The 1,081,800-nt window shown below is 44.1% G+C and overlaps 8 protein-coding genes and 7 long non-coding RNA genes across 50 annotated transcripts; 5 read left to right on the forward strand and 10 right to left on the reverse strand.

Moving 5' to 3' along the window:
* Positions 1-968: 968 nt before the first annotated feature.
* AKNA (AT-hook transcription factor) lies at positions 969-52,167 on the reverse strand. Of its 7 annotated transcripts, none has more exons than XM_073806463.1 (23): positions 42,691-42,806; positions 41,739-41,866; positions 37,331-37,720; positions 34,905-35,944; positions 33,111-33,185; positions 27,689-27,845; positions 26,854-27,008; positions 23,871-23,930; positions 21,719-21,846; positions 21,038-21,245; positions 19,598-19,752; positions 19,321-19,497; positions 18,239-18,485; positions 17,263-17,369; positions 16,421-16,632; positions 14,431-14,593; positions 11,284-11,460; positions 10,508-10,623; positions 9,702-9,848; positions 8,161-8,256; positions 6,465-6,581; positions 6,004-6,196; positions 969-2,077 (listed from the first exon to the last, which is right to left on the reverse strand). In XM_073806463.1, exons 3-23 carry the CDS (start codon positions 37,605-37,607, stop codon positions 1,834-1,836), a joined length of 4,251 nt encoding a protein of 1,416 aa, XP_073662564.1. In that variant the 5' UTR covers positions 37,608-37,720; positions 41,739-41,866; positions 42,691-42,806; the 3' UTR covers positions 969-1,833. The 7 variants fall into 7 exon arrangements, with proteins under 7 accessions (XP_073662564.1, XP_033714341.1, XP_073662567.1 ...); XM_033858450.2 differs by lacking the exons at positions 41,739-41,866; positions 42,691-42,806 and adding exons at positions 38,275-38,446; positions 39,259-39,505; XM_073806466.1 differs by lacking the exons at positions 41,739-41,866; positions 42,691-42,806 and adding an exon at positions 52,145-52,167.
* Positions 52,168-57,493: 5,326 nt separating this feature from the next.
* Positions 57,494-146,070, reverse strand: WHRN (whirlin). Of its 4 annotated transcripts, none has more exons than XM_073806469.1 (13): positions 144,564-146,070; positions 121,550-121,768; positions 111,813-111,938; positions 79,839-80,041; positions 78,718-78,754; positions 77,338-77,550; positions 76,313-76,522; positions 73,480-73,512; positions 63,141-63,212; positions 61,369-61,906; positions 59,317-59,495; positions 58,677-58,799; positions 57,494-58,394 (listed from the first exon to the last, which is right to left on the reverse strand). In XM_073806469.1, the coding sequence occupies exons 1-13, from the start codon at positions 145,182-145,184 to the stop codon at positions 58,212-58,214; spliced, it is 2,757 nt and encodes a 918-aa protein (XP_073662570.1). In that variant the 5' UTR covers positions 145,185-146,070; the 3' UTR covers positions 57,494-58,211. The 4 variants fall into 4 exon arrangements, with proteins under 4 accessions (XP_073662570.1, XP_033714343.1, XP_033714345.1 ...); XM_033858452.2 differs by having other exon boundaries at positions 59,317-59,498; positions 144,564-146,069; XM_033858454.2 differs by lacking the exon at positions 73,480-73,512.
* A 24,863-nt stretch (positions 146,071-170,933) lies between these two features.
* On the reverse strand, positions 170,934-180,869 carry LOC109551944 (uncharacterized). Of its 2 annotated transcripts, none has more exons than XR_002178641.3 (3): positions 180,482-180,868; positions 179,448-179,528; positions 170,934-171,166 (listed from the first exon to the last, which is right to left on the reverse strand). It is a non-coding gene; the product is annotated as an uncharacterized lncRNA (long non-coding RNA). The 2 variants fall into 2 exon arrangements; XR_012332307.1 differs by lacking the exon at positions 170,934-171,166 and adding an exon at positions 172,694-173,246 and having other exon boundaries at positions 180,482-180,869.
* Positions 180,870-199,513: 18,644 nt separating this feature from the next.
* On the forward strand, positions 199,514-206,111 carry ATP6V1G1 (ATPase H+ transporting V1 subunit G1). Its single transcript, XM_019946499.3, has 3 exons — positions 199,514-199,679; positions 203,228-203,328; positions 205,230-206,111. The coding sequence occupies exons 1-3, from the start codon at positions 199,598-199,600 to the stop codon at positions 205,401-205,403; spliced, it is 357 nt and encodes a 118-aa protein (XP_019802058.1). The 5' UTR covers positions 199,514-199,597; the 3' UTR covers positions 205,404-206,111.
* A 256-nt stretch (positions 206,112-206,367) lies between these two features.
* TMEM268 (transmembrane protein 268) lies at positions 206,368-238,375 on the forward strand. 4 transcript variants are annotated; one of them, XM_073806471.1, is made up of 10 exons: positions 213,313-214,330; positions 216,516-216,702; positions 221,733-221,842; positions 224,275-224,382; positions 225,440-225,589; positions 226,615-226,678; positions 229,943-230,053; positions 230,860-230,940; positions 232,160-232,345; positions 235,090-235,228. In XM_073806471.1, the coding sequence occupies exons 1-9, from the start codon at positions 214,241-214,243 to the stop codon at positions 232,330-232,332; spliced, it is 1,074 nt and encodes a 357-aa protein (XP_073662572.1). In that variant the 5' UTR covers positions 213,313-214,240; the 3' UTR covers positions 232,333-232,345; positions 235,090-235,228. The 4 variants fall into 4 exon arrangements, with proteins under 4 accessions (XP_073662573.1, XP_019802057.1, XP_073662572.1 ...); XM_073806472.1 differs by lacking the exons at positions 213,313-214,330; positions 226,615-226,678 and adding an exon at positions 206,368-208,537 and having other exon boundaries at positions 235,090-238,375; XM_019946498.3 differs by lacking the exons at positions 213,313-214,330; positions 226,615-226,678 and adding an exon at positions 211,817-213,277 and having other exon boundaries at positions 235,090-238,375.
* A 6,163-nt stretch (positions 238,376-244,538) lies between these two features.
* TEX48 (testis expressed 48) lies at positions 244,539-259,926 on the reverse strand. Its single transcript, XM_033859329.2, has 4 exons — positions 259,758-259,926; positions 248,479-248,601; positions 246,043-246,171; positions 244,539-244,642 (listed from the first exon to the last, which is right to left on the reverse strand). The coding sequence occupies exons 1-4, from the start codon at positions 259,924-259,926 to the stop codon at positions 244,539-244,541; spliced, it is 525 nt and encodes a 174-aa protein (XP_033715220.2).
* A 50,262-nt stretch (positions 259,927-310,188) lies between these two features.
* Positions 310,189-328,539, reverse strand: LOC109551960 (uncharacterized). Of its 3 annotated transcripts, none has more exons than XR_002178661.3 (3): positions 328,109-328,538; positions 321,229-321,302; positions 310,189-310,330 (listed from the first exon to the last, which is right to left on the reverse strand). It is a non-coding gene; the product is annotated as an uncharacterized lncRNA (long non-coding RNA). The 3 variants fall into 3 exon arrangements; XR_002178663.3 differs by lacking the exon at positions 310,189-310,330 and adding an exon at positions 311,363-313,951 and having other exon boundaries at positions 328,109-328,539; XR_002178662.3 differs by lacking the exon at positions 310,189-310,330 and adding an exon at positions 316,687-320,316 and having other exon boundaries at positions 328,109-328,537.
* Positions 328,540-357,323: 28,784 nt separating this feature from the next.
* TNFSF15 (TNF superfamily member 15) lies at positions 357,324-382,372 on the reverse strand. 3 transcript variants are annotated; one of them, XM_019946490.2, is made up of 5 exons: positions 381,840-382,372; positions 367,359-367,401; positions 366,357-366,404; positions 362,676-362,923; positions 357,324-360,972 (listed from the first exon to the last, which is right to left on the reverse strand). In XM_019946490.2, the coding sequence occupies exons 1-5, from the start codon at positions 382,119-382,121 to the stop codon at positions 360,880-360,882; spliced, it is 714 nt and encodes a 237-aa protein (XP_019802049.1). In that variant the 5' UTR covers positions 382,122-382,372; the 3' UTR covers positions 357,324-360,879. The 3 variants fall into 3 exon arrangements, with proteins under 3 accessions (XP_019802049.1, XP_019802047.1, XP_019802048.1); XM_019946488.2 differs by having other exon boundaries at positions 357,324-362,923; positions 381,840-382,370; XM_019946489.2 differs by lacking the exon at positions 381,840-382,372 and adding an exon at positions 367,960-370,598 and having other exon boundaries at positions 357,324-362,923.
* On the forward strand, positions 377,805-566,779 carry LOC109551952 (uncharacterized). Of its 2 annotated transcripts, XR_012332648.1 has the most exons (11): positions 377,805-378,300; positions 405,191-405,285; positions 409,805-410,010; positions 497,289-498,121; positions 499,073-499,122; positions 516,279-516,356; positions 517,672-518,437; positions 520,942-521,046; positions 524,498-524,572; positions 528,646-528,736; positions 555,900-566,779. It is a non-coding gene; the product is annotated as an uncharacterized lncRNA (long non-coding RNA). The 2 variants fall into 2 exon arrangements; XR_012332647.1 differs by lacking the exons at positions 377,805-378,300; positions 497,289-498,121; positions 499,073-499,122 and adding an exon at positions 392,411-395,673.
* TNFSF8 (TNF superfamily member 8) lies at positions 457,128-484,776 on the reverse strand. Its single transcript, XM_004325708.4, has 4 exons — positions 484,324-484,776; positions 474,378-474,420; positions 462,478-462,549; positions 457,128-461,007 (listed from the first exon to the last, which is right to left on the reverse strand). The coding sequence occupies exons 1-4, from the start codon at positions 484,516-484,518 to the stop codon at positions 460,613-460,615; spliced, it is 705 nt and encodes a 234-aa protein (XP_004325756.1). The 5' UTR covers positions 484,519-484,776; the 3' UTR covers positions 457,128-460,612.
* TNC (tenascin C) lies at positions 564,331-658,084 on the reverse strand. Of its 14 annotated transcripts, XM_004323474.4 has the most exons (28): positions 657,895-658,084; positions 630,990-631,583; positions 626,560-627,969; positions 624,977-625,240; positions 623,773-623,888; positions 622,870-623,026; positions 618,530-618,799; positions 617,590-617,775; positions 617,257-617,346; positions 615,549-615,812; positions 607,554-607,826; positions 606,231-606,503; positions 605,352-605,624; positions 602,325-602,597; positions 599,749-600,021; positions 591,276-591,548; positions 589,450-589,722; positions 583,698-583,820; positions 582,402-582,545; positions 580,453-580,572; positions 578,494-578,637; positions 577,599-577,729; positions 574,215-574,347; positions 572,484-572,635; positions 571,617-571,713; positions 570,580-570,741; positions 567,616-567,779; positions 564,331-565,054 (listed from the first exon to the last, which is right to left on the reverse strand). In XM_004323474.4, the coding sequence occupies exons 2-28, from the start codon at positions 631,444-631,446 to the stop codon at positions 564,944-564,946; spliced, it is 6,606 nt and encodes a 2,201-aa protein (XP_004323522.1). In that variant the 5' UTR covers positions 631,447-631,583; positions 657,895-658,084; the 3' UTR covers positions 564,331-564,943. The 14 variants fall into 14 exon arrangements, with proteins under 14 accessions (XP_004323522.1, XP_033714351.1, XP_033714350.1 ...); XM_033858460.2 differs by lacking the exon at positions 607,554-607,826 and having other exon boundaries at positions 657,895-658,083; XM_033858459.2 differs by lacking the exon at positions 605,352-605,624 and having other exon boundaries at positions 657,895-658,083.
* A 14,839-nt stretch (positions 658,085-672,923) lies between these two features.
* On the reverse strand, positions 672,924-673,368 carry LOC141279003 (uncharacterized). The gene is made up of 2 exons (XR_012332649.1): positions 673,329-673,368; positions 672,924-672,962 (listed from the first exon to the last, which is right to left on the reverse strand). It is a non-coding gene; the product is annotated as an uncharacterized lncRNA (long non-coding RNA).
* Positions 673,369-684,479: 11,111 nt separating this feature from the next.
* LOC109551961 (uncharacterized) lies at positions 684,480-886,467 on the forward strand. Of its 3 annotated transcripts, XR_012332651.1 has the most exons (6): positions 684,480-684,627; positions 851,448-851,637; positions 854,840-855,001; positions 860,386-860,508; positions 885,002-885,232; positions 886,255-886,467. It is a non-coding gene; the product is annotated as an uncharacterized lncRNA (long non-coding RNA). The 3 variants fall into 3 exon arrangements; XR_012332650.1 differs by having other exon boundaries at positions 885,002-886,467; XR_002178665.3 differs by lacking the exon at positions 851,448-851,637 and having other exon boundaries at positions 885,002-886,467.
* On the reverse strand, positions 755,469-766,092 carry LOC141278906 (uncharacterized). Its single transcript, XR_012332308.1, has 3 exons — positions 765,943-766,092; positions 761,897-762,002; positions 755,469-756,353 (listed from the first exon to the last, which is right to left on the reverse strand). It is a non-coding gene; the product is annotated as an uncharacterized lncRNA (long non-coding RNA).
* A 24,417-nt stretch (positions 886,468-910,884) lies between the features above and the next one.
* Positions 910,885-927,899, forward strand: LOC141279004 (uncharacterized). 3 transcript variants are annotated; one of them, XR_012332653.1, is made up of 5 exons: positions 910,885-912,977; positions 913,809-914,024; positions 920,557-920,606; positions 920,983-921,270; positions 922,247-927,899. It is a non-coding gene; the product is annotated as an uncharacterized lncRNA (long non-coding RNA). The 3 variants fall into 3 exon arrangements; XR_012332652.1 differs by lacking the exons at positions 910,885-912,977; positions 913,809-914,024 and having other exon boundaries at positions 917,676-920,606; XR_012332654.1 differs by lacking the exons at positions 910,885-912,977; positions 913,809-914,024 and having other exon boundaries at positions 917,677-920,606; positions 921,083-921,270.
* The last annotated feature ends 153,901 nt before the right edge of the window (positions 927,900-1,081,800 follow it).

A 1,081,800-nucleotide genomic window follows, 5' to 3' on the forward strand; every position in this document is an offset into this window, starting at 1 on the left:
GATTGGAGTCATTCTATGTGCAAGCGTCCTAAGCCATTTGGAGTGACAGGACCATAACCCTGGCTCCTGACACCCAGTCCCGTGGCTCACGGGCCAGTGTCCTCCAAAGAGCCACAGAACCAAGACCTCAGCATCCTTTGTTCAGAGCTGCAGCCATGCTGTGCCCAGGGCACTGAGGCTGGAGACACTGCTCTGCACCCCCCCTCGGGCTCCCCCTTCCCATCCACCTTCCCATGAGGTTGTGGATCTGGAGGCTCAGAACCAACAAGAAATCTCCCATCTCGGCAAGATGCTGTTTTCAACTCTCCTGAGAAGGATCAGCTGGAAAATGAAATAGAAATGAGTCCTGGAGGGCCGGGAGAAGCAAGTGAGATGAGAGGTGGGGAAGACTGAAGAAAAGGCCAAGGGAAGGGGAAGCAGGAGCTGGGGAGGAAAAAGTCATGGAGGTTTAAGGAGGAAAAAACAGTGACAAAGTATATGGACTTTGGAGTCAGACCATCGTGAGTTCGCACATTCAGAACCTCGGTCTCCTCATCAATAAAATGGGCGCACAGTGGGTCACTTAGCTAAGGATTGGCATCTAGGAGGCGCTCAGTAAATGGCAGCTGTTGTTGCTGTTTGCTGCCAAAAGGAGCACTGGAAAGAGAGTCCAGGCTCGTGCTCTTGCAGACACCAATTTGCTGTGTGTCACATAAAAGAAGCTTGGTCTGACGGCCTCTCCTCGCAGGCCCCTCCAGTGGAAAGCTTTATGGTTCTGAGGGGGAAAGCTGGAGAGACAGAAGGCACTGAAGGGAGGTAGGCAGGCAGTCTGGAGATGTGCACCCAACCGGTCCCTCGGGGGAGGGCTCCACTTGACACCAAATCTTTCACCCCACAAACTTGACTTTAGAAACCACAAGTGGATGACACACACCACAGATGTGGGCGGCTTTGGGAATGTTTTTGGTTTTGGCTTTCATTTCTTAAGATCAATATTCACTCTTCTTTATTTGCTCTCATAACGAAAATAGATTTTTTAATGTCCCAAATATACAAATATCACTGACGCACACACATACCAGAAAAGCTGAAGTCTGAGCTGCTACAAGGTCAGGGAGCAGGAGATGGCCTGGCCTCATGGCCACAGACAAGGACCTGGCAGGAAGCTGGCCGCTGGCTCAATTCCACGGGGGTCCCAGGGTAGAGCCGGGGGTCTCGGGATGAGGTACTGAGGGGGACCATGGTGGATGGCTTTCTGGGCCCTCCGGGGGGTGTCTCCATCCCAGCAGACCCACGGGAAAGGCCTCTCAACTATGGAGAAGCTGGGTGTGTGTCATCCTGAGATATCCCAATGGCCTCAAAGTGCCCCACTGACCACCAGTCACCAGGAGAAAGGTCCCCACCACGTCCTTCCCAGAGACACCTACTCTGGAGTGGCTGGTCACAGGTGGTGGACAAGTTTTCGCCAGAGACCCTGGCCCTGTCCCTTCTTATCTGGCCTCCTAAGAAGAATCCAAGACCAGGAAAATGCTTCAGTTTGAAAAACAGGAATCTGTCCATCCATATATAAAATACATATTGTTAGCCAGAGATGGACACATGCAGGACCAGGAGCCTCCCAGAGATGGCATCTGGACAGATGGTGGCCTCAGTCCCAGCACCTCCTTCAGGGCTGGTCCCTAGGAAGTGACTTCTCTGGAGGACCAGCTGACACCCTTTCCGTTCTGGAAACACGGAGGCTGAGCAGGCAGGGCCGGTGCGGAGGGAGCCCTCCTCACGAGGGTCTGCGGGGCTTCCAGGGCGACAGGGACTGCCCAGCCCTGCCCCCCATGCGTCTCTGAGCCTTGAGCGCAGTCAGAAGAGGCAGGAGCCCCGCAGGCCGCGGGCCTGGCGCAGGTCGGCCGACAGGGAGCGACTCATGAGCTTGGTGGTGGAGCGGACGCTCTCGGCAGCCTGGACCGCTCGGCTCAGGGCCTTGTTGAGCTCCTCCAGGTCCAGCTGGATGGAGTGGCGGGGTCTCCCGGCCGGCCGAGCGGAGACTGCGGGGGGCCACTCAGCAGCTGCTCGGGCTGAGGTAGGTGCTGCAGGCGCGTAGTACCTGGGGAGAGACGCGAGTGCGTTCACTGACCGCGGAGAGGGCTGGGGGCTTCTCAGCCCCAGCTCGGCCCCTACATTCTGAGTCTCAGTTTCTTCACCTCTAAAATGGGAAAAAGGAGCCCCGCTGAGGGATGTGTTAGAGGGGTGAAGCAAGGTAAACGGGAGTGCCTGAACCAGAACAGTCCCCAAAAAATGGTCTGTTTCATCTACCCGTTCATTGAACAAATGCTAATGGAACATATATGTGCCAGCCAGTGCACTAGGGCCTGAGGTCATCACGGTGAATGAACAACACGGACCCCGTCCGCCGCCTTCTTGGAGCTTCTAGTCTGAGAGCCTGGGAGAGCAGGCTCACCCCAGGCTCTGGAGCAAAGCCCCTTCATCAGAGAGGTCATGTATGGAGCCCTATTTGTCAGGTGTGGAGCACTGGAGAAACGTGATAATAATAATTAGGATTCTGCAGGAGTGAGAGGGTCTGGCTCCACTCATCCCCCCCAGCCTGGTCCTGCAGGAATGTATGGTGTTGTTTAAAAGTTCTGGGGGGCTTCCCTGGTGGCGCAGTGGTTGAGAGTCCGCCTGCCGATGCAGGGGACGCGGGTTTGTGCCCCGGTCCGGGAAGATCCCACATGCTGCAGAGCGGCTGGGACCGTGAGCCATGGCCGCTGAGCCTGCGCGTCCGGAGCCTGTGCTCCGCAACGGGAGAGGCCACAACAGTGAGAGGCCCGCGTACAGCAAAAAAAAAAAAAAAAGTTCTGGGGAAAACCGGCTGAGGAGCCATGAGCTGAAGCACAGGTTTCTCCAAGAAATGACAACTGCATTCCTCCAAGGATGCCAAGTTTAGTGTTCAAAGAAACCGATGCTGGGCAGGAAGAGGGCGTGGCACCTGTGGAGTAAAGTGTGTAGGAGAGAGAGGGACAAAGAAGCATGTTCCCTAAATAGAGCACGAATGGGTTTAGGAGAACTTGGCCGGAGACATTCACTGGTGTTTTGCTTGGCACGCTGTAAACTCTGGTCTTATTCCTGACCCTTCACTTTCTAAATTGCATTATTGCACAGTGTGAAAAAAGGGCTTTGCTAGGATCTGAACAGATGTCTCTCCAAACAAGATGTACAAATGGCCAACAAGCACATGAAAAGATGCTCAACATCATTAGCCAGCAGGGAAGTGCAAATCAAAACCACATGAGATGCCACTTCACACACTCCCCACCCACTGGGTGTCCTCAGAGACACTCACTGCTAAAAGCAAAAAGATAGCCATGAGCGTCTGTGAGGATGTGGGGAGACAGGAACCCTCAAACACTGCTGGTGGGAGTGTAAGATGGTGCCACTACTTGGGAAAGCGGTTTGGCGGTTCCTCAGTTAAACACGGCGCCTGGCCTGGGGCTGGCAGCCTCATCCTCAGGACCCGTTTGCCAGGCTCTGAGATAAGCCCTTTACCAGCACTGTCTTGATTACTCGGTAGGTACTTTTATACTTATCTTACAGATGAGCAAAGTGAAGCTCGGAGAAGCTAAGTGATGCAGGAAGCTCCCCAAATCCTGGCCACCCGCACGACCATGAACAAGCTACATCATTCTCAAGGGGTCCGTTTCTCCATGGAAAACAGCCATATTTAGCTACCTCCCAGGGTAGATCCAATAGGAAAATTCAGGTTAAAAGCTCTGTATGCCCAGTGCTCTGTAAATGTCAGCTACTGAGGACTCCGCCAGAGTCAAAGAGCTGGAAGGAGCAGTGCTGGATTTAAACCCAGAGCTAATTAGCTCCCAGGAGATGCTGGTACGTATCATCTGAACTGAATGAATGGGCTTCTTGAATCCAGTTCCCTCCTTAAGGGCAGACTAGCTGGTGTAAGTACTGGGTTCCCACACACCCCTGCCTTCTGATAATTCTGACGACCAGCTTGGCCTGAAAGTTACCCCAAACTCCCCCTAGGGGAGAAGCTACAAAACAGAACAAACAACAACCAAGAAACCCCCCAAAACCAAAAAACTGGCTAGAAAGCCTCTGGTGCAGAGGCTATAAGGTGGCTGGCCAGCAGGCGGCAGCACAGGCCCATTCAGCTTTCTAAGGGTTCCTGGCCTCAGCCACTGAGCATGCTCGGTCCTGCTGATGGGCAGCTGGAGAAACTTCAGGGTGGCATCAGCCCCAATTCCAGTAGCATTAGAAGCACTGTGGTTACTGGCCACCTTCTATGTACTATGGGCTTGCTATGCATCATTTCATTTCATCCTCACCACAACCCATTTCACAGACGGAAAAACTGAGGCACAGGAGCAAAGTGACCTGCTGGCCTGGTCTGTTGGGCACTAAAGCTCAGGGTCTTTCCCCTTCCCCACGGCCTGTCCAGGCCTGAGGACACCAACCTGGCTAGTTCTGCCCACAGGTCTGAGCCTGGAAGGATCTGGAATGACCTCAGAAGTAGAGACCCATGGCTACCGTGGACGCTCAGAGCTTTCTCCTGGGCCACCAAATTCCAGGCAAACCCTTTCCTGTCCAACGAATCAGAGGCCTGAGCATGCAGTATGGCCTCTCTTAACTGCTGGAGCAGAGGGTTCCTTAACGACCCACCCCGTCTCAGCTGAGAGGAAAGCAAGAAACCGCGCTGTACGCAGGACTCCTCATGGAGCTGGATGGAGCCTGGGCCTCTGCTCCTGCCAAGCGCCAGCCCTGATGGAAACTCTGGCCTCTTGCTGCTCACAGACACAGGCTTCTGACAACACACCACTGAAGAGGACCCCCGGCCCAGTCATTTTACAGTGAGGGAAACTGAGGCATAGAACTAGCTGATGACAGTCAGGAGAAGGAGAAAGATCTCCTAATTCCAGGGTCCAGGCCTTTTTTTTCCTGCACAGTCCCGTCATGTGGAAGCCACCTTTCCTCATTTTTTCCTCTTACTAATGACACTATTAACAGCAGCAGCATTTGCTGTGATGACAAAAGCTGCCGTTTATTCAGCAAAGAGCATTTGCTGGTACCGCACTACGAACCCCACAAACAGCTCGTGGGGCTCTCGCCACCTGCCTCATTCAATCCTCATACAACTGTACGTGACTGAGACTCTGACCCCATTTAACAGATGGGAAAAGCGAGGCTCAGAGAGGAAGTAGCTTTACCAAGGCCACACCACTAATAAGCGGCAGACCGGATGCCAGTACCGCTCTGACTCTAAAACCTGGACCATTTCCGCCTCAACTGCTGTGCTTTTTCTGTCTTGACTGATGGTACATCCAAATCCATGTGAAAAGTGATTGCTCCTCTGGCCGTGGACCTGACCCATATGCCTATAAACTGTCAAGGCCATCGGGAACAAGGAACATCTGAGAAACTGTCTCAGCCAGGAGGAGCCTGAGAGATGTGACAACTAAATGCATGAGGTAACTTTTGGGGTGGGGGGGATCCTGGAACAGAAAAAGCACTTCGGGTAAAAACTAAGAAACCTGAACAAACTGTGGACTTTAGTTAATAACAATGTATTAATCATGGTTCACTAACTGCACTATACCATATCAAGGTGAGAAGTTTATAACAGAAGAAACTGTGTTTGGGGGGTGGTATAGGAGAACTCTCTGTGTTATCTGTCCATTTCTCTATAAATCTAAAACTGTTCTAAAAATAAAGCCTAGTTTTTGAAAAAGTATTACTTGCTCTCTGAGAAGTCCCACAAGGAGATGGAAGATGGTTAAGGTCCTAGGTCCCCCTGAGGCCCTCTGCCAGCCTCCTTCACTGCTGGGTCCCCAGGGCCAAGCACTCTCACTGGTGCCCAGGGAGCATTCAGGGTTTGTTGAGTGACTGCATGAGTGTTGGCGGGGGGAAACACAGGACTACTCAGTGCCCGAGTTCTCAGCTACCCAACTCAGGTCTGAATGCCAATTGTTAAGCGATTCAGACCGAAAGGCTAGGAGGGTGGGAACGGAAGGTTCTTACACAGTGGCTGATGGATAAGGCACGAGGGGAACCGAGGAGACGTAGGTAAAGGCAGGAGGGGCTGGCGCTGAGGGCGCGGCAGCCAGATACCACAGTGCAGGAGGCGGCGCGGGCGACGACCCTGTCCGCTTGCTCCTTTGTTTGGGGCTGGAGGTAGAAGATGCGTTTCTCCTGGTGGCGGCCATTTCCGGTGCTGTCAGGGAGGGACACCAGAGAGACACAGTCTCACCACTTGGGAAGATCCAACAGAGAACAGAGGGTCCTCCCAGCCCCACCAGCCCCATTAGAGCTGGACACGGGGCCGGCCATGCCGGGAGTGCCTCGCTTTGGGGAAGCCAACTCTCATCCAGTTTGCTCCATCCCAGACTGCACAAGCTGCCACCCCGGCTAAGTGCCCCCTCCCAGGGGCCCACGCCGGAATCCAGGGGAGCTGGGGGAAGAGACGGAGCATCTGTCCCTACCAGAGCCGGCTGAGTCTGGGCCCCCCCCCTTGGAGGAGGACCCAACTCGACCACACAGCGGACATCGCTGGGTCTCAGTGTGAGATGGTCCCAGTGGGTCCTTGGTGACAGCATCACCTGGAAGAGGAGGCAGAGACGTCAGAAGAGGCTCATGTCTAAGTCACTGGGCCCCCACAAGCCTCCCGCAGCACTGAGCTTCCCTCAGGGACCACTGCAGAGGAGACAAGCGGCCCCCACTGGGTGACAGCAATATTGATGGTAACCATGACACTGAGAGGCATCTCCTGAGCCAGGCCCTCTGCTCAGGGTCTTCATGCATTAGTTGATCAAATCCAACAAGCCACTGGTCTAGCTACCATCATCACTCCCCCATTTTACAGATGGGCAAACTGAGGCTGCAGAAGGTTGAATAATTTGCCAAGTCTCAGAGCTGGGAAGCAGTGGTCCTCTGTCTGATCTCAAGCCTGGTTCTCCCGACTGGAGCCCTTGTACCTACGGGTCATCCTCCACAGTGACACAGACCCATTCTCCAGGTGGGACCAGCCCACAACGGCCCCTGGGCACCAGGGCGAGTCAGTGGAGGCCTAGTGAGCAGAAGGAGAGTGGGCATCCTGGTTCTCTTCCTGTACAAATCCTCAGCGCCACAACTGGGAGAATTCCAGGGTCCATCTGCTTCTCCTTCAGGCCTCAGCTCAGCGTCACTCCCTCTGGGAAGTCCCACCACCCACCGGGCTGAGCTATGTGCTCCCCCACCCCAGTTCTGACCATTCAGTTTCATCTGCTTAGCTGAAGAGTTTGTTAGGGACAAGGCCCAGGGCCCAGTATGGGAAGGTGCTGAATAATGAATGAGTGGTAGGCTTGTTGGGACTCTAGCAAAGGCGCAGCCATCTAGTGGTGAAGAGCCAGGGCTTCAGAGTCACAAAGACCTGGGTTCAAATCCTGCCTCTACCACTCGTAAGTTGTGTGCCCTTGGGCAAGTTACTTAACTTCTCGGAGCCTCAGTTTCTTCACTCATATAATGGACATAGTCATAAAATGTGCAAAACCTACTTCATAGGGTTGTGAGGATTAATGTTAGTACAACCCTTAGCATGTTGCCCTGTATATAGTAACGGCTTGATAAACGACAGCTCCATCATGATCATCATTATTGCTTGAAAGGGCCTCAGAGACCATCTCCAAACCTTTCATTATGGATGTGGACCTGAGGCTCAGAGACGTTAAGGAACTTGCCTAATGTCACATAGCGTGTCGGTGGCAGAACGGGGACTAGAACCTGGTGTCCATATTCGCAGGCCACTTCTCTCCCCACTACTCTTCCCCTAAACTCTTGGGTTTGGGGGAAAGAGTGAGGAGTGGAGGGAGGACAGAGGGGAGATAAGACAATCAATGCTGCCAGCCCCCCTGCTGCTTGCACCCCTCCCCGCATCAGGACCTTCTGGAATCATGTTCATGTCTTCTCTATGTCAAGGTGAAGGAGAGTGGCTTCAGGCAAAGCACCTGGAGGAATAGATGTGAGGGCAGGACTCCCTGGGAGGGCTAAGAAGACCAGAAAAAAAATCTCTTTCCCTTGTCTGGATCTTGACCCGCGCACAGCTCAGGGTGGCCCATGTCTGGCCCAGCTGCACCCCCAAGGCCAAGGGCAAGAAGCTGCAGCCTCGTAGCCTTGGCCGCTTCTTCAGGTACCATCCCCTACCTGGATCCTCTGTCCTAGCGGGTCGGCAGTGGGGACAGGAGACTGGGCCGCTGCCTCTTGGGACAGTCTTGGGGGTCAGAACATGGTACTCCTGGCCTGGGGAAGAAACCATGACAGTCAGTGTCAGTTGGGCGTGGATGCAGCATGGGGGACGATTTAGAAGGATCTCTCTCCTCTTCCTCCAAATGGTTTAACAGTCTCCCTCTCAATCTTTTTCTCATGCACACACACACACGTGCACACACATGTGATATATGTGCATAAATATGTAGCTATGTAATGTAGGCATGTACATATACACATATACATAGAAACACTTTTATTTGTCTGTTTATTATAAGCTCTCATCTCAGATCCTATTTGGGGACCAGCTGCCTAGTTCTCGATATACAGAAGCAACCAACAAATGCAAGCTCAGTCAGGGTTGGAGAGCAGGCCAGGAAGACAGGACAAGCAATGACACAGTGTGACGTTAGTCCCGCATACCCCGGCTTGCTGGTTAGGATTAGAATGGCTTGGGCATGGAGTCAGTGGTGTTTTCTCTGTGCTCCAAGCAGCTGGAAAATAGGGATAGTCATACTGTGGGTTTCATAGCCTTGTTGGGAGGACTGAATGGGGTCATATCCGTGAGGTATCCTGCCCCGCGCCTGGCAGATGTCAAGTGCTCAAGGTTATCAGAAGGTTGGACAGGGTCTTGGGACTGCACCCAGCCCTGCCATCCCGTGCCTCGTCCATCCCTGAGTCTCAAATAGGACCTTCAGAATGTTGCCTGATTAATTACTTTTTTCTCTCCCCTCTGCCGTGCAGGGTCCCCACTTTATACTCTGTGTGTGTTGCATTGGGGCCCCTGGACGCGCTGCTGCTTTCACTTCTAACCCTCGGCTTCTATCTGCTCGGCTGGGAGACATTGTATCTCATTTCCTGCCTTCTCTGCATCGTATCTGAGGTTAACAGCCCTCCCTCCCAGTGAGGTATGGGTGAGAGCCACGTCTATAATTTACTTACTATAATTCACACATTTACTCTAATTGCTTATTTGTTACTGGTCTTCTCTGCTATGCAGTCAGATTCATGAAAGTAGGAGCCGTATCCGTATTTGTTTTAATGTTAAGCACTCTGAAATCCTACTATGTGTCACCTCAAGCCTTACTACGTGCCGGGTACCCAGTCGGTGAGACACGGGGCCCCCTGGGGAATCAGAACCTTAAGGCGGTCCAGGAGTGATTCCGTGTTCACCCTGTCACCCAGGTCCTGCAAACATCAAGCTCTCCTTAAACTGCTTCATGAATGACCAGCTGAACGGGCTTCCCCAGAACCAAGCATGGGCCCCGACAAAGGGGAGGCCTCAGAAACCGTTTGCTGAGTGAATGAATGAACAAACACACCCAGATTCAATGAGACAATACTCCCCGATGTTTCTGTATCACACAACTCATAAAAAATGATAGTATTTCAATGGCCCACTGGCTAAACGGAAGAGCCTTCTCAGGACAGAGACCAACCTGGGGACCATGCCCACCCAGCGCCCCCTCCTGGCCCACCTGTGTATTGGCCCCGGAAGGTGACCCTCTCTGGCCGACCGGTGCTACCCACTCCTCTCCTTCTATTCCGAGCTGCCTGTGGACTGTCCTCGGTGGTCTTGCCCCTCTCAGAGAACAGCCTGGGGGAGGCTGGCTCAGATTCGGAACCTGAGGTGGAAAGAGGGGCATCAGAGGGGGAGGGGGTGGGGGGGTCACATAGTTTAGGGAGTGGGTGGATCACGAGTTCAGGCTCTGGGGCAGGCTTAGATTTTAAACCCAGCTCTGCCCCTTAGTAATCACAGCTGACACATCTGGACCCCTGGCCTTCTGCTAAGTGCTTGGCATGCTTCACGTCACGCACCCTCACAGCAACCCCAGGAGCGGACACTATTATCACTGCACTGTTAGCTGTCCGTTTAACTGTGCAGGGCAGGTGAACAACCTGGCCAAGGCCACACAGCTAGAAAGGAGTGAGCTGGGGCCACTGATTCCAGAGCCATATTCCTTCAGGCAAGTCCCTTGTGCTTCCGGGCTTTGGTGTCCTGATCTGCAGAACGTGGATAATACGACCCCTCTTGCAGTGACGATTAAGCAAGATGATACACATACACAAAGCCCTTACGGAAACCGCAGCTCACAGTACGTGCATAGCATACTGCTGCTGTCATTAGAAGTACGTGGTATTTCAGAGCACTACAACTACCTAAAAAAGACACCCGAAACCTTCTGCAAGTTTCCTCTAGGGCTGTTGCTGTAGTCCCTGACCACTTAGCCAGCATGCCCAGACTGTGGCCTCCAAAAATCAGTCCAGGCGGGTGGTCACTTACTCAGGGACAATCGAGGCACCTCCCGAGGCACCAAGGAGGACCTGGCTTGCCTCCTTCCTGCGGGGACTGCTTGCTCTGCACCCCCAGGCTCACCAGACAATCTCTCTGTGGATTTACTAGCAAAAGGGAGAGAGAGAGAGATGACGTCACTGGATGAGGTCTCATGCAGCCTTTAAAGATGATCAGTGAGAAGCCCAACCCAGAGAAACGCTTATAACATAAGGAAAGAGGAGAATACGAAAGTCAAAACCGAAGACTCTGGAGTCAGACTCATAGAAAATGGCTCTGAGCCTCTCTGCCCCTCAGTTTCCTCATCTGTCAAATGGGGATAATAGGAGCAATGACTTCAGAGGGTTGTTGGAAGGACTGATGAGACAATGTCCATTAAAAATGTTAACGTAGTGCCCTCCAATAGAAATACTCAGAAGTTAGTTAGTTAAAGATGATTTTATAAGTCATCATAAGTGAATAGCTGCTGAGTGAGTGGGTGAGAGGGTGAGCGTCCTGAAAATGTTCTAGCTCTTCACTTGGGTGATGAGTTCAGGGATATTCCCTGTATCATGCTTTATTATTAACACATATGTTTAATATATTCTTCTATGTATCAAATATCACATGGTAAAAAAAAAATGTAAGAGTGAATGAATGAGTGAATAAGCGAGAGAGGGATGTGGCTGTGCCTGAGTCCACATGTCTGGGGAGAGCCAGAGGTTGGCCAGCTTGACCCTCTGCAGCTCCCACCGGGGCATAGGGGCGGGAGTTTGGGGTTCACCCACCTGCCATAATGGGACCCCCAAGTGGCTGAGGAATCAGCTGGCTGGTCCCGGACCCGGGTGGGGTGGTCAAAGTTGGACGCTGGGCGCTTCGGGCTGCCCTGGAGGTGCTGGTGCAGGCTGTCCTCCAGCCGGAGCCGGAGCCGGGAGACCTCTTCTTGCAGCTCACGGATGGCCTGGCTGGGGTGGGGGGGTGGCGACAGGAGAAAGAACAGATGCACAGTGAACATAGCTGCAGCCGCCGCCTGAGTGCTGCCCGGATGCCAGGTCTTCGTCCTTTTCCAGCAGGCACCGTCCGACTCTGCTGTCGGTGGACTCTCCAACTTCCCTGTGTGTCCGCTTTTCTTGCTACACATCGTGACACCCCTCTGAGTTCGTGTCCCTCCCTGCGCATTTGGTGAGCAAAGCAGAACCTTCTTTGAGGTTTACCCAACCTAGCACGCAGGGCCTCTGAGTAACTATTCTGAAACACCAGTGACAAATTCTCAAGATAGAGATGAGGATGCAGAGAAGAGAAGGCATTGGCTCAAGGTACACTTTAAAATTTCAATTCGGACCTGCCTCGGCCCCCGGGCTGCCCTCCCCTTCCTCAGCCTCTGTCTGTAGAAACCCTAACTATCTATGCAGGCCTGGTTCCTTCCCGCCTTTGCTCAGCCACCCCTCCTGGGTTCCCCCAAACATTTCCTACATTGTTCAAGCCCATCTCCCTGCTCCTGGCGGAAGATGCTTGTTTATCTGTCTCCTCCACCAGACACTGAGCCCCTGGCAGGCAAGGAGTGGGCCTCCCCATCTCACAACCGCTGAGACCTCATAGATGCTCAGAGAATGGCACTGAGCTGGCCTCCAGGCTCCCAGAGGGAACAGAGTAAATGTGTGTGTGTGGAGAAGGGACAAAGACACACGGTGCTTCCCATCGCCCACTGAACGTGAGCAGGCTGGAAGCTGCAGGGGTGCCAGAGGCAAGGCTGCTGTCATGCTGGGGAAGCCCCCAAACACAGCCCAACCTGGGATTGGCGTGGTATCTCACGAGCCACTAGCATCTTGGGAGTAAATCCTGTTTGCATTTCTCCCCGATCGGTCCCTGAATCTCTAGGGTCTCATTCTGAGGGTGTCGCTGGCACTGCAGCAGCCAATTCTGCCCAGACACTGCTACACACAAACCCCCCTACACACGGGGCATCAGAGCCCGGGCTGGGCACGGCCGTCCTCCAGGCTGAGGCAAGCTCTACGTCTACTGTTCGGACCAGCTTCCGGGGTGAGGGCTCCCCTCAGGTTTAGTTCTTGCCTGGTGGCCCCTGGACTCTTGGGGGAGTGTCTCCTGGTGCCGGCTTCAGCAGACATCAGCCTTCAGATGGGTGCACAGAGGAGGCAGGAGACCTCCCTCTGGCTATGGCCTGGCGCTGTGTGCGTCTAAGGGCAGTTGGTTCCCCTGGCAATTCCCAGGGCAACGCTTGTTGGGGTTTCCAAGGCAAACCATGAGGGTAGCGGCTGCAGGAGAGTGAGAACTCCGGTCACCAGTTAACCCCTGAAAGGCAGGGCTGAGGCCCCGTGATGGGTGCAGGACTGGGGCGGCTCTGGCTCCCTGTCCAGGCCAAAGGCCGCTGAACGAGAGCCTGGGATTTGGAATACCCCGTTAGGCGTCACTTGTCCTCTCTGCCTTGTTTCTACCAGGATCTCGGTCTTCCTGACCTAATCCTTTAGTGACTGAGTGCCAGCTGGCACCTATAAGTCATCTTTCCCTGCAATTTTACTCCCCCTTCCTAGGTTCCCCATCTCCGCATCAGCATCCAACTGGTTGGCCAGCCAACAATCTGAGTCATTCTAAACCTTTCTCTTTCCCTGAACACCCCAAAAGTTAACCAACTCCTAAGTCCTGTGGGCCCAATGCCTAATTATCTCTTTTCAAATGCACCTCCCTTCCCTCCCCACTGGCCCCATAACCTCTCTCCTGGGTGCGGCAGGCTTCTCAGCAATCCCCTGGCCTCTATTCTCACCCTCACAGTGGTCAGAGAATTCTTTCTAAAATGTAAACCCAACCATGCCTCTCCCTGGCTTAAAGCCTCCCTCATTGTCCTTAGGTGAGACTTTCTACATTCATGAATATTCAGTGAGCACCTTTCCTGAGCAGAGCCATCATCCAAACTTCTAACCACATGTGTCTGAGGCCCTCCAAGGTCTCCCCCAGGTCTCCCTGTCTTCCTCTCTGCTTTTGTTGTTTCACAGCCCACCTCATACTTGAGGATCCGGCTATAATAAACATTTGGTGCCTAAAAGGTGGCAGGCACTCTCTCACCTCTAGGCCTTTGCACATGCTGTTCCCTCTGCTGGGATATTCTTCCATCTCTCTTCCTTCCGGTCTCAGCTGAGATACCACTTCCCCCAGGAAGCCCTCCCTGAAGCCTCTGACTGGGCTAGATGCCCCTTCTCTGTGCTCCCACAGTCCTTCAGCCCTGTGCCATCATACTGGGGGTGCAACCACCTGTTTCTTGGTCCGTCCTACAAGATGGTGAGCCTTACGAGCTCAAGGACTGTCTTGCCCACTATTGTATTCCCAGGGGCTGGCATACTGTAAGTAAATAAGCCTCTCATTCCCCTGTAGATATCAGAGGAGACTGCAGGAGTGAACTTACTCAACTCAGGCCTGGAAGCCAACACCCCACCCCAACAAAGGCCTGTGATTGATTATTGGCCAAAAGCTACTCAGAGGAGAAGTAAGAGGACTGACTAATCTCTTTTCCCATTTCTGTTTAATGAAGCAAGGAGAAAACTTTCTCAGTAGAAAAACTGCACTTGGATTAAAAATTAAAAATTGAAAAAATTGTCCCTTCTCAGTTCATACGATGAATGCGTAAACTGCAGAAAACACACCCCTGGGAAGTGCAGACCTGTCTTGGAAGGGAAATGTTGAGGGACAGGCAGAGGGGTCTTAGCACCAGCAAGGTGAACCTCTAGGTCATTTCCCACCAGCTGGAGAAGTGTCCTCAGAATCTAGATCAATGACATCCCACAGGAGCAGCCCTGAGCTGGGAGGCAGGATGCCTGGGTCCGTCTGGCCTCAGCACAGCCACCACTGGATGGAGACCCTAGAAAGCCCGTGCTTCCCGGCTCTATGATGAGCTTGAATCCGCAGCGCCCAAGTATGCAACTTACTCTCGCCCCGTCCTGGTGAGGAGGAAGGTGGAGGTGGTCTCTGCGGGCCCATGGGGTGGAGCGGCGGCTGCAGGGGCCAGGGTCGGGGGTGGGCTGATTGTCGCGCCATGGGGGAGCTGCTCAGAAAGCTGCTTTCGGCCCTTGAACTCTGAGCCAGGGACCACTAGGGAGGCAGAAAGGGGTCAGAGTGAGTTCACACAGAGAGGACCCTTGAAGTGAGAACCTGTGCGGGTGGAAGGGTGCTGGGGGTGAAGAGATGGGGCCCGGCTGAGGTCATGAATGAGGCTCCTATCGAGGTCGATGACCCTCAAAACAGGAAGAAGATGTGGTTTTTGCTGGGAGCAAAGCGGACCTGCAGAGCTGTTTATAACTAGATTTCCCTCCACCATCCACCATTTCGGCATCAGATCCAAGTCTCCAGGGCCTTCCCCCTACAAAGAGGCCCCTGCTCCTCCACGAGGGCCCCCAGACTCTGCATCACCAGGCTGCTCTGGGACTGGCTTCGGAGCCTCACCTCCCTCTGCAATTAGTCACACCTTTGCCTGTGTGCATGTTTCCTGGGGGAGCATTCAAAACTTTAACTAGCCTCTCAAAGGGATGGGTGACCAGAGGTTACAAACCACTCATCTGGCCCATGCATTAAAACAATGAGCCCTTGGAAGACTAATCAGCAATATATAAAGGAACAAACTATCAATTCATGGAGCAATCTAGATGAGTCTCCAGGAAAGTATGCTGAGTGAAAAAGAAGCCAATCCCCAAAGGTTACATATTATACGATTCCATTTCTATAACGTTCTTGAAACGACAAAATTACAGAAATGGAGAACAGATTAGTGGTTACCAGGAGTTAAGGAGGGGGTGACTGTGTCTATAAAAGGGCAACATGAGGGACCCTGAGATGGTGGAAATGTTCTGTGTCTTGACTGAATCCATGTCAATATCTGGTTGTGACATTGCTCTATGGTTTTGCAAGATATTATTATTGGGAAAAACTGGGGGAAGGATCTCTGTGTATTATTTCCTACAACTGCATGTGACTAATTAATTAAACTTTTAACAAAAGTTACAAATTTCAAATTTTTAAATGGTGAACCTTAAGATGCAGAGCTAATCTGAGAACAGTGGTTACCTTTGGGAGGTGTGGGAGTGACTGGGAAGGGCTTGAGGGGGGTCTGGGCTTCTAATCGTGTTGAGTTTCTTGGTCTGTGGTCACTTCGAGAAAATTCTTCAATTTATATTCTTTCCTGTATGTTTTATTTCAATAAAAAGTTCACAAGCGTTTTTTAAAGGTAAAAAATGAAATCACAGATTTTATAGACACAGTGTTCATGACACGGTGTTTAGTGAAAAAAAGGAGGTTACTGGGACTTCCCTGGTGGTCCAGTGGTAAAGAATCCACCTTCCAGTGCAGGGACGTGGGTTCGATCCCTGGTCGGGGAACTAAGATCCCCACATGCCGGGGGGCAACTAAGCCTGCGCGCCACAACTACTGAGTTCGTGCGCCTCAATGAGAGAGCCCGCGTGCCGCAAACTACAGAGGTCACATGCTCTGGAACCCGCGCACCACAACTAGAGAGAGAAAACCCGCACGTCACAACTAGAGAGAAGCCCACGCCACAACGAAGACGCTGTGTGCTGCAACTAAGATCCGATGCAGCCAAAAAAAAAAAAAAAAGGAGGTTATTAAACATTCACATATAATATCCCATTTCCGTTTTAAGTATTTGTAAATAAACACACACACACTGACAAAGAAAACAGCTCACAGGTTCTACACCAAAATGTCAGCAGTGACGGTTTTTAGCTTATTATTTTTTCTTTTGTTCCCTTTTGTCCACCTTACCTGCAATTTCAAATTTTCCTACAATGAACCTGTACGATATTTTGCATCTAAAGGGTAATGCAAGTTTTCTTACGGATTTGATTTTTTTAACCCATGCAATCCAGCCACCCCCAGGTTCTGGCCAACCCAGATGCATCCACTCACCCATCTCAGCCGCCAGTGCCCGCTCCAGGCAGAAGCTGGGTGCCCTCTGCCCGAGAGGACCGTCCTGGCCAGGTGGGAGCCTCTGGGCTCGGCTCCTGGGTATGATGGGCTCAGAGGCTCTTCTGGGTACCGGAAGACCCCTGGTCTGGCGGTGGGAGGTTGCATCTCGGGGCACAGACGGAGTGAAAGACTGGGCTAATGTCCCTCGGGTGCTGGGAGACCATGGAGGGAGAGACACGCTGAGGTCACACAGAAGGAGGTCACAGCCGCTGAGACCCTCCACATGCTAAACCATGAACTCCTGACCTTTGCGACTTGGCACCCCTGGCAGTACAGTATTTCTGAGGATGCGCCCCCATTATACATGCATTTTCTTTATAAACTGCAGAAGTGTACATCTGCCTACTCACACAAAATTATAAAGCTCAACTTGGTTTTCAGATAATATACAAAGAAACAAAATTTGTAACCCTTCCTTCCCAGGCAGCCCTGGGTAGCCCGAGGGGCCTGCATCCAGCTTTGGAGACCATCACTCTACCTGGTGGCTCTGTCACGCCACCCTCCCTACAGACCTTATTCATTCACCATTTCATCATTCATTTGCCCAACAAATATTTATTTCCCAGTCTGTCGATGATTGGCGGAGTGACACTGGGCAAGTCGCTTTCCCTTTCTGAACCTTAGTTCCCCTCTATCAATAAGATAGGGGAAATGAACCATCCTTGGGGGGATGAAGTGTGGGCTCTGAGAACGCCCAGGCCATCTGTCCCTGTTCTGAGCTCACAGGCACTCTGATTCTCAGGCTATCTCAGGTGTGTACACTGATGGGGTCCCCAGGATACCTGATCTGGGAGAACCGGTGCTCTGGGGTCTGAGTGAGGGGCGACACTCTGCTGGTTTCTGAGCCCACAAAGCCACTGTCTGTCTCGGGGGATGCCATCCAGGGCTCCTGAAAGAGACAGCGTCCCTTCAAATTGGAGAAATGTGCTTGAGGCACACTGGGAAACCCTTCCCAAGTCCTGGCCTGGGCCTTACATTCCAGAGGCTCACAGACAGGGAGGCTGGCCCAGATCCCAGCAGCCGGGCCCAGGGGGTGAGGGTCCTGCAGCACGAGCACCCAGCCAACCTCAGGGACTCCACGCCCCGAGAAGACCCTGAGTAAGTCCCGCTTCCCTGAGAAGTGGGAGCCAGGGCCCTTGGGAGAGATACTGAGATATCCTGAGTTGAGAACAGAAAGAGGAGCAGAAATGTCCCGTGGCGGGAATGGGATTCTCATGTCCACACGGCTTCCGGGCTGGGCCTGGAACACCTTGGTCCTACCTGACTGCAGAAATGCCCGGGCCTGATGAATTGGGAAAATAAACTTGATCAAATACGCACACCTCCAACACACTGCATCTAATGCAAGGTGCAAAGATGGCCAACAGAGAGACACGTGCGCCTGCCCTCAATGAGTTCATGGTCGAGTACAGACTCCTTACCATGGGCTCATTAGGACTACAGGTGTGTGTGTGTGTGTGTGTGTGTGTACACATGCATACGTATATGTTTTTCTACGGGAGGATCCATCACATAAGTCACATTTCCACAGTGATTTGTGATTCCTGCAAATCGCAAGCTCTCAGAGGAGAAAGGGGAGCTCCTGGCGGAGGGACGGGGGTGTGGGGAGCTATGGCACAAGCCCTGAATGTTGGGCAGGACTGTGACTGGCAAGGGCAGGAGGAGCAGGCATTCTGAGCAAAGGCCTGGAGGCAGGAGGCTCCAGGAGATGCAGGGAATGGCCCTGAGGCTCAGCCCATGCCCCGTGCAGACGCATACCTCCAGGTGGGGCCCGCCAGCTTGACACGGAGACTTCGGGGGAAGGCGCTCAGAGATGCCACTTCCCTCTAGGCTGGTCAGACTGCTCTGGTGGGACTCCGCAGACTTGGTGCCCTGAGGTGGGGGGGGCCTGCTTGGGCCTGAAGGAGCTGCCTCAGCTTTGTCCAGGCCCTGCAGGTGCCTGTCTCTGCCCACGGATGCGTGGAAGTCTGCTGGCTTCACAGACGCCATCTGCTCCACGGTTTCCCTGGCAGGGAAGGAGAGGCACACTGGCCCTGAGCCGTGGCATGGGCTGGGCAGCCCTGTCCCGGTAGCCACACAGTCTAGGGCACAAGCTCTGGAGTCAGGAACCCCTGCGTGCCCACGCTGGTTCCGCCACCCTCTCGCTGTGTGACCTTGGGCAAGGCACCTCCCCTCTCTGAACCTCATTTTTCTCAACTGTAAAATGGGGATGCCTACAAAACCCACCCTATACAGTGCAGCAGAAACAGTGTGGAAAGAGATGCGCTAAAGCATCCTTTCCCAGGCTTCTGGAATTGTCTTCCGTCTTCGCCCTTCCAGACACTTCCATCAACTTTTTCAATCTACTCAAAAAGACTTTATGTCACTGTTATAAACAGAAGACCGGTATTTTGTGTTACAAATAGAAACTAACTTTGCAAATAAATACAAGGAACATGAAAACAATATTATCATAGTCCAGATAGATCCTGTTGCTTAGTAAAGGCTCTGGGCCTGAGGCCTGCTTGTTTTCTCTCTCTCTCTCTCTTTTTAAAGGAAGATCAAGAGAGGCACTGAAGACATAATGGCCCTAACTGAGATTCCTCCTTGATGTCCATGGAATGTCTGAGACTGACAAGGGGAGTAATGTTATTTAATGCTGCATCTGTCCTACCAGAAACCTCGTCCCACAACACCCAATCATTTCAAATGCTATCAATGGTGTGTGTTGCACGTTTTAGAGAGACACTGAGCTACAGGTCAGGAAGGCCGTTTCTGAACTGTCTAGCTCACTATGACAATTTCCACCCCTGCGGTTTCTGAGCTGGTGTGGGACAAGCGGGGAAGGCTCATTGACATACTCGACGGGGCCCCCGTGACTTCTCTCATCCTGTGCTGGGGGCTGTCTGGTGGGGAGCCTGGTGGCCGCTGCTTTTCCTGGAGCTGAAGCTGGCCCCTCAACTTCCAGGGTGTGGCCCTGCCCCTCCCCCTCCTCCTCCAGCCTCAGGGCTTCTGGGAGAGACTTCACACTGAGGTACCTGCAGAAGAACACAGAGGGGCGTGACTTCTGCCCAGCAGGGCCAGCAAGGTCCCACCACTGGACCCACCACCCTCGCCTCACTCCTGGTGGGCACTCACCGCTCTAGGAGGCCGTGGAAATCGTGCTCCACCCGCAGCTCCTTGTGCCCGAGCGGGGTCGGGAGGCCCAGCAGCCTGTCCTCTACTTCATTGCTGGTAGCGCTCAGATCCAAGTTCACGTGCAATGGGTGGAGGCCAGCGCTGATGGCGTCGAGCTGGGGCCAGAAAGGAGGAGGGGCAGAGATTCAGCAGACATCTGAGACCACCTTTTAAGGACCCACCTTATGCCAGGCTCATGCTGGGTGCCAAAGAGTAAGAAATAGGTTAGGTTCACTAACCTATCATCCTTTTACGTGTGCACAAGTAGGGACTGGGTCATGCGACCTTTGACACTGACTGCCACTGATGGAGCCCCTGCTACGTGCCAGGCGCTGTACAGACATCACTTCACAACAATCCCACCAGTACCTAGGTTATTACAACCCATTTCACAGACAGGTAACTGAGGCTCAAATGATTTGCCTAAAGTCACACAGAAGTGAGGGGCAGAGCCTAGATTTGAACCCAGATTTCCATTCCAACATGGACACCCAGCCCCTCAAAACACCTTCACCATGGGAGCAGGGGAGCCCCTCAAGATGACGCACTCGAGATGATTGTCTCTCATGGGGTTGCGACGTGGGCTAGAGAGAATTCTACAAAGCCCCTTCCATGTACAGCCCTTCTCTAGTGTCGCCACCTCTGTGAATAGTCCCCATATTCACCCAGGACTAAAAGTTAGAAGCTTGGAGGTCATCGTTTGCTCCTTTCCTCTCATCACCAATCCAAGTCCAGTCAAATGTACCTTCTAAACCTCTCTCAAGTCCATGCACGTCTCTCCATCTGCCCCACCACCTCCCCGCTTCTGACCTACCTGCAAATCCTCTGGTATCTTCTCTTGCTGAAAAACCCAGCAGAGTTTAAGACCATCCCCTTGATGTGACCCACACATGTACATCCTGAGGCCCCTGCCTGCCTCCCCAGCCTCCTCCCCTCTCTTGCCTGTCTCCCCTGCCTCTTAGACCCCTCCTCAGGGTCCATACTCTAACCACAGGGCCTTTGCACAGGCTGTTTTTCCTGCTAGATGGCTTTTCTGCACCTAGTAATTCCTACTCACCCTCAGATCTCATTTAAACATTACTTCCTCAAGGAAAGTTTCTCTGACCCCCTAAACTCAGATATGTTACCCTGTTATCTACTCTCATAGAACCTCATAATTCTCCTTCAGAGCACTGATCAAAATTATAGTTAAGTAACCGGGTAACTAGTTCAACTAGACAGAAAACTCCATGAGGGTACAGGCCACCTATTATTTCAGTTGTTTTCTACTGAATTCCCACCATGTGTCATGAGTCTTGGCACATGGTACAAACTTCTCAGATATGTCATGAAGAAGTTAATGAATGGAGAAAACAGTGAATGAATGAAGGAACAGTCCAATACGGTTGGGCAAAGGGGTACCTCAGGGCAGAGGGTCTGGATGGCGGGCGTGGGGGCTTGCTCCAAAGGAGGGGGCAGGCCCGTTGGCTGGAGGGGGGAGGGCACAGCTGGGGAGCTGTCCAGAGCCAAGTCTGACCCGGCTGGCTCAGGTTCCTGCTGGTTCTGGTCTATGTGGTCCTTCAGCTCATCCAGGCGAACTCCCAGCTGGAATATCTCTGCCTCCAGCTCCCTGGAACGAGGAAACATCAGGCAGGTCTGGGAGGCTGTGCTTCAGAGCAGAGGCCCCAGAGATGCCCGTGGAGAGTGCATCTGACATCATAATCTAGATTATGTGGAGAGCAAAATCAACAAGGTGAAAGTGGACGCCGCTGGGAATAAGGAGGCCTCAGCCTGAGTCCCCTTCTGCCACCATCTGGCTGCAGGAGCTTGAGTAAATCCCTGCCCCCTCTGGCCTCAGTTTCCCCATTGTCCAATGAGGGCCTTTATAACTCTTATCTGCAAGGTCATTTCTCATTGAAGGGAGTTCCAAAAGGACACAAATCTCAGCCTTCAAGTATCCCCCATCTGGACATGTTGTTAGTTGGGATAGGACTTCTCCCTGTTCCCCTAGTGTGTGAATTATGAGGACAAACTGTCCCCCTCCTGGTGGGAACCCAGGGCCTGACCCTTCTGTCCTTGGAGGCCTCTCTCCCCAGCATGTACCTGCCGGGATCAAATCTCCCGGGTGTCCCCGTGGAGGCGGCAAGCTGCTGGCCCAGGTGTTGCTCCCTGCAGGCCTTCAGATATTCCTCCTCCAAGGCCGCGTGGACAGCCTTTAGCTGCTGGAAGACCTGAAACCAGACAGGCCAGGAAGACTTGAGTGCCCAGCCCCCGTGGGCTCCAGCCTTGCAGACACAGTGGACGAGACAGCTCTTTGGGGGAGGGGAGGGGCGTGGGACTCCGGGACTGTGGAGGCCTCCAGGCCCCGGAATATCTGGAAGGCTGGGGTTGGTACCCTCTGGAGGCTGCTCACTCTGGTCAATCTCCCTGCCATCAGACTGGTATGGCAGAGGCATGGCTTAGAGCACTGGCACCAGCCCTGGCACCAGCCCCGGAGGGTACCAGTCCTTTCTGGGTAGACCTACAAGAACCCAATGTTCCATGATGGTCATAGTGTCAAATGTGCTGTCACTATACCCCCATAAGGACCTAGTACCTGAGACACCTTAGATCCTCATCCTCGATTCTCAGAACAGTGGATTTTGGAACATTAGTCGTTCTTTTCCCAAATCCTTATAGATTATCACAACAGATGGTATTATCATCACCATCATACTGTTGATAATGATAACTAACATTTATGAGCACTGAGCTCTGTCTAAAGCCCTTTGCATTATGCATTTAATCCTCAACATAACCCTAATGAGAGGAGTAATTTATCATCTTCATTTAAACAGGATGAAACTACAGCACAGAGAGATTAATTAAGTCAGTGAAGGTCACACAGTGGGTGAGAAAGTTGTAGAGTCGGGATATGAACCCAGGCCCTCTAGCTCCAGAGCTCATGGTCCCAACGATTATGCTAGGTCCCCACGGTAAACACGATCGTAGCTAACTCATGGGAGGTTAAAACTATGGGAGGTGGGCTCACTATCCCTGGCTTTTTATCATCCTCATCTCACTCACCCTATGCTGACAACAGACTGAGGCCAAGGACAACCTAGAGTCTAGCCCCCAGTCAAACTTTATCTTCCAACAGCTCTCAATCTCCCTGCATATGGGGGAATCAGGAGAGGGGGAAGAAAAAGAATGGTTTTGATTTTCAAGGTCCTTGATCATCCACTCAGTGAGATAATACAGTCCATATCACATTTTGTAATTGGAGAATGTGTGTAACGTCTATATAGTAACATAATGCTTAGTAACATAACATTAACAGTAAAAACTATCAAACCAACTGCATTTGCCCTACTCACCCTCCCTCAGCTCCTCTCCCCACCCGGCTCTGCGCCTGGGGCATCAGCTGGTTTCCCCTGGGGCCTGTCTAGGGAGGTATCTATTAGAGGTCACAGGGTGGGAGGAAAGGGACCTGGGAGGGAACTGCTCCGGGCAGGCGCTAGTCCCTGGGCTTCCCTGTCCCTGGTCGGGCTCCCTGAGGCTGCTGCCCGCACCCCAGCTAACAGTCCCTTCACGGATCCCTACACCCGCAGCTTTGAGAGCTCCATCTTCTTGGGACCCTGGCTGATGCATCAGAAATCTAAATTTTATATATGACCACAGTTATCTAGAAATACGAGAGCCCAGAAGGAAATAAGCCAATAATGGTTAGATTAGGGGTTTCTTTCCCTTTTCCCCCCAGTTTTCATTTTAGCAATTACTTTTATAATAAGGAAAATTATAAAAAGAAAAGGCCTTTTCCTGGTTGCCGACAGGCAATATAATCCGTGGGAAGCTGTGCAGGGCAACGATTAAGACCCTGGACTTGGGAATCAGACAGACCTGGGTCTGGGCTGTGCCGTCTACTGGCTGTGTGGCCTTCCAGCTGCCTCTCTGGGCTCCAGCTCATCCCAGTTAAATGGGGGTGAGGACTGTGACTGCCTTGCCGGGTTTTTATGGTGATAAAATGAAATAATGTACATCAAGGGCTTACCACAGTGCCTGGCACACCAGCATCTTTGCTTAATAAATGGTGACTATTGTGATATAATGATCATTATCATGGAAAGCTAATCAGGGGCTGTTTGCTCTAAAAGGAGACACGATGTCTGGGATTCTCTGGTCTGTCTTACAGCAAACGAGGCTTCAGAGCCTGTGCCATGGGAGACAGAGCAGCTGTCTTGGCAGCTCCAAGGGAATCTCTTGAAGTGGGCAGTACCTTGAGTTGGTCCTGGGGTGTCAGCTGTCCTGCTTGCAGCAGTTCTACAAAGGACTCCACCTGGGAATTGGAAAGGGAAGGAAACACGCTCCATTAATCCAGACTCAGAAGGTAAGTCCTACAGACTCCCACACTTAGCCACAGTCACGCTTTGGTGCGGAGAGCTGGGCCCTGCCTTGGGATGTGGGTTTTCTGACAAGCACGGAGAGGCGGGTGCCAGAAAATTTCCACCACTGGCCTGAGCCACGGCAGCCTTGGGAAGAATCAAAGTGGAACCTCCAGGAATTTATTGACAGCAAAGCGCACTTACTCCTGTGCATGAAACCTACGGCAGCGTGGTGGGCATGGGGCAACAGGAAACAGTCTGAATGCCTATCTGTGGAACGGTATGCAGCCATCCAGAAGATGAGGGCACGTGTGTGTATTCTCATGTGTAAATGCCTTCAAGACCTACTTTTCAGCATCAAATCAAGGTACAGGACAGTGCTTATGGTAGGCTACCATCTGTATAAGATACGGAGAGAACAAAGAAGGAAAAATACAAACACAGTTGCTTATGTATTATAAACTATCTCTAGAAGGTATATTATAAACTATCTCTAGAAGGATGCAAGAGACTAAAATATTAATTGCTTCTAGGGAGGAGAACTGGGTGGTGGGCGGGTACAAAGATGGGAGGAAGGTTTTCTACTGTATGTATCCTCTGAACTTTGAACAAAGTGAATTTACTGCCTACCCAGAAATATTCAAATTTGGGACATTAAAAAAGTCAGGCTAGGGCTTCCCTGGTGGCGCAGTGGTTGAGAGTCTGCCTGCCGATGCAGGGGACGCGGGTTCGTGCCCCGGTCCGGGAGGATCCCACATGCCACGGAGCGGCTGGGCCCGTGAGCCATGGCCGCTGAGCCTGCGCGTCCGGAGCCTGTGCTCCGCAACGGGAGAGGCCACAATAGTGAGAGGCCCGCGTACCGCAAAAAAAAAAAAAATTTGCAAGCAAAGTTATTAAGTTTATATTCAATTACTGCAAAATTTGAGTCAGGACATTCTCCCTGACACCACATTTGAAAATAAATTAAAAAAAAAAAAAAGTCAAGGTATATTATAGTGTACATACTCATGTGACCATTTCTATAAATGCATGTGTGTGCATTAAACATTTTGCATGAAGCAGAAGGGCAAGAGGGGAAGAAAAGATTTCACTGAATATATTCTTTGTCCTGTGTGAGGGTCTTTACCATGGGTATCTATTACTGTTACAAAAATTTTTTTAATTAGAAAAAAATGGCAAAGACAATTTGGAGATTTTTAGCAATTCTAGGAAAGCTCTAGATCAGTGCCAAAATATAACATAGAAATTTACCTAATATAATTACATTATATAATTTATATAACATAAAATAGAAATGTAATGCAAGCTGCATATGTAATTTAAAACTTTCCAGGAGCCATACTAAAAATGTGAAAAGACACAAGTGAATTAATTTTAATAATATATTTTATAAACCTAAAATATTATTTTGACATGTAACCAATGTAAAAAAATATATTGAAAATTTTATAATCTTTTTGTTGCACAAAGTCTTTGAAAGGCAGTATGTGTTCTACACTTACAGAACGTCTCAATTTGGAGTGGCCACATGTCCAGTACTCACTAGCCACCTGACCAGTGGCTCCTGTATGGACAGGGCAGCCTGGATCATTAGGGGTCAGCTGATGCCCCAGCTGGTGCTCAATGTGGTGACCTTGGCTTTGCTTTACTTTAGAGCACACAGGACAAGGAGGAGAAACATCTCTCCAGTTACAGGACCCAGAATGGCGGTGATTGGCGGTGATAAAAAGGAATAAAGTTCATGCTGCTACAACGTGGATGAGCCTTGAAAACATTATGCTAAGTGAAAGAAGCCAGACACAAAAGGACAAATGCTACACGAATCCATTTATAGGAAACGTCCAAAACAGGTAAACCCAAAGAGACAGAAAGTAGATGCGCAGCTGCCAGGACCTGGGGGGAAGGGGACTGGGGGGCGACTGCTCAATGCATACGCAGTTCCTTAGTGGGCGATGAAAATGTTCTAAACTTGATGGTGTTGATGGCTGCACAGCTGTGAATATACTAAAAGCCACTGAAGCATTAACTTTAAATGACTGAATTGTATGTTATGCGAATTATATCTCAATAAAGATGTTACAAACAAGAAAGAAGGAAAGGAAGGAAGGAAGGGAAGAAAGAATGGTGGTGTTTCTTTGAAAGAATTTGTTTTATGGACATGGTGATGTATGTATCGCATTTCCCTTTCTGCATTGACAACTAGGAAGCTCAAAACCAAATGTGAATCTGATAAAGCATTCAGGGTCCAGCAGAGCATTTTGTTTCTTCACTTCTCCCTAAGTTCCTTTTATTTTTTTCCTATCTTTACTTCCCCTTTGCCCCAGTTTCCTCACTTCCATTTTCAGAATGTGGTTACAATGCATGTATTTTCTAAGCTGCTTTAAAGTACTTTTGGAATAAGGCCAAGTGTATAGTTATAAACAGACCTGCAAACAATTCATAGTTATTTGGATGAAAATATAAAGGCCCCTTGAGAAGTGACTGAGGGTTGATTTCCATAACGAAAGGAACTAAGGAAGTGAGGTGATCGATCCTAAAGAGGAGAAGGTAGAGTGGAGGTTCCATAACCCTTCCAGAATCCTGAAGAAGCAGGGAGTCTCCCCCAGAAGTGAAACCGGAGGTAGTTTCAAGCACAATTGGAGAGACTTTGATGAGACACAACGCCAAAAAGGGAGTTAAACCTAGCACTGGGTGAGAAGGAGGAGGCTGGAGCTAGGAGGTCCCTAAAACCAGGGTCAGGGAGGCTCTGTTCCTAGTTAGCTCCATTAGGGGAATAACGAGTGAGCCTCGTAGACAGCCCCTCATCCAAGCAGGCAGAGGCTCCGCTTTCTCCAGGTGAGTTCCATCTCTTGTGGGCAAAGCTGGGGTTCCACTCACCTTGGCCAGGAACCGACTGGCCCGAGAAGTCAGCTCCTGGGCCTGCTCCGCTGAGGGCTGGTCCTGGGCGATGCCCGGGTCGTCCGGAAGCCACCCTAGGGCGGGTGTGCTGGGGGGCGAGGAGGGGTTCAGGTCTCCTTCAGCTGATGGCCACCCTGGAATATACAACCACTAAATGCTGGGGCCAAGAACAGTCCTTCCTGGGGCTGAGGGACAGTTGCTGAACCTCGAATCCACCACCTCCATCCTCGAATGAAAGTTCAGCCATCTCACGATCGTGCCGTCTTCACAGCGACCTGAGGGAGGGGCCTGGGCAGTGTTGTCTCCATTTATTTATATAGGAGAGAACAAGGTGTGGGTCAGCCCCGGGTGACACAGCTAGAGCCAAGCCAGGTCTCTGGGTTTCCAGTCAATAGTGTGGGCTCCAACTCAGAAAGATGTGGGTTCAAATGCCGACCCTCCCCCATAGCAGTGTGACCTTTTACATGTCCTCACCTCTCTGAGCCTCGGTCTCCTTGACTGTCAGTGGGGTAACACCAGTGGGGACCTCACCGGGTGAGGGCTCTACAGTGACGATGCTCTTTGTCATACAACTCGTCCGAGATCACACAGCTGCTAGGTGGCAGAGCTAGGGCTTCGCCCAGGCTGCTCTGGCTCAAAGCAGACACTTTCTACATCTCCATTTGACCTCTTCAAGTCACAGGGCCCAGAGAGGGGCCTCACCTCCCTCCCTCCCCTGGCCTGAAGCCAGTGCCACCCCAGGGTGAACCAAGTGTCCCTAGAGCAGGGTTACAACAGAGGAGCCCTTCAGCCACATCTCCTCTCCCAGACTCACCTGAAGCCTCAGAGGTCTGCAGGCCCTTGGCGGGGCCTGGCCACCGCTCTACAGAGTGGGGCTGTGGGATGGTGAAGGACAAGACCTTGGTCCCCTGGGGCATCGTCCCCGTGTGGATGCTGTGGCTGGGCTGGGGCGGGTCCAAGTACAGGTTCACCTTTAAGGGAGGAGAGGCACAGCAGAGCCAAGGGTTGGAGCCAACCCACCCAAAAGGCCTCACCTTCATTCATGCCATCATTCAGGCGCTCAACAAACATGCCTTTGTATAATAAATAATACCTTTTAGTGGAACCCTTGGGTGGGGGCCAAACACTGGGCCAAGGGCTTACATATCCTTTCATGCTCTCTTTATGGCAGTCCTGAGAAGGAGGGACCATAGGCCTATCTTACAGAAGAGGGAACTGAGACTCAGAGAGGTTGAGTCACTTACTCAAAATCTCCAGCTGAAAAATCCTCGGGCTGGGATTATAACTCTGCTTTGACCCCAAAGTCTATGGTTTTCCATATTAATGATTTTATTAATAATATTTGTTATAATATACCATAATAATATTGTAATCAATCTAATATTTAACACAGAACAAGTATAATTATATTACAGTAATATAATTAATATTTGTTATTAATAAAAATATTTCCAATAATTATCATTACATTGATAATAACTGCAATTAATGACTGTGTGAATGAGTCAATCAACAAGTAAAGGAATTATCTCTCGGTTGTAGCACATCTCCAACATTTGAGGATGGATTTCATATGGTAAATAGTCTAGTGTTTGGGAGAGAAGTAGAGAGTCAGGGAGATGGCCAAGGAAGACCTTCTGAAGTTAAAGACCAAGTGGTTTAAAGCAGGGGTTGGCAACTATGGTCTGTTTGAGGGAACAAGGTTTTAGTGAACACAGCCGTGCTCGCTTGCTTTTGTATCGTCTGTGGTTGCTTTCATCCTGTAACAGCCGAGATGAGTTGCTACCATGGAGAATAGATGGCCCACAAAGCTGAAAATATTCACTATCTGGCCCTCTACAGAGAAAGTTTGCTGATCTCTGGCTTAGCGCGTGAGCTCTGCAGTGCCTGGGTTCACACTGAAGCTCTACCACCACCCTCCTCTGAGTGCTAGAGCAGCTGACTGAACTCACCTGTCTGCACAAAGTGAGGGCTCATTAAATAGCAGCCACCACCCCCACATTCATCATCATCCACATTATAACTATTACCATCACCATCATCATCACGACCACCATCATCACCACCATCACCATCACCATCATCATCACCATCACCATCATCATCACCACCACCATCATCACCACCATCACCATCATCACCATCACCATCATCATCATCATCACCATCATCATCACTATTACCATCATCACCACCATCACCATCACCATCACCATCACCATCACTATCACCATCATCACCACCATCACCATCACCATCACCATCATCACCATCATCACCATCACCATCACCATCATCACCACCATCACCATCACCATCATCATCACCATCACCATCATCACCATCACCATCATCATCACCATTGTCATGTATGTGGCCATCATGCAGGCAGGTCCCTAAAAAAGCTACTCTCCTATGTTGCCTCAGTGTCCCCTGGTCCTCATGACGTCAGGCTGCTTATCTTACTGCCCTCTGCTACCCTAAGGTCAGGAGTGGGCAGCTCAGGGTGGGCCCCCAGGCCCACAGAAGGCAGCCGCTCCCTGCTTAAGCTGCTCTTCACGTCCTGGCTGTGGCAGAAAAATCTATTCCAAAGTGAGGGACAATGGCTCAGCCGTGGCTGGGCCCCTGCTGCCTCCCCGCCTCTTTCAGGCCCAGCCTCTGATGAGAACAAAGCTGGATTTTAATAATCCCCTTGGCCATCTGCTCAGGCCCGCCTGTGGGGACTTGCCCACCAGCACCCCTCTCCTCCCAAGGTGACCCAAATCTGGGGAAGGCCCGGTCCTCAGGTCCTCATGCGTTCTCCCCCTGCCCCACCCATCGGCCAGCCCCAGCCCGGGTCCACCAAAGGCCCAACCTGGGGGAGCAACAGGAACAAACTGCTCTCAGCACCTCTGTTTGCACAGAGGGACCAAAGGCCCGTGCAGAGGCCCGGGAAGCGGGGAGCTGGGGTGAGTGTGGGTTTGCCGAGCTGCTCAGACTTGTCCCTCCTGGACCCGTCTCTGGTGGGCAGGACTCACCCCCAGGGCCCCCGTTTAAACCAGGGTGTCCCACGGTGCTCGCTGAGGCTGGATTGGCTCCCTCAGGGGCGTTAAGCAGGGAAGGGTAGATGAGTGTGGGAAACACTGGGTTAAATAACTGACTAATCTCAGCACAGATGGGTTCCTCACAGCCTTTAAAATGCTAATGGGCTTTATGAATGGGGCGGGGAGTGGAGAGACTAGGAAATGCTTCCCCAACTCCTCCAAACACACAAACCTCCCTGGCGCCTCCCCTCCCTCCCCCCGCCCTCCCCCCCCGCGCCTCTCCTCCCTCCCCCACATCCTTACCCTCCCCTCCCCCTCCCTCTCCCACTCCCACCCTCACCTCCACCAGGCGGCCATCAGAACACACACTTTAGGAAAGGCAGTTTTATGTCATCCCCCCTGATTCTTTCTGGGGTAATTTCCGGTCTCAGCCCCTCCAGATCCCCCTACAGCTGAGGTGGGGGACAGCAGCTGGAGGGAGGTGGCAACACAGCTGCGAATGCAGGACACCCCCATAAACTCTGGCCCTAAGCTAGTCACCGAGCAGTGACTCCTGACCAGCCCTGGCTCCCTGCCCACACCCCAGACGGGATCCAGTAGTGCCCCCCGGCCCGGCCCTGGAACTCCCTGGTCAGCTTCCCCAGTGGCAGAGCTCACAATCGTTTAGTCTGGATCTGTTAAACCTAAAAAAATAAATAAGCTGTTAAACCTAAAAAAAAAAAAAAAAAAGGGTGGGCTGTGGGCTACTGGGCTCAAACCCCAGCTCTGGTACCTACTTGTTGAGTGATCTCTCTGTGCCTCAGTTTCCCCCATGGTAAATGACTGAGGACAGTGGTCCGTACACATCATGTTTTACTATTGATATTATCACTGTAACATCATCATTCTGCCTTGTCATGCCTCTGCCACATACCCATTGCCAGGGCCCGAGCTGGGCACACCCAGGCACGGGGAAAATAGTGCCCACTCTGGAACCAGGCAAACATAGTTTAATCCCTCACTTGTAATCCCTCACAAGCCGTGGTATGTTGAGCAAACCACTCCACCTGGCTGAGCCTCAGTTTCTCTTGTGAAGAGGGTCAAATGAGATGACTCTGGCAGTGTGCTCAGCCTGGGGCCTGGTATCTTTTCACTGCTCAGCAAATGCCAGTCTCCTTCCCCTGGTCCCCACCCACTGCTGCTGCCCTAGAGCCAGGCCTGGCCTGGGTGTTTAGGGCCACATCCCCAGCCTGGGGTCCAGCCCGCCCCCTGGGGGCTCTGAGCAGAATGCAGTGGACCCCGGGGAGGTCACATCAGCCAGCTCAGCCTGGGGGAGCAGTACCGCTTCCATCTCTGTGGACTGGGCTCCCTGGCAAGGGCTCTGAGTAGGAAGCTGCTCTGGGGTTTCCCGAACCTTCGGGGGTAGAGTCTACAGAGCTCCGGACACAGTGAGAAGCCCGGCTGGAATCTTGGCCCCCTCGGGCTCCGTGGAGCCCGGCAAGGCCCCTCCCCACTCAGGCTGCACGTCCTCCTCAGCCCCGCCTGTACTGCTTCCCAGGGCGCGGAGAGGATCGTCCTGCTTCCGGAAGAGTCCAGCTTACCTGTGCTCACCCTTCTCTTGAGGAGAACCCTCAGGCCAAGGAATCATTTTTCCAGAAAGCAAGACCAGGTGAGCTAGTGCTGAACCATTCCTGGCCTCTCCAACCTCTCCTCCTCTGCCCCCTCACACACGCAGGGGTCTGGGTCACCAGCCAGGCTGGCGTAGGTGCATGTGGTGAGTCCCCACTGGGACAGGGGAGTGTCCGGGAGACGCACACAGCTGTGCCCCCATGGTGTCCCCTGCCTGGCACACATGGGCACCCAGTGAACATCTTCATATTAATACTATTAATCATAATAATATTCCCTAACTCTTAGGAGGTACCTGCCAGATGCCAGGTACATACGTTCCATACACGAACTCATTCTTTTAAATAAGTAAAGCGGGAAGGAAGGAAAGGAGGGAGGGAGGAGATATTCCCAGCCTCTGACCCTGACCTTGACCTTTGGCAACCTATGCCCCTCCTGGGGCCCTGATTCTCCGATCTGTGAGACAGGGGAGCTGAGGCTTTGGACCCCATGACCAGTTCCTTTCTCCTCGGACCTTCTAGGAGCCTGCGGCCATGAAAATGTGGTTTCCCCAGAGAGGATGCCTCACCAAGCCCTCTACTACCCCCATCCCTTCGGCCCCTGAAACTGCCTCAGAGATGTGGAAGAAGCCTTAAGACATGGGGAGGGGGGGAGGAAGGGGAGCCCGTTGGCTCCTAGGAGGCCCGATGAACCCCCTTTTACAGTTGTGCCCAAGGAGGCCAGGATGGAAAGGAGCTGCCTGGGTCAGGAGGTGCGTATGGGGACGCGGAAGTCCTGCTCCTAGAACAGGGCCCCTTCTTTCGTTTCCTCATCGTGGCTGCCTCGGCGACACTTCACAAAAGAAGCGTCGCTAGACGGTGGAGAGCAGCGGCCTGGCAGGAGCAGGGGTCTCGGAGTGTGATGGCGACAGCCCGGGTTGGGGGGGGCGTCGTGAGAGGGAGGGTCTGCGTCTCTGCACCCCACCTCCCACCCCTCCTCCGCTGCTGCCTGATGGGGCAAGAGGTGGGGAGAGGTAAGCAGGAAACCAGGAGGGGCTGTGAGAGCCCCACTTCCTGCCTCACCTCAGAAAAGGGGAAGGGCCCAAGTGCAGAATTCACAGCTTCCCCTAGGCGGGGTGGAGCCTGGGCAGGATGGGGGTGGTGGATTTCCCCTCTCCCCCCTCCCCCGGCCCCACACTAGACATTCAGTGAGGAGAGAAGCTGTGGGTGAGAAGTTGGGGCAGGAGAAAAGGCAAAGGTGTGATCTGGCAAGTATCAGCCTCAGGGGTTGAGCAGAAATTCTGTGCTACTCCCTTGGGGCTCGAGAGCCCAAGTAACTTCCTTAAGGTCACACAGCTAGTCAGTAATGGAACCAGGAGTTGTGCCCAGGAGGTCTCACTCCAGAGCTCATCTAGAAGCAGAGAGCTTGCGGTGAAAACTCCTGGGCACCCTGGATTCCAGCATTCAAGGACTCAAAGTTCATCAACAGTAAAGGAGATTGAGCCTGGAGAGGGCAAGGTCACTGCCCCAGGTCACAGAGTGACCTTGTGGTAGAACAAGGAAGGCCCGGGTTCCTCTATCCCCAGGGTCTCCCGAGCGGCCCCCTCCACCCCACCGGGCCCAGTACCTTGGCTCCGAGGCGCAGCTGGTCGATGGTGTTCTCAGCCTCAGCGTACTTGGTGAGGAGCCTGTGGTAGTCCTCCTGCAGGAGATGGGGGTGTGCAGTGAGGTCACGCACCAGGCCCCTCACTGTGAGACCCCTCGCAGGGAACCCACTCCCCAAAGGGGGCCTCTGGGTGCCTCGGAGTGAAAGAGCTCTGTAGTGGTAGCTCAGCAGACCCCTTCAGGCTCACGTGCAATACGGACCCCCACGGCCACATTCCGGGGGGTCGGGGGTGGCAGGACAACTCCTCCACCATCCCTTCTTCTACATCCCTGACAGTGAGTCAGGGATGGGGGCCTTTGGGCTGGTCCGCCTCGATGCATAACCGTAGCTACTTGCTTATTTGTCCGAATTCCCTGCCCTCATCTGTCTTCCCCACTGCTCTGTTCCCAGGAATTAAGTAGTATGTGCTTAATAAGTATTTTTTAATGGCTGATTGAATCATCGAAGCGTCCGGAAGTAGAAAAGTAGAAGACTTGAAAATCACGGTTGCCTTTACTCAGAGTCACGATTTGCCATACACAAAACTGAAGAGCTTCTTAAAACAAGTCATTACGGGGGGAAAAGCAAGAACAAGTGTCACTGGTCGCCTTTGAAGGAGGCCAGGGAACTGATGCGTTGTTCTGAACACTGGTAATTAGAAGGGCAGAATCAAGCATTTCTCCTGTCTTTCCCATGTGAACGAGGCCTTGGTAACCAAATAGTTGATGAGGGCAAGTTTCACTTCATAGAAGATTTCCCGCAAATAAATGCAGAAGGAATGCTAGCATTAGAATACTACCACTCTGTCCCCCCCAGTGAAAGCCTGGATCAAGGCAACGACCATCAGGGGTCCTTAACACCACAAACTGAGACACCAGCAAGCAGTTTACACCCCCTGAAGGCACCACCTGTGATGGGCTCTTGCCAAAAAAATCCCTACCGGCACAGAGCTCCTGATCTGGGGAGAAATAAACAGACGACGACAACTCGAAAACGCCTCTGCCTCTAACTGGGCAAAACACAGGACACAGAGAAGACAACGCGACACGTGAAGAAACATCAGAGAGTGTATCAGCAAACCGCAAAGTGTGGGAGACTCTACAGGACAGAAACCCGTTTCCTTAACAAATAAATTACAAGGAAGAAGGAGATTTGACAAAGAATGCAAACAGAAAGGCAGGGTGGGGGGGTGGTGCGCAGAGACTTGAAAAGGCACATCGACCGCGTGCAATATCTGAGCCGTGTTTGGATCCTGATTCGAACCAACCAAAATAAACAAGCCATTTATGAGACAGAGTGGGAGACGCGAACACTGACTGGACGTTGGTTGATATTAAGGAATTGGTGTTAAGTTTCAGGTATGCTGAGAGTAGGTTATCTTTAAGAGCGATTCCTTATCTTTAGACACACACTGAAATATTTGGGGGTAAATGATTTGAAGCCTGAACATTGCTTCAGAATACTCCAGTAGGGTGAGAGGAGGAACAGGTGAGGCCATAGATGAAAAAGGTTGCCAGGCGCTGGGCGATGGGTCCATGGGGGTTCGTCATACTATTTTCTCTCTTGTATATGTCTTGAGTTTTTCATAGTACGAGTTAAAAGCAAACAAACACGGTCTACCCTCGCAGCATGAGTGCAATCACTGCTTTTTTGAGCCAAGGGCTTGGGACTGTCCTCATCGCGGGGGACCCCTGGCCGAGCCCCAAGGCCCCCCACCCCGACCAGCCTCCAACCCAGACCAACAGGTGCCTTGGTGTAGAAATGAGTCGGGCTTACCTGGAGCTGATGGACCAGCTTGGTGGCCTGTTCGGGTGTCTGAAATTCTTGGGGTAACCTGGTGGTGGGGTGAGTAGGAGGGGGGTCCTCTCCCGGGCAGACTTCTCCGCTGTTTAACAGCAACTCCCGCACAATCTCGGCAGGTGACTTGAAGATCAGTGGCCTGACAGGGCCCTCAGGCAGCCTGCTGTGGCTCCTGGCTTTGGGGGGGCGGTAAGTCTCATCTTTGGGGAACTTCACCCGGGGTCCCACCTTGGAGAAATCAGGGAGCGGGTAGTTCAGCCGCCCCCGGCCGTACTTGGGGGTGTCAGAAGATGAGTGACCAGCCAGAGCGGCTCCCGGCCTGGGCGGCGGCCTGTCCTGTCGAGCTGGCCTAGGTGGAGGCTTCAGGGCGCTGATGGAGCCCGTGAATCGGGAAGGGAGCGGCTTAGGTGATATGCGTGTCCGCTTCCAGGATTGGTCCCCGGGTTGAGGGCAGGAGAGGCTGGTGGTTTCTCTCCTCCATCTATCTGCAGGACACTGGACGCTCTGGGCTGGAGGGGCTGAGGACTCCTGGAATTCCGTGGCCGTCGCCAGAGTAACGCTTCCTCCAGTTCTATCGTTTGGGTTTAGGAGGTGGTGGCTGGAGCTCTGGGGTGACGTTTCTGCCAGGGCAGCGGGCTGGGGGACATCAGTCTCTCCTTCCCAGGTAGAATCCAGACTGCCACTGGGCTTGAGGTTCACAGTTCCACTGCTCCAGGACCTGGCAGACTCAGAATGTTCTCGAAGTTTGTCTCCACTGGCTTGTTCGTCAGAAGCCACCCAGCCTGTGGGTTGACCCCAGCCCAGAGCCATGGGGCTGGTGTTCCCATTGCCCCCCGAGCTGAGATCAGTGTCATACCCCAACCTTGGGGAGCTCTCTCCAGCTTCCTGGACCTCAGGACCACCCAGGGCCTCATCTGGCTCCTCTTCAGTCATGTCCAGTTGAGGATACTGCTGCGGGGGCCAGTTGAGTGGCAAGTTGGAACTCTCTGGGCTGTCCACATCCTCTGCTTCAAGCTCTGGAAAGAAGGTCATTGCTTCGTATACGCCAGGTCTGGACTCACTGTGTCACACTACCTAGGCCATCTCACCCCTCTGGGCTTTCATTTCCTCATCACATGGCGACGGCAAGAAGCCCAGCGATCCCCCCATAGGGCCAAATACTTTTCGAACACCTCCTCTAGTTGTCTCAAAGGTCCTCCAAACTCAATCCTCAACCTGGTTGTCCCCCTAGCGTTTCCTGTCTCAGCAAATGGAAACATCATCCACCCAACTGCACAAACCAGAAACCTGGGAGGCATCTTTGCCATCTCCCTCCCCCATCCCCCCGCCATCCAACCTGTCACCTGGTCCTGTCCTGATTACCTCCTATGGTGCTCTCGAACTCACCTGCTGCTCTAGAGTCCAGAACCACCAGGTTTGCCCAAGTCTACATCCTCTCTTGCCTGGACCACTGTAGCAGCCACCTAATCATCTCAATCCTCACTCTTATTCTCCATATGAAAACTCTTCACTGTCTTCCTGTTGTTCCCAGGAGAGAGCTGAACCTTTAATATGGTCCTAAGGTCCCTGTCTCCACCCCGCATTAGCTCCGTGGTTCCCCTCAGTCTCTCCCTGCTCTAGCCGTGCCACATCCTCTCCTACCACAGGGCCTTTGTACATGGTGATCCCTCTGCTAGGGTCCTCTCTCCCTCCCTTTGTCTAGTTAACTCCTATTTGTCCTTCATACATTAACTCAACCTTGACCGCATCAAGGAAGTCTTCTCTGATCTCTATAACTTAGGTCAAAAGCTCTCTTTTATAGGGTTTCATATGACTGAATACCTCTACTTTGAAATATTTATTACAGCTGCAGTTTTCCATTTATTTATGTGATTCTTTCATTAATATTTTCCTCCCTCACTACACCGTAGGCTTCATGAGGGCAAGGATGCTCTCTGTTTTTATTTATTATTGTATTTGCAGAGGAGGTGCTCAATATTTGTTGACTGAAAAGAAGGAAAGAAGAAAGGAGGACAGTAAGGTATGCAAAGCTCCCAGAAAACGGATAGTTGTTATAATTATTAGACAGTAAGTGCTCAAGAAATATCCATTCATCCATCCCACTCACCCATCCACCCACTCACCCATCCAACACCCACTCACCCATTGATCCAACCATCCAACCTTTCAATTGTCCATCCATCCACCCACTCACCCATCCATCACCCACTCACCTACCTATCCATCCAGCTATCACTTATCCATCCATCTATCCATCCACCTATCTTAAAAAAATTTTAAATTGTAGACTTCGTAGATTTTAACTTAAAAAATTTTTGAAACTCTCTCTATTCCTGCCTCCCGCCAGAAGGGGGGAATGTTTGGGGGACACCACTGTGGGATTGCAGGGGAGTCGGTCTCACCCTCTTCTGCAGACTCTCCTGATTCAGGATCTGGGTGCCCATCAGGCTGTGAGTCCGGGCCCCTCCACTCCAGTGGCTGCAGGCACTGCTGGGCCAGGCGGAAGTCCTCCAGGAGCTCAGGGCTGGTGGCACTGGGAAAGGGCGCCTCTTCTACCAAGCTGCACGTGCCGCTCCCATCAGCATCCTTTCCCTTTTCGGCCCAGGCCCAGCGCCTCCGCCGGGGCCCCTTTCCCAGGCCTGACTCGGCCCAGTGGACCTCCGTCCCGGAGCTGGTCATTGGGCCTGGCCTGAGTTTCACCTGGGCCCCTTCATCTTCAGGAGACGGAGCTGCCCCTATGGGCACCAGGGTTCCCGCCGGCTCCTCTCAGCACAATCCATCCTGCCTGTGGCCTGTCGGGGACACAATCAAATGGAGAGCGTTAATCCTTGAATCCCCTCCTTTCTTCAGAAGCAGAAATTACCAGCAGGAACTCTGGAGTCAGAAGCCCTGCATGGCCTTGGCCAAATCACTCCACCTTGGATTTCTTCATCAGTAAAACTGGGGTCATAATTCCTCTCTCTCTCTAGAGTTTTATAAAATTACCTGAGATATGGGATAAGGAGGCCAGCGGCCAGCACACAGCAGGTGTCCCATGTGTGCTGGTGCCTGTTACCACGTGCCAGCCTCCACACATGGGCGCCGGGGCACAGGCCCTGCTCACATGAGAACTGAGGGCCCAGGAGGAAGCAGACAAACAACCTGGCACCTAGAGATCAACGTGAGAGCGATGGGAAAGCACGGGGAGGGCCCCTGGGGGTGCAGGGCAGGCCCAGGAAGTCAGGATAGGTCCCATTTAGGGGCCACGCGCTCTGGGAACCTTCGTGAGTGGGGGACCGGTGAAAAGAGCATTCCATTATCCAAAATAATTGAAAACAGGTACTCAGACGAATACGTGTACACGCACTTTCCTAGCAGCACTATTTGCGATCGCCGAAAGGTGGCAACAGCCCAGATGTCTATCAGTGGATGGATGGACAAACAAGTTGTGGTCTATCCGCACGGTGGAATATCGTCCAGCCACTAAAAGGAGTGAAGCACTGACACGTGCTACGAGGATGAATCTCAAAACCGTGATGCTAAGTGAAAGAAGCCAGACACAAAAGGTCACGTACTGTATGATTCTAACCGTACGGAATATCCGTAACAGGTAAATCCCATTGCTGACTAGTGCTTTAGCTGGGGGAGTGGGGAGAGGGGAGTGACTGCTTGAATGGGCACAGGCGTCCTTTCGGGGTGATGAAAACGTTTTGGAACTAGATAGAGGTGGTGCTTGCACAACTCTGTAAGTATACTAAATGTCACTGAACTGTTCATTTTAAAATGGTTAAATTTTACGTTATGTGAATTTCACCTCAATGAAAAACATTTTTCAGGCAGGGGTTCCATCAAGTACCAAGGCCTGGAGGCAGGAGGGGGCGGCATGTAAGTGGTTTCCCCATGGCTGTGCTAGTGGGGGCAGGAGCTGGGGCTCTGATGGCAGAGAGTGTGGGCATGCAGACCACGAGAGAGCACGTCGAGGTGCAGTTAGAAGTTTCTCTCTGGCTGCCTGGGGAGAATGAACCAGAGGGAGAGCCTGGTTGCACAGGGACCTGTGGCACAGGAAGGATGGCTGCAGAAGGGCTCCTCCCCGCCTGTCTTCTATCCTCTCCTCCTTTCCCTCTCTCCCTTCTCTCCCTCCCATCTCCTCTCCCCTCCCGCTATGGCCAACACCCCCAAGCGCTTCCTCTGATCCCTGGAAACACAAGGCTGACAGAGCAGCGGCATGGTCCCACCCAAGGAGCTCATGCAAAGCACCCACTCTACGGGCAGGAAAACTGAGGCCCAGAGAGCAGAGGGGCCTTGGCTGAAGCCGCACATGGGTCGGGACAAGGCTGGCATGAGAGGTTACCTTGCAGCTCGCGTCCCGGCTCTTCCCTCCGTGCCGTGGAGACAATAACTCCAGGCCTCCCAGGACAGACACGCCCTGTGTTTGTCCCTACAGCCTCGTGTGCGATTGGGTCTTGGTCAGAGCCTTGGTTCATACCGTCGGGAAAAGTCAGCAGGCAACTATTTCTGGATAGAGAGTCCCCCAGGGATTGGCTGGCGCCTTTTCAAAGGCTGGGGTAGGAACGGGGACTAACATTGTCCCCACTCTGGTCTCAGGGGCCTCACCCTCTTCCCCCGACACAATCTTCCTCCCTCCTCCCTGAATTTCCCCCAGATCACCCTGTAAGCCTCCACATGACCCCCGCCACATACGCTGGGCCCTCGCTGGGCCCACCCAGGCTAGAAGCTTTACTGCCTGTTCTCGATCTGCCCTCACCCCAAACAGGTAAGTAGGTCATAGGAAAACTATTCTTCAAATGAGAAAACCAGAACTCAGCATGGAATAGTTACTTGACCAAGTTCACCCAGCTGGTTAGTGACAGCAAGATTTGGACCTGTCGATTTTGGCCCAGTGAGTGGTCTCCAGTGTTTATTTTTTTTCAATCACACAACTCATCATTAAAAATATATTTGCTCATACACCTAACATGTATTTCTTATAACATCATCTGCATGCATTCTCACACGAATATATTACGTGTTAGAAAAAATATATCTAAAATTGAATTTTTAAAAAGATCCAATAGAAAATAAATATTTTAAAAGGAAGTTCTAATCCTTGCTTTCCACACCCTCTCGGGGCGCCTGTACCCCTCTTGGAAATCCCTGCCAGCTTGAGTGCTTTTAAGAATCCTCTAAGAATGCAGATCCCTAAGGTCAACCCGAAGAGAGCGGGACTCCATGGCCCTGGGATGAGGCCCAGGAGTCCGCATTTTAAAGCAGCGCCCCGGGCAAGGCCCACCCTTTGACCTTGACTGGGCCTTTTGGACCCTGCCACAATGGCAGGTGTGCAAGGTGCTAAAAGTCTTGCTTTTCTCTTTCTGAAACCTCTGCCAAGGAAGTGGCTGGGGGAGGCGTGTGGGGGTTTTTTGACTTCTAAAGGGCTTTTTTTCTAGCCGTGCCACAGAGCAGCCCGTCCAATCACAGAGGCCTCGGGTGCACAAAGAGGAACATCCTGTCTCCTGGGATGACTCAGTCATTGCAGAAATCTCACTGTGACCAGGGAAAGCCTCTGGTTGGAGGCAGCTGCGGTCACTGGCTGGAGTTTTGCACATGTTCCCCAGGCCCCCAAACCTGTGAGCCTCTCATGAGCAAAAGCTCTGCATTTCGCGCACGCCACAGCCCTGGGTGCCATGGAGTCCAGGACAGGTCGGTCAGCCAGTCAGTCAACAAACACACACGAGTGCCAAGCACGTGCTGAGCTCACGCTGGGACAAGGACACCTGCTCACTGGGCTGCTGTGAAAGAGAAGCAGGCAGGGTGTCTGGAGACCAGCTTCTGGCCCTGGTGCTGCTCATCCACCGTGAACTGCTGGGCTTAGGTTTTCCTCACTGTAAGATGGAGAAAACGCCACCCGCTCTCGCAACCATGGGGAGTGGCGCCCTGTTAGGGTGGGCTGGGAGGTAGGGGCGGGGCTAAGTGAACTTTGAGGTTCCTGGTTGACTTGTTGGCTTCTGAGGACCATAGACTCCAAACAGTTAACCCCCTCCTCCTGCCTGAGGTCCCAATTCAGAGTAACAAAGATATATATTGAGCACCCAGTGGGTGCAAATTAAGAAAACCTATGACCTCCTACTGTGTGCCAAGCACCACAAGACACGAGGAGTACAGACCTGAGTAAAAGTGTTCCAAAATTTCAGATGGGGGGTGGGTACAGGATTACTGTCGAAGGGAGCATTAAGCCGGGCCTGAGAGACAAAGAGGATTTGGGGGAGAAGAATGAGGAAGGGCATTCCAGGCAGAGGGAACAGCACAGGCAAAGGCACAGAGGTCTGAAAGTATGAACAGAACTAGACAGAGAGCTATGGCAGGGGTCCCTGAATGGCGGCCAAAGACAGGGTGGTTCTGGACAGCCTTCTCGAGGGCACAGGGGCTGCTCCCGAGGGGCAGTGGGGTTGGGAGGCTGAGCCCAGGAGAGCCCCGTGAGCACTAAGGTCCTTCAAGGGCTGGGCTGTCCTTGTGGGACTGCTTTCTCCAGGGCTCAGGGGCCCTGCCAGCCCTGGAGAAACCAGCCCCACAAGGAGGCACCACCCATTCCCCGTCCTTTTGTACGTCTCCTCCCTCCATCACACCACCTCTGTCGCTGGCTCTCTCGAGGGTCTGCGAGACCCTTGTGGTCTCTTTGTCCCCTTCCCGAGTGGCTCAGCCACCGCCAGGGGGCTTCGCTGCCCCCAGGTCCAAAAGTGGAGACCCTTCCCTTTATGGCTCAATCCCCAGTTCTCCTCTGCCAACTTCAGCCACGCAGCCCACTTCTGCTCCCTCATGCCCTCCCCGGCCCCTTACCATCCAGCAGAGCTCTCCGAGGCACCAGCCGCCTTGCTCTCACCCAGTCCCTGACATCTCTCAGATGTGGAAACTGAGCCGCAGAGAGGTGGCCGCCTTTCACAAGACCTCGCAGTCCGGAAGCGTGGCTAGGGATTGAAATCCACGGCTTGTGACTCTGAAACCAAGTCCATCAGACTTGGTGGGGCGGCGAGAGGAAGGGGAAGGAAGACCCCCTTACCAAGTGGCTGGGCCCCTCCAGAAAAGCTGGGCCTTTGAGCTCAGAGCCCCATACTCGGCAGCCCAACCTGAGCAGCTGGTAGGGCACAGACCTACTGTTCTCAAGGGGTTCCCGCCAGCCGTGTAGAAACCAGTTCCCGCCAGCCATGCAGCACAGCCACTTCCCCCTCTGGACGTACCCTGCCCCCAGCTCTCTCCGGTGGAGGCAGCAGAGGCCGAGGAGAAAGAGGAAAGGTGCCCCTTGCTGCTGCGGACTCTTGCCCCGCCAGCCTGAAGGGCTTGGCCGGGTCTGCCGGCCCATCCCTGGCTCCTCTCCTTGTCCTTACTCGGCAGAAGGGGCCACTCTTTAGTGGGGACCCCCTGCTGCCTCCTGGCTGCCGCACACCCGTGCATCATGTCTGAAGCCCCTTAGCAGCCCCTGGGGCTAACGCGCCATGTGCAGATGAGGACACCCCGGGCACAGAGAGGGACCAGCACTTGCCCGAGTTCACAGAGATCAGAATCAGAGCTCTGGCTGGGATCCAGCATCCTGAGGCTTGAGAAAATCCCCCCAAAATCCACCCTTGCCCTGGGGGCCGGGCTCCCCTAAGCCAGAGAGAAGTAATACAGCTGCCACAGCTGCAACTTCCTGGCTGGGCTGGTCCAGCCGCCCGGACTGTCCCAGAGAGCCTGTGACTGGCCCTTCCAGGGGGAAGGCGGCTCCCCCAACCCCCGCCCTCCTCGGCTCCCTCACCTCTCTCGGGCTCCACCACCATCCTGCTGGCCCAGGCTCAGGGGACCTGCATGTGGAGTCTTTGTTCCAAACCTGGGGAGCCCCCTGCCTCCATGGCGCCCTGGCCCGCCTCCAGGCCGCTCTGCCAGCCCCAGTCGCTGCTCACAGACTAGCATCGCTCCCCACCTCTCCCCGCCCCTGCTGCGGCTGAGGCCGCCTCGCCTCGGCAGGAAGCGCCCAGCCTGATTTCCTACAAGTGTTTGTCAGAAGGAGGGGGTTCGTCTGCATGCAGAGTGAGGGGGAGCAGAAGAAGCTTAACCCCTTGCAGGCCCTCTGCAGGTCGGCACCGCTCAGGAAAGGACTCATAGAAACTTCCAGTGTCCGAACTTGGGACCATCTCAGCCAAAGTACAGAGCGGGGACAATAAAGTCCAGAGAAGGTCAGAGGCTTGGCCAAGGTCACACAGCGTGCTGAGCCTAGAAGGAGGTCTCCAGCAGCCTCAACCCTTTGAGGGTCTTCTCCGTAGCCCCTACCATCCAGGGCGTGAACTCGATCGAGGATCCCTCTCTCACTAGGGCAGTGCCCATCTGTACAATGGGAGCCCAGACTGGATGCTTGCCTGGCACCCTTCCAGCTCTGACTCTGTCCTGTCTGCCAATATGCGACTAGACACCTCAGGAAGGCTGCAATGATTCCTGCCATCCCACCCACTGTCCTCGCCCCAAACTGGGCCTGTAGTTAGAGTGGGATTTTCCAGGCGGCATGGAGGTGGGGGACTGGCTGACTGAACTGAATTTCAGTGGCAGGGCACAAGACAGGCCAAGCCCTGGCTCCACTCGAGTGGAGACACAGACAATAAACAAACAAACACGGAGAGAAACAGAGTGGGTGAGATGGGCTGCTTTCGGTAATACTGATGCCTAGGTTCACCCAGGCTCATAGACTCAGTCTTTGGGCATCAGCGATTTTTTTTTTCTTTCGGCCCCGCCATACGGCATGAGGGATCTTAGTTCCCCGACCAGGGATCAAACCCCTGCCCCCTGCATTGGGAGCACAGAGTCTTAACCACCGGACCACAAGGGAAGTCCCCATCGGCGATTTTAAAGTGTCCCAGGTGACTGGGATGTGTGGCCCTGGTAGACAATCTGTGGGTCAGAGAGTAAAATGGGTTGGGGCAAAGAGTTTGGGGATGGCCAGGAAGATCTCTGTGAGAAGGTGGCATTCAAACAAGGGACCAGACGGAAGAGATGGGCAGGAACAAGCCACAGGAAGGGCAAGTGCTAAGGGCAAGGTGGGAACCAGTGGGGCTTTCCCTGAGAACAGCAAGTGTGTGTGCCCCAAGCAGAGCGAGCAAGACGGAGAGGCAGGAGCAGGGCAGAGGGGTGGCCTGTGCCCCGTCCCTGCACACTGTGGCTCCCAACTCCGGCCCCGCCCAGGATCCAGGGATTCTGATTCAGGAAACAAAAAGAAAAAGGAGAAAATCTGGCCTCTGTATTGTCCAAAAAGCCCTCCAGGTAATTCTGGTGAGCAGCCGGGTTTGGGAACCACCCGTATAGGAGAAAAAATTGCATTTTACAGTCAATGCAGACCTGGGTTCAAATCCCAGCCCCACCTCTTGCTAACTCTGCGACGTTTGAGGCTTCACCTCTCCAAGCCTCAGTTTCTTCATTTCTATAACAGGGATAAGAAGAGTAGCCACCCACAGCACTGCTGCCAAGATCCAAAGAGGTAACACTTACAAAGTGCAGAGCCGGGGGTCTGGAATACAAACGAATGAATGAATGAATGAATGAATACTCCCAAGGTCAGTTTGTGAGTATCTGGCGAAGCTAGAACCGGCGGCCCTCATCCCAGTTATCACCCCATCCCCTTCCCTGCCTTTTACCCTCATCTGGGTGGTGGGACTCTACCCGCAGCCCAGCCAAACGTGCAACAGAGCCAGACCTTAATGAGGCCCCTCCCTGCCAGCTCTGGTGACCATGTGGGCCATTGTGTGAGGGGCGGGCTCCCCTGACACCCCGTCACTCACTCACCCTCCCTCCCTGGCCATTAACCCAGGCAGCACTGCCATCAATGTCATGTGGCTGCTGATGCCAGGCACGCCCCATGGCCCCTGGATAACCCCGAACCCAACTTAGGGGCAGCCGCCAAACCCCAAGGGAAACAGCCTTCTGTGCACTCTGTTCTACCTCCTTGACACCCACTTCTTACCAACCCTCCTCCTTGCCTTGGCTCGTGTGGTACCCCCTGACGGCACCCCATCTCCACCCATGGCCAAATTCTATCAATACTTAACCAAATTGAGCTTATTCGTTATATTGCTACCCTCAAACCCACCCTTCCCCACGAAGCTTGGCCCATCTTTCACTCAAGGGCACAGGCCAGAACCGACCGTCATCCTGGATACTCCCCTCTCCCTCACATCCCCAAACAAATCCATCATCAACTCCTATTGATTTTATTTCCGAAATCTCACCAGAATCCATCCCATCTCTGCATCCCCACGTGGCCTTCTGCAACGGCCTCTCCTGGAAAGCTCTGAGGTCCCTCCAATCTATTCCTCACACTGCACCAGGGTTCTTTCCAAAATGCAAGTGTCCAAACACGGCCCTTCTGTGCTTAAAACACTCTGCTAGTTGTCCACTGCTCTAAGAAAGAAGATGAAACTCCACACCCTGGCCGCCGCTCCGGTCTCTTGGCCCTCAGCGTGCTCGGGCAATACGGGGCTCCTTGGTGTCCCTGGGACAAACACCCCGTGCTCGCCCTCATCACCCAACCCCAATTCTTCTCCCTGCTAACTTGCAGGCAGCTTGCAGATCCCAGCCCCATGTGCCCTCTTCAGGGACTTGCCATTTGGAATTAGATATCAGGTCTGTCTGCCTGACCACTGGGAGCTCTGTGAAGTGCACCATTACATCCCCGTGCCCAGCACAGGCCCTGACACACAGGAGAAGCACAGTGAACACATGCTGGATGATCTACTGAATCTAGCCAGTCACCCCAGCCTGGGTTGTGGCCCTCACATCAATCCAGTGAGGGTGATGTGACATCCCCATTTTACAGGTAGGTAAACAGAGGCCCCGAGAGCTGCAGCAACTTGCCCCTAGTCACAAAGCTTGTGAGTGCTGCTGTACATTCAGACACAAAAAGACCCGAGTCTTTTAACGACCATGCATGGAGATTATTAATAAACTGGGCACCAGAAAATCAGGAGTGGAGTTTATTACCAACAAATTGCAATTCACTAAGCCAATGTTCTGACTTCATAAGGAGACTCTGGCTCCTCACAGAGCCTTTCAGTTTTCTAAAGTGCTTTCTCATCCTTCACAGCACTAGATGCTTGAGAATCACTTTGGGAAGCAGGCAGGACAGGGGTATGATTCCATTGTATGGGTCAGCAAACTGAGGCCCACAGATGGGGAAGAGATTAGTTCCTGGTCACCCGGGAGCAACAAAAGAGCAAACAAAACACCTTGGCCCCTACTGCCAGGGCTTGAGTACTTCCATCAGAAGCATGCCTGGAGCGCCGCGGCTGCACAAGCCAGCCAGTCCTCACCACAGGAGCCCAGTAAGCCCTCGGCCATTTGTTCCCCCAGCCCCTGGGTCATGATGCTCTAACACCGCGGTGGCCATTTCTCACCCACTTTCCCACTGCCCACCCTCCCTGCTCCCTCCCTCCACTGTCATTCTTAAGCCCCTCCTAAGTGGGGAAGGTGAATCTCTTTCTTAAAGTCTTCCCGGGCCAGGACTGGGATGGGCATTGCTTGCTGATGTGATGAGCCCTGGACAGTCACTCCTTCACATGATGTCCTGAGGTCCAGGGGGTACAGTGGAGCCACCAGGCTTCTCAGCCATCCTGGGGGAAACCAGGGGCTGGCGACTTCAGGATTCATGGGGGCTGAAGGCTGTTATTTCACCCTCTGCCCCTCCTTGAGCTCCTGATATCTCCCTTCCCTGGGGAAGAAATGAAAACCCATCCCAAGGTCACCCATTCCTTCCTGCCCAGGTTGCTGAATTTACCCCCATAGTTAAAATCCACGGGGATGTGGGGGTGAGGAAACAGGGGAGGATTTCAGGAGTGAACCCAGAAGAACCTACGGAAGCCTGGCTTGGGAAGTGGAGACCCAAGTTCCAGCCTGAGTGATGCTGGACAAAAGCTTTTCCCTCTCGTAGCTTTGGAGCCTTGAGGCTTAATGAGATTCTCTCTGAGGTTATCAGAAGTGACCTTCTAGCATAAAATCTCCTGGGATCTTGATTCCACTTGCCCACACAGGCAGAAACACTGTGCTGATGGGAGGCTGCGGGGAGCAGGTGTTCAGGGTACATGGGCTTTGTGAATAATCAGAGGCCTCCAGGTTCTCTCTTGAAAGCTGTGCGGCCTTAGGCAAGTCGCTTAACCTCTCTGTACTCCAGATTCCTCATCTGTAAAATGGGGCTTTACAGGATCCTTGGGCAATGAGGCTATGTACCTAAAGCCCTGGCCAGTGCCCAATTGGCACAGAGCTCATGAATAAATGACTTTGGCCATGTTCATGAAACGCCCATATGGTCTGCTCCCTAAAGGACTGAGTTTAATTTTCCTGGCTCTCCTAATATCAACCACAGCTCAAGCTTTGAGTCCTTTACACAAAAGGGGATGGCCAGCCCTCCCAACCAAGTGGAGAGAAATGCTGCCATATCCCAGTGATTCTCCTCCCTGCGGCCCCCAAACCAGGTCTGGGGGTCACTGACCCAGCTAGAAACTGTGTCTCCACCTTGAATCATTAAGGAGGGGAGGAAACAGGCCTTCCTCAGCCAACTGAAACATGGGTTATGAGGAGGGTGTGGTCATATTGAGGAAAATACACTCATGCTCACACACTCGCACACATACGCACCCACACTCTCAAATTTATGTTCCATGGAAAGAATCGAAAAAAACGTGCATGTGACGGGAACGCGTTGCTAACAGCGAAACTTTATTGCGCGCCTATTCTGTAAAGGCCCTTCTATAGATGAGAAACTCATTATTTAATCCTCATACCAATCCAAGGAGGCAGGAATTATTATGCCCATTTCACAGGAGAGTAAGCTGGGTTTGCATCAGGCTGTCTGAAACCAGACACTACAATCTTAATCACTTTGCGACTGAATCTTACAGTAGGTGGAAAAGTTGGAAACAACCTCAATGTCCAATAACAGAGGATCATTAAAATAAATGATGATATTTCCTCTCAAAGGAATATTAATGCAGTGATTAACAGTCATACTGTAGAAGACAACAAAGTGATATAAAAAATTGTGATATGTTAAGTGAACAAGCCAGTTATAAAATAATGTGTATCTAGTGTGAGTCCGTTAAAGAAAAACACAGTAAAATGTGGAGGAAGAGAAGGGAAAGCGGAAGGAAAAAAGAGAGAGAGTTCCTCCAAAATGTTTACAATAATTATTATGAGGTAGAAAACTAAGGCAAGTTTACTCTTTTTCCTTATGTGTGTTTTCTAAAAATAACAGTTGTTTTAAAAATAAGAGGAAAATGAACATTTACTATCTTGAAAGAACGAAGCAAGACGAACAAAAGCCACTGCTGCACGCCTGTGCAGGGCTTCGTTCTGATGAGACCTAGGGCCTGGCCCTCCTCGGTTTCCCGCCTATGAAAGCTGGGAAGAGTGGCTGGGCTCTTTGAGGGCCTTGGCAGCTCTGACATTCTGTGACATTCCGTATCCCCATCCCACAACTTCTCTCTTCCTCTTTTTAGACTCTGACACCATGTGTTTTTTCACACGGCACATATAGCCATTATACAACATGTAGGATTATGTGAAGATCACAAAAAAGGAAAGGAAGCAATCCCTGCCTTAGCCACTCTTAACATCTTGGGACACGGCATGTGTTATCTGATTGGAGCCTCATAATCGGGCATTTAACAGATGAGAAAAGGCGCAGAGACATTACACAATTTGCCCAAAGTCACACAGCACATTAGGGGCAGAGCTGGATCTGCACCCACAAGTAAAGCATTACCCTTGGAATGAATCCCTGATTGGGGGGTGGGGGGCTGAGTGCAGCCTCCTGAACCCTGAGGTCCCTCCTGGTCCTTGGTCCTTGGCTGTGGTCCCAAGACTGAGAAGACTCACAGCTGGGCATCCAACTCTGGCTTTGCTCACTGGCCCCTCCCCCACAATAGGCTCAGCTTGGAGTAGGGGGTGGGAGGAATGCTGGCAAGGATCCAGGGGGCTGGTACAAGACCACCGCTGAGAGCAGGGGGTCTCTCTCTGCAGCCGAGCTGGAGTTTGGCTGACACTTGGCAAGGAAGATCAGAGCCAATATGGGACTGTAGGCTGGAATGGAGGAGGGACTGAGGAAGCAAAAATGTGAGGGTTTGGGGGCAGAGAGGCCTGGGTCCAAATCTGGTGGTTCTGACCTTAGATATGTTTCCTAACATATGTTCTATATCCTCATCTACAGACTGAGGGTAACACTGTCCTCAGGGACACGCTTGTAAAGTAATGGGATAGTGTTTACCAGTCTTAGCACACAGGAGGTGCTCAGAAAATCAGGGGTGCTGTTAGTCTCCTCCTGGCTCCCCTGATCAACCGGGGCCTCTTCCCGGCCACCATGCCCCCAACTCATCCTCCAGTCCCTTCAGGACATGCTGCTGGATAAACCTTAGAGCATCATTCTGACCAAGCCTTTCCCTGCTTAAAGACCATCACATTGGGCTGCCGTCACTTTCACGTTAAAGGCTAGACATTTTGGCCTGGAATTCAACAACCTGTTCGCAAGTCAGAGAGCTGCTGCATTACACAACTCACACCACAGACTAGGAGCCTCATCTCATAAAATTTTCCTTCCAAAATCCCACACTTCAGGGGAGCTGTAGTGGGGTGCAGGCCTTTTGGCCTGGCTCCCTTTGGTCTTCCTGTACCACCAGGAACCCTCCAACTTCTGGCTGCCATGCAGAGCAAGGCTCGTCTTCCATCAGCCAACACCCTTCACATGCAGCTCTCTTATTAGAAAAAAGAAAGAGAGAAAGAAAGAGAGAGAGAGGGAGACAAAGAAAGGAAGGAAGGAAGGTAGGAAGGGAGAAAGGAAGAAAAAGAAAAAGCTCTGAATGTGGCATTTACTAATTTCTATAATGTAAACTACCCTTATTGGTAGTTTCAAGCTACCAATATCACTGAACACAGCCTTGGGAAGAGATGCACACAATCAGCTCTCACCAGATGACACACCCCTGCAAATCCCAAAGTAATAACCGACTAATCCCAGTGAAGAGCTGTGTGACCTCAGATGAGTGACTTAACCTCTCTGAATCTCAAGTTTCTCATTTGTAAAATGAAAACAACAATAGCACCCATCTTATGGCAATGATGTGAATACTAGGTGATCAACAACAATGTACTGACTACCTACTATGTGTAGGGCTCTGTACTAGGCACGGGGAGGGTGACTGGGGACAAGATGGACAAGAGCTCCTGCCCTCCCAGACCTCACTCGATGCAGTAAAACCCCTGGCATAGTGGCTGGAATATAGCATTCCATAACCATTAGCTATTATTATCAACGGTATTATTGTTGTTATGCCTTCCTTTCTGTGGGCCTCAGTTTCCTCATCTCCAAACTTAAAATGTAGCCTCAAAACTTTCTATGATGCCACCTCACTTGAGCCTTAAAGTGGCATTACCATTCCCATTGTACAGAGGGGAAAACTGAGGCACTCAGAACTGAAGCCAGGCTGAGGATTCAATCCAAGTTCTTCTAACTCTCAGCCTCCAGATCTGTCCCACCTCCTGGACCGAGGAAACATAAAAAGGACTCGAAATTCAGCTGGTGACTCAGCAGGATGCTTAAAAAATAGTCTTTCTTCTCCATTTCATGGGGGTAAATTGAAATGTCCTTCGTGTGCACCAGTTTCCAAAACACCCTCTCAGCATGACAGCCACAGTGCCGGGACCATTCCCAGTCTCTCTGGAAACCCTGGCACTTCTGGCGGACTCTGCAGGCTGATGAGAGCTGATGAAACCCCCTTGCAAGAAACAACCCAAATCACATGTTTCAAATGCAAACCACTGGACTTTGGGTCTTTGCCTAAAGTCCTCACATGGGCACCTTCTCCCTCTTTCTGAAGAACTGAGACCGCCCTTGGGAACAAACCCAAATAATCCTCCAAAGACCATGGGGTCCATCCCCTATTGGTAAGTAAGCCAGACTTAGGCCCCATCAAATGGATACGTAGAAATTCTGTTTCTTGACAAGACAAAACCAACAGCCAAACAATAAAACCCACCAACTCCAAAGGAGGTGCCTCGAAATTTCTCTGTGGAAGTCCCTATACGTATCTAACCTCAGTCCTTCATGCTTCAGTTTCAGTCATTTCCTCTCCTTCTGTTCTAGAGGGCAGAAACAATGTCTCTTTTCACTGCAGCCAATCTCAGCTTCTCTTCTCAGCTCCAAAACAGCCCAGGTTTGTTATCAGCAATTTTCCTTTCCAACTTTTACTGAGAAGCAGAAGCTTTCCAAACGTAGGTAATGATCCGCTCCAACCTGTCATTTCTTTCAACAAAAGCCAGGGAAAGGAACAGGGAAGAGTCTTGTCCAAAGTCACGCAGCAAGAAGGCTCTGGCTCTGCCTGTGCCAGACCCATCACACAGGGGAGAGGCCAGCTCGGCGGCCGCCCCGCTGCGCGCCCCTGGGCAAGTCTCAGACCCTCTTTGGGCCTTAGTCTCCCCATCTTCGTACCAAGAAAGGCTGGCCTTATTCCTGCAGTTCGTTCCAGTTCCTACCACTGTCGGAGCTGCCCACCCTCATGCTGGCCCTTGCTCTACCTCCGTACCCCTGCCAAAAAGATGAAAAGAAACTTGCGTTAGGCGTCCGGGGAGGGCTCACGGCTCCGAGTTGTCAGGCTACGCAGGTTGTTGCCGGGTGAGCGAATATCACACAAATCCCACGACTGAGAAGTGCCACCTCCCCTGTAACCACAGCTACCCGGGCCACACCTCCAACCCAAACACAGCCCGAGGCCCAGCCAAGGATCACCTCCGGATTCCCTCGGGACCCCTCCCCTCCCGGTGACCAGCCCCAGCTGGAGAGAGAGAGAGAGAGAGAGGGAGAGAGAGAGAGAGAGAGAAAGAGAGAGAGAGAGAGAGAGAGAGAGAGAGAGAGAGAGAGAGAGAGACAGCCAACTCCCCCATTGCGCGGAGGTGGAAACTGAGGCCAGAGAGTAGAGACTGCGCAACCCATAGGCCGGCAGCGTTTGGACTCGGACCCTGATAGCCCGTCCAGGGCTCCCTCCTATTCCCGGGGCGGCGATCCGTCTCCTTCCCGTGCTCAGGGGTTTCCACGTGGGAGAGGCCGAAAGCTGCGCAGTCCCTGTGGATCGGAGCCCACCCATGCTGTCCACTCTCCCTCCCCATTCCGCCGACAGAGAAACTGAGACCCTGCGAGGGGCCAGGACCCGCCCCTGACCCACCGCGAACCCCTCCCCGCATCTCACCTGCTGGCCGCCACGGCGCGCGGGTGGTTTCCCGGAGTTGAGCGGCAAACAAAGGCCTCCAATCCGGGCGCGGGGCGGGGCGGCGATATTTTGCATAATCCCGGAGGCCGGCCTGTGACGGCCAGGGCGAGGCCCTGGGAGGCGGGGCCTCTGGAAGCTCCACCAATCGCAGAAAGGCGACAGCCCACGTCCCGCCCCCAGGGGTTCGGACGTAGATCCAGGCTCCAGGACTGAAAATCTCAAATCTGGGAGATTGCGTGTCCTTCTGGAACGCGCCCAGTGGCAGACGGGAGGCCTGGAGTTACGACATTTGTGCAGGGTCGCACAGAGCCACAGTGAGGGAGAAACCATAAACTTTGATAGCCGAAACTACTGCTTCGTAACAGTAGTAATAAACTTTTCTGGAGCACTTACATGTCAGGCACTGTTGTAAACTCTTACTATGCTCTATCCTCTCGTAAAAGGTAAGTGGGTATTATCACTACCCGCCAAGTGTATTCTACTCAAAACCATCATTAGAAAAGTGGGCAAACGCAGGCCTGGAGAGAGATGAGAACTTGCCCTAGGTCCTGCAGTGAGAACAGCACAGAAATAAACCATTGTTCAGTGAAAGCGCACCGTGAAGGGTGGCAGTGTAAGGCGTCAGACTGGCCTAGGCTCTCAGAACTAGGGCCTAGCCCTAGTTCTGCCAGTGGCTGCCACTGAACTTCAGGTAAATGGGATTCTTAACTCTGACCTCACAGGATTGCTGAGGGGAGTAAATAAATAGCACCAGGCCTATAAGAAATAAATCAATGACACTAATTTAAAGGGCTCCTGGACCAATCCTATTTCACAGAAGGGAGGGGGTGGAATAGGCCCAAAGACAGGAAGTGACTTGCCCAAGGTCTGGCATCCAGCTGTGTTGCAGCCCAGTTCTCTTTCCTCGTGGCAGAAAGCTCTTCCCAGTTCCCCAGGTTGCCACTGGGTCCCTACACACCCACACACTCTCCAGCGTTTATTGTTTGTAGATTTTTAATAATATATTTATTTATTTATTTGTTCTTGTTTTTGGCTGCGTTGGGTCTTCGTTGCTGTGTGCAGACTTTCTCTGCTGTGCAGGCTCACTGCTGTGTGCAGTGAGCGGGGACTACTCTTCCTTGCGGTGCACAGGCTTCTCATTGTTGTGGCTTCTCTGCTTGTTGCAGAGCACGGGCTCTAGGTGCGCGGGCTTCAGTAGTTGTGGCACGTGGGCTCAGTAGCTCTGCGGCATGTGGGATCTTCCCTGGCCAGGGCTTGAACCCGTGTCCCTTGCATTGGTAGGCAGGTTCTTAACCACTGTGCCACCAGGGAAGCCCTGTCTGTAGATTTTTGATGATGGCCATTCTGACCAGTGTGAGGTGATACCTCGCTGTAGTTTTGTTTTGCATTTCTCTAATAATTAGTGATGCTGGGCATCTTTTCATGTGCCTCTTGGCCATCTGTATGTCCTCTTTGGTGAAATGTCTATTTAGGTCTTCCCCCCATTTTTTTTTTTTTTTTTTTGCAGTACGCGGGCCTCTCACTGCTGTGGCCTCTCCCGTTGCGGAGCACAGGCTCCAGACGTGCAGGCTCAGCGGCCATGGCTCACGGGCCCAGCCGCTCCGCGGCATGTGGGATCTTCCCAGACCAGGGCACGAACCTGTGTCCCCTGCATCGGCAGGCGGACTCTCAACCACTGTGCCACCAGGGAAGCCCCCCATTTTTTTTAATGGGTTTTTTTTTGATATTGAGCTCCATGAGCTGCTTGTATATGTTGGAGATTAATCCTTTGTCCGTTGCTTCATTTGCAAAAAGGAACGAAATTGGGTCATTTGTAGACATGTGGATGGACCTAGAGTCTGTCATACAGAGTGAAGTAAACCAGAAAGAGAAAAATAAATATCGTATATTAACACATATATGTGGAATCTAGAAAAATGGTACAGATGAACCTATTTGTAGGGCAGGAATAGAGACATAGACATAGAGAACGGACATGTGGACTCGTGGGGGGGAAGGGGAGGGTGGGACGAACTAGGAGATTAGGTTTGACATAAACACTACTGTGTGTAAAACAGATAGCTAGTGGGAACTTGCTGTATAGCACAGGGAGCTCAGTTTGGTGCTCTGTGATGACCTAGATTGGGGGGAAGTGGGGGAAAGAGGTCCAAGAGGGAGGGGATATATGTACACATATAGCTGATTCACTTCATTGTACAGCAGAAACTAACACAACATTGTAAAGCAATTTTACTCCAATTACAAAAAATGATACAAATGAACTTATTTACAAAACAGAAATAGACATTTCATAGACATTGAAAACAAACTTATGGTTACCAAAGAGGAAAGGGGGGGCAGGGATAAATTAGGAGTTTGGGAGTAACAGATACACACCACTATCTATAAAATAAACAACAAGGACCTACTGTATAGCACAGGGAACTATATTCAATCTTGTAATAAAAAAGAATCTGAAAAAGAGTATATATATATGTTTACATAACTGAAGCACTTTGCTGTATACCTGAAACTAAGCCAACATTGTAAATCAACTATACTTCAATTAAAAAAAAATAAAAATAGATAAATACGGTGATAAAAAAAAAAGATGAGAAATCTGAGGCTCAGAGAAGTTAAGTGACTTGCCCAAGATCACACAGCCAGGAAGTAGTGGATGTAGAATTTGAGTCCAAATGTCAGACTCTGAGGTATGGACTCTTTGAGGTGTGCCTTGTTCTCTGTCCTTACGATCCTCACAGTGGTCTACTCCATCCCTCACCCTGCTTTCTTCCAAGCAGAGAGGGTGCCAAGTGATTTGAAGGCCAACTCAGCACTTGCTTGGGCAGGCCCTATTGCAAACCAAAAACTTGCCCTCTTCCGTCTTCTCCATCTAGCCGCAGACCCTGAAACTGTCTAGTCATACCTTCTGCCTGCCCCCAGCTCAGGCATTATGAGTAAAGATGTTGTGGCCAGGTGGACCTCTGGCCCCTCCCTCTCCCAATAACCAAGCTGCCTTAGGGCATTGTTTTAGGTCCCTTCAAAGGCAACAGGACAGGACACATGCTTATCTTGGGGCTTCACGTTGTGAACCTCAGGTAGCTGTGGGTCCAAATTTGTCCACTATCACTCATAAGGTATGCAACTTGGGGCAAGTAACTTGGCCTTTCTAAGCCCACTTGCAAAGGAATTTTTTTAAGCTTAAAGTTCTACTGGGAGGGGAACCCTCATACCCAATGGCCTACAGCCCCGGAGTCAGACCCAGGAATTTCAGAACCAACAGTTCCAGAAACTCATTCTTGTCCTTTTTTCAGAGGACAAACTTGGAACGGTGGGCAGCAGCTGCCGGGAGCTCCCTGACCCCTGGGGTTGGATGGAGTGGGGAGATGGCTGGTATAAGACACCGGAAGTCACGAGTTCATAGGGCAGGCCAGTAACTGGCCTGAAATTCACACAGCAAGTCAGTAAGAGACGAAGACCTCTTGATTCAGAACAGATGCACAAGGACTTGGGCCTGGAAAAGCTGTGGTGTTTATGAGGTCAGATGGCTCCTTTGTTCACCAGCATCCCAACTGCAATCGTCTCCCTGGGGCTGACTCCAAGCCTGGAGTCTGGGCCCACACACAACATCCCAGCCTCCACCAGAAGCAAGTAGCAGTATCCCCATTGTATTTATTTCCTGTGGCTACTGTAACAGATTGCCACCAGTTCATGGTTTAAAACAACACTAATTTGTTCTTACAAAGAGAAGTCTGAAGCCCCAAATCAGTTTCACCTTGCTCAAGTCGAGGTGTTGGCAGGGCAGGTTCCATCCGCAGGCTCGGGGAGAATCCATTTCCTTGCCTTTTTCAGCTTCTTTATAAATGGCACCTGTATTCCTGGGCTCATGGTCCCTTCCTCCATCTTTGAACTGCATCCCTCCAACCTCTGCTTCCATCATCACAACACCTTTTCCTCTGCTGCGCCAAATCTCTGCCTTCCTCTGATAAGGACCCTTGTGATTACATCGGGCCCACCCAGATAATCCAGGATAACCTCCCCGTCTAAATGCCTTGATCACATCTCCCTTTGCCATCTAGGTAACACTCACACGCAACAGGAATCTGGATATCTTTGGGAGCCATTACTCAGCCAACCACACCCATTTTCTACATTGGGAACTAGGGTTTAGAAAGGTGAAATCACCTGCCCGTGACCGCACAGGAGTTGGAGTCTGATGCCAGGAGATCTGGGGCCTGACAAAGCCCTCTTGCAGCCGGATGAGGGTTATTCCCTGCAGGGGTACTAGGGCTGGAGAGGAGCATACAGAGTCCCACGGGAGGGGCTGGGGCTTTGGGGGAGACTGGCTGCTTCAGAGGTCCAGCGGAATCCAGGGCTCTGGCCTCAGGTGGTCTCCTTAAGCTGGGGAGGGGACAGGAGCAGCTAAGAGCCAGATGTGGTACAAGTCTGTGGAATCGACTGCCCCCAGCCCACTTCTGGCAGACCCCTGGACACAGGGCTGGACAAAGCCTTCTCAAAGTGTTCTTGCGCCACAGTAAGACTGGGGTGAAGGAAATGGGCACTGGGGCTGGCAGCGGGGCTGTGTAGCAGACATTTTTTGGCCCCCTCCCCTCCCCGCTCCCTCCATGGGTTTTTGCTTCTTACACCCACTGCCCTTGGCTCCTGGACCAGCGTGGTCTGCACAGATAGAGGGTGGGAAGTGATTGGGAATTCACCGCCTCCCCCCTCTCCCCCCAGACCTTGTCCAAAGACTGACAACTTGAAAGCCCTGTCCCCTTGCCCTGAGTGGGGACAACTCTAGACCAAGCTTACACTCCAGTGTCCCCCGTGGGATCAGGCTGCCACTGTCCTCCCAGGACTTTGCCTGTAATCACATCCTGCTTGGCTTCCTTTCCTTCCCTTCTGAGTCCCCCATTGCTATACTGGACTCTCCACCACACTTCCTTAATGAATCACCTGCACACACATCCTCATCTCAGAGTCAGTTTCTGGGACCCGCCCTGAGATAGGCCACCTCTCTGTGTTTTAAAACATTCATGCACATGGTGCATTCTGCCTCATAACATAAATGTGCGCTTAAGATATTACTATGGAAGTTTCAGGGGTACAGCGTTACAGTTGAACAACTACATATACCTGTGCGTTTTGAGCTAAAAATACCTGTAAATCACCTTCAAGGACGGTGTTCCAAAGCTGTGGCTGTGGCTCCAGCGCCCCTGCGTCCCCGCTGTGTGACCCAGATTGAGCCGAGGGGGGCGGGAAAAATGTGATATTCTGGGTGACTCCATCTGTCCTACCATCCCCCCTCCACGTCAAGCACTCAAAACGCCAGCCACACAGGCAGGCCACATAGCACGCTGGGTCCTAATCTTGTTCAGATCTCTTTATTGAAAAATTAAAGTCATAAGCTCTGTATATAAATACACTGACGACGCTGGTCACCTGCAAGGCCTCTGGGATAGGCTAGGGGTGTGGTGGGAAGCTGGGGTCCCGGGGTACCCAGGGGTGTGGGATGGAAATAAATAATAAATACTATGGAGAATGAGGAGCTAGGAGGAACGGGGTGTGAATGGGGGGTGCTCGATACTTATTTGTGGCACTGAAGGTCCTGCAAGATGCTGCCCTGGCTGGGGGCTGTGTCTACGAATTCTCACGTCACTTCACTCCAGACAAAAGCTCGGGCATCTGGGGATGGGCCAGGTCCTAGCTGGCCGGGGAGCAGCAGGGCCTCCACGCAACCCAGAGTTCCAGGCCCTGGGAGGCCTCAGGTGAAGACACAGGCGCTCTGCCCTTCCCCTTACTTTCTTCCCTTCCTGAGGTCTCATGCTTATACTGAGGGCTTACTGTGTACTGGGCATTGCACCAGACCCCGACCTGACCTTCTGTTTGCCTTGCCCAGCTGTTTTTTCCCGGTTCTGGTCCAGTGGGCCAGGAAGGAGTGGAGGGATGTCTTCCTGCTACCCTGGCCATGCAGCCCCGGCCCCTGAAGGAGCTCAGTAGTGCCAGGAGGGAGGAAGGACCAGGGCCAGGGGCTGGGCAGCGGTGGGAGGCCCTCGGGCCTTGGCCCCTAGAGCATCACATTGAACTCGGTGACCAGGAAGTCGATGTAGTCACGCTCCTTGCTCTTGAAGGCCTCTGCGATGATGCGCGCGGCCTCGCGGTGCTCCTTGCCCCGAAGCGTCACCCCGTTCACTTCCAGGATCACGTGGCCCACCTTGAGCTGCCCGCAGTTGTGGGCTGAGCCGCCTCGCTGCAGGAGTGAGACACAGGGCATGAGCACATGGGGTGCCTGAGGGCTAGGCCAGCCTGGCCTTGACCACCCACCAGGGTAGGCCTGCCACCGCCAACCAGGTAGCCACAATCTGGTGTCCACTGCCCTGATTAGGAAAACTGTGGCTCAGCGAGAGCCAAGGCGGTATGAGCCTGGGTCTGCCCTTGGGTACTGGGTCATCTCTGGGCAAACCCCTGGGATGCTGAGAGGGGGACCTTCAGGGGTAGGGAGACACGGTCAGGCAGGTCCGTGGGGACGTACCTGAATCGTGACGATCCTAGGCAGGGGCTGGCGGGTGTTGGCGCCGCCCTCGATGGCGATGCCCAGGGTGGCTGCACTTTTCTTCACGCGGACCAGGGTGGAGGTGGGCTCCAGGAGTCCGGGCTGAAGGTGTGAGAAAGGAAACCAGTGACAGGCCTCCTGGGTGGACAGGCCTGGCCTGGGGGCTGCACCAGCCGTGACAGGCCTCTGGGTCAGCAGGGTGCAGACTCCAGCCCCGTGTGGGCAGCCTGCGGTGTGTTAGCACTAAGCACAGCACTTGGGGTTCTCAGCTTTCTAATTCTGAGGCTCGGGAGCTTAAGGGGCGGGCCCAAGGCTGCCTGGGGGTGACACCAGGATCTGAACGCAGCCTGACTGCCTCGCCACCACATCGTGTCAGAACTGAGCTTGAAGATCCTTGAGACCCACCCTGAGCACCTGGCTTGTCTGTGTCAGTGGCCAAGGGAGGGCCTTCAGACTGAATACAGCGGTCTTTCCAGACACCCACACCCCCCCTCCAGTGACGGGGGGCTCACTACCTCCCCTGTGGTTACTAGTCAAGTTGAACCCTGCTCAGGACGTCCTGTTCTTCACCTGGGGCCGGCCTCCCCCTCCCCCTCTGCACCCCCGGCTCCTCGCTCACCGGTTTGGCGGCCCCCTCGGTGGTCCTCTCGTTCCGAGGCGTCTCCTTGCTACTCCTGCTCTTGGCGGACACCACCTGTCTGCCTCGGCCCGGGGCGCTGGCTTCTGCCTCGCCGGCGTCCACGCCACTGTCCTCGCTCAGGGTCTGCCCGCTGTCCGAGAGCTGGGAGAGTGTGGAGGCTGCTGGGAGTGGGGACAGGAGGCATGGTTTACAGCTGGGGCTGGTGAGGGCTTCCTGGAGGAGCTGAGCGGCAGGCTGGAAGGCTGGGGATTCTCTGGGCAGAGACTCCCTGCCACCCTTCCACCTACTGAGACCTGCGCTTCCAACTAGGCCTGGCCCCAAGGCCACCACTTCCAGGACGTCCGCTTTGACTGCCCCTGGCATAATGATGAAAACAGAGCTTAGGAGGCAAACCCAGCCCACAGATACGGGCTTTGTTTTGCTTTATTTTGTTTTGTTTCTTTTAACTCTCACAGTGTTGTCAATTTTTAATGAAGGGCCAACACATTCAAATTAGGAGATTTCACACAAAAATTAAATTCCAGGCTTCTCGGGAAAAAAAAAGGAAGGTCTGCCATGCTTGGTCTGTGCCCCTGCTGACCCCACCTGGCCTGAGCTGAGTGATGGGCACACGCCCTCTGGTTTAACAGTCAAACCGAAGCCGCTTCACTATGTGTGTAACGGCTTGGCCCCTGAGATTGAGACACTCTGGAGTCTGGCAGGTGGGGTTTGAATCCTCTCTGACCAGCTGTGCAATCCTGGGCGAGTTACACAGCCTCTCTGAGCCTCCATGTTCTTGTTCTAACCCAGGAGCAGCGATGCCTATCCCATGGGGTTATCATAAAGACTAACAGACACGATGTGTTGGGTGAAGCAGCTAGATTGCCTGGCTCCACAATGACATTCTGTGTCTCAGTTTCTTCGTCTGTAAAACGGGGATAATAACAGTCCAGCCTCACAGAGCTGTTGGGAGGATTAGATGAGTTACTAATATCGGCAGGGTCCCTAGAACAGTGTTTCTGGCACACAGAGAGTGCTGTACACCTGTTAGCTTTATTATCATGTGTGTCCGGCTCAGTGCCAGGTCTAGAGTGATCCATCTATGATAGCTCAGGTTTCTCTCACCGCATCCTGCCTGCTCTTCCCTTAGCTGCCTTCCGTCAGTGAGCTACTGAATGCAGGGACCCCGCATTCTGCATCCTAGTCTGCCCGCTGCTCGCATACAGCAGGTGCTCAGTAAACGTCCCCTGACCTGGCTGGCCACCTTCCCTGGCCAAGGCTGCCCCGCGCATCACCTTCGCCACAAGATGGCAGCAGAATCCAACAAAACGTACCCAACTCACTAGGAGGGAGGGGGTCCAGGGCCTGCGGAGGGCTCAGCCCTACCGAGTGGAAAGCCAGCTCTGCCATTCCTGCCACCTCCCCAGCTGGACAACCTCTGGAAGCTCAGGGCATGCGGCCTCGGGCTGGCCTCCCAGGTGTCTGGAAGGTCGAGCCCGCACTCTGACCCTGGAGCCCCAGGTCAGGAGACCTCCAGGGGTCCAGAGACTGCAATTTCAATGCCCACCTGTCCCCCAGCACCTGCTCTGTGCCTGGCACTGGGGGACAGAGATCACAGAAGCCACCCCTGCCCTGCACAGGCTCAGTCTTCTTGGGGAGACTTGTAGGTGAGTGCAGGATGACCAGGTCTGGGGCCCCTGGAGGAGGAGCCCGACCCTCACAGCCACCTGGCAGGACTGTCAGTGTTATCTCCAGTCCCCGATGGGAAAGCATGGCAGCCGGTCCACAGTCACACAGCCAGTAACGGCAGAGCGGGGACTCACATTCCCGCCTCTGCCTCCGAAGCCCCTCAGTGTGGGCTTGGGCTCGGGACCCTGTTCCCTGGCCCCCCGACCCTGAGGGGGCAGGCCTGGGCTCGAAGGCCCCTCACTGGGTGAGCATCTGGTCCCACCTTGGCTGTGTTGATGGGCAGGTCAACGTAGGGGGACAGGGAGCCCCTAAGATGACACAGCAGCACCCTGAGCCCAGCCCGCCAGGGTCTGCGGTACTCACTGCGTGTCTGGGGCAGCGCCCTCACTTCATTCACGTCGGGCTCGCTGTCTGGGCGGTGCACCTCCACCATGACAAAGTGCTGGTTCGTGCCCGTCTGGTCTGGGTGGCCGGAGGGGGAGGGTGGTGGAAGGCTGCCCCCCGCCAGCGTGGCCTCTGCAGGGGGGCTTTTCAGGTGCGGGGGTGACTGGACCCGTGGGAAGGGGCCAATGGGGTGCTGGTTGACCAGGGCCAGATGGGCGTCCAGCGGCCTCTTGGAGCCGGGGTTGGCCGGGGAGATGGAGGCGTAGATGGGGGAGGAGGGCGAGTCCTGTGTTGAGGAGGCCTCTGGGGTGGGGGAGGTGCCCGCCGGCGGGCTGCGGTTCCGCGGAGCAGAGAAGACGATGCCCGCGTGGGAAGACACGGAGGAAGGCGGCTGGAGGTCCTCTCTGCCCGGCTTCCTCGTCTGGGTGATCAGGTGGTCGTGGCCTTGGGGCAAAGGTGATGGGGGAGGCGGTGGCTTGTAGCTAGGCAGTCCCTTGGAGGTGGACTTGACATCATCCTGCCAAAAGACCCAACAGGAGTAGGAGTCAGAGCCCATCGTGCCTGTTAGCGGGGAGACCTGAGCGCCCCAGTGCACCAGGCCCTGGCTGCAATTCCGTCCCTGCTCTATCAGCTCTTGGCCACGCTGCTCTGAATAATGCAACACCCGAGTGGAAAACTTCTCCCTGCATCTCAGCAGCTGATAAGCATCGGGATCTTGGCGGGAGTCTCTGGGGATGGCATCATTACCTTTGGGAACTGAAGTTCTTGGCATTAGCCAGGGCTTGTCACAGGGCACGGGACTTAATTAGACGCAGGATGCAGAGATGGAAAACAAAAAAGGCCTTTCTTTGGCTTTTCTTTTTAAGGGATTATCATAGCTTCTGGAGACAGGAGGTGTGACAGGACTGATGGGAGAGAGTGGGTAGAAGGTGGACAGACATGGGCTGGGGTGCTGTGTGGCCCTGGGCAAGACACAGCACCTCTCTGAGTGCACCTCTGGGCAATGGGGAAAACTGCACCTACCCAGCAGAGTCGTGGCGGGGGTGAGGAGCAGAGTGTGTAATGCATTAGCAAGGGGCCTGTGACCCGGCAGGTGCTTGGTGAGTGGCAGATCCTGTCATCACTATGCCCCCCTCCCTATGCCAGCATCCAAAACTGGCACAGCTCTGATGGCCTTGTGGGCACTGTTCCAAATTCTTTACTTAGTTTAATTAATTTACTCCTTGCCACAAACTTATGGGGCAGTACACTATTATTACCCCCATTTTTACAGATGGGAAAACCGAGGCACAGAGAAGTTAAGAAACTTGCCCAAAGTCACACAGTCAGTGGCAGAGGGTGGGATTTGAGCCCAGGCAGTCTGGCTCCAAAGCCCAGGACATCCAAGAGTTATGTGGGTCAGATCACAAGGCAACGCTACCCAGACGGCTGATGCGCGCGTGTGGGCATGAGGTCACGTTGAACTCCCTTTTCCAGTGCAATCACAGGGCCTCCTTGAGGAGCTCTCGCCACACACTTCATGCTTCAGTACTTGCTATGACAACGTTCAGATAACACATCAAAAGTTAACACCAACTCGGCAAATAGTCAAACAGCCTGACAACCCTGCCTAAAACCCCCAGAACTAGCTGAGAGCTCGCAGCTGAGGGCCTCTGTCTCCTCCCTGTGGCTCTCACCAGGGAGCCAGCCCCCAGGGTCTCAGGCACACCCGGGAGGGCAAAACACAATGAAAGGGCCAGAGAGGGTCTTACCAGGGAAACGTCTGAGAGGGTGTTCATATTGCCCTGGACGGCCTCCCCAGTCTCCTCCAGGTCCAGAGTGTTCTAGAACAGAGAAGAAAGCCATGTGAGCAAATACAAACTGAGAGGGAAAAACCACTTTGCTCTCTAGGACACCAAACCTACGTGCCCTGAGACACCTTTGTGCTGTGGTTTAAGTTCCTCCTGACCTGCCCCACTCCCTGGGAATTTACTTTACACATTAAAATTAATGTCGATTTCATTTGAAAATCAATTTCAAGGATGTCTGTTTCTTGGAGGCTGTCCAGGCCTCTCCTGAACTACGTGCGGATGCTGTGGTGTGGCTCTGGCCTCGACTGGGATTTCCTGTAGCTCAGCCTGTGCTCAACACTCTCAACGCCTCCAAAACCCAAGGGTTCTCTCTCCACTGCTCCCGTCAGGATCCCAGGGAGGTGTGAAAGTGGCAAGATGCAGATGAGAGGCGGATGGGGAAAGTCTCTCTCTCTTTTAATGGTTTTGTGCTGTGGGGGAAGGGCGAGAGGGTTATGGTTTCAATGGAGCTTATTTTTGCAAAGATGCTCATTTCTTCCTTTCCTGCCTCACCGGAAGCCTAACGCTCCCTCAGGTGACACTGAGCTTCCATCTCCAGCTACCCCGGGACGCCCAGCAGTGCTCCTCTCTAAGCTGGGCTCCTGAGGCCTCAGCAGAGCCACTTCTCTCCACCTCACCGGGCCCAGGATGGCAAGGAGCCTCCACGACCATCACCCGGCTCAACTCTCAAGTTCAGCGACCGATACTGAGCAGTCTCAGTGCTCCAGACCGAGGGCCTGGGGACACAGAGGACGTGAGACACCGCCCCTGCCTTCAATAGCTTAGAGAGAGTGGAGGGGACACAAATAAGCAAGGAGGAGAATGCACAGGGTGAGGAGGGTCATCCGGGAAGGCTTCCTGAAGGAGCGAGCACGGCTTAAAGCTGGGCAAAGGAAGGAATGATGGGTGTTTCAGAGGGAGGGGTGTGCATTAAGCAGGAAGGATAGAGGATGCTCGAGAATCTTCGGGTGGTTCCACGTGAGTTAAGAGCTGCTTAGACCTAAGCCTGAGGGCAGTGGGTCACCATGGAGATGTGGTCAGGTTTGCCTCCTAAGAAGATCCCCTTTGCTCACTTCCTCTCCAGCCACGCTAGAGCCATGCAGGCATGTCAGGGCCTTTACATTTTACACTGGCTGTTCCTTCTGTCTGGAACATGCTTCCCCAGGACTACCCACAAGGCGTGATCTGTTTGCTCACCTCCTTCAAGACCTTACTCAAATATCACCTCCTCAAAAAGGTCCACGCTGACAACCCCCACTAAAATCACAACCCCCACCCCTGCCCTGCTTTATTTTCCTCCTTTGCACTGATCACTATTCTTCACCCAGCAGCCAGGATGTAATCTTGAAAGGTAAATCAGACAGTGTCTCTCCCCAGCACATAATCCCTCCAGGGTCTTTCCATTTTACGCAGAGGAAATTCCAAACTCTGCCTTCACTGTGCCCTTTCTTGCTACTCTTCCAACAGGATGGGATGGTTCCTGCCTCAGGGCCTTTGCACTCACTGCTCTGCCTGCACTACACTCCTGGCTCACCTTCTCACTTTATTTAGTTCTGACCTTAGTGAGGCCTTCCCTGGCCAGCCCTGTTTTCAAACAGCGCCCCTCTCCAACCCCCCCATACCACCTCTGTCTAACCCTTGACCCTGCTTCGTTTTTCTGTGTAAGATTTATCACCACCTGATCGGATACTATTGATTTGCTTATGTTTGTCTCCCCCCTAGGATAACTCCTCAAAGGCAGGACTTGTGACTACCTAGTCCCTACTCTATCCTCAGTGTTCAGGATAGTGGCTGCTTGGTAAATATTTACTAAGCAAATTAATTAATCCGCGAATCAATCAGTGGGTGAATGAATTAATCAGTGACCCTGGCTGTCACAGGGAGGAGGCCCGAGCAGGCAAAGAATTGAGCAAGGTGGTTACGGTAGGTCACGGAGAGCAGTAACGGTGGCTTGAATGAGGGTGAAGGCAGCAGGTGGGTGGGAGGAGCCCCCTGACCCCATACCCCTAGGGCAGAGGCTACCAAGTCACTCCACACTGACCCCCATCTCAAATGAGCCTACTGAAGCCTTGAACATTCTGGGTGGGCACAGGGCACGTGGTCAGCCATGGGAATCCACCAACCTACAAGATGCCCCGCCCACCCGGCCCTGAGCCTTTCTCACCCAGGGCTCCTCATCTGGTCCTGTGAAGCCTCTGGGGCAACGTCAGGCCAGGACAACTGCCTTGTTTTATCAACAAAGCTGAGGCTTACGTGCAAACCTCAGCTTCCTGACCTCTCCCGCTCTCTCCAGCACTGTCTCCCGCGCACCACCTCACGGGAAGACGCCCCGACAGCTTTGGTGATGCAAGGATGGGGGGATCCTTGAGGAGGGGAGGCTGCCCTTTCACACACTGATTAGTGGTTCTGGCTTTTCGGAGGTCGCACCCAGCTCTGCTACTCACAGGTGAGTGACGCTGGGCAAACCACCGAACTGCTCTGTGCCTCAGTTTCCTCATCTTTAACATGGGTAAACGGCAGTCCCTCCCTCATGGAGTTGACGCATTAACACCTGAGAGATGCTCAGAACAGAGCCTGGCGCAGTATGAGAGGGGAGCTTATCAGAAGCCTGGAATCTTGCAAATCTGCCCTGGGAACCAAATGGCTACACGACGTGCCCTGGCCCATGTCAGCACTCCGATGGAAAGAAACAGTAATCCTTTCACATACCGCCCCCCTCCTCCAAAAGCGTAATGAGTCCAGTGCTCCCAGGAAACGGTCCAGCTGGGCGACACAGACCACCTAGGATGAAGGTGAATGGCGAGGCAGGTTACGTGCAGTGACTTCCCAAGACTCGGCAGTTACTGCCTTGGCCTCAGCAGGAGGCCCCAAGGGGGTCATGGACCTGGAAGGTGCCTACACCAAAGACAAGAGGGGCTCCCATCACCTCAAATGTAGCCACTGCCACCTGCCCCCAAATTCACCTTGTAGGCTCCCTGGGGGCTTACACGGCAGCCCACGGTTGGACAGAAGCCATGGGATTCTGTCCTGTTCTGGCACATCAGGAGCTTTGAATAGTCATTTAGTTGATCAACAAGCATTGATCAGGCAGCCTTGACTTATGAGGAAAGCTCATGGGGGTAGAAGGTGAGCAGGCCACTGTGTCCCCAACACCCAGCAGAGGGCCAGGCATGAAGGAGCTGCCCACAAACTCTCGTTCGGGATCACTGATGGGGCTGGTGTTGTAATAGGGCCCATGGGAAGGGGCAAGGAAGGGTCCCGATCCTGGCAACTCAGGCATGTTTTGCCGAGCGCTACAGGGAGGGCGTGACTTTCTCTCAGAGAGAAGGACATCGGAGAACTCCAAACTGTGGAGGGCCTACTGCAGGCCAGACCCCTGCTGGATGTTTTCCTTACGTGATCTCATTGATTCTCCCAACGACCCTGCAAGGCAGGCACTCCGACTGTCCCCGCTCACGTCTTTTACACTTAAGCTCAGAGAAGGCAGTGACTTGTCCAAGGCCACAGGGCCATTCTACAGCAGATCAGTTTTCTAACCCATGTCAGGGTGACCCCAAAGCCCGTCAAAGGGCCCCAGGAGGACCCTCTCTGAAACGAGAGAAAGCAGCCATCGCTGGCCCCTGGCCTCAGTCATTCCCTGCTGTTAGCAGCATCCTGGAGCCAAGATGGAAGGAGGGATGGAGAGGTGGGAGGGTGAGGGTGGATCAGGGACAGACATCCGGCCCTGGGAGGAAGGCCTGAAGTGGAGCAAACGGCAGACGGGCTGGAGCCCAGCCCTGCCAGACTCCATCTGCTGAATCCAGACGCTCAGGAGCCCCGAGTCCCCGAGCCATGTTCCTTGTGCATCTGAAATAGCTGCAGACAGCAGGCTAAGAACCCGGGGGATGCGTCAGCAGAAACGCTTCTGGAACAGCCTTCGAGCGGAGGATCAAGGTCGGAGCTCACGAAGGAGCCCGTGCGTCCTGGCCTCCTCCCCGCTCCCCTCAGCCCCAGCTGCTTGGGCTGCCCTCCTCCCGCACCCACTGAGGCCAGAGACTAGCTAAGGGTGTAAACCTGGTGGCTCAATTAATCCTGCCGGGTGGGACCCTTCATCAATTCTACAGCTGAGGTGACTGAGGCTCAGAGAGGGGAGGCCACCTGCCCAAGGTCACACAGCAAGGACGGAGCAGGAAGCTGAACCCTATTCAAGGTCTGAGTCTGTTATCCAGACTACTTCCCATGAGAGCCAGGATGCCCTCAAGACCTGCTGCCCTTGCTCCCCCGTCTCCTTCCTCCTCAAATCTGTGGCGGTTCAGAAAATCCCCTTCCTTTCAAAGAGAACTCCTTTTCATCTGAGTTTGCCCAGTCAGGGCTCAGATACCCCAGGGTCTGGTTTGAGGGAACTGTGGGGAGAAAATGAAATGAAATCATAAGGGGCAATCACCTGTGCTTGCCTCTGCCACATGGACTCGTGATCCTGGAAAGGGAGGCCCGTGCGTGGCCCGGGTGCCACCTCAGCAAAATGAGGCCCTCCCTCCCCTCTTTCTCTCCCTTCTCTCCTCTCCCCTCTCTCCCCTCCCCTCTCTACAGCCCAGTTCCGGGGTTCCTCTGCCCCCACCCTCTCATTACAATGGGAGGGCTCTTACATAAAGGTGCTGTTTTCAGCTCTTCATTCTTCTTGCTTCTTTACTCTGATGTCTGGACTACAGGCTCCCCCCACCTCCACCCCAGAATGCACCAGTGGCCTGAGGCTGGGAGTGCCCTCCCCTTTCTGTCAATGGGCAAACTGAGGCAGAGTCATAAAGGCTTCTGGAAGGTCGGCAGTGGAGGCTGCTGAGAGGAAGAGCACAGCGGGAGAGACAGAAACTAGAGAGGGAGTGAGAATAAGAGGGAAAAAGAGAAGGGAGAAGCCTGGGGAGAAAAGACCAAGAAGAGGAGAGCAAGGGGAGAAAGAGGAAGGGAACTTGAGAGAACAGCAAGAGGCGGTACCCTCTCCAGCGCTGGGGAAGAGGAGCCTGTCGCAGCCGGTAGAGCCAGAAAGTCCTGGTGTTCCTGGGGGGCAGGGGGCTGCCCAGAGTGAAGGCGACAGGTCTGGGGGTCCAAAAGGATCAAGTGGCCAGACCCTGGGGTGATGGCCGTGCTGGTGGAGACAGATCATGCTGTCCCAGCCGCTCCGAGCCGGGGCTTGGGTGGAAGTCTGGAAGCTGGAGGGGAGGGCAAAGGATAGGACAGCGAGAGAAACAATCCTCAACACAGAGGGCTGGAACCTGCACCCGCTGGCGAGGCTGAGGCCATGGGAACTGGCACTGGGCCTTTTAGCAGCTTGTCCACTCCTGCTACGTTTGGCCACCAAACCACAGAAGCAGAAAAGCCCCCGGGAAGATGGTGCACAGAGCCCTCCCGAGAGGCAGGTGTGACTGCCTTGTCCCAGCACAGCCCGTGCTTCCTTCTGCCTCCATGCATCTCCCTCCCAATGGTCTTAGGAAGAGGACGTCATTCAGTGGACAGAGAGGGTGACCCAGAATCTCCAGGTCAGGGACAGAAGAGCCCGTAGGACAGGCACTGGAAAGCAGGGCTCCAGGAAGGAGGCAGAAGCCGGTGAACCTGGCTGGGGGAGAACCCTGCATCTTTTATTTTCATTAACCTCTAACCGAAATGTAGCATCTCCTTCCCTTATGAACGGAGGCAACACAGCCCAGCAGAATCAGCAGCGCCTGTGACACAGTCACGGATCTTTCGTAGCACGTGGCGGAGGCTGCGAAGTCCCATTTATGCTCATCACGGCCTGACAATTACAGCTGTTACCGACCTGCTGTCAGACCTTGTTACTGGGCGTGAAAGAAGCACACGTTTTACCATTTGTTTCCATATTTGAAAAAGGCATTTCATCATCTGTTTCCTTTGTAATCTGTGAGTTTTAGTTTTAAACATTTAAAACTGTTATCCTGAGAACGGGTCCCAGGGCTTTGCCAGCTTGCCAGAAGGGTCCGCGGCACAGAAAAGGTGAAGCCCCCCCACCCAACGGTCCTACGTCAGTGTTTAGTCCAGCTCTCCTAGGTTATAGCCGGGCAAACCTGGGCTCTGAGGGGAGCAGGGGCTGGTCATGTTCCAGCAGGCTCTGACCTCCATGGACTTGGTTCTATTTGGTGGAAACAGCTTCCAGCACTCGCAAGTCCCCACACAGGGAGGAGAATGCTCCTCAAAGCACTGGGAGGAATGGTCCTTATTTCAGACACCGGCTGAGGCGAAGCTGCAGCCACCCTGAGGGTCACTAATGCCTCCGGTGAAACTATGGTTCTATGCTCTCGCACCACCCTCCGACCCACTTATCAAAGTGTGAATTATGGAGATGATTTGATTCGAGGCTGCCGTCCTCACTGCCCTTGCTAAGCTTCGTGAGGGTGGGCGCTGTTGTCTCTTGTTCCCGGCTACCAGTGCCCCGCTCAGAGCCTGCATGCGGGAGGTGCTGAGCGAATGCTTGCCACATAAACAAGGAGCGGCAGAATGACTGAGTAAATAGATGGGCTCCTTCCTGCTCCCCCGCTAGGGAAGAACTTGCCCAGAAGAGGACTCCTAAACTCACCCGGGCTGGACCAGAGGCACATGCAGCAGGTGGGATGTGTACCTCTCATCATTTGCTCCCTGTTTCTGGAAAGAGCTGCCTTGACAGTCAGGGGTCTCTGCAGCTGTAGGCGTCTGACACAGGCCTGAGCGCCTCCGCCCTCCTTTGGCCCCGGATGAAGAGGGAAGGCAAGGAGGCCATGGGGAGGAGGCTGACACTGCCAAGTGCTGACAGCCACGCCCTGCACCCCCTTCTCACCTTACTGCAGGGGAGACGGCAACGGCCTTTAGAGGCAGGGGCCCCACCTCCAGCACCCTTTAGCAAGCCTGGGGAGCCCCTTTCCAGGTACATGAGAGGCCTAGAGTGCAGAACCTCTCAAATCCAGGAGGAAGAGGGCTGTGGGTAAGGCCAGGGCAAGTTCCACTGCCACCCCGACCTCAATAGCATCTGCTCCATGGGTACAAGGCTGGCTTTGGCCTTTCAGCCCCTTTTCCTCTGCAGTGCCCTTTGCCAGCCTTTAGAGTGCCAACAGAATCGGCTCCTATATAGTCCACACCTGTAAGTCCACCCCTACTCTCAATCTCCACAACAACCTGTAGACGGGCGGCCTTACCAGCCCACTGTACAGATGCAGAAACCGAGGCTCCCAAAGCTTAATCGCCTGCCCAAGGTGACACGGTTACTAGTGGGGAGAGCCAGCCCTGGTGTGTGGGATTCCAGAGCCTGTGCACTTAAGCCCCTCCCCCACAGGCCTGCTCACACCAGATGAGGAATTCAAGAAATGTCGGGCAGGCCTTTCTTCTTTCACGCAGCTCTCCTGGCCGACATCTTTATGGGAGGGGAATGATACCGTTTGGAGGCAGCCAAAAATTCCCAGGGCTGACTCTCTATTAGACAAATGGAAAATAAACACAATTTGTTGAAGGGGGAAGGCTGCATCTGATTTCCTTTGATCGATTGTGTCTGGTTTGAGGGAAAATGGCTGCAGAATGAGCCACGTTTAGCCTGGGATTGATAACCGTGCAGCGCGATCCAGGGAATTGGGGTTAAATGGGAACCGGCTCCAGGTGGGGCATCCGTCTGCGGCATGTGGGTCACGAGAGCCAGCCGCCCGCCCGCCTGCCCGTCTGAACGCCAGAGCAGAGGACATTTTCCTACGATGTGGGAGGTAACTGTTCAGGAGACTGGAACGTTAGAAGATGATCCTGGGTGGCCAGGGAATGAGGTTTCATTTCGGTTTCTGCTTCACATTTCCTTGAACTCTGCTCTGTGCCAAGCCCTGGGCTGGCAGTGGGGACACAGACAGGAGAAAAATGAGGTCCCTGTCTGACCCCACCAGCTTCCCCTGTGTCCTGGGGAAGACACTCAGGCAGAGGTTAAAGCAACATGGCGGACATTTTAATGGAGATGTGAAAAGCACGCGTGCTCCACGAGGGAAGGGATTTTGGCCATGAGCAAGAAATGTTTTTGGTTGTTGTCCATCCAGATTGTGGGGCATGTTTGTTACTCAGCATCCCTGCAGCAAAAGCTCACTAATACATGGTGGTGTTGCAGACCAGTGCCTGGCACTTAGCAGCAAATGAATTAATATTATTTTAAGCTCTCTCTCAGGAGGAATGATGCAGCCCTTGTTCAAATACACAGATAAGCGGTGGGAACACAGGGCTGCCATTCCTTGCCGTGCCTCCCCTGGAATATTTTCCAGAATCTCCTGACAAGAGGACTCTCAGAGTTGGAGGAGACTTGGGGGTCTGCCTGCATCGTACAGATGGGGAGACTGAGGCTGACGGTGAGTGAGGGGCTTTCCTGAGGGTGCACTGCGTGGTGGGCGCAGAGAGGAGGAAGGGTGTGGGCTCCTGACTCCCCGGATGGGCCTGGTGCCCTGCATTCCTGCATAGAGGGGCTTCCAGGAGGAGGTTTCTGTCCTTGGCTCCGCATGCAGGCAGCATGCGGTGTCCAGTCTGAGACCTGCTGTGGGTGTGGAGGGAGGGTGTTCCCAGGAGACACTGCGGCCAGGGCTGACCAGGCAGCAGGAAGAGCTGGCACCTGCAGAGCCCGTCATCACGTCTCTTAGCAGCTCAGGCTGCACGACCTCCCCAGGCCCTTCCTGGGAATGAACCTGTTCTTGGTTCAAACCCATCCCCGTCTGTTCTCAACAATCAGCGGCATCCTGGTGAACTAAGTCAGATCATGGCAGCCCCTGCTCTAACCTGCCAACGGCTCCCATCTCACTCAGACGCGAAGTCAAAGTCCTCAGCACATAATCCATCACTGCCCTTCCCCTTGCTGACTGCTCCAGCCTCATGGCTTCCGGACTTTGCTCAGACACTCCAGACCTGCTCCCACCTTAGGGCCTTTACATTCGCTGTTCCCTCTGCTGGAAACACTCTTCCCCAGCTGTGGGCAGGACCATCTTCCTCACCTTTTTCAGATCTTACGCAGGCGTCACTTCCTGACCATGCCGCCCCCTCCCCAAGTCCCCTTTCCTGTTTCATTTTTCTCCTTAGCACTTTTTACCACGTAACATACCGTGCATTTCAGTTATTTATGCGGTTTAGTCTGTCATTCCTGCTCTACCCTAAATTCCATAATGGAAAGAATTTCTTTGTAGTTCTTTCACCACTGTATTCCCAGCACCTAGAACTGGATATAGCACATAGCAATCACTCAATTGATATTTGGTAACAGAAGGAAGAGAAAGAGGGAGAGAGGAGATGATAGATAGATAGATAGATAGATAGATAGATAGATAGATAGATAATGCCTAGCAAGCATCTGGTGAGCTGCTTCAGGGAAGAATCACAACCAGACTGCAGTGTTAACAGCACCAGCTCAGAGGTAAGCAGGCCTGGGTTTGAATCCACATTCCACTGTTCACTAGCTGAGCAATCTTGAACAAGTCACTTCTCTCTAAGCCTCAGTTTTCTTCTCCGTAAAATGAGGATCATAGCAGTACTTGCCACACCTAGTCACGGGGCGGGTCAAGGAAGATACAGTTGGAAAGCATTATCATAGTGTCCTGGAGATGCTTGACAAATGCCAGCCAATATTATAAAGGCTCAAATTATTAATATGGACCAGGCTCTATGCTGAGCACTAGGGATTTGATGGTAACTCCAGACACAGCTGTTGCCCTCAAGCAGCCCACAGTCAAGGCGGGTAACCAGCCAGTCTTGTACAAATTATTGGAATATAATGACACAAGAGCCATAACAGCAAGAAGCCCAAGGGGCTGAAGGAGCCAGAGGCTCAAAGTCACCCTCCTTGAGAGGATCAGGGAAGTCTGCTTGGAAGAGGTGGCATGTGAGCTAAGGGCTGAAGCACACACAGGAGCTAGCCAGGCCATGTGACGTGGGAAGGAGAACACTCCAGACAGACAGATTGTGTGGCATATGTGAAGGCCGAGAGGTCTCTCAACAGCTCCATGGCACAGAAATTATCATCCTCATTTTATAAAACTGAGCTCAGAGAGGTGAAACTACTTCTTGAGGTCACACAGCAAGGAAGTGGCAGAGCTGGATTTGAACAGAGGGTATTCTCACTCCAGAGCCTGAAAAACCTGATGAACTGGCAAACAGGAGAGAGTGAGAACCCCGAAGAAGCCCAGCTCCCCACCAGGGCTGGGTGCGGGTGTAAGGACGTGGGGGGAAGGACCACAGCCCCCTGCCTCTGCCCCAGCTAAGGCACTCCCACAGCCCCACTTGGCAGGAAGGACGGTACCTCCATCAGGTCTATAAGCCACAGCAGCCGCTCCTGGGGAGGAAGGGTGGGCAAAAGGCAAAAAGAAAAATACATCAAATAAATATTAGGGATGGAGTGGGCACAGCAAACCCCCTTCCCAAACACCCCTCCCCCCCCCACAAAGGCAAAATAAACAAAGGGATTCTCCAAGTCCCTTTTTTCTTTACTTGGGATGCTGTGGGCAAGAATAAAGAAGGGGTGAGGAAACCCCACTGCTACAATCAGCATGGCCTCGTTCTAACTGCCTCCTTGAAGGAAACCAGGGGTTCCTCACTGCTCTGCAGAAATGACACGTGTCCTTAAAAAGGGCCTTCAGGAGATGGTCATGCCCCTGGAGGCAATCCTGGGGCTCTCCAGCAGTTGAGGCTAGGGTCATTATTCCCACTTGGCAGATGGGAAAACTGAGGCTAAGCAAAGGGAAGTGACTTGTCCAAGGTCACACCTGCAACTGAAAGGCAGAGCTGAAGGAGGACCCTGTTCAGAAGCCTCGATCAGAGAAGACCCAGATTTCAGGGAGGCCCAGGCCCCGTGGTGGCAGAGAAGCTCAGCGTCTGCAAACTGGAGCCCTGGGCTGTGCGTGTGGAGAGCACCCAGGGGGGATGAAGTTTGGAGGGGCAGTGGCAGGTCCTCGGCCCAGTGCTTTCCAGAAGCCACCAAGTGCCTGCAAGGCCCCGGATACAGGGTGGTTTTTCCGGCCAGGCTGGGACGGGTCAGGAAGAACAGAGGTTTCCTCTGCCCTCGGGCTGTGGGCAGCACGTCTGGGATGTTACTCATCCTTTACTCCTCCCAACCAGCTGCGGAAAGCAGCACGGCTGCCCCAACGCGAGGAGGGAGATGGAGCCACTGCGGATGGAGGCAGCCTTTCCACGTTGCCTCTCCTGCCTGTACGATGTTCTCTTAGCACCCACCTCCAAGGGCTCGCCCTGGTCTTGGTTAGCCCTGATCTGACATGCCCAAGCTATCCAGTGGGTCTCAGACTCATGGTTATTCCCACTTCAGAAGCTGGGAGACCCCTTCCGTCTGTCCCATGAACTCCCTGCTCAAAATCATCCCGTGGCCTTTCTGAAGTCTGCCTTTCCCAGGGTGCTCCAATCCACAGAGAGGGTCTCTCCGGCAGGGCAGGGTCAACTGCCACAGCTGGGGCTCAGATGGCCAGGGTCAGCGCTCCCCAGGTGCAGGAGAGACCCTCGGGCTGGGACAGGGTCATGGGAGGCCAGTGCTGAGCTGGGGCCGGGACCCCTGCCCAGAGCCCTTCCTGGGTATAATAGTTACCCTGAGGCGTCTTAGTGCTGCAGCCTGGCCTGCCATCAGGGCCTCGGGCTGCCGTGGCCAGGGCCACCCAGGGCCTCAGGTGATTTAACCTAAACCTCTTGCCTCCCAGGTTAGAACACACCCCATCCCACCCACTGGATTTCTCATCCCTGATTCTAAAGGGACCATCCCAGAATTAGAGTCGGCAATCCTCCAAGTTTTAGAGCAGTGACTGATGTGAAGCCAACACATGGACATCATCTCGCCAATCTCTGTGGAGTTGGACCCAGAGAGAAATAAACCCTCGGGCCAGGGCCCCCGCAGCCTGAAACCAGCTCATCACCTGTGTGCTACATCAGAGCCAAACATGCAGCCCCAGGCAGGAGGCAGCCTCCTCCCTGCCCCAGAAGTGATCTGCTCATCCTGAAGCATGACATCGCCTCACTGCAGCTGCGTCCAGAGCCAGGAGGAATATGTGGCAGCTTCCTGGTCGCCCCAGGAAGGACGAGGACTCTTGGGGGATGAAGGTGGCTTGGGATGGTAGGGATAGGAGGTAGAGGAGTAGAAGTTTCCCCAGAAACTCAGATCCCCAGAGCAAAAAAAAAAAAAAAAAAAGCTATATTGGGAGCTGGAGTCCCCAAGGGAAAGGCGCACATGCTCCAGGGCTGTCTCCTGGTGGCTGCAAGCTCACCTGTGCCCACTTACCACCTGTGTCAGCAGGTGGACGTCACTGCACTCTCAGACCTCCTGCTCCCCCAACAGGACAACGAACACAGTCTAACAGAGATTCCACCCGTAAGAGCTCCCAGTTCAGTGTCTGGGAGTAACGGTGTTTAAGGAACTCGACTTCCCCACTCCCTTTCCGCAGCAGAGAGGTGCTGAATGACCGACAGACGGGAAAGGAGAGGATGGGGCCAAGCCGGCTCTCCTGACCTCCAGCTCCGGCTCTCCCGAAGGCACGGACCTTAATAACTGGCTGTTCCCCACGATGGATAATAAGGCATTTCCTCTGCCCTTTCCTTACAAAGGCCTCCCGGGGTTAATCTGCCTCTGAGCATGTTGGGGGCAGAGTGACACCATGAGATGGACCAGATGCTTTTCTAGGGGCTGGCGAGTCTGGGAAAAAGTCAGGCTGGGCTTCGGGGCTCCAGAGAATCAGGAGGGTGTGTCTCAGGGAAGATCCCAGTCACGACCACGACCACGAATGCGCTGTGTGGTCTCTCGTGGCATCCTCGCATGAATTGGCATTATTTTTTCTATTTGTCTCATGACCTGTGTTTTTCACCTTTCTCCCCCAGCCTGCACCCTATCCCCCAGACTCTGGGCGCCTGAGGCAGGGCCACAGCTGCCTTGTTCACCTGCTGGCATGCAGCAGGCCCCCAACCATTAGGAGGTTTTCACAGGTGAAAAGACAGGCTCGGAAAGGCAAGAGCTGGCAAGGGCTCGAATCCCAGCACAGACGCCCAGTGCCGGGATTCGAACCTGGAGGGGTCTCACTCCAAAGCCGTTATCTTAACGCCCCTGCTGGCCAGCATCCGGGGACGGGGCAGGGGCAGCTCACCCTGGCTGAGCTGACAGTGGTGGAGGTGCCGTGGCTGCCCGTGGACGAGCCTGTGTCGCTGCAGGAGACCATGGAGTAGGTGTCCCCGGCCACAGGGCTGGGGGGCTGCCGTGCCTTCATTGACTCGATCTCCCGCCTCAGCACCAGGTGGTCGAAGCGGTCCAGGTCTTGCGGGGAGATGGTACCTCTCACCTCAGACAGGAGCAAGAACTGGAGGCAGGGACAAGGCGGGCACTCAGTGGGGAGCTCCACCAGCAGGTGGGACGGCCCCCTGCCACCCCAAATGACCCGCATGCAAACCTGGCCACTGGCCTCCCCTCCTTCACCCTCGGGGCTCCCCACTGTCCTAGGAGAAAAGTCCAAGCACCTTCGCCTGGAGGCCGGGCCCAGCATCATCTGACCCCTGCCTCCATCTCACCACTTCCTCCCCGGCATCTCAGCCTGCACATACGGCTGCAAGTCCCTGAACAGGAAGCCCCTGGCTGTCCCTTCCCCCTCCTCTCCAAACTGTATTTCCTCTGTTAAGTCTTCCCAAATGTAACCTCCCAGTGGATTTAATCACTTCTTCCTCCGTGCAGCTTTTGAACCTCAGACAGACTTCCACTAGAGCAGGGTTCTCAAAGAGGGCAGCACGGCACAGTCACTTGGGGGACTCGTAAAAATTACTGGTGGCCGGCTCCCATCCACAGAGGTGTGCGGTCAGCCGGCCTGCGGTGGGGCTCGAGCATCGCTCTTTAAGAGCAGCCCAGACGACTCTGAATGTACACTCAGCATGGAAAGCCGCTGCATTAGGGCCCCAATCACAGGGGACCTTAACTGACAGTTTCCCCAGGAGTCTGCGGGCTCCCCCGGGGCAGGGTCTGTCTCGGTCACCAGCCTCCGCCTGGGGTTCAGTCTGGGCCTGACTTTTTGTGGGCTCTCAGGAGAGGAGTGGGGGACAGAGGGCGGCAGGGAAGGATGCGGAGACCCTGAGAGCTGAAGCCAGGCGCCCCCAGCCCCGCCTTGCCCTAGGAGGTGCGGGTCACCTTGGCATGGGTGTTGAGCAGCTCAAACAGGGCCATGACGAGGGCGTCCACGGACACGCTGCCGCCGCGGTACTCCTCCAGGTAGTAGGCCATGGTGGCACGCTCCCGCGCGCTCAGCAGGTGCCGCGCCTGCGCCTCCAGCAGCACCCGCGTCTGGTTCCCCAGGCTGCTCAGGGTCACCTGGGAGCCGGCCGGCCCCTTGTAAAACCCCAGCTGAAAGACAGCAAGACAGAGGCCTGGGAATTCGGAGCTGCTCTGGAGGCAAATGGCCAGGCCCAGCCAGCGACCCCCCTGCCGAGGGATGGGGTGGGTCCCTCTGAGGTCTCGGCCTGCGTGGGAAAGCTGCAGATGTTACCGCTGTGTTCCCAGAGCACGCGGCCTCGTGCAGTTGCAAAGTGCTCTCACGGCTCGTGTAGCACGTTTACATGTTATCTCATCAGAGCCTTGTCACCATTCAGAGTCGAGCAGTATTATTTTGGTGCCCATTTTACTCTCTAGGTTGAAATATCTTTCTTGGTATGGGGATAATAGTAATTTTATTTCCAAAACATAGCTCAGATCTGCACCCACACACTCCACCCTTCCCGGCACTGCCTCTGCCACCGTCAGCTGTGTCTAAGACGCCATCCGGTCTCCCTCCTTGTCTTTTCTGCCTCTCTCTGTCACCTACACGGAGCTGCTGAGAGGACCTCGTAAAAACACAGATCTCCTCACCTTGCTCCCCTGTTTAAGCCCTTCAGAGGCAACCTATCATTTTAGGTTAGCAGGCAAATCTCTGACACGACCCACTGAGTCCTGTGTGATCTGGCTGTCCCACCAACAAGCCAAGTGTGGCACCTGCCTCAGGGCTCTGGCACATGCAGTGCCCTCTGCCTACGCCATCCCTCTCCTGCTCCTGCCCAGACTTTGATCTCACTAACCTCCACTTCTCGTTCGGTTTACGGCCCAGACACCGTGTCACTACCTCGCAGAGTCTTTGCCCTCTCCCTCTGGCCTCTCCCCCAATGTAAACTAGGTGTCTCCGTCATTCTCTCTCATCAGACGCAGCACCTTTCCTGGATGGCACTGAAAGTCTTTTGTGATTAGATACATGTGCAGTTTTGTTTTGTTTTGATGTGTGTCTCCTTCACTGGGGATAACCTCCACTGGGGTGGGGACCTGATCTGTTCCGTTCGTGCCGTTAACCCAGGTGTCCAGGGCGGTACCCAGAACCCGGTGGCACTCACAGACGTGTGTAGGATGGAGGATGGACAGTCAGCGGGCTGACCAAATGAAATGAGATCGTGTCCGTGAGTCTCTCAGCCCACCCTGCCAGGCCCAGAGCTCCCCGCATGGGGAGCTGTGAAGAAGCTGAAGATACCCAGACAGAGAGCAGCCTACCTTGCTGGTCCCCTCTGCTGTGAGATCCCCAGGAAAGCTATGAAGAAAGACAAGCATGTTCAGCCTCATGTCTGAGCAGTTCAAACAGGCACGGGGAAGGGAACGGCTGCTTTGCTGCGGGACGAGCAGAGCTTTGGGAGAACTCTGGCCTGCACTCGCCGGGGCCACTCAAGGGAGTATCAACCCCTAGACAGACGGGCAGCTTCTGTCCTCCTGACCGACCATGTGGATGGCATTTCTAAAAGCATGCAAGGTGGCATCCTGAGTTGTTTCCAACCCTGCAGGGGCCAGGGAGGTAACAAGGAGAGGAGAGACTAGACGGCAACTGCCTCGTGGCCTCAGGGTCAGGCCAACGTTAGGGAGGGTGGGGATGAGGTCAACTGGAGGTGCTGAAGTGCAACGCGCAGGTGCAGCTTGGTTCCCGTCTATTTTCACAAAAAAACGGGGCTCAAGCTGCCAGGATCCCTGATTTTCAAGAAGCAGCCAGAAATCCAGTTTTTTTCATGGGAAACCAGATGACCTTTTAAATGTTGGTAACTAATTTTTTAAAATGATAATACTGTGCAGGTGAAAGGAAGAGAGGAAGAAGGGAGAAAGAGATGCTCTGGGTGTGTTTGGCTTGGGGGCCACCAGCCAGTCTGAGACTTCTGATGGAAGTCCAAAGGTGACACTTTACATTACCAGCAGCTGCACAGCCACCTGGCAACTGTATCTCACTTTGTGACTCCCAAGGCCCTTTCACCCAAGTGACGCATGGGACCCTCATCCACACACCTGGGACGGGGGCTGGGGTTGTGATTCCCACTCCTCAGACAAAGCAACTGAGGGCCCAAAAGCAAGTTATGTGATTTGCTGGGGGGCAAATAAAGACCGGGAGAGCCGGGTCCTGTGGCTCAGCTTTCCAAGGGAAACCAAGGCCAGGACGGGAGAAGGGATGTGCCCGAGGTCCTGCCTGGCAAACGGAAGGGACCCTGGGGCTGGGACCACAGGCTCTGGGAATCAGCGCAGTCTTCACAGGTCAGGGCATGGTGCATGGCGAAGAGGTGGGAAGGGCTGTTACTGCCTTTCAGAAATGGCCCTGGGGTCCTGGGGCTCAGAGCGAGAGAGCAGGGCAGTCACACCCTGTTGAGTGCGTGGCGGTGTCCCCGATCCGGGAACTGGCAATCCACTTGGTCTTGTCCACGGTGGTTCGGGCACGGGGCAGCCTCCCGACATCCTTCACCGTCAGGATGAGGTGCTGGGATGACTTGAGCAACCTGACCGCTTCGTCGTGCAGGATGTTGAGAAAGCTCTGCCCGTTCACCTCCAGAATCTGGTCCCCAACCTGCCAAGACCACAACACAACACAGTCACCTGGGCTGTTTGCAGGACACCGAACGTCAGGGCTTCAGAGCCCCGATCCCAATCCTCCTGGGTAGCCTACCAAGGAGGTCACCGAGCCTCAGAGAGTCTATGCGGGTGCTTGAGGTCATACAGCAGGAGGCTCTATGCGGGTCATACAGCAGGAGGCTCAAAGAGGTTACGTGAATTCCTGAGGGTCACACAGCAAATCAATGGTAGAACCAACTGTCCAATCCTGATCTTCAACTCACGTTCCTGTCACTGGAAAGGGCCACCTCCCCTCAACTTAGCAATGGCTTTGAGGGATGTGTCTATGAGATTCCCAAGGGTCCCCTGATCTAGAAAACAAAAGCCATTTCAGAGGCCTGGAGGTGGGTGGAATTGGGGGTAGGATGAGGTGTGAAGGCAGAGTTCCATTATTTTCCTTTTACACTTCTACACTGTTAAAATTTTTTTTTACAAGCGTTGTAAATTTTTTTACAAGCTTGTAAAATTTTTACAAGCGTGCATTCTTATATTACCTTAAAGTGTAAACATCATTTTAAGTTACTCAAGAAAAAAGTAATAAATGAGAAAACTAGCCTTCTGTTAAAGGAATAAATATATTGCTTGGATTCTTATGACAAGAAGGCGGTTTGGGGGCTTCCCTGGTGGTGCAGTGGTTAAGAATCCGCCTGCCAATGCAGGGGACACGGGTTCAAGCCCTTGGTCTGGGAAGATCCCACGTGCCGCAAAGCAACTAAGCCCGTGCGCCACAACTACTGAGGCTGCACTCTAGAGCCTGCGAGCCACAACTACTGAGCCCATGTGCCACGACTACTGAGCCCGCGTGCCACAACTACTGAAGCCCGCGCACCTAGAGCCCGTGCTCGGCAACAAGAAAAGCCACTGCAATGAGAAGCCCACGCGCAGCAACGAAGACCCAACGCAGCCTAAAATAAATAAATTTTAAAAAAGAAGGCAGTTTTATTTTGTAATGTAAGAACATATTTTTTAATGAAAGGAGTAAAAAACAGAGAGAAAACACTAGCCTTCCAATAAACATAAGTATGTGACAAAACCAGAAGAGGTTGTCTGGGAAGCTCTTGCAGTGTGACCTGGAGCATGTCAGAAGGACGTGCAGCATGTTTAAACTCGGAGGTTCAGTGCTTTTCCTCTGTTCACCGATGGGTGACCAGAGGGGGCTGCCCAGGGTCAAAGCCCACCGTGGCCTTGAAGGGCAGCCCCATAATGCCAATTATTTTTTATTTTTTATATGTGTTTATTTATTTATTTATTTGGCTGAGCCGGGTCTTAATTGCAGCACACTGGATCTTCACTGCCGTGTGTGGGATCTTTTAGTTGTGGCAGGCAGGCTCCTTAGTTGCGGCTCACAGGCTCCTTAGTTGCGGCTCACCAGCTCCTTAGTTGCATGTGGGATCTAGTTCCCTGACCAGGGATCAAACCCGGGCCCCCTGCATTGGGAGCGTGGAGTCTTAACCGCTGGACCACCAGGGAAGTCCCCATAATGCCAATTATTCCTGGCCGCTTTTCCTTCTCGCCCCGTCCCAGCCTGCTGATGGCGCATGGTCACCCCCAGGGGCGTTTTCCAGCGTTTTTCAAAGCAGAATTTGGAAAAGGTGAGCCAATTGGGAATTTGGAAGAAAAAGAGAATAAGATGTGGTGATGAGGCTGAGAACTGAAACCCTGGTCCCCAGGTTCTCATCTTTTCTTTAACTCCTCACCTGCTGTTGGGGAGTTTCCAGAACAGAAAGTGGTTACAAATTCAGACTTTCCGACCCTCCTCTGCACCAGCGTTGATGTGCTCAGAGAAGGCCCACTGCATCTTTGCCTCCACAACCCCATTCAACATTTCCTGCACACCTACTACGTGCCAGGCTCTGAGCTGGGGCACCACGCACAGCCAGACAGATCACATCCTGCTCTCAGGGTGCTCAGCGGGCTCCGTTTTGTGCTATAATTGGGTTTTCCCACCAGCCTCTCCACGCTATGTCCCCAAGGCCCGGCACACAGTGGGAATGCAATAAAAATTCATCGAATGAATGAAGAGTCAGACACCAGTCCCTCCATTCCCAGCTCCAGGACCATCTCTGCTGCAGCTCAGTGGGGACTAACACATGACACCAGCCTGGGGCCCCAAGTTTCAAACCACTTTTAACCAGATGCTGACTGTATGTCAAGAACCTTGTCTGTCCCTTTACATAGTTTTCCTTATTTAGTAGCTTCAGTATCCTGCCGAGTAGGTGTCATTGCTCTGCATCTCACCAGAGAGAAGACAGAGGCTCAGAGAGGTTAAGTAAATAGTTTGTGGTCACAGAGCTAGTGAAGAGGACAGCTAGGGTGTAAACCCAGGTCAGGTCCCAAGGCCCTAGTGCTTTCTACTACTGGGCTGCTGTCGGGCTTCAGATCCAGCATGTCCAAAGCCTGCCATTCCTCCCTAGCCCTGCCTGCAGCATGCAACTCTGAACACCCACCCCCATCATAAACTCTGCCTTTATTCCCTGAGTAGACTCTCCAGGAAGTCTCACCTTCCTCCTCTCCCATCGGTCCCCTAAGCTGGGTCCCCACCTGCTCATACCTGAGCTCCTGAGCTGGCATCCTCCTCCGTGCATTAACTTCTAAACTGGCCTCAGACCTAGCACCCGATTCATGTTTCTTCAACTTTTTGCTTTCATGATGTCCTTCCTGGCTTAAAAACCTCAACAACCCTTACAATCCAGGAGGCAGCGTAACACTATGGTTAAGGGTTTCAAAGACCATCAGATTCAGGTCCAAATCCTGGCTCTGCTACTTTCATGCCACATGAGCTCAAGCAAATTCCCCAATGAGCTTTTGTCCCTTAGTTTCCTCTGGTGTAAAATGGGGAATCCTAGCCCAGGATTGCCCTCCAAAATCTCTACAGTCATCAGCATGTGTTTCCCAACACCACCAGCAATATCAACAAATTTTTTCTCTCTTTCTGCATCTTTGAGCTCCCTAGTTGAGAAACTGGGGTCCCTGAGAACTTAGGCAACCCCAGCTGGTTTCCTTGTAAAGAGCTAGAGGTGAAACCCAACACCTGATTCGGGGCTTGGCACACAGCAAGTGCTCAATAAGTGCTTATGCCCGGAGGTATGGATTTCGCCACTTCCCACTGTGCCTCTCTCCCAGCTGGTGTTCCCCGATGCTGAGAAGCAGAGCTGTGTCAAAGGAGAGCTTCGCAGGCAGGCATTCGGGCATTACGGAGGGCGGAGGGATGCTCTCAAGGCAAGGACGGCCCCCTCGGCCCACATCATCACAGTCTCCCTGAGTAGCGGCTCTACCTCTCCCCTCTGCCCCTGGTTGTCCCCCCACAGATCCTAGCTGGAGCTTTTCATCTGCTGAAGTGCTCTGTTTCCTTAAGTATCCCTCTCAATAGCTTTGGCTTTTGTTAAGCTAAGGAAGTCAATTTCAGTCTTTTCCACACACTTTATTTCATCCCAGCAGTTTAATTAAAGGAAGTAACATCTGAGAGACCAGATAAGTGAGGGCATCCTTTCGTGAGCAAGCCTCTCTCTCCCTACAGGTCCAGGCCTGGGGGAAGCAACTCAATTCTACAAGCACCTACCTGGCCCCTCACAGCGAGGCTGGAGAAGCAGGGAATGGCCCAAATATTGCATGGGACGTATGTACACTAAAAAAGGTATTCGCTCTTCAGCTGGAACTCAGATTTAAATGGTGGCCTGTATTTTTATTCGCTAAATCTGGCAACACTGAGGTCGGGGTGTCAGTAGCCTCTGGGGGCAATGGTTCTTGGGGGGGTGTGTACCGATTTAGTGCTATGGTTTCCAAACTTCAGTTACTCTCCCTTCCCTGAGCCAGGCACCTGTTATTCATGCAGTGCTGTGAGTCACCGGCACACGTTTACTGCAGCCTCCTCGTAAACATTAACATCCATGAAATCAAAGGTCTGCTGTGCTAATCACATTTCCCCCTAACGTCTGCTGAATGAATCCCTACCCGATCTGTGAGTCAGTGTGGGGTTCATGTGCAATCCACTTGGGGAACAGGTGTGAAGTAGGAGTCACACTCTGGAAACCCCAGCTTAATGGGGGGTTACGTGAGCCCGTCTTCCCCATCTCTTTCCATCCTCTCCTATTTTTCTTCTTCTTCAGAGCCTGTTTTAAAACCGAAGCTCTAGACGGGGCTGTCTCCACGCAGCCCTCTGCAGCATCTGAGTTGGTCTGAGTGACTCCCATTTCTGTGTCCAGCTCTCTCTCTCATTCCCTCTACTTGTTGGAAAGCTTCCCGAGGTCCGGGAGCCCTGTCAGAACAGGCGTTTGCACGTTCACTGTCATTCAGAATTCACAAGCCACGGTCAAATAAATCCAGCGTCTCACGTGCTGCTCACAGCAGCCCCAGGCCAGCAGGCTGTGGAGTCCAGTCCCTACGGTCCAACAGAAAGATGCCCGTCGTTCTGAAGCCAGGCAGCCATGACACAGGGGCTGTGCGGTCCTGCACCACTCAAGTACACTCCTCGTCTGTAAAAGGCACATGATACTGCCCGCCTTTTCCAGGTCTCTGAGAAGCAAGTGGGACCACTCAGCACAGAGCCTGACACTCGAGAGGCTTTCGAGAGATTTTCATTCACTTCCCTTCCAAATGGCGGGGACAGGTTGACATGTCAACTTGCTCAAGGTCATGGTCACACGTGGACGGTGAGCCAGCATTGGAGCCCAGCCTCTGCCCTATTATCCCCCAACCCTGTGCCACCTTTATCCCACACAGTGTCTGGCACGCAGAAGGCATTTAGTAAACGGGAAGGGATTGCAGAGACCCCTCCTCTCTACTCTCCCATGCTCACTTCCAGTTACTTCCCCTTTTCCTTTGGTTTATGCAACGTGAAGTCCAGGTGGAGTGTTTAAAGGTCTTCATCTGGCTCTTCTCCTAAAGCACTCCCCCTCCCACACACACAAAAAATACCTAAGAGCTCTCCGTGTTCATTCATTGAAATGTTACTCTCTCCTTCCCACGGTAGCCAGCTCTGAGTTAGATAACCCGGGTGGGGGAGGGGGAGGGGGAGGGCAGATTTAAGGCAAAAAGGAAAAAGGAAAGTGTGGCTACTGTCAGGCCTCCCAAGGTCCCCTACATATGGGGAGACAGGCAGCACAGGGACGTGTCAGGGACCACAGAGCAAGGCAACAGCAAAGCCCAGACCCTGAGGCTGATTAACCAAGAAAACACCCACCAGCCCAGAGCTGTCAGGACGCGACCCCCTGGAGAAGGGAGAGACAGGAGCAGAGTGTGACTGAGTGTCTAATATTTGCTCAGCTTTCCGACAGGCGCCGTGGGGAGGACGTAGAAGGATGAACAAATAAAGGAGTCTTTCTTTTATTTGTCACCACGGGCATCCTATTCATCACCAGTGATGAAGGAGCAGAGGGTGGAGAGCGGGAGTGCCCTTCATTTTAAGGCAGAGGAAAGACTCCTCCAACATCCACAGCCATCGAGTGACAGGCTCGGGTCCGGGATGCTCCGAGGAGAGAGCAAAGGGACTTCAACGAGGACAGGACACTGATTTTCCCCTGAACTTGGCCAGCCAACCACCAGGAAGCAGGAATTCACTCCCCCTGGGTCTGAGGCCCCTGGAGCAGTGGAAAGAGCTCAGCAGGCTTAGGAGTGAGCTGGCCTTGGTAATGATCCCCTCTTACTCCTTAAGAGACTTGGGGAAAATAATGTTACCGCTCTAGGCCTTGCTTCCCTCAAAACGGGACAAGACCAGCATCTGTGAAGAGTGGTACACCAACTAAATGAGAAGCCATTCGCCGTGTGGTTACTGAGCACAGACCCAGGGGTCTTGCCCTCGGGATCTAATTCCAGGCTCTGCCACTTCCCAGCTGTGTGACCTCGGGTAATTTCCCTGCCCTCTCTGTGGCTCAGTTACCTTCTCTGGAAAATGGGAAAAGCATCAGTGCCTACCTCATAGGTCTGAGGATTAAATGAGTTAATACCCTCTCCACTGGATCCTCAGCACCTAAAACAGCACCTGGCACATGGTAGGTGCTCAATGAATATTTATTGAATGAACACATACAAAGCAGATAAAACAGTATCCAGCATACAGTAAGTCCTCAATAAATGTTAGCTGCGTTTTTGAAAACCATGTTTACCCTTAAAGTGACGCTTGGTCACTCACCAACCAAATACTGCAATTCTGCCTCCTCTGAGTCTCTGAAAGCCATACCCTCCGCCTTTCCACCTTCCCTGTCAACACTCACACGTGATGGCCACACCCACGAGGCACATATTTTTATCCCCATCTTACAGATGAGGGGCTGAGGCCAGCAAGTGAAGTGACAAGAGCTGGGATTTGGCCTTCGTTCTGCCAGGCTGCCAAACCTCTGCTCGAACCAGTATTGGCTCCTCCTTGAGGAAAAACCAGCCTATCCTTCCACCTCTGACATGACCTCTCAGGCCCGGGCATTCTGCCATGCACACAGTAGGTGCTCTGTTCTTGCCTGCTGCAAGGAACAAACGAGCCCAAAGAACCCATGGAAGGATGGCAGCAGGGCTGAGCTCTCACATCAGAGGGAGGCAGGGGAGAAACCTGCCAACCACTCGACCCCTGTGCTGAGCTGGCAGGCAGGAATCCATCCTCTCTGGATGTGCACACCGGTGGGAGCCTTGCTGGGCCAGCGCCTCCTTCTTTACCACCTTCCCAAGACTTTATTGAAATGGATTTTGCGGCTTCAAATGAGGACCCCGCTGACTGTAGCATTACCACAACGAAAATTCAAATTCTACTGAAGAGTTTTATTGCAATTATGAATCTTTAATACTCTTCCATGTCAGGTTTAAAACTTTAATGGGCTTGTTTTCTTTCTTGCTTTTTTTTTTTTTTTTTTTTGGTGAGCAATGCAGTTTTAATGAGATAACATTAGTTTCTTCCAACAGTTCAGAAGTCAGTAAACCTTGTCTGTATTTTTTTTAAAAAGGTCAAGGTCAATGCTCAGAAGGTTCCTAGAACAAGCAAGCTGTGGGTGAGGGCTGGGTCTGGGTGAGCTCATCACACAATCCTCTCTGGTAAACCTTGCTCTCACAAGGCAGAACCCACTCGGACATGCCACGGATGGAACTGGCGGACCCGGTGCATTCTGACTTCCTTCTGGTTCCTTCTTCTCACACTAACACGTCCATTGTCAGTCCTTGCTTACTCTATTCGGGACATGGGCAGCCCTCAAAGAAGGCCTGCTCTAACCCCCAGGTCATCAGTGGAAAAACTGAGGCCCAGAGAGGGGAAAGGACTTGCCCAAGGTCATACTCTGAGTCAACGGTGGAACGAGGGCAGAGAAGCCACTCCTGAGCTCTTCTCACAGGACAGTTTGGCTTTCAAGCAAACACATCAGAGCACTTACAACGGTCAAACCCAGGAGGAATAACAGCTATGGAACCCCTTGAGCACCTCGCTCAGGCCAGTGGCCTCGTACAGTTTGGCTCTACACTTAATAAGCACCACCTGAGGCATGGAATGGTCTAGCCTGTTCTATAGATGAGGGCAGTGAGGTTCAGAGAGGTGAAGTCACTTTCCCAAGGACACCCAGCAGTCAAATAGCAGAGCAAGATATGAACCCAGCCCAACTGCTATTCTGAGCCTGACTTGTATCTGCCTGCTCAACATTTCAACTCAGGTGATGCAAAGGCACTCTAAACCAGCACTGTCCGAAAGAACTTTCTGCAGTACCAGCCCCAAAGCTCTCATCATAGCTCGAGACCATGCTGGGCTGTAAGCACTGCGTTCAGGGCCAGAGTCCTGCACCCCCCTTGCATGGCACATGGGAGGCACCCCACCAACGCCTGACAGAATCAGTAACTTGTGAATAAACAATTAGATGAATGGATGAACAAATATACGAACAAGCAAGCTAGTCCCCTTGCCCTTTCTGGTTTCTGTAGACAGGCAAGAGACATTTTCCATTTACGTAAAGGTCTAGTTTGACAAGGCCAGGGCACGTAGGGAGCCTGGGTACTTGCAGCCTGGCTCTGCACTGCAGCAGGGAAAAAACATCCAATTTGTCAATCACAAGTAAGGGAAAGAGGTAAAAACACAAACCACAATTTAGTTTTGGCTGGAATTTCACTCTGGGAAATGGTGCGCATGTATCCAGCCCTTCATTTTGGAAGAGAGAAAACTGGGGTGAGGGGTAGAGAAAATACGTCATGGGTCTGAGGCCTCCTGGTAAGTTGGGGTAAAGCTGGCCTGGAACTAGCCCTCTCACCTGCGTTGTGCTGTTCCACAGACCTGTAACACTCAGTGAGTTCTCAAGTTCAAGCCTTCATATACACAGAGTGACCAATCAGAAGAGGTAGAGTATATATTCTATGCTCTATACTCTACATTTATAATGGTGACAGAAGAGAGAAAACAGGAATCAACTTAACAGGAAATGTGCAACACACATGTGAAGAAAACTTATAACACTCAAAATGGACTCAACAAATAGGAAAAGAAAAAAAAGAGATGGCCTGTTGTTGGAAAGGATTCAGCATCATTAGGATGTTAATTCTCTCTCATTTGAATATTTAACATTATCCCCATAAAAACACAACCAAGCTTTTGTTAGATAAGCTGACATAAAAAGTTCATGTGAAAAAATAAAACTGCACATGGAGGAACCCAATCTGAAAAGGTTACATAGTGTATGATTCCAACCACGTGACATTCTGGAAAAGGCAAAACTATAGAGACAGTAAAAAGATCAGTGGTTTGCCAGGGGTTTGGGGAAGGAATGGGGGGATGAACAGGCAGAACACACAGGATTTTTAGGGCAGTGAAACTATTCCTATGATACTGTAATGGTGGATACATTTCAGTATACATTTGTTGAAACCCATAGAATGTACAATACCAAGAGTGAACCCTAATGTAAACTATGGATTTTAGTTAATAATAATGTATCATAATGTGGCTCATCACTGTAATAAAAGTACCACACTCATGAAAGATGTTAATAATAAGGAAAATTGTGTGTGAAAAGGGTGGATGGAGAAGGGGTATATGAAAACTCTATACTCTCTGCTTAATTTTTTTAATCAACCTAAAATTACTGTAAAAATGAATCTGTTAATTTTTAACAATAATTTTTAATTAAAAAATCAAACTACGAGAACAGCTATGAAAACCCTGATACAGAATTGCTACAGGAGGATGTACCAGATACTAAACCCTGCTCTAAAGCCTCTGCAATTAAACTGTGGGGGACTGACCCGTGAGCAGATGGACAGACAGGGAAACAGGCTAGAAATAGGCCCAAGGACACACAGGAATGTAGTACATGACAAAGGTGGCATCACAAATCATTGTGGTGAAGATGGGCTTTTAATACATAGCACTAGGATAACTATGTAGCCATTTGGAAACAGATAAAATTTGATCCATATCTTATTCTGCACACAAGAATAAATCAGCTCTGCATGGAGTTCAGGGCCAGTGTGCTAATCAGAGCTTTAAAAAGAAAAATGTATTTACAAGTGTTAAAAGAAAAAAATGGATAAAATGCTCTATATCTAAGAAAGGTTTTCTAAAGAGACCTCAAATTCAACAGAAGAAAGAACTGGTAATTAAACTAAATGATAATTTAAAAAACTTGCACATTGGGGGAAAAAAAATCTCTATAAGCAAGTTGAAAGAAAATGACAACCAAGGAGAAAACATTTGTAATACGTGTCACAGATAAAGGGCTAGTAAGCCTTAATATATAAAGAATTCTTAAATTTTAGGGGGAAAAGTCCAAAATCTTGACAACAGAAGGATAATAAAAGACACATCCAAGTTACAAGAAGACATAAAAATGGTCCATAAACATATTAAAAGATGTTCAATTTCACTCTTAAGAAAATTACAAATTAAGCTACATCAAGATACCCTTTCTCACCTATCAGATAGGAAACAATTAAAACCTTGACAGCACCTATCGGGCATGCTCAGACAAGGCTGGTGGGAATTCAGGATGGAACGACTCTTATGGAGTGGGATGTTGCAGTATTGACCAACTATATATGTATTTACCCTTTGACACAGAAATCCCAACTCCAGAAATTTACCCTGAAGATACACTTCCCAAAGTGACAAAATACATATACATGGAGTTACCCACTGCATCATTGTTTGTAACTGTAAAATACTGAAAACAATCTAAGCTCCCAGACAGAGGACAGCAGTTGAATAAAGTACAGCAAAGCCACACAGTGGAGTACTATGCAGGTGTAAAAAAGAATGACAAAGACTTCTGTGCAATGACACGCAGTGACTTCCAGGATGCTAAATTTTTAAAAATTAACTGAAAAAGAATATCTATCGCATACTACCTTTTATATAAGAAAGGCAAAAGAACATATACATGTATCTGCTTATTCTTGCACAAAGGAACAGAAATAAGCCAGAAATTAGCTTATTTAGTTGTCTTGCGAGGAGTGGTGCGGGTGGGTAGAAGGGATGTGGGGGAGAAGTAATACTCTGAGTACGTTTTTTAGGTACAGTTTTGATGTTTTTGTTATTCAAAAAGTAAAATTAAATCAATAAAGATGTGGGGCAACCCTACTGAATTCCAGCAGAAACAAATGAACCTATTTCAAATCAATAACAGAACTAAGGTGAAGCGGAAAAAAGAAATAACCCAAGTAACACAGTACTTTGACTATAAACACTCAGTTTACAGACAAAATGTACTGCAAACAAATCAGAAATGCAACTTAGTGGGTTCGTTTTCCAGTGGTATGTATGTGGCAACTGCAAAACTACTTTTGTATCTTGTGCGACTGGGCAAATGATAACTATAATGGACCATCTAGACAAGAACCAAGAACCTCCCTCAGGGCCAGCACTATGCTAGGTGTTGGGGATACAGTATGTACTGGACTGTATTAGTACCCTATAGCTGCTGTGACAAATTATCACAACCTTAGTGGCTTAAAAGGACATAAGTTTATTATCTTACAGTTCTCAAGGTCAGAAATCCAGTAGGGGCCTCACTGGACTAAGACTAAGGTGTCAGCAGGGCTGAGTTCCTTTCTGGAGGCTCTAAGACACAATCCATTGCCTTGCCTTTTCCAAGCTTCTAGAGGCCACCCACATTCCTTGGCTGTGGCCCCATTCCTCCATCCTCAAAGACAGCATCTTTGGGTTAAATCCTTCTCATACAGCCATCTTCCTTGTTCTCTCTTATTATTCTCTCCTCCACTTTTTTTTTTTTTTTTGCGGTATACGGGCCTCTCACTGTTGTGGCCTCTCGCATTGTGGAGCACAGGCTCCGGACGCGCAGGCTCAGCGGCCATGGCTCATGGGCCCAGCCGCTCCACGGCATGTGGGATCTTCCCGGACCGGGGCACGAACCCGCGTCCCCTGCGTCGGCAGGCGGACTCTCAACCACTGCGCCACCAGGGAAGCCCCTCTCTCCTCCACTTTTAAGGCCTCTTGTGATTACACTGGGCCCACCTGGATAATCCAGAATCATCTCTCTGTGTCAAAGTTAGCTGATCAGGAACCTTAATCTCATCTGTAATCTTAACTCCCCTTTGTCATATAACCTAACATATTCACAGGTTCTGGGGATTAGGATGTAGATATCTTTGGGGCTGATTATTCTGCTTACCACATGGGTGGCACTCAAAACACGGTGGCACTCATGGTTAGCCAAAAAGAACCAAACACTAAAAGGCTTTCACCACCCCATCTGGGTGAGAAAGTGTAACAGGGCATCTGGCATTTAGCCAGCTGGAGCACACTTTGGTTCAAACTTGCTAAGAAGTATTTGACAAAGTGGTACAAAACTTTTGCAACTCTACTTCTAGGAATTAACCCCAAGAAAATCATCAAGACTATGCAAAATACAAAGTTTCAAAAATAATTTGGACCCCCCCCTCTTAAATGTCTATGAATGTCTATGATTCATAGATATACCCTATGGTATATCCATACAGTGATGCTATAAAGTCATAAACAATAATGTTGCAGAATATTTAATGACATATAATTATTTTTTCCAATTAAACTTAAAATTGCATCTAATAGAAATGGGCAAACAGTAAAAAATGGGTATATACACAAATTGTAAAACTCCTGCCTCCCCAAAGCTCCCTTCCCTTAAAAACACGTCTCAGGCCCCCAGACTACTGAAGCCACAGGCCCCAGGACTGAGACTAAGAAGTAACCACCATTATACATATATAATGGAGTACTACTCAGCCATAAAAAAGAACAAAATGTTGCCATTTGTAGCAGCATGGATGGACTTGAAGGGATTTATGCTAAGTGAAATAAGTTGGACAGAGAAAGACAAATCTATGACATCACTTATATATGGAACCTAAAAGATATAACAAACTAGTAAATATAACAAAAAAGAAGCAGGCCCACAGACATAGAGAACAAACTAGTGGTTACCAGTGGGGAGAGAGGGGGAGGGGCAATATAGGAGTGGAGGAGTGGAAGGTACACTCTATTAGGTATAAGATAGGCTCAAGGATGTATTGTACAACATGGGGAACATAGCCAATATTTTGTAATAACTGTAAATGGAGTGTAACCTCTAAAAAGTGTATAACTGTAGGGCTTCCCTGGTGGCGCAGTGGTTGAGAGTCCGCCTGCCGATGCAGGGGACACGGGTTCGTGCCCCGGTCCGGGAAGATCCCACATGCCACGGAGCAGCTGGGCCCGTGAGCCATGGCCGCTGAGCCTGCGCGTCCGGAGCCTGTGCTCCACAACAGGAGAGGCCACAACAGTGAGAGGCCCGCGTACCGCAAAAAAAAAAAAAAAAAAAATTGTATAACTGTATAATTTTTTCAAAAAAAGTAACCACCATTAACAGTTTCTTGGGCATCCTCCCAGGAACTGTCTTCACATATGTAAGTATGTACAAATATACTTCTCTTCTTTAAAAAAAATGGAATCACATAACACCACTCTGTACCTTAATATTTTGCAAAGGTCTTTCTGAAATGGAAAGATGTTATGGAGGATGACGGAAAGCAAATAGTCTGACCCCAACTTTGCTGAACTATTTTTGTCCATATCCTATGCCCTGTGAGCGTAACACTCTGGAAGGACAGACACCTAGACTGTTGCATGAGGTTTTCCCTTAGTGTAGGATTTTTTACACCTTCTACAGTGGTCATGCTTTACTTGTGAATTCAGGTTTTTTAATGTTATCTTAAAATTGCCCAACGAATGTGGTCTTCAAATGTGTTAAAGAGACTGGGAAGGAATATGCCAAAATGTTCACAGGAGTTGCCTCCGAGAGGTGAATTCCAGGCAATTTTCATTTCAAGCTCTTTATTCATTTTCTCGGCTTTCCAGACTGCATATGAAGACTATATTGTTGAGGGTAAAGAAAATAAATTCAAAAAAGAAATGTGAACATTTGCCAGGGGGCCTGATATAAAGCTAACATCTCCCTTGACATTTGGGGGTCTGGGGAAGAGCGGGCCTGGGCCCTCGGCAGATCTGCTATGCCACCCTGGAGAAGAATCTTTTTTACACCATCCAGTCCAATCCTTGCCTCTTAGTAATCTGGGATAAGTCATCCTCGTCCCTCTCTGGGCTCAGCAGCTTGCTGGCACAGATAGGCTGGGAGGCGATTTAAGCTCTTCTGGAAAGATCCCCTGAGGTTTCTCTCATCTGTTGCTCCTTTTAAGATCTTACTTCAATTGGAAACAACTAAACGCCTGACTTCAAGGGAATGGTTAGGTAAATTATAATTCGGCCAGAAGATGGAGTGTTATCATGCAGCTATTACAAATTGCACTTATGAGAAGTTTTAAATCACGTGGGAAAACGCAAGTGAAAATGTGGGACGCAAAATGGTATATACTGTATAATATCATTGTGTAAAAGTGTACAGAGAAAGGAATAAGAAGCTACATCAAGGTGCTAACAGACGGAAACAACCCAAATGTCCATCAACTCACAAATGGACAAACGAAATACGTTATAGCTACACAACAGAATATTATTTCACTATAAACAGGAATTTACTGATATCTGCTACAACACTATGTTAAGTGAAAGGAGTCAGACACCAAGGCCACATATTCTATGGTTCACTGATATGAAATGCCCCAAATAGGCAAATCTTTAGAGACAGAAATGGGGAGTGACTGCTAAAAGGGTACAGGAATTTTTTGCAGGGGGTGGGGGAGATGATGAAAATGTTTTAAAATTAGATGCTGGTGATGGTTGTGCAATCTTATGAATGTACTTCACTGATTTGCATACTTTGAAAGGGTGATTTTTATGGTATGCGAATTATATGTAAAAAAATAAAAGATGTTAACAAAGGTTGTCTTTGGAAGGTAGGACATCTGTTTCCTTCTACTGTCGCATGTTTTTGTGTGTGTATTACATATTGAATCTATTCCTTTAATAGCTGGAAAAAATAAACAAAAAGGAAACGAAGTCCCCCAAAGGGTGTGAGTTAATAGTTCTAGTACACAGGCCCACCCAGGCCTCTGGACTCCCCAGCCTCTGAAAGCTTTGGCCCCCTTCTGTCTGCCTTACAGCAAACAGCTCCTTGATTCTGGAGTGAATGCAATCAGTCCAAGTGCTGTGTGTCTCTCCAGGTTTGTCCAGCCATCGGTGAGGCCTGGGAAAAGCCAGGGTCTCCTTCCGCGCCCCATGCCCCCTCGCCCTGCCTCTCCTCTCGGTCAGCCCCCAGGTTCCCCTCAGCACACCTGTGAGCCCCAGCCCATGTCTCTGTGCCTTTGCTCTTGCTAGAACCTCCCTGAAGATCCGTTCCTTCACTTCTCTACCTGGTATAACTGTCCACAGTCAACACCCCAACCAGATTACACGAGGGCAGAAAGCACGTGTCTTTTGGCTCCTGCTTTTGCGTCAGGCACACACACACGTTTAGCAAATCTCAGGTGCCTGAGTGAATACCCTGTAAGGCCCAGCTAGGCAGCTACTTCCTCTCTGCAGCCACACTGGCTCTCCTCCCCTGGGCTGATGGCTCCCTCCCGAGGTCCCAGCCCAGGCAGGGGACTGCAGTAGTAACTGCAAGGATTTTGAACCAGCTCTGCTTGGGTTCAAGTCCTGGCTCCACCACTTCCTGGCTGTGTGACCTTGGTTAAGTCATTTAACCTCTCTGAGCCTCACATCCGTGAACAGGGACAAAAACCTTTTTAAAAGGTGGCTGTGAAGGTTTAAAGGAGCTAATATATGTCAAGTGACTGTACATAGTAGATGCTGTGTGTTATTCAAATATTACGTGGCTTTAGTATTAATATGGTGCCTAGCTTGCTATTTACTCCTCCCTCCTCCTCAGTAGACTGAGATTTGAGAACAGTAGCCTGTATCTTTGTCCAGCAGTATCAACAACCTAGGAGCTTATGAGAAATGCAGAATCGCAGTCCCCATCCCAAATTTTCCAAGTCTTATACGCTCTCCTAGAACCTTGCCACTCTCCATCAGGAGCTGTAGTGGGTTGAAATGTGTCTCTCCCCCCAAAAAAGTGATGTCCAAGTCCTAACCTCCAGTACCTGTTGAATGTGACCTTATTTGGAGATAAGATCTTTGCAGATGTAATTAAGTTAAGGATCTTGAGATGGGATCATCTTGGATTTAGGGTGGGTCCTAAATCCAATGATTGGCATCCATAGAAGAGGAAGGAGAGAGAGATGTGAGACCCAGAGACATGCAGGGAAGACCAAGTGACGAAGAGGCAGACACTGCAGGGATGCTGCCACAAGCCAGGGAATGGCAGGAACACCACAAGCTGGAAAAGGCAAGGAAGGATCTTCTCCTAGAGCCTTCAGAAGGAGTATGACCCTGTCGACACCTTGATTTGTGGGAGAATAAATTTATGTTGTTTTAAGCCACTAAGGTTGTGACGATCATTTGCTACAATAGCCCTAGGAAACTGATACAGGAAGTAAGAGTTATTTCCTTCCCCTTGAACCTGCCTTCTGAGGCTGGGTCACAAAAAGAATACAGCTCTACTTGTCTCTCTCCCAGGACCCATGCCCTCAGAATCCCTTTCTAAGCCACCACGCTTAGAAGAAGCCCAAACTAGCTCTGTGAGAAGATGGCACAGGGAGGCCCGTGCAGGGAAGAGCTGGGGGCCCCCGGCCAGCAGCCAATGCCAACCTCCAGACATGAGACAAAACAAGCCTCCCAGTGGCTCCGGTGCCCAGACTGAGTCTTCCAGCTGTAACCTGAGGATCACGGAGCCGAGACAAGCTGCCCGGCTGTGGCCTGTCCACTTCCTGATCCGCAGCAAGGCTGAGCAGAATCTGTGGCTGTTGCACACCTCTTGGTTTGGGGATAGTTATGAGGCCATAATAACTGCAGCACTTGCTGAATCATAACCTGCACTTGACAAGGTCCCTGATAATTTGTATGCATGGTCAAGTGCCTGAAGCGCTGCCCAGCATGGTTACTGACCTCTCTCAAAGCCCGTCACGTGTGCCCTATCCCACAGCAGGGGCTAAGGAAATGCTCGCTGATCACCGTTTCCCTTATGAAACGGCGGAACAGGCTGACCTCAGATCCAGCGAACCATGCACATCCTCGATATACAGGCACCGAACTTGGCATGGCCACACGTGGAGCCAGAGGGCAACTGACGACCCTCCCGTGCCGGTCAGTCGCCACCCAGCTCCTCGGGCCCTTCCTTTGGCCACCTGGGACAGGGATGATAAGGAGAGCCAGCCCCTGGAAGTCCAGTCTGCCCTCCTGTGGACAGCATGCTCATGGGGGCCATGGGCACCTGAACGAACGCTCTCCCCTTTTGCTGTGGCCAGGGCGAGCCACAGCTGGGCTCCTGCTTCACAGTGGCCTCCCTGCAGAAACTGTTACTCTTTTTGGCAATAGCCTGCCTGGGAGCAATTACTACCCTAGCAGGGGCCCCTTTAAAAGTCAGGAGGTAGGACTAAGCAACTCGGAACGTTTGCAATTTACTAAACACACATTCAGAGGCTAGTTCACAAACCGGGCTAGGAGAGCATGCTATGGAAGGACTGAGAATGTGGCACAGCCGGTGGGAGTGGGGTGGGGGGGCAGAGGCTAAAACTGTCGCCCAGCACGTGCCAGGATTCTCAGGAAAGAAACCACCTTCTGGCTCTTCGGAAAGCGTTCATCATCTGGGCAGATCCATCAGCTACCTGAGAGTTTCAGATGCCATCAAGGACCAGTCTCACCCACGAGCACACACACTCATGTGGATACTGAAGACCACGCACATAACCAGAGCTACCATTTGAGGGGAGCTTATCCTGTGCAGGCACTGGGCTTTACCCGCATTCGCTCACTGAGTCTCAACAACGTGGTACTTAGGACACAGGTGGTGGTGGTGCTGGTATCATTATTTTGACTATTTTTAGAGAACCTGGAATCTATGGGAAGCACAACTCCTCCCGCACAGTCCTTGGAAGGGAAGCAAGATGCCAGCTGGAGGTTCACAGCTCATGGATTCCCACCCAGGAGAAAGAGGTGACCATCACACCCCAGCGAAAGGCAGCCCCAGGGAAAGGCCTGACAGAGAAGGCCCTGCTCCGGCAAGGGGCTTGGGAAGGGAGGCAAAGCCAGTCTTCTAAGGTGGAGCTTGGCAATGATGTGAAAGCTGTCATCCCACCTCTTGCTGAAACAGCCAGGGGACTTTCAAGGCTCCAAGCAATCAGGGGCTGCTCTGCCACAATTCCTCGCAAGCAGGCTCCGTGCAGGGCCCGGGCTGGCATGCCGGTGAGGAACTGAAGGAACAGCCTGGGTTTATTCCATCCCGGTGGGGCCACGCCAGACTGACCCTTCACCGGGGAGGCAGGACCCACAGCGGAAACCACACGGATGGGCATTAGAGCTGAGAGCCAGGCCTGTGACCTTGGCCAGCCCCTTCCTGGCATGTGACCTTGGGCAAATCACTCCCACTTTCGGAGCCTCATTTTTCTCATCCACAAACAGAACCAATTCTATTTACTTACAGGCTTATACTGAAAACCAGAAATAATTTTCTTAAAGCCAGCATATTTTTTTTCTTTTTTTTTAACATCTTTATTGGAGTATAATTGCTTTTTTGTGTGTTTTCAGCCTTTTTTTTTAAATGGGGTATAGTTGTTTTACAGTGTTGTGTCAGATTCAGTCTTAAGGTAGAGACATAACTATGCAACATGACTAATATTTTGATAATCACTTATTGTGTTGTTGGTTCTATTTACCTAGAGCATTCCTACATACATTGCAGGTTAGCAAAGCAAATGTTTCATTGGCCCCAGTCTTCTGCAAAATGTCCTATCATTAATATTGGAGTACAATTGCTTTACAATGTTGTGTTAGTTTCTGCTGTATAACAAAGTGAATCAGCTATATGCATACATATATCCCCATATCCCCTCCCTCTTGCGTCTCCCTCCCGCCCTCCCTATCCTACCCCTCTAGGTGGTCACAAAGCAGCGAGCTGATCTCCCTGTGCTATGCAAAGCCAGCATATTTTGAATACTTTTATCTGTGTTAAGTGCTTTTATAGAGATTCTCTGGCTACATCCCCACAAGTTCCTAAAGGTATTATTTTCCCAGCTTTACAGATGGGGAAACTGAGTCCAGGGAGATAAAGTGATACAGCTGGTAATTATGACTCCAAAGTGTGTGCATTTAACCACCATGTGACACTGCCTGGTAATGACTCACAGTGCCTGACACAGTGGGTATGAGAAGTGGTTGCCATTGTTATTAGTTTTCCCCAAATAATACTTTCTTGCTGAAGTACAGCTTTAATCATAAATTCTTATTTAGATAATCTTAAAAGTTGAGCTAGGCCCGTGCTCTCCCATGGAGATGGCACACATCCAGTCACCCGGGCCCCAGGTCCCCCTTCTGTCCACAGTAGACACTACTGCGAGAGCCTTAGCTTAGCAAAGTATTCTCTCTGGCGGAACCCAGTCGCAAACACACAAGTACAAACACTTCTGCAGCTACACTAATTAAATGGCCTTGGCACACAAGATAGAGATTATTTGCTGTCCCTGCGAATGGAAAGAGCACTGGGTTTGGAAGCACAGAAACACGGACAAAGCCTTTCTCAATGTAAAATTTAAAAAACCACATTACCGGTCAGAGACATTCTGACTTCTGTGTTCAGCCATCCAGCTGGCAACGGAGGTGAGCACGTGGCCTCAGAGAGCTCTGCATTTGAATTGCCAATTCTCTGCCAGCTAAGAACACGCTTTGGGGCGAGCTGCTTAATCTCACTGAGCCTCAGTCTCTTCATCCATGAAATGGGGATGACAACAATCGGTACCTCCGCGTGGGGCTGCAATGAGGACAGGCGAGATGATCCGTCCTGGGTGGCACTGGGCTGGGAGTGGGCGGTGACTATTAGTGCTTTTGTGCTGTTGTTACTCTGCAGATTTCAGGAATATCGCTGGGTGTGTGGAGGCAGGAGCACACACACCACATACACAGAGAAACAACCCGAAGTCAAGGATTATTCACTCCTCCCTCACCTCCCGGGGGCAGTAAGCGCAAGATGCCCAGTTTGCGTGAGAACCATTTTACAAAGGGACGACCCTCTAAGTCCTGTAAGAGCCACTGCAGTTGGCCAGAGGAGGGGGTATGAGGGAAGGAAGAGGTGGGAACTGGATTTCTGTGACTGAGCTCCAGACCTGCCTAAGTTTCAATCCCAGCTCCTCCACCTACCAGCTGTGTGACCTTGGGCGTATTACTTAACCTCTCTGGGCCTTGATTGCCCATCTCTAAAATGAGGATGATTCTACTGCCTCCTCACAGGGTTGCTGCGAGAATTAAATGACTCAGTGCAGGGACAGCACTCACTAAGCACCCTGGTTGGCACAGAGGGAGCACTCCCCAGATGCTGGTGATTCCTATGATTATTACTGTCAATTAGAAATACTGGAAGACTCCTCCGCCCTAACTTACTTCCTTCTATTATTATTGCTCCTTATTAATATTATTACTACCCTCACACTGCCGTACCTTCTGCCATTTCCACCATACTTTTACTTAAACATATTCTGAACGGCCAGGAGAATCCTCCAGGTTCCAAATCCAAAAGCAGAGTGTGTAGAAACACTGGGCAGGTGTCACGACTGTGCTGATGTCAGAGACCTGAGCAGAAGCAGGGAGGGCTGAGGGCCTGGCTGCCAAGGGCCGTCAGTCTGTTTTTTTCCATCACACAAGCTCAGGGATATAGGGTCTCGTGGCTAACAGGGGACGTCCTGGAGCCAATCCCTACTCCAGTTTCACCACTTCCTTGCCGTGTGATCTTGAGCAAATGACCTCTCTGAGCTTCAGTTCGATCATCTTTAATGAAGTGGATGCACAGTGTCTACGTCAAGAATTGTTTAGGGATTCATTAAGGTGGAACATAAAAGAGCACTTAGCAGGGTGCCGGGCTGGAAAAATCACTCAGTGGATGTTCACTGTCACCTCTCCTCTCACTGACGTTCAGCCAGCACATCACCTGGGGACGCCAGGAGTCTTCGCTGCCTTCTGTCTCCCACTCCCACCCTCCCCATTCAACACGATTTCCATGCAGAGCACACAGGAGACACAAATCCAGGTGCTGCGTCGCGCACGCCTCACTCTGGTCCCCAGATCACCAGCACCTGATGCCCACCTGAATGCCCACGGGCTTGGGGTGCCCGGGGAGGGACATGGCTGCTCACCCCCTCCCTGCCACCTAGCCAGCAAGACTCTCTCCAAATCCTGCTCAAGATGAGAAAATGGACACGCTTAGGAGACATTTTTTCGTTTCTCCTTCTTGCGTTTTCTCTCTAGCGGACCACAGAGAACATTACAGATACTAAATCGCAGTAGTAAGAAATGATAACAAGATGGCTAAGATACACTTGTGCTACATTTTCATGCTTCGACTTTTGAGGAGGGCCTTCTCATCGCTCTGAAGTGGCAACAACTTAGTCAAAATCTTAGAAATCAGAGATGCCAGGTTTTGAAGTGAGAAAGGAAGCACTTTTCTAAGAAGCTGATGGTTGGTTCACAAAAGGAACAGAATGAACAAGGGTCCCCAAATCACTGTGTGCACAACAGGCCAAGGAGAAAAAGGTCTGGAAGGACCCGCCAACGGCTGACAGTTGTCACGTCCCGGGCTGGACAGGGGCAGGGGAGGAGGGACTGTCACTGCAAACAGGAGTCAGTGCATGATCTGACTTTTCTACAACCAGCAAGTGTTACGTTTACAATTAGAAAAAAGTTAAGATATTTTTCTTAGTATGTATTACACTTGGCTAACTTGGTACCTGCCAGGATTCTCCACTGTAAACTTATTCTTTTCCCTGCATAATTACAAAATATATTGGTAGAGATACTTTGAAACTATGCAAAACATCCTGTTTCTGCTTAAACTTCTGCCCACAATTTAGCTTCCATTGGTGCATCTTGCCTACAGCAATGAATACTGTAACGTAATGTTCTAATGGTGATTTTCTCTTCCCTTATTCCTTCTACATTTTTTCATGGGAATTGTTCCTTAAGGAAGAGTGGTCGCTTCTCCCCCATTGATGTATTTATTCCGTTCTTTATGTAATTACATTAGTATGGATCATGGATACTGTCTTCTTTGGCCATGAGGTGCTCTTTCAGGTTGGCTCTGTACACATCTGATAGGCGGATTGGTTGGTTGATTGATTTGGTAGCACATCTTTGTTTTCTGGTCCCAAAAGATACCCCAGGCTTCTCTGCCCTAGACCTGGAATCAATGACTCCTACAAAGAGCCCTGGTTCCTTTCATTTAGAGAATAGTATTTAGAAACTAAAATCTGAGCGCTAGTTGTACCTATTTTAATTGCGTACAATCCCTCTCAATGGATAGAGTGAGGAATTATACGTGTATGTACTAACTCACGCATATATACACACGTATATTGATTTCTGTATCTATTTATCTGTGGGTAAATGTATACATTGTTTTTTTTTTTTTTTGTAAATGAGTCCATATTGATACCTCTGACAAGTCCCGCACCACAGGCTTTATTCTATTTTCCCTTTCCTTCCTTGTAACTTTCTCTGAGAGTGAGAAACCTGGCTCTCACTATCTAAAATGTACTTATTTTTTCAAATGAACCCTGTACAAATGAAGTAGTTTCAGAATTCCTAATCCATATCCCTTTGAGAAAAAGAAATCTGCCAAGTGGAGTACAGTGTCTGAGTACAGTTCGTCTTGTCTTTGCCTTAAGTATCGGTAGAAACAATGTTTTTCAAGATTGCTTAGGTCAGCTTCTTCCTTCTCCGTTCCCTTTCAGTGCGGTCACGGGAATCACCTGTAATAGTTAGATTCCTTTGTCTTTATTTGTCTCAGTCTGCTCTCCATCTATCCCCGCGACAACCGGATTGATTTTTTAAAATTTATGTATAACAAAATTACTCTGTGTACAGTTCTGTGGGTTTTGACAAGCGCACAGACTCATGTCTCTATCACTACATGCAACCAGTTTTCCATACAAAACCATTTCCCAGGCCTTTTGCCCATTTTGACAGTTCTTTATACATTTCCAGTATAAGTCCTTTGTCGGAAATGGGATTAGAAAATATTGACTTCTCCAAGTCTGTGGCGTGTCTTTTCAGTTCTCTTAAAAGTGTGTCTTTCGCAGAGGAAAGTTTTTAACTTTCATAACGTCCATGTTGTCAATTTTTTCTTTTATGGGCCATGCTTTTGGCGTCACATCTAAAAACTCTTTGCCTAATGCAAGATCACACAGATTTTTCTCCTATGTATTCCTTGAAAAAAAATTTTTTTTTTAATTTATTTATTTTGGTTGCACCGGGTTTTAGTTGTGGCACGCAGGATCTTTAGCTGCAGCGTTTGGACTTCTTAGTTGCGGCACGTGGACTCTCAGTTGTGGCATGCACGCTGGATCCAGTTTCCCGACCAGGGATCGAACCTGGGCCCCCTGCATCGGGAGTGTGGAGTCTTACCCACTGGACCACCAAGGAAGTCCCTCTCCTATGTATTCCTGTAGAAGTAGTGCAGTGTTGTATTTTACTTTTAGGTCTACGATTTATTTTGAGTTAATTTTCATGGAAGGTGTGAGGTTGAGGTTGAGGTTCGTTTGTTGGCATGCAGACGTCCAATTGTTCCAGCACCATCTGTTGAAAGGACCACCCTTTCTCCAATGAATTACCTTTGCACTTTGCCAAGTCAGTTAAGTATGCTTTTGTGGGTTTATTTCTGAACCCTCTACTCTGTTCCACTGACCTATGTGTCTATCTTTTCACTAATACCGCATCATCTTGTTTACTATAGTTTTATAGTAAGTCTTGAAATCAGGTACTAAGTCCTCTAACAGTGCTCTTTGGTTTCAGAATTGTTTTAGCTCCTCTAGTTTCTTTGCCTTTGCATCACGAAATTTACAATCAGCTTGTAAGTATCTACAAAAAATCCTGCTGGGATTGGAATTGGGATTGTGTTGAATCTAGATGGAATTAGGGAGAACTGACATATTAATAATATTCAGTCTTTTTATCCAGGAACACAGTATATATCTCCATTTATTTATGTCTTTTTTGGAGTTTTCAGTATACAAATACTGCACATATTTTGTTATTTATACTTACTCTAAACTGTATTGTTTTTATTAATATTGAATTCCAGTTGTGCATTGCTAGCATATAGAAATGCAATTGACTTTTATAACCCTCCACCTTGCTAAACTCATTTATTAGTTCTAGGAGTTTTTTTGGTAGATTCTTTGGAATTTTCTATGCAGATGATCAGTCTCTGTAAATAGAGTTTTATTTCTTCTTTTCAGATCTGTATGCCTTTTCTTTCTTTCTATGGACTTATTGCACTGACTACAACTTCTAGTATGATACTGAATAGGAGTGGTGAGGGACGACATTTTTGCCTTATTTCAATCTTAGAGGAAACCTTTTAGTTTTTCACCATTAAATATGTTATCTACAGGTTTGTGAAGATGCCCTTCATTAGGTAATGGAATTTCTCTTGGATTCCTAATTTGATTAGCGTTTTTATCATAAATGGACATAGAATATTGTTAAATGCTTTTTCTGATTACATGGTTTTCTCAGTAACATTGATTTTCAAATGTCACACCAGCCTTGCATTCCTTGGATAAAACCCACTTGGTCACGGTATATTATCCTTTTTATAGATTGCTGGATTTGTTTTTCTAAAATTTTGTTGAGGATTTTCACATCCATGCCCACGAAGAAGAGTGATGTGTAGTTTTCCTGAAATGTGTTTGTTTGTCCTTGGTATTACATAATGCTGGTTTCATAAAATGAGTTGGGAAGCATTCCCTCATCTTTTATTTTCAGGGAGAGGCTGCATAATTTTCTTCCTTAACTACTTGGAAGAGTTCATTAGTGGAAGCATCCGGCCTTGAGTTTTCTTTTTTGGATGGTTTTTAATTATAAATTCAGTTTCTTTGACACACATATAGAACTTTCAGGTTATCTATTTTTCTTTCTTGAGTATTAGTGGTTTGTGTCTTTCAAGAAATTGGTTCATTCATCTAAGAGAATTCATAGGCAGAGAGTTGCTTGTAACATGCCCTTATTATCTAAGTTGTTTTTTTTTTTTACTGTTAGGAATTATATAAATGTTAAGAGGTAATTTTTGTCATCTTCATGAGGACTGCTGTAAAATCAGCCATAATCACAGATACTAATTTTAAAGGACCCTTACTAAACAAGGTAGTAGCCACACCCTCTTCCCACCAAGAATACAGACGGCAGCCTTGGAGAGTATTCCTGGCTCATTCTCTCCCAGCAGAACTATTTCAGGGACACATAAGGACAGAGTCAGCAGGCAACGTCGAACTGCCAGATGATGGAGGGGCTCTGTCCAGAGGCGTCTGGACCCACCTCTCCATGATCCTCAGCCAGTCCTTCCCCTCCTTCTGGTCCTCAGTCTCCCCATGTGTAAAATGGGAGGGTTGGAGGCTGGGATCTACGCGTATAGATGGATTCCTGTCACTTATCCTTCATCACAGAAGAGCTGAAGGAGGCACCAAATGCCCACGGGCACCTTGGATGAGCGAACCTCGCTGCGGGCCATGGCTGCTACTCAGCTTCTTCAACATGAAGGCAGGAGTCTCTAAGGGAAAGGGTCTGACTGCTCAGGCCCATCCCAGGTAGTTGTAAAAACCACTAACACCTCTCATCAGGATTCATCCCTTAACAAAGCTGCCAGCTCTGTGCCGTGTTCAGGCCAGGATGCAAATGAAGCAGCGGTCAAGATTGGAGCTTTGGAGTCAAAAAGACTATACACTACCCAACGTAAAACAGATAGCTGGTGGGAAGCAGCCGCACAGCACAGGGAGAGCAGCTCGGTGCTCTGTGCCCACCTAGAGGGGTGGGATAGGGAGGGTGGGAGGGAGACGCAAGAGGGAGGGGATATGGGAACATATGTATATGGATAACTGATTCCCTTTGTTATAAAGCAGAAACTAACGCACCATTGTAAAGCAATTATACTCCAATAAAGATGTTAAAAAAAAAAAAAAAGACCTGGCTTGGGGCCTGCCTCAGCTGCAGCCACTGACTCCTTCATTCAGGACACCCACGGTGTCCCAGGCACTGTCTGGGCAGGGAGATAACAGTGTGTAAAGAACACCCAGTCTCTGCCCCATGCTGCTGGGATCTCAGAAAAGAGACAGTCATTAATAAATAATCCCAAATTATGACGGGATTACAAGGTCCCACCTCATGGAGCTGTGGCGAGGGTAAGAGCTGACACGTGGAGATCACCTGCTACTGGGTCAGTGTTCTGCAAAGGATGCCATCCCAGGCTTAGTCTAGAGAAGACCCTGGCAAACGCCAGTCTGCAGAGGGGTCAGCCCAGCCCAGTTGGCTTCTCCAGTTTAGCTGACACACAGCACACACGACAGATCTGCAAAGTAGCGGTTCATCCCCATAGCCACTGAGACACCGAATGTGAAGCAGATGCTCCACGGCCGGCCCCAAGACCACACATAGCACAGAGGTGACCCCAAGGGTGGGGCATTCACGAGAACAGAGATCCTGCCCCAGGGAACCCCAGCCAGGATGGAAGCATGGCTCCCACTGACAAAAACAAAATGGGCCTCCCACCCTGGAATGACCTCAAGGGTGAAGGCCGAGGAGCTGGGCAGGGTCAGGGACAACCACTCTGGGCTTCAGAAGCTTGGTGATTTCTAAGAAGACTAAGTGGCCGTTGTTTCTTTCCTCCGCACTCTTTTGATAGTTAGCCAGTTTAGGGTACCAGGGAGGTGGCAGAGCAAAGCCCATGGCTTTCAGAGGGCTTGAAGGGCTAGGGCCGGATCCCTGTGTGATCCTGAGCAAGGTACTACCCCTCTCTGAGCCTCAGCTGCTCATCTATTAAATGGCATTATTGATGCCCGCCGCAGGGTTATTGGAGGGTTAAATAAGAGTGTATCTAAAGCGTTTGGCACAGCGCCCAATTCACAATAACTGGTTAATGAACAGCAACCGCTACCATTATCGTTAGTTTTAAAGGCCTGTCAATTCGGGCTGTCCTTAAAGGAACAGAGTTTTATGGTCCATTCTCTGGTAGGGTTTGCTGGGGGCAGGTGCAAACGAGTAAGAGAGGCCTAGAGATCAATGCCGAAGGGGCAGTCAGCCCCTGCCGGGAGGGTGGGACAGCTCCAAGTTCCATGCGGCCGCCCCCCAGGGCCCCCCGCCCCGCCGACCCCCCGGGTGAATACTGGGAAGTGCCTGACCTCCTCCGAGGAGCTTCTCCTCCCAGCAGCGTTGGCTGGACTCACAGGGCCCCTCAGGAGCTAAGGGAGCGGCTGGAAGCCAGGCACAAGGGGAACTATTGCCCCAGGAAAGCTCTGCACGGTGGCGAGGAGCCCTACGTCCAAATAAAGCCTGTTCTTGGCTCTACCGCCCACACGGCCAAGCCCCTTTATTCCATTTCAATACGCCTAATTCCGTGGAAAGTGCGTTGGCGACAAAGAGAATCAATCAGCCCCTGACGCCTGAGTGAGTGCAGGCAGGTGTTAGCATATGCGAGGGACCTTGGAGCAGAAAGTAAAACAGTGGCAGGGAATATAAAATGCTTGACTGCGGTGGGGACTGAAGACGGAAGGGACTTTACTGAAGGCGGGCATTTTATGAGCAAATAAAGCCTCTGACTGCCTGCAACTGAGAAGCAAACTAACGTAACTGAGGAACTTCTATGGAATATTTTTCCTCGGCCTTGTTTCAAAATGGAAACTGCTTTATTGTTGCTGTTTCCGTGACTATAAAACTAGTATTTGCTCCATTCAGACACTGTATAAGGATGTAAAGAATAAAATGAAAATCGTCCATAATCTTCCCACCTCGGGATAACCACGTGTAGACGTTTCTCTGGGCAGATTTTTGTATATGTATACAGTATGCATGCGATCCTGACAGACACGTGGTTTGGCAGTCTGCTTCCCACCCAATAACATACCGTGGACATCCTTCCATATTAATAACTGCAGATCTCAAGCATCATCTTTTCATGGCTGCAGTCTTGGGTGCTTTATACACCCTGTGTGATCTGGCTGTTCGCCTCCTCAGCATCACCTGGCACCTTCTCCCTGCCTGGCTTTCTGCGTTTGGCCAACTCTGGTCTTCCTTTGCATCCTGGAACACTTCTTTCCACTTCAGGGACTCAGCATTTTCTGTCCTTTCTGCCTGAAATTCTCCTTTCCTCTTTCACATAATTAATTTTCTCCTTTCAAATTTCAACTGAAATGTTTCTTTCTCCAGGAAGCCTTCCTGGATATCTACCACCAGACAGAGTTCCATGTACTTTGCCATCCCGGTATTTATCACAATTGTAATTAAACAAACAGTTGTGGAACTTATTCCGCCCTTGTCTTCCCACTAGAAAGTAAGCTCCAGGAGGTCAGGGACTGTGTCTGTCTGGCTCAGCTCAGAAGCCACAGGGCAAGTACAGTGTCTGGCACTCAGGAATCCTTAGTATATATCTGCTGATTAAATGCAAGGAAGGAAAGGAGGGGCAGCCATGGAGACCCACTGCCTGCATGTAATGCCCACTTCCTTCCTTCCTTCCACACAAAAGAGGGATCTGCCAGCAGGTTACCTACTTTGGCATCTCTCAGTGGGTATGGGAACCTGCAGGTGAAGGAGAACGGATCACATTCCTGTGCCTGCGCACCCACTGGTGCTCTCAGGCTTGGAAAATGTGCAGATCTAGGAGAAAGCCTCAGAGATCCGCCTGCCCAACCGTTCAACTGCTGACTGTCTGAGCTGGGAGACTGAGGCCCAGAGAGCAGGGGACAAGTCCACCTTCACACAGCTGGTCAGGGCAGGTCCTAGGCCTCCCATTCCCCCCAAACAGGGCAACCCTAGGCTCTGTGAGGCCTGGGTTCAAATCCCAGTTCTGACATGAGAAAGAATTTGGCCTTTATCTCCATGAGGCTTGGTTTCTTCAAGAGAAAACTGGAGATGGTAACAACCACATTATCACTGGGAGGCAGTGGAACATGGTGGTTAAGAGCATGGACTTGGATTGAGCAGGTGTGAGTCCAAATCTAGCGCTTCCTAGCTGGCGACCTTGGGCAAGCTGCTTACTATTGTTCTGCCACCTGTCAAAGAGGGAGAAGGACATTCCTTTTTCATATACTGTTGCAAAAATCAGGAAGACAATGTGAAGCATTTAGCGCAGTCCTAACATAGTAACTGCTCAGTAAGTGGCTAACACGATAGCAAAGCTACCACCTGTCAGTAATCAGAGGGCGGGGGAGAGAGGAGAGAGCGAGAGAGCGAGAGAGCGAGAGAGCGAGAGCGAGAGCGAGAGCGAGATGCTCAGTGCTCTCCGGCCAGAACCTAGCATGTCATCTCTCTCGCACGCTGCCGCTCCCCGCTCCCGTTTTCTCTTAACATGGATTCAGTAAGAGTGTCTTCACCACCAACAAAGTATGGAACCTGCTCATGCGTTTGCTGTCACTGAAGACACTGCTTACATCATCACACAACATCCTCCCTAAGAAGGACCAGAGGAAAACTGCCCTCAGGCCTCAGGAAGAGGAATAACCAGGCTTCTCCAGCACAGCTGGTCTGTTTTCATCTTACAAACGTCCCTGACCTGCTTCCCTCTTTGTGTTGGCTGCCGGGAAGCTTGGAGTCAAATCTGCGCGCTGCCTGTAGCGGTTTGCAGCCCCACGCGGCGAGTGTTCTCGGAAGGACTCTCACCTCAGCTTTCTCTCTTTCTCTCTGCCTCCAGTTTTCCTCCTCCCAATTTCCTCACTTAATCGTTTAAAACAACCTTTACTGTGTGTCTAGAAACTGACTTGAATCTTTTTTGAAATTTTGGGGAAAATAAATGGAATTAAAAATGCATACAGGCTAAACACAACGTGCTATGCTGAACTGGACTGTATCCTAGAATAGAAAAGGGGCATTAGTGGGAAAACTGGTGAACTCTGAATAAAGTCTGTAGTTTGTTTAACAGTATTGTACCAATGTTAGTTTCTTAGTCTTGACAAATACATCATGGTTATATAAGATGTTAACATTAGAGGAAGCCGGATAAAGAACAAATGGGTAATTTCTTTGCAACTTTTCAGTAAATCTAAAATTAATACAAAATAACAAAGTTATTAACTACAATCTGCATATAGAATACCATGAGATTGTCTCCTTTTGGAGTCCCAACAAGGAATCATCTTTACTCGCTGAGAGCATAGCAAGCCGGAGACCCAGGGCATTTCAGAATCACCTAGAGCCTACCAACATTTGTGGGGCATCTACTCCTCTCCCCACCCCCGCCCAGGCTGGCCTGGTAACCAGCATAGCTCTAGAACCAGAATTCTGATTCCTGGATGGGAATCCCGGCTTTGCCTCTCACAGCTGTGCAGCTCTCTGAGTCCCAGATACTGCGCCTATAAAATGGGCTAACGGAAGAATTGCTTTCGCAGGAGTGTTGGGAGGTTTAGGTGATTTTATGACATAAAGTGCTTGGGAAAGAGCAGACTGTCTCAGTCAGTCTAGGCTGTATAACAAAGCACCACGGACTGGATAGCTTATAGACAATGGACATTTATTTCTTGGAGTTGTGGAGGCTGAATGTCTGAGATCAGGGAGCCAGTGCGGTCAGGTTTTGGGGAGGACCCTCTTCTGCGGTGCAGACTGCCAACTTCCTTCTCATTGTATCCTCCCAAGGCGGAAAGACAGCCAGGGATCTCATTGGGGTCCCTTTTCTAAGGGCACTAATTCCATTCATGAGGCTCTACCTTCATGACCCAATCACCTCCCAAAGGCCACACCTCCTAGGATCATCACTTTGGAGGTTAGGGTTTCAAGGTATGAATTTGGGAGGAACACAAACATTCAGTCCATAACACAGACCCTGAATAATTTTAACCTTTATTTTTAAGGTCACTGTGAGTTTGTTCCTCATTTTTTTCTGAGAAAGAGATGCTATATATTATTATTATCTGGGAGAGGGAAGGGAAACTCAGAGAGGTAGAGGGATTCTCCAAGGTCACACAGCTACTAAAGGAAAAGCAGCAAAGCTGGGATCTGGACTCCAGAGCCAGAGCTCTTCCCATTACGCCGTGTTTCCTAAGAGAACCCCCCGGGCCACGGCATGAGGATGAGGCTGCAGTCTCATTCCTGTCTCTCTGCCACTCCAGCCTCATCCTTTGTGGCTTGGTGGGGGAAGAGGTCTCCTGACCACCACTCTGATCTGCCATGACCCTTCTTCTCATCCGCATAGAGAATCCGCTTCCCTCTGTCAGTGGGGCATTCAAGGCCCTTTGTTAGGAAGGCACGACCTCATGTCGTGCTTTCGTTCCCAGCCTCACATGTGGCTAGTTGCCCACCCAGTCACACACGGTCAAACCACATGGCTCCTTCAACCGGACAGCTCCACAGCCCAGCCCATTTACCCAACAGCCTCTCTCATCCCACAAGATGTGGCTCAAACGCCACCTGTGCCCAGGGTCACTGCTGCTGTGGCATCCCTGCCACCAGGATTTAGCCCCAAAGCATGCTGCCATTTATCTAGGTGACTAGGTGCCCTGAGTCCAGTGCCCTTGTGGACAGTCTCTGCCTCACTCACTGTCACCTCCCCCCACAAAGCTCTGAGCCAGTTCCTGGCCCTCCCCAGAAGGGGATACAGTGTAGCAGTTAAGACCGTGGGCTTTGGAATTAAGACAATTGGGCTCAAACCCTGCTCTGCAACTGATCAGCTGCATGACCTTGGACAAGTCTGTTTAACCTCTACATGCCTCAGTTTCCCCAACCGGGAAATTCGGGTAATAACATACTACCCCACGGGATAAGGTTCAATGAGATGATATGTGTAATGTCAATTACAGCTGCTGGGCGCGCAGATAGCCCTCTTTAAAAGGACAGCTAATTGCTGGTTGCTCTGGATTAAATGCCAGCCCTGAGGCTGCCCGGTGCAAACCCACCCCAGCCTGCAGCTTCCTCTCCTCTTCCCTCTCCGAGTACCGCAATCAACCCTGAAGTCGGGGCCATCACAGGCCATCAGCAGTGTTTCCAAAACAGCAGCTGGGCCTGCTGCCCAGCAGCTCGTGGGGGGCTGCCCCGCTCTGCGGACGGCTAGGAGAACTCGGGGCTCGGGAGTGGTGGCGGCTCCTGCTGCCCGCTCTGAGCTCTGAACTAGAGCCGTGCAGCCAGGGGAGGGCTCTCCGCCGGGACAGGTCCTTCGCGTGGGGTGCCGACTGCTCTCCCAGACGTCCCGTTGAAATCAGCTGCACAGGGCTCCACACACAGGTCTTTCCCTCCCTCGCCCCAGCACGTTCAGCCTGGCGCCCCATCCCCTCCCTGGGAGTCAGGGGTCTCTCACCTTGAGCCCGCTGCTTTCCGCTTCAGAGCCCGCGTCCACGCCAGTGATGTAAATGCCCAGGCCGTACTCGGCTCCCCCACGGATGGTGAGGCCCAGGGACCGGCCATCCCCCAGCACCAGGTTCACCTGCAGGAGGGAGGGAAGAGAGTATTCGAGGGCCTGGAGGGCACCAGGAACCTTGGGGGGGCGGCAGGCTAAAGACACCCCCTCCCATACTCTGACGGGCACACCTATTCGGGCCTGCAAGATCTCCTGGAACATTCCGGTTTCTTCCCCAGCTCTGCCCCTGGTTTGCTGGGTGACTTGGGGAAGCCCCTCTCCCCTCCGTGGGTCACAGGTACAAGTGCGGTAAAAGGAAGGCGCTGAGGAGAAGACCTCCAGGGACCCCTCTGGTGCTAACACTCTAGACACTCCAGGTTTTCATGTGTTCCTCACAGCATGGCGGCCACAGACTCTCTAGGTCTCCACTGGCTGCCCTTGACTACACGCCCTTCAGTCAGGGAGTACCCGTCAGGCTGCGGACCCTCCACCCAGCTCCCTCACCTCCTACCCTCCCACCTTCGGATCAAGGCTAAGTCCAGGTGCAGGGCCCCACCACCTGCCACCCCAGGGGTCTCCCGCCTCCCCAGGGGTCTCCTGCTCTGCCATCCATCCTGAGAGGCCACGGCAGTGTCGCTTCAGCAGCCCTTCATTCCACAGACACAGGGAGCGCCCACTAAGGGCAGACCCAGTGCCAGGCCAGGGGATGTGGAGATGACCCAGACACAGGCCTGCTCCCAAGGGCTCAGAGTCCTGAGGGGCAGAGAGACCAGTAAACAAACCTTCATGGTACCGTGTGATCAGAGCCAGATGGGGTGACTTGTGGACTGTGTGGGTGCAGAGGAGGAAAAATGGTCCCGCCTGGAGGTGGGGGGATGGGTGGGGAGGGGCTTCCTGGAGAAAGTGACGTCTCTGATGAGATTGGAGGGTGGGCAGGAGCCAGCCAGGCAAGGGTAGGGCAAGGGCAAGACGGGCATTCAGGGTCATGGGACAGCAGGAGGGGAGCACACGTTGCACAGGACCGGAGAAGTGAGGCACTGTGGCCAGGGCAGGGAGCGCCGGGGGTGGGATGGGGGCCGGGGAGGTGGGTGACTGGGCAGCAGAGGCTGGGGCAGATTCAGGAAGCCTCAGAATCTATGCAGGAACATGCAGGTTAGGTGTGCCTTGCGTCTGAAAGGGGAACTTACAAAAAGAAGTGGCCAGAACAGCTGCAACCTACCCCAAAAGGACAGAAAACATCCCGCAACAAGTTAAGACCCAGTGACATGTGAGGGGCCTAAAGAGAGCACAGTGTGACCACCTGCAGGAGAGGAAGGGGTGGAGGTCCCGGCGGGCATCAGGGGAGGGCAAATGTCATGGTGTCAGGGAAGCCATCCAACTAGCTTTCTACTTTGAAAAGTCATTCATCTAAGAGTTATCAGGGGCTCTGCACCAGCCACCAGGAGAAGCTTTTTACATTTATTATCTTCCTTCTTCGACCCCCCCGCGGCCAGAGGTCAGCGGGGTGGTGCTGAAGAGGACTGACTCAAGTCCAAACTGACCAGTGGGGGCCCGGCTGTGTGACCTTGGGCAAGTTACTTCACTTCTCTGTGCCTCAGCCTCCTCACCTAGAAAATGAGGATGAAAATAGTGTCTGCCTTATAAGGTTACTCGGGAAAGGATCAAATTGAGAGACAAATGTAGGCTAGTCTCTGGCCCCCAGTAAACGCTCAATAGATGCTAGCCACTGTTGGTGCTACTTTGCACAGGACAAAACCAGACAAGGCCACACAGCCGCAGCTGACACCTACTGGCTGGCAGGCCACTGTCGGGAGAGAGCCCTACACACAGAACGACTCTACGTGGTTTGGTTCTAAGACTGTAGACTCCGCAGCATGTCAGGGAGGCCCATCCCTGTGGGAGAGTGCCAGGCCGTGCCGCCCAGTGGAGTGGCCCCAGCCCCTTTAGTCTAGAGCCAGCCCCCCATCTCTTCATCAGACACCATGGCCACGTTATAAGGAGAGCATCCGTGAGGCCCACAGAAGGCTCAGGGGGACTTGTGAGCAGTCACCCAGAAATGTCAGAGCTCTGGGAACAGCAGGCTCTGGGGACACTTGAAGTCGGACTTGGGAACAACTTCCTAGCCCCCTCCCTCCCCCATTGCAGCTCCAGGGCTGGGATAGGTTTGAGGTGACCTAGGTGCACCCTGGTTCAGCCTGGTCCCTCATCACATCCAGGTCTGTGTGTTTGGGAGGTGACAGTGTGGTGGCTGCCTGTGTAGACTCTGAAGCCGGACTGTGGAAGTTCAATGCCGGCAATGACACTCGCTAGGTGTGTAACACTGGGCAAGGTGCTTCACCTCTCTGTGCCTCAGTTTGCTCATCTATAAAATGGGGAAAACAATCACAGCAACTTTACTGGGTTGTTGTGAGTGATGAACGGGTGTATCTACTTGGAGCACTTAGAATCATGACTGCAGAAGCACTCACACAGCGTCAGCTATTGTTATCATCTTCAAAATGTCCCTCTTGGGCAAGCCATGGCGCTGAGCTTGGGCAGGTATGATCTGGAAAGAATGAGGAAGCCTTCTTCATGCGAGAGAATGAACATGGGCTGCTTCTTAGACCAGGGACAGGCTGTGCGCATGTGAGCCGGTGCTGGTATTCCATCCAGTGCAAACCAAACCCCAACTCCGCACTGGGCACAGATTCAGGGGAGAATCTAACTGGGTCCCTGTCCTCAGAGGAACCCCTGAGCTGGAGTATTGGCTGTTGATGGCTCACAGCTGAGTGCCTGCCAGGACCTGCCTCACCTATGGTCACTGCCTCCCTGGAGCAGCTCCCATCCAATGACTAGTTGATGCAGACGAGCGAAAGCCTGACCCCTGCCTCAATTCAGGACAACCTTGCAAGTCACCCCCAGCTCCAGAGCTCCCTTGGGACCAGCCAAGGCCTCTGCAGAGATGGTATCACAGCCTACTCCTCCCTCCGCCCGGTCCTGTATTCCTCATGCCTTTTCTGGTGGAGTTCCCAGGGCATTGCATTGCTGCCGTAATAAATGACCATGGATTTAGGGGCTTAAAACAACACAGATTTATTATCTCAAAGCTCTGGAGGTCAAAAGTCTACAGTGGGTCAACAGGACTGCATTCCTTCTAGAGGTTCTTGGGGAGAACCCATTTTCTTGCCTTTTCTAGCTTCTAGAGGCCACCTGCATTCTTGGGCTCATGGCCCCATCCTTCATCTTCAAAGCCAGCAGTGTAGCATCTTCTGAGCTCTCTCTCTCTCTGCTCCTGGCATCACACCACCTTTTTCTGACTCTGACACTCCTGCCTTCTTCTAAGGACACTTGTGATCACATTGGGTCCATCCACATAATCCAGGATAATGTCTGTATCTCAAGGTCCTCATCTTAATCACACCTGGAAAGTCCCTTTGCGTGTAAAGTGACCTGTTCACAGGCTCCAGAGATTAGGAGGTAGACGTCTTTGGGGCATCATTATTCTGTCTACCACAGGCACATTCCTCTTTCAGGGAAATCTTGGTCTCAGAGTCCATTCCTGGGAGCCCGACTACAGGCAGAGCATCCCAGAAATATGACCTCCAAGCCCTGAAGGCCGAGGGGGTCAACCAGGGCAAGGGGAGGGCAAGAACGTGTGCAAAAACTCAGGAAAATGACAGAGAAAGGCCCCCTGGGATCACTGCAGGGTTCTGTTTGGTGGGAGAGTGACAGGGAAGGCACTAGCCTGTGTGGGGCAGTGAGCGAGGTCAACAAGCCTGGGCTTCAAGCAGGAGAGAAAAGGCTCAGATTCGGATTTTAGGAGGACTACTGGGGAGGGCTAGCAGCAGAGGAGGCCAACTTCTGGAGCTCCTTTAAGACAAGGTGTGTGCCTTACAACGCTGGTGGGATGAGGGAAGGCGAGCTTCACACCTGGGGGACGTCAGTGAGGCTGGCTGAGGACAGAGTGGCAGCGCCCGCCTCAAACCCGGATGGACCCTTCCTGCAGGCTGTGCTGCTGGGGCATGGAACAAGCCAGGCCTGGCCTGGGGGCCTCACACCAAGGCTCCAGCCCAATTCATTTGGTGGCGTGGGTCAGTCCCTCCCCCATTCCCACCCCAACCTGGTCTCTCCAGCTCCGGGACATGAAGATTCTGGGGGGAAAGAGCAGACAGAAACCCAGGAGCACACAGACGGCTGTGGTCCCCGCCTTTGAATACTAAGGATGAAAACAAGCCCTACTGCCTGCCAGTCACTTCCCCATAAATCCTTCACATGGGAATAAAACAGAGTCTTCACCCCAGGACTGTAATAACAGACCTACCAACAGCAGGGTATCTGCTTCAATCACCTGCTGGAAACTCCACCAGCACTTGGCAGGAAACAAAACTCACCTATGGGAAAGGGCACTAAGCTGTGAGAGGCAGCCTGGCACAGTGAAAAGAATACCATTCCCACCAATAATAAGAATATAATGATAACTTACTAAATCAACTGGTTACTAAACGTATTGAGTCCTTCCTAGATCCCAGGCACTGTGCTCAGCACTTTACATGCCTTATTTCGTTGAGTCCTCTTTCCTCCTCTACGGTTTCTCTTATTATACCCATTTTCCAGGTGAGGAAAGTGAGGCCCGAGAGGTGAAATGACACGGCCAAGGTCAAACAGCTGGCAGAGCCCAGGCATTTAATCAGCTCACTGCACTGCCTCCCACAGGCTTGAGTTCGCATCCTGGTTCTACCCTTTACTCCTGGGCAACCCTGGGGCAGGGCCTGTTGCTTTTCTGATCTTCAGTCTCCCCATCAGTGAAATGAGAATTGCACAGCTTGCCCGGCGCAGGCACTGCCATCCCCCTTCCCACCTTTCTCTAGAACCCCAACCCTGTCCAGGAAGCAGCATGCGCAGCCTCAGGAGATGACATCAATAAACATTTGGGGACAAAAATGATATGAAAGGTACTAGCACCTAGGAAGCATTGGATAAATGATGGTTGTTACTGCAATGAATTACTATGCCCCAGGCACTATCCTCTGTGCACATGGTTTATTGATTCTTGAAACAGCCCCATATGGCTGCTATGACCATCCCCAAACCATGGCTAGGGAAGCTTAAGTGACTCACCCAAGGTTAAGTGACTCACCCAAGGTCACACAGTCAGGGAGTTCTGATACCAGGTGCGATACTGTGATTTATACTAAGAAATATATATTTTGTCTTTGTCTTCGTTCCTGGCACTGAGCTCCTGAAACCTTTGTAAATTCCTAGGTGATAAGAGCACTAAGCGCATCTGTTGTTCTAATGAGGTGACTCTGATTGGGCTCCTGGAGGGTGGCTGGTCCCCAGAAAGACCAAGCCATGATTAGAAGCTTGGGATTTTCAGCCCCACCCCAATTTCTCCAGAGAGGGAAGAGGGGCTGGAAGTGGCGTTAAATAACTGATCGTGCATGGGACTTCCCTGGTGGTCCAGTGGTAGGGAATCCACCTTGCAATGCAGGGGACGCGGGTTCGATCCCGGGTCAGGGATCCCACATGCCGCAGGTAGCAACTAAGATCCCACATGTCGTGGGTAGCAACTAAGCCTGCGTGCCACAACTACTGAGCTTGCGTGCCTCAACTAGAGAGAGAAAACCTGCACACCACAACTAGAGAGAAGTCCACGTGCCACAATGAAGAGTCCACGCACCACACTGAAGATCCCGCATGCTGCAACTAAGACCCGTCGAGGCCAAAAAAAATAAATAAAATTAAAAAAAATTGATCATGCCTACATGATGAAGGTGCCACAAAAATCCCAATAGTGTGGGGTTCAGAGAGCTTCTGGGTCAGTGAACAGGTGGAGGTACGGGGAGAGTGGTGCACCTGGAGGGGGCATGGAAGCTCTGTGCCCCTTCCCACATAACCTGCCCTACACATCCCTTCCATCTGCACGTTCATCTGTATCCTTTACCGTATCCTTTTATAATAAACTGGTGCACAGTAAGTAAACTGTTTTCCTGAGTTCTGTGAGTCACTTTAGCAAATTAATCAAAGCTGAGACGGGGTCAGGGGAACCTCTGAGTTACAGCCGACCAGTCGGAAGCACAGCTGATAACCTGGACTTGCAGCTGGTATCTGAAGTGGGGACAGGTGGGGGGTTGTTTCACGGGACTGAGTCCTTAACCTGTGGGACTGGACACTCTCCAGGTGGACAGTGTCAGAATTGAGTTAAATTGTAAGACATCCAGCTGGTGTCGCAGAGAATTGCTTGGTGGGAAGCCCCACCCCCCAACCCCACATCTGGTGTCAGAAGCGCTGTGAGTGTGACGGTAAAGGAGAAACACAGGAAACCTGTAGGTTTTTCTTCAGAGCCGGTCCCAAAGGTTCCTCGCCTTCCATTCCCAGCTGGGCCCCAGCCTGAGCTAAGGGGCAGGCCCCTCCGTATCTCTGTGGCTGCTGAAGGCATGAGCTTGGGGGAGAAGCCGCTGCTGCAGAGGGTCTGCCTGCTCAGCCTGGAGCGGGGCCTTGGGACCGATAAACCACTGAGACTTGCTCACTTGCTCATGGGCCAGTGACCCTGGCAGGGGGCAGTAGGGGACTTTGAGCCCTGCATTTTAATTCAGTCTTTCATGTAATAAATACTTACTGAGCACCTCCACTGTGCCAGGCGCTGATCCAGGCACTTTGGGCGTACCAGGGCCCAGAACCAAAAGCCTTTACACAGAGTGGGGAGAGGAGGCCCTACCACTGTCTCCATGTTACAGAAGAGGAGATTCAGGCTCAGAGAGGTTATGTAACTTATCCAAGGTCACACAGCTGGCAAGTGGTGGAGCCAGGACTTGAACCCAGGCAGCCTGGTTCCAGTGTCTTACTCTCCCTGCCACGCTGACCCCATACTATCTAACTCCCACAACAGATCTGTTCCAGTTTTTTCACACAGAGGCTGGTGGCTAGCCCAGAATGGAAAGCTGGAACACTGAACAACTCTGCACCCTATTCGCCTCTGACGATGTGATGGTGACTTGAGAGCAGACAGGCTTGATTCCCAGAGGCGCTACCTGTGTCCTTCCCTTCTGTTCCTTCCTTCAGCCTCATGGGGTGGTTCTCACACTTCAGTGTGGAGAAGGGCATTCCTAGCAAGGGCTGCAAAACCAGAACCAGCTTCAGTGGACAGCTTAGGAGGTTTTCAAGGGTAATTTTGCTACATGTGATTTTTACATCACTATTGCCCTGAGAACTCATTTCCCTAGAAGGTGTGTTCCCACTGGGGTTGAGGTTAGGATTTTTGAAGTTTGGCACGGGAAGTCTGGGAGTCTGGTCGTGGCTATCTGGAATATTAGCTGAGACCAGGCTGCCGGAGAGAAGAGAATCAGGCCAGGGGGCCAGAAGTGAGGGCTCCAGAGACATTTCCCCCATGCCCTTCCTCAACAGGAAAACGGGGGCTCCATGTTGTGTCAGCAAAAGGAGGAACGGGGTCGGGGCGTGTAGAAGCTTCAGCCTGGAACTATAAAATCTGTGGAGGCTTCTCTGGTGTGGTTCAGGGTATTTCCTGCCTCCTGAGGTATCTGGGTCCTCCCTGGAGCATGATTCCCTTAGCCTTTGCCCTCTACATTCCTATATACGTTACTCTAAGACTCCCCGAGGGCACCTTACACCCTCCCAATCCTCCCACCCACTCAATTCCAGTAGCAGGGTCCTTCTCTCTAAGACTTGAAGATGCCATGCTCATTCCCACCTCAGGGCCTTTGCACATGCTGTCCTTGCTGCCCGGCATTTTCAGTGCTCAGAACGGTACGTGACGGCTCCATCTTCCTCTCTCAGTCTCTGCTCAGAAGTCGTCTCCTCAGAGAGGTTTTCCCCGCCCACCTCATCTGAAGCAGAGCCTCCCTCCGCGTCACTCTCTAACCCACTTCCTGATTTCATTTCCTTCCATCAATCTTCACCACCTTAATTACCTTGCTTATTTATGCTCATTTCTGAATTTTTGTCTCATGCCTCCTATGACTTCCAAACTCACTGGAAGCTTCCCCAGAGCAAGGCTTCATGCCTCTTGCCCATTTCTCCATTCCCACCTCCCATAACAGCGTCGGGCATAGGTGCTCACTAAGTGTGGGCTGACTCGCTCAATGCGTCCTGGTTGCCGCAGTGCCCCCTGAATGTCGGATTTTGCATCTGTAAAATGTGCATAAGGACACCTACCCCATGGGGAAGCCACGAGGATTCAGTGAGATGCTGTAAGCACAGAGCCAGCACATGGTGAGCTCTTACTATTCTAAGTCCATGCCCTATACAGGGAAGAGCTTGAGAAAAAGATAAAGTTCACTACCCACCCTGGAAGGCTGGCCTTGAAAATGACTCAATGCCACAGGCTGTGCCGCTTTCTCAAGATGGCCAGGCGGGGAGGGGGATACGAGCCCACCTCTGCAACCCTGGCCACCTTGAAGAAGCCCAGGCAGGCTCTGACAGTGCGTACGAACTGGCTACCCCACTGCCTCTTGCCTGGCACAGAAGCCCCCGCCATCTCTGCCGCTTCCTGCATATCGACATTTGAGCAAAGAACACAAAACACATTAAATAAATGTTATGGTCTTATGGACAGGAAAAGAGAGCTGAGAAAGAGTCCCCAGAGGGAAGGCGGTTGGCTCAGAGCCCCAAGCTGTGGCAAGGTCTTAAAACACCAGAGACCAAAGTCATGGTCATGCTTTGACCATGGTCATGGTCACACCAAAGTCACGCTTACAGGAATGACTTTCTTGGTCCCAGGAGCAACCATAGGGCGCAATGCAAACAGCACCCGGAGTGAACCTTAAATATCAGGGGGCCCATCTCTCAGTCCTTTCTAAAGAAACAGTCATGGTCTCGGGGAGGAAGGCTCTGTAGGGGGCATCTATTGACGCCCCTGGCCGTCTTCTTCAGGTTACAACACCCCATGGTGCTTTGGGCTACAACCCCTCCTCCACCGGCCACAGTCTTGGTGTTTCTGTCAATCAAAGGGCACCTCCCCGCCAGCCAATCAGGTGCTCCCTCCCTGGAATATGAATCTTGAGGGGAAGGATGCAGAGAACAGAAACCATGGGGATCCCTTTCTTCCTGGAGACTGCACCCTGAGTCCCTCAGCTTCAGTTCTGGGGCTGCCCACAGCCTTCCAGTAAATTCTGACTTTGTGGAAGGTGACCAGGACCGGTTTCTGGTTTCTCTTCCTTACAACCTGAGGAGGCGCCCTGTGGAGCTTGGAGTCCTGGCAGCTGCGTGTGGCCATGGCCTGGGTCTGGACCACTGAGAAGTTTTAAATCATCTCTAGTGTAAATCATCCGAGCTTTCTCTCTTCCTCTTTCCACTCTAGGGGCTACAGGGGGACTAGGCTTCAACCAGAAGGGGGCGGTATCCCAGAGGATGGCGGACGGAGAGCAGAGCTGCCCCATCAGCCTAGATGGTCCCCTTTACTCTGCTATGTGAGGGGCAGATAATCCAGCTTCTTTAAACCACGGTGTTTGGGCTCTCGTTGCAGCAGCTGAGTGTGAATTACAATAAGTGGTGCATAGGTTAAAACGAAAAGAAGACCCTTCAGTTGGGACTTGAGGGAGAGACGAAGGCCAGAGCCCCTACAGCCCAACCCCCTTCTTCCAGCCTCTAAGAAACTTCCCTGTTCTGGGCTTGGCAAGGAGAATGTGGTCTTGATAGCCAGGACCCCATTCCCAGCCCTCCACCTCCAGGAGGCCCGGCAAGGCCAAGGCCCAGAGGCTCACCTTTTTCTCGTCCCCGCCTTGCAGGAGGTGTAGGGTGCTCCTCCGGTCACCCTCGTGCTGCCGTAGGGTGCTGCCCTGGGGTTGGGGCAGGCCCGAGGGCGGAGAGATGCTGCGGCCTTGGGGGTCTACCCAGGTGTAGATATGGTTGGTGACGTAGCCGCCAGGGATGCGCCCCGTTGAGTACACCGACAGCACCAGCTTCTTGGAGCCCTTGAGAGCCTAGAGAGAGAGAGAGAGAGAGAGAGAGAGAGACACAAGTTAGCAGGAAAGGGGACGGTGAGGGATTATCCAGAACTTGCTTCCTCTCAGGCCCCCGTACATGGAGTAGGCGACCAGCTCGTAAATGTCTTCCCTTTACTAGCCCTCAATTTTGTCCTATGGAAATGAGAACACCTGTCTCACCCCACTCCGGCCCCCATCTTGAAGTAGTCCAAACACATGGAATAGGACCTCTCAGCATACCTGTGCAGAACGGAGTTAACAGAGCAGACCTACAACTGCATCCTTACGAGGGCCTGCTGGGCGGGCCTCTGGGAACTTGCATTCTGAGCATCCCCACCATTCCCTAACTAATAAGGCAGCTTGCCGTGCCTGGATTATTTGTGCAAACCCCGTGGGGGTCTGGGATGTGGGTACAGACGGAGATGCCCACCTCTGGTGCTGAGTCTCTAGTGAGCATCCCTGGTACACAACGTTTCACACGTGTTGTTAGAACTCAGGGCTGGAGGGATCAAGCCCATCCTGTGTGACCGCACAGAGAGGACTCAGACGCTTCTGCCTGGCTTCCCGCAGACTTTGCCTCGCCTGCTGCTCCTGTGCTCACTGGGCTGTGTATCCTTTTGCTGTAACAAATCTTAGCCACAAGCTCAATCATATGCTGAACCCGTGAGCCCTTATGGGAACTGGGGGTGGCCTTGGTGACCCCGATAAATTACTAGACAAGAGAGTCAAGAGATAAAAATACTGATACTAATGGTAGCTTAACAATGATAAAGGGCCTGCATGTATGAGACCCTCGGCTCTGTACCTGCTTTATCTCCTGAAATCCTCATGGAATCCAATTTAGTGAGAGAGGGATTCCATGATTTAGTGGAAGGAAACAAGGGAAATAACCTGCCCGCACAGCCAGTAGGGGGTTCCTTTCGTACGGCAACTAATTTTGAGTGTGCATACCGCCTTGACTCAACACTTTCTAGTGTGAGCACAGGGAGAGGTGAACCCAAACTCTGAGCCCTGGGAGCGGCCATGCTGCTTTCCCATGATGCACCTGTACTGACATGAAGCCCTTTATTCAGGGAGACGGTCACTTAGCACTGGGATTAACAGCAAACAAACCCCTAAACCTGGGACTCCTGAGCCAATGACAGATAGCACCTGCACGTGGGAAAATTCACGCTGCCGTTAAAATCGCATTTTACAATCATTACAAAGTATTTGTAAGGCCACGGATGTGTGATACATTTTAATGTTAAGTGCGGTCAGAAGGATATAAATCCTGTCTTACAGTGTGGTCTCAGTTATGTTAACAGAAAAATTACACAGGAAAAAAAAATGAAACTGAGGAGTAACGTGCCAAGATGCCAGCAGTGTTTCTCTCAGGGTGGCAGAATTCTGGGTGATTATTATTTTGTCCTTCCTGTTTCTCAATATTTTCCAAATGTTCCGGAATGAAGGTATATTGCGTTCAATGCTAGGAAACAGCAACATACATAAAAGGGTGGGGAGGCACTTAGCTCTCTGAATCCGTGGAGCACTGCGTTCTACTGAACCCCCAGTTCTCTTGGCAGACAAAAGGGGTCAAGGGTGGGGCTTTCAAAGACAGTGGGGAGCCCTGGCTGGGCGGGGCTGCCAGACAAGGACACTGGGCCACAGGACTGGACACTCTGACATCTGAACCTCTTCCAGAGGAGGACAGGCAAGCTGGAGGGATAACGGGTGGAGGGATAACGAGAGGATGGCAGCTCTCCAAAATCCTGCTTGCGAAATAGATTTCTTTTTTTTTTTTTTTGCGGTACGCAGGCCTCTCACTGTTGTGGCCTCTCCCGTTGCAGAGCACAGGTTCCGGACGCGCAGGCTCAGCAGCCATGGCTCACGGGCCCAACCGCTCCGCGGCATGTGGGATCTTCCCGGACCGGGGCACGAACCCGTGTCCCCTGCATCGGCAGGCGGACTCTCAACCACTGCGCCACCAGGGAAGCCCTGTGAAATAGATTTCTGAGAAGATGAGCAGAGAAAGATTGTATTCTTTTCACATTCCTTGGGACTTCCCTGACAGAACAGTTGGGAAAATAAAGCCTCTGTGAAGTTTGAGGTGCAGGATGGAGGAAGCCGTAGACCAAGTGGGCTTCTGCCAGAACCCAGGGCATGAACACCACCCGCAGAAGCCACTGCAGCCTCTGAGCGGTCTTCCGGACCCTCTGCCCTGCCCCCTGCTCCCGCCTCCGTGAAGGCACTGCTGCAGCTCTGACACTGCTCCAACGGGCCTGCCTCTTCTTTGCTCCCTTCCCTGGACAGATGGTGAGTCTGAGCCCCATCACTCATCAACAAGGGCTGACCCATCCTACTGTGCGCTGGGCCTGGAGAGAGCAAAGTGGGCGTATCCTCACGGCACCTACAGCCTGGAGAGAGACAAGGCTCCGTCAGGCGCACAGTAGGTCCTCAGAAAAGCCTGGTTGCCCTGACTGGGTGAGGAAGCACATATATGGCCTCCAAAGGAACCATAGCACAGGCATCATCCCGCAGCCACCTTCCTCATCTGATCCAGAAGGCTGCGCTGGAATTAGGAACGGGGAAGGCAAGTGGAAAGAATGGACGTTGTGCATTTGGGCAGAACTGGATTTAAGTCGCTTCTGCCACTTGTAGGTCAGGAGCCCTGGGGCCGGCTGCTTCCTCTCTGAAAGCAGCACATGTGGGATGCAGACAATACCCACCTCTCAGGATTGCGTGGGTTAAAGGAAACAGTGTGCTTGAGGGCCGGGCCTCTGCACACAGTGGGGGACCAGCAGGCAGCAGAGCCCACTCGCCTCTCCTCCCAGGAGTGCCCGCATTGAGAAGGGAAACCAGGTGTAGATAAGCATTGTCCAAGGAGTTAAAAAAAAAAAAGAAAAGAAAGGAAGTGTCTGAGAGAATGAAAACCAACGCACAGTGCATGATTTGTATTCTGTATGGCTGGCAGGAGTGGCATTCTCTCGGTCAGTTCTATAAATAGGCAAGCAGCAACCTTGAGAACCGAGAGGATGTTAATGACATTGATGAGAACACCACGGAGAGCTGGCGCCGGAGAGGGCCTGGGAGGTCACTGAGTCTCCCAAGTGCTGCCCGTCCCCAGTGTGGTACAGAAGGGGACACTGGCAACCCGAGATGGGAAGGGACTGAGAGGGTACAGCCCAGACACAGGAGGCCAGCCCTGGACAAGCCTCTTCGCCTCTGCACCTCAGTTTCCCCATCACAAGCCTGTGGGACCAGGAAATCTGACGGCCACTCAAGCCTAGCCCATTCTGGAACCTCTGACATTGGCTCTTTGGGGGGTAAATAGAGGCTTTCCTTGGGTCTCGGAGAGCACGAGTATCATCATCCATCTTTATCTCCCTGGCAAAACTGAAGGAAAAATGAGATTCCTGAGACAGCACTTTCCACATCCAAGCAGGCTCTGGGAATATGGTCTTGGCGCCGTGGCCATTAGAACCCAGAGGGAAGGCCTCCAGCCACTGCGCTTTGACTAAACCTTGTGTGTCACACAGGGAAGGCGAGGAGGGGATGGTCTAGGAATTCAGTTTCTACTTTCTCATTGCCTTCTGGTCTCCTTTTTTTACAAACAATCGCTTGCTTATTTTAAAAGGGGTCACTGAACGGAGGGGTTAATTCCTAAGAAGAGCTGGCTGGTGCTTTCTTGCCCTGACAACCCTTCCGCCTGCCTTCCACACTTACTCACCATTGCTACCTTGATCCCCGAGGCTCAGGCCATCTGGAGGATAGCGTGGTTAGGTGCCCAGGCCATTCATTTCACAGAACTGGTGGCTTCTCTCACTGGTGAGCCTCAGGAGCAAGCAGCCCTACGCAGTAGGGCAAAGTAGAAGGAACTCTGGCTGTGAAACCGAGACCCAGGCATGTCCCTGTTGTGCCCCTGTCCTGCTGGGTGGTCGGGGGCTACGTCCTCCTCTTGCTGGGCCTCGGTTTTGCCAACTGGCAATGAACAGGCTGGAATCTCTGATTGCTAAGGTCCTGCCCCAAGTTAAACATCAATGTCCTCTGGTTCATTGCTGTATTTAGAAGAAAAGAAGTTGCTATCAGGTCCCTGAACCAGATCTTGAACCTGGAGGCTCTGAGGTTCCATATCAATTGGGAGGGACCAAAAGGGTTTAAGAAAACACCAGGAGAGCAGACGGAGCACCTCGGGTGTTGCAGGATGCACCCCCAACTCGGCACTATCATGGGCAGCAGAGGGACCTTCAAAGGGACCTGAGGACTGGGTGGGGACACACTCCAGTGGGACTACAACTGTGTTTCCCTGCTCCTTTTTTTTTTTTTTTTTTTTTGGTACACGGGCCTCTCACTGTTGTGACCTCTTCCGTTGCGGAGCAACAGGCTCCGGACGCACAGGCTCAGCGGCCATGGTTCACGGGCCCAGCCGCTCCGCGGCATGTGGGATCTTCCCGGACCGGGGCACGAGCCCGTGTCCCCTGCATCGGCAGGCGGACTCTCAACCGCTGCACAATCAGGGAAGCCTGCTCTTTGTAGGCAGCTGCTCATGTGTGGTAAATCACATCCAAAAGCTACCTTAAAGCAGCCTGCGTGCTCTGCCTGTGACTGTGGGTGACTGTCAACCACAGCCCTCTCCTGCTGCAGCAACCTGCAGAATCAGCCGGTCTCCTGAATCAACTGCTTATAAGCTGTGCCACCTCACACAAGTTACCAAACCTCTCTGTTCATCTGTTTCCCTTCTGTAAAATGAAGATCCCTTTTCTACTCTCCCTTTAGGTAGAGGAACTCTATCAGCACAGTGCCTGATACTTAAGAATCCAATGAGCTAAGGCTAAAAAAATCCCATGAGATCTAGGGAAAGTCCACGGCAAGCAAGAGCCCGTCACCAGAGTCCTCTGCTCCCCTGCGTGTTATCACACGTACTGATGAAACTTGACCGAGGGGCTTAACCAGCATTCCACCAGGTCAGATCACGGAAATCTCGATCTGACCCGGCAGATGGCATGGCTAAGATACGACCCATCACCAGATGACTACTCAGACTGCATGCTATGATTGTAGAACTGTAAACTATATGTGTATGTCTTCAAACTTAATAACTTGCTACTTGGATTAATGCTCTCAGGAGGCAAATCTGCCTCACTCAGCTCTTCAGAGCTGACTCTGACACCCCAAAATCACAGTCCAGGCGATAGAATTCTCTGCTCAGCAGAGGACTGAGAAATAGACTGGAGACAGCTACAATGTGAAGGGACTGGGGGGCAGGGTGTTAGTACGGCAGATGCACACATGCTCCTGTGTTCGAAAACATGCACCAAAGTGCAAGCACAAGGTCACAAGACCATTAGACTATTGTCTGGAGGGGCAGGTACAAAAGAAGTGTTTCAGAAAAGTCTCGAGTAAGGACATATAATGGTGAGTCATCCAGCTTATTTCAGGGCAAGGTTTTCTCTTCTGGGGAACAGATCACTCAAACTCAGGAAGGGGAGCTGGTCTAAGACCCAGGTTAGTGATGGGGAAGAGAGGGAAGGATGTGCTACCCTGCTCTTCCTGACCCCACCTTGCCTAGTTGGGCTTTGGGTTCAGACTCACTGGGCACCAATCCTGGCTCTGAGGTTGACCTGCTGTGTGGCACAGAGCAAATAACCTAACCTCTCTGTGCCTGTTTCTGCATTTAAAATGCAACTGTTGTAAGGATTATTAAGATAATGTAAACTACCTATATAGTACATAGCACAGAGTAGGCACTAAATGCACATGAATTCCCTTCCTAAGTCTGCCAGCTTCTTCTCCCAAACAAAAGCCCTAGAAATTCTCTAAACCTCCCATCTACAGGAATACAAATACATGAGCAACTCTAGCCCCTCCCTCCCAACTTTCCTCCTCTTCAGAAACGTCCTTCTTTCCTTTAATCCACACTTTCTCATATCAGCCCCGCCTTTGACACTCAGCCCCTTTCCCACCACCTCCAGGAAGCCTTCCTAGATAGTGAGTGACTCCCCTTCTCAGAGAGCACCCAGCGCACTTGTATGTTTTTGTTGCCATCTATACTATAGCCTCTGCATCACCTTCATACATTCTGTCTCTTAGACTACAAGACAAGTTCCTTAAGGCACAATGCATGTTCTGTTTTCTTTATACCCTCCCCCTGTTCCTTCTTCACTTACTTTCCCATTCATTCATTTCATTCATTTGCTCATTCATTCAAGATATTCACTGGGCTTTCGAGATGCCAGGCAGCCGCCAGGAATTTGTTCAAATGAGGCCACAGGAAGAGCAGTCCACTAGCCTGGGGCTCAGGCAGCCCTGGGTCACCATTCCATGCTTCTGCACACTCACGTGAGCATACACACCTCAGACACACGTGGAATTCGGAGACAGAAGCAGAAGAGGGAATGGTTAAGAGCCGCAGCTCTGAAGCAGGGCTGCAAGGATTCCCATCCTGGCTCTGCTACCCGCCGATGGCAACCCCAGGCAAGTTACTTAGCCAGTCTGTACCCCAGTTTCCCAGGCATAAGACAGGATAATAGTAGTATTATCTTACAGGGCAGTGGTGAGGATTAAATTAGTTAATATACATAAAGTGTTTAGTGCCTGGAAGATAGGTAAGAGGTACAGAAGGGTTAGGTGTTATTATTATAGAGAACCCAGAGTAGAAGTCTCAATTCACCATCCATGGTAATCACACACAGCTACATTCTGGTGTCTGTCCTTCCCGACTTCTTGTGTGCATTTTACAAACACGTGGATGTTCACACACAAAACTATCGTCTGAGGTTTACACAGGTTGACTCATACTTAAGATTTCATTGATATCTTTTTTTTTCAGCTAAAAAATATATTTTGAAGCTCTTTCCTCAAAAGATCACCTCTTCCAACACTACATGGCATTTCCTGGCAGAGATGCACAACCACTGAATTCCCACTCCCCTACTGCTGGACATTTATGTTGCTTCTCACTTTTGCCAGCACGAGCAATCTGCGATAACATACTTTTACGTGCATCTTGGTGCACACGTGCATCTAATTCTCTACACCAGAGAAAAGTGGAATCCCAGAGGCAGTGGGCTGTCTTTTTTCATATGCAACCCTGTCCCTCTCTGTGTAGTTCCTATAACTACCTGCAGGGGGCAGCACTGTGAAACCTGGACCTATAGGAGGCCTGAATGCCCCCCATCTATGGGCGCTGTGGACGGGACTGGGTGAGGGCTGTGCAGCGATCTTTTCCCGAAGCAGAGCTCACTGTGGTGCAGGGATCCATCCTCTTTCATGCCTTCTTCCACAGGCTGCAGAAATCTCCCCGTTTAGGCAAATCTTGGCTCTATCTTCCAATCCCTTCTGGGGACCAAAGTATTATAACGCATCAAAATAAAAAGGTGGCTGAGGGGGAGGACCCCTCGAGAATTTTTCAGTAAAAGGTATACTCACTAGAAAACCATTCCCAGACATAGTTCCACGTCTTCCTAGCAATGAGAGTTCAGGCGAGTTCCTTAAGCCCTCCAAGCCTCAGCTTTCTCACCTGTTAAATGGGGCTACTAATGCCTACCCTTATGGAGCTGTGTGGACAAAACGAGGACAGACAATAATGTACACAAAGCATCTTGCACTGGGCACGGCATATAGCAGGTGCCCAGCAAATGGTGGTTAATATTATTGACAACAGCAAAATTAGTGCAATGACCACGCGTTTTATTCTTCCCACCGCACATATGAAGAAAGAACATCTGGGTGCTGACGTGTCTTATGTAAGGTCACAGAGAGGATAAGAGGCTGGGCTTGGACTTGAATCTTGGCTTCTCCAAACTCATGCATCTCTTACCAGTAGTTCAAGAAGGTTCAAATAACACAAGGGCAATCCCACGTCTTGGCCTCCCAAGATGGACAAGGAGAGGATCTGAAAAGGGAGCGTGGACTTACAGGCTGTAAATAAATGAGAGGCCTTGTACTCTTGAACCCTGAGCTGGTCCCAGGTGCAGCCATAGGCACTGGGAAGACCCTCCCCATTAGCCCCACTTTAAGGGAGGACAGAAATTGGTGTGTGGACTCTCTGCCCCTGTGGCGTATTTGAATGTCAAGAGAAAGTAAAGCCCTAATGAACACTCTGTCTTCAGAGCTCCTTCCTCCGCACCACATTTTTGTCTGTGTTAATTATTACCTCTTACAGGGACCCCTAACTGCATCAGCTTTCCAGCCTCCTCTCTCAGCCTTCAAAATTAGTCTCTGCAGGGTGTCCAGACACCCTTTTAAAATGCGAGTGGACTATTCTCTGCCCTGCTCCAAACTCTCCCAGTGCCTCTCAGGCCTGCAGAGCTGACCCTGCTGCGCGGCCAGCCTTATCTCCTGCCCTGCCACCTAGCCTTCCTTATAGTATCAAGTGCTCCAAGATATTTGCATGTGCTGCTCCCTGTTCCTGAAAGTACATATCTCAGCATACTCACTTATATAAGTGATTATTTTATCCTCATCTTTCTCAATAGACAGAGAAGACAGGAAATTCTTCTGGTTTGGTCACAGATGTATCAATAAATATGAAAGATAGGAGATTGTGGGTGATTCCACATAAAATGAGAGACAATGAAAAATGCAATTGAAATTGCCTTCCTCCTGAAATTGACCTCCTTCCTCTTGAAATTGACTGCCAATGAGGAATTTTACCTTTCCTGAAGTACCAATGAGTTCTCTATAGAATCTAAAAAAAAGTATTAATTTCTCTTTTTACCTTGGCTGCTAGGAAGCTCAAAATTCCATTTGAATATGAAATATTCCTATAAAGGCACCACCTCACACATGCCTGTGTGTGTGAACACGTGTGAGTGCACGCGCACGCGCGCACACACACACACACACGCACACACACTACACTTTTCAACATGGTTTCTGATTCTTCTTTCACGTGCCTCTTTCACAATATGCTTTTTAGGTAAAGTCACTCAGTTATTTTTGAAGTAGGAAGTAATATTAATTACAAATATATTAACAAATAAGTACATGGGACATGTAGAGTTTAAAGAGGGTGTTAAATCACACCAGTCACATAGAAGGTGCTCAGTAAAACAACTGTCAAGTGGATGAATGAATGCTAAAGGACATCTCAAGGATTAGACATCTTCTATACGCAGTTGGAAGCAGAGGTATTTTTCACAGACGTATGAAGCAAAAATGAAAGGAGAAAGGTAATTAAACCACTAAGGAAATGTGAATACATGGAGATAAAGGCCAGGGGAGATGGCAGAGAAGTGATGACTAGTTAAGGAGGGTGCGAATATCTGCATCGTTTCTCCTTTTCAGTTTTCTTAATGATGTTTAAACTTGCCTTTAATTGGGAACTTACTAAGTAGATTTTCAAAAATCAACTGTGCATTCCCCTCATTCTCTTTTCTTTATGAGTTTGACCTTCTCCAAAGGCTCAGTGTGAAGATGCAGAAGGAAACCTTTGCTCCAGTGCTGGAAATGCCAGGATCCCAGAGGCTGGAACGGGGACCTGAAATTTCAAAACCTCTGCTCTCCAGTATCTTTGCCCCTAAATGTCTTAGTGAGCTAAGGTTGTGTGAAAAGGAAAAACATGAAGGATCAAAGAGAGGGAAAAAAATGTTGTCCTTGGTGATAATGTCATGAGAAATTTATAAGATAGTGACAGAGTGACCCTCCCTTTGCAAAACAATTCACAAGATGAGGACAGAGCGATTCCAGAAAGATATTGATTCCTTTTTAATGCAATTCTTCAATTATCCACTAAGCCTGGCTTTTAGTCTCTTATAATTTAAGTAAATTACTTTACAAATGTTCTTTTAAATTTTGTCTCTTTTTTCTTTTCTTTTTTCCTTTAAGGAGGAACTAACAAGATTCTAGGAGTCATAAATATAATCACCAGATGCGCCTCGATGGGTTTGCAATGGACTGCTTTGCTGTCTAGAATTAATGTCCATAGCGCATCCATCCATCAGGAAAATCAGTTTATATCAGTATCATTTTCTCAGTGCACGAGTGGATACATGGATGGGGAGTATTCTCCTTGCTGACTCTCCACATTGCTGTCCGTCATCACTTTCTGTGCATTTTCAGTTAACACGGGGATGGGCTTCCAATTTAATTCACCCTTAGACTGAAGAATCTGAATTCAAGGTGGAGGAATCAACCACCCCCTAACAATCTACCCAGGAGGTATGATAAAGAAAAAGGCTGATAGATCTGACGACATGGAGATGTCAAATTCTTGTGATTTAATGGGCAAAGAACATCAAAAAGCTATACACCAAATAAATGTTTTATATATGTATTATATATCTATATATGTCTATAATATATGATATATTCTATACACCATATATATGTATATACAGCTATACAAACAATAAACACGCAAAGCAGTTCAGCTTCACTATTTAAATTATGCAAATCAGAGTCGGATACATTTTGTCGATCAGATTGGCAAAAATGGAAAAGAAATACAATATCCAGTGTTGGCAAGGCTGAGGAAAAATGAGGCGTCTTATGCACTGCTAATGTTGGGCGAAGGGGCTGTAATAAAAACAAACTCTTTCCCAAGAGCACTTTGGCAACATCTACCCAAGCCTTAAAAATCTGCCTATCCCCTGAGCCAATGCCACCTCTAGAGAGACAGTCCAAAGAATTATTAGAGATGTGCTTAAAGATTAATGTGCAAGGATGTTTAAAGCAGAAATATGGATAATGTTTTTTTAAAAAAACAGTCCAACAAGAAGAAATTAGTTAAATAAACCATGAACCCCATTGCTATGTTATATTATGCAATCATTAAAAATCATTTTCGAGAAACATTTATCAAGGTGGGAAAACAGTCCTGATATACATTGTCTGGTGAAAGAGGCAGGATCCATGATTATGTTCAGAGTGGCAGTTTTATAGAGGGTTCCCAGTGCAAATTCACACACACAGGCACACAGGGAACTGAACAGACAGGAATCAAATTGTCCACAGTGACAATTTCTGGGTAGAGGAGATTATCAAGATCTGGGGTATTTTTTCCTTTGTGTTTTTCTGGGGTTTCTAAGTTTTCTAAATTGACGCCGTATCTCTTAGGTCATTAACACACACACACACACACACACACACATTTTATTTTTAAAAGCCCAAACAGACTCCTCTACTCCTGTTTCCTATGAACTGAATAAAACGGTCTTTGATTTACCCAGTCTGCAATGGCCACCAGTCTTTTACACAAGGCCGAGGAGACTGTCCTCATCCTGCCCAGACAGCAGACAGCAAGACAGATTCAAGCCTCCACCATCCAGTGAGATGATTTCGTAAGCCACAGGTTTATCCTAATGGGGGTTGAGTTGAGGTCACAGTTATCTAGTGAGGGAATTTCCACAGACTGCACAAAATAAAATCCTGACCAAGGTCAGGGCATGGTGAGAGAGATAAGAGAGGGGGAGAAGGAAAGGAGGCAAGGAGTGCCCTAAGGTTTAGTCAATGACATGCATAGAGCTTTCCCAGGAAGGGGGAGGGCGGCTGTGGCCTGGGTTGTTTGGTTCCTCATGGCTTTTCCTGCCAAATGGAAAATATTGGGGAAGAAGTATACATTTACTAAACCCCAGGTCTGGCCAGCACCGTGGCTTACACCCCGCTTCTCAGAAGCTGTCGAGAGCTGTGGCCAAGAGCAATGCTTTGGAGGCAGAAAGACCTGGGTTCAAATCAGGTCCTGCGACCTCCCATCTGCGTGCAGGTTACTTCCTCTCCCAGATGCTCAGTTTCCTCTCCCCGGGGGCTGTGTGAAGAGTCAGTGTGTGAAGCCCGAGCAGAGTTCCTGGTGGCACACAAAAGACCCTCCATGTGGCCGTATTTATGAGTGTGCGTCTGGCTCTAGAGCCCAGGTTCAAGCACAGAAGGATGTTGCCTCTTTCCGATGCTGGGGTGATGGATACATTCCCTCAAGTCAACAAAATCTGGGTTTAAATCCTGACTCTGCCACTTTCCATCGTTGTGACAACAGGCAAGTGACAAATTCTTTGTAGTTTTGCAAAATGAAGCAAATAAACACGGTACCTACCTGACAGGGCTGTTGTGATGTTTAAGTGAATTTATATATACAAAGGTTATTACTGTCCACAGAGCAACACAAGAAAACACTAGGAAGTATATACCCTGTGTCACAACAGAGTGAAGGAGGCCACTACCCAGAGGAAGGGGAGGGGAGAAGGGAAGGTTTCTCGCGGATGGGGCAGCTGCATGTGGGCGGCAGGACTGCTGGGAGGATGCCCTGGGGCCATGGATGTCAACGGGTAGAGAGAAACAAAGCCTTGTTCCAGAGGAGGGCGCATGTTGCTTGTCTGGCCAACTGTGAACTGCACTTGGGAACAGCCGGAGAAAAGGACTGTCTGTGGGTAAAAAGGGACTGGATCATGGGCAGCCCAAACATCAGGGTGAGGAGCTCGGCCTCTGCCCCATAGGCTCCCAGCTCCAGTGCGAGGCACTAGGCAGGTCATGGCTGGATCAGACCCAAGTTTAGAAAGTTAACCCTGCTTCCAGGGTGCAGAATGGACTGGGCGGCAGGTGAGCAAGACGGGAGACAGCGAGGAGGCCTCTGAGGTTCGGCAGTGGCGATGGTGCGGGAGGAGTGAGACCTCACCGAGACCCGCTGGGGAGAGGTCAGTCCCAGAGAGTCTAACCCCGCCGGCGCTGGTGCAACCCCCAACGGGGACCATGGAGAAGAGGGGCAGGTCAAGTTACTAACTTGGGAAATGTCCACGATTTGCAGGTGAGTGGAGAGGTACCATCAGAGGGTCAGAGATGAGCCAGGGCAAATAAAGTTGTTGTTAATACTAGAGAAGAGCTGAAATTATACATAAAAATAAATAAATAAACTAACGGGAGGACAGATCCTGTTCAGTGACCACACTGCTAGGAGACGGGTGAAGAGACAGACATTTGGGGGAAGAGGGGAAGGAATTTGTGGGCGCTCTGAACATCCTGACCTGCCCAGCAGACTTAAAAATCTCAGGATTTGGAAGGACTCTTGGAAGCGGGAGAGGGTTCAGGAGAGTTGGGGAAAATCTGGGAGAGGTTTGGGGAACCCAAGAAGAAAGAAGAGGGAGGCGGAAGAGAGATGAAGAAAAGCATAAAGGTCATGCTGGGCCCAGACACACCAGAGGACACCACATCCTCCATCCGGGGCCAGGAGGATGGAAATGGCAGAAGGAAAACCCCTCCCCAAGGACTTCTGGGCGGAGCTTCCCTGCCTACATGGGAGGTTAACTTCTGATAGCTGGACCACTTTTCTATTCTTTTCTTTTCTTAATCAGAAACCTCTTAATGAAGCCTAGAACACCATTGCAGAAGTGGTTCAAGTAAATTACAGGTTTTTTTTTTTAAGGTGTGGATGCCCGTGTTGTCAAATAACCACTTTCACCTGCATTAATCGCTTAAATGGGTTCTGGAAACAGCTAACTCCTCGGCCTCCTCGTCAGGACCCCTGGGGCGCCCAACAGGGAAGGATGCTGGGGAACAAGGTTGGGCATGCAGCTGATTGGGGGACAAGGCTGTCACACGCTGGCCTCTGGGCCATGCACCTATCTTGCCTCCCGACATTTTTAAGGGAGGTCGGGGCATAAAATTCCACTCAATCCCTGGGCTTGATTACTGCTGTAAAATGAAAATGCAGATGCCAACATCCAGATAGGAGCAATTACATTTTTAAAGAAACTCTGTCTATGTGGGAATATGGATTACATTTAGTAAATGACTGTGCAATTCAAACATCTACAATGGATCACGAAAGCCCCAAGTTCCAGAGTTTTCTTCCAAATGAATTTTTCTTTGTTTTTCAACAGGCACAACGGAAAACTTTCAAAGCCAAGCAAATTCAGTCGATAGCATTTTTCGTTTCAATCCTTTCAGTGGGACCTCTACATCCTTATTTCTCAAACTTTTGATGTGCAACGGCGTCAGTGACCTGTTTGTAAGGACAGGGAACCAGGCTCACCAGTGTGGGAGTCTGAGTCACAGAGAGGCAAAGGGAGTTGCTCAAGGTCCCCGCCAAGTACACTGTCACATGAACCCAGGTCCATCTCCAAAAGTTACCTCTTGGGTACAGACCTCCCTTCCCTTGATTTTCCAATATATCAGCTGACCTTGCACATCTGGAATTGTGCTCCGAAACAGCTAAGGATGGGGACAGGCTCGATCTACCTTTCTGATCAAGTCTTTATGTGGATATAAATGGGGGTGGAGGCAAGGAAAGGAGGCAAGGGGGAAGGGGTGGAATCCAAAAGAAACATGTGCTTCCCAAACCTCAGAGTGGTTAAGACTTGTCTGGGGGTGGGGGGCTTGTTAATTTGTGAATCACCACTTTTAAGGCCCCAACACCTGGGTGTCTGGAAACACACTTTTGATGTCACTTTACTATGTTCTTCCCTGTAGCCTGCAGCCTAAAAGTACTGTGAAGAGGACAGCCTGGGACTTGTTTATGGGAGGCTCTGCTCTATCTGCTTTGCACTCAAAGTTGAGAGGATGCTGATACTATGAAAACTCAGGTAGAAGGGAAAAATAACTATGAAACTGGCTGCCAGCTGAAGCAGTACCACAGCCAGTTCAGCAGAAGGAACACAAATTCTCGGAGCGGGAAGAGGCAAAGGGGCTGGGACTGGAAAGGAAGAAAAAAAAAACGTTTATGCATTCTCAGATAGAGCAGCTTTGAAACATACATGTGATTAGTAGGAACTTGCCCTTCACCTGAAACGTTGAGGTCTCTTGAAACCTGAAGTGTTTCTTCTTTTTTTTTAATAATAAAAAGCCAGAAGATACATCTCACCCGAAATTGGTTCATTGATTGCTGCAGAATGCATAAATGATTCTATTTTGGAATCTCAGACACAGGCTTCTGGGAATGTGATTTTTAAATTAAAAGCAAAGTGACAAATGAAATAACTGAAGGGGTCTCTTAGGGTCAATTTGGGCTGCAGAGTTGGAAAAAGCTATTGCCCAGGGCTTCCCTGGTGGCGCAGTGGTTAGGAATCTGCCTGCCAGTGCAGGGGACATGGGTTCAAGCCCTGGTCCGGGAAGATCCCACATGCCGCGGAGCAACTAAGCCCGTGCGCCACAAGTACTGAGCCTGTGCTCCAGAGCCCACGAGCCACAACTACTGAGCCCACGTGCCACAGCTACTGAAGCCCGTGCGCCTAGAGCCTGTGCTCCACAACAGAAGCCTGCGCACCACAACGAAGAGCAGCCCCCACTCACCACAACTAGAGAAAGCCTGTGTGCAGGAACGAAGACCCAACGCAGCCAAAAATAAAAAGTAAATAATTTTTTTTTAATTTTTAAAAAATTATTATTTTTTTTTTGCGGTACACGGGCCTCTCACGGTTGGGGCCCCTCCCGCCGCGGAGCACAGGCTCCGGACGCGCAGGCTCAGCAGCCGTGGCTCACAGGCCCAGTCGCTCCACGGCACGTGGGATTCTCCCGGACCGGGGCACGAACCCGTGTCCCCCGCATCGGCAGGCGGACTCCCAACCACTGCGCCACCAGGGAAGCCCTAAATAAATTTATTGAAAAAAGAAAAAGAAAAAAACAAAAAGCTATTGCCCACCGTCACAGACCACACTTTTGTTTAAGGTCTTTCACTTAAATGGTATTAGAGGGTTTCCTATTCAGTAGGTTTTCATACCTATTAACACATTTGATCCCTACAGCCATCCTGGGAAGGAGGCAAGTGGGAGGTAGCTCTGCCCATTTCACAGTTCTGAAGCTGAGGTTCAGAGATGTCACGTGATCTGCCTACAGCCACACAACTAGCTTCCTGGTACAGCACACAGTAGAGCCTATGGCTTTCCTTGATTTTTCTATCCAGCACCCAGTACACTGCAACCCACAGACTTTCTTAAGCAATCCCACTCAAGAACCAAGGAATCCTGAAGTCACCAGCATTGTATTGGGAGTAAGATCATTCCATTCATTCAGCAAATATTTATTTATTAAAACACCTACTGTGTGCCAGGCACTGTGGAGGTGCTGGGGGTGTGTCAGTGAGTAATGCAGGTCAAATTTCAGTTCTCATGGAGCTTACTCGAAGTGGGGAAGGCAGATGATAAACAGTAAAATGTCCTGGTAGTAACAAGTGTGCTGAAGGAAATTAAAGCAGGGTACAAGGATGGAGGAGTTGGGGGGTGGGGGCGATGCTGCTTTGGAGAGGGTGGCAGGGATGCAGATGCATGCAGATGTCACAGCACTTAAAACACTTGGTGGGACCTCTCTGGTGGCGCAGTGGTTGGGAATCCGCCTGCCAACGCAGGGGACGCGGGTTCAATCCCCGGTCCAGGAAGATCCCATATGCCGTGGAGCAACTAAGCCTGCGAGCCACAACTACTGAGCCCGTGCACCACAACTACTGAATCTTGCGCACCTAGAGCCCGTGCTACGCAACACGAGAAGCCACTGCAATGAGAAGCCCGGGCACCGCAACGAAGAGTAGCCCCCACTTGCTGCAACTAGAGAAAGCCCACGCGCAGCACCGAAGACCCAATGCAGCCATAAATAAATAAATTTAAGAAAACAAAAAACAACAACACTTGGTGACCTGTGGCCATGGATGGATCCAAGTCCCCCCTCGTGACTCCCTGAGGGCACGGGCTGTATACTGGTCATCTCTGATTTCCGAGTACAAGCCACAGGCCTGGGTGTGGTAAGTGCTGTGTAGAGCACCAGCGCACAAACGGCTCTGCCTGACGACAGGCTGGACTGAAAGATGCCACTTTCTCTCGACATGTAAGCAGCAGACTCCCCACTTGGTAAAATGAAGCCTTTGGATAGTTTTTAAAAGGCCCCCTGAATGTCAGGCACAAAATGTGCCGTCTGCCTGCCTTCCAGCAGGGGGCTGGCATTGCCGTCCAGAAGGACGGGTACATAACCCTGGGGCTGGGTTCCAGGCGGGGAGGTAAGGCAAAAGGGCTACTTAACTCCTAATCCCAAAGGTAACCCTGGGCTAGTCAATTTCACCTCCTTGGGCACAACCCTCCTGACCTCCCTGCCTTTCCTGGAGGGGAGAAAGCACCCAGCATACAGTAGACACACACGAAGTCAGCCTCCTCTCTTCCCAGTAGTGTTCCGGAAAGCAAGGTTAAGACACAAGTGCACCGACCCCATGGTGCTGCCTCCTGCAGCTGATGCCCGAGTTAATGGGAAGCAAATGGAGGGGCTGATTCTTGCTCTTTGCACCCTTTCCACCTGGCCTGCTGTAAAAGTACAATGGAAATGTCTGCAGCACAGGAATCTTGAAAAGGCGGCCCCGCCCTGGGGCGCAATCAGAAGTCTGTGTGAGCTCAACATTAACATCAGATTCTTGCTTGGGGGTTTTTAAAGAAAAAGAAAAAAGGAAGGAATAGAATCGGCTTTGAAAGATTTGTATTGCAGCCTGCAGCTACCTCTAGCCATGAAATGTCATTCCTTCTAATCAGATTCTCTGGTCCTTGCTGGGCACTAGTCCGGGGTCCCTAGGCCGTGGAGACCAAACACTGCCCTTCCAGGTCATCAAAGCACCTTGCTGGAAAGCCAGTTGGAGCCTAATCCCCAGGAACGCCTGCTTTAGTGCAAAGCCCTTTGAAGGGGGGCGGGGGGGGGCGGGATTATGACTCAGGAGGAAATGCACATGTGCGGCAAGCACGAGAGCCGACAGGCAGGCAAGGGGCTGCGTGCACTTGACAGGTGCGTACAGACTGGCTGAAGAAAGGCGGAGGTGGGAAGCAGCACCGCGCACAAAATCCAATTGGTCGGGGGTTAAAGGATCCTACTTATCTCTGTAGCTCCATCTAAATGATGAATCTATGGCAGGTAATAAACAACTGGGTTTGTCGGGAGGGGGAGGGGGAGAAACAAGAAGCTAGCGCTGGAGTGATTCTACACCTCCTTCCCGTCCAGCTTAAAGTCAGGAGGCAGGAATCTTCTACGATAAAAATATCAACCCTGAAAAAAACAAATAAAGGCATTCTCTTCCACCCTAGAAAATGCTTCTTTGATTTGAACCGTAAATAACCAGGTGAAAGGCACCATCATTTTCTAAAACCTTGAGGATCTGCTTGAGTCAGATAAACACACAAGACTAAATTAAAGAAATGCACCCTCTCAAGGTACTGCATCACGCTCTGGGCCCAGCAACCAAACATCTATTCAATAAAGGTTTTATTAATAGTGAGCTTTCAACATGTCATTGCTGGCAGGACTCAGAGGACCCAAGAATGAGTGCGGAGCCAGAGGAAAGCCTGTGTGTCCCCACGAACACATTACCCATGGTTTCCAAATTGGAAGACAGGAATGAGACAGGGGAGGAGGAGCTGTGTTTCAGACACAAAGTTGGAAGTGGTAATAATTTGTAATGGCTTCAGCCAACCATGTACAATGGGAAGATGACAAATGTGTCATTTAGAATGTGCCAGACCAAATACAATAACTTATATTAATACAGACAGATTCTTCCCGGGTTATTATGCAAAGGAAAGGAGGGTGTGATAACTCTAATTAAATGAAAGGGCCAGCCACTGTTTTAAACTTCTGGAACGTTTCAAATTCTAATATGCTCCTTGGATGTACCTGGGAGGATTCAGAGACTGTAATGAAGCCGTTTAATTTTTATCGAGATGAAACACACGCATCCATACACACACATCCCGGCGGCACGTGGATACCCCGCATTCTGCTACCGGAAGAATCAGGGACTCAGAAAGCAAATTCACTCAGAAAGTGAATTTGATTTTGAATGCTCCCAGGGTGGTGCTGGGCATGCCACAGTCCTGTTGTCGTGTTCTCATGTACTCTGGAATGGCACAAGGGTTAGTGTTCTTGGGGTGAGGGACAGCAGTCAAGTTCTTGTCAGCACAGTGTATAAGCCATCAATTTCTTGATTTGGTAGGAGGCTACCCAAGAGTGCCAAGATTCTTGTCTCCCAATCGTTAGCCAACTTTCTTTACTCTGCGATAAACGAAATCAATTCCAAAAGAACAAGAAAACACCGGATTAGACATTCTAAACGCCTCTGTGTAGTACATACTGAGCAAATCACAGACTGTCTGAACTGGAAGGGACCTTGGGCAGCCCTGGCTCATCCACCCTAGGACCCGTGGAGAGTCAGTGACTGGCCCAAGGTCACACGACAAATGTGCAGCAGAGTCCAACATCCCTGGCCTGTGGACTTCCTGGCCAATTTATCAAGCATTTTTGGCTGAAAATCTTTGAAAGATCTACTTTGTTATTATTATTAGCTTGGCTCCTGTTCGTTCAAGATAGACTTTTCAAAAATCAAACGTTTCAACATAATGCAAATAGTAAATGGCTTGCCTTATCCGCACCTGTCCCTGCTGATTTAGCAAATAGTCTTCAAGAGAGGGATGGGAGCCCCATCAGACAGAGGATAAAATCCTCACTGAACTTGCCCTAACAATGGATACTTGATTTGTCAGAAGAGAAGTGGAAGAACCCTTGTATACTCAATCTCCTCTGTTCACTGAGAGAAGGTGACCCTCTCTGATTCATCAACTCTTAAGGAATTTGATTCCTAAAATTTAATTTTCTTTATACACACACACACACACACACACACACACGCACACACAATTAATCTCTCCTTTGAGAAGCTCAGAGGATCCTTCCCCACTTTCTACCTGCAGAGGAAAAATAAAGATTTCAAGATTGAAAACATATCTCCTCAATACCCAAAACATGGGAACAACCTAAGTGTCTACTGACAGATGAAGGGAGAAAGTAAAGGTGGCGCGTATCTATATACAATGGAATATTATTCAGCCATTTAAAAAAGCAAATCTTGCCATCTGTGACAACACAGATGAACCTGGAGGACATTATACCAAGCAAAATAAGCCAGACGCAGAAGGACAAATACTGCATGATCTCACTTATAAGTGGAATCTAAAAACGTTGACCTCATGAAAGTAGAGAGTAGCATAGTGGTTGCCAGGGTTTGGGGGTGGGGGAAAAGGGAGATACTGGTAAAAATTCCAGTTATAAGATGAGTAGGTTCTAAGGATCTAATGCACAGCACGGTGACTACAGTTAATAATTCTGAACTGTATTCTTAAAATTTGCTAAGCGAGTACATGTTAAGTGTTCTTATCATGAAAATAAAGTAACTGTGAAGTGCTGGTATGTGAATTAGCTTAGTTGTGGTAATCATTTTGCGATATAAAGGTGTATCAAATATCCCATTGTATACCTTAAATACATACAATTTTTACTTGCCAGCTATACTTCAATAAAACTGTGGGAGGAAGCAAAAAATAAACAAATGAAATAAACAAATAAAATTGAAGAAGAAGAAAAAAGAAAACACGTCTCCTACTAAATGCAACGTGATATCCTGGAACAGAAGAAGGACAGAAGCAGAAACACTGGTGCCATTTGAATAAAATCTGAAGTTAAAATCCCTGCACCGTAGCTTATAAAGAGGGGCTGGAAGTGCAGAAATCCCGGTTAAGGGCAGTTTGTATCTCGTAGAGAAGCCGGGGCCTCTTTGGGCTTTCAGTTAAGGGACTTAACACCTTTAATTTTGTGGAAATGTGTCAACAGCTACAAGTGTTCTAAACTGTCCCTGAAACTCCCGCCCATCCTGCAAGCCCAGGCCCTCCTGAGGCCTCAGAGATGAGGTTCCGCCTCCTGCGTTTTAAATTCCATCCATGGAAAGTCCGTCCCCCTTTCTCCCCGGAGTTAAGGTGACACAATGCGGCACTCGTGTGCCTGTTGCTTCTGGAGGGTCCAAAGGGGTGTGTTCCAGGCTAGTTATGTGTCTGGCATTGGCCAGAAGGAAGAGGGTCACCCGAGAGGCAAGTGTTCCCTCAGCCTGCTCAGGAAAAGTGACAGGGGTAAGGAGCTGCCGGGATCGCACTGGCTCTCACCCATCCAAGGGCAGTTCTCTCCTATCAACACCACCCCACCCCCCCGCCCCCCCCTCCAAGCAAGGGCAGTTCGGCAGCTTCAAAAGCTGTTCCAAGAGAGTTCAGGTCTGACTCTGGAAGCAACAGGAGTAAACACAGGAGCGAAGGCCTGGTGCTGTTCTGAGTCACCGGGTAGCAGCACCTTGGGGTAGTCGAGGGACATTCAGGGAGAAGATGCAGAGCGCCATCAACGAGATGGGGGAGGGCCAAACAGAAATTCACAACTGAGCAGCTCCAGCCTTAGAGGTGCCGCAGAGTCTGGGGTGGGAACTGAAGGGAGACTCAGTGTTTTGAAAGTCCAGGTTACCTGAGGCCTTTCCCAAGTCTATCACCTTGTGATGATTAAGCTACCTGAGTCCTTTTAAACTGCCACGAAAATTGAATCCACGTTTATAAATGACCATTTGGATCAAGTATCTTTCAAGTATAAATGGATCATCTGGGAACTCCAGACCTTTTCGGGTCAAAGGCTAATGGACTATTTCTTTATAAATAGGTGGAATGTCAGATAACAGGAAGAGATTGGCTGGGGGGAGGAGACAGAGAGAAGGATGCCAGGAAACCCACAAGGAGCTTCGTCCGCTGCACCCCTGAACAATATAAACTCATCCGTCTTTTTTCAGAAGCAGTGAAGAAGTTTCTAAAATCCCCAGGGGCCTCCCTGAGGGGCAGACAGATCAGGAAGCAAATGAGGGAAGCCAAGGTCAGAGGATGGTCGTGCCCCAGGTGAAGAGTCAGGAAGTGGGTTCAAGATGCACCTGGCCACAGGTCATTAACAGACACAGGAAGTAGCCTGGGGACCTCTGCTGCCTACGCGCTCCCCAGCAGCCTGCAGGCCCTCCGCTGGAGTCCAAAACACCTGCATAGAGGGGATCCGAGGCAGGGGCGGGTGCTGGGGTGGTGAGAAGCTGGGTCACAGGCAGCCCCAATCCCCTGGGAAGCAATTTCCCTGCAGAAGCAGATTGTGTCACTGTTCCTTTTCCCCAGAACCCTTCACTTCTTGCACACAAAGGTGGTGGTGGTGGTGGTGGTGGTGGTGGTGGTGGTGGTGGTGGTGTGTGTGTACCCCTGCAAGGGATCCCTGAATCCACACATAAACCAAACGCTCTCCACCTCATACTCCAGTTGATCTGCAATAGCCCTGGGCACGAGACCAACAAACATGTACATTCCTTTAAACAGCATGATTAAATCCCTAAGAGCTAGTTGTCAGGAGGTTATTTTTCTCAATTAACAAGACACAAAAAGTACAACTACTCTCAAGGGGGTGGGGGATTGATTTTTGACATTCAGGCAGAGGCCTCCTTCCCAACAAGGTTAGAGACACTTACAGTCCAAGTGAGAACCAGAGGTTATGAGGGGGCAAGTGACGTGTCCCAAGATACATGGCCTGGTTCAATAAACAGCAGGGTCAGGCCAGAACTCTGTGGGTCACCAGACCAGCCTCCCTGGACCACTCTGAAGCTAACAGAACTTTCTTTCAGGGGCAAAAGCCTAGAGAATAATGAGAATAACAACAGCAGAAGGGGAGGTCACCCACTGATAACTGACTATATGCCAAGCAGAGACCTCTCTTTCAATGCTCATAAGAACCCACAGCCTCTTTCGCACTTTGTAATCACACATTTGCCTAAATGTTTGATAATGCCTGTCTCCCACGCACTAGCCTTTATGCCCCATGAAGGCAGGGTCCATGTCCGTTTTGCCCACCACTATATCCCAAGCGCCTGGCATCTATTTGCTCAAAAAACTAGATGTTCCTGTTTTAAAGAAATACTTTTAAGAAAAACGGGACCCAGAAAGGTCAAGCGATTTGCCTAAGGACACACAGCATGGACTTAATGCCAATATGAGGAGCTTCGCCACTCTGTCCCGTACTCACCCCCAAACCAGAGCCCTACCTTGACGGCCTCAGCGTGGGTCACCCGGGCCAGGGATTTGTCGTTGACACGCAGAATCTGGTCCCCGACTTGCAGCCCTTCCTTCTCGGCCAGAGAGCCTGGCTCCACCAGCGACACATAGATGCCCACGCCATGCTCCGAGCCCCCGCGGATGCTGAAGCCCAAGCCCTCGTGGGCCTTGGCGCGCCGCAGGCTCACTAGGCGCACCTCCCCGGGCCCCGCGCCGTCGGGGCCGCCCCAGGTGGGTTGCCTGTAGGAGGAGGTGGCGGGCAGGTAGAGACCCTCGGCAGTGTATTGGTCGAAGAGCAGCTGGTCAGAGCGCGGGATGACCAGCCGCAGCATGGGCAGCAGACGCCGCTTGACCGGGCTGTCCAGCAGCACGCGCAGGGTGCGCACCAGGTCGAAGACGTTGCGGCGCGCGTGGTAGGCGTTCAGACAGTGCGTGAACTGCTCCCGCTCCGCCTCGCTCAGCAGCGCCGTCAGCGCCTGGTGCAGCTGGCGCACGTTGGCAGACAGCAGTCGCAGCCCCGCGCCCCCGCCGCCGCCGCCCGCCCCGGCCGCGGAGCCCAGCGAGCCGGTGGAGGACGAGCTCACCGACAGGCCGTCCAGCTGCGCGTTCATCTCCCCGCCGAGGGCCGGGCGGACTCGGGGCGCGCGGTGGGGCAGCCGCTGCACTCGCTGGCACTGGCGCGACAGCTGGATCCCCGGGAGCGCGGAGATCGCAGCCGGAGTCTGGGTTTGGGAGCTGGGGGGACGCCGAGACAGGGGCTGGATCCTGGGAGGCGCAGAGACGGCTGCCGGAGTCTGGGCTTGGGCGGGGCGGGGGGTGGGCACGGAAACAGTGCCTGAATCCTGGGGGTATAGCGGAGACCAGTGCTAGAGTCCCGGGCGCGCGAAGACGGAGGGGGTCGTGAAACCGGAGTCCTCGGGGCGCAGAGACGGAGGCTGGAGTCCAGAGGACGCGGAGACAGCGGCTGAAGTCCGGGCAAGGCGGAGACGGCGGCGGGGTTCCAAGGGACAAGGAGTTGGCGGCTGGAGCCCTGAGGTCGCGGCTACTGCGGCTGGAGTCCGGGGGGACACGGAGAGAGCAGCTACATTCTGGAGGGCACAGAGACGACGGGTGGCTGCAGTGGGGTGGGGGGGTGCCCAGCAAAGCTGACCGCCCCGTCACACCATGCCCGGGGCTCCCCCAGCCGGGCCGCCCGTTCCTCTCGGGCTGGGGGACCCCAAAGTCATAAGTTGGGGTGGGGGGCGCTCTAGTCCCAGAGCCCCCCGAATCGCAGCTGATGGAGCCGCACGGGCGTCCGGCAGGGGGTGCGGGGCATGTCCGGGGCAGCCCTGGGAGGCAGCAGCCCGGGGACCCCCGCGCCCCCCGAACCCCCGCGCGCAGACGGAGCCGCGCGGCCGCGAGCCGGGACTTTGAGAACTGTTGAGCAGCCCCGGGGCCGATCTTCCAGCGAGTTCCGACGCCGTCGCTCTCGCCAGCCCAGTCTTGGCCCCGCCCCCTTGCCCCTCCCCCTCTCCCGCCCCCTCCCCCCCGCGGGCTCTTCAGGAAATGACGTCCGGCTTCGCGCCTGGCGGTTGCCTGGAGACGGGGTGAAACAGTCCAACCCCAGGGAAGAAAGGGGTGAAAGTGCGGGTAGGGGTGGGAGGATAATGCGAGTCCCCCCACTTCTCCAGCCGCGGGCCGGGGGGGCTGGACCTCAAAAACTGCTTTTCCGCGATCGAAGCCTGTTCGTCAGGATCGCTTTGGTGCACCTAGCAAACTAGCTAATTCACAACTGGGGGGGGCGGGGATTAACCAACTTTTTGACCCTAAAATACTAAATGCTTCAGGCTCAATTTTCACCTTGAAAGCTCGCGGTCCCTTTTTGCACACACTAACATTCAAGTTCCTGTGTTTATGCGGACGGTTGTTGGGCACCTACTGTGTGCAAGAAACCGATCTCTTCAAGCATATACTGGTGTCTGCAGGAGCCAACTCCAGTGCAGGGATAGATCAGACTGGACCCCTGCCCGATCTCCAGTAGGTGGGAAAAACGTTTTCACAAATATAAAGTGGACACAACACACACACATGCAGATAAAATAGAAAACTGGAGATATTGGAATAAGGTGGGTGGATTGTATCAATGTCAGGATCAGGGTTGTGATCTTGTCAACACTGGCGGAAACCGAGTGAAGGGTATATGGGATGTCTGTATTATTCCTTACAACTGCATGTGAATCTGCAATTATTTCAAAATAAACGTTTTTTTAAAATGTGTATGAAGTGGGTTGGGAAAAAAGTATTCTATGCCTTCCCATACCAAGACAAATGGGAAGATACTCCAAGGCTGGTTTAGAGACTCTCATCCCCGTCACCCCCCAATACAATCTAAGGGAAGCCTGTGCTTTTATTCAGAGGTGGCTTTCTAAGGAGCCCAGTAGTGACCTCCACACACACACACACACACACACACACACACACCCCTACCTCGCACACATCCCCTCCAACCTGAATTGTCTCTCCTAATCTATCTTCTATAGAAAGACATATTTTCCCTACAAATATTCTGGAATTGCCATTCTAGAACCACCTGACTTCTATCTGGGAGAGGGAGAGATGGGGTGTCACCTGAAGGAGTAGGTCTGAGCCGGACCCAGAAGGATGGAGCATTGCTTCATTCATTTACTTATTTGATCACTCTGCATTCACCATTTTCCAATCACCTATTCTGTCCTGGATCTTGTGCTGAGTGTTGGAGACCCCAATTAAAAAAACGAAATCTCTTAGCTCAAGGAAGTTAGTCTAGCAGGGAAGAAAGACCACATAAATTAAGGTAAAAACGAGTATGATAAGTGTCGTAACGGCTGAGACAGCCCAGCTTTATGGGAGGAGAAAATGGTAAGGACTTTATCAGTCAAAGAGGTGACACCTGAATGAAGGGAATGGATTTTCTTTTTTGGACAATGGGGAAACATGGAGGGATTTTGTACCCTGTTAGCTTAGTGCATTCCCAGAACTGAGGCTAGGAATTGAAGTTATATTATTCTCCCCAGATTGTCAATTCTCTTCTTCATTTCCCTAAAACAGAGCTTGATTAAATTAATGCCCAGTGAACATGTTTGAGAGGGTGTCTTAAACAGCCAGTGTCTTGGACATGCATCTGACAGCTCTGTTACAGCAGTTAATGATGTTTATCTTTCTTTCTCCCTCTTAACTGCCATTGAAGCCTTGACGTAACTAGCCAAAGGTATTTAAGAAAAAAAGCAATCTCCCTCACCCCCAAGATATATTAATGGCAAACCTCAAAATGCCATCAGGCAGGGCTTCATTGTATGCAGTTCAGGTTTTCTGCAAATGTATTTCATGCTAAGCTTTCACTTACTTTGTGTTCTAATTATAATTATTGTGATTGGCTTGATAAATGCATCCCAGGAGCTAAGATCCCCATTCCCAACGTTTTATTTCTGTGCAGAGGATATTTGCAAGAAGGTGTTTTGCTTTAGGCAGCAGAAGCTACTGCTGAACACAGGTCTTAGTTGAAAAAGAAACGTTTCCTTCTGCAAACATCAGAGACCATCTGGGATGCTGTGCTATTGTTTAATGTCATAGAGGCCAATTTGGGGGGCAGACAAGTGCAAGAACATGGAAAAAGAACTCATTGGGGTTTCTTCCAGCCATCTTGCGTGACCTCCTTCGTTATCAGTTTGCACTGGGTACCCTTGGATGCGAGGCAGTGTGTAACTGTGCTCAAACCTCAAGAATCCTATTTCATGTCTGAAGATGTGTTTGTCGTTCAGAAATAAGCTCTTGGAAACCCAAGATGCCTGCGCTTCTGAGGGCTGCACTGCCTCCAGCCTTCAAGACCTGGAAGGAAACCCTGAGTACGTGAGCAGACCTGGCTTTGGTTGCATACTGCCCTCTTCAGAAGGAAAACAGAATTCTCCTGTGTCCGCTGCAGGCTTCCCGTGGCTGTCTTCACCAAAGCCACTTTTAATATAGTCCATTATTGTTACCCAACTCTGGCAAATCAATGCCCTTCTCCTGTGGATACTCCTGGAAACTTGGACTGGAGCAGTTGAAAAGACAGAGGGAAGAAGAGTGAATTGTATTCAACTCAGAAGTGCTTTGTGTTGAACGGGATTTTTGGTGGTTTATTTCTCATGTGCTTTTGCTTTAACCAAGGGACAACATATCGAATTGCACACTGGATATTGGGCAGAAAACCATTATTCCAACCTCAGAACGTCCCTTTACTAGTTGAGAGACCCATGGCAAATGGCTTCCCTGCTCATCTGTAAAATGAAGCTTCTAAACCTTCCCTGCGTCTCCAGAGCACAGCTGTAAATACCACGTCCTGTGCAGTAAGTGAAAGCACGTCACAGCGCATAGGTTCGCCTAACGTTGTTAGTTTCTCCTCTTTTCTATGGAACTTTTTGAAATCCTTTTTCTATTTCATAGTCATTTGGAGCTTCTCCCCTTCCCTCTTATCTACTGGAATGTATCCTGAGAAGACAATAGAGGTTAATTTCATTGGAGATGCATTTCCCATGGGACATATAGAAAAATATAGCTAATGTTTATTGAGTGCCAGACCCTGTTTTAAACATTTGTAAAAATTTTAACTCACTCAGCCTCCCAATTATTCTGTAAAGAGAGATACTACCACCACCACTACCACAACCATCATCATCATTCTGGTAAAACAGACAGAAAACCGAGATGTAGGGACATGACTATCCCCAAGGTTACAGCGGTAGCTGATGAAAGAGTTGGGATTTGAACCCAGGCCATCTGGCTCCAGAGTTCTTACTCAGTCACTGTGCTGTGCAGCCTCTCAGGTGTTTGGTTTGAAGACGCTAAAAGGTACCCTATGCGAGCGGCATAAAGACCACATTTCTTGCAAGGTGGGCTGGGCATGTCAGAGTTTAAAAACAAGTCACACACTAATGGCTCCTGGTTGGTAAGCTGACATTCTATGGTGGAGAGAATGAGCAGGGGGTTAATAAAAAGATATCATTGAGAGAGATGGAGATGAAGAGGAGTGGGGGACCTCCAGGGCTCTCAGTCTGGACAAAGGAGGAGGACACTCAAAGCCATCTGGGGTAGGGTGTCCTAGGGAGCCTCTCCCAGCTCTGGGATCCCTAAAGAAAGAAGGTTAGCCACTGGAGTTATCACTTCTGCTCCAGTACCACAGCCTACCTCTTCCCTGAAATATCAGTGGGGATGGTATCAGCAGAGAAAAGGAGCGCATTCGCCTCTATGACTAGTAGATAATGCAGACAGTATTGGTGGAAGTGCAGGGAGATAAGAGAGAGGCGAGAAAAAGAGAAAGCACAAAACCCTCAGGAGAAGAAGAGAGATACAGGTATTTATCTTAGCCTGGCTATAACCTCCAAAGAGTCTGTCTCATGGTAATGGAGAATCATGGGGTGTTTGTGCTAGAAAGACGTTAGAGCACAGAGTTGATCTCCAGGTTCAGAGCCCATCTCTGAAATTTGTTGCCTGTGTGACCTTGGGCAAGTCATGGAGGGCTTTTGCACCTGAGTGCCCTTACCTGTAAAATGGGGCCAGTGGCACTGCCATTAGTGTTATAATGAATATCAATTGAACTCAGGTATGCAAAGTGCTTATCGCCCTGCCTGGCATGTACCAAGCACTTCCACAAGGCTTGGCATCTGTCTCGGTCAAAGCTCTTACTGCACGGGAGGCTCTCAAGAACGGGACCATAGCTCCTTCACCTCTGTGTCGGGTGCTCAGCTCCAGGACAAGCACATAGTAAGTGCTCAGTAATTACTGTTGAACGCATCCTTAGTTCTCTTCCTCTCCCACCCTTGGTTACGGATAGGACCGTCAAGGCTGGAGAAGGTCATTGTCTGGTCCACAGTCCCAGTGGCAGCTAGAGGTGTCTGTCCCAGGCTTTCTGATTTGTAGCTAAAAGGAAAATTTACTGAATGCTTCCAAAGAGCTAAGCCCTTTACAGGTGTTATTTCTTTTTACTTTTTTTACTTTTTTTTTTTTTTTTTTGTTATTTCTTTTTAATCCTCACAATGGATCCTGTGAAACGGATATTATTATGATCCCCACTTAACAGATGAGGAAACTGAGTGTCTAGGCTATGAAGTGGTTTCCCCAAAGTCTGTGTTGTTAACCACCCACCACGCTTGCCCACTACATGTTCTCACTGTACCTTGTCTTAAGACAGATGAGATTGCGGCTGACTTCTCTCACACAGCTTTGGGGAAACAGCAAACTCTGATGGCAATAATAAATGGCAGGGAGCTGATCTGTGGGCTGGAAAGAGGCAGAGCGGTGGAATTGACTTTATCAGGAGTGCTTGTGTAATCCGATTGCTATGAGGTCTGGAAGGGCTTCTTTAATCAGAGGATTATATATTAGTTACACAGGGACACTCACTCCACACATCAGCTTGGTTCAGATTAGAGAAGCCCCCAGCAAAAACGTCCTTACCATGCACACAGCCACGTGGTTAACTGGGGCATCAATTCATGCCTTCACTCTGTCCATTCACTCATCATTCAAATTTTCCTTAGCTCCTCCTCTGTTCTGCCAGGCAACTGTTCTGGGGATCCAGTAAGGACAAGACCACCATGGTTCCCGCCCTCCTGGAGCAGACATTCGGGAGATGTCGTGTTGTGTGCATCAAACTTACTAATGGGTGGCTGGAGGGGAGCGTGATGAGCCCTGGTGTGAGGGTCCCAGACAAGGCTCCCCAGCTGGCATCCCCTTCTCTGAGCCTTCTTTCAGCATCACAGCAAAGGATCAGTACTGCAGACAGACTTGGTTAAATAATTCCAGCTTATATAACCCTAGAGGAATCGCGTCACGTCTCCGAGCCTCAGTTTCTTCATTTATTAAAAAAAAAAAAAGAGCTATAGAAAGGGCTATAAAAAAAAGGAATAGTTGGAAGGCTAGTGAAGATAATGCTTGTAAAGCAGGTAGTGCAGTGCCTGGGACCAGGGGAGGTCCGGTCTGCTCTAAGAATTGCTTTCAGAAAATAACTCCTTAGCTTGCCTTGCCTGTATTGATCCTGTAAAACGTTTTGGTTTTTAATAGCCAGGTGCTTTAAATTTCTGGTTAATTGCCTCATTTCCTCACTGCTCCTCAAGCAGACTTTTTGTTTTTTGTGTTTTTATTTTTAACTTCAGTCTTCCGGGATTCTGAAAAAGAACGCTGTCCTTGGGATCCTCTGTATATTATTGGCCAAGTCCTTTCTCTCCGTGCCCCAGTCTTGCCATGTGTACAACGAGGGGCTTGGGAGGCAGGGATCAGCAGACTTTTCTAGCTCTAAGAATTAAGTGTTTGTTCCTAGGGCAGAAGAGGAGAAGGGGAGGGGAAGACAAGGACGGGGGGGAGGCATGAAGAGTTTTCTGGGGGTTCTGAGCAGATTTAGGTGTAGAATTCTGTCTCTGGCTCCACGGCTGAATGATGACTCTTCCTCTGACTGGTTTGAGGCTCCTAACGTCTCTTTGCCTCCGGGTTTCACATAGCAGCTAATGGTCCTAGCTGCCTTTCGGCAGGTTTTGTGATTTTTGCCTTTGACTTTGACCATCCTCAAAGACACTCGGCAGACATTGTTATTACATTTACTTGGCAAATTGTATCAAAGAATCTATAACTGTTACAGAAGAATGCCGGCTGTCTGCATTCTTCTTTATTCCTTGGAAATTTGATATGCTTATTGACCATCTATGAAGGTAACAGTACATGGAGTTCTAATATCCTAGAATTATAGATTTTTTTTAAATCAAGTGGAGCCTTAAATCATACTCATTCATTCATTCAACAAACATGTATCAGGTGCCTACTATGTGCCAGGCACCATGTGGGGCTGAAAGAGCTGAACTCTAGTCCTTGTTTTCATGGCTCCCATCTACTTGGGAATAATATATAAAGAATAATACTGGCTATGTGTTGTAATAGAATGTATTAGTTATCTATTGCTGTGTAACAAATTATAACAAATTTGGGAGCTTAAACAATGCACATTTATTATCTCATAGTTTCCATGGGTCAGGAGTCTGGGGATCGTCTATCTGGTTCCTCAGCTCAGTATCCCAAAAGACTGCAATCAAGGTGTTGGCAGGGCTGTGTTCTCATTCGAAGGCTTGATTAGGGAAGGATCCACTTTCAAACTCATTCAGTTGATGGCAGAGTTTATCTTTTATGACAGTGTCATGGAAGACCCCACCATTTTGCTGGCTGTTGGCTAGGGGCTGCTCTCTGACTCTAGCTGCCATTCACAGTTTTTCGCCATATGGCCCACACATGGCAGCTGACATCTTCCAAGCTAGCAAGGGAGTCTCTCTCTCTCCAGCCTACTAAGATGGAGTCTTCTATAATGTAAGGTAATCTTAGGAGTGCCATCCCATCATCTTTGTCATAAAAGGTAACCCAATCAAGGGAGTGACACCATATCGCTTTTCATATACTATTGGTTAGAAGCAAGTCACTGGTTCTGCCCATACTGACGGGGAGGGGATTATAAAAGGGTGTAACTCATTGTGGGGGTCACCTTAGGGTGCGGCCGTCACATAGAAAATGGACAAAGTGTAACAACTGCCCAGAGGAGGAAGCCCTGATTCTTCCAGATGAAGTCAAGAAGGCCTCCTGAAAGAGGGGACATTTGAAGGGTAACGCTGGGAGGGTGAGTAAGGGGTCACCGGGTAGACATGCTGGGAAGGACACTCTAGGAAGAAGCAACAGCATGAACAAAGACACCGAGGCAGGAAAGAGTGCAAATTGTTCAGGGAACTGCAAGGAAGTTCTGCATAGTTGGATTCAGCAAGCTTGTGGCCAGAGATTCGGCTGGAGAAGGGGGTGGGCAGAGGCAAATCATGATGGACATGGAATGGTGAGCTCGACGATTTTGACAGTATCCTCAAAGCAACAGAGAGACATCAATTTGCCAGTGTGGATTCCGATTCTTCCTAGAGGAGCATCTGGCACCTTCTCTAACATTTCTCGAAGATTTACACACTTTTTCATAAAGAATCCTCAGTGAGGGTGGCACTCTTTCAAGGGTATGATAGACACTAGAGCTTGCTAAAAATATGTCTGCACCTCCACGGCGTACCAAACCATAGACTGTTTATATCGGAAGGGACTTTCAAACTTCATGCAGGCCAGTGACTGCCCTTTCTCCTCATGTCAATCTGATGCAGAAATGTGTGGCAGGCAGCAGAGCCAGACTGAGCGAGGTTCAAATTCTGGTTCTGCCACTCACCTGCTGGTAAGACCTTGAGCAAGTGAGTCACCTCATCCATGAAATGCAGATAGTAAAGAATGCAATGAGGATCCAATGTAATTGTAGATGCCAGGCAGTCATCTAGCATACAGTGTGTGTGTTAGTTTGTTAGGGCTACCGTAACAGAGTGCCATAGACTGAGCGGCTTAAACAACAGAACTTTATTTTCTCACAGTTCTAGAGGTTGAAAGTCTGAGATCAAGGTGTCGGCAGAGTTGTTTCTTTTGTGGCCTCTCTACTTGGCTTGTAGATGGTTGTCTGCTCTGTGTGTCTTCACATGGCCTTCCCTCTGTGTGGGCACGTCTGTGTCCAAATTTCCTCTTCTTATGAGGACACAAATCGTACTGGATTAGGGCTTACCCTAAAGATCTCATTTTAAAGCATTTACTTCTTCAACAACCTTGTCTCCAAATATAGTTATGTTCTGAGGTACTGGGCTTAAGATTTCAACATATGAATTTGGGTGGGGCAACACAATTCAGTTCACGATAGTATACTCTCAACTAAGGTTAGATGCTTCTTCCTCTGCGTCTGATTGGTGAAAATCCTTACGTTCCAATTTCAGCTATGATTTCTCAGCCTCTCTTAACTATTCCATGAGAACTAGTTTGTCTCATCAATAACCTTCCAGAAGGACGTGTGTTGACACCTCGCTCTGTAAATAACAATAACAGCTAGATAGTCCGTGATGCTAACCCAACACCACTGAGATATGCCTGCCGAATCAAGTGAATAACCTTTCCTTAATTTAATCCGATGGCAGTAATTTTCGGGAACATGCCATTACGAGTGAGCAGTGTGATCTCCAGGGCTTCTTGATGCCTAATTAAAAGGCAGCGCAGCGAAAAGGAGGCTGCAGTTACATCTCAGAATCACGTTGTCCTGATTTGGGAGTTGGAGGAAAGGAGTTTTTTACTGAACTCTGAGGAGGATGGGAAACTGAAGCCCCAGAATGTGGCCCAGGGAGACTGTGGGAGCCTCTGCTGGTCACGTGGAGAAGGCTCTGTGCCTATGTTTTTGCTTGTCAGAATAAGCCAAGGTCATTGCTCTTTCCTTACAGGTGATGGGCCTGAAAGCCTGCCCACGGGCTGAGATGGTCATTGGCTGAGGAATTTCGGGGAAGCCTGATCCGTTTTTAATATTAACTCATTCAGCAGCACCTTCTTATTGAAGATTTATGAGGTGCTGCTGATGGTGGACATAATGATCAAAATAACTGATCATTTATAAATACCTCTAAATCATGGGTTCTTAACTTGGGGCTTGTGCTTCCGTGTGTCTGTGAAGTCCCTGGAATTGTGCACATATTTCTTCTGTGTGTGTGTATTGATGTTTCATTCCTCTAAATTCTCTGGTCTACGAGCCCCAAAGATTAAGACCTCCCTATTCCAAATAATATTTACTTCTATTTACTGAGCGTTGACTCCGCATCAGGTACATTTTGTTGCTTTCTTCATTTAACACTCATGTCAACTCTCCCATCTTTCTGTCTCATCCCTGTTTCATAGACAAGAAAACTGAGGCTGGGAGTCTAAGCCTTCAAGAGGCAGAGCCTGGATTTTGTCCATCCACGCAACAAACACTTATTGAATACACACTAAGCGCCATGCATTATTCTAAGAAGCAGGGATGCAGTGGAAAATAAAACAGAAAAAGTCTTTGTTCTCATGAAATTTACATGGTAGGGAGACCTGAACAATCTACTGAGATTACTGCTACTAGATTGAAACATGCTGTTATACTATCTTATTTCTATCTATACGATAGCATGGAACAGTTATCAACTGCCGCAACAATGCTGCATAACAACCAACCACCAAATTTCAGCGGCATCCGATAATAAATACTTCCTTGGGGTCAGGCGGAGGGGTTCTGCTGATCTGAGTCTGCGTGGCTGCTTTGGGCTAGGGTCACATGTGCATCTGTCAGTCAGCTGGCAGATCACCTGGAGTCTGGCTGTCTGCGCTGACCTCAGCTGGGATGCCTCTTCTCGGCTCCATGTGGTGGCTCATCCTCCAGTTGGCTGACCTGACCTGGCTGTCTCTCAGCAACGCAAGAGAGAGAGAGAGTGCAGAACCACATTGCCACCACGTTCTGTTGGCAAAGCAAGTCACAAGGCCCGTCCAGATTCAAGGTGCGGGGCGGGGCGGGGGGGGGGGCTTGGGGGGGAAGGGGTTTAGACTCTGCCTTCCAATGAGAAGAACTGCAAAGTCACATTGCAAGGGGCATGGATACAGGGAAGGGAACAACTGGGACTATTCTTGCAATTAATCTACACAAAACAGGCTGTAGTGGCGGGGATAGTGTCCCTCCCACCCCACCAAATGCATGCACATCCGGAACTTCAGAATGCGACCTTATTTGGAACAAAGGTCTTTGCAGAAGTAATTAAGTTAAAGATGCTGAGATGGGATCATCCTGAAGGTGAGCTCTAAATCCAATAACTAGTGTCCTTATAAGAGAGAAAAGAGGGAGACTTGGCACCCAGAGGCATGAAAGGAGGCCAGGAGAAGACTAAAGCAGAGGTTGGAGTTAAGCTGACAGCAGCCAAGAATACCATGGGTTGCCAGCAGCCGCCAGAATCTAGGAGAAAGGCATGGAGTGGATCCTCCTTCAGAGCATCCAGAGGGAACCCACCCAGCCAATGCCTTGATTTGGGGCTTCTGGCCTCCAAACCAGGAGAGAAGAAATTTCTGTCCTTTTAAGCCACTCACTTTGTGGTCATGTGTCACAGCAGGCATAGGAAACTAATACACATGGTTAATAACAATTATTTAAAGTTGCTGTGCCTCAAGTGTTATAGTGTTTGACTCTCCCCGTTTTAGAGATGGGAAACTGAAGTTGAAAGGGTATGACGACTTGCTCAGGGTCCTTCCCTAAGACAGGTGGCGGAGGGACTCAAATTCAAGCAGCCTGGTATGGGCAGGACTTCTCACACTTCGACACGCACAGGAATCTCCCAGGCACCTGTTACAGTGCAGATCTCAGTTGATGAGATGAGATGAGATGGGACCCGGGGTTCTGTGCTTCTCACGGGCTCCCGGGTGATTCCAGTGCCATGGTGCCTGGACCCTCACCTGAGCAGCAAAAGTGTAGTGGGGGACAGGCACTGGGCACTGAAGATCCAGATTCAGGATTCCATCCTGAGTCCTGGCTCCGCTATTGCCTCACCGTGGACCAGGAGTAAGTGGCTGAATTGCTTCACTTTTCACAGTGGGAGTAAACTGAGGATGATCATTCCCACCCACCTCAGATTAAACGAGGTGAGGGGAGGATGAGGGGTGAGCAGTGGAAGTTCATGGAAGGTTTTCAGGGACAATTTCCCTTTCTCTGGGTCTTGGTTTCAGATTCATAGATGCAGTATGGCTCCACAATTAGGAGCAAAACACAGGCCATAGAGTCAGACTGACCTTGGATTAAACCCTGACTCACCTGCTTCTGAAAGCTTCAGTTTCTGTGTCTATAAAATGGACATACACATCTTACCTGCCTTCCCTGTGTGGTCTTCTTGAGGATTCAGTCAGTCAATGCATGTAACGTGATAAGCACAGTGACTTCCACATGGTTAGTCCTCAGTAAATGCCACATAAACATAATAATAATTAATTCAATTAATATGTTATTGTTATTATTGTTAAATCAAAATGAGATGATGAACTTGGAAGCCCTCTATAAACCTTCAAGACAGCAAACAGAGGTGAAGATAAATGGTCTCAAGGCATGTGAATTCAAATTTGCCCTTTTGACCCCTCTCCTCAGAAAGCTGTTTAGGATGGAGGCCACCCAGGGCCCAGCACTGAGCTGCGAGGGCAAGTCCTAGAAAAGGAGGCTTAGCAGTGGATTCCTGTTCCCCTGACCTCTGCTCAAGAAGGGACTTAGACAATTACACTACAATGAGGTGGGTGTTCAGGGAGAAGGTGACTGTGGCACAGAACGGGCACCTAGCCCGACACGGGGGCTGCAAGTCAGGAAAGACTTGCTACAGGAGACAGTGGCTGAGCTGAATCTTTTTTTTTTCTTCTTCTTCTTTTTTTTTTTATTGAGCTGAATCTTAAAGGAGAAGTCAGGTGAAGAGAGTTGGTTGGAGAAGGTGCTGTGGAATCGAAGCCAAGCTTCTTGGCTTCTTTTTTTTTTTTTTATTGAGCTGAATCTTAAAGGAGAAGTCAGGTGAAGAGAGTTGGTTGGAGAAGGTGCTGTGGAATCGAAGCCAAGCTTCTTCATGCAGTTTAAGGAATGAGTGGGGGTCTGCCGTATTGTGAAGGTGGAGAAATGCAAACCTGACCGAGGGTGTCATTTCTTTTGCAGAAACCCCGTTCAACTAACAAAAGTCAGAAAAGAGGTTCCACCTCATTTGAGAGCAGGGAATTGCTGATTAAAACAACGAGACATCATTTCACACCATCAGATTGGCAAAAATCAAAATATCTGACATTACCAAGTATTGGCAAGAGTATGGTGCAAGAGGTACCGCCTACAGGGCTGGTGGGAGTGTAAATTGGCATGACTACTGTGGAAGACTACTTGGCAATCTCTAGTAGACTTGAAGACGTGCCCAGTCTATAACCCAGCAGCTCCACAGCTTGATACAGCATGTTCCCCAGAGGAACTCTCGAACTTTTGTACCAAAAGTGTGTCAGTTAGTTTCTGCTGCAGAACAAACCACCCTTAGACAATAATCATTTATTCAGCTCATACTTCTGTGGGTCACCTGGGCAGTTCCTCTGGTCTGGCCCACCTTGACTGATCTCTGCTGGGCTCTATCATGTAGGACTGGCAGCTCACTCACATACCTGTGGGATCACCGGCTGTTAGCTGGGGTGAAAGGTGTGGCTGGGCCACATGTCTCTTGTCCTCTGGCTCCATGCACGATTAACACCCTCGCCTGGTACAGGGGTGTCCTTAATAAATGGGAGCTGTCATCACACTTGCCTGCTGAATGAACTGATAACCTGGTTTAGGGAAAGGTAGGCTTAGAGGTTTTATTCTTTTTCTTTCTTTCTTTCTTTTTAATAACAGCTTTATTGGAATATTATTCATGTACCAAAAAATTCACCCACTTAAAGTTAACAATTCAGTCATTTTGAAATGTATTCACAGAATTGTGACAGCATCACCACAATCAATTTTAGAACATATGCAATCACCCCAAAAAGAAACTCCATACACTTTGGCCACCAGGACCCCCAATCCACTATCCCCCTGAGCCCTAGGCAACCCCCAATCTACTTTCTGTCCCTAGAGATTCGCTTATTCTAGATATTTCATATAAATAGAATCAAACAGTATGTGGCTTTTGTGACTGGCTTCCTTCACTTAGCATAATGTTTTCCAGGCTCCTCCATGTGATAGCCTATATTAGTACTGCATTCTTTTGTAGCAGAGTCATATTCCACTGTATGGACAGACTATATTTTGTTTATCCATGCATCAGTTGAGGTACATTTGGGTTATTTCTACCTTTTGGCTATTATGAATGCTGCTGCTTAGAAAATTCATGTACAGGTTTTTGTGTAAATATATATTTTCATTTCTCTTAGGAGTAGAACTTCTGGGTCATATGGAAACTCCATGTCTAACAGAACTACTAGATTATTTTCCAGAGAGGCTGCACGAAGCCTTAGAGAGTTTTATAGCTCTCCAGTCAGCCTTTTGGGTTCTTCAAGGCTAACACCTGTTCGTGTAACTTTTAGTTCCTTCTTTGCTATTCTTGTTTGTTTTGTTTCTGTGGTGGCTTTTTACAAACAAGGATTCAGGTGTGATATGGCTTCAGGTCCACTTCAGTTGACAGTGTCTGGGCAGCTCTGACTATGCCTCCTGCTGGCCTCTGAGGCCCCAACAGGATCTACAGCTAGTGGCTCCCTCCCCTACATGCTTTCCTAGGGCTCCTGGGGAATCTTTCTGTTCCCAGTTCTATTTCATTCCTGTTGCCTCTTCTGTAGAGCCTTCCACACCGCCACTCCTCTGCCAGGCCACCGGAGAAAGGCATGGAAGTCATCCAACCAACTCCCATTTCTCGTTGGGGACTGAGGCAGGATGCGGGGGGACAGGGAGGTTGTGATAAAAACATAAGTTGATAGCAGAATTGAAACAGAAACCCGAGGGTTTTTGTCTTTCTTATATTTTCTTAGTATAGACGTAATGCATGTTTATTGTATAAAAATTAGAAAATAGATATAATTCAAAAACAATAAAAAATATTTTTTAAAAAGATCACCCATAGTTTTACCACCTACAGAAAACTAATGTTAACGTTTTAGTTTATAACTTTTATTCATTTCATTATTCATTACTTTACTCAGTAAATGTTTATTGCGCATCTACTAATTGCCAAGTACTTTACTGAACCCTGAAGACATTTTTCTTTGCATAAGTATATGTGTAAATATATACATCTTTCCCTACAAAAAACAGGATCACCCTATATATGTACTTTATCATTTGAATTTCTCTATCATTCCTACAATATGTGATAAATCCTTTTCTGTGGCAATACATTATTATTCTTAATGAACGCATAGAATATGCTATGATTTATTTAAGCAATCCCCTATTTTGTACAAGTAGATTATTTTTAACTTCCCCTATTATCAATGTAGCTATAATCATCTTTTTATTTCCTTAGTTCTCCAGATAAATTTGTAGAAATATAACTACTGGGTCAAAAGGTATATTCTTTTTTTAAGGCTGCTATTGGTACACTTTGCCAATTCATTCATCAAAAAACAAAAAACAAAAAAAAACTGTAAACACAGTCTCCCATCATCAGTGTATGAGTGCCTATTACCCACCCCTCAGGAACATCCTACTAAATGCTGGGGAATTTATTCTCTTTATTCTTTTCCAGTGTGAAAAGTAAAAATGGTTTAATTAGTTTCCTAGGGCTGTTCTTACTACAAACCATGTGACTGAAAATAACAGAAACTTATTGTCTCACGGTTCTGGAAGCTAATGTCTAAAATCAAGGTGTTGGCAGGACCCTACTCTCTCTGAAAACTGTCGGGGAATGCTTCCTCCTCTTCCTAGCTTCTGGTGGTTTGCTGGCAATCTTTGGTGTTCCTTGGCTTGCACGGCCTAACTCCAGTCTCTGCCCTCATCATCGTGTGGCTTTCTCCCTGTGTCTCTGTCTTCACAAGGCCATCTTATTATAAGGACACTAGTCATATTGGATTAGGGACCCATCCTACTCCAGTGTGACTTCATCCTAACTGACTGCATCTGCAATGACCTTATTTCCAAATAAGATCGCATTCTGAAGTACGGGGGATTAGGAGTTTTGGGGTTTTCATTTGACATGATTTCTTTTTTTATTGAAGAATAGTTAATTTACAATGTTGCATTAGTTTCAAGTGTACAGCAAAGTGATTCAATTATACACCCCCCCACACACACACACATATTCTTTCAGATTCTTTTCCATTATTTGGTTATTATAAGACATTGAGTATAGTTCCCTGTGCCATACAGTAGACCCTTGTTGTTTAGCTACTTTATATATAGTTGTGTATATATGTTAATCTCAAACTCCTAATTTATCTCTCCCTCCTCACATACTTTTCTGTTGTTGTTTTTTGATTACTGGTAAAATTGAGCATTTTTTTTCATATGTACCTTAGGCCATTTTTCTACAGGGGTGTTTGTCTTTTCCTTATTTATAAAACTGTTTATAGGGCTTCCCTGGTGGCGCAGTGGTTGAGAGTCCGCCTGCCGATGCAGGGGACACGGATTCGTGCCCCAGTCCGCGAAGATCCCTCATGCCGCGGAGTGGCTGGGCCCGTAAGCCATGGCCAATGAGCCTGCGCGTCCAGAGCCTGTGCTCCGCAACGGGAGAAGCTGCAACAGTGAGAGGCCCGCATACCACAAAAACAAAACAAAACAAACAAAAAAACCTGTTTATATAATAAAAATATTCATACCTAAACCACAGGTTTTTCTTTTTTACTCAAACACAGCAAGATCTGTCCAGACTCTGGGGTATTTGTAAAGTTGCCGGAGTGTGTGTCTTGCTCTGGGTGCAGCTCCCTGCCCACCAGCATGGCAAGACAATGCTCTTGGCATAATTCCAACTGGAGGGCATTGTGACTTCAGGGCTTCTGTATTAGTCAAGATAAGTTAGATTGTGCCCCATCAAAAAAAATGACCTCAGGAATCTTGGCGGGTCACAGCACAAAGGTGTGTGTGTATTTCCTGCTCAGACCACGTGTCCACTGCAGGTTGGCTCTGCCCGCAGCACTGCTCCAAGATCCAGGCTGCTGCAGGAGCTCCCATCTGGGACATCAGGATCAGAAAACAAAAACCACTCTCATTTTAACAGAGAGAATTTAATACAGGGATTGTTTTATTGAGTACTAGTGGTATGGAAAGTCAAAGGGAACAGTGGGGTAATACAGAGAGTAACTGCAAGGGAGCAAAGGCCACCTCTGGGTCTTGGGGAGCAAAGGGGAGGGATTGGGGATGGTACAGCCTGTGGCTTGGAGGTGGGGTGGGGAGTGGGTGTTGCTGCTGGCACCTCACGGAGGGGAGGGGGGTGTTATGAGGCTGGTTCTGGGAGGACTGGAACACCTGGAAACTGGAACCAGCTCTTAGTTCAGGAACACGGGCTGTTGCTATTGCAGCACTGACAGGATCAGCAGACAAACAGGAGTGAGCAAGACCCCTCTCCCCTCCTCCAGCCTTGCATCCTCCCTTGAATGCCCACTAATAGTTTCTTAGTTTGAGCAACTATAACAGAATACCATGGACTGGGTGGCTTAACCCACGGAAACTCACTTCTCACAATGCTGGAGGCTGTGCATTCAAATCCGAAAGGCTCATCTCTACAGCACAGCGTGCCTGGTGGTCTCTTTTACCTGGACCAGAGGAGTGTAGACCTTGCATTAAGCCTGGAGAGGTTTTTTTCCCGGTCCCTCTGCATCATCAGCCTTGAATTCATGTCAGTTCCTCACAATGGCCTTAATTTGAGAGTCCACCTTAGTTTTCCACATTGCTGGGACCTTTCTCTCTCTCTTTTTTTTCTAGTCGTAAGCATTTAGTGAAAAGTTGGAGGGACCCTATTGGGGGTTGCAAGTCAGTTGCCACTTTTCAGCAATTTCTTGACTCCCAGCCCATGGCTCTAAATTGCCTGGACCCTGGTTTGTAACTTCATTAAGACGTCCTTTCTGTGACTCTCCTAAGAGGTTTGGGGTTGTATGAGTTTCCCTGGGCAGCCATCACAAACTACCACAAGCTTGTGGACGTAACACAACAGAAATGTATTCTCTTACAGTTCTGGAGGCTGGAGATCCAAAATCAAGGTGTCGGCAGGGCCATGCTCCCTTTGAAGGCTCTTGGGAAGAATCCTCCCTTGCCTCTTCCTAGCTTCTGGCGGCTACCTACAATCCTTGGCGTTCCTTGGGTGGGAACTGCAGCCTTCTGCCTCTGCCTCCATACACACATGACCCTCCTCCTCTGGTCTGAGTGTGCCCTCTCCTCTTCTCATATTAACTTTTTTTTTTGGCCACACTGCACAGCACATGGGATCTTAGTTCCCAGACCAAGGATCAAACCAGTGCCCCCTGCAGTGGACACATGGAGTCTTAACCACTGCACTGTCAGGGAAGTCCCCATATTAACCCCTCTCCTCTTCTTAAAAGGATAGTAGTGATTTGATGTAGGGCACACCCTAAATCCAGGATGATTCCTATCTAGATTTGTAACTAATTACATCTCTGCAAAGAACCTATTTCCATGTAAAGTCGCCTTCTGAGGTTCCAAGTAGACTTGGATTGGGGGGATACCATTCAACCCATGTGTGTACTGCCGGGGTGGGTCTCTGCACTTACTCCAAGTGTGAAACCCCTTTGTTGGCTCCATGGTTTCTTTTGGGGATGCTTCAGAGCACCCTGGCCTCATACCCTAACTCTACAGGGAGGCTCCGTGGTGACAAGAGACAAATGTCTCTCCTGCAGCTGGGTTGTACTAAACCTCAAATCCAAATACTGTAGGATAAGTTAATTAAGGACAAATCTCTTTGCCTTTACAGCATACAAATCCGTGGATGTCTGCAGCAGTTGACTGTACAAAGCCAATTATTTTAAAAAGTGCTCTTAGTTTTCCATATGCTGTGGATTTTCCTCAAAGCAGCAGCCTTGGGCAGCTTTGCGCAGCAAGTCAGTTGAGGCCGGTCAACTGAGCGCTCGGGTAAGTTGTCCTGTTCCCCAGGCTGCACCCAGAGGGAGCATGGTTATCTGCAGACAGAGGGCCCAGAACCACATGGTCCCACCAGACTGTGAGCTCTCTGAGGGCAGAGAACATGTCTTATTCCTTTCTATATACACAGGACAGTTTCCAGCAGACAGCACTTAGTTGACTCCAGTCAGATTTCCCATACACAGACCTTGAGATGAAGATTTGCGGGCGCGTAGGTAGTTCTGGAAGTACTCCCGGGGGAACCCCGTAAGGGAGCAGGGGAAGCAGATAGGGAAGAGGAGGAGGGCCAACAAGCAGGGTGCAGGGCTGCAGGAACCAAGTGCCCAGGGTGCAAAGTGTGTGGAGGTTTGTGCACGAACCTGAGAACAAGGGTCCCCATAAATTCTGCACCCCATTGCCTCACTTGCCTCGCCCTAGCCCCAGCCCTCTGGGCAAGGATGGAATTTCAGACAAAATCCCTCAGAGGGCAGCTCCAGCCTGATCCTCTGGGGGATGCTGAAGTGTAAACTACACCTCAGTTTTCCTGATTAGAGGCCAGGGGTCTGGGGCTTTCTGATTCCTGCACTCTGCTGTCATTGGTAAAGTCACCCTGGGGGTTTCGAGGATGTAAATTCCCCAAAAGACCTACAGATGCTGGCTGTCAGAAGAGAAGGCACACCTAAGGAGAGGGTATGGGGCACAGAAAGAGTAAGAAGGGATCTGGGCAGGCCACTAATAATGTGGCTCACCAATGTTTGTTGAGTGAATGAATGAAGGAAAGAGAATATTTATGAGTAAATTAACAGTTGAACAAATGAATGAATGCACTAAAAGTTGAGAATGCTCATAAAAATCCTGTCCTTCTACTACCTCTGAGCTCCCACCCCACTCAGCCTGTGGGCTGCGTGGAGCTAATGTTCATTTAAAGCTGGGTGGCAAGTATGGGGGTGGACGTTCTTTTTTTTTTTTTTTTTTTTTTTTTTTTGCGGTACGCGGGCCTCTCACTGTTGTGGCCTCTCCCGTTGCGGAGCACAGGCTCCGGACGCGCAGGCTCATAGGCCCAGCCGCTCCGCAGCATGTGGGATCTTCCCAGACCGGGGCACGAACCCGCGTCCCCTGCATCGGCAGGCGGACTCTCAACCACTGCGCCACCAGGGAAGCCCAGGGGTGGACGTTCTTATAGCAAAGACCAGGACATTTCCCATCATTGGTGGGTACCCAGAATACCCAGTGATGTGATCCAAAAGCTGATGGACATAACAGCCCAAAAGAGAGTAGGGCAGGGTGTCCTTCCTTTCCCTGGGAACATCCCCAAGGGAGAGGAAGGGAACGAGGAACGCAGTTGCTGGCTGATTAGTGCCCTGGACGCTGGGCTCTTGTCCTCCCAGTTTCTTGTCCTGCCCATTATTAGGCCTCCCCAAAGCAGCCCAGCATATTGTATCACCGTTTAAATCCCATCACTTCTCCCTGCTGACTCTCATTCCTAAATATTTATTCATCTGATCGCTTAGAAAAATTGCTTGAGTCCCCAGCCTCTGAGACTGGCAGTGCAGAGCGGCAGATAATTCCCATCCTTGCCTGGCTCTCCTGCTGCCAGGCGAGCAGTGGTGGCACCGACAACTCTGGGGGCAACATGAGACATGCAAGCACTGCCCAGCACAGCCCCCTTCACCCGAGAACCACTTTTCCTGTCCACACTCTCACTTTCTGTCAGAGGCATCCTCATTGTTCTGATGACCCAGGCTTAAGACTGAGGGTCATCTATTAATTCATTCAAACACTTACTGAGCACTTACTTTAGACCAAGCCCTGACCCTGCCTTTTAGCTATATGGTAGGTGATCTGTACATGAGTGCCCATATAGTGCCAGGCATAGAAAAAGCTTTAAATAAATGCTTATTAGATAGAAAAATGGATGGACAGATCCATGGATGGATGGATGGATGGAAGGGTAGAGAGACGGATGGATGCATGGATGGGTTGAATGGTAGAATCTGTTTGCTATGTCTCTTCAGTATCCTGTACACATCCCTTGCGATTAGATGGCGCTGAACTTGACCACTCACATTCTCCACCATGGCCATGTGTCCCAGGCCTAGCTAATCAGATTATTCCAAACTTCCAGCTACAGAAATTGGTTTCAGGCGAGGACATGTAACATGAGCTAGATCCGAGTTCTCCCTGGGATTTTTCCGTTGGGGCAAGCAGTAGACAATCTCCCTTCCCTGGGTTGCTAAGCTGCTAGGATACTTACTTAGGGCTGCTGGAGGCTCTTTTACTTGCCACAAGGAGAGAGCCTGACTGAAGGATGGAAGATGAGAGGTGGGAGAAGGGAAAAAGAAAAGGAGAGGAGGAGGAAGAGGAAGACAGATCCTTGGGGACATAGCTTAAGCCCCCCGTGTGGGAAGCCAGTTGAACTCTTAGACTTTCCAGGTACATGAACCAATGGATTCCCTTCCTCTGACTTAAGACAGCGTGAGTTGTGATTCTTCAACTTGTAACCAAGAGAATCTTGTCAGCGCGGAGGGAGTGAATAAGTGAGTGAATGCGTGATTGAATGAATGAATGAGCTCCATAAATATCAAATTGACAATGTTTTTTTCCTCTCTTGAGAGCTAGACCTGCTAATATAAGGATTTAATTCGGTGTTCCTGGTTTCCACGGGGGCCTGTCTGATTGCTTCTCCTGTGCCCGGTATTGACTCTAACTCCTGAAATGTAAATGAAAAGTGAAAAGGAGAAAACAGCCCACTAAAATTAATGAATTTCTGGGGCAGGCTTTCAGCTCTGGCTACAGATTCCAGACTCTAGAAATGATTATAAAAGGAGGACTGAAACGAAAACCAATAAAATTAAAAATTCCCCCAAAGTCTTCTTCTCCATCCTCCCACCTCCGTTCAGACCAAAGAAGTGGGAACAGGTGGGAAGGCAAGTCTGTCCATACATACATTTTGTCTCTCCTTCCCTCCCCCCATCTTCCAGAACTCTATCTCCATCCAGAACTTTTCAAGGGCTCCTCAACGACTGACAACAAGCACAGCCTAAGGGTGCATAGAAGGCTTCCCAGTTGAGGGGATGCTTGAGCTGCACCTTGGGGACTGCATCCAGGCCCAGAAAGGTGGGAAGGGCTTCATAGACATGGAAACAGCACAAGTCAAGTCACTGAATGGGAAGTACACGTAATGGGAGTGGCTAGAGATGACTGGAGGAGTTGCAGAGGCCAGCTCACAAAATCCCTCATCAATCCAGAATTTGTGTGTTTCCTTAATTGTCTGATTGTAACTTGCAGAATTTGGTGTTTCTCTAATTGTCCTACATGGAACATCTGTAATGGGAGCTCCCAGGGTGCTTTTAAACAATACTGGTCCCAGGGTCCCACTGCAGATCCACTTAGGAGAGAGTCCGTTGGGGTGAAGTCCTCACGCTGAATTTGCGTCAAGTGCCCCAGTGATTTGGACGCTCACTAAAGTTTACAAACTGCTCCTATAGTTGATGGGAGAGTGTATCAGTTAAGACTGAATCTGACTTCGGTAACAGAAACTGAGATGCAATTACTTAACCAAATAGAGATTTATTTTCCTTGTGTAGGAAAGGAAGTCTGGAGCTTGATGGTCCGAGGGTACTACGGCCGCTCCGTGAGGTCATCAAGAAAACAGGCTTCTTCTACCTTCCTGCTCTACCAACCTTAATGCATGACCTTCATCTCCCTGATGTCAAGATGATTCCTCCTTCTCCACTCATCAATCTGTGAGTCAGACAAAAAGAGGGCAGAGAAAAAGTGCCTTGTACCGCTTAAAGCCGTCCCTTGTTGATCAGGAAAACCATGGCTCCCCTAGAAACCTCCATCTATAGACTTCTGCATACATCTCTTGGACCAGAACCTGGTCATAAAGCTTTGAGAGAGTCTGGAAAGTAAGGGTTTTGTTTGTTTGTACTGAGCACATTGCTACCCCAAGCAAAATTGGGATCTGTTAGGAGAGAAGGCAACGATTGGGTGTTAAGTTAACAGAAAGAAGATTGTATAGGGATCCATGGAGGGCTTTTCAGCGGGGTAGACCCATGGGTGGATGTCAAACATTCTCTCTGCAGAGTAGAGAATGGGTTGACCTGGACAAGGGAGAAGCAGGAGGACTGGGGAGATGGGGGTGCTGCAGCCCATCAGGTGAGAGAGGACAATTATCTACAGGGGGTCATGGCTGTGGAGGAATTCAGGAAGTACTTAGCAGATGAAACTGACAAGACTTGATTGCATGGGAGCAGAATGGGGGAATGGGCAGGGCAGCAGATGATACAGGGGAAAGCAAAGGGGAAAGGAAACATCAAGGATGTCAGTAAGGTTTTCGGCTTCAATGCCTGGATGACGCCATTTATCAATGAGTTTGCAGCCACAGGGAGGGGAATATTTAATCTGGGACAAACTGCATTGCCCGGAAATACAAAATCTTAGCCTCTCGGGTGGGAGTTCAAACTCCCAGGGTTTGTGTGATTGTCAAGGAACATAAGGTAAGAAAAGCAGAGGACACAGAGCTTATGTACCCCATGCCGAGCCTGCTTAGGCCTCCAGACAGAAGTAGCACCATTTTGAATTTTTTTTTTTTTGAAACATTGAGACAACAGGGAGCAGAAGCAGAATGCTGTAGCTTCCACCCTCTTTGGGATCCAGGGAGCCACCAAGTGGCTGCCACTGCCTCTGAGGAACCATCTAAGATTCTGTTCTCTGGACTGAAAAAAACAATGAATAATAATAGCTAACACTGAGTGCTGACTTGGAGCAATGTGCTAGGTACGTTACGCATCTCACCTTGTTTCATTCACACAACTGCTCTCTCTCTCCATTTTACAAAAGAGGAAACCAATGAGGAATAAAATGCCTCAGGAAATCAAATGACTTGCCCAAGGACACACAGTCAAAGTCAAAACCAGTAGGTGAACCCAGGTCTGACTCCACAGTTCTAAATCTTAACCGCTATGCAATACAACTTCTTAAACGTCTTCTACAACAAGTTCCAATAATTTATGCCCTTGTCTTATATCCCTATTGAACTGCAGCCATCTGAGAATAGGAGGTTATCTTAGACCTTTCTTTCATAACTGTTGAATAAAGGAATCAATGCAGGTTCCCAGTGATGGGCTAGGTTTAATCGCAGACACGCTCCCTGAACATCATGGCTTCTTTCGTACCCCGTCAGCCCTAAAACAGCCTTCAGGACCAAACTTGGTCCTTTTTAGTGTACAGATATTTGTGAAAATTCTGTCTGTGACTGTACTGATTTCAGAGATGAAAAGGGGCAAATGAGGGGGACTTCCCTGGTGGCGCAGTGGTTGGGGGTCCGCCAGCCGATGCGGGGAACGCGGGTTCGTGCCCTGGTCCGGGAGGATCCCACATGCGGTGGAGCGGCTGGGCCCATGAGCCATGGCCGCTGGGCCTGCGCGTCTGGAGCCTGTGCTCCGCAACGGGAGAGGCCACAGCAGTGAGAGGCCCGCTTAACGCCAAAAAAAAAAAAAAAAAAAAAAAAGGGGCAAATGACTGTTTGTTAATGAACTGCAGGTACCATTATGCAAAACCAGTGTACCAGTGGTCACCGCTGATTTGAGCATGAGAATTTTAGTTCTTAATGACTATAAAACCACTTTTCTTAAAAAAGATAAAGCAGTACCAGTGGGCTCCTGCTTGTGTGGGGCATTAATAAGCCCCTGAGACATAAGTCTCTGCAACACTAGGGCAAGATGTGACAGGGGGAGCAGACCCTATTTCTGATGATTGAAGCAGGTGGGAAGGGAGCGGTCTTATAAGAACACTGAAATGTAGACCTTGTCTGAGGCATGTCCTGCTGCTTTAGGTGACACATTGTGACCTGCCTCAAACTGCTGGCTTTCCTCGGGCCTCCAGGAGGAGCCAAGAGGATGCCTGGTCCATAAAAAGTTATAAACACCACATTTGATAACACCCACGTCATCACTCAGGGAAGATGTCTGAAGACCAGGAGTTGGAAATTAAGGGGATGGAGAGGCTAGGCCACTATTTCCTTCATTTCAACTGCATGCCCCAAATAGGTTTCTCTCCTTTTTTTAAAAAAATTAATGAATTTATGTATTATTCACTTTTGGTTGCACTGGGTCTTTGTTGCTGTGCGTGGGCTTTCTCTAGTTGCGGGCGAGTGGGGGCCACTCTTCGCTGCAGTGCACGGGCTTCTCACTGCAGTGGCCTCTCCCGTTGTGGAGCATTGGTTGTAGGTGCGTGGGCCTCAGTAGCTGTGGCACGTGGGCCCAGCAGCTGTGGCTCGCAGACTGTAGAGCACAGGCTCAGCAGATGTGGTGCACAGTCCTAGTTGCTCCGCGGCACGTGGGATCTTCCCCGACCAGGGCTCGAACCCTTGTCCCCTGCACTGGCAGGCGGGTTCCCATGACTGCACCACCAGGGAAGCCCGGTGTCTTTCCTTTTTTAAAGAGCTGAGTTCTCTATCTCATTTGCCCATATGGTTAGCCTGGGAAGGATTGGAATCAGCTCTTTCTTTCTTGCCCTGAATTCCTCTTGCTAACTCAGAGACTGACCTCCAGACTCATGAATTAAACTCTGGTTTGCTCTTCCAAATACGCTTGTTACATTAATTTAGGGGACATAATAAATCCGGAGCGAAGTATGTTTGCTGCAAATGCTAATTTGCTCAATGAGAATATCCATTAGATCTTTGAGGCATAGAAATGATGGCTGTTAAAGATCTCAAAGGTCATTCTAAACCTGCTCCAAAGTACGAGGCTGAGTAGCTATCTGCTGGAGAGGTCTGGGATACAGTAGTAAAGTTACAAATATTTAATACCACTGAAGTGTCAGGTACTCTGCTTGGGACTGAAAATTCGGGAGTTTTACAGATCCCAGAAACCCATCCATACATAATAATAACAACAACAACAACTTTAAAAAGAAATCTATTTATTTATTTATTTTTGGCTGCCTTGGGTCTTCGTTGCTGCACGTGGGCTTTCTCTAGTTGTGACGAGCAGGGGCTACTTTTCATTGCGGTGCATGGGCTTTTCACTGTGGTGGCTTCTCTTGTTGCAGAGCCCGGGCTCTAGGCGTGTGGGCTTCACTAGCTGTGGCACGCAGGCTTCAGTAGCTGTGGTGCACATGTTTAGCTGCTCCGCAACACGTGGGATGTTCCCGGACCAGGGCTCGAACACGTGTCCCCTGCATTGGCAGGCGGATTCTTAACAACGGCGCCACCAGGGAAGTCCAATAACGATTATTAGTACAACAAAACTGATAGCTTCTACCTATTGAGCAATTACCATGTATTAGACTCATGTATTAAAGCATTTAATCCTTGCAACAGCTCTATGACATGGGTGCTATTTTTATTTGCATTTTATAGGTAAGGAAATTGAGTCTTAGAGAGTTTAAGTAACTTTCCTGGTTTCTACTTCTAGCCAAACTAGAGAAACAGGGATCAGACTTACTTTCCTTCTTGATTAACTGAAAAACCAAACAACAGCTCTCAGGATATTGGCTATCAGTCAACGAAGGACAGTAATCTCTGAGAGATGGGAAACAAAGGAGGTGTCTTATGCACACACCAGCTTTCTGCCTGGAGAAAGTTTCTAGTCTACAGTGCTGATGGGGATATGGGGTAGAGCCTGATATCCCCAACTCAGGCTCCTTGAGTTGAGGATACAGAGCTGGGAGTTCAAGAAAGTCAAGGTGGCTAGTGGTTGTAAGGTAAAGTACCAGAGAGAAGGGAGCTTAACAGAGAGAGAACTCTGGTGCCTGTCAGAGGGTCACTCACAAGTGTTCCATTTACTGACAAGTGCACATATGTGTGGAAATTGCCAAGATTGAGGAAAGAACCACCTGAAAGAACTAGAGGAACATGGCTGAGAGTTTCCACAAGACTGGAAACAGCCAGAGTGGAAAACTCTCAGAATACATGGGGCATTAGTGAAAGGACTGAAAAGGGTATTGCCTCATTCGCAGAGAAAATTAACACTGACTAAATATTGCTCTGGTCATGCTAAATAAAACATAAAGTAAAGCCCTGAAAGGATGAAACTGCTCTCAAGTAACTGAACCACATCCCAGAAAAACAGCTCAAAAATATATTTTAGAAATACATAACGACGACCTGGCCAGATAAAATGGTAAGTGGATGGGCTAAATGCATACAGTTTAAAAGCTATACATTTTTTCTTTTCTGGTTATAAGTGTCCTAAATTAAAATGATCTCTATTCAGATTTGTTTGTTTGTTTAATACAACAATGTTCAGTACACAACACGGTAAAATTTATAATGTCTGGCATCCAATAAAAAAGCAGTAAAGTAAGGAGAAAAATCAATTAAACCTGACCCAGAAATGACGTAGACGATAGAACTAGTAGATAAGGACTTTGAAACCGTCGTTATAACTTTATTCCATATGTTCTAGAAGCTAGAGGAAAGAATAGGCCTGTTAAGTAGATACAAGGAAGATACTTAAAAGATCAAAATACCCAAACTGACGTTCTAAGAGATGAAAACTACATCAGAGATAAAAATCCATCAGAGGAAATGCATGGCATATTATACATCAGAGAACTTTAGTGAACTTGATGACATAGTGATAGAAAGTATCCAAAACTAAACAAAGAAAATGCAAATCAATCTATTATGACAGAAAGCGGAGCAGTGGTATTCTGAAAATGAGGGTTACTGGGAGGGGTGGGAGGGGCAGGAGGAAACTTTTGGAGGGGATGGGTGTGTTCATTACCTTGGTGGTGGTGATGGTCTCACGTGTGTTGACATATGTCGAAACTTATAAAATTGTATGCTTTGAACATATGCCGTTTATTTTATGACAGTCATACCTCCATAAATCTGTGTTACAAAACAGGTTTCCAGAGGCCATACAGCTAATAAATTGCAGTCTGGCTCCAGGTGCTAAACACTTAAGCACTACTTTATACAACAAGGTAGATACTATTATTCCCATTTTATAGATGAAAGAGACTCAAAGAGATGATGTGAATTCTCCAAGGTCATGCAGCTGGTAAGTGACAGAGCTAGAAGGTAGACCCATGTCTGTTTTACTCCAAACCAAGTGCTCTTTCTGTCCCATTCTCTCCGTTTTGGGTGTTTATTTGCAGTCTGTAGACACCATGCACACAGCCTCTGCTCTCCCCCCGGGACTCTGGGTCATCGCCTTCTCACTCCACACCTCTTCCTCCAGATACAAAGCCCCCCATGGACTCCCAGTCTTCACCCATGGATCATTCCTCAGCTGTTTACCTTCTCTACCTGGAAACACGGGAACAAATCAATTTGTAAATGCCTAGAAGAGAACAGGGCCCGAGTAACTGCCAATGCATCTTTGCGAAAGCAAGAGCTTGGTGGGCGCTTGGAAGGAAGCCCCTGCCTGTTTGAAAGAAGTAAGCACTCTGAAATGAGACAAACAGACCAGCATGCATGCAGCACTTAGCATCTAGAGAATCCTTTCTCCTCTCTCGAGTCTTTACAACTCAGTAAGCTCTGTTTTCTCACTCCCCCCTCCTCCTTTTTTTTAGGTGAGGCAACTGATGGTGAAATTGGTTATGAGGCATGGAAAAACATAAGTAGCTAAGCTTGCATCGAAATTCATCCTTGTTCGGGGAGGGAATTTACTCTGAATTCTAGATCTTATTAAGGTCATGGCACAGTGAACATCTGACCACTTTTTTCAATATATGCATGAAGTTTATATAGTCAGAGCTGTTAAAAACAAAAACAAAAACACCTCCAACCACCTGGTTCCTGGAGTGGGAGGGAGGTTTCTATTCCAATTGGGGGGTTCCAACAGATGGCTGCTATCAAGAATTACACTAAGGAGACCCCTGTACAGAGCAGGGACCAGCCCTGACAACTGCTGAGGTCCCTTCCCAATCTGGTGGTCTCTGAACAACAACGGTACTACGGTCAACCTTAGAACATGAGTGCTATCTATATATGAGGATAGGGGTGAAGAGGAATGTCTGCCTATGGCCTGCTCTGTCCCCTGCTCTGACTAATTCAGCATTTCTCAACCACTGGACTGTCTTTCTGAGTGTAATGCAAAGTTTTAATCATTATGTAAAAAAATTTTTGTAATAACTAAGAAAAGATGCCATTGCATATCGCCTGCTGGATGGTATGTTGTTACAAGATGCAGGCAATAGCAGGGCATGCCTCTCCCTGAACTCCAAGGACACATTTCATGTACCTCTGAATTTTGTGAACTACAAATGTTGGATGATATAAAACATATTAATTAAGCTTTCTTTCTGTGGGCAAAATTTGAAATAAAATTCCCCTAAATTGGAAAAAGAAAAAGTGCATCATGTAAAGAATGATCTCCAAACTGGAAAGAGGCTGGGACGATTTGTATTCTGAGTTTATGCTATTGATTCATGGCTGTACCTCTTTAGCAGGGACAGATCCTGACCATTTCCCTTGGTCAGGATCTGTCTTGATTCACGTACTATCTTCAGGAACCATGTCCCTTGCATTGTCCTGTTGAAAGGTAAGAAGCAACATCAAGCCAGCTCCGATGAAGTGTTGTATATTTTCTGGAACATGAGGGAACTTGGTCTCTGGAGCAGGTTGTTTCAATGGAAATATTATGTGAACTACATACATAATTTTATTGAGAACTTTTCTAGTAGCCATATTAAAAGAAGTTAAAAGAAACAGGTGAGGACTTCCCTGGTGGCGCAGTGGTTAAGAATCTGACTGCCAATGCAGGGGACACGGGTTCGAGCCCTGATCCGGGAAGATCTCACATGCCGCGGAGCAACTAAGCCCGTGCGCCACAACTACTGAGCCTGCGCTCTAGAGCCCTCGAGCCACAACTACTGGGCCCGTGAGCCACAACTACTGAAGCCCACGTGCCTAGAGCCCGAGCTCCGCAACAAGAGAAGCCACCGCAATGAGAAGCCCATGCACCGCAACGAAGAGTAGCCCCCGCTCACCGCAACTAGAGAAAGCCCGCGCACAGCAAAGAAGACCCAACGTGGCCAAAAATCAATAAATAAAATAAATAAGTTTATTAAAAAACAAAAACAGGTGAGATAAATTTTAATAATATATTTTATTTAACCCAATACACCCAGATTACGTGTTATCTTAACATGTAGTCAATAGAAAAAATGATTTTTGAGATATTTTACATTCTCTATTTCATACTAAATTTTCAAAATCATGTGTGTATTTTAGTGATAGCACATCTCAATTCAGAATGGCCCCAAGTTCTCAGTAGCCACATGTGGCTACTGACTACTGTATTAGGCTAGAATATATAAGGGGTGGGGTCAGAGCACTAAAGAAGTTTCCTTGGTGAGGGGCATAGTTGCATGGATGGTTCCTTCCAGAAAACAGTATGTTAACTGCCTCCCTTATGCTCTAAAACTTTCTCTGACTCTGGCAACCATTGTACTGTAATTTCTGCTCCCTTCATCTTAGTAGGTCTTTTAACCTCACCAAGTGGCCTGCCCCAAACTCCAGTATTCAAAGGCATCTTCTCACACAAGAAGACTGAGAACCACTGGATATAATATTGGACAAACTACAAGTCCATTAATTACTTTTTGCGATAAACTCCCCATCTGTAGAATGGTGATAGGTAGGAACACCAAGAAGATAAAATGAGGCTGCTGATGTGATGGTATAATTTAATTTTTATTATGGGTGGTTAAAGATATATTCCTCGGCTATATTGCTGTGCGTATGTCCATGTATAATTTTATATTTCACCCTACCTTTGAAGCAGGTATTTGAACTTAAAGCAAGCAAAAACAAACCTAAACAAACAGATAAACAAACAAAACCCCACATGAACTATATGTATTTATCGAACCTCTAACAAACCAAATCCAATTTTTTAAAAAAGTTTAACTGCAAATTGAACCACTCTACCCAAAACAACAACAGCGATAAAACAAACAAGACCCAGTGAGTCACTTCTAAGTAGTCTGATACATTTTTGATCTTTCCTGATTGCTGCCCAACCTCAGTCACAGAGCCAAGTCCAGGTTTGCTACGCCTATCACAGGGCTGCTCTAAGGCATGAGACACCAATACCTGTGGCTCTGGGAGAGGTACTACGGCACCAGCCTAATAATCATTATTTTCTTATGATATGCTGCAGATGCAGTAAGGCTTGTCTGTTCACTTTATAGAATGTGCAGAAAAGGAACCATTTCAGAGGAACTTCCAAGCTGCCAGGACAGGGAAGTCTGTTCCCAAACAGTTATCACAACACATCTGGGTACTCTGATTGAGTACTTGCTTAAAGGAAATTGCACTGAGAATCCATTCAGTAGCCTGTTCCACTCTGTCTTGCTCAGAATCAGATTATTTTCCTTCCATCTGAATGATAGGTTATGATCATGTACCTGAGAAAAGACTTGAAGCTACTGCATGTGGGTGTCATACAATATTTCACTCAATACAGTTTAATGAAGAGCAATCAGAAGAGCTATGTTTAATCTTCTTTGCTTGAACAACCAATGGGCTGTCCAAGTGCTAAGCTGTAAAGAACTGGTCTACTGCCCTCCAATGGAAAATCCATGGGCTTTGAAGTGGGGCATACCTGGTACATATCCTAGTTTTCCTCCTTATATGGTATCTTAGTTTTTCCGTCAGTAAACTGGAGATAATGCTGGCTATCCAACAAGAGAGAAAATGAGGTCATAGAAGTAACTTCTTGGCACACAGAGGTGCTCAGTAAATACTTTCCCTTTCCAATTGCCAAGCCAGAATTCTCCAGCCAAACTGATCTTTCAAGTAATTGCTGGATGTCTTTCAACTAGAACAGCAGATGATGAATTTATGGATCCTATATAAATTATGACCAACTTTATTACAGCAGCCCGAGAAAGGCTTCCCACAGGCTGGTAGCCAATGATCAAACCGTTGCCAAACTAGAGGACTTTTCTGCTCTGGTTCCTGAATGAGTGGTGAGACACTATCAGCTCCTTCGACTGTAATGACAGTGTATTCTTAGCGGCAGAGTGATCCATCAGAAAATAATGAGGAATTAATGGGAGCTGTATGTGAAGATGTGTGTGTGTTACTATTTAATTCCTTGGAATAAAAATGCGAGTAGAATAGTTGGTTAGCAGAGCTTACGCATTTAAAAGACCTTTAGGACATATTGTCAAAATGAGCTCAGGAATATTCCACCAGCCGTGGAGGAAAGTCCTCCTTTCCTCACAACCTCATTAAAACCAAATCTTGCCATTTTTCACATTTACTAATATGAAACATGAAATGGTATAATGTTTCATGTGTAAGGCTTTATTGGGCTTTTTTTCCCATATGTTTATCGGCCATTTGTGTTTATTTTGTGTTCATGTTTTTAGCCTCATGTTCTTTGGAGATTAAGTGTTCCCTTATTGGTTCATAAAAGATTTTTGTAATATAGATATATTAACTCTTTATCATATATATAACAACTGTTTTTTTCCCCAGTGTGTTATTTGACTTTTAAGATTTATTATTCTGTTTTTCAAAATTGTCTACAAAGTAACGAGCAACCATTTATCCATCCAATAAACGTTTGCTCTGCCAAGGCATTGGCATTAGAAGAGGAAAAAAGCTCAAACCTCTGCCCTCTAAGAGATCATAATCTAGAGGGGAACAGATTTTTTTTTTTTTTCGGTACGTGGGCCTCTCACTGTTGTGGCCTCTCCCATTGCGGAGCACAGGCTCCAGACGGGCAGGCTCAGCGGCCATGGCTCACGGGCCCAGCCACTCCGCGGCATGTGGGATCTTCCCGGACTGGGGCACGAACCTGCGTCCTCTGCATCGGCAGGCGGACTCTCAACCACTGCGCCACCAGGGAAGCCCAGACATTTTTTTTAAAGTGCCATCAACCCAGTGTAATAGGTGCTACGGCCAAGGGAAGCACTAGGGTCCACAGGAGCAGGGTAAGGACATTCTAACCCAGTTGGAAGAGGAGGAGGAAAATGAGGGAAGGCTTCATGAAGGTGGTGACATTAGAGCCTGGTTTCTATCAGACACAGCATGGAGGCCATTCCAGGAAGAGGAAAGAGCACAGGCAAAGGTCCCAAGGCATTGAAGAGGCTTCATCTTTTCAGAGACTCCAAACAATTCAGAGGGACTAAAGCACACGATATAATGGAATGAGGGGAGACTCATTCGAGGAGAGAGATTTGACAGCAACGAAGGTGGACAAGTACGTGAGGACCAGGTCCTGAAGGCCTTCAGGATGAGGAGCTTGAATGTCATCCTGAGGAGCACGGGTTGCCAAGTGAAGGGCTCTGGGCTGGGAAGGGGCCAGGTCAGAGGTAGGCCTAGATGTTAAGGCGTAGACTAGCAGCAAAAATCCAGTTGGCTGGGGAAACAAACCAAGCCAAAAGGAAGCTTGGTTTCTAACGGGGCGGGCAACTCTTCAGTTTTCTCTGGGATAAGCTGATATTGGACCCCTTTACATGCATAAGCCTTTCCTGGAAAGATTAGCTGCTATTACTCATAACCTGGAATCAGAATAAGAGGCACAGGAGGAAGGCTCATAAGCCAGGGAAGTTGCAGCCCTGGTTCCTGGGATTGCCCACGACAAGGAGGCAGGAAGGGGGGTGACAAGAGGTTGAGATCTGTTGGCTTCCATTCACCAGGCTCTTTCCAAGCACCCTCTGTATACAAAGCCACAGAGAGGAATAAGTTATGGTCCCTGCGTATAGCACAGGGATAAGAAAAGCATGGAGGATAAGATCAAAGTTGGCCTAAGCTTCCCACCATATAATAAAGACCACACAATTAAAGTCTAAGAATTAGGAAAAGCACCAAGGGACTTTTAGAGGCTAGCCCTAAATGTCTGGGTCCCGTTTCATTGTAAGAGGGATGGAAGAGAGAATTAAACATTTCAGGCAAAGGATATGACTTTTCAGCTTGAAAGAAGTATTCAGAAGTAAGCCTGGAAAAGAAAGTGGAGCCAATCTGGCAGTGGGAAGTCACCGACGACTTTGATTAGGGAGCATTAGAGAGATGGTTTAGGGGGATGACTTTGGAAGCATACATGGATAGACTGGGAACCAAGAGACTAGTTAAGAGGCCATTGCAACCTTCAGGTGGCTCTGAGGGGTGGTGGTGGGGATGGAAAGGACGGAGAGATTGCAGGGCACTATAAATGTTGAGGGACCTGAGGGATTCAGGTACGGGTTACGGTGATGCTCTCTTACAGAGTCAGCTTAAGGAATTAGACAGTTGCTCCCGGAATCCAAGGTCAGCTCGTTGAGTCTTCATACCCTGGTGCATCTGAACTAGCAGAGCCCTTAGAGGTCATTGTGATCAATTGCATATGGCTGCAAATTCTCTGACATTCCTTTTATTGAGAGGTGGGAACTCTGTGAACTCTGTGACTGCTTGACCAGTAACAGCAGGTGGCAGAAGCTGCACTGTGCAAGTTCCCCGACTCAGACCTTGAGACACTGACAGCTTCCACTTCTCATCTGTTGGAGTACTTACTGTTAGAACACAGCTGCCATACTGTGGGGAAACGTAAGCAGCCCTATGCAAAAGCCTGCATGAAGACGTACCATCTTCTTTCTTTAAAAAAAAAAAAGTCTATATGAGATGATGGACGTTAACTAAATTTGTTGTTGCAATCATTTCACGATATCTATAAGTCAGTCATTATGCTTTACGCCTTAAACTTATACAGTGCTGTTTGTCAATTATATTTCAATAAAACTGGGGAAAAAATGTATCAAGCCTCTGGCCGGCAGCCCCAGATGAATTCCCAGCTGACAGTCAGCACCAACTTGTCCACCACGTGAGTGAACAGTCTTGAAAGCGGATCCTCCAACCTCAGCTGAATTTCCCCAGCTGAAGCTGCCTGGAGCAGAGATAAGCCATACCTGAAGAGTCTCGCAAATTGCAGATTCACGGGCAAAATAACTGATTCCCGTTCTTTTAAGTTGCTATATTTCCGAGTGGCCTGTCACATAGCAATAGTTAAAGGGAACAATCATCTACTAGAGGAGTGGTAAACTCTGGCTAGACAGCCACATTTGGGCCATTGCCTGTTTTTGTAAATAAAACGTTATTGAAACACAGCAATGCCCATGTGTTCACATATTATCTGTCTGCTTTCATGCTGCAGAGGTGGAGTTGAATGATTGTGACAGAGACCCTATGGCTCACGAAGCCTAGAATATTTACTGTCTGGCCCTCCACAGAGAAAGTTTGCCAACCCCTCATCTAGTATATTAGAAAGAGGCCCAAGGGGAAGAAGCAATATTCAAAGCTGACATACAAATTAGGGACAGAATCAAGACAAAAACTCAGGATTTTCTAATCTGACTCCTGTGCTAGTTACATCATTCCACTCAGATTTATTAAGCACCTACTATATAGTAAGCTTCGAGCTGCTAGTGTCAAGGTGATAGGGGTCACAGCTGCTCCTCCAAAGCATATAACCAGCAGGTAAAGAAATATCTCTCTAGGAAAAGCGATGGTAGAAGTGAGCACAGCACAGGCAAAGCAAACACTTTTCATACCTGCTGTGGTGATCAGAAAGAGCTCCTGAGTGCCTTCTCAGCGCCTGGCCCCCCTTCTTTCGACAGCAGCACCCTAATTTTCCCTTAAGACGCCATTGCCATCCTGTCAGTTCATGTGGTTTGAGTGGGGCTGACCTCGCCTTTTGGCTCCAGGCCTGGCCACTGTGCTTTGCTTTGCTCTGGGAATTCAGATGACACACCTGGAAATGAGATTCCACCCTCAGACTTCGGCTGGATCATCTAGACAAAGAGGAATCCTTTCTCTGGAGCGGCTAAGCTGGTGGCCTGGAGCCACTGGGGATCATCTCTGCCACCACAACGGGAGGGCCTAGCCAACACTTAAGCTCCCGCAGAGGAAAGCAGAACCAGAAGCTGGAGAAAGGTTCCTTATGACATTGAATCAGATATAGCTCAGGGCTCTTTCACGTGTGGTCATAAATTTCCTTTTTTCTGAAACCACATAGAGTCTGTCATTGTGACGAAACAATTCCAGGCCCTATCGTTTTTTTCCCTAGGCAGCCACCACCCGGCACTCATCTGAACCCCTCCCTTCCCCACCCCATCTCAGCCGCTGGCTCTCTGCATCCCCATCTTCCGTCTAGGAATGCAAATTTCAGAAACCAATGGTGCCAAGGGCACGTCTGAGAGGAGCGGGGCCACGTTTTCTCATGAATTCCTCATGAATTCCTGCACGCTGAGTCATTCCGAGGTTATTCAGAAACCCACTCAGTGTTTTTCTCCACTGGTAATAAGTACAGTGTTCTTGGTATTGTGTCTGTCACCACCTCCATGACAGTGATAGTTCCACTCAGGATCTTCGTAGACTTGTGGCTCTGGAAATGATGCTTCTCAGAGGAGACTGGCAGCACAGCGCAACAGACGTGTGTGAGCAGGATGTGCTCCAAGCGGCTGGCTGCCGGAGATTCACTGCCCGCGGAGGACCCACTGAGATGTGGACCCCATTGTTTTCAGAGATTCTTGGATTCAGAAGGCTTTTTCTTTCCCTTTGAAGTGAAGACTGACTTCTGCAATTGGCATCTCCAATGTGGGCAGCAGGGCAGCTGGGAAGGAAGTGGTTAGCGGCACTGTGGGTTGGCTCAGATCCTGGATCTCCAACACCTGCTGCTTCAGGATTTCCTGGAGAGCTTTCTGAAAGTCCCCGTTCCAGTTCCCATTCCCCGCAAGATTCTGAGTCAGTAGGTATGGGAGCAATCCTCATATATACCAAGATCTCCGATTCTAAAGGGCAGCCATGCTGGAGAATCATAGGTATGAGATGTCCAGAGGCCAGGGTCCCTCTGTTTCCTCTTTGGGGGCCTCTTCTCCCAGCCTTTAAGACCCCCCACTGGAACCCTCCTGGAGTAACCTTTGTGCAGTCAGATGATGTAGTGCAACCCTGTAACTTCTAACCGAGAACCAGAGAGGCCAAATGAGTTTCCCAAGATCACACAGCAAGTCCAGGCATTAACCAGGGTGCATACCAGGGAAGCTGAACAGAGAAAGCTCTCCTGGGCCTGGTCTCACACTGAATTATGGCTGGGGTGCTATCCTCCTATTAGCACACTCAGCCTCACAAAGCAGACTCAGCAGGCTTCTCTCCAACCTGATAAGTGAGAAGAAGCTGCTCACTGAGGCAGAGGAGAAGGACTTCTCTCAATTCCCCACTCCCAAGCGCAAGCTCTGGGCTCTGCAGAGGCTGCTTAGACTTTAACAGGTATCTCACCAGCATCTATAAGTAAACTTCCCTTCCCTCTTCCAGGCTGGGGTGACTCTGTATGGTGGATACCCCCTCTACCTCCACCCCTTCTCCGTTCCTCAGCCCCTCCCCCCAGTGTTCCCTATACCCACACAGCCACTCACGTAGAATCGGCTCTTTCCAGGGCAGTGTGTCAGCAAGAGTGAGTGATGGAGCCTGCAGACAGTTGTTTGGGGGAGGATGCTAGTGAGTCAGCGTGAGAGATGCTTTCCAGGCTGTGCTGGGAGGCAGAGTAAGGGCAGCTCTGCACTAGCTTCCTAAAAAGAGAAGGGATGGAGAAGGCTGCCGTCCAGGGATAAGTCCCAGGAACTGGGTGCCCTGGCTGCTCTGATCAGTTAGGTTATAATTCACCGTAGGATGCTGGCTCCTGGTTTGCCCTCTGGTAATTGAAGAGTGTCATTTCAGGCCATTCGAGGTGGGACTTCTAGGTCTCTTGGGGGTTGCAGAAACTTTCAGGATGCGACATAAACCAAGGACACTCCATACCCAAGATTCATATACACGTTTACGCTCTCCGTACAGTTTCAGGGGTTCATGGAACCCCCTGACACTCAGTCATGGGCTCCCGGCAACGAATTCCTAATGTATGTGTTCTATTGTTCATTAAGTCTATGAAACGCGTTTCTTCCAAATTCTCCCCCTTCCTGCTTCACTTCATAAAACCAAACCTTTTCTTCTTTTTTGTTGTCATTTATTCATAAAACATTTATTGAGTGCTCTCCAGCTCCTTGGGGGACTTTCAGCATTCCTGAGAGGGGGAAGAGAGGAGGGCTGCCTCCTGCGAGGTCTGCAAGAAGGGCCCGGGTATTGGAGGTGCAGACGCACTGAGAAACTGACTGCCAAGGGAAATGGATGGTCAACGTGGGCCGCTTCAGAGCCCAAAAGCCATTCTCCACCCTCCACCCCCTCCCCAGGATGTGGTAAGGGCAGAGATACCCTCTCCCAGCCCCAGGAAAAATTACCATTTGTCTAAGGCAGCCCTGGCAATCCCATCCCTCTTTGTGAGTGTTCCTGGCCCCAGCAAAGTGACTTAAGGGGACATCTGCTTGGTGGCCTCAATATCCACAGAAAAGACAGAGCTTCAGAAGGAGAAGATGTTATTGCTCAGGCCCTTTCTTTCTTCTTTGGGAGGTTGGTATGAGGATTTATGCCTAATGGCTATGACCATCTTGTGACCCTGAGATGACAAGAGTGAAAATGAAACAAACTAACAGCTTAGGAAGGAGGAACCAAAATGTGAGAAGAGGCTGGCTCTCATTGGACCTCTGACTGGATTTCACTGGATCCTCGGACTCCTAGTCTCCTTATGAAGTGAGATAGTAAGTGTCTGCTTTATGTAAGCCACTGCTGGATGAGCTTGTGGCTTGTAGCCCAAAACATTCGTAAGTGATGCAAGTGAGCATTCCTGGCTCTCCAGCAGGGGTATGAACCTGGTCAAACACCAGGGCTCAGAGAAGGAAGTGATCTACTCTAGTTGGAGGTGAAGGAGGGGATTAAGGAAGACTTGAAGTGGTAGCCTTGGGTTGGGTCAAAAAAGATGGCTTCTTCTTTCTGTTTTATTGGATTAGATTGAAGTGACCAGTGGCAGATGAAGAGGTGTATAAGTGAGGTCCTGAAGTGTCCAGAGTGCAGTAGCCTCTGTCCCCATGGAGATGGGATGAGCCAACCTCTCAGCACATAGATATGTTCATCAACTGGGAAGCTCCCCAAACCCCACTGTTTAGGGTTTTAACGGAAGTTTTATTATGTAGGCTTGATTGATAAATCATTTTCCATTGGTGATTGAACTCAACTGGCAGCCCCTCTCACCTCCCCAGAGATGAAGTGAGGCTGAAAATTCTGATCCTATCATCACAGGGTTGGTTCCTCTGGGGACAGGTCTCCATTCTAAGCTATCTAAGGGCTCAGCAAGGGTCACCTTATTAGCATAAACTCAGGTATGGTTGAAAGGGCTCATTACAAATAACAAAAGACACTCCTATCACTTAGAAAATTCCAAGCGTTTTAGAATCCTTTTAGAATCTAGGATCACCAGAAACCGGGGACAAAAACCAAATATGTATTTCTTATTACACCACAGGCTTTTTCACCAAATATTTATTAAGGCGTCTCAACTTTGGGAGAATAAATAGGGTGAGCAGGACCCTTCTGAGAATAAAAGGGGCACATCCACCAAGGCTGTACTGGGTACATTGGGATGTGTGGTCATCTTAATACAGAAATAGCTTTAATTTTCCAGTAGATGGTTCAACTGGCACATATCTTTTCTCCCTCCCCCCACCCCTCCCCTCTTTTCTATTGAGTAATGGTCCCATTATATCATTTTGGTGAGAACCTTTCATTTTACCTTCACTTTGGTCAAAGCTCTGCCTGGCACCCTGGAGTCTGAAGGTGTAGGGATGTTGCATCCCTTGAGCCCTCAGAGCAGCCTGGGTGGGGCCCTGGGCAGCCAGAGCTCCTGGCCAGTTGCCTCGGGCCTTGAGTGTTCAATACACAGCATCCTTTTCTAGGAGATTTGGAAGTACTTCTTTAGGTTATTAGTAGAGTCTCATTTTGGGGTTTCAGACACAATCTTGTTCATTTAATTAACTCACTCCAATTCCAAATGCAACTAAAAACTCTTTTCCTCCTCTTTCCTGTGCAAGTTAAGAACAGGAGCTTCCTCCGAACCAGCAGAGCCAAGAGCTTGGCAAGCAGAGCAAGCTGCGGATCCCAGCCCCACTCCCCACCTCCGCTGGGTACTCCTGTGCTAGACACAAACCTTCACGGCGTCACGGAGCACAACCCTGCAGAACACACACCGCAGAGACCAGCGTTCCTGCACTCGTATGGGGTCGTCGCTCCAGGTCCTTTCTCTCCAAAGAGGCTGCTCATCCTATAGCCAGTACAGTCAGCTCTGCTACCACATGACTGTATTACGTGCTGCTGAGAATGACTGTGCTGTGCCAGTCCGTGCAATTACAGACCACAGGGCTTATGGGGAAAATGGGCTAAGGACACAACCCTGGAAAATGTTTTCAGTGACGCATTTAAAAAAAAAGGTAGGAACCTAATAAAAATAGTGCCGTAGTCTTACACATATTAAACGGTTAAGAAATACATAACCACCGCGATAAATACGGCACCTTTCCTTGAGAAAGAGCTGAAGTTTGCTTGTGGAGGTTGGGGAGGGGTTACAGCTTGTGAGTTATGGTGAAATGGTGGAAGAATGTTATGTGAAATCTGAGAGCCAGCTGTGACACCAGATGGGGGTAGGTGTGCCGGTAACACAGGTGGAGAACCGAGGCAGCTGCGGGTGTTTGAAGTGCTCACGTGTGGGCGTGTTTGCATATTCCCCGGGACATGCTGAATTTAACTGGAGTCCTGTAATCCTGGGAAACAGCGATGGCTAAAGAAACCCCCTCACCTTTTTGTGTTCCAGAAACAGGCAAAAAAATACTCCCCAAAACCCAAAAAACCCACGTTTCCCATGTGACTTAGATAAGAGTCTAGATGACCCCCTTATTAACCTAAGACAAGGCCAACCACACAGCTTGCAAATACCCATTCTTCACCTTGTAAATGAGTAGCTGAATTGTTTTGTCCCACTGATCAATAGGAACAAAATTCCTGTCAGCCAAACTTTGGTTTAAGGCTCTCTCCTCCCCCCAGGCCCCTGAGCTTTGGCCCACCGTGACCCTGAGGCAACATCCAGCATGCCCTGCCCCCTCCCGGGGCCTCCTCAGAGTGGGCTGACATTCTCTGAGTTACTCTGTCCAATCCATCATACCAGGCTCTCATCCTTCTCTCCACAGCTGGTTCTTTCCAGCTTTGATTACTTCTCTCCATCAAAGAACCTCCTGGCCTAAACCTTGTGCAGGTGCAGATCTATGGCGGACGTTTCTCCCCATTGCAACTGTACCTTGTCCCCTTCCCCTCCTTGCAATAAACGCTTCAAATAAAGTCTCTCCTTGCTTCGGTCCAGATTCGTTTTTTATTTGCTGCAAAGTTGGGTCAGAAGGGTCCTGTTTTCTTCTTTCACCTAGTGTTTCTTGTGGATGAAATTAAAATTTGCATTACACCCAAGTTATTCTCTGATGTATCAATTGCATTGGGACAAATTCACATCTACAAAACAAGCATTAAAACAGAACTGACTGTAGAGGTCCGGCCCAGACATTCTGAATCTCAGAGGTGGACACAGCTTATCCATGTGACAGGGTCCCAGTTACCTGACAGTCCTTTTAGACTCAGGGAAAGAGAGATGCTGGGCTCGTATTTTGGTAACACTTTGGAGCCTCTACGACATTTCAATCATCTCCCATCCTTATCTTTATCTCCAAGCAAAGCCTTTCTTCACAGGGCTTCCTCCTAGAATTGACCTCGTGTTCTTCAAAATCATACAATTTCAACATAAGAATGGATTTAAAAATCACTTTGTCCGATGCCTTCATTTCACAAAGGAGGAAAATGATGTTGCTGACGGTGAGCTCCTCAGGGTAGGTCCTGGGCCAGATTCTTATCTGAGACCCTCAGGCTTAGCTCAGGACCTGGTGTGATCAGGTACTCGGGAGGAATCGAAATGAATTACAAACCTGAAGGGAAGGTAGGATAAAAGTCAGTGGAGCAGGGCGTCTTACTTGGTGTTCTCTCAAATTACACCAACTGGCTGAAGCCTGCTGTTCCTTCCAAAGCCAACCAACAATTGTTCTCAGTCTTACTCTCTAGATGTTCCCTAAGCCACCAAAAATATAGAGGCAACTTTGGGCTCAGGGAAGACTGAATTGAACCTTTTCGATTTTTCCTGTTTGATGATTTTTGCCCCTATCGCAGTAGATGATGTGGGTTGTAAATGGTCAGACCACATACTCCAAAATGACTCCTCTGGGAGTTTTTAATCTATGCAAGACACAGACAAGCACAGCAGGGAAAAACGAAAATATCTCAGCTTCATTAGAGGAAATTTATGAGGTTGCTTAGGCTCGCCATGGTGACCAAAAGACAGGAACTTTTTGTAGATGCTGGTACCTGTAGATGATCTCAGGTAAGGGACCGAGCTACATTTGCTGATCACACACGATGTCCCAGGTTGTCTAGCACATATTCCTTTATTTAATCCTTACAAATTCCTATGAGGTGGTTAGTCTTTTCCCGCTTAGAACTGGGGAAACTGAGGCTCAGAAGCGCTAAGCTGTATTTGCTGAAGACCACGCAGAACTGATCTGAACTCAAGTCTGATCCTGAAGCCTCCGTGAGTTGGACTTTTTAAGACTGTGCTTAGGTTGACTCAGAGGTGGAAGTTGTTATAAAACTGCACGGAAGGAGTTCCTTGGTTGCCTTGCGGTTAGGATTTTGGGTTTTCACTACCATGGTCCAGGTTCAATCCCTGGTCAGGGAACTGAGATCCTGCAAGCCATGCAGTGGGGCCAAAACAAAACAAAACTGCACAGAGACATACACATGCCCAGGGAAGCACATCAATGGGGGTGCCGGCATCCAACTCATCTGTTGCTTTTTCCTTTTTCTCACTTTAGTTTCTTTCTTCTCTGCTCCCTGAGAAAAAGAATCAGGTTGCTTTGTTTAATCATAATCACAGAGTGCAGTTCTGGCCCACCATGGGGGGCTGTCTTGGATTAAGGCTCAATCTTTGTCTAATCAGTTGAGCCTGGTGGTACGTGTGGCTTCTCTGGGAAGCAGACCCTGAATCATGGACTTGAGCACAAGTGTTTATGTGGAAGGTGCAGGAAGTGCAGAAGTGACCCAAGAAAGGGGCAGTGCGTTATTAAGCCAGTAGAGAGTAGAGTTAATTCCCTGGGGAAAACCTAGCACAAAACATATGTCTCAGAATTTTCCCACCCAAAAGTTGAGGGAACAGAGATATTTAACACCAACTCCCTAGTGTCACTGGTTGAGGACTGCTCCTTGGAGAGTGCCCCTGGTCACTTTCAGCTGGATCTGTACCTGGGAAGAACAACCTTCCTCGATTCTGGGGAGAAAAAAAAACAAAAAGAGCCTTCAGGCTGAGAGGAGCAGATACTGGCAGCTGGCAATGGGCTGGAGCCCATTAAAAGGCCACAGGGAATTGGGTGTGACAGTGACAGCTTCTGCTACACCAGGGTGGCAGGGGTCACAGGAGCAAAAGCAAGGTGACCTTTTTGCAGGGATCTGCCTCTGGCCACTTGGTTCATGAGTGACCTAAGAGAGTGGGAGACACTGAGTGTGATCTAGATTCTTTTCGTGGACAACGGCCTCTCACTGCATTGAGAAGACCAAACTGCTTTTCCAACATAGTCTGTAATAATAACAGGCTAACATTTCATGCATTAACTCACTAATTCCTCTCAAATCCCTGCAGCGTAGGCACTACTATTTTCATTTTACAGAAGAGAAAAGCGAGGCTAAGATAACAGAGACAATAATATCTACATGGGGATATCTTTTTCAAAAGGTTGTTGTACAGGCTCGATGAAAGTTGTGATGATGATAATTTACCTAGAAGGTAATAATGTTTTGCTCCTGGCAGGTTTATTCATCCCACAGTCCAGTGTCTCACAAAGTGCTTTGCACATAGAAGATGCTCAATGAACGATGTGTTCAATTGGATTGAATCCATCCTGCTACATGGCACATAAGTGCCAAGATCATAGTTTCCACACCAAGGAGTTCTGGCTTGTGAATGTATTTGTCTGAAAGAGATCGTCAAAGACAAAACGCACAGGAGAATTAAGGGGGTGATTTTATTCAGGCTGTTGCAACAGGGAGAGCCATCGAAATGTGAAGATCCAAGGGTCTTGTCAGAGTGGCTTCATCTTAGACTTTTATAGGAAGGAGTAGATAAGTTACAAGGTGGGGGGATGTAGAGTTGGAATGGTTCTGCAATCAGAAGAAGTCTCAATCAGCCGATTAGGAAGTGTTTATCTTTGTGTCTGGCTAGTTTCAGAGGGATAAACCATTCTAATCTTAATCACTCAGGAGACAAAGAAGGGTCATCTGTGTCTGGTCTTGCCACAGATAAACAAGGGAGTCATATGTGAATTTGTAAGAGTAGTGACAACTGGTGACAGGGAGTCTTTTCTAAATTATTTGGGGAAGAGTGGTTCTTTCAGGTAAGTTATTTCCAGAAACACAAAAGCGTGGGGGATTTTGGAAAACAAAGGTTAAGGGGGTTTGTTGCTGTTTTCCGGGAGCACAGGACTCAGATAAAATTGAACATTGTCAATCTCACTGATGAAATAAAATTCATATTTTATGGCAAGACAAGAAAAATTTAAGCATAAAATATTTCTTTGCCTGCTTGGCCTCCTCCCTCCCCTTTAGTGTATACTGTGCATGTGCATTAACCAGACCTTCTTCGAAGATACCTTCCTTCTTGATCTTATAAAGGGTCATAATGACCCACTACTCCATAACTTCTTAGGAGATAATCTTACTTCTTAATCTTGTAAAGGGTCACAATGACCCACTACTCGCTTTGTACATGCAGATGTGGATTGTGTAAACGTTATTTAATATATTACCCCTTTTCTCAAAAACGTATATAACTGTGGTTTTTTTAAAATTTATTATTATTTAAAAAATTTTTGGCTGCATCACTCGGCACATGGGATCTTAGTTACCCGATCAGGGATCGAACCTGTGCCCCCTGCAATGGAAGCACAGAGTCTTAACCACTGGACCACAGGGAAGTCCTATAACTGCTTTTACCTCTAACTGGTGGAACAGTCCTCAGGGCTTTCTGCAAGACTGTCTCCTAGGTTATAATTCTCAGGTTGGCTTGAATAAAATTTTCTATTGTAAGGCCAACTGGCCCGAGGCAGGGGAACACAATCAGATTCACAGGTTGCGTCAGACCGAAATTCTCCGGACCACCCAGTTCCAGAAACTGCCCTGGAGACATTCCGGACCACCCAGTTCCAGGAACTGACCTGGGGACTTTGAACCCAGCCCAGCCTTTCCACCTTTCGAGGGGCGGGACCAACGGTCCCCCAGGATACCCGAAAAGACCACCAAATAAGGAATACCCTGCGCCCTCCCAGATTCACCACACCCCTTTCCCTTCTTCCCCTATAAAATCTTGCCCAACCCTCGCCCGGGTGCGACTTCTCTGGCCCCTTTCTCTCGGACCAGTGAACCTCTCCCGGGAGCGCTCCCTAATAAAGCTCACTTGAAGCTTTCCTCTGTTTCGCGGTGCCGTTTGTTAAGATCCGACCTTACATCTATTTCTTTCCAAGATCGGCTATTGATTATTTCTTGTCAATATCATGAAAAATGGATAAAAATTAATTATATTTGATTACATATTAAGCCTCATTTAATTCAAAAACAAAAACTACTCATACACATACATACAGATGCAGCAAGAGCAATCTTTTCAGAAGACAAATGCATCCCTGTCTCTACTCTGCTGGCATCCCATTGCTTTTAAGATAAAGGTCCAAGTCCTTAGCAAGGCCTCCAGGGCCCACCTGATCTGGCCTCGTCTCAGACCCTCTACCCCTCCCTCTGTGCACTCCAGCCTCACTGCTCTTTCTGGAATATTCCATGTTCTGTCTTGCCTCAGAGCTCTTCTTGCTCAAGTTGTGTTCTCTGCCTCAGAAGCTCTCCACGCCCCCTGCCCTCAGCCCCATGCAGTATAAACGCCTGAAGCTTGGCTGGTTACCCACTCCCTGACAGTCAGATCAGGTCCTTTGTTAAAAATCCCTGAAGACCCCTCAACCAACAGAAGGTTAGCAACCATTTGAAACTACTTATCTTCATTTGAATGTCTTCTAGAATATGTAAAAAGTAAAAATTAACTCTATCTTCCATGCTTCCATGTACAATCAGAATGGATAGCTATGTTCTTATGAGTAGTGAATACATTCTAAACTAATTACATGTATTAACTAATTTAATCCTCATTATAACCCTATTATACTATTATTAACTTCATATGAAAACCTGAGGCTCACAGAGGTTTAAGAATTTTGCTGAAGGTCACCCAGCAAGTAAATGACAGGGTTGGGATTCGAACCTTGTCCAGTTTCCTTAGCCCAAGGAATGAGAGACCCCGCTTCCCTTAGTCCTTGCAGACCTGGGGCCAGGAAAGATTGTTGATGCTCCTTCACCTTGTTTCAGGCTTGTGTCTGAACAGCCCCACCTCAGAATGGGCACATTCTTTTCCTAGACTTGCTAATACATTCCCTCATCAGGGAAACAAGGCCTGGAATCAACTCTGTACCCTTCAGATGACTTTGCTAATCTTTGTTCTGACCTGTTGGCTCAAGACTTGAAGGCTTCCCTTGGAGGCATTTGCTTCACCCTCATTTCCTAGTTATTGAGGGACATCTCCCCAGGGTACCCAAGTTCTGACAACAAACACCCACTCAGATAATCAGAAAACCCAAACCAGCCTGAATATTTCAGAGGACAGATTGTCTAGAGTTTCTCTCTTTACACAATAAACTTTTGAAATGCTGCGAGGAAAAAAAATTCTGGAATTTGTAGATATTTATATGCTTCAAGGAAGCTGGCTGTTAGAGAAACCCTGATGTGAAGGCTTTTGTTAAGTGGAGAGCTGGATTTGTAAATCAAACAATTATTCCCTAGCCAGCAAAAGACAACAGCTTCCATTTCGTGGCACTTACTGTGGACTAGAAACTGTGCAAATCTTCACATCCACCATCTCTCTTTTCGCGACAGCTTTATTGCGACATAATTCACATACTGTACCATGCGCCCTTTTAAAATGCACAGTTTGGCGTTTTAAGTATATTGACAAGAGTGTGCAACCATCACCCCATCTCATTCCAGAACATTTCCATCATCCCCCAAACCCCCGTACCAGTCCGCAGTCACTCTTCATTCCCTCTTCCCCCAGCCCCATTAGCAACTGTAGGGCAGCAAAACCTGCCGCCCCAAAGTGTCTCTTTAGCATGCAGATTATTTTGAACTGAAAATAATCAAGGCCCAAAAGACTCAGGAAAAACTTTGACCTTCCGCCTAACCACCTGAAGAATTTAGATAGAGGACCTGTTACAGGAGTAGAGCTATCACCAGAGTTGTCTGCAAAGAATATGGGCTAAGTGTGTTGGGGGAAACTCTTCAGAGACCAGAGTCCACTCTGTGTCCCACTGACTCAGCGTGGCCCAGCAAACATTTATTCACCAAGCATTTGCTTTTCCATCTCCGTGTCAGTTGCCTTCCTCCCTCTCTGAAGTCCCAAACCCCTACCCCCACTATCCTCTTTTGCTTCAGCTGAAGATGGTATTTAAGGTGAAGGTTTCAGCCATTTTGGTGAGTTACTCAGTTTTCCTGGGTCTCTCCATGTACACACGTTCTTAGGTTTTGCTTGATCTTCTCCTGTTAATTTGTTTCGTGTCCAATTTAATTCTTAGACGAGCCAGAAGAACGTAGAAGGGTAGAGGAAATTTTCTTCCTCCGTAACAGCTCGCGAGGAGGATAGGACGTAGCTTTAGTGACTGTGTAACCGAGCAGGACCCTATGGGGCCTTCCTGGGACAGGCAGTCCCCCATGTCCTCTGCTTTAGCTCCTCTCTGAAGTACCTAGATAACAGTATTTGATGCACATTTCCTGAGTTGTTTTGCAGTAGTGAACCCCTCCCCACCACCACCAAATGGAAGCCCCAGGCCTCCTGGAGCCTAAGGATTGACAATATTAACCCCTGTGACACCACCCTGCTGCCTCACCATCAGCCAATCAGAGAACTGTGCACAAGCTGATCACGTACCCTGTGAATCCCCCCACCCTGCCTCCTGGCCTTTAAAAATGCTTTGCTAAAACCCTTTGGGGAGCTGGAGGCTTCTCAGGGCATGAGCCACCACGGCTCCTTTTGTGGGCTTTCAATAAACCTTTCTCTGCTCCAAACTCCAACGTTTCAGTTTGTTTGGCCTCTCTGTGCATTGGGCACATGAACTTGCGTTAACAACTGTACACAATTCACCCCAAAGCTGCTGCAGTTAAGAGACCCTGGGACAGCTGACAAAACCTGACGGAAGGTGAGAATCCTTACCGTGTCAGTCAGTCTCCTGGATCTCTGCCTGCAGGATTTGTTGGAAATGAGAATGGTAAGAGTTTTCCTCTTTTCTAAAACTGGATTAGCAGAAAGAAACATTTGTAGGGCTAGCTCCTTGGACTCAGCAACTCTTGGTTTGCAATTCTATTGAGTACTCTTGGTTTGTTGATCCTTTTCTTCCCAGAGATGATCTCTGTTTCTCTGTGTTTCTGTCTTTTGTGTCCTTTGCTATAAGGAGGAAAACCAGTGGTCTGATTAGGTTTTCCTTTTGTCTTGCTCTATGTCTTGAGAACTTGGCTTATGAACCCATTGGAATAGTCTCTCTGGTCTCTGCCATCCGGAAGGTGCACACACTGGTGTGCATTTGGCAGCCAGTCAAATAGACTAGGATTCCTAGCGGTCCTTTGTCCAGCTGTGCCACCTCTCAGGGGAGTTTGTCATAAGGGGTCCCAGTCCATAAGAGGCCTTCGTCATGTCAACCTTTGTTGCTTTATTATTGATGCAATAAAGTTCTTCACTTAAAAAAATTTATTTATTTATTTGGTTGCACCAGGTCTTAGTTGCAGCATGTGGCCTCCTCAGTTGTGGCAGGCGAACTCTTAGGTGCAGCATGCATGTGGGATCTACTTCCCTGACCAGGGATGGAACCCGGGCCCCCTGTATTGGGAGCGTGGAGTCTTATCCACTGCGCCACCAGGGAAGTCCGCAAGGTCTTCACTTTTTAAGACTGTTTTTGGACCTTTCTGGACCTTGCAAGGGCCACATCCTTTGTAGTCTCTTGTGCAGACGCCTCTTGCGTCTTATTGGTTTGAGTCACTATTAAGACCCTACTTGTCAATGGCCAGAAGATGGATCCTTTAAATTGAAAAAACTTCTAAATTGGTAAACTTTTTAGAGAGCTCTCATCATAAACAGCTGTTTTATTGGTACCTGTGAAAAGAGCAAATTAAAAGGTGGACACAATGTAACAGCTAACCTTAAGCATTCTAACAACAACAACAGTTTGGGAAGCCTTATGGAGTCTGATTGGTGTCTCAGCTTCCTCTCATGAGTCTTACAGATGCTAGTAAAAACATTCGATTTATTAGCAAGAGAATGAAAAGAAGCTGAGAGGAAAGTCAAGAGACTCTTGCCAATAAGCTATCTGGTCATATCTGAGTCTGTGCATATCTCTCTCAAATATGACATTCCAGTCAAAGCCCTGGTAATATAACCAATGTTTCCAATTGTGCCCTGTTATAAGGAGAACAGATTCTTAGGGAACTTATGCAAATAATGATATTGCCTGAAAATAAGAATATTCCCTAAGAGTTTCCAGATTCTAGAGGGATTAGGTAGGGAGAAAAAGATAAATGTTTAAATTCTGCTTACAAAGGTATAATTTACCAAATTGCTGTAAGGCATAGTTGGCATACGAGGAAAAGTTCCCTTATGTCTGGAAAAAAACCAGTAATATTTCAGACAAAAAGTCATAAAATTATATTCATATCCATCAGTTCATGTTTAGACAATCTTTGTGCCTGTTGCTCTGTGGTCCACTCAGAAAGTTTACCTGAATACCTGATGATATCATCAGAGACATTTTAAACTGCAAAAGATGCTTAGATGCTGACATTTAGAAATCTTCTTGACTGGCAGCTCTCAGGACTTAGACACTGGGTTTACAATTTGCTCCAATCGTTAACCTTTGTTTTTCTTTTGTCTCCATAGAAATGCTTATTAAATACCTGATTGCTTACACTTTACAGACCTAACTTTGAGAGCCCACTTGCATCACTGCTTCATGAAATGAATTTAACTGGACTGACCTAGTGTTAGGACTAAAGGAACTGGCTTAATGAGATGGAACAATCTACCAACTCAGCTTCTGGACCGTGAAACTTCTTAAAAGAAGGGTCAAGAATGGGAATGTAGGAGAGCAAAATTTGCCGCCCCAAAATGTCTCTTTAGCTTGCAGATTATTTTGAACTGAAAATAATCAAGGCCCAATAAAGACTCAGGAAGAAACTTTGACCTTCCCCTTAACTGCCTGAAGAATTTAGATAGAGGACCTGTTACAGGAGTAGAGCTATCACCAGAGTTGTCTGCAAAGAATGTGGGCTAAGTGTGTTGGGGGAAACTCTTAGAGACCACAGTCCACTGTGAGTCCCATTGACCCTACATGGCCCAGCAGACACTTATTCACCAAGCATTTGCTTTTCCATCTTATGTCAATTGCTTTCCTCCCCTTGGAAATCCCAAACCCCTACCCCAAATATCCTCTTTTGTCTTCAGCTGAAGGTAGTATTTAAGGTGAAGATTTCAGCCATTTTGGTGAGTTACTGTTTTCCTGGTCCCTCCATGCGTACATGTATCAAGCTTTGTTTGACTTTCTCCTGTAAATCTGTCTCATGTCAATTTCTTAGACCAGCCAGAAGAACCTAGAAGGGTCGGGGAAATTTTCTTCCTTCCCGACACCACAACCTACTTTCTGTCTCTATAGATTTGTCTATTGTGAACATTTCACATAAATGGAACTGTACAGTACGTGGTCTTTCGTGCTTGGATTCTTTCACATCGTGTAATCAAGGTCCAATCATCCTGCAGCATGTACCCGTACTTCATTCCTTTTTATGAACATCTAGTATTCATTGTAAAGATAAGACACATTCTGTTTATCCACTCATCAGATGATACACATTTGAGTTGTTACCACTTTGGGGTTACTATTATCTCTTATTTAATTTAATTTAATTTTTTTTTTGGCCCTGCTATGTGGCATGTGGGATCTTAGTTCCCCCATCAGGGATTGAACCCCTGCCCCCTGCATTGGGAGCATGGAGTCTTAACCACTAGACCACCAGGGAAGTCCCATATTTATATTTAATTTTAATTTTTTAATGGAGGTAGAGTTGATGTACAATATTATATGTTTCAGGTATACAACACAGTGAGTCACAATTTTTAAAGGTTATACTCGATTTACAGTTATTATAAAATATTAGCTATGTTCCCTATTATGTTGTACAATATATCTTTGTAACTTATTTTATACATAGTAGTTTGTGGCTCTTAATCCCCTACCCCACCTTGCCCCTCCCCCCCAATGGTAACCACTAGTTTGTTCTCTATATCTGTGAGTCTGTTTCTTTTTTGTTATATTCACTAATTCGTTCTATTTTTTAAATTCCACATACAAGTAATACCATAGAGTATTTGTCTTTTTCCGTCTGGCTTATTTCATTAAGCACAGTACTCTCCAAATCCATCCATGCTGTTGCCAGTGGCAAAATTTCATTCCTTCTTATGGTTGAGTAGTATTCCATTGTATATATATATACCACATCTTCTTTATCCATTCATCTGTTGATGGGCATTTAGGCTGCTTCCATATCTTGGCAATAGTAAATAATGTTGCTATAAACATTGGGGTGCATTTATCTTTCTGCATTAGTGTTTTTGGGTTTTTTGGATATATATCCAGCTCTTTTTTTTAAAACATCTTTATTGGAGTATAATTGCTTTACAACGGTGTGTTAGTTTCTGCTGTATAACAGTGAATCAGCTATACATATACATATATCCCCATATCTCCTCCCTCTTGCATCTGCCTCCCACCCTCCCTATCCCACCCCTCTAGGTGGACACAAAGCACCGAGCTGATCTCCCTGTGCTATGCGGCTGCTTCCCACTAGCTATCTATTTTACATTTGGTAGTGTATATATGTCCATGCCACTCTCTCACTTCGTCCCAGCTAACCCTTCCCTCTCCCCGTGTCCTCAAATCCATTCTCTACATGTGTCTTTATTCCTGTCCTGCCCCTAGGTTCTTCATAACCTTTTTTTTTTTAGATTCCACATATATGTGTTAGCATACGGTAATTGTTTTTCTTTCTGACTTACTTCACTCTATATGACAGACTCTAGGTCCATCCACCTCACTACAAATAACTCAGTTTCGTTTTCTTTTTATGGCTGAGTAATGTTCCATTGTATATATGTGCCACATCTTCTTTACCCATTGATCTGTTGATGGACACTTAGGTTGCTTCCATGTCTTGGCTATTGTAAATAGAGCTGCAATGAACATTGTGGTACATGACTCTTTTTGAATTATGGTTTTCTCAGGGTATATGCCCAGGTGTGGGATTGCTGGATCATATGGTAGTTCTATTTTTAGTTTTTTAAGGAACCTCCATACTGTTCTCCATAGTGGCTCTATCAATTTACATTCCCACCAACAGTGCAAGAGGGTTCCCTTTTCTTCACACCCTCTCTAGCATTTACTGTTTGTAGATTTTTTGATGGTGGCCATTCTGACTGGTGTGAGGTGATATCTCATTGTAGTTATGATTTGCATTTCTCTAATGATTAGTGATGTTGAGCATCTTTTCATGTGTTTGCTGGCAATCTGTGTATCTTCTTTGGAGAAATGTCTATTCAGGTCTTCTGCCCATTTTTGGATTGGGTTGTTTGTTTTTTGATATTGAGCTGCATGAGCTGCTTGTATATTTTGGAGATTAATCCTTTGTCAGTTGCTTCATTTGCAAATATTTTCTCCCATTCTGAGGGTTGTCTTTTCATCTTGTTTATGTTTTCCTTTGCTGTGCAAAAGCTTTTAAGTTTCATTAGGTCCCATTTGTTTATTCTTGTTTTTATTTCCATTTCTCTAGGAGGTGATACCCAGCTCTTTTGATCCTCATCACACCCTTAGAAGTGTGTACTGTCCTCCGTTGACTGACTGAATGAATTATGTTTTCTTGAAATGCCAAAAATGACAAATTTTCCCAGGAAATCATCGACTGGAATTAAAAGTTCCAGAGATCAGTCAAGTAATAGTTCTTGAATCGGGAAAGGAGTTTCTGATTTTAGCCTCCTTTCAACCCCACTCCTAACCTCATCAAATGAAAATGTCCTGAGGCAGGAATCCAGCTCCTTCTGAAGTACAGAGATACTTCTATCTAAAAGTGCTGGCATCATTCTATGCTCGTCGTGCTTGGTGAATTCTAGATCACCTGGTCCTTTCCACAGCCCACAAGATTCTCAGAGAAGAGCACAATGGGTCAGATATTCCACTCTGCAGCCCTGGCTAGATTCATACACCTTATCTCACAGTTAACAGGGATTTGACTTCGGGCAAGTTACTTAACCTCTGTGAGATGCAGTTTGGTCAGCTACAAAATGGGGTTAATAACACTACTTCTAAGTTACCATAAGGAGTTGTCAAGCGTTTAGGACACTGCTTGTCATATTGTAAACTCAACCACTGGCTTCCTACCTCCCTATTTGTGGTGGGAGACTTCTCTGTGCCATGTTGCTCCCCCCAAATCCACATATGCATGTCCTTTTCCCCAATCACGCTCCACCCCCACTGTCTCCCAGTATCCTTTCCTGGCTAACTTCTCATTATTCTGATATCATTTTAAATACCACTTCTTTGGGAGAGTCTTCACAGTCACCTCCACACCCCCTCTTCCTTATTCCTTCGTAGAGCAACCTGCGTTTTTCCTTCATTACTTTACCACAGTTTGTAATTTTCCCTTTAGTTTAATCTGGTTTTGCCCATAAACTGCGTGCTCCACCAGGGACCTTGTTGGTCTCGCTCTCTGCTGTATCCTCAGTACCAACAGCGGTCTAGGGTCGCAGCAGGCATTCATCAAATATTTATGGAAAACACTAATCCTTTCCTGAGCTTCGGTTAAGAAAGGGAAAACACCCTTCCTCAAATCACACAGATTAGTGGCAGACTTCACCCCAAGTCTCCCTATTCCCAATTCAGATTCCAACCCAAGAGCCTGACAAGAATTTTAGCCTGTCCCTAAATATATTCCGAGTGCCAAAGAAAACTCCAAAAAGGGGCGGGAGTACAGCAGTGGGCAAAATAGGGGAAAGTGATTTGACTTGGCCCCTTCTCTCTGGATCTCGATGTGAGCTTACTGTAAAGGGAGGGATTACCGCAGTAACGACGTCGCAGAGCGGCCACAAAGATGGAACCAGAGAAAAGACAGACCTTAAAAGGGCCTTGAGCTGCGTGTGAGCAAGGAAGACAGCCACAGCAGATCCTGCGCAGGCGCAGTCAAGGCGCTCTGGTCTCCCGCCTCCGTCCCGCCCCGCCTCGCCCCGCCTCGCCCCGCCTCGCCCCGCCTCGCCCCGCCTCGCCCCGCCTCGCCCCGCCTCGCCCCGCCTCGCCCCGCCTCGCCTTACCTCGTCCCCACCGAGTCACAAGATGCCAAGCGAAGTCAGCTGACGCGGCGTTGCGGAGGTCACGTGATGGTACGCGGGGCGGCGGGCGCAGGCGCAGATCTTGGGCAGCTGGGTCGGCTGACCCGAGGGGGCGATAGAGCCAATTTAGGCCTGTCTGTGGCGTGTCGGAAACGTCGCCGCAGCTATGGCTAGTCAGTCGCAGGGAATCCAGCAGCTGCTCCAGGCCGAGAAGCGGGCCGCCGAGAAGGTGTCCGAGGCCCGCAAGCGTGAGTTTGGGGTTGGGACGGCCAGGCGTGGCGCGAGTCCAAGAGTTGCGGGCAGGCCGCGGGAGGTGGTAGGTGGGTGAGGCCCGAAAAACTGCTGACGGGGCCGGGGGCGGGGTGGGGATTGGTTACAATCGCACTCGCAGCTCTCTGGATCCGAGGCTTTGGAAGTCTTGTAGGTCGCCTGAGAGCTGCGATGTAGGCTAGTAGATAGGGCGTGGAGACAAAGTGGACGTCCTTCTTAGGGTCTCGGGGGTGTGAAAAGTGGATTATCCCAAGGGAACGCGTTGTTCTCCCCCTTCGCACTTACTCCTTTGGGGTCCTCCATCTCACTGTAGGGAGCCACCATCTACACTTTTGCTCAGTCTGGAAACAGTCCTTTTTGCCACGTCTCAGACCCTCCCTCGTTCGCCATGTTTAGTCAGTTGCCAAGGTTTATTTGTTCACTTTTTCTCCATTCCTGCAGCCAGCATCTTAGTCCAGGGCATCAAGTTCTCTGAGGCTCCCGTAGTAGCCTAATTCGTTAATTCCTTACATTTGTTTTTCAATGCTGTTAATACGTGCCAAACACAGTACCTGGGACATCTGTGGTCTTTATTGCGGTATTCAAAGCCCCAGTGAAGGAAGCAAATTTGGGGTAGATTAATTGCAGGTGAGAGGAGGGCTAGAGTTGAGAAGTGTGAGGTTGCTCAAGAACTTAACAGGTAGATCGAATCTAGATTGGTGAGTGGAAGGCTTCCTCCTCTCTTCCGTTTGGTTCTCCTCACTGCAGTCAGTCATACCTCTCAATTGCGAATATGACTTCCCCACCGCCCCTATAGTCAACAAACGTTTAGTGCTTGCAGAATAAAGCCTAAATTCCTTAAGAGGGTGTAGGAGGTGCTTTTGCATCAGGCTGTGGCTTTCTTCTCTAAGCTCCCTTTTAGGTACTCGCTCCAGACACAGTGATTCCTCAAAAGCGCCTTGGTTGATTTCCCCTGCAAGCCTTTGCACAGCTGGTTCCTGATGGGAAGAGCCTTTTCCTAGGTTACTCTTCATCCTCTAACACTTAGGCTTCTTCCGATATCAAAATTTAGGCAGTAGTTCGTCCAGGAAGCCTTCCCTGCCTTCATCTTTTCCCCTCAGACTAGGCTAGGAGTCCTCCCCAAGTACCTATTCCCGTCATCACTGTGCAGTAAGCTGTTTCTTCATATGGCTCAGTCACTAGACTAAGCTCCTGGAGAATAGGGACTATGTCTGATTTAACTTTTGTATCTTCAGTTTCCCATCTGGTGAGATAGATGTTTCTATTCCTATTTGACAGATGGGAAAAATGAGGCTCAGAGAAAAATGGTATGACCATACCCTGGGAAACAACATAGCTGGGGTAAAATACCAAAAACTATTAATCTTAGTAATGTCTTGGTGTTCTTTCCCCCAGAATAGGATTTATACTCTTATCCCATACCCAAGTAGATTTCAAGCATGCCTCTTTTACTTTTTCAATTAGGGGTTGTGTGGTACTCTGTATTTCATTGGAAAAGCTTTCTTTGAGGGAGCTGGAGATGGGAACAAGTCTTCTATTCTTGCTCTGGTGACTGGGAAGTTCTGTGTTCCTCATGGAGTATTTCTGATCATGACCTTGACGCAGTATTTCCAGAATGACTTCTCAGAGTTTGTCCTGTGATGGCTCATCAGCAGCAGAAGTTGTATCTGTTGGGAAGCATGTGAGAATATTTGGGGGAAGTGCAAGAACAGGTATTGGGCATATGGTAAGAATGATTCTGAGTGCCTTGGAGGTAGGGGTCATATTATACATCTTCCTTTATCCCATCAGAACTGGTGCAGGGACTTGTATATCTCAGGTAGCTATTACATAGTGACTGAAAGAACTTGTTTTAAAGGAGTGAGTTTATGGCTAATATACACCTCAGAATTTGCAGTGGTTAGGAACAGAAGTATTGAGCAGACATATAATATGAAGAAGTTACGCTCTTTCTTGATCTGTAATTATGGTTGACACACCCAGTTAGGAATTGGGAAGAGGCAGCGCATGATGTGGTAAAATGGTCCAACCCCAGTTTTTCATGAAATCATTGCTTGGACCATAAACTTTTTAAAAATTTTGTATGTGGTTTGTCATTGGGAGTGAAACAGAACGCTGGCCTCCACATGTAAGGCCCACAAAAAAACAAGATTTAAAAGAAATGATTTCCTCCTCAGATATTTTTAGGTTTTCAGAGAAGCCAATGAAAATTGAACTTTGAAGGTGTTTGCTGACAGGCGGAGAATGGTTTACTAAGTAATTAATTCAGGGAGCCATAGTTGTTGGGAGTGATCAGGACAGTGGTATTGTGAAATTATGTGGAGCTACTGCATAATGTTCAGGCTGTGTTAAAATTTGTTGGTTTGGAAAAGAACCTTGACTTTGGAATATGGCTTTGAATATATAGCAGATGAGGAAGACAAGCATGTGGGGCATTGGGATAGAAGTTGGCTCCAGCAGACCTTAAATAGTAGGCACTAAATAGTACTGGAGTAAATATATACTTGGAGAAATAGTCCTTGTGGGGCTTAGACACCTATTGTTTTAGACTAGCCTCATGGAGGATTGATGTCATGGGGTCATCACCAGTTCAAAATCCTGTTGTTAATCAGGAGGTGGAAGGTTAAATTCAGTTTCATTCACCTACATGGGTTGACTGGGATTTCGGCAGTTGCTATACAATGAATTATAACAGCTTGCTTTTAGATGCAGGATGTCTTTTACTCTGAATTAAATCCTCAATCGATTGTCTAGGACCTGCCCCCCTCCCCCACCATCCCATTTGGGTGTCTTAGAAGTTTGGTGAACAGGGAAACTTGTTGGTTGATCTTGTGGTCTGTTTTCATAAAGCCTCTGATAGAACCTAGAGAATTTTTCCAGCTCTATGTTAAACTATGCTCTTCTAAAAACCAGAGCCCCTGTGTCTCCTCACTTCTTAGATGCTTGTGCAGTCTTATGTCCAGTGCTCCCCATTCAGAATTCCTTCCCAGAACCACTTTTACTTATTTCCTTGTGCACAGGCATGGGTTTTAGTTTCCAATATTACATCATCTGTTTCATTAGTTACAGTTTAGGTTGATGTCCCTTGGGAGTGTGTTAGCCTCCCTGCTAAGCTTCTAAGCCGAGCTCCAGTTGTAATCAGCAGCATACTTAGGTGTTTACTTCTCAGGAAGAGAGAGAATTCCCCAGATGGCTAATGTCGCCCGTTTTATGTTGGTTCTTAGTAGTTGAGATTGAGAGAATATTCTGACACATTCCAAATTTTTTTGCATCATTTTTACGGTCTACTGTAGGTATAGAAGGCGGTCCTTTTTATCTAGTCACTCCTTCTGAAGTACAGTCTAGTTAAGTACAGGAGGCAGGAGCTTGTACTATTAGTTAGCTCTGAATTCTCTCTCTCTCCCTCTTCCCCATGCATGTCTCTTGAGACTGTATCTTTAAACTTTTGTGCTTGTTTATTAGAATTTACCATCTCAGTCTCTGCTTCCTCTTCTGCTTGTCTCTTAACCACTTCCTTTGAAAACAGGAAAGAACCGGAGGCTGAAGCAGGCCAAAGAAGAAGCCCAGGCTGAAATTGAACAGTACCGCCTGCAGAGGGAGAAGGAATTCAAGGCCAAGGAAGCTGCGGTGGGCTCAGTTTATTTTCATTACTGCCTTAGTTTCCTGAGGCTTCCTTCTCCTCCTCTTCCCCTTAGGCTCTCAAAATATCCAGCGTAGCTCAGAGATTCTGATTCTGGTAGAAATTTGAAAATTTGGTTACTGGATGCTTAGGCTGAATCTCTTAAGGTGATTAATTTTTAACTAACATTTGAATCCTAGTCTTCATTTATTCAGTTAAATTATTAATAGGTATAATTAGATATTAAATATAGATAATTTATAGAGATAAGTTATTTAATATATATATTGAATATAGATATTATTAAATACCTTTTGAACAGTTAATGTGTGCCAGATGCTAGAGGATCAGCTGTGAACAGAAATAGACATGGCCCTCATGGAGTTTAGCGTACAGCCTGGTGGTCAGGGACACTTAGTAATAAAATGTAAGTGATGCAAACCAACAACTGAAGAGGGCTGTAATGGTCATAAACATAAACCACATGGAGCCCCACTTTAGTATAGTCACTTATCAGTAGTATAGGCTAGACCACAATGTGTAAGATGCATATAATAATAGTACAAAAACAGATACAGAAAGTACAGAGGAAGTAGGGAAAATTCTGGAAAAGGGAAAGGATGGAGGAGGTTTCGTAGAGAAAAGAACCTCTATCAGGACTCTTGGATACAGGCAGCAGAAAACAGTTCAAACTGGTTTAAGCAAAATGGAATTTATTGACCTATATGCTTGGAAGCCCAGGTAAAGGCTAAGGTTTTTTGGGGTTTTTTTGTGGTACGCAGGCCTCTCACTGTTGTGGCCTCTCCCGTTGCGGAGCACAGGCTCCGGATGCGCAGGCTCAGCGGCCATGGCTCACGGGCCCAGCCGCTCCGCGGCATGTGGGATCTTCCCGGACCGGGGCACGAACCCGTGTCCCCTGCATCGGCAGGCGGACTCTCAACCACTGCGCCACCAGGGAAGCCCCACTTGGACCTCTTTGAGCCCTGGTTTCCTCAACTGTAGAAAGGGGAGTGATAGCCTCCTCATAGGTTATGGAGGAGTAGGTAACAGGTCATAGGAGAGAATGCTGTGTAAACTGATGTGTTACACAAATGTGAAGGGATATAGTTGTAAACCTTCATAATGAGGCGACAGCAGTTTAGGTGATGAAAAGATTCAGGCACAAAAAAGTGATACCTTAAGAACCTGATAGATCACATTCTAATAAATTAGGCATAACAGTTAACAATGAGAAGACAGTAGACAGTAAAAGAAAATCTGTCCATCAGTGTGTGTGTTAAGTTGTAAATGGAAACTGAAGAGGTGAGACATCCATGCATTAAAAATTTCAAGCAATAAAACAGGGCAACAATGAAGGGATAGTTTCCCTCTCACCCAGACCCACAGTCCTCTTTAGAGATAACCACTGTTAACAGTTTCTTGTGTATTCTTGTAGAATATTTCTACTTGAAAGAACAGATGTCACGTATTCTTAATACTGGTGAAACCACTGTTGAACTTAAGGGCTAAAACATTAACCAGTAATGGTGAAACTGTATATTCTTTCTAAATTGTATTGCCCTTGTGTTTGTTATTTTTTAAGAGCTTTTTTTTTAAAAAAAAAAAAAAAAAACACCATGTATCTACCCCCTTTAAAACCACACAAGGAGACATATTACTAACCACCAGGCCTCAGTTGTTAGGTCTTTAGGTTCATTCCAGTCTCTGGTTAAGGCTGCACGTGAGGCTGTAGAGGGATGTGACTGTGGAACCCTGACTTCTCTCACGCTCTTCAGTCATGCTGCTGATTACTTACATTCATTATGAGACTGGGTTTCTTCAAAAGTCAGAACGTTGCTTATTAAATGTTGCTCCTGCCCAGCCAGAGCGTCGTCCTGACGTTCCCTCTGTCATTGCTCCCCGACTCCAGGCTCTGGGATCCCACGGCAGTTGCAGCACTGAAGTGGAGAAGGACACCCAGGAGAAGATGACCATCCTTCAGACCTACTTCCGGCAGAACAGGGATGAAGTCCTGGATAACCTCTTGGCCTTTGTCTGTGACATCCGGCCAGAAATCCATGAGAATTACCGCATAAACGGATAGGGGAAGAGCAAAAGCGCTGTGCTGTGGATAGGCATTTTAGATGCCTTCATAGAATATGAGGCTTCAACAAGGCTTGGGTTATATTCTTGTGAAAAGGCATTAAATTATTTCTGTATATTATATAATAGGTCCCTTCACTTTTTGCAGAATAGCAATCATAGCTTCTTTGTACAAACTTATGGCCTATCCAAAGATTTTATCTTTTTACCTCACATTTCTTAGAAACTTAATGGGTATATGTTGTCTGTTTTCCTGTGCCTTTTCGCTCGAGTGGCATATTATGAACACTGACTTTTTGTTTCTTAGATATAGTTTTGTTTTTTCTTTTAATTTTATGTCATAGCTTTATGTTGCAACTCTACTTGTTCAAAAGTTAGATCATGAAGGTTCCTTCCTATGACCTTAGATATAGTTTAAAAAAAAACAATTTTCTTAAGAAAGAAAGGGATTAAATTTTTTTTTTCCCCTAACTCTTTCTTGAAGGTCAGGGGCTTTATCTATGAAAAAGTAGTAAATAGTTACTTGTAACCTATGTGAACAGCCAGCCTTAAAATAGTCCTTTCTGGCTAAGAGTTAGAACAGTGGGGACTAGTATTGGGCTGCTTTTGGTTTCTCTTATTTAAAATTACTAGATGATAGAATTCAAGAACTTGTTGCATGTCACTACTTGGTGTACTGATACTGTACGAATAATCATTTAAAAGTCAAGACTCTGTCATGCATATTTTTCCCCTCTGCTTCATCCTCTTTGATAATGCAAAATGCACTTTGACCCAGATGTTCTGCAGAATTTCACTAAGGAAATTAAATTAGCACATGTATCACACACATTCACATACATACTTAGAAAATATTCATGGTGCATATCTTAGCAGGAAGGAAATCACTTCCTTGGGTGATTTCACCCAACAACTGTTTTGAAAAACAGCAAGCAGGGGACTTCCCTGGTGGTCCAGTGGTTAAGAATCCACCTTCCAGGGCTTCCCTGGTGGCGCAGTGGTTGAGAGTCCGCCTGCCAATGCAGGGGACACGGGTTCGTGCCCCGGTCCGGGAGGATCCCACATGCTGCAGATCGGCTGGGCCTGTGAGCCATGGCCTCTGGACCTGCGCGTCCGGAGCCTGTGCTCCGCAACGGGAGAGGCCACAACAGTGAGAGGCCCGCATACCGCAAAAAAAAAAAAAAGAATCCACCTTCCAATGCAAGGGACAAGGGTTCAATCCCTGGTCAGGGAACTAAGATCCCACATGCCGCGGAGCAACACAGCCATTGCTCCGCAGCTACTGAGCCTGTGTGCTCTGGAGCCTGCTCGCCCTAATGAAGACTCATCGCAGCCAAAAAATTAAAAAAAAAAAAAACCACACGCACACACAAAACAGCAAGCAACTAGTAGATCTGAAGTTTGCCTTTTCTCTAGAGCACCCTGTCCTGGGGCAGCCTTGGACAGGTTATCAAGCGTGTTTCCTTCCTGGTGGGCTAAATGCTGAGTGCAGTACCTATAGTAACTTCACTCTAGCACTTAAGAATTAAATGCCCTCTGGACTTCCCTGGTGGCACAGTGGTTAAGAATCCGCTTGCCAATGCAGGGGACAGGTTCGAGCCCTGCTCTGGGAAGATCCCACGTGCCGCGGAGCTACTGAGCCTGCGCTCTAGAGCCTGCCTGCTACAACTACTGAAGCCCACGCTCCTGGAGCCCATGCTGTGCAGCAAGCGAAGCCACCACAACGAGAAGCCCACGCACCGCAAAGTAGAGTAGCCCCCGCTCGCCACAACTAGAGAAGGCCCGTGCAGCAACGAGGACCCAACGCAGCCAAAAATAAATTTATATTAAAAAAAAATGCCCTCTGACCCACTAGAAGCTGAAAGTCTTCCGCTGCAAGATAATTTCTCGTACGTAGAAACAATTGAAAGAATGTTGTGCTGAAACTACGGGGGAATTAGAGGGCCTTTTAAAAAATTGTATCTTTTATGTGACTGAGGATGGGTGGATCTCAGGCCACTTCCGTCTCTAGTTGCTGTTCCCTCTCGCAGAATTCCTCATAAGAATTTTCTGTACGAGCTTTTCCATTTTTTACTGTTCAGGCACTCCAGTTAGGCTTGCCATGCCATTGAAACTGCTTGCTCGCCAGGGTCAGCAATGATGACCTAGGTGGGGTCCAATCCTCTGCCTGCTTGACTTTCAGTATCATTGGACAGGGTTGGCTATTCCTTTTTGAGCCACCTTCTTAGCCTCCCTTCTGCAGCCGTGTGCTGCCTTGCCTCTCCAGTCTCTTGCTGGTTCCTCCGCATCTTTTCCTGTGGTTTTGTTCTTGTGTGTCTCTACGTCCCCATTTGAGACCATCTACATTTCATGGCTTTGATACCATCTATATTGAAGACCCAAATTTGTATCTAACTGTCCTGAACTCTAGAATTCTCAGATTGTTTATTTGATATTTTCATTCAGTTATCTGGTAAGCATCTCGATCCTAATATGTCCCAAACTATACCTGGTTTTGTTAGGACTTTACTCCTGGTATTGCTAAGTGTATCCAGACCACGGTCAGCAGTGTCCTTGATGCCAGTAGTACCCTGTCAGTTGTGACAACGAAAAATGTCCCCAGACGTGGTCAAATGTCCCCTGGGGATCAAAACCACCCAGTTGACAACTACTGTTAAAGCAACAACAAAATTATTGAAAGTACCACACGATCCCTGGAACATTCTAGGTACTCAAAAATTGTGTCCTAATTTTCCAAAATTTGGTTCTCCTTTTCTCACCCTAATCATCCTTGATTATATGTCTAATAATAGCTCTTATTTGTTGGTATAGGATATACTCTGAAGTCTCAGTGGCTTAAAGCAACAAAGATTTCTTACAATGTTTGATACATGTTGGGTGACCAAGGCAGCTGTTCTCCATGTGGTGATGCAGTGATTCAGATCACCTCCACTTTGTGGTTCTACCATTTTAGCACATGGTTCCCATGATTCCAGAGGCAAGGGAAGAAAAAGTTGGCAAACGTGCACCAGCTCGTCTGTGCTTACGTCCTGAAATGAATGACATTTGTTCTCAGCTCATTGACCCTCGTGCATCACGTGAGCCAACCTAACTGCAAGGGAGGCTAAGAGATGAGGCAGATCCTGTGGTTATTTGGTGAGTAAAAAATCTCTGTTTTAATTGCAAACAGTAGCTTTCTCCATGCCAGCTAGTGACCACGTGCATTGTTCACGAGCAAGAATATTTTGAAAGGCATCTTTTTTCCCCAAGTAGTGGGTCTCAACAGTGGGTTTCAAATGTTCGGTAAACCATGTAAACAAATGTGCTGTCATCTAGGCTTTGTTCTATTTATAGAGCACAGGCAGAGTAGATGTAGCACAGTTCTTCAGGGCCCTAGGATTTTCAGAGTGGTCAGTGAACATTGGCTTCAACTTCAAGTCACCAGCTGCATTAGCCCCTAATAAAAGAGACTGTCCTTTGAAGCCAGGCACTGACTCCTCTCTAGCTATGAAAGTCCTAGATGGCATTTTCTTCCAACATAAGACTGTTCTGTCTACATTGAAAACCTGTTGTTTAGTGTAGCCACCTTCGTTCATTATCTTAGCTGGATCTTCTGAGTAACTTGCTGCAGCTTCTACATCAACAATTACTGAATCATGGAGATGGCTTCCTTCCTTAAACCTCACGAACCAATCTCCACTAGCTTCAAACTTTTCTCTGCAGCTTCCTCACCTCTCTCAGCCTTCACAATTATACAGAGTTAAGGCCTTGCCCTGGATTAGGCTTTGGTTTTAGGGAATATTGTGGCTGGTTTGATCTTCTTTTTGACTGCTAAAAACTTTCACCAGGGACTTCCCTGGCGGTCTAGTGGTTAGGACTCCGAGCTTCCACTGTAGGGGCCCCGGGATTGATCCCAGGTTGGGGAGCTAAGATTCCGCAAGCTGCACAGTACAGCCAAAAATAAATAAAAATTTTAAAAAACCAAAGTATTTCTTCTGGTTTTGACCCAGTTTCCTGACAAATAGCATGTGACTTGTCTAACTCCCTGCACATCCCTGCCAAGGACAGTGGTGTGTCTAGGCCCAAGCTCTCGCGTGCATATCTTACAGGGGAGTACTCACCGTGTGATGTGACTCCCAGGATTTCGAATCAATGTAATGGAGCCAGGAGCAATGGAACGTACTGTGGGGCGTGCTTTTGGAAATACCCTTTAAGATGGCTCTAATTAGTGGCCAAGCCTAGATTTGAACCCAGGTCTGCCTGACTTTCCAGCCTGGGTTGCTGTATGATTTAGTTCAGTGTGTTCTATGGCAGTGTTTCAAGCAGTGTGTTTCTAAAAGAGAAAGTCAATGACTCTACAACTGGCAGACAGGTTCCAAAAAACAAGATCTAATTTTTGATCTTTGCTTTTTCACTTACTCATCCCATGGTTCTGAGGCTCTCTCCTGTCCTGTCTGCTGCCACACTTGAAGATTCTTCCAGGCCAGGAAGAAGTTCTTTCCCTCTTGCTTCACCAAGGTTGCCAGCTAGTTGGCAGCTAACCCTCAGACATGGGCCTGTAACCCTTGCAAACATGACAGGACGAAGGGGCTAAATGCTGAGTAAGGGTGGCTTTGGCTGGGGTTTGTGGTTATTTGGATTTGTCTGTAGTTGAGGCCCTGATAATTTCATTCATAGCCATTCATTCACTAACTCAGATGTGTGTAACAATAGCTGGGGGCCAGCTCTGAGCATGGGCAGAAACAGCCCTGTGCCCCAAAGGTTTATTCTCCTCTTGGGAAAGGGGACACTGAACATTGACCATAGCGAGTGCTAGGTGTGGCCATAGGTTAAGGAAGAGTAACTATAAGGATGGGGGACTGGCCTGGGCTCAGGACAGGAGAGGGCTCCTAGAAGAAGGGCCCTTTCAGCTGAGACCTGAGAATGTGTCAGTTATCTGGGCAACGAGGTGAGGATGAGGTTTGAGGGTTACCTTCCAGAGGGAGAAGGATGGCAACCACTGAGAACTGGAAGTGAGAGAGAGCACAGGTGTAGGAGGAACGAGAGATGGTCTGTGCTCTTGGAGCTTAGGGTTTTCAGAGGTTGGGGGACAGCGGGTAAAGATGAGTACAGGATAGGCTGGGGGGTGGGGAGGGGCTAGGGCCTACCACAGAGAGCCTTGTGAATCCATCAAGATAGCGCCACTGAAGACTGCTTTCCAGTGGACTTTACTAGGTATTACTCACCTTTTGTCAGATTTCATTCATCTTTCTCCATTCTCCATGGAGCCCCCATTCCCTCACGCCATAGTGCTAGGCCTTGCCATTTACTGTATTTTCGGAGATGCAAAAGAATTGCCCAGAAATGCAGTTCACTTTTTTCTTTTTTTAAAATTTATATATGGCTGCATTGGGTCTTCGTTGCTGCACAAGGGCTTTCTCTAGTTGTGGCGAGCGGGGGCTACCCTTCGCTGCGGTGCGCGGGCTTCTTGCGAGCCACAACTACTGAGCCCTCGTGCCACAACTACTGAAGCCCGTGCGCCTAGAGGCCATGCTCCGCAACAAGAGAACCCACCACAACGAGAAGCCTGCAGTTCACTTTTACTCAGCACTTTCTGCGAAGCACTTCATCATCTCATTTAATTCTTAAAATCTCTCAGTTTAGCAGATATCCTTTTTTTTTTTTTTTTTTTTTTTTTTTTTTTGCAGATATCCTTTTATAAATGAGGGAATTGAAACTCAGAGAGGGGAACTGGGCTGTGCAAGTTCACATACCAGTGAGTGGTGGAGCCTGGTCAGCCAGTTCCAAAGGTCCACGTCTTTTGCCTCCTTAGCAAAGGAGGCTGATGTGTCAACATTCAAGCTAGAGAGACAGGCAGTGAGAATGCAGAGTGAAGGTAGCTCAGCTGAAAGGGCAGGAGTGTGACATCTGGCTTCATGTAGGAGGTAGGCCTTGCTGGGGAGGCAGGATTTATTTATTTATTTATTATTAAAAAAAAATTTAAACCTATTTTAATTTATTTATTTTTGCTGTGTTGGGTCTTCGTTTCTGTGCGAGGGCCCTCTCCAGGTGTGGCAAGCGGGGGCCACTCTTCATCGCGGTGCGCGGGCCTCCCACTTTCGCGGCCTCTCTCGTTGCGGAGCACAGGCTCCAGACACGCAGGCTCAGCAGCTGTGGCTCACGGGCCTAGTTGCTCCGCGGCATGTGGGATCCTCCCAGACCAGGGCTTGAACCCGTGTCCCCTGCACTAGCAGGCAGACTCTCAACCACTGCGCCACCAGGGAAGCCAGGGAGGCAGAATTTAGATGGTCACCAGTTCACACACCTGTCCCAGGATCCCTTTCAACATCCAGTCAGCAGGTAGGAGAACTCCAACAGCCCATGAATCTTGCTCCCATGCCCCCAGATTGTGTTTTGGGAAATTAGGCAAACTAAATAGAGATCTTGTGTGTCTTGGTCAGTGGTACCCAGAACAATGGCTGGCACTCGGCAGGCACTCGGTGTCGATCTTTTGATGAATAAATGAATAAACTAATTTTTAGTAGCCTGCTTCCTGGATGCTCACTTGTCTGATGAATGAGGATCCTGCCTGGGCAGCATCAGCTGCTTATTCCTCAATCACTGCTCTGCTCATGTCCCCAAGCACTCCACCTCTGCCTCTGGCAGAGCATGAAGACAGCTATATCTGCCTAAATTAAAATTGCACCCATATTCTGACTCGGCAAGTCCACTTGTAGATAGGCAGCCTGTGGCATGTACCCGGCACTGTGGCTATGACCATCCCAGCAAGGCCTGTGAGCAAGAGTGGGAATTCCCCTTACATGTCCACGAGCGGAGAGAGGCAAAGGAAAGAAAGCCTTCCTATTACAATACATGGAGGTGTGTGCGCACCCCTTAAAAAGAAACCAGACAGAGAGGAGTGTTCTGGCATGAGGTGAATGCCAAGGAACTTTGCTGAATGAAAAAGCAGGGTGTCCAACAGAATAGAACAGGTTCCCTTTTGTGGAAATGCACAGTGTACACATCTGTCTATACCTTTCTATGGAAATGTACGCAAGGTTAGTGCTTTTCTCAGGGAAGGGGTTAGTTGTCACTGTAGACACCCCTGAAGTCTCGAGTGATGGTGCTGGGGGTGGCAGCCAACGTCTAGTGAGCGGCCATCATGTGTCCTGCAGTTGTGTACACTTCACACCAATTATCTGATTAGAGCTTTACACAATCCCATGAAACAGTATCATCTGTTGTTTACAGAAAACTAAGGCACAGAGAGGTTAAACACTATAGCGAAGATGACTTAAAAAATCGGAGACACCTGGCTTAGAGCTCAGGGAGCCTGATCCCCAAACCGATGCTGTTAACACAGTGCACATATAACTTTTCATTAAAAAACAAGTCCCTAAGAAATTTCTGGTCCAAATATTTCTTCATCCACCGGGTCCCGTGACTGTCAGACATGGGCTGGACCTCAGAGGCAAGCCGCTGCTCTCACGAAGGGGAGACGGAGGCTCCGAGGGGGGTTGGAACTCTTTCCGTCCGGGGCGCGGAGACCCCCCTCGCCCCCGCGCCCCAGAAGCGACGTGCGTGGTCGGCGAGCGCCGAGGCGCTTCCCGGCGTCCCGGGAGGGAGCCCGGCTTATGAAAGGCAGCTCCAAGCTCGGTTCCGAAGCGGGTCCGGGAGCCGGCTTCCCTCTGGGCCCCGAGGCGAGCCCGGCGGGCGGCTCCTCCCGGTGGGGTGACCGCGCGGGGCCGCCCCGGCCCGGGGGCGGGACCCGGGAGGGCGGCGCGCGGCGCGGGCGGCGGGCGGAGCGCGGGCAGAGGTGCCCCGAGGCTGCGGCGTTGTGGGGCGGCGGCGCCGCCCGACCTTCGGCATCCCCGGGACCCCCGGGCGGCGGTGAGGCGGCGACGGCGGCGCGGACGGGTGAGTGTGCGCGGGCCCAGGGCGCGCCCCCTGTGTTTGCGCGCGGGCCCGGGCGCGGGCGGCCGCGAGCCCTGATTTGAGGCGCGCGGGTCCCGTGCTGCCGCTGGGCTCCCGTGTCTTGGTCTGGGGTGGGCGCCGCGGGCCGCGTCCGCGTTCTTCCTGCGCCTTTGGGCCCCATTTCCCTCTGTCGTGCGTGGGAGCTGCTCTCGGGCGGCTCCTGGGAGCCGGTGGGCTTGGGACAGTGGGAGTGATTTCAGGGTGAGGGAGGCCCAGAGGCAGCAGACCCGGGAGGAGACTTGAGGGCAGAACCTGAAGCTAGACTCAGCTGCCCAAGGCCAAGGCCAGATGCGGCGGAGCATCCCTTGCCCGAATGAGCTCGGTTCCGTTGTGGCTCCATCCCCCACCTGGCTCCTTGACCTTGGAGAGTTCACTTTCGTTTCTGGGTCTTAATTTTCTCATGTGGAAAGTGGAGAGCTTGGAGCCATTGTCTCTCAAGGCTTTTCCACCGCAAAACGACTGTGACAGACCCTCTGTGGTCCCTTGTTGGGACTTTCCAGTTTAACAAAATGAAACCTGACTTGTGAAAACTGTAGGAGTCCCCTTCTCCCCCAACACACACGAAGGCACACATGCACACCCCTCAGTGAGGCACAGGGCCTCCTGGGGAAGCTGGGCACTCAGTGTCTGCAGAAATGGAGACCTTTGCTCAGCGGGACTTTTAGGATATCTTCCTTTGCAGAGGCTTGCCACTCAGCTCAAAAAGATGGATAACTGGAAGGTCTGGTTAAGTGGAATCAGCAGTGGGAGTTAAGGAAGCTGGGGAGTGGATGACCCGTTAGTTACAGGAACCTCAGGGCTGTGCTCGCTCCCTGGCTCTGACTCCACCCCTGGTGCCTCTCCCTCCCTCCCTTGTCCCCTAGGGCTAGTGCAGGGCTGAGTGGGGTGGCAGGTCAGGACACACTGATGGGTGATGGGTCAGCACCTGCCCTTGGCCAGTCTTGCCAACAGCCCTCGTGCCCTCTGCAGCCTCCAGGTTGGATGAGGAGCTGCAGGGTGAGTGCACAGGCTGCCCTGATTGGGCCCATCCTGGCCTCTGGTTTGTACCTCTCCCTACTTGGTAGCCCCTTCTCTTGCTCTACCTTTGCCAAGCCAGGAGCCTCTTTCCCTGCTCCAAGAAGCCTCCTGAAACACTCTTCCCTCATTCCAAGGCGCTGCCGGCTCCCTCTGACTGCCTTCTTTGGTCATTGTCTGTTTGTTATTTCTCTTTCTCTGAGTTTCTCTTTCCCACCAGATGGTGGTACCCAGCAGGGAGGGCTGAACAGGGACTTAAAATTTTATTTCTGGTTTTATAGTTTAGAAAGCACAGGGCCTGGCACTAGAAGGTTCTTAGGGAGTGTCTGTGGAGTAAAAATAATGATTGCTATATTCCTTTTTGCCCCGTGCTGCTCTCAAGTGATTCAGGTATGAATTCTTTAAACCTCACAACAGCCTCGTTACATTATTCCCATTTACATGTGTAGAAACTGAGGCAGGTACAAGTCACTTGCTCCAGGTCGTACGTGTGGGAAGTGGCAGGACTGTGCAGGTTGCTTTTATCCATTATGCTAAATGCCCTTCAGGTGAATGAATTCTCCTGGTTGGGACTTTGTGGAGGCTAATTGGGCCAACTGGGGTGCTGGGATTTCTTCTTCCCAAAGACAATGTCTAGTTGTGGGATTTTGCAGCTAATGAACCTTCCATGCAGTCTGGAAGGATGTCTGTGCAGCCCCAGCTTGTGGGTGGTCCCTCCTGCCTGGAGGAGGGAGGGTGGGCTCAAGGACCTTTCTGAGATTCCAGTACAGCTTCTCCGGGCAGCAGGTTCCTAGCTATGATGTCCCTGGGTTCCTGGTCTGGAAAATGGATCCAAAGATTCTGTTTGTCTCCTGGGCCTAGGATATAATCAGGTGAGGCAGCAAAGGGCCTCAGTTATTGCCAAGTGCAGGGCAGACATCCTTGGGCTGTTGTTGCTTTCATGCCTCTTGGGGGGTACGAGATAAGAAGGAGGAAGTAAGGGGTGATATGACTGACCGGTACTCAGTGATATTTGGGAGTGCCTGCTGTGCGCCAGGCTTGGGCTAGGTAAGGGGAGGTGGTCCCTGCCATCCCACAGCTTGGCAGCTCAGATGCCAACTGGAGCTTGTTACTAGATCACACCTGGGAAATGCAGTCTCCCTCTACCCAGTCTTTTTTTTTTTGTGGTATGCGGGCCTCTCACTGTTGTGGCCTCTCCCGTTGCGGAGCACAGGCTCCGGACGCGCAGGTCCAGCAGCCAAGGCTCACGGGCCCAGTCGCTCCGCGGCATGTGGGATCTTCCCAGACTGGGGCACAAACCCGCGTCCCCTGCATCGGCAGACGGACTCTCAACCACTGCGCCACCAGGGAAGCCCGACCCAGTCTTTTTTAAGGCGGTTTAAGGAGGAGGCTCAGCGATAGCCAGACCTGGGTGCTGAGGTTCAGGGGCATGGGCATGAGGGGCTTGTATTCTGAAGCTGGATAGCCTGGTCCATCTCCTGTCTCCACAGCTCCCAGCCATCCCACCTTGGGCAGGTCATGTTACATCTTTGACCCTGTTAAATGGGAGAAACCTGTGAGGAAATGGGCCTTATGATGAGCAGGGTACTGGATGCCATACTTATGTTTTCCTTGTGTTACCCCCACAGCAGCTATGCCAGATAGGCCTCCCTGAACCCATTTTACAGATGAGGTCAGAACGGCTCAGGGAGTTAAGTACCTGACAGTGAATGTCCCAGAGCATGTGAGGGCTGAGTGAAGGTTCAAATCTAGGTCTTTTGGTGCTAAAATCCTTGCTCTTTTCTTTTCATAACATTCTGCTGCTTTGTATAAACACGGCTCCCCATGATGAATATACCTATCCTGTACTCAGTCAGGAAGCGAAATCCCAGATGCCTGGGAGTGGGGCCTGGTCAACTCGTGAGTTCTCTGTGGGTCCCTCGATGTGTCTGAGCTGGAGAAGGTCCCAGAGCAGAGGAGGTCTCAGCCAAGACCTTGAAGGGTTTCAGCCCTTGCCCCTCACTCCCTCTGAGAACGTTCCTCAGCACGATCAGCAAGTTCACAGTCCAAGGGAAGACTCTGGGTGGCTCTCACTGGTCTGGTGATGGCTTTGGCCTTGAGAGCCTGAGGAGCCTGGCCTGCCCAGGACCAGGCCTGAAGTTCTTTCTCGTGATGTTGTTTTCTGAAGGCAGGCGAAGCTGAGCTGGCCGCTCCAGGATGCACCACAGCTCTGAGAAGGGGAAGCAGAAATCCTGCTGGCTCTGCTATGGCGTGTGAACCGCAGATGGACCCCGGCGGGGCGGCTGGCCCCTTGCCCACCTCCTCCCCTGGGTGGAGCGCCCTGCCTGGCGGGAGCCCTCCTGGCTGGGGGCAAGGTAGGATCATGACCCTTAATTCCTTCCTCCCCTATCCCCCTAGGATGCTGAACTGGACTCACATAGTATGATTGAGGGGAGGGGAGCGGAGGGGCACAAAAGTGTCTTTAGATAAGAGCGGGCATTTGGGGATGTGTTTCCAGGCCACTTTCTGTCATTTCTACCTCTTCTCTCTGTCACCAACTCCTTAGATTGCCCTCTGCCAGGATCCCTGCTGTAGCTTCCTAGCACCTTTCCTCCTTGCCTCTTCTGTTCTCTGCATGGTGTCTCAGAGAGATTTTTTAAAATGCACAGCCAACCAAATCGCTTTCTGTTTCAGTGTTTCCCATTAGGCTTAGCATGAAGATCTATCATTCTCCAGCTTGCCAGCCCTGCCTAAATGGCTCTTGCTGCCCCTGTTCTCTGTTCCTGCCATGCTGCCCTGCCCCAGGACCTTTGCACCTGCTGTCCCTGCTGTGTGTTATGCCCTTTCCCTGCCTCCTTTTCCCTGCTTAATTTCCATCCATCCTTCAGAGCTAAGTTCAGATATCCCTTCCATGGGGAATCCTCTCCTGATGGCCCAGCCTAAGCCGGGACCCTCTGATATATTCCTGTTTCTCCCTATAGCAATTACCAGTCTGTAATTAAATAATTACCTGTGTAATAAAGTGTTGAATGTCCAGTTTCCTCACTAGAATGTAAGCTCCACAAGTGCAGGGTCCCTGTTTTGCTTTGTTCATCACTGTGTCTATAGTACTTAGCACATGGCTTGGCCCATAGTATTATTATTTTTAAAATTTTATTATTATTTATTTTATTTATTTATTTTTCACGGCATTGGGCCTTTGTTGCTGTGTGCAGGCTTTCTCTAGTTGCGGTGAGCAGAGGCTACTCTTTGTTGCAGTGTGCGGCCTTCTCATTGCAGTGGCTTCTCTTGTTGCAGAGCATGGGTTTTCGGCACCCGGGCTTCAGGAGTTGTGGCTTACAGGTTCTGGAGCGCTGGCTCAGTAGTTGCGGCGCATGGGCTTAGTTGCTCCGCGGCATGTGGGATCTTCCCAGACCAGGGCTCGAACCCGTGTCCCCTGCATTGGCAGGCGGATTTTTAACCACTGCACCACCAGGGAAGCCCTTTGCTCATAGTAGATGCTCAATAAGTATTTTGTTGACTGAATGAATGAGTGGCTGGGCATAGGCAAGGGGAGATGGCATTTTGCATTGTGGCTTGTTTCTTAGATGATTTAAAACTTAAAAACAAGGGTTCCTTTTATGACTACTGTTATTAGGAAAGCAGTTCACATACACACATACCAGTAGAATGAAATGGAATGGAATAATTTACCTTCAGCTCTTTGAAGATATAGCTCTACTGGTTTTTGGCAAGCCAGTTCTTGCCCCTTTATAGGAAATAGCTCCCTGTACACACACACACACACACACACACACACACACACACAGTGGAGGACTTGCAGTTCTCACGTTGAGGAGCAGATGAGAGAGATTATTACCAAGAATCCAGGAACTCATGGTTTGAAAGGGAAACAGAGACACTATGAAAAGTCCTCACATTGCTCAGGCAAACACTGTCCTCATAGTGCAAAGAGCCAGGCTAGGGGAGTGGTTCACAACCTCCATGCCTGGGATCCAGCTCAGTGTGTGTTTTCTGCTCTGTGCTGTGCAGTGGAGGGCTAGTCTGAGGCTCCGCACAGCATGACTGCCTGCATTTTGTATGCTACCCTTTCTCTTCACTTCTTCTCTTCTTACTTTCATTTCCCCTGGTACCACCAGGCAAGCTGGTTCTCCTTTCCGAGGTTCAGTTTCCTTTTCCATTGTAATGGTTTTCCACCTTCTAGGAGTCTTGGAGGATTAAATGGAATCACGACTGTGAGCCTAAGTCCGTGCCTGGTGCATAGGATGGGATCAGTCCCTGGAAGCTATTCTTATCACATTTTATTGTTCTATTTTATTTTGGTCTTGATCTTCTTTTTGTCTGTTTTCCCTCATTTGCTTATTTTTAAATCTAATTTTATCTTTTCATATTTTATTTTATGAAGCCACCTTAAATCCTTTCTGGAACAAGGTGTGGGAAGGTAAAAACCAACACAGCTCAACTGGTGTGCCTTTATGGTAACTTAGGAGCTTTGACAAGCTGGCTTTTAAATTATGACAACAGTAGCAGCCAGTCATTCAGTACCCATTTTGCACCAAGCGCTTAATTTTCATCATCTTAATTATTTGCAAAATCCTCCGCGGTGGATATAATCATCCTCTAAGGGGATGGCCAGGGATTAAATTGTTTCTTCAAGGTGCTCTGTTAGTGAGAGGCTGAGTTACCATTTGAACCCCAAAGCATCTAGCTTGTGCTTTCCCCACCTCATTTATACAGGAAGCATTTATTTAGTGCGTACTGTACACCTGGCACTGAACCCAGCTCAGGGGATTCAATGATGTGCAAAACCAATGTGGGAGTATATAGTCTGATGGAGACAGTGGACTTTAATCAAGTAATTGCATACACATGTGCTCATCTTTGATAAGCATAAAGGAGGAGAGCATGTAGTTATGGGCAGGTTTATCAGACAGATTTGATCTGCTATGAGTTTAGAATGTCAGGGAAGACTTCCTGGGCAAGGGATTAATGAGCTGGAACACAAATGATGACTTGGATATAACGGAGTGAGGCTAGGTGGATGTGTTCTAGGGAGAGAGCCGGAAGAGCATGCACAAAGGCCCTGGGGTGGGAGAGAACACTACACGTCCAAGGGGCTAAGGAGGCTGGGGTGGCAAGACACAGAGTGAGGCTGAGGCTTCAAGGTGAGCTTGGCAGGAGGCTAGTTCTTCGAAGGGCCGGGGGAGCTTGGTAAGGAGGTTGCTTTTTGCCAGAGGACTGGGAGGCTCTTGAAAGTTTTACTCAGAGAATTTGTATTAATCTGATCTGTGCTCTGGCTGCTGTGTGAATGCATCGTAAGAGGAAGAGCAGGTTGGAGAAACCAGTTAGGAGACTACGGCAGGTACAGGGAGAGGTGAAGGGAGCCTGGCCTAGGGTTGTGGTGAAGATACCAAGGGGTGCACCGAGCTGGGAGAGATTTTGTTGGCCCAGGTGGCAGGGCCCAGGGATGGACGGGGTGAGGGGTTAGAGGAGCGTTTGGGTGGGCCAGGGATTCCCAGGAAGGTAGAGCTAGTCATTTTGCTTTAAGACTCAGGGATTAACCCCGAGCTGGGCCCTGAGCCAGCAGGTAACATGTTCATGGTTTAATCCCTTCAGTCCTGCCTCCTTTTCTGAGCAACAGCTGCAGAAAACGTGCTGAAATATTCAGCTCCCAGCCCTGCGTGGCTGAACGCTGGGATCCTAGAATCTCAGGGCTGGACTACCCTGCAGCAGCTGCTCTGGCTGCTCTCTGGTGGCTCCCTGGGCCTCATACGTGATGGAAGGAGATCTCGGTCCTTCTGTTCAGAGTTTCTCTACTCAGAAGGGAAGTTGGTTTGGCTTCTTTCTGCTGCCCTTCCTCCCTGGACCCGAGGGGATTTCACTGTAGCTGGCCTCCCTCAGGTCTCCTGGTCTGGCTTCATTGCAGCCCTGCAGGGCATCCTCGAATAAATTTGATAGCCATTGTGACAAGCCTGAGATGATGTGTGTTTTTGAGGTATGACTTCACTCGATATATGCTTTTAAAATGTTGAGCGAGTGCAGAGACACTGGGGAGGGCTTGCCCGTAAGTCAGCGGATTAGTTTTCTGTGACTGTTGTAACAGGTGCCACTAACAGTGGTTTAGCAAATGCAGTTCTTCTCTTACAGTTCTGTAGGTTAGAAGTCTGACACTGGCCAGACTGTCGGCTCACAACCTGACAGCCCTGGTCAGCAAGGCTGCATTCCTTTAGGAAGCTCCAGCGGAGAATCTGTTTCCTTTTCTTTTCCAGCATCTAAAGGCCACCCACAGTCCTTGGCTGCTGAAGCCTTCCGCCATTTTTTTTTAAATTTTATATTTATTTATTTACTTGGCTGCGTCGGGTTTTAGTTGTGGCGTGCGGGCAGCACACAGGCTTCTCTCTAGTCGTGGTGCGCGGGCTCTAGAGCACTTGGGCTTAGTTGCCCCGTGGCATGTGGGATCTTAGTTCCCCGACCAGGGATCGAACCCACGTCCCCTGCATTGGAAGGCGGATTCTTAACTATTGGACCACCAGGGAAGTCCCCTTCCGCCATTTTAAAGCCAGTAATGTTCCATCTCTCTGTACCTTTCTTCCGTACCTTTCTTCCGTAGTCACATCCCTCCTGGCTCTTCTGCTGCCTCCCTCTTCCACTTCTTTTTTTTTTTTGCTGCGCTGAGTGGCATGCGGGATCTTAGTTCCCTAACCAGGGATCGAACCTGTGCCCTCAGCAGTGAAAGCGTGGAGTCCTAACCACTGGACCTCCAGGGAATCCCCTTTCTTCTACTTTTGAGGATCCTTGTGATTACAGTGGGCCCACCCAGATAATCTAGGATAATCTCCCTATTTCAGGCCAGCTGATTAATACCATTAAGTTCACCTGCAACCCCCATTCCCCTTTGCCGTGTAAGATAACGTATTCACAGGTTCTGGGGGTTAGGGTGGGGACATCCTTGGGGGTTCACTGTTGTGCCTACCACATTGTTACCTCTTACTTAGACTCCGGGCCCACCAGGGAGGTAAGTTGTTTGGTTGCACTTCCTTTGCCATCCTCGAATAAATGTCTGCTGGATCATCTCCTCAGTGTAATTAGTTGTTCAATCTCTGTTTAAATATCCCTTGTGAGGGGGAGCCCACTACCTCCCAGACTTTGTGTGGACAGAGCTCACATTCTCGAGAAGTTCTTCCTTTGATGGTCTCAAATAATGTCCTAAAAGCCTCCGGCCTCAGTTCTGTCTCCTGGGAGCTTTCCAGTCAAGTCCAGTCCTTCTCCTGTAGGAGTTGGAGGATGGCAAGTCCCTCCTCGCCATGAGAATGTTCTCAAGGCCAGAGGAGGTGATGCCGTCAAGGTCTGGGCTCACCCAAAGTCCTTATTGCTCAGCCCGATGAAGCTCCTGGTCTGCTTTCAGAGCTCCACAACGGCCAGGTCCTCACAGTTCTCCGGATTGACAATACCTGTGCACCCATCTCCTTCGATCTGGGAGCCGCCGAAGAACAACTGCAGACCTGGGGCATTCAGGTGAGCGCTGACTTTATGGAGTCCTTAGTACTTTTTCTTCCATCCATCCATCCATCCATCCACCTGTCTGTCCGTCTATCTATTCTATCATCCAATTATTCACAACATTTTTATTAAACACCTACCCTGTGCTCAACATGGTAGGGAATATAAGGAAGATGTCCTCTCCTTCCAATTAATTAACTTAACAGATGTGTGTTTTGGGGTGTCCACCCTGTGCTGGCCACTTAGGCGGTCACTGAGTACTACAGAGGTGACTAGGTCCCCGTGCCTGGTGTCACACTGCTCACAGAGCCCAGTGGGTGAGATAGACATGCGTCAGGTAAAGCAGAACAGTATGGTATAAGTGCTGCAGTAGAGGGATGCACAAGACATTGAAGACATTCACAGGAGAAAGTGATAAACTCAGCTCAGGGAGCAGTGGTTATGAAAGTGTCCGCCTTATAACTAAAGCAGCCCGTTATTATACTGGCAAAATGGGTTTATTCGGTAATAGCAGAAAGTTGCAATTCGGGACAGGCATGCTATAGTAAAAACTGGGCAAGTCTGGAGAAACGAAGGAAAGGACTGTTGTTTTATAGAGGTTAAAGAGAAGTTGGGAGGGGCTCTTGTAAACAAGGAGGCCAGTGGGGGAAACTGGGGGTTCCAAGTGTAGTGGCTTTTCATTGGCTGAGTTGTGACAGCCTCTGGTTGGCTGGGCTATTGCCAGGCGAGGAGAAAATCTTCCTCCTGCTGAGGTAGTAAAAGGCAGAAACCGACCTTCTTCCTGTTGGAGATGCAAGGTGATTCTCTTCGCGTTTGGAGTCTGCGGATGACAATGAGTGGTAGGGCATGAGAGCACCTCCTTCTGGCCTTCCCAACTCCAGTATAAATGAGCTTTCCTTTATTCATTCTAACAAAAGCTTTGCAGAGGAGCAGATACTTGACCTGGGCTCTTGAAGGAAAAAAAGGAGTTTGCTGGGTGGACAGGAGGAAGGGCATTTTAGGAGAAGGAACTGCTTCTGCAAAGGGAAGGGTGCGTGATCATTAGATGATAATGCAGTACCTTCAAGCATAGTGATTTGAGGCATAGGCTTCACGGGGGTTCATAGATCTGGATGCAGATCCAGCTCAGCTGCTTACTGCCTGGGTGACTTTAGGCAGGTGACTTAACCTCTCTGAGCCACAGTCTCATCATCTGTAAAACGAGGGCAATATTAATACCTATTACACAGGGTTTTTGTATGGATTAAGAGAAGTAGTGCTCGAGGAACACTTGCACTGGCCCTGGCACATAGTAAATGTTCAATAAATTGTGGTATTGCTATTAAGTTCCCACAGGTGTGGTTCTTGCCCTTCTCAAATCCTCCAGCATGATGAGGCCTTCATCTTCACTGCCCAGGGAGGATTATTTATGGCTGAGGAAGCTACACTGCTAATTTTACCTTGAAGACTTGAGAGTTTACTCTTTTAAAACAGAATTGCATTATGGTTTAAAACAACATTTTATCACCATTAAAGGGAACTTTCCAAGTTGACAATACTAGCCCCACATCAGCACATGAGCTGGTTTTGCTTCCCACGCTTCCTTTCAGCCTTTGTACAAAAGAACATTTTTCTTAAACAGTTGTCTTCAGATTGGGTTTTCTTAACTGATGAACGTTTACATCTTGTTCTACCATGTTCCTAAATATCTCTAATGATTAAATTCTGTGTTCTTAAGCAATCCATTCTCATAGGACCTTTGCTCTATGACATTTTCTGTTTGGGCAGGAAGATGTGAATTTTCAGTATCTTGGGCTGTATTAATAGTTATTGATGGTACAGTTTGAGAATAACACCTGTGTATCAAGTGTTCACTACGGAACCAGCACCGGGCTTGTGTACACATACACTTAGACACACATATCTATCTAAGTAAGAGAACAGAGGCCCCCAAAGATGTCCAGATAATATGTGTCTACATACTATATGTATATTTATTGTAAATATTGTATATGTATTATCTTATTTAATATGCCTGTCACTTCTACAAGTTGTACTTTGATTATCCTCATTTTATTTTATTTATTTATTTTTTAAAATTTTATTATTTTATTATTGATGGCTGGCTGACTCCATGGCCTGCACCTTAACCATTAGGCTGTCCTGGATCTGCTGTGAGGTGCTGAGCCTTGGGCTACAGGGATCCCTCTCCTGGATGTCCTCCTGGATCTCGAGCTGTCCCACCTCCCCAGTGGTGCCTGTCCTTCTCTGAGCTGGAAGCTGCACCCTGTGATTGCCACGCCGTGCTCCATGCTCCCCATTCTGCCTTTGGGGGCAGCCAGGAATGCACCTCATCCCCCTTCCACGTGATAGCCACGTGAACTGGCCACAACACCCCTGCTGGTGGGAAGGAGTGGGGTGTGGTTCTCCGTGGCTGACAGGTCTCTTTCCCTTGGGTGGCCAAGCAGGTCCCGGCTGAGCAGTACAGGAGCCTGGCTGAGAGTGCCCTCTTGGAGCCCCAAGTGAGAAGATACATCATCTACAACTCGAGGCCTATGCGGCTGGCCTTCGCTGTGGTGAGAGCGAGGGAGGCCTCTGAGGCACTGCTAAATTCGGAGCAGTGCCCTGGAGCCTGCTGGTGTGGGTCACGGGTTTGGGGGCTGGTGGCTGGGCTGCCTGGGAGAGAGCAGTACACCTGGACCTGGGTTTGGTGTAAGAGGAGATTCATGGGGGAGAGTTGTAACCAGCTCCCCATGCAGAGGATGGGAGGCAGGGTTTATTAAGGCCAGAGCTGGGGGATTGGGAATCTGTAGACCCACCCCTGGGGCTCTGGACTCAGTGTCTGGCTTTGTCAAGGCTTTCCTCCTCTCTGGCATTTGGTTTCCCCATCTGTTCAACAGATTGGTCTATTTCGGCTCTAGTCACATATGTGTGTGTGTATACATATAAACATATGTATACACCTATACATATACGTAAACACACACAGGCAGACAGAATATGGCGCAGCCGGTGTTGGAACCCGGGCACCCTGGTTTCTGCATTTGTGCTCTTAACCACTGTGACCTGCCACTCCTCTGTATGTATAAATGGTCAAAAAGCACTCTTGACTCCCATGTCCTGCTTCTGGGAGGGGAAGGGATGGCCACTGGCAGTTACTGATTTCCTAAGAAGTGCTAGGCTGTTACATAGGTTATCTTATTAACCCTTATAACAACACTGTGAAGTAGGTATTATTCTCCCCATTTTACGGATGAGGAAACTGAGGCCCAGAGAGTTGTTACAACTTGTCTAAGGCCACCTAGCTGTTGAAGGATGAACGTGGGCTTCTGATTGAAATTTATCTCACTCCCAAGCCCCCCCTCCCTTCTCTGTTTTATTTGAATTCAGAGTAAGCAAGGATTTGGAGTGGCTATTCTAACCCCTTGCCTCTCCCTTTGCTTTTGAACAAAGAACAAGGGCCCATTCTCACAGACCACCCCAATCTCCCGCCCCCATCAGTCTCTGACTGGCCTTGTGAACTCGCACATCCATGGAGGGCGTCAGAAGTGGCCAGAGGGTGTCCCTTGGAATGGAGCTGCTTCGTTTGAGGACTGGTGTTGCTGACGGTGCCCTTTCTCTGGCTTCTTGCAGGTGTTCTACGTGGTGGTATGGGCCAACATCTACTCCACCAGCCAGATGTTCGCCCTGGGGAACCACTGGGTGGGTGTGCTGCTCGTGACCCTGGCTGCCATGAGCCTGACCCTGACTCTTGTGCTCATTTTCGAGAGACACCAGAGGAAGGTAAGACATCCGGGGACTCCAGCCATGCTCCCTCCAGAAAGGCTGTGTGGACAGGATAATCCCAAGTCAGATTTTTCTTTTACCTGCTTCAAAGAATTTCCCCAACCGTGAAAATTCACCCTGGCCCGTGTGCCCAGTGACTAAAAGAAATCAAATCACACGTGTGATTAAATCCTTCCTGTTTTTCTCTCTGATGCCTGTGGGTTGTTTTTCTGGAAGCAGGCTGTGTTTTGAGAGAGTCTGGGAGCGGGAAGGATGACACTTTGAGGCGACTGAGCCCTTCCATGCACCTCCTCTGCCTGGGTGCTCGCCACGGCCCTGTGAGGGAGGGTGTTTCCTGGACCCACCTCACAGCATGGGGTACCTGGGGAGAGGTGGATGGACTCTGCCTGGTGCTTGGTTGACAGTTGTGTCTCATTTAACCCCAGTAACGACCTCTGAGGCAGAGAGTGGGTGGGTGATCAGGGAGTTTAGGTAACTTGTCCCAATCCCACTCTGAGTGGCAGAGTGGAGGTTCAAAGCCTGAACCCTGTGATTCCTGATCTCATTCACAAAGGAGATCGATACCCCCGGCTTAATGTGTGGTTTGCTAATTGTCTTCTGCTTCTTCAACATCTGTCTTTTGTTAGTGTTGAGCACTTCATATGTGGTAGGTCATCACTAAATGCTTTACGTGCATTAACTCATTAAACCCCCCAGTAAACCTCTGGGTAGAGGCTTTTACGTTCATTTTGCAGGTGAGGAACCCGAGGCTCCGAGAGGCCCAAGAAGTAGTCCAAGGTCATGCTGCTAATAAATAGCAGAGCTCGAATTCAAGGCCAGGAGGCTCAGATTCCAAGCCACATTCTCAGTCAATACCCAACTGTATTGGTGTTCTGTGGCTGTAACAGATAACCATAAATGTAGTGGCTTAAAACAACAGAAATGTGTTGTGTTACAGTTCTGTAGTTTAAAAGTTTGACGGGGCTGGGCTGCCTCCTTTCTGGAGCCTCTAGGGGGGGAATCTGTTTCCTTGTCTTTTCCAGCTCCTGGAGGCCACCTGCGTTCCTTGGCTCATGGCCCCTCCCTCCATCTTCAAAGCCAGCAGTGGTGGGTTGAGTCCTTCTCGCATTCTTGACTCTGAGTCTTCTGTCTCCCTCTTCTACTTTCAAGGCCCCCTGTGATTACATTGAGCTGTCTAGATAATCTGGGACAATCTTCCCATTTTAAGGCTAACTGATTAGCAACATTAATTCCATCTACACCCTTAATTTTTCAGTGCCAAGTAACATAAATTCACAGGTTCTGGGAAGTAGGATTTACACATCCTTGGGGGACCCTTATTCTGGCAACCACCCCTCCACTGTCTTTCCAGCTGCTTCAGAAGCTCCCCCAGCACCTGGCACAGAGCTGGACTTTGAGATCTTTAGCAAACACTCCACTCTTGCCTCACTCAGGAGGAGAGGGCGGGATGTTGGGAAATGTGGTCAGGGTTCAGGGGTATGAATTCCATTTAGTGCCTGTGCTCACAGGGACAAATAGGAACTTCATGGCTTAATCATTCTGAAAGGATCTTTGTCGGGCTTTGCGATGAGGCTGACAGAATAATGCTGCCCTTGGGCTCTGCTGAAGCTCTCATGGCCCCTGTGTTTGGCCTATAAAAAAATCAGTGGGGCTGGCTGCTTCTGCAGCAAGAACCTTCTCTTGGGGAGGGGGAAGGAGCAAAGTGCCCTGCTTTATCAGGAGCAAGCAAAATATCTGGCACCTGGCAGGTGCTGCAGGGAGGCAGTTCAGGGAATGCCTGCTGTGGCTCTCTGCCTCCTTCCTCCCTTTCTTCCTTATTCAGCTGGCATTTATGAAGCCTCCGCAAGTGCCTAGGAGATGTGCTAGGCACAGGGCACAGAGACAAACAAGACCCTGGATCTTTACGTGTAGGGGCAGCGTGGAGGCCCCAGGTACATAATAGCCCTTCTGTCATCACTGTTTGTTGATCCCCTCCAGGATCCTTACTTTCTCATAAGACCATCGTTTAATGAGCACTTACTATGTGTTCTGTGTTTGGGACCTGATATCCATGCCCAACAACAACCTCACAAGGAGGCAGGGTACCTCTGCCATTTGCTAGCCCTGCAGCCTGGGGTGATTTATTATTTAACCTCTCAGGGCCTTAGTTTTCTCATCTGTACAATGGGATAATAATTTTAGCTCCCTCATAGGATTGTTGGGAGAACTAAATGACTTAATACATGCAACGTGCTTATAATCTTACTTGGTGTTACATAAATGCTCACTATGTATCAACTGTTATGATTATTTACTCTTCACTAGTGGTGAAACCAAAGCTCAGAGAGGTTAAGTAACTAGTCTGTGGTCACACAGCCTTGCTCAGGTCTTCCTCTGAGCCTCAGCTCAAGGACTTCTTTATCCTCGGATCCCTCATCTCTCAGGACCATGCAGATCCCCCTTCCTGACCATTGTCACTCTTACTGTTTGTGTCCTACCCGCATCACATAGCATCCTTGAGAGCCTCAGCATTTGTACACACTGCCTTGTTTTCCCCTTGTTTGGGTCATTATTAGCCTTTTTCAAGATCAGAAGGCTTATGAAGGCAGGCAAGACTCTGTCTTTTATCCCCTAAAGAGTAAAACACATCACTAGGGTATGTTGAAAATTCCTAAAAATATTCGTTTGTGGCCAACATGGTACAGTGGAAAACATGGTGTTTTCAGTTGAGTATCGTCATCATAAAGATATTACTAGGTAACATATATCGAGTGTTCATTCTTCCAGGTGTCCTATGTGTATTAACTCATTTCATCCTTATTCTAACCCTTATTGTTCGGGGGTGTTATCTCCAATTTGGACGTGAGGGTGTGGAGGCAGAGATGGTGACTAATTTGCCCAGGGTTATATAGGTAGTTAAGAGATGGAGTCAGGACCTGAAATCTTGGTGATAGGGGTTTCTGAAAGGGTGAACACCCTTGCTAAAGTTCTAGGCAAAACAAAATATAATCACCCCTTGATTTTTATAATACAGGCAAACTTTGGAGATACTGTGGGTTTGGTTCCAGACCACTGCTGTAAAGCGGATATCACAGTAAAGAGAGTCACACGAATTTTTTGGCTTTCCAGTGCATATAAAAGTTATGTTTACACTAAACTGTAGTCTATTAAGTGTGTAAAAGCCCTATGTCTAAAAAAAAGCAATGCACATACCTTAGTTAAAAAATAACGCTAGTGGAAAGATGGCGTCAATAGACTTGCTCGACTCAGGATGTCACAAACATTCAGTTTGTAAAAAAAAAAAAAAAAAAAAGGCAGTATCTGTAAAGCGCAATAAAGCGAAATGCAATAAACGAGGTGTGGCATTCCTGGAAAATTCAATGTATTTTAAAACCTGTTCACAAAACACTTTAGGTTTATATGTAAAATGGAATTAGGTTGGCCAGTCAGAGAATTATGAAGAGAGTTTTTCACATGTGCTCGTGCCCAGTGGGACATTTAGGGTTCAGGTAGGCTGGGGGACAGTTCTTCCACGTGCAAAATTCTCTGTCATGGGACGTGGCCTACAGTGGAAGGCATGTGTTTAGTATCCCTGGTCCTCGTCCCTAAATGCCAGCATTGCCTGTCCTGTGCCTGTGACAACCGTAAGGGCCTTCTCACATATTCAGAAGCTCCCTACAGGGGTCCTTCCTGTTTTGGGGACCATTGTCCTCGATTGGGTTGCCTTCTAATTGCATCTGAAAGTCCTTGTAGGGTCTTATAGAGCTTTGGGTCCTGTCACCCTTCCTCTCCTCTCCTGCCCGGTCTGCTTAGCACCTACTTTGTCATCCATGGCGTCAGTTGGTTCTGGTGGGAAAAGAAGGAGATGGATTCCCAGAGCCCCCCTCCGAGGGCCAGTCACTGGGTTAGGTAGTATGGAAAATAGGTGCTTTATTTCCGCAATCGATGCTCAAAGCTCTCCAACCCCCTCCTCCCTCAGATATGTGTGGCCCCCGACTGTGTCCCAGGCACTGGGTTAAGTGCGTCACACACACAATCTCAGTTCAATCTCACCATGTTCCTAAGGGCCGGAGATGCTTTTTATCCTTCTTCAACAACTGAAGAAAGCAAGACTCAGAAGGGACACATTTGTCCAGGGCCACACCGCCGGGAAGTAGCAGAGCTGGGCTTCACCCGAAGCTCTCTGACACTGTTGAATTTATTGTCCCAACAATGCCACAGTCTGTTTTATAGGGGAGACAATGGATGTGTCTTGGAGACCAGGATTGTCCCGTGGTGTCTCGGGGAGGGACAGTGTGTGGTTATTGCTCAGGCCCAAGAGCTCCCCGGCAGCATGGAGGTTGGGCCATGGGGCTGGCGTTTGTCTTACAGGCCAACGCCAACACGGATCTGAGGCTGGCGGCTGCCAACGGAGCCCTCCTGAGACACCGGGTGCTGCTGGGGGTGACAGACACGGTGGAAGGCTGCCAGAGTGTGATTCAGGTACTGTGTCTCGGAGTGACCTCTCCAGTGGACCCACTTTGGGGCTGGGCTCTCCCAGTCTGTGCAGTGTCCCCCGGAGTCTGCTAATGGAGATGGCGTCGGCAGCCCCTCCTTCCTCTCTGCTCCAGTGTTTCTTTCTGGAGACTCCTCTCTGGGTGGTAACCAGCAGCCTAGAACCTCCACGAGGCGGGGCTGGAAGGGAAGCTCGGCGACCATCCAAGCCACATTCCTCATTGAACATTTATTCAGCAAAGAGATGGGGCCTCCTCTGTTTCGAGCCCTCAGTACCCAGACAAGGTCCCTGGGGAGGCAGGTCAGACCCTGAGGGCCTTGTCCTCCTGGCATGGTTGTTTTCTTGGCCCCAAGGCAATGGGGAGATCTGAAGTGACTAGAGAGGTCACACAGTGGGTCTGGGACACAGCTGGGCTGGTTGAGGCCCAGGGCGCCTGAGCCTGGCTGGGCTCTGCCTGGGAGGATTGATCAATCTCCTCAGCACCACGTCCGCGTTCTTAGCTGGTGAGGGGCCCAGGGTGTGGGTATGGGTGGGCCCCCAGCGGGCACAGGGTTCGACATTTTCCAAATCTGCACAGAAGCCACTTGTCTACCAGACCCCATCGTGCAGGGGGCGGGGGGGCTCTGGGAGAGAGCAGAATGGCATGCTCACGCCGGAGACCGGGATGAATCTGGTCATCCCCAGAAGGGCAAGCCTGCAGCGAGGAGGCAGGAGGTGAGGCCCGTCTCAGAGATGGAGAGTTCAAGGTCGGGTGGGCTTTGGCCTCAGCAGTCACGGCTGCTTCTCTCCCCAGCTCTGGTTTGTCTACTTCGACCTGGAGACCTGTGTGCAGTTTTTGTCCGACCATGTTCGAGAAATGAAGACGAGCCAAGAGGTGAGATACCTTAAGTGAAAAGCAGAAAAATAAACCAGGAGGCTAGGTTGTGTAGATTGCATTACCTCAGCGTTGGAACAAGTGTCTAAGGAAAAGTTACTTGGAGGGAAGAATACCTCTGTGGAGTCATGGTTGTTTTTGCCTAGGGAATTATGGCTGTTTTTCTCTTCCTTTTTAAAGAATTTCTTTTTAAATAGAATTAGTTATTTATTTATATTTAATTTTTGGCTGCGTTGGGTCTTTGTTGTGGCGAGCGGGGGCTACTCTTCGTTGCGGTGCGCGGGCTTCTCATTGCGGTGGCTTCTCTCGTTGCAGAGCATGGGCTCTAGGCGCTTGGACTTCAGTAGTTGTGGCGCGTGGGCTCAGTAGTTGTGGCTTGCGGGCTCTAGCGCGCAGGCTCAGTAGTTGTGGCACACGGGCTTAGTTGCTCCGCGGCATGTGGAATCTTCCTGGACCAGGGCTCGAACCCATGTCCCCTGCATTGGCAGGCGGATTCTTAACCACTGTGCCACCAGGGGAGTCCTCTTTTCCTTTTTAACTAGTCGCATTTTCCACATTTTCTACAGTGAATATAAATTTTATCTATAATAATAATAATAAATAACAGTGAGAATATATTTCATTTATAACAACAATAATAAAGATTCTGGCAGAGGAAAATACCGTATATTTAGATGACTTTCACTTGTTTGAAATCCTGAATGTTTTGAGAAGGAACGGGGAGAGTTTGCTCCAGTTCCACAGAGGAGGAAACTGAGGCTCTGAGAAGCCGCATAGCTGGTTGGTGATGCTAAGTTTGGAGCCCAGCTCGCCTGTCCTCGAGCCCTGTGCTTCTTCCCTGGGATCCATTTTCGGGCCCCCGCAAGTGCTGTAGTTGGCTTTGAAGTCAGGATCGTGGCTTAGCCCTGATCCGGACGCATTGGTTCCTGTGTGGCTTTGGGCAATTCCTTTGAGCTCCAGTTTGCTCATCTGCAACATATGGGTAAAGATTCCCACGTCCCAGGCTGCTTTGAGGAGCAGATGAGAGCATGGAAGGAAAAGTGCTTCTGACCATACTTCTGCAGGAATTTTCTGATCTCTCCAGAGTCTCCTGAGGTCAGCATCTGAGTCTGTAGACGGTCTATCCGTCCTGTGTGGGTCTGCGGCTCAGGGAACCACCCGGCATCCTCCATCCACCTAACTTAGGACACCACCGAGCCCCTCTGTGTTTCCTTTGCAGTCCTTGCTGAGAAGCAGATTGAGCCAGCTGTGTGTTGTCATGGAGACTGGGGTGAGCCCCACGGTGGCCGAGGGGCCGGAGAACCTGCTGGAGGAAGCTCCTCTCCTGCCCAGCAGTCCTCGTCCCACGGAGAGGCCACTCATGCAGACCGAGCTTCGCCAGCTTATTCCTGAGGCTGAGCCGGAGGTAACAGGCACCTGGGCCAGTCAGGTCCCCTCCTCCCCAACCAGGTGTTTGCATAGAGTCCGTGTGGGGCTCTCAAGTTCTAGATTCCTGGGGACATGCCTTTACTGGGTTGGTAGGGACCATACACGTCTTCTAGCCTACCAGTTTTCAATATTCTTTTCCTCACGCCAGCACTTTAAAAGATAGCTTAGAGGAATCATTTTATACTTATTGGGTGCCCCCTCACCCCATTTAAAAAATATCTTGGTATTCTTTCGTGTAGTTCTATTGGATATGTAGTTGCGTATTGATGGATCATAGCCTACCTAACCATGAACACGTTGATGAATATTTGGGTCATTTTTAAATCTATCAATCAATCTATCATCTCTCCATCCATCTCCTTACATGGCAGTTGGATATTTAAATCTTGTATGCATCTCTGTTGAATTCCATTTCCTCCTGCTCCAGAGTTCTGTTGGGTCCTGCCACCCAAGCTGTCTGTTGGGTATGATCAAGAGCTAGTAGACCAGAAGTCTGGTAATGTGGTTTGCGGCTTGTGCAACCCTCTTCTCACCATGAGGACAGACCCACTGTCTGGGAGACATGCAGTGAGGGGCGACCTGTGGCAGGGTGTGATACAGGAGAGCAGTTGCATTTTATTTTTAGCCAATAGATTTGGGGATTAAAGGTCCAAACCAGCCCAGACTTTCCCTTTTGCATGGATGGGGAGTGGGGGGACCTGCAAATAGGACCATTATGAGAGAAAATGATAAATATATTAATCTCTTCAAAGAGCTGAAAAGATTGATAAGATCACGTTCTTTCTTGTGCATGCATGTCTGGGTTTATGTGAAATAGCTCATTAACTATGATGGGTCTTTTAAATTATTTTTTCAAATTCATTCAAACAAATAGTAATACAATTTCCTGTCATGAATATCAAGTCTCAGTGTGTGTGCACGTTTTTAAAGTAGCTGCCCTTATAAAATAGCAAAGGAAAATACAAGCAATGCCCAAGTCTCAACGTGGGCCAGACTGTCATATTTCAGGAGGAACCCAGTGTGTGCAAAAGGCGGAGAAATAGTTATAATGACCTCTTTCATTTTCACAGGTTTTTATCATGCATAAAATTCTTTAGCATATCCTCTGAAGTATAGATTATTTTCCCTTCTTCCTTGATGGGTGAAGTAAGCTTCCAAGAGGTCAGCTGACTCACCCAAGGTCGCAGAACAAGGGAGAATGTGGCAAAGTCCAAGGCAGAAACCAGTCCTATGATTCTCAGGAGGCCAATTTCTTGTCACAGTTCTTTGTTTCTTATGTTATCAATTTTAGAATAAATGGGCGGGAAGACCAATCTGAGTTAGTAAGTGGTAGGCTGTTTGACGTTTTCAACATTTTTCTAGCACAAAGGATAACTCTAAGGAAACACGGATCCTACAGAGCTAGGTGGAATTTCTGCTTTTTGAATAATGATAATGGTAGTGATATTGATGCCATTTATTGCGAATTAGGTATTGGGCTTTCTATCCATCAGTGCTTTTAGTCCTCACTCCAGCTCAACCAGAAAGGTGCTGTGACTTTCTGTCTTACTGATGAGGAAGTGGGCTAAGCAAGGTGAAGTGACTTTGCTCAGGGTCCGTCCCAGGGTGGCTGAGCTGACATTCCCATTTGGCCCTTTTGATTTAAAAGCCTATTCTTGACCCCTAACTGTATTGACGTAAACAGGCTGGGTGTAACCCACACTTTACTTCATTACATTCAGACTGGACACAAGTACTGTGAAAGACTTCCATGCCACACAAAAGAAACAGGAGCGTCTTTGCTGGAATCCCAACTGCCAGACAGGTGGATGGAACTTTAGAGACCAAATGTGTTAAGAGCATGCATTAAATACAATTAAAAAAATTTTTTTTCCTCTTTTTCACTTTTTAATTTTTTTCACTGCAGTCAAATATACATAGTATAAAATTCACCGCCTTAGCTATTTTTAAGTGTACGATTCAGTAGCAGTAAGCGCATTCACATGGTTGTGCAACCATCACTACACCCTCCTCCAGAACTTCTTCATCTTCCCAAATTGAAACAACATACCCATTAAATACAAATTCTTTTACCTTTCAGCCCCTGAAAACCACCGTTCTACTTTCTGTCTCTATGAATTTATTGCTCTCGGTGCCTCTTATGAGTGGAATCATACCGTATTTGTCTTTTTGTGCTAAATCCAGTTTTGATAAGCACGTTTAATATAGGAGTACTGTCTGAAGCAATTCAGCAGGTACTGCTGTGTATGACTTGAAGAATCCTGCCGTCAGAGGGGTATTCCCCCAACCATGCCTCCATTTACTGGTCATTTTCTTCAAGTGCATTACCTTGATGTCATGTACTTTACAAAATCACAGACACTTGAAACTGGAAAAATGTGTGTGTGAGTGTGTGTGTGCACAATTGGCTGGTATAAACCAGTGGTAATTCCTCTAGTGCTTTGAGGCTCCCTAGCTTTTTGTGCACATTATTATCACCTATTAGCAGTTAGGTTACCACCTCAGAGATGTGGAAACTGACGCTGCAGGAGCTCCACAGAGCTTGAGAGCTGGAGTTCCAGACCAGATTCAGGCATCTTGCAGCTGTCCCGGGTGAGGGCCTTGACGGGTTCTTCCTAGTGAGCATTACTGCTGGTCCAGGGGTGTAAGGACCACTTGGCGTACCCCTCATGCTTTAGACACTTTTCTGTGGCCCTCACTCTTTTTCCCTACCTCTTCCAGGAAATGGCCCAGCAGCTGCTGGCAGTATTTGGTGGCTACTACATCCGGCTCCTGGTGACCTCTCAGCTCCCCCAGGCATTGGGCACACGACACACAGACTCTCCAAGGATTCCATGCCCCTGCCAGCTCATAGAAGCCCACATCCTGGGCACAGGGTGCTGCCCATTCCTGGCCAGGTGACCTAGGGACGAAGGTACTCATCTTCTTCCAAGGCTGAAGGTGAGAAGTCAGGGAGGCCTCAGGAGCCCAGGGTGGCCGATGGTGAGCCCTAGGCGAGGAGAGCAGCATCTGGGGGCACTCTGAGGCTGTCAGTCGTGTCAGCACTGCGAATATTGTGCTCACTCCAGGACCCTGCACGAGAATGGCTTGTCAACGTCCCACACTGACCCCTGGCCTTTGCAGAAGCCGAGGGTCCCACTCTGAGGTACTTTCTGTGCTGCTTAGCACTGGGCATGGATGAAAGGGCCACCCGCACATCCCTTTCATTGTCTGGAGAGCCCAGGAAATGTGAAGATGACCAGACTGGACTGAATGTGTGTCCCAAGCTTGGTCTCGGGTGATGCTTCTGTCCCCACCCCCTTCTTGTCAGATGGAGACTCAGGGAGGACACTGCTCTTTGTGGCATCGCCTTGGGCCCCTTAGATCATAAGAAGCCTCTTCCCAATCTGAAGTGAAGAAGTAAATTCTGAGAATGTTCTCCATCTTTAAGTTGTTTCTTTCCTACATTTTCTGAAAAAAGATGGCGCTTGGGCTTGTGTGCTATAGCACACAGGCCTTGAGGAGTAGGAAACAGACGGCCTGTAACTGCTAATGGGAATATTTGGAAGAGACTGATCCTGTCTGATTGGAGGACATATTTTGTTCACAGCATGCTTGCTTGTGGGATGGTTTCATACTGCAGACGGAGAATGGCCGTGTGTTCCCTGACACTAACACTGTCCTGGAGTGAAGCGTAATCTGTCACTTGTGGACTTCCATGAAGAGCTCAGAGGCTGCCGGGTGCTCTGCTTCTGAACAAGTTTGAAGACCCGTTGTTCCCTAGGCCCAAATCCAAAAGCCCTAGCCTGGCATTTAAAGGCTCCCCAGCACCTAAGACCTGGCCTTCATCTGCAATTTTGGCTTCATCGCCCATAAAAATCCTTCGTAGGTTGAAACTCTTTTCCTGGACTGACGTACCTGTTCCTTTGTATGTGCTGGACTCCTATGCATGCTTTTGTAAAAAAAAATTTTTTTTAATTGAGGTATGGTTGACGTAAGATATATACAAGGTTCAGGTGTACAACATAGTGATTCACCATTTTTAAATGTTATACTCCACTTACAGCTATTATAAAATATTGACTGTATCTCCTGTGTTGTACAATATATCTTTGTAGCTTATTTATTTTATACATGGTAATTTGTACCTCTTATCCCCTCCCCCTATCTTGCCCCTCCCCCTCCTATGCATGCTTTAATGCTCAGCTTTCCTTACCCCTCCTTCAGGAAGCCTTTCAACATAGCCAGACCTGCCACTCTCTGCCTCCTTTATTTTTTTATTTTTTAAAAATTACCTCTTAATCCATGAATCCAAATCATCTCACTTTTTTTTTTTTTTCCCACGCCACGTGGCTTGGGGGATCGTAGTTCCCCGACCTTGGATTGAACCCAGGCCACCGCAGTGAAAACACCGAGTCCTAACCACTGGACCGCCAGGGAATTCCTGACTCTGCGGCCTTTAAATTCTTGATGTAGTTGCTGCTTTTACTCATGTTTTATGTTATTGATTCTGTTTTCCTGTGCATATACCTATTCTTCTAGCTAGACTATAAGCTCCTCAAGGACAAAGACTGTACCTTGTACTTTTTGTGCATGACCTGGACTTGCTAAGGAAAAAAATCCTGTGGACTGAGTGCTTTGTCATCTCTATAGTAGCTTTTGCAAATTACTCTCTGTACTCAGTTGAATGATGAAGTTGTCACAGACTGGGGTTCTGGTCCTGAACTGCCACTTTTAGCTATGTAACTTTAGGCTGGTCCTCAGTCTACACATCTGTATAGTGGGTAGATTGGATGATTCTTAATGGCCCTTTCAAAGCTAAAGATCTGGGAATTTCCATCTTTTTCTGTTCCATTTTAACCCTTGGCCTTTCTCTCTGTTATGCCTTTATCTACATACAGAAAGGTTCTATAGACCCACACAGGTGAGGTGTCCCAGACCTGATACCCCTTTGGATGGAACACTGGCCTAGCCAGCAGGAGAGCTGTATTCTCATTTCAGATCTGCTACTTCTTAGCAGTGTGACCTTGGCTAGGTTAACCTCTCTGAATGTCAGTTCACTCTATAAATGAATCTGGTGAACATGAAATGTAATTATGTGGGTGACTTACCATGTAAGAGATGAATCTGACTGTTCACTTTCTCTGGGCCAGAGAAGAGAAATCATGTACATAGACCAGCCCTTGGAAATGGCTCTTTTAGGCGTTTCTCGTCAGCCGACAAATGCTGTGGCCCGCTTTGCTCAATGAGAATTATTCATGAAGGTGATCACTGTCTTTCTCACCTGCCACAGCGGAAGTGTGGGCTGTGAATGTGATCAATAGTAGCCCATATTTATCATCCAACCATAAAACCCTGGTAAGTATAATAACAGAGAATAAAAATGTGTGTTTTGACCAAACAGCAGTTGCTCCATTTGACAGCCTCCTTAAAGGACCCTCGATGTGTTGTTTCCTGCCTTTTCCTCTCTTTAGAGTTTCTGGTGGTGTCACCCAGTGGGTAGGGCATTCAGGTGTGCCCATGAGGTACATTTCTTCTCATTTGAGCCTCAGTTTCCTCTTTTAGAAAATTCTGTGATCTCTGTCTTGCCTGCTTCGCAGGGTTGCTGTGAAGATGAGATTCCACAAAGGAACGTGTGCGCCGTTTCAAAGCTCTGTGTTGATGGCGGGCGTGGAGCTGGTGAAGTTGGTGCCGTGTCGTGAAGTGGGAGCGGAGGGCTTGGATTCTAGAGTCACATGTGTTCAAATCCAAGGTCTGCCACCTCGGGGCCGCGTCCTTCCCATCCTCGGGTCTCAGTCCTCAAGTGTGGAATGGGGATAAGTGTGCCCACCTGGCAGGTGATTGTGACGATTAAATGGTATACAAAATGTAAAGTGCTTACACCTGTGAGTTGCAAACTTGAGTAAGCGCTCAAGAAATTGTTGCTATTATTATTATTTTTTTATCTCTCACTATGTCTTAAATGCTGTAGGTGCCCGACTTATGCTTTTGTGGATGATGTAGTTCATTAACAGTTAATGTTTATTCATTCTGCGTCAGACCTCAGTTACTCCAGCACCATGGGGTGTATTTATGTGAATAAAGATTCTAGTCCTTATTCTTTAATCTAGGGAAGATTCTGCTTCCCTAGCAGGGAAGTTAAGCACAAGCTGGTTGGTGACGTTGGGCCAGATGCTCACCCCCTCTGTTCTTCCTCGTGTTAAGGGGGCATGTGATAATAGGGAGATGAATTGAGGTGACGCATGCAAAGCACAAGGCCTGATTCATAGTGTGGTCCATAGTAAGGGCTCCATCATCTGATGATGACTTTTCTTCAGCTGCTGCATACTGTTTTCTACCTGTGTCTATTTGTGTGAGTTTTTACTTACCTTATTCAAATCTATATCCTTACTGATTTTGGTTGGTTGGTTCTATCAGCGACCAAGGGAGGAAACTCTCCAGCTAGGATTGTAGATTTTCTGTTTCTCCTTTTACTTTTGACCAAGTTTTTTTTTTTTAATTACAATTGAGATGTAATTAACATACCATAAAATCCACCATTTTAAAGGATAAAATTCAGTGGTTTTTAGTATATATATTCACAAGATTGCACAAACATCACCACTATTTAATTCTAGAACATTTTCATCACATCTTCCCCCCACAGAATCCCCCTACCCATTTGTAGTCGCCCTGTTACTCCCTGTCCCCAGCCTCTGACAGTCACTGGTCTACTTTCTCTCTCTGGATTTTCCCATTCTGGACATTTCATAAATGGAATCATGCAGTTTGTGGCCTTTTATGTCTGGCTTTTTCACATAACATAATGTTTTCCAGAATCATCCATATTGTAGCATGTATCAATACTGTATCCCTTTTTAATGGTTGGATAATATTCCATTGCACGGATAGAGCAGATTTTGTCTATCCATTCATCCAGCTGGGTTATTCACCAAATCTACTTTTTGGCTATTAGGAATAATGCTGCTATGAACAACTGTGTACAAGTTTTTGTGTGAACGTGAATTTTAATTCACTTCTGACGAGTTTTGCTCTGTTATTCCATGCATACAAATTTAGAATTATTAGAACTGCCTGATGGTTTCACCCTTTTATCTTTATGAAATATCCCCCTTTAGTAGATTTTTGCCTTAAGATCTACTTTGTCTGATACATTAGCTTTCTTTTGATTGGCGATTACATAGTATATCTGGTCATCCTTTACCTTCAACTTATCTGCATCCTTATATTTAGGGTGCCCCTCTTGTGAACGTGTGGGATTAAAAAAATGCAGTCCGTTTTTTAACTGGCGTATTTACTATGCTATGTCCAGTGTGTTTCCTGATATATTAGATAGTTTTGGGCTTAAATGTTCCATCTTACTGTTTACTTACTATTGGTCCTCCCCTTCTGTGTTCTTTTTTCTGTACTATTTTTGCCTTCTTTTGCATTAAGTTTTTGTGATTTGTATAATTTCTCTTCTAGTAGCTTGTGAGGTATGTATTCTTTTCTCTTAGTGGTTACCCTAGATTACAACATGCATCCTGCACTTATGCAATTCTGTTATAAGAGGATCCTTCTATCACTTTCTGGACAATCCAGAGACCTTAGAACCTTTCTGTCTGTGGTGGTCTTGTTCTCATGGATTTCAATTCTTGCTATATTTTAAACCACAACAGACATTATTATTATTATTATTATTTTTTTTTTTTTGTGGTCTGCGGGCCGCTCACTGTTGTGGCCCCTCCCGCTGCGGAGCACAGGCTCCGGATGCGCAGGCTCAGCGGCCATGGCTCACGGGCCCAGCCGCTCCGCGGCATGTGGGATCTTCCCGAACCGGGGCACGAACCCACGTCCCCCACATCGGCAGGTGGACTCTCAACCACTGCGCCACCAGGGAAGCCCAGACATTATTATTAATGCTTTGTATAGTCAGTGTTCATTTAGGTTTATCCACATGTTTACTTTTTATTATTCTTCATTTATTACTTTGTTATTACTCTTTATCCCTTCCTGCATTTCCACACATTTGTCTAGAATCATTCACCTACTCCCGAAACTACCTTTGGAATTTTTCTTTAGAATAGTATTTATATTTGGAAGTACCTTTAGTATCTTCCTTCCAGTACAGATCTTCTAGTGACAGATTGAGTTTTTGTTTGCTGAGAGATCTCTATTGTGTTTTTATTTTTGAAAGAAGTTTTTGGTAAGTCAAGAATTCTAGAGTACTACAGGTTTCTGGGGTTCTTTTCAACCTTTGGAAGATGTCATCGGTTTTCATTATTTGTGAAGTCAGTTATCAGTCTTGTTGCTGTTCTTAAAATTTCCTCTTTGCTTTGGGTTTCAGTAATTGTATTTTGATGTGCCTAGGTATAACTTTTTTTATATTTATCCTGTTTGGGATTTGTAGCACATCTTGAATCTGTGATACAGTATTTTTCATCATAGCTTCTCCTCTTTTTTCTCATCTCCTTCTGGGACTCTAAGGATATGTGTGTTAAGACCTTGTCACTGTATCTCTAAGACTTTCTGTGTTTTCTATTCTTTTGGTTCTTCATGATTCAGTCTGAATATGTTTTACTGACTTATCTTCCACTTCATTACTCTTACCCTCAGTTATGTTTACTCAGTTGTTAATCCTTTGAATTGAGTTCTTAATTTAAGCTATTGTAATATTCAGTCCTGTAATTTTTAACTGATTTTTTAAAAATAGTGTACAGTTCTCAGATGAAATTATCCATCTTGTCATCTGTTTTCTTCAATATTTTAAAGTCCATATCTGCTGACTCCAGTATCTGGCTCTTCTGTAAGTATGTTCCTTTTGCCTTTTTGATCAGTTGGTCCTATCTTCCGGTATTCCTGGTAATTTTTTATTGAATGCTAGACACTTTTAAAAAATGAAACATTGAAGAGATGTACAAGACTCTGGATATTCCTTCAGAAAGGATTTACTTTTGCTTCTGAGAAAAGTAGAGTTGGGTTAGTTTGACTCTGGGTTTTAGTCCTAGTAAGACTTAGTCTATTTCTGGTTAGCACTGATTTGCAGGTTCTAGCTCTTCAGAGATTTTAACTGGAAACGTACTTTTAAAAACTTTTAACAGCCAATCCTCTTCCTCCAGGGTGAGCCCTCAGCCTCTAAGCAGTGAGTCTACTGAAAGCTCTGCCCAGTTTTTCAGCCTTTTAGACTCTCTTTAGGAGTTGGCAAGTGCCTTGAGGAGGTCAGAAGACCTTGATGTCCATTTCATCTCTCTGCACTTTCTTTCTCTTGAGGATCTTGGCCCCTCCAGTCCTCACTGCATTGGTAGCTCTTTGACATATTCGGACAGATTTAAGAAAAGAAACTACAGCCTTTTAAACTGCTCTCAGTAGGAGGATTGGTCTGATACCAGCTAGTTTGCCATAGTCAGAGGTAAGGTCCAGCTGTGGCTTCCATTATTATTTTTATTGTTATTATTTGAAAATCCTCTAAAGAAAGATATCACCCTGAGGCCAAGAGCCCTTTGACAAGTTCATAGGATGTGAGCCTCCCCCCATCTTTCTGTGAAGTGGCTTCTAAATGCAGGAGGTGACATTTAAGGAGCATCTTTTATGTGCAAAGCACCTGCTGAATCTGTTGCAGGAAACAGTTCCAAGACATAAGGAACATAGGGTTTTCTGGAGGTTCCCTGGTTTCCTTTCAGCCATTGTTCTTTTAACTTTACCTGCCACATATTTCTAACCTCCTTCTGGATGTGGCCGCCTGGATGTCCCATAGACTCATTTAGCTGGACATAGCGCAAGATGAAACGATCTCTTGTGTGTGGTGAACTTGGCCTCACTACCACCCCCTTCGCAGTTCTCTGCATTGCAAAAGAAGTGAAGAACTTCATTTTGCAGAATCTTCTTCCCTGTGTGGTTGCGAGTTCGAATTGGCCAGCTTTACCTGAGATATATTTTGTAACTTGGGGCTCTCGTCTCCATCTTAGGGATGCTGACCTAGTTCATACCTGTATCACTGTCTGTCTTGATTGCCTAGGCAGCCTCATTTTGGATGTCTGTATCAGTTAGGGGCCAATCAGAAGACAGAAAGCACACAGTAATTTGAATATAAGAAGTTTAATATAAAGAATTATTAACTTTAACAGGGGGTTGAAATAATGGATTGGTGAATAAGAAGTAAGAGCCTGTAAAGGATATAGAAATAATAGGTCTAAGGCATAGCCACCACCACAGGGCTGAGATAGAGGCCTCATCTCCAGCTGAGATATGGACCTTGGGAAGGACATGGATGTGGCCCGTTGGACGCAGAGAAGTCTCTGAGATGCCATGTTGACAGAATGTTCTAGAAATCTGCCCTCTAAGGTGCTAGGGAAAGCTATCACAGAGAGATGGAGGCACTACCCCATTTGTTGGGGGTAAGTCACCGGGAGAAGCTGCTGGCTGCTAAGTGCTGTCGACCACCATATACAGCAGGATCTGGGTGCTGGAGAAGCCACGTGAACTGCCAGAGCCAGATACCCAAGGAGCTACAAGTGCTGCTCCCTGCTCAGTGAGCTCCGCGGAACAGAAGGAAGGCCCTTCCTCTTCCAGTATCTCCAGCACCGCCTACTGACGAAGCCTAACATTGCACTGGCTGCCGAGGGAAAAAGATTTAAAGGGCCCAACTCCAGTTTCGAAGAACAGGCAATGAACTGTCAATTTGGAGCCAAAAGCAATCACTGAATGTCATTCTGCCATCATTGTGAAGGGCAGCATAACTGGCTGGTTACGAGTGTCAATTCTGGAATCAGGTGTCCTGGGTTCAAGTCTCAGCTCTGCCATTTACTATTAGTGTAATCTTCAGAGACGTGTTTAAGTTCTCTGTGTCTCAGTTTCCTAATTTGTAAAACCAGAGTAGTAACAGTACTATCCTTGTTGGGTTATTATGCTAAGTGAGTTGATATTTATAAAGCATTGAGAAGAGAAATATACCAGAGTTATACACTGCTGTTATCGTTATTGCTCACACTTCTTCAAATTGCACATCCTTCAAATGGCAGCCAGGATGGGCTTTCCATTGTAGGTATGAATCTCAGTCTATAATATTGTGGTATAAGACATCATCTTCCTTTATTCTCCTCTTCAGTGCTGGGGGCAGACACAGGGAGTGCTACTGTGTTGTCTTAACAACTCACCATGTTCATATTGCAAAAACCAGAAATATGGCTATGTCATTTTGTTGCCTAAACATTACCTTCCCTGGCTCCCCATTACCTTCTGGACAGAGTCCAACTTTCTTCTTCTGGATACGAGGGTCTTAAATCTCTGTCCCCCTCACCTCTCCCAACACCCTGGCTTAGGTTTTCACTTTCGTCTTTCCAAGCGTCGAAGTTCGCTACTTTATACTCCTGCCAGCTTGTGTCTCTGTTTTCCAAATTTGCTTATTCTGTTCCCTCCTTCTGGAATACCATTCCCCTCTCCTCTTTGCTTGGCTAATTCCCTTTCAACTTTCAAAAAACTCAAGCACCATCTCTTCCAGGAAGGCTTCCCCAAATCCCCAAGTTGTCTGTAAGGTGAAGTGATATGCTTCTGTGCCTGGCTCCCTGGCTAAAGTTGAAGCCACTTGGGGTGTCTGGCATGTTACGTTTGCATGCTCTGCGTTTTAGCACAGACAGCTTTCTACAACTGCATGGGCTGTGCATTGCATCACTATAGGGCTGCTTGTTGCAGAGTTGTGCACTACCTTGCCCACTGTCCACTATGACCCTGAGCACCAAATTGAGTCCCACAGTAGGCGAGCAGTATTGTGCCCTCAAGCTCTAGACAGTTATTCCAGCATCTATTTATAGCTGCCCATTGCTGACCAGCCTCTCCTAAGTACTTCATTAGGTTGGTAAGGAGTGACTGAAAGTGTTTTAGAATCAGACCTCATTTCTTAACAAGAGATGCCTAATTCTAATTGTTCTATATTCAAGGGAATCTCAGCAGTAGGGCTGAGAGAGGGGAATAGAGGAGGGACCCAGGCCTAAGATGCAACTAAGGACTTTAATTGGAGGCAGCTCCTCTGCAGTGGCTTCTCCAGGAGCCGAAGTGACTCTTGTTGGAGGCACAGGGATGGCTCAGACGTCTTCTCCTCCTCTGGGGAGTTTCCGAATCAGTCTTCATGGCCCCTGTTCACCGCCCCCTTCCTGCCGGAGACCCTCCAGCAGCCGTGCAGCCTCGGAGACCTGCGAGGGGGCTGCCGTCTAGAATGTTCAGGGACTCCCAATGAGGCATGGCTGTAACGGCCAGCGATCCTGGGAGTAGCGGCTTAGGTTTCTCTTGTGAAATCCTCTTTTGGAAACATGTGATTTCACATCTGAAAGAAGAAAGGGAAAAATCACACTGAGTGAAGGCTTTGCTCTGGGCCTGGGGGGACTGTTCTGGTCGCCTCCATCCCTGGTCATTGTCAGTTCCTGGAATACTGTGTGAGCCACGTGGATCCTGGCCTGGGACGCATTGGTACCCCATTGGAGCATTCAATGACAGCAGGGTGTCTTGCAAAGTGCAGTGGCCTGGAAAATAGAAGAATTGGGCCCATAATGGTTCTGACGTTAACACTACTCTCTGCTGGGCCTTTGGAAAGTCCCCTCCCACTGTGGGCCAAAGCCTTCTCTACACAGTGAGAGGTGGGTTTATTTTTTTTTTTAACATCTTTATTGGAGTATAATTGCTGTACAGTGTTGTGTTAGTTTCTGCTGTATAACAAAGTGAATCAGCTATACATATATCCCCATATCTCCTCCCTCTTGCATCTCCCTCCCACCCTCCCTATCCCACCCCTCTAGGTGGTCACAAAGCACCGAGCTGATCTCCCTGTGCTATGTGGCTGCTTCCCACTAGCTATCTATTTTACGTTTGGTAGTGTATGTATGTCCATGCCACTCTCTCACTTAGTCCCAGCTTACCCTTCCCCCTCCCCGTGTCCTCAAGTCCATTGAGAGGGGGATTTTTAAACTATGCTCCATGGAGCCCTGTGGAGGGGAGGGGAGCTAGGGGGGCTCCCAGACCCTCACCCCCAATTCGAGTAGAGCAGGACCCCTTAGATTTTTTATAGAAATTGGACTTTGAAATTTTGTTTGCCAGGAGGGTTTAGCTGTTACGAGAATTCTGAGGTGACTGGGCTGGATGACGCTTACCTCTTAACAGCCAGCCTAATAGGGTGGTTGTGAGCTACGTGAGATCACCTGGGTACAGTGTGGGTGCCCATCAATGGGGCTGCATTCCTTCTTTCTGGATGTGGCTACACTCCAGGAACCAGAGGCATTTCTCCCCCCACTGGACTACGCTCAATCCACAAGCATTTTCTGGCATGTTTATTTGCCATGTACCTGGTTGAGTTTGGAGGAACAAAAGTGATGTCGGCCCTGCCCTCCTGGCACTTATCGTCTGGTGGCCGAAGCAGACGTGAAGCAAACAATCACGTGCAATACACATATGAAGACAGTGCCACAAGGGCTTAGAAGGAAAGTATGGTTATGTGTTCTTTCTTCCCAGACCTCCTGCTCCTCCTGCAATTCCCAGCTCAGAGGGTCCTGCAGCCAGGTCTTAGACCCCTGGACTCTGTCCAGTGTGTCCTAGAATGTGACTGCAGCTTCCTGAAGGGAGCAGTCCTGTCACCCCACTTAGCTCAATATCAAATTGGGGTTTGGTCATTAGGGCAAGGCCCCCTCCCCCAGAGTTTCCTGGTCAGTGTTAGGACCCCAGTTTGGAACTCACCCTCAAACTCACTGCTGCTGAAATAGGATGTTCTCTTTTCTGGATGGAGCAGGGAGTTTCCCCAAATCACGTGGGACGCTTCATTATCTTGCTTGAGATTTTGTCCGTCAAGCTCATCCTTCTGCAGACCTGGCAGTGGTAATTCCACGTGGTCATGTGGGGAGGCTCAGAGGTGAAGGCGTTTTGCCAACTGGAGCAGGGCACATGGACCAGTGGTGATTATCGTGGGGTGGGGAGTACCTGAGTCTGCGTCCTCTAGTCTTCTGAGTTCTCTGCCTCATAAGCAGGCACTGGATTCAAAATATGTATTCTTTTTAAAATATAAAGTTTACTTTTTTCCTGTTTATAAATATAATGCATACCCATTATAGAAAAGCTAGGAAATATTGAAGAATATGAAGTAGGAAAAAAAGCCCCAAACACCCCTCCCCTCAGATATGATCACAGCTCCAGTGTTTGCCTATATGCACATTTCTACATAGTCCATCACATCCTGTATATTATGCATGCATTTTACTTTTTACATATCATAAACATTTTTCTCACGTCACTAAATTTTAAGAATTTTATGGATAATTCAGGATTTATTTAACCAATGTTCTATTGTTGGGTGTTTAGACTGCTTTCAAATTTCACTACCGTAAATACCATTGTGATGACCACTGTTGTATTGAAGGCTTTGTTTTGACATACTCCTAGATTCTTAAAAGAATAACATACAATCTTGTCAACAGACTAAGCTGTATTCTGTAATAAACGACTGTCCTTTTCTAGCCGCATACCTTGAACAAATTGCTTCACCTCTCTCTGTCTGTGTTTTCAGACCTGCAAAATGATATATCCATTCTGGATAATCAGGTCCACTTCTTAGAGTTATTACAGAGATTAAATAAGATCACTTTTCTAGTGTGTAAGCTCTGAAACAGTAGGGGACTTATCTGATCACAGCTGGGTCCCTTGGGCCTCGACAGTGCCTTGCATGTAATTGGGGCTCAGTAATTATCATTATTATCATCTTGGACAAAGGGACTGACATTTTTAAGTTTCTTGGTTTTTATCGTGAAATTATTTTCAGGGGAAGTATTTTAAAGGCCCCTGCTATGGATTGCTGGCAAAATATGCCATGAGAATTTTTTTCCTGCCATTGAACTGTCCTGTCTCCTAGTAGGATTGTGCCAGCTGCCTGACCAGCCTCCCTGACCCCACCACTCACCGCCCAACTGCGTGTTTGTCAGTCCTAGCTTTACCTGATCTTGACAATAATGCTTTTTTTTTTTTTCTGTCTGAAATTGCTGATTTTGACCCCCAGTCTTCTCCACTATGACCTTTTTTCCTGGATCATCAAGAAGGATGTAATTACAAACTGAAGGTCAGGATGCCTTCTCTCTCTCTCTCTCTCTCTCTCTCTCCTCTTATACATGGTGGCCTTGGAAACTGTGTGTTCCAGATGCTCTGACTAAAGATGAAAATAGATGTGTAATAGACTTTGCATGAGCAAGAAATACACTTTCATTTCATTTAAATGATTGAGATTTAAAGGCATATTTGTTTTAGCAGCAGAGCCTATCCTATCCTGGCCAGTACCTATATACCATAGTTTCCATTTGTTGACCTTTGTTGAATGCCTACCTAGTGCAAGCCCTGTGCTTGGTGCTTCTATATATTCCCTCATTTAATCCTCCCAGTGATCCTGAAAAGTAATAATACAGTATGGATATCCCCATTTTACAAGTAGGGACACTGAAGCTCAGAGTGAAAGGGTACGTGACTTGCCCAATTCTGTGGCAGAGCTGATTGGATCTAACCCCAGCCCCAAAGGCAGAGTTTAACTGCTATCTTTATAGTCTTTAGACAAGTGATTCTCAGACTATGATGTATGTTCAGGTTTCCCTGTGGGTCATGTTAAAACGTAGGTTCTGACTTGGTAGGACTGGAGTAGGGTCTGAAAGTGCAGCTTTAACAAGCTCCCAGGTGATGCCAATGTTCCTGGTTCATGAATCACACTTTAAGTTTCAAGATTTTTAAGCTCTATTGTTTATTTGTTTATTTATTAATTTTTTTTTTTTTTTTTTTTTTTTTGTGGTACGCAGGCCTCTCACTGCTGTGGCCTCTCCCGTTGCGGAGCACAGGCTCCGGACGTGCAGGCTCAGCAGCCATGGCTCACGGGCCCAGCCGCTCCGCGGCATGTGAGATCTTCCCGGACCGGGGCACGAACCCGTGTCCCCTGCATCGGCAGGTGGACTCTCAACCACTGCGCCACCAGGGAGGCCCTATTGTTTATTGATTTGGATACTTAACCACCCAATCTTCACCTCATTTTGGGTTGGAATTATTCAATCAAAAGCTGAAAGAAATCTGAGGGTATCTCAGCAGGAAGGGGGATGAGCAAAATGAGGCCTCGAGAGGCCAGGCAGGGTGTTTTTGCCTGGTACCTACCATGCTTTGATGGCTGAAGCTCTGGGGTTTGACTGGGGATCTTGGAGTCATCTGTGGCATTGGGTTCCTCACAGCATTTGCAGCATATACAGAAGATCTTCGAGGCCAGGTTTCGGTGGGCTGCTGTATGAAAGAAAGGAATGGGGCCTTGGGTTCTGGGGCCTGAATTCCAGATGCCCCGTTGGAAATTTACTGTGATGGGGTTCCTACAGGGTCAGCCTCTCCCAAGGTATAATAACATTTCCCTCTCCCAGATCTCTTGTAGCTCCCCACGGCCAGCAGGCCCAAGCCCTTCAGCCTAGGTTGCTCTCTCTTATACAAAGAGAGATTTTATACAAATCTCTCTATTTTATACAAAATTTTATACAAAATTTTCTTACCCATGGAAAGGAGTTGAAGCCTCTGTTCTTCCAGCTTTGCTTGCAGGGGTGCCTTATTGAATCAACCGATCTTGAACTTGAGCCCAGTTCCCTGGGCAGGGCTGTTTCCTAAATAAACATACGACTGTGCATGAAAAGTGCCAGTCCTTTACCTGTGCTCACACTCCAGGTAGGATCCCACTACAGCAGAATCCCAGCCCATGCGGAAATCCACGTAAACATGCTTGGCTTTTAACCAGATCTGTATTCTACCCCGTTTCTAGGGGTAGGTTCCTTAACCTTCTCGAGCCTCACTTTTATCACGTGGAAAATGGGAAAAGCAGTGCCTACTTTGCAAAAAGTAAAGGTTTAAACATACGAAAAGTGACCCCTGTGGTGATGGGTACACAAAGTGCCCAGTCAGTGGTCATTGTATTTCCTTTCCCTTCCCTTCATGTAGCTCATTGGCTCCAAACTATTCTAGCTGGTCCAGGTCCCATGAGAACATGGTGATGAAGCACAGTCTTATAGATGTAGGTCCTGGTTCTGCCACCAACTTGCTGTATGGCTTTGAGTAAGTCCATGCTTATCTCTGTGTCTCAGGCTTCTCATCAGTAATAAGAGGAAGTTAGGTTAGATGATCTCTTCAAGGATCTTCCTAGTTTGGGTGGTCCAGAATTACAAGGCCTTGTTTTCATCCCAAACTCCTTTCACTGTGTATCAACTTTTCCAGGTCTCTGAATGCTTCCTGTTCTCCCTTCCCTTTCTGTGGCAAACCCCCTCGTAGGAAATTCTTCTCACAATACCCAGCTCACTGTGTGAGTTGTCTCACTCATGGGCATTTGCTTCTCATTTTCTCTACTCTCATACCATCCAAGCCACCATCAGCTCTTGCCTGAATTATGGCAGTAGATTTCAAACAGATCTTACTGTTTCTTTTACCCTTGACTTCTTAATAATTAATACAAAATCTCTAACTTCCTGCACATAAGCTATTCAATATAGCACAATTTATATACTGTGGCTAGACACAGCCAGCAGACTAGACACATACGATGTCCCCATTGTGTGGGATCCTTGGACCAAGAGGGGCACTTTCTGGGCCCATTTAGCTTCAATCTCCAATAGTCCTTTGGATCTGCTGTCAAGTGAGTTTTTCATCATAATTTGATCTGTGACATATTTCTCTGAGCTCTCTTTAATGGATCTATTTTCTTAGGATTTATAAGCAAATAGAAATTAATATAAGGCAATTAGATCTTTTGTTTTGGAGATGCACCATTTAGCAAATATGCTTGCCATTAATACGCTGATTCTTCTGCTGCTTGCTATAGTTTCAATCTTCATCTACTTATATAAACTCTTGCTTCATGGGCTTTTGTTTTGTTCTAGATTGCCTTATGTATGTTGAGTGTAGAAGGAAGTGCTTCATAAGGAAGAAATGAAAACATAAGTCTGACCTACCTCCACCACCAGGCAGCCCTGGGAACTAATGGTTGGAGGTCTGTTAGATTGGTGGTCAGTTTGTATAAAGGAAATTGCTAAAACTTTGCCTTGGGTCTCTCCAAACCTTCATGAGCACATGTCCGTCTTGGTAAAGCAATGAAAAGTCACTTTTCTCAGCCTATATTTTGGAGTTAGTGATTTCTAGGGCATTGATCATATGAAGCCTTTTAGGTTCTCCTTGGCCAAGGAATTCAAGATGTCATGCATAGTACAAAGTTTTGACTAACTGTAGTGTATTCTTTCCTGTTTGTCATGGTCTCAGCTGCATTAAAGTTGCTTCCTCTTCCCTGGAAAAACTCTTGCTTTGTATATATACTCTCACTGAATGTACTCTGATGTGCTTATCTTAATTAATGGCAAAATTTTGCTAGATGACTTAAAATTACAATGGCCATTATGGCAAACTTTCAGTGTCAAAAATAATAGATTTTAAAAAAAAATAATAGATTTAAGAGGGGCGGTAGAAGAGAGAGAAGACAAAAACACCAAACAGTCAGTAGAGGGCTTCTTTGACTGATATGCTCTCGCTCCAGAAAGAAGAAAAAAAAATCTTACCACTACTCAAACTTGAAACCTACTTGCCTTGCATGTCTCCCTCTCTCCACCTAGCTTTATCTCTACCACCCACTTAAACTTCTCTTGTTCCTTTCCCTAACTACCTAAATAAACTTTCTTCATGGTGCATTTCTCTAGAAAAGAGAACAAAACATTGCACAATATTCCCCTAAAACTCCTGTACCAGAAGGTGGATCCAGAGAGGTTGAATTTAAAACCTGGGTGAGAGCTGAATTGAGGAGAAATATTTTAAATCATCTCAAATTTTGGAACAACAGAAAGTTGCTGTCTAGTTCAGGATTCTGTTATTGTTACTTATTGCCCTAGACTACCACATTTGTATCAATTAGTTAACTTAATTGTTAACCTTCAACAATGGAGCAAAATGTTTAAAAGCAGCAGGATGGGAAAGGCCAGAAGATTTAAATGACCCATCTATGCATAATTCCAAAAAATTAAGGGCTTGAGAAGTTAAGAAACACAGAAAATGCACCACATAAAATTATTTCAAGAGTTATTTCAAAAGGTAAAACCTTTTTCTTAAGGGTAGATTGGGCAAAGATTCAGAATTGAAAACTAAATCAAGATGAATCAGTAGGAGACTGAATAAACTTCAGGACGTTCTGGGGTAGACGAACAGCTTAAGGGAATCTTTTCTTCTTTTCTTGCAGAGGACTCAGACCTGAAATAGTGAACTTAGATACAATAAATTGGAATGAGAAATGTCGACTTTGATCTCCTGATTATTTTCAAATAGTCCTAAAAATTAATTAGAAATCAAAATAACTTTAAGCCCTCTTGGACCAAAAGTTCCTCTGTTCTTAAAGAACACGGAGCCTGTGGATGAGGACACGTGTGTGTGTGTGTGTGTGTGTGTGTGTGTGTGTGTGTGTATGTATATATATATATATATATATATATATATATATCAGCACTCTTCTGTTCTTCCTCTAAACTCCCAAGGAAAATTGATAAATAAAGGTGGACAGTAATACTGCTTGATTGTTGACATGGTTTATTTCTTACTGGGAAATCAGACTCTTCAGTGCCAACCAGGCCTAAGACCTACTGTTCTTTGTGATGACTGTGTGCCTTTCCAAGTGTGCAACTCCCGGGCACACTCAGTGGACAATGTTTCTTACACAGTGTTGGAAGGGAAAAAAATCCTTCATGGGGTTGTCAATATCCCAGACTTCTGAGAACAGTGAGCCCTCCAAAGGCGGTGGACAACACAAGGGGCTCATTTTCCTTCACCTTGACTGACGTAGTACGCAACACAGCCCACATCCTAGGGCACAACTGACCAATTGAAAATTCTTAGCTCAGGGAATAATGGATAATAGAATACCTTTGGATTTTATTTTGGCTAATCGGGGGATTATGCACCATTGCTTTCCCTTCATGCTGTACCTTGATTAATACCACAGGTGAGGTTGATCTATATCTAAGCCCAAAGAAAAGGCAACCTGGCTATTTGAGGTAGACACAGGGTATCATTTGAAATTTATCTTCTTCCGTCATACCTGGGAAATAGTTATGATTCTAGACTGCCTTCCACACTCTCTTAAAAATTCTTTTGGGCTTCCCTGGTGGCGCAGTTGGTGAGAGTCCGCCTGCCGATGCGGGGGACACGGGTTCGTGCCCCGGTGCGGGAAGATCCCACATGCCGCGGAGCGGCTGGGCCCGTGAGCCATGGCCGCTGAGCCTGCGCGTCCGGAGCCTGTGCTCCGCAATGGGAGAGGCCACAGCAGTGAGAGGCCCACGTACCGCAAAAAAAAAAATTCTTTTAATTATTATTGTTTGTCTCACAGTCATTCATTGGCTGTTGTCCAGAGAGTGGAATACTTTTATGCGGCAACTGTTTCAACTTCTGGCTCCACAGATGATTGAAAGACAGAAGCAAGAAGACATCAGGCTGGCTGATGCTCCAACTGAACATCAGATCTCTGTAAGTGGAAAACTGTAACTGTGTCTTCAAGGAAAGTGGCCAACAGTGGTGAAGATCTGGACAGTCCCTGAGGGTCTCTCCTGAGGCTTTGGTTGAGGGAGGGCCGAAAGGGGGAGACGAAGAATAAAAAAGGAGTTCCCACACTCCTAAGCGAAGACTGATTGCTTTGTAACCATGGTAACAGATAATCACCAGAACCTGTTTAAACCCGTTTAATCTGTTAATGAACTTTTATCTTGATGACCATTCTCCTGAAAGTAACATCCACAGACAGTACTTCATGGCCTATGGCCTACCACTCCTAAGCACTCCTGCCTCTGAAATACCACCTGTCCATGAACTCAGTGCCTCCACAAACCCCTTAAATATTAGCCATTAGCTTTGTTCAGAGACTTTGTCATCAGAGCATAGTTCTCTCTTGTTTAATGAGAAATAAATTCAGTTTTTGTTCCACACGTTGAGTGGAGGTCTCTTCTGCTAAAGCAGCTTATAGGTACATAGCATCTTGGAGATCATTCTGTAGTAGCAGCTCAGCAGATATTTTCAAATATAAGTTTATCTGAATCTAGCGCTGATGCTTTTCATATCTTTACTCCCCAGCAATTTCCCGAGAAACAGAGGGGAGTAGAACCACTTTTTCCTCTAAGCGTTGGTGGCCAAGAGTTTTGAACTTTTGAGCCCCTTCAGAAACGGAAAGGATATTAACACTGTAGCAATTACAAGCACGTTCTTTGGGGTATAATTCCTAAGGATTTACAATTTGTTAGCTATGAAATTTAAAAGAATTTAACTTTCCTGAACTTCTGTTTTCTTATCTGTAAAATGGGAATGATAATAATATCTACCCTAGAATGTGATTGTGAGGATTAAATAATCCTCAGATAACTAATGATGGAAAGTGCTTAGCACAGCTGTCTGGCACGTTGTAAAGGCTCAATAAATGTAAATGCTGATGCTGATGCAAATGTGGAGTTGATTTTGGTTAGGGCAGGGTGGGTGTGGTGTTCCTTGCACTACCAGCGCCCTCCTCTAGGTGGAAGCAGGAGCCAAAGAAAAGGGCCCTTGGGTTACCCCCAGTGGGCTGTGAACTTCAGGTCTTCAGTGACCCCACAGAACTTCGACCAGAGCAGGAAAGATCAATGAGGTCAAACAGGAAGACTTCTGGAGCTGGAGGAGCCCTTAGGGGTCATTCAGCACAGGTGGGGAGACTGGGACCCAGAGAGAGAAACAGTGGGGTCATGGTAAGAGGGATGGTGTCTGCTTCCTGGAGCAACGTGAAAAGGTGCCCAGGAGTGATGGAGACATTGTCCCTTTAAGTATGAAACAATATCCCTCCTGCTCTCAGGTCTAACTTTTGAGCCTCACTCATCTGCGGCTGGCAGAGCAGAGAGGGAACTATCTGTGATGTCACAGGGCCTGGGAACCACGGAATGTTGGGGGCAGAGGGGTTTGGACTGACTGTAAATGCAGGGAGGAGGGAGGATGTCTGCTGATCCTCTCTCTAGTGGTCCTTCCCTCTGTCCACAATGCCATGCTGTCCTTTGGGGCACTGGAATGGAAGTCCTGGTGCCTCTGGTGAAAGCATCTTGAGGATGGCTGGGCCAGAAGGGGGCGGTATAGCACTGGATGCAGAAGACCTTGGTCCACATTCTGTGTCCGTAGCCAGCAGGGTGGTAACCTTAGGCAAATAGACGTCATGTCTTGGTTTCTTCCTCTTTAAAGTGGGAATAATGGGACTTGCCTGGTGGCACAGTGGTTAAGAATCCGCCTGCCAATGCAGGGGAGACGGGTTCAAGCCCTGGTCCGGGAAGATCCCACATGCTGTGGAGCAGCTAAGCAGCTAAGCAGCTATGGAGCCTGTGCTCTGCAGCCCACAAGCTCACAGCTACTGAGCCCACATGCCACAACTAAAGCCCGCGTGCGCCTAGAGCCTGTGCTCTGCAACAAGAGGAGCCCCCACTCTCTGCAACTAGAGAAAGCCTGCACGCAGCAACGAAGACCCAACGCAGCCAAAGTTAAAAATAAATAAAGTTATTTTTAAAAAGTGGGAATAATAATTATTTAATTTTAAATGATATTTTTAGGATTAAATGAGGTCAGGTAAACATTTAACACGGTGCCTAGGTATAGTAAACATTCAAGAAATGGTTGTTATTAATGATATGTGCAAATATAAAGTGGCATTCTCTTCCCAAGCTATCTTTCTGGAAAATTGAGTCCTGACAAAATCTCCCACCTTTGGGGAACTCTCAGTTCCTTTATTTAGGACAACCAATTTCTATTTGGGGAAGCCAAATTAGGTTAAAATGTTCTCAATCAGTGCTATCTATGGATGCTTCTAGAGGTCACCTGATACAAAAGGAACAGAAGCCAGCAAAACTTCAGCACAGTTTTGGATGTTCTGTTGGAGGGGTGGATTGGGGTTCAGGTGGTTACTTTCAGGAGAATGGTCATCAAGATTAAAGTTTATTAACAGATGAAATGTGTTTAAACAAGTTCTGGTGATTATCTGTTACCATAGTTACAGAGCAATTGGTCTATGTGACCTAAGCCGTACTAAGTATTCGACAGTGGTTAAAACAGTCTTTTAAACCTCAGTTGTAAAGAAGTACTCCTAAGTGGTAATATTGAAGGTTCTCAATTCTGGCTGCCAGTGAGATTCATCTGAGATGTTTTTTAAAACATAGGAATACCCTCAGGCCTCACTCCAGATAAATTAGAATCCTTGGGGATAGCAGTGGGTGAAGCCTGGGCATCAGTAGTTTTACAAAGCTTTCCAGGTGATTCTTATACGTAATCAAGACTGAGAACTACTAAGTTACATTGTGGAGATGGCTAATTACACACTTAAGCAGTGATTCTCTGCAAAGGCTGCCCTTAGGGAGGAACATTTAAAAATGCCACGCTCAGGGCTTCCCTGGTGGCGCAGTGGTTGAGAGTCCGCCTGCCGATGCAGGGGACACAGATTCGTGTCCCGGTCCGGGAAGATTCCACGTGCCGCGGAGCGGCTGGGCCCGTGAGCCATGGCCGCCGAGCCTGCGCGTCCGGAGCCTGTGCTCCGCAACGGGAGAGGCCACACTGTGTGAGGCCCGCGTACCACACAAAAAAAAGCCACGCTCAGTGCCCACTCTATAGGCCAGTAAAATCACTATTTCTGGGCATTGGTAGTTTTGGAAAGCTCCCCAGATGATTTTCCCCCATCACACTTGAAAAAAATTGAGATATAATTGGCATATAACGTTGTATAAGTTTGAGATGTACAGTGTGTTGGTATGATACATTTATATATTGCAGTATGATAACTATGCAATAGTAGTGTTAGCTAACACCTTTACTGCATCACATAATTATTTCTTTTTTGTGTTGAGAACAATTAAGATGTAGCCTCTTAGCAACTTTGAAGTTTATAATACAGTATGATTTTTAACTTGCAGCCGGCATTGAAAACTAGTGACCTACAGAACAAATTTTAAAAACCTAACTTTTCTTGATGCTGTATAAATGTATTTTTTTAGCTTTTCAGGAACAGTATTATATATGGATTCAATAGGACTATTTTTCAAATAACTTAGAAATGAAAATATACTCTGGAAACCTGTGTTTGATGAAAATTGTAAAGATACTGATGTTAGAGGTATGTGAGAAGCATTTGAATGAAATTGTTTCAGAAGATGGGAGAATGAGGATAGCGGTATTTCTAAATTAATATATTTTATAATATATAATATGCCATTGTATACGCACATCCTGTATTGAATCCTTGTAAATAGATGTTTGGTTATTTCACCTATAGCACAAAACATTTATATATTCAGGTTGGCCAAAATACTTAAAAAGAAATCTTTGCGTGGGGAAATTGGGAGATTGTCTTCTGTTTGGGGTGGTTTACCATTCAAGCTTAGATCTGGGGTAGGAGTCTAGTTAGCAGGTTCCTGCACTAATTCCTGGTCCAGGTAGAGAATAATGAACTAAGGCACTGGCCTAAGATAAGTGGGTGGATTTTGAATCTGGTGATTCCAGAGGGTATGGGCTCTGGAGTTGGGCTGCCTGCATGAGAAACCTGCTGTGGCAACTTGCTGTATGACGTTGGCCAAGGTCATTTACCCCTCTAATCCTCAGTTTCCTTACCTTTTTTTTTTTTTTTTTTTGTGGTATGCGGGCCTCTCACTGTCGTGGCCTCTCCCGTTGCAGAGCACAGGCTCCGGACGCGCAGGCTCAGCGGCCATGGCTCACGGGCCCAGCCCCTCCGCGGCATGTGGGATCCTCCCGGACCGGGGCGTGAACCCGTGCCCCTTGCATCGGCAGGTGGACTCTCAACTACTGCGCCACCAGGGAAGCCCTCCTTACCTTTAAAATGGGAATTATAATAGCGTTGATGGGAGGAATACATTAGACCAGCCATGGAATGTCATAAGTGTATAGTTGTCCCTCAGTATCTGCGGGGGGAATTGGACCCCCAAGGATACCAAATCTGAGGATGCTCAAGTCGCTTATATAAAATGGTGTAGTATTTGCATGTAACCTAAGCACATCCTCCTGTATACTTTAAATCATCTCTAGATTACTTATAATACCTAATACAATGTAAATGCCATGTAAATAGTTGCTGGAGAGGTGCAAATTCAAATTTTGCTTTTTAGAACTTTCTGGATTTTTTTTTTTTTTTCTCCGAGTATTTTCTGTTGTGGTTGGTCGAATCTGTGGATGTGAAGCCCTCGGATGTGGAGGGCTGACTGTAGTACCTGGTAGAGAAGCATTCAATAAATGTGGCCTGTTACTATTATTATTTGATACTGAGAGTGAAGGGTGAGTCTGGGCTGATGCTTTCACACCTGTGGATGTGAAATTAGAGAATTCAGGAAGAGTACATTTTGGATAAGGATAAATTTAGGTATTTTGTTTTTGTTTTTTAAAACAACTTTATTTTGAAATAATTACAAATTCACAGGAAGTTGCAAAGAAACTTGCAGTTTCTTTATTTTTTAATTTTTAAATTTTATTTTATATTTTTATACAGCAGGTTCTTATTAGTCATCAGTTTTATACACATCAGCGTATACATGTCAATCCCAATCGCCCAATTCATCACACACACACACACGCACCCGCAGCTTTCCCCCCTTGGTGTCCATATGTTTGTTCTCTACATCTGTGTCTCAACTTCAAGTGCAGAGAGTTTCTATGAATTCTTTACCCAGTCTCCCCCAATGTTAGCGTCTTGTATCACTAATGATATCACAACCGGAAAATTAACATTGGTGCGATCCACTAAGCTCATTCGACCATTCACCAGTTTCGTACGTACTCATATGTGTGTATGTGTGTAGCTGCATGCAGTTTTATCACATGTGGCTTCACGTAACTGCCACCACAACCAAGACACTTAACTACCATCCCCACAAAGTTCCTTATGTGCTACTTCTTTATAGCCACACCACCCCCTTTCCCCACCATCTCTAACTCCTGGAAACCACTAATCTGTTTCCCATTTCTACAATTATGTCATTTCATGAATGTTCACAAATGGAAACATGTATCTTTTTGTATCTTTTTGAGTTTTTTTTCAAAAAACTCAAAAAAATGTATCTTTTTGAGTTTCTTCTTCTTCTTTTTTTTTTGAGGTACGTGGGCCTCTCACTGTTGTGGCCTCTCCCGTTGCGGAGCACAGGCTCCGGACGCGCAGGCTCAGCGGCCATGGCTCATGGGCCCAGCCACTCCGAGGCATGTGGGGCCACTCCGAAGCCCCTCTTTTTGAGTTTTTTTTTTCACTCAGCATAATTTCCTTGAGAGTAATCCAAGTTCTAGCATGTATCAATAGTTTATTCCTTTTCTTTGCTGACTCATAATCCACAGTATGCATGTACCACAGTTTGTTTAACCAGTCATCCAGTGACAGATATTTGAATGGTTTCTAGTTTTTGGCCATTACAAAGAAAGCTACTCTCGGGGCTTCCCTGGTGGCACAGTAGCTAAGAATCCGCCTGCCAATGCAGGGGACACAGGTTCGAGCCCTGGTCCGGGAAGATCCCACATGCCACGGAGCAGCTAAGCCCGTGTGCCACAACTACTGAACCTGTGCTCTAGAGCCCGCGAGCCACAGCTACTGAACCCCGCGCGCCTAGAGCCCGTGCTCCACAACAAGAGAAGCCACCGCAATGAGAAGCCCGTGCACCCCAACAAAGAGTAGCCCTCGCTCGCTGCAGGTAGAGAAAAGCCAGTGCGCAGCAACAAAGACCCAACGCAGCCAAAGATAAAATAAATAAATTTATGGAAAAATACATAAAGCTACTCTGAACATTCATGTACTAGTTTCTGGGTGAAAATAAGTTTTCACTTCTGTGGGGTAAATGCCCAAGAGTACAATTTCTAGATTGTATGGTAAAGCCATTTTTAGTTCTAAAAGAAAATGCCGAATTGTTACCAGCCCTTCCAAGTTGGTCCCCAACAGGGGTCTTCCTGCCTAGTGTCGCTCGCGCCAATATAACTAGACTGACCTGGGTTCAGAAGCAAAGGAAAGTTTTATTCTTTTTTTTTTTTTTTGCGGTAGGCGGGCCTCTCACCGCTGCGGCCTCTCCCGCTGTGGAGCACAGGCTCCAGACGCGCAGGCTCAGCGGCCACGGCTCACGATCCCAGCCGCTCCGCGGCATGCGGGATCCTCCCGGACCGGGGCACTAACCCGCGTCCCCAGCATCGGCCGGCGGACTCCCAACCACTGCGCCACCAGGGAAGCCCCAGTTTTATTCTTTGATCAAAGAATGCAGAGCTGCCAGCTCCCGCTCTAAAGTCTGCGCTCCGCCCGCTCCCGCTCCCCAGGCCATCAGGGCGGGGCTGCTTTGCAGGGGGTGGGTGTGTCTCTTCAGCGGGGGGCGGGGCCGGAGTTCTCCTGAGTCTCGCGCAGTTACGCTACTCACGCTCCAGATCACAGTGCCGGGTGCAGCGTCTCTGCACGCGGCCTGCTGCAGCCATCTTGAATTGAAGTGTCGTGCCGCGCTTCTGCATGGCCCCGAGGTGCAGTGTCGGGCGAAGCCCTTTCGCACTAGGAACTCTGGTCTGAAGTGCCGGGTGGAGTTCTCTGCCCATGGTATCCTGTGAGAAAGTGAAGCTAGACGGGACACAAAGAAAAAGAAAAAAAGGTTAGACTTTATTTTATTACCCAGATTCTATTTTTATTTCTCGGGAATTGTGAATGGGCTCTGCTGTTGACCAGGTTATTTTCCAGAGGGACTGTGCCATTTTACATTTCCACCAGCAACGCTCCTCTTCTCCAGTGTTTTTTTCGCTGTTTTTTATTTTAGTCATTCTAATAGGTGTGTCTTGGTATCTTATTGTGATTTTAATGTGCATTTCCCTAATAGCTACTAGTGTTGAACATCTTTTTTTTTTTAAGAAGATGTTGGGGGTAGGAGTTTATTAATTTATTTTTGCTGTGTTGGGTCTTCGTTTCAGTGCGAGGGCTTTCTCTAGTTGCGGTGAGCGGGGGCCACTCATCATCGCGGTGCGCGGGCCTCTCACTGTCGCAGCCTCTCTTGTTGCGGAGCACAGGCTCCAGACGCGCAGGCTCAGTAGTTGTGGCTCACGGGCCTAGTTGCTCCGCGGCATGTGGGATCCTCCCAGACCAGGGCACGAACCCGCGTCCCCTGCATCGGCAGGTAGATTCTCAACCACTGCGCCACCAGGGAAGCTCTGAACATCTTTTTACATGCTTATTAGTCACTCATACATCCTCTTTGGTGAAATGTCTCTTCATGTCTTTTGCCCACTTTCTAACTGGATTGTTTTGAAAATTCAGTTTTTAAAATGATAGCTTATTGAAATATAATTCATATGCCATAAAATTTATACTTCTAAGGTGTACAAGTCAGTAGTTTTTAGTATATTCATAGAATTGTGCAACACTGTTCAATTCCTGAATATTTGCATCACCCCAAAAGGAAACTCCATGTCCATTAGCAGTCACTCTCCATTCCCCCTTCCTTCCAGCCCCTGGCAACCACTAATCTGCTTTCTGTCTCTATGGATTTGCCTCTTCTGGACGTTTCATATAAATTAGATCATACAATATGATTTACTTTCTCAAGGTACCTCCAGGTTGTACCATATATCAGTTCTTCATTCCTTTGTGTTGCCAAATAATATTCCATTGTATGGATATACCACATTTTGTTCATCTATTGATGGACATTTAGGTTCTCTTCACTTCTTGGCTCAAAAAATACTGCTATGAATATTTGTGTGCAAGTTTTCTTGTGGACATGTGTTTTCTTTTATCTTGGGTATATATACCTGGAAATGAATTTGCTGAGTCAGATAGTAACTCAATTTTAACTTTTCAGAAATTGCCAGACTGTTTCCAAGGTGGCACTACCCTCAGCAATGTATGAGGGTTTCATTTGCTTTATATCCTCAACAACACTTGTTATTGTCTGTCTTTTTTACTTTAACCATCTTAGTGAGTGCGAATAGTATCTCATTGTGGTTTAGATCTGTATTTTCCTAATGGCTAATGATATTGAGCATCTTTTCATGTATTTATTGGCCGTTTGTATACCTTGATTGGAGAAATGTCTGTTAAGCTCCTTTGCCCATTTAAAAATTGGACTGTCTTTTTATGGTTGAATTTTAAGAGTTCTTTATATATTCTGGATATTAGACCGTTATCAGATATATGGTTTGCAGATATTTCTCGCATTCTGGTTTTCTTGCATTCTCAATGTGTCTTTTCACGTTCTTGCTGGTGTCCTTTGAAGTACAAAAGTTTTTAATTTTGATGAAGTTCACTTAACCATTTTTTCTTTTGTTGCTTGTGTTTTTAATGTCATATCTAACAAATCAACCACCTAACCCAAGGTCATGAAGATTTACTACCATATTTTCTTCTAAGATTTTATAGTTTTAACTCTTACATGTAGGTCTTTGGTCCATTTTGAGTTAGTATTAAAGTAGGAGTCCCAACTTCATTGTTTTGCATGTGGATGTCTAGTGGTCCCAGCACCATTTGTTTAAAAGACTATTCTTTCCACATTGAATTGTCTTGGTCTTGGCACTGTTGTCAAGAATCAGTTGACCATAAATGTAAGAACTAAAATTTACTTCTGAGAATGTTGCATTTGATATTGTAAGAGAGAGTCAAATGACGGTTTCCAGAAAGGTCAAATGAGTGTGGTAGATGGCACTGTTGGCCCCAATTCTTTACCCCTGCCAATGGTCATACGTTCTCCATGGCATCATCATAAGCAAAGTGTATTTCCCTGTGTTTGATTTTGGATTTGACTAAGTGACTTGCTTTGGTCAATGGTTTGTGGGCAAAAGGGACAGTATTAGAGTTTTGAGATTAGAATTCCTAGCATGTTGCCACTTCGGCTCTTGCTCTTCTGCCTCTGCCCTGACAGACTATGTCCCCATTAGCCCATTAGTCCCAGAAGAAGAATGAGAGACATAGATCAGAGTCACTCCAGGCAAGCAGTCAAGCTAAGTCCAGCTTAGATCAGCCAACCCCCATTCAACTCACAGACAGTTAGAGGCCTTGGGACGTTTGCTAGGCACAGGCATTCATATTTTCCCAAAGTGTGGGACGCAGTCCCCCAGTGGGAAGTGCAATGATTTAAGGTCAAACATGGACATGACACTATATAGCATTGAATCGTATCATGAGAGAGCAACTCCCTTTTGAGTCCTCAATTACATAAGGGGAGAGAGAAGTCTCTGCTAGGTGTTACCCACTCTGTAATGCCTCCAGAAAGTTGACAATCTCCCTTTATAACAACAAAAAAAAAATAGCCTGCAGGCTCAGAGTCTTTGCAGGTGACAGCATCATACCAGGATTTCAGCACATTATTTTGTTTTCATTCTGTTTTTTTATGTTGACCTTTTCCATTTGTGGTACATTTGTTTTAGTGTAAAATAATGAGATGGTTTAAAGGAAAATATTAAGGGAATAATAGTAGAGATACTAGGCAGATCCAACAATGTTATGTGAATAAATGCAGTTTAGGAAATACTGATTTGATATACAACATCATGTCTATGACCTATATAATAAATATTAAGAGAGATTTATGTTTCTCTTCTAAGCAGCTTGTGGAAGGGCATCATTTTATTTATTTATTTATTTATTTATTTATTTATTATTGGCTGTGTTGGGTCTTCGTTGCTGCGCGCAGGCTTTCTCTAGTTGCGGCGAGTGGGGGCCACTCTTAGTTGTGGTGCGCGGGCTGCTCATTGAGGTGGCTTCTCTTGTTGCGGACCACAGGCTCTAGGCGTGCGGGATTCAGTAGTTCCGGCGCTTGGGCTCAGTAGTTGTGGCTCGCGGGCTTGAGAGCGCAGGCTCAGTAGTTGTGGCGCACGGGCTTAGTTGCTCCGTGGCATGTGGGATCTTCCTGGACCAGGGCTCGAACCTGTGTCCCCTGCATTGCCAGGCAGATTCTTAACTACTGTGCCACTAGGGAAGTCCCAGGGCATCATTTTAGTTGTAAACTCATCTCTTGCCCGTACTTTTTGAGCTGAAAATTGGGTTTATTCTTTCAAAAAATGTAGGCTTCTCAATTTCCAGGAGTCTTAACCCCTAGACTCCCTTCAAAGCCCCAGGGTGATGGTAGCAAATAAAACCCTTTTGTGGCTCTTACATAATTGATACTTAAGAACCTTTTGGAAAAATACTCCTCTGTAATCTCACATTCTAAAAATAGGCTTGACTTTTGGATTGCTTCTAAATAAAAACATATTTTTCGATTACACTGGAGACAAAGAAAAAAACTTTCCAGTATCTATTTGAGACTTGTGGGAAAACGGAGAGAATCAAAGTTTCACTGTTCTCGGTGAAGGTTTTGGTATTGAAATCTTGTCATGTTGGCTGACTTTTGAGTGTGATGGCGGTGGGGAGGAAGGAAGGGTAAACATTGTCACCAGTCATTTAATATGTCACTTATTACTCAGATCTGACACTAAATGCAAAGGCTTGCGGCAGGAAGACGAAGCTCGCATCACCGTACATGCTGTGGTCCAGGAGAACATCTCTGAAATGCTATGGCTTCTCTGAGTAATTACTGAATCATCTCTTTATTACAGTGAAACTTCACAGTGACACTATTTGCTGTGGAGCAGAACCAGAGGGCTTCATTCTGGGACTTCTTGGGCAGCAACTAAAATGGCTTGGCTTCCAAAGAGGCAAGGCATGTCCCTTTACAAGTCCCTGTCACCTGAGCACAGCCCACAGGACAATGCTACAGTGTAGGCTATTTCTCAAGAACTCCCTCTTGGTGCTGAATTTTGTTTTTTCTCCCTCCTCTTTTGAAACAGTGGAAAGAAAAGAAGGAGCCATGGGCAGTGTAGGGTAGCATGTAATCCAGAGTTAAACTGTGGTCTTTCCCTATTCATTCAAGGATGTTTTCCCCTTACACCAAGTCATCTGCTAGGTCCATGGTCTAAAAAATTACTTACCCTATGTGGATTCAGACTTCTGCCTTTCCCATTCACGGCAAATCACTTCCCTTCTTTGAGTCCCATTTGCTTATCTCTGAAATGGGACCCATAATTCCCACCTCTCCCAGGGCAAGAAGAACGGGCATCTATGAAATTGCTTGTTGAACTGCACCATGTGTGTATTTTGGAAGAACATCTGTGCCTTCCCCAGTGTCTCACCAGGCTGTCTTTATATAGCCACCCACCTCTCTGTGCTCTCTTTGTAAGCTTTTGTGCTCACAAGGCACCATCATATTACCTGACCCAGAGGGGTATAGTGTAACTTGACTGAACGATAAAGGGGGAAGCTTGATACCTCACCTTTTTTTCCTGACCTTTGAACAGCAATATTGTTTATTATGTCTCTTTATATTACAGATCCCAGCAGAGTGCCATATACATGTGGAGGAGGGTACATAAATATACTTTAATTGGATTTGAGTAAGAATCTATATTTATTGTTGCCTCGATGCTTGAAAGAAGTAAACAGAGGGGATATAGGAAAACATACTCACACAGTGTCAAGCTATAGGGGGATAGAGAAGAAGTATGTTACAAGACAAAGGACAAAGTCTTACAGAGAAAAACATTTAACAAATGAGTTGAGAAAGAGAGATTCATGGTTTACAAATCAGTGGATTTGGATTTATCTACTGGTGTATCCACATACGTTCTTCCAGTATTTTCTCTGGTCTACTCATGGGCAAAGATGCACCATTAGAATTGATAATACATCCATGTGCAACGTACAGAAAGTCTTCCATTTCTAACATCCAGCCACCTGAACTCCATCAGTCATCTCTTCAACTGGATAAATTACAGGTTGCTCTTTGTAAAGAAAGATTGGAAACTACCAGTTTGGAGTTCCACCCTTTCCATGGTGATTCTCCACTTAGCCTTATAACTGATTTCAAGACAATTTGCCAACTTCCCAGGCATACGGAAGAGATTATTTCTTAAGATTGTTTTAAAAAGCCCTAAAAAGTGAAATCCAACATTCTCAAAAACTAGTACAATAACACAAATCCTTTGACTTTGGCAGGGATGCCGGAGTTCTACAGGAGAACTTATGGGCTTCTCCCATGGAAGTCAGCTAGATGCTGTGGGTTAGAGGATCCCTGGGGCCACCTTGCCTAAATATAGGCAAGAGTCATTTTATGGGGAGTTAGCACAATAGTAACATGAGTGGAAACTCTGTGCCAGGCAGTGTACTAAGGGCTTTGTTTGGGAGAAACTACCTAGGATGAAATATGACCTTGTACATGTTATGTGGTTTCTCTGAGCTTCAGCGTTCACGCCTCTAAATGGGGTCAGAACACCTAACTCTCAGGAATTTTTAAGGATTTGTTGAGACATTGAACTCAAAGTAATAGGTACAGAGGAAACACTCAATACCTAATGTTGCTGTTTTCTTGTTATTCATACATTTCATACAAACTTCAGGCAGCCATGAATTTCATGGCAGATGGAGCATTCCGCCTGGCCCTGGGCTTTGGTGCCATTTTGAAATTTTCTCTTCCAAAGAGAGAGATATTTAAATTTTAAAGGAAGAGGATTTCTGAGTTGTAAACTAAATGAGTCTGATTTATAAAAGTAGAACAATTTTGACTGCAAATCCAATGACAATGATTTCAAAGTAGATAAAGACAAAGCCATAGACCTAGGCTTATTTTGGAAGAAGAGATTCTTATGTCTATCAGATGGAAGAGACTTTTACTCTAAGATTTGAAAACCTCGTAATATTATCCTAACCTAGAAGGGAGTAAGTAGTTTCTTTCATCACAGAATTGTAAGGCTTTATAAGACTTGTAGAAGAATTTAATTAGACTCTGAGCAAAGGTTTATTTCCTCTTTATAAAGTGCACATATGGGCTATATAATTTGATGGTGGTAAATTAAAATGTGTTTGTTCTCTATTCCCGCTCCAAACAGGGTCACATAAATGTCGCCTGGCTGGATTTTGAATATCTGACTGCTCCCTTCACAGATCTTTTTGGATCGCATAGCTTCCTTGCACTGGGTCAGGAGCGGGCGTTGAGCGGTGTAAATTGATCTTTGTTCTCTGACCACTACTAGGGTTATAGCTAAGATCAGCCTTAGGACCTCCTGGGCTCCCGAGACAGCCACTTCTATGCAACTCAAAAAGTAGCAATGAGAGAGCTCAGGTAGATCTCTCTCTTTATCCAATGCAGGTTTATATTTGGCATTTTTCCTTTTATTCACTAAATGCTTTCAGACTAAAGAGGAGATGTCACCTGGGTTCATAAATAGGTATATCTCTAATGGAAGGCTAACCCACTCAGAATCTTCATTCTATGATTCTGGAAAGGGAAGAGCCAGAAGGAGATTAAGAGGCCATGCAGACCAACTCTCTCCTTTGCCCCCATTGTATAGGTAGGAACACTGAGGCCTGAAGAAGGAAAGAATTTTCCCAAGTTTGTAAGTTGAGGTCCTGGTTGACCTATGATATGGATCTAGGTCTGTTTGATCCAAAACCTGTTTGGACTTGCAGCAGAAACTACTAGTTGTTTCCCAATTTCCATCTTCTACTTCTCCCTTATTAATAGAACCTCCAATTTGTGGCTGAGCATATAACTGTCTGGAAAACGATTTATTTTCCACTCTTCTTTGCAGTAGAGGTAGTCAAGAGACTAAGTTCTGGCCAATGACAAATAAGTGGTAGTATCCTATGCGTCTTCTGGAAATATTACTTGGTCCTTCCTCCATCTTACTGGTTGTAATATGGAAGTGAAGGCTGGAGCTTGAGCAGCTGTCTTGGATTATGAGGTGGAAGCCAGGTGTTGAGGATGGGGGAACATCCAGATAGCAGAATCCTGGGTGCCTGACTTCACAGAACGTGATAGCAGCCCTGAAATGCCCATCCCTGGCCTTTTTATGTGATTGAATTATTTTTTTAAAAATTTCATTTGCTTCTGGATCTTATCTTTACTGATACTCCACTACCTGGTTCTGCCTCCAGTTAAGTTTTCTTGTTGTTAAGAAGACAGAAATTAGGTCTTGGGAGTTCTGCAGGGGGATGGTGAGGTAAGATCCTCATAGATAAAGAAAAAGATGTTCGTGTGTCTCTTTCAGCAGATTGGGATCCCTAGGAGGTAGGACCATGACTAAATTTTCCTTGTGGCTCAGAACCCAGCATAGGATACAGAAGACGCTGGTAAATGTTGTTGGATCTTATGACAGTAATTTATTGCCAAAGTAACGCTGAGTAACAAATAACCACAAAACCTCGGTGGCTTATGACAATGCCTATTTATCGCTCATGTGTCTGGGCTGGTCAGCTAGGCAGCTCTGCTGAACTTGGCTGGACCTGACCACACGTCTGGGAGATTGGCTGGCTACTGGATGATCTAGTGTGGCCATGGCTTGGGCAACTGGGGTGACTTGACTCTGCTTCACATGCCTGTTATATCCTACCAAGCTAGCCTATGCCAATGGAAGAGGCCACAAATGATGAGTAGAAACATGCAGGTAATTTTTCTTGCCTCTGCTTGTGTCATATCTGCTAACACCCCCATTGGCCAGAGCAAGTGCCATGGCTGGACCCAGAGATAAGAGTGGGAGGCCACTTAACTGTGGCATGGCAAAGGCATTGGTACAGGGCGGGATGAGAACTGGGGCCTTAATGGAGCCAGTCTACTACAGATGGATGGAGGGATAGATGGAAAGAGAGAGAGAAAAAAGGCAGGCAAGGGTAGGAAGTTCTAGTCACTGTGTCCAATACAAGGGAAAAGAGGCACTAGAGGGTGGTTTCGTAAGCCTCTAGTGCTCTCTGGGGTGAGCAGCTTTGGGCTCGGGGGTGCCCATGGCACATGGGGTCTGCAGCTTTGGCACAGACCCAGGCTATGGGGCATTTATATTGTGACTTGCTTCTGTGCTGGGGAATCTTTTCTTCTGAGTGAGTCATTATGAAAGGCTTCGCAAGCTTTACCTAGTGGTTGGGAAGAGTCTATTTTGGAGACGAGAAGCCTTTTCAGAGAGAACTAATTCATAACATGAAGACTGTTGTGTCGTGGCCTGAGAACTGAACTGGGAAGCAAGGGGCCTAAGTTTCAGTCCTGCCTCTGTCAAGTCAGGAAGAAACACCATATATACAAGCTTCTCTTAGGCAACTTCTGAGCACTATAGTACTTGTCAGCAAGAGAAAAGGCTAAAAAGAAAAAATAAGTTTTAAAGAATACATTTTTCTCCCAGTCTTTATGGTTGTTTGAGCTCCTGGAAATAATCTTATTATTACTATTTTTTAGATGTTGGGGGTAGGAGTTTATTAATTAATTTATTTTAATTTTGGCTGTGTTGGGTCTTCGTTTCTGTGCGAGGGCTTTCTCTAGTTGCGGCAAGCGGGGGCCACTCTTCATCGCAGTGCGCGGGCCTCCCACTTTCGCAGCCTCTCTTGTTGCGGAGCACAGGCTCCAGACGCGCAGGCTCTGTAGTTGTGGCTCACGGGCCCAGTTGCTCCGCGGCATGTGGGGTCCTCCCAGACCAGGGCTCGAACCCGTGTCCCCTGCATTAGCAGGCAGATTCTCAACCACTGCACCACCAGGGAAGCCCTGGAAATAGTATTTTTTAAGAAGATGAAAATTCTCTAGTGCTAATAAATTTGGTAACTTAGTTTTCTGTTATATATATTGAAGATCCTTTTTCATTTGTTGTTTCAAATGCTTTCAAAATAATGCTTAAATGTTTATATCATAAAATGATGGCTAGTATGAAAATTAAACATTATTAATGTGAACATTAACAATGATTCTAAATTTCATAATTGTTGATGCAAGAGATTTACTGGTAAGTCTAATCAAGTTTTCCCTCAAAGATGGGAAAAAAAAAACTCAATTGGTTCTGATGGTGTTAGGATGAACAATTCTCTTCATTTTCCTTCTGTTGTAGAAATGAAAGTGATCCTGGCAATTTTCCTGAATCTTCAACACAAAGTAAATGCTTTGTTTGTTTTCTCAGCTTAAATGAAAGGAAAATTAGATCCAATTCCTTGGCAACTGAAGATCCTGCAGGCTTTTCAGAGTCAAGGTCAGGAGCACCAAAGTATGCCATCTTCCAAGGGATTGAATTCTGCAGGCCTGGGACAGGTCTTTCTGATCCTCTTTTTGATCCTTCCCCCACCTTTAAATTCCCGGGAATCCTGTGGCCTGGAAGAGGAAAGAGACTTGCCTGTGTGAGTCTCAGAGGGCCACCGGGAATACTGGATCCTCATGCTGGTTCCCTGTACGTTGCACGAGATCTTGTTCTTCCATCCTACACAGCTTGTGTCCCTTTAAATAGTGACTTGCCAGTTCCGAGATGCACTAATTCAAAACATATTTCTATATCTGCTTTCAGAAGAGAGCAAGCAATGTCATATAATGTTGCCCCCGAGGAAAGTGGAGAAATAGCTATTTCATTTCCTTATTACTCGCGCATACTCAGCTTAAACCCCAGAAGTTTGTTAACTAGAGCCAGGGCCTGTCTCATTCTGTCTCAGTCCTTTTTATCCCTCTCCTCCATGGCTTGTACTGAAATATAGAAAAGATGCCTTCTTTTTGCTGGTGCATGGTTTGTGATTTCACTTCATTATGCATTCAGGATAGGCATGAGATTGAAAGCATCAGCACGAGGCACTGACAGCTGTGGGATGGAAGGGCTCCCGGGAGTGTCTCAAATCTCCCTCTATCAGACGTCAGATAGATCTTACAAGGGCTTCTGTTCCTGCCACTTTGATTCATGTGGACAATGATGCCTGTGTGCAGAATGATGGCTTCTAATACAGGAGGTGATCTTGAGATTCATCTGCTGATTCCTTGAGTCAAAACCTTGCATCTGGAGTCTTAATTCTTTAGAGAGAAGCAACAGTCCCCATCTCCCTTGCTGACAGTGGCCAGGATTGGGTGTGCCTCTGGTATCAAGATTCATAGCTGCTTCTTTAGATTTTGTGTTGTTCCAAATAGGATGAAAAGAACCACCTCCAGACTATTGGCCTCGAAGGCATCCAGGGTTCTGGAGTTCGGAGTGAGTCTTCAGAGACCTTAAAGTCCCATGGCTTTCTCACTGGAGTCTGTAGTCATTTTCCGTTCTCTGACCTCAGTTTTCCCCCCTGCCAAAACTGATGGCCATGTAAAGACCACCCCGGGGGGTTAAGGAAAAGCTGAACAGAAAGGGCCCTGACGTCTTGCATAGGCTTTAAAAAGAGCACATCCAGTCTTAACAATTTCATAAATTGAGGATACCTGCAAGATTGTGTTCAAACAAAGGGCTCTGCTATTGAAGAAGCTTGAACTCTTCCTCACCTCTTTTATCAACGTGACCTATGCTTGATATCTGAGAACTTCTGTTCTTAAATACTCCCAGGGACGTGAGGTGGTAGTAAGGAAACAAAATTCCCCAAACTCTTCATTGTTTATGACATCTTGGCAAGGAGTGTGAAAGGCCAACTGGCCCAAGGCAGGGGAACGCAATCAGATTCACAGGTTGCATCAGACCGAAACCCTCCGGACCACCCAGTTCCAGAAACTGCCCTGGAGACATTCCGGACCACCCAGTTCCAGGAACTGACCTGGGGACTTTGAACCCAGCCCAGCCTTCCCACCTTTCGAGGGGCGGGACCAACGGTCCCCCAGGATACCCGAAAAGACCACCAAATAAGGAATACCCTGCGCCCTCCCAGATTCACCACACCCCTTTCCCTTCTTCCCCTATAAAATCTTGCCCAACCCTCGCCCGGGTGCGACTTCTCTGGCCCCTTTCTGTCGGACCAGTGAACCTCTCCCGGGACCGCTCCCTAATAAAGCTCACTTGAAGCTTTCCTCTGTTTCGCGGTGCCGTTTGTTAAGATCCGACCTTACAGAGTGGACTTCTGCAGTATATTTTTTTGTTCTCTGTATGTTAATACTTTCTTCTTATCTCTGCTTTTTGGCCCTGGATTGAACCCCTGAATCCCTGAGTAGTGATTAGCCTTGGGAGTAGACATATCTTATCCAAGTTCATAAGGGACTAATGTACAAACTGGATGCCGTGGTGTCAGTTTACAATCTATATAAATAAAAATATTTGTCCATTTGCCTGTTATTACATGATATGAAAATATTGATTGACTTTAGAGATTATGTTTTGGATGGAATAACCTAAATAATAGTCTCTGTGTCCGTATTAGTCAATGTTTTTTGCTTGGTAATACTGCATAACAATCCCACCTACCCACCCCCATATCGGTGACTTATGATAACGTGTATTTTTCTTACTCACAGATTTGCTGGTCAGTTCACGTGTCTCTGTTGGGCTTAGCTTGGATCAGCAGGGCTTGGCTCTAGGATGAAGATCAGTGCAGGTCTGCCTCACATATCTTCATTTTAGGACCTGAACTGAAGGGGCAGAAGCTGCTTGGGGGAAGCTTTTAACGTGGCAAATAGCAGGAGTACAGGAGAGGTGAGCAGAAGCGTGTGATGCCTCTTAAGGCCGTTGTTAGAACTGGCACTTTGTCACTTCCACCCACGTCCCACTGGCTAAAACAAGCCTTATGGCCGAGTCCAGTGTTAATGGGCTTGGATATATACTTTATTTCTTCTACTCAGAGGGAATGACAAGTGACAAGGCAAAAAGGATATGTAGTCCTAATAGTAATGACAGGGCAGAGAACTGGGACTAGTAATTCAGCCTACTACAGAGGCATATGTTAAATTCACTTAGTGGGAGGCACTGGGGAGCACCTCAAAGAGACAGCCATTCACCTCCCAGAGTAGTTAAAATGGAATTACAATGAGAGCCCGTGTTACACTGCCCTTCAGAGCCTATCACATAAGACAGCAAGCAGTGGTTTCAAATATGAGCTCTACATTGAAAATCACAACGATAGGCAGGTAGGTAAAGGTAGGTATTGGTTTTCAGGTGAGCTGTTTCCCACCACACGGCATCTCTATTCATTGTACTCCTGGGCTGGCCGCACCACGTCCCAGCTGAGTCCACACTTAACCTGTGAACTTTGGCTTTTCCAAAAAAGATCAGAATTCTTGTAAAGATGGCAGCTCTCATGAGCTTTTGTCCATTTGTCTTATTTTCATTCTCAGGGTTCTAGATATGACTGTTTCTGTCACCTTCATATTCTGCCTACAGTAATGCTGCTCAGCATAGGAGAAAAGGGAGTGAGAATAGAATCCAGACAAACAGGAAATGGAGAGTGACCAGTCTGCCTGTAGCACTCGTGACAGACGCTGATGAACAAGTGTACTCTCTCCTGCTGAGCTCACGCAAACCATCGTTCTTGTAACAGTGAGCTCCACGCAGCCATCGCCAATCCATCCACCTGACAAGGAAACTATTTGCCATCTTTTCCTAAAAGGAAATGTCCATGGTGCCAAAGATAGAGTGTCTGTCCCGAGAGATCTCCAAGGAGAGAGGCAAGGCAGTGGAATGAAAAGAGCTTTGACCTACGAGGGACACAGGTTCTGCCCCCAGGCCTGTGGGTGACCTCCTGTGTGACTTTAGGCAAATTGTTTTCCCTCCTCTGACCTCAGTTTCCCCAATGCTCATTGATATCTATGATGGAAGTAGTGGGTTTTAGTCCTGACTCAGCTGTGTGGCCCCAGTCATCTCATCTGGGCTTTCAGAATCCCATTTTTCTCATCTGGTAGAGTGAGGTCAAATTTTCTGCAATAACTGGGACAAGAAAGTGACCTGTAAACTCCAAAGTGTCAGAGAAATGGGAAGGGCTTTCATCCAAGGGCTTCTTGATCAGTCCTGGAAGAGCCAGGATTCTCCCTGCAGTGGCTTTTTCAGTTGATCTGGTAGAAGGCAGAGGACTGGGTCCCAGAAGCTTTGAGGGTCCCTTCCTCCCTGACTTGGATGCTTTTGCAACCTTTGCTCCCAGAGAAGGTGAAAGGCCCCGTTGCATGCTGGTGTGCATGTTGGAAAAACAAAACAAAATCCCACCACTTTCTCGCCTGGGGCCTCTTCTGAATCTCTCTGCAGAGAGAAATTAGGGATGCCCTGAAATTGAGAATGTGGCAGAGGACTGAGGCCAAATTGCTCACCACACAGTTATGTGACGGATGCTCAGTCATATCAGGACCCAGAAGACGCGCAGAGCCCTGCCCTGTGGGCCGTTTGAAGGTCACACCGACTTTGCCCTGCTGGGAAACGAACTCAGCGTGTCTGTTTGCGGGTTCCCCGTGCTGAGGGCACGGTTCCCTGGGGCTCTGGCTCCCCTATTCCCACTGCTGCTTGGCTGTGTCTCTACCATCCGCTTTCTGGGCCCTGCTCCAGAGCCCCTCCTTGTGGGGGCAACTTTTAGACTTAATTACTTTTGAATTCTCCTCTTTTTTGGTGTGTTTTCCTCAAAATTTGTTACAAAAGGGGTAACTTGGCACAGGAAGTGCAGCTGTGGCCTGAGGCCGTTCCAGTCTAATTGAGTCTGGGCCAGAAAGGAGCTCCTGACTCATCTCTGAGGGAATGAAAGCAGAATGACCCCTGGGACTGCCCTGGGGTCACGGGGTCACTCAGCACGGTGAAGGGAAATGATTTCTCTGGAGCACTTGCTGTGAGGCAGTTTTTCCTAGGTAAACCTCACAACCCACAGCACGGGGGGGAGGTGCTCCTGCTTTGCAGGTGTGACTCAGGGAGGAAAAGAGCTCCTCCGTGGGGGAATGAATAGCCCCGTGGCACCTCCTTTTTCAGCCCCTCTGCCTTAACAAGTGTGTGCTGTGGAGGATAGGGTGTCATTCCGTTCTGTTCTGTGTCTTTAGGAACGCCCTTTTCTCTCTGAGTTTCAGTCATTGGCATTAGACCTCCTTGAGCTCAAGAATCCTATATTCCATGCCCTCTTAGCACTTCCCTCAGTTCTCCTTAGCTCCAGAACAGGCTGGATAACTTCCTGGGATGTTGGCATCCATTTCAAGGAGTGACCCCACAGACAGCTGTGGATCTAGTAGTTAGGATGACAGAGGTACCTACCTAGATGTGGCAGGGAAGATGGTGAATGACTGTGAAGCGGACTGAAAAGATTCCTCGTGTCTGCAATGGAAAACTAGGTGTTTCTGTTGGGCCGCTGTGCCTCTCATTGCCTTTGAGCTATTTCAGAGCTCTGTAAGTCATAGATGACTGAGAGCAGCGCAAATGGTTTGTGTTCATGATTTTTTTTTCCAGTGCAAGTACAGCTGTTTCAGCACACCCGCTGTGGAATAAGCCACTTGTGCATCTATTTGTAGTTTCATTTCAACGTTTCTTGTTGTTTGTGTATATGTGATTCTTTGAACCAATTGTGACATCTTACTAGTTCCTTCACTGATTAGCGAGCTAAATAAAATCCTTGATACGTGTTTATTTTATATTTCTATGAGGGTCATGATTATATCCTTTCAAATAAACTCTCCTTGAACAATGTATAGTAACTGCAACATAAATCGGTTTGGCGTAGTTGGTGGGTAAAGGGTTGCAGGTGGGGATATATAACCCTTTGTCTATACTTCCAGCCTAGAGGCTGCTTTTCTGGTCCAGACTATTTCCCTCAAAACTCTGGTCCCCTGAGTTTTTCTTTTTGCATTTCCTGGAAAGGGGCCCATTCTTCCCAGCTTCCTACTTCAAAGCTACCCTTGAAGCCTTGCTAACCTACTACCTACTTCTGTGTTTAGACTTGACCCATCATGATTAGGGGGATAGAAATACCTCCCATGGGGAAGTGAGAGGATTAGATTAGGCTGTGCATGTCTGAGGGTACTTATCTGCAGTCATGTCAGGTACCAACGGAGATGGCCACTCGAGGGATCAATGCCTTGTGCCTGCCTTAAGTTTGTTTATGAGAATTGGGCTCCCTATCTCCAGTCCACTCCTCTCCCCGCATCTGGTCCTTAGCAAGGCTGGTGGAATTCTTTGCCACTTAGAGATGAAATCTGGGCCTGAATAGCCGACCAGACCAGGATGTTAGGTGCTTCTGCTTCTCAGACCAGGTGACAGGATTTTCTCAGGCCTCCAGTATTTCTAGGAATGACCTTTTCCAGGATTTCCTCACCAGCATTTTCCTATTGACAAAATGTATTTTCATCCATTCTGAGTTGAACCCTACAATAACTCCTTGAGCTAGGCTGGAAGAGTTTGACTATCCCCCCACTTCACACATGTGAGATATGAACTTCAGAGAGAGGAAGTGACTCAAGGTGAGTGTGGCAGGGAAAGAACCCAAGTCAGGACGTGGCAGTCCTCAGACCTCTATCTCTACACTTCACTTTGATCCTAGGCTGCCAGCTCCCCGCAACCTGGGCTGTCTTAGACATTTGTGTCTTCGGTCAAAGAGAGGATCTGAGTGAGGCAGGGGAGGACTCTGTTCCACCCTTTCTTTATTCTTGGGATATTCCTCTGCCCTGATGTTAGCTGACTACTGTTCTTTGAGATGCAAGTAAAATGGGGTTGATGGCTTGAATGTTATCTCCTAGGGAGTGGGGGCCCTGGGGCTCTCCTAGTCTCTCTCCCTGGGAGTATCAGTTAAAATGCAGCTGGCCGCAGGTACCAGAAAACTCAATATACAGTAACCTACAGATTAGGGATTTCTCTTGATTAACAAGGAGTTTGGAGATGGATGACTCAATGTCAGGGTCAGAGATTCTATGATTCTCTAGTCCTAGCTGTCCAATAAGTAGCTTCTGCCACATGTGGCTATTTAAATTTAGGTAAATTAAAATTAATAAAAATTAAAAAGAATTCAGTTCCTCAGTCATACTAGCAACATTTCAAGTGGCTAGTTGCTCCTGCTTTGGGCCAGTACAGGTATAGAGCACTTCCATCAGTGCAGAAGGTTCTGTTGGAGAGCAGCAAGATGTCACCTGCTGTCTAGGTGTGGAATAGATGGCAAAGAAAGAAGAAAGGTAGAACATGATGGTGCTACCATGCTTGTTCCTTTTTATTGAGAAGGAAAGGCTTTTGTAGAATTCCTACAAGACTTCTATCAGTGTCTTACTGATGATGTCGCAGGGCCCCTCCTAGCTGCCAGGGAAGTTTCTGATAGCAAGAAGAGAGAAGGATTTTGGGCAGGCAGTTCTGTGATGGGGAGAGGCTTATCTTTTCCTGGTCATGTCTGCTCTGAGATCCTCTTTCTGCCCAGTGTGTTCTAAGTCCTTGGGTTGTCTCTGTGTGTGTTGACCTGGTCTACCCCGCTTTCCCCAGCACCTCTTCTTCAATTTGCACCAAAAAACCCCAGCAATACAAATGTCCACAGAAGTCACACTCTAGTAGAGGTTCCAGGGACTTGAAGGGGCCTTAGATCTTATTAATGCAAATCACTTAACACTAACGTTGGGAGTTCCCAATCTTACCAATCTGTCTGTGTCACACTGTCATGTTGCTCTGCCATCCGGTTTCTCCCCTCTGTGTTCCCATTATTAGGAGCCCCACCTCTTAGGCCACCTGATTCCCCTCCTTTTACTAAGTAGAGCAATTTAGGCTGACACTACAGACCATGTGGCCTGGGGGGGGGGTGTCTCTTTGCACAATCAAAGATGCTGCAAAGCCATGGCAGTCTTCTTCATCCTCCCTCCCCCAGCCTCCTGCCTTTTCACTAGGGCAAGAGAAACAAGGAAAGGCCTTGGAATGTCCATCTATTCCTTTCTCTGTCCCTATCAGCTCTGTCAGACTAGAGGCCACTGTATAGATGTACCTTCACTGATGAAAATGATTTCATCTGTCTTTGGAAGGCACCAACAACCACAGCTAGTTTTGATTTTAAATAACAATTTTTGTTCTATTGCATTCATATACAGCATTTTCACTATTGAATGTTGACAATACAATTCATCAGGCATTTTGGTTAAGAACCAGATTTTGGAAGAAATAGAATAAAATAAAGTATTCTTAATTCTGGAGGCAGAGTGGCCCATGAGTCAGATCTGAGTATGAGGGACAGTCCTGATGGCTGAGTGACCTCAGACAAATGTACTTAAACTCTGTGCAATGCGAGGGTTAAATGAATTAGAGACCCATGGACCATGGTCTTCAGGCCAAATTCTGCCACAGGTCTGTTTGTGTTACAACCCCTGAGCTACAAATAGTTTTTTCATTCTTAAATGGCTTTTAGGGACTTCCCTGGCTGTCCAGTGGTTAAGACTCTGAGCTTCCAGTTCAGTGGGCGCGGGTTCAATCCCTGGTTGGGGAACTAAGATCCCACATGCTGCACGGTGTGGCCAAAAAAAAAAGGCTTTTAAAAAGTAAAGAAGGATATGCAACAGATATTGGATGTGACCCACTAAGTGTAACAAATATACAACTTGGCCCTTTACAGAAAAAGTTCACCCTACCCTGGATTAGATGGTCTCTGAGTGTTTTTCCAACTCTCAGGGTCTAGATGTCTGGGATTCTGGTAGACTAGATGATTCAGGATGTGTTAAGTCCAAGGCCTTGTGAGGCTCAACAGCGGTTTCCTTCATTTCTGGGGTCTCTCGATTCTGTATCAAAAGGAAAATGGGAGGGGGCATGACTAATCAGGGACTAAGGCTGGAAGTTACTGGAGGATGGCTTTACGGTAAACCTGCTGACGTGGTCCGTGGAGAGAGATTTCCCTCAGCAGGCGAGCAGCAGGCATGTACGTCAGATACTGGAAACTGTGGGGCAGAACGTTCTGGCCTTCTAGCCACAGCCAGGTGTGCCCATCCGGGGCAGGTGTCAGCAGCTCCGACTGCGGTCAGCTGGGCAGCTCTGGCACCAGGCTGTGTGTGTGGGGGGCAAGGTTGGAGGTGGAGGAGTTGGGGTAGGGAAACTGGGTCACATTTGCTCCCCCTGGAGGCACTGAGGTCTTGAATTCCCCCCTGGTAAGGACTTTGTATGGGGACTGCTACCCTTAGCCTCTTACTCTGAGGTCTGGGAAACCAGGCCTTTAGTGCAGGGCTTCGAAGAAGCCCAGTCTTCACTTCCATTCGTCTCCAGGGTGACCACGAGCAAGTCACTTCACTTCTCTCTGTTTTCTCAACAGTAAGATGGTGCTCATGAATCCTAATCTACAGACCTCCTTGGGTTGTTGAGAGGGCAAAAGCAGATATTTTATGGAAAATCAGTTACAAACAGGAAAGTACAATAAGGCCCCGAAGGTTCAAGGGGAGCTTTCTTTAAAAACTACCATTTGTTGAACAGTTACTGTGCCAGGCACTTGGATAAGCTCTTTACATAGTTTATCCATTTAAACCTCAAAACAACCCTCTGAGACACGTATTATTATCCCTGTTTATGGACGAGGTGACTCTGGATCACGAGCATTTTAGGCTGCAGCACTGGGATCCAGTCCCAGGTCTGGGTGATGCAGTTTTTTTGCTCCTAACCACTTTTCAAGGTCTGGAAAGACCATCAACTTCTGGAATTGACACTTAAGTGGCTCTGTGGATTCCTCATTTCATTCGTGGGAATGGCTAGTATTGCTTTAGACTGGCCTATATTTTTGTTGTCTCATAGAATTTTATTTTGGCTCCTGAAAATTCGCATGGGTGATTGTCCTTATTAAAGCTCTTAACTGGCGTATTTATACTGTTTAGTAACTTTAGAGAAAAGAAAAAAGACAATGTTCTCAGGAAACAAACACCCAAAAATCTCAACCCCAAATAAAATAATCATAGCCATGAAAAACCAGTTAAGATGAAATTTTGATGTTTGTGCCATTAGAGGTTTCAGAATCCTTTGATTTTTATCTTACCTCTCCCACTGCTAATTCTCACCTTTTCTGCTTGCGTTCGAGATAATTATGGGATGGAAACATTTTAGAATTACAGATGTCCAGTCATATCTGAATAATTATTGTCCTTTTATGGAGTCATGCTACAGAGTTTTCTAACCACTTTTATTTCCAATATGTTAGTCGAATTTTACAGACACTTTCTGAGGTCTGGAAAGCATGAAGTCTGTTGTCTTTAAGAGGAAGCAGAGGCTCAGGGAGGTTAAGTGACTTACCTAGACTCACACAACTACTACACAGCAGAGGTAGAATTTCTAGGACTCACCACATCTACCCACCTCCTCTGGGGAGGGCAGCCTACTCTGATTTCAGGGTGTATCCAACCACTGCAAATATTGGCTGATCATGGTTTAATTACTTTTCATCATTAAAGTCATCAAATTAATTTATTAAATTCATTACATTTATTTATTTATTATATTATTATACTATAATATTATATTGTAGTTTATTATACCAATATAAATTATAGTATACTATAATATACTATGTGTATTATAATATATTATACCATATAATATATCATATATTATTATATTTATAATATCATTTATTATTTATTATGAAATCCATTATATTAATTTATTAAATTCATCACATTAATCATATTATATTATAATGTATTATAATGTATTATTATACTTATATATATTATAGTATGCTATAATATACTATATATAATAGTATATTTTATACTATACATATTATATATTATATTTAAATAAATATTATTATTAAATCCATTACATTTATTAATTTCCTCATTAAATTTGTTACATTAATTAATTAATTTCCTCATTAAATTCATTACATTAATTCATGACAGCCCTGCAAAATAGGTATTTATTATCATTGGAGTTTTACAAATGAGGAAACCAAGACTTAGAGAGGTGGGTATTTGTTCGTTTACTCAGCCAAATAGAAGCAGAGGCAGGGTTTGAGCCCATCTCTGCCTGACTCCAGAACCATGCTCTTGCCAGCTGTCTTCTACGCCATCATTGGCATAGCCAGGGAAGGTTTAAAAGAGGCAGAAGGGAGGGTATAGAGTATCTTGGTTCCAAAACCCATTGGTATTTTATCTGACCCACTGGAGAGCCAGGGTGCGCATCTTGTGAGTGACCTTAACGCAGGTTTGGTGATGGAGATGGAAGGTGTGTCCTGGCCTCGATCACCAGGAGATGGGTCTGCACGAAGGCAGCTAAGAGAGTGATCTAAAAGCAGCAGCAAGTCTTGTCAGTTTGGGCAGGTGAAGTGTGTGCCTATGTGGGTGTCTCTTCCCTTTCTCTTTTCTAGCTCAGGATTCAGGGGTTAATAACACTTATTAAGCCCCTCTTAGATACCTTGAGCTCACTGCAAGCTGCATGCGTATGATGTCCGTTTCAAAAAGGAGGAAATGGAGGCTGAGAGGCGTGCCATGACTCACCCGAGATCATACAGCTGGAAGGGGCAGAGCTGGGATTTACACCTAGGTCTCTCTGGAATTAAGACGCTCCGCCTGCTGCCTTTGTCTGTCTTTTCATTCAGTCCTGGACCCCTTCTTTTTCAAGTAGCACTCCCTGCCATATTTCTAATCTCATTTTTCCCCAGGCCCAGCTGCTGGAGAAGTCCATGCTGGGCCCAGGCAGGAGAAAACGCAATGCCCAGAGACCCAGGTGCTGCTCCTGTGTACGTGCTCTGCTGGGTCAGTGAGCTCCTGACTTCTAGTCCTTGTTACCTTACTAGCAACTTGCATGACCTGGGCAGGCGGTCCCCATGAGGATTAATGGTAGTAATAGCTAACAGATGCCCAGCTCTGCACGCTCACATTCATTCTCCATCTGAACTGGGAAGGCTCAAACACTTCATGAGTGTCGCCCCCTTCCTGGGTTCCTGGGTCCTGCTCTAAGCTCGGCCAATAATATTTGTATGGCCGTGGCTCCTCGCCTTCCCTTTTTTGGACCACAGCTTTTCCATCTGCAAGTGAAAGAGATCCTTGGAAAGCTTCCAAGGGACAAATCTGAGGCCTGTGGGTTCTGTATAAAATTATCTCCTTTGTTTTTCAAATTTTGAACTATGTTAAACTACTTCATTTAATTTTATAGAAATACCCAAACAACAACAACTCTCTCAAACCTTTTTTTTTTCCCCTGTTTTTGCGGGGAGATCCTTTTTTCTTCTTGTAGTATGACCTTTGCCCATTATTCTCTAGTCCACCTCCAAGAAATGGGGAAGTGGAATTTAGCTTTGAGGCGACTACTTCTAATCCAGCACAGTCTTCACTGTCACGAGCTGAACCCCTAACAGCACATTGGGATGATGACACACGTTCCACCCAGGTGACCGTATCTGTTTCCGTCGCCAACCTCATCCCTCTCCCTCTCACTGAGGGCTCAATTCTTGGACAATTTTAAGAGCTCATTTGAGGGAAAAGCCCATTTTTTCCACCCCGACAATAGAGATTTCTTTTTGGATCAGCTTTAGAAACTGCAGCCCAGGGAAAAAGATGGCTCCCTTTTCTTTGCCAAATGCTTTTTCTTTTCCCTTTATGGTTATTTCATGAGCATCTTTTCACCCATCACTATCCCACCCTCACCTCTGTGCTAACTGGAAGTATGGGTCTAGGATGGCAAACAGGACATGAAACCTGGAACAGTGTCTTACCAGGCTGCAAGGAGAGCTGCAATGGTAGGGGTCTGGTTCCATTCCTTGCCACTCTGTCCCTTATGGCTGCACAGCATCTCCCGGCCAGGTTGGGGAGGTTTTCCTCATCACCTCTGAAGCATCATAAATCAGCTGCCCCTGCTCTATGCTTAGCTGAGCTCTGGAGGTTAGCAGAGAAGTCTGAAGGTCTATTTTTGTCCTCAGGGGGTGTTTTGTTGAGGCAAGTAGATTTGATTGGAAAAAGTTCAGAGTTGATTAAGAATGGTCTGGGGCCCTACTGAAATTACTAACATGCCGCCTGCTCCGCCCACGAATTCTGGGGCTCCAGGCTCTTCCGGGTTTGTGCTAACCACCTGGGGGTTTGCAGATCAAAAATAAATGTAGCTATTTGGTCTTTGGAGGCCACAAGGTAGCCTGGTAAAATACCACTTTCATAGTGTCCCTGCTTTGCTCAGGAATACACGGTGATTCCTCGTGGTAGTTTTCTGCTTGTGTGTAACAATTACCCACAAACCTAGTGGGTCAAAAATTTGGGAGCCGCTTAGGCATGTGGTTCTGGCTTCAAGAGGGTGTGTCCTCACATCTCAGCAGGGGAGACAGATTCATGAATGCATATGAATGTTATGGTTTATGTTACCAGCTTTGAGTGTGAACATAGTCACAAAAAATTATTAGGCAATATATTTTAAGAGCGGAAAGGCCTAAAGAATCTTGTAAGACGGGTGTACTCGATCTATCCTAAGAAACAAATACTTCCAATCGTGTAGAAACTCCTGGGTATCCCTTTCCTATTGCATGTTCCCCACCACCTCTTCACCCAAATGGTAACCAATTCCTTGAATGAAGTCTTTATCGGTCCCAATCATTTCTCTTATACTTTTATTGCACCAGCATGTATACCTAAACAATGTGTAGCATTACTTTGCAGACTTTTAAATTACACTGAATTATGTCATAGTGCACGTGCTTTTCTGCAGTGTGCTTTCTTCACCCAACATGCTACATGTGAATACCCTTGTTCATCCAGTTTTTGCTGCTGTATAGTATTACACTGTGTGGCTATACTATAATTTATTTGTTCATTCTCTTGTTGATGGATACCTGGATTGGTTATAATTTCTTTCAGATTAATCGTAGGAGCTCTCCCTGCCCCGATTAACAGAATGTTCTCTATCACCCCCTTGAGATTCTATGATACCCCCCAAAATGGATAGGAATCTTAGGGATTTTCTTAGGCATAAGGGATGAGTTCTGCTCAAGAGCTGAATCAGTCCATGGCTGCCCTTGCTTCTGTGATACTTACATGGCGTCACTGCTCAAAACTTGTTTCTCGTAGTCCTTGGCATCCTTATTCCCTGATATGGTAACATCTCCAGGAGAAGAGCTGAGCAGGTGAGTATGAACCAAAGAGCCCTGACCTGGAGTGTGAGCTTGGGCCACTGCTGGTCCCGTGCAAGGACCCAGTCATCACCAAGGCTGTCCCTGCAGCAGGGCAGTGGGGGCAAAGACTCCCACCAGCCCCGAGCGCACTGATCTAGGTAAACGATCGGTAACCATGGCTACCGCCACGCTGTGAGGTTGGAATTCTCCTGCTGAGGCCTCTAGAAGCACAGCCTTAATGTATTGGCATTAACAGGAGGCACGTCTTCATTTTTCGGCCTGGGTCTCTTAGCCTCTGTGTTTTAGTTTCCTCTTCTGTCAAGAATGCATTACCCCATGTGATGCAGACAATCATAGTCATTGATTGCTTAGCTGGAAGCAACCACTTCTAGTAGGGGCCCCTACCCCTGACATACTCTCCTCCTTCCCGAAGGCAGTCGCTCTTTCCTGGGCTTCCCTGTTAAGAGGCTACTTAACTCTGGCATGGCCAGGACACTGCTCTTGGAATGAGAGGACCCGGCCTAGGCCCCACTCCATCCACATTCTTGCTGTGTGATCTTTTTCATATTCCTTAACCTCTCTGAACCTCAGGTTCCCCATGTGTAAACACAGGGAGAATCACCTCTCTGCAGAGAATTGCTATGAGGGCAAAATGAGACCATGGACTTGAAAGGGCTTGAGAGGCTGGAATGGGTGGGGTGAGGGTGGGGGTCTTTTCAGCTTTGGAGCAGCGCATTCTTTTGTTAAACAGTTCTGACTTTGCAAACATGTGAGTCGGGTCCTGCTTCCCCACAGCAGACTTTCGACAGCTTTTTGTGAATTCAAGACTCCCAGCATGTTCAAAACATCCGTCCACACCCCAGGTCTTTTCTTCTCCAGAAAAATCTTCCCTAGTTCCTTCACAAATTATATTATGGGTCACAGTTTCCATAAAACAAAAGAAGGTTGTAGAATATAAACTGCTTGCAAAAATATAAAATGCCATATAGTTCTAAGGTGATATCATTGTTAATGAGACCATTTATTATTATCACCATGGTGAGAATGACAACCTCCTCTGTTGAGGGCAGAGGTCACTGATGACTTCCATGCCCCTAAATCCAGGGACACCTTTCAGGCCTCATCTGACTTGATTTCTCACCTGGCCACATTTCTTAACACACACTCTTTCCTTGGCTGCCAAGGGGACAACAGTGTGTATTTCACTGACAACTTCTTCTTAGCACCTTGCTGTCTCTTCTTCTTCAGACCAGACCTTAAATGTTGTAATCCTCAGGGATAGGTCCCAGGCCCTCTATTCTTCTACCTCCTCACACCATCCCTGGAAGTTCACCTATGCTCATCTACTCCAACAGCTTCAATGACCATTCATGGGCTGATGACTTCCAAGGTCATCCAGTCCATATTTCTCTCCTGACCGCCAGCTCTATAACTCCAACTGCCTGTTAAACATCTCAGTTTGGATGTCTTGTTGGCATGTCAATCTCATTGAGTCCTTCCCCCCAATCCCAAACTGTCTCGTGCTATACTGTGAAAGCTACCACCATCCACCCAGTTGCCCAAGCCAGCAGCCTAGGAATCCTTCATGACTTCTTTCTTGCTTTCTATCCAGCGTGTAAAGAATTACCAACTCCTGTCAACACCATCTGTTTCTCCTTTCCCACCACCACTACCTCTGTCTAGGAGTCAACAGCTCATTTATTGCAGTAGCCCCTTATCTAGTTTCTTGAGCTCCGATGTTGCCCACTTCTAATTCAGTTTCTACACTGAAGCCAAAGAGATCTTTCTAAAGCCCAATCAGACCATGGGGATTTCGGCTGGATGGTTCACTCCACTCCTGCTGGCCCTCCTGCCCTACCCCCTGCCACCAAAACCTGAACTCTGGGGACATTATGGAAGGAGGGTGAAGCATGGAGGCACTGAAGAACTGGCATGAAATCTGTGGGAAAACTCTGGGGAGGACATCCTGACTTGGCATGTGGAGGGAACATGAGCCAGAGGCAGACGGGGATGGGGAGCCTCACCAGGGGACAGATATGACTTCTGCTCTTTCCTCTCTCCCACTCATTGCCTCAGGGCACCAGTGCCTACCTGGCACAACTCAGCTGTGACACAGAAAACTATGGGGGCACCTTGGGTTATCCCTGCAGCCAATACCAACAATAAGAAATGAGAAGTTCAAGTCCTAACCCCCAGAACCTCAGACTGTGACTGTATTTGGAGATAGAGTCTTTAAAAATATAATGAAGTTAAAATAGGGTCATTAGGGTGGGCCCTAATCCAATAGGACTGGTGGCCTTGTAAGAAGAGGAGAATGGGACACAGACATGTACAGAGGAAAGACCATGTAAAGACAGGGAGAAGATGGCCATGTGCAAGCCAAGAAGAGAGCCTCAGAAGAAACCAATCCTCCTGACACCTGATTTTGGACTTCTAGCCTCTAGAATGGTGAGAAAATAAATTTCTGCTGCTTCAGCTATTTAGTCTATGGCACTGCGTTGTAGCTTCCCCAGCCAACTAATACAGACTGAAGGGAAAAGGGAAAGCTACCATTATTCACATGAGTTATGATCATCGACAAAGAAAGCCAACTGAATCAGCAAACCCTCTTTAAAACTAATAAGAGGATTCAGCAAGGTTGCCAAACACAAGACCAACTACTAAAAACCAATAGCATGTTTCCACACCAGCAAACACCAACCACAAAATACATAAGAGAAAATATGATGCCACTCACCATAGTTAAAAAACTATACCTAGGAGTTACTTTATCAAGGAATAAACAAGTCATCTATGGAAGAAAAATTTAAGTTCAATTAAAGGATGTAAAATGAAGTTTTAAATAAATGGAGAGATATTCTCCATTCATGATGGAATAATATAACATTGTACACATGTCCACTATCTTCAAATTAATTTGTACATCTGATACAATTGCAATCAGAATTCCAGATAGATATGTTGAGAAACTTAACAAACTTATTCTGAAATGGATAAGTATAAAGGTCTTCAAATAGCTGAGGCAACTTTTAAAAAGAGGAGGGACATATCTTCTAGATATTAAAACACATTAAAAAGTCATGGTAATAGAAGAATTTTGTGGTTCTCATGGAAGGATAGGTTAATAAACCAATGGAAGAGGACAGAGAGCTCAGAGACAGACCACACATACATGGGAAGTTGATATATGATAAGTATGGCACCATAGATCAATGGGAAAGGTCCCACTGACTTGCAGATGGCTTTGGAAAGCTGGCTGATTACATATATCAGAAGAGAACTGGATTCCTACTTTACCCAGAGCACAAAAGTGGCCTCCAGATAAATTAAAAACTCAAAGGTTAAGCAATAAAACTGATTGATTGAAGAAAATGTAGGGGAACATTTTTATAACCTAGGCATGAGGAAGTCTTCTCAAAGAAAACCCCCAAGACAAAGTATAATATCAAAAATTAATTTATTTTTAATCAAAATTATGGATTTCTAATCAATGGGATTAGATAACCATAACCCGGTGGGAGGGATAACCTGTAGACCAGTGGTTCTCAACTGGGGGTGATATGGCCTCCCATCCCAGGACATTGGCAATATCTGGAGACACTTTTGGTTGTCACAGCTGGCCTGGAGGCACTACTGGCATCTAGTGGGTAGAGGCCAGGGATGCTGTTAAACATGCTCCAGTGCGTAGGACAGCCCCTCAGGGAAGGATTATGAGGACAAAAGATCAGTAGTGCTGGGGCCGAGAAACTCTCCTGTAGGCACATATCACATGCAGATGCCACATCTAAAACCTGGAATATACAAGAAGTCCTATAAATCGTTAAGAAAAAGGAAACCCAATGGAAAATTGGACAAAGTGTACAAATAAGCAATCCACAACAATAGAAGCCAAGTTGGCTCATGAGTATATGAAGAGCTGCTCAAACTCATTAATAATGGAAGGTACGAGTTAACACAACAGTGAACATTTACACTCACTAGACTGGCAAAAATGAGAAAATTGGATAATGCCAAGCATTCACAGGGATCTGGGGAAGCAGAGACACATGCACACCACTGGTGGGGGTGTAGACTGACGTAGTGACTTCAGAGAGTTATCAGGCAGAATTCAGTCAAGATAGTGTATCCATACCGATGGACCCCCCCAGTATCTGGTGAGCATCCAAGGCTTTCTACATAGGCCCCTAAGGAAACATATTCAAACATGCTCATCACAGCATTGCTTTTGGTAGCAAGGTGATTGGGAGATCCTTAGGGTACACTGGGGAAACAGAAGAATAAAATATGGTATAGGCACATGATAAAATACGATGCATCAGTCAGAATCCGCAGACTGGATATATGTACGGCATCGTGGATAGATTTTAAACAATTGTAAGAATTAAATGAAATAAAGTAGAACCGTGTCTGGCACACAGCTTTGGATGATGTTTTTGCACGTGCCACTTAGATAAAATTAAAACAAGTGCACATACAGATTTTACCAGAAAACGCACATCTGTGTTTTAAATTTACCTAAATTCGTTCTCTGTCTAGCTTTGTTCAACTCAGTACTATGATATTGTGTGCCAGACGCTAGTCTTTTTGTTACCCTCCTCCTCAAGGCCCGGTAGGTAATTATTTTAAGGAATTTGATATATATCATTCGTGTTGGGAATAAAAAGGAATAAAACCAGGAGAGAAGTGTTGTATTAGTCTGCATAGGCTGCCATAATAAAACACCACAGACAGGGTGGATTAAACAACAGAAGTTTATTTTCCCACAGGTCTGGAGGCTGGACGTTTAAGATCAAGGTGTTGGCAGGTTTGTTTCTCCTGAGGCCTCTTTCCTTGGCTTGCACATGGCTGCCTCTGGCTGTGTCCTCACATGTCCTTTTGTCTTTCTGCATGCCTCCCTGCTGTCTCTTCCTCTTCTTACAAGGACACCGGTTCTGTGGGATTAGGGCCCCACTTTATGACCTTATTTAACATTAATTACCTTTTTCAAGGTCCCATTTCCAAATACAGTAACATTGGAGGATAAGGCTTAGACATACGAATTTGTGGTGGGGAGAGGACAGTTCAGATCATAACAGGTCTATTGGTCTTTTTTTTTTTTAAGTTATTTATTTATTTATTTGTTATTATTTTTTGGCCATGCCGAACGGCATGTGAGATCTTAGTTCCCCCACCAGGGATCGAACCCATGTACCCTGCAGTGGAAGCACAGAGTCTTAACCACTGGACTGCCAGGGAAGTCCCAGGCCTATTGGTCTTGAAGGGGACGTGAGGAGGACTCTGGGATGCTTGTTTCCTGGTCCAGTTGCTGATTACACAGGTATATTTAGTTGGTAAAAATTCATTGACTGACACTTATGATTTATATGCTTTTCTCTAGGTATGTTACCCTTCAAAAATTTTTTTAAAAAAGGGTTAATTTTAGCAACTGCTTTTATTACCTTTACTGATATGTTTATATGGATTTTCTATTTTATTCTTTTTCTGTGGTATTGTATTAGTTTGCTAGCACTGCCGTAACAAAGTACCACTGTTTGGGTGTCTTAAACAACAGGAATTTATTTTCTCGCAGCTCTGGAGGCCAGAAGTCCAAGTTCAAGGTGTCAGTAGGGTTAGTTTCTCCTGAGGGCTCTCCATTTGGCTTATAGATGGCCATCTTCTCCCTGTGTCTTCACAGCCTCTTCCCTCTGTACCTGTGTCCAAATTTCCTCTTCTTTTAAAGACACCAGTCCTGTTGGATTAAGGCCCACTCTAATGACCTCATTTTAACTGAATTATTTCTTTAAAGACCCTATCTCTAAATACAGTCACATTCTGAGATACTAGGAGTCAGGACTTGAACATATAAATTTAGGGGGACACAAGTCAGTCCATAACAAGTATAGTGCGTTAACGGATTGTCTGAAGGAATATTCTTGTAATACTTGAGTGTGATGTATTTTACACATTGCTTGCTGAATTCACATTGACAGCATTTTATATAAGATTTAAAAAATACTGTGGCCATATTTAAATTTGTCTTTTATTTTATGGCAGCATCCCTATCAGGTTTAAGCATCAGGGTTATAATAGCTTTATAAAATGAGATAGGTAATTTTTGCTCTTCATTCTGTTCTATAAAACAACTGTTGTAACCTCATTTTATGTGTGCCTTGAAGGCTTGGGGAAACTGAACTGTAAAATTCCACTGCCTCGACAAAAAGTAAACCAAAGGGAGAAAAAGAAGAAGGGCACTTGTCAAGGTGGATGGTGAACACCATGAGCATATTTTCTTTATCCAAGGTTCAATTCTGCTTCCTCAAAACAGACAAAGGGATGAACAAACCAAGTCGGATCAAGTCACTCTCCTGCTCAGATCCTTCACTGGCTTTCCATTGCCCTCAGGAAGGAGCCTACTCTTTACCACAGCCTTCTAGGATCTTCGTGTTCTGGCTCTACCAGCCTGTCCCATCTTGCTTCCTAAACCTGGTTGGAATGCATTTGATTTGATCCTCACTCCTAGGATTTTGCTTAGAATGCTGCCCTTTCCCCCATATCCTTACCTGTGGAACTCCTCCTCCAGTTCCCATCTCAGAAGTCACCTCCTTCAGGAAGCCTCCCAGACCTCTCCCTTGCCAGCCCCCAGGCTCAATTAAATAACACACTCTGTGCTCCTCCTGCCCTTCATGCTTCTCCCAACTTCAGCTCTTGCTACCCTGTCTCTCTTATTGCTGGGAGCCCTTCCATGGCCTGGACCTATAGTCATGGGCTCCAAGACAGACCCTGCTGGATGAGTGACAATCTGAGACCCCAGAGTCACATCATGAAACAGCTTTCCCCAGTTAAATAGGCAAAGAAGTGGGAGTCAGCTCTTTTAAGATAATGGCTCTCAAATTTAATCTAAAGTTAAACACTACTCAAGTTCTTGTTTTAGAGTGAGATGGAGTTGGGTGGGTGAGGGACACGCAGCTCCCTCTGTCTTTTCTTAAAACACAAAGCCTGCTGGAGGCAACTTCTAGTGCTGCTTCTGTGCCAGCTGAGTCAGGGTCCCTTGCTCTTAAGGGAAGGTCTCAATCCTCTGACTTTGTGTTACCTCCCATCTCTTCTTTTTGCCTTGAATGGACCTATTGAAAAATATCTGACTCTTCTTTGAGTCCCAGGGGCATTCACCCTCTGCATTGAGAACCTGACAGTACCCAGGGGATCTTGGAGAATAGCATCCCCTCCTGTGCTGTAGACGTAGGGAAACTGAGTCCAGACAGGGGAAGGGGCTTGTCCAATCCACCTCCAGTGGGGCAGAGGCAGGTCTGGACACAGGGTTCTTGCTACCAGATGGAGACTCTGGGCAGTGTGTTTTCTAGGCCCAGTGTGAGGCCAGGAGATCCCCCTGTCCCCCAACTGGGCTGCTGTCTTCCCTCTTTCATGTCCCCTCTGCCCTCTTACTATGGACTGAATGGTATACCAGCTCCCCTCAAATTCACATGTTGAAGCCCTAACCCCCAGTGTGACTGTATTTGGGGAAAGGACCTTTAGGGAAGTACTTAAGGTTAAATGAAGTCGTAAGGGTGGGGCCCTGATCCAATAGGCTTAGTGTCCCTATAAGAAGAAATACAGAGAACTAGCTCTCTTTCTCTACCACGTGGGGATACAGCTAGAAGGTGGCTGTGTGCAAGCCAAGGAGAGAGTCCTCAGCAGAACCCAGCCATGTTGGCATCCTGATCTCAGACTTCCAGCTTCTAGAACTGTGAGAAAAAAAATTCTGTTGTTTAAGACTCCCAGTCTATGGTCTTTTGTTCTGCGCTAGGACACCTCCCAATCCTTCATGGATCTGCCCTTTTCCTTACCTCTGATGGCTTCATTTGTCTAACCCTTTAGCTCCTTTTCTTCCTAAGATCCTAAATGTTGGCATTCTTTGAGGCTTTGCCCTTTATTCACTCTCTTTCCCCTCCTTTTCTCCTATTCCCTCTCTTTCTTCTTCTTTTCTCTCTTCTATTCTTTGGCTCTCATATCTGCAATTCTAGCCTCACCGTAGGTAACATCTCCGTTTATTATTTCTTTCCTCACTCCCACATAGCATCTCCTGCTACCTCCTGGACTTTTCTACTTGAATCTCCTGCTGTCGGGGATGGGAATCCTCTCCTCTCCTACTGACCAGAAAATTCATGCCCCCTCCTGACTTCCCTGTTTACATGTTTAGCACCTGCCCCCCAGAAAGAATCTCACAGCCTTGGAATGAATTTCCATGTCACGATGGCCTTCCACTCCCTCCCTGTGGACCAGAGAAGAGTGGGTGTGGGTTGCAGCCTTAGGGAGTGGTTAGTAAACTCAGTTGAATAGTCAAAAAGCACAGCTCCTCTAGCCACAGAATTTAAATACCCGGCAGGAGTGGCCTCTGTGAGTCATGAAGGATGAAACCACACGGTACCCACCTCTTGTGTTTTTCTTGGAATCGGGTGTGTGGGTGTGAGCATCCTCTCACGAAGACCTTTGAAGATTTGCGTCTTAAAAGGGGGCTGACAGTTCACCTGTACAGGATGCTCTGCAGGTGACAAAGCGCTTTCACATACCTTGATTCATTCCTACCTTGTGACAACCCGTGAAGTTGGGATTGTCATTTGCAGGCAAGAGCTGAAGAGTCTGAGCCCCCCGGGAGCGGCTTGCCTAAGGTCATCACGGTAGATGGCCCAACTGCCACTTGGAACCTGGTCTTCCTGCTCACAGATGGAGGAAAGAGCATGGGCACCTCTCACTGCCAAGTCCTCGACAGTTGTTACCTTGATATGTGAGGGAAGTTGAGGCTCACCGGAGTGGGTTTGCTCAGAGTCTCCAGCTGATGAGTGTTATCGTGAGGGTCTAAACCCACATGGCTCTGACTCCAAAGTCAGTGGATGTGTGAATTCATCAGGTTCATGGCCTTCTAAATCCAGGCCTTCCCACTGACCTAAAGGGACTTCCCGATGGCCACTGATGGCTTGTCATCCTGTTGCAGTAGTTCCCAATCCGGAGAGAATCATTATCTCCATCATCACCCTCACCTTTGGTACCACTTACTGAGTGCTTCCTGTCTGCTAAGCCTGCCCCAGATGCATTATATAACTGATGCTCTGGGCTGAATTGTGCCCCCCCTGAAATTCATGTGTTAAAGTCCTAACCCCTGGTACCTCAGACTATGACTATGTTTGAAAATAGGGTCTTTAAAGAGATAATTAATTTAAATGAGGTCATCAGGGTGGACTGTAATTCAGTATGACTGGTATTTTTGTAAAAAGAGGACATTATGACGTAGACATACACAGAGAGAAGACCACGTGAAGACACAGGAGAAGAACACCATCTGCAAGCCAAGGAGAGAGGCCTCAGAAGAAACCAACTTAGCAAATCTTGATCTTGGACTTGTGGCCTCCGGAACTGTAAGGAACCACATTTCTGTTGTTTAAGCCAACCAGTCTGTGGTACTTTGTTATGGCAGCCCTGGCAAACTAATACAACTGATCTTATGAAGTTCTCACAGGCATTATGGGAAATGGGGAGCCTGAAGGAGGCAGGAGTGAGAGGGGAATAGGCCTCATGTGGTTGCCTGAGAGACGGCAGACAACCCGCCTGGTGCCCACAAAGTGGCAGTTATCCTGGTATGTCTCCGTGATGGGGACTGGCGGCCCTCAGCTCTGTGCATTCAGACACCCCTGGGTCAGCCCACTGAGAGTGAAAGCCACCCAGCTGCCCGTGGCTGGGCTCCGGCTCTGTGCTGGGCACATGCCTGGTGCTGTGCGCACACCATCTTGCTTCCTTTCCACGGCAGCCCCCTGGGGTGAGCGTGGAATCTCTTCACTTTACACATGGGGACGTGGAAGCTCGTGAAGAAGGTTCCCTGACTTGCCCAGGAGAACGCAGCTCATACAGACTAGAAGTAGAATGTGAGCCTAGTTTTGCCTGGCTTCAGAACTCGGAGTGACACCAGCCAACTCAGAAAGAATGGTGCGCATATGGTGCCCCGCTGATGCCAAGGGGTCCGTTCCAATGAGAAGACGGCCCCATGTGGTCTGGACTGCTCTGGGGGCTTGGAGGGGTGTTCTGTTCCCCACGGTCATGCTTTCAGAAGTTTCCTGGTAATGCTGGCATTGGAGCAAGGAGAGGGAGAAAGCGTGCCTGTGTTTTTCTTCTCTTGAGCCAATAAGGCACAGTGGCTGCGAGAACACAGCCCCGGGCTAGCCTGCGTAGATTCACATCTCACCTCCATCACTTGTGTGCGGTGTGACCTAGGACGGGTTGTGTAACCTCCCGGTGCCTCAGTCTCCTCTTCCAGGAAGCATAGAAGGTTTTGCTCACAGAGCCCCCTCCTGGGGCTGCTGGGAGGACTGGCAGGTCTGTGTGTCTAAAGCCTCCAGTGGCCCCTGTCCCCAGTAGGACGAGGAGGGGGCACATATCCATCGAGGGTGGTCTTGGTGTCTGTGCCAACCTGTCCCCCTTGTCCTTCCCTTTTCTCGACGCCGTACACGATTGACCCTGGTAGGTGTATTATCGTCCCCCAAACAGAACCCAGTCCACTGACTGCAGATCATCCTCCCTGGGGCTTTGGAAATCAAGCTCTTCACACACAACATTCTTCTCTTCCACACAGACGGCTCATCTCTTCCTTCTTGGGTGGATTTGGTAACTTGACTATTCTATCCCTCTCTCTTGCTTCTAGACCTTTGTACATGTGTCTCCCTTTGCTTGGAAACTTCTCCTCCTGCCTCTTTGATCAACTCCTACTCATCTTTCAGGTGTCAACTTAAATACCACCTCCCCTGAGAAGCCCACCCTGATTTGATCCTGGCTTCTGGGCTCCCACAGATCCTACCATAGAAATGGCCACAACATTGCAGTCGCTCCTTCCTTGTAGTGGTCTCTACCTGCACCTTCCCCTACCCATTGTACTATGAGTTCACCAAGGGCAGGAGTGGCCTTCCTGTCCAATATTGGATCCACAGTGAGTGTCTGACACACAGTATGTGCGTCACACATTTTAATTGACTTAAAGGTGATATTGTATGTGAGGACAAAACTGATGAAAGTAACACTGCTGGCCCTGGTTATCCCTCGTTTGTTTTGCAAGGAGCACCCTTGGTTGGCATTGCTTGTTGGGGTGTGGAGAGGAGCAAGGTGGAAGCCTCCAGGGCCAGGCTTCTCTACTTGAGGGGCTGGGGAAGGGAAAAGAGTGTGACTCTCAAGTTCTAGGATTTGAGCACAGTGAGAATGAGTGGGAAAGGGCAGAGATTTGAGCAGGTTCACAAAGGAGAAAACTCGGTAGAGAGGGAGAAGTGTTGAAGGAGGAGTTTAAAGAAGTTTTGTGTGTGAGAGGAGCTGTCAGACTCCCTCCTCGACGTCCTCAAAGGGCCTTCAATAAAGTGTGGTCCCTAGAAGAGAACCAGCAACCCCATCACCCAGGAATTGTCAGAAATGCAGATTCTCTGGCTCCGCCCTGGATCTGTTGAATCAGAAAACCTGTGGGTGGACCCGGCAATCTGCGCTTTAACGAGCCCTCCAGGGGATTCTGACTCACATTAAAGTTTGGGAACCAACTGCAGTAAAACCATACACATCTTTCTGTTGCTCTGTAGAGCTGCTCTTGTGCTTCATCTGGGGAAGAGCCCCCTCCGTGTAGAGCTAGGCTTCGGGTGGAGCAGCAAAGCCAAGTGCTGGTCCCACTTACCTGCAAGCTCTTGGTGTGCATTTGCTCTCTTCTAACCTTGAGGTATTGCCAACAGCCTCTGTTTGAGACAGACTGAGGCTCAGAGAGGTAAGGAGCTTGATCTAGAGACATCACTGGACTGAACAAGTCAGGCTTTGGAGTTGAGACCTGATTTCTAGCATCACTTGTGCTTTTCTAAAGCATTTGTCACTCTGAGTCCAGGTATTTTGGTCTGTAAAATGGAAACATGGGTGCCTTGAGCCAGCAATGGGGTAACAGGTGTGGAAGGAAAGGGTAAGGAGCCTCATAGGGAAGATGCTGTGACAGTAGAAGTGCACGGTCCTGTTGCTTACTAGGGACATGGCTTCAGTAATTTGACACTTGTAATTGGAAATTGCTGACTCCAAGAGGTACTGTCTAAGGCTGGGGGAAAGAGAGAGAGAGAGAGAGAGGGAGAGGGGGAGAGAGAGGACTTGTCACAAAGCCTTTTTGCTCATGAATGCATTTGGAGGAAATCTTTGTCTGTGTCTGATTTCTGTGCATCTATTCAGGACTGGAATGAAAGTCAACAATGTGTGTCTTGGATGATATTGCTGCAGACCTGTGGTTCACAAACTTGGCTGACGGTTAGAATATCTGGGCAGTTTTATAAAATGTCAGTGTTCTGGCTGCACCCCAGACCAATGACTTTAGAGTCTCTGTGGGTGGGCCTGGGCTGCTGGTGAGGCGTCCAAGAAGTGATTTCCAGTGGAGATGACAGAGCATTAAAGATGAAGCTCAAAAGATTGTTATAAGGAAAGCGGGGAGGGGAGATTCCATTTACTGATCACCTAGTCTTCTGTGGTCACATCTCCCTCTGACTTCAGCTGGGAAATATTCTTGGCTTTCAGGAACCCATTTCATTAGACTGATAATACAGTTTAGACCCAGATAGTCCAGGATCATTTTCCCACCTCAAGGTCCTTACCTTAAACACATCTGCAAAGTCCCTTTTGCCATGTAAGATGATATAGTCACAGGTTCTAGGGATCAAGGACATCTTTGAAGGGCCATTATTCTGCATACCACAAGTGCTTAGCACAGTGAGGGCTCGGTAAGTTTAGCTATGTTAACCTCATTTAGTTCTAGCAATGACTTGGAGAAACAGACACTATTATTCTGTCTAGTTTTTATCACATCCTTGATGTGACCTTGGGCTGGTTACTTAGCATCTCTGAACCTCAGTCCCCTACTCTGTATAATGAGGGATAATAGTACCTATCGTATGGTGTTGGTTTTGATAATAAAGTGAATTATTTCTAAGCAAAGTGCTTAGAACATTGTCTGGTATACAGTAAACTTCCAATAGGCATTATCTAAAGTCATCATCATCATCATAACAACAACATCATCTTCATCTTACATGGCATGGAGAAACAGGTCATTCAAGGTTTCAAGGTCTGTCGCAGATACAAGTTTGTGATCCCAAGTTCTGTGCTTTCTTCTGGAGAAATGGAGGGTTCTCTGGAGTAGAATAAAGGCTGAGGGTAGACTCTCCAAGAAGCAGATTTCAACTCAGTGAAAGAACTTTCTATCAGGCAAGATGTCTGGCAAAATGTGCGCCTCCTTCCCTGGGAGCGGCAGGGAAGGAGGTGCACATTCCCCCGTAGTCCCCTCTTCCAATTCTGGAGTCTGTGAGTCTGGCCAAGGAGGAGGGTTGGGGGCCCAGGGAGGGACAGAGGATGCACCTTGCTGGCTTACTGACCTCCTCCAGCAGGAACGGGGCTGAGGAGGGTTGGGGAGCTCACTTCATAGTGGGTGGCGAAGGCTTCTGTTTCTCCTCTCTGCTCCCATCCTCCCTTTTTCAGGAAACCATGGCTTGTGCATAGGTTGTTGGCAGAGGCCATGTGAACGTGGAAGCAGAATCAGAGAGGTGGCAACCTCTCCTGGATCATGGGGCCCTCACCCACCATTTTACAGATGACGAAACTGAGGTCCAAAGAGGTGCAGGGATTTGCCTGAGGTCATAATGCAAGTGGGCAGAGAGCTGGGACTAGAACCCGGATCTTATGGTTCCCAGGAGCAGCTTCTCAACCCCCATCCCTCCCAGTACAAGCACACTGCCTGCTAGGCACTGTGCCAGATGCTTTGTTCCCAGCAGGGAAAAGACAGACACCCACCATGCTGATGTACTTCCTCTCCTGTGGTCCATCCTCGGTAGCCTCCTGTCCACCCTCATGTGTCAAACACTCTTCAGCCTCCAAACGTTTGTCCCTGCTGTTCTCTGTGCCTGGAGCCTCTTCTCCCTGCTCTGTGCACATCCTATTCCTTCACATCTTTGTTCCCAGGGAAGCTGATTCCAGCCCTTTGCCACATACACAATGGCTCCCTCTTCTTTCTCTCGTGGCCTCATTTTGTTTCCTTTGCTTATTCCCCATCACCATCTCTGCTTACACTGATTGACTTGCTCATCGTCCCTTCCCCTCTTGGTGCTAAGCCCCACCAAAGGCAGGGACTCTGTTGTTGTTTTCACCACGGTGTCTGCATGGCCTCTGTGCTCAAAATATACCTGGTGACTGAATGAATGGATAAGCCTGCTTTCCAGTGGGCAAAAGAGTCATTAACAAGGCCTCCATCCGATGGGTCTATCACTGTGCATTGTGGTCACTGCTGTGAGGGAGGTTCACAGCACTCACGAGGGCACGCTCTGCGGGGCCTTGACCTCTGCCGAGTCTCCACTGAGGCACTCGTGACTGTGGGGTCGTAATGGGGGTTCCTCTGAGAAGCATCCCTGATCCCCAGACTAAGGCAAGCCTCCCTGTCCTGTGGCCGGATAGCTCCCTGAACACTTCCTCTGCAGCACTTACTGCAATGATACACACTTGTACAGTTAGTTTTATTTTTATTGAGGTGGAATACACATCACATTTACCATTAGTGACATTTAGTACGTTCGCGATATTGCTCAACCATCACTGCTGTCTAGTTCCAGACATTTTCATCATCTCAAAAGGCAACTCCGCACACTTTAAGCAGTCGCTCCACATGCTCCCTACCGCCAGCCCCTGGCAACCACTGATCTGTTTTCTGTATCTATGGATTTACCTATTTTGGATATTTCATATTCACGGAATGAAATTAGTATTAAAAATTTGTTTTCCTATGTTGTCACCTCCCGCAGGGTAGGAGCTGGGGCTGTCTGCCTGGTTTATCTTCACCAAGTCCCTGGCACAAACAAACAGCTGTGGTGTGACAGGAGGCTGTTTTCTCCATCACATGTCAGTGAGCTCATGGAAGCAGGCTCTGTGTCTCAAAGGACCAGAGGAGTGAGAGTCCTTGGGTTCAGTTCCTCCAGCTGTCTCTGCTAGATCAGGTGTCACCTGAGGACAGTTACTTAACACCTTGAAGCATCCATTTCCTCATCAATTAAATGGGGATAATGGCAAGGTTTACCTTGTTTGGCTACACAAGGACAAATGATATGCTGCCTGCAAGAATGTGCCTGGCCCAGAGCAGATTCTCATGAATACTTGCTATTATTTTTTTCCTGTGTTTTTCAATCCCAGGCTCTGGGTTGGGTAATGGGCGGGGTCCAAACCTGGTAAATGCATTTTAGTTGGAATGATGCCTAAAAGGGTTTAAAAATTAGGTAGGTGGACCTTTAGGTAAAAATTGCAGAGAATTCAGTCATGATGAGAATAAAGAAGAGGCCCTTTGCATTAGCTTTTGCTGAGTTATTCTGCAGTGACGAAGAGCACCAACATCTCAGAGGTTTGCAACAATAAACGTTTGTTTTGCTCATGTTGTAGGTCCTTGTGGGCAAGTTGCTTTTTTCATTTGGGGTCCAGGCTGAGGAAGCAGCCCTCATCTGTGATGTGTCATTGCTGTGGTGGAAGGAAGAGGCGGGGAATGGTTCCCAAAGCTCCCTCTTCTATGTTGCTTACATCATTACTGCTCACATCCCGAGGCCACACCAATGACATGGCCAAGCCTCATTTCTGGGGCGGGGGCGGGGGAGTGGGGAGTGTACCACTATCCTTCAAGGATGCACTGCAGACCACAGAGCAATGAGTGGGATGGGTAATCCTCTTCCAGGGAGGGAAGCCAATAACAGGGACTGCTAATACACTGACCACCCCTGGTCTGAGAGCTTTAGCTATTTGGGGGGCATGTTCTGATGCATCCCTTCAGCTTGCTCACCTTGATTCTCCACCCACATCCCAGAAGCGTCACTCTGGGAGATTTGGGGGGCTGTCAACTAAGAATAGATACAATGAGTGGTCTGTGAGAGTCTCTTGCTCTACAGAATGGGTCTATAGACTGAAACCTTTGAAACTCCCTTCGTGGCAGTGATATTTATGGTAACCAGGAGCAGCCTAAATATCCAGCAGGAGGGTAATGGCAAAGGAACAGTGGTTTGTTCCTGCAGTGGCATCTATACCTCCATTAAAATAAATGAACCGCAGCCAAAGACTCTCCAAAACATAACGGTGAGTGAAAAAATTAGATGCAGGATGATACCAGCATACAAACATGTAGAGTTTTGGAAACAGGCAATTCCTCAAAATGTTAAACAGAGTTACCATATGCAATTTCACTCCTAGGCGTCTACCCAAGAGAACTGAAAACAATTGTTGACACAAAAACTTGCATATGAATATTCTTAGCACCATTATCCGTAATAGCCAAAAACTAGAAGCAGTCTAAGTGCCCATCGAGAGATCAGTGGAGGAACAATTATGGCATATGCACAAAATGGAATATTATTTGCCCATAAAAAGAATGAAGTACTGATACATGGAACAATAGGGATGAACCTTGAAAACATCATGCAAAGTGAGAGAAGTCAGACTCAAAGGACCATATATTGTATGATTCCATTTGTAGGGAATGTCTAGCATAGGCACATCTGTAGAGATGTAAATAAGATGAGTGTTTGTTAGGGGCTGGGGAGAAGAGGAAGTGACTGCTTAAAGGCCACAGGGTTCCTCCTGGGGTGATGAAGACATTGTGGAATTGGATGGCAGCGATGGTTGTACAACACTGAGTATGCTAAATGACATTAGATTGTACTGTTGATTAAAATGGTAAATTTTATTCTCAGTGTTTTATCATAATAAGAAAAAGCATACAGAACAACACATATGTAGTGTGTATAAAAAAATCTGCATGGAACTGTATACACCAGTATCAGGATAGTGGTTATCTTGGGGATGGAGGAAAGGGGATGGGAGGGAAGCAAGTTTCAATTTTATCTGTAACACGTTATTGCCTTAGAATGCCTGAAGTGTATACGGCAAAATGTCAAACTTTATGAAATCTGGGTTAGTATGTGAGTACTTACTGTATGGTTCTCTGAATTTTTCTGAATGTTTCAAATATATCATAATCAAAAGAGAAGAAAGCCCAGAGGCTTTGAAAACTGTTTCTGGGCAGCTGTTAAGTGTGAGTGTGTCTTCTGCCCCGTTGCACTCTGAGAGCAGGTGACTTAGGGAAAAGGGAACATTAGATTTCTCTGTATTTTTGCCTGGCTGCATCCCATTATTTTAGATTCTATTGAAATTAATGATGCAGGGACCTTATTTTTCTCCATCTAGACCTGGAACTTTGACTCTGATCAATGAATTCCATCTTTTGAAGGCACAGTGGTGGGCTGGGGGTTTTCGTCTCAGATAATTGCTTTTTTCCCCTTTGTTTGGTGGAAGACACAGTCTTCCTTTCAGGCCCAAACCATTCAAATATACAGCAGTAAACTTGTTTTCTCAGTTTGCGATTTTTAAAATGAGTTATTCCATCATCATTATAAGCAATTCTCCAATCTGTGGAACCTCTCAGAGATGAAGTGGGAGAGGGAAGAAGCTTGGGTGCTAATTTTAGATGTTACCGATTATGTCTCCAAACAAATTCAGAGAGTATCTCCGGGGATGAGGCAGGAGATGGTCAGAGGTTGTTTTTCCTCAAAGAGATTTAATACCTCTCTGGGTACTATTCTTTTTCTCTGTAAAATGAAGTGATCGTCTTTGTTGTTTCAGAAGCACCTATGCAATAAAGTTAACTATAATTTAAACAAAACTTAGCTAAACTCATATATCCAGCAACAAGCATAATGCCACTGGGGTTTCCATTATTCAAACCTTTCCTGAAGGTCCCTTTAAGGTCATGTTGTCCAACAAACCCACTTTACAGATGAGGAAACTGAGGCCCAGTTTAGCAACAGTTCTTGCCCAAGATCCCAAAATCCGTTTCTCTATTTCAAGGTCAAATTTCTATGTAGTCTACGCACAGATCCACCTCACTTGTCAATCTTGACTTCAGCTATCTATTGTGTATTTCTAAAAAACTTTCCTTCCAAGGACATAGATTCCCCACCAAAAAGATTTTTTAATGGGATAATTGTTCTATGAAAAGAACACTGTTATATGTATAGCTGATTCACTTTGTTATACAGCAGAAACTAACACACCATTGTAAAGCAATTATACTCCAATAAAGATGTTAAAAAAAAAAAAGAACACTGTTTATTGGAGTCAGAAAATCTGGTTCAAATCCTTGTCTTGCCTGAGAAACTGTGTGATTTGGGGCCAGTCACTTCCCTTGTTTGAGTGTCAGTTTCCACTCCTACAATTTGGGCCAAGGATCCCCAAATATGAGGGTTGTTGTAACATGGCAGATGTTCCTTGTGTTTGAGAAACTTGAAATCAAAGAAAAGGACCCAGCTGGGAGGAACTGGACATAAGCGTTAGTTAAGACGGCAGCACACAGTCAGTCTTCACGTACTGGCACATTGCACATAGAAAACTAGCTTCTCTCAGACCCTTACTATGTGCTAATCACTGTGCTTATCACAGTTGGTGGACTTTCTTCTTTAATCTTCATACAACTCTATAATGTAGATGCTATCATTATCCCTTCTACTTATGGGAAACTAAGGCACATATAGGCTAAGCAGCTTGCTAAAGATCACACAGCTTCTTAGGAGGAGCCAGAATTTGCATCCAGGCCTGCTGGCTCCATTGCTCCTGCATGTAACCACAGGGCTGTCATTCCTCTCTGCTTTTGTGTCCAAGTAGGCGTTTGAAGATCAGACCTCTTCAGCAGGTGAGTCCCAGCACCTTCTTGTCTCAATCTTAGGGATCTTTGGAGCATCTTCATGGATTACCAAGGAACACTGGGGGACGATGCAGCAGAAAGTAGTACCCAGATGGTGTTATTCAAGCCCCAGAGTTCCCTTCCTTGTCAGGAATAGCCTTCTTGTTCAATTCCTGGCTGTTAGCAGGATGATTTCTAACAAAAGGGCTTGTGCCAGTACCATACTGTTTTTTTTTTTTTTTTTGCGGTATGCGGGCCTCTCACTGTTGCGCCCTCTCCCGTTGCGGAGCACAGGCTCCAGACGCGCAGGCCCAGCGGCCATGGCTCACGGGCCCAGCCGCTCCTCGGCATGTGGCATCTTCCCAGACCGGGGCACGAACCCACGTCTCCTGCATCAGCAGGCGGGCTCTCAACCACTGCGCCACCAGGGAAGCCCCATACTGTTTTAATTACTGTAGCTTTGGAATATATTTTGAAATCAGGCAGTATGATGCCTCCAGCTTTGTTCTTCTTTCTCAAGATTGCTTTGGCTATTCACAGTGTTTTTTGGGTCCCATATGAATTTTAGGATTGTTTCTTCTTTTTCTGTGAAACATGCCATTGGAGTTTTGCTGGGGATAGTGTTGAATTTATATAGATTGCTTTGGATAGAATGGACAGTAACAATATTGTATTCTGATCCCTGAACACAGGATGTCATTTATTTATTTGTGTAACAAAAATCAACTCAAAATGGATTAAAGTCTTAAATGTAAAACCTGGAACTGTAAAACTTCTAAAAGGAACAAATAAGGGAAAATCTTCTTGACATTTGTCTTGGCAACGATTTCCTTAATGTGACACTAAAAGCATAGGCAACAAAAGCAAAAATAAACAGTGGGATTACATCAAACAAAAAAAGCCTCTGCACTTCAAAGGAAACACCGAACAGAGTGGAAAGGCAACCTATGTAATGGGAGAAAATATTTGCAAACCCTGTATCGGACAAGGGGTTAATATCCAGAATATGTAAGGAACTCCTGTAACTCAATAGCAAAAAGACACACAATTTAAAAATGGGCAAAGGACTAGAATAGACATTTCTTCAAAGAAGACATACAAATGATCAAAGGGTATATGAAAAGGTGCTCAACATCACTAGTTATCGGGGAAATGCAAATCAATACCACAATGGGATATCGCCTCATACCTGTTAGGATGGTGCTTGTCAAAAAAACGAAGGACAAGTGTTGGCAAGAATATGGAAAAGTTGGAATTATTGTTCACTGTTGGTGGGAATGTAAACCGGTACGACCATTATAGAAAACAGTATAGAAGTTAATTAAAAAATTAAAAATAGAGCTATCATATGATTTACCAGTTACACTTCTGGGTATATATCCAAAGGAATTGAAATCAGGATCTCAAAGAAATATCTGTACTCTCATGTTTATTGCAGCTTTATTCACAATGACCAAGATAAGGAAATGACCTCTGTGTTCATCGATGAATGAATAAAGAAAATGTGGTACATACACACAATGGAATAAAACCTTAAAAAAGAGAGAAATCCTGCCATATGTGATAACGTGGATGGAGGACTGTATGCTAAGTGAAATAAGCCAGTCATAGAAGATTACATATTGCATGATTCCACTTATATGAAGTACCTAAAATAGTCAACCGTTGAAGCAGAGAGTAGAAAGGAGGTTGCCAGGGGCTGGGGAAAGGAATAAATGAGCTGTTCATTGGGTATACGGTTCACTTACGCAAGATGAATAAATTCTAGAGATCTGCTGTACAGCATTATACCCATAGTTAAAAATACCATATTGCACACTTAAAATTTTGTTAAGAGGATAGATCTCATGCTAAGTGTTCTTATCACAACAGGAAAAATAAAAGAGCTTGTGGAATTTCACTTTCTTGAGAAAAAGAGAGGCTGAAGAGAAACAGATGGGAGACCATGCATTTTGAAACAATGTTTTGAAAAGCTGACCCAGGATGAATGCTCTTGTTTTACAAATTCCAGATCAGAGCAGTTTTCTCAGCATCGTTTGTTTCTACCCATTCTGTCTGCACCAGAAAAAATAGCAGGTGATCTGCCCAACAGGGCTTCTGACCTTGTGAATGGAGTCCCTGGGGTTTTAACTGCAGTAGGGATTGAGCCACAGACAATGAGTTTGGGCCCTGGTGAGAACATTTCTTTGGTGTTCAGCAGGGGTCCTACTAAAAATCTTTGCAGGTGATTTGTAATGCATGTCATATAGATGTGCCCTGGACCTCTTTCTCTTCTGCTGTATAGGGTCCTGTTACTTTGTTGCCACTTCTCCATGCTAGGTGAGCCCTGAGTAGGGAGAAAGGTCAGGAAGAAGGCGCAGTTTGGATGACACTGTTTTCTCTTTCCTACCCTCTCTTGCTCTCACTGCCCCTGTTCTTGCTTTTCCTTTCAATCATGTACTTATAGCTTCATGGACTGACCTTCCTGTGACCCCCATCCTCTCCCAGTCCTTGTGAGCATGTAGTTTACAGGTTGGTGGAACACATTTTATTGACTAATCTATTTTTCTTTTCCTAAATAAGTTTTTCAGTATCACCACATAACGTGGGCCTGTCTCTTGATAGTCTCAACAGACTAACCTGAAAGTCTGTTGTGTTCTTGTTAATAGAGTAGGTCCTTATCTCTTGTCTGCAGTTCTGAAATCTATGATGCTCCATAAACCAGAAGCTCTTCTGCTGGGCAAATTCTTTTTCCTAACGTCACCTGAATTGATCTGAGGCTCTTTGTATTCTTTATTTATCCCACCCAGGGTGACTATGCATCTGTTTTGCTGCAGTATTAGTGTGTTTGAGTGTGGGCTGCCCCCGACTTTGCTGGGTGTGATATACAAAAGAATAGAAGCTTGGGATTGACGTATATACACTAATGTGTATAAAATGGATAACTAATAAGAACCTGCTATATAAAAAAATAAAATAAAATTCAAAAGAATAGAAGCAATGTATAGCTTTTCTAAAATTGGAAATATTTGATTTCCAAAATATATCAAGCTGTAAGGGTTTGGAGTAAGGGATTGTTCACCTGTGTAATGGACCACATGGTCTGCTTGGCTGTTCTCTTGTTGCTGTGTGTTTGAGATGTTTTCAGCTCTACACTATCATATGTTGTGTCCCTCCTCACCAACCCCTCCTCATATTGGGAATATTTTCTTGGGAACACTCACAGTGGAATTATTTTATCAGCAGGCAGGAACAGTTTTATACTTCTTGGGCCTGGTGCCAGGTTGGGCCCCCTGCACAGGTTTGTGACTTTTACCCACTCATGGTCACCCCCTCTACACTCCAGGGAGGGGAACTTTTATGATGATGCTGTCTTGCTGGAATGAGTCCGTGAGGGTGAGCAAGCAGTAGGGCTCTATACAAGTAATCGGTTACCCTATGAATGGCTTCTTGGATTTCCTGGGTGCAGGATGGTCTCCTCAGTCCTGTTGGCTGAGGCCCAAGGCCATCCTATTGGCTGGCTTTCTAGGGGGCGGAAGGTGAGAGCATGGGTATTGGAGGTCCTTATTGCTTCATAAGACTTAAAGCATGGCAGGGGCCTTCTCCTTAGGAGGACAAACATTCATCTATCCATCCATCTTCCATCCGTCATGGGATATTTATTGAGGATCTATCCCTAGGAACTGGGGATAAAAGCAGCAAGCAAGACAGACAAGGTTCTTGCTCTTATGAAGCTCACAGTACAGTAGGGGTGGAGAGCAGGAAATGGGTAATAAACAAAAAAATCAATAAACAAGATGATATAATATAGAGTGAAGTATCATGATAGAAATAAAACTGGGCAACAGGATTGAGGGGGCTGCTAATCTGGACAGGGCAATCAAGGAAGTTGACACTTGATTTGAGGCCTGGTTGGCAAGAAGGAAGTCATTGAACAAAGATCTTGGGGGACAAGCCTCCAGCAGAAGGAGTAGGAAGTATGAAGGCCTTGAGATGAGAGGGAGATGGTGTTTTGCAGGATGACATAAGGGCTGCTAGTTATTGGTAAGGGAATATAGAACAAGTGTCTGGAACTAATTCTCTGAGGATGTCAAAGAAGAATTTGAATGAAGGAAAGAAAGAACAACAGATAAATCTGCCATGAGGATTCTCATACTTCTCTAGGACCCTGGACCAAATGTTCTTTCTCTCTGGGGTACAGATCTCTGGGCAGTGGGTGGGTTTCCTGAAGGTTCTCTAAAAAGTCCTTCTAATCTGATGTTCTGATCTTTCCCAGTCTGTCAGATGTATGCCTCCCCTGTGCTCGTGGTCTGTCTAATCCTGAAGATGTCCAAAATGGTAGCCACTAGTCACATGTGACAAGTAAAACTAAAATTAGTATTGATTAAAATTAATAGAAAATATATTTAGTTCCTCAGTTACACTAGCCACATTTCAAGTGCTCAGTAGCAAGCTACCTAGGGCTACCTTTATTGGATAGCGCAGAGAGAAAAACATTTCCATCATTATGCAAAGTTTTCTTGGATAACAGTGGGCTAATTTGAAATATAATCAAGCCCCTCATTTTCCAAAGAACCCCTGGTGACTGTTATGAGCTGAACTGTGTCCCCCCCAAATTCATGTATTGAAGTCCTAATTCTCACTACTTCAGAATGTGACTGTATTTGGAGATAGGGCATTTAAAGAGGTAATTAAGGTTAATTGAGGTCATTGAAGTGGACCCTAATCCAATAGGATTTGTTTCCTTATAAAGAGGAGATTAGGACACAAACATACAGAGGAAGACCATGTAAAGACACAGGGTGAAGAGAGCAATCTCCAAGCAGAAAGGCCTTTAGAAGAAACAACTCTGCCAACACCTTTTTCTTTTACTTTTAGGCTCCAGAATTGTAAGAAAACAAATTTATGTTGTTTAAGGCACCCAGTCTATGATGCTTTTGTAGTACTTTTTTTTTTTTAATGGCAGCCTGGGCAAACGAATTCAGTGACTTGGACCTGCTTATAGCACAGGAGAGCGCACTGAACTCTTTGGGAATGCAGTTCTGTCCAGTCGTGGCCTGTGGAAATAAACTAGTCCTGATAGCCCTGGAATAGGTGTTAACTCATATCCTCCTTCTGAGTATTGATATGTCATCCCTGATATCCAGTGCTATTCCGTTCTCCACCCTCTATCACTTGACCTTTGAGGGATGGATACAGAGTTGTCTTTGTGGATTGCTTTCTTCCTGTAATTAAGTTTACAGCCTTAGTCTCAGATCCTTAGTGGACCTCTTTTTTAATAAGTAACTGAGAAGTACAATCTACTCATAGAATAGACATAAGAAAAATTTCCTAAGACATTAACAGTACAGGATCAGGAGCAAGGGAATCAGATTTCTGGCCCAATATTGAATAGCATGGGGTTTAAAAGTGTTATTATGTAACATTGTTATATATAATAGTATACATATGCATGTGTGTATCTATAATTATAGCTCTAAATATAGTAAATCAAGAAAAATCATATTCAAATAGGTGACCCTACCACCCAGCAGGGAACTTTTCCAATACTATTGAATTGATCCATATATTGCTCCCTAATCCTATTCCTTCACATATTTCTCAGCAGTAATCACTACTATAAAATAAAAAAAAATTTTTTTTTTAAAAATATGTCTTCACTACTTCTCTATGTATCCCTAAACATTATCTAATTTAGGATTGCTTGCTTTGAATTTTATAAAAGTGGTATAACGCTTACATGCATTGTTCCATGAGTTGGTTCTTTTCATTCAGTACTATGCTTTGAGGAGTCATCCATGCTGCTTATAGCTTTAATTTCATTTTTTCTTGCTATATAGTTATTTTTATTGTATCGATGCTCTATAAATTTAATCATTCTCAGTTGGTAGACTTTTGAATTCTTTACAGTTTTCTGTTACAAACAGTCTTGTTTTGAACATTCTTGTGCACGCTTCTTTTTGTATATTGCAAGAATCGCTCTTGTGTATTTATGATGCTTTTACAATTAGAAAAGTTTATGAAGAATGTGTAGAAATGTAAGATACGCTTGAAAATAATTCTACTCGATTTGATTAAAATTAGACAAATGGATTTCTTTTGTCTGAAACAATCTAAATATCTTAACTGTAACGCCCCAGTTTTAGGACATCCAGAGGGCTGATATTTTATTGTATTATTAGTATTTCTTATAAATATTTCATTTCTTAAAATAAATAAAGGTAGTTCAGAATATTTAACTCAGTAGCTTACATCATTGAAGGACTTTTCACATTTTTTATTTGAGATGCTCTAATCTTCCTTTTATTTTTATGTCTGTACCCTGGTTTCCTGACTGGATGGTAAGTATCATGAAGATACATAAAATATAATGAGAATTTATTGCCTCTGTTTATGGGGAAGAAAACTGAGTCTCAGCAAAATTAAGCAATCTGCTTAACATCGCAGAACTGGGAATCAATCTAAAGCCAATGCACATCTCACTGCGTGATGCTGCAGGTCACAGGTGTGCATCCTCCTACCCAGATGCCCACCATCACCTCTTGCTACTGGGGTTGGCATAGGAAGAAAATAAGTCTCTGAATGCAGGCTGATTGTCTGCTAATTGCCACTATGTTTTGTATGCTTACTGTGTGCCTGCCAGACACTGCTAGGTATTCATGGATGGGTTTGAACTAATTCCCATAACAACAGTATAATGTTGATATTATTATCCACATTTTCCAAGATTCCCAGAGGGAATACAGTAATCCCCACTTTATCTGTGGTTTTGCTTTCAACGGTTCCAGTTACCCATGGTCAACCATGATCCAAAAATGTTAAATGGAAAATTCCAGAAATAAACAATTCATAAGTTTTAGACTTCAGTGTGATAAAAACTCGAGCTGTCTGCCTTGACCTGCCCAGGATGTGAATCTGCCCAGGATGTGAATCATCGCTTTGTCCAGCCATTCTCATTCCCGTCTGTTAATCAGTTAGTAGCACCTCTTGGTTATGAGATTGACTGTCATGGTATCACAGTGCTTGTGTTCAAGGAACCCTTATTTTACTTAATAATGGCTCAAAGCACAAGAGGCGTAATGCTGGCAGTTTGGATCTGCCAAAGAGAAACCATAAAGTGCTCCGATAGGTGAAAAGGAGAAAGTTCCTGACTTAACAGAGAAAAAAAAAATCAGATGCTGAAATTGCTAAGATCTACGGTAAGACAGAATCTCACCTGTGAAATTGTGAGGAAGGAAGAAGAAATTTGTGCTAGTTTTGCTGTAGCACCTCAGACCACAGAAGTTACGGCCACAGTGTGTGATAAGTACTTAGTCAAGATGGAAAAGGCATTAAATTTGTGGGTGGAAGACATGAACAGAAAAAAGGTTCAGTACTATCAGTGGTTTCAGGCATCCACTGGGGTCTTGGAACGTATCTGCCATGGATAAGGGGGGGCCGCTGTAAATCTCCAAGGACAAGCAGGTAGCAGAGATGGCAGAGTTGGGTCTGAAATCTGGGCCTGTCTGACTCCAAAGCCTTTATTCTTCTTAAAAATTTCATATTGCCTTCAGAAGGAGGAAACACCTAATGGACTCCCAACGTGGTGTCACTTCCTATCTGGCTGTTACTACAGATATATACTTATGTTGCTAGAAGGAAGCTGAGTGAGGACAAAAATGCTTAGAATAAGCATGAAAATTCAGTTTAGAGGTGCCTTTGGGAGGACACTGGGCTCAAACTGAAACAGAACCTTTTGTGATTTTGACCTTCAGTTCTGGATTGAAGTCCCACTCCCTACTAGGATTTAGCTAATGGATGGTAAAGATAATCTTCCGAGTGGGGTTGGATTTAAGAGAATGGACTACGAAGTCAGGTGGAGTTGGCTTCAAATTCTGACTCTTTCACTTATTAGCTGTTTGATCTTGGATGAGTTACTTAACCTCTGTGAGCCTCAATTTTTCTATCTCGAAAATGGGGATAATTAGTAGTGCCTTCTGTACAGAGTTTTCATGGAAGTTGGGTTAAGCCATGAGAACGTCTTAGAATAGTGTTACTGTAATCACTCAATACCAGATATTGTTATTGTTGAGTAAAAATAATAAATAGAGGATTGAATCAGGCTAAGCTTCAGGATCCTGTCTAGACATGGTACGAATACTCAGGCTCTTCCTGAGTGGGGGATTAAAATGTGTGATCTGGGATGAAGTCCACTAGATCCTCTCAGTAACCCTGCAAGGCTGGCAGGACCTACTGGATGGCCCCCTGCTACCCATGAGAGAGCTGGGGGGAGGGTAACTCACTCAAAGTCCCACCTGCTGTCTCTGGGGACAGAACTCAGGTGGCTTATTTGAGCCCTACCTTGAATGAAGTCTTCCCTGTGGCCGGTTCAGATTCCAAAGGGATTTAGAGGCTAAAAATAAGACTTCTAAGAATTGTCTTGAATGGGAAATTTTCACTCCATTGCAAAGACCCAACACGACCCACTTCTTTTAGCATTTATTATGATGACTAATTGGGCACCATTAGAATGTGGCGTCTTACATAAGTCAAACTCAGGTTGGCAGTTGCATTGATGTGAAGGTGATTTGCATTCAATTCCTCTGGACTCTTCTATCTTCATAGACAATCACCTGTGGGAGAGATTGGTGTCTGAAAAAAAGGGTTTCTCTAGTTCATGGAGAAGTCAAACATTCTGCTGTTCTTTTCTCTTAGAATTATCCAGTCATGCTTGAGAATATTTTCTAAGTTTCTAAGAAGTTGCCATAGTTAGAGCTTGGTTTGTTTGTATTGAAATCAAAACATTGACACGGTAGGTTTTAAAAAGAAGTAAAACTTTTTGACAGCATAACTGGGTGGGGAAATTACCCAATCTTGGTCAGAGTTCAGCTAAAGCACTACTTGCTGACAGCATAGCTGAGCTGTGCCGAGGGTTCAAGGTCATGTGGACACTGACCACTGAGGGTTTCTGTGTTTCATGTCAGAGAGGATGACCTCTGCTCTGGATGGTCATTAGGGTCTGGGATCTGGCCCTGGCTCTGACCTTTGTTCTTGGTATGACCTCAGGAAAGTCACTTTTCCTCTTGGCCCTTTATTAGTGTCCCATATTTAAATGAGGATGTTAGATTAAATGGTCTCCAAGAGCCCTTTCACTTCTGGAATTCTAGGATTCTGTGAGTTCTGTTTTTGTAGCTTTGTCACCCATTTGAAAGCCATACCCTTTCCCTTTAAATCCACCAGGGGGCGATGTGACTCATGTTTTGGCCCTGCCCCTGGTCTGAGAGACCTGATCACCAAGCTAAGGGTCCAGAAAGAGGAATGTCTGACCCAGTCCCTGCCTTTCATGGGAGGTAGATGGAAAAAGACACTATTTAAAGTGTCCCTTAGGTCTTCAGTTGACAAGGGGTCTTCATATCTATTTGTCCTTTTGACCTCTTATCAGTTTCCTGGGCTAGATGCTGTCTTCCCATTTCACGGACTGGGGAACCAAGGCCCACAGTATGGAAAGGATGTGCCTTGGGCTACGTGGGTTTCCAGTGCTGGACTCAGGACCTTATCTCCTCATCCCCACTCATTCCTCTGGTCATTTTCCACTGGGCTTCAACAGGCTGCCTCTGTTTCTAAGGGGCTTCTGTTGAGCTGAGAAGACAGTTTACACACAAGTTGACTAGGGCAGAATTTGAATCCATATTCGATAAAGTCAAGGATAGTTGCTGAGCTGCATGGGTAGACTAAAGCTTCTTTCCAATAAAACTCTTCTTTTGGGATTTAGACTAAATGATTTATAAAACGTGGTGGCTGACAGAAGCTACTACAGTCCTGGTTCTGCGCTGCAGACAGAAGAATCCACTCTGGCTCATTTAAGTAGCAAAGGAATTTTTGAAAGGGTTTTAGGAAACTCTCAGACTCTCCAGGAGGGCCCGAGAGCAAGAATCCAAAATGAATGTAGCCAAAACCATGACCAAGTACACCGTGAGGGCTTTTCTAGGAAAAAACCACTGCCACCACTGCTTGGCTACTTGGTACTTGGGACTGGGTACCACCACGGGAATTACCACTGATTGAGCCCCTTCTATGCACAGGGTATATACCTAATCTCAATTGATACCTGCAGTACTGATATCATTATCTCTCATTTACCCATACTTGCTCAGTCAAACCCAGGCCTCTCTGACTTCAAAGTCTGGGCTCAAACAGAATGAGAGGATATAGACATTAGACTAGAGTTAGGGTCTACTCCCAGTCCTGAGAGGATGATTTTAGGAGAAGAGAGATATTCCTGGTGTTTCCCACTCCCTTTGTAATGCTTTTGTTTTCTAGTAATGTGGAAGAAGAAGAACAAAAAAGAATGTTAAATTGTCCTTTTCTATTTATTTTATCCCCTTGTGCCTCTGGTCTTTCTGACGAATAGAAATAGCCCCAAAGGAAGGGAGTATTTCCCACTGGATACTCTATAGGCATTGCTTGGATCTGACTCTCTTCGAATAAAAAGTTGTTTGACTTGGAAAAGACCATGACAGAGACTCATTCAATCCCGTTAGTTTATTAATCAGGAAAATGAGGCCCAGAGCAGGGAATTAACTGTTGGAAGTCACATAGTAAGATTGTGGCTTTCATACATCCAGCAATTACTTAATGAGTGCCTACTATGTGCCAGACACAGAACACGGTATAAGACAGACAACTTCCTTGTTGCCATGGAGCTTTATTTCTACAGATACCCCAGAGGTAGCCTTGCCTCTAGTTCTCCAACCTTATCTTAATCTGGAGCAAAAATACTTTTAGCTCTTTTTCTTAATTTTTAAAAATAATAATAAAAAACAATGCCATTAGGAAATGTCACAGGAAAAGAGCTTAACTTTATTAGTTAACAAACAGTACAAATAAACCTTTTTCCTTTCTATCAAATTGCAGTATTTAAGAGAAAAGACTACCCAATGATGATGAAGGTATGTGGAGTTCTTGTAGTCTCATATACTATTTTTTAAAATAAATTTATGTATTTATTTTTGGCTGCACTGGGTCTTCATTGCTGTGTGTGGGCTTTCTCTAGTTGCGGCGAGCGGGGGCTCCCCTTCTTTGCGGTGCGCGGGCTTCTCATTGTGGTGGCTTCTCCTGTTGCGGAGCACGGGCTCTAGGTGCTGGGGCCTCAGTAGTTGTGTCACACAGACTCAGTAGTGGCCCACAGGCTTAGCTGCTCCGTGGCATGTGGGATCTTCCCGGACCAGGATTCGAACCCTCGTCCCTTGCATTGGCAGGCGGGTTCCTAACCACTGCGCCACTAGTGAAGTCCCTCGCATACTATTGATGTGAGTGTAAATTAACCTTTGTAAAGAAAAAAAATTGACTATGTATCAAGACATTCTTGACCCAGAATTTACTTTTTAGACTGTCTCCTAGAAAAATGACTATGCATGTATCCGAAGGTACATCTTATAAGGATCACAGTATGGTTTATAATAGCGTAATCTGAAAAAACCTGAATGTTTGATGATTGATTGATTATATGAAACATGCTATAGCCACTCTACCAGGCAGGATTATATTTGGCTTTGTATAACAGAAACCCCCAAATAATAGTGACTTAGAGATGTATGGATTTATTTTTCTCTCCTAAAAGAAACCTGGAGGTAGGGAGTTTGTGGTTGGTAGGGAGGAGTGACAAAGTCATCTAGAACCCAATTTCCTTCTGTCTTTCAGTACTGCTGTTCTTAGTGCATGGCCAAAAGTGGTTGCTGGAGCTCCTGCCATTGTATTCACACCTCATGTGGAAGGCAGAAATGGCAAAAGTGAGCATGTCATTAGCCGGCATTTAGTCACCTGTCTGTATTTATCTGCAAAGAGACTTCGATTTTTAGCTGGGCACATTGCCAGCAGTTCTGGTATAAGGAACAAAAGGAAGAAAGAATGAATGTGTATTGGGTAGGCCTAAGGTCTTCAAACATTTTTGCTCACATATCCTTTAAAAGAATTTTGAAAAATTATAGACTACCTTGTACACATTTAGATTGTCTCTGAAACTTTTTATTTTTTATCACAGGCATATATGAATATGAAGGATAAAATTTCTGGCCTATTGTAAATGTTGACATAAAAAATAAAACTCTTGTGTCACCTTTGTTTTTTAAACATCTTTATTGGAGTATAATTGCTTTACAATGTTGTGTTAGTTTCTGCTTTATAACGTGTCACCTTTTAAGATACATCCAATGGAATATAAATACCATTGCAATACAATAACCACCATCCTCCATCTAAAAAATAAATAAACATGGTTTTAAACAGCTGGAAATTTTCTATCATTCCTTTTCTCATTCTGCTTCCTCTACAGATTTTTTTCTAATATATATTTCCTGCTTGAACAGTTTTTTTTTATTGATCACTTTATCATACCTCTCAGCCACAATAATATTTATAGAAGTGGAAATTTTAATTTAAAGTGGCTACGGGACTCTAAAGTATTAAATTTTTTCTTCAGATTATCATTATAATTATTGATACTATACAATTGATTAAAATAATGTAAGCATAGCATATATTTTGGCAAATGTGAAACAAAAAGTTATCTCTTAAAGAGAGGGATGAGGCTTTAAAAAACTAATTTATGTGTCTGTGTATGGTTACTAGTGATAGGAAGTATAGGCATAACCATCAATTATATTTCTAATTTTATTTTCCTAGATTCAAGCACCGAAAAACCTTGTTCCATAAATAAATAAATGGAAATGGAAGGAATTATTTTATAGCAATGTCTCTCAATTCCTTGAACTCTTTTTGAGGGAATGTGAAAAATCACACAGTAGTCTACCATCAAATATTATTTTTAATCATCTCTCAGTTGACAACTCACTCCATCAGTTTTGTTGAAAACAAGAATTGGAAACCATCTGACTTGTGAAGGAATTTGTTATCCAGTTCTTAGCTTGCTTTTTCAAAGTTGACACCTACATTTTGAATTATCCCTTTTGACAACCTGTATCATCATCATCACCACCATCTTCATCATCATATTCAGGTTGGATGAAAATTGTGTCTTTCTATTGTATACAGAGAAAAAAGTGACTTTGAAAGGGAAAGTGGGAACCCAGAAGATAAGCCCAAAGCCTTACCTTGACCAAAGATGTATTCTCAGGCGGGTCAGTTTTAGGAAAGTATCCAAATGGACAGAGATGATCTAGTCATCAGTTTCTTTAAGACTATTCCTGCCTAAGTGCCCCTTGGAAAAATCCCTAGTGAGAGAGCTAGCAGGTTTTGCCACGTGTCTCTACAAGGTTATACAATATAATTGTGCTGTACAATGTCGTTGTATTCCAGTAGGTGCCGTGTTATTGAAGGACACATTACAAACTATATTGTTAATTTAGAAAATGACTACAAACTAATATGAGCAGTATGATCCCATTTTTGTTGTGTTTGTGTCTGGAAGGTTAAAAAGTGCTTTTCTCTAAGTGAATTAATTAAACACGATTTTAATTTTTCTTGTAATGCAAATGTCCTAGGCTTCTAAAACATCTTTTTCCTCTCTCCCTCCCTCACTTTCTTTCTTATTTCCTTTCACAACTTAATGTATATTTAAAATTGATTTTATATACTTTACATTTTAAATCATTTTTATATATTTTAGATGTATTTATAATACGTATACTTAATATGTATTTTACATTTATAATTTAATTTTATTTATATTTATTTATTTATTTAGGCTGCGTTGGGTCTTTGTTGCTTGGTGTGGGCTTTCTCTAGTTGCGGCGAGCGGGGGCTACTCTTTGTTGTGGTGCGTGGGCTTCTCATTGTGGTGGCTTCTCTTGTTGCAGAGCACGGGCTCTAGGCACACGGGCTTCAGTAATTGCAACATGCGGGCTCAGTAGTTGTGGCTCGCGGGCTCTAGAGTGCAGGCTCAGTAGTTGTGGCACACAGGCTTAGTTGCTGCGCGGCACGTGGGATCTTCCTGGACCAGGGATCAAATCCGTGTCCCCTGCATTAGGAGGCGGATTCTCAACCACTGTGCCACCAGGGAAGTCCCATATTTAATATATATTTTAAATTCAGATCTTAAGTATACCATTCAAGCAATTTTGATGAACACGCATCAAGACACCAAACATTTCCATCAACCCAGAAAATTTCCTCATGTTTCTTCCTAGTCAATTCTCGCCTTATTGGTAATCCCCAAATAACCACTGTTTTCACATCTATTGCCAAAGGTTATTTTTGCCTATACTAGAATGCCCTGTAAATGGAATCATACAGCATGTACTTTTTTTGTGTTTGGCTTCTTTTACTTAGTACAATATCCTTAAGATACAACTGTGTTATAACATCTATTACTAATCTTTTCCTTTTAATTGTTGAATAGTATTCCATTGCGTGAATATACCACAGTTTTCTTCTGTTCATAGGCATCAATTCAATAAAAAATAAAGTATTTATTTTAGAGTCATTTAAGATTTATAGAAAAGTTGCAAAGATAGTACAGTTTCCCTGGTAATGTCTTACATTAGTATGGTACATTTGTCACAACTGATGAAGCAGTATTGAAACAATATTAAGTAAAGTCTGTAATGTATTTAAATTCCTCAGTTTTCCCCCGAGGACTTTTCCTTGTTGTTCAAGGATCCCATTCAGGATACCATGTTACATTTAGTGGTTTTTGGGGGGTTTTTTTGGTTTTGTTTTTTTAAGACTCCTCAGAACTGTGACAGTTTCTGACTTTCCTTGGTTTTGATGATCTAAATAATTTTGAGGGCAGGTTTTTTTTAATAGTTTGTCCTTCAACTGGGGTTTGTCTGATGTTTTTCTATAATTAGACTGGGCTTATAGGTTTTGCGAGGAAGACCACAGAGGTGAAGTGCCCTTCTCATCATATCATGTCAAGGATACCTGCTATCGACGTGACTTATCACTGATGATGCTAAGCTTGATCTCTTGGCTGAGATAATACTTGTCAGATTTCTCTCCTATAAAGTTAACCGTTCCCCCCCACCCCCCGCTTTTCCATACTCTGCTCTCAGGAAGGAAGTCGCTTTGCTCAGCCCAAACTCAAAGAGTTATGGAGTTATGCTTCACTTCCTTGAGGGCAGAATATCTACATAAATTACTTGGAATTTCTTATCATCGGAGATTTGTCTATCCTCCTGCATTTGTTTATTTACTCATTTATTTCTATCAGTATGGACTCATAAATATGAGTTTATACTTTGGGGTGAATCCAATACTACCTTACTTATTTCATTGCTAAATTGTTCCAACTTTGGTCCTTAGGAGCTCTTTTAGTCAGCTCCTGTGTCCCTGGGGCATGCCTCCATTCTTTTGTTTCTTGAGCATTTTCTTACTTTCTGGCACTACAAGGTGCTGTAGGCTCATCCTCTCTATTTTCTGCCATTGGAAAATCAGCCATTTCTCCAAGGAGCCCTGTTTTTTGTTTTTTTATTGGAGAATAGTATTACATACCAATATCTGGGTGCTGGGTTGTGATTTCTTTTTTATACATAATTTTTTGTCATTCACAGCTCTGCTCTGCGAGGTTCTTTCTGATCACCCAATTTAAAATAGCATCCCATCCCCAACCAATCATTCTCTATGACATAATCTTTAAAATATTTTATAGGACTTACCACGACTTAATATACTTATCGTGACTTGTATATATACACACACACTTGAAACCAAGCTATGCATTGTGTTCTGCAACTTGCTTTTCCCACTTCCACAATATATTATGTATATCTTTCCAGATCAATATATATGATTCTGTCTTATTAAAAAATAACAATTTCATATTCTTTTTTCTTCTCTGTCTCTCTGCACACACGTGATAATCTTTACATTGATGGAACAAAAGAGAATTTCAAATTTTCTACTATTACAAACAGTGCTACGAAGAATGTGTATACCTTTGTGAATTCTTGAGTGTTTAGCAGTGGCTAATATTTTTTAAAAGAATTTACTAAGGGATTTTACATGTATTAAATCATATTTAATCTCAAACAAGTTTATAAGATAGCAGTTACTATCATTCTCATCTTACAGGTGAGAAAGCCTAAGATAGGCCAGGTAACTTCTTCAGTATGACCTACTTGGTAGGGGGCAGAGTCTGGATTTGTCTGAGTCCAGAACCAAAGACTTAAATATCATGCAATTCTTTTTTTATAGCTTTTTTAAAATTAATTTTTATTGGAGTATAGTTGCTTTACAATGTTGTGTTAGTTTCTGCTGTACAGCAAAGTGAATCAGCTATACATATACATATATCCCCTCTTTTTTGGATTTCCTTCCCATTTAGGTCACCACAGAGCATTGAGTAGCGTTCCCTGTGCTATACAGTGGGTTCTCATTATTTATCTATTTTATACATAGTATCAATAGTGTATATATGTCAGTCACAATCTCCCAATTCATCCCACCCACCCCCTGTTTCCCCCTTCATATCCATACATTTGTTCTCTATGGCTGTGTCTCTATTTCTACTTTGCAAATAAGATCATCTATACCATTTTTCTAGATTCCACATATATGTGTTAATATATGATATCTACTTTTCTCTTTCTGACCTACTTCACTCTGTCTCTAAGTCCATCCACATCTCTACAAATGACCCAATTTCGTTCCTTTTTATGGCTGAGTAGTGTTCCATTGTATATATGTACCACATTTTCTTTATCCATTCCTCTGTTGATGGACATTTAGGTTGCTTCCATGTCCTGGCTATTGTAAATAGTGCTGCAGTGAACATTGAGGTGCACGTGTCTTTTTGAATTATGGTTTTCTCTGGGTATATGCCCAGTAGTGGGAATGCTGGGTGATATGGTTGTTCTATTTTTAGTTTTTTAAGGAACCTCCATACTGTTCTCAATAGTGGCTATATCAGTTTTCTTTCCCACCAACAGTGCAAGAGGGTTGCCTTTGCTCCACATCCTCTCCAGCATTTGTTTGTAGATATTTTTGGTGATGGTCATTCTGACCGGTGTGAGGTGATACCTCATTGTAGTTTTGATTTGCATTTCTCTAATGATTAGTGATGTTGAGCATCTTTTCATGTGTTTGTTGGCCATCTGTATGTCTTCTTTGGAGAAATGTCTATTTAGGTCTTCTGCCCATTTTTGGATTGGGTTGTTTGTTTTTTGATATTGAGCTGCATGAGCTGCTTGTAAATTTTGGATATTAATCCTTGGCCAGTTGCTTCATTTGCAAATATTTCCTCCCATTCTGAGGGTTGTCTTTTCATCTTATTTATGGTTTCCTTTGCTGTGCAAAAGCTTTGAAGTTTCATTAGGTCCCATTTTTTTACTTTTGTTTTTATTTTCCTTTCTCTGGGAGGTGGGTCAAAGAAGATCTTGCTGCGATTTATGTCAAGAGAGTGTTCTGCCTATGTTTTCCTCTAAGAATTTTATAGTATCTGGCCTTACATTCAGGTCTTTAATCCACTTTGAGTTTATTTTTGTGTATGGTGTTAGGGAATTCTAATTTCATTCTTTTACATTGTTGCTGTCCAGTTTTCCCAGCACCACTTATTGAAGAGGCTGTCTTTTCTCCATTGTATATTCTTGCCTCCTTTGTCATAGATTAGGTGACCATAGGTGTGTGGGTTTATCTCTGGGCTTTCTATCCTGTTCCATTGGTCTATATTTCTGTTTTTGTGCCAGTACCATACTGTCTTGATTACTGTAGCTTTGTAGTATAGTCTGAAGTCAGGGAGCCTGATTCTTCCAGCTCTGCTTTTATTTTTCAAGATGGCTTTGGCTATTCGGGGTCTTTTGTGTTTCTATACAAATTGTGAAATTTTCTGTTCTAGTTCTGTGATAAATGCCATTGGTAATTTGATAGGGATTGCACTGAACCTGTAGATTGCTTTGGGTAGTATAGTCATTTTCATAATATTGATTCTTCGAATCCAAGAACGTGGTATATCTCTCCATCTGTTTGTGTCATCTTTGATTTCTTTCATCAGTGTTTTATAGTTTTCTGTGTACGGGTCTTTTGCCACCTTAGGTAGGTTTATTTCTAGGTATTTTATTCTTTTTGTTGCAATGGTAAATGTGATTGTTTCCTTAATTTCGCTTTTTGATCTTTCATTATTTGTGTATAGGAATGCAAAAGATTTCTGTGTGTTAGTTTTGTATCCTGCAACTTTACTAAATCTATTGATTAGTTCTAGTAGTTTTCTGGTGGCATCTTTAGGATTTCCTATGTATAGTATCATGTCATCTGCAAACAGTGACAGTTTTACTTCTTCTTTTCCAATGTGGATTCCTTTTATTTCTTTTTCTTCTCTGATTGCCATGGCTAGGACTTCCAAGACTATGTTGAATAATAGTGGCAAAGGTGGACACCCTTGTCTTGTTCCTGATCTTAGAGGAAATGCTTTCAGTTTTTCACCATTGAGAATGATGTTTGCTGTGGGTTTGTCATATATAGCCTTTATTTTGTTGAGGTAGGTTCCCTCTATGCCCACTTTCTGGAGAGTTTTTAATCATAAATTGGTGTTGAATTTTGTCAAAAGCCTTTTCTGCATCTATTGAGATCATCATGTGGTTTTTATTCTTCAATTTGTTAATATGGTGTATCACATTGATTGATTTGCATACATTGAAGAAACCTTGCATCCCTGGGTGCAATTCTTCTAAAACAAAGAAATTTGAAGGGAAAAAGATATATACACATTCCTAAAATTCCCAGTACATATCCATAGCCAAACTACCTTTCTATAAGCTCTATCCAGTCTTTCTGTCTATAATTCTGCTCCATATCTGGCAAAAATAAGAATTCCTGCTTCTGATAAAACTTACGTGGTTAATCCTCTAATAAAAATATTTCCCAAAGGAACATATATTTCTCTACTTTGATATCTAGGACCTTCTTATTTTTTAGCAGCCATTAGTGCTATTTATCAAATATTTCCAGATCTTTGCTTTCTGGGTGTATGGTAGAATTATATTTCCTCTAACTTTGAGTTTAAATGTGGTGATATTACTTTCTTTGACCAAAGAAATATGACCAGAAGTGATGCATGTCAGACGCCTGCAGATCCACACTGAACATGTCGTGTGAACCAGAAATAAACTCTGGTTGTGTTAAGCCATTGAGATTTTGATTCTGTTTGTTAATGCAATGTAGCCTAATTTATTCTGATGGTTACAGCTCAGTCTACATTTCCAATTTTCCCTCCTGTAATTTTCCATTGTAGAACCTTTACTCCATTCGTATTCCTTAAGAATACTTTATAGCCTCCTTTCTCTGACCCTTTGCCACCCTCCTTTCTGTCTTTTTAAATCATCCTTATTTGCTATGGCCATGATGAAGTTATACCTCTTTCAGGAAACCTCTCCAGACCTCCCAAACCGTAGGTAAAATATGTGGCTTCGGTAAACCTAAATTTAAATAAATCTGTTTTCTGCCACTAACAAGTTGGTTGACTTTGTGCAGGTAATTTGGTGTCTTTGAAATCTTTTGTGTTCATTAACAAATGTTAGCTACAGTAATGGATAAACCCCTGAACATTGGTGGCTTATGACAATAGAATTTTCTCACTAACCATGCAGAGATTCCAGGAATCAGACCCAAGGTGTCTCTGTCATCTTCAACATGTGGCTTCCAGGATTCTTCTGGCTGTGACAGAGAGATGAGGGAAAATGAAGGATCACACAGAGTTTCTGTGGACCAGAGTTCCTCTTGGTCAGGACTCATACCCATAGCCATACCTGCAAGGGATTTTGGGAAATGTAGTCTACATGTATGAACAGGTAAAAGAGAAATGAGTTTCCTCAAGGTTTGTCAGTCTTTGCTACACTGAGTGTCTTCTCCCACTGTATATAAAATATGGAAAATAATTTCTATTTCATGGCTTGTTGTGAGAATTGAATGAGATGCCACATGGAAAGCACTAATATAGTATCTGGAGTATACTGGGTGCTCAAAAATGTTTGGTTTCCCCATCTTTTGAATTTATGACTTTAACTTGGGTTCTGTAGACAAAACTGCCCTGGCCGATAGTGAGTCTTCTTTATCCTTGAGCTTTCCATTGTGCCAGGCACGATGACTGGCATATGGTAGGTGTTTGATACAGATCTGGTAGTTCATTGCATTTGCTGAGAAAGGGAGAAGGTTGAGGCCTGCAAACTCCAGAACTCCAGGAGTTACAGACATCAGAGAGCATTAGTTGATCTAAGCCCAGCACTGAGCAGAGAGAAGTGGTTTAATAATTGTGGTGGCATGTTACTTCTTTTTGGCATGCTTTCCTGAAGAAGCAAGGGGGATGAACATTGCTGTGACACCAAGACCACAGTGACCAAGGAACCATGGGTGTGCAAGGCGAGGCTAGGGAGTAGGTGGGGACAATTCCCCCATAAGAGGAAATGCTACCTTTTGCCTGATGTTTCCTCCCTATGTACAGGGACTGTTTTAACTGTGGGTGAAGGGTTGGCAAATTGTGTGGTGGAGATAAAGAAAGTCCAGGCCCCAACCCAGTCTGGTGGGGAATTTGAGCTGGACAGAAATGACTCCGGGTGATGTCTCTTAGATTTTGTTCCTTTGCTCCCCTAAAGGGGAAGTGCGAGCTTCCAGGGTGATGTTAATGACGACCAGCCCCAAGGTGATCTTGGCAGTTTGGCCTGTTGGGGATCCCTTGTTCCTGGGGGCTCCTACAGTCAAGAGGAGTTCTGTCCCAGCTCTACGTCCTCCTGACTTTATGACTTTTCGCCTCACGGACTGTTAGTGTCTCCATTTATGAGATGGGAAGAGTGTTATCTATCTTACAGGGTTGTCGTGAGTGGTATATAAATAATGTATGATATTAAGTACACCACCTTGTTATTCCCTGAGCCAAACACGTTTTACCCCTGGCACCATCTGGCTTTGAAAGTAGCACTACTATGCTTCAGTTGCTCCAGCCAGAACCTGGGCATCATACTTGCATATTCTTCTCCTCCAACCACTACATTCTATCAATTGTCAAAGGCTACTGAATGCGCCTTCTGCATGTCTCTGGTCTTCATGCTTTTCTTGGTCTCTCTGATGATACTTTAGTCCAGGCCACTAGCCTCCAAATAGATCTTCCTGACTCTACTCTTGTTCCTAACCAATTCTTTCTCCTGAGTGCAGCCAGGATAATCTTCCCAAGCTGGAAATCATATCAAGTTCTACCCCTGTTTCAAGCCCATTCATGGCTCCCTAGGACTCCTAGAGAGAGTCCACAGTCATTGACATGGCCCACAGTACTTCTCATCCGTGGTTCCATCTACCTCTTCAGCCTCATCTTTCTTTGTGCCCTCAATCTCTGCCTCTCACCCCAGTGCTCTTCTCTCAGTCAGATTGAATCCCTGTCAGTTTCCCAAACACATCAGCCTGCCTTGTACCTCTAGGCCTTTGGCTGGGCTCTCTCCTCTACTTAAAACTCTCTTTGCCAGGCTAACTCTTATTCAGGCTGGGAGGACTAGCTCATGGTCCGTTCTGCTGGGAAACTCCTGTGATGCTCTCTTCACTCTTTCCCGAATCATCTGGTTCCTTGTTATCTCCCACACTAGGGCATAAGCCCCTTGAGGTCATGGCTAGCCATGTGTCTAGGGCACATAAGGTCTTGAACTGATAATTGTTAGAGTGAACTGAAATGAATTTAACAACCTATAGTCTCTTTTCTGAAAGAGTCCCCAGTCAAGACAAGGACAATAACTGCTGGTGTTAATGATCATACGCTAACACTGCGCTCGGTACTTGTTTTCTCTTTCTGAATGAAGCAGATTGGTCTGAAACAGCATATTTTCATGTCACTGGAAGTTGCCAGGTAACATTGGGTTTGCAGTAGAGATAGCACCCTGTTGAGTTGCTAGATTCCTCCAAACCTCGTTTCAAGAAAGTTTAGCTCTTGGTGAAGGACTTCCCGTGTGCTTCCAGGTGCCAGAGTAGAGCAAGTCTGCTGGCCTTCATCAGTGAGAAGTGAAGGGATGGGGCATAGAGTCCAGAGAGGTACTGGGAGGGGAATCTTGATTCTGTGTGCTCTCAGCTCTCCTTCCTCTCCCCCTTGTCATGGAAGGCCATTTGACTTGGGAATGGGAAGATACTGGGAAAGCCCAACATCTTTTCCCTCACCCTCCTCTCAAAGTTGGGAGGACAGTTTATTTCACTTCTGAAATCTCTGTGAACATCTGGACCTGTGTAGAACCTAGAACTCTAAGGCTGATGCTGTTGGTTGTAGAGAAAGGGGTAGGTGAGAGTTGGTGGGTCGGAGAGAGGAAGTGTGGGTGAGCTGCGTTCTCACTGTAACGATAGGGGATTCTCTCTTGGGTGAAGTGAACCTCAGAAAGGTGCCTGGGGCTTAAACCTCTGCCCACAGGGGCTGTAGGATGGACTTACCCGGGGGTGGGAGGGTTGAAGGAAGAGGAAGATGTCAAGCCTCAGCTGGGCCTCCCAGCCAGGGGCCTGGGTAAAGAGCAGTCCCCAGAGAGCCCCCCTCCGCAAAGAACTGCAAACAGCCTGTACAAGAGAGCCTGCATTTGGACACTGGCCCCTAGAGAGAAACAGCCAGCACTTCCAGAATCAGACTGAGAAGCAGAGACAACCAAAAAGAAGGTCACCCACCTTCACCTCGAAAGATCCCTGTGGGTTTGCTCACAAAAGGGAACAAGAGTTATGAGCAATGTAGAAGAGAAGAGAACAGCCACTCACTCACCAATAGTTGGGTGAGAACAAACATCAACCTCTTTCTCCCTCCTTCCCACCCCAACAGAGGAAGAAAGCCAGGGAAGAAGGAAGAGCGGAGTACGTACCGCATGCAACTCCTGCCCCAGGCTACTGAAAGCACGAGCACAACCTGGGCTGGGGCCCAGGAAGAGAACTTTTAGGAGGTGGCTTCAAAACCAGGTGGACCAGGCTGTAAAAATAGAAACTAGGCCATGTTTAATATTTAAGGTGACTGAGAAGTAGTAGAACAGAAGTGAACCATATTTAAGGAAGCTTATTATCCAAAGGGAAGGGAAAGCTGGACAGAGTATAAAAGTAGCAAGAATTAGAAAAATAAAATCTTTCACTGTGTATGTACCAATAAATCGAGAGGCTCTTAATCCTTCCCAAAGCCCTGCAGCATAGGTATTATCGCCTTCATTTCCAGAGATAGAAATTGAGCGTCGTTTAAGCGACTTGCTGAAGATCACCCAGCTGAAAGGCGGATAATCATATTACAGTGTGACAGCAACACACACTGGAGAAAGGCGCAGGTGGGATTGCTCCTGTCTCGGAGCGGAGTGGAAGAATTAACTGGAAGAATTAACATCTAAGCTGGCTTTAGAGTGACGAAGAGCGTTTTCCTGCAATGAAGAGTGCTGGAGTCAGGAAACCCAGAGAGGTGGAGGGGGTCTGGCAAAGGTCGGATGATGCCGAAGAACAATGGTCTGTGTTTGTAGAGCAACAGTACATCTTACGCAGCTGGATTTTTGATACGTATGTGCTAAATTTCTCTCCATGCTTTCTCTGGCAGTGTATGGAAGTGCCTTTTCCCACGAACCTTGCCTATTTTGCTGTTCACATAAAAGACACTGCCCGTGAGATTTTCAAAACATGCCATTCTCTGATTGCCAATGAAGTTGAAATGTTTTATTCATCTGTTTATTGGCTATTTTATTTTCTTCTTTTGTATATATGTATCCTTTGCCCATTTTCCATTGGGGTGTTTGTTTTTCTTCTTGCTTTGCAAGAATTATTTAAAGAGTGATGTTCCTAATACATTTCCTAGTTTTTGGTTGACTTCTTAAATTCTAGTTTTTGATGAATAGAAATTTAAAATATTCATCTGGTCAAAATGTCTTTCCCTTTGTGGCTCCCATTGTCAGAGTTTATAGGAAGGTCGCCCGCTATATCTTCATATGACTTTATCCCTATTTTCTCCTAGTACTTTTGCTGTTTTATATTTTATCCCTACCTAATTTTATACTTCTTAGTTTTGGTAGGTTTGTAAAATGGAAAGTTAAACTTAGCAGAATTACTAGTAGGGTCATAATGAAGGCCTTGCCTTTTTTTCTTTTTTCTTTTTAAGCCAAGTTCGTGAACTTGAGTGCAGGTAATATTTGTGGTTTCTCTCTCCCCTTCCTTGCCTCAAATTCTCCTGTCACTTCCATCAGGCTGTGGTCCTGTGGAAGATTAAAGATGGCCACAGTTTCTTTGCTAACCTCCTATTGGAAGGTGAAGACTATTTTCCCTCCCCTTGATTCTGGGCTTACTTTGATTAGTAGGACATTGTAGAAGCAGTGCTTCGTGACTTCTGAAGCTAGTTCATCAGAATCCCTGCAGTTTCTGCCTGGGTGTGTCTCGTGGTCTGGTCCCTCTTGCGACACTCCTTCTCAAAAGTGAGATGCCGTGAGAAGCCTAAGCTACGTGGAGAGGCCACATGTAGTCAGTTTGGTCCATAGCCCAAGTGGAGCTCCCAGCTGACTGCCAGCATTAAATTCCATCCATGCTGGATGTTCCAGCTTGATGATTCCAGATGACTGTAATCATCCCAACTCACCACCCGATACTACGTGGAAGAGAGGAACTGCCAGTCAACGCACAGAATGATGAGAAATAATAAATTGTTCTTTTCAGGTTCTTTGTAAGTACTTGGTGATCTGTTACTTAGTGACAGACAACTGAAACAGATTCCCACCACCACACTGAGACACTGCTTTTCAAGTGTACCAACCATCTTCATGTTGTCAGATCCAGTGGTGGGCATTTCTTGGGTTTTACGTTGTGTGGTCTCCCAGAAGTATCCCTTCTTGAAACGCTCTATTCCCTTGGCTTCTGTGACCTCTCACTCTCCTGGCTTTTTCCCTACCTGACTGGGTGACACTTCTGTTTCTTTTGCCTTGTCTTTCACTCAACCTCTAAATCTTGGGATGTCTCAGAGCAGTCTTGGGCTTCTTTCTCCATCTATATCTATATGAGTCTCTCTAGGTGACCTCATTTAGCCCTGTGGCTTAATAACTATCTCTGTGCTGATGGCTCCCCGACATATAGACTGGTGTTGATTTCTCCCTGGGACTGTGGATTCATGTTGCCCATTGCTTGTCTGCCACCTCCACCTGGCTGTTCAGTAAGCGTCCCCAAACTTACACAGTGGAATATAACTCTGGGCTCTCCCCACAGCCAAGGCCATTCCTCCATCTGTTGACTCTAGGAAATGGCAGCAACAGCCACCCAGATGCTAAAGCCCAGAAAACTAGGTGTTAAGGTAACCTTGACTTCTCTCTTCCTTTCAGCACCCACATCCAACCCAGTGTTAAGTCATGTGGGATCTGTTTGAAAAACGTGATCCAAAAGAATCTCCTTCTCTTGAATCTACATCTATAGACTGTGGCCCCATTTTCTCTTGCCTTGGATCATCCAAACAATCTCCTAACTGGTGCCCTTTCTCTCCTACTCTTGCACCTCTATCATCTATTCTCTAAACTGCAGACAGATTGCTCTTTGAACATATAACTCAGATTATGTCACTACCTTGTTTACTGTTAATGGATTCCAACTGCCTATAGATTAAACCCCAACTCTTTTTCCTTATACAGAGCCCTACATGACCTGGCCCCTATCTTCCTCTTTGACCCTATCTCCCACTGCATTGCCTCCCTCCTCATTCTTCTAGGGCTACCCTGGCTTTCTCTTGGCTCCTTGAACACTTCAAGCTCATCACACTTAAAGTCTTTGCACTGGTTATTCTCTGTGCCTGGAATTGTCTCTTGTTTGATCAACTCTAATTGGTTCCTTTCTGCCCACTCAATCACTCCTGATTCCATCCATCACCATCTTTAGTTCTCCTTGTAGTGGCTGCTTTGTTACCAGTTTCCCCCACTAGAATATTATCTCCATGAGACCACAGATGTTATCTGTCCTGCCCACTATGGTGTCTCCAGTACTTCCACTAATATCTGGCATATAGTATATACTCAACAAATATTCATTAAAATAACTCTTCTTTTTCATTTTTTCATTCTTCTCTGCTCCCTTTGAGCCAGAGATAAATAAAATGCTGTTTAAAAAGGAAAACAGCAGTGAGCTGTCAGGGCAGAGAGCTCACTAGAAGAAGGGAATCTCCTGGACGCACCATCTTGCCTTGACTCTTACAACTCCTCCAAAAAAGCCCGGAATCAAGGAGGGCCACACCCAGTTCCACCTGCCACTTCGATCTTATCCACCATTGCTGCTCTGTGTCACTCTCTCTCCCCAGTAAACTCATCTTCTTCCCTAAATAGCCAATTCTTCTCCCTGTTTCTGTATCTTTCCCATTGGTCCCCAGACCGAAGTGCCTGTTCCTTTTGTCTCAGCATATCCTGCCGAATCCATCCTCAGCCCCACCTCAACAGGCTGGCGCACCTTTATTGAGCTCTCACCACAGGTCAGGCCTGTTTAGTCATTGCTGTCGGGCAGACTCAACAGTGGCAGCCACACCTTACCTGCATTCGACAGATGGCCCAGGACTTGGTCTCTAGAGAGGTGAAGAAGTCAGGGGAAGCTGCATCAGGGAGGGGGAGGCTCTTGGAGTTTCTCCCAGGTCACTTCATCAGAGCCACTCTGCTTTATCTGTTGTATAGTAGAATCCGATCCTAACCAGGGTGGGATTTTAAAGTCAGCCTGTGAAAACCCATTCAGAAGGCATGGCTCTGGAGAGAAACTCTCATTAAGCACTGAACAGCCAGTTTTATCTCCGGTAGAGCCGCTGTCCCTTTAGTTGAGCAGCACTGTCCTCCACTTACTGGGCGTGTTTTATGGACAGTGCATATCTATACCTTTAAATGACGGAGCTGCCTTCAGCTCACACTCTTAAAGGAAGCGTGGGCTGAGACCACCCCCTGCCCCACGGGTCCAGCAGCATCACACCTGCTCACCTGGTGGAATGACTGGCAGAGCCCCACACGATGAGACTTGCTGATTTTGTGTTTGTGGGCAGTAACCAAAGTAGTTTGGGATCTTGCCCAGTGACTGCCTTGCTTTCAAAGCATCTTATGTTTCACTTAAATATAGGGCTCTGCTGTTAACATGTTGCAACCACATGTTGATAGCTGTACTTCAGCAAATTGCTGAATTTGCACTATGCAATATGCATATGTAGTATGTCTTGGAGATGATCTGAGGCCCACAGTGAAATTATTGCTTTCAAGTTATGGGAGCAGGGAATTCATCACCTTGTGCTATAAATACAGCCATGAAAAATGTGGATACATAGGATTAAATCCAGCTGTTTGGGCTAAAAAGAGTGCTATCGAGGTGCTTTTTTCCTTTTTATTCTAAATTCTCAGAATGTAAGGTTATTAAATCAGCAAGGTCAAGAGAAAAAAAGGTTCTCGAATAAATTGAAAGCAGCTTCACTAAGCATTGTGTGAACTGAGTAATTAGGATTTCCAATCTCTTGTTAAAATACCTCAGTGACTTTCAGGAGGGAAATTTTCCTGAAATTTACAACATATCAACAGAAAGGACTTGATGATGGGCTTGACTATGCATTTTAGGCCAATGCATTCAGTTCTTCATTCACCCAATGTTTGTTGAGTGCTTACCTGTTCCAGGCAGTGTTCTATACGCATTAGGCTATAACCATTAACAAATAGGCAGGGTCTCAACTCTCAGGGCGCTTACATTCTAGTGGGGATGGAGAGAGGCAATAAAAACAAACATGATTTTTTTAAATTGAAGTATAGTTGACGTACAATATTATGTAAGTTACAGGTGTACAATAGAGTGATTCACAATTTTTAAAGGTTATACTCCATTTATAGTTATTAAATATTGGCTATATTCCTTGTGTTGTACAATATATCCTTGTAGCTTATTTTTTTTTAAACATCTTTATTGGAGTATAATGGCTTTACAATGGTGTGTTAGTTTCTGCTTTATAACAAAGTGAATCAGCTGTACATATACATTTATCGCCATATCTCCTCCCTCTTGCGTCTCTCTCCCATCCCTCTAGGTGGTCACAAAGCACAGAGCTGATCTCCCTGTGCTATGCGGCTGCCTCCCACTACCTATCGATTTTACATTTGTTAGTGTGTGTATGTCCATGCCACTCTCTCACTTCATCCCAGCTTACCCTTCCCCCTCCTGTGTCCTCAAGTCCATTCTCTATGTCTTTATTCCTGTGCTGCCGCTAAGTTCTTCAGACCATTTTTTTTTTCTTTTAGATTCCATATATATATGTTAGCATACAGTATTTGTTTTTCTCTTTTTGACTTACTTCACTCTGTATGATAGACTCTAGGTGCATCCACCTCACTGCAAATAACTCAGTTTTCTTTCTTTTTATGGCAGAGTAATATTCCATTGCATATATGTGCCACATCTTCTTTATCCATTCATCTGTCGGTGGACACTTAGGTTGCTTCCATGTCCTGGCTATTGTAAATAGAGCTGCAATGAACATTGTGGTACATGACTCTTTTTGAATTATGGTTTTCTCAGGGTATATGCCCAGTAGTGGGATTTCTGGGTCGTATGGTAGTTCTATATTTAGTTCTTTAAGGAAGCTCCATACTGTTCTCCATAGTGGCTGTATCAATTTACATTCCCACCAACAGTGCAAGAGGGTTCCCTTTTCTCCCCACCCTCTCCAGCATTTACTATTTGTAGATTTTTTGATGGTGGCCATTCTGACTGGTGGGAGGTGATACCTCACTGTAGATTTGATTTGCATTTCTCTAATGATTAACGATGTTGACCATCCTTTAATGTGTTTGTTGACAATCTGTATATCTTCTTTGGACAAATGTCTATTCAGGTCTTCTGCCCACTTTTGGACTGGGTTGTTTGTTTTTTTTGATATTGAGCTGCATGAGCTGTTGTCTAATTTAGAGATGAATCCTTTGTCAGTTGCTTCCTTTGCAATGATTTTCTCCCATTCTGAGGGTCGTCTTATTGTCTTGTTTATGGTTTCCTTTGCCGTGCAAAAGCTCTTAAGTTTCATTAGGTCCCATTTGTTTATTTTTATTTCTCTAGGAGGTGGGTCAAAAAGGATCTTGCTGTGATTTATGTCATACAGTGTTCTGCCTATGGTTTCCTCTAAGAGTTTTATAGTGTCTGGCCTTACATTTAGGCCTTTAATACATTTTGAGTGGATTTTTCTGTGTGGTGTTAGGGAGTGTTCTAATTTCATTCTTTTACATGTAGCTGTCCAGTTTGTGCAGCACCACTTATTGAAGAGGCTGTCTTATCTCCACTATATATTCTTGCCTCCTTTATCAAAAATAAGGTGACCATATGTGTGTGGGTTTATCTCTGGGCTTTCTGTCTTGTTCCATTGATCTATATTTCTGTTTTTGTACCACTACCATAGAGTCTTGATTACTGTAGCTTTGTAGTATAGTCTGAAGTCCACAAGCCTGATTCCTCCAGCTCCGTTTTTCGTTCTCAAGATTGCTTTGGCTATTTGGGCTCTCTTGTTTTTCCATACAAATTGTGAATTTTTTTGTTTTAGTTCTGCCAAAAATGCCATTGATAGTTTGATAAGGGTTGCATTGAATCTGTAGATTGCTTTGGGTAGTATAGTCATTTTCACAATAATGATTCTTCGAATCCACGAACGTGGTATATCTCTGCTTATGTTTGTGTCATCTTTGATTTCTTTCATCAGTGTTTTATAGTTTTCTGTGTACAGGTCTTTTGCCACCTCAGATAGGTTTATTTCTAGGTATTTTATTCTTTATGTTTAATGGTAAATGAGAGTGTTTCCTTAATTTCTCTTTCAGATTTTTCGTCATTAGTGTTTAGGAATGCAAGAAATTTCTGTGCATTAATTTTGGATCCTACTACCTTACCAGATTCATTGATTAGCTCTCATTTTCTTCTCTGATTGCTGTGGCTAAAACTTCCAGAACTATGTTGAATAACAGTGGTGAGAGTGGACATCCTTGTCTTGTTCCTGATCTTAGAGGAAATGGTTTCAGTTTTTCACCACTGAGAACGATGTTGGCTATGGGTTTGTCATATATGGCCTTTATTATGTTGAGGTAAGTTCCCTCTATGCCTACTTTCTGGACAGTTTTTATCATAAATGGGTGTTGAATTTTGTCAAAAGCTTTTTCTGCATCTATTGAGATAATCATATGGTTTTTCTCCTTCAATTTGTTAATATGGTTTATCACATTGATTGATTTGCATATATTGAAGAATTCTTGCATTGTTGGGATAAACCCCACTTGACCATGTTGTATGATCCTTTTAATGTGCTGTTGGATTCTGTTTGCTAGTATTTTGTTGAGGATTTTTGCATCTATGTTTATCAGTGATATTGGCCTTTAGTTTTCTTTCCTTGTGACATCTGTGTCTGGTTTTGGTATCAGGGTGATGGTGACCTCGTAGAATGAGTTTGGGAGTGTTCCTCCCTCTGCTATATTTTGGAAGAGTTTGAGAAGGGTAGGTGTTAGCTCTTCTCTAAATGTTTGATAGAATTCGTCTGTGAAGCCATCTGGTCTGGGGCTTTTGTTTGTTGGAAGAGTTTTAATCACAGTTTCAATTTCAGTGCTTGTGATTGGTCTGTTCATATTTTCTATTTCTTCCTGATTCAGTCTTGGCAGGTTGTGCCTTTCTAAGAATTTGTCCATTTCTTCCAGGTTGTCCATTTTATTGGCATAGAGTTGCTTGTAGTAATCTCTCATGATCCTTTGTATTTCTGCAGTGTCAGTTGTTACTTCTCCTTTTTCATTTCTAATTCTATTGATTTCAGTCTTCTCCCTTTTTTTCTTGATGAGTCTGGCTAATGGTTTATGAATTTTGTTTATCTTCTCAAAGAACCAGCTTTTAGTTGTATTGATCTTTGCTATCGTTTCTTTCATTTCTTTTTCATTTATTTCTGATCTGATTTTTATGATTTCTTTCCTTCTGCTAACTTTGGGTTTTATTTTCATTCTTTTTTCTCTAATTGCTTTAGGTGCAAGGGTTGGTTGTTTATTCAAGATGTTTCCTGTTTCTTAAGGTAGGATTGTATTGCTATAAACTTCCCTCTTAGAACTGCTTTTGCTGCATCCCATAGATTTTGAGTCGTCGTGTCTCCGTTGTCATTTGTTTCTAGGTATTTTTTGGTTTCCTCTTTGATTTCTTCAGTGATCACTTCGTTATTAAGTAGTGTATTGTTTAGCCTCCATGTGTTTGTATTTTTTACAGACCTTTTCCTGTAATTGATACCTAGTCTCATAGCGTTGTGGTCAGAAAAGATACTTGATACAATTTCAATTTTCTTAAATTTACCAAGGCTTGATTTGTGACCCAAGATATGATCTATCCTGGAGAATGTTCCATGAGCACTTGAGAAAAATGTGTATTCTGTTGTTTTTGGATGGAATGTCCTATAAATATCAATTAAGTCCATTTTGTTTAATGTATCATTTAAAGCTTGTGTTTCCTTATTTATTTTCATTTTGGATGATCTGTCCATTGGTGAAAGTGGGGTGTTAAAGTCCCCTATTATGAATGTGTTACTGTCGATTTCCCCTTTTATGGCTGTTAGTAATTGCCTTATGTATTGAGGTGCTCCTATGTTGGGTGCATAAATATTTACAATTGTTATATCTTCTTCTTGGATCGATCCCTTGATCATTATGTAGTGTCCTTCTTTGTCTCTTCTGATAGTTTTTATTTTAACGTCTATTTTATCTAATATGAGAATTGCTACTCCAGCTTTCTTTTGGTTTCCATTTGGATGAAATACCTTTTTCCATCCCCTTACTTTCAGTCTGTATGTGTCTCTAGGTCTGAAGTGGGTCTCTTGTAGACAGCAAATATATGCGTCTTGTTTTTGTATCCATTCAGCCAATCTGTGTCTTTTGGTGGGAGCATTTAGTCCATTTTCATTCAAGGTAATTATCGATATGTATGTTCCTATTCCCATTTTCTTAATTGTTTTTGGTTCGTTATTGTAGGTCTTTTCCTTCTCTTGTGTTTCTTGCCTGGAGAAGTTCCTTTAGCAGTTGTTGTAGAGCTGGTTTGGTGGTGCTGAACTCTCTCAGCTTTTTGCTTGTCTGTAAAGGTTTTAATTTCTCTATCAAATCTTAATGAGATCCTTGCTGGGTAGAGTAATCTTGGTTGCAGGTTTTTCTCCTTCATCACTTCAATATGTCCTCCCACTCCCTTCTGGCGTGCAGAGTTTCTGCTGAAAGATCAGCCGTTAACCTTATGGGGATTCCCTTGTGTGTTATTTGTTGTTTTTCCCTTGCTGCTTTTAATATGTTTTCTTTGTATTTAATTTTTGACAGTTTGATTAATATGTGTCTTGGCGTATTTCTCCTTGGATTTATCCTGTATGGGACTCTCTGTGCTTCCTGGACTTGATTAACTATTTCCTTTCCCATATTAGGGAAGTTTTCAACTATAATCTCTTCAAATATTTTCTCAGTCCCTTTCTTTTTCTCTTCTTCTTCTGGAACCCGTATAATTCGAATGTTGGTGCGTTTAGTGTTGTCCCAGAGGTCTCTGAGGCTGTCTTCAGTTCTTTTCATTCTTTTTTCTTTATTCTGCTCTGCATTAGTTATTTCCACTATTTTATCTTCCAGGTCACTTATCCGTTCTTCTGCCTCAGTTATTCTGCTATTGATCCCATCTAGAGTATTTTTCATTTAATTTTTATGGTGTTCATCATTGTTTGTTTCATCTTTAGTTCTTCTAGGTCCTTGTTAAATGTTTCTTGCATTTTCTCTATTCTATTTCCAAGATTTTGGATCATCTTTACTATCATTATTCTGAATTCTTTTTCAGGTAGACTGCCTATTTCCTTTTCATTTGTTAGGTCTGGTGGGTTTTTATCTTGCTCCTTCATCTGCTGTGTGTTTTTCTGTCTTCTCATTTTACTTATCTTACTGTGTTTGGGGTCGCCTTTTTGCAGGCTGCAGGTTCGTAGTTCCCGTTGTTTTTGGTGTCTGTCCCCAGTGGCTAAGGTTGGTTCAGTGGGTTGTGTAGGCTTCCTGGTGGAGGGGACTAGTGCCTGTGTTCTGGTGGATGAGGCTGGATCTTGTCTTTCTGGTGGGCAGGTCCACGTCTGGTGGTGTGTTTTTTGGGATGTCTGTGGACTTATTATGATTTTGGGAAGCCTTTCCTCTAATGGATGGGGTTGTGTTCCTGTCTTGCTAGTTGTTTGGCATAGGATGTCCAGCACTGTAGTTTGCTGGTCATTGAGTGAAGCTGGGTGCTGGTGTTGAGATGGAGATGTCTGGGAGATTTTCGCCGTTTGATATTATGTGCACCTGGGAGGTCTCTTGTGGACCAGTGTCCTGAAGTTGGCTCTCCCACCTCGGGCACAGCACTAACTCCTGGCTGCAGCACCAAGATCCTTTCATCCACACGGCTCAGAAGAAAAGGGAGAAAAAGTAGAAAGAAAGAATTAGAAGAAGTAGAAGGAAAGAAAGAAAGGAGGGAGGGAGGGAGGGAGGGAGCAAGGAAGGAATTTGTTGGAAGGAAGGAAAAAAAGAAAGAAGATAAAGTAAAATAAAATAAAGTAAGATAAAATGTAATAAAGTTATTAAAATAAGAAAATAATTATTAAGAGGAAAAAACCCCCAAAAAAACAGATGGATAGAACCCTGAAACAAATGGTGGAAGCAAAGCTATACAGAGAAAATCTCACACAGAAGCATACACATACACACTCCCAAAAAGAGGAAAAGGGGAAAAAAATCATAAATCTTGCTCTCAAAGTCCACCTCCTTAATTTGGGATGATTCGTTGTCTATTCATGTATTCCACAGATGCAGGGTACATCAAGTTGATTGTGGAGCTTTAATGCGCTGCTTCTGTGGCTGCTGGGAGAGATTTCCCTTTCTCTTCTTTGTTCTCACAGCTCCCAGGGGCTCAGCTTTGGAGTTCGCCTTGCCTGTGCGTGTAGGTCGCTGGAGGGCGTCTGTTTTTTGCTCAGACAGGACGGGCTTAAAGGAACCGCTGATTCGGAGGCTCTGGCTCACTCAGGCCGGGGTAGGGAGGGTCATGGAGTGCAGGGAGAGCCTGCGGCGGCAGAGGCCGGCGTGACGTTGCCCCAGCCTGAGGCGCGCCATGCGTTCTCCCGGGGTAGTTGTTCCTGGATCCCGGAACCCTGGCAGTGGCGGGCTGCACAGGCTCCCCGGAAGGGGGATGTGGATAGTGACCTCTGTTCGCACACAGGCTTCTTGGTGGCGGCCGCAGCAGCCTTAGCGTCTCATGTCTGTCTCTGGGGTCCGCGCTTTTAGCTGCGGCTCATGCCCGTCTCTGGAGCTCCTTTAAGCAGCGCTCTTAATCCCCTCTCCTCGCGCACCAGGAAACAAAGAGGGAAGAAAAAGTCTCTTGCCTCTTCGGCAGGTCCAGACTTTCCCCCGGACTCCCTCCCGGGCAGCCGTGGCGCACTAACCCCCTGCAGTCTGTGTTCACGCCACCAACCCCAGTCCTCTCCCTGCTCTCCGACGGAAGCCCTAGCCTCAGCTCCCAGCCCCGCCCGCCCCGGCGGGGGAGCAGGCAAGCCTCTCGGGCTGGTGAGTGCCGGTCGGCCCTGATCCTCTGTGCAGGAATCTCTCTGCTTTGCCCTCCGCACCCCTGTTGCTGTGCTGTGCTCCGCGGCCCCGAAGCTTCCCCGCTCCGCCACCTACAGCCTCTACCCGCGAAGAGGCCTTTCCTCCTTCACAGGTCCCTCCCACTGGTGCACGTCCCGTCCCTATTCTTTTGTCTCTGTTTTTTCTTTTTTCTTTTGCCCTACCCAGGTACGTGGGGGGTTTCTTGCCTTTTGGGAGGTCTGAGGTCTTCTGCCAGCGTTCAGTAGGTGTTCTGTAGGAGTTGTTCCACGTGTAGATGTATTTCTGGTGTATCTGTGGGGAGGAAGGTGATCTCCGAATCTTACTCTTCCGCTGTCTTCCCAGAAGTCCCTCTAATAACCTGTGATCTTAATTTCCCTACTTGTAAACACTTGAGGCAAAAGGGGATCATATGGAGAAGTTGCACAGCAGAAACACCAGGAAAGGCTCAACATTCCAATTTTCAAAAGCCTTATAAATCGGAATCTCTAAGATTGGGCCTGGATAAGTATTACTTTAAATATTTCTATGTGAGGTGATTCAGAATCTCTGTTCTAATCCTTCCTTCTGCAGGGGAATAAGCTGGCGCAGCAAGCAAATACTGAATGATCCCATTCTCTTGCTTAAAACCTTCCAATGGCTTCCCATTGCAGTTAGAATTAAATGTCCACTGTGGCGATTTGCTGACTGTGATCTACAAGGCCCTGCATAACAGGACCCCACCTGCCTTTAACCACGCCCCTCCAGGGATTCTCAGGGACTTTGCACTGGCTGTCCTTGTGCTCATAATGTTCCTCCCAGAATTTTTTTTGCCTCACTCCCTCCTATCAGTCTCAGCTCAAAAGTCACCTTCTTGGAGAGGCTTCCCCCAACCGTAGCAAGCCTGAACCCTACCCCTGCTCCCATCACTCTCTCCGTTGTTCCTGTTGTCCACTCAGAGCACGTACCACTATCCAAAATCATGTTTGTTTGTTTCAACCCAATTAAGAAATGGGCAGGAGAACTGAATAGACATTTTTCCAAAGAGGACCTCCAGATGGCCAACAGGCACATGAAAAGAAGCTCAACATCGTTAATCAGAGATGCAAGTTAAAACCACAATGAGATACCAGCTCACACCTGTCAGAATGGCTATCATCAAAAAGAACACAAATAATAAACATTGGCGAAGATGTGGAGAAAAAGGAACCGTTGTACATTGTTGCTGGGAATGTAAATTAGTGTAGCCACTGGGGAAAACAGTATGGAGGTTTCACAAAAAAACTAAAAATAGAGCTACCATATGACCCAGCAATTCCACTCCTGAGTATATATTAAAAAAAAAACCCAAAACACTAATTCAAAAAGATACATGCACCCCAGTGTTATTAGCAGCGTTATTTACAATTGCTAAGATAAGGAAGTAACCTAAATGACCATTAACAGATGAATGGATAAAGAAGATGTGGTGTGTGTGTGTGTGTGTGTGTGTGTGTGTGTGTGTGTGTATATGTATATACACGCACAGTAGAATACTATTCAGCCATAAAAGTAATAAAATTTTGCTATTTGCACCAACATGGATGGACGTGGAGGATGTTATGCTAAGTGAAATAAGTCAGACAGAGAAAGACAAACATGGTATGATACCACTTATATGTGGAATCTAAAAAATACAACAAATTAGTGAGCATAATGAAAAAGAAGCAGATTCACAGATATAGAGAACAAACTAGTGGTTACCGGTGGGGAGAAGGAAGGGGGAAGGGGCAATATAGAGGTAAGGGGTTAAGAGGAACAAACTATTAGGTATAAAATAATCTACAGGGCTTCCCTGGTGGTGCAGTGGTTGAGAGTCCGCCTGCCGATGCAGGGGAAACGGGTTCGTGCCCCAGTCCTGGAAGATCCCACATGCCGCAGAGCGGCTGGGCCCGTGAGCCATGGCTGCTGAGCCTGCGCGTCCGGAGCCTGTGCTCCACACGGGAGAGGCCACAACAGTGAGAGGCCTGCGTACCGCCAAAAAAAGAAAAAAAAAAAGCTACAAGGGAGAAAATGGCAGCCTGCAGGGGACCTCATGAGGAGGAATATTCTCTGGAGCTTCTGCCTCTAGTGTCTTTGTCCTCACAGTGAGTCACAGGCACCCCCACCTCCCCAGGAGACTCTCCAAGACCTGCAGGTCCTATGGGAACTTGTCTTCCTGGTGGAACAGTCAATAGAGCCTGCAGACACTTCATGAAATCGATTTCTTGACCAAGGGCCCTGTCTGTAGGGATCAATGAACCCCCAGAGTTTTGGAGGCTCTCATCCATGAGCCAACCACTTGGAATGGAAGCCGTGTGACTGACAGGGTCTTGGTGCTCCGTCCAGGTGTCAGCCCTGTGTCTCTGAGGTCAGAGAGCCGAGTTCAGGACATTGGTCCACCAGAGACCTCCCGGCTCCAAGTAATATTAAACGGCAGAAGATCTCCCAGAGATCTCCATCTCAGTGCTAAGACCCAGCTCCACTCAACGACCAGCAAGCTATAGTGCTGGACACCCTATGCCAAACAACTAGCAAGACAGGAACACAACCCCACCCATTATCAGAGGGGCTGCCTAAAATCATAATAAGGTCACACACCCCCCAAAACACACCATCGGACGTGGTTCTGCCCACCGGAAAGACAGGATCCATCCTCATCCACCAGAACACAGGCAGCAGACCCCTCCACCAGGAAGCCTACACAACCCACTGAACCAGCCTTAGCCACTGGGGACAGACACCAAAAACAACGGGAACTACGAACCAGCAGCCTGTGAAAAGGAGACCCCAAACACAGTGAGTTAAGCAAAATGAGAAGACAGAGAAATGCACAGCAGATGAAGGAGCAAGATCAAAACCCACCAGACCAAACAAATGAAGAGGAAATAGGCAGTCTACCTGAAAAAGAATTCAGAGTAATGAGAGTAAAGATGATCCAAAATCTTGGAAATAGAATGGGGAAAATACAAGAAACGTTCAACAAGGACCTAGAAGAACTAAAGAGCAAACAAACAATGATGAACAACACAATACATGATATTAAAAGTTCTCTAAAAGGAATCAATAGCAGAATACCTGAGGCAAAAGAATGGATAAGTGACCTGGAAGGTAAAATAGTCAAAATAACAACCGCGAGCAGAGGAAAGAAAAAAGAACGAATAGACTTGAGGAGAGTCTCAGAGACCTCTGGGAGAACATTAAACACACCAACATTCGAATTATAGGGGTTCCAGAAGAAGAAGAGAAAAAAGAAAGAGACTGAAAAAATATTTGAAGAGATTATAGTTGGAAACTTCCCTAATACGGGAAAGGAAATAGTCAATCAAGTTCAGGAAGTGCAGAGAGTCTCATACAGGAAAAATCCAAGGAGAAACACGCCAAGACACATATTAATCAAAGTATCAAAAATTAAATACAAAGAAAAAATATTAAAAACAGCAAGGGAAAAACAACAAATAACATAGAAGAGAATCCCTGTACGGCTAACAGCTGATCTTTCAGCAGAAACTGCAAGCCAGAAGGGATTGGCAGGACATATTTAAAGTGATGAAGGAGAAAAACCTGCAACCAAGATTACTCTACCCAGCAAGGATCTCATGCAGATTCAGTGGAGAAATTAAAACCTTTACAGACAAGCAAAAGCTAAGAGAATTTAGCACCAGCAAACCAGCTTTAAAACAAATGCTAAGGCAACTTTTCTAGGCAGGATACACAAGAGAAGGAAAAGACCTACAACAACAAACCCAAAACGATTAAGAAAATGGTAATAAGAACATACATATTGAAAACTACCTTAAATGTAAATGGATTAAATGCTCCAACCAAAAGACATAGACTGGCTGAATGGATACAAAAGCAGACTCATATATATGTTGTCTACAAGAGACCCACTTCAGACCTAGGGGCACATACAGACTGAAAGTGAGGGCATAGAAAAAGATATTCCATGCAAATGGAAACCAAAAGAAAGCTGGAGTAGCAATTCTCATATCAGACAAAATAGACTTTAAAATAAAGTATTACAAGAGAAAAGGATACTACATAATGATCAAGGGATCAATTCAAGAAGAAGATATAGCAATTGTAAATATTTATGCACCCAACCTAGGAGTACCTCAATACATAAGACAAAGGCTAACAGCCATAAGAGGGGAAATCGACAGTAACAAAATCATAGTAGGGGACTTTAATACCCACCTTTCACCAATGGAAAGATCATCCAAAATGAAAATAAATAAGGAAACACAAGCTTTAAATGATACATTAAACACAATGGACTTAATTGATATTTATAGGATATTCCATCCAAAAACAACAGCATACACTTTCTTCTCAAGTGCTCATGGAACATTCTCCAGGATAGATCATATCTTGGGTCACAAATCAAGCCTTGGTAAATTTAAGAAAATTGAAATTGTATCAAGTATCTTTTCTGACCACAACGCTATGAGACTAGATATTAATTACAGGAAAAAATTCTGTAAAAAATACAAACACATGGAGTCTAAACAATACACTACTAAATAACCAAGAGATCACTGAAGAAATCAAAAAATACCTAGAAACAAATGACAATGAAAACATGACGACCCAAAACCTGTGAGATGCAGCAAAAGCAGTTCTAAGAGGGAAGTTTATAGCAATACAATCCTACGTCAAGAAACAAGAAACATCTCAAATAAACAACCTAACTTTACACCTAAAGCAATTAGAGAAAGAAGAACATAAAAAAACCCAAAGTTAGCAGAAGGAAAGAAATTGTAAAAATCAGATCAGAAATAAATGAAAAGGGAATGAAGGAAACAATAGCAAGGATAAATAAAACTAAAAGCTGGTTTTTTGAGAAGATAAACAAAATTCATAAACCATTAGCCAGACTCATCAAGAAAAAAAGGGAGAAGACTGAAATCAATAGAATTAGAAATGAAAAAGGAGAAGTAACAACTGACACTACAGAAATACAAAAGATCATGAGAGATTACTACAAGCAACTCTATGCCAATAAAATGGACAACCTGGAAGAAATGGACAAATTCTTAGAAAGGCACAACCTGCCAAGACTGAATCAGGAAGAAATAGAAAATATGAACAGACCAATCACAAGCACTGAAATTGAAACTGTGATTAAAAATCTTCCAACAAGCAAAACCCCAGGACCAGATGGCTTCACAGGCGAATTCTATCAAACATTTAGAGAAGAGCTATCACCTATTCTTCTCAAACTCTTCCAAAATATAGCAGAGGGAGGAACACTGCCCAACTCATTCTACGAGGGCACCATCACCCTGATACCAAAACCAGACAAAGATGTCACAAAGAAAGAAAACTACAGGCCAATATCACTGATGAACATAGATGCAAAAATCCTCAACAAAATACTAGCAAACAGAATCCAACAGCACATTAAACGGATCATACACCATGATCAAGTGGGATTTATTCCAGGAATGCAAGGATTCTTCAATATACGCAAATCAATCAACGTGATACACCGTATTAACAAATTGAAGTAGAAAAACCATATGGTCATCTCAATAGATGCAGAGAAAGCTTTTGACAAAATCCAACACCCATTTATGATAAAAACCCTGCAGCAAGTAGGCATAGAGGGAACTTTCCTCAACATAATAAAGGCCATATATGACAAACCCACAGCCAACATCGTCCTCAATGGTGAAAAACTGAAAGCATCTCCACTGAGATCAGGAACAAGACAAGGTTGCCCACTCTCACCACTCTTATTCAACGTAGTTTTGGAAGTTTTAGCCACAGCAATTAGAGAAGAAAAGGAAATAAAAGGAATCCAAATCGGAAAAGAAGTAAAGCTGTCACTATTTGCAGATGACATGATACTCTACGTAGAGAATCCTAAAGATGCTACCAGAAAACTACTAGAGCTAATCAATGAATTTGGTAAAGTAGCAGGATACAAAATTAATGCACAGAAATCTCTTGCATTCCTATACACTAATGATGAAAAATCTGAAAGGGAAATTAAGGAAACACGCTCATTTACCATTGCAACAAAAAGAATAAAATACCTAGGAATAAACGTACCTAAGGAGACTAAAGACCTGTATGCAGAAAACTATTAGACACTGATGAAAGAAATTAAAAATGACACAGGCAGATGGAGAGATATACCTTGTTCTTGGATTGGAAGAAATCAACATTGTGAAAATGACTCTAGTACCCAAAGCAATCTACAGATTCAATGCAATCCCTATCAAACTACCACTGGCATTTTTCACAGAACTAGAACAAAAAATTTCAGAATTTGTATGGAAACACAAAAGACCCCTAATAGTCAAAGCAATCTTGAGAAAGAAAAACAGAGCTGGAGGAATCAGGCTCCCTGACTTTAGACTATACTGCAAAGCTACAGTAATCAAGACAGTATGGTACTGGTACAAAAACAGAAATATAGATCAATGGAACAGTGTAGAAAGCCCAGAGGTAAACCCACGCACATATGGTCACCTTATTTTTGATAAAGGAGGCAAGAACATACAATGGAAAAAAGACAGCCTCTTCAATAAGTGGTGCTGCACAAACGGGACAGCTATATGTAAAAGAATGAAATTAGAACACTCCCTAACACCATACACAAAAATCCACCCAAAATGGATTAAAGACCTAAATGTAATGCTAGATACTATAAATCTCTTAGAGGAAAACATAGGCTGAACACTGTGTGACACAAATCACAGCAAGATCCTATTTGACCCACCTCCTAGAGAAATGGAAATAAAAACAAGAATAAACAAATGGGACCTATTGAAACTTAGAAGATTTTGCACATTAAAGGAAACCATAAACAAGTTGAATAGACAACCCTCAGAATGGGGGAAAATATTTGCAAATGAAGCAACTGACAAAGGATTCATCTCTAAATTAGACCAGCAGCTCGTGCAGCTCAATATCAAAAAAACAAATAACCCAATCCAGAAATGGGCAGAAGACCTAAGTAGACATTTCTCCAAAGAAGATATACAGATTGCCAACAAACACATGAAAGGATGCTCAACATCACTAATCATTAGAGAAATGCAAATCAGATCTACAGTGAGGTATCACCTCACACCAGTCAGAATGGCCATCATTAGAAAATCTACAAACAATAAATGCTGGAGAGGCTGTGGAGAGAAGGGGACCCTCTTGCACTCTTGGTAGGAATGTAAATTGATACAGCCACTATGGAGAACAGTATGGAGGTTCCTTGAAAACCTAAAAATAGACCTACCATACGATCCAGCAATCCCACTACTGGGCCTATACCCTGAGAAAACCATAATTCGGAAAGAGTCATGTACCATAATGTTCATTGCAGCTCTATTTACAATAGCCAGGACATGGATGCAATCTAAGTGTCCATTGACAGATGAATGGATAAAGGAGGTTTGGTACATGTATACAATGGAATATTACTCTGCCATAAAAAGAAACGAAATTGAGTTATTTGCAGTGAGGTGGATGGACCTAGAGTCTGTCATACAGAGTGAAGTAAGTCAGAAAGAGAAAAACAAATACAGTATGCTAACACATATATATGGATTCAAAAAAAAAATAAAAGTGGTCCTGAGGAGCCTAGGGGCAGCACAGGAATGAAGACACAGACCTAGAGAATGGACTTGAGGACACAGGGAGGGGGAAGGGTAAGCTGGGATGAAGTGAGAGAGTGGCATGGACATATATACACACTACCAAATGTAAAATAGATAGGTAGTGGGAGGCAGCCGCAGAGCACAGGGAGATCAGCTGGGTGCTCTGTGACCACCTAGAGGGGTGGGATAGGGAGGGTGGGAGGGAGACGCAAGATGGAGCAGATATGGGGATATATGTATATGTATAGCTGATTCACTTTTTTATCTAGCAGAAAGTAACACACCATTGTAAAGCAATTATACTACAATAAAGATTTAAAAAAAAATAAAATTGCCTTCTACTAATAAAAATTAACTCGTCATTGGTGAGTGATTTATCGTTGCTTGGCTAACATATTAGCCAATTGGAACTTACCTTTATTGTGGCTTCATTTTCGTTTCTCATTTTTGTGAGGACATTGTGCTGTGAGGACATTTGTTATTTCTAAATTTTCTAGTTCTTCTGACCGTTGCTAGCTCACGCATGCGGAATATTGTGACAAATGCTTAGTCTCGTGATGTTGACATATATTCTATTCTTTTCATACAGTTATAGTGCCATTGTATAATAAACACACTATATTGCCATCTATTTGGCAAAACAATAGTCCACACTCCACTGTATCTTAAAGCGAGACCTCGGAAGTCCACTTGTTTTTTTTTAACATGACAGATTTGCATTGGTAATATTAAGAAAAGCTGCATTACAGGTATAAGTATGAAACTCAAAATGCTCTAAGTTATGACTGCATTACTGTGATTTACAGTTCACTACACAGCAGTTAGAGGTGATGGGAGTGGCAGATACCGGTTCTGTTGGTCTGCTGTGCCATTATTGTGCAAAAGCAGCCGTAGATGCTGCCTAAGCAAATGCGCATAGCTGTGTTCTATGCAGTGAGTGTTTTTATGGACAGTGAAATTTGAATTTCATATAACTTCCCACATGTTGTGAAATGTTATTACACTGTTGATTTATTTTCAGCTATGCAACATTAAAAAATTTTTATCTTTATCAAGCCATTTTACCTTGTGGGCTGTACAGAAGTAGACAGCAAGCCAGATATGACCTACTTGTTGTAGCTTGACGAGCTCTACTTTAAAGTCAATTGTCTTTTTTTTTTTGGCGTATAATTGCTTTACAATGTTGTGTTAGTTTCTGCATCACAGTGAAGTGAATCAGCCATATGCATACACACGTCCCCTCTCTCTTGGACCTCCCTCCCACCCATCCACCCAACTAGACTATCACAGAACACGGAACTGTCAATGGTCTTTTTTTTTTTTTTTTTTTTGCGGTACGCGGGCCTCTCACTGTTGAGACCTCTCCCGCTGCGGAGCACAGGCTCCGGACACGCAGGCTCAGCGGCCATGGCTCACCGGCCTAGCCGCTCCGCGGCATGTGGGATCCTCCTGGACCGGGGCGCAAACCCATGTCCCCTGCATCGGCAGGCCGACTCTCAACCACTGCGCCACCAGGGAAGCCCTGTCAATGGTCTTTTAAAAAATTAACAAATAAGGGAAAATTTCTTTCATATTCCCTCTTATATTTGCCATTTCTGGTGTTTTCATTTCTTTGCATAGATCTTTGTTTCCTGTGGTTTCATCTTCCACAAACCTGAAGAAATTCCTTTAATATTTCTTTCAGTGCAGATCTACTACTGATAAATTCTCAGTTTCAGTATATTTTAAATGGTTTATTTTGCCTTCATTATTCCCCCCCCCCCCCACTTTTTTTTTGATGTGGACCATTTTTACAGTCTCTACTGAATTTGTTACAGTACCGCTCCTGTTCTATGCCTTGGTTTCTTGGGTGTGAGGCACGTGGAATCCCAGCTCCCTGACCTGGGATCCACCCTCCTGCCCTGTCCCCACACTGGAAGGTGAAGTCTCAACCACTGGACTGCCAGAGAAGTCCCCATTATGCCCTTTTAAGTATTTTTATTTTCATAAAGACAAAAGAAAAAAAGCAGTACACCAAATAATGACAATATTAATAACATTTTAAGGAAATTAGAAGCAATTTGTAGTTCTAGTATGTAATCACTCATTTATATTCCATCTTGGCCGTCATAATATCCAATACTATTAATTTCCAATTAGCATTCACACTGCTTATTAGATGCATTTTTCTCCTGTCTTTAGTTCCAACATGATGCTGGTACATTTGTTTATGTGATAATGCACATCTCAAGAGGTGTGTGTAAATAGGTGTATGTGTGTGGTATGTGCATGCATGTTTTGGTCCTCTACCCACAAGTTTACGTATGTCAAGAAAATCTGGAGTTCCTCTTTTCTGGATCTTCTTTTGTGTTACACCCTCTCAGTTGTCTCCATCTTCATCAAGGCTTCGTGAAAGCTAAGGTCTGCTTTAATTCCAAAACATTATATTCCTCTGCTCTCAATTTAACTCTTTTTTTAATAACTATCAACCATTTGAAGTTATTCAGTTAGATGAAAATTCAAATTCTTAAGGTTACCAAAATAAAATTCATGTGTGCTTAAAATTCAGCATATGGAACTCTCCATTAAGGAGAAGAAAGTGCAGATATATTGTGGCTTTGAAGACTTTTTTTGGTGATCAAGTTTAAGCTGAAATATTTTTGTATGTTTCATAGTTTTCATATACCTCAGGAATAGAATTAACATTTTTTGTAGAATGTTTATACTTTTATACTTCAATTTCAACTTAAAATTTTATCTTACAGACTGGCTATAATTAAAAACTATAAAACTACTTAGTGTAAATATTTAAAGATGTATAATATATGCATTCCTGCCTTTCAGTAAGCTATTTTCCAGTTGAATATTCATTCAACACATTTTTGTTACATAGTCACTATAGTTAGGGCGCTGTGTTAACTGCTGGGATTCTTCAGTGAAACGGCAGATATTCTACCTTATAAGCACTTAAAAATGAACTATGCAAGGTGACATGAAGGAAACAAAAGAGATGCAGGGCTACATGTAGAGTTTCAGGGAACTCTTCACTAAGGTAATCAATGAATTGGACGACTTTGAATAATGACTGATAAAAACATGGGTGAGAGGGATGGTCTCTGTGGGCCATCTGAGACAACAGTAGATTCATTTCAGGTTACTTGTAGCCATATGGAATCTAGTTTCCTTTCGTTCAGTCTTAGAAGCGTTCCTATGTGTGGCTGCTGAACTGGAGCTATTGCCTATTGCTACAGCTGAGCTGTATTACCTGCTGAAATGTTAGTTCATCAGTGCCCTGAAAGAGCTGCTGCTGGGAACTGTGGTCCAAAAGACCTAGGGTAGCTTCTGAGGAGTCCACTGGTACCTGAATACCAAGACTGTCAACTATAAAAAGTCCAGATCAACTTGTTCCAGGTGTCCAGATTCTGTGTTTCAGCATTTGAAAATTCTTCAACTAGGGCTTTATTACCTATAGAATTAGGAAGAGGCCACAGTTCATCTGGGGGGTTAGTACTGGGGCCCAGATGCTCAACTACTTCAGTTGAGAGACTTGATGACTTCTAGGAGTACACTTAAATCTTTGCAATTAACCTCCATTCCATTTGATAGATTTTTAAAATTTATTTTATTTATTTTTTGTTTTAAATTTATTTTTTTACAGTAGGTCCTTGTTGGTTATCTATTCTAAATATAGCAGTGTGTACATGTCAGTCCCAAACTCCCAATCTGTCCCTCTCCCCGACCCCCAGAATCATTATCATCATCTCCTTTTTTAAGATCTCTGTCCCCAACTCCATCACTTTCTCCATGGCTCCTATTGCCCATATAGAGCATGTGTACTATCCAAATTGTGTTTTTAAAAGATTCTCCACTCCCACCCTACTAGAATGTTAGCTTCTTTTTTTTTTTTTTTTTTTTTTTTTTTGCTGTACGCGGGCCTCTCACTGTTGTGGCCTCTCCCGTTGTGGAGCACAGGCTGCGGACGTGCAGGCTCAGTGGCCATGGCTCATGGGCCTAACCGCTCCACGGCATGTGGGATCTTCCCGGACCGGGGCACGAACCCATGTCCCCTGCATCGGCAGGCGGACTCTCAACCACTGCGCCACCAGGGAAGCCCTAGAATGTTAGCTTCTTGAGAGCAGAGACCATGCCTATGTTGTTAATGGTTATAATCAGGACACATAGAACACTGGTACAAGGTAAGCACTCAACAAATACTGGGTGAATGAATGAGCTGAATGCATTGGCTTCCTAAAACGATATCAAGCCCATATGTCCTTTCTGTTGATATGTTGTCAATCACAGGAAATTCACCCTAGTGAAATTCTCTGGAGTATTTTAAAAAGGGAATCCTAGTTACTCAGTTCACACAATGCTTTCTGATCGCAGAGGCAGTATCACATTTACTGCATTGTTTCCATGAAAAAAACCCTGTCCAGATTTTCTCTGTACCATAAACTGGAACACTGAATGATGAGAAGTTTCCCATGCAGTCTCTCTTCATTTATTGTCCCCCAAGAAATGTGCCTTTTTGTTGCTTTTGTTAAGGCTCCCAAAGAATCTTTTTCCATAGAAAACGCTTTCAAAAAATTTTGGTAGTCAAAAGCTATTTCTGGGTGAACAAGTAGAAGAAACTGCCCTTCTGGTCGTGTGTCAGTAAAGTTATCATCATCTCTTTCATTCCCTGAGATTTTAACCTAAGAGCTTGAGAGTCATGGTTCATTTCATCCACAGACAAACCTAGACTACTGCAATTCTCTCAGGTCTCCCATGCTGAAATCTAATCTCTATTTTGCCTTCATTTCTGAAGGAGAGTTTCACTGAATACAGAATTGTGTGTTGATGTATTTTTTTCCTTCAGCAATTTAAAGATGTTATTCCACTGTCTTGTTTCTGTTAAGAAATCGGATGTCATTCCTATCATTGTTTCCCTGAATGTAATGTGTATTTTTCTCTGACTGCTTTAAGATTTTTCTCTTCTCCATTCATTTGAATATGATAACCTTCGTTTGGTGTTCTTTTTTTCTTTTTAAAAAACATATCCTGTTGGTGGCTTTAAGTTTCTTTGGTTCATGTGTTGCTTTTTTTCCATTAAATTTGGAAAAATTTTGTTATTCTTTCATGTATATTTTCTGCTTCAGTGAATTTTCTTTTCTCTTTTGGGGACTCTCATTAAACATATATTCGACCTGATTTTGTCCCGCAGGTCACTGGGTTTCTGTTAATATTTTCAGTATTTTTTCTTCTTCTGTCTTAATTTGGTTCATTTCTGTTAACCTGTCTTTGAATTCACCAATATTTTTTTTTCTACAATGTCCATTAAGCTGTTAAACCCATCCAGCAAATTTTGAAATTCGTGATGTGGTATTTTTCAGTGCTAGAATCTTCTTTTGATTGTTTTTGTAGTTTCCAGTTATTCCCTGAGAGTGCAGATGTTTACTTGTCATGTCCATCTTTTGATTTAAAGCAATGACCATATATATAATACCAAATAGATATTGTCCCCTATTTCCAGCAGCTCTGCCATCTCTGGGTATGTTGCAGTGATTTCTTTTTCTTTCTGGCTGCAAGGCACATTTGTCCTGACTTCTGCACATGTCTGGTAATTTTTATTGTATGCTGGATATTATGGATGCTAGGTTGCTGAGAGCCTGGATTTTTGTTGTCTTACTTTGAAAAATGTTGAGCTTTTTTGTGTTTTCTTCTGTTTGTTTGTTTTGTTTTGTTTCTGGAAGTCTTGATTCTGTCAAGCCATGTTCAAAGGGCTTGTTAGGATGAGACTCATGTCTACTAACATTTATCCTATTCCTAAATGTGGTCTTTCTAGGGTCTCAGCTGAATGCCTGGGCTTACAGTCATCTGTCTCTACTCTGGTTGGTCAGAATTCCATCCTATCACAATAGTGTGTGACTTCTGTAATCTCCATTCAGCTCTTAAGCTCCCTGTAGCTGTTTGCTGTGATGCTTCTGCATTTGCACAGTTTAATATTCAGCCAAAGGGACCTGCGTGAAGATTTCTGCAGCTTCTCTATACAACATCCTTCTTTCCTGTATCCTTCCGCACAAATTCTAGCTGTCCCCAAACCTGCTGTTTCCTCTACCTTGTCAGACTGCTGCTTTCTCTTTGGGTACCACTTCCCTGGGTCACTGTTTGGAAACTGCATAGGCAGGAAGCTGAGATGAATGTGGAGCACATCTCACATATTTCCTTTCTCTCAAGATCACAGCCCTATGTTGTCTGTTGTCCAATGCCCAAAAGCAGTTGCTTCATATACTTAGTCCAGTTTTACAGCTGTGATGACAGGAAGTCTTTTAGTCATTACTCTGCGTGGCTACAACTGGAAGTCCCAATGTCTTCTTTATCTTTGTTCTCTCAGGGTAGTGCTTAGAGCTAGGTGCTGATGTTGGTTGAATGAGTGCACAATAATTTTGTCAAGTGACCTGGATAAGGGCATGCGGTGGAGCATTACAGGGACCCCATGTCTCTAGCCTCTTGCTTTTCTATGCTGTATTGTAAGGGGCTTCATTTTCTTCTCTCTGTGGTTATGAATTGGGGCCCAGCGTTCACCTTTGCAGAAAGAAGGCTTAAGTTCCCCACGAATGACTTTTTCTTCCCCATTTTATGAAATTGACAACCACACTTGTGATGAAACCACTTTTAACCTTTCAGGATTCACTTTGGGGGACTATGGGGGAAGCACAGGCAAATGTCCAGTGTTTTTCAGTACTCTCTTCATAGCTTCCTTCTTCATTTACCAAAGCCATGGAACATTGCTTAGAGCATCTGTGTGATTCAATCAGGGGCTGCTTTTCTGTCTTCCTGAATAATCCTAATGATTAGCCTGGTCCATCTGGAGCAGCTATTGACTGGCTCACACTCTTTCGAGTTAACGCTGAGCCATCAATTTCTATTTAAGCCATTTCCTGGGAGTGACTGTGGGGGGAAGTCGGGTTAGAAGATTGCATCAGGTCAGAAATGTAAACCCTGGAAGGAAGAAGGCCTCTGAAAGCTGAGTTCTATTGCTTATGAGGTGAACAGCAGTGGTCAATTTTCTTACAGCTTTCTAAGCCTCAGTTCCTTCATGTGTAGAACGGGAATATTAATACCTATCTTCTAGGTAAGGTTAAATGAGTTAACAAGTGTAAAGCGCCTTGTGTCACGCCTGCCTCAGGGGAGGTGCTCAGTAATGGCAGATATCCCTCCCTTTCCCTCCCCTCCCCTTCCCCCTCCCCTGTCCTTCTTTCTTCTTTTGGACACTTGGTGGAGGATGGCTGTGCCTCTGAAGTGCTAGGGCTCATGAATATATGGACGGGGAGAATATCCTAGGGGGTTCTAGGTATTTTTGCTGTGAGCTTCTTTGCCATAAACATCTTTGCCATGAGCCTTTTTGCCGAAAATATTTTTGCCGCATAACAAATTGATGGTAAGGCAGTTTTGCTGTGAAAGATAAGATAACTGGCTGAGTTTGTTTTGACAGTTTGGTTTCAAACGGTTGGAATGAATAGCGTTCTTCCCAGTTAGCGACGTTATTGATGGCTTTATCAAGTTGACAGAGCGTGATGGTTTGCCCCAAGAGTTGGTTTCTTATTTTGAAACACACTACATTGGAGGTGAAATGGGCCAAGGGCTTTGAAGGCACAGAGTTGAACCCACCTTTCCCATGGGATGTCTATCAACGGACACGTGCCAGTATGTCAAGAATAAGCAACAGGCTTTCACCACGCAATGCGGAGCTCCGCCACAAATATGCGCCCTAGTGCTTGGAAATCTCTCTTAACGACAGAAGGAATTTTAGCAAAAAGGAAAATGTATGACGTGGTGAACGAGGAGACGAATCAATAAGCCAAAAAATGTATATTACTGTGAATGAAAGACTTGGAAGACAAGTCTTAGGTACAACCCACAAAATAAAGTCAGCTCTTTGTGCAGCATTGCCATGAATCTACGCACATTTTAAATATATTCAGATATTTTGTATTTTGCAATAAAGTCTTTAACTTTGTTATTCATTTTTCATGTTTCATTATGTCCTTAAGATTTGAGTTTTTTTGAAATTTTTTGAAATTTTTTTATTATTATTATTTTTTTTGCGGTACGCAGGCCTCTCACTGTTGTGGCCTCTCCCGTTGCGGAGCACAGGCTCCGGACGCACAGGCTCAGCGGCCATGGCTCACGGGCCCAGCCGCTCCGTAGCATGTGGGATCCTCCCGGACCGGGGCACAAACCCATGTCCCCTGCATCGGCAGGCGGACTCTCAACCACTGCACCACCAGGGAAGCCCTGAAATTTTTATTTTATGTTGGAGGATAGTTGATTAACAATGCTCTGTTAGTTTCAGGTGTGCATCAGAGTGATTCAGTTATACATATACATGTATCTGTTCTTTTTTAAATTCTTTACCCATTTAGGTTATTACAGAATATTGAGCAGAGTTCCATGTGCTATACAGTCGGTCCTTGTTGGTTATCCTTTTTAAATATAGCAGTGTGTACATGTCAATCCCAAACTCGCAATCTACCTCCCTGTCCCCCACCCTTCCTCCCTGGTAACCATAAGTATGTTCTCTAAGTCTGTGAGTTTGTTTCTGTTTTGTAAATAAGTCATTATGTCCTTTTTTTTTTCTTTTTAGGTTTTTTTTTTAATTTCTGAATTTTATTTTATTTATTTTTTTATACAGCAGGTTCTTATTAGTCATACATTTTATACACATCAGTGCATACATGTCATGTCCTTTTACATGTCCCTTTTTTTTTTTTTTTTTTGCATTACACAGGCCTCCCACTGTTGTGGCCTCTCCCGTTGCGGAGCACAGGCTCCGGACGCGCAGGCGCAGTGGCCATGGCTCATGGGCCCAGCCGCTCCGCGGCATGTGGGATCTTTCCGGACCGGGGCACGAACCTGTGTCCCCTGCATTGGCAGGCAGACTCTCAGCCACTGTGCCACCAGGGAAGCCCTAAATGTCCCTCTTTTTTAAATTATTTTATCTTTTATGGCAAAATTGCCTTACAACCAATTGGCTATATGGCGAAAAAGCTTGCAGCAAAGATGTCTATGGTAAAAATGCTCACAGTGAAAATACTGGACAAGGTCATGGAGACGTGAGAAGGTCCCAGTGTGTTGGTCCTTACTCCTCTGTTCCTGCCTGCATCATACCTGCAAGCACTTACAGGGATTTAATTTTGCTGTGTAGACTTCCAGAGTGGGACATGTCTGGCCCTTTTGCTCAGGGACCACACCCTCTAGGGGAGCACTGTAGGGGCTGGGAACACTGTATTGGTGTTGCTCAGACATGGCCCCCTTTATTCCTGTGAATCCTTGGGCCTGATGGTTTCCTCTCTAGGCCTCAGTTTACTTCTCTATAAAATGGTTACTGTCATCCAGACCCTATTCTCCTCTCCATGGAACTCTTGGGAGAAGGGATACATGCCACTAATTTTTTTTATTGTGTCAGATTGTGTTTCTTAGTGCCAGGGCAATAACTGGGAGAGTTCCCTAGCACAGGAAGCAAAGTCCAGTTGGGTGTCACTTCTAAAAAACCGCAGAGAGTGCCAAGAAGCGTTCTCGATCCCCACGCAGTGGTACAGGAGAAATGTTTCCCATCTGAGAGCATGGAATGGAGCTCCAGGGATTGCTGGGGTGGTTGTTACCAGCCGTGCCAGAGGAGTCCAAGGTGCAGCTCATTTGCTTTTGGCTCAGGGACAGCTGGCAGCTGGCCAGTGCTCAGTCATCTTGTTCTTTGCCCCGGAACCTAGTAATTAGCAATACCCACTGGGTGAGTCATGCTTGCTATCAGTCAGTAATTGTGTTGTGGAGCCCTCAGTCCAAATGTTACTAAATCAGACACACTGAATCACCTATGTGGGTCCCTCTTGTTCTCTATCTTTGCACCCTGTTTGTTTCCTTTAGATGATGGCTTATCAGAATGTATTATTATTTTGTAATTCCTTTATTGTACCCCCCTCACGATTTCAACTCAATAGCTTGGAAGCTTGGTGAGCTCAATAGCCATGCCGATTTCACTCACAACTCCCAGCAGGAGCCTAACACATGGAGGGTGCTTGTTAAATACCAGTTGAATGAATGAATAACCAAATCTGCAGCTCATCATCTACCCTACGCCATTTCATTATAATCTTATAACTTCCGTAATTTGCTTTTGCTTCCTTAAATGCGGAAGAAAAGAAATACAGGGAGCAGAATCTCACGTCGTTTTCTGACAGAATGTCAGCCGCCATTTATTGAGCTCTGAGCAGGGGCCATGCACCTTCATGGGCAATATCTCATTTTATCTTCACAAGGACACCTGAGGCATGCACTATCATTCTCATTTTGCAGATGAGGAAGGTCAGGCTCAGCTAGACTAACTAATCTGTCTGAGGGCTCACAGCTGGAGCAGGGTGGAGTTGAGACCATAAGGCGGATCTGTCTAGCTTCAGGGCCTTGCTTTTTGCTTCATACGCCAGTGCTTCAAAAATTCTGGTTCAACTCTGGCGGCACCTTGGAATTACCTAGGAGTTAAAAAAAATACAGTTGCTTGTCTTGCATTGTTGGAGATTCTGATTTAATCAGTCTGGGGTAGTGCCTGGACATCAGGTTTTGTTAATCTAGCCCCATCCCCCACCCCAGCTCTGGCCAAAGTGTAGTCAAAATTGAGAACTATTGCCCTGTAAAGCATGAGATAAACATACAGCCAGACAAGTCGCTTTGCTTGGGGACAGAGCCCCCTGGGAAAGGCTTTGATGACGGTTCATCATGGTCCCCTGGGATGAGCGCACAACCTGGAGAGGAGAGGGATCTGGGTAGGATGTCCCCTTAAAAAGAAAGACCTGCTCTTACTCATCTATAATATGGGAATGATGACAATTCTGGCATTGCTCAGCTGGGATTCCGAGAATCTTAGGCTGGAAGTGAACTTAGAAATTCACATTGTGGCCCAGAGACGTTAGATGGCTTGCCCAAGGCCACGCAGTGGGTAAGAGGTAGAGACGTGGGCAAAACAGAGAAGCAGAACATGACGGTGGATAAGAGGTTGGGATTAGGCTGACTGATGGATCCAAATCCAGATTTATCACTCTGGCTGTGTGCTTCCCTGAGCCTCAGATTGTCACTGTGCTTCCCTGAGCCTCAGATTCCTCATTTACAAACTAGCCATACTGGTAATAGTATCTACCCTCTAGTGTTTTGTGAAAACACTAAAAGGAAATTGTGTTTGCAACATGCTTAGCATCATGCTTGGCCCTGGGTAGGTGCTCAGATCTTTCTGGGGTTGACAAAAGCAGAATGGAGAATCAAGACAAAGGCAAAATGGGGCTCTAGTGGTAGGCGGTGATATTGCCAAGACCCTGGGGCCAGTAGAGAAGGAAATCAAGTGAGCTGGAGCTGGCGTGAGGGATGAATGTGTCCAGATTTAGGGCCTCCCGGCCGGGGTAACTTTGACCTGACAGGACAGTGGTGCTGCCAGTGTTCCTATTCCAGGTACCGGGATTAGGACATCAAGTGGGACGTGGTATTCAGGAAGGGAGGGCATCCTTGGATCCCTTCTCAGGTTAGAGTGGTTGTTCAATCAGTGGTATTACACTGAACGGAAGACCCAGTCATCTTTGGAGGTCCGTTCCTGAGAATGCCAATCTCTGTGGGAGCAGATGTGTTTTACTGATTTGAGACTAGGAAATCAGCCTCTGACTGAGGATTAAATGAGATGATGCAGTGCTTATCTAAGTGCCCACTAAATGTCAGTGATTGTTATTTACTGCTAACAATAAACCCTGAGAGTTGGGCACTTTTATCCTGCCTGGGTTCAAATGTTGACTTAGCTGAGTAATTCTGGGCAGGTAAACTTAATCTTTTAGGCTTCATTTCCCTCATATGTAAAATGGGGTAATAGTGCAATCTCATCACATTGGGAAGTAAGATGAACTGTCTGAAGAGTTGAGTTCAATGTGTTCCATAAGGTAAGAACACAAAAAATGCCTGCTCTAAGCACTAGTGTTAAAGTCCAACCTCAGCCCGTGAGGGGCCATCCCTGTTATGTGGAATGGTGAGTGGGCTGCCATGCCCGGTGGAGAATTGGGGTGGGAGGGGCAGAGGGGCATGGAGAGTGTTGTCAGCATGGAACAGCGTTCACCGACCCTGGAGTTGAGGTCTCAGTTCCAGCTACCTTTCCATTTCATGCCCCGAAGGGGTAAAAAGTCCCTGTGTGCCAAGTGTAAGGTACATGAAGTGTACAGTACATGGGGAATTTTGCTTTCCCTTGCAGAAACCCTCTCCTCTACCCCCACACACTGAAAAAGGGAAGCTCGTTTGAAAGTCAAGCATTATAAGCATAGAATATTGAGACCAGTTTCTAAACTACAAACGGAAGGGGCTTTAGCTCACTTTATCCACTGCTACTCATGATTCTCACAGGAGGACGTTGAGATTCATAGGAATGAAGTGGTTGGCCCAAGGCCTCAGAATTTGCCAGCTGGCAGACCTGGGCCTGGAACGAAGATCTGTTGACTCCAATCCACTGTGTTTTCTACAATTCCACCCTGGAGCATTGTTATTATTATTACTATTATTTTGGTGTGTACATGTGGGTGAGTGGAAGCAATGTGAACAGGGATGGTAAATAAAGATAGTCAGACTATCTAACAGTTGGTCAGTTTTGTCTCCTTGACCTAAAGTTCCTAGGGATGAAGAGTCTCTGAGAACTGAGTGCAAAAGTTGTGTTTGGTAGCTGGATTAGGAGAACAATCTTTTTCATCTGGAGAACTGGCATTATGACTTTTGTAGACATTTGGCTTTTAATAAATTCAGGGCAAATAATTCATTTCTTTACATAAGGGTAAAAAATGTTTTGTTCTCATCACTCCCAGGAGTTGGGTACAAGCTAAAAGTGAGAACTGAATTTCAGAAGGACACTACTACATGCTTAGATTTCCCACTGGGAGGGGAAATTTTGAGACTGAGTTTTTGGAGGAGAGCGTTATCCTCTTCTCCCTTAATCCATGTCTCATTTTACCTACAGCTATTAGCTGGAAACAAATGAAATTTCAATGTGACCCTTTTTGACCCACAGAAATGGCAATTTAATATGGTCCCACCCTATTATTGGCTGAGCATCAATGGTGACTAACTATTGCTCTGGGAAGTGGAAAGAGATGGATGAGTTGAACCCTTTTAATTCTTGCTGATTGCCATTTCATGAGTGGCAGCATGTATAGTGTCAGAGAGACCTGGGTCCAAATTCTGGCTCCATCAAGTACTAATATGACTCTCTCTGGCCTTTCTTTCTCTTTTTTTAGGGTTGTTTGCTGTGAGTTTAAGCCACTTAACCACAGAGTCTCCTAATTCATAAAAGGAACTAAGTATATTCCCTCCTTCTCTTCCTTTCCCTCATCTGACCAGAGTGGCGCAACCTGTGGGGTTTCATAGTCAGTTTGTCATAGGATTTATTATGACCTGTGAAAATCAGTTGCCATTTTGAATTCAAATACATGGAGAACTAGAGGCATTTTAAAACCCCAAGAGGTTGTCCTTAGACCTTAATCTAGAAAGAAAAATAAATGAACAGATGGACAAAAGAATTGATCTAATTATTAAAATTCTGCAGCTTTCAATGCCAATTTATTAAGTTACATCTATTAAATACTTTACACACGTACAACATTTCATTCACAGTGATTGGAATCCATACAGTAGTGCTGGAAGACGGGGCACTTATATCTGTTAAATACATATCCAACAACATACAATATGCAATTTACCTTGGGTTTGTGATGTTTTAACATAAAACATAAAATCAGTAGAAGCACATGGGGCTTATCATTAAAACCACATAAACACCTATACTTGTTTAATCTTTTCACCCCTGAAACAAAAGGGGGGAAGTTACATATTTTAATGACTTTACAAATAAAGTCATCTGATTAAGTTCAGCTACTTTATTTACTCAATATTGTGTGTCTCCTTCCTCCTGAACGCATATGCAACATGGTAGTGGGACTTGCCTGTCATACTCCCTCTTGCCTTGGCTCTCCAGCATCTAGGTAAGTGCTGCCATGTGACATATGCTCAAGAAAATAACTGAGTCGTGGATGACATGGAAAGATTGCTGGGCTGGGTGTCAGGAGATATGCATTCTAGCCTCACGCTGCTACTAGCTACTGTCTGGCATTGGGCCATTTACGTCACCTTTCTGAGCCTTGCTTCCTTCATCCTTAAAATGATGTAACTTGGAGCAGATAAGCTCTGCAGATCCCGTCAGCTCTAAAATTCCATGATGTGCTCTATTGGTCAACATCTCAGAGTCACTGTGTTGGACAATCTCTGAACAAGTGGGAAATGGCAACCACTTCTAAGCTAGAAGTCCAGAACTCTTGACAAGACCAGTCAGGTTCTTAATGATCAAATAGAACACACAGAAGTCAATTGAAAAATGACCATGTAATCAAAGATTTGCAAAAGACCTCAGAAATCCTTTGGCTCAATCCTTTCTCTCACCTCAATGAAGGAATGGTTTCTACAAAAGCCTTGAGATGAGCCCTTTGCTTGAATGTCTCCTGGGACTGAGCAATCACTATCTGGAGACATTCTGTTTTGGGGTGGAAAGTTCATTTGGATATCAAGCCAGAAATGGTAACCCTGTAACTTCAACTTATTAGCCCTAGCTTTTTCCTCTAGGGAGACATGGAAGAAATTTCTTCCCCCTTTCTACGTCACCCCATAGATATTTGATAATATTTCTCATGTCTTCCTCCAATTTCTCCTCCAGTTATTATTAATTACTATTTAATAAGAGCAGAGGGTAATTGGGTGAGCCTAGGATTATGATTCAGAGGAACAGTATCCTAGCTCTAGATCACCATTAACTCATTGTGTGGTCCTGAACAAGTAAGTCCTGTCTGAGCTGGTATGGTATTTTCTTCTTAAAATGGGTGATGGAATGGATGGCAGGGGGTAAATGTGTCTCAGAGCTTGGAAAGTTGTAAATATGGTTAACAGAGTGGAGCAGGGCATAGATGTGACTGCTCTGACCCTCACTCTCTCACTGCTGGAGCAAAAGCATTCAGGGGTTAACAGTCCACTGAATTCTTCCCAGGCCCAGCTGTCAGTGTGATGCAATAGCTCTTAATATCCAGGACAGGGGTACATTGTTTAAAAAATTTCTCCTAAAAATGGCAGAATACTTCCAGGACTCTGGGTCCTGGGAGAGTAAGAAGTCTTGAGGCGAGTGGCTTCTGCATGTGTTTTGCAAGGTGTAACGTGTAAAGAGTCCTGTGCTGAAGAATTAATCCCCAGTGTCACAATCATGGAAACACGACAGGGAGAGGACTTGGGAAAATACCTTGCGAGAGGAACTTGGTAACAGACCTGCCGTGTGCACAGTGAGCTAGTTGAACTTTTATAAGCCAGAGGGGTTATTGACAATCGCAGAGGTGGAATTTCCTCTGGGGTGACATAGCCTAGACTGAAATAGAGGCAAGGGCTCTGGCATGCCTAGTTATTGAACTGAACCAGACACCTTTCTGGATGTGAAAGTGTACTTTTTCACATTCTACAGTATGTTAGTCAAAAAAAGCTAGGAATTTTAGTAGCTTAAGCAATTTTGTTCCAAATAGATCTAAACCAGGGTCAAAATACTAGTGACCCCATGCATTTTGATCATGGCTTCTGTATTGGCTGAGAAACACAGGCTTTTCAAAACATCTGGGTTATCCATAAAGTTCTAATATTTTCATGGGTGTTGATGGCCAAACTCTAGTCCAGGAGATAATAAACCTTTCTCTACATGTGGCTTAAATAATGGATTTTAGCACAGAAAGTACCTTTATTTTCCCCCCTTTTATTTATGGAGAACTATCCTTGAATAGCTATTTAAAAAAGCACTTAGAGTAAACACAAGTCATTTTGTTAATGCTCATCCTTCATCAAATGTCACCCATTTTCGTAATGAGAAAATATCCATGTGTCTAAAGTTAGCTAATTAATTAGCTAATACAACCAAAATAATAAAGGATCTGCAGACAGTGGAGGTGCTAAGCAGTTAGAATGAATACGTCTGAGACTAAAATAATTTAGCTTTGTATCCCCAGGGCAAGTAGGTACTCAGTAAGTGTTTGTGGAATTGATTTGAATTCAGCCTTTTCAGAGACGTGGAATCGGTAAAACATTTTCTCCCTAAATTAACTATTTTCTAAAGCACATAAGCATGCTCCTTTTTCCCTTCCAAATCTTTGGATGCACCCCATTTACTCCTTTTAGGGGACCATCACATTCTTAAAAAGCATTCTCCCACCTCACTCTCCCAACTAGTATGCTAAGTTTTGCTATGGACATAATGCCTAGGAAACAGAAGTTCTGACTTGAGTTCCACTAGGAACGTCTGGCTGGGCCTATCTGAACAGTAAAAGAAATATCAGAGAGAATTTAACAAATTCAGCAGTGACGACTTGAGCACAATACAATCTTCAATAAACAAGCTTATGACAGGAGCAAAGCAAATGTGTGGCAGGGATTTTTCCAAGGCCTCAAGGCTTCCAGGGTAGTAGGGAGTTCCTACTGGATAAACTTCCAAATTCACCAGACTCCCTGTGGAAGAGAGGGAAGGTTTGAGGGCCCTTGGTATAGGGGTTCCTTTCAGTGGAGGGGACTCTGGACTCTTCTATGCATGCAGATCCTTTGCCATATCCCAGGTTGCTGGGTGTGCTCATGGAGGTGCAGGCAGAGCATTTTCCTTCCCTAATAGGGTGTTAGTTCTGATCTTGGGGCCAGACTGGAGTCATTGATAAAGCATTCCTGATTTAACAATAAATATTGTTCTAGGAGTCGGTTGAGGAAACATTCTCTCATCAAGCTGAGTTTGTAGTTACTGAGGAACCTTTCCTTTCTGCTTTAAGTAAAGGGTAATTAGTCTGTCTGAGATGCCCTTTCCGTGAGGCCATCCGCTGCCTGCCCACCTCCTTTCAGGAGTCACTCAGGCTTCACTCCCCTTGTGAAGTCACTTCACTCCCCTTGTGAAGTCACTTCTGAACCAGGTGGAGGTGACCGTGCCCTGCTCTGTGCTCATGCTGGGCCTGTGCTGTTTTGAGAAGCTGAGGGCTTTAGAACCTTAACCTCCCAACTCAGAAATTAGAAGTTAATTTTTATTTAATTATGACTCAACAGATATTGATCAAGTACTGCTACACCAGTCATCATGTTCAGGAACCCCATAATGCATGTCTCTGCCGCTGTAGTCTCCTGGTGAAAAGAGTAAGTAAGAGTGATGTCATTGCCAAATTTGCTTTCAGACCAACCTGTGAGGTCTCTCACAATAGGGAACATTTATTATAGAGACCAAGGTGCTGGAGATCACTCCGCATGTCACACTGACATGCTCTCAGACTTCACAGAATGCTTGAAGTTAGCATGTTTCATCCCCATGAGCTCATTTGATCCTGGGAAACAGATTGGTGGATTCCTCCTTTACAGACAAGTCAACAGAGGCTAAGAGAGCAGAAATGCCTCTCCAACCCTTGACATATGAGTGCGGAAAACTCATACAGATTAGAGGATATGAACTCATTGAGGCAATGGAAGGACCTTCTCAATGTTCAGCCTCTTCTTCAGGAAAGATGCCTTGGCTGGGCTGATTAGCCAATTCCACATTTAAATCCCTTTGAATATTTTAAGAGAAAAATACCCATATAACGCTCTGCATAGAAAGTTGTGAATCAAACCTCAGAGCAGATCTCGGTTAACATCTCCAGATGTGGTGACTGATATTTCCCCCCCAGGGAATAAATCCATTGTCTCTTGGCATCAGTCAAGTTTGTTATATAATTGGTCTGTTAGCTAGAACTCTGTCTTCAAGTTTTTTGAGTGACCTAATCAGCTGGTTATATTACATAGTCAGGAGAGCTTCAGAAATCTTCTGTAACAGTGTCTGATTTGTTAGAACTTAGAATTAGTCCTTGGAATATGTAGAGCGATATTTGACCAGAAGCCATCTAGTGTATTCATATACATTTGGGTAGAGTCTGTCTCAAGTCTTCATAGTGTCTTTTGGGTTAAGGTAGCACACACATAAAAGGCGCTCAAGAACACTGTTCTGAATAGATGCTATTGTTATATGTATTCCGACATACACATGTGGAACTCACACTTGCTTGTTTTGATGCATGTGTACATAGTAAAGAGAAAGGTAGTTTTTCTCACTTGCCATAGATGGCGTGAAAATCAGTTTCTTTTTTTGAGAACATTTATGAGAAATATCAGCTCTCTTTTCATTTTTGTAGGCAAGGCATTAAAGTATGTGTTTAGAGGAACTGACGTAGGATTTTGCCTCTCAAGGGTTTACACTGTTTTCTAGGGCATTAGGTTTTGTTTTCAAGGTTCCTGAACCGAAGCAAATGCTTCATAATAAAATTGAACAGTATCTGGGCCCTCTGGTGACAAATGTGTAGTAGGAAGGCGTGGAAATGTTCCGTTCATCTGGTGATCAGTGTTTTAATGTTTAGAAACTCACCACTCTTCCAAGAAACCATGATAATAGGTCTGTTCTCTTATGCCTTTTTCCAATAGTATTCTCATCAGTAAGGCACATAAAGTGTGAACTTTGGGCCCCTAAATTTCATGGCTTAACCACTGTCTCTGTGGATGTTCCAAAAAAACCTTCTAGTTATAATTACATATGAATGAGGAAAATTAGGAGCTAAGAGGCAGAGGACCTTCACACAACGACATCTGCCTTGCCACTATAGCAAGAAGGCTCCGAAGAAGGTTTTATCTTCTTTTGTGTAATCCACCAAAGAGATGTCACTGACGTTCACCATGAGCTTGTCCCCTTCATTCAGGAAGAACATGGCCCCTAGGTAGATGGGTTGGAACCAGTTGCTGCCTATTTCACACACTGACTTGGTCCCCATTAGGAGCTGGGTCGGCTCAGGGTAGCTGTCCGTTACCTTGGTGATGACCACGATGATGGAGTCTGGCTTGTTTAGTCGGCTCCCTTGGCTGATTTCACCACACTCGGATGTGGTCCCTCGGAATGTGACCTGGGAGTAAACAAAGTAGTCTCCTGACTCTGGGATCACCAGAAATTTGTTGGTGTAGTTCATCCGGTTCTTGGTGAAGGCCAAGCCAAGTTCATGTTCCCAATGCAGAGCTGGGAACTGATTTTTCAAGGACTGCGTGGGAGTTTGTCTCACAACTGCAAAGACAAGAGGGAGGTTTCATTTGCTTGTGTCAGAACCTGTGGAATTTGCTAAAAAGAGTCTTAAATCATTTTCAAAGAGTAAAGAGATTGGATAAAACCAACAGCTAGCAAGTTCCTTGAGGAGGAATGAGTAGAGGATGTGTGAGTGGACATACACATCTGTTCAGAGAGTAGCATCTTAGGTAGGTGACCTCAAGCAAATTGCTTTGCCTCTCTGAGCCTGAGTTTTCTTATTTGAAAATCTTGAATTTTTTCCTGAGCCCTGTGATCCTGGAAAAGAGTTAAGGTTAAAAAATCTCTTTACTCCTCTGTGTTTTGGAAAACAGCTTACAACAAAGAACTCCTCTTCCCCAGTGACCTAGATAAAACTGATGGATGACCTCCCTTGTTTAACTGTGCCAGGGCCAGACACCAGCCCCTCCCAATTCCCATTCTTTGCTTCATAAGTGATTAGCTGGACTGTTTTATCCTCACTGATTCATCGGAACAAAATGTTTTTTAACCAAACTTCAGTTAAGTTTCTCTCCTTCCTCCAGGCCCCTGAACTTTGGCCCACCCTCAACCTGACCCTCAACCTGAACCAGCCTCCTGAAAATAGGCTGGCCTCAGGGTAAAACATTCTCTGAGCCTGTCAAGCCAACCTTTCATCCCACTTCCCCACACCTGGTTCATTTCAGCTTTGTGTCCTCCTCTCTATAAAAGAAAAACGCTTTTAGCCTAACTCTTGAGACACTTGCAGACTTTATGGTCAGAGGTTCTCCTGCCTGCAGTAGTCCCTCACCTCCCCTACCTCCCCACCTTGTGATAATCCTTTTGCTTAAAGTATTTCTTTACTAAGCAAAGATTTGCTTTTTTGATGTACCTTTCCTTAAAAAACAAACAAATAAGAAAAAAAGAAGAAAGGAAAAGGAGATAATAATACCTGTGGAAAGGATTAAGAGATGGTTAATTTTTTTTTTTTAATGTGGAATTAGGAATATCCTCTAAACTACATTTACTTTTGTTAGGCTTCTGGTTTCAGAAATGCTCTGCTACAGACAGAGGGCATTGCAGAGAGAGAGAGTCATGTTCCTTGTTACTCCCTTCCAATGCATGGTCCAAAGCCACATGAAACACAGGTAGTAATTAATAAAAAATTAGCTTGCAGAACACCAGAGATCCAGAAGATTTTGTAAATGCTTCTCCCACATCAACAGGGCCAAAATGTAAGACAAAATATAATTGAGTTGTGGAGTGAAAGGGACTGGGGCTCCGGGCTTCCGACTCTGTATCATGTAGGTTCTTCTCTCTGAGTCTCACTTTCCTGTCTGTGAACTGGAGACAAAGCTCCCTTATAGTGTTGTTCTGAAGATCAAATGAGTGAAAGAGACATGGACATATTTATCATGGTGGCTGGATACAGTGTTACTCAATACATATTTATTTTCTTTCCTCAAATAAACTAACATCTTTCATTTTGACAGATTAAAAAATAAGCCTGTTTCATTTTATATATTTTTATATGTTTTTATGTTTGCATTATTTACAAGTATATGTTATATAGAACATATGAATGAATGCTTTTTGTGAGGTTATATCTATAGCAGAAAAAAAAGAATAGAATCACACCATTGATTCAAACCAAATAAGATAACCTGCAATAAAACTAATACTTTTCAGAAAAAATTAAAACACATTTTAATTTCCTACAACCTCTTTTGAAATCCATAGCAATTACCATTATGCACCGTTGGCCATAGTTTTGGGATAGGTCATATTTAAGTAAGTGTTCAGCAAACTTCTCACCTGGTAATTGACCAAAAACCTGGTTCCTGGATTTTTCTAAAGTGTTTTTCCCATTGCTGACTAGACTATGGCTTCTTTTGCAATTATGACACATGTTCAGAATGTGTGTGTCTCCCCTGGCCCCTGTACTAAGTGGCCCCTGGAGAGCTCTGTTGCTTCTTTGCAAGATCTGTAAAGGGCATTTTTATTAGTCACCTCTTATAGTCTCTACTCCTTTGTGGGTGATGCAATAGATTTAACAAATTCATCTCAGATGATTAAAAGCAAAAATCAGGTATTTTCTAGACAAAGCAAGTTCTATTAACTTGGTATGCAATTAGGCCAACACAGCAGCAAGTAGGAGATTGGGTAGGAAGTATTTGTAATGGAAACAGTTGGAGTCAGTCTCAGATCTCAACCCTCCTAGTCCTATGACTTGGGATAAGTGAATTTAGTTGTCTGAGCCTCAGTTTCCCCATCCTGTTTTGCTGATACGCAGATTAAAAGAGATCCTGGATGTAAACTGCCTACCACAGTGCTTGGTACATATTAAAAGCTCAGTAGAACCTAGATTCCTTTCCCCATTTCCACTCCCCCCATTCAATAGGAAGAGGGTTGGCATCTCCATACTCAGTTTCTAGGATTTTCCTGCCCAGCCTGTTCAATAACCCCCATTCTTAGATGCAAGTGGTAAGTGATGGTGACTGGCATCTCCCTGGTCCTAATCCTCACTCAGGACTCACCGCAGTTCCCTCTTGGTCAAACGTTAAGACAGGTGTTGTGGGCCACAAGGATATCCCCCTTCTGGGTTGCAGGTTTTCTTACAGCTCAGAAGAATATGCTTGTTTTTTAACTTTCTAGTTTTTCAATGGATTCAGCAAAGTTTATTTATTTATTTTAAAATTTGTATTGGAGTATGGTTGCTTTACAATATTGTGTTAGTTTCTACTGTACAGCAAAGTGAATCAGCTATACGTATACATATATCCTCTCTTTGTTGGATTCTTTCCCATTTAGGTCACCACAGAGCACTGAGTAGAGTTCCCTGAGCTATACAGTAGGTTCTCATTAGTTATCTATTTTATATGTAGTATCAATGGATTTTTAACACGTATTTCTGCACTGTCTTGCTCTTTTCTCTGGAGTCGTAGAAGTATATGTGACTCCAGATGTGAGGTGTCAGGAATTTCGACACTAGACTTGGGAATCTGGCCAACCGGTGATGTTAAGAGATTGCTCTTAATCTCTTTACATCAATGAAAATTCTTTAGAAATACCTACCTGAATCTAAGTGTCCAATAACTTCTTGAATGGACTCAATAAATTGGCTTAGGGGAGCTTTCATCTTTGACTAGATTCAAAATTACATGAATCTCTGAATCTGAGGAAAGCCATTTCTGAATGACTGAGTGTGAGAATGAAAGAGAGAAACAGTAGATAAGGAAGAGAGCTGATAGAATCTGGAAGAAAATGCCCAAGAAACATGGGGCTTTGGACACTTCGAGAGAGGAAGACATCTGAAGACCCTGACTGAGAGGAGGAGTCTGTTACCAAAGGGTGTGGTTTCCAGTTTAAAGCTACAAGAATGAGTTTTGGCAAACACTGAAAGAAACCTCAAGCCCAGGGCCCATAGTCTCCTGGAAAACCCACCCGGAAGAATTACCTGTTAGGTGTGCCCTTGGCTTATCCCCACCGGCTCCAGGAGGTGCGTCTGTAAGGAAAGGAGAAAAATGTTTTGTATGAGTCAGAGGGTGATTGGAGTGAAGACAGCCTTTGGTGAGCTGCGCGGTGCCTGCAGCTGGAGAGAAACATTCCTCTCCTGCAGTTTGGTCCAGGTCTTTCTTGGGGGTGGGCAGGGACAAGGCAGCCTCAGGAGAAATAATCTTGAACACAAATGAACCTTGGCCCCATGACTTTGGACAAGTTATCCATCCTGTCTGAGACTCTGTTTTCTCGTATCTAACATGGGTACATCAATTCCTTCCATGGATGATGGGTGCTCAGAACGATTCCTGGCACATGCTTGGTGTTCAGCAAAGCTCACCTCGCCTCTCCTTTGCTTCTGTTGGTTCTGTGGGAGCTGGTTGGCCTTTTGCCTTCTTCGTAGTCCCTTTAACCATATCCACTGAGCCATCTGGATGTCCTAACAGAACTAGGTGGGGACTACTCTGTAGCTATATGACCTTGGCAAATCCCTTTCCCTCTCTGGACCTCTGTTTCCCTATCAGTTCTCCAGAAGGCCTCAGCATTTCCTTTTGGTTCTCAGAGATGACTATACTGGACAAGTGTGTTCTAACTACAGTGATAAAGATGATGTTATTGATGATAAAAGGAAAAATTATTGCATACTTTTGATGTGCTAGGTATTGTTCTAATATCTTTAAAGGAATTAACTAATTTAATCCACACTAACCCTGGGAGGTAAGTACTATTATAACCACTTTTATTGGTGAGTAAACTGAGACAGAGAAAGGTGAAATTATTTGCCTAAAGGCTGTCAGCTCCACAGGCCATGCACTTGGCCAGGGCACCATTTTGCCTTCTTAGTGACTGGGGAGGAGCCTCTCTTTTCCTCTGGGTCCTGCCTCTTAACTTCCCATGTATCAGACTATGAGAAATGTGCTTGTCCCCCACAAGAAAAGGCATAAAATATGAACACACTTACAAGATCGCTGATATGAAGGTCCAAGCTCCTGTCCTTTTGGAGTCTATTGGGAAAGAAAGATATGGTTCATATTATCTTGTGGTCCTTTTGACCCCATACCCATGCAGCTGCCCATGTTATGGGCGTGTTTAAGATGCTGCTGCTACCCAGCCTCAGTACTCAGAGATAAGGGAAATGGGAATGAGAATATTGAGTTGATGGGAATCTTGCACCCAAGCTCTCTTCTTTCATCTTCCAGCACCCCAATGACCTTTCTCTCTCCTATGCTTGTCTCTGAAGCTCAACTTTAAAGTTTTGTCCTGAGAGCTTTTCCTGTTCCATTCTAGGGCACTCTGTCATCTTATCATTGCTTCTTTTATTTGAACAAATAGCCTCACTTGCTTTATTTTCTTTTCTTCACAATTTAAAAATTGGAACTGTTGCAAAAAGTGATACCAAAAAAGGAATAATGACTATGCTCTCTTTCTCATCAACCTCCAAAATCCTGCCTTGTTTCCATGCAATATATGAAGACTTTTTTATTCTTGCAACCCTAGTTTGTGAGCCATTTCAGATACCACATGGTAGTTAAAAAGAGTAACTGATTTGGGGGTAGACAGACCTGAATTTGAATCCTGGTTCCACCATTTATTAACAATATAATCTTGAGCAAGACACTTCCGCTCTGAGTTTTGGTGTCGTCATCTGAAAAATGGGAATAATAACAACCCCAGCGATAGATAACTCCCAGATTTGAGATGAAGAAAATGTATGAGTCAATGCAAAGAATGCATGGAAAATGAAGAACCACCATTCACAAGACCTGCGTATAAACTCAGGAGCAAAACCAAGCTCTTAGTTTAGAAATGACATCACTCTCTTACATTTTCCAATGTTCTCTTCTCTGATACAATTTTGACTCAATCCAGAGTCTTCTCATTTGATCCTCATAACTACACAGTCCCCAAGACCACTGATCCTCATGTCACCATGAACACTTGTCATTTTACATCTTAAAATTCGTGTGTGTTTGTGTGAGTGTGTGTGTGTGTACTTGTGAATGAGAAATTGTATGTCCATGTGAGTATGAGAGAAGACAGCTTCATCAGTGGAAGAGGGTATGAGTCAATGTGTTTTTGCATCTGTGTGTCTACGTGTGTCTATGGTCTGGTGTTGTGTGCATGGATTCTCTACACGCATGTGTGGTTGTGTGGATGCAGCTGTGTCGTTGGTGAGTCTAGGTCTGCGAGCAGTCCTGTGATAACAGTGATCTTATTAGAGCCCAGAGCACCAGGCTCTTTTTACTCCAAGACATGTTACCTAACCTCTATTGGAAGCCCTCTTGAAGGCAGAGATCTTGTCTTTGAATGCCTAACTGACTTTCTCCCCTTTCCAGTGCTCTTTTTTCCACTTCCTAGTTCTGTTGATGGCAACACTACTGCCTCTCCTCAGTTACCAAGCCTGAAATTTCTTTCTTTCTTCTTCCGCAAACCCAAGCTGTCATTTCTATTTTGGAGTTTTTCTCATTCATGCCTCTACGCCAGGCCTCAGCACGCTGCTCTCCAGGATTCTTCCCATGGGCTCCTAACAGAGCTTCCTCCACCTGGTTCCTCCTTTTCTTGAACCCGTCTCTTAGCCTGCCTCCAGAGGGCTTTTTCTAAAGCATCCCTTTGAGACACGTCTCTGTTCATAAACCTTCAATGGCTCCCCATAACCTTTAACACAGTCCCGAATACTTATGTTGGCATTCAAAGTGCCAACTGCCATCCCAGTCTTGGTACCTACTGTTTATCCTTCTCCAGGTTCTCTGTACTCCAGCCATGAGAGGCGACCACGGTGAATGATTCAAGGGACATGAAAAAGGCAGTAAGTGTAGCTACCGTTTATTCACCGAGTAGCGGCGCTGGGCCGTGCCAAGCCCTTCACGTGCCTCATCTCCTTCAGCCTGGCAGTGACCCTCCACGGTGGATGCTGTTTATATCCTCATACTGAAAATTAGGCCTAGGACATTAAGAAACTTGCCCAGTGTCTTATACCTGGAAAGCGGAGGAGCAGGATTTTAACCCAGGTCAACTGACTCCAGAATCCCAAGCCCTCAGCCATTGCTCCTTATAACTTCCAGGCAAGCCCCTCATCCGCTGAGGTGGATGGATAAGTACTAGTGGTTCCCTGCACTGTGACAGTGGGGGAAACACAGAGACCAGAAAACAGGAACCTGGCCCAGAAGTGGGAGAATCAGGGGGGATTACACCTGAACTGCATCTTATATATACTCACGGGTATATAATACTCACAGGTATTAACCAGGTAATAAAGATAATGACCATTTCAGACAAGGCTAAAAGCTTGTGCAAGAGTTAGGAGGCCCAACAGAGCACAGGAGCAGTTGGGAAACTGCAAGAATTTCTGCTGCCAAGTGAATATATTATACGCTTTTAGCATAGGGTCATGAGTACCATAGTCTTTGAAAACCTAAACCCAATCGACATGACTGCTTATCCAGCATCAGTAACTTTGATGATCTTGGGAGGTGGAGAAGCAGCCTAGAAATGGCCTTATTCTGTAGACTGTTTCCTTACTTGCTATTGACAGAGCTGACAAAGAACTCGATCCTTTGGCAAGGCAGAAAACTGAAGGTGAACTCTCAAAAAATTTGGAAGAGCCTGGTTGCATCCCCTTGTGTAGGAAATGGCTGCCTTGGTTGGCCACCTTCTACTTCATTTAGTTCTCTGCTGAGAAACCTTCTTGAACATCCTACTTATTTTTGTCTAAGCAGACCCTCAGCTAAGAGTCTGGAGCATTTCTTCTGGTTCAGAGTCCCATTGTCATTAGCAAGAATTTGAGAGTGAACACATTTCCTTATTTGCTCTGCTGGATTTCTGTAACTTAGACACATTTTATTTTCATATATGGATGGATGTGTGTGGGTTTTAAGTGGCCCACCAGGAATACTACTAAACTTCTGGAGGCTAAGATAGTGCCTGTTGGCAGGTTTGAAGAACACAACATTCCAAGAGTCTCCACGAAGAACATCAGCTGGGACCCTGTTTCCAAGAACAACATCTAAAGGCTTCCATTGCTGTTTCTCTTAATAATCACTCTGTTTGTCATGGGAGGAAGATTATTGTGATAAGAAGCAGGAATGAATGAAGAGGAGATTTGAGAGGATGAGCTAGTAGGTCTTTGAGGAAAGGTTTATGCATGTGAGCTGGCTCAATGCCTGCTCTCGAGATGGTTGCTTATAAAAAAAAGTCAATAAATGGCTTACTGTCTTCCAGCTCTGACTCATGTCCATCACTTCTGATTATCCTGGGATACCAAGGAGATGATGGCTCCCGAGAGATGCTGGTCACTGCAACATTAGCTTCCAAATCTGAATAGACATGGAGTCCAAGAACACCCCTGAAGAATGTGATTTATTTCCCCTTACATACCTTCTCAAATCACTGGCTGAGAACCAGGGTCCAATTTTATTTCCCCTTCGGAGCATTTATTACTCCCTCAAGTGATATGACTTATTTGTGTGCTATTGATTTTCTCTCTCTAGCAGAATTCCAGCTGCCTGTAGAATTCTGCCTGTCTTGCTCACCACTATATTTGTAGCACCTCAGACAGTGCCTGGCACTCCCACTGGATTAGCCAGTTGGCAAAATACACTGATGCTCGGGCACCAGTGAGACAGGCAGGAAACAGAGCAGAAGATGGAGTCAAATTCAGCTTCAGTGACTGTAGCCAGAGTTTTACAATTAAAAAAACTAGGAAAGAGACCCTGTAATTTTAGAATACATGCAAAGTTTTGAGTTTTTGTTTCAATTTAAAAACGTGATTATGTAGAGGTGGGTAGCCATAATCTTTTAGTACTGGGGCCTCCAGAGTTTTTCATCAGGCTCTGCTTGGAGCATAGCCATGGCTCTAGAAATGCTTGTTGAGAGTCGTGACAGTTGGCCAGGATCAGAGCCAGAAAAGGCAGATGTGTCTGCCGATGGGCATACATATTAGTGGGAGAGTGGGTTGCCTGCCACCCTGGTATTTATTAGCCCGAGCAAAGTAAGCTGGTGCTTTTCACCCCTTAGTTCTTACAGGTCAGGGAATTTTCAGTCTCACTTGATTTTATTTCCTTTTTTCTTCTTGCTTTTTTTTGGGGGGGGTGGCTGCATATAGATTGGTAAACCCCAACTCAAACTAACCATGACCTATTACTTTAAGCATTTTCGGAATTCTCTAATACTTCCAACAAGGAACAAAGAAGGATGGAGGGAAGGAGGAGACTACTGTCTAGCTGAGGGTTTCCCTGTGCCAGGTCCTTCTGGTGTTTGTGTGGGCTTCTCAGCTAGTAAGTACTCCAGCTGCTCTCAGAAGAGGTTATCACCTGATAATAGTCTTTGTAAGCCAATAGCAAAGAGTACATGAAAGGCCTGGGAGCTAAACCTTTAGACCAAGTACAGACTGGCACATATCAGGAGCCCCGTAAACGTTAGCTGACTACATAATGGATGAGCCTGAAGCGATGTGGTCTTTGAGATTCTCTTATTGGCATTTCCCCAGAAAAATCCCCTGAGCGTATTTTAACTAATGACCCATTTAGCCTTTCTCCCATATTCTGTACTCACTCTCTAGTATATTCATAAACAGGAAGAGAGAGCTATTTCTTGCTGTCATAAATGCCACAATTGCAAAGGCGTAAACGTTTTATGATCCATAACATCCTCCCAGCACTTCTAGGAGAAATACACAGACATTTGCCTTTTCCTCTTGCAATTTCCTGTTTATACTTGCACAAGGATACATCCAACCTGGACGTGTTTGATTCCAAGGTGGTTTCATTTCATCCTCCTCTAAGGTGCACTGGACGGTGGTGTTTTTTTCCCCCAGATCTTTATTGGAGTATAATTGCTTTACAATGTTGCGTTAGTTTCTGCTGTACGACGAAGTGAATCAGCTATATGTATACATATATCCCCATATCCCCTCCCTCTTGAGCCTCCCTCCCACCCTCCCTATCCCACCCCTCTAGGTCATCACAAAGTATCTAGTTGATCTTCCTGTGCTATGCAGCAGCTTCCACTAGCCATCCATTTTACATTTGGTAGTGTATTTATGTCAATGCTACTCTCTCACTTCATCCCAGCTTCCCTCCCCACCCCCATGTCCTCAAGTCCATTCTCTACATCTGTCTTTATTCCTACCCTGCCACTAGGTTCATCAGTACCGTTTTTTTAGATTCCATATATATGTGTTAGTATACGGTATTTGTTTTCCTTCTGACTTCACTCTGTATGACAGACTCTGGGTCCATCCACCTCACTACAAATAACCCAATTTCATTCCTTTTTATGGCTGAGTAATATTCCATTGTATATATGTGCCACATCTTCTTCATCCATTCGTCTGTCGATGGACATTTAGGTTGCTTCCATGTCCTGGCTATTGTAAATAGTGCTGCAGTGAACATTGTGGTACATGTATCTTTTTGAATTATGGTTTTCTCAGGGTATATGCCCAGTAGTGGGATTGCTGGGTCATATGGTAGTTCTATTTGTAGTTTTTTAAGGAACCTCCATACTGTTCTCCATAGTGGCTGTAACAATTTACATTCCCACCAACAGTGCAAGAGGGTTCCCTTTTCTCCCCACCCTCTCCAGCATTTATTGTTTGTAGATTTTTTGATGATGGCCATTCTGACCGGTGTGAGGTGATACCTCATTGTGGTTTTGATGTGCATTTCTCTAATGATTAGTGATGTTGAGCATCCTTTCATGTGTTTGTTGGCAATCTGTATGTCTTCTTTGGAGAAATGTCTATTTAGGTCTTCTGCCCATTTTGGATTGGGTTGTTTGTTTTTTGATATTGAGCTGCATGAGCTGCTTGTATATTTTGGGGATTAATCCTTTGTCAGTTGCTTCGTTTGCAAATATTTTCTCCCATTCTGAGGGTTGTCTTTTTGTCTTTCTTATGGTTTCCTTTGCTGAGCAAAAGCTTTTGTTTCATTAGGTCCCATTTGTTTATTTTTCTTTTTATTTCCGTTACTCTAGGAGGTGGGTCAAAAAGGAACTTGCTGTGATTTATGTCATAGAGTGTTTTGCCTGTGTTTTCATCGAAGAGTTTTATAGTGTCTGGCCTTACGTTTAGGTCTTTAACTGGACGGGTCTTTACATGCAACACTTAGAGTGGTACAGAGCAAAGAATGTGGTGTTTGCAGCCCAGCAAATGTGGAAATCCCATCTCTATTATTTCCTATTTGTCACTTAACCTCAGTAAGGCTCAAGTTTCCTCATCAATAAAAGTAAACAATGGGGCTTCCCTGGTGGCGCAGTGGTTGAGAGTCCGCCTGCCAATGCAGGGGATGTGGATTCGTGCTCCGGTCCGGGAGGATCCCACGTGCCGTGGAGCAGCTGGGCCCGTGGGCCGTGGCTGCTGGGCCTGCATGTCTGGGGCCTGTGCTCCGCGGCGGGAGAGGCCACAGCAGTGAGAGGCCCGCATACCCCCCCCCCCACACACACACAGTAAACAATGATTCTTTCCTCCCAGGACTGTTGTGATGGCTAAGAAAGACCAGACGCATAGAGTGGATAGCCAATTCATTTTCCTTCTGTGTTTGTGCTCAATCAATCCTTGTGGTATGTATTTTTGGTTCCATATACCTTCCCCTTGGTCCCACCACTGTAGTGGTAAACAGAAGCCACCTGTGTGTCTCTTTATGACCAGCGGCACAGAGATCATTTCGGAGCTCTGGATGGCTTCCCGCTTCTCCCAACAGGAGGGGCCTCCTCAGTCCACAGTTTGCTTCTGGACTCCTGCCGTTTCACAGTCTCCAGGAGTTTAGGGAATGGGATATCCCTCCACCTGTTCATACTCCATGCTTGTTGCCGCTGTCAGCTCCTGGGCCTCATTAAGGACACCAGGCTGGGAGATGACCTCTTACAGCCACGGTGCTGCGGCTGCTGGGCTGCCTGTGGTCTGTTAGATGAGGAAGCTGGGGTTGAGCGATGTGCGTGTTGATTTTAAAGGGGGAATGAATGGATCGTGGAATCACCAGCCAGGAGCTGCAGCGGCGGTGTGGGATTCACTCTCCCTGCTCGCTTGCCCTCCCTTCATTTCATTTCGACAGCGCACCCTCACCTTCTCTGGATTCTCTGCCCTTTGCCCCTGGCCTGACCTTGGGAGTGAGCTGGGCTTCTCCTCCAGCTGTGCCAGGGCTCCCTGAGGCTACAGCAGAGGCAGCCACTGAGTGCTCAGTGTTTTGCAAAGGGGCTTATCGTTACCATCCTCATCCAACAGAGGGAATAGCTTGAGTGAAATAAAAGGCTCAGATGTGGAGTCTGTAGAGAAGTAATGTCTGTGGAGCATCTACCTTATGGCAGCAGCTTTCCGGACTTGTCCTTGCAGAATTCTCAGCAAAATGCTACGAAGAAAGTGTGTTACACTCCCCATTTTGTAGACAGGTAGTATGACTTAGGGAGGTCAGGTACCTTGTGCACCTCTCCATCCTTCTCTCCAACCGGGGAATGCTTAGTGAGTGCCTTTGTATGCCAGGGATAGCTAGGTGTCCCCAGGGGAGGAAGGGAACTAGCATTTATGAGCACTTACTATGTGAAAGGTATTTTCTAGGGTATCATTTTTAAATCCCCCTGACCACCGCCAGCAAGTGAATAATTTGCTGGGTTTATACTCAGAGGCACACTAGCGTAGTGGCTAGGAGGAGCATACACGTGGGTTTGAATCCCAGTGTCACACTCTGTGTGACTTTGGACATGTGGTTTCGATTTTCTAAGCCTGAGATTCATCTTCTTTAAAGTGGAGATAACAGTAGTACTTTCTTCATTGTGCAGTTTCAAGGATTAACTGAGATGATGCATGAAGTACCAACGGTAAACATGTAGTACACGTGTTATATGCCAGACCTCACATTAAGAACTTTATATCATGATCTCATGTACTCTTCTCAAAACGCTAAATATGAAAAAACTTAGAATGGAGTCTGATATATAATAAATTATTATAAGGCCACAGTTGTGATGTGGTGGGGCCATGGCTTTCCTTCTAATCTGTGTACCTCTGAAGCCTGAGCTGGCCTCACTGTGGGGTCCTGCTGGTCTGGATGGAAACCAGGGCCTCTCAGGGGAATGTGTAGGAGAAAGGAGGTGCAGGGAACAAGGACTAGGAGCCTTGCGTGGATTTTCGGGAAGGGTCGAAAGTGAGATTGGAGGGGACCAAAGAGAGGTGAGGAGAATGTGTGCAGATGATTCTAGAAGTAGGACTTGGAGGGAAGGGCAGAGACTGACAGTGGTGCAGCCCTGGGAAGCAGTGCCTCCCTTGGCATCCCTGACTCTTCATTGCACAGTGCTGAGTCCCCGTTCTGTGCTGGGCTTGGGCTGAGCCAGTGTGGTGCATTCAGTTATGCCTGGAGCATAGAGTCCTGTGTTCTGGAGCAGTGCTCGGGGAAGACAAAGGCCTGGCCTCTGGGGACCTGTGGGCCAGAGCGGGGGCGGTGGACCTGTCCTGAAGGCAGTGGATGCCACTAAGGACCAAAAGAAGGCCCAGGCCATGGTCAAGTGCAGCCGGTAAAGGATGGATTGGAGCGTGGGTTGAGCGTACAAGACCAGGGTGGAGAAGGAGGCACGAAGATAGCTCACAAATATCAGGGGCCAAGAAAAGCCCTCCAGTGCCAGAACCTGCTCCCTGGACTGGTGATGGCAGATTCCAGGGCAGCTGCAGAATTCGTTCTCTTTGACATAATTTCCATGAGCAGGGAAGTTCCGAGGACATAACTGTTACACTTGCTAATCCTCCACCCCCTGCCAGATACTTTAAGGGTTTTATTTCTAATTATCTCTGTTTCATACATTAAAAAACGGAGGCCAGGAAGCTTAGGTAACATGGCTGAGAAGTGGCTAAGCCAGAAATCAAACTGGGTTTGAACTTTTGACCCATGGTTTTTCCACGTTGCAAATCTATCTAGCATTCTCCAGGAGTCTAAAGATCCTAAAACATTTTACTGTGTCGCTCTCTCTATATTTTATATATATATATATATATATATATATATATATATATATATATATATATGTATTTTTCTGTATAGGTAACATATACATTTTGTACAAAAGGATATAGGTTCAAAAATGTGTCCCCATTTCCCTTGTTACCCAGCCACCCAGTTTCCCCATCTGGATGCTAACAGAGTTACCAGACTCCTTGTTCATCTTCCTGAAATAGTCTATGCCTTTATAAATACATTCATATGTATTAATGTACATTATTTTTTCAGAAAATGAAGTGTTTCACATTCTATATGCTGTTAATGTACTTTGATTTTTTCACTTAATATACATCTTCAAGAAATTCCCTATCCTTACACGTAGAGATGCTTCATTTTAATTTTCCATTGCATGAAAGGACCATGATATATTTAATCGATGCTATATTTATGGTCACTTCACCTAAAGGCAGTTAACCCAACCTTCTCAAATCTAATTTTGATTTCTGCTCTGCAACTTACTGGATAATAAGTTTGTCATGTTGAATCTTTCCTTACACAACCCCTGAAGGAAGAGTTCAGTTTAAAATATTTTTTAACAGTCCTGGTGACCGTTTTTGTTGCTGCTAATAAAATCCTGGAACATTACTCACAAGTTGCTGTTGCTTTTCCACAGTCTGGTCTAGGGACCCAGCAGGAAAGGAGTTGGTCCTGTTTTCTGGTAGAACGAGGCCAGGCAACATAGAAATAGTATCTAGTTCTAGGTCTGCCCCCAACCTGCTCTGTGACCCTGAACTTTTCCTTCCCTTCTCTGATCCTTGGCTTCTTCGAGTGTAAAACGAGGAGATTAGACTAGATCAAGGGTCAGCAAACTTTTCCTGTAAAGGGTCACATAGTAAATATTAACTTTGCAGGTCATATGGCCTCTGTCACAAATACTTAACTCCTTTGTTTAGTGTGAAAACAGCCAAGGCAGTACGTAAGCAAGTGGGTGTGGCTGTGTTTCAATAAAACTTTGTTTATAAAACATGCAGTGAGTGAGATTTGGCCCATGGGTCATAGTTGCTGGCCCTGGGACTAAGGGCACTTCCATCTCTTAATTTCTATAAATCTGTGAAGAGCTTTTCCACTTAGGGGAAAGAAAGGGACAAATACCCAGCTAGTGCCCATATTGCAAGCACTTGTGAGGGGCTTTATAGAGATTCCTTAGAACCCTCACTGCACTTCAGTAGGGTGGGTATTATGGGAAGACTGAAACTCGGGGAGCTTCTGTACTTTGCTCACTCTCTTCCTTTCAAGTCCTTTTGAGCCTTCTCTTCTCAAGCCTCAACTCCCTCCTAAATTAGAGTAGAAAAGATTCTCAGGGATGCTGGCCTCCTCTGGTTGCTACAAGGATGGAATGAGGAAGTCCCTTAGGGCAGCCCTGGCAGAGGGAACGGCCCCGCTGAGGACTGGGGACAGGAGAGCACTGGAGTCCTGAGGGAACTGAGGGAAGCCGGGTGGCTGAAAGGCCAGAGGCAGGAGAGAAGGGAAAGGGGTAGAAGATGAAGCCACAGAGGTGACACAATGCAGTGAAAGCTTCCAAGGAATAATTTTGGCTCCTGTGTGGAGAATCAAGACCAGGCCCATCTTTACAGAATTTCCTGTTTCACAGAATACTCCTGTTTCCTGTCCTCCTCAACACATGAGGGTGATCCCCTCATTCATCCACAAAAAGGGCAGATGGAAAGTATTTTCGTTGATCGAGAGCTTGACTGTGGTTGGGGAGGAGGTGGAAGGGAGGCAACAGGGAAGCCGAGAGAAACCGGATTTGCCAACTGAGACTTGGCTCCGTCCCTCCCCGCTGCGACCTTGGGTGCTCACGCAGACGCTCTCTCTGCAAGTTCCTCGTCTGCCACACGCCACTGCTCACCGTCTTACTGCATCTCTGGGTTGGTGTGAATATCCCGCGGGATCATGTTTGGGAGAGCTCTCTACGAGTCTGAGGTGGGAGCTCATATCATGTCGTTATTATTGTCATTATTATCATCAGCTTATCCTCTACTGCTGCCGAGCCAGCTCTTCAGGCCTGTGAATGTATCTGAAGGTCTGTGTGGCCCTCCTCTCTCAGTTTTTCTTGTGTTAGGATTGAATTGCCTTTTGCCTGGCCACTGTGGGAATGGAAACCTCATTCCATAAACAATCTCAGATTCCATGGATCTCATGAAGGCTGTGGGCAGAAGAGGAGGACTGTGGGGCTGCGTGCGGGAGGTGAAGAGGAGGGGGGAGCAAGGCTGGGACACGGGGGAAGCGGGTGTAGGTGGCGGCGAAGGTGGCTATTGGCCCCTAGGTGAGTCTGGGGGAGTCCACGCGGGCAGATCACAGTGGGGCTTTGTATTTGCAGAGCTCGTGGAATGTTCCAGGCTTTGAGGGAGACAGATCTGAGTTTGAGTTCTGGATCTAGGTCTTACTAACTGTGGGGTCTAGATCATAAGAACAAGTGCAAATGAAAAATAAGAGGCTTAGTTCCCCCTGTTGAAAATAAGGGACGAGATTTCTTTCCCTTCCTTTTTCCTAGAGCATTTAGGTTAGAAAACTTGTAAGTACTTTCTTCTTGCTTTGAAATGTATTTAAATCCTTTTGAAGAACAGATAGGCCTTTTCTTCCCCCCCTGCCCCCATGACCTGGGAGCATCTCTCTGAAATGTGAACACCAGGAGAGGTAATGCCCCCACCTCCCAGTTTCTGTAGGAAGACAGGTGCCTAATTTAGGTGAGCACCTTGCTCCAATTTGCCAAACTACCATAAGGAAATTAGAAGTTGGTTTTTCCCCTGGAGAAAGCCAATTACCTAACACAGATGGTCACTTCAATTAAGAGGAGAAGTTTGGACGAACTCTGCGTGACAAATGGTGCTGTCGAGTCCTGTTACTGCGTAATTGTAGCTCTCCCCACATTCCCAACATATAAACTGCTCCTGCACATACCTTATTAGTGCTGTCAGAGAACTGATATTAGTATCTTTTTTTGGTAGAAAGAGAAACAGACTCCAAAAAAAAAAAAAAAAAAAAAGCCATGTGCTTATTTACACAGCTGGAGGTTATGGAGCTGGGAGTCAAATTCAGGTGACTAAGAGTCCTGACATTTCATTGTTATGTCCCCAAGCTGTCCCGGTGACCTGGTTTTCCCACTTGAATCCCATCTTCTTGCATCTCTTTTGAGCTGGTTATTGTCTGTTAGCCCCTGCGGATCCACTCTATGCCCTGAGCCCTCACTGACCTCCTGGCACACTTGCTCCTTGGCTCTTTTGAGCCCGGCTTCCAATTGAGTCTGGCCAAGGGGATGAGAGGCTGGGGGCAGACTGGTCAGAGTTTTCCCTCGCTGCTTTCTGTTCCCTCCCTGCTGCTTTGGCAGATGGCCTTTCTCAACTCAACCCTCAGCTCCTCCAGGCAGGCCTTCTCCTACGTTTTAGGTCTCCTTGGGTTCCTCTAAAACTTTTCCCTCTATTTGCCTCTTCAGGCCAAGGGGTGGTGACGAGCTTCATACTGTGGTAACCCCAGGATGCTTCCGCCCCTCCGGTTCTCATTAATCTGTCTGCAACTCAGTAAATTGACCTTTCTTTGAACTCTTTAAGCACTCTTACTTAAATCTCTTCTTTGAATGGGCCAGGTGTTTCTTTTCAGTACTCCCTTTGTTTCATGTGCCCCAGCCTTAGCCCCATTTTCCTTTCTTTTTCTTCTGACTAAGTTATATAGCTTGGCCAAACCACAGCTCCAAAGGTCCCCATGACAGAATGGGGTATTGGCCTTTGCATCTCTTTTTTTTTTTTTTCCGGTACGTGGGCCTCTCACTGTTGTGGCCTCTCCCGTTGCGGAGCACAGGCTCCGGACGCGCAGGCTCAGCGGCCATGGCTCACGGGCCCAGCCGCTCCGCGGCATGTGGGATCTTCCTGGACCGGGGCACGAACCCGCGTCCCCTGCATCAGCAGGCGGACTCTCAACCACTGCGCCACCAGGGAAGCCCAGCCTTTGCATCTCTTGAGTGCCTGCAACAGGGCAGGCATGCAGCTCCTTCCCTCGAGGGGCTTCCTGGGCAGCGCCAGCTTGTGCCTCACACTCTCTTCCTAAGCACATCACTGGCCTCCACTGTACCGTGGCATCGCACCTGATGGACTTCTAGATCAACACAACATGGGCAATCTCAGACATCGTTTGGGGCAGAGGGAGTGTTTTCATCAGAACGCAGGAGAGCTCAGGTTACCGGAAGCCACTTAATGCCTCATTCAAGAACAGCCATCTCTTTCTGGCTAAAGAGGGACTGAGTCCAGAATGCTGACTGCACGCTGCAGTTTGACTTTGTTGGAACCAGCCCCATGGCGGTCTAGGCATCACAGCCTGAACCCCCGTGCCCTCCCATTCTCCTGGAACATGAACAGCATTTCCAGTTGTCTGCATATTTCTACATTTCCTGAATGATGGCATGTGGCCATGGATGTTGCTGTCTGAATCTCAGTCTGTTTGCTGACCCTCATGGGTGGTGAAAGTTACACATTAACCATGGCTTGCTCATGGTCTCTGCTTTGAAGTTGCCAGCAGTGCTTAGAAAACAGGTTTCCAATTAAACCAACTGAAAAACCTGTTTTCCCCTCTGGAATTTAATACTTTGGACCGAGGTTGAATTGCCTACCAGAGATTATGTAGGAGAGTTGTTTTTGGTTTTTAAAGGGTATCCCTTGAATGACACATTCTTCAGGTTTTAAGGTTTTTGAAGTTCCTAGTCTAGAACTATGTTTTCCCCATCACCTGTCAGCACCTGCCCACCATTGCACCATTGTTTTCCCTAGACCCTGTATTCTTTTTTGACTAAGCTTCCTGACATCCCACCCCTACCAAGACCAGAGATAAATAATCAGGTGGGAGATTCTTTCTTGGGCTTCGAAAAAGAATATTTCTAAACCCAAGAAAGGGGAGTTGATTGAATTACAGCATCTACATACATAAGAATACAATACAACCATCTGTATCATCATGCTGCTGTGAATTTACTAACAATAAACAAAATCATAATAGGAGACTCAAAACAATCCCATCTTATTAAAAAGTATGAAATTATATATCCCCAAATGTTAATAATGGTCACTCTACGCAGTTATGGGTAATGATAATTATCTTCTTTTCCTTATCTGTGTTTTCTACCTTTTTTCAATGACTATGTATTAGTTTTGTAATTTAGGTTTTTTTTTTTAGTTTTTCATTTTTTTTAGAGAAAATGAATGTTCCCAAATTATCAGTGCACTATGATTATAATTATTTAAAATAAGTGGCTTGTGGTTGTTTCCATATAAACCTAAAAAGGCACAATTCATCCCCCAGAAATACTGAGAATAAAAACCAAATTGGAGTTCTCCACCTTTCACATTCTGCCTTTCCTTTGCATATGGAAGCAGGGACCATGATGGACCAAGAAGCTCTGTCCAGAGCTGCGATAGCGGCCAGGTGGCCCCAGGGGGGTCTGCTGATCCCCCAGGTCACTGCGGAGTCTTGCTTACCTGAAACACACAGGCCTCTCCTTGGGCCCGGAGCTGGCCAACGAGCAGGTAGGCGGTGAGTCCTGCCAGGATAGGGAGCAACACGAGGCAGCAGGTCAGAGCGCAGCGTGCACTGTTGCTCCTGGATGCTAGCCCAGCTCTGGCCTTGGGCCTGCAGCCTCCGTCCTCGGGCAGCATTTCGACACTGACTGTTTCCCCAAAACCCGGCCCTAGATCCTCTGCCATGCCCCTGATGGTCCTAGAGTTGCCTCTAACTCCTTCAGAGCAGAGAGACCCCCCCATTAAATAGAAGCCCAGCTCTCACAGTGGGTGAATTAATCACTGCCTACTCCTCCCCCTGCCCTCCCCACTCCACTTTCCACAGCACACTGTGCCCCACCCTACCCTGCTAGGGAATGCACCGCCTACAACAGAAACCAAGTTTGGTTTAAGAAAAAAAAAAAAGAGAAGGAGAGAAGAAGAGGAAAGCTTTCCCAAGCATATTTATATATACAGTGTGCTCATGTGCACCTTCCTTCATTTACAGAAGGAAGTTAGGAAAGTCCCTGGAGGAGGAGAAAATAAATTCATCAAGTCAGTGGGAGGGGCCAATGAAAATATACCTGCTCCCTGAACTGGAGGCCTGCCAGTGTGCCAGTCTGGGGAGTGTGCTTCTTCCGGAAGTGAAAGTGAGTATGGGTGGTGTGGCTTGCAGACTGGGAGATGGAAACCACGTTTGCATCACCAGTTTGCTAAGTGCCGCCAAGCCCTCTGTCTTTTTGAGTCTCCTAGGAGCTCGTTCCCATTGCACAGATGGGACTACTGACGTTCTGGAAGGAGAAGGCACTTGCCCTAGGTCAGCCAGGGATTAAGACGGAGGAGCCAGGAAGAGGATCTAGTTTTTCCAAATCATGGTTTAAGGTTCTTGCCTCTACTACACGGTTGCCTGTGAAAGGAAAGCGTATTTCTAGCTTGTGTTGACCAATTGCCTGAGGAAAGAGTATGAGGTCATAGAGGTGACTGTCCATAAGGGGAGGACATTGACTTCTACTCTCTGATGAGTCCAAAGTTGACTGAGCTTACAGTTGGGTGTGTACGGGGGCCACAACATGTAACAAAGGCTAAGACTGATTAAACGCTGGCTTTGGGCCAGTCACTCTTCTGAGTGAGTTAAATGTATCCATGAAATTATTCCACCCTGAGATAATCTTTTGACATAGAAATGTTGTTATTTCCACCTGACAGATAAGGAAACTGGAGCGTAGAGAGTACGCAGTAAAGCCAGGCTCGGAACTGGGGCAAGCTGGTCCTAGAGCATCCTGCTGATTACGCTATACTGTATGTGATGCTATACAGCGCACCTGCACAGACACCCGTACCCACTCTACCCGGAGTAGGTCATATCCTGATGATTACGCTATACTGTATGTGATGCTATACAGCGCACCTGCACACACACCAATACCCACTCTACCCGGAGTAGGCCATCCCTTCCAGTTAGGGGTTGGGAGGCTTTCTAGAGAAAGAGGTGTATTGGAACAAGGTCTGGAAACTTAGGGACGGTGATAGTGGACAAGAATAGAGGGCCCTGCAAAAAGATGGGTTACAGAAAGAGGAAAGCTTAAGGATGTCCTGTGGCATTTGGTAGAAACCAGTCTGACTAGTGCCTCCATTCAGTGGCTGTATCTGCTTATATCATAGCCTAAACCCTTCAGGCTACTTGGAAAAGCCTTTCATGACCTGCCCACCATCATCCCTCCTCGGCATCCAGCTCTTCTCTTACTACGTTCTAAGCTGCAGTTTCTCCAGATGCACTGTGGACTAGCTGCACTGTTATATCTGCTGTTCCCTCCACTGGGAAATCTTCCATTCCTTTCCTTTCATATCACCAAGCTCCCATATTTTTTTCAACTTCATGTAGAAAACTTTCCTGCATCTCCCTGCCTCCAAGATGGGGTGAGATGCTCATCTATGTTCTTACAGCTTCCCATTCTTCCTCTGTGATTGACTACTTCATACTAGACTGTGATTGATTGTTTTTCATCACCCTGATTAAGGTAGCAAATCTAAGAGGGCAGTCACAAGCCTTCCCTGTAGCTTCTAACATAGTAACTGTCACACAGAAGACTCTTAACCAACATCTATTGAAATAAGCATCTAACATATTTTCAAAGAATTCCAGCAAAGGATGATTTTTTTTGTGTTCCGTGGTTACCCATTCTTGGTTTAACAAATCAAATAAGAAACTTTTCCTTGAAACTAACCTAACTCTTTGCTGTTGTAACTTTTAAACACAAAATCACACTTAACATCAAATCATCTTGAAGGGATTTACAGGTGTGTTCTTACCCTTGTATTTCTTTTTTAGAAAGTTGCTGTGCTTGATCAAACCAGGGTCTTAAACGTGGTAAATATATGGGTTCAAATGAAGAGATGTGTATTCTCATCCATAATGCAAGAAGGCCTTAAAAGATGGTGAATACTAAAAACACCAGACTGGGGATTTGGATACCTGGGTTTTAGTCCCTTTATTGTGTGACCTCTAGCAGGCTCTAGAGGAGAGACCTCTAGCAGGCTCTCCTCATTCTAATGTATCTAGCTATCTGCAAAAGAGTTTGTGCCTGGGGAACTTCTGTGGGAAGAGGATAAGAGTTTTAGGGCATGGACCTACAGACCTTTATTTGAGATAACTGTAGAGGTAGATTTACATATAGTTGTAAGAAAAAATAGAGAGAGATTCTGTATACCCTTTACTCTGCTTTCCCCAAAGACAACATCTTGCATAACTATAATATTGATATAATACCACAACCAGGAAGTTGACACTGATATTCAGATTCTATCAGCTTTATATGCGCTTTTTTGTGTATATGTATTTAGTCCTGTGATGTTTATCACATGTATAGAATCCTGTGACCAACGCCACAGTCAAGATACAGAAAATCTCCATCAGAAAGATCCCTCGCGCTGCATTTTATGGTCACAGCCGCTATCCTCCCCCTCTTCCTCCCTTAATTCCGGGCAACTACAAATCTACTTTACAGCTTGGAGTTACCTTATTTGCCAATGTAATATAAATGAATCATGTGGTCTGTGTCTTTTGGGGACTGGCTTTTTTTTCCCCACTCAGCATCACTTCCTTGAGGTCTATCCAAGTTATTGTATGATTAATACATCATATCTTTTAATTGCTGAATGGTGTTCCATGGTATGGATGGACCACAGTTTGTTTAACTAGTTACCCACTGATAAACATTTGGGTTATTCCCAGTTTAGAGTTATTATGAATAAAGCTGCTATGAATACTGCTGTACAGGTTCTTGTGTGAACACGTTTTTATTTCTCTAGTGTAAATGCCCAAGAGTGAAATTGCTGGGTCATACAGCTGGCGCATATTTAGTTTGTAGGTAACTGCCAGACTCTTTTCCAGAGTGGTTGTATCATTTTATTTCCCACCAGCAATGTGTGAAAGAACCAACATCCTCTCAGCATTCTCTCTCTAGAATTTGGGGTTACTACTCTTTTTTTTTTTTTTTTTTTGCGGTACACAGGCCTCTCACCATTGTGGTCTCTCCCGTTGCGGAGCACAGGCTCAGCGGCCATGGCTCACGGGCCCAGCCGCTCCGCGGCACGTGGGATCTTCCTGGACTGGGGCACGAACCCGCGTCCCCTGCATCGGCAGGCGGACTCCCAACCGCTGTGCCGCCAGGGAAGCCCCTACTACTCTTTTTTATTTTAGCTATTTTGTTAAGTGTAGAGTGATATCTCACTGTGGTTTTAATTTGCATTTCCCTAATGGCTAACAACATTGAACATCTTTTCATGCACTCATTTGCCATCTGTATAACCTTTTTGGTGATACAGACATCTATTTTGGCTGCTACAAGGTACTTCTCCCTTCCTTCTTGATTCTCAGTGGATTCTAAGGCAGAGGTAAATAGCTTACAAATAAATAATGAGCTATTGTACTTGAGCGCTTACTATTGGGTACAATATAGTGTTCTAGGTGATGGGGTAAAGCAGTGATGAAAACGGATAAAAATCCCTGGTTTCATGAAGCTCATATTCTAGTGGGCGGAGATGGCCAGTAGACAGCAAAAATAAGTTACATTTATAGTATAGTAGATGACCTTAGTGCTTTAGAAAAAAATTAAAAAACAGAAAAGAGAGCCAGGGAGTTACCTTAGTTGCAGTTTAAAATAGGGTGGTCAGAAGAGGCAACCTTTCCTGAGAGTGGACATTTGAGTGAAGACCTGGAGTGAGGGGAAGCTCTGTGGGTGTCTGGTAGAAGATTTCTCCTGGCCTTGAAGCAGGTGTGTTCAAGGAGCATCAGGGTGGCCAGGATGGCTGGAGCAGTGTTGGAGGAGGGTGACCACACAGGACTTCTGGGGTGAGAGTTGGGTAGGACTTGGCTTCTCCTTCAGTGAGTTGGGGAGGCTTTGGAAGGTGTGGTGCAGAAGGGTGGCAGGTTCCGATTTCAGCTTCAAAAGGATGATCCTGTTTGCTCTGTTGAGAGTGGCCTGAAGACAGGAGGGTGGCATCAGGGAGACCACGTTGGAAACTACTGCAGTTTCCTAGGTGAGGAATGATGGTGGATTGGATAGGGTGGTGGCAGGGAGGATCGCAAGAAATGGCAGATTCAGAATATATTTTGTAGTAGAGCAGATATAATTTCTTATTGAGCTGAATGTGAATGAGTGGGAAAGATAAGAGAGAAGTCTGAGTCCAAGTTCTTGGTTGGAACATCAGAAGGATGGAGATGCCTTTCATGGAGACAAGGAAGACTGGGGGAGGGAGTTCAAGATCTCGGATCAAGATGTGCATCCTTGGGGCTTCCCTGGTGGCGCAGTGGTTGAGAGTCCGCCTGCCGATGCAGGGGACACGGGTTCATGCCCCGGTCCGGGAGGATCCCACATGCCGCGGAGCGGCTGGGCCCGTGAGCCATGGCCGCTGAGCCTGCGCATCTGGAGCCTGTGCTCTGCAACAGGAGAGGCCACAACAGTGAGAGGCCCGTGTACCGCAAAAAAAAAAAAAGAATGTGCATCCTTTAAGGTGATTTAGACACCAAGTGGAGAGGACATGATGAGGAGGCAGTTGGATGACTGGGGTCCTGGGGAGAGGCTTGGGTGGAGATATTAAATTTTGGGTCACTTCTGAGGCAGTACCTATCACATAGTTAGTGATTTAAAATGGAGGCTTCTTTTGTAATCACAGGTCCTCATGTCCTTAATGCAAAATCCTCGGGACCAGGTTTTAGAAAAGCATTAAATTGAATATGAAATTGCCAATATCTGACTATACTTGATGTACAATAATAATAATTTTATTATTTCACTGTACTATTTCACTGTAATAGTACATTCCAAATGCCTTATATTACGTAACACTTCCAGTGCGGTCTGGAAAAGTACTCTATAGTCAAGCATGGAGGTATTTCTGAAAGTCCAACGTACTCATACTGAGTGGGATTTATCTACACACACACACTCACCCTTTCAGGTCAGCTTTGCTGCCAAAGGCATCATAACAGTGTTTTACATTTGTGTCTCGCATTTTTAGATTTTGGACTGTGAACGTGTATTATTATCGTTGTTGTTGTTATTATTTTACCGTTCTGTGTGGCATCCACAGAGTTGAATGAGTGGAAGCTGCTGAGAGGCATATTCCAGCTCAGTTTTAAGCCTGTGTCAGTACTCTTCAATGATAAATCGTGGTGCTTCCAAAGGTGGGAGCTCTCTGTCTTATCAGTAAATACAAGACCTGAATAACCACTTATTGGGGGATATTTTAGGAGAAATTCAATCATTCGAGAGATGATTGGAGTTGATGTCTTTTACAGTTCTTGATCTCACTGAGACAGGATGACTAAATCCTTTCTACTCTTCAGGCCTCATTCTCTGCATCTGTAAAATGGGGACAGGGAGTTGAACTTTGTGAATGCTGAGGTGCTTTTGGCATTAACGTTTTCAGGGTCTCTCTGATTCTCTGTATCTTCTCACTGGTTTCCCCCCCCACACCATCTCTACACATCCTTGTCTGCTAAGTAACCCTTGTCCATACTGTACCATGGCAATTTCCCCACGATGTGCAATGAGGGATTAGCATGGGCAGCTGGGAAAGGGAGGCCGAGGTTCCCCTGTTGCTTCCCAAATTGGGAAAAAGTCATTTTTCAGGAATTACTTCTTGACCTCTAAGTGTGTTTTGACTTGTGCAGCATCCGCAGTCTTCCTGGGAGATCGCTAATCCAGGGCACAGCTTCATCTTCCTGGAATGGTGTTCTTGTTGCAGGGCCTCCCCTTTCCAGTTCTGTTGGGAAATGAGTTATTTGATGAAATAATTTTTCTTTTTTTAAAAAAAATATTTATTTATTTATTTATATTGAAGTAGAGTCGATGTACCATATTATATAAGTTACAGTGTACAATATAGTGATTCACAATTTTTAAAGGTTTATAGTCATTATAGAATGTTGGCTATCTTCCCTGTGTTGTACAGTGTATCTTTGTAGTTTATTTTATACATAGTTTGTAGCTTTTAATTTCCCATCCCTATATTGCTCCTCCCCTTTTCCCTTTCCCTGCTGGTAGCCACGAGTTTGTTCTCTCTATCTGTGAGTCTGTTTCTTTTCTGTTATGTTCACTAGTTTGTTGTATTTTTAAGATCCACATATAAGTGATACCACGCAGTACTTGTCTTTCTGTCTTACTTATTTCACTTAGTATAATACCCTCCAAGCCCATGCATGTTGTTACAAGTGGCAAAATTTCATTCTCTAAAATTTTTTTTGGCTGAGTACTATTCCATTGTGTGTGTGTGTGTGTGTATGTATGTATGTGTGTGTGTGTGTATGTGTATGTATGTGTGTGTGTGTGTGTGTGTATATATGTGTATATATATATATATATATATATATATATATATATATATATACACCACATCTTCTTTATCCATTCATCTGTTGATGTACTCTTTGGTTGCTTTCATATCTTGGCAATTGTAAATAATGCTGCTCTGAACATTGGGGTGTGTGTATCTTTTCAAATTAGTGTTTTTGTTTTTTTCAGATATATACCCAGGAGTATGTATCACATGGGTCATATGGTAGTTGTATTTTTAGGTTTTTGCGAGCCCTCCATACTGTTTTCCACAGTGGCTGTACCAATTTACATTCCACCAACGCTGTACGAGGGCTCCCTTTTCTCTAAATCCTCGCCAACATTTGTTATTTGTGTTCTTTTTGATGATAGCCTTTATGACAGGTGTGAGGTGATATCTCATTGTGGTTTTGATGTGCATTTTCCTGATGATTAGTGATGTTGAACATCTTTTCATGTGCCTGTTGGCCATCTGCATGTCCTCTTTGGAGAAATGTCTATTCAGGTCTTCTGCCCATTTAAAAAAATATATTTAATTAATTAATTAATTTTCTTGTCTGTGTTGGGTCTTAGTTGCAGCACGTGGGCTCTTTCTTTGCAGCACACGGGCTTCTCTCTAGTTGTGGCGTGCGAGTTTTCTCTCTCTCATTGAGGCGCATGAGCTCAGTAGTCATGGCTTGTGGGCTTAGTTGCCCCACAGCATGTGGGATCTTAGTTCTAAGATCAGGGATCGAACCCGTGTCCCCTGCATTGGAAGGCGGATTCTTTACCACTGGACCACCAGGGAAGTCCCTTCCGCCCATTTTAATTTTTTTTTAAATTTTTTTTAAATTTTTAATTTTTTTTTTGTGGTACACGGGCCTCTCACTGCTGTGGCCTCTTCCGTTAAGGAGCACAGGCTCCGGACGCTCAGGCCCAGCGGGCATGGCTCACGGGCCCAGCCGCTCTGCGGCACGTGGGATCCTCCTGGTCCAGGGCACGAACCCGTGTCCCCTGCATCGGCAGGCGGACTCTCAACCACTGCGCCACCAGGGAAGCCCCTGGCCCATTTTTAAATTGGGTTGTTTGTTTTTTTTGATGTTGAGTTGTATGAGCTATTTATATATTTTGGATGTTAACCGTTTATTGGTCATATCATTTGCAGATATTTTCTCCCATTCAGTAGACTGTCTTTCATTTAGTCAATGGTTTCCTTTGCTGTGCAAAAGATTTAAGTCTAATTAGGTCCCATTTGTTTATTTTTGCTTTTATTGTCTTTGCTTTAGGAGACAGATCCAAAAAAATATTGATACTATTTTATGTCACAGAGTGTTCTGCCTGTGTTTTCTTCTAGGAGTTGTATGGTTTCCAGTCTTACATTTACACCTTTATGCCCTTTAGACTTATCAAAATTCTCAAGCAGGTTAGAGCCAACTGGTCCACTCCTAGGCACCTGCTCGAGAGAAACTCTTGCACACATTCAACAGGAGGTACGTACAATGACCTTTGTCATAACAGTCACCACGGTAGAAAAAACCTGGGTGTCACCAGGAAAGGTGGTGAATAAAGTATGGCAAAGCCACCCAGTGGGGCATTATACAGCCTTCCAAATGGAGGAACAACGCAACATGCCTCAATATGGATGAATCTTAGCAAAATGATATAAAGTGAAAGGTTATATACAGCAAGGTTATATAAAGAGGTTATATCCAGCAAGATTATATAAAGTTAAAAACAATGCATGTGCCTGTACACACACAGAAATACATACGATACAACTGATTAAAAAGGAGAATAAAGCAATGATGAACACAGGACCCAGGATGATGGATACCTGAGCTGGGGCAGTTAATGGGTGGCTGCAGGAGGTTTCCTGTAGTGTCATATGATCCCCTCAAGGTCCTGGCTTTCATTTTACATCATTGGTTAATTGGTATTTACAACGTTATAACTAATTAATTAATTACAAGGCAGTCCAAGCATGGACCATGATGTGTGTGACATGATCCAGGGATTATGACAGTTCCAATTCTGTCTTTTTGAGATCCAAAAATAGACAAGAAATAAGAATCAGTGGGTGCTGCGTCTGGTCCTAATAGACTTTCCAACGAATCACGTGGATGGGTGTTAGTACATAGATTTCAGGGTACCTGTTCTGGCCTCACAGAGGAATGTTTTTATTTCTTCTTAGTTCTTGATTCTGGTCCAGCAGCTGATGTTGCTAGATAAATGAAGTCTTGTTGAACCTGGTCCCATTGTTAAGTCTTTCCTTAAATCAGCATTCCTTTAAAAGGGCCAGGAGTTATGATTGTGTATTTGTTGACCACTTGATTATGGTAAGAAAATGGTGGAGAGCTGTCTCTGGACAGATGACATGTTCTGGTTGGGAGGAGAGTGCTTGGGTGAAGAGAGGGTTGGAGCAAATTTGGAGCAGGCAAGATGGACACTGAGTTGTCTTGGCCAAACAACTAGACTCTTCCCTTGAACTCTTTCTTCCTTCTCTGGCTTTTATAGTATTCAATCAATAATGTTGCTAAGTTGTGAGGCCTGGCTGTGGCTGTGGGCATTCTCTGATTCCTCGGATACCTACTCTGTGGCCCAAACTCAACCAGAAACTGGATACACAGATGTGACCCAGATCTGAGGCTGAACACCATTATTATTTTGCCCTTGTCTTATTCTCTCTCAACACGGACAGCATTGGCTCTTAGTGCAGCATTGCATCAAGTGGATCTTGCAATAGAGGAGCAGAGGGCTCAGCTATGCAGCTGCATTCACAGTGGTAGCCCCAGGCAAAGTTAGAGCTCCCTCCTCTCAGTATGTCTAGCCCACACCTCAGTTACTGAAGTCTTACCACACTGCATTGTCATGGTGCATTTACACAGCTCTCCCGCCCACTAGCCTGTGAACGGCTTAAGGGTAGAGACTATGCGTTTTTCCTTGCCAAGTCTCCCAAGTTCAGGACAGAGTGTAGATGCTACATGAATGTTGAGGGAGCATCATGCATTTCACCTTGCCATCAGCGCCCAGTGACTGGGACCTCAAAGTGCGGACAGATTGTCACTGTTTGGAGGAGTCCAGGGAAGCTCAGAGATAAGTGGGGGGTGGTTTGGTTTGGCCTTTGAAGTGGATTTCATGGATGGAGATGGAAGGGGAAAATGGGGAGGAGTGGTGGTGATCGTGGGGTGGGGATATTCAAAGTAAATAACAACTGGAACTGCGTGCCTGCTGATCCATCATATTTGGTGGCAAATATCAATAATATTGCTGTCCCGGGGTCTACCAGCTGCAGGTCAGCCAGGGAGATGAGGAGGGGCCTGGGGTTTGGGTGGTGAAGAGGTAGAACAGGAATAAATGTTTCCCCATCAGCATCTTTGTTCCAGCTCTGCATCAGGAACTTCCTATACATGATCTTATTTGATTCTCACACAACTTTGGCAGGTAGGCACTATGACTCCAATTTTTAAAAGTAGGAAAGAGACAGTAGAGGGGTGATGCAGCTTGCTCAGAATTACCCCAAAAGTGAGTAGTAAAGCTGGAGTTGAAGTTGAACCCACACCCCCAAGTTCCTAGCGTGTGCTCTGCTCCCTCTGCCATCCTGTCACACTGCCACGTGTGGAGGGTGTGGCCAGTGGAGGTCGGGGTGAGCACCAAGGCATGAGGCAGGAGCCATTAGACACATCCAGAGGACTGTGTGGAGGAGGGGCAGGAGTGAGGCTGCAGCAGAGGGCTGGGCCGCTCCTGAGGCCGGGGTGGGTGTCCGTGGTCAGGGACATTCTATGTATAGTCTGTAAACCTTCGTCCTTCATCCCCGAAAAAGTCCGCAGTGGCCACACCCTTGTCATGGGCTTTCTGGGGAATGTTTCTGGAACTGGACAGAGAGCTTGGGCAGGGAAGGAGGGCAAGGCACTGCCCTGGAACCAGGGCCAGAGATGATTCTGGAATTTAGAAGGGAGAGGTTGAGCACAGGTTTTCAGCCTTTGGGGCTGGAGATGAGTAATGTCTGGTTGGGGGAGGAGCTACAATCTAGGGATGAAAAGGAAGTGAAAAAAGAGAATCAGAGGCAGAAGATGTGACTGAACAAGTAAATGGTTTTAGTTCCAGTTCTGGTGGGAGAGAAGCCCAAGGACTAATTTCAAGGGGTCGTCAGAAAACGTCTGAGTGGTATATTGATGGAGACAGTGTATGTGGGGGAGAGATAGAGTGAAGATTGGGAGAGAGGAGAAAAGATTCACAGGAATAGAGAGACAGACTGAGGTGGAGGCAGAAACATACAAAGGTAAAAGGAAAACACAAAGACACAGAGACAACACCCTGGAGATCCAGATGCACATAGAAACCAGGGCAGTGAGAGAGAGAGAATCAGAGAAGCAGAGAGATAGGGACAGAGACAAAGAGAGAAAGGGGAAGCTACCCAATGGATAGCTGTGTTTAATGGAAAAAAACGTATAAACTTCTTGAGAAGGACTGCATCCTGGCCCTTTGGGCTTCCTGGGAGGAAGGGTTCTTTGGCTTACCTGAGGTGCTGGATAGTCCCAAGTCTCTGTGCTTTCCTCACTGACAGGTGGAAATGCTGGGGTAAAAGGCCACCTACAATATAGACTTCCCCTGTAACCACAGCATCCCAGTCCCGGAAGAGGCCTCAGTGCTGTCTCCTATCGTCCCATCTCACACCTCTGCTTACAGCCCTCCAGTGAACTGCAAAGACCAACCACTTAGTACTAACTCTCAGAATATTATTCTTTAGGCTGAGCCACCTCCCCGCGACTTTCAGTTTGGGAGCATCACGTGAGCAAATCTGGTGCTGCTTTTCCACTTGGCTCTTCAGGTTGTTGATGACAATGACTGTGTTCCCACATGGTCTCTCTTCTTCAGGACCATGATCTTTGGTTCCTTCACTGGTGTTACCGGTCAGGACAGGCTAAGTTATGCTGTAGTAACAAACAATCCCAAGATCTCCGGCGTTCTCAGGAACAAATAGTTATTTCTTATAGTAAAGAAAAAATAATCTTCTAACTGTTAAAGAAAAAAAAAATTATTCATGACCCTTGTTAAAGAATAGTAAGGAGACTTTATTCAAGGAGGGTGGTGGTATTTCGATGGATGTAGGGGCCACCACAACAAAGCCTTGCAGAGACTGGACCCAACTCCAAATATAGCATATGGGCAAGTGGGAATTTATAGCCAAGGAGCAGGGTGGGGATCAGTGGATGGAAAGTTGCTAAGGAGAAATATCAGGAGTAAGGGGGATTCTGGCTGACAGGACCTAACAGGATTCTCACTGAAGGCGGGCCAGGGTGACCACACCGTCACCTGGGTGGGGGGTGGAGGATGAAGACCTGAATAAATATTGAGAGCCATCAGATATGCAGGATGGAGGATTCTGGCTAAACTGACTTGGCAGGATTCTTGCTAAAACTGGACAATGAAAAGATGAGCACTGAAGCTCGAAAGTCAGAGTCTACTTGGGAAGACAGTTCCCTAGAGCCTGAACAGAGTTGGCCGAGGAGAGAATCTTTGTCATTTGCTCACGCTCTATGTTCACTGTGGGCCAGAACAACGGCTCCAATTCATATTCATTCCAGGACCCAGGCTGGTCAAGCAGCCTCTCTCTGAGCTCGTGGGAGTCCACCTAGGAGAGGAGGCTGGGCGCACAGGACAGCGGAGCATGCGCGTTGCCCTCCGTCCGCGATGTGACGCAGCACGCGGACGCCCTCCGGGTCGTCCCCGGCCCCAAGCCAGGCGCTGCCGTGTGCCGACCGCCAGAGGAAGCGCACCTTTAATCTGATCGTTCTACCTAAGTTCTACTGGGCTTTACCATTCAGTGCCTTTTAAAAATCTCATCACTTGGGGTCTAGAAGCAATTGGCTCTTCTGTAGCTCCAAGATGGAAAAGGGCATCTTATCTTCTTTGGGCTTTGAATGAATGAGAAATAAACCTTTATTGTTTTAATCCACTGAAATTTTAGGATTTATCTGTTTTGACAGCTACTGTTAATTATTTTAATGCAGAAATTGGTAAGAAGTGGAGTGCTCCATAACAAAAACATAAAATATATGGTATCTTAGTGATCGGGGACAGGTAATGGGGAAGTGAATTGGAGACTGGAAAGATGGAGGTAAGAGTATTCAGTGACAAGGTATTTGTAACGTTGTTGCTTGTGGTGACTTGAAAATGCAGAGCTTGCACTTACTGTACTTGTCATTCCAGGGAAGGTGTAGGAAAATAGAATGATGGTAGCGTGGCTGCATTTGGCAAGGTATTTATAAGTATGAGATGAGCTCAGAAAATTCTAAGGTGGATTGCAAGCAGAAATTAAGGAGAGAGAGTCCAGAAATGTGAGGCCTTGAGGGTGGAATAGCATACTGCTTTAGACATCACACAGTAAGAGATGGGATTCAATAAGGATTTAAATGGCAAAGGCCCAGCAAAACCTGTCAGTTGGAAAAATGATGCAGGGCATAGATCAAGTGAAAAGAGCAGACTTCTCATTGATTTTTCCGTATAGTCTCAAGATAGCTGCCATTGGCTTAAGAGAGAGAGAGAAGCAAGGCATGAGAAAGCAAGGAAAAGGACAGATTTGAGAACTATATCTTAAAAAGAACTTTGGTTGTGGCCAGTGGAAATAGATCAGAAACCTATTACATTACTGGGTGAAATGCAATGCCAAAGAAACCGTGAGCCTGGTCTAGAAAATCTTTGAGGCTTAAAACAACCCTTGGGATGCCAACCTTCCACGAACAGAAAGTAGACTAAGAAAAAGATACAACACCCAGGAGGGCATAAATCCCTAATACTTACTTCATAAGTGTCTAAGGCAGGTCATGGCTCCTAAAAGGGGGACCCTGGGGTCATGAGAACAGTGGATAAGCATTGGTTGCTCTGAGAGGAAATTTATTCCCCCTTACCCAGAGCAGGAGGCTTCCTGAAGTCTGCCCAGCAGGATTTCAGAACTGCTCCGGATCTGTGACTCTTGTATGTTTCCCATTCTTTCCAAGCAGGTATGTTTTTTTAAAAAAAATTTATTTTACTTTATTTTATTTTTTATTGGAGTATAGTTGCTTTACAATGGTGTGTTAGTTTCTGCTGTACAGTGAAGTGAATCAGCTATGTGTATACATATATCCCCTCCCTCTTGGACCTCCCTCCCACCCCACCCCCATCCCACCCATCTAAGTTGTCACAGAGCACCGAGCTGAGCTCCCTGTGCTCTATAGCAGGTATGTTGATTGTGATTATCCTGCCCCTTTTAGCCCATTGTATTTTGGATAAGTGGTGTGTATGTTGGGGGAGAGGGATGGCTGGGAGAGAGGGATATATAATTTGTCCTTTTAGATCTTACGTGCAAGGTAGTGATTCTAAACTGGGCAACATTTGGCAGTACCTGGGCATTGTTGATTGTCACACTGGGGGAGGGATGCTACTGGCATTTCTTTAATAGAGGCCAGGGATGCTGCTAAACATCCTACAATGCACAGGACAGGCCCCCCCCACCCCCAAACAAAGAATTGTCCAGTCTGAAATGTCAATATTGGGTCTAGGGAATACACTTTGGTCTAGGGAATAAAAGTTGTAGCATCCTGACCTAATAGCAAGATTAGTGAGCTTCACCTGCAAATAAGAAAGCCTGAAGTGGAGTTGGTGCACATTCCTTCCTTCAACACTTAACTGAGTGCCTGCAAAGTTGGGGTGGGGTGGGGAATTGTCAGGTATTAGTGCTAGTTGCTGCAGTAGACAACCTCCCTGAGTCTTAGTGTCTTAAACAATAAAAGTGTGTTTTTCGCATCATGTCAAGGAAAACCTGTTTTCCTTCCGAACAACTAATATGTTTTTTTCTTAGGGGCATTGTGAGCCCAGTAATAGATTGATTTTCCTCCTTGAGTTGGCTACAAGGAAGCTCATCATAACAGCTGTTCATTGCTGTTTACTCACGTTCCCTGGCTCATCTTCCGATTTGACACTCATTTGCCCATGACTTCGATTTTTTTCCATCCCCGCCCCCTAACATTGCATGTACTTTTGTTTGTTGCCTCAAAATACCAAAATACCTTTGGGGATGAGGTGAGCTATAGGGTAAATGAGTGACTCAAAAGCATTCTTGCTGGAAGATGGCTGCTGTTAAAGGGAAATTAGGGAAAGAGTAAGTATCCCTTTCCTTCTTTAAAAAGGAAAGTGGAGCTTTGGGCCCTAGCTTGAAAATTTTCAGAATTGAAACTGTTGTTTGGGCTTGGGATCTGCAAATAGCTTTTGTTTTTCATTCTGCGGTTTTACTTACCCCTTTTGAGTTGCTGTTTTAACAATCCAGACTCCCATTTGCTTCAGCTGGCAGAGGGAGACAAGGAAACCTTTTCTCCAAAGTCTTTTGGGGAATCACTGCATGCAAATGTCTTTGTCTCAGAAGGAAGCTGTCCTGAGGTTAAGTCTCTGTCCGCTCCTGAGAAAGCAGCATTCAGAGTTGGTGTTTTTCCTTTTGCTTTTCTGTTTCCAAATATGAAACAGTCAAGGAGTCAGGAGACCAGTCACAAACTCGCCGTTTCTGATCTCTGAAAAAAAGTGGGCTGAGAACCCAGCCAGCTTCACAGTTCTCGTCTGTGTACCAAAAGAGTAGGCTAATCAGTGAAATGTGCTTTCTGATGACTTTGGCTGAGTGGAATTTTAGTGACACCCAAACCGTGTGTTCAGAAGAAGCTAGCTCTGCTCCCTGTAAGCATGGAAAAAATGTTGGGTTTGGAGGCCCAGGCCAGGGTCTCTCTGGTGAGCTTTGAGAAGTGGGTCAGCGTGAACCTAGGGGCCCCACCGCCTGGCTTCCAGTCCCTCCTGCATCTCTCAGTTGTGTAATCTTGGGCAAACCACGTTGCCTCCTTAAGCCCCAGTGTCTTCATTAGCCACAGTGGGATGACAACAATAGAACCACGTGTCATAAAAAGTAAATGACATATTACTCATAAAGTGCTGGGCACATTATGCAACATGTATTCGTGATTGCTTTTCTTAATTGGGTAGGACACTGCTGGATTGGAGTGTGGCCACCAGAAGGACTGAGTCAGGATGGCCTCACCCTGGGCCCCTTGGACCTTCCTTTCCCCTCTTCAAAGAGGTCGGAAAAGAAGTGCCCCAAATGGGGAGCAGGAAGGGCATAGAAACATCCTCATGGAAAGCTTCCAGAAGTCCAGCTCTTAATCTGCAGAATCCTCTTCCTCTCCATGTAATCCCTCCTTGGGACATGAGTTGCTTTCCCTTTTCTCTTTTTGTGCAATGAATAAGTTAAATTAGATCATCTCTAATCTAACGTATTTCATTTCACCCCAGTTTAGATATTTTGCATTAAATTAAAGCAGGATTTCTCAACCTTGACGTTATTGACATTACTGGGCAGATAATTCTTTGTTGTCCTGTGTACTGTAGAACGTTTAGCAGCAGCGCTGGCCTCCACCTGCAAATGCCAGTAACATCTCTCCCCCAAGTTGTGACAACCAAAAATGCCCCCAGACATTGCCAAACGTCCTGAGGGGTAGGGGCAGCACAATTGTCCTAGTTGTACACCACTGACTTAAGAGTACTTAAATGTAATAATGCTGGTCACCTTTATCGAGTACTTCTTTATGCTCGCCACAGTGCTGAGATTTCCATGCTGGAATCTTATCCAATCCTCACAATATCTTGTGAAGTAGGTATTGATAGCTTCTGCTTAGCAAATGAGGGTGTTGAGCTACTAATAAATGATAAAACTGGGATTTGAACCCATGTTTTCCCAACATCAGCACCTGTAATGCTTCACCACTTTAAATGTTTAGAAACACAGGGGCAGTCTTTTGAAAAGTACGGCAATAGGGTTTATTTAGTAAGAACACAGAATTTGGAAACAGACAGACCTCATTTAGAATATCAGCTCCAAGCTGATGAGCTCATCATCATCTCCTCAGTGAGCTCCATTTCTTCCATTGTTAAATCGAGGGTAATACCAGCCTCGTAGGTTGCTGGAGGAGAGAGACACCTGGCACTCCAGGTCCTTCTCCAGCTAAATGATACGCTCGACAGTGATGGAGAACACTGTTGACATTTCTTTCATTCCTTCCCTGCAGCCCTGGGTGTGCTGTCAGCAGTCCTGGGGTGGATGAAAACCTCATGCCATAGTGTATCACCTCATTACTGGTCCCACCCTCATTTGGGTGTCTACACCTTTCTTCTGAGCTCCAGACCAACGTAGACAGTGGTCTTCAGAAAATCTATACTCAGTACAACCAGAACTGAAATAGTCATGCTGTCCCTAATCTACTTCTCCATTGTGTCCCCTTCCTCAGTGACCCCAGTCACCTAAGAGAGGACTCTGGGAGTCATTCTTGACTTCTCCCAGCTCCTCACTCCCCGTAGCCAAGCAGTAACCAGGTACTGTCCATCGCACCTGCTGAGACCTGCCTGCATTTATCTGCATCTCTCATCCTCTCTGCCTCTGCCTATGCCCCTCGCAACCCCCTTCTCCCGCCCCGCCAGCCAAGTCACCATACCTTGCACCAGGGTGCTGACAGTGCTTTCAAGCCAGTCTCGCTTCCTCCACACTTGCCCTCACAATCCATCCCCAAAATGTGGCCAGAATAATCCTTCTCAGTTGTGCTTGTGCGTCTGACCAAGTCTCTCCCTCCTTATTCTCAGGATAAAGCCCAGTTCCGTAACTGGCACTGAAGCGCTTCTCATTCTGGTTCCATCTTCTCTTCATCCTCACCTTTGGCCTCTCTCTCCATCTTTTTCTCAGTTTCAGCCATGTGGAGCCACTCATAATTTCTCAAAGGGGCCATGCTCTCCCTTCTCTTTAGCCATCTGTATATGTTTTCGCCTAGTAGAGAACACTTCCCTGCCCCTTTTGCTCTGGCCTAGATAACTCCACCCAGCCTCAGCTTAGAGCTCACTTCGCCTTGGGAGCCTTCTCTGATTCCCTAAACGTGGTCAAGCACTTCCTTGGACTTCCCCACTAAGGCAGTTACTGTACTGTGCTGTCACCACCTGTGGACAGGTCTGTCTCCCCCACTAGACTGCAGTTTTTCTGGGCGGCCAGTGTGCCTTTTTCTGTAATCCCCAGTATCCAGCACAGGCCTTGTTATAATAAATGTTTGTAGCACAAATGAATGGTACTCAGTGTTGCATAAGTTAAAGAGTGGCTGTCAGAGGAGGGAGGAAACCAAGGCAGTGAGTTAACAGAAACTGGTCCTGAAACTAGCTCAGAGACCCCTCTTTCCATCTTGAAATCTCCAGGAATTCAACAGGAAGATTATCCTATTTGGTGGAAATGTGACTCAGGTACCTTTATCTTTGACATTAAGATAGATAAGAAACCATCTTCGTACCTGACAAGGAACTTGTGTTCCTTTTTGTGGTATAAATGTCAGATGGAGAGGGTCAAAGAACCAGGAGCGATATGACCTAGGATTCACTTTCAGCTTAGCTGTCAGAGAATTTATGAATGTGTCTTTCGGATGCTGTAACTTGAAAACCTAGATGAGCTTCTGGTATGCTTTAGAGCAGGATTTATCAACATTATGGTGACAAAATTGGCCCTGGTTGAGAATCATGGAACTAGAGGAATTAGAACGGGAGTCCATCTGAAGGAGGCAAAGGAGCACTGGATGAGACTTGCGTTTAAAGTTCATTGCCAACTTTGCCATTTACAGAAGATGTTTCTCATAAATTCTATACGAATCCAAAAGTAGGATGTTTGACTTTGAGGAAATCAGCTTGATCTCCGTGGATTATAGCCTCCTCATCTGAAGTAATAGAATAATGCAAGTTCAGAATGTTTTGGATCCTTCCAATTTCAGTTTTGGACTTAGGAGTGATCAGGGAGGTGGAATGAGCTCAGAATTGGGAATGAGGACCTATGGCCTGGCAGCTCCAATCAGCCGATGAGATTTAGGCCTCTGCTTGCTCAATATGGCCTGTTTCCACAGGCCAACTCGGCTCTCTTCCTAGAGCTTCTCAAGATCTCTCCCAGGAAGCACTGTCTCACTCAGTCATTTTTGGCTGTTCTCCCTCCCCAACAGCTAAGACTGCCAGAGCTGGAGAGTGCTTAGGAACGTTTGGTCTGAGCCCTTTGTTAGAGAGGGGGAATCTGAGACTCAGAAGAGGGATGAGACTTAGCTGAGGTCACACAGTGAGTTCGAGTAAAGGCCTCTTACTGACTAAGTTTCGTTCTTTCTTTTTTTTTTTTTTTTTTTTTTAATTAAACTGCTTTGTTAAGGTATGATGACATGTAAAAAGGTGTACATATTTAGTGTATATAACTCAGTGGGTTTGGGGATAAAGTATACACCTGTGAAACCATCACCACCCTCAAGGTCATAGGCAGATCCATCACCTTCCAAAGTTTACTCCTGCCCCCTTTATTATTATTATTAAATTTTTTGGTGGTAAGAACACTTAACTAAGATCCATACTCTTGGCAGATTTTAAGTATACAATACAGCATTGTTAGCCATAGGTGCTCTGCTCTAGAACTAGTAGAGCTCTAAAACTTACTTGTCAGTGTCAGTTATGACCCAAGTTTCCTTCTCCCGCTCTGTGCTAACTCTGGGAGCTTACCCGTGTCTGTTCAACTCTTGGTGGAAGTCTTTATTTCATTGAAACTTAACATGTCTTTGGTTTTATGCTTCCTATATCCTGATTTTTGCTTGGTGATAGCCATCTAATGCAAACATAGGACCATAACGCTTTAGCAAGAAATAATGTGTTTACCTCCAGCAGAAACATTTGGCTTTTAATTGAGCTTTGAAATGAAAGCTCAAATTTGAGCTAATGAAATGAAACTAATAGTAGGAATTTGAGGCACTGGGCTAGGTTTAGAAAGACTTTTGGAACAGCTAGATCCTTTTGGGAAATTCCCCATCTTTGGAGGTCATGTAGTCTACCCTTTCATATAGAGCTGCACACTGGGGTTGTTTCCCATCATGTGATTTAGAGGAAAGAACCTGGGCTGTGGACATAGGTTCAGATTCCAGCTCCACCTCTTCATAGCTGTGTGAATTTATCACAAGGATAACACCAGTTTTGAATGGCACGTGTGGGCTGGTCACGTTACATTTATTATTATTATTATTTATTTATTTTTTTTTGCGATACATGGGCCTTTCACTGTTGTGGCCTCTCCCGTTGTGGAGCACAGGCTCCGGACGCGCAGGCTCAGCGGCCATGGCTCACGGGCCCAGCTGCTCCGCGGCATGTGGGATCCTCCCAGACCAGGGCACAAACCCGTGTCCCCTGCATCGGCACGTGGACTCTCAACCACTGCGCCACCAGGGAAGCCCCTACATATATTATTTTATTAATTCTTATGACAGCTGTGGGCAGAAGGGTTCAGAGTTTATGGGTGAGAAAACTGAGTCTCAGATGGTTTAAGATACAAAGGTACATTGACTAACAAAGTTAGAAGTGGTGGTGTGAGGAGTTTAACCCAGGGCAATCCGGGTCCCAATTATAAATGACCAAACTGAGATTAAAAACAAATGATTAGGCATAACATAACTTCCTGGAACTTTAGTTTCTTAATATGCTAAATTGCATTGATAATGTCTCCTTAGAAGTATTGCTGGCAGGATTAAATAAAATAATGCCTGTATAGCACCTGGTACCCACTGAGTGCTTGATAGATGGTTAGTCTTCTCTTTAGCTCATGTTAGTTTAATGTCAGTTATGATTTATGAAGTGCTAACTTGGCGTGGGCAAAGTGCTAAGTAAGTTTACAGACGTAATTTCACTAAATTTTGCAAAAGTTATGTGAAGGAGGTTAGTATCATTTCCCCCTATTCCCACTGAACGAATTGAGGCACAGAGACATGAAGGAAACTGCAGAGTCAACCAGTGAGGAAATGGCAGAGTCAAGATTCGCATTCAGGCCTGGCTGACTCCAAAGCAGTGCTCTTGCCCCCTTGGCTATGCTCACCCCTCTAACTGCTCAAAGCCACACCTGAGCTTCAGAAAATCTCAGATGCCCCAAGCTGTCCCCTTGGCATGCTTTTCACCTTGTGAGACTAAAATAAATGCAAATTTCATCTTAATTAGTAGATCTCTTACTGTTGGTGCCCTGAGGACCATCTGAGCTCTATTTTTTTTTTTTTTTTTTTTTTGCGGTAGGCGGGCCTCTCACTGTTGTGGCCTCTCCCGTTGCGGAGCACAGGCTCCGGACGCGCAGGCTCAGCGGCCACGGCTCACGGGCCCAGCCGCTCGGCGGCATGTGGGATCTTCCCGCACCGGGTCACGAACCCGCGTCCCCTGCATTGGCAGGCGGACTCTCAACCACTGCGCCACCAGGGAAGCCCTGAGCTCTATTAAGCCTTGAGGATACTGGAGTCAATTCTTGCTTTTTCTTCGGTGAATGTCTAATTCGGACTCATATCCATCCCTCTTCCATTCTGCCCAATATGGCCTCAGGGACTTCAGACTAATCTTCAGCCAAATTGCAGTGAGATCTAATTAAAACCGTTCATGGTCTGTACCCAGCTCACCCAGCCAGCCTCATTTCCCAACATACTCTCTCCTCCTGGAGCCCCCTTGCGAATCCTAGCTTCCTCTGAGCCCTTTAACCTGTCAGATCCCTGTTCCTCTGCTCGGAACAAACCTGTCTTCATTTGCTTCAAACTTCTTCTCTCCAAACCCATGCCTGCAAGTGTGAAAAAGTTGGGTAGGGTCAGAGTCACATTTTTTTTCAGACCAAAATGATGAGACTGGAAGCCAATTTTCTCTTCATTCTTTATCTGTAAGAGCTCACTATGGTGCCAAAACCTGTAGGCCCTAATAAGTGCCTGGTGATAAAAGAGGAAACTTCACATGGCACACAAGCAAGGTATGGAGGCAGACAGACCTGGGTGTGAATCCCAGCACTTCTTATCTCTCTGGTCTGAAACAAGTTATACTGAACCTCTCTGTGCCTCAGTTTCCTTACCAGTAAAGTAGGGACAGCATGTGGTTGTTGTTAAGATCCAAAAAGGCCACATCTGTCATCTGTAAAAGCACTTGACACTGCTGTATTTGATCGGAGCAGATGTTTGCTAAATCATAGTGGGACCATGAGTTGCTCTTCCCTGATCTGACCTCACGGCATTTTCTCTATATCTCTTCCAGCCACTGAACACTTTCCACCTTGGTTGTGGTAAACTGGATGTGTACAGATGTTCTCCTGCTACTCTGAGCTCCTTGAAGAGAGGCCTCATAGCAGACTCGATTTTGACTTCCTGGTCCACCAGGGCCATGCCTTATATAGAAGTGGTTAATAAATAGTTCATTAAGAAACAGAATAGATGAAAGAGAAATTTGCTCCAAAGAGGAATTTGTGATAATCACCTTCTGAAGGTTGGGATCAAGTCTACCTTGGTCCACAGCTGTGTCCTCATCACTTGGCACAGGGACAGGTGATAGCCAGAGTTTAACAAACGCCTACTGAATAAATGAATATGGGGTCCAGGAATATTTAACTTATCAGAGTCCATGGAGCTCACTTGGACTGATGCCTACCTAGTCTCAGAAGGAGAAGCTGAGGCCCAGGGAAGGGGAAGGACTGCCCAGTTTCACACAGGGACTCAGCAGCAGGTAGTTTAGAATACCTGGCATATAAGATTTTCTATAACCTGGTACAGCCATAGCTCTTGGTTGACAAAGACTGACTCTGTGTGGCCAGTCAGAACTGAATCTAGCTTAATTCTCGTGCGCTTCAGTGATTGGCAGGAGCTGAACAAACCAGAGGATAAAGGGGACTAAAGCATTCGAGGGGTTCTTTTTGGGCTGAGATTCAGTGCATTCCTAAATCAAACTGAGTCTTGGTTATTTTTTCGTTGTGTGCCTTGACTTTTACCATGTGGAGTTCTACAACCAGATTCTGCCCCTTTTTTTTTTCCCCCAAGTTGTGCTAAACCATCTAGTTATGCTAGTTAGGCACATTCTCCTTGGGAACCAGAGTCTTGCCTTACAAAGCATCAAGGTATGTTGTGTGGCCCAACACAATAGTTAGTTAGAATCAAATTCTGTTTTGGTTTTCTAATTCTGAACTCACTTTGTTTCCTTTTCTTCATGGCTTTTCTGAAAAATAAGTCTTTCCTGTGATTCAGATGGGTCCATAAAGAATTACATAAGAAACTAGAATGTAAGCTTCATGAGGGCAGAAACTTTGTTTTGTTGCTACTGTGTCCCCAGTACCTAGAATAGTGGCCCTAATGTTGGTGGGAGTTGAAAGAAAGAAAGAAAGGAAGGAAGAAATGAATGAATGAATGAATGAGTGAATGAATCCGCTGTTCCTTGAGCATGCAGAAGAACCTTAAAGACTGGTGCTGAGAGATCCTGAAGACATCTGTACTTTTGCTTATAGCTAATTGTGCGGCATTGGGCAAGCATCCTCACGTCTCTGGATTGCTGATTGGTCTGTAAAATGAAGTGGGTGGGATGAGTGGATACGAAGAGGATTGAGTTCAGTAATGGATATGAAAGTATTTGGGAAAAATACTTTGCTTTCATCATTTTCCTTTCTTTAAACTTTCTCTATAGGAGACTCTCCAGATATGTTTATTTTTGGACTCTTGTGGACAACCAGCTGTGCACCAGGGTGGATTGTGAAGACGTTGCTGGATGGTTTATGGCAGGTGTGTTATAATCAGATCAAGTATGTGTAAGTGGCAAAGACTGAGGTATTTTCTGGAAGTTTGTACTGGGGGTAGTGTTGTGTGCCTCCCTGATGGGTTATGCTCAGAGCTGCATCCAGAAACCATCGAGGAAGCTGGAGAGGCAGAGAGAGCAGCACAGAAGTTCGGTGAGCTGCTTTGGAAAAGCATATCAGTAAAAGTTAAAGTTGAAACTTCGGGTTGTTCAGGTCAGATTTGTATCCACAAAAGGGTGGGAGAAAAAATGAGGAAAGGTGAATAATATAGGGCTGAGAGACCGAGAGAAAGCAAGTGAGGAAATGAGGTTATCAAGAGTTGATTCACACTTGACCTCTTCTAGTTGTATGACCTTGGACAAGCCATTTTGAGAAGAGCCAAGTGTTGTTTCAGGCCCTCTGGGGGGTAGAGATGAGTATAACTCAGTCTCAGCCCTCACAGCCCCCGGAGATGCAGGCAGGCAAGGCAAAGATGAGTGATGACTGCAGAGCTAAAGGATGTATAAGATTCTGTGGGAATAGAAAAACGGGAGGGAATTAAACCTTCTTAAGTGGTTCTGGGAAGGTATTAAAGAGGAGGTGGTGTTTGAGATAGGCATTACGGGAAGAAGAGACCTTTACCAGGTGGAGTAGGAGTGATGATGGGCCAGGTGGCACTGTTCTCAAAGGAGAGAATTACTTGCATAAAGCTGGAGGCAGGAGGTAGCATGGTGTCTTTGGGCAATCGATTGCGATTGGGTACAGCTCCATCATAGGTAATACGGAGAAGAAAGCAGGGAAGAAGGGAGGGCACAGATCATAAAGATCCAGTGAAACCAGGCTCACTGGGACTTTTGTACCTGTAGACAGTGATAAGCTATGGAAAAATTGTAGGCAGAAGAGGAACACGGTCACATTTACATTTCAAAACGATCATTCCACTGCTGTGTGGAGGATGAGGTGGAATGAGAGAGGCTGGCAGGAGGGCCACCAGTGCCTGTGGCACTTGTCCAGGTGAGAGATGATTAAGGCAGCAGCCAGGGATATGGGATGGGGGCCTCAGATTCCCCATATATAAAGTCAAATAAAGTTAAATACTTTTGAACCCAAGTTTCTATGGTAGCCTCAAAGACAAAAATAAAGTGTTGGAGGTTGGAGATACCTGGGAAATGAGTGTCCTCAGGAGGAATATCATTTTGTAGACTCCATAATTCCATTGGCTGAGTGTATTGGGGGGAGGGAGTGCTCCAGTTTTCATAACAGCCCTGCTAAAGGGTGGGGAAACCATGCTGTGAAACTCGAAGAATGGGAGCTGAGGCTGGGTATATTTGAACGATTGTAGGAGAGTCTAAGTTTGGAAGAATCTTGAGAAGACAACTTGTTGAGTGCTCTCAACCTCTCTACGACATGATTACTAAAGACATTGCCCAACCTCTTCTTGGTCCTTCCTGTAATGAGAAGATATTCACCTCCTGAACTGCCTGTTCCATTGCTGAAAAGTCTCAACACTGAACATCAACCCATCTATCCCATTTCTACCCCGCCTTGGCCAGGGAATGGAGTGTTTTTGAAAGACACTTTCTTAAGAATCCTTGCACAAAAATGCCTGATTAACAAAGGCATTACAAAAGCAAGCCATTGCCTTGATTGAAATTGATTTTCATTTTTTTCTCTTTTGAGACCCAGTAGTATTTCTAGCTTCATGTCAGAGAGAGACAGAAACATGGTTGAGCTCAAGGAGGATTTTTGTCAAAATAGAGCTCTGGGTGTCAGATAATTCTAATGCCAGCTGTAGCTGAGGTGGGTCCATCTGTGATGAGGAAGGAGTACACGTGGGTCAGGAAGGCCACAGGGTACAGGCTGAGAAAGCCAGAATCCATTCTTGGTATTTTAGGGATGGTGTAAAAGCCCTGTCCTAGGATGAACATGGGAACTGTTAAGAAATAAGGAAGAACCTGCTGCAGTGAGTGTGACTAGAGGGTGGGAAAACCATTGAGGCAATGACTCCAAACGCAACGGACTGCTTACTGCCATCTCTCACCCCTACTTCCCTTATTTTCCTCCTACTCCCAACCTCTTCTTCCTGTTTTTTCCCCATAGTCCCCTGTCTAAATTGGCTAACTTCTCCCTCCTTTTCCCATCCAGCTCTTTCTCACTCCAGGTCTCTGTCTCATTCCTCATATAGAGGCAATGCCTTATGTGTTTATGATGCTTTGCAGTTCACAGAGTCAGTTGGAATACATGATCTCAAAAACCTCACAGCCACACTTATAGGAAGGTGCTGTCCCCATTCTGCAGATGATGAAAATGAGGCTATGGGAGATGAAGTCACTTGCCAAAAGACACATAGCCATGTGGTGGCCAGAGGCAGGTGATGACTCATGCTCTTTTCTCCAGATGTCACTCCATCACGCCAACTTTATAGATTAAGTCTCTGGTATTCCAGTGTGCTGACTTATGCTGGATCTTCCCTGAACATAAGAAACCGAATGATCTCCTCATTTAAAGACCCCAAAGGATGATTGCTTTCTTCTGGAGAGATTTTTAGAGAAGGTCAAAGGAGAATTTGTCTCCCTGAAAGTTTTCTTGAATTCTGCGGAAGTCTCACTGGCCATCGGAGTCTTTTAATGTCCAGGCCCACTGCATTTGCCCAAACTCCATTCTGATGATACTGACACTGTGGGCAGAAGTAGACTAGAATCAGCATTGTGCTGGAGCCAGTTCACACTGGTCCGTTTGTTAAATTTTCAGGAATTTTGCAAGCTGGTTGTGAAACACAGCCATTATTGAAAATTATATAAACTTATAATCAAATGAATTATAATGAAAACAAAGGTAAGGGAATATTCAAGACAGCACTTCTTAATTATTTTACTACATTTTACTGTTACTATGATTATTTTACTCTTGAGGTTATTTACGTCTGTTGTAGCTGAATGGTAAAAATATGATATAATGATATTACTCATCTCTTACCAACTCTGTGCTCCATATCATCACCTTGGCAGCTTGAAATTGGCCATGGGAATATTTACACCATGGAAATTGGCAAAAGCTACAAATCAAGGCCCTTTTTCTTCCTTAGAGAACCAGTTATTAAACATGTACTAGCCCAGCACTGGCTAGGATAGGTGAAAGTTTATGGTAAGTGGGCCTCCAGAATCCTGAGTGCCCAGCTTGGTCTTCCTCCCTGACAGCAGGAACTTGGGCAGAAGGGTAATGATGTCTAGAGAGGAATGGAGAAGAATGGAGAAAATAGACATTAGGCGGTCACTCACTGTTTGCCCTTCCTTCCTCTACCTTGGTGGTAATAATAACACCAGCAAAGGTATATAACATTTAACACCTGCTATGGACCAGGTACTGTGTTAGCCGTTTGACACACCCTAGACTGTTTAAATCTCACAAAGGCCGTATGAGGTGAATATTACTGTTCCCATTTTAGCGATGGAAACCCACAGTCCAGGGAAGTGGAATAATTTGCCCAAATATACCCAGAGTGAAAGAGGTAGGGCCAGGCTTTGAGGCCAGGTTGGTCTGATCCCAAATCAGTGCTTTTTCTGAAATGCTGATAGGGGGGAAGTCATCGACACCCTAGGGACCACCCTATACATCTGTTCTTGCCTCTAGAAGCTCTTTTGTTGCTGTGGATCAATGATATTTCAGGTGTCTTTCATTAAGATTAATCACTAATTCCAAATAGAAGCCAAATTTGAGGCATCTATTCATTTATCCAAACAAGTTTTTGAGTGCATATTGTGTACCAGGCACTATCTAGGGGCTTGGGAGCCAGCAGTGGACAAGACAGACAATATCCGTGCTTTTGAGGAGCTAATGGACCAGCAAAGAGTCAACTTTAGGCCTGGTGACACACAGGTCTTATTCTGAGGTTATTGTGTTCAGAAAACTGGGCAACAATCATGTGCTCTCTTGCCGTCACCAGGCCTTGCCTACATCTGGCAATATCCGCCTTTGGGCTTAGCAGAACTCCCTGTCTCTCCCCTCTTTCGAAAGAAGCTTGGTCACCAGTTGTCAAATTTGGTACTGCTGCAGAATAGGAAAAGTGGCCCTGGACACTGTCTGAAGATCGTTTCCCCTTCCGGGTGAGGGGATCAGAGAGGGATGTGTCCATGGTTTCCTCAAATCGTGGTTTCCTGTTTGGGTTTGTGGTTTAAATCCCTATGTTTGGCAGTTACGTCAGCTATAGACCAGCTAGTCACACAGGTGAGTCAGTTCTACACCCCCCGGGACAGATTTTGATGTTAGAGGGGAGAGGTGTGTGATTTATTATTATTTCATCCTTCTTTTGGGGGAGGAGAAGCAAAGCTAGTTGTTGCGGGAATTTTTTTCTTCTTCTTCATGGGCAAGGTCAGGCCATTCTAGAGTGCTTTACTGCAGCCACACTGAAGTTACTAACGGAGATATTTCCTGAAGCCTATATTTTGGCTGGGAAACATACAATAGCACTGTTTTGGTAGGTAGAAGGGATGCAGTCATTTTGATCTACGTAATGTTGATTTCCTTAGGCTACCTGGAGTCATTTCTCCTGTTGTGATGATGATAGAAACATCTTGAAAAGCCTAGAAACCTACGGAGGAAAGTCCCTCAGGAAGCTTGATTGTTGAACATATCTGACCACAGCCTCATCCAACTGTGATTGGTTTTCAGTTATCAGAAGATTTGGGCTTTCCGTGGCTGCATCATCTTCCCCTCTTGCCGTTTGTAAAGAGAGGTGAGTATTGATTCTACTTGAAAAGTATACCCAGAAGATGGCCTTCATTCCAATGGAATGATGAGAGTGGCCCATTGGTACTAGGAAATGTCAGGCTGGGAGTCGAGAAATGAAAGAAAGGAAAGCACCCTGCAAAGCTGGTGAAGTGTGAGCTCAGAGATTCCCAGCCTGGCGGGGAGGGGCTGCAGAGGCAGGTGTGGTCGGAGCCAAACTGATCTTCCGCCTCAGCCTGCCTTCATCTCCCTTCTGTCAAGACCATGGGCTAGGGCTTCCCTGGTGGCGCAGTGGTTGGGAGTTTGCCTGCCGATGCAGGGGATGCGGGTTCGTGCCCCGGTCCGGGAAGATCCCACATGCCGCGGAGCGGCTGGGCCTGTGAGCCATGGCCGCTGAGCCTGCGCGTCCGGAGCCTGTGCTCCGCAACGGGAGAGGCCCGCGTACTGCAAAAAAAAAAAAAAAAAAAAAAAAAGGGCTAATACTGGACTGAATGTCAATATTATGACATGGTATGAGTGCTTCCTGTTTGGTAATTGCAGTCATTGTTGCTTTTGTTATGGTCATCCATTTACAATGCTTGGTGTCAGTCTGTTTATCTCTTGTAAAAATACAGTGTGTATGTGTGGAAAAAAAAAAGAACATGGGCTAAATCCTCTTTGATAGACCCCTCCCCCCATCCCAACGGGGTCCTGTTTTAGTAATTCAGGCAAATGGGATTGTTTCCCCAAGCTGGAATCACACACACAGGGAGGGGCAGTGTTTGTCCTCTAGAGTTCTTGACCATTTCGTTGCTTTTGACTGCATGCATCCCTTCTCCTTTGAAATCCCTGCCACAAGCAGCTCCCAACTCTTTCCCTTCAGGGACAGTTTTATTTCTCTGCAGTTCTGCTGCCCAACAAAACTGTATGTTTTTTTTTTAAAAAACTCTATGTTTTGAAAGATGTTTTCTACCAATAATTTATTTCCCTAGTTTATATGAATCAAAGACCTAGGAATCAAAGACGTAGGAGAGCTATCTGAAAAGTCAAGAGACTGTTAAAGGAACCTGACTTAAGTACTATTTAGAGAACAAGAGAAATTACTGAACTGTACTTGAATTAGAACAAGAAAAAAACATAAGTTTAGTGAAAATGACAAGTGTTATGAAATGAATTTGCGTCCCATGCCGTGGACTTGTGACAGCATGAGGTCAGCCTTTCTTTTGATGTTCATGAGCTAAGACACTTGATGAGTTCCGTGAATGAACGAATGAATGAATTTCAGAGTTGTGAATGAGAAAGCAAAAAGGCAAGACAAGAAGGATGGAGACCTTTGTATTTGGGGAGAATGAATGATGTAGGCAGGTTTTATTTACAGTGGTGAGGGCCTCATAGTTTAAGCAAAGATTAAAAAGCAAAAATACAGGATTTATGTGTTATATTAATTGTAAATATTGAACAACTTAGAACTTGTAGTACCAAAAATATATTGCAATATATTTGTGCTATTCATAAGATGAAACAGACTCCATAAAAAGTATTACTCTGTATACCCAAATATTATACAACCGGATATAGTCGTTTAGAATGATAGGCAAAGGAATCTAACGCAAATTCAATAAATTTTCTTGGGTTCTGCCTTCCCAAACGTAAGTGATGGGTGAAAGTTAAACAGATGTTTTCATGAACCAAGAGAATTAAAGTGGTTATGCTTTGAGCATCACAAATATACACCAGAAGACAAATAAAAACAAACTTTTCCAGAGTTCTGAAAATGGGAATTGTTGCTTTGGGTTGCATTTGAGATGTGAGTATGATTTGTGGGCCAACTTATAGTCCTGAAGCAGAAGTACAGATGATACACTCTGAAAAACTGAGTTAGATGACTCAAAAAATGGCTCTGATGGTGACAAAGACAATGAAGTTGAAGATGCACATGAAGACTTTGAATAAAGTTATTACAATATACATGAGAGTGGGTGAAAACAGTATATTTCCACATTAATGTAATTTTATGTACTGGGTTGTCTTAGATGTGTTTGTATAACTTAACTGCTGTACTAAATATTATGAGTAGAAATATGACTATTTCTTGTATAACCCTAAAAGGTTGTATATTCAGCTTGATCAAAAATCTTTTTTATTGATATTTTGTCAGGGATAGTAAGGCCTCTCCCTGTATATGGGGTTGCTTTGTATGTGGTCATATATGGCACTCATTGAGCTCCCTAGGAAGCAGAGATTTTGGTTACTGGCACAAGTTAAAAGTTGCATAACGAGTGCCTTATTTAATCCTGTGATATACAACCATAATTGAAATAAAGGTCAGAAAGTCTTCATGAATCTGAGACCTGCCATTTATCTGAGATCCTTCATGCTGGGACCTTGATGTGATTTTTCTGAGAGAAGAGAAGCCATAGGAGAGGCTTAGGTGAGGAGATCACAGGGGGTCTTCAACTATTTAAAGTTCTAGATCATTCTTTTCCTCCCAGGCCCCTAAAATATCCAAGAAATCCTCCTTCTCATATCATGTTTCTAGGAATCCAGCTCCTTAGTCCTGCCTCCCTCTATCCCAGCCTTTCTCAACTGGGAGCCTCATCCGTGCCACAGAACACAGAAAATGATTTGAGCAATGATTTTCTCATTTCTTCCAAGGGTGGTTCGTAACTAGCACAATTCTGGATGCATAGGAGAGAAGCAGATAGATACCTTAGGGCCTCTATTCTATCTTTTTGGGTTTCTTTCTTTCCCAGGATTCCTAGATATGAAGACCCATTTCCTCGTTAGATGAGAGAAACTATTGTCGCAGCACTTACTATGGGCTAGGACTGTGTGGGACATTTTGTATAATTCTCATTTACTCTTTCCAACAAGGCCATGACCTGTGTACCATTATGTGCATTTTAAGGCTAAGGATATTGGAGCTCAGAGAAGTTAATTACTTGGTGATGGTGATGGTTAGTTAGAAAACTAGAATTTGATCCCAGGTCATCTAGACTCCAAAGACCTTGCTTTTAACTCCTGCTCTCCATTGCCTGTAGCTTGGTATGAATTTTCCCTTTTGATGATGAAAAATTTAATAAGACTAAGGTTTATAAGAATCATAAGCAAAACTCTCAGTCTATTGTTTGGCCTTTTGTTTCCTTTCTCATATGTCTTATCTGAGTCCATTCTTACCTGAGTCTGTCTAGATGTCGCCTGAAAATTTGACTTCAGTTGATACTTATGGTAGGGTAGGGTAGCTACCATGAGCTGGGGACTGTGCTTGGTAGTAGTGTAAAAGGCATATTAAAAACTAGCCCCAGAATTCCTCCTGAGGAAAGTAGTTTAATGAGTAGCACCTGGGGTTGTGAGTGAGCCCTCCCCAAGGGCTCTGGTTAGAGATAAGGAGGCAGGAGCTGAAGCAGTCAGGGTAACAAATCAGCAGGAATTTGGGTATGGAGGGTGAGGAGAGAGGAGAGGCATGAGGGCTGATGTTGGTAGGGGAAGCAGCAGCTGAGGGACTTCTTGAAGACCAGGGTTGTCTACCACAGAATTTTAACATGCTTGGGCTATTGTAATGCAACACCATCTTCATTCCTGTAATTTCTGCAAACCTCTTGTAGAGTCTGCTGCATGTGTCAGGGTCCTTTGAGCTCATGTACTGCAAATAAGAAAATGAGTCAAATTCCAGATCTGCATCAACTTTTAAGGAAGTGAGGGAGTGCATACGACAAGCAGGACAGGCATAAATGAACTGATTCAGTTGGTAGAAGCTGGGGCTCAGAGGGTTCATGACAATGTCAGTTCCCTGGGAATTGTCGGAAAACTTGAGGAGCTGCCCAAGCTTTCCTCAAGTTGAGTGATGGGGATTCAAGACAAGCTTATCTAGGTCTTAAGAGGCATAGTGCCTGTAGCTCTGAGCCTCATATTTGGATTACTCAGTGAACAGCAAGGTATAGACTCTGTCCTTAAGCAGCTTACAGTCTAGAGGGAAAGGCAGTTACATAGAGGTCGTTTGAAAATCATGTCTCAAGCTTCAGGGGAAGGTAAAAGTCCTGAGTTCTGTGAGTTCAAAGGAAGGGTGCAAGGATGGGTTGTGCTAGGGCCAAGCAAGGCTTCTTGGAGGAGAAGGCAAGAGCCTTCAAGGAGGACTAGAGATTATCTAGGTGAAGAAGAGTGGAAAGAACTTTCTGGGTAGACAGATTAGTCAGAATACTGCTGCTGCTACTACCACTACCTCTAGCTAACATTTACTGAGTACATACTATATGTACCAAACATTGTTCTTAGCAGTTTAGATCTACCAACTCATTTGAACCTCACAACTCTATGAGATATGTACTGTTATTGTCAGTATTTTACACATGAAGGAGCTGATCAGGTGACCTGCCCAGGGTCACACAACCAAGTGAGTAGTGGTGAGCTGCACCCAGACAGTCTGCCACCAGGACCTGATAAGCTTAAGCGTTATTTGAGAGTGACTCCCCATACTGGTAGGGAAATTTAGGGAGTTTGGTATTAATGAGTATAAGGATAAATGCTGGAAGGGGTTCGAGATGAAGCTGGAGTTGGTAATTAAAGGCCTGGTCATGGGGTTCTATTGCTCTTTTCTTCTGTGGGAAGGGGTTCCTGGAATTTTCCCTTTCATCTCTCTTTTCTGCCAAGGAACCTCTTTCCAGTTGAGATGGACCAATACTTGCATGTTAGTTGGTGTTGCATCAGTTGTCTCTTGCCACAAAAATGCTATGTGACAACCGACCACAAAATGTTTGTTTAGCTCAGGAGTCAGTGCAGTTCAGATGATCTGGGTTAGACTTGATCTGGGTTTGCTCGTGCAACTGTGGACAGCGGTGAGTCAGTCAGGTAGCTCTACTGAACTTGGAAGAGCTTGCTTACATGTCTGGGAGTAGGCTGGCTGTTGGGTCATCTGTGCTGGGGTGCCTCTGCTCTGCTCTACATGACTTTCATCCTCCAGCGGTCTAGCTCAGGACAGGTCACATGGCAGTGGCAGAAGTAAAAGAAGCAAGTTGGAATGTTCAAGCCCTTTTTCACGTCTCTGATTGCATCCTGTTTGCTAACATCTCATTAGCCAAAGCATGTCAATAGGCCAGCCAGTATTCAAGCAGTGGAGAAATAAACTAAGAAGCATGTGACAAAGGGCATGATATATGAACATGAGAAGAAGTAGATCATTAAGCCAATCAGTCTGCCATATACACTCACGTGCTCTCAGTCAATTGCTACAAGCCATTTACAGGATCACGTGGAGGACGTGCTTGAGGAGTGTGCTTGTTAAAGCAAGGAGAGGAAGAGCGAAAAGAAGAAAAACAGGACAGTGATCATTTTGGAGCGGGAAGAAAGAAAGACATAGAAAAATGTCATAATTCTACATTGAGGTTTTTTTTAAAAAAACCTTTTATTTTAGGAATTTTAGCGTGGTTTTAGATTGACAGAAAAATTACGAAGATAGTACAGAGAGTTCCCATATACCTGTACCCAATTTCCCCATCTTACTAACATCTTACATTAGTATGGTACATTTGCCATAATTAATGAACCAATATTGGTTTAATATTATTAACAAAATTTCTTATTTTATTCATATTTCCTCAGTTTTTACCTAATGTTCTTTTTCTGTTCCAGGATCCTCTCCAGGGTATCACATTACATTTTAGTCATCATATCTCCTTAGGCTCCTCTTGGCTGTGACAGTTTCTCAGACTTTTCTTGTTTTTGATGACCTTGGCAGTTTTGAGGTGAAGGGTCAGGTGTTTTGTAGAATAGCCTTCATCGGAGTTTGTCTGATATTTTTCTCATGATTAGACTAGAGTTATGGGTTTGGGGGAGGAAAACCACAGAGGTGGTGTCATTTTCACCACATCATATCAAGGGTTCATGCTATCAACATAACTTATCACACTTTTGGTATTAACCTGCATTGAGTTTTAAAAATGAATCTTATATATAATAATTTGTTTTTAATTACATAAACTATATAAAGAACAAACTTACCAATGTTTTTTTCTAATTCTAAGAGAATTTGTGCCATTTTAGCTACCATTTGGATTAAATATGGCAAGATGAGTGAGCACTTAAGTCAGTGGGTTAACTGTTACAAGCATGTTAAATAAGTTTAATTTCTCATAACAAATACAAGGTGAGTAAATACAATTCCCCAAAGCAAACAAACAAAGGAAGCATCTTAGTGTCACTATGAACCAATGCAGTTGAAGGAGTGTCTCATATATGAGTTTCCTGGAAATAAACAACTCCTTTCCATGATGATTGGATATAGGATCAGAGCTTTACTTTTCAGGAAGATCTTTCTTTCTTCCTCTTGACTAATGCTGGCCACCTTCCCCCACCCAGGTTACTTCTAGTCTTAGGAAAAATGATATTGTCTACCCCAGCGTGTTTCATTCTCAAAAGAACTCCTGGCAAGAATTTCTTTATATTCTTTCAGGATTCTTCATTTCCTGCCATAAAAGCAAGGGGCCTCTGGTTTCAATAACAATTCAACCCAAGTGGAAACAAGATATTGGGACATATAATTCTCTATTTCCACAGTCTAGGGGCACAAACAAGAAGGAAGCAGGCAGGGGGAGCATTCACTGAGCCAACTAAAATTTATTGAAGACCTGTTTTGTGCCTGGCTCTCACCCAGAGGGCAGTGAGACGGTCACTGCCCTGAAGGAGTTCAGTTGCAATGTGGAAGCGATGAAAAGCCAGGATGAAGAGTGTGATATGAAAGAAGTCCCCTGTGCGGGGCTGCAAAGCAGAGGCGCCGCCTTCTGGGAAGGGCGGCTGTGGGCAATGGCTCAGGGAAGGTTTCTCAGAGTCCCTGACTTCTAGGACACCTGAAGGAGGAGTAGGATTAGGGGAAAGACGCATTTGTGTGTACGTATGTGAGCACGCATGTACATGCTATTTGTGTGTGTGTATGTGCGTGCTTGCACGTGTGAATGAAGACCGTTTTAGGTGGAGGGAAGATCATGTCCATAAAACCTAGAAATAAGCATGGTTGTGGCATGTTCAGAGAAGCCCAAGAATATCTCTGTGTTTAATGTAATCTGAGGAGTTTGGTTTAGGAGGGTTTCCTGGCTGCAGAACTGCTGAGCTGGCCTTAAATGATGGGTGGGAGACAGCAAGCCAAACCAAGGGGTGGGAGGCCAGGACTCTCTGAATGGGGACCACAGCCCAGCAAAGGCATAGAGGAGGTGACCTGCCTGGTGTCTTCAGGAAACTACAGATAGCTCAGCCAGACCAGAAAATAGATTGGAGGGAGGAGGGTACGGAGGGAGGGGAGGTGGGGAGGTGACAGGTCTCAGGTCTGCCACTCGCTAGCCTTGAGATCTCATCTCTGAGCCTCAGTCTTTTTGTCTTAAAGTGGGGACAACAAACAATAACAACAATAGACCCTGCTCCAAAGCATTGTTGAGTATTAAATGAGATAAGCCTGCAGACCATCTAGCACAGTGCTTGGCACAGTAGAGAGAGCTCAGAAAGAGGCAGATTTCATTACCATTCATTACCTTTGAATTGTTAATGCACTGATCAGTAGCCACTGTTTGCTACTGGGGGGTCCTGAAATTCTCTGGGAGAGAGCCTTGGCGGGGCAGAGGGCCTGGCCCATTCCTGGCAGTCAAGGGCTAGGCCTAGAGGTGAAGGGAGATTATTCTCTAGGTTTCAGCCACAGGGATGAACCTCAGCCCTGCCTCAGCCCTGCCCAGGTTCAAGTGAAATAGACCAGAAGGCTACATGGGGGTTTGGCCCCCACCGGGAGGTGTTCCTCACCCTGGACTGAGAGATTTCAGATGGACATGTGTCCTTGAAGGCTACTGTAAGTTCTTATTCCAATTTTAATCCCCTCTCCTCAGTTCTTTTCCCCTAGAATAAAAATGTGCATGTTGGGAGTGATGGTGGTAGGAAAGAGCGTTAGGCAATAGTTTTTCGTTTAGTAAAGTACTGCTCTGCCACAAATTCAACTTGTGGTTTTCACCTTTTCAGTTATTAATTGGCTGACTCTGGGGGTGTAGAATGTTTAACGAGATGCTTTTAACCTTTACAAGAGAGAAAGAACCTAGAGAGGGAACCTGCCTGCAGTAGACTGAATGTTGTTTGTGTCCCTCCAAAATTCATATGTTAAAATCCTAACCCTCAACGTGATGTATTAGGAGGTGGGGCATTTGGGAGGTGATTAGCTCATGTGGGTGGAAGGACCGTTATAAAAGGACTCCAGAGAGCTCGTGCCCTCTTTCTGCTGAGGCAGGATACAATAATTCTGCAACCCAGAAGAGGGTTCTCATCAGAAGCCGACTGCTGGCACCCTGATCTTGGACTTCCAGCTGCCAGAAGTGTGAGAAATAAGTAGCTGTGGTTTATAAGTCACCCGGTCTACGGTAGTTTGTTATAGCGGCCCAGACAAAGACACTTGCTATCCATTGTTAGTGTTCACTTAGCCCAGTGAGGCCTCTATGGCTCTTCTCTGAAGGGGTTTGGAGCCTCAGCTCAGGGCACTAGGGTCAGACCACTAGGTAAGGAGTTCGTAATAGTACCCTACTCACAAACGTGAATAGGATAGTAGGAGCTCTGTAAAGCTTCATTACTTCTCTCTATAAATTAAGAAAAATGCCAAACCAGCTCTTGACCAAACCAGCTTTTCTGGCTATTTCTTTATAGCCATCCCACTTTTGGATGTTTATCTGAAAAAAACAAAAACACTAATCTGAAAAGATATATGTACCCCCCCCCTTGTTCATTGCAGCATTATTTACAATGGTAAAGATATGGAAACAATCCCATCAATGGATGAATGGATAAAGAAAATGTGATACATAAATAAATGAATTAGTGAAAAAAAACTGGGAGTAGACTGAGAAAACCCACCTGAGTAATTGTTTTTTCTTAGTTTTTTAGAATACTTTAAAGAGAATAGTCTTGATAGATTTTCACTCTTTATAATAGCTTAGTAAAAGTTGCCTTAAAAAGTTTATTGTTTAAAAAAATCATTTCAAAAATAGCTGTTTATTGTAAATACTTCAGAATTTACCAGTAAGGAGCAAAGTACAGCCTCCTATAATTTTGCCATAATTCTATAATATTTTCATATATACCTTTACATTTTCTCAAATATGTATATCATTTTAAATACCATATAAAGTGTTATATAACCTTCCTTTAATCACCTTCTATATCATGGAAATCTTTCTTGCCATTAAATATTTCTATTGTAATAGCTGCATGATATTCTGCTAAAGATGAATCCTACTTTGTTCACTTATTTGCCTGGATGCAGGCCTTTTAGATGGCTTCTGTTGTTTTCTTTATTTGCTATTATGACTAGTGCCATAAGGAGCATTTTTGCAGCTAAATATTTGTGCACATTTATGTTTTGCTTTCCTGCTTTAGGATACATTCTCAGAAATAAAATACTGGGGTCAAAGAGTATGTGTATAACTTTTAAGACTTTTAACACATGTTGCCTCTTTGCAGTTGAGGAAGTTCATACCATTGAAGTGACCCCAGCAATGGGCATTGCCATTAGTTTTAATATTTGGCAATTAAACAAGTAGAAAATGGTATCTTATTGGAAGATGCATTTCTTTGATGATTGATGAGGTTCAGCATCCTGTTTGTTGATTGATCATTTGTTTTTCTTCTTTCGAGAATTACCTATTAATGATTTTCATCCATTTTCCAATTTCTGGGTTCATCTTTTTTTTTCTAGTAGCAATGATAATACTAACATTTTATTGACGTCCACTGTTTGCTAAATGTCTTGCATCAGTTATCTCATCTAATTCACACAGTTACTCTATGAGGAGGTAAGAGAATTTTTTCCTCCTGACACCAAATATGTGATGTTTTTTCCAAGGCCACCTCTCTAACTCTGACACCAACTAGGTGTCAATTCTGACACTAATGACCCAGAGTTAGCATCAGGCTCACAGATTTAAGGGCTCAGTCTCACAAGACTGCCTTCAGTTCAGACACTAATTACAAGTATCAGGTCACTGAGAGACTGGCTGTAAATTGGGGTTTCCCACAACCCCCTTCTCGGGTTTGGTGGATTGCTAGAATGGCTCACAGAACTCAGGAAAGCACTGTACTTACTGTTACAGGTTTATTATGAAAGATGTAAGTGAACAGCCAGATGAAGAGGTACATAGAGTGAAGTCCAGAATGGTCCTGAGTGCGGGTGCCTCTGTGCCCGTGGACAGACCTTGATGTGTTCACCAGCTCTGAATCTCTCAGAGCTCTGTTGTTCAGGAGTTTTTATGGAGGCTTCATTACATAGGCATGATTAATTAAATAACTGGTCATTGGTGATAACTCAATCTCCATCCCCACTCTCCTTGGAGATTGGGGGATGGGGCTGAAAGTTTCAAACTTCTAATTAAGTGTTGATCTTTCTAGTGACCATCCCCCATCCTCATCGAGGAGCCTACCCAGAGTCACCTCATTAGAACAAGAGATGCTTCTCTCACCCTTATCACTCAGGGTTTAAGGAGCTCTGTACCAGGACTTGGGGACAAAGATCAGATATTTTACTTGTTATATTACAGGAGGGTATTATCCTCATTTTGCAGAGAAAGAAACTGAGGCAAAGAGAGAACATGGCCTAAGTCATACATTTGGCAAGAGGGAGCCTTGGAGCTGATTCGATCTGTCTGTCTGCAAAGCCCATTTCTGAACAAAAGGCTACATGACATTATTAATATTTATTAGTTCATATATTAAATATAGTAGCCTATGCCTGTGGTAGATGTTGCAAATACATTTTCTTTTCAGTATATTATTTGTCTTTAATTTTTTGACTCTGGAAGTTTAAATTTTTGCATCATTATTTCATTCAAAAAGCTAATCTACAGGCATAAAAGCAGCACAGTGACAAGTTAGTCACTTTCTCACTCTTGGACCAAGGCTTCAGTTTTCTACCCCAGGAGTTAAAAAAAAATTATAGCTGAATCCATTCATTTTTCTTTTGTGACTTCTACCTTAAGTACTGTATTAAATAGGAAGTGTATCACTACAAGATGTTATGAATATTCATTTATATTTTTCTTACAGCTTTTATAGTTTTTTAAGATCTAGATTTTTAAATCTATGGAATTTATTTTTACTTATGGCATAAAATAAGGTTCTTTTTTCTTCTGAGTAGTTAACTTACTTACATTTGAATTTTAAATTTGGAGGGAAGACAGAGCATATTTCATGTCCAATTTCAGAATCCAAGAGAATTAATTATGCAATAATAAAAAGAGAAGTTTCCACATCTGGAGGGGATGCGGAGGATGTCACAAGAAAGAACTGCTTCTGTGAGGGAAGGTGAATGCACTCATGATCTCACCAGTGGAATCCACAACTTTTAACAGAACTGGTTTGAACAAATTTATGTGATGAAAGAGGAACACACAGGGCCACTCCCAGCAGACTCTACCAGTTGGATTTCTGCCACCATATTCTGCTGCAACTCCCAGGGAAGAATGAAGGAACCCTTTCCTTCATTCCTTCAAGGGGTTCTCCTATGCATAGCAAGTTTGGGGACTTTCTCAATTTTCCTGAGTGGAGGTCCATCCCCTCTCATGATTAGTGTAACTAAGGCCTTTGGCAAATAGCCAATCCTGGGACCCATGATGGAAATCTTGACTCCGTAACCTTATTTGGCTCAGTCAGTGCCAGATGGAAACTGGACCTTGGGAGCCACAGTCCTGGGGGAAAGTGGGGAGTTAGATGGAGGCTGGTCGGGGGAAGTCCAAAACCTGTTCTAATTTCCATTTTCTTACTGATTCCCTGGGTGAATTTGAACATACTCAAATTCTACAGGATCTCTAAGATCCTTTCCAACTTCAAGTTCATGATCCTTCTGGGCACTTCCCATTGTCACCTTCAGGCATTCATCCATTCATCAAATATTTATTAAACACCTACTGTATATATAGAAATTGTTCTCACAATTAACTGAAATGAAATGTATTGAAAGCCCTTCAGGAAAACGAGAACCCACATAAAAGTTGCTTAAATAATAAGACTTAAAAAAATCTTACATAACAAGATGTCGCAAGATAGGAAGATTAAAAATAGGTTAATTCAGCTGCTGAATGACATCAAATACCAGGCTCTTTCTGCATTTCCCCTCTTCCTCTTTCAACATGTTAGTTGGGTCCCTAATTTTCTCAGTATAGCTGCAGCAGCTCATTGTATCCCCATGTATCTAGGGGCAAACAGAGTGGGTATTGAAATGCCTTGACTTTCTTTTTAAGATCTAAGAAACGGTTCCTAAAGCCTTTCTCATCTTTCTCAATATATTTCTTGTGGTGCTCCAAGGACAATGTTGCTTCAAGGACAAAGGACAACCCTGCCTGAAAAAGTTTCAGAGTTACACCCCCTACCAGACTCTTTTTTCAAAAAATTTTTACCATAACTTTATTTATTTATTTTACATCTTTATTGGAGTATAATTGCTTTACAATGGTGTGTTAGTTTCTGCTTTATAACAAAGTGAATCAGTTATACATATACACATGTTCCCATATCTCTTCCTTCTTGCGTCTCCCTCCCTCCCTCCCACCCTCCATATCCCACCCCTCTAGGTGGTCACAAAGCACCGAGCTGATATCCCTGTGCTATGCGGCTGCTTCCCACTAGCTATCTATTTTACGTTTGGTAGTGTATATATGTCCATGCCACTCTCTCGCTTTGTCACAGCTCACCCTTCCCCCTCCCCATATCCTCAAGTCCATTCTCTAGTAGGTCTGTGTCTTCATTCCTGTCTTACCCCTAGGTTCTTCATGACATTTTTTTTTTCTTAAATTCCATATATATGTGTTAGCATACAGTATTTCTCTTTCTCTTTCTGACTTACTTCGCTGTGTATGACAGACTCTGGGTCCATCCACCTCATTACAAATAGCTCAATTTTGTTTCTTTTTATGGCTGAGTAATATTCCGTTGTATATATGTGCCACATCTTCTTTATCCATTCATCCGATGATGCACACTTAGGTTGTCTCCATCTCCTGGCTATTGTAAATAGAGCTGCAATGAACATTTTGGTACATGACTGTTTGAATTATGGTTTTCTCAGGGTATACGCCCAGTAGTGGGATTGCTGGGTCACATGGTAGTTCTATTTGTAGTTTTTTAAGGGACCTCCATACTGTTCTCCACAGTGGCTGTACCAATTCATATTCCCATCAGCAGTATAAGAGTGTTCCCTTTTCTCCACACCCTCTCCAGCATTTATATTGTTTCTAGATTTTTTGATGATGGCCATTCTGACTGGTGTGAGATGATATCTCATTGTAGTTTTGATTTGCATTTCTCTAATGATTAATGATGTTGAGGATTCTTTCATGTGTTTGTTGGCAGTCTGTACGTCTTCTTTGGAGAAATGTCTATTTAGGTCTTCTGCCCATTTTTGGATTGGGTTATTAGTTTTTTTGATATTGAGCTGCATGAGCTGCTTGTCTAATTTAGAGATGAATCCTTTGTCAGTTGCTTCATTTGCAAAATATTTTCCCCCATTCTGAGGGTTGTCTATTCAACTTGTTTATGGTTTCCTTTAATGTGCAAAATCTTCTAAGTTTCATTAGGTCCCATTTGTTTATTCTTGTTTTTATTTCCATTTCTCTAGGAGGTGGGTCAAAAAGGATCTTGCTGTGATTTATGTCATAGAGTGTCCTGTCCTGCCTATGTTTTCCTCTAAGAGTTTGATAGTTTCTGGCCTTACATTTAGGTCTTTAATCCATTTTGAGCTTATTTTTGTGTATGGTGTTAGGAAGTGATCTAATCTCATACTTTTATATGTACCTGTCCAGTTTTCCCAGCACCACTTATTGAAGAGGCTGTCTTTTTTCCACTGTATATTCTTGCCTCCTTTATCAAAGATAAGGTGACCATATGTGCGTGGGTTTATCTCTGGGCTTTCTATCCTGTTCCATTGATCTATGTTTCTGTTTTTGTGCCAGTACCATACTGTCTTGATTACTGTAGCTTTGAGCCTGATTCCTCAAGCTCCGTTTTTCGTTCTCAAGATTGCTTTGGCTATTCGGGGTCTTTTGTGTTTCCATACAAATTGTGAAATTTTTTGTTCTGGTTCTGTGAAAAATGCCAGTGGTAGTTTGATAGGGATTGCATTGAATCTGTAGATTGCTTTGGGTAGTAGAGTCATTTTCACAATGTTGATTCTTCCAATCCAAGAACATGGTATATCTCTCCGTCTATTTGTATCATCTTTAATTTCTTTCATCAGTGTCTTATAATTTTCTGCATACAGGTCTTTTGTCTCCTTAGGTAGGTTTATTCCTAGATATTTTATTCTTTTTGTTGCAGTGGTAAATGGGAGTGTTTTCTTGATTTCACTTGCAGATTTTTCATCATTAGTGTATAGGAATGCCAGAGATTTCTGTGCATTAATTTTGTATCCTGCTACTTTACCAAATTCATTGATTAGCTCTAGTAGTTTTCTGGTAGCATCTTTAGGATTCTCTACGTAGAGTATCATGTCATCTGCAAACAGTGACAGCTTTACTTCTTCTTTTCCAATTTGGACTCCTTTTATTTCCTTTTCTTCTCTGATTGCTCTGGCTAAAACTTCCAAAACTATGCTGAATAAGAGTGGTGAGAGTGGGCAACCTTTTCTTGTTCCTGATCTTTGTGGAAATGGTTTCAGGTTTTCACCATTGAGGACGATGTTGGCTGTGGGTTTGTCATATATGGCCTTTATTATGTTGAGGAAAGTTCCCTCTATGCCTACTTTCTGCAGGGTTTTTATCATAAGTGGGTGTTGAATTTTGTTGAAAGCTTTCTCTGCATCTATTGAGATGATCATATGGTTTTTCTCCTTCAATTTGTTAATATGGTGTATCATGTTGATTGATTTGCATATATTGAAGAATCCTTGCATTCCTGGAATAAACCCCACTTGATCATGGGGTATGACCCTTCTAATGTGATGTTGGATTCTGTTTGCTAGTATTTTCTTGAGGATTTTTGCATCTATGTTCATCAGTGATATTGGCCTGTAGTTTTCTTTCTTTGTGACATCCTTGTCTGGTTTTGGTATCAGGGTGATGGTGGCCTCGTAGAATGAGTTTGGGAGTGTTCCTCCGTCTGCTATATTTTGGAAGAGTTTGAGAAGGATAGGTGTTAGCTCTTCTCTAAATGTTTGATAGAATTCGCCTGTGAAGCCATCTGGTCCTGGAATTTTGTTTGTTGGAAGATTTTTAATCACAGTTTCAATTTCAGTGCTTGTGATTGGTCTGTTCATATTTTCTATTTCTTCCTGATTCAGTCTCAGCAGGTTGTGCATTTCTAAGAATTTGTCCATTTCTTCCAGGTTGTCCATTTTTTTGGCATAGAGTTGCTTGTAGTAATCTCTCATGATCTTTTGTATATCTGCAGTGTCAGTTGTTACTTCTTTTTCATTTCTAATTCTATTGATTTGAGTCTTCTCCCTTTTTTTCTTGATGAGTCTGGCTAATAGTTTATCAATTTTGTTTATCTTCTCAAAGAACCAGCTTTTAGTTTTATTGATCTTTGCTATCGTTTCCTTCATTTCTTTTTCATTTATTTCTGATCTGATCTTTATGATTTCTTTCCTTCTGCTAATTTCAGGGGGTTTTTGTTCTTCTTTCTCTAATTGCTTTAGGTGCAAGGTTAGGTTGTTTATTCGAGATGTTTCCTGTTTCTTAAGGTAGGATTGTATTGCTATAAACTTCCCTCTTAGAACTGGCTTTGCTGCATCCCATAGGTTTTGGGTCGTCGTGTCTCCATTGTCATTTGTTTCTAGGTATTTTTTGATTTCCTCTTTGATTTCTTCAGTGATCACTTAGTTATTAAGTAGTGTATTGTTTAGCCTCCATGTGTTTGTATTTTTTACAGATCTTTTCCTGTAATTGATATCTAGTCTCATAGCATTGTGATCAGAAAGGATACATGATACAATTTCAATTTTCTTAAATATACAAAGGCTTGATTTGTGACCCAAGATATGATCTATCCTGGAGAATGTTCCATGAGCACTTGAGAAAAATGTGTATTCTGGTGTTTTTGGATGGAATGTCCTATAAATATCAATTAAGTCCATCTTATTTAATGTATCATTTAAAGCTTGTGTTTCCTTATTTATTTTCATTTTGGATGATCTGTCCATTGGTGAAAGTGGGGTGTTAGAGTCCCCTACTATGATTTTTTTACTGTCGATTTCTCCTTTTATGGCTGTTAGTATTTGCCTTATGTATTGAGGTGCTCCTATGTTGAATGCATAAATATTTACAATAGTTATATCTTCTTGGATCGATCTCTTGATCATTATGTAGTGTCCTTCTTTGTCTCTTCTAATAGTCTTTATTTTAAAGTCTATTTTGTCTGATATGAGAATTGCTACTCCAGCTTTCTTGTGGTTTCTATTTGCATGGAATATCTTTTTCCATCCCCTTACTTTCACTCTGTATGTGTCTCTAGGTCTGAAGTGGGTCTCTTGTAGACAGCATGTATATGGGTCTTCTTTTTGTATCCATTCAGCCAGTCTGTGTCTTTTGGTGGGAGCATTTGATCAGTTTACATTTAAGGTAATTATTGATGTGTATGTTCCTATTCCCATTTTCTTAATTGTTTTCGGTTTGTTATTGTAGGTCTTTTCCTTCTCTTGTGTTTCTTGCCTAGAGAAGTTCCTTTAGCATTTGTTGTAAAGCTGGTTTGGTGGTGCTGAACTCTCTCAGCTTTTGCTTGTCTGTAAAGGTTTTAATTTCTCCATCAAATCTGAATGAGATCCTTGCTGGGTAGAGTAATCTTGGTTGTACGTTTTTTTCCTTCATCACTTTAAGTATGTCCTGCCAGTCCCTTCTGGCTTGCAGAGTTTCTGCTGAAAGATCAGCTGTTAACCTTATGGGGATTCCACTGTGTGTTATTTGTTGTTTTTCCCTTGCTGCTTTTAATATGTTTTCTTTGTATTTAATTTTTGACAGTTTGATTACTATGTGTCTTGGCATGTTTCTCCTTGGATTTATCCTGTATGGGACTCTCTGTGCCTCCTGGACTTGATGAACTACTTCCTTTCCCATATTAGGGAAGTTTTCAACTATAATCTCTTCAAATATTTTCAGTCCCTTTCTTTTTCTCTTCTTCTTCTGGAACCCCTTTAATTCGAATGTTGGTGCATTTAGTGTTGTCCCAGAGGTCTCTGAGACTGTCCTCAGTTCTTTTCATTGTTTTGTCTTTATTCTGCTCTGCAGTAGTTATTTCCACTATTTTATCTTCCAGGTCACTTATCCATTCTTCTGCCTCAGTTATTCTGCTATTGATCCCATCTAGAGTATTTTTAATTTCATTTATTGTGTTGTTCATCATTGTTTGTTTCATCTTTAGTTCTTCTAGGTCCTTGTTAAATGTTTCTTGCATTTTCTCTATTCTGTTTCCAAGATTTTGGATCATCTTTACTATCATATTCTGAATTCTTTTTCAGGTAGACTGCCTATTTCCTCTTCATTTGTTAGGTCTGGTGGGGTTTTGCCTTGCTCCTTCATCTGCTGTGTTTTTCTGTCTTCTCATTTTGCTTATCTTACTGTGTTTGGGGTCTCCTTTTTGCAGGCTGCAGGTTCGTTGTTCCCGTTGTTTTTTGTGTCTGTCCCCAGTGGCTAAGATTGGTTCAGTGGGTTGTGTAGGCTTCCTGGTGGAGGGGATTAGTGCCTGTGTTCTGGTGGATGAGGCTGGATCTTGTCTTTCTGGTGGACAGATCCACATCTGGTGGTGTGTTTTGGGGTGTCTGTGGACTTATTATGATTTTAGGCAGCCTCTCTGCTAATGGGTGGGGTTGTGTTCCTGTCTTGCTAGTTGTTTGGCATAGGGTGTCCAGTGTTGTAGCTTGCTGGTCGTTGAGTGAAGCTGGGTGCTGGTGTTGAGATGGACATCTCTGGGACATTTTCGCCGTTTGATATTATGTGGAGCTGGGAGGTCTCTTGTGGACCAGTGTCCTGAAGTTGTCTCTCCTACCTCAGAGGCACAGCACTGACTCCTGGCTGTAGCACCAAGAGCCTTTCATCCACATGGCTCAGAATAAAAGGGAGAAAAAGTAGAAAGGAAGAAAGAAAGAAAGAGAGAGAGAGAGGGAGGGAGGAAGGGGGAGAGAGAGAGAGAGAGAAAGAAAAAAGGGAAAAAAAGAAAGGAGGGAGGGAGGAAGGAAGGAAGGAAAAGAAAAGAAGGTAAGATAAAATAAAATAAAGTTATTAAAATAAAAATCATTATTAAGAAAAAAATTTAAAAAAACACTAAAAACGGACGGATAGAACCCTAGGACAAATGGTGAAAGCAAAGCTATACAGACAAAATCTCACACAGAGGCATCCACATACACACTTTCAAAAAGAGGAAAAGGGGAAAAAATAATAAATCTTCTCTCAAAGTCTACCTCTTCAATTTGGGATGATTCGTTGTCTATTCAGGTATTCCACAGATGCAGGTACATCAAGTTGATTGTGGAGCTTTAATCTGCTGCTCCTGAGGCTGTTGGGAGAGATTTCCCTTCCTCTTCTTTTTTCTCACAGCTCCCAGGGGTTAAGCTTTGGATGTGCCCCCGCCGCTGTGTGTAGGTCGCCGGAGGGCGTCTGTTCTTCGCTCAGACAGGACGGGGTTACAGGAGCCGCTAATTCGTGGGCTCTGGCTCACTCAGGCCGCGGGGAGGGAGGGGCACGGTTGGCGGGGCAAGCCTGCGGCGGCAGAAGCCGGCGTGATGTTGCGCTGGCGTGATGTTGCACCAGCCTGAGGCGCGCTGTGCGTTCTCCCGGGGAAGTTGTTCCTGGATCCCGGGACCCTGGCAGTGGCGGGCTGCACAGGCTCCCCGTAAGGGAGGTGTGGATAGTGACCTGTGCTCGCACACAGGCTTCTTGGTGGCGGCAGCAGCTGCAGCCTTAGCGTCTCATGCCTGTCTCTGGGGCCCGTGCTGTTAGCGGCGACTCGCGCCCGTCTCTGGAGCTCCTTTAAGCAGCGCTCCTAATCCCCTCTCCTTGCGCACCAGGAAACAAAGAGGGAAGAAAAAGTCTCTTGCCTCTTCGGCAGGTTCAGACTTTTCCCCGGACTCCCTCCCGGACCTGTCCGAAATAAAGAAAGGCATCTGGCCTGTCCCACTCCCACCCTATAGAAGGAAGGTACATGTGCCTCGACCAGTTAGTAAACAAAATTTTCACCTTGGACCATTCCTTTGTTTTCTGGCTGTGAAAGCTAATCGATATCACATGTTTGGGCTCGACTCTCCCAGACTACTAGGAAGTCGGCCTGCTGTTCTGACAGCCACCCTTCCCTCTAATGAATTCTGTCTTGTTTACATTCTGCCTTGTGTCTGGAAATTCTTTTCCAACCCGCGTTTGGACCACGACATTTCTGTCAAATATCATTAGCCAGAATTGGAACATATGTCCCTTCCCAAGTCAATCACTGATAAAGTGAATGGAATCACCAGTTTCGGCTCATACTGTAGCAAAGTTCTTCCTTACTTGGATGGGGCTTGGCTGGGATCTAGGAAAATAAAGGCAGTCTGAAGAGTCTGGATAACTCAACAGATCCAGAGTTCTGTTGGCAAGGAAGGATGCTGTTGGGTAGGCAACCAAGTGTTTGCCTTACCAATCTTTATATTTTTTGCCAATCTTAGAGGCAAAAAGTGATATCTTATATTTTTGTTTATGTTTACTTTTTTATTCAGTTAGGCATTTCTTCCATATTTCTTAGCCATTTTTATTTCTTCTTTTATAATAAGCCTGTTCATATCTATGGCCTGTTTTTCTACTGGTATGTTCATTTTTCTTATTGATTTTTAAGAGTTTTTTGTTTATTTTTTTTCTAGTGGGAGTATTATTTCCTTCCCCATTCCTTTACTCTGAGTCAGGCAATGCTGAGTTCTTTCTTTTCCACAGTCCCGTATACCTTCCAAATTTACCTTCTTGGAGCTGTTTCAAAAATTCTTGCCTTTATAATGCACACATCCCTGGTCTAGCACAGAATAGTTTCCCACCACCATCTAGTTAGTCCCCAGTCTACTGTATTCTTCTTTTAGAATAAATATCCTGTTTCAATTGAAAATGCCCCAACCACTTCTCCCTTTGGACTGTTAATCTCCCTCGTCGACCTCGCTACCATGTTGCCATGGTTATGGAATTCTTGAGCCCACCTGCGCGATGCCCACCTGGGCAACGCCCACCTGGGCACCGGGACCTGTCCCAAATAAGGAAAGGCGTCTGGCCTGTCCCACTCCCACCCTATAGAAGGAAGGTATATGTGCCTTTGGACTGTTGCCATGGCCTCATAATTGTTTTCCTCTCCTCTAGTGCCTTCCTTTTCCTCCGTCCTGCAGTATCTCAGTGAAGAAACACCAAGGTGTGGATGACACGGCTTTCCGCCCTTTGTTGCGAAGGCTGCCCTTTTGCTTATTCAGTAAAGTCTAGACTTCTAAGCGTAGCCTGTAAGACCTGCTCCATTCAATTCCAAATAATCCCTTTTCACTGTTGCCTTGTGCTCTTATTATATCAGTTTACCATGCCTAATCCTGCTTTCTGCCAGCGCCGTTTCCCTTTCTATCATGTCCTTTTGGTGAAATCTCACCCATTTTTCAGCACCCACCTCAGAGCTACCACCTAAGCCAAGTCTTCCCAGATTCCTCAAGACGGAATGACCTTCTCCTTCCTCTTTCATAAGCATTTTTACTGTGTGTGTCTGAGTGTGTAGGACATCTTACCTGCATCACTGTCCCACACGTGTGGGGCTTTCCACCAGTCCGCATCACCTCCTAGAGTTTATGTGGAGTGGTGTTCAGTGTGAGCTTGCTGAATCTGTCAGTGCTCAGGAAATGCTTGACATTAACAATTCCTCTTGGCGTGCAGTTACCCTAGGGGTGAACTTAAATTTAATTGCCGTTTAGCACTTGCTGGAGCAAGGCTGATGACCACTGCCTGCAAGAACACTTGTGGAAGAGGAGGTGTTTCCACAGTCTGCTTGTAGTGTGGATTTTCAAGCCTCGTTTTCGATTCGTCAGCAGACGGCTCCCTGACGGTACTTCAGTCAATCGATCCTTTTAGCATAAGGCTAGTTTAAGTGAATTCAGCCTGGAAATTACAACTACAAACAGGTCTTTAGAAGTCATGCTAAATTATGGGGAGTGGGATCAATTGTAGAAATTTACTTTTCTAGTTCTTTTCAAGAAACTTTAATAGGTATATAATAACCGGTAGTTATTGACAATTTGCTATACGTCATGCACTATTTTAATCACTCTACATGTGTGAATTAATTTATTCCTCATAACACTTTTAAGAGATAGGTACAATGATCATTTTCATCTTAGATATGGGAAACTGAGGCAAGGGAGTTTAAGTAACTTGCTTTAAGTCACAAAGCTAGTAAGTGGAGGAAGCAGGATTTAAATTCAGGCAGTTGAATTTCTGAACTTGCACCCCGAAGTGAACTCTGAGCTATATTTTTACTGACCACTAAGGAGATAAATAGTCATTTCGAAGCCATTCAATATAAATTACTTTTATTAAGCCAAACATCAAAGAAATTTCTAAAATGTAAAAAAAAACCAGAAACTACTGCCATTTTTCTCATTATTTTTGTTTTTGAAAAATATTTTTCATAAAAATGGTGTTTGTGTTAACCCATTAACATGTAATGGGTTTATTACTGTTATTTTAAAATAAATATTCTCAAGTGATCAGTTTTAATTCATAACACAGTGCATATCAATAGGTGTAACCCACATAAACAGAAGCTCTTTAAGATCGTCAATCATTTTAGGAATGGAAAAGGGTCTGAGACCACAAAGTGTGAGAACCACGGGTATAAAGAGACTAGAACAGATCCAAGTCATGAGTTATATTTAGGTTAGATTCTAAGATCATGATTTCAACTCTGTGTATGTGCTGAAATATTTAAAGCTTGAAATATATTCATTTAATTGTTCACGTATACAGTGGCTATCTGTTGAACGCTTTCTGTGTGCCAGGTGCTGGGTGAAGCATTGAGGATATAGTGGGGAGCAAGATAGCCTACCCTCCCAAAGCTTAACTTTGGCATTCATTCATGCAGCTTTCCCTTTGTCAGTGATACCCAGGGTCTACTCTAGTCTTAGAAGAGCCCCCAAAGGATTTATAATCTAGGGAGGCAAGACACCTGTGTGGAATCTTTAAGCAAATCAGGATGAATACAGTTACGACGTCATCATTGGCAGTTCTCATGATGTAGGAGCTCAGAGAAGGGAGAAATCAGTGTGGGTTGGTATAATAAGGGATTCTGGGACTGGACTTAAACCCAGAAGGATAGGCAGACTTAAGAGAGTTCAGTTGAGAGGAAGGGGCCAGGCTGGGTTGTGGAGGTGAATCATTGCTCACTGTCGGCATGTAGGGAAGGAAAGGGGCTTGCCTAATGGAAGAGTCTTATGGAGGGGAACTCCTGGTCTAGGACTGGGTTTGCTTCTGTAGTTGATGGAAACCTCCTTATGTCTTCTAAGCTGCTGGTCATCAGATGTCTCTCTTGGGTGTACTTAGAAATCTGTGCCATCACTCAGTGTTCCCAAACTTGGCAGATCTGAAACTTTCCCAAATGACATAGTTATCTGGAAGTACTTGTTAAGGACACGGATTCCAGAGCTTCATCCAAGATGTGCTGATCTGGACAGGGGCCTAGCGTTCTGAATTTTTATTAGGTATACAAGGTGATTTTCTTTTTTTTAACTATATGCAAGTTTGGGAAATGTAACTCATCTCATTACCAATGGTTCCAACCCTGATGGTGCACACTGGGAAACTTAAAAAAAATACTACTGCTGAGGCCCTACCCACAGTGACCTAGTTAATAACAACAAAATGATAAAAATAAAGATAGACTAATAATAATTGGAATTAAATTAGGAGAGTTTTGGGGTCCATAATTATTCCTTCAGTGGCACCATATTTCCCATAATCCCAGAATGAGCTAGGAAAATCACATCTGGCTCCATTAACAGTGTTTTTCTAGTTTCAACAGGCCAAGAACACAGCACTGCGAACTAGGGGTGTGTTTATCGGTGGGGTGGAGGCAGGGGAGTTACATCACTTGCTTTGAAGAAAAATAAAAGAACATTTATGGTTGCTTTGGGCTGTCAGTGTCTGTTCAGGTCACAGCAAAAGTTAAAAGCATCCCACTGAGGCCACGTGGGAAATTATCCTCCCAGTTCCACTTAACTGGAACCTTTGGGAGGAAGCAGAGAAACAAATCACACCAGGGCTCTCATTGTTCCTGAGAACTTTCTGAGTAAATGCAAAGTGCGTGCCATCTGATCCCACAGGAAATCAATTTCGTTTTACTGAGAAAGTGTGTGTATATTTCCATTTATGAAATCATGGACTCCAAGTTCTGGGAGGTCACAGAGCCACAAAATATGCGAGAGGCCACTTGGCTCTACTGCTTACTCTCTCTCTCTCTGCTCTTCCTCATGCAGCTGGATTGGGTACCAGGAGACAGTGAACTTTGAGCTGCCTCTGGCACTGGCTTGCTCTGTGACCTTGAGCAAACCTCTTGCACCCTCTGGGCCTCAGCTTCCATATCTGTTTGAAGAAAGGTGTGCTTTAATCTGTTGAGCCCTTCTAGCTGCATCTTTGGAAAAATATAAGCCTCAATTATGACATTTTTCTGGCTCCTTCCTAGAAAAAGGACACCCAGTTTATAGAGCCAAAGGGTTGAACTGCATCTAGAAAGAACTATGCTTGTAATGTGTCCCAGTGGAACAGGATCTGTGCAGGGACTTAGAAAAGAGTCTGAGTATTCAGGAAAGCATATCTGAAATTCTGAAGAAAGTAAGGTTCTGAAACTTGACCTTCTTGATTCATCTCCCTGGTGGGTTGTATGGTCTTGAGCTTGTGAATTATTCTCTATGGGATCCGTTTTCTTCATTTATAAAATAGGAATGATAACAATAATAACTTGTGTCATGAAGTTGTTCTGACAAGTAGATAAGATGTATCTACTTAGTATCTCAATAAAAACTAGCTGTCATTATTTTCCCTTTATAATTTGGTTGCAGTGGATGTTTTCTCCTTTCCTTGGTGTATCCCTTGGTACTGTTCTAGATTAGTTTTGTTAATGCATCTTTATTCTCTTTCTACTCTATAATTATTTTGGCCTGGTTCACCTAAGGAAAGAAGAAAGGAAATGTTTTTTATGAAGTCAAGTTTTAAAGAACAAAGAGTATACCTGGATGGTAAGATCAAAGAAGGTGAAAAATTACCTGTATTTAATGCTATGAAATGGAGACGGAAGTAGAGTCCAGAATTTTGGCAGGGGAACAGGTCTCTGGGTGAAGGATTGCCTCCTAGCACTGTGCTTTTATGACCTTCGTTTCCTGAGCAGGAACTTTCTGTGCAAACAACTGACATGAATCAAAGAACATCTGGGTTCTTGCTAAGGGCAGCTTCCAGAGCAGGGCAGCAGTCAGGACCTTCCTGCCGTCTTTCTCCACCTCTCACCTTCCCAGCCCCAGTCCCTTGGAATGGAGCAATGATAGCAGGGAGTCCACAGCTGCAACACAGCTGCCACGTGCTGGGCCTTGATGTCCAGATTTGGGATTTAGTGCTGATTCTTCAGCTTCATCTTTTCTGTGGGTCCTTGAGTGAGTTGCTTGCCCCATCAGCCTCACTCAGAACCCGCACCTGTGAATGGGCAGGTTGGAATGGATGTGAGCTTCCATACATCAGGACTACCGAAGAATATTTTATTAAAACTACACAGTTTCAGACCTCACTCTCAGTGATCCTGGTTCAGAAAAGTCAAAGATGAGTTGAGAGCCACTGCTCCTGACCCCGTAAAATCCTAGATGTCCTCCATTCATGGTATGTGGCATGACTCACCCTCCTGATGGAAGTGAGAGAACTCAAGCAAGTTTCCTCTTGCACAGCGTCGCCATCCAGGCCGTGGTTCTGGAAGTGTGGTCTCCAGGTCTCCAGTGAGCCATGAGGGTTTATCTGAAGGTCTTAGAATCACATGTGAGTCTTATTTTACTTTTAGGAGGTTAGTGACATAAATTTCCATAGGTTGGGATCTTTTATGTAATTAAAGACTACCTGTTAATCTAATATCTGAGTTTGGGTTCCCCTGAAAGCAAACCTAAGGCAAAGTTTTTAGGTGAGAAGTTTATTTGGAAGGTGACCCCATGAAGTATTATAGAAAGGAGGGATGGGAGAAAAGCCAATAAAGACTATGTCACTGAATTACTCACTGTTGTGGGCAGCTGGGCTTAATGCCTTGGGGACCCTCTGTCAATCCGCGTAGTTCGTGATTCTCAACTGCGTGGTTTTTCTCGCAATGGAATTTGGCGGTGTATGGAGATAACCGGGAAGGGCTACTGGCGTCCAGGATGCTGCTAAACATGCTGCAATACCCAGGACAGACCCTGCAACAGAAAGAATTATTCAGCCCAAAATGTCAGTAGGGCTCATGTTGAGAAACCTGTCTCAGAATTCTCCCTCTTATGGAGATGTGCCTGGCATCTGTCCATCAACTCCCACCCCCCCCCCCACCCCCCACCGGATAAAGGTTGCCTCTGGGAGTGTAAATGTCCTCAGACCAGTAGGCTGCACTTGAATTAAGGCTGAGCAGCCTTCTGTGGTTTTGGAGAAATCCCTGAGGCAAAAAAGCGGAGAGATTACATGACACGTAGGTGGGACCCTGCCCGTGTGCATGCCATAGCCTGTTGTGTACTGAAATCAGGCCAAGGTCAAAGGGATGTGACTAAATGTGATTCTCCTAGCTGAGTAATGATTCAGGGTTGTGGAGAGTATGGTACAACTGAAAAAAAATTATAGACCCTGAAACTGCCTTAATTTAATTTGACCGTGAAAATGGCTGAAGTCTGGAAATCCAATATAGTACAGAGGTCCTGTATGGTGAAATGGTTAAAAATGTGGTGTCTGGGCCGAGACTAGCTGCCTTCAAATTCTGCCTCTAATAGTTTTTAGCTTTGTGACTGTGGATGAATTAATTAACTTCTCTGTCCCTTAGTTTTCTCACCTAGAAAATGGGGTTAATAATGTTTCCCATCTCATAAAGTTATTGTGAGGATTAAACTTTATTTGTGTATGTGCATTTGTGTTTGTATGTATGTATATATATTGATGTAACATATATATTTAATGTAACGTGTATTTAATATTTAATGTAACATTTTAACAGTACCTGGCATTTGGTGAGCTGGAGTGACTGACTGGCTCTTATCATCATCCCAGGGCTTGGGTTCTGGGCTTGGGAAGTTGCAGCATTAATTTAGCTTGGCCTTTTTCCATTGGTAGTAGGCACAAGACCTTCACTTCAATTGAAAAACATTTATTGAGCTCTTACTATAGCCAGATACTATGGTATCTGTGGCTCTTGGCCAGGCTCTTGGTAATAAGAATAGGAATCTCTCTCTTTCCTCCTCAGCTCTTTGTTTATGTACCACCATTCCTTTCTTTGGTTTCATAAGGTGTGATGGAGAGTAAAGAGTATAGGACTTGGAGAAATGAACTTCTGTTCCAGGCTCAACTTCATCATTCACTGGCTGTGGATTTGGGAAATGACTTTGCTTTACAATTTTATAAGTGAATATAACCCACTTATGCCTCTCTGTGAGACTTAAATGACTTGTTATAAGGAAAAATACTGTAAGAATTTCTAAGTGAACCAACCGGTAGTTTATTGTTTCACTTGCATGTCCAGTGTTCTCAATTCTGTCTGGGACTGCGGAGCTTTAAAACAGATTTCTGGGTTCTAGCCCTATGGTTGTTGAGAGTGTCTTGAGGGGCACCAAGGGAGCCCATAATCAAAAATATTTTTTCTAGTCAATTCTGACAATCAGCCAGATTTGAGAACCACTAAACTACTGTGAGTGCCATGGAGCAGGGACGATGTCTTATTCAACTTTTGTGTTCCCACTGCCTAACAAAGTTCTAAATATACAGCGTGCTCAATACATGTTTTCTGAATGAATAAAAGGCTAAACCTCTCTATACTTAAGAAAATAGAGGAAAGGTACAACACTCTAGGAGTCACCCTATTCCCCGATCTGCATGTTTGTCTGACCCACCTTCCTTCCACTGAAGTAGTTTGTTGCTGAAGCACCTGAGCTAATTTACACCTGGGACTATAACACTTGAACAGCTTGCACTGTATGTTCAGATTCACCATGAGTGACAATATCTGTTCTTTCTACTTTAAAGGTGGTTGGGAAGATTAAGGGGATAATAGGTAAGAAAGTGATTTTTCAGGCCGCAGTGTGCTATAAATATATAGGGAATTAATGTTATTAAGAAGACAAGGCTCAGTAGATACAGTGTAGAAGAGAGAAGATTCTTTAATCAGAGCCTGTAGGCCCACAGATTCACTACTGAGCTTACTAAAGTGTTAACAGAGAACAGATTTAAAATAAAGTGACATGGAGAGGTGAAAGTATAAGACTGGGCAGAGGTATACAGGCCAAGGAAACCCCAAAGAATCCAGAGGGATCTCAGTATTAATGTCAGGAAATTGGAGTACAAGGTGTTAAACAGGTCAAAAAGGAACCTTTTATAGCGATGGAGTGTGTGATCCATAATGGAATATACTGGCATGAATAGTTATGCACCAATGAACATGGCACTAAAATATAGAAAACAAAATCATCAGAAAATACAAACAACAAGAGCAAAACCCCTGACAGAATCAAATTTGTAGTGGGAACATTTGTTATACACCTTTGGAACTTCGGCAGATCCAGTAGATACAGTAGTAAAGATAAAGAGGCATAGGGAGTTGAGGAAGATGGTGGAAGAGTAAGACGCGGAGATCACCTTCCTCCCCACAGATACACCAGAAATACATCTACACGTGGAACAACTCCTACAGAATACCCACTGAACGCTGGCAGAAGACCTCATACCTCCCAAAAGGCAAGAAACTCCACACGTACCTGGGTGGGGCAAAAGAAAAAAGAAACAACAGAGACAAAAGAATAGGGACGGGACCTGCACCACTGGGAGGGAGCTGTGAAGGAGGAAAGGTTTACACACACTAGGAAGCCCCTTCGCGGGCAGAGACTGCGGTGCCGGAGGCGGGGAGCTTCGGGGCCGAGGAGGAGAGCACAGCAACAGGGGTGCGGAGGGCAAAGCGGAGAGATTCCCGCACAGAGGATCAGGGCCGACCAGAACTCACCAGTCTGAGAGGCTTGTCTGCTCACCCGCCGGGGCGGGCGGGACCTGGAGTTAAGGCTTGGGCTTCGGTGGGATCCCAGGGAGAGGACTGGGGTTGGCTGTGTGAACACAGCCTAAAGGGGTTAGGGCACCACGGCTAGCTGGGAGGGAGTCCGGGAAAATGTCTGGACCTGCCGAAGAGACAAAAGACTTTTTCTTGCCTCTTTGTCTCTTGGTGTGTGAGGAGAGGGATTAAGAGCGCTGCTTAAAGGAGCTCCAGAGACGGGCGTGAGCCGCGGCTAAAAGCGCGGACCCCAGAGACGGGCATGAGACGCTAAGGCTGCTGCTGCCACCACCAAGTGACCTGCAAGCACAGGTCACTATCCACACTGCCCCACCCAGGAGCCTGTGAAGCACGCCACTGCCAGGGTCCCGTGATCCAGGGACAACTTTCCCGGGAGAACGCACAGCGGCACAGCGCGCCTCAGGCTGGTGCAACGTCCCGCTGGCCTCTGCCACCGCTGGCTCGCCCGCATCTGTACCCCTCCCTCCATCCGGCCTGAGTGAGCCAGAGCCCCCGAATCAGCGGCTCCTGTAACCACGTCCTGTCTGAGCCAAGAACAGGCGCCCTCCGGTGACCTACACGCAGAGGCGGGGGCAAATCCAAAGCTGAGCCCTGGGAGCTATATGAACAAAGAAGAGAAAGGGAAATCTCTACCAGCAGCTTCAGGAGCAGTGGATTAAATCTCCACAGTCAACTTGATGTACCTGCATCTGTGGAATACCTGAATAGACAACGAATCATCCCAAATTGAGGAGGTGGACTTTGGGAGCAAGATATATTATTTTTTCCCCCTTTTCCTCTTTTTGTGAGTGTGTATGTGTATGCTTCTGTGTGAGATTTTGTCTGTATAGCTTTGCTTTCATAATTTGTCCTAGGGTTCTGTCCATCCATTTTTTTGTTTCTTTTTCTTTTTACTTTAAAAAAATTTTTTTTCTTAATAATTATTTTTTATTTTAATAACTTTATTTTGTGTTATCTTTATTTTATCCTCTTTCTTTCTTTCTTTCTGTCTGTCTTTCTTTCTGTTTTTTCTCCCATTTATTCTGAGGCGTGTGGATGAAAGGCGCTTGGTGCTCCAAACAGGAGTCAGTGCTGTGCCTCTGAGGTGGGAGAGTCAACTTCAAGACACTGGTCCATAAGAGACCTCCCAGCTCCACGTAATATCAAATGGCGAAAATCTCCCAGAGATCTGCATCTCCCAGAGATCTGCATCTCAGTCTCCCTGAGATCTGCATCTCAACACCCAGCTTCACTCAATGACCAGCAAGCTACAGTGCTGGACACCCTATGTCAAACAACTAGCAAGAGAGGACCACAACTCCACCCATTAGCAGAGAGGCTGCCTAAAATCATAATAAGTCCACAGACACCCCAAAACACACCACCAGACGTGGACCTGCCCACCAGAAAGACAAGATCCAGCCTCATCCACCAGAACACAGGCACTAATCCCCTCCACCAGGAAGCCTACACAACCCACTGAACCAACTTTAGCCACTGGGGACAGACACCAAAAACAACGGGAACTACAAACCTGCAGCCTGCAAAAAGGAGACCCCAAACACAGTAAGATAAGCAAAATGAGAAGACAGAAAAACACACAGCAGATGAAGGAGAAAGGTAAAAACCCACTAGACCTAACAAATGAAGAGGAAATAGGCAGTCTACCTGAAAAAGAATTCAGAATAATGATAGTAAAGGTGATCCAAAATCTTGGAAATAGAATAGAGAAAATGCAAGAAACATTTAACAAGGACCTAGAAGAACTAAAGAAACAAGCAATGATGAACAACACAGTTAATGAAATTAAAAATACTCTAGATGGGATCAATAGCAGAATAACTGAGGCAGAAGAATGGATAAGTGACCTGGAAGATAAAATAGTGGAAATAACTACTGCAGAGCAGAATAAAGACAAAACAATGAAAAGAACTGAGGACAGTCTCAGGGACCTCTGAGACAACATTAAATGCACCAACATTCGAATTATATGGGTCCCAGAAAAAGAGAAAAAGAAAGGGACTGAGAAAATATTTGAAGAGATTATAGTTGAAAACTTCCCTAATATGGGAAAGGAAATAGTTAATCAAGTCCAGGAAGCACAGAGAGTCCCATACAGAATAAATCCAAGGAGAAACACGCCAAGACACATACTAATCTAACTATCAAAAATTAAATACAAAGAAAACATATTAAAAGCAGCAAGGGAAAAACAACAAATAACACACAAGGGAATCCCCATAAGGTTAACAGCTGATCTTTCAGCAGAAACTCTGCAAGCCAGAAGGGACTGGCAGGACATACTTAAAGTGATGAAGGAAAAAAACGTACAACCAAGATTACTCTACTCAGCAAGGATCTCATTCAGATTTGATAGAGAAATTAAAACCTTTACAGACAAGCAAAAGCTGAGAGAGTTCAGCACCATGAAACCAGCTTTACAACAAATGTTAAAGGAACTTCTCTAGGCAAGAAACACAGGAGAAGGAAAAGACGTACAATAACAAACCCAAAACAATTACAAAAATGGGAATCAGAACATACATATCGATAATTACCTTAAATGTAAATGGAGTAAATGCTCCCACCAAAAGACACAGACTGGCTGAATGGATACAAAAATAAGACCCATATATATGCTGTCTACAACAGACTCACTTCAGACCTAGGGACACATACAGACTGAAAGTGAGAGGATGGAAAAAGATATTCCATGCAAATAGAAACCACAAGAAAGCTGGAGTAGCAATTCTCATATCAGACAAAATAGACTTTAAAATAAAATCTATTACAAGAGACAAAGAAGGACACTACATAATGACCAAGGGATCAATACAAGAAGAAGATATAACTATTGTAAATATTTATGCACTCAACATAGGAGCACCTCAATACATAAGGCAAATACTAACAGCCATATAAGGGGAAATCAACAGTAACACAATCATAGTAGGGGACTCTAACACCCCACTTTCACCGATGGACAGATCATCCAAAATGAAAATAAATAAGGAAACACAAGCTTCAAATGATACATTACACAAGATGGACTCAATTGATATTTATAGGACATTCCATCCAAAATCGACAGAATAGACATTTTTCTCAAGTGCTCATGGAACATTCTCCAGGATAGATCATATCTTGGGTCAAATATCAAGCCTTGGTAAATTTAAGAAAATTGAAATAGTATCAAGTATCTTTTCTGACCACAACGCTATGAGACTAGATATCAATTACAGGAAAAGGTCTGTAAAAAATACAAACACATGGAGGCTAAACAATACACTACTTAATAACGAAGTGATCACTGAAGAAATCAAAGAGGAAATCAAAAAATACCTAGAAACAAATGACAATGGAGACACGATGACACAAAACCTATGGGATACAGCAAAAGCAGTCCTAAGAGGGAAGTTTTTAGCAATACATACAGTCCTACCTCAAGAAACAAGAAACATCGCAAATAAACAACCTGACCTACACCTAAAGCAATTAGAGAAAGAAGAACAGAAAAAACCCTGAAGTTAGCAGAAGGAAAGAAATCATAAAGATCAGGTCAGAAATAAATGAAGGAAACGATAGTAAAGATCAATAAAACCAAAAACTGGTTCTTTGAGAAGATAAACAAAATTGATAAACTATTAGCCAGACTCATCAAGGAAAAAAAGGGAGAAGACTCAAATCAATAGAATGTGAAATGAAAAAGGAGAAGTAACAACTGACACTGCAGAAATACAAAGAATCATGAGAGATTACTACAAGCAACTCTATGCCAATAAAATGGACAACCTGGAAGAAATGGACAAATTCTTAGAAAGGCACAACCTGCTGAGACTGAACCAGGAAGAAATAGAAAATATGAACAGACCAATCACAAGCACTGAAATTGAGACTGTGATTAAAAATCTTCCAACAAACAAAATTCCAGGACCAGATGGCTTCACAAGCGAATTCTATCAAACACCGAGAGAAGAGCTAACACCTGTCCTTCTCAAACTCTTCCAAAATATAGCAGACGGAGGAACACTCCTAAACTCATTCTACGAGGCCACCATCACCCTGATACCAAAACCAGAAAAAGATGTCACAAAGAAAGAAAACTATACGCCAATATTACTGATGAACATTGATGCAAAAATCCTCAACAAAATACTAGCAAACAGAATCCAACAGCACATTAAAAGGATCATACCCCATGATCAAGTGGGGTTTATTCCAGGAATGCAAGGATTCTTCAATATACTTAAATCAATCAACGTGATACACCATATTAACAAATTGAAGGAGAATAACCATATGATCATCTCAATAGATGCAGAAAAAGCTTTCGACAAAATTCAACACCCAGTTATGATAAAAACCCTGCAGAAAGTAGGCATAGAGGCAACTTTCCTCAACATAATAAAGGCCATATATGACAAACCCACAGCCAACATCGTCCTCAATGGTGAAAAACTGAAAGCATCTCCACTGAGATCAGGAACAAGACAAGGTTGCCCACTCTCACCACTCTTATTCAACATAATTTTGGAAGTTTTAGCCACAGCAATCAGAGAAGAAAAGGAAATAAAAGGAGTCCAAATCGGAAAAGAAGAAGTAAAGCTGTCACTATTTGCAGATGACATGATACTCTACATAGAGAATCCTAAAGATGCTACCAGAAAACTACTAGAGCTAATCAATGAATTTGGTAAAGTAGCAGGATACAAAATTAATGCACAGAAATCTCTGGCATTCCTACACACTAATGATGAAAAATCTGAAAGTGAAATTAAGAGAACACTCCCATTTACCATTGCAACAAAAAGAATAAAATATCTAGGAATAAATCTACCTAAGGAGACAAAAGACTTGTATGCAGAAAATTATAAGACGCCGATGAAAGAAATTAAAATCATTCAAATAGATGGAGAGATATACCATGTTCTTGGATTGGAAGAATCAACATTGTGAAAATGACTCTACTACCCAAAGCAATCTACAGATTCAATGCAATCCCTATCAAACTACCACTGACATTTTTCACAGGACTAGAACAAAAAATTTCACAATCTGTATGGAAACCTAAAAGACCCCGAATAGCCAAAGCAATCTTGAGAACAAAAAATGGAGCTGGAGGAGCCAGGCTCCCTGACTTCAGACTATACTACCAAGCTACAGTAATGAAGACAGCATGGTACTGGCACAGAAATATAGATCAATGGAACAGCATAGAAAGCCCAGAGATAAACCCACACACGTATGGTCATCTTATCTTTGATAAAGGAGGTAAGAATATACAGTGGAAAAAAGACAGCCTCTTCAGTAAGTGGTGCTGGGAAAACTGGACAGGTACATATAAAAGTATGAAATTAGAACACTCCCTAACACCGTACACAAAAATAAACTCATAATGGATTAAAGACCTAAGTGTAAGGCCAGATATTGTCAAACTCTTAGAGGAAAACATAGGCAGAACACTCTATGACAGAAATCACAGCAAGATCCTTTTTGACCCACCTCCTAGAGAAATGGAAATAAAAACAAAAATAAACAAATGGGACCTAATGAAACGTCAAAGCTTTTGCACAGCAAAGGAATCCATAAACAAGACGAAAAGACAGCGCTCAGAATGGGAGAAAATATTTGTAAATGAAGCAACTGACAAAGGATTAATCTCCAAGATTTACAAGCAGCTCATGCAGCTCAATAACAAAAAAACAAACAACCCAATCCAAAAATGGGCAGAAGACCAAAATAGACATTTCTCCAAAGAAGATATACAGATTGCCAACAAACACATGAAAGGATGCTCAACATCATTAATCATTAGAGAAATGGAAATCAAAACTACAATGAGATATCATCTCACACCAGTCAGAATGGCCATTCATCAAAAAATCTAGAAATAGTAAATGCTGGAGACGGTGTGGAGAAAAGAGAACCCTCTTGCACTGTTGGTAGGAATGTAAATTGATACAGCCATTATGGAGAACAGTATGGAGGTTCCTTAAAAAACTAAAAATAGAATTACCATGCGACCCAGCAATCCCACTACTGGGCATATACCCTGAGAAAACCATAATTCAAAGAGTCATGTACCACAGTATTCATTGCAGCTCTATTTACAATAGCCAGGACAAGGAAGCAACCTAAGTGTCCATCATCGGATGAATGGATAAAGAAGATGTGGCACATATACAATGGAATATTACTCATCCATGAAAAGAAATGAAATTGAGATATTTGTAGTGAGGTGGATGGACCTAGACTCTGTCATACAGAGTGAAGTAAGGCAGAAAGAGAAAAACAAATAGCGTATGCTAACACATATATATGGAATCTAAGAAAAAAAGGTCACAAAGAACCCAGGGATAAGACGGGAATAAAGAGTCAGAGCTACTAGAGAATGGACTTGAGGATATGGGGAGGGGGAAGGGTAAGCTGTGACAAAGTGAGAGAGTGGCATGGACATATATACACTACCAAACGTAAAATAGATAGCTAGTGGGAAGCAGCGGCATAGCACAGGGAGATCAGCTCAGTGCTTTGTGCCCACCTCAAGGGGTGGGATAGGGAGGGTGGGAGGGAGGGAGACGCAAGAGGGAAGTGTTATAGGAGCATGTGTATATATATATAACTGATTCAGTTTGTTATAAAGCAGAAACTAACACACCATTGTAAAGCAATTATACTCTAATAAAGAAGTTAAAAAAAAGAGGCATGAACATAATTTATAAGCTGTTTCTAATAGAAATACATTGATCCCTACAAACAAAGAATAAACCTTTTTTAAAGCACCTATGGGACAGAATTTTACCATACTTTTAGCCTAAAACTACTCTAATAATTTCTTTAAAGAACAAAGAGTATTGACCTGAGTTTTCTAATATGATAACCACAGTTCACATCTGGCCATTGAACACTTGAAATGTGGCTAGTTTTAATTGAGGTGGGATGTAAGTATGAAACACACACTAGAATTCATTCCAAATAAAAGGAATGTTAAATAGGTCATTAAAATTTTTATAGTGACTAATGTTCAAATGATAATATTTTTTATATATTGGGTTAAATAAAAATATTAAAATTAATTTCACTTTTCTTTTTACCTTTTTTAATGTCACTACTAGAGTATTTAAAATTACATATGTGACTCCTATTTTTGGCTTGCATTATATTTCTGTTGGATAACACTTGTATAGGCCATACTTATTTTCCACAGTGTGATAGAGGACAAAATCTAAAGCATAATAATAATTTTTTAAACCCAAACCACTTAGAAATTGAAAAAATAAAAATACAAATGATAAACTCCCATTTAAAAATCTTGTTGCCTTCAATAAAAAATTTTTCAGAAAACTAAAAATCTTTTTGTGTCAAAGAGGAAATCAAACTGACAATGTCAGAACATTTAAGGAAGTAAATTTGGAGGATAAAAATAATTTATTTCAAAAGGTATGTGATTTACCCAAAAAAAAAGGAAGAGCCCTAAATATTTTCAGTACTAAATAAGAAAAGGTGGAAATAAATGAAAAACAGTCAACAGTCAACTCAAGAAATTAGGAAAATGAAACTACATTTTTCCAGGGGTCTTATGGTCCAGAGAAAGAAGTCTGCCAGTGTACAATGGATGTCTGGTTGTTCTCAGTATTGAGTATCTCCTGTGAGTCAAGCAGCAGGGGCTCACCTACATTATCTCTAATCGTTTCAAACACACTACAAGATTGGCATAATTATACCCATTTTGCAGGTGATTAAACAGACTCAGCTAGGTTAAGTGACTTTTTCAAGAACTCAAGACAAAATAGTAGATGTGTGTGATTGGAATTCTGTCTCTAAGGCCCATGCTGTTTCCAGTTCATCACACTGATTTCATAAAATGTTCAGCTGCTTGTTTTAGAGTCCATGGGGTACTGGATAGGAATTCAGAAGTGAGAGAATTAAAAAGTCCAACGCATTGATTCACCTTGATTTCGTTGGTATCCCTTAGTTTAGTTGTAGGAACTTCAGTCTCCTCCTTTATCAGACAAGGGAACAAAAATAGGTCATTGTTTAAGGCCTCTTTTGGAAGGTAGCAATGAAAGGTGCTTTGGGCAGGTCAGTTTTCATGTGTGTGATGGGTATAACTGGTATCTGCCAGAAAAGGCCCTTCCCCACCATCATGGTATAGCATGCCGTCACACATATGGGACACTCCTGACATGTGTCCTATTAAGAGTTCCCTGGAGTTTGGGTTGTCTGTCCAAGTACTGCTCTAATACTGACTTCACATTTGGACACATTGCAGCTGAAGTTTCATTACCTGAAAAGTAGACTTTCACCAGAATTTATTCTCTGTTTTGTTTTAAAAGAGAGGGGGGAACCACAAAAAATCTAGAACTAATCCATTTCTTGGAACATCCTGATCAGTTGAATTCATCTCAACATAGACTTTCCAGGCTCCTACTATGTGCCAGAACCGGGGACAGAGTTGCAAACGAGACAGAACACTAACTCTAGGACGAGACATATAGACTCTATTAGTGTGTTATTTTTCCAGTTGTAAGAACAGAGACCCTCCTGGGTCAGACCAGAAGATATTTGATATCAGAGAACTACTTGAATAAACAAACCAAATTCCAGGGAACCTAGGAGAGCCCTCAGCCTACTCTAAGGGTACATGTAGGAGTAAGAAGAATAGAATCCCAGTCACACAGCTAGATTCCTAAAAGACTGGCTCATCAAGTGGTCACTGGAAGGCTTATGGCTTCCCCAGAACACTACTTGACTGTTACCACAGTTTCAGCTACCACCAACAAATTTCTCTTTAATGATGATCATGGGCTTCCCTGGTGGTGCAGTGGTTGAAAGTCCATCTGCCGATGCAGGGGACACGGGTTCGTGCCCCGGTCTGGGAAGATCCCACATGCCACGGAGCGGCTGGGACCATGAGCCATGGCCGCTGAGCCTGCCCATCCGGAGCCTGTGCTCCCCAACGGGAGAGGCCACAGCAGTGAGAGGCCCGCGTACTGCAAAAAAAAATGAACACTGTTTCTCGATTGAGCCTTTTGTCACAATTCAAATAACCATGTACGTGTGGATCTATTGTTAGACCCTACTGTTTTCATTATCTTAACCTTGTAGTAAATTGAAATCTGATAGTTTGTCTTGCAAAATTCTCATTTTCTTTAAGGCTATCTTGTCCATTTTAGGTTCTTTTGCATTTCCAAAAAAATTTCACAGTCAGTTTGCCAATTTCCACACATAAAATACCTACAGAGATTTTAATGAGGATAAAATTTATTCTTATAGGTCAATTTGGGGAGAATTTACATCATAATATATTGAGTCTTCCAACTCATATACTTGAAATATCTCTCCATTTAAGTCTTTAATTTCTCTTAGCAATATTTTATAATTTTCTGTGTGGAGGTCTTGTACATCTTTCATTAGATTTAGTCCTAGATATTTGATATTTTGGGGTACTACTGTACATGGTATATTTTTCTGAATTTTGTTTTCCAATTGTTTGTTGATAGTATGTAGAAATATAATTGATTTTTATATGTTGACTTTGTAACCAGCAACTTTGCTAAGTTTGTTTATAAACTATTTTTGATTTTATAATTATAGTATTTGTATCATCTATTAATAGACTGTTTCACTTCTTTTCTGATCTTTGCACAGTGTATTTCTTTTTCTTCCCTTACTGCTCTGGCTAGGACTGCTGGTTCAGCATTGCACAAAAGTGGTGGTAATGGACATCTTGTCTTGTTGCCAACCAGTAGACAAATGTTCAGTATTTCACCACTGAGTATGATTTTAATTGTAGGCTTTTGTAAATATAATTCTTTTGTTTCTTAGTATGAAATATTTAAAATAATGATGAGTGTTAGTGAGGAACACTTCTCTTTTCCAGATGTTTCACATGAAGGAAGCTCAGTTAGTATAACATTATGTTTCTTTTTGTTCTTTGGTTCATTCTGCCGCAGGAATGGTGGAGTGGCCTTATCTGCTTGCTAAATCTGAGAAGAATACAGTGGGCATGTTCCTTCAACTGCTCTCTTGATCTTCCTCTTGGTGGTCCCATGTTCTTGTCCAGGATTCAGGAATGTTACAACAGGCAGTTCTCTCTAGATCAGGAATTTAGCTAGAAGGGCTGGCCTGTTTGGCTCTGAAGCCAAGCTACATCATCTGACTTGGCCTTTCACAATGACAAAGTTGATACTTTAATTTCCCATCTGTCTTAATTTTTGTTTTAATTTTCAGTTTCTTCCAGAGCCCTTCCTTTTTATACCTAGGCTCTGGAAGAAACTGAAAATTAAACAGGGGAAGCAAGGGATACTGTTACTTGTTGTATTATTTTTAAATAAAACAAGTTTGCCACAAAGAATTAAAAAATCTGTAAGGACAGGATGTTTTCAAGGTATGACTTCATGAGCCATTTGAGCATCCTTCCTTATTCTGCTTATCCTGGCCCTCTTGCTGATACCCTTTCCTTCTCCACAATCTTCCTGCTGTGCCTTAGCCAAGTTTTACCCCCAGACAGGAAACTGCCCAGCACCCTCCCTCCTTGAAGCCCTCGGCTTCTCCCTCAGCGCCACCGCATCTGCACAGCTGATTTGTCCTGTGGATCCCCTTCTTCCCCACTGGTCCTGCAAAGTCTGCAAAGTCAAATCCCACAAGTATCACAGAAGTTCCACCCCTTAGTTAGACATTCCCACCACAGGCCCTGAAGTAAATTTATCTCTCAGGGCCTCATTTCCATACCTTTAAATTGGAGATCATAATAGGACCAACCTCATAGAATACGTGTGAAGATTAAAGAGTTATTTGGATGTAAAGCACTTAGATTCATGTCTGGCTCAGTATGCTCTCATTACATGTTAGATATTATTATTAGCTGATACTATCACATTCACTGGGCTTTTTAATATATCATTTTATACTCTTCCATACTTTAACTGGATGTTTTGTGTACATATAACTTATTTTCCAAATTAGTTTTTAAGCTCTATAAAAGCACATCTGAGTCTTGTACTTTTCTTGCATTTCCTTTGTGCTAGTCAAATTTACTACCTGTAATAGAACAGCAAAATGATAATATTGGGATTTCAGTATTTTTTGTAACTGTATTTCTGCAATACCATTAGCCTGATCCTTTTTGAAGTGGTGATATTTCTGGGATATGTATGTGTCTCTATTATTGGAGATTTTACTTCTTTAAGTATTCAGAGAAAGAGATGTAGAAAGCTTCTCTCAAATAGAATAAAAACTAATTTGGTTCCTGAAAATCTGGGTTAGAGTCCTGGTTTTTCCATTTAGTATTTATTAGCTAGGTGATTTTCATCTCTGATTCTCAGTAAAAGAGGGACAATAGGCCTCCTTTTCAATGCAGCATTTAGCTTTCTTCTGTATTTTAATATTCAGATTAAAAATAGCAAAAAATCTTATTTGTTGGACAAAAATACTACTTAAAAATAGCTGGACTACCTGAATGCTATAAATCTGGACCACAGTCACTAGTACATGTACGTCTGTGAGTATGAGATATACATGTATATGTATATTCATATATGTATTGGGTTGGCCAAAAAGTTCGTTTGGTTTTTCAGTAAGATGGCTCTAGTAGCGGTTAGTTGTCCTTTACTTCATCTGAAACAATTTTGTTAGATTGTATTGTGACAGCTGTCATATCAGCATGCATGTAAAAAAAAAATCAAAATTAGTGAATTTTTGTGTAGCCATTTTAGTATTGAAGATGGAAGAAAAAAAGCAACATTTTCGGCATATTATGCTTTGTTATTTCAAGAAAGGTAAAAATGCAACTGAAACACAAAAAAAGATTTGTGCAGCGTACAAAGAAGGTGCTGTGACTGATCAAATGTGTCAAAAGTGGTTTGCGAAGTTTTGCGCTGGAAATTTCTTGCTGGACGATGCTCCGTGGTCAGGTAGACCAGCTTAGGTTGATAGTGATCAAATCAAGACATTAATTGAAAACAATCAACGTTATACCATGCCGAAGATAGCGGACATACTCAAAATACCCAAGTCAATCACTGAAAATCATTTGCACCAGCTTGGTTATGTTAATCACTTTGATGTTTGGTTTCCACATAAGTTAAGCGAAAAAGACCTTCCTGAGCGTATTTCTGCATGCGATTCTCTACTTAAATGTGACGAAAACGTTCTGTTTTTAAAGCAAATTGTGACAGACGATGAAAAGTGGATACTGTACAACAATGTGGAATGGAAGCGATTGTGGGGCAAGTGAAATGAACCACCACCAACCACACCAAAGGCCGGTCTTCATCCAAAAAAGGTGATGTTATTTATATGGTGGGATTGGAAGGGAGTCCTCTATTATGAGCTCCTTCCAGAAAACCAAACGATTAATTCCAACAAGTACTGCTCCCAGTTAGACGAACTGAAAGCAACACTCGTCGAAAAAAGTCCAGAACTAGTCAACAGAAAATGCATAATCTTACATCAGGATAACACAAGACCACATGCTTCTTTGATGACCAGGCAAAAACTGTTAACAGCTTGGCTGGGAAGTTCTGCTTCGTCCACCGTGTTCACCAGACATTGAACCTTCAAATTTCCATTTATTTCGGTCTTTACAAATTCTCTTAATGGAAAAAACGTCAATTCCTGGAAGACTGTAAAAGGCACCTGGAACAGTTCTTTGCTCAAAAAGTTAAAAAGTTTTGGGAAGTGGAATTATGAAGTTGCCTGAAAAATGGCAGAAGGTAGTGGAACAAAACGGTGAAGAGTTTGTTCAATAAAGATCTTGGTGAAAATAAAAAACGTGTCTTTTATTTTCACTTAAAAACCAAAGGAAATTTTTGGCCAATTGTTATTGAGTTAACAATTCCAGAAAAGGGTATAGACCAGTGTTTACCAAAGAGAATTCTCTTGAGGTGCTAATAGACCTGACTCTCCCTGGGTCAGGCAGAGGGTTACAGTAGATGAAAAACTTGCAGAACTGTTCAGTATCCACAGAAAGGTAATCAGTCACATTGCATGGGGGCATAATTTGCATTTTTATGGACAAGAATTATTTGTATTACTATCATTTTTCTGCAGCTTTAAGGGTTGTAAAAATATCAGAGATAACAAAAGCTTGAAATAATTAGAATTTATGAGCTAGTCAGTAATTCCACTAAATTTCAGTCTTTCACAGTTTTTCCCTATACCACATGTTCTCTGAAATAGAATGCTACTCTTGGCAGTCCTTTATTTAAAAGGAGGCTTTAGTTACTTATTTTAAAAATATAACAATATAGAGCTCATTTAATGAGTATTTACGTAGAATATCTTCAGTTTAAGAGAGACTGAACTAAAAGGAAAAAATTCAATATAGGAAGTTGTTTTTACAGGTGATTTCAGCGTCTATTCAAATCAATAAATATTTCCTAAGTCCCTACTATGTGATTCAAAGAGGAGTAATAATGATACCTTGTCTTTGTTGGGCACCAATAATGTTCCACTACTCACAGTGTTAGGTTTGGCCCCATGTTTGAGTAGGACCTTACGTCTGATAGTATGTTTCTGGGAGTCTGGATAATTGAGTCCAGAAAATAGCCATATATTGGTTTCCATAATTCACATAGAATTCACTTAAGTCCCCTTTACTAGTGTAAATGGAAGTTATGTTTTCCTACCCCTCCAGCCACCATCTTGTCTCTGTATCCAAACTCCGCTGGGTAGCTGATTGAAGAAAAACATCTAAGAGCAAACAATAATTTTCTTGGAGCAGTGCATTCTGAATCCCTATTTTAGAAAGAGACATCCATTTAAAACCTTTTCATCATTGTAAAGAACTTCAAATCCTCACATCTCAAGCCTCTTTTTTAGAACAAGATCTTTGCTTTGTTTTTGTGTAACTAAAAGGTCCATTAATGTGTTTTCCCAAAAGAAAAAACTCATTGTCCTCAAAGGTTAATTCAGGCTCTTGACTTAGAAAGCTCCTGGAAGTTTTTTCTCTAACTCAAGTCATCACGATTTAATAATAATAAAAAATGAAAATAATACAAGAAATGTGTTTCAGTGTCAGCCATCATATTACTACGGGACTGAACTGGGTCAATTATACGGGTGTGTAGGGCTGGGAACCTGGTAAGGAAGCATTCATTAAGTGTTACCAGTTATGTGTATTCATATAATATAAAGCTGTTTAAATAAACACACCATAGTTATTGAAGGAGGAGCATGGGAAGATCAGATCCAATTAAGACTACATATTCGAGTGTAAGAATGTAACTTTGTAGGAATGAAGCCTCCTTAAGCATTTTCTTGATTTTCCTCATCCTGATGTGTCAGTTCCGTGACGGATGGCCTTTCTTCCCTTGTCTTCTTCTGTGCCTGATGCTGTGTGCATGAGGCCAGCTGGTAAAATGAAACTAATTGTGAGAGCAGAAGGCAAAGTCAGAAGGTCATGGCAGTTACGTCATCTGTGCCCCTAGCAGAGGGGGTGAAATGATGATGTACTTCAGCTGGTTTTCCCTTGGAGCCTTCCAGGAGTGGGAGGGATAAAACTTCTTTTCAGCATGTTCCTAACTAGCTGCACTGACATCCTCACCCATTAATTCTCTGTCTCGCTGTGAGTGAAATCTCCTTTTTCCGAGTGCTGACTTTGTGCCGGACACTGATCTAGGTGCCGGGGATTCAGAGGAAGAGTCTTGCCTTCTAGATGTTCTAGGTAGGAAAAAAGACATGCAAATACCAATAGTCCACTGCTGCCATGAGGGAGACACAGGGAGGGGACTGTCAACACTCTATCTCCCAAGTATTCCACTGGCTTATCCAGGACAGTTATCCAGGACAGTATAAAAGTACGTCCGGGTGTTTGTCTCACGGACACCTTTGTTTGTCAAATGGCTAGTTTTTCTGGCCACAGAAGGGAGACATGGCTTCGGTGAATTTGAGGAACTTCATTCCTCTCAAACCTTTCCCCCTGCTCCTTTTCCCACAGTCAAACTCCTTTGTGAATATGGAATATAATACAATTACCTCACATCTGTGTACTTTTCAAGCTTATTGCATGTTTCTTCTCCCACAGCTTTGGGAAGGATTATGCGCCTCATTTCACAGCTGAGGAAATTTAAGTTTAAAGAGTGTTTGTGACGTGTCAAAATCCTAATGTTAACAATTACCTGAGCTAGGATTCAAAGTCAGGTTTCCAAAGTGTTCTTTCCCACCTGCTGCCCCCAAACTTGTTTTCCCTGTTTCTTGGCCACAGGGAAAGTACATCCCCCTCTCTGTACTGTATCTAGAGCTTTCAACATATTGGCCAGAATTTTGTCCCAGCTCTTGCCTAAGATTCCCAGGGGAGAGAGCTGGACCAAAAGCAAATTTTAAAAACTCCGTGATGATAATTACAAATGAATACCATCATAGTGACTGAACTATGCCTTTGGCAGTGTCCAAACCCTCACATCTGCATATGCAGTAGAAGGGAATGGAAAATCCATTTTCCAAAATCAGCTTGAGGGAAACAGGGAAGCATAATGGATTCAGGGTAATCTCCACTTACCAGGGAAAGTCATGGAAACCAGTGTTGCTGAGACCATTCAGTGCCCATGAATCCCTTTTGGATCTTATTAAAACGCACATTCTTTTCTAGTAGGTCTGGGTGAGTGTGAGAGTCTGCGTTTTGAATAAGCTGTCTAGGGATACTAAGGCTGCTGGTCCAGAGCACAGTATGGATAGCGTGGATTTAAACCGTTGACTTTTAAACTTAGCTTAAGTTTTGGGAGCTCAATCCTAATGCCTGGGTCCTAACTCTAGAGATTCTAACTTGATTGGTCTGAGATGTGGCCTGGGCATGAGGGTTTTAAGAAGTCCTTCAGTTGGTTCTAAGGTGTTAAATTTGATTTAAACTCTCTAGGGTGAGTATCCCCTCCTGCGAAATGATTCCAATAGCATATAGCTGTCTTATAAGGATAGTAAGAGACAGGTTATGTAGCAAATATTATACCTGGCTTATAGAAAAGGTTCAATAAAGTAAGTGAGCGTTTGTCTTTTCCCCTTCCAAATTTCTGATGGCACAGGTGGATTTTGTTTTCTGAAAATTTCACCTCTGTTTAATCAACATTCTTACTCTCCTGAGTGCTGAGAAACGTTCATAAGAGAAAAGGTGACTTTCAATTTACATTTCCATATTTAGTAAGGATTTTAAGTTTTTAAATTATTTTGGTGGCTTATTTGATATCTTTCCCCTGGAATGGGGCCCATGTTTAAAGAGTTTTTTTTCAATTATTTATTTAAGAAATATAGCTATCGAGCTATCTATAGTTAAGAAATATAGCTATCTGTTATATCAGAAACTGTGCTGGGCTATAGAGGACCCAGTGCTGAATAAGGTTCCTACTGTCAAGGACTTTGGATGTTGGAGAAGAGCTATAGAGAGAACCAGGGGTGGACGATAAAGTGTCATGCACGTAAGGATGGGGCAAGCGTGAGAGAAGACAGCAGGAAATTAGGTGAGACCAGAAGAGTCAGAAAGACTTTGTTGAGGAGCTCAGAACAATGTTAGGAGTTAACCAGGCAAAAGAGAGTGAAACGAGCATTCCAGGCAGAAGGAAGAACATGTGCAAACACCTGGCGGCAAGGCTGAACACAGAAGGTTTGAGGAATTGGGAGTTCAATGTCATCTGAGCATAGAGCATGGGAGGTGGGAGGTGGGTATGAACACATGAAGCTGAAGAGAAAGGCAGGATCTAGATGGATATAGAGCTGGTTTGGAGAGCTTGGAATTTAGGAAGGCTGGATTCGAAGTGATTGGAACATGAATGTTGAAATGGGATGTTCACAAACCAGGGCTTGAACCCCAGCTCTGCTACCCCTGGCTGTGTGATGTTGACCGTGCCACTGTGTCTCAGAGTCTCAATGTCATTGTTGCCTGCAGTGTGGCGGTAATAGTGCCTCCCTCATAGGGCTGACTTGAGGATTGAATGAGTGAGTACATGACAAATGCATAAGATGTAAAAGTTTGATAAATGATAATTATTACTATCATTCCAGGAACAAGGGAAAGTTGTTATTCTGTCTGGAGATGTGATTTGTAAGGAGTAAGTCAGGAGACAGGGATGTGAATTAGGAGGTGATGGGAATAGTGCACGTGAGATGGTGGTGGCTAGGACCAGAGAACTGGATAAACTGGACAGATGTTGATTGGATGGGAGACATGAAAGAAGGGTCATGAGAGTCTCAGGTAGTCTTTGAGATTTGGAACATGGGGATAGTGACAAGTCTGGGGTGTGTATCATGAGGTCAGTTTTATACATATTGATTGTATCCATCAGGGATCAGTTGCAGGGAGCAGACTTCTCTCCAGCTTTTTAGCAGGAAGGCATGTATCCCAGGGTATTAAATGGCTTACAGAATTGTCAGAGGGCTGAGCAAACAGAATCCAGGTTGAGCTTTCAGGAGCAACCTCTAACGCTGCTCCTAGGCACTGAGCCACCATGGTCGCTGCTGTCTCTTCAACAGTCTTGCAGTCAGGAAGCTGTTCTACAGCCACAACACTGCTGTTTCAAACAGGAAACCACCCCAGTAAGGAAGCCACTGCTGCTGCCAGGTGTGGAACCAATGTGAATCTGCAACAGACCATGTCAGCAGAATGGATGCTTCTCTCCCTACACCCAGGCTCGCCATACCTACTAAGCTCGTATCTGAACACTGGAAGCTATGCAGATGCAGCTACAGAAAACCCACAGGCCTCCACAGCTGTGCTTGCTGGGTGAATGGACGAACATTCCTAAATCTTGTCCATCTCAGACAGAACTATTCTAAAGGCCAAAAGCTGCAAGAGAGTAAGGAAAGTATATCTTTAGTGTCCCCACCTCTGGAGCAGGGAAAGGCAAGCTTGAACAGTTGTGGGTTGTGACTCATTAGAGCATCATAAAATCAACTCAGGTGGTCATAACAAGATTTTTTTCCTTAGTCATAAATAGTAAGGGTAGGCATTACTTAATGAAATGCTTGTCTTAGGTGTGTGTGTTGTTGTTTGTGTGTGCACATGTACATGCAATCATTTGCGAACTAAAGTGTTATTTTCTCTGGGTCATGGTAAAAAAAAAAAAAAAATTGAAAGCCACTGCACTAGACATTGACTCCAATCTTCCACTGCAAGGTCTCGGAGAGAACTAATGGATAGAGTGCAATAGCTACTCAATGTATGGGGCTGGATTTTAGGACAAGAACCAAACTGAAGGTAGAGATGATGCAGTCATTGGCAAGAAGATGTCATTTGAAAGCAAGGGGGTTGATTAAGTCACGCAGGGAGACAGTGTGGAGTCTGAAGAGCAAAGGGAACAGAGCCCAAGGAACATGGACGTTTGGTCTTGGGGCAGAAGGTTCCTTCTGGGGTTGTGCTCATTCATCTTTCAGTCTGGGATTTTTCATTTATCCTCCAGAAAGAGACCTGGACCCAGGGGAGCCCCAGAGTGCTTTGGAAAAGCGTGTTTTAAGCACACGCTAACTAGAGCTGATTTTTCAGCAGCCTGGAAGAGCCATGGCACACACCGTGCTGAAGCCCGGGGCCTGGTACCACACTGGCACTTGGGACTTCACGTGGAATGGTTGTACAGAGCAGAGAGGTTCTTAGGAAAGATGGAAAGAGCTCTTTAGATTCCAAGGCTCCAGCCTATGCGCTGGGACCACAGAGGGGTCTAAACCCTCACTGGTCAAGGCTAACTCGGTAGCTTTAGGGTACTATTTCTAATTTTCAAAGAGGATTTCTGCTGTATTGAAAAATGGCTAAAAGGAGGGGGAGCTGTACAGGAAGATCCTTATTGCAGCAAAAGCGGGAGACAAACTACGTGCTTATCCATAGGAGGATGAGCTCACTGTGGTGTATCCAAACAATGAAATAGTACGATAGCAGTTAAATGAATGACCTAGATCTACGTGGGTCAGCCTGGAAAAACAGAAACTTAACGTTACATGAAAAATTTCAAGTCACAAATGTTAGGTAAAGTATGATATTTATTGGAAATTTAAAAAACACAAAATTGTACTGTATATTCTTATGGGACAAGAAATAGGAAATTATGTAAATGAAGGGGACATGAAAACTCCCAGGTAGTTGTTACCTCTGGGGAGGGCATAGGGAAATGGTGGGAGGGGTGAGACTTCAGCTCTCTCTGTATTATTTTATTTTTTAAAAGAAGCAGAACCAAATACAGCAAAATATTGATAGTTATTAAATATACTGATGAGGCATGGGAGAAATATTACTTTCTGCTCTTTTCATAATTAAAAATAAATACAAGAGTATATAAATTTTGCAATGTCCAGAGCAAGAATCAGGTTTCTTCCCGGGACCCCAGGTTAAGCAGATGACCTATACAACAATTATTAGGGGAAAGCATATACACACATGTACACACATGTGTATATATAATATACATATATGTACATGCATATACACATACCTACTTATCCACACATATATACATATATATACATACACACATATATGCATAACCTCAAATTAAGACAAGCTTTTAATATTTTTATTGCAAAATATTGTCCTTATCATATATTTCTTCAGTTTCTGAGAGAGACAACTTTGACATCGTGGGACCCTAACATTTTTCTGTGATTTGACCATGTACAAAATCTACAGACCACCTGATGATCCCAGATTGTTTTGAGAGGTGCAGGGAGAAACAGAAGAATCCCTGAAGGTTGGGGCCTACTGCAGTGCAGGGCTGGAAAGATGTGATCTGAGGGGTTACAGGAAGGCTACAGTGGGGACCAGTATGGCCTGCTGGGGAGTAATGGCATGAGGAGTCTGGGCTCAAATCCCCACTCAGGTCCCAGCCACATGCGAGGATTTTAGTCTCTGTCCCATATTGGGCTTCCGTTCAAACACTGGCTCAGCTGATCTCTCAGCATCTTTCCAGAGATGACACTGACTGACTTCTGTATCGTCTTAACTTAAGGGCTTTGTCCCCCAGTGCCAGGACAATCGGTGGTATTCCAGGGATTCTGGAAGCCTCCCTTGTTTGGTGAATGCTGCCCAGTTTCCCTCAGCACTTCCTTGCTTTAGTGCCTGTTCATATCAACCCTCCTGGAGGTGCTGGGCCCTCCTCTGAGCCAACCTTTGTGTGATAGCGGGATTCTGAGAAGGAACTGGACAGGGAAGTCCCAGGAGACATTGGTGTGTGGTGGAGAAACGGGGTGAAGAAAGTCACCAAGTATAGAGAAAGCCCTATGAATTTTCCCAAAGGCAGAAATACGTTTACACTCATTATTTTTCATCAACTCACCCATCACCCTCTTGTCCAAGTTCTACGAGTAAACTGTGTGTGTGTGTGTGTGTGTGTGTGTGTGTGTGTGTGTGTGTGTGTGTGTGTGTGTGTGTGTGTGTGTGTGTGTGTGTGTGTGTGTGTGTGTGTGTGTGTGTGTGTGTGTGTGTGTGTGTGTGTTGGGGGTGGGAGAGGGCAGAATCAGTGAGCTCCAGATGAGTTTTTACCAAAGAGGCATATGTTTCAGGTAACCTGGGTTCCCAGTTAGAAAAATGATTCGTTTTACTTGTGTAGATGGTGTCATTTGCGCACAGCATTTCCAGGGGGTGCGTAACCCTTGGGGAGTGACAGAATTTCATTTTAAACTTCCTAGGCTGTGCTCTCCCTGTGGGTTATCCCTACCTTGGGTTATTAATGATTATTCTCTTATACTTTTTTGTCGTGCTGCTGGATTCCTTTAAATTCTGTGCCCCCTTGTGTCTTCAGATGTTGACTTTCAGGGCATTGCTTGACAGAGACTGAGATTAGGAACCCCTCACGAGGTGACAGTCAGGTACCTCTGCTCAGAGGAGGGTTGCTGAAAAACGAAAATGGAAACTTTCTCAAGTTAGAATACAAGACGGTAGAAAACTTGCTTAGGTTACACATGCTTAGGTTGCAGATATCTTTTCAAGAGCGCGTGAGTTGGTTTAAGCAGGATTCATTTGTCCTACAGAGTTAGGGTATAAATGCCAGGTGCCCCCTTATTCTGTGGCTTCGGGTCCTCAAAGCCTGTCTGCTTTTACCACATACCACTTGGCTTGATGAATTCAACACTTCTTCCAGTGCCCGCTCCTCCCAAAGAATCTACTCACAGAAAGTGTTAAAGAGAAATGTAGACTTTACTGAATATTTCATAGTGGAGACCTAGGAAGGGGTCGACGTAACACCCTGCTCAGCAAATTGCTTAAATCTTTCCCTTAGCCGTTTTTGTTCTCCCAAGTCCCTCTCATCCGTACCACCACTGCTGGTTTTTTTTTTTTTTTCTGTAAATCATTTCTAGTCTTTCTCTGACAAACTTTCCTGAGTTCCTACTCGTTTCTCTCTCCTGCTAATTGAGAAAAATGTAAATTTTGCTCCATTCTTTTGCACAGCAGTTAAGGGTCCCTTTTCCTTCGGAAGCATAACCTCACGGGCTTATATTTCAAGTCAGTGGTCCTTCCCTCAAACAAACAAGGTGCTCCTTCGAAGACGGACAAATGTAAATGTGGGTTGAAATGTCGTGCCTAACGTCAGGAGAGGAGGTGGCCGCTGCTCAGAAGTCCTTCTCACCATTTTCAGAGTCATCACTGTCTATCATCAATGCTGTGGGGCCTTAAAAGCCCTCCGAGAGTATCTGAAGCAGGAAAGAGTACATGTGGGCGATGGCAGCAGCTCTTCTCTGAGCAAATGACTGATCACCTGGACTGAGCGCTTGCCGAATTCACAGCACTTTCCTGACAGGAAACAAAAGCTGTCTGTTGGTGACTTATTGTCAGTCTTAACTGCAATGGAGTCAAGCCTGGTCAGGTGGTTTTCCAAATACCCAGAAGGCATTAGATTCCGGATGGTCAGTTTTACACACTTTAGATCCTACTGTTCACACCATTTGTCAAGGTGCCCTGAACCTTGTGCCCAAATCCTGACTCTGCTGGGGTGACACGCAGCCAGATACTGCTAGTACCATCGGTTTTCTGCCAGTGCGGGGAACTTGCCTTTGGTCGGGGGCTTCGAGAACATTGCCTGGAATCTTAGTTCACAGGTCTGTGATGAGGGAGCCTGATCTTCTGGGATGGAAGAGGCTTTGGAGAGATTCAAACTCAGCCCCTTGATTTTTCTGACGTGGAATCTGAGTTCCAGGGAGGGGAAAGGACTAGCTCAGGTCATACAGTGAGTTAGTGATCGGGCTGGGCCTAAACCCATCCCTTCTGATGCCCGTGTGTGGCTTTGCCTACCACACCACATTGCGCCCCTGCCTTCTATCTGGAAGATACTTCACTCAAAACTCTCTTTTTAACCCAGAGTTGTATCTTCCCAGGAAACAGAAGGAGAAGTGTACTATTTAATTCCCTTTGTGGTTTCAGTCTTGGCCTAAAGTGTTCTTTTTTCCCCAAGTATCTGGAAGGATGAAGTGCTGTATGGTAGAGAGTTGCTTTCTTCCTGAAGGCCAGGAGGGATGGTTCAGTCTGAACTACTGTATAAGAAGATGGACAACACATTCTCAAGAGGAAAGGTGTTTGTATCCACATACTGGAATTTATCCACCTTGACTGATATGGTGGCGTTGACCTGGAGGTGCTCCAGCAAGAACTGAGAGAGGTTCTGGTATATGTTTTTGGTTTGCACTCCAGACTCACACACTGTCACCAGTGTCTGTTTTTTGACATCTCTGTTGATGAGAAGCTCCAGCTTCAGGTCGACAGAATGTTCTGGGCATTTCACAAGAAATTGCAGTTGGCAAATGATGAAGTACCAACCTGGGAACTGGATCACCAGATTCCCATCCTGATATCTGACTCCATGGGTAATGCCATCTTTGTTCCAAGACAACTTGGTTTTGTTTATATGCTTTGACACTGGAAAGAGAAGGACAAAAGAACCTCAGAATTATTAGGTAAATTTCAGATGCGGATTGGAAAATTTGAAGTCTTTATTCAAGGTTCCCCATTCAAGTCCTGTGTTTTCTATAATATTGACTGCTGGTTCAACCACCTGGAATATCTTCCATGTTACTCCTAGGCATTACTGAGTATTCAAGGTACAGGTACAAAACCACCCCCTGCCTTTTCTCTAATGCATAAAGCTGGAGGGTCAGAACACACACAGTATTAGACCTTTACCTCCTACGGAACTGTTTCCCATTTAATCATTGTATCATTCTGTAATTATTATAATTATTATTTTTCCCTTTTCAGACTATTAGCTCCTGGACTGTATTCCCCATAAGTTCTGGACTATCATGGACATTTAATCAACCAATCAAGGAATCTTTGATCAATGGGGGACTGCTATTTGGTAGGCATTGCACAAAGTATCAGAGAAAAAAACATTCAACTTTGTTCAATTAGTAAACAGTTTAGGCATCACGAGGTCCAGGAGAATCTCAATTTGTTAACTTTCACATTAAGATACGTCCCTTAACATTGTCTGAATTTTTAAATGTCTTCCTCTCTTTAAAAGGCCAGACAGACATAATTTTGTAGACCCCTCAAGTGCACATTGAGGGCCTCTTCCCAGCTGGGTTTTATAGAAAAGCAAAGAATTAGCAGACCCTCTAAGCTGACAAGTTGGCATCGGAAGCCAAGTCTCTGAGTCTTAACAAGTGAAAATCGGCACTGATTTGTCAGGTTGTCTTTCAGAATTGGGAAGCTGGCGTGTTCATTTTAATTGCTTCCCTTTAAACCTCGTTGCAATTCAGCTGAAGAATGAGAACTGAGCTGACTGCAAAATTGAATTTTTTTAAATGAGCAGAATGGCTATTTCAGAGAATCTCAGCCATCTCCTCTGTACCTCATCTCTTCCAGTGTAAGTGCCTCTTATTATTTCATCTATAAGGGGCCTCTCTCCCGAAGCATGCTGCAATATGCAAATAGACCCTGTGCCAACATGGCCATTAAGCTGTCAATCTGGGCACAGGGCAATTTTGTGGCTCCCTTATGAATAACTTGATAGAGGCAGAGGTTAGGAGCCTGCTTCCCGTGCCTGAGGAAAAGTACTGCACACTTGGCCTGCAGCCCCTAGATGGATGAGTAACGAGGGGTGGTGAGGTGAGGTACAAATGCCCTCACAGGCCAGGGACGCAAACTTGAGACAGTGAATGAGGCTGAGGAAGTGGGAACCTTGTAGCTTTCGAGAGTAATGCCCTCCCTTCGCCCCCTAAAGCATTTAAATTCAAATTATAAAAAAATATCATGCAGGCTAAACAAAATCCACATGCAGGTCACATATGGCCGTGGGCTTCTACTTGTGACCTCTGGCTTAGAAATTTCAGAAAGGCCACAGGAAGTGGCCCTCATGTGGTTGGGTTCCTGGATGCGGTTACTGACCTTGGAGGTAGGCCCATGACTTCTTGAATGCAGCCCTTTCCAGGATACATGAGATGTCCTCTGAACAATTCCCTAAAAATAAGGAGATCCTGTGTTAAATGCCTCTCTCTGCCCCGGGAACTGGAGCTGCCAGATCTTTCTCCGTGACCCTTTGATGGAGACGATGACTATTCTGTTTCCATTTGGGGGACAAAAGGAAACCTGTTTATTTCTCATTTTGCTGTCAAGTACCTTAGAAGGTTTTTAAAAACGTGATTGCTCCCACTTGGGCTTTTACAAAAGACTGTGGAAGTTGGGGGGAGGAAACAGACAGGGCCTGAGTTCCTATATGTACCAGCTGCATTCTTGTTGCTTTATGTACGCCACCTCACTTGATCTTTGCAACAACTCCATGAGAGAGGTATTATTATGTCCCTTTGAGAGGTGGAAAAAAGCGTGTGGACCAGACAGATGAAGTACATTGTCCTACGTCAGTCAGTCAGCCAGGCAGTGGTAGTCAGAACACTAAGGCTGGGAGTAATTATTGCCACCCTTCCTTTAAGAGTGCACTAGTTGAAATATACATATTTCAGCTAATCTGATTCTCAGAATAACCCTGAAAGGCTAATCCTGGACAGTGTTGAGAGCTGGCCACTGCTCCAAGGTCATGCAAGTTGGTGGAAACCCTTAGATCCACCCCCATGTCTATATGATTCCAGAGAATCAGGTTTCTTCCTCAGGGCCATGTTGCTAGACAAAGGAGATAAACACATCTTGGTGCTCAGTTTTAAGAGGATAGAGGATCAAAGAGATCTAAGCAGGGAGCCTGCTATTTGGAGCGTCCTTGGCAAGGAAAAGAGACAATGTTTATGCCATTGTGGAATTTAAGAAATAAAAATATTTTAAATATATTCACTGGTGATGGCAGCTCAGCTTCTTATTATAGTAACTATTTCGTATGCAAAGAACCAAGTTATACATTTCCTTCAAAGACTCATGAATTCAACTTATTCTGGGCAAATCTTTTCTTCTCTTTGGGTCTTGGTTTCCCTAATCTGTAAAACTGGGAGATCTAAGACCTGACACTGACATCTTTTTGACGGTGTCACCAGAGATGATCGCTCATTCCATCCATCAGAGACCAGGCAGCCATTCAGTCGAAGTGGCCACACCCTAGCAGGCTCGTTCACTGGATCTTCTAGTAGAGCATATGTTGGGCTCACCATCCTCCCCATTGCCTTCTCTGTCCAGACCTGAGAAGGTCCCTCCTGGCCTTCCTTAAAGCGGGGTGGGGTCCTTGGAGTGGTGGAAAGCTAAGTGAGGAGTCCCCTCTGCTGTCTGAACAAGCTCACTGCTAGAGGCACCCCCAGCAGAAGCAGGGGACAGTTTTCATCCTTTTCTTCCCTCAAGGCATGAAGAGCTTCTGGTCCGAAGGTGTCTCAGCTGAGGAGGGCTGGTAGGCCAGCTGCCGTTCTTCTGATCCCATCTCTCACGCATCCTCCAACTAGCGTTCTTGTCCTGCCTGCAGCCCACGCTCTCGGGGTGTGTCCAGCCACATTCACAACAGCGAGGCGATGACAGCTGCCCATTCTTTTTTTTTTTTTTTGGCCATGAGGTGCGGCTTTCGGGATCTCAGTTCCCTGACCAGAGATTGAACCTGGGTCATGGCAGTGAAAGCCCGGAATCCTAACCACTAGGCCACCAGGGAACTCTCGAGGGCTGTTCATCCTTAAATGTGCTCTGACTACTGGTAGGGAGTCCCCCTGGCCCAGCCTTCTCTTTTTGGTACGTGGAACATCAAGTCAAAAGGAATCACAGAGAGGCACGTCTGGCTGCATCTCTTCTCTGCTTGGAACCCCTTTCTGACACTACTGTGACTGCAGGATCAGGGCCAAGCTCCTCCACATGGCATTCATTTTCCCTTGTGTTCTAATCGCTATGGAATTCTGCGGTCTCATCCCTCACTTTCCCTCTTTCCCTGTACTCTCCTGTACTTGTCCCAATAGTAGTAGTAGTAGTAGTAGTAGTAGTGCTAGTAATAATAATAATAATAATAATAGCTAATACACATTGACTGAGGGCTGTTTCCTTGGCACTGTGCCAAGCACATTACATGCATTATTTTACTTAATTCTCACAATCATCCCACGAGAAAGGTACTCTAATGACCTCTCTCTTGTATATAAGGAAACGGAGGCTTTAAAAAGTTCACATTCGCACAGCTAGTCAGTGGTGGAGTGGAGAGTCAAACCCAGGCTATCTGACTCTAATGCCTGAGTGGATTTTTGACCATTTTACTGAAGGTTGGGGCCTTGGGGTGCCCCCAAACACACCATGTTGGTTTTCCATTCCACTTGGAATTCCCCTCTTCACTGATAAGCTATTCCTTGTGTAAAGCACAGCCTCTGGGAACCCCTCCGTCTGTTGGTGTTTACCTCCGTCTGTTTGGTATTCTTTGACCCCTCCGTCTGTTTGGTATTTACCTCCTCTGTTAGATGGTGAATCCTCAGGGCAGAGGCTGCTGTTTAACTATCCCCACTGCCAGCTCAGAAGCTGCTCTGCAAATGTTGAATTGGATCATCTAGTGTGTCTCTCTTACTCCCCTCTGTGGGTGTCAGCTAAGCTCTCAAGGCTTGAGTGGGATGAATGCAGAGTCTTGGCCTGCTTTCCCTTCTGGGCTGGAATAGCACCTGGCCTCAGTCTACCATTGGTTCTGCAGGTTAGGTTAGATTAAACGGGAGGTTAAGATTCAAGCCCTTGGCGGAAGCCAGCACATCGCACCAGGAACAGGCTCTACTCCGTGGCTGAAGACCCCCTCACACCATGTCACTTGTGGTGGCATCTGTCAGGTGAGCTTCTGTAAATGGGTGTCTGTAGAAGTACAAGCCTGGGGTTGGGTTGACTCTCACACATGCGTGTTCTTGTTTTTTTATTTCCCCTTTGGTCTTTGCATGTTTGCTGGGTTGACCTCAGTTGTAATTCTGAGAAACCCAAGGATGGAAAAAAAAAAACACCTTATTTTGAAGCATTTGCATTTCCTGAAGTCAAATGCCATGGCGTATCTTAGTTTTTCTTTAAGAATCTTTTAGATGTTTCAAGAGAGAGGGAAAACAGAGGCAACTCCCTTGAAGAATGACATCGCTAGAGCCGGCTCAATGAAGGGGCTGGGAAACCAGGACACCGGAGGAGCTCTTGGTGGAATGGGGCCACTGAACTTGGAGAGGAGCCCAGGGGAGGGCACACTGGTGGCCTTTCGCAGCTGCCGAGGCTGTTAGGAGGGCCAGAGCTGAGGGGGGCCGGCTCTCTGGGGCCCAAACACGAAGGCTCCGTGAACGTTTAAGGAGGTGATGCACTCAGCTAATGGTTAACACCACTCCTGTTCCCATTTCTCAGATGAGGCAGTGGGAAGACATTCATTAAGGACACACAACTCACACTGTAAGTCACAGTGCTGGCAGCTCCAATATTTGACCAGTTAGTGCTGTTCAAAGTTGTGTTGGACTGATGTGAGGGTCGGGAGGCTCTTGTCAAGACCTAGATGAATGTCTCAGGGGTCATTAGTCATGTGGCTTGAGGCTTCTCATCACCCTGTGAATCCATGCTCTGACTTTCTTTTTTGGTTATGAGACAGGAATCCTATAGTATTCCTGGAATTTTGAATTTGGGGAACATTGGGAGCAAAACACACCCGTTTCATTCACTTCCCAACCAGATTTGCTGTCTCGAGGGGTTTAGTTTGAAGAATTAAACACTAGGGTGGGGAAATGAGAACAATCTGCAAATCATGGCAGAGTAGGTGGCCTGGGAGTTAGAATCTAGGAATTGTCCCTCTTTGGGCTGTCATGTCCCTAGCTAGATGAAGAGCAGTATGAATCTGATGATCTAGAAGGGCCCTTCTAGCTGATTGTAGCAGGCTGTGTAGACCCAGCTTTACACCACCAGGCTTGCTGTGGGGACCAAAAGTCAGTCCCAGCTCCAACTGTCTGTCTTTTGAGGCATGTTGCTCTACCCCAGCTAGGAATCTGTCTTCACATAGTAAGATTTCCAGGTAGCTGTATCAGTAGAACAGAGCATTTTAGGTCTGGGGACAATCGAAGTTATGAAGAGCCTTGTTCTGTTAGCGGTTTCCATGGCTCATAGAAATGGAAGTTCCCTGAGAACTCATCTGGTCCAGGCTTGGTAACTATGTAACACGTGTGTTCCTCAATGTTACCCCCCACCCAGCAGACTTGTCCTAGGTCACCCCATGAGTCAGTGACAGAGGCAGGGCCAAAACCCAGGACTCTGTGCTTCTGTGGGGCATTCCATCTTTTGGACAACCCAAGTACTCTGTGAATAATTCTGAGGACCAAGGCCTTCAGATGGGCAAGATTTGTAAGCGTTCTCCCAAGCTTTGGCCTCCTCTAGGGGGATCATGGAACTTTCTTGGGCTTTTTTTTGGAAGCCTGGGGAGAAATATGTGCCAATGAAACCATCCTGGACAGGCGCACGTAAGACAGAGATAGGGAGAGAGATGTTGCCTAAGGTGATTGAAAGGGTCATGTTCTAGAGGTCAGAATAATGGCAACCTGAAGATGGGAACACACCTTGAGATCTCAAAACATTAGACCCAAGAGGACCATTAGATGCCAAGTTAACCAAGACCCTAGATTTATGAGTGGGGAGACTGAACCCAGAGGGACTGAAGGTCTGGCTCAAGACCCCACCGTAGGCTAGTGGCAGAGCTGGGTTCAGAGCACAGAGTTCCTGACTCCTAGTCCAGGGCTCAGTCCCATTTTTCAGTCTTTCCATGTAGCAGGAAGGGTTAAATGTAGGAAGAAGTGGGTTTGTGGCCACCATACACGCTGGACTGAAAACTGATGAGACAGCTGGTGGTGCTGGGAAAACAAGCACAAATGAGCCTTCTGGGCTCCCTCTTCCTGGGAGAATGGCAGCAGGTGACTTCAGGCGGGTGTGCTGAACACTGCCAAGTTGTAAGTCAGGGGCAATCAGAGCTCCATTAAGATACAGCAATGCCCAAGGGGGCAAGACAAACCACACTTATCATTCCAGCCAGAAAGTATGTGGTCTGAGTGCCAGGCACCTTCCAGGTTGATACCAGGGCAAAACAAACACAGTGCATCTCAAAGAGAGCACCTGGGTTCTGGTCAAGGCTTTTAACTTCAGACCTGTCACTTTCCCTTACTGACCCTCAATGACTGCATCTGTGAAGTGGGGATGGTAACAACCCAAATGTATATGGATGTTGCAAAGATGCAATGAGATTATGGATATCAAGTGGCCGGCACAGCACATGGTAGCCCCTTCCTCCCCCACTCCTCTTTCCCTAGTTGTTACAGTGGCACAGTTTAGCAGTGCTGCTTAGCTGATGAAGTGATCTGGCTGATGAAATGCTCATTAAACCAGAGCTCATGGCATTATCTGATGGATTGAAGTTTCTCAGTTATGTACATAAGTGTTTGAAGCCATCTGATGCTCCCAGGGAAGTGTGAATAATCCTCCTCCCATCTGCTGAAAATATTTTAATGCTTCCAAGAAAGAGAGGAATCATCCTCATGACTCTGCGTCTACCATGTCCTGGCTTCTTAGTTCCTCCCTTTGGCGGAATATCTAGGAGAGTCCCAACAGTGACATCTAGGGGAGAGTCCGCTATCAGTCGAATTCAGAATCAAAATGAATCCTTAACCTAAGGGTCATTTCAGCTGTTTTCTCAATGCCACCAGGCCAGCTAGTAACAGAGAAACTCCAGGATGCGCTATTTGTTAAACAAAGGACAACTAGGTGACCCTGGATTTACAAACAGCATTTGGGGAATAGCCATTACGGCATGCTCAGCGTTAAGCACATAGAAAGCCACCAGTAAGTACAAATTGGGATCAAGCTGAAATTCATTTGAATCCCTTGAAGGTTACTTAGGATTTTGAGGTCTTTTTTTTTTTTTTTTTTTTTTTTTTAGCCACATGGCAAGGCTTGATAAAACTATCAAGTCAGATAGTTTTACCTTACATACTGCAACAGGTCAGGATTGAAAAGACTCCAAGGGAATTCCCTGGCGGTCCAGTGGTTAGGATTCTGTGCTTTCACTGCTGTGGGCCCCGGTTCGATCCCTGGTCAGGGAACTAAGATGCTGTGTGCCTCACAGTGAGGCCAAAAAAAAACCCAAAAGACAGGTTAAGAGTGGGCTTTAAGTGAATGGGTTTAAAGTGAATGGCGAAGCCAATAAGCTCTTTGAGGCCTGTGACTATCTGAAAAGCAGTTACCCCATGAGCAGGGGTATCCCCACTTACTGTGGAAAAATAAACTACAACAACTTGTAGACTGGGCAATCTAGATCCAGATCAGTCCACCTGTTGGAAGTGAGGTCTCTGCTGTTTTTCAGTCTTTCTAGGGGAGGAGGCTGCTGCTTCTCTACCTGCCTCTTCTGCTGCCAGGGCAGCATCCTGGTGCGGCTGCAGCCATCCAGATCCCAGGTGTGTGACACCAGGGCTAGCGAGGCATTGGTGAGTAGCTAGCTCCTTGGTTTAGTTTCACTGCCTTCGATGGGCAGCTTGTATCATTTCCCTGGGGGTGGGTTCACTGGTTACAACTAGAGAGCTAACTTACTTGATCTCTTTTAATGCTCACATTTTCTTTTTAGCGGGGAAACGGGGAGAAAGGTAGCTTGCCAAGCCATGCACAAATTACAAATTGTTAGAATGGTGACATGGTCAAAGAATCCTAAGATATTTGATTCCTGGAATGTTATATTCAGAGCAAAATCCATGCTAGGTCAGGACAGCTGGCTTGCCCACCTCATGCCTGATATTTTCAAAAACAGGAAACTCCAGTCCCTGGGAGTTCAAGTCATAGGACTGGAGTCTAGGTATTCCGAAGTTCAACCCAATTCTCTGCCTTTTGTACCTCATCCCCAGCTGGAGACTGAATTCAGGCTGAGGGTGGGGAATGCAAGAAGGGGTACAGGACCACTTCATGTGGTCTGTCCACTGTTCCCACTTCCTCAGGGCCTCCAGGGAACCTTGGGATATTAGGGGCCATGTGACATTCACAGGAAAGACAAACTCTTCTAACTGGCAGGCTGTGGGGAGGAAGGAATCATCCCAGGTCTCATGACTCCTGGGGCTTGAATTTGGCCTCTAGATCCCCTGCCGTGGGCCCTTCATGCCCCCTACCACCTCACCTCTTGTGCAAACCCACGTGTGTGGTTGTGCTAGTGGCCCTGTCTGTCTCAAAGCTCGACAGCAGAGAGCATACTTCAGTGCCAAGAAGAAAGACAGCTGCAGGAGCAGGTGCTCAGGAAGTGGCAGAGAGCCTTGGAAGGATTCCTAGCCTTGGAGGACTGGTAGGGGCACCGGAAGGAAGCACAGTTGTGTTGTACTCAGCATCTGACCATACAATCGTGGTTCGGCAAAAGGGCTCCAAGGCGGTCAGCCTGCCTTCTGAGGTCTCCCCACTCCATGCTAGCTGTGCAGTCTTAGGCAAGTCAAGTCGGTAAACCTCTCTGTGCTCTAGTTTCCCTACTTATAAATAATAAGGGGCTACTGATTATCCCCCGGACTTGTTGTGAGACTGTACGCGTGAATCACGAAGCACTCAGCTCAGTGCGTGGCACGGAGTGAGTGACCCATCAGTGTTTATTATTTTCACTTCACCAGATCCTCACACATACCTAGTAAGGGAATAAGAGAAAAACTGACTTACAGGTTGTCTACAGAATTCCTCCAGTACAGCTAAGAATTGATATTTTGTTGTTGGGAAGTTAGGAAGGCCTGGGGCTGAGACCAAGGTGACCAAAATTATTTTGCAGTAAAAGCAGTAGAATTTGAGTTTCTGCAGAGTTTGTGAGGGGAAGTGAAGGCGTGGTGAAAATGGGAAGAAGGAGAGCATGGCCACAGGGCTGAACCCCAGGGAGCAGTGCAGTCCCTCCAGAAGGCCCTGGTGGCTGGGGCGCAGAAGCCTCACGAGCACAGAGGGGTCTGCAACTCAAGTCTGCCTCATCCTCCATGATGGAAGGCACTGCCCCGCCGCCTTCTCCACGTACCCTAAATGCTACTGTCAGCTTTGCTACACACAGCTGCGGGTGCTTCTGGAACTCTGGGGACCTCAGGCATGGGGGCTGTGTTCCAGGGTTTGGGGAAGTAAGGCACATACACGAGCATAGGTGAGAGTCAAAACGCTGTGGAGGCAGGAGACTGGAACAAGAAGTGACGAGAAGCAGTACAAGCCTCCCTCGCCCAGCCCGCCTGGACTCTTGTTGTGTCCAGAGGACTCATGCTCGACCATGTGGCAGACAAGGGTCGTATCTGCTGTCCCATTTCACCCTCGTAGTATCTCTGTGCAGGAGTCCTTCATGGCTGCATTTGCCAGAGAAGAGGAGAAGCGTGTGGGAAAATGTTCTCCTCCCATTGCCCTTCCTACCCTTAGTCCCGGCTGGGCCCCCGCATGGGCCACTGAGTCCTAGGCACGATGGAGTGTGTGTGAGGTAGCAGTCTGCCAGTGACAAGTCTCCTGGTTGGGAGCGGGAAGCTTGTGTTGAGACTCAGACATCTTTTCATTACAAAAAAAGGCTTGGCTTTCGGTGGTTTCCCTGCAGCTAAGTGTCATCCTGTGTTACATTACTTTAGTGTACGGACATGGCCCTGTTTTCCAGCCTCTGGGCTGCTGCTGGCTTCCTGCTGATGGTGGGCAGTTTCCATCAGTTGGTGGCAGAGGTCTCCCTGGGAAGCGTCTGGCTTCTGCTCTTCTCCAGCCCCGTGACAAACCACATGCTGACCCCTGGGGCTTCCTCCCTGGAGTTTCTGGGGGACGATGCCTCTCTGCCTGGAATGTCTTGCAATGGCTTTTCAAAAGGGAGTTTGCTGTTTCTGCCTGTTTAAGAGGGGTTTGTTGGGGGAGAAGGCTGTGTATGCAGACTTCCTCAAGGCTATTAGGAATAATCTTTTTAGACTTCTCTATATTTCCATAATGAATGAAAGATTGGAGTATCATAAAGCATCAAAGTTGGAAGGGCCCTTCCAGTTCATTCAGTACATTGTTGTTATGTTATAGACGAGACCCAAAGAGGAGGAAAGACTTGCCCAGAGAAGCACAGCCTGCTGGTGTGAAGGTCAGTTCTGGAGCCCAGGCGTTGCTCCAAGGTAGTGTTCTTTCCACCTCACCCTGCTACTGTGTCTGTAGTTTGCCAAGTTAAGACAAGTGGAAACTTGCATTAAAAGCAGGAGAAAGCTAGGGACCACGCACAGTAGGTCACTGACATTTTATGGCTGAAGCATGTCATGTGGGGGCTAGAGAGGAGCCCTGGATTCTGATCCGTGCTCTGCCATCCACTCCCTAGATGACCTTGGGCAAGTCACCTTGATTCCCTGGGCCTCAGCTCATTATCTGCAAAATGGGACTATTAATCCCCGTGTTGTTTGCTTACAGGTTGGAGGCTAATATAAATCCAGGGGAGGTGTGGGAAGGTCTTTAACGAAAGTTTCATGGCCCTGGTGAGAATTATTAGCATTTTCTACGTGGTTGCAGAAACATTGAATTGTAAACTGCAGTCAGTTTTGGATTAGTTTGTGTTCTGATATCTACAGTGATGGCCCATTTAAGAAGCGATCTGGTAACTGATCTAGTCCACAGCTTCCAAAACTTTGAATTTTATGGACCAAAATAATTACTCCAAAATGTAAATTCAGTTACCAGTATACAATGGGCAGCTTATTATTTTGCCTTGTGACCATTCAAACAAACAAAATAACTCTGACTAAAAGCAAACCAACTTAATTCCCATCTATATCAGCTTCATGTTGTAAAAGAAAGGACATTTTAATACCAGAAAACTGTAGAGGACTTCCCTGGTGGCTCAGTGATTAAGAATCCGCCTGCTAGTGCAGGGGACACGGGTTCAAGCCCTGGTCCGGGAAGATCCCACATGCCGCGGAGCAACTAAGCCCATGCGCCACAACTACTGAGCCTGTGCTCTAGAGCCTGTGAGCCACAACTACTGAGCCCACGTGCCACAACTACTGAAGCCTGCATGCCTAGAGCCCATCCTCCTCAACAAGAGAAGCCACCGCAATGAGAAGCCTGCGCACCACAACGAAGAGTAGACCCTGCTCGCCGCAACTAGAGGAAGCCCACGTGCAGCAACGAAGACCCAACACAGCCAAAAATAAAAAAAAACTGTGGAAAAGGAGGTGCTCTCAGAGGAAAGCATAGTTGGCCATGGGAAAAGGGGGATCAGGTTAGAACCTCTGTAGTTGGTGACCTACGATGGAAGTGCAGAAACTGAGACCCAGAATGGCTGAGGTCGTGTTGCCTGATCAAAATTGTCCTTGTCACTGGGGTCATGTTCTCCCTAAAGATCATCTCCCCGTCTTGAAAAATGAAGTTCTCGTCAAAACTTGGAAAATCTGGATGGATGTGGAACAGTGGGACTGGGGAAGGGAAAATGACATTTACTCAGTGTGTTTGGTTTCTTGCAAGCTTCCGTGTTCTGAATCCAAAGCCGGTACTGTTTCCATGATGGGGGGCAGCACACCCTGGTCTGTGGGTGAGATCCGGACCACCGCCTCATTCTGCGCATGAAGTCTTGTGGGCCCGCAGCCATGCCTGCTCATTTGCTGCTTCTGCACCACGGCAGTGGAGCGGACTCGCCACAGGGACTCTTATGGCCTGCAAAGCCTAGAATGTTTACTCTCTGGCCCTTTACAGAAAAAATTTGCTTACCTCTGCATTATGCCATCTCCTTTTTACCTCAATGTGACTGTCTACAGAGGCATTGTGGGAACTGAGGTCACATGCTAAGTAATTCCAGCCAAAGTTAAGCTATTGTTGACAAAGCTGTATTTACTAGTCTGCCTTGAAAGATCCAGAATGCTGCTCCTTTTAGGGGATTTTGCCCTTACTTTCTAAGTCTCTGGATGACAAATAGCAGGAGAAGCATGACTACGGGTGTCCTGAAGGAAACTCCAAGTGTGGTGGCTGCTGCTGTGAGAAGCTGTGTCCAGACACTTACGTCCTCTGGCCCCAAGCATGACCGGGTGTCTCTATCCAGGTGCCTATAATGACCCACTCTTTCTCTTTTACTTTTTTTTCTCTGAGCTGTCTGGTGATCCAGTTGCTAGCTAGGTTCTGAGGGTTACAGGACTGAGATGGGGCTAAAGATTTTGGGTTGAAAGAACACTGGATTAGAGATGAGGACATCTGGGTTCTAGGTTTGACTTCATATGACTCTGAACAAGACCCTTCACTTGGTCTTAGTTTTCCTCTTCTGTGCAATGAAAACATTCATCAGATGATCCCAAAGTTTTTCATTTTCCATGTTAACCTAACTCTGCATATCACCAGTCTGGGGCTAGTAGAGACAATGCATTAATTAGTGACTTCAGTGATAGGAAATATGAGGGGTGGGGAGGTCTGTTTCACAAGCCCTCAGCTTCATTATGCATTTTGTCTGTTACCAGTTATTTAATGATTACTATGTGTTGGTCACCGTGCCAAGCAATATCTGGAAGAGATCTGACAGCTTCTCCAATACCTTCATGAGGTGGGTCTGATTAGTCCTATTTCACAGATGAGGACCTGAGTTTCTCAGGTGGGGTGTAGAGCCTAGATTCATACCCACATTGCCTGACTCCAGATTTTAAGCTCTTAACACAACGCTGCCTCGTGTTCCTCTCTGTGTCCGTGTGACAGCCTATGCCAGAGGTACAGTTTTCACTAGTGGGAGAGTTGAGGGCTGGTGGGAGAACTTGTGGGGAGGTGAGTGCAGCTCAGAGGCTGCTCGGATGAATGGAGAAGCATCAGCTCTGCCCTGACGGCCCCCCTCCGCCCACTCTCCTGTTGGACACTATCGTGATGTTTCTGGTTGGTAACCATCTGTGATGTGATATGGATGCGTCCCTGCACACTTATTCCCAATTCCAAAGTCTTACCTCCTTTAAGGTGGAATTTGCCCGGCGGGTTGGGAATGGAGTCCTGGAAGAGAAGAAAGAGGAAAAAAAAAAAAGCAGCATGAGAATGTCATCAGATTGAAACAGCTATTCTTTTTCTTTTCCATTTTGGTTGTCCTCAAAGTATTATGCAATTTAGAATTCATGTTCCATCTGACTCTTAGATTTAAAAAAAATTCATTCACTGACTTAGTTTACAGTGGGCTTTCTCATCCATTTGCTTTACAACCTGCTTATCAGAAACACAACTGGAGGATTGCTGTCCTCATTTCACATGTGAGGAACGGGGGGCCGAGAGGTAAAGTTTATGGCAGTTCAGGGACTAGAATCTGCAACTCAACTTTCAGTCCAGAGCTTTTTGTTTTCACCACCACATGTGTTATTTTTTCCTACTTTGATTAACATAAGAGCAAACAAGTGTATTATATAAATATATGTGGGTTTTTTTTTTTCTATGTTTGATTCAGCAAACAGTGAAAGTATGTTGTAAACATACCTAGGAAGGTACATTTCTATTTTTCCTGTGGTTGGAAATACTGAATTAATAGAACGTTTACGTGCCAAGCATTGCGAAGATACCAAAAATAATTAAATTGGGTCCCTGCTCTCATGGATTTATTACAAGTTTATATTTGACTATAACATCTAAATACTTATAAATATATAACATAAAAAGCATAAATGTATATTATTTAATAGTCACATGTTTTATGTTATTCTATAATAAGCGTAAATATATGCATAAATATTTACATAGTTAAGTAAGAGGTTGATAGCAGATACTCTGATAGCGGATTGTCTTCTGAAGGAGGGCCTCCAGGCTGGGGAGTGGAGGGGATGAAAGGAGGTCTTACTCAGGTGCTCTGAGCAACAGAAGCAGGTGGGCATAGTTCTTCACCCCTAGTTCTTCAGAGACTAGCTTCCTCCCCGGTCTCCCCCCAATTTCTCCCCACCTCAGCCATTAGAGACACCCCTCTGTTGTCCTGCCAATAAGGAATGAAGTGTCTTATTTATCTTTTGACCTCTCCTGGTCAGGATCTCCTATAGTGCATTGGATTGAAATATTAATAAAGACCTAGAGGCATGTGAGCATTTACAAGGATGAAAACAACTTCCCAACTTCTAACGGAGCAAGAAGTGTGCAGCTTCCCACACCTTATTTTCTTAGTGTCCTGTATGAACACCTAGGACCATCTGGAGTCCTCTCTTTATTCTACCGTCGCTCTAGGGGCTCTGTCCTTTGCCTTCCATTGCCAGCTCTCCTGATCAGTGACTCTCTGCTCCAGCCCAGATGTGTGGCAGTGGGTCCGAGGGAGGCTCCTGAGGCAGAGCCCCGGCAGAGCACTGATGTGGAGATGGAAGTCAGTATAGATTTGGGAGCTTCAGCTTATCAGGGAGAAGAAGTGAACTTGGCTCGGAAGGTCCTTTCCTCCCTGCTCTAACAGCCTATGATTTTGTTGCTTTAGTTGAAAGCTCTTAACCTAATTAACAATGCTGTACACTTGTGGTCTCTCAGTTGCACATGTAGTTCAAAGGAGAACCTGATGTCACAAAATTCCCCTCCCGGTTGCCTCTGTGAGACAACAAACAGCATTTCATAATTTATAATAAACACCTAGTTTACTGCCAGGCATGTCCGTCGATTAGAGTGATGTGCAAATACGTGAAGAAGAACATCTACGTTTAAATGTGGTGCTAAGACCGTTGAATTAATTGGCTGCCCAGGAACATGTCCAGGGACAGTGAGAGACTGCCAGAGCGGCAGTCCCCGCGGAGCCATCGCAGCGGCCACTGGCAGTTGGGAAATACCAGAGAATCATACATTCAGCACATGTTGAATTGGGCACCTGGTATGTGCCAGGCTCTAAGTTAGTCATTGGAAGACATCCTGTGGATTTTATGGCTCGATCATTAAAGCAGTCATTTAAGATATACAAGTAAATATCTAATTAGAATCGCAAGTTGCGGCAAGAGCTGCCAGGAGAGAGGCAGAGTTTTTCAAAATAGAACGTCTTGAACTTTAGCATGTGTATGAATCACTTGGGGAGCTCATTAAAATGCAAGTGCTGATTCAGCACGTGTGGGTGGAGCCTGAGAGTCTATTTCTGACAAGCTCCCAGGTGACATCGGTGCTCCTGGCCCACAGGACACAATTTGAGTAGAAAGGTTGTAAGAGATAATATCTGGAAGGAGATCTAATTTACATGGGGGGTTGGGGGTACAGGGGGAGTCTCTGCCATTTGAGGGCTTTCTGGTTTTCTAGCTTCAGACAGGAGGATGTCAGAAACAAAGCTTCATAGTACAGGAAAGAATCCTTTTGCTTGAACCTTCACCCAGGACCCATGACATCCAAGACAGAAGTGTGACTATTCCTATCTTGAAGAGCTCCTGGGATGAGGACAGGTCTCCATAGCTTCCCTTGGCTACCCATGGTAGATGAGATCAGAGAATCAGGGCCAGTGGGGAACCAAGACATCCTTTAGTCCATCAAGCTAAGTTTCACAGGCAAGGAGACTGAGACACTCATGAGTCAGTGGAATCCCAGATCCCAGACTGAAATTCTCCAGTGCTCTTTCCCTGGCTCTATGCCCCAGGAGAGATGCTGTCTTCAGAAGCCAAGGATAGCAAAGCTCATTCTTCCCCGGCCCCCCGGCCCTTAGTAGTCCTTGTTTTTGGAGGTGCAGAAGTAGGGTATGAAGAGATGACGACTTAAATTTTGCTGAGGACCCTTTCTGTGCTATGCTCAGTGCTGTTCATCTATCTATTCCTCTTTAGTGAGGTACCTCCCAGTCTTAGAATTCTTTCCCATACCTAGCCTGGGGATCCGGGTCTTGGCTGGGGAAATGTGAACTACCTTGCTTAGCAACTTGGCTTTGTGGTAAACAGTACATAGGCTAGACATAGACACAAGCAAATGGACCCTCCCAAGTTGGCATTCTCGGCTCCATTGAGTAGCTCAGGAAACTTCATCTCCGAGGTTACCAACCAGGTACATTTCATTAAGTGTACTTCTCTCTCTCTCTTTTTCCCCCAGAATCTGTGTGTCTAATGGGGATCCTCAACAATGTTTCTGTGTGTGGAGGGAGGAGCTGTCACATTTAACTTGTTTGTTTCCAGGTGGAATGGCCTGTTCCGATCATCTTCCCTGCCTAGGAGTCTGTTTTCCCATTTCCTTTCATCACTGTGATTACAGGGCTAATAATGCTTCCCTCTGCTGGGTTGTTGTGGACATAATAAGATATTATACATAGAGTGTTAGCAAGTTCTTGAAAACTGTAGTTATTTCGGTTACTCCTAATGAGGTGCTTAATTTGCCTCGATACCTTGAAAGTCTTATTTCTTTTTTGCAGAGCAAAGTATCACAGGGCATTTCAGTTCACCCCTATATTTTATCTGGGCTGAAAAGCAGGGGAGTCAGCTCTCAAATTTACTTTGAAAAAAGATACCCTCTCTGATGGAAAGTGGCCAAAAGGAACTAATATTTGGAATATGCCAGGTGGCCTCCCATCTTGTAAGGTGGGCCATGGAGACCTTTGCCAGGAATGCCTCTCTTATTTTCCAGTGAACGTGATTAAGCACTCAATGAGGGTGCTTAATCCTTGGGGGCTATATGCTTTACATGCATTATCTTATTTGATCTTTACCCCAAGAGTTAGTGATTGACTAAGACTTAGAGAAGTGACTTAATGATTATAGAAGGTCCCATAGATGGTGAATAGCAAGGAAAGTGTTCAAACTCTGGCGTGTTGACTTGGAAGGCAATGCTCTTCAATGCCAAGCCACGTTGCCTCTCTAGGGTAGGGCAGGATGAAGCTGGCGCAGGAAATTCTCCTGAGACTCCATGAGAAAGTGGTTGGAGGTCATAGAAAATTTTCCTTGACAGCCTTTGTTTTGGTAATGTTAGTGAAAGTGGTCATTGGAATACAGTGGCTTAAAGCAGTGCTTCTCCCCCTGGGGAATCTAGTTAAAATGCTAATTCTGATTCTGTAGGTGTGAGATGGGCCCTTAGGTTTTGCATTTCTAATGAGCTTCCAGATGATTCTTGTGCTGCTGGGCCAGGGTCCACACTTTGAAAAACAAGGGCTTAAAGACGTTACTCAGCCTGGAGGGGTGGGATAGGGAGGGTGGGAGGGAGGGAGACGCAACAGGGAAGACATATGGGAACATATGTTTATGTATGACTGATTCACTTTGTTATAAAGCAGAAACTAACACACCATTGTAAAGCAATTATACTCCAATAAAGATGTTAAAAAAATTAAAAAACAAAACAAAAAAAAAAAGACGTTACTCAACAGGCAATCAGGATACTGAGGCCTTCCTTCCCCGAGGAATGGGGAATGGCTTCTGGAGGCTGAGTGCAGAGCTGAGCTCATGCATGGGTGTAGGAAATCTTCCTAGTCTGTTGATAGGGTGGCTTCCTATCCTCTCATCTTCCTCTATCAATGCTTCTTGCCACCTAGCTCTAAGTCCTGCTGCTCCCCCGTGCAGTCTGGACTGACCTCTGTTCTGGCCCTGCAACTCCTGTCCTCACACTTGGGCTCGCCTTCTCCCAGGCTGTGCGTCTCCTCACTGTTGCCTCACCTGGAATGCCCGGCACCATCTCCACCTGCCACCATCCTTCCAATGGAGAGCTCTTCTCCATTGAAGAATGTCAGCTAATAAATGCACAAAGAATGATAGAATTAGGCAATTATCATTCTTCAACCCTCAGTACATTAGCTGACTCAGATGAGGGTCATCATCAAAGAATGCCAAAAATGTGAAGTGAAGGATATTGGTATGTCTTCAAAGTACTACCCCATAGATGACTTATTAATAAGAAAGAACAAAGTGTTCTACTAAAGAGATAGCCAGTGGTCTCCGCCTGAATCAAGGGACTAAACATTATTGCCAATGATGGGGCAACCTGACATATATGCCTCTAGCTCTGCTGCAGTAAGAAGTATATAACATCGCCTGTGTACTGTTCTTGCCAAAAATGTTTCATCTGAATATAATCATGAGTAAACACTAAGACAGTTCCAAATCGTAAGCTATTCTACAACAGAACTGACCCTTTGAAAAAGTCAATGCCGTGAAAAGCAACAAAGAGCAGAGGAGATTGTTAGATCTGTGCTTCTCAAACTTAACGTGTGTATAGATCACCAGGGACCTTATTAAAAAGCAGGTCTAGAATGGGGCTTGGCATTTCTAACAAGCTCCCAGGACCACCTTTTAAATAGTAACATTCTAGATTGGAACAGATAACCTGAGAGTGGATTCTGGGTCAACAAACAAAACAAGGCACAACAGCTGTAGAAGACATTTTTGACCAAGTGGAGGAAATTAAAATATGGACTACATATTATAATAAGGTGATGTTGCCAAATTAACATTAACTCTCTTGGCTATGATAATGGCACTGCAGTAAGTAGGAAATGGGTGCTGAAACACATGCAGGTGAAAGGTCACACTATCTGAAACTTACTTTCACATATATAGAAAGAGCAGAAATACGGCAAAATATTAACACAGTGAATTTAGGTGAAAGGTTATATGGGTGTTTACCATTCCATTTTTCTGTAGGTTTAAAGTTTTTCAAAATAAAACTTTGGGCATAAGACATGATCCTTTTAATTCTTGGAGGAGGCTCAGCTTCCCTTCTAAGCTCTTCTGCAAAGCCTTCCCTCATCCCAAGCAGAAATTGTCTTCCTCTCCTCTGGTATGGCATTCAGTGCCATTCTGCCCCAAATTCAGTCTCTTGAGTGTTTGGGCCTCATTTCTCCAACTTAGAGATTCTCGGAGAAAAGGGTCCTGCCTTACCCACTTGGGTCCTTCCCTCACAGCCCAGCATAGGGCTTTCCCTGGAGAAGATTTTCAGTGGCCTTTTTTGGATTGATAAATTGAATGCATTGGAGAGAGTAACATGGGTAGAGAGAAGAATCACAGGGCATTTCAATTCTCCCCTATATTTTATTGGGCTAAAAAGCAAACCAGAAAACCTTACCACCATGACCACCGGTCACTACCCCTATACTCCACTCTTGGTGGGGAAGTAGAGTGGTATTGTAAGGATAAATTTTTTTAAAAAGGAATTTTCTTTGCTGATAAAGGGAAAGAAGGCAGCTGCTTTCTCTTCTTTCTAGAGGACATAATGAGCCCTTGCTAACCGTGTGGACTGTAAATGGATCTCTCTAGGGGTTGGATAAGTCCAGGCTCCTGGTTTGTAACAGAGATGTCTCTAAGATTGAAGACCTCAGAGCCACTTGAACTGTAAACACTTTTGGTGTCAACCTTGTAGCCTATATAAATCTATATATAACCCTTTGTCTCTGGAGGAGATATGAGAAATTTTATTATTTTTCTTTTTTTGTTGTTTTTCATTCTTTGCTGTATGAATTGTGTGAAATTTCATCCTGACACATATGCAGGTACTCTGTTGTGCTTACTCAGTAAGAAATCCATTTTCTGTCTTTCTCATGAAGATCTGTCTCTTTGTTGGTAGGACTTTTGCTTCCTCAAGAGTAGTATATTGGTACAATCTCTTTGGAAGCTGATTTACATAATTTATAGAAATGAAAAACACATTATATTACCACCACTAGGAATTTGTCCCACAGATATACTTGCAGATGTGCACAGTGGGCAAAACTTCTAGAGGAAAACCTGAGTGTCCTTCACTAGGCACGGTGAAATATGAAGTACAATAAAATGCTATGTGACTCTTCAAAAGAATGAGATGGACTTCCATGTACTGGCATGGAAGGATCTCCAAGATATACTGTCAAGTCAATAAAGCAAGGTGCAAATTTATGAGTTTACTATAATGACCTGTGTATACTATATATTTGTAGAAGCAAAGATTTTTGGAAGGACATGGAAGAATCTGTTAATGGTCATTATCTCAGGGAAGAGGGATTGCTGGTTGGGTGGGGAGAGTGTGAGAGATTTCTATTTTTCTTTTTTTCCCTTGTTTACTATTTACTTTTCTTAAACCACAAGAATAGAACATTTTAAATAAATATAATAGTTTAAAGGTAAATAAAATACAGCCACCACAGAGACTTAAGACATCAGTAGGCAATAAGTTCCATAAGTAACAGGAAAGCAGGGATTTTGTTGGCTTTGATCAAGGCTCTGTACCCATTACTTAGAACAATGTCCTGTACACAGCAGATGCTCAACAAGTATTTGAGGTTGAAACCTAATTCTTTCTCTGCCTCTGCCAAGGAATTTGGCCTTGGAGTTATTTGGTCTTCAAGCCAAATCTCAAGGCGATCTTTGCTGATTTTCCTACATGCCTTTCACTTTTCTTCTCCATCACTTTTCTCACACTGTTCCACTGGCCAGGGAAGCTCTCTCCTCTAATCTCCCTTCACCCATTTGAAACTGTGCACATTTCTCAAGCCAAACTGAAATGTCAATCTCCAGTGAAGTTTTTCTTAGCTCTGCCTGGGAAAATGTTCTGTCTCCTTAACTTGTGGTCTCATGGTAGCCCTATGTGCCTACCTTCCATCGCTTATTATATATTATGAGTTAAGCGTGTTTTAAATTTTGTCTGTGCATGTGCCTTTTCATTTAGAGCTGTGACCTCTTAGGCCAACAGAACCATTCTCATGGTTCTCACCCCTGCCCCGATCCACCCTCACAGCAGAGTGCTATGTGGCCACCAATCCATTCCATTGTTAATAATTGGGATATGAGTTTAAGGTCCTTGGTTATCTCCCCTTGACTTCTTTATCAGAAGTCCTGTTAGAGTCTCTTCATTTGTCTCTTCACTGTCATTTGTACCTGTCCTAAAGCCAGCCTGCATTCCCTCCTCCTGTAGGAAGCCTTTCCTGATAACTCAGGCTCAAGGGGATAACTCTCTCTTCTTAGCTCTTCTAACAGTTAATATCTGAACAAATTATCGGAAATGGTATGTGTAAAACACTTCACTTTTAATGTCGCAGTTCTTTTACGCAAGTAACTGACATTTCTCGGGCTAAGAAATCACAGTACACCAAAGCCAACAATCAGACTTTGAAGTGAATCTTTTCATATCCCAACGTGAGGCTAAGTCAAGGAGATGGATGCCAAGAAGATAGCGCTCCCAAGAGAAGAGCAGGAACAGAGTTTCTTAGTGCTTCTGTGGCTGGCTGTATCATCAAAGGGAATGGTGTCCTGATTAAATAATCAAGCAGTCTTTACCACTTTCTCAGGACGACTTAGGTCAAGCCCTGTCCCCTTTCAGTTCCTCATTTTCCACATTTACAAAAATGAGGGAGAAAGATCCACTCTCGTTCCTTCATGGAAAGAATCAGTTCATACAAAGGTTGGATTTGAATAAGGACCATTCTGGAGCTCTCTCTAGCTTTATATGTTACCACCACACCTTATACCCCCATCATCTCTTTCTCTTTTCCTTCCTTCCTTCCTTCCTTCCTTCCTTCCTTCCTTTCTTCCTTCCTTCCTTCCTTCCTTCCTTCCTTCCTTCCTTCCTTCCTTCCTTCCTTCCTTCCTTTTCTCTCTCTCTGTCTCATAGCAGTTCTAGCTGCAACCTTTAACTACAGAACTTTTCAAAGACCACTTTAATTTCTTTGCTTTGGCTGTTGCTATAAAATGTTACACCTCTGGTTTACTTCAGATTAGAATTATAGAAATTATAGAGCCTCTACAGAAAAAAAAAAAAGTGTCCTAGAATGTTTTCAAGAGTATTATTCCTAGTAGATGTAGATGAGCCCATTAAATGATGACCTTCATAAATTCTACAATCTAAATCTCAAATGCTAGCAATTCTGTTTTCTTTCACTTTTGTGGAGATATGAGCCTCAAAGTTTCATTTAAATTTCCAAGCTTGATGACACTTGAGAAACAGATACCAAAGCCTGTTAAAGCCCTGTTCTTTTTAGCAATGAATAAGTTAAAGAGCGTTCAGCCTAAGACAACTGAAGGAAACCAGAACAAATTCTGCAGGATTATAATACCATACAAAATGGGAGCTTTGAAGGAATAATAGAAATGTACTTACTCTGGCAGGTTGGTGGGGGGTACAGTTCATAAACTATCAAAATTATTTCATTAAAAAAATTCATGAGCAATATATCCTATCAGTACAGTATTTTCTATAAAATACATGCTGGTGGATTCTCTGTAAACACCAATTTCCTAAAATATAAAGAAGCTTCCTCCTTCATCTCTTCTGGTTTCACAATAAATCTCACCATTTACTTCAAAAAAAGGTGAATTTCCTGAGACCCTTTGGCCTCACAGTGTGTACCCGTAATTGCTTGTAGTTTTAGAATTCTGAGCAGTCTCAAGGGAACAGATGTGAAAAACATCTGTAGGTTCTGCCTCTGTGCTTTATGTTTTTGTGGAAGAGCTAAGCTCTTCAAAGCAGTGGCTCAGGAGGAAGCTTTCAGTCTGTCTTGTGAGCTTTAACGCTGAAATGCCCAAGCTCTAAGAAGCCCTGGTCTTCTCTCTTGCCTCTTTCCCTTATAGACTTTGGCCTCTGAAACTTAGCTCCAGGTTAAAAAAAGCTCTTAGCATTGGATGAGGCCTCCGAAGTCTCAGGAACATTTAGACAGAGAATAGAGAACCTTGGAATCTGGTCTGAAGGCATTGAAGACGTGACACCAAGTTGTACAAATGTGTTACCAAGTTTCCTTATCACTTCCTTCCTTGATAGGAATGTTGCTCTGGCTCAGCAACATTTAACTATTAATTTCTCAAGGCTAAGAGCTCCTCTCCCTTCTTTTGGCTCCTGGGAGCCTGGAAAGTTTGGAGATGATGGCTCAACAAAATTTTCTCTCCAAAAGCCAAACTATTTGAGAGAGTTAAGTTCCCATTTCTTTGCTCCCTTTCTCTGCGTGATATAGGTTCTTTTTTAAGTTTATTTCCAAGTCTCTCTCTGGAGAAAACTGAACATAAATCAGAAAGGAAAGGCAAAGAAGAGAAGTCCACTTACCGTCTTCTGAACTACCAGCACCATAATGGTTGCCACAGCAAAGACGAGACACAGAGCCAGTGAGGCCGTGGTGAAATAGAAATAACTGCGGCTAGTGGTTCCCAAGTGGCTGGTGACGGAGCCTGCGGGCACATGCATGGCTGTGTCTTGAGAAGGGGCCAGTGGGTTGAGTGCTCGCTGCAGCCCTGCGTCCATTCTTATATAGTCTTCCCCACATCACACCTTATCTCTCCTCATCTGATTTGGTTCTGGGCCCGTCTCTGTTCCAAGAAGGATTCTCCCCCTGCATCCCGGATCATGTGACTTGGAAAAAAACCTTCACCGTCTGCCTCATGAAGAAATGCTTCTCTGGGGGCGGGAGGCGAAAGGCAGCAGCGCGGGTGGGGGAGAGGTTCATTTTTCATCGCCAGGGATTAATGTGAGTGAAGAGAAACTGTAGCTACAGAGAAGGTGGCTGATATCAGAGGGTGAGTAGGAAAATGACGGTTTCCCTACTCTGATGTGTACGCGTGTGTGTGTGTGCGTGTGTGTGTGTGTGTGCGTGCGCGCGCACAAAGCAACTTCTGTTTCAATCACACTCAGCCACAAAACGCCTTCCGGCCTGAGAAGCTGCGCGTTCTCTTTAGCAAGGCCTGTGGCTCAGAAGTCCTCATCAGAAAAATGTCTCTTTGCTGGGCCTTGGGGAGGCTGGATCCCTTGGACTGTGGTAGAATGACTCAAAAGGTTGATAATATTGGCTCCTGCTAAAAACTGGAAATGCTACCAGATATCTGGGAAGGAAGAGCCCACAAATGTGGAGATTGAGCCAAAGGGAGACAAGCTCATGGCAGTATGAAATTTGGTGACAGGTCCAAAGATACTGTTTGAGAGCAGGAATCTGGAGACACTGATCTTCTGAACAAAAATTCCTGCAGAGTGTATTGGGATCTGTTAAATTTGCATATAAACTTGGGCCTGCCATAAAACTCAGAAAAAGGGGAAGGAATTGGCGGTGAGGGTGGGTGTCGGGAAGTGGTATGGTGCGGAATGCAGGGGGTGTGTGTGTTCTGTATGGTGTGTGCATGTGTGGTGTGCCTTTATGACGTGTGGTGCATATTGTGTGGTGCATGATGTGTGCATACGTGTGTGTTGTGTGTGCTGTGTGTGTATGTGACCACTACAGTTGAACCTCTTCTGTCTCAGGCACAGTGCTAGGAGATTTACACGATCCCTCACTTCATCCTCACCTCTGCCCTCTGAGGCAGCTAATATTTCTTTTTTACAGATGGGAAAATTGAGGATCAGAGAGGATGAACACTGCCTCAGTCAAAGTTGCAAGATAACTTGAGTGCATAGCTATACCTCTCTGGCCCCTGAACCCATGCTAAATCGTTCAACTCTCATTGCACTTGAAGGCTGAAAACCTGAGGTCTTGTCTCAGCCCAACCCCATAAAGGTCTTGGGACCTTGTACAAATCCTTATGCCCCTCTCTTTTCCCCATCTGCACTGACAGCCACCGTGAAGATAAATGAGATGGTGATGTAAGAGTACTTCATGAACGGGAATAGACTTGGCCGATGGTATTGGACCATTCTGGTTCTACGTTCCAAATAGTCTGGAATTTAGACAGATAGAGAAGATAGATTCTCTGGGGGGCAGAGCTGCATCACATCTGTGGTTACTAATGATCTCCACTTCAAAATACCATTTAAAAAATGAATCACTGCATAATTGGCGCCTCCGGATGTAGCTCTTCGAAAACTTCATTTGGAAGTACCCAGGTCTTTGTAGCACCCCTCCCCTTTCTGCTCACTGTTTGGCTGCCATATATCTCTGAGAGCAAGCAGAAATCACAGATCCCCCCAAGGAAAGGTCCCGTGTCCAAAGCCAAGCTTGGATTATTACCACTGCCACCTTTGCAGAGATCCCACTGCTGACCGTAACCTAAGTTGGGTCACTCTAGGAATTGGTCTGGATATTCCTTCCGAGTGAATCCATAAGATCATAGATTCTGGAGATGAAAGAGCCATCAAGAGGTAACTCTGGGGGGGGGGGCTAAATAGAGTGGTGTAAAATGTACCCATTTTATAGTCAAGGAAGCTGAGGTCCCCTTGATCCCACATCGGACTTGGTTTTGGAAGAAGTAGGTGCACACCTTCATTTGATCTGTGGCTGAGGTGGGAATGAAGCAAGCCAGTGTTCTGTGGGGTATGCGCCCGGCTGATTCGGGGAGAAGACTGTGTCCTCTGGTGGGCATAAGCAGTGAGTGGGTAGCAGGGGGCTCTGTAACCTTCCTAGAGCTGCTGAGAACAGACTGCTCCCTCGACCTTTCTCTGCAGTCTCTTTGATGAAAGTGGAAAACTTCTGATTGTTGAATGGAAGCTGTGGGTGTTGAAAAATAAAAAGGCTTTGCTTGAAGTGCAGGTCTTCCTGAAGGCCCGTGGGGCTCAGAAGGGCAGTGGAAAAAAATGTTTGTCTTACAGTTACACGTTTTGCATACAGTACAATGTCCTGGGAGGGAAGGCTGACAAGGGGGAAAAATCACCCTTTTGTTTTTTTTTACTCAGAGCCTTCTGAGCAGTTGAGATTTTGCTTCCCTGGCTGCTTGTGGGCGCAATTCCACTCCTCTCCCTGTGCTACTCCTCCACCCATGAACCATCAATGGTTTCCTAATTCTAACCTCCATTGGCCTGAACTCCTCTCTGCTGTCAAGCTGTGCCGGAAGCTAGCCCGGCCCACCTAGTGGTCCCATCCCTTGTGCTGACTGGCTGCTTTCTCCTCTCTCTCCAGCCACCCCGTGTACAAATGGAAAGAGCTTTTACAGAGTTTCTTGCTCAGTGATTTTCAAATCCTTTCTGGAAGTGAAACTGTACAATGAGTGTAACAGTGCAGGAAAGTGGAGTTCTCTGGCTGAAGCAGAAGCAGGATGACAAGGGCTGAGCACAGACTGCTCATTTACCATTTAATAACCTGGGATCTCTCTAAGATGGAACAAAATTTGGAAACTTGTGATTTAGCTCAAAGCCCTCAATCCTCAAATCAGGAAACAGAGACAAAGGAATGGAAATGACTCGGGGGAGTTTCCTTGGGGAGGGGTAGAGACATACTTAGAAGTCCCTGTGCTCATTCTTATCCCCTCTCTGCTGGTATTCTAGGCACACTCTGGCTTCTTGCCGTGTTCTCCTCACTCTTCCACCGCTTCAGATCCTTCCTGTCCCTCGAGGCCCCTGCCAGCCTGGCTCAATGCTCTAGGAAAGGCTGCCTAGACCTCTCAAGTCCACCAGCATCCTCTCTCCAGAGCCTTCTATCTTCACACCACATAACATTGCATCTCAACATCTACTTGTCTCGACACTGTCGTGAATTTTGCCTTCCGCGTAAGATTGAGAGTTCCTGAGGGCAGTCTGCACTTTTCCAGTCTTTTGAGTCCTTGCAGCCCACCCTGCATTACTCGGTGCTGGGCCTACATATGGTCAATCTGCAGTCAATGATTGTGTTGATTTTGTGTTTATGGAAAGAGAAAGTTCTAGAAGGTTGGCTTATACAAAGGAATTGTGTGATTGCATATCTGTCACTTCTCAATGGTCCCCCCTTTCCCTGTCCTTCTCCGGATGGCTCACCCATTGGCTTTGACGTTCCACCATGGCTCCATGAGAGTCACCACCAGCCTCCTTTCAGCCTGTAATTAGTTGCTGAGGTGTGGCTGTGGCACCAGAGACTCAGCGGGCAAACAGAACTAATCTCTCATCCCTTCAAGAAGGAACCCCATTCTGAAAAACTGAAGGGGAACCAGCTGTAGGACCCTCCTCCCCTGCCATTGCTTCCCCATAAGAGGGACTGTGAGATCTCTATCATGTAGACAGACTAGTTGTTCCCAAAGCATGGTCCCTGAACCAGCGATAGCAGAACTTGGCGGCACTGCAAATTCTTGGGCTCCACCCTAGACCTACTGAATCCGAAACTCAGGCTGGGGTTTAGTAATCTGTGTTTTAACCAGCACCCAAGGGAATTCTGATTCCTGAAACCATTTGGAAATCATTGGTTTAGGAAAATAACCTGTCCAGCTTCCAGAAAGAACCTACAAGGGATCATTTGGTCCAGACTCTGGCCTTTGTGCAGGTGAAATTCTGCCCCCTGTTGTGCAGATGAGAATACTAAGGCTCATGAAGAGGTGAGTGTTGGCATGAAGACTTTTTTTTTTAATCCCTTGATTGAGACCTCTTTCTAGCCTCAAATATGGCTATAGGCTGCAAAAATGTTACTGCTTATGCAGATGGAGATATATTTGTCGTATTTACCTAAAGTTCTCTTGTGGTGATCACTGTATGTAGTAGCAAGAAATCTTTTATAAAACTATTGGTGTATGTGAGAGGACAGACTCCCCCAGGGTATCTTCAAGCAATAAACCTTGCAATGAAACTGCTTACTGAGGAGGGAGGGCCCTGTCCCATTAACTGGGGAGGGCTTTGCTTTGCTGAGGCTAAAGAACTTGGAGAGACTGGACACTGGAGTTGGCCAGAGTGACACTTCCTGAGAGCGTCCAGTGATGACAGATACAGTAGGGGAAAGGTTAGGGCAGGGTCAGCAAACTGTGGTCACCGGCCAAATCCAACCCACCACCTATTTTAATAAATACAGTTTTATCAAAACACAGTCATGCACATTTGCTTATGCACGTCTGTGACTCTGTTTGCATTCTAATGGCAGAGTTAAGTAGTTGCCACAGACACCTCATGACCCATAGTCTAAAAATTACTCTCTACTCCTTTACTGGAAAGTTTGCTGATCCCTGGTTTAGTGTATTAAACTCAAAACAGAATAACCAAAGAAGGGATCTGGAGAAAGGAACAGAAATGGGTTTCCTAAGACTCTTCTATAAAATCTTCACTTATGTTTACATTATTAAGTCATGCTTTCATGAGACCTGAGAGTGAGGTATGGCAGAAAACATCTGGGAACCGTGTAGCTAGGTATACTTTTAGTATTGGATATATGTGTGTGTTTATAAATAATATGTAGTAAACATATATATATATATATGAATATATACATGAATACACACATGTTACTCCTGCCTACTTTAAAAAGGTTTTGAGGCAACTTAAAATAAATGCACAGATGTATAATAACTGAAGCCATTAAAACAAGGCAAAAGGTAGGAGCCAAGTTATAAAGGTAGAGTGTCAAGTGAATGGCTTAGGAGCCCTGGCTGATGAGCACAATACCCCTGAGTTTCCTGGTAACGAGGGCAAGGAAGAAAGAAAACACACTGGGTTGCATAACTCCTTGATGGTAAAAAGAAGATGAGTTCAAACAGAGAAACGGACCCTTTGTTGCTTGTATAGGTGCTTTGAAATATACAGTCTCTGACTTAGGATAGCTTAACTTACAATTTTTCGACTTGACGATGCTGTGAAAGTAATATGAATTTAGGAGAAAGCTTACATCGAGTTTTGAATTTTGATCTTTTCCTTGGCTGGCAATATGGGTATGATACTTTCTCCTGATACTGGGCAGCAGCAGCCGCAGCTCCCAGTCAGCCACGAGATCACGAGGGGAAATAACCATTCTGTACCCGTACAACAGTCTGTTTTTCACTTACAGTGTAGTTTTCAATAAATACATGAGATGTTCAGCATTTATTATAAAATAGGCTTTGTGTTAGATGATTTAGCCCAGATTTAGGCTAATGTAAGAGTTCTGAGCACATTTAAGGTAAGCTAGGCTAATCTGTGATGTTCTGGAGGTTAGGTATTTTAAATACCTTTTCAACTTTTAAATTATAAAAAGTACTTTCAATTTACAATGGGTTTATCAGAACATAATTCCATCCTAGGTTGAGGAAGATCTGTATAACATGTTCTCAAATGACAAATGAATGTAATCTATGAATTTAAATTATGACATTGCAATGACTTAGGATAAAAACCATTTTAACAAATGAGAATACTGGAATATTTAAAAAGAAATGTTTTATGATTTTCAATGAAGCAGAACTAATGATAAATAAATACTAAGGAAGTGAGAGATTCAAGAAAAAAAAAAAAGTATCACTTTCCTAGTCTCTAGGGTCTTACAGTAGAGTTGAAGGACTAGAAAAAAATTTTTTTCTTTTTTGCGGTACACGGGCCTCTCACTGTTGTGGCCTCTCCCGTTGCGGAGCACAGGCTCCAGACGCGCAGGCTCAGCGGCCACGGCTCACGGGCCCAGCCGCTCCGCGGCATGTGGGATCCTCCTGGACCGGGGCACGAACCCGCGTCCCCTGCATCAGCAGGCGGACTCTCAACCACTGCGCCACCAGGGAAGCCCCAGACTAGAAAATTCTTAAGTTAGATGGTCCTTAAGAACTCAATTGTCATTCAAAAGAGAGAGGTGAGTTTGCACTTTTTGCAAAGCTGAGGAGAGGTCCTTCCATATCAATAAAAAAAGATATGGGAACGTACAGGATGATGTGTTCTACATCACCCATTGGGTGTTCGGGAGCTTACTATGTGCCGGGCCCTGTCAATATAACAATGAACACGGCAGATGTCATCCCTGCCTTCATGAAGCTTGTAATCGGGTGAGTGAGATGGGCAATTAAATAAGTTATTATAACATGATTGCTATTAACAACAGATGATTCAGGGTGTTATATGTGCACAGTGGGAAGATTCGAGGTCTCCTATCACTCTCTAGGGGACTTCTTTGAGGTGACCTCTTTGACGTCTACATTAGTTTAATGAGTAAACATCCACCCAGACTCTACTAGGTCATTTGACTCTCTTTCTTTTCCACTGTCAAATCTTTCAGCGTCTCTCCTTGCCTGTGGAACCCTGGTTGCGTTTCCTTGCAAGACTTCCCTGACCTTTCCTCAGCCTTCGTTTTCAGCCTCTGATCCCACTTAACCCTTCCCCCCACTCCAGGGGCAGTTTATGTCGATCCTCTGACCTGCTAACCCTTCCCCTGAATCCGTTTCTGTGCAGGCAGCATCCTCACTGCAACATCAAATGCCCTACCTTGCTCCAGCAGTTCTCCTGCTCCGGCAGGTTTTTTTTGTTTTTTTTTAAGCTGCTGTTCAAATGTTGTCTCTTCTCTGAGCTTCCACCCTCAGCGTCCAGTAAGAAATATATCCCTCTTTTCTCTGCAGCATTTCATAGCATACTTATACCCCCAGTCAGTAGTGATGAGAGTAATAATAATTATTTTGTGATTACAACCGCCACCTACATTTAATGAGCACATATTGTACACCATTCACATTACATTAATAATCTCACTTAATTTTTACTGTTATCCCATAAATGCTGTTATTCCCATTTGGCAGATAAGGAAACTTAGGCTTGGATCTGGCATTCTGGCACAGGTCTGCCTAATGGCAGAGCAAATTGCTGTAACCACTAAGGGATTATATTACCTGTACTCTAGGTATCTACCTGGGCTCTGTCCCCCCAGATATACTGTAATCACCTTGAGAACAGAGTATGTCCCTGGAGGAAATGACTTACAAGTGTCCACACCTAGAAGGCACCTAGAAGTACCACACCTAGAAGGCATTATAGTTTAATGTTTAAACTATAATCTACCTAACAAATCCATTTAAAATACATCATATTGGGGAAAACACCGTTTAAAAATTTTTTCTTAAATGAGGTCTAAACATGAGCCTGTCCCAGAAAAGAGATCCCAGGCCTGGTCCCTTCCCCAACCCCTTCCCTCTTGCTGCCTTCCATCCTCCAAATTCCTGTCTCTCTCCCTACGCCAGTCCTTGCCTCTAAGTATATGTGTACACACATGTCTATAAATAGAAGCAGAGGTAAACTCTGACATGTAGAGATGTGTAAGGACATTAGGGTCTTCTTGGAACATACTTGGTGAACGAAGAATTGGAAGAACAGATGTTATTTGGAGAAAAGGAGAAAGAGAAAATGTGGAGAGGGAGAGGCAGAAATCTGGAAACTTTTCAGAGTTCAGGATCTGTTCTTTCGAAAGGAAGAACGGCTCATTTCTGAGATACTCAAACTTTTTTCATGTAAAGTCCAGCCTCTATTCTCTGATTGTGTTAGATTTTCGGATTTCACTGGAGGTGAGGTTGACACTGAAACATGTCCTAAAGTGTTGTTTCCTGATGTTAGCAAAATCAGGAAGTGACCTTTTCTTTTCTCTTGAAAGTGGGCTAACTTTTCTTTTTCTCTATTTCTACGAAATCTGAAGCTTGATGGGTCTCGGTTTTGAAGTAAAAATCTATTTATCCCTGGAGTAAACAATTCCAATTGAACAGGTGCTTTAGCTGTGCGATGCTGCATATTTTCAGTTGCAAAGGGCCAAGCAAAGGAGGAAACATGTGAACCACAACAGAATGCACCAGTTCATTTTTCATGGCTGTTATTTTTACTGGGAAGAACAAAGGAGTCCCAACCTAAACTTGCCTTCTTAACATCAGATTTTCAGCTGTGCAAAGAAAGGGGGTATTGGCAGATGGAAAAATGCCAAAATGTGAGTGCTTGCACAGGACATAATCAACAGAGGGAGACACTAACGCTGTGAAAAGTGGAAAAACAGGTAGTGGAGCACTTTTCTGGGAAATGCATCCCCAGTGAAGTTATGGAGTGTAGGCGTTTGGAGGAGGTTCAGAGAAGTGTCCTGGAAACACAGACCCAACTTCAAATCCCCTTTCCCTTCCTTCTACTCAAAACAAACATTTGTTGAGCACTTGCGGTAAAATGCTTGTAACCTTTGAGAGGCGGGTCTACTTCGTCACCCCAAGTCTCAGTTGTTTTTATTGGTAATGTGACAACAATCATTGTCACTTTTAGGGTGGTTAAAAGATTGATATTGTGTTTAAAACACCTTAGAGGGACTTCCCTCGTGGCACAGAGGTTAAGAAGCCGCCTGTCAGTGCAGGGGACACGGGTTCGATCCCTCGTCTGGGAAGATCCCACATGCCGCGGAGCAACTAAGCCTGTGCACTACAACTACTGAGCCTGCGCTTCTGCCACAAGAGAAGCCCCCGCTCGCCACAACTAGAGAAAGCCTGCGTGCAGCAATGAAGACCCAACACAGCCAAAACTAAATTAAAGAAAAAATAAAATAAAATAAAACACCTTAGAACACCTCCTGGTACATAGCGGGCAATTGGTTTACATTTGTTGAAAAGATGTGCACTATTCTTCTGCTGACTTGAAGTGTTAGACACCAGTGTAGCTAAATACACCACTGGGTGCGTATCCAGGCAACAGAATTCTTCCTCCATTGTCCCTGGTCAAATCACAAAAGATGTCTATTCTCCCTTTCCTTTCTTCCTCTTTCTCTCCTCCCACGCTCTTTCCCTTTCTTTCCTCATTTGTCCTTGTGCCCTCCTTGGTTTAACTTCTGAGCCGCAATTTTACCAAGTATATTTTTCTCTTTTATTTTCATGTTGTATGTTTTTTTGTTTGTCTCAAATTGTTTATAATGAATATATATTGCTTTTTGTATAGAAGATACTAGAAGCAACCCATAATCCATATCCATAGGGGAGACGGCAAGTAGTACTTGGGATCATGCTGAACATATATTATACAGTTGTTTTCTTTCTAAATATATGTAGTTTCCTATAGGTCATAGGAAATCTGTTATTTCCTTGTCTGTATATCATGTACTATCTTTCACTACCTCTTTCCAGGGAATGTGGAATATATAAGAAATAAAATTAAGTTTCTCCCTCTGAAACCAGCACACAGAGTGGTTGACACAGGCTGTGTGCCCTTTTTCCTTGGTCTTAAAGTTTCTTTCTGGGGTATCCCATTCTGTCCTCAGGTCGGAAAATATAGGCGTAGCTGACATATAGCCGGACAGCCTGAAAATTTTCTACGGGAACTGAGAAAGCATAAGGTATCAGTATAAAGGGCTCATCTGCCAGTTTGGCAAAACCTGAGAAGATGATTCCCACCCCGCTCCCCCACCTTAGAGGACTGGAACCCAGGCGTGGCTTGCAAGATGCTCTTGGTGGCGAGCTCCTCTCGTGAGGTCCTGCCTTTGGTTTCCCTGTGAATGCCCCTTGGAGCATCCAGGTTGAAAAACTTGCCCAGCTCTCCTGGACTTCATGGGACCAGGGGAAACGCCACCCCTGAAACCATATGGCTTTGCCTTTCTTTGCGCTTTTTCTTGCTTTGATGTGATAGACCTTGATAAGTATTTTTGGGAGAGGAAATAAAGCTCAAATGTTAATACATTAAAAACACTGTAGAAGTTGTAGCCCCTGCTGCATTGGGATTAAGAGCTAATTGATTAATTGTAGGTTAACATAAGAGGACCTCATCGCTCTTGTAGAGTTCTCTGGAGAACATCATATTGTTGTGATTAAAGAATTACAAGTAAAAAGTAGAAACAAGGGGAAAATATGCACGGATATTGATTTGATCTGGAAATGAGAGCTTCTTTAGAGTGGCAGAAGTTGGCTGGTTTCCACAGTTATGACCATTCTATGTGATGACCGGTTCTGGTCCTGGGTTCATCGAACTTTAATTATGCATAGGAATTGCCTGAAGATCTTGTTAAAATGTCAATTCTAATTCAGTAGGTCTGGGCTGGTGCTGACTGCATTTCTAAAAAGTTCTGGATAATGCTGGTACTGTCTCTCCAAGGGCCATACTTTGATAGCAAGGATGCATAACCAAACCTACACAGCCACAGAGATCTGCCTCACCTAGAGCACAGCAGAGGAAATACAGCAGACCCAGAGGCGGCACCAAGTGTGTCTCTTCATGGCAGTCCGAGAGCTGTTTCCTCCCTGCCCCCGGCAACACAGGTGTTATCCTTGTAATGAGACTACGCACTTGGGCACAGGGGCCACTCTGGTTTAAAAGCCCCAAGCTCCACTGGAACCAATATCTCTTTTCATAGCTTCTAGGTCCCACATGGTGAGAAGCCCAAATCTATGGCTTTCTACCAGGTATTCATAGCTCATTCATGGTTTCCCAGTCTAAAGGCAGTTTATCAATTAAAGATCATTTTCCCCATTCACAGTGTCATTCCACCGTTGTCAGGGAATAGTGCTTTGAGGTTAATGCATGGTCACTTTCCTGTGGAGAAAGCAAAGGCATTTTGTTAAACCTCTATTCGTACTCCCCAAATTGCTTTTGTTTCTCAAGATCACCATGAAGTCTACAACTATCTGTTTCCCTTGCAGTAAGGGTGGAGTTTGAAGCTTGGCTAGTTTGAAGCAATGATGAGAAGGTACGAGTTGGCATATTTCCCTGAGCTCCTTCTTAGCTACTGAGCTGGGGACAGAGGATCCAGTAAAGGACTCCAGGGAACATGTTGGGGGGGGTGGTGGAGTCTCAAGGTGAACGGAGAATAGAAGTATGAACTGAAAGATGTCTGGTAAGAGTTGCTATATGTCGTGTGTGATATAACCAGCTTATTCTGTAATGTATTGTTTAAACCAGGATGCCTAAGAGGCAAAGGGGGCTCTTCTATTAGTAACGACACTGAATTACACTGGGACAGTAGGTCTAAATGGGCACTGTCCTAGCCAAACCCTAACACATATGGTCACTCTAGATATAATCCATTTTGTTATCACCCAACAAATTCTTCAGTAAAACAATGTGGTTTACCATTGCTTTTGGAGCTGTGTAATACGTGTGGGGGAGAGGAATGTAATGAAGTATGAGTTCAGCTTCCAGGTAATATGCAAAATCAAGAGCCATCCACGGTGATCTGTTCATGTTTGAGTAACACGGATGAGAAAATTCAGAGCCAGACAGGTGAATTTCCAATGTCACCTCATAAGCTGATGACAGAGTTGGGCTTCAAACTCTTGTTTTCTTCATTTCATTTCCCAGTGTTCCACTCTGCCTCTTTGTATTCGTCAGGTTACTACTAGGATATGCAGCAGTAAAGAGTTAGTCCTGAACTATCAGGAACTTAATAAAATCAAAGTTTCTCACTTATGAAGTCTTGTGAGCGACAGATAGCCCTTGTGGCCTCCAAGTGTTGGAGGACTGCACATAGGATACCTATGGGTCAGGCCTGGGAATGGCTTATGTCATTGCTGCCTGCAATTCTACTGGCCAGAACGCAGTCATAGGACCCCAGTCTAAGTAGGACCCCAGGGGAGGCTGAGAGATGTAGCCTTTCCGTGTGTTCTCCATGCACTGTCTCAGAACCATGCTTTAACAGTTGGTGTTAACAATTGCATACTAAACGATATAAATAAGACTGAAGGCCTCATGGGTATAGCAGAGTATCCCCCACCTCCACTCCTGCCTGCCATAGGAGACTGTATTAGTCTGCTCCAGCTGCTGTAACAAAACACCATAGACTAGGTGGCTTAAACAACAGACATTCTTACATCTATGGAGGCTGGGAAGTCCAAGATCAGGGTTCCACCAAGGTTGGGTTCTGATGAGAGTTCCCTTCCTGTATTGCAGATGACTGCCTTCTCGATGTGCCTCACATGGCAGAGCTAAAGAGAGCAAGCTCTCTGTTCTCTTCTTAGAAGAGCACTAATCCCATCATAAGGACCCCACCCTCAGGATCTCATCTAAATCTCATTACCTCCAAAGTCCCCATCTCCAAATAGCATCACACAGAGGGTTAGGACTTCAAACTATGAATTTTGGGAGGACACAAACATTCAGTCCATAACAGAGACCTTCTGCCATTTTCTGCCGAGACCCAGGATACTGTATGGTTGGAAATAGGGATACTTGTGTTCTGGCCCACTTGTGACTCTGGGAACTGGAGTCTCTGGTCATGTGGCTTCTCGATGCATCAGTTTCCTCAAATATTTACCTTCAGAGTTCTTGAAGTAGTGAACATGAAAAAAAAAAGGTGTGGAAAGAGGTGGTGCTTACTGTGCCACAGAGGAGGTGAGGTGGTCTGTTCATCTTTTCATTTAACAGGTATTTTGAGCACTAAGTGTGAAACAGTTTCCAAGAAACTAGGAATACAATGGTGATCAACAACAAATTCACTTGCTGCTCAAATCCTTACTTTTTTTTTCTTTTGCCTATTTAAGGACACATACATTATTTTATGATGACAGTTGACCCTTGGACAACCAGCTTTGAACTGCATGGTCCACTTACATGCAGATTTTTAAAGATACTACAGTACTACATGGTCTGCGGCTGGTTGAATCCGAGGATTCAGAAGTGCAAATGTGGAGGAACTGTGGATACTGGAGTGTGGACTACAAGCTGTACTTGGATTTTCAACTGCACAGAGGATTGGCACCTCTAACCCCCCGCACTGTTCAAGGGTTAATGGTATTTGAATCATAGGGGTTGTAGATAGAGCTGTGAAGGAAAGTTACCCAGACACATGAATACCATGATTGGGGTACTCAGTCTCATTTGGGGGAACATAGAATCTTCCTGGAGCAAGCGATATTGATTACAGATCTGAAGGGTAATTTGGAAGTAATCATTAATAATGATGAAAACACTTATTGAGCTCTTACTGTGTGTCAGGTGCTGTTTTACATGCCTTATATGTATGATCTCAATTATCTTACTACCTTGATTCTTCCTCACAACAACTTTATGATCTAGGCATTAATATTAGCCCATTTTCACAGAACAAATTGTAGAAAAGAGGGGTGCATCTTCCAGTAGAAGGGAGCCCCAAATACAAGAGTCCTGTGGTTGGAGAGAACAAGGCAAATGAGTCATCTGAGGAGCTGAAAGAAAGATGAAGTGTTTGGAATCATATTGTGTTACATGCTATCAGGAAAAAGATTTCGCCTCTTCTCATCAAAGCGCAAATGTGTTGGGGGACAGAGGAGAGAAGCAACTGTGAAAGTCTGTGTTTGGGTATCAGATTCAGCTATCAATAAAGTGCACTTACCAGGTAATATGTAGAACTAGACGTAAAAGTGTTGTCTGTATTCTTTATAATGGGACCACAAGAGCTCAGAGAAATCGGGGCTTTTGGAAGATGCAGAAAACCCCAAGACCAGGAGGAGGGAATTGAGGGCTTGCTAGCACTTTTCTTCTTTTGAAGCTGTAAAGTTAGTGGTGGGAGCTACCAAGGTTTTATCAAGAAGAAAGAGTTCGGGGAGGAATTCTTCCACTTGACCTTATTTCAATCTGTTTGTGGATTGGGGACGATAACAATTTTGTGTTACACGGTGGTAACTTATCTAGTCTGGCTCAGCCTGTTTTCACAGCAAGTTAATAGGAAGGACATTTTTTCTTCTCTTCTTAGAAAATGATCAGCTCTTTTTGAAGTTAGAGTGATTTTTTATGCTAGGCAGCATTTTGTTTTCATCGAATTGACTTTGATGTGAAATTTCCTGGCATTTCTTAATTCTGTAGAGGAGGTTTCTCCCTTTGAAATTGAAATGTGTACGTGCATAATTATATGTGCTATTATGTCTCTGACTGATGCATGTGTTCACACATTAACTAGCAAGTATTTATTCAGCACCTACCATATGTTAGATCCAGAGTGCTGCAGTGAACACGTGGGGTTTACGTGTCCACGGAATTGACCATCTGAAAGTGCTTATAGACATTCAACAAAAAGATATGAAAGTAAATATTTTATTGAATACTAAGAAGAAAACAGATTGCTATGAGACAGAATAACAGGAGGGTCTACCTGAGAATGGATGGTGGGCTGGGTAGCTTCTGCTCACCCCTGTCATCCTTTTTTCTACCCTTCTCCATCTTTCCTGGGAGGCTGGCCTGCAGGGACTGCCTTAAAAGGCTCCTCTGCTCCCAATTGGGGATTGGCCGTTTGGATGGTGGGAGAAGAATGAAGCTGGGGTATTTACTTCCTTTGTTCCTTTCTCTACAGATCCCGCTGCTTAGTTGTGACCCTCTACTGGTGGCCACCAATACTTTAAGGTAGCCTTCTTTTACACTACTCTCTCCAGGTTCTGGTACATGTTCCCTCCCCTCCTGCTTCAGGCCTGAGGGAGGTAATGGAGCCCTACTGTTGCTAGCCATGGGGTGCTGTGTTATCTCCTGTTGGTGTCCCTAAACCCTGTCCATACCTTTGTATAGAGCCCCTTTATCATCATTTTAGCCCACTTGACATATGACACCTGTTTCCTGCCAGGGCCCTGACTGATAGATAACCTAGAGGGTCTTTTTGAGGATGTGGCTTTTAAGTTGAAAACTGTAATGTCAGAAATTGTGGACCAGAAAATTAATGGGAGGAAGTGGGTTTTACAAAGAGGGAAGAGCATGTGTGAAAGCCCTGAGGCCAGACAGAATTTTATGTGTTCAAGGGACATATAGGGGAGAGACACACATGTAAGGAAAAGGAGACGTAGCCCCAAATGAGGCTGGAGAAGTGAACAGGGACAATCAAACATGGCTTTATAGCTGCTATTAGGGAGTTGGGGTGTAATTTGAGTGCAGTGGAAGCCATCGAAGCAGTTTAGGCAGGAGGGTGTAAATATCAGATTTGATTTATTTATCTATCAGTTTGCTTAAGGCCGTTAGTTGACACTTACTCTATGCCAGGAGCTGTGCAGAGTATGGGGGAGAGGGAGGCAGATGTAGAGGCATGAAGACATAGCCCTTCCATCAAATAGCAGCCTACTGAAAGAGTCAGGATGTGGGTATACAGAATGCTAATACAAGACGTGAGTTAACTAGTGTAAGAGGGAGCACCAATGACAGATTGTTTTCAGTGGAGATGAATAGAGAAGACTTCCTGGAGGTGGTAGCATTTGAGTGGGGATTTAAAGGATAGACAGGTGTTAGATATTGATGATGGAAAGGCATTCCAGGGAAAGAGAACTGTATTGGCAGCACTATTCAAAGTAGCTAGTCTGTGTACCAATGACATAAGAAATTTGCGTCCGCATGTAAAGCAATATATTGCTTCCTTCATCAAGAGAGTTTTGCAGTGGGCCATCTGGCATTTACAGGTAGAGGTGGAGGGGCAGAGAGAGAAAGAAGAGTTTGGTAAAGTGGGCTGTAGCCTTTGCTGTTCAAAAGCTTGTAAGTTTGATTAGGTCCCATTTGTTTATTTTTGTTTTTATTTCTATTGCCTTGGGAGACTGACCTAAGAAAACATTGGTGTGATATTTGTCAGAGAATGTTTTGCCTATGTTTTCTTCTAGGAGTTTTATGGTGCCATGTCTTATATTTAAGTCTTTAAGCCATTTTCAGTTTATTTTTGTGCATGATGTGAGGGTGTGTTCTAACTTCCTTGATTTACATGCAGCTGTCCAACTTCCCCAGCACCACTTGCTGAAGAGACGTTTTTCCATTTTATATTCTTGCCTCCTTTGTCAAAGATTAATTGACCATAGGTGTGTGGATTTATTTCTGGGTCCTCTATTCTTTTCCATTGATCCATATGTCTGTTTTTGTGCCAATACCAAGCTGTTTTGATTATTGTAGCTTTGTAGTATTATCTGAAGTCTGGGAGGGTTATGCCTCCTGCTTTATTCTTTTTTCTCAGGATTGCTTTGGCAATTCTGGGTCTTTTATGGTTTCATATAAAGTTTAGGATTATTTGTTCCAGCTCTGTGAAAAATGTCATGGGTAATTTAATAGGGATCACATTAAATCTGTATATCGTTTTGGGTAGTATGGCCATTTTAACAATATTAATTCTTCCAATCCAAGAGCATGGGATATCTTTCCATTTCTTTGGATCATCTTTAATTTCCTTTATTAATGTTTTATAGTTCTCAGCATATCTGTCTTTCACCTCCTTGGTCAGGTTTATTCCTATTTTATTTTATTTTTTTGGTGCGATTTTCAAAGGAATTTCTTTTTTACATTCTCTTTCTGATATTTCATTGTTAGTGTAAAGAAATGCAACCAATATCTGTATGTTAATCTTTTATACTGCTACCTTGCTGAATTCATTTATCAGGTTTTATTAACTTAATAATAGTTGTTTTATCTTTGAAATGTTGGCCGTGGTCTAAAATATAGTGTTATTTACTTCGTCCCTTTCCATGCTAATTTTTGATATTCTGGAACAAAGTGAGGTGTCCTCACTGAAATAAAACAAGAGTTTTGAGGGCAAAAGTGAATTGCAGTCTGCTAATTTTTGTCTTGTTGATTTGGTGGAGAAGAGGAGGGTATAGCTCTCTATTCTGTAACCTGTGTGAACTTAGGCACACTGCAGATTTGTCCTAGGACCCATCATTTCCTGGGCAATGTCAAAGAATTATGCAGAGCAACTTGGTGAATTACCAGCACACTGTTTATTTGTAGATAAAAGAGATCAATCATTTTAATTAACAAAGGTCTCAAATAGGATTTATAGAAGAGGAGAAGAGAGGGCAGACAAAAAACTGCAGGTAGTCTAGGAAAAGTGAACTCAGGGGCACATTTTCTGGGTAAACTGATAAGCGAGCATCAAGCAAATAGTTCAGTGTGGAGTGTATCCTTGAAGAGACTGGGTAGGGGTGACAAAGAAAACCATTGCTGTTACTTATGGATTCTCCGGAAGATCTGGAGAGTTTAGCTATGGAACATACATGACAGACTGGGTGACTGTGAATTTGGAGTGGTTCAGAGTGCTTCTGAGCAGAGGGAGTAGCATTTAGGAAAGCCCTAAGGCTGGGAGAAACCTGGCATAATTGAGAATCTGAAAGACAGCTCTTGTGGCTGGAATAGAGCGAGGGGAGGGAAGCTGTAGCTTCTGCATGGAAGCCCCTCTGTGGGTCCTGGAATCAGCTGGTTGTGCCAACATCAGGGTGTTGCTGCCTCATCATTACTATGGTCCACATCATCACAACTGCCATTTGGGGGGCTCTTACTATGTCAGGCCCAGCGGTAGGTACTTTCCATACATTATCCTATATGAACTTCCCTCAAACCCCAGGAGACTGGCATTGTTCTCCCCATTTCACCGGTGAAGATACTGAGGTTCACAGAATCCTATGACTTGCCCAGGTCATACAGTTAGTAAGTGGCGGAAAGGGATTAGAAACCAATACCATCTTAATGCACAACCTCAGTCCTTATACTGAATGCATTGTTTCTTGCCACGGTCCTCTCTTCCCCCTCGACTCCAGCACTCAGCAAAGTGCAAATCCTCTGTTTGCTCAGCTGATTATTACTATGATTATCGTTTTGCTCAGCAGATGCCAGGTTTAGGGCAGTGCTTTCCCCCCAAAGGGGCACCCAAATAAGACACTCTGCTTCCTTAAATAGGAATCTATACCCTAGACAGCGAAATAGTATTGAGATAAGCTATTGAATGAATGATGGATCCAAATGAATTGCCCACAAATGACTATTCAAGAACGGGGTGAACTGCTTCTTAAGGTAAGTCCAGCGCCTTTGAGTGTCATCACTTTGGCCATTGGGTGTCCACCCAAAGAGTCCCACAGACCCCGAGTCATGGCTTGTGGGTCGAAATGTTTAAAAACAAATTTACCAATATCCTAACAAACACTTTCTTATAAGAAATAGGATGTAAACATATCTTCTGCTTGCTTGATTGGGAAGATCAAGTGAAACCTCTCATGTGAAAACACTAATGTTCGAATAAATAAATATATTCTGCTTTTTTATTTTAATTAAGCTAGTGGTTCTCAAAATGTGGTCCGGGGACAACTGAGGATCCCTGGAACCCTTTTAGGGTGGCCATGAGGTCAAAGCTATTCTCATGACAATACCAAGATGATTTTGGCCTTTTCCCAGCTCATTCTCTCATCAGTGTAAATGGAGTTTTCCAGAGGATTCATGATGTGTTTTATCTACATCTGAATGAAGAAGCAGATGTGAGAATCCAGCTGTCATCTATTAATTCAGACATGGAAGAGATTTACAAAAATGCAAAACCAATGCCACTCTTCTCAGTACTTTTTTTTACATATTTTTTAAAAAAATATAAAAAATGTCATTTATATTAACATGTAGTGGATTTATTGTTGGCATTTTAAAATAAATTAATAAGTAAAGATTCTTAAACTTTCTCAGTTTTTATTTCTAAGAATATCTATAAATAAACCTATACCAACTCAAACTTTGGGGTCCTTGATTTTTAAAAAGCTAAGGAGTTTTGAGACCAAGTGACTGAGAGCCACTGACTAAATTAATGTTTAGGACACATTATTAATTCAGTACTGTCTTGTCCCAGTACAATAAAAATAATTTGTAATTAATCTTCAAGAAAATGCGAGCAGCAATAATGTAAGGCTTCCTGATGCTTCTGAGGAAGCAAGAGTTAATATACAGAGAATAAGTGCTATTTCATGGAAATATTTAAATCTGGGTACACATTAACCGAAGGGCATGAATTGTAAAATGTAACTAGAACATATTTCCCTAATATTAATCATAATTTCTTTAATAGATGAAAAAACTCTATTAATAGAGGGTACGAAAAGGAAATTTCACCTCTTGGAAATTCAGAGTCTCAGGCTCCTGCCCATAGATGTGTAGTAGCTGTGTTTTGGGTTTTCTTCCTGCAGAGTCTTGAAGGGAGGACCTCACAAACCGAAAGTGGTGCAATTTGCATTGTGACCCTGGTTCTGTCATCAGCTTGCTGCCTGATGTTGGGGAAATGGACCCTGGGCTCCATTTTCCTCATAAAAGTATGGAGAAATCATCTCTCGGGTCCTTCCTTGGAAGATCCAAATCTGTTTTGAGACATTTGGGACAGAATTATGAGAGGGTGGATAATAGGGCACTTAGGAAGGCAGTCAAGTGATGGCAAAAACCAGGACTTTGGAATTTGATTTAAGAGGGGCAAGTAGGAGCCTGAGAAGAGATCGCAGGGAATCCTGCATCCAAAATTCCTGGAGGAACTGAGGGGGTGGAGTAGGAGGGTATGGGAGCAGGAGTTTATTGGAGAAAAGCATGTCACTTGCAAAGCCCTCGGGGGCACTGGGAGGTCACCTCACTGCTTATGGATGAGTCTGACATGTCATCTTGAAAGGAACAGCTACAGTCTGGCTCAACTTTCTGACTACACAGTAACTCCTTCTATTGGGTTGTGGATTTGAGTCAGTTTCTAATGCAAAAATCATGAAAAGAAGAAATGTGCTGCAAATGTTGGTCACAGTGTTGCAACACGTTGTTATGTGAGTCAGCAGTCCCTTTGCCATGCTTCATGGTGGCATCATGGTCTCTTTCTTGCTGTCTTTGCTAGTTTGTTCCTGAACACTTCTCACCCTCAGCCAATCCTGTCCACTTCAAGTCGTTTAAATCATCATGCTTGCTCTCACCCCAGGCCTTTGCACGTGCTAGTCCTTTGCCTGGGAGTCCCCTTTGCCTAAACTGGCTGGCTGGCTAACTTGCAAGTTATCAGTTTAAATTTCATCTGCGTAGAACCCACTTCTCTGAAGACAAAAGTAAATTTATAGTTTATCCACTTTCATTATTCTTTATCATGGCATCTTGTTTTGGGGCTTCATGACACCTATTGTGTAATTTTTGAGATTGTGTGTTTTTGAAAATTAACTGCCACTTTATTAAATAATATGTATACACAGTTAAAAACAAAAAAAAAACAATGTCAAGGGGCTTCCCTGGTGGTGCAGTGGTTGAGAGTCTGCCTGCCGATGCAGGGGACGCGGGTTCGTGCCCTGGTCCGGGAAGATCCCACATGCCGCGGAGCGGCTGGGCCTGTGAGCCATGGCCGCTGAGCCTGCGCGTCTGGAGCCTGTGTTCCACAACGGGAGAGGCCACAACAGTGAGAGGCCCTCGTACCGCAAAAACAAAACAAAAACAAACAATGTCAAAAGATTTATAATGAAGATAGTAGTGCCTGTTTACTAATCCCTACCTCATTTGGTCCTGCTCACCAGACAAATCACTTTTTAGCTCTTTTTGTTATTTCTTATGGCATATGCCTCTGTATTTCTAGCAAATATGCTTCTATTGTTATCTATTGATTTATCGGTGACAGACTTCCTGCTATAGTAGATGAAAATATAGATCTTTTATACATCTCTTCATTTCTTCTCTCTTCTTCCCTTGATATGCATATCATAATTTTTTTATAAATCAGAATCAGAGTTTATGTTTTTATGATCATGCAAATATTGTCCACTGCAGAGTTTAAGTAGTTTCCTATGATCATTTCTTTTCTTGCACAACTTTGTATTTCTTGAATTCACAGTTGCTTCTTTACCTCCAGTTGGTGTAAATTTTTTTCCTTGTTTTTATTCTTTCTTCACCCAGTCCATCAAATCAGTATTTTTTTCCCCTTTTAAATCAGGTTTTGGCAAATTCTTTCTTAGTAAAGGATTACATAGTAAAAATTTTACACTTTTCAGTCTAGACAGCCTCTGTCGCAACGGTTCAACTCAGCTGTTACAGAGGGAGCAGTCATGGGCAATATGTAAATGAATGGGCATGGCTGTGTGCCAATAAAAAGTGGCGGGCAGAATTTGGTCCCTGGGCTGGAGTTTGCCCAGCGCTGTTCTAATTGGTAAAATATATCAGATATTAATGTGTGTCATTTTTAATTTTCCTACAGCCCTTGTCCTGGAGCCCTCCACCCTGTGCTGACCGTACAGCGAGTTCTCTTTGTGTCTTGCCCCGCTGGCATCCTGGAAATTCCCTCCACTGCCTTCTGGTTTTGGACCCCTTATTTCTTGGGTCTCTGCATCTTCCTCTTTTTGCTTCATTCCTTTGCTTAGCGGGAGGATGTTCTCAATTAACTTCCTAAAAAAGAGGGAGTGTATGGGAGGTAAATTTTCTGAGCCTTCATATGTCTGAAAATGTTTATATGTTTCTCCCTATGTTTGTTGATAGTGTAGCTAAGTAATGGATTCTAGGTTAAAAACTTCCTTAGAAATCTGAAGGCTTTCTCCAGTTCTTTTCCAACTTCTAGCATTTCTGGTAGAAACCTGATTGCACTTCTGATTCCTGTTTGTTTGCCTACGATCATCTCCTGTCTTCCTACCGCTCCGCAGCTGGAGCTTTTAGGATCATCTTTTTATCCATGGAGTTCTGGATTGTGACAGTGATGGGCCCTGGCATGATCATTTTCAGACCCGTGCATCTCTGTTCTGCTCTGTGCCTGACGTTCATGGGTCTGGAGCTTCCTCAAACAATTTCTCCAGACACTAGCTCTTCTGCCTCTAGGGTGTCTGTCAGGCTCTGCAGGGCCAAGGGGAAATCTAAGAGTTTAATCCTCTCTGTGTCCGGATGTGCAGCCTCATGCCTCTGTGGAAGATCTGGCCCATGAGAGCCTTGCCTTGCAGATGGTTCCACAGGGTCCGTGACTATGTCAGAATATGCCTCTCCAGGTGGTTAAGGTTGAAATTTTCTCCACTGTGCTTAGTTGATCATTGCTCATCTATCTATAGCCTGTCTTCCAAAGTTTCATCATGATGTGTTGTCCACTTATACGTTAAACAGTTTCTTGTTGTTGTTTATTTCATTAAAGGAAAGAGAAGATATAAATGCTATGGTCAATCTGTCATGTTTAACCAGGAGTTCACAATTTGTCATCATACATGTGTTTATGTGTCTAAAGACTGTTCTACTACAGAGAGGCTGTGTCTGTTTATTCACCCCCTGTATCCCTAATACTTGGCTTAATGTGGACATTCTACTAATATTTAGTGAATGGAATGAGTACATGTTGAGTGAAATGGTTTGATGGAAGCAGAAGCCTTAGGTGGGGAGCCCTGCCTGGGAGATGATGCTTGAAGAAGCTGAGCCTGGATATGAAGAGCCTTGAGCACCAGGTCAAGGAGTGTACACTTTTCCAGTTAGAAGTTTGTTGATGGTTTTAATGGCAGTGAAGGTGGTGATGGAAGGGTATTTTGGTCAACATGATTTCAGAAAGAATTTTTCTGGCTGTGGAATAAAGGCTAGTTTGAAAGTGAAACTGTGCAACTCAGACTGGGACTTGAACCCACGTGCCAGAACTCGAACCTGGCCAAAACCAGATTGGGACTTAAACCCATGGTCTTTTAATTGAGGTCACACACCTGGTCTCAGGACTTAATGAAGCTCAGATTCTTGATATCTCGTTGCAGAAAGAATTCAGTGAGAGACAGGTAAGAAGTGGATTTATTTACAGAGAAACAGACTCCACAGACAGAGTGTGAGCCATCTCAGAAGGTGAGAGGCCCCCACATATGGCATGGTTAGTTTTTATGGGCTGGGTAATTACATAGGCTAATGAGTGGGCGGGTTATTCCAACTATTTCAGAGAAGGGGTGGGGATTTCCAGGAATTGGGCCACTGCCTGCTTTTTGGCCTTTTATGGTTAGCCTCAGAACTGTCATGGTGCTGGTGGGTGTGTTACTTAGATGCTAACTTATTACAATGAGCATATAATGAGGCTCGAGGTCCACTGGAAGTCGAATCTTCTGCCATCTTGGACCTAGCTGGTTCTAACCAGTTTTTGCCATGTCCTATGGCTATGTCATTCTTTTAAAGGTTGTGCCCTGTCCCCTTTCCCTCCTGTTTCAAAAGGAGTACACGTATAGGGGAATAAAATGTCATGAACTGACCAGAACCTGTGAGAAATGAAGAGTTGGACTACACAGAACTATATGGAGGAAGAATCAAAAAGATTTATGTTCTAACTCAATATGGGGAGTTAAAAACGGATCTCAATGACTGGTGGTTTCATTAGCAGAAAGAAAGAACAGTACAAAGGATGTGAGGGGATGGGAAAGAGTAGATAATGCTTTTTGTTTGTCATATTTGAGGCAATAAAGGAACATCTAAGTGGAAATGTTTAGCAGGCTGTTGGCTATGTTAGAGGTAGGGAATGAAAACATAGATTAGGGAGTTCTTCTCACAGAGAAGTCAAAGGACCGAATGACATGAAGGCACATAGATGGCAATAGACAGGCCCAGAATTTGAAGTCAGATCTGCTTAAATCCACAGACCATGTTCAACCACAATAGTGTACTAACTTGTCAAGATGCAGCCCAGAAGAGTAGAGGCTTCAGATTGGCCTTGGGAAAGACTCACATTTAATGGGACATGTGACTTCTTAAGAATGAAGGTGCAAAGTGCAATAGGAACCTAATGAGGTGTGAGAGCAGAGCGCTGATGCTACAAGGCTCCCCCAAGTCTGGACGGGGGGCAAGCCTGGCAGCAACACTTGGCAGGCCACCTTGGCCTTGGCCAGAACTGAGGTCTCCCATAGATCCCACCTGGTTTCACTCTGATGACTTCCCCGAGGACATCGGTTACACTTCCTTTTCTTACACTTTCCACCTTGCCTGCTGCTATGGTTCAAGCCAGAGAAAACTATGGCCAAGCAGCAATTCTCAGAACCCAAGCGGGGCTAACATACTGCCTGGTTTCCCGCTCCTTCTTGCTCAGCCCCGAGCTGCTTGAGAGGATCGCGGGGAGGTGGTAGTTAGAGATTCTCAGAAGTGTCACATGCAGGGAAGAACTCCTGGCCCCCTCCCTAATGGCCCCCTTCTTGTAGCCTGCCTTTGGGTTCATGGCATGGACTGAGGGAGGAAGGGGAAGCAGACTCATGAGAGTGGGGGCGTGGGGAGTGTAGGTTGTGAAATAATATGACAAACCTCCAGAATTAGCAAAGAAAGCTTTGTTTCTGGAATTTGGAATTCAAACTTTTTTCACAGTCAACATTTCTGTGACTAGAAGGTGAGATAAAAATCTCTGTCATTCCACTGGCTTTCACCTTTGTTTTAAATTATCAGATTTTAAAACAGAAATTATTATCAGTCTGATATTGTTTCCTTTTCTAAAATGTGGTTTAATTTTGTAAAGAGCCGAGTAAGACGGCAGAGCTGAATCATAGGAAGTGCCAGCATGCAAGCTCTACACCCTTGATTACAAAACCATGGCCGAGTAACCTTGGTATTCTCCTTGAGAAAGTGTTCCTTAATCCTTTTTGTTTTTAGCTAGGGGAATTTCCTCTTCCTTCCTCCTACCAATATGGCTTCTTTGATTTCACGTGAGAAAATGTTAAATCGAATGAGAAAGTATGTGTCTTGAATTTGAATCTCACTTCCTCTTCCCTACTGGGTAGTACTGGAAGAGTCACTTAACCTCTCTGAGCCTCAGTTGTCTCCCTATAAATGCAGATAATAAGATGGAGGATATTTGCTTAATTATTAATATATGATTAATAATATATATTATATATGATTAATTATTGTATATTTATGATTAATGCATTGCTGGCACTTAGCAGATGCTGAAACTGTGTTAATTCTTACCATTGAACAGGGTTGGATAATTTTTTCCCTATTGATAGTCACTGACTCACCAAAAAAAAAGAAAAAATCAATTTACTGTATGCCGTTAACTCAAGGGAGAGAGTTGTGGGTGTTTTTGTTTTGGGTCTTATTTTTAGACATTATAAAAATGTTCCATCCATTGTATTTTGAAATTAAGAATGGGGAACGTTATTTATATCTGAATCATATATTATAACAAATGAAAATATTATATGAATGACTTAAGTTCTATATTATAGGCATTTAAGAGAGAGAGACAGAGAGAGGGAAAGAGGGAGAGAGAGAGAAGGAAGACAAGGGAAGTAAAGGAAGGGGGGAAAGGGGGAAGATAGGATATTGGTAGAGACATAAAAGAAATACCAAGGGCAAGAGTCACTGGACGGAAGCACCAGTGTTTTTAGATAAATAGCTTTGGTTTTGCCCTACTTGACACTTGAGCTATCCATACTAAAGTCATGTATTTGCTACTCTCATTTCCCTTTGAGACCCGTTCATCCATCCATCTATCTATCCATGATTCTTTAATTTATTTTTTTGAATCAACAAGCAACTACTAAATACACCCTACGTGTTTAGCCCTGCTCTAGGTGGTAGTGATGCAAGAGATCAAGCCAATCTGTTTTCTAAGAGCTCACAGTTTTGTGGCAGAGACATCCAGGTAAACAAATAGCAGCAGGATAGAATAAGTGACTGACTCAGTTCTGGGGTGGGAGGAAGGATTTGTAAAGGAGGTGCTCCATTACTGGGTCTTGAAGGAAATGCAATCATTTGTTAGGCAGATAAGACTGTTTGGTGGTGGTGGAGATTAAGATGTGTTCTGGGCAGAGTAAAACTCTGAATACCTTTTGGACTGACCCAGTTCTGTCCAAACTGGGAACTGCTTTATTTGAAACATAGCTCTGTGTGTTCATGGAGCCAGTGTGGCAGGTGGTTAAGATCAAGGATGCTGCAGGCAGATAGATAGGAGTTTAATCTTGATTTACTAGCTGTGTGCCTTTGGTCAAGCTGTTCATCCTTTCTGAGCCCTAGCTTCATCGTACTTAAAAGGAGGATAAAACTCATGAATGCTTTAAACTTTAAGTGAATCGACATACTACATATAAAAGCTTTGCACCTTGCTGGGCACACAATAGACGGTCAAATCGAAACCATTATTTTCCTTTCAATCTATTGGACCCTTGGTGTATTAGAATCTTAGTGGCCCTCTGAGCAAGTTGGGTCAGGGATGAGAAACAATGCCCCTGTGACAAAAAAATAGATTGTTTTATTTATGACTCTTTTTAAAAATTTTTATTATTATGTTTTAAATTTATGATTCTTTAACTCTCTTCTTGAAACTTCTCAGAAACTTTTCTGCATCATAATAACTCAGGTATCAATCAAAATCAAATTTTTTCTTTGGGGTGCATCTCCCTCTGTGTCTTCTAAGGCTGGAATGAAACCAGACCAAGGATAGGAGGTTCACTGTCTTTGTTGTAGATTACCTCTCGGTGAAAAACCTTACAGCATTAGCTCCTGAGAGCAAAGCTCTTGAGAAGGCTATCAGCCACACCTTCAGCACAAAGCTGTCTCCAAACCTGTATTATGAGTAGCACCGTGAGTACCCAGTGGAGAGGATACCGTAGACCTGGGCCAGCTCTCTTAGAATAGACACTCACGTACAATAGCTAGAGCAAGTGAAAGCATGAGACTAAAGTGTGAATGGATGGGAGTCATTTTCTTTTTTTTAAAAAAAATTATTTATTTATGGCTGTGTTGGGTCTTCGTTGCTGCGCGCGGGCTTTCTCTAGTTACGGCGAGTGGGGCTACTGCTTGTTGCGGTGCGTGGGCTTCTCACTGCAGTGGCTTCTCTTTGTTGCGGAGCACGGGCTCTAGGTGCGCCGCCTTCGGTAGTTGTGGCTCTCGGGTTTAGTTACTCTGCGGCATGTGGGATCTTCCCAGCCCAGGGATCGAACCTGTGTCCCCTGCATTGGCAGGCAGATTCTTAACCACTGCGCCACCAGGGAAGTCCTGGGAGTCGTTTTCAACACCGACCGTCTGGAAGTTAACTGTCTCTTCCGTAGGAGTACTATTAATTACTGGGAGGTTGGAGTGTAATTCGTATCAAATGAGTGGCTCTCCAGTTTATAATTGCTGTTTCTCAGGTAACACAGTGGCCAGATTTGTTCTTGAGGTCCCTGTGTCCTTGGCCATAGCTGATCCTAAGGCAGTTGCTTCCAGACTTGAGTGTGCATCAGAATCTCCTTGTTAACATATGGATTGCTAGGTGCCAGCCCCAGACTTTTTGGTCCAGTAGGTCTAGGGTGGGGCGTGAGAATTTGCAATTCAGAAAGTTCGCAAGTATGCTGCTGCTCTGGGAGCGCACGCTGAAAACCAATGATCTATGGCATAGGCAACTGTGAGCTAGCTCGGTGTTCTTCCTTCCAGTGCACCCATCTCCCCTCAACCTTTCCTGTATGTTTGCTGGGTGTAGTTTCTATTACACACAAATAAAATAATTTTAATGAATACCGGAGGGGGGTGTGTCTTTATCCTGGAGAAGAGAGGAATCAAAGCGTAAAGGGGAAATGAAGGTGTTCTCTAACATCTGAAGATTTACTGTGTCAAAACAAGAATGCGAGACGGATCTTACCAAGTTGCCTGTTTTGCCTCAAACTAAGTAAAACATTTTTAACTATTTAAATTGTCTGAGAATGGGCAGCCTTCGGTTAAAGATGATAAATTGAACATACTCATTTATCCCTGTTCTCTCCCAAAACACCAATAAAATGACAGTAACTGAAATTTAGCATAATGCATGGCATAAACTCAAGGACAAAAAGAAGGGAAGAAGGGATGATAAGGATACTGAAAGCTGGAAAGCAGATGGACAACTGGTCCAATTGGTATTAGCAGACCTGAGAAGTTCTGGAGAACAAAGAGAGCAAAGAAATTTATAGCCTAGAGACTTAGATAGGTTCTGGATTCTGGAACTTCTGAACAGGGCAAAGTTGGGCCTTCCAAGAGGAGGACTGGTTGAAAATCTGTAAAAGCAAAGGGTCCTTTAGATCGCCCCAAGCAACTGCATGAGGTGTCATCTTCTCCTATGCCCTGGTATATGGCTGGAAGTTTACTCTTTATGGGAATGAACCAGAGGGGCTCTGGACTAGTGGATGCCAGGTACAGTGGTAAGGATTATCTTACAGAAAATGTGTGGTGGTGGGAATTAAATGAGAATGAACACATGGAACTTTATACCCCAGTCTTCTTTCCATACTGAGCTCCCCGAATCTTGACCTTCACGCATGTGCCTTCCACATATTAGTATGGTGTTGGGATTTAGAAGGTACTCAACAACAGGTAGCTGTTACACAAAAAGATTGGGAAAGGAGAGGAGGGGGCTTGTGGTGCAGGGGAGGCCTGCTGAAGCTGTCTAAACTGAGTTTAAGTGAACAATATTTACTGAGCAGCTATTCTGTGCCAAATAGCAAGCTGTAAGCTCCAATGATTCAGTAGTGAGTAAGATTCAGTGTGCCCATCCGTCAGTGAACCAGACAGGAGGGTTGGGGGAAGGAACAGCGTGTATAGAGGCAGACAATAGTGAAACAGCATGCTGAGTTCGTGGAACTACAGGCAGTTCAGTATTGTTGGCATGGAAAGTGTAGACACACAGGGAGCGCGGGAGGAGGAGAGGCCAAACAGATGCTATTGGATTTATGTCTCTCTCTCTGTTTGCATGAGTTCTCTCAAAATGCATATTATTTTATATGCATGTATTTTGAATCTTCATAAATGTATCCATTCTGGTTTTCCCTTTCTTCTCATCAAGGGCAATGTTTTTAAGATCCATCAGTGTTGCTATAACAATAACCTAAACCATTCCTGTGAACTCTTGTCTGATATTTCATGGGTTTTTTTTTGAAAGGAAGGTTGTTTTCTTTTTTTAATAAACTTATTTATTTATTTATTTGTTTTTGGCTGTGTTGGGTCTTCGTTTCTGTGCGAGGGCTTTCTCTAGTTGCGGCAAGTGGGGGCCTCTCTTCATCGCGGTGTGCGGGCCTTTCACTGTCGTGGCCTCTCTTGTTGCGGGGCACAGGCTCCAGATGCGCAGGCTCAGTAGTTGTGGCTCACGGGCCTAGTTGCTCCGCGGCATGTGGGATCTTCCCAGACGAGGGCTCGAACCCGTGTCCCCTGCATTGGCAGGCAGATTCTCAACCACTGCGCCACCAGGGAAGCCCTTCATAGTATTTTATGCTGTGTTTCTACCTACTTTTACCTACTCATTTTCCCAGGAATGAGCATCAGAATTATTTTCCACTCCATCTTCCCATTTGCTCCAAGAAAGAAATACAACGATAACCATCTCCAGGTGTGTCCTCTGATGAAGCTTTGTGAGAATTGCTTGTGCTTTACACCCTAGAGGGAGATTGTCGGGTATGTGCAGATATATACCCAACAATCTACACATAGAGTAAGGAGTGGGGTAAGTGTTGCTAGTTTGCCTTCCAGGATGTCCTCCCACTGGGCCATTAGTTCCCACATCACTACTAGTTCGGTTTTGTGTTTTGTTTTTCTTTCACCTGCAAAAGTTTCCTTGAGCCTCTTTGGGTAATTATTACTATTATTGATTGTTTTGTAAGAACAGTTAACATGGGTCCTACCTTCCTAACAAATCTTTAAATATACAATACTGTATTGTTGATCACAGGCACTGTGCTGTACAGCAGAGCTCCAGAACATACTCATCTTGCATAACTGAACTTTATCCCCATTGAGCAACTCCCCGTTTTCCACTCTCCCTAGCCTCTGGCAACCGTCATTCTATTCTCTGCTTCTGTGAGTTGGACTTTTTCTTTTTTGGCCACACTGCGTGACTTGTGAGATCTTAGTTCACCGACCAGGTATTGAACCCACACCCTTGACAGTGAAAGCGTGGAGTCCTAACCACTGGGCCACCAGGGACTTCCCTGAGTTTGACTATTTTAGGTACCTCATATAAGTAGGATCATGCAGTATTTGTTCTTCTGTGGCTGGCTTATGTCATTTAGCATAATGTCCTCCAGCTTCATCCATGTTGTCATATATGGCAGGATTTCCTTCTTTTTTAAGGCTGAATAATATTCTATTGTATGTATATACCATGTTTTCTTTATCTATTCATGTGTCAATGGACTTTCAGGTTGTTTCCATACCTTAGTTATTGTGAATAGTGTTGTATTGAACATGGGAGTGCAGGTATTTCTTCAAGATTCTGATTTCGGTTCTTTTGGATATATACCCGGAAGTGGGATTCCTGGATCCTATGGTAACTATATTTTTAATTTTTTGAGGAACCTCCATCTTGTTTTTCATAGCGGCTGCACCATTTTGCATTCCCACCAACAATGTATAGGGTTCCAATTTCTCCACAACCTCACCAACCAAGTTTATGGCACAGTATTTTTTTCCTTTTTTTTATTGTTTTTGCTAGTGCAAAATGCTTATAATTTTTCCTTTTTTTTATTGTTTTTGCCAGTGCAAAATGCTTATAATTTTTCCTAGGTTCAAAATGTCATTTGCATTTCTCTAATTGCTGATGATTTTGCACATCTCTTTAAAGCTTGTTAGCTTTTGAGGCTTCCTCTTCTGAAGTTGACTGTTTGTATCCTGTTACCATATTTCTATTGGGGCGGCTTTCTGTTTCTTATTGATTTGCATGATTTTCTGTTATATTTTAGATCTGAATCTCTTGTTCGCCGCTTATCTTAGAGCTGAGGAGTGCCCTTCAATTGCAAGTCTAGCCTCAAGATGTAGCCATAGAGTCTCAGAAAGAGAAAAATGACCTTGGGACTTGAGATAGAATAAACTGGCAGTGATCCTTTGTGTGACATGTACTTTCTTATGACCCCAGGGACTACTGGGGTTATCTTGTCGTTAAATGTCCTAATATCGGACTTCATTCACAGACTTCCCCCTTCATTACTTCCTTCAGTTATAGGCACCATATATTACTATCATTATTACTTTTATTACACCGATGAAAAATGTTTTGCTGCTGATGTAAAATACTCAAACTGATAACAAAATTATTAAAAACTACCCACAACTCTGCCACCTAGAAATGACTACAGTTATTCTTTTAGGATGTGTTCCAATCCCTGGACGGGAATGGCTGAGAAGATGTAAGCATTATTTTGACAAATGGTCCTCCCTTCCACCCCAGGGCTCTATATTAATCTCTCTTGTAGAACCTTCTACATCTTACTATAGTTATTTGTTCAGGGATTATTAGAACAAGAGTCAGTTGACTTATGTTTTAGCTCCATCTTGGATTTATCAAAGCTTCCCTTTTTTAAGAAAAGACTTTGAACATCAGGCTGGGGGTTTGGACTTTCTTCTGTAAGTGATTGGGAGCCATTGAAGGATTTGAGGTAGTGACTCATCCAAAATGGTTTTGGTAAAGGAAGTTCTTCCTGGAAGCAATGATACATGAATGTAATTGAATCAAAGTTACATTTATCAAATACCGGGTATTGTGCTCAAGGTATTATCTATGGTATTTCACTAGATCTTTTTAGTACAATAGTATAGGGATGATCACCTCCAAGTTAGAGGTAAGAAATTTGAAACTCAGTGGGGTTAAGCAATGTGCTCAAGGACACACAGCTGGTGTTGGATTGTGGTGTTAAATCCAGCACGTTCCGCTAACTGGTTTCTTTCCAGGTACAGATGCTGGTGTGAAAGATATTTTAGCAGTCTAGGTGGGATCAATTCCCATTTAATAGTGAGAAGTTCAAGTGCCTAGCAAGCTGCTTTCTTAGAGCAGCAGCTTTGCTAATTGCTGGCTGTCCCCAGGGGTTTTTCTCTGTGACTCACACAGCAGGGGAATCCTGAGGGAAGCTCAGCTTTTACTTCTTGAATTGCAGAGTCCTGACCAACTGTGTGGTGATTGGAGATAGATATCTGAGTCCCTGCCAGCAGAGAGATTGAAGCAGGCATCTTGGGTAAGTCCCTTCTCTCTGGACCTCAGTTTTCTTAACCACAAAGGATTAAATGATCTCTGAAGTTTTCTTTCGTTCTAACACTCAAGGATCTCTCATGGTGCGTAATGTAGTGCTGAGTTCTGTGTGGAGCTTAGTAATGGTGATTCGTAGGAACTAAACCAGCAAAATATAATTACACACAAAACTGGTTGAAAATAGGCTGTAGGCAGGGAATAAAAGATACATGTTCTTAGTTACATGTGGGAGGGACTATATGTAAGTTCATTCTTAGAGTCTGTTACTAGTGCCTTATATATGGGTGGCCAGACGGTTTTGTTGAAGGAAAGAATGAGCAATACAGAAAGGCTATTTGTCCCCTAATATCTGTCCTCCACCTTCTCCTTCAGTAATGCAGCACCTGAAAATTACCTGGAAACCGTAGCCCGGGACAAAACCTCATTCCCCAGACTTCCTTGTAGTTAGACATGGCCATGTTATTAAATTCTGACCGTAGGGTATAAATGGAATTAGTGTTGACATTTTTTCAGGAAATATTTTTAAAGGGAGGGGCATGATTTTCTCCTCTGTTTCTCCTCCTGGCTGGCTAAAATAAAATAGATAAATGGGTAAGATATATGGAGCTTGGATCACAAGCTGGAAGTCACAAAGCAGTAAGAGGGATGGAGTCTGCGTACCTGATGATATTCAAGCCTCTGGATAAACCTTGAACTGCTATGTTAACATGAGAGAGAAATAGATTTCTATTTTGTTTAAAACATTATTGTTATTGTTTTACTATATGTTGCAGTTGAACCAGATACAAGGGAACATTTTTTTAAAAGAAACACATGATTTTCATCATTTTTATTTCAAAGAACAGCTGATAAAAAAAATATTTGGAACACGGTTGTCATAAACCACACAATCACATATGGCAGATCTGATTTGGGGGATGGCTGGGGGGTGCCTGCCCAGCTGGCCAATAGTTAAGTGTAATCAGGGCCAGTAATTTTTGTATAACTACATACAGGTTTTGCTAGGGCAATAACTTGGATATTTTACACTAAGTTCTTAAACTAATCCTTTTATTTTCACGAAAACTTTTATATTTCTGTTCTTTACGTGAGGTTGTTAATATAAAAGCAATTTATTTTTGTGAATGGAGTGAAGTAGAGGAAAAAAATAAAGGTTCCAAACCATTTATTTCATAGGATGTATGTTTGCCACTGACTTAAAAAACACATTTGTCATATATTAAATTCATATGTATACAGAAACATTTGAAGGATAATGACAAGGAATTTTACAAATTTGATTAAAAAATATAAATCCACAGATCCAAGAAGTTCATCAAATCTCAAGCTGGAAAAGCACAGAGAAAACACACAAAACGCGTATTAATTAAATTAATTAAATTTCTGGAAACAAGAGATGAAGAGAAAAATCTTAAAAACAGCCAGAAAAAAATTATGTATAGAGGAATAAATGTATTAATCCAATTTCTCATCAAAGACTATGCATGCCAGGGACTTCCCTGGTGGCGCAGCGGTTGAGAATCTGCCTGCCAATGCAGGGGACATGGGTTTGATCCCTGGTCCGGGAAGATCCCGCGGAGCAGCTAAGCCCGTGCGCCACAACTACTGAGCCTGCGTGCCACAACTACTGAAGCGCGCGCGCCTAGAGCCCAACCTCTGCAGCAAGAGAAGCCACCGCAATGAGAAGCCCACACACGACAATGAAGAGTAGCCCCCGCTGGCGGCAACTGAAGAAAGCCCACGCAGCAACTAAGACCAAACCACGAAGACACAATGCAGCCAAAAATAAATTTAAAAAAGAAAAAAGACCATGCATGCCAGAAGAATAGAAAAACGTCTTCAAGATGCTGAAAGAAAAAAGAAACTGTAAAACTAGATTTATATATCTGACGAAAATATTCTTCAATATTGAAAAGAGAACAAAGACTTTTTCAGAAAAAAAAAAAGAGAATTTTTGGCTAGCAGACCTGGATTACAAGAAATGTTAAAGAAGAAGTTCTTCACATGGAAGGAAAATAAATGATGAAAATTTGGATCTATAGGGAGAAATGAAAAGCTCCAGAAATGGTAAATGTAACATAATTTTTAAATTTAAGTATATTACGTTTCTGTAAAAATGATTGATTACTGAAAGCAAAATCAAACCAATATATTGTGGATTTTAATCTATGTGAGAATAAATTTTATGATAAAATTTATCAAAGTACATGAGGAGGTGAATGGAAGTATACTATTACAAGGTTTTTAATTTATATGTGAAGTAGTATAATATTAATTGAAGGTAGATTGTGATAAGTTAGAGACGCATATTGTGAACCCTAGTGAACAAACAAATAAACAAAGAAGTATTGCTTATAACCCAATAGTGGAATTAAACTAGAAAGATAAAAAATATTCAATTAATCCAAAAGAAGACAGGGAAAAAGAAAAGAGGGAACAAAGAACATTTGGGCCAAATCCAAAACAAATAACAAGAAGGTAAATTTACCTAATTATATTATTAATTATATTGAATATAAATGGTAAACTTCCCATTAAAAGGCAGAAATCAGTCCAGACTGGATAAAAATGCAAGACCGACTGTGTGCTGCTTATAAGGAAATCACTTTAAACACAAAGACACGGATAAGTTAGAATTCAAAGTATTGAAAAAAGATGTAATGTGCACATACTAATCATAAGAAAGAAGAATTGGCTATATTAATACCAGACAAAGTAGAATTCAAAACAAAGAATATTATCAAGACTAACGAGGGACGTTTTATAGGAACATGAGGGTAATTCATCAAGAAGACATAATCCTAAACTACCCAATTAAGAGAGCTTTAAAATACATGACTCAAAAATGGACAGAGCAGAAAGAAGAATTAGGTAAATCCACAATTATATTTGGAGACTTTAACATTGCTCTTCCTGCAAAGAGCTCTTCATGCTCTTCCTATGAAATTAGACAGAAAATTACTAAAGGTATAGAAGAATTGAACACATCAACAAAATTGACCTGAATGACATTTATCAAACACTCTACCCACGAGAGCAGAATACTCATTCTGTTCAGAACTCATGGCACATCCACCAAGATAGACTTGACTGTGTGCTGAACCATGAGACAGTTCTCAGTAAATTTAAAAGTACGGAAATCATGCAGAGTATATTATTTGACAATAGCAGAACTAAATTAGAAATCAGTAACAAAATGGTAATTCCTGAATATTTGGAAATTAAACAACATACTTCTAAATAATCCATAGGTCCAAAAAGATAATACGAAGTAAACTAGACAGCATTTGAACTGGAACATAGAGGGACATTTTGCCTTTACATACTTACATTAGAAAATTAAAAGGATTGAAAATTAATGGTGTAATCTTTCACCTCTAAGCACTGTGTCATCTGTTTCTTACAAATTTTCATATGTTGTACTATGGTCGTTCCATTCAAAATGTTTTCTAGTTTCCCTTGTATTGTCAACACAATATTGCATGCTGTGGGAAGTGACAGAGATCAGTGTCACCTTAAAGACCTAGGACATAGGGTTGGTTGTCCTTATCTCCATTAATTCATCAGTGTGGCCCCTACAAAGGTCAGATGGTTCCTGGAGGATGATCGAGTCTACTGCAAACTCAGCCTAGATGGAACTCTACTTGCAGCTGTTATACAAGATGTGGTGCCTTTAATAGGGTCATTAACAGGGTCTTAGATACATGGAATGTGGCCACTTGTATGACAAATGTGTTCTTTCCATCCCTATCAGAAAAGGGAGTGAGATACAGTTTGTATTCACTTAGAACATACAATAGTATACATTAGTCATGCCCCAGGGCTATCTTAGCTCTCTTTCCCTCTGTCATAATATATTCCGAGGAAGTCTGAACATCAGGAAGAATATCACACTTATATTCATGATGTCGTGATAATTGGACCACATATGTAAGAACTGTCAAGTACGTTAGAGGTGTTAACCACACATACACACTCTTCCTAGGGGGCAGGAGATAAACCCTAGGAAGATTCACTTTGAAGGGGCAGCGATTCCTTTTGACAGGAATAGGTACATAGGTCAGGTGTGGCTTTGCCTTTCTTGCCTGCCGGGCCTCACCTGGTATCACTGTCTGGGAGCTTTAAGACTGTACCATTCACTGCCAGTGGATCCCATGTAACAGTGTGTCAGACTGGGGGAGGGGGGACCCACTTTACAGTTAAAGAGGCTTTGGAGATTCACTTATCATATCACATTCCACTCATCCAGAAATTGCCAACCGAATAGAGTGATGGAATGGCTTGTTGAAGACACAGCTGAGGCACTAGTGTTAGAATGATGTGTCATCTTCCAGGCTGCAGTGTATATTCTAAATCAATGATCTTTGTATGTCACTGTGCCCTCAAAAGGTAGAATATATGGACTGGTAACCAAGGGAGGTAGCAGTGAGAGTATCCTCACTTGGAGAATTTATGCATCCGTTATGGAAAATCTGAACACTGAGTGTTTGGAGGTCTTGGTTAACAAAAGGGAATACTTTCAAGGGAACATGGAGAGAGACCATTGAAATATAGTTTATTACTGTTTCCAGGGAGCTTTGGGCTCCTTGTCCCAGGGGAACATCATGCAAGAAGAGGAGTCACCATCCTGATGAAGATAATTATTTCTGATAAGGAGGAGAAAGTGCTCAGTAACGGTAAGAAGTAATGTTTGGCCTCCAGGTGATCCACTTTGGCATTCTGCTGGTGTTCTTCTACCCCATCTTTTTTTTTTTTTTTTTTTTTTTGTGGTATGCGGGCCTCTCACCGTTGTGGCCTCTCCCGTTGCGGAGCACAGGCTCCGGACGCGCAGGCTCAGCGGCCATGGCTCACGGGCCCAGCTGCTCCGCGGCATGTGGGATCCTCCCGGACTGGGGCACGAACCCGTGTCCCCTGCATCGGCAGGCGGACTCTCAACCACTGCGCCACCAGGGAAGCCCTCTTCTACCCCATCTTGATAGTAAATGGACAAATGCAGCAGTCACAGTCTAAGGAGGGCAGGTGACCATGGCCTCAGACTCTTCCAGGATGAATGGGTGAATGGGTCATGCCATTAACTTCTAGCTGAGGGTGAGGGAAAATCTAGAATGCATAGCGGAGCAGTGAATGATGACTGACTTAAAGCCCCAAGACAAATAGCAGTATGGTCGGGGCTGTAGTTTCCCTATAAACCTTTTAGAATCCTGAAGGAATGGTTCCAGAACTAATATGAAGAAGTGGGTCCAAGCAGCACAGGCAGTGGACTCCAGCGGATGCTGTGATCTGCTGCCCTGATAATCATGGAGGCACCATCCCAGCCCTGGAAAGAGAACTAACACATACCCTTGCTTGTACCATTGCCAATTTGAGTCTATGTTACACCAGCCAAACCTATACTCTATCTATCTAGTGCAGTCCTAAAGCAGGTAATACCGTTGTCATGTTGGGACACGTAGGGTTGTTTAGAGGACACCAGGCTGTGAGGCTAGAGCTTTGCCATTACGAGTGAAGCTCTGCCTCGAGACTCAGAACTTCTTCTCTGTCTCCCCAGCTACCTGTCTCTGCAGATGCGTTCCTGTGGCTCAGGGCTCACCCCATAGTTTTCACCTAGTGCTTTGGCAGACATAACTCACTGTGGAGAAGAAGGTGGAAGAGAGCACATGGAGATTTTTCCCTAAAGGTTTCAGGTTTCAGTTTGAAAACGATTAGTCTTCCCCTCCCCCGCCCCTTTTTGAGAAGGTTTGAAATAATCTGTCAATCAGTTAATCCAGAATTGAATTGCTTTGTGACTCACATAGTTAATTTCACATCATTAAATGCCTCTTTGGAAATTTGAAGCTTTTCATTACGCCTCTGGTGGAAAGTAGGGAAATGCCAAGATAGTTCATAAGGAAATTCCAAGGGATGCCTCGGTTTCTAAATCTTCACGTGTCCTTCTAGAGCCTGGAGTGCAAAGAAGGTCATTATTTGAATAAGTCACATCATGTCAGGGTCACATTTTTCACTTGTAAAATGAGACACTTATTCTTAGGGCAAAAATGATCATCTCCAGTCAGAGGAGTTGAGTGAATTGGCAAAGATGACACAGATAGTATGTGACAGAGATGTAGCTTGAGCAAAAGTCTGTTGAGACTGAGTCCAGTGGTCTGTCTCAGATCCATTCAAGGAGGCTGCCTGTAGCTGAGAGAAGCCAGAGGAGCTCGCCATGAAGTCACTTGACTGGAGCGAAGGGTGGCTGGATGAAGGCAGACTTGAGATGAGGCTGCAGTGGGGGGGAGCTTCAGAGCAGAGCTTGAGATGGTCCAGAGTTGGACTTGAAAAACCAAGAGCTAGAACCTTCAAATAGGAATCAAATAAGAACCAGAGAATTGCCTTCAAAAGGTTCATGTCCTTTAGGCAAACAATTCTCTTCTTGGGATTCATCTGAAGGAATGAATGAATGAGCACCTGTACCCACAGGAAGAGCCAGAGAAGAATTCCTTGTAGTGTCAATGCAGTGGAAACAGCCTAGATGTCCAACAAGAGGGGATTTTTAAAATAAAGCGTGGCACAGTCGTATAGTGGAATATTGTGTGTCCAATAAAAGTGATGATGGGTTGCTCTTAATTTTTGGCTCATGGACGCTTTTGAGTCTCCAAGAACCGTAGATCTTCTCCCCATAAAAAGCCATATATGCACATACACATAAACGTCAACTTTCAATTTTAGAAGTCTCAATTTTCCTAAAGTCAGTCCATGGAACATTATGTTAAGAATCCCTATGTTAGATGTGTCTTTAATAACCTGGAAAGGTACTTGTGCACAGCATGATTTTTGCATGGAAAAACAGTTTACAAAATGACATGTGTGAGATGACAACATTTTATTTAAAAAATGTAAATATCCTTCCAGCTATGCAGAAAAAAATCTGGAAGTTGGCAGTTGTGCAAGTAGAGTGCACAGGACAGAGCTCAGAGCTGTGAGGACTCTGGAGTTGGCCAGGTGTGTGGCAAATGTACCCAAGGGCCCCGTCTAATGTTGAGGCAGGTCTAGGAGCCTGGCCCTGCCTGATCTGAGGACCCCTATCCCTGCTCTTGTAGGGGAGTGCAGTCCTGAATATTTACATGAGCACTTCTTCCTCCAGGTGCCAGTTCTTGAGAACCTGCAGGGCTCTCCTGAAAGTATGACATTGTGTCCCAGTTGTCAGAGTGACCTTGGGAAATGGGAGTGTATACAAGGGAGCGGGACAAAGATGGAGGGGGAGCCAGGGTCCATGTGAAGGAGGGATTAGTCAAAGATTCTAGGAGTCTCGGTGGCGAAGAGATGAATAGGATGGGCAAGGTCATTGTCTTCATGCATTTGAAGGCTGTCAAAGAGGGGATACAGTTTTTGTACAGTAATTCAGTACAGTAATTCAGTAATAATGTATATTATGCACAGTGGCCTAGGCCTTGTGCCAAAAGCTGGAGAAATAGATGATGAAGTTTCTTTTATGTAGTAGGGGAAGGTTGAGGATTTAACAAAACATTCCAGTATGGTCTGCTATGTGCTATATAATAAAGATATGTAGGAGACCTCCAGGAAAACAAAGGAGCAATTGAACTACTCTACCTGGGGAAGTTGCAGTGGATTTTAGAGATGAACAGAACTTTTCCAGGTTTAGAAACATGACAAAGAGAATTCCAGGCAGGAAAAACAACATATACAAAGGCCAGAGGCATGAAAACCAGAGTGTGTAGGGGAGAGAAGAGGGAGGGAAGGCTAGAGATTTAGGTGGCTTCCAAGGAGTGAAGACTCTCAAATTCTTTGCTAAAACATTTGCACCTGTGCCGTGGGAGCCATAAAAAGTATCACCTGTCCCTCATCCTGTGATGGAACCAGGTGCAATGATGGCAGGTGCAGTGGGTCAGAATTGCCTTGGCAAAGAATGACTCTCCATTAGGCAGAGGCTGGTCAGGCCCTTCTTGGAGGTGGATCAAAGAGTGACAGCTACTGAATGGGGCATTTGACAGGACTTTATGATCTCTTCCACCCCTGGCCTCAGCTTTTCAGGGAGGTATATTTATGTATCTTCCTCTGTGAAAAAAAATGTCTTGGAGGTATTGTATATTTTTGTTTTCTAACTCAATAAACTTTTTATTGTCTTAATAGCTGGTGCCAGAATTCATCTATCAAGGGATTCTTCTTATTTGGAAAGCTCACATGTCAAGTCACTCTGAGTGGCAGGTAAGACTCCAAGAGGGTTGGTAAGAGCTCAAGCAAAAGAAAAACGGGCTAAGCTGTCCAACTTGGGAACCTAAGAGGAATTTAGAGATATGTCTCTATCTCTGTATCAATGAGGAAAAGGAGAAATCAGGGACATATAAGGGAGCCGGGGGTGGGGGGAAGGAGGGACTAGAGAGCTGGTCTGTGACTGAGGACTACATGGGGTAAAGGCAGAGCCACTGGCAGGTTCTGAGAGTCGCCATTGCTCAGGTTGGCTGGCTGAGGGGCCAGGTTAGGGCTGCAATGAAACCAGTGCTTTGCTCTCCACGTCCCTTGGTCTATGAGTACATGGAGGGAGTGCCTCTACCGCTTCCAGGTGACCCTGGGAAAAACATCCCATGGGAATTCCCTTGTGGCAGGGTGGCCAGAGGAAAGCTTCACAAGGAAGATCTTTAATGTTCAATTTGAAGTTGTTGGTATGTAACCCCTTTCCTATCTCCTATGTAAATCTTCAAGTAAGTATACTATACTTATCAGCTCTTTGTGAAAGATGCCACACGTGTGTGTGAAAGTGTATGTAGGAATTGAGGAAGGGCTGGATTTCTTGTCTGGTTTGTAGCAATGTGGAATAAACAGCACTTGAAAAATGAGGAACCCAGATTTGGAGACGTCAGAATGCAATCCCTCCCTGGAAATCTGCAGAAATCTTACAGGCTTTGCTTTTCCATGGAGCATGAAGTTAGTGATTTGAGTCAACTTTATCTGGATTTTAAAGGGCTGGAGGAAGCAAGTGACATTAGGATTATATTTTATTGTTTTGATGCCACCAGCAAGATGTCATTGATACTTTTATTTTATGACTGACTGTCTCTTGCTCAAGTAAACCGCTATTGCATCATGGGTAGTTTACACAGATCACTGGAGTTTTATGGAAGCTGTTTAAAACACCAATTATACGGGCAAATGGAGATTCTGATCTCCAGGATTCAAAGGAGAATAGTTAATTTATGCAATAGATCTTCTGGAATGTATTTTTATAGACTGTAATTGGATGAGCTCGCTGAGCGCAATGCATGGTATGGAAGAGTAAACAATTAGATGTCCTAAGTTCAAGACCCAGCTCTCATGCTACATTGCTGTGTGAGTTTGGGTACCCCCCGTCCTCTCTGATAGATAATTGTCCCATAATATTAGAATGTTAAACAGAAATGGTGCTTCACTACAATGCTGAACCATTATAAAGGATTACTAACAGTATGTACGATATTGTTCTAAGCCACTTTTTAAGTTGACTGCTTTCCAGAGGGTCCTCATGTTCCCTGTCCTTGCTTTCCTGTCTCCTGGTCCCTGCTTCTGCCCTCCTTCTTCGTATGTCCTGAGTGAACCTTTATTTATTTATTTATTTATTATTTTTGCTGTACGCAGGCCTCTCACTGTTGTGGCCTCTCCCGTTGCGGAGCACAGGCTCTGGACGCGCAGGCTCAGCGGCCATGGCTCACAGGCCCAGCCGCTCCACGGCATGTGGGATCTTCCCGGACTGGGGCACGAACCCGCGTCCCCTGCATCGGCAGGCGGACTCTCAACCACTGCGCCACCAGGGAAGCCCTGAACCTTTATTTTTTTATAATTCAGGGTTCCTTAACCTCTGCACACTTGATATCGTGGGCTGGACAGTGCTTTGTTGCAGGCGGGGGCTGGGCTGTCCCGTGCTTTGCAAGATGCTGAGCGGCGTCCTTGTCCTCTCCTCATTAGATGCCAATGACACTGTTCTCCCCCTTGAGATGGCCAAAAATGTCTCCAGACATTGCCAAATGTCCCTCTGGGAGCTAAACCATACACTCCCTCCTCCAGTTTGGTGAATATCCAAGTTTGATGATTATTAAATTATTGTTGCCAGTGAGAAGTAGAAATTGAGGATTCTTCCTGATTTCCACCCCCCTCCTTTCACACACACACACACACACACACACACACACACACACACACACACGCACGCACCACTCAAACACATCTTCATCCTCTCATATTAATACAGATATTAATTCTCTAAGGCAGCCCACTGTGTGAGCATTCCCATCATGGGAGCAGGGCTCGGTGAGGATGGAGAGCAGTCTTTCCTCTCTTGGTTCATCCTCTGGTTTCCAGGGTGGATGGAGGTACCTGCACTTCTAGAGCTCAGTGATCAGGACTTGAAGCTGAGGCCCAACGTGACTTTATAATTTGTTCCAGAAAATTTTTCCCCAGAAAGATAAAGCTGCAAACCAGTAAATAACCTCATTTAACCTCAGCAGCTTATTCTGCTCAGGATGATTGAATGCTCACCTGGGCAAATATCACCTTTCTCAGGACAGTAGATTACTCAACAGGGCAAACACTCTTGCTCATCAAACAACTGTTTACTCATGAACACACCCTTCAGGACTTTCCTATCCTACACTGTTGACTACACCCTTGACCTCCCCTTTCTGAGATACACCAGAACCCTCTCAAGGTGATGTTCTCCCTTATGTGACGAGTAAAAACTCAACTTTGCCTGATAAATGGAGGTCTCTTTGGGGGAACTGGCAGTCCCCCAGAACCTGTCTACTTTTAAAGAAAGGGGTACCATCATAAAGCATGGACCCAGTGATGCTTACGAAAAGACCAGGAGGAAATTTTGAAACAGCAGCTTTTCGGCATCTTTGGCCAGATAAGATTCCTAGTCATGGTGTCCCCACACTGCACTCTGTAAGTAGAAAGGAGGTAACAGTAGGATTTATGATTCTCCTGCCCACAGAGTGTGAGTGTAAGTGGAATAGAGTCAGGGTCACAAGTTTTGTTTTGTTTTGTTTTTTGCGGTACGTGGGCCTCTCACTGTTGTGGCCTCTGCCGTTGCAGAGCACAGGCTCCGGACGCGCAGGCTCAGTGGCCATGGCTCATGGGCCCAGCCGCTCCGCGGCATGTGGGATCTTCCCGGACCGGGGCACGAACCCGTGTCCCCTGCATCGGCAGGCGGACTCTCAACCACTGCGCCACCAGGGAAGCCCAGGGTCACAAGTTTCATAAGCAGAGAAAAGAAGGAAAGCACAGAAACACACATACACACAAACACACATACATACTTTGGAATTATGGAATATTTCGTTTTTATACTTTTCCATATTTAACATGTTTTTCTTAATGAAGATGTCTTCCTGTTCATCAGAATACTTGCTGTTTTAATTTTAGATGAAATAATAAGTTAATATAATTCTCTCCTAGCATATACTGGGATATCCAGGATCTTGGCTTCAAAAACTACTACAGAGCTGGGAGTGTATCATTTGTAGCAAGTGTTAACATGAAGTATGAATTAAAAGAATTGTGATTACTTCTCCTTTTTTTTCCCTTTGCATTTCTTTAACAATCTCATGGCTACTAATAAATGCACTTAGCAGTGAGATGGGATGGGTAACCTGTGGGGCATATGACAGGACACAATGACCAGGCACTAAAATAAGTCATACTGCTGATACCCAGAGACATGGATGGATATAAAAACTGAGGATACCCTTGACCCAATATGTCTCTATAAAGATGAACCCTCTGGGTTTGGCTTCACTTCTACTACTTACTAATTTTGTAACCGTGAGCAAAATGCTTCACTTTTTAGCTACAGTTTCTTTACCTGCTAAGGTGAGATACCTGTACCTGCCCAGCGAGCCTCATGAGTTTTTGGAAAGACCAAAAGAGATAATGCATATATGCATGTTTAGGAGACAGTTCAAATACATGGTATTATGAGAATACCTCTCAATTTTTCAAACTGATATTAGCATCTATTAACATAAACTCCCACACCCAATTAGAATGCTGGAGCTATTCAGCTCGATGGGATTGCCTGCGGCAGAGATATAGGCGTTTGGGGATCTCCACCTTATCTTAGAGTACCATGGCCTCGCACAGCACCAGGGACCTGGCTGGAGACCCCAACTTGCAGCCTAGTTCCCCCAGGGCTGCGTGGGTGATAGGTACACTCGCTGAGAGCATCCCTTGGGGGAACGTGTAGGACTGCTTGCCACAGCTACTCACCATCCCTCATGCCTAGCCTGTAATCCACAAATTGGATTTTCCAGGGTGGAGTCAGAGGAATGCAGGAATGAGGGAGGAAAAGATGGATAACACATCTCCTGCATCCACTATTTACTGTGTTCCCACCACCTTCTGGTAAGTGTTATCTCATAACATACCCAGAACTGATATTACTAGTATAAAGTCTGTGTGATTGTACCCATGACAAGCTTCAAGAGTTTACGTATTTTGCCCCAGGTCACAGAGCTCATCAATAGCAGAGCAAGAATTCGCATTCACCTGCATAAATTCCATTCTGCCTTACTCCATCTGAGAAGGAGAGCCTTCTGGGATTTGTAGATTAGCCCCGTCCGGTAGGACAGCATCAGTACTAGAAGTGAGTTCCGTTAATATCAGACAGTTCCTAGAGCTAAATGCTTTCAGCTTTTTTTTTTCCTCTGCCACTTCCATATTTTGATTCCAAGGATCAAATAATCTAAGAATGTCATAATCCAATGTTAATTCAATGAGACATGCATGAAATTCACAAAAATAGGTAAATTTTTTTTTTTCTTTTTTAAGGCTATCTTTGGGTGGTGGGTGAGGATGGCTTTAGGCAATGGCTTCCCACTTTTTTTGACTTTCGAAATATGAACTGGGGAAAGTACGTGAAAATAGAGTTTGATAGACTGGAGAAAAGGTTTTTCTAAAATCCCTACAACCTGTGATGGATATGAATAAGGTCACACTCATTATTGCTTGTTAGCCTACATTCCCACTAGAAGGAAAGGAAGTATTTCCTTTTCTTTTCTTTTTTTTTTTTTTTTTGCTGTACGCGGGCCTCTCACTGTTGTGGCCTCTCCCGTTGCGGAGCACAGGTTCCGGACGCACAGGCTCAGCGGCCATGGCTCATGGGCCCAGCCGCTCTGAGGCATGTGGGATCTTCCCGGACCAGGGCACGAACCCATGTGCCCTGCATCGGCAGGCGGACTCTCAACCACTGTGCCACCAGGGAAGCCCTCCTTTTCATTTTAATACTCTTGCCACTTCTCCAGATTTTCTAGGAACCTTAGATACTTACTCAGTTCTAGGAGAATCAGTTCTTTAATAAATTTCAAGCCCAGAGAGAAAACTGGGTTCTGAGCACCTGCTTCTTCCTGCCACACAGGGAAGCTGTTGTAGATCAGTCCTGCAGAGCCCTGTGGCTAGTTTTCCTGTCTGCAGTAATGTGCTTGCTGGTCCAGGTCCTTGTCCAGGCTGAAAATCTTACTTGGTCTCCAGAGTAATGGTTCTTTTTAATTACATTCTTAAGCCCAGGCAGTTTTGCCCACCTCACTTCACTCTGCCTGAGTACTGCACTTGAACCAGCTTTCCCTGTGTTGCATGCTAGCTTGTGTTTCCTTTTCCTAAAGGTAATTTTCTTCCTGGTGTCTGTTGCCTTTCCCTGGACCTCTGATCAAATCTCAGTGAGCAGCAGTGGAGTCCTCTTGTCACTCCTCTCCCAGAAGACCCACCCTGTACCCCTTATATAACTTGACCCCTCTTTCTCAGCAAGCTGCCTTGTATACAACTGGTCTGTGGAAGTAACAGCTCTGGCGCAATAATACAAGATGCAGTTCCTGACTCTCCTTGCCCCTGAGTATCACCTACATTTATGTAACTCAGGGGTCCCAGAAGGTGTTTTTTGTAAGCAATTTCTTTTTCCATATCTAAATAGAAGAATGACTAGCATAACTTTAAAATCCATCCCTTCAACAGACACCCTGTTTGGTGTCTTGACAGGCACCCTATTGCTGATATATTACATGACATCCTGAAAAAGAGCTTGGGGTTTGCAGTCTGAGCAAAATCGGGCTGTGAAGCCTGGCTCCCAGTCATCACTTGTGTGACGAGGTTATTGTTAACTCAAACCAGGATTCTCTCTCTTGCCTCCTGTTTCTGCCTCACCAATCCAGCCTCCATGCTGCAGACTGCTTCTAGGACTGATTTGTCTAAATCACCACTCTGTGTAATAGGCTTTAAAAAATCCCCTCTTTTATATTCCAAGTTCTCTGTATTGATCAGCCATTCCTTCTGTAGTTTAGAAAAAAAGAATAAAGGAATGCATAAATGAAACATGATGGCATATCCTATAGCAATTAAAACTGAATGAACTAGGTCTAAATACGACAGCAAGGGCAAATCTACAAATCACTCCAACGAGTGAAAAAACCATGCTGCAAATACGTTCTGAATGTAAATATGTCCTATTTATGTTCAATTTCAGACATACGAAGTATAAAATAAGTTGAGATTTGAAGGATCCAGTAGGTAGTTTTCCCTTCCCTACCAGAGTTCAAACCCATCACACTCCAGGGGCCTCGGGTGGAACGTTCTGTGTAGCCTCTGGAAAGACCCTTCATTTGGATTGAGGTTGGGGGAAGTGCGTTCCCCTCCCCTCCCCTGTGATGGGATGAGGATGAAGGAAACCAAAGCACCCCGGCAAATGCTTTCTCTATAAAGGCTCCAGTTCTTTGATCTCTTCATCCTCTGGAAGAATGAATTGCAAGCCCTTTCTTAAAGCCTGCAGGTGAGTGATGGGGTCAGTCTGGCCACCTGCCCTCAAGTCTTGACATAGAATGTTCATGCTTCAGAATATAAGGTATTTGATAGGTACTGCTTTGTAAGTGGTCTTTGTGGGGGGTTTTCTACACAAACTCCAAGGTAGTAGTAGATGACGTTGTTCACACTCTTGTACATTTCATTAAGGCCCAAAGGTTCCACAATCAGGCCCCAATGCTGTTCGTTCAGTGCCTGGTTCTTCTGTGCCCAGCCCTGTACTGGGCACTCGGACATGAACAAGCCCAGGTTCCTGGCTTTGGGGGTTTCAGGGCTGGTTGGAATTACCTTCCTAGTTAGTTCTCTGCAACTGTCACCCGCAAACAAGCTAAGAGTCATCAGAGCGCTGACTCACCAGTATGTAACCGCGTACTTCCCCGCCTTGAGGCCTTTGCCGTGTGTATCCCTCTGCTTGCAGTGACTTTTCTTCCTCCAGTGAACACACGCTCACCCCAAAGGCCAGGAGACCTTTTTTGATTCCCAGTCTACCACATCTCTCCCATCCTCACCCTCCATGCTTCCTCTGTGCCCTTCTAGTCCTTCTCCCAGTGCGCCTGGCGTTGGCTTGAGCTGTGCGTGTAGCTGTCTCCCCCACTGGATTGGGAGCTCTGTGAGGGTAGAGCCCTTGGCTTTTTCATTTCTGTGTTTTCAAGATGCCCAATGCAGTGACTGGCACCTGGTAGAATGGAGGACATCTAAGTGCACTTTGCCATGAGCTATGTGGCCCTCAGTGCATGAAGCTGCCTCCCCTCCTTCTTTGGGGGGTCTCAGGAAAAGTGGCTGTCCAGATGTGTGGAAAGAGCAGTGGGCAAAGCATCATGAGGCTTGGATTTTTCTTCCTGCCTCTCAGCCTCCTGGTCCACGGGCAGTCACTTTCCCTCTCTGGGCCTTGGTCTCCACTTCTCAGAAGGGGGCTTGTGTCTCACTGCTCTGAACATGTAAGAACCTGGTGTTATTTGCTGTGCTTCTTTCAGATCAAACGTCCCCTGTATCTGTGTCTCTTTCTTTTCCCCGTCCTTCCTCTTAGATGCGTAATAAACCAAGAGTTTACAGTAAAATCACAGGAAGAGCTAAATGATGTGTTCTCTTCAGGAAAGTACCTGGTCCCCCAGGTAGCCAGCGGCTGCCTCAGGAACCCCGAGCCTCCCTGAGCTGTGGCTCCCGAGGACTTTCAGTGTAGACCCGGCAACCCACCTCGAGCCTTTGATGTGGCTTTGACAGGGCATGATGCAAAGGCAGCCCTGATTCAGAGCTGCAGAAAGCCTTGCTGCTTTCTGCCACCAGCCCCGGGGATCGAACAGTGGTGGGGGACAGTCAGGGCAACGGCAGAGAGCAAGACTCTCAGTAATCACACCCACCAGATCCCCAGACTTCAGGCGGGACCAACCTTTTTTCCACCAGAGCTCTCCTAAAGAGGGAAATAGACATGCCCTTAGGATCGGTTTGCACCCTAAGAAGCCAGGTGGTGCTCAGAGGAAGCCCCTGGAGAGACGACACATTGAATAATCAGCCCCCGAATCCTCGGAGCTCTCGGTGCTCTTATAAAGAACCAAGGACTCTCCAACGTGCTTATCCATGTCTTCTCAGTAGAAATAAAGGAAATGGAGGAGCCTGAAGATATCGTTTCTACTCATGGCTTTCGTTCAATGCATTCATTCATTTATTCACTTACTTAGCAAAGACTTGAGGACTTATGCCATACATGGCACTGTGCTGGCACTAGGGACACAATAGTTTTAGATAGATAGATAGATAGGTGATAGATATGTGGATATTGATATGGATATAGATAGGGATGTGAATGTGGATATAGACAAATGGAGATAGAGATATTGACTAGACCCTTGCAAAGCTCAGAATCTGGTAATGGACACAGGCATTATACAAACAGTGGCACCAATAATTGTGGTAACTGCCTGGGGGAAAAGACCCGTGAGCCACAAACCTACAAAATGGGGGCCTCTTGATTTCTTCTGGGGCTCAGGCAAGGCTTCCTACGTAGAGTCATTTGAGAGTTGAGCTCCAATGAAAGAAGACCACCCTCCCCCAACCCCCCTACCACAGACACTGGTCAAATTAATTGTAAAGTGGGTTCTGGAGTCAGACTACTTGAGTTTCCATCTGTCTCCACTATAAAGTAAGTAGTTTTACAAAGTCATCGAGGACCCAGGCTCCTTCCTTCTGCCCTCGCATCTGCAGCTCTAGAATATTGCTTTCAATTTCAGGTGACAGGATGGCTGCTCCTCCTATAGGCGTCACAGCTGTTTTCAGGTGCCAGGAAAGGAAAGACCAAATGCCAAAGGGGGCATTTCCTTCCAAAGAGGTTAGCCACAAGCTCCAGCCATTGGATTCTGCCCATGTTTCATGGGCCAGAACTGGATCTTACAACTACTTCTAGTTGCAAGAATGTCTGGGAGGGGGCGGGGGGATTTTGAACTGGGCACTTTGCCTCATTGAACCAAATCAGAGGACACTGGGTGGTAAACTAGCTGTGTCTGCCTCCACCTGCAGGGAGCCATCCTTCATACCCATCTGTCTCTGCTCCACTTCCCTCACGTGAGGTTCTCATCCTACCACCGCTTGGTGGACCAAGCATGCACTGTGCTTTCCCATCCCTGTGTTCTCTCCAGCTGAAACGCCCTTCCCCAGTCCACCTGTACCAATCATATTCTTCATTTAAGACCTGTGTCAAGTGGTGGAGGCACATGAAATTCTCCTGGATCTACCCGCCTTGTCAAGCTCCTCCTTCTCTAAACCTCCATGGAACCTCATATTGTCTTCTTGGGGTCTAAGGAGTGGGTGGGGAGGGGGAAACTAAGGCTTTGGAGACAGACACACTCTGTGAAGTCACTTTTCAGCCTCTCACTAGCTTTATGAATAATTTTGGCAAGTTACTTAGCCTTCTGAAGTCTCTTAGTATCTGTAAGAAGGATATAGTAGTCTACACTTCAGGAATATGAGACAACTCTCATAAAATGACTTATGCCCCTGCCTCTCCCCCGACCACCACTTTTATTACATCTACCACCCACCCTTTCTCTGAGGCAAAGATGCTAGGCAACCTACGGGCCTGACTTTCTATCACTCTTAGTGATCATCTTAGTGATTATGCATTAAGAAATGACACCCTTGTTGGTTATCACTTCTGTCTAGTCTGCAAGGGTACTCATGGCCCCCATAGCAATTTCCTGGCCTCCTGATGTCTGAGTTCCCCAGGGGCCGGTGAGCAACACCCTAGACGTGAATATCTGCCCCATCAACATGGAAATTCTATCTCAGCAGCCTTGCCACTGGTTTATATTGGTAGGTCAGATAAAGGGCATTGCAGGCCGTGTGTGGAAGGGGGAGGATGTGTGCATGTACGGAAGGAAAACAGCCTGGTTCTAGTCATGGAACTGCCTCTTACTCATTGTGCGATTTCCTCAAGTCTCTGGCCCTCTCTGGCCTCAGTTTCCCACCTGTAAAATTTGATAGTGGGAATCAGTCCCTAAGCAGTGTCCACCTGGCTCAACTCTTAGGTCTAGAAGTCTGTTTCAGGGAAGTCAGCTTGGCTTCAGATACCCCATGGTGCTGGGGAGGGGTGATTGTTGGTTGTGGGTCATCCTGAACTAGAGGAGTTCAGGATGTGTGTGTGTGTGTGTGTGTGTGTGTGTGTGTGTGTGTGTGCGCGCGCGTGTGTGCGTGTGTGTAGGAGTAGGGGGACCAGGACCAATCCAGGGGGCTACTCAGAGGATGTGTGACATCAACCTAGAAACAGCCACTGAGAGTTCAGTACCACTTGGAATTCTTGAAGGCACGCTAGACAGTCTTTGTAGATTATCCTAAAGTCAAGCAATTAGCATTCATTGCATGCCTACTGTATACACATATGATACTGATATGAGTTTTACATTTAGAGTTATATTTTTATAGGGATAGTTGAGCTATATACTCTGTCTCAGAGCATAGTATCATCATTGGAACAACAGCCTCTTGTTACATTTTTATTTTATTAATATTAGTTTCTTCCTTGTACCCTTGATCCCCTCCCTTATCCTCCCCCCACCCCATCATAAGGATATGTGTATACTTTTTAAAGTGTGTAGTAGTCACGGTGAATGTGTAAGCTTTTAATTTATACATATATGGTGCCATGATATATATTTTATTCAGTTTCTTCTCCCTTCACTCAATATTTTATTTTAAGACTCTATCCACCTCCATGATGTACTTGTAGTTGACTTTTCTAACTGCTACATAGTATCTCTGTGGACCCACTACACTGTACTCTTCTATCCTGCTAGGGGTGCTAAGTGTATTGCCTCCAGTTCCCAGAAGCAGTGAGGCAAGTCTTGTCTGCTAGGGTACTCATTGCTTTTTCCCAGGTGCTTTTTAAAGGCAGATACTTGCTGCTAACGGAGACAGCTTTAGGTGCTGCGTAGCGTAACTATCAGCAACATGGACTTATATACTATATTTCATCATGAAGCTCCTATCAGTTTAGTGCTAGTAGGTCATTGCTAACCCTCTTTGCTCACTAAATTTCTCTTTTTAAATAGATTAGGAGCAGGTCTCAGGCTAACATATTTGCAGGCAGCGTGCTTTAGCTGAAATTTAATTCTGTTGGAAATTCAATTACAGTGTAATTTAATAAAATCTATTCATTTAAATTGTTCCTTCTATTTTTAATAAGCAACCTAGTTTTTTAAAGAAGTGACATTCCATATATAATAGAATCTAAATGCTGCTGGTTATACAAACATCATTATTGTATATTCCATTAAGAAAGAAATATCATTCTACTAATTGACCATCATACACCATTGAGTATAAGCATGCTGCTTTCAAAGATGTTAAAATGTGAACAAACAGGCATCTGTTTTTGTTTTCTTTTACAAAGAAGGGTAGTTGGGTAAACAGGAATGTTGATTTAATGGAAAAAAAATGAACAGTAAATAATTGACAATTCTGGAGTTAAGTGAATTTGGTAGAAATGAGATTGCTGGTGCCAGAATGACTGAAGCTTGGGAAGCACTGAATTATCTCACGTGGGTGGTCCTCAGACCAGCTTTGTAAGGCAGGCATGGTTATTCCTGCTTAGCAGGCAGGGAGAAGTGGTCTTCCCCAGGCCACAAGGTTAAGAGTAAACTTCTATTCAGGCACATACGGCAAAAGTCCCAGCCTCCAGGTACTAAGAGTCCATCAAACTTGTGACCTGGTTCCAGGGTGGCTCTCTCCTGCCCCTCCTTTTTGAGAAGTCTTGAGGAGTGCCTAGATCTTGGCCATGTCCTCCCAATCTTGAGCCCTTCAAAGCACCTGAATGCTTTCATGTTAGCAACCACAATCACTCCCGCCTGAGTATGAATTAGTGTGTGTTCTGGTATCTTTCTCACAATGGCTACATTATCAACAGAGAAGTCAGATGATGATGAGTGGACGTTTCTGATATTGAGATATCCACTAAGGGATGTATATTGAGGGCAGAGAATATTCTAGTAATAGCAGAGGTAGTTGTAGTAGCAGTAGTAGTGGTAGTAATGCTTCATTAGTTACGAGTTTTTTTCACTTTTATTTTTATTTGATTCTTACCACCATCCTGAGTAGATATTATCCCCATTTTACAGGTGGAAAAACTGACAATGTTAATTTGCCCAAAAATCTCACAATAACTGGTAGAACTGTAAGTAGATCTGTGAAGGAACTGCCTTTCTCTCTTTTTTAAATTAAACTGTTATTTTGAGATAGTTGTAGATTCACTACTATTAGAGATAAGGTAGACCGGTCCAAGAGATCTGGTGTGTTACTTGATTTATCACTTTTCCCCATTGGTAACATCTCACAAAATTGTAGCACCATGTCACAACCAGGGTGCAGACGTTGATATAATCAAGATGTAGAGCGTTTCCACGGGTCTGTCCCCTGGTGTTGCCCTTTTATAGTCACATCCACCTCCCTCTCCTGCACCCCATCCCATTCCTGACTCCTGGCAACCACTGATCTGTTCTCCATTTCTATAATTTTGCCATTTCAAATGTGTTACATAAATATCATTATACCGTGTACAACCTTTTGAGGTTGTTTTTTCACTCAGTTTAATCCTCTGGAGATTCACACAAGTCAAGTCGTTCAGTGCATCAATAGTTTGTTCCTCTTACCCCTGAGTAGTGTTCTGCGGTTTATCCATTCAGCTTTTGGATGGGTTGTTTTCAGTTTCCAGCTATTACAAATAAGCCTTCTGTGAATAACCTTGCACAGGTTTTTGCGTGAACATAAGCGTTCCTTTCTCTGGAAGAAATGCCCGAGTGTGATTACTGGGTTTTAGGGCAGTTGCATGTTTTTTTTAACAAGAAACTGGCAGACTGGTTTCCAGAGTGCCTATGCTGTTTACATCTCTCACCAGCAACGTATGTGACCCAGTTTCTCTGCATCTTCACTAACATTTGGTTTTGTCATTAATTTTTATCTTGGCCAATTTGATAGGTGTGTAGTTATATCTCATTGTAGTTTTAATTTACTTTTCCCTAATGGCTAATGATGTTGAACGTCTTTTATGTGCTTGATTACCAACTGTATATCCTCTTTGTTGAAACTTTGCTGCTTTTTTTTTTTTTTTTTATAGGAACATAGAGCCACTGAAGCATGCTGTATTCCTGAAAGTCTTTAGATTGCTGTCTGAGTAACACTCTTGAGATGCATTTTATTTTTATTTTTAAAATTTTTTTTTTGCGGTACGCGGGCCTCTCACTGTTGTGGCCTCTCCCGTTGCAGAGCACAGGCTCTGGACGCGCAGGCTCAGCGGCCATGGCTCACGGGCCCAGCCGCTCCATGGCATGTGAGATCTTCCCGGACCGGGGCACGAACCCGTGTCCCCTGCATCGTCAGGCGGACTCTCAACCACTGCGCCACCAGGGAAGCCCTTTGCTGCTTTTTTTTTTCCCCTAAATACCCTTCCATTTTCCCCAGTATTCTGTCTTTCAAAAAATTTAATTTTGTAGGTTGTAACTTCATATGCCATTGTTAGAAATAATACAGAGATCAATAATAATAATATGAAGAACTCAAAAAGTGGGCAAAAGATTTGAAAAGACATTTCTCCAGAGAAAACATACAGTGGCCAATAAGCACATGAAAAGACGGGCAACCTCGTTAGCCATTAGGGAAATACAAATGAAAATTACAGTGAGATACCATTTCACACCCACCAGAATGAACATAATAAAAAAAGAGAGAAAATGACAAGTGTTGGTGAGGATATGGAGACACTTGAACCTTCCCACACTGCTGATGGGAATGTAAAATGGTGCAGCTGTTTTGAAAAACAGTCTGGAAGTTTGTCAGAAGGTTAAATGTAAACATATAATTCAGCTAGGTACACCATTGCTAGGTACACGTTTAAGAGAGTATTTATAGTAAAAGTGTCCATACTAGCCGAAAAGTGGAAACACCCGTATGTCCATCAACTAATGAATAGATGATAAAATGTGGTGTATGCATACAATGGGATACTGTTCATCAATAAAAAGAAATGAAATATCGATACATGCCACAATAAATGCTAAGGGAAAGAAGCCAGTCACATATTATATGAAATATCCAAAACAGACAAATCTATAGAGACAAAAAGTAGACTAGCAGTTTCCTATGGCTTAGGGGTATGGGGGCGTTGGGGAATGATAGATAACAGAGGCAGGGTTTCTTTTTGGGAGATAATTAAAATGTTCTAAAACTGTGGTGATGGATAGATAACAGAGGCAGGGTTTCTTTTGGGGGGATAATTAAAATGTTCTGAAACTGTGGTGATGGATGTAGAACTCTGTGAATATACTAAAAGCTGTTGAACTGTACACGTTACATGAGTGAATTGTATGTTACATGAATCATACCTCTATAAACTTGTCTTTTCTTAAGGAAATAGTATGGAGAGATTCTGTGTATCCTTTACCCAATTTCCCCCAATGGTAATATTTTGCAAAACCATGGTATGATAGAATATTGACACCAGGATGTTGAGATTGATACAACCCGCTATGTTATTTAGATTTCCCCAGATTTACCTGTACTTCTCTCTCTGTCTCTCTTTTTCTCATTCCCTCTGTCTCTGTGCCTCTGTGCCTGTGTGTGTTGTTCTATACATTCTACCACGAATGTCACTTTGTGTATCCACCACTGTAGTCAAGACACCAAACTGAACATTGCCTCTTTTAAAGCTCTACTCACCTTAGATTCTGTCTGAGGACGTGCTCTAAAGACCTTTAATTTGTCCTCACTGTTAATAACCCAAAGCAGAGCAGATGCCCCTTGCCTCCAAGCATACTCCTCCTCGCCATCAAAGGGCAGAAGTCATAGAGGAGCATGAATTCCCACCCACACCGGAGGGACGGAAGGTTGGGATTGCAGGCACCATTCATCTAGATTCTAGAATCACCCACACTTCTGAAAGAGTAGGAAATTATCTTACCAAAAGGAGGAGCATGAATTCGGGAAGGGGGATACGCCCCCACGTCTCCACTCCCGCTTCCTCCTCCCACCAAGTTCGGAGGCGAGCTCTCTAACTCCCAGGCCCGGGGGGTGACTCGTCAGCGCTTTCAGAGATCCGGTATTTATTGGGTTGCCACTAGCAAACGGTCTCAGGGAGAGGACTGGCAATGATTCATCTGTTCTAATCCCTGTGTTTTCATCAGCCTTGCTTCTGTGAAAGGGGACAGCCCCGGTCGCTCTTCCACATCATCATTGCTTTGGTTTCTCTCAAAATGTTTGCTCAGAAAAAGCCCAGAGTTTGGCCCAGGTTCATTCTGGGCTTCCAGGGGAATTTCCCATCCTCAGACTCCATGGGTGAATTTGCTAGAACATCCGCTCCTTACCTGGCAGGGCAGAAGGTAAATCTGGCTCTATCACAGATGGGTTTTTTTGGATCAAAGACAAACTTACTAGGATCCCATCTTCTAGGACAAGAGATGTGGGAAGAAATAGCCATTTTTACTCTCTGTCTCTCAACTGTGCTCCCACTGCTTCCACATCACTGGTCCTATCACAGCTGACCACGTGCTGGTCTCAGCTCTACCCTCCACCTGGATCTTATAATCCAGCCATGACTTGGTCATCTAACACTTACCTTGTGTCCATCTGGCCTTTACAACCCTAACTGTGACCCTTGAGTGCCAACTTCATCATCTGATCCCCACCTCTGCAAAACCTCAAACTCCAACACTCACAATCCCAGCATCCCAGTTAAATATTGCACTGTGACTGGTGCTTGGTAGAACCTCCAAAAACAAGTACTAACCCTAAGGATGATAATATCTTGATTAGTTGAGGAACTTTGTGAGACTAATAGAAGCTCAGAGATGTGAAATGACTTGTCCAAGGTCACATAGTGTAATAGCGATGAAAACTTGTAAGAACAAATTCACATGTTTCTCCTTTAACCATGGTTTCCTTGTAGTCTCCTACCTCCTTCAAGTTCATTATCTCAGATTACAGGTACTTGTCTTCCTTAGTAAGACCATAGCCTTTAAAAACTAGAGGAAAAAAAAAGGGTGATCAGCGGGCTGGAGACCCAAGGAACAGTTGGTGTTGTAGCTTGGGTCTGAAGGCAGACTGTTGGCAGAACTCCCTCTTCCTTGAAGGGGGGTGAGTCTTTTCCTTAAGACCTTCAAATGATTGGATGAGGCCCACGCACATTATGGAGGGCAATCTGCTTTACTCAGAGTCTGTTGATTTAAATGTTAACCTCATCTAAAAAATACCTCCACAGCAACATCCAGACATGCTCGATCAAATGTCTGGGTACCATGGCCTAGCCAAATTGACACATAAAATCGGCCATCACATCAACTAAGGCTTTGATGGAAAGGAGACTGGGTGGGAAGCAGAGGGGATTGAAACATCCTGTGTGGGCATTTGACCAAGAAAAGAGAAGTCGTTTAGATAAATGAAGGAAACATCTAGAACAGAAGGTGGTTCTTATTTCCACTCTGTGGTAGTGGAGCCGCCAGGCAGAACTGCTTCACAGGCTATCATACAAATGTAAGGGCAGCTGTCTAAGAGTAAACATGGCAGGGAAGCATCTGTGAGGCCAAGAGCCTTAGTCCTTTCAAGCTGCCTTTGGTTCCCATGTGCTGTGCACAGCTGAGTGCTGGGGTGGGGTACTGGTTAGAAGATCTTTCATAGCAAGACCAAGGTAGTTCTGTGGAGAAGGCTGCAGACATAACAAACCAGTTGGTCTGAGGTCAAAGGGACTCACAGCCAGACCTCAGAAAGGTGTAGAAGTGGCAGGGCTGAGTTAGCCAGGGAGCACCCAGACTTTGCCCAAGCAGAGAGAGAAACACAGCAGACCTCAAATTTCACCTGTTGCAGACATCAGTTGCAAGCACTAGCAGGTCAGTCTGCAATTAGGTAGATCAAGGTTGTTACTTCTGACACCAGCCTCCAACTGGCTTTGTGCCTCAGGGCTCCAGCATTTCCCTTCCATCCTAAGGTTCCATAAGCTGGAGGGGCAGGTGAAAACCATCGCTTTCGAGATTGGACCTTATTCTCCTAGAGAAACGGAGAAGTTTCTAAAGAGTTTATTTAAATTATTGGCGTAAGTTAAGTATAAATTATATAAAATTTAAAGTCCACACTTCATCTGCTAACTGGCATGAAGATTAGGCCTCTAGATTCATTAGAGAAAGTAATACATTTCAAAGTTGATGTGGGATTGCATTTGTGACCTTGTTATATTAGTAAGTGGTAAGGAGTGAAAACTAGGTCTTCATCTTTCAAAGTTTTCTGCTGACTTCTAGAAAGTGTTAACATGATGCACCAGAACTCTCCACGGTCCTCCATTACCGCTGACTGACCCCTACCAGCCTTGATCCCGCCCTCTGGCCATGGCCTTCTGACATTCACTCCAAGGTCAGCGTAGGCTAACTGAAGGACGGACGCTTCTAACACTCTTCTTTGTACAATGCATTGCTATGCTTTCATTACTTTTATTTTGAGAAATAAAAAAAATGTAGAAAGGTATAAAGAATAATATCATGCACGTTACCACTATCCAGATTAACAAATGCTAAGGCTTTGTCATATTTGTTTCTAGTTTTTTAGACACGTGTTTTAGTGAAACACTACAGATGAAATTACAGTCCCCTTTGACCATTATCCCCAGACCCGTTTTCTTCCTACCTTCCCCAGAAGCAACCAGGTTCATGAGTTTGATATGTGTTCTAGTCCACTGGAAAATACCTTTATATATACAAATGCACACATCCGTGAAAAATACAAAATATTTTGTGTGTGTTTTAAAATCTAATCAGGTGGTACCCACCTGTATCTATAATCCAATAACTGCATTTTTCATTCAATCTTCATGAGACTACATGCTAATGATTCTAGTTATTCATCTGCTACATTTTATTTACTCTCCTGTTGATAGGCATTTAGTTTTTTTCCCTGATTTTTAGATTTATAGCCAGATTTCAGTGGACAGCTCTGCATGGTAGTCCCCCTTTATCTGTGGTCTTGCTCTCCATGGTTTCACTTTCTGTGCTTTCAGTTACCTGTGCTCAATGACAGTCCAAAAACTATTAAATGGAAAAATTCCAGAAATAAACAATTTGTACTTTTTCAATTGCTTGCTGTTCTGATGGAGTCTCGTGCCGTTCTGCTCTGTCCCACCCAGGATGTGAATCAGGCATTTGTCCAGTGCTTCTTACCCATTAGTCACTTAGTAGCTGTCTCAGTTATCAGATTGACTGTTGTGGTATCTCAGTGCTTGTGTTCAAGTCACCCTTATGACCCCAAAGTGCAAGAGTAATGATGCTGGACAAGACGTAGTGTATAGAGAGTTCGGTATGACCCACGGTTTCAGGCATGCACTGGGGGTCTTGGAATGTATACCCCGAAAATAAGGGGGGAACCGCTGTCCGTGTTTTTCATGGACACACATGTTTATCTCTCTATGGCATGCTTCTAGAAGTGGACTGCTGTATTTCTTGTACTTGTATGCAGTAGTTCACACGAGGGGATCAATAACCTATGTGTGTGTCTGTCTTTCCACCTAGAAGCTGAATTCCTTGAGGTTGGGGGCTGTGCTTTATTCATTTCTGTATTGCCAGCTCCTGACACATGATGTTGAGATAAATGAATAGATACACGAATGAATGAAATGCTCCCCCTGCTTTCCCAAACTAGCTTCTTCCCTCACCCTAGCATAAGAGTAAAGGGAAGTTCCTGCCACGACTTAACAATATGTTTACTCAAACTAGCTCATTTAATTACCACGACTTTCTGAGATATACTGTTTTACAGGTGATGAAACAGAGGCTTAGAAACGTGAAGTGAATTCCTGCCATCACAGTCAGTTAGGAGTGAAGGCAAGATTTGAACCCAGGTCTGTCCAGATCCACAGCCTGGGGCCTCTCCATTCTCTTCCGCTACCTCTCCAACACTGGGACTTGCTACTATGGAACTGGTCTGATCTTTTGCCTTCATAAACATGACATCAACTCGACAGTTCTCTCCACTTCAATGAAATCTTTTTTCCTTCAGAGTCTGGGGAAATCACCTTTGTGAATTATCCCGCAGCTTTGACTAATTAACCTACATCCTTCTCTCTTGGGCCTTGAGAGATCTACTTAGGATTTTAAAATGTGAGCAGGGGCTTCCCTGGTGGCGCAGTGGTTGAGAGTCCACCTGCCGATGCAGGGGACGCGGGTTCGTGCCCTGGTCCGGGAAGATCCCACATGCCGCGGAGCGGCTGGGCCCGTGAGCCATGGCTGCTGAGCCTGCGCGTCCGGAGCCTGTGCTCCGCAACGGGAGAGGCCACAGCAGTGAGAGGCCCGCGTACCGCAAAAAAAAAAAAAAAAAAAAAAAAATGTGAGCAAGATTCTTTGGTATCAGTGAGGCTGACCCTGTAATTCTCATAATAATGGGAAAGCTAGACCAAGGAGCCGAGGAAACGTGCTCAAAGTGACATAGTGAATTGGAAGCCAAGCTAAGTTCAGTACCAGGTCTCCTGTGCCTGCAGCCCTTTCATCTGGCTTTTGGCTCTTCTCTGACAGGGAGGAGAGCTGGGTGGGGTATGGCTTTGCTGTCTAACTGATTTCAGGGGCAATGCAGAAGGGCAGGGGGCAAGGACTGGGGGCAGGAACGAATATCCCAGAAGCCAAGGAATGCACGTTCAGTGAAGTCCAGCTTGGTACATACCAGATGGAGATGCTGAATCCGCTGGACTCAGGTCAGAGGAGAAAGCCGTCCTGGCTTCTCGGGACTGTATTGGCCAGGGTTGGCTAACTGCCGCAGCAGACAACCCCATACGCTCTGTGGCAGAGCACTATACCAGTTGATTTCTTGCTCACATCACGGCCCGGTGCTCTTGGGTTTGATCTCTGCTCTCCGGGGTTGTCTGGGGGAGTCAGCCTCCTTGCATCTGCAGACTCTTCCCTCTTCAGCCCGCAGCCTGCAAAGTCAGTGTCCAAGGCGAGTAGGGAGCTGTGAGCCAGAGCCAGTCAGGGGCATAGCCTGGGCTAGAGTGGACATTCCTCGCTCTGTGGCCGGGGGCTGGCATTCCTACCACACTGTCTTGCCTCTCAACATCTCTGATCCTGTTTGCTCCTCTCAGGAGTGGGAATCATGCAGCCTGTTCTGCCCGTGCTCAGCACTGAGACTTCACTCCCTGGAATGTGTTTTATAAATGGGCGTGTGCCCTGCAGATACAAGCATGGCGGTGGTTTATTTTCTAAGTGTCAAAGAACTAAGCAGTCTGCCCACCCCGACCTGGAATCCTTTTCTTTAAGGCCCTAAAAGTAGATGACAAATCTGAGGAACATTCCTCAAGGATAGAAAGACAGCTGCAGTGTGACTGCCTAGGACACGGTCACTGCCGCTGTGATGTAAGGCACAGGGAGCATCTCTCCCCAGGTGGTGTGGTGAACACGTGCTGTGTGTACATGTTGACGCTGGGAAACAGTTCCCACCTCTCCCAACCCCTCCCACCTGCAGCTATCAAGCTTATAGCCGCAGGGTCAGTGGCTGACATTGAACCCGGGCTGCAGCACCACTGGAGCCTGGCAGGGTAGTTGGCTGGCCAGAGCATGGAATTTGGAACCTAGAACGTCTGGTTCGAGTCTTGGTTCTAGGGCTTAGTGGGCTCACTTTCCTCATCTATACAATAGGGAGAATGCCTTACACGGTCGTTTTGAGAACAAAAGGGCTCATTATGAAAACTGCTGAGCAGATTGAAAAGAGACAGCAGTCAGGAAAGCTGCGGTTATTTTCATGCCATATCCAATGTGCTAGAGAGATGAATTCTGGGCACTCGTATAAGTGTTGAGTCAGAACGTTACCTTGCGGCTTCCCAGGTGGCCCCATTTCAATAAGCGGACTTTTGCCTCAGTATCCCCTCCCTGCCTCTCCCAGTCACTTCCCTGAATCTTTGCGGGCTTCACGCAGGCCAGGTCCAGTCAGGCCAGATCCCCGGCCACCGCTGCCACCTGAAGGCCCGTGGGCTGGATTCCCAGGCTGGGCTCCACCATCTTGGCCACTGGGCAGTGCAGTCTAAAATCTAAAGTTTCTCCATGGCCCGTTCATGGTTTGGCTCGGACTGACCTCACGGACCTGGTCTTACATAGCCCTCCTGTTTCTCACTATAGCCACGATGAGCTTCCACCTCAGCTTATCAGGCCTAAAGCACAGCCTGAGACAAGAGCTTGGCAGGTAGTCCTAGGATGCAGGAGTGAGGGCGTGGGCAGGGTGAGGCAGGGAGCGGGGCAGGACCAGTGTGTGCTTTGGTATTCAGGTCTTGCCGTGGGCAGCCATGGCTCCATCCCACTGGAGCTCCTGCGAGAAGGCCTGCGGGACGTGCCTCAGAGTTGTCCCATGGAAGGAGAGGAGCCTGGGCGTTCATCCAGGCCTCCCATCCCTCACTAGTTGAGGGATCCCAGGGATGTCCCACCTCCCACTTTGGAAACGTTCTTGAGTTAGATCTGAGTGGGCTTCCCAGGCTCTGAAGGAAAGCCCTGAGGCAGAGGATGGAGAGACTTAGAGGCACGTGCTTGAAGGACAACCTGTCCACTGCAGCCACACTGATGGCAGAGACGATGTCGGATACAGGAAGCGTCTCCTGGACCCATGCTCGGCAAGCTGCAAGCTGCTTCTCACTCGGGGCCTTTCGCTCTTCCTGCCCACACTAGTGGTCTAGGTTCAAAGGTCGCCTTCTCCAAAGGGGCTTGCCTGGCATCCTATCTGTAGACACCTACCTGTGATTACTCCATCCCAATATTTTTCTTTCCATGACTTCTCTGGCAGCCTGGACAGTGTAGCTTAAAACCTATCAGCCGGTACATGGGTCTGGGTGTTGGGATAGGTTCAAACAGGACCTGCACCAGGCTTGGGTTGGGGTCATTACAGAAAACTAGGGGCCAGATGCCAATGCTGGTGCAGGGAGCAGGTGCCAAAGGAATGCTAAAACTTTGGTTGATTATCAGATATTGGGGTAGAAAATGTCAGTCAGGCACAGCAGGCAAGGTAAGCACCCAGCAGAAACTAACCAGGCAGTAGGAAGTGGGGACTTAGGAGGAGACCAGAAGGAAGATCCAGTGTTATTTCTGCAGACAATGTCAGGCTAGCAGGAGTCTCTTGGGAGTGGACAAGATGCACTTCCTGGTCCTGCTTTGTCATTTAAACAGCACCTTCCTGCCTCTGGGTTTCTCTCCGTCAGTGTGGCCACACCAATGATGTCACTAAAGGTTGGGAGAAGTGACAACTTGTGTACACACCTCAATGAAGATGCATTTCTATCCTGTAGGTCATTTTGAAGCCCTGAAGGTGATGGAATTTTAAGACCAGGAAAGAATCTCTTTTTGAGTCTTGGTCCAAAGGGGAAGCATCCTGAAGTGACCCCTAGAATTCTGGAGGCTCTGGAATGCAGACCAGCAGGAGACTGCCTTCCACTGACCATAGTTTTCCGAGCCGCATGTGAGAGCAGCCACTTCAGCAGGACCAGCTTGCCTGAATACAGTGTGCGTCACAGACTGTGGTCAGAAGCTGGGGAGGCAGGTGTTCCTTTCACAATGACCTCGAGCACCCTGTCTCAATTCTCCACACTGGGGGAAAAGCATCAAGTCAGGAAGAGCCTGCAGAATGATGTGTCTGCCTTGTAGGCAGAGAAAACATTAGGTTGTGTGCCCTTATGTGTATGAATCTTCTTCCCTTCTGACTCAGTTACAGCAAACAACCTCTTGGCTTTTGTTGTTTGTACAGTCAGGTTCTGCAGTTCCTGAGAGTGAAACTTGAATGGGAGAGGAAAGACTTATTCCTTACCCTTATCACCCGTGTCTGTACTGTGTGGGCAGCCTCCACTGCCGGGCTTTGCAGTGTATTAAGTGTCCGGTTGGCCCTTGAACAACACGAGTTTGAACTGTACAGGTCCATGAATACATGGATATTTTTCAGTAAATATGTACTATTGGATCTGTGGTTGGCTGGAGCTGCAGATGTGGAACCGTGGATATGGAGGGCAGCCTGACTGTATCCATAGCTGTCTTCATGGTTTCCAGTTCATGAGGTTCTAAATTAAAGTGTTCCATTTAATCCTAATTGCATTAAGTAAAGCACCTCCTCAAGAGTGTAGTTTTGAAGTTATCTAACCTTTCTGTGCCTCAGTTTCCTCCTTTGAATAATGGACATAATGGCATTTTTTAACCTCCTAGGATTTTTGTGAAAATTACATGAGTTTCTACATGGGAAGCACTTATAACAGTACTTGGCATATATCTGGAGCTGTTTTAAGTGTTTGAAGTTATTATTTTTTAGTATCATCACTCATTTAAAGATGATGACTCGGAGGGAGAGAAATCAGATATTGTTTTCAAACTACGGGAACCCACACTGGGAACCTGTGTGCACTTTCTTATTTTAAAGATCTATCTTACCTTTTTGCAGAAAGATTTGCGATGGTTTATGGATTAAACAGAAGCAAAATCAAATCACTGGGATGAAAAAGAGAACAGAAACCCTTAGAAGGATCTAGAAGGAATAGTTTATGCCCCAGACCTGAGCTGTGATGACTGGAATAGTGGCCAATGAATTGGCCCTTAATTTCCTTGCAGTTAAGGCGGTGAGGGGTCGAGCTGGATGACATATGTTTCTCCTCCTCATAACGGCATCAGATACACATTCATTTGCAGAAATAAACTCAGCGGGGGCAGGGAGGGCGGACCAGACACAATAGGAATTTATTATGTGGTTCCTTTAAGTATAAGTGACTCTGAGTGGAATTTCCTGTGGCTGTGTACCCAGTTTTACTAATGAAAAGCTGTCAGATGTGTGAATCTTACGTGAATCCTCTGGCAGATCCAGGGACTTTGCCTTTTAGAGCTGAAACACTAAATTAAAAAATCATAGTGTGGACGAAAAACACATCATGAGTGTTAGCTGCCTCTCACAGTTAGCAGAGGTATCCTTAAATTTTAGATTTCCTTCTCTCCCTCTGCCCCAGACTCTTCCACGGAGCAGCTACCTGAACCCAAGGCACATGAACTCACCTGTCTGCTCTTCCTAAATTAACTGCAAGCATTCACGTCAGCTCCGTCTATACATCAGCCAGGCAGACATTCACCGGTCAGTCAGTGTGTGCAGTCAGTAGGGAGAGGATACCATTTGCTGAGCCCTAAGTCTGTGCGAGACACTTTCTGGGACACTTTCTGGCATACACATTATTATTATTATTATTATTTGCCTCTGAGTCCTTGTGGGATTTTTTTAAAATTCAAACAGAAAGTCACAAAAATTATAATCATCCTCATCAGTTCACTCAGTCCCATGTAATTAATCTTTTTTTCATCTTGATCTTCTGTTAGCACTTTTATGAATTCATCAGTTTTCCATTAGAGTTCTGAAAATGCTTACTCATTCAGTTCAGCAGTATAGTCAGTTACCAGAAACCTGTACTTGTCAGAGTCTTTTCCATGAATTCCTTGAAGATGAAACCCTCTTATAAGAACATATTTGCAAAAGCATCAGAGTACACCCAGAACTGTCTGTAAATGACAAAAGACTTAAAAATGACCACGGTTAAAGATTTGATGAAAGTTCATAATAATGCAACTGACAAGGAAATTTAGTTATTTCTGAGATATACATTTTAAAGTAATAACTAGAATTATGACTTATAACATTATTCAAGAACATACAAGATTTTTAGAAATTTCATGTAATGTCTGAAACATTTATATAAAATATTTCCATACAAATAAGCCAATGAAAGTTTAGTATTAGTTGTTTTGTTTGTTTGTTTATACTGCAGGTTCTTAATAGTCATCAATTTTACACACATCAGTGTATACATGTCAATCCCAATCGCCCAACTCAGCACAACACCATCCCCACCCCACTGTGGTTTTTCCCCCTTGGTGTCCATATGTCTGTTCTCTACATCTGTGTCTCAACTTCTACCCTGCAAACCAGCTCAGCTGTACCATTTTTCTAGGTTCCACATACATGCGTTAATGTACAATATTTGTTTTTCTCTTTTTGACTGACTTCACTCTGTATGACATATGACTGTATGACAGTCTCTAGATCCATCCACGTCTCAACAAATGACTCAATTTCATTCCTTTTTATGGCTGAGTAATATTCCATTGTATATATGTACCACAACTTCTTTATCCATTTGTCTGTCGATGGGCATTTAGGTTGCTTCCATGAACTGGCTATTGTAAATAGTGCTGCAATGAACATTGGGGTGCATGTGTCTTTTTGAATTATGGTTTTCTCTGGGTATATGCCCAGTAGTGGGAATGCTGGATCATACGGTAAATCTATTTTTAGTTTTTTAAGGAACCTCCATACTGTTCTCCATAGTGGCTGTATCAATTTACATTCCCACCAACAGTGCAAGAGGGTTCCCTTTTCTCCACACCCTCTCCAGCATTTGTTGTTTGTAGATTTTCTGATGATGCCCATTCTAACTGGTGTGAGGTGATACCTCATTGTAGTTTTGATTTGTATTTCTCTAATAATTAGTGACGTTGAGCAGCTCTTCATGTGCTTCTTGGCAATCTGTATGTCTTCTTTGGAGAAATGTCTATTTAGGTCTTCTGCCCATTTTTGGATTGGGTTGTTTGTTTCTTTAATATTGAGCTGCATGAACTGTTTATATATTTTGGAGATTAATCCTTTGTCCGTTGATTCATTTGCAAATATTTTCTCCCATTCTGAGGGTTGTCTTTTCATCTTGTTTATGGTTTTCTTTGCTGTGCAAAAGGTTTTAAGTTTCATTAGGTCCCATTTGTTTATTTTTGTTTTTATTTCCATTACTCTAGGAGGTGGTCAAAAAAGATCTTGCTGTGATTTATGTCAAAGAGTGTTCTTCCTATGTTTTCCTCTAAGAGTTTTGTAGTGTCTGGTCTTACATTTAGGTCTCGAATTCATTTTGAGTTTAATTTTGTGTATGGTATTAGGGAGTGTTCTAATTTCATTCTTTTACATGTAGCTGTCCAGTTTTCCCAGCACCACTTACTGAAGAGACTGTCTTTTCTCCATTGTATATCTTTGCCTCCTTTGTCATAGAGTAGTTGACCATAGGTGCGTGGGTTTATCTCTGGGCTTTCTATCTTGTTCCATTGATCTATGTTTCTGTTTTGTGGCAGTACCATATTGCCTTGATTACTATAGCTTTGTAGTATAGTCTGAAATCAGGGAGTCTGATTCCTCCAGCTCCATTTTTTCCCCTCAAGATTGCTTTGGCTATTCAGGGTCTTTTGTGTCTCCATACAAATTTTAAGATGATGTGTTCTAGTTCCATAAAAAATGCCATTGTTAATTTGATAGGGATTGCATTGAATCTGTCGATTGCTTTGGGTGGTATAGTCATTTTCACAATATTGATTCTTCCAATCCAAGAACATGGTATATCTCTCCATCTGTTGGTATCATCTTTAATTTCTTTCATCAGTGTCTTATAGTTTTCTGCCTATGGGTCTTTTGTTTCCCTAGGTAGGTTTATTCCTAGGTATTTTATTCTTTTTGTTGCAATGGTAAATGGGAGTGTTTCCATAATTTCTCTTTCAGATTTTTCATCATTAGTGTATAGGAATACAAGAGATTTCTGTGCATTAATTTTGTATCCTGCAACTTTGCCAAATTCATTGATTAGCTCTAGTAGTTTTCTGGTGGCATTTTTAGGATTCTCTATGTATAATGTCATGTCATCTGCAAACAGTGACAGTTTTACTTCTTCTTTTCCAATTTGTATTCCGTTTATTTCTATTTCTTCTCTGATTGCTGTGGCTATGACTTCCAAAACTGTGTTGAATAATAGTGGTGAGAGTGGACATCCTTGTCTCGTTCCTGATCTTAGAGGAAATGCTTTTAGTTTTTCACCATTGAGACTGATGTTTGCTGTGGGTTTGTCATATATGGCCTTTATTATGTTGAGGTAGGTTCCCTCTATGCCCACTTTCTGGAGAGTTTTTATCATAAATTGGTGTTCAATTTTGTCAAAAGCTTTTTCTGCATCTATTGAGATTATCATATGGCTTTTATTCTTCAATTTGTCAATTATTGAGATGATCATATGGTTTTTATTCTTCAGTTTGTTAATATGGTATATCACATTGATTGATTTGCATATATTGAAGAATCCTTGCATCCCTGGTATAAATCCCACTTGATTGTGGTGTATGATCCTTTTAATGTGTTGTTGGATTCTTTTTGCTAGTGTTTTGTTGAGGATTTTTGCATCTATATTCATCAGTGATATTGGTCTGTAATTTTCTCTTTTTGTAGCATCTTTGTCTGATTTTGGTATCAGGGTGATGGTGGCCTCATAGAATGAGTTTGGGAGTGTTCCTCCCTCTGCAGTTTTTTGGAAGAGTTTGGGAAGGATGGGTGTTAGCTCTTCTCTAAATGTTTGATAGAATTCACCTGTGAAGCCATCTGGTCCTGGACTTTTGTTTCTTGGAAGATTTTTTTCTTTTTTTGTTGTACGCGGGCCTCTTACTGTTGTGGCCTCTCCCGTTGTGGGGCACAGACTCTGGACGTGCAGGCTCAGCGGCCATGGCTCACGGGCCCAGCCGCTCCGCGGCATGTGGCATCTTCCTGGACCAGGGCACAAACCCACGTCCCCTGCATTGGCAGGCGAACTCTCAACCACTGCGCCACCAGGGAAGCCCTCTTGGAAGATTTTTAATCACAGTTTCAATTTCATTACCTGTGATTGGTCTGTTCATATTTTCTCTTTCTTCCTGGTTCAGTCTTGGAAGGTTATGCCTTTCTAAGAATTTGTCCATTTCTTCCAGGTTGTCCATTTTACTGGCATAGAGTTGCTTGTAGTAGTCTCTTAGGATGCTTTGTATTTCTGTGGTGTCTGTTGTAACTTCTCCTTTTTCATTTCTAATTTTATTGATTTGAGTCCTCTCCCTCTTTTTCTTGATGAGTCTGGCTGATGGTTTATCAATTTTGTTTATCTTCTCAAAGAACCAGCTTTTAGTTTTATTGATCTTTGCTATTGTTTTCTTTGTTTCTCTTTCATTTATTTCTGTTCTGATCTTTATGATTTCTTTCCTTCTGCTAACTTTGGGTTTTGTTTGTTCTTCTTTCTCTAGTTGCTTTAGGTGTAATGTTAGATTGTTTACTAGAGATTTTTCTTGTTTCTTGAGGTAGGCTTGTATAGCTATAACCTTCCCTCTTAGAACTGCTTTTGCTGCATCCCATAAGTTTTGGATCATCGTGTTTTCATTGTCATTTGTCTCTAGTTATTTTTTGATTTCCTCTTTGATTTCTTCAGTGATCTCTTGGTTATTTAGTAATGTATTGTCTAGCCTCCATGTGTTTGTGTTTTTTACGTTTTTTTCCCCTGTGATTCATTTCTAATCTCATAGCATTGTGGTCAGGAAAGATGCTTGATATTTTCAATTTTCTTAAATTTACTGAGGCTCGATTTGTGACCCAAGATGTGATCTATCCTGGAGAATGTTCCATGTGCACTTGAGAAGAAAGTGTAATCTGCTGTTTTTGGATGGAATGTCCTATAAATATCAATTAAATCTATCTGGTCTTTTGTGTCATTTAAAGCTTCTGTTTCCTTATTAATTTTCTGTTTGGATGATCTGTCCATTGGTGTAAGTGAGGTGTTAAAGTCCCCCACTATTGTTGTGTTACTGTCGATTTCCTCTTTTATAGCTGTTAGCAGTTGCCTTATGTATTGAACTGCTCCTATGTCGGGTGCATATATATTTATAATTGTTCTATCTTCTTCTTGGACTGATCCCGTGATCATTATGTAGTGTCCTTCCTTGTCTCTTGTAACATTCTTTATTTTAAAGTCTATTTTATCTGATGTGAGTATTGCTACTCCAGCTTTCTTTTGATTTCCATTTGCATGGAATATCTTTTTCCATCCCCTCACTTTCAGTCTGTATGTGTCCCTAGGTCTGAAGTGGGTCTCTTGTAGACAGCATATATATGGGTCTTATTTTTGTATCCATTCAGCAAGCCTGTGTCTTTTGGTTGGAGCATTTAATCCATTCATGTTTAAGGTAATTATCAATATGTATGTTCCTATGACCATCTTCTTAATTGTTTTGGGTTTGTTTTTGTAGGTACTTTTCTTCTCTTGTGTTTCCCACTTAGAGAAGTTCCTTTAGCATTTGTTGTAGAGCTGGTTTGGTGGTGCGGAATTCTCTTAGCTTTTGCTTGTCTGTAAAGCTTTTGATTTCTCCATCGAATCTGAATGAAATCCTTGCCAAGTAGAGTAATCTTGGTTGTAGGTTCTTCCCTTTCATCACTTTCAGTATATCGTGCCACTCCCTTCTGGCTTGTAGAGTTTCTGCTGAGAAATCAGCTGTTAACCTTATGGGAGTTCCCTTGTATGTTATTTGTCGTTTTTCCCTTGCTGCTTTCAATAATTTTTCTTTGTCTTTAATTTTTGCCCATTTGATTACTATGTGTCTCAGCGTGTTTCTCCTTGGGTTTATCCTGTATGGGACTCGCTGCATTTCCTGGACTTGGGTAGCTATTTCCTTTCCCATGTTAGGGAAGTTTTCGACTATAATCTCCAGATATTTTCTCTGGTCCTTTCTCTCTCTCTTCTCCTTCTGGGACCCCTATAATGCGAATGTTGTTGCGTTTAATGTTGTCCCAGAAATCTCTTAGGCTGTCTTCATTTCTTTTCATTCTTTTTTCTTTAGTCTGTTCCGCAGCAGTGAATTCCACCATTCTGTCTTCCAGGTTACTTATCCGTTCTTCTGCCTCAGTTATTCTGCTATTGATTCCTTCTAGTGTAGTTTTCATTTCAGTTATTGTATTGTTCATCTCTGTTTGTTTGTTCTTTAATTCTTCTAGGTCTTTGTTAAACATTTCTTGCATCTTCTCGATCTTTGCCTCCATTCTTTTTCCGAGGTCCTGGATCATCTTCACTATTATTATTCTGAATTCTTTTTCTGGAAGGTTGCCTATCTCCACTTCATTTAGTTGTTTTACTGGGTTTTTTTTTTGTTCCTTCATCTGATACATAGTCCTCTGCCTTTTCATTTTGCCTCTCTGTCTGTGAATGTGGTTTTTGTTCCACAGGCTGCGGGATTGTAGTTCTTCTTGCTTCTGCTATTGCATACACATTATTGCAAAGACATCGTTGCATTTGTTGTAATCCTTCGAGGTAGCTATTATTATTTCTTACTTATAGATGAAAGCATTTGTGGCTCAGAGAAGTTATGTAATTTAACCAAGGTCACACGGCTAATTCTGCAGCAGAGCCAGAGCTTGAAGCCATCATTCATTGGTTGAGCGTATCTCTATCTTCCTTGCCAGAGTCTGCCAAGGAATGATTCCTGCCCTCTCCACACCTGCAGTCTGGTTGGAGAGGCACTCTTCTAGCTCCTTGCCCAGTGGTCTTGTTATGATTGATCTCAAGACTTAGTATTAAAAAGGTGTATTATATGCTGTACACGAAGCCATTTAAATTCCATTTGAATGCTTGTGGTATTTAGCTTAAGTGGGTAAGAAAGGATGAAGTGGTGACTGAGATAAGGAGCTGAATGATAATATTATATATGTTTTACACTTAAGATCTCCTTTATGGAGACTGTGTCTTTGAGCAAACCTCCTATAATTTCCTAAGAGAAGTTTAGAAAGTACAGTTTGGCCTTGAGCAGTCTCCTGGAGCAAATCCTGGCCCAGGGAGGCAAGGCAGTAAGAGTCTCTGGCAACAAGTCATGCCTGAGGCTGCATATTTCTTTTTCTGTAAGGAGCTTGCTTCAGAGAAACTAATTAAACCCAGAAATCTTAGGAGGTTCATGGTGTTGCCAGGTTGCAAATATGGCTCCTCCCCAGGGTGTTCCCCGGAGGAAGGGCTCTGTCTGAGCAGAGAGACAGGCAGCTCTCTGGTTTTTCGTCAACCCTCCTGTCTTCCCAGACGGCCACTTTCTTCTTAAGAACAATATCTGGGTTTTGTAGTGTCTTAACTCTTTCTTTCTTTTTTAAAATTTTATTTAGTTTTTATACGGCAGGTTCTTATTAGTAATCTATTTTATATGTATTAGTGTATATATGTCAATCCCACTCTCCCAATTCATCCCCCGCCCCCCGCTGCTTTTCCCCCCTTGGCGTCCATTCGTTTGTTCTCTACATCTGTGTCTCTATTTCTGCCTTGCAAACCCGTTCATCTGTACCATTGTTCTAGATTCCACATATATGCATTAGTATACGATATTTGTTTTTCTCTCTGACTTACTTCACTGTCTTACCTCTTTCTTGACAGCCCTTCCTCGTGTTGTATTAGAGACTCAGGATGGAGCCTGAAAGCCTGGAGTAGAACTACATTCTGGATGCCTTGTATGAAACAACTGACTGAACCAGAGGTACAGAGTAAGTCTGTTTTGAGGGTAGAAGGGCACTTATACCACTCTGTTTAATGTCTAACCACTACCAAGACCTGGGGTCCCTCCAGCATCAGGGGCTCGCTGCTTCTACGACTGCCTGTTCTCTGGATGGCTTTGGTCACTGCAATTTCTCTTCTTATCTGAGTGCCATTTGTCGCCGTGGAGATTTAACCATTGGACCCTCGTTCTTCCCTCTCTCACCTAATAGAATGTCTGCCCTTTCCTTTCCATGACAGACCTTCAGAGATTTTGAGACAGAGGTTATGTACCTGCTTACTATTCCATTTTTCTCTCTCTAAAGAGCTGGGGATTGTCGTCTTCCCACTATCCTGATTGTCTAACATGCACTGTTCAAAGAATGACAAATATATTAATGAAACGTCTATTAATTGAGCGCACCCTTCTTTTCGAATGGGCCTGGTTGTGACCTCACTGTCCTTCCCAGTAACGTCCAGGCAGCTATTATAAATTGACTTCTTAATAAATAAACATTAATTGTGCAGCTACTGTGTTCAAGCTCCATGTCCTGTGGATGTGAACACAGCAGAACAGGCCATGCCCTCATGGAATTTGTAGCCCACTCTGAAGCTAACCCTGTGTGGCACTGAGTTGGAAGCTCTTTGCTACCCTGAACTGGGCTTTTGGGTGGAGATAGATGCCTTTTCATACCTGACTCTGATGCTCACCTGAAAGGTGCCCGGGTGGAATGTGGTCTTCTGCCTCTACTGAGCTGGGTCTGCTATGTCCCTCTCTCCCAGATTTCATTTGCACACCTGGGGCCTGGTCTACTCTCTCTAATGCTAATTGCTTAGAAGACCTTGATTGTGGAGAAATATATACACGGAAAAGCTAAATGCCTCTGGGGATAATCCAGGCCTCATTTTGCACTGGAAAATAGAGGCACTTTTTGGAGAAGCTTTTGAACCCACAGCTATGTGAATCCAGTTTAGTGATGTTCCTACCATACCTGGAAAATTCCCTTTCTCTCTTTCTTTTTCTCTGTTATTTTAGTAACCTTTCAAAGCTAACGCCTGCAAATAAAAGGCTTGAGCGGTCAGCTGCTTTTGCTCACTTCCCATCAATTCTTGAGAAATGAGGGCTCTCTGTGTCGTGGGGTGGTAGGACCTCTGTCCAAAACTGGAGGATGCTCTCCAAGAGACCACATGTGTGGAGAGTCCCTGCAGAAGTAATTTTCACTGGGCACGTATTATCCCCTGTCTTTGAAGTGACTGATACTTATGGTGTTTTTTTTCCTCTAAATGTCCTATTGGATTTCTCCCTCCTTGGCTGTGAGACAATCTCCGCCCATAGCCTCTCCCTCCCTAGGAGAAGCTGCTGTCTGGGGCTCTTGATAGAGCAATTCTTTCCTGTTTCTTTAAATCCCACCATTAGCTTCTGACCTGTTAAGGCAATGAGGTGGGTGAACGGGAACTGAGTGTAAATCCAAATTGACTGCATGGCCACTTTGGAGAAGTTACTTCTTTTCTAAGTTTGTTTGTTTCCATTTACAATGATGATCTGGGGACAAAGTCAATACTCAGTGAATTGAATAGAAAAATAAGGTGAGGCTAATAGACCTCTCCTCTCAGGTCTGATCATGTATTCCGTAAACATGTAATGACTGAGAAAAACAGAACAGGCTCCATTCTAGGTGCTGGGGATACAGCAGAGGGGAGACGCATTTAAAGTCCCTGTTGTCACGGAGCTTGATTTCTGGAAAACATACACGCAATTAAGTAAGCCAGTAGTATGTCTGTCCGGTGAAATTATGTGCTATGGAGAAAAATAAAGAAGAGTACTGGGGATGGGAAGGCATGTGTGCATGTGTTTTTGCACACGTGAGTATGCGAGTGTGTGTTTACGTAGGAGGTGAGGGAAAGGCTCATTGAGAAGGTGACATTGGGAGGACACCTGAAGAACATGAACAAATGAGCCATGCATGGGGGGGGAGGTTGGCGTGGCGGAGTGCTACAGGCCAAGGGTCTGCAGTGGGAGAGTGCTTGCTGGGTTTGAAGAACGGCAGGAGGCCAGTGTGTTAGCGCATCATGAGAGAGGGGTTGAGGTCAGGGAAGCAGCAGGGCACAGATCACTCGGGGCTTCAAAGGCCACTGTGACACCTTGGCTTTGCTCTAAGCCGGAAGGTGAGCTTTGGAGGCCTTTAAGCAGTGGAATGAGATGACACAACTCAGCATTTCAGGCGGATGGCTCTGGGGGACAGAGGGTCCTTGGCTTCATTTTCAATGCTGTCCAAGCTGCTCAGGATAATCTGGAGGCATCGGCATCTAAACCAGGCTTTAGAGGTGAAGGGAAAGGAAAACAACAGCGACCCATGGCAATAGGAACTAGCCCCCAATTCTAGACGTGCCTCACTTCGTCTGCAGAGAGAAGCGATTGGGAAGGAGGACAGAGGTCTTGTTGCTGCGGGGCCAGGGACAAGCCAAAGGAACAGACATAGGACAGGAGAAAATGTGTGAGCTTGGCCTTCACAGCAGCAATCGGGGTTAGCAGGCGAAAGTGAGTTGGTGATGGGACTTCAATACAGTGGAGCAAGGGGGGTCCTCGCCAGGGGTCCTTGCAGAATCTGAGTGGGGACTGGATACGTCGGCCAGAAACCCTCCTTCCCTGTCCCCACTCTGTCCTCCCCTCCCCACACAGCGTACATTTGTAAGAGGTGATAAGCAAGAGGGTTTGTGGTTGTTGACAGGAGGCTTTGTGTAGCAGAGGGGGAGGAAAGAGCAGAAGAGGTGCTTGCCATGCCCTGCTGCCCTGGGCTGGGTGTCAGCCCCTCCTCGAAAGAGGGATTAGAGTGACAGTAGAGAAGGTGTTTTCCTGAAAGTGTCTGTGAGCCTGGGAGCCCCTCGTTCCGTCAACACATCCGCAAGGATGTGCTCTCCTAAAGCCGGGGTAGGCTGCCACCTGCTGGTTGACCTCAGTATTTCACCCGGACGCTCGGCTTTGGACAAAGGTCTTTCAACGTCAAATACAGATCTGCGCTAGCATTTTCTTAAGGCCAGGCGCTTCCCATATTCTCTTTTAAATCATCACAGATTCTCATCAGCATAGGTCCTCTTCATTCTCATTTTTAGGGATGCTCAGAAAAATTAAGTGACTAGACCCAGATCATTCAGTAATTGGAAAACTTGGAATTCGAGCTTGGCTCTGACTACAAACACAATTACTTAAAGAAGTTGGTATGATCACATCAGCTTTGCAGACTGTGAGTGTTGTGAGGGAACCAGCAAATGGCAGGTGTTCCGTGTGTGCTGAACAGAAAAGTGGGTGCAGGAATAGATCTGCGGATGGATGGGTGATCCTCAAGGCGGTGCAGCCCGGGGGTCAGCGGACCTAGGTTTTAGTCCCAGCTCTGGCATTTCAGGGCCGGTGAACTTGGGGAAGTCATCTCATTACTCTGATACACAACTTCTTTGCCTGTAACTGCAAATGTACTGGGCTAACGTGGGAGCTACTTATTTTGCCTGTGTGTGTGTGTGTTTTCTTTCTGAAGCATCTTGAAATGTATTTTCCAGTCTTGGTGGGATTGGAGCGATTCTCAAGAGGACAGCTTTCCCTGCTTCCCTTCCAAGCTCTAAATTCTTTTGCAGGGCTCTCTGGGGAGGGCGGAGGACGAGGGAGTGAGCCCTGTGCTGGCACTGATACACCACACCAGCCCAAATCCTGGCAAGACGCATGTGTGAGGAGTGCAGCACCCCGCGGGCCAGAGGACACAGGTGCACAGGCAGCTGCCTCTCTAGTGCAGGCGTGAGCTTTCGAAAGGGCAACGCTGGTGTCTCCTGGCCTAAATATCTCCAGCTCTCAGCTGCGCTCAGAGGATGCAAAGCCTTCAAGGCCAGGCCCTGCACCACCGTCACCCTTGGTGTCCAGCCACAGCTTCCCCCTGGCATCGCCACAGTAACCTCCAGGGCCTCCCCGATTCTCCTGCTCACCCTACTCAAATTCTGAAGAGCCTAGCGCTCCTCGGCACCCTGTAGCCCCCCCTGTTCCGGAAGCTAATGGAGGCTTGACTTCAGCTCCCCACGTCCCTCATTAGTCTGGCTTAATTGAGACGACAGGGAAAATCTCCCGTAGGAATTGAGAGCAGCTCAAAAATGGGGTGTAGACATGGAGAAGCTCTCCGAGACCTCAAGCCCTATGGGTTTTACCTTCTAAACGTCTCTCAGAGCTATGTGCTCCATCTCCAGGACCACAGATGTAAACTCAGTCACCTTTCAACTGGACTCCTGCAGTGACCTCCTTACGGCTCTTTCTCATCTGTACCTCCCGGCCCAAAGACAAATTGCAACAAAAAGGTGGTTTTCTTTTTTAATTGAAGTATAGTTGAGTTACAATATTTTGTTAGTTTCAGGTGTACAGCACAGCGATTCATTCCTGTATTCATTCATTTACATATATATTCTTTTTCAGTTTCTTTTACCTTACAGGTTATTACAAAATATTGAGCAGAGTTCCCTGTGCTATACAGTAGGTCCTTGTTGGTTGCCTATTTTATATATAGTAGAATGTATATGATAATCCCAACCTCCTAATTTATCCCTCCCTCCACCCCCGTTTCCCCTTTTGTAACCATCAGTTTGTTTTCTATGTCTGTGAGTCTCTTTGTGTTTTGAAAATAAGTTCATTTGTATCTTTATTTATTTATTTTAGATTCCACATGTAAGCGATATCATATGATATTTGTCTTTCTCTGTCTGGTTTACTTCACTTAGTATGATAACCTCTAGGTCCATCCATGTTGCTGCAAATGGCATTATTTCATTCTCAAAAAGATTAAAAAAAAACAAAAACAAAACCAGACATGAGCATAATACTTCTCTGCTCAAAATTCCTTAGTTGCTTCCCATTGCATTTAGGAAAAAGATTAAAATCCTCATTCTGGATCAGAAGAACCTGCAGAACAGGGTTCCTGTTGCCACTGCAGCCTCTCTTTCTCCTGAGCCTCTGACTTTCTTTCTGAGCAGGCTAGCAGCCTCGGGGCCTCTAAAAACGTTCTGCCCTCTGCCTCCCCTGCCTCGATCACTGGTGAACTCCTATTTACCACTTAGACTCCCAATTCGTGTGCTCTTCCTCAGGGAAGCTATCCTGGTCAGGTCCTCAGTAGATGTTCTCCTAGTGTCTCGTATTCGCTTCCAGAGCATACCTTCAGTCTGCAGTTATACGTCCGCTTGTCTGCTGTGAATGTGTAACTCACATTGCCATCCTCTCCCCGGTGTGGAGGCTGCATGAGGGCAGGCTTGTTCACTTAGTGCTGGGCACATGGGGGTTACTCATGACTGACTTTCAAATGCAAAGGGAAATGAGAATGTTGGGAGAAGAGAGCCGCTCAGCACAGCCCACAGGGAGCCCCCTGGACACTCCGGAGTTGGCGAGGTGCGGTGAGAAGGAGAAAGGCTTGGGAGGGGCAGGCCGAGAAAGGGAGCAGGTGGGGTGGATGGTAGTCGCAAAGGACGGGGCTATGTGGGTAGATGCTGTGATGGTGGGTGTGGGGAAGCAGCCTCAGAGGCTCTTTGGTCTGCATTCCTTGCTGAAGTTTAGAAGTCCCTCCGCAGGTATCCAGCGGACCAAGCTCAAGTTGTGTGCCCGAGCCCGGCTACCATGGGGAAGAGGAAAGAGTATTTTCCCTTGTGGCTTCCATCGTGGGAGGAAGGGCCCTCACCCAATGGGAAATTCTCCAAAAGCAGAAAGGAGTTGGGATGCAGGGAAGCCAATAAATGACCAACGTGTACTACAGGGAGAGAGGCATGAGCAGAACTGATGGGATAAGGTCAGCAGGCAACTGTAACAGTGGTGCCTAGTGCCTGGGTGTCCCCGAGAATGGGCACGCCTGTCAGGGTCCCTGAGAAAAGTTTAACTAGAGGGCCTATTTCCAAAGGGGTGGGCAGGCTGGAGGAGAACCACAAAGGCCAGCACGGTTCCCCAGGTCTAGTAGCAGCTGATGTGCGGAGACCACCCCTGGCCTGAAGGGGCAAGTTGGGGGGGAGCAGTTGTGTGGAGACAGTCAGTTGACAGGCACTGTAACTCCTCTGAGGGAAACTCTCCCACCATGATGGCCCTCCCGCCATGATGCTGTAGAGATGGCGCTGGAAAAGGGGTTCCCCGACTCGCCCCCCGCTCCATCTCCATCAGTCTCTTCCCTTCCATGTCCCTGTGCTGCCTGCTGGAAGCCTGGGGGCATGGGAGTCCATTGGTCTAATTCATAAAGGGTGGTCTTAAGGATACAGAGCACGGAGAGGGGAGCAGAGCAGATAGGGGAGGGGCAAAAGGGGGACCAAACACCCTGGAAACGCACTTTCAGTGGAGAGCTACAGAGTGCATCATGGAGGTGGCAGTGGGCTTGGACCTTGAGGGTGGGGTAGAATTTCACGAGACCTTTCAAGATGGAGGAGGGTGCTTGAACAAAGCCACAGAGCCAGCCACTGAAAGATGTGTTTGAGGAATACCGAGCCCACACTTCTGACCAGAACTTGTGGAGTGTAGACAGTCTGAAACCCACTGTGGTGGTTTTGAATGCCATGGCCTCGGGCCTTCTGCCTACCCTGTCTCCATGTGGAGGCGTCTGCGATCTTCTGAAGGCCGTGATTAAGGACTGTTGTTGGATGCAGCGTCTTCACCAAGAGACTTCGATTCTTGTGTGGCTTCTGGGGAATACCTTACCCGCTTAGTGACATCTGTCTCTCTCGGGAGCGGTTAAGTTGGGGCTCGGGGGCTCCCACGTCAGCAGCCAGTAGGGGGTTAAGCCCCTCACTTAAGGCTTGGTTGTTGCAGGGAGCCAGTTTGTTTGAGTTTACACAGCAAGGCCAGTGTTGCTATGGCTGGATTGTAGGCAACGAGTCTTATGACCTGGAGCAGCGGATTGTGTATATAACACGTCTGCATTTATTAAAGCAGGATGAGCTCAGCAGCAAAGGATCTGGCTGGAGCCACGAATTCCTCTGATCCTTGTTTCGGAGCCATCGCATTCCATCTGAGTGAGGTCATCAGCCCAAACATTTTCATTAAATAAGTCGATTTGTTGAAAATCCCCAAGAGAGTGAACTGAGGATTGCAACGCCCACCACCATCCTTGTTTTAAAAGACAAATGTATAATGTGCGGTCCTGACTCACATTCTCTGAGTACAAACAGGTCTGCTTTTCCGGGCAGTGAGTTCCCTTCATCACTAGATGTAGTCGGACCAGACTGGGCGACACAGGCTCTCTTCCTTTTGGGGGACGCTGAGCAGGGGACAAGGAGACATTCCTAACAGACTTTCTCTCTAAGATTGCACGGTTGTGGGAGCCTGATGAAGGAGTCAGGTAGCCTCCCACACCCGTCATTCTGCACCGCGGCACACGTACGCTCAGGGAAGGAGAGATTTTCACCAGAGGCTTGGGGGAGAGAAAGAACCCTGGGGCCAGAAGGCCTGAGTTTAAATCCTAGTTCTGTTATTAACTGGGGAGATAGCCACGGGCAAGTCATTCCATCCTATGACGCCCCCCAGGCCACCATATATCAAGTGAGAGTAGCGACAGCCCATGCTGATGAGCACTTGATATCTGCCACGCACCGTGCGAAGGGCCTCGTGGGGATGATACCATTTATTTTCCACAGAAATGCTCTGAAATTAAGAAGTCTGTGTATCCCCATTTTTCTGATGGGAAAACTGAGGCACAGAAAGGTTAGGGAACTAAGGAATGGTGGAGCCAAGGTTTGAACACAGGCAGTCTGCCTCTGGGGACCTTCACCCTTGCACGATAACAATTGTCACCTCATCTATGTCATAGAACTTTTAGGAGACTGCATTAGAAAATGGGTATAAAAGTGCCTTTTTGGTTTTGTTTTGTTTTTTGCCCTACGCGGGCCTCCCACTGTTGTGGCCTCTCCCGTTGCGGAGCACAGGCTCCGGACGCGCAGGCTCAGCGGCCATGGCTCACGGGCCCAGCTGCTCCGTGGCATGTGGGATCCTCCCGGACCGGGGCACGAACCCGTGTCCCCTGCATCGGCAGGCGGACTCTCAACCATTGCACCACCAGGGAAGCCCTAAAAGTGCCTTTTAAAACGATAAACTGTTAGTCTTGGAAGTGTTGAGCAGGAAGCTGTATCTTAAGTTATAAGCTTTTCCCAAACTTATACAGCTTTGTTCAAAACTGTTTTCCTCTCTCCCAGCCTGTAGTCTCCCTTTCCTTCTTCCCCTCCTGCTTGGCCATCATCCCTCCTTTCCTCTCCCTTCCAACATCCCTCCTTTGCTCAAATATATTGGTGGAATTTGGTGGCTTTGGTGGAATCCAGGCTCGACAATGAAAGGAAAACCAATGGCCAAATTTAAAAGTACTTGTGCTTTTATTAAACAAAAAAAAAATACAATCAGGTACTGTCCAGATGTGTTTTGGAAAGGAAGATCTGTTTAAAAATCCTTAGTTTACATCATCATCATCATTATTATATTAATAACATTAATCATATCCTTAAAATCGAAACAGTATTGCTTTTCTGAAATGTAAAAAAAGGGACGGCTTCAAGACACACATTGAATCACTGCTAACAAAAATAATGATAATTAATTATACAGCTTTGTGTAAAATATAGCTGGTTCTAAAACAAACTACCACTGTACAGCCTACCCCGCTCTCATTCCCGGAGCCACCCAAGAGAAGGAAAATCATTGTGATGCTGTCACTGGAAGACTTTTGCTGAATCAAACAACAAAATGGAAACCTGGTGGACACTGTGGTCTTTGGTGTGAAGGGAAGTCATCGCAGAGTGGGTGAGGCCAGCGCTGCCGCCGCTGGCCTGGGTAATCCATGGTCAACTTTAGCTCCTGCCAGATGCCCAGGTGTGGCTTAATGGTCAGACTGCTCACATCGATGCTTTGGTAACATTATTTTCGTTCTCTGGGCCCTACTCTTCTCTCCCCCAGTTGTCCCCAGAATTTATGCCCGTTTGCGCCTGCCTTCGAGGTTTCGGAAGTTGCTGGGTCTCAGCTTCATCTCAGCAAACTGGATTGAATACTCGTGGCCCTTCCAGTGGAACCAGTTAACACCCTGTGAAAAAGAGAAGACCTTCAGATTGGTTTCCACCAGGCAAGGTGTTCACCGACCATCGCTGTCTCGTTGACGGAACAAGACGAGTTCCGTTTCAACTAGACCGTTTGGTAGTTCCCAGCTGTCTCTTGCCGATCCGTTTGTTGATCTGTGTAGTGAAAACTTTCAGAGGGGCTGGCTGACTCAGACTCAGTTTTTTTTACTTTAGGCAGAAGTCACCTGAGTTTGCGTTGAGCTTTGATCTGCCATCTTGAAATACAGTGGTGGCTGATGAAACTTACCGTCACTAGGACTGGGTGCTGCAGGAATTCGGATCATGATTGGAGCTTACAGAATTGAGTAGCTATATGCAGGGGTGTCTACACTTCACAGGATTCCTATGGAGTGTTTTAATAGGGGTTCCTATGGAACGGCACAAAGAGCAAGTACGTGGACACAAGTTTTGCAACCTGACATATAAGGTTAAATCTTAGTGCTCTTACTTGAGAGATATAAATGAACAAGTTATCAAAACGTTCTGGGCCTCAGTTTCATTATTTTTTTCTTAAGGCCCAATAATGCTAACCTTGGCAGGATGCTGTGAAGATTAACTGGGTCAGTAAAGGAGCTGCCACAGTGCTGGAAACATCATAGGTGCTCCGTAAATACTCTTCCCCAATCTCAAGAAGGGAGAGATATTCTCAGAATTTTGGCCAAAGATTTTCCTCAAGGAAAGACTATATTTGCTTCCGGGCCTCCTGGTTCCAGGTCTGACTCTTTAGCAAAGTCTACAGATGGTAGACTCTGCCCATGGAATCCCACAGACCCCTTGTCCTACTGGGCGTGGGGGTCAGCTTCAGAGAATCCTCCTATAAGGCCTCCACCCTGCGCACTGACACCTCTTCTCTTTAAGCTTCATAGGGCTGGGAGGGAACACGTCCACAGAGGAGATGATGGCTGGTGAAATGAGGGAAAATATCGATGTTTTGTTTGATTGTAATTTTTTGGCATTGACTGGTATTGGACAGTCTCTGTATCTGACAGGGGGATGGGATTTGAGAAGCGCTGACTCATTTTATGGGCAAATGTGTCTGTAATTACTCAACCTGGTCCTTGTGCTGCCTTCCTCTGCCCTCATTCTCCCCTCTGATAGAGGTTCAGAGCTGGAAGCAAGCCCTCCTCGTACTATGGTGGAGACTGAAGGCAGAGGGGGAAAGTGACTTCACAGAGGCCACACGGAGCCAGAGCTGGGACTGAACTCCCATAATTGTTCTGTGGTCTTTAACGTCATCTCCTTCTTCCAAAATTGGATGGAAAAAGAAGTTTCCTCTTGGCATGTAGCTTTTTCTCCCCCTCCCAAAGGACTTTGTGTTACACTGGTGTTAGGGGACAAGGAGATAAAGGCAATACAGCAGCTCTCAGAGTGGACGTGTTATTGAGGCCACATGATAAGATGGAGAAAACACAGGACTGGCGTCCAGAGGTGTCCTTCAAGTCTTCCCTCCTCTGTCAAATAGGCATGAAAAGCCATGTCCTGGTCCCCTTACAGAGTAAAAGTGGTGCACATGGGAGACAAGGCGAGAATGCTTTGAAAAGTGTCAGAAATTATGTCAAGGTAAGGTCTGCACTTAAGGTCACGACAAGCATTTGCTGGTAGTCAAGTCAACATAAACACATGTATCAAAATCATTAATAGCAGAGAGCAGCATGTAAAAACAAAAAAAACAAAAAAAACCAACAGCAAAAGTGTAAATAAGCAAGATGACGAGATGCTGCTTCCCGCCTGGGACCACCCATCAGAACTCCTGGGGCTGTTCGGTGTGATTTGTACCTTTGCCTTTTTACAAAGGGATCCCAGGTTGCAGGCTGGGTAGGAGTTGCTGAGGCCCAGCCCAGGGTGATCAGTCTGGGTGAATACCCGTCCTTCCTCCCTGGAGCAGGGATGGCCGCTGAGAAGGACCATCATGGTTAAGCAGCTGGGCCCACTAGACTTTGCCCACTTTTCAGGCACCTGCTCGTGCAGGCAGGACTCAGTGTGAGATGGTGGTTGAATTTGGTTTTGCTCACTTATCTCCACAGGGAATCTAAAAAATCCTTTTCTGTGATTGCAGAAATTGTGTCACAGCATCCTGTGTGGTGCAGGGAAATTTGGAGAGCTGGAAGGTTTGACTCTGCCTCCAGCTTTGCTCTGTGACCTCAGGGAAGTCACCTTTTTCTGGAACTCGATCTTAGGAATCAGAAAAGGAAGGGACTTAAAATCTGTGGTCTTTGCTCTGAGATGTTCTTGGGGTGCTGGAGGTGCCTCTACGCCAGGGTGGGGAAGCAGCGCCCTGGGCCTGCATCACCCCTGGTTCACCTAGATGGCCTCTACTTTCATCTGTTTCCTTCTGGGGTTCAGACAAAGACTTAATTTGAGGAAAGCTGGCTACGCTTGGTGTCTCCCTGACCAGTGGTTCTCCTTGGGATCTTCGTGGGTTAAGACATGCTATCTCTGTGATCTCTCCTGGCCTGCGGTCTCATGGGGATCTCTCCCTCCTGGCCTGCTGGCCTCAGCCCTGCCCAGGGCCTTGCTGTCTGCTCACCTGACTGTGGTTATTGTCCCCGTATCTCCCCATCAGGTTGACGCGGTGGCAGTTCTTGTACCAGAAAGCCCCCTTGTAGGACAGGGCACAGTTGGTGATGGCCGAGTCTGTGTCCTTGTCAAAGGTGGAGAAGGATCTGCCGTTGTGGTAGGCCATGGAGTCACCTGGGAGAGAGAAAGCACAGACTGAGAGCCCAGCTGGAGCTCCCTGTGGGCTGTGAAGGGCAGCGCCAGGGTGACGACTGAAGGGCCCTGGGGTGGGCCGGCCTCAAACACTGGACCCCGAATTAGGATCCAGCGTGGGCCTGGATAGGACATGAGTGTCATCCCCGAGCCTCGTTTCTGATAGAAGCAGCATAAAGTGGTAGAAGGTAGAAGGTACAGGTGGCTTTGGAGGATCTAGCTCCAATCCCATCTCTTTCACTCTTAGCTGTGACCCTGCACAGGTCAAGCCTCTTGCTGAACCTCAGTTTTCCTATCTGTAGAATGGAACTAGCACATTGATTTGATCCACCTCAGAGGGCTGTTGGAGCAATGGATACGAAGGTGTACACTAAACAGGTAGTGTGGTGTGCAAACGGTCATGATTGTCGCTATATTTTTTTTTTTTTGCGGTACGCGGGCCTCCCACAGTTGTGGCCTCTCCCGTTGCGGAGCACAGGCTCCGGACGTGCAGGCTCAGCGGCCATGGCTCATGGGCCCAGCCGCTCTGCGGCATGTGGGATCTTCCCGGACCGGGGCACGAACCCGTGTCCCCTGCATCAGCAGGAGGACTCTCAACCACTGCGCCACCAGGGAAGCCCGATTGTTGCTATTTTTATGATTGTGTTTGCATTCACTGTACGTAAAGGAACTCAGAGAGTAAGGTGGGAAATTTGTATTCAGTAATGGTGTGCTTTCCCCTCAAATGCAAGTATTCAGAGCCATACTTTAAAACAATTCTTTTCGTGCATTTATTTATTTATTGTCTATTTATTCATTAATTCACATTCACTCACTTATTCACTCACCCATCTAATATTTATCAAGTTCTAGTATGAGTTTAGTTTTCCACTCTGCCATGCTGGTTTTCCAGAGCTATCCTGAGACAGTCTATCTTGAGTCTCAGCCTACAGAGCCATACTTATAATCAAACCTTTCAGGTTTTAGATGTCACCGAATAGCTTGTATATCGTACAGTTATTTTTCAAAGTGTTTATGGGACCAGTTTTCCCTGATTCTTAGACAAAAAGTCCATGTATATATAGTGCTATATGGGAATCTAGTTTGCAATTGAATATATTGAATTTTAGGAGCATTTAAGTGCCATTTCTTTCTGTGTCCCCTCACTCCCAGCCCTGGTCAATGCAGTGCAGAAAGATTTCAAGACATCAAGGCATTCTATCCTGATATTTTGGAGCAAGTTGTCAGAGGGACTCGGGTGCCTTGGTAACTGATGAAGCTATCAAGAGCATGAGGATGGCAGCTAGATATTGATGAAACAAGATGCTTTCCTGTGGAGGGGCTGCTTGCCATTGATACGCACAGGAGGATGTAGCCCCAAGGGTTAGCTCAGTGCAGGGGCATAACATGGCTCATTTTCTGTTGGAAATACAGAAAGAGGTGGGTGGAGGCCACCTTCCCGCCCCGCCCCTCGGTGCCTGTGCTTGCCCTGTAACAGTATCCTCCTTGCCTGAAGCCATCTCAACAAAAGAGGTATTTATTGCCAGGTAATAAAATGTCAGAATTCTTTGAGGGATGCAAGAATGAAAACAGTTTTCACCCCTGCGTCTCTGTCTTCATTTCCACCAGACTGATCTCTAAAGAGCTCTGTCTTTCATTAGGTTGAGCCTGGCTTTTGGCAAATCTTGCGTGGAGGCTTTTCCCATTATGGATGCATTCTTTCAGGGCTGAGAGGTTGGGAATGTGCTACAGCATCTGTCTCTTCTGTTTCAATAAACGTAACTGAAAACCACCCCAAAGTGGGCAAGGGGTGACATGGCGTGGTCACGGTCTTACACCTGATCCCCCTTGTTACCAAGAATACTCGTCAGCAGCCAGGCTTGTACCGTGGGCCCACCGTCCACAGGCTCTTACAGCTGTTCTCTGAGCCTCAGTTTCCTCATCTGTATAATAGCAATATCACCTGGAGATATATATATATATAATTTTTTTTTTTTTGGTGAGACCTAAAAGAGGGTAATGATATGAAGTATCTGCAAAAGAAGCTGCTACCTGGTGGGCCTGAATGCATATCGTTTCCTTATTTGCTTCTCCTATGATGTGGTGTCAGAAAACCACACAAAGGCCATTTCAAGGCAAAGAAACCTTCAAAACCCAAACCAGGTTATGTGCCAGTCAAGGAGTGAAGGACTGCTGGAGAGGTGGTGAGCTCCTGGTCATGGGGGTGTGCAGGCCGAGGCTGGATGGCCACGTGGCAGGAATGTCTTAGAAGAGATTCCTCCAGCTGGGTGATGGAGTGGACTGTCTGCTACTCAAAGTACAGGCCACAGACCAGCAAAGCCACCAACAGTGGCATCATGTGGGACCTCAGCAGAAATGCAGCATCTTGATTTCACCCTGGACATACTGTGTCAGCACACTCACAGGCTCCCCCAGTGGGTCATATGTGTGTCACAAATTGAGAAGCACAGCAGTAGATGAGTATTAAGGCTCCCAAGAGACTGCTTTTTTCTCAGTCTAAAACAGATCTCTAAACATGGCTAAGAAAAAGACATATTTTGAGTGACAATAGCTACAAGTCCGTCCTGATTGTCCTAATTCCCAACCTACTCTATGTTTTGGTGACCAGAATATCTACCCAACCTTGTTCAACTGTAGTTCTGCTGGTTGGCACCTAGTAGGGATTCAATTATTTGTCGATAAACAGATGGACCCATGAAGGAAGGAATGAGGAGTGGAGGAGCTGGCTGAAAACCCGAGAAGCTTTTGCGGTTCCCTGGGCTCTGAGGATGTCTGTCCATACCTGCTGTCCCGCTGTACCCCTCCACCTTCAGCCGGTAGCGAGTCCGGGCGTCTCCCACGCTGAACTTGTCGTAGACGGCGTAGGCTGACTGCCCGTGGTCCCGCAGGTCCACTCGGAGCTCGTACTGCCCTTGGGCTGTGATTTTGTTCAGGGTGTCCAGCCCTGTGGACGACAGGCAAGGGGTTGCCTAAGAAGCGCAGTGACCGAGGCCCTCATTCCTACGCACCCCGTAAGAGCAGCAGCCGTGTGTGCTCGAAAGAGGTTTGCGTCGCGCCTGGGCTTGCAGCTTGGTTTGCTCTTTGCTGCTGCGACACCAGGTGAGATATATACGGTTTCTGGGCCTCAGCTAAAATTGTGTTGACATCTTTGCCCTGCCAACCGCCTAACGTATTATGAAGATAAAGGAGATAAGGTGGAGCGCGCACCTTTTAAACTCTGCAGCTCCTTACAAGTGAAAGGCGATGGAGGACAGGGACGGACATTCCCTGGCCTGGGTGCTGGAACGTAGGACGGCGCCCTGTGCCGGTCGCTTGTTGCAGTGTGGGCTGCGTGGATGGATGGATGGGTGATGGCATTGTCGTGTTGGCTTGGGAGAGTTCACACTGCAGCTCAGCTCTTGATTGGCTAGATATGGCCAGCAGCGTAACCTCTCTGAGGCTCTGTTTTCCCAGGTGCGTGCAAGACAGGAATTTTGTACCTTGTGGGGTGCTATGAGACTTAGAGGTTGTGGCCCTGAGGGACTTAGCATAGGATGGAAGCAGTGAAGGACATCAGTGAGGATAATTCTCTAAATGGCCCAGTGATTGACTTGAGGCTAGGCTAGGCCTGGCTAGTGGCTCTCCTTTGGCTGGATTTTTATTTTTAATGACCCAGAGAATTTAAAGTCTTTCCATAGAGAATTTGACACCCTGTGTCGCCCACCAGAGCTATTGTTTCCTCGTAACCCATTTCCTCTCCCACAGTTCGCTGTGGGTTAGGACAGATGACAAGGAGGACAGAAATGGACATTTGGGACACAAACACGCAGGCTGTATTACCAAGCCAGAATTCTTCTTTTAGGTCCCCAAATCCAGCAGTGTAGGCCTTCCAGTTTCGATAGAAATCTTCACGTCCATTTTTGCGTCTCAGGAACACCTATAAACATAACCAATGAATCTGGGTGCGCTTAAGCTATTGAAGGAAAGAGAAGACCTCTTTCTGAGAGGAAGAAACATCCACTGTAGGAAAAGCACCCGTCCCCACCTCTGTCCTCACTAGTTCGCCACGTGACTCAGTGCACGTCGCCTCCCCTCTCTGAGTCTCAGTGTTCTCACCCGAAACATACAGATTAGTAAGACCACCACCCAGCTTTGGGTGACTGTGATGTGCCAGTGTAGGTTCGTCACGTGTAACACACGAACCCCTCTGGTGTGGGCTGCTGACAGTGGAGGAGGCCGTGCCTGTGGGGGCAGGAGGCACACGGGACCTCAGCGAACCTTCTGCTCCACTTTGCTGCCCATCTAAAACTGCTCTAAGAAAGAAAGTTTAATAATTAAAAAGCATACTACCCAGCTCATATGGCAACGGGATGGAAATAATTCATGTAAAACCCTTCGCACAGTGCCTGGTAGATGGCCAACGTTAAGTCATAAACGTAAGGGGCTCGATGACCACTGCCATTTATAGATCACAGAGTTTTTTGAGGATCAAATGAGATAAATGACGGGGAAACAGGGGAGCTGGTTTTTAGGCTCAGCTGCTTTCCCATTACTTTGAGAGAGAATCCCTGAGTGTCTCCATGTGACAGGCGCTGTCTTGGAGAGCTCCTGCACATTAGCGTCGGAGGGCACGGGGAGGACCGCGGCCTCTCCTCTGCCCCCATCCCCCTGCCGGAGAGCTCTGGAGTCTGTCTCCATGATACTCACGATCCATCCACCCCCGTCAGAGGTCATGTCACAGAAGACTTCCTGCTTTTGGGTCTTGTTGTTGTTCAGATAAACGGTGTAGACGCCAGAGGTCGTGTCTCCATTCAGCATGGCTTGGGAGCAGTCCCTGGGGAATGGGTACAGGACTCCAGCTGCGGGATGAGAAGAAAGAGTGGCTCTCTCAGAGCGGGACTGGGGCAGGGGCTTTCAGGTCGCAGCTCGAGTGCTCACTGACTAGACGCCTCTGGGCAAGCAGCCCCACCTCTCTGAGGCTCTATTCTCTCACGCGCAAGATGGGGATTAAAGCCATTTTGCGGGGGGTGCGGTGAGGCTTAGAGGTTACGGATAAAAGGGACCCAGTTCAGTCTCTTATACTGATGGAAGTCACCAGTGATATCAGTGGGAGGAGAGCTGAACCGCTGTGAGGGCCATGTGTCAGGTAGCACCCAATGAACACCCAGGTGCTGGCCAGGATGGCTGGGTCTCCAGCACCCGGCTGGTGGCTCACTGTGGGTGAGGACCCTCTGCCAGGCTGGATGCATCTCAGGCTCTTCAGAGGATCCTGAAGCCAAAGACAAGGGTTCTAAGCCCTGAACTTGCCCCTGCCTTGCCTTCTGAGCCCGGGGACCTGAGAGGGCTAACACAAGCATGCCTGGGGAACTTCCACGTGTATAATGTGGTGCAAAAATTAAAAACTCGATAGCAGTGAGTGATCTTGGGGCTGTGCTTAGCAGGTGGGCTTGAGAACTGACGGCAGTAGCAGCTCTTTGTTCTGGTCCGACCTCCTCACTGTACTTTACCTTCACCTGAGGTTGTTTCGTTAGCAGTTTTCTTGCCTGTTTCACAGCCCTAGTCTGGGAGCATCTTTAGGGCACACTGGTATTTTTTGTGCTCCTAACACGTGCCGTGAGATCTGGCAAAGAGGTGCTTTTGTCCCTTCCCCTCCCTCAGCAGGTGTGTGTAGAGGGACTAGAGTGAAGTGCGAAGGGCGGGAGACAGCGCCGGGATACACTCCATTTACCCAGGTTCAGGGCTCTGCAAAGACCCCCTCCTCCCTTCCTCAGAGAAGCATGCTTCCTCTTCACCAATGGAGCGCTTGCCCATTTGCCACCTGCAGAGGAGACCTAGTGGCCGGGTGTGGAGGTGGTTCCCTGGTCCTGGGACACCTGAACCCAGATCTGACTCCAACTCATGGTGTAACCCTGAGCAGGTCATTTAGTCTCTGGGAGCCTCTGTTTTCCCACCAGAAAACTGGGCATGATTATCCTGGCCCAACGTACTAGCTTCGTGGGAGGACTGTTGGTGATTCTGAATATGAACAGGCTTTGTAAATGCCTGAAGGAGAGCACTGAGCTTATAATGAGCCTTGACAAGGGCTACCCACTGGGCTGGGAGTTCAAATACAATACAGAGATTCTCACACGGTCCTCATGAAGAAGGGATAGTTATTAACCCCATTATACAGATGAAGAAACTGAGGCTCGTAGAATGGCAGTAACTTTCCTCAGTCACACAGAGCAAATGGTGGAGATGGGGAATGAATCCAGCTGTTCTCACTGCTGGCCCTCCTTCCCTTTCACCACGAGGCCTGTAACCTCCTGCATCCACATTGCTCTAGCTTTTCCGGTAATAGCGGGGAATTGATTCTTTTCAGAAATTTGATGGAAACGTTTAAAGTAGCAGTTAGAGGAGAAGTGGAGGGTTGGTTCAGTCTCCTCCGGAGCCCCTTACTTGTGGTGAAGGTGGTCTTGATGATCTTGCTTCTCAGGGGCCCATTCAGTGCCTGGATCTTGGCCATGTAGTGGGTGGATGGGCTCAGCTCTGCCAGGCTATAAGAGGTGGTGTCTGGATCCACAACAACCTCCTAAGGGCAGAAGAAAAATATAATAGCTTTTGGCCACATAAATCCTCAGAGTACAGATGATGCATTCACTTATTCACCCATCCGTTAATTTCTTCATTCAGCAAGAATCCGCCGAGTCCCACTCTGTGCCAGGCTCCATGCTCACTTCAGGGCTTCAGACATGGGGAGAGTGCAGCATGAGCAAAGTTCCTGGGGCCAGAAGGGGCAGAGCAAATTCAAGTAATATGAGGAGGCAGCGACCTACCTCAGCCACACTTCAGTTAGGGAAGCCGTGCAAGAGGTGGGCGAAGACCAGATTACAAAGGGCCTTAAGTGCCAAGCTATGGAATTTGAAGCTTATCATGATAAGGAATGGAGGTTTTTGAAAGTTTTTTGAAAAAGGGAATGCCGTGATCTCAGCTTCATCTGGTAGGAAGATGAATCACACAAAGGGCAAAGGTTTAGACTTTGAGACCAGTTAAGTCAGTGGTCCCTAATATGGCTCTTTTTCACAGATCTCTGGGGAGCTTTAAAATAAAACAGTGCCTGGGCTTCATGCTAGAACGACTGCATCATAAGAGCCAGAAGTGGAGCCTGACCGGGTGCATATTTAAGAAGCTCCCTGGATGATTCTGACGCGTAGTCACTCAGGGGGTCTCTTGAGTCAGGAGATGATTACAACTGCTCAGGAGGCACGGCATGACGACAGCGCAAGCTGACCCAGCATGTCACTTTTCTAGAACAGAGATGTCCAGGAGAGGCAGATGTGTACAGCTGCTGTAGACCTACGCTAACTACACCTGCTGTTGGTGACTGGTCACTGTGCTGCTGTCCAGACGAGGGGGATCGGTTTCAGTTCTGCAGGAGATCCTCCTTCTTTTCAAATCCTCTTTTTACCTTCCAGTGCCTGTAAAATCACCTTTTAGCAGATGACCCTGGTGTCAGGGATGGGAATGCAACCTGCAGTCCTAGTAAAGCAAACACAGCCCACTGGGTTTAGGCAGTAATGAACCGGTGTGGAGGCCCCTGGAAGGTTGTTCGGCATCCTCACAACCGGGAAGGTGAAGTTATCCTGACTTTTCCAGTGCGGCAGGGTTTGAGGGGGTGGGTGTTGGAGGTGTGAGTAGTTTCAAAGAAGCTAAAAGACTTGCACTCACTCCATAATTTGTTGGTGGCAGAGGACGGTCTTGCATCCTGTCTCCTAACGTGCTGTCCAGGACTCTTTCCTCCTCTACCAGGTTGACTTTCTTGAGTGAAACAGATTAAGCTGGGGACTGGTCATGCAGGGAAGTAAACCCGGGTGAGTGCCTATTTGATACCAGTGACCCAGTGACCTTTGTGTGGCCCCCAGGTCTAGTCCTTGGGGAAGAATCAGGTACAAAGCTGGGTTCCTTGAATTACTTGGGGATAAAATTACCTATCAGCTTTCTAAGCTGCTGTTCAAAGTTATTTTCTAGGCAATCAGGGTAGATCGAAATGAGACTCATGAGTTCAGGTAAACAGTGAATCCTAGGATGCCTGACCAGGAAGGGCCCTTAAAGACTGGGGAGTTCAGTGCACTCATTTTACAGATGTGAACACTGACACCCAGAGAAGGCGAGGGACTTGCCTCTGTTCACACAGTGAGTTAGTTCATTGTTACAGCGACTCCAAGAAGGACCGTAATGGTAACTAGAGATGTGTGTCCACTCCTGGTTAAACGTGGCATATTGAACAAGACAGTTTATCTCTACTTGCTTCTGATACCCACTAAAATGAAAGTAAAGGAGATATAAAGTATAAATTCACAAGGATGAGGGAAATGGCAGAGGAGACAGGTACTTGATGTCACCAGAATCTTGATCAGTGGAAAGTGTGGAGTGGTGGAGTGACAGCTGAAGTGACAGAATGGAGAAAGCCAGGAGCTAACTAACTAGTGGGTGCAGCCACAATGCTGCAGAGCCCGGCAAGTTCAGGACTGAAATGTATGCGAAAGCAGAGATGCTTTGAAGGCCAGTGTGGGGCATGGCTGAACAAAGGTTTGTTTAAAACTTTGTATAATAAACAGATCCCCAGCTCTCTCCACCCCCCCAACAGTCTGGGTGACTGTTCTTCCCAGCCCAGATGAGAGGCTGAGGTTTCCCCCCTGGAGAGGCTGAGCCAGAGGGGAGACTCTGGATTCAAATCCATCAGGCCCAGCTGCAAGGGAGGCTCGGGTGCTGCGCTGGAAACAGGAGAAGTGAAGGTGAAGGTGTGTACACAGTGGGAGCCCAGGCTCCTTCTCCAGCAAGGCTCCTGGCAGCCTGCTTCGAAGGAGGTAGAGGATCCTCCAAGGAGACTGATGAGCTCGAGAGAAATAGTTTACAGGCCTGATGCTTGGGAGTCCCCCAAGAAAACTGCTGGGTATTTGCCCAATCACTCTACAGCGAGCCCCATAGTTGGCAAGACCTGTCTGTGCAACTAGACCTCCCAATCGGCTATTTCATTCTTGGCTCCGGTACAAAACGACCAACAGGCATTAGGTGGAAGTCTCCAACATGAAAGATGGAGACCCAAACCAAACCAAACGGCAGCAAACCAGAAAAGAGACCTTGGAGGAAACACTATGTAGGCTGTGGAAGAAAAATGCCAAGAACATATATTCTTAGAGATAAAGAGAAGAAGATAACAGGAAATGCAAACGATATGCTAGCAAAAGATCAATGTGCAGAAAAGAAGTAGAAGATCTTGGAAGTATACAGGATGGTGGCCAAAATTAAAAAGTCAAAAACAACTTTAGAAGGTAAAGGTTAGAAAATTTCTTTCGCTTGTGTGATGGTCTAAAGTTATTTCAAATTAAAAAGTAGAAGAAAAAAAATCCTGGGTAGGGAATAGAAATAAAAATTGCTGTAAACAGTTGATGTCATAAGAACATGGTGATATATATTTCATTATATAATGGAATGATGCCGTCTGTGAGATAAATGGCAAAGATGCAGAAGAAGCTTTTGGCCTTTGCTCAATAAAACATTTAAGGACAAAGAGTCCAGCTCCTAAAACGTCCTCAAGTCTTGTGAGCAGTGGTTCTTGACCCTGGCTGGCTGTCAAAACTGGAGTCTGGTTAAAATGAGACAGGGAGGCTGCAGCTTATGATTCAGAAGGTCTGGCATGGTGTCCAGTTCCTACTAATTTTTTTCCAGCTCCCCAGTTGCACTGGGAGAGGAGAAACAGCATGCAGATAATTCTTCCCTCCTTTGAGGATCCCGTAAATGTTTCGACCAGCAGTGGGGAGTTTTTTATATACTTCAAGATACCTTGGTTGTACCGTCCACAGATTCATACACCAACAGGTAACCAGTGACAGATGCCCGGGGAGGTCTCCAGGTGAGAACGGCAGTTTCCGACTGAACCTCAGTAGCAGTGAAGTCTCTTGGAGAATCGAGGTCTGGAGAAGATAAGAATTTAATATCAGATAAGTCAGCAGGTGTAGGACAAAGTCCCCAGCTGGGTATCAGGAGGGCTGGGTTCAAGTCCTTTCCCTACCATTGACTTATATGACCTTGGGCAAAACCTTCCCCATCTGTAAATGAAGAGGTTGAGCCAGGTGACCTCCAAAGGCGTCCATTCTCTGTGGTTCATCTCATCCCAAGGGCCACGTTTTCCTGAGCCCAACGGGATATTGACTGGCTTTAGTTGGATTTGGGAAGAAAGACACAGCCATGAACGTAATCAGAAGCCCCCTTGTTTCTGAAGAAGAGGACAGCTGAATGCTGGTAGTGGTGCTTGCCCCTACTCGGAGGACATGGCCTCTGTTTCTCTGCTTCCTGCAGTTTTTAAAAAGATCTCAGTGTATAAAAGCCCAGTGGAGATCTAGGAAAACTTGCCTTTAAAATCTTTCTCTTCAAAATATTTCCCTGCCTAGACCATGGATCATTAAATACTGGGTTTAGGGTCAGCGGGGACTGGTTTTCCACTTATAAAGCCCTCCTCTGAAAATCATTTCCTAGTCCATGGGGAGAGCAAGGTCATTTCAGTGCAAAAGGAAATGGTGTGTTTCTTAAGGTCTTGACGGAGTGGCACCGGTGACTTTAGCCGATGCTGACGTCATCACATTACAGGGAGCTGACTGGGGAAATAAGAGTTGGAGAGGGATACTGTTAAAGATAGAGGCTGTGGGTGGGCATCATCCAGCTCTCGATGTCTTTGTACCTGTCATGAACTTGGTGGTGATAGTTGAGCTCTTTTGGGGCCCCTTCTCTGCAAAGATCCTCAGCGTGTATTCCGTGGCAGGCTCGAGGTTGGTCAGCGCATACTCCACCGTGTTCCCGGACACCTTGCGGGTAATTTCTGGCTCTAAACAGGAAATATACACACCACACCGTCGCAGTCACCAGTCCGCTGTCTGGGCCATCAGCGGACTTGGCCAAGAGCGCACACACCTTCTAACATAGAAAATTTCAGTGACCCTACAGAAAAGCAGGTTTGTTTTCTGAGATGACTCACACTCCTGTCTCTCCCTCTTGAGCAATCACTTCATATACAGAGGATTTATCGTACGGTACTGGAGTTTTCCAGGCACCAAGTCAGAAGGAAGGGGCCCTGGGGGTCAGGAGACTTTTGCACATGGTGCCACTGGGACAGTGTTGCAGCTGAGGCACAGGACCCAGTTACAGGAGAGCTGCAGGTAACATCTCTAAGACTTGGGCTACTCAAATTTAATTTGTCCCATTGCTTGCCCTCCCCTTTTTTTTCACTTACTCTCATGTCCTTTTATTTGCCAAATGTCAAATCATTAGGCTGGGGGATCACAAAAATCAGGTGGCGTAGACACACCAGAGCCTGATTACGGGCTCTCAGTCCCACTGGGTCAGGACCAACAGTGGCCCCCAAACCATGGTGCCCAGGGTATATGTGCTTACTTCTTAATCACAGGTGACCAGCTACCCTGAACTGCCAAGGACTAAGAAGTTTCCCAGGGCATGGGACTTTTAAGGCTAAAACTGGGAAGGTCCAGGGCAGAGTGGAATGAGCTGGTCACTCTGTTCATCAGTCATGAGCCCACACCCCCAGCCTCACACACACGTCTGGACTCTAGGGAATTTCTACACTTGCATCCACAATTTCCATGATTCCCACGAACTATACTCTGATTTATTTTAGGTGAGACACCATCATCTCCCCTGACTTGGAAGAGTTTGCTCACAGGGAATATTTAAAAATAGAGAAGTAGAAAGAATAAACCCAAGCATCCCTCTAGCCCCGCCCCATCTTTGCTCTGTCCTCGCAAGGAGCTCTCGTAAGTGGTTGCCGGGGCTGAGTTAAGATTTTCAGAGGCCCCAGCACAGCTCATGGTGCCCTCTCGTATTGTTACTGAAAGTAGAACGATACTGAACCATAAAATATGAAACCCACATATACTTTGAGATTAAAATAACAACATATTTTTTCTAGTCTAGCTCATGACAAAAGTATGGATTTGTTCATTGAAAAGGAATCTTTCCTTCTCTCTTATTTGTATTTAATTTTACCTTCTGGTAGCCTTGGTTTGCTGGTGCCCCAAACAAGTGTTTAATCTCCAACTGAGTAAATTAGCACAGATGGTTGCAAAGACAAGGAAAAATAATTTCTGATTTCTCAATCAGGTCTGCTCTAATGGGCCTTGTCTGTGGCATCCAAGAAGCCTGGGCTCCCCAGAGCTACCTGAAATAGTCTGTTTAAGATTTCAGATTCTGGACTCCTTCTTTGTAAGAGGTGAGAGCTGCTGCCTGGAGAGGGTGACTCACCCTGACGGCAGAGAAACTAGCAGGAGAGGAGGAAGAGGCTGGAGACGCACCCTCTGCTTTTCCTTAAATGGCCTGCTGGCCTCCCGTGATACAACCATGGTTCTGATGCTCGTTCACTTGACAACAAGCAGGGGATGTGGGTAGGACCTCTCTTGCCACCGCCTGAACCGGTGCCTCCACAGCCACCCACCCAGCCCCAGTCCCAGCCCATGAGTCTGTTCTGAGGGGGCAAGTCGAGAGCCACAGGGACGTTGCTGGACTCTCCAGTCTACCCATGCATTTTTGCTACCATGCACCAAGTGTGGCACAAGGAAGGGAGAACAGGAAGAGTTTACTGCAGGACAGACACTCCTCAGGGTGGGGAGGGTCTTGGACACGAGCTTACCTCTCTCCCCTGTGTAGGAGATGACATAATTGTCCACAGGGGCAATGGCCGGCTGCCACGTGGCCAAGGCTTCTGAATCGGTGATGTTGGCTGTCACCAGGCCAGATGGGCCATCCAGAGCTGCAAGGAAAGATGGTGATGTGTTTAAGGGATGGGCAGTCATGGGGTAGGACATCAGACCACAGCTGCTCTGCTGTCTACACTGCCCCTGGACTCCAGTACGGGTCCGCGGCCTGTTAGGACCCGAGCTGTCCAGCAGGAGGCGAGTGGTGGGCGAGCGAGCGAAGCTTCATCTGCCGCTGCCCATCGCTCCCCATCGCTCGCATCACCGCCTGAACCATTCCCACCGCCATCCATGGAAAAACTGTCTTCCACGAAACCCGTCCCTGGTGCCCAAAAGCTTGGGGACCGCTGAACTAGAGGATGTGTGTGAACTGGGTTAGGGGCAGCACTCAATAATTGCAGTTGTTATTAACATGACTATTAAAGCTATTTGGAGTTTTCAATATGATTTCCAAATGACTTGTACTGAGGAAAGATGGATAGTCCTAGAGCCTTGGCCCTTTTAATTCACCACTGCTACAACCCAACATCCCCTTTCTTAGAAACCAACCTAAATATGACTAGTTCCCGCTTTTGTTCACATTTATGACTCAGTTCTCCAGGACGACAGCCCTGGGAGGATGGGGGATGCGGCAGCCACCATCAGCTCATTTTACAAATGAGGTGTCTGGGCCCCAAGAGATGAAGTGACTGGCCTGAGAGTCAGGAGGTGGTAGAGTGATTTGGGACCCACCCCGTCCACTCTGAGGTCCTTCCTGTCTCATCTTTCACATACAGAATCTCCTTTAACGGATGAGGACAACATGGCCTCCGGAGGAAACAGATCCAGACTTTGCAACCAGTTGCCATGGAGAACCCGTGAATGAAAGATTTCTAGGGGGGAAACGAGGGTCTGTGTGGCAGAGTGTGCAGAACTCTGGGTTCAGACAGGAGGTTTTAATTGCATATTAGCAACCCTTTTAAGACTATTAGGATATTTTTAAACTTTCCTGTGAGGCCCATTCTTTAGATCCTTTAACGGATTAGGCTGGATAATTGCTCATATATCAAAGGATAAATTGTTTAGGAACATGGCTGCCTGAAGAGAAATTTTCCACTTCATTCTCCTTCAATGCCATTCATTATTTTTGCCTCCTTACAGTGTGTTGTACAAATCAGGTTATAACGGGAAAATCATCCTTTATTTTAGAAGAATAGAGAGTTTGTAGTCAGACTGACCTAAGTTCAAATTTGCTTTCAGCATTTACTAGTTATATGGACTTGCCCAAGGCATTTAATTTCCCCAGGTCTCAGTTGTTTCGTCTGTAAAATGGGAAGGGTAATAGCTATAGGGTTGACACGTGAAGGGTTTAGTAACAGGGCCTGAAATACAGTAGCTGCCGGATCCAGAGTAGTTACTTTAGAGTGTCTGCGTGAAACACCTGATTGGAGGGTTCCTCACACTGGTCCTGGCACTATCGGGGAAGGGAAGGAAGTGGATTAATGTGGACAGTCTTGTTTTATATTTGCAGATGCTTTACATATACAGTTCCACGTGATTCTTACAGCTTCCTGCAAAGGAAGCAGAACTGCACCCATTTTACAGAGTAGGGAACTAGACCCTCGAGAAATTAACTGACAGCTCATGTATCTAGAAGCGGCAGGACGTGGGATTTCCACCAGGTCGGCATGACTCCCCAGCTTGTGCTATTTTTCCCCACAATACCCTGGGAAACGGTGGCCCAGGGAGGTTGAGGATGCAGCTCAGAAGAGGCTACAGACGGACCAGAAATGAGACCGCTGGTGCGCCAAATCCAGCCCACTTTCCCCGAGAATTTCCTTAAAAAAAAACCTTTTTTTTCTAGCTTCTGAATCATGAGAAATAATGCTGAAGGTGAGAAAAATACCTGTGGTGAGCATCCCCGAGACAGGCGTGCTTTCTTCAAAGCCCTTCAGGGCGGTGACGCTGACGAGGTATTCCACTCCAGGTAACAGTCTCAGCAGCCTGGTCTGAGTCTTGGTCCCAGCCACAGTTACCACTGAGGGTGTACCTGGAACACAGTAAAAGCAAGACGGCGAAAGGTGAACCTCACTGAAACTTATTCACGGTTGTCTCAAGAATGGGCGTATCCGATTTGGCAGTGAAACTATATCTTTATCCAACACCATTTTCTTGACTTCTCAGTTGCTCCTACCCTCTGGCATAAGAGAAGAGGTTTTTACTTTTTGTATAATGTTTTTTCCATCCATGAAGATGCCAAAAACTGAGCCAGGGGAGGAAGAACCGTGAGGTCACAATGTGCTAAAAATTGCAAGTTTCCATTCATTAGAGAGCGGCCATGTTGCACAAATTTTATTTACCTATTTTTCCCACAAAGAATATGGGAAGCTTGCTATATATAGCAAGTATAGCAAGTATATCTGATATATTTAATCCATTGTATTAGCTAAAGAATATATAGACTCATCCCTTACTAGCAGAGATTCTATTATTGAAGAAAATGGTCATGGTCAAGCTTGTACTCTTACATTTATGAAAAAGTCCAAAGTTTATATTTCTTAGAACTTGGGGGCTGGTGAGGAGCGTGTATATCAGCTGGCCAAACTGCCCACAGAGATGCTACCGCATTTCTCTGAAGAGGTTATCAACTATCATCTTTGTATACACTTCCACTAACAGGGAGCTCACTACCTCCCAGAATGTCTTTAGACATATTTGACTATGCTCCCCCCACCCCCTTGGTCTCTTTTATAGCCGGTGTGCTTTGAACTAGAACTCCGAACTCTGCTAAGTCACAGCTTCCCATCCTACTCTGAGACAGACAGATTTTGGGACCAAGAGGTAACACCTCACCTATATCCAGGTTAAGACCAGCTTTGCAGATGAGTGCGTTCAAAGAGAAAAAGGCCAATGGATTTAGAGTCTTCTGTCATTGTGTGAAAACATTATTGGGGATCTACAGCTCATAGAACTTTAAGACTATGAGCCTGGCAACGATCTTCATAACATGACCCTTCACAAAATAGTTTCTTCCAAGGGTCTCATAGGACTCTACAAATGAAGTCTCTCCAGATGATCTCAAGTATAAAGCAGCAGTTTTCTTTGGCCATGATGTTTGGGAGGATGGGATTATCAGGGTCTCTTCACTGTTCCACCCAAACCCTCCAGATCGTCCTCCCTCTCCCCTCCCCAAGTGCCCTACCTCCTGCAGTGGGTACAGAGGTAACCCGGAAGCTCTCCACCTGGGTAGTGGGTGCCTTCCAGCTGACAGTGGCTGAGTTTTCAGTGATGTCTGAGAAAACGATTTCCTTCGGGGAGCCCATGGCTGTTGAGGAAAGAGCACAGGAGAAACACAGAAACGGTTAAGTATCTTGCTCATCAGCGATCCTTCCCAAATTCCTCATCCATGAAAACTCAGTCCCTAGTTTATGTCCCAGCCAAGCCTTTAGGATGGAGAATGTGGTGATCTGTGATTAGGTTACGACTTGATGGAAACAATTGTTCCTTCATTCAGGTACAGGGCCCAGAGCTGTAGAGCTGCCGTTTGGTTTCATTCAAGAACGTTAGTTAGCACCATAGCTGACATCTAAGGGAGTGAGGGTGGTTTCACAGCTTGGAATACACCCTCCTTTAAGTTTTGATGTTTAGCAATTTTTCATATCTTTGCTTTGTAGTTCCTTTTATTAAATGATACCAAGACTTGACAATTGTACAGTTCTTTGCAATTTATAAGGATTAACCCTCATTTAGAAACCACTGAGGTGTGGTTGTAGCCATTTTACAGAGGACTAAACTGAGGCTAAGTTCTCCAGTGAACATTCTTGTGATATGACCTTTCTAAGTCCCAGGAGCAGAGCTGAGCACAGCCCTGGGATCTTGGAAATAATGTTCACATGGAAACTGACCTCGACAAACCCATTCCCAGAACTGGATGGAGGTCCAGAGCCAGAGGAGCAACCTCAGACCTTTCAGCAAAGCAAACACCCCTTGGATATTGGGTCTACCTGGGGGAAAGCCATGCCTGAGGGACGGTTCCTGCTACGTAAATGCCTCCCCCGCAAACCCAGTTTCCTTTGGTTCTTCCCTGTGTAGTTTTTGGCTTAGCGTTTTGCCCTCTTCAGCGGACCACGCTTAACCATAGAATTCAGGAAACAATTTTCAGGTCTCCAGGGAACTCATTTCCTCATCTTTTCCCCTCTGCATCCCACATTGATCGTTCAGTTCTGAAACCCACAGCCCACTTTGGGGAGCTTTTTTTCTCTCTATTTCTGTCTTTTTCTCTCCTCCTACGGCGTTCTCCTGTGACCTGCTAGCCACCCTCAGATTCTGTGGCTGCCTGGGGTGTTGCCCTCTCCTTAGAAAGCTTTGGAAGCCACAGGGGCTCTGGAGCCTGGAAGATCTTGATTGTCCAAATACCATGGAGAGGCTGGGCAACCCGGGGCAGTCCCCTTCCCTTCCGAGAGCCTCAGTTGCTCCGTCTCCATCTTTCCAGTGGGAAAAGTGGTGCCCACCTTCAGGAATGTTTTGAGGACCTAGCAGAGATAATGGATGTGAAACCCGAGCACAGAATCTGGCACGCAGTAAGGGTTCAGGAAACATGCTGGCCCTCTCTTTTTTCTTTCTTTCCCACGCGATTCTTTTTTCCAGGGGCCACCTGAGTTTTGCGGTAGCCCCCAGGAAAGATCTAGATGAGGCAGAATGAGAAAAAAAAAAACCCGTGGGGTGTGTAAACTCAGGCACTGGGGCTCTCCTTCTGCCAGGCTAGTCCACTCTGACCTTCAGTCCGACTGTGAACCTCGCTGGGGCAGGTCCTGGCACATTTTAGAAAGTGTATCTTGTGGCCACAGCTCTCCTCTCTCGATCCCAATTTTCTCATCTGCAAAATGGCAATATTATCTGCCCTGGCTGAAAAACCGTAAGAATTAGTAACCTCATCTGTCACGCACTCCTGAGGGATGTGCTTGATGAAAGTGACAGTAGGAAGATAGATAGCCATGTGTCATCCGAAGAATGGCACAGTAGTGGTAGAACTCCAGGGTCAATGGCATTTTTAGGCAACAGACCTTACTAGGTATGGAAGACAATTTGTATTTTAGCGTGTGTCCTTCTGCCATAAATAGGGCCTGCAGGTCTCCAGCACCACAGCGGAAGAGATGGTCAATAGCAACCTGAAGGCTGAGCCTCAGAGAACAACTAAATCATACCTATTGAAAAGTTAGGGAGACCCAGGAAAGGCAATGCCTCTGTCTCTCTTTCCAAGAAGACTCTTGGTTTTCAATAAAAATTCCATTAGGAAAACATTTGGAATTGCTAGAAATTCTCAAGGAGGATGAAGAGTACTTCTGTCTGTTATCTGTATAAAATGTTGCCTCCCCAAATCTGGAGCAAATGTCTTTAATAATGTGACCATTAATAATCATTTAAAAAATTCTCCCTTTGACATATTTTTATTCAATACTTAATATGTGAATCGTGATAAGCTCAGGGGACGATTATTGTAGCCAGTGTGATTTAAGAGCAAGGATTTTGGAGTTACACAGACCTGGGTTTGAATTCCATTCTGGCTTTCCTAGCTAAAAACACCTTAGCCCCTTAGGCCTCTGTGAAATGGGGCTGAATGTGACGCTTAGACTGTCTGTGTCACGTGAGTCAGTGAGGTAAAGTGTGTCAGTTGCCCTGCTGTGTGTGGCATGAAGTGCATGCTCTGTAATCGATAGTTTACACTTTATGAGAGTCAGAGGCAAAGGTACTAGGCATAAGGAGCCTGTTTCACTTAGAAGGGAGGATTTCTGAGCACGTGTGTCTGCAGACCCGCTGACCCAGGTCCCCAGACACGATGCCATTGCAGCTGTGTGGTGTGTGGTTTTAAGTCCATCTGAACTGCAACTGAGCAGGGGAGCTGGGAGGCTGCCTGGCTGGGAGAAGTGAGGTAGAGTGGGAGGGGGCACATTCTGGGAGTGGGGAGAGGGGCTGTCCCCTTGGCTTTGGGGATGTTTGGGGGTGGTGATGGTGCAGGTTAAAGAAGCGTTTCAGGGTCCTCACTACCCCCGAGGTGAGCCATCTTACTCTGGTTTTGGATTTTGAACCACTTTCTGTCTATTCTGGGGACCGTCCCAATGGTATACAGAGGCATGTTGGCATTTAACTCCCCAGAGGCAAAAGAAGCTCCTGGCAACTCTGGGCTTCCCAAAGCGGAGCCCAGGCTACTGTGAAGAAGTGGCTCAAACCACGGAGGGGAAGAGGAGCCACTGAAAATGCAGAGGTTGACAGAGGAAAGAAACAACCCATAATCTAAGGGTCTGTCAGTAGGGGGATGGTTAAATAAATAAGGCATATGGGATTATCTCTGAGATCTATTAATAAGCAAGGAACACACACCCACACACACACTCTCACACACACACACACCCCCAATGTGTGGAAGAGTGGGTATGTTAACCGCCACACCAAAAGAAAAAGGTGAAAAAGAAAGGGAACATAGACTTATGTCTAATCTTATCTGTTTGTATAGCATATTTCTGCAGTGATTCAGAAGAAAGTGGTAATACTGACTGCTTCTAGATAGAACAACTGCTTCTAGATAGAACAACTGTTGTCAGGGACACAGTAGAATAGAGACCTCACTATATATCCTTTTTTTTAACTTTTGAATTTTGAACCAACTGGGCCATTAAAAAATAAAATGTATGGGCTTCCCTGGTGGCGCAGTGGTTGAGAGTCCGCCTGCCGATGCAGGGGACATGGGTTCATGCCCCGGTCCGGGAAGATCCCACATGCCGCGGAGCAGCTGGGCACGTGGGCCATGGCCACTGAGCCTGCGTGTCCGGAGCCTGTGCTCCGCAACGGGAGAGGCCACAACAGTGAGAGGCCTGCATACCGCAAAAAAATAAAAATAAAAAAATAAAATGTATGTTAAATCACCCAAACATAATATTAGCTAATATTGTTACAAGGAAACTAAATACTTGACATTTATGATGTGACATGAACCTCATGGCTGACCTTGGAGTTAAATTCTATTGGCCAGATGAGGGGACTGAGGCTGGGAGGGGAAGGAGACTTGCTCACGCTCACATAGCTGTGGGAAGAGGTAGAGCAGGGATCCGACTCCAGGGGATCTGCCCAGAGGCTGCAGGCTTAACCTTTCAGCTACACTGCTTCTACCCACGCTCCCTGGCGCTGGGGCACTCAGGGCTGCCAGCTCATGTTCAGGGAGTGAGAGGAGAACCTGCGGCAGCTTTTACAGGGAAAAAGAGGAACAGAGAGAAGGGTTTACAAGGAGAAAGAATGAAAACACAAAAGGGAGACTTTACGAAGCTGATGAGGTAAATTGCACGTCTGCTGTGATCAAGAGTCACCTCTCCCGTCCTTGCCAGGTACCGGAGCACACGTGTGTACACGCATACACCAACGCACACGCTTCTCTTCGGCTGTGAGACACAAGGCCCCAGAGAAAAAAATCAAAGAAAGGGCAATCCTAGAGGGCCTTTTCTTTTCTCTTGTTCTTAGGAAAAAAAAAAACAAAACCTCATGATTATTCGTTTTCATTTTTGCTTTAGAACTGCGGAGCCTCTAGAAAAAAAAAGATCGGCAAAACAAAACCAGTGATCAGAAGTAAACTTTGAAAAGCAGTGTTTATAAACCAAGGGCAGAATCAGCCTCTGCCTCTGATCTGAAGTTGTTTTACGGGAAGCCACAGGGAAGAGGAGACAAGGACCCGCGTCCCTGGGATAGGGTCTGTGTTAATAAGAAACAGGGTATTTCTTCTGGCTGAATTGCCGCATGTCTACAAATACTGAGTATGATTTCTACAGGTGGCTTCTCGGAGCTCATTAGGTCCTGAAATTTGGCATCAAAAAATACTCATCTCTGGACAAAGGGAAGGTTTTGGCTAGTGTTATGCTCTTTGCCTGTCAGAGATGGCAAGTGTGTCTATTCGTTGGTTATCTGTCACCTAGCCCACTTCTATTTAATAATATTAAAATAACTTGGCATTTGGGTTCTACCCCAAATCTGGCTGTGTGACCTTAGGCAAGTCACTTCACCTTTTTGGGCCACAGATTCTTCGTGCACAAACAGAAGAGTCTGGGCTACATCATTTCTCAGGTCCCTTCTACCTCTGCCTGTGGTTCTGTGATTCTTCCCCCTGGTTCCTCTGAAGCAGTGGTCTCTAGCAAATGCTCCATTTCTGTACCTGCCTCAGTTTCCTGAAGGAATTCACCCTACCTGTTGAAGGTCATTCCTTTTCTCTTTAAAGAGTCATATTAGTCTTAGTATTATCATTATAAACAGTCATGTTATGACCATCTTTTTTCGTTCTCCTTGAAACAACTCATATTGAAAAGGATTTTCATTTCTCCCTCCAGTGCCATTTAGAGTTGCCGTGAGTATCAGATAAAATGACGGAGCCTCGTGAGGAGCAGCCTGCCGACCGTGCCAGCCTCCTCTTTTTTCCTTCTTGATCAGGGAACTGACCATTTCACACATAGCATTTTATAAGTATTAATCTTTATAGGTGGAGGTACCACTTCTTCATTATTCCCTGCATAGTTTGAACATTTGACCAAAGAACAAGGAAGTATACCTCTGGATAAAACATGATAATAGGTAGAAGGAAGGGCCTTTGGAATTAAAAAAAAGAAAAGCAACGATTGTAATGACTATCTTAATGACAATAATAAAAATGTTAATAGCTCTCATTTGCTCAGCCCTTGCTGTGTGCCAGGGCCTCTGTATGGGCTTTCCATGAATTATCTCATTTAATCCTCACAACACTATTAAGTAAGTGGCATCGTACTTTTTGCGTAAAGACTTAGCCATGGTCGCCTAGGCTATACTCAGGAGTCAGGATTCAAACACAAGCTTGTCTGCATCCGAAGCTCTTGTAATTTCCCAGCCCTGTGAGAAGAGGAACAGAGAACTTTTCTCTATTCTCTCCCATTTATATACGGTACCTGTTGTTGCTATAGCACTGACTGGCTGGGATCGCCTTCCACTGCTTATTCCATAGAGTTCAATTTCGTATTCAGTGGCCTCTCTGAGACCTGTTATGTCCCTGGTACGTTCGGGGGCAAGTAGGGTTATTTCCAGTGGTTCAGACTGCTTTTTGGTATCTCTGATTTTGAGAACAAAGCTGTCGAAGACCCCTTCATCAGCTGTCCAGGACAGACGGAAACCGTCTGGGGTGGCATCTGAAACCAGAAGGTTGTCAACTTCTGGCTCGGCTTCTAGAGGGGGAGAAAATGGTGGAAGGAGGAGAGAGAATATCATTCAGCAGCCCGTGCAATCTTCTCTCCAGTGGGGGTATCAATATGGAGTGATGCCCCAGCTCTCAGAGGTAGAAGTGTCCTGAGATACCGAAAATAAAACTATCAAACACGAACATGTCTAGTAGATCTAGGAGAGGGAAAGGATGGAGTTGACACATTCAGTACAAGCCAAGTGGGTGCTTGCATGTGTGAGTTTTGTCTAAAAGCAATTCTGTAAATCCACATCTGGACTCAGCAGTGGCCCCTCCCATGCATTATTAAACAAGTTCAAAGTCAGTAATTTGTTTACGTTTGCTCTCTGTCCGCCAGTGGCTGAGTGCCCGTGCTCTGTGAGACCCTCTTTTCTTTTTGAAAAGACACATAAACCAGCATTAATGATCTGTAGAGCTGCCCGTGATGATACTACTGATTATATCTCCCTTGATCCTGAGGAAAATGGCTTTTGAAATGTTACAAGTGTTATGTTCTTTTTGGTCTTTTTCTTGGAGCTGCTTTCCTAAAGAAGGCTCCTACTCTTGACTGGCCTGCTTTGTGTTAACCACTCAGTAAGTGTTCAGATGGTAGAACTAAGAATTGGAACCTCTTGTGCTACGTACTTCAGACCCAAGGTATTATCTTGGATTGGCTTAACTAGACAAAACTCAATGTCAAGGTAAATTTAGAGCTGAGTTTCCCTAAGTGCACTTAGAGCAAACTATTCCTGTTTGATCATAATCCATTGTAAAATAAGTTTGGGAAACATTGCCTGGGTAAGTCCCTCTTGGAGAGAAGCATGCACATTAGAATGTTCTCTAAAGCCTTGTGGTCAAGGATCCTGTTAAACTATGTTTAACTCCATGTTTCCAAAACTTATTTGAACATGGAACTTCTTCACTAAGTAGTACCTTTGAATATGGAGTTAGTAAGCTCTAGAAAGACTTTGGGAAATACAGATTGTGGACTGTTAAAGTTGTTCATGCTATATTTCTCTAGGAAGTATTAGTGTTGAGAAAATTATGCATTTAGTCTGTGCTGAAGAATCTCGATGATATTAGTGTTTACCAGTATAAGTTCACAGTTGGTTTTCCAATGACAAGCCCACCTGGGAAGTTTGTCAAGACTACAGTTGAGGCTTTGAGGTGACAAACGTAGTAAATAAGTTTTTGAAATATACTCGTTGGTATATTTCTTTTGAGAAGGCTGAAATGTAGCTGGGGACCAGCCATGATGAACACAGAGGAGGGTGACGTGGAGTAAGCACGCAAGAGCTACAGACAAGACATGGCCTAAAGGATTTGGGATGCCTAGTGGAAACATTTCGACCTTCTCGTATCTGGAGTGGGAGAAGGAGAGAGCTTGTTAGAGACATAAGACAAGAGAAAGTGTTGGGGGGGGTGACATATGGAACAGGCCACATCTATGGATTAAGTAGGGAACATGGACAGGGGTGTTAAAACCGTGGTGATCTCGTAGATGGATTACATGGAAGGGAACCAGGAAGAGGAGAAAATGGCTCACTTGAGCCAAAATACCTGTAACAATCTCAGCCCTCAAGGGCTTGGTTTGGTGCCCTTGGGTGAAGCCAGAGACCGTGACCTCATAGCCAATGCCGGTTATGAGGCCTCTAAGCTCCAGCTTCCTCTGGGTTCCTGAAAGTGTGAATTCCTGGGGGTCCAGCAGCTTCCCAGAATCCACCACCGTTACTAGGAATCTGTCAAAGGCATTCTCCGATGCCATCCAGGAAACTGTGAACCCGTAGGGATTAATGTCGGAAATGGTTAGGTTTTCCAGAAGGGGCAGGGCCTCTGAAAGAAGGGAGGGGTGAAAATAACTCAGGTTAGCAGCACTGACTCTGCTGGGAAAGCACAAGTCTCCACGAGCACTGGTAGATACCCACTCAATCATTAAACATGTTATATATTCAGAAAGTGCATATTTCATAAGAGCTTATTGGGTGCCAGAGGATGTTGTCTTGTGTAAATCTCTCAACCAGCCTATGAGATAGATGTTATTCCCATTATACAGGCAAGAAAACTGAGCTTCAAAGAAGTTGACTGACTTGGCCAAAGTCACAGAGCCTAGTATGTGAGAGAGCAAGATTTTAGCTGGGTCTGACTCCAAAGACCATGAATTTTTCCTGATAAAATCAAATATCTTGTGTTGGGTTTGGTCTCCTTTGTCTATTTCCCACTAACTTGTAGTCTTGAAGGAAATCAGCTTTTTTATTTTATTTTTTAAAGTATACTTCCTTTTTGGTATACTTTGTATATTTCTATTCCACTTCTAGTTCCTATTTTGAATTAAGTTGAATAGGCCAGTTAGTGACATACATCCTCACCAGCTGAGATAAAGGGATGAGGTAAGATTTTTCATGCGTCCGAATGTAACCACTTATGATTATGGCCCAGTAAGGAATACTAAGATTTGCTAATTCTCTTGCTGTTTATTTTCCTGGATAAAGTTAGGCTCTTCAGTAAGTTCTGTCACTATTTGTTCATTCGTTCACCAGACATCTGTTTCTCAGGCACTCTTATTTCATAGGTGCCAAGGGATGCCCCAAAGGAATGACCTTATATCAGCTTGGTTTCTGTCAATACTTCCCAGTTGACAAGGCTTCACATCCATCATCCTATTGAGTCCCCACAATGACACTGTAAGTAGATATCACTACCCGCTCTTCTCCCCCGTGGCAGCAAAGGAAGTAGAGAGGTCAGTGATTTATCCAAGGTCACATATCCACTAGGCGGCTGAGCTGGGATCCAACCCACATCATCTGACTCCGGGTTCAATGTTCTTTCCACACCCTAAGCCAAAGTCTAATAATTAGTCAACCCCACGGGTGCTGGCAAGACCTGAGGCATAAGCAGGGTTAGTGGAGAAGGTCCAGTGGCTCCCCTCTAATAAAACAAAACACAGTCATGGTGAATGTGTTTGTTTTTCATCAAAGTGGGCATGGGGATGGGAATTCCATGGCCAAGCCTGCTTTAGCCACATCTAGGTTAGAGCCTGCTTTTTCACTGAAGCTAAATGGAAGCATTCAAAGAGATAAACGACCTTACACTAATGCCCAGAGTCTAATCCATGGAATGTAAAGAAAAATGTTTAAAAAGAGATGTTTGGTGACTGAAAGAACGAGTGAATGAATGCCCTAACCCCCTAAGCGGAGATTTAAATTTCGCTGTGGCTTGGATTTCCAGTACTTATTTTGAACCACTTGGTGTTTGTCTTGAAGCTTTTTTTTTTTTTTTAAGCAAATAAGGATCTCCCCCAAATCATAACTCTATCAAAGACAAAGATGAAATCACATATACTGTGCAAACAGGCCTCTTTGTCTGCAAGGCAAGGGTTTCAAATTCTGTTGCAGAGCTTTGTTTAGATAAGTGGCGCCTTTCTCTGATAACTGGCCTCCTTGCACTTCCATGCCATCAAAGCAGAGAATTCTGATGAAAAGGAGGGCGTTCAGGCTAATTAGTCCATCAAGGGCTTGTTATTTATAGTCCCTTATGTTCAGTTTTTTTTTTTGTTGTTTTTTTTCTCTTTTTAAAATGTGCTTCTTTTAAAATGCAGAGTCTTTGCACATCAAGGATTAGCTGAGACAATGTTGTAACTGGATCTAGGATTCCCAAGACCAGCCTCCCTTTCTTCTCTCTGTTCTGTGGGAGGTCCTGCAAGAGGCTACAAATAAGGGCCTGATGGGATCCGTGGCCGGCCATGCTTCCCCTCCTGGGCAGTGAGGTTCTTAGTCATGGCTACTCCTCGCCTCACCCCACTAAGGAATTACTTGTTCTGCATCTGAAGACTGAACAATTGAATTCACATTAGCTAACTGGACAGAAAGCATAACTACTCTCTGATCTTACCTGAAAACGTGTAGTGTTCTCTTAAAAATAATAGGAAAGGGCTTTCCTGGTGGCGCAGTAGTTGAGAATCTGCCTGCCAATGCAGGGGACACGGGTTTGAGCCCTGGTCTGGGAGGATCCCACATGCCGCGGAGCAACTGGGCCCGTGAGCCACAACTACTGAGCCTGCGCGTCTGGAGCCTGTGCTCCGCAACAAGAGAGACCGCGATAGTGAGAAGCCCGTGCACCGTGATGAAGAGTGGCCCCCGCTTGCCACAAGTAGAGAAAGCCCTTGCACATAAACGAAGACCCAACACAGCAAAAGTAAATAAATTAATTAATACACTCCTTCCCCCAAGATCTAAAAATAATAATAATAGGAAAGTCATGATTGCAGAGGTCTATTGTTTCTATCTAGGCTGTTGCTTTTTTTTTTCTTTCTTTTCTCTTCCTTTTTTTTTTTTTTTTTCTTATTGCTTATTTTTGAGAACACTACTTTCCTCATATTGTTGGGAGATAGAGGAAAGGACCCAGCAACTGTAAAATGCCTCCGGGATGCCAGGCAGTTAAATTGCACCACATCCATTTAATACCTGAGAAGAGGCTGCCAGAGGTGCCCGTGAATTGAATATCTTCTCTTCATACATAAAGGAGTGGGGTTCAGAGAAGTTAAGAACTGGCCAAGGTTATGTAGCTAAAAAGATGTGGGAGAGGATTAGGAACCACATAGCCTGATCTGAAGATCCCCACTCTTCTAGGAAACCATGCTGCCTCTAGTTAAATATGTAATTGAACTTATTAATGTATTTTACTTATATAGATAAATGGCAATTTATAGCAATTCAGACCTCAAGAGAGGCCTGGTTTAAAGTGAAAATCAGCCAGCAAAGTTGGTCTCCTAAAAATTATCATTAGTGGAAGGCAAGAGACTTCTAAATATTTTCTGAGGCTTTTCAGGCTGGAGACTTGGTAAATTGACACCATTTGCATCCTTTGCCATGGATTTAGGATACTTTCAGGAAAGGAAATAGAAAACCATTTGTTTTTGTAATTCAAAGAGAAGTAAGAAGTCGAGTTTAATGAATGGTTAAGGTTTAATTAAAATTGAGATTTATTTGCTATCTTAGATTGAACCTTCCTTAATCTGTTGTAGATGTCAATCTTAAGAAGTAACTTTTTTTAGAAGAAAAAGATAAATTATTTTATTTCTGGGGCAGGTAGTTCATGGGCTGCTTTACCTAGCATGACTTATGGACAAAATCCTGCCTTGGGCCATTTGTAACTTAGAACTCACTCTTCAGCCAGGATCTCCAAACCGTGACTCAGAAAACCTATAAAACTGGGCACAGGATTCCCTGGCAGTTTTATACAACTGTTGAGTCTACTGGCTCCATTTCCTAAGAGTGGCTGTGAAAGGTCTCTCTTTGCAAGAGTATTTGCTTTCTTTTCACGTAGAAGTTTACATATGGAATGAAGGCTATATTGGGGGTTGAATTTCCCTTTAGAATGCCTATCCTCTTTCTTTTCCCCATTTTAGAATTCTGAACAGACAAGCAAGAACCTCTGAATGAGTACCTGTCACGACAAAGGCAGTGAGGGGTCTGGTGGGGTCCCCAGCCCAGGTGGTCCCTGCCACACTAACGTCACAGCCAGTGTTCTCCACCAAGCCTGTGATGTGAGCGTGCTGTGCGTCTCCTGAGACTGTGAACTGCCGGGGCTCCTGCAGCGAGGGAGAAAGCCTAACACTGATAACAATCTTTGCAAAAGGCCCGGCTTGAGTGGTCCGTGACACGGTGAAGCTGTCAGGGGTAATATTGCTAAGGATTAGCATACGCCCAGCAGTGGCTCTGGCTCTGAGGGAAAGGAACATGGGCAGAGAGAAAGAGAGACACATTATGAGAGGAAGCAGAGGATTTCTACAGAACGTACCCATAGAATATGAAAGTATCAATCCCTCCAAATATTTGCAGAAAGGTAGTGTATTAGGTTGTGTCCACACCTGCATTGGTTATAATGTTAGAAAATACATTGCTTTCTCTGCAGGTGTGGACTTGCATTTTTTTTTTTAAGTAGAGACGTGACCACTTGCGAGTCATGTATGAAGAAAAGTGAAGAAGCCATTATAGCAGTAGATGAATTATTGTAAAGATGTATTAAGAGTACATTTTCTAAGGTTTGCGATGGGACACTAGCTCTGTAAGATGTTCCAAGAAAAGATAGCTTCACATTATATTGAATATTATATCTCACCCTAGAGATTCACGAAGCATACTAGCATTTTAAATGCCTCAGAATGCTGGTTCTGTAAAGAAGCCTACTTAATTTTGTTTAGCCCAGCACTTCATAAGCTTATCAATGGATACCTTTCCTGAGGAGTATTCTCTGAACATCTCAAGTTGCTGATGTGCCCCTGAACATGCCTTAGAAAATGCTACTTTGGAGTTTCCCGATTTAGTCTTCTGTGATCTATTTGGACTGTAGAAATTAAAGGTTAATATCCACAGAAGAGAAATTCTTTGTAGTAGTCAAAAACCCAGATGTATGCACCATAGGAAAATCCACATCTCACTCTAAACACTATAAAGGTGAAAATGTCCTCTATTTAAAAATTCCTGGTATATGTAAAAGTTAAAGGAAAACCTGAAGTTAGACTTTGCGTTTTCTGATTATGAAATTCACTTATTGGATAATTTGGAAAGATGGATGGTTCCCCTGAGGTTAAGTTTCTCTTGTCCCTTAAAATCTAGATAATCAGTGATGAGAACGATTCATTTTTAATGTAGTGGGCCTATACTGCTAGTTTCAACTGGGATGTATATGGTCTGGCCACCTAAATGCACATTTATCAAATAATACTAACATTAAAATAAGTTCAACCCAGACTGTATTTTAGAGAGAGGCAACAGTCCTGGAGGATTGAGATACTAGGATCAGGATTTAGGGTTGGGAAGAAGCAGACTCTTTCTTCCAAGGACTCGGGTGTTGTTTTGCTGCAGCTCCAGTATTTGGAGGAAAGAAGGAGCTCATCTGGATAAACTTTAACTGGACAACTGCACAGCATAACTCAATGCCATAGAGTCTCTAAGGATAAATGAATCTGGCTCAGAAGCAGAGGACAGCCGTAAGTAATGGCATGGGATTTCCTCCTTAGCAATTAGTTAGAGAAGCTAATGATGCTATAATTTTCAGGTACAGCATTGGCAAATTACCTCAACCACAGAAAAAGTGAAATCCTTCAAATGGGACTCTGTCTGCTTTTTCCTTATATTTTGCTGTGGAAGGAATCTCCCGAATTAAGGACGCACGTTAGGACTCTTTTCATGCTACCAGACAGAGACTGGCAGTGCCAAAACCCAATAAGACCTGGGTTTGCAAGGTTAGCTTAACCTCTAGCTGTCTCCCAAATGATGCAACCAAGCTGAAAAGCGAGGTGCAAGAAGAGAACTCAGAGAGTGGTAGTTAGGGTCCGGTCAGTGTTGCATGCAAGCTAGGGGTGTTTTTCTTTTACCACTTCTAACCCTTTGAAACAGTTTCTTGACATGTTGTCTGCTTCCAGGAAAGACAGACATTTTCAAAAACTTAATACTCTGAATGCTCACCACGTGCACCAAGATTGGAACAAGATGATAGATGAAAAGAAGACTCTGACACTTTGTGACAGATGTCAGTGGATGACAAAACATGCTTGATAGAGTAAATGTCAAAAAAAGAGCAGTCTGTAGGGAATGCAGACAAAAGTCTCAAGAACAAGATGAGACCACTGGGTCCTCTCGCGTGGGACTTGGGGTGTGCTTTGGGGTCTTTTTCTCTGCATGCTAGTGACACTACTTTTAAAATCTTGGTGGAGAGAAAGAGAATGTAGATCGTTCTGACCGAGGAAACAACAATGGCATGCACACACCCCTTTGAATAAGACACGTGGGCAAACTTTGATTAGAAAGACCACAGGCAGACAATAATGGGAACTGGAAAAGATTATTCGAGATCAGATGAAAGGATGGCTTGGAAATTCAACCAAAGCACATCAGGTTAACTCTATACAAACAAACAGAGCAACTCCAGATGTGAGTGCGTATTTAGAAAAAAGAGGTTGACACAGAAGTTCCTTAATTTGGGGTGAGAATTTTTCTTTTTAAAGTTTTCAAGCTCTGATTTGGATGTCTCTGTCAAATTTGAGAAGGATCTGGAGGGACCAGGAGGGTGAAAAATGGGTAGAGGTTGATTTTTTTGGAACGCTCTTCGGGGGAAGTTCAAGGGAGAGTGAAGAACCCATCGTGGGAAATACATGTGGTTGCTTGGACCATCAGGGTCTGAGCACACTGCCTGCCAATCAGCCCGTGGAGGTGGACAGTGTAATCAGAAGAAGCTTTGAGGTTGGTGATGACAAAGCTGCGAGACGCCGCAGGCGCAGAACGTACCACCATTTCCTGGAGGTGGTCAGAATTCCTAACTTCTATAAGAAAGCTATCAAAGGCAGACTCCTGAGCTACCCATGAGATGGACACACTGCCCGAGGTCACATTTGAGACAGTGAGGCAGCTAAGGAGAGGTTCAGCTACTAAAGCAAGAAGAAAAAAATACGAAAGTGTGTCAGTTCAAAACACTATTAGAGGGACTTCCCTGGTGGCGCAGTGATTAAGAATCCGCCTGCCAATGCAGGGGACAAGGGTTCAAGCTCTGGTCCGGGAAGATCCCACATGCCACGGAGCAACTAAGCCCGTGCGCCACAACTACTGAGCCTATGCTCTAGGGCCCATGAGCCACAACTACTGAAGCCTGCATGCCTAGAGCCCGTGCTCCTCAACAAGAGAGGCCACCGCAATGAGAAGCCCGAGCACTGCATCGAAGAGTAGCCCCTGCTGGCTGCAAGTAGAGAAAGCCCACGCGTGGCAATGAAGACCCAACACAGCCAAAAAAAAAACCAAAAAAAAAACAAAAAAACAAAACACTATTAGAGGGTCAAAATCAAAACATGTAAGACTAAATCCATAAAGTTTTAGCCTTAACCCTCTGGTAAAGACACTTGCCTTTTTTTGAAAACCAACTTGAGCCGTGAGGAAGAAATATATGTGTTTGACTAATTTCCCTAGGTTTTGGTATACTTTCATCTGGCTGGGCTGAGAACTAGATATTGCTGGCTCACTGCTTTTCCTGTGGTCCATGCTGATAACACTTTGTGGACTCATGTGGAATGAGGACAGACTCTCCCTCAGCTGTGAGTGACTTAAATGATAGATGCTTTTGATACTACAATGTTAACCCTTCTCTTAAATTGCCCTAGAATATGGGACCCCTTTTTGTGATCAAGAAGAAAAGACTCTCCTGTGCTTACTCCACAAATAACTTTAAATTTCAGTTTGTGATATCTCACTTTATCTCCCAAGAGAAGGCATTGTCCAAAATGTGCTGAGAATGCTATTTTGAATGGACAAGGCTCTCCTTTCTGAATTCACATAGAATCGTCTTTTGCTGCATTCCAGAGAGCATTTCCCATAGTGTGTATGTCACAGGTACCGCGGATTTGGTGAAAGTGGTTCACTCTTTTGTTGACCAAATTCCTTATTTAAACTCTACTTTTATTTTTGCCATCTGCCATTCACTGTTCTGGAAGCAAGCCAGCATGTTCTGGTCTTTTCTCCTAGAGGTGGCATTGGAATTGGAGTGATCTGAATGGCATGATTTCCTCGTGAACTCATGTGGTGAATAATCTTTGCTCTTTCTCATCACTTGCCCAATTCAGTTTCATTAAATCGTTGGAATATTTGGGTATTAGGAAGTCAAAGGCACTAGGAAGACAAGACAGTTGGATAACACACAATATAAGTTTTAAGACCTCTCTGACCAATATAGACGTCTTTCCAAGTCAAGGACAGCTCTCATCATGGCTTTTTGGCTACTGATGAGGAGAATTCTTTTCTCCAGATTCAACTTGGCATTCTGGACCAAACTACATTTTATGCTGCAAATGTCCTGGTCAGGGACAAATTAGGAAAGTCACCATTTGGGCTGCTGCTGGAAGAGAGTTATGTTAAATAGTGCTCCAGCCTAGTGTCACGGAACAGTTAGTGCCCTGTGGCCTGTGCTTCAATGGGCAGGAAGGAGTGGCTTTGCCCTGCAAAAAAGATTCTGGAGAGAGGGTGTTAGGAGCAGGCGAATGTGCATGTACCTGTGGTGGCCGTGGCACTGATGGTTTTGGTCCGGATGCTGGGAGTGAGTCCAGAGAGGTAGACAATAAAATCATTATTAGGGCGGAGCCCTGAGATGTGAGCAGTTCGTTCAGCACCAGAGATGTTATATTCCATCGTTTCCAGGAACCTATTGGAATCAATAATTTCAATGGTAAAGGTCTTGAAGGCCCCATCGGTAGCTGTCCAGGAGAGATTGAAGCTCTCAGGAGTGATGTCGGAAACATTTAAGTTTCCGATTTCAGGTTCTCCGGCTGAAAAAGGAGGGGTAGGAGAGAAGAAACAAATAAATCTGAGTTAATCATTGCCTTTGGGTTTTAAGACTGCAGTTGTTAACAGAACCATAGCCAGCTAGAAAGATCCGACAGTTCAGGCTTAGGGTGACACGAAGAGATGTTACCAATCAGTGCCAATGGGAGAGAAAAAGGGGATTTATTAAAAGAAAAATACAAAAAGGAAGGTATGGCAATTAGATTTCCCCGCTCCCGAGCTGCCACACAAGATCAGGGCCTGGCCGAGATCTGGCGTGTGTGAGGAGACATGCCCAGTGACGGCAGCAGGACCTGTTCTGTCGAAGCCCAGATGCTTCTGGGAGCCACACCTCAGGGATGCTGGCCATCGGTCAAAAGATACGAGCGCTGGCGGCTTCTAGTCTCTTAAATTGCACTCAGGAGACCACAAGTACTTGGCTGCAGCCAGCGGACATCCTTTGCTTTGAGGGAGCTCCCATCTGTTCAGATGACGACTAAATAATTCTGACGCCATTACCCTCCCAAGGTGGTACCTTGAGGCTTCTGATTTTGTGACTTAAAGGGAATTGGCAATTTGTCAATGTAAATCTTGGTATTTTCATCATACTTCTGACAAGGGCCAGCTGTTCTCATATTCTGTTAAAATAGCTTGTCTTTTCTTAACTGCTTCTACATGGGCCAAGAAAGCTAGTATTGCATTGCCAACCAAGAGAGCTGAGCCAGGACAAGGCCATCAGGCAACCCTGTTTGGCCAAGAAGTAACATTTTGTCTCAGAGATGATCCTACCAGTGGTTTTCCAAGCAACAGGAATAAAATGTGCAGAAGGCAGGCAGAAGCAAGATTTGAAAAGCTAGTATTGTCTCTCTAGCAAGGCAGGAGAAAGACTTCCCGTCCCAAGAGATCTGGTGAAACGCAGGTCAGATGGAATTATGGCCCTTCTTCCCCACAGACCAACTTGTCAGGAGCAAGAATGTTGCTATCATTATAAAGAAAAAATATATATATATAAATACTAAGAACACCCAAACCGCAAGATCTTCAGGAAAGATCAAAAGTGGCGGGTGATTTCTTTGCCTTCTGAGACGGGATTGTTTATGGATGTTAGATAAAAGAGCCCTGAGTCCATCCAGGGCAGCCTCAGCTGCAATTTTTAGGCATTTCAGGGTCACCATTCATGCAGCAGTTGTCTGTGCTGTGTGTTTATCTCAGCGAGAGTTACTGAAATGATTGAGGCTAAAATGCAGAGCTTTTGCTAGAATCCACTAGGACACACAGGTTTGCAGAAAAGTTTAGTTGCAATAATTATAGGAAAATGGGGCAGGCATATGCAAAAACCAAACCTGACAGCCTCTGTTCAGTTTCACACCAGCGGAGGCACATGGGAAGATGAAACATGGAAACCAGTGCTGGGGAGGGCTGGGCTCTTGAGCAGGCTGCAGGGAAACACTGAATGCCCTGTCACTGGAGCAGAGTGATGAGTAAACTGTAAGGCACCCTCCTGGGTCCGGGCTGGGAGTGTGCCATGCAAAGGCCAACAGTCCAGGGAGCAACTCTCCATTAAAAGAACAAAAAGGGCATCAGATCTTTGACATTCATAGCCCGGACATTCTTTGTTTCAAATGCTGCTGTGTGTACTTCTGCTAATGAATGGCTTGTTCTTTGGTACTGTCTCCAGTCATAATTGTGTGATTTTTTTGTTTTTTTTTCTTTTTTGGTCTAGCTATTTGCTAATTTGATGTTCTAACAGTGACTTGAGTATCTGAGAGAATTGCCCGGAGGAGGAGGGTAATTCAGTTCTCGTATTATACTCAGTGCATTTTAAAGAAACATTTAAATTAAAACATTTCTTTTAAATGCAAGAACCACATGCCCATACCCTTGAGGGATCTGGGATAGTAAAGCAGCATTGGCAGCTAGGAAAGAGACTCTCTAAGGTAAATAATCTGTGCTCCACCAGAACTCACACGTCGGAAGGGTCGGCTCTTAGTTATAGCCAAGCACTGGAGAAAAGAGTTAAGACCATCGGGCTGTCTCGTGAAATGGAAAGCCATCCTTTAGAAGAGATGTAGTTACAGGATTGGATAGGTAAGGTCTGGGAGAGGCTAGAGGTCAGAAGAGGTAGCATCTGCACGTTCATTCTTGAGATGTCAGAGGCGTCTGGACCAAGGCGCAGCCCATAGGGAGGTGTGTGAGCATGCAAGTTCAGTAGCTGATGGGTGCATGGGAAGGATTTAGATATGGACAGAAGCTGGCTCCCCACACGCCTCTTGGAGAGAAAGCATCATGGACAGGGAGAGGAAGGTACCTGTGGAGGCCTCAGCAGAGAGCATTGGTGTTCTATAGCCCCGGATCACCCCGTAGATGGTGACTCTGTAAGGGGTGGCGGCCTTGAGGCCCTGGATGTCCGCAGCCCGCAGGCTGCCGGGCACCGTGAGGTTCTGAGCTGCCTCCACCCTGTTGGCCTCCTGCACCTGAATGACAAAATGCTCATAGGCCTGGTCAGCTGTGGTCCAGTTGAGTTTGAGGCCGTCCCAGCCAGCCTCGGTCACGGCTAAGTGTCCCAGCTGGGGGAGCTCCGCTGAAGAAGGACAGAGAGGAATTTGTCAGTGCTGCAAACAGAAAGCGAAGAAACCAAACGTCCCACAGCCCAGCTCTAGGGAAGAAAGAAAGGGGCAAGAGATTTTCTTATGTTTGTGTGTGTGGTCATTCTTGGTCTCGGGGAGTTTCCTGTCTGAACTGCAGTAATCTGGCCACAGCTTTCTTCAGGAGTTGAAGATGGTCAGAAAAGGGAACATCTACACTGTTCCTCCTTGAGATGGCCATGCCGTCACGACCGCTGACAACCCACTGCTGGGAGGTCTCTGAGGATCATGAGATCCTCAGATCACGAGATCCTTTAGGGTGCATGACTAGCACCCTAAAGGCCCATGAAAAATGTGGGATTGTGGGTCAGGGTAAGAGAAGTAGGAGTTGGTTAAAAGTACAGGCTCTGGAGGCAGATGGGCCTTGGTTAGAACTCCAGCACCGATGTTTGCTAGCTGCGTAATCTTGGGCATGTCACCCAGGTCATCTCTGAGCCTTGTGCCCCTCATCTTCAATTGGAGCTGACAGTACCATTTCATTGGAATGTGTGATGATTGGATGATAATATTTATAAACCTCTGAGTTTATACCTGACAGATACCTGACGTCACACCTGATACATAGTGAGGACCTGGTAAGTGGCAGCCTAACAGACACACAGCTGTTCCTTGGTACCCTTGGGGGATGGGTTCCAGGACCCCCATAGATAACAAGCTGAGGATGCATGTAAAATGCTGTAGTATTTGCATATCGCCTATGCACATCCTCCTGTATACTTTCTCTAGATTACTTATAACACCTAATGCAATGTAAATGCTATGTGTGTAGTTACCAGCACATGGAAAATTCAAGTTTGGCCTTTTGGAGCTTCCTGGAATTTTTTTCCCTAGTATTTTCTATCCTCAGTTCGTTGGCTCTGAGAATGCAGAGCTGTGTATCACTGTTTCGATGTTTCTCCTTGGAACTTCTTGGTCACGTGGGAGAGAATTACCTGCTTCGTCTCAGTACTGGACTTTGGAGAGATCATCTCATTGTTGGCCACAGGCTGTCTGACGGGGTGTATAAAGCACGTGCTGAATCAGGTTTGGACAAGTCCGATGTTTTATCTCTGGACTTTTCTCATCCTTCAGAGATCAAAGTTTCCGTACTGTACTGGATTCTTGGCTTTGCATTTTCCCTCCCCCCTTCTCCTGATAGCACTTTGTGTCTGATTGAAGAATGTCTGCATCACAAACAAGGCCGTTTGTGCCTACTCTTCCTTAAAAGTGATTATGTTTTGCTCAGCAAATGGTGCAGAGCAGGGCCCACTATTCATTTTTCTACAAGGTAGGAAGGAAATTTAACGTAGTCATTGCTGATTTAGAAAGTTTGGGTTCCGGATATGGAAACACTCACTACTTAGTGGAATGCTGCTCAGGGTGAAGTGCAATCTCCCAGCCTCTCTTTTTAAGGCTGAAGTGGCCACGGATTTGAAGTCAGAAAAGAAAATATCTGCAAGATTTCCCCCAGAAAGAGTATGAGATATTCCAGGATTCAGTGCACAAGGCGAGTGTGGGCAGCCCTCTCCTCCTTCCCAGCTCACCAAGAATAGCTGTTCATTTATCTGTCACATAGTGGGGATCCTTGTAAGATTTTACGTGCAAAAGGAATTTGCTGCTAAAAACAAAACGTTTACAAAACGTTGACGAACTACAGATGCGGATCGTTAGCACCCTGCTCCCGGATCCCAGGTGTCTCAAAGGCCCCCTTTGCTCTTGTCTGGTTTGACAATCTTCTGGGAAACACAGGCCGTGGATAATCGGGCCCGTTTAGGTGTATTGCAACATTACTTTTCTTATTTGGGGAATTGTGTGTCGTTTCTAGCAAGGGCCAGGTTTATTTGGTATGTATGAGCAAGGAAAACAATTCATTGATTAGGTTATTTGGGCGGCCTTTTCAAAACACAGTATGTGTAGAGAAGGGCATGGGCTTAGGGCCCAGCATAAAAACCCTGTTCCCCCAAATCGGGCTCACTTTCCCATGACTTTTTTTAAAGTTGTTTCTAGAAACCGCATGACCAGCACAGAGTTTTCTATAACAGATGGAGTTGCACATCTTCAGGGGACAAACTGAGATGAATTGTTTTTCCTCTTCAAACTGAATCAAAAACTTTGAGGTCAAACGTGACTGTCCTTTCTTAGAAATAGCCCTGCCTTGAGGATCTGTTAAGGAGAGAGAGACTTGGCTAACTTCAGCAGAAGATGGTAGATCATTTCAAAGGTTATTCTGTGGAGGTCTGACTACCAGATGGATGTCAGTAAGTGACTCTGAGGCCACTTATGATAAGATTTCTCTAGAAAGTTCTGACCTTATTCTTGTGTCACAGCCCTACTGTTTATGCTATTTATATTATGATACGTTGCTATCTGATAAATTTAGCTATTTGGCATTCAAAATTTACTACAGGAGGGGTGCTTTGCTATGTACTTTTGTTCATTATCTCATTTACTGCTCAAGACAGTGTTCTGAGGTAGGAGTATTATCTCTGATTTGAAGGTGAGAAATGAAGGCTCAGAGGTGTACAATGAGATACCCAAGAATATTCGGCCAGAAAGGTGGAATTCCAACCCACACCCTCCGGAGTTAGAGCTTGTGTTCACGCTGCCTGCCAACAGCTTTGAGAGAGGGCCCTGATGCATGGGGAATTTTCTCTATTCCAGTGAATTGGCTGACACAATCAGGTCCCTGGTCTGGGAGGAGGGTCATGTACCTGTGATGACCTCCACAGCAAGGGGCTGCGTGCTGCGGCCCCTGACCTCGCCACGCAGGGTAATTGTATAAGGGGTACCAGCCCTGAGGCCTGGGATTTCCGCGGAGCACAGGCTGCCAGGAACCGTGAGACTGTGAGCTTCTTGGGTCTGGTCAGCCGCCTGGATCTCAATGACAAACTGCTCATAGATCCCATCTGGGCTGGTCCAGTCCAGTCTGAGGGCATCCCAGCTAACCTCAGTCACGGTGAGGTTCCCCAGATCTGGAACCTCCTCTGCGTAAGAAGACAGAGTTGCTGAGTTACTAAAAAAGGCAGTTGCATGCTGGGATTCAGGCGAGATGGCATTTTGGCTGAGGTTGGGGTGAGTTGTTTGGTGAGTGCTGATCACAGACGCGTGATTTACAGCCGGTGTTGAGGACACTCTGTTGGCACTAAAGCCAGGGCTTTTCTAGTCAGCCTTTGGAAATGAAAGATAGTTCTCAGAATTGTTCACAACTTCCATTCTTGACATACAAATGGTGCTTTGGGGAGTCCTCTGATGCATTCTTAAAATGAGCTCAGATCAACGTTTATTTTTTCCCCACTCGCAGAGCGTGCTTTCCAACTTCTTAGCTATTACGACTGAAACTTGCTTTAAAAGAAAAGTCACCTCAATTTATATAAAAGAAGAGTAGGTGGAACTTTCCATGGAATTGGCTGCCATGCTAGGACTAGGACGCGGCCAAATAAGGGACAGGACCTTTGTATGGAAGCAGGGATGATTCATCGGTATTTCCCACTGGGGTAGGGGCTGAGCCCAGTTTAGAGGAGGGAAGAGCGTTGATGCCTCCTGAGCAGAGACAGTGGGAGGAAACAAATTAATGAAGTAGCCTAGAATACCTGTCAAGACTTCAACAGAGAGAGGGGTTGTGCTGAAGTCCCGAGTCACCCCGCGGATGGTGACTCTATAGTGTGTGTCTGCCTTGAGCCCAGGCAGGTCCACGGACCTCAGTCCTCCCGGGACAGTGAGGTTTTGGGCTGCCTCCTCTGTGTCAGTTTCCTGCACCTGAATGAGAAACTGCTCGTAGGCTCCTTCCGGAGCTGTCCAGTGGAGTTTGAGGGCATCCCAGCCCACCTCGGACACCGTGACCTCTCCCAAATGGGGAGCTTCTCCTGGAGAAGGACAAAAAACCAGGGAGATCAGCTCGGTGCTTTGAGACCACCTGGAGGGGTGGGATAGGGAGGGTGAGAGGGAGGGAGACGCAAGAGGGAGGAGATATGGGAACATATGTATATGTATAACTGATTCACTTTGTTATAAAGCAGAAACTAACACACCATTGTTAAGCAATTATACTCCAATAAAGATGTAAAAAAAAAAAAAAAACGAATGGGCAAATGTTGAGATAGTAAATGCAAATAAAAAAGATAAAATATTTAAAAAAAGAACTAGTTTAACGATCCAATCACACACCAAGATCCAGGGACTCCTTAACGAAAGAATAGGCTTTATATTACCTTTTTTTTTTTTTTTTTTAATGTGACTTTCTTTAGATAACCATGCAGCTTCCTAAATTTGAGAAATAGATCCAAGGGGGTGAGGCGTAGGAAAACGTTTGTGATCTTATTTCATTAAGGAATTGCCCTAGCCTCCGGCAGACAAAGAGATTATTATTATTTTTTCCTTCTAAATATAATGCCTTAACATCCCTCACCAGGAGGGAGCCTGTTTGTGAAGCCAAAGGTCCCTGCCACTGGGGCTGTGTGTATAGTCCCCAGGCTGGGCTATGCACAGCCCTAGAGGCTGTGGTTCACATGGGGTGCAGTGAGAAAGCTACCCCAGGAGTTGTGCGGCTTGATATCTTCCCATCATTAGGCACCATAGTGCTATTACTTAAGGTACTCAAATCTATTCAGAAACGAGTTGCGGGGCTTCCCTGGTGGGAAGTGGTTGAGAGTCCGCCTGCCGATGCAGGGGACACGGGTTCGTACCCCGGTCCGGGAAGATCCCACGTGCCGCGGAGCGGCTGGGCCCGTGAGCCATGGCCGCTGAGCATTCGCGTCCAGAGCCTGTGCTCCGCAACGGGAGAGGCCACAACAGTGAGAGAGGCCCGCGTACCGCAAACAAAACAAAACAAAAACAAAAACGAGTTGCATCTGATTATCCTTGGGCAGGTTCCTGTTGGGAAAAACAGAAGCTATAGACGGAAAGGTAAGAGGTACCTGTGGAGGCCTCAGCAGAGAGCATTGGTGTTCTATGGCCCCGGATCACCCCGTAGATGGTGACTCTGTAAGGGGTGGCGGCCTTGAGGCCCTGGATGTCCGCAGCCCGCAGGCTGCCGGGCACCGTGAGGTTCTGAGCTGCCTCCACCCTGTTGGCCTCCTGCACCTGAATGACAAAATGCTCATAGGCCTGGTCAGCTGTGGTCCAGTTGAGTTTGAGGCCGTCCCAGCCAGCCTCGGTCACGGTGAGGTTTTCCATTTCAGGGGCGTGGTCTGAATAATGACAGAGACGGGGTCAGTTAAATCATTCCTGAAATGCTTTCCATCTGGGAACTCAGAAATGGCAAACCCGCTGCCAATGCTGCGAGACCATGGGGGCCGCAAGGGCCACCTGCATCCCTGAGCCATGCTGTCGCCATCAGAACACCAACAGATAAATCAATAGAATACTTATTTTGCCTTGTTGTGTGTTTGGGTTTGACTTTTGAATACGGTGTTTTTCTACTGAGCAGTGTCCTGTGGATTTGGAAAATGCTACACGTCTGTATTAGTACTGCTCTGGGCTGCAGTTTCCACTTTGGAAAGCGGCTCTCATCTTAAAGGTGAGATCATAGGAACAGCCTTCGGCTACGCTTGGGATCCTTGGCCTGAGCCGTCCAGCCTTCTGTGTTTTGAGGAAATTGCCTCCTCTGAGATTCTCTTCCTTTCCGTGCTTCCTCAATCTCTCCTGGAAGGCATGTTTTAGTCTCTTTATGTTGGGATTTTGTCAGTTTCTGGGGCTCAAATCAGTTTACTTCAGAATGATCAGAGATAAATTAACACAGTACAAGTAAGACTGTCCAGAGGAAGTCACTGAGTCTTCGCAAAGCTGTCCCTCATTGGATAGAAAGAAGGACTGAGGCCCTGGGAGAAATAGCTTATTAAGCTCAGTTAAAACTTGCCGTCTTTATTCATCTCTAGAATGAGCAAAGCACAGAACGTTCACTTGTCTGAATGCATATGCCTTCAAGGGGATAATTTGCCCAGGGCAGAGCCTAAATGGACTTCGCATCACCTAGGAAGAAAGGATTTTCTCTGGAAACAGATCCCCTAAACAACAGAGTAAGAACTGCCTTGAGCTCATTTAGGTGAACAAGTTGTTTCTCTCTATATGCCTCACATCGGCTGCTCATTTCAAATCAGTCCTATCTGTCCATTAAAGCAGACGTCTCACTTGAAAACCTTAGCTTGCAGTTGGATAGAAGATATCCTTTCAGAGGGGAAAATGTTTCTTTTCAAGAATCTTTTTGATTCAGACTTTTCTACGTTCTGGGGAAGGTTCTTCCTAATTGTTCCATTTTGGCAAAGCTGACACTCCTTCAAATCTTGTTTGATCTAGAACAGCGGTCTGCCAACTATGACCTGAGGGTCAAATCCAGCCTGCTGCCTCTCTTGGTAATAAGTGAGCTGACAACAGTTTTTAAATTTTTAAATGGTTGGAAAAATCCAAAGAAGAATACTTCATGACAGATGAAAGTATATGAAATTCAGATTTTGATGTCATAAATAAAATCCCATTGGCGCTCAGCCGTGCCTGCACAGTTACACATTGCTGATGGCCGCTTGTGTGCTGCAGTGGCGCAGTAGAGGAGTTGAGACCGAGACCGTATGGCCTGAAAAGTCTAAAATACTGTCTGGCCCTTTCAGAAAATGTTTGCCATACCTGACCTTGACCTTCATTCTACAGATTCCTCATTCAACCCAAATCTGTGTCCTGGAGCCCTTATCCAAGACCCCATAGCAGTTCTTAACCACACAAACATGGTCTAGGTGAGAAAAAGAGGCCCCCAAGCTCCAAGTGATGTATCTACTTGTGGGGAAAGACAGGGGAAAAGCTCAGCTATCTTTTAACCCAGTGGCCCTTGTGAGGCCAGGAGCAGTGTTCCAGTTGTAGCAGTTATCTCCTTGACCTTGGGATTTCAGCACAACTAAACTCAGGAGTGTGTCCTTTTCAAATATTCCAAGAGCCCTCATGCATGAAGAGACATCAGACAAAAACCAATCTAAGCCAAACTGTAAAGTTAAGGAAATGAACTCTGTGGCCCATAAACTCTCCTTTTTATCCCACTTTATTTTTTTTCTCCTGCTGCTGTCAAAACTTCTGTCAAGAACCTAGCTGACATTGATAGTTGACCCCCCCCTTGTGTGAATGAAGTCAGTGTTTCCTCTCAGGTAACTGCCTTTTAAGTTCTTTCTCTAATTATGACATAAAGCATATTTTTTTCCATGAAAGAGATTTCAGGTACCAGGTTGCAAGAGATGTGGGGAGAATTACCTAACTGGGGGAGGGAGGGGTTATGGCGGGGTTACAGATAGTCTATTAAGCTGTTGTAGTAAAGATGGTTGGAGAGAGGAGGAGATCCACATTAGAAAATGTCTCTTCCTCACGAGAACCATTGTTTTCTTTAAATCAGCTTTTTTATATGCCACGGATAGTTTATACAATGTCCTTCACATCCTGCTTCATCTCTTCTTACAGTGGATAGAGTAATTTTCATAAAATGTCATGTTGCTCAGTAAATGGTAATAGTCATGGTGATGATACTTCCACCCAAATTTTTGGCTATTCTTCCACTTTTGTGTGTATGTGGGGGGGGGGAGGGGGTTAGGCAGATCAAGAAAAAAAAAATCAGTTATATTTAGTGCTGTGACCGTGACCACTGCTGGGTGGGTGCTTTTGGTGCCCGACCCAAAACCCTTCACTAAACAAATGCTAGACAGATAAGTAAAAGGTGTAACTTCAGTGAATAAAATCAGTAGATAAATTAAAGGGAGGCAGGTAAGAATTATGAAAAGAGAGGGAAAAACATGAATAAAAATACAGCAGACAACAGTCGAGATCGAGACCAGAGGCTTCTCATCAATGCGGACTCTGCATTTCAACAGCAAATGACACACTTGTGGGCTTACGGCCCCAGAAGCCCAGTGTTTCCGTTGTATAGTTCCATAGTGAATTTCTTGGCCTTTCTTTATGAAAAGGCTGTTGTCTTTTTCTTCCAGCTGTGCACTGGCATCTACCCTCTGAACAATGTCAGTGGGCCTGGGAAATCAGAATTTCAAAATCCCATTTCTGTGCTCATGGTGAGTTGACCAGCTGGCCTGGGGGAATTTCTGGCTGTGCCAACTTTAAATCTTTAGATTTCCACCATCTTGTAGATGGTAATTACCAAGTGCTGACTGATGAGGAATCCACTTTTAGTGCTCACCGATGGGAGAGAGAGGGATTCTCCAACGGCAGCGGGATGGCCAAATTCAAGCCTCAGGACCCCTAAGGGTAGATTAAATTGCTTGGATCTCATCTTGTAAAGTTAATTGATATTAAAAGCCTTGCCTGCCTTAAAACTTTCTGGTGACTCTTCACACTGTCAAGAATGAAACCCAAGCCCCTCGGCATGGTATTCACTGCCCTTTGTAGATGGTACTGATAATGTCTGTAACCTTGTACCCTGTTATCCCCACCAGCTCCATCATACAGCAGGACTGTATGGCTGGTGTTTCACTAACATGAAGTTTCTCATGCCTTTGAGCTTCTCACATACTGTTCCTCCAGCTGGAAATGTCGTCACTCCCTTCTCCACTTGCCCAACTCATTTTCCTTTTTTAGGATTCAGCCAAGTATCACCTCTTCCAAAAAGCCTTCTCTGATACGCTGCCTTCACTTTGCTCAGGTCTGGGATGGGTATCTGCCTCTGTGCTCCTGTAGCTTCCCACACTTTCCTCTAAGCAGACTAGTTACGTTCCTATAATTTTGGTTTTGGTCCTGTCATTCTCACTGCAATGTGTGTCATTTCCTGAGTGGAGGGGTTGTGTCTTTCTGTTCTCTATACCAGCACTGCCTGACCCATGGCAGGTAAGAAATAAATACTTGTTGCATGGATAGATATTTGACTAAATTTCAGTTTGCTCCATGAGAAAATCAAAATGGAAAATTAGAGCAGAATGTTTTCTATTACTTGCAGCTGTGGCTAAAAACAAAATTCCACCTCTCTGCTTCCCAAACCCTTGAGAATTACTGGGGTATCACTGTCAAGTCTTACTCGGTGTGGGAGGATGCTTTATTGGCCTTGGGTTTCTGCATATCCTCCCTGCTTTATGGCCCTTACTGCTCAAAGAAAATCATGGCCTCCACTTCAAGCAGGGTGTTGTTGAGTTTATTAGAATACAAATATGGGGCCAGAGGGGGAGATGCCTGGCACAGACTCATTTTGTTCAATGCTAACAGGGATAGTACCTTTTTTCTTTCCTTCCTTCCTTTTTCCCCCCTCTGTCCCTTTCTCCTTCCCTTCATCCTTCCTTCTTTCTTTCCTTCCATTTTTATCCAGAGTAAGCTTAATTAAAGACTCCAGAAGAATGACTTCCCTTCCCTTAATCCTTAAGAGAGAGAATTTGGGCCTTTGATACAGAGGTGAAAGAAAAAGACCAGAAGATTCAGTGGAAATACTGCCTCTGGAGGAGCTGGAGTCCGCAGATGCTCGTGAAGCATACGCCCCGTGTTTGGCTGTGTTCAGGGTACTGGGGCTGCAGCGCTGGATGAAGGAGACAGAGTCCTTTCTGGCTAGAAGTAGGAGGCAGGCCATAGGTGAGTAAACCAACGAGTGAGTGACGTGAGGCAAGTGTCATGAGGAGCTCTGGAGCAGCATGAAGGGGTAAATCAGGATAGGGCACCGTTTTAGACTGGTTGACAGGTCTGTTGAGATGAGACTTGAGCTGAATGAAATGAGGGAGGTGCTAGGTGTAGCACTGGGAGAAGAGTGGTATCTAGGCAGCAGGAGTAGCATGTGCAAAGGCCCTGAGGTAGGAGCAGGCTTGGCATGCTTAAGGAACAGCAAGAAGGCCAGGGTGACCACGGTGAAATGAGCAAGGGGACAAGTAGTGGGAGTGAGGTCAGAGAGATGGGAAGGACCAGACTCCGTAGGGCTGTGTAGCCTGTGATAGGGTCTTTGCATTGTATTTCAGGTGTGATGGGCAGCTAGGTGAGGCATACTTTTAACTTAACTTGGTGCTGCATCAAGGAAAAGGCTTGCGCTTTGGCTCAATGCCGCGACTAGAGCCCTGGAATTCTCTGGGAAGAACGCTTTGGGGCAGCCAATTTCACATCTTCTCTGTAAAACCCACAGACAACGAGGGACACTTTGCAGACTTCTGCTATTCAGAGTCGAGTAATGCAGAGCTGGGAATCCCTTTCTTCTGACCTTTGAACCTACAACCCTTTGACATTTCAGGACTCATAACCACATGGTACCTTCCTCTAAGCCCTCCCACTTTTCCTGTTTCTTTTTTCTCCCCATGTGTTTACCAAGGCCGGGTGCCTGGACTTCTGCTTCTTTGTGCCTTCCACAGCATAGTCCTGCTTGCCTAGTTACAGCAAGTGAAGGTGTCTGTTTACTAGACAGTTACCTCCTTGGAAGCACAGACTTGTCTTCATGGCTGTAGTATCCCCGGGACCTAGCACGGAGCATGGTTGTAGTGCATTACTGACTGAGTAAATGAAGGAGATATTTACTGGGAGGATATTGTAGGAGATATTTATTGGGAAGATAGACTTCAGGAGGTGGAGAGAAATGTCCACCTCACTTTTAATAAATAAAATCGTTCTATGGAGAAAGCCATAGAGAGAAATATTCTAGAGACAATGGGGGAAGAGCCCATAAAAGGGACTTTGCACATTTTTCCTGTAATGAAGAATGTCTTTAAATATGCAACGTGATTTCTTTGAAACAGTGTTAAGGAGGCACGGCTGGGGAAAAGAAACCACTGAGCCCTTGGGATGCCAAAACTGGGCTCTTAGTTAGAGACAAAGTAATTCCAGCCTGTGATTCACTTGAAAGCTTTCATCTCCCTGAGCCGCTAAAGCCTGGGGATTCCCTGCTGGAGATAGGAGATAAAGTGGCTATAGCCAGAGGGTAAGATGATTGAGTGGAGATAGGAAACTCTCTTTAATCTAGCATTTGTAAAACTCGGGGAAAAGTGAAGAGACAGGGAAAGAGAGAGAGAGGGAGGGAGGGAGAGGAGGAGGGAAGAGAAGAAGAAATTCCCTCTCTTGTTTCTCCCATTCATTTGTGGTCCCTTCGCATCTTATAACAAACTCATGTTTATAAAGCTGAACCATTGAAATCTCTACCGTAGATTTATTTCTTCCCCAATTTATTCTCCCCTCCCCCCTCATCTATGATCAAGCTACCCACCCCCCACCGCCACGCATCCTTGACGATCATCTCATAGCTGCATGGGAAGCAGTCCATGCACAGAGTCAACAGAATTGAGCACCTGAGCTCACTTTAGACTTTCTGAAGAGGCTGCTCTTTGTCTACTAAATACCCCTTCTCTCTCTCTTCCTTACAAACTACCACAATTTTATGTGGGCAGCAACATGCTCCGCCAGCAGACTACCTTTCCTAGACTTACTTATAGCTAGAAGTGGCCAGTGAAATGCAAGTAGAAGTCATTGGTGAGGTTTCCAGAAAGACTCTCATCTAGAAGTTACTTTTTTTTTTTTTGGTTTTGGCTCTTCCTTCTTCGTGCTGCCTAGAACACAAATGTGAAGGCTGTACTGAAGTAGCCGTATTGTGACGTGGAGGTGACTTTGAGAATGGAAGCCAAGAACTAAGACTAGTGAAACAGAAAGCTAGAAGGAGCCCAGATCCCCGATCATTTGGAACTGCTGTGCCATCCCTGAGCCACCTATAACCGCAGACTGACTTTATGAGAGAGGAAACCAACTTGTATCTTGCTTAAGTGACCGTTATTTGAGATTTCTGTTATATGCACGTGAAAGTATCCATAAATGACAAAGACGCTTCAAGGCGTTTCCAAATATGCCCGTCAGTGCAGCACATTTTCTGCTTATGGAGACTCAGCTGGAGTAGCATCTCTGCCAAGACACCGTCCCTGGCTGCTCCTGACTCCCCCAGTCACTCCCTTTCCTCGGCTGAGTGCTGCCCGGTCACTCCCTTTCCTCGGCTGAGTGCTGCCCAGTCACTCCCTTTCCTCGGCTGAGTGCTGCCCAGTCACTCCCTCTCCTTGCTTGAGTGCTGTCTGACATCCATCTGGTCTTCCCCCAGGGACTGTGAGTAAGTGCACATGAGTCAGAATAGCAGTGCTAAGTACATAACCCATTTTTTTCCCCTCCAGTATCAGCATACCACAATATATTCAGTGGGTTCTCAATACATACTTATTATTGAATTGAAACTAAAGACTATTACTTGTCAGACCCTGAAGAAGTAACATTTTTCCCCTGAACCTCTTGAATATTTGGGGGCCAAAGTTAAATGTGTATATTTTCATATAGGAAGAACTGATTTTTTTTCTCAATTTAGCCATTGAGAAAATATGGAAGCAGGTACAAAGAACAGGATACTTGGGCTAGAAGGGATACTGGAGGTCAGGATTAAGCTGTCGTGGAAAAACAAAGTTCACCTCTTAATGACCAAGAGAAAATGAGAAGGCCACCGTGGAAGGCTCAAAGGACCGTGTGCAATGTTTCAGGTAACCTGAGAGGAAAGCAAAAGACCTGGAATAAAAACAATTAATGGGAAAAAAACAAGGAATTATTCCCAACATCTTGGTCATCTTGAAAAGAAATAAAATGAAAAGTTAATTAATTGTGCTAAAGAGGGAGGAAAATGAGAAAAATTTAAAAGATTCTGTGAAATGCACAAAATTAAAAAAAAGAAAAGAACCAAAGACAAACACAAACTTTGATGCTTTAAGTTCTCCTAGGAGGAAATATTTAAAAACCACTTTGCTTGCCCAGCTAGGGAACTTTGCTGTTGATGAGTTGACAAGAGGAAAAGATAGGTAAGTAACTCTTTCAAATGGGATTTAGAGCAGTCATGAGTAGAGACATCCCCACGTCTTCCCATCTGGTCTTCTCATTTGAAGACAATCTGGCTGATGGGTCTGCAACCTCAGAATCAACAGAGGGTACGGCGAGAGCTCAGAGGCTGACCTCACCTGTGGATGCCTGTACCCGTGCAGGCTTGCTCTTGTGCCTGCCCTTCTCTGCTGTGAGGAGGATGGTGTATTCCTGCCCAGGTTCCAGGCCTTTCAGGACGTAGGAGGTGGTGCCTCTGGGGAGCTGTACCTCCACTGGCTGGCCCGAGGGAAGACTGTAGTTTAGGCGGTAACGGTCACACTTGGCCAGTGGCGCCTGCCAGAGCAGGGTCAAGCTGGTCTCCGTAGTTTCAGAAACCCGAAGGTCCCTGGGCGCGTCCAGGTCTGGGAGGAAAACAGAGAGTTGAACACCCTTCAGGCTTCAGGGCAGGACTGCTTCTGGGGCTGAAAGCTGGTTGTGGGCTACAGTCCTAGGTCTGCCGTAGCGCTGTGTGGCTTCAGGTGACTCAGCTGTCTGAGTCTCAGTTTTCACCTTTGTGAGATGCTGTTATTGTACGGTACCTCACTGAGTTTTTGAGAGATTAAAAATAATATAGTGATATATCCATACCACGAAGGGATACTCAATCAGATGCCTTTAAGAGGAACTGATTATTGATACAAGACACAATTTGGATGGATCTCAAGAGAATTATTCTTAGCGAAAAAGCCAATCTCTAAAGGTTGCATATTGTATGATTCCTTTTATGTAGCATTCTTGAAATAACAAAATTGGATGCAGCCCAGATCAGTGATTGCCAAGGATTAAGGTGAAGGGGAGGGTGGGAGTTGCCTTGGCTATAGAACCGTGTAGCAAGAGCGATCCTTGGGATTGGAACTATTTGGTGTCTGACTGTCGTGGTAGATTCCAAAATCTACAAGTGATAACATAGAACTAAATACACACACACACACACACACACACACACACACACACACACAGAGCTGAGTGAAATCTGAATAAAGTTGATAGACTGTATCAATGTCAGTTTCCTGGTTGTGATAGTGTTCTGCAGTTACACAAATTTTACCAATGGGGGGACCTAGACAAAGGGTACAGATCTCTCTGTATTCTTTCTTACACTGCATGTGAATCTACAATTACCTCCAAATGAAAGATAAAAAAGAATATGTATAAGTGCTCAGCATTGGATCCTACATAATGATCTCCCCACACCAGCCACCCTTATCATCACAGTCCGGGGGGGAGATAAGCAGGAGGCTGGTGGAGAGGTAAAGGGAGGAGTTTTCTTTCTTTACAAATTTTCCAGAAAAAACAAACAAACTTGCAGAAAGAATCAGTGGCCTCAAATCATGTAGCCCCTCAGCATCCTCCCGCAGAGGCTGGAGCTGCAGGATGCAATACGTAAGAGCAAAGATTGCCTTAAACTACGCTCCTGCCACTTATAATTTATGTGATGAGGGTATGCAATATAAGTTAAGTGTTTGCTAAGAGAAAAGCCCCCAGATGTGTTTTGATTAGTCAGTGGTTTATAAAAAATTGAATCAGTTGCCAACTTTCAAAAGTTTGTAGATCTCTTATAAAGTCTGGTTCCAATTTTTGTAAAATATCCCGTCCCCCTTCCTGCGTAGAGAGTAGCGTTAGGATCATTCACGTGGGGAGTGCCTATGCTACTTTGGAATGTGGACATCTGGGCTGGATGATCCTAGAAGCCCCACCTCCCTCTGGGCATCTACTGTTTCTTTTTAAGTAGGTTTCCTGCCTCCTGGACCCTGTTGTGTCTGCTGATGGTAGTCCCATGGAGGTGGGAATCCAGGCGGGCCTCACCTGTGGCCGCATTGATGGTGGCTGGGTCACTCTCCTTGTCCCCCTTCACGGCAGACACTCCAATACCATATTCGGTTCCTGGCCTCAGACCTAAGAGAGAACATGCAGGTTGAGATTCAGCCCAAAACTGGACAGACTTTCAGAAGGCCATAAAAATAGCCCTGAACTAGTCCCTGAAGGCTACGATTTCTCAATGTCTGGACTGTTTCACAGCCTGACTCACTGATGCCCAAGTGAGATGGGTAGCTGGGAACCGTTTTTATTCCCTCTCTGGAGGGTTGCAACGTGGGGACATGCCCCCAGGGCCAGTTGGGTCACGGACGCGGACCTCACCTGTGAGTGTAGTTTTGGTTGTGGTTTGTTGCCTCCTGGGGACTTCTACCTCGGCATGGTCACCTCCGGAGATGGGTGCGTACTTAATTCTGTAATTGTCGGCGGCCGCCTTGACGTTCCTCCACTCCAGGGTGATGCTGTTGTCTGTCTGGGAGATGCGGCGGAGATTTCTGGGCGCATCCAGGCCTGTTTGGGAGAGGAAGGGGCATTGGTATGGAGAACACCAGGCACCAGGAGCGAGGGAGTCCTTGACAGTTCAAGGTGAGACATGAAAGGTGCCTGCCATTGGAGAGAAATGACAGAATTGCCCACACACTTCTCTGGTTCAATAGTTAATGCACACATCTAAACAAATACTACATGCTTGACACTTTCCTGATTATTAAAGCACATGTTACCTCAATCATTCACGTTTTCCACCGATTTCGTGCTTAATAAAAACTGTACAGAAACTTGCAAATAAGCTCTGTGACTGTAAGAACAGGTTTGTTGTATTCATCACTGGATTTTTAATAAGTCATACGGAGCTTACCGAGCTCTGAAAAACTATTTAGTGAATGAATGATTGACGCTTTGGTACTTTTAAGATAGTGCTGTAGGCTAAGAAGTTAGAAGGCATCTTTGTCATTTATGTTTTCCATATTACTGCATTTTATTATTAAAATATTTATTTAAATTTTGTTTTAACCAAACTGTCTGAGAATCTCAGACCAGAATCTTCTATGTAGGCAAAAATTTTCTTTTGCCTTAGAAGGTTATTTGGGGTAATATTAATCAATCAATTGCTACAGTATTTTAAAATAAAACTTAAAGGAATGAAAATCCCCTTTCCATTGTTTCCACTGTAAAAGGAGCCTGGAAGACACCTCGACATGTAGTGGGGATGGGAGTCTGGCAATCTTTCCTCTCCTGGGGCTGTTAGCAGGGGGAGGCCCATTACCTGTTGTGAAGGTCTCTCTGGCGGGGCTGCTAGACATGTCGGCCCTGTGGGAGATGAGGGAAACCTCGTACTCTGTGTCTGGCTTCAGGTTCCCGATGGAGTACTGGTTCTCCTCGTGTGTGAGGTCGATGCTGGTTCGGTCGCCTGGCACATCTTTGATCCCGTATGTGAGCTCAATGCTGTCGATCTCGGCCAGGGGCTTGGACCAGGTGATCAGAGCAGTGGTGTCCGTAACGTCTTTCACTTCGATCTGGCTGGGGGCGTCCAAGCCTGTGACAGGCAGAGGACAGAGGGGTTTCAGAGGTCAGGGCCAGTGCCAAGGGCTGAGCAGAAAGAGGGCTTGTAGCCTTCCAGATGCGTGAGCGTACGTTCAGGTGCGTCCTGGCCAACTGACCTTATTTTGTCTTTCGGAACCTCAGTTTCCCGTTTGCTATGCTATAAGTAGGGATGATGACGATTACCTTGTAGGGTTTCTGTTTTTTCAAACATTAAAGGAAATAATGCATGTGGAGCATCTAGCGCATGGCCTGCAATGTAGTGGTTATATGATAAATGGTTGTGACTATATTATTATTATCATCATCATCATCATAAGTTGAAGAAACACACTTACGGGCTACTTCACTTGAAAAACATTGACTTAGCCTCTATGGTTTTTTAATTAGGCAGAACTCTCTAATTGGTAACTTCTCTATCCAAATAATGAAACAGAAAAGTGAGGCAATGACTGTCTTGACAATGCATGGAAAGTTAGTTTTGATGAAAATAATTCAAGCAAGAAAGTCACGGCTATCTCAAGCCTTGCGTGTCTCTGAGGCCGCATCTTGGCCCTTCCTCCTGCCCTGCTGCGCACCTCCTGCCCCACCCACTCTGGGCTTCCTGCTCTGACAGCATACTTCTCCTCCGAAAGCACCCCGTGTTGTTTCTCACCCCCGGCCTCTACACTTGCTGTTCCTCTGTTTCTTCTTCCTGAGATTGCTCCTCTCCCTCTAAAAATCTCCTATTCATCCTTCAAAATCCCACTCATATTTCACTTTCTAACAAGAACCATTGTCTGACCCTGCTGCAAACAGATAAACACATACTCCTTCCCCTAGGGGTATAAAGTTTCAGTTTGCAAGATGATTAAGTTCTAGAGGTCTGCTGTACAGCATTATGCCTCTGGTTGACAGTACTCTATCGTGCACGTAAAAACGTGTTAAGAGGGTAGATCTCCGGTTAAGTGTTCTTACCACAATCAAAAATAAGAACTTCCTAGTATTGTGCTTTTCTCACTATTCTGTAACAAATTTCTCACAGTTTATTCAAACCGTATTATACAATCTAGATAGGGTCATTCAGAGAGTCGGTCTTTGACCTTTTTTTTTTTTTAAACTAGATCCTTATTCTATCTACAATTTCCCCTTTCTTCTTTGCCTTTAATATTTATTTATTTATTTTTGGCTGTGTTGGGTCTTCGTTTCTGTGCGAGGGCTTTCTCTGGTTGTGGCAAGCGGGGGCCACTCTTAATCGCGGTGCGCGGGCCTCTCACTGTCGCGGCCTCTCTTGTTGTGGAGCACAGGCTCCAGTCGCGCAGGCTCAGTAGTTGTGGCTCATGGGCCTAGTTGCTCCGCGGCATGTGGGATCTTCCCAGACCGGGCTCGAACCCATGTCCCCTGCATTGCAGGCAGATTCTCAACCACTGCGCCACCAGGGAAGCCCCGGTCTTTGACCTTTTTGAATTCCGAGTGTCGCATCAGGCTTTGCCATTTATCTTTACTCTTTTTTTTTCTAATTAGATAATTCTAATGCATTAAAACATTATATAGTAAAACATACCAGGCTGAAAGTTAAGATATTAAAGCATTCAGTCAATGTTTCTTCATTTTTTTAAATAGTTAAGTTTGTGATTTCAGCACTGGTTGAGGAAACAATATCAAATGAAAGGAACTTGGTTTTATAAAGGGAATGAGGAGGAGGAGGAATAATTCATAGCTGATTGTGAGAAACCTGCAGAGTCTAGTTTTTGAACTCTATTAGTCTCAGCTCACAGATGTTGAAGCCGTGAAATCCACAATGAAAATAATACTGCAATTCAGCAGTGAAGCCTCCCATCCTATGATCTTCAAGGTGCTAGGAAACACCTGAACCATACCTACTACCTTTCTTAACAGCCCTTTCATTAAAGAAGTTGAGATACAGTCAAGGACACCGATCTCGCCCTAGGTTCAGAACCCTTCAATACAGGAGATTAACATTGTCTTGTGCTCACTGTGTGCCAAGCACAGTGCTTTGTCGTTTAAGTCTTAACTCTCGTGACTATGCCGTAGGAAGATATATGAACCCGGTTTCCAGATGGTGGGTCTAAGGCTTAAAGAAGTGGATCTACCCAAGGTGATGGTTATTGGTGAAGCTGAAATTCAAGCTCAGGACTGTTTGCATCCAAAGCCCAGGCTCTTTCTCCTTTAAATGATGGCTCTCAAAAATATTTACATATCAGAAATGGTTGTCATACAATCTCTATATAGAGCTGAGAGGGAAGGAGCTAACTATGAAATTTTTAAGATCCTTTAAATCTGGAAAAAGATCTGGTATCAGCAAAATAAACAGGTAAGTATCTGCCTCTCAGTGTTGTTATTTATGTGATTATGAAACTTCAAATGTTGGGATGTTTGTCCTTCAAGAAGAAGAAAATAAAGCAGCGAATCCCTAAATTTAGATTAAAAAGAAAAGGGCAGGTGAAAGAAATGTCTTTTGTATTTTCAATGGGCCGTCTCTATAGCAAATAAGCATTTGCTTAATCTTTTCTATGGCTTTCTGGTGATCTAATGATTTTTTCTTGTTGGTACCCGCCTTCTACCTACCACAGTGCAATGTTGTCAGGATGATGGAAAACACTTGCTTATAAAAAAGACAATCTTATGAATTGGATCTGAGTTAAACAAAATGTGCAAATATTTAAATGCAAGATGTTCTTTCTTGTCATTAGTAAACAGATTTAAATTGTCCAATCACCCCCTGCCAAGAAGAGTCAGTACCTTAAATAGTTGGCACGTATACTATCTTGAAGAAGATAAAGAGATTTTCCCAAATGTCAGTGCAAATTTTATTTGCTTATTTATTTATAAAAATTTGCTTCTTGATAGAACAACTCCAAATTCAGGATTTTTATTCCCCCCACCAAATGATCTAGCAATGCCAAGTCCTACTCTACACCCAAGAAGTTCTGATCTCTTTAGCACGGAGTCACATTTTATCTAAGTTCCTGTTGAAGACATGGAATCAACACTCTACATAACCCAGAGCCTAGTCAATGTTACTGGTAATGGGGTTAAAGTCATAAAAGTAAACCCAGGCTTAAAATTCTGGCCCTGATAGTATTAACCGTGTGGTGTTAGTTAAACTGATTCAGCTTCTTTAAGCCTCAGTTTTGACTCTTGAAAAATAATAGCATTAATATTGTCCCTACCTTTTCCATAGGACTGGGTACTAATATTGAATCAGATAGTATGGTAGATTATTTGCTAGAGTCTCACTTATTTGTTTTCCTGTATCGGTGCCCCTTTGCAATGTCACTTTGAAGCTTCTCACATAAAGAGATGGATCTTTTCCCCCACCCCTTCAATCTGGACTGGCCTTGAGATTTGCTTTGATGGAAGTGACCCAGTGTCTTTTGTGAGCCTGCTCAGCCGCCGTGAGATCAGGCCCAGGCTAGCCCACCGGAGGCTGAGGGACCATGTGAGGCAGAAGGGCACCGTCCTGGCTGAGGCCATCCTGGGCCAACCAGCCCCCAGCCCATACAGATGCATAAGTGAGTCGAGTCAAGAACAGAAAAACTGTCCAACCCCAAACCACCAATGTGCAAAAGTATCATTTCAAGCCACAAGGTTTGGAGCTTGTTTTTTATGTAGCAAAAGCTAATTGAGGGCTTCCCTGGTGGCACAGTGGTTGGGAATCTGCCTGTCAATGCAGGGGACGCGGGTTCGAGCCCTGGCCCAGGAGGATCCCACATGCCGTGGAGCAACTAAGCCCGTGCGCCACAACTACCAAGCCCGTGAGCCACAACTACTGAAGCCTGCATGCCTAGAGCCCGTGCTCCTCAACAAGAGAGGCCACCGCGATGAGGGGCCCCCGTGCCACAACGAGGAGTGGCCCCCGCTCGCCACAACTTCAGAAAGCCCGCACGCAGCAGCAAAGACCCAACGCGGCCAAAAATAAATATAAATAAAATAAATAAATTTGTAAAAAAAAAAAAGCTAATTGATACAGATGCTCTGTAAGAGGGCACGTTATCAACCAGAGATGCTTTGCAGTACAGTCAGCTTTATCCTTGTGTCAGTGGTGTTAAAGGTGATACTCACGGGTCGTTGTCACCCTCTTCAGGCTTGGGCCCCGGGTATTGTTTTTCACGATGTGCAGAGATATCTCATACTCTTGCCCGGGAGCCAGGCCAGTTTGCCGGTACGTGGTCTCCGGCCTCCGCAGGCTTTTGGTGATCTCTTCCTCATCTTCTTTATTCTGAAATAGAGAGGCACCTTTGTAAGACCTAAGGAGGTACCAGCTCCTTCATTTATGTGATTCATTCATTCTGTATTCATGCCTTCCTCTTTCATCTATCACTAGGCACTTACTAAGCATCTGATCAGCATGGCAGGTGCTGAGGATATAGAGACATGAATACATCTCTCAAGTTGGTTTCTCCCTCCCACAGACCTCTCTACTCACCCCTTTGACACTCAAGTCAAATGACAGGCATGAGAACCAAAGGAACTCTGGAGCCACCAAATCAGTCCTTCTTTTCATAGACGAGGAAGCCAGCATCCCAGAAGTCAGGTCATTGCCCCATCTTCCACATAGCTAGTAAGAGGCAGAGCTTGACTTTGAACTCAGGGACCACTTTCCTGCCTCACATGTGCTTTTAGGCACAGAGAGAAAGGATACTGAATCTCAGACATGCCTGGAGGCATTCTGAGACAGAGACCATTTCTTGTCTTCTTTGCCTCTGCGTGGAGATTTGTAAGACTGTCATGGGTACTCGGAACATAGAGATGACTTGCCATCTACTTACTTAGGCTCTCAGCCCTAAGTGCTGTGCTTATTGTCTTCTTAAGTCACTTAAAAATAGATGCAGATGCACAGGGGCTACTTAGAGCCTTGTCCCCCACCAGAAGCCAAGGAAGTGAGTTGATAGAAAAGTCTACAGAGCCTGTGAGCATCTGTCAGATTCTCGTGGTTGAAGGCGCCCACTCCTCTGTGCCCCTTACCATATTCCGGAAGATGACCTCCCACGTTTCAAAAGCGATGTCCACAGGATCCCACTCCACTTCCACAGATGTCTCCTTGATGGACTTGAATTTTAGACCTTCAGGTGTAGGCAGGTCTGTCAGGAAGAGCACAGAGAGGAGGTAGAGATGACTACATGTGGGATGGAGCAGACAGACCTGATTCCACTAAACCCCACAGGGCTGTCTGTCAGAGCTGGAGTCTATTTAAGGGTTCTCCTGGGATGCCGTCTACTATGAGGCGTCATGGAAATTAATATCAATATACGGACCAACCATATGATTGAATACTGGCAATTTCGTATGCTTAAACCTAATATGACAATAGACTTTGAAATCATACAGATGGGCTCGAATCTCAGCTCCATCATCACGACTTTTGTGTGCTTGGTTGAGTTAACAAAATGCCCTGAGCCTCAGTTTCTTCATCCAAGAGAAGGAGCTAAGTATGCCTACCCCTTGGGAATGTTTTGAGACTGCTGAGTCCCACAGTGACTGCTGGCCATGGTCCCTGGCCTGAAGCACAAGTTTAATAAAAGCAGCCAATGTTACTATTACTAAGCAAAAAAGAACCAATTTCTAGCCACAGCTTGCTTTTTAGGAGTGGAGGTAATTATTCTCATGTTGGACTCTTAAAGGAAGAATAACATGAACCTTGATGTTTCCACTTTTGTATTTTTTAAATATATAGACAGTGAGCTCCATAGAAAGGTAGTAGTAGAATAGAGTACTTAAGACTGCTGGGGTTCAAATCCTATCTCTACCACTTATTAACTGTGTGATATGGGATGAGATGCTTAACCATTCAGAGTCTCAGTTTCCTCATCTGTAAAATAGGTTAACAGTAGCTCCTGTCTCATAGGGTTATTGTGAGTTAAATGAGTTAGTATGTGAGGACTTTCTTTAACAAATAATCAATGGGTTATAGGAAGAAGAATACATATATATGTATAACTGAATCACTTTGCTGTACAGCAGAAATTAACATTATAAATCAACTATATGTCAATAAAATTTTTAAAAAATTCATTGGGCTTAACTGGATTCCAGAGTTTTAACTAGTGTAACTGCATAAAGACAGCCAGAGAGCTGCAGGGGCAAAGGTGAGGCAGTAACTTATGGGGGGGCCATGTACTGGACAGGAGGAGGGCAGTGGAGGCTGCCGAGAGGTGTTCTGCTCACTCACAGGTGGCCACCCTGGCGCTGACAGGAATGCTCTTCTTGTTCTCCAGGACGGCGAACACGCGGATAAGGTACTCCACGCCAGGCTCCAACTCCTGGATGGTGGTGGACGTCTGGTTTCCAGGGACGCGGAACTGCATTTCTAGGCCGTCTTCGTGGGTGGGCGTGTACACGATGAGGTACTCTGTGACCCGCATCTCATTTTCCCAGGCCAGGTTTATGGTCTCTTCTGTCACTTCTGTCACGATGAGGTCTTTGGGAGGGGACACTGGCAAGAATAAGGAAGGACAGTTTGGGTCAGATGGTGTCATAACGCACTCAATGAATTCCCTCTTGGTTTGTTTCCCTGGACCTGTCTCTTCCCCCAGTCACGGAGCCCTGAAATCCAGCTTCCACTTTCTAAAATGCAGACTCATCAAGGACCCTCCTGCTGTGACCCATCTTCAAAACCTTTGGTGGCCATCCCTTGCCTTCAGGCTAAAGTTCCAGGTCTGCAGCGTGGCCTTCAGGGCTCTTTGTGAACTGGCCCCTCTGACTTCTCCACTCCCTGGACCTTAGTTCACATTCAGGCCATCTGCATGAGAAAGTGCAGCCTGGGCTTGGCTTTCTGCTCTGAACTTCACGTCATACATTCTTAGCACTGGGAGGGTATTTTAGGCTCATCTGGTCCAACTCTTTCCTTTTCTGAGAGGTGAGTGAGGCAGAGGGACTTGCTCAACTTTGCTTACTCATCAAATTTGGAACGTACCTCTCCTCCCGGCCAGCCTGGTCTTCCTTCCAACCAGGCTTCCCTGGCTTGGCCATGTCAAACACAGAGCCGTGTGTTTGTTTTTATGTGCCAATGGCTTTAATCAAGGCAGAAAGTCTCCATTACGACAGGTATATAAGGGTGGATGAGGGAAGTACAAAGAAGACCCTCGTTAAACATGAGCATTATCGGTCTTTGCTGTGTTTTCACTCAACCAGTGTTTACTTACTGAATACATGCCCTGTGCTAACTGCTGGGATAATGCTCCTTTAAGGCACTCACAGTCCTTGGGATAAAAGACAGCAAAAAAAGGTGATTAAGAGACGGGCCTGCTTCATAGGTGATCAGCACTTCATCTTTAGCTGAATGTGCATTTAAAACAGTTTGTTTTATGTAATCTCACTGTCCATTCAATTTAGCTGAGTTTTTACTTCCATTCAAATGAGGGATTTAGTTCATTATTGGTTCCATGTCAATACAGAGTAGGAAAGAAGGTTGATGTTTAGCAAAAGGGAGGTGAGCGTTTCATCTACCCTCTTCGTGGGCACTGGGTGTTAAACTCAGCGTAGATGAGTTACCCAGATTCAGGTACCAGCTCTGTGATGTATAAGCTGTGTGTCTTTGGGACAATTCCATAACCTCTCTGAGCCTCTGAGCCCTCAAATAGATAGCTCTGTAACAGGTAAGTCAAAGAGTCGGGGTGTGTGTGTGTGTGTGTGTGTGTGTGTGTGTGTGTGTGTGTGTGTATGTGTGTGTTTGGTATAACATGGAGTTCTCCAGCACACGCCAACTCGATGATGGCTGTCATCACGCTAGTTCGCTGGAGCGCTGGTACTCACCTTGGGAGCAGTCTTCTCCGGTGTAGCCCTCATTGCAGATGCAGCGGCCGGAGATGCACTGCCCCCAGTTGCTGCAGTCGTTGGGGCAGGAGCGCTGCCCGCAGTCCAACCCAGTGAAGCCCTCGTGGCACACGCACTGGCCGTCCACGCAGCGGCCCTGGCCGTGACAGTCGTCGGGACACCTGCGCTGCCCGCAGTCCTTGCCCGTGAAGCCCTCGTGGCACACGCACTGGCCGTCCACGCAGCGGCCCCGGCCGTGGCAGTCGCCGGGACAGGAGAGGTCTGCGCAGTCGGGGCCGGCGAAGCCGTCCTCGCACACACACCGCCCGTCCACGCAGCGGCCCCGCTGGCTGCAGTCCTGGGGGCAGCGCAGCTCCCGGCAGTCCTCACCCATGTAGGCGTCATCACAGACACACATGCCATTCAGGCAGCGGCCGTGCTGGTAACAGTCATGGGGGCAGCTCATCTCGCTACAGTCATAGCCCTGGAAGCCGAGTTCGCACTCGCACCGCCCCTGCACACAGCGCCCGCGGCCGTGACAGTCGTTGGGGCACCGCAGCTGCCCGCAGTCCTCCCCGGTGCGACCCTCGTTGCACACGCACTGCCCGTTGACGCAGCGGCCATGGCCGCTGCAGTCGCGGGGACACCGGAGCTCACCGCAGTCCACGCCCGTGAAGCCGTCGTCGCACTCGCAGTGCCCGTCCAGGCAGCGGCCGCGGTCGTGACAGTCAGAGGGACAGCGCTTCTCGCTGCAGTCCGCACCCGCGAAGCCCTCGTCGCACACGCACTGGCCCTCGTCGCAGCGGCCGCGGCCATGGCAGGCGTGGGGGCAGGCGAGCTGGCCGCAGTCCTCACCCGCGAAGCCCTCGTCGCAGTAGCAGGTGCCGTTGACGCAGCGGCCGCGGTCGAAGCAGTCGTTGGGGCAGACGAGCTCGCCGCAGTCCTCGCCCGTGAAGCCCTCATCGCACACGCACTCGTTCTCCACGCAGCTCCCGCGGCCGCGGCAGTTGTGCAGACACAGGGGCTCGTTGCAGTCCTCGCCGGCGAAGCCGTCCTGACACACACAGCGGCCGTCCACGCAGCGGCCGTGCTCCTCGCTGCAGGGCACCGGGCAGGGCTCCTGGCTGCAGTCCACCCCCGAATAGCCTTCGAAGCAGACGCAGGTCCCGTTCATGCACTTGCCCTGGTCATTGCAGTCGCTGGGACAGGCCAGCTGGCCGCAGTCCTCCCCCGTGAAGCCCTTGTCACACACGCACTGCCCGTCCAGGCACTGGCCTCGCAGGTGACAGTTGCCTGGACATTCAGGCTCAGAGCAGTTGGGGCCTTTCCAGCCCGGTTCACACACACAGCCACAGCCTTCAGTGCTGAAGTTGCCCCGGCCGCTGCAGAAGGGTTTGGTGTCCAGGTGGCCTGCAGGGAGGGAAGAGAACAGAGGCTCTCCACTGAGCACCAGCAGCCCAGTTTCTTGGTTTGTAGCCACAAAACCCAAATTCAAATTCAGCCAGAGCAGGGTTGCACCCTCAGGCCCCATCTGGCTTGAAAACCACTTGCTTATTGTGTGAAATCAGTTGGGGCCTCATCTAATGGTACTAGGTGGGAATTCTTAACCTGTACTCTCTGAAATTGTAGGTTCATATGCAGATTCTGTGTGTGTGTGTGTGTGTGTGTGTGTGTGTGTGTATGTGTGTACATTTCCATCCCTGGGGAGAACTCCCATAGTTTTCATCAAATTTCCAAGTAATCCCGTGACCCAAAGGTTACGAATCACTGCCTGTGCAATGCATTATGCTGGCCTGTGTTGTTACTTTTCCCGTACCTAGCCAAGGTCAGACATACAGGAGAATAAGTGTTTCACCAAGAAATAATTGTTGAACTGAACTCAGTTCTGATGCCTCGACTCAATAGCTGTGCTGCATTTGCAAAAAATTTTAGACGCTCTGGAGCTGTTTCTTCGTCGGTCAGGTGGGACCAATGGCCCACTTCCCTGGGTAAATCAGGTTAAACGAGGACATTAAGGACTCGCTGTTGTGCTTACTGTGGTTTCCTTTTGCAGAGCGCTTTGGGTCGACTCAAGTTGTTATGTGTGTTTATGTGACCAAAACCTTCTAACTTTTTTGTAACTGAAATGAGGCAGCTAAGGAGTGGCTTTTTTTTTTTTTTTTTGCGGTACGCGGGCCTCTCACTGTTGTGTCCTCTCCCGCTGCGGAGCACAGGCTCCGGACGCGCAGGCTCAGCAGCCATGGCTCACGGACCCAGCCACTCTGCGGCATGTGGGATCTTCCCGGACCGGGGCGCGAACCCGTGTCCCCTGCATCGGCAGGCGGACTCTCAACCACTGCGCCACCAGGGAAGCCCAGGAGTGGCTTTCTAATTCTGTGAGGACAGCTTTGCATTGGGCTCAGCGCTCACAAAGCTCATGTGCCTCCATCTCCTTTCCTCTCTATCCTGAAAGCTGCGGTGGTGGGTGAATACGAGGAATACGTGGCCAGGGCTGCTGTGACTCTGGCTGTTTGAAGTCTCTGTAATGTCTTGGCTTAACTTGCAGCACTGGCTGGTGTGGTCTCCATGGAGCCGAGGAGAAGAAACAAACAAAACTCACTCCATTTTCTCTGCATCTAAATACAGTTGAATTAATACACTTTATCTCCTTCCTGACAACAGGAGGGAAGTCCATTTTAAGAAAAAAGTTGGCTTGGAGAGTGAGAATCTAAACCTATGTTGTCTAGTATGGTAGCCACCAGACACACGTGGCTTCTGAACAACTGAATTGTGGCTAGTCTGGATTGAGATGTGCTCTAACTGGGAACTACATACACACTGGATTTCAAAGACTTAGCATAAAAGAAAAGAATGTAAAATGTCCATTAACAATTTTTGTATTGATTCCAAGCTGAAAGATTATTTACTTATATTGGATAGATGATTAAAATCATTTTTACCTGTTCCTTTTTTCTTTCATTAATGTGACTATTGGAAAAGTTAATTACATACATGGCTCAGATTACAGTTCTAATGGACAGCACTGCATTAACCTTTTTTTTTTTTTTTTTTTTTTTTTTTTGCGGTATGCGGGCCTCTCACTGTTGTGGCCTCTCCCGTTGCGGAGCACAGGCTCCAGACGGGCAGGTTCAGCGGCCACGGCTCACGGGCCTAGCCGCTCCACGGCATATGGGATCTTCCCAGACCGGGGCACGAACCCATGTCCCCTGCATCAGCAGGCGGACTCTCAACCACTGCGCCACCAGGGAAGCCCTAACCATTTTTTTTAACCCATTCTTTAGCATGTCCTATTGTGGAAGTCCCCCCCTGCGTTTTGCCAGGGAGTTGACAGAAGTGGAAGATAAAGTCATTTGTGCATAAAGAAAACTTTTTTGTTGCTGTTGCCTTGGAAACCTAAAGGATGTCCTATAGTACTCTCCACTTACAACAATTAGGACTACTCTTGAAATAATCTGCCAAAATACTTTCTAGTATTTTTTATGAGCAGCAGAAATAGAGATTTTCATCTCTGATTTGAAGCTGTTGAAGCCCCTGTAGCTCTATCAACTTTAGGGGATGAAGATGAAGACAAACTTCCAAAGTGACACAATTCCTTAAAAAAAGATGCACCTGGAGACAGGGTATCACTGGGATAGCGTGAGCTGTGGAGACCCACAGGCACCTTCAAAGCTCCTATCTCTTATCACTCTTTGAGTCATCTTGCGCCAGCTGTTTAACTTTTTTGAGTCTCATTTCTTAGATCTGTAGAGAGGGGGTATTAAACCTTATCTCAAAGGGTTGTTGGAAGGATTAAATGAGATGGTGAATTACAATTCCTGGTACATAAAGGGGCTCAATTCATATTGCGATCATCATCGTTGCTGCCGTTAAACTGGAACATTTTTTCTATTTCCCACAGATTTTGCATCACCGTAGGCAGCATTGTAACTTTGCAAGAACACTGGGGTGTGGAATACTGTAGTTTAAGTCCTAACTTGGCCACTTATGGCAGGACCTTGAGGAATCCCAACTTCCTCTTAGGCCTTAGTTTCCCTATTTGTACAACGAAGTGATGGGGCTACCTCACCACTTTTCAGAGAATGATCTTTGGGTTAGGGATTTCAAAATAAATTCATAGGTTTTAAGCGTAGAGAATGAGTAGATTTCATTGTCAAGTAAGTTTTAGAAACTCGTACTTAAACTAAAATAGGGTTTTTCAAAGCAGGAATTCTCAGAGGCCTGAAAATTCCTCTGAGAAACATTTGTCACCAAGACTCTCCAAGAGCAGAGTGGAGATGATTACGTTCTGCACAATCATTTGTCCATAAAATCTCTTTTGAATGAACACCTTGTGAGGCTAGTTCCACAGGGAGCCCACTCTGGAAAACAACCGATGGATCCCGGCCTGCTCACATGTACAGTGAGGGGCTGGGCCGGTCACCAGCTCCTACCTTCGGCAGGCTGGAAGCAGCAGCCTGCTCCCAAGGTGCACTGCTCCCGCAGGGAAGACACCAGGTTCTCTAGCTCCTCCAGTCTGCTCAGAAGCTCCTTGATGTCAGGAGCAGCGGCACAACCACAGGCCCGGCGGGGGATGTTGATGCGGTGTGTGAAGACGATCTGGTTTTCCCCATCTACCGTGTGCTCCTGGAAGCTCTCCCTGGGCTCTGACAGTGGGACCAAGTCTTTCTCCCCACTGGCTGATTCCAGATCCACCGAGCACTGGGACCCCACAGGCAGCTTGATGTTGTAGACGTGATTAAACACCACCGGCTGGTTCTCCTCTGGCAGGGTGACATTCACCCCACTCTGTCGCTTGTGCCGGATGACTTTCTTGAGGACGCCACCTTCGGCAGGAAGGGCAAGCAGAGCTAGGAAGATGCCTGCCAACAGCCGAGTCACGACCCCCATGGTGGAGGTGGGTTTGGCTGAAGGTTCCCGAGGTTCTACGGTCCTAGGGTATCTCACTCTTAGGCAGAATTGGGGATTTGGAAGCTGACAGTAGAATCCAGATCCGTTGTTCCTGATCTTCTTGAAGGAATTCTCTTCTACAAGTAAACAAAGGAAAACAATAAGCTTGTTAGTATCTACTGATCATTGGATATCTACAATTCCAAGTGCATTTATATTTCCTGTGTTTGAAGATCTCCTTTTATTCCTTCAGTGTGCACTGCGGTGTGGATATAAAATGGTCTCTAAAAGAATTTTGCAATCTTGAAGGAATGACTTCACTCACTATTCAATATTTGGAAATATAGGGAGACAGCAGAAAGGACGAGACAGATCAGATGCGGGTTTGGATCTCAGCTCTAGTTCTGGGCCTTTGGGCAAGTTATATAACTTTTATTTGTCTTATTTCACTTCTGTACAGTGAAGATCATAATGTCAAGGTTAAAGTAATGACGGAAGGGAAAACAATAAGTAGAAATCATTCATATAGTCATGAAGCCCTTCGCTATTTACTGGATGAGCACGCTGAGTGATATGAAGGCCATAGTCCCATAGATGTCCAGTAACTCCTCCCTCTTATTAGTGACCCTCCAATCTAAGATTAACTCCATCTGCTGGTTTTCCTCTGCTGTGAGAGGCAGAGGTGAAAATGAAAGACTTTAGAAAGCAAACTGAGTTTTTACTGTAACTGAACATCTAACTAGTTATGTGGCTGTTGGAATAGTATTCTACCTCTTTGAACCTCAATTCCTCTTCTTTTCGATTTATTTCTAAAACCTTAAAATGTCAAGTTTTTAGAAGAGCCTGACAGAATGTTCCTGAACCAGTTATCCAAACTATGACCCAGGGCAAGAGATGACTCAGAAAGATGTCCATGAGCCCTCGATGTCTTCTGCAATCAACAAGTACTTATTCTTTTTTTTTTTAAATTAATTACTTATTTTTGGCTGCGTTGGGTCTTCATTGCTGCGTGCAGGCTTTTCTCTAGTTGTGGCAAGCAGGGGCTACTCTTCCTTGTGGTGCACGGGCTTCTCACTGCAGTGGCTTCTGTTGCAGAGCATGGGCTCTAGGCACGCAGGCTCAGTAGTTGTGGCTTGCGGGCTCTGGAGCGCAGGCTCAGTAGTTGTGGCGCTCGGGCTTAGTTGCTCTGCAGCATGTGGGATCTTCCCGGACCAGGGCTCGAACCTGTGTCCCCTGCATTGGCAGGAGGATTCTTAACCACTGCGCCACCAGGGAAGTCCCAACAAATACTTATTCTATTCTTACTGAGTGTCGTACACTGAATCATATCTTCCCCTCCCCCCCCAAATTCATACTTGAAGTCCTAATCCTCAGTGTGACTATATTTGGAGATAGGACTCTTAGGGAGGTAATCAAGGTTAAATGAAGGTCATGAGGGTGGGGCCCTAATCTGATGATAGTATTGGTGTCCTTATAAGAAGAGGAAGAGACCTCAGATCTCTCTCTGACTCTGTGTCTGTTTGTGCACAGCAGAAAGGCCATATGAGGACACAGTGAGAAGGTGGCCATCTGTATGCTTTATCATTCAAATTAGTTTCCTAATAAGAGTTTGTGGATCTGTGATGTAGGCAAGCCCACTGAATGAAAATTATTATGAAGAGGAGAACTTGGCAAGTTCTCTTCTTTCAAACTGCCATAGCCTATCTTAGTTGTTTACCGGACAAATATTTATTGATTGCGTATTCTACTGCAATTGTTTGAACTCTCTTTGCCTTCCACAAAGTCCTTCTTTCTCACCCTCTTCTCATCAATTCTTAGCTCTTTTTTTTTTTTTTTTATGAGAAAGGGCCATGGGCCAAGTTTGCAATGCTTTTGGACTTTTACCCAACACTTTTGTGTGTGTTGTTAAATGACTTAAATTTCCATCTAAAAGGCTGTTAGAATTGTTGGTTGAGACTTTAATGCAACAAATCTAGGGAAATAATGACCAGAGTATGGGTTGAGTGAGGATTTTTCACTCCGTATGTGCGCTGGCACAGCCAAATGCTGCATTGTTTGGAGGAAAGAAATGTGATTCTTGAGGGTTGTGGATTTTCCATATTGGCTCATGGTGGTCTGAGGGCAGGTGGATGTTTTTTCACTTTGGGAAAGACCCATTATACCTTCAGAGTGGTGGAAAATGTCTAGACTTTGGAATTAGACACACCTGAGTACAAATGCCACTCACTAACTCTGTGACTTGGGCAAGCTATTGATATTTATCCTCTCTAAACCATGATCTCACTTTCACAATGGGGTCAAAATCCTTCCAGAGGGAATTATGAATTAAAGATCTGCACAGAAAACACCCAACATAGTGTCAAGCCCATAACAGGCACATATTAAAAAGTAGCTGCTATTTCGTTATGCTCTGAAGAACAAAACCTAGCATGAGTCCAGGCCGATAGCCTCCTTTTGCTTAAGCTTGACCTCTTCATTGAATCCAGTACTAAACCCAACAGCAACTTGGATCTAGATCAAAGAGGAGCTGCAGAATCACTGATGGGTGAGGGGGTAAACCTTGCGAAGAGAAATTTACTAGAACTGGAAATATTTACACCAGAGAAGCAAACATACAAAGCAAATAGTAATCTTTAAGAATGTAAAATTAAAAAAAAAAAGAATGTAAAATATTCTTATGCAGACAACTGGCTGGTTAATGTCTCCTCTGAGGATAGACCTAGGGAAAATTACTTTAGATTACAGTTTGTGATATTTAGGTTAGACATGAAGGATCATGTTCGGACAGTGGGGCTTTTAAAATCGGAGAATGAGCAACTTATTCTGTAGAGATTCTTTAGAAAGCACAAGCAGATTCTTATCTTTATAGGAAGTGACCAGTTAATGGAAGGTCTGGAAACTATCTTGTAGGAGGAAGGAGTGTGGACCTGTACATGTTTATTCTGTAGCTGAGAAAGCCAAGATTGAGAGGAACAGGATTCCTGTGATTCCTATAAATCCTTGGGAAGCAGGAGCTGGCTTGTCCCTTGTGGCCTCAAAGGACAAAACAAGCACCAATATGTGTGTATGTTAGGGGTGGAGAGGAGGGTTGGCTACAAGAAGGCAAATTTCAGCACAACAGAAGAAATATGTTTCTAATTGGAATTATCCAATAGAAAGGGCTTCTTTGAGAATATGGCAAGCTCCAAGGCCCTGGAATGTAAATAGAAGAGTGTTGAAGAGCACAAGTTTGTGGACAAACTGTCTTGAGTCATTGTTCGACCACTTCCTCTCCCTTGGGCAAACTATCTATACCACAGGCCAGAGTCATTTCATCAATAAAACATGCTACGAGTGTCCTCGTAGGACTACTTTGGAAAGTGCGTGAGATAATGTGTGTGGTGGGAATGGTACAGTCTTTGGCAGCAGCAAGAGCGCAATAAAGGGGAGCTTTTGTTGTAAAAATATGGACTTCAATTAGTATTTTTTCCAGGATTTTCTTCCCCCCAACTCTTGAAACTCCTACCTTGGCATATGCAGTTCTGTTTTTCTAAGCAAGGGTGAGTTCTGCAGTGAAGTGAAGGAATCTCTGTCTCAGAGCCCCCAGGCAAATATGTCCTGGGAGATATCTCTATATTTATCTCTTTCCCTATCTCCACATCTACATCTGTATCTACATCTTTATCTTTATCTACATCTCTACCTATACCTATGTCCATATCCCTGTCTACATCTATACCTGTATCTATCTATCTATCTATCTATCTGTCTACTCTCTATCTACCTAGTTATCTATCTTCTATCTTTTATGGAGAGATTAAAGGATCTGTTTGTCAATGTTTGCAAAGGTGAAAGGAGGGCACCAGGAAGAGACACAGCCTTTGTATTGGCTCAATACACAGATTGTTGGGGTCACACATCCAGGACAAAGTGGCTATATCCAGGCCATGCACGTTGCCTTGCTCTGTAACCTGCCTCGGCATATATGCTAAGTGCAGAAAAGTACACGTGTGGCTCAGACTCTACTTTCTGTTTTTATCAAAAGAAACTTTTGGAGCCAAATTAACTCTGTGATTGTGTCCGTGGCTCTTTAGGTGCCTTCATTCCTGTTACCTTTTCAAGCATAATTAATCTGGAGGAGAAAAAAAAAACTACCTTAAAGATTTCTTCATGAGAGAGAGGGTTTAAGAAGAGGAAGAAAACTTTGAATTCTTTGGTCCAGAGCTGCATTATTCAAATTCAATACGGTAGCCACTAGCTACAAGTGGTTATTAAAATTAAACACAATTAAAAATTCCATCCTCAATTGTACTGTTCACATTTCAAGTGCTTAATAGCAATGTGGCTAGTGGCTATAATTCAGACAGTGTGGATAAATAACATTTCCATCATTGCAGGAAATTCTGTTTAGCAGTGCAAGTTTAGAAGTCCGCTTGGTTATGTTAAGCCCATGGTACAAATGAGGAAACTGAGGCTCTGAGAGGTTAAAAGGAGTCTAAAAAAGAAAGGTAGGATATTGCTAAGTCTCCTATCTAATTAAAATTGGTGAGTACCTCACCTGCAGATGCCAGGAGACTAGAGAAGATGACATCTTTTTAGTTAACATAAGCAAATATTTATGTGCACTGTAACTTCCATACCTTACATGTTCAAACATATCCAGGTACAAGTGAGGAGTGGTCTTTATGGCTGTTGTCCTCCTCAGATATGAAGGGACATGGAGCTTGCCCCAGGTCATCATCCTTTCCCCCATCCTACACTTGGGATATGAAATCTTTTTTCTTTTTCTCTCTGCATACCTTAGAACCCCAAGTTTTCCACGAGATTCTTCTCAAATAAAACCGAAGATAGATTGCCCAGGAGCCACTCTGGCTACACCTAACATCTTGTTCTGCCCTGCCTCACCTTTCTCTTGGGAGCTGGTGGGTTTGTCGAAATTAACTTATGGCTCCCCTGCTTCTGTTGACTCTGTACTACTTTGCTGCAGACTTTTTGAGGGGACTCAGTCCATTTTCTTCAGTAGTCTGATGAAGTGGCTAGGTATGGGAGAAAGAGCCTGGTCTTTGCAGAGAAATAGACCTGTGTTAGAATCCAGCTCTTCCACTTGGTAGCTGCTACCTGTGGCCATTCACTTCCCCCTCTGAGTATCACTTGCTTCATCTCCTGCATGGCTATATATATATGCTTATTTTATAAAGTTATGAGAAGATGGGATAAAATGAGATGTATCTTAAGCCACCAGCACAGTGCCTGGCACATAGTAGGTACTTAACATGGTAGCTAATGATAATAGAAACAATAATAACGACACTGGTCAAATAGAGAGTAGATTAGAAAGGAAAGTTTGCATCCAGAAGGCATGGGAGAATTAGGGAATTACGTCATGGCTATGACAATGATGTAATACGCAACAAAAGAGATTGGCTAACCTGGGTCTTTTAAGGTTCAAAGTGGAGGGTGGCTACATTCTCTTGAGGGGCTGAAGAAAGACACCTCGAAAGAGGTGGCACCTGAGATGAGCCTGAAGGATGGGTGGGATTCTAAAAAGTGGTTGGTTACAACAGAGTAGGTGGATTGAACTTGCACCCTACCCACCTACCCTTCTAGATTAGGCGTCTAGAAAGAGGCAATAGCGTGAGAAAAGGCAAGGAATGCATGGGTGAGGAGGGGAATGAGGAAGGAGACAGTGATAACAGCAGCTTCCCTCTGCAGCTGCCTGATGAGGCAAAAGTGGGGTAACACGTACGGAATACTGACGTCCTGGTTCTACTGGGGTGTATAAGATGTGTAGGGGAGTGGAAAGGAGAGAGCACGTGGAGTTGGTACAGCCAGTGAGGAGAGCATGAATGGTCAATGTGAAGGGCTGGTCCTGAGCCCAGGAAGCACTGCTGTGTCTTTCTAAGGCTAGGTGCCTAATTGCTCAGTGTCATCTGTGGAGAAGATTAGGGAAAACATAGGCTTCTGTATTTAGTCCTTTGGTCTGCAAATACCTGGCAAACTTATGTTGCCTCCCCTTTATAAAAAAAAGGAAGAAAAGAAAAAACAATGGTCTTGAAGCCTTTTTTTTTTTTTGATGGAGGGAGGTGTTAAAATGTTAGGACTTCGAACAAGGACCTACTGTACAGCACAGGGAACTCTGCTCAATATTATGTGACAACCTAAACAGGAAAAGAATTTGAAAAAGAATAGATACATGTATATGTTTAACTCACTTTGCTGTACACCTGAAACGAACACAACATTGTTAATCAACTATACTCCAATACGAAATAAAAATTTTAAAAATGTTAAGCCTTCATCACTGATGAAAGATAAAAATTAGTTCTTGTTTCAGTTCCTTTGATATTAGCTGTGGCCAGTGTAGGATGATATCTCCAGATTTGGGCATTATAGATTTTTATTCAGAACATTACTGTGAAGTAACATTCATTTAATATTTAATGGGGAAACCTCGGTCAGGTCAGTGTCATGGCAGCCGTGTCCCAAGAGCCTTTTGGTTTACAGTTGTATACTCTGAGGTGCCTCTTGGATTGTTATCAGATCTTCCTTTTTTTTTTTTTTTCTTTCTTCCAGCAGAGCTGTTTGATGGCTAACCTTTTGGAAGCAGCATGGAATAAACAAATTGAGGGTTATTTTTAGGCACTTCACCACAGGACAAAGACCGTTGCTTAGATGAAGGAATCAACAATCTTTGAATGTTTCCCGGTTCACAGCTGGAGAATAAAGTTTCATTTTTAGATTAAGATAAAATTTCCAACTGGCTAGAATCATATTTCAGAATACTTATGACTTCACTTTTAGTAACTCAGGGAATATATTTATCTTGTTGACTTAGGCATTTACGTCGAACAGCCTTGGCTGGGGGGCCAAGGAAGATTCCTACTGTTTAGAAATGCAGATGAATTTCTTTCCACATCATTTTGGCAACACCTGAGACAGATCACATTAAATTTTTCTTCCTGCAGGCAAGAGAATTTTATTGTGCACAGTCAGTTAAGCATGGAGTTACTTGCATGGGCGTTCTTAAAGGTTGTAGAATTCCTCACCCCTTGTCCTTCCCAACATCCATAAATTCCTTGTTGGAATGTGTCAGGAAGAGAGAGAAGCTAAGAAACAGCCTGAAGTGTGGATTTTTTCCGAGGATATCTGAGCCTTACACTTGATTGAGTCCAGCACCACCTGTGTCTTAAAAGAATTGAGCAAACACTGCCTGCCTAAGCAAAGCCCCTCCGAGCCCTGGGTGTTGGAGTGTTGGGTGTTGGAATTCCAGCACTGAGAAGCACTTTTCCATTTAGGTAGTAGGGTGGCGTAGCTGGCGCCCAGTTCAGATGCTTGTAGAGCCAGCAGTCATTTCAGAGTCCTGGGAATTAAGTCATTTTTAAAATCATTCATTCTTGCATTCAACAGATGAGTTGAATGAGTGTTAAGACCAGGCTATGGGGGCTTCCCTGGTGGTGCAGTGGTTGAGAATCCGCCTGCCACTGCAGGGGACATGGGTTCGAGCCCTGGGCCGGGAAGATCCCACATGCCGCGGAGCGACTAAGCCTGTGCACCACAACTACTGAGCGTGTGCTCTAGAGCCCGTGAGCCATAGCTACTGAGCCGTGTGCTGCAGCTACTGAAGCCCGCACACCTAGAGCCCGTGCTCCGCAACAGGAGAAGCCACCGCAATGAGAAGCCCGTGCACCGCAACGAAGAGTAGCCCCCGCTCGCCGCAACTAGAGAAAGCCTGCGCACAGCAACGAAGACCCAACGCAGCCAAAAGCAAATAAAATAAATAAATTTATATATATATATAAAAAGACCAGGCTATGGGATAGATCAAGGGGTAGTGAGGTGTTTCAGAGACCAATGATGGGTAGTTCCTGTTCTCAATCAGTTCATAGTCCAGTAAAGGAAACAGACAGGTAAGCAAATACTTATAGGGAAGAATGATAGATGCTAAAACTGACAAATCTCCAATGAGGGTCTGTGCAGTGTTTGTGAATATCTGCTCTAGAATCAGCCAAATACTGTGGATTCTGGTCCTGCCACTTGCTATCAGTTTGAATCCTATGGAATTGCCATTTTCGTAGGTCAAATATGGTTGGATAGGGGCAACTTCATAGAGCTCCATCTAGAAGCTTTGACCTTAGATGTGTAACATTGCCTCTCTGAGCCTCAGCTTTCTTGTCTGTAAAGTGGCAACACTCATAAAAACCCCACAATAAAGTTCTTTCAACTGCAAGTGAGAAGAAAATGAGATCAAACGAGATAAAACATGGAAATATTTAGGACAGTGCCTAACAGGAGGGAGGTCTTAGTAACCGGTTTATTGTTCTTGTGTGATGATTTGTGTCTTTTGTTTGAAGAAGGCAGTTCGTGGAAGGCTAGTCTCTGAAGGATGAGGGATTCCTAAGAGAATTTTGGGGAGCCTCCTTCTGCCCACTGTTGCTTTTTCCATAAAAGTGTAAAATTCTTAGTGTTTTCAGTTTGTCAAGTGACAGAGACACTCTGAAATCCTTAGGAGAAGAGGAGACTGTGTCTATAGTCCTGGTTTTCCTCCTAGCCTACATATTCTCATTCAGTAGCAAGAAAAGCAAGCCTGTGAGCCCAGGGTGGAGCTCTTTTCTGGCAGGTCAGTCCCCTGGCTAAGAGGCAGTGCTGCTACTGGGTGGTTGTCCATGCTGCTCAGCCAGGTCTTTCTCCAGAACAGGCTGCCTGTGGTTTAGTTTTTCAAGACATTGCTTCTGACGGGAAATGTTTGGCTCAGTTTTTCAGTACTTTCGATAGACACAGACAGACATTGGATTATAGAATCAACATCAGACTTGAGCAGGCTTAGAATCAACTGTAGAAGATTGAGTCCAGGGGTGGCAAGCCTGTGGCACCCACACGCATCCTTCCAGTGTACATGGCAGACATTGCTAATTGATGCCTACATGCTTCCATGCCCCCAACCTGAGAGTTATTACGAATATATCGCTTCAGGCAGCCACATTGAATGGAGTAAAAGTAGTACATGACATGAAAGAGAATATCTGAACTGAAACACCCAGAGAGGGTCACCGGCTAATTAGTGGTAAAGCAAATATTAAAACCCAGATATCCTACCTTTTTTGTCAGTGAATTTGATTAAGGTTTATCTCTTCCCTGAAACCACTGCGAGGCCTTCAACAATAAGTGCATATGAAAGGTTTCTAGTAATTCTTAGTCTGTGGTCATTGTATTGGTCCCTAGAAAGAAATATCAGCAATGGGATCTTGGAGAGCATCTGTGTTAAGAGATGTCCAGATTTCTTTGTGCTATAGGGTTTCTTCAATTGCCACCATCCATCCATCCATCATCCGACTATGCATCTTTTCAGTACGTATTTATTAAATACCTACCATATGCCAAACCCTGAGTTAAGCATAAGGGATACAAAAATGAAGGGGATAAGCATGTTCTCTATTATCAAAAAGCTTACAGTTTCCCCCGGAAAGGTCACAAAATAGAATTGACTTTAAATCCATGTATTGTGGATTGAATATTTGTGGTATACTTAAGCGTCCCTGCACACTGTAAGCCAACAGCAGGCATACAAATGTTAAGGTTCTTTCAAGAGCTACCTGTTGTTTACTTACTATGTACTGCGTGTTGGGAAAACTTGGCAGAGTAAGGACCTATTCTCTGTTTCCAGAAATCTCGGAAACTAGAACATACACAAGCAAGGTTCAGTAGCAGTGCTAGTCTGAATGAAGGAACTGAGAGAAGTGTCACTCTGAGCTTGGAAGTTCACAGAGGGCTTCCTGGAGGAGGAAGTGCTTAGGATCCCCAAATATTGATCGAAGAGGCCTTGGAAGATCAGGAAAAGATTGAAATAATAACAAGGATAATAAAAGTAATGAAGACATCATTACCTATCATTCATTCAGTGCTTAATTGTCAGAGCTTGTGCTAAGCATTTTAAATCTTCAATTTTAAATTCTTACAAAGTGATATGAGATGGTATCTTTATTCTTATTTTGAAGATGAGGAAACCGAGGCATGGGATAATTAAGTGGCTTGTGCAAGTTCAGATATCCATTAAGTAGTGGAGTTAGGATTTGAACGCAGGTCTATCAGAGTCCAAAGTAAGTGTTCTGAGCCACCACCTTATAAAGCCTTTTGTGCTGGAGGGCCAAGGAAAGGAGTTATGATTCAGGACCAGGCCCAAGCTCTGTCTATATAACTTCCAAACACTTGGCTCAAGAGGGAATACTATCAGTACCCTGGAATTAGGACCTTAAGAAGCCAGATATCCTGTGAGTGCTCTAGAGATGAAGCATGCTGACAGACACCTTGGAGAAGCTGTCAAAGCTCAGTTATCATTGAGGAAGGGTTCCAGATGCCTTGAAGTCTCCTCAGAAAGCCCCCTTGCCATCTGAGCAGGCAAATCTCTCTGTCCTTCAACATACAGTTCAAAAAAAATAATATATTGGAAGTTTTCTCAGGTAACTTTGTCCCTCTTCTGAATTCTCTGAGTATTGATCTAATATTATTTTCATCACATGTCATTCTAAAAATGATTTGGGGCGGTTTTATCCTGTATGTATATTTTCCTCTTTTAGAGCAATAAGCAAATTCTATCTTGTATTTACGTTAAACTGTAAGCAGTTCATCTTCACATAGTTAGACTGTATGTAGACTGTAAGCTCCACGAGGGCAGGAACCATATCTGAGTCATTCATCTCTTAATACCCAACACCAAGCACTCTTAACCTGATCATAGTAAGTGCACAATATATTTATATTTGAATAAAGTAAAGCTAAATATATTTTTTGATTTGAATTTACATATAGCTGGTGCTCATTATTCATGGAATTAATGAATGAACAAATACTCTTATTTTCATAATGGCCTTAATGTAATTAGCTCTCCTGTGATCTCTTCTAAGGCAAGATGTGTCAAGGAATTCATCATTGCCAGACTCCTGGAATGAGTTCATTTTTGCTCATTCAACTCTTCAGTGAGTTTGTACTATGTCCCAGATGCCATAAGCACAGGGGTTACAAAAATGGCCAAGACAGAACTTACTCCTTCCTAAGACATTCTAGTCAACACCCCAAGAGTTCTTGAGAGCCCAGTACTGTCTGCTTTGAGACAAGCTTTGTGTCTGACTGAAGTATACTCAGCTGGACCTTTGGCAGGAGGTGGACTTCACCAGGCCTGTGAGTTAGTCAGTGTAAAACTCTGGTTTCAGTGCAAGGGAAGCATCCTGGGTTGTTAGTCAGGAATCCTTCCAATTTCATTGTAGTGTTTTTTGTTTGTTAAATTTAGGTCACTCTCTTTCTCCTTTTGTATCCTGAATGTTCATTACTTATTTTTAAGCTCCTGGAGATTTGGGGCTCTCGTGGGGCCCTGTAGTAGAACGTGCCATCGATTGAAGAGCTATAAGATGAGTCATGAGCCACAGTTCTGCCAACCACTGTGGCAAGTCACATCCACTCTTGGGGCCTCGGATTCTCCTGTAACATAAGCAGCTGTTTATGGCTTCAATTCTAGAGTCCCTTTCGTTCTAGTGACATGCGGTCCATTGCTGATTCAGCACTATTTCTGCTGAACTTAATTTTGGATTTCATTTTAGACCCAGGTCACGTGGCTGATGTTAAGAACACCCCCGCTCCCCGCGCAGTACCGAGTGTTTCTTTCTTTAGTGTTTGGCGTAAGCATCGGTAGTGCTTCGTGGTTTCCTCCCTCCCATCCCTCAAACATACGTTTCATTACCAACCAAATTAAGCCCACAAATCTTAATCCATAAAGTATTTCCACCCAGACACAATAATGAGGTTCATATTTGTGGTTTGGTATACCTAAGAAAAGCTCAGATGAAACATGACTAGATCCACTGATACATTCAGACCACAAACTGCCCTGGTGTGGTCTGGTTTCAATTTTTGAAATAAAAATTCTGCAGAGCACTTGCTTTCTCTCTTCTATTTCTTTGCCTAGACAGAAAAGAAAATTAAAAAGTGGGCCTGACCAAGTGGCAACAATATAGGTTCCTGTAAAATTCTGGAAAATTGTTTCAAAAATAGATTTGAATTCATTTCCCAGTGAAACAATGACCTCCTCTGTTTCGGCCTTCATCCAGAATTTTAAGAAATCTAGTTGACTCTTTCACAAGTATTGGAACATGGATTCTTGAACTTTTGAACCAATATTAAAAAATTAAAGAGATTTATCTAAGAAGGACAGGTTATAGATGGACTCATAACCCTAAAAAAAGAGATTTTCTGAAAAAGGCGGTATGACATGGTGGCCTTTGTGAAGCTGTTATCAGCCACCCAAAACCAGAGAAGGGGCACTGTGATGGGAGAGGGAAGAAATAGTCGTTAGAGTCAGGAAGACCTGAAATCAAATCCTGTTTACCTGCTGGGAGCCTTGGACAAAGTCTTGCAACTTTTCTGAACTATGGCTTCTTTAAACTGTAAAATAGAGATCCTTCCAGATTTGTTGGAGATGGTGAATGTGATAAGGAGTTATCAATGCCTGGCATATTAATAATAAGTGCTACCCAGATGTTAGTATATATTCTCCTCCTCTCTCCTTTTCCTTCTCCTCCTCTCCCCTATCAGGAAGCTCTACAACATTGAACATATTTTTTAAAAATAGACAATAATATTGTAGAGGTCACTCAAGTATTGGTTAAGAGGTTGGATTGGTTTGGGATGACAAGTTTCAGTTTATGTGTCAACTTCAATTACCTGCTAATGGCTGCCTGGAGCTGCCTTTTTTTTTTTTTTTTTTTGCGGTACGCGGGCCTCTCACTGTTGTGGCCTCTCCCATTGCGGAGCACAGGCTCCGGACGCGCAGGCTCAGCGGCCATGGCTCACGGGCCCAGCCGCTCCGCGGCATGTGGGATCCTCCCGGACTGGGGCACGAACCCGCGTTCCCTGCATCGGCAGGCGGACTCTCAGCCTCTGCGCCACCAGGGAAGCCCTGGAGCTGCTTTGAGAGATTCTGTGGCCGTGTTTGGACTCAAGGCAAAAGGTGTTGTGATGGATTCGCAATGTCTGCTCTGGGTACAGAAGTGTTGGTATGTGTGCCAGATGTTTGGTACAGCAAGACTAGATAGCTTTGGCAATCTTTTCCAACCCAATGTGCTGATATTTAAATGGATGGAATGCGGCTTGACTGATGCCTGGGTCTGAGGGAGCCAGATGGAGTCACTGACGGTTATAAAAGCCTGTATGAATCAACTTCAATAAAGTTTGACACATTTTGATGAAAGTTGACTCCTGAAATGAAAATATGCCTCTAAGACTGGAAGCAGGAAACTAGACTCTCAGGGAAAGCTAAGACTACTCCAGTGATTAACGTGTGTGACCCAGGCAAGGCAAACATACTTTCAATGTCTACTTTTTCTTTCTCAAAAAGGGGCGATTTAAATGCTACGATAATCGCTAACATTGAACACATCTGCGCCGGGAACTGCTTTACGTATCTTACGTGGATTATCTTATTGAATCTTCTTCAAGACCTCTGAGGTAACTACCTTTTTCCCCTCCGTTTACAAATGAGAAAACGGAGGCTCGCACAGCTCAAGGTCACAGAGCTGAAAAGGAGGAGCAGGAATTTAATTCGGGGGGGGGGGGGGGCATGCCTCAGGAATCGGACGCCCCATGCCTAACCATCGTCTTTGCTGCCATCCTTTAATGATGTTAAGGAGTCGTTTGCATGACTGAGTTAAAAGGCCGAATTTCAGAAGGACTCAGTGATCAGGGTCCGGAATGACTATCGGCAATGAAAGACCTTTATGACTTACAGGGAGAACAGGAGAAGCTGCGCATGAGCCTGAAAACTAGAGATTATTTTCAACCCTTGCCTTGGGCTTAGTTTAGCTGGGTAACTTTTTTTTTTTTTTTGCGGTACACGGGCCTCTCACTGTTGTGGCCTCTCCCGTTGCGGAGCACAGGCTCCGGACGCACAGGCTCAGCGGCCATGGCTGACGGGCCCAGCTGCTCTGCGGCATGTGGGATCTTCCCGGACCGGGGCACGAACCCGCGTCCCCTGAATTGGCAGGCTGTCTCTCAACCACTGCACCACCAGGGAAGCCCTAGCTGGGTAACTTTAAGCAGCCTTTCCTAGGGTGTAAGTTACAACATGTTGTATTAATGTAAGGGGAAGAGATTACTAATTCAACATATTTGGAAAATAATATTTTGAACCAGATGTTATTTATACCAAACAAATTACCCAGCTTTCATTACTTCAGGATTTTCTAGGGTCTTTAATATGTTTGTGTTTATCCGAAATCTCCAAGAAAGGGAGAGTTTATAGTGTTTCCCAAACTTACTTGTGTTTGAAGTATGTCACAGGATTAGGTTTCATGGCGCACAATGGGGAAAGTACAGATTTGGAAGAAATCCTAGACCCTTTCCTCTTTCATTTCCTTATATGTTAGATGAGAGTAATGGTATACCCAGCTATGACTGGTCTGTGATAAGGGTGAAGTTCAGGATGGAGCCTCTCTAGCAATTTAAAGTAAGAGTGAGGCAAATGGTTGAACATGTATCCTGTGCCTGGAACTTTAGGGATGCCATTTAACTCTGACACCAACCTTATGAGTTAGGAAGCACTGTTTTTATTTTACTGTTAAGAGAACTGAAGGCTTGGGACGGTTAAATTAGTTGCCTAGTCAGTGATCATTTGACTCAGAATTAAGAACCCAGTCTAATTCCAAACCCTTTGCTTTTCCTGCTATACCAAGTTATCTTTTGAAACAAGATTCATTGTTCAGTTTAAAAAATTAATATTTATGCAATAAACATCGGCAGGACATCCACCATCATTGACATAAAGAGAGTTATTGGATTCCTAAAATGAGACCGCTTGGGAAGGTGACGTTGGGGTGCACGTAACCGTTTTAGGTACAGTTTTGAACTTGAAGGGAAGGCACGGAGCCACATGTGCTACAATATCTATGTGTCAGGCAAATCTATAAAGCCCCTGGAAACAGCCTATTCTCCATGAGTCTGGCCTGGAGAGAAAGAAAGTGAGTAAGTGAGAGGGAGATAAAGTGAGAAGTAGCAGACAGAGGAGCTTAAAAATCTCTCCTTTATGGAAAATTGGGCCTCATGCTAAATATAAATGTATGGCTTCCAAGAAGTTAGTTAAGACATGAGAGCATTTTAGAGGGTCTAGAAATTACAACTTTCATTTTTGAAAGAATGGACTTACATGAGCAAACAAACAAATAAATAAGGAAGCAGGGGTGGGGGAGGGAATCCCTTCTAGACAGGATCATATAGTTCAGCATATGACAGGAAAGTCAAGAAATTTAGCCTGAGAGTGATAAAAGTCAGAGGTAGTCAGGAGCAAATCGAGGCTGAATCATACAAATGAGTAACTTTTCTATCATTTTTCTAAGCTTCTTTTAGGTATAGAGTTTGGCTTCATGTTTTTGGAGGAAGACTTACTAGATGAACCTTTATTTCTGCTTCAATCTCTTCATACATATAAGTATAATAATATACAACTTGCTAGGTTGTGATGATTGGAAATTACATACGTAAATTTAACACACTGACTTGTAGGAGTCAGTAAACTTTTTCTTAAGTGACCAGACAGTAAATACGTTTGGCTTTGCAGCCAGATGGTCTGTCACAACCATTCAATTCTACAATAGTAGATAAAGTAGCCCTAAACATGACATAAATGAATGAGCATGGATGTGTTCCAATAAAACTTTATTTACAAAAATAGGCTGCCACCCCATGGTTTGCTGACACTTGCTGGAATATAGCAGTTAGTTAATAAATGATGACCTTATTATAAAAGCAAATACAGATTGAAATGGACAGGAAGGAAAGTAACATTTTGTTGAAAGCCTACTGCATACCTATTTAGTGCCAAGCCTTATGCCAGATGCTTTTTTATACATGTTTTCATTTATCTTGTCATTTGTCATGACAACAGGTATCATTATGCCCATCTGGAAGTTAAATCTAGACTCAGGGAGGTTCTGCGACTGACGTAAGAGGCAAAGGCAGCTTTTGGACCCTGATTTGTGACTCTAAAATGTGTGCTCTAAACTACTATGCTGGGGTGACTCATCAAGCAACTTCCCGCAGTTCATATAAGGTGAAAACTAAAACGAGCGCTTCTTGATAAAGAGAGCAGACTCCTTCAGCTTCCATTTCCCAGAGCTGCACTTACACATGGTGGCTGTCCACGTGTAAGTGCAGAAATATTTGACCTCTGTCTTTCTCCCAGAGCCTCTGGCTGGACCTCCAGTTTCATACACTCCCCCCTTGGAGCATGCTTTAGCCAAGGTGTATTGTTTTCAAATGCTTATTAGATTCTAGGCAGATGTTGGCAAGTTTTATTTGGCCCGAGATGGAGTTCCAGAGTCTGCTGAAGACTGGCTGTGCTCACTGATCATCTTAGCCAAAAAGAGCTGCTAATTAGGGTGACGCTCTCCTTGTCTCTACCTCTGGAGCTAGGTTTTCCCACTCTGGGCACGCCCGTTTCAGCTCAAATGGTTTGCCTGGCTTTTTACCATAGATCTAGAGAGCAAATTTACAGTCCTTTTAAAATCTATGAAGCCTTGTGCTCCAGTGCAGAATTTACCAGACTATGTTCCAAGACGTTCTTAGGTAGATGTTCTGTGGACAAGGGTGTTTGTGTTCAAATAAGTTTGAGGCTATTGGATTAAACAAAGCTGAACACTAACTGCTGTAGGATTTCTCAGATCATGCACTCTTCTACGTCAAATCTCCCATTGGCTTCTAATCACACTCTGAATAAAATCCTAACTCCCCACTGCTCCCTACCGAGCTCATTTCCTCATTTCATTCAGATCTCTGCTCAAAGGTCATCTCCATGTCTCATCCTAATTAAAAGAGCACCCCCCTCACCACCAGCCATTGACCGATCCCTTACCTCGTTTTAGATTTCTTCTTAGCAAGTATCTACCGGAGATTGTATTCTAAGTTTGATTCCTTTTTTGTTGTCTACCTCTTTCACCGTTAAGCTCCATGCATAAAAGGGCCTTGCATGCCTTGTTTTCCATTGTATCTCTAGCCCTTAGAATTACATACTGAGTGAGCATATGAGCTACGCATCTCCAAGAACAGGACAGTATCAAGTGTTCTCCACTCTTTTAGCCACCGAACACTTTTTTAGGGGCATCTCATGGGAAGGCTGTTCCACAGGACACACTTTTGGGAACTGCTTCTCTAGTGGAGTCTTATTGCCAAGAACTACTTCAACAACAGATAACAACAGCAGCAATAACAATAGAACACTGATACGGAGTGCATTTCTGTGCGAAGCAATGCACTTGCACTATGTTATTGAATCATCCCGACAGCCTTATGGAGTAGGTGCTACTATTTTGCCTTTAATACAGATGAAGAAAATGAGGCTTGGAGCAAACAGCAAGCTCTCAAGCCCAGAGCTTTCTGATGGCAGAGCCACACTCTTAGCCATTACGCAATCCTTTTCCTGGGCCGTGAATCTCTCCGTGCCCTAAGGTAGAGAACCCCTTATCTTCATCCCTCCTTTACCCTCTCCTTCCTCCCACTAGTTGTAGACAGATGTGTGTTATAACGGCCAGATTTTCCGCTGTCTCATGTGACTCAGCCTCAAATTCCCCAGACGGGGCTCCTCTGTCCTTGGTACTGGTTTTTCAAAATTCCAGGCAGTTCAAACTTTGATCCTAGGGGCCACCTCTGAAAGTAAGGGCATTCCTTGAAGTCTGCATCCTGAGATGGTTTCCTGTCTCAGGGCTGGGCTGCCTTTCCCCGTCACGCGTTATGACAGCACTCTGCACAGCTGAGAGCCTAGAGGGCTAAGCATGAAAACAATGTCAAGTTCTGGGCTTTCTGAACAAACTCTGATGAGGAAGGGTAAGTCCAAATCTGGGACACAGCAAGGACTCCTGCCCGTGGTTGAAGACAATGGGTTTGATTCCAGTTGTACTTGATTTTAGGTAAACTAGATACAAATTCTCCTTTTTAAATCTTCATTGGCAGGAGGAGTTGACCTGTGAGCAGACAGGCAATTCTAGAATGATGAAGTGATGAGAGAGAGACACACGGGGTGGGAAGGGGTGACATGAAGGGCCATCTACTCTGCTGCAGGAGGTAGATCCTGAACTGAAGAGGGATATGAGTAGGTGAAACCACAGGGAAAGACATTCTAGGAAGAAAGGAATGGCGTTTGGAAGGGCATAAAAAGCATGAAGTGGTTGGTGTGGAAAGCATGAGTGAGAGCTGAAGTTACAAGGTCTGTTTGGAGACCAGGGCCAGATCATGGAGAAAACTGAGTGCCCGGCTGGGGATTTGAATTCTTCCTATGGCCAAAAGAGAACCATTTGGAAAACTTTATGCCTAGGAATGTTGATTTCTACAACCCAACATTGAGGGACAGATTGGAAGGGAAGGCTGGTGGACGGGGAGTAGTGGGGAAACTGTTGCAGTGGTCCATCTGTGAGATGCCGCAGCCTGAACCAGCCTGATGATAGGGAGGGTGAGAGGCAGTGAACTGTTTTACTTGTCAAGGCAGTAGAGTCCGCAGGTTTGGTGTATGATGAGGTAGTAACCAAAAGTTGGAAAAGGAGAGGGAATTAATCCTAGAGCGTCGTCTTCATTATAATATCTGCTAAGAGAGGAATAGGTTGTGGAGGGGGGAACAATGGGTGAGTTTCAGGTTGGTCCCTTTGAATTGTCTTGCCCTTGAATAAAATACATTTGAAGTCATTGCCTTGGAAGATCCTACTCTGGGGTTATATTCAAGAGGAATCATGGCTCCCCAGTGAACTATGACATCTGATGCAAGATACCCGGCTCCACCTCATAAATGGATAGGAAGCTTAAGTAAGACACAGTCCACCCTAGTGGTTGCCATAAGTACCAACTGCTAATCAATACGAGTGCAGTTGGGTTGGATGAACTGATTGATAAGAAGTTGTCAGAATCCGTGACAGTGGAGCGCTGGAGGCAATAGCAGGCAAATTCGAAGATTGGCGCCACCGATCCTACCTCCTGATGGTCACATCTTTGTGTAATTCCTTCTCCTTGAGTGTGGGATGGCTCAGAGGCTTGCTTCTTCCCAATAGAATACGGCTAAGGCAATGGGATGTCACGTCCACCATCAGGCTACTCAAGATTGTGATATCTGTCTTGTTTGCAAGCTCTCTCTCTCTCTCTCTCTCTCTCTCTCTCTCTCTCTCTGGTTTTGATGAAGCAAATGGCTATGTTGGAGAGGCCCATGTGGCAATAAACTGAGGGTGGCCTCAGGCCAACAGCCAGCCAGGAATTGAATCCAGCCAACAACCACACAAGTGAGCTTGGAAGCTAATCATTCCCCTGTTGAGCCTTCAGATGAGACCCCAATCCTGGCCAACTCTGTGACTGTAGCCTCATGAGAGAACATGAAGCAGGACATCCATCTAAGCTGTGCTTGGAATCCTGACCTACAGAAACTGTAGGGTAATTAATGTGTGTTGTTCTAAATGATCCAAGTTTTGTGGGAATTTGTTGTGCAACGATGGATCGCTAATACAGAGGACTCCTTGGCTCAGTTCATGTGCTAAAGCTGTTCAGAGAATAAAAATCTGCTAATTTTTCCTTTCTAAAGAATGTACTAACTCTGATATTTTTTACACTGCCCCCATCTTCTAAGAGCACAAGAGAAGACCTAGGACTCAGTGCTGACCCTGTTGCCAAATGGCATGAGATCTTAGAAGGACTTTTTTTTTCCCTTCTCCGTGTCTCCGTTTCACCATTTTTAAAATGAGGGAAGATAAACTAGGCCAGCGGTTTCCAAAACTTTTTATTTTTTATTTTTTTTTGGCCGCAGAACTCTTTCATCATATGATATTTCACGAGGAGGCTCAGTGCATAAAACAGATAAAAGAGGAGGGGCTTTAGTTGAAATGAGGTTGAGTGCTTGGCCTCCCCATCTCTCCACGGCAGCCCCCTAATATCTCGGAAGAGCCTTTTAAGTCTAGTCTCCAAGCCCCTGGCTTGGAGGTTACCAATGAACCCTTTCAGTTTCAACATTCTATGGGTTGAAGGGAATTTTTTTTAAACACCCTACCTATAAATTGGAGCATTCTTCTGTGACATCTCCGCATAGAGCTACCTCTGTGTGACCATCCCAGGACCCAGGGCATAAGTGCCTCGGAGAGCAGGCCCCTTGCTTGGGGGCAGCACTAAAGGTGTCTCTGCCCACCATGAGCCACCTCCCCAGCAGGGGGAGCTGCTTAGGTATTTGCCTCTACTGGACGTCTCTTCCCTAGGTGGAAAGTCATGGCTTCCTCGTCTGGTTGTGCTCATGGGCTTTATTATTGTTGTTGTTGTTGTTGTTGTTGTTTTGTGCCTGGGTGCCTACCCTGGGTGCAGTGTTCCTGAGGGTCTCCGGCTGGCAGGGAGTTCCGTGCTGCTCTAGGTTCTGTTGCGCTGGCTGTGGTGTGTCGCTTCTGCAGTGAGGTTACGCGTGTGCATATTGCATGAAGTGCCTAGCAGAGTTCCCCAGGGCACTGCTATCAGCCAGGCTTTCCCTGGGTGGCATCCGTAGGCATAGAGCTTTCAACCAAAATATACTGACTTGCACTCAATATTCAGTCTGCCATCTTTTTTTCTACCTACCAAATATTTTACCCGGAACACATCCCTGGGTGGTTAAATTTAAGCTCTCCGAAGCATCGCCTTGCCTAATGTCTATCACTGGCAGTTCTCGTATTTGTGTTAAGCATCACCCTTTCTACTGAACCACCCTTTGAAAATGTGACTCTTCCTCTAGCAAGTAGCCTGCTACCTCTAACCTCTTTTCTCATCTGGAAAATGGGAATAATACCTGAATACCCAATGACACAGCGGAGGAAGTACAGTTCTGGGAGTCAGGCAGCTTTGGGAGTGCCTGGAGAGGAATCCCAATGCCACCACTTTCTGCTTTGTGCAACTGACAACCTTTTGTGGCCTCAGTTTACTTAACTGTGAAATAATATTTGGTTGCTGGGAAAATCTGAGAGTGATGCACAGAAAAGTTATTTTATACATTTATAAATTCATTAGAATCTTGCTTTATTAAAACTATCTGGGGGGGCTTCCCTGGCGGCGCAGTGGTTGAGAGTCCGCCTGCCGATGCAGGGGACACGGGTTCGTGCCCCGGTCCGGGAAGATCCCACATGCAGCGGAGCGGCTGGGCCCGTGAGCCATGGCCGCTGAGCCTGCGCGTCCGGAGCCTGTGCTCCGCAACGGGAGAGGCCACAACAGTGAGAGGCCCGCGTACCGCAAAAAAAAAAAAAAAAAAAGAAAAAAATCTGGCACGTGAAAATGCTTCATTCACCATAGGACACAGTTCAGAAGCCAAGCGGTGTTGCGCTATTGTTCATTTCCGTTAGGACAGCAGAGTTTCTTCAACAATACCTTTCTGAGGACCTGATACCTGCCAGCAGGTAGCTAACCTCTGGGGAGAATGAGCTCCAGCACACAGGGTTCCTGCCTCACTGATGATCTTGGCCTCAATGGCGTACAGTCAGATGGGGCAGGGGAGGACATCGTCAGCGCAGTTATGATGCGCCGAGGTCAGTGGGGGGAAGCACAGAGCCTCTGCAGGAACTGTCAGAGGGGTGTGTATGCCTGTCTGCAGGGCAAGCACTTGCTTATGTGTGCGTCCATGCTTCACGTCTCAGGCTGGCAGGGGGGCTTCACCCTCCTGCAGCTTCCAGCCCAGTAGGGGAAACATAGTACACTTGAAATCATACACTACTTATTTAATTACAGTTTCTGCAGGAAGTGGGCCCTGAAGGAGCAAGTTGGAGAGAGCTGCAGTGGCCACCTGCTGGAGATAACACTAGGGTCTGAAAGACACGCCTCTGACTCTTTCTGGGCTCTGCTCTGTCCAGCCCCATCTGTTGTCAGAGATGAACAGAATTTCAGTGTGGAGTGTGACGGTTATAACCACTTGCTCAGGACTTGGAAGTGGGTTTGAGTTCTGGCTCCGGCAATCACCCTCTGAGCGGCCTTGGGGAAGCTACTTAAACTTTTCCAGCCCTAGGTCCCCTAGGTTTGAATTCGGGGGGCAGTTACACTTGCTGGAAGCAATTGTTGCTGATTAAATGGCATAATGCCTGTAGAGTACTCAGTAAATATTAGTTATTGCCGTCAGCCCCTCCCTGAAAAACGTTTTAGACACGTTCATGTAGAATTCAGTAGCAGCCAACTCACCTCCTCCAGGGTAAGAGTTGGTCAGTGGTTAATTCTGAAACAAGCTGTCTACTTTCAGAGTTTATGAAATATCTCTGGCTGTTGACATAGGGGAAGTTCAAGGACCAACCAAAGCTATTTGAGTTACCATGGCTGCATAATTAAGGGCCTGTGAATTTCAGGATATTTCAAAAAAAAATCTGAGACAACTTGGCATGAAATGATTTTTTTTCATTTTCACTCACAAATAGACTAAAAATACACATGGAAGGGATTTTCCATTCACAATCTGCTTTCAATGTGGGCATTTGAATTTTTTTCCGTGATGGAGGGTCAGAGGGAGTGATGAAGTATTGAACTTAGTTTGTTTCTAAAGTTAAGGAGAGGCGGGAAAAATGAGACAACAGAGGAGGAAACAGAACAAGGCTTCAGGGCATAACTGAAAAAAATAGTCTGGTCACCAGGGTTAGAATCAGGTAGGCGCATAGGCTTTTCTCCTCTACTGAGAAGGTCACAGCGTGTGTAGAACCCCTTATGGTAGGTAAGGCCACCGCTCTTTGTCTCGGATGGAATTATTGCCTATAGTTTGCAGGAGTTTGGAGGGGTTTCCTTCTTGGAAAGGAGGCTTCATCTAATGTTTCCCACATGTTGAAGGTGTCCGTACTAGCCTGGGATTAAATTCAAGGGGATTCCTTGTGATGTTAAAGTGAGAAGTGATTGAACCATAGCCCAGGGGGACTTGTGGCTCAGAGCTTACAACCATTTCCTGGCCATCCTGGGATTCACTGCCCCGAGGCTGGGCACACTGATTTCAGTTTATCTCCCAATCAGCTCTTTTAAAACCAGATGCTCCATTCACCTGGCTCTCAGAGAGGGTGCAGGCACAGGTACAGCCCTGCTTTCCCAGTCAGAGCTCCCACCTGTCAAGCTTGGCCAAGGGTGGCATGAAACTCAGCAGTAATGACCTGACTGCTGCCTCTAGTGTCATTCTTCTCTCTCTCGGGGCTTGAAATTTGAACGTTTCTGTTTCCAGGCAGAGAATTTTGCCACCATGAGCTGACCTTTTCTGAGCACCATGAAAAGTGATATACGCAGGGCTATTCTGCAAAATCAATAGACACCAATGCCAGCTGAGGGCTTCTCTGCCATCTCGGCCAGCCACCGAAAGACATCGTTCAAGGTCCCATAGAGGTCCGCCCAGCTTGACATCAGGAGACGATGCAGCATAAGGGAAAGAAGAGTAGGGTTTTGGTCCACAAGTTTGGGTTCAAAGCCAACTCTGCTTCCCTCTTATGGAAATCCTCAGACGCATCATTTCACCTCTTTGGGCCTTGATTTCTCTGGCCATAAAATGGGGCTAGTAATTTATAACTTGCAGTGTGAGAGTGAGAATTTGATGAGAAACCATAGGCAAACCATCCTATCACATATGTGATATGTTGTTAACCTTCCACGTTAACTATTTTGAGTGTGTGTGTGTGTGTGTGTGTGTGTGTGTGTGTATTATCATCACAGAGGGGTCGTGTATTGAATCAGCTAAATGTTTGTTCCCTACTCCCTGCATTTTAAACTGCCGTGACTACAGCATGACTTATGTATTAAGCCAGCTGGATATTTTTTCCTATAAGAAAACATGGCTATTTGTAGAAATCCAGGGGGAAGGAGAGAATAGGTGTTCATAGACCATTGTGAGCATTAGAAAGGGTAAGATTAAGGGGGATATGTTTTTCATTCCGACAGCTTGAATTCCCTTTCCAAATTCCATTCTGGTTATATGATCAGGCTACCGCTGCATTTAGGGGTGGCCACAGTCTGGCTGGAGGGGCGGATTTAGTGAGAAAGAACGTTTTCTTCCTTGTAAAGGCAGTTCACGAAGCGGCAGCATTCAGGAGCGCGGCGGAATGGGCCCTGATTTGGGGGTCACGGGGACCTGGGTCTGAAAACCGGCTCCATCCCTCTGAGTTCTGTTACTCATTCTCTCTGCTTTTCAGCCTTTGTCAGATAGGTTCGGTCCCTTTCTCAGAGACCTGTGGCTATTCAGTAAGATGAGGTATACAGAGATTTAGAGCGTGGGTTCTCCGTATGATTTGTCTATTGCTATCATTACAATTAATTAGAAGAATCATCCTTTGCTAAGCATTTTAAACTCCCCACGTATATGTCTGTCTACCGTACTACTTGGGAAATTGCTTGGACTTCCACTGGACATGGAGGGGGCACAAGTCCTTGTCAAAGTGCAGAATTGCAGCCTGAACGCACACCACCTGGCTTCATGATTTTTAACTGTGTTTTGTGTGTTCAGGATTCTGGGGAAATGTCCCAGAGACTGAGAGCTGTGGGGTGAGTTTTAGAACCCTCCAGCCCCTGCTTCAATCAAATCGGGCCCACATTTACCTGCCATATATTAGGGTATTGCCAATTCATTTCCATTTCATTTAATGAATATTTCCACTGCTAAAAGTAACTTTGAAAACCACTGTCTTAGAACATTAATCTTGGATAAGTCCTAGTAAATTGATAAGCAGGAAAACCAAGGAAAATCTCCATTTATTGAGCTCCTACTACGTGCCAGGTTCTGTGCGAAGGTTGATATACATATTATCTCACTTGAGGGTCACAAGCACCCTATGAGCTATAGATGGTCATCCTCTTTATATGGGTGACAAAGTTGCCGGCAGGAAAGTTGGTCACTTTGGGCGGGGGAGGCAGTTACTGGGAGACGAGATAAGGAAGCTAGGTTTTGCAAAGCATAGAAAAAAATAATCTTTAACAACTGTGGAGTTTGGCAACCCCCCTCTCAATCCTTATCCAATTCACATGGTTTGAGCAAATCAGAGAACATTCATATTCACTTTCGTTCCCCAAATGCCATCACCTCCCTGCAATGCACAGGTTCAGAGCACACTCACTTCCATCTCCTTCCAAGGGCTGGATGCACACAAGGCTAGCAAACATTTCACAGCTTTCAACAGCCCCGAACAAAGCTCTCCCCACTCCTGAGTTGGCCTTGCCACACTGCAGGACGAGGCAGGAAGCTGGCTGGGGTGGGCAGCAGGTTTTATTTCTAAAGCATATATGGGAAAACTCCATAAAAAAGGGGGAAAGGGTCCACAAAAACATGAAAAGACAGGGAGCGGGGGTATGGGGGTTGAGGAGCACAGAAGAAACAATCCAAGATTGGCTAAGTGCCTCTTTTAACTTCCAAAGTGGTAGCAGTTTGGGGCAATGACAGCGACTACCCAGACTTCCAGTTCTTGAGCCCTCGCTCTTCCAATCTCTTTATATTTCGTGTTCTCATAATGACAACAGAAGTTATTGTCCCCATTTTAGACAAGTGAAAACTGAGGCTCGAAGAGGTCACATATTTTCATCAGGGTCATCTGTGTTGTGGTGGTGGGGACACTAAAAGGATCCCTGGCCTCAAAACCCAAGTTCCTAATCCCCTTACAGCACGGCTGGGAACAAGAAACCCCTGCATTCCTTCCACCGTCGGCCAGGGGAGGTGTGCTTCCCATCCCTAGAGGCAATTGTTTCTCAGGGCTTTCTGCGATGAGAGATGAGAAGGAGAGGTGATTCTAGAAAAATACGGGGTACTGCTGGCTCTAGCACCCCAAACATGCCCAGGTACCCAGCCCAGGGATCAATGACTCAGGAGGCATCCCTGGGGAGTCCCCCGGCCCTTCAGAACAGAAGCCAGTGTCCACCACTCCCGTCTCCTAGTCTGCACTTTGCCACCTGGCCCTAGGAGTTACCTTCTCTGTTCTGTCCCCCAGCCCTCATCCCTTTCCATGTCTGACTACAAGGTGGCTATTGTGGAACACAAGGATGGATACACAACTCTTTGTAAACGGTAAGGTAAAGGCTGTTGAGATGTAAAATTTTATTGTTCTTCTACCATCGTCTATCAATCTCCCCCAACCCACCCCAAAGTAAGGCCATGCGCAAACTCCACTTTCAAACTCTACTTCCTTAACCCTCAAACAAAAATATTCACAGGTGAATCAGCCAGGTAGGGAGTTAAGAGTAAATTCTTACTTTCCCTCAGAAGAAGGACAGAGGTAAAAACTTCATAAAAAGTTCCTTGCACGTGGAACTATTCATAGAACTAAAACAAGCAGACAGAAATCTACGAGACTGGAAGGGGGCAAGTAGAAAACAAGTCAAGGTGCATCCGATCACAGCAAATACCCCATTTTGCCAGCAGCCAAGATAAAGCAAAAGTTTCAGAATTAGGACACCACAACCTATTTGGTCCCGGAAATGCAAACAGTGTCTCACATCTTTGGAAATGGGATGAAACAGACTTACCTTTTTGGAGTTAGAAAAGACCTAGATCCTTGAGTGAACCAGCTCCATGGAATAAGTACCTGGATGTGAGCAGCGGGGCTCCCGGTGCGCTGCCCCAGTGTCACCCCGAGCCTGCTGTCTTTGTGTGGACAGGCGGGGGTGTGTGTCTGCGCGCGCGGGAGAGCTTGTGACAGTAGGCAGGCTGTGGCCAGTGCGGCCAGCTTTGGCTGGCTTATATAGCCAGCTCCTTCCTCTGTAATGGGACGCCTCGCCTCCAGACATCCTTTCCCACTTTTTCAGTTGGTGAATTAAAGGAACAGCCCTCCCAGCGGAACAGGGTTAGCTCATGAAAGACGCACTCACTCCCTGCTCTCTGCCAGGAAAAGAACTTATTTGCATACAATTTATTGCAAAAGTAGGAATTCCCTCTCCCCTCGCCTCCTGCCCCTGGCTGGGAGCAGCTGTTAGTAAAGTGGGATTTTTGCCTTGCTCCGCAAACGCAAACGGTTTGGTTTTTCTAATTGTGAGACAGAAGCCCAGGGAGCGAGAGGGAGAAGAATCAGCAGCTCTGGCTCTCTCACCAGGCAGGCTGGAAACATGGAAACGAGACCGGGGGCTAGCCTGCCTGGGCGCTGGGCAGCAGCTGCTCAGTGGCACCTCGGAGAGAGCAGAGGGGCTGAGCCGAATTCCTGGAAAGAGGAGATAAAGACTTTCGGAAGCCTGGGGTGTTTGGGGTTCCTCGGGGCCAGCAGAGAGATAAGGGATTAGTTCTCAGCAGGTGGGAAAAGCACTGGGAACACAGATCAGTCCGGAGTCTCTTTTGGGGAGACAGCCACGGTCCTGTCCAGCTGCCTGGAGGCGGTATTGTCCCAGCCCCGGTGCACTACAGGGGAGCAGCTTTTTGACACTGAACATGCCCTGTGCCTGGTCCTGTCTTCTAAGCTGCGTCTCCTAAAGAAAGGTCTCCAAGGTTTCTTCTCAATGCTGAAAGGTGCCCACCATAAGAAAAAAAGTAACAAGTTAATCTTTGAAACATAAGCTGTGCCTTTGCTCTCCAGCCTGCTGTGGCTTCCTTCCAAGCTCTGAGTCATCGGTGAGTTTGGTGGTTAGCATGCATTGGGTATCCTCAGGGCACACACAGGCATGGGAGGGAGCGGGGGAAGAGGCCAGGCCAGGGCACCCACGCTTGAGCTTGTCACAGCACTTAGTACTTTTTGGGATCCTGGAGGGAAATGAGGCATCATGTAACCTGTACCTACCGCTGGACCCTCCTTTATTAAGTCTATATTAGATGCCACCCAAGGTACTTTATAGACGTTATTTCATTACATCCTCACAACCAGAAAGTGTGATAGGCACATGTGCTGTCCCCTCTTTACAGACGAAGAAACTGAAATTCAGAGAAGTAATGGAACCTCACTGAGGGAATACACCTGGGGAGCATTTAAATGACAACACTGGGCTTCACAGTTCTTTCTATTACACATTACTGCCCAGGAACATTGTAAGATGATATTTAAACAATGTTTTATGCCCTGTTAGATTGTAACACTGCTTGTATAAAAATCACTGCCATATTTGTATATGGAAGATATGTTTCCTTGTTCCACAGAGCTAATTCAGAGATCCTTGATTTTTAAAAAAATCAGGTATGAATAACAGAGGTTTCAATTATCTGCCTATTTTCAGTACTGAATGATATCGCCCCCATACTTATTATCATTGCTGTGGGCCTCAGTTCCCCAATCTGAAAAAAGGGGGACAAGATTAGGTCATCCCTAGGGTCTCTCTGTATCCTAGGATTCTCTGCTTAAGTGACCATCCCAGACAACAAGAAAGCCCATAGATAGTCATGTCATAAGACAGTTCATTTGAACTTTTCAACGATTTTGGCTGATTCAAATGTTGGTTGTTTTGGAAGTTTTTAACTCTCTGTTTTAGCTAAAGCGTATTGTAGTAGCCTGAGGCCGTGTCTTTTTACCAGTAGTGAGTGCTTCCATGTCTCTTGGCTTCTCAGAATCTACTGAGTTTATCTCCTGGGTTAGGGAATAGAAATATTAGAATAGTATATTATACATGTCATATGGCATATAGACTTCATTTACATATAATGCATAATCAATACATATTTGCAGTCGTATGTATATTTAAATGGAATAAGAGCACGTGCTAGAAAGCTGGGTGATAACATACGGCTTCTTCTGGGAACCTCCCAAACCCAGCCCCCCATCCTTGTAGTATTCCTACTACAAGTGGCTTAGCCAATCACAGGGAAAACAAAGCCAAATATGATCAGGCTGGCCCTTAAGACAGGAAACAGTCCAGTGGAACAAACAAAGAAGAATATTATTAAGCATTAAGTTAACTATCATAGAAGTATATTCCAGGCTTCCCCGGTGGCTCGGTGGTTGAGAATCCGCCTGCCAATGCAGGGGACACGGGTTCGAACCCCGGTCCGGTAGGATCCCACATGCCGCGGAGCAACTGGGCCCGTGAGCCACAACTACTGAGCCTGCGCGTCTGGAGCCTGTGCTCCGCAACAAAAGAGGCTGCGATAGTGAGAGGCCCGCGCACTGTGATGGAGAGTGGCCCCCGCTCGCCACAACTAGAGAAAGCCCTCGCACAGAAACGAAGACACAGCACAGCCAAAAATAAATATAAAAATAAATAAATAAAAAAAAGTTACCATTCTTTAAAAAAAAAAAGTATATTCCAGAGATGATTAGCTTTATTTGTGTATTTTTAGCAGAGGCTACTTGTAAAAGGAGTTTTCTCCAAAACCTATGTGGCATCTTAAGCCATACCTTGGCTTTTAAGTAAGAGGGGCCCAGATAAGGCACTTGTCTTCATCTATCTCTGGACTTTTTTCAGCCTCCCTTCCAGGCAAATGGGTCTGCGTACACCTTGTGCTCTCCAGTACCTGAACCTTTGCTAATGCCGTACTCTACCTGGAATCCTCAGCTCCACCTTCTCACATCCACTTGGCATCCAATTCTGATATAACTTCACCATGTTGCTTCCTAGATGTCTTCCGCAAGAAATGCTTCCATGCATGTTGTAACTCTGTTAGGACATTCATTGCCTCTACATGGTATAATTATACGTATGTCTCGTTTTTCTTCCTACATGCTAGGCCTCCAGAGGGCAGTGATCACACCTGCTTTTCCTTGCCTAGCACAGAGCCTTGGGTATCGTAGGAGCTCAGTAAATGTTTATTGAATGAAAGAAGTAATGAAGGAACAAGTGAACGTTTGACATGCTGTGCTTTATAATTAAACTCTTCTTTTTTCACCCTTAGAACATAAGAGGGAAACTAGATTCCCCAACACATCCATTTCACAGGTGAGGAGAGGGGGCCCAGGGAAGAGAAACGGCTTACTCAAGGCCACCTGCTTTCCATGAAGATGGTCATCAAGGTCAGAACTGAGCAACCAAACCACGTTAGACATTACAGCGGAGGATGCTTATGGAATCAATACCCATTCATCCTCCTGTCTGGCAGAGGCTGCACCTCTAAGCATCAGGTGTCTTATGGTGGCCCTCTGCTCAGTACGGTAAACACTTTTTCCTGAAGCTGTGTATTCCCTCTGTAACCTGCGTTAAGTCCTGAGACCCTCTGACTCACTTGCATTCATCACAGCAGCCTGCGCGCACACCAGTAAACATGACCAAAACCAGCCCCTCGGCCCTTCCACAACTCCAGACCTTCCAACTCAGCAGGAAGGTGAGAGGGCAGAGTGAACGCTTGCAAACTCCACCTCTACACAGAGTTCTCGGCCAAAGCCCGATTTTGTTGTTGTTCGTTTGCTATCCTCATTTACAGGTTGCTAGTGGAGGGCATGGTTTGGAGGCCCGAGGGAGTGTGGAGGCTCACCCCAGGTGAGATCATTCTCATTACCTTGAAGGTCTCTTAGATGCAACACTTTTTTTTCTTTCCCAAGATAGATCAGCCAGGGAGTAGAGTATCGGCCAGGACTGGCACTGTCGGAGGAAGCTGGGCGCCCATGTCTTTGAGAAGTCTAGCATTTACTTCCCACGGGACCCCTTGATTTCCACCCCACCCCCCTTGCTTACCCACTGCTCCCAACCTCTTCCTCCTCTTCTTGGGATTCATCTAGTGTGCTAACTCCCATCCAAAAGTCCCATGTGACTCTGTATTTGCCAGAAATCTCTCCCAAAGCAATGAAGGAGCTCGGGTCCAACACAGTGGGCTAGTCATTCAATTAGATGGATTTGTTTAGGGTCAAGTTTCCCCGACTTGCTGTCTGCAAGGCTTTGTTCAGTACTCTTCTTCTCCATCTCTTCTCACTTCTCCTTAGACAGCAAAGGACAAAAAAGCTCAAAGACATCATTGGTCATTGAATGAGTGGCAAGATAGAGGAGAGCTTCCCTGCCAGCTGGAATAGGGTGAATCAACCAATAAGGAGGCTCTCTGGTCAATGTGGAAAAGTGGAAAGAACTTTGGTTTACAGTAGGTTTGAGTCCTGAGGATGCATAACTTACCGTGTGACTTTGGGCAGATCTCTGCTCTTCTCTGGCTCTTGGTGTACTGGTTACAAAATGAGCAATGCCTAAGGATCTTAGCCACTTAAAAATGCTACATAAAAAAATCAAGAGAATAATTTAGAGGCCTCTAAGCCTTTGTACATTCCCAGTCCCCAGAATAACCCTCCCTGGACTTTATCCTCATGGCAAGTTCCTATATTATTTTTCAAGATTTACTTCTAAGACAGTTTCCATAACCTTACATTCAGAGAGAAGGGCACCTCATCCAGACTTCCTTTTTTTATTTTTAGCATACTGTATAATTGCCTTTTTAGCTCATTAGGCCATGAATGCTTTGAGAGTAGGCACTGGCACTTTTCAAGTGCTTACTAACAGATCTGTTTAGAGCCAGTGTCCGTTTCTTGTTGGCGCCTATGCCATGCCACTAGTTAATTATTTTTAATATCGTTCCTGCATATCGTGGTTTTTAGAATGGCATGTGATCTGTGGCAGAATTTAGGTAAACCATAAAATTTCCTTGAAATGATTTATTAGATGATTAGAGTGTTTATTCTTATCACTGATTTACTCACCCAATTCCCCAAAGGAACTGTAAGAGTTCCCTGGGGCCAAGAACTGTGCCTTCCTTCTCAAAGCACCGGGAAGTCAATTAATGTTCCCATGAAATGAGTGACTGATTGGCCGAATGATGGGGAAGATGGAAAAGGCATAAGACTGGCACAAGCAGTTTCGGGTTCCAATCATCTTGACCATTTACAAGGTGAATTATCTTGAGAAAATCATATCGCTTCTCTGAAACTCAGATTCCTCATTAGTGAGACAGATAAGAAATCCCTACCTCAAGTCCCTCCCAGAGTTGGTGTGAAGACCAAGTAGGAGAGTGGAAGAGAAAGTGCTCAGTAAACTGTGATGCCTTATGCAGATTTTTTTGATGATGAATGACCCACCCCAAATTGCAGTCGAAAGCTCACACTCGGCACGGCTGTGTTGTGCATGAATCCCAGCTTCCATCTAAAGTATTTCTGGGCTCTGCAGGGGTTAGCAGGGGAGAGAAGGGAGTTGAAACCGCCAGGTGCTGTCTTGTTTGCTAATACTTTCTAAGGATGACCTCTTAGCTGGAGCCAAAGGGGAAGAGGGAAGGATTCAAACGATGAGCATTGACCAGTGCCGAGTTAGAAGGTCTAGAGTTGTAGAAGAGCTGAGGGGATATTTTTGGTCGTGTTTACTGGTGTGCACGCAGGCTGCTGTGATGAATATGAATAGGCAAAGGATCTCAGGACTTAACGCAGGTTGCAGAGGGAATACACAGCTTTGAAGCCAAGGCAGATTGAATTTTTTTGACTGATTTGTCACAACTGAGTTAGATACTTGTGAGGATGTTGAATTTGTCCCTTTTCTTGGTTTCTCTTCTCGGTTTTTCTTAGATTTCTTTTGTGGACAAAGATGGATTTGAGTGGCCCACATTGACTGAGTTGTTCCTGTTAGGCACTTTTTAAGTAGTTTGCATATATGAAGTTCAGCCATCTGTACAGTGAGCCCATTGGGTTGATACTATCATTATTCCCATTTTGCAGATGGGAGCGGTGAGGAACAGAGAGCTTAAGTAAATTGTCCGAGTCACGTGAGTAATAAATGACAGCAAGAATATCCAAACCCAGGCTGTGGGCTCTATCCCCAACCTCCTGTGATTGGGGGTGCTTCCTCATGTACTTAATTTAACAGGTACCCAAAGGCAAAAATGACATTCTTGGGCTCGGATGGACCACCCTGAGGGATTATGGAGTTTGTGCGTAACAGTCTAATGAGGCAAGAGGGGCTTTGCTTGTGTTTCTTCGGGTAGTGTGGCAGCAAGAGGCCATGAGAAGGCCATGTCTGTCAGTGCTAATGCTGGAGCTGTGAAAGTACTGGCGTGGACTTTGTTCCCATCCTAATTCAACCACTAACTAGTTAGGAAAAGAAGTGGGGCCTTGGACAAATTATTTTACTTCTTTGTTATCAGTGCCTCATTTGTAAAATGGGTACATTAATAACTGGTACTTCTTAGAGTTATTCTCAGGATTAAAGGAAATACACTTAATCAAATGTTTATGCTTGCTACACTCTAAAATAATCTCAAAATGATGCCTATTGGCTATTCTATGTAAGTCGCTTTTCTATTCTGGGCCTTTATTTTCTCATTTTTAAATGATGGAAAAGATAACCTCAAGCTATGTTCCAAAAATGAGCTCACTAAAATAAAAAGGGTTAAAGGAAAAAAAAAATGTGTAAGCATGTAAAAAAATACATAGCACCTTTTGTTACAGGCCTTGGGATTCCCAGGTTGACCAAACTGAGTGTACTGGTTACTCTGTTTACTTAAACATCCTTCATAGATCCCCCTCCATCCTACTGTGCACATGCAATCAACAGCAGGCTTTAAGGGTCCTGTTCTCCCATCGTTTCCAAGTCTTTACACATTCTGTGTCTTCAGGTGGTGCTTGAAAATTCTCCGCTAGTCAGAGTCGGCGGGATGGTATTGCTCGCCTCAGAGCTAGAAGCTCCCCCAGCAGGGCCTAGAGGTTGATGTACAGCTGTCACAGAGGTATGGGAATCACTGCCCTCCCTGGGGAGTTCCCCTGGGCTGGTCTTGGTCCTGACGGAGCAGTCTCACCTGTACTCCTTCCCTACCCCACAGCCTTCCAATGGCAGGACTGATGGCAAATACACTCACTTATATTTCTAGTAACAGTTACAAAGCAGTGCCATTATTTCAGTCCTAATACCTAAGCTTCCCCCATATACAGGTGAGAAGAGATCAAGGGACTTGCTTAAAGTCACAGAGCCAATGCATGGTTTGGCAGAAGTCTCCATGTGCAAAATACTGGGCTCTTTGGTTTCCACCACGGAAACCATTTATAGAGGCTTGTGTTATTAGTCTTGTAGGGGAACAAAGTTTGCCATCCCCAAACTTTGTCATAGAGATTATTTTGAGCTGAAAACAATTGAGGCCCAAAAGACTCAAGAATTCTTTCATTTTACCTATGGCTTAGCTGCCTAAAGAATTTAGGTAAAAGGCCTGTCCTAGAAGAGAGCTATCAGGAGAGGTATCTGCAAAGAATACAGGTTAGGCATGGTGGTGAAGGAAATTGAGCAGGGCCTAGAGATCAGAGTCTACTCTCTGTCCCATTGTCTCTGCTGAGGCCCAGCAAACATTTGTTTATCAAACATTTGCTTTTCCATTTCCATATGAATTTCCTTTTTCCCCTTTCAAGTCCCAGCTACTCCAACATGCTCTTGTGTCTTTAGAGGAAGATGGTATTTAAGGTGAGGGTGTCAGCCATTTGGAGAGTTACTCGGTTTCTCTGGGTCTCTGCCACGTATACATGTTATTAAAATTTGTTTGATTTTCTCTTGTTAATCTGCCTCATGTCAATTTAATTCTTAGAGCAGCCAGAAGGACCTGGAAGGGGAGAGAAAAATTCTTCCTCCCTGACTGTATTTTGGGTACAGTGGTATAAAATAAGAAGCCTGTGACTGGAAAATAGACAGACTTAGGTTTAATTCCCGCTCTGCCATTTACTAGTGTGTGAAATGTTCACTCCTGTGAGCCCCATCTGTGTCTTTGACTGTAAAATGAGAGTGAGGGTACTCCCTTCATAGAGCTGACAGGACTGTAGTAGGTTGAATAATGGCTCCCCCGAGATAGCCATACCCTAATTTCCCAGAACCAGTGAATGTCACCTTATACGGCAAAAGGGACTTTTCAGATGTAATTTAAGGATTATGACACAAGGAGATTATCCTGGATGCAATCACAAGCGACCTTATAAGAGTAGGCAGAGGGAGATTTGCTTACAGGAGAGGAAAAGGCAATGTGACCAGGGAACAGAAATTGAAGTGATGTGGCCACAAGCCAAGGAATGCTGGCCATTACCAGACTTTAAAAGAGGCAAGGAACAGATTCTTCCCTGGAGCCTCCAGAAGGACCCAGCCCTGTGGACAAGTTGATTTTAGCTGAGTAAAACTCATTTCAGACTCTTCCCTCCAGAACTGTAAGAGAAAAAACTTCTGTTGTTTTAAGCCACTAAGTTTGTGGTGATTTGTTAAAGCAGCCGTAGGAAACTGATAACAAGGGCTAAATGGGCCTGCCTTGTGCATAACAGGGGCTTAAAATGGTAATTCTATCTCACTAGATTTAGAATACTTTCTTTTTTTCTAATTTAATTTTTCTTTTATATTGGCATATAGTTGATTAACAATGTTGTGATAGTTTCAGGTCTACAGCAAAGTGATTCTTTCATACATATACATTTCTTTTTCAAACTCTTTTCCCATTTAGGTTGTTACATAATATTGAGCAGAGTTCCCTGTACTATACAGTAGGTCCTTGTTGGTTATCCATTACAAATATAGCAGTGTGTACATGTCAATCCCAAACTCTCTAACTATCCCTTCCTCCCACCCTTCCCCCCACCCCACGTAATCATAAGTTTGTGCTCTAAGTCTGTGAGTCTGTTTCTGTTTTGTAAGTAAATTCATTTTTGTATCATTTCTTTTCTTTTTTTTTTCCTTACATCTTTATTGGAGTATAATTGTTTTACAATGGTTTGTTAGTTTCTGCTCTATAACAAAGTGAATCAGTTATACATATACATATGTTCCCATGTCTCTTCCCGCTTGCGTCTCCCTCCCTCCCACCCTCCCTATCCCAGCCCTCCAGGCAGTCACAAAGCACCAAGCTGATCTCCCTGTGCTATGAGACTGCTTCCCACTAGCTATCTACCTTACGTTTGGTAGTGTATAAATGTCCATGCCTCTCTCTCGCTTTGTCAAAGCTTACCCTTCCCCCTCCCCATATCCTCAAGTCCATTCTCTAGTAGGTCTGTGTCCTTATTCCTGTCTTACCCCTAGGTTCTTCATGACATTTTTTTTCTTAAATTCCATATATGTGTGTTAGCATACGGTATTTGTCTTTCTCTTTCTGACTTACTTCACTCTGTATGACAGACTCTAGGTCTATCCACCTCATTACAAATAGCTCAATTTCGTTTCTTTTTATGGCTGAGTAATATTCCATTTTATATATGTGCCACATCTTCTTTATCCATTCATCCGATGATGGACACTTAGGTTGTTTCCATCTCCGGTCTATTGTAAATAGAGCTGCAATGAATATTTTGGTACATGACTCTTTTTGAATTATGGTTTTCTCAGGGTATATGCCCAGTAGTGGGATTGCTGGGTCATATGGTAGTTCTATTTGTAGTTTTTTAAGGAACCTCCATACTGTTCTCCACAGTGGCTGTATCAGTTTACATTCCCACCAACAGTGCAAGAGGGTTCCCTTTTCTCCACACCCTCTCCAGGATTTTTTGTTTCTAGATTTTTTGATGATGGCCATTCTGACTGGTGTGAGATGATATCTCATTGTAGTTTTGATTTGCATTTCTCTAATGATTAATGATGTTGAGCATTCTTTCATGTATTTGTTGGCAGTCTGTATATCTTCTTTGGAGAAATGTCTATTTAGGTCTTCTGCCCATTTTTGGATTCGGTTGTTTGTTTTTTAGTTATTGAGCTGCATGAGCTGCTTGTAAATTTTGGAGATCAATCCTTTGTCAGTTGCTTCATTTGCAAATATTTTCTCCCATTCTGAGGGTTGTCTTTTGTCTTGTTTATGGTTTCCTTTCCTGTGCAAAAGTTTTGAAGTTTCATTAGGTCCCATTTGTTTATTTTTGTTTTTATTTCCATTCCTCTAGGAGGTGGGTCAAAAAGGATCTTGCTGTGATTTATGTCATAGAGTGTTCTGCCTATGTTTTCCTCTAAGAGTTTTATAGTGTCTGGCCTTACTTTTAGGTCTTTAATCCATTTTGAGCTTATTTTTGTGTATGGTGTTAGGGAGTGATCTAATCTCATACTTTTACATGTAGCTGTCCAGTTTTCCCAGCACCACTTATTGAAGAGGCTGTCCTTTCTCCACTGTACATTCCTGCCTCCTTCATGAAAGATGAGGTGACCATATGTGCGTGGATTTATCTCTGGGCTTTCTATCCTGTTCCATTGATCTATCTTTCTGTTTTTGTGCCAGTACCATACTGTCTTGATTACTGTAGCTTTGAGCCTGATTCCTCAAGCTCCGTTTTTCGTTCTCAAGATTGCTTTGGCTATTCGGGGTCTTTAGTGTTTCCATACAAATTGTGAAATTTTTTGTTCTAGTTCTGTGAAAAATGCCAGTGGTATTTTGATAGGGATTGCATTGAATCTGTAGATTGCTTTGGGTAGTAGAGTCATTTTCACAATGTTGATTCTTCCAATCCAATAACATGGTATATCACTCCATCTATTTGTATCATCTTTAATTTCTTTCATCAGTATCTTATATGCATACAGGTCTTTTGTCTCCTTAGGTAGATTTATTCCTAGATATTTTATTCTTTTTGTTGCAATGGTAAATGGGAGTGTTTTCTTGATTTCACTTTCAGATTTTTCATCATTAGTGTATAGGAATGCCAGAGATTTCTGTGCATTAATTTTGTATCCTGCTACTTTACCAAATTCATTGATTAGCTCTAGTAGTTTTCTGGTAGCATCTTTAGGATTCTCTATGTATAGTATCATGTCATCTGCAAACAGTGACAGCTTTACTTCTTCTTTTCTGATTTGGATTCCTTTTATTTCCTTTTCTTCTCTGATTGCTGTGGCTAAAACTTCCAAAACTATGTTGAATAAGAGTGGTGAGAGTGGGCAACCTTGTCTTGTTCCTGATCTTAGTGGAAATGCTTTCAGTTTTTCACCATTGAGGACGATGTTGGCTGTGGGTTTGTCATATATGGCCTTTATTATGTTGAGGAAAGTTCCCTCTATGCCTACTTGCTGCAGGGTTTTTATCATAAATGGGTGTTGAATTTTGTCGAAAGCTTTCTCTGCATCTATTGAGATGATCATATGGTTTTTCTCCTTCAATTTGTTAATATGGTGTATCATGTTGATTGATTTGCGTATATTAAAGAATCCTTGCATTCCTGGAATAAACCCCACTTGATCATGGTGTATGATCCGTTTAATGTGCTGTTGGATTCTGTTTGCTAGTATTTTGTTGAGGATTTTTGCATCTATGTTCATCAGTGATATTGGCCTGTAGTGTTCTTTCTTTGTGACATCCTTGTCTGGTTTTGGTATCAGGGTGATGGTGGCCTCGTAGGATGAGTTTGGGAGTGTTCCTCCCTCTGCTATATTTTGGAAGAGTTTGAGAAGGATAGGTGTTAGCTCTTCTCTAAATGTTTGATAGAATTCGCCTGTGAAGCCATCTGGTCCTGGGCTTTTGTTTGTTGGAAGATTTTTAATCACAGTTTCAATTTCAGTGCTTGTGATTGGTCTTTTCATATTTTCTATTTCTTCCAGATTCAGTCTTGGCAGGTTGTGCATTTCTAAGAATTTGTCCATTTCTTCCAGGTTGTCCATTTTATTGGCATAGAGTTGCTTGTAGTAATCTCTCATGATCTTTTGTATTTCTGCAGTGTCAGTTGTTACTTCTCCGTTTTCATTTCTAATTCTATTGATTTGAGATGAGTCTGGCTAATGGTTTATCAATTTTGTTTATCTTCTCAAAGAACCAGCTTTTAGTTTTATTGATCTTTGCTATCGTTTCCTTCATTTCTTTTTCATTTATTTCTGATCTTGTTTTTATGATTTCTTTCCTTCTGCTAACTTTGGGGTTATTTTGTTCTTCTTTCTCTAATTGCTTTAGGTGCAAGGTTAGATCGTTTATTCAAGATGTTTCCTGTTTCTTAAGGTAGGATTGTATTGCTATAAACTTCCCTCTTAGAACTGCTTTTGCTGTATCCCATAGGTTTTGGGTTGTCGTGTCTCCATTGTCATTTGTTTCTAGGTATTTTTTTATTTCCTCTTTGATTTGTTCAGTGATCACTTCGTATTAAGTAGTGTATTGTTAGCCTCCATGTGTTTATATTTTTTACAGATCTTTTCCTGTAATTGCTATCTAGTCTCATAGCATTGTGGTCGGAAAAGATACTTGATACAATTTCAATTTTCTTAAATTTACCAAGGCTTGATTTGTGACCCAAAATATGATCTATCCTGGAGAATGTTCCATGAGCACTTGAGGAAAATGTGTATTCTGTTGTTTTTGGATGTAATGTCCTATAAATATCAATTGAGTCCATCTTGTTTAATGTATCATTTAAAGCTTGTGTTTCCTTACTTATTTTCATTTTGGATGTTCTGTCCATTGGTGAAAGTGGGGTGTTAAAGTCCCCTAGTATGAATGTGTTACTGTCGATTTCCCCTTTTATGGCTGTTAGTATTTGCCTTATGTATTGAGGTGCTCCTATGTTGGGTGCATAAATATTTACAATTGTTATATCTTCTTCTTGGATCGATCCCTGGATCATTATGTAGTGTCCTTCTCTGTCTCTTCTAATAGTCTTTATTTTAAAGTCTATTTTGTCTGGTATGAGAATTGCTACTCCAGCTTTCTTTTGGTTTCCATTTGCATGAAATATCTTTTTCCATCCCCTTACTTTCAGTCTGTATGTGTCTCTAGGTCTGAAGTGGGTCTCTTGTAGACAGCATATATATGGGTCTTGTTTTTGTATCTATTCAGCCAATCTATGTCTTTTGGTGGGAGCATTTAGTCCATTTACATTTAAGGTAATTATCGATATGTATGTTCCTATTCCCATTTTCTTAATTGTTTTGGGTTCGTTATTGTAGGTCTTTTCCTTCTCTTGTGTTTCTTGCCTAGGAAGTTCCTTTAGCAGCTGTTGTAAAGCTGGTTTGGTGGTGCTGAACTCTCTCAGCTTTTGCTTGTCTGTAAAGGTTTCAATTTCTCCATGAAATCTGAATGAGATCCTTGCTGGGTAGAGTAATCTTGGTTGCAGGTTTTTCTCCTTCATCACTTTAAATATGTCCTGCCAATCCCTTCTGGCTTGCAGAGTTTCTGCTGAAAGATCAGCTGTTAACCTTATGGGGATTCCCTTGTGTGTTATTTGTTGTTTTTTCCTTGCTTCCTTTAATATGTTTTCTTTGTATTTAATTTTTGACAGTTTGATTAATATGTGTCTTGGCATGTTTGTCCTTGGGATTATCCTGTATGGGACTCTCTGTGCTTCCTGGACTCGATTAACTATTTCCTTACCCATAATAGGGAAGTTTTCAACTATAATCTCTTCAAATATTTTCTCAGTCCCTTTCTTCTTCTCTTCTTCTTCTGGAACCCCTATAATTCGAATGTTGGTGCGTTTAATGTTGTCCCAGAGGTCTCTGAGACTGTCCTCAGTTCTTTTCATTCTTTTTTCTTTATTCTGCTCTGCAGTAGTTATTTCCACTATTTTATCTTCCAGGTCACTTATCCGTTCTTCTGCCTCAGTTATTCTGCTAGTGATCCCATCTAGAGTATTTTTAATTTCATTTATTGTGTTGTTCATCATTGTTTGTTTCATCTTTAGTTCTTCTAGGTCCTTGTTAAATGTTTCTTGCATTTTGTCTGTTCTATTTCCAAGATTTTGGATCATCTTTACTATCATTATTCTGAATTCTTTTTCAGGTAGACTGCCTATGCCTATTTCCTCTTCATTTGTTAGGTCTGGTGGGTTTTTATCTTGCTCCTTCATCTGCTGTGTGTTTTTCTGTCTTCTCGTTTTGCTTATCTTACTGTGTTTGGGGTCTCGTTTTTGCAGGCTGCAGGTTTGTAGTTCCCGTTGTTTTTGGTGTCTGTCCCCAGTGGCTAAGGTTGGTTCAGTGCGTTGTGTAGGCTTCCTGGTGGAGGGGACTAGTGCCTGTGTTCTGGTGGATGAGGCTGCATCTTGTCTTTCTGGTGGGCAGGTCCACGTCTGGTGGTGTGTCTTGTGGTGTCTGTGGACTTATTATGATTTTAGGCAGCCTCTCTGCTAATGGGTGGGGTTGTGTTCCTGTCTTTCTAGTTGTTTGGCATAGGATCCAGCACTGTAGCTTGCTGGTCGTTGAGTGAAGCTGGGTGCTGGTGTTAAGATGGAGATCTCTGGGAGATTTTCGCCGTTTGATATTATGTGGAGCTGGGAGGTCTCTTGTGGACCAGTGCCCTGAAGTTGGCTCTCCCACCTCAGAGGCACAGCACTGACTCCTGGCTGTAGCACCAAGAGCCTTTCATCCACACGGCTCAGAATAAAAGGGAGAAAAAGTGAAAAGAAAGAATTAGTAGAAGTAGAAAGAAAGAAAGAAAGGGAGGGAGGGAGGGAGGAAGGAAGGAAGCAAGGAAAAAAAGAAAGAAAGAAGATAAAGTAAAATAAAATAAAGTAAGATAAAATATAATAAAGTTATTAAAATAAAAAAATAATTATTAAGAGAAAAAAAGAAAAATTTAAAACAAACAAAAAACGGACGGATAGAACCCTAGGACAAATGGTGGAAGCAAAGCTATACGGACAAAATCTCACACAGAAGCATACACATACACACTCCCAAAAAGAGGAAAAGGGGAAAAAATCATAAATCTTGCTTTCAATGTCCATCTCCTTAATTCGGGATGATTCGTTGTCTATTCATGTATTCCACAGATGCAGGGTACATCAAGTTGATTGTGGAGCTTTAATCCGCTGCTTCTGAGGCTGCTGGGAGAGATTTCCCTTTCTCTTCTTTGTTCTTACAGCTCCCAGGGGCTCAGCTTTGGATTTGGCCCCGCCTCTGCGTGTAGGTCGCCGGAGGGCGTCTGTTCTTCGCTCAGACAGGACGGGGTTAAAGGAGCCGCTGATTAGGGGGCTGTGGCTCACTCAGGCTGTGGGGGCGGGAGGGGCACGGAGGGCGGGGCGAGCCTGCGGCGTCAGAGGCGGCGTGACGTTGCACGAGCCGGCGGCGTGACGTTGCACGAGCCTGCGGCGCGCCGTGCATTCTCCCGGGGAAGTTGTTCCTGGATATCGGGACCCTGGCAGTGGCGGGCTGCACAGGCTCCCCGCAAGGGGGGTGTGGATAGTGACCTGTGCTCGCACACAGGCTTCTTGGTGGCGGCAGCAGCAGCCTTAGCGTCTCATGGCCGTCTCTGGGGTTCGCGCTTTTAGCCGCGGCTCACGCCAGTCTCTCGAGCTCCTTTAAACAGCGCTCTTAATCCCCTCTCCTCGCGCACCTGGAAACAAAGAGGGAAGAAAAAGTCTCTTGCCTCTTCGGCAGGTCCAGACTTTTCCCGGACTCCCTCCCGGCTAGCCCCGTGGCGCACTAACTCCCTGCAGGCTGTGTTCACGCCGCCAGCCCCAGTCCTCTCCCGGTGCTCCGACCGAAGCCCGAGCCTCAACTCCAGGCCCCGCCCGCCCCGGCGAGTGAGCAGACAAGCCTCTCGGGATGGTGAGTGCCGGTCGGCCCTGATCCTCTGTGCGGGAATCTCTCCGCTTTGCTCCCCGCACCTCTGTTACTGTGCTCTCCTCTGCGGCTCCGAAGCTTTCCCCCTCCGCCATCCTCAGTCTCTACCCGCGAAGGGGCTTCCTAGTGTGTGTAAACCTTTCCTCCTTCACAGCTCCCTACCATTGGTGCGGGTCCCATCCCTATTCTTTTGTCTCTGTTTTTTCTTTTGCCCTACCCAGGTACGTGGGGGGTTTCTTGCCTTTTGGGAGGTCTGAGGTCTTCTGCCAGCGTTCAGTAGGTGTTCTGTAGGAGTTGTTCCACGTGTAGATGTATTTCTGGTGTATCTGTGGGGAGGAAGGTGATCTCCGTGTCTTACTCTTCTGCCATCTTCCCGGAAGCCTGTATCATTTCCTTTTAGATTCTGCTTATAAGCCATATCATACAATATTTCTCTTTCTCTGTTTGACTGACTTCACTCAGTATGACAATCTCTAGGTCCATCCATGTTGCTGCAAATGGCATTATTTCATTCTTTTTAATGGCTAATATTCCATTGTATATATGTGCCACATCTTCTTTATCCATTCCTCTGTCAAAGGACATTTAGGTTGCTTCCATGTCTTGGCTATTGTAAACAGTGCTGCAGTGAACGTTGGGGTGCATGTGTCCTTTGAGACCATGTTTTTCTCTGGATATATGCCCAGGAGTGGGATTGCAGGATCATATGGTAGCTCTATTTTTAGTTTTTTAAGGAACCTTCATACTGTTCTCCATAGGGGCTGTACCAATTTACATTCCCACAAATAGTGTGGGAGGGTTCCCTTCTCTCCACACCCTCTCCAGCATTTACTGTTTGTGGATTTTTTGATGATAGCCATTTTGACTGGTGTGAGGTGATATCTCATTGTAGTTTTGATTTGCATTTCTCTAATAATTAGCAATGTTGAACATTTTTTCCTGTGCCTCTTGGCCATCTGTATGTCTTCTTTGGTGGAATGCCTATTTAGGTTATCTCCTCATTTTTTGATTGGGTTGTTTGTTTTAATGGTATTAAGCTGCATGAGCCATTTGTAAATTTTGGAGACTAATTCCTTGTCGGTCACATCATTTGTAAATATTTTCTCCCAATCCGTGGGTTGTCTTTTTATTTTGTTTGTGGTTTCCTTTGCTGTGCAAAAGTTTTTGAGTTTAATTAGGTCCCATTAGTTTATTATTTTTTTTCCATTACTCTGGGAGATGGATTGAAAAAAATATTGCTGTGATTTATGTCAGAGAGTTTTCTGCCTATGTTTTCCTCTAAGAGTTTTATAGTGTCCGGTCTCACATTTAGGTCTTTAATCCATTTTGAGCTTATTTTTGTGTATGGTGTTAAAGAGTATTCTAATTTCATTTTTTTACATGTAGCTGTCCAGTTTTCCCGGCACCATTTGTTGAAGAGACTGTCTTTCCACCATTGTATAGTCTGGCCTCCTTTGTTGTAGATTAATTGACCATAGGTGCGTGGGTTTATTTCTGGGCTTTCTATCCTGTTCCATTGATCTATATGTCTGTTTTTGTGCCAGTACCATTACTGTTTTGATTACTGTAGCTTTGTATAGTCTGAAGTCAAGGAGCTTGGTTCCTCCAGCTCCGTTTTTCTTTCCCAAGATTGTTTTGGCTATTCGGGGTCTTTTGTGTCTCCATACAAATTTTAAGGTTTTTTTTCTAGTTCTGTGAAAAGTGCCATTGGTAATTTGATAGGGATTGCATTGAATCTGTAGATTGCCTTGGGTAGTATAGTCATTTTGACAATATTGATTCTTCCAATCCAAGAACATGGTATATCTTTCCATCTGTTTATGTCATCTTTGATTTCTTTCATCAGCATCTTATATTTTTTGGAGTACAGGTCTTTTGTCTCCTTAGGTAGGTTTACTCCTAGGTATTTTATTCTTTTTGATGTGATGGTAAATGGAGTTGTTTCTTGAATTTCTCTTTCTGATGTTTCGTTGTTACTGTATGGAAATGCAACAGATTTCTGTGTATTAATTTTGTAACCTGCAACTTTACCAGATTCACTGATGACCTCTAGAAGTTTTCTGGTAGCGTCTTTAGGATTTGCTATGTATAGTATCATGTCATCTACAAACAGCTTAACAGCGATAGTTTAACTTCTTTTCCAATTTGGATTCCTTTTATTTCTTTTTTTTCTCTGATTGCCATAGCTAGGACTTCCAAAACTATGAATAAAAGTGGCAAGAGTGAACATCCTTGTCTTGTTCCTGATCTAAGAGGAAATGCTTTCAGTTTTTCACCATTGAGAATGATGTTTGCTGTGTGTTTGTCTTTTATGGCCTTTATTACGTTGAGGTAGTTTCCCTCTATGCCCACTTTCTGGAGAGTTTTTACCATAAGTGAGTGTTGAATTTTGTCAAATACTTTTTCTGCATCTATTGAGATGACCATATGGTTTTTATTGTTCAATTTGTTGTTGTGGTGTATCATACTGACTGATTTGTGGATATTGAAAAATCCTTGCATCCCTGGGATACATCCCACTTGATCATGGTGTATGATCCTTTTAACGTATTGTTGGATTCAGTTTGCTAATATTTTGTTGAGCATTTTGCATCCATGTTCATCAGTGTTATTGGCCTGTAATTTCTTGTTAGTACAAGAAAAAATACTGTAAAAAAACACAAACACGTGGAGGCTAAACAATATGTTACTAAACCACCAATAGATCACTGAGAAAATCAAAGAGGAAATAAAACAAAGTACCTAGAGACAAATGAAAATGAAAACACAATTATCCAAAACCTATGGGACACAGCAAAAGCAGTTTTAAGTTTTATAGCAATATGATCTTACCTCAGGAAACAAGAAAAATCTCAAATAAATAACCTAACCTTACACCTAAAGCAACTAGAGAAAGAAGAACAAACAAAATGCAAATCTAGTAGAAGGAAAGAATTCATAAAGATCAGAGCAGAAATTAATGAAATAGACACAAAGAAAATAGAAAAGATCAATGAAACTAAAATCTGGTTCTTCTAAATGATAAGCAAAATTGATGAACCGTTAGCCAGACTCACCAAGAAAAAAAGGGAGCAGGCTCAAATCAATAAAATGAGAAATGAAAAAGAAGTTATAGCTGACATCACAGAAATACAAAAGATCATAAGAGACTATTACAAGCAACTATATGCCAGTAAAATGGACAACCTAGAAGAAATGGACAAATTCTCAGAAAGGTACAATCTTCCAAGTCTGAACCAGGAAGAAATAGAAAATATGAACAGACCAATCACAAGTAATGAAATTGATTTAAAAACTTCCAACAAACAAAAGTCCTGGAACAGATGGCTTCACAGGCAAATTCTATCAAACATTTAGAGAGGAGGTAATACCTGTCCTTCTCAAACTGTTCCCAAAAATTGCAGAGGAAGGAACATCCCCAGACTCATTCTCTGAGGCCACCATCACTCTGATACCTAAACCAGACAAAGATACCTCAAATACCTTCTTGTTCCATCTCCTTTAATATGACATTTTAGGTGTTGGCTGGAAGACAGGCAGGGAAAGGGAAGTCAGAGGTAGCTGCAACCTCCACCATTAGCCTGACAGTTTCCAAGTGGCCTCTTGATTTGGGAGCTCTGTAGTGTTGAGTGATTTAACCCAGGGAGAGGAGTGAAACTGGACTTAAAACACTGCATCCTGATCATTCCAGAGTCAGCCTGACCCTAATAACTGTCAAGCTTATCTGAGTAGCTGCTCATCTATAACTCTGAGGATTCGTCCGCAGCACACTTTGTCCAGTTGAAAAGAGCTAAGAGATCATCGTGCTCAAATGTGAGATAAGAAAAGGAGGCCCGGAGCATTGCCTGCTTTGCCCACACACTATGAATCATAGTTTGCTGAGGCTAAAATCCAGATCTTCTCATTCTGTAATGTTTCACATGGTGGAAGCAACTTGTCGAGATTTCTGTAAGACCCACAAACACCAGAGGAGTTTCTAGGTTACAAAAATCCTTCACATAGATCGAGCTTTTTCTACTTAGAAAAGACAAAAAAGGGGACTGAGAGGGGCAAGCAGACCCGTGCCAGGCTCCCCACTCCGTCTGTGCTTCGGTGCACGATCTACAAACCCTGTCTCTCTCTTCTGCTTCCCTCTGGTTTCCATTTGGCTCAGTGATCTCATCTGAGGGTGTTGTGGTGTGTGGGGACCAAAAGATCCCCTTAGTGATATGTCAAGCAAGTCTTTCAGACATTTTCTCAGACAGCGGCCTCTGTAGGGGAAGTTCAAAGGCTTTCTAAATGCTTTGGAACACCTGCCCAGGCCAGGATTGGATTCGGCTTGCAGATGAATGGGATATGGGGAGAGTGCTCTTCTGAGAGTATAGATACATGACTCATTCCTTAAGGCAGATGATAGATGATTTCCTCCATGGAAATACTTTATAAGGAAATTACAGTGAAGACTTGATAATCCCCATAGACAGGAGGGGGCGGGGGGCCGGGATGAATCAGTGAGACAGCTGCATTGTAGGAGACCAGCTGAGGGGTGCTAACTTTGAAGTATATTCTGCCAGTAGTTCTTCTAAGCTAGTATAGTATTGCCAACGTGGGATCTTCTGGGAGAAGATCCCAGAAGATTAAATTTCTGTTTAATGAGCAGAAATTAGTAGTACATGGTTGTTTTCCGAAGAAGTAGAAGTGCTTTGGCTCTTTAGTAAGTTGCAGTCTTGTTTGCACACTTAGTCAATAGGTGATTTATATAAAATTGCTGGTATTCGACTACATTTGATCTACAAAAATGGCACATATTAGTTCAACTAATGAGCTTAGGCCTTACTAAGGTCCCAGCACCATGGTGGGATATGGAAAGAGCAGAGCCACCCTCTTCTAGGGCTGCAGGCTTGCACAATGAGGATACCTGCCGTGGCCAGAGAGGAACGAGGCATGTAACTGGTTCCCAGATGTTCTGGGCCACGTAAGACCCCTGGACTCTTGAATAAGCCAGTTTGTAAGAGAAACAAGTTCCAACACAGCTGAGATTAAATTTTACCAGTTATTTTATTTTACTTTACCAGTTACTTTGGTGGGGACTTAGCGCAGAATGGCACGGTTGAGAGAAATGAAGAGAAAGAAATGAAATGTTTCTTATCCTCCAGTATTGTAGAGTATTGTAGCTGCTACTGCGTTATATACATAAAGCTATCAGCTTATGTCCCCAGACACAAAAAATGCGATTTTCTTCTTTCTTCTCCTGGAGAACAATCACAGATGAAGTAATAGCTATTCCTGTTTTCAGGGAAGTTGCATGGTGATTAGAGAGATGAGATCTACAGGTATGCCAGCCTTTCCAATGCCTAAGCAGTCTGCTTTGGAGGAGCCTTCCCTTTGGCTAGGAAGTATTTGTGGCTTAATTAACTATTTCCTTTGAGCATCAGACGTTCCCTTCTCCAAAGATGCTGAGACTGGAGGATGAAGAGTTTATCTCCAAGATTTCTGATCTCCTTTTTTGCTGTCTAACCCAAACAATCCAATAGGAACATCTGGTTTCCTTTGGAGACATGAGAAGAATGCCCAATGTCAAAATCATTCTCTCCAGCTTGAATGACTCAACAGGATTTAACCAGAGCCTTGAACAGTGGCTGGCACTCTATAGATATTTGTTTTATGAATGCTTGAATTTAGACATCTTTGAAGTGCAGAGTTAGATATGGAAAATCTGGCTCACAATTTTTCTTTGTAAAAGAGGCCAATTTAATTTAATACAGAGTCACTGATTGTCTATGCTTGTCTGAAACAATAGAAGTAACCCCCCAGTCTTTTGTTCCTGATTGTTGGATGCTGTGTGAGCAGAGCTGGCGGCAGTTACAGAGTTGCTGAGGCTTAGAATCGGTGACTTGGAAGAAAACAGAGTGGTAACTTTGGCTGAGTTCTCATTTGGTGGATGGATGCCCTCTAAGGTATCAATGTTTTTACTTTGCAAATTTTATTTATTAGACTTGGAACCATGGCACAGGGATTAAAAGGTGACCCATTCAGCTCTGAAGGAGTTTATAGACTCCTGGGGAAGACAGGCACAGAAACGGGGAAGACAGGCACAGAAACGGGTAATTGCAAAACAGTATGATGTGTGCTGTGGTGAAAGGCACCATAAGAGACGATGATAGGGACACAGAGGAATAGAGAATCTAATTGTTCCATTGCTTGAATACTTCCAGTGTCAGGAAACTCATTATCTTAGAAGAAAATTCAGGGAGAAAGAATGCATTAACATTTACTATTAACTCAACATTTTTTTTTTTTTTTTTTGCGGTACGTGGGCCTCTCACTGTTGTGGCCTCTCCCATTGCGGAGCACAGGCTCAGGCTCCGGACGCGCAGGCTCAGCGGCCATGGCTCACGGGCCCAGCCGCTCCGCGGCATGTGGAATCCTCCCGGACCGGGGCACAAACCCGTGTCCCCTGCATCGGCAGGCGGACTCTCAACCACTGCGCCACCAGGGAAGCCCCAACTCAACATTTTTAAAATAAGTATCTACTATGTACCAAGTACTATGTCAGGTACTGGAGAGGCAATGAATAAAAGAGATACAGTCCCCGCTCTTATAGAACTTTCAAAATCCTGGGTGAGAGATCCATTAAACATGTAAATATACAAATAAGCATATAATTACAAAAGTGATGGGTGTGATGAAAGAAAAGCCACGTGGGTGTAGGACACTGCATGTTTGTTTTTTTAAATAAATTTATGTATTTATTTACTTACTTTTGGCTGCGTTGGGTCTTCATTGCTGCGCGTGGGCTCTCTCTAGTTGCGGCGAGTGGGAGTTACTCTTTGTTGTGGTTGTTACGGAGCTCAGGTTCTAGTGTGCGGGCTCAGTAGTTGTGGCTCACAGGCTTAGTTGCTCTGCGGCATGTGGGATCTTCCCAGACCAGGGCTCGAACCTGTGTCCCCTGCCTTGGCAGGTGGATTCTTAACCACTGTGCCACCAGGGAAACCCAGGACACTGTATGTTGGTTCCCACTACCTGGTCTCAGTTCAGTTCTGAGAGGTCAGTATTTTAATCTCCATCCTACTGAGGAGTTAGCTAGGCTCCCAGTTGTAAAGTGCTCTGCCCAAAGTCACATAGCTGGTGTCAGAGTGGGGGTTAGAACCCAGGACCGTCTAATGCCAAGTACATGCTTTCAGCTCCAAATCCTCACTGAGGAGCTGGATGGTATATGGGCCACACCCCATTCAGGGACACAGGCATTAAACCATATTCTTTCTCTTTAGCATTCTGGTTATACACCTTTAATATGTGCCACCAATTAAAGGGTTAATTATGTACTATCTCGTGTTGATTTATAAATGTGGGTTAGTTAGTCTTGTTTAAGTAAGAGCCTGGAGGTCTGATTCTTTCACTCAAATCCACCCACCTTTTGTCTAGGCTGATGTTGAAGGTAGACGTTTTCATTAAATACTCATTGGTTTAAATCACAGGCTTTGGAATTTTTATAACGTTGCATACAGACTCCACGATAATGGGCTAAGATAATGCAATGGCTCTGAGTTTGGACCTTAAATCACTCAGACCTGAGTTCAAATCCCTGCTCAGTTGCTCAGTTACTCATGAGCTGTATGCTCCTGGGCAAGACTGTTCACCTCCCAGGGCCTCAATGTTTTCATTTGTAAAATGGAGATAAGAACACCTACACTCAGGTCTGTCATTCGGAGTCAGTGAGATACAGTGCTTAGTAGAACTAAGCTTATAGAACTGCTAAATAGTTGGTAATTATTATTACTTCTATCAATACATTGGCCTCTTTATTGAACAGATATCCTCTGAATGATCAAACAAAGCTAACGCCCAGCTTTTTACTTCACTTCTAAAGCTAGATAAGGAGTTGGAGAGTTACTGTATTTTATTTTTCCCTTGAATTCTTACCCCTGCCTTTAATGAGAAGAGGCCTGATTTGTTTCATTCTTTGGTCTGTGCCAGTGGTTTTTCAACAGAGGGTGATTTAGCCCCCCATGGTGCATTTGGAAATCACTGGAGACATTTTGGCTACCACAGCTTGGGGAGAAGTGCTACTGGAAATTAGTGGGTAGAGGCCAAGGATGCTGTTGACTATCTTACAATGTACAGACAGCCCTGCCTCCCCCATAGCAAAGAATTATCCCACACAAATATGTCAACAGTGGTGAGACTGAGAAACCCTGGTTTATGCCCTCCATGCCCCGCCCCTCCCCCACCCCCCACCCCCCACCATGTGAACGCTCACCCACACACACCCACATCTCCTGCCTGGGAGCTCCAGGATGATGTCATCCTGGGGAGACCCACACGGGCCTGTGGTGAGACACAGTACACGTGGGGGAATCTCACCATTTCCGCGCAGACCACGCACCTCGCTGCCGCTGCCGCCTCATATCCTGCTCTGGTCCCTCCTGGGACCAGAGGGAAACCTCACAGCAGATGGGGTTTCACTTAGTCACAGTCTCTGTGGCTAGATCCGATTACAACAACAGCAGCTCTGGCTCGGAGACCCACAGTTGCCTGGTGCTCTGTGGGCTGGCCTTTCACCTTCCAAGACCCAAACTTATTGCAAGACAGGCGAGGAGAGAGGAGTTCATTTGCAATTCTGTCTGTTAAAAGGAAGAAAGCTGAGCAATAGAAAAAAAAAAGCCGAAAGGTATCGGGATCCTCTTTTGAGGGACTGGATATTTCTGTCTGTGTATTTTCTTGTGTGTGTCATGACAGGTGGTAAGTACTCAGTAACTTTTTTAAAAGAAATATATAAATGATGGAAATCTTGAAGGTTTTGTATTTCATATGAAAGAGTAAGAATGGGTACTAAAAATTGAGCGTTTAAAATATTCCACAGTATTCCACAAAATTCCACAAAAATTGTGTTATGTATTTAAAAAGTATCGTCTCCTGTAATTCTGACAGTGATGTGTGTGTAGATTTGCATCTCCACTTGAGAGCTGATATAATAGAGGGTGAGCAAAGCTGGTTCACCCAAAGGGCAAGAGCTACTAAGGGGCAAAGCCCAGATTCCAACCTCACTTCCTTCGAGACCTGGGTCTTAACCACTTAGCTGGATGCCTCTCACTAGTGAGAAGAGAGCTAATCTTCGGCAGAGAGCACGGCTAATCCAAGACCTCTCTGCCACGGTGGAGTGGTGGAAGGATCTAGGACCCCTCTTGGCATTGCTGTTTAGCAAACAGGCAAAGTTAGTTCCTAGTGCCTCCCATCTCTCACCTGGGCCTGCACTTGTCACCAGGCTGTGTTGCTCTCACCTTCTGTCTCAAGCTCTGGATGTTACCTGCCATAATTGGGGCCCATCCTCTCAGAATCCTTGCTTTTGTGGCTCTTTGATTCATAGTGTTGTGTGCTGAAGGGTGACATGTGTACAGATAGAGACTATATTTATTGGGATAAGAACCTTGCTGTCACAGAAAAAGTGTTTTCAGTGGCTTAACAAGATGGAAGCTTATATCTTGCTCATATAAAGCCCTACAGGGGCTTGGCTTTCTTTGAAGCAACATTACCAGAACCCTCCTGTCTTATGGGTCTACCTGCTTGGCTTCCACAGAGGCTGTCCTTTCCTGCAGTAAGCCCGCAGGAGCAGAAGGAGCAAGGAGGTTTCACAGGTGGGATTATGGACCAGACACAGTAGTGACATTCCGTTGGTTAGAATCCAATCACACGGCCAAATTTAACCACAAAGAAAACTGGGAAATATAGTTTATCTAGTTATCTTAGGTCTTCATGTTTTTTTGGTTTTTTGGTTTTTCTGGGGTTCTTTTGGCCGTGCTACGTGGCATGCAGGATTTTAGTTCCCTGACCAGGGATCGAACCCATGCCCCCTGCAGTGGAAGTGCAGAGCCCTGACCACTGGACTGACAGGGTAGTTGTCTTAGAGAAGTGAAGAAATGAGTTACCTGAAGAGCTTCTCTTGAATTTGGAAGAGATAGTCAGGGATTTGGGGTAATCCCAAATTTAGGTAACAGATTTGGCTGTGCACCTGAGATCTCACTTTTCAATGGATGACATTCTTTTTACATATAATCTTCCGTCCTGGTGACAGTGATGGGCTAGGGACAAAAGGTGGTAAGCAAAACTCCCCTGGGGGCTGGTGTAGAGGAGCAAAACATGCCATTCCGAAATGTCTCTTTGACATGTGGATTATTTCGAGCTGCAAAAAATTAAGGCCCAAAGGACTCAGGGGGAAACTTTGACCCTCCCCCTAACTGCCTAAAAGAATTTCCATAGAAGGCCTGTTCCCAGAATAGGGCTATCACCAGAGATATCTGCGAAGAACCCAGGTTGACTGTGGTGGAGGCCTAGGAATCAGAGTCCACTCCGTGTCCCATTGTCTCTGCATGGCTCAGCAAACATTCATTCACCAGGCATTTGTTTTTCCATCTCTGTGAACTACCTTCCTCCCCTTTGCTGTCCCAAACCACTACCCCCAACGTCATCTTTTGTATTTAGCTGAAGATGGTATTTAAGGTGAGGGTGTCAGCCATTCTGGCGAGTTGCTCGGTTTTCTTGGGTCTCTCCCTTGTATACATGTTAAACTTTTGTTTGTTTTTCTCCTGTTCATCTGTCTTATGTCAATTTAATTCTTAGACCAGCCAGAAAAACCTAGAAGGGTAGAGGAAATTTCTTCCTCCCCGACACTGGACTAGGTCATCGAATTTGGGTGAAAATAGAACTCTTTGGGAAGAAGGATCCATGGGGCCCTTTTACCTCTGTTCCATGTGAATCTGCCCATATTATAATTGCTTCGTTGATTTGTTTATCCCACAGACATCCATTTGAGTGTACGAGGTACAGTGTGTGCAGCTGGGACCCAAACTTCCAGTCTCTGCTCTTGAGGAGCTTACAGGGAAGTGTGAAAAAAGAAGAGGGGAAACAGGACCGTTACAATCCAGTGACATGAATCCTATGACTGAGGTAGGTACATGCGGGACGAGGGTCATCTCACCTAGGCTGGAGGGAGGATTAGCTGATTTATCTCTACACTGAATTTTGAAACGTCCTCAGTGCAAAGCAGCTGGGGAAGAATGTTCTGGTAGAAGACACAGTGTGTGCAAAGGCCAGGAGGCATGGAAGAGCATTGAGGAGCAGCGAGTAGTTCAGGAGGGATGGGCACAGGATCTATGAGGGAGAGATGGGGCCGACCAGATCACAATGCGTACTGTGTGCTCACCTATGGAGTGTACATTTATTCCGATTTTCTGACCTTCCAAAAACGACAGCGTCCACTTGGGAATAGGGAGTTTGACGGTACATCACGGAACTGCCCGTGCCTGGCCTGGATGAGAACATGCAGCTTGTCCACGGTGATTTCAGCACCAGCCGACACCCCCATGCGTGCGTCGCTAGGCTAGGGACCCCCTGATCATGTGCCCTCCTGGCTGAGGTCCACGTACAACCTCTGCTACCCATTCTAGTCCCCCATGGCAATGATGTGAGCCAGAGAGAGCGCTGGTCTCTACCCACGCGTGGAGTACTCTCTGTTTTCCCACGGGCTCTCCGATAAATGATGTCCTTCCTCCCTCCATCCCCGGAGAACAGATGGCTGTTCCCACTTTTCAGAGAAGGAGATTGAACCACTGTAGAGTACCTCCCCATACAGAGACTTAACACCGTCTAGCCATCAGCATTCACAGCAGAGACAGATTATGAGGATGCTCTGGGAACTGGAATCTCAGTTTCTCGTTTGTAATCTATTTTTGGATGGGAAGCAGAGCCACATGGAAAAGATTTGATAATGTTAATAAATGACACAATAGTAGCTAGCTGAGCCAGGAAGTGTTTCTTTCCACACTCAAGTGATGGCTTCAGTTACACAGACTTCCGGGAAAACAGCCTTCTCATCTAAAGTGCCACTTCATCTTCTAATGCTCAAGCCGAATGCCACCTGCTCTGTGAATTATGCCTCAACATTCGGCTCAGAATATCTCTGTTTTACTTGCATCTCTATTCCTTGATTACCCACTTTGCCTGGATCTTAAGTAATTGCTTCCAGATGTGTCTCTCTCATGAGATGACAAAATAAGGTAACATTCATTACGAGCCCACATGTGTCAGGCACTGGGATAATTGTTTTACACACGCTGTTTCATGGAATCGTCTCAAATTGACTGTGGGTAGATGTTACCAGATCCCTATTAAAAATAAGTAAATGGAAGTTCCTAGATGTTAAGCTCCTCAAAGGCTTAAAAACGTGTCTTCGTCTAGCCCTGCATGCGGCACCAGCCTGGGCATAACAGGACCTCGAAATGGTGGGAATAAAATACGTTTTACTGAAACCCTAGGAATTCTTTTTCCTACCCAAGCATTACAAGGTCCACCCGGGCTCATTTTATATTTAGAAAAAGGTACTCGGAGAGCTCAGCAGTGGTGTAACCAAGGAGCCGGAGCATTCAATAGCTTGAGCTTCTGCCAGGGCATTTCCCGTAGGACAGGTGTTCTGTGTCTCATCATGCTAGAAGGAATGTTCAGTGACATCATGATAGATTGTAGAGTCAGATTTGCAAGACTTCTCCCAACAGCTCCGTGTCAAAACGCGGGTAGGGCTTGGGCATCTGGACTCTCTTACGTTCTGCCCCTGATCGTCTTCTTTCTCGACCTTTAGCTCAATGTGTCTTTCCCTTGATGAAACAGCTCATGAAACAAAACCCGTCCCTGAATTTGGAAAATCCTCAAACATCTGCTTCTAAGTGTGTGTGCGTGCGTGCGTGCGTGTGTGTGTGTGTGTGTGTGTGTGTGTTCAGGAAAAGGAGGGAAGAGTGAGGACGTGATTTCCACTCGGTAGTCTGGGGTCCACTTCATGGGAAAACTTCCCCCCAAAAAAGAAATGTTATAAGAGCTCTTCTTTTCCAGAGCTTGGAGTAGATTCCTTTCTGTTTTTGGAAAAGTGGGTGTGAAAAATCCATCATGTTCTCATCCATGGTCAGAAGGCCTGTTCAGACCTTTAAAAGTGCAGAGGGAGTGTTTTTCAGCCCCCGTTTTCAATTAGCTGGATGAGGGGTTCCCCTGTGAAGGGAACGTGGTCCCATAGAGGTGATGAAGCCATCTTTACCATCCCTGCGAGAGGGAAGCTGGAGTGGCCCTAATGAGTTAATAAATGTTTAGCAAGGCAAACATACAGCATCTATTGTGAGAACATATAGCATCCATTATGAGGTGAACTTGACGATGAAGATATTTATCCATTTGTTTAATGCATATTTGCTGATCACTTGCTGTGTGTTTAGCATTGTTCTAGGCAGGGAAGAATTCAGATGAATGAGGGGGCTTGGCCTTAAGAGGCATAGACCCCAGAAGAGGAGATAAATAAGTAACAATTGGAATCCAGTGTGACAGGGGCCATGCGAGAACAAGTAGAGGATCCAGATGCAAGCGGGGGAAACCTTGCTAGAGAGAGTTACACCTGAACGGGATCTTGAATACGATTTAGAGTTATGGAGGAGAGGGGAAGACGAGAGGGAGGCAGAGAGAGGCAGAGGGATCTGCCCCACCAGGTGTGGAGCTGAGAAACAGCATACACGTTCTAGGAGTCTTTGAGGAGTGAAGGTGGGGGAGAGAGGGAGTGCTGGGGGGAGGGCTGGGGAGAGAGGCTAGTTGGCGGGTTCTCATGCAGGGCTCTTGAGAGCCATGTGAAGGGTTTTGAACTCTTCTCCTCTAGGTGGATGATGAGAGACCATTGCAGAGTGTCCACAAGACAGGGACAAGGGTAGAGTCAGGCTTTACAGGTATCATCCTGGCTGCAGCGTGAAGCAGGCAGATCAGAGTCAGGGAGACCAGTGAAGCGCTGTCGCAATCATGTAAGCAAGAAGTGATGGTTGTGTGGACCAGGGTGGGAGCTGTGGGGATGGAAGGAACTGGGAAGATTTTATTGATGTTAAAGACAAGCTTGCCAGGGCTTGGTGATTGAGCAGATGTGGAGAATGAAGTAGAGAGAAGCAGCGTCCTGGATTGGGGGCCCCGTGGGAGGTGATGCCATTCACTGAAATGGGATCGGGGAAGAGCGAGGATGACCTCTGGGTGGACCTGGTAGTTCCAGATGAGGAGTAGAGACAATGGGTGGCAAAAGGGCTTCTTGGTGAGCTTGGCCTCAGCAGGACACAGTGCCCACGCTCCATTCCTCTCCAGACGAGGCCTGTGTGCACATGTACGTAGGACCCCTTCACTTGACGTGGAGCCAAGGATGGGCCAAACGTATCCCTAGAGGCACCCACTCTCCCCACTGGTTTGCTATGTTTTCCTTCCCACAGTGCGTAACAGTCATCCTCATAATCACAGAGAGACGGTCCAGCGGTTAAGTGCGTGTAAGCCCGATTACTTGGGCTTGTGAATAGCTATGTGACCTCGGGCAAGTTACTTAACGCGTCTGTAACCCAGTGTCCTCATTTGCAATGTGGGGATCATAGTTCCTACTTGGCAGATTTGTAGTAGAGGAACCACACGTAAGGGAGTAGGTACCTGATAAATATCGATGAAACAAAGGAATCGTTCTGACCTTATTCTTGGCTCATTTCTGCTGCTTCTCAGTATAAAACATAGATTTTTATTTTGTTTTATACGGGATGCGCCGTATTTCATGGATTCAGAGCTCTGCTTTCTTTGAGAAAGGAAAAGGAGTTGAGGGATCAACTACTGAGGGTTTTTTTGGAGAATCTGTTTGTACGCAGTGCTGGGCTAGGCGTTTTTCACATGTTCTAACCCAGGGCCACCCAGAATTATCTATCACCCACAAATTCTGAGCTAGTCGTGCTCCTTCCCCTTGTTCAAAAGTTCAAGTTCAAACTCCAAATACCTCAGCAGGGCTTTCAACGCCCGTCGTGACCTATCCTCAGCTGGTTTCTTGCGCTTCATCTCCTTCTCCTGCCCCCTGCGTGCTGATTCTACCCTCTACTTTAGCCACGATGTACTTTCCACTCGTCAAATGACATGACCATCTATGCTTCCATGTCAAAGTGTGTGCTGTGCCTTCTGCTGGGACTACCCTTACTTCTTACTTTTTAATTAAGACCCTGCTCAGATATCACCTCCCCTTGTTGAATTGATCGCCCCATCTTCTCTGATCCCTAGCATTTTGACAGTTCTTCCAATACCATGCTTACTACAGAGTTTCTTAATAATTTGTTCATGAGTTTGTCTTCCCCTTAGTAAACTGTAAAGTCTTCAAGGGAAGAACCTATGTCTTCTTGGCCTTGAAGCCCCAGATCCTAACCTACAACTTGGTACAGAGTGGGTGTCGGGGTTAGGCTTACGGAACATGAGTCAATGGATAGATAAACCCCACTTAAAAACGGAACATGAGTCAATGGATAAATAAACCCCACTTAAAAACGGAAGCAACGATAGGTAGACAGGATGCTTTTTTCCCTTCCTCCCACTATCTTACCTTGCCTTCACCCCAACTCAGCAATCTGCCCAGAAAGAAGAGCATCTGAAATTGACCTCGGAAGGAAAGGACATCCTAAGATATGATACAAATATTTACTGCTTTCCCTGTGTTCCCCAGATACGGTGTTGATTCCAAGATACCAACATTATTTACTGTAACTAAATAGATTTTTTTTAACCTCTCAACAAAGACCCAGGACTTAAAAATCTTTCGTTTTCCTAATGCAAGTTAGGGTACCCAGTTACAAAGGGTAGCATGGGTCCATGGGTGGAAATAGTGGACTGGGATGGAAAAATAGGCTCAGATCTAGTCCAATCTCAGCCCAGCTTGACAGGTAACATTTATACTTAGAAAATGTGTCATCCTCACCTTCTTTACACAGACCACAGACTAGTTCATTAGCAAATCATTTTGATGATTTGACTTGCCCTGTTATAATTATTGAAGAGAATTCACTGTGGTAAAATACAGTAGTCTTTAAGAGTTTGCTTTTGTACCCTCTAAAATAATCTTGGAAAACTATGTACCTTTTAAAGTCGACAGATGTTTTTATTGTACATTTAAATAGCTGCAAACGATATAACTTCAAGTATATTAAAAATATAGTCATTTAAAAATAAGACTGTCATATCACTGTTTTCAATAGGTTTAATGAAATCTACATTGCGTGGTGATTTGATACCATCACCTACCCATTCAAAATATATGAATAAGATCTTCCTTAACAATTGAAAATTTACGTAATTCCTTTTTCTCCTTAAATGTGTATTTCCATTACATTTTCTCCACAGAAGTCTATCCTAATCTAGTATGTGTTTTGTACTTGAAAGTCTTTTCAGTGATCATGTTATTGTATTCCTCTGAAGCAAAACATGTATATAAATTAATATTAAAATTTCTTTAATGTTCTGTAAGTATAAGGTTCTAGCACAAAGTGATTTCCTCTGGATCGAATTGTCGTAGCAATTGTTGGAAGTACTCAACTGATCAATTCGCTATATATTTTTTGAAATTTTGATCAATATTTATGACATGAAACACAAAGCTTTCCTGGAAATGTTTCTCTGAATGAGATGAATTTGTTTCAATTAGATCATGTATCTGTTAAGAAATATTTATTATTGCTAACATGAGATGGTATTATATAAATTCTACTCCTTGTTTTCATTGTTTGGTTGTAGTCACTGAGAAACCTATTCACAGAAAGAAAGAAATGAGAAAGGAGGATTTTTGTTAGAGCAGAGTTATGACCACCTACCAGGTTGTATGCCAAAATTACCTAGGGATAATCATCAAAAAAGCATTTTTCAATGATTTCTCAACTGGTGCTTTAATTAGATTCCCCTCCAATTTTGTTGTAACCAAAACACTGGAAGTCATCTGAGTTGCAAAATGATTTATTACTGGATCATTAGTCACTCACTTTCTCAACAGTTAAAACAGAATTGTGAATTGTATCTTTATTTGGTGCCCTGGAGATTTTTATACCCTAAGGCAGCTCAGGATGAGTGAGACTGCTGGCTTCCCTTTGTAAAGTGGGAGAAAGGCATTTATAAAAGGAGCCTCTTTATCCTCAGATTCTTGAGAAATAGTGAAAATGGAAGCTGAGAATCTGAAAATTTCCCTAAAGCTATCTGCCAACTGGAGCCCTGGGAAAATCCTTGGGTACCTCTAGCTGTACGGTGCATAGCAGTTTGAAAATTGCTATATGAGGTATCTTTTCTCTAATTATAATAATTATATTCAGTCTCCCCAGAGAGGCAGCATAGTTGTACAGGTATCAACAATAAGACAGGAATGCAGAGCAGCCAGAAGTCAAGTCCATATTGAATTATATGAACCAGATTCTGTAACTCAGAAGTGGGAAAAACTGACTTGTGTTTTAGCAATCTAGCTTGACTTCATGAATGAGCTAGGATTCAAATGAATCCTTGAATTATGGAAACAGAATGTCAAATCTGGAATAAACTTCAGAGATCATGTAGTCTGGAGAAGGTGATTAAGGCTTACCTTTTATATCAACTCGGATTAATTGTGAGTAACTGCTTATGTAGCCCTTGTGTATCAAGAAGGATTCAGAGGATCTGTAGGAAGGAATGGTGTGAGTGATGATTAATCATGCCTGTTGGAGGAGGCAAGGAGAGAAGTGATACCGGTGCTCTGTATTTGCTGTCCTTGAGTTGATCTGAGTATACATAGTCCCTGTCGTAGGTACCACAGGGACAGCTGAAGCCCAGGGAGCAGCTGAAGCCCAGCTGAAGCTTGATCAAAATCCCACAGCTCGCCAGTGGCAGGATGGGCAGAATTACTTATTTTTTCTTCAATATTTGGTGCTCACCATAAACTCGGTAACATTTGCAGCTAGAAAAACTTTCGGATGTTTTAGAGCTAAAAGGGAGCAAATTCTGGTTGTGCCAATATGAACTGTTGTTTTCGTTTAGGGAGTTTTTAGGTTCCTTTACATTTGTTCTCTGCGCTGTTTGTTGAAAGAAGGAAGTGGGTCATCCATTATGAAGAGACTGAAAACCTGAAAATACTGACAGTATGGTTTTAGTTGCCCATTCAGACGGAGCTCAGAAAAAATCATAAACCACCGAAGCACATTATCACCTGTCTGGGTATTGAGTCCACTTCACCCTGGCCCAGGAAGACAGACCTACAGAGTAAAGTTACTAGAGGTCTGCAAGACCTCTTATTCTTCCATCTACCTATGGCAGGAGTCCTTTTGCCATGTGAGATCGCATCTTGGGAGTGGGGTGGGACTAGACAGAAGTATAAGCAGAAGTACGGCAGGATGTATACATTGATAGAGGGGTTAAATTTATATATAACAAATGGATTTTACTGTACATAGAAAATTACATTTTGCTTTACTCCTTTTTCTTTTGGACCTCTCTCCACATAAATCTACGTGTATCCCGTTCTTTTTAACTACAGCATAATATTCAGTTGATTCCAAATGTTTACTAGTTCAAACAGTGCTGCAATAAACATCGTCCTGCGTTCATCTTGGTGCACTTCTGAGAATTTATCTGAAGGATGAATTCCTGGAAATGGACTGCTAATAACAAACTTTCAGTTTCCATAAATACTGCCAAATGGGTCTCTAAAGAGGTTACGTCAATTTAGAGGTTACTCCTAATCATGGTATATGGGAGCACTGTCTCTCCCGCATCCAGCTAACACTGGGTATTTTCAAATGTGAAGAAGGGGAGGATTTAAATAGTTACAGTTTTGAATTAGAAATGAGGCATCTCTCTTGACTACTCCGACCTGTGTCTCCCCAAACCAGTACAGCTGGGTGGTGGCTAATGCCACAGACTCTGCTCAGAAGGCTGAATGCTCCTGCTTCAGTGGGAACAGGGGGTGTTTCTTCAGTCTGTGCCCTACTTGGCATCTGTCCCTGACAGATCCAGTCAATGTGGGGAGCCAGCCTCTCTGACAGTAAGAAAAAGTGGATTGGAAACAAATTGATCTTTTCACAGCTGGCTGTTCCCTTCTTTCCAGACTTGGACCCAGCTCAGAACAAGGTCGCCGATGTAACAAAGATGCGGCAACAAAGATGGCATTATTGAGGACGGCCTCCTTTGGGGGGAGGTCTCATTCCCCCAGAGTTGCCTCTGTCATGTCAGCTATGACAAGCCTGGAGACCGCATAGCTGTGAGTCTCCAAGGGTCTCCAAAGAGACACCCAAACTGTCCATCCTGTTGACCATGCACTCTTCTATTGGTGTCTACTACTTTATTTAAAAGATGTCAGATGACTCAGTTCAACAGACTATAACCTCTTATTCATGCTTCCTGGAGGCCAGGATTAGAGGGTGGGAGAGTTTGGAATTCAAAAGGAGAAGAACTGTGTGAGCAAAGGGGAAAAAATCTTGTGCTTATTTCCAGCACCATCACTCTTAGCACTGTTCATCCTATTGCTCTCCTTCCTTCCCTTCATAGCACACTTTATGGCTGGGAGAAATCTTCGCTTACCTTTTTATTGCCCGTCTTCTCTCCTGGAGTGAAGTCTTCATGAGGGCAGAGGCATTATTTAGCTCACCACTGCACCACAGGTCCCTAGGGTACCTCCGGGCACGTTGGGGGCGCTGGATGCATGTTGGTCACATGAATGAGTGAATGAAGGAAGGAAGTTGATGAGCACCTCCTGTATTAGACAATTTCATAGATGTGAGATGTTCTAATATTTAAACCTTATGAGGTATAGATATTATCTTCATTTATGGCAAAGGAAATGGGGTGTCAGAGATTAAATAACACTTTCAGGACCACACAACGGTAACAGGTAGAACTGAGATTTTCATTTAGGCATGACTGACCCCAATCCTATCTTCTAGACCTGATTCTGATTTTTCGAAGTTTAAACTGAAAAATATTAATGTATTTTCCAGCAGTGCGGGGTGCAGTCGTTAAGACCCTTCCAGGTGAACGTGTGTGTCCACCAGGAGCATATGTTCCTCCTTTGCCCTCCAAACATGGGCAAGTCCCTGAATACTCTGTTTATTAAATCCTTATTCATTTGGGGACAGGAGTAGAGCTAATTTATGTGCATTTGTACAAATTTTGGAACCTCCGAACTGAGTAACAAGGGAACTGTAAAAAGCCCTTATGTTGACAGTGAGCAAGTATAAGGAAGGGCACTAATATTTAATAAAGTCATGTTGCGTGCAAGGAATTGTGCCTTAAATAGGTGATTTCATTTAGTTCTTACAACAACATTTTTCTGTTTTTTCTCTTTCTCCCTTTCCTCCTTCCTTCCTTCCTTCCTTTCTCTCTCTCTCTCTCTTTCTTTCTCTCTTTCTTTCTTTCTTTCTTTCTTTCTTTCTTTCTTTCTTTCTTTCTTTCTTTCTTTCTTCTCTCTCTTTCTCCCTCCTCCCTCCCTCCCTCACTTTCCTTCCTGCTTCCCTCCCTTTCTTCCTTCCTTCCTTCCATCCTTTCTTTTTTTAAAAAAAAAAAATTTCCAGACAAGATTGGAAGATTTACCTTGGATAAGCCATGCGTAATGGTAGGACCATCATTTGAGGTACATCTTCATGTCGTAGGGCCTCTTGTCTTTCTACCCACCATGCCACTGAGTGTTGAACAGGGACTGCGGTCTCAGCTGACTAAGTACTGTCACAGGCACAGAGGATGCTGCGTAAATGACTGATTGGCAGACCCCTGACCTCCTGGTCCTTAGCCAGTGACCCCCAGGGCTACTTGAGGTCTGGCACCATGCCTGGTATGACTTGATGCTTTAATAGTTTCTTTCTTCTGTTAGCCAACCCCCTAAGGGAGCCTTGTCTCCTTCTTGAAACCCTGTGCTGGAACAAGAGGTTTCCTTAGGATTCCGGAAGCCCACACTCAATGCTATGTTTTTTCCCGAGATCTGGCTACAAGGTAGTGCTCTGAGGTCAGTCTTTCCAGCTCCCAGCTCAGAGAACTACAAACTCCAGGCTCCCAGGGGTGTTGAACTACCAGTTATGATGAAATATTAACACAAAAGAAAATAATTCTTTTCTATTTTGGGTTTCTAATCAGGATAGCATAGCTGTAGGATGATTTATGTACTTGCATTTTCAAAAAGTTTCTTCTCCTATTGTTTCTTCTCTAGTCATTTCTCTTATCACTTGGGCTCAGCTTGATGCTTCTCTGGAATCTGCCCTTTTTTTCTTCCGTCTATAAAACACCAAACACATGTCCTCAGTCTGGCTCCATGAAACTGGATTTGGGGATGAAATTGTCCCGCTCAGATAGTAGAAATCCTTAAAAAAAGAAACAGAAGGAGTCGCTCTAAATTCCTAAGAGCATTCTGCTCTTTATCCATAACTTGTTCATTCAGGCGATCATTTGCCAAATACTTATTAAGTACTTACTCTGTGTTAGATGTTGTGCTGGGTATGACGAACATGGTGGTAAATGAGCTGGCACCCCTCCCTCAGGAGCCCCTGGGTCTGACGCTAGCCCTGCCCTGCTGACCGCCCCACCTCTCCAGTTCAGCTTTGGCGGCCCTTCTCTCCTGGTACTACTCCCCGTTCCACTCCCCAGCTTTTCCTACCTGTGTTCTCCTTCTGTCTTTCCATCATGCACCTCTTTCCGCCCTAGAACATTTTTACAACTTTCCTCCATCCAAGTAGCCCGCTCTTCAAGCCCAAACCTAGATGTCACATGTCCCAGGAAGCCTCCTACACCCCACCCAACGTGGGTCTACTCGCCTTCCATATGTCCATATGCTTAGTATCTTGCATTGTAGTTAGCTGCTTCCTTGCCTGCCTCTCCCATTAGACTGTTAGCTCCTTGAGAACAGAAGCAATGATATCTTGTTCACAGATATGGGCCTAATGCGTGGCCATAGTGGGGGCTCCCTAATTATTTATGGAACAAGCAAGTGGACTGGAAAACAGATAAGACAAATACATTTAAAGAACTTCATAGGAGTTCTTATGAAAATTAAAAGAATTACTATTTGTAAACTACTTATAATAATGCCGGTATCTAAAAAATGGATTCAAACTCTGTATAATAAATGCTAGGATAAACCTTGTTGTAAGGAATTATAGCAGAAAAAAAAAGGCTGCTCTAATGCAGCCTGGGAACCAGGATGCAAGGAGCTCTTAGGAAACATTTTAAAGAGAAGATAAATACCAAAGATGAATAGGAGTTACTGAGATGAGCAGAGAGGTGGTGTCTCTAAGGTAGAGGGAACAGCATGTGTAAAAACACAGAGGCAGCAGAGAGCATGACTTGTTTGGGGGACTTCAGCTTTCTCATGGGTTGGAGGAAAGTGGATTTGGGTGGGTGTGAGTGGGTAGCTGGTAAGAGGAGATTGTAAATGACCTACAAGTGGCCCTATGGTCCAGTGGAAAGAGTACTGGGGGGAGAGTGAGGGGACTAGAATTTGAGCCCAAACTCTGACATTAACTCCAAGTGATCTCACGTGGGTCACTTCACTTTTCTTGACCTTAGTGTTCTCACCTCTATAATGTGGGCTGGGCACTAGATGACCCCCAAAGCCCACTTTCATCTTGGACAGTCAAGGAATCTGGGGGAGTAGGAGCTCCTTGAGTGCAAGGGCCCATGTCTGGTGCCTAGCAAATACTACTACTATTACTGCTATGCTTCAATACTATTACTTCTACTAGTACTACTATAACACTGTTTCTAGTGTTTTACTAGTATGATACCACTACTACCATTAATACTGTATAACTATAGCTACCATTCTACTACTATCACCACTATACTGTTAACTATTGCTATTAATATCCTACTGCACCATTACTACAGCGTGACTACTACTAATATTACTGTCATGCTGTTATGACTACTATACTCCTAGTGCTATTATGTTCCTCAATTACCGCATAGTTCTTACTACTAGTACTATCAGTACTGCTGTCCAACCACTATCTCTATGCTACTACTGCTACTCCCAGAAATAACGGTAACACCTATTGAGATCCTACTCAGTGTTGAGCACCACTTTACACGTGTTGACCCTTAATCCTCCCAACAAGCCTAGGAGATAGGTTCTCCTATTATTGCCATTTTATGATTTAGAAAACTGAGGGTCAGAGAGATTAGAAAACTTGCTCAGGAGGCTGGGACTGAAATTCAGGTAACATGGCTTCCGAGCCTTGCTTCTCCAGGGCTTCCGCGAAGGCCTGGTGAGTGACTGATGGAAGATTCATGGTCTGAATCAAACTGAGTTCTTCTATTGCTGTTTCTGAAGTGTTATTTTAATAAGACGCCGCAGGCGAATTAGGATCTACTAGAGAGAAATAGGAGCCGTTTCCTAAGTCAGGTGGGCCGAGAGTCTTTATTTTAATCTCTTCAGCCCTTACCTCTGCATTCATCGTGCATCAGGCATTAGCTCTATGAGGCGAAAGATAAAGTGATTTATCAAATTTATTCTTAATTCAGCAATATGAGAACATGAGGGCGAGTCTATGCCTGAGGTCGCCTGAGACGTTCGTGGTCCCCTTGAAGAGAGTAGTGGGGATGCTCACCTGAAGGCCCCCATGCCTGCGGGGAGGGAGCTGCTGCCAGTCTGTCAAGTAAAGAGTTACATGCACTCTGCAGTGTGCTTAGCTCTGTTTTTTTTAAGGGTCCCCAACATTTTGGAAGCATAGTGAGAAGAAACATCATTCGTGGCGTCAGGAGGCCATTGATGGATGAAGGTGTCTATGAGAGGACAAGTACTTTCACATTTTATCCGTTTCCAAATCCTCTAGAAGCATATCTAAGAACTTCTCATTAACTGTACTTCAGGACTACTAGATCTGCTAACTTGGAATTTCCCCAAATGGACTTGGAGCCCGTGCTCTACCTCCCTGGATCTTCTTGGCCCTGTCTTAGGCTGCAGGAACATTTTGCTCCCACAGCTGTTGGAAGCAGCCCCTTGATGTAGTCAGAGACAGTTGCTCAGCATCTTAATGCCAAGACCAAAAGGGGTGAAAAAAAAATGGGAGTTACGGAAAGTGAGTGACTGACCTCATTCGGTAGGAATCCCTTCTGGAAAGGGAGCTGCAGAGTGTTGTGACAGGCAGTAAGTCACATGTAAGAATGTTTACCATGGAATTCCAGCAAAAGAAATGGCTCCAGAACCTTCCTGGGTAATACAAATGGAGTCTGCCCATAGGCCTCAGAGGGGAATCCTGGAAAACCTTGGCCTTGCGAGGGAGGCCATCTCCTCCCGCGTCGGTGTCGGCCGAGGCTGCGACAGCGCCTGAGCTATCCAAACTGCCGGCTGGTGTTTATAAAAGAATCATCTGGTTCTTAAGTCAGCTCGACTTAAAAGGCTAGTCATGGGATATATGAAGAGGGGCAACGCAAGGTACTGTTTCTTGAGCTGGGAATTACTATTTCCATCTTATGGGTGGTTAGACCGATTCATGCATTTTTCCTAAATTCACGGAGTTTGTAAGTTCCGGCGTCTGGGTTCAAACCCAATTGGGTTTGACTCTAAATCCTGCGTGGTTGCCTTTTTTGAGAGCAGGGTATGCATTCTACATACTTTTCTTACTCCAGTTGCAGTATTCACTATACTGGGTATGTCGAATCCTGGAATACCATGGGCACCTTTAGCCATCCTGTGGTCTGATCTTCTCACTGTACAGATGGGAATGGCCCAGAGCGGGAAGGGCCTTGTTCAGACTCACATAAAGGCCGTGGCTGGATTAGAGGTTGGCTGCCCCTCAGTTCAAAATGCTGCCTGCCCTAGAGATTCTTATACTGAGTGAAGTAAGTCAGACAGAGAAAGAGAAACATTGTATGTTATCCCTTATATGGGGCATCTAAAAAGAAATGATACAAATGAACTTATTTTCAAAACAGAAACAGACTCACAGACTTAGAGAATGAGCTTATTGTTACCAGCGGGGAACGATGGGGGAGAGGATTAGCTAGGGAGTTTGGGATCGACATGTATACACTGCTATATTTAAAATGGATAATGTACACAGGGAACTCTGCTCAATATTATGTGGCAGCCTGGGTGGGAGGGGAGTTTGGGGGGAGCACGGATACATGTATATGTATGGCTGAGTCCCTGTGCTGTGCACCCGAAACTATCACAACATTGTTGATCGGCTATGCTCCAATATAAAATAAAGTTTTAAAAAATGTCTCCTGACCAGGTGCGTCACTCTGAATGGTTACTTAATATATTTTGTTGATTGATTTAAATGTAATTTATGGCAACACCATCTCTCCTTCTTCTAGAAGAGTCATTGCTAAATCCCAGGAGTCCACGTTTTGTCCCACTGCTTGGTTACTGGTATTTAGTGTGTAAAACCTTTCGCCTTCAGTCCAGTGAGCAACGATGTTGTGTGAGACACCAGAGACAAAGGTAAATCAGCCACGCCTCAGGAACTTCGGGAACTTACCGACATCTGGGAGAGCCAGATACGAGAACTTCTTATTCTAATACGTTATATAATCATATGAGATAGACATCTGGAAGGTGTAGAAGCAGAGGTGAGGGGTACCTACCCGTGCCTGCTCCCAGAAGGGCCTTACTGGAGGATTAATGAATTAAACTGATTTATGATTTCACCCATTCACCAAATAATTATTGGGCACCTCTTCTGTGCCAGGCACTCTCCCGGATATTAGGGGATACAGCACTAAGAAAGGCAAAATATTCCTCTGTCTAGTGGAAGAGATGGAACACATAAATAAGTATTTAAAGTAGAAGCAATGTGGGAGCATATAACAAGGCAGAGGTCTAGAAAATGATATGGGTTTGGGATTTATTTTAAAAACTGTGGCTAGGGAAGGCCTTTTCAGGGGGATGTCTTTTGATCCGAGAAGAAATGGAGAAGAACCTTGAAAATATGTTCGATAAGTGCTTTCCGGACAGAGGCAAAAACAGGACCGATGTCTCGAGGCAGGCCCAGTGGGGTGTATTTGAATAACAGTGAAAACGAGTGTGAGTGCAGTGGCATTGGTGAGGGTTACTGCTGGAAGCGATGGGGATAGAGATGTAGGCAAGGATCAGGTCATGGGCTGCGTAGGTCATAGATATGTGGATGGCAGTCAGATGGAGAAGGGCTTTTCCATCTTTTCCTTCCTGGGAGGCATCACTGACAATATCACAATATCAACACAAAGAAAGATAAGAGCTAACAGCAAATGAATCATTCTGATTGCCCATCTTGAGATGTTCCTACAGATCATGATTAATGCATTCCTGCCCATAAGGCCAAATTCCATCAAAACATCTCTCTGGAAAATGTAGCACTCAGAACCGCTGCCTCAGGCACTCCCACCCACCTCACCACGCATCCTGCATTCATCATCTCTCTCTGGTTCTTTGTCATGTTGTTAACATCCCTTGAAGGATATGGTGCAACTCCAAGTAAAGCTCTCTCCATAAATATTTAGACTGAATAGAAGATGTGCCAAAGGTGCAAAGAATCTGTCCAGAAGGAGAAGAGTCCTTTCTCTTTGTTGTCTCTTCAGGCTTGTAATTTAATTCATGAATACGTGTCTTTGAATAATACATAAGCATCAGTTTACCTAAAAGAGTCGCACAGAAACCTTAGCTTCTCATCCTTCTGCTGTGCCCTGCGTGGCATTTTCTTCTCATCCTGGAATATACATTCCTCTGTTTTACCTTCATCACTTTCTTCTCTGTTCCCATGTTTCTGATCATATCCTGTATGTCCGGCTCTGTTAAACGTGTCCTTGCAGAGTCTGTATTCACTACCTCCCCTCTTCTCAGAGTCACTTGCCAATTCATTTTGTTCAGGCTTCTCCCTCTGCCCCCACTTCCCTGAGTCTGTTCCCACTGAGGTCAAGCCAGTCTTCATATTACTAAACCCAGTGGCCATCTTTCTGGGTCTTATGGAGAGTGGAGAGTGTTAATTGGTCCGACATGGAGAGTGTTAATGGGTCCTTGCTGAGGCTCACATCTCTTCCGGCATCTGTTTGCACCACTCTTGCTTAGACAACTCTGACTGTTCCTTCTCCGTCTCTTAAATCTTTGGCTTCCCGTGGGTTGTATCTTCACCATCTTCTTTCTCTAACGCTCAACTATGCCTGAGTTTCAGCTCTAATAGCTTCCAACCCTCTGTGCCCTGCCCAGACTTAATAGCTGGCTCCCATCTGTGGGCTTGGAATGCTACGTCTCAGCCAGCCCGCATTCTCAGCTGATGAATGGGTTTTAAAGTAACCCCTGATGTACCTTCATGTTTCTATTCCAGGGCTGAGAGCCTTCCACCTCCAGTTAGCTTGCTGAGTGAAGCGGAGTAAATGCGTTCCCCTCTCTGGGCTTCAGTTGCCGTAAGTGTAGAGGGAGTGAGTTGGACCCCTCCAAATCTCCTTCAGCTGTAGATGGGCGCGATGTGTGGCCCTAAAGAAACATAAATAACTATTGTGGTTTTAAGGGGCCCAATAAACGAGACCCCTTCCTTCTCCCCAAATTCAGGACCACCAGTATAACTGAAATTAGAGCCATATTTAATCAAGAGAATCCAGATGTCAGCTTCATCAGATAAAAGGAGACCCGTCTACTTGTTCCTCTTTACCTGTATCCAGATCCTCCTAGCAGATATTTCCTAAGAAGGCAGAGACCACGCTCTCCTAGTAATTGCATGATGAAAATTATTCCTCTCGAATGTTTGATGATGACACATTTTGATTTGATTTAGCTTTTTCAACCTTGGGAGAAATTCTAAAGCTGGAGGAATGTTTAAACTCCTTCCAGCTGCCTCTTTAACATAAAGAGCTCTTCTCTAGACCTGGGGGTGAGAGTGACTCTTATCTTCTCCTTTAATCAAATCAATTCAGGCTGAAAAGAAGGCCAAGTTGACAGCCAGCATTTCACCAGCCTTCTGCTTCTCTTAAGTATCCGTGATTTTTTTCTGCTTTACTGAATGAGATGAGTTACTGGATTTTAAGGGCTCTCAATCAACAAGCACCAAATGAACTTGTGTCATGCAAAAATAGAAAGTACTCAAGGCTGAACAGAGAAAGGTAAGAGGGTACAAACCTTCTCGATGTCTTTCACAGATGAGGAAAGAGGGTCAGAAAGGGGGTGTGACATACTGAAGGTCACCCAACTGAAAACACAGCCAAGGTGCACCATAATCCTGATCTGGAACTGCTAGTACATCGGCTTTTGCCAGCATGCAGTGTAGCAGGAGATACTAAGCTCCTCGATGTTTCCTTAATGAAGACTGCCAACTGTTGAAATCAGTAGCACAAGCGTAAAGTCTAGGGCAGTATCTAATTCAACAGTGCTTATAATTTCAAAGAAAAGAATGATAAGAATTCTCCTCCTGCTCTGTCTGTTATACTGTTTCATTTTAGGCCAACACACTGAAACTTTATTTTTAATCAGAAGGGTAATATAACTATTCTTAAGAATTATACTGGTATTCTTACGAATGATCAAGTCTCATAGTTAATGTAATAAAGCACAATTACAGTAACATTGCTTTCCTTTATTTTTGTCAGTAAATCAATAAGCACTCCGTGAATAAGAGTCGCTAAAGATGTAATGGTTGGTGTTGGGGGCACTCATCCCTCACTCCATGTGGAGAGCTGTCTGCCTGGGGTCCCTGGAGACTCTGGATGTCCTCCCCGCTCCCTGCTGCCCGCCAGCAGGGGAACAGTGACTTGATCAGGTTGTTGAGTTTGGGAGAATTTGTTGAGGATACTTAGCTTAGGTTAGTGGTTCTCAATGAGGTCCCAGGACCAGCGACATCGATATCATTAGGGAAGACGTGAGATGTGCAGATTCTCAGGCCACAGCCGAGGCTACTGAATCAGAAACTCCTGGGATGGACCCACCCTTCTATGTGTTAAGCCCACTAGGCGGTTGTGATGCCCACTTAAGTTTGAGAGCCACTGGTTAGCTGATTTCTCCTTTCCCTCTTTGGACCTCTCTGCCTGCAGGGGGGCAATGTTCTGGTCTGCTTTCTGCCACGTGGTTAAAAACAATTGGCCGCATGGGGCTGTAGCGGATACATCGTCACGCAGAGCTGCCCTTGACTGGGTGCGCCCATATGCGACTTCCAGGTGCAGCATTAGGAAGCCCATGATCTCACAGACCTAAACTATGTTCTCAAACCAAACTTCTATCTGATGAAGCTGACATTTGTATTCCCTTGTTTAAATATGACTCTAATTCAATTGTGCAGTTGGTTCTGAATTTGGGGAGAGGAATGGGGTGTCATTTACTGGACCCCTTGAAACCACAACAAGAGTCAGTTATTTATGTTCTTTATGGCCACATGTCATGTCCATCTAAAGCCGAAGGAGATTTGGAGTGGTCCAACTCACTCACTTTATACTTAAGGTAACTGAAGCCCAGAGAGGGAAAGGCATTTACCCAAGGTCACTTAGTAAGTTAGCTGGAGGTAGCAGGCTCCCAGCCCTGGGCTCAGACCCACACATCTAAGCCAACACAACCATGAGGCACCTTAACCAGTTCCAAGTTGAAACAGAAGAAATTCATGTCTGGAGAAGTTCATCTCACCACGTTGAAGATTTCCTAATTTACACTTCAGCATGGGAATCATGGATGCGTCTGTATCTACCTCATTTCCATGGGCCCCTGGTGAATATGGCCTCTCTGGATGTCACGTCCTTGCATTCCTGCCCCAGCTTCTTGCATCCAAGTGTCTTGACAGGAATTGAAAATGAATTGCAGCTGTTCAGCATCTCCAGGGAGAGGACCAAATTCTTAATCCTAAACTGAGCTCATTCCCGGGAAAACTGCAGTGCAGTGAGGAAGTGCTCTCAGCTACGACACTCTGCCACACTCTTTTCCTTTTAGTCATTGTCGTTTCCAGTCTGCAGTCTAATTATTTCTCCAAACTGGTTTACTCGGTCCCCTGCCAGAGACATTTCCTGTGAGTTAACAAATCTGGCTTTCAGAATTGTGTTTTGGCCAGTCTAATTTTTATTGATATTATACTTTTCACTTCTCTGCTTCCTTTCCTTGGTTGTCTACTCTCATGCAATTTTCATGTTCAGAAGGTTCACAGAAGCTCCTGGCTTTGGTGCTGGAGACCAACCAATTTAGTTTACCTCTATCTTTGTAGCTTGATAGTGTGCCAGCTAAAATTTACTGAGCAATTACTATGTGCCAGACAACGTGCTAAACATTTTATATGTGTTAGTTTAATTGACCCTCACTGCAATCTGTGAGGTAGGTGGTGTTATAATGCCCACTTTTTAGATGAGAAACTAAGCTACAGTGAGGTTATTATACTTTTTCAAGGTCTCACAGGTATTAAGTGGTGGACCCAACATTTGAGCCCTGGTTATCCAAGTCCACAGGTTGTGCTTTAGCCCTGATTATACCATGATCTCCGTGCACAAGGATCTGGAAGATGTCTTTACACTCCAACCCCCCTTTTTGAGGTGTCACTCTTTTCTTTGTTCTGCTTTGGTAGGGGTTTGAGCCTAGGGCTTGAGTTTCCAAGACAGTTTCACACCATGAGATGTGATGGTTTTCTGGGATGACCCAGTTGGGGGAGGGTTTGGTGGGCTAGAGAGCAGTGTAATTGACAGCCTTTGCAGAAGTCAAACAGGGGGCACATTTAGTCCAAGTCCCATGCCAAGAAGAACTGGAGTTAGATGATTCTTGGGGAAATATTCAGGAATTCACCAGTAGTGTACCACAACTAAGACCCATCCTCACGGACATCTTTAGATCTGAATATATCCAGCTAAAATGTGCAATCCAGAGAGAAAGGATTAGTTGGGGACACCTAGCAGATATCAAAGATCTGAGCAGGATTGTCATTAGGAAGAAGTGTAGGTATAATACAACTAGCTCTTCTTCATAGAAAATTCACGTGGCAAATGTATCCACTTAGAAATGAGCTTGTTTGACTGATCCAGGCAGAATAGATTACGGTTTGTGCTTTGCTATACAAACTAGACTTTAGAAGGACTATGTGACCAAGCCGAGTCCTGAAAGGTCAGTAGGAGTTAAACAATGAAGGCAAATGGCAAATGTAGGTGTCCCAAAAATAAACAACCCATTTCCTTTATCAGTTAGGATGTATTTGGTTGCTAGTGACAGAAAACCTAACAATGGGAAAAACAACTCGGAATTCACTTTTTCACCTATCAGGAAGTCTGGCCTTAACAATGTCAAGGCTGGTGTCTACTTTTTAAATTTGGTTTGTTTGTTTGTTTGTTTGTTTTCCCATAACCATGTTGGCAGTCACAGCTCCAAGCATCTCATTCACCTTCAGATCAGCAAGAAGAGAGATGGGTGGCATTATCTACACTCAATCCTTTTATCAGAAAAGCAAAAGTTTTCCCAGACTACCCAGAAAATTTCCTCATATTACATTGCCTAGAACCAAGTTACATGACCATTCTTGGTAGCTTTTCCAGCCACTAAAGAGGAGATGAGTGAGGGTGAATGCCACCAGGAATGCCTGTTCGTTTAGCTAACTGACAACATTTGCCGCACCGTCCCTGCTCTCCTGGGAGCTTTATGAAGGCAACATGGGTATTTACATTATTTTTCCCAATTGTACAGCACAGTGTTATACCCCAAGAAGGGTTAACCAAAACATCAATTGCAGGGATAAGTAAATTCAGTTTATTTCAATAAGCATTTGTTAAGTGGGGTCTATATGTTAGGAATTCTATAGGTACAGGTCAAGACTTAGAACCTGGGGACTGGTGGACAGATACGCACATGTGAGGATATAGGAACACATAGGGGGCTGTTTCAGGGAACCCGGAGAGGAGGCACATGGCCCATGTTAGTGAGTTGGAGAAGAAAGGCAAAGAGGGAGTCAGAGATAGGATAGCTTAGGTTATGCTCAGGTAACAGATGAGCCCCTAAACCTCAGTGTGCGACCACAGGGTTTACTTCTCCGTTATGCTTGGTGGCCGCCGTTCTCAGCTGTGGTTTTGATCCACCTCAGCTGCAGCCTGGGACCCAAACCGAGCGAGCAGCCTCTATCTGGAGCAGTAACAGCAGCAACAGAGAACGGGGCAACCCCCCATTGGCTCTTAGAAGCTGCTGCTTAGAAGTGACACATGTCAGTTCTGCTCATGCAAAAGCAAGTCACATGTCTCTGCCAAAATTAACAGTGTAAGGTTGTATGATCCTCCGCTGAGAAGGACAAGACGATGCACAGTAATGTTGTCAGCCACAGGGAGCCAGGGCAGGGCCTAAGCGTGCGCCTTCTGGGCCTTCTGGTCTACCTCTCCCAACTTCTCCTCTTCCTAGTGGCTAGTCATCAAGCTTGCTTAGTGGGAGAGAGTTTGGGCTGAGCTGAGTGGCCAGGAATGAGCTGAGGGAGCCAGGAGGCTGTCTACATCTCTACCTGGTCCAGAAAGGGAGACTGAGAGAAAAAGCCTATATCTAGAGCCAAGAAGATCCTGGCAGGATGCGCTCTTCAGGAGGTAGAAAGATTTCACCATCGCTGTCTTTCCTGTGGCTGTTTGGCGGGGAGTTCTCCCAGGATATAGAAGCTGGTGGCCCAGACTCCTGAGGAATTTTTGTTGGCTGCCACCACCAGCTCAGCGGGTGCCAGTCGTGAAGATGGACCGGTGGCCTGCGTGGGGCTTGGTGTCTGCAGAGGCCAGGGGGAAGTGAGCCAGGCGTGGGGACAGTGACCAGACTCTTACTTGTCAGTGGGGATAAACATTCACAAAGATGGATTTGGCGCACAAAGGGCCAGGTTAAGATTCAGCTTTGGAGGAGAGACTGTCTGAGGTTTTTTGCCTCCTTAAGGTGTTTCAAGCTCCCTTGCCTTCCCTCTGCCTCTCAGCTGCGTGTGTGTACCTTGCATTCAAATCCTCCTTTAAAAACGTGTCTAGACAATACATTTTAAGATCAGTTGTTATTAGGACACTCACAAACTCAGAGTCCTGCCCGTAGGTGCCAAGAATTGTGACCTTGGACTCCAGCATGGAGGTACATAAAATCCGTAGCTAAGACCACATGAAATTTAGTTTCATTCCTAGCTCTGGAATTTTCTTGGACCGTCAGGTACTCATTAACTTCTCCAAGCCTCAGTTTTCCCATCTGTACAAGAAAGATGCTGATTATAGCTCTCCTGCTTACCTCAAAGAACCGTTTGGGGAATCTAGCAAAAGCCTGCATGTACTGGATACCTACTGGATAGCAGACTTATCCGGATTTAAGTGGGAACACGTTGTCATTTATAATATTTATGTAAGTGTAAGGAATTTTTATTGTCGTAGTTACTGTATTTGAGAAAATTGTAGTTGCACCCACGAAAGGTACATAATTAAGGAAGATACACCATTAATTCTGGCATCAGAATCTCTACTTTAAGCCTTCAGAATATTCTGAACAATCTCCAGTTGTCCAATTTGGAACATGAACCTTCTGGCACAGAAACCGCCTTAACTTAGGTCGTCAACATTTCCCACTTGGCCTATGACATTAGCCTCTTGTGTCTCTGCTCCCAACTGTTCCAGTCCTTTCTATGTACAGCAGACAAATCTAAAGACATTTCACTCCTGCTGAGAACATTCTCAAGGTTTTCATCTCTTCTAAGACGTCCACATTCTTAGCTTCTCTTTCCATATTTTTACAAACCTAACCTCTGTCCGTCTCTGCAGGGTCACCTCTTGACACACCTGTTCCTGCCCCAGCAGTGTTGTCCTGTGCCTTCCCGCACATAGACCCATGGCCGTGCGTGCAGCTTCTCTGAGATACTCAAGCCCTCGAAAGAGGTCTCAGCACCTTGAGCCTTTGCACCATCTTTCTTCTCATAAATTATGACTTAGGTTCAGCTAAAATGTGTCTTCCAGATCTCAACTTGAAAGTCAACTTCCGGGCTTCCCTGGTGGCGCAGTGGTTAAGAATCCGCCTGCCAAGGCAGGGGACATGGGTTTGAGCCCTGGTCCGGGAAGATCCCACATGCCGTGGAGCAACTAAGCCTGCGTGCCACAACTACTGAGCCTGTGCTCTAGAGCCCGCGAGCCACAACTCTTGAGCCTGTGCACCACAACTACTGAAGCATGCGCACCTAGAGCCTGGGCTCCCGTAACAAGAGAAGCCACAGCAATGAGAAGGCCACGCACCACAACGAAGAGTAGCCCCCGCTCACCTCAACTAGGGAAAGCCGGCACACAACAACGAAGACCCAAGGCAGCCAATAATTAATTTAAAAAAAAGAAAATCGACTTCCTCTGGGGAGCCTTGCATGACGTTTGTCTTTTCCTTCCTCCTTCATAGGTTGCCTCACAACTGACATCTAATGATTGGACTCACTGTTATGCATTGTGTTTCCTTTTCAGGCTGATACTGACTTTGAGCTCTTTGAAGACAGGGACGAAATCTCATTTATTTTCTCTTTTCCTCACTTCTTGCCTTCCTTAAGTAGTGCACGAGTTCCTACTTTGGGTCAGACACTGTGTTCTGAAGATTCTCACATCTTTAAGCCTAACATGGTGCCAGACACAAAGCAAGCAAGCAACAAATACGAGTGATGGAATGAACCCACCAATTAGCCAAAGGTTCGGTTCAAACAAGCTCAGCCCTTTCTCCCATCTAAAGCCATGTGGAGGTTCAGGAAGATCAACAGCTTTTCTGACCTTTGCTTTTTCTTCATATTGTTACTCATTTTCTGGTTTCAGCCTTTGACAGACAGAAATAGACTGCCGCATTTTTCTGGGATAGATCATCTAATTGGTGAATCACCCAGGCCCTTAATCTTAATCTAGCTTGTTATTTTGTTTTATGGTCTTGTTAGCTTGTTCTCCTGTGTAGTGGAAAAGGCATGGGCATAGACCCCAAGGGGCTCGGGTGCTCCTGCTTGTGGCTGTGTCCTCTGGACCAGTCATTTACCCTCATTGGGCATCATTGTCCTTATCTATAAAAAGGAAATGCTAATACGTGGTCCTGTGAGGAATAATTTGGAAGATGTATATTAAGTACCTGACACAGTGCTTGGTAAAGAATGGATTCTCCTGGGACTGCCCTGGTGGCACAGTGGTTAAGAATCCGCCTGCCAATGCAGGGGACACGTGCTCGATCCCCGGTCCAGGAAGATCCCACATGCCGTGGAGCAGCTAAGGCCGCGCGCCACAACTACTGAGCCCGCGTGCCACAACTACTGAAACCCACATGCCTAAAGCCCGTGCTTCGCAACAAAGAGAAGCCACCGCAGTGAAAAGCCCGTGCACCGCCACGAAGAGTAGCCCCTGCTCGCCGCAACTAGAGAAAAGCCCACACGTGGCAACAAAGACCCAACACAGTCAAAAAATAAATAAATAAATTTATTAAAAACAAGAATGGACTCTCCCAAAATGTGCCTGTGTTCTTCACCCAACACCCACCCTGCCAGGGGAAGACTCTAAAGAGACAAAAGGGGGATTAAAAATAAAAGCTAATGGATATTATCTACTGAGAAGGTGGGGAGCTGGAACCACTGGCTCAGGAAAAATGTCATATTACTCCCAGAATTGTTGGGCAAATTATTAAGCCTCATTGCTTTCATGTATAAAATTGAGATACTTTGATTTCTATGAGGGTGTCACAATTACTAAATGAGAGAATGAATGCAAGGTCCTTCCCCGAGGCGCTGTCACATAGGGAAGGCTCAGTCAATTTTGGTGACGATAATATTGTATCACCCACCTTCATTCCATCAATTTGGACAGCTAAGCTGCGCTTTAACTCTGAGATTCTTTAACTCTGACAGCTGGCCCAGACTGGCATAGATCTTAGGGACAGTGACAGAGTCCAGATGCCCTCCTGGGCATGACCTGCAAATTCTGTACTCGGACAGAATGTGGTGAGACAAGAACCAGACCACGCATCACTTTATTCTCAAGGCAACTGCAGAGCCCAAATGTGTTTTCTGACACCTCTGAACCTTCCTGGGTGTGGGCTTTCTGTGCCGGGTGCTGGGACATGTGGGGATTTTGTTGTTCTCCCTCTCTTCTGGGTCTTAACTGAAAAGCTAAATCACTAGCAACAGAAAAATCGTGGTGTCAGCATTGTTGAGACTTACCATGAATTCCAATTACACATCATTTCCAGTTACAAAAAAAGAGTGGAGGTGTTGGGCCCTGTTGCCTAACCACAGTGTTCAGAACGCCCTTTTACCAGAATGCATTTCTCAACATGGCACGGTGACCATGACCTGCGGTGCAACCTTGCGTAAGTCTATAACTCTGCGTGATCTTGATGTTCGCCGCTGTGGGGAGGGGTGGAGACCATATACGAGGCAGCTCAAGGTCATGTTTAGAGCTCAGGTTCTGACAGGGGACAGAATCAGGCTTAGAGTGCAGCTCTACACAGACCAGTGTGTGACATCAGGAGCATTACTTGATCTCTCAGAACCTCAGTTTTCCCTCCTATTAAATGGGCATCCCAGTCTTTAATGGGAGGATTAAATGAGATAACGTATGTAAGTGCTTTAGCCGACTGCCTGGTGCATACTAGGGAATCAGCTCACTCCTGCTTCCATTATTAATAGCAACAGATACTCACTGAGAACCTACCATGTTCAGTATCCTCTGCGTGATTATCACATTCAGTCCTCACAACAGCTCTGCAAATGGGATATTCCCGTAATGTTGAATGTGAGAAAAATGAGGCTTAGAGAGTTAAAGTAACTCACCCAGAGTCACCGGGGGTGAGTGGCAGAGCTGTAATTTAAACTGAGGCCTCTTTGATGCCAGCACCTATGATGATCTTTCTACTGATAGAAGGATATTGACCAGATGACACTTGACTTTTCCTGACAAACACAGACAGTGAATGACTAATCAAATGGAACGAATTCATTTCAGACAAAACAAATATTTTTAGAAGACCTAGTAATGTGCCTAGTGGTGTAAGAGATGAAGAAAAGTAGACGTCCTGATCCTTGGTCGCCGTTTATTGTTTATTTGAGGATGAAAGGAAGATTGATGGGAGTATAAAATACAGCATGAGTGCTCTGGACCCCAGGGGATCCTGGGATCACAGACAGTATCTTAAAAGTTTGGGCTGCTATAACAAGAATTCTGTAGACTGTGTGGTTTAAATAAACTTTTATTTCTCACAGCTCTGGAGCCTGGGAAGCCCAAGATGGAAGAGCTGGCAGATTTCATGTTTGGTGAAAACCCACTTCCCAGTTCATAGATAGCCACGTTCTCTCTGTGTCCTCACATAGTGGAAGGGGCAAGAGAACTCTCTGGGGTCTCTTTTATAAAGACACTAATCTCATTCATGAGGGCTCCACCCTCATGACCCAATCACCTCCTATAGGCCCCATCTCCGAATACCATCACATTGGAGGTTAAGATTTTTTTTTTTTTTTTTTTTTTTGCGGTACGTGGGCGTCTCACTGTTGTGGCCTCTCCCGTTGCGGAGCACAGGTTCCGGACGCGCAGGCTCAGCAGCCATGGCTCACGGGCCCAGCCGCTCTGCGGCATGTGGGATCTTCCCGGACAGGGGCATGAACCCGTGTCCCCTGCATCGGCAGGCGGACTCTCAACCACTGCGCCACCAGGGAAGCCCGGAGGTTAAGATTTTAACCTATGAATTTTGAGGGGGACTCAAACATAACAGACAGTGATTCCTGGGTCACGTGGTCAAAATAGCTTCCAAGAAGGGCTGAGGAGCTCGTTGGAGATTCCGGCAGAGTCACAGGAGCTGGAGCTTGTTGGAGATTCCGGCAGAGTCACAGGAGCTGCCGTAGGGGAAGGAAGGTCGCCCAATCCTTGGTAGTGCGGAGCTGCTGTAAACCCCAGGAGTCAGCTCAGGTGGCCCTTCTGTGAGAGCTCTTCCCTGATGCCCAGGTCCATGCTTCCTGCATCCCTCCTTTCCGCACTCACTGCTTTGTCATTGGAACTTTACGTGACCGCTGCTTTGCTAGCTGTGAGCTCCTTGAGAGCCAGGCTGGATCTTTCTTCTTTGCCATGCTCTCTCCATAGCACATTGCCTGGTACATACCAAATGCAAGAATCTTATTCCCACAGAACTGTAGTGAGGAATGAACATCTGCCTTGCTGGCTGGATTGCCCTGATCCAGTCTGGTGATGTTGGGAGCTGGTTCCCTGTCAGCTTTCTGGCAGAGGGATAACAAGCGCTGGGTCTCAGAGGAAAGAGGCATTGGACAAGTCCTGAGCTTTCCCGCCAGCTCCTGCAGCCACGGGTCTCGGGATATACCGTGAGCATTGTCCCCACCTTGCCATGCTTCCTACGTGATGTTTCCCCGGGCAACCAGACAGCTCCTTGTGATATTCTCATCCTGCAGCCTCTCTGGGGCTATCAGAGATACTGACTTCAGTGTGGTTCAGAACTACCAGGTAGAAATATAAGCCAAAGTTAACGTCTATCCCTCAGTTTTCAGGATATACTGTTTTCTTTTGCTCACAGGCTCTTTTTCCTTCTCCTCTTCTCCTTTGATAACTCCTACTGCCCTTTTGAGCTCAACATACATCTTCCATTGGGAAGCCTTTGTACCCTTAGGCATCCCCTCTTTGGGCCTCTCTCATCTTAGCCGTCATCATGCTACAGATTAATTCTTCAATTATCTTTCTGTATTGTCAGTCATCTTTAGCTTTAATTAGTTTATCAGATGAGTTTATCATCTGTAGGACTTCGGAGACTTACGAGAAACCTTTCACAGGACTGACAGCTTTTAATGGAAGGCAGTAGGAAGTAGAAAGGAAATGTGCCCCAATGGGAGTCTCTGAACCTGATAGCTTTAGACAACTTTCTGAGTAAGACGCAGGAGGAGAGGCTGGAGAGAAGGAATGTAGCAATGAAAAACTTGACTCACTTGAAAATTTGTCCATGCACTAGTCCTGAAATCAAATATGATCTCATCAAAGCTTTCCCCCTTGATCATAGCCATATATTCGTGTGTGTGTGTGTGTGTGAATGTGTGCATGTGTGTGTGTGTGTGTGTGCTTTTCAGACTACAAGGTGCTGTCACACAGTGTTTCAGCAGCTTTGTGTATTAACAATAGCGTTCCTCTCATTTGTTAATGAGGGCTGTAGGATTTAAGGAGTGACCTGCCCAAGTCCGGCAGCAAGGTCATATGCCCCTGGCCTCCTGACTTCCATGGCAGCTGGCCTATTCCCTTTTCATGCCTTGAAGCTGAAAGGTCTTCAGACACCTACGAGATAGATATTTGCCACCATTTCTTTCCTCAAAGAATTCAATGCACCTTATTGTCTTGAATTTTACCAAGAAGGTTTACAATGATATTCCATAGTAGTAGCATATGGTATTCTTTACCATGAAATAAGATGGCAAAAACCCACCCTGAGAAAATGTAATTAAAATTAGGATATCAAACAAAACGAAGAGACAAACTGTGGACTGGGAGAAAATATTTGCAAATGAGGCTACCGACAAGGAAGTCATTTCCAAAATATACAAACAGCTCATACAGCTTAATATCAATAAAAACCCAAACAGCCCAATCAAAAAATGGTCAGAAGACCTAAATAAACATTTTTCAATGAAGACATACAGGTGACCAACAAGCACATGAAAAGATGCTCAGTATCACTAATTATTAGAGAAATGCAAATCAAAACTACAATGAGGGGCTTCCCTGGTGGCGCAGTGGTTGAGAGTCCGCCTGCCGATGCAGGGGACACGGGTTCGTGCCCCGGTCCGGGAAGATCCCACATGCCGTGGAGCGGCTGGGCCCGTGAGCCATGGCCGCTGAGGCTGCGCGTCCGGAGCCTGTGCTCCGCAACGGGAGAGGCCACAGCAGTGAGAGGCCCACGTACCGCAAAAAAACAAAAAAAAAAAAAACTACAATGAGGTATCACCTCACACCAGTCAGAATGGCCATCTTTAAAAAGTCTACAAATAATAAATTCTGGAGGGGTTGTGGAGAAAAGGGAACCCTCCCACACTGTTGGTGGGATTGTAAACTGGTGCAGCCACTACGGAGAACTGTATGGAGGTTCCTTAAAAACTAAAAATAGAACTACCATATGATCTATCAATCTCATTCCTGGGCATATTTCCAGAAAAGATGAAAACTCTTAATTCAAAAAGATACATGCACCCCAGTGTTCATAGCAGCACTATTTACAATAGCCAAGACATGGAAGCAACCTAAATGTCCGTCTACAGAGGAATGGATAAAGAAGACGTGGTATATGCAACATAGACAATGGAATACTATTCAGCCATAAAAAAGAATGAAATAAGGCCGTTTGAAGCAACATGGATGGACCTAGAAATTATCATATTAAGTGAAGTAAGTCAGACAAAGACAAATATCATATGTTATCACTTATATGTGGAATCTAAAATATAATACAAGTGATCTTACTTGCAAAACAGAAATAGACTCGAACAAATTTATGGTTACCAAAGGAGATAGCAGAGGGTGGGAGGGAGAGATATATTAGGAGTTTGAGATGAGCATATACAAACTACTATATATAAAATATTGGGTTGGCCAAAAAGTCGTTTGGGCTTTTCTGTAAGATGTTATGAATGAAATTTTTGGCCAACCCAATAGATGAACAACAAGGACCTACTGTATAGCACAGGGAACTATATTCAATACCTTGTAATAACCTATAATGGAAAAGACTTTGAAAAAGAAGATAGATATATGTGTGTGTGTGTGTATAACTGAATCACTTTGCTGTACACCTGAAACTAACACAATATTGTCAATTAACTATACTTCGGCTTTAAAAATGGTTTTAAAAAAGTAGGAAATCAAGACCAAGGGAAGAGAAAATACGAACAGCAAACCCCATGTGTCCCCAGGATTGGAATGCTTGAGCTTCACTGGGGCTTTGGATTTCTCAGCACCCAAGAAATATCTGTCTACCCAAGGGAGAGAGATTTAGTCATTTGTTCTTAGGAAAATAACAGTTCCTGAGCCAAAGAAATCTTTTGCAAGCCTTTAGGTATCAGAGAATTCTTTTCAAGAAGCTTTATCATTTATTCAACAATTACGTATTTACTAGATACTGTGTACCAGGCACTGTGCTAAGACACAGGTGCAGAGGGTGAAAAAATATTGTCCTTGTACCTGTAAAGATTAGTCAATGATAATGTCCTTCCTGCCTCAGTTTGCTAGGCAGCAGGAGACGTCTAGGGAGAATATCTACACTCAAAACCCAGATGTGTGCCCCACACAGCCATTGTAGCTCACATCTGGGAGTTTTCAGTAGGCAATTAAAAATAAGCTATTTTTGGTTCTATTCTTATGATTTTCTGGTCCTAAGTGGGAGCTTGGTCCTACAGTTGCAGCGGTGAGAAGCCAGCTCGACAGCTTCTGGCGCAGCAAAGTGCAGGTACTGCAGGCAGATTTTTTTTCCCTGAGTAAGTGGCCCTTTCTCTGAGGGCGGATGCTGGTGCTTCTTGATGACTCACTTCTGAGGGGCTCAAGCCCCGTTAGAGGTTTGAAGAAAGGAAGAGGCCTGGCGTCAGGCCCAGTGCTGGTGACATCCTGGCTTCTATGCCCGCCTTTTAGTAGTTGCCCCAGCGGGCACATCTGTGCCCGGAATTTGTCAGCTTGTGTCAAAAGACAATGAAGGTTTGTTGCCTGTATCTGACATGATGACTTCATGGTTCTTTTAAGGCAGAATAACAGTGAGGATGGAGGAGGCGGGGGATTGGTGGAGTTAAAGGGACGCATTACAAAGTTTGAGTTTCATACTGGATCAAATCTAGAATGTTTCTTATCTGGGAGACTGTAAAATCCAAAACGTTAACCATGTTGGCAGTAGGACCCAAGCTTCCTCCCACTGAGCTAATTTTAAAAGGAATGATGAGGGCTTCCCTGGTGGCTCAGTGGTTGAGAGGCCGCCTGCCGATGCAGGGGACGCGGGTTTGTGCACCGGTCCGGGAAGATCCCACATGCCGCGGAGCGGCCGGGCCCGTGAGCCATGGCCGCTGAGCCTGCGCGTCCGGAGCCTGTGCTCCGCAACGGGAGAGGCCACAACAGTGAGAGGCCCGCGTACCGCAAAAAAAAAAAAAAAATGCCTTTTCTATCGTGCCATGTCCATAGGCAGAAAGCTTCAGTGACTCCTGTCACCTCAGGGCTGTAGGCCTTGATCTCGCATTCAGGATCTGACTCCGAGGTCCCCTTCAAGTCTCTTTGTCCTCTGCTCCCCTCGTGAACCCTGCTCCGCACACTGTCTCTGGAATAGAGCTTATTCTCCTGCCTTTGGTTCTTCACACATTCTCTTCCTTCTGCTGAAGTGACCTGCCCCCAACCCTCCCTGGGAAGAATTCAACCCACCTTTCACTGATCAGCTGAAACCCAACCTCCTCCCCAAAGATCTCCTGTGCAGGGTGAAAAGACTCCCTCCCTCCTCTGAATTCCTATGTGTGTTTCTTGGAATTTGGCATATATCTTGACATGTTAGGCAATTCACTCACTGTCTTGGTTGCATTTTCAGCTGGGTCTGCGTTCCAGAGAATAGGGACAATAAGGAGATAGGCCCATTGTGTCAGCCATACTTTCGGGGAGGCCCCTGGAGTGAAGGGCTCCTGCAGAGATTGCTTGTGGATTTTCCTGATCCCTTCAGCTGGTCTGAATCATCCCTCCTCTTCTGGGCCCCCTTGGCACTTTGCACATCCCTCTAGCGTAGCACCACTTTCCATTCGAGTTATTTCTTGACATGACCGGCTCCCCCCGCTAGGCATGTCTTATTTATTATTGCAGCTCCAGTGCCTCTCCCAGGGCTTGGTGCTCAGTCAGCACTCAGGAAATGGATGGATTGATGAAAAGACAGAGACCCAGGTAGAAAGGGAAGTTCCTGGCTATTGTAGGTGTGTGCGGCAGGGAGGGTCCTGCATGTATCTCTAAGTGTAAGATAAGTTAGGTTGAGATAGCAATTGATTCCCAAATCTCATTGATTCTAAACAACAAATATTGGTTTCTCATTCAAACCCATGTCCACTGGGGGCAATCACAATTCTGCTTTATTCTCTCTTCATTCTGGGGCCAAGACTGATGTCGGTCACTGGGACATGACAGTCTATGACAGAAGAAAAGGAAGGATGGCGGAGGCACGCGATGGCTCTGGGGAGAAATGGCTCATATCATTTCAACTCACATCTTGTTGACCAAAGCAAGTCTTACAGGCCGCAGGAAAGATAATACTCTCATAGGGATGGGCCCAGTAGAGAGGGACAGTGGGTATTTTGACAACATAATCTGCTACAGGGCGGTGATGCTCCAATGTGTGGTAATACCCCAGCATTACTGGGGTGATGCTCTGGGTCTCTGTGCACCCACACTCACTCTGACCCTGGGGTGGTGCCAGAGGGGTTCATCCACTTGGTGGGTTTGGAGCCAGAAACTGGACCCACAGAGCTTGGCATCTGCCCCAACCTTTCTTACTGGGCATGAATTGCCCATAGGGAGTGTGTTTTCTACCTTGCCCCTTCAGGGATCGGGGGAGAGCGTCTCCGGTCCAGAGTTCCTATGACTTGGTAGGTAGGTCTGTCTAATCCTGAAGTCCCGTTTATTCATTGATAGAAGTCACGTTCTCTGATGCCAGGTGTACATGTAACAAAGGTGATGTTTTGGTCTTCCTGCTCCTTATTCCTCTGTCCTATTTCTCAGTTGGATGAGGAAGAGGGTGTAATTTTTTGAGACCCTTCTAGTGCCTCAATACCCGAGTTTGCAGAAATATCAGGTTCCAAAAATGATGTGCTTACTCCCCGGAACGTGGGAACGCGAAGAGAGGTTCCAGCGTTGCTATTGTCAATATTGTTTCACTTAAAGAACTTCTCCAGGGGGGAAAGAAAGACTGATATTCTGAAACACAGTATCTAACATGCTGCTTCCTGCCCCAGGATCATCTTCTACAAAGGACTCTCTGTTCACCCTGGACCAACATGGTTCATTTACGATCAGAAATCAGAGCACTGTAGGAAATGGCCATGGGGGGACATCTGTAGTGAACACTGTCCTTTTTCATTCAAAGCAGACCCTCTGGAAAAATCCTGCAACCTGACTATTTACACCTATTTTGGCCAATACACATGGCATCCAGAGGGTCCTTGTGAAGGGATGTGCTCAAAAGCAGAACACGTCTTTTCTTACTTAATAGGGTGTCTTGCAGAGGCCAGGCCTGGGATTCATACGTTTCTGGCGAGTGGAGTCAGTGATACCTCTCCCTACCGAGAGCATCTATTTGCATGTGCTATTATACCTGGAGGGCATGTGCTATTATACCTCTTAACCGGAGGAAAAGGGACACATCAGATGGGAGGTAGGGGGGGCGTTGGTGGGTGGGGAGAGAAAGGTGAGGCAAAGGTGAGAGGGGGAGATGTCGTGATTTGTTTCTACTCAGCCTGGCTGCATGAGAGAATGTGTGTAGGGGGTGCTGCGGAGGGGTGATAGCTAAAACAGGAGTCCTGTTTATGAAAAATTGTAAGACTCAGGGAAGAAGCAGTGCAGCTTTGGGAATAGGCACCAGATTTGGCAATTTGCTCAAAAGATTTCTCCTCCCGCTGGTTCCAGAACTCAGTGACAGTATTTGGTAAGGCTTGTGGACCACGAAGTTGACAAGAGGAGGGTCAGAGAGAGAAGCAGGGCTCTCACCAAGGGTGCCACGTGTCTGTGGCACTCATGAGTTTCCTCCTAAAACTGTTTGCTCAGAGTGGATTTCAAAGAGAGACTGGGTGAACTTGTTCCTGAGGCTACCTGAAGTCTAGGAGAAAACAAAACAATAAAGACCAAGTTATTAAGAATTGATGATGGTGGTGGGGAGCAGTTAAGAATCATTATCATTTATCCATTGATGAATGTATGACCTCGTATATATTCCCAGGATGCTAGACCCTGAGACACTGGGGCACATCTACAGGTAAGCCCTCAATTTTGGGGTGAATGTTTTGCTTGTGATATACCCTTCTGTATTAGTTTCTTATTGCCAATGTAACAAATTAGCACAAACTTAGTGGCTTAAAAAAAACACACATTTATTATCTTGTAGTTCTGGAGGTCAGAAGTCCAAAATCAGTCTTACAGAGCTAAAGTCAAGGTGTCGGCTGGCCGTGTTTCTTCTGAGTCCTCTAGAGGAAAGCTCTTTTTTTTTTGGTGTTTTCTATATTCTGCCAATCACCAACATTCCTTGGCTCGTGGCCTTTCATTCATCATCAAAGCCAGCAGTGTAGCATCCTTCAATCTCTTTCCCCTGACTCTGACACTCCTGCACCCTTTCATAAGGACCTTGTGAAAATATCCTCATCTCGAGATTCTTAGCTTAATCGCTCATGCAAACTCCCTTTTGCCATACATTCAGCGTACTGTATCCTCCAAATAGTTTTTATTGACTTTGGTTCAACCTTATCAAGAGGACACAAATCCAACCTTCATTAAGCACCTGCTGTATACCTTTTCTCTGCTAGAAACTTCTCATACTTTTTTAAAGTGAATTCCCATTGTGACTGTAAGACAGGTATTTATTATGTCTGTTCTATAAATGAGGAGATGAGGGTGGCATATGTTAAATTACCTGTTCCTTCTGTAGGAGATGGAGATAGGATTTGAGTGCAAATTGGTCTGGCTTAAAAAGTCACTCTTGGGACTTCCCTGGTGGCACAGTGGTTGAGAATATGCCCGCCAATGCAGTGGACACGGGTTCAAGCCCTGGTCCGGGAAGATCCCACGTGCCGTGGATCAACTAAGCCCGTGTGCCACAACTACTGAGCCTGCGCTCTAGAGCCCGCAAGCCACAACTCCTGAGCCCGCGCACCTAGAGCCCATGCTCTGTAACAAGAGAAGCCACCGCAGTGAGAAACCCGCTCACTGCAACGAAGAGTAGCCCTTGCTCACCGCAACTAGAGAAAGCCTGCGCGCAGCAACAAAGACCCAACGCAGCCAAAAAAAAAAGTCGCTCTTTCCCTACAACTTCAAATACTCCATCTCTAAAGGTGTTACTTTCTCATGATTGAAATGATTAGATAAAAAATGCCGAGAAATGTCATGTCCATTCTCTCCTGGTGGCTACAGAGGAATATTCAAGGGGCCTTTCGGTACTTCTTGATAGCCACTTTCTCTGTCCTTGGAGTAGGGGAGATCCCTGATTCCTTCTGTCTTTCTTCTGAGACTCTGCTCAGGATACCCTGGCTTTGTGGAAGAGACACACCCAAATGCCCCAGATGAGTCATAGACTCTGCCCAGAGCTAAAATATGATGAAGAGGGAAGGATTCCGCTCCCCCAGCCCGTGAAATAGTTTCCATTACGGGATTTCTGCCGAGAACAGCAGTGTCGTCCTTTGATCTTCCTCCCCATGACTATAGAGCCTCAGGCATCTGACTTGAGTTAGAAGCAGTGTGAACAGGGCACTAGAAAAAGCCCCAGACTGGAGCCCAGAGACCTGGAAGCTTGTGTCAGCATTACCAGGGACCTGTCCTTTGACTGACCCATTCTCTGAGTCTTGGGTCCTCCCTAGACTAAATGTCTGCAGCCTTCTCTTCCCTGACAATTTAGAGTATCCCTGCTTAGCCAAAGGGTACCATTCTCAATGGAACAGACAATATGAGAAAGATACCATGTATATGGAGATAACTTTGCCACGTGCTGCTCTGTTTCTCAACAAGTATAGAGTGCCTAAGAGCCTGGACTCTGCATTAGAATTCCGGCTCTGCCCCTACTGGTTGGGTTATCGTGGGCAAATCTCACTTTCTTCACTTATAAAATGGAGATAATGATAATCATACTGCCCTCCTTCTAGGGTTGTTATGGGGATTGCACAACAGCTAGAAAAGCACTGGTAACTCTTCAGTTCTGAGCAAACGCTCATCTCATGCCTCCCTATCCCTCTTATTGAAGCTCTAGTAGAGAAAGGAACTTCAGCTCTAGAGTCAGAACTACTTGGCTTTTCTATTAAGCTCTGCTAGCCATCAGCTGCATGACAGTAGACCACTCAATTCAACCCTCTGATCCTCAGGACTTTTCATCTGTAAACTGAGGATAATGATAATAGCAACTTTTTTTTTTTTTTTTTTTTGCTGTACGCGGGCCTCTCACTGTTGTCGTCTCTCCCGTTGCGGAGCACAGGCTCCGGACGCGCAGGCTCAGCGGCCGTGGCTCACGGGCCCAGCCGCTCCGCGGCATGTGGGATCTTCCCGGACCGGGGCACGAACCCGTGTCCCCTGCATCGGCAGGTGGACTCTCAACCACTGTGCCACCAGGGAAGCCCTAGCAACTTTTTTTTAATTTAATTTATTTTATTTTTTTACACAGCAGGTTCTTATTAGTTATCTGTTTTATACATATTAGTGTATATATGTCAATCCCAATCTCCCAATTCATCCCCTCCCCACTTTTCCCCCCTTGGTGTCCATACGTTTGTTCTCTACATCTGTGTCTCTATTTCTGCCTTGCAAACCTGTTCATCTGTACCAATTTTTTTTAGATTCCACATACATGCTTTAATATATGATATTTGTCTTTCTCTTTCTGACTTACTTCACTCTGTATGACAGTCTCTTGGTCTATCCATGCCTCTACAAATGACCCAATTTCATTACTTTTTATGGCTGAGTAATATTCCGTTGTATATATGTACCATATCTTCTTTATCCATTTGTCTGTTGAGGGGAATTTAGGTTGCTTCCATGACCTGGCTATTGTAAATAGTGCTGCAATGAACATTGGGGTGCATATGTCTTTTTGAATTATGGTTTTCTCTGGGTATATACCCAGTAGTGGGATTGCTGGGTCATATGGTAATTGTATTTTTAGTTTTTTAAGGAACCTCTATACTGTTCTCTATAGTGACTGTATCAATTTACATTCCAACCAACAGTGCAAGAGGGTTCCCTTTTCTCCACACTCTGTCCAGCATTTGTGGTTTGTAGATTCTCTGATGATGCCCATTCTAACTGGTGTGAGGTGATACCTCATTGTAGTTTTGATTTGCATTTCTCTAATAATTAGTAATGTTGAGCAGCTCTTCATGTGCTTCTTGGCCATCTGTATGTCTTCTTTGGAGAAATGTCTATTTAGGTCTTCTGCCCATTTTTGGATTGGGTTATTTGTTTCTTTAATATTGAGCTGCATGAGCTGTTTATGTATGTTGGAGATTAATCCTTTGTCCATTGATTCATTTGCAAATATTTTCTCCCATTCTGAGGGTTGTCTTTTCATCTTGTTTATAGTTTCCTTTGCTGTGAAAAGCTTTTAAGTTTCATCAGGTCCCAATTGTTTATTTTTGTTTTTATTTCCATTACTCTAGGAGGTGGGTCAAAAAAGATCTTGCTGTGATTTATGTCAGAGAGTGTTCTGCCTATGTTTTCCTCTAGGAGTTTTATAGTATCTGGTCTTACATTTAGGTCTTTAATCCATGTTGAGTTTAGTTTTGTGTGTGGTGTTAGGGAATGTTCTAATTTCATTGTTTTACATGTTTTCCCATCATCACTTATCAAAGAGACTGTCTTTTCTCCATTGTATATCCTTGCCTCCTTTGTCATAGATTAGTTGACCATAGGTGCATGGGTTTATGACTGGGCTTTCTATCCTGTTCCATTGATCTATATTTCTGTTTTTGTGCCAGTGCCATATTGTCTTGATTACTGTACCTTTGTAGTATAGTCTGAAGTCGGGGAGTCTGATTCCTCCAGCTTCGCTTTTTTCCCTAAAGACTGCTTTGGCTATTTTGGGTCTTTTGTGTCTCCATACAAATTTAAAAATTTTTGTTCTAGCTCTGTAAAAAATGCCATTGGTAGTTTGATAGGGATTGCATTGAATCTGTAGATTGCTTTGGGTAGTATAGTCATTTTCACAATATTGATTCTTCCAATCCAAGAACATGGTATATCTCTCCATCTGTTTGTGTCATCTTTGATTTCTTTCATCAGTGTCTTATAGTTTTCTGAGTACAGGTCTTTTACCTCCTTAGGTAGGTTTATTCCTAGGTATTTTATTCTTTTTGTTGCACTGGTGAACGAGATTGTTTCCTTAATTTCTCTTTCTGATCCTTTGTTTTTAGTGTATAGGAATGTAAGTGATTTCTGTGAATTAATTTTGTATCCTGCAACTTTACCAGATTCACTGATTAGCTCTAGTAGTTTTCTGTGGCACCTTTAGGATTATCTACGTATAGTATCATGTCATCTGCAAATAGTTACAGTTTTATATCTTCTTTTCCAATTTGTATTCCTTTTATTTCTTTTTCTTCTCTGGTTGCCGTGGCTAGGACATCCAAAACTATGTTGAATAATAGTGGTGATAGTGGACATCCTTGTTTTGTTCCTGATTTTAGAGGAAATGCTTTCAGTTTCTTTCACCATTGAGAATGATATTTGCTGTGGGTTTGTCATATATGGCCTTTATTATGTTGAGGTAACTTCCCTCTATGCCTACTTTCTAGAGAGTTTTTATCATAAATGGGTGTTGAATTTTGTCAAAAGATTTTTCTGCATCTATTGAGATGATCATATGGTTTTTATTCTTCAGTTTGTTAATGTGGTGTATCACATTGATTGATTTGCGTATATTGAAGAATCTGTGCATCCCTGGGATAAACCCCACTTGCTCATGGTGCACGATCCTCTTAATGTGTTGTTGGATTCTGTTTGCTAGTATTTTGTTGAGGATATTTGCATCTATATTCATGAGTGATATTGGTCTGTAATTTTCTTTTTTTGTAGCATCTTTGTCTGGTTTTGGTATCGGTTGATGGCGGCCTCATAGCATGAGTTTGGGAGTGTTCCTACCTCTGCAATATTTTGGAAGAGTTTGAGAAGGATGGGTGTTATCTCTTCTCTAAATGTTTGATAGAATTCACCTGTGAAGCCATCTGGTCCTGAACTTTTGTTTGTTGGAAGATTTTTAATTACAGTTTCAATTTCCTTACTTGTGATTGGTCTGTTCATATTTTCTATTTCTTCCTGGTTTGGTCTTGGAAGGTTATACCTTTCTAAGAATTTGTCCATTTCTTCCAGGTTGTCCATTTTGTTGGCATAGAGTTGCTTGTAGTCGTCTCTTAGGATGCTTTGTGTTTCTGCGGTGTCTGTTGTAACTTCTCCTTTTTCATTTCTAATTTTATTGATTTGAGTCCTCTCCCTCCTTTTCTTGATGAGTCTGGCTGAAGGTTTATGAATTTTGTTTATCTTCCCAAAGAAACACCGTTTTGTTTTATTGATCTCTGCTACTGTTTTCTTTGTTTCTGTTTCATTTATTCCTGCTCTGATCTTTATGATTTCTTTCCTTCCACTAACTTTGGTTTCTTTTGTTCTTCTTTCCCAAGTTCCTTTAGGTGTAAAGTTAGATTGTTTATTTGAGATTTTTCTTGTTTCTTGAGGTAGGATTCTATTGGTATAAACTTCCTTCTTAGAACTGCTTTTGTTGCATCCCATAGGTTTTGGATCATCGTATTTTTGTTGTCATTTGTCTCTAGGTATTTTTTGATTTCCTCTTCGATTTCTTCAGTGATCTCCTGGTTATTTAGTAACATATTGTTTAGCCTCCATGTGTTTGTGTTTTTTACAGTTTTTTCCCTGTAATTGATTTCTAATCTCATAGCATTGTGATCAGAAAAGATGCCTGATATGATTTCAGTTTTCTTAAATTTACTGAGGCTTGATTTGTGACCCAAGATGTGATCTATCCTGGAGAATGTGCTGTGTGCCCTTGAGAAGAAAGTGTAATCTGCTGTTTTCGAAAGGAATGTCCATATCAATTAACTCTATCTGGTCTATTGTGTCATTTAATGCTTCTGTTTCCTTATTTATTTTCATTTTGGATGATCTGTCCATTGATGTAAGTGAGGTGTTAAAGTCCTCCACTATTATTGTGTTACTATTGATTTCCTCTTTTATAGCTGTTAGCATTTGCCTTATGTATTGAGGTGCTCCTATGTTAGGTGCATATATATTTATAATTTTTATATCTTCTTCTTGGATTGATCCCCTTGATCATTATGTAGTGTCCTTCCTTGTCTCTTGTAACATTCTTTATTTTAAAGTCTATTTTATCTGATATGAGTATTGCTACTCCAGCTTTCTTTTGATTTCCATTTGCATGGAATATCTTTTTCCATCTCCTCACTTTCAGTCTGTATGTGTCCCTAGGTCTGAAGTGGGTCTCTTGTAGACAGCATATATACGGGTCTTGTTTTTGTATCCATTCAGTGAGCCTGTGTCTTTGGTTGGAGCATTTAATCCATTTACATTTAAGGTAATTATTGATATGTGTGTTAGTATTACCGTTTTTTTAATTATTTGGGGTTTGTTTTTGTAGGTCATTTTCTTCTCTTGTTTCCCAGATAGAGAAGTTCCTTTAGCATTTGTTGTAAAGCTGGTTTGGTGGTGCTGAATTCTCTTAGCTTTTCCTTGTCTGTAAAGCTTTTGATTTCTCTGTCAAATCTGAATGAGATCCTTGCCAGGTAGAGTAATCTTGGTTGTAGTTAATTTCCTTTCATCATTTTAAGTATATTGTGCCACTCACTTCTGGCTTGTAGAGTTTCTGCTGAGAAATCAGCTGTTAACCTTATGGGAGTTCCCATGTGTGTTATTTGTCGTTTTTCCCTTGCTGCTTTCAATAATTTTTCTTTGTCTTTAATTTTTGCCAGTTTGATTACTATGTGTCTCGGCGTGTTTCTCCTTCGATTTATCCCGCCCGGGACTCTCTGCACTTCCTGCACTTGTGTGGCTATTTCCTTTCCCATGTTAGGGAAGTTTTTGACTATAATCTCTTCAAATATTTTCTCAGGTCCTTTCTGTCTCTCTTCTCCTCCTGGACCCCTATAATGTGAATGTTGGTGGGTTTAATGTTGTCCTAGAGGTCTCTTAGGCTCTCTTCATTTCTTTTCGTTCTTTTTTCTTTATTCTGTTCTGCAGCAGTGATTTCCACCATTCTGTCTTCCAGGTCACTTACCCATTCTTCTGCCTCCGTTATTCTGCTGTTGATTCCTTCTAGTGTATTTTTCATTTCAGTTATTGTATTGTTCGCCTCTGATTGTTTGTTCTTTAGTTCTTCTAGGTCTTTGTTAAACATCTGTTGCATCTTCTCGATCTTTGCCTCCATTCTTTTTCCGAGGTCCTGGATCATCTTCACTACCATTATTCTGAATTCTTTTTCTGGAAGGTTTTCTATCTCTACTTCATTTAGTTGTTTTTCTGGGGTTTTATCTTGTTGTTTCATCTGATACATAGTCCTCTGCCTTTTCATTTTGCCTCTCTGTCTGTGAATGTGGTTTTTGTTCCACAGGCTGCGGGATTGTAGTTCTTCTTGCTTCTGCTGTCTGCCCTCTGGCGGATGAGGCTATGTAAGAGGCTTCTGCAAGCTTCCTGATGGGAAGGACTGGTGGTGGGTAGAGCTGGGTGTTGCTCTGGTGGGCAGAACTCAGTAAACCTTTAACCTGCTTGTCTGCTGATGGGTGGGGCTGAGTTCCCTCCCTCTTGGTTGTTTGGCCTGAGGCAACCCAGCCCTGGAGCCTACAGGCTCTTTGGTGGGGCTAATGACAGACTCCAGGAGAGCTCATGCCAAGGAGTACTTCCCAGAACTTCTGCTACCAGTATCCTTGTCCTCACAGTGAGACAAAACCACCCTCCACCTCTGCAGGAGACCTTCCAACACTAGTAGGTAGGCCTGGTTCAGTCTCCTATGGGGTCACTGCTCCTTCTCCCGGGTCCTGATGTGCACACTACTTTATGTGTGCCCTCCAGGAGTGGAGTCTCTGTTTCCCCCAGTCCTGTCTAAGTCCTGCAATCAAATCCTGCTAGCCTTCAACATCTGATTCTCTGGGAATTCCTCCTCCCATTGCCAGACCCCCAGGTTGGGAAACCTGACATGGGGCTCAGAACCTTCACTCCAGTGGGTGGGCTTCTGTGGTATAAGTCTTCTCCAGTTTGTGAGTCACCCACCCAGTGGTTATGGGGTTTGATTTTATTGTGATTGCACCCCTCCTACCGTCTCATTGCAGCTTCTCCTTTGTCTTTGGATGTGGGGTGTATTTTTTGGTGAGTTCCACTATCTTCCTGTTGATTGTTCAGCAGTTAGTTGTGATTCTGGTGCTCTGACAAGAGGGAGTGAGTGCACATCCTTCTACTCTGCCATCTTGAAGCAATCTCCTGATAATAGCAACTTCTTAATCAGGGGATGAGAATTAATAGGATAATACATGTAAAGTTCCTAACAGAGTGTCTGGCATATGGAAAGTGTTTGCTCCCTTTGGGTGTCATTCTCGTGTGATGGATTTCTTTAGCATTTCTAGGATGCTTTGAATTTAATTCCATTTTCAAAGGTGTCAGGAAGCATTTTAATATTTTGGGTAAAGTCAGGGTTTTATATTGAGCTCACACACTTGTAAATAAGTGCATTAAACTATGTCCTGATGCAGAACAAGTGGCACAGATTTTTCTAGTGCCTTCTGCCCCCTATCTCATAGCCTCAATGTCTGCAAATAATTAGTGCAAAGAGGAGGTTTATAGTTGGCTACCCACATGCATGTTAAACATTTAATTTAAAATGCTAAAAGGATGAACCCAACAAGCTGCTGTAATCTTCAAACGATCTATTAAGGACTTAGACATATGGTATTAAATGATAAAGCCATGACTTCTGGCTTCGGACCCACTAAAAAATTGTGGAGCCACTGCTTCTATGTGGAATATCAGAAAAAGGGACTGCAGTGGTGAGTCTTGTGCCCTGGTTTCTGGCTCAGACTGACCTTGAGAGTAGAATCAAATAGCAGTAGACTTAACTCAACTTTTGGCTCTTCCAGATGCAACCAAAAATTCAGAAAGCTTGGGGCAGGGAGAATATACTAGGCAGAGAACTGCCAAGGGCAGAAAACAGATCCTCTTTGGATTTAGCTCTTTTCTAGCTGGAACAGAGGCAGTGGTAATTGTGGCAACATTTATTGAGCAATTGTACTTTACTGGATGGCTTTATATTATTCCCATTTTACAGATGAGGAAACTGAGGTTCAGGAAGTTTCCATAACTTGCTCGGAGCCATATAGCTCATAAATGCAATCCAGAATTTGAATACAGGTCTATTTGATGCTGGACTACTTTTGTGAAACTGTTAAAGGGAACTTATAACAACTAATATGAATGGTTCAGCCACTGGTCTGCTTGCTTATAGGCTGCGCAGTGGATCGAATGATCTTTTGGAAAGCCAAGATTTTGGTAGCTTAAGGCTCCCTACATCTTTCTGAATTGGACATGTTAAACATCTTCCTGAGTCCTTGCAAATAAGCTGCTCTTACATTCCTCATCTGCGGATCCCTCGTAACCACTGCCTCGCCTCAGAAGCATAGTATTGATTTTACCAAGTCAGAAGCTACTTGTCTGCCTGCTCTTGACCAGAGAGTAAATTTCCTCTTTGACCAAATTCTTACAAAACTCAGTACAGGTGAGGCCCAGGACGTGGTTTTAAATTGATAGTGATGTTTGTTGAGCATTTATTTCCCTGGTTTTGATAGAGGGAGGAACAGAAATGTTTCCATCTGACTTTGATTGACGTTGACTGTTGCTACCAGTGTGATCTCAAGCCCGAAGTTTGGGGATGGGGTTTTCTGCCCTTGGTCTTGGCTTTCAATGTCCCCTGAGGTGTGGCACCCTCCCCCACACTCCCACCATCCACCATCCATCCATCATGGTCCAAACTACCACTGTGCTTCGCCTAAGTGTTGAATGACTTGATTGTTCTCCCTGCCTAGAGCTTTGCTTCCTCTAATTCATTTCATATATAAAAAGGTTTTTGTATTATAAAATAATGCAAACGTATGAAAAAGTATTGAGTAATATAATGAATTATATTATAATTCACTTAGAATTAGCAACTTCTAAAATTTCATATATGCATCCATGAAAGCAACCTAAGGTATTGCTTTCCATGCATTTAACTTGGCATAAATTGTACACATATCCTTTAGTAAGTTGCTTTTTTTCAGTGCAACACTGTGTTTTGAGAATTAGTCATGTTGTTAGGTAAAATTTATTCATTTTGAATTGCTCTATGGAGCACGCATGTGGGAATATCTCACAATTTAATTTTTTCCACTGTCCTATTTGTGTGAATTTAGTTGGTTTCAATTGTACCTAATTACAAACAACACTGCAGTAGGTATTCTTACACACATCTCCTTGTGCATATTTGCATAAGTCCCTGTGGAGTGAATACCTACATATGGAATTTCCAGTTCACATAATAGGCACATATTTATATTTACTAGGTAATCTCAAACAAATCACTCTCCAAAATTCTTGTGTCAGTTTACCCTCACAGCATTTTATGGAGAATGGAGTTTCCATTTCCCTACATCCTTACTAGTAATTGATATTGTCAGATATTGGACAGTCTGATGGATTTGACAAAGTGTCTCATTCCTAAATTTGCATTTGTTAGTGAGAATATTTTTCCACTATTACATTTTAATTTACATTTATTAGTGAGAATAATTAACTCTTTATGTACTTACTGGCTCCTGGTATTTTTCTCTATAATGTCTTTACTATTTTTTGCCTGTTCATGTCTTTACTATTTCCTGTCTTGCGTTTTTAGTGTTTATTTTATTGTTTTGTAGAAATGTTTACCCTGTGTAGTCTGCATATTAATACTTTGTCAGTTAAGAACTGACAAAAATTTGCAAATAACTTCAAGTCTGTGGCATATTGTTTACATTTTTATGGTATCTTTATCATGTAGAAAATTTTGTCTTACTGTAGTCAAATTTATCAGACTTTTTGCTTTTTATGATTTGAGCTTTTCTACCTGGTTCAATGAATTCTTGATTCTGTGATCAAAGAGTTATTTTTCAATCATTTTCTTAAAAAGACTTTACTTCTCATATTGTGATCTTCAATGTACCTGAAATTTATTTTGCTGTAGTGTTCTATGTTGTTTTGTTTCCATATGGAAAGTCAGTTGTCCTTGTACCATTTATTGAATAGTCCATCCTTTTTCTGTTTATTTATAATGGCATATCTGATTATACCAAGTTTCCATGGGTATGTTTCAAGGTGCTTTGTTCTATTACATTGACTCTTTTGTTCTTATATCAATAACACATTGTCTTGAATATTCTGTTAGAATAAACCTTGATATCTGGTTTTGGTAATCTTTGTTACTCTTCTTCAAACTTTTCCTATTTCTTTATCCCTCTATATGAAAACTATGTGCTCTGGCGGGTGAATTTCAATGAAAAACTTATTGAGATTTTAATTGTAAGTGCAACAAATGTATAGATCATCTTTGTGGAAGAACAGAGGCTGCTTTAAAACTGAATCTTCTCTTCCATAAATATTTATTCAGGCTATCTTTTATGTCCTTTAAAAATTTCTTAAATTTTTTCCTAAAAGTTTATTTCCACTTTTATTAGAAGGATTTTTAGGAGTCCTGAAGTTTTTCTTGCTATTATGAAATTATCTTTAACGTTCACTACATTTTATAATTGATGGAGTGGTTTTCTGGGAGCACTAATGGATTTGTGAATTGATCTTGTTACTTGCAGAATTCTCTTATCTTTTCTAATATTTTATCTGTAATTTTCTTGGATTTTCTAATGACATTTTCTGCAAGTGGAGACCATTTAATCTCTTGTTATCTATTTTTTAAATCACATGTTTATTTTTCTTATTGCATTAACTTGGGCTCTTGGACAATATTGAATAAGACAAGGCCTCCTTGGCTTCCTCCAGATTTTTTTCAAGGAAATATTTCTAGTGTTCCGTCGTAGAGGAGCCATGCAGCATAGTGGTTAAAAATGTAAGCTCTGGGGTCAAGTGGGTTTGAGGTTAGACTCTATCACTAAAAAGCTGTGTGACTTGGGATATAGGAACTTCCATACTGTTCTCCATAGTGGCTGTACCAATTTACATTCCCGCAAACAGTGTAGGAGGGTTCCCTTTTCTCCACACCCTCTCCAGCATTTATTATTCGTAGACTTTTTGATGATGGCCATTCTGACCAGAGTGAGATGATACCTCATTGTAGTTTTGATTTGCATTTCTCTAATAATTAGCAGTGTTGAGCATTTTTTCATGTGCCTGTTGTTCATCTGTATGTGTTCTTTGAAGAAATGTCTATTTAGGTCTTCTGCCCATTTTTTGATTGGATTGCTTGCTTGTTTTGATATTGAACTGTATGAGCTGTTTGTATATTTTGGAAATTGATCCCTTGTCAGTCACATTGTTTTCAACTATTTTCTCCCACTCTGTAGGTTGTCTTTTTGTTTATGGTTTCCTTTGCTGTGCAAAAGCTTTTAAGTTTAATTAGGTCCCATTTGTGGGTTTTTGTTGTGTTGTTTTTATTTCCATTACTCTAGGAGATGGATTTAAAAATATATTGCTATGACTTATGTCAAAGAGGTTTCTGCCTATGTTTTCCTCTAGAAATTTTATAGTATCTGGTCTTCCATTTAGGTATTTAATCCATTTTGAGTTTATTTTTGTATATGGTATTAGAGAAGGTTGTAATTTCATTCTTTAACATGTAGCTGTCCAGTTTTCCCAGCACTACTTCTTGAAGAGACTGTCTTTTCTCCATTGTATATTCTTGCCTCCTTTGTCATAGATTAATTGACCGTAGGTGCATGGGTTTATTTCTGGGCTTTCCATCCTATTCCATGGGTCTATATGTCTGTTTTTTTGCCAGTACCACACTGATTTGATTACTATAGCTTTGTAGTATAGTCTGAAGTCAGGGAGCCTGATTCCCCCAGGTCTGTTTTTCTTTCTCAAGATTGCTTTAGTTATTTGGGGTCTTTTGTGTTTCCATACAAATTTTAAAATTTTTCATTCTAGTTCAGTGAAAAATGCCATTGGTAATTTGATAGGGATTGCATTGAATCTGTAGATTGCCTTGGGTAGTATAGTCATTTTAATAATATTGATTCTTCTAATCCAAGAACACAGTATATCTTTCCATCTGTCTGTGTCATCTTCAATTTCTTTCATCAGCATCTTATAGTTTTTGGAGTACAGTATAGTCTTTTGCCTCCTTAGATAGGTTTATTCCTAGGTATTTTATTCTTTTTGATGTGATGGTAAATGGGATTGTTTCTTTAGTTTCTCTTTTTGATCCTTTGTTGTTAATGTATAGAAATGCTACAGTTAGTCTGTAGATAAGACATTATTTATAATAACTTTTTTCTCTCTTCCTTTCTTTTTTGTACTCTTCTAGTATGATATTGATTTATCCTTTGAGTTTTTAAAAATTATTTTAATTATAGTTTTTAGTTACACATTTTCTCTGAGATTCTTTTTCCTCTTCAGTATTCCTGCTGCCGTTTTGTCTACTTCTGGCTCACAATTTCTTGTTCTTTATTATCTCCTTGAGAATTACAACCTTACTTGCTACTTTTATTAGATTAGAAAATTCTCCTCTGCTTGTAGTTAATTTATTTCATGATCATTGTTTTGATTCCTGATTTTTATATGGTTTGATGTTATTTTTATTTGATTTTGCAGTTTGTTTGGATGGTGGGCTTTCTTTTTTAAGATTAGCTTCTTCATGTGTTTTGTCATTTTGTTTTGCAGGATAATGTTACATAGAAGGACTTCTGTTTTGTTCTGATATATTTCCCCCCTTCTCTAGAAGATTTATATTTTCCTCCAATGGACTCTGGGTCTGCTATCCAGAACTATGTTTTATGTCAACCATTTGAGATTCCTGCTCCGTGGACACAGTGGGAATATTTTGATGCTGTCACTTCAGGGAGCATATGGCTTGGTTTAGCTTGATTCCTAGGTACAAGAATGGGTCTGCATACACTGGTCTCTTTTGTCAGGTGGCTGTAGCCCCAAACAGTGGTCACAGCAGCATTTAATTTTCCATCTCTTCTTATTAACAGGGGATCTCAATCTCCATCTTGACTCTCAGCAGAGAGACTGACTGGAATCTTCAACCTTGTTTCATGGGAAGCGAATCAAATTTTATTCCCTGTTCCTCCCAGGAGCAGAAATCCTAAATGCCTCTGCCTGCTTTGGACAGGGAGCCTAGGGGCCTGTAGCTTCACCCCATTCCTTACCTTGTTTTTATTCTGCTTCTCATCCACAGAGATGTTTATGGTGGGCTTGAGGCCAGCTATGTGTTTTGAATGTTCTCTTTGCGACTGTTATTTATCATTATTGTGACTTTGGAGCAATGCCATCTTGCCTGGATTTCTCCCTTTGTTTCCTAGCTGGCAGGACAAATTGTATTCCCTAAACTCTCTGCACGTCATCCCCCTATTTATAATGTTTCTTTGTGTCCCCATCAAATGTAGAACAAGTGAAAATGCATTACCAGACATTTTTAGATCTTTATTCACCTGGCCTCTGCCTGCTATTCATATGGACCTGCTTTGAATTCCCTGAATACACCTTGCTTCCTCTTACACCAGGCTTTAACTCAGGCTATTTTTCCATCTGATATACTTTCGACCCTCTGTCTTGTTTGTATCTAATCCCCCCCCCGATTTTTCTCCTCTCCCCCTAATGTCACTTCTTCCACTATTCCTCATTCCACATTCTTTCATTCTCCTGCCCCCACCTCCCTATGATAACACCTGTCTCCTTCCTGTAACTACTGTTTCATCAGTCTCTCCTCCAGACTGAAGCTCCTTGTGAGTCTTTTTCATTCAGTCCTTAACCACTGCACCTAGTATGACAGAGACACCCAGTAAATGTTAGGAAAACAGATAAATGAAAGGAAGCACAATTCTTTCATGCACCTCATTTCTTCCTTGCTGTCCAAAGGGAACCCTGACCTGCATGCGATGTGGAGGAGAGAATCATTCCGTCTACATCACCAGCTGTCTGACAAGTTCAGCTGTCTGACAATTCGGGCCTGAATTCCATCAAAGAAATCTGGAACTTTTTGAAGTGATGGAGGGGGAAGAGGTGGGATTCCGGTGTGGAACTGGGAGGGTCCAGAGGAGGTGAGTCAGAACGTCCAGTGCTCTGGGACAAAGACATCCCTTCACCACTGCTTCATGTTGCTGGGGAGGGACACACAGCCTTTCCAGGACTGCCGTGGCTTGTGGCTCTGTGGTAGTTATTAGGGTGTATCCCACCTCTTGAACCTGCTGATCCTTGCAGATTCACAAGTGAAAGCTGGTCTGAACTCAGGGGCCCTGGGGAAGCAAGGTCACCCCTCTCCACTCTGAAGCAGACATGGTTCTGTGCATTTGGACACAATCTTGTGACCTTGGCTGAAGCCAGGTGGTGCTGGGGAATCTGAGTTCTGGTATTAATCGTCAGAGCAGCTGTTGAGCCTGGCTTTCAAGGCCCTCGCTCACAAGGAGGCTTTAGAGTGCCAAAATCTCTCTCACCCCCTTTCCTCCACCATTTTTATGTGCAGTCTTAGTTAAAGCACTCGCCTTTCATGTATAGGCCAAGATGGTGACTTCACAAAGGTCAGGAACTGCGGAAGCAAAAAAATTCCTTGAAAGCTTTAAAGTAAATTATTTATAGAAATAATAAATGGTAAATGGAAAGATTTAAGATGAGGAGCTTGGTATTTGGATGGGTTGAAATCGGTGATGTTGGGGGATTGTTTCCAGTCTTTTTCCAGGACTTGGGTGGTTTTGTCTTCCCACTTTCTCTATCTACTACCCTGCGTGTGCTATCTTTCCTTTAGAATGCAGGTAGGTGTAAATTTTTAAAATTTCCTTCTTCTTACTATGGTAACGGGTTGGAATTGAACTACCGCATTCCTCTTTCCTGAAATCCCCTGTTCTGCTGTGGGACAGGAGACAGCTGTTCAGGCTAAAAGTACAGTTGAGGGGAGGAGAGACAAGAGCTGAGCAAGCAAATGCCCTGAGGTTATTTTGAAGCCTATTAGCGAAAGAAGCTGAGGAGTGTTTTGGGAACAGTGTCAACTGAGACCGGAAAGTAACCCATCACTGTCTTTGCCCTACCACTTACCAGTCAGTTGGCCTCGGGCAAGTCATTGAATAGATGTCAGTCCACCAACTGTCACGACCCCAGTTTGCCTACCTATAAATGGGAAAGTTGGGTTAAATCAAGGGTAGTCAGTCAAATGGCTTGTGGAAAATAGGAAGGGAACTTAAGCAAGCAGAGGGGAGGCAGGAACCCTGGCAGACAAGGAATCATGTGTAACAAAAATGTAACCCTGGTACGTGGTTACCATGCAGAAAAATAGACCAGCCATTATCAGCATTTCTGATTATTTCAAGGGAAGCCCCGGATCTAGATTTTTATGTGACATATCCTAATTTCACATCTAATCAGCAACTCATTAAAAAAATAGAACAAACTAGCAATGCCCTGTTTAGGTCAAACAGACATATCTGTGGGCTGGACACAGTCTGTGGACAGTCAGTTTGCAACCTCGGGGGCAAAAGATCTTTGATCCTAGATTCACAATCTGTCTTCAAAATCAGGAAACATGTGTTGATTCAGCCCCAGATGGGGATTCTGAGATGCTGGTAATTGGCTGCAGCATCAGCATCCTGTTGGAGGCTGGGGAGTCCATCTAACTCCTGTCTAGATAACATTACCTGAAGAAAGCTTTAACCCTAGGGCATCTTGTTTCTTTGTTAATAAGGGAGATGAACAAGTGTTTAAGGGATGGTGAAGGCAAGTTGGCATCAAACTGAGACTTTCTCCTGGAAGTAAACAAAAGAGTTGAAAGGAAACTAAGCAGGGAATAACTTTCTCACAATGAGACTTGATGTCAAAATGCCCTCTCTTTATGTCCCCAAACCATCTTTTAGGGCTGCCTCAACATTTAAGTGTTACTACTAATGTAATACCTTTTGATTATTGAGAGAGGTACCATTTATATATCCCTGCGGCATTCACTGGGCTCTTGTAGCAACCAAGAGAGTAGACCTGTCCAAGGATTATCATCTCTAAAGTGACGGTTCAGGAAGCTCAGAGAAGGGACATAGTGCATCCCTAATCACTCAACTAGGAGTTAGCAGAGCTGTGTTAAAACCTGGATCTCCTGACTCCTGTGTTCCCTGTACTACCTTATGCTGCCCACACAGATTCATTTCCCCAGCCTCTTCACAGGTGTGGTTTGCACCCCAGCTGGATCCCTGAGCAGCTGTAACACATCAGGGCCTAAAGAAAGAGTGGCACACACACACATTCTAATATCCACGTGGTATCAAATGCACCCCAGACAATGCTCTGGATCCCATGAGATGCTCAAATGAATACCCAGTCTCCTCAACTCCTTGGCTAACTCCCCAGCCCCCCAGCTTGGCTGTTTGAATTAAATTCCTGTTAAAAAAATACTTCTGAGTCTTTGTACGTCTCGGATTTGTCCAGTACTAAAGAGAGAAAGGTTTATTTTAATGTGCAGGAGTGCTTGGAGTCTTGTGACTCTCTACCCAGTAGAGTAGAATTTTTATGAGTATGGGGTGACAAGACATTCAAACCAGATAGAAAGCAAACATCTTAAAGTATTTTGATGAAATAGTTTGGTGGCGAATTCTAGATCTAAAAATATTCCTGTTTATTCAGTTGTGTTCTTTGTCCTATTTAAACACTGACTGTCAGAACTACTAATTAACTGTGTTTTCCTAAGACATTTTACATGTCCTGGAACACAGGATTGCAGCACTGGAAGGTTCTGATCTTCTCATCGTACCAGAGGAGAGACCAAGGCACAGCGGGGATGAAGGCATGGCACAAGGGACCTTAGTGAGTGAGCCATTAGCAGATGGGGGACTAGTTGGTTTTATAAATGAAGTCACATTTTTATAAAGAAAGCACATTTTGATATCTTTCTCTTTTTTAAAAAATTAGTTTTAAACTGCTAAATGGCTTCCCCCCACCACTGCACCCCCCTTCAAGTATGGAAACCAGTGATATTCCAGGGATGTAGAGATCTCGTGATAAAGGACTTGCTACAGGCTTCAGACGTGAATCCCTTTTACAATTTGCTTGTATAGCTCTGCAAGTTGGCCTAATGATGGAAAGGCTGGTGCTGTCAAATGCTAACTGGTCAATTAGAGGGACAGTCAGATCTCTCTGAGCCCGTCCTTTCCTCCTGGCACCCAATATAGAATCCTATGGGTTCTGGGGGGAATTGAGATGAGGGAACTGAGTCATGGAGGCCTTAAGTCTCTTTTTCATGGCCACATAGCTTATAAGAACTAAAGCACAGAAGAGCCAAATGGGGATTTTTTTTCTCTCTCTCATCAGTATATAAATATTTATCAGTCTGTCTCCTCCCTCCTCCCCCCCTCCTCCTCTTCTTCTTCTTCTTCCTCTTCCTCTTCTCCTTCTCCTTCTCCTTCTCCTTCTCCTTCTCCTCCTTCCCCTTCCCCTTCCCCTCCTCCTCCTCCTCCTCCTCCTCCTCCTCCTCCTCCCCCTCCCCCTCCCCCTCCCCCTCCCCCTCCCCCCCTCCTCCCCCTCCTCCTCCTCCTCCTCCTCCTTCTCCTTCTTCTTCTTTCTCTCTCTCTGTCTCTCCATCGGCAAGTATGTGCCAGGAATTCTAGGCTCAAGATATGTGATTGAGTTCCTATTCTCATGGCTCTTTTTTCCAGTAACTTCAATGATGCAAACTAAACAGGGAAAATGGATATAGACTGAAGGGGGGGGGCTCTTTTAGATAAGGTGCCTTCCACAAAGGATACCTCTGAGCAGAGGCAGGAATTCATCAACTCTGCAGCTAAGAGAGCTTTGTAATTAGCATTTTCAAAGTGGAGAAAAACATGGTTGTCCTCATGAAGTCATTTGACACACACTATGGTGTGTGTGTGTGTGTGTGTGTGTGTGTGTGTTGGTCAAATTTTTTCCTAGACCAGAGCCAGCAAGAAAAGGTCAGCCTAGGTTGTATAAACAAGGAGGATTTGGAGGCTTCATGTTAATAAAATTTTGCTAGGTTTAGAGAATCATGGAGGCGGTGTTCACAAAAAGACAAGACATAGCCAGATGGAAGCTCACGTGTGTTTGGGCCATAAAGAAATGCAGCCTTTGGTGTCCACACATCAGGAATCAGTTACACCTGGAGAGACAATTATGGCATTTTCAGTAGAACATTCTTTTGGCTCATTCAAGAGCAGACTTCCATAAAAGAGTGAGGGGGATTAATGAGCCCAGCAACAGCCAATAAGAATTCATGGGAAGACCTGATGTTGGCCTTTAATTACCCTTGGGTCTGACAAGTACACTATATCCCCATAAAAGATTGAAGATTAAGCCATATTCCGCTCTCACCATTGTATTCTCTATTTTTTTTTCTTTTTTCAAATGGGATCACTGTTGCTTAGCAGAATTCTGAACATGACTAGGATTAGCTGTTATAGTAGAAGGTGAGTGGCAGAGGACCATTTGTCATGTTGATTTTTTGGACTATCTAGACATGAATGAAAAATTAAAGGCATAATTCTTTTTTCTTTTCTGGTTGTCAAGTGGAATAATCTATTCAGGATTAAATTTGACAATTCACAGATCAATTCCAACCATCTTGGGTTTCTTTATGGCTGTGGCCAAGATATTTCAGAGGGTGCTAGGTGATTTATTGGATCTTTTGAAATTATTATTCAGAGAAGAATGCTGTGCCTTTGACCTGTTCTGGAAATTGCCTGTAAGTCTATCCATGCTTCTGTCCATCCATCCAGAAGGTATTTATGCAATATCATGAATGACACAGAGATGGATAAGTCATGACCTCTGTTCCAAAAAGCTCACAGGCTTGTGACCAAAAAGCAAAAAGGATATTACCCCCCACAAGTGGAGAAATGCAGGATGGTGGCAGGGATCAGATGCTTTGGCAGTGGGGGAAAGGATCTTGCATAGGATGAGGGTGCATGGGGACAGTTTCTCATAAACATCAATGATGATGCTCATCCTTGAAGAAGAATGTCTTGGAATCGTTCAGGCAGAGAAGGCGAGCAGTTCTCCAAGAGAAGGAAGTTCTGTGAGCCTGTGCACAGGCACAGAGGGGTAGAAGAGCAAGACTTCCCCAGGGAACCAGAGGAAGCTGGCATAGCTGGAGTCTAGTCTGCATATGTGGTCAGGTGCTGAGAGGAGGGAATGGCTGGGGGAAGAGGGGTCAGCTCTGAGGCTCAGAAGCATTCACGGGCAAGGTCATGAGAAGTCTGGGGACCACTAGAGTGAACTTGGATTTGATGCTGGTAGGTATAAGGAACCATGACCATATTTTAAATTGAAAGTATCTGGCCAACATTTTATGAGTTGCATTGGCCCCTTATGGAATAATTGCTACTATGTGGGCAATTTTTTGCAAGGATTTTCTCAGTGGAATGAGCCTAGAGTAAATGGTTGCAGGTTATGGAGTGTGAGGAAGCCACTTAATTTTTTGTCTCTTGGTCCTAACGGTGTGAGTAGCCCTTTCATAGACCTTTTCTAGATCAAGTAAATAATGCCAACCTAAAATCTTGCAGATAATTTTAAAAGGAAAGGAAAAAAATCTTCAAAAATGAGAAGTTCTCTATTATACTTCTATGCTGTGTGTTACCCTGGAAACATGGCCATGGTCTGACGTGGTTTCTTGTTCTGTTTGGAACACTTCTGTGTTGCATCCTCAGCAGTGCCTGGCACAGTGACTGGGACAGAGAAGGTGCTCAGTTAAATATGCAAAGCGTTGGTTTGCTGATGACCCAAACCAAGCAGTGCGAGACCCATTTGAGTGTTCAGTGAATTCCGTGTGTGTTAAATATGTGGAATACCAGTGATAACAGCAAAAGTAGGTCACTGACAGCACTAGAGCAACAGCTTAATAGTTACCACCTACTGGGACCTAGTCTAAGCTACGGCACAGTGTCAGGCTCTCTAGACATCATCTGACGTAACCTTCCCTTCCCCTCGCTGCTCAGTATTACTGTCCCCCTTCACAGAGGGCAACACTGAGGTTGACTGAGTTCACTCTCAAGGTCACACAGATGAAGAATAGAAAGGCAGGATATGAACCCAGGTCAACTTGTCAGCAAAGTCCATGCCTTTTCTCTCCTATTTTTCTCTCCTGTTTCTTGTGAAAGAGGAAGCACATTTGTACCCCTGGCCCCAGAGGAGAAAAAGCAGATCAGGGGGCTCCCTTGCTGGGAAGGTGAAGGGCTTTGGCAGGACTTTGTGACCACCACGGCTCCCAGAGAACAGAACTGACTTTTCTGCAAGGCTGTGGCCACCTGTCCCTGGAGATGAGACACTGATGTGAGAGGTAGACAACCGTCTCTCAGTGGATCTGTAGAATAATTTCTACTCTGGCGGGTAGAATAAAATATATTTACTTCCATATTTGCAATCTTGAGTTACTCTTCGGGTAGGAGCATCAGTTCTGACACCTGGATAATATTTCACATTAGTCATAACACTCACGTGGAGCTTCTTATTTAACCCCAAGTGGCCTCCTTTTGGGGCTGAAGTAGCTGCTGCTCAGAGAAGCCGCATGACTTGCCCAAGGATACACAGAGTGAATGGAAGACTCGGAAGACAGACCTGGATCAGATAATTCCACGATCGGTGCTCCTTCCTGTCTGCCTGTTGTCTCTGCAATGGAATGAAAATCCAGGTCTGTGGGGAAGTATCTTATAGATGGGGTCGTCCCTTCCCACAAGGAGCATGCGCCACAAGCTGAGGCTATTTCTGAGACAGTTATCCCTTTCTCTGTGGCTCCATATCCACAAGGCCTGCACCTCCCTCTGGGACCAAAGCATCCTTCAGGGTCTCCCTTAATCATCCTCATCAGTGTAATAGGTTTGCTTCCTGTCCAGCTGCCCCATTTCCACAGGCAGTTTAGGCCAGAGTGTGGATTCTCACCCCAATCACTTCATGTGTAGGTTATCCTTCCTGACATGTGAATCCAGGACACCGTCTAAGTCCCGTACTTACACAGCCCAGAGGAGCCAACCCCTGCTCGCCCAGGAGCACGCTGGCTCCTGACTACGGAAAGATTGCCTGTGTCTAAGCGTAAGCAGATGTCTCCAGCTGCCAGATCGTGCAGCCATATGAAAGCAATCACCCGCTCTGCACAAACATGCATCATCAGGCCAGAGTCTGCAGAGGCAACCAACTCATCACGCTTCCCATAAAACAGTGGGTGCGTAGGGCGTGGGGGGTATGCGGAGACGGGTCAGAGCAGTCCATCTAAGAGTAAAATTTATATGGGTCAAAGGCATGAGAATGGTGACATCGGGCCAAAGGAAGTGCTGCTCAAAGTTATGATAGATACTCAGACTTGTCCTGTGATACCATCTGAACACTTTCAACACTGTACTCAAGGGATAACTAAGGTTATCCCTTAGTTATGTGGAGGTGACTTCCTGTGATCTCATAGCAGTCTAGTGGTTCAGACAGGGCTCTATCAAAACTCAAACTATTCAGTCCAGTACTCATTTCATTATGCAAGGCTGCCTGTGCCATTGGCTTTGTGGTGGGCTCCTCCGCGTGCAGTCTCTTTTGTTTTGAATCCCATTGGCGTTTGGGGTGACTTTTCCTAGCTGAGTAAACTTTTCTAAAGAATGATGATAATTAATGCCACTTAATGAGGGTTAATTTTACGTCAGGCTAGATGTTCTATGTAGTGTGTTATACATAAAAATGCTCAAATACCATGAAATAGGCTTTTCCCTCTCCTGTTTTTTTTTTTTAACATCTTCATTGGAGTATAATTGCTTTACAATGGTGTATTAATTTCTGCTTTATAACAAAGTGAATCAGCTATACATATATCCCCATATCTCTTCCCTCTTGCATCTCCCTCCCTCCCTCCCTCCCTATCCCACCCCTCTAGGTGGTCACAAAGCACCAAGCTGATCTCCCTGTGCTATGCGGCTGCTTCCCACTAGCTATCTATTTTACGTTTGGTAGTGTATATATGTCCATGCCACTCTCTCACTTTGTCCCAGCTTACCCTTCCCCCTCCCCATATCCTCAAGTCTGTTCTCTAATAGGTCTGCGTCTTTATTCCCGTCTTGCCCCTAGGCTCTTCATGACCATTTCCTTTTTTTTTTTTTTTTTAGATTCCATATATATGTGTTAGCATACGGTATTTGTTTTTCTCTTTCTGACTTACTTCACTCTGTATGACAGTCTCTAGGTCCATCCACCTCACTACAAATAACTCAATTTCGTTTCTTTTTATGGCTGAGTAATATTCCATGGTATATATGTGCCACATCTTCTTTATCCATTCATCTGACGATGGACACTTAGGTTGCTTCCATGTCTTGGCTATTGTACATAGAGCTGCAGTGAACATTGTCCCTCTCCTGTTTTAAAGGAGAGGAAACTGATACTCAGAAACAGAAAGTTGCTCAAAGTCACAGAGCTTTTGTAGGTAGTACAGCCTAAATTCACATCAAGATGGATTCCAAATGCTTCCTTTAAAGGAATCAATAAAGTCATATTGAGGCATTCAGTTGATCAGTCCTGGCAGATGGCTGGGTGATCAACATTTTCACAGTTAAAAGGAATTTTTTGAGCATCTATTTGTGCCTGGCAGCATAAGTGGCTTCAGAGATACATATGACACCATTCCATCCCTCAGGGAAAGCAGTCAGTGGTGGAGTCAGAAGTAAAGACAACCTCTTAGTTTGTGTTGAAGTGATGGTTAAAGGGATGACTGATTAGGTACAACTGGAATAGGGTAGAAGGAGCATACATGTTTGCCCAAGGGGTAAGAGATGGTTTGTCAGAGAAAGTGGCACTTTTCTGTCAGACGAGTGAAGATGACATTCAAAGCAGAAGTTGACAGTATGTGTAGAGACATTCACAGGACAAACTGTGAACACTTAGGGACATGCAAATCATTAGGTATTGCTGCTTTGTTAAAACATAAATGGGAAGCTTAAAAGAGTAGTTTAAAAAGTACTTAAAATAGTAGGTTAAAAAATATACAGTTTGTTAGGACCTTGAATGTTTTGCTAAGGGGGTTGGAATTTTCTCTGAGATCAGCTGGGAACCATGGATAGGTGACAGGATTGACCTATTATTTATGGATTAGGTTTGATTGCTAGTAATGGAAAATTCCAAATTAATACTGGTTTTAAGGCAGCAGAAGTTTGTTTTTCATGCAAAAGTCTGGAGTTAAGTGGTCCAGGACTGCTCTAGTGGCTCTTCTCAGGAAATCTAAGTCTTTCCAACCATCCCTGTATTTGGCCTTTAGATTCATATTCCAAATTCTTAGTCCAGGTGGCATTCAGAGAACGGTGATCAATAAGAATAGAACTATGGGAAGTGTCTTAGTTCATCCAGGCTGCTATAAAAAAACGTCAGAGACTGGGTGGCTTTTAAACAGTTCTGGTGGCTGGAAGTCCAAAATCAAGGTGCCAGGATGATGGGCTTCTGGGGGAAGTCCTCTTGCAGGTTGCAGACTGCCGACCTCTCGCTGTGCCCTCACATGGTGGAAGGGCTAGGGAACTCTGTGGAGTCTCTTTTATAAGAAGACTAATCTCATTCATGAGGGCTCCACTCTCATTACTTAATCACCTCCTAATATCATAAAATTGGGCATTAAGATTTCAACATATGGGGCTTCCCTGGTGGCACAGTGGTTGAGAGTCCGCCTGCCGATGCAGGGAACACGGGTTCGTGCCCCGGTCCGGAAGGATCCCACATGCCGCGGGGCGGCTGGGCCCATGAGCCATGGCCGCTGGACCTGCGCGTCCGGAGCCTGTGCTCCGCAACGAGAGAGGCCACAACAGTGAGAGGCCCACGTACCGCAAAAAAAAAAAACAAAAACGATTTCAACGTATGATTTTTGGGTGGGCACAAACATTCAGACCATAGCAGGAGGTCTTCAACAGTCTCATGAAGAAGAGTCTCAGAAGCTTGCACAACACACTTCGACTTTATTCATCCATCAGAAGTTAGCCACAGGTTCATATCCAGCTACAAAGAAGATGGAAAAATGTAATCTTTACATGGACAACCATTGGGCCCACATAAAAACCGGGTTTTGTGTTTCTCTACTAGAACTGGAGAATGGATATTTAGAAATTTTACCAATCTATGCCACAAATAGGTCTGAAATTTAGAGATCACTTCAATATCCTTGTAGTAGATGGACAGTCATACAGGGACATGACCGAAGATTTGGGACTGAGGCAGTGGGCATCAGTGGGATTGGGAGATGTTCTCCCCTCCCCTCCCAATTACTTAGGCTTTGCCCATTTAAGGAAATTGCTCTTACCTTTATTTCCCCACTGTTGAGCCACAGGTGATACACCTTTGCTTCAGCAACTGAGTCATACTCAAGGTTGGGCCGACCCGTTTGGATACGCAGAATGGACCATAATATGAACCTGGTTTAGACCGCATCCTTCATTGACTTGAAACACTGCTCACTGTACTTCTGACCTCAAATGGATATATCAGATTTCTTATTCTGATCATTTATAGAGCCAGGATAGGGAAGAGGAAGTCTCTAAACATATTATTCAGGTTAGCAGAGTTAGTACATTTTATCTGTGGATGTTCACAGAGTTAGTTAAGAGCATGTACTTTAGAAGCAAAAAAATATAAATTCAGAACTCTGCTGTGGTCAGTATCTCAGGCTGTCTAATTTCGGAGTCAGTCTTCTTAATCACCATACTGTATTGCCTCCTGTCTGGCATTTTGTTTACTTTTGCCCCTTCCCTAAACTTCTTTCCAGTAAGGTGAGAGAAACAGTCTCAGCTGCCTTGATGAGTATCCCTAGAAGGTGGTGGCAGGATGGACTTAAAGATATAAGAGTTTAACTTTGGTCCCTGACTGTACTTCTCTGGCTACCTACCTCCATGCAGCCCCTTTAAAAATCAACACCTGTCCCAGCAAGTATGTCTAGGGACCCATAAAGGGAAGAGCCCAGCATATGCCCAATGTTGGCTCACCCAGTCCTCATCATCCCCAAGCTACCTGCACTCACTTTGTATCTCACTTTTTCTGCTAATGTCCTTATGCCCCCTCCGTTCCGGGGTCCTGGCCTCTCCAGTTTACTCACCACACCTCATAGTAAACACCCACACTATATACATTTGTCTCGTTATCTTGAGATGATTTTTCATTGTATATTTTCAAGCATTCCAAGCCTTTTCATGAGGCCTGCCAGTTAATTCTCAAAAACTCGATAGAAAATTTATTGTCTTTGCAGTTTAGGTGCCGAAGAAATTTAACGTAAGTACTATTAATTATCTCATGATTCCCCTTTACCTGTGGGACTTAGGGGCAAGTGACAGGGGTGCTTTGAGAAGCAACTCATCCCTGTTGACTGTGCTGGGAGAGCCTTGGTCCTGAACATGCAGGACTCCTGGGGAAAAAAGCCTGGCTTTCTTCAACAATTTAAAGCAGGAGTCTGAGATGGGAAACCCTACAGCTTTCTGGCTATAGTGGTGTAATCATTCTTGGTTCTGGGACTTTTTGCTTACAAAGTACTGGTCTCATGACCTGCCCCGTTTGAGGACATCAGCAAAGGTCTGCAAGACAGGATCAAATGAGTTTTTAAAAATACCCCAGGATCCCTCTCCACTGCAGCGCCTACCCAGTATAACAGAATTAGACTCAAAGCAGCATTTGCTGAAGATCGCACTGTTTGCATAAATTTTCCATTGATACATCTGGTTTTCCTTTTGAAAGGGCCTTCAAACCTCATAAAGCCAAAGTCTTTTGAATCAAACCACAAATTCCTTATAGCTAACCTCAGCGAAACTCCCTGCCTGCTCTGTATACTTAGTCCTTCTAACCCCCATTTCTCTTCTCTCTTCCGTCTTCATTAACTTAGCCCGAGCCAAGTTCACAAGGATAAATCATGTTGTTGTTTTTTTTAAATTCGCTTCATATTAATAAAAATTACAGCTCGTTTTTGCTGTCTGAGACCTTTGATTTAGAATAGACACCATTTATTGAGCTGTAACAACGTGCCAAGTGCTTTACGTAGGATCCCATTTAATCCTGCAATAGTCTTGCAAGGTAGGTGGTATTTTTCCAGTCTTTCTGATGAGGAGAAAGAAACAAAGAGAAGTCAAATAACATGTCTTGCTCCTGCTAAGTGGTGGATTCAGTAACTTAAATCCAATTGGTCAATTCCAGTGCCCTCCCTTCTCATGTTTGTCTCTCTACAGAATATATTCCTAAGACTTAATTTTCAAGTGTGATTTGATATTTAAAATAACTCCTCATTTGCCTCAGGCAGTCATTATCCTGCTTATTGACTTCATGGGGGATGAAAATATCGGCTACTAGTCTCTGAGTGTATTGCTAATCATGTACCATACCTTGAATTCTTACAATAATCTTTTGAGGCAAATGTTGTTATCTCTATTTGTAAACTGAGATGCAAAAAGGTTTGTTAACCTGCCCAAGGTCACACAGCAATAAACTAATTGGAACTGCAGATAATTTTAAAATTAATTTTTATTGCAGTACAGTTGATTTACAATGTTGTGTTAGTTTATGCTGTACAGCAAAGTGAATCAGTTATACATATCTCCACTCTTTTTTAAATTCTTTTCCCATATAGGTCATTACAGAGTATTGAGTGCTATACAGCAGGTTCTTATCAGTTATCTGTTTTATGTATAAATACTAGTGTGTATATGTCAATTTCAGAAATCGAACGTTTGTGTATGCCAGCACCCAGTTAACTCATTCAATTCCCACGACAATCTTGTAAGGTAAATTGCATTATCATCTGCATTGCACAAGTGAGGAGACTGAGGCAAAGAGAAATGAACTCACTTCTCAAAGACGCACAGTCAGAGGTGCATGGGGGCTTGACTGTGAATCAGTTAGCTCAGCTCTGTTTCCTGACTCAGAGCTTGGAACCAACCCCCTGCTGCCCAGTTGTCTGATTTCAGAACCTCTTTGCTCTGGACAGGTGTCTATGTGAATGCATTTAAAACTACATAACTCATCCAGTTCTTTTAGTCTCTGGTGACCTCATTGTGTCGAAAGGACGGGACGTGATGCATGCCATGTCAGTGGCGATCGTAGTTAACTGAGATGGATCTGCACTGATGTCTGGGAGTTTGGACTGAATGTTGACATACGAAGGTGACCCACAAGAAATATATCGCTCTGTCGGAAAGCTGGAGCTAGGCAGGAAAACTCATCACAGACTGGCTGATTCCCCTCCCACCAGGCTCTTTTATGAGCAGTGTTCAGGTAGTCAAAGCTTATCTAAAAGCTGAACAAATCACACTGGAATCTTCTGGAATGTGGGAAAAGGGGGAAAAGTAAGTATTGGGTGTGAGTGGAGAGGTGGGGGGAGGTTCAGCTGGAAGGTGGAACATGAACTAGAGCAAAGGAGAAATTTATGTCAGCCAGTTTTCTTTTCAGGAAGGAAGGACCGGGAATGGAAGAAAAAGCAGAGGGAATTTTTTTCAGTTGCAGGCATGGAAGTAGAGAAATCAATATCTCTAAGAATCCCTAATGGCAAGATGGGCCCTGGGTGGGTATTACCCTACATTTGATTCTTAAACTTTTACCTCCGGGCTTCCCTGGTGGCGCAGTGGTTGAGAGTCCGCCTGCTGATGCAGGGGACGCAGGTTCGTGCCCCAGTCTGGGAACATCCTACATGCCGCGGAGCGGCTGAGCCTGTGAGCCATGGCCACTGAGCCTGCGCGTCCGGAGCCTGTGCTCCGCAACGGGAGAGGCCACGAAAAACAAAACAAAACAAAACTTTTACCTCCAAAATCTGCTCAACTATAGGGACATACCTATAGTATAGCCTAAAGTGGACTCCTGCCCACTGGAAATTTCTTTGAAGCCACATGTTTTATTAATTAAATACTGGCCAGATACGAATTCACATGTATGTTTTTTATATGAAGTACTTGTTTAAATTGCTGTTCAGTTAAGTTACTTAACTTACTCTAATTTTCAGTGAAAATGATGCCCAATGTTTACTATTGCATTTGAGTATTCCCAGAACGATGTTTCAAGAAGCTTCTTCCTATCCTGGGTTTATGGGAAGGTACCCTCCAGCAGTGCAGAGAGGCTCAGGGAAGAAAGATTTGAAGGGGACTAATATGTATTTGTGACCTCTGTTGTGTCTGGCACCGTATTAAGTGCTGTGCATATACCATCTCATTTAATAATCATAATAGACATGCATAGTGGTTATTATTCATCCCCATCTTATAAAGAAACCAACCCGGAAGAGTGAGTTTACCGGGTCATGTGACTAGAGCGTGCGGGGGGGCAGAATTTGAAACTCAGTCTGCCTGACTTCAAAGCATGTTCTTTCACCAAATCATCCATCACTGCCTCTCGGGGTAAAACAGAGAATTGGCACCATTAACTTAAATCCATGCAGACAATTAGGTCAGGAGACTCTTGTTCTCCCCAGGGAAAAACCAAACCAAAACAAAAACCATGAACTTCAGTCTTCTAATGTGGAACATCAGACCTTTCGTGTCTCGTGTCCTGGTCTTTGCTGCGTGTGGAATATGGGCTGTCTCACGTTTGCGATTGGATACCTCTAGCTCCTTCTTCTGGGTTAGAAAGTAAACTATTTATTAGGGGGGCATTAATTTTGGTGAGAAAACAGATCTCATATTATAATTTGATTTGCTGTGCATTTCATTCATGACAAGTATTTTGCGGTCGGTTGGAAAAATGGCCCTGATTCTCTGCTCATCCCACATCCATTGCCATGTGATGTTGCCGCCCGTTCATCGAAGGGTAGTCTGTTTGCCCAGGCTTTGAATCTGGCCGCCCTTGTATCTTGATTCACCTAATAGAATGTGACAGAAGTTATAACGTGCCAGTCTGAGTCTAGGCTGTAAGAAGTTTTGTTTTGGCGTGCTTCTGTTTCTCTCACTTGCTCTTGCCATCCCTGCTATGCTGTGGGAACAGAATTGGGCCAGGGTGCAGGAGGGGGAGAGACACACGTGGGCAGCCACACTCAGAAACTGAACTGCCTGGCTGTACACAGCTAAACTCATTCTCATGAGGGAGCCGGGCAGCGACCGGAAGAGCCACCAGCTCTACCTGCCTGAATTGCTGACCCGTGGAATTGTGAGCTGAAGAAATGGTGTTTGCTTTAAGCCACACGTTTTGAGTGGTTTGTTTTGCAGCAGCAGATAACTGACATCAGTTTACTAAAATCTGATGGAGCACCAACACTGTGGCATGCTGCGGGGACATAGAGATGACTAAGGCATGGTACCCGTTCTCCAGGGCCAGCCAGCATTCCCAATGGAAAGTCAGCCATGTAAACAGATAATCATGACCTGACAAGTTGCGTGATGAATCAAAGTAACTTGTGAAATAATTTTAGTGGGAATAGTTCTACCTCCTCTGTAAAGAAGCCATCATTCTAAGCATCACAATACTATTTGCTTCCAGTCCTTCCTGTGACAGTGTCATCCAAACCTCAGACTGCATCAGTGGTCCCTCGGCGAGGAGCCTTGAGGATTACCCAGTGCTATTTATGTCTATTATAGGAGCCCCACTGAATATCCTCAAATGGGAGGCAGGAGCTGGGGGCCAGAACTTTTTGGAATGCTTATTTTAAAGGGATATTATCCTCTGTTTAAAGATGGAACTGCTAGAATTTGGGTGTACCAGGCAAAAATTTCAGTCTCTTGGACTTTTAATGATCAACAATTTTAATAGAGCTGTAGACACCAGAAATCATGGACTTTTTGACTATCTCTGACTTTTCAGAGAGAAAATGAAGGCCTTAGCAGATAGATTAGTAGAGAGAAGCTAAACCTGGGTTTGAATCTCAACTGAGGCCTTCAGCAACTATTTGATCTTTAGCTCTTTCTGGAATCTTCATAAACTTCACATTGTCGTTATACAGGAATAAAGATATCTACCTTATATGGTTATAATGAGGACTAAATGTGCCTGGTACATAATTAATGTTAATTCATTTCCCCATTTCCTTCATTCTTAACTCTCCTTTGCTTTCTGTTACCATTTCTTCCTTTTTTAAAAAACAGACCCAATCAGAGCCTCGACACACTAAGCTTCATGAAACTGGGTCCTAATTATTAGCAAAATGGATGAGTTTGAAGGCTTCCCCAATGTTTATCTGTAAAAGAACCTTTTGAAGGTGGTTTTAGTGACAGTTTGAGTAATAATGTCTGTTCATGATTATGAAGGGCTAAGACAAAAGGTTGACACAAGTCAGTTTGGAGCAACTCTTTGCACTGAATGCAAGTGCCCATAGCAACAGCCAGCCTGTCCCTTTGGTCCACGGAAAGAATGGTGGTTTTCTGTCATCCTGGGCACCAGGATGGAATGGAATGGAATGGAATAACTCTCAACTGGCTGGTGCATTACACATGACCAAAGATGTAACTAGATAGACTGTCTAGAACTTTTTCTTCAAAAGTAGCAAGACCTTCAATATTCATATGCAAACCAGAGAGGAAGTGGGAGGATTCTTCCCTCTTGCTTTTCTTTGCTATTAATCTCAGTCACAAAACTCTTACTTTAATTTTCCTTCTATAGAAAGAACGTCTAACAGAAAGCACATGTGAGAATTAAATAAAAGCAGAACTGAGTGAGGGCTGAGTCTGCGATATATAAGAGAGAGATATATATATATATGTAGACTTGTTTACAGAGAAGGTGTATGACACCATCTTGGATATACAGTTTTATCACCTGTATGGCTGTATGATGATGGAAAGAATCTCTCCTGGGGTTAGCATGGGGCTATGGGATTATAGATGCTCCAAGATAATGGATGTGAAAAACAGTAGCCTCTCTAACTAAAACACTCTGTAGTCTCAGAACCTTTGCCCTTGCTGTTCTCTCTGCTTGGAGATATCTTGCTTTCCTCCAGCGACGTTTATTGGTACATGCTTCAATTCATTCTGGCCTCTGCACAAACATCACCTTGTTAGAGGGACTTACCTTGATTATCTTATCCAAAATAGCCATCCTATACGCTCTGTTTTCTCATCCTGCTTCATTTTTACTTCGGAGCACTTCTCTGACCATGTATTATATAGTTAGATGTTGATTTGTTAATTGGTCATCTCTTGCAGTAAAATGCCTGCCACATGAAGGCAGGGATTTTTATGTGTTTTGTTCACCTCTCTATCCCCAGCACCTATAATAGTACCTGTCACGTAGTAAACACTCAAAATAAACACTTATTAAGTAAATGAATAAGTTAATGAATGTGCAAGATTATCTTTACGTTGAACATCCCAGGCACACGGTGGGCATTCTGTAACTGTTGGCAGAGTTAATGGGAGTGCGTGCTCCTGTGTGAGCAGAGTTGGGGAATCACGACATAGCCAGCAGCATCTCCTTGGCTTCACACCCCTGCAGATTGCGTAAGGAGTATCCAGACGCTTTCTCTTTCCAGCATGATGTAATGTGGAATGAGAAGGCCTGAGGAGCATGCTGCTCACAGACCAGACAGATGATCTCATCCCTTTCCTGGGCATTCCCAGGCTTTTCTGTTAAAAAAGGAATAAATAAAACCTGCAAAGTTCAGTTCACAGGTGGTTGTTTCAGCCGCAGTCCTTTGTTGGCAAAATCCTGGAGCTCATCTCACAGCTGTCTGGCGGCCAGGGAGAGGGAAGTCATGTTGAATATTGCCTGGCCTCTTCCTTCAGCCAAATGGAATGGATTTAGCCTGAGAAACTGGGACATACAGGGGGCGAAATACATTTTAGCCTCAGCCACAGGGGACAAGCTGTGAGTAACTAACTGGGGGTGATGGGAGAGTTTAAAACACAAAGTAAACAAAGTGTTTCATTGACTCCAGAAGCCTGAGATTGTTCTTGGTATTGTTTCAAAGGTTTAGGGCCTGAAAAAAGAATGTACCCAAGTTTTCTTACACGGCTCACTTTCAAATAAAAATTCCTTTGGTTTTGATGTCTGTGTATATATTAAAATGATCATAATTCTGATTTATATATATTTATTGCTCTACCATTTGCAATACCTTTTTTTAGTCAAAAAAATTTTAATATAGTTCATTGTAGATATAACCTAAGTCAAACAAATTTTTGTTACCATGAGTTTTTTTTTTTTTTAATTGGGGTAACATTGGTTTATAACATTATGTAAGTTTCATGTGTACAACATTACTATTTTGACTTCTGTATACACTGCAGGTTGCTCACCACCCAAAATTTAGTTTCCATCCATCACCATACAGTCTATCCCCTTTACTCATTTCGCCCTCCCCCTGCCCCTTCCCCTCTGGTAACCACTACTCTGTTTTCTGTAACTACATGTTTGTTTCTGTTTGGTTTGGTTTGTTCATTTCGTTTGTTGTTTGTCTTTTATATTCCACATCTGCGTGAAATCGTACTGTATGCAATACCTTTTAACATGCAGATCTTCAAAAAAGCTCTGAAATTGAGGGATGTAGAATTATCCCCATTTATAGTTGAGGAAGCTAAGGTTCAGAGAGGGATGGTGAATTGACCAAGATCACACAGCCAGAGTGTAACAGAGCTGGTAATAGAACCCAGATCTGGTTATCTGGTTATCGTTAAGTGCAAATTTCTCCAGTGATAATTTCAAGACTTAAAAGGTGATCTCTATTTGTCAATCACAGTGTCTGTATTCCCTAAATTTTTCTACATTTTTTCTTCCCTGGTCAGCTACTAGATACCATATTTTAGACCCAGGTCTGGGGCAGGTATGGGCAGACAATCTGTGCACAAACCAGACTGAAGTCCACCTAAATGTCCCATGAACAATGAACATATCCAAATAGAACTGTCGACTCTGCCCTCCAAACTTGCCCCTCCTCTCTTTGCTGTGCTCTTCCTACCAGTGTCTCTTTATTCAGACACTGGTATCACCAATTGCTCAAGTCCTAAGTAAAGAAGTCATCCTTGCTTTCTCCTTTTCCATAACCACTTTCTCCATCCAATCCATGATCAAATCTTCCAATTTTCATTTCCAAAGTATATCCTGGCTCTGTCCACTCTTCTGCATCTTTATTGCCAGCATCTTAGTTCAAGCCACCAGACTCGTGCTCCCTACGTTTTTATACAGCCTCATAGCTGCTGACTCTGTCCCACGCTCTGCCTCTCCCATTCATTTTCTCCAGTGGAAACAAAAGTGACTGTCTTAGTGTATATCTATTTCTCGTGTTTAAATCCCCCAAGGCTTTCCGATGCATTTATAAAACCCAAAGTCCTTAACGTGACCACTACCCTCTGCTTGATCTAGCGCTTGGCTTTCTCTCCAAACTTATTTGTGTCCTTTTCACACTTGCTTATTCTATTCTAGGAGCTGCTGTGTGGAGGGAAATGTTTCTTGAGAATAAAGTCCGTATAGAAAAGAAAGAAAGAAAGTAGAGCTTGAATACTAGGGGAGGTAGAATTCCAGGGATATCACTTGAGCTGCAGAGTCCAGCTGTGCCCTAAGTACTACACTGAGTTACTGAGCCAATACGTTCCCTCTCCTATTTTGAAAAAAGTAAGGTCACGTTGATTCGTGTTTACTATCATTTGCAACAAGATATTCCTGTATTTTTAGAAACTCATAGTCAGGTGGGCAAAAGTTGACATGGGAATAGGCAAACACTCTACAAAGTGGTTGGTATGATGCAGGTTAATAACAGAGACTTTTGATCAGCCTGGGAGAGGAAAAAGCGTCAGGGAAGGCTTCCCTGCAGGAAGCCTGGTCTGAATCTTGAAGCACGCCTAGAAGTTGACAGGATGCGTCTACCGACCAGAGGGTGGGGCTGAGGCATTCCAGGGGTCAGGAAAAGCAAGAGTCAAGGTATGGTGTGAAACCGTACCATAGGTCAAGGAAGTATGAGTAGTTCAGCATAACTTTAATGCATCACAGGGGATAGAGTTAAGGAAAGAGAAGCTGGAGAGGGAGGCAGAGGCCAGACCAGGAAGTGGCTAATACGTAGGTCATCCTAACAAGATGAACATTATCCTGGAAGTTTTGAGGGGTCATTGAAAAATTGATATCACCACTTTTAAAATGGGAATTCTAATCCCTGCCTAGCTTAGCCAAAAATATTAGGGTGAAAGTCTGTCAATAAAATGACTGTAAAAGTACTTTGAACCAGATACGAATAAGCGATTTATGCAAAGGGAAGAGAAAACTGGAATCTATTGGGCATCTCCCGTTTCAGGCTCTGGACCAGGAGAGAGACTCAGGCCAGGTAGGAGAAGCTGAGGAGCTGTGTAGGTGGGTTTGGTGAGTCCCCTGAGCTTTTTGTTCCCGGCAGCAAAGACAGTGGTGGAGCACATTTAGGAGTTGAGAGTTACCCCTGAAGGGAGAGCAGAAAATACTGCTTATGAGCCTAGCCTATTTCACAAGTGCCCTGAGCTGGATTTGCTCTGTCTCCCTGTGCCTCCTTTTGGCATCCCAGCGACGTGATCGCAGAATGGCTTGACAGCCCTTGTCAAGGCAGAATCCTATGGGAAATCACACATCTACATATTGGCTTTATTATGAATTTCCCCTCATTTTATTCCCAGCTAATTGAGTTGGAAAGCCTCATTAAGAAAATACACCTCCAGAATTTAACAATACCATCTTCCCTAAGACTCTAAATGGGAAAAGCAAAGAATTTTTCCTTTCTCTTCTCTGTTATATAAATTTAAGATCTCTAAGACATCTCAGGGGAAAGGAAATGATTGTTGACTTTCTGATAATGTTACCTCTCGTTTGCCCTCATCCGTATGGGCCAGAGCAGTAAGAGCTGTGTGAGGAGAATAACGACATTTAAAGGAGGGGTTGCAGGAAACCATTACAGTTTTGAAGAAGTAAAGCTTTTACAAACTTACTTTTCTCTGAGTCCAGTTGATCTGACACGTTAGCTGTCCCCATGAGATGGATCGGTCCACGTGGTCCATAAAATCTCCTGAGATATTTCCTGTTAAATGGCCTCTGCCACTTCTATATTTATTTACTTTACCCTAGAAGCCTAGAAATACAGTTCAGCTCTATAGGTGGGCTCTGGCTAGCTATTAAAGTCTTCATATAACTTGATTGGACGCATCTGTAGAAAAGAGGGGTGGGGCATGTTTTTATTTACTCTAATGAATGTAAGCTTTTCAGAATAGAACTTTGGGCATTCAGGATTTACATATGACCCATAGCTGCTGCCGCTCTGTGTGGAAAGAAAATCATGTTTAATAGCTTTGTTAAAAGATTTTGCTTGTTCCGACCTCGTTGCTGTAGAGTCTAACTCAATCTGTGTGTGTTTAAGAAAGAAGGGGAAACAGGCTGGGAGCAAAACTGTGCTCTGGTCTCTACCCAAAACATCTTTTCTTTGCAAACTCTGAAAGCCTTTTAAAAGCTGCTTTGATTAGCTTCCTCACCACTCCCCCACCACAGAGTGAGATGCTAGTTTGTGGCCCCGGATGAGAGAAAGAAGGGAACCACAACTCTCACGGGACTACTGGGCCGCTCAAATCTTCCAAACCCAAGAGACTTTACATAAATCGGAGATTCCCTGGAAGGGGACCAGCAGCCTTTTGAGCTCTTTACCCATCACTAATTCTGGCTCCAGCTGGACTCCGGGTCTGGTGATGAAAGGGGCTGAATGCAGCGGCTTCAGCAAGCATTTTGGATGGGATCTATTCAGTCTGCATTTACTCACCCTGCATTATGGGGTTTCCATGGCAACAGTGCATGTTTCGGTGTGTTGCATGTGGAGGGGCTTTACCTTATAGTCTCCCCTTGTCGGGGAAGTCTGATCATGTGTCCCTTCCTCCCTACTTGTCTGAATGGGCTCCACCAGGAGCCAGTCTCTCTTTCCATGTGATATGCAGAGACAAATGCCTGAGGCCAATGTCCAAGATCCTAAAACATGGATCCCACTGGAGACATAGGAGAATGGAGTCAGCTCCAAAGACACTTGGCAAGGTTGTGGCAGATCAGAAATTGAGGCCCAGGCCCCTTTCCTGCTCTCACTTGGCTCCCAGCCTTGGCTGGGTTTTGAGGGCCACGAGATGAAAAGATCATCTGGACATTGTCCATCGTGATTCTGCTCCAAGGAGTGCAGTTCATGAGGCAGCTGGTAACAGAGAGAACTTGCATGAGCCTGGAATAATTGTCCTCTGTGATATCTGTCTACTAGTCATTCAACAAACCTGAGAGTTGTGTGTTTGCAAACAGTTCATGGGATCATCGAATCATATTCAAGAGGAATCTAGTTTATTACCACTATTGTAGGAGAAATATCCTCTCTCTTATTCTCTTGTTCCCACCCACCTCAGTTCACAGAATAGGACCCTCTGTCATCTGAGAAGTTTCAGGGAGAAAGAATTGGTTCTTCTTTCCAGCCCCTTCACTTACTCATCCTCACAGGAGAAGGTGTCACTTTGGTGCTGGCAAGGGTTGATGTTTCTGTCGGGTGGGTCTGTATGTTAACGATTGTGTGATAGGTGAGCTATCTTAGGTTCTCGTGTGTCTTGGTGCCTGTCCTCTGTACTAGACTATAATTTCCATTTCTTTTTTTATTCAGTTCAGTAATTTCATTTATGAATCGTTATAATTCAGAGTTGAGAAATCAGTAGCCATTACGACAGATCTAATCCTTTGATGCATTATTGTTTCACTTGCAGAATAATCATGGAGTTTTGAATTAGATATTAAACTTTGAGCATTGAGAAATTGTACAATAAAATTCCAAATTTCCAACTTATCTTGGAAAATCTGGCAACATGGGGCCTACATGGAAATAACCAGTAGGAAGTAGCCAAATTTGCCCCTCTAGCTGGGGCTGTTCTTTCCAGTTTTGCAGCTCCCTCCATGGCCACTCACATTCACAGCATCTAACACCCCAGTGGATGTTTGAGTGTGTGACCCCTGCTAACATGAGGTGTGTGCCTCATTCTCTGTAGGGGTCACATGATACAGTTCGTGTGACGTGTGACCTGTCCTTTGTGTGTTTCGATGGGGTGTGTAGGAAGCCAGAATGTCCCTCATGACTGGCTGGGTTAGGGCTTTACAGAGCCAGCCTCCTCATGTCAGGGTGCTGAGGTCTAATGATAATCCCAGATGCCTAGGTGCTGCAGAGATGTCAGAGAAGAGGAGACGAGCAGCTTCACCTGGGAAGAGCAGAGAAAATAGTACTTGAGCTGGGTTCTGGAAAACGACCAGGATGTCACTAGGCAAAGAAGGAAGAGAGAGGCTTTCTGAGCTGAAGGATCATCATGTGGGGAAAAAAAGGCAATTACGAAGCACATGAAACTTTAAAAGACTATAAACATTTTGGTATGCCAAAAATGTCAGATGCACGAGAGGGAGCTGGGAGAGAGAGGCAGGGATCAGGTAACAAAGGGTCCTCCATTGTCAATGGAAATCTACTGAAAGTTAATTTTCAATTAGTTTATAATTACATAAGCAATGTGCAATTGCATTTTATTCGAAAGGTCTAAACATTAAAGATAAACTTCTTTGACATCTGTGTAATCCTTAGGCCCTCTTTGTTTATCTAGGGCTTCTCAACCTTGTTACTACTGACCTTTTGAGCTGGATAATTTCCTTGCTGGGGGTGACTGTCCTGTGCACCCTGGACTCCATCCACTACATGCCAGGAGCACCATCCCTCCGCCCAACTGTTTTGATCTCCACCAGTGTTCTTGAGACACTGCCGAATGTCCCCAATGACCTAGCATTGGTTCTAGCAGACCCCTCCATTTGCTGTGAAAGCTTATTTCTATACATTTACCTGTACATGTGTTTACTATGTTCTGTTCATTTTCTGGTTCTGTTGTGTTTTTCTTTTTCACGTATGTAGTATTTCGTTAGTACGTGTTGTTTTTCTTTTTCACAAATGCCATTATGTGATATGCATCCATTTTTAACTTGCTTATTTCATACATCTTTGTGTTTTTTGATACCTGTGTACGTGCTGGTACATAGCAAGCTGTCAGCTTTATTTTAGTGGCATAATATTCTGTAGTAAGGCTGTAGCAGCACAGTTTATTTATCTGTATCTATGTTATTGGATCTTTAGTTTGTTATTCTTTCTTTCTTTTTTCTTTTTTGTATTTCAAACAACTTGGCAATGAATGTCCTAATATATTACCTCATGTACACAGAAGTCTGTACCAGGAAGACAAGGCAGCCTTGCTGTTATTCTTCTCCAAAACGACTAAACCATTAACTAGAATCTCTGTGCTTCTTAGAGAAATGATTCTTTTCTATTGGAAACAGCCCTAAAGGGAAAAGAAAAAGGGGGGCAAAGAAGAGAAGAGTGGAGGAGAGAGTAAGGGCGAAAAAAACAAAGAAGGGTCTCCTGGCTACTCCAGTGATTAGAGCTGAGCATTAGTTCAGAAAAAAGTTTTTTTTGGTGAGAAGATGAATAGCACGACAGGGTATTTCAAATGTCAAAGGAGACATCCTGGTGCAGCAGGAGGGAGGGAGAAAGATGATGCTTCCAGATTTTTCCCAAAGCTTCACAAGACTTTGCCTCTCAGCCTCTGATTTGACTCACAGCCAAAACCAACAGGCCTCTCATATTCCTTATCCCAAAGAAATGTGTCCCTTTAATTCCTCCTTAAGCCAATTATCTGAGATATGTTTTATATTCTGAAAAAAAATCATGTGCTTTTAATAGACCCCTTCCTTCGTGGGCTGACAGGCTGGCACTGGGCTGGACTCCTCCAAGTGGGATTAGTTCATTACCTTGCCCTTGTTCATCTCACCGCATGAGTGGGTGTTCAGTATCTGATAGCCTTCCCTGTAATTTATCCAAAGGGTACAGGGCCAGAGCCTTCGGGATTAATCAGCTCTGTCTTGGGAGAAGCTGAAGCTGAAGATTCCCATTCTGCATGTGCCTCGACATGCCTGATCAGTGATCTCCATCCCATCCTTCAAGACCTGGCTTCCCCTGGGAAATAGTTTAACCCCCTTGCCCTCCTGACTCACTTCCTTGATGCCCCCCCAACCCTAGCACCTCCTACCCTCTCCCCTCTATAATAAGTTTCTCTGTGTACCTTAGAAACTCTACTGCTTCCTCTGTTATGTTCTGGACCACCCCTTGGGTCAAGACTCCAACACCTTGAGGGAAAGACTGTATCTAAGGCAGCCTCCTGTTCTCATCTCTGTGTACTGCGCTGCATTCCGCTGCTCAGTGAGTCATGGAGCCTGCCCAAGCTCAAGAGCTGGAGAAAACGACCCTGCCTTACAAGGGGAGGGGCCACAGATTCATGTCGCAAAGGAGCCTGGATACAGGGAGGGAATTTTTGCCGCTATTTTTATAAGCAATCTATTGGAGGCAGTTTTATCAAAATAAAAAGTGCATATACTCTGGGAGCCAACAATTCCATGTTTGTCTGCCTGCGAGACAATTTACACACGTGCATAAGGAAATATATGTCAGGACATTTATTGCAAATTTGTTTGAAATACAAAACAAGTTCAAGGGTAGCTAACATAGATACAGATATACTGTGAGATATAGATATATATATACACACACACACTACAGAATACTATGTCATTTAAAAAAAAACAAAAACCTGGCAGTTTCCTGTGTACCAGCATAGTTAGCTATCCCAAATACTAAGGCATGTGAAATAAGCAAGTTAAAAGTCGATGCATATAACATAAAAGAATGTATGTGAAAAAGTTAAAAAGAACATGTACTATTGGTAAATACAGGTACAGGTCAGTCTATAGAAATAGGTCCAGGAACTTCTACAGCAAATAGATAACACTGGTTACTGCCAGGTCCATGGTTCTCACCTGGGAGTGGTCTTACCCTCCGGGGATATGTGGCAATGTCTGGAGACAGTTTTGTCTGTTCTGATTTAGGAGATAAGTGAAGCTACTAGCACGTAGCAGGCGGAGGTCAGGATGCTGCTAAACATCCTCCAGTGCACAGGACAGGTGCCTCTAGCAAAGAATTTCCCAGCCCCAAATGTCAATAGTACCAAGGCTGAGAAGCCCTGCTGCTCTAGGTAGACAAAGAAGAGATGTTTTAGACCATTTCAAAGAAAATATAATTGTGAATTGCATATGTAATTACAGATTGACTCAAAAGTAACCTTCAATAGATTTCCATTGAACACGGAGGACTGTTTGTAACCTGGTCTCTGCCTTGTCTCTCCCTGGTTCCTATAATACACCTTACGTTTTTGGCATACCAAAATATTTATAATCCTTCAAAGTTGCATGTGTTTCATGATGAAGTTCTTTAATTCACACGGTGTTCTGAGCTGCATACACCTGGAGTGTCTATTCTACGTTTCTTCTGGGATGTCTAATAAGTAGGCCATAATTAACCTGCACAGAACAGATCTCTTGATTTCTACCAGCCCCAAACTTGCTCTTCTCCCAAGCTTTCCTTTATCGGGACTTGGCGTCTCTTTCCGCCTGGTTGCTCACTTTCCTCACCCACATCCACTCCATCAACAGGCCCTGGCCTCTGTACCAGCAAACTATATCCTGCACTGACCATTTCTCAGAACCTCCTGTCACTTTTCCTGTCTCCCTAAGTATGCCATCTTTATATCTTTCTTAAGCCACAGAAAAGGTCTAGGGAGGATGACAGGGGCTGGTACCACATGGCCAGGAAAGCAGATTGTGGGAAGTGAGAACAGAGCTGAGGGAAGCATATTTTCTAAGAGAATTTCAATGAGAACCAGAATATGGAAATATGCCCCCTGCCTTTTTTTCTGGTAATAGAAAAAAATGTTAAATTAGAAGGCTAAAAAGAAGACAGCCAGCTGCATTTTGAGGGAGGTTTTCCAAGCTGTGTTTGCATGTGGTAATCAGACCTTGTGTGCAGGATTTAGTCAGAGGGCACAGCAGCCCTTTGTTAGTGGGGCCGCATGGGGTTTGCCATGGCAACAGAGGGGGACTGCCTGATGTTCTTGAGGAGGAAGAGAGCAGGAATGGATCCTCTCAGTGGGTAGACTGGAAAGCCAGTCCAGGTTGGAGCTTGGGTTGCAGTCTCATCTATTAATGGGATTGAAGTGGAAGGTGGATTAAGTTTGATGAGCTCTGGAGTTTGAGACAGAGAGACTAGTGTAAATTCTAGGCTCAACCTACACTAAATGTTTGAGCTTACTAAACATCTGAACGTCTCATTTTCTTTACCTATAAAAATAGATTTAATAATTTCTGGCTAGCCTCTATTCGCCATTGGACTGGAAGAGCAATTAGAAAATAAAAGGCATCCACACTGGAAAGGAAGAAGTAAAAGTGTCCCTGTTTGGAGATGACATAATTATTTATGTAGAAAACCCTAAATATTCAACAAAAAACTGTTGGAACTAATAAACACATTCAGTAAAGATGCAGGATACAAAATCAACATACAAAAATCAGTGGTATCTCTGTACACAAACAATGAACTCTCTGAAAAGGAAATGATGAAAACATTCCCAATTACAATAGCAATAACAAGAATAAAATGATTAGGAACAAACTTAACCAAAGAGGTGAGAGATTTGTACACTGAAAACTCTAGTACATTAATGAAAGAAACAAAAGAAGATACAGATAAATAAAAAGCCATCCCATGTTCATGCATTGGAAGAATTATGGACAAGTATGGACATTGTTAACAAGTATGGACATTGTTAAAATGTCCATACTTCAGATTTAATAAAATCTCTATCAAAATCCCAGTGATGATCTTTACATAAATAGAAAAAGCTGTCCTAAGATTCGTATGGAACTACAAAAGACCCAGAATAGTAAAAACAATCTTGGGCAAGAAGAGCAAAGCCAGAGGCATCACACTGCCTAATTTCAAAATACACGACAAAGCTATAGTAGTCAAAACAGTATGATACTGGACTAACAATAGACATATTAACCAATGGAACAGCGTAGAGAGCCCAGAAATAAATCCATATGTCTATGGTCAACTGATCTTTGACAAGGATGCCAAGAGCACACAATGAGGAAAGGATAATCTCTTCAATAAATGGTATTAGGAAAACTAGGTACCCATATTGCTGAAGAGTGAAATTGAATCCTTATCTCACACCATATACAAAAATCAACTCAAAGTGGATTAAAGCCTTAAATGTAAGACCTAAAGCTATAAGACTACTAGAAGAAAACAGGGGAAAACCTTCTTGACGTTGGTCTGGGCAATGAATTTTTTGATTATGACCCCAAAAGCACATTGTCAACAAAAACAAAAATAAACAAGATCGAATCAAACTAAAACCCTTCTGCTCAGTAAAGAAAACAATCAACAGAGTGAAGAGACAACCTGTGGAATGAGAGAAAATATTTACAAACCATGTCTTTGATAAAGGCTTAGTATCCAAAACATGTAAAGAGCTCCACTCAATAGCACACTTATTTTGTAAAGTGTATTTACATGTTTCATTGAGATACAAGTAACATACCATAAAATTCTTCCTTTTTAAGTGCACAATTCAGTGATTTTTAATATATTCACAAAGTTGTGAAACCATTATTACTATCTAGTTCTAGAACATTTACATTAGCACAAAAGGAATTCTGTAGCCATGAGCAGTCACTCCCATTAGTCATCTTCTAGCCCTTGACAATCCATCCAGTAATCTGTTTTCTATCTCTATAGATTTTGCCTATTGTGGATGTTTTAAACAAATGGAACCATATGATATATGCCCTTTTGTGTCTGGCTTCTTTAGCTTACCATGACATTTTCAAGGTTTTTCCATATTGTAGAATGTATCAGTACTTCAGTACTTTTTCATAGCTCAGTGACTTTCCACTGTATGAAAACAAGTCCACGCAAAAACCTGTGTGCAAATGTTCATAGCATAACATTACTCATAACAACCAAAAGGTGAAACAACCCAGTGTTGTGTAATTAATGAATGGATTTTTAAATTTATGGAGCTGGGAGCTCCCTGATGGCAGGAACTGTGTCTTATTCGATGTTTTATACATAACAGGTATTAGGTGAATGTTTGGTCAATTAGTAAATGAATGACTACTACTACTATACTATAATATAGTATACTACTACTATACTATAATAATATGCAATAATTGACTATTACATTAATTATGATGGAGATGACAGTATTGAGGATGATGGAAATTACTGCTTAATTGAGCTTGGTTAGGTTTCTGACTCTCTCTGGATTTCAGTTCCTTTGTTAATAAAACAGGGCTAACAGTGATGGTTAAAATGAAATCAGGGGTGTGATCATTATTCCTGTATGTAAACTTAATTCCCCACTGCAGCCTTCCTTTGCCAGACCTGCCGTACGTATTGCAACAATAGACAATCACTGGGCATTTAATAAATGTACCAGTAACCAAGAGTAAAGGACTCACTGCTCAAGAATTTCTTTGTATCAAGTAAAATTTCATTTCTTTTGAAATTAAAAGAAACTACACTTGTTCTCCTGGATAGTATACACTTAGTTATAAAAAGTTTATGGATATCTGAGGGAAGGTTGAGGTTGAGGCTCATGTATTTTAGGATTTTAGTGTTTGTTTCATGTTTTCTCAGTTTCAATAAAAATCGCTGAATCTCAAGTTTCCTAAGGCAGGGCTGTATCTTTTTTTTTTTTTTTTTTTTTTGCGGTACACGGGCCTCTCACTGTTGTGGCCTCTCCCGTTGTGGAGCACAGGCTCCAGACACGCAGGCCCAGCGGCCATGGCTGACGGGCCCAGCCGCTCCGCGGCATGTGGGATCTTCCCGGACCGGGGCACGAACCCGTGTCCCCTGCATCGGCAGGCGGACTCTCAACCGCTGCGCCACCAGGGAAGCCCAGGGCTGTATCTTTATCATCGTGTCTTCAGTGACAAGCAGAGGGGTTGGCACTTAGAATGTGCTTCATTATTGTTTTGCAGATGACTACGTAGACAGTATTTGATATAAAAAGGTGTCAAAACTGATCTCTAGGCTCTGCGTCAACATGCGAACTCAATGCTCCATAAATTTCACCCCCAAAATATGAGCCACAGTGAATTGGAGTAGATCCATCCAAGGAAACTGTGCCTTGCAGACAGACCTGTTTCCCAGCCTAGCTTCTTGGAAAAATGTATGACCTCGTGCAGGCAGACTGCCTCCGCCTGCCTCCCACTGCACAAGGGTAAGGCCTTTCAGAGACTCAGCCTTCCAGGCTCTGGGTTTGCTGCAGGGGAAAGTCATGTAATGGGAAATTAAATATAGAGCCTGTAGCCTTTCACAGACGGAGGGACAAAAGCAGATTATTCGTGGTGGGAATAGAGACAGTCATTTTAGCCAATATCTCCAGACTTAAAAAAAATATATCTAGCCAGTCTTTGTGGCTGAGCCCTGGAGAAACTAACCTCAGAGCCATATGGCTAATGGGGATGAGGAAACTAATTTCATCTGTAAAATGATAGGTCTGGATGAGATAATAATCACTCTTCTCCTTCCCAGCTCTGCCCCGTGGTTTCTTTGAGAAACCCTACAGAGGGGGATGTGGGATCCAGGGCCCCCAGGGCCTAGCGGAGCCTGGAGAGGGCCACAGGGCTGCCATGGGGTTCCTGCTGGGGGGTTTCTGACTTTTTTCCTGCTGCTGTGTGCGCTCAGCTTCCCCCTCTTTCTACATGCTGAGCTTCTCCTCTGCTCACTCATGCTCTCCTACAGTACACGTGTTACCTACACAACAGAGATGCTGGGCCTGAGGGAGGAGGACTTTTAGCCCTACTCTGGTGTCTGGAGCCATCACTGTCACTGATGTGTTTCTGAAACAGAAATCTGACGTCCGTCTGTGAATTCTTCCATAGCATCCGTTGCACTGGGTTAAAGTCTGAGTCTTTGTCGCAGCCCCCAAGACCCCGGAGCCTGGGTCCCAGACAACCTCTCCAGGATCATCCCTGGCTACTCGCTCCCTCAGCTGGACTAGGTGATTTTCTTTCCCTTTTTTCCTTTTGTTCTTCAGTAGACCATGTCCTCTCATCTGGAACTTTTGCATATACAGTTGACCCTTGAACAACATGGGGTTGAACTGTGTGGGTCCACTTACACACAGACTTTTTCCAATAATACAGCAGCTGCATTTTCATTTCACAGATCTTTGAATTAAGTAAGTGTGGATTGGTTAGATCACAATGTTTGAATTGAAAGAACGTAGGGTTTTAGTCCAGATTCTATCCAGACTGTTTTAGCTTTCTGCCCTTGGGTGAGTCCTTTATCAATTCCTCTGTTTTTGAGGCAGAGAGAGCAGTAAGTGCATTTCTGACTGCGTGTAAGGCTGGAGCCCCAAACCCCACATTGTTCAAGGGTCAACTGTATTGCTTTTACAAGAACTAGCGTGATCTTTAAATATGTAAATCAGATCACAACTCTCCCCTCTTAAAACCTCCAATGGCTTCCCATCACACTTAGAATGTAATTCAAACAGCTTACCATTCTCTACATGGTTTTACAAGATCTGACCCTGTCCTCTTTCTTATGTTTCCTATCTTCTTTTTGCTCCCTAAGGCAGCGATGATCACCTTCTTTATGTGCCCAGAACATGCCAGGCTTGCTCTGAACTTAAGACCTTGGTGCTACTGCTTCTCTCTGTTTATACTTTAGTTGTCCGCATGGTCACATGGCTGGACTCTTCTCCTCTCTCAGGTTTCAGTTGAAATGGAACTTCCTTGGAGTGGTCTTCGACGTCGATCAAGTCTGAAATAGCTCCTTTCCATTGCAGTCTTCATGTCATGGATCACTTCCTGATATTTTGTTAATTATTTATTGTTGATCGACCAGCTGAAAGGTTGACTCTATAAGATCAAAGACCTCGTCTGTCATGTTCAGTACTGTACCCTCAATTTTTAGAATAGTTCCCAGAATATATTAGGCACTCAGGACTTGTTTGTTGAATGAATGAATGAATGCCTGAACATCTCTCATCATCCTTTCTCTTCTTTCATGTGTCTAACTTCACTTAGACATCATTTCCTCCAGGAAATGTGTCATCATTTCCTCTGTGACCCTGGAAAATGAGCTAGGTGGCCCTCATCTGTGTTCCCTTAGCAGTTGCTACTTTCAGAAACAGAGGATGTATGATGCTGAAGTCTCATTGCCTCTTAACTTCTCATTCTTCGCTTGACGATGTTCTTATGGGCAAAACCTCTAACCTGTACATTGCCACATGCCATCCCTAGTTTACCTGTGAACAGTTCAGTGGCTTTAAAAACACAGAATAAACTGTGTATTTTTCTGCTAAAACTGTGTGGTGCTTCCTAGGCAGTCGCCCTGCTGGCCTCTGGGTTAATTCACTCAAGGATGAGAATGAGGAACTATTTGGGGTTGCTGGACCCAATTCCAACGTGTATGTGTTGCGAGGCTTCCCACAAAATAGCAAGCAATTTTTGGACCCTGCTGGTGTCCAAGAATTCAACTCAATTCTGATACTATCTACCCAGAGATAGCATCAGATTCCACAGGCTAAGAGCTCAGTCCTGTAAGACTGCTCCCCTCCCCATTTCAGAAACCAGTCACAAGTCCAGGTTGTTACCTGTTCTTCTGACTAACTGGCTATAAATCAGAGGTTCCCGCAACCTCCTCCTCAGGTTTGATTAATTTGCTAGAGCAGATCTCAGAACTCAGAGAAACATTTTACTTACTAGAATATCAGTTTGTCATAAAAAGATATAACTCAGGAACAGCCAGACGGAAGAGGTGTATCAGGCAAAGCATGGGGAAGGGGCACAGAGCTTCTGTGCCTTCTCTGAGCACGCCACTCTCCCCAGATCCCCACCTACCTGGAAGCTTACTGGATGCCACCCCTTTCAGGATTTTTATGGAGGCTTCACTGTGTAGGCATGATTGAGTGAATCATTGGCCATTGGTGATTGAGGTCAATCTCCAGCTCCTCTCCCTTCCCTGGAGGTCAGGGAGGTGAAACTGCCTTCCAAAACTCTAATCCCATGGTTGGTCCTCCTGGCAGCCATCCTCCAGCCTTAGATGCTTTCCAATAATCACCTCAGTCACATAACAAAAGACACCTTTATGCTCTCATCACTTAGGAACTTCCAAAGGCTTTAGAAGCTCTGTGCCGGAAGTGAAGAGGAAGACCAAATATAAATTTCATCTTATAAATTACAACGTCACAGGGAGTGCTAGCTGAGTGCCTGCCAAGTGCTGATACTTCACTTACATTTTCTCCTCTTATTCTCAGAAAGCCCTCAATAGGCGTCAATGCTGGCTCCACTCTCTGGGTGTGGGAATTGGGGCTCAGAGAGAGCAGTGACTTGGTCAAGTTGAGAAGACAGAAGCAGTGTTCTGTCCTCACTCTACACTTGCTCCTCTTTTCAACACCTCTCCACAACAACGGTGCAGGACACGCGGCTGGCATCCCCTGAGAACCTTATTGGCCATCTTCAAATTAACAGCTTCCCTTCTGACCTCCCAGAAAGGAGGCCACAATCAGAAGTCGAGCCTCAGAAGAGGAAGAGACCCTGAGGCTCTGGTTCCAGGTATCGTCTGGGGAAGTGGCTGACGGAAGTCAGTGTTATTACCTGGCTAAGCCTCAATGTTGATCTGCTCCCTTTCCTGAGATCACCCACGTCTGACCTGAGCAGTGTCTCCTGGCAACACGATTCGATGCTGCCTATAGTTAGATAAGAAAGGAAATGGAGGGACATTCATGACTGGCTGGGGATGATTTGTTTTGGGGGGAAAAAAAAAGGTATTGGATTAAATCTTGGGTGCACTGGTGCCAGGCCACCCTGGCCCTTAGGTAGCTGGTGGGGCTGCTGACCGAGCTCCATATGCCGTCACCTCCCGTCTCAGCAGTTACGCTCGGTGCGTTACCTCCTTTTGCTCCGTGACGCCCCGCCCGGTTTTGCAGAGTCCCTTACTACCCTGTCTTAGCATCCTCAGAGCTCACTGCAGTGGATTTAGGGGAAAACCACAGCCAAAACTATTTGGGCAACTGAAAGCTCCGCAAGCTGGGCTTCCGTGCGTGAAAGAGCTGCTCTGTCTCCCCTCAGTCTCCTCTGGAAAGCTCAGAGTAGATGCCTCTGCCTTAGCGAGCACTCTTCCACACACCATTTAGACGGGCCTTCCTTATCTTCCACAGAGTTCACCCTTGGATGGTTACAAGCAGTTTGCCCTTCCTTTCCCAGCCTTGAGGGGACATATATCAGAGGCCTTCAGTGGAAGTCGGACACCCAGCTGGAGGACCCAGTCTTGCTACAAACTTGCTGCGTGACCTTGGGAGAGTCATTCCACCTCCTTGAGCAACAGCTTACTGAGCCATTAACTGAGGGCTTCAGCTGCATAGTGCTGTGCAGTGTAATCTTATCTCAAGAGCCCCCTCTGGCTTTTTAATTTTGTGATTTTAAAGCCACTCTGAACTGACAGAGGATGGTGCCCAACATATATTAAGTAGAAGAAGACTGTTTTGATGGAAAACAGTCATCAAAGTATCCCACATTTGTTTAAATACATAGATCTGCATTGCATATGTTGTTTTGCTGAGTTAAAATAACAACTTATTATAAGTAGTCTTTTGTAAGTTGATCGTTCCACTAAATAATCGACTCATTCCAAAGGCTGCAAGGACCTACTTGATATCAGACATTCGGGATACAGAAATAAAGAAAACAGGATCATTGTCCTGCAGGGTCTGAAGTCTAGGGAGTTTACGGGGACTTATGATTTATTTTTAAAAGCTTTTCACAAAGTAATTACTCTGCATTGAGGCTGGCTTGCCTCCATGTCTGATACATGGAAAGAGCACTGGAGCTCCTTTTCTCATGACGAAGTGTGTATTGTTCACGTTCTCTTCAGTGAGACATCCTCTCCTTAGTGCTTGCACTGGACTCACCCTTCCTGAACTCCTGCCCAGGCCCGCGTTTGTGCCAGTAATTTAGTACTAAGCCATACAGCATCTTCTTCCTCCATTTCCACCTCCTCACCACCCATTCTCTCCTTAGCTCACTCCAGCCAGGCTCTGTCCCCTCCGTTCCACTGAAAATTCTCTTGTCAAGGTTACAGTGCTGTAGGTTTCGTTCCACAAGAGAAGGGCAAAAATGCACATTTTCAACAACATCGAGTGGTAGAATGGGCTGCTGATGTCCATCTGATGTTGCCTCCTGGATCCTGCAGACCGTAAGGCGGCTCTGGAGTGCCGTGCCCCTGACCTTTCATTCTCTGGCGTCTGTTTATGCTGTCAGTCTCACCCCCACTTTGCTGTCTCAGGATTCTCTGTTCCCTTAGTGTGTCTTTCTCACCATCAGACCTTAATTCACGCTGCTCTTCCTGCCTGGGTGACCATCTTTGTCTTGTCCAAGTAGAAAATTCCTACTCTTCTTTGTAATGGACCTCTTTCTGTCTTATTCCCCCCACCCTTTTTTTGTTTAGTTTTCCTCTATTTCCTCTTCCCAGAGCACCTTGATTTCCCTTTGGGGAATTATATCTCCCCTATTGCAGGCAGGAATGCCCTGCTGGGTCCTTCATCTCACCTACTTGGTACAGTCATGGAATGGGCATTGACTTACGCTAGGCCAACTGGACTCTCCCTCCAGGAGAATGCATGAAATGTATGGATTCTCTCATTCCAGCAGCTGTTCCAGGTCCCGGTATCAGGTAATTTCAGTCTCCATCTATTCCAGTCTCTTTCGTTAGCCTTCTCCCCTGACCTCAGAGTCTACTCTTATACTCCTGACATATGCTTTTTGAGACTCTCATCCAAAATGGGTTTCTGCTTCTCGCAACGGAAAAGCAACAGCAATAACAAGGTTGATACATCTTTGGAGCCTCAGATAAGCAGTGACCTTCCCTGCAAAGTGCACAGGCTTCCTCCTTTGTCCTTCCTTGGCCTCTGGTTGCTCTAGTGGATTCCTCTTCTATGGCACTGTAGCTGACCTCTCCTCCCCTGAGGGGGTTCCAGGGGGTAGAGATCAGAGCTCATTCAAAGGTGGGTCCCTAGAGCCTAGGATACTTTATCTGGTTTCCTGCTGAGATGCAGATCAAGTTTGTTCAAGGGTGAATGAAGAATCAGAACCCTTGTACCTACAGGGCTAGTACATTCTTCTTATTGACAGAGATGATCACTTGACAGAGTAGTTTCCTTTTCAAGCAGTTAACATTTTGTTTTTTATAGAATTGTCCTTGTAAGAGATTTGACAACACTACATTTAAAGCTATGGACGCCCTTTGTAACCATCAGGTTCCAGTCAGGAAAATGGAAAGCGTATCAGGAATTTCAAATAGAGGGATTTAATATAGGAAATTGACTACACATGTGTTTGAAAAACAGACTAGCAAACAGAGGACATGAGACAATCCAGACATTTGTAACTGCAGGAAGTAACTACTACCCCTCTGGCAGGGAGAACAAAAATGGAAAGATAGTATTAGAAGGACTTAGGGAGGAGGAGATGGAAACCTGCATGGCTGATTCTCATACTTCTGAGGTGGGGGTGGGTGGTTGGAGGGAGTGTCTTATAACTGTGCTTCAACCTCTGCAGTCAGTGCTTAGACATCTGGGGAGGTGCCCCAAGGGCTAGTACTCAGATTTCAGTGGAGGGGGGGGTACACTGTGGCCAGGACTCTGGGAGTGTAAACTCAGCGCTTGAGCTCAGACCTGATGGGCCATTCAGCTCTGGTACCTCTAATGAGGCATCTCATGGTGGGTACCGGGAGTGCTGGAGTAGGCTGAGGCTGGAACCTCAGCTGTCTCGCTTCTGGAAGGTGTCTGGCTGGATCTGGAAATAGGAAGAGTCTTCTTTCATCCTGCCACCTTGTAGTCTCCTGTCAAGTCCTCCTGCTGAGGGACCCTCATGGGAAGTGAGCCAGCAAGGAGTCTGGGAAATGTAGTTTGCAGACTCCCAGCTCCAGGGTGGGGAGCCTTGAGGCTGAGAGACCCTGTGTAAATAACTGACACAGACTCTTCCAGTAAGGAGAGACTAAGCAGAGTTGGCCTCCAACGTAAAGTGGCAAAACAAAGTCTTCCTATTTTGTAACCCATTTCCAGCCTGATTCCCAATAACTCTGGAGTAAGAAATTGTAGCTCGGGATAGGACTTCAGTGGAAAATTCTGATGCCAATGTGAAAAGTGGCTCCAAAGTCAAAGCATTCCTGCAAGCCCGGCACACGGAGCCCATGATTGATTCTAGCTTTTCCTTATTTTGCCTCTTTCTGCAGTCCGTGCTTCCAAGAACATCTTCAGGGACAGATGACCCCATGGCTCAGATACTTGGAAACATAGCCATTTACTACAAAGCCTGTTGCTCCTCAGACCACCCTGCCAAACCCCTTGCTGTGCAGCCACACCCTGTGCCTGCAGGCTTGCCTCTCTCCATGTGTCACTGCTCCATGTGTCATCACCCCTTTCCTTGGGAAGAGAATGCCATGACTCGACATGTCCCATCTCCGGACTCAGTTTTTTCCTTCTTCATTTTCCATTGCTTTTGCTCATCCCTTCATTCTGATGCAGGATGGAGGTCCCTGAATCTCTTTCTAACTTTTATGCTCTTCTCCTAGGATCCTACAGTGTAAAGAGCACCCTGTTACAATAGTGACAGTGAAATTTCATACAGCCACAATCTTTTCTCATCTACAACTTCTTTGACACACTGTTAGGAGGAGAACAGGTTTTTGGATTCAAGTAATCATATCTAAATCCTAACTGTAATTTAACTTGAAAAAATTTAGCTACTTAATTCCCCTGAGCCTGACTTTCCTCTATTTTAAGAGGACTAATAACTACTTCCAAAGATTGCTAGGAATATTAAATGACACAAGGTACTTGCTGCAGCCACACATAGTAGGACAGGGTAAATCTCGGTTCTCCTTCCCCATGTAAGAGTGGTGTTTTTCTTATACATTTATGGGGAAAGGAGGATAAAGCATTATATAAGCCTAGCCTGTGCCATGTAATAGATATTATAATAAAAAAGGACTTAAGGTTTAAAATCTGGGCAATGCTATGTGGAGGGGAATTATTTATCTATTCCTACAGGAAGACGAGAGTGATACTACCATCAGATGAGTTCTGACTGTGGACTGACTTCCCTCCCCCGAGTTTACCTGGCTTCTGGAAGGTGTCTTTTGTTATTTGTACAACTCTGTTATTTGTATATGCGTAAGAGCCGGGAATAAGGAGGCTGGAAGCAAAAGCACAGGGCTGGGACAATATGAGGTATTCCTAGGGAAAGAATGACAGATTATAGGACTAGAAAGGAAGCTTTGAGTCACACTCTGCCAATCCTTGAATGACCTGCTAAGGAGTTTTGCATTTTATTTCTTAGGCAATAGAAAGTTAATGCCAGAGAGAATAAAAACTAGAGAACCTTGTAAAATGGATTTGACATTTTATTTACAAAAGCTCTTACTTAAGGAATGACAGGCAAAGAGATTCAGAAAAATGCAAAATCCAGAAAGATCTCTCTTGGCAATTCTTTTTTTCTTTTTTCCCCTAAATGACTTTAGGAAAGATATACTTAAAGTAAGTGCTAGAAGCTGAGGTGTCCCTGTCGCTTTATCTTTTCTTTTTCCCATTCACATAGAACATGACTTGCCACTGCTTCAAACACAAGAAAGATTTCAGCAGTGGACAAACTGCCGTTCTCAGTATCTCGTGATGGGTTTATTCTGTTAGAAGCATTTGGATCATTGCTGCCTCTAAGGAGTTAACATTCTGGTTGAGAAGAGATCAGAATAATCAATAAGGTAAATGTAATGAGGAGTACTGGCTAGTATTGGATCCACAAGATGGAGCCTGTAGGACTTCAAGGAGAACTTTCCGGAAACACACAACATTGGAGAGAAATAGCTAAGCTGAGCCTTAAAGGATGAGAAGGAGTCAACCATGTGGAGGAAGAGGTTGGAGGAGAGCAGTCCAGGTAGAGGAACAACCTGGGCAGAGATGAGAAACACCATCATTCACGAGGGGAGACCACAAGCAATTTGTGATCCTGGAGGCCAGCGAGGCAGAGAGGAGTGGGGAGAGAGGAGCTGAGCAGGTGAGGGGAGGCCAGAAGGAATAGGCTCTCAAGTGCTTGGCCAAGAAGCTTGCAAATTATCCTGTAGTCACTGATGTGAGGATGGGGAGGGGCTCCGAGCAGGGTAATGACACTGGAGATTTAACTTTTCATCCGCTCTCGCGGCTGCATGAAGGAGGGAACAAGATGAGACCAGGTGGGAGGTATTAGCAGTATTCTAGGTTGGCTCTTAGGAGGAATGGGGCTCTTGGGGGTGCCAAGGAGAGTATGGGAATGGGATCTGGGAGGGGTTGGTGCTTGACTGACACAGGGAGATGAGCCATCCCAGGTGTTCAACCACCATGACTGGTAGGTGTGGCTGCCAACCACAAAACGGGGCACATGAGGGGTGGCCACTTCGGAGGAAGACGGTATGCTTAGCTTTAGAAACAATGAACTTGACGTGCCTTGAGGAGGCTGAAAACTCACCCTCCCAGCTGTATCAATTACCAGCTCTTTGACCTTGGGTAAATGATTTAATCTCCTGAGCCTCAACTTCCTCGTCTCACTTGAGGATGGGAAAATAATGAGTAGTTTTCAGGGAAAGATAAATTTGCTCAAGGAGCTCAAGGTGTTGCTTTTATCAAACTCTTTCCATTTGTACCTTCTTCACAGTAACTACGAGGAAACAAAGGAACGAACTTCTGTCCTGAAAGTTGACAAATGTTCCTTTTTCTGAGCCAGGGTTCTGCTTCTGTTGGTCATCTTAAGCCTCGGGAAATCCCCCACCTGTAGGACTGGCCCTTGGGTTTCATGTGTGTCATGTGGGATGTTCTTTCTGCTTCGTCTTAATATCAAAGTGACAGATGACAATGTGAAGGTCCCAGAGGTGGAGACACTCCTGCTGAGAATCCACATCGAAAAATTCAGAAGCCCTGAGAAATAAAGGCGATCCAGAAAGAATTTTGAGATGTGTGAAAGCTTTTAAATAGTCTTTATTTTATATTTATTTCTCTCCTATCGTATTTCTGAAGATTTTGAAATTCATTTCATCCTTAAATATTGTCTTTTTCTATAAAATAATGATACATAAATTTTTCATCTCTATAAAAGCCATCATTTTTGAACCCAGAGATGGTGTGTGTGTGTGTGTGTGTGTGTGTGTGTGTGTTTTAGTGGCAGGATAGAAAAAGGGACAGACCCAAACCCCTCGGCCCACATTTACTCCTAGTAACCCATAAAATAAACAAGTCTCACCATCCCCACCTCATGTGCTCCTACAACAAAAAGGATTTGGGTGTGATGGGTCCAATTTTTGCTATGAACTGTGAACTAGGATATTTTAAACTTGACTTCTGAGGTTGATGAAGGAAGCTTTCTTGTCCTCTAACAAAAATGCAGATGGCTCTCCTTTGCAAGCTCCTAAATCCACAAAGCTGTGTTTGAGTATGAATCTCATCTTCATCAAGGATAAGAATAGACTGGTAATTCAATAAGTCACGCTGTGCGTCATTTGCATTCCTCATCCCAAGACAATTTCTAAAGGGTTTGACATACAGTAAGTGTGCGTTAAATATGTATTAAATGAGTATATAAGAAGGCATTAGGGCTAGCCTGAGAATATGAAGATCTGGGTTTAAATCCTGGCATTGTAGGCCACTATCTACAATGACAGGGAGTCTTGGGTTCTTTAGAATAAAGTCCTTTAGGTTGGTTAGATCAGGATTTGGATCCTGGTTTCATGCCTGCCTGGCCATGTGTGGGGAGGATTGGGGTCAAATTTCATAACCTCTCTATAACTCAGTAGGCTGCAGTGGTTGAGCTCGAGGATTCTGGGTTTGAATCTGGTTCTGTCTCTTATTATCTAGAGGACTTTGGTAATTCACTCAAATGCCTTGATTTTCTCATTTGCAAAATAGAAAAGAATAATTGTACCTATTGTTATGAGTTTGCTCTGAGGACTTACGATTTAATATATGCAAAGCACTTTGAGCAGAGCTTGGCACATGGTAAGCACTTTGTATGTGTTAACTATTATTCTATTATTTTTATTACACTACCTCTTACTGTGCTGTTGGAACTCTGAAAATGTACTTTGTTTTCCTAGGGAGAGAGGTTCCAAAGCATTCAACAACTTGAGGGTGGTGTTAGGATTGTCGGTCATTCAACCTTGGCCACTTTGGGTTTCAGTTTCCACACATGCCAATGAGATAATGTTCCCCATCCCTTCTCTCTCTGCATATAGCATAGGCTCTAGTGAGGCTCAAATAAGATCAAATGTGAAAACACTTAGCTAACTCTCAAGTGCTCCATAAATGTGAGTTTATTAGTTGGAACCCTTTCCACTACATATGACAAAGACCCAACTCAAATTGACGTATGCCAGACAGAGGATTTATTGGTTCTTGCGACTGGATTCTAGAGTAGCTTACGGTCCCAAAGGAAGAACTTCGGGAACCCAAACTGATGCTCATTATAACATGAACATGTAATTTACATCTGTGTGTCATCTCTGGTGGCTGCATTCTCTCTCTCTCTACACAGACTTTTTTTAATATAATGAGGAAGATAAAACCAGGAGACCAACTTCGTATTGTTCCATTATTCCAAGCCAGCAAAAAGAGGAAATCTCCCAATCATCTCCTGTAGATTCACTTCAAGGAAGAATTCTAATTGACTCTGATTTCATCTCCCGTCTAACCTTGGGCCAGTCATTGGATATAAGGGAGTGCATAACTAAGATTGTTCAGGCTTGGTCACAACCCTTTCCATTTAACATGGGACAGAGGGATAGTGTATTAGAGTTCTCCAGAGAAACAGAACCAATAAGAGATATACATCTATATAGAGAGAGATTTATTATAAGTAAATGGCCAATTATGGAAGTTGGCAAGTCCTGAGATCTTTAGTGAGTCAGCAAGCTGGAGACCCAAGAGAGTGGGTAGTATAATTCCAGTCCAACTCTGAAACCCTGAGAATCAGGAGAGCTGATGGCATAGTTCTGATCCAGAGGTCAACAGGGTCAAAACCAAGGATAGCCAATGTTTCAGTTCAAGTCTGAAGACAGAAAATAAGCAAATATCCCAGTTCAAAGGAAGTCAGGCATCCAAAGTTCCCTTAAGTTGGGGAGAGTCAGCTTATTTGTTTCATTCAGGCCTCCAACTGGTTGGATGAGGCCCACCCAGAATAGGGAGAGCAATTTGCTTTACCCATTCAGCTGATCTAAATGTTAATCTCATCCAAAAACGCCCTCACAGAAACACCCAGGGTAGTATTTGACCAAATATCTGGACATCCTGTGGCCCAGACAATTTGACTCATAAAGTTAACCATCATAAATATGTTACCAGAAGAAGGAAAAAAAGAGGAAAAAAGGTATTGAGCAGATTTTTTAAAACCATACTGTCGTAGATTATCATTACTAATAGTAGTTTCTTTGACTTCTATAGAGGTGATTACAATAAGCCTAGATTAATTATACCCCAAACCCTTGAGTATTTCTCAGTTTCTAGCAGAGATAGGTTACCAGGATATTGATCCCATTAGAAACTGTCTTGGTAGAGGAGAAATCCTAATAGTACAAGGTTCTCAACCTTGAATATATTGACATCTGTGCTGGAAAATTCTTTGTTGAGGGGTATTGTCCTGTGCAGTGTAAGATGTTTACAGCATTCCTGACCTCTATCCACCAGATGCAGTAGCACCCAACCCCCTGCACCATCCACCTTGCGACAATCAAAAATGTCTCCAGGCATTGTCAGATGTTCCCTGGGGAACAAAATCTCCTCCCACCTCTGGCTGAGAAGAATTATACTAACAGCTCCTGGCTAAGTAGTAAGTCATACCTCTCTATTCTTCACCCTTAGTCCCAAATGATGGACGGAATGCTCCCATGCTGGGTTGGTTTTACAACTTTATAACTCCCCCTGCCATCCCCTCTACGCACACCCCATTACACTGAAGCTCCCTACCACTGGGGCACTGAACAAGCATACTGTTGAGAAAAAACTGCAGGGTATACAACTCAAGATATTTGGGGGTCTAGTCCCTCCTCTTTCACTGACTTGTGTACGGCTGGGCATCTCTTCTCTCCTGGCCTTGATTTTCCATATTGGCAAAATGAGAAGTAATTCTGTAATTCTTCATGTTACTCTAAAATTGTTTGATACAAATTGATGAGATTTAAACTGTGAACTGGGAAATCACCATACAGAATTCACTGACTGAGTACTTCGTGACTAAGATCCTAAATTTCCCATAAGCATCTCTTTTGCTTCTTGGAATTGAAGATTGCATTGGGTTACTTGAATAAGGAACCTGGGCAAAAGTTGACGACTGACCTACATCTGGATTTCTGCTGCTACTTGATGTTTTGTTTTGGGGTGTCACTCAAGGTTCCATCTGTGCGTAGGAAAACAGTGTCAAGGGGAAAATCATTCAGTGTGGCTAAACGATTGGGAGATTGTGCAAACTTAGATGCCAGAGTAACGGGTACATTACCAGAGTGGGGGTTGGTGGAATGCATAATAAAACCCATATCTCTATAACTAGGTGAATTATTTCTCATCCTCATGTTTGAAATTTAGATATATGGGAGAGTGAACTTAGCCAGTTGAAATTTGGAGTAAACAATAGTTGTTGCCTCTTTATTTTTCTTGTCAAAATTAGAGGGCACTGAGTATTGGCTTTATTGATGAGAAAAATGGTGCTCATAAAGGAAGAATTATGAGCAGTGGACATACTATGAATTATTGGCAGGGTTTAGACACACTTCCAGGGCTCTCAACATCCAGCCCAGTGATGTTTCTACCATATTAACTCCCTGGGACAAGGCCTTATGGGAAACAAGTGTAGAAACACCCTTTCCTCTTCCCACCTAATATTAGAGTTCAAAAAAGAAAGTCAACTTGACGCTGGTTTTTCCATCTTCCTCTCTTCTGCCTCCCCACTCTTGGATGGGTTTTTCACAAAGATTTCAGTCTTATTCTTGCCACTTGTTCCTATCTAGAGGCATAGCAGAGCTTATACTAGGGCCCAGAACAGAGCTCATGGAGCAAATGTCTCATAGTCCCAGCCCCCTTCCTGCCCAGCTGAAGAAAAAGCGAAAGAAAAGAAATAAAGGCATCAGTTGTGTTTTCATAATGACCTCTCTGGCAGACAGAGATGAGAAGTTACATACAGTTTTTGAACAGCCAAGTTTCCAGCTCCTATGTTAGTTTCCTGTGGCTGTCATAACACATTATCACAAACTTGGTGGCTTAAAGCAACAGAAATGTATTCTCTCACAGTTCTGGAGGACATAAATGTGAAATCAAGGTGTCGGCAGGGTCACACCCTCTCCGGAGGCTCTACGGGAGATTATGTTTGTAGTCTCTTCCAGCTTCTGGTGGTTCCAGGTGTTCCCCGGCTTGTGGCTGTATCATTCCAATCTCTACCTCTCTGGTCACCTTTCTCCTCCTCTTCTCTGTGTGTCTCTAAGCTATCACCTGTCAACTGGATTTCAGGCCCACCTGGGTAACCCTGCATGATCTCCCCATCTCGACATCCTTAACTTGATTGCATCTGCAAAGACTCTTTTTCCAAATAAGGTTACATTCACAGGGTCTAGGTATTTGGGCCTGTACATGTATCTTGAGGGCACCATCATTTAGCCCACTACACCTAGGAACTGTGCTAGTTTTTTAAAATAAATTTATTTGTTTATTTATTTATTTTTGGCTGCGTTGGGTCTTCGTTGCTGTGTGCGGGCTTTCTCTAGTTGCGGCGAGCAGGGGCCACTCTTCGTTGCGGTGCATGGGCTTCTCACTGCGGGTGGCTTCTCTTGTTGTGGAGCATGGGCTCTAGGCACGCAGGCTTCAGCAGTTGTGGCACACGGGCTCAGTAGTTGTGGCTCGCAGGCTCTAGAGTGCAGGCTCAGTAGTTGTGGCGCATGGGCTTAGCTGCTCTGCGGTTTGTGGGATCTTCCTGGACCAAACCCGCGTCCTCTGCATTGGCGGGCGGATTCTTAACCACTGCACCACCAGGGAAGCCCCGGAACTGTGCTAACTTTTCTCCATAGGTATAGTATCTCTCAGACTTCTCACAGGTCTTTGAGTTATGAGTGAATATTCATTTTACAGATGAGGAGGTGAAGAAACAGCAGTGAATTTGGAAAAGGATGCAGAGTTAGAAAGTGTCAGAGGCAGGGTGCACAGACTTGAGTAATTTTTAGTGAGTTTACATTCTTCCTCAACCATGGATCTTCCTTCAAAGAGTTTAGTTACAGTCACTTTTGTTGTTAATAAATTTAGGGTGAGGCCATGCAGAATAGGGAGTGTCGTCTATAGAGGACGTAGGTACTGACACACTAGGTTGATGGGGGGGCGTCCCTCTAGGTTATTCTATTGGACCCAATTGTTACCCTCATGATTTAAGAGAATCTTGATTCAGTTCTTCAATTCTGGCCCTGTCTCTATGTATGTTGAATACATTTTGTCACGTCTGTTTACCCCTTGTTTCTCCGATTTTTCACCTGTGAAATGAGCACATTGGTCTTGAGCTCTCAGTTGATGAATCATACCTTTCAACATCAATCCTCAAGGACACAGTTTTTAAAGAAATGATGCCACCTTTGCAAGTATCACGACTGCTGAAAATATTCGAACTCTTCCCACCACTACTCTACTGGTGGAACAGGGCTCAGATGCTGGGAAGCTTTAGGACTCACTCTGGTGAGACTCATCTTCCCCAGCTACTCTTCTCTCCCGGGCTGTATCTCTTCCTTGGCCTTGAAAATTCATCTCAAACATTCCTCCTGCCCTGATCTTTCTGGGCCAAGTTAACTATTCCTTTCTCCCACTTCCTACCTTGTTACACACTTGGATAATGACATTTATCTTTATGTGTGATTGCTTTCCTTATCTCACTCCTCTAGAGGGTGTGTAAACAAACAAGGGAATCTAGACTTTCTTTCAGGTGGTATGAAGACAGGGAACCTGCATTCTCACTTTTTTTCCCTTGATATTTGACTAAAACAGTACCAGAGCCCTTAGAGGGAAACAGCCTGAGTTGGTGAGGTACTGAAGCCATTTTTAAAAGAAGATTAGAGTTTGCTTCTTTGCAAGATAATTATTTCCTTTGTTTCCTTCCTCCTTTTCATCCTTTCCTTTCCATTCCTGTCCTTCCTTTATCAAAAACACACCCTGAACTCCTACTCATTGTCAGATGCTGCTAGATCTACAGATATAATGGCGCATAAGTTACTGCCCTGCCGTCAAGTAGATCACAGTCTCGTGGCCAACAGAGTCAAGGAAACAAAGAATTACAGCCCTTCATAGTATATGGCATTATATCATATATATACAGTATAATATAGTACATAGAGTACATATTGCTTTGTTATATATTTTTGCATTGCATTTTACACTGTGATACGCGCCACATGGCATACTACCAGGAAAATGTACTGAACACTTTAGTATAGTTTTCTTCTTGGCTTCTGGGGGGGTCCTAGAGAAAAAGGGATAGAAAATGAACATGTGTTCATCAGACAGAGGGGGGCATATTTAGAATGGAACATTCTCTAAAGCTCAGAGCCTGTGAGCTTGAAAGGCAAACTCAGATATATGATAGCCAACAAAATTCACTGGGGCCACTTTTTACGAGTTATTTTGGGGGCCCATCTGGGCGTTCCAGGGCTACTGTAGAGCCTGCCCCTCCCCTACCTCTACGTGGCAGCAGGCTGAGCCGGCATCACCATCTGCCCACAGTTCAGAACTCTGTCCAAACCAGACTGCAGGACACCAGCGAGGAGAGACCCAGCACACGACCTTTGTCCCCAAACACTCAGCCTGGTCTTCATTAACTGCTCTCTCAGCTGCTTTGGACTCCACAGAAACCATGTGTATTTCCACTGCTAACTTAATCTGCAAAGCATTCAGTGAACTTCTTAATTTTCTTTTATTTCCCTGTAATCTGATGTTGCAAATAAAAACAAATTATAAAATGGGGGCAATCAGTGAATGGGCTAAGTTATCGATCACTGTATTTTAATGCTGCAAATCGCTGTTCATTGTTAGGTAATGAAAGTACAAAGTATGGTCCATTTTACCTTGATATCCCTGTGCTTGGCATAAATTGGGTAATGAGTAAATGGGAATTAAATTAAGTTGAGCAATACTGAAAGACTGAATGAAGCAGGCCTTATGGATTCTCTTCACATACAAGAAAACGGATCAGAATTTAACCGGGAAGGGAGCTGAGCCTCCCTATTTGTGTGCTAGTTAGCTGAAGAGCTATTATGGCCTTCACTGCTAAACACTCATAAGTATCGCATTGGCCTATTTCTGCTGGTGATTTAATAGAAGTCTGAGTGCATGGCTTTTCTCTTTTCAGCCCTCCTCGCCTTCATTCCATCTTTTTCCAGGCTTCTGGCTGTGAGTTCTTTCTGAAATGCACATTGGATCATCTGTCCTCTGCTTGTTTATGTACCATTTTATGGTCTTACTCTTGCCTGAGCCCCATCTCTCACACTCAACCACATGTGCCCTATACTTGAGCTGCCATGAGGCTTCTCCAACACCCTTGTGATTTCTCCATCCTTCCTGCCTACACAGGCTGTATGTACCATTTTCCAGAAGGATGCCTGTCCATCACTTCTCCACTCAATTAACTTGTATTTCAAAGCCTAGCTCAGACCTTAATACCTCCTTGAGGCCTTTTCTGAAGGCCCTTACTTGATTAGGAAGTCACTCTTCTGTTTCCTGCAGTCCCTGCTGTATACTTACCACACTAAACACACTATGGATGTTGTATATATACCAACAGGGCATGTGTCTGCCTGTTTCTCCAGCTCAGCTCTGAGCTCCGTGGAGATGGAGACCATGTCTTTGTTCTCAGTTCTAATCCTAGGATCTGGTATCTATCAATTGCTCAACTAATGAAAGAGAAAGAAAGAGAGAGAGAAAGAAAGGGAAGAAGGAAGGAAGGAAGGAAGGGAGGGAGGGAGGGAGGGAGGAAGTAATTATGAAATGGATGAATAAGGAGAGTGGGACAGTCACAACCAAATGGCAGCAGGAGATGTACACGGTCCCATGGTCACTCTCAGACTGAATTATTTTGTGTATAAACATATAAGCTCTTCAGGAAGAATTTCCAACAGCTCCCCCCTGTCTGGCTTTGGGGGACCAGGGATATATATCCACTCAACTACTCCATAAACAGTTCTGGGGAGCTAAGGAGGACTTCAACCATGGAAGCCCGTGATTGCTTTTGTTTGTTGTGTCTCTGCTGCCATGGCTCCCAGATGACACCCCATCTCCACAAGTGCAGCTACAAATGGACTTGAAGCTGCCAGGTGGGTTTTCTCAAACCCAAGAGCCTCAGCAAAGCAGCAGCTGACAAAGGTTAGAAGCAGGCCCCAGACAGAGGGGAAGGAATGCAGGTTTGTCTTGATCTGCCTCATTGGAGGGGAAATGTTAAAGAAGGACTCATAAAAGACTGGCAGCAGCTCAACTATTTGACGCCAAAGGCCTCTTCCAAGGAATCATTTTCCAAGCAGGGTCTGCGCTCCTACAAACATGCTCACGTTCGTATTATGTTCTGCTTGTCTTTTCTTTCTTTCCTCTTTTAAAAATTTCCCTGATCTTTCAGTGAAAAGAATTAGTAGAAGGGTCAGGTCTCAGGCATCAGGTAAAAATAGAAGAGAAACAAGATAGGAAAGTGAAGCAAACATCCCTCTGGGGAGAAGGCAGGTCTGTTTGGAAGGAGGGGCACTCTCAGAGCCCACTCCCTCCCACTCCTCGGGCTGTTTCTGGCCTGGGAGCCATGGATGCAGAGCCCATTGAGTTCTTCCTGTCTGTTGACCTGATCCCAGAAATTCTAACCCCATCATTGTCCCCTAATGGCTCTCCTTCTCCAGGTATCTGCCTGCCTGTTCTCTGGGGGAAGAAATGACACTGAGAGGCTCTCCGTCAGCTTTTCTTTCTATTCTGTAGTAATTCACCACTGACAGCAGGTATAACTGAATTCTTTCCTTTCCCCAAGACAGGGGTGCGTCTCCCTTCCCGTCGTTCTCCTGACATCTTGTCCGTTGGTTTTCTCATTTCCTCAGCGTCAGCCCCCCGTCATGTCCCCTAGCCCTTCAGCTTGCAGGGGTCACCTTGTTGGTTATGACGAAGGTGCACTTTGGCTCGAAGCCCCGTTCCACGATGGTGAGATCCCAACTGTCCTGTGTGACCTCTGGGGACTCAGGCCGGCCCCCTCTGGCCCTGTTTTCATGTCTCTCCCATTGTCCATCCTATTGCTTCTCCCCACAAGCCATTCCCACCCTCTGCCATTCATCAATGCTTGGAAAACAGCTCCTTTTAATTTATCTCTCCCAAACTCCCACATGGGAGCTGTGGATAGCAAACTTTTACAGAGAACCCACCCTAAGTGTGAGCGTGTGTGTAACTTTGCAGCTTGGGATGGATGTCATTTCAGCCCAGGCTTTGGTCTTATTGTTCCTCTTCCACCCTCCCCCTTTCTAGTACCTTAAAACTCCCCCTCCAATGTTCTGGTGTATTTCCTGGGTAGAACAGTTTAACTGTTTTATTCTAGTCCTGACCAGTGCTACTATTTAATAACAAAATAACCTATAAGAGATTTTGCTACTAAAAAGCTGTCTTCTCCCTCAAGTACAGTTTCATCACCAGTTCTTAACCTCACGGCCTTCTATACCAGTGGTTCCCAGCCTTTTTGGCACCAGGGACCGGTTTCATGGGAGACAATTTTTCTACAGATGGGGCGGGGCTGGGGGGGATGGTTCAGGCGGTAATGGGAGCGATGGGGAACCATAGATGAAGCTTCGCTCACTCGCCCGCCGCTCACCTCCTGCTGTGCGGCCCGGTTCCTAACAGGCCGCTGACTGGTACCGGTCCGCGGCCCAGGGGTTGGGGACCCCTGTTCTACACATTCACTCAGTAGACACGCAGCGGATATCACTGCGTGCTGTCCTAGGCCCTGCTGACTACGGAGGTGAAAAAAGGACGATTCTGATTTCCCTCATGCAGTTAATTTTTTCACATAGCAATCTTTCTCAAGTCTTGCGGGCGGGTGCCACGTTTCATTTATTTCTATATTCCTGGCTTCCAGCATCAGGTCTAGTATACACTGATAATGTGCACTAGATAATTGTGGCAACATAGTTTCGGATATTATCATGATACACATTTTACAGGTGAGAAGAAGAGTCAGAAACCTCCTACAGCGAGGCCTTAGTCACACAGTAAATGGCAGAACGAAGTCTTGAAATACCCAAACGTTCAGACACCAGACACCACACTTTTATTTCTCTACCATATCGGTGGCATGTTTGCTGCAAACAGTAATTTTTTCAGATTTTACACACACATGAAGTCATGTGTTCCGATCATACTGGCCCCCCATACCCACAGGGTGATCTCCCACCGCCCTCCAGTGTTTGTGCAGGGATGGGTGCTGGGCAAGGATTGGGGGAGGGCCATGCAGGCTCCATTCTTGACCCCCCTCAGGTACCAGCTGCTCCAGCCATCTGTAAGCCTCGCTGCTGAAAAAAGTCTCTGTACGTCAGTCCAGAAGAGTTCCTGAGCTCTTTCTTACACAGCTGCCTCTTGAAGGGACAGCCTCGGTCATAGCAGCAGAATATTACCATCTTAGAGAAGGGGAAAATGAGCAGAGAGGAGTGTTGCCCAGTGTATCAGTTTTCTATTGTATGACAAATCATCACAAATTTATCAGCTAAGAAATAGCACTTGGACATTATCTCACAGTTTTTGTAGACCAGGAGTCCAGGCATGGCTTAACGGGGTCCCAGAAAATTGCAGTCAAAGGGATGACTGAGCTGTATTTACATCTGGGCACGTGACTGGAGAAGAATTCATTTCCAAGCTCATTCAGGTTATTTGCAGAATTCATTTCCATATGGCTGTATGGCTAAGGCCAACATTTTGGTGGTGGTGCATAGGTTTAAATATCTTCTCTCTGGATTCATTTCCATTTCCATTTTAATGAAAACAATATAAATAATTTTCCTTAAGTGTAAAGTACTAAAATTCACTAAAAAATCATATGGGCGTCAACTTTGCAGTGAATACTTGAGTATTAAACTCAATCCAAATAATAAGAATGCCAGAAATTTATCCTGTAGAAATAATGATCAAAGCAGAATTATGGTGACCTGACTTTTTTTCTCTAGTATGTGGTCCACGAGTTGCACCGATAGCAGGAGTGTTGCTTGAGCTCAGTGAGAAATTCCCAGATCTTCGATTGGTACCACTTCATTTACTCTCCCACCCCTACCCCCTCAGTACCCTTCTCTCCTACCGAAGCACTGGAGACTCAGCTGGGAGCCAATTCCTAAAGGTTCAGCTCAGCTCAATACATGTTAACGTGGAGTTGAATGTATCAGAGTTCCAGCAGCTGAAACTTAAGGTCATTTTGAAGATGAAAAAGTTGTCATTTAAGTAGTTATAAATCGTTTCTACTTTCCTGGGCTAAAGATGTGGACTTGCTTTACGAGGAGATTGTGTCTTTTGTACTTATCTGAAGAGGGACCACATCAGAAGGCTCTTTCAGTCATATAGGTCAGAGGTTGACAAACTTTATTTGTAAAGCACCAGGTAGCAAATATATTAGAATTTTCGGGAAGTCAGTGCTGCCATTTTGGCATGAAAGTTGCCCTAGACAATATATAAATGAAGAAGCATGACTGCATTCCAATAAAACTTTATGTATAGACCCTAAAATTTGAAATTATATTATTCTTATGGGTCGTAAAATCTTCTTCTTTTGACTTTTTTCAACCATTTGCAAATGCAGAAACCATTCTTGGCTTGTGGGCCGTATGTAATGGGCAGCAGGCTCCATTTGGCCCACGGGGCATTATCTGTCAACTCCTGCTACAGATGTAAAACAAACACCTATCCACTGCTCTTGGGAGATTTGAGTTTTCTCCCTCACCCCCTTGGAAGTCAGTTGGAGTTGCACTGAGGGTTGCGAGGATCTCTGAAGATTCTTGGTGGTGAGAACTGTCCCTGAGTTTGGGCTTTCAAAAGAAGTCCTTTCTATGTTTGGAGGTGGCAGCCAAAGGAAGAGCTTTTTAGACTCCTGGGACCATTGCATCTCAGTGAAGGACAGCTGGGCCCAGCCAAGCTAGGCTATCGGTGATCTCATGGGCAGGTGAGGATGCCACAACAGGGAGATGAAGAAGTGAAGCGACTGCAACATGGGTGGAATCATCTCAGTAGAGAAAGAGCGACCTGCAGAAGAGCAGATGGTGGTCTGGCGACAAATGACTGGTTTATGCAAAAAGTGACAATTAGGACAGATTTGTGGAACTTGCCCAGAGATACTTGGTGGAGTATGGTAAAAGGATGAATTTTCTATATTTGAGTAGCTTGAGGGATAATGCGACTATAATTTGGAAATACAAGGAAGTGCAGCATTTTTTGGTAGGGTCTGGCTTGTGAGGCCCGAGATGTGTGTTATCATAAACATACTTGGTTGCCAAGCAACTTGCATATTCCCATTCTTCCTCTTTTTTTAAAAAACATTCTATTTTGAAATAATGTAAAATCTTCAGAAAAGTTGCGAAATAGTACATACCTCCACCACCCAGATTCCTTGATTATTAACATTTTTCTACATTTGTCTTAACATTCTTTCTCTATGACATTCACAACCTCACACACAGCACACATATTCCTATATATCATTGTTTCTGAACCATTTGCAAGTTTGTTTTTCTTAAAAACAAGGATAATCTCCCATATAATGACAGTGCAGCTATCAAAATAAGAACGTTAGCATTGACCCAATATTGCTTTCTGATACATATACCCACCTGAAATTTCCCTGATGTCTGAATAATGTCCTTTTTATATTCTGGTTCAAATGCAGTAATATAAGTTCACTTAGCTGTCATGTATTTTTAATTTCCTTCAATCTAAAACAATTCCTCAGTCTTTTTTAAAATTTAAATTATAGGTGACTTACAATATTATATTAGTTTCAGGTGTACAACATAGTAATTTGATATTTTTATAGATTAGACTCCAAACAAGGTTATTATAAAATATTGACTGTATTCCCTGTGCTGTACGTTACATCCTTATAAATTATTTATTTTATACCTAGTAGTTCTTTATCTTTCATGACTGACAGTTTTGAACAGGCCAGGCCAGTTGCTTTGTAGAACAGTCCTCAGTTGGAGTTTGTATGATGTTTCCTAATGATTTATGAGCTCTTTAGCAGTAATATGTGCCAAATATTCTTCTCACAGAATTACATCATTAAGCACCAAATGCTAATTTGTCCCATTACTGGTGATGCTAACTTTTATCACTTGGTTAAAAGTGTCTATAAGGTTTCTCTACTGTGAGGTTAGTTAATAAGTATTTTGTATTGAATATTAATCAATTCATGATTAATAAAATATATTTTAGGCATTGATACTTCCAAGTCTTCTACTGTAAACTGGAGCTTTTCCTTCTCCCCCATTTATTTAAATCAGTATAAACAAATAGATATCTATTTCACTCAAAGGATTACAACCTGTCAATAATGTTATTCGGGCTTCCCTGGTGGCGCAGTGGTTGAGAGTCCGCCTGCCGATGCAGGGGACACGGGTTCGTGCCCCGGTCCGGGAAGATCCCACATGCCGCGGAGCGGCTGGGCCCGTGAGCCATGGCCGCTGAGCCTGCGCGTCCGGAGCCTGTGCTCTGCCACGGGAGAGGCCACAACCGTGAGAGGCCCGCGTACCGCAAAAAAAAAAGTTATTCATTTTGATGCACAAATGTCGTAGATCTGGCCAGTGGAGCCCCTCGAACTAACTTCAGTAGTGTATTGACCCGTCCCCATCATTCTTTCAGCAATTCCTTGCTTTATGGTACAACCAAATGTTTTTGACCTATCTTGAATTTTCCCTTCCTCAGCTCTGGATAAGCCATTACTCTTAGGGACTCTAGTTTCTTTACTGCGGAATAGTATATAGAAACCAAGAACCAGGCATACTCACTGTGAAAGATGCGCCACTGTTTCTAGGTCCTTTTAATGGGCAGAGGTAGAACAGACAGACACACATACACAAAATCTGTATCTCTCTATATTTGTGTATGTATGTAAGTTAAAAACCACGCGTTTACCGCATCACTTTCCATTTCAATCTACAACACACCGTGAGATGTACTCTAGTCTTACCCCTCTCCATTTCTGTTAATACCTTCTCCATCAGTGAAAAACCAAACCTGTAGCATTTTCAGTGTACTTACTTATTTTTTCAATCCCTCCTATTTATAATGCACTGAAACATGCATGAGGGAAAGACCAAGAGAATCACACAGGTGCCAGTGCCGATGAATTTAGGTGACTGAATTAATTCTGGCAGGCACCTCACTCTAGTTATGTGAAAAAATAAACCCCTATTAATTTAACCACTGCGGGTCTAGTAGTTACTTTTAGCTGAATACATTCTCAACTTGACCTCAGCTTGGGACAGTGTCTGTGTGCTGCATGGGAAGCTGACACCCCCCTCTAGCTCTGGGGATAGATCTGAATGATCTCAGGGTCCTCTCATTTCACTTTGCAGTAATTGACTTAGGGATGGGCACGTGGCCCAATTCTGTAAGTGATGTGGGAGGTGAATTTGGCCATGGGAACTATCAGTGTCTCTCTTCCTCTATAAGTTACTACGCGTGAGTATAAGGCTCATTATTGCTGTGGCCGTCTAGCTACATGCTGAGATGAAAGAGATCCTTGGAGAGGAGCCCAATCCAAAACTGCAACAGGAAATCCAAACTAGAGTCTGCCTCTAGGGTCACCTTTTGACCCTCAGTTATTTGCATTGGTACGTTTTCCTATTAACTAAAACAATTTGAATTGGATTTTCTATTACTTGCTATTAAAAGCAACCTAACTGATAAATGCAGATAACAATAATGTATATCAGGGCCAGTTCTTGGCAGTAAGAATACAGAGAGAAATAAGTCTACTTTTTTTTTTTGGCCACAACGTGCGGCATGTGGGATCTTAATTCCCCGACCAGGGTTCGAACCCACATCCTCTGCCTTGGAAGCGTGGAGTCTTAACCACTGGACCACCAGGGAAGTCCCAACAAGTCTACTTTCAAAGAGATCGAACTGCATGTTACTATATCAATATGTGCCATCAATGATAAGGAAGATGCAGGACACAATAAGAGCTCGCTCAGAGGGAGTCTACCTTAACTAACCAGGATTTCACAGTGCATAGAACACACATAGAGAATAAAGACTATCATAGACAAAATACTTAGGACAAAGGCTTGAAACACTAAATGCTTGTGGGAGGTTGGGGATAGGAGTGCTAATATTAGAATGAAAATTTTTAGCCATTGTATGTTGGTAGCGTATGGGTGCTATAAAGATATCTCTGGTGACTAAAGGGGATAAATATGTGCAGAAGTTTTGGGCAACTAAACATGAAGGGCTAAGTGTTCCCAGGACAGAAGGAACTCCTAAGTTACAGACTCACTCCTCAGAAATGCCTCTTCTTGTGAGAATATATTGTGGGGTAGACCCTACTTCTTTCAAGGGTATACTGAGTTGGATGCAAGAATTTGAATTTTCTTCATTTTACTGACAACCCGTGTTTCATGGACCTGAAAGTAGAGGCCAGGAAGCTGTCCATCTCAAAACCTGAGGCTGTTCTCTAATCCAAGATGGTGGATATACCTACATATAAATTTTCTTCAATGAGATGATTATTTTTTTAACATCTTTATTGGAGTATAATTGCTTTACAGTGGTGTAAAGCATTAGCATTAGTAAGTTTCTGCTTTATAACAAAGTGAATCAGCTATACATATACATATATCCTCATATCCCCTCCCTCTTGCGTCTCCCTCCCTCCCACCCTCCCTATCCCACCCCTCTAGGTGGTCACAAAGCACTGAGCTGATCTACCAAATGTAAAATGGATAGCTAGTGGGAAGCTAGTGGTTGCTTCCCACTAGCTATCCATTTTACATTTGGTAGTATATATAACTCCATGCCACTCTCTCACTTCATCCCAGCTTACCCTTCCCCCTCCCCATGTCCTCAAGTCCATTCTCTACGTCTGAGTCTTTATTCCTGTCCTGCCCCTAGGTTCTTCAGAACCGTTTTTTTTTTTTTTTTAGATTCCATGTATATGTGTTAGCATACGGTATTTGTTTTTCTCTTTCTGACTTACTTCATTCTGTATGACAGTTTCTAGGTCCATCCACCGCACTATAAATAACTCAATTTCGTTTCTTATATGGCTGAGTAATATTCCATTGTATATATGTGCCACATCATCTTTATCCATTCCTCTGTCAGTGGACACTTAGGTTGCTTCCATGTCCTGGCTATTGTAAATAGAGCTGCAGTGACCATTGTGGTACATGACTCTTTTTGGATTATGGTTTTCTCAGGGTATATGCCCAGTAGTGGGATTGCTGGGTTGTATGGTAGTTCTATTTTTAGCTTTTTACGGAATCTCCATACTGTTCTCCATAATGGTTGTATCAATTTACATTCCCACCAACAGTGCATGAGGGTTCCCTTTTCTCCACACCCTTCTTTTTATTGTTTGTAGATTTTTTTTTTTTTTTTTCCGGTACGCGGGCCTCTCACTGTTGTGGCCTCTCCCATTGCGGAGCACAGGCTCCGGACGCGCAGGCTCAGCGGCCATAGCTCAAGGGCCCAGCCGCTCCACAGCATGTGGGATCTTCCCGGCCCAGGGTACGAACCCGTGTCCCCTGCATCGGCAGGCGGGCTCTCAACCACTGCACCACCAGGGAAGCCCTATTCTTTGTAGATTTTTTATGATGACCATTCTGACTGGTGTGAGGTGATACCTCACTGTAATGTTGATTTGTATTTCTCTAATGATTAGTGATGTTGAGCATTCTTTCATCTGTTTGTTGGCAACCTATATATCTTCTTTGGAGAAATGTCTATTTAGGTCTTCTGCCCATTTTTGGATTGGGTTGTTTGTTTTTTTGATATTGAACTGCATGAGCTGCTTGTAAATTTTGGAGATTAATCCTTTGTCAGTTGCTTCATTTGTAAATATTTTCTCTCCTTCTGAGGGTTGTCTTTTCGTTTTGTTTATGGTTTCCTTTGCTGTGCAAAAGCTTTGAAGTTTCATTAGGTCTCATTTGTTTATTTTTGTTTTTATTTCCATTTCTCTAGGAGGTGGGTCAAAAAGGATCTTGCTATGATTTATGTCATAGAGTATTCTGCCTATGTTTTCCTCTAAGAGTTTCATAGTGTCTGGCCTTACATTTAGGTCTTTAATCCATTTTGAGTTTATTTTTGTGTATGGTGTTAGGGAGTGACCTAATTTCAATCTTTTACGGGTAGCTGTCCAGTTTGTGCCGCAGCACTTAGTGAAGAGGCTGTCCTTTCTCCATTGTATATGCTTGCCTCCTTTATCACAAATAAGGTGACCATATGTGTGTGGGTTTATCTATGGGCTTTCTATCCTGTTCCATTGATCTATATTTCTGTTTTTGTGCCAATACCATACTGTCTTGATTACTGTAGCTTTGTAGTATAGTCTGAAGTCAGGGAGCCTGATTCCTCCAGCTCCATTTTTCTTTCTCAAGATTGCTTTGGCTATTCAGGGTGTTTTGTGTCCATACAAATTGTGAATTTTTTTGTCCTAGCTCTGTGAAAAATGTCAGTGGTAGTTTGATAGGGATTGCATTAAATCTGTAGATTGCTTTGGGTAGTATAGTCATTTTCACAATGTTGATTCTTCCAATCCAAGAACATGGCATATCTCCCCAACTGTTTATATCATCTTTAATTTCTTTCATCAGTGTTTTATAGTTTTCTGCATAAAGGTCTTTTGGCTCCTTAGGTAGGTTTATTCCTAGGTATTTTGTTCTTTTTATTGCAACAGTAAATGGGAGTGTTTCCTTAATTTCTCTTTCATATTTTTCATCATTAATGTATAGGAATGCAAGAGATTTCTGTACATTAACTTTGTATCCTGCTACTTTACCAAATTCATTGATTAGCTCTAGTAGTTTTCTGGTAGAGTCTTTAGGATTCCCTATGTATAATGTGTCATCTGCAAACAATGACAGCTTTACTTCTTCTTTTCCAATTTGGATTCCTTTTATTTCTTTTTCTTCTCTGATTGCTGTGGCTAAAACTTCCAAAACTGTGCTGAATAATAGTGGTGAGAGTGGGAAACCTTATCTTGTTCCTGATCTTAGTGGAAATAGTTTCAGTTTTTCACCATTGAGAACACTGTTGGCTGTGGATTTATCATATATGGCCTTTATTATGTTGAGGTAATTTCCCTCTATGCCTACTTTCTGGACGATTTTTATCATAAATCGGTGTTGAATTTTGTCAAAAGCTTTTTATTCATCTATTGAGATGATCATATGGTTTTTCTCCTTCAATTGGTTTATATGGTGTATCACATTGATTGTTTTGCATATATTGAAGAATCCTGGCATTCCTGGGATAAACCCCACTTGATCATGGTGTATGATCCTTTTAATGTGCTGTTGGATTCTGTTTGTTAGTATTTTGTTGAGGATTTTTGCGTCTATGTTCATCAGTGATATTGGCCTGTATATTTTCTTTCTTTGTAACGTCTTTGTCAGGTTTTGGTATCAGGATGATGGTGGTCTCATTGAATGAGTTTGGGAGTGTTCCTCCCTCTGCTATATCTTGGAAGAGTTTGAGAAAGATAGGTGTTAGCTCTTCTCTAAATGTTTGATAGAATTCACCAGTGAAGCCATTGGTCCTGGGATTTTGTTAGAAGATTTTTAATCACAGTCTCAATTTCAGTGCTTGTGATTGGTCTGTTTATATTTTCTATTTCTTCCTTGTTCAGTCTCTGAAGGTTGTGCTTTTCTAAGAATTGGTCCATTTCTTCCAGGTTGTCCATTTTATTTGCATAGAGCTGCTTGTAGTAATCTCTCATGTTCCTTTGTGTTTCTGCGGTGTCAGTTGTTACTTCTCCTTTTTCATTTCTAATTTTACTGGTTTGAGTCTTCTCCCTTTTTTTCTTGATGAGTCTCTCTAATGGTTTATCAAATTTGTTTGTCTTCTCAAAGAACCAGTTTTTATTGATATTTGCTATTGTTTCTTTCATTTCTTTTTCATTTATTTCTGATATGATCTTTATGATTTCTTTCCTTCTGCTAACTTTGGGGGTTTTTGTTCTTCTTTCTCTAATTGCTTTAGGTGTAAGGTTAGGTTTTTTATTTGAGGTTTCTTGAGGTAGGATTGTATTGCTATAAACTTCCCTCTTAGAACTGCTTTTGCTGCATCCTGTAGGTTTTGGGTGGTTGTGTTGTCCTTGTCATTAGTTTCTAAGTATTTTTTGATTTCCTCTTTCATTTCTTCAGTGATCTCTTGGTTATTAAGTAATGTATTGTTTAGCCTCCATGTGTTTGTATATTTTACATAATTTTTCCTTTAATTGATATGTAGTCTCATAGCGTTGTGGTCAGAAAAGATACTTGATACGATTCCAGTTTTCTTGAATTTACCAAGGCTTGACTTGTGACCCAAGATATAATCTATCTTCAAGAATGTTCATGAGCACTTGAGAAGAAAGTGTATTCTCTTGTTTCTGGATGGAATGTCCTATAAATATCAATTAAGTCCATCTTGTTTAATGTATCATTTAAAGCTTGTGTTTCCTTATTTATTTTAATTTTTGGATGATCTGTCCTTTGGTGAAAGGAGGGTGTTAAAATCCTCTACTATGATTGTGTCACTGTCGATTTCCCCTTTTATGGCTGTTAGCATTTGCCTTATGTATTGAGGTGCTCCTGTGTTGGGTGCATAAATATTTACAATTATTATATGTTCTTCTTGGATTGATCCCTTGATCATTATGTAGTGTCCTTCTTTGTCTCTTGTAATAGTCTTTTACAATTTTAAAGTCTATTTTGTCTGATATGAGTATTGCTACTCCATCTTTCTTTTGATTTCCATTTGCATGGAATACCTTTTTCCATCCCCTCACTTTCAGTCCTTATGTGTCCCTAGGTCTGAAGTGGGTCTCTTGTAGTCAGCATATATATGGGTCTTGTTTTTATATCCATTCAGCCAGTCTGTGTCTTTTGGTTGGAGCATTTAATCCATTTACATTTAAGTTAATTATCGATGTGTATGTTCCTATTACCATTTTCTTAATTGTTTTGGGTTTGTTATTGTAGGTCATTTCCTTCTCTTGTGTTTCCTGCCTAGAGAAGTTCCTTAAACATTTGTTGTAAAGGTGTTTTGGTGGTGCTGAATTTTCTTAGCTTTTGCTCGTCTGTAAATGTTTTAATTTCTCTGTCAAATCTGAATGAAATCCTTGCTGGGTAGAGTAATCTTGGTTGTAGATTTTTCCCTTTCATCACTTTAGATATGTCCTGCCACTTCCTTCTGGCTTGCAGAGTTTCTGCTGAAAGATAAGCTGTTAACCTTATGGGGGTTCCCTTGTATGTTATTTTTTGTTTTTCCCTTGCTGCTTTTAATATTTTTTTCTTTGTATTTAATTTTTGATAGTTTGATTAATATGTGTCTTGGTGTGTTTCTCCTTGGATTTATCCTGTATGGGACTCTCTGTGCTTCTGGACTTAACTATTTCCTTTCCCGTATTAGGGAAGTTTTCAACTATAATCTCTTCAAATATTTTTTCAGTCCCTTTCTTTTTCTCTTTTTCTTTTGGGACCCCTATAATTTGAATGTTGATGTGTTTAAGGTTGTCCCAGAGGTTTCTGAGACTGTCCTCAAGTCTTTTCATTCTTTTTTCTTTATTCTGCTCTGCAGTAGTTATTTCTATTATTTTAACTTCTAGGTCACTTATCCGTTCTTCTGCATCATTTATTCTGATACTGATTCCTTCTACATAATTTTTAATTTCATTTATTGTGTTGTTCATCACTGTTTGTTTGCTCTTTAGTTCTTCTAGGTCCTTGTTAAACGTTTCTTGTATTTTCTCCATTCTATTTCCAAGATTTTGGATCATCTTTACTATCATTCCTCTGAATTCTTTTTGAGGTACACTGCTTATTTCCTCTTCATTTATTTGGTCTGGTGGGTTTTTACCTTGCTCCTTCATCTGCTGTGTTTCTCTGTCTTCTCATTTTGCTTTAGCTTACAGTGTTTGGGGGTCTCCTTTTTGCAGACTTCAAGTTCATAGCTCCCGTTGTTTTTGGTGTCTGCTTTCAGTGGCTAAGCTTGGTTAAGTGGGTTGTGTAGGCTTCCTGGTGGAGGGGACTAGTGCCTGTGTTCTGGTGGATGAGGCTGGATCTTGTCTTTCTGGTGGGCAGGACTCCATCTGGTGATGTGTTTTGGGGTGCCTGTGACCTTATTATGATTTTAGGCAGCCTCTCTGCTAATGGGTGTGGTTGTATTCCTGTCTTGCTAGTTGTTTGGCATAGGGTGTCCAGCACTGTAGCTTGTTGGTCATTGAGTGGAGCTGGGTCTTAACGCTGAGATGGAGATCTCTGGGAGAGCTTTTGCCGTTTGATTTTATGTGTAGCTGGGAAGTCTCTGGTGGACCAATGTCCTGAACTCAGCTGTCCCACCTCAGAAGCACAGGCCCGACACCCGGCCAGAGCACCAAGACCCTGTCATCCACACGGCTCAGAAGAAAAGGGAGAAAAAAAGGAAGAAAGGAAAGAAAGAAAGATAGAGAGAGAGAGAGAGAGAGAGAGAGAGAAAGGAAGGAAGGAAGGAAGGAAGGAGAAAGAAAGAAAAAGAAGGAAGAAAGTCATTAAAATAAAAAATAATTATTGAAAATAAAAAAAATTAAAAAGTAATAAAAAAGGAAAGAAGAGAGCAACCAAACCAAAAAACAAATTCACCAATGATAACAAGCACTAACAACTATACTAAGAAAAACAACAACAAAAAATGGACAGACAGAACTGTAGGACAAATGGTAAAAGCAAAGCAATACAGACAAAATCACACAAAGAAGCTTACATGTACACACTCACAAAAAGAGATAAAGGAAAAAATATATATATATCGTTGCTCCCAAAGTCCACTGCCTCAACTTTGGGGTGATTCGTTGTCTATTCAGGTATTCCACAGATGCAGGTACATCAAGTGGACTGTGGAGCATTAATCCGCTGCTCCTGGGGCTGCTGGGAGAGATTTCCCTTTCTCTTCTTTGTTCGCACAGCTCCTGGGGTTCAGCTTTGGATTTAGCTTCGCCTCTGCATGTAGGTCGCCTGAGGGCATCTGTTTTTTGCTCAGGCAGGATGGGGTTAAAGGAGCAGCTGACTCGGGGGCTCTGGCTCACTCAGGCCGGGGGGAGGGAGGGGTACGGAATGCGGGGGGAGCCTGTGGCAGCAGAGGCCAGCGTGACGTTGTGCCAGCCTGAGGCGCTCTGTGTGTTTTCCCTGGGAAGTTGTCCCTGGATCCCGGGACCCTGGCAGTGGCGGGCTGCACAGGCGCCCCGCAAAGGGGGTGTGATTAGTGACCTGTGCTCGCACACAGGCTTCTCGGTGGCGGCAGCAGCAGCCTTAGCGTCTCATGCCCGTGTCTGGGGTCCGCGCTGTTAGCCGCGGCTCGTGCCCGTCTCTGGAGCTCCTTTAAGCGGTGCCCTTAATCCCCTCTCCTCGCGCACCAGGAAACAAAGAGGGAAAATGTCTCTTGCCTCTTCGGCAGGTCCAGACTTTTCCCGGACTCCCTCCTGGCCAGCCGTGGTGCAATAACCCTCTGCAGGCTGTTTTCACGCCGCCAACCCCAGTCCTCTCCCTGCGCTCCAACCGAAGCCCGAGCCTCAGCTCCCAGCCCCCGCCCGCCCTGGCGGGTGAGCAGACAAGCCTCTCGGGCTGGTGAGTGCTGGTTGGCACCGATCCTCTGTGCAGGAGTCTCTCCGCTTTGCCCTCTGCACCCCTGTTGCTGCACTCTCCTTTGTGGCTCTGAAGCTTCCCCCCCGCCATCCCATATCTCCTCCTAGTGTGTGGAAACCGTTCTTCCTTCACAGCTCCCTCCCAGTGGTGCCAGTCCCTTCGCTATTCTTTTGTCTCTGTTTTTTCTTTTTTCTTCTGCCCTACCCAGGTACATGGGGAGTTTCTTGCCTTTTGGGAAGTCTGAGGTCTTCTGCCAGGGTTCAGTAGGTGTTCTGTAGGAGTTGTTCCACATGTAGGTGTATTTCTGATGTATTTGTGGGCAGGAAGGCGATCTCCACGTCTTACTCTTCCGCCATCTTGAAGGTCTCTCCTCCTTCAATGAGATTGTGAAACAACAAATCCCCTGAGGCAAAGCTCAGCCTTGCTCTGAACTAGCAACATCTCTGTTGGGTGGCTTCTTTCTACTGCTCCAGAATTCGTCTCCACCCAATTGCCCTGATCTGGTGCAGTTTTGATATGATGCTCTTGATAGATGCACCTTTTGGGAAAAGACAATAGAAAGGTCTCCTCATTCGCTATCACCATGGAAACCTGAACACCAATGAAGCCACTATGTTGGTTGCCTCATTCCAAAGAAAATTTACATTGTATTACTTGAATTAATTAAAATCCAACAAAAGACAATGATGTAATGGAAAATAAAGAGATAAATGTTAGAAAAAAGACAAAATAATTATTTTAGAGTATGGGATTTTATACCTGGAGAATCAAAGATAATTAGAAAATAATAACCTTTTTTAGACAACTTAGAAAGTTGGCCAGATACAGGATAAATATACTAAAAGCTAATCATCTTTTATGTATCAGCATCCAGGAGATAGAAAATTTAATGATGTACATTAAACAAAATAACCAAAGCATTAACCCTTGATGGAGAGATCCAGAGTGTCCATCAGACAACCAAATATCACTGTCAATTTGAATGGAATTGAGTGTGGAGACCCCCCATTTATTCAGCAAATGCTGTGTCTCCTCTTGTTGCCAAGTACTCTTGCAAGTTGTGCCATGAGCCTCACAGCAACCTTTATGATACACACTGTGAGCCCCGTTTTGCATATGAGCAAATTGAGACAGGAGAAAGCTCCAAGGTCATACAGTTGGTAAGTGGCACAGTGGAATTAAAATTGCTCTCTGTTTCTCTGTTTGACTCCCAGATTCATAGTTGTGTCACTGTTTTCACCAGAACATGACATTAGGTTGAGTTCTCTGTTGTAGAATTCTCTCTTTAAGCTGACGATGTTCCTTTTTATGGGAAGACTACTACTACTATTTCCCTCCTTGGCTTTTTCCATACATGTAGGTCAATATTTTTTATATTTGGCTTTTGTTGCAATTTCCCTCCCATTTCCACAGGTAAAACGCACCTACTTAAAGTCAGTAGCTGATATCTGGTTTGACTTAGAATAGCTGCTGGTTTGTAAATAGGGAAAACACAACTGTAGCCATATTCTTTTCAGATTGGCCCTTTTGTTTTAAAAGTGGAATGTAGAGAATTTGTGGCATTTTGTTTTGGTTGTTCAAATTAAAACTTGAAAGAGGAGGAGAAGGGATGGTGGAGGTTCTGTGTGTCTCTAACTTGATTGGATTAAGTGTCCTCACTGAACTGACATTCTCATGGAGCATTCCTTAACTGTGATTCCCCAAATGTCTGGGCCTTATTAATCAATGTCATAGCTCAGCACCCTTCCTGCCTTGTCTCTAATGACAGTTTCCGTGGGGAAATAATCTTTCCATTATCCTTGCTTTTGAGAAATGTGTCTGTGTATAAACTGGAAGGAAGGAAAACACAGGAGAGTCTTTTGAAACTTTTTGGCTTTAGCCTAAAATAACTAATGCACAGTGTCTTGGGGAGTTATTTTATGGAGAATTTTTTTTTAAAAGGAAAAGTAATGTGAAGCCCAGAAATTGTCTGCAATTCAGGATACTTACCCTTAAGAAGCAGATCTCATTATTCCTTCTTCTGTTGATTAGTATTTCACATTTAGTGGACTGATAATAAATAAGAATTAATAGCTATACATTGGTGAGGTTTCAGATATGAATGGCAAATATAATATGATAGAGTGGAAAGAACATGGGTTTGGAATTGTATGTAGCTCCATTCAACACTAGGTTCTCTTACTTATAAAGTACACAAAATAGTTACATGGCTGCTTTTGTTTACATATAAAAATAAAGTAAGAAAAAGTAATTTACCTACTTGATTTGCCATTTAGCATTTTTTCCCCATGTTTTTCCTTCTGCTTGGAATGTCTTCTCCTATGCTCAGGTATGCTCAGATAATGTTTCTTAGGCTTCAAGGCTTAACTCAGTGTTCACCTCCGCTGGGAAGACCTCTTTGGTTGTTCTTCTCTCCTGGGAAGAGTTGCTTTTTCCTCTCTGGCTCCCAGGTTACTTCTCACTATTATAAATATCATGCTAAATTAAAGATATTTATTTCCCCAAGTGTGTCCTTGGTTAGACACTGTCTTCTTCATCTTCACATCCACAATGCTTAGACTAGTGTCTGATGTCGTGGAGGTGTTAGAAAATGTTTATTTAGATAGACTTGGAATATATAAATGGAGTCATTTTCAAAAGACTTCGTCTGTATTGTCCAGAAAGTTTTCCCAGTTAGCCATTGGCTGTAGAATTGCAGAGCCAAACCCTAGAATGACAGATCCTGCCTGGCCAACTCATCTAACACCAGTGATCTGTGATCCACTTTCCCAGTTTCTTTCACATCCACATACCCCCTCTACCCATATTCATAATGTCTAATGTTGATTCTTTTTAAAAAACTGAGCTATTTACTTTGCATTCATCTAATCAATTACTTATGTGATATCAAGTATTTGCTATAATAATTATTTTCTAGTGCACATTACAATAATTCACAGCTGCTAAAATGTTTACAAGTTTGTCCAAGTTGTACCTGTAAACGTTCCACATACCACCAGTGGTACACAGAGCCTCTATGGGAAGCACTGAGCTTTGGGTCCTTATTTACAAGCGAGGACTTTACTTGCTCAGAGAAGTACATGTCCAGCCAGGAGTCTCACAGCAGCAGAGCCTTGACAAAAATCCCAGTCTTCTGAGCAGGTCTTCAATAGAAGCTTCACGAGTTAAGCCAAACATGTACATTTCCTCGGATCTCCAGCACTTCGAGCAGCCTTTGTCATCACTCCAGGCCTTTGTGGCTCTGGTGAAAGCAAGACACTACATAGCTCCCTGCCTGTGCCCTAGCAACCCAGCACAACACAGATGGCTGGCGTGGCAATCTGCCCACCAGACGCTGATCGCATACCTGGCGGTGAGATACAATGACAGCTTCCCCCATGCAGGGGTAGCATGTGTTTGCACAGTGTGACTAGAGTTTATGTGATATGCAACAAAGATTGCGCCCTGTGCCTTCAGGCCAATTTGCTAGTTTCGAGTCTAGAGGCAATAACTTTCTGCTGGTGTAATGACAGCTTGTCTCTTGCAGCTGGATTATGTTAGGACAGTAGAAATTTTTTTTTGGTCCCCTTTCAATGGTGCCTTGTAATAATAAGGTAGCATTTTCCCAAGATGTTTCTTGCCATTTGCACACACGTATTGGCTCATGAAGTCTTGAGCATTTCCTGGCATCAAAGAATGAGAACTGTCTCTATTGCCAGGAGAGAGTAGTCCCCATTTTACAGGTGGAGAGACCAAACCTCATTCCAACTCATGAAGTATTTATTATGTACTCATTGTTTTTTGTTAAATTGAATGAATGACTATAGTGTATAAGCCATTCCACCAGGCCCTGGACATACAAAGATAAATAATGCACAATGTGATTGAATAGGCACTCAGACAAGTAGAGGAGATAGATATTTATGCTACGATCTCTGTTACAACATGGTGAATGGTCCAAAAGCAGGGTATACCCAGTACTGTGGGAACACAGAGGATGGGGTGGTTAATTCTCCCTGGAGGGGGTTGAAAATGAAAGCTACATTTGAGCTGGACATTACATTCAGGGAAATGCATTCTGGCAGAACGGTGAGAGCTTTTGCTTGGCTGCCTGATGAACCTGTGCTCAAGTTCTCACTTTACTACGTACTCATTTTGTGACTTTAGGCAAGTCACTAAATGTTCCAGATCTGTTTCTTTATCTATAAAATGGGGGCAGAAAGAGTTCATGTCATATATATTTATATAAAGTGAGAACAAAATGAAATAATTATGAAGTGTTTAGCGTCCTTTCTGGAGTCTAATGCTAGGGCAATAAATATTAGCTCTGGTCGTCATTCATATCATTACGATTATTATGTGATGATGATGTGAGTTGCCTTTCAGGCAAACTTGTGATGTGGTATTATCATTGGCATCAGAAAGCACTGACTAGTCTTACATTTAGGTCTTTAATCAGTTTGGAGTTTATTTTTGTGTATGGTGTTAGGTAGTGTTCTAATTTCATTCTTTTACATGTAACTGTCCAGTTTTCCCAGTACCACTTACTGAAGAGGCTGTCTTTTCTCCGTTGTATGTTCTTGCCTCCTTTGTTGTAAATTAGGTAACCATATGTGCATGGGTTTATCTCTGGGCATTCTATCCTGTACCATTGATCTATATTTCTGTTTTTGTGCTAGTACCATACTGTCTTAATTACTGTAGCTTTGTGGTATAGTTTGAAGTCGGGGAGCCTGATTCCTCTAGCTCCAGTTTTCTTTCTCAAGATTGCTTTGGAAAGGGTGTGGTGAAAAGGGAACCCTCCTGCACTGTTGGTGGGAATGTACATTGATACAACCCCAATGGAAAACAGTATGGAGGTTCCTTAAAAAACTAAAAATAGAACTACCATATGACCCAGCAATCCCACTACTGGGCATATACCCTGAGAAAACCATAATTCAAAACGCGACATGTACCATAATGTTCATTGTAGCACTATTTACAATAGCCAGGACATGGAAGCAACCTAAATGTCCACTGACAGTTGAATGGATAAAGAAGTGTGGCACAAATATACAATGGAATATTACTCAGCCATGAAAAGAAACAGAATTGAGTTATTTGTAGTGAGGTGGATGGACCTAGAGTCTGTCATACAGAGTGAAGTCAGAAAGAGAAAAACAAATACTGTATGCTAACGCATATATATGGAATCTAAAAAAAAAAAAAAAAAGGTACTGATGAACCTAGTTGCAGGGCAAGAATAAGGACATAGACATAGAGAATGGACTTGAGGACATGGGGTGGGAGGGGGAAGCTAGGGCAAAGTGAGAGTAGCATCAACATATATACACTACAGAATGTAAGATAGCTAGTGGGAAACAGCAGCATAGCACAAGGAGATCAGCTCTGTGCTTTGTGATGACACAGAGGGGTGGACAGGAGGGAGGCTCAAGAGGGTGGGGATATGGGGACATACGTATGCATATGGCTGATTCACTTTGATGTACAACAGAAACTAACACAGTATTGTGAAGCAATTATACTCCAATAAAGATCTATTTAAAAAAAAAGAAAGAAAGAAAGCACTGGCTATAAATTTGGCTCAGAATTTTACTACCTGTTTGTCCTTGAGCAGTCTTCAGTATTCTAAAGTAATGTATACTAGTTGACCAAGATGGATAAGTAAGCCCCTGTAAATAAGAAATAAGAAATATATATTTTGTCTTTGTCCCTGATTCCTGGCAAACAGCTCCTAAAACTGTTGGAATTTCTGGAGTGATAAGACTGTTCTTTGTATGCTAATGAGATGACTGGCATTTGGGGACCCCTAGATAGCTTCGATATGGGGGCTGGTCTCCAGAAAGACCAAAACATGATTAGTGGATTGGAACTTTCAGCCCCACTCCCTATCTCTGGGGAGGGGAGAGGGGATGGAAATCATTCATCGCCAATGGCCAGTAATTTAGTCAATCATTCCTGTATCATGGAACCTCCATAAAAACCTCAAAAGTTTTGGGGTTGGTGAGCACATCAAGGAGCAGGGGGGGGGTTAGTGTACCTGGAGAGGGCATGGACATTCCTTGAACAGCATCCCCGTCCTCATTCTTTGCTCAACTCTTCCATTTGGCTATTCCTGAGTTGTATCCTTTATAGTAAACCAGTAATATCGATAGTAAGTAAAGTGCTTTCCTGAGTTCTATGACTGTTCTAGCAAATTATCAAACCTGAGTAGGGGGTTTGTTGTGGGAAGCCCCTAAATATATAGTTGTTTGGTCTGGGTACTGGTGACAACCCGGGACTTGCAACTGACATCTAAATAGGGCCTTATGGCCCTGAGTCCTAAAGTTATGGGATCTGATGCTAAGTCCAGGAAGATAGTGTCAGAATTGAATTGAATTGTAGGACACCCAGCTGGTGTTGGAGAGTTGGAGAAGTCGTATCGGAAAAGACACTACGCAGTTGGTGTCAGACAGGTTGTGAGTAAAAATCAGTTCAGAGCCACCATCTTCATCCATTAGGTTTCATTCTAAACGCAGATCATTCGAACACGGTGGCATTTCCAGAATTGCGGTTCTTTGCAAATGTCTCCCTGTACCGCTTGTTAAGTCTTGGAGGCCACACTTTTCAGAGAACTAGCACAATGTGATCGTGGCACAGTCCGTTTTCCAGCATGAGTCAGTTTGGACTAAGTATACCATTGCAAGATGCATATCATACTCAGAACTTGAATTCTGATAAAGCAGGGACAATAGACAGAAGTTGAGGTGATGTCCAGGAAGTGAAGAAGGCTGTGTTGTCTCCTCCAGGCAGGGGAATGCTCCCAGCTAACGGGAATTCAGTACAGGTGGTGTGCAGTGTGTTCGTCCTTCTCAGGGAGCTGGGGAAGTGAGGCTGGTAAGAGTCCTGAAAGCTGAATCAGAGTCACGAAGTGGAATAGATGAGAAAGGATTGTCTGGACAGAGAGAAGAGAATTGCAAAGACATGGGAGAACAGGTGTTTGTAGGATATTTGAGGAACGATGAGATGTGAGTAGTCTAGTGTATCGGAGAAGTTGTGTCAGAATAGACTGGAAAGAGTGGTTGGTGGCAAATTTGGGGAAGGGAAGACGATGGAAAACTGCTTTCAGCTGAGTAGTTTCGATGTGTTTCACTACCTACCCAGTCACTCTCACCACCATAAATGAAAACTGTCAGTAATGAATGCCAACAATGTGCTATGCATCATGCTAAATGGTTTACACATTAAATATCTTTTAGTCCTCACAAAAATGGAAAGAATTTGTGTTTCAACTAGGATAAATTTGTCTGAGAATAATATTTGCACATCCCCACCCTTGGATAACAGTGACATAAGCAAGATACAAATTTGTTTTTCTCTCATGTACAGTCTGGAGTTCAAGGATATAATGGTGGCTGTGATCCAAGAGGGTCTCAGGTACCTGGGCTTCACCTATTTTGTTGTTTCTCTATCTGCGTGCCCCAGGCCATGTCATAGCCTAAATCTGGCTACTCTAACTCTAGGTATTTTGTCTGCATTCTTGTTGGTAGCAAGGAGGAAGGGTTGAAAGAAAATAGGGTCATGAGACTATACTGGAGGTGTTCTGAGAAAGCTTTCTAGAAGCTACCTCACAATATTTTTCCTTGCAATCTTCTGGTCCAGAAGTTAGTCCTGTGGCTACACCTAACTGCAGAGCATGCTAGGAAATATGGTATTTATCCTGGGTAGCCATGTACTCAGCTAATAATGTAGAAAAAGGAAGAATGGATTGCTATATCTACTAGATATATTTCCAGATAAGGAAATTAAGGTTTAGAGCATCAAGGTAACTTGCCTATAGGGACACAGCTATCAAGTGCCTAAGATTTCAATTGATTCAAGTTCCAGTGGTCTTAACAAGAGGACTCTCTCTTCAACATTACTTATATATCCTAGTTAAGATTTCCCCGAAAATGTAGCCAAGGACAAAGACTTGGGTGAGAATATTTGGAAGGAATTCATAGGGTGACCAACCATTCTGGTTGGTCTACAGCTGAAGGGTTTCCTGGGATGCAGGACTCTCAGTTTTAAAGGTGAGACTCTTGTCTAGGGAAGGGAAACAGACAAGGGAAAAAAGCCAACGTGAGGGCGAATCATGAAGCAACGGGGCTCCATTTCATCAGGGCCTCTGAGATGCATGCAGAATTCCCTTCCGAATGTTCACCTGAAAGACAGATGCCTGCAGCACACATCCAGGAGCTCCCTTCCTCATCAGCTGAGAGCTGGGCCCAGAGGCAGTAACTCCAGAGGCACTTCTGGGCTGGGCCTGCCCGTACCATGAGCTAGCCTGTCGTAAGTCAAAGAAAGCCCTTGGGCAATGTTTAGAGAGACATATTTTAGCAGTTGATGAGGGAGGGGCCGTAGCAGTATCAGGTGAGGGGGAATGCTCTACCAAGGTGAGGGCTCTGATTGCAGGTGAGTTGAGAGGATAAGACGGGTGCTAGGGGAGTCGGGGAGTCGGCTACATCCTGTGTGTTGTCTTAAGAGGGTTGAGAGCTCAGATATTATCCATAGGGCACTGGTTTTTTAAACGGAGCTCCTTTCATTCCTTAGGGATTCTAGGAGCTATTTCTGGATGAGGCCTGCTCTGTGTGTGTGTGTGTCTGTTGCAGGGAAACTTTAGTACTTTGCTTCTCTTCTTAAGCCAGAGCAGTTTTAATTTTATCTCTTTCACATTCTGTATTGTAACTTTCACTCAAAGAAGAAATTCCATAGTGTAAAATGTTTGCAAAGCACTGTATTGGGTAATGCAGAGTCACTGCAGCCTGGAGAATGAGTAGGAACAGCAAGCCTATAGGCAAAGAAAACAACCTTGATAGTGCAACCATCACCCAGTCAAGGGGTGATCTAGGACAGGCCAGGGAAAGAGAATGGACTAGGTGACCAGTTGGATGCGGCTGGTAAAGGAGAAGAGACTGAGGAGTCTCCACCTACTACAGGTTTTTTATTCGGCTAGCTGAGGATCAGAATGGGGCCACTTATGAGAAAGGATACACAGTGGAAGGAGCTGACTTGGGGGGATAATGATTCATCCATTTAATGAGTCATGACCGACACCTGAGGCCCTTTGTTCTATAATATGACAGAGTCTGCGGTTGGGGAAGTCACTGACAGTTTAGAGGAGATCCCAGGCCTCTGCCTCCTCTTGGGCCCCCCGCCCCCATAGGGAGAATCATCCAGGCAGAGTATCCTTTGTCCCCAGGGCCCATGGAGAAAGGAATTCAGTTCTTCCTTCTCTGAATAAACTCATCAGGGTGTGTTGCCTAAAGCCTCACTTCTCCATCCCTTGAAGAAGCACTGAGCACTGATGGTGCTCAGGAGATAATGTCACATGGAGCCAAATGGCTCTTCATTAATTCGTTCGTATGTGGGACATCAATGGAAAAGCTTTGCTGACAAAACTACTTGAAAAAGAGCAGTAAGTTGGAAATGGCATAGCTTCTAGCCTTGATGAGCTCTTTGGGGGGCTTCCTAGTCATTTGGTCATTTGAGACTTACTGTGTTTTGCTCATGGTAACACATACTGATAAAATTAGTAAAAATCACACAACAACAACACGAGAAATATCCATCATGCAATGACAAATAGAATAAAATCAATAATCTTTAAAGCCTACTTGGAAACTATTAGATATGCAAGGAAAAAAGAATGGATTTCTCAAAATCTGAATCTCAGTCGTATATGTATGTATGTGTTGTAGGTATGTATGTTGTCATTTTGATTTTTTAAGGTATAACATGAGACAGCAAAGAACTTTTGAGATTACTACTTTAGGGATATGCTTCCATTCTTTTAAAGCCATTCCTGCCTCAGAATTCACCCTTATCCTCTTTTTTTTAATAATGGGTGTTTTGGGGGGAAATTTGAAGAAGTATAAAAGTATCTGAAAGTGCTTTTAAATTATGTGTGTGTTAAGAGAATAATAAATATTTATGATTATAATAATGATTTATCCTAACTCATGTCAACTGGCTGCACAAGCAAAGCCTGCCAACCAAGCATATCTGCAGCCCAAACTATCTTTCCCTTGATTAGACATAGGCCTCCAGGAACTTAGTTGCAGGGCTGCTGTTCATGAAAAGAGTGCTGAAACTCTAGGGCTATTTAGTGCCCAGTTGAGGGGATGGAGGCTGTCATACCTGAGTTATCCTATACTCTTTCCCAATTGAGAAGACTCACCCATGAGTACCAACAGGAACAGAGCCAGACCTTGTACAAATTATGTGAAAGCCAACATTGTATTAAGTGTGGTCATTCCCCATCATTCTGGGGTTCTGACTCTGCCCCAGGCATGCCAGCACCTCATGAACTTCTACTCCGTGAAGCACACTCTTTCCAGACCAAGTGATTTAATGCTTGTCAGTGACAAAGTCCTTTATTTAAATGAGACCTTTTATGAAAATTCTACATATAAAATTAATAAGAACAACTCTGCTGAAATGGATTTGAAGACCCTGCAGCCCATCTCTAATAGATTATTTCTCACCACATTTTGGCAGCTTCTAGAATTTCGCAGAACCTAGTTTGCGAATAAATGATATAGAAAATTCCCACTTGTAAGTGCCCATGGGAAACTTGCCTTAGTCAGACTCTCTGGGTTTGAATCCCGGCTCTTCCAAGCTCAAACTTTCACTATCTCTGTGACTTTGGAAGACATTACTTAACTTCCCTGTGCCTCAGTTTCTTCACCTCCTAAATGAATAACATTTTGTTTACTAAAAACTGGGTTGCTGTGGGAATGACACAATGTAAGACACATGAAAGAACCTAGAAGGATGCCTGTCACATGGTACTCACCCAGCCAATATTATGTGTCATTGTTTTGATTATTCCTATAGCTCAAAATTAAGTCATTAGTTATATAAGTTAGTCTAATAAATCAATCCATGCTTATGTGCTCATCTTTCCTGGGATAGAAATAATAAAAATAACAATAATGAGAAAAACATCAACAACCACGAAACACACCAGTAATCACAGGAGTTGCTTTGCAGTGATCACTCTGTTTAGCCACTGTTTTAATATGTAGCCCTACAAGGTAAATACTTCTTAGACCCATTTTACAGATGAGAAAATCAAGATTCTAAAAGATTAAGCCACTTGCCCACTTCCAGAGAACTAATATGTGCCGTAGCCGGGGTACACAGCTTAGAATTGTTTAATTCAAAAGCCCAAGCTCGGGACTTCCCTGGTGGTCCAGTGGGTAAGACTCCATGCTTCCACTGCAGAGGGCACAGGTTTGAGCCCTGGTCGGGGAACTAAGATCCCACATGCCATGCGGTGTGGCCAAAATTTAAAAATAATCTTTAAAAATAAAAATACTTAAAAACAAAACATAAAAACCAAAAGCCCAAGCTCTTCACTTTTCCACTAATGGCCCCATGGCCTCCCTATTTTTTTTTTTTCTCAAAGAACTTTTCAAGAGATGGTTCTAAGGATGAAGGTTTCAGGTCCTGGTGCCTACATGCATGGATGGTGCTCAGGAATAAGTAGCACCTTCCTTGCTGATGTCCTATAAACTCTAACACGTGGGGATGGCAGTAGTTATATAACCAAGGGCTCCAGGTCCTTCTTTTTCACTGTTAAAAGAAGGTGGCCTCATGGTTGTCCCATGAAATCCTAACTCATGAAAATGCTCCTCCACTTTCTACATCCTAGATACGCCTTGTTTTAAATTTGCTTTGTAGATCTAGCATTCCCTTTCCTCAGACACTGAAAGATGAGACAGTATAATGGTGGATTTTGTTGTCAGACTGGGGTTGACGTAATGCCTTGGCTGCGTCCTACCCCTGTGATACTTGCAAGTCTTTTCTGTTCTCTGAGATTCAACTTTTTCCTTTATAAGGTAATTAATTTTATCCACAGAGTGGCTGTGAGGCTAAATGCAATAGAAAGCTCTCGGCCCCATGCCTGGAGTGCTCAGTATACAGGAGCTATTACTGTAATTATTAAGTTCAACATCCCATCAGTTTCAGGAATCTGTTTCCAGCCACGTTTCACCCAAATGTGAGTTTCTTTCCCAGGAGTCTGTGTGCTCTGCATGGTTGAGAAGGCGCCGGGCTATTCTCTCTGCTCCCTTGATAAAGGCACTTTCACCATCAAATGGCTCCACTGAATCGACCCCACATTTTCCCCTCCCCCTGCTCCCTCCCTGCTAACTACATTTTGGCGCTTCTTCAAGGGGCTTTCTGTAATGAGCAGGTTCCCAGAGAAAGCTGTTTCCTGAAAGGCTTATAGCATTTAAAAGAAAACAAGTTTAGGGTCTCAGAATTCTTGCTTTTGAAGACAGAAAGAAAGAAGCTTAATCTGCAGGCCTGGCAGCTATAGCAGGAGCCTTAGGCTTTCCTGATCACAACCTTAAAGAACCACCGACTCATCATGCATGCTATTTCCCAGCTCCTTTTGCAACTTCATTCTGGCTTGCCTGTTTGCCTGGGGAGGGTTTGGTGGGAAACCCAGCCTGTCCCCTAATTCCTTGTTCCTCAAATTAAGGCTGAGTACTGTTGCTATCCCTATCAGATAAGCATAAATAAGCCCTTTCCTTATAGCAGCATGAAATACAGCTGTGTGGGTGTGCACACTGCTTCTCAGACAGGCTTAGAAACGTTTCCTGCGATGTCGTGGCAGAAAGTACATGAGTAAGAGCCAGACCAATGTGATATTGTCTATCGGCCGCCAGCTGTGGCACCTTGAACAAATCACTGATTCTCTCTGAACCTCCATTGTCTTTCTTAGTTAAACTGGAATCACTGTGTCTACTTTGCGTTGTGAAGACTGTGTAGACAATGCACATTTAGGTCTGGAATATTCTATGTGCTTAACAAATGTCGATTCATTTACAAAGTATGCATTCATTCATTCGACGGAATATTTTCTGAGCTCTTTCTGTGTCTCATACAGTACTAGGCACTGTAAATAAAGAAGTCTGACACAGTATCCCTGTTTTCATGGTGCTTACAGACTGGGGAACCGTGCTTTGTACCATGGGTAAGGAGAGGTGGGGATAAATGACCAGTATGATATAGTTCATCATAAAACCATTGAGTCTGTCATACAGAGTGAAGTAAGTCAGAACGAGAAAAACAAATACCATATGCTAACACATATATATGGAATCTAAGAAAAAAAGAATGTCATGAAGAACCTAGGGGTAAGACGGGAATAAAGACACAGACCTACTAGAGCATGGACCTGAGGATATGGGGAGGGGGAAGGGTAAGCTGGGACGAAGTGAGAGAGTGGCATGGACATATATACACTACCAAACGTAAAACAGATAGCTAGTGGGAAGCAGCCGCATAGCACAGGGAGATCAGCTCGGTGCTTTGTGACCACCTAGAGGGGTGGAATAGGGAGGGTGGGAGGGAGACGCAAGAGGGAGGAGATATGGGAACATATGTATATGTATAACTGATTTACTTTGTTATAAAGCAGAAACTAACACACCATTGTAAAGCAATTATACTCCAATAAAGATGTTTTTAAAAATTCCAAAAAAAACCCCAAAAAACAAAAGAACCGTTGAATATTAAAGTTGTATGAGGACTTAGAAACCAAATAATCATTTTATAAATGAGAGCAAATGGCATAGCCGAGAAGAAAAGTGATCTATTTAAAATCACATGGAAAGCCACTGAGAAAGCTGGAACTTCATGCTTAGTTAGGTACTTTTCCTTTTCTCTACTCTCAAGAAGGCTATAGTTTCACTGTTGTGTAAAATGATTTGCAAAGAGAACGTGTGAGTATGTATTATTTTGTTAAAAAAAATACTTGGAAGGAGCTCTGCAGTTGGGGAGGTATTTAGGGAAGACTATACGAGAGGAGGTCGCATCTAGATCTTGGGTGAGAAGAGATCATGAGATCTTGAGTTGAGAGAGAACATTCTGGACACAAAGAAATGCATGAGAAACACTGCCATTTTGGGACTTTCTTTAAGAACCTAAAATCAGTTCTTTTGTTCTTCTTTGCTTTTGGTTTTACAAACTCTTAATCTACAGAGTCTTTTCTCTTGGAAGCAGCTCTGTTCAATGCAGATATTAGGCTTAGCGGGTGATAAGTTACAAATAAACAGGCATGGGGCTTCCCTGGTGGCGCAGTGGTTGAGAGTCCGCCTGCCGATTCAGGGGACACGGGTTCGTGCCCCGGTCTGGGAAGATCCCACATGCCGCGGAGCGGCTGGGCCCGTGAGCCATGGCCGCTGAGCCTGCGCATCCAGAGCCTGTGCTCCGCAACAGGAGAGGCCACAACAGTGAGAGGCCCGCGTACTGCAAAAAAAATAAAAATAAAAAATAAACAGGCATTATTCACATAGATTTATGTTTCCATGACTCCGGATTATAAAAACACTACCCCACAGGAAGATTATACTACGTCTCTGATCTTTTTCTGAGGGGCATTGGAGATGAAGTTTACTCCAGCCTCACCATGAATATCTCATTAAAGAGTCATTAACAAAATAGCTTTTCTATCTCTAAAATCTATGAATTGGAAAGTAGTTATACCTTTTTTCTTTTTCTTTTTCCAATGGGACCTCACACAGACTTTTCCATAGAAAACTTTTTGTGCTTCCAGAAAGCATCACTTGCCAAAAAGAATATTATTTAGTCTAAACCTATTGGAAGGAGGTTGAAGTCAACAATCAATATGACACATAGGTATTTGGACTATAAGGAAAAACCATAAACATTAGGAGAATTAACTTAGATACAAGAATATGTACCTAGTTTCATTCTAACCCCAGGACTTAGGGCAGGGGATTCCATCAAGTGTAATTATATCCTGTGGGATTTGTATAATGCTCATTTTCTTGGAAACTGGAGTCCAAATTATTTTTGATATGGGAAGAGCTCTTGGAAGCTTATCCCTGCTTGTGAAATGGGCAAATTGGCTCTCCTTTGGAAAGCTCCGTGTCCAGGTGGACTGGGCCAAGATATCTTGGGCATCTGAAATGCCTTATGGAGTTGGTTTGTAAGGGCAACTCTCCAGCTTCAGCTGATTCTAGCAGGTGCTTTCCACTGCATGGTGAAGATGGTGTATTGGAACTGTCCTAGGTTGGAGCTCTCCCAGCTTTCCCCTCAAATGCTGAAACAGCTTTTGACAGGTTGCTGAGCTGGGTGGGGGCCACTCCTTAGGACTAGGTGAGTGTAGGTTTTTTACAGCCTAGAGATTATCTCTAGGATTATCCTCTAGGCAAGAGGATCTTCATAGTTCAGAACCTTTTCTCCCCCTTCTTGCCAAAGACAATCCAGGGGGAAAAGGCAACAGGGTGTGGTGGACTTGGGGTTGACTGTGGGCTCTATCCTTTATTCACTGAACTCTTGGAGAAGTTACTTGATCCTTTTCAGCTTTGGTCTCATCTGTAAAATAGAGACACTGACATCTAATTTATAGGGTTGTTATAATGCTCGAATGAAAGATGACAAGCGAAGCACCTGACAACACCACACTTAACACAACATTTTAAATCAACTATACTCCAATAAAATTTTTTTAAATACATATCAGATAAAAATGGCAGTGATTTTTAAAAAAAGCATCAGGTTGTAAAAGAATTTGGGGGGATTTTAAAGGATGAGTGAGCTAAGAAGTGGACACACTGAGACTCAGAAAGGTTCCCATTGGAATGAAACAATAGAGTTTTGAATTTGAGTCCAGGTTTTCCACGCCTGTTCCCTTTCATCAGGGTACCCTCATTTCATCATTGTACCCAGCAGCGATCGACTGAGTGAACTCACACCAAACACGTCTGCAGGTGACTAAAGTCTAAAGCCAAACAGCAACTTACTCATTTATACACAGAAGGAACTATGATTACGAATGGGCTTGAGTGCTTGCTATCCCTGGACAGCTGATTTTTTCCCCTGTGCATAGACATGTTTACAAGGGGAGCCAACCTCTACTAGGTAGAGGGTGATTAGAAGAGACAGAGTGAAAATGGGTCAACTCAAGGCTCTTATTGGCTAATGGGAAAGAGATATGACTTTTGGTTGACCTTATCCAAGGTAGGGGTAAAACTACCAAGCACCTAGTATGTTTATATTAACGGGACAATGTCTATCTTGAAACGCTTTTTCGCCCTCCCTCCCTTCTTTTTTTTTTTTTTTTTTTTTTTTTTGGTACGCGGGCCTCTTACTGCTGTGGCCTCTCCCATTGCGGAGCGCAGGCTCAGCGGCCATGGCTCACGGGCCCAGCCGCTCCGCGGCATGTGGGATCTTCCCGGACCGGGGCACGAACCCGTGTCCCCTGCATCGGCAGGCGGACTCTCAACCACTGCGCCACCAGGGAAGCCTGTCCCTCCCTTCTTTTCTTCTGCTCCTAGCATGTTTCATGAGCAGAATAGGTGGGGTACAACCAGAAAATGACTGTCTTTTTTCTCATAGCTACACCTGTGGATGCCACCTGGCCTCTTCTATCCCTGACCCTTTGGATAGAAATCTCTGGCAGACCAACAGCTGATCTGCTCACTCTTAAAGAAAAAGTGCCTTCTATCCATTCCAAATCACAATATAATTTCGTTTCAGTCATCAAAATATCCAGTTTCCTTCATCAGTTCAGATTTGAACTTCATTAAAATCTAAGTTTCCCCCCACTTCTTAAATCAGAAAGCCCACAACAGGTAAGGGGTATAAGTGTGGGTGTTTTGTTTTAACTTTTTATTTTACATTGTAGTATAGCTGATTAACAATGTTGTGACAGTTTCAGGTGCACAGCAAAGCGACTCAGCCATACATATACATGTATCCGTTCTCCCCCAGACTCCCCTCCCATCTAGGCCACCACGTAACATTGAGCAGAGTTCCCTGTGCTGTAACAGTAGGTCCTTGTTGGTTAGCAGTTTTAAATATATCAGTGTGTACGTGTCAGTCTCAAACTCCCTAACTATCCCTTCCCTCCACCCTTCCCCGCCCCCCCGTAACCATAAGTTCGTTCTCTAAGTCTGTGAGTCTGTTTCTGTTTTGTAAATATGTTCATTTGTACCATTTCTTTTTAGATTCTGTGTATAAGTCATATCATAGATATTTCTCTTTCTCTGACTTACTTCACTCAGTATGAGAATCTCTAGGTCCATCCATGTTGCTGCAAATGGCATTATTTCATTCTTTTTTACGGCTGAGTACTATCCCATTGTATATATGTACCACATCTTCTTTATCCATTCATCTGTTGATGGACATTTAGGTTGCTTCCATGTCTTGGCTATTGTAATGTTCATTGTAGTGCTGCAATGAACATTGGGTTGCATGTATCCTTTTGGACCATGTTTTTCTCTGGATATATGCCCAGGTGTGGAATTGCAGGGTCATATGGTAGCTCTATTTTTAGTTTTTAAAGGAACCTCCATACTGTTCTCCATAGTGGCTGTACTAATTTACATTCTCACCAACAGTGTAGGAGGGTTCCCTTCTCTACACACAGTCTCCAGCATTTATTGCTTGTGGATTTTTTGATGCTAGCCATTCTGACTCGTGTGAGGTGAAACCATACACTATAAAACTCCTAGAGGAAAACATAGGCAGAATATTCTCTGACATATATCGCAGCAATATCTTTTTTGATCCGTCTCCCAGAGTAATGGAAGTGTGGGTATTCTTTGATCAGTTGTTTTTAATCTTTTTCTCCACCTTATGCTTTTTTTTTTTTTCACCTTTTGCTTTTAATTCTCCTTCTCATTTGTAGAAAATTCTGTTTCTGATTCCTTCAGGAGCAAAACTGAGTCAAGGATGGAGAGGTGAGCTGGGCAGGAAAAGGTTTTGAGACTAGCATTGCTGTGAGCTGGCATCAGTGTTTTATGGCCTTGGAAATTGTTTAAAAGTGACTGTTATGGAGCATTCTGTGCGTAGCTGGAGACCTTTTTGCCTCTGTCTCTTTTCTGGGGATTTCTCTCTTCCATGAATGACATGGATGAATGCATCTCCTCTAGCTGGTTACTTAGGAGGCCACCACCCTCTACCCAATCTTTGCTGAATTCGCATCATCCCTCCTGGCATCTCTTTCAAACAAAGCCTGTTCAAATGCCCCCTGACTGGCTCATTTTCCCCCTTTCTTGGACCGATGATGAGTCAGTGTGCAGTGACTCCCCAACCTGCTCTATATGGCTCTACAGGCTGCTTCAGCCAACCTCCTCCTCTTTAAAATTCTCAGGCATGTCAAACTGATCAGTCACCAGCCCTGTGACTGTTCCCAAACTCCAGGGAAAATGTGTAGGCTCTGTGGTCTTAAAATTCAGTTAGCTTGAGGTGAAGGGATAATCACCCCTGTCTTGGGATGGGCTTGAAAGTAGGGTTAAGCCCAACTTAAATCATTTATTCCTTTAGGATAGATTGTAAGCCACCTCCTTTCCCAGTCCTGCACAGATGGGCAAGCATCTTATGTTGAAATCGCCGAGTCTTCGACACTCATTATTTTGGGGACCTAGATGAAAATGAGGCAGAATCCTATTAAAACATCCTGTTACCTTTCCTTCCTTTTCTCCTTCCAATTTTTATCATTTAATCTTCTGAAAATATTACATACACTTCAGTTATATGATATGTACTCTGTTAGATGTTGGGGAAATAAAAAGTAAACACAACAAACAAATAAATATAGTATTATAATCAGTGTGATAAGTAACATTATGAAAGAAAATGTGGGGTTCTGTGGGAAGACAAAGAAGGTACATCTAACTCTGGTCTGTAGTTCTAGGTAAGGCCTTAACTACGTTCCAGTAGGAGGCCTTATCTGAGCTGAGACCTGAAAAACTAATAGAAGTTGTTAAGGCCAAAGACTTGGGATGGGGGAAGCATTGGGAGACATGGAAGAATGGAGAACAGGTGCACAGGCTGGAAGGAAGGCAGAAGATGGTGCCTTCCAGACACTAAAAGAAATCCAGTTTGGCTGAAACATTTTCTGAGAGAGAGGAGGTGGAATGCAAGATGAGATCAGAAGGGAAATTGCAGCCAGATCATAAAACCATTAGAGGGGTACAAATGGAAACATCTGTGCTTTTGAGGAAGTGGACCTGTTTACACAGTGTGTACTGTGTGAGCTGGGTTTGGTTATATTCCACTGCAGAGGATCTAGCACATTTCTCTTGATTTTACTTGGAGCTTCTGGACCTTTCTCAGTCATATTTCTCACATACCGTCTCGTTCTTTCATCATTTCGGCAAGCATACATTGAGTCTCAACTCTGAGCCAAGTCCTAGGCAGGACCCTAGGAATTCATATATGAATGAGATGTATTCTGTCCATCAAGTCTTGTGAGAGACAGAGAAGGAAATGAATGGTGATGACTTTGAGTTCTATAATAGGGGATCTACTATGTATTCTAAATTCTACAGTAGATGTTTTCCGTTGGGGAATAGAGGAGGCGAGTGGGAGAACACGGAAGAAGAAAAATGAAGGCAACTTGGAGGCAGGTGAGAGTGGTAAACAGATACTTCTAAGAGTAAGTGATCTGCCTGAGCCAGGGACTGAGAGGTGTGGTGTTAACCAGGTGACTGATGGGCTCAGAGGAGCCCTAGAGGCAGAGGGAACATCTGTGAAGAGTCAGGAAGCACACGAAGGTGTGATGGATGCAGGAAAGTGTAAGTTTCCCAGATTGGCTGGAAGACGGCGTGTGTGTACATGGGAGTTGCAAGAGATGTGGCTGGAAAGATAAATATGGGCCGGATCAGGAAATCCTTGTGTGCCTTATTAAATGTGTCAGTTGCCTTAGTTTAATTCTGAAAAAGTGATGTCATCTCTGAGTCTTGGGAGCATCTTTCTATGTCTGTTCTGAAATAGCAACCCTTAGTTACTGCTACACGAATGAGGAGTCTGGCTCTAGGATTCACAGGAGAATACCAAATTTAAAACTGCTTGGCAATCATTTTCTGAGGTTGTCTTTTAGAGGAAATCAGTAGTAAAATGAATAGTTGGCAACATAACTCTTCACCAACTCAAGAGGCAGTTCATAGAACTTGGAGTTAAGTGTCCTGGAAAAGTGTGAGGCTCATGAAGACAGGCTGAAACCAGTCTGTCTGAAATGATGCTGAGTTGCTCATGTTCTACACCAGGAGAATCCAGGAGCCCAAGTCATCCTGCAAGAGGCTAGAGTTCTGAGATGCAAATACAGTGGGTTAATTATTGTCTAAAGCTCAGTGTTCTCCAGACATTCTAACTTGGCTCCTTGTTGCTACAGTGGAAGCTTTGCCGTTGGAAGATTTTTGGTTTTTATTGTTGATACTCACTCTGTCTTCTTCCCCTGCTTAGCAACTCCTTGGATACCAGAGCATTACCTGCTGCCCTGAAGGGCAGGGACCCAGTTGATCTGATTCTGATTTTTTTAATGGTTAAAAGTTGTTTTAGGGCTTCCCTGGTGGTGCAGTGGTTGAGAGTCTGCCTGCCGGTGCAGGGGACACGGGTTTGTGCCCCGGTCCGGGAAGATCCCACATGCCGCATTGCGGCTGGGCCCGTGAGCCATGGCCGCTGAGCCTGCGCGTCCGGAGCCTGTGCTCCGTGATGGGAGAGGCCACAACAGTGAGAGGCACGCATACCGCAAAAAAAAAACCAAAAAGTTGTTTTATTTTGCCAGCAGTCAACCAGTACTGATTCAGGTCTCGTGTGTGTGTGTGTGTGTGTGTGTGTGTGTGTGTGTGTGTGTGTGTGTGTGTTTGAAAAATGTGGTCTGTGAGTCTGGAGCACACCAGGATGTGGGAGACTCAAAGGTTACTATTTAATTTTTTTCAATTTTTAAAATTTATTTATTTATTTTCTAATTTTTATTGGCGAATAGTTGATTTACAATGTTGTGTTAGTTTCAGGTGTACAGCAAAGTAAATCAGTTATACATATAATGTATCCACTCTTTTTTAGATTCTTTTCCCATATAGGCCATTACACTGTACTGAGTAGAGTTCCCTGTGCTATACAGTAGGGCCTTATTAATTATCTATTTTATATATATATATATAAAAAATAGTGTGTATATGTCAATCTCAATCTCCAAATTTCTACCTTCTCCCCCCGCCCCCGTTTTCCCTCCTGGTAACCATAAGTTTGTTCTATATCTGTGACTCTATTTCTGTTTTGTAAGTAAGTTCATTTGTACCATTTTTCAGAAGTTATTGTTCAATATTATGTAGAAAACATTTGTGCAGAGCCAAGGAGGCAAAACAGTTCTCTAATAAAAAGACCATGAGACTGAAGAGGGGCTCCTGAGAAGTAAAAGTTGATGGAAAGATGAGCCTCTTGTTCTGGAGGTGTCACCACGTCTTCCTACCGGGGGGAAACCACAGTGCATGAAGCTCGCCTCCCACTTGCCGTCTGTTGATTCCCTCGTAACAGCAGCCTTGTTCCATCTGTGAAAGGGGTCGGGCTTCGCAGTTAGACCTCATGTTGTGGTTTGATGCCCCTCTGACTCATGGGGGCAAGAGAGAGGCAACCCTTCAGCCTGGGATCAGGTGAGCCCTCACTCACACCCCACATTAGCGCCTCAGTTCTGGAGGTCAGACGTCCAATGCAGGCCTCGCTGGGTGAAAATCAAGGTGTTGGCAGGGCTGCGTTCCTTCTGGAGGTTCTAGGGGAGAATATGATTCTTGCCTTTTCCAGCTTAGAGGCGTCCTGCACTCCTTGTCTCATGGCGCCTTCCTGCATCTTCAAAACCAGCAACATCTGATCCCTCCAGGACTTGCTTTTATAGTCACTGATTCTGATTTTTAATAGCATATACTTTAGTGTACATATGTGTGTGTGGATAGATTTGGATAGCTAGCTAACTAGCTAGAGATGTTTGCATGGTGCCCATGGGGAGTGGGGCGGGACAATTGTATCTGTCTCCTTTCAACTATGTATAAGAAATGTAGAGCAGGAATAGAGGAGCGGACATAGAGAATGGACGGTGTACACTGGGCGGGGGAGGGGGGATTAATTAGGAGATTAGGATTGACGTATATACACTACCATGTGTAAAGTGGATAGCTAGTTGGAACCTGCTGTATAGCGCAGGGAGCTCAGCTCGGTGCTCTGGGGTGAACTAGAGGGGTGGGATGGGGGGTGGGAGGGAGGTCCAAGAGGGAGGGGGTACATGTATACATATAGCTGATTCACTTCACTGTACGGCAGAAACTAACACAACATTGTAGAGCAACTATACCCCAATAAGAAAAAAGAAAAAAAAGAAATGTAGTCCAGTAAAGAAATCACTTGACTGTCATTGATGTTTGTTTATTTTGTTAAATTCCTATTTCATCTTTTCATTTTTCTAAACTACAATTTATAGCTTACTGTGACTACCTAGAGTAGATTATATTCTGGACATCAGGATCTAAACTTTCCACAAAGTCAGCTTTCTCCTGGCATGGAACAAAATTGAGCTCTTATTTTCATGACTCAACCACGACATGAAGCATTGGTCCTGTCATCTGATCAATTTTGGAGGCTCAGTCTTGTCCTTAAAGTGTATTAAGACAACCATGATCCATGTTGCCCACATCTGACAAGAACCCACCCACCTTTTTCCCACCCTGAGTCGTGAACCTTTCACCTCTATTCACCTTACAGCTTTCCAACCTGTATCTGGATTCACTGGATTCTTTTCTCTTGCACAATCCCTGAAGCCTAAATCAACAAAGCCACCATGTGTTGGTTTCTAATTTCCTTTTTCAGTGACACTCCACACTGTTCTAAGGAATAAGTGAGATAATGCATGTAAAGGACTTAGCACATGCTAAGCGCTCAATACATAGAAGAAGAAAATTTGCTATTTTATTAAGTGTCACTAGCCTTAGAATGGATTTTAGTAATGTATGGGTCTCGCTTAAACCCTATCCATGACTATTTATGACTGGAAATCCCTTCAATGGAGTTCTAAATTAGATGTCTATTTCCTTACCCCCACCCTCCTCCTTACCCTGCCCACCCATCTCAGTGGGTCACTGGGATGGAAAGGCCAGCTAACCTCTTCCCAGTTAAAGTGTCCATCAAGATGCCTGAGTTTGAATCCAGTTTCTGCTGCTTACTAGCTGTGTGAACCCAGGTAAATTACTTCTCTGTGTCTTAGTTTACTCCTCTGTAGAGAGAGGGTCCTATAGTGCTTGTCTCTTAAGGTTCCTACAAGGGTTAATTGGGTGAAAATGTCCAAAGCAATTTGCAAACTGTCTGGCCCAAGCAATTACCGTATGAGGGAATATTACTACTACAGTGAATTTCCCTGAATTTAGTCCAGAGCTCATCTGAAATTCCCCAAGAAAGGAAAAAAATCACACAATGACTTCATGAAAGGAAAATATAATCTGCAGAGCTGCACATCTACCCACAACGCTGACCAACTCTACGCCATTATGCAAAGAACACTTTATTTTCTCATTGTCTTGAAATAAAATGGGATTTTGACCTTATCTTTGGGAAATAAAAGGTTCATTAAAGGGCTGAATTCCCCTCTCCCCCAGACAAAGGCACCATCAGCCCTCAAAGGTGAATTCGAACATCTGCTTTTAGATAAACTTGGAAAGTAACTAATTACTCATTAAAATAAAATATATCCTGCCAAAAATATTGCAGGACTGTTTTACCTGGGGTCCCTGATGACATACAGAATGTATGTGAGATGTGGTGGGTTTTCTGTGAATGCAGCAGACTCTCAAATAGGGTTTTAATGGGAGTACTGAATTGCCATACAAATGTAAAAGATTAGAATGTATTACATTAATCCAAACACACGAATATTAATATGATTACCTTCATCACCTTCATCTGATACTGAAGGAAGGTCTTCTGTCATATTTTGCACCTAGAGATCTCACTTGCACTTAAATGATCCCACAATACAAGTAATATAAGCAACCTTGATCAATATCAGAGCACCTTTCCGAGGACTTGGGACCTGCATTTACATTTTACAGACAGTTTTCACATTAGGATGGATAATGTAATTTGCTCCTCCCTCCCTCCCTCCCTCCCTCCCTGTCTCCCTCTCTCTCTCTCTCTGATTTGAACCTATACCTGAATAAGATGTGAAAGGATTTGAAACAGTAAAAGCTTCTCCTCAATCAAACTGTTGGCGATTCTCTTTTAGCAAAGTAATAAGGTCCTTATAAACTTTCAAAATTAAATCACAAATATCAAAAAACAATCTATGTATTTTAAGACACATTATTTCAAGGATAGAAAACTTTTGTCAGTATGTACACAAAAGGATCCAATTTTAACTTCTGTGACAAAATAAGTGTGAGATTGTTATCATACCCCAAGGCTAGCAGAACTGGAAATCTTCTCTACAGTGGAAATATCATTAAAATTGTCTTTAAAGCTCAACTACCTAAATGTTTCTGAATTACCTGCAGCGACAGTTGTTTACATTTGACAACGTTGATAATAATAACCCATACGAGAACAGCATATAGAGCCTGCATGAATTTCTACAAGAGAAATGTAGTGAATTAAGGTCGAATTGCTGCATTACAAGATTTAAAGAAAGAAATCCATAGATCTCTGTTATGGACTGAAGTGTGTCCTCCTCCCCCCAACCCCCAAATTCCTATGTTGAAGACCTAACCCTCAAAACGACTGTATTTGTAGGGAGACAGTTAAGGTTAAACAAGGTCATAAGGGTGGGGCCCTAATCCAATAGAACGGATGTCCTTCTGAGAAGAGGAAGAGACACCAGAGATTTCACTCTTTCTCTCTGAAAAGAGAAGAGGCCATGTGAAGACACAGTGACAAGGCAGTCATCCACAAGCCAAGAAGAGAAACCTCACTAGAAACCAATTCTAAAAACACCTTGATCTTGGACTTCTAACTTCCAGAATTGTGAGAAGATAAATTTCTGTTAAGTCACTCAGTCTGTGGTGTTTTGTTACGGCAGCCCAAGCAGACAAATGCAGTGTTATTCATTAATCATTCCATGATCGTTAATTATGCTGTCAAGAATCAGACCATGTGCTAAGGGCTTGGACAGAGGTAAACTAGATATGCTCCCTCACATTGGACACATCCCTAAAGTTTCTCTAATGCTCAGTGAGAAGACACACTCACAGAGGGGACAATTTTGCTCAAGGTCCCAGAGCTAGTTCATAGGAAAGCTGGGTACAAATCGCATCTCTCTTGATTAACTGTAGCCTGATGTTGGGACCCATGCTCTTTTCAGGGAGATATATGGTAATTTCAGTTAAGACAGGGAGTATTAGGAATGCCATTTTGGAAAATTCAAAGTCCACTAGAGAAAAACTCATTTGAATTAGAGACTGTTTCTTACAATTTCCTATTTCTGCTTCTTGACCTTGAGCCTTCCATGTGCACTCAGAGCTTGATCATGTCTTTGTGACTTTGAGCCAAGCAAAGGTTGGTTCCTCTCCATTAACTAACTGTGGTTTAGCAACAAGGCCTGCTCTCTACTGGGAATAGAATTGGAACCTTTAATTTCCTGTCAGCCGTGGCCCACACTGGATTTCCCTAGAATTTTCTGGAGGCAAGAGGCTACCACAGGAAGAAAACCATAGAATTCAACTGGAAACCATCCACATTCCCTCACTCTTAGCTCCATCTCTGACAAGCCTTGGTCAAAGAGACTCAGACCACAAGGCTATGACATAATTCTTGCTTGTCTGCCAAATCAGAAAATGATGAGGAAGAAGAGTTTTATTTGAAAAAAAAAATAAAGCTTGGAGAATTGTGTTTTTTAAACTTAGGGAAACAAAATTTTGAGACTAAGATCTGTCAAAGTATAACATATATAGGGATGTTAAATCAAAGCAGATAAAGGGAGATGGGTAAGTTACAAGGGTAAAAAAGCTTTAATCCTTGGTGTTTTCTTTGGGCAATGGAAAAAAAATTATCTGCATATTACATTATCATTTGTGTTTTAAGTAAATGCCAGAGGAAAGGAATTGGGTCAAGAGGGAGGCACAGGTATTATATACTGAACCTGACGTAAAGAGTTGGAATGGAATGGTTGCAGATTTAAGAAGAGATGATAAAGTCAGAATGTCCGATCAATTTTGTTTTCTTAAGAGTGGAGACTTGCATGAGACAACGCTGTTGAAGGAAACACACTCCTGGCGCTGTGAATTGCCCATAACCTGCTAATATTACTGACACCCTCGCTCTCCTAGACATTTCCCAGCCTCCCCTGTGTGGGGGTTTGTCATGTGACTATTTCCGACCAATGGAATGTGAGTGGAAGTAACATAGTCACTTCCAGGGGAGGTGGTTAAGTCTCAAGTGTGCCTCCCCTTGACCCTTCACCCCTGCAGCTGGAAGGGGAGGCTTTGAGTTGGCAGGAACATAGGCTGGAAGGGTTCTGGATACCTAAATCACTGGGGGAGAGCCATAAAAGTGAGCTGCCAGGCCTACATCAGACTCAGAGTAAAGAAGAAATAAATTTTCCTAAAAGGAAGCCACAAAGATTTGTAGATTGTTAGTGCAGCTGAGGATGAATACAGGTGTTCTAAATGCCTTCTCCTCATTTTCTTGTGTCTACAGCTCTGATCTTGTTCAGATGTCAACCCTACCCCATAAGGCTCAGGGAGGGTGATCCTATCCCTTGCTCTAGAAGAAAATTCTTATTAGTTTCTTTTTGTCCATTCGCTTTGCCAGTGATTGGTTTGGAAGTGGACACAGGACCAGATTGTGAAGCTTTCTGGGGAACTCTTTTCTTGTTTTTAAGAAAAAGCCACTGACTGTGACTTTTTCCTTACTGATTAGAGATGGAGAGTTGGTGGGAGGGGTAAGCAACAAAGCCAGCTAAGGGGGTTTGCTTAATAAAGTAGTTTAATTGCTTAGATGAAATGACTAAATACCATTCTTTGGGGCCCTGGAACTGAGGACAAGAGTAGAGGGACAAGATGAGGTCCCAGGAGCACTGTGGTGGGCAGGGGCAGGGACACACAGAGAAATAGCCTCTCAGGAGGGCAATGGCCTGTGACCTCTTAGAATAGTAATGTCTGACCCCAATTTAGCTGAAAAGAAATATACTCAGAGCAGATAAGCACCCTCCATCCCTGCAAACCTCAAAAGTATGCCAGATGGGGAACACGGTATAAAATTTGAATGCTAACAAAAATAAAGGAGTAGAGAAAGCACCATAGAAAGGGGGAGAAACTACACGTGTCGCACCAGACAGACTTAGTTTGAAGTCGTGGCTTTGCCATTTACAGGTTTTGTTTCATTCAGCAGTTTACATCACCTCTCTGAGCTTCAGAGAAATGGCAGTCTTTGTGCTTCTGTTACTAAACATCCTCTTCAATTTCTTTCTGCACGCTCTGTACCATGTATACTTACACAATCTTAACTAGGATTCGGGAGCCCTGCGTCCTGGTATTTACTCTGCAGCATTTAGGTGTTTGCATGAACTGTTTCAGTTGTAAAATGAGGAAGATGCCACGGTCATACCCGTCAGCTTCTCTGGAGGAACACACGCGACGCACATCTTGTAAACCCTGTTAAAACAGACCAAGAGACCATTATTAATATGATTGCACCCATTCGATCTGAGGACCCCTGCTTTGCCTGATGAATGTGCTCTGACTTAGAAACAGCCACTCTTCCCCATTATTTAGACGAAAGGTGACAAAGTCAACCTTAGTTACCAGAAAAATCTGGATCGTTTTTACTTGACCTTGTTTTTGGTCTGGCTTTGGGACCTCAGGAGCTGATAAACATCATTATTGGAAACTCTGAGAATGCCCTGTCACCCACACAGCTCTGCCCTTTCTGGATTTTCAGCGGTCCGCCCACCAGCTGCAAATGGCTGAGGCTTTGGTCAGTGTGGGAGAAGAGAGAGGAATTTGTTCAGCTGAGTCATGACCCAGGCCCCCGCGTATGATACAAAACCAGTTAAAGCCCCCTTGTCTGCATCCTGAATCCATGACACAGTGGCCTTGACGAAGGCAGAATCTCAGCTTCGTTTCACCTGGCAGCCCCCTTTCCCTTTGAAGGCAAGGGGTTGGGGTCCTTGTTGTTCATAAAAGATGAATAAGGCACACAGGCAAGGGGGGTAATTGCTTCCACTTCACCCCCGCTCCCTCCCCCAGAAATGTTCTCTGGCCAAACCAAATCCAGGGCTCCCAGAAGACCCAGCCTACCCAGAGCCAAGAGCAACTCCCACCTCCCTGCCGCCACTTACTGTCCCCAAGGGCCTATCCAGAAGTTCTGGCCGGTAAGCTTAAAAATAGTTGAGTGTGTGGTGACAAGCTTTGTGGATTTGCTTTGTAAAAGTATTCTGAGCAGGGAAATAAACCTTTCAGCAGCTTCTTTTTCCACTGCTCTGGGGAGTAACCACTTTCTGCTGCCGTAAGCACTTCAGGTACCTTGAGGGTAGGGGGCAGGGGTGCTGGAGGGAAGGGGCAGAACCCACTCAGGGCATGGATGGGGGTTACTCGGTAAAGGGGAGAAGTGTCTTGTCAGAGAAGCAGGTCTAAGAGTGCCAGCAACTCCTAGGATTCAGACAGACATAATCCAGGCAAGGGAACATTTCTACACATGCTGCAAAGAGAAGGAAATTCCAAGCTCCTGAGTTTTGGCATCCAAGGCCCTTCCGGATCTAGTTCTGTGCACCTAGCATGGCCCCTCCCAGACATAACTGTCTAACAAACAGAATCGTTAGCAGTTTTCTCATCACCTCATGATGCTTCATGTGGCCATACCTTCCCACACTCTGTTCCTTCTGCTAGGAAGGCCCTTTCCAGCCCTGAACCCTCACCACCATCCCCAACTCCCCAGCCACCTATTCAGTCATTAAAATCCAGCCAGGAAGTTTGCCTTCTCCTTGAAATTTTTCCTGATTCCCTTCACAGTTAATCACTCTATTTCCTAGGCAACAATTCTGCCATCATTGCATGTATCACAGGCTGGGCTGTTCCCTCGCAGGGTTTGTTTTATTCATCTTGATGTTTTTGTAGCCTCACACAGGATCTGGCAATAGTAAGTACCGCCAAACAGGTTAATTGAACCAATAAAAGGCTGGAATATTACTGCCAAAGAGGACGAAGAGACAGAACTGCCGGTTTTCAGGGAGCTTGGGTCAATTCAGGACCCTGGGGCATTGAGAGTTGATGCCCTCTTCCTTCCAAGTGGACAACATCTGTCCCAGTAAATCACTCGGTTAGAAGTTGTCACAAATTACACAGTAAAAGACTCTGAGAACTTTTGAGTTAACAGAGAACCTTAGCATCGTCTTTTTCCTTTCCAGCATTCCCTTGAGTTAAGATGCAGTGATCCTATTTTTACAGGTGAGAAAACAGTTTCCACAGAAGAGGCAGGAGATGAGGAGAGCAGAGCTGGGGCTCAACACAGATTGCCTGTTTCCAGGAATTTTCTCTTTCTACAAATGGCCAAAAACTACTGAAAACAGAAAAAGAAATGTGTGCAAAACTCTTTATGTTAGATGATGATGATGATGATTTTCAGAAACTGTAAAACCCAAATAAGATTTTGTTTGTCCGAATTCAAGAAAATCACCGAGGGGCCAGGCATAGGGCAGCAGAGAATAGGATGTGTCCCCACCAGGATCCCTAATTCAGAAGAGCCGGACCACCCTCCTTGGTCCAATGTTGATACTGATACTGCCATCCATTGAGAACCACTATCAAGATGGGGGCAGTGTGGTCGTCAGAGGTCAGGCTCTGGGACCAGGCTGTCCAGGCTCAAATCCATGCTACTCAATCTCCCTGTGCCTCAGTTTCCCCATCTTTAAACTGATGGTTGCAATTAGACCTAACTCACAGAGTTAAGTTATACCATAGAAAACATTAAATAATCAGTAAGTGTCGCTTCTTAGGTGCCGGGTATCACCCTGAAACCATGAGATTCTTTACCTTTTTGTCCTAATATCAACTCATTCAGGTCTTATCATTTCTGTCTTACCTATTAAATACCTGGGGCTCAGAGATTAGGTATTTTTCCCAGTGGCTATTCTGGATTTTGAATCCCAGTCTTTCTGAATTTAAAATTCTATGTATACTCTCTCTGTTTCTCTGAAGCTCCTGGAGCCACTGCTCCTTTGAGACTCTGCAAGAGGAAGTCCTATGACTCCGATAATCTATGAGGGTCCAGATGACAGACTGGGATTCCCTGAGCCCTCATCAGCTTTCCAAGTGAGAGGCTGAAAGCTCTTCATGGAGCATGGGTGTATCTTGCATAAATACCCAGAGGCTTGGGAGGCAGAGGGAAAAGTATTTGGAGCCAGCAAGTCTAGTCAATTAATACGTGCTTGGGAGTCAATTTTAAAGCTGAAAGATCTTTTGTAAGTACCAAGCAACATTAAATTAGTCTGAGGGCAGATCCTGCCCGCAGAGTAGGAGGTGCCCAAACTGATGTGTGTGTGTGTGTGTGTGTGTGTGTGTGTGCGCGTGTGAATTATCTGCTGGTGATACGTAGGTGCTGACCCTCCAGTTGTGAGGGCGGAATTCAGTAAATGGGTGCTCTTGGGGAGTGAGGCAGGAAGAGTCCAAACCTCTCCTTCACACGGTACAGGCATTTGGTCTTGCAGAAAAGGTTCGCCATCAGTCTTGACGGAGTCATACTTGGAAGGTAAAGGTCTGGGCGGGACCACCCATAGGGAACCAGTGTGCCGATGCCTGTAGCCTGGTTTGGATCAGGCAAAGCGAGAGAAGTGTGGTTAGTGTTTAGCCAAAGGGTACGGCAGGGCTATAAATGGGAGAAAAATGAACCCTGAGCTCAGAGACGGAAACGATATACAACCTGTCAGGAAGTGGAGTCCAGCGTAGGTCTGGAAAGTGGCTCAGAAAGGAGTGATGGATGGTGTGAGGGCCTGGCGGCTCTGGGAGTGCTGGATGCCTCCTCCACAGCGTAGGGTGAACTGGTCTCTGCAAAGCTCTCAGGAGGGTCAGGGAGTCACCCTTCCCTTTTTGAACCTAAAGTCTTCTCCAGGTGGATCTCACTTTATATCTCAGGAATGTTTCTGTTTTTCCTTCTCTGGGGGGGTGGGAGTGGGGAGGGGGGTAGAGAAGAGTTTCCTTGTGGACGACAGAAGTTTGAATCCAGGTCCATTCACCAGCTAGCTCTCTGCGACTGTGAGCAAAGTCCCTCTTGTCTTTCGAAATCATTTCCTGATCTGGGAAATGAGGAATAGACTCAAAAGAGTCCCCAAGCTTTCTTCCAGTGTCAACTTTCCATAATTTACAGAACTGGCAGCTCTCTGTTTTTATGAATTTTCTGCAGAACTCCAGAGTCTTTCTGAGATGTCCTGTCAACCAGTTCAGTCAAGTTGGGGATATCTAGTGGGTAAGGCTGTGTTCAAAAGAACAGCCTTGTTTTTATCTGTTTTAGGGGTTCATTAAATTCTCATAAGACATCCTTTGGGGAGAAAATGATACTTACATACACATTTATTTGTATGTATGGTTTATTTTGTGAGCTTAATTCTTTAAATGAAATTTATGGCAGTGTATAAAGATAACTTTTGCTACATGGATAATAATTGCCTCTTGTTTAGAATATCACCTTTTATTAATAATAATTCCACCTTGTATCTGTGAAGCATGTTAGAGCTTATAAAAGCTAATTGTTTGTGTAATCTTAACTGGTCCTCAAAACCACCTGTGAACTAGGCTTTTTTCTTTTTATTCATTTTAAAAATTGCTTTTTCAATTATAAAATGAATACAGGTGTAGCTGGGTGCTAGGTTAAATATTTAACATTTTTTTTCTTCTGGTGAAAAAAGAGCTACAGGCTACAATGGTCATCCTTGAAAAGATGATTCAGTTTTTAATTTTTTTTAATAGAAGTATGGTTGATTTACAACATTGTGTTAGTTTCTGGTGTACAGCAAAGTGATTCACTTATGTATATGTATATATGTGTGTATATATATATATACCTATATTCTTTTTCATATTCTTTTCCATAATGGTTTATTACAGGATATTGAATATAGTTCCCTGTGCTATACAGTAGGACCTTGTTGTTTATCTATTCTGTATATAGTAGTTTGTATCTTCTAATCTCAAACTCCTGATTTATCCCTCCCCCACCCCCTTTCCCCTTTGGTTACCATAAGTTTGTTTTCTAGTCTGTGAGTCTATTTATGTTCTGTAAATAAGTTTATTTATATCATTTTTTTAAGATTCCACATATAAGTGATGTCATATGATATTTGTCTTTCTTTGTCTGGCTTACTTCACTTAGTATGATCATCTCCAAGTCCATCCATGTTGCTGCAAATGGCATTATTTCATTCTTTTTTATGGTTGAGTAATATCCCATTGTGTATACATACACGCCACCTCTTCTTTATCCATTAAGATGATTCTCTTTTGAGTCAAGAACGTGGCTCCCTTTCCCCAAATGGAAGGAGGGGGGTTTACCACCAGAGGCAACCAGTGCTCTTGTTAGGGGAAATGAGCTTTGCAAATCTTGTCTTTGCTATGGTGATCCAGATGCTCTCAAAGAGTTCAGGGAAGGAAGGAAATGAGAACTTTTATTCTGGGTATCTAAATATGGGAAAAAAAGAGTAGCCCCCGCTATCAGCAACTAGAGAAAGCCCGCATGCAGCAGCAAAGACCCAATGCAGCCCCCAAAGTTAAATAAATGAATAAAGAAAGAAAGAAAGAAAGAAAAGAAAAAGGACCCCTGTTCTAGGCTGGGAGGAAGACTATGCATTACTGGTACACAGTTGACTGAGCCGCTACGTCTGATACGGCACCCCTGGCAGCACTTGCCCTTTGGTTCCAGATGGAGCGAACAAGCTGAGCTTGGAGATCTCTGGGCCTGAAAACTAAGGACATGATGGCCACAGGCTTGGGGCCAAGGGTGGAAGCCCTGTCCTTAGAAGAAGCACAGTGGTGGCTCATGCAAGGACCCGAATCAGCAGTGGCCCAGTGATATTTTCATGACCTCGTAGCAGGGGTCAGCAGACTTTTACCATAAAGGTCCAAATAGTAAATAGTTTGGGCTTTGTGGGCCACGTGGTCTCTGTTGGAAAGACTCAGCTCTGCCCTCGTAACATACAAGCAGCCATAAGTGATACGTGACAGAATAGGTGTAGCTGTATTACAGGAAAACTTACAGATATAGTTAGTGGGCTGAATTTGGCCTGTGGGCCATGGTGTGATACCCCTGGCTTAGGAATTTCCCAGAAATAGAATGACTGAGTCCAAGTGTACACATTTTTTTCCAGTTGTTTTAGGTGTTATCAAGTCACCCTCTAGAAAAGTTGTATCGAATCCTTACCATCCATGCATTAAGGTACTTGCTTCCTTCCATGGTCCTCAGTTCTTGGTATTTTTATTTTTTAAAAGAACCAGAGAAAATATGTGTACTCTAATTTTGCATATGAAAAATGTTAAAAAATGTTAATCTTCTCTTCTCACCAAAGATTACAAAGCAAGAAATCAGCAAATTTATGACTAGAAGGTGCTTCAAATTAAATCAGTACATTGAGCGTGGAGAATCTCTGCAACGTGGGGATGGATTGTGTGTGGGGAGGTATGAACAGCAAAGATAGGGAAAGGCTGAGGGGGGGGTCACATGAATTGCAGTTGAAAATAACTTCTGCCTTCTTCATGATTGAATGAGCACACGGCTGATCAAGGAACTCTCAACACATCTGCTTCGGATTCTTGTTACCCAAGACATTATGTGACTTTTGTGGGCTTGCTTCTTCATGAGAAATGTGCTGGCTTGAATTTATGTCCCCTCCCTTTACCGCATATCTACCCAATAGGAGCCAGGCACCAGGAAGAAGGACACCCACTGGGGTTCTAGGTTAACCCCTTTAAAATCTTCTAGGGTGGGAGACATATTGGCTCGTTTGTTAAAATTCTCTTTTGTTTTGTGATCTGCCAATGACCAGCCATACACGAGCCAGGGAGGTGTGAGGTTAACTGGTAGAGTTCATTCTTTGGGGACACAGATATGATTTGAGTTTCAGCTCTGCTCTAGAGTGGCTGTGGAGTCTTAGATATACTCTCGCTGGGCCCATTTATTCAAATGTAAAATTGAGAAGAGTAAAACCTCCCCCTTAAGGTGTTCGTGAAGAGTCAATAAACACACATAGGTAGAGCGTCTAGTCAAGTGTGAGGTATGATTTGTCCAATCCTAGGGCATTGCTCACAAACCTGGAATGTAACTTAGCACTGGGTGTCTAGGGAGAAGACCTGGGCTGCACTGACTACTTCAGGTGGGCAAGGATTGGCTGGGTTACTGGGATCTCTCAAATCACATTTCATAAAAAATAACCTGCATGGAGAGAAACTAGGGATTACTAATTAGGGATTAGGTCTATCAGTCTAGTTCAGGAGAAGTTGATTTGGTCCCAGACAGCACTTTAAGTACTTACAATACAAGGTCATGTGTTTTAGTCTTAGAATAAAGAAATTAATCCTGGTGCTAAGGAGACTCATACCAGAGAGAGAAATAGCAGAACTTAACATGAAACATTTTGAACATATTCTGAAAAAGGGTTTAATGGAAAAATCATAGGATGCTACAGAGACAAAGAGAAAAGTACCTGACCTAATGGTTTGAATGGCTGGGATTAGGAAAGACTTCTCATAGGGGTCACTTAAAAGTTTAAGCCTTACAGAGTGACAATATGGAGTATATGTGAGTGGGTTAGTGTCAATGTGTGATGTGTGTGTGTGTATGAGAGAGAGAGGAGAGAGAGAGAATAAAGGCACTCAAGCAAGGGAATTCATGACTGAAGAAATGAAACTGAATGGTACATATAAGGGAATAGAAGTTTGGTGTTGCAAGAGATGTAAGGTGATAGTTGGGGTAATAGCAAAAAAAATGAGGTCGGTTATGAAATACTGGTCAAAGTCTTGAGGTCTTCATTCTTTGGAAGCCATTGAAAGGTGTTCTGCAGGACAGTGGCAAGATCAGATTCATGTTTCAATGCTTTACAAAGATCCCCTTGGCTTCAGCATAGAGCATGGATAGAGTGGCCAAACCAGAGGCAGAAATACTAGTTAGGAGGCTTTGCAGTAGTTCGGATGAGAGACGGTGGTGGATGAACTGGAGAAACATGGTGGGGAAGGGGAAGGAGATCTGTTCAGTCACTATTAACTGGTAAAATTAGCAAGCGTGGGCGTGGCTTTCATGTGGAGGGGGAAGGAGAGTGATGATAACTCCCAAGCTTTTGATTTGAGCTCCGGAGCTTGATGGGACCATGCCTTGAGACTGGAACAGTGGAGGAGGTGGAGATGAAGAGTTTAGAGAGAAGAAGAGAGACTTCAATCAGGGAGTTCTGGGCTGGAAGCAGATGTTCTGGCTTCTGAAAAATTTTTCCACTGTCTATGGGCAAATTGTGATCCTTCCTTAGCTTTAGCTTCTCCAGTTCTATCATGAAGGCACCAGACTCAAGACTGTTTCCCAAACATGCGTCTGTAGCCTCATAATTGTCAACTCTGATTCAGTAGGTTGGGTGTGTCCTCTGGGAATCAATATTTTCAAAGTTTCCCTGGTGACGTTGCTTCTGGTTTTGGGGACCTGTGCATCAGGAGAGCCCTGAGGATTCTGACAGCTCAACGATCTCAGTGCCCTTTTCCCCTAGTCCTTTCTCCGTCCTGCTGACTCTGCAGAGGCAGGCTGGCCTCTGGCCTTCAGTGTGGCTCCACAGTCCCTGCCACTGCGTGCCAGTAACCACAGCTTGTCTCACTCTTGCCCCTGTGCCCTTCCCACTGCCCCCACATAGGGGGAAGAAGCCAAGATGATGGCCTCTCACACATATTGAGGCAACTCCCTGCTGTGTTTTTTTTAAGGACATATGGTTACTCTCCTACTGGGGTAATCTGTAAAAAATTGCTTCTGCGGCTCATTGGAATGAAGTGTTGGTTATTTTTTTCCAAGTGTGGTAGTCAATGCGGAAAAAAAAAACAACCAACTTCTTCAAAAATCAATGTTTTGTAGATAGAGCACATTTAGACATTCAGTTTTATTCTTCCAGCTATGCTCAGAGAACACATTGCCTGCCCTCAGTGTTTTCACTGATCCCACTTCCTGCTACAGATGAGCTCAGCAGATGCTGCATGTAGACATGAGGAAAAATCATTCAGTGCATCTGAAAAATTCCCTGGAGCTTGGCCATCAATAGAGAGGCTTTAGGTGTTACTTCTCACAACTTGCAAATAACACTAATTGCACTGAGACCTCCAGGTTGGACCAGGAAGTGGTTCCCCTACACCACACATGAGAATTTGGGGGCTGGAATGAGACAGTACAGGTCTTTCCCTCGCTGCAAGGCTGAGATCAATTGTTGACTTCTAAACCCAAAAGGGATGTGGGACTCTGGTGAGAATCGCAAAGGCCTGGAATATGAGAGTTATGTGCAAAGATGAAAGGTAGCAGGCTTTTTTAGCCTGGAGGCACCGTAGAATGGCTTCATTATAACCTCCTCCCATATACAGAGGGTTCTCCAATGAGGTAAGCCCACTACTGGATCCCGGGCTGTTCTACAGCAGAGACCATATCTTATTTATTTTTTATTCTTTCCATGGTGTCCAGTACAAAGTGGTGGCTGAGGAAGCTGATTCAACAACTATATTCCCAGATCTCATTACAGAGTTTAACTTCGGGGTCCTTCAAACCTAGGTTTGAATTCCAGTTACACCAGTTACAAACTGTAACTTTGGATAAGACACTTGAACTGCGTGTGTTGAAATTCTCTTACCTATAAAATGAGGTTAAAATACTGACCATGTAGGGCAATTTTGAGGATTAAGAGAGAGTATGTGTATCTAAAATACCTACTAGAAAGCCTGGAGAATTGATTAAATGTCTGTTGAGTGAAGGGCTACATAAAGCTCTGGAGAGCGTTCAGATCGGCTACAGAAGACAGGTAAGTAGCGTGACTTGAAGTACTGATTTGCCTTGGACAGCGCTGGCTTAAGTAGGTTGAACAGACGTGAGGATAGATACCTGAAGGGACAAGGAAATATCCCTGTAGCCTTGGAAGAACCTTAGCTTCATGGCTTGTGGCCACTTAGTACTGTGGTTGTGCACAAGCAGTGTGTGTGTGTGTGTGTGTGTGTGTGTGTGTGTATGTATGTGAGAGCATGTACATGCATGTGATGTCTAGTGTGTACTACCTGGATGTATTTTGAGCTTTCTGTAAACTTGGCTGGTACCTAATCCACCTCTGCCTTTCCCTCTCTCCTGGAAACTGGAAACACCCTGGGTTTCAATACATGTGAGATGAGAACCAACAGTGATTAGGTGTCTTCTACAATCTGAGAACAGAAAGAAAAACAAACAAACAGAAATTACTCTCTCCCTCCTACTGCTTACATTCTTGTGGCAAAGTCAGATTCTCTTGGAAGCCTTCTCCTACTATAGTTGTTATAATGTATTCACCGTACAATTGATTTATTTAAAAAGACTAGAACATTACAGATAAAGGTGCAGCTCCTTTTTCCTCTCTCTATTATCCTCCTCCCTACAAGGCAATCACCAGCATGAATTTTGTAGTCCCTATTTTCTATGTTTATTATGGAATGTATCCATAAATGATATATGTAGTTGCTGGGATTTTTTTTAAAAAAAGTTTTTACATAGTGATTTCATACAATATTCTTTTTAACAACTTGCTTTCCCCCTTTTTTTCTACTCAATATTGCATTTTTAAGATCTATTTATATCTTTATATACAGGTCTCATTCATTCATTTAGTTTTTATTATTGGAGTACATTGTATGAACATACAGCCATTTAATTGCTTATTTCCTGTTGAAAGACATAAAGATTGCTTACAATTTTTCTCCATTCCAAACAAACAATGTTACAGTGAACATCCAGGATACCCTGGTACATGTGAGCAAGCATTTCTCTAAAATAGAATTGCTAAGTCATTGGGTGTGCATATTTTAAATGTCATTATCCTCAGCCAGTTTCTCTCCAAAGTGACTGTACTAATTTACACTCCCACCAGTAGGGTATGAGAGTTCTGTTTTCTCATGTCTTTACCAACAGTTGGTGTGGACAGACTTTTTAATGCCTGTCGGACTATTTGGTATGAAATGGTGTTTCACTCTTGTTTTAGTTTTCATTTCCTTTATCACTAGTGAGGATAATCATCTTTTCATACGTTCACTGAATTGTCTGCTTCCATCATTTGCCCACTTTTAAGTTACATTGTTGGTTTGTTTAAACTGACATATAATTTCTCTACCTATTCAGGATTCTAATTCATGTTGGTTTTATATATTACAAATATATTTTCTAAGCCTGCCATTTTTTTCTTTAGTACCTTTTGTGGACGAGAACCATTTAATTTTGAGGTCGCCAGTTTTATTGATTCTTTCCTATAAACTACTGATCTGAGAGTTTTCTAAGAAATCTGGTTCTTTTCTCCTAAAATTATTACCCTAGATTTTCTTCTAATTAATTTTTTATGGTTTTATTTAATTATTTTCATGTGAGACGCAAGTTTTTTTAAAAATTGTATTTATAATTTATTCTGATTTAATTATCTTTGTAGTTTCTATCTTTCAATTTATCTAATTTTTATTTTTTTTTATTTTTAAAATGTTGAGCCTTCTTTTAATTTATTTATTTTTATTTTTGGCTGTGTCGGGTCTTTGTTTCTGTGCGAGGGCTTTCTCTAGTTGTGGCAAGCGGGGGCCACTCTTCATCGCAGTGCGCGGGCCTCTCACTGTCGTGGCCTCTCTTGTTGTGGAGCACAGGCTCCAGACGCGCAGGCTCAGTAGTTGTGGCTCACAGGCCTAGTTGCTCCGCGGCATGTGGGATCTTCCCAGACCAGGGCTCGAACCCGTGTCCCCTGCATTAGCAGGCAGATTCTCAACCACTGCGCCACCAGGGAAGTCCGAGATGCAAGTTTTAAATGGAAAATCTTGCCATTTATTGTTTACTTTTTCCTTTCACTGATTTATAATGCCACCTGTGTCATATGCCAGTTTCTCACACGTATTTGAACTTATTTAAGAGCTTCAAATTCTGTTCCATTGATCTGACTTTCTCCCCCTGTTCCAATATCACTGTTTTAATTTCAATAGCTTTAAAATATAAATGTCTTAAGAGATACATAGTTAAGTGCTACCTCTTATTTTTGTTTCTTCCAGAATCAGCTTGGTTAATATTTGATGTTGATAATTTGCAAATTCAGATGGATTTTAGAATAAGTATGCAGAGTTGTAAAGGAAAAATCTTGTTGAGATTTTATTTGAAATCTCATTGAATATATTAAGGATTTAGATCAAATTAATAGCTTTGTGATTTTTTTTTTTTTTGCGATACGCGTGCCTCTCACTGCTGTGGCCTCTCCCGTTGTGGAGCACAGGCTCCGGACGCGCAGGCTCAGCGGCCATGGCTCACGGGCCCAGCCGCTCCACGGCATGTGGGATCTTCCCGGACCGGGGCACGAACCCGTGTGCCCTGCATCGGCAGGCGGACTCTCAACCACTGCGCCACCAGGGAAGCCCCACATTAATAGCTTTGTGAATTTTAACATCTCCATCCATGGAAGTGGCACAGTTCTCTATATATTTTGTTTTCTCTTATGTTTCTTGTAACATTTTATAATGTTCTCCACAAGGTTTTACTTAAGTTTATTTATAAACAATTTTGATTTTTTTATAATGACTATACTTATATTACATTATTACTGATTTGTATACATTTTTGTGTATTATTCAGCCGTTCTGAAATCTCGTAGTTGCTCCATTAGTTCATTTACAGCTTTTCTTGATTTACTATATTGATAATCTTAATATAATCTCTAAATATGTAATTACAACTTCCAACTCTTATGCCTCATTTGTTTCTCTTGTCTCATTTCATAGTTAGGACATGCAGTTGACTAGCAATGGTGAATTATGTGGACTATACTGTTATCTTCTCTTGACTTTAATAGAAATGCTTCTAAATTTCAGCATTAAGTTTTATTTGCAGGGTTTTGATAGCTACTTATTAGATTAAGGAAGTTTCCTGCTGTTGATAATTTGCTAAGAATTTTGTCTTAAATAAATGTTGAATTTTATTGCAAATTTTATGTATTCAGTATCTATTGAGACATCCGTTTGTTTTCTCATTAAATTGCTCATATGTTGAATAATCATACCTTGATAGATTTTTTTTTTTTCTTAGTGACTCATACCTGTCTTTCTGTGATAAATTCTACTAGGCCACAGTGCTTGTTGGTTAGGCTTAGAACAGTGCTAGGTTTAATATGCTAGTATTTTGCTTAAGATTTTAAAATGAAGATTTTTGCAGCCTAATAAATTCTTTTTTGTACTTAAATTCTTTTTAGAGGGATTTGTGTCTAGTGTTACTATCTTTTCTGACATTCTAATTTCAATCTATACAATTCTTTTCTACTAAACTCTTCCACCTGCTATTTTCTCCATACCTGCTAGAACTTAAAAGCCACATTCTATCTTGGTCTGCACTCTAATTGTATTACCTAAATGTGCACTTTTCCAATTGCATGACAAATTGTTATTTTTTGATACCCATTTGCTATGCCAATTGTACTCTCCCAGTAGTAAGTGGGATTCTTCAGTAGAGAAAATCAAGTTATTCTTCATTTAGTCTACTCATCTTAGCAATGGCTAATAGTGAAATTCCCAGATAAATCAAATAAATATCTCAATCACCTTCCACAAAACAATTCATTAATAAGTATTAATTAAATTGGTAGCATCCCGTGTGCTAGGCACTGTGCTCAACACTTTATATACGTGATATTGCATAAAACTTACAAATGCTGTATGGGATAGGTAGTGCTGTTCTCAGTTTAGAGATATTAAACCTTGAGGTTATGGAGTTAACTAACTTACTTAAGTTACATGAGTGTTAAATGGGATTTTCATCCTGTCCTATCTGATGCCAAACAATACACTCTTAGCCATTTTGCTACACTGTGTCTATACCAAGGTTTGGAGACCCTAATGCCATTCATGATAACTCCATGCCAGGACACAACAGAGTTTAACCTGTCGACTGAAACTAATGCACACCCTAAAGTTGAGAATTACGTTTTTATTCAGCGGACTTGCTGAGAACTTAAGCCTGGGAGACAGCCTCTCAGATAGCCCTGAGGGACTGTTCTGATGAGGTAAGGGAGGAGCCAGGACATATAGGAGTTCAAACAGATGAACCAAAAAAACCCAGGATGTTGAACATCACAAGATTACTGCTAATTAAAGAAAACCAGACATCGCAAGTTAATGAATTTAGCACATTTTTTGTGTCTGAGAAGATGCAAGAACCTGGGCTCATTGAAATCATTCCTTTGCTGTACGCCTTAACTATCCAGGGCCAGCATCCTGTTTTTCTCCATCCTGAATCCCCTCAGGTGCACAGTTGGAGGTGGCTGCAGTGGCTGATGACTTGCTGGCCGCAACGTCCTTTGTTTATTCACATGGCAGACAACATTTTTCATCCACAAACCCAACACTGTCTCCTGGTTAACATACTCCTTATATCTTAGCTCTCTGATTAACAGATAAGAATTCTGCTCCAGGGCATACACATTTTGTTTGTTTGCTTTGTTTTGTCTTATGTGTGTCTCATTTCCCTTTATTTCTTCTTACACTACACCATAGAAGTACCTACTCATGCTTTGACATCTTCTTTCTTCCTGCCCCTATGTTCAATTTCCTCATTTCTAGTTATTCTCACTAATGCTTATTGATTTTTTTTTTTTACTTTTATACTAAACAAAAAGAAATCAGGAAAGAATTAAAAAAGAAAAGAAGTTGTCCTACATTGGAATACTGTGCCTCCAAGGCGGGAATCTGATGTTGGATTCTCTCTCGGATGCCCTGGAGTCCTGGTTGGTGGCTGAAGCTGAGAGATGGTCAACACTTTAGTGAACTAACTTGGATGCTTCTCTACCCTGGGCCTCTCTGACAGGCAATACGCCTCATCTTTGTCAATGGGTAAGGGTTTCTTTGACTAGCCAGGCATAAGGCAGAACACGAAGGTGAAGCCGCTTGCCCAGTGGTGAATGTATTCCTGTTTTTGTAATCTACTTGCTGTCAACTCTCTTTTTTCCTTTATGATGTTTAATTGAAAATCACAGCCTAATGAGGTCTGGCCAGTTTCTTTCCTTTGGCTGAAGACTTGATGTTACTGCAAATATATATGAATAAGGAGAACAATTTCTGGAGAAATGGAAAACTTCAAGGGCTCTTAAAGGCCACTAGAAATGAGTTATTTATATGATGCATTTTCCCCCTTACATTTTAACAGATTAATTTATTACTAAGCTGGTGTTTCCTTCAACAATTATGATTTGTTTTTTGATGGTCTTGGAATATCCCTGGAACTCAAGTCCGGCCAATGAATCTAGATATTTTGTTGGTTGAAGTTCAGGGTCTCTGATCTCACCTGAATTAGCTCCTGGAAGTATGCTTGGAAATTTAAAAATTTGTGCTTTTACTTTTCCTCTTTCTTTTTAGCCCAGTTCAGATGTCATGTCCCTACAGATTTTTCCTTAATTCCTAAATTGTGATAGTGCATCCGTCATCTGCACAGCTAGAGAACTTGTATTTGAACTGTTTCATTTGCCCCGTGCAATGAGATGCAATGCGGTTGAGGAGAGGATATGAGTATTGGAGCAGGGCAGGAGAGGATATGAGTATTGGAGCAGGGCAGGAATGTGTTTGCATCTTGGGATGAGTATTTACCAGCTAGGTGATCATGACATCTCAATATTTCATTTCTGTGAATGATAATCTTCAAAATAATAATGCTGATAAAATACCTGCCTCATCTTGTTGTTGGGAGAATTCAATGAGGTCACATATATATTAGACTCGGTGCACAGGAGAGACAATAACTATGATTTCCCATTTCTTTGAGTTTATCTCCACCATCACTTGTACATGTGAAGTGCTTTCTACAGCACTTGTAGAAACAATGATTCTGTCTTTCCATAACATTAACTTTGCAAGCTAAGCGATTTTCATCATGGGAATATATCTCATGAACTGGCATGCCTTGTTTTGGTCACTTAGTCAACCTCATAGGCTTTATTTGAGATAACCTCATAAAAGTATTATTTTGTTTCATGTAGGGACTTAATTCTTGAAAGTTACTTAGTGTTATTTTTTACAAAATTAAATCCTGTTTTAGAGCCAGCTGGGGAATGCACTATTAAAGTGAGTCACGTGGTTAATCCTTTTGTGTAAAGTAACCTTTTGGAAAGTGAATAATCCTCTGTAATTTATGATGCTTATATTCCGATACCAGTGCTTCTTAGAGAGGTGCCTGATCCACGTGCATCAAGGACTCTGTACAGTCTTCCATTTCTATTAAAAAAAAAATTCCCACCGAAGCCAGGGATGGGTCTACATGGGTGATATTCTTCTATTGTGTGTAGTTTGTCTTTACATTTTAATGAATTAATGTAGAAAGGGGTTGGTATTAGATTCTCCACAGCACAAACTCATAAGGCTTTACTTTAGGAAGGCTCTAAGAGCCAAGGGAAAACGAGAAGGAAAGTAATATTATAGAGTATCTGTGTGCTAAGCATTGTGGTAAGCATTTTCACCAACATATCATGGTGTTATGAATAGCATTATTCCCCTTTTATTTGTAAGAAAAATAAGCAAAGTAATCTATGCAAGTGTCAGAATCACGATTTGAACTCAGGTCTGCTTAGTGCTAAATCCCTTGCTAATTCTAATAATGTATTCCTTCTTGAGTACAATCGACTGAGTTTAGCCAGGAAGTAAAATCTAAGATTTGTGTGGTATTTACCTTATTGGGAGTCACTTTAAAAATATCTTACTGTGCATTATCTTGGGGCCCAATTTTTATTTGGGTATATGCAGCATGGACCTAAACCTTGGCTCTGAGGTTAGCTTCAGTGAGGTTTTGAAGGAGTGAATACTTTCCCTTTTTTTTTCCATAGAAGATGAAATGTGGACTGTTGCTAGAAGCCACAAAGCTGAGTATTTATTAAGTACACTTATCTCCCTTTCATCTATTTGGCCAATGTTCCCAACAATAATCTAATTTCCTCTAAAATTTTCCATGGAAAAGGATGGTGACTCTAAATCCTGAAACGCTAAAGGAATCATTTAATGACCTGTGGTGAGTTGCTATGAAGTCATTCCAGACTTGCTATTGAGTATTTGGAGAAGACTCATGGGTAAGCTCCAAGTCTCTCCAAAATGATCCTGCTAGTTGCAGTCAAGGACTTTCTGGGGGTTTCTGGAAGTTCTAGATGACTCTTAAGGGAGTCTGTTTAGTTCCGTTTGAGAATATAGTGCTTATAAGGCCAGTGGTTTGAGCCCTCCGAGCTAGTGCTCATAGACTATACTCTGCACTTTGGACAGCCATTTAGCACATAAATGATGTAGGTTGTACACAGGCAAAACAAAACAAAACAAAAAAACCCAGTGGGGATGGCTTAGTGTGTACATTAACTCTATTTACTCATTCAACCTGAATTTTTTTTTTTTTTTGGGGGGGGGGCCGCCCTGCTTGGGCATGTAGGATCTTAGTTCCATGACCAGGGATTGAACCTGTGCCCCTTGTAGTGGAAGCGTGGAGTCCTGACCACTGGACTGCCAAGGGAGTCCCCGACCTGAATTTTCTAAGAGCACATTTGGTACTAAACTCTAGGGATACAAGGCCAGTTTGAACTAAGACTGTCATTAAGTCTCTGACTATGAGGGATACATAAACAGATAATTATGTAACGTTACGACGCATACCATGCTAAAGGTAGCTATAGATAACATCTGTAAGATTATCAAAGGAAGGGTGTTGATTAATAACAAGTTGAGTTTATTAAGTATAATAAAAATGAGAATTATTATAATGGTGATTATCACTATTATCATTGATCTCTTAGTGCTAATCCCACTGATAACACCTGTACTTGAATTATTCAGTCCAACAACCTTGAGGTACTGGTGATGATGATGATGATAAAGAATGCAATATTAAACACTATTGTTAAGACACTGTGTTGGATATTTAAAGATATTATTTTATTGGATCATGCCAGCAACTCTCTGGGTTTTTTTTTTCTTTTTTTACTATTTTGGGTAATAACTTTCTGAGGTATTATTATCACCATTTTGGAGAGGACCAATCTGACGTTAAGAGTCTCCATAAATTCCCCAATCACTCAGTGATGACAAGGACGTTTCAAAACTTGGACTAATTGACTGCTCTTTTCATTTTTCTATCTTTCCTACCTGTATTTTTTCTCTTCTTCCCTTGACTTCTTTTCGTCTTCATTTCTTTTCCCATCTGCTATATCATTCTCTTTTTCATCTTAGTTTCCCTAACTCACGTTTTTATCACCAAAAGTGTGCCACTCTGCTGGGAACTGGGGATACAGAAAAGAGCAAAATACAGCCCCTGCTCTCCTGGTGCTCATGGCCCAGTGAGAAAAAGAAATAAGTAAATATGTAATTATAGTACAGTGTGGTAGATGTTGTGATAAAGATGTCTGCTGTGGAATTACAGTAGTCCCACCCTTATCCACGGTTTCACTTTCTGTGGTTTCAGTTATCCATGGTCAACCACAGTCTAAAAATATGAAATGGAAATTTCCAAGAATAAACAATTCGTGTTTTAAATTGCATACCATTCTGAGTAGTGTGACGAAATCTCCCACCCTCTCACTTTGTCCTGCCTTGGACTTGGATCATCCCTTTGTCCAACGTATCCCGTTAGCTAGTCACTTAAGTAGGCACCCAGGTAATCAGATCGACGGTCATGGTGTTGCAGTGCTTGTGTTCAAGGAACCCTTATTTTACTTAATAATGGCCCCAGAGCACATGAGTAGTGATGCTGGCAGTTTAGATATGCCAAAGAGAGGCTGTAAAGTTCTTCCTTTAAGTGAGAGGTGAAAGTTCTCAACTTAATAAGGAAAGAAAAAAAATCATATGCTGAGGTTGCTAAGATCTAAGGCAAGAAAGAATCTTCTACCCATGAAATTGTGAAGAAGGAAAAAGAAATTTGTTCTAGTTGTACCGTCACACCTCAAACTGCCACAACTACTACCACGGTGCATGGTAAGTGCTTAGTTAAGCTGGAAAAAGCATTAAATTTGTACAGTAAGATAGTTTGAAAGAGAGAGCAAAAGACCACATTCACATAACTTTTATGACACTATACTGTATATATAATATATTATAATTGTTCTATTTTATTATTAGTTATTATTGTTCATCTCTTACTGTGCTTAATTTATAAACTAAACTTTACCATAGGTATGTGCATATAGGGAAAAACATAATATTTATAGGATTTGATACTATCCATGTTTTCAGACACCCACTGGGGGTCCTGGAAAATATTTTGCCACAGATAAGCAGGAACTACTACACAAAGTTCGGGCACATGGTCCCAGTTCAAAGTCTGTGAAGTCTTCCTGGAAGTGGTGCCTGGAAATGAGTTTTAAGGTAATATTTACACTCAGAGAATCACTAGTGCAAAGGTATGAGAGGCTGGAACAGTGGGATGCATTGGGGGTCTGTGGAAGCTTTAGAAAGGCAGAAACTAAGGGGGCTTGGGGAGGAGCTGGGTAGAGTAGATCCTTGTTTCCTGTGAAGTTAAAGTCTATTTTAGGTTTCCTTTTTTTTTTTTTTTTTTTTTTTTTAATGCGGTACGGTGGGCCTCTCACTGCGGTGGCCCCTCCCGTGGCGGAGCACAGGCTCCGGACGCGCAGGCTCAGCGGCCATGGCTCACGGGCCCAGCCGCTCCACAGCATGTGGGATCCTCCCAGACCGGGGCACGAACCCGCGCCCCCCGCATCAGCAGGCGGACTGCCAACCACTGCACCACCAGGGAAGCCCTAGGTTTCCTCTTGAGAGCCCAGGTCATGTCACCATTTCCGATGCAAGTCACATGTGTGCCTCCAAATTGCTATTGACTGTGGCTCGCAAAGCTGGATGCTCAGGTTGACTTGCCCTCAGTGGCTGCTGTGACAAGATGATCAGGTGTTGGCTGTCCACTCCATGTTAGTGTAAAATGAAAGCAGACCACAGCTTAAACAGACACAGGCTCAGAGGAGAAGAAACTTCCATGTTCAGACCATTGAATTTGTGACAGAACTGTGCTCTGGGTTTGGCATATGCAGTCTCACTTAATCTGCAGCATTCTCCTTTGTGGAAGGAAAGAACCCTAAAAGAAATCGACTGGGTTGCATAGAAATCTGGCTGTTGGTCTTAAAGAAACACTGTTTCTGATTGGTTCTGGAGTTATTCTTAACTGGAAGGGTCTTTGTTTTGTTCCTAGGCCTAATTCCAATGTGTGTGTGTGTGTGTGTGTGTGTGTGTGTGTGTGTGTAGGCTTTCCCACACCAACAAGCAATTTTTGGACACCAGTAGGGTGTGCAAGTTGATGTGAGTTCAGATCAACTCAATTCTGACACTACCCAGAGATAGCCTCAGATGTCACAGGTAAAAGGCTCAGTCCCACAAGAGCACCCTCCACTTTAGAGGCCAGTTGCAAGCCCCGGTTGTGTTTCTGGGCTACAAATTGGAGGTTCCAAAGATGCCTTCTAACTCAGGATGCGAGTCCAACTTGTTACCTGTACTTCTGATCAACTGGCTATAAATCAAAGGTTCCCATGACCCCCTCCTTGGGTTCAGTGATCTTGCAGGAACGGTTCACAGAACTCAGGAAACTTGTTTATTTACTAGGCTATTGACTTTTTTACCAAGGGTACTAAAGGATACGAATCAACAGCCAGATGAACAGATACCTAGGATGAGGTCTTAAACAAAGGAGCTTCTGTCTTCATGGAGCTTGGGACCCAGCATGGTGCCTATGGAAGCATTCTGGTTTCCCAACCCAGAAGCTCTCCAAAACCCCTTCTTCTGGGTTTTTATGGAGGCTTCATTATATAGGCATGATTGGTTAACTCATTGGCTATTGGTGATTGATTCAGCCTCCAGCCTCTCTCCCCTCCCTAGAAACCAGCGGGTGGGACTGAAAGTTCCAACCCTCTATTCCTGCTTGGTTTCCCTGGCAACCAGCCTCCATCTTTAGGTGCTTTCCAAAAAGTCATCTTCATGAATATAAAGCCAGCTGTGGTGGAAAGGAGCTTGTTATGAATAATAAGACACCCATTTCACCTTTATAACCCTGAAGAGTTTTCAGGAACTGAGGACAAGAGACCCAATACTATAACAAAAGATGCCCCCATTGCTCTCATCACTCAGGAGATTCCAAGGGGAGCTGTGAGGCAGGAACTGTGAATGAAGACCAAATATACATGAGAAATATATTTTTGTCCTCGGAATGATCAAATATACATGTTTCTTATAAATCACAGTATCATATGAGGCACTGCATAGGTGAGGACCGTTCTGTTCTAAACATGATTGCATTAAGCAGCTGTGTGTGATGCAGGAGTTGCTTAAGGCAGGAAAACATGGGAAGGTATAGATCTTGAGGTCTGCTTAGGAAATCTGATAGCTTTTGCCTTCACTGCACTGTTTCAATGGGCTGGCAGACATCCTTCCATTAGCACCTGCATACCTTGAGGTTTTTATCTGGCACAAACTGAATGTAGAAATCTAAACTAGATTCTGAGGTTGAAGACAAAGAACTTTGTTATTCCTCTTGCCTCATGCTTTTTGGCTGAAATGACATATATCAAAACATAAGCTCCTAGAGGTGAGTTTAAGTTGCTTAAAAAAATACAGTATGTTGGGGACAGAGACGGGTTCTACAAATCAGAATGAGGAAAGGGAGAATCATGGGCTTTAAGACCAAGCATAGCCTGACTCAAGTTCTGGATCCTACAGTTGGAACACACTGAGTGGTGGGTTCTGGATGTGGACGGGGGCCAGGGCTGAGGGCTGAGGGGCTAAATATGTTGGAGAAAGGAGTTAGAATAAAAATGTTCACCAGTGGGATATAAGTCATGGTTCTGAGTATAATCCAAAACATAGCATTCAGAGATAAAAACCACAAAAGAAAAAAGACATTTGAACTAAAGCATTAGTCTGAAGGGCATTGGAAGAGATTTGAGTCCATTATAAGTCAATGGCACAGAAACTCTGGTCCAGAGCAAGGGTATGTAGGAAAGGGGATGGGAGAGGGAGACAAGACATTTCACGGGCTTTGGGGATGGGACCACAGGGCATTTTCATAAGAACCCTGTGACTGTTTACAAATACCACGACTATGTAAATTTATATGAGTCAGTGAACTTCTCTGAGCCTCAATTTCCTCATCTATAAAATGTGGGTCATAATACTGCCTTCCAGAATGGCTATAAGGAATGTACATATATTTGGAAAGGAGGACTGCAAATTTACTTAGCCAAATATGTGTGAGATGTGTACTAAAATTACAGAATATTTTACATAAAAAGACAGTAGTAGAGACATGTACCATGTTAATAGATCATACATTTTAATAAGGTGGCAGTTCTTCTCAAATTGATCAGTAGACTCAATACAGTAGCAATCAATTTCCCAGCAGGTTTTTTTTATATAGAATTTTATGTGAAGTTCCTGAAATTCACAAAGTAATTGAAAGCCTAGACTAGCCTAAGTAATTCTGAAAAAGAACAATGGTGATAGAACTACCCTGCCTGATTTCAATACCTACTATCAAATACATTAATTAATACAACATATTATTGACATAAAGGGAGATACAGATATCAGTGGAACAGAACTGAGACCCCAAATAAACCCACTTATACACATCAACTGCTTTTTGGAAAATGTGCCAATGTAATTAATGAGAGCATGAGTTGACTTTCAACAAATGATGCTAGATCAAATGGATATTCATATAGAAAACAATGAATTAACCCCTATCTCACAAATTATACAAAAGATAACTAGAAATGGATCATGGACCTAAATGTAGTAGCTCAAAGTAGAAGAAAATATAGGAATCAAATCTTTGCTACCTGATGTAGGAAAATTTTTCTTAGGATAGAAAAAATAAAATCTACAAAAAATATTATATTTCATCTAATATAAACATTTCTGCTCTTCAAAGGATACTGTTAATAGAATGGAAAGAAATATGTATGTCTAACAAAGGACTTTATCTAGAATATATTGACACAACTGAAAAAAAACAGCTAAATAAAAACAGGCAAAAATTTTAACGGACACTTCACAAAAGAACACACAAATGGCCAATATATTAGCCTATGGAAATATGCTCAACATCACGAGTCATCAGGCAAATAAAAACTAAAGCTGCAAAGAGATCTCACTACACGACCACTATAATGGCTGTAGTTAAAATGACCGACATTAGGGGCTTCCCTGGTGGCGCAGTGGTTGAGAGTCCGTCTGCCAATGCAGGGGACACGGGTTCGTGCCCCGGTCCGGGAGGATCCCACGTGCCGCGGAGCGGCTGGGCCCGTAAGCCATGGCCTCTGAGCCTGCGCGTCCGGAGCCTGTGCTCCGCAACGGGAGAGGCCACAACAGTGAGAGGCCCGTGTGCCAAAAAAAAAAAAAAAAAAATGACCGACATTAAGTTTTGGTGAGTAGGGCAGAAACTAGAATCTCAGATGTTGCTAGCAGGAATGCGTAATGTTTTGGAAAACAGTTGGGCAGTTTCTTATAAAGTTAAACATTTACCCTATGATCCAGCAATTCCACTCCTCGGTGTTTACCCCAGAGAAATGTAAACACGTTTACATAAAGATTTGTGCTTAGATATTCATAACAGTTTTCTTCATAACAACCCCAAATGGGAAATGAGTTAAATATATAGGGCTGACCAAAAAGTTCATTCGGTTTTAAGTACAAATAAAAGACATTTTTCATTTTTACCAAGAACTTGGTATACTGAACAGCATATTCATTAACTGAATGAACTTTCTGGCCAACCCAGTAATTGGTGAATGGATAAACAATTTGTGGTCTATGCAAATGGTGAAATACTATTCTGCAATAAAAATGAATGAACTGATGTTACACAATATCATAAATGCACCTCAAAAACATTATGCTAAGTGAAAGAAGCCAGACTCAGAAGACTGCTCCCCATATGAATTCAACTGCATGAAGTGTTAGAAAAGGCAAAACTATAGTGATAGAAACAGATAAGTCATTCCCAGGAGTTCCATGGGAAGGGAAGGGATTTACTGCACAGTCACAAGGGTAATTTTTGCAGTGGCAGAAATTTTTTATATTATTATTGTAGTGTTAGTTATACAACTATATACATTTGTCAAAACTCACTGAAGTTTGCACTTAATATTAGTGAATTTTATCATATGTAAATTATAATTCAATAAAGCTGACTTTTAAAAGAACAGCCATATACTCATTGAGTAATATGAATTTGTATGCCACTGCACAAGTAATAGAAAACAAAGTTATAGTTTAAAAATAAATCATTCATTGAACAAATATTGAATAATCACTTATTATATGTCAAAGTTTGGGCTAGGAGTTAAAGACAAAGTTATAAACTAGACAGTGGGTGGTAAGACAGGTTAGTAAACAGACAATTAAAATACAGTGTAACTGATATGATGGGGATAATCACAAGATGCTACAGGTACACAGAGAAGTGGTATACAGCCCAGCCCTGGGGGTACAAAAGGCTTTTTATTAAAGATAATAGAATGCAAATATGATGGAAAAATATATGTAAGTTAAGCAAACAGAGGCATGTGGGCAGTGATCCAAAGGGAGGATAACATGCACCTGAAACCTGGAGTAAGAAAGCAGGTGGTGACCTGTGAGTGAAACTGAAGCAAGATGTAAGCAGGTATAATCAAGATACAGCTGAGAAACAGAATTCATAGAATCTCATAATTCTTACATGTGGGAGCTAAGGCAAAGCAAGAGGACAAGGGCGTTGTTACTTTCCTAGCTTGAGAAACTGGGCAAAGGATGACATTATTCACTGAAACTGAAATGCAGGAGCACAAGGAATGGGTGTAGTGAAGGGGGGGGATGTGTTTTATGAGTGTTAACTACAAAGTGCCTGTGAGACATCCCAGTACAATCGGTAGAAGATCATTGAATATAAAAGTCTGGAGCACAGAAAACTGGCCAGAAGGAGAGATGCAGGTTTAGGAGGTACGAACCTATCACAATAGAGGATGAGATCAACCAGGGAGATGGAAACGGGAAACAAGATGGCCCCAGATTAAAAAAGGAAGGAATAGCCAGACAGCTAGGAGAATAAATAGAATACCGTGTCTCAGAAATGAAGGAAAGAGAATGCTTTGAGTGACCAACGGTATTAAAGTGCAGAAAAGTCAAGCGAGAAGAAAGGTGAAAATTGCACATGCAATCTAAAAGAGGGAGGTAATGGGTCAGTTTTTCAAGTATAGCTTCAGTGGTGTGAAGGTGGGGAAGCCAGATACAGAGGCCTGAGGAGCAAGTGGGAGGGGATGAAATGGAGATATTCAGTACACTTCAGGGAAACTTCTCCGTGACAGAGAAGACAGAAAATGTGGAATCTGGAGGAGGACCTGGGGATTGGAGGCAGTGCCTTGCCCACATGTTCATGGGATGCAGCCAGTAGGGAGGGAGAGATGGATGGAGTAACATTCCTGAGACGGCAGTAATGGATGGGATCCAGTTTTCAGTAGAACAAAGGATATTTCTTCCAGGCCATCAAGAGGGGAGAAGGGAGGTGGTGAGTGAAGATGCAAATGTGTAAGTTTTACGGCAGGAAGTTGAAGGAATTTTGACCCGTGTCTTCTATTTTTCTGTGGGAGGCAAGGTCATAGGGAAACTAAGGATGAAATGAGGGTCATGCATTTTAGAGAAGAGGTGACACTTCGAAATAGCTGCCGTGCAGAAGGGGGAAGGACTCTCTATTGAAACATGATGGGACTCCTGGGTATCACTAAAGGCCCAGTTAAGGTTGGGGACCATGAATTAAGACTGTTTCCGGTTCAGAGTGATTTCCGCCCCCCCCCCCCCCAAGTTACCCAGTAACCCAAGTGCAAGTATAGAGAAGAGCAAGCTGAATTCATTCAGGTTTTGGTCTACACAGGACTCTGAGATCCTTACAAAGCAAAAAAAATGAGGATTTTGAGAAAAGTAATGGCTGTGATGTGAATGTAATCTTAGCTGGATAATGAAGGAAGTGAAAATAAGGGACTCCTGGGAGATAAGTAGCAAGTAGAGGCATTTGTAAACTGGAAGTCCCTAGAAGGTTTATAAAATGATATATTGGGGATAATTAAATTGAGATAAGGTGGAAAGATGGGCAAGATCATAGGAAATAAAGAAGGTAAGGAATCTGAAAGGCCAGGATGTTGAATTATCCCATGCTGAAGTCACTAAAGATGAAAGTACTACGTGGGGTGGGCAGAAAGCCTGGACGGCTGGATCTTCAAAGCATCAGGAGGAGTAACTAGGACAGAATGTATAGGGTGACAGTGCCAAGGGGTATGGTGAGGCAAAACCCCAAGGTGAACATCTCCAGTGAGTGGGATCTGTGCAGAGGTCTGAGGAAATCTAACCCAGAAGGGGTCTGTTAGAAGCAAAGAGGACACAAACCTGCAACTTTTCACAACGTGGGAGTCGGAAAGAAGAAGAGCCTCCACTTGGGTGTCTGTGGCGTAGCCTTAATGTGTTGGGTCCATGAAGAGTTTCAGGGCTGAACATCACTGATACAAATAGAGTAGATAGAGGCGTTTAGGTGATGGGAGCCTTTTCAGGCAGATGAGGGAGCAGACAGCCTGGTGGTGGTGGCAGTGAGAACTCTGCTGCCTTCTCTACCAGTGTTGGTGGCGTGTCTCAGCTGGAGCAATTAGTGCAGTAATTAAAGCTCTGGAATCAGCCGGACTTGGGTTGAGTCCAAATTCTGTCATTCCCCGCTGCTCATGGGAACTTCTCTGCACGTTGGTTTCTTCAACTCTAAAATGGAGACAGTATTGTTTACTTCAGAGCTGTCTTCGAACTTCCATGAGATTATGCTTGCCAAACAGCATGGTGTAATCATATAGTAATTAACAAAGAGTATCATTATTGCCGTTATAATTCTGGGTGTATGTCATGCTGGAGTCCCCAAAGAAAGTACATACTGTGCTTAATGAGATAAACTTTCAGTTAGTCTGGGTAGAGGGAAAGGTGAGGGTATGAGAGTTTGCCATATGGCAAAGATGAAATCATTCAGTAAATGAGAACTTTTTCCTCAAGATAGATCTTTAAACCATGTCAAATGTCAGAGAACCTAACCACCAGAGTCATCTTCCTTCTCTTCCTTAATAATGGGTCTGGAAATTCAGGATGATTGAACTTTTCCTTTGTCAACAAGAGCAAAGTGTTTAGAAAAAGGAGGCTTGGGAGAGAACTGTAACTCCCCGAACTCGTTAAGACACCCCAGCCCTGGTTGCACAGTCCATTGACTTTTGATTAGAGAGTTGTACTCTTATAACAGACATCACTGTCCAGATGTAGATGCACTACAGTGCTTTCCAAGTAGGAAACAAAGATTGCTTGGAAGTGGAAAACTTCCTGACTTTACGCCTCTGATGAGGGGCCCTTACTTTGCACCCACTTGAGTCTTCTTCATGCGGCGGAGAGCACTCTCCTCCTGTCTCTTTACAACCTCCATCTCCTCCCAAAGGCCTCCAAAAGGAAACAGTCTGTGCAGCGGCCATGGTGCTTTTCCTGCTGGTATGGAAGACAGATTATACGATTTAAAACACAATCCTTCCCTGACCCAATTTAACGCCTGCACATAACTTCCCGGAGTCTGATCAATGTTCCTGATGCTTGCTTGTCCCAGGGGCTGCCTCTGTTCCTTCTGCAACTACCCTCTTAGATCTTATTATTTTTTTTAACCCTGACAGTTTCTGTCCTACTTTTTGTGGTTAACAATTTTTACACATTTTCCAAAACCCCCAAGTTTTTCTTCAAATTTTACTCATTCATTTGTTTTGTAAATAAATACATTACTTTATCTTATACTGAGTTGAGAGAGGGAAATATCTGGCTGTCCATCTTTCTCTCTGTCTGATAAGTCTAAAGACATTAATAGCGCAGACTCCAGAATCAGACTGTCAGAGACTGAATCACAGGTCTACCACTATCTCCGTGACCTCGAACAAGTTGCTTAACCTCTCTTTGCCACAGTTCCCATCTGTGAAATGGGAATAGAATAACAATCTCATGGAGTTGTGAGGATTAAATTAGATAATAAATACAACATGCTTGAAACAGTGCCTGGTGTAACTTAAGAGGTATAGACATTTTTGTTATTTATCTATTATCCTAATATTCAGTATTAGAATGCCTCCTGGGAAGAAGGGTAGGTGGAGATTAATTAATCCTTTTGAGGTAAGTGAGATCTTCAATGTGTGGGCGTTGGTAAATGCCAAAAGATCATGGATGAGAGTGTCAGCTTTCTGTGGGTTAGGAATGTATTTATCAATTTTGTTCCTTAAATGGAATGGTTCAGAGATGAATATTGACATGAAATAAGGGAGGACATAGGACAAGAATGGGGAAGTTAGGAAAACAGAGAGAGGTTGATACTGGATGCTATAGAGGATCGATGGACTATCTTGGTAGTGAGGTGGTTGGAGGACATTTCTAGATGGGTGATATTCTGTTCCATTCACAGTTGTTTTCATGATGACAGTAGATATTTCTTTGCTGGAGGCCCTCTCTCTAGTATTGAGTGAAGTCTACTCTTTCCACAGATGTGTGAGTGGAGTTTCAGAGACTCAAAGAAATAGTTGTATCCTGCCCCTGCCCCCAGGCTGGGTCTTTATGGAAGAGAACAAAGATATCCATCTAGAAACAAGATCCTTAGAGACAAGAAGCTCCTGGGTTCCTGAAAATTTGCAAAAGTAGTGGAGAAGAAGCCTTGGATGTCCACAGGTTGCACAGGTGGGGAAGGCGTCTAGCTAATTTTGCTAAGATCTCAAAGGTCAAGAAACCTCAGCTGACATCTTAACCAACATTTACTGAAAAGCAGTTATATAGTAGACATTGAGAGAGGCCCTAGAACCAAGCCTTATCACTAGTCCTCTGACATAGTTAGCACAGTGGCAAGACCAAGTTCCCAGCCTAACAGAGGGTGAGCGTGGTGCATGGGAACCAGAAAGATGCTGCTCTCTCTTTCTACACCCTCCCCCTGCAACACTCTGTTGCCGTAAACTTCTCCAAACAACTGAGGTGTCGGTCTCTATGCCGGTAGAATTTCATATACAACCACCAAAGAGGTACAGAAAGTAGATTCTATTTAATCCTCCCAACAGCCCCAAGATACAGATCATACCGCCATTGTGAAGAAGGGCATGGTGAGAAGAGGAGATTCATAGTTACAGGTGTGAGTAGATTTTAAAGTCCGCTAAGCCAAAGTTGATTGATTGATGGCTTTGCCACGTTCTCTCTGTAGGACCTTGAGCAAAATTCCTCACCTCTATGAGCTTCCGTTTTCTCTGAACAAAGAGATCTTACAGGTTTGTGTGAGGATTACAGCAGAGTGCTGGTCTCTTTGTAAATACCAATAAAATGGTGGTGTTACCATTTTGGTATTTTCTTGCAAACAATTTTTCACATCTGTAGGCATTAGATGTCTAATATTTTAGAGAGAAAAATTAAATAAAAATAAAATTATCTTCCTAAACTAGACTGCCATAGTCACGTTACCTCCTGCTTACAGTTTACAATGAATCTTTATATTCTTTGTGTGGAAAAATCTGCTTAATTGATCAGCTCTGCCAAGTTCTTATAAAGACTAAAAAAAAAAGGTGAAGAGGCAGCAGAGAGGAAAAATAAAAATATTCTTTATGTCGTCTTTTTCTGTTGACATTATGTATTTCCCCTCCAGCAGAGAGGAGTAAAACTAATACTGGGGTGCGTCATACTCGGAAGGAACCAGAGCTGGTCTGGAATTAGCTGGTTCTGAAGTGGAAGGGTTAGGCCATCTCAAACTCGTTCATGGGCCAGTTCAAACAGGGTTCTTTGGTTTATTGTTCTCTTTTTAAAGAAGTTCCAGGTCATAAAGGAGGAAACTGCACGACCTGTTCTGACTTTGGCCCTTGCCCTGGTCATGCGGTCATGTTGGTGCAGCAATGGAGTGAGTGTCCATGGCCCAGATGCATAAGCAGAGAATGGGTTGCAACCCAGACTCTTGATTGAGAAACCTTCTGTGCTGCTTCAGATGAGGGGCTGTTTCTTTCCCCTTCCTTCCTCTTGAGGCTGAAATGCGGAGGCACTGAGAGCCTCACGCAGGACTGACCTGGATGAAAGGGTCTTTGTGAAGAGAAGGCCATTTATCAACCACAGGGCCATTTTGGCTAATGACTGAACTGTAGTCACTGCTGCTCATGGCAACTTTACATCCAGCCCTAGAGTCTCACCTTCGCCAGCCAATCTGCAGGCCTACACTGATGCACGCTACGCTGACCTGGTGTTTTGTGGGGACTTTCTCTAGGTTTCCAAGTGTTTAAATTTTATTGCATTTGAGGGACTAAGGAGAAGGCCTGGGGGGGTGGGGGTGGGACAAAGAAAAACACTTTAAAAGGGAGACTTTTTTCAGGGACTTTAGCCAATGTTCCAAAGAGCTGTGTTGATGAAATGAGGCAGCTCAAGTGAAAACAAATTGAATTTGGAAAAAAAAAAAAAAAAATCCTCCACCCAGTGGCAGTTGGAGCTTCCATTCTGCGTTACTTCTAACTTCCTGGAACCACGTTTGCTTTGCTAAGCAGACTGAATCATTTAATCTGTCAGCTTCTCTCTGCCCCTGCCAGACCTCACTCAAGGAACACTTCCAGGGCCATGGGAGTTCACCGAGGCCTCTCTGCCTGTCCAGGCCACTCCCTGGAGGCCACGTACCCACAGCGCAAATTTCTCTGTCCTAATTCAAGGCTGCTTAAAGTCAGGGGAGAGCATTTCTGTTCCCATCCACAGAATAGATCCAAAGGATACGATAACAGCAAAAACTAGTCTTTTATTGCGTGCTCCTCGTGTGTAGCAAGCACCAGACTGAGAACTTTATATCCATTAATTCATGAGTTCTTTACAGTGAGGTGATACGGAGAGCGAATGTTCTTCTGGCTTTACTGATGAGATGCCTGAGCAGGACTCTACTCAGAAGGAGTGGAAATTCTAGAGGGGAGGCCAGCACACAAAGAAACCACAGGACAGAGTGACAGTGTGGGCCAAGTCTAGAGATACTAAGGAGGAATGAGCAAGTCGCTCTAGCTCTAGACCCAATAAAGGAAGACTTGAAGAGAAGGTAATGCTTGGACAAGAACTGAAAGGCAGAAAGAAGTTTACCTAAAGAGTTGTTGACAGAGAGACCAGCAGGGTCAGAAGCATGGAGACGTGGACCTGAATGGTACGGCAGAACGATGGAAGGGGTCTAGTGTTGTTCCCATGTCAATTGTAAGGGAAGAGGGCGAAGAATGAGAATGATCACCAATATCAAATTTTCCAGCCTCCTTTGAAGTTAGATGGAGCAATATTCTGATTTCCTTTTCCAGCCAACAGAATGGGGCAGGAGGTGATAGGCATGTCTTCCAGGTCCATAAACATTTTCGTGAGCAATCCTTTCTCTCTTTCCCCATATTCTGGCAGACAGAGAGAACTCTGAGAACCCAGAGGAGGGTGACCCACGAGACCAAAGGAAACAAGGGCTCTGAGTTATGGCCTGAAGCAATCACCCCTTTCTCAGCCAACCTACGTTAGATGGTGGCAGGCATGAGAAATGGATTCTTGCTGTGTCATTCTGTGGAAATTTGGGGATTATCTGTTCCGGCACTTTGTCTACCCTAACTAACCTGGGGGCTCAGTGAAAGGAAGACAGCCACCTAGTCCCTGAGAGCCTTGCATACGGGGAGGCAGAGTTTAGGATTTCTCCTGAAAGGGATGGGGAGCTGCTGGAGAATGTTTAGCCGTGGAATGCCCAGAGTTCAGCTTAGAAGTTTGCTCTGGGTGTTGTGTGTGCAGTGGGTTGGAGCTAGAGGCAAGATAGTGGAAACGGAAAGAGGTGTGGTTGACTAGGGGTCTATCTGTGCCGCCCTCCAGAGTGTGCCTACCTCTTATCCTCTTGTTCTGTTTTTGTACCCTGTGGACATTGTAGATATAGCAAGGCCTTGGGAGATCGTAGAAGCCTCCAATGGCATAAATGAATGAATGACTTCAACCACTTTGTGCTAACCATGGTGCACGTGATGACACACACCATCTCGTTCGAAACTCAGCGCAGTCCCAGGAGGAAGATATCATCATTGTGAGCAAATGGGTAAGAAAACAGTGACTTAAGACGCCTTGTGCTACTTTCCAGAAGACCTAGAGCCACTAAATTCTAGAGCTGAGGCTCGAACCCTGGACTCTCTGACTCCAGAGCTCACACCCCATTCATTACACCCTGCTTGCTCAGTAATCTTGAAGTAAGAAGGAGCTTCCAGGGTTGAGTTTAACAGTCCCCATGGTGGGGAATCCCTTTTACTACATACTACTTATGTGGCTTCTGCCTGGTATATGTTGTGACAGGAAATAGCCTCACTTATCACAAGTTCAATGACATTTAGAACCCTTTAAGTCCTCAGATATGTGGAACAAGTTTTTCATTTTACAGATGAGGGAATTGCCTCCTTCAAAAATGGGAAGGAAAGGGTTACACAGGCCTGCGATATAGTCTTTCCCTTTCCTGGGGACACCCTGGGGGAAGAAATGTGACCTGGTCAAATCTCCTCGTAAATAAGCTATTAAGGATTCCAGGGGAAACCGCTGATGGTATTTATTAGTGGCAGAGTTTCTATCTTTGGGATCCTTTTAGCAGCCTGTACCTCACCCTTCTAAGATTGCTTATGGTAAATAAACCTGGAATCTACTGATTCACGGGGCACGGCACCCTGGAAAATGTCACCTAAGCTATGTAACTGCAGGAGTATAAAATGGAAATGTTTCGTGACTAGAAGAGCTGGCTTTCATGTAAGCAACGTGTTTGGATACATCTTTTAGAGACCTGTGTGTTAAATCTGGGCCAGAGCAAGTCCTAATATGACAAGAAAGGGCCCGGGAAGTGGTATTGGCTGTCCCAGCCTCTCCCCACTTTCCCTGGGCCCCATGATTACTTGTAGCTTAGAAATGATTTGTAAAGCTTGATACTTGGTAAGAGATTTGTTTCTTGTGAGTCTCATTTGAAAATCCAACCTTTGTGTTATGTCTGAAACATACTGCTTTATCCAAGATCACAGAGTTTGTCAGCAATGGAAGATTAAGTTTCAGACCTCTTACCTCCTGTATCCCAGACCAGTTTAATGCTGAGGTTTCCTCTGCTTCTCCATCTTCCTCATCTTCTGCATCTTCTTCATGACTTTGATGATGATGATGATGATGATGATGATGATGATGATGATGATGAAGGGGATGACAACAGTCTTGGCAAAGCAACTACCTTTGCTTAAATACCTACTATGTATCAGACACAATGCTACGTACTCTATAAATACAGTGTGAACAACACAAACGTGTATAAAATCTCACTACTTATATAAAACAGATGGGCACAGAGCTTTCCTTATGAAACTTCCAATATTCAACCCACCAAACAGCAACTTCATATGGCTCTGCCTAATTCTATATGTCAAGTAATCTAAGTTAGGTGACCAAAGAAAGCGCCTCTGAAGATCTTCAGTCTGAATGGTAAGAGGGAGCCTAGTATATAAACATCAGAAGAGAGACTATCCCATGAAAAGGGAAGCTTCAACTGTAAGGGCTCTTAGCAGGGAACCAGTCTGGGAATTTGAGACACTGAAAGAGTACTGATATGATTGGGGCAGAGTGGGTGAGACAGAGTGACAGGAGTCAAGTGTGGACAGGGAGGCAGGAACAAAGCAAAGCCCCTGGGCTTTATAGGCAGAACTAAAGAGGTTAAGTTTATCTTAAGTGGGTTTTGACTTCGGGTAGGAGCAGGGGAGATGAGATGTGATTTACATTTTTAAAGAGTCTCTCCAGCTGCCAAGAGGAGAATGGATGACAGGGCGCAAAACTGGTGACAGGGAGACCATGTGGGATGCTTCTGTCGTGGGTCAAGTAAGTAAGAGCTAACGTGGCCGAAGCTGGAGTGATGGCAGTGGGGATGGAGATAACTCATTAGACGTGGGGCTAGTTTGCTTGCCTCTGATAGGCAGACATTGCCCATGTTCCCAACAGCCACATCATGAAAGCTCTTATTGGTGTTTCGAGAATGTTTGCTAACAACCTGTCAGCTTAGAGCAGGCTGTGGAAGCAGACAAGGGTTGTACTCATCTACTTTGATATATGACTTGTGAATAAGATATTGCAAGTTTATTCTCTCCTTTGTCTCAGAGAAGGATTTGCTTTGGGTGGGGGTGGGGAGCATTTGACGGGAGGCACTTATAGGGGGTCTGTCTTTGGTGTACGAGAAGCTGGAGACTGGAGCTCCTATGTGCCTCTCCAGAAAATGAAACTGCTTCCAGGTCCAGAGATAATTAGACAAAAGTCTCATGGCTGCAGTGAGCAGAAAAGAAGGGCTCTGATGGGCAGATTCTTGGCATAGCTGTTCAAGACACACAAGGGCTTGCCCAGTGACCAGGAGAGTAGGGGCTACTGAGGAAAACTGGCTGAGGATTAATTGAATGATGAGAAGGAGCATGAGGATGAGAGGAAAGGGAGTTCGGGGTCTGGGACAGCGCCCGGGCTGCCTTTGCAGGCCAGTTCCCTAACAATGCGTTCTGGGCGAAGTCAGGGGCTTGATTGAAGCTTAATTCAGATTCTTTGAATGTGCCTTAAGGAGACAGACTAAGAAATGATCTGATGAAATGCAATGGGAAGCAAAACTTGGCAAGGGCACAGTGGCAAATGAGCTAAGAATATGGGGGGATATCCTGCCAGGCCCCCTTCCCCCAAGGACCACCCTCAGCGTATCCGGAGAAATCAATCAATCGGACAGGACTGGATGGCTCCCACAGGACAGCAATGGGGGACCCCTGTGAGGGTTGGGGGTCTTCCATTGACAAACAGGATTTGAGTCTCAACAGAGCATTAAGACGGGTCAGTGAAGGCACAGGGGAGGAGCTCAACGTCTCTTAGTATCCTGTGGGCTACTCAGCAGGGCCAAATGCTATGCCCACTCCTGGACTCTGCCCACGGAATTATAGGCCCGCCTCCCACTTTGTGTGAAGGCCCTGGAGCAGGAGATGTGACATGATTTCAATGTCCCACCACACTGGGGAAATCTGTAAGAACCTTGTCGAGGGGCCACAAAATTCAGCAAGTCCGCAAACCATTCCCTGCCCTTGCACTTGAGCAGCCCACATCTCCCTGTGCTGCCTCTTTCCTCTCTTGGGCATTCTTAGTTCTCTTCTCTGAATGTCTAGCTTGATATATGCATGATCACTGAGGCAGTCACCTCCCCATGAAGGTCTTCCTATCTGCCACCCACAGGGTCATCTGCCAGGGACATCAAAATGAAAGGTTGGAAAGAACTTCATATAGATGTTCTCCTTTTTATATATTCAACTTCTTCCTGCACCTCTCATCAATTGTATAAGTGAATTTATACCAAAACAACCTCTTTACAGTATCCAAAGTGCTTTACCCAATATATCTCTGCATCTCACTCTTTTGTGAAATAGCTATTATTCTCCCCAACTGACTGGTGAGAAAACAGGCTCAGAGAGGGTGAGACCTGCCCAAAGTCACACAGCAAGTTTCATGCAAGAGAAGGGCCTGGCACCCAGGTCTCCTGGTTTCCATCTATCTCATTCACCCCTATCTAATGCTGTTTTCATTATCTTCTTTTCTTAATCTGCCATCTCAAAGGGTAAAATAGAACAAAATAGTATCCTCTGTCGCCGTGTCTACGCAAATGTGGATACAGCCTCTAGTTTACTTTCCTTTAGCTCAGCTGAGACAAACTCTCATCTGGAAAAAATTTGTTCCTTAACAAACATTTCCAGGCTCATTGACTGCCCCCTCCAACCTCATACTTTTTGATCCAACCCTCTCCCCCGTGACTATTCGTAATGATTAAAAAAACACAAAAAACAACAAAAAAACTGTTATTTCACACTACTGTCTGCTCCGTTGCAAAATCTCCCTTCCCTATTCCAATTACCCTCCCCGATCTTTGACTTAGGAGACTTCTACTCATCCTTTGAGTGCCAGGAATACTACCCTTGACTTCCAAGTGGGTTGAATGGGTTGTCTCTGCTCCCACAGCCTCTTCTCCGTGTTTCTTCCATCATAGCACTTACCAGACTATATTATAATTGCCTGTTCATATGCCTTGCCTCCCCTTCTGGCCCAGAAGCCCCTTGAGGGCAGGGAGTTCCTATCTTTAGCATTTAACACAGATTTTGACCCATACTAGCAGGCGCTCAAGAAATATTTCTGGCCCTGATCGGAAATCACACACTACACAGAGATAGTTACATTTCTAGGCAATTAGTTTCTAATAAGTAAATAACCATTTTCTTGCATCTAGAAGCAATTTCACTGGCCTTTTCTGATCATCGTACATGCATTAAAATACACAGTTCTGAAGTATTCAGTTAGATGAGTTTTGACTTCTGTATATACCTTAGTAACCAATGTCCCAGATAAGCATAGACTCCTTCCACCTGTATTCTTCCTTGCTTTCAGCCCACAAGAGCAGTCTTTTAAACACCTTGGCCCAAGCTAAGAATCCTAGTTTTAAATCCATATCTGAATGTGATCTGTCCTTTACAAGTGCAAATCTTGGCCCCAAGGACCATGATGGCTGCAGCCAATCGGCAGGATCATGGTAAATGATGCAATGCATGGCATGACTCTTCTGAGCAGAAATGGCGCATCTGTAACGTATAGTCAGACGAATAACATTTTGTATCCCTCTCATTCACGGTCAGTGGTCAATGCAAAACCTTCCCTTCTCCTGGCCGATGCAAAGAAGTCCCAAGCAATCCAAATCAGCTAGGAACAGATAACGGAGTCCAGGGTCTTCAATCATCCTTAGGCTTGCGGCCTGGTTTTCATTTGGTCCTGGAGAATGTCTTTTCCTTCCATGGATTGTGGGCCAATGTTTCTTTTCCTGCTGATTTATGACCTCCTATAAATTAACAGAGGCCTTTCAACTGGGAAATTCACATCCCAAAGACATGAATCTTCCATACATAATTCCTCCCCAAGGAAGCCAGAGTTAGCTCTCAATTACATACAGTGATGGAGATGCATGGTGGCTGAAACGATACAAGTGCTACTTCTATTCCAATTGGAACCGTCACGCCAAGTCCTAGGAAGAGAACAGTCAGATTTGTATCCCAGAAGCATGAAAGCTTTGCCTGCTCAGGGCAGAGGAAGGGGTTTGATCCATCTTTAGTTTCAGTAAATATTGGTTTGTTGAATACCTCCCATGAGATGAGAGACACAGGGGCACAGGAACACATTGTCTCCTTTCAAAGGATTCTCAGTTGGCAGTGAAGAGAGACGCATCTATGACTATATGCAAGCTAATGTTTTCCCCTTGTTTGGAGATCATTTTTTACCAGTATTTTTAGTGACTTGGGCATCAAAAGTCACAATGAAATGGAAAACAAGACACTAAATTACAATTTTATTGTCTGGTACTGGATTTCTTTTATTCATTTCTTCTTTTCTTTTAACATTCGCCGTCATTAGGTACCAGATTTTGTGCCTGGCACCGGGAATAATGTCAGAAAGAAGAGGTGGTCCTTACTTGCAAGGGGTTCATAACGATGGTGGCTGAGGATCTGTGGGCTGTGCTCACAAATTGCACATCAGGTAGGCACAAGTGTGGAGTAAAACAGAGATTCAAAGTTTGAGGTAGAAAATTTACTATGGATTGTATCCCTCTTAAGCTGATTTTTTTTCTTACTGAGAAAGGAAAAAAATGGGTTACAGTAGAAAAAACTCAGAACAAGGAATCACAAGGCTGGCTGTCTACTCCCAGATCCTTTTCCCATTAGCTGGTGATTTGATAAAAGTCATTTGAACTTTTAGCCCCAATTCCTTCATATGTACAATGGGAGAAATGCTTACCCTGGGAGCTGGAAGTTGTGCGTGTGTGTGTGTGCGTGTGTGTGAGTGTTTGATAAGAATCATCTATGTACAATTCATTCTTCCACACATTCACCACCCATTTATTCATTCCTCTGAATAAACCTTTGTTTATCCTACACAGTAGTTTTTTGTAGCTGCTGCAACAAATTACCACTAACTTGGTGACTTAAAAGAACAGAAATCTATAATCTCACAATTCTAGACACCAGAAGTCAAAAATTATATCACTGGGCTGAAATCAAGGCGTAAGCAGGGAAGACTCTAGGGGAGAATCTTGCCTCTTCCAGCTTCTGATGGCTGCCAGCATTCCTTTGCTTGTGGCCACATCACTCTAATCTATATCTCTGTGGTCATATTGCCTTGTCTTCTTCTGTCTGTAATTTCCTTTGACCTCCTTCCTATAAGGACACTTGGGATTGCATTTAGGGCCCACCCAAATAATCCAGGGTAATTTCTCCATTTCAAAATCCTTAACCTGATTACATCTGAAAAATCCTACTTTTGCCATATAGGGTAATATTCACAGGCTCCCAGTGTTAGGATGTCTTTTATAGGGCCATTATTTAGCCTGCCACATCCTGTATTTGTGTGTTTGTTTGCTTGGCACTTTGAGAGTGGGTAAAATACATGGATTAAGAGTATGGACTTTGGAATCAGAGTACTGTCTCTGCAACTTCCTAGCTGTGACTTTGGGTAAGCTACTTCCATTATAATAACATGGACCACATGAGATTATATGCATCAAGTATTTAGCACCATTAGTTCAGGATATTAAGTAAGTACTCGACAGATATCAGAAACTACCAACATTAGGCGCTCATGGTCTAGAGTTAAAAGTCTTTGTCCTTTCCATTGGAGAACTCAAGATCTAGTTGAGAAAATATGGAATAAACACGTTCAATGAAGTACAATAATTGCTATTAGCAAGGAAAGCCACGGCTGTGGGAACACAGAGTCGAGCCATATATCCTGCAGGGTAGGAAGGAGATGGAGGAATCTTGATGGATAAGAAGTTGTTAACCCAGAAGGAAAAGAGAATGCAGGTGGGGCAGCATGTGTAAAACAAGGGCATGATAGCAGATGAATGGATAAGGAAGATGTGGTACATATATACTATGGAATACTACTCAGCCATAAAAAAGAACAAACTAATGCCATTTGCAGCAACATGGATGCAACTAGAGATTATCATACTAAGTGAAGTAAGTCAGAAAGAGAAAGACAAATACCATATGATATCACTGATATGTGGAATCTAAAATATGGTACAAATGAACTTATCTACAAAGCAGAAACAGACTCACAGACATAGAGAACAGACTTGTGGTTGCTAAGGGAGAGGGGGTAAGGGAGAGGGATGGACTGGACTGGGAATTTGGGGTTGGTAGATGGAAACGATTACATTTAGCATGGATAAACAACAAGGTCCTACTGTATAGTGCAGGGAACTATACAATCTCCTGAGCTAAACCATAATGGAAAAGAATATTAAAAAAGAGTGTATATATGTGTAAAACTGAGTCACTTTACTGTACAGCAGAGATTGGTACAACATTGTCAATCAACTATATTTCAATTAAGAAAAACAAAAAAAATCAATAAAAAATTTAAAACTTCTGTTTGATAAAAACTGTTCAAAAGGTGGAAAAAAAGGTCATGATAAAGGGCAAGGCTTATTGGGGAATAATATGGAATCTGAGCAGGACCAGAGAGATGCCAGGGGCTTGTTTGTGTGGGGCTGTTAGTGCCCGGCAGGGTCTGCCTGCTGGGCACGCAGCCTGTGCAGTTGCCCTCACCCTGCACTTGAAAAGGTCTTGTGCTTTGCTTAATGCTTTGCTCTTGCTGTCTTGAAATTCCTAATAATTTTTTAACAAGTTCTGCATTTTCATTTTGCATGGGGCCCTGCAAATTCTGTAGCTAGTCCTGGTGCCAAGAAAAAGAGTGTAGGCTTTTTCTTAAGGACAAGAGCTTCCTATTAAAGGATTTTAAGCGGAGGAGAGCATAAGCAGACGCAGGTTTTAAAAACATCAGTCACAAGTTGTTTCTGGGGAGAAAGATGGATGGGATGGCAGTGGAGAGGCTGTGGTAACCGTTGAGGTTAGAGGGTCTGGCCTAAGGCAGGGAGGACAGGTTGGAGGCAACATCAGAGCTGATTTATTTAGTGAGTAGAAGTAGATTGGATGCTGAAGGTACAGAGAAGAGAGAAAATCAGGATCATTCCCATGTTTTTAGCCCCAATGATGGAATGAGGCAGGACCACTGATGAGACAGGGGACCCAGGCAGTAGGTAGCCGCAAATTCCGTAAGGAATAATGCTCTTGATTTGCAAGGGACTGCAGAACTCTCCTCCTCCTTTTCCTCCCCTGCGTCTCCCCTTCTCTGTGTCCTTTTCCCTTTCTTCTCCCTCCTCCTTCTTCCTTTTGTGGAGCTGGGGAGATCAGTCTAATCCAATAGGAGAAAGTGAGACAGATTTCAGACTTTACAAAAAGTGTCTTTTCCCTTCTGTCCCCCAAACAGCTTTCAAGCTGCCGAGAGCTTTCCTACCTAGTGGTCTTTTTCCTGCAGATCTGATCCCTCTGACTCTAAGGTTTGTCTAACTATCCTCACCTCCCTCCCCACACCCATGCCTTTCCACACTCACCACACACACATAGACACTTAACTCACTTATATCCTCATTCTTCTGGCTGTTTAATTGACAAGTCCTCGGGAAAGTCTTCACTGTTTTAAGCATTGCCTCCAAGCCCACTACCATGACACACATGTGACACACCACACACACACACAAAGGCACATATACTTCATTCTCCATTATATACTTCCCTGATTTCCTGTCCTTTCCATTTTTTTCAGGACTGTCACAGCAGTAATATGTAAATGTTTGTGTAATGCCCCTTCTCTCCCATGAATCTATAAGCATCAAGAGACAGACACCATGACCACTTTGTTCACTGTGTCACAGAACCTGGAAAAGAATAAGTGATAAATTAATATTTTCTGAATGCAGCAATATAAATGAATGAATGAATGAATGAATGAATGAATGAATGATGAATGCAAGAGGTGGGTTATAATGATGACGGTGGAAGCCACCCGGAACACACAGAACACATAACGCAAATCTTTGGGAGGCCTGTGTACTCTGACCCTGTAATATGGGTCCCTGGCTAGGAAGATCTAAGAATGGCAGCTCTCAAAGTGGGATATTAGACGACTTGATTACAGTGAGAATTGCATATTGATCAGCACTTTACAGTTTATAAACTGCTTTTACTAGAATTATCTCCTGTGATTCACCCAGCAGTGCTGAATCAGAGGAGTTATTATTCCCAATTGCAAATGAGAAAAAGGAGACTTGGGAGATGCTATAATTGCCTAAGATGTGAGCAAGGCGAAGTGGCAGGCTTAGTGTTCCCATCCATGAGTATCTGAGTCTGCAGCCTGTGCTTTCTTCTGCGCACCTCGGTGCCACTTAAGCTAGGAGGCGTTTACCAAGCCCCCGCTCTGCGTCAGGCCCTGTGCTGTGTGCTCTGGCCGCCGAGATGAACCTGACTCTGCAGTGAGAGGTAAAAGAATGACTAGGCAGGATGGCACACACCCAGTGTGAAAGGGGCCCACAGAGGGGACAACTGAGTCAGCTCTGGGGTTGGCTGGGCATTGGGGGCCAAGCACACAGACCCAGGCAGAGGCAGTGGCTTCCAGACTAATCCCTGGCGAGCTGGGGTAGCAGAGCAATTGAGAAATGATCTCAGAGACACATGGGGAGGGCCTTGGCCCGGCTCACTCGGGCTGTGGACGGTCAGCTCTTGGGGGGCCCACTCAGCGGGGGATGCGGGAACTGACTTCCATCCTCAGTCCTTCCATGGCCTTTTGCTCTCCTTCCAGTCCTCTCTCCCTTTCCTGGCATTTTCTCTTGCTGGCTTCTCATCACAGACCTCATTCTTTGTCCTCGGTTTTGAGTAAAGAAACAGCTGACAAGATTCACGGTGATGCTCCCATGAATAAGCAGAGAAGGAAACTGTGTCTATTAAGAAAAGGGAGAGGAAAGGAATATGAAAAAGAATATGTATATACATCTGTATAACTGAATCACTTTGCTGTACACCAGAGGCTAACACAACATTGTAGGTCAACTACTCCTCAATAAAAAAATTAAAAAAAAAAAAAAGAAAAGGTAAAGTCACACTGACCCTAAGAGAAGTAAAGACCAATAGTGGGATGCCATTCAGTGTGGTTGTGCCTTTACGTACCTGTGTGAGTGGTATTTGAAGTGGAGTGATGAGGTCTGTTACAGAGAAAGCTAATTTCTTCACTTACTTTGGAGCAGGGCAGAGCATGTCTTTTGAATGGGCATAATTTGGTGTACTTCCCCACTCTACCGTCTAAGTACGATGGTGGTGAATTGCATCATCACCTTGAGGCTTAGTTTCCTCCTCTATAAACTGAGGACAATAATACCTACCCTATGGGGTGATTGTGAGAATTAAATCAGAGAACATATGGGGAGTGCTTGGTCCAGCATCTGTTTTATGACTGCTTTTTGCTAAAGGGGAGCTGTTCATATGATCTTTCATTCAACTCACATTTACTCTGATCTTCTGGACACCAGATGGAGAATGTACAGATAAGTCCCAGACCTTGATCTCAGGAACTAGTTTAAGAGTGAGAAAGATACACGAAAGCAAGTGTGCAATGAGTTAGAAGTACTCATTGAGATAGAAAAATGACAAAGAACTTTGAGAGCACAGAAGAAAATGGAATGTTTCTGAACTGGGGGATAGAGGGAGTCAGAGAATCCTTCACAGGGGGAGGAATGAGTTGAAGTTCTCTGCTAGAGACATCTGGGGGACGGATCCACCAGCACAAGGCCACAGAGTTATCCGGTGACTCAGTCAGTATGGGGGCTTCCCAACAATGGCCCTTTATCAGCCTGATGCATTTTGAAGACTTTGGTTTGGATTAGGAAGAGAACTTGTGATACCTTGGGTGACTGATGTGAAATGAAACAGTCGGAACATTTAAGAACACAGGCTTTGGAGTCAAAGATCTAGGTTCAAACCTGGACTTCCTTGCTTTACTTACTAGTTGTGCCATATCAGGTGAGTTACTTCACATCTATGGACCTCACTTTCATCATCTGCAAAATAGTGGAACTAGATCCAACTTCATAGAGCTGGCCCAAGGATACAGGCGCAGCACTTACTACAGCAGCCTGGTACCCAGGGAATGATGTGCGTGCGTGTGTGTGTGTGTGTGTGCATGAGAGAGACCAAGAGTGAGAGAGCTTGTGCCTATCTATGAGTTAGCATTTAGTGAGTGCTTACTCTCTATGGGAGAAACTGTGCTAATTATTATATGTGCATGATCAGGTGAAACGGGTTATATTGAACCCATCTTACAGAGGGGAAAATGAAGTTTCAGAGAAGTCAAGTAATTTGTCTTAGGTCACAAGGCTAGAAAATGGCAGAGCCAGGATTCGAATCAGTTTGCTTGATGTAACAGCACTTAAGTATTTGCTGTCCTTCTAATACCCACTGAAGTGCACGCTGCCTCTCTTGGCCTTGAGCTGTTCTCTGTGGCTAAGTTTCCAGTTAACATGCAGCCCAATCAGAATTAGAGACCCTTTGAAGCATGAAGTCCCCAAAATAGCAGGTTGCAACTCTTGGGTGAGAAGGTGCCCCACCCAATGCTTCCTCCAAAGCCTCGGAGGAAGGAAAAAGAAGCGAGGAGAGAGGACTTTACTCAAAAAGGTGACACATGTTTTCCGGGAGCTGCCTCCAGAGATGGAATGGAGATTCTGAGCATGGTGGTTTTAAACGTTTCATTCAATTTTTCAATATTGCTTCAGGCCTGGGCAAGGTTGGACCGTTGAGTCCAAAGCAAAAATGGAAAAAAAAGGCTTTAAACTGCACGTGGAAGGAAACCATTTCACTGTGTCTGTTTCACATGGTTCTGCTTGTGGGAATGAGCTAACCAGATTCTACTGCCCTGGTTATCTCCGGAAACAGGGATCCTGTTTGGGGAAGTTGTAGGGAGTGAGAAGGAGGTTTGGAAAAAATGGGCTTTAGCTTTGAAAAGGTGGGATTGACCTTGCACAGTGGGTTTCCTGAATTGCACTGCTTGACTGCCCACTGTTTAAGTGGTACTGAGCCCTCTGCCTGGTGCTGGGCATTAGAGGGGTCCTGTAGGAGCAGAAGAGATGTAGTTTCTAAGTGATCTGATAGTGGAGCTTGTCCAAAGTACAGAACTAGCACAGAGGAGAAGGGCATGATGAACTAACTCTAGGTCTATTTTTTCCTTTTATGAGTCTTATTGTAAACACAGGGGGAAATATGTCTTTTCCAAATGATTACTTTCATGGAAGGAGGCTGAGTAAATATAAAGATTCATAGGAGGATGAAGATGTGCACCAGGGCACTTGTTTCTCAAGAACCACACTGGCAAGTTCAAGTTTCCATCTACCCTCTTCTCATCACAAGGGCAGCTACCATCCCTCCCTCTCATACTCACCCTGGCTTTTCTCTAGTTGGAAGCAGAGCAGTGGAAGTTATAAGGGCACAGAGGAGCCTCCCTAACACAAGTTTCCCTCACCATGCATGATATTGTTCAGCACAGACTTTCTCACGTTCAGAAAATTATCAGAAATAAATAAGCTTAAAAATGTTCCTTCTTAGAATGGGTTCCGTTGAGCATTCAAAGAAGAGATTTTGGTTTAAAGGTTAATGTAAAGATTGGGAAATCCTTCCTTTAAATCTAATGAAAATGATAACAAGAAAAAGAAAGAAAAGCAGAAGGAGAGATAAAACCTACTCTGTCTTCAGTGAAAGTGGAAATAGTTATGACCCCAAACCACAAACTTTGATAATATTCTTATTTGTGCAATCTGGTCCGTGGCAAGGGGGTGGATGCCCAGAACATGTGTGACTTCTCAAACCTGGAACCGGGTGCAGATTTCCCTAGAAGTGTCACCGTCCTGAAAAGACTATTCTGTGATCCTTTGTTTAAGCAGGAGACTCTAGATTGTGGGCAGCCCAGGAAGCAGAGAGATGATGCTCTGTGAGACCACTGGCTTAGAGGCAGGCTCTCTGCACTGGCATTTGGAATTGTTCACGATTTAGCCCACCAAATCCTCCTTCCCCATCTAGTCTTGACACTCCATCTCTGAGAAGGAGGATCTGAAGGGAGGAATGAATACGATGATCACCAGATCGCAAGTCAGAAGGCCTGTGACATACAGAGTTTAAATGGGAGCCTACCTGATCGCCCAAATACCTAAAACGGAAGGAAACGTTTCCATTTCCAGCAATGGAAATGTTAAATCTGGTGAAAGTGTTCTGGAAAACCAACAAAATAAAAATCCTGCCGCCTTCACTGACTTTCCCATCTTTTACTTCTGCACCCCTCGCCATGCACAATAATGGTTCAGCCAATATTCTGTCACATTCAAAAAATTATCAGCAAGAAATAAGCATAAAAATCTATGCTTAGATACTTAATAGTCAAAGACATGGGGAAAAAAAGAAAATATATCCCTGGGGGAAGAGTTCAAGCAAATAGTTTTTTAGTTCCTAAAGGTTTCAAGGAAATTAGTTACCTTGATAGTTCATTTGCATAAAAAAATGAGCTATAAGCTGAAAAGCAAGGATTTTAGTAAAAAATTAAATCATAATAGAAGGTGAGAAGAGCTCAAGAAATAACTGAAGAAAAATGTAAAGTGTCACTGAGGTTAAAGTCACATGCAAATTTCCCAAAGTAGAATAAACTTAACTGAAAGCATAGTCAAGGACAGCGTTCTCCTTGAAAAAAAAAAAAACCACCACATAAGAAAATATTTTATAAAATAAAAAATGCTTTAATGGAAAGAAACATCAGTGTATCCTGCCCAAAATTTTTATATAGAATGATGAGCACAGATCGTAGTAAATTTATTATATTCCAATACTATTATACTACTGATAATAATAACAGAAATAATATAGAAGGAAAAAGTTCAGACTTGCCTTATGCTTTTCCACAGCAAACACTCAGAAAATAGTGGAATAGTGTCCATAAAGTTTGGAGGGAAGGAAATTGGACTCATTAATTTTATATCCAGCTGAGTTTGTCCTTAGAATATTAAGGTAATAGATCTACATCCTGAAACATGCAGAAATTCAACATACAGCATGCATGAATCATCCTTGGAATTAAGGAACAGAGACTAGACAAAGAAATGCACCCAATGAAGAGAAGAAATTTAAAAACTTAGGAGTAGAGAAGTCATAGTGAAACGGATTGATGGTGAACTTTAAATCCATTTAAATATATAACCAATATTAATGACTCTGAGTGTTCTTGTTACCTAGTAGAAAAATATTATAAAACTTGCCAATGAAAAATAATATTTAAAATCAGGAAATGGGGAAAGCGAGGATTCAAGAGATACTATTTAGGGTGGAAGCATAGAATTTTAAAATACGTCTCCAATTACAATGTTTTAAATAAAATTTCCCCTCTTTAACTTTAGAGGGGGTTTAAATAAGTGAGGTCTATTTTTAAATTTTTTAATATAATTTTTATTTTATATTGGAGTATATTTGATTTACAATGTTGTGTTAGTTTCAAGTGTACAGCAGAGTGATTCAGTTAAGTGAGATCTACTTTTATAAGAAAATTTTAATTTAAATTTCAGTAACTCCTTTAGTTTCGGGTTGGGTTCTATTTTCTGTTAAATTCAAGAAAACTGAAAATAATCCTTTATATTTTAAATGGCCTATATTGGACCGTAATTTCACTGAGCAGTGACATAGGTAATGACTGGTTTTAAAAATGTATTTATCAGATGTAAAGAACAAACTTATGGATACTAAGGGGGGAAGAGGAGGTGGCATGAGCTGGAAGATTGGGATTGACATATATACACTACTATGTATAAAACAGATAACTAATGAGAACCTACTGTATAGCACAGGGAACTCTACTCAGTGCTCTATGGTGACCTAAATGGGAAGGAAATCTAAAACAGAGGAGATATATGTATATGTATAGCTGGTTCACTTTGCTGTACAGCAGAAACTAACACACCATTGTAAAGCAACTATACTCCAATAAAAATTGACTAAAAATTGTATTTATCTGTGCCTTTTTTTCGTTCATCAAAGAATACATTCTAATGAAACAGTAGAATGCCAATCAGAGTTAGGTTGAATGAAAATCTATGAACGCTAAGAAGGAAAAAGAATAAAGATACGATGATTGGAAATTGGGAAACATGTACTATGCCTTTGGCCAACTCAATATAATAATGAGCCATAATCAGTAGTAAAGGAGAATGTTGTAGGAAATAAGTGTTCCCACCGTGAGTTCTGCAGAGCGTAACAACTCTCATATTCTACAGACCTCTTATTGCATCTGATATTAATATGCCCTTTGCATTCAAAATACAGCAGTTTCTTACATATTTAACCCTTTCAAAGGTCATCAGAGAAGTCTTCAGGACTCACATTTGGTGGAATCTGCTTCTATCTTCTGAAATCTGTAACGAATATTTCTCTTTCCAGAGTTCTATCATTGGACTCTGGACTCTGAGATCTGTTACCCTGATGAGTGTACGTATGCTCTGTGAAGGATTTAGATTGTGTGTTGTGTTTTCTTATGTTTATTCACCATCCTTCAGAATCTGGCAGAGTGCTTGGCATATAGTGGTACTTCATAAATATTTGTGAACAGAATAGATGAATGAATAATGCATACATAAATGTGAAGCATACAAGAACATTCCCTAACTTTATTTTTTAATTTTCATTTTATATTGGAGTATAGTTGATTAACAATGTTGTATTAGTTTCAGGTATACAGCAAAGTGATACAGTTATATATATACATGTATCTATTCATTTTCAAATTCTTTCCCATTTAGGTTATTACAGAATATTGAACAGAGTTCCCTGTGCTATACACAGGGTCCTCGTTGGTAATCTATTTTAAATATATTAGCAGTGTATATGTCAATCCCAAATTCCCAATCTATCCCTCTCCCTCCCCTTTCCCCCCTGGTAACCATAAGTTCGTTCTCCATGGCTTCCCTAACTTTAAAGAGCCTCTGCTCTCTGCTACACTATACTCCCTTTCCTAAGCTCTGGAGAAAGGAACAGTAGACATTCTAATCAAGAAATCTGTTGTCAGTGTCAAGGGACACTTTAGCAGCCTACACTGGCCTGTGGTCCTGCCTTGTGTGGTTTTCCTTCTGATATGTTATGAGTTTGAGAAAGAAAAAAGTATTAGAAGAGATTTTGTCTGCAGATACAAAGAAAGAAAAGATGACGTTCCAAGATCCTTAGGCCCTCACACTGCTTTGGCAACAGGCTCACAGGCTGGAAAGACCTCTTCACACACTTTCTACTCAGCTCTCCTTTCTGACCAAAAAGGATGGGAATGCTGGGATTCTGTCCCCCTGATGGTGCAGCCTTGTCACACAACTTCAGGGGTCACTATAAGACTTCAATACAGTCGTAACTTTGGTATTTTGGAAGGTTGCTTTCCGTAATAAGATGTTAAAATGGGACCTTCTGTGAGTTTCAGAATATACAGTATAGTGCTAACTACTTCTAGATGCTAGTGTGGTGTTAGATGACACAAGCAGAACTTATAAAGGCTGAGGTCAAAGGTTATGGAACCATTAGCCCAATATAAAAGTATAAAAGTGAGTGAAGAGAAGATTTAAAAAGTGAGAAGCATTTTAATGGGAAAAAGTTGTTAGAGATGTAGTCTTTTGCACATGGTGGGGGACAGGAGCTTGTTCTACCTCACTTCAAGCTGAATGATTGAAATTTTAAGGAGACTGGAATCTGTAGTCCATCTGATAATGGACTCTTGCTTGTTAAAGCCTAATGGAAAAAAAACTGTGTCTGGTATCTGTTCTGGTGATAGATGAAGAAGGACAGTTTTATTGGAAATGACCCACTCTCCCAGAGTTCACTGGAGCAAATAATATATGCTTCTAATGGACCAGATGGTCCCAGGGGCTGGGAGTCATCCTGAAAAATATTTTTCCCAAAAAGGACTCCTGAATGGGTGTTGGGACCCCAATAAAGAGAGGCTCATTGAGACTATCAGAAGCCAGAGAGGAAGCTGTAAATGCCCCCCTTGCAGGGAACTGAATCTGAGATATCCAGAAGCAATGGTGGACCACCTATAAAGAACTCACAAATATGTCACAAGAAGGGATTGGCTTTGAACATTCACTGAACCTAGTCTCTGTATTTACCCACTATGATGCCCAAAGGAAATCAATGTCAGATTACATCAGCACTGATGAAGAAGGACTTTTCCTGGCCTTTGCTTCTCCTCAGTCTTTCACTTCAATCCTGGAGGAGCCAGAGGCATCCTCATGAGGGGGTGGAGAAAAAAGAAGGAAAGGCAACTGTGAGCACCAAACCTGATGTAGACCTGACCTGGGGTAGGAAGAACCTTAAACTGCAAAGGAAGTTAAAATTGTGATAATTCCATAGGACTGAACATACTAATCACTGAACTGAGTCTGTCCAGGGGGTGTTTTTATTGGAGAGCAACCAGACAAGCCATGGAGCCAATTCAATATTACATCTAGAGAAGAACTAGCATCCAGGATACGTCTGGATGAGCAACGGGGGAAAAAAATAAGATGCTTCCCTCCTGCCATGCACTTGGAGTGCTGACCTTTCAACGTCTTGGCTATACTTTTATTGTTTGCAGGAGGGTAACTAGAGGGCACAAAGCTCACTATCGTTGAATTCCACCTATTTTCCTAGCCCAACCCTACCCTGTGCAAGATTCCCCTCTAATATAATTAAAATAACTAGTATCAATGACAGAGCATTTGCTTCATTCCACATACCATGCTAAGTGCTTTATGAACATGAACTAATTGAATCTTGTTGTTAACCATCCCAAGGCGGTAGGTATCATAGTCTCTTATTACAGTTTAGGAAACTGGGGCTAAGCTAGGAGAAGCACTTTAACCAATACCATATGACTAGAGAGTGGCAGAGTCCAGCTTCCAGCAAAAATCTCACCAACTCAAAAGTCTCCTCTATTAACCATGACCCCACTGCCTATCTCTCAAGCAGATGTTAAGAAGATATTTGCGATTAAGACTTTGTTAGTCTCTCATTAAACTCTGATGTCTGGGAAAGAACTAACCTTAAACAACACATTCTAGCTGAACTCTCCCATTGCCGTAAGAGTATCCTTTGTCTCTTGTTTGTCAAGTATCCTTTGTATCCTGTTTGTCAAGCAGCAGAAATCAATTCCCTGATATTTCTGCTCATTGTTATTAGTTCTGCCTTTTAACACCACATTAAACCAGTTTCAATACTTGAATGCATGAGACTCTTTTTGCTACAATGGCCATATCTCTTTTAAATTTCTCTTTTTCCAGTTGAAGGATCTCAGTAATTTCTAACATTTGTCATCCTTTAACTTGTCCTTAAATGATACCAGTTAAACTTAGCTTCCCTGACAAGTCTGTCCACTGTGGGATACAGACAGCACTTTGCTTGCTACACCATATTGTAGGCAATTTAAACATGTAGATGAAATTAGTCTTTAATAGTGAATGTTTGTTGGTTGGCTGGGTTGATGATTCCTCATCAGATTTTTCTTCAATCCGAATTCCTTAATCTAGACTCCCCACAGTTTGTTAACGTATCTCTAAAATCGTTCTGATCATATTAAATCTTGACTTTGCCCCTCAAGGGATTTGATATCTGTTTTGTTTTGTTGAGGGCCATGGCCTCATTTGAGTCATTTAAACGGTTCATGCTTCTGCCTTCCGCTTAGTGATCTTTTAATTCATCCCTGATACATCTGAGCTTGTTTGCTTTTTGACATTCTGCTTTGGATATAATCCCATGACATGCAAGTAGAGCTGTTTTCTAGACTTAGAAGCAGAGGGTTAGACTTCAGGGGGAATGTTAATGATAGAGCAGCTTTTTGCATGATCTTAATTTAGAGATGGATTGACTTTAAGAGAACATGTGAATACAGAAAGAACGATAAGCAGGGAAGGAAGAACAAACTTGAGAACGTTGGAGGGGGAGGCATCTAAACAGTAGAGATGAATAATAATGACTAGCAACTGACAGCTTCGATTTATGAAGTAGTTACTACATTCCAGACTCTGAAAAGCACTTTACCTGCATCATATATATAATTCTTGACACAATATTAAAAGGTAAACATTCTTTCCCTCATGTTACTAAGGAAAACTTGGGGATGTTAAATCACTTGCTATAGGTCTTATAGCCATTAAATTGCAGAGGTTAGATTCAAACTTACTTTCCTTGTAACTTCAAAGTCTAAGTATATATACAATGGAATACTACTCAGCCAGAAAAAAGAATGCCATTTGTAGTGATATCGATGGACCTAGAGATTGTCATACTGAGTGAAGTAAGTCAGACATAGAAAGACAAATATATGATATTGCTTACATGTGGAATCCAAAAAATGATACAAATGAACCTATTTACGAAACAGAGTCACAGATGTAGAAAACAAACTTATGGTTACCAAGGGGGGAAAGGGGAGGAGGGATAAATTGGGAGATTGGGACTGACATATACACATTACTATACATAAAATAGGTAACTAATAAGAACCTACTATATAGCACAGGGAACTCTACTCAATACTCTGTAATGACCTATATGGAATAGAATCTAAAAAAGAGTGGATATATGTATAACTGATTCACTTTGCTGTACACCTGAAACTAACACAGCACTGTAAATCGACTATACTCCAATAAAAATTAATAAAAAAAATAAAGGTCCCCCCAAAAGTCTATCATGCCTTAACCACTGCGCAATATTGCTTCCCAAGTCAGAAAGAATCTAAAAGAGGATGCCTAAGACACACAAACAAAAACCCAAAAAGTCTCTGATGTAGAAGAGAGATGGAAGAGAATATAAGACTACTGGATTTCATTAGAAAGTTGGAACTCGAGGGAACAGTGATCAATGTTTCAGCAGTGTGACGTAGAACTGTGTTCTCCACTATGTTGGAGGTGTGAGAAGATGATTCTACCACTTTCAGACTAAGAATAGATCTGTGGTTTTCAACCTGGGGCAAGTTTTTCTCCCAGAAGATATTTAGAATGTTTGGAGACATTTCTGGTTGTCACAGCTGCTGAGGGATGATAGTTTCATTTACTGGGAAGAGGACAGAGATGCCACTAAATGTCCTGCAAGGCACAGGGTGGTCCCACCACACTTACTTGGGCCAACTTGTCAATAATATTGAGACAGAGAAATCCTGGAATGAACTCAAGTTAGTAATCTTTACTAAAATTGAATTTTGATCTCCTTAATACCACGTAGCACTATCACGTCTGGAAGGAGTTGAGACTTGAGTACACAAGGAAATGGGCTCACCATGCAGGAAGAAGAGGAAAAGGAATATACTTTGGGGACGGGGACTTAGAGCCTTGGGAGGAACGTGCTGACCATGAACATGTCCTTGTTAATATTCAGTTCTGAGTTGAGACTTCGCGCCGGCCGTCCTTTGCATAGGTGGTTTTTGGGTCTAGCTAGAAAGAATTGGGCTTTGAATCAATACTCAATGATTGTAGCAGATTTGCCTGTCTCGTGTGTTTTTGCTATTCCTTCTTTATGAAAAAAAATCAATGTCTGCTGTCTATGAAAAAAAATCAATGTCTGCTGTAAGTTGAAAAAGGACGATCTGTTACTTGTTATATTTAGCATCACGAGGGAGGAGAACTGCAATATTTGCTCTCCATAAATTAGTAAAGAAAAAGATATTTTCCACCCACCCCACCCATTCCATGGCTTTCCACTGACTGCTGCATATATGGATATCCTGCCATATATCTCTGGAGAAATGGAGAGCTGAGATGCAAGGACAGGCCCATGAATGGGCCCATTGACTCAGTTATTCTTCAAAGAGCAGGCACGATTGCTTTTGGAGGCGGGGGGGTCATTCCTGTCGCTGTGAATGAATTGCTGGGGCACAGCTAGTGAATGGGCTTCACCCAGTAATTCCTGGTTGATTCCTATTTGGGCCAGTGAGGAGGTGGGCAGCATCAGCTGTAACCCTAGGATCCAAAAGCAACTCTCCAAGCTGGGATGCCTTCCAATCATGCCCTGCTGATGGAGCCTAGGGGGGAAATGTAGGGATGATCCCTCTAGGTACTAGTGGAGGAGGAGAGGAAAAAGAAGGAAATGGTTTCCATGAGTTATTGCTAGGGGTTTAGAGAAATAAAAGCATAGTTTAAGGGGGGAGATGGAAGGACCTCCATAGGTGCCACTCCCATTGCTCTTGGGATAAAGTTCAAATTGCCTAATGTGACCGACTCCATCTGGCATAAACAAGTCCCTGGCTTCTCTCTAGCCTCTTTCTGGGGTACTCTTATCTTCTCCAGCCAGGCTGACCACCATCTTTTAGTCCCTCTAATCCTCGAGGTCTTTGAAAATGCTATTCCCTCGTCCTAGAAAGGTTTGCCCCCAATCCTACTCCTGGATAACTTCTACTCATCCTTAGGGTGTAGTTGGATCATAACTTCTCTGACCTCCCAGACTAGGTTAGATTCCTGTCACATGTTTCCATAGTAACCCAGTCTTTTTCACTGTGGTTATTCCAACTGCCATTCCATAGCTATGTTTCACATCTGTGAGCTCAGATGAAAGCTAGGACATGACTGCCTTGGTCATTCCTGTATTCCCAGTACCTAACCCAGCAACTGGCCCCTGGTAGGTATGGCTGAACGCAGTACTCAAGAGTAACTAATGAGGGAGAGAAAGAGTGAAGGAAGGAAGGAGGGGAGAAAGAAAGGAGGGAAGGGAGAAGGAGGCAGGAAAGAAAAGAAAGAAGGAAAAAGAGAAGTTCATATAAAAAAACATTATCAATCATCAGGTTTAACTTCTGAGCTTATCTATAAGTCAGTGGGAGAACTGAAGGCTAACATCTAGACCTCCTGAATCTGAAGCTGATAAAGTAAACAGACAAATAAACACAATAAATCTAGAGAGAGTATTCAGAAAGAGGCCAACTCTCCCCATAACTCGGAGGGAGAATTGAGTTTGTTATGTTTCAGTGTGAGTCAGTGCCTTGGGGTATTCTATCAAGTAGCCACGTGTTCTTTCTCCTGCCATTATTGAGAGAATGATTAGGGCCATTGCATTTGTAAAGCAGAAACTTTACGCCAATGGCTGTGAGTAGTACGTAAAGTACATTTCCTCATTTATCCTCAAAAACCACACTTGGAGGGACTTCCCTGGTGGTGCAATGGTTAAGAGGCCGCCTGCCAATGCAGGGGACATGGGTTCAAGCCCTGGCTGGGGAGGATCCCACATGCTGCGGAGCAACTAAGCCCATGCGCCACAACTACTGAGCCTGCACTCTAGAGCCCGTGAGCCACAACTACTGAAGCTTGCGTGCCTAGAGCCCCTGCTCTGAAACAAAAGAAGTCACTGCAATGAGAAGTCTGCTCACCACAACAGAGTAGCCCCCCGCTCGACACAACTATAGAAACCCTGTGTGCAGCAATAAAGACCCAGTGCAACCAAAAATAAATAAATTTATTTAAAAACACACACACACACACACACACACACACACACTCTCTCTCTCTCTCTCTCTCTTTCTCTCTCTGAGATAAGGATTGATCCCTAGTGGTGATGGAGAAATTGAGCCTCAGAACCTCAGGGTCTATTAGGAAAAACCACACTCCCCTGGGCACCTGGAAAACTTACTCATTTATCCCCTCTCTGATCCCCCACCTTCCTGATGACTCTTACTTGTACTTCACATGTTACTTTCTCTGGGGAGGTTTGCCTTACTGTCTTCCCTCACTGGGTCAAAGCCTCTCTTAAGGGCCTCCATCTCTTCTTTTTTGTACCTGTAATAATTCTAACTGAGCATCTTGTGTGTGTGTGTGGTACGCGGGCCTCTCACTGCTGTGGCCTCTCCTGTTGCGGAGCACAGGCTCCGGACGCGCAGGCCCAGCGGCCATGGCTCACGGGCCCAGCCGCTCTGCGGCATATGGGATCCTCCCGGACCGGGGCACGAACCCGTGTCCCCTGCATCGGCAGGCGGACTCTCAACCACTGTGCCACCAGGGAAGCCCTAACTGAGCATTTTTGAGTGATCGGTTGACGACTACATCAAGACAAGGCACGTGCCTGGTTTGGATCGCCCTTGTTTCCCCAGCCCCTGAACAGTCCCTGACACATGATATGTTGCCACTAACTCCTTATAAGCGAATGAGTTGGATCCTTTTTATGAGTACATACTGTATTTTGAATCCTGTGCTGGTCTCTGGATACAAAGAAAATGAGTACATGTCTATTGCTGTAAAGAAGCTCGTAGTCACATGGGGGGCAAGTACTACTTTAAAAAATAAGAGAATGGAAGTGTTATTGGTAATAGGGAGCCCAGGGGAGTCCCTGGGTGGGGAGAGGGTAGAGTTAGTTAGTTTCATGAGAGGATAGGAAACATTCAGAAATATTTACAGGAGGAGAGGAAGCTTGGTGGGAGCCCCCCAAGGTGAGAAGGCTTTTGTCAGGTGAGCAGGAGCTAAGGTGTGGTTAAGGTGAAGGAAGTGCGGATGGAGGGAGCCATATGTCCAGAGGAAAAAGAAAAGGAGGGAGGAAATTGCATTATGTGTTCGGTAATTGCAAATAGATGGGTTTGTCTGGAGCACAGGGCTGGTTCAGAGGCATGGCCAGGATGAGATTGAAGAGGCAGATGTGGCCTAGATCATGAAGTGGTTTTCACGTTTGCCTTGAGAATTTGAACTCCTCACTATAGGTGATAAGAAACACGTGTTGGCAGCAAAGATTCCTTGGAAGAATATTGAATTGCTCATTCATTATCTGAATACACACTCACTGGGTTCTAACACTGCGCCACGCCCTGTACTACAGAAGAACGTGAGTAGAAATGAATAAGAAATATGCCCTCCTCCAAGAAGACTGCTGTTTATTAAATACATAACAGAAGCCAAGCCCTGAAGTCAAAAGACTTCATGCCAACCCAACCTTCACTTGTTTCACAGTAGGAATCTGAGGCCCAGGGAAATTCAGCACTGGCCCCAGGTATGTTAGTGGCAGAGCCAGGACTGGGACCTATGTTTATAATTCCTGTTCTCCTGATCTTGCCACTAAAATTATAGATTCTAACGCTAGGTTCAGCCTCTTGCTTCCCATTTTACGTGCTCCTTGCAGTAATGTGTGTTGGGAAGGGCGGGGGTTTTGAAGCCAGATGGATCTTGGTCCAGATGCGAGCTCTACCACTGACTTACTCCATGACTATGAAAAGTTCCTCCCTGGGTTTCAATGTCCTGTCAAATGGGGTGGAAGATATCGCTCTAGTAGGTTTCTAATGAGTGTAACTAAGTTGGCACCTGTGGAGTATCCAGCACAGGGTGCAACAACATGTGATACAACTGAATCTATGTTAATGCTCCAGACCCCTTGCTGGAAGACAGAAGGAAGGTACACCTTCCAGTATCACCAGGATACCCCAGGGTACATCCCAAAGGATGTGAACTGTTTTCGCTCTCTCCCTCCTTGCAACAAGGATTTATCTCTTATGTCTGTGCCTGTCCATCTGAGGGGGAGAATTGGTTGGAAACACTTTCGTAAACTAGAAAGACTGGCTGGGATTCAAAACATGTCTCTCTGGAGTCTCCATGTCAGCAGGCTTCTCTATTCACCAGTTGAGCGGACAGTTACCGTTCTGGGTAGGTAAAGCAATTTCATTATTCATCTGCCCATAAAACTCTGTCCTCCCTTGTCAGGACTGAGAGGTTAGTTTTATGATATGAGGGCAGAGGCTACTCTTCAGTCTCTAGTTTCAAAGAGCAGCTTTTCTTAGAAAATGGTAGGAACAGGCCTGCCTGTTCGTGGAAGGACACGTTGCTGAAATAGTGGGGCTTTGTGAGTCCCTGAAGGAATGGAGGCGGCTGAATTTCCAGGCTTGGACTTGGCTGAAGGAATTTCTGACAGACACATTCCCTCAATGGTAACTTTGGACTCACTAGAGCTTTGGGAGCAAAATAAAGCATGTTTTGCATTTGGGGAATAAAAACCATGCCCTTCCTTCTGTCCTCCTTTCCTCCCTCTTAATAACTAAAAATAAAAACAAAAAACTTTACTACGGCTATATGTACAGAAAGACATGCACCTACGTTCTACATTTTCAGTGGAAAAGAACAAGATTCAGACACTTCTCCAGATGTCTCCAACCCTATAGCTTTCTAGAATTATAGAATTTTTTCAAAATTTGAGAAGTTTCCTTGATCCGATGTTCTCAGTGTAGAGACACAAGTGAGATCTTCTATTGTTTTTCTTTTCATTTTCCTCTAAAATTCACTTTTAAGTACTCCCATGAGTTGTTTTTTTTTTTTTTTGATAAAATTTTGACCTGCCTAACTCCTATGATGAGACACTTCAGACACTGTATATTACAAGTGAGTGAGGCCATGGCATTGGCTGGGATGAAAATAAAGACCATGAAGTAACGAATAATTTCCTACTTATTCAAGGAAGATGTGCAGAGTGCCTGCCCTGTGGCGTATACAGTGCTGGGAGCTGAAATTACAGCAGAGAAAAAGAAAAGACACGAACCTTTCCCATACAGAGCTATCCTCCTGTAAATTTTTGGCAGAATTCATGAATTTGGGTAGTTTTTAAATATTAAGACTTTATTTTGTTAGAGCCATTTAAATTAAGAAGAAGGTACAGGGACCTCCCTGTTGGCGCAGTGGTTAAGAATCCGCCTGCCAAGGCAGGGGACGTGGGTTTGAGCCCTGGTTCCGGAAGATCCCACATGCCACGGAGCAGCTAAGCCCGTGTGCCACAACTACTAAGCCTGCGCTCTAGAGCCTGCGAGCCACAACTCCTGAGCCCACACGCCGCAACTACTGAAGCCTGCACACCTAGAGTCCATGCTCCACAACGAGAGAAACCTGCACACCGCAACGAAGAGTAGCCCCCGCTCACAGCAATTAGAGAAAGCCCGTGCGCAGCAGCAAAGACTCAATGCAGCCAAAAATAAATAAATAAATTTAAAGAAAAGAGGAAGGTACAGAGAGTTCCCATGTACTCCCTGACACCATACATGTATAGCCTCCTCTATCGTCAACATCTCCCATCACAGTGGTACAGTTATTACAACTGATGACCCTACATCAACACATCATAATCACCCAACGTCCATAGTTTACATTAGGGTTCACTCTTGGGCTTGTACGTTCTATGGGTTTAGACAAATTCATAATGATAGGTAGCCATCATTATATGATCATACAGAGTATTTTTTACTGTCCTAAATATCTTCTATGCTCGGCCTATTCATCCCTCTCTCTTGGGTATATAATAAATGCTCAATTAAATTTTGTTGATGTAATTCGCTAAAGCCAAAAGACAATGAAATTTTGTGATATAGGTAGAGTTGGGTTTGCTTTTGGATGTGTGACTCTCCCAAAGCAATTAGTTTCGAGAGGTGTTGTTTCCAACAAAGACCTTAAAAAATATTACACAGCTTATGGTAATTTGGGAAAACTTTACTCATTCTTCTAATTCATCTCCCCTGAGGACTATTTCCCTCACACTTCCACTTTCTTCACTGGTGTGGAATTTGGTCAGAGAGACAGAGTACTTTCCCTTTAAAGGATACCCTAAGCCAAGTCTTTGAGTTTGCGATTGAGCACATGATTTCTTAGGAGGTTATAGACAAGAGAATTATGGTATTGGGAAGTCAGGCACTCAAGCAACAGGGATTCAGTTTAAATGAATTGATAACTGGGATCCCTTGAAACTTGTTATCTTTTAGACTTCCCCTGGCTTCTGTGACTAGAGGTAGATAGATGGTGACTCTCAATATCATCTTCCTTCCTTTCTTCTCAATCCCACCTTCACTGGTTCAGTGATCACATAGCCGATTCCTTCATTAATCAAAGATTTAGGGCTTCCCTGGTGGCGCAGTGGTTGAGAGTCCGCCTGCCAATGCAGGGGACACGGGTTCGTGCCTCGGTCCGGGAAGATCCCACATGCCGCGGAGTGGCTGCCATGGCCGCTGGGCCTGCACGTCCAGAGCTTGTGCTCCGCAACGGGAGAGGCCACAGCAGTGAGAGGCCCGCGTACCGCAAAAAAAAAAAAAAAAGATTTACTGTGCTTACACTATACATTAAGCACTATGCTAAGTGCTAAGGATTTAGATATGAATAAATTGTCATCCCTCTCTTATGAATGCTGTCTTCCAGTGGAGGATTACATAAGGAGGCAAGAAATTTCAATAGATTATGGCAGATGGGATGGTGGTGCAGAAACAGGGCTGGACCACAAAGCAAGGCTTCTATCTCCTTTAGGAGCCAGAGAGCACAGAAGATGAGCTGTCTGAGCTGAGGCCTGAAGGACAAATAAATGTCAGCTAGGCAAAGTGGAGGTGAGGTTTGGGGTGCGTTTTAGCCAGAGGCAACAGCATACAGAGACCTGGGGATTAGCAAGAGCATGGTAATTACAGGAGATAGCGAAGAGTGGATGAAGCCTGGTGTGTAAAGTTGGATGTGGATGTAGCAAGAGCCGAGGTTGGAAAAACATACAGAAGGCCAATCTTGGCAGCCTTGTCAGTTCCCTAAGTAATTGGAACTAGTACAGTGCTGGGAACATTGGGACATCTTTGTTGAAAGGCTGAATGGATCAATGAACTTTATTCTGAGGGCAACGAGGAGTCCTTAGTTGATTTTGAATCACCTTCTGATTTTTGTTAGGTGATCACTTGACTGAGGCAAACAAATGATTCGCCCAGTGTGGAAACTTGACCCAACAAGAACAGTCTTTCTCCATGTTTTGCAGTCAGTGGGACTCTGGGGAATGAGGAGAAGGAGACAGATAGAAGGGGATTCATCCTTGGGAGGAGGCTAAATAAGGCAGGTCTATGCCAAAGCAGAAGAAATGCAGAGACCATCAAGTCACAGGTAAACAACTGAATGGAACACGTGTGGTTTAAGCTTTCAGAGAATGGAGCTCTAGTCCTGTCTCTGTCCCTTACCATCTATGGACTTTTTAAGACCCAGTTTCTTCTTGTGGAAAATAGGTCATAACATCCTGGCACACGGCTGTTGTCACTATGTAATGCCTTCATATATAATGTCTATATACAATGCATATATAATGCCTTGTACAGTGTCCATACTTCTGTTTGGCTACTCAGAACAGATCATTTAAGGTAAGGAGCCATCACATAATTTGGGTATTTTGTAAAATATCACTAAGAATAATTCTATCGACTGAGTGCTTATACTGTTTCAGGCACTGTTCTAAGGATTTGCAGTGAGAATTGATTTAATCCTTCCAAAGACCCTTTGAGATAGGGAATTCTATTATCCTTATTTTACAAAGGAGAAAATGGAAGTACAGAGGGAGATCTAAGTTCACATGAGACTGTATTGCCAGAAGTGACAGAGCTGGGAATCAAACCCAGGCTGTCTGCTCCAGAGCACAGATTGAAATGCTTTCTTATACTATATTAAAAAAAAAAAACAAAAAACACAAAACAGACATATTATAAATATCAAAACGCCACATGTGAAGTTTTTGGATCGGGCAACCCTGATCTGATGCTACATGGGATTATAAACTAAAGTCTCAAGGAAGTTGTCTTTTGGAACAATCTTAAATCATCTTATTTAGCATCCTAATACTCAGATCAGAAATAGTCCTATTTTGTGTAGATTGCTAGACAATTAAACTACTGTTTTGCCTAAGCCTGTGTTTGAGTCACACAGGTTTATCTGGAATAAGTCGTGGCACTGCAGAAACATTTTTTATTATCTAGCTAAGAATCACCTTCTATAGACAAAGAAAAACAGGGCTCTGTTTGATGTGAAGAGACGTGGCAAAGTGTCTGGGATCTGTTCATGGAAATGATTTCGTAACAGAAAATATATCTGGGGCAATGGAGTTTGGTAAGTAGGAAAGGATATTCAGGTTTGAGGTAGTTTTCATCACTGAACTCATTAGACAGTTTGGTTGTATTTAACAGAAATAATCAAACTTGTTTAGATAATTAAAGGACTTTACTGATGGTCATATCCAAAAGTCAGAGGTAAGGCCAGGGTTTCTGTAGCCAGAGCTCAATATTATGAGCAAAGGTCTATTTTCTGTCTGTTTCTTCACTCTGCTTTCTACCTGTTTGTTACCATCTTAGCATATAAGATGGATATAAGATAGCAGCCAGACGCTCTAGGTCTGCAAGTTCATTTATAAGTGGGGACAGGAAGAACTTCACTCTCATTAGGGCTCCTTAAAATGTGAGAAAGCTTCACTCCCAGAAGCTTCATTCTCAGCTTATGTCTCCTTGCATCTCATTGGCTTAAATGGTGTCACATGACCATTTCTAAACCAACTGTGCTGCCTGGTAGATGGGCTTCACGGATTAGCATACACCAATCAAAGTCTACCTCTGGAGTCGGAGGTGAGTCAGTCCTACCCAAAATGCATAGCTAAGAATGGCAGAGTTGGTTCTCCAAAGGAAATTTGTGGAACTGTTACCCTCAAGAAAGAGAAATGGGTGGTAAATGGTAAACCAAGTTATACACAGTCATCTCTGTCTAGGAGAGAGTCTAAGCTTGCAAGTTCAAAGCACTGTCTTAAAGCAGGTTATGGAAATCCAAACATTTACACTAAGAAGGAAGTTTTCATCAATTGGATTATAAAATCTGGGTTCACTCAGCATGATTGGATCATCTGGCCCATAGCTGTCTGGAGGTCATTCTCAGAGCTCAGAGGAATATTAAAGTGGGAATGTTTTATTTCCCAGGGAAACTGATCTGGGAGAGAAGTCGCCTTGTCTAAGCCCCCCAAGGTGATAAACCAAAGCAGGCATGAGAATAACACTCTTCCTTGCTGTCTTAAGAAAGCACACAGAGATTAAGTGAGGTTTCAACTAGTCATGACAAGCGCCAAACTATTCAAGAGATTTTACCCAAACAATTTAGCTAATTCCCCTGATTATTTCAAACATTAACTCACAATAAGGCAGGACAAGAGTTAAGTAGAGGTACACACATGCACTTTAGACAGGCCTGTGAGTGGGAGCATGTTGTGTTCTTATTTATTTACAGGGCTTAGTATCCAAGGGACATGCTGTATAGCCATTTATCAAAACTGGGGCTTGAGTTTGACTCTGGTTTAAGTTTTCCATGATCTGCTCACAATATTTCTTCCTTTAGGCAGTTCTTCCATCTGGCCGATCCCAAGTTAATGTTCATGTAATTCATCATTTTTAGAAGCTACCTCCCAACATGTTGGGCCCAGCTCAACCAGTCACAGCTTTTTATGAGACATCATTCAACTGTCTTAGCATCTCAGAAGGAAGAACTCCACAATTATCTTTTATGGAAAGACTTTGAACACACATTTTGAAGTTGCATGCCCAGGACTTTATGTGCAGAAGAATCAAGGTATCGTATTAACCAATGTCCTTGGCAAGTCCCTAGGACTAAATTTCAAGCTACAAGATGTTTATTGTTCATCTCAAAGGTCAGCTTTGACCGCATTTATTAAATTGCAAACTTGCTTGTCTTTTGTCATCAGAAGATGGTATGAATTAAGGCTTTCTTGCTCTGGTCACAGTGCAGATGAGAGCTGAAAAACAGCTAAAGGAATTGAAGTGACCGAGAACATTGAATCAAAAAAACATAATAAACACTCATTGCTCTTGGGAGTCCCCACACTATTTGAGACAACACAGAAATGTACTATTTTTTTAAATATAAGGTGGACTAAGTATCAACCCCTTCCTTAAAATAAATAAAGCTGTAAGAAGATAACCTCCCACACCACTGAGCTTGCCTCCTCCAGTTCCCACCATCCCGATCTGTTCTTATCACTTTTGCAATCAAACAGTTTCAATGGGTTTTCACTGCCTTGGTTACCAAGTTCGAATGCCTTAAAAGATGTGCAAAGCCTCCATCTAGCCCCATCTCCTGCTATTCTTCAAGCTCCCATTTTATCACCAAATAAATAATGAGTTAATTTTCTATTACATGCTATGTATCTAGTCACAAACCTAAGCTTTTTGCAAATACTGCTTCTTTGGCCTGAAATGACCTCCCCTACTTACCTAAATAATGGCATCACCTTTCATGATTTAGCTTAAATATTGAAACTCTTGGGAAGGGTGAATTTCATGGTAAGTGAATTATATTTTAATAAACACCTTATTCAAATTGACAAAACCTTGAGAACTCTTTTCTAACAAATTCTCCTCTCTTACCTAACTCTACCACACACAGATACCTGCAAGCAGATATCAACACACACACACACACACACACACACACACACACACACGCGTGCGCGCACACACGATACCAGGTTAGAGACCCATACTTATATACCTTATATAATAGCTTATATACCATAGCTTATATACCTATCTATCTCCTGTATTTATGGAGTTACTTGTTTATTTTCCATCTAGATTTGGGGTCTCCAGTATGGTAGCCATTAATGACATGAGGATGTTGAGCACTTGAAATGTGGTTCAAACTGAGATGTCCTGGAAAGGTAACAATCACACAGTACAGAGTCTTGTTATAAAAAAAAAATTGTAAAATGTCTTATTCATAACTGTGTAATGATTACATGTTGAAATTAAAATATTGTGGATACATTGGTCAAATAAAAAGACTAGAATTAATTTCATCCCTTTTTTTAAGCCTGTTTAAATGCATCTACTTGAAAATTTAAAATGATGTTTGTGGCTCACATTATTTCATTTGGACAGCACTGATCTAGACTGTGAGCTCCTTGAAGGTAGGAATACGTCCTGTTGGTCTCTGCAAGAATCGGGCCCATGGTAGGCACTCAAGAATACATCTCTGCATAAGGTGAGTGAATGAATGTAATTAAGTCCCGAACCGAGAACACTGAGACCACGGGGGAGAAGACATGCAAGGCAATCTGTACAACGGAGGGAAGACTTAAGCCTTGAAGCTGGGAGGGATTTCAGCAATACAGAAGAGATTGTAGGGTGACTTTCCCAAGTCACTTCCTCCTTCCGAACTTAGGTTTCCCATATAAAAATAAAAGGGCAGGGCGAAATGGGCTTTGATGCCAGTCCATTAAGAATCTGTGGTAAAGATGGTATCCACCAACTAATGTGACCACTCCAGTTGGACTGCACATTGCCAATTAACTCCCTATGTGTGTAGAGGGTCCAGGCATGCCTGGGGTTTCTTTTAAGAATTTTCATATACTTGTGTGTTTTGTGCCTGTCTCAGTCGATCAGTAACCAATGTTGAAGTTGGACAGGCCTCTGTGGTTCTTATTAATGATTGTAGGATGCCCTTCAGCAGTAACCACCGTGAAACTTTGAAAAAATAGTGGTGTGGAGTGTTGTGCCGGAGGGGTGCGGGGTAGAGTAAGGGCCTGGGGTTCTGTTTTTATTGGGGTCAAGGCTGGAGGCCTAGGGTTTCAGGGCTCATTCTTTATTGGTGAATTTAAAACATAAAAGCGGGAATTTAAACCATGAGAGAAAAAAAAAAAAAAAAAAAACAAGTAGCCCAAATGAGCTCTAAAGCAATAGAACCTCGGGAGGGGGGGGGGGGCAGGTGACCGGACTGTTTATCTAGTCCTGTGGCTGGCAGAGGTTTACTTGAGGTAGCCTGCTTTGAAGTGGATGCCTCTTTGAAGTGGATGCCTCAGCAATCAAAGCTTAAGTCGGGCCTTACATTCCAAAGAAGGGAAAACCCAACTGTCTGGGCTCACGCTACAGAGTGGTTGGTTCAGCTGATGAGCTGGACAGATCAACCTAAGGTCTGCTCTACCTGAAACATCATGTCCCTGGTCTCAATTCACGAAAGGCTCTGTAAGCTGTTCTTTGTGCTTCTGGTTAGGCCTTCAGTGGACATCTGACCCAAGGCAGCCACTGACAGATGACCTAGAGGTAATGTATTCTAAATAATCCATTCAGACAGACTACCTCTAACATTCAGATCTGAAAGTACAACAGAAAAATAGGATAGCTATTTGCAAAAGAAATCTCGCCCAACCATAAATATAAATATAAATGTATATGACATGTGTTATAGAAACAGTACTATTATTTAGTGGCCTTGACTAAAAGTTTGCGCTGTGTTAGGCTGTGCGAGCTCTTTGCATTGTCTCAGTCAGACTCCTCAAGAACAAAGTTTGCACTGTTGTTTTACACTCCTCGTTGACATGATTGGCTCAGGAAGTGGAAGCAACTTGGCCAAGTAGTAGAGGAAGAATTAGAACCTGCATCTGTTTTGTCTTTGCCACGATGTGATGCTCTCTTTAGTGTCCCCGGGTGTAAATCTGGTCCATGCTGTCCTGCTGCTGACTTGATAAATTGATCCTTCAGGGGGAAATGACATACACACAAAAACCTCCAACTCATTTGAGAAAACAGAAGCTTGGAACCCTGAGTTTCTGCTGAGTATCACCCTCAGCACGTAATTGGAACTAGCACTGTGGTCCCATGAATGCCAGCCCCGTCATCCACGTGTCCTCATGAAGCCAGCTCTTCAAGGATCACCTGAGGTCTGACCCTTATTATAAGAAGGAGCCTCTCTGCTCAGCCCTTCAGGCTGGCTGAAACAGCCCCTTCTCCCTGAGATCCAGCAAATTTATCTCAACCTTTATTTTTCATTTTGATGGCCTCATACAGACTGACTTTTGTGAATTGACACAGATAAAAGAAAACAAAAACCTGGTTCTGAACCACATGTCTGAGTCCGTAAACCAGACCCTTTCCCGAATGTGTGGAAAATATAACTGCTGGTTTTTTCCTTCCTCTTAGACTGTTAGTACAAGGTCCTTCTTTTAGAACGGACAGGAGTCTATGGGGAGCTTTCGTTTTTTCTCCCTGACTCTACTTTTTTTCCAGATTATAATTTATATCTGAAAACATTTCCTATGGTTTAGAGATATTTTTAGAAGTAGGAGGGTGGCCTCAGGCAAAATATGAAATACTCTGAGTTTTTTTAGAAAATGGAAGTTTTTTAGAAACTTCCAACTTCTCAGTTTCTATCCTTAGATTCCAATCTGGATCTTGCCCTCCCTCTTGCCCTTCCCACTATCCCAGCAAGTTATCCTTGTCCCCTGCTTAATGCTCTCGGCAAAGGATAGAATAGGAGCTGGCAACTCTGATATCTGTCATTGATAAGTCACCTCCTTCCAGAGATCACAATTTCATTCTCACGGAAGGCTTTTGCGCCTTAAATCAGAGAAACAGCAATTTCCAGGTTGAGAGTGTCGGGGAGGAAGACGTTTTCCCCTACCCTTTTAGCTTCTTCTGGCTGGCCTAAGAATTAAATTGACGTGAGGCAAAATTAACAGCAGAAAGTCACACAAAAATTTAATCACATGTATAGGCAGCAGAGACCCAGAAGAATGGAGTACTTGCCAAACGTCTGAAACCCTCACCTTAAATACCATCTTCAGCTAAAGACAAAAGGGGATGTTGGGGGTAAAGGTTTGGGACTTCAAAGGGGAGGAAGGCTATTCACATGGAGATGGATAAGTAAATGCTTGGTAAATGAATGTTTGCTGGGTCCGTGCAGAGACAATGGGACGCAGAGAGGAATGTTAACAAACAGGCTTTGCAAGGGTCCTCCCTGTCTCCCCACCTAGTTCACACTACACTTATCCACGGGAATAGTTCCCTTCCTGGAACAGGTCCCCGATCCACATTCTTTAGGCAGCTAGGGGGAGGTAAAAAGAAAGACTTCCGTTTCTTAAAAACAATCAGCCTGAATTAACCCTCATGCCACAGAGACACATTTTGGGGTGGAAAATTTTGTTCCCCTACAAGACTGTCATGTGTGGATTGTACACTTGGGAAGGAGGGAGGAGGGGTGGCACTGCAATGTTATTTTATAGGCAGCTTCCTACCTCATCTGTAAGCACAGAAAGGCAGAGGAGACCCTTATTGTATATCTCTATCAGAAGGTGGGATTTTAGCGCTGAGGAGATCTTAGGTCAATGCTCTAGTTAATCTGTAATGTTCATTATACAACACCCCTGACAAAGGACCATCAAGCCTCTATTGGTATACCTCTGGTAGTGGGGAGCTCACTTCTTTAGGAAGCTTGCTGTTATTATCTTGTGCTTCTCACCCTGAAGCACATTCTTAGAGTCCATTGAGTGCTAGGAGGATCTCAAGTCCTTTGGAGAAATCCAGTGCTGCGTGTTTGCCCGTCAGACCGATCATCCTACAGGCCAAGGTCATCACGTCTGGTGCAAAACTAAATAGTGCAAAGGCAATATGGGGTTCACAGGTATTTTCACCCACACTTGGTAGGAGGAGAGGGGATTTGGGAGATCTGGTTTCTGTAACCAAGCAAACAGCTTGTTTGCCTGCGGCACAGAAAGCCCAACTCAGACAGCAGGAGTTTGCAGCAAGGTAAGGATTTATTGCGGGGCACCCAGCAAGGGAGCAGACGACAAGCCTCAGATGCACTCCAACCTGGCCTTTGAGTTCATTTTTTTTTTTAAGGGGAAGAACAAAGAGGCTGGGATTAATCATCGTTTCGTGACATTTCTGTGATATTTCTTATCGGGAGTCAGGGTGTCTCTGGTTTAGAATTCTCTGGCCAGGTGGTCCACAGCTTGGGGGTCTGTGAGCTCATCGTGCCCTAGAGAAACAACCTGAGTTTCAACAGTAATGTTGATAGACAACAGCGATCTTAGTCGTCTGACTCTGGCTGGTAAGTATTCAGTTAGCACAGGATTGAGGTCAGAGGAGACAAGAAAGGGAACAAAGTTTTGGACAGAGAGATTTAATCATAAACTTGGTAAGGGAACTCGGTTTTAGGGGGACTCTTAAAGGGGGACAGTTTCATTTCAAAGACAGTTCCAAAACAAAATTACTACGATTTATGTCAAAGAGTGTTCTGCCTATGCTCTCTTTGAGGATTTTTGTGGTTTCAGGTCTTACATTTTGGTCTTCAATCTATTTTGAGTTTATTTTTGTAATGGTGTGAGGGAGTGTTCTAATTTCATTCTTTTACATGTAGCTGTCCAGTTTTCCCAGCACCACTTAGTGAAGAGATTGTCTTTTCTCCCTTGTATATTCTTGCCTCCTTTGTCATAGATTAATTGACCACAGTTGTGTGGTGTCTCTAAAGCAAAAGAAACAAGCAAAAATAAGCAAATGGGACCTAATTAAACTTAACAGCTTTTGCACAGCAAAGGAAAACATCGTCACAATGAAAAGACAACCTACTGAATGGAGAAAATATTTGCAAATGATATGACTGACAAAGGGTTAATATCCAAAATATATAAACAGCTCATACAACTCAATATCAAAAAAACAAACAACCCAATCAAAAACTGGGCAGAATACCTGAATAGACATTTTTCCAAAGAAGACACACAGTTGGCTAACAGGCCCATGAAAAGATGCTCAATATCACTAATTACTAGAAAAATGCAAATCACAACAACAGTGAGGTATCACCTCACATCTGTCAGTTGACTGTCACCAAAAAGCCTACAAGAAATGTTGGATAGGATGTAGACAAAAGGGAACCCTTTCGCACTGTTGGTGGGAATGTAAATTGGTGCAGCCACTATGGAAAACAGGATGGAGATTCCTCAGAAAATTAAGACTAGAGCTACCATATGACCCAGCACTTCCATTCCTAGAATATATATCTGGAAAAAATGAAAACACTAATTAGAAAAAATCCAACGTTCATAGCCAAGATATGAAAGCAACTCACACTGTCTATCAGCAGAGGAATGGATAAAGAAGATGTGGTATATACATACAATGGAATATTATTCAACCATAAATAGAGTGAAATTCTGTCACTTGCAGCAATGTGGTTGGACCTAAAGAATATTATACTTAGTGAAGTAATTCAGACAAACACTGTATGATATCACATGTGGAATCTAAAGAATAAACCAAAAAGTGTATACAGCAAAATAAAAATAGACTCACAGATACAGAAAACAAACTAGTGGTTTCCAGTGGGGAGAAGGAAGGGGAGAGGAGCAGGGTAAGGGTATGGGATTAAGAGACACAAATTACGCTGCATAAAATAGATAAGCAACAGGACACATTATACAGCACAGGGAATTATAGCCATTAGTTTATAATAACTTTTTTTTTTTTTGCGGTACGCAGGCCGCTCACTGTCGTGGCCTCTCCCGTTGCGGAGCACAGGCTCCGGACGCGCAGGCTCAGCGGCCATGGCTCACGGGCCCAGCCGCTCCGCGGCATGTGGGATCTTCCCGGGCCGGGGCACGAACCTGTGTCCCCTGCATCGGCAGGCAGACTCTCAACCACTGTGCCACCAGGGAAGCCCTAGTTTGTAATAACTTTTAATGCAGTGCAGAATCACTCCGCTATACACATGAAGCTAATATAACATTGTAAATCAGCTGTACCTAATTTTTTTTTTAAAGGCAATTACAGGTGAAATAGCAAAGTTCGATGGTGAGGACACTGCCTCGGGATCCAGAGCACCTGAGTCCACAGCCTGGCTCCACCAGGCTCTCTGCATAAAATTGGCCACTGACTCAACCTCTGTGAGCCTTGGTTTCAGCATCTGTAAAATGAAACTAATGATACCGTTTGCTTCTTAGAGGGATTAAGGGGATTAAATCATCTCATACATGCAAAGTATTGAGAGCACTGCCTTGCACATAGTAAGCACTCGGTAAACTTTTTTTTTTAAGTATTTATTTTTATTTGGTTGCGGCAGGTGGGCTCCTTAGTTGTGGCTTGTGAACTCTTAGTTGTGGCATGCATGTGGGATCTAGTTCCCTGACCAGGGATCGAACCTGGGCCCCCTGCATTGGGAGCGCAGAGTCTTAACCACTGGACAACCAGGGAAGTCCCAACTTTTGTTATTACTACTACTACTATTAGTACTATGGTTTACTCTCATACTGAGGAATCCTAAACCTTCACGTACAAATTGCTTCATGTAGGGATTCAGCACTCGAGTGTTAAATCCTTGCATTTGCAAGGATCTTACTGTGCACTAAGCAGTTAGCCTTCACAGTCCCATTTGCTCCTCTCCAAAACCCTGTTGTCTGGGCACATTTTATTATTCCCCATATTGCAGCTGGGAAACCCAAAGCTCAGAGAGGTCAGATGCTCTTCCCAAGGTCTCAGCTTAAATGTCACATCTTCAGAGAGAGATGCTTCAAACCACCCAATATAAAGCAGCCACCCACTCCTCCTTTACATTTACTCTAAACTTATTGCCTGTATCTTATTTACTATTATCTGCAATTTTTTATATATTTCTATTTATGATTTTGCTTGTTTTCTGCCACCTCCCAGCTAGAATACAAGTTCTCTAAGAACAGGAGCCCTTTCTGTCTCGCCACAGAATCACCCCCTAGCACCTGTTTTGCTGCAGGCCTTTGGTAAACATTTGTGAAAGGGAAAAATGAAGGACACCAGGAGGTATAACAGGATAGAACAGCTATTCTGTGGGAGCACCTGAAGGAGGTGGCTTTGCATTCTAGAGGTGTCCCTGATTTCATGACCTTGGGCAATTGACTTCCTGTCTCTAATTAGTGAAATGAGAATGATTATCTCTACGTCCTCTTTGCTGTGGTGAGGAAAAATGAAATAAAGTTTATAGATCACTTAGCATAGTGCCTGCAAATCATGAGGGCTCAGTAAATATTGGGTCTTACTCATCTGAGGAGACAGGATTTGTGGGGTTTGGTTTAGAATCCTTCCTGCCATGGTATTTGCATATAGAGCAAATTATGAATAATAACTGATGAGCACAGAGAAGTTCAATAAACCAAAAATCAACTTCTTTTTGCTCCATTTAGCTACTTCAACTTTGACAGTTATCTTTTTTATTTTTAATTTTGATTGGGATATAGTTGATTTATAGTGTTATGTAAGTTTCAGGCATACAGCAAAGTGCATCAGTTATACATATACATATATCCACTCTTTTTTAGATTCTTTTCCCATATAGGCCATTACAGAGTATTGAGTAGAGTTCCCTGTGCTATACAGTATGTCCTTATTAGTTATCTATTTCATATGTTGGGATTGACAGTTATCTTTTAATTGGAGAACTGAACAGAACTTTCTCATTATTTTTCTTCCAGACTAAATGTTCCTTTTTAAACGAAGTCTCTCAATTCCACCTCAAAGGCAACCGTTTTATTTCTTTCCACAAGCCCAGGGAATGTATGAAAAGGAATCCTAAGATGTTAAACTTAGTGGAATGGCAGGGAGGGCTTTGAGGTTGCCCAATGTGACTCCTTCCTACGTCCGGGAAACTGAGGCCCAGAAAGGGGAAGGGATCAACCTCAGGATGACACAGTAGGCAAGCCAGGACTTGAGCCCAGGTCTCTTGAGTTCACTTTTTGCCTCATTTCACTGACACTTCTAGAGAAAAACAAAAACCAAAGAAAAACAAATACCCCAAACCGTGTGTCTTCCCCTCATTAACCTTGCATTCTTCGTAACCACTCCCACAGGAAGAAGGATGACAGTTACAGGAATACAGTGATACTTCCCCACTTTAAATTTCCACCCAGGGACTCCTTTTTCTAACATGTTTATGTAAAAGATTAGGCTACGCTTTGCTCTAATTGGCCATTTTTCCACTGAGAAAGAGAGCTGCATCAGTGTTGGATTAGCTCAGACTGAAGCAGGAAGGCCCACTGATAGATGTATGTTTTAATGTGTCAGTATCAATGAAGAAAGAAAACTGTCACTAACTTTTTGTTCCGACCTCACCATTTAGCCACGGATTTTTGAGAGAGGACTTCATTTACTAAACTGCTCAGTGGCGTCAAAACTCGTCTTTTAAGAAGACTTCATGTGACACTCAATCCTTGATTCCCCAATAAAACAACACAGCTGTTCCCTTGCAGCTCGTCTCTCAGCAGGAGCTGCAAAATCATATTTAATCAACTCTGCTTAAAAGCCATCCAGTTTCCCCTAGGGCTCTGGCATGCTTCCCCAGGCCAAGATGGCCGCTGCTGACAGCTCAACAGCAACAGCCCAGGCGGAGTGATCTGCCATTTTGCAGAGCACTTCCTCATGTGCCGGGCCCTCCATTGGGTACCTTATATTCAAGATTTCATTGAATCCACCTTGCAGTCCCCTGAAATAGAGATGATTGTCGTATTTAAAGACAAAGAAACTGAGGCTTAGAAGTGAGTGGATTGGGATTCAGACAAGTACTCTCAACTTCCAAAATCTGAGTGTCTTCCAGTCTTCAGTCTGGCTTTGTATTACATTGACAGGTACCACAGACTTATACAGGGGGATGAGCATGAGTCCATCTGACCAGCATAATCAAACCTGGCAACAAAGAGTCCCTGCCAAATGTTATAGGTCTTAAACTCCCTTAAGCTCAGCTTTGTCTCCCCATGATGACACTTCCTGTTAGAATGTGAATGCCCTTGGGGACTTCCCTGGAGGTCCAGTGGTTAAGACTCTGGGCTTCCACGGCAGGGGCCACTGGATTCGATCCCTGGTCAGTGTAAATGAGATTCCTGCATCCTCCATGCTGTGCCATGCGGCCCAAAAAAAAGAGTGTGAATGCCTTCATGTCATCTTTTATCCAACAATCCTTGATGACTACCGTATACAATTCATTCTCCAAAGTGAGGTGGAGGGATACAGAGATGAAATGGATATAGATCTTGCCTTCAAGAAGCTCAAAGTCTAGGAATAGAGATATAATAGCAACATAAATCATTCTATTGAGAGGTAGACAATGATATCTATTATGAGTGGGCCAAAATATTATATTATGGGAGTCTGAGGAAAAAAAAGTCTATTCCAGCCAAGGCGTAAGATTAGGCTATAGGAAGAGTGCAAGAGTCAGGATAATTAGCACTAGCTGCTGTGACATAAAGCCGCCAAACATAGAGGCTTAACATAACGAGAATGTCTTCCTCATATTCTGTTGGGGTTCCTCAGGGTTCTCTTCTAAGTGGTCACTAAGGACACAGGTGTCTTGCATCATGTGACTGTATCCTTTGACAGCTCTATGTTTCTGGCCATATGACCAAAGAAGAGAGAGAAAGAGTGGAGAATCAATGAAAGGTTGAGAAGCCACTCCTGGAAGTGGCTTAATCCATTTCATTCACATCACAAGGGACAGACTCAGTAGCATGGCCCTAATCCTAACCCTAACTTCAAAGGATCCTGGGAAATATGTTTTATTCTGTTTGCCTTGAACAGCAGAAGTTTCACTGAGCACATAATATTATTTCTGTTACAAAGGATATTGACACAGATACTGTGGAATGGTTTTAATTGAGCAAATTGAGAGACAAGCAGGATGTAGATAGTGTAGGGGATGTTAGAGGAACACTGATTCAAAGGATATTTGGTTTGGAAAGATAGTTGATATCAGATATGAAAAGGCCTTGAGTGACAAGGCACATTTCCCAAAATGTGTTTTCCTCAGTGTTAGTGATTATAATGTTAAGAATGATTTGTGTGGTCACACAGATTTGGGAAAAGCTGGGTTACCAAACTGTAATTGTTTTGGTCCCTGTAGGAGCTCTTGAGATTTTTGGAAAGAGTCATGATATGTCAATTATAATAAACCTTTTGACTACAAAACCTCTTTTTTCACAGACTATTTTGTCAGATTTAAGTTTTGTGAAACATGCTTTACATAAGGAATCTTAGGCAATGGAGAGCCATTAAGTAGCAGAGAAAAACAGTTAGAACTGCTTTTAAAAGTATAAGCTTGCCAGAATTGATCAATTGGTAATAGCTGGCAGCAATGCTGTTAGGAGAAGAATCACAAAACCTCATCTGAATTCATCTGGGAAAGTGCAATGATGGATTAATAATGTCTTCTATGGGTTAAAGAATGTGGAGTTGTCACCATAACAACTAATTAATAATCTAATTAATTTTATGTGTCAACTTAGCTAGGCTATGGTGCCCAGTTGCTTGGTCAAACAATAGTTTCGATGTTGGCTGAAGGTACTTTGTAGATGTGGTGAACATTTACTATCAGGGACTTTAAATAAAGGAGATTACCCTTGATAATGTGTCTCATTCAATCAACTGAAGACCATAAGAGTAAAACTAAGGTTTACCTGAGAAAAGAGAATTCTGCCTCAAGACTGCAACATATAAATCTAGCCTGAGTTTGCAGCATGCTGGTCTCTGTATAGATTTTGGACTTAAAGTTGCAATGTCAACTCTTACCTGAATTTCCATACTGCTATCCCGCCCTACAAATTTTAGATGCACTAGCCCTCACAATCATGTGAGCCAATTTTATCTATCATCTATCTGTCATCTATCTATCTATCTATCTATCTCTCCTGCTGGTTCTCTTTCTCTGGAGAACCCTGACTGATAAAACGTGTGACAATAGCTTGAAGATCTTTGACTTCCTTGTTTTAAGTAAAGGTGGCAAGTTGGGTAAAAAAGAGTGCTTGGGTATTTGGAAGTCAACTCCAAAATAGGGAAGGAATTCAAGAAGAGAAAGAGATGAGTTTTGATTTGGGGTTTTGTACTTCAGATGTCTGAAGAGCAACTAATGGACATCCATTAGAAGCGCATTCATGCAGGGATAAAGAGAAGCCCGCATTATTTCCAGTGTGTAAAAATATTTGGTGAGAAGGGCATATCTCCTTTATAATCTTTTGAGAGATACACCTGTCTGTCCCTAACGGTTTCCTGAGGCTGAAATCTGGGAGAAATGTCTCCAATGACATGGAGACAAAGAGCTACTTTGTCCTGAAAGGAGGGAGGCGTCTTTTGGGGCTAAATGTCTAAGGCACACCTGAGTGTGTGAGTTAAAGGAGAAGAATGAACGTAGAGAAAGGAGGAGAGGAATGCCATTAGGGAAAGCTGGATGGAGCTGAGTCACTGGGCATGACTAAGGCATGACTAAGACCTTCAGGGTGATGGATGAAGGTCTCACCACTAGGAGAACGGAGTAATTATTAATGCATGTGTTCATGGTGAGCCACTTGGTTATGAGAACCACAGTGGAAGCTCTTTATTGTAACAGCTCAACAATCATATACTGATTCCCACAATGCTGCAGGCACTCACCAGGCATTGAAGTCAGACAAGGGAAGACAAATTCAGCCTTGTTCTGGATCAGTCTCCCCTGTGTTCTAACAGCACCCTCAGCTAACTCTGTCTCACCATTCACAGGTGTCATGAGGTAGCTTTGTTCTTACGTTCATTCAACAAAGATCTATCGAGTGCCTACAATGAGTCACGCACTGGTCTTCTCATGGTAAACATATCGGGGAACAAAAATGGCAACATTCCTTGCTCTCACAGAGCTAGCATTTTAGTGCGGATGGCAGAAAATAGCATGAAAAATATTTCAACTATATGATGAGTAATGACACGTTAAGCACAAATAAAATAAAGCATCTGTGTCAATCAGGGGAGGCAGGTTATGATGGAGTAATCAACAACTCTGGGATCTCAGTGGCTTCTCCTACAAGCCCCATGCCCATCATGGGCCAAGAGAGACCTCTGCTCCCACATGCTCACTGTCTTCCTCACTCTAGAACCCAGACTGATGAAGCAACTAATGTCTGTAATATTGCTGGTAACCTTGGCATAAGGAAAAAAGAGATTCCCCCCTCCGCCCCCCCGCCCCGCCCCAGTGTCACCTGGGTAATGCAGTAATGCAGCCTGGAAGTGACACAGATTATTTCTGCACATAACTCTTTGGACAGAACTGATTACTTGGACTGACCCAAAATATGGAGTCCACAAGTACAGTCCAATCATGTGTCCAGACTGAGGGGAAACCTATAAATTTGGCAAATGACAGTAGAGCTGTTTAGGTCATAGTAAGAAATCTGGCTTTTCCTAGGAGCAAAATGAGAAGCCATTATGGGGGTATGAACAGAGAGTGAGTGTAGAAGGAAACATGTTTGTTGAGATCTTGGCTTGCTACTTGCCTTGTATGTGTTGGGTCCTTTGAACTGGGATAATAAAACCTACCTTATTGGGTTGATATGAAGAGTAAATGACATATATGTATAATGCTGGGTATGGAAAAGTTTTTGTAAACGGATAGTAATATACTGAATTTTCTCTCTATATATTTGTTTTTCTTAAAAATAAGCATTAATTTCATCAAAAGCAAAAACGAAGTATTATTCGTCATTGAATTCCCAAGGCCTAATAAGGTTTGACCCACTTTATCTATCCTCTTAATATGTGTGCTTAATTCTCCAAAGGATGGCTGAGAGTAGGAGCAAGATGCAGACGACATCTGTGTATGTGTCTTTCTCCTAAGAATTCGCATTTTGTCAAAAAACAAGGAGAGCTGTCCCCTTGAATATGAAAGGTCAGGATAGCAACTCATAAGCCATAGTTAATGGGAGCTCCTGGCATCCCAGCTGCCCAGTCTGGGAGAGCCGTTTTCTCTGTGGCCTCATGGCTTGGGGGACTGTTTTGGAATAGGATTATCTGTCAGCTTCTATTTCTGAGATAAGATATGACCTACCCGTGGCTGACACATCTGTCAGCCCCACAGAGTCTTTGTTCAGAGAGAAATGTAGCCTAGCAGCAGTTGCAATGCATAGAGATAGAATTACAAGAATCCTGAAAACTCCTGTTCTGAGCATGTGTCATTATTACGAATAGAGGCGCCGCGGTCCAGGGTCCACCTTGAAGCACAGCGGAGAAGTTCGGAATATTCTGTATACTCCTCTGCATGTGTCTCCTCTTACTGCATAGTCTCTTTTCCACGCTCCTCTCATCTTGATCTGGCAGTAACTTAACTTTGGCCCATCTAGTCAGCTCTTTTCCCTGCTCCCCTCCTTGTGTTTTCTCCAGAGGCATTCATCTTTCATATTATTGAGCACACTCGGTTAGTAGCTGTGAATTTAGAGAGATTAGCATATCATAGCTATGATGATCATACTTCTTGGTTTGCTCAGGACCATCATGGCTTTTGCCTAATGTCCAGGTGTAATTATTAATAGTGTCCCTTTTTGCTTTCAGTGTTTTCTCAGTTTGAAAAATATGTGGGTTGGGCTTCCCTGGTGGCGCAGTGGTTGAGAGTCCGCCTGCCAGTGTGGGGGACACGGGTTCGTGCCCCGGTCCGGGAGGATCTCACATGCCGCGGAGCGGCTGGGCCCGTGAGCCTGCGTGTCCGGAGCCTGTGCTCCGCCAACGGGAGAGGCCACAACTGTGAGAGGCCCGCGTACCGCAAAAAAAAAAAAAAAAAAAAATATATATATATATGGGTTCATTCATCATAGCAGAACTTTATCCCTTTCTAAAGGATCACAAAAAGATTGGGAACTCTCAAGTGTCTCCAACAGAGTGATCTTAGAGTTGGTTTAAAGATTCATATAATATTAGAGCTGGGGGGAGGGGGGAGGGTTGGTGGCCACCAACCAGCATAAACTTCTGAGGCTCAGGGTGGGCAGTGAATTGTCCACTCTGCTGCCAAGTCATCTGGAGCTTGACCTCCCCATCAAGTTCAGATGTCACATTCTTCCCTTTTGAGAGAGGCAAAATGTTATGATGAAACACCCAGCCTCTGGTCTCTGATGATCCTGGGTTCAAAATTTGGCTTTGTCAATTAATCTATGACAGTTGCTTCTTAACTTCAAGTTCTTAATAAGAATAGTAATATATAACTTAGCCAGATTGACTTAGCCACATTTAGTCACATAATATGTGAAAACTGTTTAATGTCATTTATTGATAATAATTTAGAGCATCAATTAATATTACTAATAAAGTAAAAATTTACTTTCCATATCACTGCAAGTATCCATACCTGACACTTTGGTGTGTCAGATATGGATATGGTGGATTCGAACTGTTGAAATGCATTGGTGGATTCGAACTGTTGAAATAACCATAAGCAAACTCTTCATCTTGGATCTTGAGATAGATATATATATATAATAAATTGGTCCTCCAAATATTTTATTTTGATTAAGATAGGAGAAATCTTGGGTGTGGGGAAAAAAAAGAGAAATATGAACACAGCCCAGATATTAGAATGAATGGTAAGATAGTGCCCTGACCTGAGTTCTGAATTTACATAATAAATAAGTGGACCTGCTACCGTCCCATTACAGAACAAGCAAGATATAAAAATTATGCAAGGAGTCTTGGAGAAATCAGCACCATTTTTTTCAGTGTGTCTTAAGAGTTTACTGGGCATATAAGAACAGATTGCTGTGCGTGTGAGTGATAACAGGTTAGCTGCTACCTCAACAAGTGAAAAGGAATCCAACCAAGTCCAATTGTTCATAAAAACAATTGAATGGAATCTGCTGAGTGGGATCACAGTCGGGTACACTGAGCACAGGCCCTCACCAAGGTGTGGTGGGACATGCTCTGGGGTGTCCTATACAGTGTGGCAGCAGGGGAAGGGCCCCATCACCTGCCACCTGGTTAAGATTTGAGATGCAAATGGATACACTTAACTCACAACCACTCTAGCCCAAAGCAAAGCTTTTCACTCCCTGGTCCTGCCTCTTTGTCATTTTTCCCCCTCTGAGTATGTCCTTGAGGTTCAGCCCAGCTTGATACCCCAGGGGCAAGAGCACACATGGGGTTTGCCCCTAAGTGCTAAAGACATTACCTCAAATTTGGGCTTAACCTGTTTGGGGGCCCATAATTGCCTAGGGAGTTGAAATTTGCATTAGAGAAATGCGAAGAGCCATCGGAGAGAGACATCAAATTATGGTCTTTAGACCATGTGGGTTAAAATACCTTGGAAACCATTTTGAAAATGCTGATTTCTGGGTCTCATCTTTGATCTATCTAATTAAACCATTGGGAAATGGGATCTGAAGATACATAAGCTCACAGGCTATTTCAATCCTCAAGAACATTTAGAAACTACTTGGTTAGTGGCTCTACGAACAGTTCAAGGAAAATTACCTTTATCAAAATCCAATAATGGTAGCCGCCACTACCTCCCTCTGACCATTGAGAAAACTGAGGATCGCAGGAATTACAACTGGCAGAAGAAGCAAAGGGTTTGGTTACGGAAGAGAGAGATAATTGTTCTTTGTTACTTTACAAGGAAGTGGCAGTAAGGTGCTTGCCCAGATTCACATCTCCCTGAAGCTGTAGGGGCATTTCCATGGTCTGGGGAACATAAAATTAAATCTTATTTCGATTATTTGGTGAACATTTTTTATTATGTCTGAAAACAATTACAATCAAGCATAAAATAGTCCTAGCATTTGGAATGAACCCCTCTAGATCCTGCCACCTCCGAATATATCTAGAAAGTCAGAGGCATTTTCCAGGGGCAAAAGTGACTATTGCCTTAAGTTTGTATTTTTATTCATGTTAAATGAATTGGAAAAAGTTTAGATTTTCAGGAAATAGTAACTCACAGGTTAGTCAGCAGATGGCAATTTCCCCTCTGCTTCTTGCCTAAAAACACACATTGGGTGCGTCACAAGCAAAGCCCAGCCTGATCACAGCTCGTTACTCAGGGCTACAGCATTTGCTTCTGTAGTTATCATGCAGCCAAGGGTATAAATACAGACCTTAGACATTTGTAGTAAGATGGTTTTAGGAGCCTACAGGAGCAGTACAACCAGTACAGAATCTGGAGAAAGAACATTTGTTTTGGAATAGGTTTGATTTATACAGTGAGAACTTTGAACCCTTCCCTTCGAGCACAATGTCCGTCTGACCAGTTTGTTTTTTGCTATTGCATAGAAAGCAGTCATTCATTTACTCCTTTCCTTATTCAATCGACAGAGAGCCTAGCATGCTGATTTAGAGCAAAGATTCTCAAACCCTAATGTGCATACAAATCACCTGAGGACCTTGTTGAAGTGCAGATTAGGATTCAACAGGCCTGAGCTTCTGCATTTCTAATCAGTTCCCAGGTGCTGTCACATCTGCTGGTCCGTGGGCCACACTGAGTAACCAGGTCTTAGAGCATGGTCTTTCACCCAAGTTCACATCCAAGCTTTACCTCTCACTAGCTTTGAGACCATGAGAACATTACCGAACTTCTGAGTCTCCGTGTCTTCATTTTAAACATTTGTATGTAATATTTACAGATGATGAGAGTGCCTGACGTACAGGACTGTTTTAAGGACCCAGTAGTGGTAGATCCTAGAGTGATCCAGGCCAAGTGCTAAAACAATTTCTTGTAACATCATGTTGTATCAGTGAATGTTTGCTATCATTATAATCAGGCACTTATAGTGTATGCCTATCATATGCTAGGGCTCTAGGAAAAGAAATAGAAGATGTGATTCTTATCTTCCTAGATCTAATAGCCTGCTGGGTAAAACAGATATGTAATATATAGATACATACATCTCCTGTAAGTTAGCAGATGGACCAGGTTAGCAGATGCTGTGATGGCCTCCTGGTCGTGGAATCAGGAAGCCTGTGTTTCCTTTTCCTTTGTCATAAAGGATTTTGTTCAAGCCCCTTTCCTTCTCCAGATGGCTGTCTCCCCATTCGTAACAGAAAAATGATCCCAGACCATATAGTCCCATATCCCAAGCCATGACTTGCTAACTTTATGACCTTGGGCAAGTTTCTTCTACTCTCAGGCCTTATTTTCCTTATTTATAAATTTGCGATTATAAAATGATAGTCGTGAGGATGAAATGTATTAGTATAAAGAATTTAGATAATGATCTTGCTTCCTTGAACAGTCAGTAAGTGTCATTATCAACACTATCATCACCATCACCATCATCACCATCATCACCATCATCCTTTACTGGCTCTTTTTCTTACTCTTACTCACCAGCTCTGTGAGCTTAGCCAACTCATATTAGCCATTACACAGAGCTTTCTGAAACTGCTCAACTCTATACTGTACTTATTTTAAAATTTTATTTAGAATGGTTCATAAAACCAATCAGTTCTTTAAACCAGAGTTCAGCAAAAAAAAAAAAATTTTCTGTAAAGGGCCAGACAGTAAATGTTTTAGGCTTTGTCACAGGCAACATGTAAACAAATGAGAGTGGCTGTGTTCCAAGAAAACATTATTTACTAAAAAAGGAAGTGGACTGGATTTGGCCCACAGGCCATAGTTTGCTCGCCCCTGCTTTAAACTAAAGAAAGAATAAATGTTTTCTGATTTCTGAGGAAGTAACACAAACCATGAAATGCATGATATTGTAGCAAAGTTCATGGCTCTGGGCTCTTCTCCACCTATCATCAGCCATGCCTGCACCTTAGAAACACAGAGTTTTACCTTGGAGAAGGGCTTCCAAGGTCAAACCTCCCCTTTTCACAGCTAAGGTAAACTGAGACCCAGAGAGGAGAGCTGGTTTACTCAGTCAACTGCTCTGGGGACAGAGCCAGCCCCAGAATCTTGGTCTCCTGACTCCAAATCAGGAACTATATACATTTATTTTTTCTTTCAATTGAAAGGAGGAAGAAATCATTTCCTTCAGAAAAAGAAAAAAAAAAAAACAACCTTTATTTTTACTAGAGCTCTAATACAGAAATGGATTTTTTCAATCTTCCCGTTAATGGAGACGCCATAGTCAGACATGAAAACACTACTATGTCTGCTTAATGGAAATACCAGTTCCCTGCCCTTGTCGCTTGGATCTCATATTAAAGGTCTCTTTTCATTTCCAATAGAGCAGAAAAACACCCTCTCCCTCCACTCACATCTACTCGAATTCCAGAATCATTTCTTTGGCAGTAAATCAGCAGCGAATGAGATGGCCACTCACATCCATCCATATCCTATCCGCAAAGAAGAAACGGGAACAGAAAGCCCTGGAATAGAAACAGGCTTCCTTCTGCTAGAATCTGAATGGAAATAATTCCTCTCCTTTTTAACGTGTCATTTTGATGTCTTTGTTCTGGTCTTGCTGAACTGTGCTGGGGTGAAAATCTTAGAGATGGTAATAATAACAACAACAGCAGCAGCAGCAGCAATAGTTACGATTTACTGAGCACGTACTATTTACCAGTTATTGCACTAAACGCCTTAATCATGTGCGGGAGCATTGTGGGTCCCATTTTATAGATGAAAACACTGAGGCACAAAAAGGGTAAGTCAGCCATGCAAAAAAATAAAAATGGTATGCTCAAATTCTCCCTCCAAATAACAAACAGGTATACAGTTTGACGTAAAAATTAATGATGTGGACTTGTATGATTCCATTCATGTGACATGTCCATAGAAGGTAAATCGATAGAGATAGAATGCAGATTAGTGGTTGCCTGAGGCTGGGGGTGGGGATGGGAAGTGACTATAATGGCCCTGAGAGAGATTCTTGGGGTGATGGGAATGTTCTAAAATTGTATCATGGGATGGCTGCACAACCTTATAAATCTACTACAAATCACTATTTCATACTTGAAAGAAATGAATTTTATGTCATGTAAATTAAACCTCAATAGAGCTGTTAAAAATTAATCATGTGGACAGAGGTTGTAAAGGCTTTTCTTCATCTTCATAGCTACTCCCCCTACTTAGGTATCTTCATTTCTCAGCCACAGACAGATCTGAGCGCAGGAAGGTCCCTGCTCACCCAAGATTTTTAGTTCCATTTCTTTTTCGGTGACAGAATGCAGAGGGATGAGTGTTGCTTCTCCTTCAATGCTAATTTCTTGCCAAAACAATAATCCTGGAATTTGAGTGGGTGCAGGTAGAGGAAGAGGGTGCTTCCTTTCGTAAATAGAAATGAAAGGAGACTATTATTATAAATGGAATATGACAAGAACAGGGGACTGTTTTTTCCATTAAATGGACACAAGCATATTTTAATCTATTTTAGAAATGGTTATTGCAATAGCTCATTCATGTATTTGTTTATTCACTCAATACATATTCATGAAGTCCCTGTAATGGGCCAGGCACATTTCTTAACTCTAGAGATAAGACAATGAACACAATAGTCAGTATCCTTATCCTTCCAGAGCTCACAGCCCAGCAAGCAAACCATCCTCTTCTTTCTATCTTCATGAAAATTCTACCTATTCTCCTTGGCTCTGACTCTACTTGGAGTTAACCTCTCCCATACAACCCCCACATCATTTTATCTATTTCTTTTCTATGACTCCAGTCATGTCTAAATAGCACTGGAGTTATATTTGTTCACTACCAATTACTAGAATCCCCTTCTCTATGAGTCTGTAACATCCTCCCGAGTAGATGCCATGACAAATTCACCTCCTTGCCCCCAGGGTACCCACCACAATGTGCACAGTAGATACCCCATAAGCCTCTATTATATGAATGTGTTCATTTATTCATTAACCGAATACAGTGGGCGACTTTCAAGGTGACAGGTGATTTTCTGAGCATTAAGAGACCTAGTGGTGAACAGGTCCCTGTCCTCTAGGAACTTACCTTGGCTTAGACACAGCGAGTTCAGATAGTGAAGAATATCACAGAGGGAATAAGCAGAGGGTAACTTATTGTGGGTGGCAGCAGGGGGCTGCTTCACTACAACAGTCAGAGAAGGCTTCTTTGAAAACTTGGTATTTGATCTTAGACATGACCAATGAAAAGGGGTCAGTCTTAGGAATAGTTAGGTGAAGAGAACAAGTAAAAAAAACCCAGAGGCAAGAAAGAATTTGGAGTGTTGGGGAAAAATGAAAAAGAAAGAAAGAAAGAAAGAAAGAAAGAAAGAGACCAGTAGGACCAGTAGCTGGAGCTACTGAGGAAGAAGGAGAGCAGAAGACTGGGGAGGTGGTCAGGGTTATGTCATTAGGGGCTGGCAGGCCACGATGAGGAGTTCGAATTTCATTCTAAGTGTGATGGATGAAGGCTATTAAAAAGCCAAGTGACACAGATCTGATTTATAGTTTAACCAGATCATGTTGAATTCTTTGCGAAGAATGTACAGAAGAAGGAAGCCTGAGGCAGTGAGACCAAGAATAAATACTTGTAGAGTAAGATTCCCTGGGTGGTAGTCTGAGACCTGGGTCTAGGTTACAGAGTGATCCCAGCATTATCAGACAGGTACATCAGAGTTCACTGTTTTCAAACCCAACCCATTGAACTTTCTGGCATCAAATCTTCCTGTTAATTTCATGCATCTCCCTAGGCACATCTGAAATTATATACATGTACTACGACCAAGAATCATCAGGGCGGTCACTCAGAGCTCTGGACATCTCTTGATGTTGTATCATATATTTGGGGAGCTTCTGTGTCTCACTCCTTCTCCAGGGAATCTGATGCACTTCCTATCACCCCAGTGTAACTCTAACTGCAGCTCTCATTACAGCCTTTCATTGGCCAAATTCTGCTGGCTTTGGCACTCCACACACTTCCTCTCATTAAGAGAAATCCATTCCAATCCCAGGCTCCTCATTAGAACAAATATTTTACGTGGGCAACATCCCATTCCATGCATCCCAGGAAGAGGAAAAAATGGAGAACACTGGCTTGAGGCGTCAAGAGAACTGATTCAATTCTCTTACTCGACTATAACTCATTGTCCGGCCATTTCTCTTCTCTGTGCCCGTTTCCCTAGTTGTAAAATAAAAGGACTGAACTTGGTAAGCTGTGGGTGTTTCTTTACTGACTCTCTAGAATGCGCTTCTCTTGATCCTTAACTGGTCTTACTCATTCTTGTGCTGTCCTCTCTGTTGTCCTCAGGGCTGTCAGGGACTGTGGTTTATTAGGTTGCCTAAGCTTCGGCATGTACAACAACTCATGGCAACAATTCTCAAATTTTATTCCATCCAGCTATCCAGCCAGCAAGACATACTCTGATCTGTTCATGTCAGAAATACCCTTAGAATGTCTACTGTGCATCAGACACCGTGTTGAGTGGTGGGGATGCAATACTGATACGGTCTATCTACTCAAGGGCTTCAAAGGATGGGGGGAGGGGAAGGTAGACAGATGCCCCCACAAGCACAGGGCAGCACGATGGGTGCTACAGTGGGAAGCAGCTTGGGATGTGGAGGAAGTAGACAAAAGGAGACATCTCAGCCGTGCTCAGAGCAACCCAGGGCAAGACTTCTGGATGAAGCAACTCCTAGGCCAAATCTTGAAAGCACTGAAGAAGTAAGCTAAGTGAATGGGCAGGGAGAGGTGCTCCAGGAAGCTAACACACGTGACAATGAACCAGAGGTGAGACTCTGCCAGGGCTCCAACATGCCTAGATGACAGAATGCGAGGAGCTAAGGCTGAGATTTAGGCAAAGAACAGACTATGCAGGGCCTTGTGTATCATGCTGAAGAGTCACAATGAATGGAGGACAGAAGGAGGAGAGAGCCACTCACTACATACTGTACTAAGCGCTGCAGCAGTGTGCACGGTGTCATGTGAAGTGTCTGGCACAGCACCTGCCACCTATGAGGCATTACTGCCTTGGGCTGAAACCTGCAGGTTCCCTGAGCACCAGCTCTGGGTCTGAATCCCATCGCCACCACTTACCAGCTGTGTGAGCTAAAGAAATTTCTTAACCTCAGCAGGGGCCATCTTTCTCATTTGCATTAGGGTTGTTGGAAGGATTCAGTGAGATTACATATGTGGAGCTCCTACTGCAATTCACTAACTAGTGCAACTCAATAAATGTTAACTACTATCACAAATAAATGCTACTCTTTCCTTCTCCTCCTCGCTCCTTCACTCCCTCCTTTTCTTCCTCTTTTCGTCTTTCCTTCCTTCAGTTCCTAGATTAACAGACAAGCATTCTTAGATTAACAGACGAGATTGCAAGCCCTCCCATTTTCCCAATATACATAATAATGACCCATCATCTATTTGGCTCAAATGATGTCTAGATGTTGGTTCATTTAGGCAGGACTGTTCACAACTGGATGATTTTGGGTGGGCATTGGTGAGAATGGAGGGTAAATAGTCAAACCCAGTAGAAATGGAGGCTGTAGGTTCAACTCAAATCTTCCCTTATGCAGATTCTTCTATGAAGACAGAGGACCAAACCCCACTCTGTTCTAATGGGTGGTTTACCTGACCCTATGGATGAGAAGAGAAGCAGAGTGTTAACTGAATGGGCTTCCCAGTCAGCTCTGGGCATCCTCCCTGGTCCTGGTCTTTATTAGCTGTATGATATAGGCAAGTTACTTAGCGCTTCCGGATCTTAGTTTCTTTATATGTAAAATGAAGATTATATGATCCACTCACAGCTACCCAGAGATAGTGCAAGAGAAATCTTGATACAGAGTGAGTTTTCAATATAAGGCATATGTTTTTTGTTTGTTATTTATTGAAGTACAGTTGATTTACAATGTTGTGTTACTTTCAGGTGTACAGCAAGATGATTCACATATATATATATGTATTCTTTTTCAGATTCTTTTCCCTTATAGGTTATTACAAAATATTGAGTATAGGTCTCTGTGCTATTCATCAGGTCCTTGTTGGTTATCTATTTTATATATAGTAGTGTGTATACATTAATCCCAAACTCCTAATTTATCCCTCCCCACCCCCCTTTCCCCTTTGGTAACCGTAAGTTTGTTTTCTATGTCTGTGGGTCTATTTCTGTTTTGTATATTCTTATTAATGTTAAAGTTTTTATTAGTGTGTATATCAGAGCTATTACTAATAGAAACATGAATTTATTATTAGTGTTATCTAACAATATTTATTCATGTTAGTGTTAATAATTTTTTTTGTGTGTGTTCTTGTTATTTGTATTCATATTATGCAGTAATAAAGAAGATAAAAATACCCCTGGTCGAAGTCTACACCTGGACCATTGTTCCCATGGTGAAGACCAACAGTTGGGCAAGGTGAGATAATCTTTTGAAATGATGGACCAGGGCTAAGTTTATCTTGTCTACAAAGTCTATGCTCAGAAAACCGAACTTGAGTTTGCTGTTGTATTAGAAGTCATCTGGATGGTCTTGTTGGGGACTGGGGGCTAGAAAGAGGACAGGGAAATGTACTGGCTGGATGTGTGGGCAGCTGCAGGTGAGTGGTGCCAATCCTGGTATGCACAGGTTCACAGCACCTGCTCCAGTCAGAAAGCACAATTCTCCCCAAAGAACAGTGCGGCAACATTTTCCTGTGAGGAAAGTGCCCGTGGACTCAGAAAGGAGGAATGAGGGCAGGGCTTCGCTCTCTGGGTCAGAAAGTATTTGGAGGGAAATAAACACGAGAACTCGTGAGACGTCATAGGGAATTATCTTTAAGAAAAAGACAGGCATGGCTTAACTCATTTTCCCATGTGGTTACATTTTATTGGTGCTTGCTAGGTGACAAATCACCCACTTTTAGCTTTTATTTAGCTTTAGTTTTGATCTTACGAGTTAAGAATGACTAATACCCCAAAGAGTATGACCCTGGAGGAAAGCATGCTGGGAAAGCACATTTCTGGGTGCGTGTTCCCTCTGTGCCTGCAGACGTGGATTCAAAGAAAAGTCAAGACTGCTACCCCACCAGGGGCCATTGCTTTGGAAAGTAAAACAGGGTTTTTGAATACGTCTTTGTTTGCCACTCTTATTCGAGGTTATCCAAAGACGAATCTGCTTCAAGAGAGGAGAAAGTAGTAAATTTAATTGGAACTTTCAAACAATGTTCAGTCCAAAGCTGAGAAGCTCAAGATCAAATAAATATTTAAAATCTCTGGCCAAAACCCAAAATGAGTGTCTTCAATGGACATTATCTCCTGGGTCTCGCTGGCTCAGCAGAGCAAGTGCAAGGGATGAAATTCTGTCCTTGCTTAATTCCACTAATGGTCAGACTGTTGGGGGGAAAAGCTAATCACCTCACTTCCTCTTCTGTTTTTGCTGTTTAGAGTTATGCCCACGAAGAGTTCAACCCTCTATGGCTGAAAGGGAGGGAGGTTGTGGATATCTATGTGTAAACTTCTACATGCACTGGCTGTGATGGGCTAGTCCGAGGTTAACCCTGTCTCTGGGGCTAATTTGTTCCCCTCAGCCATCCCGGGAGGGAAGCATGGTTATTAGGACCTCCGTGGCCAAACCCTACATCTGGCCTTAATTCGCTTGACGTCTGGGTGGAGATGTCTCCTCTTTCTGAGCCATATAGGATTGCCAGTTGGAACCTTCTCAGTAGACTTAGTAAAAGCAGGTATGTGAGTTTACAAATTGGGGATTTTGCAAGTCACTTGCTGCCATCATTTGCATCCTTAGAGTCCAAGGATGTTGGAGCATGAACAAAGCTTAACCCTGTCATATTATTTTACAGAAAGAGAAATCGGATTTTGGAGAGAAAAACGGGATTGCTCAAGGTCACACAGATGTTGTGACATACTGCAGACCCTTCAGTGTCCTTCAAGAAATGACGATGTAGCTGATAGAGGACGTTCATGGAGAAGTTAAGAAAAAAGAAGTGTGCATTATTATGAGGCAACCTCTGCCACTTCCTAGCTGCACAGCCTTAGATGAGTCTCTTAAACTCTGACTCTCAGCTTCCTCCTGTGTAAGAATAATAGAACCTACTCTGTAGGGTATGTGAGGATTAAATGATGCTATACCTGCAAGTCCCTCAGCACAGGGCCTGGCCTGCTGTAGGAACTCAATACCTAAAAGTAGTCATAAATGTTTATCAGGTAAGAAGCACAAGAGAGAGAGGGGGTCTGTGAGTCAGAGACAGTGCTGGAGGGAGCAGAGGCAGTGATTTATGTCCGGCTGTTCCCATACTTAGTTCTATTTGGGAAAACAGAGGGGTGAAGATAACAGGAAAAGGGGGCATGTGCTTAAGTAAATCGTCTATTGTTGCCCAGATGACATTCTGGTAACAAGGAAACCCCCTGAAATCAGTCTGTGCATAGCTCCAGATATGACTCTCCAGGGCTTTCAGTGGCAAGTTCAGGGGTTCCAAGAAGGGTCCAGGAATGAGGCAGTCACAGATGGGAACATTTATTTCTTTGGGAGTCTTCCTCTTCGGATGTCCTCAGAGCTTCAGATGAACTAGAGGGGATCTTCAGGCTAGAACCTGGTCGGGGAGGTGTGTTTCCCCTTTACCTTGCCCCTGTTTATCTGACTCCCAACGTGGGAAAGATGTCAACTTTCCTATTCAGTCAACAGATGAGACTCTGGGAGGTTTATAAATAGCTTCTGTAAACACTTTCTGAAACTTCCCCTAGGACTTCTAAACACTCAATAGGGACAGATTGCAAGAGAAAAAAACAATTTTCTAAAGGCAAGTTGACAGGGCTGAAAAAGGTGAACAGAATATAGATAAAAATCATAGTGAAAGTGGGAATTTGGGGGTGGTGCCCTGCTTAGGAACATTTTCTAATTTCAAGTTTATAAATAAAATATATAGATGAATAAAAATATAGATGAACGCTCAAAGACAGGATGTGGTTTAGATTGGCTCCTTCATGATAATAATTTTTCCACATCAAACAACAATTAATATTAATAGAATAGACATTAATAGACATGGCTACCAACTCAGGGTGCTTACTGTCTAGGGAAGTGGGGGACACAGGTGATAGATGATAATCAAAATACTAGCTTAAATACTAGAGAAAATGTGGTAAGTGATCTGGAAGAAAGAGAGCGGGGTCAAGGGGATCAGGGATATTGGGTAGAGAGACAAGTAACATTTTACATAGGATTGGCCATGGTAAAATTCATTGAAACGGTAAATTTGAACTTGATGGAGGTAAGAGATAGAGTCATCTGGGTAAGAGCTTTTCAGGCAAAGCACACAGCAAAAACGAGACCCTAAGGAGCCTGGGATGGCTGGAGTGGGGAAGGGAGCAGCCAAAGTTGAAGTCCGCAAGATAAGGGGACAAATCATGCAAGGCCATGCCAGCGATGGTGATGATTCTAGCTTTTGCTCTGCAACAATCTCAAAGGCTCTGAATAGTTTCAGTCACAGGAGTGGCATAACCTAATTATAGTCAATATTTAAACATCATTCTATTGACCTGCTGGGTCGAGCTTAGGTTGAAGAGAGTAGGGTAGAAGAAAGAAATCCAAAGAGTTTTGTGTATGACAGAGACAATGCAGTATGTTCCTGAAATCTTTCAAGTTTGTCCTAGACGCACAAGAAGAGATTTTCCATTCTCTTTTTGCAATAAGGTGACCATGACATGATGGCGTTTTGTCTGGAAGTGAGAGTACCACTTCCAGTCCTGGCCCTAACACCTGATGCGTGACCCTCAAAACTAGGGCCCCTCTGAAGCATCCCTGGAGACCCTGTGTTGAGGACAAAAGCACCGTAAGATGGAAGGAGCCAGGCCCCCCGTGATATCGTGTGGGACAGGGCTGCTTCGTCCCACACCAGCCACGTTGCCCGGTGGCTTGAATATGTGTGGAAACTGTGCAAAAGAAAAAAGGTGAACATTTCTCAAAAAGTCTCAATCCTCCTCTATTTCTTTCAGCCTTGTCGCTAGTGATTGCCGAGATACACTTCCTGTTTTGATTTTCCAAAGCAAGAAGAGCAGTGCACAGATGGGCTGCACCTCTCCTCCCTGTCTCACTAACAGCTGCTCAAAACCACACCTATGTGCTGTCACACCGTCAGCATCACAGCGTGCATCAGAACTCTGATGGCGGAGAATCTCTACGTCCCTGCAGTACTGGCAGTGGACGATAAGACAACAGCACAACAATAATAACAAAATAATTATAATTAAAACACACTTCCATTTTCTTTCATCTTAAAAAGATATCAAATTTGTAGTAAGGTTTCCTTGAACATTTCAACAGTTTTACTCCTTGTTAGAATTCTTTTTAAAATAGAACATCATTCACTATACCAGTCACTGAAAAATACTTAAACTCCTTACCACTATATTTTGTATCTATCTATCATCTATCTATCTATCTATCTATCTATCTATCTATCTATCTATCTATAATATGTCCTTTCATCCATCGATTTTGTGATGCTTTATCAAATATCACTTATTATATAAAATTCCCAAAGACAGAAACCTAACTGGCCTAATGACAGGCAGACACTGAACTTTTCTCCAAGAAACTAGCATGATTCTCACCTTGGGCACAGGAAAGGGGAAAGGAGAATTAACGTGGCTCTGTGTGCCAGGTTCTGCACTGGGGAAATTATTTAGAAGATCTCATTGGTCGCTTCAGGGTCAATCTCAGCGGGTTGGTAGTTAAGGTGGAGAGAGCCCGTACTAGTACGATCTCCCTCTGACTAACAGGTGATCAGACTCAGCGAGCTGACGTGACTGCCACACCACCAGAAAGAGCCTCTAGGTGCAAAGGACATATGGCGTCACCATCATCGCGGAAGCTGCTGCCTTCTTAAGCTGGAGAGGTAGAGGCTGAGCAACCCTGCAAGCCCAGCCCAGACCAACCACGAGAAGCACAGCAGCAGAGAGGTTTAGGAAACCGACTTTGGATTCAGCCAGAATTAGGTGTGGACCCTGCTTTTGTCACTTTCTAGGTGTAGTCCTTATCAGCGTTGCTTAATCTCTCTCACTCTTCATGTCCTTAAGTATCAGTAATGGCTATAAAACATTTACCACAACGCTCGGGTTTATAGTGAGTACTCAAATCGTAAGCGCTGTGGTTATTCTTGTGCCACTAAAAGGTCTCCTGACTCAGAAAGGAGCATCCCCAGAGCATCGTTAGATCCATTCACAGATCTGTAAAACATCACACTTAGTTACAACTCTCACCGCCGCAAAACGCTCTCAACAGGCCATGGCTGTGGGTCAGAATCGACCTAGGCAAGGAGGCTTTTTCAGGGGTTCAAACGAGAAGGGTGGTTCCTAGGGGCAGAGAGGGAACCACCCCTGGCCATCTCCTTTCTTTGCTCTCGTCTCCTTCCACATAAGTGGGTGCTGTGTGGGTGGGCTGGGGAGCAGCAGTCTTGTCCTCTCCTCACCCTCCCACCAAGGATAGGGAAGGACAGATGGCAGGACAGGCACCGGAGAACCAGGGAGCAGGGCGGAAGGTTAGAAGGCAGGAGGGAATGGGATGAACACTAGTCAGTTATGTATCCTAGGGTATCCGATGTGTTTGCTATCTAGGCAATGCCAAAAAATCCAACAAGACAAAAGATGACTGTTTCTCATCTTCCTCTCTATAAACCCTTTATGGTGAGATTGTCAGAAAGAACTAGCCCTGAAGATTTCCTTTATCACCACCTCTTACAGGGAATAGAGTGATATCCACTGGATCTGCTAGGTAGACTGGGGAAAGAATGGGGACTAATAAATTATAAGCATATGCTTTGTACCACACAGGAACGTGCATCTTACACTATTTCATTAAAACTTTACAAAAGGTGGCTATCCCCTTTTTAGAGAAAAGGAATGTGCATTTTAAGAAAAATTGCATAGCAAGGAAGGGCCAGAGCTGGAATTGACCCAGGCTTGTCTTTTCTAGGCCCTTAGCCACCCACATGTCTCTGTTACATCACGAGATTTAAGACAAAGGCAGTGTGGCATGTGGTCCTACCTTACCGAGGGACCACTGGGGGCTTGTTTGCTGGAACTCCTGAGAGAGGCGCCACATCCGGAGAGCTGGTGTCTGGCCTCAGCCTGTACAGGAGGAGAAGGCAATCATCCGTTAGTCTTCAGCACATGACATTGAAATTTTTTTCTTTTTTAAATTTTATTTATTTTTTTATATAGCAGGTTCTTATTACTCATCAGTTTTATACACATCAGTGTATACGTGTCAATCCCAACCTCCCAATTTATCACACCACCACCCCACCCGCCCACCGCTTTCCCCCCTTGGTGTCCATACGTTTGTTCTCTACATCTGTGTCTCAGTTTCTGCCCTGCAAACCACTTCATCTGTGCCATTTTTCTAGGTTCCACATATATGCGTTAATATATGATACTTGTTTTTCTCTTTCTGACTTACTTCACTCTGTATGACAGTCTCTAGATCCATCTGCATCTCAACAAATGACCCAGTTTCATTCCTTTTTATGGCTGAGTAATATTCCATTGTATATATGTACCACATCTTCTTTATCCATTCGTCTGCCGATGGACATTTAGGTTGCTTCCATGACCTGGCTATTGTAAATAGTGCTGCAATGAACATTGGGGTGCATGTGTCGTTTTGAATTATGGTTTTCTCTGGGTATATGCCCAGTAGTGGGATTACTGGATCATATGGTAATTCTATTTTTAGTTTTTTAAGGAACCTCCATACTGTTCTCCTTAGTGGTTGCATCAATTTACATTCCCACCAACAGTGCAAGAGGGTTCCCTTTTCTCCACACCGTCTCCAGCATTTGTTGTTTGTAGATGTTCTGATGATGCCCATTCTAACTGGTGTGAGGTGATACCTCATTGTAGTTTTGATTTGCATTTCTCTAATAATTAGTGATGTTGAGCAGCTTTTCATCTGCTTCTTGGCCATCTGTATGTGTTCTTTGGAGAAATATCTATTTAGGTCTTGTGCCCATTTTTGGATTGGGTTGTTTGTTTCTTTAATATTGAGCTGCATGAGCTGTTTATATATTTTGGAGATTAATCCTTCGTTTGTTGATTCATTTGCAAATATTTTCTCCCATTCTGAGGGTTGTCTTTTCATCTTGTTTATGGTTTCCTTTGCTGTGCAAAAGCTTTGAAGTTTCATTAGGTCCCATTTGTTTATTTTTGTTTTTATTTCCATTACTCTATGAGGTGGATCAAAAAAGATCTTGCTGTGATTTATGTCAAAGAGTGTTCTTCCTATGATTTCCTCTAAGAGTTTTATAGTGTCTGGCCTTAACATTTAGGTGTTTAATCCATTTTTAGTTTAATTTTGTGTACGGTGTTAGGGAGTGTTCTAATTTCATTCTTTTACATGTAGCTGTCCAGTTTTCCCAGCACCACTTACTGAAGAGACTGTCTTTTCTCCATTGTATATCTTTGCCTTCTTTGTCATAGATTAGTTGACCATAGGTGCGTGGGGTTATCTCTGGGCTTCCTATCTTGTTCCGTTGATCTATGTTTCTGTTTTTGTGCAAGTACCATATTGTCTTGATTACTATAGCTTTGTAGAATAGTCTGAAGTCATGGAGCCTGATTCCTCCAGCTCCGTATTTTACCCTCAAGACTGCTTTGGCTATTCGGGGTCTTTTGTGGCTCCATACAAATTTTAAGATTTTTTGTTCTAGTTCCATAAAAATGTCATTGGTAATTTGATAGGGATTGCATTGAATCTGTAGATTGCTTTGGGTAGTATAGTCATTTTTGCAATATTGATTCTTCCAATCCAAGAACATGGTATATCTCTCCATCTGTTGGTATCATCTTTAATTTTTTTCATCAGTGTCTTATAGTTTTCTTCATACAGGTCTTTTGTCTCCCTAGGTAGGTTTATTCCTAAGTATTTTATTCTTTTTGTTGCAATGGTAAATGGGTGTGTTTCCTTAATTTCTCTTTCAGATTTTTCATCATTAGTATATAGGAATGAAAGAGATGTCTGTGCATTAATTTTGTATCCTGCTACTTTACCAAATTCATTGATTAGCTCTAGTAGTTTTCTGGTGGCATCTTTAGGATTCTCTAGTCATAGTATCATGTCATCTGCAAACAGTGACAATTTTACTTCTTATTTTCCAATTTGTAATCCTGTTTTAAATTTTTCTTCTCTGATTGCCATGGCTAGGACTTTCAAAACTATGTTGAATAACAGTGGTGAGAGTGGACATCCTTGTCTTGTTCCTAATCTTAGAGGCAATGCTTTCAGTTTTTCACCATTGAGAATGATGTTTGCTGTGGGTTTGTCATATATGGCCTTTATTATGTTGAGTTAGGTTCCCTCTATGCCCACTTTCTAGTGAGTTTTTATCATAAATTGGTGTTGAATTTTCTCAAAAGCTTTTTCTGCTTCTATTGAGATGATCATATGGTTTCTATTCTTCAATTTGTTAATATGGTGTATCACGTTGATTGATTTGCATATACTGAAGAATCCTTGCATCCCTGGGATAAATCCCACTTGATCATGGTGTATGATCCTTTTAATGTGTTGTTGGATTCTGTTTGCTAGTATTTTGTTGAGGATCTTTGCATCTATATTCATGAGTGATATTGGTCTGTAATTTTCTTTTTTTATTGTATCTTTGTCTGGTTTTGGTATCAGGGTGATGGTGGCCTCATAGAGTGAATTTGGGAGTGTTCCTTCCTCTGCAATTTTCTGGAAGAGTTTGAGAAGGATGGGTGTTAGCTCTTCTCTAAATGTTTGATAGAATTCACCTGTGAAGCCATCTGGTCCCGGTCTTTTGTTTGTTGGAAGATTTTTAATCACAGTTTCAATTTCATTACTTGTGATTGGTCTGTTCATATTTTCTCTTTCTTCCTGGTTCAGTCTTGGAAGGTTATACCTTTCTAAGAATTTGTCCATTTCTTCCAGGTTGTCCATTTTATTGGCATAGAGTTGCTTGTAGTAGTCTCTTATGATGCCTTGTATTTCTGTGGTGTCTCTTGTAACTCCTTTTTCATTTCTAATTTTATTGATTTGAGTCTTCTCTCTTTTTTTCTTGATGAGTCTGGCTAATGATTTATCAATTTTGTTTATTTTCTCAAAGAACCAGCTTTTAGTTTTATGGATTTTTGATATTGTTTTCTTTGTTTCTATTTCATTTATTTCTGCTCTGATCTTTATGATTTCTTTCCTTCTGCTAACTTTGGGTTTTGTTTGTTCTTCTTTCTCTAGTTCCTTTAGGTGTAAGGTTAGAGTGGTTATTTGAGATTTTTTGAGATATTTCTAGCTTTAAACTTCCCTCTTAGAACTGCTTTTGCTGCATCCCATAGGTTTTGGATCGTCATGTTTTCATTGTCATTTGTGTCTAGGTATTTTTTGATTTCCTCTTTGATTTCTTCAGTGATCTCTTGGTTATTTAGTAACGTATTGTTTAGCTTCCACGTGTTTGTGTTTTTTACGTTTTTTTCCCTGTAATTCATTTCTCTTCTCATAGCGTTGTGGTCAGGAAAGATGCTGGATATGATTTCAATTTTCTTAAATTTACTGAGGCTTGATTTGTGACCCAAGATGTGATCTATCCTGGAGAATGTTCTGTTCGCACTTGAGAAGAAAATGTAATCTGCTATTTTTGGATGGAATGTCCTATAAATATCAATTAAATCTATCTAGTCTATTGTGTCATTTAATGCTTCTGTTTCCTTATTTATTTTCACTTTGGATGATCTGTCCATTGGTGTAAGTGAGTTGTTAAAGTGCCCCACTATTATTGTGTTACTGTCGATTTCCTCTTTTATAGCTGTTAGCAGTTGCCTTATGTATAGTGGTGCTCCTATGTTGGGTGCATATATATTTATAATTGTTATATCTTCTTCTTGGATTGATCCCTTGATCATTATGTAGTGTCCTTCCTTGTGTCTTGTAACATTCTTTATTTTAAAGTCTATTTTATCTGATATGAGTATTGCTACTCCAGCTTTCTTTTGATTTCCATTTGCATGGAATATCTTTTTCCATCTCCTCACTTTCAGTCTGTATGTGTCCCTAGGTCTGAAGTGGGTCTCTTGTAGACAGCATATATATGGGTCTTGATTTTTTATCCATTCAGCAAGCCTGTGTCTTTTGGTTGGAGCATTTAATCCATTCACGTTTAAGGTAATTATCAATATGTATGTTCCTATGACCATTTTCTTAATTGTTTTGGGTTTGTTTTTGTAGGTTCTTTTCTTGCTTGTGTTTCCCAGTTAGAGAAGTTCCTTTAGCAATTGTTGTAAAGGTGGTTTGGTGGTGCTGAATTCTCTTAGCTTTTGCTTATCTGTAAAGCTTTTGATTTCTCCATCGAACCTGAATGAGATCCTTGCCAGGTAGAGTAATCTTGGTTGTAGGTTCTTCCCTTTCATCACTCTAAGTATATCATGCCACTCCCTTTGACTTGTAGAGTTTCTGCTGAGAAATCAGCTGTTAACCTTATGGGCGTTCCCTTGTATGTTATTTGTTGTTTTTCCCTGCCTGCTTTCAATAATTTTTCTTTGCCTTTAATTTTTGCCAGTTTGATTACTATGTGTCTTGGCGTGTTTCTCCTTGGGTTTATCCTGTTTATCTCTGTGCGCCCTGGACTTGGGTGGCTATTTCCTTTCCCGTGTTAGGGAAGTTTTCGACTATAATCTCTTCAAATATTTTCTTGGGTCCTTTTTCTCTCTCTTCTCCTTCTGGGACCCCTATAATGTGAATGTTGTTGCGTTTAATGTTGTCCCAGAGGTCTCTTAGGTTTTCTTCATTTGTTTTCATTCTTTTTTCTTTATTCTGTTCCGCAGCAGTGAATTCCACCATTCTGTCTTCCACGTCACTTATCCGTTCTTCTGCCTCAGTTATTCTGCTATTGATTCCTTCTAGTGTAGTTTTCATTTCAGTTATTGTATTGTTCATCTCTGTTTGTTTGTTCTTTAATTCTTCTAGGTCTTTGTTAAACATTTCTTGCATCTTCTCGATCTTTGCCTCCATTCTTTTTCCAAGGTTCTGGATCATCTTCACTATCATTCTTCTGAATTCTTTTTCTGGAAGGTTGCCTATGTCCACTTCATTTAGTTGTTTTTCTGGGGTTTTATCTTGTTCCTTCGTCTGGTACATAGCCCTCTGCCTTTCCGTGTTGTTTAGCTTTCTGTGAATGTGGTTTTTGTTCCACAGGCTGCAGGACTGTAGTTCTTCTTGCTTCTGCTGTCTGCCCTCTGGTGGATGAGGCTATCTAAGAGGCTTGTGCAAGTTTCCTGATGGGAGGGACTGGTGGTGGGTAGAGCTGACTGTTGCTGTCTTGAGCAGAGCTCAGTAAAACTTTAATCCACTTGACTGCTGATGGCTGGGGCTGGGTTCCCTCCCTGTTGGTTGTTTGGCTTGAGGCGATCCAACACTGGAGCCTAACGGGACTCTTTGGTGGGGCTAATGGTGGACTCTGGGAGGGCTCACACCAAGGAGTACTTTCCAGAACTTCTGCTGCCAGTGTCCTTGTCTTCACAGTGAGCCACAGCCACCCCCCACCTCTTCAGGAGACCCTCCAACACTAGCAGGTAAGTCTGGTTCAGTCTCCCCTGGGGTCACTGCTCCTTCCCCTGGGTCCTGATGTGCACACTACTTTGTGTGTGCCCTCCAAGAGTGGAGTCTCTGTTTCCCCTAGTCCTGTCAGAGCCCTGCAATCAAATCCCACTAGCCTTCAAAGTCTGATTCTCTAGGAATTCCTCCTCTTTTTCCTGGACCCCCAGGTTGGGAAGCCTGACGTGGGGCTCAGAACCTTCACTCCCGTGGGTGGACTTCTGTGGTATAAGTGTTCTCCAGTTTGTGAGTCACCCACCCAGCAGTTACGGGATTTGATTTTCTGTGATTTCCATCTCATTGTGGCTTCTTCTTTGTCTTTGGATGTGGGTTATCTTTTTTGGTGATTTCCAGTGTCTTCCTGTCGATGACTGTTCAGCAGTGAGTTGTGATTCTGGTGTTCTCGCAAGAGGGAGTGAGAGCACGTCCTTCTACTCAGCCATCTTGTTTCCAGGAATCCTGTCATTGAAATTCTTGCAAGGAGTCTGGTCGGAGCTGGTGCTGGTCCCCGTGCATGACCTCAGTCCAGCCAGCGGCCAGCGAGAGAGAAACACACCGCGGTTCCCAGGGCGGCCTCTGCTGAACGTCTGCAGCCTTTCCCGGAATTGCTCCTCCTGCTCAGCCTAGTATACAAGGAATGAGGTGAGCGGGGCTGCAGGAGAGACTGTCCATACAAACAGCTTCTTTGTGTCTCTATTATCTGGGGTTTTGCTAATGCAAGCCTCCCGCCTGCAGGAAGGGAGTTCTGTAAACTGGCAGGTGGGACCCTGCTACGAAAGGATTTTATTCCATCTTTGGTTAGGTCCAAGGTTGCCGAGGGGCTTGGTAATACACCTGGCTTAATAATAGTGTTTTAAAATATGTCATCACTTCATTGTATGAGGCAGATATGATTGGCCTCACTTTACAGAGGAAAAGAGAGAAAGCTGGGGTCCAGAGATGCTTGCTTGTGAGTTCCTTGTGGATTTCAGACTAGAATCCAAGTCTCCTGACTCTTGGGCCAGTCCTCGTTCCAATATGGGATCTTAAACATGGCAATAAGAGATGTAAAAATTCTTCTTCGAGGCTTGGATAAAGGTTTCAGACATGGGTTTTCACCTAAGTGCAGAGTCGATTCTAGTCTGATATTTTAAAGGCTTTGAAATGATCCATAGTTTACGAGTCTCCTTTCCCTGTGTTCTAAGTAGTAGATAAACGTTTTGACCTTGCTTACCTCAAATACAAGATCAAAACAAAAGATTATGTGTGTTGATGCTTTGGGAGATGAGGAAATCCACACATATATAGGCAGAGAGGTTCAGTAATTAATCAAATCTTCAGAGCTCACAAGTTCACAGTATTGACCATTCACAACTTAGTCATAAACTCAGACATTTGAAAAGGCTCCTGAAAATGGGAATATACTTTTTCAAAAAGTTACAGCCCCCAAGCAATGTGCTTTACTGCCTAGAACAAGTCACAGTCTGTGGATTACCACAAGCAGCCCCAGTAAATATTTACAGATGGAATTTAATGAATGAAGGCACAAACCCTCTGGGTCTCCTGCTGGGGTTCATGAAATCTTATTAAACACACTTTTTAGCAAGCTTGGTTATTTGCTTTTTTTTTCATCCCGCAGCAGATTAACTATAAGCGAATTGGAAAAGAAAGAGGAGCTGTTGTGAACAGTGAAAATGTCAATAGAAGGCTTGACAGCTTGAGAATAGAAGAGGAAAAATAAAAGCAAAGCAAAGAAACTTAGCTCCTCTACAATATAGCACTGGGTTGCTGAACCAACAAAAAGCTAGCTAAGTTTAAGATCATCAGAGATGTGCACAGACTATTTTAGATTGACTTTCAGCTATAATAATTTGCTTTAAACTGTTTTTGCAAACCTCCTTTGAAGAGGGGGTTAAGCATCAGTAATCATTTATTAGAAAGGCCTCTTTTGGGCTTCCCTGGTGGCGCAGTGGTTGAGAGTCCGCCTGCCGATGCAGGGGATGAGGGTTCGTGCCCCGGTCCGGGAAGATCCCACATGCCGTGGAGCGGCTGGGCCCGTGAGCCATGGCCGCTGAGCCTGCGCCTCCGGAGCCTGTGCTCCGCAGAGGCCACAACAGTGAGAGGCCCGCGTACCGCAAAAAAGAAAAGAAAAGAAAAGAAAAGAAAGGCCTCTTTCTATGAGAAGATACAGATGAGTTTACTCTGAGCATTTAACTGGGCTTCCCTGAAGGGTATGTGTACCCTTCGTGACCTAAAAGACCCGTGAATATAATCTCTCTGGCATACTTTACACCTTATGGTTCTTTTGTATTCTAGATAGTCTGGGGAGTTTGAAGTCAGGGGTAATGCAAAAACAAACAAACAAACAAACAAAACCCTCCCCAAAACCCTCCTTTTCATCTTATCTCTGTAAGTCCATTATGGTGCAGCTGTCAGAAAGCGCTTATCCCAGAGATTTCCTTTATCACCAGCTCTTACAGTGAATGAAGTGGGTCGGCCATGATCTATTCTGGCTTCAAGATCTGGTCTTACATCTTTTTCCCCTTTTATGACAAAATACAAAAAAACAAACTAGCAAACAAAAACAACAAAATAAAGGAACATACATTAACACACACACACACACACACACACACACACACACACATGCATATATATGATAATGGTTGTTAGCAAGGAATGATGAGCAGATTGTCTGCAGAAAGCAAGACAGAAAAGGCTCTGTTTCCATGCTGAGCTTTCCTGATTCCTAAGTCCACAACCTGCATGAATTGTTCAGTCACTTTCCACTTGGGATCAACGAAGAGGTAAATTCAATGTGCTGGCTCTAATCTTTCCCATGAATGAATGGATAAATGACACTCAAGTGGCTCACTGGGGGCCATAATAGATTTACTGTGCTAAGCCATAAGGGTTTCCTGGAGAGTAAAGCACAAGAAGCAACGGTTAATAATGTCAACAATGGACATAATGATGTAACAGTAATGTCAACAGAGGAAATAATAATGGCTACGATAGGTAAGAATTGCCTTTTGTTGGACATCTGGTGTTTCTCTGCAGTACTCTGAACACTTTACTTGGACTCTTGCAATTAATCCTCACAAGAACATGTTGAGAAAGAAGTCATTAACTGCACATTAGTGATCAGGAAACTGAGGTTCAAGGAAGTTAACTCAAAGCCCCAACTCACACAGCTAGTAAGTGACAGGGCTAGACTTGAACCCTAGCTTTACCTGTCTTCAAAATTCAGTCCTCCATCTCTCCCTCCTCCTCCCCCGTCTCTCTTCCTCCTCTGCCTTCTTCTCCATCTTCTTCTACTCTAACTCCATAGATAGCTAACTCTGTGGATATCCTCTTTGATCCATTACTTCCAATAGCTTTTTCAGGAGTAAAATGATTCCAATAGCAACATAAGTTTCTGAGCATCTACGTATTACAAGGCAACATGGCATAAAAACTCACAGTTTACAGAAATAATGGAGGAAAAGAGCACATATGTATTAAGTGCCTATGATGACTCAGGCCTTATAAATTTTATTATATTACCTCTTAATTTTCTCAACTATAATGTGTATTTTATCCCAATTTTACAAGCTAAGGGACTGAGGCCAAGAAATTTTAAAGAAGACGCTTATCTAGAATCATACATTCAGTAGAAACTCTGACTTGACTAAATATTCACCAATCCAGGCGAGGTGTCTGGCTGGACCGAGATATGTACAGCCACAATCAGCGCTCTGAACTTCCAGGACATCAGGGCTTGGAAAGCCCCTGTGCTCAGGTACCTGCCCAGACATTCTCGTACAGCATGTGGAGGGCACTTCGATGACAGCTATCAAATAGGTAAAGGAGCGCATTTGTTGACAAAACAGTTATATTTCTGTAAATAATAGGACAGGTGCTAAAAATGCACTATATAGTGATGTTTATTGTGTGTGCTTATAAAAATAATAGTGAAGAAGTAGTAGTGGAAAATAAAAATGTAAATATAATAAATAACATCATTAGTAAAATACTGTCATTGCCATATAATGGAACAAAATGCAGCTACTAAAATGGTGAATTACACTGACATTTATTGACATAAAAAGATGTCTAAGATACAGTCCAGTTAAAAAGCACTTCAAAAACGATGTATCAGATGATGAATAAATCCATATTTCTGAAATAGAGACCCCACTCCCACCCTCAACATACACACATCAGGGAACAAATGTATATAAACTCTGCAATTTTAATTGTGGTTGGCTTTAGACAGCGGAATAAAGGATTATCTTAATTTACTTCAAATTTTCCAGAATTTTCTTAATTTCATTTTGCAATAACAACTAGCATTTGTTGAGTGTTCTAACTTAATTACATTTTTTTCATTATCAAAATAATCCTACTTTATAGACATGCAATTTGAAGCTTAGAGAGGCTCATAATTTGCCTAAGGAGTGGCAGAGCTGAGATTTAAGTAGATTTTCTGCTTCTACAAACCTATGCTCCTCAGTATTATTCTACACTACAATAAATGTATAACAATTTTGATATAAAGATGCAATTTAATTATAACAATAAAGTAATTTAGAATTTTTGCTGTCCAGAAAATGGACGATTATCCCTGCCTTCTGCACAGCATATTAAATTGTGTTTCAACTGTTTCATCATTTTCGGGCTCAGCCGTTCTTTATTTTCAGATCCCTCCCTTTCTTCATTTCTAATACATACTTAAAATAAATATTGTCTCATGTTTCCTTAACTCCTGAGAGAGATTGTTTCACAAGAACTATTTAGTCTCCAAGATGCCACGGAACCTTTAAGAAGAACATGTGGTTTTATGGTGGTGTGGTTGGTTATTCTTCGTAAAGGAATTCCTAGATTGCCAGGTGTCAAAACTCAAGGGGTTTAATCAGAAGTTACCCTCAAAGCCACAGCCTTCAAGTGCATTTGGTGCTTTATAAGATACAGAGCTGCTCCTCTCAGACCCCACAGCCCTGTGGGATGCCCTACTGTGGTACTTAATGGCTGATAAAAACCACTTGTCTTCTTGTTTAAATGTCTCATTAGACTGAAGTCTGGGTCTGACTTATTAGACTGCTGCATCCTCAGAACATAAACACTCACCTTCATAAGTCTGCTTGTTCACAGGGTCAGAATGCCCTCAGAACTCCCCCCAAGCCTCCTTAAATTTAGTTCCAAAATGTCAGTGATTGGTTTCTGCATTCTGTAGAGAAAGATGAAATCTATGGCTTAGCAGAGGCTCTTGGGTGAGCCTTTGTTGCCTTAGAGATGTCATTTCTCACTTCCTGTGCCAGGGAAAGTGTACAACCAAAGTGGTAATATGAAAGGTTTCTGCTCAGCCTAGACTAAGTTTCTCAAACAAACGTTGTGCATTGTAAGCAGGGTATGTCTCTTGGGGATTATGATGTTAATTAATTTTATTTTTTCACTCTTTTGATGGGGTTATGAGACTGCAGGCTGAGGCCTTATGTTCATAAAGAGGCAACTTAAGAAGAGAACTGTTTTTCATGGCATCACAAGAGAGGGATTACATCATCTGCTAGGGAGAAAGATGACCACAGGGGATGCCCTGTAAAGAGCAATGCTGTGCACTCGAGGAGAGAAACGTTTGGTACTCAGCTCTGGATTTCCTTTTTCTGCATTGTCATTCCCTTCAACCATCCTCAAGCTTTAGCAAAGTCTGATGAAGTTGAGCGCATCTCAGTTGGGCTTAAAGAGATAAAGTGAGATGGTTCTTTCCATACAAGGGTAGAAAGAGTGAACTGTAGCAGAGAGAAAAGGTGGCAGAATGGAGGAGAAGTTGAGGGTACTGACCTAGAGTGAGAGACATGGCCCAACTAAGATAAATTTGTGGAACATATAACCACTTCCTAAGGATTCTCAGAAACACTTGAGAAACAGTCAAGTCTTCCTGTGTACACCATTGGGGCCTGGATGATGTCATTTGGATATGAAAGAGAAAGCTGCCCTGAGAACGGAGAGCTTGGGGACACTTGGTTTATTCTTGGTTTAGGAAATTTAAGTTTCCCATAAGATGAAGAGAACAGGGAAGATGTTTGTCAAACATCTAATAACCACCAGTAACTGAATCTGTTATTATTCCCGAATCACTGTAGCTTTACAACAATGATTTGATTTTTTATTCCCAAACATATGATATAAGGTAAATGCTTCATACAGCTTAAATGTCTTTGAGAAAACATAGATTTTTTTTCTGAATCCGGATCTCCTGACAACTTCGTCAAAGCACAATGGAGCTCCAGCTTGGAAAAGTCAAAATCATGGTCAGAGAAAGGTCCTTGCAGGCCAGGCCCGGTTCTTGCACTGATTATAAAAATGACTAAACAATTTTCATACAATTCTAAGAACAAATCGCCAACATCCCGAGGAGACATTTCAACACATCATCAGCTTGGAAGCTAATACCGGAAATGTCAACTGGGAAAAAGTATTAGACTCATCTGATGGGCCAGCCATAGGCACACGTCTCTTAGGCTGATGAGGGTAAACCCAGGACCTGGAGGGTCAGGGGCAAATGAACAAGCCCACTCAGAATCTTCTTCCCCCTGAACATATGTGGTTACTGCTGTGCAAACTACCCCCCACATTCTGTCAAGAAGTTTTCTGTGACAAAGGCAAGGATCTGAATGGGAAAAGGAGGTAATTGATGGTCCATCTGATAGGATTTCCAGAGCAGACGTTGAGGCCTCTGAGTACAGACTCTGTTTCCCTGACATCCTCTGTCACCCCGCTTTTGATTGAGAGAGGGATTAAATCATCTGCTAGGGAGAAAGATGACCATAAGGGATGCCCTGTAAAGAGAAATGCTGTGCACCAGGGAAAGCCATTTGCTTTCCCGGCATGTCTGCAAAACATCATCATCTCTGGGTGCCCAGCTCTCGAGTATACTGCCCATGAGTATGTGATCTGAACTGGTGTCTCCAATGTCCTAAACAACTAAGGCAGAGCACGGATCAAAGTCTTTAGGAAAAGAGGCCAGACCAGGGCTGAGGGGAAGTTTTTCCAGGAGGGAAAGGTAATCATTTCTCAAGACTTAATCTGATTGAGCCAATTAATATCATTTGCGTCTTGCATGATTTCTGTTGGTGGGGCCAGGCCAACTTGACCTTTTGTTATGTTGTAGTGTTCACTTCTTCTAAATAAGACCATGACTATTCATATGACTGTTACGTATAAACTAAACAGAAGTGACTTTTAATGTGTATAATGACTAATCTCAGTTTTTAAGTAAAACACATGGAAAGATACATATTAAAGTTGAAACTTTAAACTCATTTGAACATTTGGAGTTTTGCTTTGCTTAGAAGGACAGAAATGTTCATTTTTTATTGTTAGTACTCTCATTCGACACACAAACAAATGAAGATTAGATGAGCCAAGGGCTTGAAATGGGGCGAAGCTGGGAGCTTTACAGCTTTACCTGAGGTAGAGGCAGTGTTTTGCAGTGAGAAGGAGTATTGGTAGCAAGTAGTCAGACAGATTTGGCCAGTGTGCTGGATGTGGAGATACAGTGGCCAGAAAAACATGTCTTTTGTCCTCAGCGTTGTCAGTCTCATTGTGGAGACCTCTTAGAAGCAGAAATTTATAGCAAAGTAATACGAGATGGTAAAAGCTGAAAGGGGAGAAGAATGAGGTGCTGGAGGCGCCTTATGAAGACCACCCTTTCCATCTGGGGGCAAAGTGATAGGCCAAGGAGCACGGACTACGACAACAGACTGTGAAGACAGGAAGAGCCTTGTACCAACCTTAAGTAGGTATTTAAGTGTGGCTGGGACACAGGGTACATGAGTGTAGGTGAGTTGTAGTATGGTTGCCATTGAGGGGTGAAGCTCAAGACAGAGTCAAGAGATTCTGGAAGGCCTTGGGCTCTAATGAATTTGGACTTCATTCAAGGGCAATGGAGGGCCATCAATGACGCAATGAGATTTATTTCTTTGTGCATCCGTTCATTAAATATTCACCATCTAATACTTTTTATTTAATAAGCATTTTTGAGCACAGAGAGGCACAAACACAAAAATAAACAACAAACCCAAAAACCAGATGAAATATCCTGCCTTGAAGGAGAAGGTGGCAGTTTTAGACATAGTGGGCAGGGAAAGCGTCACTGAGAAGGTGGCACTTGGGCAAAGAGATGAAGGAGGATATCCGGGAGAAAAATGTTCTAGGTGAAGGGAAAAGCCAGGGCAAAGTTCTGGAGGCAAGAGAATGCCTGGTGTGTTTGAGAAACACCAAGCCAGCCCACTGGGCTGGAGTGTAGAAGTCAGAGATGGTGGACTTTCAGCTTCTGTGCTGAGTCAGGAGGGAGGCTGCCGGATTGTTCTGAGCAGAGACAGGAAGTGCCTGGCCTTCTGGCTGAAAAGGGGGGTTGCAATGGGTCAAGAGCAGAAGCAGAGAAACAAGTTAGGAGGCTAGTATAGTAACCTAGGAAGAAAAAATGGCAGACACTTGGACTGCTGTGGAGCAGTGGGTATGGTCAGAAACCCGACAAGGTTTGCTGACCATTGAAGGGGTGTGCAAGGACAGGTGACAAGTCCAGAGAATGAACTTATGTTTTCGGTCAAGCCCCTGGAAGGATGGGTTGCCTGAGTTCCATGGGGAAGACTGTGGAAGTGACATGGGGAACAGATACCGGGGGACGATCAGGAATTTTGTTTTCAATGTGTTCAGTTTGAAATATTGATTAGAAATGCAAGAGCAAAAACCAAATCAACAGATGCCAAAGTTCTGGGGGAAGGTATGATCCAGACACATAAGTTTGGGAGTTTTTAGTCTACAGAAGGTATTTAGAAATAGAAGAATGGATTAGAACACTGAGAACGTAGTGTCAAACATTGTTAGGCACTGAACATCCAGCGGTGAGAAGAATAAACCAATCCCTTGCCCTTGAAGACCTCACAATAAAACAAAATAAATAAATCAAACAATAGTACATATGAAACAATGGTTAAAACTGTATTAGAATGAATTCTGGATGCAGAGTAGAGAACAAAGTGGGAGGGAAGACCCAGCAGAGATTGTTCCACAGGCTGCTGTCATGATTCCCAGAGGATGTCTTGTCTTGAGTTTGGTGTTGGCAGTGGGAATGGAGAAAAGATTTGAGGGGCACTTAGGAGGCTTAATCATCAGAATTGGGTAATCCTTTAGTTCCACCAAAATACCTGACTCAGAAGACACGAAAAGAGTTTTGCTCCTTAAAGAAAAAGTCTTGGCAGGGTGAGATTGTCACTCATTGGACTGACCTTAGGTGCAATACCTCATCTGCTGTGTAACCCCTTTGTCAGCTTGGGTAGATTTTTAACTTTTCTGTTTTTCAGTTTCCTTACCTGAATGAGATAAAATAATGCTTCCTAATGTTCTTATGAGGATTAAAGGGGGAAATTACACAGAGGCTCCTAGCAGGGTTGTTGTAGAGCACTTAGCAGATGGACAGGAGGAAACATTTCCTTTTCCTCTACTCATCTTAGGTTCACTGCCCGGGGGCCCAGCACATTAGACAGAGAAAAGACAGATTAACAAGAGAAAACCAAACAGAAGTGTATTAACATAGCAATCACACAAGCACACAGGAGTACTTACTTAGTGATGAGTAACTCAAAGAGATGATTGCATCTTGGGCTTATACACCATCTTAGCAAAGAACAACAAAAATTGTGGAGAAGTGACAAAACAAAGGAAATGGCCTTTGAGCTTCTAAGATTGGCAGATTTTAGGAAGGGAAATATATGGGGAGACTAACGATAGAGAAGGGTTCGTTTTAGCAAAAGGTTTATTATGCAGACTCTTCTGTCGTGTCTGGGGTGAGAAGGGTCTAGAGTTGTCTGTTGTGATTAACTTGTGTCCCTCCTGGTAGAGAGAAGAGAGGGGACATTTTATAAATTTACGGCCTGCTTTTAGGCAAATAGGGGGAAGTCAGAGAGCTTTCCTTCTCTCTGTTTCTTCTCCATTATCTTCAGCTCAAAATAACCAATATGTCAAAGCAGTATATTCTGCTATACCTTTCATGGCCATTTAGAAGATATTACTTCTCTTTCTGTTGAGTTAAGAAGCTTAAAAAATCAATAAAATAAGATAAAAACAAAACTCACTAGATCACACAACTAAAAACATACATTGAAAGAAGAAATGGTTGTAGGCATGGCTGGATCCACAGTGATCAGCCCTCAGCTTGTCTTCCTGCCTCAGCCTGCTTGCAGATCTATTCATTTGATCATCACACAGACTTGACTTAATAATGTCAGAACCTGAGGTGGTAAAGCTGGACACTGAAACTATCCGGCTACGGCCTGTTAACATCATCAGATTGTCCCACCTCAAGTCCAGTATTTGTAAACTATCCCCCACCCATGTCCTTCTGATACTGAACTGGTACACTGATCGTTGGCAACCTAAGTAGAAAGAATGTCGCTTTCCCAATATCCTCAGCGAAATTTCCGGATATGACCCTTCTTGGCCCATCCTATGTACGGCACACTGCATCCTTGACTGTGAACAGGAGGATGGAATTCTCATCCAAGGGCGGGGATCAGCCTCACCCAAACCTCATAGAAAAAGGGTAAGGGAAGAGCAAGGAAGCAAAAACATAGGTCCTCCAGCTTGCCTTTTCTTATTGGGTTATACTCACAAATATCTCAGAGTTCCTGACCTTCAAGCCCCTGACTTATCTATCTAATAACCATGTTGAATTTCATGGTCAAACACTATAACCTGCAAACTCCTTGAAAACAGTAACCTTGGGTTTAGGGAAAACTTGCTAAGTGTATGGTCTGACTCCATCCCACCACTTCCCCCCTCTGCCCAATGTACTCACTCCCTCTTCTTGGGCCTGCTCCACAGTTATCCATCAAAAACATTATGCAGTGAGAAACAAAACATACACTTCATTTCCACCCAGACTTTTAACAATTGAAGGCAAAACTACTGTTGTTAACTACAGGATAAATAAAGGGATTCCTAAGGCCATAGTGCAGAATGACAAATTAGCAAGAACACGGTGCTAGGACAGGAGGGAGCTTCCCACCCAGGCTGAATCACCAGCTCACTATTGGGAACAATTTATTTGATGCAAATGAAAAACCAAACATTTATAAATCACCTAAATAAGAAGCCTAGGGGGAGAGCTTCTGGGATTTGGACAAAAAAAAAAAATTGTTCTCCATGGGAGTTGGAGGATTGGAAATCTATCAGGACTTGGAGCATTCACACATCTGGTATGCGTTGCTGGGACACGTTGTCACTTTGTAAAGCCTTGATCAATTTAAGACTTCTGTTTATGGACCTTACACTCTTACGGTTGGAAAGCCTTTTCTTAATGTCAGAAGGACATTCTGCAACTGTCAATTCTACTTCCAAAAGCAAAGCCCTGATTTGTCCTTCTCTGGCTATCTTAACGACCTTACTATAGCCCATTCTATTGCCTAGACAACTGTCTGCAATAGTCATTTAAAAAATTTTCCTGCTTCTATTTTTTTCAAATAAACTTTTTATTTGAGAATAATGGTAGATTTATGGAGCAGCTGCAAAATGCATACAGAGAGTTCCTGTAGATCCCTTGCTTCGTTTCCCCTAATGTTGACATCTTACATTAATGATATATTTGTCAAAACTAAGAAACTAATACTGATATGTTATTCTTAACTAAACTGCAGATTTTGTTCAGATTTGACCAATTTTTACACTAACGTCTTCTTTTCTGTTCCAGAACCCAACCCACTATACCACATTGCATTTAGTCGTCACATTTCCTTAGTCCCCTCTGATCTGTGACAGTGTCTTTGTCTTTTCTTACTTTTCATGCCTTGACAATTTTTTTTTGTTTTTTTTTTTGTTGTTGTTGTTTTGTTTTTGCGGTACGCGGGCCTCTCACTGCTGTGGCCTCTCCCGTTGAGGAGCACAGGCTCCGGATGCGCAGGCTCAGTGGCCATGGCTCACGGGCCCAGCCACTCCGCGGCATGTGGGATCTTCCCGGACCGGGGCACGAACCTGTGTCCCCTGCATTGGCAGGCGGACTCTCACCACTGTGCCACCAGGGAAGCCCCACGCCTTGACAATTTTGAGGAGTACGTGAGGGAAGCTATTTTGTAGAATGTCCTTCGAGTTTGTCTGATGTTTGCTGCATGATTAGATGAAGTGTACGGATTTGGGGGAAGAATTCCACAGAGGTGAAGTTCCTCTTTATCACATTGTATCAGGAGGTATTTATTGTCAGCAGGGCCTATTGCTGGTGCCTTAGTCCCCTTAGGCTTCTGTAACAAAATACCAGAGACTGGGTAGCTTATAAACAACAGAAATTTCTCTCTCACAGCTCTGGAGGATGGAAGTCCAAGTTCAGGGTGCCGGCAAATTCAGCATATGGCACGAAGCTTTGCTTAACTATAAAGCCATAAATAAAAGCACGAGATATGCCCCAGGTCATTAAGTGAAGAAATGAAGTCTGCATTCTGCTGGCCGAGTTCAGCAAGATAACAGTCCTTAGGATCAAGGACAGGAATTTAAGGGAAAGATGACGTTCCAAAGTAGGAGACCCTCATTATACGGAAACCTGAGATGATTCAACATATTTTAGTAAATGTTACCACCCTTCTGCTGATTTGAATAAGCACTGTGACAGTCCCAGTTTGACCTCATAGGGTCAAATACTCTCCTGCCCAATACAAAGGAGGAGCTAGTGATGTAAGCCTGACGTCTACTTAAAGAATGAGAAAAAAGCCAGTCTTTTCCCCTCCCCCACTTTCCTTTGATTATAAAAAGGTAGGCCACTTAATTCTCAGGGCAGAGCCCCCTCACCTGCACGCTTGTATCCCTCGCAAGCATCCTGTATTAATAAACCTACTTCTTGCCTATCACTTTGCCTCTCGCTGAATTCCTTCTGCTCTGAGACACAAAGAACCTGAGCCTCAGTAAGTCCAGACACCAGTTGAGTGATTCTAATGAAAAGACGGTGGGTTCAAGTCCCAGTCTGAAGTGCACGGTTTCAGCTCCATTCTACCTTTGTGAGACAGGATTCAGAAAGCTAGAAACCCCTGAAAACATAATATGGGAAATCAAAAGGTGCTGGGTAGCAAGAAAATAAGAAAAAGGTCCCATTCACTAACGTGCGACTGATTCTCAATAAATATCTGTCAAAGGAAGGGAGGATTATAGGATTTCCAGGCTTAGCAAATAAAAATATAAAATGCTTAGTTCAATTTGAATTTCAGATGAACAATGAATGAGTTTTAAAAATAAGTATGTCTCATGCAATATTTGGGACACAGTTATACTAGAAATTTATTTGTTGTTTACCTGAAGTTCAAATTTAACTGGGTGTTTGGTATTTTATCTTGCAACCCCGAGGAAGAAAGACAAAGGGAAGGAGGGAGGAAGGAAGGCAGAGAGGGAGGGAGGGAGGGAAGAAGATATGAATCAGGCTACCTTAGGTTCATGCAGTTAGATTTTTGGTTCATCTGACTCCAGATTTACCAAGAGAACATCTGTCTATAATTTGACGTGTCATGAGAAACTAGCCACTAGGAAAGAATAAACTGGTCAGACTGCCTGGAATTTCTCACTGTTAACTGACAAATTAGCTTTTGACTCAGATGTGGCATACTCTGTAGCTTGGTACAGGAAAGGAATGTACTGACTTCAAGGACAGTCGTATTCCTGTCCATGTGACAGATTTTGCAATATAAATTAATAAATTAAAACTCCAATTTTATGTCCCATTCCCGAGAGTTCAATTACTGCTATGCCAATCTTGAGAGATAAATCTGCTCCCCTGGGTGTGCTCAGGGTGGGGATTGCAAGGCTCTATTACGATGTTCCCATGTTTTATTTCTTAAACTGAATGGTAAGTATATGGTGTTACTTATTTTATTCTTTGCAACGTTTTGTACATTAAAATGTGTTATAAGGTATTTTCAAACAAAATGAAATAAAAGCCAGAGCGGTTTAATGGAAGAAGGATGGATTTGCTTTGAGAAGATATTTGATTGAGCCCAGATTAGCCACTATTTTATTTCCTTCTATTTTATACTCCAGCAACATTGAGTTAATCAGAGGGTTTTTAGTGCCATCTCATGCTGTGCTCTTTCTTTTACATTTCCATGCCTTATGCTTTGCCTTTTGTCTTGGAAAGCCTTCCTTTCTTCTTTCTTCCAGGCTCTCCCACTCACTTTTTTTAAGAAAACCCATAATCATCACACAGGGCAATTCAGGAATTTCCTTCCTACTGGCAGCTCTCTCTGCCGCCCAACCCCTCCGCTCACTGCAGGAGGGTCTCCTTTTGCCACTGCCTTATTTCTCTATCTCCCAATCAATGTTAGGTTCTCTGTTGCCTCCACCACATTGTGCTATGATTATCTTTTTACAGGTCCGTCTTGCCACCAATCGGAATCTTCTCAAGAGAAGAACTGAGCTTTATTCATTCCTCTACTCCCTGAAACTAGCAACACGACTAACCCATGTTTACCCATCTGAACTGACCACAGGAAATGCCTATCTGTGAGCCTTAGTTCCCGCCATTATAAAGTTGCTACATAAACACACACACCAGCAAGTACATTTTCAGCCACATATTAGCTGCTTAGAGCAAAGCTCACCTCTCTATATTCCCAAAGCATCAACTTCCTAATCCAACTTCCTTCTTTTAACAGTGAGAAAACTAAGGCCCAGAGAGGGAGAGTAACCTGCACAGTATCACATAAGAGTGGGGCAGCTGATTCATAGCGAGAACCCAGGTGTCTTACAGTGGTGCCTGTTGCTACGGGATGATAAGCGGGTTGTCCAACTTCCCAGCTTCCCTAACTCTTTAGAGAATTTAGGTGGAAGCGACTCTCCCTAGCACAGCCCCATAGCCAACCCAGGCCTCGAAAGGGCAGCCTGTGGAAGTGTCCATGGTCCCATGGCCATATTAATGCAGCACTTTCACACTTCCCAGAGCCTGGCTCAACCCAGCGGTCCCGCTTTGTTTTGGTCAAAAGTCTCACTGGCAGACACAGTAAGTAACATCTGTGGACTCTTTGAAGCCCTTTCCCCTAGAGCCTAGTTAGCCTTGACTATCAGCGGCATTGACTGAGGCTGTCCTTTCCATATTCTGCTGACCTGAGGTCATTTGGTGTGAATGGAAACAGAGGAGCTGGCGCCCCAGAATTGCTTGCAAAACAAGTTACTCTTTTTTCAAGCTGTGGATTCCATTAACTAACTGGAATGGTCTTCATGTATTTGGCATCAGATGTAGGCTTGCCCTCCCCTTGCCGCTTCAACATTTTGGAGGTAAGAATGCTCTACAGTCAGGGATTTCCAGGGCCAACCCGGAAGGAACATTCTGGCATGGATTTCCCAGACGGGTTGTCCTCTGGTTTGGAAAGTGTCATCCTATTTATCGCCAGTCCCCATTGCTGTGCTTTAAGGGCCATAAGCATGACCGTTAATCACTCCTTCCTTCCTTCTTTCTCGGTTTTATACGGCAAGTCTAGAATAGCTCCATTTGGTTCCAGGTGGATTAGAATATGAACATTCTGAAAGCTGCAAGGGCCTTTGGCCTTCACCTGGGAGAATCCTTCATCCTTACAAATGGAGAAACAAGACAAAGAGGGAAGAGCTTTTTTTTTTTTTTTTTTGCGGTATGCAGGCCTCTCACGGCTGTGGCCTCTCCCGTTGAGGAGCACAGGCTCCGGACGCACAGGCTCAGCGGCCATGGCTGACGGGCCCAGCCGCTCTGCGGCATGTGGGATCCTCCCGGACCGGGGCACGAACCCGTATCCCCTGCATCGGCAGGCGGACTCTCAACCACTGCGCCACCAGGGAAGCCCGAGGGAAGAGCTTTGACTAAACGCCCACAATATTAGAACTGGGACTCAATCTAGTTTCCCTGGCTTCCCATTCAGGACTCAGAACTTCAAGGAATTCTCAAACAACAAACAAACAAACAAATAACAAACAAAGTCCTCAAACACTGAGAGTATTTATCTGAAATTTCCTACCAGTTTGTTCTTTCAGATGCTGTCCTACTCTCTCGCTTGCTTTCTTTTTGTTTATCCGTTTATTTATTCCTAGTTTTTCATCTTTGTTTCCTTTGCCTAAATTTTTTTCTACTCCCTTCAATTTGTCCTTCAAAACCTAGCTCAGGGAACTTCCATGAAGTAAATGGAAGGGAGGGAGTTTGAGTTGTTGGTCTTGATTCTTCAATCCCCTATAACCGTATTAACTATCAACACCCTTGCTATGGCCTCACTGTAGCTGGAATATATACTCCACTGTGTGACTTTGGGCCCTTGGTTTGTCATCAACATGACGTGACAGGCTATCTTCTGCTTCTGTCATCACCATAAGCACATGGCCTGGTATGTACCGTCCCTTTAGCCTAGGCTGCAGAATGAGACAGAAAGAATAGACCTGACCCAGACCTACAGCTGGAAGCTAAACCCAGCAGAGCCCAGCGAAACCTATTGAAGTCACAAGGTGTGCCTGCAAACCTCTTAGAAGAGCTTCTGCCGCAGAAGGGAAAAGTGGTACCCAAGTATACATATGAAATAGCCTTGCCCTAGGACAAAATAGGTTTCAACATTTATTCATTCAGTCATTCATTAAGTTATTCAACAAATAATCACTGAGCACCAACTATGACCTCATCTACTCTCTGAAACTATACATCATGAAAACTATTTTTCCATGAATGCATATTTCTGAGGAAAGGGTTTATGGCTTTCCTGAGCTACTTCTATCTGTCCTTAACCTCAACCACATGAGTACAGGCCCCTGGTAATAAGGGTTCACTTGGGGCTTGATTCACTTGCCACAGAAGGTCAGTATCGAATAGTCCTATTGTATGGCTGCCCACCTGTGAGTACAGACTAAAGAAAAAAGTTTGCTCAAATAATTTGAGTTTTACTAGAAGAGTTGACCAGAAAGGTTGAATGTTAATTTGCTAATTACTAAATGAGTGCATTAGTCATTTGGGATGATCACCTATGCTATTTGCAGTTGACTCTCACCATATAACTTGTACCCTAAAATTGTAATAAAAATACTGAATGTTTGTAAACACCATGTTAAATGTTAAGTATCACCCTGATAATTTTGTACGTTGGGCTCCTGTATGTCTGTCCGTTAGCACCTTAACATTTTTAACTATTTTCTCCTGTTGCACTAGTCCAAGTCCCCACTGGTTCCTTTATGGTTGACTTACTATTTTTCTTTCTTGTATAATATGATTTTAAGATCCTTTACTATTCTGATCTCTCTTCTCTACATTTCCTAGTTTGTCCCTGATTCTCTTAAATACATTATTGAAAACTGACCAGACTCGAAATGTAACCAAATGCTTACCTCCTGCTGTGGACTGAATTACATCCAGAATACCTATGTTGAAGCCCTAACCCCTATTGTGATGGTATTTGTAGATGTGGCCTTTGGGAGGTGATTAGATTTAGAGCTCATGAAGGTGGGGCTTGATGATGGGCTTGGTGCCCTTATAAGAAGAAACACCAGACAGCTTGTTCATTCTCTCTCTCCACCGTGTGGTAACACAGCAAGAAGGCAGCCATCTTCAAGTCAGAAAGAGATCTCTCAGCAGAAACCGACCATGATGGTACCCTGATCTCAGACTTCCAGCCTCCAGAACTCTAAGAAAATAAATTTCTGTTGCTTAAACCACCCACGGCAGCCTGGGCAAACCAAGACACCTCCCTCCCTGCTCCCCGCACAGTGTCTAGCATGGTGCTTGTCATCCATGGTGTGACTGATGGACTGGACCAGGGGATGCCAGCCTTAGGAGACCAATCTTGGTTTGCCCAGAATGGACACATGCTGATGAACCCAGCAGGTCCCCAAATTCACACCAAACTTTTCCACTGCCGGTCTGGATTTCTGGGCTCCCAGTGCCGGCCTCTCCAGGCTAGCCTCTGGGGAGCCAATGCTTCTTGCGGAAGATACCACATGCATGAATAATATGACAAGTGTCTGAGTTGGCAGCGAGGGGTGGCAGAACTTTCCTAGGGATGAAGCCAAGGCTGGCAGATTTCCCACCTCCATTCAGCTCCTGGAAGCCCAGCAAATTCACGTGGCCGTGTCTGCTGCTGAGGACTCACTGGTGGGAAGATTTAGAGACAGCTGGGATAATGTGCTTTTCTGCAGCCTCTGGGCAATCTGCACAGTCCAGTCACCCTTAGGTCTCCTTCACGGAGCACTGGTGATCACCTGCTGTCACCACACTTGCCCTATAGATGCCTCGTGCTGCTCACGAGAACAGGTGGGAGGCACGAGCTAGTCAATTCAATTCCTTTACCTTTAAAATGGTCATTTGTTTGTGGTAATAAAAATATTGCTTAAGATCGTCATGACAATCAAATGAAGTAAAAAGTTCACACATAGAGGCCAGATAGTCAGAGCTGCCGTCACCGGTCACTGTTCTCAGAACCATCAGTATACAGTTTCTTATAAAGCTGGGAACACCCTGAGGTAGACTGTGTTATGTTATTTTACAGCTGAGGAAACTGAGGTTTGGGGAATTTATTGACCTGCATGAGTTCACAAAGCTAGTGAGTATGAAATTTCTTTCTCAGTGCTTGGTATATAGAGAGCACTTAATTTGTACTTACTGAATGAAGTATCAGATTTGTGTTTTTAATTCAGGCTGACATCGAAGTCCATGTCACCAACCCCTGTGCTGGTACTGTTTAAACTGTAGAATGCTGTTCCCCCTGTGAGGAACTGTTTCCCTTCGGTCATCAGTTCTGATCCCCAAACTGATTGCCCTGTGAGTGGGATCCCAACAGACCTCCTGGGCCTTACATCCTGTCCATTACATCTTTTGTGGGCTACAGATCCAGGATAGGTTTCTATGTGGGCCAGAAATAAAAGGAATGTTAGCACCGACACTATTCTTGAAGATATTATGTGCCAGAGGAGGGAGGGGAATAAGGAAAATGACATTCAAAGAGAATATGTAGTAATAGCTACTCACTTTTTTTGTTGTTTAATTAATATTAAATTAATTAATTAACATCTTTATTGGAGTATAATTGCTCTACAATGGTGTGTTAGTTTCTGCTGTATAACAAAGTGAATCAGCTATACATATACATATATCCCCATATCTCCTCCCTCTAGCATCTCCCTCCTGCCACTCACTTATTGAATGTTGATCTGTGACACATACTTTGTTAAGCATTTTATGTATCTATCATTTTCTCCTCCTCATGAAGTAGGGACTCTTTCTAGCTCTCTTTTGTAGAAGAGGAATCTGAGAATATTAATTTAATTGTTCCATGCAACTCTCCTTTTCCACGGTGAAAACAATCATGATTAATCCACATTCTCTGACTTGAAGGTCAAAACTTTGCAAAGTTACTAGCATGATACAGAGGCCTGTGTCAGGGAGATCCTGACGCAGATCCTTTCTCCGTCAGGGAGTCCAGATGAATCAGACACAGGGGATAGCTCTTTGATTCTCAGTTTACTCACATGTAAAATAGCAATTCTTATCATACAATAATAAGATGTGAGGTAGCCGTAGAGATTAAATCAGAAATGCCTGTACAGTACAATTTGCCTGGCACAAATTAAATACTTAATAAACATTCGCTGTCAACATTATCATGAACATGTAATAGAAAAGAACAAAAACAAAACCAAACTAAGGCAGCAGACTCAAAGTGCAGAAGAGGATTTCAGACCCTTTCACAGTTTCCAGGGTTCCCTCACGTGCAGGATTTCACCCATGTGGCTCCCTCTCCAACCCTGCGAGAGCCCCGACTCCTCCTCGTGAGATGCAGTCATTTAATGATCATCTAGTTCTCCTGAGTGTTAAGTGACAGAGTCAGCACTCAAACTCTGGTCAGCCAGTGTTCTGTCAGCTCCTACAATGTGTCAATGAATGAGCTGCCTGGATGGAGTGGAAGGGTTATTCAGGGAACATTCCTTAGAAGAGAGGACAGTGAGTCCCAATGACCGCACCTGCCACAGGTATGTCCTGGTTGGTGGGATGGCTAGGCAGTTCTCCACTTTAGGCACCAGTGAGAATGGCTGGCCCAGAAGGAGTCTCTTTTTTACTCCATTCCACTGCAGATGAAAAACAAGTGTTTCCAAATAAATCGTTTTTCTTTATTGACTCTTTAAGTACTGCATATCCTGCTCTGAAACACTGAGAATCACCACCATGGAATGGTAAGAAGACAGACTTTGGATTCAGAAGGATGTGGTTTCTAACACCAGCTCTGACAGTTGTCAGCTGCATGACTTTGGACAAGCCATTAAGCCCCAAGCCTTTGTCTCTTCATCTGTGAAATGGGGACAGTAATACCTACTTGTATGATTGTTGAGAGGATTAATTATATAATGTATTCAAGGTGCCTAGATCACAGTGGACCCTTAGAAAAAGTCACCATTTTTCATCATTACCTTTTCATTAGTAAATAAATTGTAGTTACAAAAAGAACTGGCTTTCTAGATCCTGTGATCTTCACACATGGTGCCTTATGATTCTAATACCAGAGATTGCCAAGCAGTTAGCTTGACTCACAGCTTCAGAAGGAAAGCTGTGTTTGGTGGTAGGAGGGGAGAGAAGCTCACTCTCCAGGCAGACAAACATGTGGTCAGTTGACATGTGTGTCAGAGGGAAGACAGAACAGTAAAGAGAAATCTTCAGATCTCTAGAATAGATAAGAGTAGTCTGGGATGTAAGCCAGCCCATGGGCAACTGAGGGTTGTTTCTGGAGCACGACATTTGTTCCAGCTGTTTGGGCTTTGTCCGTACAGTGCATTGCTGGAGGTGTGTCTTGCTATCGCATTGGATAGGTGGGATTGAAAATGTCATGTCACCTACAGTGACTCAGAACAGTCTGGTTCCTTCATCTTCTCATATCTATGCTCTGGACAGTAGACTTCAGATCTGGTCACACTGCTGAACAGAGCTCTGGAGTTTAACAGGACGTTTATACCACCTGAAGTCATCCAGCTGAAAAGCCACCCCAAAGGCTGAAATTCAGTGGGAGATACACTAGGAAAAAGGCAATTACAACAGACTGTTGACAGTGTCATATTAGGGAAAGTGTGAGCTGCTGTAGGAGCTGATAGGAGCGCTACCTAGTGCAGTATTGGTGATCAAGGCACTATCAATTTACCCACAGGAAGTGACCTTTTTGAAAAAATAACCCAATGGAGGTAGTGAAGGGGGAAGGTAGGGTTGGAGACAACAGCCTTGGATAAAGAAACAGCATGTTCAGAGCGTAGAGGTGGAAGAGAGTATAGCACATTGAAAGATCATTCGTGGCTGGAATATAGAGTGGTTGGTGGGAAAATGGCAAGAGAGGAGAATGAAAAGGGAAAAAAGTTCTCATAAACCATGCAAGGAGATCGGACTTCATCCCTGGGGTGCTGGGAAGCATCTAAAGTGTTAAGCAGGGGCATGCCAGAATCACATCTTATAGGAAGTAATATAGAAGGTGAACTGGAGGTGAGATGTGATGGTGATGATGATGACAAGGATGAAGAAGGAGAGGAGAACCACCACCATCAACAGCACCACCACCACCAACGTGGAATATGCGGCCAAGCATTCAAGAGCCACGCTCCCCTCCTTGTGGCCTCAGACGGCTCTACTCAATGCAAAGAATAGGGTCAGCACATGAAAGGAATTTGATAAATAAACACTGAATTATACATTTGATTTCATAGCTCTCCCTGTGGTGGCTGGCATATGACTCTCAGAATGTGGCATTAGATGGGTGACTGATCTAAAAGAAAAATTATCAAATAAATTCATGTATTATTCTTGAAAACCACAGAATAAGCTGTGGTTTTATGTTTCACAAAAATGATTTGCAAGAGTACGTTTAACCAAAGATGACTGCATTCTATCCCCATCTAATGGACCTCATTGCAGGCATCGAAGGGTAGGGCAGTAAAGGGAATTGTGTATTATTTTGTACAACTGATGTATTTTTATTAAAGAGATGGGGAAACCAGTGCAGAGAAAGAGGAGGGTCCTGCTCATGATTATAAAGCAAATTAATGAAAAAATAGCAGTAGCGTCTTCTGAATTACAGCCTTCTATTCTTTCAGTTGTATCTGTGACTTTACCATTTACAAATTTAAGATCAGGTAAATAAACATAATCATCTTTCCATAGGGTAATATGCCTTAAGGTGTGTTCACCAGGATGCAGTACTGGTAAATGGTAGTAGCTGGTGTGTGTGTGTGTGTGTGTGTGTGTGTGTGTGTGTGTGTGTGTGTGTGTGTGTGTGTGTGAGATGGGGGAGTTCTAGTTTCACATATGTTCAGAAATGATGGTGGAAACAAAGCTAAGTATATTTCTTTATTATGGATATTTAAGAGATTTTAGTAAACTAGTACACCTTTTGAAATCCTAAGAGGAAGATTTCATCAGCCTATGGGGTTCAACGTCAGATTGACATGTTGTTTTTCATAAATTATGCACATCATATTGACTTATTTAACACCTTCAGGACTGACATTATAATTCTATATTATATGAAAGGCTTTTAGGGTTTTATATGCTTTTCCGATTACATATTTAATTTAAGTGTGTCTCTCTAGAAGTTAATCGGCATCGCTTGGAATTCAACTGGAAGACTTTGACAGATAAAACATTTCAATGACTAAATAAATCACATCAACTTCTCCCAGCTTTCAACATTTTATGATCTACTACTTCAGGAGTCTGGCAACGTCTACCACCTTAAATTGGATTTCTTGTCATTTGACTGTCAAAATTCTGCCTTCATAAAAATGTTCATGTCAATGCAACATGAAAATGTAATCTTTTATAAGCAACAATTGAGGACTCAAGTTAAATCTAGCCACAAGAGGTACGACAAATGCAGATAAGCCGACTGAAGTGATCACCAGATGAAAGGTCTCATCCATGCACAGCTAAGACTGTCCAATCAAGGCCTAGTTGCTAACAAATATCCTTTGACATTGTGTAACACGTAACATGCAGCCTAATTTCAGAGACGTTAAAATCAGGGCTGGGGGGCTTCCCTGGTGGTGCAGTGGTTGAGAGTCCGCCTGCCGATGCAGGGGACGCGGGTTCGTGCCCCGGTCTGGGAAGATCCCACATGCCGCGGAGCGGCTGGGCCCGTGAGCCATGGCCACTGAGCCTGCGCGTCTGGAGCCTGTGCTCCGCAACGGGAGAGGCCACAACAGTGAGAGGCCCGCGTACCGCAAAAATAATAAAATAAAATCAGGGCTGGGTATGTGTTAGAATTAAAGAACTGAATATTATGCAGCTGTTTTATAGACCATGCTTTGGGAAATGCTGTTTTCCAAGAACAAGGAACAAAATGCCCCAGCATCTTGCCAAGCTCTTACCACCCTCTAACCACTCCAACTAGAGATTCACAGATGTCTTAGTCCATTCACGCTGTATAACAAATTACCATCTACCAGGTGGCTTATCAATAACAGAAACTCATTTCTCACATTTCTGGAGCCTGGGAAGTCCAAGATCAAGGTGCCAACAGATTCCTTACATGGTGGGAGCCCAATTCCTGATTCATAGAGGGCCGTCTTCTTCCTGTGTCCTCACGTGGTAAAAGAGGGAGAGAGCTTTCTGGGGTCTCTTTTATAAGGTCACTAATTCCATTAATGAGAGCTGAACCATCCTGACCTATTCATCTTCCCAAGGCCCCACTTCCTAATACCATTACATTGGGGGTTAGGATTTCAAACTATGAATTTTGGGGGAACACAAACATTCACTCAACAGTAACAGATATTCAGATAAATCTTCAGGTTATTTCTCAAAGGCATTATTATATCCACACAACCATAACCTCATCTTTTCTATAAGGACTCAAACTATTTCCAGTTTTAAATCAATGAAAATTTCTTGAGATTTTAAGATTTCTGATACGCAAAAATGTATGAGCTGAAAAATGTAGACGATAAGTGAGAATGCATGTTCCAGTAGTGCAAATAATATACAAATCTATCTTTATCCTTAAAACTTATTTCCCTTTTTCATTTTTTAAATCTTTTACTCATTTTCCCCACAGTTTTATTTTCCTCTTTTTGCCAAGTTAACACATCTGAATGACATTTTAAAGCCTGTCAAAGAGCAAAAACTAAAATGTATGATCTTAATTAAGTTTGAGTGAGTGTTTCGCCAATTCAAAGTTGTCGTTAAAAAGTACTTTATTTTAGAGAGAGAGAGTGGAAGTTTACAGATCTACTCTATTCTTTTTTTTTAAATTAATTTATTATTTTTTTTGGCTGTGTTGGGTCTTCATTCCTGCGTGCGAGCTTTCTCTAGTTGCAGAGAGCGGGGGCTACTCTTCATTGCAGTACTTGGGCTTCTCACTGCGGTGGCTTCTCTTGTCGGGGAGCATGGGCTCTAGGCGCGGGCTTCAGTCGTTGTGGCTCGCGGGCTCTAGAGCACAGGCTCGGTAGTTGTGGCACATCAGGCTTAGTTGCTCTGCGGCTTGTATGATCGTCCCAGACCAGGGTTTGAACCCGTGTCCCCTGCATTGGCAGGCGGACTCTTAACCACTGTGCCACCAGGGAAGCCCAGGTCTACTCTATTCTTGTCCTATTAATTCAAAATAAGCCTCTCCCTTGCTCAAGATTTTTTTATCTTCTTAGGTCAGGGTCCTTTATTTGATAATGGCCCCAGGGCATTCATTGTGAAGCTCTGGGAAATTACCTCCATGATATCAATAAGTAAACTATTTAGAATTGTGTTTTGAACACCACTAAGTTCTTAGAAGAACTTCCCTAATTATTTATAGTGGGTTGCATGGTACCTCCCCAACCCCAAAGTATGTCCATGTCCTACCTCCAAAACCTATAAATGTGACTTTATTTGGAAAAAAGTTCTTTGCAGATGTAATTACATTAAATGTTGTGAGATAAGAGCATCCTCAATTACCCCAGCGGGTCCTACCTCCAAGGATAGTGGGGACAATATGTGCAGCACAAGCCGAGAAATGCCTGGAGCCACCGGCAACTGGAAGAGGCAATGGAAGAGCCTCCCTTGCAGCCTTCAGAGGAAGCTTGCTCCCGCTGACAACTTGATTTCAGACTTCCGGGCTCCAGAACTGTGCCGGAATACATTTCATTGTTTAAAGCCACCAAATTTGTGGTAATCTGTATGGCAGCCCTAGGAAACTCATATAACACTCCAGTGCTCCATGGCTTCCCTCTTCTGGAATCTTCAGAGACCAATACTGCTGACTTGAGAACTGATGCCAGCCATGCGGGGGCGGTGACTTCAGTTTTCAGTGATGTTATCAAAGAATGGGGGTGGGATATTCTTCTGTTCTTTCTGTGATGGTTTGGATGACTTTTTTTTTTTTTTAATAAAGCCTATAGTGAACTGTAAGCACCTATATCTGAGGTAATTGTTAAAACCTTCCTCTGGGCCATAAAACGGATACATCATATTTTACGTTGTCTTGTTTACAATTAAGTTATCAAGTGTTCATTAAAAAATTTCCAATAAAAGATTGAGTGAAATGAAAATGCCTGATATCTTCCACTCTCCTCACTGTGTCTCAGTTTTCTTATCTGTAAAAGGGAGATCACTGGATAATACCGAACTTAGAGTCGTTGAGAGGGCTTATCCAGTTAGTACATGTAAAAAGTTTTGGAGAATGCCTGACACATTATAAAAGTTCTATAAATGTGGATTGGTGTTGCTGTTATCATCATTATCATCATCACCATTGTTATTATTGTAATTATTATGTTTACCAGCATGGTAATCATGAAATGGAAACCCAACACTTGTGCCCTGCGTAAATACCTAGCCTAAGATTAATTTAGCTTGTCTCCCTAATTGAAGTTTAGATGCCCACTGAGGTATGGAGACATTTTTATGGTCTTTCTTCAAACTCAAAAGCATAATGGCATTATTGTGTGGTAAAGACATCTTGGACTTCAGACAGACTTAAGCTCCAATCCCTGTTCAACAGTGAACTTGCTCTGTAACCAGAGTTAAACTTTAGTAGATGCATCATAGGCTGTCTGCTAAAGCCTGCTTCTCTTTTCCACTCACATGCTGAGTCCCAGCAGCTGTGAACTAGTCAGAGGCCACTGATGCCTGAACCAAAGATGAGGCTGTAATGCCAGCTGAGACATCGGAGTACCTTTGTGGGGATTCATAAAGTGACCAAAGAGAAAAACAGATGAATTCTCTTCCAGGAAATGAAAACCCAAAAGTTAGTCTGGAGAAGAATGGGGAGAGAGGAACAAGGTAATGAGAATAAGACAAGACATGCTAAGTGGAGCAGAAAGGAGAGAGGGTCCTTTCTTTCTTTTTGCTTCTTCTTCGTTATCTTTATTATTATCACAGTCCCTTTGCCCTCATATAAAGAAAAAGAAGAAACACAAATGATGAGTTTGTATTTGGATTGTGAATGGACATCAGAATTTTTAAGTAAATATGTAGGGACACAATTTTGTCACTCTCTAAGGCTTAATAAAGCCCATGGATTTCATTATACTGTGTTTTTTTCCCCTAAAAGCTTTAACTAGGATTAAAAGATATCAAAGCATTTAGTCCATATTACTATATATATTTGTCTATACTAGTCCAAATAAGCAGATGTTCCGAAGTCCTTTCCTGAAATTGTTTTGATATGTGTGCACACCCTTGACTACTAGACGGATGGTTCTGATTAGTCTGACCAACTGAATCAAGTAATCAGTCAAGCAGTCCGTTGGCCTCTTTCTATCCTTGTCTCCTTACCAAATTGGTTTATTTGATTGCATTGTTGATCAGTTTCAAGTTTAGTCTTCCTATATTTCCCCTTAAATAGAAAACTTAGGCATTACACAGTGTAACATGATTTTCCCAATGAAAATTAGGGATACAGACAGGGATAGATTTGAGATTTTCTAATTTTCAGAGCAGCTACTTTTCTTCTACAGATTGTACACATACGCACACGCACACACACACACACCACACACACACACACACATCAAGTTATCTTCACTATACAGGTAGGGAAACTGAAGTTCAGAGAGGTGTGGTGAGTCCTCTGATGTCACAGAGCATTAAGACACAGGGTATCCCAAGGGACCAAACCATAAACACATACTCTGGGTCAGTTATTCAGGAACACTACCCAAACAGTACCTAAACAACAAGAGCCTAGTCTGGGGCTCCCAGGAACAATTTTTCCAACAGGATTAAACCATCAAAACTTGTGAGGAGGGCTTCCCTGGTGGCGCAGTGGTTGAGAGTCCGCCTGCCGATGTGGGGGACATGGGTTCGTGCCCCGGTCCGGGAGGATCCCACAAGCCACGGAGCGGTTGGGCCCGTGAGCCATGGCCGCTGAGCCTGCGCGTCCGGAGCCTGTGCTCCGCGACGGGAGAGGGCACGACAGTGAGAGGCCCGCGTACCGCAAAAGAAAAACAAAAAAAAACCCAACTTGTGCGGATAGCTTCTGACAAAAGAAGGACTAGAAAACTCATTCTAGAGAGGAATGATCACCCCTGTGGCCTGAGCATAAAGAGGAAAGAGTATAGGGAGGCAAAACAGGTCTGAATAAAAAAGCCTACACTCTGCACGCTGTCTCCTTTACCATCATCGAAGACAAGAGAAATACAATCCAAGAAACACCATCAACAGAGAAAAAACTGGACGTGCATTTGTCGTGAGCAAAATAAGCTAACCCTGTGTTCTTGTTCACTTCCTGCTACCTCATATTAAATGGTTTTCTCCAATGGCTTATATGAGACAGAAAATTCCTTGAGTCAAGGTTAACGTCTTTTTTTGCCATATGCTTGAGGTTCAGCAAAGAACACAAGAAATATTTGTAAGATGCTGAATGGACATTTAGGTATGGCCTGCTCTCAGCTTCAAAATTCCTCTTCCTTGCTGTTGACTCTAAAAGGTCCTGTTTAAAGGTTACATCCTCAAGGAATTCTTTCCCATCTCCACCATTTCCCTACTAAAATCAATCTCTCTACTCCGTAAGAGTGTTGTGTATTGTCCCGTGTTATAAGCATTTTGTTCTGTTTTATCATTGTGTTACTTCAATGGCATGAGATAGGCTGGCATCTTAGCTGTAAGGTCTCATAAATTTCTAACCATTCTCTACTAAACTCTGTTTTACCACAGTACCTAGGATAGTGATTTGCATTTAGTAGGGAAAAGCTTGATAAATAAAGTGAATACAGGTATGGTTATTAAATGTTGAGTTGGCTCCAGGCAAATGCTGACAAAGTTTGCTCTTGGTATTTTTACTCAAAGACTTGGTATTTGTGACTTTCTCTTCTCTCCCTGATTAGTGCTCTTCTCCTCTTTTCTCATCCAGGAATATCTTCATGAGATTATCACAAATTAAATCACGCTAAGATATAAAAACTAAAAAATCCAAAGGAGTTTCATTTTAACCTGGAAAAGGTTTTAAGTTGGAGGATTATGATGTCACTAGCTAACAGAGATGACTGTACTTGGAGAAGTGGACCAAGAAAGCAGTGTTTATTACATTGGTCTATGCCTGTGCCTTTTTAAACATATTTTACCCTGTAGGAGATGTAGGCATGGTTAATTATGATTAGAAATGGGGTCACTGGAATCCTGGGATTTGGATGGGTCTTAGTTCTGTCAACCCAGTAGCCCTGGATCACATAAAATGAGTCTCAGATTCCTCATCTATAAAAAGAACTCTGAAGTATTTCCAAAGTTTTTTATTCACTATTTCTAGGATATCAGTTAAAGATAAAATTTTAGAAGTTACTTTGGAATCTGGGGCTAGAATTGAATACCAGCCAGGGATAACGTAATCAAACAACTAAGCAGGGCATGTTAAGGATCATCCTGACACTTTATAAAGTTTTTAAAAACATTTAATTCAAAGCCAGGAATTAGGGTAAGGAAAGAATCTAAGAGTATTAGCCATTTTGTGTATCCAAAACTGGGAATAGGTAGGCAAAATATATGGGAACAGGTCATTATAAGGAAGGAAGGAAGAGAAAGAGAAAAGGAGAAAGGAAAGAAGAAAGAAAAGGAAAAAAAGGGAGAGAGAAAATAGTTAAGAGCTAATCTGAGCACATTAAATATCATGTCCATGTCATTAACTATTGGAAAAATAGACGTATCCCACAAAACCCAAGTGCATAGTAACTGACATAAATATTTTCTGCAAAGATCCACTACATCCTGGGCTTATGTCTGTTTATGATTGATGACAGCTACATCTTGGCCCCAGAGGACGACCTTTATTCACATCACTCAGCTAGGCTAGTTTTAATTGTCTAAATATAATTCAATCTTTAAAGTCTGTATTCTTGACTAGGTAATGTCAACAGTGGACTTGGCCAATGGAGCTTCAATGGAAAGACAGCTATGTCCTTCTCAAACTTTCTCTTAAGGTGGCTCATAACCAGAACCTTCTACTGACTTGGTTTCTCACTCTTTTCTCTTTTTTGTATTCCAGAGAATAAGATTATACAAAGACCAGATGTATTTGTCAGCTATTTACTTTTATCCTTCACTCCGATTTGTAGTAAGCAGAAAATACTTAATGTTAATTGAATATTGCCCACTGTTAGTACTTCGATCTTATGTATAGAGCACTGGAATTTACTGGGCACATACACTTTTATTTTCATTCTCACAATGATCCAATACAGACATTTTTCTCTCCCCCCACACCTCCTGCTACCACATCTCACAGATGAAACATCTGAAGCTTAGGAAATTTGATTAGTTTATCCAAAATTCCAAGCCAGTAAATGACAGAGGTGAGATTGGCACATGAGTCTGTTAGAGTCCAAAAATTCATGCTCGTTCTTATCATGCCATCAGCGATGATGTGAAGCTAAATGTGACACAATTCCTTTATGAAAAGCCACAGCAAGTATTGTCTGGAACATTTTCTTTAGCATGTATTTATAGAGATATTTGAAAATAAAATCTTGCCACAAGAAAGCTTTTCATCCAAATTATTGACAAATAACATTTAGCATACTTTACTGAACACCTGAAAAATACTTTCTTATTTAATTCTTATGACAGCTATTTAAGTGAACCAGTTAGAACAGGCGAGTCTGTGATGCAGACAAACATACCCCTAACTCTCAATGGCTTTATACAACAAGTTTGTTTCTTACTCACACCAATTTGATGGGAGACAGGCGACTCTTCTAGACAGCTTTTTATGTGGTAATGCAAGGAGCCAGGGTGCTTCCACCCTGTGGCTCTGACATCAACATGTGTTTTACTTCAGCGGTCCCCAATGTTTTTGGCACCAGGGACCAGTTTCATGGAAGACAATTTTTCCATGGACGGATGGGGTGGGGGTAAGGGGGATGGTTCAGTTGGTAATGTGAGTGATGGGGAATGAAGGGGAGGGACAGATGAAGCCCTGCACATTCACCTGCCACTCACCTCCTTCTGTGCAGCCTGGGTCCTAACAGGCTGAAGACCAGTAACGGTCTGCGGCCTGGGGGATGGGGGAGCCCTGTGTTACTTGATGGCTGCATCAAGAATTCATCCTTGCTCCTCTAAAAGCCTCCCCTTGGAAGTGATGCTTCTCACAGCCCACTGGCCAGGATTGGTCACATGACCTCAGCCTAACTGCAAGGGAATCTGGGAAGTCTTCCCATACTCCCAGGAAGGAGAAGAAAACCAGATATGGTGTTAGTAATTTCTACTTGTACTCTTTTCTCCACTTTGCGTAACTCTACACTTATGCCTGAAAAGTGTGGATTGCTCAGTACCAGAAAGAATCCAGTCTTATTCACGACCATTCACAAGCAAGTGCAGGCATCCCATTATTCACTGTTTAGATCATCTGAGTTAGACGTTCATAAATCTCACTTTCCTTTTCTTCCCTTTTCCTCTCCCCTTATTTTTTTTCTCCCAGGGTCCCCAGACATCTTATTATCACCATCTATTTTCAAGCTTCCCAGTCAGGTTTAGCCTCACTTCTTTAGATTGGTTCACCAGTAGTAAAAATGAAACTCTCAACTATATATTAATAACCTCTCATAGCATGACACCAATGCTTCATTACCTTTAAACATACCTCACGACTGGAGAGAGGATGGGGAAGAATACATAATGCGAAGAGAGAAAGACCCCTTTCTTTCCACGTACGAAAAGAGAACTAAGATGCAGTGATTTTTAAGGAATTTGCCTAAGGTCACCGAACTGTTCATTATGGCTGGTGTGGAGATAGTGATGTTTATGCTCAGAAGAGGGGTGAGAGAGGAGGGCAATGACCTTTGGACTCAGTCCTCTTCAGCAATTCTAGGGTTGTTTCATGTTATATTGATAAAAAAGAGAAATGGTTTATCTTTCTACTACTCAAAAGCATTTTTTGTTTTTGGTGGAAAAATAAAAGGACAGCTTCCATCGTTGTGCAAAAATTTCCTTTCCTTGAAGTTCCTGTCATTCACATATACTAATCTCTACCTGGTGAAGCAGGATCACTTATACACTTACTTTTTTTCAATAAATATATTTTAAAATTATTTTTATTGGAGTATAGTTGCTTTACAATGTTGTATTAGTTTCTGCTGTACAGCAAAGTGAATCAACTATAGATATACATATATCCCCTCTTTTCTGGATTTCCTTCCCATTTAGGTCACTACAGTGCATTAGGTAGAGTTCCCTGTGCTATACAGTATGTTCTCATTTGTTATATATTTTATACATAGTATCAATAGTGTATATATGTCAATCCCAATCTCCCTATTCCTCCCACCCCCCCTTCCCCCTTAGTATCCACACATTTGCTCTCTATATCTGTGTTCAACAAATATTTTTTGAACAATTACTATATGCAGTATTTTAGGTGCTAAGGATACAGTGCCCACTAAAATGACTGTTCTTTCATTTCTCACCCAAAATGCTGTCTATAACATCTCTGAAGTCTCCAGTTCAGCTCCTCCTACCCTTCTATATCTTGATTCGCTTATGAAGAAGCAATGCTGGTGGCTGAAACATCTCACTCAATGTTCTTCTCCCCTTATCATCCACAGTAGGCCACTGCTGTTTCCCCCCTTCTGCAAAGGAATCCAGGAATTCCCCAAATTAACACAAGAGTAAGCACAATTAGACTTATTTAAACTCGGGAGAGATGTTTTTCTCATGAAGTAGTGGAAAACTTGACATCATATTTAAACTTAATCCAACTGCAGACAGATTTCTAAAGTTGAGAACTGAAATGTCAAAGACAGGAAAAAAGTGTTATCTCCATAGCTACTGTGCTCTGAGCTGAAGATGACTCATGAAAGATTTTGTGTGTGTGTGTGTGTGTGTGTGTTATCCTCAGATCACTGACAAATTACTAGAACTAGGAACTTGGAAATTACAAAATGCTTGAACAACCAGAAAATGTGGACTAATTAGAGATTTGAGTTCTCTTTGGGCGTTTTGAAATTTTCTTGAAACATGTACAGAATTAAAAGTAAACTGCAGACATAAGGATTTTTTTTTTTCCAATCTGATGAACACTTTTACATAGCATTTTTTTTAGCTTTCTGGTTTCCACTTTGCCACAGTTAAATTATTCACAAGCAGGCTGGAAAACTTTTCTGGAAAATGAGTTTTAGATTTCAAAATATGAAATTTGTTAGTCAGTAAAGTTAAAATTTTTTCTCCTGGTAAACAGTATACATTTATATCATTTTTTTAAATTAGTAAAGAAATAACTATTGAACTAAGGCATTAGAGAAATTTGTTTTAAAATACGTTTGTTGTTTACACAATTTTTTTTTTCTTATTGAGCTAATTTCTCTTTCCTCCTTTTCCTGGCTACTCACTTATGCTTTTTCTTTGAATTTGGAAAATTCTTACCAAACATCTTCTATGTGCCAGGCATTGGTGTGCCCTAAAATTAAAGTTGTCAAGTAGCTCATGATTTCACTAAAGAGCAAATTACGAAACTACAGGACCAGTGCTGTGAAGTGTGACATGAGAGTTATGCTGAATGGAGAGAGGAGAGCCTAACTCTGCTTAGGAAACTGGGGGACTATTTCACAGAAGATATGCAACTCGTGTCATGCTTTGCAGGAAGCTGTCTAGCAGACGGCACATGAGGGTACTGCAGGCAACTGAAATTGCTCATCCAAGTTCACAGATGCAGGAGAGAACAGTATGGCTGGGATGCAGGAAAGGTCAAGTGAGTTGCAGTGAGAGATGAGGCCGTAGGGAGAACAATCATGAATAACATGAATAACAAGGCTTGTGACTCTGAGTATGTATTTTGGCCTCTCTGTCTTCCAACTTGTACAATTAGAACAATACAAATTGGGTATGTTCCAAGATTGGTGAAATTAATGCGGTGTGTCTACGTAACTCTCAAATGGCATGCTACTTGGAGGATGAGTTTTGTGTCTTCCCAGGAGAGCATCCACAAGTTCATTAAGTAAAATGATGCACTGAGCTCTATTGAGAACTTCCTATACACCCAACGCAGAATCAGAGTGGGTGGAAGAGAGCTAAGAAATACCAAGTATGTTTTATTCAAAGCAACACATGTATTGATCACGAAGAATATGCAGACCATTGTGCTAGGAACAGAAGGTACAAAGATGAATAAGATATTGTCCCTCCCTTCAGGAATCTCAGAACCCAAGGTACAAATTAGAGGGAAGGAAATGTCTCCAATTACTTCAATTGCTTACTCCCTTTGTTGAATTTCTACTATATGATACTCACTGTGTTTAAAGCAGGGAACAACACACCTTTTTTTTTTTTTTTTAACTAATTTATTTATTTTTGACTGCACTGGGTCTTCATTGCTGCACGCGGGCTTTCTCTAGTTGTGGCGAGTAGGGGCTACTCTTAGTTGCAGTGCACGTGCTTCTCATTGCAGTGGCTTCTTTTGTTGCAGAGCATGGACTCTAGGCACGTGGGCTTCAGTAGTTATGGCACAAGGGCTCAGTAGTTGTGGCTCTCAGGCTCTGGAGCACAGGCTCAGTAGTTGTGGCTCACGGGCTTAGTTGCTACATGGCTTGTGGGATCTTCCTGGACCAGGGATCCCCATTGGCAGGTGGCTCCTTAACCACTGTGCCACCAGGGAAGTCCCACAACACACCTTTATACCTACTGCATCATTTACCAAAAAACCACCTCTCTTCAAGAAGCTCATTACGTGCTGTCTAAATAATGTATATAAACAATGATAATATAAGGAGAATTATAGACAAAGAGGCTTTGAGAGAGTTTCCTTTAGGGTTATTCAAATGGAGGGAAAGCACCCTCTATAAAGCCAGAAGTTTTACAAGTACAGTCCCATAACTGTCACAATGATTCACCAAAACAGACATCCTTAGCTCCGTTTTCTGACCACAGAAATAGCTTGAAAAAGTTAAAGTATCTTGCCTAAAGATAAACGTTGCTTCGGGTAAGGGCTTGATCTTAGGTGTTTCTAGTTACATAGTCATGTTTTCTCCACTCTTTCCGGGCTACGTGGAATTAAGAAGAGCGTAGAGAAAGAAGCGGCATTCAAGAAAACCTGAGTCTGACGTTCTCTTAAAGACACAGCCTTATGTCAGAGACATGGTTCTTCTAGGAGAAGCGGATCCATCTGTCTCATGGTCCAAAGAGGTCAACTCGAATAAAAAACAGCAGTGGAAACTTTCAGACTTAGTATGTGCAGATGGTCTTGTGTGCAGACATGGCATATAATGTGCATGTATCCTGTCTGGCTTGCTGGAAATCTGGTGCCATTCCTATGGCAGGAACCAGTTTGCAATCACTCCTATTTGTTTTCTGAACATTTATAATGACATTGGATAAATTAATATTAGTCCATGTCCACCATTCCTGGCCAGGGAATGTAGTAACATAAGTCTCCAGTACTCCAAGTACACTTTTGGTTGAGAAGACCTATCCTAGTCTCTGGTATTAAAAACGTTATGATATGGGAAGTCCCTGGTGGTCCAGTGGTTAGGACTCAGTGCTTTCACTGCTGGGGCCGGGTTCAGTTCCTGGTCGGGGAACCAAGATGCCACAAACTGCGCAGCGCGGCCAAAAAAAGATGTTACGATATGAAAGCTTAGGATGTGACAGGACAGAGTGTAAGTGGACTTTAGTTTGAAGGCCTGTCATTTGAAATGTGGACAGAGCTATAAGAGGCCTTAGAGAAAAAATGAATATAGGATTGTAAACAGTGCCTGAGCTGACATTTCCCTTGTGGGGACTCCGGTAATGGGGCCCAGCTGCCCAACTCGATGCTCCATTGAGTTGTAAGGGAAAACAACATTTTTTCAAACTGATATTGTGAGTTAAGATCCATGGCTGAATGCCGTGTGTTTTTGTACTTTACAACAATTCAAACCAGATTATTTTATACTGAAGCCACAGAAAAACAATCCCTACTGCCAACCCCCATCCTTCCTTCCTCCTGACAGATCTGCTCAAAATACAGGTTGGAAATGGGAGCTGTTTACCAAATTTTTCTAACTGAGGTTACATGATGAAAAGCTTTCATAGCAGAGCCTGAAGTATTAGGGATGCTTTTAATCAGTGTGTAGGATTGTAATTAATCCCAGGGTTGCCCCCTCTTCCAGATGTTCAGGTGCAGGGCCATATTCCTCTAAGGGTTATGTTTGAGAACAGGCTGAAAGATCCCTCCACAAGAAAGGCTGGAGAGGGCTTCCCTGGTGGCGCAGTGGTTGAGAGTCCGCCTGCCGATGCAGGGGACACGGGTTCGTGCCCCGGTCTGGGAAGATCCCGCGTGCCGCGGAGTGGCTGGGCCCGTGAGCCATGGCCGCTGGGCCCGCGCGTCTGGAGCCTGTGCTCCGCAACGGGAGAGGCCACAACAGTGAGAGGCCCACGTACTGCAAAAAAAAAAAAAAAAAAAAAAAAAAGAAAGGCTGGAGAATACAAAGGGATTTTTGCTGGGAGACAGAAAACTGGATTTTGTCTTGTTTCTATTATTCTGGGGTTGCTGTTCCTTCTACAAAATAAGGAGATTTGAGGAAGAATGACTGCACAGCTACTAGTCCATACAAGACACCGAGAGAATATGCAGACATTTTGAATTTAAGTGTTATTTATAGGTACTCCATAATCACTGAAGTCAAAGGCTAATGCAAGTTCTACTCACAGCTTTAGAATTCATAAAGTCAAATCTAGACAGCTATAATTAAATGCGTCATTCTAATAATTCTGTCATTTGTAGAATAAAAGGATGGACCTAGGGGTTTAAGTAGAGACTCTATGGCTTCCAGGACAAAGTCTAAACTCCCTGGCTTGTCAATCAAGTTCCTTCATGATCTGGCCACTTGACACCCTCCTGATTTCCTCCTTCAACCCCTCTGCACATTCACATGCCCTCAATCTTTTTTTTTTCTTGTTCACGTATTTTATTATTACTATTTTTTAACATCTTTATTGGAGTATAATTGCTTTACAATGGTGTGTTAGTTTCTGCTGTATCACAAAGTGAAACAGCTATACATATACATACATCCCCATATCCCCTCCCTCTTGTGTCTCCCTCCCTCCCACCCTCCCTATCCCACCCCTCTAAGTGGTCACAAAGCACCGAGCTGATCTCCCTGTGCTATGCGGCTGCTTCCCACTACCTATCTATTTTACATTTGGTAGTGTATATATGTCCATGCCACTCTCTCACTTCGTCCCAGCTAACCCTTCCCCCTCCCCGTGTCCTCAAATCCATTCTCTATGTCTGCATCTTTATTCCTGTCCTTCCCCTAGGTTCTTCAGAAACATTTTTTTTTTATTTTTTTAGATTCTATATATATGTGTTAGAATATGGTATTTGTTTTTCTCTTTCTGACTTACTTCACTCTGTATGACAGTCTGGAGGTACAACCACCCCACTACAAATAACTCAATTTTGTTTCTTTTTATGGTTAATATTCCATTGTATATGTGTGTCACTTCTTCTTTATCCATTCATCTGTCGATGGACACTTAGGTTGCTTCCATGTCCTGGCTATTGTAAATAGAGCTGCAATGAATGTTGTTGTACAAGAGTTTTTTTGAATTATGGTTTTTCTCAGTGTATATGTCCAGTAGTGGGATTGCTGGGTCGTACGGTTAGTTCTATTTTTAGTTTTTCAAGGAACCTCCATATTGTTCTCCATAGTGGCTGTATCAATTTACATTCCCACCAACAGTGCAAGAGGGTTCCCCTTTCTCCACATCCTCTCCACCATTTATTGTTTGTAGATTTTTGGATGATGGCCATTCTGACTGGTGTGAGGTGATATCTCATTGTAGTTTTGATTTGCATTTCTCTAATGATTAGTGATGTTGAGCATCCTTTCATGTGTTTGTTGGCAATCTGTATATCTTCTTTGGAGAAATGTCTATTTAGGTCTTCTGCCTATTTTTGGATTGGGTTGTTTGTTTCTTTGATATTGAGCTGCATGAGCTGCTTGTAAATTTTGGAGATTAATCCTTTGTCAGTTGATTCATCTGCAAATATTTTCTCCCATTCTCAGAACTGTCTTTTCGTCATGTTTATGGTTTCCTTTGCTGTGCAAAAGCTTTTAAGTTTCATTAGGTCCCATTTGTTTATTTTGTTTTTATTTCCATTTCTCTAGGAGGTGGGTCAAAAAGGATCTTGCTGTGATTCATGTCCTAGAGTGTTCTGCCTATGTTTTCCTCTAAGAGTTTTATAGTGTCTGGCCGTACATTTAGGTCTTTAATCCATTTTGAGTTTATTTTTTTGTATGGCATTAGATGCCCTCAATCCTGATGCCAGAAATCTATATTATTTTTTGCTTTTGTGCCTTCTGATAAGTTACTGCTTCTGCTTAGAATTTCCTTGCTTCCATTATAAAGCTGGAGTAACAAATAGCATATTCTCTAGACATTGGCATTTTCTTAAGTTAATTGCATGGATTACCACTCTCAAAAATGTTTTTCTGATGTGTTGGGCATGGGTTTTGAGGAGGAGAGGAGGAGCTAAGTCTCAATGATGAAGACATTAGGGAAAATGCTGTTTATTTTACCAATCACTTGAAAAACCACAAGAAGTATAATCAAGATTCTGAGAATTCTTGAAAAGGGGAAGTGTGTTTAAGCCAGCATTTTCCAAAGGCACATGATGACAAATTTTTTTCTCCTATACAAGAGCTACAAATACCCTTCAGTTCATAGTGGGAAACTCAAGTTAATATAGAACATACGTCACAGACAGATTATAAATTTTCAAGGAATTATGATATATGCTATACTTATCAATAAATTTTAATTATTTTTTAAAGTTCAGGAAAATTGTAGTTGTAACATGAAATTGTAGGAAATAATAGTGACATCATATATCTTTTACCAAGTTTCTCCCAATGATAATATCTTGCAAATTTATAGAACAATATCTACTCCCTTCCTTACCCCTGGTAACCACTGATCTGTTCTCTATTTCTAAAATTTTGTCATTTCAAAAAGTTATATAAATGGACTAATACATTATACAGCCTTTTGAGACTGACTTTTTTCACTTGGCATAATTCAACTGTATTTAGATTGACGAATGCATCAATAGTTTATTTCTTCTTATTGCTGAGTAGTATTCCATGATATGAATGTATCACAATTTGTTTAACCATTCTCCTATTGAAGGACATCTGGGTTATTTCCAGTTTTAGACCATTATGAATAAAACTACTATAAACATTAGTATACTGGACTGGTTTTTGTGTGAATATACGCTTTCATTTCTCTGGGTTAAGTTCCCAGTAGTGAAAAGCCTGGGTCATATGATAGTTGAATGTTTAATTTTTTAAGGAAACTGTCAAACTGTTTCCAGAGTTGTTTGAAGCTTTTATTATCTTTTTTTTTTTTTTTTTTTGTGGTAAGTGGGCCTCTCACTGATGTGGCCTCTCCCATTGCGGAGCACAGGCTCCGGACGCGCAGGCTCAGCGGCCATGGCTTATGGGCCCAACCGCTCCACGGCATGTGGGATCCTCCCAGATCGGGGCACGAACCCGTGTCCCCTGCATCAGCAGGCGGACTCTCAACCACTGTGCCGCCAGGGAAGCCCTATTATCTTTTTGATGCTTGCAGATCCTGTAATTATATCTCCTATTTCATTTCTGATACTGGTAATTTGTGTTGTCTCCTTTTTTTTCCCTTTGCCAATCTCACTAGAAGTTTGTCAGTATTACTGAAATTTTCAAAACACCATCTTTTGTTTAATTGATTTCTCTATTGATTTTCTGTTTTCAGGTTCACTGATTTCTGCTCTCGTCTTTTTATTTTCTTCTTTTGCTTGCTTTAGGTTTAGCTGGACTCTTCTTCTTTTCTAGCATATGCATTTACTGGTACACATTTCCTTCTCAGCCCTTCTTTAGCTGTGTCCCACAAATTTTTACATCCTGTATTTTTCATTTAGTTCAATGTATTTTTAAAAATACCATTGAATTCCTATTTGACCCCTGAGCTATATATGTGTGTATTGTTCATTTTTCAGGTATTCAGATATTTTCCTCTTATCTTTCTGTTTTTGATTTCTACTTTGATTCCATTGTTGTCAGAGAACACTGGGTGATTTCAAGTATTTTAAATTTGTTGGAGTTTTCTTTTTGTCCCAAGAGATGGTTTATCTTGATATATGCTCCATGGGCACTTGAAAAGAATGTGTATTCTGCTGTTGTTGGCTGGAGTAATCTTTAAATGTTTAGATACTATTGTTTGTTGATGTTGTAAATTCTTCTATATGCTTTCTGATTTTCTGTCTTGTTGTTCTATCAGTTGTTGAGAAAGGAGTGCTGAAGTCCTCAAACATACTTGTGGATTCGTCTAATTTTCCTTTTAGTGCCATCAGTTTCTGCTTCACATATTTTGCAGCTCTGTTGCTTGGTGTGTACACATTTTGGATTTCTATCTGTTCTTGGTGGATTGACCCTTTTATTAATTATATAAGAGCCCTTTCTGTCTCTGATGATTTTCTCACCCTGAAGTCTGCTTTATCTTACATTAACATAGCCACTCCTGCATTCCTTTGATTAATGTTTGCATAATATATTAATATCTTTTTCATCCTTTTATTTTCAAACTGTGTATATCACATTTAGGTAATCTTCTAATAGACAGAAATAAGTGGGTCATATTTTTTAAATTTTCTTTGCCAATCCCTTTCTTTTAATTGGTGCACTTAGATCATTTACATTTATTATAATTTTTGATATTTTAGGGCTTAAATCTGCTACTTTATTTTTTGTTTGTACTCTGCTTTTCACTTCTTTATTTTACTTTTCTTGCCTTTCTGTGAGTTTTTGAACATTTTCTATTATTACAATTTAATATATCTGTAGTATATTTGAGTGTATTTCTTTGTGGTTTCTCTTGGTATTATGTTACATATACATAAGTTATCACACTCTACTGGTGTCATCATTTTAGAAGTATAGAAAGCTTATCTTCCTTTAAGTCACTTTACCTTCCCTTGTTTATAATTGTTTTGAATATTTTTTCTACATACATTTAGAAACACAAGACAGTGTTAAAATTTTTGCTTCAGCCATCAAACTTAAGTTAGAAAACTCAATAGGGGAAAACATATTTACTCATATTTTTCCTCACTGTATTCTTTCTTCCTTCCTGATGTTCCAGGTTTTATTGTTTTCTTTCTATTTTGGAAAATTTCCTTCAGCTGTTCTTTTAGGGTGAGTCTGCAGGTGACAAATTTTTCTTAGTTTTCTTTCATCTGAGAATTTCTTGATTTTCCCTTTATTCCTAAAGGATATTTTCAGTACATATAGGATTCTGGACTGATAATTCTTTTATTAAGGCACTTCAAATATATTATATCCCTTCCTTCTGGCCTGATTTAAAAAATGCACTGCCATTTAAATTGTCTTTTTCCATATAAGTAAGGTCCCATTTTACTTTGGCTACTTTCTAGATTTTTTTTTGTCTTTAGTTTTCAAAAGTTTAATTATGATGTATGTTGATATGGATTTCTTTGAATTTACCCTGTTGTGTAGTTTGCTCAGATTCTGGAATCTATAGGTTTAAGACGCAGGCCGAATTCTTGAAATTTGCAACTGGATTTCCTTGGACTACTTTTTCAGCTCTTGCCCTATTTCACTTTTCCTTTCAGCTTATACAAATGTTTACTCTTTTGTTATAGCTCCACAAGTCCCTGAGGCTCTGTTCACATTTTTTTAGATTGTTGTTTAGACTGGGTAATTTCTATTGTTCTATCTTCCTTTCATTGATTCTTTCTTCTGTTTCTTCATTCCATTGTTAAGCCTATCCACTGAGTTTTTCTTTTCAGTTATTCTATTTTTCAGCTCAAAATTATCACTTGCTTCTTCATATCATCTATTTCTTTGTAAAAACTTTCTATCCGTTTGCTGAGGCTTTTTCTTATTATTTGTTTCAATACTGTAATTGCCAATTAAAGTATTTCTATTAGAGCTGCTTTAAAATCTATGGCAGTTAAAGCTAACATCTCTGTCATCTCAATTTTGGCATTTTGATTGTTATTTTTTATTCACTTTGAGATCATCCTGGTTCTTTGTACAATGACTGATTTTCCATTGAAATTGGGAGATTATATTATAAAACTCTGGGTTTTATTCAAATGTATTACTTATATAAGAACTGGCTTTCTCTGACACCGTCCTGGCAGAGGGAGGGAGAGCACTATCTTGTTACTGCCAGATGGAGGTAAAAATCCAGTTTTCTCACTTGGTCTTGGTTGATACCCAAGAATGGGAGGGTCATCATTACCGCTAGGCAGGAATCTGGCTCCCTATGTGATCTCCACGTACACTGCAATGGTCATGGTTTTATGATTGCTGGGTGATGGTTAAAGTCCTGACGCCCCACTAGGCTTTCTCTCATGCTCTTCTAGTGGGGAGGGAAATGGTGGACTGGATTAGAAAAAACAGGCATTCCAGATGGTCTCCAGGGACATAAGTAGGATGGTTCTTTACTAGCTGGTGGCGATGAAAGCCCTGTTCCCAACTTGGCTTTTCTGGTATCACCTCAGTCTTGGATGTTGGGGTGTTTTGTTACAGCATTGTGAGGATGGAAGTCTGGGATGCTCCTTGCTTGGTATTTGTTGATGTGGGTGTGGGTGGACCACCAGTTCTTCTGTGGTGTTTGGCTTCAGTAGATTGGTTATTGTTTAAAATTTTAATATCTTGCTAATCTGTCCCTTTTCTAGTCCTTTGAATAAGAGAATATGCTTTTGTTTGGGCTCTTTTTTTTTCTGTGTCCATTGGTGTTTCCAGATTGTTGGCTTCTTCATCTCCCAGTTTTGGATATATGAGACGAAAAGAAAACCCAGGGAATGCCTCATCCTGTTGTTCCTTGAGTCCTGAGTTTCCCGGCTTGTCTGTCTTCCTTTACTTAACTTTCAGAGTCTTCTTATGTATGGCTAATGTATAATATCTAGAGTTTTTTGATACTTATTAGGAGAAAATTAAATTAGGTCTACTCCTTCCCTGAGATGAAAGTCCTTTATCAATAATTTTAAGCCAACATTTTAAATGCTTATTACCTCCAAGCACAATATAATGTACTTTTTTCAGACTTTATTTTTAGAGCAGTTTTAAGTAATATGATATTCTTTGTACACTATTTTATTTTGTCCCTAATAAACAATGGGTGAGATATTATCTCAATTTAACAGGTGAGGATTGAGGTTCAGAGAAGGTAAGGGACTTAGCTAAGCAAAATGCAAAGTTGGGATTTAAACCTAATGTCCTGCATGTATTCTTCCTAAGATGACTCAATTTTAAAGTCATGCTGTTAGTTCTGATCTCTAAAGGACTGCTGGTCTACTTCTGGAGCTTTTTGTAATTCTTGATGACTGAAAGAGAAATTCTAAGTGAATAATAAAAATGGCAAGAGATCCAGGAATCAGGACACATGAAAGGTAACTGAAGGAAACAAGATACTGAAGAGAGAACACAGTGTCTTCACATCTTTGAACAACCCTCAGGTGGATGACACACTAACTATTATGTGGGTCTCAAGGGAACATGACCAGGACTAGTGATTAAATGTTACAAAGACACAAAGTTCACTGTAAGGAAAAGCAGTTGCAGATCTGAAATGAAGATTAATTGTTCCTGGTGGTAATGAACCCCCCAGTCCTGAGTGATTTCAAGCAGGAGCTGGATTAATGTTCTGTTGCTCAGAGATATACAGAGGTTTGGCAGATATGATCTCAAAGCCCTCTCTATTCTTACGGTCTTTAATGTAGGCTCCCATGGAAGAGCTATGTGATATTGGACATGTTACTTCTTTCTCAACTTAATTTTTCTCTTCTATAGAACGGGGATAATAATAATACCAACTTAATCATAAGACGATTGTGAAGAAAAGAGAAGATGATGTGTGTAAAGAGTTTAGTGCTATGCCTGCCATGTATAAACCACTGAATAAACAGCAGTGGTGATGATGATGATGATGATAGTGTAGATTCTGAAGGTACTGCAGGATCTCTGAAGGGTTCAAGTTATTGTTGTAGAGAAGATAGTTTGAGGAACTGATTAATAGAGTTTTAAATAATAAAATAGATTTAAGTAAAAAAAATTTTACTATACCCAACCTGTCCATGAATATTTTATCATTCTAGAACTGACATGAACTTATCATTAATACTTAAAATGTCTTGTATTTGTGATACATCCATGCATAGAGCAAATACACAACGAATGGCACTCATTTACAGGCATATGCTAATTCAGATCCTTCAAACTTTGTCCATCACCTGAGTCAACCAGTCTCCGCCTTCGAATTCCTCTTTGATCTTTGACAAGTCTGTTAATATCTCTTAGATTACAACTCTCTCTTTTACAAAATGAGATTTAGGGGCTTCTCTGGTGGCGCAGTGGCTGAGAGTCCGCCTGCCGATGCAGGGGACGCGGGTTCGTGCCCCGGTCCGGGAAGATCCCATGTGCCGCGGAGCGGCTCGGCCCGTGAGCCACGGCCGCTGAGCCTGCGCGTCCAGAGCCTGTGCTCCGCAGCGGGGGAGGCCGCGGCAGTGAGGGGTCCGCGTACCGCAAAAAATAAAAAAGAGATTTAGAGAATCTCATCTCTACTCCGTGACCTAGCTCTGGGATTTGGTTATTTTCCATTTCAAAATGAAGTCATATATCTTAAAAAGGTCAGAAAAAATTGTTCATTTCACTCAATTGGCCATTTTTTTCTTCCCACTGTCTGTCTCAGAGTCACCAATCAAAGGATTTCATATTATCAGGTCAGGGAAAGACTGCACTGTAGCCAGATTCCTTTTCCATTTTTTTTCAGTTTTAGAAGCTGTGATTCCACGGACCACTGCCATCCTGGCTGGGCTTCGCTTTCATAGATGAATTAGCTATTCCCAGCATTTCTTCTTGCAAAATTCCTAAGCCTGTGGGGAAGAAGTTAGTCTTGCTTATTTCACTTTCCTCTTGAGAGGAAAAGGCTTCAAGGAGTTTGAGAATTGTGACTGGTTCCAAACAGACACTTTCACAGTTAAATCACTTTTAACGATGAAACATTTTCCAGACAATCTGTTTCAGCATTTCCATCTATTTAAGCACTGTAGGCATCAAGAAGGTGACTGCTTCCTACAAAGGAGTTCTGTAAGAAGTCACAGCCTTCTAATGGCTGTGGGGTACGCCCAGTCGTAAGAGCTATTTCCGACTCTAAGTCTGTGGTGAAAACATCTTTGGAGAAACATTTACTTCTATTGCCTCTCGTCCAGTTGATGGTACCCACGTTTCCCAGTAACTCAAATCCAAAATCTCCCCACTCTCTCATTCCTCAAGCAATTACTCTCTATGTCCCGTACATTCTACATTTTTTTTCTTATATTTAGCACCTCTTCACTATTAACACTTCCGGTAAGCTGGACTACTGCTGGGACTATTACAAGAGCCTGAAATTCAGTCTCTTTGCTTCACTGTTCAGTCTCACTCTGTGCTTCAACCTCATTTATGCTAGTTGACCAAGCCATCACTCTTAGTTATAAATCTGGGCACAGTCATTCCTTTTCTAAGTCTTCAGTCACTTTCCATCCCCTATAGGACAAAGCTTACGTCTCATACACAGCATGCTGGGTTTCTCATGATCCATCCTGTTCTGCTTTGCCAATTTTATTTCCATTAAGAACCCTTTTGTATCCAAAATCTAAACCACTGAACTACTGGCATTTTATAAATATGCCTTTATTTTGTAATTCTATTCCCTTTACATAAATGACCTTCCCCTTAAAATCCTGTACCTAGCAAACTCATACTTTTTCACCATAAAGCATCACTTTAATTATACCCTCTTCTGAATATCTTCCCTGAATACCCAAGCAATTTTTTTCCTATGTGCCTACTGCACTTTCATAAAAGTATGCTATTATAGTTATTTTTATCATTTTTCTTTTATAGACTAGACACTACAGACACTAGAAGGAAATAAGCAATCTCCTTTCCTCTTTTTATGCACAGATCTGTTTTTTTATTAATGTTTTAAGAAACAATAAATACATATATTTTTGTGGAAAACTAGCTATTTATTATTCAGATGTAAGAGCATTTGAGGGGAAGTAACTTTGGCCTATTAAATGGCAACAGCCTATGACTGGAGTCTCTGTTGATGGCCAGGCTATAAAACTGCAAGGGGTTTGAAGGATTCAGCTGAAGGTTGATTCCAAGATACCTGGGGGCTAGGGTTGTTAGTAAATCTTGCTCCTATGAAAGTCCTGATCAGAGATTAGTCATCAAGGAAGGAAGTCATGCCTGTATTTCTAACATTTATCATTCTACTCTGTTTCTGGACATGGAAGGAATATTTTTGTGGGAATAAATATGCAGAATAAGAGAGATCAAGAGTCAACCAACCCTTCTACTCCCAGGTGTAGGAATCCCAGGTGTAGGAGTGTAGGGTCTTTGATGATTCACACTGGGAGAAAGAGAGCAGAGGTAGCTAGAAGCCAGGCACTACTGTCCCTCCACGTGGTGGCAGCACCGCTAGACACTCTACCTTGATGGAAAGTATAAGCAACTCGGCTTGTTGAGCCATGTGAAGATTCAATTATAAAGGACTGTTCAACAGAACAATGGAGAATAAGCAGGATCTAAAAGTGACTGACCAGCAAAGGAAATGGCACTTGACCAAAAACACAAGGGAATTCCCTGGTGGTTCAGTGGTTAAGATTCAGCACTCTCACTGCTGGGGCCCCGGGTTCGATCCCTGGTCAGGGAACTAAGATCCCACAAGCTGCCTGGTGAGGCCAAAAAAAAAAAAAAAAAAGAGAGAGAGAGAATGTGAAAAAAAAATGAGGACTCTTCCAGGCATCCTCATAGAGGAGGTTTATTACATGCTACCTGGTTCTCTTGAGTTTCAATACCGGGGCAGAATCAGCTACACTGTCAAGACCTCTCCTGCCTTTCATGCCTCTGTCCTTTCTTTGTGTTCATTCCTCCACCAGAAGATTTTTTAAGTCTTAACTCAAACCCCATCTCTTCCAGGAAACATCTCTGATAATCTTCTACAAACTCTAATCCATATGATTCCCCTGCCTGGGGTCAAAGGCCAAGTGTTGTGCTTCTAGAAGCATCTCCCATAAAATACCTCCTCCCTTCTTAATTGTATCAAACATGAAAATTTGCTTGATCCCTCAGTATCTCACAAACTCTGACCCTTATTTCTATGAGAAAACAGAGACACAACATTGCAAAAGGCTTATATCAGATTCTTTTATGATGTTTGCTGTGATGAAGGTGTCAAAGAAAAAACAGACCTCTCCACACTTGTTAAAGGTGGAAAAAACAAATTTGATTAGGACTCCTGTAGTAGAGAAGAGAGACGTCAGTATAGACTGAGCTCAACTCCAGCTATGACACAGGTAACTAAGGTTTTTACAGGGGATAACAGATATGGAACAAAAAGGGACTATGGGGAGGTGAAAAGGGAGGAACAAAAAAGGACTAGAGGAAGATGTAAAAATGGAAAATTTAAAAGGGGGTAAGTGGAGGATTACTGAAAATGGCTTGGCGAGATGGGTTGAGACAATGTACATTTTGAGTTTGGTAGACTTGCATTTTCTTGAGCACGGGGTCTCAGCACGGGGTCTCAGATCATCTTTAGAGACATAGTCCAGTGTAGGTGGAAGCCACGCTAAAGTTTGGTCAAATATTTTAACGCAGTGTTTGGGCAACTCCTTTGTGCTACAGGGGAGTTCATGGTTCATATAAGAAAGAGCAGAAAATACAGAAGGAATAAGGGAGGCGCTACTGTAGGGAGTGTGGTAGACAGAATAATCTCCCCAGAGATGTACACATCCTAATCCCTGGAACCTGTAACTATGTTACCTTCCTGGACAAAACGGACTTTGCAAGTGTGATTAAGGATTTTGGGATGAGTAGATGACCCTAGATTATCTGGTTGGGTCTTACAAGAGGGAGTGTCAGGGTTAGAGAAGGAGATGTGATGACAGAAGCGGAGGTTAGAGAGAGAAAGCGATCTGAGAATGCCACGGACCTTGAGGATGGATAAGGGACCAGCACCAAGGAATGAGGTGGCCTTTAGAAGCTGGACTCGGCAAGGAAATGGATTCTCCCCTAGAGCCTCCAGAGGGAACACAGCCTGCAGACACCTAGATTTTGCCCTGTAAGACCCATTTCAGACTTCTGACATCCAGAACAGTAAGACCATTAATTTGTGTTATTTTAAGCCACTAAAGCTTGTTTGTGTTTGTGGTCGTTTGTTACAGCAGCAATAAGACAACACAGGACAATAAACAAGAGCCTCCAACTGCCCATTTCACCATTACCCCCGGACCCTGGCATCACATCCTGAGGGCTGTAGCCTCCAGGGGACTGAAGGAAGGTGTGTGCACTGGGGTTTAGTCCTAGGAGCACAATTACTCGGTAGGACAGGAACATCGTTGATATTCATTTCATCAGGAATGTTCTGGCATTTGCTCTGTTGCTGCGGTTTTGATATTAATATTAAATATCTTAATGCAATCATCATTTTATCATTTGATTACATTTCCTTGGTGAATCAAATTACTCCCAAGCTAATTGACATTTAAGGATAGAGTGCACACTCCCTACATTGGTTTACTTAAACAGGAAAATGTTGAGGTGATTAGCACAAGAGAAAGTTAATTTTTAAGCTATTTCAGTAGCCTTTTCACATCTGCCAATAAACTCTATTCCAAAAGCAATATTGGCTGGGACACTGGAAGAATGTGCTAGCATTTTCAGACAGGCTGCAAACTACCAACCAAGTTTACTGAGCAGCCTTGTTACTCAAGCCACAGAGATGATAATTCTTTCCTCCAGGGAAATCATATGTTCCCCTTCCTTGTTACTTCTCGCCTCTACTGTGCAAGTTACAGTGGCCAATGCTTAGCATATAACGTCCTGGAAGTGTGGCACTGTGTATTTCGTCAGTTCCTCCTCTGAGCCCTAGTTCTGTCCCCCACCAGACCTCATTCTTTCACATTGATGTAACTGAGTTACAGACTCAGGTTTGAAGTAAGATGTCAGGGTGCAAATAATTGCCATGATGCTTAGAGCTACTGGGAATAAAGGGCATCTTATAAGCCAGAAACTGTGCTATGCATTTTGTATTTATTTCGTTTATTCAACCTGACTTTTCATGTATTTAGTCTGACATTGGTTAATGACGTTTGCACTATTGGTTGGAGTCACAGTTGGGCTTGGATAGTAGGAAGCCAAGATTCCTAATAGCTGGTAGGGTTTCAGGGGTAATGTACGCTTCCGCTCTCTTTGTCCCGAGAAACAGATCTTATTCTCTTATTACAGAGCACGGGCAGGGGGAGTGTGCCACATGAGGCATATAGAAAGAATGATGCCAAACATTTATGGAAGAGCATATGGGCACACAGACAGTTTGAAACACTCTTTGCAGATTAGGCTTTTTAAATATATACAGCGTGAACGCTGGAATTATACTGTCTAGTTTGGTCCTGTCTCCACCAGTTCATTCATTCAAGCATTCACTCATTTATTAATTCAACAACTATTTACCAATATCTGTGAGCACACCTCTGAGTATTGGGGATACCATCTGAACAAAACAAAGTTGTTTCTTTCCCGAAGTTTATATTCCAGTGGGAAAAAAAACAGGCAAAAACAGCAACAGCAACAATAAAAACCCACTTATATTAATATATGTCCAATGATGATAACTATTATGTGGAAAAATAAAACAGGGATGGAGATGGGGAGAAACAAACAAACAGAAGTTTTCTCTGGAGGCAGTGATGTTTGAGAGGAGACCTACATAAAGTAAGAGCTGCATGACACATTTCTCTCTGGGAAGAGAGTTTCAGGTTTAGGGATAACAAGTACAAAGGCAGGCTTCGGAGTAACATGTGGGAGTGTGTCTGAGGCTAGTGGCTTAGGATGGGCTGCCCAGATTCCCTTATAAGTGATGCATTAAGGAAGTGCTCTCAGAAGGAACCTAAAAAGGAGTAAGGGAGGTGGGGCAGGAAAGGGTGAGAATTCAGGCAAATTCTTGCCCTCAGCATGATCTTTCCTGGAGATTCTACTATTCCCCAAGAAGCCTGGGAGGCAAGAGGGCTAGCTCCAGGCATGCAAAGACAGTCCTTTAAAGAAGGTCTCAGGGGTCAGCCGTTAGAGGGTATGGCACCCAGAAGCTGCAGGATGAGCACAGAGAAACAACAGAAGGACACAAGGGAATCCGGTGGCGCATCGACTATGTCTGCTAGAGTCAGCACACTGGAGACAATGAAAAAGAGCAGAGGGGTTGAAAACTGCGTCAAGGAGGAGTCTGGGGACCAGATCGTGGAAGGACTTTGAAATTTTACTTTGTTGATAATGCAACATATTGGAGATATTTTGGCATGATAGTGGCACACTCACCTGATTTACATTTTAAAAGGGTCATATAAGCTACTGTGTGAATCATAGACTCAGAAGAATAAGAACAGAAGCACAGAGCTCACTAGGAGGCTAGCGTAGAATTCTAGAGGGATTATGATCTTGGATATGCACTGTCCAACACAGAAGCCACCAGCCAAATATGGTTACTGAGCACTTGGAATGTGGCTCATTCAAACTGAGATGTGCTGTAAGTGTAAAGTAAGCATCAGACTTTAAAGGCTTATTAGGAGGGAGACCTTCAAGATGGCTGAAGAGTAAGACACGGAGATCACTTTCCTCCCCACAGATACACCAGAAATACATCTACACGTGGAACAACTCCTACAGAACACCTACTGAACGCTGGCAGAAGACCTCAGACCTCCCAAAAGGCAAGAAACCCCCCACGTACCTGGGTAGGGCAAAAGAAAAAAGAATAAACAGAGACAAAGACTAGGGACGGGACCTGCACCACTGGGAGGGAGCTATGAAGGAGGAAAGGTTTCCACACACTAGGAAGCCCCTTCGCGGGCGGAGACTGCGGGTGGCGGAGTGGGGGAGCTTTGGAGCCGCGGAGGAGAGCACAACAACAGGGGTGCGGAGAGCAAAGCGGAGAGATTCCCGCACAGAGGATCGGTGCCGACCGGCACTCACCAGCCCGAGAGGCTTGTCTGCTCCCCCACCGGGGCAGGCGGGGCTGCGAGCTGAGGCTTGGGCTTTGGTCGGAGTGCCGGGAGAGGACTGGGTTGGCGGCGTGAACACAGCCTGAAGGGGGCTAGTGCGCCACGGCTAGCCGGGAGGGAGTCCGGGGAAAAGTCTGGACCTGCCGAAGAGGCAAGATAGCATTGTTTCGGGGTGCACGAGGAGAGGGCGTTCAGACCACCGCCTAAACGAGCTTCACAGACGGGCACGAGCTGCAGCTATCAGCGCGGACCCCAGAGACGGGCACGAGACGCTAAGGCTGCTGCTGCTGCCACCAAGAAGCCTGTGTGCGAGCACAGGTCACTATCCACACCTCCCCTCCTGGGAACCTGTGCAGCCCGCCACTGCCAGGGTCCCGGGATCCAGGGACAACTTCCCTGGGAGAACGCACAGCGTGCCTCAAGCTGCTGCAACGTCACGCTGCCTCTGCCGCCGCAGGCTCGCCTTGCACGCCATGCCCCTCACTCCCCCCGGCCTGAGTGAGCCAGAGCCCCAGAATCAGCTGCTCCTTTAACCCCGTCCTGTCCAGGCAGGAACAGATGCCCTCAGGCGACCTACACACAGAGGCGGGGTCAAATCCAAAGGTGAACCCCGGGAGCTGTGCGAACAAAGAAGGGAAAGGGAAATCTCTCCCAGCAGCCTCAGGAGCAGAGGATTAAATCTCCACAGTCAACATGATGTACCCTACATCTGTGGAATACCTGAATAGACAACGAATCACCCCAAATTGAGGAGGTGGACTTTGGGAGCAACTGTACACTTGGGGTTTGCTTCCTGCATCTAATTTGTTCCTGCCTTTATGTTTATCTTAGTTTAGTATTTAGAGATTATAATCATTGGTAGATTTATTGATTTGGTTGCTCTATTTCTCCTTTTTTTTTATATATATAGATTTTTTTTCCTTTTTCTCTTTTTGTGAGTGTTTATGTCTATGCTTCTTTTTGTGATTCTGTCTGTATAGCTTTGCTTTCACCATTTGTCCTAGTGTTCTGTCTGTTCTTTTTTTTTTTTTGTACAGTTTTTAGCTCTTGTTATCGTCAGTGGATTTGTTTTTTGATTGGTTGCTCTCTTCTTTCTTTCTTTTTACTAATTTTTTATTTTTAATAATTATTTTTTATTTTAACAACTTTATTTTATTTTTTCTTTCTTTCTTTCCTTCTCATTGTTCTTCTGAGCCATGTGGTTGACAGGGTCTTGGTGCTCCAGCCGGGTGTCAGGCTGTGCCTCTAAGGTGGGACAGCCAAGTTCAGGACATTGGTCCACCAGAGACCACCCAGCCCCACGTAATATCAAACGGCAAAAGCTCTCCCAGAGATCTCCATCTCAACACTAAGACCCAGCTCCACTCAATGACCAGCAAGCTACAGTGCTGGACACCCTATGCCAAACAACTAGCAAGACAGGAACACAACCCCACCCATTAGCAAAACGTTTGTCTAAAATCATAATAAGGTCACAGACACCCCAAAGCACACGACTGGATGTGGTCCTGCCCACCAGAAAGATAAGATGCAGGCTTATCCCCCAAAACACAGGCACTAGTCCCCTCCACCAGGAAGCCTACACAACCCCCTGAATCAACCTTAGCCACTGGTGGCAGACACCAAAAACAATGGGAACTACGAACCTGCAGTCTGTGAAAAGGAGAACCCCAAACAGTAAGTTAACCAAAATGAGAAGACACAGAAACACAAAGCAGAGAAGGAGAAAGGTAAAAACCCACCAGACAAAAGAAATGAAGAGGACGTAGGCAGTCTACCTGGAAAAGAATTCAGAATAATGATAGTAAAGATGATGCAAAATCTTGGAAATAGAATGGAGAAAATATAAGAAACATTTAACAAGGACCTAGAAGAACTAAAGAGCAAACAAACAGTGATGGACAACACAATAAAAGAAATTAAAAATTCCCTAGAAGGAATCAATAGCAGAATAACTGAGGCAGAAGAACAGATAAGTAACCTGGAAGATAAAATAGTCAAAATAACTACTGCAAAGCAGAATTAAAAAAAAAATGAAAAAAATTGAGGACAGTCTTAGAGACCTCTGGAACAACATTAAACTCACCAACATTTGAATTACAGAGGTCCGAGAAGAAGAAGAGAAAAAAAGGGACTGAGAAAATATTTGAAGAGATTAGAGTTGAAAACTTCCCTAATAGGGGAAAGGAAATAGTCAACTAAGTCCAGGAAGCACAGAGAGTCCCATATAGGATAAATCCAAGGAGAAACACGCTGAGACACATACTGATCAAACTATCAAAAATTAAATACAGGGCTTCCCTGGTGGCGCAGTGATTGAGAGTCCACCTGCGAATGCAGGGGACATGGGTTTGTGCCCCGGTCCGGGAAGATCCCACATGCCACGGAGCAGCTAGGCCCGTGAGCCATGGCTGCTGAGCCTGTGAGTCCGGAGCCTGTGCTCCGCAATGGGAGAGGCCACAACAGTGAGAGGCCTGTGTAACGCAAAAAAAAAAAAAAAAAATTAATACAAAGAAAAAATATTAAAAGCAGCAAGGGAAAAACAAAAAAAATATACAAGGGAATCCCGATAAGGTTAACAGCTGATCTTTCAGCAGAAACACTGTAAGCCAGAAGGGAGTGGCAGGACATATTTAAAGTGATGAAAGGGAAAAAATTACAACCAAGATTACCCAGCAAAGATCTCATTCAGATTCAATGGAGAAATTAAAACATTTACAGACAAGCAAAATCTAAGAGAATTCAGCACCAAAAAAACAGCTTTATAACAAATGCTAAAGGAACTTATCTAGGCAGGAAACAGAAGAGAAGGAAAAGACCTACAATAACAAACCCAAAACAATTAAGAAAATGGCAATAGGAACATACCTATCAATAATTACTTTAAACATAATGGATAGACTGGCTGAATGGATACAAAAACAAGACCTGTATATATGCTGACTACAAGAGACCCACTTCAGACCTAGGGACACATAAGGACTGAAAGTGAGGGGATGGGAAAAGATATTCCATGCAAATGGAAATCAAAGTGGAGTAGCAATTCTTATATCAGACAAAATAGACTTTAAAATAACAACTATTGGGCTTCCCTGGTGGCGCAGTGGTTAACACTCTGCCTGCCAATGCAGAGGACACGGGTTCGTGCCCCGGTCCGGGAAGATCCCACATGCCTCAGATCAGCTGGGCCCATGAGCCATGGCCACTGAGTCTGTGCGTCCAGAGCCTGTGCTCCTCAACGGAAGAAGCCACAACAGTGAGAGGCCCGCGTACCGCAAAAAAATAAATAAATAAATAACGACTATTATAAGAGACAAAGAAAGACACTACATGATGATCAAGGGATTGATCCAAGAAAAAGATACAATTGTAAATATTTATGCACCCAAAATAGACACACCTCAATACATAAGGCAAATGCTAACAGCCATAAAGGGGGAAATCAACAGTAACACAATCACAGTAGGGGACTTTAACACCCCACTTTCACCAATGGACAGATCATCCAAAAATGAAAATAAATAAGGAAACACAAGCTTTAAATGATACATTAAACAGGATGAACTTAATTGATATTTATATGACATACCACCCAAAAACAAGAGAATACACTTTCTTCTCAAGTGCTCATGGAACATTCTCCAGGTTAGATCATATCTTGGGCCACAAATCAAGCCTTGGAAAATTTAAGAAAATTGAATTCGTATCAAGTATCTTTTCTGACCACAAGTCTAAGAGACTAGATATCAATTACAGGAAAAAATATGTACAAAATACAAACACATGGAGGCTAAGCAATACACTACTTAATAACCAAGAGATCACTCAGGAAATCAAAAATTTTTTGATTTTTGAAATTGAAAATTGATTTTGATTTTTTAATTGACAGTGAAAAGAGTGAAAAAACGGCAACCCAAAGCCTATGGGATACAGCAAAAGAAGCTCTAAGAGGGAAGTTTATAGCAAGACAATACTACCTCAAGAAACAAGAAACATCTCAAATAAACAACCTAACCTTACACCTAAAGCCATTAGAGAAAGAACAAAAAAACCCCAAGTTAGCAGAAGGAAAGAAATTATAAAGATCAGATCAGAAATAAATGAAAAAGCAATTAAGAAAACAATAGCAAATATCAATAAAACTAAAAGCTGGTTCTTTGAGAAGATAAACAAAATTGATGAACCATTAGCCAGACTCATCAAGAAAAAAAGGGAGAAGACTCAAACCAATAGAATTAGAAATGAAAAAGGAGAAGTAAAAACTGACACTGCAGAAATAGAAAGGATCATGAGCGATTACTACAAGCAACTCTATGCCAATAAAATGGACAACCTGGAAGAAACAGACCAATTCTTAGAAAAGCAAAGCCTTCCAAGACTGAACCAGGAAGAAACAGAAAATATAAACTGACCAATCACAAGCACTGAAATTGAGACTGTGATTAAAAATCTTCCAACAAACAAAAGCACATGACTTGATGGCTTCCTAGGCGAATTCTATGAAACATTTAGAGAAGAGCTAACACCTATCCTTCTCAAACTCTTCCAAAATACAGCAGAGGGAGGAACACCCCCAACCTCAATCTATGAGACCACCATCATCCTGATACCAAAAGCAGACAAAGATGTCACAAAGAAAGAAAACTACAGGCCAATATCCCTGATGAACATAGATGCAACAATCCTCAGCAAAATAGTAGCAAACAGAATCCACAGCACATTAAAAGGATCATACCCCATGTTCAAGTGGGGTTTATCCCAGGAATGCAAGGATTCTTCAATATACACAAATCAATCAATGTGATACACCATATTAACAAATTGAACAATAAAAACCACACAATCATCTCAATACATGCAGAAAAAGCTTTCAACAAAATTCAACATGTATTTATGATAAAAAAAACATCCAGAAAGTAGGCATAGAGGGAACTTACCTCAACATAATAAACGCCATGTATGACAAACCCACAGCCAACATCGTTCTCAGTGGTGAAAACCTGAAACCATTTTCACTAAGATCAGGAACAAGACAAGGTTGCCCACTCTCACTGCTATTATTCAACATAGTTTTGGAAGTTTTAGCCACAGCAATCAGAGAAAAAAAGGAAATAAAAGGAATCCAAAAGGGAAAAGAAGAAGTAAAGCTGTCACTGTTTGCAGATGACATGATACTATACATAGAGAATCCTAAGGATGCTACCAGAAAACTACTAGCACTAATCGAATTTGGTAAAGTAGCAGGATACAAAGTTAATGAACAGAAATCTCTTGCATTCCTATACATGAATGATGAAAAATCTGAAAGAGAAATCAAGGAAACACTCCCATTTACCATTGCAGCAAAAAGAATAAAATACCTAGGAATAAACCTGCCTAAGGAGACAAAAGACCTCTACGCAGAAAACTATAAGACACTGATGACAGAAATTAAAGATGATACAAACAGATGGAGAGATATGCCACATTCTTGGATTGGAAGAATCAACATTGTGAAAATGACTCTACTACCCAAAGCAATCTACAGATTTAATGCAATCCCTATCAAACTACCAATGGCATTGTTCACAGAACTAGAACAAAAAAATTTCACAATTTGTATGGAAACAAAGAAGACCCCAAATAGCCAAAGCAATCTTGAGAAAGAAAAACTGAGCTGGAGGCATCAGGCTCCATGACTTCAGCCTATACTACAAAGCTACAGGAATCAAGACAGTATGGTACTGGCACAAAATCAGAAATATAGATCAATGGAACAGGATAGAAAACCCAGAGATAAACCCACATACATATGGTCACCTTATTTTTGATAAAGGAGGCAAGGATATACGATGGAGAAAGACAGCCTCTTCAATAAGTGGTGCTGGGAAAACTGGACAGCTACATGTAAAAGAATGAAATTAGAACACTCCCTAACACCATACACAAAAATAAACTCAAAATGGATTAAAGACCTAAATGTTAAGGCCAGACATTATAAAACTCTTAGAGGAAAATATAGGCAGAACACGCTATGACATAAATCACAGCAAGATCCTTTTTGACCTACCTCCTAGAGTAATGGAAATAGAAACAAAAATAAACATGTAGGACCTAATGAAACTTAAAAGCTTTTGCACAGCAAAGGAAATCATAAACAAGATGAAAAGACAACCCTCAGAATGGGAGAAAAATTTGCAAATGAAGCAACTGACAAAGGATTAGTCTCCAAAATATACAAGCAGCTTATGCATTTCAATATCAAAAAAAAAAAGAAACAACTGAATCCAAAAATGGGCTGAAGACCTAAATAGACATTTCTCCAAAGAAGATATACAGATTGCCAACAAATACATGAAAGGATGCTCAACATCACTAACCATTAGAGAAATGTGAATCGAAACTACCATGAGGTATGACCTCACACCAGTCAGAATGGCCATCATCCAAAAACCTATAAACAATAAATGTTGGAGGGGGTGTGGAGAAAAGGGAACCCTCTTGCAGTGTTAGTGGGAATGTAAATTGATACAGCCACTATGGAAAACAGTATGGAGGTTCCTTAAAAAACTAAAATCACAAATACCATACGACCCAGCAATCCCACTACTGGGCATATACCCTGAGAGAACCGTAATTCAGGAAGAGTCATGTATCACAATGTTCATTGCAGCTCTATTTACAACAGCCAGGACATGGAAGCAACCTAAGTGTCCATCGACAGATGAATGGATAAAGAAGATGTGGCACACATATACAATGGAATATTACTCAGCTATAAAGAGAAACGAAATTGAGTTATTTGTAGTGAGGTGGATGGACCTAGAGTCTGTCATACAAATTGAAGTAAGTCAGAAAGAGAAAAACAAATACCGTATGCTAACACATATATATGGATTCTAAAAAAAAATAAAATAAAGTAAAATCGTTCTGAAGAACCTAGGGGCAGAACAGGAATAAAGACGCAGGCTTAGAGAATGGACTTGAGGACACAGGGAGGGGGAAGGGTAGGCTGGGACGAAGTGAGAGAGTGGCATGGACTTATATTTACTACCAAATGTAAAATAGATAGCTAGTGGGAATCAGGTGCATAGCACAGGGAGATCAGCTCTGTGCTTTGTGACCACCTAAAGGGGTTGGATAGGGAGGGGGGGAGGGAGACACATGAGGGAGGAGATATGGGGATATATGTTTATGTATAGCTGATTCACTTTTTTTATAAAGCAGTAACTAATACACTATTGTAAAGCAATTATACTCCAATAAAGATTAAAAAAAAAAATTCACAAGAACAAGAAAATGGCTGGGGGACTCTGGTTCATGCAACTTGGTTTGTGTCAAGGGTTTTTGAACCAGAAGGGTCTGAATTCATATCCCAACTCTAGACCTATCTCAGAGCACTATTTATCCATTACTAAATTGAAACAGCTAAGTGAGCAACTCCGATGATAAATTCAGGAAAACGTTTTACAAATGGTAAAGTGCTCTGAACATGTGAATTTTTATATTCTACCAGTCTGGATCTGGAGGATTGTTTTGGGCAAATGGAGACGGAGCCAAAAAGGCAGCATTTTCAGACCAGGCCTTCCTCCTGGCCCCCTGCCTTTCTTATCTTCACATTCTCACATCAAGGCTCAGACTGAGGGGAGCACGCCCTAGAGACTGGTGGTTTCCATTAGAACACAAGCTCCACGTTCCTGGGCAGCAGGGTTCTCCGCCTCTGCGCATGTTGGCCCAGACTCTACAAACCCCCAGCTCCACTCCTCCAAACTGTTATCAGTCCCCACGGGATGGCTTCTTGCAAAGTATTGTTTTGTGTGTCTTCTTGTTGCTATAGCGATCCAAGAAAGGTTTGTTTCCAATTCTCTAAAATGCAGACATCTGCGTGCAATTTTGAAAATCCTTGTCAGGGTCCTTATTTACTGTTTCGATCAGCTCTCTCTGACATGTAGAGTCCCCAGAGAAGTTCAAAGGGAGCAGAGACCCCTCTAGGCAAACAAGTGCTTTCCATAAGGGCAGCCTGCCTGTGGATTCCTGTCCCCTGTCGAATGAAAGCACATGGCAAAGCCACAAATTCTCAGACACTGATACTATCCCCCTAGCCCCAGCCTGTGAGGGAGAGGAGTCAAATCAAAAGGCTCAGTTTCAGAGCCCCTAGAAGTTCACTTCCAAGAAGGGGGTTGTCTCCTACGTTTCCACGTGAGCCCACGTGAATCCTAAAAATTCTGCCCCTTACACATGCCCCATTTGAGAGGTGATGGGAGTTAACCCTGTTTAGTATTGGACAGCAGGAATCCTGGGTTTTGCTGCTCATTCTAATTAACCATGTGACCTTCGGTGTCCAAATCACATCTGGCTTCAGTTCTCTCATGTGTAAAATAAGTTGATTGGATGTCCATGGCCTCTTTCAAGTCTAAAATGATTCTATGCATAAAGATTAACCAGGAGAGAGGCTCCAACACACCTGTTAACCCCGGGCAGAAATTTACCATTTTAATCATTGGACTATTTCTGGGATAATATTAAAAAGGACTATTTTTCTGCTCCACAATGGAGTGGTTCATCTAGATCTTAAAGTCAAGATGTAAGTTCAAGCCCTAGTATGCCACTCTTAGGGAGTATGAGCCAGGGAAATTTATGTAAGGCCCCTAGGAAATTGGCAGCAACTTTATAGATAACTCATGAGAAGTAGGTAAAGTAATGAATGCAAAGTATAAAGCACGGTGCATGGAACAAAGCAACATGTATGTAAATTCCCATCCCTCTCCTTTTTTTTTTTTTTTTTTTTTTTTTTTTTGCGGTACGCGGGCCTCTCACTGTTGTGGCCTCTCCCGTTGCGGAGCACAGGCTCCGGACGCGCAGGCTCAGCGGCCATGGCTCACGGGCCCAGCAGCTCTACGGCATGTGGGATCTTCCCCGACCGGGGGAACAACCCGTGTCCCCTGCATCGGCAGGCGGACTCTCAACCACTGCGCCACCAGGGAAGCCCCATATACCGCATTTAATGCTCACTTCTTAGGTGATGGCACCCAATGCAATAGCTTTAAAAACTATTTATAGACAAAGTATCCTTAAAGTTAAATCTCCAGTCTGGATTCCTCTAAGGAACTCCAGACTCATATACCCACCCACCCATTCATCACTTCCATTACAAGGTCCATTAGAGATCTCCAACTTGTGTCTAAAACCAAATTCCATTTCCCACTCTCCCAATATTCTTCCAACACTTCCAACACCTCCAGGGACTGTCAAGTTAGAAAATGTGACCATCCTACGGTGGTTACCTTTTACACCCTTACATACTGTCCGTCAGCAAATTCTAGCCTCTCTACTTTCATAAAATATACAGAAGCAGGCACATTTCACCATCTGAGTCTAAACTGCGATGTCCAGTAGAAGTATAATGTGAGCCTCACATGTGATTTTACATTTTAAAAAGTAAAAAGAAACAGTTGAATAACATTTTATGGAATTATTTGAGGAAAATAGTTTTTCAGGATGTGATTAATACAAAATAAATATTAGTGAGGTATTTTACAGTCTATTTCCTATGAAGCCTTTTTAAAAAATTTTTTTAACATCTTTATTAGAGTATAATTGCTTTACAATGGTGTGTTAGCTTCTGCTTTATAACAAAGTGAATCAGCTATACATATACATATGTCCCCATATCCCCTCCCTCTTGCGTCTCCTTCCCACCCTCCCTATCTCACCCCTCTAGGTGGTCATAAAGCACCGAGCTGACCTCCCTGTGCTATGCACCTGATTCCCACTAGCTATCTATTTTATATTTGGTAGTATTTATTAAGTCCATGCCACTCTCTCACTCTGTCCCAGCTAACCTTCCCCCTCCCGTGTCCTCAAGTCCATTCTCTACGCCTGCGTCTTTATTCCTGTCCTGCCCCTAGGTTCTTCAGAACCATTTTACTTTATTTTTTTTAGAATTCATATATACGTGGTAGCATACGGTATTTGCTTTTCTCTTTCTGACTTACTTCAATTTGTAAGACAGGCCCTAGGTCAATGCACCTCACTACAAGTAACTCAATTTCGTTTCTTTTTATGGTTGAGTAATATTCCATTGTATATGTGTGCCACATATTCTTTATCCATTCATCTGTCGATGGACACTTAGGCTGCTTCCATGTCCTGGCTATTGTAAATAGTGCTGCAGTGAATATTGTGATACATGACTCTTTCTGAATTATGGTTCTCTCAGGGTATATGCCCAGTAGTGGGATTGCTGGGTCGTATGGTATTTATAACTTTAGTTTTTTAAGGAACCTCCATACTGTTCTGCATAGTGGCTGTATCAGTTTACATTCCCACCAACAGTGCAACAGGGTTCCCTTTTCTCCACACCTTCTCCACCATTTATTGTTTGTAGATTTTTGGATGATGGCCATTCTGACTGGTGTGAGGTCATACCTCATGGTGTTTTGATTTGCATTTCCCTAATGGTTAGTGATGTTGAGCACCCTTTCATGTATTTGTTGGCAATCTGTATATCTTCTTTGGAGAAATGTCTATTTAGGTCTTCTGCCCATTTTTGGATTGGGTTGTTTATTTTTGATATTGAGCTGCATGAGCTGCTTGTAAATTTTAGAGACTAATCCTTTGTCAATTGCTTCATTTGCAAATATTTTCTCCCATTCTGAGAGTTGTAATTTCATCTTGTTTATGGTTTCCTTTGCTGTGCAAAAGCTTTTAACTTTCATTAGGTCTCATTTGTTTATTTTTGCTTTTATTTCCATTACTCTAGGAGGTAGGTCAAAAAGGATCTTGCTGTGATTTATGTCATAGAGTGTTCTGCCTATATTTTCATCTAAGAGTTTTATAGTGTCTGGCCTTAACATTTAGGTCTTTAATACATTTTGAGTTTATTTTTGTGTATGGTGTTAGGGAGTGTTCTAATTTCATTCTTTTACATGTAGCTGTCCAGTTTTACCAGAACCATTTATTGAAGAGGCTGTCTTTTCTCCATCGTATATCCTTGCCTCCTTTATCAAAAATAAGGTGACCATATGTACGTGGGTTTATCTCTGGGTTTTCTATCCTGTTCCATTGATCTATATTTCTGATTTTGTGCCAGTACCATACTGTCTTGATTCCTGTAGCTTTGTAGTATAGGCTGAAGTCATGGAGCCTGATGCCTCCAGCTCAGTTTTTCTTTCTCAAGATTGCTTTGGCTATTTGGAGTCTTTTGTGTTTCCATACAAATTGTGAAATTTTTTTGTTCTAGTTCTGTGAACAATGCCATTGGTAGTTTGATAGGGATTGCATTGAATCTGTAGATTGCTTTGGGTAGTAGAGTCATTTTCACAATGTTGATTCTTCCAATCCAAGAGTGTGGCATATCTCTCCATCTGTTTGTATCATCTTTAATTTCTGTCATCAGTGTCTTATAGTTTTCTGCGTAGAGGTCTTTTGTCTCCTTAGGCAGGTTTATTCCTAGGTATTTTATTCTTTTTGCTGCAATGGTAAATGGGAGTGTTTCCTTGATTTCTCTTTCAGATTTTTCATCATTCATGTATAGGAATGCAAGAGATTTCTGTTCATTGATTTTGTATCCTGCTACTTTACCAAATTTGATTAGCGCTAGTAGTTTTCTGGTAGCATCTTTAGGATTCTCTATGTATAGTATCATGTCATCTGCAAACAGTGACAGCTTTACTTCTTCTTTTCCCTTTTGGATTCCTTTTATTTCATTTTCTTCTCTGACTGCTGTGGCTAAAACTTCCAAAACTATGTTGAATAATAGCAGTGAGAGTGGGCAACCTTGTCTTGTTCCTGATCTTAATGAAAATGGTTTCAGGTTTTCACCATTGAGAACGATGTTGGCTGTGGGTTTGTCATACATGGCGTTTATTATGTTGAGGTAAGTTCCCTCTATGCCTACTTTCTGGATGGTTTTTACCATAAATGGGTGTTGAATTTTGTTGAAAGCTTTTTCTGCATCTATTGAGATGATCATGTGGTTTTTATCTTTCAGTTTAATATGGTGTATCACATTGATTGATTTGTGTATATTGAAGAATCCTTGCATTCCTGGGATAAACCCCACTTGAACATGGTGTATGATCCTTTTAATGTGCTGTGGATTCTGTTTGCTACTATTTTGCTGAGGATTGTTGCATCTATGTTCATCAGTGATATTGGCCTGTAGTTTTCTTTCTTTGTGACATCTTTTTCTGGTTTTGGTATCAGGGTGATGGTGGTCTCATGGAATGAGTTTGGGAGTGTTCCTCCCTCTGCTGTATTTTGGAAGAGTTTGAGAAGGATAGGTCTTAGCTCTTCTCTAAATGTTTCATAGAATTCGCCTAGGAAGCCATCAAGTCATGGGCTTTTGTTTGTTGGAAGATTTTTAATCACAGTCTCAATTTCAGTGCTTGTGTTTTGCCTGTTTATATTTTCTATTTCTTCCTGGTTCAGTCTTGGAAGGCTTTGCTTTTCTAAGAATTGGTCTGTTTATTCCAGGTTGTCCATTTTATTGGCATAGAGTTGCTTGTAGTAATCACTCATGATCCTTTGTATTTCTGCAGTGTCAGTTGTTACTTCTCCTTTTTCATTTCTAATTCTATTGGTTTGAGTCTTCTCCCTTTCTTTCTTGATGAGTCTGGCTAATGGTTCATCAATTTTGTTTATCTTCTCAAAGAACCAGCTTTTAGTTTTATTGATATTTGCTATTGTTTCCTTAATTGCTTTTTCATTTATTTCTAATCTGACATTTAGGATTTCTTTCCTTCTGCTAACTTGGGGTTTTTTTGTTCTTTCTCTAATGGCTTTAGGTGTAAGGTTAGGTTGTTTATTTGAGATGTTTCTTGTTTCTTGAGGTAGTATTGTATTGCTACAAACTTCCCTCTTAGTCCATTGGTGAAAGTGGGGGGTTAAAGTCTCCTACTATGATTGTGTTACCGTTGATTTCCCCTTTTATGGCTGTTAGCATTTGCCTTATGTATTTAGGTGCTCCTATGTTGGGTGCATAAATATTTACAATTGTTATATCTTCTTATTGGATTGATCCCTTGATCATTATGTAGTGTCTTTCTTTGTCTCTTGTAATAGTCGTTATTTTAAAGTCTACTCTGTCTGATATGAAAATTGCTACTTCAGCTTTCTTTTGATATCCATTTGCATGGAATATCTTTTTCCAACCCCTCACTTTCATTCCTTATGTGTCCCTAGGTCTGAAGTGGGTCTCCTGTAGACAGCATATTTATGGGTCTTGTTTTTCTATCCATTCAGCCAGTCTATGTCTTTTGGTTGGAGCATTTAATCCATTTACATTTAAGGTAATTATCGATAGGTATGTTCCTATTACCATTTTGTTAATTGTTTGGGGTTTGTTGTTGTAGGTCTTTGCCTTCTCTTGTGTTTCCTGCCTAGAGAAGTTCTTTTAGCATTTGTTGTAAAGCTGATTTTTGTGGTGCTGAATTTTCTTAGCTTTTGCTTGTCTGCAAAGCTTTTAATTTCTCCATTGAATCTGAATGAGATCCTTGCTGGGTAATGTTGGTTGTAGGTTTTTCCCTTTCATCACTTTAAATATGTCCTGCCACTCCCTTCTGGCTTGCAGAGTTTCTGCTGAAAGATCAGATGTTAAACTTATGGGGATTCCCTTGTATGTTATTTTTCCCTTGCTGCTTTTAATATTTTTTCTTTGTACTTAATTTTTGATATTTTAATATGTGTCTTGGCATGTCTCTCCTTGGATTTATCCTGTATGGGACTCTCTGTGCTTCCTGGACTTGATTAACTATTTCCTTTCCCCTATTAGGGAAGTTTTCAACTACTATCTCTGCAAATATTTCCTCAATCTCTTTGTTTTTCTCTTCTTCTTCCGGGCCCCCCATAATTCGAATGTTGATGCATTTAATGTTGTCCCAGAGGTCTCCGAGACTGCCCTTAAGTCTTTTCATTCTTTTTTTCTTTATTCTGGTGTGCAGTAGTTATCTCCACTATTTTAACTTCCAGGTCACTTATCCGTTCTTCTGCCTCAGTTATTCTGCTACTGATTCCTTCTAGAGAATTTTTAATTTCAGGTATTGTGTTGTTCATCATTGTTTGTTTCATCTTTAGTTCTTCTAGATCCTTGTTAAATGTTTCTTGTATTTTCTCCATTCTATTTCCAAGATTTTGGATCATCTTTACTATTATTACTCTGAACTCTTTTTCAGATAGACTGCCTATTTCCTCTTCATTTGTTTGGTCCTGGGGCTTTTAACCTTGCTCGTTCATCTGCTGTGTGTTTCTCTGCGTTCTCATTTTGCTTAACTTACTGTGTTTGAGGTCTCCTTTTAGCAGGCTGCAGGTTCATAGTTCCTGGTGTTTTTGGTGTCTGCACCCAGTGGCTAATGTTGGTTCAGTGGGCTGTGTAGGCTTCCTGGTGGAGGAGACTAGTGCCTGTGTTCTGGTGGATGAGGCTGTATCTTGTCTTTCTACTGAGCAGGACCGAATCTGGTGGTCTGTTTTGGGGTGTCTGTGACCTTATTATGATTTTAGGCAGCTTCTGTGCTAATGGGTGGGTTTCTGTTCCTGTCTTGGTAGTTGTTTGGCATAGGGTGTCCAGCACTGTAGCTTTCAGGCCATTGAGTGGAGCTGGGTCTTAGCATTGAGATGGAGATCTCTGGGAGCGCTTTCACTGTTTGATATTACGTGGAGCCGGGAGGTCTCTGGTGGACCAATGTCCTGAACTCGGCTCTCCCACCTCAGTGGCACAGCCTGACACCCGGCTGGAGCACCAAGACCCTTTCAGACCCTTTCAGGCTCAGAAGAAAAGGGAGAAAAAGAAAGAAAGAAAGAAAGAAAATACAGTTATTAAAATAAAAAATAATTATTAACAATAAAAAAATTAAAAAGTAATAAAAAAAGCAAGCAAGAAAGAAGAGAGCAACCAAACCAAAACACAAATCCACCAATGATAGCAAGCGCTAAAAACAATACTAAAAACAAAAAACTCACAGTCAGAACCCTAGGACAAATGGTAGCAGCTAAGCTATACAGACAAAATCACACGAAGAAGCATACATATACACACTCACAAAAAGAGAAGAAGGAAAAGAAAATATATCGTTGCTCCCAAAGTCCACCGCCTCAATTTTGGGGTGATTCATTGTCTATTCAGGTATTCCACAGATGCAGGGTACATCACGTTGATTGTGGAGATTTAATCCTCTGCTCCTGAGGCTCTGGGAGAAATTTCTCTTTCTCTTCTTTGTTCGCACAGCTCCTGGGGTTCAGCATTGGATTTGGACCCGCCTCTACATGTAGGTCGCCTGAGGGCATCTGTTCTTCCGTCAGACAGGATGTGGTTAAAGGAGCAGCTGCTCCGTGGGTTCTGGCTCACTCAGGCCGGTGGGGGAGGGAGGGGTGCGGATGCGGGGCGAGCCTGCAGCAGCAGCGGCCAGCGTGACGTTGCACCAGCCTGAGGTGCGCCGTGCGTTCTCCCGGGGAAGTTGGCCCTAGATCACGGGACCCTGGCAGGGGCGGGCTGCACAGGCTCCTGGGAAGGGGGGTGTGGATAGTGACCTGTGCTGCACACAGGCTTCTTGGTGGCGGCAGCAGCAGCCTTAGCATCTCATGCCTGTCTCTGGGGTCCGCGCTGATAGCTGCAGCTGGTGCTGGTCTCTGGAGCTCCTTTAAGCAGTGCTCTTAATCCGCTCTCCTCGCGCACCCCGAAACAATGGTCTCTTGCCTCTTAGGCAGGTCCAGACTTTTTCCCAGACTCCCTCCCGGGTAGCCGTGGCACACTAACCCCTTCAGGCTGTGTTCACGCCGCCAAACCCAGTCCTCTCCCTGGGATCTAAGCTCCGAAGCCCGAGCCTCAGCTCCCAGCCCCTGCCCGCCCCGGCGGGTGAGCAGACAAGCCTCTCGGGCTGGTGAGTGCCGGTCGGCCCTGATCCTCTGTGCAGGAATCTCTCTGCTTTGCCCTCTGCACCCCTGTTGCTGCACTCTCCTCCACGGCTCCGAAGCTTTCCCCCCCGCCACCCCCCCCCCCACCCTGGTCTCCACCAGTAAAGAGGCTTCCTAGTGTGTGGAAACCTTTCCTCCTTCACAGCTCCCTCCCACTGGTGCAGGTCCCATCCCTATTCTTTGTCTCTTTATTCTTTTTTCTTTTGCCCTATCCAGGTACGTGGGGAGTTTCTTGCCTTTTGGGAAGTCTGAGGTCTTCTGCCAGCGTTCGGTAGGTGTTCTGTAGGAGTTGTTCCACATGTAGGTGTATTTCTGATGTATCTGTGGGGAGGAAGGTGATCTCCACGTCTTACTCTTCTGCCATCTTGAAGGTCTCCCCTGTCCTTGTGAAATTTTAACTTTCTTCCTTCTTTGCCTGTTAGACTTTGATCACCCTCTGAGTAGCAAACTGACGCTAGTGGAAGAGGCTCTAGCCTTTATTTCTGAGTTATCAGGCGGGAAAATGAGAGACTGCAAAGTTCAGGGTTAAGCAGTTAGCCAGAATTTGGGAGCAATTGATAAAATCTAAATCATCTCAATAGCTAAAGGATCTTTACAGGTCTTCTGATCTCATTCTCTAATGACGCATGATGTTCAAGCCACATCCCCAAACAAGCAGTCTCTCAGTCACAGCTTGAGCTGTGGTTGATTTGAATAAAGTATTTAAACTGATCACCTGACAAGAGCTAGTTGTACCATCATGACCGTGTTTTTGACATCATGACATTAACCAGTGTGTTTCTCCATATGGTTTGACATCATGGTGCCCTGAGTTAATAATAATCATATTTATACAAAACAAGGGGTTAACTGAAGAAGCTTCTTTGAGGACAGAAGTGACCAGTCCAAGGGCTCTGGCCATCCCAAGAATTGAGGGGTTCAATATCCGTGCATCCCCTAAATGGCATTAAAGGAGCAATGACAATTAGAATAAATTTTAGGAGGCAGAGGGAGAGTATGAAAGCTTAGACTGTGCCTTGTGACTTAAAATAACACTGATGAGTCTTACTACATTTATATGGTACGATGTTTCAAAGGCATTTTAGTTCCTCTATTTCTATTGCAAACCTGCTATCAACACAACACCAGGAGCGATAACATAGATAGTGCTTCACATGTATTTATAATGAGGATCTGTTGTGCTTCATAAATACTTTTTATTTTCAGTCTTGCAATAATCCTGAGAGCTGGATATGTTCTCCATCGTTTAACAGAGAATAAGCTGAAGCTCCTAGAAGTAAAGAAATTTGTTCTTGGTCACAGTCAGTGAGACTCAGAGCAAAGATTTGGATTCATATTTGCTTGAATTCAAGGCCATGCTCTTTCTACTTCAGAACTGCACACGGAGGCAATATTAAAAATGGAATTTTTTAAGGAAGGAACTGGCAGGTGGTTTCTTACAAATCAACTAACAAAATAAATTAAAGGGAAGTCAAACAGAAAAGAGAATGTAAAAGAGAGAAGTAACTACATAAGGTTGGTGTGGGAAGAAGAAAAGAATCGCAGGATTAGAGTTTTTTGTTTGTTTTATTTTGTTCTTTAAATATATTCCAGTTACCATTAGTTCTACCAGAGTCACAGTGTAAAAAACAGTGTTTTCAACTAAGCCACATAGTCTGTCCTCTGGGGCAATTACAAAGTATGTTATCATAATAAAGATTTTCTTCAATTAAAAAGTGGTTGAGGGCTTCCCTGGTGGCGCAGTGGTTGAGAGTCCGCCTGCCGATGCAGGGGACGCGGGTTCGTGCCCTGGTCCGGGAAGATCCCACATGCCGCGGAGCGGCTGGGCCCGTGAGCCATGACCACTGAGCCTGCGCGTCCGGAGCCTGTGCTCCGCAACGGGAGAGGCCACAGCAGTGAGAGGCCCGCGCACCGCAAAACAAACAAACAAACAAAAAAAAACAACAACAAAAAAAGTGGTTGAAGAATATTAGACTGTGTTTAACCCAGTGCTTCCAACATTTATTTAGCAGCATTACCATTCTCTTTAATATACCTATTAACATTCCACGGAAGTAGTATTCTCAAGAAGTCATTCTGGGGAGCCACACATTCCATAGTGAAAAAGATTCCTCCAGGTTTGCCAAGGGGCCCAGTGTAGATAAAGGATTCTAAGGACACCATATAAATCTTTTCAAACTTGTCTTTAATAGGCCACCAATGTCCAGGAAGCTCAAACTATAGGACTATTTCCCATTTCTCTCAGGCAAGTCGAATGGCATTCCCATTAGAAATGGCAGAAATTTTCATTTCAAACTGCAAGTGATATGTGAATAGCCCAGTACACCTCCAAAGGGAAGGATGAAACTGGTTAGAGTTTCAGATGCCTAAGTATTTGAATCATAGGGACTGGATGTGGGTGCAGGCCTTTGCGTCTTTCTGCCTTGCATCTTACTGCCCTTGAGTCTTTTACTGCATGTTTCTGCCAGCTGGTCGTGATTAAATCTCTGATGTTGATAGGCAATGAGTGAGACAATTATTACTACATGAGTATTCTGAGAACTCGAGGGGTGGGGTTTAGAGGGGCAGCTCAGTGTGCTGTGCAGCAGTCTGGGCGGACAAAGACGTTTATGGATTTCAAAATGCCAGATGGACTCCCAGATGGAGGGTTTAGGACTTTGCAGTTGGGACTGCCAGATGTGAGACCTCCCAAGGTCCCAGGACAAGTGAAGATGATTTCATTCTTTACTCTGAGTCAAGCCATGCATTGCTGGCTTGGAGCATCCAGTGTGAAGCCAGGGACAGGAGCGAGGTCCTCACTCAAGGTCAAAATTGGAAGTCAAAGCCAAGTTTCAAGCTAAAATGGTAGAAGACCAGAACTGGAGCTCAGAAGATCTAGGTGCTATTTTTTATTAATTTGTCTTTGGCTTTGGCCAATGGCAGTCGACACACATTTATAGAATGCTTATTGGTGTCAGTGACTATAGAAGCTATCAAGAGGAAGAAGGCACAGTTCTCAGATTCTGGGGACCACATTTTAGGGGGAGGGAAAAGTAAAGATATGATTACTGCCTAAAGTCAAAAATATAAACTGTTCATTAACGATAGTAATCCAATCAACTAAAGCAGCTATGAGAAACTAGGTGTGGTATCTGAGGTAATCATTAGAAGATTTTGACACACAGAGTTATTCAGGACAAGGGAAGAACAAAATCAAAAGCACGGAAGCTTGGACATAATTAGAAATTTTGGGCAAGTTGTGATTTGAAGGTAGGGTGTTAAGGTTGTGATGGTATTCAATAAGAAGTTAACAGGGATTTTGTGGGTGGCAGGAATGTGAAAATGAGAAAAGGGGAGCCCCTGGAAATTTTTGAACAATTATAATTCATATGAAATTTTAGGAAAACAACAATAAATTTCATATATCTGACTCTGACCTGATGTCAGAAAATTATAGACTTTAGTCCTGATTTTGTCACTTTAATAAATGGTCCGGCCTTAGCCAGGTCACGTCCCCTCTCCAGACTTCCGTCTGGAATAAGAAGGTTAGACTTTGGTTTCTTCAGGCCAAAATCAACACAGTGTAGTCTCCACAGTGGTCAGGGAAATGGAGAAGTGAGTGACTCCTTTCTTCTCTACTTGGAATCTTGCCCCCAGCCATCAGGACAAAAAGAAATCTATAAACCACTACAAGTCACCTTGTATATGCATTGATCAAGCCCAGGGAGCCAGCTCTGCACTGGCTGCACTCTTGTGGAGAGTGCTGGCTTTGAGGGTGATGCCACTGTTCTCACACCAACCCTAGTTGAGTTCTAGCCAGAGACAATCCTTGGTAGCATCCTTTTATGACACTGCTGCAAAATGGGGGTTGTATTTTAGTTGTCCCTTGGAGACATGCTCTCATCTTGAGGATGGATGCCCATTTTTGAGCGATGGACTAAAACTATTATTAAATGTTAATTGGAAATTATATCGGTGGGATGTTCATAACAAAATCTTCTTCAAAAGGAAGGAATTTGTGTACAATTCCTTAAATGGCATCCCATGTTAAAGATTAATTAGTATTTTGAAGAACGCCAGTGTTTGGCCCCTTCAGGAACAAGAATGATAATACTATTTTACAGAGGCTCAGGGGCAAGTAAAACCCATAAACTTCCAAAGATTTTCATGACCATCGGAATTCTAATTTTAAAACTTTCGTATGGAGCCATGGCATTTGGAAAACTCAAAGGCAATGGTAAATATACGCAACACATGTGTTTAACACTGTTTTAGACTGGGGTAAATTCTTCTCTACCCTCAGGCTGAATTCCAGGCTCTCGTGGAAATTTGGTACTTAAACTAGGATTCAGAGGATAAGTGGGGTTTGTGTAGAGAGGGAGGTTCAGACAGTACACCTGATAAAAGAAAAAGCAGGTTCAAAGATTAGGATGGGTGTCATTTATGAGTAGAGTATGGAAGAGATAGAAAATAGTATGCAGACTGATTTAACTAAAATCATGAATCCTGTGCAAAAGCCGTAAGCTTACTGTGAGCACCTAATTCCAAATTCATAAATAACAGAATGGGTAGCTTTGATTTTATTTCAGCTTTTTTTGAAGCTCTTCCATAATTATTAACCAGCTAATTTTCACAGTTTAGTGAGGTGGGTAGTATCATGCCCCTGGTAAATAGGGGCACACATCGCTTAGAGAGATGGGGACTTGTGTCCAGCAGCTAAGAGCTGGCAGTGGGAAAATCAGGGCAAAAGCCCAAAGCCTTCAGTTTCCAGGTGTCTGGCCTTTTCAAACAGCAAGTAACCATTGCAATTTCTGGTTTCAATCATTTAACTACACTCCAAATGTAAACAAAGATTTCGAAAAGCAATGTGGAATCCCACGGAGAGATCCTGGCAAAATACGCCCCGTGCTTTTATGCACACACGGCACTGTTTCTCTAGAGACAGTAAAAGAAGAAAAAATAAATAATACAGCTTCCAGCAAGTCCTCCTATAAGGCCACCTGAATCTTCAGGATGGCTCTGTTATTCTGATGTGACAATTATGAAAAGTTACAAAAAGTTTATGGGAGGAAATGCTCCTACTTTTGCTCAAAGACCACCCCTTAATATTTTCCATTTTAAGAAAATATACAAGAAAGCTCTGAGCATCAGGATACTGAAATATATGGTGACTGAGGATTACTTTGCATTTTTGGTGCTCTTTGTTTTATTTTTTAACATCTTTATTGGAGCATAATTGCTTTACAATGGTGTGTTAGTTTCTGCTATATAACAAAGTGAATCAGCTATACATATACATATATCCCCATATCTCCCCCCTCTTTGGTGCTCTTTAAATTGTGTTCATAACTCCCCTCTTGGAGAATATTGCTTGGCAAGCCCTTGCCTCTCACAAAAAAGATAACACTATAAAGTAATAGTGCTCCTCTTGTAAAGAAAGTGAACAGAAATCATCCCAAACCAACCATCCTGGAATTTTTTTCTTGGCGAACACCTAATCCCTAGAGTAGGTCAGATTTGGTGTATATTTCGTTAATTGTTTTCATATGCTCCTAGGCGTGCTTGGCAAGAGCTCTTAGATACTCCTTGAGTAATTTTTTTTTATTTTTTTGCGGTACGCGGCCCTCTCACTGTTGTGGCCTCTCCCGTTGCGGAGCACAGGCTCTGGACACGCAGGCTCAGCGGCCACGGCTCACGGGCCCAGCCGCTCCGCGGCATGTGGGATCTTCCCGGACCGGGGCACGAACCCGCGTCCCCTGCATCGGCAGGCAGACTCTCAACCACTGCGCCACCAGGGAAGCACCCATGAGTAATTTTTAATCAATATCTAACCTTCCAGAGGCCCCTGGAAGCCAGCATTACATTTTTTTGGGGGGGGGGCAGTTTTTTAATTTGTTTTATTGAATTATAGTTGATTTACAATGTTGTGTTAGTTTTTGGTGTATGACAAAGTGATTGAGTTATACATACATATAATAGTTTGTGTTTGCAAATCCCAAACTCCCAATCCATCCCTCCCCCACCTCCTTTTCCCTTTGGTAGCCATAAGCTTGTTTTCAGTGTCTGTGAGTCTGTTTCTGTTTTGTAAATAAGTTGATTTGTATCATATTTTAGATTCTACATATAAATGTTATCATGTGGTATTTTTCTTTCTCTGTCTGATTTACTTCGCTTAGTGTGATAATCTCTACGTCGATCCATGTTGCTGCAAATGGCGTTATTTCATTCTTTTTTATGACTGAGTAGTATTCCATTGTGTAGATATACCACATCTTCTTTATCCATTCATCTGTCGATGGACATTTAGGTGGTTTCCATGTCTTGGCTATTGTGAATAGTGCTGCTATGAACATAAGGGTGCATGTATCTTTTTGAATTATAGTTTTGTCTGGATATATACCCATGAGTGGGATTGCTGCATCATATGGGGACTCTATTTTTAGTTTTTTGAGGAACCTCCAAACTGTTCTCCACAGTGGCTGCACTAATTTACATTCCCACCAACAGTGTAGAAGGGTTCCTTTTCTCCACACCCTCTCTGGCGTTTGTTATGTGTAGACTTTTTAATGATGGCCATTCTGACTGGTGTGAGGCAGTACCTCATTGTAGTGTTAATTTGCATTTCTCTAATAATTAGCAATGTTCAGGATCTCTTCATATACCTATTGGCCATCTGTATGTCTTCTTTGGAGAAATGTCTGTTTAGGTCTTCTGCCCATTTTTTGATTGGGTTGTTTGTTTTTTTGTTATTGAGTGGTATGGGCTGTTTGTATATTTCAGAAATGAGTCCTTTGTCGGTCATATCATTTGCAAATATTTTCTCCCAGTCTTTTTGTTTTGTTTATGGTTTCCTTTGCTGTGCAAAAGCTTATAAGTTTGATTAGGTCCCATTTGTTTATTTTTGCTTTTAATTCTATTGCCTTGGGAGACTGACCTAAGAAGACACTGGTACGATTTATGTCAGAGAATGTTTTGCCTATGTTCTCTTCTAGAAGTTTTGTGGTGTCGTATCTTCTATTTAAGTCTTTAAGCAATTTTGAGTTTATTTTTGAGTATGGTGCACTGCTCACAATCTTTCTATGGCTCCCTGGTGTCAAGGAGATAAAGCCAAAGCTCTTTATGCACTATTCAAAGCTCTTTATGCTAGGCCCTCCCTAGAGCCTCTTCTCTCTCTTCCGTACCAATGTTTGAACCCTCGAAAACTCTTTTTAACTCTCACCACACACCAGGCACATGTTCTTCCCTCTTCCTAGAGTGCACGTCTCCCTCCTATCTGCCTGGAAAATACCTGCCAATCATTAAAACCCTGTGCAGGCATTAACTTTTACATGAAGGGCTCCCTGTCCTCCAGACTCTGTTAATTGCTTTCTCCATGGTACCTCTTATGTTCTTATATAGAAATTGCTTTTTTGTGCATGACACAGTGCAGTTTTATTTGTTGACAAGTTCACCCTTACCAGACTTTGTCTATGAAGGTGGAGACTATGTCCTTCTCAGCATGGTGCAGGGCAGACAGCAGACTCTGATCTCAACTTCAGTACCTATGATGGGCTGAACCAAATCCCAAGCAGAGAGCCATGTGGGATGGACAAGACTCCCTTCTCCACTGTGACCTCAGGACCTGACCTCCACTAGCAATCAGACCTGTGGGGTACGGATTGACGTTTCTGACCCTAACCCACCTCCTCCCCTCTTGCCAATGATACTCTGGCAGAGGACAGGGACTGACAACCTCTCCACAAAATTCCTTGGATGTTGGACACTCAGGCTATTAGAAAATCAAATGCTTACTGCTCTTCTCTTATTTGCCACTAATGCCCTAAAATAGCTGAGAACACGTCAAAGAAACATACACCATTATTTTTACCCCAGTTGTTTTCAAAAGCAGCAGTACTTTTATTGGGACATCTACATTCTCTATACTTTAGAACAGTGTGTTGAGAGGAGAGAGGTATCCTGGAGCACTTCCCTGAGAGTAAACCTTTAGCATAAGTACTGCCTGATTTAGGAGTAGAATCACTGATTTTGCCAAATGCTAAAGAATATAGGAATCACATTTTAGAGTAATAGGGGGTAGGAAAGTCAAAGGCATCAAATACATTCAAAGTTGTTGCACAATTTTAGTTATTCTGTTTACAATTATTAATTACCTACTATAGATACCTATAGTTGATTCAATACCTAACTGGGTCCTGGAAATGTTATAATAAAAAGTCAGGTGAATCTTTGTCTTGGGATTTTCAATCTAGCGGCCCAACCCAACCCAGAAATCTCTTCTGCAGTATTTCTGGTATGGAGACAACCTACAACTGTTTGGATATCTCTAAAGATGAAGGTCTAGCACTTATAATTTTCAATACATAACTGACCCTTAATAACCTGTTTCTGATTTAGATTCAACTCTTATTTATTGAAATCTAGTAAGTTCCACCGATAATCACTTTCTTGTAGGTGGCATCCCGCTGATTCGAAGCCTCAAACAGGGCTGTGAAGTGGGAATTGATTGACCTTTTCTGTCTGCTTGTTTCCAGATGGGGAAATTAAGATTCTGAACAAAAAGTAACAGTACAAATTACTCAGGTAAAGAATCAAAGTTCTACAATGAAACAATTCTAATGTGTTAGCTGTGAAGGTCACATGAATATAATAGAGCTTTCACTGTTTGTAAAAGAGGCTAATGCTGTTTTTATAAGTAGTAAATAACAGAACTGAATTGTTTTGTAAACACAAGTGTAAGGACTTATCTATATAAGCCTCCCATTAAGATTTTATTTGAAGCATGACTTGAATCCTCTTCAATTAGGTAGCTCTTTCTCCATCAGACAGACTAATGCTGCTCTCTACCCATATTAACTAACACGCAGTGAAATCCCTTCATAATCCTCACAGGATCTAAAGTTACCATGTTTATTTACCCATTTATTTGATTTGTGTGTGCTCTTCCACTTCCTGCCAACACACAAAACAAGAAAGCTCCGCGAGTGCAAGGATTTTGATTGTTCTGTTCTCCAGTGAATTTCCTGTCCTCGACCAGAGTCTAAACCCCTGTGGGTGTTCAATAAAGGTGTGAAAAATGAATAAATAACTTTCTTGAATTCTTCAAGGAGGGATTTTATATGTGTGTGTTATATTTTTGTACTGAGATTTTTCTCACTATAGATTCAGTTTCTACATGGCAAGGACTATGTGCCAGTCATCTCTGAATCTTCAGTACTCAGCATAGGGCCCAGACTAGAATAGCCTCAGTCAGTTTATATTTGCTAATGAAGGAGCCATCCCTGAGAGTGTCCATCTTTCTAGCACATCTGAGAATACAGGCAGAGAGAATCAAACTGTTAATGAATACACAGGCAGAACTATGGTGAGGAAGATGGACCAGTATACACAGAAATAGAAAAGATAATAAAGGGGCATTGAGGCGACTGTAATCACTTAATGTAGTTCAGGTATTTTTACCCAGGCTTATTCCAGGGCTTTGGAAATTATGCTTGGACTCCAATCATTCTCACTAGATTATCTTAGTCCTAGAACTCAAGAGAACTAAGCAGTCTCCTCCTTTTTGAACTCATCTGATCTCCATATTATTGAACAGTGTTTTCTCTGGTTCTCACTCATTCATCGTGATTTTTTTCCTTAGTGTCTACCAAGTTAAAGACATTTCTGATACAATTGTTGCTCTGTTATTGGAAGGGGCCCTCTGTCCCTCAGAGTACCAGAGGACTTGGGATGAATTCCCTGACAGTACCGTAGTCTATGAAAGCCCAGAGCTCTTGTCACAGTCTCTGCCATAATCTCTACCCATTCTCCTGTCTGGAACACCTGCATCCCCATGTGTGGTATCCTGCTGCATGCCTGGTTTTAAGAATAGATCTTAGCCATTTTGTGAGTCCTTGGGGAGACTCTTCCCATATAAATGCATTAGTAAAGATTGGAAAATGTTTTGAAGATTTTGTAGAGACCTGTGGGACATCATCAAGTATACCAACATATACATAATGGGAGTCCTAGAAGGAGGGGAGAGGAAGGAACAGAAAGAATATTTGAAGGAATAAGAGCTGAAAATTTCCCAAATCTACACATTCAAGAAGTTCAACAAATTTCAAGAAGGGTAAAACACAAAGAGATCCACACTGGGACACTTAAACAATAAAACTATCAAAAGACAAAGAGACAATTTTGAAATCAGCAAGAGAGAATTGAATCATCATGTACAAGGGATCCTCAATAAAATTAACAGGGAAATATCTCAGCAGAAACAACAGAGGCTGGAAGGCAGTGGGATGGCATATTTAAGGTGTTGAAAGAAGAAAATAATACAAACTGTTAACCAAGAATTCCATATCCAGTAAAACTATCCTTCAAAATTAGAGAAATTAAGACATTTCCAGATAAACAAAAGCTGAGCACACTTTTCAATAGGAGACGCTCCCTACAAGAAATGCTAAAGGAAGTTCTTCAGGTGAAAATGAAGGGACCCTTGACAGTAACCCAACCAAAGAAATAAAGAACCCTGGAAAATGTAACTGCATATGTAAATATGTAACATGACCAAGTCCAACTTTAGGGCCTTCTTCAGGGTTTCTGTCAATTTCTCTTTTTTTCCCTGAAAATGGGTAACACTTTCCTATTGTTTGGTATGCTTTGTAATTTTTTCTTGTTGAAAACTAGATGTTTGGAGTATTTCAGTGTGGTAGCTCTGGAAATCAGCTTCTCTCTCCCTCCCTAGGGTTTGTAGTTATTGCTGGCTGAGGGCTGCAGTCATCAATTTGCTTAGTGACTATTCTAAACTATTTTACTTGTCAGTAAAATACTTTAGTAGTCTCTAAATTCTCAGTTTCATTATCTCAGTAGTCAGTCAGTGATCTGACAGAGATTTCCTTAGATGCCTGGAAACAAAAGACAAAAAATAAAAATACTCTTCTTCCTTTGCAGATGGGCCCTGAGCTGCAGTACTCCTTCAATGCTTTGCCACTGTTGCCTACAACTCTGCCTTAGCCTTCACCTCTTGCTTGTAAAGAAACCAAAGATCAGAGGGAGATGCAAGCCTAGGGTTCTCTTAGGACTCTTCAGACCATGTGTCTAGCCTTAGGTATGCACATTGTACTGGGGATTCCCTTGTAGACACGGCAGCCTTTCAAATCATTATTCCCACAAGGATCCTTCTCAGTTTCCTCCTCCCCAGGCTTTATGGTCTGTCTGCTACTTGCTCCATATGTCATCCCTTGCCCTAGGCAGCTATGGGTAATTAATCTTTAATGCTTTCAACAGATGCCACCCAGCCTGGGTGGGGTGAAACAAAAGCAAGTCTTAGTGAGAGTCCCTCAGGGAACTGCCAGATAGATCAAAATACACAATTTTTTGAGAACAAAGTCCGTATTGTTCCCTATCCTCTGGCATCAGCAGCTGCACCAGAAATGTGGACCAGTCTCCCATGGCTGCCAGCAAACTGAGGAATGGGGAATGGTAGACAGGTAAGAAACAACAATTTCTTACCAACGTTTAGCAGGTTTTTTTCTTCATTAAGTACTCCCTTGGTTGCCATAAGATTTGTATTAGATTTTGGAGTTCCTTATAGATTGATTATGTCAGTTTGGGCCCCTTATGGTTATTTCAGTAAAAAGACCAATTCTTGGAACTCCCTAACCTGCCATTTCTCATCGCATTCTCAAAAACATACACCTTTTGATTCACAGATTGCTTTTCTAGGAATTTATCCCACTGACAGACTTGTGCACATGGCAAAAAGACATTTGCCCACGACTATTAGTTTTGGCATTGTTTGTAACAGTAAAATACTAAAAAACAAACAAAAAGCAAAAAAAAAAAAGAACCCAAATCCACTGGTTAAACAAATTATAGCATATCTGTGAGATGGAGTGCTCTGTACGTATGAAAAACAATCAAGTAGATTTCTTTACGCTTATAGAGAAAGATTTCCAAGATATGTTAACTGATAAAAGCAACTGGTACAACAGTGTATCTTGTGTGTGAATTAGGAGCATACACATGAAGAGTGTGTCATGTTTCCTTTTATGTGAAGGAAACCTAAGAAACTACGAACAACATTTAACTGTGAAGGGCAGGGTGGGGATGGGAACTGTGCAGTTGGGATAGAGATGACAGGGACACTTTCCATGGATACTTTCTTAAATTTATAAGTTGTGTGAACCATATAAATGTACTAGTTATTCAAAAGGTAAGTTAAACATTCAATAAATATCAGTACCTTTAGAAAAAAAACTCTAGCATCCATCATCTTCCAGGCCATGCTTGATCCCACCTCTGCTGCGTCATCTTTCCCCCTCTGTCTCCTGATACAACATGATCCAACCACAACCAACCCAATGGTATTTTTTCCCCCAGATCTAAAAACTTTCCAAATTCTTTCTCCTTCAGGGCTTTTGTACAAAACGTTTCCTCTTCCAGACATGTTTACTGCTCTGAGATCCACATGCGTAGCACTTCTGCCACGGGAGAGTTCCTTCACCCCCATCCTTCTCTCTCAGTACCTTGGTTTTATTTTTCCTTCATAGTAATTACTATACTAGAGTAGTATGCATTTGTTTACTTTTATTTACCTGTCTCTCCTACGAAACTCTGGGAGCTCTGTCCGTTTTGCTCACTGTCGGATCCTCAGCAGTACCTGGACCAGTGTTTGGTCCACTGATACATGCTGAGTTGCATGAATGAATGTGTTAATGAAGGGGGGCATATTAAATCCTCACGTACAGTGCATACCTTTTTAAGATCATTTTTCTTTTGTTTCTTGGGGTAGATTCTTAGTTTATTTCATCTGTAAAAAAGGGATGCTGAATTCGAGGGTCTCTAAGGTTCCCAGAGAGACTTTTCACAACACTGCTGCCCCTTCACTTCTACAACTAGCACACATGTGAACCTGACCTTGCTCTTTTTCCCTAGTAAGACAGTGAGCTCCTATTGCCAGCAAAATGGGCTCTTCTGCTGGTATCAGAGATAGGAGGGGAGCCAGTTGTCTTGAGTGAGGGTCTTTCTCTCCTGACACTGCTCTTCTGCCACAGAACCTACCATATAGTGCTGCCTCTTGGCACCTCCCCTACTTTACCTGCAATAACTCTCTACCAATAGGGACCCATAGGTACATTTTTCTCCACTTTCCCTCTCATGCCCAAGGTCCAGACAATAACGACTCTCAAAACCCAAATTAAAAATCTGGGCCACACATAACACCTCAACGGTCATTTGGCTCTGAACAGGGGCACAAGCATGGTCCAACAAACTGTTCCAATCTAATGAATCTTAGAAAAGGCAAAAAACCAAAGCAACAACAACAACAATAAAAAAGCTTAAAGTTAATACTCTGTTTCCAAAATCCAGAGAGAGTTAGACCACATGATTGTGGAGGGACAAGATTTAATTTCCTAGCAACCAAAAGTAGCAAGGAGAGACCTGCCAACCATCCCCTCATGCAATCTCTCAAAAGGCAAGCATCCAGGGTCCCACGAGCCAAGGGACAATTTGGGTACATGGACATGCTGGCTTACATGGAGGGGAGGGGATGAGAAAACAATGTGGGGGGCTTCCCTGGTGGCGCAGTGGTTGAGAGTCTGCCTGCCGACGCAGGGGACACGGGTTCGTGCCCCGGTCCGGGAGGATCCCACATGCCGCGGAGCGGCTGGGCCCGTGAGCCATGGCCGCTGGGCCTGCGCGTCCGGAGCCTGTGCTCCGCAACGGGAGAGGCCACAACAGTGAGAGGCCTGCGTACCGCAAAAAGAAAAACAAAAAAAAACAATGTGGGACACATTGTCTGCCTTTATAGTCCAGGAGGACCCACCCCACTTCCCCTGCCTCTGGAGCTCCTTTCAGAGAAGGCACTGAGGTGTGCCATTCACTGGATGGTTACTCATTTCAGGCTCTAGAGACAACCACATCTACTGCTAACGGTGCTCAGATGCTCTTTTTTTTTTTTATAGTACCATCATATCATATCATCATTGTGAATGATACAGAATTCTCAGTGCACAGATGCGTAAAGGACTGGCCTTTAGCTTCTGTTGGAAACTAACCTAGAGATAATTAAACTGTAATCATATTTTACCCAAACACCCTAATCTCAAAAGGCAGATGGATCAATAAAATTAGCAAAAGAAAAGAAGATAAATAGCATTCTAGGCAGAGGAAGCAGAACATGCAAAGGCCCACAGGATGAAAACTGCTGACCTCAGGCAGCCTGGTTCTGATAGACTACACATCCCATCCTTGTCAAGCCATCATCATTGCTAAGGCATCTGTACCCATTCTCGACAGTCTTACCCACCAATTGGCATTGCGAATCTGGATGCAGAGAACATGGTTTAAGACCAGTCTCAGCTGGGGAAGTGGATGTGCTAAGGACTGGTGGTCCACACTCCGGGAAAGGTAGAGCAAAGGTTTCCCTGTAGAGTCAGGGGTGTGGACAGAGCATCAGAGAGTGTAGCTCTCAGGATCTGGCATCAGAGTTAAAACAGATGTGAAGTGTCATCATAGTCTCTTTACTGAAGGAATTTTACCCAAGAGCTCACCTCCCCTGACTAGTTTCCATTTGCTGCCTTAAGTGCGGGTGGGGAAAGAGAGTGGAGAGTGCAGGCCACTCTCTTCTAATTTAGAGTGCACTAAAGGACAGACTGACACTGGTGCTCCCCAGATATCTGGTGCTGTGAACCAAATTTGGAGGGGTGATGGAGCAGATGGAAAAATGCCACCACCGGATACACATATGCAAATTTCAGTAAACATTCCAGATACCATCTAACCCCCTGCAGCCACATACTCTATTACGTGCTCAGCCTCTCCATCTCAGTGGCACGTTTGCCAATCTACATACAGTGATTGCTGCTGGTCTCCAAGGGGTAAGTCTCAGATAGATATGCTTTTACTCTGGAGTCCATGAAGAAATAAAGACAAACCCTTACTGGGTACCTAATACGTGACTTGAGTTAGGTGATTCATTAGTAGGAGAACCACAGAGCATTGGTGTTGGGCTACACAGGATTTAAATGACAAGCTTAGGCGTCTTCATCTTTAAATGAGCCAAAGGATTATTTTCACTGATGAAGCAAGAGGAGGTAGAGAAATGAAGCTGGAGGGAGGATAGCAAAACAGCACAAGAGAAAAGCACAGAGATTATATGTTAAGGAGCTGATAGGTACGAATGTAGAGTCAGACACACCGGCTTTGCCTCTGAGCTCTGGACTCTCTCACTGATGTGGTTTCCAAGCCCAGGAAAGTCCTGTATTATCCTTCAACCTCAGGGTTCATTAGTCAAATGAATTCTATGATGACTCAATTTTAGAAATTTTAAGTAGGGCAGGGACTAGCACACAACAAATGGTTCTGCTTCTAATATCCTTTTAATTCTTTCCATCTGTTACTCCCAAATATCCTGTGCAGTTAATATTTTCTCCATCTTTCCGATGAGCACAGTAAATCTTGGAGAAGATAAGTTATTTGGTAAAGTTCACACAGCAACTTCAGTACGGGATTTGAGCCTTGTTTTCTCTTACTTCAAAGCCCCATTCCCTTCATGAGTAAAATGTCACTTTGGGGCTTATATAACTGGATTGGAAAGCAGTGGATCTTTTTTGATCAGACTGAATGTTCATTTTACGTGAAATTACTTGGCTCCGTGCAAAGAAGGTGGCATGTGAGTTGATTTTCCTATTTCCAGAACTTAAAGCAGACAGGCACAGTGCCATGGCCCAGAGGAGGCTTGGGACAGATAGACACATGACCCAGAGGTTTGCCTCAGAAGGGGCCATTCTCCCCCTGGAAGGGCTACTTAGCCAATAGCCCTCTGATTTGCTGTCTCCCAGGTCTCCTGACCCACATGTACAGGAGAGGAAATTCCTGCCAGATGCCATTCCAGGGTCTGAGCTCCCCAGACAGGGTGAGATCATCCTTTCAGGCCTCGCCTGCTTTAATAAGCTGGATGACATCCTGAATGAATATGTAAATGAACAAGTGAATGACTCCACAGGAATCCATGAACAGAGTCTATGTCAAGAAGCCATTTAGGCTCCTGTAAGATGTACCAGTCTGCAACAGAAGAGCAACCTCTGTTGGCAGGTTGGTGCCAGGGTGATTCAGCAACCTGAGCATGGATTCTCCTTGACTAGCGAGTTCTTCCATTGATTTTGGCTTTGGTACCTCCTTGGGGAGACTATTACAGGGCTGAAGTCTGTCTACAGACTACCTTCTGGGGATGCATATTATTAACTGCTACAGAGAGACTAATGAAATAAAAATGGATCTGGGGCTTCCCTGGTGGCGCAGTGGTTGAGAGTCCGCCTGCCGATGCAGGGGACACGGGTTCGTGCCCCAGTCCGGGAAGATCCCACATGCCACGGAGTGGCTGGGCCCGTGAGCCATGGCTGCTGAGCCTGCGCGTCTGGAGCCTGTGCTCCGCAGTGGGAGAGGCCACAACAGTGAGAGGCCCACGTACCAAGAAAAAAAAAAAAAAAAAAAAAGGATCTGAAATTAGAGAATGTAATTTCAAGTCTACACTTCTTGGTCATGTAATGAATAAATGATATTAACTTCTGTAAAGTCTCAGTTACCTCATGCAATAAATGGATATAATCAAAAAGATTACCTATTTTGCATTGCTTTCTAAGCATCATAAAGGTTGGGGATGAGAAGATTCTTTGTGAATGGATATGGGCTTTAAAATTGTCAGTTAACTTTTTTATTCACTTAAAACCTTGGACAATAAGTGACAGCTATACCTTAATTTATTTAGTCATTTGCTCAATCAATTTTAGTCCACACATATTATTGAGAAACTTTTATGAGTCTGGGATTAAGCCTGGAAAGAACATCAAAATGTTTCCTAAAAACATGTCAATAATTTTACCACCCTGGATTGTGACGTCCATGGTGGGTGGGTGGAGGGGAGGGGAAATTCTTTGATGTACTGTGTTTCCACTCTTTGCCCTTATCCCAGCCTTAACACTCAGCAACATGCCTTTCACATAAGTGGTGTTTAGGATAGATCAAATCAATCAAGTGTATTGAAGGTAGAATATCAAATACTTCTAGTCTGGCCCCCCTCCAGTTCATAACCCACAGAATTGCCAAAGGAATGTCTCCAAATGCAAAGTTGTATCCAAGATACAACTATTCCTTGATTAAAACCCACCAAAGCCTTTCCATGCTCGGAGGAGATAGTCCAGATGTCTTAGCCTAGTATCACGCTGCTAACCTTCTCATCCAAATAGAACCTCTCCTGCCCAGTGTAAATGTTTCTGCATAGTCACACTGTTCCTAAATGCCAGGGCATCGGCCTGTCCCCAGTCTCATCTTACACACACACACACACACACACACACACACACACACAGACACATACACACAAACACATACACACACAAAGAGATTTATTATAAGGAATTGAGTCATGTGATTCTGGAGGCTAAAAAAATCTCAGGACCTCTGCAAGCTGGAGACTCAGGGAAGACAACGGTACAGAGTCAGACCAAGTCTGAGGGTCTGAGCATTGGGAGAGCTGACAGTGTAAGTTCCAATCTGAAAGCAGGCCGGCATGCTTGAAACCCAAGAAGAGCTGAAGAGCTGATGTTCCGGCAGTAAAATAATGATGTCCCAGCTCAAGGCAGTCAGACAGGAGGAGTTCCCTCTTACTCAACTTTTGTTCCATGCAGGCCCTTACAAAAGATTACATTTTATCTTCTTCTAGTTAAAAGTAATTTATTAATCATTCCAACACATGCACTGAAGATCTACTGTGGGTTCATCTCTGTGTTTGGAAGATATATTTATCATGTATACCTGACTAGGTCTCCAGTTAAGTGCTATCCATTGCTCTTCAGAGCCTCGCTGGGCCCATGCTGATTGTTTTGAGATGAATCAAATGGAAACCCTGTGCTCCAGGCATGGTAGATGCCTAAAAGTAATTGAAGTGCGATGTACGAGCTGTCACGATAGAGGTGGAATTGGAGTTAGTATGACAATTCAACTCATGGATATTAGGACAGAATTCTCGGGAGGAGTGATCTGAGGGGCTCTCCCAGGAAGTGCCAGGATGGCTAGGTGGTGAAGGGCATCCCTCACAGATGGCACAATGTGGGCAAAGAGACATCATAGAGTGTTTGGGGAACTCCAAGCAGAACATTATTATAGGAACATAAGGGAAAGGAAAGGAGCCAGAGGCAATGAGATGAGGAAACCAGTCTGGACTATGCTATTGCAGGCATGTATGGCAGATTTCTGAGAGCATTTTCTCAGAACCTTCCAACTATCCCATTGTGAAAACATGGGTTCTTTTAGTGTGAGGGAACTAATTTAAGCATGTTATCAGTTTTCCAAAACTGATCTTATAGTTGAGGAATGAAGAGATGTCAACATTCTTTCCACCTTGCCTCGTTGCAACATTTTGTGGCCACATTTAGAGATCAGAGAAGGAAAAATTCCCATTTTATAGCAATCCCCAATGGGAAGTTAGTTCCACCCTTATATCTTTAGCCTTGCACTTACTTGGGACACCTTCCTTAGATGGTAGAAAAGTGGGTACCATGACAAACTGTCCTTGAGAAATCGAAAAACTGTTTTAGATCACTGAAATATTAATAGTTGTTTAGAATGGCTTCCCTCCACAAAATTGTAGCAATGCTGTTTTTGGTTTTGTTTTGTTTTTGTTTGGTCACAGGAGAAACATGGAAAAATCATCCAAGGAGACGTACGGGAAACCGTGCTAGACGAATGAAGAGAGCTTCAAGAGGTGGGTATAGGCAGTGGTGTTCTTTGGCTCAAAGAACCAGGGGGAAGATTGTATAAGCCATCACAGGCTCATGGTTGGGTATTAAGCTCTCCCTTAGACAAAACTCCTGGAAAATATATAATTTTTGAAAACAATTTGCAAGAAACTCAATCTTTCTGCCAGCAACTTAGAAAAACAAATTATTAAACTTTAGGGCTGGGAGGAATCTGAAAATCAGCCAGTCCAATCAGTCTCCCTGGACAGATGTGAAGAATGAAACTGAAAAAGTGGTTTCCTCAAGGTCAAACAGCTTATCTCCCTCATTCCTAACCTGGGCTCTAGGAAGGACAGAACTCAAGTGGAACTCTCTTGAAGTTTGTGCAATACAGTAATTAAATGATCTATTTCCTCAAAAGAGAAATTGTCTTTAAGTGACTTTTTTTTTTTTTTTGCAGTACGCGGGCCTCTCACTGTCGTGGCCCCTCCCGTTGCGGAGCACAGGCTCCAGATGCGCAGGCTCAGCGGCCATGGCTCAGGGGCGCAGCCGCTCCATGGCATGTGGGATCTTCCCGGACCAGAGCACGAACCCGCGTCCCCTGCACCGTCAGGCAGACTCCCAACCACTGCGCCACCAGGGAAGCCCTTTAAGTGACTTTTGAGAATGAAGTAGCAGGGAAGAAAACAGAGGAGAGGGAGGAGGGGAGGAGGAAGCTGGGTCAAATTCGAAATTTCCACCTGGGTCAATTTAAAGTTACTCAAGGGATGTTCCTGGTGGTCCAGTGGTAAAGAATCTGCCTTCCAATGCCGGGGACAAGGGTTCCATCCCTGGTCAGGGAACTAAAGATCTCACATGTCGTGGGGCCCATGGAACACAACTACAGAGCCCACGTGCCCTGGAGCCTGCGCGCCACAACTAGAGAAAACCCGCATGCCACAACTAGAGAGAAGCATGCGCGCCACAAGGAAGAGCCCGCATGCCGCAACTGAAGGTCCCACATGCCTCAACGAAGATCCTGGGTGCCACAACTAAGATCTGATGCAGCCAAATAAATAAATGAAATATTTTAAAAAATAAAGTTACTCAAAGGAATTTCTCAAAATAACAGTAACTAAGACCCACCCCCATTAGAAAGTTAGAGGCATTCCATGATTTGTTTCTCCCATAACCAACTCCAATGAATCCTTCATCTAGCAAAGCGGGTGGTCTTGGATATCTCATGAAACCTGTGGTGAGGAATTTTGCTTAGGATAACTGGAATGTTTATAGGAACTTTAACCAACAATGAGGTCTTGGAATGTAAGCTAAACATGCAGAACAAAGACCTCACACTGGCATAGAAAACCAGTGATCTGGAGTCAGAAAGCTAGTGTTCTCCTCTGTGCTCTGACAATTGCTCTAAAATATGAGTTAACTACATCAGACCCACACCCCTCTCTAAAGGCAAGGAAACCTATCTGTAAAATGATGGTGTTTGCCTTGGAGAACGTTTTAAATATCCTACTGTTTTACACCATCACGCGTTTATCCAAAGGATCTCTGCCTGCAACATCGCTCTTCTTCACTCTTCCTGTAAATTCATCTTGCTGATTCTTCAGGCATTGCCTCCTTTGAGAAGACATCCCTATCATACAGCCTCACCCCCATCCCTGCTCCAGCCTGAATCAAGATCTCCTCTTTAGGCCTCCACCCCACCTTGTACTTCTTATTACCTTTATCACAACATTTTATAAAATATGCCAGACATTCAAAAAGCCATTAAGAAAATGAGTCATCCAATTAACTATCTCCCAATTAAAACATGCTTTAAGTCCATTTTTGTCACAGGATTTTAAAAAATATTTTCTTGAAATGACCTTTACACCCAGCACTCTACTCATTATCTTTAAGGAAGTTTAGAACTGAAGTGGAATTTTTCAGAATTCATGAAATATGGTAATTAAGGGACACTTCCTCCCAACTACAAATTGTCTTCAGTGACTAAGAAATTAAAATGAAGTAGTGGAGGAAAGCAGCAGAGCAGGGGAGCAAGGAGAGATACCAGGGGTAATATTTAATTCCTTCTGAAAGTATCAGCTTCAAACCCCATGCCTGGTACATAGTAGACACAAAATCTGCATTCCTGAAAGTGATCTGAACTACTATGGTCAGAGGCACGTTACCTAAAATCATGAGGTTGTAATAAAGATCAACCCTTCGAGTGTTCCTTTTCAATAACTTAAATGGACTCCTTTGCAACAGCTCCATGCAAAGCCATGACATCACCGGTGGGGTCTGTGTCATTTATGTGAGCAATGTTTCAATTATGCTGTTCCCAAACTATAGCCAAAACAAGCTGCCTTATTCCCCGAGGCAGTGGCCAAGGCCTGGAGACCCTGAGTGTGTACACACACATAACTCTCAAGGGCAAGAATCGTGTTTAAACCTTTAGAGAACTTACACGCATTTAGACTTTCAAAGTTGTTTGGTTTTATGGTAGCCTGGATAGGGTTATCCAGAGAAATGTGAACGTGTAGGGAAGGAGATGTGCATGCATCTGCTTCATTAAATTGGTGATGGCTTTCTTTGAAGTATCCAGAGAGTCACAAAAGAAGACTCAGACACACAAGATTCCTTCTCTAGATAGGAGTTCTCAGCAGTGAGAAGCATGTTTTACATCTGCATAGAGTCTCACGATCCTATTGAGAGAAACTGTAATCCATTACAATTGTGTAAAGACCCTTGCAGGGGAAAGGACCCTGAGTTGGATCTGGAACTATCTCCCTCTAGAGAGAGAGAGAGAGAGAGAGAGAGAGAGAGAGAGAGAGAGAGAGAGGGAGGGAGATTGGGAACCTGGAAAAAGGACGGGTTTATCAGAGGTGTTCAAACAATTGTATGTTTTCCTTCCTTCCTTATATTTGACCATGACGTATGTTCCCATGCCTATATTCCTATATGATACCTACCTACCTACTTACCTATCTACAGGCTGAACTAGTTTACCTACCTGGTAAACATCAGACAGAACTGTTCATCTAAAGTTAGCCTGCAAACAGCCAAACATCATATTATGGCCCCTGAATATCTCTGTGGCCTTATCACTTGTGACAACTCCTTAGTTTGCTTATTACAAGCTATCTGTGATTCTCTAAATACCTCATGCACTGGCAGGGCTCACATTTTTATCTTTGTTGTACCCTCTGCCGTAGTGCTTTTTCCTAACTTCCCTGCCTAAAGGATTGCCAGATAAAACACAGGATACCCAGCACAATATAAATTTCAGATTAAAAAAAAAATTTTTTTTTAAATATTGTCCTAAATATTGCATAAGATACACTCTATTTCTATTTGTTAATTCTGGCAACAGTATCAGCCTGGTTAACGCCCACTCACCTTTTCAAATGTTTCCTTGTCTATGCTGCTTCGCTAATCCTTTCTCCCCTTTCCCATGGAGTTTAGTCATTTGGTTTCGAATCTGCCTTGGTGGTCCTTTGTCCATGTTGCCATTACAGTATTGTACTTACATGTTGTATTACAACATAACATCTGTATCTATATGTATCCTTACCTTCTTTTTCTCTTTCCCACTTATCACAAGACAATGCGTCCCTCTACCTTTCAAAGACCCAATCTCTCCACCTTTGTTCTCCATCCCATCTTTTGTAATACCTCTGTCAACAAGCCCCATGTCTGTATTTCCAGCCTAGACTCTTCATTTGAGTTCCAGACCTGTATGTAAGATAGCCTGCTTGAAACTTCTGCTTGGCTGTATCATAAGGATTTCAGACTTAGTAGACGCAAAAGGGATCTCTTTCCCCACCCCAGTAATTCTGATTTTATCGTGTTCCCCACCCCAATAATTCTGCTTCCATTGACAGAGTGACTTAGGCCAGGACCCCCATTCTCCACCTACCCCTACTCATTCTCCAGGTCTTAGCCCTATTATCACTTCCTCAAGGAAAACCTCCTTTTGTGCCACACCAGATTGGGACCCATTCTCTTGTTATACACTCAACAGGTATCCTACACTTCTCCTTAATACCATTTAGCACAACTCAAACAGTATATTTACTTGGGTGGCTGTGCCTTTCACTTTTTAAGCCCTTTGAAGTGAGGATTATGTCTATTGTAAGCATTGCATCCTCATTGCCAAGATAGTATTTGACTCAGAGCATGCTCTGGGAATATAAATTAGATTTCTGAATAAATGAGCGAGTGACAGTTTACTTGCATTCCTCCTTCTTTCCTTACGATGAGTCCATCACAGATCTGATATTTTTGCTTTGGACATCATAAGGGTTAAAAATGCAGGCTTTGGAGTTCAACAGACATGGATTCAAGTCTAGTGCTACAACTAATATGACTGTAGTCCAACTACTTCCCCTCATTAAACCTCATTCTCTGCATTGGTATATGGGGGATAATAATACACACCTCATAAGGTTTTTCTGAAGATGAAATAAAAGGCTTTTTAAATTCTTGAGAATACTGGTGCATAGTTCATTAACTGTGAGCCATCTTTCTGATTTTATTATTCATTTTGTTAGAAATCCCTTGACTCTCACCCAATTCCACTCCACTCTAGGTAAAAATGCAACGATACAACTATATGTCAAATTATTTTAAAATTAAGAAAATGTATGCGTGGAAACAAAATTAAACAACAGAAGACATTCATCGAGATCTCTTCAGCAAGAGGTGAAGAGAGAAGACCTTTTCTAAAATTGACGAACTCGCATTCTTTAAAAACTAATAATGTGCTCAGAATGGGGAGTTCAAGGGAAATAAATGACGTAACTTCTCCATAGTAACAACTCACATTTTCCCCATAACTTAAGGAGGCTTGCTGAAGTAAGATACTGGCCATTTAAGGGCTTATTTTTCTGTAAAAGACGTGCAAAGAGTCAAGCTCAATATTAATTATTTTGGGGGGCATTTTGCACTGTTTGAAATGCCATGTGCTGTTGAAATTCTCAAAAGCCTTACCAGAGCTATCAGTCCACGTGAGGCCTCAGACCCAACCGTAAACACATGAGAGGTTTTTTTGCATTTAATAATTCTAAGTTGGCCCAAGCCAGCTTTTATTCAAGATGGCTTTATGCTTCCATATATGGACTGCACCAGTCTGTGAAAATAAAGTGAGGAGGAAATAAGAAACCCTCAGTCTTATGTCTCCTTTTAAAGAAGAAGAGTTAGACGTGGGTCTAGAAATGGGTCAAAGTAGAGAACAAGACTCACCATTTGTATTTAGCGAGCACATCACACACCAAGCTGGTTGGGAACTTTCATAAGTTCCTCTCTTAATCCTCATGATGATCCTAAACAACAAATATTGCTCTTCTCATTTTAGAGATGGAGAAGCTACGTTTTGGAACGATTAACCTCAAGACTGGCTAAATCACCGCAGGACCCAGTGAAAAGTGAAAATGCAAGGCTCCTTGTTCAAAAAATTACTGAGCATTTCAAGATGGCAACAGGAGAATATTCAACCAAGCACAGGGCCTTTCTAAGTGCAGGGCTTTTTGTGACCACACGGGTCCCATGTCCATGAAGCTGGCCCTGGTTTAAGCAACCCATCCGGTGTCACAAAGCCAATAAACGGTAGAGTCAGGGGTTAGTATTCAGCCATCTAAAATTTAAGCCATGGTTTTTGCTCCTCTGAAACTCCCAAGTCTGTTAGTCTTCCCCCACCCCTGCCACCCCATTGACTCTGTTTAGCTGTTTACACTGCCCTTGCTCTATTTGACAGAAGAGCTTCTGAATTTTCAAAATTTGATTTTTTTTTCATGTAAAAGCTTTGGAGGTACATTGATGGCTGAATTGAGCAATATCCCAACTTCCTATTTTCACCCTGCTCTCTGATTTCCCAAGGTATGTATTCACATCAGCCAGCTCCTCCTGTGTCCTGGGCATGGATCAGAGATTGTCTTTGAGAATTAATCCCCACAGAAGACTTGCTCCTGGAAGTAGCCTCTTAGATAGTGATAGCTGATAAAAGACTTCTTGGGACTTGTGGTTGCCCAACCACAAGGGGAGGGGCAGGATTGGGAGTTTGGGATTAGCAGATGCTAATGTTTGTAGAATGGATAAACAACAAGGCTGTACTGTATAGCACAGGGAACTATATTCAAAATCCTGTGATAAGCCGTAATGGAAAAAAGTATGAAAAAGAATATACATATGCATAACTGAGTCACTTTGCTGTACAGCAGAAATTAACACAACATTGGAAATCAACTATACGTCAATAAATTTTTTTTAAAAAAGGACTTGTTAGGGGCTTTCCTGGTGGCACAGTGGTTAAGAATCCGCCTGCCAACATAAGGGACACAGGTTCAAGCCCTGATCCGGGAAGATCTCACATGCTGCGGAGCCACTAAGCCCACGCACAACAACTACGGAGCCTGCGCTCTACAGCCCGTGAACCACAGCTACTGAAGCCTGTGCGCCTAGAGCCCGTGCTCGGCAACAAGAGAAGCCACCGCAATGAGAAGCCCACGCACCACAACGAAGAGCAGCCCCCGCTCACTGTAACTAGAGAAAGCCTGTGTGCAGCAATGAAGACCCAACGCAGCCAAAAATAAATGTAAATAAAATAAATAAATTTATTTAAAAAAAAAAAAGGACTTGTTAGATGTTAGTCCCAATTGAAAACCACACATCTTTGAAACAGAAGTAATCCTACTGATTACTTAATCAGATTTTTGTTTTGTGATAGTTGTTTTGTATTATTTTATTTATTTATTTTGCGGTACGCGCGTGCCTCTCACTGTTGTGGCCTCTCCCGTTGCGGAGCACAGGCTCCGGACGCGCAGGTTCAGCGGCCATGGCTCACAGGCCCAGCCCCTCCGCGGCATGGGGGATCCTCCCGGAGCGGGGCACGAACCCGTGTCCCCTGCCTCGGCAGGCGGACTCTCAACCACTGCGCCACCAGGGAAGCCCATGTTTTGTATTATTTTAATTCCTTTTTGTCATAGGTATACTGAGACCCAGATGAATCAATAAGTAGCCCAAGGTAATACAGTAAATTAATGGCAAATCTGTGACTCGAATTCAAGTATTTTTGTAAAAAGTGAACAGTTGATATCTAAATTATCCTTTCCTTGGCTTGTAAAGCAGATTATTCAAGAGTCAGATATGTTTTTGGATTAACAGATAACCACTTAAAAGAGAGAAATTCCACTGTGCCTTATAGCCAAGACTGAGAGAAGACCAGGTCTCCCATTCTATGCCTCTCTCTCTGTGATACAGAGATATACTGGCTGGGTCATCTTGGATCAGATGGGCACCCCTCAAAAACTGTAACATGCTACTTACATGCTTGAAATCTTAGCTCAGGTAGCCTGTAGAATTTTATAGCTTTTTCAAGACAGTCTGATGTCTCTGAGATTTTCATTAACTGCTGTTTGGAAAAAACTTTAGTTGCTGCAAAATAAACAGGAGCAGAAAAAAGCAAGCTGTCTTCTGTTCCTGGGAAAACTTAGTCATGCAAACAGCTCCAAACCCACAAGGGACTGTACAGTGCCAGGTGAAGAGTGGCTCACTGGATTTCTGAATATTTTGTCTATTGGGTAAGCGAAAACTGAGGCTGGTGAGGATATATTTTACTGTCCTTTGTAGGTACTACACTATTCGGAGCAATGTCTTGCCCCTGGTGACTCTACCATAAAATCCTGACGACATTCTCACAAGCAACCTCGATATTATGAGACAGTAACAACAGGCACACAATAAGTTCATGCTGAGTTTCTGGTCAGATGCCAACTAACTGAATGTGGAAACTGATTATTTGGTTTTAGCTAGTGATCCATAAAATCTAGAGTAAACCTCCGGGACATCTAACTCAGATCAAGCCTCCTGTCAAACTTAAATGTCTCACAAATATTTATCTAGTTAATACTATGTGAGTCCATAGGCCAGAATTCAGCTAGACAGTCCCAGACAATTTAGAGTTCATTTCTTTACTACTCCCAGTGCTTGATTTAGTTAAGAATTCCCAATGCCTCCAGGAAGCCCTCTTCTTGAACTTGGCATTCATCTGTACCATTCACTGGACCCTTGAATTCAATACAGGGCTGGAAGGTCATCCAGCCCAGTGTTTCATACTGTGAAGTATGTATACTACTAGTGATACACAAGGTGGTTTGGGGGAGTAAATCAACAAACTTAAAAAAACTAATAGGTAAGCATTCAACCTATACAATACCTTATTATTAACTGTAGTCACCATGCTGTACATTAGATCCCCAGAACTTAATTCATCTTATAACTGGAAATTTGTACCTGTGACCAATATCTTCTCATTTTTCCCACCACCACCCTTCACACCCTGGCAACCACCATTCTACTTTATGTTTCTATGAGTTTGACTTTTTTTTCTCAGATTCCACAAGTAAGTGAGATCATACAGTATGTGTCTTTCTCTCTCTGGTTTATTTCACTTAGCATAATGTCCTCCAGGTTCATCCATGTTGCAAATGGCAGGGTTTCTTCCTTTCTCATGGCTGAATGATATTCCATCATGTATATACTTTTAGTATGTTATATAAATATATAATTTTATATAATATATCAATATATTATCTTGTATATTATAATATACATAAAATGCATCATTTTTTCTTTATCCGTTCATTGATTGACAGACACTTAAATTGTTTCCATATCTTGGCTATTATAAATAAAGTGCAATGAACATGGGAGTGCATGTATTTCTTGGAGTTACTGATTTTATTTCCTTCAGATGTATATCCAGAAGTGGGATTGCTGGATCATGTAGTAGTTCTATTTTTAATATATTGAGGAATGTACTATTTTCCATAATGACTGTAACAATTTTACATTCCCACCAACAGTGCACAAGGGTTCTCTTTTCTCCACAGCCTTCCCAACATTTATCTTTTGTTTTTCGTGGGTTTTTTTGATAAAAGCCATCCTAACATGCATTTAGTGATTTCTCATTGTGGTTTTAATTTTCATGTTCCTGATGATTAATTATGTTGAGCACATTTTCATGTACTTTTTGGCCATTTGTATGTCTTCTTTGGAAAAATATCTATTCCAGTCCTTCGCACATTTTAATATTGTATTATTATTATTTTGCTACTGAGTTGTATGAGTTCCTTACGTATTTTGGAAATCAACCCCTTATCATATGTATGGTTTGCAATTATTTTCTCCCACTCCATAGGTTACCTTTTCACTCAATTGACTAGTTTCCTTTGCTGTGCAGAAGTTTTCCTAAGAAGCACATCCACTTAGCCTGACAGAATACTGTATCACTCAGGGCACGTTAGGTTATATATGGCATGGTGACAAACAGCCCCCAAATCTCTGTGGCTCAAAACAATAAGGATTTATTTCTCATTCACACTAAATATCCATTAGGGATCAGTAGGGACCTCTGCTAATGGTACATCCTTGGGGACCCAGGCAAGGAAGCAGCAGCTTTTGGACATTACTATTCACCATGCTAAAGGGAAAGACCTCTGGAGAGTCTTGAAAGGGCAAGTAACTGCTCTGACTAGAAGGAAGACACTTTTTTCTGCTCACTACTCACTAACCAGAGTTAGTCATATGTTCTAGAGGAAGCCAGGAAGCTTATCCCAGAAGAAAAAGAACACTACTTATTTGGCAAATAGCACTAAGGAATCATGCAGGAATCTACAAAAATTATATAGCTACCTTCATGCTTAATGCCACAACATTAAAATATAACTTTGCCCATGAAACCAAGAACCAGACAAGATTCCATAATATACTGGCGAGCCTAGTCATCTCAGAAAGGCAATATTAATTAACTAGAAATCAAGGTAAACTAGTAAATAAGAAAAAAAATGCTCATCATACATTCTATATATGAAATAAGAAATAGACAAACATAGGTATAAAACTAATAAGAAAGTATAAGACATTTGCTTAATATAAAATTAATAACAATACCCAAGTGTTTTCTCGTCTCAGAAACAGTTAGACAATTCAATTAAAAATATTATTTTCTAATAGCAAATAGACAAGTTCCCTAGAAATGAATCTATCAAATGATGTGTTGGACATTCTGTGTAGAGAGTTTTAAAAAATGTTTGTATTAAAAGAGATTTTTACAAGTCCTAAATAAGTGGGTCAATATGACATATTCATAGATAGAAATACTCAAGCCAATAAAGATATTAATTCTCCCTAAACTGACAGACAAAATTAATACAATACCAATCAACATCTCTGAAAGATTTCCTCTCTTTTTTGTCAAATTGACAAACGAATTCTGAAATTTATATTAAAGGGCTAACAGAAGCTAAGCCACTCCTGAAGAAGACAAATGAGAGAGGAACTTGCTAGGGCATTTAGTAAGACTTATTTGAAGTCATATAATTAAAGCACTTTAGCTCTCCGATTCATTGGCCTGTCGTGCAGCGAGCAGAGCGAGCTCGGACACGGTAACATGGGGATCTGCTCACGAGCAGGTTGCCCCACAGGGCTGCTGGGCTTGATCGGAAGCTCGGGGATCTCTCTACGCCAGCCCCCTTCAGGAGAGCAGAGGGTCGGAGAATATCTCTGAGTCCAGATTGCCAGGGACTCCCTGCCATAGGGCTGTGCCCGGGTCACACCCCGCCCGCCGACTAGGCTGTGGAACTCCGAGGCTGCGGCGTAGAATGGGGGAGAGGCTAACCTAGCAGCTGCCGAGGCTCCTTTTGCCTTGAGGACACCTTCTCTTCTCATGCCCGTGTCGGCCTGGACTTCCACTCCAAGAACACACTAAATATTGGAGGATCAGAAAGAGGGCGTTTGGAAGTCGAGACGCACCTGTCAGCACCTACGAGATTGGAAACTCTAAGGTCCCCAGCAGCTTTATCAGATAAATTAGGAAAGCTATCTCACAGGTACAGAAACCTCAAGGTATTTCGGAGAACTTGAAAAGGGAGGAATTCACCTAGATCTGATGAAGATCGGATGCCCTATGACTTACAACCAGGGGATTATACATACTGGAAAAGACACAATTTAAAGGACTATCTCCAACCTGGATGAAAGGACCCTTATCAGAGAGAATGGCTGACCTCAAAATCACCTTAAAACAACGCTCAAGGGCTTCCCTGGTGGCGCAGTGGTTGAGAGTCCGCCTGCCGATGCAGGGGACACGGGTTCGTGCCCCGGTCCGGGAAGATCCCACGTGCCGTGGAACGGCTGGGCCCGTGAGCCATGGCTGCTGAGCCTGCGCGTCCGGAGCCTGTGCTCCGCAACGGGACAGGCCACAACAGTGAGAGGCCCGCGTACCGAAAAAAAAAAAAAAAAAAAAAAAAATGTACATAACCATGCCAAATGGCTCCATTCCTTTGGACAGGGTAACACAAGTGCTGACTTTATCTGGACTAGGATCAAAATTACTACCAAACAAAACGTGGCTCTTAGGCTTGCTTGGGCCCCTGGTTACAATAATTCTTTTACTAATCTTTGGCCTCTTTTTTTTTTTGAACTACTTGTTAAATTCTGTCTCCTCCAGAGTACAACAGGTTCACATCAAGATAATGATGATGCAAAGATTCCAGCTATTTCTAAGAACAGATCCTGCCAAAATAACAGCAGAAGTCACTGTGGGGCCCCTTTATAAAACAGGGCAAGAGCTCCATGACCCCAACTAGGTGGGGTCTACGAGCCCCTTGCCAGCCTGATGAAGTTACAGAAGACAGACCGTAGTCCCTCATCCTCCCAATAAAGATTTCTTGGGGTTCATGTCTCAGGGGGGATTTGAAATGGAAGATAGATTGGCCTCCGGGCTGGACAGCTGGTGTTTGTCAAATGAAGCAAAACTGAAGTTTTGTCCTCAGTCAGACAAGAAGGGCGCCCGTTTCCCTTCCTTCGTTAATATGAAGGGAATGAACTAGCAGTGGGGAATTTGTTGCAGCAAAAATAGAAATGAGACTTTTCTGATAAACAAGGAAAACAAGCAACAGTGAACAGGCTGGGAAAACAGCATAAACAGGCCTGAAAGAGTTAAGCAATCTTGGTTATTCTTTAGCTGTTACTACTAATGAACACTTGTAACTAGACTTGTACTTCACAAAGCTAAACAAAGCTAATTACTCTGATTCCATATGAATTGTTCCCTGCCTCTAGCATTTACCCTCGCTGCATTCTCTTAGCAAATCACCCCTTGTAACTGTTTACTCAGGCCATAACCCAGAGATAAACGGACCCAATTACCAGGTTGCCTGATGCCAGCAGTGACTGTTTTAAAATACTGCAAGAAGAAGAAGAATGCAAGACCTTCACCACTTTGATCCTTATCACTTATCCTGGACTGCGAGTTCCACCTATAAGACACCCTGTGATTCCCCAGGACAGGAGGGCACAGTTCTTGCGGCGCTAGCCTGCTGTGTCTTCCCTTCTGCCTGGCAGAAAAATAAAGCCATCTCTCTCTTCCTCCAAAAAAAAAAAAAAAAAAAAGCACTTTAGATTGCTCGGGTATAGATATGTAAACTAATGACATCAAGCGGAAAGCTAAGCAATGGGACAGGCATTTATACAAACAGTGTATGACAAACAGTGTATGACATTGCAGAACAACGGAGGAATGGATCTGGCCTTTGGTAAAATAAAAGAACATATTTCTTTATACTACCTGTAAAAATCGATTAAAAACTTTATAAAGTTTTAAAAAAGAGGAATATATATGTGATCTTGAAGTACGAAAATAAGAAAAAAAGATACATAAATAGAAATAAAAAATGGAAAATTTGATAAAGCTAATTACATTTTAAAATTAAGACTCTCAGGGCTTCCCTGGTGGCGCAGTAGTTGAGAGTCTGCCTGCCGATGCAGGGGACACGGGTTCGTGCCCCGGTCCGGGAAGATCCCACATGCCGCGGAGCGGCTGGGCCCGTGAGCCATGGCCGCTGGGCCTGCGCGTCCGGAGCCTGTGCTCCGCAAAGGGAAAGGCCACAACAGTGAGAGGCCCGCATACCGCAAAAAAAAAAAATTAAGAATCTCTATCAGAAAACATCATAAAGAAAGTAAAAATGTAAGCCCCAAATTGGAAAAGGTATCTCTAACGTTTAGCAACAATAAAAAAGTGTTATTATCTAGAATATATAAAGTATAGATCATGCAACCACATATAAAAGTGAACACAGATGTGGACAGACACCAGGAAAGCAGAAACACAAATATACATTTGAAAAACTGCTCAATCTCATTAATTAAAAAGGAGATAAGATAACCATTTAATACCCTTGAGACTAGTGAAAAAATAAAGTCTAAAAATACTGATTGTTGTAAAGCATATAGAGCAATAGTAACTCTCATATCTGGCTGATGGAATATAAATTAATCCAACATATTGAAAATAAATTGACATTTAGTTACTAAACTTCAAAAATCCTAAATGCAGCAATCATATTCCTAGGAATATTTCCTAGAGAAACTTGCACATGTATGTCAGGAGACATTCTATAAGTATGACTCTAGCAACATTGATTTTACTAGCAAAAAACTTGAAAAATATCAAATTCCCATAATCAGTAGACTGGATGCATTGTAGCATAGTTATTACACTAGAATACCATACAGCAGAAAGAAAATGAACATACCATGCAAAAATCAATGTAGATTCATTTAAAGACATAAGATTAATTGAAAGCAGTAATTCATGAGGAAAATATATGTAGTATGATTCCATCTATGTAAAGGTATAAAACAGGCACAATAAAACAGAGGGATATATTGATAGGAAAATCTGTACAGGAAAACAAGGAGTAGTTAACACAAAATTCAGAATAGTGGACACCTCTGGAGGTTGGGAGAGAGACAGATAATGAAATACACATAGGAAAAGGCATATAGGCAGCTTCAAAGGTTCTGTAAAGTATTTCTGAAGCTGGATGGAGTATACATAGTTCTTCGTTCCTACCTATGTATCATCTATCTACATGCATTAGATATATTTTTATATATATATATACACAAAATATAGAATATTTCATAAGAAAAATAAATGCAAACTGACTAGGAGCTTTCCAACAAATAGAAAAATGAAAGAGGAAAATTCAGAGAAAAACAGCATGAGCAAAGGCATTAACATGTGAAAATCAGGTATGTATTGATGTACTTTTGAAAAGTGACACCTAATTCACATATTCGACCTTGAGGCTGGAGAAAGTTTCAGAGTCAACTGAAAAAACAAGTGAAAGCACTGCTGCTCAGATCTCTGCCCCTTTTGGAGTAGGAAATTGGAGACGCACGTCCCTGTCTTGTTTCCCCTTTCTGAGATATCTAAGCACATGTTAGGTACAATCTACCTTCCGCTCTCAGGGGAAAGGGAACCTCTTCAGAGGAGGTGGAAGCGGGCTGAAGTCCTGGGAGCTGTGGTTTGTCTGGGGGAAGAACATGCAGAGAGATAAAGAATGGCTACAGCTCAGGTTAGCATCCATGATGTACCGCTGGTGCTTACTGCAATGCTTGGCATGCAGTTGTTCTCAATAAATATTTGGAGAATGAATGAATGGAGACTTTGACAGTGAGGGGTCCTGGTAACATGCCTCCTTTGTTAATGCTGTCCTGTTCTCTTTTCTCTTTTTGGCTATTCTCACAGTGGCTAGAGAAACTTTATAACGTTTTCCCCTTTCCTTTTCAGTAGCTAGTAAGGGTGGGAAGACCTAAAGAGGTCCAAGACAAACTGCGAATGGCCTTGATTTCCAGTGGTCCTCACAAAGTGTTGACAGATGTCTGACATGGGAGCAAGGCTGGAGACGCTGTCAGCTGAGGCCAAGAGCCAACCTCCTTTTCTGAGGAAATCTCCATAGATGGTGGTGGATAAGGCGCCACTGCGGGTCGACTCTGTGCTTTTTCTTTCCTCCTCTTTACCCCTCATTTCTCCAGGGCACATCTCCTTCCATCCCCTACCCGATCATTTTCCTTTCCTTATGCTTCTTAAAGGAGTGCTTTACATGCCTTTGCTTTGGTTAATTTCTTCTTGTACCATTCTTTCTCCTCACGGCCAGGAGGATACACAAGAAACTGGGGGCATGGTTGAGGCAACATAACTTGATTATAAATTTCATGGTTTTGAGAGCTCAAGTTTTCCTCCCATAGTGTAATTTCTATCTAGATTTAATTTCTTCTCATTTTTGAATTTTTAAAATAATTTTTCTTTGGCAGAAATATAATGCAAATTCACTATAAATGAAATGTAGAGAGATATAAAAGAGAAAGAAGAATTATAAAAATCACCCAGAGATAACAGTCATTCCATGTATTTTGGGGAATACTATTCTAGTCTCTGTTTGATTTTTACTATTCATTTTTCTTTTGGAAATTAAGGGCACCACTCATTCAATGTCCTTTCTTTCCAGGTTATAACAAACATTGGGAAGAAGCACAGGAGGTAAAATATGGAGCTAGTAGTAATAGAGACAATAATTTTTAACATGTGGGGCTCCTCTTTAAGGCAGAATTGAAGAGGGGTCCTCCTATAACCTGTCCACCAACCCTGTTATCTACTGTGGGGAGAATTGCAATTGACTGTGCTCACCTAGCTAGCTGCCTGGAAAATGGTATCCGCCTCACAAAAAAGAACGGACAGCTGAGGAAAAGGGTGAATAGTGGGACTATGGGCTCGTCTATAGGAGGCTGAGCCTAAGCCTATCTCCAGGTGTTCTTAGACTTGAAATCAGGTAAACCAAAGAGAAACCCAAGCTCTTCTTCAAAATCTGTGAGGCAGAGAAAGGTGACTGCTTACTTCCAAAGTTTCACACAAAACAGCCTCTCCCACCAGTGCAAATTTCAGTTTGTATCAGGAAGGATCAAATCAGGAAAACAGAAACCATACTAATCATTTTAACAGAGAGATTTAATAGCGGGAATTGGAGAAATAAAAAGTAAAACTAGGTAAATAAGTAAGTAAATAAATAAGGCAACAAAAAAGTAACTTTAAGAAGCAGGTACTAGAGTGGGAAGAATAAAGAGAAGAGGCTGAGATTATCCCATCCTAGGAGCAGAGAGGAGCGATCTTGCAGGTTCTGGCCAGCAGGTACTGGGATATCAGGAGCGTGGAGACGGAGCTTCTAGAGCTATGACTCAGATCTCCAAGAAGAACAGTCTGGCTGGAGCTGGTCTTTCTCAGGGTACATGATGAAACTGGCTCTGTGTGGGGAAAATACGGAAGCTAGAACTTTGCCATTACTTGGGTGAGGGGTCATTGCTAGAGCTAGGCTAATGAGAAAAGTAAGTAATCCAGAAGGAATAAGTGCCTCCTCAGACCAATGCTGTTTCTAGAGCCTAATGGGAGGAGAAGTGGCAAAGGCGAGATATGGTTTGCAAAGTCCAGACCCCAGACTCACAGTTCAGAGTGTAGATAGATGCCAAGTTCAGTGTTGTAGCCACTCTGCAGAGACAGGATGGACCCTCTTTCCAAATTTGGTTTCGATGTAGAGACTGATGGCCCCATGCACATTAAGAAGGTATGAGAAGATTTCTTACCCACAGAATTAAGTTTTCTGGGGAGAGCAGAGGATGATCCCAGGCTGATCTGAAAATGAACTTGAGAGTGCAGGAAAAGGGGACTGGCTTGGCTTGTTAATGTGACCAAGGGGTGAGCTGGAGTGAGGGCTCCCCTGTGTGGACAGGGGCTTGCATGGTTTGAATCTTCCACTGGCCCCAAAGGAGGGAACACCAGGCTTTCTCATCACCCTGTTCAGATGTGGGACAGAAGGGGAAAAGGGAAGATTGAGACTTAAAAGCCAACAGCAGTCAAGCATTAAAAAGTGGAGTCAGACTATTACACTCAGAAGACAGAACAGAGGCTTTTCCTCCTGAAAAGGCTGAAAGTGCTCCTGTTGGCATTCTCCAAGGGGAGAACATTTATGGGTAACTGGTGGAATGGGGGAAAGGGAAGATTCTGTCTTTCAGTTCCTAACCTGAGCTCCAGCTGTACACTGCATCTAGGAGCTTCCATTTTTTTTTTTTTTTGCATTACGCGGACCTTTCACTGTTGTGGCCTCTCCCGTTGCGGAGCACAGGCTCCGGATGCGCAGGTTCAGTGGCCATGGCTCACGGGCCCAGCCGCTCCGCGGCATGTGTGTTCTTCCCCAACCAGGGCACGAACCCGTGTCCCCTGCATCGGCAGGCGGACTCTCAACCACTGCGCCACCAGGGAAGCCCCTAGGAGCAATATAGTCTGAACATATTACCGGATTATTCACTGTTCTTATAAAACAGTTTCTAATAGCTGCACGCTATTCTCTCTTTGGGTATTTGGATAAACTATGCTTTATATTCTAGCTGTTCTCAACTGATGGACATGTAGGTTGTTCCTGGATTTCCTTATATCTTTGAAATATGTATTCTATGCTGAGAAGTCACTGCTCCAGTCCCCAAGGATCCACTGAGCCCTTATTAGGTGCTTGGCACAGGATAAGAAGTGAAAAACAAAAAACAGCCTCTGCTCTCCGGACGAAATGACCCCATACAAACAGGACTGTGCTGTTACACCCAGAGGCAGGTGAAAACAACCAGGGGAAGCATAAGGTCACATTTTTTCTTTTTATTTCTTTTTAATTAAAGGATAAATCATGAATACATTCTCATTCAAAAAACTTTATCAAAATATGTAGGTGGAAAAGCATAAATATCATCTGATTTTTGCAACCCTGACTACCCATCCTTCTAAGCTTTTTTGTGGTGTGAAAAAAGTACACAGACACACACACACATATATAGATACAGAATACACAGTACATATTCATATAATCTGCAGATTCTTTGAATATGAGGAGGACCAGAAAATAGAAAGATAGGTGCATAGATTATACAAAGTTCTGACATTTAAACTCTTTCCAGTTAATATGATATCTTAGAAATGCTCTGTTCTTTGGAAAGACTGCACTGTTCTCACAGGAAGAATCCTTGGGGATTAATGTAACCTTTTCTCCACTATTAGACGTTCGGTTTTTCCATTTTTAATAATTACAAAAATGCTACAATATAAGAGTATTTTTATATACATATCTGTATGCAAATGTGAAAATAAATCTGAGCATAGTATCCTAGAAATAAAATTGTTGGATGAAAGGATACATGCAAGTTAATTTTTTTCTATTTTTTTCTGTAGATTCTTCCTCTCAAAAAGAGTACTGATTTAAATTCTCTGCAAGTGTTCCTCTTTCAACATTATTTTGCTATGATTGGTTACTTTTGGTATTTCTAAATATTACCATTCTAATGGGAAAAATCTCCCATTATACTGTTATATTTTTAGCTCTTTAAACACATAGACTTATTAATGTTAAAGATCTTATTTACCAGAGATTAGGAACCAAGACCGCGGAGTAGAAAGACGTGCTCTCACTCTCTCTTGCGAGAACACCAGAATCACAACTAGCTGCTGGACAATCAATGAAAGGAAGACACTGGAACTCACCAAAAAAGACACCCCACATCCAAACACAACAGAGAAACCACAATGAGACAGTAGGAGGGGCACAATCACAGTAAAATCAAATCCCATAACTGCTGGGTGGGTGACTCACAGACTGGAGAACACTTATACCACAGAAGCCCACCCAATGGAGTGAAGGTTCTGAGCCCCACATCAGGTTCCCAACCTGGGGGTCTGGCAACGGGAGGAGGAATTCCTAGAGAATCAGACTTTGAAGGCTAGTGGGATTTGACTGCAGGACTTCGACAGGACTGGGGGGAAACAGAGACTCCACTCTTGGAGGGCACACACAAAGTAGTGTGCGCATTGGGACCCAGGGGAAAAAAGAAAGCTGGAGCAGCAATACTCATATCAGATAAAATAGACTTTAAAATAAAGAATGTTACAAGAGACAAGGAGGGACACTACATAATGATCATGGGATCAATCCAAGAAGAAGCTATAACAATTATAAATATATATGCACCCAACATAGGAGCACCACTATACATAAGGCAACTGCTAACAGCTATAAAAGAGGAAATCGACAGTAACACAATAATAGTGGGGCACTTTTAACAACTCACTTACACCAATGGACAGATCATCCAAAGTGAAAATAAATAAGGAAACAGAAGCATTAAATGACACAATAGACCAGATAGATTTAATTGATATTTATAGGACATTCCAACCAAAAATAGCAGATTACACTTTCTTCTCAAGTGCGAACAGAACATTCTCCAGGATAGATCACATCTTGGGTCACAAATCAAGCCTCAGTAAATTTAAGAAAATTGAAATCATATCCAGCATCTTTTCTGACCACAACGCTATGAGAAGAGAAATGAATTACAGGGAAAGAAACGTAAAAAACACAAACACGTGGAGGCTAAACAATACGTTACTAAATAACCAAGAGATCACTGAAGAAATCAAAGAGGAAATCAAAAAATACCTAGAGACAAATGACAATGAAAACATGACGATCCAAAACTTATGGGATGCAGCAAAAGCAGTTCTAAGAGGGAAGTTTAAAGCTAGAAAAATCTCAAATAAACAATCTAACCTTACACCTAATGGAACTAGAGAAAGAAGAACAAACAAAACCCAAAGTTAGCAGAAGGAAAGAAATCATAAAGATCAGAGCAGAAATAAATGAAATAGAAACAAAGAAAACAATATCAAAAATCCATAAAACTAAAAGCTGGTTCTTTGAGAAAATAAACAAAATTGATAAATCATTAGCCAGACTCATCAAGAAAAAAAGACAGAGGACTCAAATCAATAAAATTAGAAATGAAAAAGGAGTTACAACAGACACCACAGAAATACAAGGCATCATAAGAGACTACTACAAGCAACTCTATGCCAATAAAATGGACAACCTGGAAGAAATGGACAAATTCTTAGAAAGGTATAACCTTCCAAGACTGAACCAGGAAGAAAGAGAAAATATGAACAGACCAATCACAAGTAATGAAATTAAAACTGTGATTAAAAATCTTCCAACAAACAAAAGACCGGGACCAGATGGCTGCACAGGTGAATTCTATCAAACATTTAGAGAAGAGCTAACACCCATCCTTTTCAAACTCTTCCAGAAAATTGCAGAGGAAGGAACACTCCCAAATTCACTCTATGAGGCCACCATCACCCTGATACCAAAACCAGACAAAGATACAATAAAAAAAAGAAAATTACAGACCAATATCACTCATGAATATAGATGCAAAAATCCTCAACAAAATACTAGCAAACAGAATCCAACAACACATTAAAAGGATCATACACCATGATCAAGTAGGATTTAACCCAGGGATGCAAGGATTCTTCAGTATATGCAAATCAATCAACGTGATACACCATATTAACAAATTGAAGAATAGAAACCATATGATCATCTCAATAGAAGCAGAAAAAGCTTTTGACAAAATTGAACACCAATTTATGAAAAAACTCTCCAGAAAGTGGGCATAGAGGGAACCTCCCTCAACATAATAAAGGCCATATATGACAAACCCACAGCAAACATCATTCTCAATGGTGAAAAACTGAAAGCATTTCCTCTAAGATCAGGAACAAGACAAGGATGTCCACTCTCACCACTATTATTCAACAGAGTTTTGGAAGTCCTAGCCATGGCAATCAGAGAAGAAAAACAAATAAAAGGAATACAAATTGGAAAAGAAGAAGTAAAATTGTCACTGTTTGCAGATGACATGACACTATACATAGAGAATCCTAAAGATGCCTCCAGAATACTACTCGAGCTAATCAATGAATTTGGTAAAGTTTCAGGATACAAAATCAATGCACAGAAATCTCTTGCATTCCTATATACTAATGATGAAAAAATCTGAAAGAGAAATCAAGGAAACACTCCCTTTTACCACTGCAACAAAAAGAATAAAATACCTAGGAATAAACCTGCCTAAGGAGACAGAAGACCTCTATGCAGAAAGCTATAAGACACTGATGAAAGAAATTAAAGATGATACAAACAGATGGAGAGAAATACAATGTTCTTGGATTGGAAGAATCAACATTGTGAAAATGACTATACTACCCAAAGCAATCTACAGATTCAATGCAATCCCTATCAAAGTACCAATGGCAGTTTTTACGGAAATAGAACAAAAAATCCTAAAATTTGTATGGAGATACAAAAGACCCCGAATAACCAAAGCAGTCTTGAGGGAAAAAAATGGAGCTGGAGGAATCAGCCTCCCTGACTTCAGACTACACTACAAAGCTACAGTAATTAAGGCAATATGGTACTGGCACAAAAACAGAAACATAGATCAATGGAACAAGATAGAAAGCTCAGAGATAAACCCATGCACCTATGGTCAATTAATCTATGACAAAGGAGGCAAGGATATACAATGGAGAAAAGACAGTCTCTTCAATAAGTGGTGCTGGGAAAACTGGACAGCTACATGTAAAAGAATGAAATTAGAACACTCCCTAACACCATTCACAAAAATAAACTCAAAATGGATTCGAGACCTAAATGTAAGACCGGACACTATAAAACTCTTAGAGGAAAACATAGGATGAACACTCTTTGACATAAATCACAGCAAGATCTTTTTTGATCCACCTCTTAGAGTAATGGAAATAAAAATAAACAAATGGGACCTAATGAAACTTCAAAGCTTTTGCACAGCAAACGGAACCATAAACAAGAGGAAAAGACAACCCTCAGAATGGGAGAAAATGTTTGCAAATGAATCAATGGACAAAGGATTAATCTCCAAAATATATAAACAGCTCATGCAGCTCAATATTAGAAAAACAAACAACCCAATCCAAAAATGGGCAGAAGACCTAAATAGACATTTCTCCAAAGAAGACATACAGATGGCCAATAAGCACATGAAAAGCTGCTCAACATCACTAATTATTAGAGAAACGCAAATCAAAACTACAATGAGGTATCACCTCACACCAGTTAGAATGGGCATCATCAGAAAATCTACAAACAACAAATGCTGGAGAGGGTGTGGAGAAAAGGGAACCCTCTTGCACTGTTGGTAGGAATGTAAATTGATATAGCCACTATGGAGAACAGTATGAAGGCTCCTTAAAAAACTGAAAATAGAATTACCATATGATCCAGCAATCCCACTACTGGGCATATACCCAGAGAAAACCATAATCCTAAGAGACACATGCTCCCCAATGTTCATTGCAGCACTATTTACAATAGCCAGGTCATGGAAGCAACCTAAATACCCATCGACAGATGAATGGGTAAAGAAGATGTGGTACATATATACAATGGAATATTACTCAGCCATAAAAAGGAACGAAATTGGGTCATTTGTAGAGACATGGATGGATCTAGAGACTGTCATACAGAGTGAAGTAAGTCAGAAAGAGAAAAACAAATATCATATATTAACACATATATGTGGAACCTAGAAAAATGGTACAGATGAACCGGTTTGCAGAGCAGAAATTGAGACACAGAAGTAGAGAAAAATCGTATGGACACCAAGGGTGGAAAGCGGTGGGGGTGTGTCGGGGGGGGTGTGATGAATTGGGCGATTGGGATTGACATGTATACACTGATGTGTATTAAATTGATGACTAATAAGGACCCACTGTATATAAACTAAATAAAATAAAATTCAAAAGTTAAAAAAAACACAAAGAAAGCCAATCAATCTACCAAAGTAATAAAAAAGCAACAACAACAACAAAGAATTATTTGAGTCACAAGGTTAGTAGTACCAACGTTGAGAAACCCTGGGCTAGAGAATAGTAGAAACCGTGAACCTCCTACTTAGTCCTCCAAATTTTTTGGAATACAGAGCCTACAAAGAAAAGAAAAGAAAAAACTCTTTAATATCATTGTTCCTCTCAGCATTTGGTTGGCAGAGGTGCTCTTGCTTGAAGACATAAGTCAGTGATGAACGCAATTATCTCATTATATTGATTCTAGAGACTATCAAGGAATTTTTGGACTCTACAAAGATCCTACCATAGACCGTTATTTATTTGGGTAAAAATCTGTGATGAATATAATATCTGTAATGGATCAAATCAGTGATTTTACCATGAATTCAACAGATTAGTTGAACAGTTTTTTAGGAGGTCTAAACAAACAGTGCTGCTCTGCGGTGAAACAGAATAAACCTACCAGGCTCAGCAGACCCTTTAGAATTTATCCCTCAATCTTACCTTCTTTCCTAGCATTGTATACTTGAATTCTTTCTTCCTTTCTAAAAGACAGAAGAAAAATGTCTTCCTTCCAGAAATAAAGGAAAAGAATTCATTTTGAGAAGGAGTCTTAGTGCCCAATAGTATCTAAAAGCTTTTCCCACCTCCACCAAGGCAATATGCTGTTTCTTCAGCAGGATTTTTGTCTAAAGTTATGATGCATATTGAATGCACAAATGAGCAAATTAATTGCATAAAAGTCAGAATGAAAACCATTCTAATTACACTGGAGTTCTGTATCAACCACTTAATCTTCATGTGTTTAGGTCAATAGGTAAAACTACTTCAAGCTTCTCTTGGTTACATGAGTCAAAGTTATATTATTAACTCTTGAGTATTAAACTCTAGTTACTATATATTACATATAACATACATATTATATTTATTTTTTAAAAAAGATCTTATTTACTTATTGGTTTATAAGAAGATTTGATGATTAAGGTGTAGAACAACAGTATTTTATTTCTTTGACCTTCATGTTAAATCAGGCAGAAGCTCTTTACCACCTTTTTAAGTAACATTTTGTTTCTAGAAAGAAAAAGCTAAAGACTTGAATAGGTTCTCAAAAGAATTATTTGTAAAACTTCAGAGCAATTTTTTTATACATCTTTACTGGAGTATAACTGCTTTACAACGTTGTATTACTTTCTGCTGTACAACAAAATGAATCAGCTATATGTATACATAGATCCCCATATCCCCTCCCTCTTGAGCCTCCCTCCCACCCTCCCTATCCCACCCCTCTAGGTCGTCACAAAGCACCGAGCTGATCTCCCTGTGCTATGCAGCAGCTTCCCACTAGCCATCCATTTTACATTTGATAGTGTATATATGTCAATGCTCCTCTCCACTACGTCCCAGCCTCCCCTTCTCCTCCTGTGTCCTCAAGTCCGTTCTCAACGTCTGAATCTTTATTCCTGCCCTACCACTAGGTTCATCAGTACCATTTTTTTAGATTCCATATATATGCGTTAGCATATGGTATTTGCTTTTCTCTTTCTGATTTACTTCACTCTGTATGACAGATTCTAGGTCCATCCACCAGAGCAATTTTTAACTTGTCAAATATAACACTACAAATCCCTTGTAGACTTGTCTACAAGGGAACGTGATGGTTATTAAGTTACTGAATAGCTACCTAAGATGGATTGGGGTGAACCGCGTTGGGCTGTTAGATCACCCGAGTGCCTCTACCTTTTCATACCATTTCATTTTGGTCTTTAAGGCAACTTGATGCACACTGTCTGCTTTCTTGATCTTCTTCCCTGAGATGTTGTGATTTTTTTTTTCCAGGTAAAGTTTGCACTTCCTATTACAGACTTTCACAGGATCTTGACTTCCTTAATAGGACATAACACTTATGTAGTAATTTCCTTCATTTCTGTTGCTTCTGCTAGAACATAAGCCAGGGCCGGGCCATGTCTGATTTGTTCATTGCTGTATCCCCGGCACCTAGCACAAGGTGTGGAGCACTTTGTAAACTCTCCTATCATTTACTTTTGTGAAAGGAAGCACAACTCTCCCTTCTACAAAAGTGTTGAGGACCATTGAGCTGTTGTATATATTTAAATTACAGCAAAACTCCACGTGCAGTGTGGTGAGAAGCATGATTTCTAGATAACTCACTTTTTAAAGAATATTTATTTACTTGACTGCTCCAGGTCTTAGTTGTGGCATGTGGGATCTTTTAGTTGCAGCACATGGGATCTAATTCCCTGACCAGGGATCAAACCCAGGCCCCCTGCATTGGGAGTGTGGAGTCTTAACCACTGGACCACCAGGGAAGTCCCTAGATAACTTGTCCATTTATGGAACGCAATTATCACTTGGATCTCCTGCCTGAACCGCCTTCCTCCCTTCTGATTCCATTTATGGAACGAAATTATCACTTGGATCTCCTGCCTGAACCCCCTTCCTCCCTTCTGATTCCGTGACCTGTGCATTTCCATGGAAGTCAAAGACTTAACCAAATAGCCGGCAGACACCCAGCTCATTTCTCAAGGCCACTTCTGCCTCCTGAGCTCCTTCTTATTCTGGTCCCTGATTCTCTGATAACATGTTTATGAGAAACTCAGGCCTGTCTTCAGGTTCCATTCACACAAGGTAGCCATTGACTCAGTAGAGTTTAGAGTTAGGGTTCATATCAGTTTAATTCAAGTAGTGAAATGAAATACAGTAGTATGTTCATTTTCAAAATATTCTTCCATACCACCAAAGACTTCCTCTCATCTTTTCTGAACTTGCTTCACTCTCTATCTTCCCTTTCTCCAAAGAACCACAAATCCACCCCTTCCCTATTCTTACGAAGAGCTACTTTGCCTTTGCCCTCTGAAGTCCTGGAACCAGTCAAGGTCGAGGTCCTTGAGACCTCAATTTCTATCACAGTCACGTATTAAGGAACTTTTGCCTCATGAAAGATAATTTACTCCCAAAGAGGAAAGTGGTGCTGGTTTCTACAACAATAATACGCTGCTGTATTAGTTACATTTACATCTATTACATCTCAAATCTAGGAGCGTTTTACATAGGTGAATTTCAGTTTGGTTTCTGTAAACAAAAGAGCAGCACAGTAATTACTGCTCTCTCCTTCCATAAACAGGCATGCCTATGTTATCATTCAGAGAAAGCAGAGCTGGTTTCTCTTTACTCTTTCAGAACGTAGATCATGGATAAGGCCCAGAAAAACATGCCTTTAACACCACAGTAATTTGTGAGAAGGTTGGATGCAGAAGCATTCTGCTGAGAATTGCCAAAAAAAACCCAAAAGAAGCATGGAAGAATGCAAGTGCAAAAGTCATTAATTTTCAAACCAGTGAGGACTAGTTTGGAATTTTTTAAGAGGCGATATGAATTACATCACAACACATTTATGGGAATAACTTAGCTATCTTTCCTGAACCATTGATGTAGATGATTCAGGGCAAGGTTTATCTAAAAAAAAATTCTTTTACATTCCATAGAAGTATAACATATGTATGGAAAAGTGTACAAATCACAAGTGCATGGCTCAATAAATTTTCACAAATGGAACACACACATGTAACCAGGTGAGAAACAAAGCCTTGCCATCTACCCAGAAGCCTTTCTCCTATGCCCCTTCAGGACCTCCACCAGGCTAATCACTCTCTTCACTTCTGATACCACAGCTTCCAATAGGTTCATTTTGTCTGTTGTTGAACTTTATATTGAGGCAATCATGTAGCATGCACTTTTGGGGGTCTAGCTTCCTTACCTCAACATTATGTTTGTGGGATTCTTCCCTACTATTGCTATTGACTATTATCATTATTATTGATATAATTAAATTTATACTATAAATACCATTTATTGAATTGCAACATTGAATTCTCTTGGTTGGAATATTCCTTTTTTTTCTATTCTTATTTAGAAAATATAATTTAAAAAACCCACAGAGGGACTTCCCTGGTGGTGCAGTGGTTAAGAATCCGCCTGCCCATGCAGGGGACGTGGCTTCGATCCCTGGTCCGGGAAGATCCTACGTGCCACAGAGCAACTAAACCCGTGCGCCACAACTACTGAGCCTGTGCTCTAGAGCCCGCGAGCCACAACTACTGAGTCCACATGCTGCAAGAACTAAAGCCCGCATGCCTAGAGCCCATGCTCCGCAACAAGAGAAGCCACAGCAATGAGAAGCCCGCGCACCACAACGAAGAGCAACCTCCACTCCCCACAACTAGAGAAAGCTCGCACGCAGCAACAAAGACCCAACACAGCCTAAAATGAATAAATAAATTAATAATTTAAGAAACCTACAGAAACACACACACACACACACACACACACACACACACACACACAAACACACACACACTTATAATAATATGTGCTGTCCAGGGAGTGGAACTGACTTCAGTTACGGTAGATTCTATAGGTTCTGAGTCTTAAATGATCTCCTCCTCCTTCCACTTGCTCTTCCTCTCCCTCCTCCTCCTCCCCTCTTCTTCTTTTTCTTCTCCTGTCTCTCCCCCTCTCTCTCTGTCTCTCTCTCTCTCTCTCTCTCTCTCACACACACACACACACAACCCCCTCGTTGGCACATTCTCTGTTCAGTGAGATCCAGTATTATTCCTGGCCAAACCTAGATCTCCCTATGGTTGGGAAACTGGAAGCTAAAAGAATGACAAGGTTCCTTCTCCCACCAGGACCTTATAGATTGAGGGACAATTTTACCATAGGAAGGGGAATACTGTTACCAGACAAAGGGAATTGTCCAGTCAAGCTGAGTAGGAGAAAAATATAGACACAGTGCACATCGTACCTACTCTAGAGATGATGTCTAAGTTTGTGTCAGTACAACAATAATCCGATAAGGTAAGAACAGAGACTGTCAGTCAGTTTCACACCTGATGTCTAGATCTAAGGGATGTCTCTTTTCTGATGCACATACATTTTTGGCAGGATTTACAGAAAGCTTGGCATGATTCCCATTTGGTTGGCTAGGGAGTCAAGCATGGCCCGATTATATCTCTAGAGAGAGGGGGATAAGCTGTGCGCTGCAGGACCAAAACCCAAGTGGGATAGTCAACCCAGGGCCACACTCCCAGCATTGGCCCCAGAGGAGGCTCAATGCATTAACAGTCTCCCTGGAGTACCTCTGGAGACTGACGTGCCAACACAGTGGGAGCCTGGGCTTGCCTGCTGGAGACATGCATCCAGGCTTGCCAGCTGGTGGTCATGGAAACGGCACACATGTCTGACTTCCCTATCTCACTTGTGCCTGCTATCCCTGGACAAAGGTCGGGTGAGAAGGAATTACCAGAGTTTCTCTGGTGTCTCCATTTCTGGTAGCAGACCCCTTAGTTGGTATAATTGCTGCATGGGCTGCTACTTGTCTACATTTCCAGAAAACTAGGTCAAGTATTTCTTCTAACGGATGTTGATGTGCACCTTTTGGATGCAGAGAACTGACACACGTAGACCCCTTTAATACAGTGGGTTTCTGGTACTGCCTTGGACACTTAAGTCACTGCTTCCTGGACATTTATAATGATGGGAGATTAAAATGGAACGAAGGCACCTCATGCTGTGTTAATTTTAATATACATTTGAAGGATGGGGAATCTCCCATTCATTGATACATTTAATGCAACAGATGGATATATAGATAGATAGATAGATGATAGATATATAGTGATGGTGAATGTTATGTGTCAACTTGGCTAGGCCACAGTACCCAGATATTTGATCAAACATTATTCTAGATGTTTCTGTGAGGGTACTATTTAGATGAGATTAAAATTATATCAGTAGAATGAGGAAAGCAGATTACCCTCCATCATGTGGGTGAGCCTCATCTGATCAACTGAAGACCCGGGGAAAAGGCTGACCTTCCCCAAGGAAGAGAGAATTCTGCCAGCAGACTGCCTTCGGGCTGGATCTGCAACATTACCTCTTGCCCAGGTCTCTAGCTGGCCACCCCACCCTGCAGATTTGGGACTTGCCAGCCTCCACAACTACTTGAGCCAATTCCTTAACATTTCTCCCTCCGTCTCTCTCTCTCTCTCTCTCTCTCTCTCTCTCTCTCTCTCTCTCTCTCTCTCTCTCGGAGAACCCAGAGAGAGAGAGAGAGAGAGAGAGAGAGAGAGAGAGAGAGACAACAAAGCCTACCAAACACTCAGCACTCCTTGAAGAAGCCCATGGGAATTATTTCATCTTTGGCATCTTTAGAACATGCCTAAGAGTTGGGCACTGACATTAGTCTAATTTCACAGATAAGCTGGAGTTAGGGAAGGTAAATCCTTGCCCAAGGTCTTCCCGATGGTTAGTGCAGGCCTGCATTCTCACTCCAGGACATGTGCCTCCACATTAGGTCCCCTTGTCTTTGAGGGTCTTTGACTCTCGTTTATTCTCCTTTATACCTGCCTACCCTGCCTGCTCTCTCCGCATGCATTTGGAAGGGCTCTATTCACACCATGCGCATTCTTCCCAGCTGCAACTCTAGCCCAGAGTCTGTTCACACAGCCTGGTGTTAATAGAGATCCCAGACGCTCCTGGCTTCACTGACAACATCAGGGGCAAAAGAATGCAAAATAGAAGCCAGGGACGCTTTTCAGAGGAAAATGGGCTCCTTTCTTGAGTAGACCTTACTTGACCCCTTGAGCAAGGCCAGAATATGGGAATATGGGGCTTCCCTGGTGGCGCAGTGGTTGAGAGTCTGCCTGCCGATGCAGGGGACACGGGTTCGTGCCCCGGTCCGGGAAGATCCCACATGCAACGGAGCGGCTGGGCCCGTGAGCATTGGCCACTGAGCCTGCGCGTCTGGAGCCTGTGCTCCGCAACGGGAGAGGCCACAACAGTGAGAGGTCCACGTACCGCAAAAAAAAAAAAAAAAGAATATGGGAATATGGCTGTGAGAGACTGGACAGAGGTGCCCCAAGCTGCCATGGAAACATAGGCATGTAATACATGCAACATTGTTACATTTCTCCTCACCTCCCCCTTTAAATTCTTGCAAATTTTCTGCACTAGTTTGTTCAGTCATTCAGTTATTTCCTCATCCAATCAATATATATTTTTTGAGCAGGCATGATTGTCAAATGCCACACTTGGTGCTGGAGAGATGATGGAGACTAAAATAACCCTCCCTACTAGTTGCTAGAGTCTATTTCTCTGATGGAAAAGACAAGCAAAAGGCCAGGCAATTCCAGTACATTGTGATAGGTGTTAGGGAAGAAGAAAGTGCACTGTGAAATCAAAGGGAGGACACAGAAACAAACCTATTCAATGAATCAGGGAAGGGTTTCTGAAGGAGGTGACACCTAAGCCAAGTTCTGAGCAAAGAGCGGGAATTCTCCCATCCTGGGGATGGGGATGGGGATGGACAGGATTGTTTTTTGGAAGAAGTGAAAATGTGCTAAGGTTGGAGGGCTGGATTCGAGAGTGCACATGATGGTTGCAAGGAATTCAGTTATTCACTGTGACTTAGGTGAGGTATCAGGAGTGGGGTGGCATGGGTTGAGTATCAGGAGATGAAGCAGGAGGAGAAATTGCTTGGAGTCAGATTCTGTAACAAAGCTGGGCTAAAGAAAGCAATAAGGAGAAGAGAGGGGGAAATGATGGAAATCATGAGCGGAACATAAACTGCTTTTGTCACCTGCAGCTGCTGGTGTGAGTTTGGGTTCTGGCCCTCTCGCAGGCACCGTGTGTTCTAGAGCGCATGCTTCTCCCCCATCAAAGGAGAATAGCCCTGCCCTGTCTACCTCCTGGATAGTGATGAAGGGCAAGTCAACAGTGACTGGGAAATGACAGTGCACTCTTTGACCTCCTCTCTCCTTTCAGGTCTCCAGCTCAGGGTGGAGACACTTATCAGTGCACCACATTTGGGGCTGGGGTGGAGGGTTATTCCAGAAGCCAAGAGGTTCATTCTCTTCGGTGTCTTCCCCAGCCTGGAAGATAAACTCTGACTCTAACCCACTGAGCAAGGCCAGCGGCCTCTTTCCTTTCTGCTCATGAACCCCATCCTCTGGCCATACAGAATTCCAAAGCTGGTGTGCCAAAAACAAACAAACAAAATAAAATTAACCCTCCGCTAGTCTAAAAGTTTGATCCCCCCAACAATACAAGGTTAATGAAAAAGACTTGAGACTTGGATGCGATCTTCAGGCATCTATGCCTTTGCCTAGACGGAAGACTACCCACTGCCCAAATTTCCCTTTTTTGATCATTTTCCTGAGTTCATCTACACTCGTTTTCTGGTCTCTCTCCTTACGAAAGCTTTTCTGGTATGTGGTGCAGCCATAGTTGGGGATCCTCTATATGTTCATAGCAAACTGCACCTTCAGTATCATTTTAACCTCTACAAATCGCTTCTTAAATGCAGAGTAAAAAATGGTCCCATGTGTTTTATATTCTTAATCTCTCGGATCCCCACTTGCGTCATTACTATTACTTCATTATTACACACTATTGATTTTTTAGAATACCCTTTCCCCAAAAACTGTCAAAAATAAGCAAAACAATAACAGCAACAGCAACAAACAAAACTTGGGCTTATAAAATCCAAAAGTCAAGTCAGTTTAACCTCTGAAATAAAGTAAGAGGAGTGGCATCAAATACGAACATTTTTGCCATTGCTTTTAAAGCCACCAAGTCTATCCCTTTGGAAATCCCCAATCCCCACTCTGACAGGCCATGCTGGCTCATCTTTCCACAAAGCCTCACTTGTCTAATCGCTGTTCCACCTGCTATGATTTTTCAAGGGAGAACATGCTCAGATCCTCTGAACTAAATCAGGCCGAGAGGCCCCTTGGCTGGGCTCTCCATTTGAAAATGCTCATGCTAAGTTCTTTCAAGTACATACTCAGCCCTTCTCAGCTTATCAGCTACACATAAGAATTCTGGTCAAATTGACTATGATATCTGATATATCACCAACTTAGAATCCCTGTGCCCGTTTCCTGGGAATCAGCTTAAGAGGAAAGGCAGATTTTTCATACACATAGGATAGGACTGTCCTTCCCCTGTATGGTGAAGTTCCACACTCATCCTTCCAAGATATGTGCCTTAGTTTCTAGCTCCCTTTTTTGAGACTCTAATCTCAGTGACTCAGGAGTGACTGACTTTCCGATCAATTGATTGCAGTGTATTTACATGTGCATCCACATCTCCAAGGTACCCTACTCTGCTCGTGATTCCTTGTAAGAGAGACTACTCCTGTTGAGTTGAAAGTGGATTCCTGGCAGATACCTCACTGGTGCAGAGAAGGAAAAACAACTGGCAGGTATCCTACCACAATAAAATTTATGATTCTCTATTGCAGTTATCTAGTTTCTTACCAGGATGAGCCACTGGACTGTGGAACTGTATCTCATTTACAACCATAAGGCATTATGTCTTATTTCTAATCATTCCCACAGTTTCTAATATAGATCCTGATGCAGAGTTGGACTCCAGTAACTTATTATTTAATAAAAGGAAGAAGAATAAATGAATGTATTGACTCCCTGATAGAGTCATTTCTGGGTACCATATTCAAAATGAGAAAGATCCTTTATCTGCGGCCACCACAATTATATTTTTGAAAAAGACATTTGAGTTTTCCTTTAATAGGTCCGCTTTCATGTTACCTGGATTTCTGGCTGTCTTCTGTTGAGATGCAATAAGCCCAGGATTGTCTAATAGCAATGCAAATGGAAGTACTACGTGCAAAGCCCTCTCTCTATGAAGTCCCAGGATGGAAAGACCCACCATGAAGAAAACTTGCAGTCTCCTCTTCAACAATACCAGATATGAGTGGTATCAAAATCTTTCACACATAGGTACCTACTTGTCCACAAGTGAGTTTGTGTGTGAACATGGTGTCCATGGGTTCTGGCTCTAGCTCAGCACGACCTTGTATAAGTCTCTCTCTCTCTCTCTCTGGGCCTCAGTCTCCCTTTTCTAACAAGCAGTGGCATGAATATATTATCTCCATGCTCACTTGGAGAATTATACCCCCATTTATTCAATTCCTTGAAGCTCTTGTGGTCTACATGTCTATAATTAGGGATGACATTGTTCTGGCTCCCAGGTCCCTACCTTCATAATTTACCCACAGGTGACAACTTGGCTAAGGGAGACTTAGCATACGCTAGCAGGTTGTATCCCCAGAGAAAGGCAGTTATCTGATACTGAGTACTTGGAGTCTTCAAAATCCTCAATCGTGGCTGTTTGCTGCCCCCTGGTGGTTTAAGGAGGCTTCTGCAGATGCCCAAAGAAAATGTCCCTGAAACGTAGATCCCACTCTTTTCTTATTGGAAGGCTTATTGAGCGAAATATGTAACATGCCAACACAATGCCTGCTACCAAATAACTGCTGAATAAATTCATGTTCACTTGTTTCTTCCAAAGGAAACTGGCTTCAGATCGTTGTGTTTAGAAGAGCCTTTAGAAATATTATAGTGGTAAAACAGGAATTTAGAGCATATAATACTAAAAAAAATCAACAGTAAATGATGGGTATGCATTGAGTAATACCAAGATATTAAAAGTGATCAAAGCAGAAAGGCAGAGAAACTCTGAAAAAAAAAGAATATTCATTCATTCCTTTTTTATTCATAGTTCATGGAGGTGATAGGAATAGGGAAAGTCTAACACTTAGCTTCTCCATGTTCTATGTTTTTATAAGTTTTATTACATTTGATGCACAGAAAAACCTGATGATGAAGGAGTCAATACCCTCATTCTACACAGGAGGGAACTGAGGCTCAGAGAGGCAAATAACTATCTGAATGTCCGTGGTTAACACATGCCCAGCATCTAGAATTTAATCTAAGTTTGCGCTGCTCCAAACTATGGTTTCTCCTAATACATCACCCACACTTCTGGGGGTTTTACAATTATTTCATTCTTCTACCCCTTTTACAGGTGGACAAACCCTGTCTCAAAGAGAGATGCTACTCCAGGGGCGTAGTGGTAAGGGTTTAACAACCAGCTCAGGGTGGCGGTGTCAGTCTAATTTATATAGTGGTTGCTAATTTACATGGTCTACTTTATTGAACGTGGAGTTGGGAAGAAATGTACGTAATCAAGCCCATGACTGATCTCATGTCTTACAGTGACATCTCACAAGTATATATTGGGTACAAACATGTACTAGACTGACATGAACAAAAGCTGAAGTGCCTGGGTCAGAGTCCAGCCGCCTTCTTTCCCGTCTAGACAATACAACTGAGAATTGCTGATGTTACTCTGCTGATGGTCTCACCAGTTGACCATGTTCATTTCTGACTCCTGCTTTTTCCTACTGACTCTGGCTTCCTGACATAAGGAGATTAATACTAAGATTCATCAGTTTGAAATGAGTGGCCATCAATTTGGAGAAATACCCCTCATTGCAGAGAAGAGGTGTTTGCCCTCATGGTGTGGCTCCAGCCAGCATCATCCGGATCTCTGCAATATGCCTTATCCCAATGGACTGTGTGCCCCATGGAAGCATAATATTTGTCTTTTTTATACACATTGCTTCCCTAACTCATAGAACAATGGACTGCTCCACAATAGGTAATGAATCAATAGTAGTTGAATGACTCTATCTCTAGACATTGTATTAAAATTTCACTATAAGGTGAATTTCTTACTACTCTGAAACATTGCAGAGGTCACTTGAACTCTCTGGAAATCAGCTTTTCCATCTTTCAAATGAAGAAAATACTAGCTACCATGAGGGTTTGTTGTAAGATTAGAGTAATATACTGTATCTCATGTGCTAGGTACACAGTAGACAACTGACAAAGAGCAATTCTGGTTGTTATTATTATTATTATTAGACTTTTCAATTTTTAAGATACTCATAATATAAAGCAGGATTCCTGAGAAAAGTACATACTGATCATAATACCTTATCTATGTTTGGTGGACCATTTTATATCATGTATCTCAGTCGATAATCATAACTTCTCTATTTATGAAAGGTATCAAATATTCTATTTTAGAAATGAAAAAAATATGAAGCCTGAACAATCAGTAGCTTCTGGGATTTCTTCCACCAAAAAGCTTCTCTGCTTGGATAACTCTTCTGTGGTGTGCTTTTTTTTTTTTTTTAACATCTTTATTGCAGTATAATTGCTTTACAATGGTGTGTTAGTCTCTGCTGTATAACAAAGTGAATCAGCCATACATATACATATATCCCCATATCTCCTCCCTCTTGCGTCTCCCTCCCACCCTCCCTATCCCACCCCTCTAGGTGGTCACAAAGCACCGAGCTGATCTCCCTGTGCTATGCGGCTGCTTCCCACCAGCTATCCATTTTATACTTGTTAGTATATATAAGTCCATGCCACTGTGCTTTAAAGCCAAGCTTCATTGTCCTATCCTCCCTGAAGGATTCCCCACTTCCTCCTCTCAAAGCAGACTTTGCCATTCCCCTCTCCGTGTTCCCACTGCTTGGGATAACTAGATCTGCCACAGTAGCTCTTGGCTGTCATTCATTCTTCCATTTATTTAAAAACTTTTTATTGACTGCCTCCTAATAGTCAGGAATACTGCTCAGTTTAAGGTTTTGGGAGGTGAAACACATAAGACGTCTTGCTCAAACAGAGCTCAGATCTAGTGAAAGAGACAGACATTAATCAGATAGCCATAAACATGACATATATATATATATACCAAGTGGCTGCAGTTGAGATAGTAAAGGGTAGCTTGAGATTAGATTGATTTGTTTATTAAGCAGGGGCGACATAACATCCTACATGGCCTTGTGCGTCATGCTAAGGATTTCATGTTCTTATCCTAGGAACAACAGGAATCCCCAAAAGGACTTGAGAAGAGGAATGAATTAATCAGAATTTAATTTTAAAAGATCAGTGTCTCTTTTTTTTTTTTAGAGAATGTGGTTATTTTCCATGCTACTTGAAGTCAGAGACCATATTCAGTATTCCTGTAGCATCTAGCAAGGTGGCTGGCGTAAAGGTAGGCGCTTAGGGCTGTTGCTAAATAATGATGTAGGCATATCTATACACATATGTATATATACACACACATACATATTCAGTAATCCTGTCAATGACTCACCCAAATAGCCATAGTTATGTCAGCTGAGAGATTAGAAGACTAGAATACAGAGAGATGGTATCATTTGGTACTGCTGGTACTTGGGTAAGCCAGGATTCAAACCTGGTCCAGAATATTCTTGAGGGTCTACATTCTTCCCACAATAATATGCCCTGACTCTCATTGTGCCATGTGGCCTCTCATGGAAGTTGCTCAACAACGTAGACTCTGAGTACATGAGAGCTTTGCCTAGTAGCCTGCCTCTCCCAATTTTCTAGGCAACATCATCTGGTACCTCTCCTGACACCATAATTGTTCTACCTGCTCAGGCACCCGTCTGTCTTCCTGTTGCATCCCCCTCCAGCCCCACTGGATAGACTTTTTCTCATCATCAATTCCAACACCAGCCCCTAGTGCTTGACCGTTACTCAGTGTCCCAGGTTCCTAGTCAACTCACTTCTAAGCCAGCCTGTGTCAAATGGCATTGGACCTTCATTTTCCTTATCGAGAAATCAGAAACAACCTACATCAGGGTTCTAGAAGTTGAGTCCCAACCTGTAAAGTGAAACCTACCCTATAGTGTTTTTTCTTTTTTACCTTTTTCTTTCTTTCCAGCTTTGTGATATAATTGACTTGAAACATGTTGATAATTGATTTCAAACATGTTGCAAAGTGATAACCATCATAGTGTTAATACCTCCATCATATCATGTAATTATCTTTTTTTTTGTGGTGAGAACATCTAAGATGTACTCTCTAAGCAACTTTAAAATATATAATACAGTATTATTAACTATAATCACCATGCAGTACACTAGATGCCCAGAACTTATTCATTTTATAACCGAGAGTTTGTACCCTTTGGCCAAAATCTTTCCATTTCCCCCACCTCTAGCCCCTGGAAACACCATTTCATTCTCTGTTGCTATGAATTTGGCTCTTTTTGACTTCCACATGCAAGTGACAGCATACAGTATTAATCCTATAGTGTGTTGAACTCTATGTTTTCTATGATGTTTTGTAAGCTCATGTATTAAGAATTGCTTTGGCTCCTAGTAAGAGAAACCCAAAACCACATGTCACAAATAAATCAGGAACTTTGTTATTCTTATATAACAAGAAATCTGGAGGGTAGCAAATGAGGGCTTCTATTGCTATTTCAAGATGCCAACAGGAACCCAAGCTGCTCCTGTTCACCCCTCCCCGGTCCTTCCTTAGCACGTGTATGCCACGAAAATGGCTGAACCACTTCCAGGAATACAGTCACGGTCTAGACGAGAAGGAGGGGAAGAGGATGAATAAAAGGTATTTGCTGGCTAAAAGGACTCCTTTTGAAAACGATTCTCCAAAACCCTACCAACAGCTCTGCTTATGTCTGATTGGCTAGAACCTGGTCACATGGCCACTCTCAGTCCATGTTTTTAGTTGGGTATTTGGTATTGTCACACCAAAGCCATCATTTACTGAATGTCAAGGTCCTCCCTCTATATTATTTCATTTACCCCTTGGAACAGGCCTTTTAAGAAAAGTATGAATTGTAGGTATGAAGTCACTTTTTACGTGACTTTGGGGAGCTCTGTGATCCCCTCTGCATGGAAATATTTTCTGCGTAATAGCCTTTGTCAGGCACTTTGTTTTGTGAAGCAAAGCCTCATGGAAGCCTAATATTTGTATGAGATAGGTATCACTTGTTATTCCCATTTTCCAGATAATGCAACTGAGGCTTATGACGTTAAGTCACTTGATTAAGGGCAAATGGCTAATATATGGCGTTTCCAGAATTCCAACCCAGGTCAGTCAGACTCTGAAGCCCATGGAGTTTTCCATTCTGTTATGTTGCCATGTCTGAATCTGTCTAGCTAAGGAGGAGGGACATCCTTGAGGCATACCAGGATCATTTCTCACCAGCATCCCCACAGACTAATAAATGCCGACACACATCTTGTATCACGGCTTCCCGTCAGTCTCTGCCTCCGCGTTTTCCCCAGACCTGTTTCAAAGGTCCCCAAAGGACCGAAAATGTCATCTATGCAGACAAATTGGAAGCAGGTTAAAAGAGAACAAAGGGATATTGAGCCAGGGTAAAAAATTAACGTTCCGAACAATTTTCAGTCTGCACAGATTGATTTTTCCTGGGCATTTTTCCTCTTCCCATTTTGTAATTTATGTTTATTTTCAGTGAAATTCAGTCCATCTGTATCTGATTCATTCACACGTAATTCATCAGCTGACGGCCCTGTCAGAGAAAAAGATTCCGATGTGCCTCTTGCGTTTGACTTTGGACTCGAGGTCTGTCTGGAACACCAGGGCAAGGTGACCTGTGAGAAACGTGGAGAGAAGCAGGTGAAGTGGCTTCACACCTCCCCTTCCAATATGCATGGCCCTCTGTCGTCTTCTCTTTGTTTTAGGCAGCTCTCGTTGTCTTCTCAATTATTTTGTAATTGGGCTTATGCACAAACCTTTCCAACTCTGCTGGCTCCATTTTGTCTGTCCATAAGCATGCTCACATTTCTCTCATTCTAAAACACGAAACAGACAAGTCACCCCCAGACAAAGGGATCACAAACGACAATGCCCTTCCCCACCTCCATTCATCCTCAAACACATTTCCACACCAGCATCTCAGAAGTTTGCACTCTGCATTCATCACCTCCAGTTTATTTCTCACTCCCCCATTATGTACCTCTGCCTCCTGTACCCGATCGAGACCTTCTAATGAAAGTCACCTTTCAATTGCCAAGTCCAACAGTTACGTTCTGCTACTATGTGATTAGTGTCTCGGTAGCACTGGCTACTGTTGACAGTTCCGTCCTTCCTTACGCTCTCTGCTCTGTTGGCTTCCTTCCATCTCTCCTCTTCTTTCTTCCCTTCTTTTTGGTCTCATATGTCTCCATCTTTCCTTATTCATAAAAAATTTATGCACTATGGCCCCCAAGTTTTGATTGAAGTTTCTGGAGCCAGAATGTCTGGGTGCAAAGCCCGCTGTGCCATTTCCAAATGTGCGACCTTGGGCAAGTTTCTTAAACCTCTCTATGCCTCAACTGAAAATTGGGGAAAATTATAGTTCTTACCTCATGGGGTTGGCTAGGGATGAAATTAATTTATTACCTATAAAGTTCTTCAAACAGCACCTAATATCATAACCACTTCATAGATTTTAACTGATAGGACCAGTACTAAACATGATCTAATCATCTGTAAATGCTTATATGACTGATGATAGATGGGAATGTATTCTAATACAATCATTGTGATTATTTTAAAATTACATTGGATGCATATTTTAGTCTATAGGAGATTATGGCCAAGCCTACAGATGTATGTAAAATAAGTCCATATGCTTTTACTAATTATATACACCTAAAGATAGAAACTAAGGTTAAACCGTTGCATAATAATACAGTAACAGGAAAAGTAGTGGAAAAATATATAACTTACCAACACTAATTACAAGAAAGCTGTAGTGGTCATATAAATATTAAAATAGACCAGAGGAATGTAGAGATATTTCATAATGATAAAAGGGTCAATTCATTGGAAAAACATGAACTTATCTATGTGTATGTACCAAATTAAAGGAAACAATAAATAAATCCACAACCAGATCTGGGAATTTTAACTCTCTTCCCTCAACTTTAAAAAACAAAAACAAGCAAACAAACAAAAACTAAACCAAAAAATCACTAAAGCTATAAAACATTTAAACCCTGTCAATCACCACTGGTATGACATTTATAGCAAACTATATCCAACAACTGCATAATACACAGTTTCTTCAACTTCATTTGGAATGTTCACCAAGATAAACAATATGTTGGGACATAGAAAGTCTCAGTGAACTAGAAAAAATTTGTTTTCTTACTGACTTTATTCATTGATCTCAATGAAATTAAATACGAAGTCCAAAAAATAACTAACACTATATCTTACATGTGGAAACTAAACAGCACACTTCTACATAACTTATGAGCCAGTGGAAAAATAATGAGGAAAACTAGAAATTATTATCAACTAAATGACATAGAAAGAACACATGTTAAAATTGTTGGAATGTATTTAAAGCAGTGCTTAGAAAAAAATAGTTTAAATGCTTATATTAGAAAATAAAAAAGCTTTAGAATTAATTACTTAAATTTCCACCTTAAGAAGATGAACAAATAAACCCAAAATTAGTAAATGAAAGGAAACAGAAAATCAAGAGCAGAAGCCAATAAAATAGAAAAGCAATAGGGAAAATTAATAAAGCCAAATGTAAGTCTCTAGAAAATTACAAAACATTGATAAATCTCTAACAAGATTCATTAAGAAAAAGACAGAAACATAAAGTCTCCTTATCATAACAGAGAGGACATATTAAATATCCTACACATATAACAAACATAGTAAGATAATATTATTTACAATTTTATGTAAATAAATTGAACAACTTAGATGAAATGGAAAAAAGAATCCTTGAGAAAAACACAACTTAGAAAAAAACTGTTACAAGAAGAAATATAAAATCTAAATAGCTCTATGTCTTTTCTTTTTTGTCATCGAAAGGCTTTTTTTCGGACGCGCAGGCTCAGCGGCCATGGCTCACGGGGAAAGGCATTTTATTTTAAATACAGCAGCGTGTACATGTCAATCCCAAACTCCCAATCTACCCCTCTCCCCTCCCATCCCCCCCAGTAACCATAAGTTCGTTCTCTAAGTCTGTGAGTCTGTTTCTGTTTTGTAAATAAGTTCATTTGTATCTTCTTTTTTTTCAGATTCCGCATATAAGTGATATCATATATTTGCCTTTCTCTGTTTGACTTACTTCACTTAGTATGATAATTTCCAGTTCCATCCATGTTGCTGCAAATGGCATTATTTCATTCTTTTTAATGGCTGAGTAATATCCCATTGTATATATGTACCACATCTTCCTTACCCACTCATCTGTCCATGGACATTTAGGTTGCTTTCATGTCTTGGCTATTGTAAACTGTGCTGCAATGAACATTGGGGTACACGTATCCTTCTGAACCATGTTTTTCTCTGGATATATGCCCATGAGTGGGATTGCTGTATCATATGATAACTCTACTTTTAGTTTTTTAAGGAACCTTCATACTGTTCTCCATAGTGGCTGTACCAATTTACATTCTCACCAACAGTGTAGGAGGGTTCACTTTTCTCCACACCCTCTTCAGCATTTGTTGTTTGTAGATTTTCTGATGATGCCCATTCTAACTGGTGTGAGGTGATACCTCATTGTAGTTTTGATTTGCATTTCTCTAATAATTAGCGATGTTGAGCAGTTTTTCATGTGCTTCTTGGCCATCTGTATGTCTTCTCTGGAGAAATGTCTCTTTAGGTCTTATTTTTGGATTGGGTTGTTTGTTTTTTTGATATTGAGCTGCATGAGCTGTTTGTAAATTTTGTCGGTCACAGTGTTTGCAGCTATATAGCTCTATATCATTTAAAGCCATGGTTTTCAAAGTCTGGCCCTCCCAAACCAGGACTAACGACGTCATTTATTACTGTATTAAAATGAAAATTCTTTAGCCTCACCTCAAAACTACTGAACCAGGAACTCTGAAAACAATGTTCAACAGTTTGTGTTTAAAAGCCCTCTAGGCATGAATTTAGCAGAAACATCCTAAACAAAATATTAACAAATTGAATCTAAAAACACATAGAAAGGATTAAGCGACATCTGTCCCAAGAAAAATAGGTCATTTTCATATTTTAAAAATCAAGCAATGAAATTAGAAAAGAGAAAAACATAATAATACCTTAAAAAATTGCAAAAAAAACTATTTTTAACAGTTCAATACCTATTCAAAATAAAAACTTTTAACAAACTAGGAATAGAACACAACTTTTATCAGTATGTTGAAAGCATCTCCAATAGCAATACTAACAAAGGATGAACCGTGAAGAGCCAATAAGCACATAAAAAGTGCTCAGCACCATTGATCATCAGGGCAATGCACACTTGAACCACAGTGAGGTCCCACTAAGAGAATGGCAACACTAAATACTGGTAATGTTGGGAGTACCAAACTCTAATATATTTCTGGTGGAAGTGTAAAATTGCACAACTACTTTGGGAAAAAGTTTTAATATTTTCTTATAAACAAACCTCTGCTGTGTGACCTGGTAATTCTAGGTGTTTAGCTAAGGGAAATGAAAATCTATGTTTACAAAATGACCTGTAAAAAAATGTTCACAGAAACCTTATTCATAATAGCCTAAAACTAAAATGGTTAAGCAAATGGCAGTATATTCACATAACGGAATTATATTAAGTAATAAAAACACCAACAACTTACTTTTATACTCAGCAACATGGCTGGATTGCACAGTCATTACGCTGAGCGCACAAGCCAGACACAAAAGAGAACGCACTGTACAATTCCATTTATATGAATTCCTAGCATAGGCAAAACTAATCTAAGTTGAAGAAAAATTCAGAGCATTTGTGCCTCTGGGGGATACTTTAACTGAGAAGAGGCTGAAGGGAAAATTCTGGGTTGACAGTTACATTCTATAGATAGGTATGTAGGTTGCACCGGTGGGTGCATTTGCCAAACCTAGTGGAATTGTAACTTAAGATTGTGCATCTCCCAGAATTTAATTTTATCTTTTAAAAAACTGTGCATTAAGGAAAAAAAATTGTATGCTTCTTGAATTGACAGCCAAATTGCTGGCTTGGTTAACCTTCAACAGCAAAAATGCTGATTAAAGTCTAACGTGAATGGAAAGATACGGAATGCAACATTGTAAGGTTCCTCAAGTCTTCCATATGTCTGTTATAACTGATTTTGTGTGTGATTTTTGCAGTCTTAAAGCCAATATCAATATTTGTCTGCAACTTGGGAAGCCCTTTTCTTGCCAGAAATGTGTAAGCTCTTTTTCCCTCTTGCTATAAATGGGATAAGTCCTACCAAACATTCTTCAAAAATAAATGAGTGGAACATTAATTTCCTGATAGCTCAACACCTCAGCTTTTCAACAGCATTAAATGTTTTCATGTGTTTAGTTTTTCATTGGTGGAGTTATTCATTTCTGAATATAAATCTCCTTTTTTTTGGAAATTAAAGATACGTTTAGTTTATATTTCCCATATAATCAATTTTCAAAACTTAATAACCTTTTAATTTTAACGTTGCTTAGCAGGAAAACACACCTGAAATCATCTGTTGGTGCCTACAATTGGATAGATATATAAATGGGAAAACTATTATCTTGTTTTTATACAATACTGAATATATTAGAGAATGGAACAAGATGAAGAGAGGTAAATAAAATTTTGGTGGAATTTTTGGTGTTGATTTACATTAAAAATTTTTTATGTATTATATAATACATACATGTGTGTATATATATATATATATATATATATATTTTTTTTTTTTTTTGCGGTACACAGGCCTCTCACTGTTGTGGCCTCTCCCGCCACAGAGCACAGGCTCCGGACGCGCAGGCCCAGAGGCCATATCTCACGGGCCTAGCCACTCTGCGGCATGTGGGATCTTCCCGGACCGGGGCACGAACCCGTGTCCCCTGCATGGGCAGGCGGACTCCCAACCACTGTGCCACCAGGGAAGCCCAATACATATATTTTTTAAAATTGGAACTTCATTCAACACCTGCTTACTCTATAGGTCTAGCAGCTATCATGTTCTATCACTTTGACAAAGATTTCTGAAAATGATTGAGTCCCAATCCTTGAAAATACAGAAATGAAAACAAAATTCTACCAAGAAATGCAGTCTAGGGTAGGGGGACAGACACCCATACTAACAATAGTAATTTTTTTTTAATTTATTTATTTTTGGCTGCATTGGGTCTTTGTTGCTGTGCGCGGGCTTTCTCTAGTTGCGGCGAGCGGGGGCTACTCTTCGCTGCTGGTGTGTGGGCTTCTCATGGCGGTGGCTTCTCTTGCTGCGAAGCACAAGCACTAGGCACACGGGCTTCAGTAGTTGTGGCATACGGGCTCAGTAGTTGTGGCTTGCGGGCTCTAGAGCACAGGCTAAGTAGTTGCGGTGAAGGGGCTTAGTTGCTCCACGGCATGTGGGATCTTCCGGATCAGGGCTCAAACCCGTGTCCCCTGCATTGTCAGGCAGATTCCTAACCGCTGCGTCACCAGGGAAGCCCCAACAATAGTAAGTTTAATAGGATATGTTAAATGTTAACACATGGAAACAATGGGCTATGGATGTAGTTATATGTAGACACTAACCCAATTCTGTGGGAGTATACTGGGCAAGATTCCAGAATTCTTCTCCACTCTCCTTACCTTTCCCTTCCATCACCTTCACCTTCACCTGGCTTGTTAATTTCTTTCAGGTCTCAGATTAAATACCATGATTTTAGAGACATCTTTTCTAAACTCTCAGACCATGAGGTATCCTTATTATATACTTTTATGGTACCGCATAATTTTCTTCATAACACTTATCACAATTGTAATTTAAACATTTGGGGATAATTATTTCTCTAACATTTAATTCACCTGCTGGAGTGTAGGTACCTTGTTTGTTCTAGTTTTTGCTTTACTGCCAGTGATTACCCATGCTATTTGGTATACATTGGATGATCGACAGATTCTTTTTTTTTTTTTTTGCGGTACGCAGGCCTCTCACTGTTGTGGCCTCTTCCGTTGCGGAGCACATGCTCCGGACGCGCAGGCTCAGCGGCCATGGCTCATGGGCCTAGCTGCTCCGCAGCATGTGGGACCTTCCCGGAACGGGGCAAGAACCCGTGTCCCCTGCATCGGCAGGCGGACTCTCAACCACTGTGCCACCAGGGAAGCCCCCGACAGATTCTTTTTTAACAACAGCAACAACAAAGAATGAGCTAAGTCTTGAAGGACCAATGTTTTTTCAATGCAGAGCTTTCCAAAGTTCTCTTCTTCTGATACCTAAACTATAACATGCAGCTGGTGTGGTTACTCTATCAACCAAGTTACTGATCGGAAGAAGCCTACAGTGAACATCCATGCAGTGTGAGTAAAATCAAACCTGCATTGCTGTAAGCTACTAAGATTTGGGGGTTGTTTGTTATAGCAACATAATTTAACTCATCCTAACTGATACAGTGGTCATATCCAAAATCCACTTTTGCTAACTAAGCCAGTATCAAATATGCACTGAGCACTATGGAGGTACATACAAATTAATTAAATGTGGCCCCTGAGCTACTGCACCTCATAATTTCACAGTTCCTTCTTTCTAATGAAATAGAGCTCTCCCTTAGTCCAGAAAAAAATGCTACCTTTGTATTTAATATGAACTCTTAGATATGAGTAGTGAAGTTATGAGTCATGAAGTCAGATCTCAGTTATAAAACCTAGAGGTTAAATTTTCTAATCTCTCTGGAATTTAGATTTTTGTTGTTGTCATTGTTAAGATGGGAATAAACCTCATCACATAGAAGTTAACTCTAACATTAGAAATGTGTCTATCTCGGGCTAGGTAGTAATTGTAGTTATTTATAATAAAATAAGAAGAGGGAGAATGTGGTATGTTGTTATCGTAAGAATATTCTTTTAAGTTCTGCTATATGAAATCATCTTTTTTTTTTTTTTTTTTTTGTGGTACGCGGGCCTCTCACTGCTGTGGCCTCTCCCGTTGCGGAGCACAGGCTCCGGACACGCAGGCTCAGCGGCCATGGCTCACGGGACCAGCCGCTCCGCGGCATGTGGGATCTTCCCGGACCGGGGCACAAACCCGTGTCCCCTGCATCGGCAGGTGGACTCTCAACCACTTTGCCACCAGGGAAGCCCTGAAATCATCATGAAAGCCCTTATTCATTATTAGAGAAGAATTGTGTCTCGCTTGTCTTTATATATCTGGTGGTTAGCACAGAGCTGGACACACGGTTGGCATATGACAGACGAATGTTGACTTGAATTCTATGAGGGTTGAGAGGAGAATAAGAGGAATTTCCAGTCTGAAGATGTCAAGGGAAATTTCAAAGTGTCAAGGAAGTAGAAACGTTTCAACTTAAATCTTGAAAGCTAGGCAAAATTTTGACATGCTGGAGATAGAGCATGATTGTCAGAGAAAATAGGAAAAGCAAAGACATGAGTTAGGACCTTCTGGGATATGTGAGGCAAATAGTAAGTTGTTTAGTTTGGTTATATGTAGGGCACATAAAGTAAGAATCTTGTAAAAGGTAGGCCAAGGTCAGAATATAGAGAGCATCTTGCAGGCTGTGTAAGGAGCTGAGTTTTTAGTCTATAGCAAGAAAGAGTTATTGTGAGCAGTAAAGGAAGAGTGAGAGGTGGACAGAGCAGTGCTTTAGGAAACCTGTTTTGGGATGCAGCGTTGTATTAAGTGCTTTACAACTGCAATTATCCTATGAGATGGAGAATATTGTTTTCATTTTCCATGAGAAAACTGAGGCTCAGATGTTAAATAACTTGCCCAAGTTATAGCCACCCATAAGTGGAAAAGATACAATTTAAATCCAACATTTTGTTTGATGTCAATCTGTATTTCTTCCATTTAAGACCATAACAGAATAAAATTTACTTCAAGATTTTCCAAATGTACGGGAAAAATCATTCTTGTGGATAATGGAGCTCTAAGGTTTGTTAAGCAAGTCCAGATGAGTTTCCTTAAAATATTTATTTTTCCTTAAAATGTATTTCAAAGATGATTTGTGAAGTGTAAAGTGTTAAAAGAATACAAACTGTTAATACTAATGCTAATTAGATAAACTATGCTTAGAACAGTGTTGTTTAGATCTTTTAGATCTTATGTCACTCTAGCACAAAAAAAGATTATTAATTTAATTATTTTCTCATTTCTAATCTAATTTCCCTAAGCACAATATTTACAAATCAAGAAGAAATTCATCCCAGCACGTTTTGCATTTAAAGTTCTTTAGAAGGTTAAAAAAGATGTCCAGACTATGAAAGTTGGAAAAAATCCAAGTGCTTGTCCTATGATGGAGACCAAAACTGAGGAACACTTTGGTGGTATGGGATATGACCTTTTTAGTCCAAGTGACACAGGGCATCTGCACAGGCTTCAGATGGTTTAAAAAATGTTTTAAAGGATCCCTGTGTGCTGAGCACTTATTCTTAGTAATTCAGCATTTACATTCAGAGGATGAATCCTAGGACAAGGTAAATAAAGGAGATCAATATAATAGTATGTGTCTTTTACTAAATGTCCACCATGAACTGGATCCTTTATTCATTTTATTTCTAATCTTCGCAACATCTTTTCAGGGCCTGTATTGCTATCTCCATTCTGTAGATAAAGAAAATAACAATCAAAATACTTTTAAAAACTAACATGTGCCTAAGTGGAGATCTTTAACTTACATTTTTGGAGTCATAAGCTCCCATGCTTTCTATTTAACCAACTTGCCCAAGTTCCCTTCAACCGTGATGCTCTGTGATTCTACCTATCGCCTCTGCTTCTTTCTCTTAAAATGGAAAGAGAGGGTGATTGCAGTTGAATCCACATGAGTTAGCTTGTTTTAGCCAAGAATGACCTCAATGGAACATTGTCTTGCTTTTTGTTCCCCAAGCATTGAGACACAACTATAATCCAGTTGTTCTATGGTTTATGGCCACTCTTCCCATTATACCCTTGATGAACAACAACTGTTGACATGGAACTCTATAAAAGAGTCAGTCCTGTAAGACCTGAGGAAGTCCCTTCTTTCTCATCCAACCTCATCCTTTTTCCTGCAGAAGAGATCAGTGCCCTGAAAATGGGAGAAGTTATGCCACTCATGAGGCTAATGATGGATAGTGTAAAAGTCTCAGTGTACAGAACATCTCAGAGTAAAAACAAAGACTGTGGGGCAATTGAATCTATCTTAAATGGATTAAGTGCACATAGAAATTGATCCTTGGGCTAGGCAGGCTTTGTTTGACTCAATCTCAGGGACATTTTGTAATTGTTATTTATCAGAAGCTGGCTCTATTTGTCTAAAGGCTCAGAGTAAGGAGCAAACTCCAAAAGAATGTTGGTGTCTCCAGACCTAGGGAGTAAGAATAAGAAACAGAGAAAAACTCTTTAAAATCCAGCCCTGGACTCCTCTTCCCCCTCCCCTCCTTTCTCATGTCTCATCCACACCAGACAAACGCCTTTCTTTCTCTTTCTGTCTTTCTCTCCCCAATTGTGAGCCTCTCTCTGCTTTTTGCTGCCAGGCTGGTCTTTTTCCACCTTATCAGCTTAAGCAAGCTTTTACTCTTTTTTTTCAGGTCTTAGTAAGATGCCCCTACTCTCTGGAGCTTTCCCTACACCATCACCACCACACAGAGTAAATCACTCCCTCATCTGTACATCCTTAGGATGTACATCCTTCCTGTCTTGTAGCATCTTACATGGTTTATCATTGCTTACTGTGTTGTTTTCTCCCCCTATCAAATCCCCAAGTACAGTGCCAGAGACCCAGCACGAGCTCGGTAAATTTCTAGTTAATGCACACAACTGAGATCAGAGGTCCTTTACTCAGGGAGCTACTACTCCATTTATACCAACAGTCTTTAGCCCCACACCAAACCAGACTGGAGCACACAGCGCAGAGTTCCACAGTGACTTCTCTGGCTGCGAAGCAATGTAGACTTTACTGAAGATCTCACTGCAGAGACTGAGACAGACACAAGCATTGCACACAACTGAAATCTCTCATTAGATAGGTCTATACTCTCTAAAGTCCTTTTCCCTTCAGGTCACTGCTAGGATGTTTTTCTTTTTATCCTAGTTCCCAAACAGCAAATAACATTTTTCAGACTCTCTCTTCACCTAATTCTCCCCCAACAGTAGTCACCAGTTGAACTTTAGTTTTCTTACTTTCGTATTATTGAAAACAAATAATCCGCTACTTTTTACCACTCTCTCGAATTGCAGACCTGTACCCATCACAGTGCTCACGGAAAATGGGGGACTGTGCTCATCTCGTTAAATGGCACATTAACCTCACCTCACCCAGGGCACTTTAGTGCTTTTTTCCTAAGAAATATAATACTTTCTCCAAGAAAGTATTTGGTGAATGTGGTTGCCCACACTTGATTATATGAATCTTTAATTACTGGGCTGTCTTAATTGCTGGCTATTGAGTCATCCCAAATTCTTGGAAATACACAAAGGTTAGACAAAGAAATAAAGTGAGTTAGTGACAGAAGTGGGATTAGAAACCAGTTGACCTGACACTCGTGTGCCTTCTTTCATATCTAGAATATTGAAGGAAATGAAAACTAGATAAACAATGAACGGAAATATTGTCTACCATTTATTTCTATTTTCTCATTGACTGTGCTAGGTATCTCATAAACGTGCACTCTTTATTTCCTCACCATTGCTCTGCGATATAGACATTACCTCCATTTTATAGATGAGGAAAATGGGGCTCAAAGTGGGAGAGTCCCTTGCCTATGTAGGTTTTCCATGCTCTTCTCACTGTGTGCACTGACACAGTACTTCTCAAATCCTAGTTTAAGTGCAGTAGGGAACTAGCTATTTGAATGATTTTTTTGAAAATTAATTTTTATTTGAATTATTTTGGAAAGAATATCACACTGCTCTGAACTTCCATGCTGAGGTTTGTTTAAAGTGGAGGTGGCAGGAAGTGCTCGGATCGGATTATTGGAGGTTGTCTCAATAGGGATTAAAAAAATGGGACTAAAATGTCCCGTGCATGTTTACATACCATGCCATGGGGAAATGGGCCTGCTGAGAAAGTGATGCATTAGAACAGTGCTTCTTTATGCAGTGAAGCCTCGTTCGTTATATCACGGGGGTTCCCTGAGGTCACAGGACGTCAAAACGTAATATTTGGTAATGGTGGTTGGAGGACATTTCATTGCAGTTGTGTGATTCCCTGGAGTGAACTTAGAATGTTGCAGCTGGCCTACTGAGGTCACGGTGAAGGGTCTTTGACAAATGGTATGTGGCTTTTCTAGGAACAGTCACCTCCTTGAGTCTTTTCCAGGAAGACTGCTGGTAGGAAAACTCAAAGTGAGGATTATTAATATTTTGCTGATACAGTTCTGTTCCATGTGGGCAACGTAACTCTGCCACTAGATCGTGTGCCTCTGGGACACAGGTACTGGAGCTTATTCGCCTTGATGCTTTGCACTCCCAGCACATTGTTTGTCATTTGCCTTTAATTCAGTTCACCACGCTTGACAGCCATTGGCAATTCAGTCTGGGAAGACAAGGGAGGGAGAAACACACGTAGCCTTGCAGAAGAGACAATGTTGACATTACTCTTTAAGACAGGAGTTAATGGGCAAAGAGCAAGTGAGGACAGTCGTCTCAGGAAGAGAAAACAGTGCGTGACAATGCACTGAGGGTAGGGCAAGAGCATTCTGGGTTTGTACGTGTACCTGAGATGTGGATGCAGAGTTGGTGAGGAGGGCCAGGAGATGATACTGAGGAACTTTCAGAAACTACATCATTAACAGCCCTTTAAGTCAGCAAACGGATTTAGACTTTATCCTGAAGGCAAGTAGTAGCCACTGATGAATCTGCCATACAGAGTGAAGTAAGTCAGAAAGAGAAAAACAAATACCATATGCTAACGCATATATATGGAATCTAAAAAAAAAAAAAAAAAAATGGTACTGATGAACCTAGTTGCGGGGCAGGAATAAAGATACAGACATAGAGGATGGACTTGAGGACACAGGGTATGGAGGCGGAAGCTGGGGTGAAGTCAGAGTAGCATCAAAATGTATACACTACCGAATGTAAAATAGATAGCTAGTGGGAAGCAGCTGCATAGCACAGGGAGATCAGCTCGGTGCTTTGTGACCACCTAGAGGAGTGGGATAGGGAGGGTGGGAGGGAGGCTCACAAGGGAGGGGATATGGGGACATATGTATGCATATGGCTGATTCACTTTGGTGTACAACAGAAACTAACACAGTACTGTGAAGCAATTATACTCCAATAAAGATCTATTAAGAAAAAACTATAAAGAAAAAAGTCAGTTGGAAATCTGACTCTAAACAAAACACAGAGTAACCTCAAACTAGTATATGGCAAAGACTTCATAAACAAAGAAGAAAGACAAGCAGAACAAAGACTGGCAACTTAGGGTACTAAATATCTCTAATAGAAACAGGAAATTCACCGAGATGATCTTATTACATACTTCTGAAATCAAGCTTGATCTCACTAGTCACCTAGGGAACACAAAATAGAACAGTAATAGTTCATGCCAACTGATCAACATATTTTAAGGCATTAAAAAAACCTTCTGCTAATAAAGGTGCATATACAGTGTTGTGGTGAAATCACTACAGTTTTTTGGGGGTGAGTAATTCGGTAGCATCTGTAAACATTTAAAACTTCCAACACCCTTTGAGTCGGCCATCCCACAACTAGCCAGCTATCTAACGCGGTTGAAAGCCCAATATGCAAAGATGCATGTATGATGTTCATTATAGCATTTCTCGTAAAAAGCCAAACAGACTGATCTGTTGCTTAGTCTCCTTTCACCTTTCCAGATCCATTCTTAGCCTCTACTGACATCTCATGGGCTCCTGGCCCTCTGGTTTCCAGCAGACACGGGAAGATGGGAGGAGAGAAAGGTTGGGGTATTTATCCCTTATGTTTCCCCTGCTCCCTGCAGGTGCTTGGTCTTAACAGTGGTTGTGTTTCCTCGTTATGACCACGGCTTTACGATAGCCATCTCTCCCCTGCAACCACAGCTCTCGCCAAGTTCTTGTAATTATGTTCTGTTACCTTTCCTCTGCAGGCCTTGGGGTTTAACGGCTTTGCTCTCTAAATACTTGCTCATTTCACTCTAACTCAGTTTCTGAGTGTGTCAACTGTCCCCTGCTGGAACTCAAATGAGGAGTACAGGATGAGTTGGAGAGGGTAAAATGGTATACGACAGGTGGGCTGGTCCTTACGGGATTTCCATGTGACCCAACAGAGAGAATGGGGACAAATTCTAGCGATAGCTAAGACAATAGTTTGTCTAGTTCACAAAGTCAGTCTCTTTCTTGGTTACTTCCAATCTGCTGTCAACTTGCTGTTGTGTAGGACACTGGGATCAGGGAAGGAGGATCAAAAGACAGGAGAGGTGCTGTCCTGCCCATAAGAAACTTTCAAGGTCACTTAACTTTCCTTAAAGTCACTCATCTCTAGCTTCAGGAATATTTGTTAATTCTCCTAGAGATTCGGGAGCTCACAGAGGCAGTAGAAAGAGCTGGGGGTTATGCATGCCAGCTCTGGGAGCTAGCTTCCTGACTTCACACCCTGGTTCCTCATTGTCTAGCTATGTGATCTTAGCAAGTTGCCTAACCTTCCCAGGCCTGACTTCCCTCATTTGTGTAGTGGGGATACTACTAGTACCTCTCGAATTTAGTAGTTATAAGGAGTAAATGAGTTACTAGATATGAATATCTTACAACCCTGCCCAGTGCACGTGTAGGGGTTTGATAAATATGGCCAGTTGTCATTATCTACTCATGTCGTATACAGAATGGACACAGAGTCCAGCTACAAAGACAAAAAGGAGCAAATGAAAATGATGATGACCTCACTCTGCTTATGCATGTGGTTTGGAACCCACAAATCATATAAAAAGAGAACATGTGGAAACCATTATCCAGACAGTCTCATTTCCTATTTTGATAGGGTTACTAGACTGATAGATTGGGGATGGTTTTGGAAGTAGAGAGTCTTGATTTTTGAAAAGCACTTGACAGGATTCTCCCCTGGCCCAGTTCAAATTCCTCCCTTTCCAGGAAGCTCCCAGAGCACCTGCAGTGGGATTATCCTCTCACTACTTTAAATGCTGGCAGTCCTGTGATCTTCTCCTTTGCAGCAGAGAGGCCAGTCTGCCGTTTGACAGAGTTCACGACAGTCTCCTAGACGGAGCTGCTGGAGATCAGTGTTCTCGGTCTTATGAAGCTGGCAGACGACAGAGGGTAGCATAAACGCCCTAGACTTTGCAGTCAGACCAACAAGAATTCAAGCACTGGTTCTGCCTCTTACCAGTGGGGTGTGCTCAAACAGTTACTTTCTTTGAGTTTCCATTTCTTCATCTGTGAACCTGAGCTAGTGATATCATCCTTGTATCATAGATACCATTTATTACACTCATTCTGTTTGAGGTAAAGCCTCACATCACTCAAAGGTACTCTCAAGTATATAATACAATATTGTAAGTGGAAGTCTATACTCTGACTAACATCTCTTTATTTCCCTCATCTCCCAGCCCCTGATAACTACCATTCTACTCTATCTCTATGAGTTCAGCCTTTTTGGATTCCACACATAAGTGGTATCATACAGTATTTGTCTTCCTCTGTCTGAATTATTTTACTTTGTGTAATGCCCTCAAATTTTGTCTAAGTTGTTGCAAATGGCAGGATTTCCTTCTGTCTCATGGCTGAATAATATTCAATTGCGTGTATATATGTGTGTGTGTGTGTGTGTATATATATATATATATATATATATATATAGTATCTTTATCCATTCATCTACTGATGGACACTCAGGTTGTTTCCATGTCTTGGCTATGGTGAATAATGCCGCAACAAACATGGGAGTGCAGATACCTCTTCAAGATCCTGTTTTCATATCCTTTGGATATACACCCAGAAGTGGGATTGCTGGATCATATGATAGTTCTATCTCCAATTTTTTAAAGTACCTCTGTACTGTTTTCCATTGTGGCTGAACCAATTTACCTGCCCACTAACAGTGCACTGGGCTCCCTCATCTCCACACGGGTGGACTTGAAAGTTGCTAAGTGAGTAGATCTTAAATGTTCTTACCACAAAATAGAAGTGTTAATCAGGTGACACGATGGAAATACTAGCTAATGCTACAGTGGTCATCACTTTGCATTATATAAGTGTAACAAATCAACATGTTGTACACCTTAAACTTACACAACATCAGTTATATCAGTAATATCTCAATAAAGCTGGAAAAAAAGATAGTACCATTATTTCCTAGTTACAGAGATGAATACATTGAGACCCAGAAAGGCGTCCAACAGAAGCTCATCCAAGCTACAGAACTAGTAAGTGGTCCAGTTAGAATCTAGCCCCAGGCAGTTGAAACCAATATTGCCAACCATTGCACTACACAGCTTCACAGATGGGCAGTCCCTGGCTTATCACAGATGCTTTGTGCCACTGTCTGTTGAACAAAGGTTTACTAAGCTCCTAAGGTGTGCCTGGTATTAGATTTTGGGCATAAAGTAGTGATGCAGGCCTGATCTCAAAGACATTACCCTCTCATGTAGAATACAGACAATACAATAGTCAAATAAAAAAATACAGAAGTACCTACACTTGTAATTAGTGCTCTGAAGGAAATAAACAGGGTGATGAAATAGAGAAGCCTGGGATAGTAGAGAAGACCTGGTGCAACACCTTTGCCCTGGTAAGGACTCAAAATATTTATTAACTTTAAATAGGCCTGGAAAGGAATAATGGGAGGCTGCCGTGAAACGCAAGGTAGATTTACAACTGGTTAACTAACCCTTTCCAAAGGCCGCTCATCAGTACGCTGCTGTCAGTTTGGAGAGAGTGCTAACTCTGTCCAGGTCCTGAATCATTTAAAAAATGATATCCAGTTTAATACCTTCCAGAAGGTATTAAATTATGAGATTGGATTTTGAAATATGGGAAGTTTTAGTCAGATGGAGTGGAAATGATAGTGAAATGCCTGCTTTTTTTTTGCAAAATAATATGGAAGTCATTCATTTTAAACATCGGCAAACACTGTATTTTAAATTGAGAAACCCCAGTGTTTCCAAACCTTACCTTCTGTGTTACGTCTACATATTTCGGTGATTAGCTAAGAACAAACAAAATCGTCCTGACTAGCTGAGTCTCCCTTATGGAGCCTCTATATTGGTTCCAGGGTAGGTAAAATGTTCCAAGTGCTTTCAGCAAATTATTTCTCATCCACACACAAAGGAATTTATGAAGAAGAAAGGACTCAGTGTTCTATGTCATGTGACAGTCATCTTAAACACCTTCTCCCCTACTGTAGTATGCACTACTGGCGCCTTTCAGTTTTCCATCTCTTTATCCTGGTCCCAGTTCCTCAGGCTCTGAATTCCTGGATGAGAATGTTATCTTGATCAGAAATGGTCTCAGAAATCTGACACCAGCTGATAACTTACGCAGGCATCAAATACTGATTCCAATTAAAGTTAGTGGGTCTTGCTGGGTTCTAAATGTGCACCAGGATGAATGAATTTAGAAAATTAACTTCTATCGGCAGATAAACTCTCCACATATTTCTTTTAAATGACAGTGTTTGTTTCAGAATTGAGTATCTAAAATGCTGTAGAGTGGATATTACCAAAAGAGAAGAAAAAGGGGGATGGCCACGTAACAACAGCATAAGGGAGAAGAAAGACTGGGGGGGCTGAACAGACCTATTTGTCAGAGCTGGCTCTGTCACTGAATGGTTGTGCATTTCAGACAAGTCCTTCATACATTCTGGGCCTCTTATATACTCAAGGTCTCAAGTTCTTTCTTTGAAAAATAAGAATATGGAACTACATAAGAGGTGGCATTCTGGGTACATAGAAAAAACCTGACCTGCAGACTTCTGTGTTAGGGCTTCTGTTTTTTGGGGGGTTTTGATTAATTTTTTTCTTTTGAGTTTTTTGATAACTATTTTTGGATAAAATTTCTATCTTATAGAAACGCTGCAAGGAAAGCACAAGAGACTCCCAAATATGAGACTCACCCATGGTTATGTTATCTCTGATCCATTTGAGAGTAAGTTGGGGCCTTCATGCTCCTTTATTCTAAATATTTCAGTGTATTTCCTCAGAACAAGGAAAGCATGTCTATAACCATCGTACACTTATCCAAATCTTTTGCTCTGTTATTGTCATACAGATTACATCTTCAACTTGGCTTCTTTTCCTTTTGACAGAATCGCATTATTTTATGAGCAATTTCTCTACTTTTTAGCACAATATGAAATTCCAGGCTTCTGCTTTACCATGAATATGAGTTTTGTTTAGACTTGTTTGTCCTTTTAAAAATGCATTTCTCATATGAGGGCAGGTTGCTCATTTCTTTTGAAAAATAATAATATATTTTATTACTGGGTCTGAACTTTCATGGTTTTCAGCTGGAAGCAATTGACCCATTGAGATAAGGCCTTACTAGTTTCCATTTTTAGTGATAACTCACTCCCAGTGATAACTCCTCTGGCTCATATCACTCATTACCTGCCTAGTCTCCTGCCTGGTGTTTAAGTTTTGCAACATCTCTATAGGACAACCATATAGTTTAACATCCAAACTAGGATACTTTTGGCAGTAAAAAGGACTACAATTAATAATTACCCAAGAGAGCAATACTGATACTTTTTCTACATTAACATTATATATGGATAGGGTCCTACCTCCCGTTGATTCCTAACTGAAAATGGAAAATGAATGCTGGAATCTGAGTGATACCTTACTGAGAAGTTTTCTGAATAACAAAAATGAAGAGACCTCTCTGCAGACATTCTGAGAGCACAGAATGCTGAGTTTCCTGTTTTGATCTCAAGGATCATTACGGAGACAAGCAGATATCTCACTCTTGCAGCGTGGCAAAATTAGTGTTAAGGGAGCCAGCTTCTTGAAGCAGGCTAAACCTCACCTTGCTCTGCACAATAAGTTCCTATTGCCTAGGTTTTGGCTTAAGAGTAGATCCAGTTCTTTGCCACTGATGGAGCTTTTTTGCTCCACTTTAGAAATCCAGAATATAAGGACATTCTCCTTTTGGGGACAGAAAAGCTGAGATTCAAAAAGGAAAAATAATTCCCACTTGCTTACGTACTCCTCGGCAAACCTTCTTTACTCAGCTTTCAGGTCACCGTAGTATCTTAGTTTTTCTAACTCATTGTTCCCTTTTAGTAACCTTTGTTGGTTCCCGTTGTTCTGCCTCATATCTTAAGCTACACCCCCCACCCTGACTCTACCAAGACTCAGTTCTTGGTTCTTTTGTTTTCTTTATTTACATTCTGGTGATATCTTCTGGTATTTTATCTTTCAATATTTAAAGGTGATATCACCTATAATCCAATGACCCACAAATTTATTTCCAGCTCAGTCTTTTCCCATGAACTTGATTTGTATATGCAACTGCTATCTCAACATCTTCATTTAGAATTGTAATAAACAAAGTTAACATACTTAAAATTTTACTTATAGCCTTTAATCTTGACATTTATATCTTTCACATGTCAGCTGATGGCAATTCCATCCTTCTAGATCTCAGGCCAAAATAAGAAGAATCATATTTCCCTCCCATCCCAAATCTTAACTGCAGAAATTCTTCTGGCTCCACCTTAAAAATATATCCAAAATATGAACACTTCTTGTCAATGTAACTACCATGATTTTTGCCCAAATCACAGCAATCTCTCACCTGAATCACCGTCATAGCTGTCAATAAATTCAACAACTTGGATGAAATGAATGAATTTCTTGCAAGACAGAAAATTTCAAACTTACTCAAGAAGAAATTATCTGAACAGTCCCATATCTATTAAAGTAACTGAACAAGTTCTTTAAAACTTGTTCACAAAGAAAACTCCACCCTTAGATTGCTTTAACTACGGAAATCTCACCAAAATATTCCAGAAAATTTAAAAGGAGAGGATACTTCCCAGCTCAATCAATGAGGCAAAAATTACACAAGTACCAAAGTCAGACAAAGACATTGCAAGAAAGGAAAACCGTAGAACAATATCTCTCATGAAATAGAGGCAAAATTCTTAATAAAATTTTAGCAAATCAAATCCATCAATATATGAAAATGATAATACACCATGGTCAACTGGGGTTTATACCAGGAATTCAAGGCTGGCTCTGTATTCAATAGATAAGAATGAGAAATTGACAAACTGCAAAGTTAATCCTGACGACAATCTTTCAGCAAACAAAAAATAGAAGTAAATTTCTCAACCTGATAAAGGACATCTACCAAAAATCTATATTTAAGGTCATACTTAGTCACAAGAGAATGAATGTTTTCCTTCTAAGATCAGGAATAAGGGAAGGCTATCTGCTCTCAGCCCTTCTTTTAACCTTGTACTGGTGGTGGTTGTAGACAGTGTGATGAGGAAAGAAAATAAATAAAAGTTACCTAAATTGGAATAGAAGAAATGAAATTGTCTTTAATCATAAATAACATAATCACCTTTCTAGAAAATCAAATGGAATCTATAAAAAAATCTATAATGAAATCAATTTATAAAAATAAATGTATTTTTGTATATTGGCAACAATTAGAAATTGAAATTAAAATTATCATTTATAATACATAAAAAATAGACACTTTCAGGGATAAATCTGACAAAAGACATTCAAGACAAAGTACACTGAAAACTACAAAAAACTGTTGAGATAAATTGAAGAAGCCCTAAATAAATGTGGATATAGTTAATACTTATTGATCAAATGATATCCACAAGTTAAGATACCGATGATCCCTAAATTGATCTATACATTCAAAGCAATTCTAATCAAAATCCCATCATGCTTCTTTCTTATAGAAATTGACAAACTAATTCTAAAATTATAAGGAAATGCAGAGGACCTAGAAGACCTAGAATAGCCAAAATAACTTTGAAAGAGAACGAATTTGGACGAATTATGCTGTCTGACCTCATGATTTATTATAAAGCTACATTATTTCAGACAATGTGGTACTGCCATCAAAATAGACAAACAGATCAATGGAACAGAACAAAGAGTCCAAAACTATGCCCAAACATATGATAAATAGATTTTTAACAAAATTGCAAAAGCAATTGAAAGGAGAACTAGTAATTTTTTCAACAAAGGCCCTATAAAAATTAGATACGGGTATGCAAAAAAATTAACTTTGATGCACATCTCATAGCATGTACCAAAATTAACTCACAATGTATCATACATCTACATATAAGTCCGAAAAGTATAAAATTTCTAGTAGAAAACATAAAAGAAAATCTTTGCAGTCTCAGGTTACGCAAGGATTTCTTAGATACAAGAGAATAAAAGGAAAAAATGGATACATTGAATTTCATCAAGTTAATAAGTTCTGTTCTTTGAAAGGCATTGTTAAGAGAATGAAAAGACAAAATGTGGACTTCCAGAAAATAACTGCAAATCATATATATGATAAGGGATTTTTCCCATATTGTGTAACGACCTTTCAAAGACTCAAATAATAGGAAAACAAAGCGCTCAATTAAAAAAAAAACACAACGGTGTTGAAAGATAGTTTTATCAAAGAAAGTATATATCTGGTAAATAAGTACACAAAAATATGCTCACTATTATTAGTCCTGAAAGAAAGGGAAAGTAAAACCACATTGAGGTATTGGTTTCCCCACTATCTAAAAGCAGCACGTTCATAAGAAACCACTCCTAAGGCAAAATGGCATTAAGCAAAGAGTATCCCCTGCTTTCTGCAAGTTGGAGTTAAGCCACTTTGCTTTTCTGAAAGACCTATGTTAGTATGGTAATTCCGTAAAAGGGAAAATCCTACTTGAATATCTTCCAGTTAGTGAAAACAGGCACTAACATAGGTCTTTTGTAAAAGCAAAGCGGCATTACTCAAACTTTCAGAAAGCAGAGGATACATAACTATACCTATTACAATGACTAAAATTAAAACAACTGACCACACCAAACCCAGTGTTGACAATAACATGGGATAACTTTCATACCCTTGTAGTGAAAAGGTAGAACAGCACTACTGCTTTAGAAAACAGTTCATCAATTTCTTAAAAACTGAAACATACATCACCTATGGTATGACCTACCCATTTCACTCCTAGGTACTATCCAAGAGAAGGGAAAGCACATGCGCATACAAAGGCTTGTATCAAAATATTCTTAGTAGCTGTATTTGTAATGGTCAAAAATAGAAACAATCCACATAGTAATCAAAGGGTAAATAGATAAACAAATGATGGCATCACCGTGTTACAGAATATTACTTAGGAATATAAAGGAATAAACTATTGACGCACTCTGATATAAGAATAAATCTTAAAATAGTCATATTGAGTGAAATAAATAGGGCAAAAACCCAGCATGTACTGTAGGAGTCCATTTGTATAATTCTTAAGACAACACAGACTAATGGATCATGACAGAAAACAGATGTATGGGGGGTAGGGAGAGGAAGGGGACGGGCAAGAGGGAGGGATTACAAGGCGATGCTAGAAAACTTGTGGGAGATGATATATATTTTCATTATCTTGACTGTGGTGATGGTGTTACAGTTGCATACGTATGTTAGAACTTGCGAAATAGTACAATTTCAATATGTGAAGCTTATTGTAGTTAAATTAACCTCAACCAAGTTGTTAAAATATACATCAATAAATTTGACTAAATAAAAGCAACAAACTGCAAGCAATAAGTATAACAGATGTTCAAGACATCAAAATGTAAATAACAGGACACACCTGAAAGTAAATTAAACCTAAATAAATGGAAAGACACACTATATTCATGAATCAGAAGGCTTAAGTGTTCAGATACAAATTTTCCCCAAGTTGACTTATAGAATCATTGAACAGACCTGAAGACTTACGTCCTTTATAACGGACTTCTACGAATCAGTATGGGAAAGGCAGAGAAAGCAACAGGTAAATAAGCAAAATATTTGAACAGCACTTGATGAAAAGAGAATAAAATATATATATGAAAATGTGCACAATTTCACCCATTCTCAGAGAAATGAAAATAAAACCACAAGATTCCTCTACACAACCAATATATTGCCAAAGTAAAAGAACAGACACTAACAAAGTTGGCATTGGACAGGACTTAACCTTGGTATTCTTGAAACTTTGGGTCATATAATCATTTATTGTCGGGGGCTGTCCTCTGCACTGTAGGATGTTTAGCAGAATCCCTGGCCTCTACCCACTAGATGCCAGTAGCACTCACCCCTTCACCCCCTCCACACTTCCAGGTATGACAACCAAAAATGTTTAGCTAGAAAAGAGGGTGGGAGTGAGACTATTTAATGGACATTTTGCTGACCTTAGCTAGATTGGAATTTGTTAGCCAGAGATAGTGGAAACAAATTTGCGACGGCAAATAATGGGGCCATCGGGGCAGTGTCTGTCACATGAATGAAATAATGCAAGTTTTAAAAAGATAAACATAAATGCCTAGAAAAAATACTGGAAACACATGGCAAAATATTGAGTGGCTATAATTGAATGGAAACATAAAGGTTATTTTCCACCTTTGTCTGTATGTACATTATTAGAATTGAATACATACATACATATATATATGTATTCATATATATAATTTGCACTTTGTATGAAAAACTCATTTTAAGAAAATAAATTAAAGCAAAACGCAGCTAAATATGATTCTGTGCTAACTTATTTGTCAATATTCCTCTCTGTCCAGTAGAGGAAACTGGTACCTATGAAGCATTTTAAAAAATTGATCTCTACCAAAAACGTCAGCCAGTATACACAGATATAACAGAAAATGAATATAACAGAAAAGGAGCCCGTTTGTAAAAAGCCATTGACATTCAGGGCTGGGTCACAGATGGCTGATTATTTTATCTATCCAGACGGGTTCACGCTGTAGAAACCCGATACTGAAAATTAAGAAAATTCTTGGAGTTCATGATTAGGTCTAATAATAACATCATCGTATGTGTGACCTCATCAAAACTAATTCCTTAAGCCTTCCTTGCTGAGATGCGTTACTCAGATGGGACTCTTCCCACTTGAAAATGGCACAGAGGGCCAAAGGGCTGATATAAGACCACCCTAGTAGATGCAGTGATAAGATCAAGAATTCATGACATGACCAAGACTAGTGTATTGTCAGCCTATGGATAGATTAGAAGCAGAACTTTCCTGGACACATTCTCCTGAAATATGATAGTACATAACTGACTGTGCTCTTACTCTATTGCTGGTATTGTTCTAAGTGCTTAAGATATACAAACTCATTAGATAACCACATCAACACATGGCTTAAATTATTATATACCTACTTTATTGATGAGGAAGATGAAGTGCACAGAAGTTGAGGAATTTTCCCAAGGACACTTAGCTAACAGGTGGCAGAATTGGAATTCAAGCCCAGATGTTATGACTCCAGAGCCAGCCCTCTTAAGTACAGCAGGTTCTTCCCTCCCAAACGACCTCATTTTATTTATTTCTTTCTTTTAAATTTTATTGAAGTATATTTGATTTACAGCGTTGTGTTCATTTCTGCTGTACAGCAAAGCGACACAGTTATTCATATATATATTCTTTTTCATATTTTTTCCACTATGGTTTACCACAGGATATTAACTATTGTTCCCTGTGCTATACAGTAGGACCTTGTTGTTTATCCATCCTATATATATTATACTAGTTTGCATCTGCTAATCCCAAACTCCCAATCCTTCCGTTCTCAATCCCCTCTTTCCCTTGGCAACCACAAGTCTATTCGCTATGTCTGTGAGTTTGTTTCTGTTTTGTAGGTATGATATGTTCATTTGTGCAAACGACCTCATTTTAAAACAGTGCTATTTGATATATATTTTGAGACATAAAGACAAGACAGTCATAAAGCATCTCCTTTTTGTATGTACTTGCTTGTCTGATAGTAGATAGTAGGCAAGTGTATGCTAAAAAACATCCAGCTTGCTCTCCACTCATGCGGACAAGTACCCCGGTTGCATTTCTGAGAGATCTCCTATGTTCACAAAAGCTCTATATTCTCTCTCTATGTTCTTATAGTTGTTCATAATAATGCTAATCAGTATGGAGTGTCTATGTATTCATGCAGCTCCTCCAATAGTCCTTACAGAGTTTGCATTGCTTTCCATGTTTTTCAATTGAGGAAGGTGAAGAAACATAGATACTTTTCCCAAAGCTGAACATCTTTAAGTGGGAGATTCTGGATTCAATCCAGATCAGTGTTATTTTTAAAAATGCCCCTACAGAAAAAACAAAAGGAGATGCACCACTTTCTCTTGACTTTAGCCCCTCTGTTAAATGAAGAACTGCAACCTCTCCACAACGTCTCCTGTTCCCTCAAAATATAAGCACACGGCAACAACATTAATGACCATCCCATGATGGTCATCCCATCCTATACACCATCTTTAAAAGTCTTGTTCTTTTAATTTTTCAGGGGGTAGCGAGAAAGATATCAACAGCCTGCCATCTTCTGCCCCGACAGAGTCATAGTTAATCTGTTTCAGTCAAACTCCAATCCTAACACCTTGTCACGCATTCGAGATTTCTTACAATGGCCACCAGGAATGAGTTTACAAAGGGTAAGGGAACATGGTGAATTGTATGCACTACAATATCTGTCTGTTTTTTAATGGTTAATTTCTATTTTATTTTGAGATAATTTTAGACTTACAGAGGAGTTGCAAAAACAGTACAGACCTCATAAATCCTTCACTCAGCTTCCCCCTTATATTAGTATCTTACATTATCAGAAGATATTGCCCAAACGAAGAAATGAACCTTGGTATAACACTATTCACTAAAGTAGAGAGCTTACTGATGTCACCAGTTTTTACACTAATGTTCTTTTTCTGTTCTAGGATCCAATCCAGAATTCCACACCACATTTAGTTTTTCTGTCTCTATAGACACCTCTAATCTTGACAATTTCTCAGTTTTTGCTCATCTTTTATGACTTTAATACTTTTGAAGAGTAATGGTCAGTTATTTTGTGGAACATCCCTCAGTGCGGATTTTCTTATATTTTCTTTTGATTATATTCAGATTTTGTCTTACTTCCCACTAAGGAAACCCTAAAGGTGATTTGCCCCTTTTCAGTGTACATGTCTTTCACTGTCTGTTTGGACTTATTCCTACGTACTCTACTCTTCTGGATGGCATTATATGTAATTTCAAGGAAAATTTCTGGCCCTTTCCAGGAAAAAGAGGGGACAGAAGCATTTTTGTTTTTAATAAGTCTCCCAAGCTTTGAGCGAGATTTATCTCTAACCATGCAAGCCGGATCTGATGAAATTTCCATCTTGTGAGACTTTCCTCAGACAGCACTACTGCAAGCAAAGGAATGCACACGGTTCAGACTCTATGCATTCTCACTGCATCATATTAGGAGGTACCATGTCAATATGTATTACTGGTTATGTTAACCTTGATCATTTGGTAAGGTGAGGGATGACAGAATTATCCCCCATAAACTTAGTAGCTTCACTTTATAATCATGTAATATATTGGTGCAAATATTCCATTTTGACATTGTGCAAATATCCCATTTCTGTTTAACATTCTATGACCCATTTTAGCAACCTTTCATGGATCTTGCCTGTAGCAATTATTGCTGTGGTGTTCTAATGGTTATTTTCTATTTCTTGCCTTCCCTCTCCATCTACTAACTGGAATTCTTCTGTAAGGAATTGTGTATTTTTCTATGTCTATTTATCTGAAATCTGGAAAACTGGGTCCTTTTTTCCCCCTTTGGACGACTTCCAAAGGGAAAAAAAAAATGACCTTAAAAAATAGTTTTTAAAGCTACCCCTTGGCAATGAGAACTAATTTCAAGGAAAGTGTCCAGCCCTTTCTAGGAAAAAGAGGGGACTGAAACATTTTTGTTTCTAGTAAACGTTCCAGACCTTGAGTGAGATCTACCTCTAGTCATGTAGGCAGGATCTGATAAAATTTTCTCTCTTCTAGGCTTTCCTCAGACACCTCTAGTGGTAGCAGAGGAGCACACAGAATTTAGACCTGCAGTACCCTTACAGCAATTTCCCTCCTCTTCCTACCTTCCTCTTATGCTTGGGAGCCAAACCTTGCCCAGTTATACTGGTGAATTCAAGAATCATTATCTTGGAGTCCAGAAGTAAACCCATGTACCGAGGTCAATTAATCTATGACAAAGGAGGCACGAATATACAATGGAGAAAAGACAGCCTCTTCAGCAAGTGGTGTTGGGAAAGCTGGACAGGTACATGTAAATCAATTAAATTAGAACACTTACCCACACCATATACAAAAATAAACTGAAAATGGTCTAAAGACCTAAATATCAGACATGACACCATAAAATCCCTAGAAGAGAACACAGGCAAAACATTCTCTGACATAAACTGCAGCAATCTTTTCTTCAATCAGTCTCCCAAGACAAAAGAAATAAAAGCAAAACTAAACATGTGGGACCTAATCAAACTTAAAAGCTTTTACATACCAAAGGAAACTATCAGCAAAATGAAAAGACAAACTACAGAATGGGAGAAAATATTTGCAGATGATGTGACCAACAAGAGTTTAAAAACCAAAATATACAAACAACTCATACAACTCAATACCGATAAAGCAAACAACTCAATCAAAAAATGGGCAGAAGAGGCTTCCAGGAAGATGGAAGAAGAGTAAGACGCGGAGATCACCTTCCTCCCCACAGATACACCAGAAATACAACTACACGTGCAACAACTCCTACAGAACACCTTATTGAACGCTGGCAGAAGACCTCAGACCTCCCAAAAGGCAAGAAACCCCCCACGTACCTGGGTTGGACAAAAGAAAAAAGAAACAACAGAGACAAAAGAATAGGGACGGGACCCGCACCAGTGGGAGGGAGCTGTGAAGGAGGAAAACTTTCCACACACTAGGAAGCCCCTTCGCGGGCGGAGGCTGCGGGCGGCGGAGCGGGGGAGCGTCGCAGCCGCGGAGGAGAGCACAGCCACAGGGGTGCGGAGGGCAAAGCGGAGAGATTCCCGCACAAGGAATCAGGGCCGAACGGTACTCACCAGTCCGAGAGGCTTGTCTGCTCACTCGCCGGGGCGGGCGGGGCCTGGAGTTGAGGCTTGGGCTTCGGTCGGAGCGCCGGGAGAGGACTGGGGTTGGCGGCGTGAGCACAGCCTGAAGGGGGCTAGTGTGCCACGGCCAGCCGGGAGGGAGTCCGGGAAAAGTCTGGACCTGCCGAAGAGGCAAGAGACTTTTTCTTCCCTCTTTGTTTCCAGGTGCGCGAGGAGAGGGGATTCAGAGCGCTGCCTAAATGAGCTCCAGAGACTGGCGTGAGCCGCGGCTAAAAACGCGGACCCCAGAGATGGGCGGGAGACGCTAAGGCTGCTGCTGCCGCCACCAAGAAGCCTGTGTACAAGCACAGGTCACTATCCACACCCCCCTTGCGGGGAGCCTGTGCAGCCCGCCACTGCCAGGGCCCCGTGACCCAGGGACAACTTCCCCGGGAGAACGCACGGCGCGCCGCAAGCTCGTGCAACGTCACGCCGCCTCTGACGCCGCAGGCCCCGCCCTGCATGCCGTGCCCCTCCCCCCCCCCCAACCCCGGCCTGAGTGAGCCAGAACCCGCGAATCAGCTGCTCCTTTAACCCCGTCCTGTCTGAGCGAAGAACAGACGCCTTCCTGCCACCTACACGCAGAGGCGGGGCCAAATCCAAAGCTGAAACCCGGGAGCTGTGCGAACAAAGAAGAGAAACGGAAATCTCTCCCAGCAGCCTCAGGAGCAGCGAATTAAATCTCCACAATCAACTTGATGTACCTGCATCTGTGGAATACCTGAATAGACAACGAATCACCCCAAATTAAGGAGGTGGACTTTCAGAGCAAGATTTATAATTTTTTCCCCTTTTCCTTTTTGTGAGTGTGTATGTGTATGCTTCTGTGTGAGATTTTGTCTATATAACTTTGCTTCCACCATTTGTCCTGGGGTTCTATACGTCCGGTTTTTTTTTTCTCTTAATAATTATTTTTTTATTTTAATAACTTTATTATATTTTATCTTACTTTATTTTACTTTATCTTCTTTCTTTTTTTCCTTCCTTCCCTCCTTCCTCCCTCCCTCCTTTCTTTCTTTCTACTTCTACTAATTCTTTCTTTTCACTTTTTCTCCCTTTTATTCTGAGCCGTGTAGATGAAAGGCTCTTGGTGCTACAGCCAGGAGTCAGTGCTGTGCCTCTGAGGTGGGAGAGCCAACTTCAGGACACTGGTCCACAAGAGACCTCCCAGCTCCACATAATATCAGATGGCGAAAATCTCCCAGAGATCTCCATCTCAACACCAGCACCCAGCTTCACTCAACGACCAGCAAGCTACAGTGCTGGACATCTATGCCAAACAACAAGCAAGACAGGAACACAACCCCACCCATTAGCAGAGAGGCTGCCTAAAATCATAATGAGTCCACAGACACCCCAAAACAAACCACCAGGCGTGGACCTGCCCACCAGAAAGACAAGATGCAGCCTCATCCACCAGAACACAGGCACTAGTCCCCTCCACCAGGAAGCCTACACAACCCACTGAACCAACCTTAGCCACTGGGGACAGACACTAAAAACCACGGGAACTACGAACCTGCAGCCTGCAAAAAGGAGACCCCAAATACAGTAAGATAAGCAAAATGAGAAGACAGAAAAACACACATCAGATGAAGGAGCAAGATAAAAACCCACCAGACCTAACAAATGAAGAGGAAATAGGCAGTCTACCTGAAAAAGATTCAGAGTAATGATAGTAAAGATGATCCAAAATCTTGGAAATAGAATAGACAAAATGCAAGAAACATTTAACAAGGACGCAGAAGAACTAAAGATGAAACAAACAACGATGAACAACACAATAAATGCAATTTAAAATACTCTAAATGGGATCAATAGCAGAATAACTGAGGCAGAAGAACGGATAAGTGACCTGGAAGATAAAATAGTGGAAATAACTACTGCAGAGCAGAATAAAGAAAAAAGAATGAAAAGAACTGAGGACAGTCTCAGAGACCTCTGGGACAACATTAAACGCACCAACATTCGAATTATAGGGGTTCCAGAAGAAGAAGAGAAAAAGAAAGGGACTGAGAAAATATTTGAAGAGATTATAGTTGAAAACTTCCCTAATATGGGAAAGGAAACAGTTACTCAAGTCCAGGAAGCACAGAGAGTCCCATACAGGATAAATCCAAGAAGAAATATGCCAAGACACATATTAATCAAACTGTCAAGAATTAAATACAAAGAAAACATATTAAAAGCAGCAAGGGAAAAATAACACACAAGGGAATCCCCATAAGGTTAACAGCTGATCTTTCAGGAGAAACTCTGCAAGCCAGAAGGGAGTGGCAGGACATATTTAAAGTGATGAAGGACACAAACCTACCACCAAGATTACTCTACCCAGCAAGGTTCTCATTCAGATTTGATGGAGAAATTAAAACCTTTACAGACAAGCAAAACCTGAGAGAGTTCAGCACCACCAAACCAGCTTTACAACAAATGCTAAAGGAACTTCTCTAGACAAGAAACACAAGAGAAGGAAAAGACCTACAATAACGAACCCAAAACAATTTAGAAAATGGGAATAGGAACATACATATCGATAATTACCTTAAATGTAAATGGACTAAATGCTCCCACCAAAAGACACAGATTGGCTGAATGGATACAAAAATAAGACCCATATATTTGCTGTCTACAAGAGACCCACTTCAGACCCAGAGACACATACAGACTGAAAGTAAGGGGATGGAGAAAGATATTTCATGCAAATGGAAACCAAAAGAAAGCTGGAGTAGCAATTCTAATATCAGACAAAATAGACTTTAAAATAAAGACTATTACAAGATACAAAGAAGGACACTACATAATGATTGAGGGATCGATCCAAGAAGAAGATATAACAATTGTAAATATTTATGCACCCAACATAGGAGCACCTCAATACATAAGGCAAATACTAACAGCCATAAAAGGGGAAATCGACAGTACCACATTCATAGTAGGGGACTTTAACACCCCACTTTCACCAATGGACAGATCATCCAAAATGAAAATAAATAAGGAAACACAAGCTTTAAATGATACATTAAACAAGATGGACTTAATTGATATTTATAGGACATTCCATCCAAAAACAACAGAATACACATTTTTCTCAAGTGCTCATGGAACATTCTCCAGGATAGATCATATCTTGGGTCACAAATCAAGCCTTGGTAAATTTAAGAATATTGAAATTGTATCAAGTATCTTTTCCGACCACAACACTATGAGACTAGATATCAATTACAGGAAAAGATCTGTAAAAAATACAAACACATGGAGGCTAAACAATACACTACTTAATAACGAAGTGATCACTGAAGAAATCAAAGAGGAAATAAAAAAATACCTAGAAACAACTGACAATGAAGACACGATGACCCAAAATCTATGGGATGCAGCATAAGCAGTTCTAAGAGGGGTTTATAGCAATACAATCCTACCTTAAGAAAGAGGAAACATCTCAAATAAACAACCTAACCTTGCACCTAAAGCAATTAGAGAAAGAAGAACAAAAAAACCCCAAAGTTAGCAGAAGGAAAGAAATCATAAAAATCAAATCAGAAATAAAGGAAATGAAGGAAATGATAGCAAAGATCAATAAAACTAAAAGCTGGTTCTTTGAGAAGATAAACAAAATTGATAAACCATTAGCCAGACTCATCAAGAAAAAAAGGGAGAAGACTCAGATCAATAGAATTAGAAATGAAAAAGGAGAAGTAACAACTGACACTGCAGAAATACAAAAGATCATGAGAGATTACTACAAGCAACTCTATGCCAATAAAATGGACAACCTGGAAGAAATGGACAAATTCTTAGAAATGCACAACCTGCCAAGACTGAATCAGGAAGAAAGAGAAAATATGAACAGACCAATCACAAGTAATGAAATTAAAACTGTGATTAAAAATCTTCCAACAAACAGAAGCCCAGGACCAGATGGCTTCACAGGCGAATTCTATCAAACATTTAGAGAAGAGCTAACACATATCCTTCTCAAACTCTTCCAAAATATAGAAGAGGGAGGAACACTCCCAAACTCATTCTACAAGGCCACCATCACCCTGATACCAAAACCAGACAAGGATGTCACAAAGAAAGAAAACTACAGGCCAATATCCCTGATGAACATAGATGCAAAAAGCCTCAACAAAATACTAGCAAACAGAATCCAACAGCACATTAAACGGATCATACACCATGATCAAGTGGGGTTTATTCCAGGAATGCAAGGATTCTTCAATATACACAAATCAATCAATGTGATACACCATATTAACAAATTGAAGGACAAAAAACATATGATCTTCTCAATAGATGCAGAAAAAGCTTTTGACAAAATTCGACACCCATTTATGATAAAAACCCTGCAGAACGTAGGCATAGAGGGAACTTTCCTCAACATAATAAAGGCCATATATGACAAACCCACAGCCAACATCGTCCTCAATGGTGAAAAACTGAAAGCATTTCCACTAAGACCAGGAACAAGACAAGGTTGCCCACTCTCACCACTCTTATTCAACATAGTTTTGGAAGTTTTAGCCACAGCAATCAGAGAAGAAAAGGAAATAAAAGGAATCCAAATCGGAAAAGAAGAAGTAAACCTGTCACTGTTTGCAAATGACATGATACTCTACGTAGAGAATCCTAAAGATGCTACCAGAAAACTACTAGAGCTAATCAATGAATTTGGTAAAGTAGCAGGATACAAAATTAATACACAGAAATCTCTGGCATTCCTATACACGAATGATGAAAAATCTGAAAGTGAAATCAAGGAAATACTCCCATTTACCATTGCAACAAAAGGAATAAAATATCTAGGAATAAACCTACCTAAGGAGACAAAAGACCTGTATGCAGAAAATTATAAGACACTGATGAAAGAAATTAAAGATGATGCAAATAGATGGAGAGATATACCATGTTCTTGGATTAGAAGAATCAACATTGTGAAAATGACTCTACTACCCAAAGCAACCTACAGATTTAATGCAATCCCTATCAAACTACTACTGGCATTTTTCACAGAACTAGAACAAAAAATTTCACAATTTGTATGGAAACACAAAAGACCCCCAAATAGCCAAAGCAATCTTGAGAACGAAAAACAGAGCTGGAGGAATCAGGCTCCTTGACTTCAGATTATACTACAAAGCTACAGTAATCAAGACAGTATGGTACTGGCACAAAAACAGAAAGATAGATCAATGGAACAGGATAGAAAGCCCAGAGATAAACCCACACACATATGGTCACCTTATGTTTGATAAAGGAAACAGGAATGTACAGTGGAGAAAGGACAGCCTCTTCAATAAATGGTGCTGGGAAAACTGGACAGCTACATGTAAAAGTATGAGATTAGATCACTCCCTAACACCATACACAAAAGTAAGCTCAAAATGGATTAAAGACCTAAAAGTAAGGCCAGACACTATAAAACTCTTAGAGGAAAACATAGGCAGAACACTCTAGGACATAAATCACAGCAAGGTCCTTTTTGACCCACCTCCTAGAGAAATGGAAATAAAAACAAAAATAAATAAATGGGACCTAATGAAACTTCAAAGCTTTTGCACAGCAACGGAAACCATAAACAAGACCAAAAGACAACCCTCAGAATGGGAGAAAATATTTGCAAATGAAGCAACTGACAAAGGATTGATCTCCAAAATATACGAGCAGCTCATGCAGCTCAATATCAGAAAAACAAACAACCCAATCCAAAAATGGGCAGAAGACCTAAATAGACATTTCTTCAAAGAAGATATAAACTGCCAACAAACACATGATAGAATGCTCAACATCACTAATCATTAGAAAAATGCAAATCGAAACTACAATGAGATATCATCTCACACCAGTCAGAATGGCCATCATCAAAAAATCTAGAAACAATAAATGCTGGAGAGGGTGTGGAGAAAAGGGAACCCTGTTGCACTGTTGGTGGGAATGTAATTGATACAGCCATTGTGGAGAACAACATTATGGAGGTTCCTTAAAAAACTACAAATAGAACTACCATATGACCCAGCAATCCCACTACTGGGCATATACCCTGAGAAAACCATAATTCAAAAAGAGTCATGTACCAAAATGTTCATTGCAGCTCTATTTACAATAGCCCAGAGATGGAAACAACCTAAGTGTCCATCATCAGATGAATGGATAAAGAAGATGTGGCACATATATACAATGGAATATTACTCAGCCATAAAAAGAAATGAAATTGAGCTATTTGTAATGAGGTGGATGGACCTAGAGTCTGTCATACAGAGTGACGTAAGTGAGAAAGAGAAAGACAAATACCATATGCTAACACATATATATGGAATTTAAGAAAAAAAATGTCACGAAGAACCTAGGGGTAATACAGGAATAAAGACACAGACCTAGTAGAGAATGGACTTGACGATATGGGGAGGGGGAAGGGTAAGCTGTGACAAAGCGAGAGAGAGGCATGGACATGTATACACTACCAAACGTAAGGTAGATAGCTAGTGGGAAGCAGCCGCATAGCACAGGAATATCAGCTCGGTGCTTTGTGACCGTCTGGAGGGGTGGGATAAGGAGGGTGGGAGGGAGGGAGACGCAAGAGGGAAGAGATATGGGAACATATGTATATGTATAACTGATTCATTTTGTTATAAAGCAGAAATTAACACAGCATTGTAAAGCAATTATACTCCAATAAAGAGGTAAAAAAAAAAAAAAAAGGGCAGAAGACCTAAATAGACATTTTCCCAAGGAAGACATACAGGTGGCCAGCAGGCACATGAAAAGATGCTCAACATCTCTAATTATTAAAGAAATGTAAATCAAAACCACAAATCTCACACCTATCAGAATGGCTATGTCATAACGTCATCAAAAAATCTACAAATAATATATGCTGGAGAAGGTGTGAAGAAAAGAGAACCCTCCTACACTGTTGGTGGGAATGTAAATTGATGCAGCCACTATGAAAACAGTATGGAGCTTCCTTAAAAAAACTAAAAATAGAACTACCATACGATCCAGCAATCCCATTCCTGGGTATATATCCAGAAAAAATGAAAACACTAATTCAAAAAGATACATGTAGCCCAATGTTCATAGCAGCACTATTTACAATAGCCAAGGCATGGAAACGACACAAGTGCCTGTCAGCAGATGATTAGCTTCAGAAGATGTTGTGTATATATATACAATGGACTATTACTCAGCCAATAAAAGAATGAAATATTGCCATTTGCAGCAACATGGATGGAACTACAGAATATTATACTTAGTGAAGTAAGTCAGACAAAGAAAGACAAATGTTGTATGATATCACTTATGTGTGGAATCTAAAAAATAATACAAATGAATCTATATACAAAACAGAAGCAGTCTCATAGAAAACAAATTCATGGTTACCAAAGGGGAGAGGGAGGTGGGGAGGAACAAATTAAGAGTAAGGGATTAACAGATACGAATTACTATATGTAAAATAGATAAGCAACAAGGATGTACTGTATAACAGGTAATTATGTTCAGTATTTTGTAATAACCTATAATGGAACATAATCAGAAAAAATAACTGAATCACTATGCTGTACACCTGAAACTAACACAATATTGCAAACCAACTATTCTTCAATAAAAAAAAAAGAATCATTAGCTTTTTTTTTTTAATTTATTTTTGGCCGTTACGGATCTTCATTGTTGCGTGCGGGCTTTCTCTAGTTGCGATGAGCAGGGGCTACTCTTTGTTGTGGTGTGCGGGCTTCTCATTGTGGTGGCTTCTCTTGTTGCGGAGCGTGGGCTCTAGGCGCATGGGCTTCAGTAGCTGTGGCACATGGGCTTCAGTAGTTGTGGCTCATGGGCTGTAGAGTGCAGGCTCAGTAGTTGTGGTGCACGGGCTTAGTTGTTCTGCAGCATGTGGGATCTTCCCGGGCCAGGGTTCGAACCTGTGTCCCCCGCATTGGCAGGAGGATTCTTAACCACTGCACCACCAGGGAAGCCCAGAATCATTAGCTTTAATTGGAGATTTTTTTTCAAGATCCCAAACCTTAAGATTTTTCTAACCTTCTTTTCCACAAAAGTTTCCCTAATGACAAAAGATTACCTTTTAGATTTTGGGAGACAGTGTAAGATAAATAAACAAAAATCAGTTATATTTCCATATACAAACTATGAACAACCCCAAAAGGAAATTATAAAAACAATTCCATTTACAATAGCATTCAAAACTACAAAATACCTAGGAATAAATTTAACCAAGGAAGTGGAAAACTTTTACACTGAAATCAACAAAACTTTGCTGAAAGAAATTTTAAAAGAACAAACAAATGGAAGGATCCTGTGTTCACGGATTACAAGACAATACTGTTAAGATGGCACAACTGCCCAAAGTGATCTACATATTCAATTCAATTTCCATTAAAATTAACAGCATTTTTTGAAGAAATTGAAAAACTGATCCTCAGATTCATATGGGATTACAAAAGGCCCAGAATCACCAAAAGTATATTGTAAAAGAAGAACCAAGCTAGAGGAATTGCACTTTCCAATTTCAAAGTTTACCATAAAGCTACAGTGATGAAAACAGCTTGGCACTTATAAAAAGCTAAACATATACACCAAAAGAATAGACTTGATAACCCAGTAATAAACCCTAAACACCTAAGGGCAATTGATTTTGGACAAGTGTACCAAGACCATTCAAATGGGAAAAAATAGTCTCTTTAACAAATCTTGCTAGGATGACTGGATACTTACATGGAAAGACTTAATGTAGATTTCTGCCTTACACCATATAAAAAAATTAACTCAAAATGTAACAAACTATTAAAAATGACCAATTGTTGCCTTTGCCCCTTCCCCAAACATGTAGAAACAAAATGACTAAGAACATTTTTAAAAGTCTTACCCACAAATTAAAACTCTAAGAAATGAAAATTAAAATCATTAAATTAAAACCTTAGTAGATGGATGAAACAGCATATTAGGTATAACTCAAGAGAAAATTATTATAAAGTAGTTCTGAAAATAATGCTGAGTACAACACAAAGAAACAGAGATGTACCATAACAGAATTGGTTAAAGGGACATAGAGAATGGAATGGAATAAAATGGTCTAATAATACACACTGTTTTACAAGTGAAGAACAATTCCACCACAATAATGCAAAGAACATCTTTAAAGCAGCCATACCGAAAAGCCACCTAGCTACAAAGGGATAGCAAATGGACTAGGAAAAGACTTGTCAACAATAAAAATCAAAGGACGTTGGCAAAATAACTTCAAAGTAGTGAGAAAAGACAAATATGTACCCAATGCGTACACATAAGTGTGTAAACGTGTACTTACCGAATTCTCTTTCAAGAAAGAGAATGAAGAAGACGGCAGAGTAGGAAGACCCCCTAGCTCACCTCCTCCCAGCAACACACCAGCTACAACTCCATATAGAACAACTCTCTCTGAGAATGACCTGGAGACTAGCAGAACAGCTCTTCTACAATTAAGGATATAAAACACACACACACACACACACACACACACACACACACACACACACACACACACACACCCTGGTGGGTGACCCAAAAGAGGAAGGGGATATCAGAAACTCAGAGGTCCTCCTTAAGTAGCAAGGGGTTAGAGCCCCACATTGGGCACCACAGCCCTCTTTACTGGTTTTGATAACCAGCTGAGTTTACAACCAGGAAAACCTGAGGGCTGTAGGAAACTGAGACTCTGCTTTTAAAGGGTGTGTGCAAAAACTTACTTGCTCTGAGTCCCGCTCACAGGCTGCAGATTGAAAAGTGCCTGACACTCTAGCCAGTCTGCCAAGGCTGCTCCAGCACATCCCCCAGCCTGCACCTGACTCTGGCTCCACCCTCACACCCCCCACACACACCAAGGCGGTGGCTTCTGACATTTCCGGGGAGGAGCTCTAGCCTGTGCTAAGCTCCAACTCTACCCTTTTGACTCTAACCCACCCCTGCCAAGGCAGTGACTTCTGACGTACCTGGGGAGGACATATCTCCAGCTCTGGCCCTTCTGGCTTCAGCCCACCCGTGCCAAGGTGGCAGCTTCTGACGCACCCAGGGAAAAGCCCCAGCCCATGATCACTTCAGCTCCAGCTCTTCCACTAAAGCCACCAGGCACACACAATCGACATGGGGAAACTCCTACATGCATTAGTGTAATAAAACACTAACTCGTCGAAACTGTGGTATATGGTGCAAACAGTATTCCAAGAGGTATGATCGCCTCGATAATAGAAAAGGGAAATGACTATGGATCAACGATGCAAGCAAGCATCTAACAAGTTAGAAAATAACAAGTAAGAAAATACAATTAATGTGTTAATTAATAATGATATGAGTTAAAATATGAAACTTAAACACAGATTTAAAAAGTTAACAAAATCAAGAAGGGATTTATTGAAAATGAGGCTTGGATTCAACCCAGTAAACGTGGAAGGGAAAAGAAGGGCTAACTGCTTTGGATCAGAGCTAGGAGAAGCTGTTGCACTGCGACAGACCTGCCGTTAGGGTTGTCAGGGCAGGGGGACTGTGCTTGCCTCCCCAGGAACATATGTGGGCTAAGTGAGAAATAGAGTTAAGTGGGGTCTTCTTGGTGGGTCTTGTCCAATAGGCGTGTGGAGGAACAAGGAAAACTCAGCAAAAAGGGACTGGTGGTGGACATTTGGAAGCCTGTGGAATAAGGACAGATCCCCAGAGACCTCCCAGAATAGAGCTGGAGAAGGCTGGGGTCAAGAAAACTGCAGGGAGAGGTGTTCAACATGGAAACTCTGACAAGTG

Source organism: Tursiops truncatus, chromosome 6 (genome assembly GCF_011762595.2).
Source record: "Tursiops truncatus isolate mTurTru1 chromosome 6, mTurTru1.mat.Y, whole genome shotgun sequence".
NCBI lineage: Eukaryota > Metazoa > Chordata > Mammalia > Artiodactyla > Delphinidae > Tursiops > Tursiops truncatus.

Bases quoted from the DNA above. Each gene is read 5' to 3' on its own strand.
- ATP6V1G1 (XM_019946499.3), top strand. From the start codon at position 199,598: ATGGCTAGTCAGTCGCAGGGAATCCAGCAGCTGCTCCAGGCCGAGAAG. The intron at 199,680-203,227 runs GTGAGTTTGGGG...CTTTGAAAACAG, and splicing joins GGTGTCCGAGGCCCGCAAGC to GAAAGAACCGGAGGCTGAAG. The intron at 203,329-205,229 runs GTGGGCTCAGTT...CCCCGACTCCAG, and splicing joins TCAAGGCCAAGGAAGCTGCG to GCTCTGGGATCCCACGGCAG.
- TNC (XM_004323474.4), bottom strand. From the start codon at position 631,446: ATGGGGGTCGTGACTCGGCTGTTGGCAGGCATCTTCCTAGCTCTGCTT. The intron at 589,723-591,275 runs GTATTTTGGCTC...CTCCCCCTCTAG, and splicing joins GAGGGCTGAGATTGTTACAG to AAGCCGAGCCAGAAGTTGAC. The intron at 571,714-572,483 runs GTGAGTATCATG...TTATGTTTATAG, and splicing joins CTGACGGGGGTGGATGGATC to GTGTTCCTGAGACGCAAAAA.
- AKNA (XM_073806466.1), bottom strand. From the start codon at position 37,607: ATGACCAGCTCCGGGACGGAGGTCCACTGGGCCGAGTCAGGCCTGGGA. The intron at 11,461-14,430 runs GTAAGTTGCATA...CCCCCACCCCAG, and splicing joins CTCACCAGGACGGGGCGAGA to CCAGGCCATCCGTGAGCTGC. The intron at 6,197-6,464 runs GTAGGGACAGAT...CCTCCCTGACAG, and splicing joins CCCAGACTCAGCCGGCTCTG to CACCGGAAATGGCCGCCACC.
- TNFSF8 (XM_004325708.4), bottom strand. From the start codon at position 484,518: ATGGACGCAGGGCTGCAGCGAGCACTCAACCCACTGGCCCCTTCTCAA. The intron at 462,550-474,377 runs GTAAGACTTTGG...CCTTATTTTTAG, and splicing joins CAAATTCCACCTTAAAGGAG to GGAATTGTTCAGAGGACATC. The intron at 461,008-462,477 runs GTCAGTAACCGC...TTCTCTTTCCAG, and splicing joins GTCATGGGCCTACCTCCAAG to TGTCAAAGCATATAAACAAA.
- TEX48 (XM_033859329.2), bottom strand. From the start codon at position 259,926: ATGGGCAGAGAACTCCACCCGGCACTTCAGACCAGAGTTCCTAGTGCG. The intron at 246,172-248,478 runs GTAGGTACCAGG...TACCACTGCCAG, and splicing joins GCTTCAGCCATCAAAGCATG to GTCTGCAGAAGGATGAGCTT. The intron at 244,643-246,042 runs GTGAGTTCCAAA...TTCTTCTTTCAG, and splicing joins CAGCAGCAGTGAGTTTGAGG to ATGTGAAATCACATGTTTCC.
- TMEM268 (XM_073806470.1), top strand. From the start codon at position 214,241: ATGGGTGATGGGTCAGCACCTGCCCTTGGCCAGTCTTGCCAACAGCCC. The intron at 216,703-221,732 runs GTAGGATCATGA...GTCTGCTTTCAG, and splicing joins CCCTCCTGGCTGGGGGCAAG to AGCTCCACAACGGCCAGGTC. The intron at 232,346-235,089 runs GTAACAGGCACC...TACCTCTTCCAG, and splicing joins TTCCTGAGGCTGAGCCGGAG to GAAATGGCCCAGCAGCTGCT.
- WHRN (XM_033858452.2), bottom strand. From the start codon at position 145,184: ATGAACGCGCAGCTGGACGGCCTGTCGGTGAGCTCGTCCTCCACCGGC. The intron at 77,551-78,717 runs GTAGGCTGCTCT...GCTGTCTTTCAG, and splicing joins CAGCAGAGGGGACCAGCAAG to CTGGGGTTTTACAAGGGGCC. The intron at 63,213-73,479 runs GTACCGTCCTTC...TCTCTGTTCTAG, and splicing joins GGCTTATAGACCTGATGGAG to AACACTCTGGACCTGGAGGA.
- TNFSF15 (XM_019946488.2), bottom strand. From the start codon at position 382,121: ATGGGGGGGTCTCTCTGCTCTGAAGGAGTTAGAGGCAACTCTAGGACC. The intron at 367,402-381,839 runs GTAAGCAAGACT...CTTTCCCAATAG, and splicing joins GAGAGGCCTGTGTGTTTCAG to ACTCCAAAAGGACAGGAGCT. The intron at 366,405-367,358 runs GTAAGTGTGTTC...CTTTCCTTACAG, and splicing joins ACCTTCATATCAGCGATCTT to ACGCACCTCCTGGAGCCGGT.